This window comes from Lissotriton vulgaris, chromosome 8 (genome assembly GCF_964263255.1).
Source record: "Lissotriton vulgaris chromosome 8, aLisVul1.2, whole genome shotgun sequence".
NCBI classification, from domain to species: Eukaryota; Metazoa; Chordata; class Amphibia; order Caudata; family Salamandridae; genus Lissotriton; species Lissotriton vulgaris.
The window spans coordinates 1,272,097,066-1,273,250,498 of record NC_141696.1 but is presented as its reverse complement, the minus strand read 5'-3'; the positions used below and the strand labels follow the sequence as shown (position 1 = coordinate 1,273,250,498).

The 1,153,433-nt window shown below is 44.3% G+C and overlaps 1 protein-coding gene across 3 annotated transcripts; it reads left to right on the top strand.

The window, feature by feature from the left end:
* Positions 1 to 192,558: 192,558 nt before the first annotated feature.
* SGCG (sarcoglycan gamma) lies at positions 192,559 to 1,121,857 on the top strand. Of its 3 annotated transcripts, none has more exons than XM_086935198.1 (8): positions 192,559 to 192,688; positions 539,034 to 539,228; positions 704,547 to 704,648; positions 784,328 to 784,415; positions 946,714 to 946,833; positions 1,058,400 to 1,058,472; positions 1,061,361 to 1,061,484; positions 1,120,942 to 1,121,857. In XM_086935198.1, exons 2-8 carry the CDS (start codon positions 539,034 to 539,036, stop codon positions 1,121,113 to 1,121,115), a joined length of 876 nt encoding a protein of 291 aa, XP_086791324.1. In that variant the 5' UTR covers positions 192,559 to 192,688; the 3' UTR covers positions 1,121,116 to 1,121,857. The 3 variants fall into 3 exon arrangements, with proteins under 3 accessions (XP_086791324.1, XP_086791323.1, XP_086791325.1); XM_086935197.1 differs by having other exon boundaries at positions 192,562 to 192,688; positions 539,031 to 539,228; XM_086935199.1 differs by lacking the exon at positions 192,559 to 192,688 and adding an exon at positions 531,375 to 531,750 and having other exon boundaries at positions 539,031 to 539,228.
* Positions 1,121,858 to 1,153,433: the final 31,576 nt, after the last annotated feature.

Here is a 1,153,433-nt window from a genome sequence, read left to right as displayed (position 1 = left end):
AAGAATAATCAAAACAGAAAAGACTTCTATTTACAGCATACCATGTACCATATCAAACCCATTCTATTTCCTATTGAAAGTAAATCATATCCTTCTATATTTGGAGAGTGTGAAAATAAGAAAGCACAACATCAGAAATGTGGTTTAGTGCACGGACACGCCCCGACATACTATGTATATAGTGTGTGTGTGTCCTGTGTCAAACCTGTACAAGGACACTTTGTGTTACTTTTATATTGTGCTTACATTTTTAAGGACACTATATAGGCTCTACACTGCAGTTATCACATGCCTACCACATACACTCTGATAAACCCACCATAAACAATGTATTTTGCTTATCTTGTGCCTAAGATGTTACCCCAGTGAGTATAAATGTTATTAGTGCTTCCCGACACACTCTTACCATGCATTGTGTTTAACGTTGAAACTATCAAACACAGCAATTATAAAACACCTACAGAAGGCCCTGCCCCAGTAAAGAAAGGGCATCTGCAGCAGGTGGTTGTTTCCACAATCTAATGGAAAGGCCAAGTGTATGCGATATAACAAGCAATATAAATGTACTGTAGTCAGACTGCATGCAAGGCTCCACGTGAGTTCAGATTGTTGGTCGAAGGGCACTATTTTGAAAGCTGACCTGGTTGACTCAAGCGAGCGACTCCAATCCATTTGTTTGGCAATACTTGCTGTCCCGTGTGTACATAAACTCCTAACCCCAAAACGAACTACAGCCGCTTCTGAGCTCGTATTGTACTTGCTGTGATGGGACTTGCCTTGACCGCTTGTAATGTGGAGAAGTGTGGCTCACCGATTAGAGGAGACAGACCCGGACGCAGAGGTCAGACCCGGGACCAGGGTTCAATTCCTGACGCGGCAGGGTCTTGAGCTCAAAATGTCCACGGACTCAATCATTCTCGCCTCGGTGCCTACTCGAATCATCGGTTCACACTCTACAACTCTGGGCAATAGCTTGCTTATATGGCTGGGATGCCTGTCACCCCCTCCCAACACAATCCCCAAGGATTGGAAGTCGGACGCAGGTTTGAACTTTTGGAAGGCGGGAGGGAGTCACCCTCCCGGCCGTATTTATTAAAATATGAAACAAAATTTAAAACATTAAATAAAAGTTTCATAATCATGTACAATTTTACATTTATTACATTTCGATGAAGACATGTTCTTTGGCTAACCTTAACAGATCTCTAATACAAAGGTTTCCTAGCCGAGTCTAACATCCTGCAAATGCATACATTCTAAATTAAAATTGTACATCCTAACATTAAGGGCCCACGGCAAGGTCTTAACCGGTGTCAGATCCCTACTACCAAAACTCTCGCCCTCACAGTGGGAGTGGCGCATGCGCAGAGGACTCTACCCTCATCGCCAACTGTCATTTCCATTGTCGTGGTGGGGGCCCCCTTTCCACTCGACGCCATCTTAAAGGTCGTCCGAGTTCCCGTGTGAGGTATCTGTAGGAAGGACAGCGCGGACTCCCCCTCATCCCCACACTCTCTATCCGCCGTCGCGGATATCCGGCCCCCGGGAAATTTGTAGGAGGGGCATATAGCCGCCTCCTCCCCTGGGAGGGGCCTGTGGCCGTCTCCCCTTAGGCGACCCATCCTTAGTGGGTGCCGCCTCCCCGTGGGAGGGGCCAATGGCCGCCTCCCCCCCGGGCGCTCCCATCGATTCTGGGTGGCGCCCCCCCTCTAGGGACCTTGAAATTACTGCTCACCGATCATGACCTTACCGCCACAGGCCGGATAGTTGACCAACTATCCGGCCCCCCCAACTCCTCCTAAAGGTCATGCTTCCTCAAACCCCTTAGCCATGCTATGAAGTCTCCTATGAGTAAATCATTCCCCTCCCGGGACAGGTGAACCCTATCTTTCAGATACATGTGATCACCCCGAATACACCCATGAGGAATGCTATGCAACTGCGCCGAGCGAAATAATCTACCAATTTTATTGTTTACCCTCTTCACCGAATGGTTCAGTGCTGACACCAAAAAGCCCCCCCGCCACACCTTCCTGGGAATCATGTGGGACCAGGCAATCGTGCACCCCGGGATTCTTTTCGCCAACCAGCTAACAGTAGACAAAACTTGTTCAAACAACACACGTCTACCCAGTGTCACCAAGTCATTGCCCCCCAGGTGTACTATGACTACAGATGGCGGTGACCTTTGCCGCCCTAAGAGACCCTCAACAAATGACTCGAATTGGTCAAAACAGAGCCCGCCCTTCCCATGGAAGGCCACTCTGTCCCCGTATTCCCCAGCTGCGTGAGTCGCGTCACCTGCTTTGAATACGTCCCCGGCGCGCCTCACGCATGAGTGGCCCACGACCCATACCACTCTCTCTCTAGACAGTGGTCCATGACCGCTGGTCTCCTGGTACTGGGTCGACTGCAAATTCCGCCCCGCGTGACAGGCTCGCGAAACTGTAAGTAAAACAAAAGACAAGAAGCGTGAGTGCATGTCAATTGAACTTTACAACATGTGCAATCGCACATACCTTTTGAAGCAATTCGAGGACCATCGCCCCAACTGTTTCACTTCGTTCGCACTCTGACCCCTGGCTGTAGCCTCAGTAGCAGCCCCTATCCTAAAGGAGTGGGTCCCAAAATCGCACGGGTTCATGGCCGCCGCAGCGATTGTCAGTGCTAGCACCCTCTGGAACTGAAACCTCATCAGTGGGATGCCATCCTTGTGCCACAGCAAACTCCCCCCCCATGTAGCCGCCCTCAGTGCCAAGTATTCCTCTATACACATTATCGGGCACGTGGGGGACCCTCGCGTGCGCTGCACAACAACACTATTTCCAATAGCCCCTTGGTCGGTCTTGGACCTGGCTATCGTGACCACCATCGAATCACCCCTAATTTGGACGTGATCCCTGCACAAGCCTCCCTCAACGTCTTTCTTATTCCTTGCGACCAGTTCGCTCACCCGCATAGCCCCATGGAATGCTAATGCGAAAGCTGCCCGGAACAGAACTGCTTCGAAGTGGGAGGAGCATGTTTCGTCCAGTTTCGTTATGAGTACGGACAACCTATCTAAGCCAATCGGGCGCCTTTCGTCTTGCTTGCGACCCTCAAGGCGCTGCCAGCCGCGGAGGGCTTTTTTCACCAAAAAGGAACTCGTTGGGTCTTTTATGCCATGCACCTGCGCCATGAATGAAACGGCCGCCCTGTGCCTATTGGCCATTGCCGCTGATCGGCCTTCCCTGTGCAGTGCTACCAGGAACCCCAGGAAGGATTCCTCCTGACCCCAGCTCTGATTCCCTGTCGGACCCAAAAATGTGCAATAGGAACGAAACGCTCCTTCGTATGCCTTCCTTGTCCTGGGGGCTAAGCTTGCTGCCACGAGGTCTTTTAATCCGGGGCACCGATTAGCCAAAGTGCTTCGGGGAATGGCGCCGCCACTAGGTCCGCTGTAGGTAGATAACCCCTGAACGCCTGCATATGTGAACGAGAGAGTGCATCAGCCGAATGATTCAGTACACCCGGCACATGTTTTGCCCTAAACCGTACATTCAGTCTCATGCAAAGCAGCACAACTTCTTTCAACAATCTCAAGATCCATTTGCAGCGCGCTGCCTGTTGGTTAATGCATTCAACAACAGTCATATTATCAGACCAAAACACCACTGAGCGGTCTCTGAAATCGTCTGGCCATGCCATCAGAGCGACCAAAATGGGGAATAGCTCCAGGAACCCAATGTTACTTGTGAGACCGCTGGAGTGCCACCACGCCGGCCATGTTTGCGCCGACCATCGATTACCAAAAATGGCGCCAAATCCCACGCTCCCCGCCGTGTCAGTCCACAGACCTAGCTCATCTGAAGACGCTGGCGGCTTGCTCCACACTACTCGACCGTTGAAGTCCGCCAGAAATGCCAACCAAATGCGCATATCCTGGCGAACCTCTGCAGACAGTCTTGTACGGTGGTGTCCTTCTTTGAGACCACCCATAGCTTGTGCAATATAGCGTGAGAAGGGGCGGGCCATTGGTATCACTCTCAAGGCAAAGTTAAGCTGACCCACTGTTTGCTGCAATTGGTGCAGGGTCACTTTCTCTTTACCAAGGCATAACCTCAAGGAAGCCCTAAACTTGGCCACCCTCGCCCTCGGCAAACGGAAACATCCTTCCACAGAATCGAGCTCAATACCCAGAAACTCCAGTGAAGAAGATGGTCCGACCGTCTTACCTGGTGCCAATGGTATTCCAAACTCCCTCATGAGGATGCAGAAGTCGAGCAGCGCCTGTGCACATTTCGTATCGCCGGCTGCTTCCAAAAACAGGAAGTCATCGAGATAATGCATAACATGCCTATGCCCTGTGGCCTCGGTGAATGCCCACTCTAAAAAACAACTGAACATTTCAAAATATGCACAAGAGATGGAGCAACCCGTAGGCATGCATTTATCCATGTAATAACTCCCTTGGAATGCAAAACCTAGCAAACGCTGATCCTGCGGGTGTACCGGGAGCAACCGGAACGCCGACTCGATATCTGATTTCGCCATCAGCGCCCCGGGGCCCAGGCGATTCAGCATGGCCACGGCTTCATCGAACGATGCGTACCGCACCGAACAGACTTCTGGGTCAATGGCCTCGTTCACTGAGGAACACCTTGGAGCAGACAGGTTGTGAATAAGCCTAAACTCCCCTGGGTCTTTCTTCGCGACAACCCCTAACGGGGAACAGATGAAATCCGCCACCGGTGGATGATGAAAAGGCCCGGCCACCCGCCCTAAGCTGACTTCTTTTGCAATTTTCCTCTCTACCACACTTGGATTATGTTGCGTCGATAACTGGTTTTTAAAAAAGGAGTCCCCTCGAAAATTCCCCGCCGGGATGTGGAAGCCGTGCAAGAATCCCTTCCTCAACGCCCCAGCGGAGACATGATCAGGGTATTTGTTTAACCAAGGAGTCATAGCCATGAGATCAACGGGTGTAGGCAACCGGTCACAACGTTCTACCTTACTCCTGCTTGGACCCTCCCTTTCCTCCCGCCCCGTTATTTTTCGATCTACATGAACTCTCCGGGTGTGAGGAATTCCCACAGCCCGCACACACATGCTTGAATCTGCATGTCCCTTGCGGTCTGTTACAGTTGCCTCGATTGAAGCCCCAACAGACCCCCCGCTTGCCGCCATTCCCGCCGGTTTTCGGCTGGTGATCGCCACCGGCGCCTGCTCGAAAGGGCACCGTGGGTTTATGGCGGAAGACCCCCGACCCACTCCCGCCCGACGAGGATGTACCTGCCGCCCCCGGCAGGAGCTGATTATGCCATGAGACCGAGTCTAGACAATCCCATGTCAGAGAGGCATCATATTCTTTCGCTTTTCGGAATTTCATGTCATAACCTTTCCATTCCTCTCCCTCATACATTGCATAAAAATCCATAATACGAGTTTGATAGCAAGACAGTTCAGTTAATACCTCGGGTTTACGTTCCCCCATAACTGCAGTAAATATTGCAAAGGCCTTCGCCCAATTCGTTATTGTTTCATCCACCCTGAATTCCGCCATCTTTGCACGCCACACGCTCGGGTGCCACAAATCTTTCTGGGTTTTAGCATATTCCATCTCGCGATGGTCAGTTAATAATGAAAACATATTGATATATTTGTCTCCCCATATTAACTCTTTTGTGGCCATAGGGATGTGCTGTGCCACCCTTTCCCGCCTTGAGGGTAATGAGCCCTCCCCTGCCAACGGCAAAGCGAGCTTACCCAGTTCAGTCGTTGTTCCCGCCGTTTTCTCGAGACCAACTGCAGGTCCTACCAGTGTTACCTGTGAGGAAACAAGAGGAAGATTCGCCTTTGCGGCATCTCGCGACTGCCGCAATTGCTCGATTAGTAGCTTGGCCTCTTCGGCCGTGTCTCCGGGCGCCTTGGCACCCCCTGCCTTTTTATTGAGCCATGCGACCAACTGGGTGGCCAATTCAGGAGGCATATCTTCATCGGTAGCGGGGGTAATCACTACCGGGATCGGCTGACCCGCGTCTGGGATTGGTACCAGGTTGTCTGCCGGTGTGACAGGGGTGGCCGGGGGTAACTCTGAGACCGGAACCTCCCCTGAAACCGCCCTCTTCTTGACCCGCTTCCCTCTACCCTCGGGGACGATTCCCGGCAAGGCCGGGCCTATTACCTTCTTAGGGTTACCAGGATTGTTCAGTGCCGCCAGTTGTTTTTTGACGTCCGCCAAACCTCGACCAATCGACGGGACTTGTCTGAGTTTCCGCTCCATGCAAGCCATTCGGTTCATCAACAGGCGGAGCACCTTATCCGTCTCGGAACCCTTTCCCGCTTTCTTGCCAGCCATGGTTTCGATTATCGGCTCCTAGACGATCGATGAGGTCCTAAACTTCTTCGCCTTCGAGTACTGAAAGAGAAACACAAGAATTACAAGTTTTCAAAATTGCTGCTTGTTCCATCGAGGGCTCACGGGCAGTGAGTGGGTGCAGCCTTCAGAGCACAGGAACAAGAGGACGCTTCTTCGGATTCCTGCTCTCTTTAATCTTCTGCGGGAGGGCGTGTACCCTCCTCCGGTACGCCTACTGGGCGTGGTCATCGGTGTAGGTGTCTAGGACAACCCCTCCTGGGCGGGAAAGAGGCACGCCCCGGCTACGTCGCTTCGGGCATAACAGCCGAGACACGCCCCCCTCCCAAAATGGTTTCCCGGGAGGATGGGGACACCCAACCATACGTTCGGGGGGACCGAGTGGTCGCCCCTTTCTAATCTCCACTATGGCCCCACCGCAATGGGATGCCTGGCTTTCACCTTGGGGATGCCCAGTAGGGGTTATCTCGCAGGGAAAAGCCAGGACGGGTTCCCAAAGCAAGTGCCTTCAGACCTTATGGTGAAAGGCGCTATATAAGAACATATGATTTACGATTTTTATTTAAGGGTGTGTCTAACATTGCAGCCTCCGACATGCTCCTGTGAAATTATGTGCTCCACGGCCTTAAATAAACATGTGTCTATTATCTGGGTAATTGGGACCTGCAGAAGTGCTCACATACATTTGTGCTGCCTCACACGCGGCGTACCCGCTATGAGATTACATTAAAAGCCTTTCAGATGGTTCCAAATACTGAACTATATTTCTTTTTAAAATATCCGGTCTATATGAATCAAACCCATGAACCAGGGTTTAGAGCACCCGCCCATTACCTAGCTGAGCTATCAACTGATGTTCCTTGACAACAGCGCAAAGTCAAGCCAAAGGCCATTGGAGCGCTTTACGGGAACACCAATTACGTTACACAATCACCATATTATATGTTCTAAAAGCCACCACGGGATCCAATAATGCCCTGCTGCAGGCGCGCAACGACATACATAGTACGGTACGTGGAAAGATGACCAATTACGTTACACAAGCACCATATTCCACGGTACGTGGAAATATTACAGTGTTACTGGGCAGGCTGCAAGACATAGTAGCAATATTTGCAATGTACAGGGCACGTAGAGTTGCAGTGTGTAAACATCCACAATACTGGAGTAGGCACAACATGGCAGCACCATCCGAATGGCCCATCTGCACGAACACTGGGGGCGGGGAGGGGGGGGGGGGGGGGGTTTACAGCACTTGCCGTGTACTCGGGCCTCTGCTGCTTAATCTGGATTCTACGCCAGAAACGTTTCTAAATTCAGTCAGGCCCCACGGGGAGAAGTGAAGCAAGAGGTACTCTCAGATGGTATCTGCTTATTTTAAATAGGAATTAGGCTGAAGGGTATCACAGCAATTTATATGATCGCAAGTTGAATTATAGATGGGAATATTCACCTCTAAGAATAGGGATTTTAGGTGATCCTAGCCTGTTTGAGCCTTCTGCCGGACTCAAACCTAGTTCCCCAGCCTCATAGTCGGCCGCACTAGCCGCTAAGCCACAGCCCCTCTGTGTAATGGAACCAGCCCGAGTACACCAGCTGTGCAATCAAACATGTCATGTCACTCCCCCGCTTTTGAACACATCGCTCAACCGCCGTAACACTTGCCACCCACAATGATGTACTACACCAGGGAAGGGATGTGGCTTCTAGACCAAGTGAAGTTTGAAACTCTGGGCCCCTTACTTCCGAACACGACCGCTTTGGCAATGCGCCATCCTGATGAATGGGCCTACCAATTACCGTAGGGTTTGCCTAAAACAAGGGGCCAATCCTTACTTGCTCCACATTGCGCACATCCCTTACTGCAGAACTAGATCCACCAACCCTGCCTATGTGTCGCAGCACACAGTCCGGGGGCGGGTGCATTTACTTTCCAGTCCCTGCTGTCTACATGTCGATAAGGCTGCCCAGCGAAACCTCCGGCCGAAATCCTCCTCCTGTTTGTCCACACGGACAACTGCTCCTTCGTCCGAAAACAACCATTGGCCGTGCCCCTGCCTCTCCGGCTGTAACTGCCCCTCCGAGAGGCACCGTTAAAGAGAGTCCTCAGCGAAGCCCTTATCCCTGTCTGCCGCTCCTGTCGCTCCACCGTCGACATCTTTGCAACCTAAAAGCCTCTTGTGACGTTGATGCCGGGATCTTCCTGCCTCATGTGATGTTGATGCCGGGCTACAGGCTTGAACAGTGTTCCAGGACCTGCAAAAACAAACGAGAAAAACAAGGAAAATAATTACAGCCTCCCACAGGCTGGAAGGGCAGGCTGTGGCGCGCAGGAGTTAAAGACGCAGACTCTTGCGCTCCACTGCCTTTTAACCCTTCATCGGCCAGGCCAGATCTAACTGGCCTAGACTTTGTTCCCTTCGTGACCCGGAAGTGACTCAATCACTTCCAGGTCAATAGGGGACCCAGGCCATAACTGCGGCGGGCCGATGTCGGCCCCGCCTTTCCTGGATGCTCCCGATTTTGACCTTAACTATCTATCTATCGAGTTGCAGTGGACAGTATGGAAGTCCTGGAACTCTGAAATAGAAGAGACATAATATCTTCAGTGTGTTGTGCTAGGTATTTCCCTCTTGGAACCCCTGTTTGCACAAATAACCCAATACATAAGTATAACTACGTGATTGATAACACTAGATGTTGCTGGAGATGTTGCCTCGCATTTGTAGCCCTGTGGTGGTATTATGAGTTCCAGGATACGCTGAAATAAAATCTTTCATCAAACATACCTGACACCAGGGGGGCATGGCTTGACCGCCGAGCACGATGGCTGAGAGGCGGTAGAGCTCCTGATGCCGATGGCCTAAAACTGCCAAATATCCATCACATATCTCTTTGCTCCACCCCAAACGATCGGAAGGGTGTGTGTGACACCTCCGCTGTGGTGCCTACCGCAGGCAAGTGATTTCTCTGAGACTCCTGGGCAAAGGTGGAATGGAGTGACGACCGAGCCCCACATCCCCGGGGTCGAGTAGTGGCAGGCATGATATCCATGAGGGCGGCAGCGGATGCTGCTTGGTGGCGGCGCCCCAGAAGTTTGTGCCTACCACCTCGCACCCAACTTCCGCTAAATGCAGGGGGCCTCTGTAACATCTTGCTGATCGGCCTCCCCACCCTTCAACCTACTGAAGCCATATGGTAGCTGCGAGGAGTGGAGGCATATTGGCGGTCCGTAGTGCTACTCCTATTTTCCTGACCATCTATCACCAAGCAGCCCTGTCACAGGTCAACGAGCAGGGCTGCGGCTTAGTGCGCTGCTTGCTGCGGAGGGTGCCCTTCGAAGAGGAGGATCGGAAGCTGACTGATCGATTTCCCCAACAACCACCAACGAGACCGACCGCTGGAAGCCACACTGCGACAATCCAGCGTGAGTTGCTGGGGAGCAGTAAACTATGGGTTCATTCTTTCGCTGCTGTGTGTGGGGCACGTCGGGCTCTCTCCACTCCCAGAGACGCATTTGGGGCCACCCTGGCCTTGTGTGCCTGGAAGCTGGCCGTTTTCACCATTGCTGAGATCCTGCCTCCCGGCAAGTCATAACGGCACACTGTGGTGGGGTTGGCGGAGTATATTCCAGTTGCACATGGGCACAACTATTGTATAACACTTTGGACCAGGTGTATTCTGCCTGTGGTGCCTGACTGGTACATCAGCATAGCGGACAAGGTGACCCTTTTTTGGAGCACTGGAGTTAGTGCGTGCTACGTTGGGGGGCCCTGGCAGCCCCCTGAGTGCTGTGGGAAGCAAGTGACCCGCATATGTGCAGTGCTGGTGAACGATGCTCTGCATGTGATGCTGCGCCATTTCAGGACCGAAGGGGCAGCCGTCTTCACTTCAAATGAAGTTGGATAAATACACAACCCCTAAAGGAGGCGAACAGGAGGGGACCACTAAAGGGGAGACGGAGAGGTCTTTCGACACCATCCGAAGGAGAACCAATGCTGGTGGATGTAATGGCAGCCATCGCGGGTGTGCGTACCTCGCTGGAGCACCGAATGGACATTATTTCAATTGACATGGCATTGCTATGGACTGATTTGAAAAACATGAGTGAAAAAGTGAAAAACATTGTAAGGGGTGACCAAGGACCTAAGTAGCGGCACCCAACGAAAGGGCAGGGAAATCAAAGATCTCCAAATGGCGCAGAAAAGAATGGATGTCCAATTAGACGACTAAGAAGGCCGCACGCAACGTAATAATAGTAGAATTATTGGGTGCCCGAATGAGCGGAAGTACCGGCCGCGGACTTGTTTGTGCAGGATTTAATCATGAACCACTTACGTCCCATGTCTCTCTCTAAATTCTTTATGGTGGAAAGGGCACAAACGGTGCCAGGAGGAAGACCTAAGCCTGGTACCCGCGGAGGCCTATGCTGGCACAGCTCCGTAACTTCAGGGTCTGGAACAGTGTTCTACAGACAGCACGTGCTAACCCCTCCTCTAAGGATTGATAACAGTGAACTGTCCTTTTTCCCAGATTTCACCATGGCTGGTGTTGCACCTTCCTGGATGTTAAGAAACTGCTGAGGGATAAAAGTATTTGTTATGCAATGTTGTTCCCGCCCAAGCTACGCGTAGAAGCAGATGGCAAAACCTGTTTTTTTTACACACCGGAGGTGGCGCAGGAATGGTTGGAGGGCTGCAGACTGGCAAAGACCCACAATGGCAGATGAACTGTAGGCATTGGGACTGCTAAATGATTGTATTGCCAGGCTGGCCATTGTTGGCATGGAGACATAAATGACGGCCCTGCGCTCAATAACACAAGTTGGATCGAGACACTGAACTGAGCAGGCCAAGTGAACATTTTCTGAATTATTTGCCTATATTTGTATGTGATGTATGTCTATATTTAAATCCATTTTTGTAAAGCGCAAACTACTCACCCTTAAGGGTCTCAAGGCGCTGGGGGCCGTCGTGACAATTAAATGAGCTATTACCCAGAGTCACATGGTGCTGAGTTGACCTGGCACCAGAGTTGGGGATCGAACTGTGAACCCTGTGCTCCGAAGTCAGCTGCCCTGACCTGTTCTTGGGGAGCATACAATAGCGGTGGAGGGTCCATTGGGCGGGAATCTGCTGCCTCTCCCCCCTTCAATTACTAGTTAGTTTATTAGTTAGGGTGATAGGCACTCTGCACTATTGGGGTCATGGGCAATTCCAAGCCCAGAGTGTGGATGAGCAGGGTGGGCAAGAGGGTGGGGGTATTGGGAGTTTTGTTCTTGTAGGTATAGTTTTTGTTTGTCACAGAATTGTAATTAGCAAGCCTAATCACAGAATATGCTTTGACCAAGAGCTTGATGTTGAAAACACAAGAATCTATTGTCTGTGGGTGGGGGCTCCGGGGGCACAGCTAAACACCTGCCCCCCTAATGGTTAATCTTTATCCGAGCTACGGGCACTGCGAGTGATAAGCAAATTAAGTTACTATCCATTACACTCAGGGACCTGGGGAGGCAATACTTACGTTTCCCACCAGTAGACTGGTAATAGGAGGCGACTTAAACTCAGTCATTTCAAGGATACTGGATCGTCACCCTCCTAGAGACATACCTCCCTCACAACTGCACCTCCTGTGTTTCCTGGAAGCCATGGGGCTGGTGGACATGTGGAGGGTGTATCACCCTACAAAGACACAATACACGTTCCACTCTGGGGTTCACAAAAGCTTATCCTGCCTGGATTACATCCTCGCCCCAGCTGCACAAGTTGGCTATGTCAGAGAAGTAAGAACTCTGGCCAGGGGAATATCTGACCACTCCCCAGTCTGGTTACACATGGTATATAGGAGGGATGACTGCACTCTGGTTGCGAAACCCAGCAGTTAAATTAAAGCTGGAACAAGAGATTGAACACTACTTTGCCGAAAACGACGGCACGGTTACCTCAGTGCGGTTCTTTGGAAGGCCTTGAAAACAATGATACGGGGACATGCCCTTTACCAGATTTCTGGGGTAAAAAAAGATAAACACTCCACACTTCTCCTACTGGAGGATGACATTCTCAGATTGGAGGAAGGACTCCCGACATCCGTAGACCAAGACCCAGCATACATTCTCCACTTGAAGCAAGAGGAATATAGGTCACAGGAACGAGAAGTGCCAAATCTATACTCAATCACAAACTGGGGAGAGTACACGAGCTAGGGGACAAGGCTGGGAAATTGTTAGCCTGGTTGGACGGGAGGGAAGCAGTGAGCCGACTGGTCACAGAACTCAGGGCAGCGGGTGGGCAAAAATGTACTGACCCGCAGGATATTGGGAACGAGTTTGGCCGCCACTATGACTTGGTCTACAATTCTATACCCCTCAGACAAGAGGTAGAAACTAAGGAACTACTGGCAGAAATTAATCTGCTGGTATTAACAGACACTGATAGCACTTCACTGGAGGAAGACATTACCACAGACGAGATAGCGCTGGCTATTCGTTCCCTCCAGACCGGAAAGGCAATGGGCCCTAATGGCCTCCAAATCGAACTGTACAAATTGAGGCCTGCTAAAATAGCCCCCTCCTTTGTAGCCATGTTCATGGAGAGTCTAGAAGAGGGATCTCTTCCCGAGGTCCAAAGATTGGCTACCCTGGTAGTGATATATAAGGAGGGGAAACCAAGAGACAGCTGCACGTCGTATCAACCCAAAACGCTTTTACCTCTGAGGCCAAAATTCTGGCCAAATTACTTGCCACCCGCCTGATTCGCGTCCTTCCAGAGTTGGTCCATCCAATCCGGTTTTATGCCATTGCGCAACACATCCCTTAATTTACGGAGGGTGCAAGGTGTTCTGGGAAGGGCTGACACCATCGTGGAAGATGCAGTAGTGGTGTCTCTGGACGCCACTATGGCATTTGACACCATAGAATGGCCATCCATGTTCACCATCCTGGAACAGTTGGGGTTCGGCCCTAAATGTATTTGCTGGGTCTGACTTTTGTACACTGACCCATTAGCGCAGGTGGTGGTCAACAATAAAAAATCCTCTATCTTCCGGCTCCACAAGGAAAACAAGACAGGGGTGCCCCCTGTCCCCCCTGCCTGTGCTCTTACATTGGAACCTTTGGCCTGCTGGATCCGACGCGACCCTATCATGAGAGGACTGCGCTGGACTAATGACTGGGAGGACCGGCTATTGCTATACGCAGATGATATCTTGTTATACTTGGCTTCCCCAACAGATCCCTGCGTAGAGTCCATAACATCTTCACCAATTGTGACACGTCCTCCGGATACACCATTAATTGGTCAAAGTCATTAATTCATGTGCTTCAAGGTAAGCCTTCAGTCATACTGAGCGAATATCAACTCAAAATAGTGACGGATGGGTTTAAGTATTTGGGGATTTTTGTCACCAAGGAGCCCAAATTATTTTACAATACTAAACTCTCACCGCCATAGCAGCGACTGAAATCTGCCATAGCACATTGGCAGCATCTTACATTGTCCCTATTGGGGAGAGCCGCATTGTTTAAAATGATGTCTCTCCCCCGGGTTTTGGATGTCCTGCTGAACTCGCTTATTCTGGTCCCTTCATCGTATTTCATGCAGGTGGAAAGTGTGCAGCGGTTGCTGATTTGGGGGAGTGGTCGCCATGTATCATGTTCTGGCGGTTAGTGTGGAGCTGGTATGATGGGGGGATTGGTTTTCCCAATATTAAAAAATACTACTGGACAGCACACCTAGCTGCTATTAAGCATTGCATATACCGCTCCCCCATGTATCCTGGCTATGCCATGGATAGGTGGCTCCTCCCCGGGGTGAATTACACAAGAGCATTGTATTCTAAACCGGCCAAATATCCCCTTACGGGCCCAAACAGCACTCGGTACAGGTTTGGCACCAAGTCCAGAAAGAGATGGGATGAGCGACAACTATAACATGACTCACTCCACTATGGGACTCTGAACAATTGGGGGATCTCTGGAAAACGAAGGGGTTTGATAAATGGGATATGATAGGGTTCTCCTGAGTGGGCGATCTCTAGGAGAAAAAAGATGTAATGCCATTTCCAGCCCTCCAACAAAAGTTTGAACTCATGGACACTGAAAGATTCTGATACATGCAGGTGCGGCACACGCTATACACTGTTATCCTGAAGGGAGAGACCCCTCCTGAGGCTTCTCCTCTCAAGGACAGGCTCCCGGACGGCTACATGCCCAAGAAGGCAATCTCCCTAACCTACCTAAAACTTATATAAATCACTTGCCTAACCCTCTCCTTCGGCTCCGTGCAACGTGGGAAAGTGACTTAACAGAATTGGATGAGGAAGAGTGGATGGAAGCGCTGGCATCCCCGCAAGAGGGGACAATATCCTCGAAGCTCAATCTGGTGCAACTGAAAATATTGCACAGGATATATGTTACCGGCCCGTCTCTGGTTAGAATGGGATATGGAACTGACCCTAATTGCAGGAGGCGGTGTGGTTGGGAGGGCTCCTTTTTACATGTTCTGTGGGAATGCCCCTGCATAGCGAGGTACTGGAGGGCAGTCACCTCATGTATGGGGTAAGTTCTGGGGCAGATAATAACAATGGAGGCTAAACGGTGTCTTCTCAATATATGGGAACGAACTGATGTATGTGTAACCACAAAATCCAGACCAAATATGGGATGAGGGAGCCAGAGACACGAGGTGCTGGAAGCTGGCAGCCTCCAACATAAACTGTGTACCACAATAAAGCCGCCCCCAGTGGGGTGTCGCTGGTGCTAGTGCAGTTTAGTCTGTGAGTGCAGGCATCTCACAAAAAGTGAAGGACTGGTCTCACACACCGCCAGGTGTCATGCTTCATCATAGACCCGTCCTCGCCCTCCAAAAACTTGGGGGCATATTACCAAGCAATAGCGATAATTATCGCTATTGCTTGGTTAGCGGGACAAAAATATCACCGAGCGCCGAGGATTTTTACCGCTGAGATAACTTGATATTATCAAGGTTTATCTCAAAAGCGGTAAAAATCCTGCGAAATGCATGAATATCGCTGAAAAATCAGCCATATTCATGCATTATCGTGACAATGCTCTTAGCCATGTTATCCACCTTCCATTGGATAACATGGCTAAGAAATGCTTTTAGCAGGCGTTAGCTTTTGGAGATATTTGCGCCTAGCGCGAATATTTCCAAAAGTTGTTAATAGGAGTTAGAGATGTTAGCGACTGTTTTCAGTCGCTAACATCTTGGCACGCCCACTTTGCATTTCATTAGCGATAATTATCGCTGACATGCAAAGTGGGCCCCTAAATGCCTGCTATCGCCTACAAGCTGTCGCTAACTGGTGTTAGCGACAGCTTGGTAATAGGGCGATAAAATTATTGCCGCATTAGCGGGAAAAAGTCCCGCTAATGCGGCGTTAATGCCCATGGTAATATGCCCCTTGGTTTGGTAGAGAGCGGGCATACACCTGACGACAGGGATGCACTTCTAAACTAAGTGGGGGCCAATGGGAAAAGGTAGTGAGTTAATAGGCCATTAAAGATGTCAACTTAAATGTAATAGTGCTGGCCTCTGTTTGCTAGTTAAAACAAAGTGATTGGTGTAATGGGGATATTATTGTCCCCCCACCACTATCAATTGGGTCAACATGTTTCTGCCTAAAGGCCCAGTTGGGTCAGCGGCAGTCATCAGGACCGTGATAAACAAAAACAACGGGCTCCACTCTTACCAAGCTATGGTGAGAGGATTTCCACTCAGTGGGGTGATGAGGATCACACTCCACCGTGATATGGCTTATTTCTTAAGCCCTATAATGAGGACACTTTTGCCCCATAGGGGGGTGAGGGCAGGAGACCCCTTAGGTCAGATAATGTAGCTGGACGTGATCTCTGCCTCTGTGCCTAAATCTGGCTCCTTGGCTGATTTAAACAGTAAAGAACACATTTGGGTAACGTTAGGCTTACTAGTCGCTAAAAGGAACATTGCTAGGAAGTGGGGAGTGCACATGGCCCCGACGCATGGCCCCGACGCTGTGGGAATGGAAAAGGGACATGGATTGGTCCATGTTTAGAGAAAAAACAGTGTATGTCACAAGAGGATGCCCCAGGAAATGGATGCAGATATGGGGAAATGGAACGAATACAGAGGTACCATTTGTGAGCCATCTGCTTTACCGACACAGCCACCCCTGGAGGACTAAATAACCTAATGGTTGACTATAAACTAGATTCGCAAGATAGTGTGAACTGTGTAATGTATCACAAACTGCCATGCCTTGTATATTTTCTGTAAATGTGTATACTGTAACAATCTTTTTTTCCGATTGACAATAAAAAGGAACTTAAAAAAAGAATAATATAAATATACCTGACACCAAAGAGATTGTATAGGATATACCTGGAGTACTATCATGTGCTCAAGAGGCAGAATCAATGAAGAAGACTTTTTGGAAAAGCTTTAGTCATACCCATTCTTGCACAGACACTGGCAAATTAAAGTAAATTCAGCCACAAAATTAGAAGCAAAAGATCAAGCGTAGGCCTGAAACGTGCTTGCCTGACTTAATGACCAGACACAGAGTACTGCAGCCAGAATGTACATTCTTTGACCTGGCATTTGTGCTGATCAAAAAACACATCGCCATGGACTTGAAAACAGTGTGTCCCTTCTACATCAGCATGGGAAACCAAATTCTTAAAATCAACTGAGGCCGAAACTTCAGCTCTTTGTGCTTTGTGTTGTGGGGGTCATAATGGTGCTGGTGTTGAAATCTGGGAGATTATCTTCATTATCCAATCAGGGAACAACAGCGACAAACTCTGCACCTAAAGACATACACATATGTCGTCAAATTTCATGGACTCAGTATAAACTCCTATACAGACGACATTCAACTGAACCTCTCGCTCACTGAGGACCCCTCCAATGCCAAAACAAACTTCTGCCACATAATTTCCAATGTAGCTAAATAGATGAAAAACAACTGCCTTCAACTCAATTCTGACAAAACTGAAGTTCTGATCTTCGGGAAAAATGCCTCCCCTTGGGACCACAGCTGGTGGCCTGCATAAATTCGGACCTACACCCCCACCGACTGGCCATGCACGCAACCTCTGCATCGTCCTCGACAGCCAACTGACCATGAATCAACAAGTCTACACTGTCACCTCCTCCTGCTTCCACACACTCAGCATTCACCACAGAATCTTCAGATGGATCCCAACCAACACCAGAAAGACTGTCTCGCAGGCCCTTGTCACCAGCCACTTTGACTACGGTAATGCCCGCTTTAAACCAGCATCCCCAACCTGCTCCTCAGAAGACTCCAGACCATACAGAACACTGCAGCCAGACTCATCATGGACCTCGCCAAACATACCCACATCACCGCCACCTGAGAGACCTCCACTGGCTACTTATCCAGAAGAGATGCCAATTCAAGATCCTCATGCATGCCTACAAAGCCCTCCACGACCTAGGACCTGCCTACATCAACAACCAACTGAACTTTCACCATCCCTCCAAACACCTGCACTCCTCTTCACTCACACACACACCTGCTTTGGTCGCAGCCACATCAGTGGCTGCTCCTTCACCTACATTGCTGCCAAGACCTGGAATGACCTTCCCCTCCAGCTACATACAGCCCCCTCACTGGCAGACTTTAGAAAGAGACTCAAGACCTGGCTGTTCAACTGATACCCATAAGGGTGACAGTTTTGCACTTACACATGCTGTTGATTCAATTTGACAACCCCCTTGAACCTGAAGAAAGCCTAATGTTGCTTTGCTTTATACAGTAGGTGTAGTATAACCATCATATTCCACACTATAGGGCAAGAGGACAAGTCAAAATGAATTCTAGCACTGGACGCTAATGACAATAGATGTGTTATTGTGGATGGCAATGCTCTACCACCTCCCTTGCTGACAATCTACTTGACTACACCGCGGAAAATATTGCAACAGCTGTAAAATGTGTACAATTATTTCACATGACCTGGTTGTCATGACATACTGTTTGTTGTCAATCTGAGAAAGTTTGAGTTTCTTTTATTTGTATTTGGAATGAAGGCACTCTTGGCCTCCACAATGTGAACTTTACATTATTTTGATTTCATGCACATTTTTGTTTGAGATGTCCCTATGATAAAACTAAGAAAAATATTTTACAAATTCTATAAAGTACAGACATTTGTTGCTGGTATGCTCAAATATTGTCAAATCAGCAGGCGACTCAAGCAATGTTTTAAAAAGGACAATGGCCTCTGTTACAAATATCAATTGGCGGACAAAAATTCACATAAAAATACAAGAATTTCACATCACACTGCCCTTACAATAAATGGTTCATCTGAGACTTGTAAAAAAAAAACATAAAGGAGGTAGTGCGCCCATTGTGTTAAATTATGCTGTCATACTAGTGTTAGAAACATGCAAAAACACATTAAAACCATAAATGTAGACACCGTAATAAAGCTGCCAACAGCTAGGCGAAATGCAGAAATAAAAGCTAACGGTGGGCATATATTCACCCTGGTTGGCAATGCTCCTTTAGAATTTGAAGGGTAAAGTTCAATAAACCTTCAATAGACCCCAAGTTTCCATAATATAACATCATCTATGATGAGACCACTGACAATCTGTGTGCACAGACATGAGACCCAAACTAATGTTCACAAATTAGCCTAAGTAATACCAAGGGCATATTGCACAACTATAACTGTTTCTAGGATACACTCAACCACTGAAACCACAAAGGACCAAACCAAGATTAACAAACTATGCTGATGTATCTGTCTGGCAATCTACCTCACTACCTGGCAGGAGGATCACATTGTTCGGAGTTCTTCCCCTTCATTGTGTACAAAGAATATGGAATGCCAAAGCTCCTCTGCTTCAAACAAATACTTTGGTGAACTGCCATCCCAGCTTTACTGTAAAGTCTCTGTAGGAAGGGTCAAATCAATGACATATTATCAATGTTAACAATATTGATTCACAAAAATATCCGAAAATAAATATATTTCACCAAAATTTCGCCTTCCTATATATTACCTAATGTAAACACAAATATTGATAACCAAAATATTACTGTTAAAAATATCTTTTTTCACATATATTGATAAAAAAATATCAGAAACAAAATATTGTTACCTTTAAATACGCATATAAATAATTAACAATATCATAGCATACAATATCAACTACATTAATATTGTCAAAAATAAATAATTTCAACTACAAAACATAAAATTCATGTGTAACAAAAATGATAAATAAACATTGAAAAATATATAACTTTTCTAAGAACATTATATCCATTTTATATGACTAAAATAAAAATAAACCCCCCTCCCAAAACATATTTGCTTCCATATTTATTAATATTAATACAAAAGTATTTCCAACGGGCATTAACATTTAAACATTAAACAAAAATAATTGTAAATATATACATAAATAAAGCATCCAAATTAAAACAAAAGTTTCAAAATATATATTCAACATTTCAAAATAAACACTAATTAGCATTGACCATGAAAGGAAATAACTGAAAAAACTCAAACTAAAAGAAGACTAACCAATGCAAACTACTGTAAGCAAAATTACCCTATAAAATTATACAAACAATTAAACTAACAATATAAAGGCACACAAAATGTGACTACTTACTACTCCAAAAACTGCAAAAGCTGTAAGAAGATGACTCTGCCAGATTTTCCAAACACAACTTGAAAACAAAAGTGGATAAACATATACAATTATTTTCCAAAGTAAGTAAAACATTTATTTATACTACCATAAAAACGAATTAAGTTAAAAAAGTAAAATAACAAATAACTAACAAAACCTTGCTTTTATGTCTCTAACTCTTGGTACTACTAAGAAATTACTGCAACATTGAGCACATGTTAATGTATTGAAATAAGACAGCAGTCACATACCTGGAAAAAGAAACACAAAAAGTAAGTTAACAAACAAAAAATATTAAATAAAAAATTCACCCTAAAACGTTAAAAATAAAATGAAACTCCCTCAGTCCCCACTACCTTCCAACAAACAAATGTTTAAATAAAAGTAACACAATTTTTCCAGGACAGAAAAGGAGCCACCTGACCCACATTACAGCACCCCAAGAGCAAACCTGAAAATAAAGAATGCAATTTCCAGCAAGAACACACTTGTAAGTATAAAATAATTAATGACTACAATAATTTTGTATATCAATAGTAAATGTACCATACATTATAGCATTAAAAATGGCATAAATGTAAACATTTACATTAATATACTATTACTCTATTTTCAGACATAATGACAAAGAGAAAGATACTTGCCCATACCACTGAACTTAGACCTTCAAGCGCTTCCCGCTCCGTCGGCTTCCACACCCACCTAGGGCCCACATCTCGAGCCAACCTAGCCCCGCTTTCACGCATCCAGAGCTTACCATTAGAAGCATCCCCAAACTCTTAACCTCCCGCCCGTGTAATCTTCCCACACTCCAGGCTACTGAAACTCCGACTAGGGGTCACAACACTAGTATTGAAACATCTAATAGGACCCAGAACTCTAGTCGATTTAGCCCCACCACTAAGCTGCCAACTCAGTCCGACAGAATCCCTTCCACCCTTTCGGCCCCCTGTACGCAAATTCTTTCCTCTCATAGGCACGCTGATTGACATAGCCCCCCACACTTCAACCAAATCACTTGCCTGCAACCGGCCCCCGGCCCGCCTGAACCCACCTCTAGGTTACCAGCTCATTCTATTAGAACTGCTCCCATGCAACTAGCCCCTGCCTGCCAGAACCTACCCCTCTTAGAGATATCGATAAGCTCCACAGCAGAGCCACCGAATTAACACTGAGCATCCACAAGTCCATTTTGGACCAAAAGCACCACCTTCACATCACTGAACTCTCCTTCTTGAATCTCTGGCTCTCGCTGAACATGACCCACATCCCTTTCACTAAGCTCCGCCATGTCAGAGGGGTGGTCAATAGCAACCTAGCTAGAGTTCCCATCTCTGCTACTACCCTTGACACTCACTCCTACCCCTCCCTATCCGACCTCCTAATAAACTGCCGGTCAGCTGCAAAGCATGCATTTGATGTAGCCGACCTCATCCTGAGACATAAATCGGACTTAGTGATCTTGACTGAATCTTGGCTCAAGAAATCCTCATCGCCCTACCTAGACCTCTATGTCCGGCCCAATTACAACATCGTAAGGATGGACAGGCAGTCAAAGAAAATAGGGGGTCGCATTGCCTGTATCTACCGCTCTAACCTTGTTACGGAACTGCCAGTGGACCCTACAGACTCCTGCGAATACCTTGAACTCTCCATTTCCAACAACAACTCCCAACTGTGCAAACTTCACATCTTTTACCACCGCCCAGACAAGAATGACACCTTTACGGTCCTCTAATGGGAATCATCACAGCCAAGGTCACTCCAAACTCTAATGACATTTTCCTTGGCGACTTCAAGTTGAATTGGACTGATCCTAAGGACCCTCAGGTCAATGCCATCAGAGACTTCTTGGCCGATCAAGCCATTACCCAAGCCTGCTCCCTCCCTACTCATTCGAAAGGTGCCACCCTAGACTGGATCATTGCTAAGGAATCAGCGGTCAAACTTATCTCTATTGACCCTTGTGATTGGTCTGACCACCACACCATCACTTTTCTCCTGCCCAGTACCCACAAGACAAGGGCACCTCAACATGTGATTCCCAAACGATGGGTTAGAGACACCAAGAACCTGTATCATGAGAAACTGTCAGCGTGTTGTGAGACCGACCTCCCCCCCATCAGTGCACCTAAGGGCAACAACCTAGCGGATCACTATTCCTCAACCATATCCGACATTCTCGATCCCTGGCACCACTAAAATTAAAAAGAACTCAGGTCACAGGCAGGAATCCATGGTTCAGTGGATCCCTCAACAAGAAGAGGAGATCCCTTTGACAGACGGAACAAAACTGGAAACAACACCCTTCAGCAGCCCATCTAAAACTTCTCTGCCAGGCCAGAAATGCCTACAACATGAAAATCCTCAATTCTAAAAATAATTTTTCAGATCTGAACTTGAGAACGCCAAAAATCGATCTTGAACATTGTTTGACTCGGTCAAACACCAATCCAACAAATGAGTGAAAACCTCCAAAGAGACACCTAAACCTCTAATATCAAGCAAAGAATTTTCATCCTTCTTCTGTGACAAAATCTCTGGCTTAGGAAGTCAACTTAAATCCGCAACTCACCACCAAAATCAAAATATGCCAGCTCTACCAACTCTCTCTGCGCTGTCTTCCCAAACCTCACCCAAAAACCTAGCGCACTGGCCCAACTTTAAAATCTATGACGAACACTCTATCTCGAGAATTCTAGCCTCCTAAAACCTGAACAATCACTTTAATAATCATCTCCCTTCTAACTGCCTAGCTGCCGCCTCTCAGGCTATCATCCCTTCATGGACCTCAATAATCAATGCCTCTCGCCTACAGGGCTCAAGTCCTGATTCGCTCAAGGCTGGCCAAGTTGTCCTCCTTCCTAAAACAACCTACGCTGGACCCTGCTTCCACTGAGAACTATAGACCCACATCCAACATCCCACTCCTAGCCAAAGTTCTGGAAAAATGTGTGCATCAGTACCTGAGCCTACACATCAACAACTTCCATCTGCTAGATGACTTCCAATCTGGGTTCAGAACTGGACACAGCACGGAAACCATGCTCCTTCACATTGTGGATGACACCCTCCAAGTCCTCGACCAAGGCAAATCCTGTCTCCTAATCCTCCTAGACCTTTCTTCTGCCTTTGATATGGTTAACCTCAAAATTCTCCTTGAACACCCCAAACTCAGGATGGAATTGGATGGCACCGTCATTGAATGGTTTAGATCCTTCCTCCTAAATAGCTCACAGAGAGTCCTCATCAATGGTAATCTATCCGCACCCTCTCCGGTTACGATTGGAGTCCCCCAAGGATCAACCCTCTCCCCTCTCCTCTTCAATCTTTACCTTGAACCACTCACCGAGGTGCTACGTGCCGCCAATATCTCCTACCTTATGTACGCCGCTGATACACATATCTACATAACAATCTCTTCCCCTGAGGACATTTTCTCCTTGAACGAGGCCCTGAAGCTGACAGTCCATTGGTTCACCGCTAACCAGCTTAAATTCAACGCAAACAAAACTGAATTTCTTCTAATATCCCCACCCAAAACCAATCGAGACATCCAGGAATGGATCAAGACCATCACAGCACTAAACTGTCCGCCTACCATTGTTGACTCAGCAAAATCCCTTGGAATAACCCTTGACTGCAGCCTGAACATGCGTGGCCATATAAAATCGAAGGCCAAAATGGCCAGATTCCATCTGAGTTACCTAATAAACCTAAAACACTTCCTCAATGTTTCTGACCTTAAAACGGTAATTCAGGCACTAGTCATTTATAGACTAGAATATGGATGCTCTACCTTCGCAGGGCTACCCAAGAACTCTCCGGCCCCATTGACAGTCTGCCTCAACACCGCTGCCACACTCCTAACTGGCTCAAAGAAATTCAACCACATCTCTCCCCATCTCAAAGTTCTGAACTGGCTTCCTCTAGAGGCCAGAATTCAACTTAAACTAGCCTGCATTACTCACTAAGCTCTTCACTCCAATCTCCCTGCATTTCTCGCCCACAAACATGTGATATCTGGAGGAGCCAGAAACTCCCGATCTGCCAAAGACCTGTTGCTGCAACCAGCACACTTCCAGAAGAAAAAAGCCTACAATCTGGCCTTCTCTGGGGCCGCTCCAAGAAGTTGGTACTCTCTCCCACCCACCATCAGAAGACTTCCATCCTTGGCACACTTTAAAAAGGAGACCAAAACCTTCTTATGAGCAAATACCTTGTCTAATGATTACATTACAATCACCTCAGCAGCATGTGCCACCTCTGCATTATCCACGGCTTCTACGGATGATACCTATTCCTGCACTTCTGGGCATCCCACCCAAGAGTTGAGACTGTGTGCCTTCTTTTATAATGTATCTACCTGCTTTCATTTTTATACCACATGTAGCCGGGACCTTAGACTGCGTTCTTTTTCGTGTATAATGTATCCCCTATTTCATCCAATTGGTCCCTCCCTTATTAGCACTTTGAATTCCTTCCTTAATCCTGTAAAGCGCTCTGATACCCTCATGGGTCTGGTTTGCGCTCTATAAAACTATAAAATAAATACATCACATCACTGAAAGGGAAACACATTCTCTCACATTACTCTCTCACCTAAGACACATTTACAGCCAAGTAAGTATTAGCATGGAAACTATCAATTGGAAATGTACTAAATATTACTCTAATGGTGGCTGTGGGAGGGCCACTAATAAAGATGACGTTGTTACTAGTATAAGGGAACTCAACCACTTCCTAAATGTCACTGAAATTGAACTAAGGCATGTACTATAAGATTTGAGAGAGGCACGTCTATCTCTCAAGAACCCACGGCATTAATGCTGAAAGATATAGGCCCACATGCATCATCCCGGGATTTTGCGAGTTCTAAAGTGCAAAAAATAGCGATTCGCATTTTAGAATTTGCAAAATGGGATGCAGAATTATTTTCGGTAAATTTATGCGATTCGGTAAAATTCGCAATTTTTACCGAATCGCATAAATTACCGAAATACAATTTGCGAATTCGCTATTCCCATTGGTTCCTATGGGCCAAAATGCCCATAGGAAGCAATGGGAAGGCATTAGCAAATTGGGATTTTCACTTTGAAAATCGCAATTTGTTAATGCATTTGATGGGTGCAGGGGGGGGTCCAAAGGACCCCCCCATGCACCCCTGAAATGTATTTTTCTCATCATGTTTCACACACACATGTCCTAAGGACATGTGTGTCCGTAACATGAATGTTGAAAAAAATGTATTTTCAGCGTTTTAAACACTTTTTGCAAATTTACCGAGTGGTTCAAACACTCTGTAAATTTGACCCCCTAATTGCGATTTCGCAATTTTAAAAGTAATCATGCATTGCTTTTAAGAAATCGCAAATTTGCGATTTCTTAAAAGCAAACGCAATTTTAGAAATCGCAAAAATGTTGCGATTTCTAAAATTGCTTGATGCATCCAAAAAAGCATTTTTGGAATCGCAAACGGACGATATTAAGGAATTTCACCGTTTGCGACTCCAAAAATGCTTGATGCATGTGGGCCAAAATCCCTAAAGCCCTCCAAAACATTACAAGCCACGTACCAACTATACCCACTTGAAACTATTCATAGCATGAGCTAAAAAAGCCACCAGTGATGCCCCTCCATCCACTTGAAGGTACCAAGATAACCAAATTCCTGGACGCTGATCAACCACCCATAATGTACCTCATCTCTTACATGATGATAACCTTAACATTCCTACATCAAATAACTTATTAAAACTAGGCCAATATGATGGATGGGACACTCACAATGTGCCCAAACCATTCACCCAGATATACACCATACATTGTGAATATCAAAACACTAATATACTATTCATATACAGCCTTACAAGGCCGTTACTACAATCGTAACCAAAGCAGTTGGTGACAGCTCCAACAAAGTGCCTGGTTAGGATTTTGGTGACCCTGAGACTGCAGTACTCATGGTGGCGGTCTAACAATATTATGAGATTGTCGGATTGCTGTTGGATAGACCGCCGACAAACTGCTGACACTGCCAGACAGTTGCAGACCACTGCAGTGGTGATCGGAGGAAAGCAGTGGTCATAGGGCGATACGGAGTAGTTCACCGCCACCGAAATTAGGATTTGGCTTTCCAAACCGTGGCAGTGGGACCACCTCTTCGAGTCTACGGAATAGAAGGATTTGGGGTGCATACTCTCCCATTTCCTGTTCTCACCTTCAGATTATAACTTGGATCCCTTTCTTCTCCAGCCCCTTCACAGCAGCATCTTTACCCCAAAGAAAACAACCCTGTTGGCGCTGAAATCCAGGAAAGTCTGTTTTGTACCATATACAAACTGACTGAACTGGTCACATATGGGCCAGGCTCCAGCAGTGGTAGGTGGTATTTTTACACATGTATCATGCATATGTGTACATTGGACACATGTGCGGTCAAAATATACACACATGCATTAAATAATATGGATATTCATTGATTACCACCAGGAAGATCGCTGTTGGCCCATTGAAAAGCTCGTAATGCGGCGGGCGAGAGAGCGCCGGCACAGCAGTCTTCTTCGGACTGGGGCCACGGCAGTTGGGTGGTCGGATTAACAAATTCGTAATCAAGCCCTAAGTATAGAAGATACAACTGCAATTTGCCTGTGACATAAAAAAACAATGATTGCACTAGTCTATGTCCCTGTCACAAAGGTAAATACCCACTACAAGTTCATATAGAATGTCCTTTCTATCAACAAAATGAACAAAAACTAAGTCCCTTAGTAGGCTGTTTTGAAAGTCCCCAGGTTGACAGAGTGCACCAGCACTCTGGACAAGGACATCAACTCAAATTCCAAATACCATTGTGAAATGTGTACAACAGCACCATGACTCAAGGCCAAAAAGAACAATGCAGTAGGAAGATTGCACAATGCCTTCCAATCCACACTAGGCTGACTAGAACCTAAGCTACACTATACAAATTTATGGAAGCCCAACAAAAAGAACAAAGCTTCTAACAACTGCAAATGGAACAATCAGTAACAAAATTAGAAAACAAACTGATAGATCCTCAATATACTACGGTGTAAAGTAAAACTCTTTATTAACAATAAAGGAGTGCGCTACTTAATAACCAAAACCCTATTATAAAACAAATCCTACACAGCACCCAATAAACAAAAGAAGAATCAAAACCAGCATAACAAAAATATTTTTTAACTAAATATTATAATGCGTCAATCAAAAAAGATATTACCTAAATTGCAAATAAGACTGATGAATAAAAGGAATATGTATATTAACCAGCTAAAAACAGAAAGCTTACCAACCAGAAAACCTCTAAATAACATATGAAATCAAATAGAAACAATTAACTACAACACTTAAAATGTAATATAACAAGTACCAATCACATAAAATACACATGCATAATAAAATATAACTTTTCCCACCCGCAAAATATAACTTGCCTATAACGTACTGCTCTGTAGCAGATCTTTCTCCATATCCATGTAGTCAAAAATATAATCTACCAAAAAGGGAAAAATTATTTCAACAAAGCCTAAAAAGAATGCAAAAATAAAACAGGTTCAATACATCAAAGCAATTAAACGTCTTAGTGAACCATAAAAACGTGTTAAATTCTTTAAAAAAATGCTCCTGTGAAACCTGGAAACACACTGGAAACCAAATAATATTGGCTAGTAGAAACCACAACGAATTCCTTAAAAAAATTGCAGAGGTCCGTACGAAACATTCTGATCTGTAAACCTGTAAAATAGGAAACAATACCCACTCACAAAACAACTGTTTCTTCAAGCGTAACATAAAAATCACAATTAATTTACACAAACCACATACCATAACATATTATCATATAAAATAATGATACCTTACTAACAAAATTTACCTGAGTTGAACACAAAACACTATTAAAACAATTACAAACACTACTAATAAATCTTCAAAAACTACAAAAATAATGTTAGGACCATTTTCAAGTACTCCATTGACCCTCACTATCCTCGAAATCTTATTTGAAATAAAGTAAAATAAAAGGACTTGACGGTTTCAAAGAACAGCAGCACCTACCCACGATTTACTTTCAGAAAAATGAACCAATAAAAAGACAAATAGACTGCAAAAGTTAAGCTAGCTGTAAAAATAGAAATGGCTACTAAATGAAACTAATAGAAAGCAAAGGGAATTTAATAAAAAAAATGCTTTAAAAATGTTAAAATGTGTAAACAATGAACAATAAGTCACAAAAGTGATATACAATTATGAAATACTTATGCAAAGAATAAAAGAAAAAATACTGTAAAAATAGATTTTTTTTAAATATACTTAAAAAATTATGTACAAATTGTTTGAAACAAAGTTTGTGAAGCAACTGAATTAATGAACAAATTAGAAATGTACAACAAAGGAACACTTATAGAAAATGTAGAAATGTACAACAATGTTTACAAATTATTTAATATTAAAAATTAATTCAATTTTGTTTAAGTAATTCACTGAAAATCTTTTTAGTATGTGTAAAATATACATGTAATAAAACAATTATACATTATGAGACAAAAATTTAAATTTAAAATTCAAAACAGTTTTTTTTAAATATCTTTATTGCGTTTTATCTTTTCTTTTACATGTAATCTAAGCATCGACACATATTACACTCATAACAACCTTATTGGTACTATTTTGCTGTGCACATAAATCAAGGCATTCCTGCCTTACAAACGTGGTAAAGTTTGCATCTACATCACAGGATTCGAAGTGCGTTCGTGAAGTGACATTGGCGTTAACAGCCCACACATACTGTCATCTCTAATTGAGGAGCGAGATGTGTCTACCATGTGCGCCTCGTTCCGAAAGTGGTCATCAATGTGTAAATATATTGATGTACATAGAAGTGCGCAGCCTATACTCAGCTCAACATTAGTATCGTAACACATAATGTTTCATGGGCAAAGGAAACTTTTTTTATATGCCATAACTAGATATCTTCAATTTTAATATTTTAACCACAACTAACGAAAACAATATAAAATCAAAAGAAAGGAGATATCACATACTTAAGGGAATATGTAGCCAGTATGTAAAGTGCTGTTTGCGTTTAGTCATGCTTAGGCTTGTGTGTTCGTAGTGAATGTGGGCTGCTGTTCCTGTGCTATTTGCAGTTGCATGTGCACTAGGGTATCTTGTGGCAGAAGTCATGTCAATGAATTGTCGTTAAGGAATGTTAGGTCATTGCCTAACCCAACAGCTGCGTCTGAGGTTTTCTATGATTACAGCATATCCGCTCCACCCAAGCTACATGTCAGGTATTATCCCCCACTTGTTGCGTAGGGGGTGCACGCAATGTAGCAATATTAGAGTGTTGAAGGGCTTAGAGGGCATCATCCCAGGATTGTGCGATGGGATACTTTCGCAACCCTGCTGTTTCTTCCCTCTGAAGGATAGTACTTTCCACCTGTGCCCAGACCTCTAGGGATTTTATCCAGTGGAGTACTTCTGGAGTGTCCTTGTGCTTCCAGCTCTTAGTTATCAGTCGTGTCACGGTTATTAGGCCTAGGTCCTGAAATCTAGAACTCACTTTGTTGGCCTTAGTCCGTTTGTAAAATCCCAGGATACAGACAGACCTCCCATGTGGTTGGCACCTTGATGCTAGTGCAGTTCGTAAGTGTTTCTGCTATTGTGCACCAGTATGATAGAAGCAGGGGGCAAGACCATAGCATGTGTAGGAGGTCAGCACCTAGGAGACGGCATCTCAGGCATTCGGAAGCATTGATGTTAAAATATTGATTGAGCTTGTCTGGTGACAGATGCTCTCTATGTTATATAGATGTTGGTATAAGCTTAAATCGTGAATTGCGTGGTATGTGCGTGGTGCTGGCTAGGACACGCTCCCATTCCTTATCGGTCCAGGGTCAGCCTCTGTCCTCAGCCCAACATGCGCGTAGTCTCTTTAGTGGCTTTAATACGTGGATAAATTGGGCTTGTATTAGCCAGTGGATGATATGCAACCCCTCCCCCATTACATGCAAATACAGCAATAACTGATGTGTCAATGGCTCATTTGCCAAGTCTCCCCAATGCGAGCGTCAGCGTCCGTATGATGGATGCATGTAGAAGGGACTGGCCCACCGGCAAACCATTATCTGCCGTCAGGGTCGCGAAAGGCAAAAGGGCATCGTCTGCGTATAGGTCTCCCAGCGTCTCCACTCCTTCCTCTGTCCAGGACGCCAGTATTACGTCTGTTATAGAGTTTCTGCCTCTGGGTGTCCCAATAAGTGGCAGTAGAGGGTCATAAGGGACCGTGTCTTTTGTGAGTTGAAGGCTCATCCTGTAACATCTATGAGCTAATTCAACATGCATCTATGTCAGGCGGGGGAGTTTCACCAGTGGGTGAAACAAACTATAGATCTGAGTCGGCGTCCATGTTGATGTCTCGGTCGCCAGGTTCCTACCACTCAGCTACTTTCTGACCCACTGTAGCTGAGCAGATAAGTAATAGAGTTCCAAATGAGGAACTGCCAAGCCTCCACATTCCGAAGGCGCATTCAATTTCTGCAGTGCTATCCTGGGCTGCCCTGTATTCCAGATTAGGCCTTGGGTTAATCCCTCTATTTCCCGAAATAGCCATACAGGAACATACATGGGAAGGTTTGCAAAATAATACAATAGTCTTGGCAGTACTATCATTTTGGTTAAGGTAATAGGACTCATCACATTGAGCAGTAGAGTTTCCAGAATTGCATCTGCGCCCTTACGGAGGAAATGGCGCGCACCAGATTGCCCTCCAGTATGTCTGCTGTGGACCTGTAGATATATATGCCCATGTATCTGAACGTGGTCGGATACCAAGAAAGCTCAGTCCCGTTGATAATGATATCCGTCACGGCCACATCTTCATGGAAGGAGTAAGCGCCTGATTTAGTCCAATTTACCTTGAGTCCTGACACTTCCTCGAAGCTGCGGAACTGTGCGAATATGGCTGGCAGTACAGCATGTAGGTCTCTTATGTACAGCAACAGGTCATCTGCATATAGGGACACTGTGTGGAGTCCATCATTTAAGGGGATGCCCCAGTCTGCGCCACTCTCTCGGAGGAGGGCCACTAAAGGCTCCATAGCAAGGGAAACAAGCTGCGGGGACAAAGGGCATCCCTGCCTGGTTCCTCACCTAACCCTGATTGTATCAGAAATGAGCTGACCCGTGCAAACCCGTACTGTGAGGCGCTGATACAGCAGTTGCACCAGTTGCAAATACCCGTCTCTTAGCTCGTACTTGCGCAGGACATCTGCAAGATTGGGCCACTCCAACGAATCAAAGGCCTTCTCTAGATCAAGCACTAGACAACCAGATTGTGGCCAGTTCTTCATTGCGTACTTCTGGATTCTAAATAGTCTACATATATTAAGAGAGGTACTCCTGGTTGGAACAAATCCGTTTGGATCATTAATGTACCAGAGTCGGTACAAACGGGGCTATTCGTTTAGCTAGGGTGGAGGCAAATATTTTATAGTCTGTATTCAACAGAGCCAGCGGACGGTAGGAGCCCAGGAGGTCAGGGTCTCTGCTCTGCTTTAAGAGGGAGATCAGCTTTGCCTCATTTTGCATGGGAGTGAGCGTCGAAACATCTAGAGTCGCTGCATATATCCTCAACAATTCCGGTATCAATATGTCCGAGTAGGCTATGTAAAATTCGGCCAATAGTCTGTCCGGACCCAGAGACTTATCATTCGAGGGGGAGAAAATACTATCCCTTATTTCCTCCGGCAGCAGAGGTGCACCCAGTTCCTCTTGCTGGTGCTCTGTCGGTTGCGGCAGCGTGAGGGCGGAAAGAAATTCCTGTATATCCGCATGTCTAGCTAGCAAACAAGACCTGTACATCGTGGAATAGTGTTCCACAAAAGCATGGTGTATGTCACTCTGAGTATGTACCGTGATGCCTTGTGTGGTCTGTAGGATGTTACTGGCGCAGTGACGGTATCCTGCCGTATCAGCCACAACAGCAACTTGCCAGGCTTGTCTCCCATATGGTGGGTGCGCGCTGAGTGTGCTGCATAATTCAAATTGCGGAGCCGTTCTAGTAATCTAGAGTGTTCCTCTCTATCTTGCTCTAAGGACCTGGCATTGCCCCCCAGCACTTCTCCCTCCCCTGGGGCAGTTTATTTTCAAGGTGTGTGAGTTCAGCCTCCAACTGTTTCCACAAACCCGCCTGCACACAGAAGCAATCACCCCTGATCACTACCTTAAGCGCAATCCATTCTACCTGAGGCGCCATGGCTGTGTCAGTATTTTTTTCAAAGTATTGGGTGATGTTGGCAGCTAGCAGGCTACGAAAGGGTGCGTCCAATAGCATGTCTGGTTGTAACTTCCACGTTGGGCTCGGCTGGCGGGGGTGCTTCCACAACACCTCTAATATATGTGGGTTATGGTTTGAGCGTGTCCTGCCTAAATAGTAGACATCAGATACATGCGAGAGCAGCTCCTCCGAGAGCATGTAACGGTCTAACCGCACATGCAAGTCATGAGCACCTGAGTAGTAGGAATATACCCTGTTTGGGGGGGACGATGTCTCCAGGCGTCCCTTAGACGCCATTGTGTTGCCCAGTTAGTTAAAGCCTTCATGGCATTGTGCATGTTTGTACCAGGAAGGGGTGTTAAGGTGCGGTCCAGTTATATGTTAAGTACACTGTGGTAGTCTCCCCCGTAGGAATATTGTGCCACAGTGCTACGACGCGTGATATATTGTCAAAAAAGACAGCCTGGTCTGTGTTGGCAGTGTATAGTGATGCAAATACAATCTGCTGGCCATCCAGTGTGCCCTTAACTACAACATACCTGGCCTCCCTGTCCACCAATGACTGTGTGATTTTAAGTGGGACCCCTGGCCGCACCCATATTAGCGTGCCTCGCGCAAAAGCTGAATACCCCGTGGCATACAATTGGCCACACCAGCAGAGGTGCAAGCATTGGATTTCTGTTTTGGCCAGGTGAGTCTCTTGCAGAAGAGCTAGTTGTATGTGATGCAGTTTAAGGTATGAATATATCTGATACCTTAGTGACAGTGTATGCATGCCCCTCACATTCCATGTACCAATTTTAAGTGAAGACATAGCCCTTACAAAGTGGTAAGTGACCATATGTCTGTAGCGGCCCAACAAACACGTACGGTGTATATGACCTGGCAATGTACAACTTTCCTAGCATACTGACTTGTGGCATGTTATGCTGTATGAATCAACATACAATAAATTATATCTAACAATAAAACCAGAACAAAAACATGATCATAAGCAATTCCAAAAGGGTGAAAATGCAACCAGCAATCGTCCAAACGTTCAATAGAGATAACAGTGAAAAGCGATCTGGGGGTGCGCTACATGTTACGCTTAGGTAGCGTGAAATTTGTGTGTCCAGTGTCTCAGTGGCTCCCCACTTTCAGGCAAAATACAATGTAAATAAGGCAGTCTGTGCACCCCAGCTCAAGAACATTCGCCAGGCGAGCGATGTACACTGAAGCCCACATGACAGCAGTAGAGGGTGCGGTTAAGTCCCGCCTCCCCTCCCCACAGCATGATATCACCATCAACCTCATGTGAATGCTCGGAATCTTAGCAGCGTCTGCCCCATATGGCTATACTGTCAGCAACTGCATATTCATACATGTGCACCACAATACATCAAATTGTTGTTCAATCAAGGATAGGGTCTCGCAATGTTCATATTATTATGTCAGCCATCTGTTCGGTGACATCTGGCTGTTCAGATTGTTTTGCCAAAGGCGTTTTTTACTGCCATGAATGAGAACCTTTGTCTTTGCACCTGGATGGTATAGTCCGGAAAAAACATTATTTTGTGATTGTCTATGTGAATATCTTGCAGCTTCCTGGTTTCTTGTAGGATGGAGTCCCGGTCTCAGTAGTTGAGGAGTCGGAGGATCAAGGGCTGCGTGTTTGATCCTGTGGGAGGGGGTCTCGCCGGGACTCTATGTGCACGCTCTATGACAAAGTGAGATGAGAGAGTCCCCTCGGGTAGTAGATCTCTGAGCCAATTTTCCATGTGCAAGGTAGGTTCCCTTCCTTCCCGTTGTTCCAGCACACCCACTATGCGCACATTGTTGTGCCGTGCTCGTCCTTCAGCATCCTCGGCTCTGTCTTCTAGGAACTCACACGGTTCAATAAATCTTTTACATGTTTATCTGTCTGAGTCACCTGTGGTTTGTTTTCAGCGAGTGTGGTTTCCAGGACAGTGGTGGGGTCTGTTAGCTTCCAGTGATCTGCATGCAGATGAGTGAGGTCGATAGCCAACTTGTCGATTTTAGATTCCAGGGAGGTGCAGGTCTGATTGACGGTTTATTCCAGCCGCTCCATTGCAGCAAGCACTGCATCCAGTTTATTTGCAGTGTGATCTGTGAGCCCCCGCTCCGCCATCTTGTCAGATTTAGGCTTGGACAGAGGTGGTAGGGCTTGTGTTCCTCCCGTTTTGGGCCGCGCTCGGGTGCCACCCGACATGAGTCATGGAGTTTGCACACCGATGCTGTTCTGTGTATGGCCAGACCCCAATACGTTGTCTCCAGGGTGCAAGCTTCACAGCTGGACCCACGTCAACGCCAACGGGTCACGATCAGTAACCGGTTCACAGCTCGTAATCTCAATGGCAGGGCTCCCCCACCACGCACAGATGTCTCCTTCGTAGCACAGCCATCAACCCCACCACATTATCATTCAGGTCATACCTGGCAGTGGTGCTTATCTACACCTCAATGAGAGGTCACGTATGTTTGGCGTCGGTGGTGTAAGTATCCGTGGGAACCAGCAGGTTTCGCCTCTGGTCACCACCCGGGTGTCCCGTGTAAGACCTCCAGAGCAAAGACGTGCCCACACTAATAGTGCAACGACCTGCAAGATGGCAGTGTGCATCTCATTGCTGCTATAAGTTGCGGTGGGCTGTGCACCCAGATGGCGTCCAAGTGCCTGTACAGCGTCAGCTCTGGGGACTACCAGCTCCGTAGGTCTTAGGCAGTAGATGGGGCAAGCTAAATTTTCTCCCATAGGTTGCCACACAGCTCTCACAGGTTCTCCAGAAGTCCACTCTATACTGCACAGTGATGTCCCAGTTAGCATGGTAGGGGAGCCAGTCATCCTAATAACGGGCCGGGGGTTCACAGCAGGCAGTCTCGCAGCGGGGACCCGCCTTAGTTAATTGCGCCGTATGGACAATGGTGGCGCTGGTGATCTGGGCAGTAACTTCACCCGCTTTCTTCCTCCCTCCGCAGCAGTGGCAAGCAGTCAGACTGGGAGGTTCATGCAATGGAGACGTGCAAGTATATCAACAAGTGCCTCAGCTGTACTCTGCCTCCCATAGGCTGGTATTGATGAGGGTTGCAGGCCCGGGTGAATAGCTGCAGGTCTTCTCCGCCGGCGGGGGCTCACTTACCGCAATCCCGCCGCGAGGGCAACGGCGGCATGGGTGGCATAGGCAGTGTCTTCCCCCACAGTGCTTCTCCTCACACCACGGCGATCAGCAGTCGACCCAGGGAATATTATGCATCGAAGACATGTGGGCAGTCCAATGGGGGCCCCAGTCGCATTCCGCCGCCCAGCGACGGGTGATCATACGGCGGCAGGGCTAACAGCTGCAGCCCTCCTCAGGCGATAGGGGCTCACCCACTGCAGTTGCGCCGTGAGGGCAACGGCCGTTCAGGCGATCCGGACAGCGGCGTCGTTCACCATCCACCTCCCCCTGCCGCGGCAGCCACCAGTCAATCCAGGGGCCTTACAGAGCGTGGTCAGGCAGGTGATACAGCAGGGGCTTCGACTTCACCCCGCCGCCCATCGGTGAGTGTTCAGCTAGGCAGCAACAGGATAGGCAGCCACAGATCACCTACGTGGATTCATTTCTGCTACGCCATCTTTTGTGGCCTTGTGGGTGGAGCTAAGCCTCGGGCTCGCTTAGCCAGGACTGGCTGCACAGGATTCGTGTGCCAGGCAGTCCGCTCAGACGAGATCCGCGAAGCAGGGCCCGGGCGAGGTGAAACTGGCAGTGGCGCTCCGGAATGCTGTCCCGGTGAAGCTGTGCCCAGTGAGAACCTCAGTGAGTGACTACCTTCGGAGAGCAGGGCCTGTTTAGGGGAGCCTCAGACGGAGCTCTACCCAGACACATCTGCCTCCATTGCAGTCGTGCCACGCCTCTTAAAATTCAAAACTGATATGTACCATCCTTATTATAAAAATATAAATATCAATTATGTATGTGAAGATTGCAAAACCAACTCCTATTAAAACCATTTTTGGAAAAGTGTTGGACTCTAAAAGAGTTACATTAATTATTCCTACTTCAGCCTAAGCCATTTAGATGAAGGTTTCGGACACTAAAGGTGTCAAATATACTACCCCAACTCCAATCTAAAGGGGTTACATTTTTGCTTCCCATTCAAACTAATCTAAACCATTTTGTGTTACACATTGAAAAATTAAAAGGTTAAAATACTGTTCAGACTCCAATCTAAACCATTTAAGGTAAAGTGGGGAGCAATAAAGGAGTTACATGTACTATACCCAGTTCAATCTAAACCATTTTGGGAAAGTTCTTTGACATTAAAGGGGTTACATTTACTATTTCCATGCCAATCTTAACATCACTGCCTCCACCAGGGAACTGGCGATGGTACGGCAGTCAAAAGGCATCAATATGCTTGGCAGAACTGCTGTGGTCCAGCCAAGCATATTACTACTTTCCTCACCGCCACTGATTTCATGGAGGCCTTTCCTCCATGAAAACAGTGGTGTGAGGAAAGAAAGGGGGCTCTACAAAGCCCCTTTGTGCCTCATACCTTGTGGATACACCCAGGGGGGCACAACATGTGCCCTCCATCTGCATGCACCCCCAGTTCTAGCACGGCATGGACTTTAGTGTCCATGCTGTCCTGGAACTTCCTCTGACTTTCCCATTGCAGTGCCTATTTTATAGGCATAGCTGTGAGAATGGCAAAGGAAATGCCCGCCGTTGGACTGTCCTTACATGGGTTTGGCTGTGCACCGAAACCGGTCCTGGGATGCTTATTTCCGGTCCAGGGAGGATTTGGCTTGGCAGTTCAGGCTGGACTGTTCCCATGAGGCACAGGGTCAAGGCTGATTTGCATATGGCCAGGTCTAAACTAGGGTGGGATAGTGCGCAAAAGAATGATGGATTTAACTGAGATCTTTTGACTGGGGGTTAATGTTTTGATATGTTCTGCATTCCCTCCATCATTTGTGTGTCTTTTTCGCTTTCTTGCCCTAAGTGCGCCAGGTATGCCCAGACGTGGTTCCTGGGCTCACTGTGCCACTGAAATAAAGCTATCCTGGCTGAAGAGGGGTGAAACCCCCAAACCGGTCCTAGAATGCTTGTTTCTAGTCAAGGGAGGACCTGGCTTGGCAGTTCAGGCTGGACTGTTCCCATGAGGCACAGGGTCAAGACTGATCTGCATATGGCCAGGTCTAAACTGACGTGGCATAGTGAGCAAAACAATGATGGATTTAACTCAGATCTTTTGACTGGGGGTGAATGTTTTGATTTGTTCTGCATTCCGTCCATCAATTGTGTGTCTTTTGCTTTCTCACCCTAAGTGTTCTAGGTATGCCTGGACTTGGGTCCTGGGCTCACTGTGCCACTGGAATCAAGCTATCCTAGCTGAAGAGGGGTGAAACCCCGAACCCAGTCCTAGGATTTTCCTGTCCAGAGAGGACCTGGCTTGACAGTTCGGGCTGGACTGTTCCCATGAGGCACAGGGCCAGACTGATTTGCATATGGCCATGTCTGAACTGTTGTGGTGGAGTGAGCTAAAGAATGATGATGGATTATTGAACCCAGATCAGTTGACTGGGGTTGAGTGTTTGATTTGCTCAAACGCTCAGTCCGTCATCCCCTTTGGTATCGCCCTTTCACAAGGAGCACTTCCACACACAAAGTAGTTACCTTCAATGCCAGGGTATGGTAATGTGTTCTTTTTAAGACCCAAACATATTTTTGCCCTTAGCCAATGTTTTTTTTTTAGATTATTGAGGGCCTGGCAGCTTCCTTTACAATAAACATTTACAAGAACTACGGCAGAGTGTCATGTTTTTAACCATTATTAAACTTTTAGCTATGTGTTAAAACTTGTCACTCCTTTTTATCTGCTTTCCTTCCTCTCCCTTCATTTCCTCCCTTTTCCATTGGACCCTTTCTGGTCTATTGTATGTCTCTTGGGAATTGAGGATTTTAAAGTTGTCCATTAACAGAATTCTGAGACTAACCTTTGTGCTTAAGGGCGAATTAAAGATATTCTCATCAACTTAATTCTCCATGTCTTGGTATATATATTAGAAGATTTTCTGGTGAAAAAGGATTGTGATTGTGTGCCCTTGATCTCCTTAGGTAGACTACATGAGTAAAACCAGCAGTAGCATGGAAGCCTTCACGAGGGAGGGAGTGTTGCCTGGTTTGTGGTATGGTGAGCTCCAGCCCATTTCTTCGTCCACTTCAATCATTACCCTGTCGGGTAGGTGTATTCCATCTCCCTGCTTGTGGGAGCTTCAGTTAAAGGTGCTGAGGAAGATCCACATGGCTGAGGTATTAAAGTCCCTTGGTTGCAGATAAGCCTGATCGAAACGTCAATGCTACCCCCTACCGCACCTAGACCAATTCCCATTCCCCATTATCCCTGTTTACAGCCTTAAGGAAACTCTCCTTATAACTTTAGAAAATATAATTCAAATGAATAATTTGCATGTGGCCAGGTTGCATCTAACTGTTTATTGGATATCAGTTTTGTAAAGTCTTGTAAATATATGCCCTTTACTTTTCTACACACTTTGAGCTCTCTTGAGTCCTATATATACACTTGAGCTCTCTTTCTTACACGTTCCCTAGAACACTTTCCTACCTTCTTGACACTAAAGATTGTTCCTTTAAATGACTAAATAAATATATTGTAATAATACTTAGTGGTTTTTCTGCACATCTGTTTGTTTTCATTATTTTCACAATTTACGGATGTTTGTGAGCTGATTAATCTAAGCTCAAATAAGTTGATAATTCTGTTAATCTAACTCTTCCTTGAATAATTGGTCCTGGACCAATGTTTCTTTATAATAACCGATACCGGTAACTAGCTCCAGGGACCATTTGGGAATACCCCATAGTTTATAAAAGCATTTATTGTACTCACAGAGGCAATAAATGAGACTCACCCTCAATGAATAAATCGGAGACCAATTTATAAAAAATAACACTTAGTTATATTTATTTCAAAGAACTCCATTTCAGGTAAATATGTTTCTCAATAGAAATAATTCTCAATACAAAAAGTAGACACTGCAGTTCTGGAGCTCAGCAATGTTAGCCTATGGGAGGAAGAACACATTCAGCATACTGGTATGTAACATTGACTTTCAGATCCAGTCTTCAGGAGTTAAGGCATGCACTGGGCAAGGTTCAAAACATCACCAACAGTGCACCACCAGTGGCACAGGGGTGGCTGGGTGCAGGGTGCAAACACAGTGTCGGACGCCCTATACAAATCAATGGAGAATGTTGGAATCGGACACAGGCTGCTTACAGGTAACAGCAGCTTGGGAGACCGGTGTCCGGGGTTTGAGGTAAGCACTTGGAAAGGTTCAAAGCAGTACCAACAGTGCACCACCAGCAGGACAGGGACAGCTGGGTGCTGGGGCAAACATAGCATCGGGTGCCCAATACAAATCAATGTAGAAAGGTCAAATCGGAAAAGGGCTGTAGGCTCAAACTAGGAGCAGGTCAGAGGAAACCAAAATCTGGAGAGGTAAGTTGTGATGCTCTGGGATGTAGGGACACCTTTGGTCCCCTTCACCAAGGCCCAGGGATGACAGGTGCAGGGGTGTATTTTGATCTCAGAAACGGTATACTGGAACAGGTCGCGGTTGAGGGTGTCTCTATGCAGAGACAGCAGGTGAAGTCGGGAAGTTGAGGAGGGGTCAGGCCACAATGGAATCGGGCTCTCAAGTCCTCGGGATCCTTGTTGGTACCAGTGGCCCACTTTGACTTGGGCTGGAGGTGTTGGCTGCATCGGTAGTACCAGGTGTCGGGTTTCATGGTTCTTCAGATACAGAGTCCTTGCCTGGAGGTTGTTGCTTTTGAACAAGTCCCTTGCTCTTGGGAGGTCTTGGTCTTTGTCAGAGGCAGGCAGTCCTCCCAGGGTTGTGGAGGTTGCTGGACTGCTGGTCGAGTCAATTTTGGTGCAGTTTTCGATGAGGGCGTGAGACAGGCCAGTGGAGGTAAGGCCAAGTCAGGGGCTCTCTTCAGTCTTCTCTGCTTTTGTGGCTCTTTGGTATCCGTTTTTTCTTAGGTCATCAGGATCAGGATCTGAGTTCTTGGATTCAGGGCTGCTTGCTAAATACTGAATTTAGGACTGTAATGTCGGAGTGACAAGGAATAGCCAATGATCTACCTATCTTTATGGTGTCTTCTCCCTTTATACAGCCATTTCCTTCGTGAAGTGGGCATACCTTGGCTCTAGAATACTACTTATAATATACATGGAAATTCGGTACCCCTAAGCCACCTCTCAAATAAGGAAGGGTCAAGACCTCCCAGGAGACCCTAGCGCACTTCACGCCCCATACGGGTCTATTGAGATGAGAGTGCATTGTAAGAAAGAATTTATTAGGGAGAGGGATAGGTATATTTTGAAATAAATACAAGAATCAAGGGAGTTCTATCATTTTGATTAGCACCACTCTACCAGCCAGTGAAAGCGACAACTGAATCCAACGTTCCACTTGTTGCACCAGGGGATAATTAGCTGGTCCATAATTTAGTCAAATTACTTGATCAGCCTCTTTCTGCAAATGAATCTCCCATAGGTATTTCGTAGTACCCTTGCACCATGTCAAAGGGAAGTCACTGTCCCATTTAGTTGTACTTACTGTCAGCTGGAAAATCTCAGACTTACCCCAGTTTATAGCCAAACCAGAAAAGCTACCAAAACATATAATTTCTCTGATGAGATGGTCAAGATTTTCTTGTGGTCCACGCATGTACAGAACTACAGTCGTCTGCATGTAAAGAGATTAACAAAGGCCTTGTTGTAAACTGTAGGCCACAATGCAAATGTTTTTCTTGCAAGTGTCTGACCAGTGGGTCTAAGGCGATTATAAACAGCAATGGTGACCACGTGCAGCCCTGTCTGGTTCCCCGCATCAATTTAAATTGGGGAGAGAGTGTACCATTCAATCTAAGTCTGGCTGTGGGAGAGATGTAGGGTAGGGTAGTGAGTGCAATTAAGCTCCTTGCATTGCCCATCTTACCCATAACCACTAAAAAAAAGAACCATTCCAAACAATCAAACACTATTTTGGTGTCTAAAAGCACAGCCATGGCCGAAGTTTGCGGTAAAATCATATTGATGGTAGCAAAGAGAGTTCTAAGTTTTAATTCTGTGGACCGGTGGGGCAAGAAACCCGACTGTACCGTGTATATTATCGGGTCGAGTAACAAGGCAAGGCATAGCACTATCATTTTAGCAAGGATTTTGTAATCCAGATTTAACAAAGACAATGGCCTATATGAGCCACACAAGGATGGATCCTTGCCTGGTCTTGGCAGCAATATAATCACAGCCTCTCGCAAAGTGGGAGGAAGAATCTGGCTTTCAAGAGCTTCATTGTAGACTTCTAATAAGTGAGGGGCAAGTATTTCCTTGCTACACTTTATAAAAATAGCCTGTAAACCCGTCTAGACCAGGAGCAGTGGAACCGTTAATAGCTTCTATGGCACTTTAGAAAAGGGTTCCACAAGAAACTTTTGCATTGCTTTCTCTAACCACACTACAGCTATCTCAGCAAGATATTTATCGCGCTCAAGATTGTCGAGCATTAATTGCAAAGTGTATAAGTGTGTGTAGTACTTCAGGAACCGGTCACGAATCTCTGGGGTGCTAGTAAGAAGGTCCCCCTGCATGGTGTGAAGCGTCGTAATATATGATCTCCCAGACGAAGGGTGTATCAATCTTGCCAATGTGCAGCCTGAGCGTTTGCCCGTGCCGCAATGACGTGCTATGGCGTATTTACTCAAAAAGTGTGTTTCGTGCTCCACGGCCTCCCTAAACTCTAGTAGTAATGGTAACCGCCAATTTTGTATGTCCCGGTCTGGATGCAAGATTGACCCCGGTCTAACACGCTCAGTGTATTAGACCAGCGTATTGGAGTGTTGTTCGAAGGACCTGCAACACTCCAGCGTGCTTAGCGATGCAAACCTCTCTCGCGTAAGCCTTGAAGGCCTCCCAATGTGTAGCCCATGTTGAGACCGATCCAATGTTAATATCAAAGTATTCAATTATTGCTTTGCGAAGCTCGTCCTTGAAGACGCTATCGAGTAAAGCTTGACCAGGAAAACGCCACTACCTTTCGGGCCTGGGAATTCGCAGGGTCAAGAGTACAGGCGAACGGCTCAAGAGGGTTCTAGGCAGATGTAAGGTCGCCTTAAACCATGCAGCTAATGAGGGGGTCACAAGCCAGTAGTCTGGCTGCATCCAGTGTGTTTAGGCAAGCTCGCCCAGGTGACAGTGGCTCCAGACATCTAATAAGCTCAGGTCTTCACACAGCTCCAACAGGGCCGTACGAGCTCGAGGCTTGGTGTCACGTGAGGTGTATGTGCCATCTCTTAATGGATCGAACAGTAGGTTGAAGTTCCCCCCAAGCATATGTGATCAGCGTCCACTTGAAGAAGTTGTGTGTGGAGTGCCTTTAAAAAATCTGGATCGTCCACATTAGGGGCATATAGGCACATAAACTCAACTTTGTGCCCCATTAGATGCCCTGTCACAATAATGTATTGGCCCTCGCTGTCAGTCCATGTTGTGGAATACTGAAAGGGAAGTCGTTTATGGACAAGCACAGCTACACCCCGGACATAAAAACTATAGTTAGCAAAGTATCAACAGGGGTTCCAAGTAGTAGCAAACAAAGTCGCTGCAGCTTCGGGCAAGTGAGTTTCGTGTAGGAAAGCTACCCCTGCCTGGTGTTTCTATAAGTAGGTGAGTACCTTCCTACACTTTCTAATGTTTTTTAATCCTCACACATTCCAAGTGAGAAGTGACAGATCGGTGTGCATAGACAAGCCGTCATGCTCCATTAGAGAGAGTGTCTATCCATTTGTGTAAGTGTGCATTGCGAAAGAGTATGTACCACAGAAACAAATAACATAATAGGTACAGCAATAATATGAAATAGTAACCTACAAACCCCTTCCCCCTCCCCCTCCCCCTTCCCACCCATCCTGCTAACCTCAATGAAGGGACATAACCCCTTACCAAATAGGAATCTGCATTATTTTACTCCCAATTCAATATCAGAAATCGGAAACACATATGCAATCTAACAAATGAACCAATCAAAGGTGATAAACACCAAGGGAAGAGGCAACGCCTCGTCGATCCGCACGACATGTATACTGTGCAACAATGAATAAACCATGGATCTATAGGCACTGAACCATATCATAAACACAAACAATAGCCTGCCAGTTCAATAAAGCATTGCAAAACTCATTCCGATGTAAACAGCTCCACGCTGGCCGCCGAACCACTCTGCGGCGGAGAAGAACCAGTCAGACATCCTGCCTGGGAGCTCCCCTTACTTTTAAAGTCACAGCAAAATTCTTAGACAGCTGCAGGTGTCTCGAACACTCGAGTCTTCCCCTCCACATACACCCTCAATCGGGCAGGGTAAATAAAGCATGAGTCCCAAGTTTCTCAACATGGCCTTCACTCCTGCAAACTTCCTCTGAGTATCCTGTACCATTACGGTAAAGTCAGGGAAAATCGATACCTTGGAACCCTGCCAGAACAATGTTCCCATCTCACACGATAATCATAGCACAGTGGTGCGGTCTCAATAGTTCAACATCCTAGCAATGATCGGCCGGGGGGAGTTATCCGGGTTAGGACGTGAACTCAGGGAGGGGTGCGCTCTTTCAATGAGAAACATGGGAGTGAACTCTTCCTTACCAAACAAATACGGTAGCAAGGATTCTACAAAATTGTCCATTCTACCAGTGCTTGTGGACTTCGCAATCCTAAGAATGAGACGGTTATTCCATTGACTTCTCACTTCCAAGTCTTTGTTTTTCATTGCTATAGACTTTTTTTTAATTCCATGGGGGTCTACCTTTTTTACTGATTGAGCGGCCCCATCTTCAAGGTCAGAGACTCTGCCCTCAGCAGTGTCCAGGCGACATTCATGGACATCCAGCCTGGTTCCCATAGCTTCCAATCTTTTCTTCAAAGAGTCAAAACGACCATCTAATGAGCGAAATCCTGCTCCTAATTCTGCCTTAATGGCGTCTGTACCATGAGGAGTCTCAACACCCCACGCTCCCTCACCGCCGCCCTCCACCTTCCCAGAGTCTGCCGTGAGTGCACTGGACGTGGGGAAGAGCAGTAACTGCTGCTTAGGGTCTTTCCTTACCATCCCCTCCAATACAGCCAGACTGTCTGCATGAGCAATTTAAACAAGAAACTCAAGTGTGCTATTTAGCAACGGGTGTTACACTGAGGGAGAATGCCAGCCGTTGTCACTGCCCATAAAAAGTTAACATACACATCAGGTGTACTGACCCTGTTTGCTGCGTCTAATTAGGGGTAGCAAAGTTCCCAAGAAATGACACAGGCTGTGGATAAAGTCTGGATGCAGGTTGTGGAGCCAATGTGTTTTAGGCCATGCCCATCTCAGGTCAACAAAACTGCAGCACTTAATGGGGGTCTCCGCCCAAGTGCCAACAAGAATTCACGACCCGTCAGCCCCCCGGGCACCCAAGTCTTAATGACGCCCAAGCGGGCGGTCGTTCCCCAGGCTCACCCGTGGCCCCTGTCGCCAAGGGGCCTCCGGGGGTGTCACGTGTAGCCGGCAGCAGTGGGGAATAAAAGGGTGCAGCAGGCCAGCAGACCGCCCTCTCCTACCATGAGTAGCCCATCTAGGATCCAACGCGGCTCGCGCTAGACGCAATAAGCTTAGGCCGCTCCCCGGGCACAGAAATCAGACAGGCATGCACGGAGCCTCCGGGCTCTGAGATTTCACAAGGTGGAGGGAGCTGGGCAGCTGCAGGGTTCACTGCCAAGGAGCGCAGCAGGCCAGGCGGCCATTTCTCTCTACTAAGTCGGGCCTCGCAACAGATCAAGTGAGGCCCGCATCAACTGCAATCTGCCGGGGTACACTCCAGGCCTCACAGAGCCATCAAACACGTCCAGAGCTCCCGGGCCCCAGGTCACCCCAGGGTTGCGATGGCGGGAGCAATAGGACTCCTCAGCAGACGGCAACACCGATCGTGCGTAGCCCAGCCCAGCAGCCTCTGCAATGACGCTCCTGCCCCGATCTTCACCTCGACATGGCCCTGTCTCCATGTCACTCAGAAGCACTAGAATCAGCGCTGCAGGTCGACCGGAGCTTCACGCCAATGGATCGATCTCCAAAGAGCAGGATAACTTGCTATTACCGGGCTACCGAGCCAGAATGTCAGGCGGATCGACGGAACTCCAAGGCAACACAGCCCTCTTGGTCGGTAGCCTGGCACTGCCCCCGACATCAGAAGAAAAATGAAATTATTGATGAATTTCTGACTGCCCTCCTCAGTTTGCCTGTATCCTGTAGTTTTGGGGCGACCACCGATGAGATGATTTGAGATCAAATTATAATTGATACCCATAATAGGTGTATAAAGAACATCTATGGTTCATGGGAAATCCTTCATTAGATGAAGTTATTATATTATCCAAGGCAATCGAACAATCTATGGTGTGGGTTGGGTTAAGGAAATCAGAACATTGACAAACAGGAAAAAGAGTAGTGCTATACCAACTCCAAGGATATAAGGCAGAGTCTTCCCGAGGGATGCAAGAAAGAGATCATAACATTTTGTTTCAGATGTGAAAGCAGCTCACATGTTGGTAACTTCAATGGTGTCATGCCCTGGAAAAATAGTGTAGTGCATGTAAATGCGTAGGTCAATAGTGTACAAAGACAAAATACAACAGGGAAGGAATAAAGTTTCTCAAGTCACAAAAGAAAATATTGAGGAAGAAGAAAGTAGGGGTGGAGTTATTGACTCACAAAAAAGGGTGGTCTTGATAGTGAAGGCAACTGAATTGTAAGCAGGGAGCAAACTTCTGCCACTTCCAATATGCAAACTCATTGTTCATGAAGATGACTTTCAAGTTATGGCTGATTCTGGTTTGCCATTCTCCATAATTCCCAAATGTGCTTTTGTAACGTTCTTTACCTTTAAGGTTTCAAGGCTCACCAAACCAGATATGGAAGCCGTAACATTTGATCGCAACAGGATTGACTTCCTTGAATATTTTATTGCAGACACCAATTTTAAAGATAGATCTGCTTTGATAAAATGTTATGTAGCAAAAAGGGGAGTCTGCATTCTAGGATCGAGAGATAAAAAACTCCACAACAATTCCTTGATCTACTTGTCCAGGAACTTGTGATGGTTATTACAGAGGAAAGACATGGTTCCAATGTGATATCTATTTTTTCAGAGTTCTGCAAAGAAAACTGAGATTGGTAAACTCAAGTGTTTCACACACCAAATTAAACTCAGGAAAAATGTGGCACCAGATAAACAAAAACTGAGGACTGTTCCTATTAGTGTTAGAAATTATTTACAAATCTTACTTGCAAATTAACAAAGAAATGATATATTGGACGAAGCAGAATCCTCTGAATGGATATCTCTGGTGGTTTTAACCAAGAAAAACAATGTTGAGCTGAGATTATGTGTAGACTTTAGGACACATATTGCAAACATTGTGGTTCACAGTCATCCTGTTCCCAAGATTAAGGATGTATTATCTATGTCGGATGGAGCTTCCATGTTCTCCACTCTAAATATGTGCAGTGTGTATCATCAACTGGAACTTGAACAAGAGTCAAGACAAGATATAGTGAAGGTGGGCTCGCACACCGCTCACCATCAGCGGGATCGCCCCACAGGATCATGGTCAATGTAGTACCATTATTCAGAACATCATATCTTCTTGTAAATATTAAATTTCATATCTTCGCCATCCCTGGACACGTGTTTCGTGGTATTTGCCACTCGTCAGCAGGGAGCAGGTCAGTTTCAGGGGTTGCCGATGGCTGCCGAATATCGCCGGGTGTAGTACCAATTCAGAGGCGCGCAGGTGCAGAGTCCCATGCTCGTCAGCAACAGGAACAGGATATAGTGAAGGTGGGCTCGCACACCGCTCACCATCAGCGGGATCGCCCCACAGGATCATGGTCAATGTAGTACCATTATTCAGAACATCATATCTTCTTGTAAATATTAAATTTCATATCTTCGCCATCCCTGGACACGTGTTTCGTGGTATTTGCCACTCGTCAGCAGGGAGCAGGTCAGTTTCAGGGGTTGCCGATGGCTGCCGAATATCGCCGGGTGTAGTACCAATTCAGAGGCGCGCAGGTGCAGAGTCCCATGCTCGTCAGCAACAGGAACAGGATATAGTGAAGGTGGGCTCGCACACCGCTCACCATCAGCGGGATCGCCCCACAGGATCATGGTCAATGTAGTACCATTATTCAGAACATCATATCTTCTTGTAAATATTAAATTTCATATCTTCGCCATCCCTGGACACGTGTTTCGTGGTATTTGCCACTCGTCAGCAGGGAGCAGGTCAGTTTCAGGGGTTGCCGATGGCTGCCGAATATCGCCGGGTGTAGTACCAATTCAGAGGCGCGCAGGTGCAGAGTCCCATGCTCGTCAGCAACAGGAACAGGATATAGTGAAGGTGGGCTCGCACACCGCTCACCATCAGCGGGATCGCCCCACAGGATCATGGTCAATGTAGTACCATTATTCAGAACATCATATCTTCTTGTAAATATTAAATTTCATATCTTCGCCATCCCTGGACACGTGTTTCGTGGTATTTGCCACTCGTCAGCAGGGAGCAGGTCAGTTTCAGGGGTTGCCGATGGCTGCCGAATATCGCCGGGTGTAGTACCAATTCAGAGGCGCGCAGGTGCAGAGTCCCATGCTCGTCAGCAACAGGAACAGGATATAGTGAAGGTGGGCTCGCACACCGCTCACCATCAGCGGGATCGCCCCACAGGATCATGGTCAATGTAGTACCATTATTCAGAACATCATATCTTCTTGTAAATATTAAATTTCATATCTTCGCCATCCCTGGACACGTGTTTCGTGGTATTTGCCACTCGTCAGCAGGGAGCAGGTCAGTTTCAGGGGTTGCCGATGGCTGCCGAATATCGCCGGGTGTAGTACCAATTCAGAGGCGCGCAGGTGCAGAGTCCCATGCTCGTCAGCAACAGGAACAGGATATAGTGAAGGTGGGCTCGCACACCGCTCACCATCAGCGGGATCGCCCCACAGGATCATGGTCAATGTAGTACCATTATTCAGAACATCATATCTTCTTGTAAATATTAAATTTCATATCTTCGCCATCCCTGGACACGTGTTTCGTGGTATTTGCCACTCGTCAGCAGGGAGCAGGTCAGTTTCAGGGGTTGCCGATGGCTGCCGAATATCGCCGGGTGTAGTACCAATTCAGAGGCGCGCAGGTGCAGAGTCCCATGCTCGTCAGCAACAGGAACAGGATATAGTGAAGGTGGGCTCGCACACCGCTCACCATCAGCGGGATCGCCCCACAGGATCATGGTCAATGTAGTACCATTATTCAGAACATCATATCTTCTTGTAAATATTAAATTTCATATCTTCGCCATCCCTGGACACGTGTTTCGTGGTATTTGCCACTCGTCAGCAGGGAGCAGGTCAGTTTCAGGGGTTGCCGATGGCTGCCGAATATCGCCGGGTGTAGTACCAATTCAGAGGCGCGCAGGTGCAGAGTCCCATGCTCGTCAGCAACAGGAACAGGATATAGTGAAGGTGGGCTCGCACACCGCTCACCATCAGCGGGATCGCCCCACAGGATCATGGTCAATGTAGTACCATTATTCAGAACATCATATCTTCTTGTAAATATTAAATTTCATATCTTCGCCATCCCTGGACACGTGTTTCGTGGTATTTGCCACTCGTCAGCAGGGAGCAGGTCAGTTTCAGGGGTTGCCGATGGCTGCCGAATATCGCCGGGTGTAGTACCAATTCAGAGGCGCGCAGGTGCAGAGTCCCATGCTCGTCAGCAACAGGAACAGGATATAGTGAAGGTGGGCTCGCACACCGCTCACCATCAGCGGGATCGCCCCACAGGATCATGGTCAATGTAGTACCATTATTCAGAACATCATATCTTCTTGTAAATATTAAATTTCATATCTTCGCCATCCCTGGACACGTGTTTCGTGGTATTTGCCACTCGTCAGCAGGGAGCAGGTCAGTTTCAGGGGTTGCCGATGGCTGCCGAATATCGCCGGGTGTAGTACCAATTCAGAGGCGCGCAGGTGCAGAGTCCCATGCTCGTCAGCAACAGGAACAGGATATAGTGAAGGTGGGCTCGCACACCGCTCACCATCAGCGGGATCGCCCCACAGGATCATGGTCAATGTAGTACCATTATTCAGAACATCATATCTTCTTGTAAATATTAAATTTCATATCTTCGCCATCCCTGGACACGTGTTTCGTGGTATTTGCCACTCGTCAGCAGGGAGCAGGTCAGTTTCAGGGGTTGCCGATGGCTGCCGAATATCGCCGGGTGTAGTACCAATTCAGAGTCAAGACAACTCGCTGCCTTTGTGACACCATTTGGTGTCTTCCAATATAAGTGCATGCCCTTCGGCCTAATCTCTGCAGTCTCAGTCCATCAAAGAGTAATGTTCCATATCTTTAAGCACATGGAAACAAATAACAGATATTTTCAGGATGCTGCATTTGTTGTCACTAAATATTTGAAACAGCATGATCAGGTATTGAGAGAAATCTGCCAAAGAATAGGTCAGAATGGATGTGTGCTTAGTGCTGGCAAATGTAATTTATTTATCTGTAAGGTCTATTACCTTGGTCATACCATTTCAGCGGAAAGCGTCACACCTAAAATTTCTCTAGTGGTAGCAATAAATCAAGCTCCTGCTCCAGATGACCTTGAAAAATTGAGATCCTTTGCTAGTCTCTGTGAATATTATGGAAATTCTGCCAAAAACGTTGCTACCTAAATGGAATCCCTTCGTAAACTTTTAAGAAAGGATATCAATTTTGTGTGGAGGGAAATAACAACACATGGCTTTTTACTTTATAAAGCATCAAACTGTGAACACTCCTACTTTGCAATCAATTTCCCATGTGAAACACTGCACCATCACTGTACCATCACAGTTCATGCCAGTGCTTGTGGTCTTGGTGCCTTCCAGTGTCAAATTTAAGGGATTATGAAATGGACTGTGACATTTGCATCCAGAACTCTAGCAGACTTTGAAAGACAATACTTAGTTAACCCATTCACTGTTAGGCCTTTCCCCCGTGCTTAACCATTTTTTTGGCTATTTGGGGTAGTTTGCGCTTAGGCCCCATAACGTCTTGTCCACATAAAGTATCCACATCAACTATGCATCTTTATTTTCAACATCCAAAGGTATTTTTATGAAAGCTGACCTGTACACCGGGTTATGTGTGTATTTCTAGTACTCTATCACACATTGGTATCAAATAGATTGGAACACCATGATATATGTATTTATAAAACTTCTTTTTAATTATTATTTTTTTCTCTTTTTTTCTCTCTCACAATTGTTATGTGGCTTTTTTTCTTTTCACACTTTTTTTTATATATATAAATAATCGTTGGTATACTTTTCACAATTCTTACAAAATTCTAAGCATAGATATATATCTAATTACAGTGAATTATCATACATATATTAATACATAAGTCAACAACTGATTATCCGTGACCAATACAAAACTAGATCCAACGCATTTCGGCGAATCGCCTTCATCAGGAGTTTTGTATTCTTAATAGTTGATACTAAAATGGTAGAAAACACTCAATTAATTTTTCTCAAAAAATGAAACAATCTATAATAGACAACATGTGACAGTAGTTATACCTATATTACTCTATTATGTGATTTATTCAAGAGCACCCTCTCCCGGTGCCGGAAACTCTCACACTAGATAATGGCAAGCTCTATCTATATACATCAATATCTACATATTTACATTAAACATATACATGTCATTATTTACATATATACATTCTATATCTATATACAAAATCTGTTTGTTTGATCCTTACATTCAACATTCTCTGTGTATGCCTTATTTCATGTTTATTTAAAAGGTTCCAAACTAAGCGCTCATTTGGAGATCATTTTAATTTTAAATGTCTGCAGTTTGATGCCTATCTATGCATCTTTATTTTCAACATCCAAAGGTATCCATGGTTTGTTGATTCTCCTGGAGGTCACTGAGAAGTTAGCCAAAATACAGGTAATGTTTTGTTTTTTGGGGAAAATGGGAATAAAGTGCTGCAGAAGAAAGCATCTGTTTTTCCCCCCTGCAACGGTATCAAGAAAGGGTTTGGGGTGCTAAAATCACCATCTTCTCAGCTTCCAGGAACAGGTAGACTTTTGTTAGAAAAACACACATTTTTCAACACAGTTTTGTCTTGTTACTGGACATTTTCTATTGTTCTAATTTGTTTGTGCTTTCAACCTCTTTCAAGTTAGTGGTAGAAATGGGTGTAAAACCAATAATAGATCCTAGAAAGCTATATATTTCTGAATGGTAGACAATATTCTGAATTTAGCAAGGGGTCATCTGTGTATTTGTCTGAACTGGGGTGGTTTTGAGTGCAAAAAAACGATTGATTTAGGCCCAGATCTCTGTACTGGGGTGAATGTATGACATTGTTCTGCATTCTGTCCATCAACTGTTGTTTTTGCATTTGTCACCCCGAGTGGGATGGGTATTGTCAGACGTGAGTCCCATGCTCTCCACACCACTGGAGTCAAGTTATCCTGGCTGAAGACGGCTGATAGCCAGAAACCGGTCCTAGGATGCTTGATTTCGGTCCAGGAAAGACATGGCTTGGCAGTTCGGGCTGGACTGTTCCCATGAGGCACAGGGTCAAGGCTGATTTGCATATGGCCATGTCTGAACTGGGGTGGTGTGGAGTGCAAAAAAACGATGGATTTAGGCCCAGATCTCTGTACTGGGGTGAATGTATGACATTGTTCTGCATTATGTCCATCAACTGTTGTTTTTGCAGTCATCTGTGTAGATCCTTTAAGTTTTTCCTATAGAAAGTAACAGTTGAAAGAATAAAGTATTTGAAATTAAGTTGAAAAAAACAGCCATGTATGCCTAAGTTGTCACCTGTAACTTCTTCTAACAATGGCATATTTTTGAGGCCATAGAGTATTACGTCCGCTGGACCCTTATGGTTGTAGGGATATATAGAGTATTTAGGTTCGCCAAGAGCCTGAGGTAACCAGCGCCAGTAACTGAGCTGTACCTTACAATGTTTTTTTATTGTGTTCTGGGTGTACAGCAATTCAATGGGTAAAATATAAAGAGTGAAAAATAGGTATCAAAGAAACCTATGTATTTCCGAAATGGAAATCAGATATGGAGTTTATAAGCAGGAGTTCTTTGCACATCTCTGAATTTGTGGGTACCTGTACTAGCATGTTTTAAAATTACTTCTTTTTTACACTCTGACTTACATTTGGAAGGCAGAAACGCATGGAAAGAAAAATTGGTAATAACCTTATTTGGTACCAAGACTTGTTCTACTCTTCTGTGTTCCCCTAAGTTTACCAATAAAAATGGACCCTCACTTGTGTGGGTAGGCATAGTGCTCACGACAGGAAATGGCCCAGAACATAACATAGACACATCACATTTTCCCACTGAAAACAGACCCTATTGGGCAATGTGCCTAGCTGCGGATTTTGGACACTAGCTCAGGCAGCACCTAGGGAGACCTAGCAAACCTGTACATTTCTGAAGACTAGACATTCAGGAAATCAAGGATGTGATGACTTGTGTGGCTCCCACTAGGTTCCTTTATCAAGAATTTCTTGCAAACCTCACACTTTGTCAAAAAAAAATGTTCTCACATTTCTGTGATGGAAAGTTCTGGAATCTGTAGGGAGCCACAGACTTCCACCTCCATTCCTCCAAGGGAAGGCATGGTAGCTGTGATAGAAACGCAAATCGGACACAACACATTTTTCCACTGAAAACTGCCCTTTTTTGCAATGTGCCTAGCTGTAGATTTTGGGCCCTAGCCCAGCAGGCACCCAGGGAAACCTTAAAACATGCAATGTTTTTTTTTTTTAAGTAGACACCCTGGGGAGATCCAGTTTGGCGTGACTTGTTTGGCTCTCACCAGGTTCTATTACACAGAATCCCTTGCAAACCTCAAACTTTGTAAAATAAAAAACACATGTTCCTCAAGTTTCAGTGATGGAAAGTTCTGAAATCTGCAGGCATACACAAAGTTCCACACATCCACTATTCACCGACATGTCCCGATAAATATGGTACCTCACTTCTGTGGGTAGACCTAGTACCCATGACAGAAAATGGCCCATGACTTACTGTGGAGACATCCAAATTATCTATTACAAAATGATCGGCATTTTTGGTCCCACAGACCACAGCCTGCTCTTAAAAAATTAAAAGAAAACCTTTCATTTTTATTTTTGTAAAGCATCTTGTTTTCCTTTAAGGAAAACGGGCTGCTCTACAAATAAAATGATTGCTTTATTTAAAAGCAAACACAGACATGGTGGTCCGCTGATCTCAGCAGGCCACCATCCCTGTGATTTTTGAGACTCCTGGGGGCTGCAAATTGCGACCTACCTCATTAATATTCATGAGGTAGGTCATTTGCGACCCCATAGGAATCGCAGAAAGTGTACTGCACACTTTCATGCATGCCGTATTGTGATTCCCTAATTTCGAATCGCAAAGAGTCACAATTAGGGAATCGAAATTTTTTTTATGCATCAGCCCAATCGGGCACATGCATCAAAGTCTGAATTTGCGATTCCTTATTTGCGAATTTTAAGGAATCGCAAATAAAGAATCGCAATTTCCAATGCATCATTTTTTTCACAATTTGTTTGCGATTCGGTAAAAATCGCAATTTTTACTGAATCGCAAGATTTTTGCGAATTCGCAATTTGCAAATTCACAAATTGCGATAAAGCACACATGATGAATATCATTAAGTTATCAGGCAGGAAGCCAATAGAGTAATTACAGACAGCTGCTCCCTGGTTTCAATTGGAGGTTTGGCAGTTGGTGTTTGGAGCTTTGCCTGGAGGAGGTGCTGCAGTCTGTGTGTCTGAATCCTTTGGAGAAATGGCTCAAGAAAATGCAGTTGAAGAGGGGCAAGCCAGGAAAATAAAAATTAAATTCAGTGACCAGGACCTGGAAGTACTTATTGAGGAGGTCACTGAGAGGCAGGAACAACTTTTTGGGAAACAATCTTTGAAGGTTCCTGAAGCAGTGAAAAGGAATCTCTGGCTTGCTATCCAAGCAAAGGTGAATGCTGTGGGTGTTGCACATCGTGACATAAACAACTTACAAAAACGCTTGTATGACCTGTGCAGTCGTGCTAAAGAGAAGATTGCAACCAGGATTAAAACAGCAAAAAGAACTGGTGGTGGCCCCTCAGGGATAGGCCCAATACCCCCCTGGAAGACATGGTGGAAGGCACACTTTTAACTGAGGCTGTTGTTGGAGTGATTGACATTGATACCTCAGAGCTTCCTACCCATTCTGAAGGTAAGTTTACTTGTCTTTTTCAATCTTAAATATGCAATGAGAGTGCATGTGGGCTATCAATGTTGTTGAACATGCTGAAATATCATTTCAGTATTGTACTAGTTCATTTTCGTTTTTAAATCTGGTTATTAACAGTTGTAAGTCAGAGAGCAGTGCATCATGGGAGATGTAGTTTGCTCATAAGAAAAATAGTAAATACCAAAGCATGTGTCTTTAAATTAATGGTAGTCATTACTGAGATCAAAGTAGACAGGCACCATGTGTTTTTATTTAAACAAAACCTTTAGTAGAGACATTTTACAACAGTGCAAATTTAAGAGTAACATTCTGTTTGCACTTTCTTAATCATAGAAAGACTTCAAGAAATCAAAGAACATGATTTGAGAGATTACAACAATCAAGATGATCAACACTCAGAAGAGGCAAATGTTGCTACATCAACATCCCTTTTTCAAAGAAGGCAAAAACACAGAGTGCGCCAACTGCAGCACTCTGATACAGAAGAAGATCAAAATGAAAATGTGTCTGAAAAGCAGACTGTTCAAACTGCAGCAACCACTAACACAAGGCAGAGTAGGCGAAGGAGACTTCAGCACTTTTATAGGCGCCGGTCACAACCATCAGATGTTGGCAGAGCTGTAGAGGGAAGCAGCACCGGCAGTGTTGTGGAATATAAAATCCTCAAAGTTCAGCGCCTACAAGGCAAAGACATTAGAATTATGAAGGGAAAACTTGGACATATCAGTAAGGAGATTGGTGCCATTCACAACAGTATAAAAAGAATTGCAAATGTCATTGAGAAAGGACATATTCCAACCTCAGAAAAGCTAGACTGCATTGCAACTTCTTTGGAGACATTGTGCACAGTGGTACAGACCCAGCAAGTGAGAAGTGGTAAAAGGCACCTTAGAGCAATGACCTGCATGCAGGGCCATACCAGGGGAATGTATTGCCTTTCCAACAGTACTGCACAACTCTGCAAGCAGACAGTTTCCATGCAATTGGATATGAAGCAAATTTGTATAGAGATTGCCAGTGGAATGGGGACACTACATGATGCTGTTGATAAAATACATAGTGATGCTGCACCTGATATCCAGACAGAATAGGAGGGTAGTGATTTGGGAAGTAGTGTCAGTGGCATACTTGACCATGGCTTACCTGGGGCACGCCGTAGCAACTGGAAACAAAATAATTCCAGCAACATGGCCATGGGCAATTTGATTAATATGGGGAAAGCATTAGGTGTGCGCGAACGTAAGAAATAACATGTTTTCTGTGATGTTACATTTTTGTTACAATTTTCCACAATTCATTTCATTGTCATTGAAATCATTGCGAACATGAATGCTAAAAATTTTACAAGTATATCAAAAAACATTTGAATTCCATGATTAAAATACATTTAAGTTTACTTTATGAAATAAATAATTTCCAGTCATGCACCAGAATGTCTTGTGTAATTCTTACCTTTTTCAGAAATAATGTTGTGTTATCTCTGCCCTTCTCCTTCTTCCCTCTGCTGCTTCTGGTCCATGCATTATTGGTTGGGGTTGTTGAGGCTGATTGTCATTTTGAGGTAGTACATCTTCTTCATCCAGTTCTATGCCTCTCTCAGTTGCTAAGTTGTGCAACATTGCACATGCAGCTACTATTTTGCAACAAATTTCAGGACGATATTGCAATGCTCCACCAGTCTTATGAAGTATGCGAAAACGGGATTTCATCGCACCAAAGGTTCTCTCTATCACATTGTGGGTTGTTATGTGAGCATGGTTATACTGCTGCTCTTTCCTGGTTGCTGGATTGAGATATGGTGTTAATATATAAGACCTCACTCCATAGGCACTATCACCTAGAAGAAATGATAATGACAGATGAAATGCATAAATGAAATGTGTCTAGATTAAAGAAGGATGTCTTTAGAATAAAAAATGTAAGTTTACCAAGCAAATATCCATCCCCAAATTCCCCAGCAAGCAGTCGTGCATGGATGGCACTGTGTCTAAAAATGTAGGAGTCAAGGGCACTTCCAGGGTAACTTGCCACTAAGTCTGTGATGACAGTTTTAGCATTACAAATTGCTTGAATGTTAAGGGAATGGAAGCATTTTCTGTTGCGAAAAATGTATTCATTTTCAGAGGGTGGGCAAATGGGAACATGTGTGCCATCTACACAGCCAATGACATGTGGGAATTGAGCCATGTTATAGAAATCTAACTTGGTTTTCAACAAATCCTGCTGTGTAGTAGGAAACTTAATGTGATGCCTTATCCTTTGTAACATGGCATTTAGAAAGGCATTATAAAATCTGGAAAGTGAACTCTGGGAGACACCACCAGCAATAGCTATTATACCCTGAAATGACCCAGAAGCAAGGAGGTGCAGTGAACACAATACCTGAACATGGGTTGGTATAGCTTGTGTCCTGCGTGTTTGCCTCTGCAATATTGGGTCCAGTTCTTCAATTAAATCTAAAATTAAGTGAGCATTTAGAATATGCCTATCATAGATTTTTGCTTTAGTCTGCCCTAGTAAGGTAATGTGCACTCTGAATATTCTCTCCTGTATCAACCTTTTCCTCCACCCTGCTGCTGCTCTCAACCTCTGCCTGCGTGCCAAAAAGAAAAGCGCTGCCATTCTGAAAAACATTTGGATGCTTTCTGAGGCCCCTTATATGCAGTCCTGATGAATGTCACCTGTTGTGAATAAAGTTAGGAAAATTACCACCAGGTTTGACTTCTTCTAATTTTAAGAATTCCAATTTGCGATTTCTTAAAAAATCGCAAATTGCGAATTTTCATGCATAGCATTTTTTCGCAAAAAATGCGAATCGCAATTTTGCAAAATATTTTAGAAATTGCAAAGGCTTTTGTGATTCCAAATTTTTCGAAAATGCACTTCTAAGTTGATGCATCCCAAATCAATGAATTGCATTCGCAAACGAACGCTTTTTGCAATTTGCACCGTTTGCGAATGCAATTCAGTTCGATGCATGTGGGCATATATGTGTAAATTCTAGTGCCCCATTGCAAAACCATAGTTATTCAGAGATTTGTGATGAAAATGTTGATGATGATGATCACATGATCCATTTGGCAACCCTGCCTTTCTCAACAATGACAATGGTCCTGTTCTAGAGGGACGGGTAGGACCTTGAGCCCAAGGTAAGAAGGCCATAACACCCCACAAGAGAATCTAAGTCTATTGCAGAAATGGCCAGTATTCTTCCTCGCTCAAGAGTGCCCTCTTGGAAACACATGCAAGGTTTTTAAAGTCATGTTTTCATGAAGATGGTAGCAATGTCATGTTTTAAGCTGTTATTGAACTTTTAGCTGATGTTTTAAATTGTATTACCCCATCTTGTCCCCTTTACTTCGCCCCCCTTTGTTTCCACCCTTTCCCTTTTCAGGACTTTGGTACGTCCCTCAAATGTTTGGGGAATGAGGATTCCAAAGGTGGCTGTTAACAGCATTCTGAGACTAATCTTTGTGCTGAAGTGTGACTTAAAGATTTTCTTTTGAACTACAGTATCCGTGTCTTGCTTTATACGACACAAAATAAAACAAGATTTGACAAAACAAGAATGATGGTGCCAATGCTTCTTTCCTTGTGGTTTCTTTATTTGCATTTATTCATCTGATGGTCGTGGAAGTGTAGGTGAGATCTTTTGGCTTTCTTGGTAATTGCTTTATAGATTCCATACAGGTCATGGACAATTTTTTCAAGTTCCTATTATGTGTTTTTCTCCAGACTCTTTCCAGGATTTTATTTTTAGATCTACATTAAGCGAGACCACATTCTTTCTGGTGATCTTGTCAGGTTCATGAGGTTTTGAGAAGATCTAGTCTCTAACAGCCATATGTGGGGCTGGCTGCAGACATCAGAGGGTCTAGTGGCCCATGTTGCAGAAAGTTCTGATCAAAATGAATCAAGATTGAGGTTGTTCCTAGATGGGGAAATCAGAATGTTTTGGGAGGTAGGTGGAGAGGGGTGCAGTGGAAAACTAAGACTGAATTTATGATATTGTGGCCACCTTAAGTAAGGGGGATGTTTCAGTGACAGCCCTTTACTGCTGAGATGGCATCAACAATATGGCCAGCAAATGTGCTCATCCAGTAACTAAATGATGGAGATAGAGGGCTTTACAGTTAGAAGCGATGAGTTATGGAGCAGTTTCGAATTGTCAAACCAGATGCATAGTTTTGTGTGGTCAATTTTGATTTTGAAGGAAGAGGAGAAGGCTGGGTTAGGTAAGTAACATATAAGTAAGTATTCTCATTTCAAAGAGAAATAATCTTGACCTTGGCGTTTTAAAGGAATGTTTTCCATACGACTGCTCCTTCACCGCTCTGCATTTCTTGTTTTGACAGTATCTGCCCAAATATAGGTAGCTTTTTGCGATGGCCTATGGGTGTAGGGCCTTCAATGAGCTAAGTTTCTGTGATGAAAAGGATATCCAGGTTTTAGTCAGATAATAGTGATTACTGACAATATGCTAATCTAGCTAAATGGTAAACATGCATAATAATCCAATTGCCAGAAGTTTAAATAGCTCTAAAGGGCACATGCATCAACGAAAATACTGATCGTAAACGGGCAGATTCGCAGAATCTGTCCCTTTGCGACCGGTATTTTCGCATTTGGGATGCATTAACCCAAATGCAAATTCGCAATTTAAGTAATCGCACAATTTGTGATTACTTAAATTACGAATGCATTTAGGGAATCGCAAATTGCGATTCCCTGAATGCAATGCATGATGCAATTTTAAATTGCGCTCTCGCAATTTGGGATCGCAAATTACCATCAATTTGAACTTGATGGCAATTTGCAAAAACTTTAAAAAATGCTTTAAAGTGCATTTTTCAAAGTTCAATGTTACACACACACATGCCTGTAGGGAATGTATGTGCGCAACCTGTGGCAACATGGCAATTTTAGGGGTGCAACAGGGTGTCCATTTGGCACCCTTGAATTTGCATGTGCAATTTGCGAGTACCTATTTTGTACTCGCAAATTGTGCATGCATACCATTCCTATGGGACTTAAACCCCAATGGGTAGCTATTCCTAAATTGTGAATCACAATTTGCAATTCGCAATTAAGGAATATGTAGAAATCACAATTTTTGTAGCAATTCCTACATGCATAAGGTATTCCGATTCCAAAATTGCGATTTCTAAAAAATCGCTATTAAGGAATCGGATCTCCTTATGTTGATGCATGTGCCCCTAAAAATGTTTTAAAGACGACTAAACTCATGAAACATCTGTCTTCGACATCCATGTCATTGTTATGGTTTCTTATAAGTGATTTTCCTTGATTGATCTGTTTTTGTTTTTTATTGGCATGTGAACTTTGTAGTGTGACCATACTTTGTGGGCCACAATGGTTATGGATCTATCGGTAATTTGTCCAGATTGCTGTATATGCTGCCATATCTCACATACATGTACAGAGGCAAAATACAAGTATTGATTTCCGGGGCTGCCAAGTTATACATGCCCCCAGCAACACCTAAGTCGTTCAAAATAGGACATATCTACAAATATGCCATTTGCAACTAAGCAGCACCTGAATACAAATTAGATTGGTTAAAAAACAAAAAGGCAAAACAATCTATGTAATCTGTCTTTGTATTTTCTGTTTTTGCAGTAAACTGAAATGTACACGAATGAAAGGAACAAGTATAGTACAGGTTGAATCTGAGCTTTCATACATAGATTTGTGAGTGTCAAAAATGTATGAAGTGATTATCAATTCGATTGTTAAGACTTGAATAATTATGTCATCTACGTCCAAAGGTCAAAGAAGTGCACAAGATAGATTGCCACATTACAATATAATGTGCTAGTCTTGACATGAAGGTTGGTAAATTATTTTAGGCTCGTGAATCCTTAGTTGAACGAAATTTCTATCCCCGGCTCGCCTACCAACATCATTTGCTTGAAGGTGTTTAAAATCACGACAGGCATAAATTATATATGGATGTTTTCGACGGGTTTTCTAGTCAAGTTCTATCATTTGCATTTTTTTTGCAAACTATATATGTACATTATTTTACTTGGCAGATTAGCACGCTCACAAACAAAATGTTTTCCCAATGTTTTCATTTGAATCCTTAACGAGTGGAATATTCAGGAAACGATATATTTAGAAAAGCAAAATTGTTTTATTACATAAATTGGCCCTGACTATGTTCTAGTTTCAATTTTCCATTTACATTTCTCGTATGTTAAATTTGAACGACTGCAGGGTTACCCTTTCTTAGCATCTTATAAAATCTTCATATGGAGTCACCATTTCCTTAAAACATTATTTGTTTTTTAGCACTTTATAATATCAAATCTCTATATTTTTTTTTAATGAAAAAGTCCTTCAAAATAGGACACCTGTATTACAAAAACAGTTCTTTTGGTTTGTTTATATACTAATTTACAACAATATTGGACCATGCACATTGCTTTCACTGGCCTTTCAGACCCAATGGGCCAACGATTTTCAATAGTAAATTGATATGCTATCTCTCTTTGCTTAAAATCTGTCTTTTTCCAGGTATATTCTTTCTGTAACTATAAGTACAATCTATCCTTTTCTGCACTAGAATGTAAATGACAGTTGCTTAAAGAATAAAGTTTTGGATCCATGCACACGGGAAGTAATATTTATTAGCAGAAAATTGCTTCTAGGTTCTTTCAGTTAAAGGCACCTTATGCACAGTAAATTGAACAAGCAAATGTTCCTTCAACCTTTCAATCCTGACAGATTCATCTGCTCTAACACCATTATCAATAACATGGACCAGTGAAGGTATGTAAGAGAACATCTCTGCACATTCAATATTTTACAGTTTTTCAATTTGTCAAAATAAATTGAGACTTGGAAAGCATAACAATGTTTTTCAAACAATTCCGAGCAGAATCTAACATATATGGATAAGCCTACTCAAATGTATATAATTAAGTGAGCCTTATTAGTAAGACATGTACCTATATCTGACACAATATCAGTACTGAACTGAAATCCGCCTTGAAATGCCAATGGTAATTATAGTTATGCCTTTGTATGCTTCTATTCAGTACATTAAGATTCCATCATGAACGAACCCACTGCTACTTAGAGAATACCCCACAGATACCTGAGCGAAGTCATTACTTCTGGAGAGCGTTTACAGACTCACACGGCTCCCTGTGGATAAGATAATTCATTTAATGGTTCTGTGCAGTGCCCACAAACTCCTAGCCTCTCAAGGACCTTCCATTTTGTCCAATTTGCTTCACTCATATCTGCCCTTGCAGGCTCTGCACTCAGACAATCTCAATTTGGCATGTGTTCCTCGCTGGGGCAGCCATGCGCTTTACAACTATTCTAACATAACTTAACATAAGGTGGAACCTGCTCATTAAAGTGAGCCAAGTGAGATGAGTGGGGCTAGCTGTAGCCCTGGATGGCTGCATCCTCTTAAGGCTCTGAGTGAGGCTCAAAATCTCTGCTGATCATGTATTCTGGTACTGTGATGGACACTTGAGGACCATGCCATGAGAATGGTGATCACAGAATCACGAGACGTTCCTGGATCATGAAACCACCCAGCCGGCGACGGCGTTGCCCTGCACCTGCGTCACCCGGAAGCACTTGAGTGCCTCTGGGTTAACTCCAATCACACCCAATCAGGGTCAGAGGTGGGGAGGGCGTCGACTGCATCACTCCCTGGCTGTATTTTATTCATAACATAATAAAACATTACATTTTCATATTTACAATACACAGAAAAGTCCAGTCTGCAGTATTCCAGTTGGCTAACCTTAACATGATTCTAATTCAAAGCCATTCCTGTCCTAAACTAAATGATCAACATTATTCCTTTCCTGCGTATCTCTAAATGAGCCTACGGCAAGGTCAATGACTGGTCCAAGATCACGCTAGGTCCCACCCTCCTACCGGAGTGACCTTGCGCAGGAGGCCCAGTTCCCTAGAAGGTTATCTCCTCTGGCACCCCCTGCGCCCTCAATAATATCTCCAAGGGGCTGTGCTGTTATGCTAAGTTTTTTGCACCAGTGAGCTTGTGCTTCGTTTGGCCCAAAATCCTACTGGAATCAGAACTTCCCCTCCCCCCGCACCCTTCCAGCCTACCCGCTCTAACTGCCCCCTGGAATTCCATGAGAGACCAACTGTCCCCCCCCAGGCATCCTCGTTTAACAATGGTGATGCCTACTAAGGACTATAAAAGATGCCCACCAATCATGACCTTACCGCCTGACCAAGGATACTTTACAATTCACATAAAATACGAATATGATGCTGCCCTGAAAAGAAAATTAGTTAACACACTACTTAACCTACATTTGAAAATAAAAACAGCTAGAATGATTTGCTACAAAATTACAAAACAGGAAACATTGCAAACATCAAATCTTCTGCCTCAGGGGATGGTGGGTGGGGAAAACACAATGGAGTCTCCGTCCTGGAAAACTGTCCTGAGTTGTGATCTGGCTGTGGAGCGGTGACGTAAAAGGCTATCCAGCCACTCCACAGCACTCTTTATACCCCCCGAGGATGGGAAGCCGACTGAATCCAGCTTCCCAGCTTGCCCCCACCTGCGTCACCTGGAAGTACTTGAGTGCCTCTGGGTTAACTCCAATTACGCCCAATCAGGGTGAGAGGCCGAAAGGGCATCAACCGCGTCACTCTGCGCCTGACATCGCCCCACCCCTTCATCTCCAAGGGGGACCAGCACAACCGCCATAACCGCGGCATGCCCGAGTCCGGTTGGCACTTGCGAATATGGCCAGGTATTGCTGAGTCCCCCACCCAAAGCATTCCCTTTTTCCAAACATCTGTTGCCCTATGGAATCACAAACCCTTCCACTTTCCCTCGGGGGGGGCGCTAGGTGGCGCCAGACCAAGATGGCCGCACTGATGTTAGGCTCCCAAACGACTGAGCACTTCAACCCATCCTACAGAGATCCTGTCTGCCTTAATCCGCTTCTACATAGCCCCTACGTCTGCCTTTCTTCATGCTGATTACAGCGATGCCTGATTTGCCCTGACTGCCTGCACCTGGACGAGATCGGCTGCCTGTTTGCGCTTGGGGGGCCCGCGGTGCTGCTGCAGTGGTCCGCCTGACCGGCTCTGCTACGCCAGGATAGTTCGGTGCTTTGCGGCCTTGCCGGCGCGGCCTGGGGGTCTGGCCAGCGGCGGAGTTCCGGCCCGCGGGACACTCGAAACTGCTTCCAACGCCCAGGGGGGCTACAATACTACAGGTGAGGGCTGCCCGCTGCCTTCGGGCCTTGTCTGCTGCCGCCGCCCGGCCCCCTCCCCCGCCGCCACTGCTGAGCCCCACTGAGTCGCGCTGTACATTCGGCGCTCGGACCCTCCGCCATCTTGGGCTGGCTCCTGCGGAGCCTGGGCGGCCTGGGGCAGTAGCATAGCGGCGACTACCTCTTCGGACTCCTCCTCCCCCCCTGCGGCACGGACTGACCTCACCTGCTGCCCGTGGCATTAATTTGGGGGCGGATTGATCATACTGCCTGCACATCTGGCGCCCGCTCCCAGGCCGTGACTGAGCTCCTCCGAGCCCCGCTGCTGCGGAGTCGCTGTGCAGATCCAGTCTCTTCTGCACAACACATTCGGCTCCGGTGCAGCTCCCCCCCCCCCTCCCCCCTCCTTACCTGGCTTGCTATACCTGCTGCACTCCCGAGGGATCAACAAAACGTACAGCTACATCTACACTTTGGCATTCTACCACGGGCGGCAGGCTCCCCTGTCCTCTCCTTCAATCCCTTCCCTCCTGCCATTACTGCGCTACATGCTGCTTGACTGCCTACGCCTCTACTCCTAGTACAAGGACATTGGTCTGCCCTGCTGTGAGGCCTGCTCAGACAGTGGCACTGCGTGGGACGTCGATCCGCGGTGCTGCCATTCCTTCGGGGCTAAACTCCCTGCCGCCTTTCCTCCGCGGGATCACCTGGCGGGCTGCCTGAGGCCTCCTTGCACAGCTTCCCGCCTCTACCTGCGCGGGCGCGGCCTAAGGGGTCACTTTCTCAGCTTCCGCCTTGGGCTTCTTCGCGACCTGGCGTCCACTTATTCTCCACCATCTCGGACATCCAGAGAGTCATGGGCCGCAATGATGCAAGGCAGTCCAAAATCCCTTTTGAAACCAAAAAGACTCCTAAACCGACGCTGGAGCCCGATGGAGGTCCTATCTCCCAGGCGCCTCCAGATGAGGACTGGAAGACACTGTTGCTGGGTCTGAAGCAAAGCCTCTCTACGATCGACGCCAAGATAGACAACATTAACGCGCGCATGGACAGCGTTGTCACCAAGCTTGAGCAGCATGACACCCGCATCAAGGAAACGGAGGATAAAATCTCTGTCCTGGAGGACGGCGCCACCTCAACAGGCAAACAGGTCACTCAAATGGACAGGCTGCTCAAGCTCATCGCAGATAAGAACGAGGACTTGGAAGCGAGGTCTCGACGCAATAACGTCCGAATCCTAGGCCTTGCGGAGACCACCAACACTGGTAAAATGGAGACCTTCGTGGAGAACATGCTCGTCGAACTATTTGGGAAAGAATCCTTCTCGTCGCACTTCATAGTTTAGCGCGCCCACAGATCCCTGGTGGCCCGCCCGCCTCCCGGAGCACAACCGAGCCCCATAATTGTGCGCTTCCTGAATTATAGAGACAGAGACTCGGTGTTGAAAAGTGCGAGGGAGGTGGGAACTGTGAACTACTGTAGTACCACCCTCTCCTTCTTTCCGGATTTCACCTCTGCCGTCCAGGAGGCCAGGCGCAAATTCACGACGGTCAAAAAGAAGCTCCAGGCGCAGGAGATCTCCTATGCTATGCTCTACCCCGCCAGATTGAAAGTGACATTCCAGGGTAAACATCACCTCTTTCAAAATCCCCATCAGGTAGAGGACTTCCTTAAGAGCTGCAGGAGGGAGCAGGGGGGTGATGATGAAGCTTTGCGCAGATCTAGGTCGCAATCACCACTGTCGCAACAGGACTGAGAGACATTGAGATGGTATTGTCCACCTTTGGTGTGAGCAGGGCGCTGAATATCGCTTGGGGCACACCTGTTTTTTGTGTGCTTTGTTTTGGGCGCCAGATCGACGTAGGGCCTAACTGTCTGAGACTCATGCATGCGCTCGGTCACCCACCTCCGTCCCACGTTAGACGACAGGTCTTCCTGTGGTCAGTGGGTGTAAGTAAGGAGGTGGTTCGGTACGTCTGGGGCCCCTAGTTCTGGTCCCCCCAATGGGCGAACTCCTGAGAACCTCTTCCCTCCTGGGAAGTGGTATTTGTGTTCTACTCTGTTTAGGGTGTAATTGGTTTGGGTTTTGGGATGCTGGGTGGGGACTGAATTCCCGGCTAGTTGGGGTTGCCGGTGTGGGTGGGAAAAGTTTTTGTTTCATTGCTGATGATCTAGACATACTGGTTTTGATGTTCCCGGGTGGAACGCGGGGGGGTTATCTGCGAGGCAATTTTGCTAAGTTCAGAGTTGAGTATGCTTTGGTCCTAAACTGTGTGATTTCATGCTACAAGATGCTACTTCTGTATGAATGGGTGACGTAGAGAGTATGCCACCAGCGCACCAATTCCAACTGGTTTCGTGGAATATTAGGGGGCTGAATAACCCCAGAAAGAAGAGGCAAATCTTAGGGTACCTAGATAGGCAGGGTATTTCCATTGCTCTGCTCCAGGAAACACATTTATTGTCGGATAGCACCTCCCTCTTCGCATCTAAATGGGTGTCAGGGGGTCCCTTGCTCGGCCCAGACTGAGTTGCTTGATTCTCCGTCTTCCCTACAGGCGGACTACTACGGGCCCTTTAAGAACGGCCTGTGCTATCAAAATGACCGCCTCGCTTCTGGACCACCTGACTTTGTGGGCCTATCCGGTACGACCTCGCACCATTTGAGGGTGGACCAGGAAGACGCCACGTCTCGGTTGTCAAACTCGTGGGAAGCTGCAGTTCTACGCCAGGAGAGGAACACGAGCCAGAACGGTGAAGCCGAGACCAAGACATCCGAAACAGGAGTCGAGACCAAGGCAAGGAAGACCTTCACGGGAGCAGATACAGCGAGTGGAGAAGGCGCCAGCTCGGAACCGAACGAGGACCCGAGACCATCAAAGGAAACGCCAGGAGGCCAACGATACCGCGTATCGCCCAGCCACGCCAAGGAGGACCCGTGGCTTACCCAGGTGCGTGCTCGTTTGGGTTCACTGTTTCGGGTTAAAAAGGGCGGGACCGAGTAGAGAAACGGGAGGGGAGGTCTGGCACCTTAGCTATCGAGTGCTTTCACGTGAGGTCCGGCACCGTTGTCCCGAGCACTATACACGGTATTCGCAATTACTGGTGGTGGTTCTGGCTATTCCCTTCACTCCCCTATCCCCTTCTGCAGTCATATCCGTGACCAGTGTCTTAAAGCCATATCGTTTTCTTTGTCTTTCCATACATGGCATGGTAATCCCGGACCTTCACCCAAGACCTGAAGCCGAGGACCCCAAGGAAGGACCCTGGACTTTTGTTATGTTCTTTGAGAAAGCGAACATTCTGTTGTACCCCAATAAAAAGTAGTTACAAACGCCCATCTTCAGTGTTGGCTCCTTCCATTCTTGTGACCCAAAGGTGACAAGTGGCGAGCCAGCCAGGAGACAATTTATCTGAAAACAAGATGGAGGCCCTGTTAAATCAAATGAGCGAAGGACAGTCCAAACTGGAGTGGGCCATTGGGCGGTCGAATGAACAAGCCGATACCGATAGAGCTACGTTCACTACCGCTATCCAACAGCAGTCGGATCACCTTACTAAACTTGCAGAAGGTCAGACACAACTGTTGGCCGTATTGGGACAAAGTAGAGCCGCTCACCCACCGGGCGCAGTAGTTCCCCTTCAGAAATATGCTGCAGGTGATGACCCGGTTTCCTTTTTTTTGAACTTTGAGAGGGCAGCTAGAGCAAGCGCTTGGCCAGGTGACCGGTGGCCCTTCTATTTAGCTCCTTTGTTAACTGGGGAAGCTCAGGCCGCATATCAGTCAGCTAATAAGGATGGAACAGCCGCTTACGGACATGTGAAACAAATAATACTGGACAGATTGGGGGTAGATGATGAAACCCATAGAATACGGTTTAGACAAGAAAGGGGAACCCCCACTGACGCCCCAAAAACTCTTTTTTACAAGTTGAAGGATGCAGCGGATAGGTGGTTGAAACCGCAAGATGGTGATATGGACAGCGTTATGAAAAAAATTTATCTGGAACAATTGCTTGAGGCTCTCCCCTATGGTACGCAGCGGTGGCTCCGACAGCATGCAGGACTGACCCTAGATCACGCCATTGAGATGGCTAATTCCTATGCTCGTGCTCAAACCAAGCCGGTTTTCAGGGAACAGGAAAAGCCTGTTGTCAATAGGGTCCCTCCAAAACCTGACAAAAAGCCATTTAAACCTCAAAACGAGCCCCCGCCTTTCAAACCTAGACCAGTGAAAGTTGAGTCGCCAGTCCTCACAAGTCCTCAGTGCTATGAGTGCGGTGAATGGGGACAAATTGCAAGTTATTGCCGCAAAAAGAAAGAAAAAGAGGAAGAACCCATCGAGGTTGGGTATGCTCCACGTGCTATCATGTATGCCCAAGAGACTGGAGCAGCGTTTTACGTAAGTGTCCTCGTTGACAGTAGAAAAACCAGGGCATTGTTGGACTCAGGTTGTCGACATTCGGTAGTAAGAAAGAGCACCCTGTCTGCTTCCTCCACATTGTTAAAACGTACTGTGAGGATTAAATGTGTACATGGGGACGTGCGCACCTACACTTTAGCCCAGGTTACTTTAACGACTGAAAAGGGTACACATTTACAGTGTGAATTAGGAGTTCTCCCAGACCTACCTGAACCCCTTATTATCGGAACTGATAACAAGTGGTTTTCTACCCTCATGTCCGAAGTTTTAGAGAAACACGATAGCAACAAAGCGAGGGTGGGCCTGCTAGCTGAAGAACCCTGGTCCACTGATTCAAACTTTAGGGCCGCCCAGTTAAATGACGCTTCCCTAGCAACTGCCTGGCAGAGAGCACACGGTAATCAGGGTTGGACTCAGATAACGTATCCCTGTTTTATTGAACAAAACGGCCTCTTGTATCGAGTCGCTCAAGACCAGGCTACTCCACAACTACTAGTGCCCACAGCATTCAGAGACCAGGTGATGTTTTATGTTCATGCCCACCTACTGGCGGGACACTCCGGGGCAGAAAAGACTACTAATTCCATTGTAGAGCATTTCTATTGGCCAGGGGTGTTTGCTCAAGTAAAGAAGTATTGTCAAGAATGTCAGATTTGCCAAAAGAGAAATCCCTACATTCCTCCCAAAGTGCCTCTTGTACCTCTTCCTATCATAGGAAAACCATTTGAGAGAATAGGAGTCGACATCATTGGACCTCTATCACAGTCACATAGAGGGTATCAGTATGTCATGGTGGTTGTTGACTACGCAACCCGTTACCCTGAAGCATTTCCTCTAAGGGCAGCCACTACAAGTGCCATTTCCCAGAAGTTGGTTGAATTATTTGCTAGAATGGGATTCCCCAAGGATCTTATCACAGATCAGGGAACTCCGTTCGTGTCACGCCTTATGAAGCAAGTGTGTAATATCCTAAACGTGAAACACCTGCGCACTTCGGTATACCACCCACAAACCGATGGCCTGGTAGAACGTTACAACGGTCTAATAAAGACCACCCTAAAAAAACTGTTGTCGGGAGACGGCAAACAGTGAGACCAACTGCTTCCACTGGCCCTGTATGTTCTGAGAAGCCAATACCAAAGCAGTTTAGGGACCTCACCCTTTGAGTTACTCTTTGGAAGGAAGCCTCGTACCCTGTTAGAAATAACCAGAGACAGTTGGGAAAAGACAGGGTCTCAGGAAGCTGAGGAGTTGCTAGACTACTCCCAACAACTGAAAACCAGGCTACACAAGTTAAGGACGTTGCCCTATGAAACTTTAGAGAAAGCCCAGGAAAAACAAAAGACCTTTTATGACAAAGGCAAGAAGTGGAGAGAATTAAATCTAGGTGATTGGGCTCTTGTCCTCTTTCCCACTTCTACACACAAACTCCGCAAGGAGTGGCAAGGCCCGTTTCAAGTCATACGGAAGATAGGTAAAACTACGTATACATTGCAGTTGTCTCCCACTCGAACTCAAATCTACCGCATTAATATCCTGAAAAAGTGGTTGGGTCCTCCTCCCAAAACTCCTGTAGCGGTTTCATTGGCTACCTCTCAAGAGCATACCATTGACCAGACGGTTGTGAACCCTGACCTTCCCGACCCCAGAAAGGAAGAGTTACGGTCTGTGTTGTTAAGACACCACTCCATCTTTTCAGACCAGCCAGGTAGAACCACCTTAGCTGAACATCATATTCCAACTACTCCAGGGGTGACTATAAAACAAAAACCCTACAGGGTTCCCGAAGCCCGACGGGCACTGATAAAAGAGGAAGTGCAGAAAATGTTAGAGGCAGGGATCATTGTGCCGTCCAAAAGTAACTGGTCATCTCCAGTAGTACTAGTCCCAAAACCAGATGGAAGTAAGAGATTTTGTATTGACTTCCGAGCAGTAAATAAAGTATCTAAACAAGATGGATATCCATTGCCGAGAGTGGATGAAATGATAGAACGACTCGGTGAGGCCCAGTTCATAACCACTATTGACCTTACTAAAGGCTATTGGCAGGTACCCCTTTCGCTAGAAGATCAGGAAAAAACCGCCTTTACCACACCGGATGGTCTTTTTCATTTCACCGTTCTTCCTTTTGGTCTGCATTGGGGCTCCTGCTACGTTCCAAAGACTCATGGATACTGTGTTGGCTCCATACCGCTAGTTTTCTGCGGCCTATTTGGATGACATAGTCATACACAGTCCAGATTGGCAGACCCATCTGCAGCATTTGGAACAGGTCTTAGAAGCCTTAGAGAACACGGGTTTACACATAAATTCCAAGAAATCACGACTAGCCTTTTCTCAGGTCAAAAATCTCGGTTACATATTAGGTAACAGCCAGTTGTATCCCCAGCAAGAGAAGGTAAAAGCCATTCAGTGCCAACTATTTCCCACAAACAGAAGAGACCTACGAGCCTTTCTTGGTCTGGTCGGGTACTACCGACGTTTCATTCCTCATTTTGCATCCCTCTCAGCCCCCTTGACTGATTTGTTAAAGAACAATGCTACTTCAGCCCAGTTCAAGCATCCGTCACCTCAAGCCCAGGCTGCCTTTCAGGCTTTGAAGGACGCATTGTCATCCTCCCCAGTGTTGGTGACTCCCGACTTTGATAAACCATTCTATTTACAGACTGACGCCTCTGGGGTGGGTATGGGCGCTGTCTTGTCCCAGCATGACAATGACGGTAGGGAGAGACCCATTTTGTATTTGAGCAGGAAACTATTCCCTAGGGAGACTGCCTATCCCACCATAGAAAAGGAATGCCTGGCTGTGAAATGGAGCATTGAAAAGCTTTGTTATTATCTGGACGGCCATCATTTTACCTTGTTTTCTGATCATGCCCCTTTACAGTGGTTGCAACGGAATAAGGGTCGCAATGATCGAATCCTCAGGTGGTTCTTGTCTTTGCAGCCCTATGACTTTGAGGTTTGCCACCGGAAGGGCACTGCGCAGACTAATGCAGACTATTTGTCCCGATATCCACTTTCCCCCGACCGGGAAAAGTCTGAGGGGGGAATTTGTCAGGGGGTCCCTTGCTCGGCCCAGACTGAGTTGCTTGATTCTCCGTCTTCCCTACAGGCGGACTACTACGGGCCCTTTAAGAACGGCCCGTGCTATCAAAATGACCGCATCGCTTCTGGACCACCTGACTTTGTGGGCCTATCCGGTACGACCTCGCACCATTTGAGGGTGGACCAGGAAGACGCCACGTCTCGGTTGTCAGACTCGTGGGAAGCTGCAGTTCTACGCCAGGAGAGGAACGCGAGCCAGAACGGTGAAGCCGAGACCAAGACATCCGAAACAGGAGTCGATACCAAGGCAAGGAAGACCTTCACGGGAGCAGATACAGCGAGTGGAGAAGGCACCAGCTCGGAACTGGACGAGGACCCGAGACCATCAAAGGAAACGCCAGGAGGCCAACGATACCGCGTATCGCCCAGCCACGCCAAGGAGGACGCGTGGCTCACCCAGGTGCGTGCTCGTTTGGGTTCACTGTTTCGGGTTAAAAAGGGCGGGACCGAGTAGAGAAACGGGAGGGGAGGTCTGGCACCGCAGCTATCGAGTGCTTTCACGTGAGGTCCGGCACCGTTGTCCCGAGCACTATACACGGTATTCGCAATTGCTGGGGGTGGTTCTGGCTATTCCCTTCACTCCCCTATCCCCTTCTGCAGTCAAATCCGTGACCAGTGTCTTAAAGCCATATCGTTTTTTTTGTCTTTCCATACATGGCATGGCAATCCCGGACCTTCACCCAAGACCTGAAGCCGAGGACCCCAAGGAAGGACCCTGGACTTTTGTTATGTTCTTTGAGAAAGCGAACATTCTGTTGTACCCCAATAAAAAGTAGTTACAAACGCCCATATTTAGTGTTGGCTCCTTCCATTCTTGTGACCCAAAGGTGACAATGGGCTTCATGCAGGGTTTTTTCTTCCTATTCTAATTATGCTAGAGGTGTTACGATCCTGGCGAGGCATGAGGTTTGTGCCTGTCTGGACGGAGGCGGACCCTGGTGAAAGATACTGCATGGTTTGGGGGACACTACACTCACACTCGATCCTATTTGCCTGCTACTATGGCCCCAATGTAGATGACACTTCATCGTTGCTCACATTATGGGGTAAAATCCAAACCCTTGGCGTGGGCCATGTGATACTTGGCGGTGACTTCAATGCCGTTTTTACGCCGTGTATGGACCGTTCTCACCCTCAGGCAGTACACTACTCTCATACTCAGCACGTCCTATCTTCCTTGCTTACTGAACATTCCCTCATCGACTCCTGGCGACACTTGCACCCGTCCCTCAAACAGGGCACTCATCACTCTGCGGTACATTCCACATGGGCTCGATTAGACTACGTGTTCCTGTCGGCGGGCCTCTCTCCCTGGTTAACCAAAGCCATACACCTTGCAAGGACATTCTCCGACCATTCCCTGGTCCTAATATCACTGCGCATCCCCCTTGCGACCTCCCCGTATCTCAGCTGGCGCCTAAACCCCTCACATCTCACTGACTCTGCCTTCAGAGCGGACCTTGAACAAGACATCCAAGACTTTTTTGACCAGAATGTAGCGTCTGTGTCGGACCTCACGTGGTCTGGGAGGCCTTCAAGGTCACTGTCCGTGGGTGGTGTATCTCTAAAGGGGGTGGAGTCCTCAAATCCCTGCGGGGTGAGCTTCGCAAACTCGAATCCGAGCTGAGGGAGCTGGAGCGCATTGGTACGTGTGAGTCTCGGGACCATTCTTCTAATGCTCTCCTTCGTGAAAACTGAACGAATATACCGAGGCGGCGGATAGGGAGTGCAAATTCCTCGGCAAGCAATACACGGCGAGGGTCTTTGGCGAGGGAGATAGGCCCGGTAGGGCGCTTGCCTCCGCTGTATGCCCCCCTAGGTACAATGGCTATGTCACCATCCTGCTGGATGAGCACCAAACCCCACAACGGGATTTGCCCGAACAACTCCGTATTCTTACCAATCATTATTCCACTCTCTGGACGACACAGCTATTGCCTGGCATGGCCCGTCCCAACAAAAATTTCTCCACCATATACTCAAAGTGGATGAAATTAAGGACGCCATCATGTCCATGAAGTCGGGCAAATCGCCTGGATCTGATGGCCTACCGGTCGACTTCTACAAAGCGTATATTCATATCCTTGCCCCTATACTTCAGCAAGTTTACTATGCCTCCCTTGAAGGCGGTCTCCTACCCGCGTCTATGCGCGAAGCCCTTATCACGTTCCTTTTGAAACCGGGCAAGCCGCCGGAGCATTGTGACTCCTATAGGCCCCTCTCTCTACTTAATACAGATGTCAAAATCCTTGCGAACGTACTGTCGTCCCGCCTTAACCTGTTGATGGAGCGCCTAGTCCTCCCCGACCAGGCGGGTTATGTCCCCAATAGGGCGACCTCCCATAACCTACGCACCCTCCAGGCCGTACTACAAGATATTAATCCAAGATGCGAGGCTGCGGCTGTGTTTCTTGATGCCACTAAGGCGTTCGACACTCTTGAGTGGGATTATCTATTTGCCCTCCTTGAGCGCATGGGGATCTCCTACAGCTTCCTGGACTGGATTAAGCTACTTTATGGTTACCTGTGTGCTTCTGTCCTCCTAAATGGGGCCAGGTCTGCTCCCTTTCCCATCCACAGAGGCACCAGACAAGGGTGCCCCCTTTCCCCCGTCCTTTTCGCGATAGCCATTGAGCCGCTGGCTGCCAAACTCCGACAGCATCATAACCACCGCTCTCTAATATTCCCGGAGCGGCAGCTCCTAGTAGCATTATATGCCGACGATATAACTCTATACGTCGACAGGCCACAAGACAACCTTAACCCCCTGCTACGCGAAATCACTAAATTCGGTGCTATTTCGGGAGTTCAAATCAATTGGGCGAAGTCTGCCCTCTTCCCCTTGACAGATAAGACCGTGCAATTTCCCATGGACTATCCCCTGATATGGGAATCCGAGGAAATCAAGTACCTCGGTGTTGTCGTGTCCCGCAATCGCAATACCCTCATCAGGGCTAACTATGGCACCGTACTTGACAAAATTACAGACAACATTACCAAATGGATCCATCTCCTTATAAAAATGGTCATCCTCCCCAAGCTGCTCTACCATTTCACCAACATACCTTATAGCTCGGACTCCCACTTCTTTCGTGCCCTCAATTCCCAACTGTCGAGACTGATATGGGGTGGCAAACAAGCTAGGATCAGTTTAAAGACGCTAATGTTACCATATCATCAAGGAGGGTTTGATGTCCCTGACTTTCAGCGATATTATGAATGTGCCCAGGCCCATTTTGTGGCGTACTTGCTACATCCCCCTCCCTTCATGGCCCACCTGGCGGTAGAAGATGGTTATATGCGCCCTATGCAACCATGGGGTTATCTTTATACCGAATCGAGAGTGTCAGACCGCGACCCCACTACAGTGGACTGCACTGTTCAGGCCTGGCGCCGAATTGCGGCCCACATGGAGGTCACCTTTTTATACTCACCATGTATGCCTCTAGCACACGACCCCAGATTGAGAGTGACCTGTGAGGAGATAGGGCGCAAGCTCCTCAAGAAACTGGCGATTCACACCTGGGGAGATCTCTTCCTCCAGGGGCAGTTCCTCGGCACAGTTCTTCGGGGAGACCACCCCCACGGTCATGGACACGTTCCTTTATGTCCGATTAAGGCAGAATGTCAGGGCAGTCATTCAGAACTTTCCTGACAAGCCGGACACCCTGCCCCCTTTACACTCACTCTTACAAACTGAAACCCCTAAACATGTGGTGTCCATGCTTTATAAACATGCCCAGCCTCCCCATCGCCTCCCCCGCTCAAGGTTCGCAGTGCATGGGACGGTGACCTTGATACACCGCTCTCTGACGATCAGTGGGAGGAAAGCTGCTCGCATACCACCGCAGTGACCGGCAATACTCGCTTACGGTTAATTCACTTTAAGTTCTTGCACCGCACTTACTTCACTCCTTCCAAATTATTCCGGCTTGGCCTCCAAGATAATGACCGCTGCCTTCGTTGCGGGGCGGGAGGGGCTGACTTCTTCCATCTGGCGTGGACCTGCCCTGCAGTAGCGGAATATTGGCATGCCATTTTTAGAGCTTTATCTGATATGGTTGGGATCGGTATGGACCCCTGTCCTAAGACTGCCTTGCTGGGACATGCAGTCCCGGCATTGAAAGCACATAAAACATTTTTTGCACTGGGACTCCTGTTGGCCAAACGCCATGTTGCATGTCGATGGGGCAGAGGCCGTGCTCCCAAATTCAAGATCTGGCTCAATACGATGTCCACCTGGCAAGATCACCTCCACAACTACTCTGAACTCTTACCGCACAAGTCACATCCCAAGGACATATGGGGGCCCCTAACTGCCTATCTACTCCGACACCAGAGCGAGGACCATACTGATACCTGAAGCACCCCCCCTTCTCCTCTGTCCTTGGCCTGTTCCTTGCCTGGACCGTCCTACTCCCACACCGCCCTCTCCCCTTCCTCCCTCCCTCCCCAGGTTGCTATCCTGTGGACGGGCCTGCCAGCACATTGTGCCCTTAGACCCCCTGACCTACGATACTCCCCTGCCTCCTAATCATGGGTAGTCCTTATATACTCCTTGCCCACTCCCGCTGCCTGGCCTATACCTGCTCTGCGTCCCGATACTCGCATCACTGGCATATTACACGTAGCATTACTCACATGACCTCGGCACTCTACTGACCTCACAGACTTAGCTATATGATGTCTCCCCCCCCTCCCTCGTACCCTCCCCTTTCCCCCCCTCTTCCCCTCCTATCCCGTGTTAGCCAGTAGAGTTTCCCAGGTGCGGACCACACTTATACTGGCGCAGGTCGCCCCTATTATTTAACTGTGCTCTATGGTGCCTCACCTCCAAATCCTCTGATCAACATACAAGATATGGTGGTACATTACGGGTGGGATTGTTCCCAGTTTTGTTTTTTGAAAAAATGAAAAAGAAGCCTCATTTGCATTCTTCTTGTATACGGTGTGCCTTCTCCCACTGCTATGATATATGCCTTACCTGACTGTGCCTCATTTATATCGTGACCGGCCCTACGGGGTTGTAGGTGACATGCTGTGTCTAACTATTCTGCCATGCCGTCAAGTATATGCCTGCCTTTGCCTTCCCCCCCCTTTTTTTATGGCTGCCAGCCTGACGTCTCAGGTTGTAGGCGTAAAGCTGTGTGCTGTCTTACTGCTTTGGCACTTAATAAAGGCTTCAAAAAAAAACCCTTCCACTTTACCCCAAGGCATAAAATTGAGTAACACACAGTGGCTTTGGTTAAGGGTCGTAAAACCCCGGCCGTATTTTATGCATAACATAACAAAACATTACATTTTCATATTAACAATATTTACAATACGCAGAAAAATCCAGTCCGTTCCATTTTTATATACAGTATAACAGTTGGCTAACCTTTACATGATTTTAATACGTAGCCATTCCTGTCATAAACTAAATGATCAACAATATTCCTTTCATGTCTATTCCTACATGAGCTTACGGCAAGGTCAAAAACTGGTCCAAGATGGTGCTAGGTCCCACCCTCCTACCGCAGTGACCTTGCGCAGGAGGACCAGTTCCCCAGAAGGTTATCTCCCCTGGGTACCCCCTATGTCCTCAATATTATCTCCAAGGAGCTGTGCTGTTATGCCAAGTTTTTTGCGCCAATGTGCTTGTGCGGGGATTGGCCAAAAGCCTACGGGAAGCGGAACTTCCTCTCCCCCACACCCTTCCAGACTACCGGCTGTAACTGCTCCCTGGAGTTCCATGAGAGGCCAACTGTCCCCACCCCAGGCGTCCTCATTTGACAATAGCGATTGTTACTAAGGACCATAAAAGATGCCCACCAATCATGACCATACCACCACAGGCCAGCATAGTTGACCGACTATCTGGCCCTCCCCTTGCACTCTAAGGTCATGCCTGAGCCGTGCCCCCTCTAACCAGGCTAGTAAATTTTTCAGATAAAGTTCATTACCAATTTTGGGCATATGCACACTATCCTGCAGAAAAAAACTTTCCCCCCCTGATGCACCCATGTGCAATAGTCCGAAATTTTGGGGATCAAAACAATGTATCAATTTGCTTGATCCTTCCCAGGTGAACTTATTGCCCTCGAAATGCAAAATTACTGCTGCGAGGGCATGTGAGTCTTATCAAGTAAACTCTCCAACATATCCCTTAGTTGGCCAAGGCGTAAACCCCCACGGCAGGTACCTGGGCCGCGACATGCTCCGACGACCGGTGAACCGCTGTGAGCTTTCTCCCTGTGGGACAGGTCATGGAAACTGCAAAACAAAAACAAAGATATCAACGACACCATCAGTAACGAATAAGATCCTTTTTAAAGCATGTGTAGATGCACATAATGCTTGTAACAGTCTGAAGACCACCGACCGTCCTTCTGAACCGCACGCCCTGACAAGCCCCTGTCTGTGTCCTCAGTGGCGGCACCTATCATATAAGAGTGTGTATTAAACTTTGATGGGTCTGAACTGGCAGCCTTGAGAGCCGAACTCATGACTCTACTAAACTGAAATTTAGTGAGCGGGGTCCATCACCATGGATTAATAGAGTACCATCCTCACCCTGCGGCTTGTATGCGAGGAATGATTCAGGATTGATAATGGGACAGCAAACACTCCCCTGTGCTTTTTGCAGTATAATTTGGTCCTCTTTACCGTCCTGATCAGTCTTAGACCTAGGGATGGATACAAACAGCGATCCTCCATGCACCCTTACATAATCGAATCGCAGCCCTTGTGCAAGTCTTGCATAATCCTTGCAACCAGTTCCCCTACCCTTAAAGCGCTGTAGAAAGCCAGAGTAAAGGCTGCTCAAAAAGAAGAGCTTCCCCTGAAGATTTACAAACTTGCTCTAATGCCCCGAGTAATGCTGACAAAGTGTCAATGCCAAATGGGGACCTGACGTCTTGTTGGGGATCTTGTAAGTGCTGCCACCCGATAGAGCTCTTTGCACTATGAATGTGCTGGTAGGATTGCTCTTACCCCGCATTTTTGCAAAGAAGGAAACTGCTGCCATGTGGAGTCTTGTGCAGGCCACAGTGCGCACAATCCCTTATTGCCCTCAGATATGAAACCACTGCCGATTACTCATGCCATGCCCCCTCCTTCTTTTAACAGCAGCAGCATAATTTTACACTTAGCCAATTGATGGTTAATGCACTCCACCTCTGACATGTTGTCAGACCAAAAGACCACAGATTGATTCCGCAGCTGTTCCGGCCAAATGGATAATGCCACCAGGATGGAGAACAATTCCAAGAACCCAATGTTACCTGTCAGCCCGGACTCCACCCACCATGCTGGCCAATACTGCACAGACTACGCCCGGCCTAGAAAGGGACCAAAACCCTTGCTACCTGCTGCATCAGTCATCATGCAACAAAGAAACAATGTCCTAAGAGGTAAGGATAAGTAGACAATTAAACATGCATGCATATAGCATTACTTGTAAGGAAAGAAGGAGAGCACTCATTTGTATGGAAAAAGATAGTTAATCATCTTTATGATATGACATTAGTTTCATGGTCGGACGTGTATACAGTTAGAAGCAGCACTGCATAGATTGAATTAGTGACAACCATATAGTACTTGGTGCATAGAGTGTTCAAAGTGAAGGTGGCGACGCAAGTGAAAAAGTGGGCAGCGTGAGCGGCGCACTGTGAGCAAAAGTGCAAATATTTTACAGTGAGTGGCTCAAGGAACATGTGACAATGTGATATCACAATAAACAGTAAATCTTTCAATTTGATGTTGAGCCACGGAGAAGGGGTGCGCCTATTGTTGGGCTGTTAGGTCGACGGCGTTTCGATCCTCGTTAGTTAGGATCATCATCAGGACTTGGTTGTCTGGTTTGAGGCGTGCTGCAAGGAAAGGAAAGAGTTGGTGGGCGGTTTGAGGTGTGGAAGGGGGAGGGGGAGGGGGGGAGGTGGGTTACACGGTAAACAGGATGTCTAGTTACCTTGATGATAGTCCGGGAGCCTGAGAAGTAGGTGGCTAGTTAGCAGACCATCACAATTTGGTGGGGCACTCTATGCACCAAGTACTATATGCATGTTTAATTGTCTACTTATCCTTACCTCTCAGGACATTGTTTCTTTGTTGCATCTTACCTACCCAGTCCTGAATTGGTATATGGGTTACACTCCTGTAAAGTTTACAGCATCAGTCATCAGGCCCATCTCTGGGCTGGATCTAATTGGTCTGGGCCACCCTACATTACAACTGACATCACGCAGGAGTGGCATCCAAATCCGCATATCCTACCGGACCTTACGGACAAGCTTTTCCTTGAGACCTGACATTGACTGCACGATGGTGTGTGAGAATGGATGTGCCATGGGAATGATTTTTAATGCAAAATTCAACTATCCCAATGTCTTTTGCAGCTGGTGCAGGGTAACCTTCACTTTTTTTTTAATATTCCTGTTTTCCACAAGGGAGTTGTGACACACTGTTCACTGTTCACTGAGTCCATTTCTATGCCTAGAAATTCAATCTCAGGGGCCGGCCTTACTGTCTTGTCTTGTGGCAAAGGGAAACCAAAATCATGCATGAGTGCGCCAAACCCTGTAATGCCCTGCCACATTCCTGAGAGCCTGGCGCTCCCAAGAAAAGGAATTGGTCCAGGTAATGTAACACTGATTGGTGCCCCGTCACCTGTCTGCAAACCCACTTAAGAAAGGAACTGAATTTCTCAAAGTAAGAGCAGGAAACAGAGCACCCCATGGGCATGCATTTGTCCATGTAATATTTCCCTTGCAGCTGGAAACCCAGCAAGCGGAAATCCTGTGGGTGCACTGGCAATAGGCGGAAAGCTGATTCAATGTCAGACTTTGCTAGCAAGGAGCCCGCTCCCAATCCCATTAGCATTTCAATTGCCTGATCAAAAGATGCGTATCTGTTGGTGCATAGGTCCCCATCGATGGTGTGGTTCAATGTCTGACCCCTGGGAGCCGACAAGTAATGAATTCTTGGACACTAGCCCCAATGGAGAACAGACAAATCTCTCCACCGGCAATTCATCAAATGGGCCAACCACTCTCCACAGCATAAATTCTTTGGCTATTTTTGCTGCTGCAATCCCATTGTTGGATCTTGCGGCAATGCAAAACCCCCAAATAACCAGGTGCAGGAATTCTAAAGCCGTCCCTGAAACCTTGCATAGGATCTGCGCTAAATTGGAGTAGCTGTACTTATTTAAACATGGGATCAGAGCACGTGTTATGATTGGGGAGTGTGTCTCGGTGAGGGTTACATCCTCAGTTCTGCTGCTTAACTCCCTTGTCCTTTGATTTTTTTTAAACATTTGGACTCTGGATGTGAGGCGTGACCACAGAAGGAACATGCATGCTTAAATTTGCATGTGCCTGAAGCTCTAGTGCAGGTTCTTTTGGTAAAATCCCAACACGCCTCTTTTCCCCCCTCCCTTTGTAACTGGGGGGCTTGCCCGAAGGGACTGCCCCTGCATGGTGTAGTGAGGCACGGACTTCATGTGTCACTACCACATGATGACGTCGGTTTGGTCCTAAGTGATGCCAAGGTCAGTTGCTTTTGCCCTCCTGAACTCTTTGTCATACTCCTCCCTCCCCACACCACCACTGTACTCATAATGCGCACAAGCTATCCTATTTTGGTAGCATGCCATTTTTGCACCTAAACCTGTTCCACCATTATTGCTTGATAATTAGAGAAACCTTTGAAAAGGTTCACCAGAGTTTCCTTAATCTTTTTCTTGTGGGACCAACTAGCCCATTCCCTGGGGTTCACCCACTCCTTGTTCTTTTTTGCCTCTTCCTTATCTGTATTATCTACTAACATGGAAAACATATCTACATACTCCCCTTTCCAAATCTTCTCTCTCACCTCTTGTAAGATATGCCTGCCCAACCATTTCCTGGAAGAGTGCAATTCACCCATACCTAGGCTTGGTAACACCTGCGCCAAAACTGTTGCTGCCGCCTCCTGTTTCTTGGCTTTGTCCTCCTCCGGTGGTGGACTTGTTTTGGGAGGATCTTGTCCGATCACGTTAGCTGCTGCACCACTTGCTGCTGCAGCCCCTACTGGCACATTCTGTCCCCCCCCTGGTTTGGACCCTTCAAACTGTGCCACCAACTGCGTGGCCTTCTCCAGCACACTACCCTAGGCCAAAAAAGCCCCAGAGGCCACTGTTGGGGTCCAGGTTCCTACCTTAACTAACCAGGGAAGTACCGCTGCCAAACTGGACACCAAGTCTGGATGCCCAGGCACACTACCAGAAGGACCCTCCCCTACCAGTGGTATTACCGGAATCGGTGCCCCTGGTTTGGTCCCTGGTACCACTGCAATTGGCTGACAACTCCCGGAGGCTCCTGATGCAACAACCGGTTTTGCAACAATTTGGTTGCAAAACATTAATACATATCATTCCAATTCGGTATTCGATATTTGGTCACAAACTTAAACTGGGATTTGGTAATGTGTCACTGAATCGCAGTGTGGGTTTCATACATACCAAAATGCATTTTTCAGTTGTAAATAGTCAGATTCTGTGAATCAGCCTATTTGTGAATGCAAAAAAGGTAGTACATCTGACCCCAAAAGTGATGTGCAAGGCTAACAGGCTCCACGCCTAGAAAAACAATGATACCTCTGGAGTTGGGGGCACATTAATAGTAGTCCTGGATGCTCCTAAAAGGCCTGAGGTCATACAGAGAGCAGCAGTGCAGAGGAAGATGGTGATCTATGAGAATGACTGGCTACATATCATTCCTGAAGTGTGTGCCTACACTTTGTTCAGAAACAAAAACCAAATGCAGATAGGTGCTGCTATACAGAGGTTACAGAGGGATTTGTCTGGCTTCCAACCTTGCTGAAAGTATTTTATGAAAGAAAGAAAAAATGCTTTATCATGGGTTAAAACTGTCATGTCATTTCTTCAGACCCTGGAAGGGGTCATAGGTGATGAAGGGAGAAATTGTGGTGAATTATGCCTATGGTGGAGAAAGGATTGAATTTGGGGCAGGTAGGTTTGGTTCTTTTTGTGTGCTTATTGATTAAATGTTATTCTATTTTCTCTCTGAATTCCCCTCCTCCTTTCCACAATACGCCTTATGGGGCTGTTGAGAGTTGCATGTTGCATAATTCACTTAGAGTTGAAAATAAAGCTTTGATCTGTGATCTGAGAAAGCTAGGCTTTCCCCTGTTTGTGTTGCTTTCCGCCGATCCTTCAATCTAAACATAAATAGAGCCAAGTGGTCCACCACAACACCATTTTCTTTTGCGGTATCCCACCAGCCTAGCAGGGATCTCACTTCCTACAGTGTATTTAGCATGTGCCAGATTAAATGTAGGCAATGCAGTTTGCCTAGGCAGCGCAATATTGTCACCCCTTCTTGCAAACTTTTTTGTTTTACTGAAACCAACTTCCAAACATGGAGTTTGTCACAGGAAAGCAAAACATTAATTGCCTTGGCTTGCTGATGGTTTCTGGATAATAAATGAGATAGGAACGGGTCAGAAATAATAGAACTATCTAGAGAAACTGTGTTATCTCAACAAGGGTACAATCACAAAATCCACAGAGAGTAATTTGTGGTGAAAAATTCTGTTCCCATCAGATACCCATCCTGTACCGCCCTACATCATTTGGGATCCTTCACCCGAAGGAAGTGGTAGACATCCACTATAGATTAGGTAGATTGTAGCCTAATCTGGTCAAAGAATACTCAAATGTAGTGGTAAGAATTAATGGCACAGGGGGTGATCCGACTAGCAGCGCAAGTAAAAGTGATTACGTGACAGTGCTGTGTGCAAAATGGATGATTAAGATTGGGTTGTGGAAGTGGAAAAGAACAATTTTAATAATATCCTATCCACACCCAAGGATAAAACAGTGCAAAGTAGTGTTCAACAAATGACTACTGAGATGGATTGTAGGTCGACATGTTTCTGCAGTTGGTGTGGGGTCAAACGATCTCCTCCTGCTTCATCAGGACCTTAACATGATGCTACTGCTAATATGTGAAAGAAGTGAAGAAAATTTCATGCCGGGCGTTTGTGTTTATAATAGATTTCTTTCTTTTATATGCGCCAGCTTTTTACTAAAAGAGAGACTATACTCATGATAATAGGCATCATATGCACCTCAAAGCAGTCTCATGGTTCCAACGATAGTGCCGATTCGAAAACGACCAGTTTGTCATGCGAGTCGTTTCGGTTTAAGTATCGCGCTCTACATATAACTTGGAATCTAAGATTTGGTTTCTGGGAGGACGCCCGAGAAGCATTTTAAAACCATTATTTAGTTATGAGCGAGTGCATCTGACGGAACACTGCTCGGAGCATTGTATCGAAGAAAGCCATTTTAACGCGTTCCCCCCCGGCTCGCTTACCTGTCCGTCGGTACTCCGGACTTCCGTCTAGGCTGTCTTCGTGGGAGGTACCTAGACAGACAGCTATAAAAGAAAGAAATCTATTACAAACACAAACGCCCGGCATGAAACACTGGCTGGCTCGTGTCTGCGACAATCTCAATATGTAGTGCAGCATGCCATGTGACATCGCTGAAACAAATATGGCTGAATGTATATATTTGAATAAAATCCTAAATCGGCTAAACGCTTGCAATTAAGTGAGCACATGCTTTATAAAAAAACTGGATACATGAATCCTTGACTAAACATTTTGTGACCAATACAGCTTCCTAGTTCTTCCTTTATCTTTTCTTTCTTCTTCTCTTCCCATAGAGCGGTGCTCCATTTTTACCTGAGCTGTAGCCAGGTGAGGTGGAGAGTGAATTCCCCACAAATTGGGTGAGTGGATATATTGATATCCGTTGTCCTCGATTTGAATATGATTACCAATATAGGATTGTTTACTAACAAGAAACCACAGACCAGAAAATCACTGGCAAATGAAATTTATCACAAAAAGTGTGTATTCTATAGACTATTGCCATTAACTGTGTACTTCTTCTGTGTTTGTTCGTCCACTGTTACTGTGTGACCATCTGGATCATCTGCATGGGCGACTTCCAGGTGATATGAATTTCGTTTATTTTCTTCACTTCTTTCAACTATTAGCAGTAGCATCATGTTAAGGTCCTGATGAAGCAGGAGGAGATCGTTTGACCCCACACCAACTGCAGAAACATGTCGACCTACAATCCATCTCAGTAGTCATTTGTTGAACACTACTTTCCACTGTTTTATCCTTGGGTGTGGATAGGATCTTATTAAAATTGTTCTTTTCCACTTCCACAACCCAATCTTAATCATCCATTTTGCACACAGCACTGTCACGTAATCACTTTTCCTTGCACTGCTAGTCGGATCACCCCCTGTGCCATTAATTCTTACCACTACATTTGAGTATTCTTTGACCAGATTAGGCTACAATCTACCTAATCCATAGTGGATGTCTACCACTTCCTTCGGGTGAAGGATCCCAAATGATGTAGGGCGGTAAAGGATGGGTATCTGATGGGAACAGAATTTTTCACCACGAATTACTCTCTGTGGATTTTGTGATTGTACCCTTGTTGAGATAACACAGTTTCTCTAGATAGTTCTATTATTTCTGACCCGTTGCTATCTCATTTATTATCCAGTTACACGTTAGGGATGATAGCAATGCTCGGTCAATGAATATTCCCTTTTGACCCTCATTGTTTATATATATTGCTGATGGTTTCTCCTTCTGAAGCAGGGGTAATGATCTGCTCATGAAAAAGTTCTGCTGTGCTGTGAACCCCAGATACTTCTGCTGCTCACATAATGTGTGCATCTTGAGTTCATGCATGTGTGCAGTATATGTGTAGCTCATATATGACAGTAGTAGTATGTGTGTTGTGTGGATCTCAGGAGTGTGGCCAGTAGGATCCATACTGAATGCCATTGGTTAGCACAGCACAACATGTTGGATGAGTATAGCTTCCTCAGACAGTGGAAGTGCCTGCATTCCTGTGTCTGGATGCTGGACCCTTAAACACTGAAGTGAAGGGGTGGCGACTGAGCTCCCTGTAGAAATAAATCCTTTAGGAAATCGCTGCTGATTAGTTCTTTCGGAGCACTGGCATTTTGTGGATGATGAGGTTGGGGGGTGAGATTGCAGTTTCTGTTCAAGTTGAGAAGATTTCTGAGCATGGCCTGCGCTGTTGGCTGTCTCTAATTACTACTTCAGCTTTCTTCTCTATAAACCATGGTAGCAAGAGAGGAGCCATTCCCTGTAACTGTGCAGCTCTACATTTAGTCGTCTCCTTTATTCTCTTTGTCTGCAATGTCGCAATAGCTCTTTGAACAAAGCTTATAGCGCAACCTGTGCTGTGCAAAATAAATACAATTAATTTAGAAAAGTTGTACTTTTGACTTTGTTGCAATGATTTTGAAGTTTCCAATGTGAGCTGGCCAGGTGATCAACTCGTATGTAGGCAAAGAGCCTGATATGTTACAGATTCAACAGTATCCAACCTTCACATTGCATATTACATTCAAAGTATACATTATTAAAGTAAGGACTTTTAAAACTCGGATTTTCATTGTTTTTATAACTGCCATTCATCATTCGGAATATTTAGTGTCATTCTCTGGCCAATGATATCAGTGTAATTGTGGCAGGATTTAATGAAATGTTCTATGGAGATCTCAGTCAAAAGGCTATATAGCCTGCTACTTATCTATAAGATGTGAACTATTTGTGTACATATTATTGATTTAATTATGTTCTAATTTTATTTTATTCTCTGAGCGGAACGAATGGCCAATAAATTGCCTCTTTGGAGCTCTAGAACAACATCCTTTCCAACCGTGCATATTCTCTTCTTTTTTTAAAAACGTTTTATATATACCGACCGCATTATTCGAGGCAGTTGTACTGTTCTCTGCACAGACAGGCTTTGAATGGCGCGGCAATTACCTGCATACAAATTCGTAATTTACACGGTGTTCTATGTAGAAATGGATGCAGGATCAGGACTGTGAGTATTGTAAAAGGCTATACGTGTATCTTTATCCTTTCCCGGGATTAGAGCAATGGGCAGTCTAAATTTATTTCCTGCAGCTGCTGGGTGCCTGCTAGGAAAGTGACATTCCAGCTGGGGTTACTGCCAAGGCAATTAGAAAGAGCTTCGGAACGTACAAAGTAGTTTTAGCAGTGAAACTATAGCCATCTGAAATACGTGCCTGGGGATTAGACGTGGGAGAAGTGTGCTTTTTACTGATCTCCTAACCCCCCCAACATCCTGCCCGATTCTCTTTTACCAAGCAAACATAAGCAGTGATACAGTTCTGAAAAAATGGTCTTGTGTGAAGTTTTTAGACATCAGCTTTGAGAGATTTCCTACATAGAATCGGCACATTTCCTCCTCAGCAGGACACCGTGTATACAGCCCTCACTTTGATTTTCTCAGCCTAATGCTTGCTGAGTACTTGGACTTGATCCATTGGTCTAACACACCCGAGGCCCTTTCATAAACATGTGCACTGGCACGGAGTTAGCCACCCGCCTGTGTTTTTAAGACTTTGTACCGCCTAACGCGCATACCCCTAAGTAGGATAGCCTCCGCGTTAGTGTGTGAGATATATAGATTGCACCATTGCTTAAACGGAGCAGGTGGCTGCAGGTAGGGCCCCATCGGGCACTCGTTTTTGGGCAACCAGGCTTGTCTTTCATCAGTAGACGTCGACCTTGAGCTAAAGAGAGAAAGGAAACAAGGGGGAGAGAAAGAGAGAAAAAAAACAGTCACAAAGGGAGAAGGCAGAGCTGAAAAAGAACCTGGAAAAGTGGGAGAAAAAGGGCTGCGAGTGTCTGATGGTCGATGAAAGTGGCATTAGTGGGATCAAGGCTAAGTAACGTTGTGTTATGGTAAACCCAACATCTGGCAGTGCCAGCAGAGGGTTCCTGAAAAAATGAGTCCCGGCCCTTGTTCTTTTACAAATTAAGCACAGGATTGCACTGGTTGGCACCAGGGAGCAGTGGTTGCATCTGCTTGTTCCCTAGCAGTGCCAGCTGCACTTCATGCACTAACTTGGATAATCACATTTAGAGCGTGCAATGTTTTGAAAAGAGACACCCAGCCCTGCTCTAGGCCAGGGAACCTGATCACCAGATACAGCGTCTGTTCATGGCACTACTCCAGGCAACAGAAAAACTGAAGTGGGAACACCAGCCAGATTCAAAGCCTTTTCCCTAATTTGTGCAAGATCAGATAAAGAAAAATAAGCATTTTATGACTACATTATTTCACGAGCAGAATGCGTGGATGATTAAATATGGCACGTATATGCACATTGCCTTGCTCACTTCAAAGATTTTGCACTAGAGAATGTGCCAAGGATTGTAGCAGACACAGATTCCTGTCTATCCCTCCTTTAAAGAGGAATAGACTGGAATCAGCACTTGACATGCGTCTTGTTTTCTTGTTCCCAGTTGAAGTCTCAGGGCAGGGATGTCGCTGTCCCCATTTGCATTGCAAGCTCCATGAACCACTGCTAATGAAATGAATGAATGGAGGAGTGTGTATTTACATTTCAATCTCATACTCATCAATCAATCAAACAGCATTTGTATAGCGCAGCACTGTCTCCCTTAGGGGTATCTGGGCGCTGTGTCTCTGTTGAAGAGCCAGTTCTAAAGTCTCTTTCTGAAGTCTGCCAGCGAGGGGGCAGTACAAAACTGGAGGGGATGGTCGTTCCAAGTCTTTCCTGAGATGTAGGAGAAGGAATGCCTTGATTACTTGAGGTAATCCCCATTACTCTTAGTCCTACTCGTCCTCGACCCAGTCATAACACATGAGGTATTCCACCCGACAGGAAGCAAAACAGGAAACGCTTTTTAGACTCCACCCACCCTCCTGTCAGGTGCTATATTACACCTCACCACCAGAAGCAAATCCTGATGTACCAAGCACCAAAGGCCCGGCAAGGGAGGGCGGGCGGGTTGCATGACTGGGTCGAGGACGAGTAGGACTAAGAGTAATGGGGATTACCTCAAGTAATCAAGGCATTACCTCTACGTCCCTCGTCCTCGACCCAGTCATAACACATGAGGCATACCAAAGCAACCCCAAAAGGCCTTTGGCACACCACAACCAGAAAACAGAACAGACGCAAAGGCGTGCAGCAAGACAGAGTTTATTAAGAAATCAAATCAAACATGTGGGGGAACCGGGGGGCGTGGCTAGCTGGCCAACATGGCGGACGGAGTTTGCTAGTGCTCCGGTGCCGCTGGAGGAGGAACAATCCTGTCGCCCACGCTGAGGGGCCGTATCCGACCGAAAACGGCTGTATCCTGTAGCTCCTGCACCCCGCCTGCCTCGCTGAAAATCCTGGAGCTCTGGCGGCCGGTGCCCCGGAGTTACACCGTTGGCGGGGGTGAGGCCTGGTGTCACGCTGCGGACCGGGGACTCGGGTAGCAGCGGTACCCGGAGGACGAGGGCTGAAAGGTGGCGGCGCGCCGGGGGCCCCGTGACCGGAAGTGCACCCCTGGATCAGGAACCCCGACCCCGCGACAGCCGAGAGGGGCAGGCGACACCCTACGACCCCGGGTGCCGGGGGAAAGGACGGAGACTGCGGACGGCCTTGAGCGGTGGACTGAGGCGCCGGTGCGCGGATGCTGTGACCCGTGTGTTCCTGCCGCTGGTGGCGACCACTGACGGGAGGGCCCCGCCGACTGAGTTACCCCCTGCCCGCGAGGGCCGAAGGTGAGAGGTCTGAGGAAGTGCGGAGGGGCCTGCCCCACATCCAGCTGAGGGCGGACTAAATTCGGCAGGGACCCCTGGACTGAGGATTGGGTCCGGCCGGGACGCCCTGATAGCCAGGCTGCAACGAGGTGGTGCTGGGGGTGTCTGGGCCTCCCCCCGGGGCGAGCTAGAGACCGGGGCGCCTGGAGTGGGGCTGATACTACCCCTGGAGCGCCATAACTGTTTCATTGCCGGCTGGGCCCTAGTCACGAGGCACCGGACCGGTGTGGCTGATTCGGACGGGGTGGCACCCAATGGATCCTGCTGCTGTTCTTGGGCCCTTGATGTAAGCCGAAAGGGAAGAAAGAAATAGCGCCTCGGGGTGGACGGCGCTACGGAGGGCCCTGACGCCCCTATCAGCTAAGCGCCCCCCCCTTAGCAGTGCCACGGCGGCCTTCAACGGCTACCCTAGGTAGTGGATGCTGGGTGCGACCTGCGAGGGGGCAACAGACGAACCTCGGACGGCTGGTGATCGCCTGCGGACGCGACCCTACCGCCGTCTGGACACCGGGCGCTTAACATGGTGCGCAAAGGCATGAAGACCACGGAGGGCAAGGAGGGGCCAGGCGTGGGCCCTACTCCAGATGCGGACCCCGGGGGCTCTGCGCCGCTGACGTTGGCTTCCACCCTTTCAGAGAGTCAGCAAGGTGATAAGCTGGACCTTATGCTCAAAGAGATTAGAGACTCCAGAGCTGTGATGGAGACGCAGATGGGTACCCTCACCACTAATCTCTCCTTGCTTAAGGCGGACCATGAGAAATTAGCGGACAAAGTTAAGGATCAAGGTCCATCGCTGGCTGAAATTGCCCCGGCGGTGGCGGAGCACACGGACTCCATCCAGCTGATTCAGCGTCAAGTCAAAACCCTGATGGAACGCGTGGAGGATGCGGAAGGGCGTAATCGACGCAATAACATCCGCGTTATAGGCCTGCCGGAAAGAAGCGAGGGATCCCGTCCGGCGGAGTTCATGGAACAATGGTTCCGGGATAACGTCGCCCCTGAAGGTCTTTCACCGTTCTTTTGTGTCGAGAGAGCCCATAGGATCCCAACAGGACAACCTAAACCGGGCCAACCGCCAAGACCGCTCATTGTCCGGATCCTGAATAACCGGGACAGAGACATGCTGCTGAACCAGGCCAGAATAAAATCGGTCATACCGTGGGAGAATAAAAGAATATCATTATACCCAGACTACACCACTCAAGTGCAAAAACAGCGGTCATCATACTATGAGGTGAAACAGAAACTCCAAAAGGCGAAGTTGCGTTATGCCTTACTGTTCCCTGCGCGCCTGAAGGTGATCCATGACAAGAAAACTCACTTTTTCGAAAGCCCCACAGATGTGGAAGAGTGGATGGAGGTGATGGACATTGAGGAACGACTGGACCCGACACAGGATTCTACGGATGCTGGGTCCAAAGACGGCCAGAATCAGGAGGCCAACGGGGACGGCGTCCGACGCACTCACCCAAGACAGCGTAAACCGACTGCCCAACAGCAAAGGCAGGGACAGGTGGATGCAGTGGCAGCCGTGGGCACCTTCAGGGAGGACCGCGAGACAATTCATACGGACACTGAGGATAGCACAGTCCACTCGGACTCGGACAATAGTATGGTCCTGTTTCCGACGGTGACACCTAGAACCGCGGACGAACTTATGGACAATGCCCAAGAGTAATACCTCCTGTGGACCAGACCTGAAGCTTGAGTACACCACAATATCCTTTTATGTGTGAACTGGGGGGGGCGGTGGGGGGAGGGGGAGAGAGGCGAAATGTGTTTGCTCTGACATTATGTGTGGCCCTTCTCTGATGGCGGACACTACGTGCCCTACCCTTGGGTGGGGAGGGAGCCTCGGATGTGAGGACTGCGAGATGTGACTCCTGTATCTCCTGTGCTCCTACGGCGCTTGGCAGCTGTTCACTGGCTGTACCAGTATGGGGCCACCCCTGTTTCCCCCCCCCCCTGCCCCTGCCCCCTTCCTCTCCCCCCCCCTTCCACAAGACGTGGCTACACATATCGAATAATTCCGATGGAACTCTCCCAGTGGCGCAGTTGAGCCGGCGGCTTGATCAGGCATGGCACTAAGGACACGGCCAGAGCTTGGCCGACCCCCCACTAGCGTATGCAACGTTATCTGTTTTATAATGTTACACAGTTTATTGTTCGGCAAACCGGAGTTCAGAGGCTGCGCCTCCACAGTTGGGGTTTGGGATAGGGTGGGTACTGTCTCCTGGTTGACACGGGCGAGTCACTCACTAGGACATATGGGAACACTCATTGCGACACCTACACGGGGTTATGGCTGACGTACAGGGTAGGTATAGGCTGGTCACCTGGAATGTGAGAGGGCTGGGGGCAGTGCAGAAGAGACACAGGGTGCATGCTTTCCTGCTGCGACAAAAGGCACATATAGTGTTCCTACAGGAGTCACACTTGACACACTCCGAAGCACTCCTGCTGCGGAAGAAATGGAGAGGCACTGTATTCTCTACCACATACTCTGCATTCTCCAGAGGGGCCACGATATGGGTACGTCATGGTACTCCTTTTGTGGAACTGGAGAGACGGACTGACGACCAAGGGCGCTACGTGCTAGTGAGAGGTACCCTAGACGGGGAAGTGGTAGTGCTGGGTAGCATCTACGCCCCGAATTTCGACCAAGATAAGTTCTTAGCTAAGGTGGGCCGGGCTCTGGCGGACTGGGCGGACGTCCCCTGGATCTTGGGGGGTGACTGGAACATGATCTTAGATGTGACCCTTGATAGGTCACACCCCCCCCCTTCAGGCGGCGGGAACACATAAACTATCTGAATTGTTTGGGACATGGCTTCCGGGCTGGGGATTGGTTGACACCTGGCGCACATTGCACCCGACACATAAAGAATATTCATGCTACTCCCCTGTACACAACCTGCACACCAGACTGGACAGATTTGTATGCTCCAGCTCTCTTGCGGCCAGATGCGACGCAGCAGATTATCTGGCTAAAACGTTCTCGGACCACCGGCCGTTGGCGCTTGACTTACACTGGGGTAGAATACCCTCGCCTGTCCCTACCTGGTGGCTTAACCCTGCGTTGCTTGCGGATGGCCCGTTTCACTCACATATAGCTGAGGCCTTAACTGGCTACTTCGATACAAACTGGGACTCTGCGTCCTCGAACTTAGTGGTGTGGGACGCAATGAAAACCGTAATTCGGGGGGCTGCTATAGGCCGCCTGTTGGGAGCCAGACAGGAGATCCATAGTAAACTGTGCGAGGTAGAGACGCGCTTAAGTGACCTGGAAATTGCGGTGGGGCAGGACCCTCACCGCCGACCTGATCTACAGTAGTGTAATATCGAACATGCTGAACTACTAGAGACCCTGAGGGTGATGGACTACGGAGCCTATTTGAAACGGCAACAGTCAGAGGCAGATAGGTCCGGTGCTCTGCTTGCCCGGCTGGTCCGGGATGCCCCTGAGAGCCCTACAATAACGTCTATCCGGAACGCGGCAGGTGATTTGATACACACTCAAATGGGTATTAATACTGTGTTTAAGACACACCTGGAGACCCTCTATGCTCCCCCCTCTGTAGAGGACAGGGACGAAATGACGGAATTCCTGGATGACTTGACGCTCCCAGTGCTGGCCCCGGGAGTCCAGGCGGCTCTAGTCGGGCCTATAACACAGCAGGAAATAAAGGTAGCGATCCACTCACTTAACCGGGGCAAAACCCCGGGTATGGATGGCCTACCAGGGGAGTTTTATCAATCATATACTGATGTGCTGGCCCCTGTCCTGGAGAAAATATACCTCACTGCGTACGAGGCTGGCCACCTCCCGGCTACCACCATGCAGGCCTTGGTGATTTCGATCCCGAAACCCGGTAGGGACCCTCAGGATGTAGGTAACTACAGGCCCCTTTCCATGCTCTCCACGGAGTATAAGATTCTCAGTAAAGCTATTGCCTTGAGGATCCAACATCACCTCCCTGGCCTGATCCATACTGATCAATGTGGCTTCCTCCCAGAGAGGAGTACCTCCCAGAACTCGAGGCGACTCCACGCCCTCATGACAACTACACCCCACAATCTGCCACACGCGGGCTTTATAGCCCTAGACTTCCGTCAGGCGTTTGACTCTTTGACGTGGAATTTCATGTTCGAAGTCTTGCATCGCTTTAGTTTCCCGGAAGCCCTGATCAAATGGATCCGTTTATTATACACGGGTCCGACGGCCAGGGCGCGCACAGGAAGACACACTTCGGACAGTTATGAAGTCCACAGGGGCACCCGACAGGGCTGCCCATTGTCGCCACTACTGTTTGTGTTGACGCTGGAGCCCCTGGCTATTGCGCTTCGCAAAAGAGCTGCAGAGGACGGCATACCGGTGGGAGGCACCGACCACATGATTTCAATATATGCCGACGACATCCTGGTGTTCCTCCGAAACCTGCGAGGAGACCACTCGTCTCTGGCGGATATCTTCAGACGATTTGAGGACATATCTGGGCTGGCTATAAATCCAGGGAAGTCCCTGGGCTTCTTCTTTCGAGATGACCAACAACCTCCCCTCATACAGTTCGGGACCTACGACATACAAGTGGCACCGACCACGTTCAAATATCTCGGAATACAGGTCTACCGGGACCCGGAGGCCCAGATTGACGGTAATATCCGTAAGGCCATTACTGGCATACGAGGTAGCGTGGGCTTCTGGACGTCCTTGCCCCTATCGGTAATGGGACGAGTGGCGGTCTCGAAGATGGTCCTACTTCCCCGCATTCTATATTATTTTGTGAACCTACCGGTTCTGCTGCCGCGTCAGATATTTACCACACTGAATACATTATTGGTCACCCTCATATGGTGTTCGGGGAGGAGGCGGATCAGCCTTAAAAAACTGCAACTGAATGCTAGGCAGGGCGGCCTGGGAGTGCCGGACCTGCGCAGTTACTACTATGCCAGCCAACTCCAATGGCTGACCCGATGGGTGGGGGGCAGGGACTTGCATGAGATCGCTTACACGGAGGACAAACTGGCGCGGGGAGACCTGCACTCCCTCCTCTTGCCCAATGCTAGGATTCCTGGGGACTGCCACCCCCTCCTGCACGTGGCCTTGACCTGCTGGAAGAAAGCACTGTCGTACTCAAATGGGACCTCCCCATATGCGGACAATATACCACTACTGGGACTCCCGACACCGCAGGGGACTTTAACACGGCGCAGATTACGACCCTGGATGGAGACTGGAGTGGACAGGGTGGGAGACCTGTTCGGCGACGACACCATGCTGGACCATGACTCGTTTGTGCAGGCCACGGGAGCACCTTCACGCTTCTACCTACTACACGCCTCGGTGACGCACTATGTCAGACGGGCTTGGGCCCCACAAAGGACGAAACCTGAACAGCATGAATTAGTGCACCTCTTATACTACATGGGAGCGGGGGGACACCTAGTGAAATGGCTGTATACTGGCATCAGGGAACATGTGCCTTCACCGATTGCTACACTCAGGGAGTCCTGGACTGCAGACTCGGGGGGAAACATAACGGACGGGGAATGGAAAATTATTTTAGGCCATCATAGACGGGTGTCTAGGAATGTTAAGTTTCAGTTCATACAGGCCATGGTTCTCCACAGAGCTTACCTTACACCCCAGAGGCTGCATCGGATGTTCCCTGCCACCGCACACTGCTGCCCGAGGTGTCACCAGGATGAGGCACATATTCTCCAAATGCTATGGACATGCCCGAAGTTACACTCTTACTGGGGAACGATCAAACATACACTACACTCCATAACAACACTCCAGATCCCTGAGGGAGCGTTACCATGCCTACTGGGGAACAGGAAGCGGCCCAAGACATGCAAGGCACAGTTGAGATTTACGGACCTGGCGCTGGTGCTGGCGATCAGGGTGCTCACCATGAGATGGAAGTCACCCAGGGCCCCGCAGATAGAAATGTGGCGCAGCGACTTGCTGAAATGGGGCAAGGCAGAATCCGCGGCGCTGCGAGACGAGGAGAGCAAGGGCCTGCGCAAATATCCTATAGCTCAGGAATGGGACTTAATGATGATAGACCTGGAGGAGATAGACCTGAACAGCTCGGGAGGCCCGGTGGGATGAACTCACAAATGTGGCGGGAGGGGGACGAGGCTTAAGGGCACCAGTGTGACTCACAGGGGCTAGACCAGACCTACGGCTTTTACCACTTCAGACATACATAGTGCCACCTTGACCCGGGATGTGGAGTGTACGAGTGAGAACGACCAGGAGACAGGGGGTGGGTGGGCGGTTGGAGAGGAAGGGACAGTTGGGGTATGCTACTTATGACGGACACAATTCTGGAGGGTACGGAGTACATATGGGAATCATCCCGGGAATGCTCTGACAAGCAATTTGTAACTGAAATGCACTGTTCCCAAAAGCTTCTGGGTTTGAAAACGGAAAAGACTAATGTATGTTGTGATAAGAAAATGTACAGAAATGTATGTCATCCTGTAACAGTCACGAATAAAGAGTTTAAAAAAAAGAAAAAACATGTGGGGGAACCCCCACCGCACGCAGCACACCAGAACCAAAATTTGGGCGGCCCAAAAGGGCACAATTCAGGCGATAATGTCGCACAAAAGTGGATTCGGACGCCCAGGTCCCCGCCCTACAAATTTCATCAAGGGGAACCCCATGGAAAGCTGCCCAAGAAGCAGACACACCCCTGGTAGATCTCGCCTGAACACCAGAAGGGCAAGGCAAACCGGAGCCCTGGTAAGCCAAGGAAACCACCGCCTTGATCCAACGACCCAAAGTAAGTCTAGAGGCAGCTTTACCCTTACCTGCCAGACCAAAGGTAACAAAGAGTGAGTCAGAGGACCGAAACTCAGCAGAACGATCAACATAAATAGACAAAGCCCGTCTCACATCCAAAGAATGGAGCAAGACGTCAGAGGGCGAGGAAGGAGAAGGACAGAGAGAAGGAAGAATCAATTCCTGGGAGGAATGAAACCTGGAACGAATCTTAGGTATAAACCCGGGGTCCAAAGCAAGGACCACCGCGTCGTCCAGAAACCTCAAGAAGGGGGGAGAACAGCGCAACGCCGTAAGCTCGCCCAACCTCCGAGAAGATGTAACAGCGACCAAAAAGGCCACCTTGAAGGACAGGAACTTCAAGTCCACGGTCTCCAGAGGCTCAAATGGAGTCGACTGTAAGGCACCCAAAACCAAAGAAAGATCCCAGGGGGGAACCGTGGATCGGACCGTAGGTGCAGAAAGAGAAAAACTTCGAAACAAACGGGAAATCAACAACCCATCCGAAGGCAGAAGAGAAGCAGGATCCCGAAAGGCCCGGATAGCAGCCCACTGACCTTTCAAAGTGGACAAAGCAAAGTGTTTGTGAAACCCATCCAGAAAAAACTGAAGTATAGAAGAAACATCACAAGAGGCAGGTGACAGGCCCACGGAAGCACACCAAGAATAAAAGGAAACCCAGTGCTTAGAATAGGAGGAAAGCGTGGACTTCCGATGGGAAGCCTGCATCACAGTGATGAGGTGATCGGGGCAAACCCCGGACCCCAAGAGACAGCCGTTCAACCTCCAGACCGCCAAGGTGAGAGGCACCAACAGCGATGACGACTGGCAACTCAGAGGAGACGGGTAGCGGGGCAGGATCCAGGGAGGGCCCACCGCCAGCCGCAGTAGAAGTGGGAACCAAGAGCGGCGAGGCCAATAAGGCAGAACAGCCACTACCTGAGCCCCCACCCGCTGAACCTTCAGCAAGAAGGCAGGTATCAGAGGAAAGGGGGGGAATGCATAGAGCAACCAAGGAGGCCACAGGACAGTTAAGGCATCCACTCCCCAAGCCCCCGCCTCCGGAGTCCTGGAGCAGAACAGGGGAAGCAGGGTGTCCTTCAGCGAGGCAAAGAGATCCAGCACCGGAGTCCCGAACCTCAGGCACAGCAACCGGAAAATCCGAGGTGACAGACACAGGGTGATAGAGGATGGGAACCTCTGACTCAAGGAGTCCGCAACCACGTTGTCCACACCCTTGATGTGTTGAGCAGACAGGGCCACCAGATGACACTCGGCCCAACTCGCAATGGCACAGGCCACCAAGTTCAGGGAAAGGCAGTGGGTACTGCCCTGGTGGTTGATGTAGGCCACTGTCACAGTGTTGTCCGACCTCACCAACACGTTGCACCCCAGAAGACGATCCTTGAAAAGGCGAAGAGCCCTCTCTACCGCCGACAGTTCCCTCCAATTCGAAGACCGGTGCGACTCTGAAGGAAGCCAACGGGCCTGGATTGCCCAAGGACCCAGAGTCGCCCCCCAACCAGAAGCGCTGGCATCCGTCGTCAATACCAATGGGGGCGGAGGATGGAACCACATGCCCTTCGACAGATTGGAAGAATCCAGCCACCATTGGAGAGCAGACACCAACCCTGGGGACACCGGAACAGGAATCGAGAAGTCCAGGACAGGAAAGGGCACCCAACGCTGAACATGCCACAGCAGAGGCCGAAGATGAACCCTGGCCCAGGGCACCATGAACACAGTGGCAGACATGTGTCCCTGGACTACCAACTGTGAGAAGTTGGCCCGATATGCAGTGTTCGCTATTCTAGCGACCGCTATGTATCGTTCCAACGACCCTTATGGTGATTGGTTGTAAGTCAACCTTAGACCAGCTATCCTAGTAGCGTGGATACGAGCAGTCTTCGGGCTAAACTCTAGAGGGCGTGTTAAGCCAGCTGTTATACCATCACATACCCCTTGAACCCCAAGTGAAAGGACACCACACAAGTGTTATGAAAATAAACAGAATATTTATTAAGAATCACAACAGCCCTGGACTCTTTATGAGGACAGGGTACTAAGCACAAACCAAAACTCTTAGGAAATACTTCAAGTGCACAATTTAACAAGTGTCCGAGGACACGGGAAGTTTAGTGGTCTCGGGTGGACCCGATGAGGCAAGTCGGAAGCGAGGGACTCGGGACCCTAGAGTAAGGAGGCTATGCAGGCACCGAAATGCCGAAGTTACCTAGCCACGAGGGCTGCGGCTGCACAAGTCTTACAGGCGTCTGGGTCTTCGCTGACGAGCCAGGAGCCGGAAGAAAAGGAGTTGCTGGCCGGCGACCAGTGCTGAATAGTTCGTAGAGATCCAAGCCTGGATCAGAGATCGTTGATACCTGAAAGCAGAGGGGACCAAGTTCGTACTACTAGACAGTAGTCAGAGGGTACCAGGAAGGCACCGGTTGGCCGTCACCTCGACTAGGTGAGTGGGCGACGCTGGGCTCTGCAGTCTCACGGACCAGGAGGCGTTGTCGGCGACCAGGATGGAGGTGCGAGCTGTCCCACGGAGGTTGATGCTGTCGGCGTCGCTGGGCCCAGGATTGGGGCAACAAGCCTTGGCAGATTTCAGGGCCACGGTGTGGACCTAAAATGGCGTCTTGAGTGGACCAGGAGGGTCCGGGGGCTTCTCTCAAAGATGGAAGCAAGAGCCAGTCTGGAGCAACCAGACCAGCAGCGTTGGTTGTCGGATGTCGTCAAAGAAGGGCACAAGCCAGCGGCTAGTGACCAGACAACGTGCTGAGCAGCGAGCAGAAGGGCCCCACGCAGTTCGTGGAGATGCTGGGAGACTGCACTTCGGTGCTGGAGCTGCTCAGGGTCGGGGCTTCTCGGACCCCAGAGCACTCACCAGAGAATTGCTTCGATGGTCGTGCTGATTAAGAAAGCGTGCAGGTTTTGATGATGGCCGGTCCCTCGAGGTCTCGTCGCACCCACAGATCACAGCTGAGCTGATGACGTGGGTAGAGGTCAGAGGTGCCAGGGAAGCCGGTTCTCGTCGAGCTGGGCTGTCGGATTCCTTGAGGAAGGACTTGCAGCAAACCGCAGAGTTCTTAGTTGGTGCCCGCTGGTGCAGGGTGACTACTCCTTAGCCACAAGGGAGAAATCTTGAGAAGAGTCTCGAAGTCCTTTCGTAGAAAGTATTCTTGATTCAAAGATGATCTAATTTGGAAGGGTCCCCGCTCCGGCCTTTATCCTAAAGAAAGGGGTGGGTACATGACTAGGTCCTGCCCTAAGGGTGGGACCAGGAAGGGGGGTAGTTACACCCCTCTCCCCTGCCGGACTGTCCCCAGGTCAGGAGCTGGCACCCCTGGAACTGGTTCTGTCCGGCAGATGCGTAGTGAGCACCGGGGTGCCACTCCGCAGTCACCTTCTCGCAAAGCCCTACCTACCCAGAATACACAAACCCTGTCTGGGACGGTGCGAACACCGCCCTTGACAGGAAACCCTTTGTCCAAGCTCTCCTCGCTTGGAAGGACTCCCAGCAGCAGGAGGTCAGACTTGTGTCTGTGGTGGCAGCATCCATTTTGTGGAGCTGAGGCTTTAGTTAACTTTAACCGGGGTTCACGGTTACATACATGTCGTGTCCCTCTAGAAGGGCGGAATGCTAACCTCGTCCCCAGAATTGGTGAGGGGGTAGCATCCCGATTCGTATGACACCTTACTCGACATGTCTGGATAACGCAATACCGAAGTTACCGATATGGCACGCGTTATCATGGAACAGCCATTGGGTCTTGGTTCCGCCAGCTGCAACCGGGCTCGGCTCGGGCCAGAACCCAATTCACACGATTCCAAGCACTCTGCCTTCAGGATTGTCAAGGCCTGCCATAGGAGTGTCTGATAGGAACTCGGGTGTCCATTGTGTGGTTAGATATAGGGCTACTATACCTAAAGCAACGAGCGGGTACGCTACGTTGCCCCAGCTGTCGTGCAGCAAGTTGTGTCAGATTTAGATGGCCATCCAGGGGTGGCATAATACATGCTTCAGCCCCTGGTAGGCCCTGGGTACACCGATGCCCTGAGTTACAGGGTCTGACAGGGTGGCCCAGTTCCAATTGGGTAATGCACCTAAGGTACACGCATCAATTTAGAGAGAGAACAGCTAGGCTGTGGGTCTGATTAGCAGGCCCGCAGCCCGAGAAAGTCGTAAACCAGTGAAACAAAAGCAAAAAGTCCGGGTGATCATAGGATTGCAGACCCTACTCTCCTACATGACCCCCCCCCAAACGTTGGGACAATAAGCTAACCTTGACCAGGTGAGTCTTCTTGTTCTAAGTGGAAATACCTGGAGAGCCCATCTGCATTGCCATGATCAGTACCAGGTCTATGCTCCACTGTGAAGTCCATCCCCTGTAGGGAAATGGACCACCTAAGCAGTTTGGGGTTTTCACCCTTCATCTGATTTAGCCATAAGAGGGGCTTATGGTCGGTCTGAATTTTGAAATGAGTGCCAAACAAGTATGGCCTCAGTTTCTTCAGGGCCCACACCACAGCGAAGGCCTCCCTCTCTATAGCTGACCAATTTTTCTCTCTGGGGGTCAGCCGTCTGCTTATAAAAGCAATGGGCTGGTCATTACCATCAAAATTCAGTTGAGATAGAACAGCTCCTACACCCAACTCAGAAGCATCTGTTTGGACAATGAATGGTTTGGAGTAGTCTGGACTCTTGAGGATAGGTGCCGTGCACATGGCCTGTTTTAGGTCATCGAATGCTTTTTGACAGCTCGCTGTCCACTGACCTTTTTTGGCATTTTCTTACTCGTCAGTTCATTGAGCGGAGTCACAATCGATCCGTAATTTCTGACGAACTTCCGGTAGTAACCAGTCAGGCCCAAGAAAGCTCGAACCTGAGTCTGGGTGGTTGGAGGAGCCCAGTCCCTGATTGACTGTATCTTGCTCTCCAGTGGCTGAACTTGACCTCCCCCGACGAGGTGGCCCAAGTATACAACCTGTGTCTGCCCTATCTGGCACTTGGTAGCCTTGATAGTGAGACCTGCCGCTTGCAGAGCCTCTAACACTTTCCGCAGGTGGACCAGGTGATCCTCCCAGGTGGAGCCAAAGACAGCAATATCGTCAAGATACGCCGCACAGAAGTCGTCCAGCCCAGTGAGAACGTGATTCACCAACCGTTGGAAGGTGGCAGGTGCATTTTTCCAACCAAAGGGCATCACCACAAACTGGTAGTGCCCACCAGGGGTAGAAAATGCGGTCTTGGGCTTGGCGTCCTCAGCTAACCTGATTTGCCAATACCCAGCTGTCAGGTCAAACGTACTTAAGTAGTTGGCCGAAGCCAATCTATCGATAAGCTCGTCTGCCCTTGGTATTGGGTGGGCATCCGTCTTAGTGACTGCATTGAGACCCCGGTAGTCTAAGCAGAACCTCATCTCTTTCTTACCGCCCGGGGTGTGAGGTTTCGGCACTAGAACTACGGGCCTAGCCCAGGGGCTGTCCGAGGGTTCAATGACTCCCAGCTCCAACATTTTCTGCACTTCGTTCTTGATGCAGTCTCTAACGTGATCTGGCTGCCGGTAGATTTTACTCTTCACAGGCAAGCTGTCACCAGTGTCGACCTCATGGGTGCACCAATTGGTCTGACTGGGTGTTAGAAAGAACATATGCCGGAAGGATTGAAGAACCTGTTTACAATCCTCCTGTTGATGTTCGGAGAGGCTGCCACAAAAGACAACACCATCTACCGATCCATCGTCAGGATTCTGAGTGAGCAGGTCGGGGAGAGGGTAACTCTCCTCCTCCTGTCCCTCATCCATGGCCATGAGCAAACTCATGTCCTTCCTGTCGACATATGCCTTGAGCCTGTTGACATGGAGCACCCTGTGGGGGCTCCGGGGAGTTCCCAGGTCTACCAGGTAGGTGACCTCTCCCTTTTTCTCCAGGATGGTGTAGGGCCCGGACCATTTGTCCTTGAGTGCTGCCGGGGCCACTGGCTCCAGCACCCACACCTTCTGTCCGGGCTGATAAACAGTCAAGACAGCCTTTTGGTCATGCCAAGTTTTTTGGAGTTCCTGGCTGGCCTTAAGGTTTTCGGATGCCTTCTCCATGTACTCAGCCATCCGCGAGCGGAGGCCCAGCACATAGTACACTATGCTGGTTGCAGGCTTTTTGAGAGGTCTCTCCCATCCTTCCTTCACCAAACACAGGGGTCCTCTCACAGGATGCCCGTACAGAAGTTCAAAAGGGCTGTAGCCAACCCCCTTCTGTGGGACTTCTCTGTAAGCGAATAAAAGGCAGGGGATCAGGACGTCCCATCTACGCCGAAGCTTTTCAGGTAGTCCGTGAATCATCCCTTTCAGGGTCTTGTTGAATCTCTCAACAAGCCCATTGCATTGTGGATGATAGGGTGTAGTGAATTTGTAGTTGACACCATATTCCTTCCACATAGCAGTTAAGTAGCTCGACATGAAGTTTGCACCCCTGTCGGAGACGACCTCCTTAGGAAAGCCCACTCTGGAGAATACTCCAACTAGGGCTCTTGCCACAACAGGCGCTGTAGTGGTCCTAAGGGGAATAGCTTCAGGATACCTGGTGGCATGGTCCACCACCACCAGTATAAACTTGTGCCCTGATGCTGTTGGTGGTTCCATGGGACCGACGATGTCAATCCCCACCCGTTCAAAGGGCACCCCCACCACAGGCATTGGTATAAGGGGGGCCTTTGTCGTGCCACCTGACTTACCACTGGCTTGGCAAGTGACACAGGAGCGGCAAAACTCCTTGGTATCTTCGTTCATGTGAGGCCAGTGAAAGTGTGAGACAAGCCTGTCCCACGTCTTCGTCTGGCCTAAGTGTCCTGCTAAGGGAATCTCGTGGGCCAAGGTAAAGAGGAAACCACGCTGAGACAAGGGAACGACCAGCCTCCTGGTCTTGCCAGGCTTGGGGTCTCTTGCCTCAGTGTACAGGAGTCCATCTTCCCAGTATATCTTGTGGGTAACTGTGGCGTTCCCAGCAGCCTCAGCAGCAGCCTGCTGTCTGAGGGGTTCAAGAGAAGGGCAGCCTAACTGGTCCTTCCCCAGGTCCTCTCGTGTGGGTCCCCCTGAGCCCAGAAACTCAACTTGGTCAAGTTCGAGTTCTTTAGGTTCAGTTTCCCGCAATTCTTGGAGGTCAGCCTCCTCTGAGTCCTGATCCTCGACCTGGGGCAAGGGGGAAGGCGAAGCCTTAACCCGACTGCTCCTCTTCTTGGGAGGTGTCTGGTCCGTTGTTCCAGGATCCAGCACCTGCTCAGTGGGGCATCGTCTGACCTGTGACCTGGTCACAGCAAACACGTGTGCTGGCAAGCCTAACATCTCCATGTGAGTCCGTTGCTCCACTTCTGACCATCGTGATGACTCCAAATCCTTGCCCAACAAACAATCCACTGGGAGGTCTGAACTAACAACAACCTTTTTCTGGCCATTTACCCCTCCCCAGGAGAAAGCAACAATCGCCATACTATGACTGGTAGTGGCGTTGCTGGCATTGGTCACCAGGAATTCTGTACCTGGCATGATCTGTCCAGGGTCCACAAAGTTAGGCGTCACCATGGTGACGCTGGCACAAGTGTCCCTATAGGCCTGAGCCATTCTTCCATTTATTAAAGGCGTCTGCCGGTATTTGCCCAAAGTATTGGGACTGATATCAGGGGATATATCCACATCCCCTGTACAGACAAGGACAGCCTGAGTGAGTGTACCAGCTAAGCCGTCACACCCCTCAGAACCCAAGGTTAACCCAACTAGTCCCTTGGGAGGCGCACTACTACTGCTGGCTGTACTAGGGGGCACAGGTGCCGTAGGGGCTGCAGTAGCAGGAGTCTGCCCTCCTTTCTTGGTGCACTCACTAAACCAGTGAGTTTTACTTTTACAGTATTGGCACCACCTTTTCGATTGACCTTCTTGATTCTTCTTTTTCTGGGAAGCCTGACCCCCCCCCTCTTTGGGTTGTTGGGGACCTGTCGAAGACTTCTGGTCAGTTTGTTCCCCTTTCGAATCTTTACCCTTCTGGTCTGCTTTCTTCTGACCACCCTGGTTCTGGCCCTGGTTTTGCTTAACCCTTGTTCTGACCCATCTGTCTGCCTTCTTTCCCAATTCATGGGGAGAGGTCAGATCCGAGTCGACAAGGTGCTGATGCAACAACTGGTTCTGACAATTGTTTAAAATCTGTTCTCGCATGATCAAATTATACAATCCTTGGTAATCAGTAACCTTACTGCCCAGCAACCAGCCCTCAAAAGCCTTAGTGGCACAATCAACGAAATCAGACCAGTCCTGAGACTGAGTTTTTTGGGTATCCCTGAACAGCAACCTGTACTGCTCAGTGGTTAGGCCGAACCCATCAATCAGTGTGTTCTTCAGGATCTGGTAATTGTTAGCGTCCTCGACCCTTGTGGTGAGGAGCTTATCTCTACCTTTACCTTCAAAGGAGAGCCACAAGATAGCTGCCCACTGACTCTGGGGGACGCACTGTACAGTGCAGGCCCGCTCCAAAGCAGTAATCCACTTGTGGATGTCGTCCCCTTGCTTAAAGGGGGGCACTATCTTATTCAGGTGCTTAGTGTCTAAACTCCTGGGTTCCCGTGGGGGAATGCTGCCACCAGTGGGAATCGTCCCACTCAACTCTTGCTCTCGAGCAAAGGCGAGTCTCTCTTTGGCTAGGGCAAGTTCTTCCCTTTCGATCCGCAGATTGACTTCCCGCTCCTTTGCTTCGTACATTCTCCTCTGAGGTGATGTCATCCCTCTTCGAGCAGAACCTCGAGAGCCATTGGTTCGAGCGGATCTGTTAGAGCCTCTCGACAGAGACCTAACTCGTCCGTTCCCAATGTTAAGCTGGCCCGAGAGAGGCCCCAGGGGTCTCCTAGTACCAAACTCGTGCCGGCTTAAGTTGTCCTGAGTTAGCTGACTAACTATGACTGGACCTTTGTCTGCCTCGTCCCCAGATGTCTCTGGTTCCTCGTCCTCCTCTTCGCCCTCGGCAGAGAGATGGATAAGGTCAGGGTCACCTCGGGTTCCCTCGAGGGGAGGCATTTCCATTTCGGGATGAGAAGGGTCGGTGTTACCCGCCTTCTTGGCATCATAAGTCTCCAAGAGACCAATCAGAAACGGAATGATAGGGTTTGCACCCTGCTTAATCTTTCGAGACGTACAGATCTGTCGCATCTCATGAAAGCTAAGCGCAGCATATCTGGAGGTGACCTGTGGAAGGTCGACTGACACGAGGGGAGACTCAGAGTTTCCGCCTTTGTCCGACATGCTGTTTCTAGTGTGGTGTAAGTGATGTACCTACCTACACTATGGGTTTACCTACTGAGCCCTTGCTAAGAGTTGTAGCCAAGGTGTGCTAAGCCTTGAGGAGCTACAACAGCTGGTTCAGTAGAACTCAGAGTATTCTAAGCTAGGTTATATGTACCTGGAGTACTTATGCGATCTTTCACAAGATGTTCTTAGGATACGCGTGGTAAAACAACAGCAAGCTCAAATCCCAACCGCTGCTCACCAATGTGAGAAGTTGGCCCGATATGCAGCGTTCGCTATTCTAGCGACCGCTATGTATCGTTCCAACGACCCTTATGGTGATTGGTTGTAAGTCAACCTTAGACCAGCTATCCTAGTAGCGTGGATACGAGCAGTCTTCGGGCTAAACTCTAGAGGGCGTGTTAAGCCAGCTGTTATACCGTCACATACCCCTTGAACCCCAAGTGAAAGGACACCACACAAGTGTTATGAAAATAAACAGAATATTTATTAAGAATCACAACAGCCCTGGACTCTTTATGAGGACAGGGTACTAAGCACAAACCAAAACTCTTAGGAAATACTTCAAGTGCACAATTTAACAAGTGTCCGAGGACACGGGAAGTTTAGTGGTCTCGGGCGGACCCGATGAGGCAAGTCGGAAGCGAGGGACTCGGGACCCTAGAGTAAGGAGGCTATGCAGGCACCGAAATGCCGAAGTTACCTAGCCACGAGGGCTGCGGCTGCACAAGTCTTACAGGCGTCGGGGTCTTCGCTGACGAGCCAGGAGCCGGAAGAAAAGGAGTTGCTGGCCGGCGACCAGTGCTGAATAGTTCGTAGAGATCCAAGCCTGGATCAGAGATCGTTGATACCTGAAAGCAGAGGGGACCAAGTTCGTACTACTAGCCAGTAGTCAGAGGGTACCAGGAAGGCACCGGTTGGCCGTCACCTCGACTAGGTGAGTGGGCGACGCTGGGCTCTGCAGTCTCACGGACCAGGAGGTGTTGTCGGCGACCAGGATGGAGGTGCGAGCTGTCCCACGGAGGTTGATGCTGTCGGCCTCGCTGGGCCCAGGATTGGGGCAACAAGCCTTGGCAGATTTCAGGGCCACGGTGTGGACCTAAAATGGCGTCTTGAGTGGACCAGGAGGGTCCGGGGGCTTCTCTCAAAGATGGAAGCAAGAGCCAGTCTGGAGCAACCAGACCAGCAGCGTTGGTTGTCGGATGTCGTCAAAGAAGGGCACAAGCCAGCGGCTAGTGGCCAGACAACGTGCTGAGCAGCGAGCAGAAGGGCCCCACGCAGTTCGTGGAGATGCTGGGAGACTGCACTTCGGTGCTGGAGCTGCTCAGGGTCGGGGCTTCTCGGACCCCAGAGCACTCACCAGAGAATTGCTTCGATGGTCGTGCTGATTAAGAAAGCGTGCAGGTTTTGATGATGGCCGGTCCCTCGAGGTCTCGTCGCACCCACAGATCACAGCTGAGCTGATGACGTGGGTAGAGGTCAGAGGTGCCAGGGAAGCCGGTTCTCGTCGAGCTGGGCTGTCGGATTCCTTGAGGAAGGACTTGCAGCAAACCACAGAGTTCTTAGTTGGTGCCCGCTGGTGCAGGGTGACTACTCCTTAGCCACAAGGGAGAAATCTTGAGAAGAGTCTCGAAGTCCTTTCGTAGAAAGTATTCTTGATTCAAAGATGATCTAATTTGGAAGGGTCCCCGCTCCGGCCTTTATCCTAAAGAAAGGGGTGGGTACATGACTAGGTCCTGCCCTAAGGGTGGGACCAGGAAGGGGGGTAGTTACACCCCTCTCCCCTGCCGGACTGTCCCCAGGTCAGGGGCTGGCACCCCTGGAACTGGTTCTGACCGGCAGATGCGTAGTGAGCACCGGGGTGCCACTCCGCAGTCACCTTCTCGCAAAGCCCTACCTACCCAGAATACACAAACCCTGTCTGGGACGGTGCGAACACCGCCCTTGACAGGAAACCCTTTGTCCAAGCTCTCCTCGCTTGGAAGGACTCCCAGCAGCAGGAGGTCAGACTCGTGTCTGTGGTGGCAGCATCCATTTTGTGGAGCTGAGGCTTTAGTTAACTTTAACCGGGGTTCACGGTTACATACATGTCGTGTCCCTCTAGAAGGGCGGAATGCTAACCTCGTCGCCAGAATTGGTGAGGGGGTAGCATCCCGATTCGTATGACACCTTACTCGACATGTCTGGATAACGCAATACCGAAGTTACCGATATGGCACGCGTTATCATGGAACAGCCATTGGGTCTTGGTTCCGCCAGCTGCAACCGGGCTCGGCTCGGGCCAGAACCCAATTCACACGATTCCAAGCACTCTGCCTTCAGGATTGTCAAGGCCTGCCATAGGAGTGTCTGATAGGAACTCGGGTGTCCATTGTGTGGTTAGATATAGGGCTACTATACCTAAAGCAACGAGCGGGTACGCTACGTTGCCCCAGCTGTCGTGCAGCCAGTTGTGTCAGATTTAGATGGCCATCCAGGGGTGGCATAATACATGCTTCAGCCCCTGGTAGGCCCTGGGTACACCGATGCCCTGAGTTACAGGGTCTGACAGGGTGGCCCAGTTCCAATTGGGTAATGCACCTAAGGTACACGCATCATTTTAGAGAGAGAACAGCTAGGCTGTGGGTCTGATTAGCAGGCCCGCAGCCCGAGAAAGTCGTAAACCAGTGAAACAAAAGCAAAAAGTCCGGGTGATCATAGGATTGCAGACCCTACTCTCCTACACCAACCACTGCAGGAGAGGAGCCGACTTCCTGGAAAGCAATGTCCTCAGCAAAGACTGTAGACGCAGAAGACGGGACTCCGGGAGAAAAACCTTGCCCAGCACAGAGTCGAACACAGCCCCAATGAAGGTCTTCCGAGTAGACGGGTCCAGGTGACTTTTCGGCAGATTGACAAGGAAGCCATGGTCCTCGAGCGTACCTATGGTCAACGAAAGATGGATGGACATGACCTCCGAAGACGGAGCCTGGAGCAGCCAATCGTCCAAGTAAGGAAACACGGACACCCCCAGGAGATGGAGATGGGCCACCAAAGGAGCAGCCACTTTGGTGAACACTCTGGGGGCGGACCGGAGACCGAAAGGAAGGACGCAGAACTGCCAATGACGTCCATCCAGGCAGAAGCGCAGGAACTTCTGATCCTCCAACGCCATCGGGACATGCAGGTAGGCATCCTGGAGATCCAGCGACGTGAACACCCAGCCTTCCTGGATCAGGGGAATCACCTTCTGCAGCGTCTCCATTTTGAAAGGTATCTTCTGAACAAACAAGTTCAAGGCCCGAAGATTGATGACAACACGGAACCCCCCCGTGATCTTCGGAACCACAAAGACAATCGAATAATTCCCCAGTCCCCGTTCCAGGGAGGGAACCGGGACAATCGCCCGCTTGTCGAACAGCGACCCAACCCCCTCCAGCAACGCCCGACGGCGAGCAGGATCTGCAGGTAAAGGGGTCACCACCACCCCCGTGGGAGGAGGAGGGGACAGGAACTCCATCCGGTAGCCCCGTGAAAGAACATCCAGCACCCACTGGTCCGATGTCGTCACCAGCCAAGCCTGGCAGAACAGCCGCAGTCTCCCACCAACCGCGGGCTGACCACCAGCGAGAACGGGCACTGGAACAGAATAGTCAGGAGTGAGGAGCCCCAGACCCACCATCCGGCTGGGGCTTCTTCTGGAACCTCCGAGGAAAGGACCTGCGAGCCCCACGCTGGCCCCTAAACGAGGACTGCTGGAACCTGGAAGGCTGGCGAAAGGACCTGGCATTCGAGAAGGACGACCCCTTCTGAAAAGTAGTATGACAGAATGACAACGAATGCTTCCTCTCCTTGAAGACTTTATGCAGCTTAGTCTCCAGGGCGTCCCCAAAAAGATGGGTACCCGAGAATGGCAACCTCAAAGCCATAGAACGCTGCGCAGCATCCGTCTTCCAGCCTCTCAGAAGCAAGTTCCGATGGGCAGCCACCGAGGAACCACAAGACAATGCAGAAGCCCTGACAGAGTCAAAAGCGATGTCCGAAAGGAACTCAGATTGACGTTCCATCGACTCCAGCAACTCTGGACAACTGATCCCCTCCTGCATAGCAGAGAACAAAGTCTTGAAGTCAGCCAGCAAAGACTGTGCCACATAAGTCCCATAGACCCCCGACCGCAGGGCCAGGTGAGAGCCAGCATAGGATTTCTTAAGAGCAGAGTCAATCTTCTTATCCACGCCATCCTGCAGGATATTATCATCAGCCATGGAGGGTCGACCAACCAGGGAAGCAACCACAGAATCCACCTGCACCGAATCAGGCAGGGCAACCTCCAAATCCTGCAAAGGATACAGTTTAGACATGAATCTGGGCACAGAAATATGGTCCGGGTCCTTCCATTCCTTAAGGAGGACATCCATGACAAACGGGTGTACGGGCATAGAAGAAGACGCAGGCTTCCGAAACTGCGGCAAAACAGTATCCTGGGAGGTACTGGGGACAGGCTCCACAGGGAACCCCATATTCTCCCACACATGGCAAAGCAGATCAGGCATCAACTCCCTCGAAATGTACTTGCCCTGCAGATCCATCGCACCCAAAGTAGCCTCATCAGAGGATGCGGAGGAAGAAATATCCGAATACAGGGGAGCAGCCTCCCCAGAGCGACCTCCAGCACCCTTCTTGGAAGCCTTGAGACTGGACAGAGTCTCCAACAGCAGGCGCTTCAGGTGCCTAGAGCCCCTCGGACCAGCACACCGACCAGCAGGTGTAGAATCCCGACTGTCGGAGGAGTAAGAGGAGGAGGAAGAGGACCGAACAGGAGAGACATGCTTTCTCTTCCTATGGTGTTTCCCCATTACAAGTAACGTCTTCAAACACAGGAAAACAGCTACACGTGAAACACAGCAACACCAAAGCGTCACAGTACAAACTGAACTCCAGGCAAATATATAGGCATGAAAACACTCACCCCTGCAGCTGTAGCCACTTCGAATCCAAAAAGGAGGGGCAGAAAGCAGCCTCCTAGCAGTGACCAATGAGGAAATCCAGTCACGACACACCCGCCGAAACGAGCCGATGACGTCATCAGGAAGCGCCATCCCGGCACTCAGGAGAACGTCAGGGAACCCGGAGCCCACCCGGGCGCCCGACCATTCCCCGGAAGCGTCCCGCTCCCCCACTCGGACTCCTCTCCCGACCGAGGACTCCCAGCCCTCAGGCGTAGGAAACACCACCTACCCGGCGCCCGCCAATCAGGGGCCGACAGGAGGGAAACTGAAGAGAGCGCGTCCCGCCCACAAACACCGGCAAGTGCGGGACGCGCGGGCAGCCGCCTGCCCCTCCCAGCAGCGGGCCGCCCCTCCGGGACAGTAGATGAAGAAACTGAAATCCACGGGGACCCGAGAAGCCCCGCAACCCAGGGTCCCCGTACGGAGGAAAGCACAGGAAGCCCAGCAGCCCGGCTTTGTAAAGGTCCCACGTCGGTCCATGAGTGTCGTGACTGGCAGTAGCGCAAGAACCAAGAACACCACTAACCTTTTCCTGGGGCCAAGCAGAGACGATATCTGATGCTAACTCCCCTATTTCCTCACAGCACGACCTCCAGCAGAGAATTGTAAATACTCTGCCTGACTTCGCGCCCCAGAGGCAAAAAGGGAACGAGGATAAAGGTGTATTCCCACGACTTCTCACAGGGACCTGGTCAACACTCTGGGCTGGGTCTAGTATACCTTCAAGGCTGCAGGTAGGATGACAAAACACACAATTACTCATATAATCAAGGACCTCTGCTCACTGTATTGTGCAAGTGCCTTTCTTTCACTCACCAAGATCCCTCAATTCCCATCCTATATAACTTCCAGAGTAAACCCAGTCTTTATCTCAGTTATGCCAGAATCAGAGCTATCCCAGAATGCAGTTTCAAGAAACTCATCCAAACACAAACTTCTCCAGAGTATGAGTCTCATAAAAGAAAGGAACTTCTCTTTTTCTTCGTACTCCCTCGTATTGTTACTGGCACAACACGGGGACTGAAACATCCACAAACAGATTCCTTGTCTCCGGATAAAGAAAAATTAAACTTTGCGTTTTTTGAACTACGATTTTTTACCAGGAGAAAAAGAGCAGGCGGTTTTCTCTCGTAGTTCGGTACCTGCTTGCTCTCAACAAAACCCTCTCTACAACTATAAGCGCTTCCCCTGTACGCGTCCGCAACCCAGTCGCGTTACAGGAAATAAACACGCTTTTCTTTTCTCGCGGGTTGAATAGAAGCGGCTTGTGCTTCTCACAGACGCCGCGGCTTCCCTAATTAACTAGCGAAAACAATTTATCAAAATGTCAGGGATCACGGTTCATTCAAAAAAAAGGCGAGCCCGCACTTTCCTCAAGATAATATCAAAAATAGTCACGAATACCAGCCGGTACTCCAGAACTCGAATCCAAGACAAACAGGCTTCAACGAGGCTTTACTCTTCATGCTGGGATCCGGCGGGGAACACCATCCGCCCTTCCTTGATGCTCAAAACAGATTAATTGACAAGCACCTTCCCCTTGCAGAGGAAGGGCTTAAGTCCAATGAGAAAACCCCAAGGCAGTCTGGGACTTGTAGTTGGAAGGACTTTTCCCGTTTTCTCTGCATAGCAGGAATTCCGTCCCCTGGATCTCAGAATCGCTACAGAACCCCCTCTCGAGGACAGCCGACCCGGCGGTCGTCCAGGCTTCCCAGGATGTTTCTCATGGAATTGATCTACCAGCTCAGGACAATTCAGATTAGCCACAGGCTCCCAAGTTCTCTCCTCAGGTCCATAACCCTTCCAACCCACCAAATACTGAATCCGACCCCTAACCATACGGGAGTCAAGAATAGCCTGCACCTCGTATTCCTCCTGCCCATCAATATCTATAGGAAGTGGCCTATCCAAAAGCCTAGCACTAGCAGGACAAGGTTGGAGGAGGGAGACATGAAAAACAGGATGTATCTTCCAGGTATCAGGGAGGGACAACCTCATAGCCACAGGATTGATAACCTCCACTATGCTGTAGGGCCCCACATACTTAGGTTACAGCTTATTTTCCCCTTTCAAATGTAAATGCCTAGTGGAAAGCCACACCCTGTCCCCCACCCCATAGTCGGGTGCAGGTGTCCTCCTCCTATCAGCAAAGCGTTTCTGGGAAGACTGAGTAATCGCCAAGCTGTTCCGTGCAGCAACCAGCACAGCCTTGAGATGGGCATGATGTTCATGAATGCTGGGTACAGGAGAATGCACGGGCACCTCAAAGGGAAGTGCATTAGGATGATAGCCATACAGACAAAAAAAAGGAGAACAACCCAAGGTGGAATGAATGGCATTATTATAAGCAAACTCAGCCATCCAAATTAACATAGTCCAATCCATATCGTTTTGCAGAGCAAAGCAGCGAAGATACTGTTCCAATGTCTGATTTAGACGTTCCGTTTTGCCATCAGTTTGGGGGTGGTAGGACGAAGAGAGTCGAGCATCAACGTCCATGGACTTACAGAGAGCCTTCCAAAATCGGGAAGTGAATTGAGTTCCTCTATCAGTAATGAGCACACAAGGAATGCCATGAGCTCGAACGATATGTTGCAGAAACACCTGTGCCAGTTCAGCTGAAGTGGGAAGACCAGCCAACGGAATAAAATGTCCCATCTTTGTCAAATGGTCTACGACAACTAGGATCACGGTCTTATCATTACATGGTGGCATTTCGACTATAAAGTCCATGGACAATGTATGCCAGGGTCTTGGGGGAATAGGTAAAGGTCTCAGAAGTCCAATAGGTTTGACATGAACGGATTTCCCTTGCATACAAACAGCACAGTTCTTGAAATACTGCCTCACATCTTCCCTAAGGTTGGACCACCAAAATTCACGTTCCACACCTGCAATGGTCTTGTAGATCCCCAAATGGCCGCCCAAGGGAGAGTCATGTATCCATCTCAAGACTTGTAGTTGCAGGATCTCAGTAGGGACATAGATAGCGGACCCATGGTAGGCAAGGTCATCTTTTTCCATTCGATGTTCAGGATCTTCTTGTACCCATTCTTGTACTTCCGAATCTGCAAGAGCTACACGCACATCTTCCAAAAATTCCTGTGTAGCCAACAAGGCTATTGAAGGTGGTTGACCAATCGTTTCTTTCAGAATTAGCGGGGGTTCTTTTTCACTCACTGCACGTTGTTCCTCTGTTTCGCCTATGCGAGACAGGGCATCCGCTTTACCGTTCTGTGGCCCAGGTTTGTACTTGATAACAAAATCGTAATCTGAAAAGAATAATATCCACCTCAGTTGCCGAGGTGTAAGCGCCTTTGCTGTTTTCAGGTACAGTAAATTCCTGTGATCAGTGTAGATTTCAACTGTATGAGCAGCTCCCAATAGGTAATGACGCCATTCCTCACATGCCCTTTTTATTGCAAGAAGTTCCTTATCCGAAATGGAATAGTTAATCTCACAAGGAGTGAGTTTCTTCGACAAATAGGCAACAGGATGCAATTGGCCAGTGTCAGGATGGCGTTGTGATAAAATTTCCCCTATGGCATATTGAGAGGCATCCGTTTCCAGCACAAAGGGTATCTGAGGATCCGGATGGCGAAGAATGGGAGCTCGCGTGAACTGATCTTTCAAAAACTGGAAAGATATAGCAGCCTCCTGGTTCCATACAAACGGAGTATTTTTTCTCAACAAGCTGGAAATAGGATGGATTATCTTGGAGAAATCTTTAATAAACCGTCTGTAATAATTGGCAAAACCAAGGAAACTCTGAACTGATTTAACGTTTTGAGGAGTACTCCAGCCGATGATAGCCTCGATCTTACTAGAGTCCATTTGGAATCCTTTTGCGTTGATGATGTAACCAAGGAATGCAACCTCTGTAACATGAAACAGGCATTTTTCGAGCTTAGCATACAAGGAATTATGCTGCAATTTACTGAGTACGATTTTCACATGCTCCACATGCTCAGGAAGGGTAGATGAATAGATCAAAATGTCATCAATGTATACTATACAAAATGTTTCCAGACAACCTCTCAATACTTCATCCATGAAATACTGGAAGGCGGCAGGGGCGTTACAAAGCCCGAAGGGCATCACTCTATATTCGAACAAACCAAATTTTGTTCGAAACGCAGTCTTCCACTCATCCCCGCTCTGGACTCTGACTAAATGGTATGCCCCTCTAAGATCGAGTTTGGTGAAAAAACGGGCTCCTTTCAATTGGTCCAAAAGCACAGGTATAAGAGGGAGCGGATATCGATTTTTGATGGTCATTCTATTGATGGCTCTGTAATCGATACACGGTCGTAACTCGTCGCAGTCCTTCTTCAGAATAAAAAACATAGGGGAAGAGGCAGGAGATGTTGAATGCCGAATAAACCCTGTAGCCAAATTCTCATCGAGGTAGTTCCTCAGATACCGCGTCTCCTTTTCTGTCAGGGCATATACTCGACTACACGGGATGTCTGCTCCAGGAAGGAGTTCGATACGGCAGTCGTATACACGATGTGGAGGTAGATCCGTTGCCTTTTGTTTATTGAACAAGGAGCAATAAAACTTGTATTCTTCAGGAAGAACAGTGGCACAACAATAATGTCCTCTGGTACATTCTGTTGCTAAACACACTGAAGGTGTGGTGTTGATCACTTCAGTGTTTGGCAATGCCTGTCTACAATTCTCTTTGCAAAATTCCAACTGACCTTAGGATCGTGAAGGGTCAACCATGGCATTCCTAGAATAAGCCGGAATTGAGGAGCATCAATCAGGTCGAATTGTATATGTTCCTGGTGATTCTGGCTCGTCTGCATCAATAACGCACGAGTATGATAGGACACAGGACCCGATGACAGGACAGTACCATCTACTGCTTTCACTAGCTCCGGTTTGTCCTTCTTCTTGCATATTATTCCAATCTTAATGGCGTATTCTTGATCGATGTAGTTTCCGGTAGCACCAGAATCAAGCAATGCATCGATCTCCATGGCTTCACGAGAATTGACCCACAGGGTGACCTTCAGGTTCATATGAGCTACTGCTGGATGTAAGTGTTCGCAAGCATTGGTGAGATCGTTTGAATTTGACAACCCAAGGCAGAGACCTCTTCCTGATTTGGGCTTTCTAGTTTTCCGCCGGTCGTCCTGATTGTATCATAGCTTGGTTAGATGGCACCAAGGGTCGTCCAGGCAAAGCATTCCTCGCTCTGCAATCCTTAATGAAATGGCCTCCTTGACCACAATACCGACATTGTTTCAGTCGTCTTCTCTTCTCCTTCTCTTCCTTAGAGAGGGGTCCCCGTATACCTCCGATCTGCATAGGCTCTACCCCTTCAGGCATTTTGGGATGCTCCTCAGTGGTACTCTTGAAACGAGGATAGAAGAAACGACCTTCTCCTCTGCTCCGATCACCCCTTCTTTCCAGGAGTCGATGGTCTAATTGGACTGTCAGATCGATAAGTTCCTCGCAGGTGGTGGGGAGTTGCACTACCTGTGCCAACACGTCTTTAAGCTCTCCTCGTAGCCCTTGATAGAAGATGGATATTCTTTTTGCAGTGGGCCACTCTGTTTCAACCACTAGTCGATTAAACAATGTGATGTATGAAAGCAAGTCTTGAGACCCTTGTCGCAATGTTAATAGTTCTCTATCCAAGGACAACATATGTAGCTTTCTATCAAATAGCCTTCGTAGTTCTGAACAAAAGTCCTCGAAACTGTGTAACACAGGATCATTTCTCTCTAGCAAGGGAATAGTCCAACTTGATGCATTGCCTCCCATATACGACATCATGAACGCCGTTTTTGCAGCATCATCCTGAAATACCCCAGGTTTGCACAAAAAGTGTAACCTACACTGATTCAAAAAAGTCTCGAACTTACGGGGATCCCCGTAGAACCTTTCTGGGGGCACTAAAGGAATCCCAGTGTTTTGTATCACATGAACAGTTGGAACGGTGTCAGAAGGTGAAGATGTGGCTGGGGAAGAAAGAGAGAACCCACCCCCTTCAGCTCCCTGGGAAACAGTAGATGCAGGGGGTTGCAAAGTGGCTGGCTTTATATAAGAAACCCCTCCCGGGTTTTTACGTGCTAACCCTGCCACTTCCTTCCGAAGCACACCCACTTCCTTATATAACACCTGATTCTCAGTTCTAGAAGTAGTGACCTCCTGTTGCAGAGCCGCAAGGCTCTCCACCACAGAATTCAACACACTTTCTATATTCATCGTCTAGGCCGGCTTGTATACTTGGGCTTGTCAATCTGTCGTGACTGGCAGTAGCGCAAGAACCAAGAACACCACTAACCTTTTCCTGGGGCCAAGCAGAGACGATATCTGATGCTAACTCCCCTATTTCCTCACAGCACGACCCCCAGCAGAGAATTGTAAATACTCTGCCTGACTTCGCGCCCCAGAGGAATAAAGGGAACGAGGATAAAGGTGTATTCCCACGACTTCTCACAGGGACCTGGTCAACACTCTGGGCTGGGTCTAGTATACCTTCAAGGCTGCAGGTAGGATGACAAAACACACAATTACTCATATAATCAAGGACCTCTGCTCACTGTATTGTGCAAGTGCCTTTCTTTCACTCACCAAGATTCCTCAATTCCCATCCTATATAATTTCCAGAGTAAACCTAGTCTTTATCTCAGTTATGGCAGAATCAGAGCTATCCCAGAATGCAGTTTCAAGAAACTCATCCAAACACGAACTTCTCCAGAGTATGAGTCTCATAAAAGAAAGGAACTTCTCTTTTTCTTCGTACTCCCTCGTATTGTTACTGGCACAACACGGGGACTGAAACATCCACAAACAGATTCCTTGTCTCCGGATAAAGAAAAATTAAACTTGGCGTTTTTTGAACTACGATTTTTTACCAGGAGAAAAAGAGCAGGCGGTTTTCTCTCGTAGTTCGGTACCTGCTTGCTCTCAACAAAACCCTCTCTACAACTATAAGCGCTTCCCCTGTACGCGTCCGCAACCCAGTCGCGTTACAGGAAATAAACACGCTTTTCTTGTCTCGCGGGTTGAATAGAAGCGGCTTGTGCTTCTCACAGACGCCGCGGCTTCCCTAATTAACTAGCGAAAACAATTTATCAAAATGTCAGGGATCACGGTTCATTCAGAAAAAAGGCGAGCCCGCACTTTCCTCAAGATAATATCAAAAATAGTCACGAATACCAGCCGGTACTCCAGAACTCGAATCCAAGACAAACAGGCTTCAACGAGGCTTTACTCTTCACTCTGGGATCCGGCGGGGAACACCATCCGCCCTTCCTTGATGCTCAAAACAGATTAATTGACAAGCACCTTCCCCTTGCAGAGGAAGGGCTTAAGTCCAATGAGAAAACCCCAAGGCAGTCTGGGACTTGTAGTTGGAAGGACTTTTCCCGTTTTCTCTGCATAGCAGGAATTCCGTCCCCTGGATCTCAGAATCGCTACAATGAGCACCCCCAAGGCCCCGCCAAGGAAGACACCACAGGACTCCAGATGCAGGTAAGTGCTCAGCACTCACCCCAGCGTAACCCATCAGCATTCCGACCAACAGGAAACAAAACAGGATTTGCTTCTGGTGGTGAGGTGTAATATAGCACCTGACAGGAGGGTGGGTGGAGTCTAAAAAGCGTTTCCTGTTTTGTTTCCTGTCGGGTGGAATACCTCATGTGTTATGACTGGGTCGAGGACGAGGGACGTAGAGGTAATGGCCACTGCTGCAGCTGAGACAGATGTGGGGGGTGTACCAGATCAAATGAAGAGGAGCCAATGTGTGCAATGGGTGCAAACGTAAATTTATGCATTAACATTTATGAGCCCTGTGAGACTTATGCACAATTGCTCGCAGAGTTGAGATAGTTATGTGGGTAGGAGGCCCCCATCATCATGCTCGTGTGGCATGCTCATGAGGCTCATGAGAGCCATAGATTAACATAACAGAGTGTGGATGCATGCTGCTTTATTTACTGTAGGGTCCGGTAAAACATAGAAGTGCATGCAGCTAGACCTTCCAACTGCCCATAGGTCTCAAGCATAAATGACAACCCCAGGGCTAATAAACTGTGTCCATAATTACATAGGTTGTAGTCTGCTTAAATGTAATGTCTTGGGATTTTTAGATCTCCAGTGCAGGTATATTTAGCTGTTGACGAAAGTCCTCTTGTAGACGATACCAATACTTACAGTGGGGTTTAGTTCAATCCATTACTTATCATTGGTTGGCTGTCTACTCAATCTCATTTTCTTGCTTCTTATTCAGTGGTGTCACTTCTGGTTTTTGTGTTTATCCCTCCCTTGAAGCAGAGATTCTTTACCATCATCTTGATTGGATGACATGATATATTTATTATTTTTCTTTTATCACCCCATGGGTGCTTTCTACCCTATTTGCTGTTTCACTCTTCATATCAAGCTCCAGTGCTCTCCATATTGCTACCCATAATGATGTCTCTAGCTTCTCTTACCTCTCCTCACATCGCTTGGATTTTTATTTGCATTGTTTTGTTATGTAAACCCCTCAGCTCCTCTGTTGCCACTCAATTTACCTGCTGCCCTTGTCACTCAGTGAAGTTTATTTAACCCATACCCTCCCACCCACTCTGCTTTTGTTAACCCAGCCTCCCCATGGTGTCCTTTTTAAAAATGTTAGATTTTCTTTTTTTGTGTGCCCAACAGCTGTAATTTGCTGCTGTGCTGCTCCTTTCTAAAAAGACACCCACCATTTCTAAAAGGCAAATTATTTGTGTATACATCATGATGCATGACTCAGTATGTACATGATCATGCAGGCCACACAACTGTTTACACACCATCATACTATTTCTTTACTAAGCAGTTCAGCATCTACAACAGTCATTTTTTTCTTCTAGCTTGATGCAGGACAGCATAAGCAAAGCCAATAGGTCTGCACTGGCAAAGCCCAAAGGTTCAGTCTCTCAATTTTAACAATGGGTGTTGTGAATTGCACTACACTAAAAAACTTAACGGCTGCACTTTGTAAGTATTCTGAACAACTCCACCACTCCAAACACCATCATTTTCACAGATACTATCTGGAAAAGCCTTATGTTTTTAAAACAGTTTCCAAATAATACTGACAATTTTTAAAAATAAAAACATAAGTGGAATTCATGCTCACCAGCAAAAGGCTAGATGGAGAAGCACCCTAATGCAATTTTTTTTAACTCTATCAAAGAAGTCAATAAAAATGTCAAGACACCGAATTGGTGAGTTCTACATAAGCATCTTTCATTTATAAACAAGGCACAATACACATAATGCAAAATCCCAGCTCATAGTCTCAATGAAATACAAGTACATCAAGGAACGTTCTATGTGAGGGTGAATTATTTTTAGGCCTGGCATTAGTAAAGACCTTTAATTCTGATAAAAATGTATATATGCATAGTATACTTTCAGTCAGCCTTCTTCATCAATTAATCTACTACAGTGCTATAAATGGTTTGGTTCCATGCATCACTGCAGACTGCCTATATTGCCCATTGGCTCCCTTCACTGTGAGTGATAGGATCCTGAGTCCTCCTCAGTCAGGATCCAAGACTTGTGGGCAAATTGACTATTTATAACAAAATCCCTACCCAATCTTCCACTTGCACTGTGTCTTTTCCAGCACGCCCTGCAATCATTGATCATTGTGCGTTTAAGAATATAATGAATAGGTGATGTATTATGTGAGGTCATAAGCGTTTTGGGGGGCACAAGTTATAGCTAGTTCACTAAACTATAAGTCCTGTTTATCAGTGTTTTTTTTACACTAGCGTGTGTCTTATTTCAACAACTAACTATAATACCACTTTAACTGTTGTTTGTTTCAGTGAATTCAGTTTTTTTAACATAAGCTAAAGTTTTAGCACTTAGCATACGTTTCACATCACTTTAACCATTGTCTTTTTCAGTGATAACAAATATATAAATAGATACATACATATATGTATAGTAAATGTCTGTGGGGAGGGGGTTGTGTGTGTGTCTACCAAAAGGTTTATTTTTTAATTTGTGGAGCTGTTAAACCGATGTGAAAAAGGGATGCTGTTCTTATGCAAATCTCTCGCTCTTTAATGATTTTTAGCCTTTTTAAAAGTGCATTATGCCTCAAATTATTAAAACCCATTCCTCCCCTCCCATTTTCACCCTGCTGGTTTCACTCCTGCATTAACATCACAATGCTCATTTACTTCAGACTGCTCCTCAGGAAAGGCTTTCAATTCAACCGTTCCTACTTCAACAAAATGCCTTTCAGGAGTGCCACACTTTTATTATAAATATAGAATGTTACCACACTCTAACTGCTCAGCAGGGCTCTGTACTGAAGCTGCAGTTGCCCACTAGCAATTTAACAACTGACATGCTGGAAAATCTATGCTGAAATGTACATGTTTTAGTCTGCATGCCAGAATATTTTACTGACATAGATGAGCAATATATTTGAAAACCCATACAAAGTATATATCCTTTTTTTAACTTTCTGAAGCACTAACCATAATTTCTATGACAAAATGAACCCCTCATTTTGTTCATTGTAAAAAGGAAATGTTAACATTTTACAGCTTTGATTCCATCAAGATTGCATTCAGTTGTGCCACACTTTTGTCATAAATACAGCTGTTTATTAGAACACTGTGGTGAAATGGCAGTAGAATCCTGCTAAATCAACTGAAAGCTGCTGCTGTTGGAAGCATGTTTTACTCAGAATCTGAGACTTTGGGCCATATTATCAAGAAAGGGCGATACATTATCGCAGCTCTTATCGGCAGGAAACAGCCGCTAAAGCGGCGATAATGGGTTTAATAATATGCCCTTGTGAATTCCCACAGAAGCCCTCAAGTAGCCTAATTTCCGACACATGCATTGTCTCGCCTCTCCCCAAACAAATTGAAACAACTCTTTCTGTAACCACTTGAGTGTCCCTTTCGGTGGCTTGGCTGGCAACGTCTGAAACAAATATAATGCTTTTGGGACATCTTTATGGCTGCCACCCGGCCCATTAGCCACAACTGGTGTCATCTCCATGTCTGTAGATCTTTCGTGATCTGACTGGTGAGTTTGTCATAGTTTGTGGTGATCGTCAGTTGGACCGACGGAGCTGTCTCGATCCCCAGGTAAGGGAACTACTTTGTTACCGGAATACCCATGAACCAATTGCCCCCAACCTTGCGCCCGGCAAGATTTAAAATCTGCGGTTTCCCCACATTGACTTTAAACCTGAATACACTCCCAAAGAGCTTCAGCTTCCTCAGAAACACAGGTACTGATCTCCCGGGAGCCTCTAGTGAAGCCAGGGTGTCATCTGCGTACAGACTCATGGTCTGTCGCTCCCCGCAAAATGGTATGCCCGCGATGTCCAGATTGTCTCGTACCCTCTGCGCCTGCGACTCGAAGTATAGAGGTTACAGGAGGGGCGACAATGGACACCCCTGACTGGTACCCCGTTAAATGGAGAAAGGGCAAAACAAAATCCAGTTAACCCTAATGGAGGCGGTGGGCGAGCTATAGAAGCTCGCTATCCATGCCCTGAAGCGTTCCACTATCCCGAAGTGAACCAATGTGTGGTCTAGAAAGACCCAGTTCACTCAGTTGAACGCTTTCTCAGCATCGACTGTCAGCAACAGTGCGTCTATATTCGTGCTGTGGGCCTTATCTATTAGATGAAGGATTAGTTTCATATTGTTCCCCCTGACAATTCTGAATAAAGCCCGCTTGCTCCAGCTCTATTATTCCGGGCATGATCGGACCCAATCTTGCATCTCGAATGCCATAAGAAATTTGAGGTCCACGTTTAGTAGAGACACTAGGCGGTAGGAGCTGCACTTCTTCTTGTCCTTCCCTGCCTTAGGGAAGACCCCTATAGACGCTGCCAACATATCTGCAGGAATCGACCCCAGTCCCTCAATTGAGTTAAATAACCTTCTCAGGATTGGTGCGAGCAGGTGGCAGGAGGACTTATAGAAACAAAGCACAAAGACGGAAAAGGGGAGTCCTAGGGGATGTTTACCGACCGAACATTGCTATTACCCCTAACAACTATATTTACCAACAACAGAAATAACAATGGGTCAAAAACGTAAAACTGACTGTGTGTCTGTAGGGTACAGCCGCGAAATCAAACCTAGAGTATTTCGTGGTGAGAAATATGTTCCCATCAGATCACCGACCTGTACCACCCTGCATCATTTGGGATCCTTCACCATGAAGATTTAGCAGGTTGTAGCCTAATCTAATGAGTATGTCCCAGAGTGAGTATGGTGTATTATGGCATCAAGTGGTAATCTGACTAGCAGTGCTTAATGTGGTAAAAAAATAAGTGCAAAATGTGAAAAAACCTCTTAAAATTGGGTAGTGAAAGTGGAGATAAGAGCAATTTTAATAGGTTCCTATTCACTCCCAAAGTTAAAAACAGTGCATAGTAGTATTAACAGATGACTACTACAGTAGATGTTGGGTTGACATGTTTCTGCAATTGAGTCAGAGCCTAGTGGTCTCCTACTGCATCTTCAGGACCGTGACTTATGCTACTGCTAAATATCAAGTGAAAAAAGTGAAAACTAATATAAAGGAGATATACTATATCACCTGAAATTCGCCTGTTGTTGCGGTCCAATTGGCACCATGGTGCAGCAGACAAATACACAGAAAGACACACAGAAAGAGAGAACAAACACATATCAGTTGATTACGTATCGTATTGTCAATAAAGTGCCAACTCGACATACTGGTCATTTCGGGCAAGGTTGCTAAGTTCTATTCAAGTAACTCAAGTGATGCAATATCAATTTATTTAAAATCTCACTCACCTAATTTATAGGGAATGTTTGCCCCACCTCACCTGTCCACAGCACAGGTAAAACGGAGCACCGCTCTGATAGAAAGAAGAGAAGGTATTAAAGGAAGGACTTGTGATCTGCAACCTCTAGTTCAGACGGACTGCTCTAGTAACGAGCCTTGATGTTCGTGTATCTATTTTGCTCGTTAAGAACATCATAGCGCCGTCGTTTAACAAAACAACAGAAACTGTGAATTTGTACTATGGGTTTTCGTAGCTGGCGCCATTAGGATAATGCTGCCGTTATACGTTTAAATTGGTCTAAGTTTTTTGGAAATTGTGTTTAAAACGCCACTCAAACACGCTCAAAAACGGCAAATAGGATTTACATCTGCACACTAAGGTTGCGAGAGCCATAGTGCAGAGATCGTGTTTGCAACGCCACTGAGACGCGCTATTGTATAAGCCTCAGAACAAGCAATTTAGATATCAAGCGGCACGCTGAGGTAGTGAGAACCATAGTGCCAAAGTATGGGTATGCGAGCTCGGAAGTCTCAACGCTCGTGTGCCGGTTGGCGCTTACCTGTCCGTCGGTACCCCGGACGTCCTTCTGGGTTGTCTGTGGGGATGTACCGGACAGGACAGGCGGCCGCCATTATATCGAGCTTCAGCCTCTTCCTCGCGTCCCGACGTCTCACGTCATGACATCTCACGTGACCTCGTACGTGATGTTTGAGGAAACATGGGCGCTGTAGTTTGTGCCTCATGGGTTTCGATTGAAATGAGTTGTTTTGTCGCTAATATACTAGCGCCATGAGTAAGTGTGTTATCGCCATTCCAATCCTGGTTAGTACTTAAATCGCACTAGCCTTCAGATATTAATCTACCCTTGTACCGTATTATGAAAGATGTTTTTATGTAGGTGCAACAACACCTACCGTGAAAAAAAGTCGATAGCAGTTGACAAGCCGGAAAACGTGCTCAGCAGTCCTGCCACTGGCTGTTAAGATATAAGAACACATGTAGGCGGGTACGATGTACCCTTAGGGGATTTTAGCTGCTCTCAATGAAATGCCATTTCTTGACTTGTCAAGTGATCAGTGATGGATGTACTCTAATATAGATCATGGTACATGGTGTTTGGGCAGTAATGTGATAATGATTGTCTGCAACAAAATACAGACATAGGCATATTTTATTACCAAAAATTGCTCAATTATCAACTAAAAAAAAACAAAAAAAGTTTTGTGAATGTTGTTTAGTCTCGTTTTTAGAGCACTAAGCCGGTCCGTTTGCTTTTACAGGGAGCCTGCCTAGGTTAAAGGCTGTTCGTGACTGATAAAGTATCAAGGGATGCCAAATTTATAATGACATCCAAGGGGTATCCTCATTCAGTCCAATTTTATCTGTCCGTAATCTGTAGACCCATTTCCGCTCACGTTTGAATAAAAAGGTACTAACATCAGTGATGTGTGACGGAATTAATGGCTGTTCAAGTACCGTCCAACGTAAGTCAGTAGGCAGGTGTTGTGCTTGTATGAAATGGTTAGTAAGTCTGGTGGCCTGTCTTGAGCATCGTATCGAGCTTTTGTGCTCAGAAATGCGTAGTTTAATTTTTCGGGTGGTCATTCCCACATATTTTTTGTTGCAAGGACATGTGATCAAGTATATAAGGTTCATGCTGTTGCAATTGGTGAACTTGCGTTGCTGCCACGGTCGATCTGTCCCGATATCAATGTTATGTTATGTTATCTTATGTTATGTTAATTAAAATTTATAAAGCGCACATACGCCCATGGGCTTCTTCGCGCTGGGAAAGAGATTAATAACACAACAAGGAAAATACCAATAACAATCACTACTCAAGGTATGCCTGTGTGAAAAGCAGGGTTTTGTAGGCCCGTCGGAAAGTAAGGAGGTCCCTACTCTGTCTAAGAATCAGAGGCAAAGAATTCCACAGGGAGGCTGCCAGGAAGTGGAAACAACTGCCTCCCTGTCGCTTTCTCCTAAACCGGGGTACCTCCAGTAAATCTTTATGGGCTGATCGCAAACTACGCGAGGGGGTGTATCTCCCTATCAGCTGCCTTATAAACAATGGGCCCTTCCCTTGTAAGGCCTTGAAAATAATGCACCCTGCTTTAAAAGCCGCTCTCTGGGCCACAGGTAGCCAGTGTAGTTTCTCAAGTCCTGTTTTGATAGATTCCCATTTGGGTACCTTACAGATCAGCCTGGCAGCTTGATTCTGAAGATATTGCAATCTTCTGAGTTGACCTGCAGGCAAGCCCAGATATAGGCTGTTGGAAAAGTCAATATGGGAGAGGACTAGGGCAGTGACTACTTGGATCAAAGCTGAATGAGTAAGGAGGTGTGCAATTTTTTTTATTTTTCTTAATTGGAAAAAACCTGAGGAAACCACTGTTCCGATCTGTGATTTTAGGGAAAGATCTTCATTGATGGTCACTCCCAGACTCTTTACCGAGTGCGACTTTTTGGGAGGGAGGCCCATGTCTAAAGGCCAGAAATGAGGGCCCCAACTAATCTCGCTTTTCCCAGGCAAGATTAGCTCGGTCTTTCCTGGGTTCAGTTTAAGATGGTTTGAGGACATCCACCTCTGAATATGGGTCATAGTTGCCTGAAAATCCTCAACAGCATCGGGCGAGTTTAATGTAAAGACTAACTGTGGGCCATCTGCATAGTTGTATGTAGTTACTTTGTAATTTCTCAGTGAAAACAATAAAGGCCTCATGTACAAATTAAATAATAAAGGAGACAAAGAGGAGCCCTGGGGGACCCCGCTGAAGGAATTGATTTTAGAAGCTGTGAATGACCCTAGCCGAACAGACTGTGTGCGTTCCGATATAAAAGAATGCAGCCAGGCCAAGGCAGAATCTCTGAGGCCGGCCTGTTCGACACGGTTGACCCGAATGGAGTAGTCAACCGTGTCGAACGCTGCAGACAGGTCAAGAAGCACTAGAGCCTGATGAAGGTTATTATCGGCATTGGACCTCAGAGTGTTCTGGACGGCCAGTATCACTGCTTCTGTAGAGTGGCAGGGCCGAAAGCCTGCCTGATTAGGTTGCAAATATTCAGAATCCTCTATGAATTTCGATAGGCAGTTGGTGACATGAGCCTCCAGGATCTTTGAGAGGTAGGGCAGGAGAGAAATTGGCCGATAGTTTGTGAGGTCAAGGGGGTCTTTACCGGGTTTTTTTGTCAGAGGGATCATTAGGGCCTGTTTAAAGCTGCGGGGAACCATTCCAGACAGGAGGGATTCGTTAAGCAATGGTAACATGCCATTAGGAATAGCATGTCCAATCTCCCTCATAATGTGTGGAGGGCACATGTCCTCAGGGGATCCTGACTTTACTCTGTTTAATAGAGCTGAGAAGGTTTTTAAGTCCATGAGAGGGAAGGAGTGAAGTGTTAATGGATTATAAAAACAATCATCCAAGGTGGTGCACACAGAAAGTTTAGATATATCTTGTTTGATAGTGAGTATCTTTTCACTGAAAAAATTATTTAAAGAGTCGCAGAGTGCTTGTGTAGGGACTACAGGAAGGGAGGTTCTATCGTCATTGCATAAGTTGTTCACAATTCTGAAAATTTCCTTCGACTTGTTGGTAGATGTTAGTATTTTAGTCGAGAAATATTCAGTCTTGTGTTTAAGAAGGAGTTTTTGGTACCCTTTCCTAGCTAGACAGTAAGCTGCCCTAGCTTGTGGGCAATATTTTAATCGCCATGCTCTTTCTTGCTGACGGACTTCCAGCTTTAGTTTTTTTAGGTCAGGTGTAAACCACCTATGGGCATCCGCATTTCTTGAACTGCCAAAACTGATCAGGAGAGCATGATCATTAGTGGCTGTGTTTATCCATTCTCTGAGCCTAGAGTCCGCTACCTCTACGTCAGTGCTCAGTGAGGGGAGAGAAGTAGTTAGTGAGTTTAAAAATGCTGGCATGTCCACTGAATTCCATTTCCTAGTGGTCCTACTGGCTTGTAGCCTAATTTGAGTGATTTTATCTATAAAAAATGAGAACCCTATAGTGTAATGGTCAGATCAACTGCAAGGTTTTATATCGATGGAGTGAATTGATAAGTTTGAAGTCCAAATTTGGTCGAGGCTGTGGCCCTTCTGATGGGTCGAGGTGTTAATATATTGGGTCAAGTTAATATAATTTAGAAGATCTTTCATCTCTGCTGCTTGCGGATCTAATAATAGGTTATTGAACCAATAGTTTAAATCTCAGGAGTAATTTGGAATGGTTCGTAACTAAGAGGGCCAGCTGCTCTGCTAGGATGGCAGGAAATGTAGTCATTGTTTGTGACGGACGGTACAGGAGAACCACTACCAGTGTTCCATTGATGGTATCTAGTTAGTCACAGTCTTAGATGTTTGTGGACAAGCAGCGCAGTTCCCACACGGATGATGACCTGTAACAGCAGGCATGTCCCATAGGGTTCCCACAGCTCGTGGGATCTCACATTTCGGTCTCGTGTGGACTAAACGGTCCCTCAGGTTTTGTCCTCTTTTGAACGCGAATAGTGGGAAGGGCAGAGTGTCATTGCCAGTGTTCAGAATACCCCAGTGCTTTTTTACAATTTTTTTAATGTGGTTGGACTGTGTACTGAACGTATTGACACAAGTCAATCGATCTTGTTTCGGTTTCTGAGGTAAGATCTCTAAAAGGCTAGCTCTGTTATTGTTTGCAGCCCTTTTCTTTGACTGTCGAATCAGCCGATTAGGATATTCTTTGGCCGCCAAGTCTTGTGCTAGGCTGTTGGCGTGGACCTCAAATGATGACTTGGTAGAGCAATTCCGTTGTATACGTAGAAATTGCCCATAAGGCAGATTGCCACGTAGTGACTTTGGGTGACAGCTTTTGTAGTTAAGCAGAGAATTCCTCGCCATAGGCTTGCGATACAGTTCTGATTCAAGACCTGTGGGAGTGCCTGAAATTAACAAATCCAAAAATGCCAATCTGTTGTTGTTGTATTCCATTGTGAACCTGAGGAACTGGTTCCTTTGGTTGAGCCAGTAGTGGAAGTCTTTTAACTCATTCTCGGTGCCTCGCCACACCACGAAAATATCATCTATGTAACGCTTCCACGTCCGCAGACACCTAAGATGGGGGTTTGTGTCTGCGAAAATGTGTTCTTGCTCGAACCTGTGTACGTACAGATTAGCGAAACTAGGGGCAAAAAAGGCTGCCCATACTAGTCCCGCTAATCTGCAAGTAAAGAGAGTCTTCGAACTGAAAGAAATTCTCAGTCATCGCCAGTGTTGCAAGCGTCATTATTAACCTGACTGGGGTTATGGAATTGAGCTCTCTTTCTGTTAAAAGACCCTCAACAACCTCTAAGGTCTCCATTTGCGGTATAAATGTATATAAGCTCTCAACATCGAAGGACACCAAGATATCAGTTTGGATGTTATATTCAATCTCAGGCAAGAGCCTGAGGACATCCTTGGTGTCCTTTAAAAAATTTGGCATCTCCCTTACCATAGGATTTAAGAAGAAATCGACAAATGTCGACAAGGGCTCTAATAAAGACCCTATCCCAGAAATTATGGGACGACCTGGTGGAGGACACTGTGTTTTGTTTATTTTGGGGAGTTGATAAAAATAGGGCGTTTTTGGATTGGTTGTAAGAAGATACTGTCCTTCTTTAGTTGTGATCCACCCCTCTGTAAGCGCCTCCTCAATAATATGCCCAATCTCTCTTGTCAATCTCTCAGTGGGATCTGTTGTAAGTTTCCGGTATGCCTTGATGTCATTGAGTTGGCATAGGCACTCAGTACAATAAGTGTCTACATCCAGCAGAACTACTGCACCGCCTTTGTCCGCGGGTTTAATAATGACAGAGGAATTGTTAGCTAGTCCTCTAACGGCTTCTTGCTCTCGCTTAGATAGATTGTTGAAAGGTCTTTGGTTGTTTTGGACCAAGTTTCTCAGGTCATGATCCACTGCCTCCTCAAATTTGAGCACTTTTGGGGGCAGACCAATGTATGTGGGATTAAAGGTAGAAGGCCTTTTCAGGCCTGTATTGTCATCACGTGTTTCCACGACTCTTATTCTTCTCTGCAAACAGATAGTGTAATCTTTTTTTGCGATAGAATTTACCCATTTCAATCTGGGCGAGGAAAGGGTCTGCCACATTTGTTGAGACAAATCCGAGACCTTTGTTTAAGACCTCTTCTTCAATGTTGGTAAGTATGTGGGAGCTAAGGTTTATTACTAGACTTGTCCTGTTGATGTCCCTGCTTGATCTTGGACAATCTTTTTCCCACTCCTCAGGTCCATTGTCTGTGGAGGTAGGTTCCAGCGGACCTGCCCTTGCTGTTGTGTCCATTGCCGTCCCCGTGTCCTCCGTCCAGACCCTAAGAAAGACTGCTGATTGTAGTCTTGATAGAATTGTTGTGGGACAAAAGGACCCATCATCGGTGGATACGGAGGAGGGCCCCAAGAGGTAGGTTGCCACCAAGGAGGGCACTGTGGTTGGCCAAAACCTTGGCCATATCCTCTCCAGCCTCTCCTGTTGTTTCCCCTTCCTCTGTATTTATTCTGTGTGTTACTGGCATTTGAACCATCAGAGTCACTTGACCCTTCGTCTGAGCTAGAGCTCCCATAGTTAGAACCACCTTTCTGCCCACCCTTATTGAACTGTACGGGTGTATAGTCATCGCTAGTGTATGGATAGATTTTCTCCATTGAGAATTTAGCTAGGTCTTTTTTTAATTTTTCAAGTTTGTTAAACAAAATTGAATCTCTAAATTCTTTACTAGATTTGTTGCCATTGTCCTGATGTTTTGAAAACACTTTACTGGATGAAATGGTGGTTCTAATCTGGCCTTCCAATACTTGTATTTCTACAAGGATTTTATCTGCAGTTTTCTTTGCTGTCTTGATGATAAGTACCAGCCAGTCACGTGTACATTTCCACGCTACAAGCGACCAATCTCTGAGAAAATCCTTGTCGTCTAGAAATAGGCGTGGGGCATTGCTCACAATGAGGCCACTTGGGGCACAGTTCCCTCACAGTTATTCTGCCATTACTATTCCATGTACACAAACTCTTGCTTGATTCTTTTTGAGTACTAATTTTTTAGCCCAGCCTTCATCGCTATTGCCTTGAGCGGTGGGTATCAGATCTAGCATGCTGGGTTTTTCCGAAAGGATGGTCTCAATTTCGGCTTCATGAAACGCCAAGCCTAAATTTGTGGCCCTGATCAAATTCAAAATAGATGGTCTTCAATTTTAGTTCGTCTTGTGGTTGCAGCGAAGTCCCTCAACTAAACTACACTTCTTACTTCCGCAGATATACAGAGTTTGAGAATTGTGAATGAAGGGACCCGCAGTGTTAGCTGCTCAGGAACCAAAGTACAAAGACGGAGAAGGGGGGGTCCTAGGGGATGTTTACCGACCGAACATTGCTATTACCCCTAACAACTATATTTACCAACAACAGAAATAGCAATGGGTCAAAAACGTAAAACTGACTGTGTGTCTGTAGGGTACAGCCGCAAAATCAAACCTAGAGTATTTCGTGGTGAGAAATATGTTCCCATCAGATCCACCCTGCATCTTTTGGGATCCTTCACCATGAAGGTAAGTGGTTTTACTCACGGTAGATTTGGCAGGTTTTAGCCTAATCTAATGAGTATGTCCCAGAGTGAGTATGGTGTATTATGGCATCAAGTGGTAATCTGACTAGCAGTGCTTAATGTGGTAAAGTAATAAGTGCAAAATGTGAAAAAACCTCTTAAGATTGGGTAGTGAAAGTGGAGATAAGAGCAATTTTAATAGGTTCCTATTAACTCCCAAAGTTAAAAACAGTGCATAGTAGTATAAACAGATGACTACTACGGTAGATGTTGGGTCGACATGTTTCTGCAGTTGAGTCAGAGCCTAGTGGTCTCCTACTGCTTCTTCAGGACCGTGACTTATGCTTCTGCTAAATATCAAGTGAAAAAAGTGAAAACTAATATAAAGGAGATATACTATATCACCTGAAATTCGCCTGTTGTTGCGGTCCAATTGACACCATGGTGCAGCAGACAAATACACAGAGAGACACACAGAAAGAGAGAACAAACACATATAAGTTGATTGCGTATCGTATTGTCAAAAAAGTGCCAACTCGACATACTTGTCCGGGGTACTGACGGACAGGTAAGCGCCAACCGGCACACGAGCGTTGAGACTTCCGAGCTCACATACCTGTACTTTAGCACTATGGTTCTCACTACCTCAGCGTGCCGATTGATATCTAAATTGCTTGTTCTGAGGCTTATACAATAGCGCGTCTCAGTGGCGTTGCAAACACGATCTCTGCACTATGGCTCTCGCAACCTTAGTAAGTAAGTAAGAAGTGTAGTTTAGTTGAGGGACTTCGCTGCATCCGCAAGACAAACTAAAATTGAAGGCCATCCATTTTGAATTTGATCATGGCCACAAATTTAGGCTTGGCGTTTGATGAAGCCGAAATTGAGACCATCCTTTCGGAAAATCCCAGCATGCTAGATCTGATACCCACCGCTCAAGTCAATAGCGATGAAGACTGGGCTAAAATATTAGTACTCAAAAAGAATCAAGCAAGAGTTTGTGTACATGGAATAGTAATGGCAGAATATCTGCGAGGGAACTGTGCCCCAAGTGGCCTCATTGTGAGCAATGCCCAACGCCTATTTCTAGACGACAAGGATTTTCTCAGAGATTGGTCGCTTGTAGCGTGGAAATGTACACGTGACAGGCTGGTACTTATCATCAAGACAGCAAAGAAAATTGCGGATAAAATCCTTGTAGAAATACAAGTATTGGAAGGCCAGATTAGAACCACCATTTCGTCCTGTAAAGTGTTTTCAAAACATCAAGACGATGGCAACAAATCTAGTAAAGAATTTAGAGATTCAATTTTGTTCAACAAACTTGAAAAATTTAAAAAAGACCTAGCTAAATTCTCAATGGAGAAAATCTATCCATATGCTAGCGATGACTATACACCCGTACAGTTCATTAAGGGTGGGCAGAAAGGTGGATCTAACTATGGGAGCTCTAGCTCTGACGGAGGGTCAAGTGACTCTGATGGTTCAAATGCCAGTAACACACAGAATAAATACAGAGGAAGGGGAAACAACAGGAGAGGCTGGAGAGGATATGGCCAAGGTTTTGGCCAACCACAGTGCCCTCCTTGGTGGCAACCTACCCCTTGGGGCCCTCCTCCGTATCCACCGATGATGGGTCCTTTTGGCCCACAACAATTCTATCAAGACTACAATCAACAGTCTTTTTTAGGGTCTGGCCGGAGGACACGGGGATTGTAACCTGGTTGAGAACGGTCGCTCCCTCCTGCCCTCGCTGACTCCCTTCCAGAGATGCCTGGTATCGTTGTCATTGCGCTGCTGAGCCTTCCTAACGCTGCTCTCCTCACTTCCACATTTACTTGACATAGCGCTGCTGCCCTCGCTTAGCGCTTGAACGTGCCTGCCTGATTGTGCACTACTGTACATGCAAATTTTAATGTTGTGTAACCCTTGTGCCTGAAAGCTGCATTTGGTCACTGTTGGGATCGTGTTTTATCAATTACGCTCCAAGTTTCCTCATACTCGATCTGCTTGCGTGTTGTTATTTCTGCCGCCATTTGCTGTGTTGTTGTTGTTGCCCTGAGACCGCCCCCTCCACCACGCAACCGCCTCCCATCGGATCCTCCCTCCCACTTTGCATTTAGGCTCTCCCCTGTTCACCATAGCGCTGTGACCGCCTCGACCTGGTTGAGAACGGTCGCGCCCTCCTGCCCTCGCTGACTCCCTTCCAGAGCTGCCTGGTATCGTTGCCATTGCGCTGCTGAGCCTTCCTAACGCTGCTCTCCTCACTTCCACATTTACTTGACATAGCGCTGCTGCCCTCGCTTAGCGCTCGAACGTGCCTGCCTGATTGTGCGCTACTGTACATGCAAATTTTAATGTTGTGTAACCCTTGTGCCTGAAAGCTGCATTTGGTCACTGTTGGGATCGTGTTTTATCAATTACGCTCCAAGTTTCCTCATACTCGATCTGCTTGCGTGTTGTTATTTCCGCCGCCATTTGCTGTGTTGTTGTTGTTGCCCTGAGACCGCCCCTCCACCACGCAACCGCCTCCCATCGGATCCTCCCTCGCCCCTCCCCTTCCCACTACCCATATATGACAGATGCATTCCCGCGCAGCGTTCACGCACAGCGAACGCGCCCCAGTCGCGCCGAAGGTGCGCCAAAGGTAAGCCCGTCTACGCCCATCCGCGCCTGGACCGCGCCCAGCGCCAGACCCCCTGGTCCTTGCCCCACCCAACTCCCCCGCATTACATACGATGCCACCACCCTCCTAGCCCTTAACCCCGGCCGACTCCCCCACTGCGTCCAAGCCACTCCTGGACACACCCATGGTCCCTTCTCCTGCAAATCCTGCAAGTTCGACGGCAGCGACATCAACTCATCATCCACGGACACAAATCAGATATCTGACTCCAACCACCTAAAATGCATCCTGCTCAACACCCGCTCAATCCACAGACACGCCATCGAACTTTGGCATCTACTAGACACCATCTCTCCCGACGTCGCCTTCCTGACAGAAACATGGATGAACGCCTCATCAGCCCCTGACATCACCATTGCCATCCCGGAAGGATACAAGATCATCCGTAAGGATCGCACTGACCAAACAGGAGGAGGCTACGCTATCGTCCATAAGAACTCCATCCGCATCTCTACCAGCTCAGACGTCAACCTCGCTAGCGCCGAACACCTTCACTTCCAGATCCACACTGACCCTAAGACCACACTCAGAGGCACCCTCCTATACAGGCCTCCAGGACCCCGTGCAAAATTCAGCGACGTTATCACTGACTTCATCACCCCACACGCTCTCCCCTCTGAGGAATACATCCTACTAGGAGACCTCAACTTTCACTTGGAAAAGAGCAACGACTGCAACACCACCTCCCTTCGGGACAATCTCGCCAACCTCGGACTCAAACAACTTGTCTCGACGCCCACCCACATCGCAGGTCACACACTTGACCCCATCTTTACCTCCAGCAAACATGTCTCCTTCAGTCACACCACTACCCTCCAGTGGACGGACCACAGCTGCGTACACTTTTTCTACAATAAAACCACCACTCGCAACCAACCCCAACCTACTCTACGAAGAAACTGGAACAAAATCACCATCGACCTGATCTCCTCATCGCTTCTTCAAAACCCCCCTGCCCACTCCTCAAACCCCGACCAAGCAGCGATTAACCTCACCCAATGGCTATCCAACAGCGCAGACATCCTAGCACCGCCGAAAAAACGTCAAATCAAACTTGGCAGCAAAAACGCCTCCTGGTTCAACGATGATCTTAAGAAATCGAAGAAACTCTGCCGCTCCCTCGAGAAGACCTGGAAAAAAGACCCAAACACCAGCACCAGGGACGCATTCAAAAACGCCACCCGCATACACCACCAACTGATCCGGACTGCCAAGAAAGCCGCATTCAAAGACCGACTAGACAACAACGCCCACAACAACAAGGAACTATTCAACATCGTCAAAGAATTCACCAACCCATCAGCCAACTCCAACGACATCACCCCTTCCCAAGCCCTCTGCGACTCCCTAGCTTCCTTCTTCCACAACAAAATCGCAGACATCCATAACAGCTTTGACAACCGACCCGGAGACCAACCCACCCAACCCTCTGCAGGACCTTCTCCCCCCTCGAACATCCTTAACGACTGGAACCCAATCTCTACCGAGGACACCATCCGCCTGATGAACTCCATTCACTCAGGATCCCCCACAGACCCATGCCCTCACCACATCTACAACAAAGCAGACTCCATCATAGCACCACACCTCTGAGACGTCATCAACTGCTCCCTCAACTCCGCCACCTTCCCGGAAAGCTGGAAACACGCCGAACTCAGCGCCCTTCTGAAAAAACCCACAGCGGACCCCACCGAACTCAAAAACTACCGCCCCATCTCGCTCCTTCCATTCCCGGCCAAAGTCATCGAGAAAGCCGTCAATAACCAGCTCGCCGCCTTCCTCGAAAGCAACAAATCCCTCGACTCCTCACAGTCCGGCTTCCGAGCCAAACACAGCACTGAGACCGCCCTCATCGCAGCAACAGACGACATTCGAACTCTACTGGACAATGGAGACACAGTCGCCCTCATCCTCCTAGACCTTTCCGCAGCCTTTGACACAGTCTGCCATAGAACTCTTCTACAGCGCCTCAAAAACATCGGAATCCAAGGAAAAGCACTGGAATGGATCACCTCATTCCTCACCGGTAGAACCCAAAGAGTCCGCCTCCCACCATTCAAGTCCGAGGCCACTGAAGTCATCTGCGGTGTACCACAAGGCTCCTCACTCAGCCCCACCCTCTTCAACGTATACATGAGCCCCCTCGCGACCATCGCTCGCCAACACAACCTCAACATCATCTCCTACGCAGATGACACCCAACTGATCCTATCACTCACCAAAGACCCCAACACCGCCAAAACCAACCTACATGAAGGTATGAAAGAAGTAGCAGAGTGGATGAAGCACAGCCGTCTGAAACTGAACTCAGACAAAACAGAAGTCCTTATCTTAGGCACCTCCCCCTCCGCCTGGGACGACTCTTGGTGGCCAGAGGCCCTTGGAAAAGCACCCATCCCGACGGACCACGCACGGAACCTGGGCATCATCCTGGACTCATCACTCTCTATGAACAGACAAGTCAACGCAGTCTCATCTTCATGTTTCAACATCCTCCGCATGCTCAAAAAAACATTTCGCTGGATCCCCACCGAAACCAGAAAAACAGTTACCCATGCACTGGTCACAAGTCGCCTGGACTACGGAAACACCCCATACGCCGGTATCACCGCAAAACTCCAGAAAAAACTCCAACGCATCCAGAACGCATCAGCCAGACTCATACTAGACATCCCGCGCAAAGACCATATCTCCAACCACCTGAAAAACCTCCACTGGCTCCCCGTCAACAAGAGGATTACTTTCCGCCTCCTAACCCACGCTCACAAAGCACTCTACGAACTTGGACCCGAATGCCTCAACAAACGACTTTCCTTCTACACCCCCCCTCGCCAGCTACGATCTTCCAACCAAGCCCTTGCTACCATTCCTCGCATCAATAAAACCACCATGGGAGGTAGATCTTTCTCCTACCTCGCAGCTAAAACCTGCAACTCACTCCCCACTCACCTACGCCTCACTCAGAACCACCTAACATTCAGAAAGCAACTTAAAACCTGGATATTCGACAAGTAATTCCCATCCCTTCCTCAAGCGCCTTGAGACCCTCTGGGTCTGTAGCGCGCTATATACATTTCTGACTTGACTTGACTTGACTTAACAGCAAGGGCAGGTCCGCTGGAACCTACCTCCACAGACAATGGACCTGAGGAGTGGGAAAAAGATTGTCCAAGATCAAGCAGGGACATCAACAGGACAAGTCTAGTAATAAACCTTAGCTCCCACATACTTACCAACATTGAAGAAGAGGTCTTAAACAAAGGCCTCGGATTTGTCTCAACAAATGTGGCAGACCCTTTCCTCGTCCAGATTGAAATGGGCAAATTCTATCGCAAAATAAGATTACAATGTCTGTTTGCCGAGAAGAATAAGAGTCGTGGAAACACTTTAACAAGTGATGACAATACAGGCCTGAAAAGGCCTTCTATCTTTAATCCCACATCCATTGGTCTACCCCCAAAAGTGCTCACATTTGAGGAGGCAGTGGATCATGACCTGAGAAACTTGTTCCAAAACAGCCAAAGACCTTTCAACAATCTATCTAAGCGGAGCAAGACGCTGTTAGAGGACTAGCTAACAATTCCTCTGTCATTATTAAACCCGCGGACAAAGGCGGTGCAGTAGTTCTGCTGGATGTAGACACGTATCGTACTGAGTGCCTACGCCAACTCAATGACATCAAGGCATACCGGAAACTTACAACAGATCCCACTGAGAGATTGACAAGAGAGATTGGGCATAATATTGAGGAGGCACTTACAGACGGGTGGATTAGAACTATAGAAGGACAGTATCTTCGTAGAACCAATCCAAAAACGCCCTACTTTTATCAACCCCCCAAAATACACAAAACACAGCGTCCTCCACCAGGTCGTCCCATAATTTCTGGGATAGGGTCTTTATTAGAGCCCTTGTCGACATTTGTCGATTTCTTCTTAAAGCCTATGGTAAGGGAGATGCCAACATTTTTAAAGGACACCAAGGATGTCCTCAGGCTGTTGCCTGAGATTGAATGCAACATCCAAACTAATATCTTGGTGTCCTTCGATGTCGAGAGCTTATATACATCTATACCGCAAATGGTGATCTTAAAGGTTGTTGAGGGTCTTTTAGCAGAAAGAGAGCTCAATTCCATAACCCCAGTCAGGTTAATAATGACGCTTGCAACGCTGGCAATGACTGAGAATTTCTTTTAGTTCGAAGACTCTCTTTACTTGCAGATTAGCGGGACTAGTATGGGCAGCGTTTTTGCCCCTAGTCTCGCTAATCTGTACGTACGGAGGTTCGAGCAAGAACACATTTTCGCAGACACAAACCCCCATCTTAGGTGTCTGCGGACGTGGAAGCGTTACATAGATGACATATTCGTGGTGTGGCAAGGCACCGAGAATGAGTTAAAAGACTTCCACGAGTGACTCAACCAAAGGAATCAGTTCCTCAGGTTCACAATGGAATACAGCAACAGCAGATTGGCATTTTTAGATTTGTTAATTTCAGGCACTCCCACAGGTCTTGAATCAGAACTGTATCGCAAGCCTATGGCGAGGAATTCTCTGCTTAACTACAAAAGCTGTCACCCAAAGTCACTACGTGACAATCTGCCTTATGGGCAATTTCTACGTATACAACGGAATTGCTCTACCAAGTCATCATTTGAGGTCCACGCCAACAGCCTAGCACAAGACCTGGCGGCCAAAGAATATCCTAATCGGCTGATTCGACAGTCAAAGAAAAGGGCTGCAAACAATAACAGAGCTAGCTTTTTAGAGATCTTACCTCAAAAACCGAAACAAGATCGATTGACTTGTGTCAATACGTTCAGTACACAGTCCAACCAGATTCAAAAAATTGTAAAGAAGCACTGGGGCATTCTGAACACTGGCAATGACACTCTGCCCTTCCCACTATTCGCGTTCAAAAGAGGACAAAACCTGAGGGACCGTTTAGTCCACACGAGACCGAAATGTGAGATCCCACGAGCTGTGGGAACCCTATGGGACATGCCTGTTGTGACAGGTCATCATCCGTGTGGGAACTGCGCTGCTTGTCTGAAAACACGATCTCTGCACTATGGCTCTCGCAACCTTAGTAAGTAAGTAAGAAGTGTAGTTTAGTTGAGGGACTTCGCTGCAACCGCAAGACGAACTAAAATTGAAGACCATACATTTTGAATTTGATCATGGCCACAAATTTAGGCTTGGCGTTTGATGAAGCCGAAATTGAGACCATCCTTTCGGAAAATCCCAGCATGCTAGATCTGATACCCACCGCTCAAGTCAATAGCGATGAAGACTGGGCTAAAATATTAGTACTCAAAAAGAGTCAAGCAAGAGTTTGTGTACATGGAATAGTAATGGCAGTATATCTGCGAGGGAACTGTGCCCCAAGTGGCCTCATTGTGAGCAATGCCCCATGCCTATTTCTAGACGACAAGGATTTTCTCAGAGATTGGTCGCTTGTAACGTGGAAATGTACACGTGACAGGCTGGTACTTATCATCAAGACAGCAAAGAAAATTGCGGATAAAATCCTTGTAGAAATACAAGTATTGGAAGGCCAGATTAGAACCACCATTTCGTCCAGTAAAGTGTTTTCAAAACATCAGGACGATGGCAACAAATCTAGTAAAGAATTTAGAGATTCAATTTTGTTTAACAAACTTGAAAAATTTAAAAAAGACCTAGCTAAATTCTCAATGGAGAAAATCTATCCATATACTAGCGATGACTATACACCCGTACAGTTCAATAAGGGTGGGCAGAAAGGTGGATCTAACTATGGGAGCTCTAGCTCAGACGGAGGGTCAAGTGACTCTGATGGTTCAAATGCCAGTAACACACAGAATAAATACAGAGGAAGGGGAAACAACAGGAGAGGCTGGAGAGGATATGGCCAAGGTTTTGGCCAACCACAGTGCCCTCCTTGGTGGCAACCTACCCCTTGGGGCCCTCCTCCGTATCCACCGATGATGGGTCCTTTTGGCCCACAACAATTCTATCAAGACTACAATCAACAGTCTTTTTTAGGGTCTGGCCGGAGGACACGGGGAAGGCAATGGACACAACAGCAAGGGCAGGTCCGCTGGAACCTACCTCCACAGACATTGGACCTGAGGAGTGGGAAAAAGATTGTCCAAGATCAAGCAGGGACATCAACAGGACAAGTCTAGTAATAAACCTTAGCTCCCACATACTTACCAACATTTAAGAAGAGGTCTTAAACAAAGGCCTCGGATTTGTCTCAACAAACGTGGCAGACCCTTTCCTCGCCCAGATTGAAATGGGAAAATTCTATCGCAAAATAAGATTACACTGTCTGTTTGCCAAGAAGAATAAGAGTCGTGGAAACACTTTAACAAGTGATGACAATACAGGCCTGAAAAGGCCTTCTACCTTTAATCCCACATCCATTGGTCTACCCCCAAAAGTGCTCACATTTGAGGAGGCAGTGGATCATGACCTGAGAAACTTGTTCCAAAACAACCAAAGACCTTTCAACAATCTATCTAAGCGGAGCAAGACGCTGTTAGAGGACTTGCTAACAATTCCTCTGTCATTATTAAACCCGCGGACAAAGGCGGTGCAGTAGTTCTGCTGGATGTAGACACTTATCGTACTGAGTGCCTACGCCAACTCAATGACATCAAGGCATACCGGAAACTTACAACAGATCCCACTGAGAGATTGACAAGAGAGATTGGGCATAATATTGAGGAGGCGCTTACAGAAGGGTGGATTACAACTATAGAAGGACAGTATCTTCGTAGAACCAATCCAAAAACGCCCTACTTTTATCAACCCCCCAAAATACACAAAACACAGCGTCCTCCAGCAGGTCGTCCCATAATTTCTGGGATAGGGTCTTTATTAGAGCCCTTGTCGACATTTGTCGATTTCTTCTTAAAGCTTATGGTAAGGGAGATGGCAACATTTTTAAAGGACACCAAGGATGTCCTCAGGCTGTTGCCTGAGATTGAATGCAACATCCAAACTAATATCTTGGTGTCCTTCGATGTCGAGAGCTTATATACATCTATACTGCAAATGGTGATCTTAGAGGTTGTTGAGGGTCTTTTAGCAGAAAGAGAGCTCAATTCCATAACCCCAGTCAGGTTAATAATGACGCTTGCAATGCTGGCGATGACTGAGAATTTCTTTCAGTTCGAAGACTCTCTTTACTTGCAGATTAGCGGGACTAGTATGGGCAGCGTTTTTGCCCCTAGTCTTGCTAATCTGTACGTACACAGGTTCGAGCAAGAACACATTTTCGCAGACACAAACCCCCATCTTAGGTGTCTGCGGACGCGGAAGCGTTACATAGATGACATATTCGTGGTGTGGTAAGGCACCGAGAATGAGTTAAAAGACTTCCACGAGTGGCTCAACCAAAGGAATCCGTTCCTCAGGTTCACAATGGAATACAGCAACAGCAGATTGGCATTTTTAGATTTGTTAATTTCAGGCACTCCCACAGGTCTTGAATCAGAACTGTATCGCAAGCCTATGGCGAGGAATTCTCTGCTTAACTACAAAAGCTGTCACCCAAAGTCACTACGTGACAATCTGCCTTCTGGGCAATTTCTACGTATACAACTGAATTGCTCTACCAAGTCATCATTTGAGGTCCACGCCAACAGCCTAGCACAAGACTTGGCGGCCAAAGAATATCCTAATCGGCTGATTCAACAGTCAAAGAAAAGGGCTGCAAACAATAACAGAGCTAGCCTTTTAGAGATCTTACCTCAGAAACCGAAACAAGATCGATTGACTTGTGTCAATACGTTCAGTACACAGTCCAACCAGATTCAAACAATTGTAAAAAAGCACTGGGGCATTCTGAACACTGGCAATGACACTCTGCCCTTCCCACTATTCGCGTTCAAAAGAGGACAAAACCTGAGGGACCGTTTAGTCCACATGAGACCGAAATGTGAGATCCCACGAGCTGTGGGAACCCTATGGGACATGCCTGTTGTGACAGGTCATCATCCGTGTGGGAACTGCGCTGCTTGTCCACAAACATCTAAGACTGTGACCATTGATATCGGGACAGATCGACCGTGGCAGCAACGCTGGTTCACCAATTGCAACAGCATGAACCTTATATACTTGATCACATGTCCTTGCAACAAAAAATATGTGGGAATGACCACCCAAAAAATTAAACTACGTATTTCTGAGCACAAAAGCTTGATACGATGCTCAAGACAGGCCACCAGACTTACTAACCATTTCATACAAGCACAACACCTGCCTACTGACTTACGTTGGACTGTACTTGAACAGCTATTAATTCCATCACACATCACTGATGTTAGTACCTTTTTATTCAAACGTGAGCAGAAATGGGTCTACAGATTACGGACAGATAAAATTAGACTGAATGAGGATATCCCTTGGATGTCATTATAAATTTGGCATCCTTTGATACTTTATCAGTTACGAACAGCCTTTAACCTAGGCTGGCTCCCTGTAAAAGCAAACGGACCGGCTTAGTGCTCTAAAAACGAGACTAAACAACATTCACGAACCTTTTTTTGTTTTGTTTTGTTGATAATTGAGCACTTTTTGGTAATAAAATATGCCTATGTCTGTATTTTGTTGCAGACAATCATTATCACATTACTGCCCAAACACCATGTACCATGATCTATATTGGAGTTCATCCATCACTGATGCACTTGACAAGTCAAGAATTGACATTCCATTGAAGGCAGCTAAAATCCCCTAAGGGTACATCGTACCCGCCTACATGTGTTCTTATATCTTAACAGTCAGTGGCAAGACTGCTGAGCACGTTTACCGGCTTGTCAACTGCTATCGACTAATTTTCACGGTAGGTGTTGTTGCACCTACATAAAAACATCTTTCATAATACGGTACAAGGGTAGATTAATATCTGAAGGCTAGTGCGATTTAAGTACTAACTAGGATTGGAATGTTGATAACACACTTACTCATGGCGCTAGTATATTAGCGACAAAACAACTCATTTCAATCGAAACCCATGATGCACAAACTACAGCTCCCATGTTTCCTCAAACATCACGTACGAGGTCACGTGAGACGTCATGACGTAAGAGTTCGGGACGCGAGGAAGAGGCTGAAGCTCGATATAATGTCGGCCGCCTGTCCTGTCCGGTACCTCCACACAGACAGCCCAGAAGGACTTCCGGGGTACCGACGGACAGGTAAGCGCTAACCGGCACACGAGCGTTGAGACTTCCGAGCTCGCATACCCGTACTTTGACACTATGGTTCTCACTACCGCAGCGTGCTGATTGATATCCAAATTGCTTGTTCTGAGGCTTATACAATAGCGTGTCTCAGTGGCGTTGCAAACACGATCTCTGCACTATGGCTCTCGCAACCTTAGTGTGCAGATGTAAATCCTATTTGCCGTTTTTGAGCGCATTAGAGTGGCGTTTTAAACACAATTTCCAATAAACTTAGACCACTTTAAACGTATAACGGCAGCATTATCCTAATGGTGCCAGCTACGAAAACCCAGAGTACAAATTCACAGTTTCTGTTGTTTTGTTAAACGACGGCGCTATGATGTTCTTAACGAGCAAAATAGATACACGAACATCAATGCTCGTTACTAGAGCAGTCCGTCTGAACTAGAGGTTGCAGATCACAAGTCCTTCCTTTAATACCTTCTCTTCTTTCTATCAGAGCGGTGCTCCGTTTTACCTGCGCTGTGGCCAGGTGAGGTGGGGCGACCATTCCCTATAAATTAGGTAAGTGAGATTTTGAATAAATTGATATTGCATCACTTGAGTTACTTGAATAGAACTTAGCAACCTTGCCGAAATGACCAGTATGTCGAGTTGACACTTTATTGACAATACGATACGCAATCAACTAATATGTGTTTGTTCTCTCTTTCTGTGTGTCTTTCTGTGTATTTGTCTGCTGCACCATGGTTCCAATTGGACCGCAACAACAGGCGAATTTCAGGTGATATAGTATAACTCCTTTATATTAGTTTTCACTTTTTTCACTTGATATTTAGCAGTAGTATAAGTCACGGTCCTGAAGAAGCAGTAGGAGACCACTAGGCTCTGACTCAACTGCAGAAACATGTCGACCCAACATCTACCGTAGTAGTCATCTGTTTATACTACTACGCACTGTTTTTAACTTTGGGAGTGAATAGGAACCTATTAAAATTGCTCTTATCTCCACTTTCACTACCCAGTTTTAAGAGGTTTTTTCACATTTTGCACTTATTATTTTACCACATTAAGCACTGCTAGTCAGATTACCACTTGATGCCATAATACACCATACTCACTCTGGGACGGACTTATAGAAACCCCGGGGAAGCCATCTAGCCCCAGAGACTTGAGAGGTTTAAGATGCGCTATCGCCCCTATCACCTCCTCAATCCAGATCAAAGTATCTAGTGACTCTGCATGATCTTTAATTAGTGCTGACGTCTGTATCCCTTGCAGGTAGAATGATATTAAACTGTCTGACGTATTCTCTTTGATATATAGGTCTGTGTAAAAGTCCTGAGACGCTTGTGCTCTGTCCTCATCATCCTTGAGACTCTCCCCTGTCCATCTCCATAGTCTGCACCCTTGTCGGTTGGGTCAGTGCCCTTAATTTGCTCGCTAGCATACATCCAGTTCTGTTCCCACCGCTATAGTGGGAGTCTTTTAACTTCCCTGCTGCATACTCTGCCCTGTCAAGGTCTAGCCTCGCCAGTTGTGCTTGTGCCATCTTCAACTGTCTCCAGACCCTCAGTGCCCCTGTCCTGCTATGCACCTGTTCTAATTTCAACACGTGAGCTGAAAGTTCCGCCCTTTTTTCCTTTCATTTGTTCTCCATCGCAAAGATTGCAATTAACTCCCCTCTCACTATCGCTTTCAGGACTCCCCATAATGAGGCTATTGAGGTGTCCGGGGAGTCGTTCACTTCAAGGTACCCTTGGATGCACTTATCAAGCTGTGTTTTCAATGTTTCTATGTGTAACATCGTTTCCCTCAGTCACCAGCCTCCCTGTGACCACTGATGATGTAGCACCTGTAAAGAGACCAGTCCTTACTGCTCAAGTAAGTGAAGATAGTTGGGTTCGATACTGAGAGAGCGCAAACTGAACAAAATGCATGAGTGCACCAGAAGTACAAGTCGGTCGCACAACCATAATAGAAGTGCTTGTAAGTGTTGAGAATACATTCACCTATACTTAGACTTGTGTAGTTAACATAGAAATTTTATATAGAAGTGGGACTGGCGCAGAAATGTGTGGAAATTATTTAGTCTTATTAGACGTGATTAATCAGGATCCATGTTATGTAGCTGCTAAGGGAGGAATGTCATGCTGCAAAGCATAGAAGGGAACAGGCCTCATGGCCAGGGCAGAGAGGATTGGAAATGTACACTTATACATGACATGGATTGCACTAATGTTATTTAGTAATTCTGTTTATTCGTTAGATTTATATTCCATAGAAGTGTTTCTCATAATCAAAGAATAAGGTGTTAACATGTTATTTTAATTCACGAAAGGATTTGAAGAGAATAAAACCTCTGCGAGAATGGTTGTAGGCCTGAAGAGATAAAAAGGTTTTTCTGATTTACACGTGCTGGTACATGTCTAGTTGTGTCGAGAAATAAGTTGCAAACTTCTGTTAGAAGTCTATGAGAATTGGGATCCAAGTTGCGGATGTCTGTCTGCAGGTGCGAGGGCGGTTCCAATTAAAGTTTGATGAATAGAGCTCTGTTCGAGGAGACTGGTACAGACATGGAGGAGGATTCAGGAATGTTTCGGGGGTATCAGCGAGCTGGAGAAGAAGCCTGGGAAGCAAGGTCAACGCTAAACACGAGGCCCAAAGGACGATCATCATGGAAAAAGCCAGAACCAACACCACGTGAGGGGCGTCTCTTGAGGGGCTTTTCAACTGTAATTGTGATTTTGTATTAGGGACAGCACCCCTGGGTGGAGTTAGAGCAGATGCCTGAGGACCTTTCAGAGAGCGGAGGGGTAGGCAGAGAGGGGTCATGACTGGAGATCATAAGTTTTCACCTAAGACTAAGAGTGGGTGAACTTCTTAGGAAGTCATTCACAGCTGACACCTTTGATAGGTTGGGATTTTGTTAAGTAGGGATACCATCCAGTACAGAGTAGGGACAGCCTAACCTGATACCTTCCTTCCTTTATAAATGACGGATAGATTACAATTTGTGTCTATTCTTGCAACTCTGATGATTCTGGAATTAGTTTTAGTGATATTCTTTGGTCGCCTAAGAGCTTTTAGAGAACACATGTTTGTACTAGTGCCTTTATATCTTTTGAATCTCGTTTTGAGATGCCTGTATTTGCAGTTATCATTGACTCTATAATAAACCTTTGAAACTTAGAAGTAGTATGTGGTTTTTCCGAGTCGAGCCCATTATTAGTCAAACTAACCTGGTATTGGATGCACTTTCTTTCCTCAATGACAGGCAATAAAGATTCAGTCGACCTGAACGGGGTTTAGATCTGGAGTGGTAAACTAGAGATCAAAAATCCCGCCCTTCCAGTTGGTAGCTATAGAGGATGGTTGCCTTCTTGAGGAAGGTGATCTAGGCCAGGTTAGATTACCCCAAGGCCCCTAGAGATCGATGATCAGAAGAACCGCCCGCCGAAGAGGGTGCTGACGGCGTGAGACAGAAAAGCAGCAGTATCGGTCGAGAGTGAGTATAAAGGGTCATGCGTGTTAGATTGCGGTGTTTTGTGTTGTATCTATGTTGTAATGTCTTGCGGAGTTGAATGCCTGTAGAGTGACTGTGGAACAGGTTGTGAGCGCGCGCAACCGGTGCAAATCTTAAGTTCAGAAGAGAGCTTAAGTGGTTCGGGTGTATCGGACATCCAGAGTAATTGTCAACCAGTGTGAAGGGGGTCATGAGGTACCATTGATCGCCCGCAGGACCGTGATAGGGGGAACGTAAGAGTGAGTGTGTGAGTAACGGACGCTGGTCAGAAGTTACTGTGTGTAAGCAACCTATCAGAGAGACGATTGCCTGGAAAGGCATTTCGTCAGTTGTGGTGACAATTACAGATAAACTGTGGACGCACAGGCAAGAGAAGTGATCGCTTGGTCGGAAGTAATCACCTTTCAGTGTATGAATGGGACGCATGCGTGACCGAGAGACGAGCTGAGAAAGGAGGGGAACTGCTGCGAAGGGGAGACGAGTGACGTCAGAAAGTGCCGCGCTGGGATTGGCCGGTAGGGGTGGGACCGCGCTGTGATAGGCCAGCTAGCAAAGCCGCGCTAGGATTGGCGGATTGTCACCAGGAAGTAAACAGAATAGCGAAGCAGGAAATTGTACATTTGATCATGAAGTGTTTTAAATGGTTAAGAGCGATGTTTAAGAGAGAGAGGCGGAGATCTTATGATGGGGAAGAGGCCCCGCCGGAGGGTACGCCGGCTAATCATATGGCGACGAATGTTGGGTTGCATACTATATTGTGGATTTCAAATTGGTGTAAGATTACGGAAGGAAATGAGGAACTGACGTTTCCAAAGTATGGGACGTTTAGATTAGAGATATTACATCAGTTAAATGCAGTTATGACCTCAATGAGACCTCTGCCTAGACCGACCCAGTTTGAAGCCCTTAATGCATGGATTAGGGCGGCGCATGATAGGAACCAGAACAGGCGTCAAGAAAGGGTGAAACGATCGGTAAGAGCAGTGCAGGATGCCAAATGGGATGCGGATGCTAAAAGATGGAGAGTGCATAACCTTGTAGTGAACAAACTGTACCCAGTGATAGAGGTGGCGGGAAACAGGAGCCCATTAGAGGAAGATGATGAGAGCGAGACAGAGGACAGCCTGATAAATAGGTTGCTAACAGATAGGCCACCCCCGTACAATAGAGAGACAGAAAATGCCGAGCCCAGCAGAGAAGGGGGGGCTGGCATAGGGGAGTATAGACCGCTTCCTAGCACAGATTGGGATCCCACTGCAAGTAAAGAATTGCCTCAACCTAGTCCGGTGCAGAAGGTAGTCGGAAGGTTTGTGGTACAAAAGGTGCCAGAAACGGAGCGTGCCACATCCTATGCACTACCAGACGCCCTGCAAGTACCTGTTACTATAGGTCCTATAGTATCGATTTATGACCCAGAGAGAGCCAGAGAGGAGGAACAGGTACGATTGGACAGGGAGAGAGCAGAAATGGCGAGGAGGAACAATACAATCAATTCCCCAAGACAGCTGCCAGGACCAAGGGATTGGAGCACCCCAGTACATACAGCAGTAGATCCCACAAGAGATCAAGGGGGCCCAAGATGGCCGGTGGATCTGAGGGGATCAGAGCCGAAATCCTTCCAGGAGCTAAGAGAGTACATGAAGGAATGGGATGCGGCAGTAGAGGCTCACAAGAGCCTGATAGCAGCGGAAGCTGAAAGGGAAAGCCAAGATAGCAGGATCCGGACTCACTGCGGGGCTGACGAAAGCAGTCCGGAGTGGGACGGGAAGGGTCAGGAAAGTAGAGGAGATACTCGTCATACCAGGAGTGGAGGTAGACCAGTACTGGAAAACAGGAGCCCTGAGTGTGGGGGGGTGTCCCGCCCCGTTCACAGCGAAGGGGATAGGAGAACGCAGGAGTACAGGGACAGCTTTAAGTGCACCCACTATGCGTCTGGCCATAGTGGACAAAACGAGAGTTGCGACAGGTCTCGCCATGACCCCTGTAATCACGGACATGAACGGAATACCGGGGACATGGGGAGCCGAGAAGGAGCTTACCAGGTACTGAGTGACACTAGGCAACGAGGGAATAGCGACAGGGTGGAGAACAGCAGAGAATCCTATCATGGGGCTAGGGAAAACAGGCAGAATGGACAAAATGAAATTGGGGGGAAAAGGGCAGTGTTTCACCACCCTCCAAGGGAAGATGGCCGAGCATGGGACTTAGAAAGATGGGAACAAGGGAGGATTCTCCTTAACACCCCTGAGCCTAGGCGTAGGACTCGGAGCTGGGATGGGAGAGATATCAATGAACACCCTAAGAAAGACATACTGCGAGCCGAGATAAAAGCAAAGAGACTTGATGTCGCCAGTTTAAAATCAGATCTGGATGACATGGTAGATGGTACTTTGCCTTTGGAGAGAATGGACATGTACGAGCAGGATGAAGTACTGTTCATGGCAAAGGACATCACTCGGAAAGCGAGAGCAGCACACGAGAAATTAGTCGAACTGGCAGGAAAATACATGGTAGACTTGTCAAGGACCAAAGCATTACAGGGTAACCACAGGCTACATTATTCAGATCAGGACCTAGATGAGAGAAGAACAATAGGATTAAAAACACACATAAGGGAACTGATCACTGGAATAAGAACATGGAGAGCGCTGGATAAATGGGAAGAAAGATGGTCCAAGAAAGGGACCGTCAGGAGAAGCACACTTGGGATGTCCCCAGAGGGAGAGCTGCAGAAGATAGAGGCATACCCTTTGCGTGAGGTTGCAAACGGGAGCTACGTGCATGTGCCCTGGAGTAGGGGGGACTTAGCTGCCTTTACCAATTCCTTCCCTAAATTGAGGGAGAATCCAGTGGAATGGTACAAGCAGGTAGAGAGGTTCGTAAAAATCTCCAAAGTACTCTGGGTTGACCTGAACACCCTGTTTGACATTGTGGTACCAGGAGACTTGTGGTCAGCATGTAAGGTTAGTGCTGAATGGCCCACATCAGAACCAGAGAGAGATGCACGGACTAATGGACCGTCCAAGACAGTAATGACAAAATATGAGAGAGTGATGACTTGGCTGAAGGAAAAGGTGCCAATGCAGGACATAGATTGGGTCACAATAGATCGAACTAGGCAGGAACCCATGGAGACAGTTCATGGATATTATGAGAGATTGCTGAAGGCGTTTAAACAATATAGCGGGTTGGACGTAATGGATCCTAAAGACATAGGGCAGTTTGTGTCTAAATTTGTTTTGGACGAAATTCTGAGATATGCTAGGTACTGCAGTGATGAGATAGATTCAAAAGCCAAAAAGCTAAAAGAAAAACTGATGGTGGTACAGATGCAGTCAGCTGGTAAGGGTGGACAACAGCAACAGGGAACAGGGACCATGGGCAGGAGACAGAATAACCAGAACAAAGGTAATGAGGAGAACTCCAACTCAAGACCTAGGGTAGACATTGCGACATTGAAAAAGACGACCCGGTGCCATCAATGTAACGAGGTGGGACATTGGAAACGCGAGTGTCCCTACAACGTTGAAATTGGAGAACTAGAGATAGAGGAGGAAGAGGTTCAAAACACTCCAGGAAAAGGGGCAACAGCATACCAAGGAAAGGTGGTCAAAGGGGGGACCCCAGCTCCTCGAGCCCAGTTCCCTCAACCACCCAGAATAGGGACAGGGGGAAAGACCTATAGACAGATGCCTCTTTTCGTAGGAGGAGAAGAGTGTTACTACGTTGATCCCCTAACGGGACAGAGAGTGGAGAGAGAAGACTGTACCCTCGGGGCAGTCTTAGAGGTGGACCAAAGGGGACCATACGTTGAGGCCGAAGTGGCAGGGTGTCCCACGACTTTCTTAGTAGACACAGGGGCCACTCGATCCACATTGAGATCAGCCGTAGTTCCAGGCCTGCCAATGTCAGGAGAAACGATTCAAGTGGTGGGGGTCGCAAACAGGAGAATAACAAGCCCATTGACCGAACCAGTGCTAGTGAAAATAGGGAAATACAGCGATGAGCATCAGTTTGTGGTTTGTGATTCTAGCCCTGTATGTCTGTTGGGAAGGGATTTATTGTGCAAGTTAAATTGTACAATATACTGCACACCGCAGGGAGTGGAGGTACTGACTAATGATAATGACGCTGACTTTAAGGTCGCAAACTCAAGAACGTGTGTGGAGCTGTATCCCACTTTGACAGTGGATGAGCTCCCTTGGGATCTAAGGGAGACCGTGAAACCAGAAGTGTGGGATTTCACTGGGGAAGAGATTGGACTAGTCAAGGGAGTGGACCCAGTGAAAATCATAGTAAAAACGAATGCTGAGTTTCCGAGAACACCCCAATATAAATTGACCCCAGAAACGATTGCAGGTATAAAACCCGTGATCGAGTCCATGATTAAGCAGGGAATACTGAAAGAAATCGTGGGTAGTCCGTGTAACTCCCCGATTATGGGTTTGCAGAAACCAAGTGGGAAATTCAGAATAGTGCAGGACCTTCGAAAAATCAATAACATAGTTGTTTCATGTTGTCCAGTGGTACCGAATCCATCAGTGATATTGTTTCAGATACCGTTCCAAGCCGAATGGTTCACAGTGATAGACCTTTGCCAGGCTTTCTTTTCGATCCCTTTGGACGAGGATAGCCACTTTCTTTTCGCTTTTAAGCTGGAAGGTCCCGTATTAACATGGTGTCGTATCCCACAGGGGTATAAAGAGAGCCCATCGATTTTTAACCAGCTTTTGAAGAAAAATCTTGAAAGTCTAGTGCTGCCCCAGAATTCGGTTCTGGTCCAGTACATAGACGACCTACTTGTTGCGTCAGAAACTGAAGAAGCTTGTAAGGAGGACTCCATTGCTTTGCTAAATCACCTAGCTGCAAACGGGCACAAGGTGTCTCCGAGCAAATTGCAGTACTGCCTGACGGAAGTGCAGTATTTGGGGCACCGAATTGAAAAAGGAAAACGGAAGGTGTCACCAGACAGAATAGAGGCGATCATGAAAATGAACGCACCTAAAACACAGAGAGAGGTCAGGATGTTCCTAGGGATGGTGGGTTATTGCCGACAGTGGATAGCGAACTTTTCACTGAAAGCAAAACCCTTGCAAAAACTGACGCACAAGGAGGTGAGTGATCCGGTGCCATGGGACAAAGATTGTTTGATGGCGTTCCTGCAGCTGAGAGAGGACCTGTGTCGTGCTCCTGCTCTGGGAATGCCAGATTACGACAAAACATTCTTGCTTTACTGTTGTGAAAGAGAGGGTTGTGCTTTGTCAGTCCTAGTCCAAATCCATGGGAATGCCCGTAGACCAGTCGCCTATTTTTCGGCTACCTTAGACCCAGTAGCCGCAGCGTTGCCCGGATGTCTCAAATCCGTTGTTGCAACGGGTGTCAGCATTGAGAGGTGCGAAAATATAGTAATGGGACACCAGTTAGAGGTGCATGTGCCACATTCTGTTGAACTGTTGATGACCAGGACCAAAACACAGCATCTGACCAATAGAAGGCTCACGCGCTATGAGCAAGTCATTCTTGCTGCAGAGAACGTGACCCTCAAGAGATGCTCTGTTTTGAACCCTGCTACATTGATGCCACTCCCAAGTGACATTGAGGATGATGTATGTACGGATCACGATTGCCTTGATGTGACTGAACTGTGCACCAAACCGAGACCCGACATCGTGGATGAGCCACTGACTGACCCTGATGAAGTTTTCTTTGTTGATGGCTCATGTGTAAGAGACGATGTTGGTCAGTTGAGAGCAGCTTATGCTGTTTGTACAATTACTGGATCTGTGGAAGCCGCATGCCTGGAAGGAGTACACTCCGCTCAGGTAGCTGAAATTGTTGTATTGACGCGTGCCTGCCTGGCAAGCAACCAAATTCGAGTCACCACATACACCGATAGCCAATATGGTTTCGGGGTAGTTCATGATTACGGGCAATTGTGGTCTCAAAGGGGTTACATGACCTCTTCAGGTTCACCCATTCGAAATGGGGAGTTTGTACGCATATTGTTGGAAGCCTTGCAATGTCCGGCAGCTATTGCCGTTGTGAAATGTACAGCTCATACCAGAAAAACCGACTTTGTGTCACAGGGCAATAGATATGCCGACGAAGTTGCATGTTATTGTGCCGAACAAGGGTACTCTTTCACGGAGGTGGAAGTGGGTGGAATAAATGTAAGGACTGAATTAGCTATGATATTGGAAACTGTAGATACTTGGGACGAGTTAAAATGTATACAAGAAAATGCACCCGATTTGGAGAAAAGAACATGGGAAACTGCCGGATGTGTGGTGGGCGAAACAAACTTTTGGGTTTCAGCAGATGGAAGGGCAGTGTTGCCAAATGAGTTGGTGATCCCAATGGCAAGACAAATACATGGTCCAGTACACCTAGGGAGAGACGCTATGTTGAGGGTATTCAGACAAACTTGGTACAACCCCAAGTTTAGAGTAGCAGCAGAAGCAGTGGGCCAGCGTTGTGTGACCTGTCAGCAGCTGAACATAGGAAAAAGAACACCAGTTGCATTGAGTCACATAGGGAGGTCTGGAGGTCCGTTCAATCGGATGCAACTGGACTTCATTGAAATGCCAAGATGCAACCGCCTGCGATACGTCCTGGTGGTTGTTTGCATATTTTCCAGATGGGTCGAGGCATACCCTACACGCAGGTGTGACACCCTCACAGTAGCCAAGTTATTGCTTAGGGAACTCATCCCGCGCTTCGGGGTACCGGCCTCTTTGGAATCAGATAGGGGAACACATTTTAACAGCGAACTTGTGAAGATGATTTGTGCAGCCCTGAACATAGACCAGAAATTGCATTGTAGCTATCGACCAGAAGCTTCGGGAATTGTGGAGCAGATAAATGGCACCATAAAGTCCCGAATTGCCAAAATGTGTTCATCAACGTCTCTGAGTTGGCCTGATGCTCTGCCACTAGTTCTTATGAGCATCCGTAGTACCCCAGACAGAAGAACGGGACTATCACCACACGAGGTGTTAATGGGGAGGGCAATGAGATTGCCATCAGTACCAACTGCAGCATTGTTGAATATCACAGATGATATGATCTTGGACTATTGTAAGGGTCTGTCTGATGCCATTCATTCTGTGTCCCTTCAGGTGCAGGCTGCCGAGGTCCCGTCGTGCCAGGACTTGTGTCATGACCTGTGCCCTGGAGACTGGGTACTGGTCAAAAAGCATGTCAGAAGAAGCTGCCTAGATGTCCGGTGGCGTGGGCCCTACCAGATCATCCTAACATCGAATACTGCTGTGAAAGTGGGAGGGCTGCCCAACTGGATCCACGCGTCCCATACGCGGAGAGTTCCAGCACCTCTGGAAGAAACAGCTCCTCTCTCGGATGTAAGTCCAGCTGTGAACAGAGAAGCCATAGAGGGGGCCAGCCAAGCTGTAGAGGTGCCAGAAGAAGCTATGAGCGTGTCTGACCAGGCCGAGGACGGTCAGTACAATAGTGAAACCGACGACGCTACAGAAGGAGGAAGTAGCTGGGAGTATGAATCAGACGCTGGCCAAGCTGAAAGCGAGCACGAGCAAAGCAGAAGGTCAAGGAGCAGGAGGGCAAGGCGTGGAGAGGCCAGCTGGCCGCAAAGGAGAAGGTCAAGCCTGAGGTCAACTCCAGAGAGACCCCTTGCTCCAATATCCGAAGACTCAGACCTGGACGAAGGCGCTCTGGGCTCTGAAGCAGCAGATCCAAGAAGGTCAAGGAGAGTACGTGTGCCTAGCAGAAGATACGCCACTCCTGAGTGGACATACCTGGCGACAGATGTCTTGGGAACGAGCTACAGGGAGAATAAGGGCGGTGATAGTGACCAGCACTGAACCCATCATCACAGTATAAGTACAGCTGTTGGTGCCTGGAGTCGAAGCAGAAGGGTAACTAACGTTCAAAATCCCCAACCCTCCCTACCTAAGCAAGTTAAAGCACATGTTCTTCAACGAATTACAATTCCTCAACTTCGGAACAACGATAACAAGTCATGAAGAGCACATTCTTCGTTTGGAAATATTGAACTACGCTATCCAAGCCGCTGGTTCAAGCCTCATTGTAGATGCTTAAAGACTTTGTAAATAAACGAGAGTGAGAAGATAACCTAGCGCCTAGTGGAAGGAGAGAAAACTTAGGGACTTTTCCTTTAAGTTGACGGAGAAGGGCTAGGGTTGTCTGTGTTAAAGTTCAAAAAGACTTTGCAAAAAGAGATTGCCAGCTTCCGATTGTGTGGTTCTAAAGACTGAAGGATCAAGAGAGACTGTAAAGGAACTCAAAGAGAAAGAACTTTGTGTTGAATAGGAGAAAGGAATCATACTGTCTGAAGAACATGGAGGCCGGTAATCCGAACCGCAGAGCCAAATGTATAATAGGCACACTAATAGTGGGAGTGATATTTCTTATAGCTTTAGTAGTTACTGTATCATATGTGGTGGGACACGAGAGTGAGGCAAGGGTACCAGACGCAAAATCTGTAGTGACACCAAAACCCACTGCTGCTGGTAAGAAAGGGGAAACCATACAGGAGAAAGCGTTATTAGCAGCAGAAACCCGTAGGTTACATATGGATGAGTCCCAGGGCGACTATAGGTCAAATGCTTATGCCAAACTGTTATATGAGTATGTTGATGCCATGGAGGTCAAGGACTGTTATGTGTGTATGCAACTGCCTGCGTCTGTGGATGAAGGCATTAGATATCATCACCTCCCACTGACTTATGGCATTACATGTAGCTTATTGCTTAGCATATTTTACGGACGAGATAGTTTTGAGTACTACTTTTCTAATTATGATTCAGTGTTACCAGAAGTCCCAAATTACAAACAAATGAATAAATCGGACTACTATAAGAGTGAAGACAGATTGGCGAAGTTCTTCATTCCTTGGGATACTTTAGATACTTCACATGCCCGCAGAAATAAACTGACTTGCAAAGTGTCAGAAGTCAAGAAGAAGTTTATAGGGCAAGTGGATGATCGTTATAGAAGGCAAAAGATTCTGAAAAAATCAGGACAGTGGAAGACAGATTGGACCGAGGAGGAGAAAGCACACAAAAGGAAGGGTAGTAGTGGTCCAATAGCTTTGGATCGAACACAAAAAGGGAAGTTATGCCTTCACAGAAGTCAAGCGTACTACGAAAATGTATTCGTAGGGGAGATCAGTTGTGAACATGCTTTTAGATTAGAATATTACACAAATGACTTTTTGAAAGGAATGCAAGTGATTCCAAATGTATATTTTGTATGTGGAAGAAATACCTACGTGAGACTACCTGATAACTGGTACGGATCATGTTATTTGGCAATTGTCTTCCCCAAAATATACCATGCCCAAGACTTAGAGATCATAGAGGGCAAGGTCTCAATGAGAGGGAGAAGAGACCTAGGGGATGCGGAAGTAGTTGCAGATGTATTTGGCGCTGCATTTCCTCTTTTAGGACTGATCCTCAATGATGTCAAAATTAGGAGACTGGCAACAGTCGTAGACAGATTGTCTGCCAGTACTGCTAGATCCTTAATGCTGGTGGAAGGAGAGATGCAGTCGATAAGGGCCATGGTGCTTCAGAAACGTCTTGCGTTAGACGTTCTGCTAGCCAAAGAGGGCGGAGTCTGTAAGGCTTTGAGGGTCCAGGAATGCTGCACTTACATTCCAGACAATTCAAAACCTCTTGAGAAAGTCATTATGAACATAACTAACATTCACAAAGAGATCGAAGACCTAACTAAAGTAAATGTTTGGGAAAAAGTGGGTCATGGAATGGGTGAAGTTGGAGGTTGGTTCGCCAACATAGGGAAGAGCTTTGTATGGTATATACTGAAGCCTATCATCATAATAGTGATCTGTGTGATCATATTGTGGGGATTGGTGAGGTCGTACCAATGGTACAGATCAAATAGGTTGGAGAGATCCAGGAGAGAACAGGAACGGAGATTAGCTGCAATACAGGACAATCAGTACAGGAGTCTGAGGGCTCTAGAAATGCTGAAACGAGGGGGGATTGCAACTAGTTTAGTTTAAATTTTGATGATGACCACGAGAGGTCATCAAAGGGGGGAACTGAGAGAGCGCAAACTGAACAAAATGCATGAGTGCACCAGAAGTACAAGTCGGTCGCACAACCATAATAGAAGTGCTTGTAAGTGTTGAGAATACATTCACCTATACTTAGACTTGTGTAGTTAACATAGAAATTTTATATAGAAGTGGGACTGACGCAGAAATGTGTGGAAATTATTTAGTCTTATTAGACGTGATTAATCAGGATCCATGTTATGTAGCTGCTAAGGGAGGAATGTCATGCTGCAAAGCATAGAAGGGAACAGGCCTCATGGCCAGGGCAGAGAGGATTGGAAATGTACACTTATACATGACATGGATTGCACTAATGTTATTTAGTAATTCTGTTTATTCGTTAGATTTATATTCCATAGAAGTGTTTCTCATAATCAAAGAATAAGGTGTTAACATGTTATTTTAATTCACAAAAGGATTTGAAGAGAATAAAACCTCTGCGAGAATGGTTGTAGGCCTGAAGAGATAAAAAGGTATTTCTGATTTACACGTGCTGGGACATGTCGAGTTGTGTCGAGAAATAAGTTGCAAACTTCTGTTAGAAGTCTATGAGAATTGGGATCCAAGTTGCGGATGTCTGTCTGCAGGTGCGAGGGGGGTTCCAATTAAAGTTTGATGAATAGAGCTCTGTTCGAGGAGACTGGTACAGACATGGAGGAGGATTCAGGAATGTTTCGGGGGTATCAGCGAGCTGGAGAAGAAGCCTGGGAAGCAAGGTCAACGCTAAACACGAGGCCCAAAGGAAGATCATCATGGAAAAAGCCAGAACCGACACCACGTGAGGGGCGTCTCTTGAGGGGCGTTTCAACTGTAATTGTGATTTTGTATTAGGGACAGCACCCCTGGGTGGAGTTAGAGCAGATGCCTGAGGACCTTTCAGAGAGCGGATGGGTAGGCAGAGAGGGGTCATGACTGGAGATCATAGGTTTTCACCTAAGACTAAGAGTGGGTGAACTTCTTAGGAAGTCATTCACAGCTGACACCTTTGATAGGTTGGGATTTTGTTAAGTAGGGATACCATCCAGTACAGAGTAGGGACAGCCTAACCTGATACCTTCCTTCCTTTGTAAATGACGGATAGATTACAATTTGTGTCTATTCTTGCAACTCTGATGATTCTGGAATTAGTTTTAGTGATATTCTTTGGTCGCCTAAGAGCTTTTAGAGAACACATGTTTGTATTAGTGCCTTTATATCTTTTGAATCTCGTTTTGAGATGCCTGTATTTGTAGTTATCATTGACTCTATAATAAACCTTTGAAACTTAGAAGTAGTATGTGGTTTTTCCGAGTCGAGCCCATTATTAGTCAAACTAACCTGGTATTGGATGCACTTTCTTTCCTCAATGACAGGCAATAAAGATTCAGTCAACCTGAACGGGGTTTAGATCTGGAGTGGTAAACTAGAGATCAAAAATCCCGCCCTCCCAATACTTTACCGGAATTTTTGACCCAAATGGGGAGTCCTATGACAACATCTGTACTAATCCCTTTTTGACACCCCAGCCATTGGGAATTACCCTCTGTGAAGTAGATATGGCAATTAATTCCAGTAAAGGAGGAAAAGCCCCAGGACCCGATGGGGTCCCAATAGATCTTTACAAATATGACCTGGCCCTTTGGAGCCCTTTATTGACCCAAGTCTTTAATGCTGCTGCCGATTACTCCACTCCGGCAACATGGAGTGAATCCATTATTATTCCTATCTACAAGAAGGGAGATAGAGGCGAGGCTAAAAACTACCGCCCTATCTCCCTTTTAGATTCCTCCCTCAAAATCATGAGCAGGGTCCTACTGCTACGCTTGGAGGAGTGGGCTGAAAACAATAACATTCTGGCACAATCCCAATATGGTTTTAGAAAGGGCCTCGGCACAATTGACCAGTGCATTAACCTTAACCTTTTAATAGGGAAATACACCAAGGTTAAATCTGGTTCCCTGTTTCTTTGTTTTGCGGACCTCTCCAGTGCTTTCGACCTGGTGAACCACTCCCTGTTATGGACAACCCTTCTTGACATGGGTGCACCCCCAGCTATTATCCACTTCTTAGCAAGGTTGTATTCTAATCTTACAGCCCAGATTCGATATGGTCCAGCAGGGGAATGCACTAACAAGATTAAGGTAAAATCTGGTATCAGGCAGGGGTGTGTACTGGCCCCTTTGCTTTTCTCTCTTTTTATTAATTCTATGGAAAAGGAACTAAAAAATATCCATGCAGATGTACCGCAAGCAGGAGGCCAACCTATCCCAGTGCTGCTTTATGCGGACGATACTGTTCTACTATCTAGAACCCCGATCGGCCTTCAGAGGCTGATGAACTGTTTTTACGATTTCATACAGGGTAAGAAACTTAAAATTAACAACTCCAAAACATTTATAATGGTATGCGGCAAAAAGGTAAACCATCTTAAGCCTTTTTATTTTGAAGAAAACCGAATTGAGGTTGTGGATAATTTTTGCTACCTGGGCATCACCTTTATTAATAGGGGGTCATGGACCCCTGAACAAATTAATATAAAAGCAAGGATGGGGAAGGCTTCCTTAGATGTCTTCCGTTTTGCCACTAAACTGGGTAGTCGACGGATCCCAGACACAGATGCACCTCAATAGCGCTCTACGGTTCAGGGGTATGGGGGCAATGGCCAACTAGGGAATTGCAAATTTTGGAAAATTTGTTTTTGAAACGGTTGCTTTGCCTACCATCATCGGCATCTACCAACCTTACTCACAAGGAGCTAGGGTTGGATTATATAGCCGATTTAATCGGACTGAGACCTCTATTGGCATGGAGATCCATATGGAAGAAGGGTATTATTAAAGACTGTCTGCATTTGGAAAAAGCCCATAATATCCCGTGGTTAAAGTATGTGATTACTACTTACAATGAACTCTTTGATATGGATATACGTAATGATCCTGCAATTGTAATTACTTTATCCAAAAAGGAGGTGAAAGATGAATTTTTGAGGGCAAAATCTAATAAGCGTAAAGCTGACACAAGCGATTACTCAACTCATGCTTTCTATTCCTCCAATGTAAATGAGGGTCCTGGGCTACCTACTTATCTTAATGTAATTTGTAGACAATCCCATCAATTTGTCCTATCTAGACTCAGGCTTGGTATTGTCCACAATCTTGTGGCATTTCCAAAGATGAAAAATCATTCTACTACTCCATGTCCATGTGATGGATTAACCAAGCAAAGTACCCTGCATTTTATGTTAATTTGCCCCCTGTATAAATCCCTACGTATTTTTTATTTGAAACCGTTGTTTAAAAAATATTCTGTGTCTTCTACGTCAAATGCCATGAAACTTTTATTCTCACTTGCTAGTTCGGACCTATGTTTTTTTACCGCAACCTTTATTTTGAAATCTATTGCTGCAAGAAAAAGTATGGGTTTTTAGCCACTCTTCCTCTTTTATATATTGGTTGGTAGTTGTGTGTTTTGACATCATGCCATGATATGATATGTATCTTCCCTGTGTAATACTATATGATTGTTTTAACCTGTATACTTTTATGATGTTTTTTAAACAATCGAATAAAGTTTATAAATGAAATGAATGATGACCGTCACGGCATCATGATTGGACAATGCTGCTGGATATATATCCACCGACCCTACCATCTGATTGATCCCTACCATTCCAAGTAAGTGATCCAAGCAGGCACATGTCTTGTGTGCGTGTGAGTAATATGAATATTGTAACGTGCAAGGGTGAGCCTCCCTCCATAGGTTCACCAATCCGAGGGACTGAAGCAACTCTCTGCCTTTCTGTAATATCTGCCCTGCCTGTGAATATCCATTACCCGACCTATCCTGTGTCTCATTCATGACTATGTTCAGATCCCCCCCTATGATCGTCTTACGTTCTTGGCTGTGCATGACTTCCATATGGGCTGGTCTTAGAAACTTCTTCTGAGCGTGTTAGGTGCATAGTTGGAACCTAGCAGTAAGTTGCGTTACCAATCCAGAATGCATGGGACAGTAGTCTCCCTTTGATCTCTACCACCTTGTCCCCCACTGACCCCTTGAACCGTTTAGCCACTAGGATAGTCACCCCCGCTTTTTTACCTGAGGTGGATGAAAAGAATTGTTGTGGAAAAACTCAGGATCTCAATCTATGCCAGTCTTTGGAAAGGCAATGCGTCTCCTGGAGGAGACATGTATCAGCCTCCAAGTTCTTCAAATGGTAAAGAATGGATTTTCGTTTCAGGGTATTGTTAAGGCCTCTCACATTGAGAGTGAGAATTTTCAGCGTGGGCCGGGCCATGTCCCTCCGTAGGGTGTGTATCTTCATTGGCATGTCCCCGCTTCCGTGAATTTTCCTGTCCCCCCCGCCTCCAGTGCCTACCATCTGTCTTCTTCCAGTCAATAAACTGCATACCAGTGTCACACGCTCCCCTCCCTAACCCCAACTGTGGACCCCCCTGAACCCCATGATCCTCGTAGTGTCCACGGCCCGCCAAACCTGTTCGCGTGCCATTGGTATTCAGAAAGGTTGGGAGCATTGTGTGGTCAGAACCCCAAGCCTCCCTGCTTCCGTAAGGTGGTGGCACCACCCATCCTACATATGCCACTTATCTGTCCCTCGATCGTTCAGGGTATCTGCATGTAAGCATGTGCCTCTAGACAGCGTCTCCAGCACCCACTGTCTTTCCTGCGCCATGGACGTGGTATCAGGTCTCATCACTCGCTCTGTGTTTTGCCTGCTGGTGACTTTTTGCCATCTCTCTCTGGGGGTCTTACTCTGTCTGGCCTCCGCTTCCTCCTGCTGTGGGTCCTTGATGCCCAGTACCCAGCAAGTGTCCTAAATTGATATGAGCTGGTGTAATTTGCCCTGCCACTTAAAGATTAATCAGAATGGGTGCCATGAGTACGGTATCCCTTGGTTCTGGAGATGTGTAGTTGCCACTCAAAACTCCCTACGCTTTTGAAGAGTTATCACGGCCAAATCTTGAAATAGGTCAAGGGGTGGTCTTGATATCGCATGGGTTTTTCTCCCTAGCAGCTCTTAGAATGCATTCCTTAAGTTGAAAATCCGGAATGTAGGCCAAGATATCTGGTGGGGGTGCTGGCGCTCAGTGTGGGAGTCCCACTCAATGAGCTCTGTAATTTTTTATGTCAAAGTCCGGTGGGACTTCCAAACACGCTCCTGAAGAGGCCTTGTAGGTACTGCGTAATGTCCAGCCCCTCTTCCATGGATGGAACTCCTTTCACGCAAATGTTATTTTTGCGAGAACGGTTCTCCAAATCCTCTGTGTGCGACTGGAGGTCGATCTGCTGCTCTTTGAGCCTAAGAATCTCTTTGCTGTAATTGCTCCACTTCCTCCTCCCGCACCTGCTCTTGATCCTCTATGGAGGCCACTCGTTCGCCCACTGCATCAATGTCTCTCCTCACCTCCTTCATCTGCCTCCCAATTTCTCCTTTCAGGGCCTGAAAGTCGACTCTCAGGGTGCCGAAGACCAATTCCAAGAAGGTATGCGTGACAGGGTTCCTGCCCCGCTTGTGATGTGGGGGAAAGTCTCCGGTCTCCACTGCTAGATGTAGGGAGCTTGGTCAGCATCTCCTTGAGGTTTCGGTCCTTCTTGCCCCGCACCGTAGACATGGTTGCACTTTTTCCCTCTGCCTCTTCAGGCTGCTTCTCTCCGTCTTGCCAGGGTATGTCTCCTGTCCCCGACTGATGACTGTATACTAAGGTGTCCGCACTTCTATTCGCGTTCCACTTTGACTCCAGCAGGGTGTGGAACCCATTCTCAGCCGCGCTTGTCTTATACTAATCCCAGCAGAGCTGCAGGGGTTCTCTCTAGCGTTCCACCCGGTTTGTGCCCTAGTCTCTCCCTCAGCTGCCCCTGTGCCCAGCTGCGGCGGGCTTCTAAGTGAGGGCCTGTTTGTGCATCCCGTCTCTGAAGGTCTCATGCCTTGCATGCGTACCTCGTCGGTCGTGTGCCGCACTGTACCCTTCTGCATTTGAATCCTTCCTTCGCCGCTTCCAATTGTCCTGCAAAGCACCCAGGGGGGGGTCCACCGGGGATCGACCCGGTAAAGATGGCCCGTTCGCTCTCTTTGGTCGCAAGCCCACCTCGCATGCTTGTCAGTTGCTCTCTCTGTGCTGTGTTTTGCCCCCCAGCCACTCTCTTACGAGCATAGGACTCTCCTGTGGGGTAGTGCAGCAATGTTCCTCGGTATCTCCCAGCCCCCTTGTCTCCTCCTGGGAACCTCCGGTATTCTCAGATCTCTTGCTTGTACTGTTCGTTGCTCCCTGAGCTCCTGAAGCTTCCCGGACTCTCTACCGCAGGCCTGATGCTGGCCACGATTTCTCTCCTCTCATGTGGGCCTTGCTGATCGCACTGGATTCCTCGTGCTGGGCCCCCCAATAATGAGCAACTACTATGCAGTCACCTTGGGGCCAGCCAGGGTCCCCGCCGATGCAACCTGCCTTGAGTGTGTGCTGGCAGGTGTGCACAGCTGAATGCCTTTGCCCTTTATCAGGCCCCATCCATGCCCCTGGCTCCTGGCTCCGCCGGCTATGCCATCTTGCGTCCCACCTAGCAATTTTCCTGCCCGCTGCGCTGTGGGTTGGGCGGGCTACTGCTCGCCCCCCTGGTGATACTGTGGCTCCGTTAGCTTGCTGTTGCTTCCCTGGCCCCCTTGGACTTCCCCGGGCTCCTCTGCTTGCGTGGTCCGTCTGTTGTGTGCCTCGCGGCCTCTGGCGCGTGGCTGTTTGCCTGTGCTCTGGCGCATTGTGCCCCTTGCGGGGCCCGCACCCCGTGTGCCACTCACCGTCACTCCTCAGCACGCCACTGTTCTCCAGAGGGCTCAGCAGGTCTGTGGCTTGCCTTAGGCGAGGTCCAGCACCCCTAATGACCTCAACAGGCTCGGGCCAGTGCAGCCACCATTTTCCACAACTGCCTCTTGGCTGCTCGAGGCACTCTTTCCGTAAAAGTCCACTCCGCTCCAGATCCGCACTTCTCAGGGATGCGGGAGGGTCAGGTCATCTATTCCCCCCGCTGATGCGGTATCTGGAGGTAACACTGCTGAACTGATTCAAAGGACCGGTTTCACCCTTATTAATGCTCATCCGAGCAAGGTATAGCTTTGTTCCGGTGGTATATTGAGCACAGGAACTATATCTGGACATACCCGTCACATTTAGGGCATCAATAACAAGTTGTCAGCCATATGCAAATCAGTGTTAACCCTGCTCTAATGGGAATGGTCCTGAGTCACCCCGAGTGGGACGGGTATGCTCAGACATGAGTCCCGTGCTCTCCACGCCACTGGAGTCAAGCTATCCTGCCTGAAGACGTTTGATAGCCAGAAACCGGTCCTAGGGTCCTAGGATTGATTCCGTTCCAGGAAAGACATGGCTTGGCAGTTCGGGCTGGACTGTTCCCATGAGGCACAGGGACAAGGCTGATTTGCATATGGCCATGTCGGAACTGAGGTGGTGTAGTGAGCAAAAAAACTATGGATTTAGGCACAGATCTCTGTACTGGGGGGAATGTATGACATTGTTTTGCATTCTGTCCATCAACTGTTGTTTTTGCATTGTGAAGCCAGCATACAACGTTGGAAAGGTTTAAAAGTTGGTCTAAATGTAGCGTGTTGTACTGGAAGTGAGAAAGCCTAATCTTGTTTACAAATTGCTGTAACGATAATGTTCTCTTCGACCTGTATATCGCAATGTGCAAGGATTTATTATATACTCAAATATGTATGTTGCTGTATTATTAATTTGAAGTACATTTTAGCTACAATGTCCTTGTTAGGTTTCCTGACCATAGCAGGCCTAAAAGCCACGTTATTTGAGGTATAACATTTGCATATTTTCTGCATCTCAAAGCAAAGTGAAGCCTCACTTTCAATATTGGCAACCAAAAGTGTGATTGCGAGAAATTAATGAAGTTATCTGTGTGTTATTGTATTTTATCTTGGTTTCAAGAATGTCTCACATTTTCACCATGAAAAAATCCTACTACCTCCTCATTAGCTAGCTATGCTGAAAGTAACACTTTTCTGTTTCCTGTTTATTCTTCATAGAATTGCGTTGCCGGAAAAATGTATAACATTTTACAATTTGCATGCATTTTAGCAATACATGCTCCATCTGCCCATTTTGGCCGACAGCTCTGGTTGGTTGAAATGACAATTGTTGGATCTAGCCCTCTCTCCACGGTCACCCCAAACTTCTTGCTTCGCTTCTCCTTTTTTTCTGAACCTGTTTGTATTGCTTTTTAGGACTCTGTGCACTTTTCCACTGCTAACTAGTGCTGTAGTGCTTGTCAAATTGGCTTACACCCAATTGGAACATTTAATTTACTTGTACGTCCCTAGTAAAGTGCCACTACATGTCAATTAATTAAATTCTACTAGTGGACCTGCAGCACCCAGTGTTTTCAGTTTTAAACTGCCATTTCAACTTGGCAGAATAAATAGTTTATCATGCTTTAGCCTTCCTTATTAATGCATATGTCACTGCTATGGAAGACCTTAAACAGGCAACAGGGAAGGTGCATTGTATTTAAAAAGCTGGACATGTACTTTTAAATTTTAGATTTCCTGGTAGTGCAACACTCTTAATTAGTTTCTTACTACTGCAAGGCTTACCTCTCCCATAGGATAACATTGGGTTGCCTTATGACATCTTATACATTATAAAGTTTGTTTGGGAGCAGATAAGAATGTCAGGTTTGGTGTCTGAGGAATTGTAATTTAAATACCTCTTTAAAAATAAAGTCAGATTTTAAGTCCCAATCCTGAAAATGCCACTTTGACAATAAATTAATAAATGTGAGTTCATAACAAACTTTGTGTCCCTGCAGATATTGAATAACCAGTACAGCCAGTACTACTTTACTTTGTTTTACCTGACTAATGCTGTCTAAAATAAGTAAGTGGCCTAGGCCACACAAGGACCTTAGTGTCCTCAACCTGACCTTTGTTTTTCAAAATACTGAATCACCCCGGGTCACAATATTGGGGCTCCTTTGTTCTTTGAAACAAAAACTTTGACACATTTGGCATTGCATTGCCCTAACCATTAGATGCTTGCAGCCTGCTCCTGTGCCACATGAAAAGGTGTAGTTGGTAATTGGTCTTTGTGTATTCCTCCTAGACTGCAACACAATAAAGAGCCTGGATGTTGGTGGCATAGGCCATCCTGACTTGATGAGGGGGGTAGAGCTGTTACCTGTCACCTGTCACACTTATACTTCAGAGACGCTGCCTCAGATCACATGCAAAGGACTTCCCAATAGCCTATTGAGCCTGCAGAAAGACTGGGACCAGGACCATGAGATAGGAAATACACAGACTTCTCTAAAAGGAAGACCCCAGAACTTTATACCACTACAAAAATGGGCACCAGGTATAAAAAGGAGACCTTCAGACCCACTCTGAGTACATTCCTGGACCTGTGGATACTGCCGAAGTAGTACTGCCCTGCTGCCAGAGGACTAGCCTACTGCATGAGGCCTGCCCGGCTGTCTAAGAAGGAAAACTCAACCTGCACACCTAATCACAGGTTGAATCAAGACTCTAAGGGTCAGCTAACTGTCGTCTTTTTCTAAACTATAGAGATACAAGCTCCAGAGTCCTCTCTGCAACTGCCCAGCTGGCCTGCTGTACTGGATCTGCCTGGAAGTACCGGACCTGCCAAGGGTCAACCAGCCTGAGCCTTTCTGGTCTCTGCTGGAGTGAGTTTCTGATCCCCAAATGATGCTCCTCAGGTCCTGGGCTCTTAGTGTGATGTCAGGTGTGTTCTTCTTGAAAAATAAAGAGAAACACTGAAGTTTTAAGCTCTTCAAGACCATAAACAGGCTACTTTATGGCAAGATCTAGCCCCCTCACCAACCACCGATAAAATGCTCTAGTGAACCTGAATCTTCATGCTGTCGCGACCTCCAGTGACAACCGGCAATGCATGATCTGCATTTCGCATCATGGCATAGACAGCATGGGGAGGTCACCAATGCCAACCTACAACAAGGACTGTACGTGATGGCTGACAAGATCTTCACACAACAGCAACAAGCATCGGTGGCACCGGGTCTGCTCTTTGCACCACAGCGATGACCACCCCCAACACTTTCCCTGCTCTTCGCCATTATTTATTTGTTGATTAATAGAGCATGTGTAATTTACACACAGAATACGTTTGATTGACAATGCCAAACCAGTGTGTGGGAAGGTTAAAAAAGTCCCAAGTAGCATTAAAATACGTTATGTGTTTAGAACTGGAAAGGCTTAAGGACGAAGGAGTCATTGAGGACATTCAAGGGACAGAATGGTTAACTCCTGTAGTAGCAGCTAGGAAAGGGAATGTAAATCTATGTTTATGTGTAGATCTCAGAGAGCTCAACAAATGTGTTGTTATAGATAAATACCCTTTACTAAATATTACACACCTCTACTACTTCCAAGGACTAAATAGTGAGGACTTGTTAGTGAAAAGTAAGAAGAATCTGAACCTTCCTTTATTCTTTGGTACCAGAAACAGTACTGAATAAAATCCATAGCCGACATCTTCTGGTGGACCGACACAATAGTCCTTTTAGTTATCCACTTGTTCTGTCAATGCCGATTTCTTTGTAGGATCCTTTGAGGAATGTTTAAGTGGAATTCCCAAACCCTGTGGAATTAAAATGAAGACTAAGAATAACCTTTGGATACCACAATCCGCACGCAAACATCCAATGCTTTCCATTACCATGAATAATAGGATATATGAAGATGTCCTCCTAGAAAAATCTTTAGTAGTGGAGAAGGCCTCCAGTCAATAACATGTATATTTTAACTCAAGTAGTGGTTGAAAATTAGCCTTGCCCTTAGTTGCAGAAGGGGATGAGCGAGGTTCGAAATGGCAAGATGCGTTAAATGAGTTTTAGTAGAATACACCTATTTAGCTTGATGAATATTCATTATTTATTGTTGTTTCTGGATTGGAAAGTGTATGCATATTTATAGTTCTCAAGTGCGGTCTTCACCACCTACTTGAGTTCAGGGCAAAATATTTTCTTACCACAAATGTCACATGTAACAGCATGTACTTTTGATTCGTGCCAAGTGGAAGACTGGGTCGCAAATAAGGTCTAGAAGACTTTCCACATATTTGCTTTGCAATGGAGATATATTTACTGATTAATAAAAGAAAAATAAATAAAGTCTTTTTTGCTATTTGGAAGTGAAGTGGGTGGGTTGTTAGGGACTTGTAGCCTTCACATTTTTTCCTGAAACTTTTTCTCCTAGGGCGCCGTTGGTCCCTATAAAGGAAAGATGGAGATAAAATACATTAAAAAAAAAAGATTCTGAGCATTAGCTCAATCCCTCTCAAGGTATATGGAGATCCTGCAGGATATTTGTGGGTCATGCATTTCTCACAGTCTTTTTCCCTTTTTGTTCCTCAACAGTGATGTCTGGTTTTAGAGAGATAGTGATACACATAGTTGTTCTAAAGCAACATAAACGCCCCTTCTAATTAGCATGAACTGTTGGTCTAATTACGTTTTTTTACTTAACCAGCTTACAGCCTTGAGTTTCCATTTCAAAACACACACCAGAATAGGGAATGATAATAACAAAATAACGTAATTAATATAACGCTCTTCTTGAAAAGCCTTTGACACAGAACATTAAATCACCTCCCCTAACCCAGCCTGGTTACAGGGGAGAGAAGAATCTGTCGAAGATGAAGACCTTCTTGTAGGGGACTGAGAGGATTAATTGGGAGGAAGCCGATCTTTATCTTGATTGAGAGTATTTCCTATGCCAGATTAACATTTTCTCTATGTTTTGACCTAATTTGTGAAAACACTTTCTCCAGTCAAAAATAACACTTAATTGCCTTTGCCTTCACCTGAGTGGGTGCTAAACCATCTCTGGTCATCTCCTTGACCCAGAAACCAGAACGTACATTGCTGGAATTCCAGGTTTCAGAGTACAGTCTTCTGTGTTTGAAAAGCAAGACACAGCCTTCTCCGCCCACACATGGGAAGAAATCGGTAGAGATTGTCCTGGACTTATTTTTTTTAAAAACTGGAAACCCATTGGGAGCTGCGTAGATTTGTCTACCTCAGGACTTTTTTTTACAGGAATGTTATCTGACAGTCGGTGAAGACTTCACTAATAAGCAAAGGTTAGAGGAACAATGAAGAAAGAAATAATGATGTTCTAGGGCTTCCTTTTACAAACAGGCCACTGATATATTAGTATATTTGATTCCACTGCCAAACACAAAAACATGCACAGTGCAGTATGCCAAGATTTCAAATGAATAATGGCTTAAGGGGCTACCCCACACAAGCCAATGGATGAAAGGAGCTAAACCAAAGCCCATCCTTTGTGTACTTGTAGTCTTATTAACAGGAACTTTGTTAGACAGCAAAGGCATCTTTAAACACCCCTTAAATTACCTTATCATCTACAGATTAACAAGAACAAAGGGGTACAGTGGTCACCTCAAAATTGTAATCAGTGGGCAAAACTGGGATACTTTACTCTTCATGATTTCTACAGTATTGAAGGGCTTCTTTCCTGGCAACAGATACGAAATAGTAGGACAAATATAAGCAGTCTCTTGTTACTTAGCTATGCACAGGTTAAGCAGTTCTGTGCAGGCCAAACTTTTAAACACGGTTGTCCAGGTGCTCTTCTGGGGAAGGCTAATTTTATATCTAAAATCAAAGGTATAGGTAACTTGTTTAAATTATTCAAATCAGTGGAGAATAAATAGGTGAGCTTGGATCACCTGGAGAAGATCAACTTGACTACTGGCTGCACTTTTACCTTGCCACTATGGCAGAATTATAATAACAGGAGCAGCAAAATAGTCAGGGCTGCTAATCTGAGAAGGATGGCATGGTTCAGTAAATGGATGACCTACTGCACTCCGGATCGGCTCCATAAAATGTTCTCCTCTGTGGATCCCAAGTGCTTTAGATGTGGGCTGGTAGTGGGGGATTGGCTCCATGTCGGGTTTACATGCTGTCTCCTGAGAAACTTTTGGCAGGACATTTTTTTTAAATCAGTAAGAAACTGCAAACTACTCTTCTTTCTAGCCCTTCTACCGCCCTTTGTGGCATAGTAGAGACTAGGTCAACTTCAATTTACTTTTATTGCAACTTTAATTGCCAGATCACTTATCTTAGCTAACTGGAAGTTGAAGGTGGTCCCGACGATCTCTCCATGAATTTTAAAACTGCAGAGATTCTTTCACCCAGGATCTATATATTCTAAAAGGGTAGGTTCATTTACCAAACTGGAAAGAATTTTGCGGTTTTGGAATTGAATTGTTCTATCCTATCATAATTCATGAGTTTTTTACATCAGATCTTGGTTCTATTTTCCTCTCCATCATGTTTTTTCTTGTGCAATAATGTTGTTTCAAATGTCTGAATGATGGTTTTTCTGTCTCAAAATGGATCATGAACTATGAATAGTGTATATGCGAAATGGGAGCTAGGCAGGTTGCTTTTTTGTATTTTGTATTTTATATTTTTGTACTCTTTAAAATTCTACAGCTGTGCTAAAAATAACAAAATAAAAAAGAACAAGTGTAATGTGCTCTGTTGAAAAGTGTTATACAAATGCTCGGTTTATTGGAATTGCAGAGTTTTAGGAGCTGCTTCACAAACAGATTGATAAAAGTGGAATTAACTGAAACAAAAAATTATCCTCATAACCCAGTATAAATTACACTTTTTGCTTCTTCACAAACATTAGTGTGCTCATTAATACTTAGCTATTATAGGCACATAGACTGCGCAAATTAATACTTACATGCATACTTGTGCTTACACAATAAGCAACATACACTATGCACAAGCCAGATAATATTGATATGTAAAGATAAAGTACAAATTTCACATATTATTGTTCAACATAGCAACACGATAAACATAGCCATGCACTCCTTTGCATAATGTATACATGTATGCTTCAAAATCTTACACCTACCTATGAGGCAGCACGACTTTAAAAATCATAATACACAACTTTCTTGTTCACAGAAGAGGCAAAAAATGTAAAGTACCTGTTGCATACATTAGATACAGTGACACGCTAAACTTAGACAATTGTAGTAGAAACACCATAAAAATGTGCGATAAAACGTGGGATGAAGAAATCACACATATAAAGTAATACTAATAGATATAAATGAAGTTGCACTAATACTTTTCTACTGCCCATGTTGCTTATTAAAGTATACTGATTTAAAGTGAAGTGGCCTAGAGTTTTCTATTCTTTTTGCTGAGAGTGCACAAGTTAGAAAAGTCAGTGCAAAAACATGTAGATTTGTAGTACAAACTTTAAACTTTGTAGAGTAACACCAGAGCTTCTATAGTTAATGAAATTATGAAAACGATATTTGAAAAATGAAATTATGAAAACGATATTTGAAAAAATGGAATTACAAAAACATGCACTGATAAAATGAGAAACATTGTGATAGTAGGGTATTTCTAAACATTAGCTATTTTCATGTAATAATGTTTTGTGAAAGTTGTAAATATTCTTTATTTGAATTGATTTAATTTTATTATATTTGATGTCGGGTAAGAGCTCATTTCATTTAATGTGCAATGCTAACTGAAAGGCCTTTTTCGAAATGCTTTTTCTCTAGGACTGACCTTTCCACTGTGTTAATACAATGGGTCATTCTTTACAAGTGAAATTTTGCTTATTAGTCCTGTGTGTGCTTACACCCTGACATTCCTGAATGTTTCATTAATGTGCACTGTAAAATATTGCTGTGGGAATAGAATTTTAGCTATTGCAATGGACAGTTTACATTGTATCTTTCTGTGTTGATGCTAGGCTTATGAAGAAGACTCTCAATCTTTAATTTCTCATGTTTAGCATCGGAACTATCTCAATGTTTCAAGTGTCCAAGGTGGCACTATGATAATACGGACATATGATGGTCTTTTGATGGTGGTGTGATGCCATCACACTAGGACGAACGTAAAAATCTCATGAAAGAAAAAAACACAAAGGGAGGTACAGCACCATTCATATGTTTTTCTACTTGAGACCCGGATGCTATGCTGATCGATTTTTGATTAACCTTTCTCTTACTTTGAACTTCCTTGCTGATGCTACACTTGGTAGCTGATGGACTGAACCTTCTTTGCTGAACCATTTCTATATTCTATTTCTTTTATTCCTTCAATCTATGCAACTGTACTCACCCTTAATGGACTCTAGGCTTGAACCCCTTTTCCATTCTCTTAGGACTTTAGCTGTTAGACAATGGACTATCATTCTGCCTTAATGGAAGTAGGACTCTGTAACTCTGTATCTGTTTCTGATTCGAGAAAGCCTACTTAAATGCTTGGCACCATTATAAAAACTGTGATAATCTTAACTGAATTGCTGATGAAATTACTTGTGGCAATGAATTTTGGATCTCTAATGCAATAACCAAGTTAATCAAATCTCTCCTTTTTTGAGTCCTGTGGTTCTTCTAATTTAACTGTGCTTTACAAATGATTTAAATGCATTGTATGGAGACTCATCGAGCTCTGACAGAACATCAGCTGCTACTTCTTTTGTTTTATGTTGCTATTGGTCTGCATATTCCTCACTCAACTTACCTTTTTAAGGCGGTTGGGTCTTCCTGTTGCTAATCTTTATTTCTATAACATGTTTTAAGGGTGGTGTACCTAAATCTGATTTCACATTTGTAAGTTGGCTGTCAATTAATGGTCCTTACTGGACATCTAATGTGAAGTATTATCACCCTAATTTATTTCCCTCCTATTAGAAGGGAAGGACTAATAAGAGTATCTTTGCCTCTGTGGTAATGAAAGCCCTGCAGATTGTCTGACAGTAAATGGCTCAGTACAGTAGAGGAATAAATGAGAAAACAAACATGAATATTTTTACCATGCTTTACGCTGCAACAAATCTACATTCACCTTTGTACAGAATGTCTAACAATCAAGGCAGTTTGAACATTTGTGTACTACCAGATTCAGTGGGGCCACCTGTATGCTACTACTGAGAGCATGCATGCACCCCCTTTTTGGCTATTTAAACACTGGCAAAGTGATTCTACAAGATACCTTCTTTGTTTTAATGTATGCCATATCCTCTCAGTTGTTACCATTCAAGGGTGGAGACTTTTTCTTTCACTGTTGAGTAACAAGTGGCCATTGTATAGCCACTGTAGGTATGCACTCTAGCTCATGAGCTACCACTCAGAGCACGCGTGCTGACCCTGTTTCCTAATTATACACAGGTAAAGCACACGTGCTGGCCCACACAGCAGATCTACCTAGATATTGGTATTGGTTCTTTTTCAGGGTCATCCCCCAGATGTTTGCCTTCTTTTGCTGAACACAGTTTTGTTGGCATTAGAACTCTGTGCACGTTTTCTCTGCTAATCAGTGGTAAAGTGCCTGTGTTCTCTACTTAAACCATGGTACAATTGGCAAATACCTGATTGGTACATTTATTTCCTAGTAACTGGTACTGCATGTACCCAGGTCCTATGAATTAAGTTGCACTGCAACACTTCTTCTTTCACCCACTAAAGTAGTGTTTAAAAAACATGTCTCATGCCTGTCACTGCAGCCTGTAGTGCAGTTTCAAACTGCCATTTCGACCTGTCAAAATACACTTTTTTGCCAGACCTGAACCTTCCTTTGTAATACATATAGGTCATGTCAAAATTAGGTCCTAAAGGTCCATAGGGCAGTGTGCATTTTATTTAAAAGGTTGGGCATATGTACTTACATTTTACATGTCCTGACAATGAAAAACCCCTAAAGTCGTTTTTTTCCACTATTGTAAGGACTACCTTTCCCATTGACCAACACTGAGGGCTGATTTAGATCACCGAAATTTAAATCCCATTATACCTATGTGATTTATATTTTGGGGGAATGGGTATCCGTCACTGTTGTGACGTTTGTATGGCATTACAACGCGGACTTTTACCACGCGTGCCATTACAACGCTGTTTTTACATCGCAAGTCTTTACAACGACTTGCGCTGTAAGCGCTGGATAGTGGAATAGTTTAATTTTCTATTCCAACTCCAGGCCACGTTACAGTAGGGAAGGTGTTGGAATAGAAAATTAAACTATTCCCTATCCAACAGCGCCCTCCAGCGCAAGTCGTTGTAACGACTTGCATTGTAATAGCAGCGTTGTAATGGTAGCGCGTGGTAATACACGCGTTGTAAAGGCTGTTCCCCGTTGTGACAGAGTAACCTGTCCGCTGAGATCTAAATCAGGCCCTGAGTTGCCTTATTACATTTATTAAGTGCAAATTTTGGATTAGGGGCAGATAGTGATATGCTGGTTACACTCAAATGAATTGTATTTTAAAATTTGCTTTAAAGGTAAAATCGAATTTTAAGTTACAATTTTGAAAATGTCACTTTTCGAAAGTTGCCATTTTTTTGTCACAGTCAGTTGTGTCTTCTGCCAGTGTCCTGGGTTGCTTGGCTGTGATCGGGTATGCTGTTGGGGCTTGTTTATTGCTTTCAGACATTAACACAAAGGGGACTTAGGTGGGGACAGGGTGGGCCTGCCTGGCACGATGACAGCGGGGTAGGACTGTACCCAGCTTCACTTACACTGCAAAGGAACACACAAAAGAACACACAAAGACACTTGACACCAGGCCTGCCCTGCCTTTTGTCACCCTTGGCCAGTTTAAAGCCTAGAAAGGGGAAGGGAAGAACGTTTAAGAACAAGATGTGGGGTAGTACGGGGAGTCCCCTCACACAGAGGCTAGCACTAGGTATCCAGGATTTTTGCTACGCACGACATCCTTTTGAAGACACTTCAAAACGAAGGAGATTTAACTCCAAAATTAAACCTGAGTAACTACTGATGTTGAGTACACAAAATGAAGAAAATTGAAGAAACATACAGAATGTCTAAATGAAATTGGAATAAAGCCATGGCGCCACTCGCCACAGGGCGAAACACGTGTCGGCTGTTTGTGTTGAAATTTGCATCAATAAAGACTTTTTTGAAAAATCCTAAATTGGAGAACTCTTAGACATTTGCATGGCACTCTGCACTTAAGGAAACTGGATTCAGCCTTAAATTAATATATTTATAGAAAAGGAATACATACTGTTTTTTTTCTTCAAAGCTAGCACTAGGTATAAACTCTTCAGACCTCTCCATGACCTGTGGAAGTTACAGAAGAAGGACTACTCTGCTGCCAGAAGAATGTCCTGCTATTTGATGGACTGCCCTGCTGTCTGACAATGAAGACTGGACCTGCTTGCCTTCATCCCAGGCTTACCAGAGTGACTCCAAGGGTCTGTTGGCTGACCTCCTGCATGAGCTACAGGGACACATAAAGCTTCAAAGGCTTCCCTACAACTGACCAACTTACCTGCTGCAAATTGGCCTGATGGGACCTGCAAATGGACCTGCCTGAGCATTACTGGCCTCTGCTGGACTTTGTCCCTAACTCCCCAGTGGTGCCTCACCAAGTCCTAGAACCTTGGCTGGCATTCGAGTGTACTCCTCCTAAAGAAAATGTGAAAATCCTGAAGTTGGGGACCTCATGTTGGGGAATGGGCCAGCTCTTGCCAAGACTCAGTGATGACCGCAAATGCAAAGTTCCGGTGAGACCTGCTTTCTGGACGAAGAGTGACCACTAAGCATGGGCGAATTTTGCGAATCTGGCGTTCGCGAATTTGCGTACTTGCGAACTCGCAATCCGCAAAATCCACGAATTCTCGCGAATTTGCGGATATTTTTTTTTTGTGTTCGCAAGGGTTTCTGCCAGTTCGCGAGGGTTTTGTACCAGTTCGCATTTGCGAACTTACTTGTCGGCTCGCAACGGTCGCGACTATGTTGTTTCTACGTCTGGTTCATCATCACAGGTTCACAGCACCCTCTGTTTCACCATTGGCACCCTGTTTCACCCATGCCACCCTCTGGTACATCAATGCCACCCTCTGGTTCATCACTGTAGATTATGGGGGGAAAAGCAAGCACACCTGCCCTGCTTCAACTGACATGAATTAATTTGGGGTTGATTTATTAATGTGTCACTGTTTTAAAATTCCAGTCTGGCACATGCTTCCTTATCTGTAATTTGCTTTCTGTTGCAGTGCAATTTTTTGTTTTCCAGGACCTTTGTGGCCTACTTGTAGCTATTCTATGAGCCTGCTGAGAGGGTCAGAGCAGGGTCATAGAATTGTTGCAACTAGCAACTGAACTCTGGAGGGGCCCTAGTCAGGAAGCACTACAGGGAATGGTTACTAATGATGAGTTTGAACTTTTGCACCTGCTGAGTGCTTTCAGTTTTGCAAAACTCGTTTTTCTGCAGAACAGCAACTGTAATGCCCCAAACAAACATAGGCAACTGAACTCTGGAGGGGCCCCTCAGGAAGTACTACAGGGAATGGTTACTAATGATGATTGAACTTTTGCACCTGCTGAGTGCTTTCAGTTTTGCAAAACTCGTTTTTCTGCAGAACAGCAACTGTAATGCCCCAAACAAACTTACTTGTGAAAGTTCATTTCTAATCCAAAAGTGATCCAAAGAAAGTCAAAAGGCCTCAAATCCAAAAAAGTGCAGGCAAATGTGAACCTGAGGAGTTATTCTGATAAAAATCATCATTTTCAGAAGGTCCATGCTGCTTGCTAGTGGATTTCTTGTGCAGAATTGCAAATTTTGTAATTTCGCGAGTGCGAGATTGTTGCTGCCCGCCGCACCTACATGTTTGCAATTGCGAACTCTTGCGATGCGTCGCCAAACTCCTGCGGGATCCCGCAGCAAGATCCAAAATGGCGCAGCACTCGCAAAATATCGAGAAAAACAACTCGGCAAACGCTGAATGACAGTAAGTGAACGCCGCACGCCGCAATATTGTATCACTAAGAAAAAAAATCCGCTGCGTGCGAATTTGCGGATTTTCGGTAAATTCACGAGAGTTCGCAGATTGCAAGTTTACCGAAAATCTGCAAAATCCGCGAGCGGAACGGATTTTCCGCCCATGCTTAGTGACCACCAGCTACAACGGGCAATGCAAGACCTGCACTTCACTCTAGAACAACTACAGCCCACAATGACACCAAAACGAAGCTACAGCGACCACCATCTCTTATGCCTGATCAGCTCTTCATGCTGTAGCGACGACTGTCAGTGACATCCAGCCTGCTCTTCGCACTTCAATGACAACCACCCACAATGCTTAGCCTGCTAATTGAGGCCCCATACACCGCAAACGTAAGGATTCACCCAATACTTTGAAAGTTACTTTTCAGCAGAACAAATCTGGTCTCTGTATTGACATGCACTCCATTGTGGTCAGCCTGAACTTGTGACTTTACCCCGATCTAGTGCGACCAGATGACTGCCAATGGTGCGTTTTGCTTTTTGGGGTTATTTTGATTCAAAACTTAAAAATTGTGTATCCCCGGTTCTATTGATTGGATTTGTCATTCTGGTACTATTTTATTTATTAAAATGTGTTTTATTTTTCTAAATTGGTTTGAGGTTTTTCTTTTGTTGTTTTCACTTCCTACTGTTTGTGGGCTGCAAAAATACCTTTCATATTGCCTCTAAGTTTAGCCTGGCTGCTTTGTGTCAAGATACCAGAGGATTGAGCACAGGTTAATTTAGTGACTTTTGGTGGTTTCACAACCCTCAGCCAATAACTATGGGGCTGATTCACAAAGGTCACCTGAGATGAAGGTCTAACTTTATGACTTTTGGTATTTGGTATTCATAGAGGTAAATTACGAGTTGTATCTTTACGTCCGCAGTCGGGACAGAATCTACACCCCCGAACTGTACTCTCTGCACTCGGACCATACTCTCTGGCTAGGGCCGTACTCTCCACCTCGAGTCGTAATTTCCAGTTTGGGCCAGATAAAGTGTTATCAATGGGCTGGAAGGCAATTTTTACAAAAAGGAAAATTAGGAATGTGTGATAAATGGCAGAGGAGGTCATGAAAAACAGTTTGGGCAAGGAAAAGTGTATGGCCAGACACTACATCATAACCCAGAAAAGTTTGCTTCTTTGTATCATGATACCATTTTCTCTCCCCACAGTGTTGACTGTGGTGTTAACACTACAGTCAACACTAAGGGCGCTCCCCATAGTGTTGACTGTAGCGTTGACACCGCAGTTAACACTGAGGGGAGCGCAAATTGTGCACTGCATGTATCATGATGCAAAGGAGAAAACTTTTCTGGGATATAATGTAGTGTCCGGCCACACCCTTTTCCCTGTCCAAACTGATTTTTATGTCCTCCTCTACCATTTATTACATGTTCCTAATGTTCCCTTTTCTAAATATTGCATTTAGGCACATTGATTACACTATATCCGGCCCGAGCCGGAGATCGCAGCTTGAGCCAGAGAGTTCGGCCCTCGCTGGAGAATACAGTCCGGGTGCGGAAATTTCGACCCTAGTGTGGACCTAAAGATATGAGTCGAAAATTACGTTTGTGAATACCTAAAGTTGTAAGTAACTTTTGGGAATGCCAAAAGTCGAAAGTTAGAAATTTGGCTCAGGTTACCTTTGTGAAGTAGCCCCCTGGTTTCTTACACTACAGCACACAGTGGGCAAGTCAGAGGCGAGCCTGTCTGTGCCTGTCTGCCCCAGAATGGTAACAGAGGCCAGTTATTACACTAGTGTTCACTGCTACCCCTCAGCTGAGATTAAAACGCTCCGGACACTAGCTACCAAATTACAGGCTGAGACAGTGTATTCTTCAATGACCTATGTATTTTGATTAGCAAGTTGGACCTATGGAAAAGCCTCTTAAAAACCTAACCGGTACTAAAAGTATACATTTAAAGATTAATTTCACCTACTCATATTTTAATGCCCATACTCTAGTTAAAGACAAAGAGGAATTGTTTAATTTACTTATTTGTAACTCCATTAATGTTGTATTAATGTCAGAGAGTTTGTTAACTGAGTCTTTTATTGTCAGTCTTCTACTGACTATCCACCAAAGATTTCTAGTTATGCTATCAAAATAAAATTCACAAGATGGGAGGTGTGGTAGCCATGATAGTTAAAGATAATATTTCGGTTACTGTTCTATTAATCAGCCACTTTAAGGATACTGACATATTATTAGTACAACGATCTGTCCGCGGAGTTTGATACGGTGTCACACTCCATCCTGACAGACCGACTAGCCGCGGCAGGGATAACTGGAAAGGCACTGAGATGGTTAAAAAACTTCCTAACAAACAGGCGACAAGTGGTCACCCTGGGCCATTTCAAATCAGAAGAGATCCTAATAAATTCAGGTGTACCGCAGGGCTCCTGCCTGAGCCCGACACTCTTTAATGTGTACTTGGCCCCCCTGATTTCCCTCATATCATCCTTCGGTATAGCCACCATCTCGTACGCGGATGATACACAACTCATCCTTGTGATGGAGGATGAAACCAGTGAAGCATAAACATGCCATCATCGAGCCCCGCTTAGGGATCAGTTTGCAGCTTGCCTCGCCCTAGCCTCAGCAATAACCACTTTTTCTCCATGAAAGTTTCTAAGTCAGAAAGTAAACTTTCCACCAGGAAAAACCTGGTCTGTGTATCCACGCTCCATCCCTCCATCGTGGTCCCCATAACTTTTGACTTTGACCCAGTCTAACATGACCAGATACCTGTGATTAGCGCATTATGCTTTTTCAAGCTTTTTGTTATTTCAAACTTTAAAATGTCATCCTTTGGGTTCTACCTTTTGGATTTTTGTTGCTGTGGTGTTATGTAATTCATAACAATATTCTCTATTTTTCTCAATTCTAAATTGGTTTGTTGAATTTTCTTGCGTTTTGTATTCACTTTAATACTGTTTGAGTACTGCAAAAATACTTTACACATTGCCTCTAAGTTCAGCTTGACAGCTTTGTGCCAGGCTACCTCAGGGATGAGCACAGGTTTATTTATTGACTTTTGTGGTTCACCCTAAGAAGGATTGTGATCATTATTTGAAGTGGGGTCTCACTCCCTCAACTAGTATTCCAATTTCTTACATACACAAAATGCCGGGTGGAAATACAAAGTGGGACAACCTCTAAAGGGCCTTCACAAACTCCAGGGGGCTCTTGCCAAAGAAATGTCACAAAAGCAATTTTACTGCCCCTCCCAAAGGTAGCCACACAATAACTCTGAAGCACCTTCACAGATTTATGAGCCAGCCGATACCAACCAACATAACCACAATATGCCTCCTTTTATGTACCTATAATTTACAGCTGGCAAGCAATTATAATAAAAGTCAAGCCGCCTGGCTTTACATAAGGTGTCACTATGTCATAAACAGTAGAATATAAGCCTTTCAAGCACAACAAACATTCCACAATGCTACCACCAACATGAACCTATTTTGAATTTCAATATTAAGATTAAAGAATGATGCTCGAATTTTTCCAATGGGCAGATTCCTACAGTAACTCTCTTTAGAGCATAGGCGGAAAATCCGTTTCGCTCGCGGATTTTGCGGATTTTCGGTAAATTCGCAATCCGCGAGATTCGCGAATCTCCCGCAAAATCCGCAAATCCGCGAGCAGCGAATTTTATGGCTTGCTCGCACTGTTCGCGTGAGTTCGCGGCTTCCCAGTACAACTTCGCGCCCCGCGAATAAGCGCTAAATTGCAGAAATACGATCTTAGCAAAACTGAAACTATTTACCAGGTTCAAAAGTTCAGGCTCATCATTAGTAGCCATTTCCTGTAGTGCTTCCTGAGGGGCCCCTCCAGAGTTCAGTTGCCAGTTGCAACTATTATGTGACCCTGCTCTGAACCTCAGAATAGTTACACATATGCCACAAAGGTCCTGAATTACAGCTAAGGGAGACAAGCAGGAGCCAGGCTGGAAGTTAAAATCCATTAATCAGCCCCTAATTCATTATTGTCAGTTGGGGCAGGGCAGGTGTTGTAACTAATTTTGCAACAATGAAAGCACTTAGCAAGTGCAAAAGATCACTAATCAGGAAGCACTAAGGAAGCAGGTGCCAGCTAAAAAAATGTTCTGTGACGCATTAATCAGCCCCAAATTAATAGAGGTCACTTGAGGCAGGGAAGGTTGCCACAATAATGTACACTGACTGGACAACCAGAGGGTGCTGTGATGAAACAGAGGGTGGCATGGGTGGGCCAGAGGGTGGCATGAGTAGTCAGAGAGTGGCAGTGGTGACAGAGAGTGGCAAACACAAAAAAAAAAATCCGCAAATTCACGAGAATTCGCGGATTTTGCGGATTGCGAGTTCGCAAATCCGCAAAATTCGCGAACGGGAGATTCGCAAAATTCGCCCATGCTTACTTTTCTTGTTCTTTGAATGTAATGTTACTCTCGAGAAATAGGTATGAATGCTTGCTCCCGAACCACTACAATGGAATTACTATAAAACTGGGAAGCCCTCTGATACCCTAACGGGTCACGTTCCTGCCATGTAAAACACTATAAATAAATAAGTAAATTGAATAAATTAACAAGCACTGGTAAATTCTATAAGTTTCGCCAATGTGATCAATAATTACTTTTTTTTAGGTAAGTTTTAGCTTGGTGAGCAGTTGTGTAATATAAGTTACTGAAACTCCATAAAAGTGTTAGTACTTGTTTATTGATAAAGCCAATATATTGTGCAGTAACTGATGGCAATATAATGAGGGAAGATTAGGTAAAGGGCAGACAAAAAAGACAAAAAAACAAGCAGCAGCCAAGCACATTTGAAATGCGTGCAGCCACTGGGAGATTAGGTAAAGTGTGGATGACAAACCAAACAAGCACAATGCAAGCGCTGTGCAGGCAAAACCTAAGAAGCACAACCAATAGAAAAGGAGGAAATTTAAGTGGCAAGCACACCAACCAATGAAAAGTAAGGGCGGGATGTAAGTCCCTATTAATATTAAAGTATAGTGCAAGCGCTCTGCAGGTGAACCCTAAAAATTATGTTGCACCCAGTAACACACAAGAAATGTGCACTGTGGTTCACATCCAGAACTGTGGTAGACTCTGAATTATTATCAGCATTGCACAATGTATTTCATATTCTGATCAGCAGAGCATAACATGGTGCATAGAAGATCTGTACTGTTAAACGTGTTGAACCAAGTCATGTTGCAGCTCTCTGTGTAGCTTCAGGTACCTCACAGTTAGTTGCTAGCTACTGACCGCTGTCTCTGGAGCTTCAGACAGAGAAACACAACTCGTCACCCCATGAAGAAAGGGGAACACGGGAAATTGTTTCATAAACTTTTGATTCTGGAAGTTTCCTTTAGTCCTTGCAGTAATAATTCCGACCAATAAATTAACCTCGGCTAAAAATTAAAGAATGGTCTGACGCAATCTGATTGCTATGTTCTCCGGCAAATAAAAAGGACCTGAAGTGTATAGGCGTCCCTTTCCAGCAGAGAATTGACTCTCGCAGCAGGTTTGAGAATTTGCCTTGTGTGCTTGTGTGCTCAAAGCACCACCAAGAGCACTCTGCTCTCTAGAATTTGTGTACACATTTTATTTGTTGCCTCGAAAAAATATATTCTGCCTCTACTGCGTTACTTGAAGAAAATAAGAGCTAGACGGGTACTATTGGCATTACAGCAATTATCCTCTGCACAGACCTGTTTTCCTGTAACAAGATTTTTACTACTTGCCCTGAGATTAAGAAACAAGCATTTACAATGCAATGGTTTCGCCTTTGGAAAAGTTAGAGCTAATGGCCTTGTAAATGACAAATGTTGTATTTATGTGTTGGCTTTGAAAACAGATAAATAAATGGCATTGTCATTTACATTGCCATTAGCTTAATCTCTCGTAACCTATTTACCCTACGGACGAGCTCAGCAGACAGCAATTACTACCATACACACACACCCAGAGCCACACACACACACACACACACACACACACCCAGAGGCACATACACACACACCCAGAGCCACACACACACACCCAGAGCCACACACACACACACACACACACATCCACCCAGAGCCACACATCCAGCGCCACACACACGCACACCCAGAGCCACACACACACACACCCAGAGCCACGCACACACACACCCAGAGCCACACACACACACACACCCAGAGCCACACACACCCACCCAGAGCCACACACATCCACCCAGAGCCACACACACCCACCCAGAGCCACACACACACTCAGGAGAGCAAGCACAGCGAGGGGGCAGGGAAGCAAGCACAGCGAGGAGGCAGGGAGGCAAGCACAGCAAGGGGGCAGGGAAGCAAGCACAGCCAGGTGGCAGGGAAGCAAGCACAGCCAGGTGGCAAGTTGATTTCTAATCCAAAAGTGATCCAAAGAAAGTCAAAAGGCCTCAAATCCAAAAAAGTGCAGGCAAATGTCAACCTGAGGAGTTATTCTGATAAAAATCATCATTTTCAGAAGGTCTATGCTGCTTGCTAGTGGATTTCTTGTGCAGAATTGCAAATTTTGTAATTTCGCGAGTGCGAGATTGTTGCTGCCCGCCGCACCTACATGTTTGCAATTGGGAACTCTTGCGATGCGTCGCCAAACTCCCGCGGGATCCCGCAGCAAGATCCAAAATGGCACAGCACTCGCAAAATATCGAGAAAAACAACTCGGCAAACGCTGAATGACAGTAAGTGAACGCCGCACGCCGCAATATTGTATCACTAAGAAAAAAAATCCGCTGCGTGCGAATTTGCGGATTTTCGGTAAATTCACGAGAGTTCGCAGATTGCAAGTTTACCGAAAATCTGCAAAATCCGCGAGCGGAACGGATTTTCCGCCCATGCTTAGTGACCACCAGCTACAACGGGCAATGCAAGACCTGCACTTCACTCTAGAACAACTACAGCCCACAATGACACCAAAACGAAGCTACAGCGACCACCATCTCTTATGCCTGATCAGCTCTTCATGCTGTAGCGACGACTGTCAGTGACATCCAGCCTGCTCTTCGCACTTCAATGACAACCACCCACAATGCTCAGCCTGCTAATTGAGGCCCCATACACCGCAAACGTAAGGATTCACCCAATACTTTGAAAGTTACTTTTCAGCAGAACAAATCTGGTCTCTGTATTGACATGCACTCCATTGTGGTCAGCCTGAACTTGTGACTTTACCCCGATCTAGTGCGACCAGATGACTGCCAATGGTGCGTTTTGCTTTTTGGGGTTATTTTGATTCAAAACTTAAAAATTGTGTATCCTCGGTTCTATTGATTGGATTTGTCATTCTGGTACTATTTTATTTATAAAAATGTGTTTTATTTTTCTAAATTGGTTTGAGGTTTTTCTTTTGTTGTTTTCACTTCCTACTGTTTGTGGGCTGCAAAAATACCTTTCATATTGCCTCTAAGTTTAGCCTGGCTGCTTTGTGTCAAGATACCAGAGGATTGAGCACAGGTTAATTTAGTGACTTTTGGTGGTTTCACAACCCTCAGCCAATAACTATGGGGCTGATTCACAAAGGTCACCTGAGATGAAGGTCTAACTTTATGACTTTTGGTATTTGGTATTCATAGAGGTAAATTACGAGTTGTATCTTTACGTCCGCAGTCGGGACAGAATCTACACCCCCGAACTGTACTCTCTGCACTCGGACCATACTCTCTGGCTAGGGCCGTACTCTCCACCTCGAGTCGTAATTTCCAGTTTGGGCCAGATAAAGTGTTATCAATGGGCTGGAAGGCAATTTTTACAAAAAGGAAAATTAGGAATGTGTGATAAATGGCAGAGGAGGTCATGAAAAACAGTTTGGGCAAGGAAAAGTGTATGGCCAGACACTACATCATAACCCAGAAAAGTTTGCTTCTTTGTATCATGATACCATTTTCTCTCCCCACAGTGTTGACTGTGGTGTTAACACTACAGTCAACACTAAGGGCGCTCCCCATAGTGTTGACTGTAGCGTTGACACCGCAGTTAACACTGAGGGGAGCGCAAATTGTGCACTGCATGTATCATGATGCAAAGGAGAAAACTTTTCTGGGATATAATGTAGTGTCCGGCCACACCCTTTTCCCTGTCCAAACTGATTTTTATGTCCTCCTCTACCATTTATTACATGTTCCTAATGTTCCCTTTTCTAAATATTGCATTTAGGCACATTGATTACACTATATCCGGCCCGAGCCGGAGATCGCAGCTTGAGCCAGAGAGTTCGGCCCTCGCTGGAGAATACAGTCCGGGTGCGGAAATTTCGACCCTAGTGTGGACCTAAAGATATGAGTCGAAAATTACGTTTGTGAATACCTAAAGTTGTAAGTAACTTTTGGGAATGCCAAAAGTCGAAAGTTAGAAATTTGGCTCAGGTTACCTTTGTGAAGTAGCCCCCTGGTTTCTTACACTACAGCACACAGTGGGCAAGTCAGAGGCGAGCCTGTCTGTGCCTGTCTGCCCCAGAATGGTAACAGAGGCCAGTTATTACACTAGTGTTCACTGCTACCCCTCAGCTGAGATTAAAACGCTCCGGACACTAGCTACCAAATTACAGGCTGAGACAGTGTATTCTTCAATGACCTATGTATTTTGATTAGCAAGTTGGACCTATGGAAAAGCCTCTTAAAAACCTAACCGGTACTAAAAGTATACATTTAAAGATTAATTTCACCTACTCATATTTTAATGCCCATACTCTAGTTAAAGACAAAGAGGAATTGTTTAATTTACTTATTTGTAACTCCATTAATGTTGTATTAATGTCAGAGAGTTTGTTAACTGAGTCTTTTATTGTCAGTCTTGTACTGACTATCCACCAAAGATTTCTAGTTATGCTATCAAAATAAAATTCACAAGATGGGAGGTGTGGTAGCCATGATAGTTAAAGATAATATTTCGGTTACTGTTCTATTAATCAGCCACTTTAAGGATACTGACATATTATTAGTAGAACGATCTGTCCGCGGAGTTTGATACGGTGTCACACTCCATCCTGACAGACCGACTAGCCGCGGCAGGGATAACTGGAAAGGCACTGAGATGGTTAAAAAACTTCCTAACAAACAGGCGACAAGTGGTCACCCTGGGCCATTTCAAATCAGAAGAGATCCTAATAAATTCAGGTGTACCGCAGGGCTCCTGCCTGAGCCCGACACTCTTTAATGTGTACTTGGCCCCCCTGATTTCCCTCATATCATCCTTCGGTATAGACACCATCTCGTACGCGGATGATACACAACTCATCCTTGTGATGGAGGATGAAACCAGTGAAGCATAAACATGCCATCATCGAGCCCCGCTTAGGGATCAGTTTGCAGCTTGCCTCGCCCTAGCCTCGGCAATAACCACTTTTTCTCCATGAAAGTTTCTAAGTCAGAAAGTAAACTTTCCACCAGGAAAAACCTGGTCTGTGTATCCACGCTCCATCCCTCCATCGTGGTCCCCATAACTTTTGACTTTGACCCAGTCTAACATGACCAGATACCTGTGATTGGCGCTTTATGCTTTTTCAAGCTTTTTGTTATTTCAAACTTTAAAATGTCATCCTTTGGGTTCTACCTTTTGGATTTTTGTTGCTGTGGTGTTATGTAATTCATAACAATATTCTCTATTTTTCTCAATTCTAAATTGGTTTGTTGAATTTTCTTGCGTTTTGTATTCACTTTAATACTGTTTGAGTACTGCAAAAATACTTTACACATTGCCTCTAAGTTCAGCTTGACAGCTTTGTGCCAGGCTACCTCAGGGTTGAGCACAGGTTTATTTAGTGACTTTTGTGGTTCACCCTAACAAGGATTGTGATCATTATATGAAGTGGGGTCTCACTCCCTCAACTAGTATTCCAATTTCTTACATACACAAAATGCCGGGTGGAAATACAAAGTGGGACAACCTCTAAAGGGCCTTCACAAACTCCAGGGGGCTCTTGCCAAAGAAATGTCACAAAAGCAATTTTACTGCCCCTCCCAAAGGTAGCCACACAATAACTCTGAAGCACCTTCACAGATTTATGAGCCAGCCGATACCAACCAACATAACCACAATATGCCTCCCTGTATGTACCTATAATTTACAGCTGGCAAGCAATTATAATAAAAGTCAAGCCGCCTGGCTTTACATAAGGTGTCACTATGTCATAAACAGTAGAATATAAGCCTTTCAAGCACAACAAACATTCCACAATGCTACCACCAACATGAACCTATTTTGAATTTCAATATTAAGATTAAAGAATGATGCTCGAATTTTTCCAATGGGCAGATTCCTACAGTAACTCTCTTTAGAACAAGCACCTGATATTTGCTTAGTTATTAACACCTGTCCCCTATGGGTATATAATCCACTAGCCACACAAGACTTTCAAAACAAAGCTCATTTGGAACTATACAACACTCATCAGAAAGCATAACCTCATAACTCACGGAGGCTGATGCTCAGTTTTAACTGTCAAATATAGTATTTTTATGGAGTTGAGTAAATTGTAAAAAAATGTAATACGACATATCCTTTAGGCTTATGTTTCATTTTAATCGCATATGTCTTTTCTTGTTCATTGAATGTAATGTTACTCTCGAGAAATAGGTATGAATGCTTGCTCCCGAACCACTACAATGGAATTACTATAAAACTGGGAAGCACTCTGATACCCTAACGGGTCACGTTCCCGCTATGTAAAACACTATAAATAAATAAGTAAATTGAATAAATTAACAAGCACTGGTAAATTCTAAAGGTTTCGCCAATGTGATCAATAATTACTTTTTTTAGGTAAGTTTTAGCTTGGTGAGCAGTTGTGTAATATAAGTTACTGAAACTCCATAAAAGTGTTAGTACTTGTTTATTGAGAAAGCCAATATATTGTGCAGTAACTGATGGCAATATAATGAGGGAAGATTAGGTAAAGGGCAAAGAAAAAAAACAAAAAAACAAGCAGCAGCCAAGCACATTTGAAATGCGTGCAGCCACTGGGAGATTAGGTAAAGTGTGGATGACAAACCAAACAAGCACAATGCAAGCGCTGTGCAGGCAAAACCTAAGAAGCACAACCAATAGAAAAGGAGGAAATTTAAGTGGCAAGCACACCAACCAATGAAAAGTAAGGGCGGGATGTAAGTCCCTATTAATATTAAAGTATAGTGCAAGCGCTCTGCAGGTGAAACCTAAAAATTATGTTGCACCCAGTAACACACAAGAAATGTGCACTGTAGTTCACATCCAGAACTGTGGTAGACTCTGAATTATTATCAGCATTGCACAATGTATTTCATATTCTGATCAGCAGAGCATAACATGGTGCATAGAAGATCTGTACTGTTAAACTTGTTGAACCAGGTCATGTTGCAGCTCTCTGTGTAGCTTCAGGTACCTCACAGTTAGTTGCTAGCTACTGATCGCTGTCTCTGGAGCTTCAGACAGAGAAACACAACTCGTCACGCCATGAAGAAAGGGGAACATGGGAAATTGTTTCATAAACTTTTGATTCTGGAAGTTTCCTTTAGTCCTTGCAGTAATAATTCTGACCAATAAGTTAACCTCGGCTAAAAATTAAAGAATGGTCTGACGCAATCTGATCGCTATGTTCTCCGGCAAATAAAAAGGACCTGAAGTGTATAGGCGTCCCTTTCCAGCAGAGAATGGACACTCGCAGCAGGTTTGAGAATTTGCCTTGTATGCTTGTGTGCTCAAAGCACCACCAAGAGCACTCTGCTCTCTATAATTTGTGTACACATTTTATTTGTTGCCTCGAAAAAATATATTCTGCCTATACTGCATTACTTGAAGAAAATAAGAGCTAGACGGGCACTATTGGCATTACAGCAATTATCCTCTGCACAGACCTGTTTTCCTGGAACAAGATTTTTACTACTTGCCCTGAGATTAAGAAACAAGCATTTACAATGCAATGGTTTCACCTTTGGAAAAGTTAGAGCTATTGGCCTTGTAAATGACAAATGTTGTATTTTTGTGTTGGCTTTGAAAACAGATAAATAAATGGCATTGTCATTTACATTGCCATTAGCTTAATCTCTCGTAAATGTGAGACCTATTGTACCCTACGGACGAGCTCAGCAGACAGCAATTACTACCACACACACACACCCAGAGCCACACACACACACACACACACACCCAGAGCCACACACACACACAGAGCCACACCCACACACCCAGAGCCACACACACACACACACACAGAGCCACACACACACACACCCAGAGCCACACACACACACACACCCGGAAGCACATACACACACACCCAGAGCCACACACACACACCCAGAGCCACAAACACACACACACCCAGAGCCACACACACACACACCCAGAGCCACACACACACACACACCCAGAGTCACACACACCCACCCAGAGCCACACACACCCACCCAGAGCCACACACACCCACCCAGAGCCACACACACACTCAGGAGAGCAAGCACAGCGAGGGGGCAGGGAAGCAAGCACAGCGAGGGGGCAGGAAAGCAAGCACAGCCAGGTGGCAGGGAAGCAAGCACAGCCAGGAGGCAGGGGAGCAAGCACAGCCAGGGGAAGGGGAACCAGGGCGCGGGGGAGCAAGCACAGCCAGGGGGCAGGGAAGCAAGCACGGGCAGGGAAGCAAGCACACCCAGGGGGCAGGGAAGAAAGTACGGGCAGGAGGCAGGGGAGCAAGCACAGCCAGGGGGCATGGAAGCAAGCACAGCCAGGGTGCAGGGAAGCAAGCACAGCCATGGGGCAGGGGAGCAAGCACAGCCAGGGGCCGGGAAGCAAGCACAGCCAGGGTGCAGGGAAGCAAGCACAGCCAGGGGGCAGGGAAGCAAGCACAGCCAGGGGGCAGAGAAGCAAGCACAGCCAGGAGGCAGGATAGCAAGCACAGCGAGGGGGTAGGGAAGCAAGCACAGCCAGGGTGCAGGGAAGCAAGCACAGCCAGGGGGCAGGGAAGCAAGCACAGCCAGGAGGCAGGGAAGCAAGCACAGCCAGGGGGCAGGGAAACAAGCACAGCCATGTTTGCAGTGCTTAGCTATTCTGAACAAACCATTGGTATCCGGCCTGCCACTCAAACGAAAACAACTCCCAGAATACCTTCTATGAGCATTGGTACCCAGGAACCTGCACTAGCCTAACTGACTTGATAAAGTAACAGTGACCAAGTGGTCTCACTAGTGGTGTGACACCTTGAGCCAGTTCAGACCTTTTATACAATCGCACTTTTGACTCTGGGAATAGTGAGTCGTTGACTTAGGACGTTCTGAGAATGTGAGGTTTGCTGAAACCGAGGAATGAGCTTCTTGCGTCTGTTCCAGGTTCTCAACCTTATCTGGTTCGGCCGCCTCTGGCGCTTTGTGGTCACGCAGAATGCCAACAAACAAAGGCCTCTTACAGTAATTGCTGAGTGGCGAGTATAGGGTGTCGGCGCTGCAAGGGCACAGGACACAGGCTGTTGAAGTAAAAGTGCGGGGCAGGGACGGCGGAGCGCAGGGGGGCATGAACAACAGGGACCCGGGTCAGGAGCGTGTTATTGCTTCAGACAGTCTCCGCATCCTGGCCGGTGGACATTGTAAACCTAGACACAAGGGTTGTTTGAGGGGAGCCTGCCAGATTGACAATGTAAATGTGTAACACGCACACATCCCGAGAGAGCGGGCGGTCGGCGGTTGGGAGAGCGCTGGCTTGGGGTCGGTCGCACGGAGATTGAGTTTCGTCTGAATTAGATCAGATCTGTGGGAAACGGCACCTCCCAAATACACACTTTCGGGCAGCTGTGCTCCACTATTAAGGGCATCTCGCAGGAGCTAACTGCGAACTTAATTACTGTCTAACTCACCACAAGATGCGTGCCAGCATCTACCGTCTGCAGCTCCTGCGATTAAAAGGCTCCACCGGCCATAAACTATTTTAGGAGAGGGAGTTAGAACCCAAGGATGTCAGCAAGTTCCTATTCCTTTCTGTTTAAAGTGAGCCAAAGACTTTGAAGAGGTACAGAAAAGGGAGTTTGGTTTTTCGGAAGCACTTAAAGTGGCACTGGGGGGCTTGGTGGCGCTATGTAAACTAGCTAATGAAACCTCGTGTTTGACTCTATGCTGCTATCAGCAAAAAACAAGATTGCGGTACAGTTAGAGCATATAAATACATATAATGGATTAAACAGCTGAGTGCAGTAGATTTGCTTTTCAGCTTCGACCACTTCCATGGAGATCGATCCGCCCGCCCCAGCTCCTCGAAAAAATGGCGGCCGCATTGCCGAGAAAAAAAATTAATAAACAACCGCCCCACCGCCGCATGACGATCGCAAAGGGGCGGGATGAGTAAAAATCGCCGGAACGCCCACGAATCTGCTCCGGCAATGACGGACAGATCGCTCTTCCAATGGCTAGCCTCCATTTATGGAGCTAGCCAATGGAAGAGCAGGTGGGACAAAGCCCCCGTACTGTTCTGAAATAAGATTTCGCCTGCACGAAACGCTGCTGCGCAGCTGTTCGCCAGGCGAAACCTAAAAAATGTGGTTAATTCAGCCTCATGAATGGTACCTTTAAGTATTTCTCTCCTTGCTGTGTAAAGAGGGCTCTCGATATAGGGGCTGAGTATGATGTTGGACGGACCGCAACTGACTGATCATCGGTTGCGGCCCGGCCGTCATTTGCCCCTGCGCTCTGCCCGCCACATTTCGAGGTGGAGATACTTTGGAACTTCAGTAATGCTCATGATCCCGGTGCAGCCAGCCTAGGCTCCACCGTCGAGATTATGATCTCATTTTCCAACATCCTTTCCATGACGGCATTTCCAGCATGGAAAGGCTGTCAGAAAGACTTTGGGGGCCCCTAGCAGTGCCCTCTGGCCCTCCACTATGGGGCTAATGCGGTGCAGGGATGTTTCAAAGTATCCATTTTACAATGGCCGCTTGTGCTGCCCGCCTTTTCCGCCCATTGCACAAGCTGCCATTAATAAATGGATGTTTCTGACCGCCCATATGGTGGTCACATCCTAATACTGAGGTCGAAACCTCCAAGTGAAGATCAGGCGGTTCCAAATTACTATGTCCACCTGACATCGTAATGAGCCCCTTTGTGTTTTTAAGTTGTCAAGTCTTTACTGTCTGTATTGTTATAAATCTTAGAGATAGTTTTCATATTATATGGATTTCGTTTTTTTATTTTAATTACAACTTTATGCTTTAGATAGGTACAACATTGATTATGTTTGCACTTTTTTTTTAGCATCAGGTTGCATTGATCGGTCACTGATAATCTTGTTCACAAGCGTTATGTTTTAATATAATCTTCCCATGGCATCATCAACCTAGTCTGTTGTGCACATATTTAAACTTTTTATGACTGTTTTATATGTTATGTTCCTGACTATATATATTTGTACTAGACTGTGATAGTTAAATAATTGTAATGCACCTGTGTTTTTGTTGTGCTTTTATGGCTATTCCCTGGCCAAATAAAGATATTTGACTGACTGACGGGCCTATGTGATGTCTTGTATTGGGTTAAGGTACTGCAGTCGGCTACATAAAAAACATTCACCTCAAGCAAGGTACAGCAGAGTGCACTGGGGAAATTTTGATTGCAGCTTTTGAAGGGCATGAACAGCCTAAGGTGCTACAGCCTGCAATGGAAAGTCCAGATTGCAACTTTTGAACGGCAGGAAAATGACTGCCAATGCTTCCTTAGAAAAATGTGAGCTATTGTCTTTGCCAATGCTTGTTTCCATTTAGTTTGAAAACACTAAAATAGCTAATATTTCTCCTTTCTGGGCCTATGTAAGATGTCTCTCTAAGGTTTTTCTGGGCACTGTTTATTCTGAAACCTCTTTCAGTGCTGTGCGTTTTCTACTTCATCTCCCTCTTTTGATATTTGGTGCCTGTCTTTATCTGAGTCTCATGGAGTTTCAGTACACATTACTTACAAGTTAACCATTGGACTGCAGTGGCTGTCTTCACGACACTATCCAAATGTCCATTTGGCAAATTAACACATATTTCCAATTCCATATCCCAATCTTTTTTGGGTTCCGGAGTAGCGTGCTACTCTCCAAAAAGCGCTTTGACGCCCCTTTAGGGGTAGTAAACGCTATATAAATACAATTACAATTTCTAAGTGCAACGGTTTCTTAATCTGATACATTTTATTTTGTCCAGTCACTTACATGCTGTATAGACTGTACAGGCTTTGAGTATATCACACGGGACTTTAAACTTTTCGCTTTCTATTTATTGCACATGTCAGAGTAGTTGCGTTTTGAGGGTGTGGTAAAGTGAATCAAAAGTGAATATGCAATTAAAAAACACTTTAAATGAAAAAATTACGATTTCTACCTGAGCGGGGGCTGTGTGCTACGTAACAGTTATTTGAGCATTGGTTCCTCGGGGTGTCATGCATGGAGCGGCGGAGCAGGCTGTTTAGTCACTGAGTAAAATTAGCTTTGTCCGTGCAGCCAGTGGGCTGGAATGCAAGACGTCGCCAAACATGTGAACACATTTTCTTCCAATGATTGTTCCCGGGCCAGGCTCGAAATATCTCCCACTCCTGGTTTGAAAGTGGCGGACAAGTCACCTACTATCGCCGCGCCTCAGCTCGGAGGACACGTTTTTACCGCCCGGATTTCTGACAGAAAACAGAGGTACGTGGTAAACAAATATCTTTTCGCCAAGTTTTGCTTCGTCAGTGACAGCGAACAGCTGTTGAACTGCAGACTGCTCACTGCGTTCTTTTCCTACGTCTGAAATCTCTGGTTGCGTTTAAGATTATTTCCATCTGGTACCGGTTGTTTGCACTTCTGTTGAAGGTCCGTCTGTGGTTTCCCGTGGAGAGACGGCCGTCCACGTGTATCACATTTCTCCAGCAAAATGCCTGTTACGTTTGGGTTTTATAGACTATTGTAGTTTGTTACATCTTTTCGTGGGGTGAAAAAATTATCTTTGTGCAGAATGCATAATTTGAGATTACATTTTGCAAACATATGTATGCGACATTAGTTTTACGGTTGTTATAATTCAATTTTTTATAGCAAATAAAAAGCATCCGACGTCCAGCGCAATGAGCCGTCAAAGCACTACCCTTACTCTTTCTTAAATTGAGAGTGTTGTTATGAAGAAGAGGTTCAAGAATTGGGGCACATAATATATGCCGGATTTGACTGTATTCCGCCTCTACTGTATGTACTCTAGCGTGTTGTAAATACTATCCAGAGAATGCTGTATTTTTTTGACATGCATATATAGATACAAAGAAGTCTCTCAAGTGACATTTCTCTGTTGAACTGTTTCAGCCCTTTGCCACACTGACATTGTCTGATAACCCCACAACTTTCACTAGAACTTACTTCTAGCTGGAATAAGAAATTTCAAGGCCCTTCTACTGTTCTCAATACACAAACTACGACGTGCAGAAAGAAAGGTGAAAGTCTCAAGTCTGTTAACTGAGTACGAGTCTGGGGGGGGGGGGGGGGGGGGGGGGGGGGGTCTGCTTCACAGTTTAGAACCAGGGAAGTGCCGAAAGGAGCACGCGATATAAACACTGGTCTTGAAAGGCTGCTCGCAGGATGGGCATTTCGAGGCAACATTGGTACGGTTGCATTTGCTATCTGTGGTGCACACTGCATGGTGACTTTCTTAGGGCGACTATTGTGACCTATATAGTGCAGTGTATGAATGCACATTTAACTCGAAAGGCGCTCCACTTTAGAATCCCCAATGATAATATAAATGCTGAAAACACAGTATTACACAAATGCCTACACCACGTTAATACAAACAAGTGGTTAGGGAAGTTTGAATGCTACGGACATTTTCTGTTTAAAATTTTAGGTGATTTCTAGTGGCCACATAGCATAGTTTACATTTGAGACCTGGTTTGCCCTAGACATGGCATTGGTTGTTACTTTGTGATTTAGTGGGTGGGAAGTGAGAAACCTCAGTATATAAAGGTAGTTTTAGGCCTCTATTTGTTCATATTCTCCTGTTTGTATTCAACTGTATGAATGTCCGTCTAAATCTTGGCACTTCAAGATGTAAGGAAACCTATGTAGGACAGTTAGCAAATTATGGATAAGAATAGATGTAATAAATGTAATGTAAAAATTTGAAAGTGTATTTGAAAATGTTAGAGTTTCTGCTCCTGCCTGCCTTCTACTCAATCACTTTTAGAAAGATATTGCTTCCAGCGTAGCCGGACATATTGTTTGTTATGCTGCTCCTTCTAGCATGCTTGCTGTTTCTCAAGACCTGTCTGCTCTTTGTGTCATAATCCTGCTCTTTGCAGTACCTCGACTCTGGCTTTTCATGTTGCTCAAAGCCCCTGAATAAGGAAATACTCACTGAATGAATGAAGAAGGGAGATCCTCACTGAATGTCTTATGTTGTCTCTTTATTATGCCTCACAAGAGCTTCATTAAATGATGCACGTTGGATGTTGTTTATTTACTGTTCGTTCCCAGTGACAATGACAATGACAATACTTTATTTGAGTGATTGATAAAAATCAATACAAAAGGAGAGCAATTAAAAACATATTTAAAATTGAATAAAATAATGTATGTGTAGGAAGCATGTGCAACATGGGACCTTCCACCGGTTAAAAGTCAAGTTATACCACGATCGTTCCCAGTGGTTATACTCAGTTTCAAACAATGGACAGTCTGTGGTGCAGGCATACCATATGTAGCACAGGCGAATACATACCTAGGCCTATGTCCAATATTTGACAAAGATTGTACTCGTGGTCACATCTGAAAATAAATATGTATGTATACTGTATTCCATTCAGCTGAAATCAAAGATCTTGTTACTGGCTGTCTATTACTGTACTCACACTTTGTAAGCCATAACAGTTGTCTTGACCATATGTTGAGCTACTTTGAGACCGGTGAGTGGTGTTTCGGCTGCAAGTCTGTGATCTAACTCTGAGAACCCATTGATCACAACAGCTCATCTCTGTCTTCACTTCCAATGCATTTTAAAACATTCCTGTGATGTCTCCACACCCACTATTTGCCGCGTCATGTCTATTTGATAGAGCTTGGAATGTAAGTCTCAAATATACAGGGCCAACTGTCCCATTTCTCCAAAGGTTTTGAGGAATCGTCATTTGGAAAGAATGGATATGACTGAATCCCTAACTAGAGAAAAAGATTTTCCAGCTCAGTCTCAGGAGAAACTCAGAAGCCTGATAAGCAACACTTTTTACCTCAGAGTTCAGATGTAATGGAAGATCCACAAACCAGTGTGTGAAGTGGCAAGCACAGTGAAGAATCAGTGCGCAGAATTTTCTCCTGCACCGGATTCATATGGTGGAAGATAAGTGCCTTTGTGGATTCATTGTTCAAGTTGACACTTCATTCACATGTCAAAGGATTTTCCATTACATCTCATCTCTAAATCAGGCCATTACCCTTCCTACGATGGGTGGTAGATCCTTCTCCTACCTGGCAGCTAAGACCTGGAGCTCACTTCCCACTCACCTCCGCCTTACTCAGAACCACCTAGCATTCAGAAAGCAACTCAAAACTTGGATATTCGACAAATAATTCCCCACCCTTTTTCAAGCGCCTTGAGACCCTATGGGTATGTAGCGCGCTATATAAATCTCTTGACTTGACTTGACATACTGGTTGCTTTATAAACAAAGTCTAAAGAGAATTTGTATTTCTGCCTTTTATCCTCCCAGATATTCTGTGTATCATCTCAGACACATTGGTCTGCTGTACACTGCATCTACTATGGCATAATTTCCTATTCCATTTTTTCAAACTATGAACACATTGTAATAGTAATACTAATAGTTTCAGATTTTTAACTTTATATGTTCTGTTTGGTTGCCAATTGTTTATACTAGAGCGTGTGCACAAAATATACACATAGTGCTCATTTACAATGATTTTCATGTGTTAGACCTGGCATCTTTTTGGGGTGGTCTTTCCTGATGTTTTTGCCTACTGACATCATGTTTGGGCCTTGTTTTGATAGCCTGAGGACTTTCAGTGCATTTGACACTGCCATTCAGTGCCAAAGCGCTGTGCTTGTCATATACATACTGGTGATTGGTGTATACACGATTGGATGATTCAAGTTAGCTGTAAGATCCTTGTCTAGGGGTAAGACATATATCCAGGGCATGTACCTTGAGTGTTCCTCCGTGGGCCTGCAGCACTGGTTGTGCCATCCACAGAGGTAGCTTATCGATAGTGCCACAGGTTTGCCCTGGTGGGGCCTGTGTGCACAGATTACTGTTACTCAGCTTGGCATTTAAAAAGCTATGTGCCAAGGTTCTGCATGCATATTGCTATATCAACGTTCTCCCTGGGGACAGTATGTGGTGTTGGGAAGAGGAAGGGCATGTGCACGTGTGCTTAACATGCAAGGGTTGTCAATGGCACCAGATAGTGTGTTCTGTACGACAAGGCCTGCTTCTCGCATTGGATTAGCCTGGGGAAAGGTAGGGAAAGGCTATTAAGCAGTATTTTCCATGTGCAGAATAATAGAAGTGTAGTGTTTAAAATCTATGAGTTCGTAGTGGTGTTTTCTCTCCGGTAGTGGGAGTGGACCGACATTAAGGGGGTCATTAGGATGGTGGGCGGACCTTGTCCGCCCGCCATCCTATCGTGATATAGGAACACCCGCCATAAGGGCGGGGGTCCCGTGGGGGCCATTAGGATGCAACTGCCACAGTGGCGGGCGCATCCTACTTCCTGACATTGTGGCAGGCGGCGCACTTAGCACCGCCTGCCACAATGCCAGGAAGGCATGGCGTGCACTTCCATGCACAACATGGCATGCACCGCGGGTGCTTGCCATGTTGTGCATGATCGCATCTTCAAAGGCCATTGTGGATATAATAACTGGGGCTGCGGCCTCAGAAGTTAGAGGCGCTTTTGGATTTTGAACTAAACTTTGCTTGTTTGAGGCTGGGACATCGACAAAAGGAATTATTAGGGCAGGAGGGACAGCAACTGGATAATCTGCAGATTTGTGATGGCCTGGAGCTTCTCGTGCTCCAGGAAGGTGGATTTTGCCTAGACATTGCTGGCCTGCAGCTAAGTGCAAACTGTTGTGGCCTGGGTCCCTAAATATTCTCCAAGGGCAGGTTAGCTGGCCTCCTGTCAACGAGATCCCAGGGACACAAAGGAACTCTCAGTTTCCATAAGCCTGAAAGGACTGTGCAGGGTGCAGTGAAAACGTGTGGAAGGGATTGTCGGTTGGGACAAGGACAGTCCTGACTGTACAGAGGAGTGTGCGTGTAAAGATAAGCAGCCCACCTGAGGTGCCAGGACATGATGAGTTAGAGGAGTGCGAGGAAAGCTTGGTACCTGTGCTTGCAAATAGGAGAACTGTTCTAGCTTGCTCTCTGGAGTGTGTGGTGCTTGAGGGGTGTTGAGAGACCTGAGCTGGGAACTGAGACTGTCTTCGACTTCCAGATCTGAAGGATGATAGAACCTGACATCATGGTCTCCCTCCGAGGTCACTGGCTTCCTCTCCCTGGACCCACGACACCAGGTACTTTCTTGTGGAGAACATTGTGACTGGGCCCAAGGGGTTTCATTGTGACTTGTGGGCACCTATGGCTGGCTGTCGGAAGGTATGGCAGCTCGCACCTCCGCTTGAGGGGAAACATTTCTCCAGACTTGGAAGTGCACCAGCTTCTTGGGTCACAACATTTTGTCTACGTGGGGTAGTGATCCAGCACTAGTGCAGATGCCGCTGGGCACTTGGAGGTCTAATCCGGATGGGTGAAACTAAGTAACTATTTCTCTCCATTTTAGGTGGTTCCAACAATCTAATCAACATGGCTTCAGCAGGTGCTGTGTGTATCGTTGGCTGGTGTAGTTGAGTGACTGAGGGTCTTGGTCACAAGGCATAGTCAAAAACCTGTGATTGATTAACCATTGCAACTGTTGGGGATTGCGATATCATGGAATGTTGTGTTGGATCAATACCTCTGATTAGGGCATGTGTGCTCATGCCATTTTGCTGCTAATGGGAAAGTTTGATAATGCATATAACTGTAAAGTGTATATACAATGTGTATTTCGTTTTCATTTCATTGTGTGCGTAATAGAAAGACCTATGTTTCATGCATACGCAGAGTGTAGCGAGGGTCGTGTTGTGCCAATACTTTACAATTTGGACCTGAGGATAAGCCTGACTACTTGGTGCCAAGCTACCTTAGGGTGAGCACAGGTTATCGGGCACGTGTATCGTACTTATCCTGTTTAGGACAGTGGATTCGGACTGGATTCAATACATCCCAGCCAGCCGGAAACTGCTGGGTTTAACACCATGGGTATCATACACAGCCTGGGTGAAGGACAATGTCCATGTGCAACAATATTAAAACAGTGCAGATGTGACTCTTCAAATAGCATGTAGCCTGTCAAGAGCATTGTGAGAAGTTGGCCTGATATATAATGTTCACTATTCTAGTGAGCACTTTGTATCAGTCCAAACAACCCTTATTGATGATTGGTTGTAAGTCAACCTTATAGACCAGCTATCCTAGTAGCATGGATATGAGCAGTCTTCGGGCTAAACTCTAGAGGGCGTGTTAAGCCAGCTGTTATACCATCACATATACCCCTTGAACACCAAGTGAAAGGACACCACACAAGTGTTATGAAATTAAACAGTGTATTTATTTAGATCACAACAGCCCTGTACTCTTTATGAGGACAGGGTACTAAGCACACAACAAAACTCTTTCGAAAATACTTTAAGTTGCACAATTTACACAAATGCCCGAGGGGCACGAAAAACCATATACTCTAAAAGTGGAATGCGAAATTACTAGCAGGTAAGTACTGGACTAATAGGCTTTGGAATCGCTAGGACTTGACTACTGAACCTTCAGATTACTAGCAGGAGGCCTAGGGGACTCGGGTGCAGAGTGTGCACTCTCACGCGGGATGCGGGACAAAGTCTATGGATGCTAGAATTTACAAAGTTAGTGTTCTCGGGCGAACCCGACTAGTTAGGCTGAAAACGAAAAAGGATATGGACCCTTGGATAGTGAGGCTATGCTGGGGCACCGAAATGCCGAAGTTACCTAGCCCAAGGGCTGCGGCTGCATAGGTCTGGAAAGACGTCGGGAATCCTCGTTGCAGCCTATGGAGCCTGAAAGAAGAAGTTGCTGGCAGGCGACCAGTGAAGATTGTTCGGTGGATCCAAGCCTGGATCGAAGATGGAAGACACCTGTAAGCAGAGGGGACCAAGTTCTGAATCACTAGCCAGTGATTAGATGGGCACCAGGATGGCACCGGCTGAAGTCACCTCGACCAGGTGAGTGGGCGACGCTGGGCTCTGCAGTCTCACGGACCAGGAGGCGTTGTCGGCGACCAGGATGGAGGTGCGAGCTGTCCCACGATGGTTGCTGCTGTTGACGTTGCTGGACCCAGGATTGGGGCAACACGTCTTGGCAAATTCAAGCCCACGCGGTGGACTCAAAATGGCGTCTGGAGTGGACCAGGGGGGTCCGGGGTGCTCCTCTTTTGGAAGGGAGCAAGGGCCAGTCTGGGGCAACCAGACCAGCTGTGATGATGTCGTCGGTCGTCGTCGGGAAGGCCACAAGCCAGCGGGCTAGTAGCCAGTCAACGCGGTGAGCAGCAAAAAGCAGAAGGGCCCCACGCAGATCTGGTGGATGCTGGAGGGCTGAACTTTGGTGCTGCAGCTGCTCAGGGTTGGGGCTTCTCGGACCCCAAAGCACTCACTCGAGGATCCCTCGGTGGTCGTGCTGGATAGAAGTCGTGCAGTTCTGATGATGGCCAGTCCCTCGAGGTCTCGTCGCACCCACGGATCTCAGCTGAGCTGTAGACGTAGGTAGAGGTCAGAGGTGCCAGGGAAGCCAGGTCTCGTTGTGCTGGTCAGTCGGATTCCGGAGGAAGGACGTGCAGCAAACCGCAGTGTTCTTGGATGGTACCTGCGGGTGCAGGGTGACTACTCCTTAGTCACAAGGGAGAAATCTTGAGAAGAAGTCGAGAGTTCCTTTCGTAGTAAGTAGTTTCAGGATTCAAAGATGATCTACTTTGGAAGGTTCCCCGCTCCTGCCTTTATCCTAAAGAAAGGGGTGGGTACGCAACTAGGTCCTTCCCTAGGGGTGGGACCAGGAAGGGGGGTGGTTACACCCCTCTCCCATGCCGGACTTTCCCCAGCTCAGGGGCTGGTGTGCCCCTGGAACTGGTTCTAGCCGGCAGATGCATAGTGAGCACCAGGGTGCCACTTGCAGTCACCTTCCTCTAAAGCCCTGCCTACCCAGGATACACAAAACCCTGTCTGGGATGGTGCTAGCACCGCCCCTGACAGGAAACCCTTTGTCCAAGCTCCCCTCGCTGGAAGGACTCCCAGCTGCAGGGGGTCAGACTTGTGTCTGTGGTGGCAGCATCCATTTTGTGATGCTGAGGCTTGAGTTAACTTTAACCGGGGTTCACAGTTACATACATGTCGTGTCCCTCTAGAAGGGTGGAATGCTAACCCCGTCGCCAGAATTGGCGAGGGGTTAGTATTCCAATTCGTATGACACCTTACTCGACATGTTTTGATAAAGCGATACCAAAGATAGCATATAACCGCAAGGATTATAATGCACTTAAGAGTACATGGTATGCGTTATCATGGAACAGCTATTAGGACTTTGTTCCGCAAGCTGCAAACGGGCTCAGCTCATGCCAGAGCACCATCTCACACGATTCCAAGCACTCTGCCTTCAGGATTGTCAAGGCCTGCCATAGGAGTGACTGATAGGAATCTGTGTGTCCATTTTAGGGTTAGATATAGGCATACTATATCTAAAGCAAAGGGTGATTACACCACCTTGCCCCAGCTGTCGTGCAGCCAGTTGTGTCAGATTTGGATGGCCAGCCAGGGGTGGCATAATACATGCTGCAGCCCCTGGTAGGCCCTGGGTACACCTATGCCCTGAGTTACGGTGTCTGATAAGGTGGCCCAGTACCAATTGGTAAATGCACCTAAGGTACACGTGTCAATTTAGTGAGAGAACAGCAAGGCTGTGGGTCTGATTAGCAGGCCCACAGCCAGAGAAGTCGTAAACCAGTGAAGCAAAAAGCAAAAATCTGGGGTGATCATAGGATTGCAGACCCTACTCTCCTACAAGCATGGTCAAGGTGCCAATGGACATATGATAAAAACAGATGTTGGGACTATGTTGATGCATTTTCCTGTCACAAACACATTCTTACAGTGATGGCACCCCAGCAAAATACACAATGCACAAAATTATGATCCAGCTCTTTATCTAGCATCTTTGAGCGTAGTGCACTTGTAAGAAAACAGGATGTGACATGTGAAGCCCCCAGTTTCCTTTGCTTTTGAAACCCTGGTTTTTGAACCTCTGCTGTGAATACGCCTTCTAAAATATGTCTCTTTAACTATAAAACTCTGATTAAAATTGATTTGAGCTGAACAGTTAGTACCAATATTCTAAAATATGGTCACTTTCTGTGTTCTTCTGAGGTAAAGGGCTTTCAGGAGGTTGTGTCACTTGTGTGGGACAAGTATTCAGAAGCATATTCACACATGTGGGGGCTTGGCGAAGGAGTACCTGTCTAACTCAGTCTGAAATCTGCACACAAGTAGCTCTTTGCATAGATGAAACCCAAGCTAAATTGGTTGTTACCTGAATTCAATAGGAAAGATAAACAAATATAAATAAGAAATGGCCCAAGTGTTCCAAATGTAAATCTATAGTACTTAAATTGTTTAGTACTTTGTAAATAAGCGTCCCTTAAATGTAATTTTTGGTTGGCATAAGCTGCAAGGATCTCCTTATACATCAATTATTGGGTCACTAACATATACAATGTGTCCATTTCACTCTTTAAGCTTTCTTTCATGTATTAATAAGTAATGCACTTTTCTCTTAGCCAGCCTATGTGTGATCCATGTTTTGAGGTCACCTCCTCCATAGCACAGCTGGCATATCAAGACACGCTGAGAAAAATTGATCCTTCTTGAACGGGCTTAGACTTCTCTTGACAGATTTAGGCAGAGGATGAACTCTCCATAGCTGTTAGTAGCACCTCCCTGTAAAGTACCCTTCAAGAAGTTCCCACATTAATCAAAGGAAGACCTCTGGCTCCAGTCACCAGAGGAGATTTGCTTGAAGTCTTGGAAAGAACAAAGGAGGGTTGGGTGTGAACAGCTTCAGCTCAGGAAAGTGGTATTCTGTGATTCTAGAGGGGCCTAATATTTTTAATTTTTCCCAGAATACTGAGAAAGGCATGAGACACCAACGAGCTGTCAATTAGAGGTGGAGAAATGTTGTGGTATCACTGAATTGGATTGGTGACCCCCAATGCTCTAGTTCTTCCCACCACCACTTTTGATCCCTTCCATGGGGGCAAACAACTAAACAGAATCAGAGAAGAAAGAATATGGAGTGCTCCACCCTGTGCTTGTATTCATGAAAACTGTGGACCACTGTTCTCTTCTCAGGGTCAAAGGCATTAGCTACCTGATTCCTTCTGAAGACCAGCGGAAGGTGGACTTGTTGGGGACCTTGAAGGAAGTGGGTCCACTGGTCTGCGGTTGGACTGGTCTTCCTATGATGCCGTGAGGATTGGGCACCATGACCCTTGCTTAATACACAACACCTTGCATCTGGTGAGCGCATGTAGAGAAGGTGATCTGCCATGCAAGGTCTGTCTGGAGAACCCCATGTATAGAATCCCTCAAAACTGGACAGGATGGCGCGTCCAGGAACCTTCATTCAATCTGCTGCTATGGAGAAGACAGACTCGTGCCAGAGGCTGTAGAAAGGCAGCCAGAAATTCTAGCCATGAATAAATTCTAGAGGTCAGGAGACTCCTGAAGCTGGCCTTTGGCTGGTTGTATGCCACAACCAGAATACACTTCTCAAACATCCATAGAAATTGAGCCAGTGGGGATCAAGATATCTTAAACCATAGTAATGACCTAGCTGAGGGTGTCCTTCAGCAGGGGCCACTTGTAGGGGTGAAGATATCCCATACATTATATGTAAAATCCCGCTGGGGAGTCCATGACTAATTGAGTCCTTCCAAGTGGACAGGAGTCCTCCTGCATTAATTTCAAGATATCGCAGAATCCAGACTTCCCCATGTCACTAGGAAGATGTTGGCTCCTGGGATGGAAGCTCTTGAGCATCATGAGAGAATCTGAAACACAGAGTAGTGAGTAAAGAATTGTTTGTACAAAGTTACCATACAACAGAAATTATTTTGGAAGGAAGTAATTGTAGTGCGAATTAAAAAACATTACATAGGTTCATTGTAATTACAGTCATAATAATAAATGTATCACATTCTTATACACATATTTATATAATCCTTAAAAATTCATACCGACCCTTAAGTTGCCAAGTTGCCAACATGTATTACGAGGAGTGAAAAACAGTTTCTTTGGGGAAAACAAACTTCAGAAGGAATATTAGAGCAGTACAAGCCAGAGGAACTCAAAAACATGTGATATTAAATGACTATCCTGGTTTGACGTTTTTTTCCTCAAAATCCAATAAGCAACCTTGTTGGCATGTATGGTATTGCACTACACTGCTTAAATATTTGAAGCAGGGTTAAGACTGATTGGCATATGGTTGTGTCCATACTGGAAAGGCATGGTGAGCAAAAAGACTTGGGCCCATATCTATGTACTAGCGATAAACGTTTGACATTGTTCAGCATTCTGTCCATCAATCGTTCTTTCTGTACTTGTCACCGCAAGTGGGACTGGTATGCCCAGACTTGGGTCCCGTGCTCACCATTTCACTGGAGTCAAGCTAGCCTGGCTGTTGAAGGGTGATACCCTGAAACCGGTCCCAGCATGCTTGTTTCTGGTCTACGGAGGACCTTGCTTGGCAGTTCAGGCTGGACTGTTGCCATGAGGTGCAGAGTCAAGACTGATTTGCATATAGCTGGATCCGAACTGGAAAGGCACTGTGATCAAAAACACTATGGATTCAGGCCCAGATCTCTGTACTGGGGCGATTGTTTGACATTGTTTAGCAGTCAATCCATCAATTGTTCTTTTTGCTCCTGAGGTGAAATACATCAGTTAACACAACAGTGGCCAGGACCTACTTATTGCTTTTTGTGCACTAACCAGTCTCCTCGTGGCAAAAGATTATGCAAGACTGCTTAGCTTGAATTTTTGTGAATTTTTTATAATCCAAAATTCAGGAACATGACACATTTCATCTACGTAGTTAACATTTCACCAAGAACTCCTTTATTTACACATTTAGGTTGGATTTAGATGGGCGTGATATGCTGTAAATAAAGGCCACATTGTTTATAATTATTAACGACTATACAAATATTTTGAAGTTTTTTATAGCATGCAAAAGATCTGTACGAACAGAAGAGAACTTTACATAAATACAAAGGCTAGTAAGTAAGTAATTTTAATTAAAACCATAAAATATTGCACAGATAAAAACATTAATAAGAAACATATTCTGCTGATAAATCCAGATTTTTACAATTTCCGTTGAGCATCGTCGGAGTGCATGTTGTGCCCTGTTTAAGTAAAGTCACTTTGGACCCATCTTTAGGTTGCATTCATCAGACTAGTTGCTATCAATAATCGTTCGGCTTCAAGATACGATTTTATGAAAGCAGCTATTGTTTGTGGAGATTCCCCTCATACAGAATAAAAGGACATGCCTACATGATCTAATGCTATACATATTAAAAAGTTTTGTCTACAAGATTGTTCTTTCTATTAATAAAATCGGGTAAATTCATCAAATGTGAGTCAAACTTTCTTCATCTAGTAAGCAAAGTCTGCACTTGTATTCAGAGGTTGCAGTTGCCACTTGGGGGTGTATTCTAATGTTTGACATAGACCAAAATGTAACTGCAGAAGCTTATTTTTGTAAAATGATCCAAGTAATGTTGTAAAATATTTCTGAGGCTGCGGCTCCCTGTAAGTGTCAATCGTTGTCCATGCATACCTTCTTTTTCTAAACTCTACTTTATCTTCAAACCATGACAACTTCCTTGTTTGCTTGTTGATTACTTTTTTGAATGAGTAGTGCCATGTCCCAGAGTTCCTAAGCTGTAAGCATCGTTAATTCTATATTGAAGGCTTGGGACCAGTTGTTAGAATTTTAGTCCATGGTGTTTTGTATTTCATTCCATATCAAAGCTTGTAATGTGTTTTCCTTTGAGGATCTTATTAATGACATGTATTTGATCAATGCACAGGTTTGTGCAAAATTATTTTGGTTTATTAGCCCGAAATCTAGTCGAATCTGAGAGGGGGATAAACTCTGGGGTAACTGAAATGAAAGTCTAAAGACCTTAGTTTGTTCAGAATTGAGGAAAGACCCAAGTTTACCTAGGAAAGCTTCAGTGCCATAGCATAAAGTTGGAATAAACATAGCTTTTATGGCTGGAATGCCAGGCTTTGTAATTTACGGGGGATTCACTGGAAAGCTGAGATTAGGGAAGCAATTCTTAATATTATTGCACTCTGATGTAGGTTGTGTGACTGCCATTCTTGTATCCATACTTCTTATTTATTTTTCTGCCAAAAACCACTACCCACGTTTCCAAGAAATTAATAGCCATTTCATTCTCAATGCAATAAATATTTAGTTGGTTAAGTAGTCTCTGAAAGCCCATTTTAGTTAGATCCATGAGAACAAGATCATCAGGGTATTGTAATGATGCTACATTCCTGGTTGCAAGTTTTTGTGGATGAGAATTAGTTGTCGCTAAATAAGCACTAAAATCTGTCAAAACAGGTTAAAAAGTACAAGCGCCAAGACACAGCCTTGCTTCAGACCTCACTTTATAACATTTTTTTCGGTCAGGTTGGTATTTTGACTAAGTTCGACCTGGGTCTAATTATTGGAGTATAGAAGTTGAATTGCACGTAATAATTTTGGTGGGATTTCCCAACTGCACAATTTTTCCATAATAAATTGCGGTTGAAATGATCAAACTTTTTTGAGAAATCCACAAAACATGTATATAATAATTGTTTCTTTGACAAGCATTTGTCGACAATCATGTTAGGAGCTACCAGATTATCTAAAGTACTAGCTTTCGATTGAAAGCTGGCCTGATTATATGGTATTAAGCTTTTCGTGTCAGCCCAGTCTTCAAGTTCTGTTAAAATAAGTCCTGCAAATACTTTGGAATCAGTGTCTAATAATGCTATCATTCTATAGCTTTCTGGGGAACTATACGGACCCTTCTCATAGATTGGCTGTAGGATTGAGCCATGCCAATTGTCCGGGATGGATTCTGTGGTTAAACAATGCTATATTGAATAAAGTTTGGAAACGGTTGCTCCAAAAATGCCTGTCTTCTTTATAAATAGCCCCTGGCAGGCCATTTGGGCCAAGTGCACAATTACCCCGACATTTCTCAATTCTTTTTGTGATTTCGCTATATGTTGAGACTAACACTGTTTCACATGTAATATCCGTTACGTTTACTGACCGATCGTCTTTCATGTCGCATAGGGCAGATATATGAGCTTTCCAAGCTTCTTCAGTGACTTTGTTCTCCACTGATCCCATGCAGTGACTATCTGATTGATTTTGACCATCATAACTTTGAGTTGGCTTTACAGGCTTGAACTATATCTATTCAGTCATGCTCGGATTTGCTCTCTTTGCTTTGCATATTGCCTGTTTATAAGACTTCTGCATTTCTCTGAGCTTTGTTTGGCTCTGTGGGTTTAACTGGAGATTAATAGCTTTCATGTCTCTGTCCAGGGTTCTTTGTTGTCGTCTAAGTGAGCTGGGATACTATGCGTTGCACTTATACTGACGACTTTGGGCTTTAAAGTTATTTGGTGGTGCCAGAGTGGCCTTGAGTTCTTTTTGTGGTTGACTCCAGGCTAGGATTGGATTTTCAGGATCCCAGATAAGTGTTGAGCCAGACTTTTTCCAAAATTTATATCAGGAAGATGACCCTCCGTTCCATCTGATTTTTTACGGTTTGTGTCTGATTTTTGTATGCTGATAGGCTTATTAATTTGCCTCTTCATGTCATAATTGATAATGCTAAAGATTTGTGGTGAATGGTCACTTTCACACCAATCGCAGATTTTGAAACAATAGGTTTTGTGAAAAAGTTTAAGGGATATAAAAGTGTAATCCAGAAACGAATTTGATTTGTTAGTTTTCCTTGTGGCACTCATTAGAATATCTCCTTGAGTGCAGCCATTTAATGCTTGAAGGTCCAAGTCTTCCATTGTTTGTAATAATTCATGATCTGATTTATTGAGTGAACCGAATTTAGACATTTTGATTGGGATGCCCCAATGTCTGTCTGTTCTTTTTAAGTTTCCTCTTATTCCTTGGTGATTAGCCATGTTTATATTAAAATCTCCTGTAACTATGCAGGGGATACCTTGATGCAGAATTTCTAAGGACAGACAATAACTCTGTATTATTTTTACATTTCTCTGTTTTTTCGTTAAATTCGGGTGGAGTTAAATGTTTAAAATTATGACAAATCCCAGGGCATTGTCGTAAATTCAATTATTTATTTTTGTACCATGCATAAAAGAAACGTTGCTTTGGAGACTGGAAAAGGAGAAGTTTTGTTTAATGCTACTTATATGGATAGTCATTATTTGAGTGTGAGACTGCCTCCTCCTCCATTTCACAATGTTCCTTTATGCAATGTGTCACATTGCTCGTGGACAGACCTGCCCATGCCGATAACGCACAGACCACAGTAAAATTACAAATGCAGAAAATACTGTGTGATCTGAACATTATGAAGCCATTATCATAAAATCCTTGAAAAAGCCCTGGTCCGATTGACACTGTAGGGCAAAACATGTGTCGGCTGTTCAGGATCTTTTTATGCATTTGATTTCACACAAAAAATGGACCTATGGAAATACATTAAATGCATAAATAAAGGAATATATTGAAAATTACCACCTGGTACTGAGAATGATGTCTGTGCGTAAAGGAACATTGTGAAATGGAGGAGGAGGAAGTCGCACACTCAAGTAAGCTAAATAATGAGGTATAAAAGGTTCAATACCTCGCGAATAGCCTCTCCAACAACCGATTCAAGGCATTAACATCCAGGAAGAGACCCCTTGAACCTTATCTTGAAACCTTAAAAATATATGGATAGTCCCCCTATGGGATGCATATGTTTCCTTGACTTTTGTGCGGTGGTGAGAATTTCTGCGTAGCCTCCCAGTGGTTGATCCTCCTCTTTCCATGTCTCTTGAATGCATATGATGTCACATTTTATTAAATACGAACTGAGTTCTGAATCAACAAGTAGTTTTTTGATGCCTGCGATATTCCATGAAAGCAGGGTTGATTAAGAAGGGATATTATCCGCTGAAATTCCTTGATGTACTTCAGTTTCGACCAAATGAAATTGTTGCTTTAGTGCATTTCATGTCCTATGTCGAATTTGAGTCCAATGATAGACTGTATTGCGGCATTTTTGTTCCTGTCAATCAGTTTTATTTTGATTGATGGTAAGGAAAAGCCATTTCCAATCTGCTTTATCATTTTGGGAGATGACAAATGCATTTTTGTGTCTGATTTATTGATATTGTTAATGGAGGGTAAGCATCAAAACCTTCACCTATTGAATTTCTTATGAAGGATATGGTCTTTCCCTGTCCTTGTCCTGAATGGGTGCTACCCTTTGTTGATTGTTCTGTTTGATCAGTCTTTAGTAGCTCTACTGGGTATTTCTCCTCCGGAGGCTCTGATATGATAATTCCCCATTTAGAGAAAAGGCTGTGTTTTGTTAGAATCAGATCAGCGATTTTAGGAAAAGCCCAAGTTACTAGAGTGGCTTTGTGTGGATTACTGCACCTGAAGTCTATTGCCTCAATACATGTGGAAGGTAAATGTTTTAAATCTCCCTGAGCCACCAATAATTTAAAAATATTTGTTCTGTTTAAGATGTCATTGTTACCATGTGATTTGTTAAGGGGCTGAAAAATTGTTTGACTCTTTCCCCTCTGGGGCAATCCCATGTCTTGGAAGCTTTCCTGCACTGACATTGCGGGGAAAGCTGACTTGTTGCGGAAATGCAGCATTTCTAGTGTTGCTTTGGGCTAGAGGCAATGGAAGGTTTCTTTGCAAGATTACCCTTGTTTGCGATGTAACCTGAGCAGATTGGGCTATTTTATAAAATCGTTGTTTTCAGTGTGATTCACTATCCACTCAGTTGGACTGTAATCTGTGTTTGTTTGTTTGACCACCTTCATCTGTAAAGATTTTTGCGGAATTTCGTGTTTACGTTTAGAACTCTGGGGGGCATTTGAAATAGAGGTTGGAAAGTGTTGTCTAATGTGTTCGGATCGGTAGTTTAGATGGGCTTCTTTATGTGAGAATGACGGGAAATTATTTAATCGATTAAGGGAGAATCCACTCCACTTAGGTACTGAGAAGAGTATGAGACATTTGTCAGTTGATCTTGTTGAGACCTATGTGGTGGACTTTCAAAGCTCCACTGCTCTTTACTTGAAAGGGGGTGAGTGGAGGGGGGGTGGACTATTGTGTTGATCCATGTTTGAGTCGAGTTTCTTCTTTTGATTAAAAAAGGGGAAAAAATCTTGCAGGTATTTCTTTTAGTTTTTCTGCCCTCACGATCTTATCTTGTATTGTTTCCGAATCTTTTTTCGTTTATTCTTTGAAATGACATCCTGTTCCATTGAGAAATTTAGTGTCATATTTTTATTTGGAGGAAGAACGACTCCCTGACTCTGAGGAGTATTGATGCCTATTGTCTGGGCCATCGGTTTTGCGCTTTTAAATCAATTTTTATCATCGGAGTCGTGGCTTCTGTGTACATCTGCTGTTATAGTATATGTGTGTTGTTGCTGTAACATTGTGGAGTTTGGGCATGGGGCAGCTATTTGTATTGAATTCTTTGTTACAGTAGGGCATGCAAGTGGGGAGGTTATTGAAATTTTTTGACAGAGGTTGAGACTTCATGCTAGTGTGGATACGATTGCTGGAAATTCTTGAACTTTGTCACTAATTAAACTGCATGTATGACACTGGTTGAGTTTGTTATGACTTTTGTTTACTGTTGGAATTTCCATAGCCTCTCTCAAAAGCTCATTTATTGTGGTGTGCATGTTCTCAAAGCGAGAGTAAATAGCTCCAGTAAATTGTGCTAATGATTCTAATAATGTTATTTGTATTTCAAATTTATTTGATTGATATTCAAGTGCCTTCGATGTGTTGTCTAAAGTTTGAAATAAATGGGTTCACTCGTCTGGTTCTATACATCTACTACAACCACAAGGTGTTCGGCCAACTCCCTTTGCGTTAGGTGGTGTGAATAGCACTCTGTTTCGCTATTTTGCTGTAAAGTATATTGGTCCCAGCATTCAAGCTCACTATCGTTTTTTTGAGGTATTGTTGGATGCCTACTAGGATGAGCCTCTCCTGGTTCAGGAGGTATTAAGATTGAGTTATGTATAAGTTCTTTGGATACCTGTGGCGGCGCCGAAGAAGAAAGCAAAGGGGTAATTGCAAAGGGGTAATTGTGTTGTGTTTTGTTTTGTCTCTGGAGTACTAACAACTAGTTTTGACCAACCAAGTGTTGTTGCTCAAAGAAAGATGGAGTGTTGGTTACCATGAAATCTTTTTTTTTGCCGACGAAGCTATAGTGTGTATATTTGAAACACTTGATGTCAAATTTGTTCCTGTTACTATTAGGTTTCCTATATCTGGTTTATTTGGTTTATCTTTGTTTCCCAATTTTATCTCCTCTAGGGAGAAGAATACTCCTTGTAATTTATTGTTTTTGTTTCCTTTCCAGGGGCCTGGCGCCACTCGGCTTCATTTGTCTGCTGGCTCCCCTGTATTCTAAGGGTTGATTTCTGTTTCGCTTTGTTTTTAAGAACTTGCGGTATTATAGCACGTGCCTGATAATATGAGTTATTTGATTTTTAAAAAGACTTCTGGTGCCATTGGTGCAAATAGCAAGTTGGGTTCTGTCTCAAAAAGTGCCTGTTGCTATCTGACCACAAGATCTGTATATTTCAGGGGTTCATCTATTTGAGTTGATTCTGGCGCTGTTAACCACCCCCCCTCCCCCGTGGACCCCATGTTTCTAAAAGGGCCTTCCTTCGAGCTCCAAAAGAAAAGCTGAAGGTAATAAAGCCTCTGTGGGCTTAGTCAGAGTGTTTAATGTCCAAGGAGATTCCACAAGCCAACGTCAAAGGGCAGAGACGAGGGGCTGAGAGGGTTGGGCAGAGAGCTGAGCGGGAGCTCGCTGGGTGGCGGCAAGCTGCATCCAGACCTAGTTGGGCTGCTTCCGCGGGGAGCCCCGGGCTTCCACTCAAGCTACTCGGCTTAGCTTGATCGACTTACCACAATACAAAGTCTGATTAGTACAATAAAGATTAGAGCAAACATCATTTGAACACCTAAAGGACAGATAATATGTACATTTAGAGGACTTTTACGAATTTAATAAGGAATCACTCGTCAGTGGAATATCCTCTAGGAACACGTCACTGGTAGAATTTGCATTGAATTTCTTTTTTTGAAGTTCCCATAGGAAAGATTTGTCCTAGCAAAAGGAGGAAAACGAGGTCCATAATTTGGGTGACTCCCTTAAAAATATTGATATAGGGTATTTTTCTCAAAAGTTTGGGCATTCTAGGAGAGGAGTATCAGAACGTTGATGGTAGCAAGAGTCACCTAAGAATGGCAATGATCTCAGATAGTTTGGTTTCTATGATTGAAGCCTTTTATTAACTATTTAAGCCAGCTTAAATATAATGTCCGTTTCTACAGGATGTGGGACCAACATTTTATTATCAAAATATATCGCCTGACATAGATGTTGTGTCCTAAATAATGAATACAAAAATATTGCGGTATTGAAGATAATAATAGATTATCTATATTTCTGTAAGCAATATTTAGGACAGAATATTTATGTGGTGATGTGTTTCCTAATGAAAATAACCTTTCAGAGGAATGTAGGGCTGCCTTAAGAGGAGAAATGTGAATGCTTGAGCTAATTATTAGTAAGCTGTTGCCATGATGTAGTCAAGATAAGATGAAAAAGCCAACCACTTATTCAAAGTCATCTGAATGGAAGATGTTATTCCTTGTAAGAGCTTGTTATGGTATTTTGCGCATTTGGCTAACGAATTTATGTAGTCATTAAGGCTCAAATTTCTTTCCGGGTAGAAACCCTAAGATTTACAACCATCAATAGTGAACGTCTAGCAATCAAGCAAGCTGAAGAAATCGAGGTAAATTTCCACTGGAATGAAATGTGGTGAAACATTACTAGAAACTCTATTTTTAGTGGATTTAGATGCTGAAGAGACACCCAAGACTGAATGTGCCCATCGATCAGGGCAAGAGAGGTGATGTGCTCCAGGGACGAGACTTTCATATACATTTGAGTGTCATCAAATATGGTAAACAATATTGGAATATTTTAAAGGAGAAAGAAAGAGTACCATGTGGAGATTGAAAACAAAGAAAATAGGTTAGAGATTTGGAAAAATCCTTATTGAAGAGGGTGATAGTTTTGTAAGAGAACTGGACCTTTTAATTCCCTGAGAATAATTCTCTAGATAAACGAAAACCCTATTAAGGCAATCATATTCATCTTCATATATTCTTCCTTAGTTATAATTAGGAAGGTTTGATTGGCTGTGTGAAGCATTGCTGGCTAGTGCAGGAGGCACAAGTAGTCACACCCCCTCTGTGCTTAGGATAAACAGCGCTACATTAAATATTTGTTGCACAGTAGTCACTGTTCTACAGCCAGTTCTCTAACCCACGACTCATAAAAAAGGTTCTACAAATAATATTGATTGCGTCAATCATTTTGGATTATGTTAAAAAGAATTCTTTCTCAAGTTTCAATACATGGCACAGAGAATGAGTAAAATATGGACACAAGCAGTGAAAACATTCCTCAGACTGAACACATACTACCTAGGAATCAGCACTGTAATTTAAAGGAACAGTAGGGTGACCAGCCAGGTGGGAGTGATGAATATCAACTTGGCACCTGCTCTCGAAAGGGTACTCTGCACAGGTGGTGACCTGAGGTACCTAGTCTCGAATGGAAAGCAGCAGCCCTTAAAAGCAGCAGGTGAGATGGATAGGGGCACAGGATATGATGTATTTATGTGTGCATGTTTCTCTATTCTGAACCACACTACACAAGCTCTTGTAGGAAAGAGTCGTGTGCTGTATTGGTATCATATGAATTCATGAGGCTTGAGTGGCAGCTCAACATGATGGGAAAGCTGTGGCAAGAATGTCCTCAGTCCTAATGTCATTTAATCTCCCATCCTGACAGAAGGAAGAAAATGATGCAGCACCACCCTAGTGCCACACAGGCTGAACAACTGGCAAGAGTGTCCCCAGCCAATCCTTGACAAGAGCTCACAGTCTATCCATGATCAGTACACTTTCTCACCAGGAAACAGAATACGTTCCCCCATACCTGTTTGATTGTGAGCACGTCTGTCACAAACTCTGGCCCTTTGCTGAGTCACCCTCCCTTTCATTAAAGTAGCTATTTTCATCATGAATCATACCTCCTGTACCATTAATTTTACTTCCCTGTTAATTATAAAACTATATTACAGATCAGTACCCCATGCCCCATCATTCTTGAAATACCATTCTAATAGTTTAGTTTTGTAGCATTAAAAAAACGAAAAACTTTGCTAGGGAAATCAGATCCAAAGAAGGTACAATTTTGCTCCCATGCAGAGTAGTGGCTAAATAAAAAATATGCTTTTTAATAAGCAATGATCAGAAAAACTGGAATACATAACAATTCCTGCTGGGAAGACATGTTATACACAACAAAAATAACGTCAATCGCAAGTATGTACCAGTAGGTATAACATAAGAAATTAGAGTTGGGCATCGTGAGAATTATGCTATTTGGAATTGTATAGCAAACTGCATATGAGATCGAAATTAAAAATGTGGTGTCTAAGTAAACATTCCACCAGACTTCCTTACCAAACTGAGCATGCCATCTTAGTGGGGTACTAGGATGTTGCCATCACAATAGTGCCACTGTGAGCTACGGGAGAGGGAAGGCCCCTGTGTGCCCTGCTCCAAAGCTTCTCTTTCCTCGGTCCAACCCACATATCCTGGAGAGAGAGATGAAGCGAGAGGCATAGAAAGGCAAAGAGAGAGGTACGGGCTGTGGATTACGACGTTGTAATCTTGAGAGCACCCGGCCTCTGCTGTTCCCTTGTTTTGAATGGAGGTCTCAACAGTCCAATGTTTTAATATACCTTAACAAATAAGGTATGTAGGTACTGCATGTAACGACCGGATTTTCGGACAAGATAGGATCAGCTCACCAATACACCACCAACCCAGCCGAAACGCAACCACCTCTCTCCTCAGGACTCATCTATCCAGGCACCTGGGTACCTACCTGAGGATGGGGAATTAGCAATATACAAGCTCATATCATCAGAAACACCACTAAATCTATAGGGATTACTAGGAATACTCACTGATTACTAAGGACGTCCGTGCCCTACACCACACTCACACAATATAGTCTCGCGACCACATGGGCCCAGACTAATCTACCCTGGGGCAGTTCTGATTACTTACCATTACACACTGACTGCAACCAGTGCTCACTCAAGCCACGATCCTGTGGGTACAGGCATCAGTATCCCCCCTGATGCCCTCTCTATAATCTCCAAGCCACAATCTTGTGGGTATAGACACCAGTATCCCCCCAGGTGCTCTCTTACTTACATTACAAGCCACAATCCTGTGGGTATAAACACCAGTATCCCCCCTGGTGCTCTCTTTAACGCCGCATCACAACGACGATCACTTTCCTATGAATACCTTCAGCTCTCTCTCTCTATGTTGGGAAGTTTCTCTCACTATTCACTAGAGGTACAATACTACCATATTATGAATCACACAATGATAGCCAAATTAGATGATGTACAACTTATCCTCCAGTTCAAGGGCTCCTCTCTCCCTAATTATTCAGTTACTACTTACCTGATCAGGGGTAGCATCTGTTCAAACAGTAGTACCTGACTAGAAGACAAGGTTACCTTTGCTGTATAAAACCAAGAGGTACACACTATATGCAAAAGTTATTCCCTGATTTAAGCGCTCCTCCTACCTTTTGATCCATCAGTTACCATACAGCATCTGGCTAGAAGAAAGGTTACTGGTTAGAGGCGGCAGACCCGAGAGCAGAGGACGGCCCGGGACCAGGGTTCGATTCCCGGCGCGGCAGGTTTCTGGACCAGGATCAGCGGATTCGATAATTCTCTCGCCTCGGTGCCCACTCTGATCAGCGATCACACTCGGCAACTCTGGGCATTAGCTTGCCTCATCTTCACTAATGGCCCCACCAGACCGCCGGGGATGCCTGGTCTCACCCTGGAGATACCCATTAAGGGACCATCTCTCAGGGAAGCCAGGAAGGGTTTCGCAGCGGTCGAAGCGCCTTGGGACCCTACGGGTAAGTAGTGCGCTATATAAATGCCTATACATTTACATTTACATTTACATTTACATTTACATTTACATTTAGCTTTATCATAAGAATAACACATGCACACTGGTTCACTAAGAACTGGGGTTCCTTTATTTATCAGAACAACAATAGCAATATAACACTATACTATAACACATAATCTGAAAAGTAACATGGGAATAGACACATACACAGATCTGCGGGGTCTCTGTAAAGCTTTATTACTATACCACATCCACATGTAACTAACAGAGACTGTAAATAGACTGCACACCGCTGAAAGAAAAAAGGATTAACAATACAATAGGGGGCTCTAGCCTAGGAAATAAAAGACAAGATTAAGGTGTAAGTGTAAAGCAAACTAGTTAACAGGAAGGATATCACCTGGTTAGTATGAAGTCTTGCTCTAGCTGTCATCTGGGTTCCTATCTCATCTGTGCCTTAGCTCGTCTCAGATGCACGCATCTGCGCTGATCACTCTGCACTGGATTCCTCTCCCCCACGAACTCTCTCCACCTTCCAGCTTCAGCCTAATAGTTTCTGCCGCTCTGATAACCGTTCGCTCCACTAGCTTCTTCACTCTGTCTGATTATCTCAGTTCCAATGTCCAATTCACTCCAGCTGCTCCCACAGACTAATCCACGATATAACTTCAGTCTCGTCAAAAAGGCATCACTTCAGACTCCAGCTGATCACAACTCCTTCTGATAAGTAACTGCTTCTGACTGCTTCCTTCAGTTCCAAACATCATCTCACTTCCCTCTGTTCAAAACACCATCTGCTCACAACTGCTTCTGACTTCTCTCTCTGGTTCCAGCTCACTGACTGTCTGTCTGTCTTCTCTCTGTTCCAAGCATCTTCTTCTTTCTCTGGCTCCAACTGTCTCACTGACAAACTGACTAACTGACTTCTCTCTGTTCCAAGCATCGACTGTCTTCTTCTCTCCTCTGCTCCAACTCAACTCTTTCACAAAACTGACTGACTCCGCCTCTGCACTTCACTAATATGGAATGCTCTCTCCTCATGGAAAGTTCCAGCCAGCAGCCTCCTCCCACCGATTCCATGTACCAGGCTCCTTGCTCTAGACGCTCCCACAGTGACCAGCTGCTTGTTTCGTCTAGAGACCTGAGCCCAGAGACACTTCCTGATTAGATTCAGCTCTGGCCGGTTCTCTCCAGTTCGCAAAGGGCGAACAACACCTCATAACTAAAACATCACCTTTACCCTGCAAGCATCTCAGTCTGCAGGGACAGAAAGCAAAATGGAGTCTCTCTAGTTCTGGGCCTTGTAGGCCTGAGAAGGATGAAATAACACTTAGCTCTGTCAGAGTACCTACACAAACCATACCAATATGTAATATAAAGTCAGGACTACAGGATCCACTCTCTACTATAGGTAGGATGATGAAAGGACACATAATTATGTCAAAGCCAATAGGCAATAGATGGATTAGAGTCAAGAATAAGGGATCTATCATCATATTAAGCAGCTATCCTCTAGTTTATGCTTCTAGGTTCTGAAAAAGGCCTGAAAAGGACCAACACAAGGCAAGAATAGAGATTCAGGATGGTAGCAAGCTTAAAGTCACCATCACTCAGAAATAGAGCCAAAAATACGGTCACAACACTGCAACATGACAATTGTGATACAGAAATGCTGCACAATTACAATATTGTCCATCGAGTTTTTTGCCACGAGAATAATGATCCCGAATAGTCACCGAATGCTTCTAGAGAATTTATCCCCAGAATTATGGGTTCTAAGACTAGCTTTGCTGGCTTTATTCTACTGTGATGATAATTTTCTCTAAAATGTGTGACAGTAGGATCATTGGATTGCTTACCAGAGCAGTGCCTCATTCCCAAAGGCTGCAGTCTCTATCAGTCACAGAGCTGGGTAACTCTTCTGAGTTTGGTGCCAGAATACTGTTACCAAAATATTTCCAGCATAAAATGTGTGTTCTAAGTATAGTTTACAAATACATTACCTGTATGGAGTTAATGATATAAAATATGTTCTAGATCTGAACATATTTTTGTAAACGATATTTAGGACACAATATTTCAGTCAGGCTATATTTTTGCTAATAATATCATGACATATAACCTCTGTCAGACCCACCATTGCTTGAAAGCACGTCATTGGGACAGCCAGACCAAATATATATATTTGGTCTGTAAATCTTCTGTAAATATTAAGTTGCACCACCAAGATAATGAACATAATTCTTTGACTTGATTTAGTTTCTTCACAAGAATGCACAATGCTTTGTAATGTTTCCCAAATTGGGAAATAACATCTCCAGAATACAGGAACAGCAAACATTCTGACATGGAGGAGTTGCTGTATTCGCAATGTTTAAAACGAACGCAATAGGGGTATACTAAAGAAGCCTTTCAAAGATGTGTGAGTGGGTGTGAATGAGTGAGATGAATTAATACGTTTCTATATCACACTGTCAATAATTTGGAGTTGTAAAGGTTACCATGCAACAGTAAGTTCCTTGCTATGCCATGTTGGTACCACATGATGTAGAAGTAAAAGGTATTATTAGACACCAATGACTGATATAGGTTTGGTATAGTGATTTGTGATTTGTGATGGTATTTGTAGAGCGCAACTTTCACTCCGGAGGGAGCATCTTGGCGCTGATTTCTTGGTAAGAGTTAGCAAGACTAGGCTACATTATTAACAGTGCCTGAAACATTGCACAAAATACGTATTTATTTGTTGTGCACGAGCTACACTTGTTCATGTGTTTTATTATTAAATAATTGATCAAAATTCATCTGTAAGCTAAGGGGCCAGATGTACTACCATTTCATTTAGCGCCTGGCAATTTGCAACACATTGCGAGTTGAAAATTGCCCAATGGGGTCGCAAATTGCGAGGCTCATTAATATTAATGAGCCTTTCACAATTTGCGAGCCATTGGGACGCCAGCCCTCCCAGGGATGGTGGCCTGCTGGGCTCAGCAGACCACTGTGTCTGGGACTGCTTTAAAATAAAGCGGTTTTTCTTTTTTTAAATGAAGCCCGTTTTCCTTAATGGAAAACCGGAGTCATTTAAAAAAAAAAATGAAACGTTTTTGTTATTTGAAAGCATTTGCAAAGGGGAAGGGGTCCTCTGGGGACCCCTTCCCATTAGAGAATGAATTACCACCTAATTGCGAGTGTTTTGTGACCGCAATTGCGGTCGCAAAACATTTGTACATGGTTTTGAGAATTGCTTTTCCAAATAGCAAGTCGCAAAACCTATTTAGCGATTCGCAAAAAAATTAGGACTCACTAAATAGCCTATGTACATGGCCCAATAGGTTTTTGCATGTGCAAACGGGTTTACAAACCCGTTTACGCATGCAAAAACGGGTCACATATCTGGCCCATGTCCTATATCCTTGTGTGAAAATGTAACTTATCTCTAGGATTTCCGTATTCATGAAGGTATAGAAGCAATTCTTTGTTCTCTAGTGTTTTTGCATTAATAAAACATATGATTTCTTCTGTGCAATAAAAAGATATATTTAAGGGCGAATGAAAATAATGTGCAAGTAAATGCTATTTTGAAATTAATAATGTGATTTGTGCTTTTCAAGTAACGTTTTTAGTGCTGCCCACTTTCTTAAATTCATGCTATGAATTTATGTATTTTTTTAAAAGAAATAGGTTTTGGGGAAGAGCCAAAAATCAAGTTGATTTTCCTTTTCAGCTGCTATGCTTTTATGCTTGTTGATTAGAGAAGCCTAAATGTTCCTAGTCTTTTCTGTATTTAGGCCAATTTGCTATTTAAAATTATTAACATGATTGATTGCCAGATGCACTGTGCTTGTTAATTTCTTAAAGGCACATAGCATTATTGTATTTTTTATGATTTTGGTTTTATGCTAATTCCCTTGATAGTAGCTTTTATTTTCTGTAATGTTACATTTATTTTAATACATCTACAATTACTGATTATAACTAGAAAAGCCTTGTTGTGCAGGTTTTCTTAATGTACCTAAATGAGCGTCAAAGTTCAGGATTCTCTCTTTCCTGCAAATTGATCCTCCCTAATTAAAGAGGTGGAGCGTCAATTACATACCTCACCATGCGGCCGACAGTCACATGTTGAGAATTTGAAAGTAGAGGCTGTGTGTTAGACCTGTCAGCCTTAGAGTGTTCTTGCAACAAACCGTGGTCTTTACTCCTCCATTTTTGCTGATCTCGTTTTTGCATCTTGAGCATCATCATTATATAGCTAAACCCACTGGTCCACTTTACAACGCTGTGCAAATTAGGGGTGGGCGGAATTTGCGTAATCGCTTTATGCAAATGTTCACGAAACGGTAAAAAATCTCCGCGAACACGCAGAAATTCCGCAAACACGTGGAATTGCTTGTTTGCGATGCTTTTTTATTGTTCGCAATCGCTGTTTGCGTGCTTGGAGGGAAATATCTTGCGAACACGCATTTGAAAACGTGAACAAGCAAAAAATTTCCCGAAGTCGCGGAACGCAGAATTTTGGGCAATTTTGCGTTCTCCGCAAAACGCGAAATTACCCAAATTCCACAAATTCCACGAACGGAGCGGAATTTACTGCCCAGGCCTAGTGCAAATAAAGTCAGAAGTTTGCAGCCTTAACACTACTTTTATGAGCAAATATCTGACTTTTCAAAGAAAAACAAACAAAACCAGCAGTGGAGTACCAATAGAATCGCGTGTATAAAGTGCATGCTTGAGGAATTATCACCAAATGGAAAAGTTTGCATGGTCAAATTTGACACAACTATGCATGTTCACATTTGACTAATTTTCTTCTTTGGATTGAAACAAGAAACCCCTTTCCCTGCACCCACACCAACTATTTGGATAAAACCTCAACAGGTGCTGCTCCTCTGGACCTGCCTTTCCCTGCAAAGAAACCACTTATAAGGAGTTTGTGAATATCTGCAGACCAATGAGTTTTCAGGTGTTCACCTGCTTTTCCAGGCACCCCCACCCAGGTTAACAAAAATAAAACCCTTCCTTACATTTGCAGTGGTGGAAATTCCCACATACTAGCTGATTTTCCGCATTTGCAGTCTGAATCTGTGGCTCTGTTTTGCTAATTTAAAAATGCAAATTACCTTTTCAATTACGTGAGGCACTGGAATTAAAAGTAACTTTTTATTTCATTTCAAATGAAGAAATGGAATTATATGAATCATGTACATTTTGTCACTACTTCTACGTAATGTCATTCAACATTAAGAAGCGTACACCTACGATAACTATATCATTTATGTTAGTAAAGGAATGAATTATTCAACAACACAATCAAGTCGTAAGAGGAGCACGCTTCATATTCCGCAGGTTCATCTGCAAACAAATATAGAATTAGAAAATCTAAGATTGAGTTGAGAGAGAAATATGAAAGCATGATGGATTGACATTGGAGCCTCGTAGTTTTATGATCTTGACATTTATTGAAAGAAGAGTATTTGCAATCAGATTCATTGCATTAGTGATTAGGTGGGCCTATTTTATGAGGTTTCATTTTAGAAGATGAGTTTGCATATCATGGAAGCGTTTTTGGTCTGATGTTTAGAAGGGAGGTGTAAGTGATTCTTCTAAAACACTAAATATAATTAATTAACTCACACGAAGAGAGCAGTGGCTGATGATAGGATAGTCAAAGAGAAAGAAAGAAAAGACCGTTTTGAGCTCAAAGGATGATCTACGTTTGAACATTCAAATTAATAAACATTAAATAATTTGTCAAAATGAAAAGTGATGTATTTAATGATTACATTTAGTAGGTATATGAAGATGTTATCACTCCAGGTATTCTACTTTAAGTAATTTACCAATACCATTACATACGAATGGATTCGATGAGCCACAGAGCAGTAAACGAAATGTGGTCAGTATATAGAAGGCAATTCATATGCACAAGATTCAGAACCAGATTGTATTCACAACGGCCTAGAACAGGAGATAAATAGTATATATGCAAATGTGCAGAGTTTAATATGCTATTTATTACTATTGTTAAGAGCAGAATGTAGCAATAACTCATGAAAGGTGAATCCTCAAGTAGGTCATGATGCTCCTCCCTTTCCACAATAGTAGTAATAAGATAAAGTACACCCTGTGGTGCACTCTAAGGGTATTGCAAGTCATTGAGGAGTTCACTGACCGTATAGTGGAATGAGTTCCAAAGCAGAGTACCTTTATGAGGTCACGGTCTCCATGGTTATTTGCAATATCACTTTAATGTACCCCCGGGGGTATTTTATTCCCTGGAGTTCTTAAGGCATTTATTGTTTTATAGAGCCTCGTCTGATCACTATAATAGGCAAGGCTTTTGGTGTTGTAAAATCCCTGGCGTTGATCATTTACACTGTGGTAAATTCTTTTGAGGGGTTCTATATTTCTTTCCAACCGAAATAATTTATATATTTGTAAGATGTATGTTGTATTTAGACATGCGTACAATAAGTACTGTTTTCTTTTCTACGCTAAAACACTGGTATGGCATTGATATATTGAGTGTTTCTGGTGTGTATACTGAGTTCTATGGTTGTAGCACATAGCACCGCTTTGAATCTTCCCTGGACTGATCTTGCTCTTTATCTTGAGAGTAATGTGCTAGAGGATGTACTTTGTCCAGAGTTTGAGAATTGTAGCATGCCAGAGGTAAAAGGACCCCAATAACATAATTAGAGCCCAGTAACTTATTTTTTGTACTGGGACTCCCCGCACTGATTTTCTCATACATGGCCAATCAGATCAATTGGCTTTGAGAAGGCAATGAAGGTTAACAACCATGCTAAACCATAATGCATGGTGTATAAAGAATCATCCAGACACTTGAAGAAAGTCCTTCTCCATTCTGCATTTGGGCCTACAGCCAGATTGATAGGATATTTAATTGATTCAGGATACATCAGTGGTGGCTGGCATGGATCGGGGGAGGCGGAAGGCGCAGGAGGGGGAAAGGGAGTATTAAACAAGAAAGGAAACGTAACTTATCGCTGTGTCTCTCGTCCACATCGGGAATGGAACAGGAAACTCTCAGGCTCACCTATGCCAATCACAATGCTGCAACTCAATATTGTGATTAGTCTGATCACTATGGTTCGACCCTCAGCAAGGTAATGGGTACCTTGGCATGTTCTCCATCCAGACTGTAATGCAGCCTTGGTGGAGAACATGCAAAGGGCCCATGAATGTTTGCCCATACGAAGACGGCCGGCCAAACATTTATGCAAACATACAGAGTGTGCGCACCACTCCCCCCCCTTCCTCAATTAATTTTCTTAAGAAATGAAGTTTGGATAGGTATCGGAGGTTGTGGTAATCCATATTTTTATGAGTACTCTTTTTAGCAAAAGGGTGATTTGTCCATTTGTAAATGTAGGCTTAGTTACAAGCAGTCATGGATTAATCTAGTTTTAATATAGGAATGGATCTGTACAATAATTAGTCTTAGATAGTTGTGGTTTATATAAATTCTCAATACACCTGAAAGCTTTTTCCGTTAATATTTGATTGTTTTTTTAACACTTGCTTTCAGAATTTGTACAAACTCAATGAGTTTTAAAGGTGCAAAACTTTCTCGGAAGGGTAAAAACAAACCCTGGGGCCCACCCAAAAATACAGCTGGGATTCATGCAAACCTGTCGTCATTGACCGCCTTCAGATGAGATCCTATAAGAAGCCGGCCACATGTGCAGCTTCTGTCAGGAAGACTGCACTCACTCTAAGAGGCCTGCAACATCAAACGTGCAAATCCTCTCCATAAATATAAGAAAGGAGTCGCTATGGCCATAATGTGAATCAGCAGGGTAAACATTGCACTGCACCAGTTAGTACACTCTAGCAAAGCATCCACAAAAACACTGCATGTGATACTCTTTTGCAAGCTGTTAAGCAGAATCAAATTTGCAGAAAGCCGAGTAAGGCAAACAAAAGAGCAATTTCTTCACTGTTCTTTGTCATGAACCAGAGTGCTTTGGCTGCACACGCAGGAGGTAATCCTTCCACCATAATGTCCATCTCTTTCTATCAAAGTTGGTTCAATTTGTTCATTTTAAATTATGCATAATGATCGGGTTGTTGTTCGATGTCTATTTTAAAATGTTTATATCAGGAGTCCAACCATGGAGTCTATTTCTCCCGCTGAGCTGAGCAAATCAGAAGCAGTTGCTTCATTGTTCACCAATCTGCCATTACTTGAAGTAGCTACTCTCAAAAAGTGCCTTTGCTCAAATTGTTTTTCTTTTGTTATATGATACCCGGCGTGTACATTAGAAAGTGATCTTGATATTATAAAATCAAGAATAGGTTTAATGATGTTAGTTGTGATTTCAGTAAATATCAATCTGTTCTCCATATTGTGTAGTTCTTAAACTTAAAAGGTCAAAGTTGTCTCTCAGAGGGACAATAACCTCTTATGTTAGTGTAAATATAAGCTACACTTCATGAAAGTAGGAGATGTATCTCAAGTGCCACAGGTTATAATGCACTTATAGTATTCACCATGTTTGGATTGGGTATTCTGCCCCAAACTTCACATAAGGCTCATAGTAATTGAATCAAAGTAGGGCAGTGGTTTCTGAACCTACGCCTAGTCTTGGGGTCTGTGACCGCTTAGAAAAGGAAATAATATTAACAGATTATTAAAGTGTTCTTAAAAAAGCAAAATGTAAAATTAAAACTTTTATAACAATCTGTAAATGTCAAGGAACTTGACAATGGGGATAAATATGAAGTTGGCACATCCTCAGATTGATTTGTGGGAGCACTGCACGTGCATCAAACAGAATATAGTATGGACAATGGGCGGCCTAAATGGAATTTAGAAAAGCTCCAACTTTACCAATATTATTTTGATTTTGTGTTATATTCGTTTGTGAAGTAAATTCTTTGTGTGTTGATTTGATTAAAACTTGTTTCCATAATTGTGTGTTTTGTTTTGGGAGTCATTGAAATTGTTTAACCCCTTGCGTGCGGGGCGTATTTTCCGCCTGTGCTGACTCCGCCTTGCGCGGGCGGAGTCATGACGGAACGGTTCCGTCATCAGCACAGCTCAACCGATGCTGATGACGGAACCGTTCTGTCATCAGCATGCAAGGGGTTAATATAGGGTTAGATGCCTCAATACTAGTCTTTGCAGACCCAGACGGTGCACACCCAGGACCTCGGCATGTATATTTAGCACAAACAATGGTCCCCTGGGACTGTTTTTTATGAGACCCTATTTATATCTATCAACGGTGTCAACTGTCTATTATCTTACATTATTCATAACATAGAGGAATATGAAAATGTTACGTTTTTGGATCTCTTGCTAGTGGTATTCTGTGTATAAAAATCTTTTTTCAAATAAGAGCAAACTTGTTCCTTTTTATATCTGTTTGTGTCCTGCTATACCTTGTCTATATATATCACCAATAAATAAAATAAATGTATGTCCACAAAGAGTTACCCCCTCGGAAGAGCCACATACAGGTAAGTACACATTTGTTTTATTGAGGAAGCTGCAGTAGTCAGGAAACCTTGCATTGAAATACTCAAGCCAACGCGTTTCGTGCTATCTCGCACTTCTTCAAAGGCATATCACTCACACAGCGTAAAGCAGTTCGGGCACTAATTTTCAAGTCCTGACACCTGCCCAGTGGGCGATGACTCTCGCAGAGCCTGCTGGTATCCGTAGTGCACATTAGTGTTCCTTCAGTGAGTTGCTTTTTGCATTTTCACATTACAAACTAGTTAAAAAAAAAACAGTGGGGATGCAAAGTGTACGCTCTCACCAGGCTGCACCTTATAACTTCCAAAAACGACCTCCTGCCCGGAATTACTGATCGTCGATTGACGTTAATATTGGGCCACTTCTATTTGGTGGGGCATCTTCCACAGCTGGGCCTTATGACTGGTTTCAGCAATTATTGAATTGAGGAATGAGATGGCCATTTGACCGACTCCCGGAGAAGTTTCTAGAGTGGATCTTGACAGTGGCTGTAGCGAGGGATGCCATTTTGGAGAATCAACATGGGGAGTACAATTATATATTTCCCCTGGGGGACAGAGAGCAACCCATGCAAGGTAAAATTCATAAAGGGGGACTTGAAAACTTCCTTTGGCATGTTAACAAACTATTAAAGTGCAATGAAGAAATTCTACCATTTGGATTTTTGACATCAAACCATACCAATATGGCTACCGAAAAGATGAGGTATTGGACACAATGAAGGCAGTCGCCTTTTTATTAATGCCAATGTCAGCCAATGAGGATGCAATATGGTGGACATTTGAATGATGTGTGTAGCATATTATCATTTGTACTGTTTGGCAAGGATTGATAAAGGCTAACGCCAAAACCTGTCTTCAAATGCCAATAAAAGATGAAATGGTGATCCCTTGAGTGCTCCGTGTGGTCCTTTGGACATGGTTTTTCAAGTATGGGCGAGTCCACCCTCGCAGAATGGATTTACCACCTGCCCTGAGTTTGGCAATTAAGGTGGAACTCTGGAAACTAATTTACTGTGTCTTGCCTGAACTGCCACGTTGCATCTGAGCTGCTATGCTTCTTCTGACTGGTTTCAGCAATTATTGAATTGCGGGATGAGATGGCATTTGACCGACTCCCAGAGAAGTTTCTTGAGTGGTTCTTGACAGTAGGGATGCCCTTTTGGAGAATCGATTCAGAAAAGGGGGTGGTGATGAACAGAGTGTCTGAATTAAGCAGACCACTCTTACCCAGTCCAAAGATCAGTGCTTGATCCATCACTGTTTTTTTAGCTCACTGCACCATCCCAGCTCAGAACCTGGCTACATGCAAATCAGTCTGTTCCTGTCCCAGTGCATGATGGGAACAGGCCAAACCAAACTACCAAGCCAATTCTTATACTGGAAAGGAAACAAGCTTCCGGGGACCAGTTTCTGGCATTTCAGCTGGCATTTCGGAGAATCAACATGGCGAGTGCAATGTTATATAGTTTCCCTGGGGGACAGGGCAACCCATGCAGGGTAAAATTCATGAAGGCGGACTTGAAAACTGCATTTGGTATGTTAACAAATTATTAAAATGAAATATAGAAATTCTACAATTTGGATTTATTGACATCTGGACATGGGTTTTCATATATATATATATATATATATATATATATATATATATATATATATATATATATATATATATATATATATATATATATATATATATATATATACGCGTTTTGGGACCAACCCCCCTTTCTCTCAGCCCCACTTCACAAATCAGCTCAAAACTTTCCAGACAGCAGCTAAACATACTTGGGTACTACTTTTGAAAATTACATTCTGGAGATAACTAGTAGGTAGTTACAGTTAGAACAAACTTTCCCATAAACAACGTGTTTTTTTTCTGCTAATAAGTTTGGTGCCGTTTTACGAATCTTCACAACATTTTCCAAACTAGTACGCTGGTTACAACCTTACCAGTTTGTTAGCCACTTAACCCGGGAAAGTAAAAAAAGTGTCAAAACACATTAGGGGCCAGGATACAGATATCTTGACCCCATAGGACACATGGAGGTGTTCCTGAGAGACCTTTCATTGGCAAGAAATTGTCCCAAAACTTTTTGGCGCCGATTCGCGAATCCACAGCGGCACTCAGCACATTCCTCAGTATAACTTTGCAATAGATCAGCGGATCCAAAGCACAATGACAAAAAATACACCCACTCACACACCAAATCCCGCTGCACATGGCCGAAGCCCATGCGTAGCATCGGGTTGGGTGCATGCGGGGGAGCTTCACTGTGCCTGGCCATAGGTCAGGCCATGCAGGGCCAAAGGCCATGCACAGAAGTGGTTGTATTTAACGTATGGTAATTGGTAAATATATATTAATTTAGAGTAAAAAAAACACACAGATTCACTGAAAAAACAAAGGTTACAGGGATGTTATAATTAGGTTTAAACTATAGAAATTCAGTTGTTATAGAAATACTTATCTGAAAAAATATAATTTGTGCCAATAAGCAATTTTAAGCAACGAGTTATAGTTTCTTAACACAAGTAGAACTATAACTGCTTAATTTCTATGGATTTATGTGGGTAAAAGGTGAACTTAAATGTAGCATCCCTGTAACTTTTTTCAGTGAATAAATAAATAAATAGATATATTATTTAGGTCGTAGATCCTGTGAATACTATAGCCACAACAAAACGCTATGTGAATTGGTGAGCTGGTGTCTACATAACAATTTTTTGATGTTTGGTAAAGACATTTGGAGGCAAGTCAGGGGTGTGGCAATGGGATCCTGCTTCTCTCCCAGCTATGCGTGTTTACACGTTGGCTGGTGGGAGGAGCGGGATCTCATCGTCACACCAGTTTTTAATCAGGTAAAGCATTGGATGCGTTTTATTGACGACGTGTTTTGTGTGTGGGAAGGAGATGAATCAAGTGCCCTCAAATTTGTGAGTTCACTCAATAAGAATCAACACAATCTCTTCTTCACTTAAAACATAAATAGAGACAAAGCTGAGTTTTTGGACGTAAAGATCAGAGTCAAAAACCACACCATTAAAACATCACTTTTCCGTAAACCCACTGCCCAAACCCAAAGTATCCCCTTTGGGGAGCTCCTGCGTCTTAAGAGAATATGTAGCACCCCTGAGAGTTTTGAGATGGGAGCCAAAGATATGGTGGAGCGCTTAAAAGCTAGAGGGTATAGTGACTAAACATTATCAAGGGCCTTATCTAAAACCAAGGAAAGAACTAGGGAATCTCTATTAGCACCAAAGTTCCCTGAAGTAACAGACGTTAATGAAGCTCCTCGCCTCATAATATCTTACAGCAAGCAGGAGAGAAAGATCAAATCCATTATCAAAAAGAATTGGCCCATCATCATGACTGATGGAGTCCTGAGTAACAGACTCCCTAATATCCTCACCATCACATATTGGAGAGCTAACAGCATGCACAATAGGATAGTGAAAGCTAGTCCTGAGTTGGGTAGTGGCAGTACCTGGCTCAAAATGAAAGACAGATTTTTCAAATGTTCCACATGTCGTGCGTGCAAATTTGGCATTAATACTACACATTTTGATACCCCTTTCACCAGTGTTCACAGTGCTATAAAAGGAAATTACAACTGTCGGACCGAGTATGCTATGTAATATATATAATACTAAATATATAGTTGAATTAGATAGCAAATACCCTAATGGGCTAAACACGACGCAAGACCTGCACAATTTTCTATAGCTTTTCTAAGAAGCTTTCTATTTTGGAAAATATAACTGTTACTGGGCCTTTACATAAGCAATTTATAGAGCTATTTTTGACCTGATGTATGAACTTGATGATGAGATATAGGATCAATTTATGAATATTGATATCCATCTAGCTGATAAAATCACCCCAACATATACGAGACCATGTATATATTTACAAAATCTTTTTTTTATTATTTAACAAAGCATGAATAAATGTAAATAAGTGTATATACACATTTTCTTTTGTTTGCGAGGATAAGTGTAGAAAGGTCTGAGTAGTTGAAGACATTTATTTTTTTATTAGTAGACCGTATAAGTATTGGTTAGAGGGTATCACAGTCTATTGCACTTATTTTAGAAACACATGCCACACCAGTTCATGGTATAATTATAAGCAACTCATTAATAAGGATTGAGCAAGGCATATACCAAAGACATAGCTATGGGTGGTTGACTTGCAGTGATGCCGAGTATATGTGAGCTCAAGTCAGTAATGAATTTCAACCTATCATTCAGGTGATATAAAGAACGAATTGTGAACGGAATGTTGTAAATAATAATATTGTACATACTGTATATGTTAAATGAATATGCCATAGATAATTTAATGAAATCGGTAGGATCTTGTCCTGCATATAGGGGAGGTTATTTCCGAAAACGTTTGGTTGCACAACAATAGTGCAGCTAATCATCCTGCATTTATGCAGTTATAATGATGAGGTACAAGTAAGAATTGTTTAATTGTAAATAAATTGTATATGAGGTATTTATGAGGATGGATACTGGTATATAAATTATTGAATGACATTAATGCAGTTAGATATTCACAGCATAAGTTATTTTAAAGGGCATCTGCATGTAAGCAATGAAAATGAATTACCACCCATGTACATATTGTCAGCCGGCAAAATGCCTTTTTGTTTATACGATGTAAAGTAATTTTGAAGGAAACACATTGAAACATACTAATTGTCTTGCAGTTTCCGACAAATAATAGTTAAAGAATTTTTTCTACGTTCATGGTAATGGTCATGTGACTCACGAAAGGAGGTGGCACACAGAAAAAGAGTATATAAAAAAAGAGCTGACGCGGTGCTCGGTGTGTGATCAAGAGCACTTTGATGCTTGAAACGCGTCGCCTGTGAAAGGTTGAAAAATGAAATCTTGCCTTGCCTGAAGCTGTGGGGTCCATCTCTTCATTTCGCCCATGTGGTGGAGGTTTTGAAGATTCCTGCTATATATATATATATCTCAAGTTAGGTTCCCTATTTGTGATGTCCCAATATATATGTGCCCATCTTTTACTCAGTCATATATACCATTGTCCTTCAGACCACTAGTTGTACATAAGTTAGGTTCCCTATTTATGTACCCAGCAATTTGAGTTTATTTCCCTGTCATATTGCACCACTTCAGTATTCTAATTCTGTATCCAGATATTGGTGTGTTGACTCTTGCACTGTGTATAGCACTTTATATAACTGCTCTTTGCACATTTGCATTATCCCACCCTGCATTCATGATTATTTGATCTGTCTAAATTGATTGTAGATATTGTTATATTTATAAGAAATTTTGATACCTGCTTTTTAACACTATTTTAACACTTTTTCTACACTTTTGATACTTCTTTTACTTTCCGCGACATCGATTGCCTTTATGTATTTATGACCTATTTTAATTCAGGGCTCTGAATTCAGTTATATTTGCTGCTTAGGCTTCCGTTGTTCTGGTGGTATTCGTGGCTTGACATGTACTTCCATAGATGTTGTTCATTTTTCGTCGCAATCACTATTTATGCACTTTTTTGTCACATATGCACTTTATTATGGTCTATTTGCTGCTAAGATTACATTGCTACATTTTGCACACTTATACTATGGTTCTGACGCTTTTGCACTAATTGGATCCCCATTTCCAATATCAGTAACATTTTTTGCACATACAATGTGTTTTGTATGCTAATACAATTACGAGCAACTCTGTACAAATGTGGATTTAACCAGTCATCTTGTGCAATTCATTAACGTTGTTAAATAATTCAGGATTTAACCTGACATCTGTCCTCTTGCTTTAAGTGTGCTTAGAAAGAATTCTAATGCAGCGATAGTCTGTCTACACTTATATTTATCACGTGATATGGGAGGTTGCCACCAGGGGGTGGTAACTCACACAGGTGACATGCATTTAAAAACGGCTTGTGATTGTTTTATTCTTTGCATAGCAGCGTAAGCAAGGGCATCCGTGCTCGAAACGCGTCGCTGACAAATGGCTGTGTGAACTGCAATAAATAAATACTATTTGCCTGCCAGATTGGTGGTTCGTCTTTTCCTTCCTGTGGTTGGCGTGGAGGCTGTGACCGCATACGCAGAGCTGAAGTGAGGGAATCCTGTGCTCATATATATATATATATTTATATATATATATATATATATATATATATATATATATATATATATATATATATATATATATATAGCTAGTATATATATATATATATATAGTAGCTAATATATATATATACATATATATATATACATATATATGTTACACACACACACACACATATATATATATATATATATATATATATATATATATATATATATATATAGGTACAGAGCAGGAATATCGCCGCAAAAATATCGCCTAACATAAATATCGCCGCAAAAATATCTACAGGAAGAAATATCGATGACAAAAATATCGTCTGACCAAAATATCGACAGACAGGTAAGTAATATCGTTAACATTAATGTAGTTGTAATAAATATCGTTTACAAAAACATAGTTTACAATAATATCGTTTTTTAAATAATTATAAGTAATGTAGTGTTTTTAATGATTATTTTTAGTCAAAGTAGTATTTTTAGTAGTATATTATTATTTAATAATGTATTTTCAGTTGAATTTAGTATTAATAGTTCCGTAGCGGGTTGTGGGTTTATAGGGGAGTAGGGTGGGAAGTAATTTAAATATAATGAAATAATACATTAATTAATGTTTTAAATGAATATAAATAGTGTAATAAATAATAGTTAATTAATTTCAATTAGTTAATTGAATAATAATTATGTAATTAATTATGTTAATTTTTTAATTATTTTTAGGTGTGTGTACAGTATTTTTTTTGTGAAAATGTTTTTGGGTAAAGGGGTATTTTTAGGGTTCAGGGTCAGTTTTCAGTTTTTGGGTAAAGAGGTATTTTTAGGGTTCAGGGTCAGTTTTCAGTTTTTGGGTAAAGGGGTATTTTTAGGGTTCAGGGTCAGTTTTCAGTTTTTGGGTAAAGGGGTATTTTTAGGGTTCAGGGTCAGTTTTCAGTTTTTGGGTAAAGGGGTATTTTTAGGGTTCAGGGTCAGCTTTCAGTTTTTGGGTAAAGGGGTATTTTTAGGGTTCAGGGTCAGTTTTTAGTTTTTGGGTAAAGGAGTATTTTTAGGGTTCAGGGTCAGTTTTTAGGTTTTTGGGTAAAGGGGTATTTTTAGGGTTCAGGGTCAGTTTTTAGTTTTTGGGTAAAGGAGTATTTTTAGGGTTCAGGGTCAGTTTTTAGGTTTTTGGGTAAAGGGGTATTTTTAGGGTTCAGGGTCAGTTTTTAGTTTTTGGGTAAAGGAGTATTTTTAGGGTTCAGGGTCAGTTTTTAGGTTTTTGGGTAAAGGGGTATTTTTTGGGTTCAGGGTCAGTTTTCAGTTTTTGGGTAAAGGGGTTTTTAAATATAATGAAATAATAGATTAATTAATGTTTTAAATAAATATAAATAGTGTAATAAATAATAGTTAATTAATTTTAATTAGTTAATTGAATAATAATTATGTCATTAATTATGTTAATTTTTTAATTAATTTTAGGTGTGTGTACAGGATTTTTTAGTGAAAATGTTTTTGGGTAAAGGGGTATTTTTAGGGTTCAGGGTCAGTTTTGGGTTTTTGGGTAAAGGGGTATTTTAATTATATATATGTATTATTGTTGTTATATAAAGTAATGTGTAAAATTAATTTATATGTCCACATTTATTAAGTTTATAATTAAAAAGTGTAGTAAATTTGTTTGAAATAGTTATAAAATAAAAGTAATGTAATGTATTTTGTTAATAGTACTTATATTTATTTATTATTTAATGTAATTTTAATTATTTTAAAAAGTCGATATTTTTTACATCTATATTAATTACAATGATATTTTGGAGTCGATATTTATGTACTTACCTGTTTAAGTATAGGGTGTCGATATTTTTGTAAACGATATTTTTGCAACGATATTTATGTCAGCTATATTTTTGTTATCGATATTTTAACACCCTACCATATATATATATATATATATATATATATATATATATATATATATATATATATATATATATATATATATATATGTATATATATATATATATATATATATATATATATATATATATATATATATATATATGTCTGTAAATATCCTCGGAAAGAAGAAGGTGAGTCGCACTCCTGGGGGTATTAAAAACGAAAGTCTTTTATTTCGTCGCAGTTTACTGGCCAATTGTGTCCCAATGCATTTCGGTCCCATCCAGGACCTTTCTCAAGGGGGCCAGCGGTATCGATGGAGGGGGGAGCGGTGTCATGGCCTCAGGGATCTCATGTTCGTATCGCAGGTGCTTGATTACTCGATTGCCCCCTGGTGGGCGCCTTGGTCGGCTGGTCCGATGAGGCTGTTGGTTTTTGTAGTCCGCTCCTGCTGCCTCCTTAAGCCCCGTCGGGGAACGATACCCGCCATTGCTGCTTTGTACCTCCGCCTATTTTGCCTATGTTAGAGGCAAAAGAGGGCCACTTTCCATGGTCTGGTCCATGGCGGCGTCCCCTGCCTAAGAGTTGCTTTCGCAGTCGGAAGGTGTGTGGGTCCAAAGGCAGGCAGTTCGGGAGCTCCTTCGTGTGGCGGTGCGTTCTCTGCGGCAGGACCCAGCCGCTTTTCATGTCTGTAAATATCCTCGGAAGGAAGAAGGTGAGTCGCACTCCTGGGGGTATTAAAAACGAAAGTCTTTTATTTCGTCGCAGTTTACTGGCCAATTGTGTCCCAATGCATTTCGGTCCCGTCCAGGACCTTTCTCAAGGGGGGCAGCGGTATCGATGGAGGGGGGAGCGGTGTCATGGCCTCAGGGATCTCATGTTCGTATCGCAGGTGCTTGATTACTCGATTGCCCCCTGGTGGGCGCCGTGGTCGGCTGGTCCGATGAGGCTGTTGGTTTTTGTAGTCCGCTCCTGCTGCCTCCTTAAGCCCTGTCGGGGAACGATACCCGCCATTGCTGCTTTGTACCTCCGCCTATTTTGCCTATGTTAGAGGCAAAAGAGGGCCACTTTCCATGGTCTGGTCCATGGCGGCGTCCCCTGCATAAGAGTTGCTTTCGCAGTCGGAAGGTGTGTGGGTCCAAAGGCAGGCAGTTCGGGAGCTCCTTCGTATATATATATATATATATATATATATATATATATATATGTACTAGCTACCTGCTGGCGACTGCCAGTAGCTAATATATATATATATATATACATATATATATATATATGTATATATGTATTAGCTACTGGCGGTCGCCAGCAGGTAGTTATACCCTAGCTTTTATAGGAAAAGCATTTTTTTGTTTTTCCAATAACTTTGGCCCCACTTGAAGAATATTCATGAAAATTTCAAAACTAATATTACACGTACTTCAGCTGCTTTCTGATAAATTTTGGGGTGCTCTATCTAGCTGTGGCCGAAAACCAGGGGGTTCTTAAAAGTGTGTTTTCACATAGGACCTTTAGACACGCCTACAGCCTGAACTGCTGAACAGAATTACACCAAATTTGCCAGGAAGGTAGATGTTGGTTCAAAGTGCCTTTCTGTGATTTGGTGTAAATCCACTCAGTAGTCGCTGAGAAATGGAAAGAAATTCCCAATTGTTTATACAGGGAAAAGGCGGATCTGTGACCCCTTTCAATCATGTGCAGAGATCTGCTTGGCTGCCAACACTTCAAACCAGGAAGTGGCAGCCATCTTGTGACTAGGTAGAATCGAGTAACAAGAAAAAACATAAAAAAAGAAAGTAAAGGGGGCAGAGTAGAAACACCCTGACCCCTAGGCCTCTTTGTGGGGGACCCAGGGCCCCAAAACCATTTCTTTCTCTTCATTTGGGGGAGTCGTATTGGATCTGGAAATAAACAAAAAAACGAAGCAGGTCTCCTGTACTTTGTTTAATATAGGCCCTCGGTGGGCCAGGTCCTGGGGGCATGAAGAAATAATGAATGTGGGGTGTCCAAGCAGGCCCCTCGCAGTCCTCCACCTCTCCAGGAAAGAGACAAGAGAAATGCAGGGGGCCACTCGGTCCCCCACAGCCCCAGGACCACCACCTGCCCGAGGCTCAGATACATAATAATGCATGGGGGGCTCTGGCTCCACCATGCAGCTCCAGGAACTGCCACCTTCCCAGGGCACAAACACATTGATTAAGGGGGTCAGTTATTGCCCCCCCCCCACCCTGTGGCTTAATTCACAAAGGAGTGGGTCCACGTGCACCCCTCCAGGAGCTCTACATGCCCTGGAGACCGCCACCCTCCAGGACCGGTTCCAGCAATGTCCCAGGGTGCCCACCCCTGTGACCTTGCAGTTTGCTATGGCTTGGTTGATGGGCTCTGCTTTTAGAAAGTGAGAGCACAAAATGTTCTTGCTTGCTGAAAGCAGAGCAAGTCTCTTTTTCCCTACCCGCTGTGAAGCTCTTGAGGGCCTCAGGACTAAAGTGAACTTTTTCCCCCAACCAGGAGTACGCCAGGAGGTGCATTTTCAGAGTGGTGGAGAAAGGGGGTGTGACCTCTGATGACCTCTCAGCAATGCAGCTGTGTGTGCTGAAGGCAATAGGAGGGCTAGTTGTCTCCCAATGACCCTCAAGAGTCAAGGGGACTTCAACCACCAACTGCTAGTGCACCAGGAGGCGTGTTTGCAGAGTGGTGGAGAAAGGGGTAGTGCCCACCCAGCAGGGTTCAGCAATCCTGCTTTGTGGGACTTACTGGAGGTAACAGGAGAGATAGTTGGAACCCAAGGACATCCTTGGTGGCCAACTACCCCTCCTGTTATTGCCAGTAAGTCCCACACAGCAGGATTGCGAAGAGGTATTTGGAAGTCACACACCCTTTCTCCACCACTCTGCAAATGTGGCTGGTGGTGCTCTAACGGTTGGGGCATTAAGTCCACTTTACTCCTGAGGGACCTTGGGGGCCAAGAAGCCCTCCTGGTACCTTCTGTAAGTTCTACAGTAGGATTCAGGATAGCTGGTCGGAAGACCCAGCCTCCTTTCTCCACAGCTACTAGGTAAAAAACCATAGAAGTTCACTGAAAAAAACAAAGGTTGCTGGGATGTTATAGTTAGCAAATAGAATTTAGAAAAACCTTCGAAATTCACTGAAAAACAAAGGTTACTGGGACTTTATAGTTAGGGTCAGATTTCACTCATACAAAATCAGAGAAATTTGCCAGTTATAGTTACCTGAGCTAACTATGTCGTACTCCCCCACAATGCACTGCTTATGACCTCACATATGGCATCCCTCATGACATGGTCAGTGACATCACAGATGACATCTCAAATGACATCATCCACAGAACCACTCACATACCTACTCACTCTCCTATATAACCTCTCATACGCCCACTCACACACCCTTAAAACCACTGGCATACCCATTCACTGACCTATACCAGTACTCACACACCCACTCACTTCTCCTTGAAGCCACTTACACACCCATTCATTCACCCATCCAGCCACTCATACAAGCAGTTGCTCACCTATACAGCCAGTTACGTAACCACACACTCACCCATACAGTTACTCACACACCTACTTATTTACATACAAGTTCACACACCCACTCACTCATTGAATCAGCCTCTCAACATAGCCACTCATTCACCCATACAAGCCCTCATACACTCACTCACACAACCACTTACAAACCCATTCACACATTCATACAAGCACTCAAACATCTCTGTATTCACCCATACAGCCATTCACAATCAGGCACTCACTGTCAAATACAGTCACTCACACACTAAGTCACTTACTCAAACAACCACTCATTCGCCCATACAGCCACTTACACATCCAGTCACTCACTCATACAGCCATACAGACACCCACTCACTCACCTATACAGTCGATACACACCCACTCACATAGCATCTCACTCACCCACACAGCTATTTACACACCAATACACAAAAGGATACATACTATCACACAGCCACACACATGATATATATTAAAAGTAGTATCACTCAGTAATACACCTAGTATACTACTTTAACTTATGTAGTACCTTAGTATATATGTTTAACAATCATTAACTCTTACAAAATACTTACACCCACAGGATGGTGTCATGAGTGATGTCATTTGAGATATCATCAATGATGTAATGAGTGATGTCACTGACCATGTCATGAGGGATGGAATGCATGAGGTCATAAGCAGTGCATTGTGGGGACATAAGTTACAGTTAGCTCAGGTAACTATAACTGCTGAATGTATCTAGTTTTGTATGAGTGAAATCTGACCCTAACTATAACGTCCCTGATACCTTTTTTTTCAGCGAATTTCCAAGATTTTTTAAATTCTATTTGCTAACTATATGTCCCCGTAACCGTTTGTTTTTATATATATATGTACATACTATGGCATTATGGGAGTGGTAGTCCCACAATAGTCCAACGTTGAGGTATGGCAAAACCGGGGTTGTGTGCGCTGTCAATTGAAATTTTTGGCTGCTTATATTTCTGCACAAGGCTTGAAGTATGGTCATCGCACGACGCACTTTGAATCTACACATCGTGGTATTGACTGCACTTAACAGGGCGCCCTGTTGACAAGAGTATGTGACTTAAATTGTTTTCAGCAGCACCAGTGCTAGAAGAATGTTCTTTTCATCTCAGCAGTTCCAGTCGGTAAAAAGACTTGTAACTTATCCAGCCCTATGTTGATTATTAACATGAGATATTTGTGTCTTTTTAAGCATTTTTTGTAGGAGGCGATTGACGTCATTAGAGTTCAGTGGTCGCAATATATTTAATGTGCTGCGCTAGGTTTTTAATGTTCACATTTTGGAGTATTTTGCATAATATGTTAGTTGTATTAAGCATCTTCATTGTTTGAGAAATGTACCATGATTGGCTCAGCAATTTGTAGAGTATGCTTTCCATTTCAATGCATCAGGCATTATATATTCCTTGCACATTATGGCATCAGTCAGATTGACAAAGGCTTTTCTAGCCTAAACACATCTCTCCTTCACATGGTGGGTTGTGAGGGGCCCTTTTAATTAAAAAGAAGACGTATCCTTTTGTTTTAAAAAAAATGTTTATTGACAAACAAGGCTGGGCAGTATACAATATTAATTTACATAAGGAAAGAATATAAAGACAAACCAAAAAGAAAAACCAAAACAGAAAAATAGAATATAAAAATAAGCAGTTCCAACACAATTCATAGCATCGTTGTTTAGCCACAATTAAGCCCCAAGAAACAAGTAGTAACCCTTGAGAAAGAAATTTCCTATATAAGTAGCCATAAAATAACCATAGCTTATAGCAATAGACATCTTACAGAAAGTTACCCCAGATCTTAGCAAATTTTCCAATTGATTTAATCCCTCTGATCTTGGCCAGTGACCATTCCATAGTGTAAATTTAATTAACAGGAGCCCACCACTCCATTGAATGAGGTGGATTCGCAGAGATCCATGCTCTGGCTATCACCAATCTTGCACATGACAGTAAAATATTTAGCAGATCTTTGTTTAAGCTATTATGTGGGTGTATACCCAGTAGCACCAGAGCTGCTGATAAGGCTGAGCCAATCATTTGTTTTTGAAATAAAATATTTTCAATTCCCTTCCAATATTTAGCTAGTGATGGGCATGAGTAGAGCATATGTTCGAGGTCTGCTGCCACCAGACCACATTTAGGACATTTGGTGCGTTCACTAACTGTGTTGTTTTGCGACCATTTGGAAATTATTTGTGGCGTATAATACAAGTGACATACAGTTTTGTATAGTTGAAGTCTTAAGCTTGAAGATTGTACCACTCTATTGATGTTACACAAAGCAGAAGATATATTCTGAGCAGTTACATTAAATCCTACTCTAGTAGTCCATTTTAATGCCAATTTAGGACAATCATCTATTCTGTATTGGCTAAGACACTTGTAAGCCACACTAATAAGGGATTTCTTGTTACCCGAGTATACACAAGCCCAGATATCAGAATCGCTTGGTTCCATCAAGTTCATCTTACGGATAAAGAAATCTCTTATTTTCATGTATTTAAAACGCATCCTATCTGGCAGTTTGTACAAGAGTTTGAGTGTGTCAAAATTTAACAAACCCGCTGTACCATATAAATCTCCTAAAGACTTGGGGCCCGATGTAGGTGGCCATTTACCGGCCGGTAACGGCCGATTTCGGCCGTTACCGACCGGTAAATGGGTTTTTGGGATGGAGGGGACCAATTTTACCGATTTGGTAACTTCTAGATGTAGGTGGGACTCTTCTGAGTCCCAAAGGCCTTTCAGATTCGGTATTTTACCACCCAATCCAATTGGGTGGTAAAATACCGAATCCAGGTGTGCATGCACACCTATGCCATGTGACAGACAGACATGCCCTTAGGGCATGTCTGTGTGCCATATGGCACACATGCCTGTATTTGGGGTGCTAGAGGGTGTCAAAGTGACACCCCCTGCATTCTTGCTGGAATCTGTATTTACCGAATCGGTAAATACCGATTCGGTAATGCCCATTGATTCCTATGGGCTTCAATGCTTATAGGAATCAATGGGCATTACCGAATCGGTATTTACAGAATCGGTAAATACCGAATCTTAACGATTCGGTATTTACCGATTCTGTAATACCTACATCCCCCCCCCCCTCTATTTTACCACTTCCTAAATACCGAATCGGTAAAATTCGGTATTTAAGAAGTGGTAAAATACAATTACCTACATCTAGCCTTAGATGCCAAAATCAGCCCACTCACGTCCTGCTTTATCGCTAAAAATACCCAGTAGCCCTGGGTTATCCCACAATGGCAATTCTGTATGAAAAAAGTAGTTCTACAAGTAGGCAGGATTAAGTTCCAGATTCGTACTGCATCCTTAGCAGTCTTAAATCTTACTCGTTTAAAATAATTCGGGTCGTGCACTTTTGCCAGAAATTGGTTCGCATCTCTGCCAAGCATAAACTGATGAAAAAAACATTGGGTATTGATGACATAAAGACTGCGAAGGCGTCCCAAAAAAGTAGCAAAAAAATATGTTATAAAGTCTGGAAAATTAAGACCGCCCTTGTCCAGTGGGAGCTTTAATAACGAAACTGATCTTCAAGACTTTCTATAGCCCCATATAAAGCTGCTAATAATGCCATCCAACTTTTGAACACATAAAGGAATAGACCTAAAATGATATAAGAATTTAGGTAAAATATTCATTTTAATTAAGTTAATTCGCCCTAAGAGATTAAGCGGAATCTTATGCCATTTTTTCAAAAGGGCGTCCACTTCTTTTAAGAGAGTATCATAATTAAGTGCGTTTATGTCCCCGATCTTAGAAGACATTTTCCCCCCTAGATATGTAGCGGCCTGACACATTCCATGCACTGGAGAGGTAGATTGATGGTTCATTATAACTTGAGTTTTATTTAAGTTTAATTTATAGCCAGAGATGGCACCAAAGCTATCAGCTTCCTCAGTAATCCCTATCATGGCATCCGCTATATTTGTTGAGAAAATCGCTAGGTCATCGGCAAAGGCAGTGATTTTAGGAATATTAGCTTCATGTTGGAAAGGAATATTATTAGATTGAGTCTGAAGAGCATTGATGAAAGGCTCCATTAAGAGAGCAAATAACAGGGGTGATAGTGGACACCCCTGCCGTGTCCCCCTCAAGATTGGAAAATTAGGAGACATCAAACCTGCATAGCTAATTTTTGCATTAGGGTCCCTATACAGAGCCTGTATGTTTCTCAGATATCGTCCCTTCAGGCCAAATTGATTCATAACCCCCAAAGATAATCCCACCCCACTCGGTCGAACGCTTTTTCAGCGTCTAGTAGTATCATTCCGAGAGGGGTGAGATTAGTTGCTGCCACATCAAAAGCGGTTATGGCCATATTTATATGGGCGGTTTGTATCCCTCCCTACAACGAAGCCATGTTGTTGAACATTAACTAATCTCGGCATAAGTGGGGCCAGCCGTGTAGCAAGAAGTTTAGAGTATGCTTTCGCATCCGTGTTTATCAATGATATGGGTCTATATCCGTTGGTGTTTTTTTTTTTTTTTAAACATAATTTTGGCAGTCTTCCATGAGTCAGGTGCTTTCCCTGTTTCTCCAATTTGGTTGATAACTAAACAAAAAAGTGGTAGTAATTCATCCGCGCAAATTTTATAGACCTCTATAGGAAGTGTGTCTTAACCTGTGGCCTTATTACAAGGGAGAAAGGTGATAGCAAGTCTTAGCTCGGTTAGTGTAACCATTTCCTCCAATCGCTCAATGCTTTATTGCTCTAAATAATCGCCCTTGGGAAGGTTCTTATTTATATATGCTTGAATATTGCCCTCAGTAGGACAATTCTCAGGGGTATATAAGTTACCATAATATAAAGCAAACTGATCCATTATGTGTGCTGGTTGACTATACATAACACCCTGGGGACCCTTATTAGATTTAATTAAAGTGGTTGCTCGATCGTCGGCCACTTTGTATGCAAGAATCTTCCCTACCTTATCTCCGCACTCATATTGGGAAAGTTTAAACTTATGAATTTTGAAACTATTTCTCTCCCTTAACGAACTTTTCAGGGCAGAACGAAGAGCAACCAATTCAATTTCTAGCTGAGTAATATCTTGTGTACTTTGAGCCCCTAATCTAAGAGTATCTGCAAGATCTTTTTCAAGTGTCATAATATTAGATGCTACCTTCCTAATCTCTCTCTTGCGCACTGTGTTTTGTTTAAATATAAACTGCTGTGCAAAACCTCTGATATAGGCCTTACAAGCGTCCCACACGGATAAGAGTGTGGCTGTATTAATATTTATTTCAATAAATTCTTTAATATGTTCTTTAAGTTGTGATATAAAAACAGAATCCGATAGTAGATATCTGGGGAAGGAAAAAGATATACGTTCCGGAGCCCTTTGTGCTATGTTGAACAAAAAAAGTTATGGGTTATGATCTGATGTTACTCTTGGACAAATCTCCATGGAACATGTTTCAATGACTTTATTTGAAGCCCAGACCAGATCAATGCGTGAGCAGAGTTTGTGGGGTTGGGGAGTAGTACGTACAACCAGCTATACAAGGATGCAGATTCAAACGTCTTTTACATTATGTAAGCGTGCTAAATCCAGTATCGCAGCCCTAGTCTTTTGCATATGTCGAAACAGACCTTTCTTAGTAACATTCTGGTCATAGTTCATAACACAATTAAAATCCCCCATAAGTATCAGTTCACCCTCCCAAGCAAGTAATTCAATATTCAACCAGTCAAAAATACGTGGTTCATCAATATTCGGCCCATATATGGCACAGAAGACATATTTGCAATTTTCCAATTCAATTTGAGCAATCACCCATCTTCCCCCACTGTCTGAAGACGTTTTCATCACTTCCCCTCGTAATTGCCTTTTCATCAAAATCGCCTCTCCCCGTATAGGTGCATTTAATGTTGTGCATATCACCATTTCATAACCAAGTTGCCCCAATAGTTTCTTGTCCTTATAGCAAATATGTGTTTCAGTTAGCAGGACCAAATGTGTATTATACATTTTCAGTTGTTCACACACAAGCCGCCTCTTATTCTTATTATTGAGGCCCGCAACATTCCAGGCTAAACATCTAATTTGATACATTGAATATATTTACCCTATCTAAGCATTCTATAATTTTCTGTAATTCCGTCATAATAGCCAATCTGCTATCAACAATATTAACCGCCCTAATACTTGTTTTGTCATTTTCTACTTTAACGCCCCCTCCCCAACCACTGAAATCCCCATCCACCCCTATGTTCCTAAAGGGAGAGCCCCCCTCTAACTCCCGCTGCCGCTGGAAGGGCAGCCAACTAAAGGTGCAGCTATCTAAAGATCCATCTCCTCCCTGTATCTAGGACTTGCTTCAAACACCCTTTTTCTAATCAAAAGATTAAAAAATTGCGATAATCATAACTTTAAGCTATGCCCCTTCAAAGTTTCCAACTATTCTACTCTTATATGTTACCCATTACATAAGCTTTTATTCTGTACTAAATTTAGATAGTACCAACTCCGCTTCCCTAACATCAGTGAGGTAGTATGTATGACCAGCTTTAATGACTTTAAGGTACGCTGGTTCCTGAAGATATATCTGGGCACCTGCTGACTTAAAGGGATCGATCAGTTGTCGCAATTTCCATCGCTTCTCCATTGTAGCCTTGCTGAGGTCTGACCTCACAAAAAATGATACATATTCCGTTAACACAGGGGAATTGGGTCTTGCTTTCATAGAGACTGCTTGTCTTAGTAAAAAATTTCCAAAATAAATCAAAAAAGGACGAGGAAATGTACTTCCTTTGTTTCTAATGACTAGTGGCAATCCCAATCGGCCAGATCTGGGAAGGCACGTTGAAATAGTTTAACTATGTAAGCACGAGGGTCCGAGTCCTCTGACCCTCAGAAATATCAAAGAGTCTTAGGTTCTGCCTCCGCTGTCTATTTTCCATATCCACCAATTTATTCTGAAGCGCCCGTATCTCTGTATCATGGTGAGCAGATCGTGTCTCTGTACGCGATGATAGTTCTTCTACCCCCACCACTCTCTGCTGTAATTCTTCAATTTCTTGTGTGATTCCGCCCATTTTACTAGTCACTTCCAATAAGCAGTTCTGCATTTTATTGTTATCTTCTTTTAATTGCAAGATGTGTTGTTGGGCTTCTTGCCTCTGCTCAGATAACGTATGAAGAATTAGTGCTAGTGAAGAGCTTTCCATTTGAGCTGGGACTGCCATGTTAGTAATGCAGATAGAGGTGTCAGAAAGTGAAATTGGAGAGGTATGCTCAGCCAAAAGGACACTTTCTTTTACTTCAAACATTGTAGCAGTAAGGGTTGGGGTTATGATGATAGCTTGGGTGCTATCAATACTGTTTGCTACGTTTGTTACCACCTGCGGGCTTCCCACTTCTACCACATTTGAATCCAAACTCATCACCTTTGGAAGAGCGACAGGCATGGAAGCAGTACATATTGCTTCTTCTGTAGAATGAACAATCTCTGTCGGGCTGTTTCCTGATAATCGCAGCGCCATGGTTTTCACCCACCCTTTTGCCTGAATCCACTTTCGTAGTGGACTCTCATCTCTGATAGGTTTCCCTCTTGTGTTTGAGTATGAGATCACAGTTGAGAGAGTAGAAGGGTTAGTGTTCTTCTTGTTCTTGAGTTTGCCCTTTGCCTTAGCTCTTCCTTTCTTTCGCAATATCTGTTTGGCGAAGTCTGCGGGGGATCCCGTTGTCTGATCTCCCTCTTCTTCCACAATCTCTTCATATTCGTCATTGGAGAATGCATCCCCTTTTTCGCCATTAGTCATCACATTTTTTAGGAGTCCCAATTGCCTCGTCGGTGGTATCATCCTGTGCCTCACCATTCTGCTCCACATGAGTGTTTACCAGTATCTGGGGGCTGCTGTGCTCGAGTGCTTTATCCGTCGTTGATCTGCTCAACTCTTTATCAATACCCCCCACATCCTCTTCCAGGACTGCGGCCACTGATTTCCCATCTGCTGGGGTACAATTCAATGTTCCCCCCTTGGGAAAGTCAGTAACCAAAGTAGCCAAAGTGTCAGTTTTCTTACTCGCCCCTACACCCCCTTCTCCTCCTGTAGTAGCTGCTTTCAATTGAACTTTCTGAGTGCCAGCAAAATGTTGCCCTTCGGTAAAGTAGCGGTTTTAGCTTTACCCAGTGGTTATTTATCAGGGGGTGCAAAAAGAGAGGGGGGAATAACTTAAGGCTTACCAGTCTGTGGGTTCACCTTATCGAGTTTCGCTGTGTCCTCAACAGCGCGGGCAAATGTATGCTGTTTTCAGCCACCACGTCTGTTTGAGCATTCGCAGTCATGGTCTTGATATTAACTGCAGTGGTAATAGTCCCCTGATCGGGACCGTCCTCCGTTACTGGCGCGCCTCTTGTAGGACGAGCAGCCCTCGGAACATTTTTTGGTGCCATATCTCTCCAAACGCCACAAGGTACTGTGGGGCGGTTTGATGTTCGATGTTGCGGCGACGTCCCTTCCGCAGCAGTTAGAGAAAAAAAGCGAGGGCTAAGGCCAGAGCAGCTGAGCCAGGAATCGAGCAGCCGCCAAGCCCAGCACGGGGTTTCTGGATAACAAATGTCCCAGTGTCTCCAGCCGGTTGAGCCTCGCAAAAGCAGCAGCTGTAGCATTAGCAGGTCAGATCCGTGGCAAGCAGCCCCTGCACTGCCTTGTATCGGAAAGTTTCTGAATATTAGAGTGTTGCAGTATTAAATCATTAAATCCGACCGTATGCAAGTTGCCATAGCCGATTATCTCTTGAGGAGTTTTAGGAGCTTCAGACTCAGCTACACCTCCGTGGCGCCTTCAATCCGCCATCTTGACTCCTCCCCAAACCTCGAGAAGACGTACCCACACAATCTTTGTGTACGTGCATTTTTCCTGTTGGAGTAAGGATTGTGTATATATATATATATATATATATATACACACACATGCTTTGGTCCTTTTGGACTTATCAATCCTTTTTCCCTGATCGCTCTCAAAAGGTCCATCTTGCTCCTTTTTGCTCATCTAAGGTTAGGCTTAATTGTGGAGTACCACAGGGCACTTCTTTGTCCCCCATCTATTTAACATCTACATCCGCTTGCTGGCTCACTCTTTACAGAGGCGAGGGGTGAAAATATAGCATTACGCAGATGACATGCAGTTGTTCTTCAGCATCGATGATGCAATGGAATTCACAAACTTCTGCTATACATTTGAAATTGGATTAACCACTACAAGCTGAAGCTGTATTCTGAAAAAAACTAAAATTGTGATCATCAACAACAAACTGCATAGCTAGAACTCCTCCCTCTGGCCTTTAGAGATGGGGACACCTCCTAGTCCAAAAAAAGCAGTCAAAACACTCAGGATTCGAGTATGCGAAGATCTTTCTATGAAGCTTCAGATAGGAGCGGTAATTTCATCTTGTTTTTGACAGCTCCCGAAAATAAAAGAAATTCAGGAATACTTTACTCGAGAAGCCATCATTCAGATTATCATAACTCTAGTTATGTTCCCAATTGATTATGCTAACTCCCTCTACCTGGGACTTTGAAAGAGATTGAGTCAGAGGCTGCAGTTGGTTCAAAACCAGGCCGCCAGGATGGTATGTCGCCAATCGAGATACTGATAAACTAAACTGCTGATGACAAAACTGCACTGGCTTCCCGCCGCTCAAAGGACCCTGTTTAAAACTGGGTGCATAATTTTCAAATCTCAACAAGGTAAAAGCCCTACGTTTGTGACCTACAGATGCAGAAATATACTCCTAAACATAATCTTAGATCAGCCCATCAAAATCTATTCGAACTCCCAAAATTCAACAGGAAGAGATTGGATGGTACTAGGTTTGCTATGATCGTCGCAAATGTATGGAACTCTCTTCCCCCACATATTAGAGCTGCAAATTCTCAAGAGAGCTTGAGGACCTTATTGAAAACCTGGCTTTTAAACAGGCTTATGGCTAAGCTTTTGGGTCTCTCTTGCCTCTAAGCACTAGCGCCAAGAAACTTTTTTGAGGTAGGTGTGCTTTATAAATATGTTGTAACATGACATATCATATATATCAATGGATATATTTCTCTAAAACTACTTACCTCAAAGGTCTGTTTTTCTGGCAGAGTTTTGAAGTATAGGATTAGCATTGTGCCATCCAGACAGTGCTAGAAAAGTGACAAAGTTATTTGCTATTTTTGCGGCTAAGTCTTTAAGCATAGGATTAGTTAGTGCCATCCGCGCCAAGACGAAAAATGACAAAAGTCTTTTACCACCCCAGACAGGGAATTACACCTTTGGATTTGTAAATTAGCATCTAAGCCACCTTGTAATTAATAAAAGCAGTCCCTGACACACATGTTTCACTGTTAATAAAGCTCATCGGAGAGACATATGTTTGCGCAGGGCGAACCAGTATATGTCAAAGCAATACACTTTCTGGCTTAGAGTGCCACCTCAATATGAAAAAAATTAGGTAGTTCCCAAGTTTTAGGTGGAGAGCAGCTCCTTTATATGGAACACTCTCCAACACCACTGACTGTAAAACTGCTAGAAAAGTGACAAAGTGGTAAAAAGCTTTTGTCATTTTTCACCTCAACATGAATAGCACTAGCAAATCCTAAACTTAAATACTTTGCTGTATTTGACTCTTGTGCCACACATTTTTCAATGAATTTACATAAAAGTGCCTTCCAATCTTTTCACATGGTTTAGCAGCAAAGCACATACATTGTGAGATGGTTATCAGCCACTCACAACCCAGATGTCAGAATTGCCAGCAATCATTAAATGTTTGTCCTGGCCCTTTCTGCATTGTTGCAACACATATTTGCCTTCTCCTGCCTTCCTCATTTTTGTTGGCTTTTAGGACTCTGTGCACTTTTTCCCTGCTAACTAGAGGTAAGGTGCCTGTGCTCTCTCCTTCAAACAAGGTAAAATTGGCCTACACCTACCTCCACCTATAGAATTGGCCTACACCTAAACCGTACATTGAATTTTCTGTCCCTAGTGGATGGTACTCCATGGACTTAAAGCCTATAATTTAAATGCTTCTGGTAGACTGCTGCACTAACTGTGACTCCCACTAAAGCATTGGCCATTGGCTTTAAGGAGCGCAGGGAGCGTTGCCCTCCTAATTCATAGAGGAAAAGGAGCACATCAAGAAGTTCAAGGATAAAGTGGCAGGTTGTTCACTGTAAATCAGTTGAGGCTGTGTTTGTTTAGAGGCAGGTAGGGGTGACAGAGTGTGTACTTCTGCACATGAGCTGATCAAGGTTTCACTCACTCTCAAAGTTCAAGCCAAGTGCAATGATGTCAGTACCAGTGGGTATGGCCTGTTTTAGCAGCTCTGCATAAGTCTGCCATGGGGCTCAATTGTTCTGGCCCAGGACGGAGTCAGCAGAGCTTCATGCAAGTGAATGGCAGGGGATAGGGCTGGTTTTCACTGAGAAGGAGGAATCTGTAAGCTAGTTCCAGAACTGGAAGATTGGCCTCAAGGAGTGGAGAACATGTTGATCCTGCAGCAATATGCTAAAGAGGAGCTGCTCTTCTCACCATCGTTGCTAAGTGAGTGCTCCTCTCTTCTGCTTGAAATGATTGGAATACTAAACTTTGAGTTGCCCTTGATGGACCATAGGGTTGAAGTGCAGGACTTTTACCACAGCAGAAACGTCTTAGCCCTTCACCCTACAGCTTCTGACTGCCTCTGGCAGTGCCAAGGGGCCGGGGTGATGTCACCCTTAGCACGGCAGCTGTGCCCAGGCCTCCCTTCACTATGCAATTTAGAAGCTTTCAGAAGTGCCCAGATGTTTGTTGAGTGGAAATTTACATTTGTCTGCGAAGATTGATGTATAAAAGACAACTACTGGTGTCACAGGCTAAACATGCTGATATCTGTTGAACTTGGCCCTGAATTAGTTTTTGTTGGCCTTAGGATTCTATGCACTTTGCCACGGTTAACAAGTGCTAAAGAGCTTGTGCTTTCTCCTTTAAACATGGTCGTATTGGCTTATACACAATTGGAAAATTTAATTTACTTGTACGTCCTTAGTAAAGTGGCACTTTCTGTGCCCAGAGCCTATAAATTAAATGCTACTAGTGGGCATGCAGTACTCAGTGTTTCAGTGTTCCACTCACTTAAGCTGCACTTTAAACATGTCTCATGCCTACCATTGCAGCCTTTGTGTGCTGCTTTAAACTGCCATTTCAACCTGGAAAAATACACTTTTGGCAGGTCCAAACCTTCATGTTTAATACATGTAAGTCACCCATAGCGTAGGCCTTGGACAACCCTCAGGGTATATGTGCTTTAAAGTTTTACATGTCCTGGTAGTGAACAACTCTTACATTCATTTTCACTATTGCAAGGCCTACCTATCCCAGAGAATACCATTGGAGTTACCTTATTACAACATGTTATAAGGGTACGTTTAAAATGGGAACTGGTAAGCAGTTCATGTTTCATGTCTCTGGAAATGTAATGAAAAATCCCAACTGGTGAAGATGGTTTTAAATTACAGTTTTATAAATGCCACTTTTATACAGTTGGTATTTTCTTACCTCAGCCTTTCGGTGCCTGCAGTCTGTCTCACATAACTGGTGTAGTTGACAGTTGGGCTTTGTGTATTCCTCCTAGACAGCCACACACAATGGGGAGCTTAGGTGTGACTGGATGGTCCCTCACTAGCAAGTTTCGAGGGAGGAGCTAGGCCCAGCCCCACTTGTACTTGAATTGGCTGTGTCCTGTCTCCACACAAAAGGCTGCATACCCCCTGTAGTTAGTCTATGGCCAGAGCCAGGAAGGCAGGGCAAGCCTTCATATCAAGGCATGCATTTGGGAAGCTTCTCCCTATTTCAAAGGCACAACTAGGAATATATACTGGACCTCATACAACTCTTCAGTGCATTTCTGGACCTGTGGATACTCTGCTAGGAAGAAGGACTGCTGTGTTGCTGAAATGACTGCCACTCTTCTGGACTTCTGCTCTGATGAACTGCTGCCCTCTTCTGCTGACCTGCTGCCTTAATCCCTGGGTGAGAAGGACTGGAGCTGCATTTCTGGAACCCAGAACCCAAAGCGACTCTTAAGGATAGTTGTCTGGCTTCCTGATCTGAAGCCTCAGGGACATACCAGCCTTCCAACAACCCTCCATTTGCACCTTGACTCTGCCTTCTGTGAGTCTACCCTCCCAAGTGGTGCCACCCCACTCCTGGTCCCTTGGAAGTGGGCTTAAGTTGCTCTGCCAGCCTCTGTGGATCCAGCAGAACTACATATCTCTGCTGCGCCCACAACCCTGAGCAAAACTGGCGCATTTTCATTGCTGCATGGATTGGATTCGTCTCAAAGACCCACATTCCCTCTGCAGCATGCAACCTCTTTGGAACCGCCTCTGTGTGACATATCCTCGGCACAGGTCCTTTCATCCCTCATCAATGGCATGAAACCAACACATTGCCCCAGTTGCATGCCACATTCCTCACACTGGACTTCACATCACAAGCCATTATCTACGGGATCCTTGATGATGCAGGCCGTTGCATTGCAGCCTCACTGCATCTTGGAACTGATGCATCACTTCAGCTGCGCACTGCATCTTTGACGTGGATCCTCGCTAAGTTCAGAAAACAAGGATTTAGGCTACTTTGTTCAGCTGGCCTAACTGGGTCCCTGAAGCTCTCCATTGCCGTCAGCCTGAACTTGTGACTTTGTCATGGTCCATCACGACCAGATATCCATAGTTGCTACTATTGGGCGCTCTTTTCTCAAAAATCTTTAAAACTGCGTATCTCCAGTTATACTGATTGGATTTTTGTTGTTTTGGTATTGTTTTATTCATTAAAGAAAGGTCTTTTATTCTAACTTGAAGTGAGAGCCTGACTGCTCTGTGCCAAGCGACCACTGGGTTGAGCATAGGTTAATTTAGGGTTGTCTTGTGCCGCACCCTCACTAGGATTGTGGTTGCTACTTGACCAGGCCTCACACCCCAGTCAATCAACAACCCAAATTCTTACAATATATCCATTTCCGGAAACATAGGTTTAAACTGCTGCTCTGTTGATTTTCATGTTGCCCAAAGCTGACTTTCTTAACATCTTTGTTTCAAGTTGCAATGATACGATGCTTTGGGCAGCCTCATTTGATTTATTACACATTTTGTTTAATGGAGACACAATTTAATGGACAGCTAACAAAAATAGGAACCCTTTTTTAATTCAGACATCCCTCCTCACTCGTTCAGTGCCCCTCTAGTTTTGGAATCCACTGTCTGCAGCTGCACTTGAGTAGCTTTTAAAAACATGTCCCAGGCTTGCCTCTGCAGCCTCTAGTGCAGTTTTAAACTGCTATTTCGACCTTGCAAAGTTAACCATTTGCCAGGCCTAAACCTTTATTTGAATTCCTATGAGTCACCCTTAAGGTAGCTGGAAAGTCTCTTAGGGCAGGGTGCATGGTATTTAAAAAGTAGGACATGTGTCTTTAAGTTTTACATGTCCTGACAGTGGAAATCTCCTATAGGGGTTTTTCACTGTAGTAAGGCCTATCTCTACTATATACTAGCACTTGGTTACCTTATTACAATTAATAAGTGCTTTTAATAAGTGCTAACTCTTATTTAAGACCATATAGAGACATCCTGTATCCCTTTAAATACATTTTTATTTAAGATCCTCTTTAATGGTAACATCGGATTTTAAGTTATCATTTTGAAAAGGACAATTTTTGAAACTTGGTATTTTTCTGCCCAAACCAGATATGCCTCTGTGCCAGTGTCCTGGGTCACATGACATGACTGTGAATGGCTCTCACTTTGTGAGCTCTGTATTACTTCCAGACATTGAGACAAAAGAGGCCTAGGTGTGAGGGGAGAGAGTATTCCTGACAGAATAGCTGTTAAGGAGTTGAGCCCTGCCTTGATTACACTTCAAAGGGCCCGGCCTGTACGATACACAAAGGAACATGACACCAGGCCTGCCCTTGCCTTTGTCACCCTAGACAGTTTGTAGCCAAAACCAGGGAAAGGGGAAGAGTTGACCAGAACCATTTTTGCAGGTAGGTCAGGGAATTCATCCACACAAAGCCTATCAGAAGGTTTAAAATTGGCAACTTAAAAACCTCTTGTCAGAACACTCCTGAACCTATGGTAGATTCAGAAAAATTAATGTCCTGCTGTCTGAAGATGAGGGACTGCTCTGCTGACTGAATAAGAAAGATAAGAACAGACTTGCTTGCCTTGAAACCAGGTTAGCCAGACTCCAAGAGTCAGTTGGCTTACTTCCTGTTTGAGCTACAGAGGCCTCCATGCAACTGTCCAGTTGACCAGCACCATGTGGCCCTGCCTAGACCTACCTGAGCCCTGATGCTTGCCTCTGCTGGAGTGAGCTGATTCCCACAAGTGTTGGGCCCTTGGCAGGCGTCAGTGTGAACTCCTCTTGAAGAGAAGGTGAAGATACAGATGTGTTGGGCTCATCACGACCGACAGGTGACCTCTTTGTGCCAGGAACTGGCCACCCGCAATGACCGCAAACAAGAAGCTTCAGTGGTTACTGCTCTTTATGCTGACAACCGACAACGATCAGCGACACAAAGCTCCAGCAACAAATGGCTCTTTGTGGTACAACAATGACTATGCACAATGCTCAAGCTGGTCCTCACGTCATCAGCCTCCTCCTCACAGCACCTGACAATGAAAAGGTCACTCATCAAGTGGACTTGAGAAGGTAACTCTTCAGTGGAGCTAACATTTTCACTATATTCCACCTGGCTCCATCGTGGTCGGCCTGCGCTTGTGACATCTCCCGTGCTCATGTGACCAGATTACTGTGAGTGGTGCTTTGTGCTTTTGGGCGCTATTTTCACCTAAAACCTTTAAAAAAAACAAGTCTCTGGTTCTACTGATTGGATTTTTGTAGTCATTTTATTTATTACACTTTGCTCCATGTTTCTACATTGGGGTTATGATTTCAGTATATCACTGTTTGAGTGCTGCATAAATGCATTACACATGCTTTTGTGCCAAGCTACCAAGGGTAAGCACAGGTTTAATTGGTGACGTTTGTGTTTCACTCTAAAAAGAATTGTGTTTGTTATTTCAGTGGGACTTCCACCCCTCTCAACCAATAATTTCATAGACTAAACATGAAACATCTACAGTGAAAAGGTGAAAAAGTATATACCCTACTATAACTTATATCACCAACTGAAAGGGAAGTCACTTATATATTTCTGCAACATTGTGAGTGAGTACCGTTTTACAAGACTATCAAAAAGGTTAAAGGTCAGAGGGGAGGATGGAGTTAAGTTAACATTATTTGAATTTAGAGAAGCTCTACCCAAGGTTCTTTTTTTTTTTTTTTTAATTTCTTTTTATTGTTGCATTAGGCGGATCATCAGTTCAAGCATCATGGCATCACGGGGGAGCGTCAACATTCCGCTCCACCCGACATTACGCAACTTTTAAAATAGACAGTTACATAGCATTCATCATGACAAACTTATTTTTCTCTTTTCGCCCCGAACTCCCCCCCTAACAACCATAAAGTCAACAACTGAGAGACCTCTTCCCGAAGCCCCCCTTCCCACCCTCCATTCCCCCCCCAAGCAGCGCGACCCCCTTCCCGCCACCCCACCGCCCGACTCCCGTGCCCTCCTCGGCCCTCTCAGGGTGTGTGATATGAACATAGGCAGTCCCATCGCCCGAATCCTCTTGGGGCCAACATGCCCGAGTCAGCTACAAACAGAACCCCCCCAACAATCGATCCAGCCACCCGCACTCCTCCCCACTCGGCTTCAACCTCCTATTCTAGTCCATGATAGTGCCTCCACTTGGCCCAGATTTTACGGAATTTTCGTGGACACCCTCTCGCTTTATATGTAACCCGTTCAGCCGCCATATACATATCCAGGCCCCTCCTCCAGTCCTCCAGATTGGGCTTCCCTGGCGCCCCCCACAGTCTCGCAATGTCTCTTTTGGCTACTACCAAAGCCAGCAGCAGAAAAATGAGTAAGTGTCGTGTGATATCCACCTCAGTCGACATGCCCAAAAGCGCCAGTTTGGGGTCCTTAGGAATGTCCACCTCCAATATCGCACTCAATTCAGTGAAGACCTCGTCCCAATATTCCTGTATCACAGTACAACCCCAAATGATGTGGAAGAAATCGCCCATTTGATGCTGGCATCGTAAGCAAGTGGAGTTCGTAGCCCTCCCCATCCGGAAGAGCCTCACTCTGTCATAGTAGGCCCGATGAAGAACCTTAAACTGTATGAGGCGAAGCCTCGATTTTATGGCTACTTCTCGAGGGTGCATGAGAATGAGTTCCCAATCCAGGTTTTCCAGTGTGCCTACATCACCCTCCCACCTCTCTCTCAGAGCCTGTAAATCACCCAACATGTTATTTGTCAATGTTTTGTATGTCATAGACACCGCCCCCCTCTGTATCTGTTCCTGTAGCAGGCGTCCCTCGAGTGGTGCAAACTGGGGAATGTCAGCAAGAGATATGTTTTGTGCCCCCCATGCGTGCCGTAGTTGTAGGTACTTAAAGTATTGGGTTCTCTGGAGGCCAAAGTCTTGCTGCAGCGCCTGGAAGGTTTTAAGTTCCCCCCTTGCTATGACATCCCCAACTGTGGAGATGCCAATATCGTCCCACCTTTGAAAGCCCCGGAGTTTGTTCAGCTCAGTCAGCCACCTACAGGACCATAGGGGGGTCTGGCGGGTGGGCCTTTCTTGCCAGCCCATTTTGACCGTCGCTCTGCGCCACGCCGACAGGGTGATCTTAGTCGCTGGGAGAAGCTGACGCCCTCCCCTCTCCCCATAGAGGAAGTGCAGTACCGTCTTATTGCCCCATTTAGATCTCTCCAGGGCATAAGTGGGGTGATCCGCCGGGGCGTGTATCCAATCATTGATCGGGGTAAGGTGTTCTGCCCAATAGTAGGCCTCCAAATTGGGCAGCGAGATTCCCCCACTGTATTGGTGGCGCTGCAGGGTCGTGAGTGCCACCCGGGACTGTTTCCCCAACCACAGGAAAGAACGGAGATCGGCATGAATTTTCCGCACTGTCAAAGTCGGTAGGGGGTAATACTCATTTTGGAGGGCGTACAAAAACTTCGGTAGGAGGATCATTTTATACAGGGCGGCCCTGCCCAAAATGGTGAGCGGGAGTGGTCTCCATCTATCCATCTCTGCCTTCGCTGCCACCAACACCCTGTCGATGTTGACTGTGTAGGAGCACCGCCAATCCCGGGTGATAAAGACCCCCAAGTACCGGAAGCCTTCTGTGGTATGGATGAGGAGCTCAGGCAGGTTCTCCCCCCTCGGGGCACCCTGCGGGTCATAGAGGATCGACTTATGCCAGTTTATAGTGTGTCCGGCCACCGCCCCAAAGTCCCCTAGTTCCTTGAATAGGGCAGGGATTGTCCTGGCTGGGTCTTTGACATACAATAGTACATCATCGGCGTAAAGAGAGATTTTCTCCTGAGCAGCGGCCGATTCCCCCCAGTGGAATCCCGTCACATCACGGTTATGCCGGATACGGATCGCAAGGATCTCTATCGTGAGGGTAAAGAGGAGTGGGGAGAGCGGGCACCCCTGGCGAGTCCCCCGCTCTATCGCAAACTCCCTGGACAGTCTCCCATTTATTCGCACTCTAGCTCTAGGATTCGAGTATAGCAGCTGCACCCAACGCAGGAACTTGGGCCCAAACCCAAAACGTTCGAGGGTTCCCATCAGGAAGGGCCAATGGACCGCATCGAACGCCTTCTCCGCGTCCAAGGAGAGGAACCAATGGGGCTCGCTCCTGTCACAGACTTCCTGGAGCCAGTTGTGGGTGCGCCGTAGGTTGAGTTTGGTGGCCCTATCCGGCAGAAATCCAGACTGGTCAGGGTGCACTAGGTCCGTTATGACCTGTCTTAGGCGCCTCGCCAGAATGGTGGCCAGGAGTTTAGTCTCGATGTTAAGAAGGGAGATTGGTCGGTAGGAGGAGCAGTCCCCCTTGGGCTTGCCCTCCTTGTGAATCGGGACTATGGTAGCTAGGGTCAGATCCGGCGGAAGACGCCCGGCGCCAAACGCATCCACAAATAACCCTTTCAAGTGACGGGAAAGGAGATCCCCCGTCCGCTTGAAAAATTCCGCCGGGAAACCGTTAGGTCCCAGTGCTTTCCCGGGTCTCAAGGAAGCCACCGCCTCCGCGATTTCATCTAGAGACAGGTCGGCTTCCAAAGTCTCGCTATCTTCGGGGGTTAACTGCGGAACTTCCACGTCACCCAGGAACGTCTGCACCACCTCGCTGTCTCCAAGGTCTCTAGCCCTGTAGAAGTCCTCGAAATAGGTCGCAAAGGCCTCTGCTATAGTGTCATCCGAGGACGCCCGCGCCCCGCCAGGGAGACCAATCCAATCCACCCACCTAGACGCTCTCTCCCGCCTGCTCAACCATGCCATGAGTTTCCCAGATTTGTCGCCAACATCGTACAAGCGATGTAGGGTGGCCAGTGCCTGCGTGCGCGCTTCGTTCGTGGTCAGTTCCCTATACAACCTTTGAGTGTCAAGCAGTCTTCTGAGATCCACCTCCCCCTTCGTCTTGTGGTACTCGGCCTCTAGGGTCAGTATGTTTGCTCCCTCCGCGGCTATGGCTTCAGTGCGTTTCCTCCTGGCCTCCCCTACCCTGGATTGAAAGCGGTCCCTCAGCACGGTTTTCATGGCCTCCCACAGTGTAACCCGGGACTGCACCGATACCTCATTTTCGGCCACAAAGACTCTGATATCTGCTCTAATGCCTCCTAGGATTTCAGGGGTCTGTATGTCCCATGACGACATATGCCATTGCGCCTGTCCGCTCCCCCTACCCCGTCCTATGTGTACGAACAGCGGGGAATGGCCCGAGATACCCCTCGCCCTGTAGTCTGCCCAGTCCCCCGTCGAGAGTTCCTGCCTCGAGGTGAAGATGTAATCCAGTCTAGAGAAGACCTTGTGGGCCCCCGAGTAAAAGGAGTAAGTTTCCTGCGTAGGGTGGAGCCACCGCCAGACATCGGTGAGGCTGATCGTGTCCATTCTACGCGCCAAAGCAGTCTCTGCAGTCGCTGTGTGGGGGGTCCCAGACCTATCTCGTGTCGTGCACATCACGTCATTAAAATCCCCCCCCATGATCTGGATCGTGTCAGCCGTGTCTAGTAGTATGTTAGTGACCTCCTGCATCGTCCGTGTTTGCAGTTTGGGTGGAGCATAGACCGACAACAGCGTGTACTTGCGCCTCCTCCATGTCCCCTGCACCCCGGCAAACGTGCCCTGTGGATCTAACCATGTGCGCGTTACTGTGAAGGGTGTCGTTTTTCTAATGAGTATTGCTGTGCCCCGTGAGTCTATGGTGTATCCGGCGTGCGCTAGGACCATGTAGTGCCCGCGTGCTAGAAAGGCACAGCGGTTCCCCCTCAAATGTGTTTCCTGAAGGAAAATGATGTCTGGCGCTGCGCGCTTAATATAGGCAGTAACCAGGCCCCTCTTAATTTTGGAGCCCAGGCCGTTCACGTTCCATGTTAGCACCTTAACCCCGGCGCCATCTCTGATTGGTTCAGCTAGTGTACTTGCCATTGCATCGCCCGAGGACCATCAAGTATCGGGCCCCAGGGCCCGGGTGGTAGGAAGGGTAAACCGCCTCTAACTCGCGGCTTCATACACATCTGTCCCCCCCCCCCAACATCCCAACACCCCAACATGAGGTAATAACAACTCCAACGTTCCCCACCTCCCTCCCCTTCTAGCTGCGCCCCAACATGGGGCCAAACCATCAATGGGAGCAGGTCTGTCGCCCTCCCGCACATCCCTCCCCTACTCAAACAATAGGCAGTGCGAACACTGGGGAAAAAACAAGGTATGTGGGGGGGACCGTGCCAACTTGCGTGCTCCTGTGCGCCGAGTTGCCATCTCCATCGAGTCTCTCAGCTTAAGGTTCATGAATGTGAGTCTTGTGTGTCCGTGGTCAGGCCATGGCCCAAAAGGTCTTGTTCCATGTGTCGGATCTCCTTCGCCAACGGGTGTAAAGATTCATTCAAAAGTTCCATGTCCTCCTCACCAGACGATGGGCCCTCCGACTCCTCAACGTCGTCTCCCTCCGACCGTGCTCCCTTCCGGGGTCCGTTAGATCTCGTGCCCGGTGCTGGGTCAGGGGACTCCGATCTGCCGTCCCTCCTGCTTGCCGGCCCCCGAGTCCTATACGGAGTCGCCGAGGCCTTGTGTTGGGTTCTCCGTGTTCTCTGCCTCTGAGGCCTCGGCAATTCCCACCGTGACTTACTCCGTACTGTTTTGTCCATCGCCTCCCGGCTAGCCATATCTCTGCTATTCAGAATGGGGCGCTCCTCCAGCCACTGCCATGCCTCCTCAGGATGATTAAAGAAGAGCGCTTTGTCTTTATAGATCACTTTCAGCTTGGCGGGAAAGAGCAGCATGTATCTGATTTGTAGGGATCGCAGCTTTGCTTTCACCGAGTCATAGGATCGGCGTTGTTTCGAAACCTCCTGGCTATAGTCCGGGAAGATCATTATCGTTGCGTTCTCTAGACGGATCTCCCCCAGAGCTATGGCTTCTCGAAGGATCAGGTCCCTGTCGGCAAAGTTCAGAAAGCGTGCGATGACCGGCCGGGGCCTCGCTCCCTCCTGGGGTTTAGCCAGGAGCGCCCTGTGCGTCCGCTCGATTATGAAGCAGGGAGAAAATGGCGCCGTCGGGAAGGTGGTCTTGAGCCAGTTTATTAGGAAGGCAGCCATGTCCTTGCCCTCAATCCCTTCTCTGAACCCAACAAAGCGGAGGTTGTTGCGCCTGGACCTGTTTTCCGCATCGTCCACCTTCCATTGAAGATTACGGTGAGAAGCCTGCAGTTCCGCCATGTCCCTCCTGAGTGTAGTAATTGCCTCCCCGTCTTCCTTCAGCTTGTCCTCCGCGATTGTCACCTTTTCGTTCAAGTTTCGGAAGTCTTGGCGCAGCAGCGTTACCTCCGCCCCAACCTCACCAATCTTTGTTTCCAGCGCTGAGCGCGATGCCTGGATATCTGTTCTGGGCGCCTGAATGGCCTCCAGCAACACAGCCATGTCGGGGCGGAGCCCGGTGTTTCCGTCGCGGTCCTCGGGGCCGCAAAATTGTCCATAGGGCCCTGTTTCGCATTCCTGGGAGCCAGCTCCTTCTTCCCCATGGTCTCCACGTGGGTGGGGGGGGGGGGCCCGGTCCGCGTAGAAGACGGGCGTCAGAGGGACACACTGTTCTCCGCCTCCGTCACCCACGGCAGCCCGACAGCCAGCCAGGCGCGGACCGCTGGGTAGATCCGACCGGGGGAATCCACACGTGTCTGGTCACAGTACAGTTCCCTTGTCGCCTCTCCCCGGGCTTCGGAGTCTGGGCGCCGTGCGGGGGCGAAGCGGCAAGGGGGCGAAGGGGGGAAGGCGGCTGCCTCCACCTGCTGTGGCACCCCCGGGCTCAGGATCTCAGACCGGCTCGTTCTCCAACTCTCCTCCGCATTCCGGCGGGGCAGCACCACGGCTCAGTGCTCTCCGCCGGCCGCCATCTTGGGTCGGGAGCTACCCCGTAAAGTATTCGGCACGGGTCCGGATTGCTCTCCCAATTGTATGTCGCAGTCCCGTACCGTGTGGAGGGACCCTGTACGATCCGTAGCTCGGTCCGACAGGCAGCTCGCCAGGCGCAGCGTCAGTGATCTCGCCTTCCTCCGCACCTCCCGGCCGCCATCATGGCCGCCCACTCTCCGATGCTGTCTCCTGGCTCGCAGAAGTCCGAAAAGAACATACGACCACCCAGACCGCTGGCACTCCGATAGGCGGGAAGGTTCTGCTGCAGGGTGGTATGATTTTCGGGCTCGATGTCAAGGATTAAAGTCGGATTATGGGGCAACTCGGCCGGAGCTCCGGCGAGGCACGTCTAGTCGGCCATGCTCTCTACCCAAGATTCTTGACCGAGGCAGAGTGACAGTCCTAATGCTACTTCACTTACGATTATCTCCTCAAACTGTCCACCATATAATATACCTAAAAATATGGTAATAACTCAAGCAACATTTAATAACACACTGAGGTAAATATATTGCTTCCTAGAAAACAAATCTATGTACAAAATATTAGTATCACATGGTACAAACCAGAGTCAGCTCTGTCTACTCTGCTATATTTACGCTCCTACAGACAGATATAATTTAGCTAAAAAAATATATATGGAAATTCAAACTGCATGTCAACACACAGTTCCAGTACACTGAGTAGACACTATATGGGTAAATGAGGGTGCAGCACAGGGTAAGTGTCCTAACGTTATGCTGAGAAAGTATCTCTGATTCTATGTAATAATGCACATGAACGTGGACAGTTGTTTCTCAGTAATTGTCATATATTGATGTCAATGTGTGCACTGCAAGATTGAATAGTATCCATTACTTCATAGAATAATACAGTTATCTAAATAAGAAAGAAGGTGTTTGGGTGTTCTTTCATTGAAATAAACATCATAAGGTCTGACAGGCATCTATGGAAGGGTACCAGGAGGCTTCCTCTACTTCCTTCAAAATATCAAAAGCAAAGGGGCTCCCCTTGGCAGCATTACCCCCATCCCCTTCCCTTCAGCTGCCCCCCTTGTGACTAGCATTGAAATAGAAATCCCTGTAAGTACTTGGCCTAGTCTGTGATTTATGTATGGTTTGGTTGTTCCTGACCTGTAGCTTCTCTATGGTCCAGGAGGCCCTGGCCTGGGACTGCTTCTTTGCACAATAATCTGGCTCCTGAATGTGATTCTCGACCTAAATGGAATTCTGTACTGGGACTAGTGTTTTAAATCTATCAGCCATGCACCCATTCCACCCGGGGTCTCCATCCCAACATGTAATAAATGAAGAAGAAAGCCTGCATACATGCTGCATGACTTAGGCAGTCTAACCTGTGACTGCTATGTAATTTAAGTTGTCCCGGGCTGAGATTGTTAATTGACTCTTAAATCTAACCTCTGTTACAAATGCAATTATGTAATACTGAAAACAGTGTTAAATATCCACTGGGCAAAGTTGGATGCATTTTCCCATGAGCAAATTTATTCCACTCTTGGGTTTAAATTGAAAAAATAGATGACGTATCTGAGCTTCCTTTATTGATTTATAAGTTTAATATAGCGTTTGCTAGACCCGAAGGTATCAGTGCGCTTTACATATAATACAAGATCGTTTGGTTGAAGTACACACATATACAGACGAAGAAAAATCATTCACATTCACAATAAGAGAAATATTCTGGGGAATATTATCTAGATGTGCGTTATATAACGCACATCGCACATTTCCATATCGTCAGCTATCGCCGGATTTATTCACTGTGTTAGCGCGTAATTATCAATGCGCAACACGTAGGCGAAATTAAATCTGGCGATAGTCGGCGATATGGAACATTAGAACATGAAAATAAACGTTGTTTTCACGCGCTAATGTGTGCCTTGATAATATGGGGGGATGGATTCAGCGTTATGATCCACACCCCCATGTTATCAATGCCTTAACACCTGGTCAGAGCAGGCGTTGTGAGACCTGCGATAAACGAGTTTATCGCAGGTCTTCTTCTCCCAACGCCTGCCTTGGTAATAGGGTGTTCCCACCTCCAACCACATTTTACTTGTGGTTGGACGTGGGAACGCCCACTTTGCATGTCATTAGCGATGTTTCTCGCTGACATGCAAAGTGGGCTTGAGGTAGGCGTTAGCTTGCCCTTGTTAATAGGGCGCTGGAAGTATCGCCGCTTTCTCGGCACAATTCGCCGAAAAAGCGGCGATACTTCAGCTTGCTAATATGCCCCTCTGTTCTTAGTGTTAGGTGCAGTTAGCAAGACTCAGAATTTTAAATGGATGTTTGGGAGTGATGACAGTTTTGAGAACGATGCTCATAGCACTGATGTATAGGTAATCCGAGCTGCCTGCCATAAAACGTGCTGGGCTTCAAAGCGTGTTCACTATGAGAATGTAAACATTTACATTGTGGTCTACACGTGTCTCTATGCAATGTCTGCATGCTGTGCAATTATGATGTGAAACAGAAAGTTGAATTAGAAACAAATGAAATAGAGATATGAAAGTTTCAATTTGACATTTTAAAGTTTTTAGGCTGTGAAAGATCAAAATGCCAGAACTATAAAAAATTACTAATATTCATGAGTATTCAGAAAGACTGCAGCTCTTGGGTCACTAATTGAATGCATTACCTAAGAGGAAATGCGCAATAAAAAAAACTATAAATGTGCATTTAGGAAGCCAGTACGTCGGGCTGATTTTATGTCTGGGATTTGATTGCACAACTACCAAACATACCTATTCCTAACAATATGCATGGAGCGGGCTATACATCTGTCCCTTTTAAATATTGGCTTTCCCCCACTAGTATCTTTCAGCCATGGGCTGGAGATTTAATCAATCACATCTTGGATCAGCCCAGATGATTGTTGATCTCTTTCCTAATAATATTGGGTGTTTGGTTGTATCCTCCCGCTTCCACTCCAGTACTTACAATGACCTGTATGGGGACCACATTCAACTAGAAGCCTCTGCCTGCTCATGCTGGCTCCCTCTCGCTCTAATGTGCTAACACTACTGTCTAATGTACTAACACTACTACTTTAGCATATTAAATTTAGACCTATCGGCTTAATAAGTTGCAGTACTTCTAAACGTACTGGCATGTGTGTGTGCTTTGTTTTTCATGAGTAACTCCTATGCGAGGTATGTGAGAACGTGCCCTCTTTCTGCATGGTTGTCCCCAAATTTTCCTGAATTGCTGATGTGCTTTGACTGAGTGTGCCCTGGGCTCCTGCTAATCAGGTACCTAGGCCTATGTTCATTACCTAAAACTGCATTGAAGCGTAAACCCAATTGGCATCTCTGGCCACAGGTCAGCCCCTGGTAAATTGTACCACAGGTACCCAGGACACTGTGACCAGAGAAGGCCTCTAAGGGCTGCAGCCCTTATTGTGCCACACTTAGAGGTCCTGTACCATAACACTCACACATTGCCTTTGCAGGCTGGGTGTTTTGGTGCAGAACAAAAGTGAAGACTCGACATGGCACACATCTCTGTGTGCCATGCCTACAACCCACTGCCCTGGCATAGATCTGCCACCCCTCGAGCTGGGTGCACTTTACCAGAGTCTAAGGCCATTCTTAGACATTGTAAGTGCAGTGCTGCCATTAAGAGTATATGGTGGGAGGTTGTCATTACGAACTCCACAGCACCATAATGGTTACACTGAAAACTGAGAAGTTTGGTATCAAACTTCTCAGCACATTAATTCCACACTGATTGCAGTGTGAGATTTAATGAAAAATGCACACAGAGGGCATCTTCGAGATGCCCTCTGTAAACTAACCTACCACTAGTGTCCAGGCTGAGTGGCTGCTTTCAGCCAGACATGTTTCTGGGACCCTGGGTAGAGAGCCTGCTCTTTCCTGGGGCCTGAAACAATGCACATCCTGGGACGAGGTACCATGCCTCTTCCCTCGGGATGGGCAAGGTTCACGAAGGGAAAGCGTGAAAGGCTTTCCGCCTTTGTGAGCTTCCCCAGGACACTTGCTGGTTTCAACAACTGGTCCCCACTGGTTTTGACCCCAACTTTGTGTGGGAGAACCGGCAGGAAAAACAAGTGAGGAAGAGAGGTGTGCCCACCTCTGCCAACTCCATCCCTCAGGTAGGGGAGGCGAGGTGTATCACAACTCCCAGTCCCCGCAATCTTGCAGATGGGGGGACTCAGCAACCAGAGACAAGCTCATGCCCCCCTTCAACTGGAAAGTGGCATAATAGGGGGTGTACTTACCCCCTATTATGGGAATGGGACCTATTGGTCCCTGCCTTTTACCTACCTGTAATTCCCCTAAATCTAGTATTTAGGGGCACCCCTGAACCTTGGTTCCTCAGACAAGAAGAAACTACAAGGAGTAAAAGAAGGACCGAACAGCCGTGCGGCAGCTAACAAGAGGAAGTAGTGCATCTCTACAGAACACTGTAGATACACATAGGAATTGATTCAAGGGGCAGCCCACTTTTGTGTATTTATCAGATAGTAGAGGCTGGCTCGCCCTTTGGCCCGCACCTCTGGTTCCCACCCTCAGCAACATTACTGGGGTTAGTGTGTGTGGACTGCTCGTAATGAGAGCCATAACAATAAGTGGACAATAATGGTCACAAGGATGTGGAAGCAGCTGTTACTGGTCTGAGAATGGAAGATCATGGTTCAATTGATCTTTGAGCCTTAAACAAGCTTCTCGTTAGCAGTAGATTTCACTTCAAAGTGGTATGCTTAGTCTTCAGAGGTTTGCACAATGTGACCCTGGTCTATCTGGTATAAAAATGTCTCTCTGTGTGCCTAACCATCGCCTTGATAGAAAAGATAAGGCTTGCAAAATTGAACAAAATACTAAAAGTTCCATTTCCAAAACTCTGGAAGGTTCTGCCACTGAGTTTATGGCTCTCCAACTCACTGTTGTCGAGCAAAAGCTGAAGACCACTCTGTTATGTTAGGGGGCTTCATAAGACCAACACCAAGCAAGCCAGATGAGTTGGGGACGTTTTACCAACGCTCCCAGACTAGTTAACATTTGGAGGCTATTGTTCCTTTTTATTATAATACTAGCAGCCCGCCCCAGCGTTGCCTAGGGCAGAAGGGGGCTGGGGGCTGCATTTTTACCCCGGGGCAGAAGGTGGCTGGGGCAGCATGTTCTCCGTTTCCCCCGCCTCCCGCCCGGACTTGAATTAATTTAAGAAGTAGCAGCCCCACCCCGCCTCGCCTCCCGCCTCGCCTCCCGGACTCCTTAAACATTAAAGGCCGCGCTGGGCACCCGCCGACTCCCTCCCGCCTCCCGCCTCAGCAACGCAGGGCCGGCTCTAGGCTCATGGTGGCCCTGGGCAGGGAGCGTAGGTAGGGGGCCCGGAAGAGGGGGTCCGGGCGGGGCGGAGCGCGCAGGCCAGTAAAGAGGGGAGGTGGTCAGGGAGTTTAGAAGTGGAACAGAGCCGGAGGCCGCCAAATCCCTGCCAGGGGCCACCACGCAAATATGTATCCATCCTCAGAGGATTAATATATTAAGGATATATATTGGCGTGGTGGCCCCTGGGGTTTGGTGGCCCTGTGCAGGTGCACAGCTTGCACATGCCTAGAGCCGGCCCTGAGCAACGTACCTCTCACTGCCACTGCTCCTCACGGACTCCTTAAACATTAAAGGCCGCGCTGGGCACCCGCCGACTCCCTCCCGCCTCCCGCCTCCCGCCTCAGCAACGTACCTCTCACTGCCACTGCTCCTCAGGTTCTCGCAGCTCCTACCGGCGCTGTTCTCTTCCTGGTTCTGGTCAACGCCGCTCCTCCCCTCATTTCGTCTGCTCTTCCTGGTTTGGGGAAACGCCGCTCCTCCCCTCACGCAGACGTCGCGGCCGGCGCTAGTTGCAAGGGACTACTTTTTTTAATTTATTAATATTTTAAAAAACGTTTTATTTTTATTTTTATGTAGCCTATGTCCTTCTGCTTGCCCTGAGGTTTTCTAAGATGTCTTGGGTGTGTGGATTGGCGCTCTAGTTCCCGAGTTTACCTTGCCTAAAGGTGCAAGTTCTCTCTTTATAATAGTAGTATAGATATTGAGCCTACCTTCCCTGTACAGCGCTCTCCTGCTATTTGGCGGGGTTCGCTCATGAAAAATATCACCTACATTGATTTATTTAACAATTTATTTCTGTGCATTTTTAGATGTGTCCAGTAAGAAGGTCAAATCTCACCAACAGCCTCGTCGCCATAATTAATAACTGTTGTTTTTTTTACACTGCAGAACATATCCCGTGAAGTGGATTAATACTCCATGATTGGAAACGAAACATCACTTTGCTCTCCGTGCGTTAGATGCACCACAGTAGTTTCATGAAATTCGCACACAGTGTTTGGAAGGGTTGCATACTAACGACGGTGTGCTTTCAACACAATACTCTGCGGTATTTGACTTCGCGGAAGGGTATCTTTTCGCATCTCCAAGGAGAGACGGCCAGAGATCTCAGAAAATGTTTTGTCAATCAGCAACAAAAAACAATGATTAATAGTGTGCCGCGTTTCATTTTCTATGCATATTTTTTGCAAATATGTGCCGTGAAGCATTCAGTAATCAGGCTCTAACCAAGAAGAAAAGGAATGCTGATAGAGGGTGAAAAGCATCCCCTGCCTTCATGAAACAGTATGAGACTTTTATTAATGCTCTGTCACAGAAGAGGGGAAATTGCGTGTAAGCCATTTTTGATAAGACCAGTAATTATGTTTACCTCAGGAGTCCAAACATTTTTTTTCTTTCGTGAGCTTTGTTCACGCTCCGACACCCGAAAACTCTGCACGCCAGAGGAATTACAAAGAGTATTCCATTATTTTTACAATAAGCTGGCCTCTCATCGTTTCCCCGTAGTTAAAAATTTATTAGGGTGTGACCAAAATAAAAGGTCCGTAGTGGATGATATATTGTAACGGGTTTGCTAGCTACGCTTGCGGTTCTATCAGCCATCGAGTAAAACACAACACCAAACTTTATTTATATCAAGTAGAATGTGGATTTCCTGGTTCATATTGAATCAACTTTGCAAGTGATGCAAAAGCATAAGGAATAAAGGAAACAGCTCATCTATTAATCTCCTTTATTAAAAAATGAAACGAACTAATATTTGATTACTTAGGCTATACTTCTAATATATAGGAGCATATTTATTTTGTGCCCCAAGTAATTTCATAATTTTCGTTTTAGAAGTAACTGGAACCCGTTTCCTGTACTGACTATACGTCACCACATCAAAACTATAACGCATTCAGTTTGCTTCTTTCTTTGTCCTGATTCCAAACCCCTTATATGTGATATAGACTGAAAAAAACACTCTTACCTCAATTTCCTATTACCCAATCAACAAACCAGTAAATAAGAGCATTTGCTTCAATTTTGCACAATGGCAAAGTGAGTGCAACCTAGCCGAAAAAGTGCAGAATAATTCATACAAGCACTTGCCGGACCCCATTCAGGGGTCACAGGCTAAGTTGAGGCCACTGAGCCTCAACCATAGGTGTTGAAGTCGTTTGCCTCTGATTTCCTAGGACTCTGCAAACTGCTCCAAGTAAAAGCCCTTCAGCACCTCACTCTTAGCGGTGGTCACAGGCTTTTCAAACAGGCTGTGTGGGAGTGCTCGAGCTCAGCATATCACAAACACACACTGATCTTTTTTAAATGATTGTCCAATCCAGCACTTGACTTTCAAGAAAAAGTGCTTTAATGCACACATGAACACAATACTACAGAAACAATGTACATATTGTAATGTAGTGCCCTAGTGCTAGACAAGGCTGGTGCCCCTTCGTGCTATTCTGATGGTTCATGGTTCATTCCCCAGGACTGGTTCTAGCATGACTATGCTCAGTCAATGGTGAGTCCTGGCCAAACCCTTGCTGGGTGGATGGTTGACCATGATGTCAGGCTTGCCAATGTCTCTGGATGCACAGAAGCTCCGGGTCGCACTATGACTAGCTGTAGAAGCTACAACTTTGGGACAACAGTTTTATAATTTGGGTGTAGTGACTTACGTCATGCCACAACTTCACACAGTGGGCTCTGTGACTCAGGTCACACTGCAACTACACAGATCATGTCACGCTGCAGCTTCAGTATTCCTGTCATGAACTAGACTGGAGAGTCTGGGGGCATCAACACAGGATACATTTATTAGTCTTTACAGCCTCCACAGTCCTCTATTTTTGCAGGTCCACCATACTGGACCACACTCCCTGACAGTTACTACTCCTGCAGAGTTCAAGCGTCTTTCTTCTGTCAGTATGCAGGCTGACTTCTAGGCACTTCAGGACAGGTAAACCACTATTGCAACATGAGGTGATTTCTTTTCACCTCTGGGAAGCAGTCTGTCAGGCAGACACCAGCGTAGGTTGCACAGCAGTCCCCAGAACGCTCCCTTCCTTGGTCACAGAGAACTTGAAAGTGAAACAACAAACAGGTCAGTGGTTCTGCTTTTATGCAGTTAGAGCAGCCAGGTGTTGTGGATCAATTGCCTGAACTTTTGGAACTGGTTTGGTTCTCCTTTCAAGTGTCCATTCTAGGTTTTTCTCCAGACACAGTCTGTGTGTAGGGTGATGATCTTCACATCAGAGTAGTGTACAGCATGAGGTGAAATGAAGTGTGAGATTTCCCTGCTTCTGGCTGTCATCAGCCACCCCGAAGAATGACCAGGGAAAGACAAAAGGCAGGCTTCACCTAAGGGGTTTCCTTTCACCTTGAACTGCAGAGAATGCAGTCTCACCCGTACCCCCAATCTACCAAATGGCAGCGCTTAAGGAAGACCAGTCAACACCGCCTCTCAACTGAAGGGCATATCAAATTTCTAAAAGAGCCTTATCTCCTCTTTCCCCACAGCTATATCTAGGAATATTTCCTCCAGCTTCAAGAATGTTGGAAATACACTTCCACTGTCAGTGAAAACAACCTCACCCCCATCTTGTGTACAAGGTCAGGGTTAGGCTGTCCAAAATAGATTCCATAGGCTTCCATTACTCTGATTGACTTATATACATCTTGCATGGCCTGTGCAGGCCATATACACAAGCATGCACAACATACACTTGGGATGTTGGTGCTGGGATAAGGGGTAACACACCGAAGCAGGAACTTTATAAACATGGGCTAGTACGCCTCTACTCTCATGACACAGATAAAAAGGTCTGGTCACAACTATGAATTCACAAGAAATGGTACCAGTGGCGGCTGGTGACAATAAAAAGTGGGGAGCGAAAAACTTTGGGATGACTCTTCAGCAGGCATGCAAGCGAGCAGGAGCTCCTTGCTGGACAAGAGGCTCACCAGGAGGAAGAGAAGGAGGCGGAGGTAAGCCCTTTCGTGTTTGGGGTACAATGGCAGGGTCCTGACGTCCCCCACTCCATGCTGAAGTCACGCCGAGCTCTGAGTCCGGACAGTACCTCAACAGCATCAGGCGCATTGTCATGATGCTCACCCCCCTGGACCCGGAAGTGAACCCCGTGTGTGCAATCATCTTATACCCCCCTGTGCATTGATTTGCAAAGATTTCCGACCAAGTGCGTCTTCCGTAGCAAGACTACATCTGGCGCGTGTCTCTTAATATATTGGAGTACTACACTCCGTTTGATTTTATCCCCTAACCCATTCACATTCCAGCTCAGAACCTTTATATCCTCATCCCCCATCATCTTTGGTGCGACAATGGACATGCCAACAATCCTTTGCGATTACTTTTGCAGTAGATCTTCCACCGATACCCTCTTATACTGTGCTGATTATACACAAAAAATATGAAACAAATCAACTCGATTCCCCAACCCAACAACCCCCCCTCCCTGCTGCCCTTGCACTCTGGGCTTGAGGAATTTGCAGAGTGCCTGTCTCAACTAACAGATTTCAAAGAAAGAAAAAATAGGGGGAAAGTAGCGGGCTCCATGTCCCTGCCCCAGACAATCACTTCGTTCCACCATCAATTGCGATATTAGCTGAAAACAATAGAAATGTATCAGTCCCTTTGAGTAAGGCGCCGGCGTCACCCCTCTGACCCAGCTAAACTGTTTTATTGTATTCTATAGAAAGGTGCCTGCATGGAAGGTCCATCATCAGAGTGGCCACGGCTCCACGGTCTGCAGGGCTCCTTGAACATCTATACTAAATCCACTCCGCCACTGCCTTCAGCTGTTCGAAGAACCACGCTTTCCCGTCAGCCTCAACCTGGAGGCGTGCTGGGAATAACATTGAATATTTTAGGCCTTTATCTTTCAGGTCGTGCTTCACCGACAGAAGCGATCTCCTTTGCCTCTGTACTCTTTGAGTAAAGTCCAGGAAGAAGGCAATGTCCGCATTTTCAAAGCAGAGGGGGGCTCCAGCCCTGGAGTTTTGGAGAATAACATCTCTCTCTTGGAAATTTAGTCCAACATGCGCCGCGGGGGAGCGCCCGGTTTGGGACGGCCGCCCGGGATCCTATGTGCTCACTCAATCACAAAAAATGTACTGAGGCCTTTGGGTTTCAAATGGTTGAGAATGAGTTCCTCAACAAATAGGTCCGGGGTTTGCCCCTCCGCTTTCTCTGGAACCCTAGGATACACAAGTTGTTTCTGCGAAGTTGACCTTCATAGTCATCAAGCTTGAGGTCTGTGGAGTTACTAGAGTACTGGAGTTCACGGACCTCCTCTGAAGCTGCGCGACGTCTCCCACCAGACTGGTAGCTGTTATTTCCACCTGCTTGACTTTTTCATTTGCTTCCCCATATCCGCCCTGATAAGGTTAATGTCAATGGCCATGGTGTCCATTTTGTGTTCCAAGGAGATATTAATGCCAGTGATGGCCTCCATGATGTCCTTGAGAAAGAGTTTCTGCTCCTCCTCCCCCGGGCTCCCACTTGCTGTCTCTTCCGACAACCGGCCCCACAGCATCTCCCTGGAGACCGTGTATCGGTGAAGTTTGTTGGTTTGAGTTGATTTCATCCCACGGGTCCCAGATCCCTTAATGCGCTCCATTGTAGAGTTCAAGAGGAGTGTTGGGCCAGCTGGAGGCGATGTATGGGGGGCCCACAGCGCAACACCACACTCGCTCCAATCCAGCCCGAAGCGTGACTCACCGCTAGTCCCGATCTCAGGTCTGTGCCTTGCAGATGTTGGGGCCTCTGCAGCTGTTTCTGGGGCCTTGCCACCCCAGGGCTGCAGCAGGAAGGACAGGCTGGAGGACGATGTTCAAAGGACGGTTGGTAGCCTCAGGTGGCGAAGCGCACTGATCCCCAGGATTACAGACATCAGCCCCCCGGCCCTGGGTCCTCCAACTAACAAGACTTCACATGGGGCACCAAGTGTTCCGGGTGGGGGGCTTTTCCTAGAGCCTGGTGGACTCTACTGTGTGCTGTTGATATGTCCTCCCGCTGCTGGCAAGTGGAAGTAAGATGTAAGTCAATGTAGTTTACCACCGGAAGGGGCGACAAGTGCACAGGTGGTGAAGTCTCTAGAGCCCAGTGGCGCCTGCTCTGCACATCAAAGACACGCCACCACTCCCATCAGCCCCACAGCCGGCGCACTCACCGCAGTGTAATTATGCACCCCGCTCCGGTGCACCTCTGTGGGTTTGAAGTGTCTTAATTGCCTAATTGACGGGCAGCGTCTCACAGTCAGGGGGCAATCACCAAGCTTCAATGCGGCATCCCACAGAAGAGATTGAAGCAGTAGAGACGCACCGCCCCCATTTTGGTGCAGCACGGCCGGCGCATTGAGTTGGCCCTGATGTAGATTTCAGAGGGGGTGGGGGTGTTCAGGGATGCCGGCGGGTCTTCAACAAGGCCATTGCTGCAGGTCGCGGAAGCTGCACGGGCCGCTCCAGCCGCACAGAGGACAGTGGCGTCACCCCAGACAGCGGCTCCACTGCCCAACACTCCGAGACAGCTGAGACACTCTCGTGGCAGGCTGCTGTACTGTGGGCTCTAGGCCACGATGCAGGCCGCAGCTCCGACAGGCCCAGATCTCGGGCGTCAGGTACAGGCTTGGTGCCGGAGCATGCGGGTTGGGCTCCTCCGGTGCTCTGGTGTTAGAAACTGGCAAACTGTGCTACGGATGGTTGCTCAGGATGGACAGGGTCTAAGAAGGGTGGCGGAGCTCACTTGCTACGCGGCAATCTTCTCTCAGCGTTTGGCTACGCCCCTGCACACAACTTCATATTCAAACATGAAGCGTCTTGGCTATTTGCAACTCAAATCAAAGACAATGTTTTTGCATTTTACTAGTTTGATTCACACTAGTAAAATGCAAAAGCATTTTCTTTGATTTAATTTACAAACAACAAAGACGCTTTAAATCCAGTTTGATTCTCCACTGATTTTATATAACCCTGGGTGGTGAGTTAGCAAAGTTTCCCGCACTCCGCGCTACGCAGAGCTTGCGGAGTTCCAAAAAACTCAGTTTCACGCAGCGGAGCAGAGTTTTTTTCCCCGCTTGCGTTCACCAACGTCTAGTTGCCGAGCACGAGCTAGGAAAATCCACCTCCGGGCGAGATTTTTCCTCATTCGCGATCACCAACATCAAGTTGGGAAGTGCGAGCCTGGAAAATAAACCTCCCGTGAGATTTCTCAACGTGGGAGAGGTCAGATTTCTCAATGCGAGTGGTCGCGTATGCTCGCAAACACTCGCGCTGAGAAACTGCCTGTTCGTGTTGAGAAAGCTGCTGCTCGAGTAAAAATCAACTTGAGCAGCAGAAAAGGTAAGCTTGCTCTTTGCATGGTGCTGTTTGCAATGTTTGCACAGTGCAGACAAGCATCTGGCACTGTGCAATCACCGCAAACTGCATTTTTCTACCGTATTCCGCCGCTCGCGGAGATCCACGTAGTGTGGCAGAGGTATTTTTTGCACCTGGCAAAGCTTCGCTTAATGCAACTCTGCGAACTCGCCCAAGGTTAATTTTATATTCCGAGTGATCGAATTTCCTTTACCAGCGGAGAACAAGCACTGCACCATATTAAAATTTTCATCATTTAGGATTTTACGAAGTGGAACTTACTTCGAATGCTAATGCTACTGCTGCCTTCCAGTAAGGTCAGGACGGACAACTGTTATGGCTGTCTTTCTGCCAGCCCTCTGGAGAAGGAGAATGATGGAGAGTGACTCCAGCCTATCACCCTCATAGCATAGGGATTAGGCCGATAGACAGGGATCCTGTCTTATAGATATAAGGGCATTTTCGTGCCATTTTCCTTAGAGTAAGGCTTATGAATTTAAGTTAGGGGTTAGATATATGGGTATTAGTCATGATTTACTCATTTGCTAACATGCCGATCTGTTTCTCATGGAGCTATGTATATTATGGGCTCCGTAGGCCTTAAGCGAGACAGACTCCATTTTGCTTTCTGCCTGGTAGCTCGAGAAGGCTTTCTAGGTGAAGTGTAATGTTTTAGTTTCAAGCTGTTGTTCGCTTGGAGAGAACCGGTTCAGGCTGACCCTTATCGAAGGAATGTATTTTTCTCCACTCCGAAGACACAACTTCAGGCCGGCCGGCTGGGAAAGTGTCCTTGGTACGGGGAGGTACAAGAATTTGGTGGGCGGCAGGTTACTGGCCGTGAATTTCCATGAAGGAACGGGCTTTGATATTAGCGAAGGTGTTAGTCTTTCAGTCAGTCAGTCCGTAGGCGGCATCTAGCCGTTAGCATCTCTACCATTATTCATTTTCATGGTGGACAAGTCGCCATCTTTGAAGTCGGAGAAAGATTTAAGACCGAAACTCTCTGAAAATAGACTGAACGAGAAGTGGCGCGGAGCGCACTAATGCAGAGAGAGAGAGAGACGGTAGCTAATTAACAGCAAGGTTCCGAGGTCCTGAGGGAGAGCAGACGAGTTTGAGCCTATCAGTGCAGACGTGTACCTGTGACGGCTGAGGGTGACTGCAAGGCGAGCCAGGACCCAGAGACGAGACAGGAGCCTAGATGACTGCCGAGTCCCGATTTCCTATTAACCAGGTGAAGTCCAACCAGTCCTTATAGTGCGTGCACCCTAATCTTTCTCTTTTATTTCTTGTGCAAATGTAATGCTGCATAGTAATGTGATTTATGTTTATGGTTAATAAATGCCCTAATTCATATAGAATTACCGTGTGCCTGGTGCTTATGTTCAATCTTGGTAAACGCAACTCCTAGGTGAAAGCTAGGCGCATGAATGGACGAGTAATCCCAATCAGGCAAGTGGTGATCACACAAATAGGGAGTGAGTGAACCTCTGATGTCAAAAGCAACGAGTACACTATACAATCTGGACCCATATCCAAAGTTATTATTGTAGTTTTATCCTAAGTAGACTGTCGAGATATCATCCCAATAATGTTTCATAGGAATGTGGTCGTCGTTGATATGCGGCGTTAATGAGAACGGCAGGAGGGATACTGCCGTGTAAAGCCACCGGATTGTGGTATAAGACTAAGTGAGAGCGTCAGGGGGGACACTGACGTCTATGTTTCGCAGGATCGCGAACGCTGGAAAAGGGAGCATTGGGTTCTGCAGGCCCGTGTGTAGACACGCCGGATTGTGTGTCAGATCTGCCCTGGGGTAGAACGGTCTGGGTCGAGGCGACCGCGAGGCCAACTGATGTGAATAAGATATTGTAGAGAATCTATATATGTATATTGTCATTCCCCATTCTTAGGTGCGACCTGTATATTCATCGTTATATCTACTCAGTGTAAATACGATCTAAGAAGGGAAGGTGAGTACGTTTTGGCTGGGTCACAGGGGCCCCTGGGGGCTGATCCCATCTAAACAGAAAATCCAGCCATTACATCTGGCGTCACGAACTGTTTACGAAGCCTGTGTGCATTGTGTTGTTTTCATCTCGTTGGTTTGCGCTCGGCTTGTACGTATAAAATTTTGTTTATAATTGTGTATATATTATTTGTGTATCATTATGTTTGTGAAAAAATCATCGTCGGTTTTCAAATTACCGATTCAGATTCCCGGCTGGGAGTCTACGCCTTATGAGGCTTTGGCCCGTGAGTGGGCTGATTCTACTGGTTTGAGCGAAAATTGGTCTTCATTCTTGGAGCAGGCGGAGCCTGCTGATGTGATTTCGTGCCTACAGAAAGCGCCAGTAGTGAAGGGTGATGAGCTTCCTATTTTAGGACGCAGAGGGTGGATTGTTCTTAATGCATACAGAATAATGCATGAGAGGGTTGTGCAACTACAGAAACAGTTTAAAGATTCGGAAGGACAGTGTGTCGAGTTGCAAAATGCGCACACTTTGTTGCGTTGTCAAAATAAATTGCTTGCCGATAAACTTGAAACATATCAGACCATTGCCGAAAGGGCTGCGGTCCGTATTGCACGATATAAGTATAAACATCGTCGTGGACGTGTGTCTTCACGCAAAGTGCGCATGGTTGTAGCAAAAGCTGGAATGGATTGGAACCCCGATGAGTGGGACGGTAATATCTGGGATTCTCATACTTCTGACTCCTCGGCAGAGGAGGGTGACAAGCGCGAGTCTTCTCGCTCCGGACGTGATTGTAAATCTGCTTCGTGCATTGATTCAACTCCCGATTGTGACCGTGCTCGTTCTTCCCGTGCGGACGACGTAGCTTGCCCTGATTGTGATGTTAAATCTAAGATGCGGGCTTCCTCGGAAGCTCTTCCCGCAGTTTCTGCTCACCCAATTTTTCGACGGAAATTACAACAAGCCCCTGGTAATCCGGGTGGTATCGCTCTTGACTGTATTGAAGATTTTACTCAGCAGGAGATCAGTGACATCCTGCAACGATTTAAACAACGACCTGGTGAGTCTTTGCTTACCTGGATGGTGCGCCTTTATGAGCTTGGCGCTTCCGGTATTATGCTCGATGCCGTTGATTGCTTACGATTTTGCTCTTTGAGTTCTGATTCTACTATTCAGGACCATTTTCGGAATTTTAATGGTAATGTTCAAACTTCTTTGCTCCAGCTTGCGTCTGATGGCTGTAATCATAAATATCCAACTGAGTCTGATTGGCCCTCTGATGAAAAGCCGTGGTATACTCTGCGCGATGCGTCGCAACGTTTAAAGGAAGAAGTCATGAAAACCTGTATCTTCCTTAGTACTGCTGACAGATTATTGGATGGTCTTTTAACATCTTCTGTGCGTAATCGCATTATCCGTTCTTCTCCTGTTGCTTACAAGCAGGTCATGATGACTTTATTGATTAATCAAACTGGCAATCCTTTGTCTGCTGTGCTTGAGTCTGTTCGTCAGCTTGGTGAGTTGGGTGAATGGTTTAAACCTGAAAGACAATCCCGACCTGAGGGTCGTACTGGTGGGGACTATAAGTTCTCTAGACGTGACATGTTTCTTGCTCTCGTTGCTGATGGTGTGAAAAGGGAAGAGATCGATGGTGAACCCAATAATATCCTATGGGATATGTTCCGTAAGCGTGGTTTGGATCGGAAGGAAGGTGCCCGTCGTGTGCGAAAGAATGATTATGATCGTGGTTCGGATGACAGTGGTGATGAGAGACGACGTGTGAATTCTGATCGCCGTGATGACCGGCGCCAAGAACGTGGTGGTTCCCCCCGTCGTAGTGATGGGAGGGGGAGAGAGGATGATCGTGAAAGGGGAAGAGATGATCGTGGTTCTAGCAGACATAGAGATGCAAGGAGTTATTCCCCTGATATACGAAGGAGGGAGGATCGTAATAGACTCTCTGACCGTAATTCACAATTTTTTGAACATGATACTAATCCGTTTCGTACTGGAGACGGATATGAACAAGAAATTCTGATACCGAAGAAAACTGAAAACATCTACCCTGATCTGTCTTGGTTGACTGAACGCAGGAAAAATGACTAGGAAATAGGTCAAGCTCCGGTACGCAGGTGGGCCCACAGAGATTACAGACCATATGTAGATATTGAGATTTTTTGGAAACATCGTAATATCCAAAGGGCCCGAGCGTTGGTTGATACTGGGGCGGAGGCCACTTTAATTCATGGCAAGTCGAGAAAATTTCATGGACAATCTTTCACAATTACCGGCCTGGGTGGTAAAGAAACGCCCGCAGTTCAAACTGCACTTGAGATTAAAATTGGTAGGATTCCTCGTAGAGAATACTCTGTGTTGGTTGTGCCACTTTTGGAATACATTATTGGAATTGACATCTTGAAAGGTATGACTTTGCATTTGGATGATGGTTACTATCAGTTTGGTGCTAGACAGTACATTTCGACCAGACCCGTACGGGTTGGCCGTTTACGCATGCCACCTATTAAGATCCCTTTAGCAACGAAAGTGATTTCTCAGAAACAATATCGCATCCCAGGTGGTCATGAAGAAATTACAGCTACGATTCAGGATTTGGTTGACGCGGGAGTCATTACTCCGGTCACATCCGCTTGGAATAATCCTGTTTGGCCCGTGCGCAAAAGTGACAACTCTTGGCGCATGACTGTTGATTATCGAGAATTGAACAAACATACACCTAAATTGACTGTGGCAGTGCCCGACATTGTTACATTGATTGAGAGAATTCAAAAGCATCCTGGTACATGGTATGCTTCTATCGATATTGCTAATGCATTCTTTTCGATTCCAATTGCCCCCGAATGCCAAGAACAATTCAGTTTTACATGGAATGGACGTCAAATGACGTTCCGGAGTCTTCCTCAAGGCTATGTACATAGCCCTACAATCTGTCACCGGCTGGTGGCGGAACATTTGTCTGAAGTGCCTACGATTCAACAAGTTCAGATTTGTCATTATATTGACGACATTTTGATTCAAGGTGAAACGCAAGACCAAGTACAGTCTCATTTAGATCAGATCATTGACTGTTTGCGAGCAAAAGGCTGGGAAATTAATCCTGATAAATTACAAACTCCATCCCAAGCTGTGAAATTTCTAGGAATTAATTGGCATGAAGGTCACAGAGAAGTGATCCCACAAGTTAAACGTAAAATACTTGATTTTGCTGTTCCCAGAAATAGGAAAGAGGCGCAATCCTTTATTGGGTTGTTTGGATTTTGGCGCCAACATATTCCACATTTGAGTCAAATCTTGGCTCCACTGTATCGAGTCACTCGTAAAAAGAATGCGTTTGAGTGGGGTGAACCTCAACAGACTGCTTTTGATTTGGCTAAAGAAGCTATTCAGTATGCTTTGGATTTGTGGCCCGTGAGTGAGGGTAATGTGGATTTGAATGTGTCCGTGGAAGGTCTGTATGCCAATTGGAGTTTGTGGCAAAAGCAGGGCAGACAAAAAGTGCCATTAGGTTTTTGGACCAAAAAGCTACCAGAGGCTGGTGAGCGTTATTCTCCTTTTGAAAAACAGTTGCTTGCTTGTTATTGGGCTCTGGTGGACACCGAGCAATTGACTTTAGGCCATGCTGTGATTTTGAGGCCTGAGATTCCCATCATGCAGTGGGTTTTGAGTTCACCGAAGTCCCATCGAATTGGACATGCTCAGGAGGCTAGTGTGATTAAATGGAAATGGTACATTCAGGACAGGGCACGTGTGGGTCCGAAAGGTGTGGCGGTTTTACATGAGCGAGTGGCGCAGGCGCCCTCCAATGAAGCTGAGAGTGAGCGTTCGGTTCCCGTAGTGCAGGAGTCTCCCGTGCAGTGGGGTAAATCATTTGATGATCTGTCCGTGGAGGATAGAAAACATGTGTGGTTTACGGATGGTTCTGCGAAGTTCATTGGTGACAAGAGACATTGGAAAGCTGTCTCCTATAACCCGACTACTAAGAAATTGTTGAGCACAACTGGAGACGGTAAGAGTAGTCAATATGCTGAACTTTATGCGATTTACCAAGTTTTGAAACAAGAGTTACCAGGTACATGTCATATTTTCACCGATTCTTGGTCCACTGCAAACGGACTAGCGGTGTGGTTGCCTACATGGCACTCGCACAATTGGGAATTGCACTCCAAGGAATTATGGGGTAAAGAATTGTGGCAAGAAATTTGGGAACTGCTTCCGCACAGTACTGTAACAATCTTTCACGTGGATGCTCATACTCCAATAGATTCCCTTGACAAATTTTTCCATAACATTGCAGATGAACAGTCTAAAATTTCTGAGGCATTGGTTGACATGCAAGATTCTGATTTGGCGGGATTGGCGAAATGGGCCCATCAGAAAGCAGGACATTTTGGAGAGAAAGCCACTAACAGGTGGGCTGCTGATAGAGGAATTCATATTCCCTTTTCTTTAATTAAAGATGCCATTCTACATTGTCCCATTTGCCAGCATTCTAGAAAGAAAGAGGTGCCTCAAATTGTTCGAGGTCACTTACATCGAGGTAAATTGCCCGCCCAAATTTGGCAGATTGATTATATTGGTCCGCTCCCCATGAGCAGAAATTGTCAATACGTTTGTACAGCAGTTGATACTTATAGTGGCCTTTTGGTCGCTTTCCCTTGCAAGAATGCTACCCAAGTGAATACAATTAAAACCCTGGAACTGATTATTCTATATTATGGTGTCCCATTCCAAATTCAATCGGACAATGCATCCCACTTTCGTGGAAGATTGGTGCAGGAATTCTGTATGGAAAACAATATCGACTGGGTATTTCACATTCCATATTATCCACAAGCTTCAGGACTGATTGAGAGAATGAATGGTTTGTTGAAAGAACAGTTGCGCAAGTTGACTGATGACCGTTACAGCCAGTGGAGAGATGTCTTACTTCAAGCTTTGTTAATACTTAATAATCGTCCTTTGTTGCATGCTGAATCTCCTTTGATGCGTTTGTTTCCTCCACATGTTGATGCAAAACCTAATTCTGTTGCTGCTACGGTCACATATTGGGAAATTACCCCCGGTGCTTTGGCTCCGTGTAGAGCTACTCCAGGTTCCGCAGGCCTCGACCTGCATGCTTTAAATGATGTACACTTCCCAGGAAAAGATCGAATCATTGTTGAAACTGGCATTGGTGTTTCTATACCTGCCGGTAGTTTTGGATTAATTGCCCCTAGATCTGGCCTGGCCCTGAAAGGTGTTCAAGTCCTTGGTGGTGTGATCGACAGTGATTATCAGGGAGAGATTAAGGTTCTCTTGCTTAATAGCAGTGAGATGGATTTGTTTATCAAAAAGTCTGACCGTGTTGCTCAGTTATTGATTATGCCTGTCTTCAGTGGTGAGATCAAAAAAGGCTCTGCCCCAACGTTGCTAACTGTGCGTGGACAAAAAGGCTTCGGATCATCTGATCTTCCTGGAGCTAAAATATGGGTGCAATCGCCTAAAAATCCTCCTGAACAGGCTGATATTATTGCGACTGGTCATGACAACACCGTTTTGGTGATGAAGCCAGGGAAAGATGGCTGGGAAGCTGTCCCAGCTGACAAATGTTATTTACGAGAATGATTAAGGCCTGTGTTTGTATTCTTTCAGATCATTCTCTGGACTGCTGCTGCAGGATGTGTCGGCGCTGGACTCCTTTTGGCCTGCTACGCCGGGAGAGGAGAGGATCTACCGACGCCGAGTGATGGGATAACAAGAGCTACGCGATCCGCGTGGCAGAAGTCCTCCAACTTCTGGATCACACTCGCGAAGCGAGTGACGAACTCTCCGCATTTTTGCCTTACCCCCATGAAGAGCGTTACTGACATATTATCGACCTGTTTGGTCGCTGTCCCCGCATCTACTGAAACCCTTCGTCACGTATTTAATATATCCAGTGCCCGACCTAATGTCATTTTGGGCGACTTTTTGGCCCATGAATATTGTCCCTCATGTACTCTTCTTCCAGACCAAGATGTCCTACTTAATTCCAGAATCACTACTTTTAATATTACCCCTGGTGACCTTTGCTTCATGATGACCTGTAATCCTAAGGCCATCTCTGAATGTTTGCGGTTGAAACTCCAAGCCGCTACTACTTTTTCATTTCACCAGCGTTTGTTATGTATGAAAAGACTTCCTAATTCATGTTTTTCAGTGAAGAACAATATGACTTGCAAAAGTTTAGTTGTTGCCACTAGCCATTATCGTTCAATGTTGTTACCGGCTGGATGGCTCTTTTCATGCGGGAATTCATCTTGGCCCTATATTCCTGCGAATATTTCTGGTGGCCCATGTGCCATCACTAGATTAAGTTTGCTAATGTTTTCTTCACATCCTCCTTCACATTCCCGTATTGTTCGAGACTCTATGTCATTGCATGAAGACTGTGATTCCTCTGTTCATCTTTTTTCCAAATCTGAATATCTTGGTTTAGCTTTTTCTATTATTGGTGTTCCTGCATTGGCCGTTTATAATGCCAAAACAATCGGCAAAATGGCCTGCTGGATGGTTAAATCGATCAACCAGACTTCTACTGTTTTATCAGATTTATTATTAGATTCCCAAGGTGAACGTAGAGCTATTTTACAAAATCGTGCGGCCATCGATTATTTACTGTTAAAACACGGGCATGAATGCTCTGAATTTGAAGGTCTGTGCTGTTTTAATTTATCTGACCATTCCAAGGATATCCAATCCCACATTAATAAACTCCACGACTTGACTGCAGAAATTAGAGAACACATAGATCAGGGTTTCTTTGACTGGCTTTTTAATTGGCTCCCTGACATGCATTTTTTACGACAGATTTTGGGAGGGGTCATTATTGTTGTCTGTGTCCTTATAGTGATTTGCTGCTTCATTCAGTGTATCCCTTCCCTGCTACAATTTTTTAGAGTTACAAAGAGTCGTAGATCAGTTAGTTTTGTTTCATATTATTCGTCTACTGACGTTAGTTCCATTTAGTTATTGGTAAATAGACTGGAGTCAAGGGGTGTAATGTTATGGCTGTCTTTCTGCCAGCCCTCTGGAGAAGGAGAATGATGGAGAGTGACTCCAGCCTATCACCCTCATAGCATAGGGATTAGGCCGATAGACAGGGATCCTGTCTTATAGATATAAGGGCATTTTCGTGCCATTTTCCTTAGAGTAAGGCTTATGAATTTAAGTTAGGGGTTAGATATATGGGTATTAGTCATGATTTACTCATTTGCTAACATGCCGATCTGTTTCTCATGGAGCTATGTATATTATGGGCTCCGTAGGCCTTAAGCGAGACAGACTCCATTTTGCTTTCTGCCTGGTAGCTCGAGAAGGCTTTCTAGGTGAAGTGTAATGTTTTAGTTTCAAGCTGTTGTTCGCTTGGAGAGAACCGGTTCAGGCTGACCCTTATCGAAGGAATGTATTTTTCTCCACTCCGAAGACACAACTTCAGGCCGGCCGGCTGGGAAAGTGTCCTTGGTACGGGGAGGTACAAGAATTTGGTGGGCGGCAGGTTACTGGCCGTGAATTTCCATGAAGGAACGGGCTTTGATATTAGCGAAGGTGTTAGTCTTTCAGTCAGTCAGTCCGTAGGCGGCATCTAGCCGTTAGCATCTCTACCATTATTCATTTTCATGGTGGACAAGTCGCCATCTTTGAAGTCGGAGAAAGATTTAAGACCGAAACTCTCTGAAAATAGACTGAACGAGAAGTGGCGCGGAGCGCACTAATGCAGAGAGAGAGAGAGACGGTAGCTAATTAACAGCAAGGTTCCGAGGTCCTGAGGGAGAGCAGACGAGTTTGAGCCTATCAGTGCAGACGTGTACCTGTGACGGCTGAGGGTGACTGCAAGGCGAGCCAGGACCCAGAGACGAGACAGGAGCCTAGATGACTGCCGAGTCCCGATTTCCTATTAACCAGGTGAAGTCCAACCAGTCCTTATAGTGCGTGCACCCTAATCTTTCTCTTTTATTTCTTGTGCAAATGTAATGCTGCATAGTAATGTGATTTATGTTTATGGTTAATAAATGCCCTAATTCATATAGAATTACCGTGTGCTTGGTGCTTATGTTCAATCTTGGTAAACGCAACTCCTAGGTGAAAGCTAGGCGCATGAATGGACGAGTAATCCCAATCAGGCAAGTGGTGATCACACAAATAGGGAGTGAGTGAACCTCTGATGTCAAAAGCAACGAGTACACTATACAATCTGGACCCATATCCAAAGTTATTATTGTAGTTTTATCCTAAGTAGACTGTCGAGATATCATCCCAATAATGTTTCATAGGAATGTGGTTGTCGTTGATATGCGGCGTTAATGAGAACGGCAGGAGGGATACTGCCGTGTAAAGCCACCGGATTGTGGTATAAGACTAAGTGAGAGCGTCAGGGGGGACACTGACGTCTATGTTTCGCAGGATCGCGAACGCTGGAAAAGGGAGCATTGGGTTCTGCAGGCCCGTGTGTAGACACGCCGGATTGTGTGTCAGATCTGCCCTGGGGTAGAACGGTCTGGGTCGAGGCGACCGCGAGGCCAACTGATGTGAATAAGATATTGTAGAGAATCTATATATGTATATTGTCATTCCCCATTCTTAGGTGCGACCTGTATATTCATCGTTATATCTACTCAGTGTAAATACGATCTAAGAAGGGAAGGTGAGTACGTTTTGGCTGGGTCACAGGGGCCCCTGGGGGCTGATCCCATCTAAACAGAAAATCCAGCCATTACAACAACGGAGCAGGAAAAGTATGACTCATCGTCTCCCCCACTCCCTCTTGCGTAATGAGACGGCAGGAGAGGAATGAGGACAGCTGCCTGTTTCGCTCCTCCTAAGCCCACCCCCTCTTGTGATGAGTGTTTAATTGTTGCCGCCCACTCCCTCATTCTTCCTATCAGCCTGACACTCCCCCTGCCATTGAAAAGAATGGAGTTCTGTGAACTCCTTCCTGGGACATTATGTAAGCGCCCAAAAAGTGCCCTTATTCACTGCATTGGATGTCACTACTGTAGAGTGTGCGTGCTGGTCGAAGAATACCTCGCCCAGCCAGCATGTGCTGCAGGACAGTACCTCTGCAAAGTTCTCACAGCTGCCTTATTATAAATAAGAGAGCAGCGACCAAGTAGTGAATTTTCTTCAGCTGCTTGGCTTTTTAATTGCTTTCTTGCCTCTCCTATTCCCTAAGGGTGGTAGGGCAACGCCCATTTTGACCATTAACACCATCCGCCACTGATTAGTACACTGCCACCACCGATCTATGAACTAAACTCATTACAAGGACAGTAGTCAACTCTACAAAGAGGGTAAACTTAGTGCATCACTCCAGATTACAGAATAGTTCCAGGACCTCACTCATATCAAGGGACCTCCTAGGCTTCTACACACACTAGATTAGTGTGAGTCTAATGCCAAATAAGAAAACAGGATACTAGATACATGCAGCCGGGCACCAATGCACAGGAAAAACGTGTACACCATGCAGGGGACATTGCATTCCAACAGTACCCTTGGAAGAAATATTCAAAAGAGGTGGCCCGATATCCTTAAAATCTCCAAAATTATCAACAGGGAATAAGAGCATATTCAATACTGTTGGAGAAGTGCAAAGTGTAGATATTTTAACTATTCTGCATGGACGCACCAGATTTTTAATCTTTTATGGATCCTAGTTTTTTCTGGTTTTGGCTTTTGCTCTGTGACACTGCCGTTCATTGCCACAGTGCCTTAAATCCACCTGAAATACTGTGCACTTAAATTAAACCTTTGTGTCTCAAAGGTCAAAATTGGAAACACCCACCTAGTTTTCTTAATTCTGAAGAAAAACCATGGTAAACTGGCACAGAAAATGCACCAAAGGCATGGAAGGTTAATGTCAGACATGTAGTGCAGTGTGTATTTATATCACCCATATGTATCAACAAATGCATGGCTTCAGAGAGCACCCTTGTGCTTTGTTGAGCTGCAGTTAAAGACCGCTACAGTGACACATGGCAAGGAAAAGTGCTTTACCATGTAGGAAAACCTACTTTTACGTACTTGCTAAGTCAGTTCTACAGTGCACCTTGTAAGTTCACAGGGCATATATAAAAGTGAGACATACCAGATATTAAGGAAGAGTATGTTCCCTCAGTGAACGGCGGCAGAAATCTGTTTTCCATAGTGTAGGTTAAGCTATATTTTCTCTAGTTAAGACTGGATATAAATAGGCCTGAATTAGATTTAAATTTAGTTGGTGTAATTGGCACAGCGTTGGAAATGTCACATTATGCTTGATATTAGAAATTCCTCAAATTACACCACTTTGCGTAATTATGTGCCATTCGTGGTAAAAATGTATCATGAGCACGCCATTCACTGCAAATATTTACTGCAAATTTGCAGGACCAACAGAATGTGAGAAACTGGTGCTTGCAGTGCTTCTGTTTGTAACTTTTTTATAGCATGAAATGCATACTTGCATCAAAAATTAATGCAAGGGCACATTTTATACTAAAATGCAGAGCAAAACTATAAATTTGCATTTTGTTGCATTTGTATTTCATGAAATGTAATTTTGCATAATTTTGCCAAATCTTATCCTAATTAAGTGAAAACAAATTAAGCAAATTTCCCTCACCCTAAGTATAAATAAAAGCCTCTTTTTCTGCAGGTAGTAAATGTTATAGACAAACAAATGTACAACATACACAAACACAATATATAATGAAGGTGCTAGTGAATATCAAGAGCAGCATATGGAAGGGACACAATTTCTTGACCACAATAACAAAGGTCAAAAATATTGAAGAGGGAAGTGCACAGAGGTACATATTGATTTACTATACGTACCTTCACATCTGCATACCTTGAAGATATATATATATATATATATATATATATATATATATATATATATATATATATATATATATATATATATATATATATATATATATATATATATATATATATATATATATATATATATATATATATCACGAAGATACATATATTTGGAGTTAGGTATAGAAAAGCTATACAACCTTACCTTTTGATATTTTGTCCCTTGATTTTCTGGTCACAATATTATGCAATATACTTTGTTCGATATTCCCGACCCACACCATATAGAATTCAGTATGAAGATAACATATAGCTACAAAGAGGTCTATAATGGAGAGCTGTCATCAAAACAATAACTGAAAAAAGGTATCATTTTTAAATTGTGCAGTCGTTGAACAAAGTGCCATTCACATTTGGAAAGGAGGTAATGTTGAAACAATATGGCTTTCAGTTTTTGTTTTAAAGGACTTCTAGGATGAGACTGCTGTAATGGCCAGTGAAATGGAGTTTCAAACCCCAAGAGCACTTGAAGTAAATGACTTGAATTAAATGATTGTTTTAGGGTTTTATTTTCTTCTATCCCGGTGCGTCAAGGAGCAAATAGTCTGTTTTCTAAGGAGGAATTGTTCACTAGAGATGGTCCATTTTTGGCCATGGTAGATGGGTATTCCAAAACATAGAGCTGTATCTGTGATGCAGGCGGGTGTAAAGGTTATTCTTATTGTGAATCCACACCAATGAGATAAGAATCTGCTAGATGAGATCAAAGTTTCTAATGCCTGTAGCCAGACTGGCAGCTATGTGAAGGCTGCTTTAAAGGGATGTAGATGTAGGTACATCATTTTTTATCAATAAGGAGTAACCAAAGCCAAGTCTTCGCGAACAAGGGATTAGAGCCTTCGCTTAAAATCGGTATCAGAAATACAGTAAAAGCTGAAATGTTGCCTCTTTTGTTGTGGCACTGATGTGGGCTTGAAGTTGAGGTATTCCTCAAAGTAAAGTCCTGTAATGTTGCTCGGTCCATCACTGAGCGGGCTGCAGTTCAGTAGAGAGTGAGTTAAGGCATGTTTGCATTGGGGTAGTGCAACTTGGCGGGGACAGCAGAAGACAATCAGCAGCATTTGTTTCAGGTGGTGATGTAATAAACAAGTTTTAATATTTCAAGGAACTTGACTATGTACTGTAGTTCCTATATTCCCAATAGGCTCTGCACATTGGAATAACATAAACAGCAGTGTAGACGTAGGACTGAGGTTATCTAGGTCGCTACTGACTATGTTAGACTTAATTAGTTTCGCCAGCTAGCTCGGAGGTCACTAGAAACTTTCTCGAATGTTCAGGAAAGGGTTACCCATCCTGACTTAGACAAGAAGGGATTAGCTTCTGACAACCGCATAAACATGACAACTTTGCTCCCCCTGAATAAAGAGTGTATCTTCAGAGTCGTGTGAAACAATAGACAACTATTTCACTCAGTCAGTCGTGCATGCTTAGTTCCACCAGATTGCAGAGAAATAGGGAGACGGGCGTTTTCAATAAAAGGTGTTATTTTATTGAGCAGTCTTCTTTCTCATGCAAGAGAAATGAATTGCCAAAAGTGCAATACTTATTGTAAAGTAAAGTGCGTACAGTAAAAGTAGTATTATGAAATAATACTGTAAAAGCATTGATATGGTTTTTTAGCCATATGATACTTTAAAATGGATAAAATATATACATACATAAAAACATTGACTAACGAACTCAACTGGTGCTTCTAAGATACGCATACCCCAGTGTACCTGACCTAAGCCTAATACGTGGGAAGGAGTAAGTAAGTTGCAGTTTTAAGTTTAAGTTAAGTTTTGCCAAGTATCGGAATCAAGAATTCTCTCTAAGGTTGTAATCAGTTCCATACCTTGGTCATAGAATGAAGGAGGTCTTGTATTTCGCTTCTCAGGACTCGATCTCCCAGCAACCCGCGAGGATGACTTGGGAACACCGGAGCTGGATTTTCTCGGCTGGAGAAAAAGACAGTGTCTCTCTCAGTGCGTGAAGGGGAGGTTTCATGTAGGCATTCCGGTGCAGGGGGGGGCGTTCCGTCGCAGGAACGCCCCTGGAAAGTGACTCAGTGAAATCTACATGATTTCACTGAGTCACTTTCCCAAAGCTGCTACGTCAATTCCTTAAGCCTTGAAGCAGGCGTAAGGAGTGACGCACCATGTAATGTATGGGTGTCCCCTGTGCATTGCAGGAGTTGCGTCGCGCTTGCGACGCGACTCCAGCAATGCGCCGCTCGTAAGCCAAAAGAGGCATCACGCATCTGCCCTTCCTTGCACCATGGTGCGCCGCATTGTAAATGCGGCGCGTCATGGGTGGCGCAAGGATGGATTTGCGTGACGTATCTTTCCTGGCGCATCTCTGCCGATTTGCAGAGATGCGTCAGGCAACGTAAATCCGCCCCAGAGTGTCTATAATCCCTGCAATGCTTTCACCATATTGAGTTGCTAGGTCATTGGTTCCTTACCGTAAGGGGTTGTGTTGTAGCAAATGAACTATGCCTGAAGAACGCGTCCAAATTCTTCTAACCTCTTATCCATTGCTTAGGTCTTCTGATTTGCCCATTCATGATAACTTTCAATGAATGTCAAGAAAAAGGGGTAAGTAATGGTCTGACCGAAATTGGACTGTGGGTCTTGATCCTGCCTTCTTTTTCAAAAAGGTGGTACAAAGTGGTGCCTTTTGTGTGAGTTATTCAGAGTTGATTGAGAATTGAGGATTCTTTTTATTGCAATTAAGAAGCATTTAAAGCTTGAGAACTGATTTGAAAAATGTAGACTTAAAAGATATAATCACGTTTTCATTGATTACTAGTACCCTCTGCCTATATTATTTGTTTTATTAAAGTGGACGATTGTGTATTCTGGAGGCACAATTATGTTCAGCATGAATTTCGAGGATTCATTTAGCCATATCTCTGTTAGGAAGAGAAAGTCCTAGGATATTTGAAATACTATGCCTGCAATCTTAATGCTATGTTTTATTGCTAATCTGCAATTATGCAGAGGTTCTTGAGGGTGCAGTGTGTGGTGTTGCAAGATAGGGTGCTTGAACGTTTTATTGCAAATCTGTTGTCTGGATGGATCTCTGTTGTGTTGCGTGAGGTACTTATTTTCCTTGTGTTCATTATAATGGGAACGGTGTGAGCTTCTTGTGACATATGTATCTGCGTGTTTGATTTACATTCTCTGAAGGGTTCTTTGATGACCTTCTTGGAGAAAAGCATCATGATTTTCCTAAGTCGTTGTTCTCCATTTCAGCAGGGTCGACTTTAAATTTTGAGTTTGGAGTGTGTAATTGTGTTGTGTAAAGTGGGTTGGCACATAATAGCATTTACCTGGGAGGTCAAAATAAAATGTGTGCAAGTAAGTCACTGTAGAGCATTCCGACTTCCTTGAGAACATGCCAGAAAGTAAAATGGCAATGAAACATGGTATCTGTTCTGCTTAAAATGCGCTAAACATGGTATGTGTTTTTTAACCATGGGTGCAGGAAAAACAAATTAAAGACCTATGCAGTGAGCTTTTCGCAACTCATTTGCACCCCTCTTTGTGCTAGTGAGGAAGAAGCATCTTCTCTCTTCACGAGGGTCATGGGGAGTTAATGAGTTGTGTATCACACCAGGGCCGGCCTTAGGCATGTGCAAGCTGTGCACCTGTACAGGGCCGCTAAACCCCAGGGGCCGCCACGCCAATATATATCCTTAATATAATAATCCTCTGAGGATGGATACATATTTGCGTGGCGGCCCCAGTGGCAGGGATTTTGCAGACTGCGGCTCTGTTCCACTTCCAAACACCCTGACCCCCTTCCTGAGCTCCGGGGGGCTCCACTCCTCCCGGACCCCCTGGATCCCCTCTTCCGGGGCCCCCTCCCTACGCTCCCTGCCCAGGGCCGCTATGAGCCTAGAGCCGCCCCTGATCACACATGATAGAGGTTTTTAGGTTACACACACACACACACACAGAACGTTCTTCTGAACTTGTTTGGGTGTTGGTTCCATTCCCTATATAGGAAAGTTGCCGATGATAAAAGAGGGAGCAATTTGACAAGAACCTGACAATCCCTCTTTGGTGGTTGCTTACGTGAGGCACTTTCTATAGCTACCTTTTTTTTGTATATTTAGGATTCACTGCAATGTGTGGGACCTGGTTTGGTTTTAACCCCTTGCCTGCGGGGCTGATTCCCCAGCTCTGCTGGGGGGAGGGGGGCGCGCACGTGATGAGATCAGCTCATCACGGCCACACCCGTTTCTGTGGAACGTTCAGCACAGCGGGGAATTAGCCCCGCGTGCAAGCGTTGTGGACGTTATGACAAGCTCAGCTCGTCATGAGCACACGGCCACCGTGGCTGAGCATGGGAGGGGTTAATAAAGCACACATAATGGTGAGGTTCATAGATATGCACTAGAACCTTCCCCTCTTAAAAGTAAACAGTGGGGGATTCTAAAAATATCTACTGGATATGTGATGCATAACAAGGGCTTTTGTTGTGTTTTTGATTGGGAGTAGATGGTGCCCTTGACACTTCTGTTTATCTCTATTGCTCCTCTTTGTTTAACACTAATAATTGTTTAACTTGTTCACAATACCAGGTTATATATCAAGGGCTGGGGGTGTAGAAGCTGCCCATCCCTTGGGAGGCATGCCCATCGCTGACCCTCATATACACAATAACAAATTGTCCCCGTAGGAATTATTTATACAATATTCTTCAGTATATATTAGTCACCGCATTGATCTTATAATCATAAAGCAGCAAGGAGATTACAGTGTGATACTGTTATTTTATTTAGTTTTTATCAAACGTTTTTGTATGGCAACAGAAATACTACACAATATATACACTTTGTTTCCTTGTAGTATTAGACACCTTATGTTTTTTTACATGGGGAATCACACTACCATGTGAAAAGGATGAAATTACAACATAATCCATTCATTGTGACAAACTACAAACAATGATATAAATGAAAAGGTTTCATGCGTCGACGTTTCGGTCCCTCGTTGGTTAAGACAAATCCATAGGACCATCATCAGGACCAGTTGAACATATACATCTAAAAATAGATATAGAAATTAAACCAATCATCCTTGCCTCCTAGGTATCATCTAATCACCCAAAGGGGAGAGCAAAAAAACAAACATGCAACCCAAGTGCCAGTTTATAAACCACTATCACCATTAATCAAAGTGCAGGACTACCTTATAAAAATCCAAAGCTAAGACCTATATACAGATAAAAGTCAAAAAGGTCTTACCAACAATCTCCAGCCGGAGGTGAAGAAGACCAAGATAGACGATGTTGTTCAATCAATCTAGAAACCCAAATGTAATATCATCAATCCAAATGTGCGAGTATAGGAGTTGATCAGTGTGTGATAACTAACAACCCAAGTCTCTACTCACAAAAACAGCTTCCAATCACATCCCAAGTTGGCGTCTCAAATGTACTAGTCAATCCAGCAACAGCGACTTAATCACCTGCGAACAAGTAATTCTTTTTTAAATAAACCATTCAGAAACGAGTACATTATCTCACAAAACCAACTGTACATTTTCGTGTGCTTAACGAACACAGTATTCACTTACTGGTAGCGGAAAAATAGCGTCCGTGAACCTCTCTCTATCAATCGTAATACGACTGCCGGTCCCGGCTCCCCGTCTACATAACCCTTGAACTCAGTAACGTGATGACGTCAAGCGTGCCGGCATAACAGTTTGTGGCAATGTTTACAATACAAGTTGTTGGGGTTAATTTTGCCACATTAATTCGTAACAGAGTGTTAAAACGTGCCATTTGCACTACTGATCTACTCCAAAGTTGAAGGAAAAGAGATGCTGCCAAAGCGGGTTCATTTAGAAAGAAACCATGGCGGCCATCTTAGAACAAGTTGCGAAGGTCAACAGGGTATATACTAACCAAAAACACAATTGAGATGGTTATACCCAAAGTGCCCAATCTGAATATGTACTAAACCAAAAACCTCACAGATTGAATAAACGTTCTATGGTAAGGTGTTCGGTGCACCAGCTGTTGCACATACTTTAAGTGGGGCATGACCGTGTGCAACACATCTCTCAGGGGTAGATCGAACCAGACATAAAGATAAAGTTTAGGGACGATCTTCATAACAAAGACACAGCGTGCCATTCAATTAAGGAGTTTAACCCCCTTTCAACAGTGTTGCATGCCCAAATCCATTTGTTCTCCCTTAAGGTGAGGAGACGATCCACATTATGATGTATTTTTGTGCATTCAATTACATCAATAACAAAGCAACACATTTCATTGGGTGCATGTGCTTTTTGATGATAGTGTTCAACAAGAGGTGCCGTGGTTACATTGCACCGTATGCGTGATTGATGTTGAAAAACAAGTTTTTTTTATCTCTTGCGTAGTTTTCCCTATGTACAAGAGTGAACACGGACATTCTATGCAATAAATAACGTTTTTTGTGTTACAATTTGAGTGATGGAACAGTTTTATTTCTTTGCCATTCAGTGTGCAACTCTTCATTGCTTTTGTTTTTTCACAAGCTGTAAAATTTCCGCAAGGGTAATGCCCGGTGATAGGGGCCAAGCCCCACTGTGATTGAAGTGTGGTTACTGGTGGTTCTTTAAACGCTTTCACCAAGTGGTCTCGTAGGTTTCTTCCTCTCTTGAATGCAAACCTGGGTTGTGCTAACTGGGGTTCCACTTGTTTAATCAGGTGCCAGTTATTTTTAATAATTGCCCTAATCTGTTTTGATTCTGAGCCAAATGTCATTACACAGGTTACAGGATTAGCCACATTAGCATCAGTGTCTAAATTGACCCTTTTGGTGAGTAGAGCGTCCCGATCATAGTACCATGCGCGCTTCATCGCTTTTTTCACTAGTCTGTGAGGGTATGCACGCATCACTAGTTTGGATTGTAGCACTCTAGCCTCCTGGAAATAATCCTCCCTTCTGGTGCAGTTACGTCGGAGACGTAGGAACTGCCCAAAAGGGAGGTTATCCCGTAAGCTCCGAGGATGTTGACTATCATATTTTAAAAGTGTATTTCTTGCTGTGGGTTTCGTGTAGAGTCGCATCGATAGAATATTGTTATTGTTGAATATCGATAAGTCCAAAAAGCTAATCCTAATCCTGTTACTTTCTAAGGTGAAGTCCAAGTTAACATCCTGTTCATTCAACCACGCGAAGAAACTCTCTAGTTCTTCTTCTGTGCCTTTCCAAACTAAACATACATCGTCGATGTATCTGAGATAGTGTTGTAAATTATCTCTAAATGGATTGTTGGAGTAAATTACTCTGTACTCAAACGCGGCTACATACAAGTTGGCTATATTTGGCGCAAAAATTGCGCCCATTGCCACTCCTCGCAGTTGGACATAAAATTCTGTTCCATTGAGGGCAATCTTTGCCCATTGTACAATGAAATCTGTTGGAACTTGATGAGGACGTGTCCTAGTCTCTAAGACATTGTTAATTATCAGCAGGGCCTTATTTTGCGGGATGCTTGTATATAAATTGGCAATATCCATAGTAACCAAAATATTGGACTGTGGATCATATGGTAAACATTCGACCCTCACATACAACATCCTAAAGCCAAACACAGCTCTGCAAGTGCTGCAGGTCGAGGTGCATCCAGGGCCCTGCAGTGAGTTTGTAGCTGACTGATCTTGTTTTGAGCTCAGTTAAGCTGCTGAATTATGCTGTGCACAGCTTAGTAAATAATGTAGGCACACTGACCAGTCATGACCTGGAGGGAGGGTGTAAAAAGGAGAACACAGAATGGGCTAACCCTTCTGTGTGCTTTCAGATTACTCTTATCCCTTGTATACCAATCGCCCTTTGATTCACCAGGTCTGCATGAAGCAAACCCAGCGAAGTGGTCTCATTTTGTGCAAAGTACTTTTAGAAATTATTGTGGATTTATTCATTTTCATGGGCGCTTGCATCAAACTATACTTTTAGGGTTTCATTAAGGTGTGGCAACCACTTCTTTTGCCGTAGCTGACACTGTATTGACATCAGGGATTCTGCGTCATTAGGGGAAAGTTTGAAACTCATGGAAAATTAACTTTCCTAGGCTTTCAGTTAGGTCAATCATCACAATAACAGCATGGTAGAAAGTCAGCTCGGGGCTCATGTGATGCATCTGACTGGTTCTAGCTCTCATCTTTTCAGAATTCTCTTTATCAATATTAGTTTTCTTTCGGTCCTAGCCAATTGGAGTGGCCGAGCTGCCGCATGGCGCTTCATTAAACCCCTAAAGAAAGAAAGTAAGTTTAGGGTGCATCATGCCTTACATTTCCTGCCTATGCACTGATGAAGCAAGTTCAAAGGACGATACCATTCCTGTGGAGTTGCTATTTACCAGTGTAATGCCACACATGACAGACGCAAGTGTAGCATCTGTGCAATACTTACAATGTACAGCCAAGCATGCATAATTGTTTATTAAATGGGTGATGCTCAGAGCAGAGGGAGTCTGGTTGCACTTAGGAAGCAATTGGAGAACCAGATATTCTCTTAACTTTAGAGAACGGCAGTCGTAGTAGATTATCTTTATTCTATCACGTAAAAAGGATCATAAAAGCACAAAAAAATACAAAATCATAAAAAAAATTTTTAAACAGCAGTCCTCTGCCCTTGCTCGCAATGATGGCTGCCCCTCAAGCTCTACCTTTAAAATTAAAGAAGTGCAGACAGGTAAGGGGCTTGGAAGTGCCCTGGGTGTACTGCCGTTGTTTTTGCATGATAGGATACCGGGTTGAGCCTCAAAACATGAAAGTATGATGGATGTCCCTCTGGCGGTGCTGCCGCAATCAAAACCCGGGGGGCAGGGCTCAGGGCTGAAAGCGAGGCTTGGAGCACAATGTGTTCCAATCCTCATACAAGAATGGAAAGTTACAGCTCAGATTGAAACAGAAAGAAGAGAAGCAAACGAAAGACACTGGATCTGACGGCGAACAAAAACGTTTTACTAACCACTTAAGCCTACTAGCAGAAATGTCAGCAGTTGAAAAACACAGTGCAAGCGCTGTGCAGACAAAACCTAAAAAATAAAAGTTTCACAAAAGCTGATAAAAACAGTACCTGGGCCATGCGACACTAATGAGAGAAATACACAAGAGGAACAACGGGAAATACTGTGCTACACTCTGTATTAATGGAGGAAAAGTAAGTGGCAAGCACATCATCAATGAAAAGTGAGGACTAAATGTAAGCCCCTTTTAAGACTTCTATTAAATACAATAGATTTCACAAGTACAGCACAAGTGCTGTGCAGGCGAAACCTAAAAAAAGCACAAAAAAGCAGTAATCTGCAGAGGTAATTCCTTTCTACAAACCTGCTACAAGGATAAACCTACCTCTCTGTCTCTCACGCATTTTCATCCACCACACTGTAAACATTGTGCCCTCAGACAAGATAAGAGAGCATCTTTAGTCACTCAGGCGTGACACCAAAACACTTCCCACATCAACACACTCTCATTGATAACACTCGTACCAGCACACAACAATCTCACATGGTGTAACTTGCCACCTAACAAGCAAAGAGCTGTTCACCACAAATAGGGGTATAAAGCTCGGGGTAAATGCTGCAATACAGACATGATCTTGCCAAGATTGCTGAGATGTACTCATCCAGTCCACATGCTTAGAATCCTCACTAAGGTAGCTTCAGGCATCCAAAATTCAGCGACAGTGTGAAGAAGAGGACTAGACTAGACAGTGACAGACATCCAGTCTGTCGGCCTGGGTTGGCTAAGATTAAGAGGATAGGATCCAAGAGCCTTAATGCCCACACACTGCCGGGTGTTACCAGCTGCTAACTGCCCATCTTTTGATCCCTCAACTTGGGATCATAATTGCCGGGCAGGCACACCCTGACAAGAGGGCAACATGGCTCCATTAATTCATTAATTCAAAGGAAACTATTACCTGCTGGCAGAGTTGACAATTTTTAGTAAAATATTGTTTAAAATATTATCTGCTACTTAACGTAGTACCTCATGACAAGGACAATTTTGTGAAGTTGACATAAGAGTAAAGCACCATGGTTGCAGTTGTTAAACTTCGAAACCTTAATATTTTCCTTCCACTGCACTCTTTTCAGAAAGAGCCCAGGGAACTAAAGGCACTGATAGAAGGTAACATGAGGATTGTAACAGATTCTTCTGATCCTCTGCCAGAGGGGACCACAGCGGTGAATTGCTAAGCGACTGCACCTTAGCAACAAAACAACAATAAAGACACCATATGTAAAACATGCTCGGCTGGGATGGGGCTGGTAAATCAATTTGCATCGAAGCGAAACTATAAAGAACTGCAATATTTCTGTGGCTAGCTCATGTTTGGCAGGCACTGCCAAGAAATTTGAAATACCTTGAAAATTGCTTGCAGTGTAGCAGAACCGTCTGTCTGCTCATGTGCTATGTTATTATTTTACTGGTTGCTGTGCTTAGCCTTTGTTTTCTATATCACAAAGGTAGTCTTCGAAAGAAGCTATACGAAAACCTATCATCTTTATGGGGAGTGAGGGGGCGGTGTCTGTTTTCTTTATCTGCACTGCTACACTTAAGCTATCTGTATTCAAATGTTATCTATGATAGCAGACAATTACGTTTGGGGAGAAATAGGCCAACATGGTAACTGGCGTCATTCCATTATTATCTGACTTAGCCATACCTTGAGGCGTCAATCCCCTGCGGAGATTCGGAAGCAGAGAACACTGCACCTCAATCAAGGAATCTACCAATCAAGCAGGGGCACTCATCGGCAGCTTTCATTAAATAACAGATCCTAGTGTCCAGGAAAACACAGCAAACCATACCAAATAGTATTTGTTTTGCTTTTTATTAATTGCTTTACAGATGCTGTACAGCATCGTGAAACCAACGTATTAATCAATTACAAACAACAACAATACATTATCATAAATAACAAAAGTGGTGCAATCGTTTTACAAGAAGCCATTTTACATCTGGCGTCATAATTGTGGTCAAGAAGATGAACCGCCAATCAAGGTTGCTCTCTTACTATGAACGAGAATTCATCAATGAGAGTACCTTCTTCAGGGGAAGGAGTCGAGTCAAAAGTGAAATCCAGTCCATTCATAAATCGGTTCAAATTCAAATACAACTATCACTTATTCACAATAAGAACAATATGCTTCAGGCCTCCATGTATGCCCCTTTGAGCCTGCCTTTTGCCAAGTCTTGAGACCTAGGGTACTCTTTAATTTTCAATGGACTACAATTAGAGTTTTAGCCAGATAAAAAAAACTGTGCTTAGAAATGTTCAATTACTTTCATATTTTTCTTTGTTGGAAAGCAACAGGCGGCATTAAGGGACATCAACATATAGTCCCAAAAATCTATAAAAGGTTTAGAGAAGCAAATAATGTGTAGGGATTTTGATGCCTATTTTTGACTCCTAGGGCAGCAATGATATAATTCAACTTGGCATTACCTCAGACGATGTGAAGTTCGGTATGGCTGCTATTTATTTTGTTTTAGAAAGGGTTTTTGTAAATAACTGCAAACCACTTTTTTGACCTCAAAGTACTTTTTAGTAGGGGTACATATGAGAGTGGCCTTAGTAACCATGTCCTACTGGAATCCAGTGAAATGGAATCAGACGTCTATGTAAAATGGTAAGAAATTGACCGAAGTTGTCTGTTGTCAAATGTAAATGTAATGTAAATGTATGTATTCTTGTAAAGCGCACTATCACCTTTCAGGCATCCTGGCGCTGTATACCGCTGTGGAACCCTTCCTGGCTTTCCCTGTGAGATGCCCCCTACTGGGCAACCCCAAGGTGAAACCAGGCATCCCAGCGCTTTCGGGGCCGTTGTGGAGATTAAGCAAGCTATTGCCCAGAGCTGCAGAGTGGGACCCATGATTAGAGTATGCACCGAGGCGAGAATTATCGAGTCCGTTGACATTGAGCCCAAGACCCTGCAGCGTCGGGAATTGAACCCTGGTCCCGGGTCAGACCTCTGCATCAGGGTTTGCTGCATCTAACCAGTGAGCCACACTTCTCCAAATCTGACCCCAAAACGATAACAGAGTCTTGCATATAGGAAAGGTCCTAGGAACCTGGGTGAAGGTCGCATAGCCAAACTCAGAGGTCTGACCAGGCGCAGTAAACAATGTCACAATTGCACTTGCATGGCTTGTGTACCAGAACAGTCGCCCATCTGCTTTTCTATTGAATTATATTTACCATTTTTCTCTGGTACCCCAGATTTGTATAATTTAGCTCCTTTTCTTCCACCTTCTCTCGGTATACTTATCATTTCAGTTATTTTCCTGCTGATTAATGATCATGGAATCCAGGTCATACCTCCTTATAATCACAGCCATACAGGCATAGACGAGGAACGTTCTGCACGTTCCAAGCAGAATTGGGGCAAGCTAATTGGTTCGTAGCCTTTATTTCTCTCCCTATTAAAGAAATACAAACTTTGCCACAAAATTGTCCAGACCTGATCAATATGCACTCCAGAATTTAGAAATTCTACTTCTACATTCTACTCACGTCTCCTTTAACTAATATACTTCGGTGTGTGAAGAAGCTTGAGTCACTTGAACAGGTAGAGCCGCCATATTTGTTTAGCAGTCAGGTAATTGTTCATGTACGCACAAAGTACTGACATCTGATTGCTAGTGTGTAATTGACTTGGCGCAATGACCTCAATTAATTCCATAATTTCATGAAGGATGAATCTAGGATTATGTATATGCAGCAGAATGTACTAGGCAGAGAGCACAGTGTGATTCTGGTTTAAATAAGGTATGCCCTTTTCAGGTCTGGCAGCTAAAGCGGTCCCTCCAGAGTATTACTTTCCTGAATAATTCATATATAGAGGGCCTTTTGGCCTAAAGGCTTCATCAATTAGTCTGTTAAATTGTCATTCACAAGTCGCTTTCACCCACCATAGCACATAGCATGGGACAATGGGTCAGCCCACTTTATCCACTGGCTCCCCCTTTGGTCAAATTCTCCTAAAGGTAGTTATGTTCTCTTCAGTGAAAAACCTAATTTAAAGTGTGTTTTATTTTTTTTTTATTTATAACAAGTTTAAACACCAGCTTTTATTTTGCCTACCCTTCCGACGCCCAGTTAGATGGCAATTTATTTTGTCTTTCTTTTCAACCTGCTGTTATAAAATGCTTTAATGAAACTGTAACATTGTGTCTGTGAGTGACTGAGTGTTTGAGTAGGTGGGGAACTATTGTCCACTCCATCGCAAATAATAATAATAATAATAACCAACCTGGCACAATTAAAAGGCTTGTCCATTACGACACCTCAGTAGTAACAAAGTCACGTATGTTTTTTTGTTTTATATATTGCAAACACATGACATCCATGTTGGGTGGCTGCAATGTTTTCTATTTGTGGTATAGGCTTGCAATGCAAATAAATAAATAATAATCCTCGCACCAGCTTGCCAAGGCCAAGCCTATTGCCTTTCCCAATGATTGTTATGATAAGGACTATGAAACATGAATGTAATGGTTCAATGGATAGTGCAAGAGTGGACATTTTGGCTTTCAAAGTCACATACCCAGTAGTTGCACCAAAAAACTCGCTGACATAGTTTATTTTGTTCTAATCCTGTTTGCAGGTAAACGTGGCCTGGTTCTGTGCTCCTTGTTCAAATTATGTTATGTCGAGAATGTTAAATGGCGGGCAAACAATCGGATTTTATATTACCATTTGCATTAACGCACTAAATCTAGGGTCTATATCTCCGAATAGAACACACTGTGCTCAGTCAAGCATGGTTAGTGGGCTAACATACAATGGAATACTTAAGCCACAAAATCACCCTTTTTTTCACCGATGTATCCCATCCCACCTGAAATGACATCAAGTGCCCATGCAGTAGTTCACTACAATCGTGCCCAACTATACCGATAGTAGTACGACTAGGCGCCCTCTAAAAAACCTTGCAGCAACTCAACACAAGGAAGAAAAGCCATTGGGCACCTGTCAAATGCAGCACCCAATGAAAAAAAGTGCTTACCACCTTCTACAGCACACCAATGTTCCTCATAACCAAGTGGTCATACAGGGGCCCATCATAGCCAACACAAGACCATTGAAAGCTATGTTTAACCCTTTGATGCGGATGACAAAGCCAGCTCGTCATGGGCATTACCTGCGCTGCGCGCATGACGAGCTGGCTTTGTCACGTAATGCGGGTTTTTAGAATTTTCAGCGTGCAGTGGGAAAACCCGCTAGCGCGCATGCGGTTAAAAAAATCTGTCAGCGAATAATGCTTCAATGTGAGCACTGGAGGATCATTCATCTACACATGAGTTGCAGTATTGCAGATCCTGGCTCTCTTCTTATGTACACACAACCGTTCATTTCAAGACGCAAACTTGCGAGAGGAAGGACTGTGTGCTTGAATTTGTTTAGTAGAAGCACTTTGTAGCCCATGAAACGTATTTCTAACTTGTTGTGTACTGAAGATGCATTGTCTGAATTAATATCTATTTATTGTAAATTATTTGTTTGATTTGTAACCCACACGGGTTCCTGAAAGGCTGTACCTGTATAATCATTGCAAACAAGCTCTTGCGTGTAGATGTGTCTAATTGTGGAGTCGCGTTGCTGTCTAATGCCTGAGATTGTTATCTCTATGTACCTTCTACCCTTTATTTTGCAAGTACATTGTTACCTATAAAAATACATTTTTACTACATATTTTATTTCTTTGGAGAACCTCTTCTTCCCAATAAACAGCGCTGGTGATGGTCAGACTCTCTGCTCGTCATAACGTCTTATATTTCTTGTGTGCCATTGAATAACTGCCTGTGAAACCTATGACTTTTTGCCAATGTGTTTAATGGTTTGACAATAAATATATATCTTTTCTCCAGAGGGAGATATGCCTTTAAACCCCTTTGGGATAGTATCACTCACTCACTCAGTTCAGTTCATGAAGCTTTATACGGTTCATAAAGAATAATGACCATAAAAGCACAACAGACATGCAACAGAATAAAAATACAAGCAATGATTAAAAGATCATACTTTTCCTAAAAGTCATGGATTTACAAATAAAACTGGCAGTATAAAAACATATGTCGGGGCAGTCCAAATTGTACAACAAACACTCGCTCACTCAATTTGTGTGGTGTACTTTCACCCTCTCAAATATGAAAGTTTACCAGCATCCACACGATGAAACTCTTAAATAGTACTGTAGTTACATGCTTATTACTGTGTGCTAAGAACAGAGCAGCCAGGGGTACAGTGAGGGGTACAGCTCAACAATGCGAATGAAGTCTGCCAGCGAAGGGACCTATTAACACCATCCATATTGTTGTAGCCCAAGATGCTACTTCTTTATAGAATTTTCTTTATCAGATAGCTGGGGGCCACATTCCCAAAGTTGCCCAGCCATTGGCATCTCCTATTACAACTCCAGACCTATTGGCTTTGCCAGTGCTTGTTCTTGATACTATTTTTTGCTGCAATGTGCAGCATCTTTTCTTTGGGGAATAAATAGCATGCACATATCTCAGCTTTGAACCTAAATGGACAATGGCCAAAAAGAGATACATATATGTGACTCCCCCTCCCCAGGCAGTGTTATTTGTGGCTATTTCAGACTCATTCCTCGACAATGGGGTGCTCAGAAGATAAACAAAGGGAGTGTGAAATAATTTAAGCTCCATGGCTGAGCTTCTTAGAATGTATGTTGGAATCCCGCATGCACATTACACGCATGCCTCCATCACGCCGTCATTAGAACGAATGCGTTTTTGCGACTTGTTCCGTTAGCAAGCAAGTAATTATATTGGCTTGTCTTAGAAGGGTGCAGGACTTTGGATTAGTATCCTTCCCTATTCCAACTCCAGTCTGCCGTACAGTAGGGAAGGTGTTAGACTCTAAGTCCAACTGTACACCATTCCACCAATGCTCCCCCTTAGCAAGTCGTAATGCGTGTGTGCTGAATGAATGCGTGCTAATGGCGCTTTCGTTCTATTGACGGTGTGGTGAAAGCACAGCGGCTTCGTCCTAAAGGACGTTTGCCAGCTTCTTACCATCATACACGTGAAACAGGCAGTGCCACAGGTAAATCAAACCTTGAGAGCCCTTCAAATTAAGCCACTGTTTAACATCTCAGGCAAGCAGAATCGCCTCTTTACTTCACCATCTCTGCCTTGCCTTTTGATTAGTCAACATGCTTCTTCAATGCATATTGGAGACTGAGAGGTCTGGAAGCCTCAGTGACCTGCCTGAGAGGAGCTGGGAGGACAGGGTACATGAAAGGCTGGACCACATAAAATGCCCAGATGTAGCAATTCATTTGTTCTTTCCTTTGGTAACTTGTACCAAAGTTGATGTCACTGTTTGGCATTTACATCGTGTACAATCTGCCACAGGTAAGGCATCTCTCCACTTTCTGTAGTCTGATGACTTTCCAAGCGGGTCATAGATTTCCGTCACACACTGGAATATGATTCAGTTTGTGGAACTGTGTAGTTAGCACAGTGACCTGGAATGCATCTCTGTTAGGTTAAGGTCGGCTTTAACAAATTAAGTGTTACTGATGAAACTGGATCATTTACAAAACATCCTGGTTGCTCCACATACCCACTGCCTAAAAGCTGCATTTATGCAATGGGTAGCTATTGGAAAGAAGTGCTATTTGCTACCCTAATAGCCTATTAATTGCATACTTAGGCTGTTGTCCTTATTTGTTCATTGCTCGGTCTTAATGTGTCCCTGTTCAGGCAGCGTAGGGTGCTTCGTGCTGAACATTAACTCCATGAGGCAGGTAGAAGGATTTACTGCCCCCTTGGGATTACAGATACTGCAGCAATTGTTTTCACCCAGCCGTCATGTACAGTTGAAAAAAAAAGCTTTGAAAGGGCAAAAGGCATGCAGAAAGCGGGAATGCAATATGACTTCCCCAGTATATTGTCATCAGCATTGATTACTCTCTGTGGTATTTGTAATTCTGGTGAGCAGGTCTTGCAGGCTCATTCCCGGAGCACTTGTAATGGGCCCCTATAATGATATCTGTGTTGGATCTGAGTGTAATGATCTCTGTAATGGGTACTGTAGGATGTTATGTGCATGACTCCTGATTATAATTGTGCACTATTGTGAACGGGTTGATACCTAACTATCTGTTCCATGTGTGCTGTGTGAAATGTGTATCCTCTGGTATATCTAATGTATATTGTTGGAAGATGTGGGTGTCACAAATCAAGTGTAAGAAGAAATACCTGCTGTTGTGAACTGAGTTGTATCCAAATTGTTGGATTTGGCCCTTTCTGCAGGATCCTCCCCAAACGTGTTGCCTTCACCCTCCTGTTTTCTACATCCATTTGTTTTGGCTTTTAGGACTCTGTGCCCTTTAGCACTGTTAACCAGTGCTAAAGTGCGTGTGCGCTCTCCTGTAAACAAGGTAAAATTGGCTTATTTTATGTACTTGTAAGTCCCTGGTAAAGCTGGCTACATGTGCCAAGGACCTTTTAATTAAATGCTACTAGAAGTCTGCAGCACTTATTGTGCCACTCACTTAAGTAGCCTTTTAAACATGTCTCAGGTCTGCCATTGCAACCTGTGTGTGCAGTTTTAAACCAGGCCAAATACATCTTTTGCCAGTCCTAAACCTTTCTTTTTAATACACACAAATCACCCCTAGGGTAAGCCATAAACAGCCAGTACTGCAGGGTGCAGTGTATTTGAAAAGTGGAACATGTACTTTTAACTTTTACCTGTCCTGGTAGTGAAAAACTCTTAAATTCGTTTTTCACTACTGCAAGGCCTCCCTGTCCTATAGGATAAAAGTGGGTTACCTTATTACATGTAATAAGAGATAACTTTCAAATGGGAGTAAGTAGAAATCTCGAGTTTGATTTCTAAAGAATTGTGATTTGAAACCCTCTGTTAGAAAATGAGTTCTGGTTGGCAGAGGTATGTATCCTATTCAAGCAGGAACCAAATCCTAGTCAGGGTAAATCAGATACACACCATAAATTAACCTGTATCTACCCTCTGGTAGCTTGGTACAGAGCAGGCAGGCTTAATTTAAGAGGCAATGTGTATAGCATTTGTGCAACACTTCAAACAGTAGCACAGTGAAAACACCACAAAAGCCTACGCACCAGTTTAGAAAAATAGATTATGATTCTTTAAATCAAACAACACCAAAATGACAAAAATCCAATAAGTAAAAGACATTGTATGAACATCTAAAGATTAAATGAAGAAATATTGCTTAGAAGCAGTAAGCACCTAAAAAGTTATTTGGTCGCACTGTACAGCGACAAAATCATTAGTTCATGCCGGCAGCGATGGAGCGCGGGCTGGATACACCTTAGTTCTGGTTGCACACAACGAGATGCTTGGTGCTGCAGAGCAATGCATCAGTGTAGATCCTGCACTCGAGGAGATGCGTTGGTTTCTCTGCGCTGGTTCCAGAGATGAAGCGCTGGTCCTGAGATGTATTGATTCTGAAGCTGATGCGCCCGGTTTCTCCACGCTGTTGAAGGGATTCATTGAATGTCCTTCTGCAGTGGTGGTGATGCGGTGGTTCCGATGCAGCAGTTTTGATGATGATGCATTAGTTCCAAATGTGATGCACCAGTTATGTTCCAGCAACAGTGGCAATCGGTCGATTCTGCTCTTACAGCAGAGGATGTGTTGGTTCCGCTAGAGCAGGCACCTGGGTCCACTTTCAATGAACCAGGCACAGGAGCAGGATAGAAGACTTTGATGTTCCTGAGTTATCTAAGAACAGGACACTAGTCAGCTAACCCTTGGAGTCACTTGGAGTCAAGTGATGAAGGTCCAGTCAGAGAAAGCAGCAGGAGGCAGGGCAGCACAGCAAGGCAGCAGTCATCCGGAGCAGCAGTCCAGCAGAGGGGCAGTCCTTAGCACAGCAGATCTTCATTTTGGCCAGTTGGTTTCAGGTCCAGAAGTGTGCTGAGTTGGTAGGATCAGGGATACAGTACTTATACCCAGTTGTGCCTTTGAAGTGGGGTGACTTCAAAGAAGGTTCTTTGAAGTGCCCAGCGGTCCTTTCATCTTGCCTTGGCTCCAGACTAACTACAGAGGGGATATGCAGCCCTTTGTGTGCATCCAGGGCAGAGCCTACTCGAGTGTGAGGCAGAGCCCAACTCCTCCCTCCCTTCCTCCCAGGAAGATGCATGAAGTCACATCCCGCCGTCCTGTGTGTATGTCTCTCTAGAGGGAATACATAAATTGAACTTTCGCCCAGCCAGTGATCAGGAACAGGCAGCAGACACTAAGGGGCATATTAACAAGACCCATGCACCACCAGAGCATACCCTTTTCTGACGCTCCTGTGGTGCACAATGCTGAGCCATATTACCCAGACCATGCAAAGCCACCCTCATGAGCTTGCAAATATGACCCCCTTTCACTGGAAACAAGCATGGATTCTTATGCTTTCCCAGATTTACACGTTTTCGCAAACCTGAGAATGCGTCAACTTTTAACGCCTCCCCAGGGGAGCCAATAAAGTGGTGCAAGAAGGAGAAATACTTTTATTTCCCCTAGTTGTTTGCTCTTTCTATGTGTGCTGCATTTTGCAGCACACATAGAAAGAGAAAAATACCATCAATGATTGCTTTTGTGGAGGAAGGTGTTCCTTCCTGCACAAAAGCAATCATCTCTGCAACACTGTGTAAATAATGCACCCTCAAACCCATCTCTTGCATGCACTTCTGGACATGTAGACTCTCCCAAAAAGAAGGACGACTGTGTTGCTGAAAGGACTACAACTCTGCAGGACTGGTTCTCTGAGGAACTGCTGCCCTGCTGAGTTGACCTGCTGCCTGCTACCCTCTTGCCTGGGTGAGAAGGAATTGATCTGCATCTGTTCAACCCAGGACCCCAGAGTGACTCCAAGGGCTAGTTGGCCGGCCTCCTCCTGACTAGAGCTTCAGAGGGAGAAGTCTCCTACAACCTTGAACCTAGAACCTTGACTCTTCCATCTATGAATCCTACACTGCCAAGGGATGCCACCCAAGTCCTGGGCCCTTGGAAGTAGACCTGAAGGTGCTCTGCCAGCCCATTTGTGGATCCAGCAAAATCAATGCATCTTCTCTACTGCACGGTGCAAACCAGAGCAGAACGGACTGCTGAATGGGCTTTCCTGAACCACGGACTTTGCATTGCAGTCCACATTCCCATCTGACCCAACCGCTGCATGATGCATCCCTAACATAGACCCTTGCATTGCAAGCCTCTCGTCAATGGTAGGCTCGGTGAAAACATAGCACTCTGCATCGCAAGACCCACAGCTTCTTCAGAAGCAACTTTTGCCCAATGCATCCTCAACGCAAGATTTCTCAACGCAAGGCCACCTTCAATGACTCCCTCGACGATGACACAGGACCTCGCATCAGACTCACAGCTCCTCTGAACCAATGCTGGGTGATGCATTTCCAAACTGGACCTCACATCGGCTCAACTACCTGGCGCATCCTAGACACGGAACTCAGCAACTCTTTTCAACCAGGATTTAAGGTACTTTTGTTTAGATGGCCTATCTGTGCCCCTGTTGCCGGCCCACGAAAATTGCATATCTCCATTTCTACTGATTGGATATTTGTTGTTATTTCAGTCTTGATTTATTTATTAAAATGTACTCTGTGTTTCTAAACTGGTGTGGGATTATTCTTGTTTTGTGTTTTCACTTTATTACTGTTTAAAGTGCTACTTTGCGCATTGCTTCTAAGTTAGGCCTGACTGCTCTTTGACAAACTACCAGAGGGTTGAGCACAGCTTATTTTGGGGTTTGCCTGTAACTTCTCCCCTACACAGATTGGGGTTGCTGCTTGAATAGGTTTTCATCTCCTCAACCAGTAATCCAATCTCTTACATAAATGTATGGCATATCAAAGCTCTGTTGAATGCAAATGCAGTGTTCTCTTTAACATGTCCAATTTCGAGTTGTGCACATAATACATATGTGCAATCCTTTAAATACATGCTGAGAGATCTTAAAGTCAGTTATATGCAGGTCTGGACTGGCCGTAGCGGGCACAGGGCATTTTCCCGGTGGGCCACCAGGGTGGGTGCTGGTTTTGGGCACCTGGGGGTCCGTTTTTGTTACTGGGGGGCCAGCAATTTCAGCCCCCTGGTAACAAAATCGGCCGAAACTGGCCCTGGCAAACAGTTCAGCGGCACTCCCACCCTTCCGCTAGGAGGACCGGCCGAGCAGTTTGCCAGGGCTCGTTTTGGTTCCCAGTCCGGCCCTGGTTATGTGGGGACTTCAAGGCAGCCAGTTAATACATAAATATTCCTTTTATATTACTAAAAGGCATTTGATATGACTTTGGCTGGTGGTGCCTGCTTAAAGTTCCTGGGTTGGGCTGCACTACACTGGAGGTTACCATATCCATGGCCACTACCATAGTGTCATTCATCTGTGCTTGAGGAAATAGCGGGTGAAGTTGAGACAGGCCAGACACTGAGCAAGTTCACCATCCCGCCCTCAGAGGTGCTCAGTAAAATATGTCTCAGCATTAACAGCCCGATTCATGAAACAAAATTGCGCTCGCAAAGGGCCAGATTCTGAGAATCTGGCCCTTTGCGAGTGCGATTTTTGCATTTGGGATTCATCATCCCAAATGCAAAAATCGCTATTTGCGAAATCGCATATTTGCGAGGATTTGGATTTAAGGAATCTCTAATAGAGATTCCTTAAATGCAATTCTTCACCCTATTTGAAATTGCGAATTCGCAATATTTGGTCGCAATTTACCACGAAATCTGACTTCGTGGTAAATTGCGGAAAACTAGTAAAAAGCACTTTAGTGCATTTTTTACTTTTGCATGTTACACACACACATGTCCTCTGGACATGTGTGTGCGCAACTCCTGTTTAAATTTGCATTTAAGGGGTGCTACAGGGTGTCCTTTGGACACCCCTGGCACCCTTTAAATCGCTATCTTATTTGCGATTAGCAAATTGCTAATCGCAAATAAGGAATACTCCCCATTCATTCCTATGGGCCCATAGGAATGAATGGGGAGTTATTCCTTATTTGCGATTAGCAATTTGCTAATCGCAAATAAGGAATCTGTAGGAATCGCATTTAATTTTGCGATTCCTACATGAATCCCGTTTTGCGAGTCTGTAATAGCGATTCCTTATGAATCGCTATTTCAGACTCGCAAAACGGGTCTTTGATGAATCTACCTGTAAGTCTGGCTCTCCGAGAGATCCTGCCTCACCTAAAGTGTTGGGCGAGAGTATGGAGATACTTGAACCTTACATTAGACATGTTTTGGAGGTCGCGTTTAAATTGCACACGGTGCCAGGGAGCTGGAAAAGAGCTATTGTCCTACCACTCCAGAAGACGCCTAATATCAGCCAGGACGTACTGGAAAATCTAAGACCTATCTCGCTTTTGCCATATTTAGCGAAGGTAGCAGAGAAGGTGGTAAACCAACAGCTCATGACTCATATTGAAGACTCTAGTCTCCTACACCGTCTCAATCAGGCTTTCGTGCGGGTCACTCAACGGAGACCATATTATTGCTGGCCACAGAGTCCATCAGGAAGGGGGCCGATGCAGGACACACGATGGCCCTGATTATGCTTGACCTGAGTTACGCCTTCGACACTGTAGCCCATTACACCTTGCTACAGTGCCTGAATAAGGGTGGTGTCTCGGGCCCGGCCCTGAAATGGTTGAAGTCCTTTCTGGCTGAATGCAGCTTTCAGGTTAGACAGGGAGCTCACTACTCCAAGGATTTTAAACTAGAGAGAGGCGTGCCCCAGGGCTCTGCTCTGAGCCCTACCCTGTTTAACCTGTACGTAACTCCGTTGGCAGAAATAGCGCAGGGTTTTGGCGTGGGGGTCGTCTCTTATGCTGACCACACCCAGCTGGTGATCTCCCTGTCTCAGGCACCGGAGGTGGCAGCCTCTAATTTCAGGGCATGTATGCAGGAGCTTGCCTCCTGAATGGCTGAGAACTGCCTGAAACTTAATGGCAATAAGACTGAGGTGCTTGTGGTAGGGGGTGATCCGGCGGGTTGGACGTCGGCATGGTGGCCTCTAAGCTTGGGCCCGACAACTATACCATGTATCCAGGCGAAAAACCTTGGGGTATGGCTGGATTCCACTCTTTCCAATGACATGCACACCAGGCGCGTTGTGGGGAAATGTTTTGGAGTCCTAAAAACTTTACACAAAACGATGGATCTTCTGCCGATAGAGACAAGAAAGACGCTGGTTCACGCCCTCATAACATCTCGCCTGGACTATGGCAACATACTGTACCTGGGTGCCACTGATAAATGTCTTAGTAGATTGGAGGTTATGCAGAATGCTGCTGCAGGACTGGTTCTCATGCAGCCAAGGAGGGCTGCTTCTAAAAAAGCCCTCGATACCTTGCATTGGCTCCCAGTAAGGAAAAGAGTAATGTTTAAAGCACTCTCCACCTGCCATCTGACCACCAAGGGATGTGGTCCCGCCTATCTGAGGGATCTTGTCACCAGCTATGTGCCAGGGAGGTCCCTGAGGTCAAGTGGGACTGGTCTGTTAAAAGTACAGAAAGTGGAGAAAGCCAGAATGGGAGGCAGATCCTTCCGGGTCCTGGCAGCTCAGAACTGGAATAAACTCCCATTAAAACTCCGGATGGAGGTCTCTGAACATAAATTCAGAAAGGAGCTTAAAACCTGCTTATTCTCTAGTTAATCCCACAGCCGCCGTGTAATGCAGGCTGGGCTGCTTTCTACTATCTCACTGCAGCGCGGGGACATGCCGAGATGGCGTAACCATGCACTTTACAAATTCCTTTATCATTATTATTATGTGCTTCAATGCTCAGATATAGTCTTGGGCCGCTGTGCACCACAGTGATACCATGGTGTTCCATAGATAACTGTGAGATACGGTGATATGTCGGCAGACATCTTGCCAAAGACCAATCTCTGTCACTCATAAGAGTTGACTTTACTCTTCCAGCCTGGTTTACTCATTAAACCAATCCCCTTCTGTCATCCATATGCCAAAACCACCCCTAGGTTTACACCATCTACACAGCACCACATAATACATTTGTAAGGGTGCCCCACTTAGTTGCATTTCTTTTCACCACAGTTGGTACCACATCGTGCCATTAAATCTCAGTATTTTTTATTTTTCAAGAGGAAAGAAACAGTGAAACAAATAACATAATCCAAAGCGAAACAGGAAGCGGTGGGACCCAAATTGAGGCAGGAGCCCCCCCCGCAGAGTCCATGCCACCCAATAATTAGACATAAACATAGAAGTCCAAAACTTTACATGGATATAGGATATGTGGCCTTTTGGGGCTGGCTAATAGAGTACATCAGCTCTACAGCAAAAATGTGTTCATTAGTAGCAGTTTGACTGAGTTGTGATGAAACAGCCAGAATGCGGGGTAGAGAAATAACCAGGTGATTCTGCTGTCATATAATACATTTTTCAACAGTGACACAGTCAGTCACATTACAAGTATCACTTCGTAAAAGATCACATCCGAATTTGAACTGAACAATTGAGTTCCCTTTGCCTCCTTTAAAATGAGCGTTTTACAACACTTTTATACGACTGCTCTGTGCACCACAGAATAGAGGTCTTAGAAACAGCCCTAACTAAAATATTGTCTCACTAGAGACCTCTCAGTGACCTAAACGAGAGCATTTCCTCACGTTTTGGTTTCTTCCAATCTCCTTGGAGCCCGTCATGTTCTTCAGACATGCCTTGACCGCGCAGAAATTTTAAAAACAAAGGGCCTCATTTATAAAGGCCTTGCGCCACCAGTGCGTCACTTTTTCCCATTTTAAAAGTGACGCACCGGTGGCGCAAGGCCTTCATAAAAAAGGCCCAGAGTTTTTGTGTTATTAAGAAATGGACCTTAAAGGAAAATAGACATACACTGCTGATCAGCATTTTTCACAGAAATCTTTCAGTTGTCTTCTAGTTTAGCAATAAAGTATAATTGCCTCGGAAACTCCAGCTCTAAACTAGGGCATGCTGATTATCTTGTCACAATCTTGTTATTAATGTTTAAAAATTACCCCTAAGGATTTGCATGCATGATACATCCTTGAGCGTTGCAACAATGCATTCAGCTTAGGTGTGCAGGAAAATGGAACAGAAATGCCCATAAGAATCTAGCGGAGCATACACTGAATAGAGCGTACAGACACCAATAAATGTAGCTGTAAGACAAAAACACAAATACATAATTTGCTGGTACATTTAAGCCATCAATAATTTTAATTAGTCACCCCTCAAAAAGCGGACCACATCGACAGTTTTGGGTCTTCGGGGCATAAACGTTTGCATTCTAGACTCTACCGTTTTTTAGTATAGTTATTGTCTCGGAACACAGCATGGCCGTTATCTATCTAAAGACTGTGGGTTTGTCATGGATTTAATGCCCTTGCAAAAATAATATTTTTTGGGACATCATTGACTTTATGATTAAATGAATTTATAGCTCTATATAGTAATAAAGCTTTATTCTTTTGACTAATTAAATTCATTAACAATGCAAAGGTTAATAATGCTGTACAATAACAACTTGCGAAGAGGCTGCAGACTGTGCAGAATACCGCTGCTCGGGTTCTACTGAATGTCCAGAGGCATCAATCTGCAAAAAGAGCACTACAGGACCTCCACTGGCTCCCAACTGAGAAGAGAGTCTAGTTTGAGACCCTCTGCATCCTGCACAGACCGCGTCACGAGAAAGGCCCTGTCTTACTAAGATCACTATCCACACTCTCCTCTCCTAGAAGGATACTCAGATATTCTTCAGCTGGAGAAGTGTGGCTCAATGATTAGAGCGGCAGACCCTGATGCAGAGGTCTAGCCTGGGACCAGTGTTCAATTCCCCACCTCGGTGGGTCTTGGGCTCAAAATTCCACGGACCTGATCATCCTCGCCTCGGTGCCTATTCCAATCATGGAGTCCCACTCTGCAACTCTGGGCAATAGCTTGCCTAATCTCCACAACGGCCCCCACAACGCTAAGGATGCCTGGCCTCCACCTTGGGGGTGCCCAGGAGTGGACCCCTCACAGGGAAAGCCAGGATGGGTTCCACAGCGGTATTCGTACAAGCGCCTTGATACCCTTGTGGGTGAGTAGTGCGCTATACAAGTATCAATTTACATTTACATTCAGCTCATCTACTGCAGGTTCCTTAGTTTGGCAGATCCCGTTGGGTGGCTGTTCCTTTTTTCACCGGGCCCCCAAGCTCTGGAACGCCCTTCCTTTGGATCTGCGTGTGCTCCCCAATGAACTCTCATTTCTCAAGCCCTTGAAAACGTGCTTATACAGCAATTAGCCCTGCAGAGTGCTGGCTCACATGACTTTATACCACCTTCGGACTGTTCAAGCGCAGGGAGGACTCCTGGTAGCCATGCACTAGATAAGACCTGCAGAATAGAATGGAAGACAAAGACGTATTCTTAAAACCATTTTAATACCACTTGGAACCATGTCCAAATACATCAGCATTTTCAGAGCTAAAAATGGTGAATTAAAGTCCTTGTGCTACTCATAATTAATAGCGCCCATGCATTTGATTGGTTGGTCGCCTATCCCCGCAACAAGCTATCTGAGTAATGGGATATCTTCTAGAAATAAGACCTAATACTATAAATTGAGTGAGTTACTAAGTACCTACGTGGGATTGTGACACATCTGCGCTTGTTGGCCAGTCCTACATGTCAGAGATCATTCAAATTTGGCATGTTCCAGGACTGCTGTATACAGTTATGGTTGGAGTCATTTCATGAACGAAGGCACACTCCTTCTGCTGTCCTGCACATCCTGCAATGTTTCATGACAGAATGGATAGCATCTGGGGTTCAGCCAGGTGGGTGCCTGAGTTGGTTCCAAGCAGTTGCTGTGCTAGGCTGGGCACAGAAGCAAGGGTGCCCAGAATCCACAACTAGTCTGCATGTGTTGGAATAGCGCTAACATTGGATGTTTCATTGTATGTTCGTTTTTCTATGGAACCCAAAACAGTTATGTTGTTTGAGTTATCCCTGAGTGGCAGCTTCCCAAGTGTGTTTCTAAGGACAGATTTTCGTCTTGATTTTTCCCTCATAGTCGATTAGACTTTTTGGACAGACTTTGTAACTAGGACGGCTAGCAGCGTGGAGTCTCTGCTTCTACGCTAATAGTCCATTCCAGAAACGTCTGTTTTTGGATATAAATTAAGTTGGTAATTTCGGTTGATAAGTAAGTCATTTGGTGGATTCAAACACCCACCCCGCCCCCTACGTCGTCTGGCTTGAAATTAATTCTACTGATTGAATGTCCATTGTTTTTATCCTACCAAGTGCAGGGACATCTGAAAATAGGTGAAGTAGCATGCCTCGGTTGAGTACGTCATGTGAGCTGCTACTATGTACGAAAGAGGAAAGGTGATTACCTGGTTGTATTGTAGCCCTGATCGTACCTCCCATCCTGAGGAAAGTGATGATTCAGTGGATCTTTCCTGCGAGGTAATCCTCCCTCAGCGTTTGGCCACTCTCTGCTCTCATCTTGGTGAGTGATGGTTTCACTGAGGGTACGTTCAGAAGCCCCTTTGGCAGACATGTCATGTCCCAGACTGGAGGCAGAGGACATTGATTTGACAAATGGGGCTTCTTCAGCAGGATTCCTTCCCTCTCTATGTACATGGCATCAATGCAGGATTCGTTGATGGTCGTTGTGACCTTGCACCTGGGCCTGGCTGGGTCCTCCCCAGTTAGATTGCACTTGATTTCTTTGTGTACCATCGTTTTTTCACTGGGGCATCAATGATACAGGTTTTATTACATACATTCCCTTTCACCTCCTCTTTTTTAGTTGGCATGCTATGACTAGTGCTAGATGTAGCGTTCATTACTGGTTCCTGGAGGCCTTTCGTCTTTTGGCCTAAGGTCTTCATTGTCAATGGTTCTATTGGTGTCTCCATTTTCTCAAATGCCCATATAGCTTGTTTGGATGATCTGTTTGCATTCAGTTCATTAACTTTCTTTGTGCCAGTTTTCGGATTTTCTAGACAAATGATTCAGAACCACTAGAGCTGGCTTTCATTTATCCAAAAGTGTGGGATTGGCTGGATCTGAAGGAGTCTTTCCACTTTCCATGATGTTCACCTCTGATAGAAATGGTGCGATCGATTTCACCATTTGGGTTTGAGGTTCAGCCCGCTTATTACTGTGTAGTCTATCGGAAGACACCCCAACTTGTTGTGAGAGGCTTACTGCATTATGGGCTTCGCTTGGGCCTACCTGGGTCATATGAGAGACCAAATATGCCCCTTTCGACCCCACTGTGTTTTCCCTTCGTGTGGTGAGGTTAGACGGTAGCTTCACCAGCATGTTGCATTGGATCCTTTGCAAGTGGAGATCATTGTGTGTAGTACACCGGGTAGTGTTCCAAGCTTATTTGTCCTAGCAAAAACAGTAATTAATTCCTTTCAAACATTCACAGTGAAAAAAAAGAGTTCCAGAGTGGTCTAGTTTTTTATCTATTCCTTGGAACTGGACAGCAATTTTTAATAAAATGTCTATTAAAGTATCTATTTTTGATCATTGGAAATTCAATACGTTGACTGCAGTTGTCAGCAACGCTGTCATAGATATTATGGTAGATGTTAGTGGGTTGTTTGAGGGCACCAATAGGATTATGCTCTCATCCTGAGATTCGATCCGTGTTGAGAGTCTTAGTGCAGAGTGGAACCTTATCTCCCCTCGGAAAATGAGCATAAATGGGGCTCAAGTGTGTCTGGTTACCCATGACATGCCCCCTAATAGAATGTGACAAGAATTTTCCTGAACCATACAGTGCAGAAGATGCTCTGGCGCCTGGCCTACATATGTCCCTTAATTTGCAGCTATCCTTACCCTGCCGTTCTCCCTAGACAGCATTTTGTTGGGAGTTTTGACACTATCCATATTGTCAAAGCTGACTGCGCTTATTGACTTGTGCAAATTTTTTTCAGGCTTTTCCAGGTTATTAACACTCTGTTGATCACTACTCAGAATTGTACTATTGTATGTTACTTGGTCTTGCTGTGGTGCACAGTCATGGATCTCATTTTCATTGCTTTTCAATAATTCAATCAACGTCGAATCATGGAGAGCACCATCCTGCAATTAATTAATTTCTGCCCGTACCAAATGCTTTCTGCGCTCTGTCTGGCCTTTGTTATCCTCTTGGCCTAAGACCAGGTCTGCCCTCTGCATCTTCTAAATCTCCTCGCTTGACAGTGGCCTGGGCTGAAGTATGACTCCACTGCAAGCATGGGGTGATGCTAGCAAAGCTGCTTCTAGTACCAGATCAGTAAGATCTGTCAGTGTGGGGTCCAATCAGCTTCCTGATGGTTTTCTAGCAGACTGCGTCATGCTGATCTATCTAAGGCAGGGATCTCTAACCTTTTCTGTAATAAGAGCTACTTTTGTTTAATGAAAATCATACTGAGCTACTAAAGTTATTACTGTTGTAGTGGTGACGGCATCAGAGCAAGATTATCTTTGTGGCCACCATGTGCAAGATTACGAGCAGTGATCAACTCAGTTCATCAGGCAGGGTTGCCAGCAATAATGTAAAAAAAGGCTTTGTCAATGTGGAATGCTTTTACATGGGCAATACATAACGCAATAGCTGCGGTGCCCCTGCTATCAAAGCAACAGTATTAGTAATTCATCTCCGCAGTGCTGCATGATTGATCTGTCAGTATTGGCTTTAAATATATTTTGGAAACTCAACTATTTTTTCCCAAATATCAGCTAATGAGTTCTGAAAATGCATACATTTTCATCTCAAATACATGCTTTCTATTATTGGTACACATATATTAACCCAAACCAAGCAAAGCTTCTGATTTACTAGACTGGGGTGCACACAGGAGAGCTACACACAGGTAGCTGGCGAGCTACCAGTAGCTCACAAGCTACTTGTTGGAGAAGCCTAATCTAATACCATATACTGGAATGCTCTGGCCCAGAAATAGGTAGGTAGGAGCACAGGGTAGGGGCGCTGTGGCAATCCACTCAGCCCTGCTCCTGTTGGAATGGGCAGAGGCAGGAGCGGAGGGTGGGACCCCCGTAGTGAGAATGCAATCCTGCAAGCATGAGAGCGCCAGACATCAGGCCAAATAGACTCCCTAGCCAGGAAGAACGGTTAATCAGTATTAATCAGTTCATTGTATAAATATAATTTTACATTTCAATGTTAAAATTATTATAAAACTGACGTACAAAATTAGTCAATTTTCTTGGGTAAATATGCTGCAGGAAATTGTATGTGAAATCATATATGTGTTATCTATCTATCTATCTATCTATCTATCTATCTATCTATCTATCTATCTATCTATCTATCTATCTATCTATCTATCTATCTATCTATCTGTCTATCTATCATGAATTAAATGCATCTAGCCAGACACCACAGTTGAACATAAAAGGTTTTTTTGATATATTAAATTATGAACCATCAGCATGATGTTAATGGCAAATGATATCTAATAAATACATTGCTGCAGCAGTAATTACGTTTAGAGTGAAACCAAATTGCTCTGTCAGATGACCACAGATGTTTACGTTCAGACCTTCATTGTGATTTATCCACATGCAGACCCAGAATAATATGTATTTTACAGCCATAGTGTTAGACCTGACATCATTGGCTTGAGTCTCTCCTCCATTTTTTCTGTTTGCCTCCACTGTTTTACGATGTTTTGCTGGATAATGCTTTGGGCACTGTGCCACTGCTGATCAGTGCCACGGTGCAAGTGCTCCCTATGTTAAATTGATGCATCAATTGAATTCCATGTTTGGCTTATTTGGTTTACTGTCAGTCCCTAGTCTAGTGCACCAGGAGTGCCGGGGTTTGTAAATACAAATGCCGCTCGTGGGCTTGCAGCACGTGTTGTGCCACCCACCAGAGCGGCCTCGTAAAAGAATATCTACGGGTCGGTCATTGCGAGACCTACGTGCAGTCTGGTACTGTCACGCTGACTGCGCAAGTATACCTACTTGCCAGTCCCTAAACCTTCCCTTAACTTCATGTTAGTCACCCCTATGGTAGGCCCACGGGCAGGGTGCGTTGTAAGTATAAGGTAGGACACGCCTGACCAAGTTGGCATATCCTAATAGTGAATTACAGCCATCTTCGTTTTTCACTATTGCGAGGTAACCTGCTCTCCATTAGTTAGAATGGGCCGCCGGGATTATTAATGCTATAATCCTAGCTGGCTCGGGGAGCATGGTGCAATGTCGAGTTTGGAATCCCTGAACTCGGGGTTTAATTACGCATCCGTTGGTAGGGATGGTTTTTAGACTCTGGGTTTGAAAATAGCACTTTTAGAAAGTGTCTATTTTCTTGTCTAACCATTTCTGGTCTCTGCTGGTTTTGCGTGTGTGTGACAGGAGCTGGGTGGCTCCAGAGGTCTGGATGAGTCAGTGTGGGATGAGTGGGACATTTACGTTGAGAGTAGGGGGAGAGTAGTTGCTGATAGCCTGCCTTGCCTGATACAATGCTGGCTCCACCTCCTGCCAAGCGGTTGATGGCTCTGTGCCTGCCATGGACGATCCTAGCCCCACCTCCTACCAGTAGGCCGATAGCTCTGCTCCTGCCAGTGACAATGCTGGCTCCACCTCCTGCTGGGCGTCTGAGGACCCAGCCCTGCTCAGTGAATAGGCCAGGTGCCTCTGCCTGGCTCCACCCACAACAGACCCAGGATGTTGGGAAATTCCCCGGCATGGACAAAGGGATCAAAGCCGAAAAGGGGTATAAGAGAAGGACCCCTGAACCAAGAATTTAGATCACTTCTGACAAGGAACCCTGAAACCAAGGACAAGAAGCCTGCTGATCCAAGGACTTGCCTACCCCTTCTGCCAGTGTGCTGTTTGCTGGGGGGAATCCTGCAGTGCTTCTTTATTTTTGCCAAGGAACCAGGAGAGAGGAACTGTGTGTGTACTCTCACGCTTGCTAAGAAAATCTCCAAGGACTGGAAGAGTGCCAGTCTCCTGCTGAAGTCACAGGGCTAAAGGACTTCATCTGCTTAAAGTGCTATTTGCTGGAACCTGTGAATCCAGCACCTCTGAAAGAACCAGCAATCTCGACGCTGACAGACGTCGCCGAAACCAGCTCGACATAGTGAGTAACGGCTCCAGTGTCCCGCTTCCTCGACGCCGGCCGCCGGGCCCGATCGACGCCAGCAGCAACGCCAGTGAGTAGTGAGTTCGGCTCCAGCTCCAAGGGACCTCGTGTCTGCACCGCTGCTGATCGCATCGACGTCGTGCCCTCTCGACGCCGTGAGCGCTGCTCACTCTTTGCAACAACATCATCGACATCGACGACTACTGAGGCCTGATCGACACCGAAGACGCGACGCCGGATTGCTTGACGCCGCTGGTCATCGTGTGCTTCATTTTCCAAGGTACTGTGTTGTTGGGGGTCCGTGTAGCTCCGGGCTCGACGTAGCGCTCCTCGCGGTCGACGCCGAACCTTTGGATTAACTTTGCCCCGACGTCGTGTAGCTCCCGTGTGGGTTACATTGTTGCTAAGAACTGTGTTTTCAGGAAGAAGAGTTGCTTTGATACGAAATGACTTTGTGCTAAAGAAGAAACTACCTTTGAACTATTATTTTCCCTTCCAAGAGTATTTATTAAGATTGTGTATATTTTTGTCGTTATTTGGTCTTGTGTTAAGCCTTATATAAAGATCCTTATTTTTATAATACTACGGTGTCGTGTCCATTTGTAGTGTATTCACTTTATTATTGTATGTGGTCATAAATGCTTAACACACAGCCTCTGAGATAAGCCTGTCTGCTCTGCCAAGCTACCAAGGGGGTGAGCAGGGGTTATCAAAGGGTGTGATCCCCTTGCCCTGACTAGAAAAGGTGTTTCCCTATTTGTTAGAAGTGTATACCTCTGCCAACTAGAGACAGCCGGTTCTAACACATAGGAATTAAGGCAAAGGAGAGCTAGGATGTGATACTGACTGACAGAACGCATGCTGATTTGAGAAAAATGCTATGAGAAAGAAATGGCTGCATCTCCTTGAAACCTGTGGAGATGCTAGAAGCTAGGGTCTTCTTGATGCTTGGTGAAGCATTGCTGCTCAGTTCTTGTGATCACACCTTGTGATTTCAATGCTGATAGAACCAAACCAATGTACCCTGCCCATGTGGATATGTTAGAAACGTGTGAAATGCAGCCTCTTTCAATGTTTGGGAATGCAACCCTTGATGGTTTTACCCATTTCTGAACAGCTTCTTTCAATCAGTCCTTCCTGCTGCTCACTTTGTTTTGCAGTTTTATATATCACAAACTCGACTCAAAGGGATTGGAGCGCTTAACATGAACACCAGTTGCATTACACAAGGAAACATTTTTTTTTATGCATGAGGATATTCCATGATTTGCCTACAATCCCAGGATGTTGAGTCGACACAGAGACTGGTTCCCCAGTTCCAAAGTTGGCAGCTCTGGCCGTAACCCCATCCTCTCATCACTTATTAAGTTCCTCTTCCCATCTACTCGAAAGCCATCCTGATGTGTGAGGAACAAAAGGGTCAAACAAATAATGCTACAGACTTGGCATATGCACAATCTTCAGTTCCTGTCATAAAGGTGAAATCAGCTCCCAACACGTCATCTTCAAATCCTAGATTTTCCTGTTACAATAACCTAATGCATTCTATGTATTATAGTCTTGGTTTGCTTCCAGTTAGACCAAAAAACTGAAAACTGATTTTTAGGTGAAAGATTCAGGACTGAAGGCAGTGATGCCTGCCCTATACACCTCTCAAGTATTAAAAGCATTTTAGTGCCTATTTTGTTTAACCCCTTCGACGCTCATGACGAGCTCAGCTCGTCATGAGTTACGCCTGTCGTACGCTGATGACGAGCTGAGCTCGTCATGAACCGCGGGTTTTTTTAAAACTCAGCGCACAGCGGGAAAAGCGTAGCGCGCATGGGGTTAAGATCTTTTTATAGAGAGAGGAATCTCTGAAAGGGTACCAAGGTTTCTATCTCGGGATGCAGTTTTAAAGGCAAAAATCACTCCAGAGGAGAGAGTGCTGGGGGTCCTGATCAACCAGATATTTGGTTGATGATGGAAAGATGGCCTCAGTAAGCCCCCTCCACACCTCCACCCCTTGCCACCCTGGGTAGATGAGATATCGATGTCTAGTTTAGGGGAGATGATGTAAGGCACATATAGGTGCATCAAAATACAACTATTAAAGGGAAATAAAGAGGTGCATGACTAGTCTGAGTTTTAAGCACAGAACACTTTACAAAAGAAGCGTTGGTAACGCCAGTAGGCCTGGCCTAAGTGTTTGCACCTATCTTTGTTTTGGCTATCTCCTGTCCTTCTTCTCTAGCTACATCACTTTATCTCCTGTGCTAGCACTCTGTGAACCTGTATTCACTATGCAAATCCACGAACAACAATGTGTATTATAACAAAATGAAGATGAATTGTAACATGTGATCCAAGTTTGGCAAACTAAATAGAGGCCATCTCAGCTATATCAATGAAGCTTACTACATAACACATGCGTATTTATGATGTGTCGACAACTTATGCCCTAAGAAGCAAATAATATTTAGAACTATGACAAGTGTATTATTAACAAGCCAAACATCCCTCTACAAATAAGCAATATTTCTGCAGTTTGACAAACAGACTTTGCTAGCCACAGAAATCCACTATTTCATTATGAGAATCATTGTGTTTAACATCAGTTTGGATATTTTCACACCATTCTACTGTAACTTTAGTTTTTTTTAATCTGCTTGGCATTCTGCAGTTGAGACCACAGGGTTTTCTCGCTTGAGATATGGTTGTATGACGCAACCACGCATGCATAAACCTCGCATGCATTAACAATGCGGTCCGCACAATAAACATGCCTTAACCATGCATTCCTGTACCACGCTAGTCTTTACAACGACTTGCCTTAGGGAAAGCACTGGACTTTGTAACAGTATAATTTACTATTCCAACTCCAGTCCGAGCAACAGTAGGTAAAGCGTTGGACTGTAAACTCCAATGTCGCTTTACCTAAGGCACGTCATTGTAACAACATGAGACATATGGAATGTGTGGTTAAGACGCGCATTCGTTGTTCTGCCTACGTTGCATATGCAAAGCGTAGTTTGGCCATGTTGTTATGGCTGTTTCAGTTGAGAGATCACTGAAGATGAACTTGACTTGACTGCCCTGTGTTTTGCTGTCACTGTTCACTTTCCATTCAGCTCAGATTCCTGTTGAAACATGAATTGAAACCTGTAACTTCCACTAAGTATTTAAAGCTAACTGTTAAGTTTATTTCTGCTGCAGCCTATTCCCCAGCAATCCATGTTAAGCATGATTGTTTTATCCTTTGGTGCTTCTGTTGTTTGAAAGCTGTAATTGATATTGCTAGCAATAAGCTGTGCATTTCCTTGATACTTGCTCACACACAATGAAATAAATGTGCAGTTGTAAGGTGCTGTGACTTAGCTTCTTGAAGTATTACGATTTTTATCTGCTTCTGACCGCCCTGCCAATGCACATTTATGTTATGTTCAATAACATGCACTAAACTACATTCTTCACTGCAAATGGCAAATCTATTGGTGCCTTCAAGCAAAGAATGAATAACACAAGCAAACAGCTAGCACGCTGGCTACGCCCATAAACAAACTCTAATGATACAAGCTGTAATGGAAACATCCGAGCAGTAGGCACTAACACTTATTATATCAGGGAAAATGTAACTAAATGTGCCAGAAGCAGAGCAGAGTCTCGCCAATCTGAAAGAATTGTAAAATGTAAAAAAGCAGACAGTAGCTTAAAACACTACCAAATGCAAGACTCAGATAAGGAAATGGATATCCCAGGGCAGGACCATTAGGAAATATAGTGACTCTAGTAACTGTGATGTCTCCATATCACTAAGGATTCAATACTTCAGTCATGGGATTTTTTTTAACAAAGCAGTTTTTTTTTCAGGTGTACAAGTTCAGTTGGATCAAGTGAAGTGCAGCTGGACTGCAACACAACTCCTAGAATACATTAGGGCCTATATTCATCAAGGGTTTGCATCACCATTGCATCACACAAGTCGACCAAGCTTGTATGTCATTTTACTATGCCACACAGAGCCACCTTGTGTGGCTCTGTGTGGCATAGTAATTCTGGAGTAACACAAGGCAGAGCAAGTCATTGGTTTGCATTACTCTGCGGAGGGAAGGCATTCCATGGGTGGAGCGTAGGGGTTCCCACGCATCTGCCTGTGGTTTTTGGTGCATTCCCAAGTTTTCTAAGACTTGTGTTGCCATTGCTCCATTCAAGGCGACGCAAGCCCTTAAGTTAGATTGCCTTGCTTGGCTCAGCGTGGCATAGAAAATCTGGAGTAACATAAGGCAGTGCAAGTCACTGCTTGCGTTATTCTACATTGGGAAGGCATTCCATGGGTGGAGCGTGGGTGGTCCCATGCATCCGCCCATGATTTATGGCGCATTCCCAGATTTACTAAGACTATTAAACCTAGGAATGTGTTAAAATGTTACACCTTCTCAGGTGAGGCGTAATGAGGAGAAATATGTTTATTTCTCCTAGTTATTTCCTCTTTCTATGTGTGCTGCATTTTGCAGCCCACAGGGAAAGAGGAAAATTCCTCTGAGGATTGTTTTTGTGCCTTAAGGGGCCCCTTCCTACACAAAACAATCCTGCCTATAACGCAGACACCAGTGCACCATGGAACAATGGTGCCTGTGTTCGTGCTTGGCAGCCACAAGTGCACCATCACAGAGAGGGAGAGAGCAGGAATGTGCCGTATGTTAGTAGTTATGCCGCATTCCTGCTCGCTCGGTTTGATGAATGCAGCAAATTGTCTTGTTGCGTTGAGTTGTGACAAATGTTGATAAATATGGCTGTAGGTTTTTAAACTAAAGCAAAGGAGTGACACTCTTACTCCTTGATTAAATTAAATCCTCTAATTACCCTAGCTGAACAAGAATGGAAAGAAAGAAAGCGGACTAAGCAAGCTCAGCTCAACTAACAGGGGACACCCTAAGGTATCTGAGGTAGCCACAGTCCTGTCAATAATACAAATCAATCATTAGGCAGTAGCGGCTGCCACAACACAAAGGTGTGGGATGGACAAGAGGGCAGGTGGGGGGAGGGACAGGGAAGGACAGGAAAAAAATAATTTGTTAAAACTTACCTTTCGTTGATGCTTTCAAAGGCCGCCTCGGTGCTCTCCAAACTATGGTGGCCGTCAACGTTGGCGGCAGCAGCGGAGGCTGCCCAGCCAATCCAGTACCTGCTTTCTATGAGAGCAGCACCAAGATTGGTCTGAGTGGCCTGCTCTGCCACTCAGATACTGCCTTGTAGCCTGTGGATTTTCTTCCAACCAGCTGTGAATCCAGCTGGGTTGGAGAAATAGAAGTGGGCATGTCTATTTGGCTGGCCTAGGATGGCCTCCCAAAAATTACATGCACACTTCTAAGTGCCCACCATCTGCCTGCATGGCCCAACCCTGCCCCGCCCTACACGCATGCCAGAGGCATTCACAAAAAAATAAAATGATGCTGTTTCATTATAATTTTGTTTTTCTGTGAGTGACTTTGACAAGTGGGGTGACGCTTACGGAGGAGCCTCCCCTGCCATTAGGAAGTTTCAACTAGGCCCAGGTTAACTTTCTTAAAATAGTGCTAAGTGCTGGGATTTTGCTCAATTACTCATAATGTTGTGTTATTTTTTCACAATTTTGTTTGATTATGCAAAAACAAATAACTCAAATCTCGCACATCCCTGGTTTCAAGACTCTGCACCTACTGCACCTCTTTCCCCACACCCACCAAAAATGTCACCCAGCTCCTCCACTAGAGACACGCTTCCCCTTTGCACTTTTGTGTGATGGCTCAGCTTGTACCATTCAGTTCTGCTAAAAAATGGGCAATATGTCTTGCAAACTACTCATACCTGTCAAGTGACAGCAGCACTAACATATGGGAACATGCAATGGAGTCAGTAAATGTAAATTGATACTTGTATAGCGCACTACTCACCCGCAAGGGTCTCAAGGCGCTTGTACAAATACCGCTGTGGAACCCATCCTGGCTTTCCCTGTGAGGCGTCCACTCCTGGGCACCCCCAAGGTGGAGGCCAGGCATCCTTAGCGTTGTGGGGGCCCTTGTGGAGATTAAGCAAGCTATTGCCCAGAGTTGCAGAGTGGGACTCCATGATTGGAATAGGCACCGAGGGAGAATTATCAGGTCCGCGGAATTTTGAGCCCAAGACCCGCCAAGGCAGGGAATTGAACCCTGGTCCCGGGATAGACCGCACCGAGGCAAGAATTATCAGGTCCGTGGAATTTTGAGCCCAAGACCTGCCAAGGCAGGGAATTGAACCCTGGTCCCGGGCTAGACCTCTGCATCAGGGTCTGCCGCACTAACCATTGAGCCACACTTCTCCAGTCAGTGAAATCTACCAACTAACCATTCAGTGGCATAAAAAGTGGCTCTTATACCCAGAACTGGAAAACTACTGAAAGAGCACTGTGCTAACAAAGGGCAGTTTTTCTTTTCAAAATGAGCTATATTTGGCTTGTTTTATTGGGTTCTTATGCAGCAGCTAAACGACACACACAAGAACAGCAAGGGATTGAGCCGTGTTACCAAAACAGCTCTTAAATATTAGTGACTCTCATTGCAAAAGGAAGAAACATTGAAAATATGCTACATGAATGCCAAAGCTGAATTCAAACAAAAGCCACGCACCTGGAGGCTGGGGATAAAAATAAGCACTTAAATTAGGTAAATCTAAAATATTGTGGACCTGTAAGCGACAGGCACAAAACACCTAATAAATATGCTGGATTGTAACAAAGACGCCTCGGAGAAACTTCTTGTATACAGCGATTGAGCTGGCAGTATGCCCAGGATGATGGCTTGGCAAGGCTGCTGATACAAGGGATGGCTTGAGAAAAGTTACATTTCTCGCATTTTGTACTCCTCAGAAAGGAAATGTATGAGCTTGCTGCTTTGTGCGGTTGAAGTGTAGCTTCGAAAGGGATTTGGCCACCAGGGCCCTTATTTATGAGGCCTTGCTTCAGTTTTGCGCCGCCGGTGCGTCACTTTTTGTGACGCACCAGCGGCGTACAAAATGCGCCTTGTTGCGCCATATTAAAAAAGTGACGCATCTAGGTAGATGTGTCACTTTTTAAACCCCTGCGCCACATTATACCCCCGCAAAAAGCCTCGTAATAGTAACGCAGTGAAATCTATGAGATTTCACTGCGTCACTTCTAGGATGCTGTTGCGTCAAAATCTTGCGCCTGCCTCACAGCAGGCATAAGACTGACGCAGGCCCTTTCACATGGGGCTTGCCCCATGTGAAAGGACGCATTGCTGGAGTTGCATCACTTTTGTGACACACTCCAGCAATGCGTCACTTTTGCGCTTACAGATGCGTCAGAAATACTGACGTATCTGTAAGTCCTTGCGACATGATGTGTCATACTGTAAATATGACGCATCATTGGTGTCGCAAGGAGTGCGCAGTGAAAAGTGACGCATCGCTGTTTTCACGCAGCGATGCGTCACTTTTCATAAATGAGGCCCCAGGTAGGTGCGTAGGACATGCGCTTCAACTTTTTTTTTTTTTTTTTTAAATATAGATTGTCTAGAATCAATGTGTTACACAAACGAAAGCACTTACCTCTGGAGACGGGAAGGGCAGCTTGAAACTTCTAGGCAGCATTCGCGCATGCGTGAGGCTTAAAAAAACATGGAAGAAAGGTATATTGTGAGCCTCTGCCCCAGAGCAGCCGCTGTGTTCGAATGTAACACATCAGTCTATTTACCATCCACTTTGAAAATCATCAAAAGGGAATATAATCATAAAGGCTGTTTTTGGAAACAGAAGGATCATTGTCATTTATTTCAGAATATTCTCTCCAGATGGGACATGACGCACATTGGAGAGGAAGAGACTTTTATAGTCTACTGAAAAGACAAGCATTAAAACATACACGCCCTCTGCAGCGCAGCATCAGATAGAACTGCGGCAGCCCGGTCTGGAAGTGACCCGCAGGAATGAGTAAGAGGGTGCAGGCCACTCGCAAAACAAGTAGTCCTTCTTACTGAAAAACAGCCATATTAGCCAAATGAGACTGGCGCAAGTGTTGCCTGGTAGCAATGTACGGGTAGCTTCCAGGCCCTTGTAAAAAATAAAAGTAATCATTGGTAAGCCAACAACAAGGATAAGTATATAAAAAAATTAAAGAACAAATTGGCCTATCACCTATAGTACTGCAGATAACTACTTTTAAGGCAGATGTGAACATTGTGCAGAATCACAATGCCATTACAGTGAGAGAGCCAATGGCTGAAGCAGGCTGCTCCATTGCCCCATGCTGTATGCTGTGGTGGGCAGAAGGAGAGTGAATGACAGTTAAACAGACCAATAAACGAAGACTACTGGCCCACAACCCTCTATGTATCTACACTATATATATTTTCTTTTTGTAAAAACAAGTCTGGGGATGCAGCTAAAGTTGTCTCAAAGCCTGACCTAATAACCAAGAAGTACATATATATTCATTCAAAGAAACAAAGTAAAGAGATGGTATAGTTAGGTGAAAATGTAACTTACAATGTAACATTTAAATTTTTTTAAAACTCACTGAAATTCACCAGTTATAATTAAAAGAAGTAACTAAAACTTGCACTGTTGATGCACAGAGATGTCATTAATAATTTCATTCCAGACGTCATCAGTGATGTTATTAATGACATATTAGAATATGCCCTGAGTCGGCTGGGTGTAACTCACGCAATTCCGTGTATCTTGCATAATTACCTGAGAATAGTAATCCTGCATTTAGTGATTTTTCTTACTTACGACCAATAATCAACAAATTTACTGAAAGCTGTATGCACCTTCGTATCCAATATGGATGCAGCTGGCCATTCCGCGCATAGGGCTACATAGAGGGGACAGCATCCTAGTGTTGCTCCCCTGCTAGGATGTGAGTTGAACACACGGGAACACCGTAAGGGGAGAGTGTCGGTCACCCCTCTATTTTATTTCCCTGGGCATTAGGAGGGGAGGAGTAAGACAATGTGGTAGTTGTACTATACCTTTTACATTATTGGACATGTTCTTGCGCACAACTAGTGCAGGCGCGTGAGTGGTGTCCAATCTCCATCACCGCTCATAGGTCCTGCATACCGCGCACGCCAGAAAGGTATTGTTCTCTGTGCTCTGTTTAACTTTGAAATGTGCATCAGCGCGCAGATGCCTTTGATCTGTGCCCTGATGCATGTTTCCTTTCAAAGATTTGCTGTGCTTTATTTATACCAGTGTCAAGGACAGTTATGGCAGTTCCTGCCCGGTTGTTGTGCTTTCCAGACCTACTGTTGTGGGCTCCTTATTACTTGGATCCAAAATAAATACCTTTCTTGATTTTATTGGTTTACTTGCTTTTCTCCTCATTACTGTGGTGGTACCTTTCTGCCTGGTTCTCTACCACATTTTGGCGACGATTAATGAACGAAAACACGCTTTGGGAGCCCACAGTTCTTCTTCAGTAGCACTCTTATTTGGAAAAGTGCTACACATTTTTGGTGTCACTGGATCAAAGCGGTAAATGGGCAAAATATCGATTCCAAAATATAGACAAACCAAAATATAGAGCCAAAAATATAGAATGGACAAAATATCGAATGGACAGAATATAGACATCAAAAATATCGTTTTGAAGGTAAGTAATGTAATATCGATTTTAAAAATATAGACAGTCAAAATATCGAAGTACATAATATAGTTTATTAAAAATATCGAATTTTTAATAATATCGATTTTTTAAAATGTTTTTTATGTTAGTATATGTGTGAAAAGTGTATATATTTCTGTAATTTATTTTAAGTAATAAATTTAATGTTATTTAATTATTGTGTAATTTAATTATGTAGCGGGTTGTAGGTTAATAGGAGAATAGGGTGGGAAGTAATTTAATCATAATTAATTAAATATGTTAATTAATTAATTGGTATTTATTTAAATTAAATTGTTAATTAATTTTTAATTGGTAATTCATTAATTCTTAATTGATCATTATATTTTATTAGTTGATTAATTGATAATAATGTGAATTAAATTAATTTGTTTTCTGTAGCGGGTTGTGGGTTTATAGGGGAATAGGATGGGAAGTAATTTAATTATAATTAATTAAATATGTGAATTAATTAATTGGTATTTATTTTGAATAAATTGTTAATTTTTAATTGGTAATTAATTAAATCTTAAATGATTATTTTTTATTAATTGATTAATTGATAATTATGTGAATAATATTAATTTATTTTCTGTAGCGGGTTGTAGGTTTATAGGGGAATAGGGTGGGAAGGAATTTAATTATAAATAATTAAATATGTTAATTAATTTATTGGTATTTATTTTGAACAAATTGTTAATTACTTTTTAATTGACAATTAAATAATTCCTAATTGATAATTAATTTTTATTAATTGATTAATTGATAATTATGTAAATTATAATAATTTATTTTCACTAGAGGGAGAATAATAACATTTACCCCTATGCTATCCAACGCTTTCCCTACTGTTGCACTCCCTGGAGTAGGAATAGTAATTTTTACCCCTACGCTATCCAACGCTTTCGCTACTGTTGCACTCTCCGGAGTGGGAATAGTAATTTTTACCCCTACGCTATCCAACGCTTTCCCTGCTGTTGCACTCTCTGGAGTGGGAATAGTAAATTTTACCCCTACGCTATACAACGCTTTCCCTACTGTTGCACTCTCTGGAGTGGGAACAGTAAGTTTTACCCCTACGCTATCCAACGCTTTCCCTACTGTTGCACTCTGTGGAGGGGGAATAGTAATTTTTACCCCTACGTTATCCAACGCTTTCCCTACTGTTGCACTCTCTGGAGTGGGAATAGTAATTTTTACCCCTACGCTATCCAACGCTTTCCCTTCTGTTGCACTCTCTGTTGTGGGAATAGTAATTTTTACCTCTACGCTATCCAACGCTTTCCCTACTGTTGCACTCTCTGGAGTGGGAATAGTAAATTTTACCCCTATGTAATCCAACGCTTTCCCTACTGTTGCCCTCTCTGGAGTGCGAATAGTAATTTTTACCCCTACGCTATCCAACGCTTTCCCTACTGTTGCACTCTCTGGAGTGGGAATAGTAATTTTTACCCCTACGCTATCCAATGCTTTCCCTACTGTTGCACTCTCTGGAGTGGGAATAGTAATTTTTACCTCTACGCTATCCAAGGTTTTCCCTACTGTTGTACTCTCTGGAGTGGGAATAGTAATTTTTACCCCTGCGCTATCCAACGCTTTCTCTACTGTTGCACTCTCTGGAGTGGGAATAGTAATTCTTACCCCTACGCTATTCAACTTTTTCCCTACTGTTGCACTCTCTGGAGTGGGAATAGTAATTTTTACCCCTGCGCTATCCAACGCTTTCCCTACTGTTGCACTCTCTGGAGTGGGAATAGTAAATTTTACCCCTATGTAATCCAACGCTTTCCCTACTGTTGCCCTCTCTGGAGTGCGAATAGTAATTTTTACCCCTACGCTATCCAACGCTTTCCCTACTGTTGCACTCTCTGGAGTGGGAATAGTTATTTTTACCCCTACGCTATCCAATGCTTTCCCTACTGTTGCACTCTCTGGAGTGGGAATAGTAATTTTTACCTCTACGCTATCCAAGGTTTTCCCTACTGTTGTACTCTCTGGAGTGGGAATAGTAATTTTTACTCCTGCGCTATCCAACGCTTTCTCTACTGTTGCACTCTCTGGAGTGGGAATAGTAATTCTTACCCCTACGCTATTCAACTTTTTCCCTACTGTTGCACTCTCTGGAGTGGGAATAGTAATTTTTACCCCTGCGCTATCCAACGCTTTCCCTACTGTTGCACTCTCTGGAGTGGGATTAGTAATTTTTACCCCTACACTATCCAACGCTTTCCCTACTGTTGCACTCTCTGGAGTGGGAATAGTAATTTTTTCTCCTACGTTATCCAACGCTTTCCCTACTGTTGCACTCTCTGGAGTGGGAATAGTAATTTTTACCCCTACGGTATCCAACGCTTTCCCTACTGTTGCACTCTCTGGAGTGGGAATAGTAATTTTTACCCCTACGCTATCCAACACTTTCCCTACTGTTGCACTCTCTGTTGTGGGAATAGTAATTTTTACCTCTACGCTATCCAACGCTTTCCCTACTGTTGCACTCTCTGGAGTGGGAATAGTAAATTTTACCCCTATGTAATCCAACGCTTTCCCTACTGTTGCCCTCTCTGGAGTGCGAATAGTAATTTTTACCCCTACGCTATCCAACGCTTTCCCTACTGTTGCACTCTCTGGAGTGGGAATAGTAATTTTTACCCCTACGCTATCCAATGCTTTCCCTACTGTTGCACTCTCTGGAGTGGGAATAGTAATTTTTACCTCTACGCTATCCAAGGTTTTCCCTACTGTTGTACTCTCTGGAGTGGGAATAGTAATTTTTACCCCTGCGCTATCCAACGCTTTCTCTACTGTTGCACTCTCTGGAGTGGGAATAGTAATTCTTACCCCTACGCTATTCAACTTTTTCCCTACTGTTGCACTCTCTGGAGTGGGAATAGTAATTTTTACCCCTGCGCTATCCAACGCTTTCCCTACTGTTGCACTCTCTGGAGTGGGAATAGTAAATTTTACCCCTATGTAATCCAACGCTTTCCCTACTGTTGCCCTCTCTGGAGTGCGAATAGTAATTTTTACCCCTACGCTATCCAACGCTTTCCCTACTGTTGCACTCTCTGGAGTGGGAATAGTAATTTTTACCCCTACGCTATCCAATGCTTTCCCTACTGTTGCACTCTCTGGAGTGGGAATAGTAATTTTTACCTCTACGCTATCCAAGGTTTTCCCTACTGTTGTACTCTCTGGAGTGGGAATAGTAATTTTTACCCCTGCGCTATCCAACGCTTTCTCTACTGTTGCACTCTCTGGAGTGGGAATAGTAATTCTTACCCCTACGCTATTCAACTTTTTCCCTACTGTTGCACTCTCTGGAGTGGGAATAGTAATTTTTACCCCTGCGCTATCCAACGCTTTCCCTACTGTTGCACTCTCTGTAGTGGGATTAGTAATTTTTACCCCTACACTATCCAACGCTTTCCCTACTGTTGCACTCTCTGGAGTGGGAATAGTAATTTTTACTCCTACGTTATCCAACGCTTTCCCTACTGTTGCACTCTCTGGAGTGGGAATAGTAATTTTTACCCCTACGGTATCCAACGCTTTCCCTACTGTTGCACTCTCTGGAGTGGGAATAGTAATTTTTACCCCTACGGTATCCAACGCTTTCCCTACTGTTGCACTTCCAGGGGTGGGAATAGTAATTTTTACACCTCCGCTATCCTACGGTAATAATATTGTGTATTTGTTATTAATATTATGTTAATATATATATGTTTTAACAGATATGATTGCATTTTCAGTATATTTTAGCTATTTATTTTTAATATTTTTTTAATTTTACATTAATTTGAAGAAATTGGATATTTTTATAATGTATATATATATAAACAATATTTTGGGGTCGATATTTTGGTACTTACCTGTTTGTAGATAGGAATTCGATATTTTGTCTGTCGATATTTTGGAATCTATATTTTGGGTAGTTTATATTTTGTCCCTCGATATTTACTCAGTGATCCGATCAAAGCACACATGAGGTTTACACCTCATTTCTACAGGCTATTGTTGTTCTGGCTCATTGTGATTTTGCCTCTTCACGTCAAGGATTTCATTACAGCATATTCTACTGTGTGCCTTCCTGCACATCGCAGCAAAAGTGTCTTCTTCCTCTGGATGTTCATGACCTCACCTTGAGCGGCATCTTCACTTTAGGGGGACATTTTCTGCATCCACAGAGTACACCTGGACCCATTTCAAGGATTCAGCTTACCTGTGATCATTCAGGAGAGTTCTTGCCTCTCTACAACAGTGACAGGCACACCTTGTGAGTGCTCTGCTTTTGCTTACTATTTTTCCCTTCACAAATAATTAGGTCTGCTCCTAATTCTGCACCCAATTCTTCGGCACAGTTGGATTTATTTAATGAGCACCCTGGCAAACCGCCTGCGAAGTAGATACTTTGGTCAGAGCTTTTGAGAACTATTTCATTGCTGTTGGTGCTGATGAATATGTTCCAAAAAAAGCAAAGCAGCTATTCTCATTAGCTTTTTGGGTCATGAAGGCCCACAAGTATTTGACAATTTGCCCAGAATTCCAGCCCCCACTGATGAGGAAGATGAGTGGGATGCTTTTCTAAAAACGAAAGTTCACCTCCAAAAGAAATTCAGTGATGAGCCAAGCATTTTACTGGAACGCTTCAACTTTGTGACTAGAAGACGAACCTCTGATGAGTCCATGGAAGATTATTTATCTGTTTTGAGACACCTGGCTACCAACTGCAAATTTGGTTCTTCAATGGATATTTATTTACTTGACCAGTTTGTATATGGCTGTTTATCCAAGAAGATAAAGGAGAGGTTACTATGTTTCAGAGATCCATCTCCGAGTGAAGTTATGACTGTTGCTAAAGGCATAGAATTTTCCATTGAGTCTTCTAAAGTTATGGGTCAGGAAATGGTTGCTTCTACTCCTGAGCACATTGATGATAATGAGGTGGATGTCAATGTTGTAAAACCCAAAAGCAAAGTTACTAAGTACATTAACAAAACTATGACCTTGTATTTCAGGTGTGGGTCAAAATTTCATATGGGCAATTCACCTCATTGTCCAGCTTTTGGGAAACGTTGTGTTAAATGCAAAAAAGTTGGTCTTTTTCATAATGTATGCAGGATGGGCAAAAATCAGACTAGAGTTAATAGTGTGGTAGCACCTTTGGACACTGAGACTCTTGATCTATCCAATTTATTGCTAAGTCTTGATGGGTTGCAAATTTCAGATAAAGAAATTAAGGATCCTATTTGTCAGGTATCTGTAGCTGGGATCCTCACACTGGACATGATGTGTGACCCTGGTGCTCCCATCACCATTATTTCTTATGTGTTATTCTATTCTAACTGGGGTGATGGGGCACATTTGTATCACTATGAAGTACGTCCCACAGCCTATGGGGAACAAGAAATTGATATGGTGGGATTTTTCTATGATCTCATTACTTGCCTAGGTAGGACCTTACAAACTAAGATTTATGTTGCAAAAAAGGGGTAAAGCTATTGTTGGTTGGAAGGATCTTGCCAAATTAATTATTTAGTGCCTGGTGGTGATCCTCCAGTCAGGGTTCATGATTTTCCCATTGCCCCAGTTTACTTAATTGAGTCTGGTAGGGCATTATGGAAAAAAAAATCCAGCACTATATAGTGAATCTTTAGGTTGTGTGAAATACTATTTACATAATATTGAGTTGAAGAAAAGCTCTACTCCTGTTACTCACAAAGTTCACCGGGTTCCATTGAACATTAGAGATGAGCTTAAGTCTTTGCTTGATAAAATGTCATCTGAAGGTATGATTGTTAAGGCAGAAGCTTCTGAATGAGTCAGTCCCATAGTTATTGCGATTAAGAAAGATAAGAGTATTAGAATATGTGCAGACTTGCGCAGCCTTGCTGCGTTCGTCGGCCAACGGTCATCGCAAGCACTACTTCTGTAGTGCTGCGCACGTCCGTTGGCCGACACGGCCCCGTCCACTCCGCTAAACGACCGCACTGCGGCGGATAACAATTGCATTATTCTTGAGAATTCACCCTTTACCTAAAATTCAGGAGTTGTTGGCCAAAATTGGTGGTGCGCTGCACTCTTCCCTGCTGGATTTAAAGGTTGCGTATCATCAAATTCCTACTCATCCTGTCTCTCAATTATTCAGCACATTTGTTACACCTTTTGGGGCCTACAAGTTTACCAGACTTCCTTGTGGACTGGCGTGTGCCACCAGTGTTTTTTCAGAGATTGCTGGACACCATTCTGGAGGGCATCACTGGTGTGCAGGCCTACCAGGATGATGTTATCATCTTTGCTAAAACCACAGCTGAACATGATTCTGTACTGACTCAGGTTCTTGGTAAATTCACTGAGTTTGGTATTACTCTAAGGTTGGACAAATGGCAGTTTAATGTGCAAGAGTTTGATTATCTGGGTCATTCTGTGAGTGTAAATGGTATTTCACCAAAACTTTCACTGATCAAAGCTAGTCAAGATGCACTCATTCCCAGACATAAGGTTTCAATTAGCTCATTTTCGTGTTTGAGTGTATATTATTCAAGGGTTGTGGATGGGTATTCCATCATAGTGCAACCATTGAGGGACCTGATAAAGAAAAGTGTGAAGTTTGTTTGGAATGATGACACACAGATTATCTTGTGAAAAAGCTAATCATTTCATGCCTGCACTTTCTCCTTTTCAGTCTGATAAGGAGTGCTTCCTTATTGTGGATGCCAGTCAAATTGATCTGGGTGCAGTTCTATCAAAAAGCATTCAGGGCAAAGAGCGTACAGTTGCATTCTCCTCGCACTGCCTATCAACTGCAGAGTCACGTTTCAGCACCATAGAGCGTGAGGCGTTAGCTTTCATGGGCTGTGGAAAAGTTAAAAATGTTTTTATGGGGTCAGCATTTCACCATGTTCACTGATCACAGACCTTTGTAACATTTTTGTAATAGGAATGGCTCTGGAAAGGCCTCTTCTTGCTTAGTAAGTTTTTTATCTAAATTACAAGAACACAATTTCACTTTAAAATACATACCTGTTGAGAAAAATGTAAGAGCTGACTGTCTGGCCAGACTGCCCATTCAGGATGATTCTAAAGCAAACTTGGGTCATGAGGAGTGTGTTATTGCACTAGTAGATGAGGTTGTTTCTAATTCTGCTTCTGTCTCACATGAAAAATGGCTGAAGGCATTCAAGATCACTCTTGAAAATACCGATCGCGAATTCCCCACACTAATAGTGTGTGATTCATATTACTGCATCCAGTCATACAATGAATATTTGCAGACCTGGGTTCAAAATGGTTTTAATGGCGCAAAAGGAGGCACAATCAAGCACAAAATGCTTTTGGAACAAGTAGTTCTTTTACAGAAAGAACTACAAAAGACTCACGTGATTTATACACTGAGTCATCAGCGTGATGGTGTTCACGTTGAAGGGAATTCATTGGCTGATGAAGCCGCAAAGGCAGCTGTGCAAACGGCGTCCGTAGCTGCTATTACTCGTTCAAAAATGAAAATAGACAGCAAAATAATGCAAGCAATCACTGCTTCAATAAAAGACAGCAGTAACACACTACCAAAGGGCTTTCCACTCAAGTACTCATGTATAACTGATTTGAATAATGCAGGTGTTTCCGCCACTGTTTTGTTATTAAAACAATGATACTGGTGGCCACGCATGAGGAAACAAACCAGAAACTATGTTTTGGAATGTGAAATATGCCAGAAAATGAAAGTTTCAACAGTGAAACGACCGGCGCAGACGCCCCTTCTGATTTCGTAAAAACCACTAGCATGTGTTTACCTGGACCACTGTGGTGGCAACTATAAATATATCATGGTCGCAGTGGATTCAGGCTCGAGATTCATTTGGATGTGGACTCAGCGCTTTGCTGACGCTCGAACTGTTATAAAAGATTTATGAGTCTTTATCGGCACATACACAATCGGCACGCTACATTCTGACCAGGGTCCTGCGTTTAGCTCTAGGGATTACAAGGAGACCATGGCCAGCTTGGGCGTTGCATTGCGATTATCGAGTCCATTCCATCATGAGGGAAATTCGGTTGTGGAGTGAAAAACCTGTGACATAAAGCAATCTATAACAGCTAGGGTATTAGGTTTGGGTGATGGGTGGGTCAAACATCTAATAAATGTCCAACGTAGTCTTAATAACCTGCCAAGAAATTGTCTGGGTGGAATCACTCCATATGAAATCCTTTCTGGTACTAGAGTGTTGGTTGAAGATCTCGATCGTCACACTTCAGTGATGGAACGAAAACCCTTTGATATCACAGATCGTTTGGCTATTTTACAGGACTTAAATGAAACAAGAAGAAGTCTAAGTAATACCAGCGAAAAACAAATGACCACTGAAGAAAAACTACCTGTCCCGGCAAGACCTGTCAGGATTCCAAAGATTGGGGATCTGGTCAGGGAGAAAATAGCGGACAAGAAGGAATTTGGGCCTTCTTACAGAAAACCAGTACCTGTATAAGCAATCCACGGACGAAGAACAGTACTACTGCCGCCCCTTGAGGAAAAAAGGAGAACCGGTCTGTGTCAATTGACCTGGTAAAACCACACCATGTGGCCAATAATAAGTAGTCGGCCCAGTGGACTCCCAAGATGTAGCAGATGACCAAATCCTGCTACTATCCAAGAGTTTCAAACTGAAAGACTTATCACTTTTGATAAACCTGCAGTGATAAAAGAAGGACTATGCAACAAAGCCATGGAACTTGTGCCTCTTGATACCCAAATAACAGTTTGTCAAGAAACTCCTGTCTAAAATTATGTAGCATCTGACTATACAAATATGTCAAAGGAACAAGCAACTCCAGGGATCTCAAAGAATCCGGATGCGATTCCAACAATTGACAGAACTGCCTCTGGCTATTTTATCAACTTTGATAACTTTTCTGAGGATCCCAGTGAACCTGAAACTACGCCAGCAAAGACATCTTTCAAGGAAAAAGTAAAGGAACTTGGTCAAGAGCTTACAAATACATAGCTGGTTTCACCATGGGTGGAACTTTGGATTGTGTTAGGTGTACTTTATCTCCTGCTATGGCTCATTCTTGTGTTAAGTTTGGGAAAGCTGATAGATGGAAAGCACATTAAAATGGACACAGCAAGTAAGAACATCAACTTGCTCCTGAAGCCACACAAATCATCTCATCGTGAACAACGAGACCTGTCATCAGTGAACATCACAGCGGTCCCACTACCTGGTGGAATAGCATGGGATACAACTGATTATGACATTTATGGCCCAGTTGAGCTGCTAAACATTCCTCATCAATTTACGTTTTCCTTGAGTGATTTCGTCTCACCAAGCACATTTTCTGATGATTGGGACTTTAAGACTGTTAATAACATGATGGCAGACTTAAAAATGTCAGCAAAATTTACAAAACATGAATACTTAGAAAGTTCATCAAATTATGAAGAAATGAATTGTTTTAATCATTTTGGCCATCATTACTTGCATAAATCTGCAAACCCTAGAAATGTGTTAACTTATAATCAATGGGAACATTGTCCAACTCATCCAAAGGGTAGTTCTAAAACGTTTCTTAGAAAATTTCCATATTTAAAAGGTTTTAATGTTACAAACCAAGAAAGTTTTTACTTTAAAAATATGAATAAGACAGGCATGAAAAGTATGTTGACAAATACTAAACAAATTTATTCTGCTGCCTTTTATGCTCAATTGTCCATCTTACGCTTTGACTTTTGGAAAGACAACATTTAGACAAAAACTGTTTGGGGCACAAAAGACTGGCAGGTACAAGGTTTAGAAGCATTGTTCAGAGCCTACATCATCCCAGAACAAATGATGTTCCTAAATGATACTGTTCAACAGACATCTTGTCTTGGCATTGCTAAGATAAAAGATTTAAACAAACTGTCCATACCTAAACCCACACCTGATAGTAATTTAACTTCAGATGAGGAGGTAGACGTAAATTATATTTTACAACAGAACAAAAATGGTTAATCTGGCCCATAGACACAAATAACTGTCAAGGTAGATTCCTGAACAAGACACAAGGGTTCACAGTAACTCGGCCAGATCCAAGAGATATCCAAAGACAACATCCAGGGATAAAAACAACTTATAGTGTAGGAAAACTATGCCTTGAGTGGCTACAGAGATCCACACTTCCAGACATAAAACAACACTTCTCTTTGCTTAAAGATGGCATTGATTTACGAGCATTCTTACTTGGACCTCGTAATCCACGTCATAAACGTTTCATATACGCCGGTATATACGCTGCTTACAATGAAGCTTGGAAAGTCACGCAAATTGAAACAGCTGAAAGAATACGAGAAATTGATTGTATTAACCTAGAGAAATCACTCTGTGTAGTTGACAATGGGTTAACAACACTGTTGTCCAGAATTCATTCTTTGGACAGCATTGTGTCATCTGCCATAGACATAATAGAACAGGACTTGCTAATGTTACAACATGGCCAGTCTCAATTATGTTCTATAATGCTATTAGGCTGGACGTTGCAAAACCTTAGTTCTAGCTAAGTGCCTTGGTGTCCAATCAACACTGTATGTATGTATTGGCATTTATATAGCGCACTACTTACCCGTAGGGTCCCAAGGCGCTTCGACCGCTGCGAAACCCTTCCTGGCTTCCCTGAGAGATGGTCCCTTAATGGGTATCTCCAGGGTGAGACCAGGCATCCCCGGCGGTCTGGTGGGGCCGTTAGTGAAGATGAGGCAAGCTAATGCCCAGAGTTGCCGAGTGTGATCGCTGATCAGAGTGGGCACCGAGGCGAGAGAATTATCGAGTCCGCTGACCCTGGTCCAGAAACCTGCCGCGCCGGGAATCGAACCCTGGTCCCGGGCCGTCCTCTGCTCTCGGGTCTGCCTACGTCACTGTTTACTGTATTTAACCTTACAGATAAACAAATCTCGTTGGCACAGAGGGGAGCAGACTATACGGTGCTGAGCATTGAAAAACTGGAGAGATTACCATTGACCGTTTCTGAGAAACCATCAGTTGAATAGATAATACATGGCACCATCACGATACCAGTGACGACTTTCCAGTTTCAGTATTGCTTAATGCTGGAATGATGCCAGGAATAAGCTATCTCATTACTGTGTCAGCCAGGGTCACTTGCTGTATGCAAGTATTGTTTCCTAAAACTAAGACAGACGGGGAGTCACCACTATGGCCTTCACTGAACATCTCTTCTATACAAATTGATACTTTAAGCAGAATAAAAGCCATTCTTTTGCAAAAAACTGTGCCACTGACCTCGTTCAAAGAGATGTATGATCTGCAAGTTGCAAAGTCCTCTGCAGAGATACATGCATTATTATCAACAAACTGTTCAGTACATTTTGCAGAAATGTTAGGTTGTATCTTTAACATGCCTGATACCAGCAGTATTGCACATGTATTTGAGACGATTTTTTCAGGACTGTTAGCACCCTTTGAAGCAGTCCTGGGCTTTTTTCAGGCATTTTTCCTAACTTCGTCCACTCTGTGTCGGCAGCCTGCCTCTCATTTTGGGACTCATGGCAGGGATCTTATTTTTATTCCTACGTCTCCGTTATGGCAAATCCGGCCACCAGCGATACCCAAGTCATTAGTAAAGGGGTAAATATGTACCTAGGGCCTGTAAATTAAATTCTCATAGTGGGCCTGTGGCACTCATTATGCCACCCACTTGAGTACCATACAAAACTTGTCCTACACCTGTCACTGCAACCTGTGTGTGTAGTTGTAAGCTGTCATTTCGACCTAGCAAAACAAAAAATTTGCCAGGCCCAAACCTTCTTTGTTAATACATATATCACACTTAGTAAAGACCCTGAACAGCCCAGAGGGCATGGTGTAGTGTACTAAAAAGTTTGAAAAACTCTTAAACTTGTTTTTAACTTCTACAAGGCCTACCCCATAGGATTACAATGGGTTTTCTTTGTAAATGTAATAAGTGATAACTTTCAAAGGGAAGCAGGTGTACAGATCAAGTTTAGTGTCTAAAGAATTGTAAATAAAAGCCCTTTTTGATGGTAAAATCAGATTTTAAATAAACAGCAGGTCTGGGAGCACACCGCTCACCTATCAGGCAAGGTTCGCCCCTAGCATTCTGGGTAATGCAGTCTCTGGTAGTTCGCCTCGTAGAAATGTTGTCGAGTGTATCGCCAAAGTTGGCGCAGATGGTGCTGATCTCTAGACACCGGTGTTTCTGGTTCATTAACCTTCGTCAGTAGAGATTACAGACTTAGTTTTAGGGTTTGCTGAGTAGGTTGCCAAAATCGTATCAGGTCAGGTACCGCTCACTGGCACGCAGGTGCTTCGTCCACGAGCTCGTCAGCTCCATGACTCACGGGAGTACTTTTAAATAAACAACAGGTCTGGGAGCACCCCGCTCACCTATCAGGCAAGGTTCACCCCTGGCATTCTGGGTAATGCAGTCTCTGGTGGTTCGCCTCGTAGAAATGTTGTCGAGTGTATTGCCAAAGTTGGCGCAGATGGTGCTGATCACTAGACACCGGTGTTTCTGGTTCATTAACCTTCGTCAGTAGAGATTACAGACTTAGTTTTAGGGGTTTGCTGAGTAGGTTGCCAAAATCGTATCTGATCAGGTACCGCTCACTGGCGCGCTGGTGCTCCCAGACCTGCTGTTTAAAATCAGATTTTAAGCCACGATTCTGAAAATTTGACTTTTAGAAAGTTAAATAAGTACACAAAACAGTGAAGGATGGAATGCTTCAATTAGTCACTGGGATTCACTCGGGCCGCATTCCAACCCATTGTTATTTTGAACACCATGCAACCTCAGTTTGGACATAGCTATAAGCAAATCAGTCTTGATCCTGCTGCAATAGGAACAGTGCAGACCGAACTGCCAAGCCAGGTCCTCCCTGAACCAGAACACAAGCAACTCAGTACGGGTTTGTATACTTATTGTGTCACCCTACGTGGGGCAGGTATGCCCGGACATAGGTCCTGTGCACAATGTGTCACTGGAACCAAGCTATACCTGGCTGATGAGCCCATAGCTAGATGAAACCAGTGCTGCGTTGCTCGTGTTCTGGTTTAGGAAGGACCTGGCTTGGCAGTTTGTGCTTGGCTGCTCCTATTGGAGCTGGGTCAAGATTTATTTGCATATAACTGGGTGCAAACTGAGTTGGTATGGTGTGCAGAATAATGATGGACTGGGATGTGGCCTGAGTGATTACCAGTGGCTGAGATTACTTCAAGCATTCCATCCATTACTGTTTTTTATGCATACTTTTAGAACTTTGCCATTTCTTGTCCTAGCCATGTGATGCCTGCAGCCTGTCTCTGGCTCACATTACTATGCGTAGCTCGCACTTGGTCCTTGTGAATTGCTCCCAGACAGTGAGACAAAGGAATTATGTGTTGGTAGATGTGTCACTCTGACTTAACGAGGAGGCAGAATTGTTACCTACCACACTTGCACATAGAAAGGCCCTGCCTGAACACTCTCACAAAGGGTTTGTCACTAGTCTTTTGAGTACCTAGTCTAGGTGGAACCAGGGCAGTGATGATGGGGATGCCTGCCACCTTATTGGGGTGGAACCCTCCAGAACCTTCTCCTACTTTATAGTGGGTACCAGGTGTAAAGAATTAATCCTCAGACTCTTCAGTACACATCTGGACCTGTGGAAGACTCAGAAAAAGGGCTGCTGTGCTTATTAGCTGCAAGAAGGACTGTCACTCTGCTGCCATGTTGTGCTACCCTGCTGTCTTCCTGTCTGAGTGAGAAGGACTGGATCTGCACCTTGAACCCAGGACCAGCAGAGAGACTCCAAGAGCTAGGTGGCTGGCCTCCTAATAGTAACCTCAGAGACAGAACAGGCTCCAACAACCTTGCACCCAGCACCAGGTCATTGCCACCTGTAAGCCCTGCCCGCACAAGTAGTGCCACCCCAATCCCAAATCCTTGAAAATGGGCCTGAAGGAGCTCTGCTAACCCAGCAGACCCATAGTAATATGACGCATTGCCTCCCAATCAATCAATCAATTACTGATTTACAAAGCATGGAAAATCACCTGTGAGGATCTTGAGGGTCTGGAGTTGCTAACTGCTTTGTGGTGATCTTGTTTGTTTGAACAACCAGGTCTTCTTTCCTTTCCTGTAATGCTGGAGCGATGAGGCACATCCGAGGTGTAGGGGAAGGTCGTTCTGGGCTTTGTCTCCCAGATGTGAGAAGGAGGGTCCTCCTTTGTAGCATCGGCACATTTGTGGCGTGTCTTCAAGGAAGAGGGAGGCAGATCGTAGATATCTGGTAGGTTGCTGGAAGGTCATGTGTTTGTTGATGTAAGATATTCCTTGGTTGTTCAGGGCTTTGTTTGCATGGGTCAACATTTTGAACTGGCATCTCTTCTATATCTGGAGCCAGCGTAGTTTCTTGAGAAAGAGGGGTGATGTGGGTCCATCTGGGGAGGTCAGGATGAGTCTTGCCGGCAAGTTTTGTATTGTCTGTAGTCTCTTCAGGAGGTGTGTTGTCATTCCTACTGAGTGTTTGTTCCCGTGTACCAGCCTAGTGAGAATGAGGGCCTGCTTGACAGTCCTTCTAGTGCTGAATGGGAGCCACCTGAAGATCTTATGGAGCATACCTAGGGTGTAGAAGCAGGTGGAAGAGACTGAGTTTAACTGTTCTTTCATGGATAGCTTTCTGTCCAAGACGATGCAGAAGTTGCAGGCATGGTCCTTTGGAGCAGGAGATGCACCAAGTTCTATGGGTAACCATGCATCATTCCATGTCGAGGTCCTATTTTAAAAAATGAGGACTTCCATCTTGTTTGTGTTGAGTTTGAGACAGTTGTCCTTCATCCAGTCGACAACATCCATCATATACCTGTGGAAATTGGCTCTGGTGGTGGAGGGGTCTTCTGACAATGAGAGGATGAGCTGGGTGTTGTCGGGCTTAGGAGGTGATGTTGAGTCCATACAATCTGATAGTGGTCTCCATGGAGGGTCATGTACGTGTTGAAGAGAGTGGGGCTGAGGGATGATCCTTAGGGCACGCCGCAGATGATCTTTTTGGGAACCACATTACCTTACAAAACTCTGCATTGGAACTGCTGCACGACTCATCCCAGACACAGGACTTCACATCACCATCAGCAGCCTCCTCAGAACCGCCACCGTGCGATGCGTCCTCAATGCAGGTCTTCACCTCGCAAGCCCCTCACTTGACGACATCCTTAAAAACAATGCAGGATTCTGCATTGCAAGGCTTACATCGTCTTCGGGACCAACCGGTGTGTGATGCATCTTCGTCACAGGACTTAGCAATGGTAGTCGTTTGTCGATGGAATCCTTGATGACGATGCAGGACCTCACATCACAACTCCCTAGAACTGACGCTGCATTGATGCATCTCTACACCAAGATCTTGCATTGCTTCGATTGCACATCAAAAACTCAGTGGGGATCTCGCAATGTTCTGCAACCAGGATTTAATGTATTCTTGCTCAACTTTCCCAACTGGTTCCCTGTAGCTGGCCATCTCTCCATCGTGGTTGGTCTGCACTTGTGACTTTGTCCCGGTCTAGTGTGACAAGATAACCACAGATGACACTTTGGCTTTTTAGTACTATTTTCACTGAAATCTTTGCAAGTGCATAATTCCGGTCTATGGATTGGATTTTTGTTGAATTGGCCTTAGATTATTTAATAAATTTTATTCTATTTTTCTAAATTGGTGTGTGTTGTATTTCACTTTATTACTGATTACATTTCTGCAAAGATACTTTACGCATTGCTTCAAAGTTAAGCCTGACTGCTCTGTGCCAATCTACTAGATGGCTGAGCTCATCTTAATTTAGGGTTTGCTTGTGACTTCATTCTGAGAAGGATTGTGGTTTTCCCCCCTCAACAAGTAACCCAATATCTTACAATGTGTAATTATGCGAGAAGAGTAATTCTGCATTTAGCACTATCTATTAGTGCAAAACTGTCCCCTCACACTCAAAATGGATGAGAGGTAGCATTTACACTAAGAAATATTGCAAAATCACCAGAACCCAGAACCCAGAACCCAAATAGCAGTCGCTCGCATCTGCTAAATGTGCTTCTGCTGTAGAATTTTCCCCCAACTTACTCCCGACATTTAGTACCATTATCTTAGAGCCAAATGCAATCTGCATTCAAAATGGATGTGAGGATGCATTTTATACTAAGAAATAGAGCTAAATGCAGTAGATACTAATTATCTAGCACAAGTGACCACGTGCACTCATGCACTAAATGTATTCCCACTTTAGGATTATTTCCATTCAAATTATGTGGGGAGGAGTAGTTATGTAATTATTGGTAATTCCACTTCAAAGAGTAACAGAGAATTGCTGAAATTACTCCAATTACTCCAGTCTAATTGAAATTCCACCTAGGCCTACAAGGTTTATCTTTGCCTTTGCTTGTGTGAACTCTAACTGAATGAGTTGGAAAATATATGTAGATTTATAATTGCAAGATTTTTATTTTGAACTTTGTTTATTGTTTTTCAAAAAAGCAAACCCACATTACACTTTTCTTCCAGCAGTGTATTTGAACATTGCATGCATTTTGAATTTTTTCTGCGCACAATGATAAAAGCATGCAGGATTTTTCTCTGCCAATTTACCTGTGTGGGGTGTATGCGCTTTTCACAGGAATACTGTTTTCTATGAGTTTTATGTTTTGCAGAACCATTTTGTTAGTATTAAATAGAAGTTTATGTTACATAAATTGCCATAAAAAACACAATTCTACATGGAAATGGAAAGTAAATGGCTTTACAAAATTCTGTAATCTGAACATTGTACCAAAGTCTACAGAGAACCTTTAAAAAAACACTCTGAAGCTTTACACACCCATTCATAACATAATGGTAAAGGATTCAGGACAGGATTTTCCATTAAACATAATTTAGTTCTTCACAAGTTGTTTCTTGTGGCAAGGCAATTCTATGTCAGGACAGGAGACTTTGGATTTTGCTTTATCTTTCTATGCTTTATTCACAGCAGCCATTTTAAAACTTGCAACTCAGACCACATTTCCCAAACACCCTCGGGAAAGAGTGGTCAACAAAACAAAAGAGGGACAACATATCCCCAAGTCCAAATAGCCAATCCCATCACTGGATCCATCGCCTTGACCGTCTTCATCCCCTTGCTCATCCTCTTTCTTTGCTGCTCGTAGCCATGAGATGAGTGTTTTTGATTCTCTGTTATATTTGCTAGAGATATTTAGTTGTGCCCAGCAGCCGCGGGACCGCGGGTCTGCGTCCTACTGTTTATTTCTATTTGTCTACATTTTCTGACTGTTTCTCATTCTGGTGTAATTGCCGGCGATTTATTTGTTTCAAGTTGCGACGCTAGCATGCTGTAGAGGGTCACCTCATACTGTGACAGTTTTTCCTTGAGGGACTGCATCAGGGCACTACTGTCAGCGCTCCGGAGTTGTGTGCGGCCCGGGTAGGACGTTTTAGTGGTGCGTGGTTGTGTGGTGTTTTTCGGACTGCGTTTTCGTCTCGTCGCCGTGGCCCTCAGGTCTGTTTGCCGGCCTATGCGGGACCATCAATTTAAGCCTGCAGTGAGGCGCAGTCTTCACCTCTGACCGCTAGGGGCTCTGTTGCGCAATATCAGCGCGTCAGCATCTCTCGCTGACAACGGCGTGCAGAATTTGCCCAGCGGGCCAAATTCCTAGATTCCTATCATACCGCCTTCCGTTGCCTGTCTTCCTCACACCCCTGGAGAGATACGCCCTCATCGAGGGTCTGCAGAGCAGTGAGTTGGCCATTTCTGATGCTCGGCTTCAGCTGAGTAGGTGTGTGTGTGTTGTTTCAATCATCCGATGCCGGCTGGGTGTATTTCCATTGCCATATTGTTATCTGGCTGGATTTGGGCCTCGATGGATAAGCATCCAGGGTCAATATTACTATTAAGCCTGCATGTTTAAGTTGGTGCAGGGTGTCCCAGAGTCTTTATATTGTGCCTCTTTTGGCTTCCTGGGGTTGACTCCCGTTTGAATTGGCTGGTTCCCCAGCACGTGAATAAACAGTTGATTGACTGTGAGGGTGCCACTGGTGCTTTAGGTTTCTGAGCCAGTGGGATACAGTCTTGGTGCCCTTGCTCATGTCGCAGCGGGGAGACATGTATGAGGGGGCGGATCCCCTGGCCCATTGCCCTGGGATGAAGAATTCTACGACTCCGTGGATTCGTCCGTTTACCGCCCCATGGAAGAAGTAAGTGCTCCCATGGAGGAGCGTTTGTGTAAAAACCTGGAGCAGTTTTGCTCTAAATGGGCCCCGCCAGCAAGTACTATTCCCACTACACCGCGGGCTGCTTCAGAAAGCGAGCCAGTACTTGCTAAACGTCCCAAGGTGGATGGTGTTGACCAGGATGCTTTTCAGCGTTTGAAGAAGTCTTTTTAGCACAAAACCCATAGCAGCTTCCCCCCTTGGCCCACTCCCCTCCACCGGTGCCTACTGTTCCACCCAGCCCCTCCCAAGGGTTGGGGGATGGCATTCACAGGGATACTGACGAGGAGCCAGAACCTTCTAGGCCGTGGCATCCGGCTCCATCACCCCTTTCCACAGATCCTCAGGGTACCAGTGGGGGATCCAATATGCTAGATACAGAGTTGTTAATGTACCCTAGGTCCTCAGAGTGGACCCCATCTGCGAAGGTTGCCGGCTATGTGGCAAGTAGGATCCGGACATCATTGGGTAGGGAGGCCCGAAGCTGCCTTCGCTCGGAATGCCCTCGCCCCTCTCTGGATGGGAAAGTCACACAAGCCCCGGAGTTAGATCCCAGGAGGACGACTTTTTTTGCAAAAATGTATTAAGGACCCTAAGAAGGGGATAGACCAGTCCTGAAGGGCATGCCAGGATAAGCTCCTGGCTTCCCGGGGTCCCCTCACCATGATATTAGACATGGTGGAGGATGCCAAGGCTTCAGGAACCTTAATCTCCCAAGATGACCTCTCAGGTTGGGTGCAAAGGGCGGTAGTGTTCCTTGGAAACGCTAACTGTGCGCTCTCAACTGAGCTCAGGAGGTCCTTTCCATTAAGTGGACCCAAAGTTGGGGGACTTGGCTGACTCCAAGGCCGGGGCGGTGTCCCAGGGAGGTTCGTTTGGCGAACCGTTTATAAAGGAGCCTGTGAAAAATTTGTGAAAACATTCACCTCTTTGGACAGAGCCCAGACTTCCATTAAGAAGGTTTTTTCCTCCAGAGTTTTCCATGGGGCCGGTGGAGAAAGGGGCAGCTCAACGGGCCAAGTCCCCAACACCTCCAGGGGGCAAGGCTCCAGGCAGGGGCAATACCAGAATCATGCAAGATATTCTAACTTCTACCATCCCAGAGGGCGACGCTCCAGAGGGTGAGGTTTCTGTGGAGGAGAAAACTCCTCTAACTCCGGTAATGTTTCCACCAATGTTCTGGTGAGAGTGGGGGGCCGCTTGGCCCATTTTCTGAGTGTATGGCGGAAGATCACGTCCGATGCTTGGGTTTTACAAACAGTGCAAGGTTTTCAAATCAAGTTTTTTGGCGACCGCAAGCATAAGTTTTGCCTCAATCCTATTCGGTTTTCCCAACACGAGGAGGCATTAATCGATGCGAAAGTCTCCGCGCTCTTGGACAAAGGGGCTATCTGTCGCACCCTCGTGCATCCACAGGGTTTTCTAAGCAACATGTTCTTAGTTGACAAGACAGATGGGGGACAACATCCAGTTCTAAACCTGCGCGATTTCAACGAATGGCTGTTTAACCACCATTTCAAGATGGAGGGTATTCACCTCCCGAGAAATGTGCTCAGGCCGACATTTTAGATGGCCCGCTTGGATTTAAAAGATGCCTACTTGGCCATTCCTATTCCCCCCACCCCTACAGAAGATTTCTGCAATTTCTCTAGAACAGACAGGCGTTTCACTTAACAACACTCATGTTCAGGCTTTGTTCCTCCCTCTGGTGCTACACAAAGGTTCTCAAACCGGTTATGGAATACCTGAGGGTGAGAGGGATGCGGCTCATCGTATACCTGGACGATATGCTACTTTTTGCCCAAGATCCTTTGGTGCTTCACGATCAGCTGCAACAGGCAGTCAGTCTTTTGGAAGGTTTGGGGTTTGTCATAAACACCCAGAAATCCCTGTTGGTGCCTGCAGAAAGAGTCACCTTTTCGGGGTTTGTCATTGATTCCGCGGATGCGACTCTCAGCCTTACGACGAGGATGGTGGTGAAGACCTGCCAAGATCTCAGACGCACACTGGCCAAAGGCACGGTGCCTCTTCGGCAGATTGATCACATTTTGGGATTGCTCTTGGTCTCTATCTAAGCAATATTTCCGGGCCGCTACACTATCGGGCCTTGCAGAGGTTGAAGGCCAAACATCTGCGCAAAGGACTCCAGTATTCCCATCGGTTTCCCTGTCAGAAGAGGCACTAGAAGAAATTCGTTGAAGGCTCTCTCACATGGAAGCCTGGAATGGGAGGGAAATTTTCTCCTCCGCCCCAGACCTAGTTATGGAGTCAGACGCCAGCAGGCCAAGTTGGGGTACCAGGTGTGTGGATTTTTCCACAGGCGGTTCATGGTCCCCGCAGGAGCGAGAGCTGCACATCAACTGCCTGGAACTCCTGGCAAGTTCTTTCGTGTGCGCTGTTGGACCAAGGAGAGAGTCCAGTCCTGTGTCCTCCTGAAGATGGACAATATATCCGCGGTCCAGTACATCAACCAACTAGGGGGCACTCGCTCGAAGGTGCTTTCGGGCCTGTCAACGAATCTTTGGCAGTTTTGCTTAGACCATCACATTTCGATGACGGCAGAATATCTCCCCGGCCAAGATGATGTGTCACTTCAAGGATTCCAGTCTTTGGAAATTGCATCCAGACGTTTTTTCTCAGGTGCAGGACCTTTGGGGTCCTTTTTCTGTGGATCTTTTTGCTTCCAGACTGAATCATCAGCTGCCTCGCTTTTTCACCTGGAGGATAGTATGCAGGAATGGCCTTATGCCTTTCCGCCCTTCGTAATGATTACCAGAGTGTCGGCCCAGATAAGGAGGCAACAAGCCGGCATGGTTCTCATTACTCCCTTTTGGAGGACGCAAGTTTGGTTTCCAGTTCTTCTGGAACTTTCTTGGGATTTTCCAATCCCACTCCCCCATTTTCAAGAGCTTCTTCTCAATCCCGACAATCTTCCTCATCAGATGGTTCTCGACGGAACGCTTCGCCTCATGGCGTGGAAGATTACAGGGGTAGATGGTAAAGTAAATCATTATTTGCATAGTTAATTAAAACTGTTGCAATACAAATATATATATATGTATATATATATATATATATATATATATATATATATATATATATATATATATATATATATATATATATATATATATATATATATATATATATATATATATATATATATATTTAATGAAACTATCACATACATGCAGAAAACTTGTTCCTTCAGAATACTTTAAAAATCTTAAAACTGTGTTTAATAAATTTGCTGGTATTGAGTTTCCTGATGTTTCTATTTCTGGCATTTTGCTTTCACACAGTCTCAAAAATGTTACTGCTCTGCAGTTCAGTTGCTAGGTGCAAAGCATGCAGTCAGGGCTTGCCTCCTTGTTCGAATTCCTCGTTGATTAAATAGTTGTTCAACAAGTTCTTTCTTTCTTTGAGAAGTTCTATACAAGAGCATAGTAGATGCAGCAGATCTTCCTGAGCTGTTCCGAATAATCGGCACACCAGACCTGCTTTTTTTCCGAAGCCATGGTGGAAGGTGCTGGATACAAGGAAGCAGGCAGAATCTGGATTTCAAAAATGCAATTTTTAAATTTTTGTCCTATCCCAGATTAAATTAGGCTTGCATTCCTATCTTCGAGTATGTATTCAGAGTCATCCATCCATGAGCTCTCTGTGAAAGAGCGGCTTTGTCCTCCAACCATGACAGTAGTTTCACCGCCTTCCACACTGTTTTTTTTAAAAATTCCGGTGGTTGTCGATGTTTCCCAAAGTTGATTTAGCCCTATTTTAGATAGGCTGCTATGAAGATATTTCACAGATGGTAAGGTGGTGTGCGTTTGTAGCTCTTTCCACAGCTTGTCGTTTAGTGTTCCCGAGGAGATTTTTGCACTTTATCCCATGCGATGACGAAGGCCCCTTGTCTGGCAATGGTTTGCTTCGAGACGCAAAACTCGAGTCTGATTTGAGCAGGTGAGGTGTATTTCGGGAGCCCAAAGATAACCCTGTATGCAGTAGTTACAGTGGCGCCGAGTATTTCCGCGTCCTTGCCTTTCTGTGCCTCGCTGCCATAAGTGATTGATGGTAAAAGTTTTGAGCGAACCACCTCTGCGAGTGGCAGGATAGAAGAGCCAGATAATTTGGAGTTTAGGATTTTTAGGGACGTTGCTAAAATTAAGCCTTTTTGCCTTATGCTATTCCTCTGCCCCAGGAATTGTCCCCCGGAGTCCAGCTTCACACCAAGGTATTTGTATTCTGTTGTTCCTTCTATTCTGGTCTCCCCCAAAAGCCAGGTTGCGGGTTATTGCCTTTTTTTACCGGTTATCATCGTTCTCGTTTTGTCCAAATTGACTGTGAGATCATTTGCTTGTGAGAAATCCTGTGTTGTATTTAGGAGATGGTGCAGCCCTACTTTAGTTTTGCTAAGTCGTCAGCGTAAAGAAGACAGGGAAGGGCCGTGTCTCCTAATTTCAGGGCGTATGAGTTGTAAGTGGTAAGCAGCTTAACTAGATCGGCTGTATACAGATTGAAGAGAGTGGGTGCCAAAACACAGCCCTGTTTCAGACCATTTTCCGTGGGGATGCGTTTTGATAGGAAAGTACCATTCCCCAACTTTACCTGTAGCCATGTTTCCGTGTGCAGGTTTATGATCAAGTTGAGTAGGGGCTGAGGAAGTCCCAACTGATTTTGTGACACCTGTCTGTTGGAGAGTAATTGCTGATTTTTCTTTCACCCAGGCCTGCAGGTCCTCCAATATCAAGCCTGCAAAACATTTTACTTCGATGTCCAGAAGAGCCACTAAACGATAATTTTGAGGTTTCATCTTGTCGCCTGATTTATGGATTGGGGAAATAATTGAGCCTTTCCAAGAGCTGGGCATGATATTCAGCGATCTGATTTCTCTGAAGAGTGGGTCCAGTGCTTCTGCGCAGAATGTTGCCTCCTGCTTATAAAGTGCTTGCGGGATTCCATTTGGGCCAGGAGCACCTTCTTTCTCCCCTTTCTTTATCTGGCTTTTTATGGCATCAATTTGAGCCATTTGATGCTCTTTATTTGGTACATGGCAGGATCACTTTCAACACAGGCCTTGAGATTCGATTGAAGATCGAGTTCGTTTTGGCAGGCTTTGCGCTTCTTGCTGTTTTCGGTGCCTTGATGAAAGTGGGACCTGAGGTATTGTGCCCAGGCTTCCTCTGTGATGTTTGTGGAAACGCCGTCATGATTGTGGTAAATGAATTGGTTTATGGTACCCCAGAATCTGGTGCTGTTCTTATGTTTAACATCGGCATGTAGTTTAACCCACAAATCCTCCTCTATCGCTCTATTTGCATCCCTTTTTAATTTTTTGAGGGCTACCATTTGTTTCCGTAGTTCGTGTAAGTGTGATACGTCATTGGGCTTGTGTTGCAGGTATCTCATTAATTTTTGGATCATTTCATTTGCAAGCCTGATATCTTGCTTTGCATTACCCGATATTGGTATGATGCGGCTGAATCTATGGAGGTTAGATGGTTTGATATTGGTCGCATATTCCTCCATTGCTAATAGGAAGTTTCTCCATTTCTCCACTTCACCTTCTCCAGTCCTTGTGGCATGATGTTGTTTTGAAATTTCAAGCGTCTCGTTTCCTGCGGCTATCTTAAATTTGATTCTTCTTAGGTTTATGGTGGTAATTATTGCTTGAGGTTCCCAGCAGCGTTCGAATGTTGGAGTAACTGTTCTCAATTCTATTTCTTGCGGCCGATGATCACTGTCTCCTTTGTTGCCCAGCTGGATTAATGCAATTTGGTGACAAAGACTTAGGGAGGCAAAAGTATGGTCCAATATTGAGCTTGTTTTTGTTCAACTATATGTCGTCACAGGACGGTTGTCTTTTGGTTATCTTCCATTTAGTGCCCTTAAATTGAGATATTCCAGGACCTCTAAGATCATTTGCCCAGTTTTAGTTTGTTTGCCGCATGATGTTTTCCTTGCTGCGGGATGTTCCAGACTGCATTTTGGGTTAACACTTCTTCGTCCACGGAGGATCCCATCAAATTGTGGTTTAAGTCAAGATAAGATCAGTTGTGGGTCTCTCCCTTATGCATGTTTCCACAACATTGCACATTTCCTTAGCTTGTTTGATTTTATTTTTCGGTTGGATATACGCATTTAACAACATAATATTAGGGTCCCTTTTGTTTAGTGTAGGTGTTGGGAAGAAAATAGTGAATGCCAAGGATGATTGTGTTGTGGAATCAAAAATACGTGCAGAGTGGGCAACTGCATTTGCGACATATGTGACCAAATCTCCATTGAGATGCCCATATTTTGCTCCTCTGATGGCATTTGTGAAGAAGCGCAGAAATCCTTGGAGATGAGGCGGGTCGGTCATCCATGTTTCTTGTAGTGCCACTATGTCAGAGGCCCTGACATAGGTGACAAAATCCAAGTCCGCTAATTTGTTGGCAAGCCCGTTTACATTCCAGGAGCAGAGACGCGCTGTCCCTAATGTTTTGTGGGCTAGTGCTTTGTCAGTCTCTTATGTTGTTTATGGTTCTCGCGAACCATCTTGTGTCTTCTTCCTGAGGTTGGTTCATTTTGTTGCTGTTACAGAGCCCTATGGCTCCTCTCAGCACTGATATGGTTGGTCTGCCAGCGGCCTTATCTGGCACCCTCTGGGGTTCAGGAATTAGCAGATCAGGATATCCTGTCTTGAAGTATGGGGTGATAGTTATCCCCCAGGACTTTAGGATTCCACTTTCTTTGAGTATTTTGTGTGCTGGGTTTGGAGTGACCCATGGTGCTTTTGCTTTTTCACCTGCCTTTGGGTCCCCACAATTTATGAACTCAATGAACTCCAAATCACTTGTCGTTATGTCTGACAGTGAGGGTATGTGAGATAGTAGCCGCAGTATTTTGCCTTGGTTCAATATGTCATGCCTTCCTTTAGAGCTGTATTCCGGTTTGAAACATATTACATTTGTTCTGCTCACCCCTGCCTGGTTGTGGATATTGTTGTGATTTTCTGTGGATGCCCGGATAGGCTCGTTTTGTGAGCATCTCAGTTCTGTTTGAATTGCTGCTGTGCGACGTAGGTTTGCCGTTTTGGGCCGGGACTGGGTTGGTTTTGTGTTTGAGTTGTCATAGTTTTCCTATTTGTTATTTGTGAGGTCGAAATGCCTAGGGGTGAGGGCTGATTATTTTGTGTTAACTCTACATCCCCTTTAGTTGTGTGTTCGCTGGGAGGATTGTCATGATTCCCCTGTTTTACGTTCCACCTAGCAGTGACATTTCCAATTATGGTTGAGACCCCAGGGATGTCGGGGTGTCTGGGATCCTGAAAGGTCTCTGAGGCTCTTATTCTAGTCCCTTTTTCTCTGACTGTTCTTGATTGAGCGTGGTTTACGGCGGGATTTCCCACCAGACACAATTGGAGTGGGTCAACTTCCGCAGTCTCGTGTGCGTCCTTGTGCGCGTCCTCAGGAGCACTGATTTCTTGCTTTCTGCTCGATAGAGGTTGAACGCAATTAGGCATATTTGTGATGCTGTTAATACTTTCTAGTGAAAAGATATTCTGTTGCATGGTCCCACTTGGCACTAGCAGCGTCCCTTCTTGCTCCGATGCTGTCCCAAAGAGTCGTTGAAATCCCAACCTGGAGAGATTTGCTGCAGGTTTTGTTTCCTGTACCCGTTTTTTGCATTTTCCCCTGGTATGCTCTAATTTCGCTGGTTGTGTAAATGGGTAGCTCGCATCCGTCCATTTTTAAGTTTGCTGCTGATCTTGATAATTTGCTTCAGAGTTATTTTCCCTCTGTAAGCTGACAGGAGAGCTTCCCACTCATCCTTATCTAAATATGACTGTTGGTCTGGTTCTTCTGGTTCGTCCAGCAGCAAGCTTGATTGGGACAGCGCAAGCTTGTCTTGGGGTCGTTTAGGAGCAAGGCATATTTTGTCTTCTAAGACCGGCTTATCTTTCAGATTTTCGGGTGTTAGTCCCCCTTTAGCCTGTGGTTTTCTTGTGCACCTTTTCAAGTTGTCCTCAAGGGAATCGATCTTGGATCCCAGCCGGAGGATATCAGTCGTATTTCCTAGCTCGAGAATGTCAATGGCTCTAATGATACGCAGTTGCCGCCGTCGTTTTTATATTGAATGAAGGGTCTGGGCAAAGTAGAAGCAGGGATGTTATGGGTACATGCAGGACTGACAGCAGTACTTCTGCGAGTGTCAGTTGCCAATTGTTCACTTACGTTGTACTCTAACGTAGGCCCCCCGTTTTGGGGCGAATTTGGTGTTGACTCTGGTGTTGACTCTGGGTGCCACTCATTTGACTTTGCCCCCGGGAACGTCTCTGGCGTTTTGCGAAACCTGCTTGCAACAGGTGCTGTTTTGTCCCCCCTTCCTATTTGGGCTGTAGATCCTTTAATCCTTTTTACCTTCTCTTTATCATCAGGGCAGGGGAGGAGTGGTGTTTGAAGTCCCGCGGGTGCATTGGGGTGTGAGAGCAGAGTGTTACCTGCGTTTTTTAAAAAGCAAAATTTGGTGTCGGCTTTAAGCTGAAGAAGGCAATTTTGGGGGGTTTTAGACCCTGGCATCACGTTCCTGAGCCTCCTTGTGTCTGTTGTTATTTCAATTATGGTGCCTTCTGGCTTCATTGCCTGCATTGCCAGTCTGGTCTTGACCTGAGGCTCTCCCTCTATGGATTCTCGAGATTTCCGCTTCCTTTTCAGCTTGGCTCTATTACTTAAGTTGCTGCTGATGTTTCCAGCTTTGGTTGCAGATTTGAGCACCCCGCGGACCCATCCTGATCTCATTCCCCCAGATGGGGGTCTGCTGGTATACCGACCACCAGGCGCGACAGGTGATTTCCCAAGCACACTAATGGATCACATCCTCTTAAAAACAATAGAAACGCCCAACTTCCTCCTTCTAGGGGACTTGAACCTTCACTTTCTAGACCCAGCAGACAACACGGCCGCCAACCTCCTAGCAGACCTCATGTCAGCTGACCTCCTGCTCCTGAACTCGAAACCCACGCATGAGAAAGGGCATCTCCTAGACCCAGTTTTCTCCAACATTAAAAGTCTCCAAACCCAAGACCCTACCCCTCTTCCATGGACCGACCACTTTCTAGTCCCCATGCGCTGGTCCTATCAGCCCGCCACGGTTCCTAAACAGAAAACCAAGATTCTAACCAGACGTTGGCACAAGCTAAGACCAGAAGAATGGGAAGTGAAGCTGAGGGAATCCGACGGCCCCCTCTCTACTGACCCTAACACCGCCGATAGAGAATTTAACAGCTGGCTCACCAACCCCCTAGACAACCTCATCCCACTAACCCGCTCCCTCAAGCATGTAAAAAGGATTAACCATGCCCCTTGGTACACTCCGGCCCTGAACATCCTCAGGAAGGAGTGCAAAAAGACGGAGCGGACTTGGAGAAAAAATAAATCGGCGACGAACAAAAACGCCTATCAAACAGCCATGAAGGCATACAAACAAGCCCTCCATAGTGCAAAAAGCTCCTTCTTTGAGGAAAGAATAAAGAATTCCTCGTGCTCCGCTAAGGAGACTTTTTCCATCCTTAAAGAGCTTCTCGATGTCCCAGCCCCCCCACAGATATCCCTGGACCCTAAAGCAGCCGAGGAGAAATGCGCCAACCTGGCTAATTTCTTTGATAATAAAATTAAGAAAATCCTTTCCTCCCTACCTACCATCAATCAGGCCACCCTCGGATCAGCCAAGGATCGTGCCCTCACGTCAAGAAATCCCACGGACTCATCCGAGCCCCCTCGTTTAGCCCTATTCGGACCATTCACGGAAGAAGAAGTGGCAACCACCCTAGCAGCTACGAAAAGTGGCGCTCCCAGCGACTCAGTGCCCGTACGGTTCACAAAAAACATCGCTCGGACCATTACAGCTAGACTCACGGCCCTCATTAACACCTCGTTTACCCAAGGAGAAGTCCCTCAAAGCTGGAAGGAGGCCGTGGTCAAAGGTCTATTGAAGAAGCCGTCTCTAGACCCCACGGACTTGTCCAACTATAGACCCATCTCGCTCCTCCCCTGGATAGGGAAGGTTGCAGAGAAGCTTGCAAATAAACAGCTGTCCCACTTCTTGGAGGCAAACCTTCTCTTAAAAAACTCCCAAACTGGCTTCAGACCAGGTCAGGGGACAGACACCGCCCTCCTGGCGGCCGTAGAAAAAGCGAGGGAAATCATTGACACAGGAGGATCAGTGGCAGTGGTCCTCCTGGACCTCAGCGCGGCATTCGACACTGTCAACCATCAGGTCCTAGCCCAGCGCCTAGACAACACAGGCATACAAGACAGTGCGCTGAGATGGCTTACATCTTTCCTCTCCCAACGCTCCTTCCAAGTTTGGGAAGGAGAAAGCCGCTCCCCCTCAATCCCCCTCCGGTGCGGAGTGCCTCAGGGCTCCTCACTGAGCCCCACGCTTTTCAACGTGTATATGGCCCCACTGGAGGAGCTGGTCGCCCCATTCGGAGTCACGATCGTCAGCTACGCTGACGACACCCAGCTGGTGGTGACCCTCTCACACCCCAAGCTAAAGCTCTCCAACCTGCATGACTGTCTCTCCACCGTCCACCAATGGATGAGCGACTCTGACCTAAAGCTCAACGGGTCAAAAACAGAGATCCTGCTCCTCGGCCACAAATCCTCGAGTCTACCACCTGACATCTGGCCTGCCTGTATGGGTGACCCCCCCTCCCCCAAAACAGAGGTAAAGAGTCTAGGAGTGTGGCTGGAGACAGATCTCACCTTTAGGACTCAGGCTAGGAAAACAGCCGGCATCTGCTATGGGCTTCTTAGATCATGCAGAAAGGTACTTCCCTTACTACCATTCCAGTCTCGCCTCCTGCTAATCCAAGGTCTAGTGCTAGCAAGGCTAGATTACAGCAACGCTATCTACCTCGGAGCGCCGGAAGCCACCTACCAGATTTTACAAAAAACCCAAAATGCCGCAGCTCGTCTGCTCACAAACACCCCATCAAGAACATCGGCCAAACCAGCGTTGAGAAAACTTCACTGGCTCCCCGTGAGGGAAAGAGTCGCATTCAAGGCCCTCTGCCTGGCCCACAAGACCCTGCACAACGTTGGACCCCCCATTCTGAGCACGTGGATCACCCCATACAGACCACCTAGAGCGCTCCGGTCTGAACAGGGAAACCTCATCGTTGTCCCTAGGGTGAAGAAAACCCGCTTTGGTGGTCGCAGATTCTCTGTAAACACGGCCAGAAAATGGAACGCTCTTCCCCCGAACCTCAGAGCGGAACCAAACCTCCTAAGATTTAGGAAGTCCCTGAAAACCCTCCTTTTCCCCTGATCCACTTGAAGTTTCCTTCGCCCCCCCCCCTTGGGAGTACGAGGTTTCAGCGCTGGGATACTCGAGGGTGACTACGCGCTCTATAAAAACCTAAAATAAAAATAAATAAATGTATGGGCTCTAGTGAGGAGTCTGTCTTGTGTTTCAAGTCCAATCTTATTCCTTGTTCTTTAGTCCTTAATCCAGCCTCAATCTGTCTCAGGCTGGTGAAAGCTGGTGGAGGTTGGTAGAGGTTAGTGGAGTTCTATTGGAGGTCTGCTGGAGGTCTGCAGGGGTGGAAGGCAACTTCACCAGAACTGCAACTGTGTCCTGCAGTGGTCAGTTTATTAGTTCGCTAGTTATGCTGCCAGCAACACTACCAACTTACGTGCCATGTCTTTATGTGTCTTTTTCTTTGGACTCGAGGGGTTTCAATATGCAGAGGCTTCCCCCACAGTTCCCCCTCAGCCCGGTTATTGGTTTTTAGTAGTGCAAGTTTGCTGTAAATTCAGCTGAAGCAGTGAAGAAAAAATAAGTTTAAGGCAGTTGTGGCAGTTGAAACGGTTGCAGCCCCAACCCTCTGTCTGCATACAAGCTAGGCTGGGCTAGACATTGTTTTTTTTATCTCGCTGGGTGTTTGCTGGGTGTTGGGACGCACTCTGAAAGTGAGCCCCATGGCTACATGCTCACCACTGACGCATGCCACATGCTCACTGCTGCCATCAACTACCACCCGCTGCTTGCTTCTCACGACTGTAATGGAGCTGGGGGTAGAACTCCACCTTCACTCCCTGGAAACTCCCTGGAAACTGTATGGAACTGCTGCGGGCCTCTGCAATATGCTGCGATGCTGTAAACCCCCTGTAAAACTGCCCACCAACTGGTTCGCGGGCTATGAGACTGTGAGGCTGCCGTCGGGTGCTCCAACTGGTTGAGTGCTCCGAGCAGCTATTAATCCAAATGCCGAGCCGAGCCGCAGGGCCCTCCGAAAGCCTTGCCTCTACTCTCCGCGTTTCCTCTCCGAATGGTGGCGGCGGCAGCGGCAGCAGTCAAGCGCAAAACCAGGACTGGAACAACCTGTAAACGCCACAACCAGAAGCCTGCTGTTGTGTTGTGCCACCAAAATGTCTTTTGTGAGGCTCACCTATCCTCCACCTGGCCTTGGTGTCCTCGTGTCTGTAAGCTCCATGATACTCCCCCCGAGTTCAGGGTTGGTAGTTAACGGATGCAGGATGCAAATGCATGGTGCATGCTCACCCTTGCCGGGGCCAGCACAAAATCGAGCGTTACCGCACTTGGTGCCCCGGCACCCGGCTGTCCCTCGGCTCGTCAGAACTTAGAGGACCCCCTCCCGCTTGAAAAACTTGGAAAGCAGACGGGGACCAGCTCAGAACAGCTCAGAACTCAAAAACACGAGCTGGCGGTATTGGCGGTATCGGCGTCTTCCTCTCACTTGTCCGACCGCTCGCAGCAGCAGCCAGCCAGCCGTGGCTCACACTCATGCTCAAGGTCGGCACAAAACTGTGAACTGTGAAGAGCCAGGCTCTGAGTATTGCTTTAAGTATTTTCTAAAGCAGCCCTCACCCTGCCAAGGAGCAGATGGTCACTTCTGGGTCTTTTAAAATTTGCGGCGGTCCTCTTGTCCAAGGCCTGGTCGGATAGTATTGTGAAGCGTTATCGCTCGGCCTAGCAACAATGGTATCAAAGGTGTATATGACAGGGTTGCGATCCTGTGGGGGCAGATATAGTGTACATTTTTAATTTTTGGGCGGATGTAGCCCAACAGGGTTTTTGGCCTACCCGTCAGTTAACACCTTTCGGTCAGGGATCTCAGCAGGACAATCCCCAATGGAAGGCAAGCCAGTGGGTGAACATCCCTTCATATGCAGACTCTTGAGGGGACTCTGTTTGTCGCTTCCTCCTGTACCCCAATACTCGGAGTTGTGGGATGTTAACAGAGTACTTAATTTATTTCTGTCCTGGCAACCTAATGAGTATTTATTCTGTAAGGAGCTATCTGCGAAGTTAGCGATGCTCCTTTGTTTGATTTCATGCCACAGAAATTCCATGCCACAGAGTGCGACCCCTTGACATCATGGGCAGAGATTTTTTCTCCTTCAGGTGTGTTGTTTACTTTCAGATGCAGGACCAAGAGTCACACTCCTGTCATTGAGTACCCGGCGTTTCCCGACCATCCCAAGCTTTGTATAGTGCAGTGATTGAAAGCTTATGAGGAAATGATTTTGGAGCTCAGACCTCGGGGGGAGAGACAACTATTAATTGCTCTCCTGAAGCCACACAAGGCGGTTTCATCTCCCACAATTGCACATTGATTGCGGTGGGTCATGCAGGAAGCAGGCATTAGCCTACGACAGTTTAGAGCTCATTTCGCACAAGGTGAGATGGCCTCCAAGGCATTCTCGCTGAGAGCAAGGCTAGAGGACATTAAGAATGCAGTGGATTGGTTCTCGGATTCAACATTTAAATGGTTTTAATTTAAGCCTATTATCGATATGGCGCATTTGGTGGTAAGTAAGCTTTGAACTAGCATAATACGAAGCCTCCTGTCCTGACATGGAATTAAAATTTCCTAGCTAACGTAACAGAAAGTTTCAATTCTATTAAGGACTCGGAGGCGAGTATTATCCCACCCAGAGATCTCTGTGAGATATACCGCCCATTGGAAGTAAGTACATACTTTATGGTTTTATTCTCAGAAGTGTACTGGTGTCTTGGTTTATCATGTAATCCTGTTACAGCTTAATGTTTATGGGTTCAGTTGCTTTCAACATGTTTGGACTCCGTTTCAGAATTCTCTTTTAATGCCCGTGCTTGCAAGTTTGCTTTTACCTCTGTGTATTCCAGTCCTGATATTGTCCTTTGGTTCTAGAAACGGATATCAAGAAACAGGACAACTAGGAAAGGATTGATGGCGTACTCACACAAAGAAAGAGGATGAGCAAGGGGATGAAGACAGACTAGGCAATGGATCCAGTGAAGGCATTGGCTATTTGGACTTGGGGAAATGGTGTCCCTCTTATGTTTTGTTGACCACTCTTTCCCGAGGGTGTTTGGGAAATGTGGTCTGAGTTGCAAGTTTTAAAATGGCTGCTGTGAATAAAGCATAGAAAGATAAAGCATATTCCTCGCCTCCAAGTGCTTAATAGAATTGAAACTTTCTGTTAATTTTGCTAGGAAATTAGTCATTCTAGGTGACAGCCCACTGTGTCCCATCATGATGAGACCAATTTGCCCCATTCAATCAGCAAATGGGGACCAACTTTCAGCAAAGCGGGAACAAAATTTCCATTTGCCTATGGCTCCAAACAGTACTACATACCTAATAGGTTTGCGTTAAAATATCTACAGAAACAGCAGAAAGAACAGCATTGTGAAGATATCTATGACATTGGATTCCCAAAGCAGAAGCCTGATAACTATTCTAGTTAAGTGATGTACTAAAATGGAACAAACTCTGACACTGATGCTCCAATATTGTGACCCGGCCAACTTCTGTTAACTCCAAGGTGAGAGTATTTGAAAAACAACTTCCACCTACATAAAATACATATGTGTTTTTAGATGATCAGGATATGGCTGCCACAGCGTGTCTTGTACTGGATACAGGGTCACATGTATTAGGAAGCCCTATCTTAATACATTGCCAGGTCTCATGTAAAAATAGACCTGCAAGCAATGTGTATTCTATGTGGCACAGCATGATAGCAGCATAGGGTCAGGAAAGGACAGCTCTATGAAAATAGACGACAAAGAAACTGTATGTCTAGCCAGAGGTCATTTGACACTTTACCGTCGAAAGGCGCAGGCTGAATCTATTAGCCCTTAGCGGCTAACTCACCCCATGCTCTTTACGAACTATTCCATAGGGTGTTAGGATCACTGCTAGAATGAAACTCTAACATAATTGTCTCTTTTGCTTTTCTTTCTACAATAATCATTTATTTTTGTTGTATCAAGTAAAACAAATAAGGAACTAAATGTTATTTTGAGGCACAGGATGGTTAATGATGACTGTGTCTCATGCCCTCTGTTGACAGATAGAACGGACACGAACACGAAGCATCTATGCATGCTGGTCTCTAAGGGGCAGATTTACAAGCTCTTTGTGCCTCTTTTACGCCGCTGATGCGTCAATTTTGTGATGCAGCGGCGGCGCAAAAGATGCACCATGGCGCGGGGTATTTACAATGTGACGCATCTGGGAAATGCGTCACATTGTGAACCCTGCGCCATAAGGAGGCGTTCCGGCGCAGGCGGGGGTGTTCCTGCACAGGAACGCCTCCTAAAAGTGGCTGAGTGAAATCTACAAGATTTTACTCAGTCACTTTTAGGCCAATGCTGCGTCAAAACCCTGCGCCTGCTTGAAGCAGGCGTAAGGCTTGACGCAGCATTGGACAGATAGGCCCCCCAGAGCATTGTTGGAGCTGCGTCGCGCTTGCGATTCAACTCCAGCAATGCGTCGCCTTTACGGCACAGATGCGTGACGCATCTGTGCCATTTTTGCCCCAACAATGCGGCGCACCATGGGAGGCGGAGCTGCAGCGCACAATAACTGGCGCATCCCTGTAGATGCGCCAGTTATTGTAAATCTGCCCCTAAATATTCTGACAGGCAGTGTTTGACTCGCCTAGAGTACACAATGGACTTGCCACAGAGGGCGGTTTGGAAGGACCGGTGTCTGGACAGTTTATTTGGGTCCCGTGGACAGTGACTGGGCTAAAAAACAAAACACAGCCCACACACTGGCACTTTAAAGGAAGGCTGCCTGGCAGCGCAGAGTGCCAGAAGGGTTAGTTCATCACGTTGTCAGAAGCAACTGGAAAAATGCTAATGGTCCCTCATCATCCATAGCACTTATAACAATTTGTTGGTTTTCCTAAAGTGGCGTGCCTCATTTACTATTAAAAAAAATCCTAATTGGACTTTTAATGTGTGGAAATGACTAGCTGTGGGGTCTTTTCTTTAAGTCCCGGGAGAGTAGGTGATTACTTGGACCTCTGAGCAGTGGGACCTGAATTTTATTATAGGGATCACACTGCCTCAGATACTTTTGTACTCCAATGTATTTCATGTTTTATGTACCACTGCTCTACCCATAGAAAGAGGGGAAATTAGTTGTACGGACACTTTTTCCCATGTTAAAAGTGACGCACCGGCGGCGCAAGGCCTTCATAAATAAGGCCCAGAATCTCTTTACGATCCCAGGGAGAAGGAAATGTATAAATGAAATAGGGCTGTGACTTGACAGCTAAATTCTTCAGAAAGAGAGCTGTACAGTGTCCATTAGGAGTGCTGCCAATACTATCCATAACACCTCCCTCAGCTCCAACTCCTCCAGGTTAGTTTGGACAGAGATAGATTTATATATGGAAAACATCAAGCCATCGTAGCTGATGTTCTTAGCAAGCAATACTTCTCACATGCAACTTGCATTTAACACCTGGGGCATGGCTTATGGCATCAGCATGCTTCTTGGGAAAAAGATTGCCCAGTACAGAAGAACAATGACTCCAGTGCCCTCTTCAAACAGTGACAGCAAGATAGAAACGTTACCTGCCCAATCATTCCTTTAGTACATATAATTACATGAACAAATAATCCTGATCAGATTCATGTCAATACGTTTGTTGCTTCCTGGCCTGCAAGAAGAAACCCCTGTCAGCATCAACAACTGTCCAACTGTGTCTTAATAGGACTGAGCTTCTGAAAAGGAATACAGTTTCTAATGGTAGGTCTGTACGTCCCAACACACTACGTAGATTTGCCAACCCCACCTTTGTTCCTGTCTTTTTTGCTTTTCTGGCCCCCCTGATCACGAGGGACTTGACAAACGTCAAATTGGTTCTTCTCTGGAAGACCCCTCTGTTGAGGACACAGATAGTGAGACTCTCCACTGGTCCGTCTGCCCTCCAGTCTCAAGGACGTAGGGGTAACCTCCCAAACCCTCTTTGGGACACGCCCTGACTCCATTTAAAAAAAAAAATGTTTTTATAAAAAAATTTACAACAGTTTTCCCCCCACCCCCACAGGACATTTTAACTCACTTTCAAATCAGGAACAAACATTATAATTCATTACACTCCATTACTGCTTTAAATCAAACTAGCAACTTAAAAAAAATTATCTAAAAGAGAAGAGGTTATAAAGCTCAAAATAAAGGAGAGAAAACCGACAGAAAAAGATGGAGAGAACAAAACAACAAAAAAATAATTAAGATATTTTAAAATGTTTCTTGAACTCATCCCTAAAAGCCCTTGGAGGTCTGGAAATTGTCGCATACCTTCAGGCCCTACCAGATCTCCCACCTTCCTTACCCCCAATCTTTCCCACTCCCCAAAGTCGCATCCGCAAAAATTTCCTGTGGTAATGTAGGATTTTTAATCAGTCTGGTGTGTGCATTAAATCTACCCAGACCGAAGCTCTTCTTAAAAGCCTTCCAGATCCTCTAAGCTGCATCAATAGTTTTAAATCTTGTTTTTTTGAAGTAACTCGGCTCTGTATACTTCAAAAAAATATTCTCCATATCCCCACCTAAGACCAGCCCATAGATTTCTGTGGACCCCATATGTACTTCTGCTTTCATCACTGCCCCTCCCAAAGGCCGGTCAGCTGGTGTACAGCTGCTGCCCAATAATACAATTTCATATCTGGCATAGCCCCCCCCCCCGTCCCTTGGCAATGCCATATATCTTAACGCTCTTCTGGTTTTCCCTTGGGACCATATAAAACGGTTAAACATTTGTCCTAATATAGTAAACCAAGAATTGTTAAAAAATAAAGGGATTGATCTAAATAAATATAAGAACTTAGGTAGGATATTCATTTTCACATAGTTTACCCGGCCTACTATAGACATGTGTATGAATGAATGAATGAAAAAGCTTTATTCGATTTTAAAATACATAAAATCATAAAAGCAACAGATTCAGTTTTGCACATACAGTAATTCATGTAAATACATGAAGAATGTTTAAAAAGAACTATTACATTTAGAAAATATTTAAGCTTTTCCTTTTTTTAGAACACTTTTTAAAAAACCTGTCATTACGGCCGCAGTGTATACATCATTGAGAGATAAAAGAAACAGTAGGGCCGGCCTGCATTGTCTCCATGTTCCATACTTTTTTAGAAGTGGTTTAATCCACCTCAACCTTTCATCAACATAAAATTTACAAAAACAGATAACGTGCAATGTAGATTGAACTGACATATTGTCACACGGACAACTACATAACATCCTGTCCCAGTTGTTCATATTTGGGAAAGTTACTAAACGAAAAAAGACGTTAAACCTAAATCTTGTCAATAAATATAAGTCAAAACCATTTAAGCACCTGTTTAAATAAGGTTGGATAGAGTATGTCACTAGCGTTACTTTGTGATGAGTCGCAGATTTCTTAACCAATTCTACTCCTGCCCTTAGGGTTTCCAAATGATTCTAGCAAAGCGACTTCAATTCCTTCCTGGAGATATTACACTGTGATTCAGGTGTATGATAAAACTCAGGTCTCCCTAGATCATTAGCGAACTTATGTATATAGGTCAACCAGGGGATTCTAGACCCCGATCTAGGCTCATACAGTCAGTAACAATGTCTCTGTTCAGGCTAAGATCAGGTGAGGTCCATACACGGTGCCACAGCAATAGCGGTTGCATGCTAATAAGGTCACTTATATACCGAATGCCCAACTCTGCATGACAGTTAAAATTAGGTGTGCTTTGGGGAACAGCCAGAATAAATTTTAAAAATGCATTTTCTATCTTCTGCATGGGTGTAGAGTCGGATATTCCCCAGGCTCCCACCCCATAAACAGCTGTGCTAATACACTTAGGTTGATAAATTTTCAGCAATATGTCTGCGGGTCTTTTCCCCATTTTTTTTGAGAATATCATCAAGGCAGATGTTGCTCGTTTAAACATCAGAGACCTGGATCTAATTGCAGGCCCCCAACTACCCGTCTCTTCTAATACAATACCCAGGTAGGAGAAAGTTTTGGTAGGGGCGATCTTCTCTTTCCCTGCTAGCAGACAACACTCTCCATTCCTACGTCTACCACAGGTCATTACAAATGTCTTTTTTACATTTAGTTTCAACCCCCCCATGTCCATAAAGTTCATATATGTATTTAAGGCCATTTGTAGCCCTCTTTGAGTTCTGGCCATGACCACAGCGTCATCGGCATACTGGAGTGAAACAATTTGATTATGTTTGACCTGGGGGGAATCGCGCACCTCGGCCTTCAAATCTTTCTCTAAATCATTGGTGTATAAGTTAAAAAGAAAAGGGGCGAGAACACATCCTTCCCTGACACCTCGCTGGACATAGAACGGCTTAGTGCATAGACATGTGTATATTATTCACCCTTTCAAGGTCACTCTTTGCTTTATTTATTATTGGACTGATGTTTATGTCTACTAGCCTATCTAAGTCTGCTGTGATCGTTACCCCAAGTATGCCCCTTGTGACACCACCCGTGAATATGTGCAAACTATCTGTGAATTCAATATAATTTGAGTTTTTGCTTTATTAAGAGCATACCCTGCAACTTGGCCGAATAGATCTGTCTCCCTCCCTATGGCCTCAATTGCCTCAGTTGGTAAAGGTGTAATAACTGCCACGTCATCGGCGTATGCAAGGACTTTACAGGGACCCACGTTTGTTACCATTGGTTGTATCCGACTATTTTTCTCCAGTTTATATATCAGAGGATCTATTTACATAGCAAACAATAAGGGCGAGCACGGGCAGCCCTGCCTTGTGCCTCGCGAAATTTCAATGGGGCTGGAGCGTCCCGTGTTCATCCTTATGCATGCCGTGGGAACCCTGTAGAGCGACTGGACTGATCTCACAAAATTTTCCCCTCAGCCAGCTTTCCTCAGGATCGCCCACAAGAACTCCCAGGACACCCAATCGAAGGCCTTCTCGGCGTCAAGCAAAAGTACTGCCATCGGTCCCCCTTCACTCCCCCGTGTGACCCTCTGTGCATCGACTAAAGTGATTACCTTCCTTATGTGTTGTGTGGTGCCCCTATGCGGAATAAATCTGTGCTGATTCTTACTCACCAACCCTGCTATTACCCTGGATAATCTAGTCGCTAATGCTTTTGAAAAAATTTTCACATCAGAATTTATTAAAGTTATCGGACGATATGAGCCTGGTTCTGCTGGTGGTTTCCCCTTTTTAAGAATTGCTATTATATCTGCACCCGCCCAGCTGAGTGGTATTGAGGTTCCTTTCTCAGCCTCAGAGACTGTATTTATAAAATCCACTTTCAGTGTTTTAAAAAAAGTTTTATAAAACTCCCCTGGAATCAGGTCCGGCCCGGCAGCCTTGCCTGTCGGCAAGCTCGTCATGGCCTCCAGAATTTCCTCTTCCTCTAGGGGTGCCTCCAGCATATCCCTGTCCTCCTCAGTTATTACCTTACTCGGGATATCCCATAGATATCTTCCTATCCCATTCGATGTCCCCTCCTGCTCTTCCTTATAAAGTTTATAATAGAACTGTCTAAAAACTTCCCTAATTTCTTTCTCTCCTGACACCAGGTTACCTCCACCATCCTTAACTTCTTTTATTTCTCCCTTAACTACTCTTTGTCTAGTTCTTACTGCCAAAGTGTGACCAACCCTTTCACTGTATTCGTAACAGTTCTCGCTTTGCGTGGAAAAGCTCCTTGATGCCTTTATAGCTAATCTTTCTTCAGCCGCTGATTTAGCCAGCATAACCCCTAGAACTTGCTGCTCAGTGTTTCGCCCTGCTATAGAGGCCTGCGCCAGTTTCTGCTCTGCCTCTATCACTACTCTGTTTAATTTTTCTGACAGGTCCCTCTTTTGTTTGGGGGGGGCCAAGCTGAAGCTAAGAGTCTCGCCACAAACCCCCGCCTTAAAGGCTTCCCATGCATTTCCAACCGTGGTACTGCCCCTGTTAATGTCCCAGAACCACTTTATCCATATGTGCATGTGACTGACGTAATTTGGGTCTGACAGTTATGTTATGTTATGTTAAAATGGTGCTTCTATAGCGCACGGCTACTCCGAGGAGTGTCCTGGCGCTGTTGGAGCCTCACAAGTCGAGAAGAAGAGCAGAAGAAAAACCAGGCAGTATAGGTCCTGAGAAAAAGACCAGGGATGGAAGAGACTTATTGCTGAAACAACCAGGTTTTCAAGTCCTTCCTGAATGTCAGGAGATTGGAACAGGACCTGAGGAACAGGAGCTCCCTTTCAAACGTCCATGCCCTTCCCCGCCCCTGAGCCCCTCTCCTTTAATTAGCAAAATCAATGGGTTGTGGTCCGAAACTATACGTGGTAGTCTGACTATATACAAGTTGGGAATAAGTGAACCGGATGTAAAATAATAATCTAATCTAACGCATATCTTATGTGGTGCCGAATAATATGTAAAACCTGGATCCCTAGGTTTTAAAATCCCCCATGCATCAACCAATGAGTTGTTAACGGCCATGCTCTGAATTGCCCTACAGACCCTTTTTTTCCTACCTACATATTGTCTGTTTGTATCCATTCCAAACCCAGCTGCTCCATTTATATTGAAATCTCCTGCTAATATTATTTTTGGTGCCCATGTTGCCAGTTCTATATCAAGGAAGTTAAATATTTCTGGGTCGTCCTCCGTCGAGCCATATATTGAGCCTAATGTAACCCATTTCTCCCCTATCCTGCATTCTGTCAGGTCCCACCTACCCCATTGATCCTCTAATTTTTTCCTTATCTGAATGTCGGTTCGTTTGGTTAAGATGGCCACCCCCCTGTTCTTTGCCCCCTGTCTCGAGTAGGCTAACAGTCGAAGCCCTAGTAGTTCCAATAGGAAGGGTTTATTTCCCTCTACGTTAGTCTCCTGTAAGCATACATAATCCGCCCGTGTTTCCTTAAGCAATTGTGCAACCTTCTTTCTTTTAACCTTATCATTCAGTCCACACATGTTAAGTGATAGTATCTTAATGTTGGAGCTCATTTAGGCAGGTAAATTACACCTGGTGACCAATCATTCTTTCCGCCGCCAAACAAAACATCTTTTATTGATATTAACATGTCTCAACCACTGTTCCTGATCAATCCTGTGATTACCCCCCCACCTATGTCCTGTGCCCCCACCCCATCCCCTCCCCTTCACCCCCCCTACCCCCTTACAGGCAAATAGGTCAGTCCTGACCTATGTGTGGCTGCTTCTTAGCCCCTGGAATGTCGCACCCCTCTCTCTCCCTAATAAATCCCTGTTACATTCTGTGCTATACAGTTCTATCTTTAAACAAAACAAAAAAATTGTTAAACCAAAAAAGAAGAAGAACCCCACTAATAAACACCAAATTTGTCTAACTTAAGTCCAGCTTATGTCCTACTTATATCCATATCACACTATTCATTATCCAACACGCAGCTGCATCTGATCATGGATCTTGATGGAGAAATGTGGCTCACTGGTTAGAAGCGGCAGACCCTGAAGCAGAAGTTGGCCCGGGACCAGGGTTCAATTCCCGACGCGGCAGGGTCTTGGGTCAATGTCTGCGGACTCGATAATTCTTGCCTAGGTGCCTACGCTAACCATGGGTCGCACTCTGCAACACTGGGCAATAGCTTGCTTTATCTCCATAACGGCCCCAGCAGCGCCAGGGATGCCTGGCTTCACCTTGGGGGTGCCCTCTCACAGGGAAAGCCAGGACTTGTTCCCCAGCGGTATACAGCGCCAGGACGCCACGTAACGAGGTAACAGTGCGCTTTACAAGTATACATACATTACATTTACATTACATTACATTACATTACATTACATCTTGGATATCCGGCCGGACACCTCCTAATCTCTTTCTTTCCCTCAACTCCTCCAAGAAAGCCTGCGCCTTGATCTCTGAAAAAAACATCCTAGTCTTCCCTTCAATTAGTATTTTAAGCCTAGCAGGGAATAGCAAGTATGCCTCGCAGCCTAATTTTTTAAAGGGGTTGATCGTCTGGCGTAACCTCCATCTCCTTTCCACGGTGACGTGGCAAAAGTCTGGGCGTGCAAAAATTGTTATTCCCTTATATGTACAGTGGTCCTGCGGCTTGGCCCTTTCCATGATATCCTGTCTGGCCAAAATATTCCCCATGAACACCAACATGGCTCTAGGCCTGTCCTTCTGTGATCCGCCGTATGTTTTCTTTTGAGTTAGAGGGAACCTGTGTGCTCTCTGCACCTCCACATCCCAGTTCCATTTCTCCATCTCTGGGAAGGCCCCCTTGAATAATGTAACTACGAAGGATCTTGGATCTAGTTCTTCTGCTCCCTCTGGAATACCCAGAAGTCTGATATTATTGCGCCTCTGTCTGTTTTCAAAATCTTCGATTTTCCAGTTCATATCCGCCGTCATCTTCTCCTGAGTCTCCCTGAACTCCTGCCACCTTGACACCTCATCTTCTAATTTCCCGGTTCTCTCCTCCACCTCATTGAACTTACCTGCCATTTCCGTATATAACTTATTCATTTTACTAAGCGAATTTTGGATTTTCTTATTCACTTGTTTTGATTTTTACACTCTGCCCTTGCTTCTCCTTGCAACTGTTTCAAGGTAGAGTAAAGAAAGTGCATTGTGAGAGCATTGTTATGCGCCCCCTACGATTTTCTCTGCCGACCCCCTGATTCCTGCTGTCCCAGGCTCTCCTCTTGGTACAGGCTGGAGGTAGCCAAGTAGTCCCATACCAGTTTCTTTGTAGCTTCTATTTGCTTTGGACTAACCGGATCCTGTCACCTATATCTACGATGACCTCTCTGCTGCTTCGGCTGTTGCTTTCTTTTTTGAGTTATAGAGACCCGCTGTGATGATCCCCCTGACTCAGACGCTGAACAAGATTTCTCTACGTCTGACTCATTGTCTGTGGAGTAACTATCTGCAGAGTTCACCTCCACCTCCGTCTCCCCGCTCTCAGTCTCCAAGCCATCTGAAGTACCTGTCTCATCATTTACTGAGTAGAAACAGTCTTCATTGGGGGTCTTCGGTACAGGCTGGCTAGCCTCTGCATCTGCATCTATGTGTACATCCTGGCCGTTTGAACCCTTCTGCAGAACTAGATTCTCCGTATTAGACTCCGTATTAGACTCCGTATCAGCAGAGTTTAAGACAATGTTCTCGCCATCTGCAGATATCTTTATAGTGCTGTCTACTTTATGACTATCAGATGAGCAGTTATGTACCTCTTGAGTCTCATCACTCGCAGTGCCGCTCACCTTGCGCCCGTTTCGTTAATTTCCTACGGCGTCTGAAGCATCCAAGCATTCTGCGTCTCTCCCCCCGTCCATCGGCTGCTCCGGTCTTGATTCCTCCGGTCTTGTCCTCGCCAGATCAGGCATCGGCCCATCACCGCACTCCCTGCTCGGTGCTTCCTGCGCACTAGCCTCCTGCATCTCCAGCACTGATGGGACAGACGCCGCCGTTTCCGCATGCAGCTCCGGGACGCCTCTGCCATGAACCACGCGGCTGGCGGCGTTCCCGGCGACACCCCCAGCGACTACTCCAGCGGCCGCTGCAAGAGCTTCCTTCATGGTGGGTTGCCTCATGCTTGCAGTTTTTGGAGGTTTCCCATCCATTTTGCCATCTGTAGTTTTTGGGGTCATATTCCCGAGTTTACCCCTCGCCGCTTTCCTTTCAGCTCTTATCTCCGCTCTTTGCGCGACGTCCTTATCTTTCCCCTTTTCTTTTGCCTTCTTGTTTTGAGGGGTTAAATCTGTTACATTCTCCTACTTTATTACTGTTCCTTTAATTCCTGTAGAATGTTAGTGACCACTGTGTGTACATAGGAATACTGGAGTCAGTTGCAGCTGAGCTCTTGTACTGGTGACATCTTAGGGTCCTATCTACAAATAAACCACCAACCTGCATCTGCTTCCTGTGATTATTACATGTAAAAGTGGCGACGAGCGAGGAAACAACCCATTTGACCCTTTGATGTTCTCATCATTTTAATTTTCTACAAGCAAAAAAAAAATGGAAACCAAAGAAATCTCTTTTCAACTAAGCAATCAATAACCAAAACCGATCTTCAAAACGATCTTCAAGAAAAACAGCCTCTTCAAAACGATTTCAAGAAAAACAGCCTCTCATGCAGTGAGTGTGTTCAATTTACTATTTTTGCTTTGTTATTTCCTGTTTCTCTGGAAGCGCTTATTATTTCTTGTCTGGGAAGCGCTTGTTAATGCCAAGAAACAGTGTCCCCAAGACTATTATTCTTTTTCTTCTAAGCGCTGCCAAATTGTGAAAAGCCTCGTTTCTTTGTTTATTCAAGTAGCGCACAACAAGGCATGTAACTTCACTTGGCATCTTTTAAAAAGAGAGAGCATCTGTTGGAACTCTCGAGCGCATCAGCACGCAACAACTCCCAGCTGATTCTGTACCAGCGTCATAAGCGTCATGCGCCAGGCGGAAGAACCACAGACAGCGTCAGGCACCACGTTGCGTAGCGGCCATTTTGTATCCCCGGTTGCATAGCAACGCGTTTTTGCCGATTTCCCCGTTCACAACAGCGTTAACCCAGCGTTTCATTCCAAAATAAAAACGCAAACAACCATCAACTCGTTATAAACAAAGCACCTGCCAAGCTTTCTCTATAAACGATATCTTTCATTTTCAACAACTATTTATTACCTTAACTTTGACTATTGCTGCAATATTGATGTGACACACTCACCTGCCCTTCCTCTTCGTTTCCTCTGCATTGTATTCTGGGAAATTGATAACAAAGCATTCTGGGACATTTAAAAAAAAAAAAAAAAAAACATACTTTATTCATTTTTACAACTAACAGTATTCAGCAGGAAAACAGTTTTCTTTTTCAGTATTCTTCTGGGAATCGACGCAGACAACGGTGACTACTTTTGTTAATTTCAATTTTGTCTCCATTCTTTCAAAATATTGACTTTAATTGTTATATTATCCTTGTGATGTTATTGTGTATATTATATTAATCTGTCTTTATTCGACATGGAGACTAATAATATTTTAGCCCCACCCAAATTCTTACAAGATCCTGGTGTACCTCCTATGAATTGGGAGGATTGGCGTGAATCCTTCGAAACTTATTTGAAGGCAATAGGAGGGGAGGTATTTCTTGCATCACGAAAATTAGCTTTACTCAAGCACAGTCTTGGCGTGGAAGGTAGAAAAGTACTGAAAACATTACCAATTGTATCTGCTATTAACTCAAAGGTATGTGCAGGCGGAGATGAAGATCTCAGTGAAGAGGAAATTGTGTTTGATTGTTCAAAACTTGAACCACTTTTGTCTGATGAATATCTAGATGCACTTAATGCACTAGAAGAAAATTTTGGTAAGAAAACTAGTATTGTTGTGGAAAGACATAAATTCTTTTCAAGAGCACAGATGGTTGGGGAAACTGTAGAACAATATGTTACTGCTTTAAGAAGGCTAGCTGTTACTTGCAAGTTTAAAGAGTTACATGAGGAAATCATAAGGGATCAGTTCATCAATAGAACTAACAATGTTAAAATCCAGGAAAAATTACTTGACTTGAAAGATCCATCTCTCCATAAAACTATTTCTATTGCCAGGAGAGTGGAAAATAATTCACGTTATGTCAAAGAGTTAAATAATACACATGGTACAGATCGAAAGTTAACTGACTGTAAAGATTCTAGTGAAGTATGTACCGTATCCGGTAAGCCAAAAACTTTTGATACTAGGCTTAATGTTAGACATGATAGTAGAGTTAGACCTCGCAATTTTTCTGGTGTCAACAAGAGCACTGTATCATATAACAAAGTGCCTTCTAATAAGACTATGATTCCTAACAATAAGCAATTCTGTTTTAGATGTGGGAATGCCAAACATACCACTGAAAATTCTTGGTGTCCAGCGTCAAATGTCACATGTTTCAAGTGTAACAAATCTGGCCATTTTTCTAAAATGTGCAGGTCAGGGAATCCCAATGCTTGGAAAAGCTCTGTAAATTTCATTGATGAATCCTTTTACTCTAATAGTGATAGTGACATTGAAGTTATGACCATTTGGAATGGTGATGAGGTTAATCATATCTCTGAAGAGATTCAACCACCTAAATGTGAAGTCACTATCAACAACCACAAACTATTTCTTTGGGCTGATTCTTGCTCGTTATATACCATCATTGATAAGACCATGTGGGAAATGTGTGGTAAACCCACCTTACTTCGTTCACAAAGATCCCCTGTGGGTTATCTATGTATTAGACTACCTGTGATTGGATGTTTTTCATCTGAAATCATTTTTAAAGATAGGAGCACTCTTGGAACTGTCTATGTAGTAGAGAAGGGAAGAGCCTTATTAGGCTGGAAAGAAGTATGGAATTTAGGATTGACCCTTGATCCAAACCATCCTGACCAAGTTTTACTTTCTCCTAATTGGCATAAAAACAATTCTGAAGAAGTTTTAGTAACTCAAGATGACAATGATGTGTTAGAATTGCATAAAAAGTTCCCTGATTTATTTAATCCCAAATTAGGATGTCTCAAAAAATTTGAACACAGAATTGTTCTTAAACCTGATTGTACTCCTATTGTTCATAAAGTACGTAATGTGCCGTTAGTGTTAAGATCTCAACTCAAAGTGGAGTTAGATCGCCTTTGCAACTTGAACATTATTGAACCAATCGAAGCATCTGATTGGCTTAGTCCAGTAGTTTTGGCACGCAAATCCAACGGAAAATTGCGCATGTGTGTAGATTTGAGAGATTTAAACAAAAATATTTGGGTAGATCGCTTTCCCTTACCCAAGATTAATGAAATGGTTGCTTCTGTTAAAGATGCAAAATTGTTCTCGTCTATTGATCTGTCAAATGCATATCATCAGATAAAGTTACACCCAGAATCCCGTCATTTGACTTCCTTTATCACTCCTGAGGGTGCATTTCAGTTTTTGAGAATGCCTTTTGGGCTATCTTCTGCTTCAGCCGTTTTTCAAAGAGTCATGTGCAAAGTCCTTGAAGGCATACCCAACATGTTAGTGTTTCAAGATGATGTACTTGTATGGGGTGCTGATAAGTGTGACCATGATATGATTCTTCATGATGTATTGGGTAAACTTCAAAAGGCTGGTTTGACTGTAGCTGCTGAGAAATGCAAATTTGCTACCAACGAAATAGAATATCTTGGGCACACTTTATCCGCAGATGGTGTTAAACCTAAAAAGAATTTATTAGATGCCATCAAGAACGCTCCGGCACCATCTGATAAAGACCAGCTCCGATCCTTTTTAGGTCTTGCCGAGTATTACTCGAAATTTGTACCAAATTTTGCTTCTAAGGTTTTCTGCTTAAGATTGTTGATGAAAAAAGATGCAAAGTTTTTGTGGTCCACCGAGTGTCAAGCTGTGTTTGATGATGTAAAAAAGGAAATCGCAAATGCTGTTGCTCTTAAACCTTATGATCCCAGCAAGAGGTCGATCATCGTGGTGGATGCAAGTGCATATGGGCTTGGAGCTGTCTTGATGCAAGGGAAAGACAAATTTGAGTGGGTAGTAGCTTTTGCCTCACGAACTTTGAAGGGTGCTGAATCATCTTACTCTGTCATCGAGAAAGAGGCTTTAGCATGCTTTTGGGGTGTTAATTACTTCAGGAACTATGTCTGGGGCACTAACTTTGAGTTGAGAACAGATCATAAACCCCTTGTTGACATCTTTTCCACTAAAGGTGCAGGGAAAGCCACGCCTAGAATTGCCAAGTGGATCTATAAGTTACAAGAATATGACTTCTCAATGGAATATGTACCTGGAATCAAAAATGTCAATGCTGACTGCTTATCTCGACTTCCCATCGGAGGTGAAGATGTTGTGGTTGATCAAGATGAAGACTGGTCAATTGCTTCTGTTGATGAAGCTTGCAGTGGTGCTATAAGTTTGGAGGTTTGGAGACAAGCTGTTCAGGATGATGTGATATTGAAGGAGGTAATTGCACGCTTAGCATCACCACACAATAATTTTTCTTGGAGTGATTCTGACTTATCCGAATATAAAACCGTTTGGCCTGAACTTTCTTATGACCTTGTGGTGGGTGTGGTTAGAAGAGCTGACAAGCTTGTCGTACCGTCTTCCTTACGAAATAGGCTACTGGATCTCATGCACGAAGGGCACTCAGGCATGTCTGGGATGAAAAGAAGATGCAGGTGTGATTTCTGGTGGCCAGGTATGGATAAAGATGTTGATAGATGTGTAAGGAACTGCGCTGCTTGCACGTGTAGTGATAAATCTCATGTTTCTCAGGAAACCACAATCTCTGCTGTTCCATTTCCGGAGGGGCCATGGCAGAAACTTGCTATAGACATTTGTGGCCCGTTCAGTGTTGGTAGTATTACTGGTAAATTTGCCATTGTATTGATGGATTACTATAGCAAATGGCCTGAAGTTGCATTTGTTAAAGAGGTTAAAGCTTCCAGCATTGTTAACTTTTGCGAGGAGGTTTTTCATAGGGAAGGTTTTCCTGAGAGCATCACTACTGATAATGGTCCGCAGTTCGTTGCTTCGGAGTTCCAAAGTTACTTGCATTCATGTGGAATTAAACACATTACTACTGCTGTTTATTGCCCAAGGGAGAACGGCATGGTAGAAAGGTTCAACCGTGTTTTAAAGGATTGTATACAATTAGCTGTTTCTGGGGGCAATGATTGCAAAGTTGCTGTCAAGAACTTGGTTTGGAGTTATAGGAATACTCCACATTCTGCTACCATGGTATCTCCATTTCATCTTTTAAAGGGGCGTTCTGCTGGTAACAAGGTGACTCCTGCTTGGATGCTCAAGATCTCTGCTGGTCGCAATTATAAAGAAAATCTCAACAGTAGGATGAGTTTTTACCAAAAGAAGTATGTGGACAGGCATAACGATAAAATTATGAAACGTGCAAGTGGTTTCCAAATTGGTGATTTGGTAAGGTCTTCTCGTTTTGGGTTATCCAAGGATGGTTCTTCCAGATGGTCTCGTCCCAAGAAGGTGTTGAGGGTTTTGGGCAATTGCGTTCTGCTGGATGATGGACAAAAGTGGAATATTTGTAATGTTGTTAAGTGCAATGATTTAGAACGTCATCTTTGGTTAGAAAGGGGGTCTGGTTCCGGTTCTGTTCCAAGTTCTATTCGTTCTCCGCACGTTCAACCCACGTCATCAGATCTTCCAAAGGTGGATGTTTCCAGTTCCAGAAGATTATCTGGACGAATCATTGTGAAACCTGTCAAGCTTAAAGATTATGTTATGTGACTCTGCTTATACTTAGAATGTGTCAATGCAATGTACATAGGTTTTTTTATTTTGTTTTTTTTATTTAAGAAGAAGGATGTGTTACATTCTCCTACTTTATTACTGTTCCTTTAATTCCTGTAGAATGTTAGTGACCACTGTGTGTACATAGGAATACTGGAGTCAGTTGCAGCTGAGCTCTTGTACTGGTGACATCTTAGGGTCCTATCTACAAATAAACCACCAACCTGCATCTGCTTCCTGTGATTATTACATGTAAAAAAATCGAATGTTGTACCTGCCGCAGTCATTTTGGCCGCCTGCATCCTCGTAACAGCGTGGGCATCGGGTGGCTTATTATTATCAGCTCCAGCCTCGGATCCCCCTTCATTATCTTTTGATGCATCTTTAATATCCGCAAACACCCTTTCTATGCAATGCAGTAAGTACTCGTGAGCAAGTGTACTTAATCCAGCCTAATCTCGTCATCCTCCAGATACACTGCCATCTTCCTCATGTCCGTCGGGAGAGTGAGTTAGAAGCGTCCTACTCTCAAGACCAGTCCGCGGCCATCTTGCCTCTCGTCTGTTTATATGGGGGACACGCCCTGACTCCTGGTGAAACTTTTGGCCCTCATTTTGATGTTGGGCACTTGATTTCAATACTAGAGGTCGGAGCGATTATGTCGTAGGGGAAGACTGTCTCCTCTGACAGGCTCAAGGAGCCCAACGAGGCAGCGTTTGGACACTAATCCCTACAATGGAGGGGGTGCCTGTTGCAGGCACTGACATAGGGATTAGGATATCCCTTTCAGACTGCCTGTTGATGGCGGTCCACCGTCCTGAATAGGTAGACCAAAAGGAATTTTAGGGTCCCCAGCAGGGCTCCCGTCCCTTGTGTGCCACTGCTTAGTGGCCGGGGGCGCATGTAGTGCCCCCCACACATCCATGCACCGTGTGCCAGGCACCACATGGTACCTGGCTACCGGTGCATGGATGTGCACAAAATGCATTTTTCTAGTGTGGACGGTGCTGCGGCCCTTTTCCTGGGCCGCAGCACAGGCTGCACTAGAAAAAAGCATTTTACGACCTTCTGCACGGTTGTCGTATCATTACAGGGTGGGCTGGCCCGCCGACACTTTGTCGGGCGGTCACCTGCCTGAGGCGATGGTGGCATCGTCATCAGGCATACCAGGTGACCAGGTATTAAATGTACCCAGGAGATATTCCAGCTGGTCCCCACACCTGAAGTTAGTTGCTAGGCGTGTGGCCAATGAGGAGCACTTCACGTGTAATTTAGTGGGTGTATTTGAGATTGAAACAAATATTATGTGCATATGTTTTTGTAATATTAATCACAATTATTATAAGGCATTTGGACTGTAAATGCTTCCCAAATACTAGGGGTGCCCTCCTATTTCTGCCAGAAAATTCATAGCTGCCCCTCTGCTTTAGCTGAAGATGACAAAGTCAGCAGGTGGTGGAATAAAATACTTGCCCCTCTGAGGTCGGTGACGCCACTTCTGCTACACTTCAGACTCGTTACAAGAGGCCAATTGAGCCTGCCGCTTTGTGAAAATCTTTGTGAATTGTGGGAAGCTAAGGCTTGCCCTTGATGAATTAAATTAGATTTCTCTGAAGCAGTGGGAGTGAAAGCTCCCAGCGCTGCCATGCCCATTATCAATCATTGCTCTCACAAAGAATGCATAACGATGTTCAGGAGAGTTTCCTGAAAGGGTGAAATGGCGCGTGGCATCTGAGCGATGCACTAGACTGGCGAACGTGTGGTAATGAAGAGCGCGGTGCAGCCTGGCCTACGAAATGACATCCAAGGAAATCATTTAAAACAACATTGGGCTTATAGAGACTTCTTTTGTTCATCAGAATCCTGGAACAGGAAAGTAAATGGAAAAGAAGACACCGGTGTTTGAGATAGTTTCAAATGTATTTTTCAGCTTCAGCTGAATGGTGCATACAATAGTAAGCGATGTGAATACTGCAGACAGCCTTGGAGACAATAGTACTTAGTGTATTTTGCTTATGTCCCTTTGGTGGCCATTTCCGAGTGCCAGGACATCTCCTACTGCCAATTTGGTGAACAGGACACATCTCTCAGCCTTTAGAGTCTTCAAGGAGGGTGAGATTGGGTAGTTTAGGAGGATGAGCTCAGTAAAAGCAAAGGACAGTGAACACATTTTGGTGAGTGAGAAAGATTTTCATGGCATATCATCTTGCTGAAGTCCTGAGGAGGAGTTTTGCTTGTTGTAAGTTAAGGTAACTCCACAGTGTGCGTTACCTTCAAGATAGAGTGAATTGAGAGGTGTGGCCAGGAGTCATTGTCAGGTGGACTCCAGACAGCTCACAGGGGCCAGCTACAATCAGAAACTTTGCAGATGAGAACATATCTCAATAAACCTTTTAAGTCTGCTGTTTGCTAAGCTCCTTTGCTGTCACATACATAAAGAATTACGTGCATGTAGACTTGTGGTAGCAACACCGTACCCCAGAATTTGGACACCCCTCAATTCCATGAGGCAATGTGTACCCGCAGTAAGGCACCTCCACACATCAATTAGCAGACTTCGCTAATGGTACCCACTCAATTACTGAGTTCCAAAATCGGTTAAACATTAAATCATTTTATTGCAAAAAATTAAAATAAGTGGTACAGAGTCAATGTCATGATGGCTTCCAAATGCAAAGTTATACAGTGTATGTAAAAATCAGGAATAGTCTATGTCCCAAATGAGAGGCAAAATCACACAAAAAATTGGACAGCATCCCTAGTTAAACAGAAAAGACTTATAAAATCTGGCTCACCCCCAGAATCAAGGGGTTCTTATACACAATACTTTCTTAGGAGATGAAAAAAACTGCAAAATCATCATGGTGTGACCAAAAGTATCAGTTCTTTAGCAAATCAAAACACAAGAATAATACATGTCATTAACTTAAAATAAATCCAATCTTTGGGGTCGATTATGATTGCAGTGAATCCGCATCCTCCGGGCTGGTGGAAGCCACCACCGGCCGGGAGGATGCGGATTCACCGCCGCGGACCCTGAAAACACCCCCGTTAGATCATGATGGCGGTGGAATCAGTGGTGGACGTCAGGTCTGTTCGCCGCTGATCCGCGGGGTGTTGACCGCAATTTGGTGGCCGTGTCTGCAAGACACCGCCAGCCAAATTACCATGTGTGGGCAAACATGCTTTTCCGCGGCGGATTTTCTGCAGTGGAAAAGCATGTGGAGATTTGTTTCTAGGGGGTTCTTGCGGGCCCCCAAGGTGTCGGGGTGGGAGGTGCACTGCCACTTTGTGCATGTAAATGGAAAGCATGGATTTTGAACGTTGCAGCGGATGCTGCTTCAAGCTGCACCTGCCGCAAGGTTAAAGATACGGAATGTGACCGCCAGGGTGGCGGTCACATCCTAATTGCTATGGAGGGACCGCCGCTGCCCCTGGGGACGGTCCCCCCACCTCGGGGGTGGCGGACGGACGCAGGTCCGTCCGCCATCCTAATCGGCCTCTTAATTCTTACAAAATGAACACCCTCTTTGCTAATGTTATTCGTAGATGTTCAAATAAATATGAAACATTAAACAATAAGACTTTCCTGCAGTGCATGGACCCAATGAAAAACAAATGAGATAGATACTTGTTGCAATTTTACATCTGCACTATACATAGCAAATTTATCCTGAGTAAACCTAGAGGGCAGAGGATGTAGCGATATGGCCTGAGCTGTCAATTTTGGAACTGGGGAACCATGGTCACGCCTTGGTGTGGGTTCAGCATTCTGTGATTCTGAGCAATTTCCTAATATCCCCATGCCTTAAAAAACAAGCATTGGCAAAGCAAAGAGGTCTGGCCTATGCGAGCGCTACTGTCTTTGCCAATGTGTTTTAGCCATGTTGTAAACAAGTGCGGCTGCTGAACAGCATGGCTAAAGGTTAGTTGAGTAGAGGACAGTGGCATAGACTAATAGAGTGGCGATGAGTGGCATAGAGAGGAGTGAAGTGGCGCAGAGTGGCGTGGAATGGTGGATCGTTTCTTGGTATGTCGCAGAGTGGAATGACACAGAGTGGAGTATTGTGTCGTGGAGTGGGGTAGAGTGTCGTGGAGCTGAGTAGAGTGTCATAGAGTGGAGTAAAGTATTGTGGAGTGGCACAAAGTGGCATAGACTGGAATGTTGTAGAGTGGAGTAGGGTGGCGTACAGTGTAGAGGAGTGCAGTATGCCGAGGAGTACATGCAATATGACAGTTCCAGAAACATGCCATGGCTATGTCAGCCATAGTCATTGGTACCTCAAAAATTCTCTCTTGTATAAAAGGGTCGTCATTTTGCCATTGACACTCCCTATACAACGAGTACAAGATCTCTCATGACAGGAATTACCTTAAATATCAGTTCCAGCATTTTGCTATGAATCCACCCTATTAAGCTAAGAATTAAATGAATCATGTCAGGGCCTTCTGCGCCAGGTGTGGTGGCACGTGTTCTGTGTCCCTGCTGCTGGGTATGGCTGTGCTAACAACTTTCTCAATTAGGCAGTTTAAGGCCCCACAACTAATGATGCCAGGGCCTGCAGTTTGCTATAGTTAACACCTCCCATTCATATGACATTAGTGTTTTTGTTCATGAGGCCAGACTAACCTGCAGTATGTCAGACCAGCAGCACACTTGCAAGCATAACACACATACACTCACACACAAACACATACACACACATTCTCTCACACAGTTTCACGCTCTTGCACTCTTTTGTACATTTTTACTCTGTCTCACACACAAGCATACACACAAACACATGCACACACATCTCCACTCACACTTCCATTAGCCAATCTTTTCCAAATGTGTTAGAAAAGCTTGCCTTGCTGGTTCTGGCATTCCTGTCATGCCTTTTAGTGAAGTTAATAAAAACATTCTCTATACACTATTCAAAAATAATAAAATATTGCCTTGTCAATGTTTGTGACAAGCTTGATGTGTATGCAAAGTGCACTTTCTTAATAAAGCTGTACAGAGCTTATATTTGGTTTCACATATAGCTCAAGCAGTATTGGAAATTAACAAACCCAGTGTCTCTAACATTTAATATCATATCATCCATTTGATCTTATGAAATGCTTAACTTATTCAGCAACCATGGATTTTATCAGGGTAGCAATTTGCATTTTGGGATTTCCAGACCCCATGTGCAATGTAAACAAGCATTTGCAATGCAATCGGTCTCGCCTTTGGGACCTTATGTGTGTTCAACTATGCAGCACATTAGCGAAGGGAAATATTGCCTTTTAGCGGGAAATGGTATAGACCAATGCTCTTGTTTTAATACAAAATCAGGACCTTCGTGGTCATATGATGATGCTTCTAAGCACTCACTGAGACCATCTCTTTACACCTCAATTTTCAACTCACTTTCACACAATACTTTACTGAACTTAAAATTCGTGTCAATTCCACAGATATCTTGTTGATACCGGTCACTTTTGTATTTCTACAGACTATCTAAGTTTGATTCCTTTCCATAAATCTAGGAGAGTCTTGCAAAACCTAGGCCAGACAGAAAGCCTTGGGCTTAGCTGAAATGTAACTGTGTGCCCCAGTATTAGTGGTACAATAAAAACATCTTTAAAGGAGTTGGCATGAGAGATGTCATGAAATCCACCTTCTAGAACTACCACACCCCAGGAATAGACAGTTGCGTCTGTCTTTGGTAACTTTACTTATTGCATCCATCTTCTGCTGGCTCCATCTGTAACTTCCACATCTCTATCCTTTGTTCCCTTCTCTAATTTACCGTCTCTCTCAGATCTCAATTTTCAAAGCAAGAAGGTCAGGGGACTAAAGTTTCCCTTTGGAGCCCATCCCTAATTCTGCTAAATGTATGAGTATCTGAAAATCAAGGCTGCCTCGTCTTGTTCCTACCTCTTCCCTCTTTTTTCCACCACCCTGCATTTCCTGCCACTTTATCTCACTTTGGTGTTTCTTTTTCATGCATACTTTCTCACATTGTCAATGTATTCTTATCCTTCTCTTCCTCCTACTTTCTAGCTTTTCTCTTATCTTTCTCTTCTTGCTCAAGGTCAAAGTTTGATGAGGGAAAATAGGCGCTGGTCAAAAAAATGAGAGCAGGTGCCCACCCCCTGCAACCACTTGCACACATGAAGCACTGCTCTGTACACACCCTCCTCACATGCCATACTGTACGAGTATGAGTCTGTAACAGGAAGGCTAGCAAGCCCAGTTGACTTGTGAAGAAAATCAGATTTTTAAACTTCTCCCTATGACGTCATTATCAGGCTCAATAGTGGAGCTCTTAAAGTTAAGCAAGGTTGGCTCTCCCACCAACAAGAGGATCAACTTCAAACTCCTCACCCACGCACACAAGTCACTCCACAACACCAGACCAGCATACCTCAACAGACGACTCACCTTCTACACCCCGAACCGCCAGCTCCGCTCCGCCAACCACGCCCTCGCTACCATCCCCGCATCCGAAGAGCGACTACCGGCGGCAGATCATTCTCCTACCTCGCCGCCAAGACCTGGAACACCCTCCCTATCCTTCTACGGCAGACCCAAGACCTACTTACCTTCAGGAGACTACTCAAAACCTGGCTCTTCGAGCAGGAAAGCACCCCACCCACCCCCAGCACCTTGAGACCCTCACAGGTAAGTAGTGCGCTTTACAAATTTCATGATTGATTGATAATCTCCCTGATATGAATTAATTCTCTTTAAGGATAACAAACCTGTCTGAAGGCTAAAGGTAAGTAGATGAAAAGTAGCATGTCAAGGTGCTACAGGTGTTAAAAAATATATATTTTTAAAACAATTCACACTTTTTTTGGTACATAATTTCTGAATTCTGCGAATGAGAAGGGGAATTCTTTAGAGAATATTCTGGTCAAATGTTTGGAACATCTGCTAAAGGTTCATCCAGTAAAAATTCCAGCGCAAGCATAAAGATTTAACGATTAAATAAATTAACAGCTTTTGCGTACATTTGTGAAGTATCATATAGTTCGCAATTGTCGGTTGAGAGTGTAAGAATGGTAAAATTCTTACCTAAAAACTCTGCATTGGGTGAACTAAATATGCTCTGAAAAGGCTTTATTTATAGCTTCTGTACCATATCATTAAAACCTTGATGGAAATATGATGTATTGTTTATCTCGACCTTACAAGTAACTATGTTGCCATGCTCTAATATCTGTGTAACTTTTGTAAAGATGTAACCTGTAACTATGATCTGATGCTCATGTAAAGCACTCTGATACCTCCGGGTCTAGCCAGCGCTATATAAAACCTTTAAAATAAATAAATAAATTATACCGCCCCCAGTATCGCCGATACCTTGGGGTAATTCCCCAAGGATCAGTTAACTGGTATGATATTGCAGTGCAGGTTTTTATGCTCTGAATGTGAAGTAACCCTGAAAATCTGTCTGCACACAGCATTCTGTGGGTTATCTTCATGCACCTTTCTCTAGGTTTAACTTGGCGAAACCCGATGGTGTGTTGAAAGGGGTATCACCGAGTAGGGTGTTATTGCATGGGGTACTAGTGGAATGCTTGTAATTCCATTCTGGGCACAGACAGGATGTGCCACTCATATCGGAATTACCCCAACGCTTATAATAAGGTCTTACTTGGCATTTTGCAGATCTGCGCCATCTTTGCGTCTGTTCGTACCTGTATGTCCCCATGATCACAGACTTCCCGTCCACCAGCAGGAACTTCTCCTTGAGAGTGCCCGTCACTTGCTTCAGGTGCCTAGTGTGGAAGCTGCAGCCAGAGAGCACGTGGACTTGCCTGTTCTGCAGAGAGTCAAACCCAGTCATCTATTAGCAATGCAGGTTCACTGTGTGAGCGAATCCAATCCAGAGGCAAGCGTGGCCAATCACATGCAAGAACGAATCCAGCGCTGCATTCAAGAAATGAGTGCTCAATGCAGTACGCATGGTTGTATCGTGCAGCAATGAGTTTTCTACCAAATACACAAAACTGAACGTGTTCCGTGTAACTTACCAGAGAGATACGTGGATTTTAATGGATATTAAACACAAAAAAGCATTATGTAGTCAGGCGAGTGCTGCATGTGCTGTCTCTGCTTCCTGCAATGAATTAGGAACGCCACTGTTTTGTTGCGCATGCATACGATGCAAGGCATCACGCGCATGCAAAACAAAGAGTACGAATTAACCCAACGATCACAACGCAGACAAGAATTGAAAATGCAATAGGACTCGGATTTACCCGAGTCCTATTGCATTTTAAATGGAAGTGACGGCATAAAAGAAGGCACGAACGAGAGGGGGTGGGAGGGTTGTTGCGATACAAGAAGTTACAGACTGCGGGAGGGGACAGGTAGAGACAGGGAAACCAAAAAATTTTAGAAGTAAAGGGGCTGATAGCCTCGGAAGTGCAAAAATGACGTCATGGCAGTCAGGAGGCGGGACTAAGACACCAAAAACCAATGATAATGCAGAATTTTTTATTGTAGACAATCACATTTATGGCTGGAAAGTGGGCGGAGCTTCCCTCGCTATACTGTATACAGCATCTCTCGTCGATACAGCACATGCGCTGTCTAGGCGAGATCTAAAAAATAACCAGAACTACATGTCCCAGAATGAAGTAATATGGTGAATGGAAAGCCAGGACTGGCTGAAGGTGTCACACTATTCTCAATCTTGCACCACCCCAAAGTCTCAGCCCAGTCTACTTCCTCGTGCCATACAACATCCCACATCCTCCATCCACACACCCTTCTTGCATCAGCCCCATTGTTGCATATGGAATTAAGTAGGCATCTAGTACTACAGAAAGAGCAGGACTTCTTGGGGTGCCTTTGTAGATATAGGTGTATACTCAAGAGAGTTGTGTAATGTGCATATGTGCTGCATAAGAGATGTGCTCATGTATGTGCTGAGTGAAGGTGAATAGTGTGAGTGAGTGTAGCTTGAGTGGTGTTAGTGTAGGGTGAAAATGTGCAGATGTGAATGTAGCATGAGCTGCATGAATGCAATGAGAGAGAAGGGCCCATGTGAGTGTCCTTCAAGAAGTGCGTGCACAGTGAGAGGACTGAGTGCAGGGTGGTATAAATGCAGCGTTAGTGGTGTGCATTTGTGTGAGTGCAGGGTGAGCGGCACGACTAAGGGGTGAGAGTGACTGGTGAGTGCATGGTGAGAGGAGATAGTAGAGGGTGAGTGGTGTATCCCTGTGAGTTCTGGCAGACTATTGTACCTGTATGTAGGCAGGGTGAACAGATGCAGGCTGAGAGGTGTGTCCGTGTGAGTGCAGAGTGAGAGGAGGAAGTTCAGGGTGAGTGGTTTGACTCCAGCGTGTGGAATGTGCTTGTTTGTGTGGTGTGAGTGCAGAGTGAGTGGTGTGCCCATGTGAGTGCAGGGTAAGCTGTGTGAGTGACAGAAGTGACTATGTGAGTGCACATGAGTGATGTGCTATTGTAAGAGTAGGGTAAGAGGAATGGATGCATGGTGAGTGATGTTTTTGTTTGAGTGAGCTTGCAGGATGAGCAGTGAGAGTGACAGGTGAGTGAAATGTCATATGAGTGCAGGTTAGCAGTGTGCTCGTGCGAATGCAGGTTGCGTGCAGGGTAACCAGCGTGAGTGCATGGTGAGTGATGTGTTTGCAATTTGATCTCTAAAAATGCTGGATGAGAAGGTGCTTGTGTGAGCGCAGGGTAAAAGGAGGATGAACGGGGCTGTGTGAGTGCAGGGTAACCGTGTGAGTGCAGGATGAGTGTTAAAAGTGAAGGGTGAGAATGAGTTGTGAGCAGTCTAATGCAGGATGCATTCCCAGACACTTAGAGTTACTCAGCATGTTATTGACGGATGGATAGTAGGGTTAAACTATTGCTATTATGCCATCACTCAGGGTTGGATGGTGGAGGAAATAAATAATTTCCTGATCCCGCAAAAAACTTTCAGTATTATGATTGAGTTGCTATTTGACCGGTTTTCTACCAGCACCACCAGTATTTTAATGCCCCAGCTGGTACAAACATAAGCAAAATCACGTAAAGCCAGAATTTCTAAGTCTTTATTTGTACATACTTCAACATCAATTATACATAGAAAGCACTTTTAAATGTGTTATAAAGCTGTATTAATGATCCATGAATAATAATTTAAGTAAACAATGACAGAAAAATAATGTTACAAATTAATACATACCATTTTATTTGGAGCCCTATTTAGTGTCACAGCCAGGCCTTTTCAAACTCTTGAAACAACAAATGACCAATATTTTGCTCTTGGAAAGGTGGCAACCGTACACATGATATGCTTTTTCGCAAAATGCATTCTCCCACTGTGGCAGTAACAGTAAAGTACAAATGTAAGGAATAGGTATGTGGATGATGAGGTGGTGGAGCCAGTAAAAAAAAAAAAATCAAAGCCTCGTTTGCCCGTTCACAATGCAAGTAAATGTTTCTTTAAAGATCTGTGAAGTACTCAGGCGAGGCTTAGATTAGATGCCAGACACTGCCCAGGTGAGCCCACAGCAGCTCAGGAACTGTGCCTGGGCTGAGAAAACACTGGGGGGAAAAGAGGGAACACCTCTCCAACATCTCAAAGTGTATCTCGCTGTGGCAATAATTATCTTCTCATTATGCTCCCGAAATATAAAAACCTTTCATCAGGCACATGATAGATTTAGTTCTTTCATGTATGTGCAAAAAATAGATAACTAAAATAATGCAGCAGTGTTTTTTTTAAAAGCAGAGTACTATATGAAATCAGGTCAGAATGCAGGATTAACAAGTTGCTGGGGGAGGAAAGGAGAATGGGAGGAGGGCAGGCAGGGAGGGTGCAACAGGCAGACTATCTGGAAGCTGCAGGGAGAGATGGGTGGGGCATAGCAAGTGAAAACACGAGCATTCATGTGAAGTGCTCAAACGGAAAGAGAAAAGTAACTTCTAAAACAGGAGCAGTGGGTGGATACAAGTACTTGGTCCATGCTCTGGGGAGGTCTAAACACAAGAAAAGGCATGACACATGCATGCCATGGACAAATGAGGGACAAATGATATGAGAGTGACAATGGAACAAGCAAATGGAAAGAATATTGCTGGGCTATAGCCCGCAGATTGAAAACAACATGCCTCTTTAAGACATCGCATATGCTGTGTAGCCGAGACCTGAAAAAATCAATGTGTCCTTTTATAATGTAACTGGTGCTCATGTAAGCACTCCAATACATTTGGATCAAGTTTGCCTTATATAAAACTGCAAAGAATACAGCAATAAAAATAAGCTAATATGACTTCAGTTTGTGTGTGTGCTGGAGTGCCGGCGAGTAAAAGATGTACGCGGGCGAAGGCAAAAGTGAGTGACAAAAACTCCATCCATCTTGTGGAAAATGGCATTTTACAGAAAAATGTTGCATTATTAAAATACATTAATAATCACTCTTCCACACATCATATACATTTAGTTTCAAATACATGTGTTGATTCTGTCCATATATGTAAAATCATATGTAAAAAAGGGATATTATTCATCATTATTGCAGTACAAAATATAAACCCAGAATACAAATTTGAATACTTACTCGCATACATAAGCTCACACACTTACTTGTGGTTCCACCACAACAGTTAAAACCAAAGAGAGCTGTACGTGCATTAAAGCTATGATGACTCAGTAATAACAACATTCTGTTATCTGTTGCAGAGCTCATTTGATTTTTTGAGGGTGAACTGAAGAGAATATAACAAGGGGCAACCGCCTTAGAATGTATATGTTATTGCCAAATGAAGTAGAGAAAGTCTGTGCCCAGAACCCAGAAATATCTGTTTAAACCCCTCTGCCAACACTTGTTGAATTTGAGTTCAGCTTTTTTCAAATATTTTCTTAAAAATCCATTGTATCAAATATTCAAAAGTATATTTGTATTGTTGAGCAAAATGGTAGCAAGGATAGCAGAATAGCACATGGATACTGGAAGGAGTCCTACTTTCTACACAATCAAGAAAGAAACTCAACAGAACTTCACATGTCCCTTCTTGACAGACTGCTACAGCAACAACGTCTTAGGTTTAATCACAGTATGGATCCTTCTTAAGATCTAGTTCAAGATGTACAACAATTATGCCTTGACAATTAGAACATAAAACAGACTGCAGATTCCAGGTCTACAGACATCCCAGTAGTCCCTTCCATTGCCACACACTTTGGGGATCCTGTAAAGATAAGAGATTTCTGAATTCTCTGATGGTGCACTTTGTTTTTTGTCGTTCACAGTTTAATTAAGATTTAGTAAAGGTGTGTTGCATTATTGGTTTACTTACTGAATCAGCTTTGCCATGGGCCTTGATTCTAATAACAAAATCGGATGCCTATTTGCAAATGTTTGATGACATTTTTCTTGCTTTTCAGAAGATGTCCGAACTGTCTGAGTGGAAGTGTTGGGTTGAAGAAGCAGTGTGTGACAGTCAGCAAAGAGGAATGGATGTATTGACTTATGTGCTCATTTTTATCGAATGGAAACCAAAACTATGTGGGTAGTGATATCTCAAATTACTCTATTTGGAGGGACATTGAAGGAGGAGTTTGGGGATGAACTAGTCTGGTCCAAACATCTTGCTTCTTTTTTGTACTTATTGACTCAACTTTATTAATTGAACATAGATTACAAGAGACACAAACAAAATGGGGTAGTTCTTATGAGTTTTTCTAATTCATCAAGAATTGCCTCATATGTCCAGACAAAGTTTACAGTGTATTCTTTGTCTTAAGACAAATTGGATCAGTAAGAGTCCTTTAACTGAGAGTGAAAAGGAAAGCTGGTGAGAGGCTGGCTTACATTTAAATTGTTGTGATGCTGAACCTACGACTCAGATTAGTGTAAAATGGTGGCAGAAGAATTTAGGAAGAGTCAAATCATCTCCCGGGAATAGATAGAGTGTGGGGGCTTCCTTACAATGGATCATCTATGAATAACACTGGTTATCATTTGCTCATTTTAACAACTATTTTGGGAATTGAAGAAAGGAATGTCATTAGGGCTTCTGAATTATTAGATATTGACACCTGCTGCATGTTGATTGATTAGAATTGGGCCATTAAGAATTATGGGCCATATGTATGAACACATTTCCCCATAGACACAGAATGGGTAAAACCCTTTGATACATCTGGCCCTATATCTCAAAAAGTGTAAAGAAGACACCTGAAGTTAGTAGAACAGTGGATGGCTCACTCAATACAGGAAGCTTTATCGCCATTAAAAGTAACTTTTGGAATCAAATCATACAGAAGTGCTATCTTTTAACATTGTTCTCCCAATTATGCTGTGGTTTTTGGAATTACTTGGATGAATAGGCATAGGTTAGTTAGACTACCAAAACAATATGTTGTGATTAAGGGTGGGCGGAATTGGCGGAGATTGATTCTGCAGAATGACAAAACGGGCCGGAGATTTTCATAGCACAAAATGCACCCTCACATCCAAAAATGGATGCGAGGGTGCAAGGTGCATTTTACGATCAAAATAGCGCAGCGAAATACCACTTAGTGCACTTGCATACTCTACAGTAATTGCACGTTTTAATCACTACAGAGTATGTAAGGGAACCGAATGGCTGGTGTGCAGTGGTTTCTAAAATGTTGAAACCACTGCATATCAGTTGGCGCTCTTGCATACTCTTCAGTGATTAAAACCTTTAAACACTGCAGAGTATGTAAGGGTGCTGAGTTGTATGCAGTGGTTTCCAAACTTCAGAAACCACTGTTTGTTACTCAATGCCGGCCCCTTACATACTCTGCAGTGATTACAAGTTTTAATACCTACAGATTGTGCACCAGCTAGTGCTATATGCAGTGGTTTTTAAAACTTAGAAACCACTACATATATTTTTCAGCGCTCTTACATAGTCTGCAGTGATTAAATGTTCATCACTGCACAGTATACAAGGGTGCGAGTGGTATGCAGTGGATTCTAAACTTTAGAAACTACTGCATAATTTAATTCCACTGGCAGAGCGGAGGATGTTTAGTTCATCAGTATTTACAGAGTTATATCACTTCATGGAGGCTGATTAACATTTTGCCCCCTTGAGTTAGAGGATCTCGTAATTAATTTATGACTTTGAATATCTTGATAAAGTACAACATTTTGTTACTTTATTCTACATTGAAACCTTTCTTTAGGCAGGTTCTTGATAAGATCCTATTGACAAATTGACCCCACACACCTGTTTAACATAGACACCAAAAAGCATGACCCAATGTTGTGTGAAAGAGAGTCCGATCCAGAGTGTATAGAAGGTAAAAAGCATGGAACAAGGTGGCATACAGGGTTTTTGGTGTTGGTGGAAGATTGTGAGTAATGGATTGTAGGTTTTAGGTCTTAGTATGATTTGTATTTAGGACAGTTTAATGGGCAAAAACCTATTTTGATTTGAATACAAGAATTAGTGGTTTTGCAACTACTCAAGAAAGAAATATTGCTTAGAAAATGCTCTACAATATGCTGATTTAACATTGCACTCTTGAAAATGTCAATAAATATTTTCCGTGTAGTGGTCTATCAATTTGATGAGATGGTTGTGGGGCCTCCATTTATCACATGGTTATCAAAATTAATTCATTCATTAATTGATAATTATGTTAATTGTGTTCTTTTTATTTTAGGAGTGGGTTAGGGGTTTATAGGGGAATAGGGTGGGAAGTAATGTAATTATAATAAAGTAATTAATATTTTCTATTTATTAGTATATTTTTTTAAATTAATTATTATTATATCGTTAGCATAAGTAATTAATTAATTAATTAATTAATTGATAATTGTGTTATTTTTTATTTTAGGAGTTGGTTGTGAATAGGGTGGGAAGTAATTTAATTTGAATAAAGTAATTAATAATGTTTGTTTATTACTATTTATTTCATATTTCGATTGTAAAGTGTTGTTTGTGGTAATTTATTTCTTATTAATTAATTAATTATTGTTTGTTAATTATAATTAAGTAATTGGTAAATATGTTAATTGTGTCAATTACGTAGGAGCTGTTCGTGCATTTATAGGGGAATATGATGTGAAGTAATTTATTTAAAAATCAATAATTAATTTTTCGATTATTAAATATGTATATTAAATATATTTGTTTTTAAAATGTTTTAATTTTTTTATCAATTAATGTTTGTAGTTAATTCTTAGTACTTTTAAATATTAAATTATTTTCAAAGCTTTTGTAATTTTTGAAAATATTTTTATGTTTGTCTATTTTTGTGTTATTAATCATTTTTGTATTGCAGTTGGCATTTTGTTTCTTTTTTATTTTATTTTTAGTTTTTGGGCAATATTAATTTTAACCCTCTGCGATCCAACACTTTCCCTACTGTTGCACTCTCTGGAGTGGGAATAGTAATTTTTTTCTCCTCCGCTATCCAACACTTTCCCTACTGTAGTACTCTTTGGAGTGGGAATAGTAATTTTTACACCTACGCTATCCAACACTTTTCCTACTGTTGCACTCGCTGGAGTGGGAAGAGCAATTTTCACTCTTCGCTATCAACACTTTTCCTACTGTTGCACTCACTGGAGTGGGAATAGTAATTTTTACCCCTACGCTATCCAACACTTTCCCTACTGTTGCACTCACTGGAGTGGGAATAGTAATTTTTACCCCTACGCTATCCAACACTTTCCCTACTGTTGCACTCTTTGGAGTGGGAATAGTAAATCTTATCCTTTGCTATCCAGCACTTTCCCTACTGTTGCACTTGCTGGAGTGGGAATAGTCATTTTTACACCTACGCTATCCAACACTTTCTCTAGTGCTGCACTCTCTGGAATGAGAATAGTAATTTTTACCCATTCGCTATCCAACAATTTCATCTACTGCTGCACTCACTGAAGAGGGAATAGTAATGTTTACCTCTACGCTATCCAACAATTTTCCTACTGTTGCAGTAATTGCAGTGGGAATTGTCAATTTTTACCCTTACACAATTCAATAATGTTCCTACTGTTGCACTCAATGGAGTGCAAAATGTAAGTTTATAAATCTATAGATATTTGAGTATTTTATTTTCAATATAATGTTTTTATTATGATATTTGATGTTGTAGGTGTATGTGTATATATAAATATTTAAAACATTGTTATAGTTCATTTTTATATATGTATAATATAAGAAAACAAATTACAGTTATTAGTTTATTCATTATTTTAAAGTAAATATACATTTATATATTACATTTTATATATGTACATTTAATATTTGTTTTAATTTAATTTGCTTATTACATTTGTTAAATGTACATTATATTTAAGTAATTTATATTTAGTTAATTTTATAATATATACAATAAACGATATTTTTGACATCAATATTTTTTACATCTATATTTTTTCTCCGATATTTTGTTACTTACATTTTAAATATAGCATGTCAATATTTTGACTATTAATATTTTGACATTGTTATTTTTGTCTTCGATGGTTTTACTTCAATATTCCGTCAGTGATTCTCTAGTAAGATAACCAACTGCAAACTAAGGGGGTCATTAGGATGGCCTTTCACGGAATGGGACCGCCCGCCATTGGTGCGGGGATCCCGTTGCTGACATTAGTATGCGCCCGCCACACTGGCGGGCGCATCCTGCATTCCTTACATTGCGGCGGGCAGTGCTCTGAGCACCGCCCGTCACAATGCCAAGAAGGCATGTTATGCACTTCCATGCACAACGTGGCAGGCACCGTGTGGTGCCTGCCATGTTGTGCATGGAACTGCAGGAGGGTACCATAGGTACCCCCCATGTGCACCACCCACCCCCTAAATCCCTGGGGGTCCGCTACGGACCTCCAATTGCGTTAACCGCCTCCCTTTCAAGGCATGTTAGCAGCTTTTCCACCTGGTCGACTCTTCGACCGGGCGGAAAACCGGTGGACAGTCTTTCCATCCGCCGGCGTCACCCCCGCCATGGTAATGTGGTGGGAAAATATCAATGCGGGTGGTGGTTTATGGTGGGCGGATCGCCACCACCATACAAGCGGTGGCAATCCGACGCCATCCCAATGACCCCTTAAGCATCTCTGTGATTACCTTTACAACTCTCAGCGAACAGGAGCTGCTGTGAGTATTTCAAAATTTTACTTTCGATTCTAAAATGATGAGAATGTTAGTGAAACATTTTATAATATGGATTACATCTCATGCACCATCATATTAATGTAATCAGGCATGGAGAAATGTACCCAACTAATTGAAACTAGAGTTAATTTGATATCTTGGGTTAGGTGTGTCACTGTTAATTTTGCAGATACTTTTCCGCCCAAATATTCTAATTAGTATTAAAATATGGTTGTGATATTTTGCGACTCTACTGGCCTGGGCGCCATATACAAGCTATTCTGGAACTAGGGCAGGCGTTTATGACTGCATCAGCCTCAGATCCAAGATGGCTGAAGGATCAAGCTGCGTCATCACCATGATGTGGCCTGCGTACACCTGATAATGATGCACCGGGAAGAAATAATTACTTTTGGCAGTGGCAGTGAAGTTGCCCGCGCACATCAGACAAGCTCTTCTTCATAACAGCATTCTGTGAATGCAGAGGTATATTTGAAAATGAATGTTTTGCATAATGCTGTGAAACGGGCATGTTTATTAATGCGGCAAGGACGTTTTTGTATTTCTTTATCAAGGTGACTAAGAAATCTTGTTTAAGACGTGAACGTTTTTGATGCAAAGCCAATAATAAAATAACTTTATTATCTTGTTCAAACTTAACTTTAGATTTTGATATTTGATATTTATTGTAGAGAAGCAGACTTCCACAAGAAAATCTGTAAATTGCCAGGTAATGGTCATGATCTGGTTAGGTGGTTACATTACAGTCGCCACTGTGTAGTTATGACCCAGATGCAGTTTCCATTTAAAAGGCACTTTTTAATTTTCGTATAACTTTTGCCAACTTAAACGGACATGCACACAATTCTTCACTCATTTAGCATAGCAAGCTAAGGTACAACATGCCAAGTGTAATGCAGATCCATGCAGGAAAAAAATTAATTAACGGGCAGCTGTCACAAAATGTCTTTTCCCATGTTAGCTCCTGTAGAAATTTTAGCTTGAAGCTAGAACAAAATCCTATTAGTACATTTGCCCTGGACTTGGCCTGAAAGTAGAATTTTACTAAGAAAGTTTGCATTTGTCAGTTTGATGTAAACCAGTTTGTTACATTTTGAGATATAAGCATTTGAAAAAGATTTTGGGTGGGGTTGAAAGGGTTAACCCTTGTATATATTAGTCGTTTAAAATAATTTCTTTTAACATTTCTGCCAATCACATTCATTTTTTTGACAAAGGTGATTGGCTGATGAAAGGCATGATTTTTTTCTGACATCTTAAAATGTGTGATTTTTGTACAAGATTGTGATTTTGTGCCGTGGGAAAAATAAACTTCCTCAGCAAGGGAGGGAGGCACAATGAGATATGTCTAGCCCTAGATAAGGGATAGAGGTCCTTCACAGGCATGAAAAATGGTAACAAACAAACAAAAAAGGGTACAAATAACAGAAAAATCCTGTTTGCTACAGATTTTCATGAAAATCACATTCATGCATTTGCCATATTGTATCTGTAGGATTGCACCATTTGTCAATAAATCATGATTTTCACAAGAAAAGACAATGGTTGAGAACATACCCCAGTTCGATGCACAGACTGGAGCTGTGGATCACTGACAGAACACCGACAGTCAAAATGTCGAGAGGACAAAATATCGAGGTAAAAATATCGACTTACTATCTTCAAACAGGTAAGTACAAAAATATCGACTCCAAAATATCGAGTGTAAAAAATATGGACTATCAAAATATCGAATTTTTTAAATGTCTTAAAAGTAAATTAAAAGTAATATAATAAAATTAATTAATTTAAACCTATTTAAAATACTTAAATAAACGTAAAATTGAGAAATAATTAATGTAACTAAAAATATATATATATTTTAAATACATATATATATATATATATATATATATATTTATATATATATATATATTCACTGAAAAAACCATATGTTTCACACCAGTTATAGTTAGGTATTAGCATTTAAAAAACCTATTAAATTCACTGAAAAAACCATAGGTTTCACACCAGTTATAGTTACCTGGAAATTTTACTGACATAAAACCATTGAAATTCCACGTTATAGTTAGTTGTACTCACTATAACTTGCGCGCCTGCAATGCACTGCTGATGACGTCACATATTACATCACTCATGACATGGTCAGTGACATCACTCATGACATCACTGATGACTCCATCCTTGTGACAGAGTGACAGACCTCCTTTCAGTGTAATGTAACCCCTGAAACACATATTCAAAAATGGAAACTAACATTTACAAAAAAGTGGAGATACCTATACCAGTTACAACAACCAATTCAGTAATTCAACCATTTATATACACATCCACTCATTCACCAACAGTTCTATATAGTCATTCATACATATACTCACTTATCATATGTAGTGAGACACCTTTACATCCGTTAACACACCGACAGTCTTCCAAAAGTTACTCACACATATACTCACACATGCAAAAAAACTATTGAACATCCATTTATTTGCATATACAGCTATACACACACTACCACCTTACTTCTAAGGAAACTTACACATACTTACTCTCTTAACACCTTGGCTGCTAATGGTTTTCCCCTCCTGTGCTGAGAGGCTTTGAAAGTCCATTGATCATGACGAGCTCAGCTCGCCATCAGCACAGCTCAACCGTGCCTCATGACGAGCTCAGCTCGTCATGAGCATGGAACGGGTTAAACAATCACTTATAGAATCACATACTTATTTAAACAGGAACTCTTACAATCTCTCACTCTCACATTTACTCACTTATATACATCAATACTCCATATACTAGAATAAAACATATGTATACACAATCATATATAAAACATATTTATTTTTTCAGAAAGACACACATTCACTGGATGGTGTCATCAGTGATGTCATGAGTGATGTCACTGACCATGTCATGAGTGATGTAATATGTGACGTCTTCAGCAGTGCATTGCAGGCGCGCAAGTTATAGTGAGTCCAAATAACTATAACGTGGAATTTCAATGGTTTTATGTCAGTAAAATTTCCAGGTAACTATAACTGGTGTGAAACCTATGGTTTTTTCAGTGAATTTAATAGGTTTTTTAAATGCTAATTCCTAACTATAACTGGTGTGAAACCTATGTTTTTTTCAGTGAATTTCAAAGGTTTTTTAAATGCTAATTCCTTTCTATATCGAGTTTCTAACCTTTTTATTTTTTTTTCAATTTGCTGTTTTGTGTAAGTATTCTTTTTTTTTTATATATATTTTTTTTCTTTTGTGCTCTGGGTGCGCGCTCCGGTAAGCTCTCTGGTAAGCTTTCCGGTAAACTAACCGGTAAGCTCACCGGAAAGCGCACCCAGAGCGCTACTTTCGTTCGTGAAAAAAAATAGGAATGAAAAGTTAATAATAATGCAAAACATTTCGTCCCATACAAATTAAATCAGTTTTTTTTTATAAGGAAAATGATTATGCATTTCCGTAAAAGTTTGATGACGTCACTTCGGCGCGCAACGTAAGCGCCCTCGGAAGCGCCTACGTTCGCGCCGCGTACACGCACCCGGAAGCGCCTATGTTCGCGCCGCGTTTGCGCACCCGGAAGCGCTCCTGAAGCGCGCAGCGTAAGCGCGTCGGGTCATGTGACCTTAAAATAACACTTTTCATTGGTTGCTAACAGTTTTTTTTACAAAGAATGAAATCCCCACCCATTTCCTTCACTTCTTCTTTCACTTTTGTGACTGAAAGACCTGCCTTTTTGCTCCTGGATATTTGTTGGTTTTACAATGGCTGCCAGACAATCCAGCAGTGAGGATGAACCAGAATTCATAGATGAACAGCCTCCTCAATGAAAAGTTAAGGAACATTTCATTTGGAAATTTTTTATAATCCCACCTGGACTAAAAAAGGTAAATGTTCCAAAAGTGCAGTGCAAGATCTGCAAAGAAGAGCTGTCACGAGGAAACCCTTTGAAAAAGTACTCTTTTGGGAACTTCACAATGATCCGGAATGTGGAGAGGAAGCACCCCCAGAATTTTGCCCAGGAAAGTGTCAGGGCTCTGGCACAAGAGGTTCCCAGTGATGGGGCCTCTACATCAACCGGAGGAGCAACTTCTTCTGGGAGGGGGCAATCACAGGAGCAGGTGCCAAACATTCAACCTGCATTTAACCATGGTGTCCTCAGATGCAGATACTGCAATCAACTCCTCACCTATGGGGAGCAAAGTGTCCAGCTCATGGTTCGAGCATTGGAGAACCATCGCTGCCCTTCCCACCCCTAATTTTTTTTTGTTTTATTTTGCTCCTGTTGAGCAGTTTCCATTCCCTGTTTTTGTTCCTGTTTTGAAAAAAGAAGAAAACCAAAAGTTCTTTTCAGAACTACCTCCAATTCTCATCAAAGAGCTATATTCTTAAAAAAATGAAAAAGAGTAAGTGAAATAGAGTGCATTGATAATTGAAAGGAGAATGAGTAAGAAAAAACAGAAAGGTATGAGAGGAAAAAAGAAGTGAAGTAGGAGGACTGAAAGAAGGTGAGTGTTAGGAAAGAAAGTTATGAGAAGAAGAGTGAATATGGGGAATGTTGATATTCAATGAAAATGTTGAAAAAGAACAGGAGTGTTGAAGGATAAGAAAAGATGCATTGCTGGAGTTGAAGGTAGAAGGCCTCATTTATGAAGCCATGCGTCACTTTAACGCCACCAAAGCATCACTTTTGTGACACAACATTCCAATAAAAAATGCACCTTATTTATTCATATTTACAAAGTGGCGTTTCTTGGTAAATACATCACTTTGTAAACCCCTGTGCCACATTATTCCTACGTCATGTGTAATGGATGCAAAAGGGACGTATTGACGCAAGAAAGGGTCGTAGAGGTGACATAGTGAATAAACTGGAGGCCTCATTTCTGGAAAGTGACGCATCGCTACGTGAAAACAGCGATGCATCACTTTTCTGGCCGCACTCCTTATGACATTCCAGATATGTCATATTTAATTTATGACTAATCAATTCGCAAGGAGTTACAGATACGTCAGTATTTCTGACGTATCTGTAAACACAAAAGTAACGCATTGCTGGAGTCCGTCACAAAAGTGACGCAACTCCAGTAATGTGTCCTTTCACATGGAAAAAGCACCATGTGAAAGGTCTTGCGTCAGTCTTACACCTGCTGTGAAGCAGGCGCAAGATTTTGACGCAACAGCATCCTAAAAGTGACGCAGTGAAATCTCATATATTTCACTGCGTCGCTATTACCAAGCTTTTTGCGGGGGAATGCCCCCTCTGCATACATTATACGTGACGCAGATATAATGTGGCGCAGGGTTTTAAAAAGTGACCCATCTACCTAGATGCGTCACTTTTTAAATATAGCGCAACGAGGCGCATTCTTTTACACCGCTGGTGCGATGCGTCACTTTTCTGTGCGCACTCCTTACGACATTCCAGATGTGTCATATTTAATGTATGACGAATCATGTCGCAAGGAGTTACAGATACGTCAGTATTTCTGACGTATCTGTAAACACAAAAGTAACGCATTGCTGGAGTGCGTCACAAAAGTGACGCAACTCTAGTAATGCGTCCTTTCACATGGGGAAAGCACCATGTGAAAGGTCTTGCGTCACTCCAGCAATGCGTCACTTTTATGTTTACTTTTATGTCAGAAATACTGACGTATCTGTAACTCCTTGCGACATGATTTGTCATACATTAAATATGTCACATCTGGAATGTCGTAAGGAGTGCGCACAGAAAAGTGACGCATCGCACCAGCGGTGTAAAAAAATGCACCTTGTTGCGCTATTTTTAAAAAGTGACGCATCTAGGTACATGGGTCACTTTTTAAAACCCTGCGCCACATTATATCTGTGTCAGGTATAATGTATGCAGAGGGGGCATTCCCCCGCAAAAAGCTTGGTAATAACGACGCAGTGAAATCTATGAGATTTCACTGCGTCACTTTTAGGATGCTGTTGCGTCAAAATCTTGCGCCTGCCTCGCGTCACTTTTATGTTTACAGATATGTCAGAAATACTGACGTATCTGTAACTCCTTGCGACATGATTCGTCATACATTAAATATGACACATCTGGAATGTCATAAGGAGTGCGCACAGAAAAGTGACGCATCGCACCAGCGGTGTAAAAAAATGCGCCTTGTTGCGCTATATTTAAAAAGTGACGCATCTAGGTAGATGCGTCATTTTTTAAATATAGCTTAGCTTTTTAAATATAGCTTGTGTCTCGATTTTACCAAGACACAAGATGGCGGCCGCTCCAGACTGTTTAGAATGTTTACAGACACCCAAGAGCCAATCAGCTTTCTGCGTGCAAGTTGCGTGGCGCGCCCGGTGCGCTCCCCGGAGAGCGTACCGGGGCGCGCCTATAGATATATATATTTTTTTTAACCTAAATTACTCAAAATCCACTGGAGCACATATCTTGAGACATAGCAAAGGCAAATCGGACTACTAGTCCCTACAATTTTGCCAAGTTTGGTGTAAATCCATTCAGCCGTTCGAGCTAAACGTGAAATCGACCGCCCTATGGAAATTTCCATGGGGAAAACGCGTCTTGGGACCCCCCTTTTATCTCGGCCCCCACTTGACAAATCCCCCCCAAACTTTCAGGGAAAGACCGGAACTCGACGAGGCCATTTTGAGGAAATTTTCAGGCAGATTCGTCAATTGGTGCCAAAGTTATTCCAAATAGAATTTTGAGATTTAACATTGAAAAAAATCCTAACTATAACTACCTACTGGCGACCGCCAGTAGGTAATATATATATATATATACATATATATATATATATATATATATATATATATATATATATATATATATATATATATATATATATATATATATATATATATATATATATATATATATATATATATATATATACATATTATTTACAAAACATATACAATATTTTTACCATAGGATAGCTAAAGGGTTAAATTTACTGTAACGACTCCAGTGAATGCAACAGTAGGGAAAGCATTGGATAGCGTAGGGGTAAAAATTACTATTCCCACTCCAGCGAGTGCAACAGTAGGGAAAGGGTTGGATAGCGTAGAGGTAAAAATTACTATTTCCACTCCAGAGAGTGCAACAGTAGGGAAAGCGTTGGATAGAAGTAGGGGTAAAAATGACTATTCCCACTCCAGAGAGTGCAAAAGTAGGGAAAGCGTTGGATAGCGTCGGGGTAAAAATTACTATTCCCACTCCAGCAAGTGCAACAGTAGAGAAAACATTGGATAGCGTAGGGGTAAAAATTACTTTTACCTCTCCAGAGAGTGCAACAGTAGGGAAAGCGTTGGATAGCGTAGGGGTTTAAATTACTATTCCAACTCCAGTGAGTGTAACAGTAGGGGAAGCGTTGGATAGCGTAGGGGTAAAAATTACTATTCCCACTCCAGAGAGTGGAACAGTAGGGAAAGTGTTGGATAACGTAGGGGTAAAAATTACTATTCCCACTCCAGGGAGTGGAACAGTAGGGTAAGCGTTGGATAGCGTAGTGGTAAAAACTACTATTCCAACTCCAGAGAGTGCAACAGTAGGGAAAACATTGGATAGCGTAGGGATACAAATTATTATTCCAACTCCAGAGAGTGCAACAGTAGGGAAAGCGTTGGATAGCGTAGGGGTTTAAATTACTATTCCAACTCCAGTGAGTGTAACAGTAGGGTAAGCATTGGATAGCGTAGGGGTAAAAATTACTATTCCCACTCTAGAGAGTGGAACAGTAGGGAAAGCGTTGGATAGCGTAGGGGTAAAAATTACTATTCACACTCCAGTGAGTGCAACAGTAGGGAAAGCGTTGGATAGCGTAGGGGTAAAATTACTATTCCAACTACAGTGAGTGTAATAGTAGGGCAAGTAAATACTTCTTATTTAAATATAAATATTCTAAATAGTTACACCAATTACAAATTAATTAAAGTATTTTACAATTGTGTTAAATATATTAAATAATCAATTTAAAATACAAATAAAAATTATTTAATAATAAAAATTACCTACTAATACTAATTATTTACCTATTAATAATAAAATATTTAACAATTTAAAAGTATTTTGAAAAATTAACTCAATAAATTTTTTATTCACAAATGTAATTACTTACAATGATTACTTCACAAGGTATTCCCCTAAAAACACACAACCCAGTACAGAAATTAATTTAATAAAAGTAACATAATTATCAATTAATCAATTACAATAAATTACAAAATATTATTTATTTAATTACAAATTAATAATGAATTTACAATTAATTCTAAATAAATACCAATAATTAAAATAACATATTTAAATAATTATAATGAAATTACTTCCCACTCTATTCCCCTATAAACCCACAACCCGCTACAGAAAATAACTTACTAAAATTAACATATTTATCAATTATTCAATTAAATTTAATTACCAAATATATTTTATTTAATTGCCAATCAATAATTAATTATCAATTAAGTCTAAATAAATACCCACAAATTAAATTACTTATTTAATGAATTATAATAAAATTACTTCCCACCCTATTCCCCTATAAACCCACAACCCGCTACAGAATTTTTTTAATAACAATAACATATTTATCAATTAATCAATTAAAATTAATTACCAATTATATTTTAATTATTTGCCAATTTTTAATTAATTAACAAATAATTCTAAATAAATACCAATAACTAAAATAACATATTTAATTTATTATAATTAAATTACTTCCCACCCTATTCCCCTATAAACCCACAACCCGCTACAAAAAATAAATGACAAAAAATAAAATATTTATCAATTAATCAATTAAAATTAATTATCAATTATATTTTAATTAATTATCAATTAATAATAATTTTACAATTAATTCTAAATAAATACCAATAAATAAAATTACATGTTTAATTAATTATAATTTAATTACTTCCCACCCTATTCCCCTATAAACCCACAACCCGCTACAATAAATAAATTACTAAAAATAAAATATTTATCAATTAATCAATTAAAATTAATTAGCAATTATATTTTAATTAATTACCCATTAATAATAATTTAACAATTAATTCTAAATAAATACCTATAAATAAAATAACATATTTAATTGATTATAATTAAATTACTTCCCACCCTATTCCCCTATAAACCCACAACCGCTACAGAATTATATTACACAAAAATTAAATATTAATATTAACTTACCTTAAATTCGATATTTTTGTTGTCTATATTCTGTCAAGTCGATATTATGTCCATTCTATATTTTTGATTCGATATTATTGCTATTCTAGTCGATATTAATTTTTCTTGTCGATATTTTTGTAGTCTATATTATGTCTAGTCGATATTAGGTGTATTCTATATTTTTAACTCGATATTATGTCTAGTCGAAATTAAAAACTCGATATTTTGACTGGTTACCAGGTGCTGCAACTCTGATCCTGCAGCGAACCCCCACTGCACACATTTGAAGACTTTGAGCAGTGTGGCCAACCATTACTGCTTATAGACAAATCCCCATGCACTGCACTGAATGGCTACATTGCAAGTGGATGGAGTGTTTCATAAAAAAAAGAAAAATTCACTGGAAAAAAACACAATGTTAAAGGTTAGTTCTGTTTCCGCAAATGCAAACACTGAAACTTCTTGAAATCAACCAATTATGGTATGAAATGCACACCCTAACTCAAGCCACTTTTCAAGTTCAATACACCAGATTGCCACTGGTACAGGAAAAAAAGCTTACTATCAAAAGTAATAGAAATGGTGGGCATCATGAATTATGGTGTGTATTGCAAGCCATAACTGGCAAATTTCAGCTTTTTCCGAGCTTGCATTCACTGAACCATAACTAACCTTCAGCTGTTGTTTTTTCAATTAACACAGTTGTATGTTTTAAATTATAGAGCATGGTGAATCTAGGCTATTGGAAAAACGTTGCTGGTGTGTTCCAAAATGTAAATGAAATATTCTACATTAGTATAGTAAATAAATGGAGTGGTAAGGATGGTGACAGTGGGACGGTCAGCAGAATCAGAGAATGACAGAGTGGAGAAGGATAAGTCACATTGAGGGGCCCTTGTACTGGTGGATTAAGGAGACATTAATGAGGTCCATTGGATGGGAATTCCAATGATTGTGTACCTGAAGGTCAAAGGATTGGAATTGGAACATAGCACATGGTGGCTTTTGATTTGCAAAGAGGATTTAGTGGGGAAACATTAGCTGCATGCAGGAAGATAGAGGATACGTTTTTGGAACATGTCTGTGAGTACCATGGACAGCTTTGAAGACTTAAGTCAGAAATTTGAGTAGAGTCCTGTTTTTGGCAGAGAACCAACTGATATGGAGGCACTAGTGAAGGTTGTGGTTCGCTGAGGAGGTGCAAAAGAATACAGGCGGTAAAGATGACAATTTTGCCTCCAGGGACTAAGAAGCTAAATGTTAATCCATGTAGGACACTCAGGAGTGGGATATTGAATGGTCAAAAAGGTATGTAGGAAATATTCTAATTCTGTTCTGCTGAGATGCCAAGAATTTCAAAAGCTGCCAACAGTGTTGAGTGGTCTACTCTCCGAAAATGCTACAGAGAAGTCAAGTAATATAAGAAAGAGAGTTTAGGTGGGGAGAGCTGATGAAGTTAGAGGTGGACCTGAGGTTAGTTGCCACTGAATTAAATGCACAAAAGTGGGGTTGTAGAGGATTTTTAGGTTGTTGTGTATGGAAAAAGGCTAGAGAGACGATCAAACACAAAAGAGTTCAAAAGTATAAGAAAAAAACATAAGTTATGAAACAGGATGAGAACGGTGGATGAAGGATCAGAGGTGTGTATTTTTAAGTAGTGGTAAGTTGAAAATCCTATTGAAGCTTTTCAGGTGGATAGCTGCCTGGGGTATACTAAAACAAAAAAATTGTCACACGTACAGTCTTCTGTACACATTATTCTTCACAGGGCTTAAAGAAGCATTCTGTAGTATGTCTGGCACAAAGGCAGGAAGGAAGATACATTGTACTCAACTTTTATGTGAGTGTACTTTAAGGGAGTGACATATTAAGCAGGATCAAATTATGAAAGGTCCTTATCTTAGCTCTATCATAGAATCCTTATTTTTTGGGAACATTAGATGGCTAACCTTTCACACAGCACCAGTATTCAAAATGTCCAATACCTTTCCCCAAGACAATTCCGTTTCCCCTAGCATGTCACATAACATAGATTCATCCAGATACTGTGGGGCAGATTCATAGCCCTAATCTGAGACAAAATCCTAAATTTACTGCTTTTGGTATTCACTTAAGGCATTTAGTAGTAGTAAAGTTAGGATTCCTAACTTTGCTACTACTAAACTGAGACAAAATCCTAACTTTACGACTTTCGGTATTCACAAAAGGGATTTAATAGTAGTAAAGTTAGGAATCCTAACTTTACTACTATTAAATACCTTTTGTGAATACTGAAAGTTGTAAAGTTAAGATTTTGTCTCAGAATACTTTTGTGAATCGGGCCTGTGTGATTGTGTACCCAAGTGTCAAAAGCAGCATGCTTTGAAATTTAACGGTAAATATGAACAAGAATAGTTCTGAAAGCGAGAAAATAACTCTCTCGTTTTCACCGGCGCTGAGAGAGCAACAACCGGGAATTTGTGCTTGTTGCAAAGTCACCCTGTGCCCTGGGCACCCCCCAACGTTTTGCTGAGTGGTACTGGCGGTAACTGATTCTGAATGACCATGGACTCTGCCTAACCCGGTCCAGGGCCAGTGCTATGCTGAAAGACACTTAGAATACAGTGAAAACACCTACATACTCTAGGGTACACTATGGGTTGGGGCACCCCTGTGATTGCCATGACCTACCGTATAAGGCCCTAGTACATTATAGGGGAGGGGGGTTGAAACTACCTCTAAGTCTCTAGCATATAATCGGGCATGGCAGTTTAGAGGCCAGCAGCCCTTTCTGAATTTGCATTTGTGCACTGTTGAGCGTAAGGTCAGTTTAAAAGCAACCCTGTGTTACAGGACTGCTTTTAAAAAGTAAATTGTGCCCAAACTCGACTTTGGTGCTTGGGGCACTTAAAATGGATAGTTTGGGCATATTAGGTACCCACAGGGTCACCCCTAGGTGTCCCAGGGGTGGGGGTCAGGTATTTATAAGGCGGACCCTTATAAAATGAGTTTTATATGCCCTGGGTTAAGTGAAATTGCACATTTCACTCCCCACATTGTGATAAAGTGCTGTACAAAATCAACTTTGGTGCTAGAGGCACTGTGGACGGAGGATCTGCAATATTTCAACATATTCAGAACCCCTACAGACTCCCTTAGGTGTTACAGGGTCGGGGGTCCTGAAGATATAAGCAGAGCACTTATAAAATATATTTTTGTAAGCCGTGGTGCTGTAAAAATTGCCCAAGTTATTTTTCCCATTGCAAATCCCCTGCCACATAGGTTAACATGGCAATAAGTAATTAAGTACTAACTCTTGATAGGAGAAGTCTAAAAATCCCATTCAAAGACCTCCCAGAAAGGATATATAAACTCAACATAATGAATAGATATAAGACTTTCTTGTCTGTAAATCCAGATTCAGCCTTATTGTGGTCTGCCCTGATTGGTCAGAGTTAAAACTTGAAATAAGTATCTGAGAGGTGCAGAGCTTCTCCGATCTGCTGCTTGAAACCTAAGAAAGCAAGAAGGGCCATGCCGAGAAATTCGATGTGCATTTGCTAAGGCCTGCACAATGAAGATTGCACCTTCTGCACCATCTGGAACTATAGCCCTGTGGTCTACCTGGCTGTATTAGGACTAAAGAGTGGGCTCCCTACAAGCTACTGGTTAACAGAGCTCACCTGGAACATCACCACCAAGAATCCTCAACCACTACCAGTGGATTTGTAAGGGTTTTGTCCAAGTGGATTGTGGAGACTGAAGTCCTCAACTTTCAAGGACCGTCTTGAAGCTTTCAGCCCTTTGAGTGAGTTTGAGACACTGTGGTACCCTTTTAGGAACTTGAGGAAGAAGTTCCAGAACTTTGGAGAACTTTGGAAGAACTTTGGAAAAAAGCTCCATTAAGGGACCGACTCAACCTGGCCAGCCAAGCTGCCTGCCTTCAACAGCGAGTGGGCCTGCCGTCCAGGTTTGTTCCGCTGAAAAGCTCAGTAGGTCCTACTTCCAGAGTGTGATCGGGAGTAGTAAAAATCCGAGGCGGCAAACCCTCACCAAATCTGGCCGGTGAAGAGCATTGAGGGACCCCTTGAGAAAAAGCTCTGTAAAAGTTTCTAAGTCCGAACGAAGAGAAGGTGACCGGGAGACACCGCAAAAGCCAAGCTGCCTACATTCAACTGTGTGTCGGCCTGGATCCTTGGTTCATCCCACTGGAATGCTCCAGAGGTCAGACATCCATAAGTTTGACCAAGAGCTCGATGCAAGGCAATCCAGAGAATCCTCACCGAACCCGGACTGGCTGAGAGCTTCGAGAGACCCTAGGAAGGAAAGCTCCAGAAACGTTTCTAAGTCAGAAGGTAAAATCTTTGACCGAGACCTACCATGAGGGGCAGCCACCCAGGGCTCCATCGGGGGTAGCCTGAAATGTTGACTTTGACCCGGTCTATTGGGACCAGATGTCCTGACAAGGTGCTACACGTTTCTCTGTGCTATATTGTGCTAAATATTTAAAATCCATACTATTTCTCATTTTGGTGTCATTTTAAAGATACAAATATTTCCTATTTTTATAAATTGGTGTTGGATTTTTATTGTGCATTGTGTCTTATTTATTTACTGAATTGGTGGTTTTAAATGCTTTACATACCTGTCTTTGAAGTTAAGCCTGCCTGCTTGCAGCCAAGCTACCAAGGGTTGAGCATGGGAATACTTTTCGAGGACCTATTCTGAGCCCTACACTGTGTAAGTGGCCTTATTTCCAGCGGCAGATATACATTTGCTCCTACTAATAATCCACTTTCCAACAGCGCTAATACAACATTACTCTGAACCCCAAGAACCTAGGGAATCATGCTAACTGTACCCCGTGTATATCAACCCTGCATCCAAACTCTAGCATTATTAGATGGTTTATGAACAGTCTCGTAAAGAGGTTGCAGGAGCAGGCACATGCATGGATATCATGGTTGTTCACCAAAAGAGGCCTAATTTCCAGAATTCGGTCAAAAGTACATCACGAAGTCCCCTTATAAATAGTAATAAAAAGAGCCTGTGTGAGGACCCTGGAGCTATGTATTCACATAACTAAAGCTCTAGGAGACCAACAGCCTCATCAATGGCAATTTATTTTTGTAAATTCATGGGGAAGAGTTCTAGATTTGTGAGGGTGCAATTACAAAAAATGATGCTGCTTCTGGTACTTAAAAAAGTGACAATGGCACCAAAAGGAGCCATAACCTATCATTGATTACTCAGTAACAGTACTAAGCTCTCCATTACCAATATCTTGATTCACAAACTACATCTTGTAGTATGTAAAGTAGTACTACAGCAGTACTACTTATGTTCTACAAAATGCAATCACAAACCTACATGTGCAAACCCTAACTCCACCTCTCCTATAATTTATATGAGAAGATCTCTGCTCATGCAAGTTTACTACTTAGTAGTATATGTGGAAGGGATGGGGCAATGGTGGGAAATAAGGACTGCCTAGTACTAAAGGGAGACAGATAAGGATTAACGAGGATTTTAGAGAGGAGTCAGAAGGAGTTTCGGGATGGACATGGTAATCCAAATGCCCAACCACAAAACAGTTAGACTATTGTTATTCACAAACTACACTTTTAAAATTACTGCTGCCCTAGAGGTGACAAAACAGTTGTAAATGTACACCAGCCCAGCCTTGAAGTACGCCCAGCATTACACAAGTTCCCTCACAGCTAGTGCAACACACTTCTGTTTGGAAATTCATACAACAATAATAACCACAAAATTAAAATAATTACGTTTCAACTTTTAAATTATGACAAAGGCTTTGGCATTAGTTTGTTTAGTCGAGAAATAAAAGCTTCTTAAATCGCTACCTGGAGTGCCTGCTGTTATTTTGGTTGTTTGCCTGAAGCTCTCAGCATATATGTATATATATATATATATATATATATATATACACACAGATGTGATCAAGGGCTGCTCAGCCCAAAACGCGTCACTGCTGGAAACTGGTTGAAATTAAAACGAACTTGCCTCAACTGAGTGCTCCGTCCTCCTACTTCGCCTGCGCTGCTGGAGGTGGTTTGGAGTATTGTGTGGAATATATATATATATATATATATATATATATATATATATATATATATATATATATATATATATATATATATATATATATATATATATATATATAGATATTATTCCAAAATTGCTCTTTGCAACAGGAGGTCACTCTACAGCGCTTCGTGTGAGATGCAGCATGCCTTTGGTACCACCTCTCAATTTTCTTGCCGACGCGTTTCTGGGTAGCAACCCCTTCTTCATGGGCAGCAAACATCACAATTGAGACATGCATTATTCTTTTCGGCTGTATTTTTTTAGTATAACTGCCCCCAGTGGGCGTTTGTGCAATGCAAATTGGTCCGTTGCCTGATGGGCCATGGAGTTCCTAATGTGGTACATTCCGGCATGCCTAATTAGCATATTAAGCGCTGTACCGATCGTTCTGAATCATTCCAAAACTTTGAGTTTTTCCAGCGCTGTAGAGTGACCTCCTGTTGCAAAGAGCAATTTTGGAATACAAAATAGTACACGGCGGCTCGGTCGTGAGGAGGAGCACCCTTTCCAGTTGAAGAGGACTGCAAAATCAACTGGGAAAACTCGAAGTTTTGGAACGATTCAGAACGATTGGTACAGCGCTTAGTATGCTAATTAAGCATGCCGGAATGTACCACAACCTACTAAGGGAAATGAAGCTTTTTTTTAATCAAACCCACAATTGAACTTACTTAAAGACTACGATTTTTTCTCGCATTATGGACTCCATGTCCCATCAGGCAACGGACCAATTTGCATTGCACAAACGCCCACTGGGGGCAGTTATACTAAATAAATATAGCCAAAAATAATAATGCGTGTCTCGATCGTGATGTTTGCTGCCCATGAAGAAGGGGTTGTTACCAAGAAACGCGTGGGCGAGAAAATTGAGAGGTGGTACCAAAGGCATACTGCATCTCACACGAAGCGCTGTAGAGTGACCTCCTGTTGCAAAGAGCAATTTTGGATTACAATATATATATATATATATATATATATATATATATATATATATATATATATATATATATAATTGCACACGAACAGAGAAACTGCACTCGCGGGGGTCAAATCCAAAGCGGATTTATTACACACGGATAGTTAGGTTGAGACGCATTTCGGCGGTACGTCTTTGTCAGTTACAGGCGGCCGCCATAACGCTGCAGGAATATAGACATATCGCCTAACCAGATTCACGGGAATTGTCTCGCCAGGATGCCATGTTAACATCAGGCACTTTCACTGGCTTTAAACAGTAAACAATGATCGACTTTTGCATTTAGCATTCGCAGAGTTTGGGTATTTACAGACATGATCAAACTTACACAAATTAATAATTGTGTAGCATGGATAAATAAAATATATATTACGGGAAAACATTCAATGCATGAAAATTGATCGTAAAAATACATAAATCAAGTGCTTGTGGTTGCTGTATTCCCTTATATCAAGTAAAAAATTGTTGAAGCCCTCAATGGGCAAATCAATTAATTTATCCAAAGCAAAAGCTATTATACACAATTCAATCTCAATGTGATTTAACTGGTGCTACCCTACCCTGACTAAAGAGATGATATATACAAATTTATATGAGCTAATATTTACAAAAATCAATATCAATTAAAGAGAAAACTTCTCTAAATTCATCGCATGAGCTCTAAATTCCCAAGGTGAGGCAAATAGAAAGAAATATCAATTGATCTATACAATTTTTACAGTATTTACAGGTGTACCTTCAACTCCTCTCCCATATTGAGACCCAAAGGAGTTTTTGTGGCCAGATCAATAATGTAGCGAGACTCCAATCTCCTGAGGCGTTTTCTCGATCTCCTCCCCTGGAGTCTACAGCTACATGGTCTAGACAGAAATAACTCAGAAGTTTACGGTTGCTGTTGTGATGTATATGAAAATGGCCCGCTACTGGGTAACTGCTGTCATTGTTCTGTATCGCTCTTGGATGTTCCAGGATGCGGATTTTAGCTTGATGTTTAGTGCTCCCTATGTATCTGAGTCCACATGGGCAACTCAGACAATATACAACATAGGGTGTCAAACAGTTCATGAATTTTTTAATCATTACTGGATCACTTTTGCTTGGTACCTGATAGCTGGTGATTTTTTTACTATCAGCACATGCCTTGCATTTATTGCAGAAATAGAAACCTCTTAGACCCTGGATGCCTCTGCTGACTGGTGCTAGGTGGCTTTGTACTAATAGATCTTTGAGTGATCTTGTCTTACGGAAGGTTATGGATACTTGTGCAAGTATATCACGCCCGATGATAGGGTCGGATTTTAGAATTTTCCAATTGGAAAAGATTATTTTCTTCAAGCTCTTTGCAGCATTTGAAAAATTAGTAATGAGCCTGAGATTGGTATTCGAGACAGTTCTATTATTTGGTGTATCTCTAATTAGATCTGTTCTGTCTCTACTCTGCGCCTTTTTCCAAGCCTCACTTAAGACTCTCTCTTTGTAGCCACGCTGCCTAAATCTATTAAGGCTTGCTGCACCTGCTTGTTTAAAGTCACTTGGTCTAGAACTATTGCGCTTAAAGCGCAAGAGTTCCCCATAGGGGATGCTGTTTTTGACACTTGTGGGATGACTACTGCGTGCATGAAGCACTGAGTTTCCCGCAGTGGGCTTTCTAAAAAGTGATGTTTGCAATTTGTTATCACTGACAAAAACTTTTACATCAAGGTAGGTTACTTCAGTATTGCTGATTTCCCCAGAGAATCTTAAGTTTAAATCATTACTGTTGAGATGCCTGATGAATTCCTCAACTGACTCTCTATTGCCTTTCCAGACCAGAAAGAGGTAATTAATGTAACGCCTCCAAATTATGGTCTTGTCGACCCAATGGTCACAGGAGTCAGACCATGCCGCCCGCTTCTCCCACCTGCCAACGAATAGGTTCGCGTAGCTGGGGGCGAAGCAGGCTCCCATGGCAGTCCCCCGCCGTTGGCGATAGATCTGTTCCTGAAAAATGAGGATGTTGTTAAACAGGCAAAAGCGAAGAAAGTCAATGAGCATCTCACTGTGTTCTCTGAGTTCATGCAGTCTTTGTTGCAAAGTCTGAGTAATGGCGCCTAGGCCTTGTTCATGAGAAATACTTGTATATAGGCTGGCTATATCTAGGGTCACCATTAGGAAATCAGGATCCCACGAACTCCCCTCGATGTAACGTAGGAAGTCTTTAGTGTCTCTTGTATAACTGGTGAGTTCCTCCACAAATGGAAACAAATAGAAGTCTATGAACTTGGACATGTTTTCCTACAACCCTCCAATTGAAGAGATTATTGTACGCCCTGGGGGTTTCATCTGGTCTTTGTGCACCTTGGGTAGGTGATAAAAGGTGGGTATCCTGGGTTCAGAGACCTGCAGAAATTGAAATTCCTCCATTGACAGCATACCTTTCAGATTCCATTTGCGTGTCAATGCTTCATATTGCATGATACTCTCCAGGTAGTCTTTCGTGGTGATGGGAACATAATTGTCACGATTACTTAGTTGTAAAAGAGTCTTGTTGCAATAGTTTTTTCTAGGCTGCAACACCACGTTTCCGCCCTTGTCGGAGGGTTTGATTATAATATTTTTGTCGGCTTCCAAGATCTTTAGTGCATTCCTTTGTGCAAATGTCAAATTCCATTGTGGTCTGGTACTCTCCAATGAGTCCTCCTTCATTCTCCTTAGGTCAAGTATGACCCTTTCATGAAACAGGTCAATCATATCCATGGTGGTCGGCGGGACGAATTTTGAAGCCGGTTTAAATGGGCTTGGTTGTCGTTTTTGAACAACATTGCTGGGAGATTCGAAGTTGTTATTTTCTTTCCGCTTGCTGTGGAACCTTCCACATTGAGGTCTTCCATGATGGCCAAGAGTTCCAACTCATTTTCATTGATGATGTTCTGGCTAGAACTTGTCGGATTTTCCAATGCGTTCAAATTCTTGAGTTTGAAGAATTTGTGTAGTTTAATCTTCCTAACCAGTTTGAAAATATCTATTTGTGTCTGCACGAACTCAAAGCTACTGGTGGGGCAAAAAGTTAATCCCAACTGTAGGACTGATATTTCTGAGGATGTCATAACTTTAGGAGTCAGGTTGATGATTGTCAGATTCTCAATTTCATTTGTCATTGTAGTTGGCATTACTGTTACTGGGTGGTTTTCTTCTTCTTTTTGTTGAAGTTGTTTGCACCTCTTTTGGGACGGGTGCCCACCACCTCTCCTTGTGCACCTGTGGCTGGTTCGGGTGGTCCCCCCTTTCCCCCTCTCAGCCACGCTCGCCTGACTAGTTTGATTTCCTCGTGAAAATGGGAGATCGCTGGTGTGCTTGATCCTGATGCTCCTACCGTTTCGATTTCTGAGAGTTCAGGGCATGATACCTCAGATTCCGAGGTTTCCGGAGCAGTTGGCGGTTGTTGTAGCCTCAGACGATTCTTTCTCAAATCTCTCCTTGGAGCATCTTATTTACAGGCAAACATTAGGATTCTGCCTTGCTCGTAATCCTGCTCCTCCCTTTCAAACTTTTGTTGTTTACGTTGTTTGATTTTGCCCTCATAAGTCTCCAGTCTCTTCTTCATTGAAGCTCTTAATGCATCATGTTCGTCCTTCTCCCCTTCTTCAGCAATTTTCGTCTCAAAATCGCTAATTTGGTCCAAAGTTTCTTGTCTGTCAATCCAAGCAAACTTTACTAGAATGACCAGCAGGCCTTTGGAGGAAGCTGCGGTATACTCCGCCCACTCATCTAGAAGTTTCAGATTCGGGCTCTCGTATGCTGGTATAGTATAGATTCTTAGTCCTCTAGGCACTCGATTCACATCTATATAATGTTGGAGTGATGTTGCCTCCCACCACTTCCTTGTCTCACGCTCATATAGCCTTTCCAATACTAGATACTTGGCTTTGAGTCCTTGGGGGGGCTGACTTGAAGTCCCCGCATCTACTGTTGGACGAGCATCAGTCCTCGTCTTGAATGTATCAGAAGCAACGTCGCGGCGGTCCGCCTCACTGTACATGGAGTTCATTAGTGGTTTAAATTACCAGTTGTGCTTTCGCCCTCGCTGTGCCCTCAGATGCTCAAAAAGTCAGTTTATCGGCAGTATACTTGCTTAGAAAAAATATCGTTGGTCCTTACCGCATGTCTCACGCGGTGTGCGATGGCTGCTACAAACACTTCATCGGATTTTCAGCGGTAAAACGTTATGCCGTCCCAATGTCTTTCGGCTTCGGGCGGTGCTACGGCACTTTTCTTTCAGTTGCGACGCTCCAGGTTTCTACCGTAGTCACCGGAGGCACTCAGCAGCGGATGACAGTCACGCGCCGGCAGAGACGCCTAATATATAATTGCACACGAACAGAGAAACTGCACTCGCGGGGGTCAAATCCAAAGCGGATTTATTGCACACAGATAGTTAGGTTCAGACGCGTTTCGGCGGTACACCTTCGTCAGTTACAGGCGGCCGCCATAACGCTGCAAAAATGTAGACATATCGCCTCACCAGATCTCACAGGAATTGTCTCGCCAAGACGCCATATTAACATCAGGCACTTTCACTGGCTTTAAACATTAAACAATGATCGACTTTTGCATTTAGCATTCGCAGAGTTTAGGTAAACATTATTTACAGACATGATCAAACTTACACGAATTAATAATTGTGTAGCATGGATAAATAAAATATATATCACGGGAAAAACATTCAATGCATGAAAATTGATCGTAAAAATACATAAATCAAGTGCTTGTGGTCGCTGTATTCCCTTATATCAAGTAAAAAACTGTTGAAGCCCTCAACGGGCAAATCAATTAATTTATCCAAAGCAAAAGCTATTATACACAATTCAATCTCACTGTGATCTAACTGGTGCTACTCTACCCTGACTAAAGAGATGATATATACAAATATGTATGAGCTAATATTTACAAAACTCAATATCAATTAAAGAGAAAACTTCTCTAAATTCATCTCATGAGCTCTAAATTCCCATGGTCAGGCAAATATATTACCTACTGGCGATAGCCAGTAGGTATATATAGTTAGGACCTAGCTACCATAGGAAATCCGCAACATTCTATTGCGAATAAGTTTGGCGTCGGTTGAGGAATTTGCGTGTTATTTTCCAAAATTTAGGCCAGCTCCGCTCCGCTTCTTCCCTGCAAGTTTCGGGGGATTTGTCATGCGGGGGCCGAGAAAAAAGGGGGGTCCCAAAACGTGTTTTCCCCATGTTAATTTCCATAGGACGAATAGACAAGGCTACAGCCCGAACCGCTGAATGGAATTACACCAAACTTTGCAAAATTGTAGGGACTGGTAGGCAGAAGTGCCTTTTCTATATTTGGTGAAAATTGCTCCAGTGGTTTTTATGAAAATTAACTTAAAAAACACATATATATCTGGGCGGAGCCTAGCCACACATCTCATTGTGAGATCTGATTGGCTGTCAGCACTTCATACAAGAAGTGTTGGCAGCCATCTTGGGACCAATATACATGATAGCACCTCATTAAAAAGCATTGTAGTTATTAGTTACATTATAAATCATTTGTTGATGGTACCATACTCATTTTAGGAATTGTGGTGTGTTCTAAGGTGATTTTACCATGTGTAAAAGACTTCTGCTGGGATATCATGAATCATGTTTGAAAGAAAACTATTATCTCATGCTTTTCCCACAGTGGTTTGGAAGGGGATCTATAAGCTAAACTGAAAGCATATTTTCTGTAAATTCACATTATCTTTCTCAGTCATGTGAGAATGAAGTCTGACATTCTCAGTAAAACATGTACATACAACAAGGACAGAGACTGTCAGTTGATTCCTTTGTGTTCTACTGCAGCCTCCTAGAGTGTTCTAAAGAACAACTAGAGCGCTAACAGTCCTACTTATTACAAAGGTATGGCACACCTGAAGCCATCTTGATTGGAATAAAGTGGTAACTCTTAAAACATTTAATTTAAAAAGGAACAAAATGAGGTGGTATATTTTGCCATAGAAAGTATGATTAGTGCTGCAGAAAAAAAATGTGGGCACATTTTGAGTGACTTCTCAATTCCTCTTCTATTTCATTAAAACATTCTGACATGCAGTCTCCCAAGATGGCCACCAGAGACAAAAGAGCCCAAATGTAGCCCAAATATGACCCAGATGTAGCCATAGTATAGCCCAATGACAGAATGTCCCAGAGTGTTCTAAAGAACAACTAGAGCACTAACAGTCTTACTTCTGACAAAGGTATGGCACACCAGAAGCCATCTTGATTGGAATGAAGTGGTAAGTCTGAAAACATTTAATTTGAAAAGGAACAAAATGAGGGGGTTCATTTTGCCATAGAAAGTATGATTAGTGCTTCAGAAAGAAAAATTAGGGCACATTTTGAGTGACTTCTCAAATCCTCTTCTATTTCATTAAACAAATTCTGACATGCAGTCTCCCAAGATGGCCATCAGAGACAAAAGAGCCCAAATATCATCCAGATGTAGCCCAAGTTTAGCCCAATGACAGAATGTCCCAGAGAGTTCTAAAGAACAACTAGAGCGCTGACAGTCTTACTTATGACAAAAGTATGGCACACCAGAAGCCATCTTGATTGGAATGAAGTGGTAAGTCTGAAAACATTTAATTTAAAAAGGAACAAAATGAGGGGGTCATTTTGCCATAGAAAGTATGATTAGTGCTGTAGATGAAAAATGAGGGCACATTTTTAGTGACTTCCCAAATCCTCTTCTGTTTCATTAAAAAATTCTGACATGCAGTCTCCCAAGATGGCCACCAGAGACAAAAGAGCCCAAATGTTGCCCAAATATGCACCCAGATGTAGCCCAAGTATAGCCCAATGACAGAATGTCCCAGAGTGTTCTAAAGAACAACTAGAGCGCTAACAATCCTACTTATTACAAAGGTATGGCACACCTGAAGCCATCTTGATTGGAATAAAGTGGTAACTCTTAAATAGGCATGGGCGAATTTTGCGAATCTGGCGTTGGCGAATTTTGCAAATTTGCGAACTCACAATCCGCAAAATCCGTGAATTCTCGCGCATTTGCAAATTTTTTTTTGTGTTCGCAAGGATTTCTGCCAGTTCGCAAGGATTTCTGACAGTTCGCGAGGGTTTTGTACCGGTTCGCAATTGCGAACTTACATGTCGGCTCGCAACGGTCACGATTATGTTGTTTCTACGTCTGGTTCATCATCACAGGTTCCCAGCACCCTCTGTTGCACCCCTGCCACCCTCCGTTTCACCCATGCCACCCTCTGGTACATCAATGCCACCCTCTGGTTCATCATCACTGTAGATTATGGGGGGGGAAAAGCAAGCACACCTGCCTGCTTCAACTGACATGAATTAAATTGGGGTTGATTTATTAATGTGTCACTGTTTTAAAATTCCAGTCTGGCACCTGCTTCCTTATCTGTAATTTGCTTTCTGTTGCAGTGCAATTTTTTTTCCAGGACCTTTGTGGCCTACTTGTTGCTATTCTATGAGCCTGCTGTGAGGGTCAGAGCAGGGTCATACAATTGTTGCAACTAGCAACTGAACTCTGGAGGGGCCCTTGTCAGGAAGCACTACAGGGAACGGTTACTAATGATGAGTTTGAACTTTTGAACCTGCTTTCACTTTTGCAAAACTCGTTTTTCTGCAGAACAGCATTACAGCAACTGTAATGCCCCACCAAGCTTATATGAGAAAGTTGATTTCTAATCCAAAAGTTATCCAAAGAAAATCAAAAGGCCTCAAATCCAAAAAAGTGCAGGCAAATGTCAACCTGAGGAGTTATTCTGATAAAAATCATCATTTTCAGAAGGTCTATGCTGCTTGCTAGTAGATTTCTTGTGCAGAATTGCAATTTTTGTAATTTCGCGAGTGCGAGATTGTTGCTGCCCGCCGCACCTACATGTTCGCAATTGCGAACTTACACCGCACGCCGCAAAATTGTATTACCAAGAAAAAAAAATCTGCTGCGTGCAAATTTGTGGATTTTCAGTAAATTCGCGAGCGTTCGCGGATTGCGAATTTACCGAAAATCCGCGAGCGTAACGGATTTTCCACCCATGCTTACTCTTAAAACATTTAATTTAAAAAGGAACAACATGAGGGGGTTAATTTTGCCATAGAAAGTATGATTAGTGCTGCAGAAAGAAAAATTAGGGCACATTTGGAGTGACTTCTCAAATCCTCTTCTATTTCATTAAAAAATTCTGACATGCAGTCTCCCAAGATGGCCACCAGAGACAAAAGAGCCCAAATGTAGCCCAAACATCACCCCGATGTAGCCCAAGTATAGCCCAATGACAGAATGTCCCAGAGTGTTCTAAAGAACAAGTAGAGCGCTAACAGTCTTACTTATGACAAAAGTATGGCACACCAGAAGCGATCTTGATTGGAATGAAGTGTTAAGTCCGAAAACATTTAATTTAAAAAGGAACAAAATGAGGGGGCTCATTTTGCCATAGAAAGTATGATTAGTGCTTCAGAAAGAAAAATTAGGGCACATTTTGAGTGACTTCTCAAATCCTCTTCTATTTCATTAACAAAATTCTGACATGCAGACTGAAACATGCACTTTGAACACCAGCAGCAGACTTCCCTGGTACCCGTAGCTTTACTACAGTGATCTAATGAGCAACTAGAGTGCTAACAATCAGAATTTATGGCAAATGTGTGACACATCTGAATGCCTTCTTGATGGAACCAAAGTAAACAAGCATTGAAAATGCAATAGATCTCGCCCTCGTTTAAGTTAAAGCCATTCTGTTTGTAATGAGGTGGCTTTTTAGCTTTGCTTTTATTAGTGTTTTCAAAACTTTCATGTAAATAACATGCATATGTATGCATATATGTATATGTATGCACGCATTTATATTTGTATTTATATAGATATGCAGAATATATATGTTTATATATGTATGTATATATATATATATACACATACATATATATAAATGCATATGCATATATATGCATATATATATGTGTGTATATGTGTGCGTGTAGAGAGAGATAGAGGTGTAGAGGTAGAGAGGTAGAGACTAGTAGAGAGAGAAGTAGAGAGAGGTAGAGAGTAGAGAGTGAGTAATAGAGAGTAGAGAGTGAGTAGGAGAGAGTCGTAGAGAGCAGTAGAGAGAGTAGCAGAGAGTGAGTAGTAGAGAGTAGTAGAGTGAATAGTAGAGTGAGTAGTAGAGCGTAGTAGAGAGTGAGTAGTAGAAAGAGTAGTAGAGAGTGAGTTATAGAGAGTAGTAACGAGTGAGTAGTAGAGAGTAGTAGAGAGTTAGTAGAGAGTGAGTAGCAGAGAGTATTAGAGAGTGAGTAGCAGAGAGAGAGAATAGTAGAGAGTAGTAGAGAGTGAGAAGTAGAGTGAGTAGTAGAGAGTAGTAGAGAGAGAGTAGTAGAGAGTGAGTAGTAGAGAGTAGTAGAGAGTAGTAGAGTGAGTAGTAGAGTGAGTAGTAGAGAGCGAGTAGTAGAGAGTAGTAGAGAGAAAGTAGTAGAGAGTGAGTAGTAGAGAGTAGTAGAGAGTGAGTAGTAGAGAGTGAGTAGTAAAGAGTGAGTAGTAGAGAGTGAGCAGTAGAGAGTAGAGAGTAGTAGAGAGTGAGTAGTAGAGAGTAGTAGATAGTGAGTAGTAGGGAGTGAGTAGTAGAGAGAGAGAGTAGTAGAGAATGAGTAGTAGAGAGTGAGTATTAGAGAGTAGTGGAGTAGTAGAGAGTAAGTAGTAGAGAGTAGTGGAGAATATTCCAAAGTTTGGCACAGCACCACTTGCACAATAAGTCCAATCAAATCATATCACTTAGAGTCCTTATTGAAGAGCTGAATCTTGGTGTATATTCAAATGCTTTTATTTTCCTTAAGTTTATGTACCACAGCCAGCCGACGCGTTTCGTTCTGTAAAACAGAACTTCTTCAGGGCGTTCTTATTTCCTTCAAGTTATGTCGGTTTCCTGTTGTCATATAACTAGATATTTCTTCCAAATTTTAGACGAGACGTAAGTACATTCTTATTCAAAGTGACTAGGTATCAATTTTACCCACACAATTTGGGCAGACTTGAGTAATTTATAGAATCCTCAAAGTCAGTCTTTCAAAAATTCCAAAGTATAGGACATGATAATCCAAATCCAAATGTTTCCCAAGAAAAGTCATTTTCAATCGTTCAGAATATCGGCGTTTGGGCAGATATGACCCAGGGACGCCCAGTATGCAAGTGGAATTAGTCCCCCCTCTGCAAACGCACCAGTGGCCTGCGTTGCAGAGAGGTGTAAAAAGGGGCATAGCCTCATTACACCTCTGTGCAATGCAGCCCCCTGGCGCATACTGGAGGTTCCAGGTGGGCTAGTTGGCCCCCAGGGACCTCCAGTATGCAATGGGAATTAGTTCCCCCTCTTCAAACATGCATGAGGGCTGCGTTGCAGAGAGGTGTAAAAAAGGGTGTGGCCTCATTACACCTCTCTGCAATGCAGTCCCCTGGCGCATACTGAAGGCTCCTGGTGGGCTAGTTGGCCCCCAGGGACCCCCAGTATGCAAGGGGAATTAGTTCCCCCTCTGCAAACGCGCCAGGGGGCTGCGTTGCAGAGAGGTGTAACAAGGAGCATAGCCTCATTACACCTCTGCAATGCAGCCCCCTGGCGCATACTGGAGGTTCCAGGTGGCCTAGTTGGCCCCATGGGCCCCCAGTATGCAAGGGGAATTAGTTCCCCCTCTTCAAACATGCACGGGGGCTGCGTTGCAGAGAGGTGTAAAAATGGGCATGGCTTCAATACACCTCTCTGCAATGCAGTCCCCTGGCGCATACTGGAGATTCCTGGTGGGCTTCCAGGTCTTATATAGTTAGGAATTAGCATTAAAAAAACCTTTGAAATTCACTGAAAAAAACATAGGTTTCAGGCCTTATATAGTTAGGAATTACCATTTAAAAACCTTGCAAATTCACTGAAAAAATCATAGGTTTCAGGCCTTACATAGTTAGGAATTAGCATTTAAAAAAACCTTTGAAATTCACTTAAAAAACCATAGGTTTCCGGCCCTATATAGTTAGGAATTAGCATTTAAAAAACCTTTGAAATTCACTCAAAAAACTATAAGTTTTAGGGGTGTTCTAGTTAGCTGGACATTTCACTCATACAAAACCATTGAAATTGCTCCTATATAGTTAGTTGTACTAACTATATTTCGAGGTCACATATTAACATCATTCATGACATGGCCAGTGACATCACTTTAACTTTTGGCATAGTCAGTGAATGTCATCAGTGATGTAAAGTGTGAGGTCATAAGCAGTGCATTGCAAGGGCGTGAGTTATAGTTAGCTCAGCTAACTATAACTGATCAATTTCATTGGTTTTGTATGAGTGAAATTTGAGCCTAACTATAAGGTCACTGTAAGCTTTCTTTTCTTAGTGAATGTGTATATATATAAATATATATATATATATGTATTGGTGAAACACACTCGTTTCTTGTCACGAAGGTAGACAGCACTCTGAGCTGTGATTTAAAAGTAATTTATTGGCAGACCCCCCTACCCCCAAAACAACAAACGCGTTTTGCCGTTAAGGCTTCCTCAGTGTCAACCAGTGCATAGGAAAAGACACCATTTTATCTCCACCCCATTCTAATCATAGAAAGAGGTCTAAAGCGCTGAGTTCTTAATGGCAGCCATCTTACAATGTGTTTTGTTATAAAACATCGAAAACCAAACATTACAGTGATAATACAAGGAGAATGGTGTCAGTAAAGTGCTTGTGCAGTTAAAAACAATGTAGTACCCAAACACAAAATCATTATACATTTCATTGAATTGCATATCACACCACATTCGTTTAAAAGGGGAAACGGAAAATCAAATGCGTTTGAATTGAGACGCGAATACATCTGTTTACAATACTAAGCACGTGAATTTTACACGCATCGTGTAACCACAAATGAATTTATATTACAGTTTTGTATGATGTAGGGCATATTCCTAGGTAGTAGTCCCAATTCAAAGTGATGATAAAATATTTGATCAGTAATATATCAGAGACTTCCCCCTTTATTGAAATTTTCTTGGATTGTGATATGCAGTTGTTATGCCGCCCTGTATGGGCATTTGTGGATGTGTTCGTTATTTATGTTTTTTTTCATTTCATTCATTTATGCCCCCTCTTTTGGTCTCGCCCTGGATGGGCAAAGATGTCAATGTGATCTTACATTCTAATCCAACAGTATTGAGAGAGTCGGAGATATTGGGATGTTATCATTTTCTTAGGACTTTCTACATTTTAGTTAGAATACATTCTTCAGGTTGTAACTAGAGGACTCCATTTCTAGTATCCAGACCCTAGATCTACTCGAGGTGTACCCAAAGTTCCTCTTCATTGTTTAACCCCCTAGGTTGAATGCTCTGGAGATCAATAATGTATTTAGATTCTAATGCCCTCAATGCTCTGATTTTGTCCCCAACTCGTTCTTTTCTCTCTAGTTGATCTATGAGGAAAAAAGTCAATAGATACCTATTGCTATTGTGGGGGGTTTCAAAGTGGCGTGACAAAGGGTAGTTTTTATCTCTGTTCGTTATGGAAGGCATGTGCTCTAAGATAAGCTTTTTTGCCGGGTTGATGGTACTCCCGATGTATCTCTTAGCGCAAGGGCAAACCAGGCAGTAAATTACAAATTCTGAATTACAATTCAGAAACTTATTAATCGTTCTGGTGGGTCGTGGGTCGTTGGGTCTCCCCTCGTATTTGGTCCACTTTTTGCTGTACTTGCAATGCATGCAAGGAAAGAAGCCTGGAATAGATTTCATTTTAGATGGTTTAGGGGGTTCATCAAAGTGACTTCTAGTCAGGTGGTCGCTGAGGGACTGATAACGTCTGTAAGTTACAGATGGTTTGGGGGGTAACTTGTTTTTTAAGACTGTATCCGTTTTAAGGATATGCCAGTTATTATTCAAAATTTGGACCAACTCGTTAGACCTCATATTGTAGGTGGTAATCATTCTTGTCACTGTCTCAGATTCAATTACTTTCTTTTTGTTCTTCAGGAGGTCCCTCCTGTCTGTGAGGTCTACTCTATTCGAAGCATCTGTTAGAGATGCTTTGGAGTACCCTCTATCTCAAAAATGTGTTACAGCTGCCTCTCTTGCTTCTAAGAAATCACTATGATCTGAGCAATTCCTCTTGAGGCCGAACAATTCACCAAAAGGAATGTTTCTTATCATGCTCTTGGGATGATGACTAGCCGCATGTAAAACGGTAGTGCCCGCTGTGGGTTTACTATAGAGTTTTGTTTGTAGGGAACTTCCTACTGTAAAGACCTCAAGATCGAGATAGTGAACAGATCTTTCACTGATGGTACTTGTGAATCTTCAATTGAGACTGTTGTCATTTAACATTGCGACATACTCCACAGCTGAGGATCTGTCACCTCGCCAAATGACAAACAGGTCTTCAATATATCTAGTCCAGATCATTATATGATCCAACCATTTTTCATTGGTCCCTCCCAAGGCCACGTGCTTCTCCTACCAGCCCACGAAAAGTTTGCGTAGCTGGGGGCGAAGCACGTGCCCATTGTGGTCCCTCTAGTCTGACTGTACATAACACCTGCAAATAAAAATATGTTATTATATAGGCAGAATTCTGTCATTTGAAGGAGCATGCAGTTATGTTGGTGATACTGCATACTCTTCTTCCCAAGAAACCATTTCACTGCTGCGAGTCCTTCTTGGTGTCCAATACAGGTATATAGATTGGCGATATCTAGGGTAATCAGAAGCATATCCGGTTCCCACCTGATGCCGTCTATTAACCTTAAGAAGTCTTGGGTGTCCCTAACATAGGAGGGTAAGTCTCTTACAAAGGGGGACAGATAGTTATCAATAAATCTAGATGTCGCTTCCATAAGGCTTCCTATTGAGGAGACAATAGGTCTCCCCGGTGGATTTTTAATGTCTTTGTGCACCTTAGGAAGGTGGTAGAATGTGGGAATTATTGGGTGCTCACAATATAGGTATTCAAATTCATCTTTGTTGAGCATCCCTTCATCCCTTCAACCTTTTAATAGGGCATGATAATCCATGGTGCATTTTTCAAAATCCTTTTTGTTAATGATCGAGTAACAGTCCTTATCTTGTAGTTGTCTTAAAGCCTATTTCTTATATTTGATTTTACTGAAGATCACAATGTTCCCCCCTTTATCTGAGGGTTTAATTTCGAACGAGTTGTCCTCCTTTAGCGATATAATCGCCTGCCATTCCATGCGTGAGATATTGGAATTCTTTTTTGTTAGATCCACATTTTTGCTAGTAATTTTCTCCAGATCCTGCAAGATAGCATCATTAAAGACGTCAATGGCATCATGTGTGACATGCGGCAGTAGTCTTGATTTTCGTTTGAGGTTACTTGGATCTCTCTTTTGTGTTATTTCTTCCCTCCTCAAAGTTTCTATCGAGCTGGGTATTTCATCTAGGCTCGCCAAGGTATGTGTGGTGATAAGCAGAGGCAAGTCATTATCCGTGAGACTGCTCCCGGGTTCCTCTATTTCTTCCGGGATAGGCAAAGTTCCTAATGATGGTTTTAATGCAAATATTTTTTGTAATTTTAGCTTGCGCACGAATTTGAAGATATCAATTCTGGTTTGCACTGGATCAAATTTCGCTGTGGGGCAAAAGGTCATTCCTCTCTTTAGGACTGTTTCGTCATATTTTGTCAGCTTTCTCTCTGAGAGGTTCACTATGGTTTTTTCTTCTTCTCTTACCATCTCTTGCCCTTGCTGCGAGTTGTCATAGGGAATGCGGCCTGGGCGTCCCCTCCTGCCCCGCCTGGTTTTCCTCCTTTCTTTTGGAATGATTTTGGTGGCATCTGAGACTGGGGTCGTTGACGGGCGTTCCTTCAAGACCTGGAACTCGTCTAAAAAAGGCACTGTGGCGATGTTCCCAGTACCTTTTTTCGTGCTTTTGTTGCTCCTGGCTGACTCATCTTCTGAGACCGACGCATCAGATTCTGATGTTACTGTTTCAGAAGCAGTCTGAACCCCTTGTGCAAGCCTTTTTCTCGTTGCGTCAAACTTTTTGGCTAAGGTGAGTATCCGACCGGTCAAATAGTCCTGCTCATTCCTTTGGAACCTTGTTTGCTTTCTTTTTTTTATCCCATTCTCATATTCTTTGAGTCTTTTCTGCATTTGCATACGCAGGTCATCGGTAGTTTTGGTGTCCTTGTCTTTGGTAATGCTGTCCTCAAGTCTCTGGATTTCTGCGAGGGCTTTATCCCTATCACTCCATGCGTACTTGATCAGCATAAGCAGCATTCCTTTACTGGATTCCTTGGTGTATGCTGCCCAGTCTTTTAAAAGTTGTGGATCTGGGTTTTTGGACAAAGGTATAGTGAATATATACGTAAACCCCTAGGGACCCTATTGCAATCCACATAACGCTGAAGCGACGTGGCTTCCCACCATTTTCTTATCTCTCGCTCTTGGATTTTCTCAAGTTGTTGGAATAGCAATTGTAGATTTCTGGCTGGTGCTTGTGGGATTCCCGTGCCTTCCGATCTCTTTGTAACAGTGTTTAGGCTCCTGAAAATATCATACGCTTCTCTCTCTCTCTCAGCTGTTATGGACATAATGGAGGAGGGAGAAAGTGCACACTCGTTTTACATTGCGTTTATCTGACAGTTTTCAGGGTCAGACTGATTTGCATATAGCCATGTCTGAACTGGGGTGGCAGAGTGGGCTAAGGAACGGTGATGGATTAAACCCAGATCTTTTGACTGGGTGTGAGTGTTTGATTGATTCAGATGCTCCGTCCATCACCACCCCCTTTTGTACTGCTTTTGGCCGCTATAAGTGTGGCAGGGTATGCTCAGACATGGGTCCCTTGCTCACTTTGCCACTGGATTCAAGCAAGCCGTGCTGAAGACGGCTGGAATGCCAGAAACCGGTCTTCGGAAGCTTGTTTCCGGTCCTGGGAAGACATGGCTTGGCAGTTCGGGCTGAACTTTTCCCATGAGGCACAGGGTCAGACTGATTTGCATATAGCCATGTCTGAACTAGGGTGGCAGAGTGGGCTAAAGAACGGTGATGGATTAAACCCAGATCTTTTGACTGGGTGTGAGTGTTTGATTGATTCAGATGCTCCGTCCATCACCACCACCTTTTGTACCTCTATAATTGGCTCAGACGTTTATCAAGATGAGCTCTCAGATTGCCCCTATTTTTACCCTCCTCTGCAGGAGATATTTATTGTCTAAAGTTTTTTGCAGTTTTACTTAGTGTGAATTCAACCCAAAAGCATTGAAGTACTTTACATGAGCACCAGTTACATTATACAAGGTCACATTCATTTATTTTAGGCAAGGGGAGACCAGGGGGCCGATTTCAATGGCGGTTGGAAAGCCTCCAACCAACAATCGGAAGCTTTCTGAACGTGTAGGAGCACTTCCGACTGACTTGGCCCGCTTACGATGCTTGCGGTTGGAACATCATTCCTGTCTGTCAAAACCACATGCCATTGTTCGCCTTCAAGCGAGGGCTTAACTTACGTGACGGTTTGGTACATACACATCCTAGACAATCAGGCCAAAAGAAGATGAGTACACTATGGGATCTGCCACCTGTTCAAGGCTATTTTCCATTTGGGGGCTGTTCTGTCTGTCCCCAGACTAGGAAATCAAAAATAGTAGACATTGGGACATCCAAACCATGTATTTAATTGAATTTCTCCAATTGTAACAGCGAGAACTTGGTTTACTTGATAGAGTGTCCATGTGGTTACCAATATGTCGGAATGACAACTCGGAAGGTGCGCTTGCGCATGTTGGTACACTAAAGTGCATTCCGATGTAGAAAGAGCAATGCTAAACTTACTAGACACTACACTGAGTTCAATCATAGTCCAGATGATTTTTCGTGGATAGTATTGGAGAAACCTCACATACCACCTCATGTTAGCAACAGAGCCAAATTCCTTTTCCAGAAGGAACAGAAATGGGTGTTCAAGTTACATAGTGACACCCTGGGATTGAATGATGCGATTCCCTAGACCCTGCTGTAGTTTCCTCATCCCGGCATTAGATGTTAAGACCCTTATCAGAACCAATTTTTTACTTATAATGCAGTTTTAAAAAACATCTTTAACTTACCGTACAAAGAGTATTGAGAACACAGACTGCGTCAAACTATATGACCGGGAGCCATCGGCACTCTGCTGTGTGGCTTTGGAAGCATCAAAGTTGGATTGGATATAGAATAATTGCATAAAATAACTACAAAAATAAAAATCCCCCCTTCCCCTTTTTGTGACCAATACGCTGTAAAAAATTGGGAAACAAATAGATCTCAGGGTTTTCTTAAAGAAAACACTTACTGGAGGGTGCATTTAGGTGAGCTAGGGTCTATACTCGTTGTCAATAAAAGCTTTCAATGAAAGGTTTGAATGGACTTAGGAACTACAAATTGTCATCCGGTGAGGTCATCAAGTAGTTTCACCAGTCGTCGGAGAAGATACTTTATCTCTTAACAAAAGTTGCTCCTATGGTACATTGTGCGATTAGTTCTACACATAAACCGTTATTAATAACCTGTCCAAGGGATGTTTTTTACATCTTCTTTTAGGAACGAGTGCTCTGAGTTAGCCTTCGGGGTCATTAGGGTCGGTCTATGGAGGCCGAAGTTGTGAACTACTAGGCGCCCAGTGAGGATGTCATCCGGTAGTCCACTGGCCGGATGTGACATCATCACGTGTTGGGGCACAGCCACGTGATGCGGGAAGACGCTGGCTACGTACCTGAAAATGCCGCCCTGTAAATACGTCTTTCCCCGATGCCTCGGTACCTCCCACAAACTTGGGTCAGGACCGAGGCACCAACGGATAGGTAAGAAGACGCAAGTCTTTTTTGGTGATACTTTGCTATCTAGGCTTTGCCTTTGTTTTGCTCTCGTGCTCAAATAAAGTAATGAGCGCGTTAGGAGAAATATTGTGCCGGTACTAAAACAACGAGGCACAAGTACTTTTTACTCTGTAGAAATGTTAAAGAGAGTTCTTTTTTCATGATAATGAGAATGCTATGGAGGTCACTAAGCCTTATGCACATCAGGCTTAGCAGGTTTATCTTTGTTCCGCTCTCGCGCTCAAGTAAAGTTATAAGCGCGTTAGGAGATACATTGTGCCGGTACGTAAAAAACAACGAGGCACAAGTACTCTTTACTTTGTAAAATTTGAAAGAGAGTTCCGTTTTTATTTACAATAATGAGAATGCTATGGAGGTCGCTAATCTTTAAGCACATCGGGCTTAGCAGGTCTTGTATTGATGAAGATGTCCCCCCCTTATTCTAGTGGTATCTCTAGTTCCACGGTTTTGTCATTCTAACAGGACCTGTCCCTTTACTAGATAAGACGTGATCTATTGAAACAGGGTATTTATTCAACGTTTATCTATACATAGCCTTGTGTAATATGTGAAGATAGAGGGGCACCCCTGAATACTTTGTAACGACTGCGCATAATTAGCGCACAATATACGTAATATGATTCACATATCTTAGCCAGCTAATGTATCTGTAGGGTCAGGGTGTTAGAGGTATAGCAATGAGGTTGCAAGATGACAGTAACCAGAAGGCGTGAGGAGACTGGGCGCATGACCATAATGATCCCAGCAGTTTGAATGTGGGGACTCTGACTGAAGGAAATTAAATTTTTATCACAGGGCAGGGTCTCTTAATATCTGAGTGGTTACCAGGTGAGGTGAGGCCAATACCTTGCACGGGACAGGAGAGTGAATCTGTCCTACGACTTTGCGGAAGAAGTCGAGGAATGCAATTTGCTGTTTTTACCGTTCATTTTATGTACATTTTTTGTGTTATTATCTCTTTACAGGAATGAAGCTCACCCTGCCTGTATGGAAGTATTTTTATTTATCACTATTTGTGTACATATGTTTATTTCACTAATTGCAGTAGCTTAAATTTAGAAAGAAGCGGCATATTTGTTACAAGCCGTTCCAACACTACTTTTGAAAGGTTTGGAAGCAATACTCTAATAAAGGTATTTGCTTGCCTCCATATCCTTTTTAAATCTTCATATTATTTTCACTGCACTTTTTGTCTCTGGATATAGGATCGTAGGCGGATACTGTCTATACTAGCGATCTAATAAGTTCCTGTTCTCTGTATAGTATGCCACTCATTCCACAGAGTCACCTATTTTGTTTATGAGGTGCTGTGGCAGGGTAGCTGGAATTCCAGATGATGACACTGGCCACGAAGGGCAGTTGATGGAAATCCTATAGCCACTTTCATGAATGAATAGTTGTTGTAGATGTAACACATTTTACAGGGAACTGTATGTTCAGCAATTGCATTTCCTCATACTTCTCTTATCTTAGTTTTATGTTTTGACCACCAGATTCCTTTTGTGTTTTTGAACTAGATTGAATAGACAGACAAAAAAACAGCATTACAGTGTTGGAATTTCGTGTTGTTCACTGGCACACTATGCACCACATCTATTGCTCTTCTCTCTATTGTTTAGAATTACCTTGAATTGGTTGATGCTTCATAAATGCATATAACACTCAAGTCCTGATAACTTGTTTTTATATAGTGCTTCATACTATAATCCTGATGTTATTATGCACTAAAACAATAGCTGCTACAGTTACCAAATGCACTGTTACTCAATCTAGTGACCTTAAAAAGATGGAATACTGTGTTGTTCTATTTTACAAATGTGTGACCTTGAGGTATTGACATCAAGGCTTACTTCCATGAGCCACATTACCCCCATCAGTGGATGGATTTAAACATGTATTAAAGACTGCTATAATCTTCATACCTACACCTGATGATGTACACATCTTGCAAGAAAAGCAAAGTTAGCATTTACCCATCCTCACTGTGCAAACTGCTATTTGACAATACCAATATTTCAATAGAACTGTAGAAGAATAACAAAGTATTTGATGCTTTTGGTTGAGTGTGACTGTCAAACAGATGTTTCTGCAATAGATCTAGACAGTAAGGTGTTTTAAACTGTAGCTGACAGAACAGGACATATCATAATAGAAAATCATCTAGTTGGTGGAAGAAGCAATAAATTATAAGTTATTGGATTCTCTACTGGTAGAGATTCCTCTAGTCATACTATCCCTATGACTGAGACAATTCTGCTTCAGGTTCCTCTGCTGGCAGAGAATCTTACTTTGATGGAGAATCCTTATACATAGGATTCACCAATCCTTACACATTGCCACGCAGCTAAAATCAGACGCATAGTTTTCTCAGCTAAGCCTGGCAATTGGCATATCCCTCCTACTATTTTTAGTTTGTTTGTTTGAAGGTGTCCCTACAACAATATGAAATAATTCACACATTTTTAGCTCAATTGTACACTCAAATATTATTGTTTTAATACTACTATATGAGCAAATGTAAGTTGCATTAAGAAGGGTTTATTTTTAGATCTTGTTTGACAGGACAGCTGTTGCCTAACCTGAAGTGAGAAAAAAGCTTTGATAAGCACTACTGAGAGAGGGATCGGACGCCACTCACATGTTGATCTTCCTCCTTTCTGGATTGCCAAACATGAGAGAGAGGGGCTTTAGATTGGGCATCTGCAGACGAAAGCAATTTAAAGTGTTTTTAGTAGCAATAGGAAAGGGTTTTTCATTATGAACACCATGGTAAACACCATAGAAGAGGCTTTACATTTTGAACTATTGAGAAATGCAATAGAAAGTGATGTTACATGTGAACTAATTGATAACAGTAATAGCAAGGAATTTAAACATTGTAAATCTTCTATCAAAGGGAATAAGAAGGGTGTTTACATTGTGAATGCCATGGCAAACAACAGAGGAATGGACTTGACAATTTGGCTCCAAGACAAATACAATAGGTAGTGGTTTTAAATTGTCAAACGCATTAGGAAGTGGTTTAGTGCATATATACTTTTTGGTCAGGGCCACAGAATATGCTTGGTATCCTCGTAGGAGAGCAGGTGCTTATGTCAATGTATACTTTGAGTCTGCTTTAGTTGTTTAATGGGTCTTTGTATGCCTGGACCACATGTTCATGTTCAAGTTAAAGCAAACATGCTTTCTTGATTGATTATTAAATGTGTTGACGAAGATATTAGGACTCTAATTTTACAGTGAATGTGTAGACTTAAACATTTTCATTGAGAAAAACCTCATGTTCTCCAATAGGCCAATAAAGGACCCTTGGTAATTTTTATGATAAAAGCCAACTGATGCGCTAATTATTACATGGATCCTCACAAATAAAGTGAGCAGATTCCATTTGCTGGTCTAGTTGGTCCCGCTGATATTTCTTTAGGGTTTGTGACTTGCACCCTAAGTAATATGCAAAGCCTTTGTATGAGGTGTTCTATTTTGTAATTTCACCTAAAATCTTACTCATATTTGTGATTTTGATTGTAGTATTTAGTTCCAAGTGCATTAACAAATGTTTCCATTTTGAAGAAAAGGTACCGCCTTGACATTGAATTATTCAGTGTTAATTCTGTCTGTTGCTGTATTCTGATTTTTAAACCCAAGGCAACTTCTTGGGTCTGCCGCGGATTACTCTGCCTAGTTACCCTTAGAGAGAATGGTAAATATTGCCACTAGGTTCTCAGTTTGAGGAGGTCTAGGCTAAGGAGGCAACTAGATGCTAGAGATGAAAAACCCCCATTGACACAATTGGGGCTTGCATCTCCTGACTGTCCTAAAGGTGTGTGGACAAAATATCGAAAACAGAAATATCGTGGGACAGAATATTGTGTCAAAATATCAAGGACAAGAATACCGTGAAGGTCATATCTTATGGGTAAGTAAAGTTTTACTATATACAACTCCACATATATGTACTTTGATGATATATACATCTTCAAGGTACGTAGATCTGGAGTTAAGAATAGTACATTTATACCTATCCATTTGCACTTACCGACTCGATATTCTTGTCCTCGATATTTTTTACATGATATTCTGTCCACACTTATTTTATTTATTTATTTTGTGTTTTCTATAGTGCGAGTATGACCCTGCATAGAGTATCAGAGCGCTTTACAGATGCATTTCAACAAACAAAACCTTATAAGTTACCAAGTCATTAGTGATTTACCATGACTAGATCAAAACATTAAGCTTCAAGGAAAACATATAAACATATATATAAGTCAACAGTTAAGTTACCATGAATAGAGTGAAACATTAAGCTACATGGAAAACATATATACAAGCCCATATATGGTTAAAGAGCTGCTAGCAGAAGCAGGGGAACAGTCATGAGAAGTTTATAGCCAGTAGTTCTGCTATATGGACTTATGGGAGAAATTACCTCATATAGAAGGATTTTGCTTCCTTTTTGAATGCTTCGATGGATGGAATTCTTCTAATGTTAGGGGGGAGTCAGTTCCAGATTCTCGATGCTGCCCCAGAGAACACTCGGTCATAAGTTATTTTCTTACAAAAACGAGTCGGTTTCAGTAGTAGGTCTGCATGGCTCCTGGAGAACCGGCACCCTCCTAATAGCATGAGTTTCTGTGCTAAGTAAACTGGTGTTATGTGATGTATGTGTTTGTGAGTGATGCATGCCAACTTGAACTGAATTGTGTGTTCGATATTCAATCAGTGAACGGTCTTCAGACTCCTGAACCGGATTTCTCAAACATGATATGAATGAGCTCTGATAAATAGAGGAGAATGGGGTTTTACAATGCTAACCCCTTGCCAGCCACCATAGAAATGGGATTTTACATTGTGAACTCTCTGACTAATGCAGCAGAAAGTAGTTTTGTATTGTGAACTCTAAATGAGCAGGTGTTATACATTGTGAACAGCATGATAAATAGCACTAGAAGGGGCTTTACATTTTGAACTATGTGACTGATACATTAGTAAGGACTTTAGTAAAATCGTCACATTTTATGTCTGGCCACAGTAAATAATTGTTGTTTTCCAATGGAGACTTTTTGTACATGTCAGTGTCTGCACTAGAACTGCCTAAAATGTTTGATGGGTCTCTATAGGTTTGTGTTCATATTAATACCATTATGTTAGAGCCCATAGACTTAATTTATTGATTTTTAAATGTGGTGAGAAAGACAATATGCCTCTCACTTTACATTGTGAACTACATGATAAAGCCTGTAGGCTTAATATTTTTGATTGTGAAAAACCTCATGTTTTCCAATGGGCCGAATAGGACCATTGTTAGTTTTTATGATTAGATCCTGCTGGTGCACTAGTTGTCAGATAGTACTCTCAGATAATGGTAGAACACTAGATTTACAGGGTTAGTTGCCTGCTGATTAATGTGCAGGGCCTCTGAAGGAGTGGCTTCAATTTACAATTTCTCCTGAAATATGTCACATTTTGTTTATAGTATTCAGGTGTGTGTGCATTAAAGAACTGTTTTAGTTTGAAAGACAAAGTCCTGGCTGAACATTGATTTGTTGAGTGCTAGCACTGTGCTTTGCTGCGTTCTGTGTTTCTAGTCCAAAATCCCTCCCTGAGTAAGCCATGGATTGCTTTGCCTAGCTACCCTTAGAGATAAGTGCTAAAAGGAGTGCTTGGTCCACAGTTTTAGAGGGTGGGGTACGAAGGCTTCAATACACCCAGGTGACAGACCCCCCACTGACAAAATTGAGACTAGTAACTTCTGGCTACCTAAAGACCTCCTTAAACAGGTTTCTAAAATACTATAGGAAGGAGCTATACACTGTGAACTCTTTGACAAATACCAAAGGAAAGGGTTTACATTCAGAACTTGCCAAACACAAACAGGAGGGGCATTACATCCTGAATCCTGCAGCAAACAGTGGGTTTTTCATTTTGAACTCTCTGACAAATGCAATAGGAAGGGTTTGAATGGGAGGGCCCTTTTGCGTTCTGTACGCAGTAAATGCTTGGTGTCTCCAGAGGGAGACCTTTTGGACTATTCACTAACTGCATTTTGTAGTACGTTCAGGAGTAGTACAGTAGAACTACTCACATACTACAAAACTGTATTCACCAAACTGTGTGTGGAGATCTCTGCGCCTACCTTTTAGTTGTAAATGTGGCCGGACAAGAGGGAGTGGCTGGAAAATGGTAAATGCTTACTATTAAATGGTAGGTGTTTGGGGAGAGTTAAGGCCGGGTTTACGGGGGACATGCAACCTCCCAAAAAGAGTAAGCCAATTTCTATTAACAGACTGCACTTATATAGTTACTGTGGCCACAACAGACCTGAAACAGTTGTTAATGAATTCCAGCTCAGACCTGGAGGAAATCCAGCACCACAAATGGCCAACCACTGGTACTGCAACACCCTTCTATAGAAAATTTTATGGGATATAATTTTAAAATAAATTGGTTATTTTGACTTTTTATAGAGAAGCATAAAGTTACTTCAATGTAAAAAAAGTATTTAAAAAAATGATTTTATTATAAAATGTTTCAATTACCTTTTTGATATGAAAGGAAATGAATTTCAATTAACTGTATACATAAATACGAGTAACTTGTACTAAATAATAAATAAATATAAGCATTTTACTTTAGATGGAATTGTTTTATGAAAAATCATTTAATATAATATATTCAAAATAATGACGTTAATGAAATATTTCATTCATTTTTTATTATTCTACATTTAAGATAAATGCATAGAAATAATTTAGAATAACATTTGTCATAAAAAAGTTAACTTTTTTTTTATAGTTTAATACATTTTCTTCATTTTTTCCCTATACTTTACCTTGAAGGGTTTACATTGTGAATCCCCTGTCAAACACAAAACACAGAAGAGTGTACAGTGTGAATGCCTTGACAAATACCTTAATTTGGGGCTTCACCTTTTGAACTATGTGACAAATAGAAAAGAATGGAGGGCCAGATTTACAAGGAAAGTGACTCAGTGCGTGCCGCAAGCCATTTTGCTGCGCCACACTGAGTCACTTTCAAAGCACAGGGATGAAACATATTTACCCCAATACGTCGCATCTCTGTGCTTCACCCTGCGCTGGCGCCCAAACTGCTGCCATGCACCAATGCAGGCACCCTTACACCATGCAAAGTGAGGCATGTAAAGGGGCCGTATTTTCAAGGACAGGAAAAGCCACTCAGGGTGGCTTTTCCAGTCCTTGTAAATATGGGGCAGGAACGTGCACAAAAGGTGGTGCACTGGCAGCGCAAGGGGCTTGTAAATCTGCTCTGCAGTTTTCTATTGTGATCTCTTTGACAAATGCAAAAAGACGGAGTTTAGTACAGTTGCCCACTTTTTAGGTCTAGCCACGTTAAATGATTGTTGTTTCAATGGGAGAAATTATATTCAGGGTATGGTTAGTATGTTTTCATGGGTCTCGCTTGAAGGAGACCTATGTTAAAGCCATCAGGCTTGATTTATTGATTTTAATGTGGTAAAAAAGGCAGTAAGTCTCTCACTTTACATTGTGAATGACTTGACAAGGTCTTTAGACTTAATCTTTTTGATTGTGAAAAGTCTTATATATCCTCATAGGCCTTATAGGAACACTGCTAGTTATTAAGGTTAGTGCCCTGTGGAGCACAAATTGCATGGTAACTCACAGGATCACTATAGAGACAGCGTTATTTGTCCACTGAGTTTGTTTTTTAGGGTCGCTGATTTGCATCCTACTTAATCTGCAAGGTCCTGATAGGATGGGACACAATATTTAATTCCTCCTGAAAACTTGTAAACATTTATCATTTTGAGTATAGTATTTGCGTATGTGTGCATTAAAGTACTTTTACCTTTTGTAGGAAAAGCTATTGATGGACATTGATTTAATGATTATTAATGTTGTGAGTTGCTGTGCTCTAACTTTCTGGAACTCCCTGGGTCAGCGTTGAACTTCTACTCCCTGACAATCTAGTTTTTCTTTATAAACCCTTTAACAAATTCACTATGAAGAAGTTTACTTTGTGAACACTCTGAGAAATGCAAGAGAAAGCAGTTTACATTGAGAACTTGGTGACAATTTCAATGAGAATGTCCCTTGAAGTACAACAAAGGGAAGAGCCCTACATTCTTCAACAGTAAGATCTTCTGCCACAAATCCCTATTTCAGGGGGTGCTAGAGAGGTCGCGATTTCATTGGCTACATTTGCAATTTTATGTTTAGTATTTGTGTGTGAATCAAAACGTTTTCTTTTTTTCAAGTTAAAAAATGGTACATTGATTATTTAAGAATTATTGGGCAATTTGTGGAGTTGTTTAACTTGTATTTAACCCCTGTAATTACTTTCATTTGTTCTTTTGATTAAAGTTTTTAAGTAGGGTGTTGATATTCAGTTCTTCATATAACAAAGTTGTAGTAACTCTCACATTGCCCTTGCTGCTTTAGTAGCATGTTTGATGGCCTAGAACTTTTTTTATTTGAATGCGAGTAAAACAGAGGTATTGGTTCTAAAGAATCACCCTTAAAGCTCGACCTCTTTTTAATGGTCACCGGTTCTTCGCCCATTCCTAGCCACCGCTACTATGAAAAAAAAGTGGTGTATCTCTCAATGCTGATCTTATCGTCAGTGTGCATATCAACAAGATTACTGCTACATGTTAATGCCTCTTGAAGAGCTTAAGGAGCATTCGTCCTTGCCTCTGAGGTGAAGATGAAAGTTGTTGATCCAGGCAACTATTTCATCCGATTTGGATTATAGGAATGCTATCTTGGTTTACCTAAATATCATATCTGTGACCTTCACAATGTGCCTGAGAGAGAGCAGGGTCTGCACTTTAAAGGCAGAGTTATTGGTATTGTCAATGCTTGTTTTAAAATATGTAATTAAAGCAGCTCCCTATTCTGTATTCAGAAGTATTCAGATGAATGTGCTTCACAGCACAGAAAATAAAACTCATGAATTAAATTCATTAGCAAAGAAACAGCCTCACTGGCATTAGCATATGAGACAATAGATCCTAGCAGTAATTAAACACGCTCATTGCTTTCAAGCGAAAAAGACATAACGTGACCTTCAGAGATTTAATTTAATAGAGTTGCGTTTCAAACTGTATGTACATATCCTTTATTTTAAAAACATTAGAATTTGGCTGCGTTTGTGAGAGCATTCACCAAATCGGTTTTGTTTAGCTGCTAGGCTTCCAAACAAAGGTCGCCCATAAAAACATAATTTAGGAAACTATTAGGAAACAAGATGTTAAAGGAAGATGTTTGTTTTTGTGTGTGCGCATGTGAGTGTTCTAAACACACATGCATACGGCAAGGCAAAAAGGTCTCACCTTTTAAATTTGGCCTTGGCTAAATTTGATTTGCACTGGCGTAATTTTTGTTATAGTGGTCATTTTATGTGATGCTTGTTATGCAAACCTCCCAAAATTATGCTGTGACTTCACATCATACAATTACGTTGCCATTCACGGCAAAAATAATAGTGGGGGTACAACACAACAACCTGAACTTGAGAAGCTATTCATGGCAATTTAGTTTTTAGAGTAAAAATATAGCACTAAATCACAGATTTGATTTCGTGTAATTAAGTTGTTTCATGTAATTTTCCAAGAGCATTTCCGTTTCACAGTGTTCTGATTTAATGAGTTGCCTTCTTATACTTCCTATTTGATGTGACACTATTATTATTTTATTTTTATCACTCTGTTGGAGTGCATGTGTTTCCTTGCTCTCTCACCCTATTTTCCTGTTTTTTCTTTCTCTGACACCCCTCTCTTCATTCTCCTTCCTCCTCCCAATGCTCCCCAAACCCCTCCCAACAACTTCCTTGTAGCACTCCTGCGTTATACAAAAGTTTGTAACTTTTTTATGAGGACCTGGCAGCTGCAAAGTGCTGCTTGACTGCTTACATAAATTTCATCCATTTTTGGGTTACACACTCTTATTTTTCTTTAATTACGTTGTTTAACCCCTTTGACGCTGATGACGGAACGGGTCCGTCATGAGCGTCGGTTGAGCTGTGCTGATGACGGAACCGTTCCGTCATGACTCCGCCCGCGCAAGGCGGGGCCAGCACAGGCGGGGAATACGCCCCACACGCAAGGGGTTAAAACAATTTTACCATTCTAACACGGTTGCATCTCGATGCATGCAAGTACATCAGGGCCATCTTGCACTAGATTTTTAAGCTTGCCATCCATGCCTGTGCATACATTTTGATGCATGAGCAAGAATGCAAAGGGCAAAAAGCCTTAGCAATGTGCACTGTAAGAACCCATTTCAAAATCAAATAAAAACCAGGAACCCAAAATACTGCCGCACACACCACGCTAAGTCACTCAAACCTAAAACCTAATTGATCACATAACTCTCAAATAAATAACATAGACTAATATTAATGCATGCTATGTTCAATGTTATGATATTTGCCTCAAACCCATGGAGCAACCTCATATGTATCTATTAACAGTGTACGCTAAGGGCCGGATTTAGACTATGTTGGATGTGACAGATATCCTGTCTGCCATATTACAAGTGCACGATATCCTATGGAATTTGTAGTAAGGTGGACAAGATATCTATCACGTTTGTGACAGAGAATCCCATCCACTAAAGTGTAAGTGCCTGAGTAAGAGATTGATGGACCCTCGGACAACCAAACCCATGGTGGAGATGCGGTGCGCACCAGTGGTCCTACAGCTGTATTACAACGAAAGCGACTGGACCATTTTGGGACCTCTGCAACCGCCAGGGAACCACGATTCCTGGCATTGGTGCTGCGGTCTTGAGGCCGCAATATGATTGGTGGTGCAACTCTGGCACCAACAAGCATATTATTAGTTTTGTCACCACCACAGTTTTCATGGTGATGATGCCGCCATGAGCACTGTTGCAGTTAGGAAACAAAGGGGGCCCCTGTTGTCTCAGGGTCAAGAGGTGCCTGCAGGGGGGGCACATGTTGTGGCCCCCTGTGTGCAGTCACCCGCTTTCCGTCCTGGCATGGACTTCACAGTCCATGCCATGCAGGACCGGGCTTTGGCATTCCCATTGTGCTGCCTTTTTAATAGGAATGCCAAAGAGCCGCCCCACCATGCCACAAGATAACTCGTAATCTGGCGGGTTGCCGGTGGTCAAGTTTAGTGGCATGGCGGCCTGCTCCAGGAACACCCAACTCAAAATCAGGCCCTAAATCTCCTTATGGATGAAACCAATTCAAAGTATGAAATACCTTGCAATTAGTGACAACATAATGAAGTTCAGAAAAATAAAAATACATTTGATACTGTGGTCCAGTACCCAAAAAGAAAATATGCAGACATGAGTTTGGCTGCTGTGCAACCACGGATCCAGAATTAGGTTTAGTGGTATGTGCTATGTCATACATCATATACAATATTAAGTATTTTGTTGGACCATTGTAAACCACTTATAGCAGATAATACAACATTTGGATTTTGGCTTGTCATTTAAATTCTTTTTTTAAATATTTTACATTTATAGCCCAAGAATGACTAATATATTTGTGTTTAGTGCTCCGCTTAACTCACTTCTCCTGAAGAAAAATGAGCAGGGATGGCGACATTTGCATTAGTGAGAGTGGCTCATTTGGTGCCATTGGAAGAAAGCTCATAAAATAATGGCAAACCATCATGGATGCCATTTAGGGGATCCTGGAGTCTGCAATCCCTGGCTTGCCCTTTGCGACCCCTGATATCAGAGGTAGCAAAATCTGTGCCAAGAACCCAGGGGCATGGAAGCTCAGCCCTCCCTTGATTTCTGCCCATTTCTGATCACACTAGTCATAAATACCAGTCTATTAATCACTATTAGTATAATACAAAATGGAGCACAATTATCTAGAATGGGGCAATTGCTGGCAACTGAGGTAAATAAGCGCTGTGAGCTATTGCTCACTTTCAACAAACTCTTTAACTAATGCAGAGAAGCCTTTCCAAATGTCTGACTGCAATTGTGCAGATTTCAGGCTTGTGGGGGACGAGTCTCTTCCAGCAAGATGGTGGAACCAGTATATATAGAGCACCTTGTCTCCTAAGGAGACACCCTTCTACCAATGCCTGTCACAGTGTTGGGTCGATCACTTTAGGTTGTCTGGCTGATTTGCTGCTATTTTTAGGTCGAGTCTGTTTGCAAATGGCTGGATCCAAACTGAGGTGGCATAATGGTCAAAAAAACGATGGAGTGAGAGTTCCCCCAAGCTATTGCAAGTGATTAGACTTATTTCAAGCAGCCTCCCATCGTCTTTTGAGTTTTTGATGTATCACTATATAGACTGAAACACATGTCATGGTTGGACACTGTAAAACAACTTTAACCACATCGCTGCTGCGGTTATTTTTGCGCTGAGCGGCTTTTTTCTAAAAGCCGCGTTACATGACGAGCTCAGCTCGTCATCAGCACACAACCACCGTGGCTGATGACGAGCTGAGCTTGTCATCAGCAGGGAAGGGGTTAAAAGTCCCCCCAATTACAACGTGTGCAGTGTCCTAGAGTACTGATTGCTCATGAAAGTCGTCCGTGCAGCAGAGAAGCTCGAAGGAACTGTTCTCAATTATCTTTGACTGTGATTGATATTCATTGTTTGTGAAGCTATGAAGTCAAATTGACCATCTCTTATGTGAAGCAACACTTGTACTTCGGACAGCCAGGGTGTGGGCTTTTTGAATGCAGTTTGAAATTAGATCCATCGGTGAACAAAATCACCGAATTTGTATACTGTTGTAATGTACTTGTTACTCAATGCATCCTCCCTATTGAGGTTCTCTGCCTTGCTGCTCAGCCTATGGTGAGGTCATTTGGAATGTTCAGTGTGCTTGATTTGACAGGAGAATCAGTTGGTGTGGAGGGGCTGAGCAGCTAGGAAGCTGCTCCTGGTGGGGCACATTTATGGATCAGACTAACATCTTGTAACCTGTAACCCAAGAAGTAATATAAAGAATAAATCTACTACCTTTTCCACAAGACTTGCCTTTGCATCATTCTTCTTTTTAACATATACTTTCTGCTCCATGGCGAAATACTTAAAAGTTCACAAAAGCGAGACCGATTGCATTGCAAATGCTTGGTCACAGCAACAAGATTTATTGTCTGATAAAAAGAAGAGTTCATCTCTTCCTCTTATAAGTGTTTTAATCAATCAATCAATCAATCAATCAGTCAGGGGAATTGTACTACTCATCCTTGGCTCCAACTGTTCAGCCTGGGACGACTCCTGGTGGCCAACAGCACTGGGGGCAGCCCCGACACCCATCGACTACGCACTCAACCTAGGAATCATCCTCGACTCAACGCTCTCAATGACCAAGCAAATCAACGCCGTCTCCTCCTCCTGCTTCAACACCCTCCGCATGCTCCGCAAGATCTACAGATGGATCCCGACAGATACAAGAAAGATTGTCACCCAGGCCCTCGTCAGCAGCAGACTCAACTATGGAAACGCCCTCTACGCGGGAGCCCCGACCAAGCTCATCAAACGACTACAATGCATCCAAAACGCATCAGCACGACTGATCCTTGATGTACCAAGCCACGGCCACATCACCCCCACCAAAGAAACCTGCACTGGCTCCCGGTCAACAAGAGGATATCCTTCAAGCTCCTCACCCACGCACACAAGGCACTCCACAAGCCCGGCCCAGCCTACCTGAACAGACGTCTCTCCTTCTACATCCCCAACTGCCAGCTACGCTCTGCCGACCTCTCACTCGCCACCGTCCTGCGCATCCGAAGAACAACCACCGGTGGGAGATCCTTCTCCCACCTCGCCGCCAAGACCTGGAACACCCCCCCACTGAGCCTACAACAGACCCAAGACCTGCTGACCTTCAGGAGGATACTCAAGACCTGGCTGTTCGATCAGTAGCGCCCCCCAGCGCTTTGAGACCCTCGCAGGTATGTAGTGCGCTTTACGAATGATTGATTGATTGATTGACTCACCTGTGACGGTCTCAAGGCGCTGAGGGGCGGGGGTTAAGCAGCACTGTCACTACTGTTTCTGTTGAATGGGATTCTTTCATAACTAATGGTTCGAGATTGTGTAAATGACTTTTTATGCATGTATTTTTGTGTTGGTATTTGTAAATCGCAAACCTAGCTCATGAGCAACACAGTTCTGAAAAGGAAGCATGGCACCCAGAAGATACAGTCACTGAAGGAAGGTCAAGGGTAGATCACCAGGTCATGAGTAGTGCTCCTTGAAGAAATGTGTCTTCAGTTTTTTTCTAAATTGTAGAAGAGAAGAGTTGATACTAATCTGATGTCGATAGGTATGCTGTTCCAGGTCATGGAAGCATAAACAGAGGAGGCTTGCCATCTGGTTATTTCCTTTTTTACAATATTTTGCCCCCAGGCTGGCAATCTCTGGGTACCTTTTCTGGTGTTCTCCCCAGTCTCCGCTAGAGAGGTCTAGGGTCTTTTTGTTCAGGGCTTTATAAGTGATGCAGCTCATCTTGAATATGAGTCGGACTGAAAGGTGGTGGCAGTGTATGTATTTTAACATGGAGGTGACAAGTTTGGTATTCTTTGAGTCTCTGAAGAGCCATGCCCTGCGTATAGGATAACTGTCAATGGTGCTGGTTTTGGCATTAGATAGACCGCTGAGCAATGCATTGTCTCTGTCGAGATGGGAAAGGACTAAGGCTTATACTGCTGATCTGAGTACATTGGAACTGCTTCACTTTCTTCATGAGGGAATTGGAACCAAGCTATAAGGCCAAGCTTAAACATCCTCCGCAGAGGCATGAATTTAGTAGAGTTTGGGTGCCCAGTTCTATAGGGGCACAGTTCTGCCAAAGCGCTGCACTATACCTTCAAGTCACATTTCCTGCTTTATTTCAAATAAATCACAAGCAAAGAGAGCCTTTCGCCAAAGGGGTTGGAAGGTCTAAAGGACAATAGCACACTGTCTCCCATGTTTTTAGGTCTTGCCTATTAGGCAGTGCATGCACAGTATGTTGGGGTCGTATTGCTTGCTTACAGAGGGATTAAAGGCTGACCATTGTTGGCTGCAGTATCGCTGATTCGCTTGCTCCTTACACAAATGAGCGTGTATGTGCTTTCCTTCCTCTTCTTGTGTTTGTCCAACCTGGAGCATGGATGCATTACTGTGTCCTCATATTGTTCCCTTTTCCGGTGCTGAGAGTGCATGTGTTATCCAGCTGTTTCCCTAGTGTGCTTCTTTTGCTCTCTCGTGTCTTTTTCTCCTCTGCCCATTTGTGATGTGTTTGCCCTCGTTTGCTCCCCAAGGCAACATTGCTTTCTCGCCCTTTTGCTTGAACGCCCAGGCAGCTCCAAATGCTCTCTCTCCCATTTGTCCATTTTCTTTCCTCACTTTAACCAATACTCCACCATGCTCTCCCTCTCTCTTGTTTACACCCCAACTGCACCCTCCGTATTGCTTCCAAACTTCTGTGTTGATTCAACTCCCACTGGTCCACCATGTTGCTTCCACACCCCTTGCCCATGTTGTTCCCTCACCTGCTTTGCTGCCCTGGTTCTTCTGCGACCCCATCCGTGTAGCTTCCCGCACTTGCTTTAAAAAAAAAACACTTTCACATTTTTTCTTTTTTTATTTGCTGTTAAAATAAAATAAAAGGAAACACAAGTGAGGACTTAATTTTGTAGATATGTGGTGTGTGTGCCTACAAAATGAATGTTGTATTTAACCATGCTGCACAACATCATAGATGCTTTCCAGCATAGTTAAGAATTATTAGCCTAGTGGCTTTGCCAATGCTTAGTCTACATTGCACACACTGTAGTGTGAAGGTTGGTTGCGGACATCATTAACAAAGTAAGTGATGTTTGCAGAGGGCAACCTAAGTTTAGTCAATTACATTGCAGACATTCATGGAGATAAATCTCTCCGGAAGTAGAACCGACAATCACAAATTAAATTTGGCACACCACTGTTGACAGCAAAAAAATGCAAAAATGAAAAAAGACTGCAAATGACATCTGAACAATCCAATGTTCGAGGAATCCCACAAAGCTACACCAGGCAGTGTTTTTAATCACTGGTCCACTTCAGATTGGGCACAGGATGTTGTCAGTCATAAAGAGAGCTAGTGTAGGAATCCTGACGTCCCGGACATTGGGGATAACAAGCTCTGTAATGAACCTGCGGCTTTGATCAATTGTAAAATATATTTGAGGCATAGTTAAATAACCTTTACATGGCTTGCATTACATTTTTTGTAACGTTTCAAGAGAGAACCAAGGAGTGACTGATGAGCAGGCAAAGGACATATATAGAGAAGAAGGTAGGAAAACAAGATGCTAAGATGTTGAATGTGCATGGATTCGTAGCAAACAAATGATGCCCTGAGCCAGAATGTGAGATTATTATTGATGAAGATGTAACAGAGGAAGGTAATGATCAAAGTGAGGAGCCTCCTGAAGTGCATGAAGTAAGAGAGAGCAGCACACAGAAGATGGCTAAAAGGACAGATGTCTGTGTACCTTCATACATTATATCAATTAAGCATTGACACGTAGACACTTCAAATTAGAAAGGAACGTGTTCAAGCCCTGAAAAAAAAGTAATTGTTTGTAAAGTCTGTTCAAGACTTGGGTGTTGCTCTTAGAGGAAATGCTGCATAAATAAACAACCCATTGCACCAAGCTCGTGTACGGTAGCCTAAATAATGCGTACACAAGAAGTGTGTTTACAACTAATAGGGCAAGGCATGGTAGAATTTCTGGTGGCACCGAGATCAGAACCCGATGCCAGTATAGTATCCATGGAAAAGGTGGATATAAAATATCAGCTGGCGAGATACCTACCCAATACAACAGAAACAAACCATCAGCAGCAAGTTTCAGGGAAAGCAATCATGCAGCAAACAGATGATGTGTCATTTAAAAGCAAAATACCACTGTTGAATAGATCAAGTAAGAGGTGTCAGGTACCGATACCGAGTGACAATATCTATGTGAAATCCATGCATTTCAGACATTTATAAGCAATGCATGTTAGTGGTTCACATAGTTACTTAAGGAACAACCATAACTAGAGTGAATATTGCATTGCTGCAGGAAACGCTTCCTGTGTGAAACAAGTGTGGATAAGGGAAAACATGCAAAACACACAAGGTGATGGACGGAATGTTGCACTTTGGCAAAACATTCACCCCCAGTCACAGATCTGGGTTTATTCCATCGTTATTTTGCTCACCACGCCACCCCAGTTCAGACATGGCCAAATGGTATCAATCTTGACCCTGTGCCTCATGGAAACAGTCCAGCCCAAACTGCCAAGCCATGTCTTCCCTGGACCGGAATCAAGCATCCTAGGACCGGTTTCTGGCTATCAGCTGTCATCAGCCAGGATAGCTTGACTCCAGTGGCATAGTGAGCACAGGACCCACGTCTGGGCATACCCTTCCCAACTAGAGCGAACAGCAAAACACACAAGGTGATGGACGGAATGTTGCACATTGGCAAAGCATTCACCCCCAGTCATAGATCTGGGTTTAATCCATCGTTATTTTGCTCACCACGCCACCCCAGTTCAGACCTGGCCATATGCAAATAAGTCTTGACCCTGTGCCTCATGGGAACAGTCCAGCCCGAACTGCCAAGCCATATCTTCCCTTGACCGGATTCAAGCAACCTAGGACCGCTTTGTGGCTATCAGCCGTCATCCGCCAAGATAGCTTGACTCCAGTGGCGTAGTGAGCATGGGACCCACGTCAGGACACACCCTTCCCACATAGGGAGAACAACAAAACACACAAGGTGATGGACGGAATGTTGCACATTGGCAAAATATTCACCTCCTGTCACAGATCTGGGTTTAATCTATCATTATTTTGCTCACCACGCCACCCCAGTAAAGACATGGCCATATGGAAATCAGTCTTGACCCTGTGCCTCATGGGAACAGTCTAGCCCAAACTGCCAAGCCATGTCTTCCCTGGACCGGAATCAAGCATCCTAGGACCGGTTTCTGGCTATCAGCCGTCATCAGCCAGGATGGCTTGACTCCAGTGGCATAGTGAGCATGTGACGCACGTCTGGGCATACCCTTCCCACAAAAGGCAAATAGCAAAACACAAAAGGTGATGAACGGAATGTTGCACATTGGCAAAACATTCACCCCCTGTCACAGATCTGGGTTTAATACATTGTTATTTTGCTCACAACGCAACCCCAGTTCAGACATGGCCATATGCAAATCAGTCTTGACCCTGTGCCTCATGGGAACACTCCAGCCCGAACTGCCAAGCCATGTCTTCCCTGGACGGGAATCTAACATCCTAGGACCGGTTTGTGGCGATCAGCCATCATCAGCCAGGATATCTTGACTCCAGAGGCGTAGTGAGCATGGGACCCACTTCAGGACATACCCTTCCCATATAGGGCGAACAGCAAAACACACAAGGTGATGGACGGAATGTTGCACATTGGCAAAACATTCACCCCCAGTCACAGATCTGGGTTTAATCCATCGTTATTTTGCTCACCACGCCTCCCAAGTTCAGATATGGTCATATGTAAATCAGTCCTGACCGTGTGCCTTATGGGAACAGTCCAGCCAGAACTGCCAGGCCATATCTTCCCTGTAACGGAATCAAGCATCCTAGGACCAGTTTCTGGTTATTGGCGGTCATTAGCCAGGATAGCTTGACTCCAGTGGCATAGTGGCATGGGAACCACGTCTGGGCATACCCTTCCCAACTAGGGCGAACACCAAAACACAAAAGGGGATGGACTGAAGTTTGCACATTGTCAAAGCATTCACCCCCAGTCACAGATCTGAGTTTAATCCATCGTTATTTTGCTCACCATGCTACCCCAGTTCAGACATGGCCATATGCAAATCAGTCTTCACCCTGTGCCTCATGGGAACAGTCCGGCTCGAACTGCCAAGCCATGTCTTCCCTGGACCGGAATCAAGCATCCTAAGACGGTTTCTGGCAATCAGCCTCCATCAGCCAGGATAGCTTGACTCCAGTGGCGTAGTGAGCACAGGATCCATGTCAGGGCATACCCTTCCCACATATGGTGAACAGCAAACACACAACGTGAGGGATGGAATGTTGCACATTGACAAAGCATTCATCCCCAGTCACAGATCTGCGTTTAATTCTTCGTTATTTTGCTCACCACGCCACCCCAGTTCAGACATGGCCATATGCAAATCAGTCTTGTCCCTGTGTCTCATGGGAACAGACCAGCCCGAACTGCCAAGCCATGTCTTCCCTGCACCGGAATCAAGCATCCTAGGACCGGTTTCTGGCTATCAGCCGTCATAAGCCATGATAACTTGACTCCAGTGGCGTAGTGAGCACGAGACCCACATCTGGGCATACCCATCCCAACTAGGGCGAACAGCAAAACACACAAGGTGATGGACGGAATGTTGCACATTGGCAAAACATTCACCCCCAGTCACAAATCTGGGTTTAATCCATCGTTATTTTGCTCACCACGCCACCCCAATTCAGACATGGGCATATGCAAATCAGTCTTGACTCTGTGCCTCATGGGAACACTCCAGCCCGAACTTCCAAGCCATAATTCCCTTGACTAGAATCAAGCATCCTAGGACCGGTTTCTGGCTATCAGCCATCATCAGCCAGAATAGCTTGACTCCAGTTGCGTTGTGAGCACAGGACCCACATCTGGGCATACCCTTCCCACATAGGGCGAACAGCAAGACACACAAGGTGATGGACGTAATGTTGCACATTGGCAAAACATTCACCCCAGTCACAGATCTTGGTTTAATTCATTGTTATTTTTCTCACCACACCACCCCAGTTCAGACATGGCCATATGCAAATCAGTCTTGACCTTTTGGGAGCAAGGCCCATAGTAGCTTTAATTAAAATATACAATGCTAAATGCCTTGCAGTGGCCACTTATGGCAGTTGAATCTGGGGATATCGTTCTCCGGACTGTCTGCAGACTACTGAAAATACATTTTTAAGATCTGTCCTCTCAGTGCCACAGTCTACTCCCTCATATACTATGCTTTCCGAACTTGGGGAAGGCTTTATTTCAGATAGGATAAAAATGGCCCCTCTAATATCTTGGATGAAGACCTGGTTAAATCAGGAGATCCCCTGAATCATATTATCCTGAAGGACTGTCTACTTCTAGACAATAATAATAAGATTCAGTGGCTGACATATATTAAAAACAGTTTTGTCAAACTAGGGAGACCAGAGCTCTTTTTCTCTCCGGAGACAATAACATCAAAGGATATTGCACTAATTAAGGGTGCAATGGAACACATGTTAAGTTTGGAAAGGGAAGAACTGGAGCTGAAAAAACCTACTGTGAGGGCTAATCTTATCATTTCCAGTCAACCAGGACCTGAAACTTATCTTAAAATAGTGAATCGCCTATATCATAGGTTTCTTTTAACCCGATTCCGTTTCAATAAGATCCATTTGAACTTTGGACATTTCCCTAACTGGAGTACCCCAGAAAATGCAACTCCGTGTTCCTGTGAGAATTTTTCTACCCAGAACACAATGCATTTCCTGATGTTCTGTGGTCATTATACGGAACTAAGGTTAACATGTTTGGTCCCTATTTTAAAGGAGGCTGGGTTTCTGCAGGTTAAGCCTGCCCTTTTGTATCTGCAATTACTACAGACCCCTAGGATTATCTTCCATGTTGCTAGTTTTTTAGTGGGGGCAGTCAGGATTAGAAACAAGAACATGAACGTGAACCCGTAAACATATGGAAATTATCTGAGCTGAAATCTGGGATAACTATTCGCAATATGATATAGCTCATTAGGATAATTATTATGAAAGATCCATTTTAAATAATTGAAAGATTCTTTTACATTTTTTACATTATGATCTCATTGTGGGAAACTTTATGAAACTTTTTATGAATTTTATAGATTTTAAATGTTTGATATTCTTATTGTGTAAAATCAACTTTGTATAAATTAATTCTGTTTTTAGTATGCACAATTATTGTAACTGTATTTCATTTTAATTCTGTATAGTACTATTGTCTTTTTATGATATTAATTTATCGAAATAAAGTATTCTGACTGACTGACTGACAGTCTTGACCTGTGCCTCATGGGAACAGTCCAGCCCGAACTGCCAAGCCATGTCTTCCCTGGACCGGAATCAAGCATTCTAGGACCGATTTCTGGCTATCAGCCATCATCAGCCAGGATAGCTTGACTCCTGTGGCGTAGTTAGCAGGGGACACACGTCTGGGCTTACCCTTCCCACATAGGACGAACAGCAAAACACACAAGGTGATGGACGGAATGTTGCACATTGGCAAAACATTCACCCCCTGTCACAGATCTGGGTTTAATCCATTGTTATTTTACTCACCACGCCACCCCAGTTCAGACATGGCCATATGCAAATCAGTCTTGACCCTGTGCCACATGGGAACAGTCCAGCCCGAACTGCCAAGCCATGTCTTCCCTGGACCGCAACCAAGCATCCTAGGACCGGTTTCTGGCTAAAAGCCGTCATCAGCCTGGGTAGCTTGACTCCAGTGGCGTAGTGAGCACAGGACCCACGTCTTTGCATACCCTTCCCACGGCCTGCATATTTAATTCAAAATAAAATTACAATGGTTCAGCCTAGATGCAGGATGTAAACACATCATCCAGAGTAACTACTATCATAAAATACATGTTTTTGGATATAGTCTTTGGAATCTAACATCAGTCTCTGTGCAGAAACATTTCCTCTAAACATCTGTCCAATAATGTGAAATGTAATGAAAATGTACTAAAGCACAAAACTCTCTGAATTAATAAAAGTAGTACTGACAAAGCCAATGCATTTGACTTTAGCAAGCTACTGTGATGGCTATAATTTATTGTTTATTGCAAGCATATGCCACACAATTAAAAAGAAGAAAAAATGAAAGCATTCTGCCAACTAAACGTGGCAGTAATTTAAGTTCAATATAAAATTTAAATTAAGAAAAAAAGCACATAGTATTGGAATGGAACACTAGGGGTGCTTCCTAGCAGGCAAGTGTACAGAAGGTATAGAAAAGTTTATAGTTTAATGCATATCATATGAAAATTTGAATTATGTTTCCACAAAGAAAAAGTACAATTGGTATGGAATTACTGTAACCTAAAGACCGAGGGCCCGATGTAGGTAGGCAAATACCGGTCGGAAACGGACGAAATTCGTTAATTTCGGCTGTTACCGACCGGTATTTGGAAAATGAGATGTAGGGGCATGTTAAATTACAGAATCAGTAATTTTACCGAATCTGTAATTTTTCCGATTCGGTAAAATACCGTATCGGTAAAATTACTGATTCTGTAATTTAACATGTAGGTAGCACTGTAATCAGTGCTACAAGGGTTTAAGAATTCGTTATTTACCACCAACTAGAAGTTGTTGGTAAATAATGAAAACCCTTACAAAAGCATTTTTTTTTTGCTTTAAAAAATGTGCCATCTTGCAGACATACATGCCCTAAGGGCATGTATGTAAGCAAAAAACAATTCCCAACAGGTATTATTGAGAGACAGTTTCAATTGTGCATGCCTTTAGGCATTACTAAGAACAGAAACAAGGAGTCAATTAGATTTTGAAGAGAGGTGGTATTATTCACCAAGGACAAGGGGTATTCAATGTACATTTACAGTTTGAGACAGCACTGTAAAGATTAGATCTTGTGACAACCCAGTGGCACTTGGTGCAAGGTGCTATATACAGTTAAAGTGAAGTGAAAGTGCAAGTGCTTTTTAAAAAACAGCATTGGTGGCGCATAGAATATAGTATATACATCAATTACAGCTTCAATTACAATACAAGTTACAATCACTTGGAAAAAAGTTATTTTCTTGTAAGAGCTTAAAGTGTCATATGCGTCATTTAATTCAGGCTGTGTGGTCGACGGCGTTTCGATCCCCTTTGGTCGGGATCGTCATCAGGACGGGGTTGTCGATAAGTACAGTGAGGAAGCCAAGCAGGGATGCGTGGCTTGCGGCATTCGGGGGAACTGTGCGCTGGTTGCTGGTAGCGACTTGTCCTGGGACTGCTCACGTAGTTGGGCAGCGTCTGAAGAAATGACGGGTGCAGAAGGCAAGAGCTCATCTGGCGTGGCTGTTCAGCAATGAATGCAGTGGCCACCCCTCATTTCTTCAGACGCTGCCCAACTACGTGAGCAGTCCCAGGACAAGTCGCTACCAGCAACCAGCGCACAGTTCCCCCGAATGCCGCAAGCCACGCATCCCTGCTTGGCTTCCTCACTGTACTTATCGACAACCCCGTCCTGATGACGATCCCGACCAAAGGGGATCGAAACGCCGTCGACCACACACCCTGAATTAAATGACGCATATGACACTTTAAGCTCTTACAAGAAAATAACTTTTTTCCAAGTGATTGTAACTTGTATTGTAATTGAAGCTGTAATTGATGTATATACTATATTCTATGCGCCACCAATGCTGTTTTTTAAAAAGCACTTGCACTTTCACTTCACTTTAACTGTATATAGCACCTTGCACCAAGTGCCACTGGGTTGTCACAAGATCTAATCTTTACAGTGCTGTCTCAAACTGTAAATGTACATTGAATACCCCTTGTCCTTGGTGAATAATACCACCTCTCTTCAAAATATAATTGACTCCTTGTTTCTGTTCTTAGTAATGCCTAAAGGCATGCACAATTGAAACTGTCTCTCAATAATACCTGTTGGGAATTGTTTTTTGCTTACATAATATACCCATCCCAACGTGGTTTATGGGTTTCCTCCTGTTTTTCCTATAACTAAGGGCATGTATGTCAGCAACATGTGCACCCATGCACAATTGAGGGGTGCAACACGGTGTCAAAGTGACACCCTGTCCCCCTTGCAAATTCGATAATTACCGAATCGGTATTTACCGATTCGGTAATTGCCATTGATTCCTAGGGGCCTCAAGGCCCATAGGAATCAATGGCAATTACCGAATCGGTAAATACTGATTCGGTAATTACCGAATCTTACCGATTCGGTAATTTAATAAAAGAAATTACCTACATCCCATTTACCTACTCTTAAATACCGAATCGGTATGATTCTGTATTTAAGAGTAGGTAAATCGAGATTACCTACATCGGGCCCCTAGTATATAAACACAAATCACGGAAGCAAGCATTGGCAAAACCAATAGGACTGGGTTTAATGTGCAGCATTACCACATTGTCGATGGGCACCTGGTAGGGAGCTAGGAGGAGTGGAAAAGAGAGCTTGTAAAGTTGTAAAGCAACTCAAGGCAGTTACTCAAGTGGAGGCAGAAGTATACCGTCAAAAAGTCAAAGGTTTTAAGTGAGACATGAATGCTCCACTGCGCAGACCCAAGACATGATTGATTAAGCCTCAAGCCAATGGCTGAAAGAGGGTGATTGGAGAAAGCCAATGGTTGAAAGGGGCATACCGACTGTCCACCGTACATTGTAAGTATTAGATCTTTTTGACAGCAGCACCTTCAATGCCCAGACCTGAAAATAAAAGAAAGGTAAATATACTAAAATGTACATAACATATTGGTTCACCAGCATTGGCATTGAAATGAACTTCTGTTTATTGGAAGGATGGGTGCATGATTAGAAAAAATCCCACACAAGGCAAGAAAGCCCCTGGCTGGATTTGACATTTTGCCCCATCTGCATGCTATGAAGGGCAGAAGCAAAAAAAATGAATGAAAGTTGAACAGACAAATGGATGAGGAAGATCGCCCCTCTATGTCTAGAAGCATTTATTTTTCATGTGTGTTTTCTTTGGATTACTTGGGGCTGCTGAGACAGTTACACTGTCTCTTTGTTAGACCTAAAAAACTAATTATATCCCGTGTTTCTCTTCAATCCTGTGCCCTGGTTTCACTTCTGCTACTTACAAATGGTTAAAAAAAAACTCATTAGACCTCTGCAGTTGAACCTCTTTTAACTGATACACTGTATAGGAAACAACAGAGGATCAGAAGACAACAAACCTTGCCTACAGCATGCAGAAAATCTGAAAACAAATAGAACAATGGAAACTGCTATTTGGTAATCTGAATGCACGCTCAGTAGTAATTGTAGTGTGCTTCATTTTACACTTTCACTTTGGTTTAGAGGGTGTAGGATTGGTGCCGGAGTCATGGCTTCAGGCATATGCACTGTCTCCAAATGGATTTAAGAAAATACAAGGCAATTCCTCAGTGTCCATTCAATCAATATTGTACTCATCTGCCTGCATTCAATGGGGCAGGTTTATCACTATGCAGCACACCGAGAAAGAGAAAATGCCTCAGAGGATTGCTTTTGTTTAGAAAGGTGTCCCTTCTAGGGACATCCTGTCACAACACAGGCACCCTTGCGCCACAGCGCAATGGTGCCTGCTATGGCACGAGGTAGCTCAATGTGCGCCAGCTCTAAGAAAGGACAGAAATGTGCCGTACCATGTTAAATATGGCGCATTCCTGCCTTTTCATGCAAAGTAGCAAGGTGTTGCAGTACGCTGCGTGTAATATTGATAGATCTGCTCCACTGTTTACATGCATTCAGTATAATGCGAGTAAGTAAAATACAGCTGGAAAATACAGCCCCTGTCAGGCTAAATATTTGTTATAGAAGCTGATAAACAGCAGCTAGGAGGTATTGAATTAAGTGATCTGCCTTATATTTTGCAAGACAAAGTGCAATGAGTAGGTTTGTGTCACATCATCTACCTTTTCCTGTCCTTGCATATTTGCCCCTCAGCATGTAGAGAAAGGAGACAGATGCATGTGCAAAACACCCACACTTTTTGAGGGTGCCTTCATTTGGCCCTTGATGTAAATGATATTTGTCCTGTGATATCATGCTTATGTCCAACTTCCTTCACCTTCCTCAGCGGTATTATTGCAGCAAAAGCAGAAATGGGTTCCTTGACTGACAATGTGCCACTCCCAAATGCAGCCTCACACGAGTACTACAAGAACCAGTGCTTAATTTGTGCTGGTGTTTGCCAAGGCTCAGCACCAGCACTTATTTTATAATACTGGCACATCTGTATGTTTCACCACATGGTGGCAATATCTGTAAATTTAAACATAGCACATCTGAAGCATGTTTAACAATTCAATAAACATCAAGCAAGTAATGTCACTGTTCCAAGATCATTTTTACAGGTTTGGTAGGCCTTAAGTAGTAAAAATTATCCTATGTGTTGATTGCGATGATTAGCAGATAGTGTTGGTACTGGAATTTGGCCACGCCATCATGAACAGTGAGTGGGTGGTGCAAGCTGCAGTGGTCATCTGAGAAATATCTTGAGCCCTGGCACTCATTATTTTTCTTTCTACAAATTCGGCACTGAGAAGAATCTTTTAGGCACAACATCTCTGTTGCTCTTTGGTCCTTTCTCTGTGCTTGGTAACCAGTAGTACCCAAACTGTGTGCACTTCTCACGATTTTCAGGATGCAGCTTGACATGAAAATAAGTGTACATCCCAAAATGCAAAAATGTACCCTTAGCTGTAAAAATTAAAGCGCAATGGCTGTTTCCATGTTGAAAAATGTGTGCCTCACTAACATCCCTGACTTTAACTGCTGCTTAATACGGGAAACACTAATAAAAGAGAGAGGGACCCCAAGACCAAAGGGATAGGGTTCCAAAGTTGACACAAGTCAAAAGAATAATTCCCCTTGGGCGAATTGGCATAAACACATAAGTACTAACAGTTGAACGATAAACTCACAATATAGCAACATAACAGGGAAGCAATGAAGGTAATAAAAATTCAATACACGTGAAAACACTATGGTAAAATTAAATCTTTGGACAATTTATTAACATACATCACATTTAGTTAAAAATAGGGAAACATATACAGGACGAAACAATGTTAAATAAAATCAACTAAAATCAACATTCCAATAAAAGGAGCTACAGGAAAAAAGGACTAAACTCAAACACCACAATTATAAATTTTCCTTCTTTCTTGTTCCAAATTCACTCCTTAAGCATCGACGCGTTTCGGCGGTACAGTTAGCATAAACCCGCCTTCATCAGGACAATTATACAGATGTTTCCCAATATTTCTTGGATAAAGATGTCTTTCAGGTACTATAAAGGGTATGTTGCCTCCTTATAATTTCCAAAAGATATTCGTCCGGCGAATTATCTTCTTGTAATGAATAAAATTCTGATTAAAGGTATAAAAATGACAAGAACACGTCAGAATTACGAATTCGGCCAGCATTTAGCATGATAGCTTAAATAGAAAAAATATGGTAAAATGGCCCAGCACGCGGTAAACACAGAAAGGATACACGTAAATACGGTTTCCAGATAGGTTCAAAGGTGTATTGTCCCAGGATACGGGAAACGTTAAAGACACGAGACTTAGATCTCTGTGTCAAGCCTTATTAATGCAACTAGATGGCGTCCCGCGTGAAGTCCTCTCGTCCTTTTAATGGCAAGCTTGCCATTTCCCGTATTTCTATTTAAGCTATCATGCTAAATGCTGGCCGAATTCGTAATTCTGGAAATTATAAGGAGGCAACATACCCTTTATAGTAACTGAAAGACATCTTTATCCAAGAAATATTGGGAAACATCTGTATAATTGTCCTGATGAAGGCGGGTTTATGCTAACTGTACCGCCGAAACGCGTCGATGCTTAAGGAGTGAATTTGGAACAAGAAAGAAGGAAAATTTATAATTGTGGTGTTTGAGTTTAGTCCTTTTTTCCTGTAGCTCCTTTTATTGGAATGTTGATTTTAGTTGATTTTATTTAACATTGTTTCGTCCTGTATATGTTTCCCTATTTTTAACTAAATGTGATGTATGTTAATAAATTGTCCAAAGATTTAATTTTACCATAGTGTTTTCACGTGTATTGAATTTTTATTACCTTCATTGCTTCCCTGTTATGTTGCTATATTGTGAGTTTATCGTTCAACTGTTAGTACTTATGTGTTTATGCTAATTCGCTCAAGGGGAATTATTCTTTTGACTTGTGTAATACGGGAAACAACCTTTACAACGCAACTTTTACACCGCACTACCATTACAACAAAACTTTTACAACGCAACATCCATTACAACGCATGCATTTACAACGCAACCATTACAACGCATGACACTACAACGCACACCACCACAACCCATGCCATTACAACGCAGTCATTACAACGCATGCCATTACAACGCATAGCATTACAACACATAGTACTCTTACACTATCCAACACTTACCCTACTGTTGCACCCCCTGGAGTTAGAATAGTAATTTTTACCCTTACACTATCCAACACTTACCATACTGTTGCACCCCCTGGAGTTAGAATAGTAATTTTAACCCTTACACTATCCAACACTTACCCTACTGTTGCACCCCCTGGAGTTAGAATAGTAATTGTTACCCCTACACTATCCACTACTTACCTTACATGCAATGTAAAGTTATGCGTTGTAATGGTATGCGTTGTAAATGTAGTATGCGTTGTAGTGGAATGCGTTGTAAAGGTAGTTTCAAAGAATGTGTTGTAATGACATGCGTTGTAATGGTATGCGTTGTAATGGATGTTGCAGTGTAAAAATTGCGTTGTAAAGGTAGGCGTTATAAAAATATGCGTTGTAACGTCATACATCCGCTTAATACATCTAAACCCAACCTAGTCTGTAGAATACATGCAACCATTAATCAAAAGATAAACATAGCCAGTGGTTGCTGCCTCAAAACCGTAGTGGTGGGGAGAGGGGTGGATGAAAAAAAAATAATGAATTTCTTCGCTGATGCATTCCTCCCCTCCATACTCCGCTGCAGGCTTCTTCTCGTCCTCACTCTGCTGCACACTGGAAGCACCCAGGCTCCCGGACTCTACCAGCCAATCACGATAGGACTGATGCAGCATCATGATTGGATTGGGCACCTGTTTGTCTGCTGGGGCGGTGCCTGAGAGCCTGGGCATGTTCTTCACCGGCTGGGCAGCACAGTCAGGTGGAGAACATGCTAAGTGCACATGACTGTTTGGCAGTCTTGGCCCAGCCAAACAGTCATGTGCACTTAGGGATTGCAAACCACTCCTCCTCCCTCTGACGGCGGCGAACCCAGCCCCACCCCTCCCTGAGATTGCTTTGAGTGGCACAGAACAATAAAATTAAAGTAAGTCTTGTAACGTATTATTATATTTTTTTGCACTGCTCCAAGGGCAGTGGGGCAATGTTCTTCCGCCTTAGCGAAGTAGCCGCCACCGAACATGGCACAACAATAACTCACTTGCAGAATATATGTTAGGTTTGCATGCCCCAAGGCTGAAGCAGAAAGAGCAATGTATCTGTTCACTGCTTGAATGGAAACTCGCTCAAGGAAATGTTACAACGGAGTGTTTCTGAATGTTTAAACTTAAACCTTCCCATTTAAAGTTGATATCTTCTAAAGCCCGGATGTAATAAATCTGTGTGCCCACAGGATGTAAATGTTCATCAAAGGTATATTCGGGCCTAAAGGTCGCTTCCTGAGTCAACTCAAGTGAAGCTGTTCGAGTTATCCGAGCTGGGTGGGATGCCTGACAGTGGGATGAGTGGTGGCATTGTTCCTTAGGGTCATTCAGTATTGTTTGCTTCACGGGAGGCTGATTAACCCGAAAGATGTTAGCAGTAAATCATGAGGGCAGGTGCTTTGTTACTAAAAGTTGTATAACAGGGAGAGGAATCCCATGAAGTGATTAAATCAAAGCTTTGTAAGGGTGAGTGTTAAACGCAAAGCAACAGCCTTATTATCTACATCACCACAGTATCTGCAGCTGTGGCAGGAGGGAAACTGAACCAGGTGGAAATTGTAGGGCCAGTGCTAATTGAGCTAATACTGACAACACAATTCAAAAGCTATTGAAAACAAGCACTGGCAAAGCCAATAGTCCACACCTTTGGGACCACATTTATTTTGGAAACGTGTTATAAATATGCTGTAGGTCAGTCCTTATACTATGCAGTGTGGCTAAATAAGAAAAAAAGGCTATTGTGTAATTTTGTAGGCACTGTGATTGGATGTGCCTACATAAAAGTAGAAGCACATAAGTGAGAAAGCAATGTGAATGAGGGAGCAAAGAAGGGCAAGCGTATAACAGTGTGGCGGGTAGAGGCACACTTGTGAGAAGAGCACCATGGAGAGGAGAAAAGAAGTACATTAGGAAGACAGCTGGAAAAGACATGCACTCTCATGGAGAGCTTAACCAAAAAGAACAATTTAAAGGAAAAATGTAGCTCCCCAAAAGGTAGCAGTGGGAGGACACATAATGCATTCATGCACCAGGAGCAGAACACAAGAAGAAAAAACTAATGAAAATTAAGACAACAAATGAAAGTTATAATGAAGCCAACAAATGGTAAGCAGTGGACGGACTCTAAGCTCACTGAAAGCTGGCCATATATATCACAACAGGCAGTGCAATCATTGTCTGGTAGGAGTCACCTAAAAAGGGAGAGGCACAGAACACTGCAGCAGGAGACCATCCATAACATCAACAGGTTGCCTTCTGGTGTGTCGTGGAGAAACAGCAGGAAGGAGAGAGGGGAGGTACAGGGTGACTGAGGTTGGGGAAAGCTATTTGGACAATGTTCCTAAGGTGCGCACAAGATCACATGGAGCAGAGATTGCAACACCATTCCATATATGTCAGCATCCGCAAGCTTGTAATGCACCATTTTATCTAGAAAAAGCAACAACAAGCTGGTCATGCACTATTTCATATGGTATCCACAGCGGCCATGGGCTCGTAATCCCTTCTTCCTTGTGGTAATCAAATACTTCCCCTAACAATGACATAGTGGGTGGGATTCGGATGGCCCCCGGCCGTCGTGAGCACACACCCACCGTGACTCATGATGGCCCCTGAGGGGTTAATGTCAGCTTGTAAAATGGACAGGTTTACTGAAGGCGGCGTGGCACAACAAATAAAAGAAGAACTCTGCAGACAGGCCCTATTTTGATCAGCTTGACAAAATAAGAATGCTCCACATAAAAGTGCCCTCTGATCTTAGCAGACTGAGACAGTTTGGGAGAGACACAGGTAAGTGATGAGTAGAAGAAGGCTGGAAAATGACAGGCGCTTAATAGAGGAAAACCTGAAGGGCAGGGGCTGGGGATGACTGTAGAAGGTGAAAAGAATAGGGTACCTTCCTCTCCTGCAATATTAGGAAAGCATTTAGTGGGTGTTTCCGGCTACTCAAGGCACTGCACGACTGGGCGGCACCATGCAGGGTTGTATTGGAAACAAAAATAGGCCCAGGCACCCTAAAAAAAGTGGCCCACATTTACAGACTGTGCTTTTCTGCAAAACACTGCTGTAGTGGTTTAAGTATTATGAAAAGAAGGAATACTCTAAGAGAGACATGTTTTCCTAACTTCAATGAGATTTAAAAAAATGCAAATGTTGCCAGAATTCTTCGTGCACGGATTAGTGCTCAAAGGTGAACCGCACCTGAATGTAAGTAAGGCCACTTCTTCTCAGGTCCCTGCCCAATCTGCATACATTAATGGGCCGTCCCAGCGAGAAACTGGGAATGACACCCCACCCCGTTGGTAAAAGGGAGTTAATAGAGGCACATCTGCTTCCAGAAAGGCCGCTTAGGTCCCCACTGGGCCGCCGGCGCCATCAGAACAGCACAGACACAGCCCAAATCGGCCACCACGCAGGCCCAAAAAGTGGGCCACAGCTGCAACTCAGATACCTTCCCATTGCCCGAGTGCCCGCCTTACCAATCTGACCCTGACACCTTCTGTTACATAATATTAATGCCTTTCAGTAACCGGATATCACACGTGTTGAAAAATTTAGGGGATGCTGTCTGTTATAATAATGCAGCAAACTGCAAAATAATAGTAAAATGCTTGCCCGTGCTCTTACCTGAATTTCCTCTGTTTAACAAGTATTGCTCAGTAATGTCTTTGCGATGCAAACAGTGCTGTGAGCAGCAACAGAACACTTAAAGCTCTATTGAAATCATTATTTTCAAGAATCCTTTCCTTGCAACATTTATTTCTGATTTTACAGTACTCAGGTATTTTTTAAGTTATACGCTCTGCTGATGGAAACTGTACTGTAAGCTTTTAACTATGCGCACAAATAATGCACCACACCACAAAGTACTTAGGGCGAAAACGTGCGCATTTCAGTGCGTGAAGTAATCATTAAATTAAAATCGAAAAAGAGAGGGATGAAGAACACAGAAGTGAGGGAGAAAGGAAGTCTAGGGTAGACAGCAAGACAAAAAGGTGAGGCAGGAAAAGAGGGATGGGTGGGGAGCGAGTGATAGTCCGAAAAGGTAAACAGGGGGGCAGGATAGCACAAAGCCAAAGGGGGCAAGGGCAAGGAAACAGTGACTGGGCCCAGCAGGGGAATACGATGACCAGGGAAACTGAAGGGAGCAGAGGCCAAGCAGCAAGTCACACAGAAGCACAAGGCAGGAGTGTTTGTGAAGCGTTTTGAAGAAAAAAATAAAAAAGTAACTCCCAAAAATATAGCAGTGGAAGGACCCATGAAATGCATCCATGGGACAAACACAAAAAGAGGCGGGAAGCCTATGGCAGCTGACCAATAAGCAGCTAGCGATGTCAGAGTTACAATGAAACCAACCAAAGGTAAGTAATGGGTGGGGTCCAGAGCCCAGTATAAGTTAACAATAGGTCTCGAAGAGACAGAGCATCAGTTGTCTAGGCGAGACCTAAAAAATGACTATACTCACAAGTGGTTTACTTTGGATGCCAGGTGCGCTAACTTGGGGAATGAAGCTGACACATGTCACGTAGTAGCTCATGAAGAAGGCTCCTTGCTTCTTCAATCATAGTTTGGAACAAAGGAAATAAAGTTATGCAGAGTAGGAGACACTTCACACTATTTTGTAGATGCAGTCAATGAAGAAGTTTTTTTTATGGAGAAGTATGTATTATTTGTGAAGATTGAGTAGTAAGTCGCCCTAATTTTGACATAAGGCAAAACTGGAGATAGAAAAAGTTTTCGGTTTTAGGGCCATATGTATCAGCATTCGAAAATGCTGAAATTCGCAGAATTTCGGCGTTTGCGAATGCAATTTTGCCAAATGGTATGTATTAAGGCAAAATTTGCGAGTCCTTATTTTGCAATTGCATTTAAGGAATCGCAAATTTTGCGATTCCTTAAATGCAATGTAAGAAGCGCCAAAAAAGCGCAATTTGGCCTTAAGGAATCGCAAATTACCACCCACTTCAAGTGGGTGGTGATTTGCGATTTCTTTGAAAAATTCACTTTTTTTGCATTTTTCAAAGTGCAATGTGAAGCACATACATGCCCTTTGGGCATGTATGTGCGCCACGTGCACCCATGCTTATTTCAGGGGTGCAACAGGGTGTCCTTTTGACACCCCTGAAATTGAAATTCTCAATTTGCGATTCGTTAATTGCTAATCGCAAATTGAGAATGCCTTCCCAGTCATTCCTATGGGCCTCTAGGCTCATAGGAATGAATCGGTAGGTATTCCTTAATTGCGAATCGCAATTTGCGATTCGCAATTAAGGAATATGTAGGATTTGCAAAATGTATTGCAAATCCTACATACATAGCATTTTGCGATTCTCAAATAGCGATTCGCAAAAAATCGCTATTTGAGAATCGCAAAATGATTTTTTGATACATATGGCCCTTAGTCACAAAACCATTATGCATGAAAGTTTGACACATCACAAGTGGTTTACAATAGCAAGGTATTCACCCAAGATGACCCTACAGGCAGAAACCCTTTACACACGTGTAATATTACCCAAAATTGCGTAGTATTACATAGGAGTAACTGGAAGTGGATTTTTCAAGGCGTTGTTAGCCTTGACATTTTTATGAACACCCGCATACACCTTGTATCCTTTTAAATGTATGAAGAATTACTCCAGTCAGGGTCTGGAGAAAAATCTTTTCAGGGTAGGAAAGGAAAGGCAACTCCCTAAAAGTTTGTGGGGCTGTAGGTGAAAAGTTTTCACCCTGAGAAAAATATTTCCGATGCAGTAAAAAACGAATTGTGCCAACACAAACATGGGTGTAATGTAGGCCCCTGTAGTCCATGTAGCCCCTGTGGCTGGGGGAAGGGTCGGAGGGGGGGGGGGGGGGGGCGCGGGGAGGGGGTCATTCAGCTCCATGAATATGAATATCTTTGAAATATGGGGGTCTCAAGTTCCCCGCATCACAATCTACAAGGGGGCCATCGTATTGAGTTAGCCGCGGAGCAAGAGGCCTGGCTTTTCCACAATGTGTACTTACATTAGTCTTACAACTATGCATCCGGGAAATGTCATTGCCAAGAAAATAATTCACACAAACTTTCCAAGTTTACACCGAGAAAGCTGCAACTGAAGCAGCATTCCAAGCAAGAACTGTCAACGTTTTTTGAATTTCTAAGAGGCGTGGAACTACACCCACGAGAGAGTGAACAGCTCCAGGCAGAGTTTCCTGCATTTGTTTGCGAGTCTGGCTTGGTAGAACACTCCTTACCCAACCGACTGTGGCTTTGGAATTCCACCCAGGGGAACATCAGGGCGGAACACATTGGAATCCTGTCACACCTTCTTCTGATGGAGGCTGGGTCAGGATTACTGAACTATGATTGATCAAAGAACTCTTCTTTCTCGTAAATTTCACAAAAAACATATTTCAGAAACAACATTTAACAATCAATGAGGTGAAAAATGGGAATTAAATACTTAAAAGTAGTGGATGTGCATTAACAAACTCAACTTGCGAGTATTTGTTTGTGGTAAATAAAAAATGGTTCCTGCACTTAGGATATTACTGTAAAAATGTGCAATTCTCACGTGTAAACAGAAGCGTGCGATGGGGCTTGAAGCAGAAGAGGAAAAGTATAATTCCTGCAGGGTTTGTATTCAAAAGATAACTGCACCAGTTTATCTAAAGTAACTGTTTGTTGTTGAAGTGGTGTTTGAACCAATCGATGCTCTAAGGGGAATGTGTGGCAATCTTTTCTACAGAAATACATTTTAAGAAATACAAGCTGAGATAATAGTAAATAATGAACATTTGGCAGAAAGGTTTGTGGATGCACTCAGAGGCTGGAGATATTTTGTGCTAGAATATGGGATATGAAAGGTAGATTATGTACTGTTAGAGAGAAAAATGATTTGCAAAAGTGTGTTTTGCAACTGCAAGAAAGAAAAATAAGAGAATGAAAATAAATGTAAGCCTTGTAACTTTTGTGGGTTGCAAGAAAAGTTGAGATGTGGGAGACTATCCAAACGTTTTACATATTGCGCATGGGAACATGACGAAATGCCACCCACCCAATTCATGTTAATTGTTTGCGCCTTTCTATATTTATATTTAGAATTCCATGTAAAGCCAGTTCAATCCTCTTTCTGTGACTTAAATTATGTAGCTGTGTGTGGAAACATAAGGTAGGTTGTGCTGTTTTTGCCATCCAATGGCCTCTATGCAAAACTCATTAGGCGTTTGACGCTATTCAACACAGTGGGATATGGGTGCGCATTCGGATCAACTTTCAATGCAAAAAAAAACATTGTGCAGGAAAGTGGTTTGCTCTAGGCCAAATTCAAATTTCAAATTCTCCGCCAACTAAGCGCCCATGCAACTGAATAGGAAAAGTACCTTTTTGGGGATTTTTGGGGGGGTATTTTAAATATCGCGAACTCGACCCAAAGGTATTGGAGCTCTTTACTCAAGCATAAGTTGCATTAAAGAAGGTCACATTCACTTTTTTTAGGCACAGGGAGATTATGTGATTTGCCCAGGATCACAGGATGTTTAGCAGATGCTGAGCGACAGATTCACAAAGGGTCTCCACACTTGTGGTTGAAGCCCGGCACTGGCAGGGGGACCTGCACTCATGGTAGGGGCTCCGGAACGGGTAGCTGCAGTATTGATGTCTCGCCGTGACTCAGGGGTCCCCTTCTTGACCGCGGGGTATCCGTAACAAGTGCGGCGGCACTTAGTGAATTGGGCCCTAAGTCTCTATCTTGGTTCCCCAGCTCCAGAGTCGGCAGCTCTGGCAGTAACGCCACATACTTTGAGAAATTACCAGAAGTGGTACACACTAATTCAAAAATGTAAATCATCCAGATGCACAGACACATTAAATACAAGCTGATGTCCCATCAGAACCTCTGACAATTTTATAAACCTTTAAAGGCTATGCATCAAAGCATAACATTTTGTACAAAGCAATAAATCAACAAAGATGTTTGAAATTAAGAAACTCATGAATGCTGTTAAAGCCTGTGGCTATTGTCTTCTCCCATCAACCTTTTAAATGCAAAGTAAGAAGTGATAAGGGTGTCAGAATGTTTATACATTTGGAAAAGGCTGAATCGTTTTTGAGAGCACTGCAGTGCAATGACAGGTAAAATAAAATTGCACAATGGGCCCTGAGTTGATGAGGCTTGACACATAACCATAAGGAAATACTGCGCCCCCAGGGCTGCGGGGAAAGTCATTGAATTGTAAGTAGTGAGAGTGATGTGACCGGCGTTTGGTAAGCTTTTCTGCAAGGTACAGGTACAAACTTCAGGGACATATTTGCGTATTGCGTTCACATTCAGACATTGAGATCACAAAGTAGCGTGATCTCTCAAGTGAAGCCAGAAGCATCCTTCTTGTTTGGGCTTGGCTCACAGTTAATATTATTGTAACCCCTATGTTTATCTCATATTCTTTGTCCCCACAGGCAGTTATTCTGCTACAATAATCTGTTCTCAATGTTTTTAATCTTAGATCGATAACTATTATTGACTTTTACACTAGTCTTTTTCCGCTTCCTTTTCTTTGCAGTGCTGTCTCCTAACTGTTGTTGTATTGGGTTAGCTTCTGTTCCATTACTTAAGCTTTATTTTTCCCTTCTCATTGTAGATTTTAACTTGAACCTAGTGTAAAGTGTGCATGTGGCTGCACATCCAAATCAGAAGCGACATGCATGGCAAATAAAGGCATCAGCTGTAGGACTACATTACTAGCTAAATTACTAGGCAGTAGAAACTGACAGTAGAAGGCAATCAGGCGTGGCAAAAGGCATTTGCTGCCATGGGAATTACCATGAATATTTATGTTATCACATGGAATTATGGAGCAAAGCTGACCATAAATCTCCTATTATTATTCTATTTATAGAAAGCTGGTAAATGTAGACAGCACGTTAATTTACTTTGAATTACTTGCTGTACAAAGCAATCAAGGGAAGAAATTATGTAATGTAAGGGGTTCCTGAAAGCCAAGGTTTATTAAACCTATGCATGACATGATAGAGATCCGAACATGAGGCATTAGTGGAGCGGGAAGCATGTGGCAATGCATATTTGTTTTATTCATGAATATTTTGGACCTGATTCACAAAGGGGAACTTGCCCTTCTGAGCAAGTTTCTATTTTTTGGTATTCACAAACTACAATACCACTTAGTCCTGCTATTGTGCCCACACAACAGACCATACAACACTGCTCACCATCCTGTCCTCCAGGATAGAGGGTCAAGCTCAGCAGAGGATCTTATCTTTCTTGTCATCTATATTCCAGAAGTTCAGTAAAAGCATGGGTGTATCCGCCTATCAAGCTTCATCCAACATCTAGTTACAACATGGTTACTAAGTAACAAATCTCCTCTTTTTCAGGGAACCATATCCAAATAAAGACAGACCAACACTTGTCTCTTGACATATCCTCCACTTTGAACCCATCAGCTAAATCACTTGGCTTTGTAATAGGGGTGTGCGAAATATGGGTAATTTGCTTTTGCATAAATATGTGAAATTTTAGCAAAATTGCACGATAGTATGCATAATTACGTAAAGAATTTTTTTATATATTTTACGCTATATTTCAGTGTGAAATGCACCCTTGCTTCAATTTACGGTGCAAAGAGGCATTTCACAGTAAAATAAAAAAAATTGCATACAAAATAAAAGCACTGCGAACAACAGCCACTCACTTCAGGTGCAGCTCCTGAGATATAGTGAGACCCTTAACCCTTCAGGGCTCCATTGAGCCCAAGACCAAAGAATGTATGTGAGATATGGAAGACTCAGGCTCCTCCTCATCACATTCCGCAGGGCAGCCCTACTATTTTGTGTAAAGCCACTGACTCGCATTCTGTTGTTCCTGCGCATTTGTGGTACATTTTTGCATTTTAATTTGCAGTTATGCAAATTACACTGACGTAATAAAAATGTTTTTCAGGTCTCATTACAATTAAACCAAAAAAAACTATGTTACTCCAAACTTGGCTAAACAGCCTCATTTGGTCACACAGAGACCTTTCCATTAAAACCCTACTATAATCTGTAGTCTTCCATAACCTCAAACGACACTTCCTGGTTGAAATCAGGGAAAATCACTACTCTATCACATTAACTCCTGTTGCATGTATCCAAAAAGAAGGCAGCTGCTGCACCTAGGCCCCAATCACTATTTCCTGAACAATAAGGGGAAATAATCTACCCTCTCTCCTACCCCATGACCTACACCACAGGCCTTTACAAAGCCTCTGCACGGATTGATGACCTGTCTCAAACAGGTGGTAAAACTGATGCAGATTTGGATGTGGAGGTTCCCATTGAAGGTGGAAACACATGGATTTCGACCCAGTATTCCCGGGTCCCCTTGTTATCTTCCTTCCATAATACCCAGATTTAGGTGTTGGAATTCTATTCTGAATCTGGAATTCCATCATCCTGGCATCTAACTTCTCGGAGCTCATTATGAGGACCTACACCCTCTTCGAAGCAATCTCTCCATGTAACCACACAGCACAGTGATCAAGTAAAGGGTAATACACATTTACCAGTATTTTTATGATACCTAACTTCACCTGAGAATCTCTAACCCAACAAATATAAAACCTTTAACTATATTGCAGGGTAATTTCATTACATGCAGCAGTATGTTTTGTTAGTGCTGCCAAAAGTGGAACACTTCACCCAATTTCTTAGAAACGTCTAGAGGCCCTAATGAAAGCTAGAATAAGGCATCAGAATAGTCTGCCTCACACCCAAAGTGCTTTGCCTTGGTCTTTCAACTTACCAGAGAAAATACATCCCACTGTAGGGGGCCAGGAAAACACTAGAGCTAAATTCGACCTCCTATTGGAAGTCACCAAGGCCAATATATTCACAACATTCAAGCAGACCTTCTCATGCCAATATCCCCGCTGCAATCATCCATAAGAAGAATAAAGACACAACATTGAATTTGCTAGCCCTACAAAGGGTAAAAAACGTACCATTACAAAAACTGTCTAAAGAGAGAAGAATAATGTTATTTTCTCTTTCGTTGTGTTTATTTGACTTTGAAGTATTCTGCTGTTACATGTGAAGTGCCCCATTGCACTCCTCATCTGGCAAATTCGGCACTATGTAAATATCTGTACTTAACAAATAGTTGAATGAAATAGAAATGTACTGTCAGAACATAAAATACACGTTGGTAGGAATTATCTATACAGTTGTGGGGGGGTGTAAAAGATCATTGTGATTCTCGCTGTTAGAGTTCCAATTAATCGTGACACTTTCTAAACACTTTTTTGGTGTTGTATAGAATAAAACATGGCAATCCCTTTGCTAAAGTGAGTTTAAAGTTGGTCATAAATTAATTCAAATAGCAGATATTGATTATATGAGGCACAATATTAAAGCTGTTTCAAATATTAAACTCTAAGAGAAGCACCAAGGAAAATCTCAGACAAAATATTATGATAGTAAATCTTTATTTATAGCAACTTTAATATTTGAAAATTCATTTCCGTAGCATGCAAAGCATCAAATGGATATTAAAGTGCAGTGTAATGGAGGGTTGTAGTCAAAATATAATCTAATATGTCTGGCATTAATCCTTCAATACACAAAAATGGCAACAAAATAAAAACTATGGACCAGACATCTAAATATCCCATTTAATATGAATGCCGACATATTTTCCAATTTTGCTGCCAATATCCAGATTACATTCAGAGGTAGGCTATTGTCCATAAGCACTGAGAAGCAGTTAGGTAGCCTTATATCTTTTACCTGTTACAAGGCGTAGGTGGTGGGATGGAGTTATAACGTTTCAAAATATCAAGTGTGGAGATCTACCAAGAAGGAGAATACTTCAATGCTTGCATAGTTTGTTGTGGGGTGGGAACAGGAATCAATTTGACTTGTTGGGATTGAGAATCCCAAGGCAAAACTGTGTACAGTTTTCTATTCTATACCGAGGGCTTAAAAGAGTCAACGTATAGTGAGAGGGAGCCAAAATGAAGCCTCCAAGGCAGAAGCATAGGGGTTGACATCCTGCATGCAAGCATTACCTTGATTTCATTGATCTGCTTTCCCCATAAAATTAGTAGCTCACATTTTGCTCACTCCCAGGTAGGCTGATACCACAGCAAAGACCAGGGCAATCTGTCATTTTAGAAAAAGTGGGGATTGGGACTAACACATTATGAGCAAGTGTTAAAATTTATTTTTGCTGTGGTGTTACTTTGGAGTATGAAAACGAGGTCTGTATCAAAAGTGATACATAGGTTTCAAACCATTTATGTGAAACCGGTCACAAGTCCACTAACTAACAAGTAAACTTTAATCCAACTGTGTCCGGAGCAATTTCTCTAGCTTCATGTAGGACAGGGGTAAAATGGCTATGTCTGTTATATTTTGGTGCAAATCTGAAATGTGATGCTTTTTCATGGAAGATGTGCTTGTGGCATTTGGATCTTGCTGAACGTAAATGAGAGAGTTTGGTAGTGGATGGAGATTGTCTCCACTGTTTCTCCAAGATTCTAAGATGTTTACTTTCATCATAAAGAGCTTAATTGAACCAAGGTGCTGAGGGGATGGGTCTTTTCCTTTTGCTTTGGAGTGGAGCGACATTATCGATTTCGACTGCTAGGACTGAGAGGCAATGGGAAGTGAGATCATTGACATCTATGTTAGGGTCTAGTCTAGGAAGTGATCGCAAAGCAGAGTCACACTGAGTGTCAAGATCAATGTTTTTAGTGTTTAGTGTTGCGGAACCAGGTAGATGCCCTTTTGGGTTGTCCGAGAGTTATAACGTGCGATAGGTGAAAATGGATGGGAATGGGGAAGTGGTCTGACCAGTTTACATGGATAGGGGGAGTAATAGTGAGCAGGTCTGCTTTAGAAATAACAAGGTCCAGAATAGAGCCCTTAGAGTGTGCAATTTCCGAGCAGTGTTGGAAAAGATCATTGGCTGAGAGAAAGGTATCAAGCTTGTTGGCAGCCGAGTTTTCCAAAGAGCCCCAGTGGAGATTGAAGTCACCCAAGAAGATCTGTCTGTCACTTTGAGAAAATTGGTCACTGATGAAGTCGATGAGTTCCTCCAAAAATGGGAGAGCAGTTACCGGCTGGGTGGTAGATGACATGGAACCTGAAAGGTGCGCCGTGATGTACTTGAAGTTCTAGGGATAGGCATTCAAATGTACGGAAGTGGATGGTAGGAAGGGCTTTAATTTGAAGGGAGTTTCTGAATATGATAGCGACACCTCCCCCAATTTTGTCAGTTCTGCTGTTTCTGAGGGTAGAGTAGTCGGTAGGTATCAGAAGGTCAAACAAAGTATGAGAGGAGTCATTTAACCAGATCTCAGTGAGGAAGAGCATGTCAAGAATGTATTGGGTGATAGTGTTAGAAATTTCCAGTTTGTGCTTGATTGCAGATCTGCAGTTGTGGAGCAAACAATGCAGCTCTGACACAACTGTTTTGGTGATGGGGGTGTTTGGGATATTAAGGGAGATAGGGATATGATTCTTGTTTGAGGGTGCCAGGGAAGAAGAGGAAGGCTGGTTAGATCTGACAGAAGAGAATTGAGTTGGATTATTAGGAGGGGAAAGTGGAGGGGGATTGACTTTAGTAGTCTTGTAGCTAGCCAGTAAGTTGGCGATGTCTGTGGAGGACAGATTGTGGTTGGCTTTATTGGGGCACTGGAGCAAGGAACTCCTCGGGAGGTTGTTAGGGAAGTGGGATATCTTAGCACTTAGAAGTGAGATGGACGCTACAAGCTGGGAAATGAATGGAGTATAATGAAGGAAATATAGTGCACCAGCCGCGTCTTGATTTGCATAGAAAACATGTCTTCCTAATGTCCTTCATAGAAATCTCAGGGTCACAGTGACCCCAAATGGTAGCAACACATAATCAATTATACCTGTGGGGCAGGCTTTAGCGAAACACTAGCATCCTCCTAATCCTTCTGTGATGAAAAGTCTGAGGTTAGTCTGTAAGTGATCCTAATTTCAGGGTCAACAATGGACTTTATTTTTAAAAAGCAGAGCTATGTGGCCGTTTTTAAGATGCTGCACTGTGTAAAGAGCTTAGTGTTTAAGCTGCAAACATCACAGCTCAGAGACAAGGAAGGTCAGACAGTGATCCTTGTTAACAAACTCTTGCCTGAAGTTTATGCGCAACTGAGAACCTTTGAACTAAGCGTATGTCCTTATCACACTGCACGGCTTAAAAGCAAGTGCACAGCTCTGTGCCAGTGCATCACCAGTAGCAGATTCAACCCCTTTAGTGCCTAACTGTTCTTGGCACATGAAAGCACTGCAACGCTATGAGTGCCCTTCTTTCTGCTCAAGGGGCATTTTATGCACAGGAGCACTAAACTTGACCCAAGAAGTAATTTTTGACCTCCACTACAGACTGCTTTTAGCTTTCACTGTTTGTTGGAGATCTGTTGTTTTCAATACATTATCAAAACAATGAGTGGGCTTACAGTCAACCCCTCCTTCATGGTGTGATGTCTTTATTGTCTATATCACTTCCTTTCTTTGAAATTAATGGCCGTCCTGCCTATATTTGAACTTGTCCTGTCCATAGATATTTCGGTCTGTCAATGCTTTGATTGGTTGTTGCATTCTTCCATCATATTTTGCCTCTTTCTATTATTATTATTATTATATTTAATTTTTATACAGCGCGCATACACCCGGAGGGTTCCCGGCGCTTACCAGAAAAGAGAGGACAGTTAATTGCAGAAAAGGTCTCTGAGGAATCTATAGGGTCTAAAGATTGAATAACCAGGTCTTAAGATCTCTACGGAACCTAAGATAGCAGGATTCAGAACGTAGGGAGAGAGGTCATGCATTCCACAGGTAAGGGGCCAAGTAAGCGAATGAGCGACTGCCCATTCTGGCTCTCCTGATGCGAGGGACCTGATATCTTCCTTGGGTTGATGAACGGAGAGTACGGGAGGGACAGTATTGATGAACCAGAGTTCTTAAGTAGAAAGGGGCAGTGCCTGACTTAATGCGATGCATGAAACAAAGGGCTCTTCTCTTCTCCCCTCTCCTCTATCTTTTACCCCTATTCATTTCCCTTTTGCCCCTTCTCCATCGCCAACTCAGTGTCTTCTTGCTGCCCCGTCCCTCTAATACTTTTTCCAATCTGCTGTTTTTTTACCATTCTAAAATCGCCGCCAGAGTGGGGGCACGTGCACTCAGGCAAAAGGCAGTAAATAACATCTGCAGTGGCCATCAATGAATACATTTTGTAGAATGAACGAGTGTCAAAGAAACTGTTATTGAAGTGGCTTGAGAGCATATTTGCCTATTACATTCCTCCTATTTCTGCCAACAGAAGACCCTCTTTCAGACAGTTGCTGTTTCTATCTCTCGTCCACCTGCTCCATGGTCGCATGTTAAATGGTCTTACTTCCTGCTTTCCTTTCTTTTGTGTATGTGTTTTAATGTCCATGTTCATTTGAGATTAGGTTGGACATGGCCAGGGGGGGGTGTCATTTTAAACACGTACATTTATGCTTGTAAACATGCGTGTGAATTGAATCACTGTGCTTTGGTGCCAGTTGTACGCCATTCAGTGAAGTTCACATTTGTTTTAAAAATGCAGTTCGCTTAATTCTATAGACTGGATCTCTATACTGGTGTGATTTACTCTCAAACTGTACAGCGTTGTTTCCTTTTACTTTCATCAGTCTCCAGTTTTTTGTCCCCCCCCTCGAATCAATTCCTTAGCTGCCATATTCCCCTGTGTTGTGAAGGTAAAAGACAAACAAATAACCTAGAATCTCAGATGGTGCCAATAGTAAACAAGCACAGACAAAGTCAATAGGTCTGTGTTGGCTGACATCATTTTTGATTTGTCAATGCTTATTTCGTTTTGTCAACACTTTATAGTTGGGAATGTTGCGGACCCTCTACGTCAATCTAATAAAAATACAAACACTGGAGACAAGCAGAAATATTGCTCTTGTCTCAAGAGGCACGCATTTACTTTCCTTGTAGTCCCTGGAACTTAAAGGAACTCATTTGTGTGTGGATCTGCTCCATGTAAAAGGACATAATACTGTCACTCATACTGAAGTAAGTTTATGGACGAAGTTGCCAGGCCCTGCCCCATACCATGTATTGTGATGGGCAAAAGAAAAATGTGAATGACACAATAACAGCACAATGAATGAAGAGGTTTGGTTCACAGCGCCCTATAAGTAAGTAGATTATACATATATTTCAGTAAAATCTAAAGACATTGTAAATGTAAATGTGAATGTAAATGTACTGGACTTGTAAAGCGCACAGCTGCCCGTAAGCGTCCCGGCGCTTGCTTAGGGAACCCGTCCTGGTATTCCCCTGTGAGAAACCCCGGCAGGGTGTCCACAAGGTGAAAGCCAGGCATCCCACCGCGAGGGGCCATTGGCTAACACCAGACCTAAAAAGGAGTATTGACTTTGCTCAGTTGCTGTCCCATGTCCATTCACTAGGATGGTCTTCAAGGAGCACGCAGCCCCTGCCACAGCCGCCTTCACTTGTTCGTGACATCTGCGTGACCTTGGATGAGTCTGACTTGGCTCAAGCACCCATTGGTGCACCGCCTGCGGGGCGGTGAGAAAGATAAGAGTGTGGCTGCAAATTGTGTGATCAAGGATTATCCTCTGGTCTATCAGAAAATCTAAACCTATGAAAAGACATATAATATGCTGTGTTGCTACTTTCAAATGAGTATTTTCCCTTAACAGCAGGGTATGTTTCCATCCACAGCACAGAGGCTTTACCATGGGAAGATCTTCAGTCGGCTTTCAGTCTGCCCTCTTAATCTCAGTAATCCCAAAACTCATAGTTGTAGGTAAACCTTTTTGAATGACATTCTTATTTCAAGATTAAGTTTTATCCTAAAAGTTGCTACTTTTTACCATCTAACTTTGCAAGTTTTTTGGGCTGTGACATAGCACAAGAGTGGTACGCTTAAAGCATGCAGCCTAGGGAATATGTTATTTGGTTTAAAATGATGGAACATGAGCGGGGTGGCACGCGCCCAGGCTTGTCTTTTTATGACCCGGGATCCATTTCTGTGGTTGTTGACCTCAGTCAACCTCCAACCCCGGGCGCCCCCTGCCTTAAATCAGACCACGGGCCATTTGGAAATCTGGCTTGCTACCCCTCATATAATCTTCATGGCTATGATGCGAATTTAATACATGAAGCAGCCCAGTGTACCGACTTTATTTATAAGCGCTGGAATAAAAATACACTCATCTTGTCGGCAGTGGAAGGTGCCAACAGGAGTCAACGACTGCACTTTTCACACTATGCAACAGATGGTGGCGCTATTATTAGCCCTCGGTGTTTGGAAGTTGTCGGTCCCAGTGCACTCCTCCCTGTTCGACAAACAAGCATGATTCCTTCCAATTTGGTGTGGAGAGCATGTTACAACAAAACCAGACTCCATTGCACTTTTTTTTCCTGTTTAGGTAGAAGGGAAATTAGTGATTTGTCCGGATTCACACGATACTGACCAAAGCAGACATGCAAACCTGGTTCCCCATGTTACAAAGTCAGCAGCTCTAGCCACTAAGACACACCTCCTCCCTATAAATATCCGCGTGCATAGATCGGGGTCTGAATGTTACAGAGATTTATGATACTTCCCCCATTTTCCAATAGCACCCGGTCCAAGTGAGGGAACTTTATTATTTTTGAACACTCCCCTTTCCCTAAATATGCATATTATTGTAGAAACCCTGTAGATATTTAAAGACACCTTTCAAATAATTTTACAAATATTATTTCTTGCTTGTCTTATTTTCTTCACATTGAAAACATTTTTCCTTCTAAAGGCTACCCCTCTTTCACACAGCATCCCCCCAAAAAATTAATCTTCACAGCGCTTTCCCACATTTTCCACACCGGTTACACCTGGTTAATTCAGTGTAAGGGAAGCGTGGGAAAGAAACAGCAAATGTTTGTTTAAAGTTACAGCTCTGTGGGTGTTCGCCTGGTTTGCACTGTGCCTCCCTGACCACCCACATGACATTGCCCAGCGGGCACCTACTAACAGCCCTCTGCTCTAGATATCACACATGAATGATCAAAAATCCACATGCTTAACCGGACTTCAGAAAATATTTGTGGCTATCAAACGACCCTTGCATTGACATTGTGACTGGGAGCCATATGTATAATTATTTGAAATAGTGATTACCTAATTGCAATTGGCCCTAAGTTCCCTGGCTTTACCTAACCCAATTCCTATAACCAAATTTTCCACCGAGCATGGAAGGGACATCAGTTTACCAAGGCATTGTGTTACCAAATTCTGCGTTGCCAGGTTGGACCGCACCAAACCTATGTGGCGGCAGGTACACACCATCCGTTCCACAGACCGCAGCAACGTAATTTCCTTACACAGACAGGCACAGGAAGTCCCTCCCTCCAGCATCTGGTAGTGTGGAAATGTTGCATTCCATCAAAGTTAGGCGATTTTCCAATGGCCCACTCACTTTGCAGCGTGGCAGTAAGAGGGTTCCATCTACCATGGAAATTCAATGGTATCTTGTTCCTTTCTCAGCTTTAGAATTGGCAAAGCTGTTGACATTTGCAAAGTTGCTAGGTCTAGAACATCGCATTTTGAAACACCCATACCCATTTCTACCTGGTCACTGTATTTCTATCTGGAATGTAGACTCACAAAATATGATTCCAGGTTCAACACCTCATGTTCAAGGTACAGGAACGGACTGGGAGCCCAAAGCAGCCCTAGCAATTTTTTGGCACCAGCCCTTGGTGAAGCACTTGTTGGCCCCGGGAGGCTGGAAACGCTTGCTTGCTGCTATTCTTACAGGGGTCAAATATTGCACTTCTGCAAAACAGGCCCCCAGTAACAGAGCCGGCCTCCACTGCTGCAAAACCGGCCCCCACCTTTCCAGCCTGAGGAGAAACGCCCGATGCATGGTGCGGCCCGTGCAGCCCTCTCGAGGTGTCCTTGCTACAAAATATGTTCACTGCAGAATACTCGGGTCTGTACTGAATACCCAAATAATCAACTCTCAGCTTTTTTGGCACTTTGCCAATATATACCTTTTTGGCTCATGAACAGAAGGTCAGTGATGTAATTTAATAATAATATTACGTATATGTGACTATTTGGTCATTTTCCGCTGAAGGACACGTTGATACGAATATGGTTTTACTTTCCTAGTTCTAAAATTGAGAAATACTATATAAAATTGTCAATAAATCTCACAGGTAACTACAAAATTGCCCCCAATCAATCATCCACACATATCTAGGCATGGCATTTCACATTTAAATGTACACATTTATGTTAATGGATTATGGTTTCGAAATGTTCTCAATTTACTTCTAGAACGATTTCATCCAAGGTGCACTTCATTTCAAAGATTTGTTTGTTCTGTTTTTTATGGTGTAAATAGATCAGTAACAAAGTGAGGCTTCTTTCTCCACACGCTGTTTATAAATAGGAGCATCTGAAGGTTTCTGGGTACGTGCTTCTTTAAGCCACGGACCGCTCTCTGTCAGGGTCATGGCTTGTGCCATCAGCTGGCAGGGATTTACATTAAGCTAACTGCAGATTACAATTTCTCGAGCGAAATTGAAGCCTCGACTCTAAGCACAGCAATCCGTAATCACATCACAGGCTGATAGAAATCAAGAAACATGGCGGCTGAGTGATCTCCAAGCCTTCGCCGACAAATATCACACAAAGCAAAGCTCCAATTGCACCCAGCGACAAAGAGCTTGTCTGTAATCAACAATATCTGTCCATATTGCGATACTTGGCTGTAATTACCGGGCCGGGCAGATCGTGTGACGATATCAACGCGTTACCTCTTTCGTAAGTAGAATGACCAGGTGCTGAAAGGGATGAAGTGTGCACGTGTGTTTTCGGCACTGGAAAAAAATAATAGAGGACAACTATGCGTGGACTTCAATGAAAGGGTGTGTTATGGTCTGTCACTAAAGATCTGTAGGCCCCGGGGAAAGAAAATTTTATACGTTTTAAAGGAAATTGCACGCCCAAAAATATAGGTTCAGTAGAGTATGTCACGCATAAAAATAGAACACAAACTGCAAAATTCTGAAAATAAAGAAAATGCGAAAAGAATTAAAAAATATATAAATATTCCCATTTTAAACTACAAGAACAAAAGTTCGAAGTTTTAAAAGTAAAGAATTCGAAAAAAGGCCAAGCTATATATATTACAAATTCCAAATATGACAACAAAGAACACAGATCTCGAGTGTACCTAAAACCCATTTGTGTTATATTATCAGTTGAAAACATATTATCCTAATTTTCATCTCACAAGCGGAATATATGAAGTAATAGAGGGATCTATGTTCAATATGCTGGGAGGCATCAAGCACATTGTGGCATACAGTTGGCCAAACTTCAGGGTCAGGAAATGCAGATGATTGTGTGCTTCCACCTGAAACGTCACCCTCACTCTGCTGACCTGTGGCACTGTTTTGGGGTTGAGGAGAACTACGGGGCATGTTATCAAGGGGCCACAATGAAATTCTCGCCGCTTTAGCGTCCTTTTTCGGGCAAAAAGCATCAATAATTTTATCACATTATTTATAAGAACACGCTAGCGCGTGACTTCTTGACTTAGCCCCCGTTTTTCACATGTCTCGCCTCGCATCGATAACGAGATGCAAAGTAGGCATGGCTGTGAAAACAACTTGGGAAAATATCGCGAAGGCAGCTTCACGATATTAACAACGAGGCGTAGCGATAATTTAAATCGCGCTAACTCTGCCTTAACTCAGGATTTTAAGGCATACCTAACATGGGAGGTGGATTGTGAGGCTATCATCAAGCTATCGCCGTTTTCCATGGAACATCGCTGGAAAACCAGCGATGTTCCATGGAAAACCCAGCTATCGCTGGAATATTTATCACCATAGTGCTAAGCGTTGATAATACAGCGCTAGCTTGGCGATATATTCCAGCGATAGCTGGCAATAATTAAAAACGCTAAGCGCGCACTGCGATAATTATCCCTGGGGCTTGATAATATGGCCCTAAATTCCTTGTGGCGCAAGGAAGTGGGGTGGGGTGGGGGGTTAGTGGCTCATTCACAGTTTTCACAAATTTGTGCTATGTTATGGGCCTTAAATATTGTGTTCACCTCATATTTGTTTTAGAAATAGGGTCAGCCACGACAGAAGCAGATACAGGCTTCACCCCGACGTCCATTAAATCCATGGGCAGATGGGATTTCACTTGTTTTGAGGGGTTCATAAGGCCTCACCTTTGTTGATTTCCATCCTACCCTTCGACCACCCACCTAAACCGGAACACTTCACTTTAAATTGACATCACCGCTTAGGGATTGGAGGGCTCAAATTAGAGCATCCCTTAACAGACTCAAACACATTTTAGATCTGGAGTGATTCTCGTCATTCACATTGAGAGCAATAACACATGGCCTTGTGGGACAGAGGGTGGAAGACTGTTTGCTAGTAGTCATCTCCAGACTGAGAAAAGGCGTGCCAAGGCCCTCAATCGTGCTGTCTGAAATCATTCCATGCCCAGTTTAGCCCAATAGGACATCCAAAGTAATTCTAAATATATCAGCCGAAAAATAAATCACATCTTCCAGAAGCTCTTCTTTTGCACTTCCGTTCAGATCAATAGGGATGGGCTATTGCAGTTTGAAAGTGGCGATCTGTTTGGGCAAGGGTGTCTGCGTTGGCACACGGCTGCTAAATGCACGTCAGTGCTGGCTGAAAGGACAGGAATTTACAGTATCTTATAAATACGGTGCATTTTTGCAGCCGCGGTCGGTAGTGGGAGTGCCTGCTGGGCGGTGATGTGGGGAGGGGCAGGGTGGGAGGTAGTAAACTATGGACTACGGAGGTTTACAGGTAAGTAAACATAAATAAATTAAACTAATTTCGTTGTGTGCGCTGCAACCCCAAATGCGATGCAGTGCACGCAACAAAATTTGTTTTATTTATTTATATGTTTACTTACCTGTAAACCTCCGTAATCCATAGTTTACTACCCCCACATGCCTACAAATGTGACACTTTGGACTTATCCAGGTAACCCAAAGCTATAAGAATGGCCTGGGCAACACGTATTCAATTTTAATGTATATTGAATTATTAAATACTTTGTATTGTTCTCATCTCAAAATTAGACAAATAGTGCCACCCTGTGGTGGACTGTCATAGGAGCTGTTTTTGAGAATTAGGTGCTAGTACAGAGCAGGGATAACCACCGGCTCAAATTAAGCATTGTTACAGCTACTAGACCTAAACGGGATTAGAGAAAAAATAAGTAAATGAAAGCTAAGACATTAGAAAGCTGTGGGCTACTTGGCCTCTGCCTGCCCTTCTCATTGTTTTTAACTAAAAACAATTGCCACGTTGCCTAGGCAATGGATGAGAGCAGAGGGAAGGGACACCTGGCCGTATAGGCCTCCTGGGCTTTCCTGCCAAAGATGATCATACTTGGCTGAGGTCAGATAGTACTGACAACACCTCCCTCCTTCCTAAGGGTACGCTTACATTGGGAATCTAGAGTCTACCACAGAAAGAATACCAGATTATGGGGTGACAGGACCCAGCAGAGGAAACCTTTCAGTCAGTCCCCTTATGGTTGCAAGAGAAATATATGGCTCAGGGTGATCAAACCTGTGGCGTGACTACGGCCCCCACTTTGTTATTCATGAGTATGGACTACAGGAATACCCAGACGTTCTATCAGCAATCGCAATCTGCCTGCCAATGAAACAAAGCCAATTCATTTCACAGACAGACTAGTCAGCACTTCTCGGTATCGCACCATAAATACAGTCTCTTTTAGAATGGTGATTCATGAGATCAAAGCTACCACAAGCCTGTCTCTGTGTCCCTCAATATAGTTCAAATCAGCTCAGACCCCTTTCAATATAGACACATATTTACAGAGGCTCTCAGTAGAATGTCAGTTAGGAGGGATTGTGTCCTCTATGTACAGTGCAGCAGTTTAGCAGAGTGCCAGTCCTCATAGTGTACCAATAATAAAGGAATGGCTGATAGGTTAAGTTTCCATTTGCCCAGAGCCTCCTCATTTCTGTGCACTTCTATGCAGTCCTTGACTTGTAGGGCCTTGGTGCTGATAGGCAAACAGGAATGGGATCATCTGCTGTTATTGATATCGAGGTCTAAGGACCTCAAAGATTTGCGGTGCTCATGATTTAGATGAATGGAGCTGCAAGCAGGTAGACAAGTACCTCAGCTCTGTTTCAAGGTGTATCCCTCTCTGTTGACCCTATGAAGATCCAAGTCCAAAAATTGCACTTATGTGGGCCGAAACATCGATATTGAAATTTTTCATGAGTTTGACGTCTATTGACTGAGAAAAGGGAAAATAAGGAGTGGACTATTTGCCCTATTGACCATGTAAATAATAGTTTACAAGCTCTTATTTATGTAATGCTTATTGTCCATTTGTTTCATTGTGACCTCACCTTCATGAGCACTATGCCACTTTCACCTTGTGGGAAACCCATATATGATGCATTGTTTGCTTTACATTTCTTAATACAGTTTATTTTGTTTACGTGGTGTGTTGTGGCTAGGCAATACATAACCCAAAGCACAAAGAGGGAAAGGGTATGACAGAACTACTCCTGGTCCCCTTTTAGATTAACACAGTCAACAAAGAAGGAGTAATCACAGGAAAGGATTACTGCTTATTGTGGTGAAAAAAAGGAAGCAATTCCTTTTTTAACCCGTTGAGTGCGGCGTGAATTCCACCACGGTGCGGGTAAAATAATGAGTGGGCATGGTTCAGACGGCCCCCGGCCGTCCTCCGCACACGTCCACTGTGACATCGGACAACCAGGGGCCGTCGGACACATCGAACGGGTTAAAAAGAACCCTCACCCACCAACTTAGTTGGTGGCATGCTTCATCATAGGGTTCTCACCTCAGGGGCCAAATGCCTCCCGGGTGTGCATGGATGCCTGTGTTACAGCAGAGCAGTTTTTAGCAGTGCACAGCGAGTGACAAGTGAAAGTGGTTAAAACTGCCTCTATGACACCTTGAAATGTATTAGTGGGGTCATAGGACAAGATTTATAACAAAGTAGAGGGATGTTCTCTGTGACTTAATTGGTCACAAACATCCGTGGTAAGGTTGTGACTAGGTCTACATGTTTCAGCCTTTCAATGCTTAATAACAAGGCTTTCTTCAGGACCAGTGAAATGACGTGTGCACTCACTAAGGTGCACACATTCAGTGAAAGGTGAACCGCAAACTTACGGTTCTGCTATCAACGATTTGTTGTAAATCGCAAGTGTGCGACACCCCATGGATCCTGGCGGGGGCGCTGCCTATAGTCAAACCTTCTTCAAAGTCAGTGCCCACATCTGGCACCTACTCTAATTCTGGTGAGCCACCAGCAGGGTCCAGGGCAAGTCCAGCTAGAACGGGTCAGTTTTGCAGCTTTTGTGTAACTGTAGGTTTACAGGAGGCAAGCCAACTAGCCCATGGAGCCCACTCTTGTGTCTTGTGTTCAAGTGGGAGCAGGTCCAGCCCTTGATGTTTCTCTCCACAGATTACAGTAAATGCAGTCCTCTTTCTGAAGTCCAAAAGAGGTTCAGCAGGTTCTCAAGAGGGTATCTAGGAGTGCCACTTTTATGCTGGCTCTAACTTGTTGCTGGGAAAAGCTCCCTGTCTAATAGAAAGAAAGTTGTCAGGGTCAACCCTAGCCACTTTGACAGCATTTCCTAGTGGAGAAGGGGGCTGGCCCTAAACAATGACACAGTGCCCTGCTCTTCCATGATCCAACATGACAGAACCTATATTCCCTTGGTCAGAGCTATGGGCAGGTTCTGAGGTGTGTCTAGGTAAATGAGGAACTCCTTCTGCAAATGCGTTCTGGAACAGGGTTCCTCCCCACTGGGATTGGTGCCGCTTTGACTCATTGTACAATGGCGGGAGTAGGGATAGGTGTGAGTTATATCTGCCTGTGAATGGGATCGCCCTTTGCAGCTTGTGCAGTCAGTGGGCACATGCCGTCCCAGCCAAGGCCATTTTATTCCCTTTACTGCAGGCCAGCAGACTGCAAGGTGACAGTTGAGGATAAAGTCTGTAAAGGCTACTATAGGCTTTAGGCAGGAAAATTCCAACTTTCCAAAAAGGGCATTTGAAAAATAGTGACTTTACCATCAGATTTGAGTTTAAATTCCTATTTATTTGAGTCTTTGAACCAAGCTTCTAGCTATTCCCAAATTGAAGATATGCATTATAAGGTGTTATCATGTAACCCAGTGCTTTTTGTATGGAAGAGCCAGTCTTAAAAAAAAGTGAAAAGTGACTTTGGGGACACGTAAGAACACGTCCTACTTTTTAAATACCATGCACCCTACACCTCTTTAAATTCAGGATGTACCTTAGGAGTGGCTTGCCAGTATTTAAAGGGAAGGGTTAGGTCTGGCAAAAGGTTTATTATGCCAGGTTAAATTTACAGTGTTTAAACTGCACAATCAGTCTGCAGAGGTAGGTATGAAGATTGCTCTACTTTGTCACGTTAGTGGTGGCACAATAGGTGCAGTAGTTAGAGACATTTAACTTTCAGTCCCTGGATACACAGACTATTATATTCTTGGTACCTATTGGGTAGTTAACTATGCAAATCAGAAATTAGCCAACTGTATAAATGGATAATGATCTGAGCACAGGCACTGAGGCCTGGTTAGCAGAGGCCTAGTTGAAACCCAGCAGCATCACTCTTAAAATTGGGGGGGTGATCGTAAAAAAAAGAGGTCATTCCTTACAGTGTTCTGTTTCAGCTGTCAAATACCACAAACACTCACCTTCTTACTATTGAAATCCTGTTCATTATCCAAGTTATATCTACATCATGGAAAATCAGAAACATAAGTATTACATAAAGTGGCACCATCAGCATTGCTTTGGAAGGCACAGTCTTCCAATTTTAATGTCAAAACAAGAGTGGTTCATGAATCAGATGTTATCAGGAGTATGACATTTATCAGTGGTGAGTCTGCAAGAGAATACCAGTTCTTGGAGTCACAGTGGACTACTGAATGACTCGACTTGTTTGAGAAGGTTCAAGTCTGATTCTTTACCCTTTGATAGTCTGGAGCAGGTACAGTAAGTGACCGTAAACAATTAGCATTTAGTGGTGCCATCATCATTTCACAAGCAACATAGCCCAAGGAGGAGCAGCAGGTCCTAGACCATCAACAGAAGCAGCCATAAGCAACACCACCACCAAGATCTCCATCACCAGCACTAAACTGATCATCCCTTCAGGAGAAAACAAGTGACAATTGGTGATTCATTCGTTTATCATTATGAGCATGCCCCCTGTAACGATGACAGATCAGTTTAAGGTGAAAAGGAAGAATGAGATACAAATATTGATACTGATTCTAGAGCCAGAAGGAAGAGGCAGTGCACATCATCTTGAAGAGTGGATCACTTATGGCAACTCAGCCTCAGTCTTCTCACAGTCACTCTTTCATCAGTGGCACCATTGATAATCAGTAATAATGGTGTTATCATTAAAGGGACTATTGATGCTTTCAGCCTTTCTGGGCTTATTTGTGTCACCAGAGGCCTATTGATCTGACTTTATAGTTGATCCCTAGCTTCTCACCATTGACAAAATACTGATTTTAGAATATTCCATGTCTCTTGTCAATGCTGTATTGATCGTAAGCTGTGGACCCATAATTGACAGAGCAAATGAGAGTCTTTGAATTGTGGATCATTAAATTCAAACCAACCCATGGGGATAGCCAAAACAGGAAGGGGGAAGTTGGATGCTATTTGTTTATGCCTAGCTAGCCTATCACCTTGGTTTGAGAGCTTAGAGAAGAATCATTTTATCAATCTTCAAGCACCCTCATACTTTGCAGGCTGAGATGTCAGAGAAGCAGACAGGAAGTAGGCCAAACACCAACACTCACACTGCCTGACTAATGAAACTCAAATGGTGGTCCTGTGGGCTGAAAGAAAATGTCAACGACTTTGCCTACAAGTCGATGACTAGAGGGGTGTGACTCAGCCTGCACCTCTATGTTTGCCGCCTCTTGGGCTTAACAAAAGTGTAATTGACACGCCTTCAGGAATGGCTGAAGGAGACTGGCCCAAAGCCCCATTCTGTATGTAGAATTACTAAGAACATCATGCATTAATTTTTAAGGTTACAGTAATGTCTCTAAGCCTGACCTAACAGTCTTACAAATGAAGGGCCACTGATGGGGAGTCAGGTTCAGCATCCAATGCAGGGAGATACTCTTCAAACATACTTGCAGTGGACTCCAGGTAGGAAAGTAGGGTATCCACTTGATTCATCAAGTTTGAAAAAACACAATAATGTACTCAGATTAAACAACACATCATCCATCAAAGACAATGCAAGAAACAAAAGCTGACGATAGACTAATAGCTTTAAAACATGTATCAAAATATTCAAACATTTTGCACCTGAACTTCACAGACCTATCTTATTATCATAATTACAATTCCCAAACAATGTGCCAATAATCTTCATCACCTCTAGTATTACTCCTACTTTTCACAGAACAGACTCAGCACCTCAACATGGCCTATCACTGCCCACCCGATGAGTTCAGCACAAAAGAGGGTGAAGCTGGGTGACAGAAGAAGAATTAAAGTAACCCCCTCTGGTAAGGGAATAGCCATAGTCCAGTAGAATAAAAGAGGCCCAGTCCTGAGATTAAAAGGTAGAATGCAGTTCCTCGAAGATGGTCTGCCATTACTGGGACTACTGGGACAATCACAAGGTCTGGAAGACAGAGGTTTTCGGGAGACCCAAGGCGACATTTCCATGACAGCTCTAGATCACAGAGTCCTGAAGTTTACCATACACATGTGTAAGTGATGCATCAGTTTCCTTTTTTTTTGTTGATATTCTGGTACTTGTAACCTCGAAATTATAATGGGATAAACAGAACAAAAAAATCACAAAATGCAAATAAAGAAACATGGAGTGGATGAACTACCACACTGGGAACTGGGAACCTTGGTAGATCTGCATCACACACAGTAGAAAAGGTGTCTAATGGTTTGTAAAAAACAACAAGAGACAAAGGGAGAGGAAATCACTCTTCTTCCCCTACTAAATACTATTAATCAACAAAAGAGTGACAAATGATGCAAACAAAGTAGTTAACACAATAAAACCAAGAGTGGGGCAAGTGTGCAGGAAAAAACCTCAGTTTTTTTAAAGAACCCTCACTCACCAACCCAGTTGGTGGCATGCTTCATCATCGGGTTCCCACCAGGGAGACGAGTGCCTCCCTGGTGTGCTACAACACCTGAACTACAGCGGAGCGGGATTTTTTGGGACTGTGTATCAGTGCAAGGAAGTGGTGCAGATTTAAAAGATGGCAAGTTGTACCTAGAAATAGTTTTAATGACAGGGCAGCTTACAATCATTAAAATGAAGTGAAGCGGACATGTGCTGGCCTTTTCAGTGAGCCAACTTTATCCTGGCTCAAAGTGAATGGGTGGTCGACATGTTTCTGTTTGTAATTGCTAATTTAGCTAAGCTTTCATCAGGACCAATCACTCCCCGGTGGTATACGTGTGCTAAGGCATACCCTAACCTGAGGAGTATGTGTGTGCAGTAAAATTCACAGTTTTACCAAACGGGAGCTCCTGGGATTTCCAAGGGCCCTAATCTGAAAGAGAAATGAACAAGAGACAAAGCATCAAAGCATCCATCGATATATATTTTTTCTCTTATTGTTACTGAGGTAAGTTTCCTTCAATGACCCTGTGTCGTGGATCAAATCATGCCCCCACCAGTGCTCATATTAGTAAAAATGCTAGTGGAAAACCTCTGATACCTGGTCATGCCAGAGGTTCCTTGTAAGACGACATTGTGTATTTGTTGAGTGTACTCCAATTCTACACAAGTGGATTCAAATAGTACTCCACTCACAAAGTATGTGCTTATTCGTGCTGATCCCTCAATTGAAAAGGCTTGAAGAATTCCCTTCACTCTACACACTTCCAAAAAAAGTGTTTACCGCAGCATGGAAGAGTATGGAAAGACATAGGCTTACGTGAAGACTAAGATGGCTTCACATCATGGGCTCTGCGGCGGAGGTTTTATCGCCATTTAACATCTTAGAACAAGAGAAGATGAAAGCGGCTTTGTTAGTCTGGTGGAACACCGTTGTTTAATGTAACGGCACACCTAAACACTCACAAGCATGCACACACTTACTTGTTTAAATGAGAAATCCCTCTGTAGACCTGCATTGCGGTCGTCCGCGACCTGAATGTTGCCGTGTGGACGCCGGCCAGGCTTGAAATGCAGCTCTGAAGTCACCTGGGTTATTTTGGTGGAAACTTTATTGAGGCATTTTGGATGGACAAACCAAAACACAGTAGTGAATGTAATGTAACGGGTACGCCACTGCAATTATAAAGATCCGGCGCATTGTTAGTATCTAAGCCAGGTAGTCCGTATTGTGGTCGTGACTAATAGAATGTTTCTAGGGGGGAATCCCAAATTAAGAAGTTCAAAAATGGGTCAACTTAATGGGACCCCAAAGTCGAACATGCCCCGAAGGGGTAGCCCTACATGTGGGGTAGTCAAACCAAAGCCTATGTCTGTGACTTTGTGTGCGGCTTGTGTGTAATCATGCAGTCCACTCAGTGTGTACTACGAGTAGTTCCAATAAAAACAGGAGCTTATGGGTATTCTCGTTATTTCTAAAAAGCGGAATGGGTGTTGGTGTGGACATGTAGTCTTTCAAGGTTCACTGCCTTTAGTGGCCAATATTTGCAGTGAAACAGCATGGAGGCATAAGCCCAAAGGTCTGTTCAGTTCACTATTCAGAAGTTAAGTGTTATTCAGATAAATTAGCGTTGCATCACTGAGCCCCAAGGTATATTGTCATTCAACCCGGTTTGGTGTGTGGACAACCGATATATCCAACGTTGCTCCTTCTCAAAGAGCACATATTGTGCCCCAGGGCTCAGTTGTGGTTGCTCAATGATTGTCCATCTGATATCATTGGGGGGGTGATTCACTTGCAAAAAATGTTCAGTCAGTTTGGTGGTGTTCTTGCGACACCTGATGTTACTGCGGTGTTCGCAAATTCGCTGTTTTATTTTCTGTGAGGTCATGCCCACATACCTGAGACCGCAGGGGCAATTTATCAGGTATATTACGTTGGTCGAATTGCAATTTGTGTGGGTATGTTGTAGCCATTGTTTTCCAGGTTTCAATGCCATGGATTTGGTGGCGGTGGTCAGGTGGCACACACTACACCCACCACAGGGGAAGTGACCTGTAACAGGGGGGAGCCCCCAAGCATTGAGAACAGTTTGGTCCTCCTCTCTTATGTGGCATTTGGGGAATGTGTGAACTAGGGAGTCTTTTAAACTCCTTGCACATTTGTAAGAGAACAAAGGTTTCTCCCAATCATATTTGTTACTTTCCAAAATCTTTAAATGCTTCCTGATGGATCGACTCACGGCATTGGATGCTGTATTATACATGGTTACGTATGTCAGTGGTACATTTTCCAACCCTCTTTTGGGGTTGTTTTCTAAAAGGGCATCTCTGAGTTGGTTCCTGGCTCTCTTGCAACTTTTTTTGAGGATTCGGTCGGGGTATCACAGTTTCTGCAGTTTGTTGGTTAGATGATGTGCCTGTGTTTTATAGTCTGTCAATTCACTGCAATTGCGTCTCAGGTGCAAGTAGTGCCCGAAGGGGAAATTCTCCCGTAATGGGCAGAGATGAAAGCTTGTGAAATGCAATAAATTATTTTTTGCTGTGGGCTTGTGATGAGTTTTAGTCTTCAGGTGGTTCTCAACCTTGCTGATGATGACATCAAGAAAAATCATCTCATCTTTGTGTAGGAGTGGGTAAACCGCGGGTTAGGGTCACATGTGTTAATCCACTCCAGAAATTCCAGAAGAGCGTTCTCTGTACCTTTCAAGATGACAAGAACATCATCTATGTACCTCTGCCAAAAGGTTACATAGGATGAAAAAGGCTTGATGTATTTACATTCAAAGTCATACACGTACAGTCCGGTTACACTAGGGGCAAATGTGCTGCCCATAGAGGTGCCCGTTGACTGCAGGTAGATCTCACCTTTGTATTCAAACTTTTTTTTCTTAAGTGCAAGAGTTGCACAAGCGACTACAAAGTCCTTGGGTGTCTTGAAATCCCATGGTGTTTGCTATAGAGTTTCTTTGTTTACCCTGATGGTGTCATCCTGTGGGATGCAGGTGTACAGGCTTTCGATATCTAGAGACACCAGAAATGATGGTTCATTGAGAATCTCAATTTCCCGTAGTACCAAGAGCAGACTTTTGGTATCCTTAATGTAAGTGCTGGTGGCCTGAACAAGTGGTTTCAAAGTGAAGTCGCATTATTTCGACAATGGTTCAAGTAAAGACCCAATGCCTGAAACGATAGACCGACCAGGAGGTGTAACTCTGTTCTTATGAGTTTTGGGCAGTGTGTAAAAGTAAGGTATTTTGCCCTCTGTGGTTGTCAAGAAATCAGCCTCTTGCTTCGTGGTGTAACCATTGGCTTCTGCATCAACCACTAGATCTAGAATGTCGTTACGGAGCTGGGGTGAGGGATCAGCAGTGGGACGGACATAGTTTGTCTGGTTATTCAGGAGGCGTCTGCACTCAACGTCATAGGCTACTGCATCCTGAATGACGATCCCACCCCCCTTGTCTGCAGCTTTAATAACAATGTTAGTGTTGGTCTGCAGTGCTTGTAGTGCCTGGAACTCGGTGGCTCTCATGTTCTTAAAGATAGATGGTTCTTCAAATGATTCTACGTCATTCAAAACAGCTTGTTCAAAGGCTATGATTTCTGGGGGTATGATATGTGGGGGAGGAGTGAAGGTAGACTTCAGCCTTAGTCCTGTATTGCTTGTTGTGGATTGGGACCCCTCTAAAGTCTGTTTTTCGAAGAAACTTTTCAATCTCAATTTGCGAAAGAACTCAGAGAGTTCACAATGTAGTTTAAAGCGATCCAAACGAGCGGTGGGTATAAAACCCAGCCCCATCTCTAGGGCAGTTTTTTCATTGCTGCTCAAGACCAAAGATGAGAGATTAGTAATAAGGCTCTCAGATTCCTTGGGCCTGCTCGCTGGTCCTGGGTCTTGCTCCTCATATTGTTACCTACTGCTTCCTCCTGTTCCCAATGGACCTGGTTGGACCCTCTTCTTCTGCCGCCCCCTCGCCGGCCCCTCTCTAAAAAAGGCGGGCGGTACAAGTTTTGTTGGAATTGATGGTGTGGTATGAAGGCAGGATTCCAACCCATCATTTGTTGGAATGGTGGTTGCTGGAAGGGGTAATGGAAGCCCCCCATCTGTGGGAAGGCGCGCCATGGTTGGTGAGTTTGTTGTCTTCTATCTCTACCTCTCCCTCGTTGCTTGTTTCTTGAACTATCCCCACAAGACTACTGTGAACGAACAAAGTCCACCCAAATGAATTTAGAAGATGGCTCTAAGAGAGTCCATTCTTTTTAGAGTGCAACCAGGAGCTCACCACGGGGTGACAGAGAGGTCACAAAAAGAGAAGAAGAATACACATATCACTATACAAAAATCTTTATTTCATTTTTTTCTTCTTTCTCCTCCTTTAGTCTTATTTAGTTTATATATTTTGTGTTTGACACATCAAAGAGAATCATATAGAATAAAAATTACAATGACAAAACATCAATAAATATACATCAAAACATATCCCCACACCAGACTCTCAGACACATACTCTAGGCTCATTCAATCACACACATACATCCACATATATACACGTTTCTCGAAACAATCCTCAGGATAATATGAGGGGTGGGAAGAAAACACTGTGGGATCTCCGTGGTACAGGGCCAAGAGATTCCAGATAAATTAACAGAGAGTCCCACGTTCCAGTAACGCCGACGCGCGTTTCAGTGCAAGACCCAGATCTACGGGCGCACCTTCATCTGGGCTCTAACGTCAGGTGGGGGAATGACAACACAGAATATGCTATGTACACGAGTGACCAATCAGTTCGAAAAAAGAAATACATTTTTTTAGATTCAATAGTCCGACATCTGTCCGGATCATTTACAATATTGGACAAACTTTCATCCAAGCTACATTCAGTTGCTCTAATTTCAATTTATATATCTTTTATGCAGTTAGTAGGTCGTACATTGTTACATCTATGGTATTTTAAAACAAATCAACCCTTCTGTGGTGAGCTCCAAGGTTGAAAGGATAACAACAAAGATAAACTCCAATTGTACAAACAGACCAAAAGCATTTTTATAATATATGTACCGAAATCCCTAGATCCCAGAAGTATCCTAGCAACACATTTCCTCACATGAACACATACTTGTTCTATACACTCACACACCGTCACCAGGCTCATCCTGCGGAGATGGCAGTGCCAGTTCATGGGGCAGCAAGAGGATTCATCTCTTATCATTTTTAAGCAAAAAGGGGCTGGTTCGAGTAAGCACTCGAACGTTAATACATGACACGACCCATTCCTTCAAATAGAGTCAAAAAACGGATCCCCGTTTTACCTAGAATGGACTATCTTAGAGCCATCTTCTAAATTCATTTGGGTGGACTTTGTTCGTTCACAGTAGTGAATTTTCCCTGAGGTCCGCCCTCATACGTTTCAGGGGGCCCCTTTGTTTATTGGACTATCCCCACTAGAACCACTTGTGGTGGAACCATCATCATTAGAATCATCAGTACTGTAATCAGTTCTATTTGGTGGTGTGTAGTCAGGGCTGGCATAAGGGTAGGTATTAGTGTATGACCAACGTTTCAAATCCTTTTGGATTTCTGTGCTTTTGATTGGTCTATAGTGTTTTTGTATTCGTCTTTGTATTCGTTTAGCTCTTTGTTTAGCTAGTCTAATCTCTTCTTGTACCCAGTAAGAGTGGTTCTAAAATGGGTCTCTGTGATTGAATTTCTACCAATAGTGCTTCGGAGAGACGGATTGATGTTTTTATAATAAGCACTAACCAGTTACGGGTACAGTGCCACGTGATCTGGGCCCATTCTTTTCCGAACAGTGCATCTTCTAAGAAGATTCTAGGGGCATTAGTGACCAAAAGGCCTTTCAGTGCGACATTATTTTTTAAATATTCTTTAAGTATAGTGCCATGTAAGATGGTGCGGATACGGCTTCTTTTTTGTTCCGTAAGCTTTTCCCACTTTGTTGTCTAAGATATAGTTTGGGCAACAGAGGGATCTGGGAACAGGGAGGGGTCTGCCAGAAGGGCGTCAACCTCCTCCTTTGTATATGAGAGACTGAGATCTTCCATGCTGGAGGTGGGGGATTGCACTTATGTAACAATAAACCAGAACAGGTCATTCTCTTGCAGCTGTGTGCTGCCAAATATGTAACAAACAAGAGAGAAAGGGAGAGGAAATACCACTTCTTCCCCTACTAAATACTATCAATCAACAAAAGAGTGACGAATGATGCAAACAAAATAGTAACACAATAAAACCAAGATTGGGGCAAGTGTGCAGGAAAAAACCTCTGTTTTTTAAAAGAACTCTCACTCACCAACCTAATGGTTTGGGCATGGCAAAGGAAAAAAAAGCAATAGCATGATTTGGTACATCGGCTGGATTAATAATATAAAACATTTGCTACTTTTGAAGTGAAAAAATAGTGATTAAGAATAAGATTCAGAGCTGTCTATTGACAGAGATGGTAGAAAGGACTGTAAACATTGTATTCATCTGATTTATCAACACATACTTTGTTGTTTTAATGTGCCTAACTCCACAAAAGTTCAGTTGGTATTGATAAGCAACAAAGAACAAAGAGAGTGCCCACTGCTTTTTATTTTTCAAAGCATTATTTTATGTAATGTTTATCTTATTTCCATTTTGATAATTTGACAACAGCTACAAGCCTTTTTAGGTGTCCCGTTCGGACAGCTGTGGCTGTCTGCTAACAAAAAACCCTTTTGCATCCAGTATAGTTAGAGTAGGCTTTGCGTCTGCCCCTTGCTCTTGATCAGATGACTTTCTGGTATATCTCAAGACTCTGTTCCCTATTCAATAGCTTTATTCCCTATTCTTGTGTTTGCCCCACCTACAGGAATATTTCTGGCTCAACGTGTTCAAATTGAATTAATTGTATCCTTCCACTCCGGATATCAAGACTATGTATTGCAGTACACGAGGGACTATTTACTCCCCTTCTCTCTATATACTGTTCATGCTCCCCTCATTTTATTTAATATTCAGCTTTTTTTTTCCAGGGCCCATTTGCAATCCAATATTTGTAAGCACATTAACCAGTGGCGGATCCTCCGCAAAGGCAGAGGAATATCGCTCCACTGCTCAGCGAGCAGTGCAAAAAAATTAAAATAAAATGATAATAACAATAGTTATTATCATTTTATTTTTCTTTGCAGGATTTTGAGCAAGGTCAGATGGGGGTGAGGCTGGGCTCGCCGCTGTCGAGCAGAGTGAGGAGTGATTTGCACTCCTCTAAGTGCGCATGACGGATTGGCCGTCCTTTTGGGCCGGTAACCGTCATGAGCACTTAGCATGTTCTCCACCGGGCTGTATTGCACAGCCCGGTGGAGAAGATGCCCAGGTTCCCAGTCACTGCCTTAGCGGTCTGTTTGGCCACTCAGAGCAATCACAACACTGCTGATGCAACATCCTGATTGGCTGGGAGAGGCAGGGAGCCTGGGTTCTTCCAGTTCTGCAGACAGAGGAGAGGCGGCGGTGGTGGTGGCGACATGTACACTTATTTTTTTAGTATTTATCAACTCCCCGCCCAGCCACCCCTGTTCCTAGGCAGCTGCCACTGACAGCAACCATCTTAAGTAGCTTTTTTGTAAAGCATAAAAAAGCATTCCAAGATGACTGCTAGTTGTGTGAAAGCATGCCAATGGAACGGTTTTGTTTATGCTTTTTCAACCACTTTGCATTGGTTTATGCATTAAATGATGGCAAAACTAAAACATATATTGGCAAGTCTAAACGTCTGTGGTGTCACAGGCAAGACCTATTGGCTTTACCAATGCTCTTTATACCACGCAATTGGTATATAATACATGTTTGACTGGTAGCATGATGAAATGCTGTGTTCTGATTTAACTGCCATAATAATAATACCCCCTAGAACGCACTTTAAGCACATGTAGCTGATTACAAAGCAGTAAATAATCCAAACAACTGTATGTTTATGCCTTCTCTTGCTCGAATCTCTGACTGTTGATCCTGATTCACAAAAGACCAAGGGGTAAGGTCTAGAAAACTTTAACTCTCATCGGTTTCTAGAAGTGCGGCACCTAATCCTTTTCCAAGGGCACTCAACCTGTTTGCTTCTGGTCACAGCAATTTTAAGATTAGAATTAGTGTAAATGGTGTATTTTCAAAAGCACGTTGAAAATATTTTTCACTGTAGAGAATACTTTTTTCCGTACACTGCCTTAGAGTACAGTGGGATGGATTGTTCCATGCCCTATCTGTCGAGAAACATACGTCTACCTTTTGTACGAATACATTTTCATTTGTTTTTAAGGTCAGAAAATACATCGGAAATCTTGGAGAAGAAAATGTGGACATTTTCTATGACCACTCTTCTATCCTTGCCTTTTCAAAACCTAACCCTGACTTACTCTTGTATCAACAAACAAATGTATAGGTAAACCCACCTGCCGCTTTCGCTCAAATCTTCCTTGTCTTTGTTGGAATTTAGAAAACTCCTTAAAACCAATCTTTTTACACAGTCTGGCTAGCTCCCCCTCTCTTCATCTCTCAGCACCACCCAGCGCCAGGAAACCTATGGTGACAGAGCGCTATACAAGTCTCCCTTAAGATAAGATAAGGTAGAAGTAAATGACTGTCTCTATAGAAGTTTATTTCCATTTTAAGGGCGGACATCTTGATATATGCGCCTGTATACGGTACGCCATAAACATCTAAGTGAATAGGGCCCCCAAGCACAGCATCATCTGAAATAGCATTATGTTAACATGAATTTAAGAACTGTCATGCTATTTGAGCTCCTACACAGCCTTTTGCTAATCCATCCTAAAAGTAGAATGTAGTGGCAAACTGGACTGTGATTTATGACCTTAACATGGCACTTAACCTTTTCAGTTAGGAGTTAGTCAGCAATGTAAAGATGCCAACATCCTCCAAAGATAGTTTTTGTTTACTCAGACAATAAACCAGTAAAAGCAGAAGCATATTTCAGTGATTGCCAACACTTCAAGCAGTGATCATTTCAACCAGTGAAGTAAGCACTGGAGGGTTAGAGGCCTGGGGTAAAGTCATGATAAGTGACTGGTTTTGCATAGTGTCCTTTGCAGTATCATTTCAAGTATGAAATGTTGCCTACAAACAAGCCATTCCTAATCATGCGCATTTCCCCCATGTAAATACTTAGAAGATATTTCTTAGCTTAGTAGCAACCCCAAGTCTTATTTTACATTATCTTGCCTCATATTGGTTTTAATATGCAAAATATGAATTGCATTAAAAAGGAATTGAAAAACATATATTGGCCAAAAATGTGATAAATCCATTAGTCTCCCCATGTTTGTGGTGCAAACTGACAGTGTGATTCATTTGCATTGTAAAGTGATAGTAGCACATGATACCAATTGGTTCAACATATTTCAGTCTTTTGTGGGGGTGTGGGTGGCATGGTGTATTACCTTCAAAATATTCCTGTAAGAACATGTAGTATTAGTTGAGGGGGTGAGAACTCACTTCAAATAATAATCACAATCCTTGTCAGGGTGCACCACTAAAGTCACTAACACTAAATACACCCTTGCTAACCCTCTGGTAGCTTGGCACTAAAAGTCAGGCATCAGGCTTAACTTAGAGCTAATGTGTAAAGTATCTATGCAGAACTCAAACAGTAATAAAGTGAAAACACAATATAGACAAATCCAGCAACAGTTTAAAAAATAGAGTACATTTTTTAAAATATCCTCTTCCATTTATGCTTACAATATGGCTTTTAACATTCGGAGTAAATAAAGATGCCCTATAACAACCCTTCTGTTGGAGAGATAGTGCTGAAGGTTGTATATCTCTCTAGGCAGGTGGTGTTCTGTTTTTTTATGGCTAATCAGCACTCCAAGATAACTAGGTTACTTGAGATTCGTTAGAAAAAAGTGCATCTTAACTGGTCAGCAAATGATTTCACTCGTGAAGAAATATTTGTTGATCCAACTGGTATGATACTAAGGAAAATGACCATCTTGGTAATATTTATACAAACAGCCGTCTCTCCTTGATGTTTGCTATTTACTGTTCCTGAGCTATTTGTACAAATGTATCCAGCATTTTGCAAAGGTGCCGGTACAGAGTGCAAAGGCGAAAAGAACACTTTGTGCCATTGGAATAGACCCCACACTCTCAGCACAGCCTGATCCCAGCACATAGTCTGGCTGACACTCTGAAAAAGTGGCCTGATAAAGACATTTAGGCAGCTGCGGCCCGTGCAGGTAAGAGCAGGGAGCGGTGGGGCGGTTAGCGGGGGGATTTCGACAGACGACGTCGAGGGAAAATTAATTAAATAATCAATTTTCCCTTGTCATTGTCCGTCAAAATCTCCCCCCACCCTGGCCCCAACGCGCCACCGCTCATACCTGCACGGGCCACGGCTGCATTTAGGGCTTAACCTCATGCGCGCTAGCGGAATTCCGCTCGTACGCTGAGATTTTTTAAAACGCATGTTACGTGACGAGCTGGGCTTGTCATCAGCGTGCGAGGAGGCTACGCCATGACGAGCCCAGCTCGTCATCAGCGTGGAAGGGGTTAATTTCGAGCACTTCAAGCTCCATAGGATATGATGCATTTGTGTTAAGGCAAACAAGATATTAACCACATTTATGTTGGAGTACCCCATCCACCAAACTCTAAACCAGGCCCTAGTATCTTCAATGGTGTTTCCAGATGCCACCTGCAGGCAGTTCAATGCTTAATATGATTCGATTTTTTGACATTTGGATAAATGAGCCACCTCAAGGCTCTGTCCGTGTTTTTTTATAGACCCATCGGTCAATTGTAAGATGAACCCAGTTAGATGAAGAAATAATTTTTGTATTTTGAGTAGCCTTGTTGAAAAAAGGATTAGTGAAAAACAGTCCCTATTTATGCAGTGGTGGCCAATAATGAACATATCTTGCCCGTTATATTTATTTGACAGTTTACTGGTGTTTCACGGTATTTTTCTTTTATTTTGCACCTGCTTATGGAGGCTGTATGCTTTTACACAACTAAACTCACATTTCGAAAGATTGTGCTTATCTATGTCAATAAAGGCATCATCAGAGCAATCAATTTTGTTTTTATGCGGGCTTGGTTTGTGCTAAAAGAAATTATTAAATATTGCGGTATTTTCACTTTGAAAATATCCACCATGTTGCACGTAGATTTGTATAAGTTAAAAATATAAAGAAAATTCAATATTCTTTGCTAGCAGTCATTGTGCGCTCTGCGCGTGCATCACTACCGATGATCGATCGTATCCATTACCACGTTATCGCTTGCACCGATGGCCTTTTTATTATGGACTATATTCAGGCCAGAGCAGACTCACCTGTAGCGTTTGATTGATAGGAATGACAAAACCGACCACGCGCCTTAGGAGGGTTTCTATGTTTTCCATTTGATCTTCTTTTTTCAGACCGGTCCTCGGGGTATTTTCATGCTGCGTGTGGCTCCCATCGCTAAAACAATAATTTAGCCATTTACCGAGTCTGTGTTCATTGGGCCAGGGAAACTATTCTTGTCTCACTCAGAAAATACTTCTTTTCCTAGATGTGAACATTTTGTGAGGCATGCAATCTGCCCCCATGTTAATGAACTATATTGATTTCTTTGACTTTAAATTCTCCAAGTGCAGTGGTTTACAAATCTGCTTTAATCATTCTGCGAGGGCAAGCTCCCCATAACACGAGCTGGATAAATTAAGATATATGTCATGAGGTGAATACATTAAAAGGTCCGTGTATACGTGGAGTGTACTTATTAGCTTATAATTTTCAAATTTGAGTAATTTACAATAATATTACACAAAAAGTTAGACCAAAGATAATCATCATCCGCCCACCCCCGCCGCCCCCCCCCCCCCTAACAAAAAAAAGCTACAGAAAGGCACCAGGGCGTACTGAAAACCTAGAGTTGTTTTGTTCTGTTTGTGTTTATGACATATTTTAACTTTAATTTAAACTTTTCTCACTGTGACCATTTTGCTGTGCTGTTGAATTAATTGTTGATGCTTTGCTGGTGATGTGATAGGCCCAGTAACATTATGTATGTATATTTGTGCAATATTTTCCCTGCAACCCTGAAAGTTTTTGTTGATGGAGTGAGGAAAACGGGCTCCAGCCAGGGTAGGACATCCATGTCCCTTTGTTTTCCATGGCTTCATGTGGTGACAGCCATTTGTGAGTGTCTGTATGCGTGTGTGTGAAGGCTTTTGTGGTGGACCAGGCTCTTGGAAAGGATGGAGGGAGAAAACAGCCGTTTCAAAATGTAAGTTCTCTGTCCCATTTTTCCTCAATGGTCTGCACAGGCAGGTTTTGTGTATCAGTTGGGTAAGGGAATCCCATCTTCTATCATATTACTTGTCTTGCAGGCTCCTGTCAGGGAATGCCTGGTTCCACCCTACTGCTTGCAATAGTTACGGAACAATGACATGTGCCGAGTTGAGTAGCTAGGTGTGAGGCAAAATCCATGCCCGTGAAACCAGACATTCCACCAATTATCTGGTTTGGGGAATACATATTTTCTAGCCTGATATGAATATGGCGTGGCATTCCCAAATCAGTGTTCCAGTATCTCTCACTGATCGGTGTTGAGATGGCCCACAGCAGTCGACTGGATAAGATCTCTAAGTTCTATGGCTGGCATCTAAGAGCAACCATCCTCCTCCCAGTCCATGGTCAGACCTGGTGTGCTCTTGACATATTTCTAAAAGTGCTGTGGAGGGTGGTTGGAAAGAAGGAGGTATCCTTGAGGAGTAAGGAACACTGGAGGAATACCTTCACTAAGCAGCTGCTTGGAAGAGTGCTCTATAGTCTACTTAGCCTGAGGAGATGAGACACAAGTAATTGAACGAGGTGTGGAGGTAGCAACAACCAGGTGTGGAGGAAGCAGCGGTGTCACACAGATCTTTGAGGAACTAAATTGTCCCTCTTGCCCCCTCCACTATTGTGTTGCCGGACTGTGCCTCTTGATAGGGTCTAGGTTGATTCCAGTGTGTGTTATGCCTGGGAGAGAGACTTCCCCTCAGCAAGGCCAGGTGGAGGTTCTGCAGACTTATTTAGGCTGAAGGGATGATTCTCATGGTAATGTGTCTGAAAGTAAACTGTGATAGCACTGCTATGAACTTGTGTTAAGAAAAAGATAAGTGCCATATTGAGTTCTGAGTTGCAAACCCTGCGCCACTTCCCTGAGTAGGCCTCGAATTGCTCCGCTATGCTCCCCTGGGTAATAAGCGCTGGAGTGGAGTGGAGAGGTGTGGTGCAGCGGCCAGGGCAGCTGACTTCGGAGCACAGGGTTCATGGTTCGATCCCGGCTCTGGCGGCAGCTCAGCTCAGCACCATGTGACTATGGGCATTAGCTCACTAAATTTCCATGACGGCACACAGAGCCTTGAGACCGGTAAGGGTGAGTCGTTCGCGCTTTACAAATACCCATTTACATTAAGCGCTAGTGGGTTGTACTTGGTACTCTTAATCAAATGGGGGGAGACAAGCAGAATTCCACTTAGCTTCCCATAACAATATCCCTAATCAAAGGAGACTCAACCATAAACATATGACAGGATCTCAGGGAAGATTGTCTTGAAGACATCTCCGTTCTAAACCTTATCCCTGTCCCTACTTTTTATTAAAGTTTCCTTTTGAGAGGATCTACTTCTCGCAGCTTGATACTGTCACCACTCAGACAGTCTCCCTCCTGGTGGAGGACTTTGACACTTGGAGAACAAGACACTCAAGTGATCAGACCCAATGATGTTTCTATCCACCATATCACACCTTAAGTGATTACACACACCATTGGTTGTGAAGACGTGTTTGAGGGTCTTCGAGACAATCTTCTTGGATATTCTGTCAAATGTTTGTGGTTCACTCTCCTTTAATTAGAGTTGTAAATGATATCCTGTTGAATAAACTTAAATGACAAATATGCAATAAATATGCATGTATGTTTCTCCTTAAATTCTGCTCCTGCTATCCAATTAAACACAGATGTATTATATTCCATAGCTTTAGATGTTGAAATTAATTAGGCTGCATGGCACATTTTATTCCTCTTAATAACAATCTCTATTGCACATATAATATATTGACAATGTGTTAAATTTACAATCTATTATCCATATGTATGGCAATTTTTGTTTACTAATAAAAAGAAACATTCTATTAACTCTATTAACTCAAGTGCATGAAAGTAAAGCCTCATATGTAAACTGCACAACCTTACTCTCATTTCCAAGAGAAAATGTCAAATGACATGGCTCAGAATGGTACTGCATGACGGCAAACAACCTGCATTCTTATCTAATCAGTAACATTGGGTTCCCACTTAGGGGCCAATTCCGATCTTGCTCGGAAGGTCCCCGAACGCGATCCAGCCGTAAAAAGTATGAGCCATATGCGTGTTCTCCGCCCGACTCGTACAGCTGTACAGGCAAGCAAATACGATGTCAGACATGTAAAATTGCTGACCGAATCGTTTCCGGGTCCGAACCACTCCATACGCCTCGTCCGTAAGCAAACCATGCCGTGCAATGGAGGCAAATTCCGACCGAGCCAGTACGATGCACGCGTTGGACAGCCGGATCGAGCCAAAGTGTCCGGCTCGCAAAACGTCTGGGAAGCTGCCTTTAGGGGTCTGCATCGGACCCCCCGTCACCCGCAGCCTTCGGACACAGGGGGAGACCCTTGGGTCACCCCAACACAGGCATTACAGTGCGGATGGCATTGATGCAAACCCACTGTAGGGAGCGCCCTTGTGCAAAAAGTATCCTTTCAGTCAATGGGAGCCCATGTATGCGTCGTACGACCGGCTCCCATTGACCAAACCGAGTCCGGCAGTATGGAGCCGCATCGTACTCGCTCGTACTGCAGGAGTCCGGATCCGGCTCGGTCGGAGAGCTTTCCGACCCAGATCGGATTCGGGCCCTAACTAGTGTTCTACTCATCTGCTAAAGGCATCAGCATACTATCCCATACTAAATGTCAGGAACATGATGACATCTGATAGTACACTGATAATTGAGACTTTTTGTACTGCTTTCCATCCTCCAACTAATATGAGACAAATTGGAGGGGAGCTAGATAGTGTAACACCTTCCCATCTGAGCTGGAATCCACAGTCCTTCAAATAGTCTGGAGTGGGGATTTACTTTGCTGATGAAAAGTTTATGGATGGAGAACTTTGCAGAGTGCTAGGATCTGTACGCAGCTGGAAGCCGTTCCAGATATCGGTCCAAATGTCTTTGTTGCTAAAATGATGATCTTTCATCAGTATAATTAAGGAACAATGTTTGGTTGGACTTATGATCAATGTCTAATCACAGGACACCTCTGATTGTAAATGTGTGTATCACATTGTATAGGTTACATCACTTTGACTGTGAGCACTGTGCCATCTGCATTACTGTTGATTGTTACATTAACCCAAGGGCAAACAAGAATACAATTGATTTGCAACCTAAAGGGTCTTTTTTTCCAATTCATGACAGAAAAGTTGGTTAAATGGTACCAAACATGGAATAGGCCTTTTAAAGAATGAGTCCCTCTGAACTGTTGTTCTAAGTTGTTTGTAAAGACAGAGAAACACCAGTCTGGCAATACGTAGTTGGCTAACTGTTTAAACCCTAGCCAGCACTTGTGAGGGTGAGAGAAGAATTGCTTTGAAGGTTGCTACTTTTACAGCACAAGAAAATGGTAGCCCACCCCATGTTTACCCTTCTGTTCTCTTCCCTCTGTACAAGCCCAAAACTTTGTTTTATACATCCCAGAAGGGCTGGCCACTCCACTAGAGCTTAAGAGCGCCACTCCCTGCCACCAGCAGAAAATAAAAAGATAATAAAACGGGTTTTAAACCCGTTCAATTATAGTTTTATTTAAATCCCCTGGACCCGCCCAGGACTCTGACGAGTCTTGGTGGTGGTTCCAGGTGATGGCACTACTAGTGGGGGAGTGGTGGGCACTCCCTCCACTACGCATGAGGTGTTTGGCTGGCCTCTGAGGCCGGCCAAACACCTCATGCTCCGTGAATCTCTCTCCAGTCTTGCTGTGTTCCTGGGGCTGGAGAGAGCAGGCACAGGCTCCCAGTCTGCCTGGGAGCAAAAGTTGCTGGCACTCCGGCTAATCTTAAAGCTGCTCTCATTAGAGAGCAGCTTCAGGATTGGCAGAAGGGCAGGCTGGGAGCCTGGGCCCATGGCCAGAAGGACGAGGCAATGCGCGGGAGACAGCGGTAGCAAGGTACATTTATTTTCCTTTTAATTTTTTTGCCCCTCTACCCTCCCCACCTCCCTCCTCTGGCCCTCCCCCTCCCCCACTTTGGCAGGGGTCGGGCCGCTACTGTATCCCAGAGACCCTTGCTCTTTCTAGTTTACATTTGGAGGCAAATACATGCCTTTTTGACTATCCTCCCAGACAGTTTCCATTTTTATTATTAGTAGGCAATGACATTTCAGGGTAAAAAGAGATAATTTGGTGAAAGTGGCTTTCCCTTGGCTTCATTGTTTCGGCTAGAACAGCTGCACAGCATAGATGTGGTAGTTCTCCTGTTGTTCAGTCTGATTGGCTATTTGCTGTATCATTCTGCCTCCTATGGAGTTTGTCTATTATATTGTATACGTAGAGCAATCATTCATTTTGTTTCACTTTTTTTATTGCAGGTTTTTAAAAAATGTTTTAAGGTAGGGCGCATAACTCAAGCCAGACTTAATGGATTTGCCATTGCTTGTTTCTAATGTATTTTGTTAAATGGTTATTAACCAAAAGGCAAAATATAAGGGATTGCGTTTCAGCAATGGGTTAAATTCACATTAGAGAATCCTCTGAGAATTAGAAAACTTGTTTTCTTGTGTGTCCTCATTGTGCCATCAATATAAGTGTGGCAGTATACTATCTTTCTCAGGTGGTTAAACTTGCTGCACTGTAGTAATAACGTGGAATTTGACCTTTGAAATTTAGTAAGTAATGCATGACTGTGTGTTTATTAGTACAGTTGCTCAAAATAACGTGGTATTTCCACTGCTATGGCTTATGAGAGGGATAAAGAGCGAGGAAATGTGTGCGTTGACGGGTGTAAAAAATATACTTGCAAGCTTTTTAAAACTGATCCCTTCCATGCCCTGATAATCTTTGTTTGGCCTTTGTTAGGGCCTTTCTCCAACGAGAACCCCTCCGCCCAGTATCAGAGTCTGCGCCTACAGTGATTGTTGTTTTGCTGGAAATCGCTTCACTGCCCCAGCTGGATATGTCAGCACTACAACATAACCATTTAAAATTAATTATGAATTAAGCCAAATATTTCACATATATTCGTAATACTATTTGCAGCTGATAGTGGTTTTTAACAGTTCCTTTTACTAACGAAGCTAGGACTGGAACAGAACACGGAATGATGAAGTAAATCACTCGAATTATGTTTCCTACAAAAAGAAATCTGCCAAAAATGATGTGCATTGGGCGCCATTAACAACAAAGCAAAAGGAATGTACCAATTAGATACGTCCAAGGCCTGCAGTAAGGAAAAATGAATGGTACCTAAGCACGTGAACAGAGAAAGGGTCTCCCAGAAGCAACCTGCTCCAAACACAGCACCACCTGGATGCGGAAAAGGCAGGCAAAGCACATCTAAACTGCTAATGACCACCTGAGACAGAAGGAAATAACAATCAGCGCCTTCACAATGGCACCCTTGGTACCAAGTTCATCATTGGCTCCACATACATGGGCTAGAAAAATGGACTTGTTACAGCTGCTGAAAGCTGAGCAGATGTGAGCGATGCAGCCTCAATGATGCTTACCAGGCTCATACCAGATGTGCAGCATCAGCAGGTGTAATTGGACCAAGTCTTACAGAGGCGATAAAACATACTCATCACAACTAATGCTGGTGGGTTTCTGTATTTTGGAATTATGTTATTATGTTATTCCAAGTCTATACCTGTGTTTCCATTCACACTTTTCAAAATGATCGTGTCCGTAAGTTAGGCCACCTTTGTGTTTTTTAAACCATGAAATTTAGACTCTATTCTGCACTCATAATTACGAATAAATGCCCTGAATGCCCATCAACGGTACGACAATCAACAGCAAGAATTGTGCTGTGGGAAGGTAGGACCCTTCAACATGGTTACCCCCACTTTTTGCCTGGTACTAAGCTGTGTTTTGACCAACCCTGGGTTTAGTGGGCTTAGTGGGCGTAGCAGTGCTACGCAGAGCGCCATGGAGTTGAGAACAAACTCCATGAAACTCCTCGTAGCTACTCTATGCCACCTGCTTCCCACCCGCACTATTAACATTTTTTACAACTTTTAAAATAGTAAAGTAAATAAAAAGCACCTTACCGCTGCCCTCCTCCTCTTCATCGCATTCTCAGTGAAAACTATGCATGCACACGTATGCACCCGGCGTCCCTGGTGTAGGTAACATGGGTACTATGGTATCCACGGGTGGGGTGGCTCTCCAACCTTCTGTCTTCCACTGAGTTTCTTCAGGGTCCACTGGGAAGTGCCCCTAATCTTTAAAAATCCAATCGTGACTTGCACATAGACTTGTACAGAACACGGGGTTGTGTTTCCACACTGCACACGCTCTCCGTGGGGTCCCTATCTACTTACCTTGTGTCATTTTGTGGGTCCCCAGCAATCCTACGTCCTCTCGCACTGCCTTGACTCGAGTTGTGGTTATTATACCGTTTTCTTAGTATATAGCAGAGGCGGCTTGCAGAGGTAACGCTGTGGGGCGGTAAGGCGGGAGGGACTGGGTGGGGGGTAGTAGAGTCCGACATACGACAGCAGAGGTGAATGTAAATAAATAAATATCTGTCGTCATATGTTGGACTCCACTACCCCCCATCCAGCCCGGCCCCGCCTCACTGCCCCACAGCGTTACTTCTGCGAGCCGCCACTGGTATATGGTTTGGTCCCTCCTGGGGCCACTGTGTACTTTGTGCTATTTACTGTGTTTCTTTGCTAAGGTATTGTGTGCATTGTGTTTATCTCCAGGTTGGAGATATGTGGACATTCTAGAGAGTATTATATAATAAATACATATTTTTATAAATACTTGGTGTAGTTCTTTTCACTTAATCTATGCTATAAGATTGCCTTCTGGTACAACAAGCTGCTTTATACTCCTTCTGGACTAAGCCTGAAGGCTGCTTTCCACAGCTACCACTTAGAGAGCTTTCTACGGTTGCCTAAGACCTCTTAAATCACCATAAGGGTTGGCTGGACTGGTGCAAGGTGCCCACTTACATTAGTGGACCTTGTATACCAGACCAAATTCTCGCATGTGCTTTCATGCTTTATGAAAATACTTTCCCTCTCTACATAAGCCCCTCCAAGCTCTCCAACGTTGAGAGGGGAGGGCGGGGGTAATACTCTTTTCTCCAGACTCTCAGATGCAGGGAGGGAGTAAAGGCTAGTTTGGGAAATTAGAATAGCATTCTAGCTCCTGTCCTTGTTCCTTCAGGATAGCCCTTTAGGCTACTGCCTGGCTACAGAAGTGAGAAATGCCCACAACCACACCTAGCAAGCCACACAAATTAACTGTCTAAATGTTGCACTCCAAGGCATGTCAAACACTTTTTAAGGGTAATCCTGATTAAGCATGCTGCTCTGGTGTGCACTCTGTTCAAGAACACAATGAATTGCTGAAAGCATAGCTATTCTCAAGCATGCGAACAATCACAGGGCCACAAGCCATACTTGCAGCCTCCACTGCTTATATTATTTATCCAATAACCATTTCACTCAAAATGTATTCATGGCAACATTCTTTTAATGTATGCTTTGTAATAATACAAATACATTTGAAGCAATCCTCCAGAATATATGGAGTTCCAAAATGTGCACTTTTTGTAATCAGTTTATAAATAATCAGTCAGAATCACTGAAGTACTATAATCGTGATGCATTTTGGGCCCATCAGGTCTTTCATCATTAAAATGGAGGAGCATTCAGCCAGCTCCGCCTGTACCAGGCGTCTAAAGCATTCTTTGAGCAAACCAAATGCGCACTCAATAACACTGTGAGCCCTACAATGTGCCTCGCTGTGTACATGTTTAGATTGTTCTAGCCTCATGCTTTAATCAAAGGCAGCAAGCTCTTCACTGGGTATCCAGAGTCTCCTGAAAATAAATGCAGGGTAAGGAAACCACTAGTCTGATGGACAATGCCATTTTGATGTGAAATTTGGATGCATGGCGGGGTGAACAGACAATGCTGTCTAGGTATTTTAAAAATATTGATGTTTTACAAAGTGAATATTATGTAAGAAAGGCAGATCACTACACAGGGGAAGAGTGGGTAAGATAGAAGGAACAAGAGTGTTGAACCCGGTTCAGAGGGCCACTGGGCAAGCAGAAGCTTCTGGGTCCAATTGTTGGTTTGAGGTCTTTTACTCCGGATGTCCTGGGACCTGACCTACTATGGATCCGGAGCAACTGGGCTAAGTACCCCTTCAGCACTTGCATCTCAACGGTAGTGTTGGTCGAGCAGTCCAAGGTTTCTTGGGAGGGGGTGGGCGACACAGGGGGTGAACACAGGCTCACAAATCAAAATATCTTCAGCAGCAGCAATGAATGACAGTCCAGTCAAATATTTTCTTATATGAAAAAAAGGAGTATTTAAAAAATGAACACAGTCAAATACGAAATTCACAAATAATACAGACAGTCCCCTGGTGTCAGGACTCTGATCTGATGTTTTATAAGCAGGTTCCGAATTCCCACTCCCCTCTCACTATTTTTAGTGGGTATTCCCCATTCACTATAGGTGACGTTCTGGCTAAACCTCGCTAGTAGTCTGAGTCTCAGGAGTCACACTGCAGCTCTTTGTCAAAGTCAAAAGTGTTCCAGCGCCAAAATGCTATATGGCAGGCAAGTTGCCCTGTGGCCTGCAACAACAGGAGTCTCCGAGCGGGTCCCCTTCCTGGATCTTCAGCAGCTGTCTCCTGTAAGTTCCTGACATGCAGCCCAGTAAGGGCAGTGATAGGTGTCCTCAGTCCCCTTACATGCATTCCTGCAGAGGTAGGGGTCATGGTGTCCTTGATGTTCTTCCTATGCTTGGTAAGTCTCTTGGTACCCTCCCCATATGTGGGCAGAGAGGGGTTGTAATGCTCCTGCTGCTGGTCCTCAGTTGGGGCTTGGGTTCACTCGGGTCGCAACTGCGGCCTCCTTCTCACAGCGACACTTTTGACCAGACCACGCTTCTTGCCTTGTCATGGTGTCTCTGGCATACAGGGTCACAGAATCCACTCGATGCAGAGGCTATGGTCTGATAAGCATAGCGGCAATTTTTATAGTGGCCCCAGCTGGCATGACGTAGCTCTGCACACATGCTATGGCCCAGTCAGCATGGCAGCACTCTTCACTGCAGCCTAGCCTGGGATATCAGGTTACCAACCTATCTCCACACAAGGGCAGCGGCCTTATCAGCATGGCAGAACTCTTCATGGTGCCCCCATCTGGTATACGGGGCCAATGACTTAGCTTCACACACAAGCAATGGCCCGCTTAGCATGGCAGCACTCTTCACTGCAGCTCTATCTGGCATACATGTTCACCCACTTACAACTTGCAGATGGGCAATGACCCAACAGGTGTAGCAATGGCCATACCTCACTTCACAGCGGCCCTCAACTGGCACACGGGGTCGTCGACTTTTCCCTACACATGGGTCACAACCCAATCAGTGCAGCAGCCTACTCCGTATACCTCACTAAAGGGATGCCATCACCATGATCCCCCAAAAGACCTCACTCCCTCCAGTGCTCTCCTTTTCCTCACAGGGCACCCTGGTTCTCTAAGGAAACACGCACTGGTGCTCCAGGCTCCAGGAGCAGGTGGTCTTGGAGTCCCTAGGTTATGTTTCCTCATCTTGTTGGGAGACTGCCAGACCTTGGTCCCCAGTCCTGGTCACAGGCAGAAGACTTGCAGTGCTTCTCCTGCTCGCTGAGCCCTATTGACTGCTTGACAGTTTACCATTTTGGTGGCCCCAAACCCCCCTTCTTATAGTCCATTTCCAGACACCAAATATGATTTAGAGTCTGAGTCTTTATGTTGGAGGTCTGCTTCCTTTTGAAGTGTTTTCTCTTCTGCCCTGCCCTTCATCCAGAAGGCAGTCTGTCACAGCAGAAGCGATGACTCCAAATCTGATAGCCCTGCAACACAGGCCAAGGGAATGACTAGTTTTTCATATTTGGATGTCAGTCACAGTAAAATGTGTATCAAAAGGTTACCTCAGGGCCTCAGTCCTACTCTTTATGAATCTCTCATCAGCCCCACCTCCTCCTGCAGATGTGCCCAGGCCCCTTCCTAGCAACCTTTCTCTAGACAAAGAGTACCCTTTGAAGTGTGCTGAAGAGCCTGGCTCTCCTGTGTGTCCACCCGAGCTCACAGAAATGCAGCACTCCACAAATCTGTCTGTGGGGATTCCTCTACCTCCTCATGTTCCTCCACTTAGCCCTGGGTCTCCTGAAAATGGAACTAAACACCTTCCAAGTATTGTACCATTCACAGAAACAGATATAACGAGCACATACATGTACGATACACGCACTGAACAGCACTGCACCATTCACATATTGTGCCATTCCCAGGCACACATGCACCCAGCACATGCATATAACATACACACACTGAACAGCACTGCACCATCACTGTATTGTGCCATTCAGAGGCATGCACACACCCAACACATGTATAACACACACACACTTCATAGTATTGGACACCCACCTGATGTAGACTACAGGTGTGTTAAGCACACAGTGGTGGAATTTTAAATGAGTGAGACTGTAGGCCTCACTCCAGTGACACAGGTTAAGACTCTAACTGATCACTATATGCTGCCACCACCGCTCTCATGCTGCTTAACTCCTTGTAGAGGTAATAGCCTTTTACCACTATGAGGGTGGCACTTTTGGTGACCCTCCTTGTCCAAAAAGATGGCAATATGTGAGACATGCATATGTCATAGTGCACACACATGATCCATGTTCACCCATGACATCAAACAACCATTATCAGGGATACAGACATAACTATAGTTGGGGCACTCAGGACAGGGCTGCACTTCCATCATCATGCAAGGATTTTTCTGTCCCAGCAGATGGTTTGGTGTGTGTGTATTCATCAAGCAGCCATGTCATTTGAGGGTGGTTGTTTGCTGTGAGAAATTGGGTTGTTGGTTGACTGGGGTGATAAGCCTGGTCAAGCAACAGCCACAATCCCTTGCAAGGTGAACCACAAAAAGTCACCAAATATACCTATGCTTAAACCTGGGTAGCTTGGTTAAAATAAATCAGCCAGGCTCAACTTAGAGGCTATGTGTAAAGTATGTATGCAGCACCCAAATAGTATTAAAGTAAAAACACAACACAAGAAAAATCCCAAACCACTTTAGAAAAGTTAAGTACATTTTAATAAATTATTTGACAACCAAAACTACGAAAATCCTCTCAGTTGAACAGGCGTGATGTATATATGGTTGGTTCCCTTCTGCAATGGCTCACATAAGATCAAAATGATTGCAATGAATGCTATCTATGAGAATTCCTAGCGGTTAAAATAAATTAAACCGATTCACAAAGAGCCTCCACAGTTGCGTCGGAATCTTCACACTGCAGTTTCTCATTGCGGAGATTCTTCCACGAGTGCAGAGCCTCTTTCACGACTGTGGAGGATATTTGTCAATCTGGCCCTCAGATCCATCACTTGTTTACGGTCAAATCTTGTAAACTCAGATATTTCTTATGAAATCATAATTCAAAGCACTTGGCATTCAAATTCTATAATTGGTATAAGTTCCCAATGAGCTTCTGAACTGTAAGCCTGGTTCACACTGTCAGCAATTTTTTTATTTTTTATTTATCAATTTATAAAGCGCATGGTTACACCACCGGTGTGTCCCCTCTCTGGCACAAGCTCTCAGAAAAGTTGGCAGGAAACAACTTGAAAAGAGTATCCGGAAGCAGAAGGCGGCCCTCGAAGATCACGTTATTAGGTTGAAGATGGAATCCGCCATGTCTTAAATCTCTTGCGAAAAGTGATTTCGCAAGGTTCGGTTCTTATCCCCACTAGCAGAATATTCCAGATCTTGGCTGTGAGGTATCCAAAGGAGCGAGCCTACCCTGGCTATCCGTAGTCTAGGCACAGTAACCATTGCAATGCCTTTAGATCTTAGATTCCGTGCTGGTGTGTAAGCAGTTACCATAGACTAGAGATATCATGGTCCTTTTTTCTACAGAATTCTGTGGCAGTAGCACATGGCCTTAAACGTGATCCTCTTCTCCACAGGCATCCAATGCAGGGTTGCCAGGGCCCTCACAGCTGCTGCTCTTTTAGGGAGGTTCAAAACTAGACGAGCGGTCGCATTTTGGATCAACTGGAGCTTGGTCAGTCCATTCTTTGATGCTCCCAGATAGAGGATATTACCATAGTTCATCTGGGAGGTGACCAAGACATGTACAATTGTTTTCGTAGCAGTGATGGGTAAAAGGTCAAGGAGTTTCCTTAGGTCCTTAATAGTCTTAAAATATTTCCCCGCCACCTTCTGGATTTGACTTTCAAATTTTAGTTTAAAATCAAGCCAGACCCCAAGATTCTTCCGCTTTTGGGGTTGGTATTTGCCCTAATGTCTTAGGCACCATGCCATGTCCAAAAGCAAATGTAGCCAGAATGCTGGGTACATGTTTTTTTCCTTATGCTAATGTTTAGAATTTTTCACGTTGTGTACAGCACCAGGGCCACATGCTGGGGGTGTATGTAACGTTTTCGTAAAGTGCACTTTTCTTCAACGTAATGTCCTTTTCAGGTCTCATCTACCAGACAGAGCAAATAGTCTGGTTTTTAAGACCTTTTTTGGGCTTACCAAAAATATACAGTGGGCTTACAGTCACCATTGTTTACCATTGGTTGGCTTTATTGCCAGTCTCATTTGCTTGTTTCTTACTCAATGGCTTGCTTTACCCTTCTTGTGTTTATCGCTGCCCTGAGTCATTACATCTTTCCCATCCGTCTGAATGGCTGACTTGTATCCTTCCACTGCTCACTTTTAGGGAATTATTTTTTTCTGCTTTGTTGAGCACTCCTTAATAATGCACGTCTTTTCCAGCTCTCTCCCTCTTGTGCTTTTACCCCTGCCAAATACCTGTCTCCCTAATCAATATTGATCTCGCCCTTGAGTGCTGCTCACTATCTCTCTTGTGTGCTTCTTCCCTTCCAAACTCCTCTGCCCTGTGATCCATGCTGTTCTATCTCCCTTGTACTTTCCCCCCTTCAAGTCACTCCTGCTCTCTGTGTTGCTTCCCCTTCTCCACTAGCTTGTGTATTGCGCCCACACCCTTCCAGATATTTATTTTTACATTTTTCAAACCGTTCCCTTATCCACTTTGATTCTCCTCACACATCTGTTAACTGCTGAGAAGGAGGGCAGCGAGTGACGATTGGACCAGCACACCAGCAGCCACCAGGACTAGTTAAGCACCCCCAACAGAGTTGCAGGTATTCCCTGCTATCATTCACATCACATCATTGTGGCAACATTCCAGAGCTGCACGAGGAGCACCTCCTCTTTGTCCCTCCGCACCCAACAAGTATTATACAACATCAACAGTCCAAGAGCATACAGTGCTACACAGATCCCTCCTGTGCTGCTGCTTCTCCCTCAGCCATGGATAGGATCTTTTTTGGTGGCCGGAAGCCCTTGGAAAAGCACCCATCCCGACAGACCACGCACGGAACCTAGGCGTTATCCTGGATTCTTCACTTTCAATGAACAGACAAGTCAGCGCCGTATCCTCATCCTGCTTCAACATTCTTCGCATGCTCAAAAAAACATTTCGCTGGATCCCCACCGAAACCAGGAAAACAGTCACCCATGCTCTGGTCACGAGCCGACTGGACTACGGAAACACCCTCTACGCAGGCACTACCGCTAAACTCCAAAAGAAACTCCAACGAATCCAAAACGCCTCAGCCAGAATCATATTAGACATCCCACGCAACGAACACATCTCTGGTCACCTGAAAGACCTCCACTGGCTACCCGTCAATAAGAGAATCACTTTCCGACTGCTAACCCACGCACACAAATCACTCTACGACATCGGACCAGAATGCCTCAACTCAAGACTGTCCTTCTACACCCCCTCCCGCCAACTACGCTCCTCCAGCCAAGCCCTCGCCACTGTACCTCGCATCAACAAGACCACCATGGGAGGTAGATCCTTCTCTTACCTGGCTGCTAAAACATGGAACTCACTCCCCACTCACCTTCGCCTTACCCAGAACCACCTAGCTTTCAGAAAGCAACTTAAAACGTGGATATTTGACAAGTAATCCTCCTCCCCCTCCTTAGCGCCTTGAGACCCTCTGGGTATGTAGTGCGCTATATAAATTCTCTGACTTGACTTGACTTGAAAGAGGGTAAGTTGCTTGTCCTGTGAGGGAGTTAAAAGTGGTGTGAGTGAAAATGATTGTCACTTGGCATCCCGCAGTGCCTCTCTGAAGGCAGCAGGACAGGAACTCTGACTGCAGGACAAACTTCAAAAATGTTGGGCAAATGGCCACACTAGACATGACAAAGGGTCATTGAGTTCATTATGGAAACAACTGGTATTTCAAAGGAGTCATGTGAACCCTGGTCTGAGGATGGTAAGGGAAGAGGCATATGTGCACATGGTGTGTAATTCATTTTATGTTCTCATTATAATGGATGATACACTGTGTTTTTGAATTAGGTTATCTGCTAAAAGAAAAATTAAGTTGCTAATCTGGATGGAGATCGCACGTCACTACTTTTCTCCATGTGTCTAATTGTTTATTAACTTCTGAACTTCGGCCTGAGTTGGATAGGTTTAAAATTCAAGGAAGCAGAATTAAGGTTTCTTACAATGTGCTATGCAGTTTGCACAACTCCAACGATATGTATCGACCACAGAGTCTTACTCAGGTTTTCAAAAGCTCCCTTGTGCCAAGACTTGCACAGTTCCACTGAGGTGTCGCTGTCTTTCTAGAGGCACATGCTAGTTTTTGTGATGATTGTTAATAAAAGTTGGGAGAGTTCTAAATGTTCCTGGAGCCAGAAACCGTACTTGTATGAAATTAGGGTGATGTCTTAAGACAAAGTATATCACCAATGATGGTTATATTTGAAATACATATGTTATAATAAACATAGGAACAGCATTATTACAATACTATGTTAAAACTACTTAGCATCTTGGAACACTACATATCAGAGGGTGGAGAACATCTGCAATATGCTCTGAACAGTCCATCCATCAATCCATCCATTCATAAACCTATTCATCCATCCCTCCATCCAAAATATCCACTTCATCCATTGACTCATCTGCCCAATCAACCAACTTCATCCAGTTCCTTCACCCGTCCATTCATGACCCATCTATTCCTTCGTTTATTAAATTCATCCATCCCAACCTAACTGAAACAATCCTCCCATGCATACATCCACACTCAAAAGACTCATCTATCCAATCCCCACACAGTATATTGGGTAGTGCCCTGACTTCGGTGTGTTTCCAGGTGTTCGGAAATGTTGCAGTGATGGTAGAGGTGTTGAGTAGGGTAGTGAGTTCCAAGCCGATCCTTTGGTTTCTCAGCTTCAAGATGTGGTGGAGATGGTGATCTGGATAGAGAGGATGTACTAGGTGCCCAGTGGGTGGTTTGTGTTGGTTACCGTGGTGGCGTGTCTGTCTAGGAAGTCTGTAGGTGTGGGTTGGAGTTTGAAGATTCTGTATATGGTTGCAATGTTGTGGAAGAAGTAGGTGAGGTTGTCGCACAGCTCCGGTGAGGGTGTGATGTGGTTTTCGCTGGTAGCCGGGTTGAAGAATTGCATAGCGATGTTGAAAAGTTCCTTGGTGTTGCTGGACCTGGTTTTGTGTCCTTACTGGCGTGCCATCTCTTCTCCAATTGTTTGCTGTCTTGTTTCGCCAGATCTGATTTCTTGGATGTTCCAGCTGGCATTTTTGGGGGAATTTCTCTGGATGTTGCTCTTGAAGGTGACTATGATGTCTGTGCAGTTGGTAATCCTGGTGTTGAAATTTTTCAATCTCTATTCGAGGTTGGTGGCAGTAGCAGGGTTGGTGGTGTTGAGGGCAATCGGTGACATGGCTGTATTTGACGTTGTGGCTGGAGGTGAAAATTGAGTCCAGCATTTGTCCTGTGGTGTGTGTAGGGTTGTGGATGATATGGGTCAATCCTAGGCTGCTCATGTTGTCAAGGAGGTGTACAGTGTTTTTGTCATTGGGACCGTTAATGTGGAAATGTAGGTCAAAGAAGTAGCTATAGTTCTTGGGGTCTAAGGCTAGGGGCAGAATGAACTCTGTGATGGTGTTGGAGAAGCTGGAGTGTGGCCTGAAAGGTTGGTATGCAAGGATGCCGCTGATGGTTGTCTTGTCATCCACGTGGAGCTTGAGGTTGAAATGTTCCATTATGGTGGTGGGGTTGTTGGTGATGGTGGTTCACTGTATGGTCTATTTGTGTATGATGGCTGTTCCTCCTCTTTGCTTGTTAGTGCAGTCCTGGTGAGTGATTTTATACCTGTTGGGGATCTCTGTGGCAATGTCTTGGGCGGATGTAGGGTTGAGCCAAGTCTCAGTGAGGAAGATAATGATGGTGCGAGGTTGGCAATGAGGTCCCATGATTCAGTGAAATGCTTGAATAGTGAGCATGTGTTGAGAAGGGTGAATGCCAGTTGGTGTTTTTGTTCATGTGGTGTCTGTGGTATGTTTGGAGCAGGGCTGGTTGGTGGCTGGTGTGTGTGCAGGGGCAGGTGAAGTGGCAATGGGTGCAGGTGAAAGGTCCTACCGTGGAGCATGGGCCTGCACGGTGGCAAGGTTTGTTGCAGTGTCTGAAGTTGGGGTGTATAGCTCGGCGATGGTGTATCTTTGGGGGGCAGGGAGGTCATGGCACTGGGCATGGTCCAGGCGCCGATTCGTGCAGACGACCCTGCCTTTGGCACACCAGTGGTGCAATCATGCACCTGCCTTAAGTAGGTCCTGGGTTGGGCTTCTGTTGAATGGGAAAACCTTGGCAGCTGCAGAGTCATTGGATGAGTCTGGATAAAGCAGCAACTGGAGTCCACAGGCAAGTCGCAAGCTAGGTGTCCAGGTGCCTACTGATGTGGTTGTGCTGTGGCCTGCATTAAGCAGGTCGTGGAGTGGGTGGAGATTCTGTTGGCAGGAAGAACGGTGAGTGGAAAAACCCAGTTGGAAAAACTCCAGTGGGAAAACCCAGGCAGCTGCAGTGTCACTGGATCAGTCTGGATCGAGCGGTAACTGGAGGTCACAGGCAAGTGGCAAGCTTGGTGTCCAGGTGCCTACCTACTCACAGACCCACTCAGACACTCACTCATGCACCTACTCAGATACCCACTCAGACACTTACGCACCCACTCAGAAACCCACTCAAACACTTGTGCACCAACTAACAGAGCCACTCAGACACTCACACACCCACTCACGGAGCCATACAGCCACTCACAAACCGACTTACAGACCCATACAGCTGCTCACACCCACAAAACCACTAACACACCCACTCACAGACCCATACAGCCACTCACACACCCTCTCACTGACCTATAAAGCCACTCACACACAAATTCTCAAAATGTACAAGTTACAGTTACGAAATAAAATGTAAAACAATCTACAAAATTCAGTTAAAAAACCTCAAAGATTACAAGGACGTTATAGTTAGGAATTAGCATAAAAACCTTCCAAATTCACTAAAAAAAAACAAAGGTTACAGGGACATTATGGTTAGGAGATAGAATTTTAGCAAACCTTAGAAATTCACTGAAAAAAACGAAGGTTACAGAGACGTTATAGTTAGGCTCAGATTTCACTCATACAAACCAAAGAAATACAGCTGTTATAGTTTTCTGTGCTAAATATAACTTTTGGCCCGGCAATGCATTACCTCACATATTATTTCACTCATGACATGGTCAGTGGCATCACTGGTGACAGCTCAAATGACATCACTGTAGACATTACTGATGCCATCATCCACAGAACCACTCACATCCCATTCAGTCTCTCATACACTCACTCGAACACCCACAGAACCATTCAAATACCTATTCACATATTCATACAATATGTCACATACCCACTCACTCATCCATGTTATTTACCCACATACCCAATCACTCACCCATAGAGCCACTCACACAACTGCTCACTCTCTCATACAGCTACTCACACAACCGCTTACTCCAAATACAACTCACACAGCCATACAATCACCCATACAGCTACGCACACACCCACGTAATCATTCATACAATCACTCAGATAGCCAGTCACTCACTCATACAGCATATCAATAGACCTATTGACCCACCCATACAACTACTCACACACTATCACAACAGCTTACATACCATTCACTATTCCCTACAAGCCCTCAGATGACCATTCACTCGCCCATACAGCCACTCACACAGATACTCACTCTCCAATACAGCCACTCAGAAACACTCTCAGTTAACCAAACACCCACCCATACAGCTACTTACACATCCACTCAAGCACACATATAGCCACTCACTCACCCATACAGCCACTCATACACCCACTCACCCACCCATACAGCCATTCACAAAGCCACTTACTCACCCATACAGTCACTCACAGACACACACAGTCACTCAGCAATACAGCCACTCACTCACCCATAGAGCTGTCCACAAACCCATTTATTCACCCATACAGCTACTTACACCCCTTCTTTTTCACCCATACAGCCACTAACACTCACACACTGATACAGTCACAAAGCCACTCAGATAACATATGTTAGAAACAGTATCACTTATTAATAGTACAGAAAGAATAGTAATTTGACTTATGCTGTAGCTTAGTATATATCTTTAGGTCTCAGAAACATTTACAAAACACTTCACTCACTGGATGATGTCATCTGTGATGTTATTTGAGATCTTATCAGTGATGTCACTGACCATGTAATGAGTGATGTAATATGTGAGGTCATAAGCAGTGCATTATGTGGGCATAAGTTATAGTTTTTTTTGTTTTATATAGCGCAAACTAGACCCAAAGATATCAGGTATAAGAGTTCTTTACATAAGCACCAATGTTGTTACTGATGGACACATTAATTTTCGTTAGGGACGGGGAGATTAAGTGATTTGCCTAGAATCACCGGATGTTGAGCGTCGTTGCCGAGACTTGAACCCGGTTCCCCAGCTTCGAGGTCGACCGCTTAGCCGTAAGGCTACATCCTCTCCCTGGTATAGTTAGCCCAGGAAGCTATAACTCCTAAATGTCTATAGTTTTGTATGGGTGAAATTTGAGCCTACCTATAACGGCCCTTAACTTTTGGTGTTTTCAGTGAATAAACATTCAGGAGGACACAGTGGATTCCAAAGACCTTTTATTGTGCCAAGTAGCCGCGTTTCAGCGAGAATTCGCCTTTCTCAATGCTTGTATCCACCGATGGTCTGATATTATCAGTTATTTTATATATATAACAAAACTCCCTCTCATTGGTTGCCAGGTCTTATAACGATCCAATTACAGTGCCTGTGGATTGAAAAAAAAAACAACTTAAGTAGAAAATGTATTTTGCGATGACTGCAAATTCCACAATGCATCTTGAGTTCTTAGTTATTAGGTCATGAGCGATTTTGCTGAGCACACACCATCTCCGTCAGCCTCCGAAGAAGTCTAAGGATGAAACGCGTCAGGCAATAACTGAGCAGCTGTCACATAATAACACTGAAAAGCGGACTTGTGACCATACCAATAAAATGCTTTCTGCACGCCTTGGTTAGAGTGCTTCTTATCCGGATGGGTAAACTTGGAGCTTGCATATATATATATATATATATAAAGAACAGGTTGCCCTGGGTAAGGAGATCACACCTGAAAGAGTATCGCACACAGCAGACGGCAGCAGTGACCTTAAGTCAGCCCTTCATCCCTCAAGCAGTGGCTGCCATACGCGTTTCGAGCATGTAATGCTCTTGTTCACTGACTCCTTGCAATATACCAAAAAATAACAACAAAAGAGTGTCCCTTTTGTACGAGGGATAGAAGTATGCACGGAGCACAAGGAGTCAACAAAAGCCCATTTGGTTTGTTTGTAAAGCCCTCACTCACCGACCTGGTCGGTGACTTGCTTCATCATCAGGCCCCACCGGGTGTGACCGAATGTCACCCCGGTGTGCTGCGACGCCAGAATTACTGCGGAGCTGGTCTTGTGAGGAAGGAGGGGCTATGTGATAGGTGACGTGAGTAGTGTCAGAAGTGGTGGTTTAAAATTGCCTTAGATGTATCAAAAATTATTTAATAGGTGATCATCAAGGACAAGAGTTAAACAAGCATTTACAATGCAACGGTTTCGCCTTTGGAAAAGTTAGAGCTATTGGCAATGTAAATGACAATGCCATTTATTTATCCGTTTTCAAAACCAACACATAAATACAAATGTTGTCATTTACAATGCCAATAGCTCAAACTTTTCCAAAGGCGAAACCGTAGCATTGTAAATGCTTGTTTTTACATATGACAGCACTTTGTACTCAGATACACTGCATACTTCTGTGAGCAAAAGTATGTATCTGTTTAGAGAAATTGGTTTTGAGCAGCTGCGAGTTTCAAATTGGACTGCAAATAGTTTATAGAGGGACCAGTGTGTTGACAGTCATCAACCTCTCACCACGGGAAAGATAACAGGACTTGGAGCAGAAGACTGCCATTACCTGGTGTCTGCTTAACTCTCTTCTCCGGTAAGCACGGAGCTACAAGCTCTGCCAGTGGCTCACATTGAGGTACATTCAAATAAAGTATGGGAACTGTTATCCAGGGTGCAAATGGCGAAGGACTTTAGTGCAGGCATTGCTTGATAATGGGGATGTGGTCTGTGACGTGAAAAAAAGGCCACCATTTTCTGCAGCGGTTTTGTTAGCCTTTCACTTTTAGGTAAAAACAAGACCTACAATGAAAAATACATGCAACTAAACAAAAACATTGGGAATTGCAGTATTACGTCATGGTAACTCAGTCAGTTAATGTGAACAGTTCATATGACTGTATAATCAGCCAATCTAAGAATTAAATCCGGTTTTGCTTAGTGTGGGGAATACATAGTGACATGCATATATATGGTGCTATTAAGTCCCAGTCCGTTAAAAAAAAGTGAAGCGAATGTGCAAGTCATTATTTTAAAATTGTATTATCAAAAGTATAATTGAATGATGACCTTGGGTGGCCTCTAAGTGAAAGAAAGGGACCAGGGGCCTTCTGTGCCATCAAGTCATAGGAGCGGCAAACAGTGAAAGAAAAAAACAAGCCATATGTGCAGTTGGCCAGTTAGCAAAAGTAAAGGCTGCTTGGAAACCAATATGTATGGCTGAATTGATTTATTCATTTGAAGCTTCAAGGAGCCAAAGATGTAGAGATAATGCAAGGATGCTACCAGCTGAGTTTTGAAATGTGTCCTAATAAAGCAAACTTTGAAAAAATTTGCGCACTAGAGACAATCTGATTGAATTTTACCAAAAATGTATTTTTGAAAGCACTTGTTCTATCTTAAACGCTACATCTTTTTACACAGTGGGGGCCGAGCCAGCAAGGTGTCCAGACTGCTTCATGCTCTCCAAGACACCAAACAGCAGAATATACTGAGAGAAGCAGTGCCCTAGAAAATGCACCATTTTAACACCAGATTGTTTTCTCGAGGGAGAACTACACAGTATAGCCCGGAGACATTTTTGGCTCGCTTCCTACGTTCGCTCGCAGGCCAAAGTCTTTCACCCTACCACTTTCAAATTGCAGCGGCTGCCACTGCACACAAAACTGCGGGAAGGTGACATGAGAGGACAGGCAGAGAGTTGGGAGAGCCGGTGATAAGTCACAAAGTGATCCAAAGAGACAGGAGAGAGGCCAGAGACCAGAGGGGTAGGCAAGAGGCCTTCAGGGAACCACAGGGATAGATGGCCATACAGGTAGCAGGAAGGCCAAATGAAAGGCCTCTAAGGGGTTGGGAATCTGGGGGACAGGTATGAGCCTAGACAGACAGGGATTAGGAGCAGATGATCAGCAGAGCAAGAGAAGAGGCAGGTGAGCGAGTGCTTCAGCAGCAAAGGCAAGAAAGATATCTGCGAGCCGTCACAATTTCGCAGCAATTGAACATCTTGCAGCAGCAACCATTTGACAGTGATAGTCCTTCCTACTCACTTATGCTTAGCACCAAAGTTAAGGAAAAACTAAGCCAGGTAAGTGTCCCGTTTCTCTTTCATCTATTTATTCTAGTAGCCAATGACCATTTCCCGAAGAGTCAAAAAGAGAAACTACAAGTCCCATAATACAACCTGCTGGTGACAAAAGGAAGAAAGGTAGCATACATTCCCAATGTATTCCGAAGAGATTTTGTAATTTTGCACAAAAAAATGTTCATTGTAGGTTCTCAACTCAAAACTCACCGCTTCCATGCAAATAGAAAATTAATTAAACCGACTTTTTTAATCTCCCTCTTAGCTTTTTACACATGGTGGCATACTTGGGTTCGGAACCTTGCAGAGCTGCCTCCAGTGTTCAAATTCAAAATACATTTACACTAAAAGGGATAATTTATTAAGTTTATGGGAAAGCGTCATTCTAACTTTCACACTAAAAACATTTAAGCATCATGCTCAAGCATTCAAGAACACTGGAAAGGTCATATACGCAATCTGAGAGCCTGGCAGGTTTGTTACAGGATGTTTGTTGCACGAGTTACTTGCTAAAGATTTTCGGGACTCGGCTCGTGCACAGCCTCGCTCCCCCCAACCCCCGTTTATTTCTTGGATCGCTAACCCTCTATGGGGTGGGTGGGTGCGTGTCTGTAGTGGGGGGGAGGGTATAAAAAACACACTACACACTCTTAACCCCTCACATAAGAAAAGGTTACAATTTAAAGGCTCATCACCGTTCTAGTAATGCCACAGAACGTAACGTAAACCAAAATACAGGTAAATACTGAAAAACGCATCACATTAAAATCGAAAACATAGAGCGGACTTTAAAAAGAAAGGCAGCCTAAAAAATGGCTACCGACCGTCGTAGTGCATATACACAGGGGTCCACTGATGAAAGTATAAAAATGGCACAGTTCAAGGGCGAAAAAAGGCAAGTTCTAAAATTATAACACACAAACAGTTTCTACGAACCAAGCAACAGAAAAATTAGACCATTCAACCCAAGTCACCCTCGACACACTTATAACCATCTTAAAAATATATTTGTATAAAATAAAAAAGCCTCTAGAACAACGAACTTAACATCTAACCTGCATTCAGTTTGGTGAGATCCTTTTGAATACTCGTGTCCCACAGAAGTGATGTGGGGATGACGCAACTCAATGGCGCCAGCAGCAAAAAACAAGTCCGGTCCCGGGCCGTGCTGTGATTGGCTGACGTCACGGGGGTGTCCCGGGCCGGCAGCCAATCACAGCGCGGCCCGGGAAATGACCTCACTGGGGTGTCCCGGGCCGGCAGCCAATCACAGCACGGCCCGGGACACACGGCAACAAGGGGCAGGGCTTGAAAAAAGACCCAGACACGCCCCCGAATCGCGTTTTCTCTGGAAAGCGTGATTGACGGCCAATCTCTTCCAATGGCTAGCCTCCATTTATGGAGCTAGCCAATGGAAGAAGGGGAGTGTTCAAGTCCCCCATAGTGTAAACAAAAGTTTTCGATCTGGGCGTGCCCTCGCCAGGTCGAAACCTAAAAAGCACTGAACCACTAGTAGCCTATCCACTCGATTTTATGATCCAAAGTCAGGCTACAAGCCAAGTATGTGAAACATTGAACCATGCCAGTGCTGGAGAACTATACCTATTGGTAAGTAACATTTTTCCTATTACCTCTTCTAGCCTGAGACCATCCCAGGCCAGTTAATTACACTCCTTGTAGGAAGTCATGCATTTTGCACTAAAGAGGCTCCTGTGTAGACAGAGAGTGGTGTTTTCATTTTAATAGACAGTACAAGGTTGTTTGTATTACTTAAACTTGGCGTGGCAATGTAATTTGTAAATATATTTATCAGATTTTTGCTTGGGTTATTTGTTCCTGAGGACTGTCTCACATGGTCGGGTCGACCTACCAAAATAGAGCCAAGGTTATCCTTAATTAATTCCATTTGTCTCTGAAGATTTTAGTTTGAGGAGTGAGGTAGCACAGCCGCAGTTCACAATAAGTCTGAAACTGCTCACTCTCATAGCTTGAAAATCAAAATATCTATACAGAACATCATTTTATGGTCACTGGGGCTTCATCAAGGACTAAAAATGTTTTTGTGTGGTAAACCTATTTAGGAAAATCATATTAATGTTGTTTATCATCTGATAATAAAAAGATTGATGCATGCATACAGAAAGTTAGATGAACTGACATTTATGTCAGAAGAATTGTCTCAATGGCCCAACTTGCTAATATTTGACGTATTTCTTTATTGAAATGTACCAAAAGTTATATCTTTATAATTAGAAATTGAGTAGAGTTGAATAGGTAGAATGAAATAAGTTCTCTAATTGTGATTCGATCAGTCCCTATAGAATGCAAGTAAATATGTACTATTATTGGTAAGCAGATTTAATATTAACAATATCTTTGTGAGATGATAAAACTGTTTATACTATAGATAATTTACTCTTAACATATACTATAAGTAGCCCGTACACAATGATATAGCTAAAATATTACATATATATATTCAAGTATTAGAATCTTTCCAAATCACTTACATAGTGAAATGCCTAGTTTTACATACTCCAAAGCTCTGTATGTCAAATTCTCCATGCAAGATTCACCAAATGTGTTTAGAAAGTCTAAATCGATCCAATGAAAGTCATATACTAAATGAGAGAGAGGCACTCAGATACTACCATCATTTCTCAAATATGCTAACAAAGACTAAGTAAGGGATCACAGATTTATACAAATATATATTATCAAACTGACAATGAAAACATGGCTATACACACCACTTGCATTTTCTCTCAACCAGTAGTGACCCAGGAGGCATGTTTGCAGAATAGTGGAGAAAGAGAACTCACATTTCACTTATACAAAACCATAGAACTCCAGGAGTTTTACTTACAGTCTGACCTGGTCAGAGGCCCCTTCCCCTTTCTCCACTACTCTGCAAATGTGCCTACTAGTAAAAAAAAATGTAGAAATTCATTTAAAAATCCAAAGGTTACAGGGACATTTTAGTTAGGAATTTGAATTTAAAAAGCCTTAGAAATTCACTGAAAAAAACGATGGTTACAGGGACGTTATAATTAGAAAATTTAATTTAAACAGAAATTCACAGAAAAGAAAGGTATACCTTGTTATTGTGCAGTAGGGCGCACAGTAAGGAGTCAGTGTGTGGATGGACATAATGCTAAGTTAATCAAATGAGGGTGCACATCCAGCCTGCCTCCTCCAAAAACACCCCACAAGCAGGTTTGTTTTTAAATGATCACAAAACCATATGTTCATAGAGCAGATGCTGAAAAAATGCAAAACAAACTATTACTATCCCAGATTGAAAAAAAGTGTTTGTTATGCAGTTCGATTTGGTGTAACATACAGTAGCATTTTTAAAAGGTTGCATTTTAATGCGTGTTTGTTTTGTATGAGCAAGATCTTAATGCTAGTCCCTTACAGAAAAATCCCTGCCAGCATATGTACGTCTTCCAATTATGCTGCTCTTCGTAGATCAACATGACAAGTATTGGGTTAACTCAAATACCAAGAGAGAATTAAATTAAACGGTTGTGTAATCCCCTCAAGGAGACTCTGTTTAGCTCTGGTGAATTCCCACCAGGAAACGTTGTAACCTGAGCTGTTTGCATAGCTCTCAGGCGAGGTTATTCGAAGCAAAGATATTTGGGGCCCTATCGTGATGGGTTTCGCGCTCCTGTTTAAGATGCCTGCAGTGGCTAAAGTGAATTCATTTTACTCCTTATTTCTCTGAGAAAGGGTTTTGTTTTCAGACAGCACAGCTCAGAAACAGAAAGATCCAAACCTTACTGTTTCTCTGCTGCAATATCTGAAAAGCTCTAACTTAAATAAATATGGCGTTTCATGAATTCACTTTATGCACTGTTGCCCATATTTATTCATATTTTGTGTCACTGTTTTTGGTGCCACCAAGATGCAAAATGTGTTTCTGGATTTACAAAGCCTGGCATGAAAGTTTGGTGTGCTTGGGCCTGCCTACATGCTTAGAAAACAGGCGCTTGGCTAGGCGCTGTCCCAGTAAAGCCCTTCGAGGTACGCCCCCCTCCCCCCCTGCATTAATGAGTCAGTGCGAATAGGACGCATTTCTCTGTCCTCTCTCTGGATAGCCAGCCGCAATTTTTTTAACAGGTATGTTTATCCGTTTTTTTTTTTTTTTTAAATCGCAGTTCAGTTATAGCGAGTGCAGAGGTGGTTGATGTATGAATCATGACGCTGTACGTAATGAGTTCTACCGTAACCAGGGGAAACAGATAATTTCTCTCCGTAACTGAACATCTCAGACGGGCGTTATTTTCTGTCTTGCTCGGCTCCTGTAATGAATCACACCGACGCGGCAGTTACTCATTGAAGTGTTATGTTGCAAAATCTTTTTAGAGCACATGCTGACAATACTCCTCAGATATTAAATTCCAGAGGAAAGCTTTGCCCGGCCGCAGCAGTGGCACTGATGAATATGCTTGGTTAGTGGCTGACTGGAAAGTGAATGATTGGCTGTTGTGTAGACGCAGCTCTGCCTTATTAAAGGACTGCGCGCGAGGCGCGCTTCCCATTTCCGCTTCAGAAATCAAATGGCCCTCTGTATCTCCTTTATAGGGAGAGATTTTAGATTTGCAATGTTGCCTTTCAAAGCGATTTGTCACCTTCTGCGCTTGTAAAAAGAAACAAGGGAGCTGTTTCAGGATGAAGACTAAACAGAAAACGCTAAGATGTATGGGTGTGTGTGTGTTTTCCCCTGGCAACGCTCTGAGACATTCGGGAGCATTTTAAATTCACAGCAGATCCATTACTGAGCTGCCGTTCGGTTCAATCTTATCTAAATGATGCCACGCTGTATCTGAATTTCTGAGAGGACGAAAACAGAGAAAACAAGTCAGGTCCCGGGCGTGCTGTGATTGGCTGACGTCACGGGGTGTCCCGGGCCGGCAGCCAATCACAGCGCGGGCCGGGTAATGACATCACGGGGGTGTCCCGGGCCGGCAGCCAATCGCAGCGCGGCCCGGGACAAAGGGGCGGGGCTTAAAAAAAGCACCAGAAACGCCCCCGAATCGCGTTTTCGTGAGAAAGCGCGATTGACAGCCTCTGCCTCCCAATCGCTAGCCTCCATTTATGGAGCTAGCCAATGAGACGCAGAGGCGGGGCCGACATCCATACTGAAGACAATAGTTTTCAAACTGGGAGGGGCACTTTCGTGCCCCTCGCCAGGTTCGAAACCTAAAAATGTGATGGTGAACAAGGCCAACTAATTGGATGGTCTTGCACCAATAACATTAAGTGAAAGTGTAGTTGGTCAACATGTTTCAGCCGGTAAGGTATATTGACCTGGCATTCGTCAGGACCTATGGTGTGAACCCCGGCGGTCTAGGCACGCTAAGGCCCATCCGCACGTGGGTCGTGAAAGTGAAAAATTGCGTCTGTGAAGTAAAAACAGGAGGAGGGCTCCACCAGCCGAGGCGGGGAGCAAACAACCTCAAGTCTCTGAATTTCAGAAACAAAAAATTAAAACCTGTGGAGATAAAAGTACAGACAAACATATAAAGAGACAAACGAGGAAATTAAAATCATTTGTCAAATGGCTCATAGTATTTACAGCCTGTGACTTGTGCTCAGAGTGCCAGGGGGTGTACGAATCATACATACTAGCAGAGGTGCGTGACTCTGCATGTGGTCTAGACTCAAAGGACTATAACTAAGTCTTTAGTAGTGACTGTACAGTCTCACATGTGGACTATTAGACTTGCTAACAGTGCAAGTGAGCATCAGGGGTTGTGAAGGTGATGGAGTAGGCAACTAACAGTGTGATGGACATCCACACTCAACTCTGTCACACGGGCGATCAATGGGCCAAGGGCCGGTGACCACTCAACAAAGAACTTTAAAAGTGAGAAAGGAAGGTTCTCACTTCACAGGGGATGGTATTACACCCCATAGACCACGGGAGGGGGGGGACAGCGCTTTTTGGCACATCCTAAAGTGAGAAAAGACAAGGGGTAGAACAAGGGACAAACACAGTCAGTGTATTGCAAAGGGTACTTAGCTTGTTTTTAGTATGTTGCAGTCGTGGTATCACTCACGCCCACTACGCCAGTCTCCCGCCGATAAACCTGGTCGGCCCTCGGAACCGGGTCTCGTCGATCCAGGGTCGGTGAGTATGAGGCGTTTTTATTAGACGGTGTAGATTACGCCGTGAGTGCGCTTCCGGGTAGGCAGCCTCGCGTAGTGCGCATGCGCCAAGTACGGAGGACTAGAACGTACACCTGACTACGGAGGAGCGCACCCGCTTCCGGGTTGGGTAGTTTGTTGTACGCATGCGTTTGAGTCAGGTTCGTGAACCACTAAAGTAAACAGACTCGGATAGACATAGATCTAAGATCATGGATCAAGCGGCAGTGCACAATGGTTATAGGTGAAAGGTATGGGGAACCAGATCTAAATTTATTTATTGACAGCGCTAACTCATTGCTAGACGGGTGTGATGCCATTTCGCCATAGGTAGCGTAAAATCAGACTGGTAGACGGTTCAGTGGGTTAGCTGACTCAGATCAATACAGGCTCGAAGAACATATGGAGAACTGAGTCTGGGTTTATTTATAAACAGCGCGAGACGGAGGCCTTTAGCCAAAGGAGGTAAATAACAGACTGGGACAAAGGTTAGTTATCAAGAGCACTATAGTTAACTGGCTAAAATAGGTTCTTGGGCTGGAGAGGTTATACCTCAAGGGTACTTGATAAAAGGTATAGGGAACTGAGGTTATTTAAGGACAGAGGCCCAGGGTATGTCATCATTGAGGCCAATTGTATGTGTCCCCAAGCGGTATACCCACCGCTGTTCCTTTTCGAACAGTCTGTCTGTGATATTAGAGCCTCCAGTGATTTGTTCAATCACGGTCCATCTCAGATCGTTCGTGGTGTGATTGTTCTGCAGGAAGTGATCGCTCATTTTGGTAGTTACTTTCTTGCACCTGATATTGCTCCTGTGCTCACATATCCTCTGTTTCACTTTTCTGGTTGTCATTCCAACATACCGAAGAGAACAAGGGCATGTGACAAGGTAGACAACATTTGTGGAGTTGCAATTGGTATGTGCTTTTTGGTACCATGTTTTGCCCTGTTGCAAGTCTAGAGATTTTGAAGAAACGGTCAGGTGACAGACGGAACAATTGGCACACGGAAAATGGCCCGTCACTTTAGGGAGATTCCACGCATCAGTGATGCTTCTTGTTGGAGGGACTGTCAGCTGTCTAGGTCTTGTATGTACGAGAGCGTCTTTCAAGCTGTGTCCCTTTTTGAATGAAAATAGAGGTTTTTGCCAATCTTTCTTCGTGCTTGCGATGATTTTCCAGTTTTTATTTATGGATTTCTTCATCAAGTTGGACAAGGCACTGTAGGTGGTCACACATGTCAGTGGCACTTCCGTCGTGGTTTTTGTGACCGGTTCAAGGAGGGCTTCTCGAGGTTGATTTCGAGCTCGTTTAAAACCCTTTTGGAGAATGTGATTGGGATAGCCTCTCTGTGTGAGCTTGTTTGTCAGGTCGGATGATTGTGTCTTGAAATCATCTAGACTACTACAATTCCGTCGAATTCTTAGATATTGCCCATAAGGTAGATTCTCCCTCAATGGGCGAGGGTGGAAACTGGCGAACTGCAATAAGTTGTTTTTCGCAGTGGCCTTGTAATGAGTCTTTGTAGTCAGTGTGGTACCACTGATTGAAATTACCACATCAAGAAAGACCACCTCCGTGGTACTCACTGTGTGGGTAAATTTCAGATACCTACTGATGGTGTTAATCCACCCCAGAAATTCCATTAGTCGTTCCATGCTGCCTTTCCAAATTAGCAGCACGTCGTCTATGTATCGTCTCCAAAAAGTGATGTTTCTTGTAAACGGATTATTAATGGACTGGATGTTATGAGCCTCAAAATCCGAAACATACAGCCCCGCCACGCTGGGCGCAAACGTGCTGCCCATCGAGGTACCAGAGCACTGTAGGAATAGCTGTCCTTTGTGAGCAAAGAAATTCTCTTTGAGAGCGATGGTAGCACACTCTAGTACGAATTCCTTGGGGGTGTTGTAATCCCATGTGACAGAATCCAGAGCTTTTCCGAGTACCTTTATTGTTTCATCTTGGGGGATACTGGTGTACAAGCTCTCTATATCTAGAGTGGCTAGAATGATGGTGTTAGGCTCAAAAGTAGTAGTCTGTAATTCATATAGGAGGTTTTTTGTGTCCTTTAAGTAGGTAGGGGTGTTCTGGACAATCGGTTTTAAGAACTGATCACAGAAGGTGGATAACGGTTCTAGTAGAGAACCTATCCCTGACACTATAGGGCGGCCCGGTGGTGGCAGCCTGTTTTTGTGAGTCTTTGGGAGTGTGTAAAAATACGGGATGACCTTCTTACTGGTTGCAATATACCACAGACAGCGGAGTTGAGTGGAAGCAGTTATTTATTCAAATTTGTAGTCCCGCCCACATGGGCGTCAGCAAAACAGGGCATGATGGTATTTGTAGTGAGGCCCATCGTAGCTTAGACAAAGTTCCATAAGAAACCCGTTTGGGTCCCGCTTATCCGGTTGCAAAGTCCACTTAAATGTCTTACCCCAGTGGGTTTTAGGAATATAAGTGCTGCTTTTAATCCTGCCAATAGCTCCGGCAACCAGGCCTCCTTCAGTCCAAGCGGCGCTCGACAATTATGAACGCCAAGGAGCCGCACAGCCGCGGCGGGACCTCCTCGCGGCTAGGCAGGCCGCTAAACACAAAAAGAACAGGCTGCCCTGGGTGAGGAGATCACACCTGAAAGAGTATCGCACACAGCAGACGATAGGCAGGCCGCTAAACACAAAAAGAACAGGTTGCCCTGGGTGGGGAGATTACACCTGAAAGAGTATCGCACACAGCAGACGGCAGCAGTGACCTTAAGCCAGCCCTTCATCCCTCAAGCAGTGGCTGCCATACGCGTTTCGAGCATGTAATGCTCTTATTCACTGACTCCTTGCAATATACCACAGACAGCAGTTATATATATACTCCTCTAATATGACGTTTGATGATAAGGATTTAATGGCACCCCTAAAGGTTTTGGCTAAATTGCAATGTTTATAAACCCACTACTTTACTGAAAGTCTTGTATTACTTGGTACACTAAAAAACAAGGTTATAGACTATTTATAAGTTGTACAGGAAATGATGTTAGTGCCTAAATCAAAGTACCAATTGAATCAACACTAAGACGCTGTGGCGCCTTTCGGATAACCCTGGGCGGTGAACTCCGCTTGCAGAGTTTGCAGAGTTTCCTGCACTCCACGTTATGCAGAGCTCGCGGCGTTCTGAAAAACTCAGCTACGTGCAGCGGATCTGAGTTTTTTTCCTCACTCGCGTTCACCAACGTCAAGTTGGCGAGCGCGAACGAGGAAAATCCACCTCCCGGCAAGATTTTTCCTTGTTTGCGATCGCCAACATCAAGCTCCCGGTGAGATTTCTCAACGCAGGAAGTCACGTTTCTCATTACGAGCGGTCACGTATGCTCACGACCGCTTGCATTGAGAAACTGCCCGTTCATGTTGAGAAAGCTGCAGCTCGAGTAAAAATCTACTCGAGCGGTAGAAAGTAAGCTTGCGCTGTGCATGGTGCTGTTTGCAATGACTGCATCCGGCACTGTGAAATCACTGCAAACTGCATTTTTCTACTGTACTTCGCCGCTTGCGGTGCTCCACGTAGTGCGACTGAGTTTGTTTTGCACTTTGCGTTGCTTCGCATAGTGCAACTCTGTGAACTCCACCCATGGTTACTTTCAGGATGGTCAGAGAAGAGGCGGCGAGCCAACAAATTGCCAGGAAGAGGTGAGCCAGAGAAGAGCGAAGGGTCTGGCGTGGTCAGTGGTCAAAGTGGGCTTTCCCCCTTCTGTGTTGAAGGATGTGGTCTTTTTAAAAGCAAAGTACATTAAAACGGGTCCCTTCCTGCCCTTAACTTGTCAGGCAAATAAACTAGCTGTTTTCTGATTAATGAGCATAAAAGCATTAAGGTAACCATGTTATTCCTGCTTACATTAACCATGCTTTACTTAATCTTGCATTTCGTATGAGTGCTTGCTTTTTGCAGGATGTTTTTACTTTTTTAGGCAGCATATTACTCTTGTCTAGAGCCTAATTTGAATCCAGTCGCATCCAGGTGTTTATAGCAGGGCACAAAGGGGTTGCAGTTGAAGGCAGTGCCAATTTCTCTCAGTGGGGCAGTATGGTGTTGAGTGGGGGAGAGGATGTGGTACTATCGTCAGAGCTGCCAAATTTGGAACTGGGAAACCAGGTTCAGCCTTCATGACCAGTCCAACAGACCACTCTCCCAAGGGAGCATATTCCCATGCTAGACCTTAGAAAGCCCTGCAAGGCCTTAGAAACCCTGGTTTCATAGCACCAGTAGACGTACCCTAGAGGTAGCAAGTGTGGGTTACTCTTGAAGGCTTGTCCACCACAAACCACACTGAAGTTCACCTCCAGTCTAGCTGACAGGCTATAAAGCAGCACACCCTAGAGTGACTATGACTCTGTTACTGAGGTCACAGGACTCCTGAGAAGGGCCCGCTCCAGGGCAGTGCTACTGGTGTGACCGCAGTGGGCGTTGACTTTGGGTGGGGGCATCAGCAACAATAAAAATGTCATGATAACTCTGGTGATTAATGTTCTTCCTTAAGAGAGATCAAAGTTTTCCCTAGTGGAAGTTTTGGCTCATAGGAAGGTAACGCAGAGGGTTAATGTGACTGCTGCAAAGAACATGTACAATACAGACCTCAAAGTGCACATAATGTAAATAGGTCAGTTGGTTACTGCTTTTGTCAGAGAGATCCTTTTGTTACTTGCAATTTATAAGTTAAAATCCTAACATAGAACAGTGGGATATTCACTGTCATCTAAGAGCTGCATGCAAACTGCAAGGTATAAATTAGAGGTTTATGGTTTTTTCCCCCAATCTTTGATTATCCTAATGTTGCAAAAAGTGTTTATTTGGATGGAAATCAATTCTGATTATTAATGCCTTAAACGCGGCGGCAATTCCGCCGCGGTGCGGGCGTTCTGAAGGGTAGGCAGGGCTGCGACGGCCAACCGTCATTCGCAGCACCAGGGAGGGAGTGCTCCCGTCGGTCGAACCTCCAACCATGGTATTATGTTTTAAGTTCTAAGTTTGTGTTTCTCCAGATCAATCACTATTAAACTATACTGCCTACTAGTATGGTTGCCATGTGACTCCTACACCCTGTAGTCCTTAGGCGTATGTAACCTTTCCTGTACAGTGATTTACACATGTATAATTGATTGTCTCTGCATTATGTGTGTGATGTAAAGTGCCCTGACCCCCTACACTAGTATTCAGTGGTGCTGTAAATCAAATTGAATGCATCTGAGAAAGAGTGTAGTTATGGAGACTGGAGGAGCACTATTAAAGAGTGGTAGTGAGGGAATATGTGGCAGAGGTGGTCATTGGGGGGCATCAACAAACATTGCTCCACTGGGCCCCACCAGAGCTAAAGCCAGTCCTACTTTTGAGGCAGTCCGCCTCACCCATTGGTACCTCCATTGGCCTGGTTTCAGCAGTAGTAACGGCAACTCACCAGGGATCAGCAATGCAGGATTTGCACACACACCAAACTAAGTGTTTAAACTTCACAGTCTCTCTGCTTCATGCACAAGCACTTTTAACATGTGCTGCCTGCTTTGGGGCTACTGGAATTATGAGGCAAAGGAGGACAAAATGACGCCACAGTGTTGACTAGATTATGCAGCAAACAAAGGCTGCAGCGTAATGCAGTATATTTTTAATACTTTATTTTGATATTTTTATACATGCTAACAGTCTCTTGAAAGATATTGGCTTATTAATACCATTGTAACATTCAAATGCAACTGTGAAAAAGGTGATCAGTCAAATTTTGCAAAGGGCTTCCACTTTGTAGCAACACAAGTCACATTTTTTAGTAACTTTTGATCCCTTTGAGCTGCAAACATTTTATTTGTTAAAATTGTCAGATTATGCAGCAGATGTTGTATTATGTGGAAAAAATGGCAGAGCCATAATTATATTAAAAAAATTTGCAACCTAGGATATTTTGCCACTCATGTTTGAACTGCTCTTGTGGAAAAAGGAGGAGAAGTGCTGATGACAGAACCTCCATGGCTCGGAGACAAATGACTTGTGCTTCCACTTTTAAGACTATTGGGACTTTCTGTGATTGGAAACATATCCCACTTTGTGAATGTATTTTAATGTCAATAACTCATATTAAACCTTGTATAATCATCTGTATCCATTGGTTGAATTTAATAATATATTAAGCTGTAACTGGTCAGTGAAATGCCAAACAAATACTAAACATTTAAATGTTTTGCGCATTCTGGCCACACCTCTGACTCTGCTCACTGATCCCAATTTAGGGTTATTCCAGCCTTCTGATTCTCCGCCCACAGTTCCCCTACATTTTTTTCCCCACTTCGACCACTGGGTGTGGCTCTTAGAGCATGTGCGAGCCCTGAAAATGTTTGTTATGTAATCATACAACAAACATGACATAATATGATAAAGTCTCTTTCAAATTAAATAAAAGTGTATTTCTTTAACATGTACAAGCTTTGACATTAATGTCATATTGTAGCACTGTACTGAGAAATACTTATTAATAGTGATAGTTTTTAAACATGAACTTAGCACTATTCCTGATCCCCCCTCCTGACCATCAGGGGTGGCTCCTCCATGTGGCGGAGGAGCGTCGTCCCACTGCTTTCTCGCAGTGCAAGAAGCAGAAACATAAAATGGTATTATAAATACCATTTTATCTTTCTGCTTCTCACACTGCGAGAAAGCAGAAGGGTTTGGTTGGGGACAGGTGGGTCAGTGGGCAGTCCTGCTCCAGGGCAGGGCAAGAGTGGCTTGCCCAGTGTTGTGAGTGCTCGGCCCAGGGCTGACCAAACCAGTCATACGCACTCTGTCCTTTTCTCCATGTAGGCTCCGTGCAGCCTACGTGGAAAAAAAATGGACTCCCCATAGACGCCTGAGCGGTCGGCGTCCCAGCCAATCACAACGCTGCCAGTGCAGCGTTGTGATTGGCTTAGGGGAGTGGAGTGAGGCTGCCTGCTTCCTGTGTGGAGGAGCGGGCGCGGGACGACGCTGAACCGGACCAAGGTAAGTTACATTTTTTTAATTTATTTAAAATTAACCCCCTGTGTGACTCCCCCAAGTGCAACCTAGCCCCTCCCCCCTCCCGCGAGTCATGCCGGCTGCGACTGGTGACCATGCCATTAATTTGTGAATTAAGAGTCAAGACGGCAGTCATGTTACCTCAGCAATTATGGCTATTAAATGAAATACAGTCGTTTTTGTACAGATGGTATTCTGAATTCACATACCTGAAAGTGTTTTCATATGTGATAATGAAGGAAAGGGAAGAGCAGTGAAATAAAATATTTGCCTAAAATCACAAAGTTTGTTAAGCGGGGAAGCAGCGGTTAATCCAGGTTTTCACTTTGTAAAAATCAGCCTCTAAATGGGTATCTATTTGGCTTTCCTTTTTACCTGAAATGTTAATGCCACCTTTCCTCATGAGGGGTAGTAAAAGGTAGACAAACCCCTGGGGCCTGCTGCCTCGCTGCCACTGCACTCGATGCACTATTGATAACTTCACCCCTGGATGTGGTTAGTAGGTATATCAAATCTCACAAACGTATAACAAATGCATGTCTACAAAAAAAAAACCTTGAAAAGATGGTACGAGCTGATTGTCAAACTCGCAGCAGGGTACAGGCTGAGTGGTGTCGAACAGGCAGCCCCACGGATGTACGGACATAGTGGACTGCAGTGCTCATTCCAGGTGCCTGTCTGCGCTCCTGCGTGACAGGGTCCGTCCCCGTTGCTGTTAGAAACAAGCGAGTCCCTCAGGTTCTCGGCGCCGCAGAAATCTTAAGAGCACATCATCGTGAGGAGAGAGCCCGCCGCAGCAGAGCCGTCCCGCTGAAAGCTCCAGCGCGCGCAGGGCGCTCCCTCCGCAGCAGCGTGTCTCAGGCATTCAGAGCAGCAGGTGAAACCTGGCTCTGATTTAATCACCCTGGTGAGTGGCGCGCGGCTGCGCTCCGCCAATGAATCCCCATCAGGACGTGCGCACGAGGCGCGAGAGCAGGCGTGCTTGAAACGCTCGCGCCTCTCAGTCAGTCCCACCAGTCTGTAGCAGTTTCCGTCATCTGTGGATGTGATGCTGTAGGAAATGGGCTCGCCGTCCTGCCCGGGAGCAAATGGACTCACATTACTCCAGGGCGCAAGCCTGGATGCAAGGGATCCCTCAGATTACGCGATTCTTTTTCTCTCTTTTCCTCTGTGGACCTGGACAGATGGTCACCGGTGTTGTTTTTGGGAAACAGCGCTGCACCAGCATCCTTCCATCTTGGCTCACTTTTAAGTTGCTGCATGTGTTCGCCCGAGTTACGTCTGCTGTTGCAAAGAGCGTTTTGATGACAGTTCGCATGTCCTGAAAGATCACCATCTGGTAAGAAACAGTTTCGGCGTGTTTTGGACATTCCTGTTGTATGAAGACGTTGTCTTGACTTCCTGGCACTGTAGGTTGAAGTGTTGGCATTTGGCGAACCGCAAGTAATTATAATTTTATAATTCCATTTAATAGCGCGTAGGTGCGTTTCGTACGTATGGGCTGCTTTATATGGGCAGGTAGGTACTGTCCTGTGTACCTGCACTTCTTTAGGGAGAGTACCTGCACTTCTAAGCACTGCTGCAGTTCATTTAATTTGAGAGTACCAGCACATCTCAGCAGTGCTGATATACCTTTAATGGGAGAGTAGTAGCACTTTTCAGCGCTGCTTCAGTTCATTTAATGGGAGAGTACCTGCACTTCTCAGCACTGCTGCAGTTCATTTAATGAGAGAGTACCTGCACTTCTCAGCACTGCTGCAGTTCATGTAATGGAAGAGTACCTGCACTTCTCAGCACTGCTGCAGTTCATTTAATGAGAGAGTACCTGCACTTCTCAGCACTGCTGCAGTTCATTTAATGGGAGAGTACCTGCACTTCTCAGCAGTGCTGCAATACCTTTCAAGGGAGAGTACAGTCAAACAGGTACTTTAATAAATGTGTATCTACACTTCTATATTCCTATTTAAGACACTGCTTCAGCAAGCGGAATGTTACCAACAACTCAAAGCAGTGTCATTTGAGGCACACGACTTTCAGCTACCCCGAGTCACTACCTGGCAACACTGCACTGTACAGCAATGTTTACTACTTGCTGACAATTGTAAGCATTTCGTAATACATTTGGTCACCCCTGGATTTTTGTCCAACTTCATGTTGTAGTGTGGGACTTGAAGTCTTAATTCTGACATTGTTCTTTTAAATTAAACGATCCCACAGTCTACAGCAGTCTGCTGTCCTGAGTACCTGCACTTCTTTAATTTGAAAGGGAACTTACCAGCACTTCTCAGCACTCACTGCTGCAGTACACTTAATGGGAGAGTACAAACACTCGTCAGGAGCTAATAGGTACTCTAAATAGTGAGTACCTGCATTTCTATATTTCCATTTAACATTCTGGTCTAAAGTGTTGGTCACTGGAAAACCAGGACTAGCTGGAGACGTCAATCACGACATAGGGTTGCTTGGCAGTCTCCTTGGTGATGAATATGTGTGAACGTGGTTCGAACTGGCTAAAGTGCACAAGGGGCTTTTACTCATTTCATGCCATCCGTTCCTCATAATGAGGGTGACATGATGGATCCATGTCAACTAGATACCATTTTTCTAGCCCTCAATGTTGCTTTTACATACTATTGTTTGTTTGTCGATCAAATTGGCTCAATTAAAATGAACCAAGAATACAGCTCCCAGAATACACATACTTTAAATCCAACCCAGAAATGTAAACGTTGTATTCTGATATTATGGAGTCATCTGGTTCCACTAATCATAATGTTCTCGCCATGCTCAACCACGGCGAAGGAAATGCATGGGATGGGGTGGTGGTTATTCGCCCCCCCCCCCCCCACACCCTCCCTCAATATTTTGGGAGTGTAAAAGGGAACAGGGGCAGTGCTAACCTCAACTTTAGAAGCAGACAGTGAAGATGAAATAGTGGCAGACAGAGCATGCCTAAGTCTCCTTGTATCGCTGCAACCCGAGGAGCAAACTGTGGGAAGGATATATTGCCTCTTTGTTTTGTTAAATACTTAAGGGCAGTCATTGAGGTCATTCTGTAAAGTCAGGCGACCCTGAGAGTGAGGGAGACAGGAGATGCAATTTCATTATGTAAATGTTACTGCTGGCTTGGCTGACTTGAGATAAAGGACACCTCAATCCCCACAATCAAATAATGACCAAAAACCAAAGAGGTCTCATAGCCCTCCGAGTTTGCATCTTGGGTTACCGTTTTTCAGAGGGACACTTGCTGCTGCTGCATGGTTTCTGACATGCATGTTCTGTCAGTGTTTGATCTTCAGTTCCTTGGAAACATTCCAAACAGGCAAGTACACCTTTACATCTTATAACAACTTTCAAAAGATGTGTTTATACTGTCGGCTTGATATAAGGTGTTGACAGTCAATTTATTGCACTCCATACCCTAATGCTAATTAGGGTAACTGAACAGAGTGTAATCCTACAGTCTCTGAACCGAACAATGTGCAATCCTGGACTCCAGTCCGGCTTCCCCACGTCACCACATTGTTTGATCCGCACAGCTCATGATGGTTCTTCACTACTTATAATTTTCCTTAACACGCCAATGTGACAGCACAATTCACTACAGGTTCCCCCTTTACAAACCTCAATTTTGTATGGGGAATACAAATAAAATATTATTGCTTATTATTCAATAACAGTATTAGCTCTATAAATAGAGAACAGGGCAGCCTGAAACATTTTGTGTGACTCGCAGCAACGTTGTTAGGGCATAGGGATATTCTGAATGTTCATGTTTTAGCAAAAAAAATGCTTTTAATAAATGTCACTTCAACTCTCCAACATAATCATACGTATTTAATTGAGACACTTAGAAATGTTGAAGTTTGATGTCTTTATCATAACTTCTCATGACATTTGTTGCCTCATTTACATCGTTTGATGCCTCGGCTTGAGGCCTGGCTCTCAAAGCCAAGTCAGACTGCTGGATCCGCTCTCCCGGAGGTTGTCCATGGCTCCTCACAGACATTATGGGGGTCATTATGATTGCGGATTTTCCGCATCCTCGGGGCCGGCGGAAGCCACCGCCGGCCCCGAGGATGCGGAAAATCCGCAGCGGACTGACCAAAGACCCACCGCCAGATTAGGATGGCTGGTGGGTCCTGGTTTCCGTCCGCAGCTTTCCCGCCGCGGTCGGATTACAACCGCGGCGGAAAAGCTCTAATATGGTGACGGTGTCTTCCAGACACCGTCCACCATATTAGGATGGCCAGTAAAGTATGCTTTTCCGCGGCAGGTTTTCCGCCGCGGAAAAGCATACGGAACTTCACTGCGGGGGTCCGTTGCGGGCCCCCTAGGTGAAGGGGGAGTGGGGGGTACACATGGGGGTACCTATGGTACCCCCCTGCATTTGCATGCAGAAAGCGGCAGGCACCGCGCGGTGCCTGCCTCATTCTGCATGCAAATGCAATGCGTGCATTTTTAACATTGCCGCGGGTGCAGCTTGAAGCTGCACCCGCCGCAATGTTAAAAATAGAGGATGTGACCGCCAGGGTGGCGGTCACATCCTAATTGCACAGGAGGGAACTCCGCATGCCATGCGGAGGTTCCCTCCTGCTCTGGGGTCGCGGACGGACGCAAGTCCGTCCGCGATCCTAATCGACCCTTTAGTGTCTCCTGTGCCCTTTGGTTCAGCACTCCTCTCCTCCTGTATGAGTCCCTTGCTATCTGATATGATTTCCTGTTATATCCTTATTGATCGGGTGACCAGATCACTCCGTCTCAGAGGGACACAATTTTTCCAATTTTATGTTTGAGTTAACATATCAGTGCATTCTGGGAATTGTATTCTTGGTTTATTTTAACTGAGGGTATTGGACCAATACACCTGCTAAAAATGATATGTAAAATCAAAGTCCGGGAGTGGAAAAGTAATGTCCTAGTAACACAGAGCCACCTGGTTACCCTGATTATCAGGCCGAAAATCATGCCATGTCGTTTCCAGTGAGAATCATTATGGTAATAAGTGGTTTTGTAACCTGAAGGGTACTCTGCCCTTTATGTCACAAAAGCTAGTTAACTATAGCATTTTGCTGTGAAAGTTGGAAGAATGATAAAACCAAAACGCCACTGTTTGTTGCACTTCAATACTAATGCGGAAACCATATGGCCATTATGAATGTGATCACTGGATTACTCTTATTGATACCTTTTAGCAGCCCCTGCACCCAGAACCAAAACATTCAAGATAGTTCAACTTTTGTTAAAAGTTGCCTTTTAAAGAATCATAAATGCCAAAAGGCATGTATGAGAAGTTCAGCAAGTCTTGCTTTTATAATGACAGAGATAGTACTTTATGGACCTTATAGGGTCACTTTCACCACTAAAACTACGATTTAATCCTTTCAAGCAAAGTAAACCAAGCACCGTGAAGCTGCTGTAAAAAGGGGACTCTCTAGAGTTGTCGCTCATGGCATAGGTGTTAGGGGTAACAGCTGTTGTTATTCCTGGTTTGTCCTTGCTACCCCTGGGATCTTGTTCATGAGAAGAATGACAGGGGTACAACATTATTAAAGCTCTAAGAATCAGAGGGCTTTATGACTCATGTTTACTCTCTGTAGTTTTGCCTCCCTCTCTTTCTTTAATCCCTTTGGAAGCAAAAAGGTGGCAGCGGCGGGTTAAGAATGGGATAAGAGGTCAACCTTGTGATGTCATCTGACAGCATAGTGTGTGTGATGTCACTCTTTTACTCCTTTCATTTTAGTAAATAAACGTCCCTCGGCCCAGCTTGATAGCCATGTGAATGTCTCCTATATATGCACAATTGTGTTATGGGTGTGCATTTATAAAAAAAAATTATAAATGGATATTCCCCCGGGCTCTAAGTGGGATGACGAAACTTGTGGGAGGTCTCTGAAAGGGGCATGGCCTAAGAAGTGTAATTAGGAATCCTTTCCATTAGACATGACCTAATACAAAGAAGGACGTGTCTTAAAACATTTAAACTAAAATCCTGTACTTCTCAGAACATGTCACCCAACCAGTATGTTAGGGTCTCTGTGTGATGTGTTACTGCATCAAGACAGGTCACACAAAAACAGACATATCCCTAGAACAAGCTAGACCTCTTGGCCTTGCCAATGCTTACCAGAAGTGCCAGATAAATGAGTAAAAATAATTTTGTTATGAATAATTAGAATAGAAATGGTTTATTTTCTGAAAATAGGAGACTGTGAATGAAACATTGCTGAGGTCTGTGAAAGGATTAGTGATCTTCCGAGTGTCTCAGCCCCTGCTGTTACTCCCTTTCCACTACTTTCCTCTGTAGTCTCTCACTATGTTAGACACTTGGACCCTTTTTCTTCCCCACATCTTCTGAAATCTTCCGTCTGCATATCTCACGCCTAGCCTCTGCCCTCTTCTGCACCCTCTTTTCACTCTATCCTGCATGTGCTTCTTTCCTTCTCCTTCACACCACCCCTCCCCCCCCCCCCGCAAACAGACCACGCCCATGCACCTGTAACTATTGCATTTTATGTTACTTTTTAGCCTTATCAATATTTTGAAATGTGTGTACCTCCGTCACACACGTGCATGGGATCACGTTTGACTATTGCTCTGAGCGCTCTGCACAGAGGCCAAGCATTGGATGAGCTTGTGTTCTGAACTTTATGACCTAATGACAAGCACTGTGGAAAAACGTGCACTGCTTTCAGCTTCAACCCAAAAGTTTGTACTGGTGATACATTATAAACACCCACCCACAACTTGAACTCACAGTCACCTAGAAAGGACAACACGCTGTAGGAAGTCAATTAAACAACAACACTCAACATGTGAAATGTTCACAAAAAATACGTTGCTTGCAGTGATTGCCTTCGCTGTTTTTATTGTGGCCCTTCAGAAATCATCCGTGTTTTTGCTGTAAAGCTAAGGACATGATTATAGGGTCCGGTAATGTTTAATCACTGCCAGGTCTGCTATTCGGATGTACCCGCTCTACTTGATCTTCTCCAGTTTGTGGCTTTCCTGAATGCCTGGGTATGTGTGATGCGTTTTAGGGCACTGGTAATGGGTACCAAACCCTGGAAGATCCGTGCATCCTTTTCTCACCGGGGCGCTAGGTGGCGCACTAGTTCATTAGCTGCTATTGTCCAACATGGAACGAACAGGACGTAAAAGAAATGCATTTCGGTGCAGCGAATTTGAAGCGAAAAATGCAATTGTTTAGTATTATATATGTATTTGCTTTATAGTTACATAAAACAACATCTTTCCCCGGCCGTCACTAGCACAAATCCACAACCTTTTGCGGGATCACATTTTGTCCAGAAAGTTTTGCTTAGCTCTGCTCTTCTAATGTATTGCGTTTCCTAGCAGATACGTTTTTAAAACAATACCCGCTGTATGTTCCTCTGAAAGGAGGCCACACATCTTCCAAACCAGTGGAAAAGCTGTTGTGTATAGCCCTGCATTAACGCCATCCAAGTTCAAAGCCTGTGTCAGCCAGATGCACGCTCTATATATTCCTTTAGGCTCTTAGCGCCAAAGGTTAATAAATCAGCAAACAAGCACTCTAGAAACGTCATCATGAGTTTAACATATATGCGCACACCATATTAGCGGGTGTTATCGGGACTTACTGCACCTGCAAGTTTATGGATGTTTCAATAGTTTGTGTGCTTGCAAGATTTGTTGAAAATATTAATATATTTGTCTGATTTTCTGAACACCCGGGCTAAAATTCCTAAATGTACTCAGGTAGCCTTGCATCTCCATAAACGTCTGACCCATGAGGCACCCCTCATACCATAGGAGCTCAGCTTGCCCACAACCTTCTTTTACATAAACGACCTTGCATCCAAACCTTACAGTGCATTTGCAGTGTATAACTTTCTTCCTGGAGGGAACTTCCTTCTTTGCTAGAAACACCTTACTTATTTTTTGAGGAGTCCCAACCTCCTCCCCTCCCTGAAATCGATGTTATTTATACCTGCTTCCACAGGAGTACATCTTCTGATATTTTATGGTGGGAAACTACCTGCAATACATTTGCTAATGCCTCTAAACTTGCTAAGTTGCTTAAGCTCAATAGCTTTTGCGGGTGGAACCACTTTGAAAGACCACAACTCACCCTTGCAAGAAGATTAGTTTAAACAGAAATCTACCAGGACCGTTTCGGTGTGAGCAAACATAATTTGCCTAAAAATCCCCACCAGGTAAGGTGTTTCTAGTGAGCGTGTATCCATTGAAAGTGCTACTATTTGCATCCGTTTCACTTAGGTACACAAGTGACTGTGATTCTGACCCTGTGGCGCAGAAAAACTATGTTGTCTCAAAATGCTTCTTTTAAAGACAGACACTGTAACGAAGAGACGAAGAGATGAAATTATATGCCGAAGATCATACAGTTGAGGCAGTCTAGAAGCCAGGGTTGAAAGTCATGCTTCTTGTTCCCGCAGGTTGCAACTTAATTTATAGTGCATGCACTTTCTGACGTTCTAGTGCTGTGGAACAAACATGTTTGCACCACAAACCTAAGTATTTGGGTATTGCACAGGACAGCTAAGCACTCCTCAGTGCCTGTGTGAGCGTCTCACGCGCATGTACTTGTTACTAACCCTGGGCTTTCCCCAACAGCAGATGGTCCGGGAACAATACACCACAAGCACACAAGGCACGAGCCTGGAGAGGCCGGACACCCAGTATGTCTACAGCATCGGCATCTACGGATGGCGCAAGCGCTGCCTCTACCTCTTTGTACTGCTCCTGCTGGTCATCCTCGTGGTGAACTTTGCACTCACAATCTGGATCCTTAAAGTGATGTGGTTTTCTCCGGTAAGTGCTTCCTTTGCTTGCACATTTCCTGTTTTTGTAATGCATGTTAATGCCATTTACTATGTGCACTTGTTTTATCACCTGATCTATTTGGTATGTATGTCAGGTTCCATGCCTGTAATAGGGAAGTCTTTCCGCCTCATTAATTATTATTTTCATTTTAGCTGAAAGCACCCACATTGCTTTAATCTTTCGAAAGGGCCTTCTTTCACGCTCTCTTCTCTCCCTTTCATTCGCCTGTCCCTTTCTTAATCCCTCATTCCTTTCTCCCTTCTTCCCCATGTTTGCCTCCCTCTCTCTATCTGGGATGCCAGGCGAAATATATGTTCCATAATAAAGTATGTTATTGGGAACAATTATATTATTAAACCTGTAGTGACACGTTTAGTACTGCATTGAAAGGGCCTCATTCAGCAACATTACCATAGGACAGCGTAATGTAGTGGAAACATCACTTCTTCCAGCCTAACATTTTCAACATCACTATCACTTTTTGGAGGAAAACAACTGCCCCCATTGTCGCAAGACCTGCTTGATGAGTTTATCTAACTGGACTGATTTAACCCATTGTCTGAGGGGTCTGGTTACATGTTTTGTGTACTGCGTCTACACATGATGACACAGCACAGAGTAAGCCACTTATGCAGATCATCAGAGAGTAATATGCTCTTTATTACTCCTCTGCCACTGCCTAACAGTTGAAAGCAGGGGCAGATGATTGTGGGCCTTATATAACATTAAATAATAGATGGTTAAAGCACCTCTGGGTTCTGAGTGACATCATAGACAGCTCAAGCTTCACTATCGTCTCTATAACATCACCCTGAACCCCTTAGTGAACAATATTCCATAAATTCACTGTTACCCATCTAAAATTCCATATGCTGAAAGGTTGGGAGTGGTATCATAACTCCTTCAAGGTTCCACCTCCTATGAGTCAAGGACAGCTCCTGCACTCAACAGTGATAACTTATAGCATATTAAATTAATTGCCAGTGCATATATGTGAAGTGTAATGTACTAATTATTACCATTGTTGAATTTGAAGAGGACCATGACTTATGAGAGGTAGAACTTTGAATGGTCATGATGCCCTCTCCATCTAACAATGGTTATAAAGAACACATTGAATTCTGCACTTTGACATATTATTAAATCCGTGATTTTTTTTATGTGTATTCATTTTAAGTATTTAATGAAAACTGCGGTGCAAGATGTAACATTTGAACAGGAAGGCAAAATTACACAGCAGAAGCCTTGAGATTTATTAGGACAGTTGTTTTCTTTTCTGAATTTATTGTTACAGACAATGAAAGTGCTTTATATTGTGTTCCTGTCAATTTCACAATACTGTGGTGTTGGACTTGACCCTTTTTGCAGGGTCATCCCGTAACTTTGTGCCTTCCTCCTGTAAATTTTCTGACCTGTCATTGGTGGTTTTAGGACTCTGGGCACTTTATCACTGCTGTTTGGTGCTAAAGTGCATGTGCTTTCGATGGTAAACTTGGTAAGATTGGTCTACACCTGTTTTGCATATTTAATTTACCTGTCAGTCCCTTGTACAATGGTATCTCCTATAACCAGGGCCAGTAAATGAAATGCTACAGGTGGGCTTGCAGCGCTGCTTGCGCTACCCACCAAAGTAGCCTTTCACAGGGCCGGACTGGGAACCAAACCCACCCTGGAAAAGTGCTCGCCCCCCCGGGGGGTTTGGGGGTGTGGCTGAGCTCTTTGCCAGGGTCGGTTTTGGCCGATTTTGTTACAGGGCCGATATTGCAGCTATGCTGCAAAACTGCCCTGTAACAAAAACAGCCACCAGGGGCATAAAAACGGCTCCGACCCTGGCGCCCCACTGGGGAAATGCCCAGTGCCAGCTACGGCCAGTCCAGTCCTGGCCTTTCAAACCAGTCTCAGGACTTAGCCACTGCAGGGCCTGCATGCATAGTTTACTGCTGCTGTGATGTGGTACATAAAGTGATTGCCACGTCTGTGACTCTTTTACTACATATCAATCACCCCTAAGGTAGGCCCTAGCTAGCCCTATGGGCAGCGTGCAGTGTAGGTAAAAGGTAGGACATGGGCCATAACTGTGTGGCATGTCTTGGTCATGACAAACAGCCTGTTTGGTTTCTCACTGCTGTGAGGCTGCCCTCTCATAGGAAATGCATTGGGGATTCCCTGATATGTGCTTCAGTGGTAATTCCTGATATGAGAGGGGTAGCATGATCAAGTTTGGTATATTTGGAATAGTGGTGATAAATGCTGTGTATTGGTGTTTGCGGATTTATTATTACTATTTTAGAAATGCCATTTTTAGAAGTAGGCATTTCTGTGTGCTATATGTCTTTGGTCCTTTGCTAGGATGTGTATTGACTGTCTAGCTTTGGTGTGACAGGGGCTGGGGAGGTGCAGTGGATGAGTCAGCGCTAGGCTAAATAGACCTGGTCTGCATGTGTAGTGGTGGGAGGAGTAGCACCTCTACCTGAATAGAGCTGTGCCTGCCTTCCACAATGATCGCTCCACCCTCCCGTGGTGAGTCTGGGGCAAGGGCTTACACTTACAATGGGGAGTGTTGTGCACTGTAAATATATTTTTAAGTTCCCTCCAGAACTGGTTTGGACTGGGCTCAGAGCCCTGTGCCAGCAGAGCACAAAGACTTTATGAATTATAAATATTGGGGCTGTGACCCCATGTCTTTTGAGCTTACTTTGAACCGCCACAGACGCTGCTGGCTACAGACTGCCAGGAGGAACCGCCATGGAACTTGCTGAACCAGAGAGCTGACCTGCTGCCTGCTGGGTAGAAAGGACTGCCACTATGTTTTAGACCTTTTTGTGCATGTCTTCCTGTGCCTGGTTGTTGGTAGCCACAGGGATCTATCACAAAAAGGAGCTTAGAGGGAAAAGAACCTGGTTGCCCTCCACTCAAACGGCATCAATAACAATGAAACCCTGTCTTATGGACGCAGATCGTGTTGGTGTGCCATGCAACAGATCAATCTCGTATCAGTGTTTGCCTTGGCATTACCCTCATATCTATCGTATTTATATGGGTATCTACTGCAATGCGTCCAAAACCTAAAACTAAAAAAACTTTATTTTTTATATAAAAAACGTGAAGAAGGTTTGGTATATTGGTTAACATCCATTGACAGTCGGACAGAACACCACACAGTGACTGAAAATTCAGTCTATACAGTGCTAATCCCAAAAATATTTCGAAGGTGTTAAAGCAAATTCAGCAGGAAAAATATTCTGTCAAAAAAAATATGTGACGAAAAGAATGACACCTCACGGGAACACCACTCTCGGGGTAACTGGCGAGTTTTCACCAGACTGGGCCCCTTTTCTCGTCACTGGTCGTCATTCAATTCAAAAACAAAAGAAAGTGTCCAAACAAAACCAAACGAAGTGAAAGTGCGCTAAAGCAGAGCCCTTTGGCACTGCTGGTGACAAAACAGTGTGCTTAAAATCAACAGGCACACCTATTCGCAACCAATTTATTCCTGTTATTTAGGCATGGACTGTAGAATTAAAAAGGCTGGTAGCTAACCTTGCATGCGATTACCTATCGGGCAGACGGCAGTCCTTGAACGTAGGTCCCGGGCAGGGAGTCGCGAGCGAGAAAATTGAACGCCGCGTGAACATTTCCCACACCGTTCTGACCCAGGAAGTTATTTTTCTTCTTGTAATCTGTAACTTTGGCTGCTGTGATCCACAGTGTGCCAGCACGGGTAATATCCGTGAGTAACTACACATTTACTATTTTTTCTATTTTTCACATTAAGTGCCTCACATGAGGGTGTACCTTAGCGCGTACATACCACCAGAGTGCAATTTAGTTGTGGTCCTGACGAATGCTGTGCGATCCTGCTTTTTTTACAGCAGAAACATGTTGACCAGACATCTTAATTAAGGACACGGGTCTCCTAATATAGAACCCATGATTGTCCGACTTTCACGTTTTTTAACCCTAATACAGGTTGGCCTGCATTAAACATTTTGTCTGGGCTCCAACCGTGTATTTTTTAATCCTGCACTCACATATTCTGCACATCTTTTGAGTTAAATCACTAATACACTCACCACCAACCCGCTCCACTGTAACTCAGGCATTGTAGCACGCTGGGGGGGCATTCGGCCACCCAAGCGGGGACCCGATGATGAAGCATGTCAACAACTAGTGGTGAGTGAGGGTCCTTTCAAACAAGAGGTTCTTGGGTCTTCCCTGTTGGATGCAGTCATTCCGGCCCACTGGGTTGCTACCTCCTGGTTATTAAGATTGGAATTGCCCAATCCAATACGTTGCCATAATTAGGTAGGGGCCTCTAAATAACCTGACACTTCTATTTGTTTTTTCTTATCACACGTGTTTTACGTTTCACTGAGTCACTCCTTAGTTGTTTATGATATACTTGTTGGGGTACAGGAGTGTTTACTCGCGCCCTATCTCTCTTGTTGATATTACTATGCCATTACCTATCGCCAACATGTTTCATTGCCTCAAAAGTAAAGGCAGATTCGTCAGGGCAACACACCTTGTCACCACACCACTGTTGGACACTTTGTTCTGTAACGACTGTCAAATAGAAGAAAGGATCCACAAGGATCTCCCAGGGCTGAATAGCTTGCCCTAGGTGAGTTGGAACGGCGTATGGTGAGCGCCGTGCTCTATGCCCTGTGATTTGGAACAGCGCTAGTGGAGCGCAGGTCATGACCTGGAAGAGCGCTATTGTCGGAGCTTGAGTAAGTTGCGGTGCTGGTTGCATGTCCCGCACCATGTGGCATGCAGCAATTATAGTTCAGCAGGGGCTCTGCTGAAGTGGCCCCGTAATGCTGAACCCGATAGAGATGTCACAACGAGAAGGCAGGGCGGAAGCCTACCCTGCAGTGTGGTGCCAGGAGGAGGGCTGCTCTACACCCTCAGCTTTCGGGAGTCAGGCAGAAGGAGCTGGTCGTGGGCAGGGCAGCCAGGAGCCGAACTACCAAGTCATCAGTGGCCACCAGATGCAAAAGGCTGTGTTGCCAAGCCTGGAAGTGGGCAGAGCTAAACGGTAATGTGTTCCACAACGAAGAAGGCGCCAGCAGAGCTGACGGAGACTTCGCTCTGTGTCCTGCCTCTTCTGCCTCACTTGAGGGACTCCGGTGTGAGGCCGCCCCCCAGGTGCAGTCTTTACAGTTGACCACGAGGCACAGGAGGGCTCCAGATGGACTGTAACGCCATAGGACTTCCAGGAGGTCGCAGGAGACTGGTCTTGCCTGGCAGTTGGCTGCTTGTGTTTGGCAGAGACCGGGTGTGTGTGCGCATAGTATTGGATGTGCAGGGCTCTGGGGGCATTCTTGTTCGACAGGACTGGGCAGAACCTCGACGGAGGTCCCGGTCCTGCAATTACCATGCAGCCCCCACAGCGAGCACTGAAACACCAGGGCTGCCGAGTTAGAATAGAGGTGCCGGTACTTCAGTGCCCTACATGTGATGGGGGCTAGTTGGTTCTCAGGAAGGTCTTTGGGGCAGGCATGTTCAGGCCCTGATTATGCTGTGGGGCTACATTACGGTATATACTGCAAAGTGAGTAATTTGTTATGCCCTGATGTAATTAGGCTTTGGGGTTACATGGCCAAAGTTTGTACCCTACGCATCACTATGGTGATTTTATTGATGGGTGCACTCGGATAACAGTTTTCTATGATGCACTACTGATGATGTTTGGCATACGGTGTTACGCTTAGTGTAATATTACCAGTAGTTACTGGTCAGCCTGATGTGTTGTTGTGACAGTGGCCCGATTGGCCTAAGGATTTATGTAATACATGTAAAGTCATGTCAAGTGCCTGGTGGCACAGTGTATATATGTGATTATGTTCTAATGCATTTTATGGATAATACAAAGGCTATTTTTTTATATAACGTTTTGTGGAGTTTCATTTGTGGTGTGTCTAGTGTGTCGCTGCTGTGTGAGTGTGTTGTGCAAACGCTTTACACATTACCTCTGGGATAACCCTGGCTGCTCTGCTAAGCTACCAAGGGGGTGAGCAGGGGTTATCTTCAGCATGTAACTCCCTTCCCCTGACTAGATTGGTGGTTTCTGCCTGGCTTAGGCGAATGCCCTAGCCATCCAAAAATCTAATTTCTAACATGTTGTATTTATGAGTTTGGGAAGTAGTAGTACAAGAGTACTTTTACATTCAGTTAAATGCATTTGTGCCTTAGCCCTGGAACACCCAACCCATCAGTAATTAAGGTGCAAGGACGATGCTGTCCTTTTTACTTGTATCCATTGTATATGAGTATTCACACTTTATTCTCATTTTAGATGGTTTGCGGCCAATTCATCAAGTAAGAGTACACAAGACACTCTACATACTCCTAAATGGCTTCGCAAACCGGCCCCTTTGAATTTGACCTTAGTGTATAGTAATACATTTGTGAATGTGTATGTATTAATGCAGATGATCTAACAAGCAAGCACATGCGAAGTGAGGAAGGATGTTGTTTACTGGCCATACGATAAAAGCAAGAAGCCAGGAGTACACAAGATCATTCACTGAGGATGACTGGGCTTGTTGGGAGCCTTATATGTTTCAGCTGAGTTTTGTAGAACAATTGGGGGTATACAATTATGTGAAGCTCCGGTGTTGACTGGGTGGCTGTGCAGGTGCATGGCTTTTGTGAGTTGGGTTAAATGTAACTTTGTGTTTATAAGTGTTTTAGGCCTTAGCCAACTAGATAGAAAAGATGACAAGGTTTAAGTATCTTTTTGGAGGGTTTTGGGTTTCTCTTCAACCTCAAGGAATTTTGGGGGGATTGAAAGGCTCATGGGACATGGGTAATTACGCTAGACCAGTTTTGTTGGTCAAAGCTCAAAAGTGTTTAATAATTCTTAACTAGGATGATGATTGATGGTTCTCCCCTAAGTGCTTTTTAAGAGCATTTTCAAATCAGTTAGTAGGACTTGGAGACCATGTTTCTTCCACATTCCTTTTTGCAAACTGCACACAATGCTGTGGTGTTCTTCAACTAAACTGACGCCTTCTCGATGGGTTTTTAATGAATCAGAGCACGCTAAGACATGCATGAAAATCATTATGTTGCAGCACACTCCTCAATGAAGGTAAATGGTTCTTTCAATGGGACAAACAACACTCTCTAGAACAGTTGTCTCCTACCTTTTCTGTAGCAAGAGATGCTTATGTTCACTTTAAAATATTCCCAAGCTACTATTATTAGTAAAAGTGACAACATCAGACAAGATTACATTGGTGGGGACGCCATTCAAGACTATCAGTAGTGATCACCTCAATGCATCAGGCAGGGTTATCACCAGTGTTGTAAGAACGGCTTTATCAATTTGTAATGGTTCTACATGGATAACACATCACAGCCATAGCATAATGCCCCTGACACCAATGTAATAGTTCTCCCCTAGGCCGCATCATTTATCACAGAAATATGAGCTTTAAATGAAACTTGTGAATTTGAATGCACAGGTGCTCGTTGAAGGGCATATTGGCGCTGGAATCACACATGTTTCGTTTTACCCAACTCAGTGGCTGGAATGATTCAATCGGAAATTCAACAGGAAGTTCAAATGAAATGTAACACATTTTCTCCCAACATCAGTTAATAAGTTCTCATTTGCACACATTTTCAGCTTGAATACACATTTTTTAATGTTGGTACATATATAGTAAGCATGGGCGAATTTTGCGAATCTCGCGTTCGCGAATTTTGCGGATTTGCGAACTCGCAATCCGCAAAATCCGCGAATTCTCGCGAATTTGCGGATTTTTTTTTTTTGTGTTTGCGCGGGTTTCTGCCAGTTCGCGAGGGTTTTGTACAATGTCGCAAATTGCGAACTTACCTGTCGGGTCGCAAGTTTCGCGAACTTGTTGTTTCTACGTGTCCAGCCTGTTTGGGACACTCTTCTTCATCACTGCCACTCTCTGTCACCACTGCCACTCTCTGACTACTCATGCCACCCTCTGGCCCACCCATGCCACCCTCTGTTTCATCACAGCACCCTCTGGTTGTCCAGTCAGTGTACATTATTGTGGCAACGCAAGCACACCTTCCCTGCCTCAAGTGACCTGAATTAATTTGGGGCTGATTAATGTGTCACAGAATATTTTTTTAGCTGGCACCTGCTTCCTTAGTGCTTCCTGATTAGTGATCTTTTGCACTTGCTAAGTGCTTTCATTGTTGCAAAATTAGTTACAACACCTGCCCTGCCCCAACTGACAATAATGAATTAGGGGCTGATTAATGGATTTGAACTTCCAGCCTGGCTCCTGCTTGTCTCCCTTAGCTGTAATTCAGGACCTTTGTGGCATATGTGTAACTATTCTGAGGTTCAGAGCAGGGTCACATAATAGTTGCAACTGGCAACTGAACTCTGGAGGGGCCCCTCAGGAAGCACTACAGGAAATGGCTACTAATGATGAGCCTGAACTTTTGAACCTGGTAAGTAGTTTCAGTTTTGCTAAGATCGTATTTCTGCAATTTTGCACTTATTCGCGGTCCGCGAAGTTGTGCTGGGAAGCCGCGAACTCACGCGAACAGTGCGAGCAAAATCCGCTGCTCGCGGATTTGCGGATTTTGCGGGAGATTCGCGAATCTCGCGGATTGCGAATTTACCGAAAATCCGCAAAATCCGCGAGCGAAACGGATTTTCCGCCCATGCCTAATATATAGAGTCATTCAGCAAAGCAAACACTTCTACTTTAGTAAGCTGGGTTGCATACTGGAGAGCTAGTTATATGGAGCTGGAAAGCTACCAGTAGCTCACGAGGTACACGTTGGAGAAGCCTGACCTAGAACCATCTTCAAACGTTGGGGAAGGCACTCCAGCATAGTGTAGCGCAAGAAGAAAGGGGGTCTACCATAGTTATACACTATCCTTCGCTCACACACCCTTATGTACATCATAGGTAAAAGGTCCAAACCAGGCAGGAAACATCAACAAAAGAATACACAGGCAATAAGCAAAAGACACAACAAAAGCAGGCCAAATTCATGCCTCATTCAGGGTTCCATACTACCATGGGTATGCAGAGTGAAGGTGACCACGTAGAAAGCCTAGTATTGAGTGGGCAAAGTAAAAGTATACACTTCTAGGACTAAGTGGCTAAAATGCATACAGGTTAATTCCCTATATTGCACTGGAACAAATTAGTGACGAAAATTGCAAGGAAGTTATGGACCTTTATTTCATTTCCTCAGTGGTGTCCAGCCCTGTATTAGTCTAGCTATTCACTTTGCCTGGGAAAGTAGGTTCAAGGCGACTCCAGATTGCTGCAGGGATGACAGTAACATTAGTCAAGGTTTCCAGATGAATGTGGATTCAAGAGCATTGTTCTGCATGTTAAGCTAGCTCGCAGGCGATACGCTTAAGATGAGAAAGTCATGTATGAGGTGTCATGGACCAGCCACCGAGCATGTAGTCCAGACTCGGGGGCCCTACAGTAGGTAGAAGCATGTGAATCATGGCATAGTTCAACTAGCAGGGCAATTGTCAATTTTTGCTTTTACAGAACTGCCTCATCCCAACCATTGGCACTTGCACCATCAAGGGTTCATCCGTCACTCTGAGGAGGGTGTGTCTCGTATGATAACCTTGGGATGATGGCGATAGTTTTGGGTAGTCAGAACATACCTGCTTCAGGAAGAGGCACAATGATTGTGAGATGACACTATAACATACACAACCCACCAATACCAGGCTGAACACTGTCGAACAATGTGCACACACAATGTCATTTACAATCTGAAATAAGCAATGACGAAAGCAGAGAACGTGTGTTTTTTATATATATGCATATTATATATATATATATATATATATATATATATATATATATATATATATATATATATATATATATATAATATAATATATATATATTTATATCCATCACAAAAGGTTTCCCTGCTTGAGAATGCCAAACGCAGTGAGAGGTATATCCTTTCTTTATTGCAGGTAAGCAAAAGACAGCGCATTACTCCTCCATGTCAAAAAAGCGCCAAACATGTTTCGGGCCAACTGCCCTTGATCACTGGCATCAACACAGACCCCCACAGCTGTTCGTGTGTTATGTCAATGACTCCGCCCTCAATAGACAGTGCATTCTGATGCAGGCTACAGAACTTAACATTCCAAAAGGTCCTTAAAGGTAGAAACAAAGGCTTTCTGTTGCAGGTTGCAGTACCAAAAGACCATACTAAAGGTCCTATATGTGTGGTAATCACAAAACCACCACCACAGAGCAGGCTTAAGATATACATATGAGTTAGGATAGGTATGGTCTGTTATATATTGTAGTTGGGTACAATACAATTGGCACATTAGGTTAGGTATGGTAGGAGATGTAGCCTAACGGCCAGATGTGCCAACTTTGGAAGTAGGGCACCAGATTTGAAGCCCAGCTTTGGCTCAACAGCCTGTGATCCTGGGCAAGTCTTGGGCCATATTTCTACTATATAAAACGGCAAAAAGTTAAACAAATTAAAAATTATGATAGGTAAGTTTGATATGGTAGGTAGGTATGTTAACCCCATCGCTGCTGCTGTGATTTTTCCCCTGTGTGGCATTTTTTAAAATACTGCGTTACATGACGAGCTGAGCTCGTCATCTGCATCGAAGGGGTTAAGATAGGTATGTGTGTAAGTTATAGTGGATAAGCTATTGTAAGTATGGGCGATAGGCATTGTAGCAATAATAGATGGCAGACTAGGTGATAGGTATTGTGGGCAAGTAGGTATGTATGCTCAGTTTAGTATGTTAGATTAGGTATGGCAGACAGGTTACCTATTCTAGGTATGTGTGGTAGGCTAGTTGTATGTAAACCTAGCCAAAACCTCAGCAAAGCACTGTATTGTGTCAATTACACGCATAAAGTGAACAAGTGATAGAGGATGTTGGGTTATGGACAGTGAATGTATTGTAATGTAGTGTTCTGAAATTGGAGCAGAGTTTGGGTGCTCCTGATGGACACAGGGATGTTGTTCCAGATCCTGGATACATAGATAGAAAAGGTTCACTGCTTTCCACCCCCACCCTCCATCTTATGCTTCTTAGTCTGCAGTCTGATTGTGTTCTGGCTACGAGTATGCAGAGAGCCTCCAGAGATGATAAGCAAGGGTGCTGGTCGTGATGGCTTTATAAATGATGTAGCTGGTTTTGAAAATTGCATAGGTCCACAAGGGGAGCCAATGGAGTGTCATTGTGATAGGATTACATTTCCTCTGGTTTTGTAGGGGACGTGCTGTGGGATTAGAATACTCCTACAGGCCAGTGTTGTTTCTGGGAGGCCATGAGGAGGGCATTGCCACCATCCAGATACAACAGTATGATGGCTTGAACAGTAATTCTGAAGTTGTTTTCAGGAAATTGTATACATTTCCTTAGAAGAGACAGCTCACAGCAGGTCGTTTTCATTTTGGCAATTTCTTCTTTGAGGGAGATGTTGATGTCTAGGGTAAATCTAACTGAGTTACAATTCAGTGAAAGGTGGGGTTTAAAGCTGTCAAGGTTCGTCATTAACTCAGTTTTTCCTGTTTGTTGTCCTTGGCAAATTGGAATTCTGTCTTGGTTGAGTAGAGCTTCAGATAGGCACTGCAAATCCAAGTCTGAATGAGGTGCAGGCTGTATTCGAGAAATGTGATGTCGGAAGCAGAGGTAAGCATAGTAGGGTAGGGAAAGGGCTTTATGGAAGGTTTTTAAGTGTGGTAGGTATGTATTATACGTTGGTATACAATAAGTTAGGTATTTGTAGGTAGATTAAGTATCATCTGTTGTGCATGTTAGGAAGGTATGATAGAAAATAACTTTTGTCTGATCTTGAAAGGTTTGTACTTTGAAATCATTTTCTAGATATCTTGCATGAAAAGCAGAGCATTGATCGTGAGCAGCACAAATGTTCTGCTATAAATAAAGCATATTATGTTCTTATTGTTGAGTGGCTTAAAAGTTACTTAAAAATCACATCATTAAATATTTAAAAACCCACTCCCTTAGAAGAAAGAAAAGGAGTTTTATTAATATAATTGCACATAGGTGTTTTACCTTCATCATCATTATTTAATTTTTAAATAAATATGGTCCCTTTGCTGAACAGACTCCTGTGCCCTTAAAGGCGATTGCTATGAAAATGACACAGAAGATGAAGTTTGCATTGAAAGAGGCAAACTTAAATAACCATCACAGCAGAACACTGCATATTAGATGATTTTGTCAAAAAGACAGTATTTTATTTGCATCTTTAAGAAAAATTGCCTGCACATCTATAGTTTGTCAACAAAAGAATAAAAGCTGTCAATCTAACAACATGCCACCATGACAGAAAAGTAAAACAAATAAGCGCTCATATTGATTAGTAAATAGCACCGTACCTTCATTTTATGACAGACTAGGGCATCCAAAAATCATGGACCAAAAGCCATGAATCAGCAGTGGTGCTAGAACAGTTTTCAGAGGAGTGTGCTGTCAAGTGGAGCCACCTCACTAACATTAGAAAGTGATGTCCCCAAACATGCAAGTGTTGAGTCAGCCAAACCCTTTCCATAAAAGAATAGTGACCTGCTTGTTGCCTTACTTCACATTTTTTAAAGTGAGGCACCTTGTGCCTTTGAAAGCAAACTTCCTCGAAACGTAAACACAGATTTGGTTAGTATGCTGCTAGTAATCGCTCTCTCAACATGAATACCTATTGATGCTGTGAAATCAGCAGGCACAGTCATTGAAAAGCAAACACGCTCTTACTCAGTAAATAATAGATATTAGTTACTTTTTGCACAATTTTCAGAAATTGTTTCTTCTAAACATAAACGTAAAAGTAAATTATTATGAAACCCAGACTAACCCAAGATTTTGTTCCAAATCCCAAAATTCCCTCAGAACTGCGTTCCTCATAACAAAATGTGCCTAGCAGTTCTAGTCCATGCGATACGCAGATTCTTCCAACATTAATCTTTTAAAATACACAGGCTACTCAAAGTGTGTTCCTGATAATGCACATAACTGACAAAAATCTTTCGTATTGATATGTGGATTTATACACCCATATTACTGTTCTAGATAATTTATAGTTTCACTCAGATTTCTTCTCTTGATAATTCCAAATTGTGACCTCATGAAGAATTGATCAAACACTTCCAAGTGGCACAAAATGAGCAAATGCAGGTTCAAAAGCCTTACTATATCCATCAGAAACGTTGCTTTGCCACCTGGAACCCCGTATAAATAATATAAGGATATGTGTCTAATTGCAGAACTGAAACATTGAGCAAGAACATACATTTAATATCCATCATACTTCCTCAGCGAGGCATATAATAGCCACCAGGATTACTATGGGCACTTTCAAAACAATGCACAGTAATGGCATTGTGCAGAGGCTTGGTGCCCCTCAAGATAGTATGCATTGTGCGTCGACAGTTTGTTTGTTCTCTGTTTTTACAAAATATGCTACAGTGAGATTTTTTTGAACTATGCTGATGAGCAAGGTTTAGAAGTTCAAAATTTTAAACTAAGTCAAACAAAATATTTTTAATAAATGAAAGAGGATTTTTTTTAAAAAATTGTGTTTGGAAATACATTCATGTTGAACCTGGTCTGACATTTATAAAGCTTGTAAATTTGGTAACCTGCGCATAGACAAGACCCCTTCTCCCATCTGGGAAATGTCTCTTCATGAGACACAACAATAGAAACGGATTGTAAAGTTCAGGATAAGGAGTTTTTGTTTCTTTATGTTAGCTGCTTCCAGCATATGCCCCATTTGCCCCCCTACACAACTTTAAAACCTAAATTTAAACCAAAGTAAGTCTGTCGTGCCTGCACTTGCGCCTATGTTACAAAGGAGTGCTCCATGACCCAAATGGTCAATTTCTCCACCTGGGGCCAGGCACTGAACCTGTAATGAGCAAAGATAATATGAATTTCATACAATGTTGCCCAACGCATGCGCCTCCCCTTCTTCCCTTCTCACATAATGCCTGAAACAATGGCAAGACCAGCGGCCCAAATGCATGATATCCTTCCGTGCTCTGCCCCTATTGCCCACTTCTGTCGCTGCCCCAATGCGAAAAGAGTGAGCCCCAAAACCTGCTCTATCCACCCTGATGAGGTGCAAAGCTTTTAACAACACTGCTCCAAGCTGGTAAGCCGTTACTCTGCTCCCATTCGAGTGCTTGAATACCGCCCCCTGACCTTTCCGACACACTGAACCATTGAAATGCCCACCTGAGTGTGCATGTAGAATGGGGGACCTCTGCAGGCAACCTGACCGAATTTCCTAACCCTTCCTGGTCTGTTTTGGAACGGCTCAACCATATTTGCTTATTAGGAACCACGTCCTGCCAGTCCACTTCCCCATCCATCTTGTTACCCAGTAATTCTAATACGCTGAAGGCACAGAAGAATATCCACACCACCAGAGTCGAGAACAAGCATGTCTCTAGCTCATCTCTGCATTCCTCTGGCAATACCTCCAATAACCTAATCAGCATCCGCCAAGAGAGTGGCTTCCTGAGATTTCACCCAGAACCTCTCTCCCTGGCCTATCCCTCTTGAATTCTAGTTCCTAGTTCCCCAGCCGCCGGAGAGTAGCCTCATAGCAGCTTACCCATGTAAGCGACACCTGCTAGCTTCCCGCTGATTGTGACCCTCAACAAGCCTTTCTCAATCAGATCCAATATAAAAAGAATGACATCTTCCGACTGCCATCGGACCTGATCGCAGAAACTCTTTCTATGCTAAACTGTATGCCGCCCAGGTGGATTCGGACAATGACCCTACCACCAATTGTAGCATCCTATGTACCACATATGGCGCGGCATTGGCGCTGGCAACCTGTCGGCGTCCTTGGCCAGCCCATAGAATCTCCCCCACTGTGAACGAGCCAAAGCATCAGCTATGTCATTGTCCACGCCAGGCACATGCAATGCCCTGAAAACGATGTTGTATCTCATGCAGCCCAACACAAATACTCTTACCAATTCCAAAACCTGCTCATCCCTTGCGGACTGGCGATTCATAATTTCAACTACTGCCATGTTGTCCACCCTAAAGAAAACGTTCTTGTGAGCAAATTCCTCTCGCCAGAGTGTTACCATACTACTAGGGGAAACAATTCCAGGAAAGCTGTGCTCCTTCCACCGTCCTTCCAATGTGTTGGCCATTGCTCTGTGCACCACCTCCCTTGTCAGAACAAGCCAACGCCCACACCGGCTCCTGCATCAGAAAATATTTAGACGTCCCATGTCAGGTCCTCCTCTCTTGCCAGCTCCACACCATTGAACGACTGTAAAAAACACAGTCCACATCCTCAAATCATCCTTCACCCCAGCTGAAAGCCAAACGTGATGGTGAGGTAAATGTTGCCCTGATAACACTCGTCCCAGTCTCCTACAGAATGTTCTCCCTTCCCTCAATACTCTGCAAGAAAAGTGGAGATGGCCCAAGTGTATCTGTATATCTTTGACCTTCATTTTGTCCTGTGATAACATGCCCTTCAACAAGAGTAACATTTTCTCTTTTTTATCCTCTGCCAAGCGCGCTCGCATTGTCTTGGAGTCAATGTCAATACCCAAAAAGACAACGCCGTCCTGTGGCCCATCGTCTTTTCCGGTGCCAGTGGCACCCCAAGTTCCTCAATCAGCTCATGGAAACTGTCCAGTGCTGCCTGTCATTCCATGGAGACTGGAGAACTCACAAAGAAAAAATCATCCAGGTAGTGTATTACCAGCTGGTGCCCTGTGCGCTGTGAAAATAGCCACTGTAGAAATGTGCTGAAGCAATGCAATAGAGCATCCCATCAGCAGTTCTTTGTCCACGTACCATTTTCCTTCAAAATGGATACCAGAAGATCCCAGTCATCTGGATGGACTGGAATCAACCAAAAAGTCAACTTTATATCATATTTTGCCATTGATGCAGCTGTGCCCGCCATCACTACTAGTGACATGGCCACGTCAACCGATGAATAGGATACCATGGCTGCCTCCTCATTGATAAAATCATTGACTGAGTTCCCTTCTGGCCAGGACAAATGCTGTATCAGTCTGCATTGACCGATTTCCTTTTTTGGCACTACTCCGATGGGAGAAATGATTAGGTTGTGCCTGGGCCAGCCGTCATAAGGCCCTGCCATCCTCCCCTCTTTCACCTCTTTATTTAGCTTTCCCTGTACTGCCCTGCTCTTTCGCTGATTTTAGATTCTCTGCCCATCTTCTATGCCTTGGACCCCTGTACCCCAAACTAAACCCCTACCATAACCTATCTCTCAAAACCTGTGCTGCCCCTTCATCCTCAAATTCTTGTAGCCCCATCTCCAATCTCTCGAGTTTAACCAGAGTAAGAGCCTTTTGGCCCAGGCCCTTGTGGCCCCTTACCTCCCCTTGTACCTGAAAAATGCTGCTGGTGCACCCCTGTGTTACCTCCTCTCTGGTGCCCTTGCTGACCTCACTGTTAGTATCCACCCCCCCCCCCCGCCCAAAGCAGTTGACCAGTGCATTCTGGCCTCCATATTTTGAGCATTTGTGGCGGAACTTAAAGAACTCCTGTGTGCACAAGCCTTTGTTAAAGTCCAAGCAGACCTCCCTGCTCCTAACAGACTCTTCCCTGCGCCCAAACCCCTCCCCTGAAAGGGCCAATAGACAATAGCTAAGGCCGCTGGCCGTAAATATTCTCCCCTCCCCCCTCTTTGGCTGCTCCCATTGTTATGCTGCCACAAATCCGTGTCCAGCTCACCTCAATGTGCTTCAGGATCCCATGCCAAGCGCGCTCTAAATTCCATATCATATTGGGCCCATGCACATCCCCCTCCGGTGATCTGTGCCTTCCTAATGACATCCATGTATTTAAATAATGTCATGCATCGCTCCAGGTATTTTTCACAGTGTATGCCTGTTTATATAAAAAATGCTGCTGTCCAGTTCTCTATTATCAACGGTACCCTCAGCGCTTGGCTAATTCATATTCCTCCTCCTTAGACTCTTCTTTTGACCTCACCTACCTATGCAGCAGTTTAAGCATTTCAACATATTCCCCTTTCCAGATGCGCTCTTTTGTTGCCAGCATTAAATGGGCCCCTAGACGTTTTGTCACCCCCATATAAGGGAGTTTCTTAATATTCAGCTCCTTGCTCTCCGGCCCGTCCTTCTTGTCTCCTGTCATTTTACCCTCCTTGCTCACTTTCTCTGAGTTGATCCCACTCTCCATTTTTGTCACCTTTGTGTCTCCTGCTTTCCTAGTGCCCACCCCAATGTCCATGACATACTTCCCTTTTCTCAAATGGCCATCCCTTCCTCCATATCCTCCTCCCTCCCTATACCCAATGATACCTTAAAGGCTTTGCTTTTGCCTTTTCAGCCTTACCTGGCTCCGAGGAGGGTGCCCGTGTAGTTGCAGTCCACCTCTCCAGTGGCCCGAACTTTCCAATGTCCTCTGTGACCTCATAGCAGGCCCCAATGCCTTCTGCAGCTTCTCTGCCGGCACCTGCAAAATACTATTCAACACAATAGCTTATCCCCTGCCCTCCTGATCATCCTCATCCCGCAATTCACCTTCTTCAAGGCTTTCTTCATCGTATTCTAGCTATTCTTGGCCCAACACCTAGCGCCACTCCTGATTTGAATCTAACCGAAAGGGCCCTACCGGATCCTCCAGTCTCTGCCTGTGGTGGAGCCGACTGTACCCGCTGGTACTCCACTGGCGCGCCCGCCTATTTGCTGTCGCTCCTTGGTGCCTCAGCAGTCCATTGAGACCCGCCATCGAGGTCGTTCTGGGACATCTTCTGCTGGCCTTGAAGGGCTCCCCTTCCGTTAACGGGCGCGCCATTCTGGGCTCAACCCACGCTTCTCCTCGGTGCCACTGAGCTCCCTCCAGCCATGCTGAGTCTGCTGTGCTGTTCCGATCCTCGCTCTGCCTCAAAAATGTCTGGTCTGATGTGCTGGTTTCTTGCCAACCTGCTGCCTGGCCCACCCTTTTTTTCTTACCCTGACTAGACCTTACTTCTAACCATCCCCCTTTCCCCCAAACGTTCTTGCCCCCTCCCTGCCGTTGTCCTCCCCCTCCTCATTCCCACTCCATTCTAGCATGACCGCCACAAGCGCCAACGAAGGTCCCTGGACCAAACCAGGTCCTGCTCCCAGTCTACACTCTGTCTATGCAGAACAGTCCTTTTTTACGTAATTTTTTTAGGCCTTGCTACAGCCTGATTTAGCTGTCTATTGCATGGAATCTTGTCATCAGTACGTTAAAACGCAGGGCGGAGGAGCATCACCCCACTGCTTTCTCGAAGTGCAAGAAGCAGAAACATAAAATGGTATTTTAAATACCAATTTATGTTTCTGCTTCTCGCGCTGTGAGAAAGCAGGATGGTATGCCTGGTTGGGAGCAGGCGGGTGGGTAGGTCGGGGAAGCGTGGCTTGCCCAATGCTGTGGGCCCTGACTGTTTGATCGGCTCTCTGGGACCGGGCAAACCAGTCATGCGCACTCAGCATTTTCCCTATGTAGTCTGCATGCAGCCTACATAGAGAGAATAGCCTTCCTACAGGCGCCCGGCTGGGCGCAGTCCGCATCAATCACAACGCTGCCATTGCAGCATTGTGATTGGCTTAGGAGAGGGGAGGAAAGATGCCTGCTTCCTGTTCTTACAGGAGGCAAGAGAGAAGGAAAGCGGCAGGAAAACACTGGCAAGGGACCAGGCCAGGAGTGGAGGTGGTGCGGGACCCGGTAAGGTAAGTTTTATTTTTTAAATACCCCCCTGCATGAACCTCCCCACTAGCCCCCCTTCTCGAGAGTCATGCGAGCCAAGACTGTGAAAACAAAGTATGAAAATGCACAAATTAGGGTTAAGCAAGCCCTCGTCATCCATTGGTTTTCATGTATTTTTCATGCATTGCCAATGCTTGGATAGCCTGTCGGCCTGGACAAGGGCACTTTGAGGATGGTTCAATTGTTCCATTTGTGTTCCCATCCGATGTTGGTGATGGGGTCAAATAGTCCTTTGTTAAACTACAGTTGTAACATTGCGTGTAGGTTGAAACTAAGACCCAGGTTGTGTTCTTTAATTTACATTGATTACTGCGCATAGGCACATGTAACTGCTTATGTACAGTGGTGCTGGAATTAGGGGTGTGGGAGGTTCTGCAACTTCCCTCCCATTTTCATAAAGAAGCGAGTATGAGAATAGAATATAATTACATTTCATAGTTGTTTCTTTGGCAACATCTCTTTTCAAAGACTTATCATGGAAAGTCGACTCTTAGCTCTAAATTAAATCTATACTTAAGCCAATTTTTTCTTACAAACTACTGCTAGCTATTTTTATTTATCCTGCAGATGTTTGTTTGTCTCATAGCAAAATGTGACCTTTATGTAACTAGAAATTAATAGCACTGGCTGAGGCGCAGAGGATGAAATGGGGAGAATTTATGTCATAGGTTTCTTAAAAGCCACAAATGTATGAATAATCTACTCCTTACTTTATTAAGTGTGCAAATATGTTACAAATACCACCCTCACTGGAAGTGCAAATGACACATAGTAGCATATTATGTCAAAGCCTCTTTCATTTGAAAACAGTGTACAGTTCTAGTTTTTCTGTGGAAATTAACACCATCACAGATTAATAAATCTGGGTTTTTACCAGCATAACATTTTCCCTTCCAAACTGTTTGAAAATATCTGGAGGTAAAATCACTGTGACCAAAAACAATTTTTTTCCCTTGGTAAATCTGCCTTTCGTTTACTGGGTTTTGCAGATCCAAATGAGGGAGGAGATGGGGTTTGTTTTACAGCATGGTAAAACCATATGTTTTCTCTCTATCTGAGGTACAAAATATGAAACCAGAACCTTTGTTTCAGAAAGCTCATAGGGGAAAATAAGGAAAAAATGCAAATATGGTTCTCCAATCTAGATCCAATCTTTTTTAGTTTAGTTCATCAAAGCACCCCCAGGCCATCTCCGTATCACATGTGAGCTGATTAATCTATCAACATCTGGCATGGTACCAGTGGAACTAAGCACCGTACAGTTACATCAGATCTCAAAAAGCTTAACTAGGACCCTAATGTCGGCTCCAACTACAGACCAATCACTTGCCAAGTTATTAGAAAGATTTGAAGATACAGAACTGACTACCTTTTTAGAAGACAAACAATTCTTTGCCGATGGACAAGATAGATTAAATTCAAACCAAGACCTCTGACCTCTTGGTCAGGAGACTGCTCTCCTCTGCTCTCCTCCGCGGTAAGTGTCCTGCCTCTTGTGCTACCCCCTGATCAGTATTCGAGGCCCCTGTGCCTTGGTGCTGCCTTGTGCTTGTCTTTGCCTTTTCGCACTGTATTGCACTTGGTCTGTTTTACCTTTCTTTCTCCTCCTTCTGTCTGTTCGGCATTTTGCGTGTTTTGCCTTTATCCTGCTTGCCTCTCTTTTCTTGCTATATTTGCTGCTTTCCTTTTTAATTCCCTTTTAATTTCCCTTTTCGACCTCCTTTTCTCGCCACTACTGCCCCTGCAGCCCCTCCCCCTGCATCCTCCTGAAACTTGTTCCCGCCTCCCAGCTGTCCCGCTCCCTCCCAATCCTTACTTATAATGTCAGCCGCTGTGTGGCAGTGGGCAGCAGGTGCGCCAAAGGCAAACCCATCTGTGCCCTTCCACGACCCTACCATTACCAGCTCCAGGAACCCTGGTCCTCTGACCCACCAATGCTACAGCTCCTTGGCTCTCTACTCACTCAATACTGGCAAAAACAACAACTGCAAGCTTACCTCACACCTCGACACCCACGGACCCTTCACCTGTTGACACTGCCGCCGCTCCTTCACCGAAACACAGGACCCTCCTGCACCCACCAGCATCAAGTCCTTTGCACCCCAAACCCTGCAATGCATCCTTCTCAGCGTCCGCTCCCCTTAGACATGCTGTGGAAATCTGGGGCATTCTTGACAGCACTACTCCTGATGTAGCCTTCCACACCGAATCCCGGGCGAACGCCACCTCAGGACCAGACATCGCGATTGCCATCCCTAAAGGATACGAAATCACCCGGAAGACCTGCCTCAACTGCCCCGGGGGAGGCATCGCCATTGCCCACAAGGCCAACCTTCGCCTGAGCACCTACACCGACTGGCACACAGATCTGATGGATCATCGCCCCAGTGTTTCAACGAATCATCAACCACTTCTTCGAGACCGCCACCTTTCCCGATGACTAGAAACACGCGAAGATCAACCCTCTCCTGAAAACACCCTTGGCAGACCACACTGACCTCAAGAACTTCATATCTATCTACTTACTCCCGTATCCGGCAAAAGTCTTGGAAAATGACGCTAACAGCCAACTCGCCACCTCCATTGATAAAAACGACATCCTTGACTCCTCCCAATCAGGCTTCAGGAAGAACCATAGCATTGATACCGCCCTTCTCGCTGTGACAGATGACAGAGCAAAGACTGTGGCCCTCATCCTCCTGGACCTCTCATCTCACCCTAGCCCGCAGACTCCAAAATGCCGGAATCCAGAACAAGGCCCTCGACTAGATCCACTCTTTCCTCTACGGTAGAACGCAATGGGTCAGACTTACTCCTTTTCTCTCAGAACCCACACCAACCACCTGCGGAGTCCCCCAAGGTCCCTCCATCAGCCCGACGCTGTTCAACATCCAAATGGTCCCGCTCGCATCCATTATCAGACCACACAGACTCAACATCCTATCATATGCAGACTACACCCAACTCATCCTCTCCCTGTACAACAAACCCAACCTCTACAAACATAACTTTCAAAACGGTATGGAAGCAGTTGCCAGATGGAAGAAGAGCAGCAGCCTACTACTCAACATGGACAAAACAGAGGTGCTCATCATGGGCCCAAACCCTGATGCCTGGAACGACACCTGGTGGCCCCTTGCCATTGGGAACCCCCTCTCCCCCACGGTCCACTCATGTAACATTGGTATCATCCTGGACTCCGAACTCAAAATGGACCACCAGATCAATGCTGTTACCTCTTCCTGCTACCACAACATCCGCCTATTCCGAAAGACCTTCAGCTGGATCCCCCTTGCACACACCAAAACCGTCACCCACACCCTAATCAGCAGCAGACTAGACTATGGCAACACACCCTATGCCGGGATCAACAGGAACCTCACCTGCAAACTACAGAACATCCAGAATGCCGCCGCCAGGCTAGTCCTCAACATATCGTGCCACTGCCACATCAGCCAACACCTATGGACTCTACACTTTCTCCCCGTTGAAAAGAGACTCACCTTCATGCTTCTCACCCATGCCCACAAAGTCCTCCTCAACACCGGACCAGTATACATGAACCACCACCTCACGTTCCACACCCCCCAAAGATCCCTCTGCTTGACCCAGCTCACCCTTGCGACTGTACCACGCATCAAGAACAGATCAGGACGATGCTCCTTCTCCCTCTTCGCTTCCAAGGCATAGAACTCTCTCCCCGCTCCTCCTCAGACTCCATCACTCCCCAATTTCTTGAAGGACCTCAAGACCTGGCTCTTCGACTGATCTCTGTAATTTCCCTGGAGCTGCATGCCCCCACGCCCCTCAGTGCCTTGAGACCCCGTCCGAGTGAGTGGCTGTACTCTATAAACCCATGATTGATTGATTGAAAGTACAAAACTAGCTATTATCGCTGCCATCGATTATCAGCAGATGGCAGCAGAGTCGGACAAGGCTAGTGTCCTGATATTGCTCTACCTTTTGACTGCATTGGAGACGGTACTTGCTTGTTAGGTGGCAGAATTAGTATTGGGCTAGTACACCTCCTTGTTGAAGGACAGAACTTGGAGAATTATTTTTGGACCAATAAATGTCCCCTACGCATGTGACAACAACAGGTTTACCTCAAGAATAAACATTGTCCACCTACCTATTTCATATATACATTCAACCTCTTTCAAGGCTAATTGGAAAAGTTTGCATTTACATTCTGCAAATATGCAGATGACACCAAACTAAGTTCTCACCTAAGTAATGAAACGTCTGAAACAGAGACGTTGAAAGAGTGTATCTGCAAATTAAAAGATAGGAAGGACTGGAAATGGTTAAAGTTCAACCGCAATGAACAGAAGACCTGGCCATCGGAGACGGTTCCATGTTATTGTCTCTCCAAATGCGGTATATGGAGTTAGACTCTTTCCTCTCCCTAAACATACCATCAAAAAAGGATTGGCACCCAAGTTGGCTCAGTTATTGATGCATATTGCTTCTACATGCACACATTTAATTAATCCTTCCTGTACTCTACTTAGATAGCAGGAGATTAACCTTCCCAGCCCTAATAGGTAGAAGCCTAGATTATACATACGCTTAGATTTTTTAAAAAAACGTAGAGTGACTAAGTGAGTCCAAAACCAATCTGCCTGACTTACCATTTCTGTACCATGCTTTGCCAAGGTAAAGCGAGTCAATGCCCTGTTTGCTGGCTCAATACTCTTGACAAGATCCGCATAAAAAGGCTGTGCATAGTGCACACGTGTCTTTTGCCAACTGCCCCCTCATCTAGTGCAACAAATGTAATCAGATACTCTATAATGCGAGCTCTACGCTTGTCTTGCAAGCATCTTCAGAGCATAAGGCATTAAGGAGCGCACTTCGGGCATCTCAGCAAAAGTTCTCCCTTGCATTCTGGTAATGCAGTCTATGATATCTTCAGTAACTCCAAAACAAGGAAGTGTTCACTATCAGTTGGTGCATCCAGTGTTGGTATTTCTGTGCATTACTGGACGCATGTTTCTCAGTAATTGCTCTTTTTGAGCGGCACGGAGCAGGTGTTTTATGGGGGGCTTGAAACAGTGCTTGGATTATTCAGGTCTTTACTACTGCTAAGCATGCCAGTGCAACACAAGGTTCCTCAGCCTAACCACTTAGGAGAAACTTTAACATTGTAACACTGTTAGTATCTTGCAAAAAGTCCAATTTTTTTCGATAAATGCAGTTCATGATAATTTTAGTAACTCCAAAACCAGCAAGTGTTCACCATCAGTTGGTACAGTCAGTATTGGTATTTCTGTGCAGTCTTAGACATGTATTTTTAGGTGATTGCACTTCTTGAGCAGGAATTAGTCAGTCTCTTTTTGGGGCAGCTTGAAATTGCTTAATTTTGAGTCGATTTTTATACAAAAACAATGGTTCTTTTGGGAAGTATACCAATTTCTTTGTCAGATTCAATTATTTTATAAAATAATTGAATCTGACAAAGAAATTGGTATACTTCCCAAAATAACCATTGTTTTTGTATAAAACTTAGAACCCAGGTTCTGAGGGTCACTGGGCCACCCCATTAGATTTAATGGTAATTTTGAGTCGATGGCAAAGTTCAGGCTCTATAAATATACCATTATATAATAAAACAAGCCCGCATCATAGTTATTCATTTTACCCCTACCCCCTCCCCCTCCCTCCGCCTCCTCCAATGTGCTCCGGAGTCTTTCATCATTAGTGCCAAATTTGTTTTGTATTTATCCTACATTGCTGCTTGGCCGGTGTGAATCCTCTTCCACTGTTCAATTTGTTTTTTGACTATCATATATAGATCGGGCCACTGACGTGGCCCTTTTTAGCACTTCTGACTTCCACCTCTACTGAAGGGCCGTCCCTCCACTTTCTAGCACATTGCTATGCATCATTTAATTTTAATAAGAAGGTCAGGTCTGTAAATTTGCCAGTGACCTACTCTTAGGATGCTTGAAGATGGCTAGTATGCAAACTATGGGAGTACAGTCTAGCCGTCTATCTGTGGCATCATTGATGATGCAAAATATTTTCTCCCAGCATGAGGTCACACTCAGACAGTCCCAAAGCATGTTGTCAAAATTTACACCTGGTTCACCACACCTGGGGCCATTTGCTTCCGCTCCAGCGGAGAACTGGCCAAATTTCTGGGCGTAATGTAAGTCATATGCAGGATATTAGGTTAAATCACCCTGATTCTCGTGTTTATTGAAATTTTCTGGGCTCGTCCTTAGTCATCATCTAGGATTGGTCTGCCCAGACCTGTTACCCATTTGTTCATAGGCCCAATGAATACTTGGACATAGTTTGACGGAGGCTTACAGATGCTTTAGTTACCAAAATCCTTGGCCAGCTGCTGCTTCGCGCCGCGAGTGCGCTAACACCCCCGGCTGTTGGTCCCCCCCGCTGCCGCTCTTTGGACCATCACTCGATCTCTTCTGTGCTATCCATAGGGCCGAAAACAACTAACCCTTTGAATAGCATTGATTTACTACCCCCAGCCCATGATAACACACCGGCCCCTCTGAATATGAATATAGATACCGACCTCAGGAGACCTAGGGAAGAAAGAGAAAGAGCCAGAGGGCAAGTAAGTAAGTCAGTTTACAAGCATGGAAATACCGCAAGGGCATTTCATTCTTATAAGAACTTGAAAGGAACCGTCCATCAAATAGATCTCCTTCCGGAGGCGGTACCTTATGGTATAATACTCACTGGGATCCCAGAGCTGGTAGCAGGGAAAACTGAGGGATACCCAGAACTCAAGAACAAAGTAGTGCACTGGCTGAGAAAGAACAGGCCATTACCCCCTAACATAGATGGTGAAATCTTACATGTAAGAAGATTAGGTTGGGTGGGACAAGGACCGAAAGATATACAGGGGGAAGTCATCATCATTAATTTCAGAGATCGCAGGGCGCCTATCCATATCAGAGACTTGTACCTTGAGAACGTCAGGGGAGGTATATCTAGCCGTGATTTAAGTTACTTCTACCCACAAGCTTTATTAAGTAACCCCTCAAGATCACGGTATCCCTATATGTGTAGCCCGGCAGGCCCTACCTTTAACATCTCTACCTTTAATCGATTTGCTTCCCTCTCTGGACTGGAGGGGGTGGACTGACTCACAAAAGAGGTTTCAAGGGATTATGAGTCATCTATACTTACTGCTAACAACACGATACACAGGGAAGAAGGACTACTTGAAATGAGATCTAAGATGGGAGAGGTTGACCCCACTAATAAGAAAATCCCCAAAGGCCAGTCTATTATATCATGGAACCTAGCGGGCCTAAAGGATAAAATAAACCTCCAAGAATGGTTAGACACAGTAAACAAGCACAATATATTGTGCTTTCAAGAAACCAGGACGGTCCAAGATATTCACCTGACAGGATATCAAACCTTTAATACACCCGCCATTGCATGCCAACACGGTAGAATTAAAGGGGGTTTGTGCATTTATACTTCAAACACAGCAGGGATTTCAGTCGTTAAATTTATCTCAACGGAATGTTGCCAGATTTTATTTATCAATTGGTCAGGACTGAATACCATGGCCATTATTAACTTTTATAACAATGCCCACGCATCTTTATGGGAAGGGACTATAAACAGTCTTAGAAGTGCATTGATTAGTCTAGAGAAAACAGGGGATGGGGATTTGGCACTTCTATGGGTGGGTGATTTTAATTGTACGCTCTGCACCCGCAGCGCTACTGGTATTTGTGCTCCGGGGGAGAACAGGGAAGATGCCCCAACTCACTTTGTCCACTCCAGGCTTGCTGAACACATTGATATTCCATTTGGATTTAAGCTATGTTAATGAAAGTTGCTCACCGGCGGAGGAGTTCAAACTAACATTTAATGGGAGAGGGGCAAATTCTATAATTGATTTTACCCTTCTATCCTCCAGATATTGGTCACTTGTTTTGTCCTGGGAAACACTTGATACCGCCATAAGCGATCACTGTCCCATTTGGTTCTGCCTGAAAATAAAGGGACGAGAAAAAAATACCAAGGTCATTCACAATACCCCGATCAACCTGGCTAGCTTTAACAGCTACTCCATCAAATGGGCAAAAGTAGATCCAGAAGCTTTTACCCGAAAACTGGTCACCAACATTTATGACCACTTGATAACTTGCCTCTTATTGTCTGAAGATAATCATCAAGTTCTCAACTCCTTCAGTAAAATCATGGACGAAATTAAAAAACAACTGACAAGGGAATATAAAAATCATACACATAAAGTCAAGGGTTGGTTTGACAAAGATTGCTCTAGGTCACATCATAATCTGAAATGCGCCCTACATGAAGTCCCTAGATCGATGGAGCTAGTAAGGCAGACGCGAAGATCTTACCATGCTGCCTTAGCCAGAAGGAAAAAAGAGTTAAAAAACGAAACCTGGCAGAACGTTCATGAGGCATGTTTAAAGAATGATAACATAGCTTTTTGGAGAGCAGTCAATGCACCCTTTCTGACAGATAAAGAAACAGATATCATTGACTTAGCTATTCCAGCGGACATCTGGGTTAAGCATTTTTCTAATTTATACGATAACCCTAACACACCCGAGAGTGATAATGATACAGACAACCAGATGGTACTACTTGAAGAGGTCGATCGATCAGAGGCGTTCCCATTGGGGATTGTATTTGATCATGCAGAGGTCATCAAGGCAATTAAGGATAGCGCCTCGGGAGAAGCACCAGGACCGGACGGTGTCCCGATTGACTTATATAAATCTGAGTTATGTCTTTGGGCACCTTTGTTAACAAATGTCCTAAATCGCTCTAATGCTTCTGGCTTTATTGCAACCTGGCCAGAAGCGATTGTCATACCAATTTTGAAAAAAGGGGATAGGAATAACCCCGTTGTTATCGACCGATATCCCTTTTAGATGATTTAATGAAAGTAGCGGGCAGGATAATCCTTAATAGGCTGCAGGTCTGGGCGGAGGAAAATTACATCATCACCAATTTACAATACGGTTTCTGCACAGGCAAGGGCACTATTGAACAGGGCCTAAACTTAGCACTACTAACAGCTAAATATACCGAAGCTAAGAGAGGAAGTTTATTTATTACCTTTGTGGACCTTAGTTCCGCGTTCGAATGTGTGGACCACTCTATGTTATGGAAGACGCTTAGTGACATGGGCATAGACCAACAGATCCTATCATTTATCAAGGAACTATGTAGAGACGCAGGGGCACGGGTACGGTATGGGAGGAGGGGAGAATGCTCTAATAAATGTAACATAAGAAGAGGCGTGAGTCAAGGGTGCATTTTGGCGTCCTTTCTCTTCACCCTATATATCAACAGTGTGGGACAACACCTAAAGGAATTTCAGTTTGATTATCCTTCTGCGGGAGGAAATCCGATTCCCATCCTTTTTGTATGAGGATGACGCAGCAATTATGTCACGAACTGTCATCGGCCTACAAAGGGCTTTGGTTAAATTATCTGAATATATGAGTACCCGAGGGCTAGTAATCAATGTCTCAAAAACATATTCCATGACATGTGGCACCACTATAAGATCCAGCAATGTCAATTTTCCACGGAAAAAATAAGATTGAGAATACTAGTAGATTCTCTTACTTGGGAGTTAACTTTGATAGTAGAGGAATTTGGAATGAGGCAGTGTTTGCAAAAAAATTTGCCTTTTCTAGGGCCAATGGTGCCCTGATAAATTTCACCAGGATACTGAGCGGGCGACCAGTGCGCGAACTTATCCAAATCTATAAAACAAAATGTGTTCCTACTGGCACTTATGGGGCTGGGATTTGGGGGATTGTCAAGGTAGAGCAGATACAACGCTCTGAAAATGACTTCATCTTTTACCTATTGGCAGCCCCTAAATCCATGCCCATTTATTTTAGCCACAGCGAAGTTGGGCTACCATTTATCGCGGATACAATTACATCTTCTCCATTGCTCTTATGGCACAAAATTTGGGTAACACCAGAAAACACCTTCAATAGAGATATCGTTATGGATTGTCTATCGTTAGATGGAGTTCCAAATATTAAATGGTTAAATATTATCAAAAACATGATGTCTGACATTGGGCATAGAGAATATTTTGATAACCCAACATGTATGGAAAGGGTTCCAAGACGCATGCTTAAAAAGCTGATTTTGGAACATCTGGATAAGAAAAGGTGGTCATTTGAAAAGGGTAAACACACCGCCATGGCGAATCAGTTACTTATCTCTCACGTAGGGATACAGCCTTACTTATTATTGGATTGTAGTTGCTTCTCGCGAATGCTGCTGACTAGGTTCCGTGTGGATACCTATTTCCGTATGGTGACATTTCCCGAATGTAATGACTGGTCCAAACATTTGGTGAAGTGCCCATGCGACGATTTATCCCATCAAACCAACATCCACTGCATACTGTTCTGCAAATTTTACGCGACCCCCAGGAAAAGGTTTTTGAAACCGATCCTTACTAAATGGGGAATAAGGGGATGTAGAGCGGCATTTTTTAAGTTAAAACATTTGGAATCAGAATTCGTCATAAGAGCGGTTTCCTCCTATTTAAGGATACTAATTAGTCTCAGGAGCACTATGTGATTTATGTGTAGTACCTTGTTATTCCTCTTTTAACTTATTTTTGTATTAGGAACATCTATGAATTTCGTGTAATCAATACCACTTAGTAGTGGCCCAGAAAAATGTTGGTAGTGAGGATGTACATATTTGTATGAACCAGTCTGCATAGCTCTGATCTTGATCTAAAATAAATAACCTGCCTGTTGTCATTTCTGATGATTTTTAGCCTTGTGTATTTAGTCGCAATTGTTATTTTTAACTTTTTAACGCTTTTTAACTGTACTTTTAACATGTGCTTTTATGATTTTGCAACAAAAATCGAATAAAGCTTATTTTGACTTTGACTTTGAATACTTGGACTGTTAGTGTGTTGCTTTATTTGGTAGTTACGCAGCCCTAGTCCCACTACCCTTTGTATACAATGTCTGCAGTGCTTTGTGCATTGACATCAATTTCCCCATCCGCCCTATTTTCCATAGCATGATTTTTAATAATCCATATACAAGAAACTGCTCCACGTTGATCCCATACTCCTGCATTAAGTTGATAGCCCTTAATAATGATGCCCTCATACAGGTCAGCAACCACTGTGAGGCCCTGTTCCCCTATACCTGTAGTCGCCGTCTCTCTCCGCCACCCCAGATATTTAGCTGACCCATTAAAGTAGTCTCTGGCGCCTAGGGTGTTGAGGTATGTGTTTGCATTAGAAAGTGTGCCCAGAAGTAACTGAAAACCCACACCAACCACGCAGCATACCATTTCTGCTTTTGGGCTTGAAAAGCAATATTATCAGAACCTCCATTTTGTGTATTGCACTTCATACTCAAACTAGCCGTCATTGGTCGAACTTTTTAGCCACCCATTGATTGTGTTTTTGCTCCTAGGTAATTTAGGGGCCGATGTAGGTAAATGGCATTTACCGATTCGTAAATACCGAATTTTACCGATTCGGTATTTACAAATAGGTAAATGCTATTTCGGTATTTTTACCCATTTTTTTACTGAATCTGTAACATTCGGTATTTACCGATTCGGTAATTAGCATTGATTCCTATGGGCCTTGAGGCCCATAGGAACCAATGTCAATTACCGAATCGGAAAATATCGCATTTACAAGGGGGACGGGGTGTCACTTTGACACCCTGTTGCACCCCTGATTCAGGCTTGTGTGCCATGTGACACACATACATGCCCTCAGGGCATGTATGTGTGCCACATGCGCAGATGTAGGTGTACATGCGCAGATGTGCATGTACACAGGAATTCGTTATTTACCATGCAATAGTATTACATGGTAAATAACGAATTCTTAGGGGCCTGTGGCACTGTTTCCAGTGCCACCTACATATAGATTTACAGAATCGGTAAATCTACCGATTCGGTATTTTACAGAATCTGTAAATTTACGGAATCGGTAAATTTACCGATTCTGTAAACTATAGGCCCCCACATCTCAATCACCAAATACCGGTCGGTAACGGCCGAAATCGGCCGTTACCGACCGGTATTTGGTGACCTACATCTGGCCCATAGTTTGAAGCGTGGGGCACCCAGGCCATACTTCATCACATGCAATTGGAACCTAGGGACTGCCACCCTTCCTCTTCCCATGTAGTGCTAACTCATGAAAGAAACCCCTTAGGGGTCCGTATTGGTAGGATAGTAAAGTCATCTCATAAGTGTGGTAGTTTTTCACTGCAGGTAATGAATTGTGGTGGGTTCCCACCATAAACTTTGACAGACCTGAGGTAGCCCCTATCTTCCCATGGGTGTAAGGGAAACATTCTAGATTTGCTTCGTTTCACTCGGGGCCTAGAGACTGTGCCAAATGACTCCAGTGCTTTACTGACTCATTCCGCACCCCTGTGGCATTTTTTAAAAATGGCAGGCTATTCTTTGTGCAAAGTAATATATAATGCACTGCTCCATCTACCATTACTCTTCGAGTGTGCACATGTCTCAAAGTGCCTGCAAAGCGCTCTACCGCTAGAGCAAATAAAAGCTGGGTGAAGATGCAGCCCTGTTGTGTTACTCTCTTAATTCTCTTGGGGGTCAGATTACATGCCCAGATCAGACCCTCACCTTGGGTTAGCTTACAGCAGTGCGGTTCAGCTAAAGAACTTATCACAGAGGCCCATCTTCCACATTACAAAAAAAAAAAAATACACGTGTGCTGAAGGCCCTTTTGACATAAATTCATAGCACTATCTCTCCTTGTCATCTCCTTACCATGCTACCCACCCATCTATGACCGCAATCAGTCGTCTGATGTAGAATTCAGCTAGAAGACCATCAGTACTCAGTGTCTAGCCCTTGACCATCTCTTTGATTGCAACTTTAACTTCCATCTCTGAGACCTGAGCCCCTAGGTTCGTGGTCGCTTTGAGGGCCAGTTCCTTCATTTCTGCCTTTTCAACATATCCATGTATCTTTCAGTCTGACATCATTTTGTGCACACTGTATAGTATCAAATATTGATCAACAAATGCCTTATTAATTTCTGATTGTAAGAGGGTCACATTCCTGTCCCGTTTCTCCTTGAACTAACAAACATGTTGTGTAACCAATGTGTCACAGGAGACTGTAAAAACCAGTGATGCTCCATTCCCTTAAAGAGAATTGCATGCTGAAGATGCAGTCGGAGGTTTGTGTTTATTGAGTACTGCATAAACTCGAACACACTTTCTAAAGTGCCACAACAAAAACAGATCAAAATTTGACTGATGAGCAAGATACAGCTCTATTTTGGCAGTAGTTCCACCTTGCATAACTGGAGCACAGCTGTGTGCTATGAAATATTGCAGCATTACAAGTTTTAAAGGTTAGCTGAGCAAAGCCATAACCTTTTTAACACACTGTGCAGAAGGTATAAACTTTCAGGTCAGTTATAAGTCTAAGACTATTCTTGTTGTCCTTATTTCTTAATGTTTCATCTAGGTTATGTCATTGCTGCAGCCAATCTTCTATTCTTGTTACCCTATCACACACAATACACAAGCACCTAGTAAGGAACTTTATTGGGAAAAGTGAAAAGCTGGTATTAAAAACCCCTTTCAGATGGCAACCGGGCTAGCAGGGGTTACTGGGACCAATGTGGGTGCAGTGGCCTTTTTCTCCTGCTGTTACGGAGCCTGACCTACTATGAGTCCTCAGTAACTGGGCTAAGTACTCCTCCTTTCAGGACTTGACTCTTAGTGGTAGCGTTGGCCGAGCAGGCCAACACTACCACTAAGACTCATCCCACGAGGAAGAGGTTGGGATGAGGTATACACAGGCACAATACTCAAAGTACAAGCAGTAACTGCAATAAGTTGATTGTCCAGATTTGCTTTGATAAAAAAAGTAGTATTTTAATATAAGCACAAAAAGCATAGAGGCAACACACTAAATAAAATCCACAGCCTCTTATGGTCGAAATACTAGCGTCGTCCTGGGCGGTGTCCCAAAGTTCCACTGTCTCTTCTAGGGGAGCTGGTTATGCCCTATTTGATAACTATACAATTTTCAGATGTGTCCAATGCGAGTCTCCACATGACAACGTTTATGTTTTTACAATAAGAGTCAATTTCAGCAGCCACACATAACCACAACACAGGTTGGGGTAAGAACCAGGGATCACACCTGGTTGTCGGCCTTAAGTGAAATAAGCCTGGTCCTACAGTGCGAGCCTTATCAGAACCACCATCTCGCTTTACAATGAACCCTGGCTCCACTGGCCAGCAACTCTTCCTAGAATAAAACAGACCTTTGATGTGCACAAATAATGCCCTGCTCCTCTTCCTTCAGTGTGTGTGTGTGTCTTTGTGTGTTCCAACCCAAGCCCTAGGGATTTCAACAAACCACATCTACTGTCTGGGGGATGCACTCCTCAATTCCACTAGTCAGGCCCCAGACTTTCAAAATGGAACACACAGGCCACCATGATATACCATGCACATGCACAAATACATGCCACCATGCACTCTTATGATGCCCAGCGCTACACACAGTCACCATGTACGCCAAGGGTGATTTGAACAGTGGAGCTTTACATGAGTGAACTGACAGGCACCACTTTAGTGATAAAAAGTCAGAAGGCACCACATCAGTGACAAAAAGGCCTGTTCACATTTGTGATTCTCACTATACATAAAATGAATGTGCTGCCATTACTGCACCCGTGTGGACTAACTCATGGCAAGTACAGTAGCCCTCTACGACTATGAAGGGGTGCTTGATGCACCCCTCCTGGTTTAACAAGACTGCATCAGCATGAGACCGGCCTAGCTCATGACAAACGCACAAGATCCATGTTCGTCCATGACCAAAATTCAGTATTGGGGATTAAGATCTCTATGCAGAGAGGATGGGTGCACGTTCTTCATCAAGCAGGGGACTTTGCTGTCCCAATAGCAGAAATGCGTTTAAAAAGTATGGAGGCTTCAGAAATCTTTGGTGTAAAAATGTCATAATGCAAAAGTAAAGTCACCGTAGTCAGTTTTTAAGCTCCTGAGAGACCCCACAGTTCACTCCACAAATCCCTCACAAAGCCAGCAGTCAGTGAAATCAGGTTCTGGCCCACCAATTGCTTTGTCAGCGCTATGCCAACTTAGCTGTATTTGAGTACTGCTTCCTCTTCATCTTCATCTTTAACTTTCTGCCTGACCACTGCCATCTTTACCAAGGACACGGTTGCCATATTTAGTTGTGCACTATGGGGGGAAACATCCTTTACAACGCAACTTTTACCACGCAGTGCTTTTACATAGCAACTTTTACAACGCAAACATTACAACGCATTGCGCTGGGGGCGCTCTAGGATAGGGAATAGATCTAATTTACTATCCAACACCTTCCCTACTATCCACGGGGACTGGAGTTGGAAAAGTAAATTCACTATCTAGCACCCCTCAACACTATGCGTTGTAAAGGCATGCGTTGTAAAACTTGCGGTGTAAAAGCATGCGATGTAAAAGCATGCGTTGTGATGTCATACATCCACTATGGGACCTCTAGAGCAGACAGAGAAGGGTGATTCTGGCAAACCTGATGAACGTAAAAAGGATAGGACCCAGACAGGCACTGGACTCTCAGCTTGGCAAAGTGTGCCAATTGTGCATCTTTAGGGAGCTTTTTTAATGTTTTCTATGCCCTGTGGAGTGTTTGGTGGTTCCGAGTCACATGAGCGATTGTTTCCATTCCAAACAAGAAGTAGAATTGCTAGCCAATAAGGAAGCACAGAAAACGGACCTTTCAACTCTTCTACTTTGGGAAGACCACAAATCAGGATGACCATTCGGTCATGGCCATTACCTACACATAAGGAAATGAGCAAAAATTGAAACGAGTGGCCCGGGAGCACTTTGGAGCTACTGAATGCTAGAATGAAAAATGCATTTCAAAAATAAAAGAGTTAGATGGGGAGGGGCAAGGAAGAACAGATCTTGGGATCTGGAGTAGTGTGCTACTCATCTCAAAGCACTTCAACGCCTCGTCAGGGGTAGTAAGCACTATATAAATACAAGCTACAATTACAATAATAAAATTGTTTTTCAGGGTGAACCACAAAAATCACTAAATTAACTTGTGATTAATTCTTTGATAGCTTTGCATAAAAGCCGTTAGGCTTAATTTAGAGGCAATGTGTAAACTATTTTTGCAACACTCAAACAATGATGAAGTGAGAAAAGAACAAAAGAAAAATCCCAAACCAATTTAGAAAAAGTAGAGTAGCTTTTTATAAATAAAATGACAACAAACAACAAGGAACTTCAAAGAGTAGAAACAGAGATTTTAGTTTTTAAATTGTAGCTGAAAATAGGACAATCCGAAATAACACAAAATGCTGCTTGCGGTTACTTGGTCACACTACCCCGGGGAAAATCACAAGTTTGGGCCAACTGTGATGAACTGCAGGTCGGATACAGGGACCAGGTCAGTCCCAATGAAGTGTTACTTTCTAAAGTTGGCCATGAAGGGTGCCTTTCCCATTGGCATGGGCTGCGAGGACAAGCCTGTTGTCACGAGGAGCAGGTCGAGTATTCTGGACAGTCATTGCTGTAGCACAAAAAGCTGATGTTTGCTGGAGCTTTAGGTTGGCGATCATTGTGGGCTGTTGCTGCCCGCACTAAGTGTAGGTCTTGCGTTACCAGTCATCGTGGATGGTCACTGTTGGTGCCAAGAGCATGTCCTGCTGGAGCTTAACATTGGTAGTCGGTGCGGGTGGATGATTCTTGGCATAAAGTTGTCACTTTGCAGTCGTGGTGAGACCAAAACCTCTGGATCTTCAACTTTTCTTCAGGAGGAGGAGTTCACACTGATACCAGCCAAGGGTCCAGGGCCAAGCAGGTCCATTCGGTGTTGGGTAGTTCCAGGGAACCCTCTGGAAGCTTGTTGTGTCCCTGTAGCTCACATAGGTGGTCAGTCAGTCACCCTGGGTAGCCTGAGTACAAGAAAAGGATGTCCAATCTACCTTCTTCAGTCAGCAGGGCAGTCCTTCTTCCTCAGACAAAAGGACAGTCCTTCTGAATGTCCCACATGTCCAGGAGTGCTCTGATGAGAGGTTGTAAAGGTTCCACTTTTATACCTTAAGCCAGTTTTTGTGTGGGAGAATTTCCTAACCTACCTCCGAAAACTGGTTCTGATTACTTCTTAACCTTCACCTAATACTGACTCCAAACTATGTAGCGTGAGAAAGGCAGTGGCAACCTGTAGTCGGGTTCCTTTGTATATGCTGCAGGAAGAGCACTTTGAATGGTAATCCGGGAAGGGTCAAGCTCCTGCCCAGCAATGCTGCCAGTAAGCCCCTTGCTCCTTACACCTAGGCCTTCTTTGTTCCCATAGCTGGAAGCAATACACAAAACACCACAGGAAATATATTCAGTCATGTGACCGTGGATACAGGCAGAAAGGCCCATTTGGTTTAGGGGAGTAAAAGGCAAACTTTCTGAAAATTGCATTTTCAGAATAGTAATTTAAAATACGACTTTAGCATTAAATAGGATTTTAAATTACAATTAGTTTGAGTGTAAATAGCATATCTCAATCTGGACACCAACTGAAGTTAGCAATAGCATAATAGTTTGTGGGAGAAAGGGCCCTTACAACAGTAAACATGACTTTGGGGATTTGTTTTTTACTGTCTGACATGTAAAACATAAACACACATGTCCTACTGTTGCAATACCATTCAGCCTGTCCTACGGGTGATTGGGCCTACCTTAGGGGTGACATATTTATTAAAAAAGAAGATTTATCCATGGCAAAAAGCTTATTGTGCCAGGTAGAAATGGCATTTTAAATATGCTTCAACAGCTGCAGTGGCAGGCATGTGGCATGTTTTAAAAGGCTACTTTAGTGGGTGACACAATGAGTGCTGCAGCCCACTAGTAGCATTTCATTCTCCGACATGTACATGTGGCACCATATAACTGTGGAGTTACAAGTACATTAAATTTACTAATCTGGTAAGAGCCAATGTTACCATATCTTCAAGGGAGAGCACAAGCACAATACCATTAGTTAGCAGGGAAAAGTGCACAGAGTTCGAAAAAGCCAACACAAACCGCTTCAGTAAAGGAAGGCAGAGAAAGGTACAACTCTGGGATGACCCTGCAGAGGAGGCCAGGTCAAACACCCCTGAAGAATTATAGTAGGTGGCGGGGTCTTAATATTGAAGCAGCAGTCGGGGCATACGAGGCAGTACTTGGCTCCTGCAAATATGCAGACAAGCCATCTTGGATTGGATGATAGAGTGCAAAGTCAGGCAACAGTACCTGTAAGTTCAATGGGCACTCCCTTGATATATAGTGAACATTTACGAGGGTCTAACAATACTATGAGGGATTTGAAGATTAAGGCAAAAGAAAGGGCTTTTAGCACCTAGGAAGGAGACATAGAAATGATTGGTACTGTGCAGGTTAACTCAAATTATTTCTTGACTGATTTAACACTATGGGGATTTCGGGCACATTATCAGGGGTTGAACAGGTGTGGATCTTGGACAGGGTAGTAAGTAGTGTTGGGGTGCTGTACCCTAAGCTTTCACCCTTTGAGGCTGCCGATGCATCCTTTTAACTACTGTGAGAGGGAGCTCAACCTTTGCTTGAAACCCCCACAGTGCTTATGTAGAGCTCTGGTAACATACCCTCATTAATGGATTTTATCAAAACCACAAGATGGCCACCAGGCTCAGCACTTTGCCGGTACTTTCTTCCTCCCCAAGACACTGCACAGTCTTCTACAAAGGTCTAGCATGTTCTTCACCATGTACACTTCTGCAATTGCATGGAGTCCAGAGTGGCTGAGCTTGAGTGCGGCTCTCTGTTTGTGCATGTCCTGTCTGCTGGGGAGGAAGGACCAGCTCATAGGGTATGTCCAGACAGAACTGGCAGCTATGATTTAATTACTGCTCTTTGAAGACACCTCTCTGCCTTCTTTGTGTGAGCATCATAGGTGAGGCAGCAGCAACAGCCGCTCTGTAGGCATGGCTTCTCTTCAGAGCCCTACAGTCAACTCTGTTAACAGCTGGGAAGAGTAGCTGTAATCCCAGCGATGCCCCAATCACCAAAGGTACACCTGTGCAATACGTCTCTGTGCTCATTAATGTTTGAAAGGTGCTTCAGATAATTATTGGCTGAAGCAAGATGATCCATCCGAAATAAAGGCTCAAGGGAACTGACCGTTGTTAGAACTCTAGCTGGTTAGAGCTCTAGTTGGCAGAGGTAGGTACCACTGTGCAAATAGGGACCCTTGCTTCTAGTCAGGGTAAGGAGGATACACTCTTTAGATAAACCCTGCTCACCCCCCCTGGTAGCTTGGCACGAGCAGTCAGGCTTATCAAAGACAATGTGTAAAGTATTTTGTACTAACACTCACAGTAACACAGTGAAAACACCACACAATGATTCCACACCAGTTTAGAAAAATACAGGGATTCAATCTAAACTACACAAGACCAAAACCACAAAAATCCACATACACAGTTCAAGAATATGGTTTCAAAAGAGTTCTTAAGGTTGGGATAAAAATAATACACAGTCGCGTGAAAAGTTCACAGTTGCGTCACATTTTGCCAACAGTACCTTTTAAATGCGACAAAGTTCCAAAGCAGAAGTTGGTGCGGTGAAAAACAAGCGATGGGTTGCACCTATGACCCTGGGGAGGCGATGCGACAACCCTGCTGCACCAGCGGGCGTGTTGCGATGAATCTGGTCTGCAAGGGGAGGAAGACGATGACTTGTATGGATTCTGGTGCGTAGGTTCTGTAGGAAGTTTTCTCTCGCAAAGGCACGATTCAATGATCTGTAGGTGCTCGACGATATCCGGGGCAACAATGTGCGATCCAGCGGCAATCTTCCTCTCGCAGCTCCTCGATGCGATGGCTCTGCGACGACACTCGCAGTGACGTGATGCGGTCCGCAAGCAGGCGGTGTGTCGATCTCACCCAGCGACAACAGGCTCTGCGACGATGCTCGCAGCGATGGTAATCTTCCCGCAAACAAAGGGTGCGACGTCTATGGCAGCGGCAATAGGCGCTGCGACGATCTCGACCTCCGTAGCGGCGGGAATTTCCTCGCACTGTCGGGGATGCGCTCTGCAAGCGAGCAATGCGATAACTTTTCTGTAGCAAAGTCTCTCAAGTCTTGGTTTCCAGCTTCCCAACACAGGTACAACTTCCAGAGGCACCACAACTGGCCCAAGCCCTCTAGGAAGGACAGAACTCTCTCAGTAGAGTTCAGGGAAGCTGGGGGTGAAGTCCTTTTGTTCCTGGGACTTCTTAACAGGAAGCCAGCTCTTTTCAGGCCCTTGGAGATTCCTTCAAGACAGAAGACACAGCACCAAAAGCAAAGTCCTTCCCCTCTCCTTGGCAGCAAAGCAACATCAGGTCAGTCCAGCAGACCAACAGTAGGACAGTCTTCCTTCTTCAGTTCCAGCTTTCTCCTTGGCAGAGGTTCCTTCTTGATTCCAGGATGATCTAATTTTCTGTAGTCAGGGGTCCTGCACTTATACCCCTAAAAGTCTTTAATCCCTTTGTGCAGGAGGGCTCTGAGCCCGGTCTAAACCAGTTCTGGGTTTTACTTGAGCACTTTGTTTTCCTGGCCTCTCCTTTCCTTTCAGAGAGAGGGGCAGGGACGTCAGCCATACAGCAGGAGGTGGAGCCAGCATTGTGGAAGGCAGGCACAGCCCTATTCAGGCCCAGGTGCTACCCCCTCCCACCTCTCTAGATGCAGATGGAGCTGTTCAGCCCAGGGATGGCCCACTCAGACTCCGGGAGCCACCCAGCCCCTGTCACTCACAAACCAGACAGTTAATTCACAAACAGGCCAAGGCACATAGAAAGGTAGACAAGAGAACAGGAACTTTCTAAAAGTGCTGTTCTCAAACACAAGATTTAAAAACAACCTTTCCTAAAAGATGTGTTATTAAATTCTGAGTTCAGGGATACCAGACTTGTATGTCCCATCTTGCTCCTATGGGAAGATATGCTGGTAGCCACTGTAGCCAGCATCCCCCATGATAGCCTATGGGGCAAGATAGCCTTACAATAGTGAAAAACGAAAATGGCTGTAATTCACTACCAGAGCATGTCACCTGCACAAGTACCTTTCACATACCCGGCACCCTGCCCAAGGGAGTTCCTTGGGCCTTCCATAGGGATGACCAATGTGTACAGAAAGGGAAGGGTTAGGCCTGGCCAGTGGGGACACTGACCAGGAGGACATGGCAGTTCAGACTGCACACAGGCTCTGCGGTTGCAGGCCTGAGACAACATTTTAGGGCTACTCCTGTGGGTGGCACAATCAGTGCTGCAGGCCCACTAGTAGCATTTGTTATCACCAGTCCTGGCACACTCAGTGCACTTTACTAGGGACTTCTTGGTGACACAAATATGCCAATCATGGATAACCAATCATAATAACAATTTACTCAGGGAGCACTTGCACTTTGACACTGAACAGCAGTGGCAAAGTGCCCAAAGCATCTAAACCAGCAAAAAAAGAAATCCAGCACAGCATAAAAAATACAGGCGGTAGAGGCAAAAAGATAGGGGGAAACCACGCCAAAGATGTCAGGTCTAACAACCGTAATACCCTCTCTGTTCATTGTTCAATTCATGACATACCATCTTGACTTTGCCAGACCTAAAGATATCTTGCCATGTAACAGATGGAGGACAGATCCATGTTGTGAACGTGCTGAGAGTTTATGGATTTGCCCCTTTAGAACATTTTCTTTGCTGTAGATGTGATCCTGGAGATGAACTATGCCTTCACCAGTCACTGCTTCAAAATGTAGATAACACTGTGGACTTATCGAAAACATCAATGATACTTCAAACAGACAAAAGCTGAAGCAGTCCAACGTAAACAAGCTAGTGCACAGATGGAAATGATCCAACCCCTGTGTATTGTTCACAGCAAAAGGTCTTAACTGTGCCAGACCTAAAAATGACCTATCCATATTACAGAGAATTGAAGGAGACTGCATATTATTATTTCCATGTTAACATTATTTGTTTCACAAAAGCCAATATGCATTTTCATTTATTTTCACTTATTTTAATCTTTGTATGCTTTTTACATGCATATATAAATATTTAAAATCTGTATAGTGTGTTATTGGAACTCCCCAATAGGCGTAGTAGCACAACAGTTCTAGATTTCCTAAAAGCGCTAAAAAGTATCAAATATTAAATTTGCTAAACTTATAAATCTCTTTGGTGTGTCAACTGTGTCATTATGGGCTTCCACATATGTTTGCTATAATCCAAGTACACATTTGGGGACCAAATTGCAGAAACTGAGCCCATGCTCATGAGAAAATCCACTTTAAATATATCCATGCTCTATTACAGAAGAGTCCGTGAGTGGAGGCAAAGCACCACCACTTGAAATAAAACTGCTAGCACCCAAAAGAACTCTCCTGATGGTTCAAATCTTTATATGCACCCACTTATAAGCAGCCCCATGGGAATTCACCAGGCTGCGAAGAAGTAAATTGGACCTTTTCCACCCTGCTCAGAATTAGAGCTCCCTGTAAATTAAAGTTATTAATATATCATAGTCTTTTATAATTTTGTGATGAATCAATGACGAGAGGATAGTTTCAAAGGTTTTATTTTATCTATAAGGTTAGATTCTCAAATACCTTTGTTCAATTTAGTAGTTCACAGAAATAATAATAAAGAAAGATTAGACATCAGTAAAATATGTGTCCCATAAGGAAACCCAATAAGCTGACAAAGGGACCCATTCTAAATAAGAACCCATAAAGTTTTCCATTAGAAAAGAGTGGTAAATGAGGGTAGAACTTCTCATGAAGAGTAGTTTTCGGAAAAGTCAGCCGAGTTTCCCAAAATTGCAGTGGCAACTGTTTAGAATAGCGATCTTTGCAGTAGCATCATTCACAAATTAATAAAGGAATCAGCTGAAGGTATTGAAAGAAAGAAATAAACTCACTATGAAGAAGAGTGTCTGGCAGATGAGGAATCCAAAAGCGAGTCAACTGAACGGCTATAGGGAAATAGAGGTGTTGTTTGCCTAACTAGCTAGGAACACTTGTTATAACCTTTCAAGACATGCATCAAATCTTGTAGATCCCTTCACTCGAAGCCCAATCTGAACAGCTCATAAGGTGGTGTTGTCAGTCATACGATGCATCTTCTTCTGATTCCCACAGTCTGTACTCTTGTCATCTGAATTGATACAGTTCTCTCATGTAACAATTATATCAGAAAAGGTTCCCATGGGAACACTCTTACCTAAGCTAAAGACACATGAGTTTCAGATCAGAAACAAAGGCTAGTCAGCAAATATGAAAATATGTATCAAGGTTATTCTAAAGGAACATTCATAAATCTACAACACCATTTATTCTTTGCAGTTTCAACTAGTCTAATATTCTTAGTGAAAATGATCTAACATGGGGTGAGAGGAACTAAAAAACACAATATTAAAGTCAGCACATCTCTAAGATGACATCAATGTTTGGCTGTTGCACATTATATTTTACTATGAGCAAAGATCGAAAAGGAAGTCTTGGGCCTAGTAGCTGCACTTGCTAAAGTATAGTTGTTGGTGAAAAATGTTAAAACATTCAACACTCTATCTTTATAAATGAATCATTTCCAATATTGTTATTCGTGTCAACAATTTTTCATTCTACAATATATATCAACTCTAATGATTTGTTTTTACTAATGGTATTCACCCAATTTGTGAGTTATTTCTCAAACGTGCATTCAATTTGCATTTAAACATGTCCTAAAAGGCATTTCTAATAGAATAAGAAATGTCAAATTCTAAATATGTGGTAATTTCTTTCAAAACCCATATGTTGTACACCTACTATAGGATGCCCCTTCGAATGCAACATGATGTGCCCCATGTCTCCTCAATTAGCACTCGACTGCAAAAGGTGATGCAGGAATTATACACAAATGCCAATAAAATGCGTTGCTGAGAAAAACAATTAAATGTCATCTTTATGAGGTACACAGTTTATGGTTTTCATTAAGTTGAGAGTTTTGGGCAACTCTGCAGGTCCCTTTATGGTATTTCTTAAGTTCAAAGTCCACCTTGCTGGCTTTTTCATGGTATTGTCTATGCAGAGATATTTTGTTTAATGTTTATGGTGCTGAGCAGGCATAGGTTAAAGGGAGAAATGAGAGACGTCTGATCGGATGAACTTTGTTAAAATCCTCCCTTAACTGATTGTCATTGCAAGGTGTCAAAACGTGCTCATAGTGCATAGCTAGTTGGAACCTGCAGTGGTGGACTACATTATCATCCTTTGATGGCCAGCACCATGTTGCAGATCTCTTCTGGTATTCCATGCATGATCACTTGGTGAGGGGAGGTTTGTTTGCTGTGAGCTGGTACAGTACTCGGTGACAGGCATCACCCCTAGCAGTTGTATTGTATTAAAGTGTAAATGCCAAGCAGTAAAAGGGAATTACTATGCAGTCTGTGTGAACTAGGATCAACTGTCTAACCACTGAGTGTTATGGTATGTTTATTACTGTGGCTTATATATTGTATTTGTATTGTAATTGAATTTATATAGCACTTTTTACCCCTGACAAGGTGCTGCAGAAACCAGGTATAGTAGTTCTCTCTCTCCTTCTTTTTCTTTTTTTTGGTCATTGGGTGTTGGGATTGCTTTTGTGTACTTAAGAAAACAATGTCACCCGTTTACTCTCGTTTCTATATGGTAGAATAAATGAATAGGTGTCAGCTGTGATGTTTAGTGGGAAGTTGGCTATAATAATTGCACTTTTTGGTGGTTTTACTAAATGAGCTACTAAAGATTAGGTATTGTTAAGATGCATGGGATTACTTTAAAAGGAAATGTTGTGATATTTGTAATGAGGTGTGGGCAATTAATATTTGTGCATTGGCATCCTGAACCCGATCAGATGGCCACAGTGAGCTAAGCATGGGCGAATTTTGCGAATCTCGCGTTCGCGAATTTGCGGATTTTTTTTTTTTTTTTGTGTTTGCCACTCTCTGTCACCACTGCCACTCTCTGACTACTCATGCCACCCTCTGGCCCACCCATGCCACCCTCTGTTTCATCACAGCACCCTCTGGTTGTCCAGTCAGTGTACATTATTGTGGCAATGCAAAGCACACCTTCCCTGCCTCAAGTGACCTGAATTAATTTGGGGCTGATTAATGTGTCACAGAATATTTTTTTAGCTGGCACCTGCTTCCTTAGTGCTTCCTGATTAGTGATCTTTTGCACTTGCTAAGTGCTTTCATTGTTGCAAAATTAGTTACAACACCTGCCCTGCCCCAACTGACAATAATGAATTAGGGGCTGATTAATGGATTTGAACTTCCAGCCTGGCTCCTGCTTGTCTCCCTTAGCTGTAATTCAGGACCTTTGTGGCATATGTGTAACTATTCTGAGGTTCAGAGCAGGGTCAAATAATAGTTGCAACTGGCAACTGAACTCTGGAGGGGCCCCTCAGGAAGCACTACAGGAAATGGCTACTAATGATGAGCCTGAACTTTTGAACCTGGTAAGTAGTTTCAGTTTTGCTAAGATCGTATTTCTGCAATTTAGCGCTTATTCGCGGGGCGCGAAGTTGTACTGGGAAGCCGCGAACTCACGCGAACAGTGCGAGCAAGCCATAAAATCCGCTGCTCGCGGTTTTGCGGATTTTGCGGGAGATTCGCGAATCTCGCGGATTGCGAATTTACCGAAAATCCGCAAAATCCGCGAGCGAAACGGATTTTCCGCCCATGCTTACAGTGAGCATAATTGCATTCTGCAAGAGCACCAGCCAACTTGTTGGCCCTCAGGAACTTTCCTCAGTGGCCAGGAAGGTTCTTAGGTCACAGTCACAAAGCAGCTGGTTCACTTACTGTTGCCTGTTGTGCGTAAACTATGAGGGTTATCGGACAGTCAAGATACCAGACTTCTTTTTTTGTTCTGGCTTGACAGTGAAGCTTTCTTCATGACCTACTGTCACTAATTCCTTAAACGTGTATTTTCCAAACTGTGGGTCTCGACCCACTGGTGGGTCACACAAGTCCAAGCACTAAATAAATATACCTTTACATTCTGTATTTATCTTGTCACATTTGATGCTCTTCAAAGACAGAGTTCAAATGTCAGGCTATGTCTTATGACAAATTGATGCCTTTTTAAGATGGGAATTGGTGTTTACAAACTCCTCTCACTTTGCAGTTAGAGGACGAAAAGTAAAAGGAATTATGTGACAATCTTGTTGGGATATAGGGCGTGTGAAGAGAAAGGCTGCTGGATGTCATTTTTTTGTAACACACAACAAAACATAAATATCCATAACTGAACTGTACACATTCATCAGTTAGGAAAGCAATAATGTAGCACATTTTTGTAATTCTGAATTGTGATGGAAAATAAGATTTTAATAGGATCAAAACAAATCAATACACTTGGGGTAAAATGTCTCTGAAACTCTATGTCCACACATTATTATTTGTGTACAATATAATTTCATAGGCAAAACGGTATATCTGTGCAAATGTTGTGGCAATTTTAATAGAAAGCGTGCTTTCTGCAAATGACAGTGCACTGCCATATGTGGCTTTAGTTACATAAAAAAAGCACCTGTCATATGTCCTTTAAAGCTAGGTGGGTGAAATTGTGTTGTTCCAAAAATGTGGCCATAGTTCTAAAAAGTTTGGAAAGCACTGCCCTAATCTGTAGATTGAGTGGTCTATCACTAAACCCAAAGGAACATTTCTCCCTCCACTCATGTTATCTGCTGTTTGGAGCATCTTTCTGCCTCACATCGATTGTCTGAATGAATTGCATGTGGGACCAGTGACATAACGAAACCTGAGGAGGCCCCCCTGCAAAGTACATGGAGGAGCTCCCTTCTGGACTTACTCGGCAGCTCTCATGCCAGGGTACCATGCAGGAGGGTGGGGGGGGGCAGGGGGGGGGGTGGAGCTGCAGGTTTTAGTTAGTTTTTTCTCACTGCAGCTAGCTGTTCTTGTAATATTTTAGTCTAGGCTCAAAATGCAAGCCAGACCTATTGGCTTTGCCATTGTTTGTCATACATGCACACCCCAGAGGGCATGTTGCTCATCTGGTCATCTGGTTTAGCTGCACCGTATGCGCAGAAGCGCTGTTTTTCAGTCTGTACTATAGGCCTAACTCTATACCACCTCAAGTGTGTATGCAATGCCCTTCAATTTGTCTGATTGTGGTTTGTTCCTTTTTTCCACATTGTTTTGGCTTGTGTCCACATTCTAGTAATAACTGTAGTGTGTTTTCCTTTAGGCGGACCCTGATACATAGTAATGAGACAGTTGTTACGTCATCTGTATTTTCATTTTTCTACCAGACTTTTATGTGTCGATAGGTGTCATTGGTGTATTGCCAAGACAATTTGTGTCTAACAATAATCATGGAAAGTTCATAGAAATTACAGAAATGTTTCATGAAAGTGATACTCCCTGTGGCATTTTACAAATGAGACCTTGAAATGATGCCACAGATTTTCCAATTTTGCATTTATATTTTCACTTCTGGAAAATTGGATACTCTGCTCCAATGTCGTGTCCTCTAGTTCTGTGTCTGTTTTCATTCGCTCAACTAGTAAATCATACTACATTATATAAAACACTGATGATCTAACCATCAGAACCTGAATCTATTGTAGGCAGCAGACACAGTCATCATGGGCCCCGGGGGCAAAAACAGTCATCTACATAAAAGTCATGCAAACACTAACGTCCTTTATCTTGGCTTAAGTGATTCATTTGAAGTGTTTTCAATCGTTTGTAATGTACTACTACAGTCTCTGTTTTTAGGACCGTGCAAGCCCCCAATGTTGCCCTCCGATCCACCTCTCAACCCCTGTGTCCTCACATCAACACCCCCTCTAATCCCCAGAAAATAATTTGGAAATCAGTCTGCAGAAGCTAAATTGTGGGTGACTAAGGTGAGCTGTGAGAGTTGCAAAGATGTGTGTTCCAGTGGGGGCTCCTCTGCTATGGCAGAGAAGCGCTCCCCCGCCCGCAGCAGCAGGTGGAAAACTTGAAAAATAAAAGGATAATAAAGCATGTTTCTCATTGTTTTATTTTTCTTCATAGCGTCGCGTCTGGGGGGCTGGGCCATGGGGATGACCGATATGAGGGAGAGTGGTAGGTGCACTGTTGAAAGTGTGCATGTGGCTTTTGCCGGCTGCCTCAGGAGGGTCAAACCGACATGCACACTGAAGGTGTCTCCAACCCGAGCTGGGTTGCCAGGTAGGAGATAACGGATACAGGCTCCCAGTCTCTCTGGGAGCGCAAATACAGGCCACTCAGGCTAATCCTAACGCTACTCTCAGCATGTAAGCAATGTTAGGATTGGCCTGAAGGCAGTCTGGGGAGCCTCTGCCTGCATCGGAGCCAGAAGAGCGACGATGCGGTGGGCATTCAAGTACATTTTTTTATTGTTGCTGTTTTTTTTTGTTTTGTCCCCCCTCCCCGCTCCGCCACTTTACCCCAACACCAGCCACAACTGGTGTGCTCAGAGGCAAGTCACTGCTTTAATGTAGGCAGCCCAGGACGACCTGTGAAAAGGGACCCCTGTTGCCTCATTTTATTCACCAGCAGTAGTGAAAGTGTCACATTTCTTTCCACCCAGGGCACAAATGGAGCACGAGCCAGCTCGGAGTTGAGAATAGTGAATTGTGTATGTTTAGTGCTATGATGTCTGGGCCCCTGTCCGTGTCCAAAACGAACTATATGCAACTTGGGGATTACCATTGATAATAAGCTCTCGATGAAAGCACATGTTAACCGTGTACTGGGTACCTGTTATGGCATTCTATGGAAATTGCGGAAGATCTTCAAATGGTTACCAATTGAAACCCGTAAGCCACTCGTACAGGGCCTAATTATGAGTTGAGTAGACTATGGCAATGCCTTATTGGTTCCATCAATAATTACCTCTATTCCAAATTGCAGACTCTTCAAAACACCGCTGCCAGACTTATTCTTTACCTACCCTTAAGATCATCATCCTGTGCCAACCTAAAAGCCCTTCACTGGCTGCCAATCAGGTTGAGAGGTCAATATAAAATTCTTTGCCTCACATATAAAAGCATTTATCACAAAGGCCCAGGGTATCTAGGCAAAAAACTGTGAAAACATCAGCCAACCAGAACTTTGAGATCCAGTTCTAAACTTCTCTTGATCCCTTTACGGACGCGCACTGTGAGAAACGGTGGCCTATCCTTTTCCTATCTTGCCCCCCATTTCTGGAATAAGCTTCCTTCATACATCTCGTCTATTCCAGATTATTTGCACTTCCGCAGAGAATTAAAAAACTGGCTGTTCCCCAATTAATGCAATATTAGAATCTAGGTGTGTTGATCTGTCTGCAAGCGCCTTGAGACCTAACGGTGATATGCTGCGCTATACAAGACCTTTTGACTTTTTTTTACTTTGACTATGTTCCAGTTTGTGACAGTAAGCACTGTGAATATGGAAATCAATATTTTAAACTTGCATTATACACAGAAGAAGTTAGACAGACACAAACAACCCAAAAAGGCTTAAGATAAAAATAGGTCCTTTAAAAATATAGAATTTGAGTAATATCCAGACTGTATGTAGGGCAAATCTTTTTTATAACTGTCCTTTAAAAGCACATATTTAACAGCTCAACTGGTAACTCCCCTGAAACACCACTCAAAATGAATAAATCTGTGTCATCAGGAAGCTTCAAGGGATTCTGTTAATTAAAACCAATACCGGCTTCCAAGCACCCTTTACATTGCAGATCGACCAGTTGTGCACATTAACATTTTTTTCAGGCAATCAGGCACCCTGGCAAGCCGGCTTGTTTAGCTGTCTGCCCCTCTCCCTCAGTTTCACTGCACAGGAGACTATCTGCCTTATACACTTCAACTGAAGCATTTCAGCTATTTTAATTAACTACCCTGGATGGTTGTCTTTTCACAAAAAGTAAGGGAACAGTTTTTTATTAAATTAAAAATGTATGGGTACGTTGTGCCCCTCCGATCCTGCTCACATTAACCACAAATTTTAAGCAACATGCTATCCATGAAATGGCCAAGAGCAGTTTGAGTACTGTGAGAACACATTATATGGCATTAGGTAAATGTACTGCTAGTGAACCATTGACACTTAATCTATAGTATCTAGCCAACTACTGACCCCTTTAAAAGTGTACCTCAGGAGAACCACACTTTTTTTGCTTTTCAGAATTTGAACAGAGTGGTATATTGGTCCTGGGACACATGCATGCCATTTTTGCACAAGTGCAGGGTTATTATGCATCTGCCTTAAACCAACATTCACATTAAGCAACTGCTACAAAGATACTATTTTTCATTGACGCCAGGATGCCCTTGTGGGCGATAGTGCGCTTTACAAACCAACATGTCATTTTTGCACTGGTTGTTTGTACAAATGTGACTTTAAAATTGCCCAAAAGCTGAGCATAAGCATCTTGCTTTAGACCAATTTACTTGATATCGGTCATGGAGTTTTGAAAACTATTTTTTATTTGCCCAGATAAACTTTTGCGTACATTTTGTTACTTAATATGTTAAATGTGTGCTTTTTAATAAAGTAATGAGGAAATCCTGCTGTACTAAATCCCAAATGGCTGCACTATTCCCCATTCAATTTGCCTTGGGTTAAAGAAATTAAAATTAGTTCATTTTGGCAAGTTTACGCATGGCTGCTAAAGGTAGCCCTTCATTGGACTGGGTTGTGTCAAAAGACAAGGTCAGGGCATTAATATCATGCATGTCTACTACATTAGTAGATTCTCAAAATCCCAGCAAGAAGGGCAAGCAAGGCTCTGTTTAGCCAACATCTTCAACTATTAGCAACTCAGAAACAGTTGCCCCACTCAAGACTTGTCTTTACTCACCAGGAGTCATTCCTACCAACATTGCCTCACCCAATCCATTTGTGTCTGACAATGGGCAGGCACCAACATTACTAACTATTCTGCAGATGCTCTTGGCCCAACGGGCAGAAGCACAACACCCTTAGGCATGAGTCCGAGCGGATAATGTAGTTATAAAGCGTTCATTGCTGGAAGTCACTGACAAAATATCGGCTCCTAATGTAGAGGTGGTAGAACTTCAGCAACGGGTCTCAGACATAGAGGACTCCAGAGCAGAAGATAAAACAACTATAGGAGGCCACAATAGTCTGCTGGACTTCGTGCAATTTAAGACTGAAGATCTGGAAAATTGACAGAGATGGAATAATCTACTTCTATTTGGCGTACCAGAAGGAAAGGAAGGGGATGATCCACACCAGTTTGTTATGCATTTGTTTAGAAAGGCATTTCCAGATCTGTCAGACTGATATATGGACTCGCAAATACAAAGAGAACATAGACTCCCTATTAATTGTTCTGTTAAGTCGAACAACTCTGATATCAGTGGGGGGCGGTGGATCCATGAACTATACTGATGTACATAGGCAATGTTCTGTTCAGGGAAGCCATTTCGATCAAAGTTCGTCCAGCGGCACCTGTTCTGGTTGATTCAATGTCGATAATAGTTAGGCCAGATTTATGCAAGCCTGGTGGTGTAAGCTGCGCCCATTTATAGACCCGTTAAAGGGCATTGGCGGACAGGTTTATCTGTAGGAACCAGCTAGGCTTAACATTATCATGGGCAGTGGCTAAGGCAGAAGAGCATCGCCCCATTGCGATAAAGGAAAAATAAAATGATAATACTTGAGGTTGTTATCCTTTTATTTTGCCCAGTTGAGGTAGCTCTGCAGGGCTGGTGGGGCTGATCTGACACAGGAGCAGGAAGAGTGGCTAGCACACTTTGCAAGTGCGCATGAATGTTTAGCCAGCCGTCTGGGGTGGGCTAAACATTCATGCGCACTTACCATGTCCTCCACCCAGGCTGCATTACAGCCCAGGTGGAGAACATGCCCAGGCGCTCAGACCAATCACAACTTTGGTAAGCACCCAGGCTCTCCTAAACAAATCACAATGCTGCAATGTGATTGGCTTAGGTAGCCTAGGTGTGCATCCTGTTCTGTTCCGGAGGTGTTGAGCAATGAGGAGAAGAAACGGAGAAGTGGTGCTGCAATACAGTACGTTTTTTTAAAGTTAATTATTTTTTTACGTTGTTTTCCTTAACCCCGTGTTCCCCGCCCTGCTACCCCCGATCAGTGCTGGGCGCGACTGATTAAGGGTGGTTCTGCTCTACGGAGCAAGAAGCATCTCAGATTTTGTCTAATATAAAGGGGTGTTTTTTGTAGAATCTATATAGATGCCCTTTTCTTTGGGTGTGACAAGAGGGCTTGGAGGGTAGTCTTTTCTCCTCTATAGTATCCCCTCTTCTGTTTTAGTTTTTTTCGGCTGTCAAGTAGGTGGGCGGTAGTGATATCTTAGGGCTTTTCTCCCTGGTGCTTTTTATAGTTTGGAGGGGTGAGGTCATCATCGGGCAGTGGGCGGGGTAGGGAGCACGGGGAGCGGAAGCTCCCAGGTTGTTAGGCTTGGCAAACAAGGTTCAGGCGTGATTCTCTTAGCCAGAGACTGGGAGAGGGGTTTTGGGGGCTCAAGGGGGAGTGGGGTGGAATAAATGTGGGGAAAAAACAAGTCAAAATTATCAAAATCGATATCAATGTAGTAAACAATGTCATTCTCTTAGGTATAATTTTACAGTCTTTATTTTCTTTCTCTGTAACTTAAGGCGCGGGGATTACTGGATGTTCATGGTGGATATCCCAATAAAAGAGGATCTGGTTTAAAATAGGGTCAATTATATGTGTATGCTGGGATGCCTCCAGCTTAAACTCGACAATCAAATGCCAAATAGTTTGCAAGGAACTTCAAATGTACTAACCCCATATTGTATCTCTTACTGAGATCAGTTATGCAGTTAGAGCGTCTACACGCTGAAGAAATTAGGAATGGGGGCCACAAGCAACAGAAAATATATATTTTTTTTCTTTAGAAAAGCTTAAGTTTGGGGAGGATATCAATGAAAAAGATAGTGGTCAGCTATAACAGGCATCATTCTCTCCAGCATGAATATGAGGAGCAGGTTGGGAGAATGTTGGCGCATCAATTAGCGGCCAAGAAATCTAAGAACCAAATGAATGCTATTAAAGGGGAGGATGGTCTACTACATACACATTCACAGTCAATAGCGGAGCAATTTGCGCCATTTTTTTGGAGACTCTTTGGCCAGTCTAACATATTTGATGAAACAGGCTTTGGAGAATATTTACTGGGATGTGCCCTTACAATGCTGGATGAAGAGCAGGTGCTGGCTGTTCCAGAGGAGATCACTAACAGTGAAATTATTGAGGCTCTGGCAGCATTACCATCTGGCAAAGTTGCCAGTGATGATGCAATATCGATTGAGTTTTATAAAAGAAATTCAGACTAGTATTGTGTCTCGATCTGGCACAATCATACAATGTAAAGGGATTAGTGGAGATTTACCTTATGCAGGGAACATGACAAATATTGTCTTCTTTCTGAAGAAAGGTAAGTCACCAGAGGAATGTGGCTCGTACCGCCCTATATCTCTTATTAATGCGGATGCTAACATTTTTGCTAAGATTTTAGCAATTCGGCTGGCGCCTTTGATGCAAGGTTTGGTCTCTAGTCAGCAACATGGTTTTATTCTGGGCAGGGACACTACGGCCCATGTTAACACTGCAATGGTAGCCTTTGATGTTGCAGAACAGTTAAGCGCCAAGACACCCCTGGGTATTTGCGTGCTATAAAAATTGCCAAAACATAAACATAAACATAAACATAAACAATCATGCTTTTACATGGGGAAGGTGTTGCTGGATGCTGAAAATGCGTTTGACTGATGCTGTAAATGGGTTCTGGCTCCATATAATAATCCCAGTGCAAAGCTGGCTTATGTAGGCTTATTATTTGCTTCTTTTCAGGCATATCGGGGCACCCGGCCGGGGTGCCCGCTCTCTCCTTTATTAGTTGCATTATATTTGCCGTTTTTACGCTCATTGTATTTAAACATACAAATTCATCCTTTCAAATCAGTAGCATGTGAATTAAAGAATACTGCCTATGCTAATGATGTGGCTGTCTACTCATCGGATCCAGCAGCTGCGTTAGATTTTATCACAGAGGAAGCCAATAAATGTGGTACTTTCTCTCGATATAAATTGAATGTTAGTAAGACCCAAGTTCTTTTCAACCTGCTAGATCAGTCCCTGGAGTTTGTTCATCAGCTATGTATTTAGGGGTTCAGATTTCTCCCCAGGTGGAGCAGGTAGTGAAGTTAAATTATTTGCCCCTGTTGCAATCTGTCATAAATTAAAAGGCTGGCAGAAGTTACCTATTAGTATTATAGGGAGGTGCAATAGCATTATAATGAATATACTACCAACATTTTTATATCTTTTTCGTGCAACTCCCCTACGTGTTCCAAATACCTTTTTTTAAAACTGGAATGTAAGCAGGCATGGCGTGCAATACAATGAATGACATTTCCTTATAACCAGGGAGGGTTACAGCTTTCTGATTGGAAGCTGTAATTATTGGGCTGCATATTGCTAGACACCTTTGCAATCTGTTGTTAGTAGGTAATCCAGAGTTTTCTTATTTTTTTTGCACTTGGACCAGACAGTAGAATGATCCTATACAGAGCTAATGATCCCAATTATTTAAAAAGAGTCAGATTTAAGGCTATAAGGGACATAGTTTACATATGGAGGGAAATGTCATAAATACTCCATACCTTATTCATGTAAATGTACCCCAATTTTACTGGCCAGGCAGCTCCCCAGGTCATACATGTGCCAGCGGCCCACCGCGTTAGAAGGTTGCACTGAGCCCAGGTGTGGGGGAGGTTGTTCCTGACCCCCTTGGTTGGACCTGATGCAGTACGAGCTGCTTGTGAAAAGGTCACAGGTTTCGGACTTGCCTGAAGGTTCTGGGAGGCTGGGCCCTGAAAGGACCGCGTTCTGTGTGGAAATTGAGATGGGTTTTGAGGCGGGCCTGCGTGGATTTGAACCTGATAAAGTACTAGAGCGCTCCCACTGCAAAGAGAATTCTGAGAAGGCAGGGGACTCTTTGGGGACTTGAGACAATTCTCACATTGTTGAACTGTGCCTGGGCACAGGTGCTGCTCCCCCGCCCTGGCTGAACCTGATTCATTGTACAGGCCTCACTCCCTTTTCTTTATGGATTACCAACAATCCATCCTCCTGCTGGCTGTGATGGTCCACTGTAGTGACCCTTGAAGGTCTTGGGTGTTGTATAGCTTACTGCCTACTTGTGGTGAGGCCCTGGACAAACCTGCAGAGGCAGTTGCTGGTGGTGCTGGAGGCTTAGCAGGCCTGTTGCTGTGTTAATCCACGAGGATTCAAGGTGCCAGACAATTGCCAGCCTTTGTCCAAACCTGACCAAAGTTAACAAACCTATCTTTTGAAAAGAAAAAGCCCTCAAGGTCGTCCAGTATAAATGTAGAGATAGACCACTCACCTGACAGGAACCTTGGTGGAGCTGGGTCAGACCCCAACAAGGTCACTGCTAAGAGAAATGCAACAGTTTGCACACTATTGACTCCATAATTGACACCCTCTCCAACAGGCTAGATCGGATGAGCGATAAGACGCTAAGCATGAGGATCGCTAACTTGATCATAGAGTATCCAACACAGAGAATGATGGCATAGTGAGCAAATGCTGTAGATGGAGAAAGTGCTGCAAGGTTAAAGGCCAAGAATGTGGATCTGCAGACTGCTCTGGAAGAAACGCATCTTTAGAATTCTGGGCCTGCCTGAATCCAACGCCATGGGAAATATTGAGACCTACATTGAAGATCTATTAAAGTCTCTTTTTGGTGAGCAGCTCACCAGTCCATTCTCAGTTAAGCGCTCCCATCACTGGCTGGGCCCTCCCACGCCACAAGAGCTCTGGCTGTTCAGAGTTCAGATGCAGACTTTCCAGCAGCATAGGGACTGCTGATAAAAGCGGGGCTGCCCAAAGGTCTTATGTATTTTGCTAAGCTATGGGACACCGTTCAAGGAAAAATTTATTTCTTAACTAACTTTGTGAGCAGCTGAAGCCTGCAGCATTACATGCTGTTACGAGTTGTCTGTGGATTAAAAAGGCAACAGAAGATGTAATGTATTACTGTTGCACAGCAAAGTAACAATGGAATAGGTTTGAAAATATTTATTAAATGACGCAGTACGTATGTCAGCAGACTGGGTTCATTATATTTTTTGAAAGGACTACACTTGTAGGACTAGAAGGCCCATGCAGCCAGCGACATAGAAGATTATAGTGTTGCACACAACCAGTGATAGAGAAGAATGACCACAAAGGCAAACAGAACAAGCCACTTAGAAAAAGACTACTTTGCACATAAAATGAGTGACAAGAAGGACCACTATTGCACAAACAACCACCAGCATAATATAAGGACTCCAGCGGCACATACAACCAGTGATGTAGAAAAACGACTATAATGGCAAATACAGTCTGCAAGTGGCAAGCTCACATTAATTACCTGTTGTTTATGTATATTTTTTTTAATCAACAGCTCTTTCAATAGCACATTTTTCATATATAATTATTAAACCTTAATCAAAATTGGTACTAGTTTTACAAACTTCAGAAAGTTGAAAGACTTAGTCAGCTTTAACAGGATTTTACCCAGCGACCGCCATCTCAACAGCAAGTGTTCAAAGCTCTGAGCTATCTTATTAAAATCAATGAAAAGTAGTCCTCCGATTCAGGCTCAGGAATGAAGTGGGAGTCTCAGTAAAGACATAGCTTACCAAGAAACTTATGACAATGGTGGGTGTCAGACACTGGGTTAAGTTGGAAGAGGGGTACACCATCCAAATGAACAAACACAATCTGGTTAAGTCAATATCCAGTTCAATGCGAATCTCTGCTTAACCCAAAACCTGGTACCTAAAGTGCCATCAGCAGGTAGTTTCATAGAGAAATGTGAGCTACATTCAAGGAGTGCCACATAACATTAATGATAAGCATAGAGCACATAAACATTCCCAGACAAGTTTAGAAAAATCAATGAAAAGTTATGTGCAAAAGGCAAACAATTATGAAAACAGATTAAATGTATTGGCAATATGGATTTTTAAAGTTTTAAGATAAAACGCACTAAGAAAACATAAAGAGCTGCTGCATACGTTGTTATAGAATGCCTGCTGAAGCCTTACATTTTCGTGCCAACACTTTGGGGCATTTGAAATTTGCAATTTTTTGTGACTGAGAGTCACTTTGCTACTGGGATGGATTCTTTGCCTCACATCAATTCGGACTTAGTCATGTTTTTGGTTCTTTTGGGCAATTTAGGAAGCTGTATCTGAAGAAGGCTCCACGAGTGAGAACACTGCAGCAGCAGTCCCACATTAGCCTTGAATGCCGGATGAAAAATGTCAAAGCTGGACAAAGGAGCTATCTTTAGCTGAAAAACTCGTACTTTTCTTGGGGGAATTGAATTCCTTGTCCGAGTGGTTTACAAGTCAGAAACTTGCCTAAGTCCCAAATGATTCTTGATACTGGCAAACTCTCTCTTGGTCCTTCCTAAAAAAACACAGATCTCCAGGACAGACTTCTAGGTAACAAATCTCTTTACAGCCAGGGGCCCTTTAAGGCCCACTGCAGTTCACTCACATCTGGCCTGCTGGTTCATAATTCAGCATAGATAATTTCTGGCTTTTGTGTCAGTGTAACCAGGAAACAGTAGGTCAGCCAGATGGCCCATAAGGAGCAGTTCCAGTGTCTGGTTGTCCATGGTAGTCAGATGTCCTTCACTCTCTTCCCCTCACCAGCCAGATAACATCTTCTGCAGTCATGTGATCTTCCAGGTCAAGAACCATTCTGAGGAGGTGCTGACGAAGAGGTGTCATTTTTATCCTGTGCATTAGCTAGTGATTAGAGAATTCTCTACTCTCAATCCTAGCAACATTCCCATGGAAAACTTCCTTTTTCAGAACTTCCTCTTTTGCATTAATATAAGCCTTCCAAGACTCCCATATTAAAAATTACCTTAGCAATCTTTCGCTTGCTGAAAAGTAGTGTCCCCTGATAGGCCCACCCCTATGGCAAAAAGCTAACATCTCACCTCCCAGTCCTAGGAACTGCTTTTTTTCTGCTGAGAACAGAGATGAATGTCTGAGAGGGCTCTTGGGCTGAGGAGTATTTTGTCACCTGGGTTCCCATTTAAGATTTCCCTTTAAAAGAGCAGTTTGTCGTGGTAATCTTTTCTGTTGCCATCTGTTCCTGTATCTACCATATTGATTTATCATTGCTAAATGGTTAGTGTTTTCGCCAGATCGGCCATCCTGCTCCTAAAGGTAGCTGCAATGACCTTCAGGAGGCCAGCAGTTCAAACCCAATCAGGATGCTAATTAGGTGAGGCATGTGAAAGTAATCACATGAAATCATTTGGGCAACCAGTTTAAACTTACTGTATTCACCACATGCAATTCTACAGATACCTCCAATTACGCCACGCCTTAGAAACTCATACACGAGAAAGGGATAGGATCCCAGACTGTAACCCATTACCGGCCCACTTGACACTAGAGACATTTGGACCCAAAGGGATCTCATGACTATCGCTCTTCAGAAACTTTAAGATAAGTGGATGCAAGACATGGGCAATTAGATGATGACAACTGGACGAAGGCGAAGATGGCTCCCCGGGTCCTTGCAGTCTCTATATGCCCCAGACTGATCCAACTGAAATATTTCCAGAATGTATTACCATCCTACTAGATTGCACAAGATGGGTGCTGGGGTGGATCCACGCTGTTTGCATTGCTGGGAGAACCAGGGTACCCTCTTCACGTCTTTTGGACATGCCCTGTGAGATATGCTTACTGGTAACAAATGCACATGATTATATCGGAAGTAAGCACCAGACATATCACTCCCGACCCTAAAATGGCCCAACTAGGTCTGATGAATGAAGGGGGAGGGTAACAAGATGTATAATGCTCTTTGTCGCTATAGATTTCTTGGTAGAAACCCATGATATACCCCAACATTAGTGGTCAGAAGTCGCTTCTCACATGGAAGAATGGGCACGTGGCATAGACAACTGTGCCGAAGTGGAGGAGAATGTTAATACCTCCAGAGGTTCTACACACAAATACCACAAAATATAGGGCCAGTGGTGGACTTGCATCAACATCCTAAGTCACTGTAGAGGGAACTGTGATGTGATAATCTTCTATCTGCATGTATTGTTAGTATCTGGGAATAATTGTATGTGGTTAAGTTATGCTGCTGTGCGTTGTTCACTAAAACGTGTTTAAAAAAGCTAGGATTGATGGTTCTATTGAAAATGACAAAGTTTTTCAGTCTTTTGTTAGGGTTTGGAAATTCCCTGCTATGCAAGTAAGAGGACCTCCATCTTTTGCTTTTTGGTTTGATTTATGGAGCATATTATCACAATAATATAAACATGTAAATGTAAATGTAAATGTGCTGGACTTGTAAAGCGCACAGCTGCCCGTAAGCGTCCCGGCGCTTGCTTAGGGAACCCGTCCTGGTATTCCCCTGTGAGAAACCACGGCAGGGTGTCCACAAGGTGAAAGCCAGGCATCCCGCCGCAAGGGGCCGTAGTGGAGATTAAGCAAGCTATTGCCCAGAGTCGCAGAGTGTGACCCCGTGAGTTGAGTAGGCACCAGAGCGAGAATTGTCGAGTCCGTGGAATTTTGAGCCCGAGACCCGCCGAGGCAGGGAATCTAACCCTGGTCCACGGTCGATCTCAGCTTCCGGGTCTGCCGCCTCTAACCACTGAGCCACGCTTCTCCACATGCTCCCACCAACATAACTATGAAATGTGTACTATTTTTCTAGCTATGGATTGAATGACTTTTCTTTATTCTCTAGACAACCCGCTTGCCTGTATGATGCATATTGACCTGTTTTTCCAACATGCAGGAGTAGATATGCCAGTCTGTTTACTCTTTGGCAATTCCCACAACTTCTTTGTGTCAACACAGATACTACTGTGTGGCAGTATGTCAGTCTCAAGATCTCAAGTCCTGGTTCCTTCTTCTGCGAGACTCCACTTCTGCGAGATCCACTGAGTCACCTTGCCCTGTTTAATGGGATTCAGCAACTCCTGGAAAAGGGGGAAGTGGTTCAGGCTCCTCAGAGAGAACACCAACTGGGCTTTTACTCCATTCTTTTTTTGTTCCTTAAGGTTACGGGAGGCTACCACCCTGTGTTCAATTTAAAGGCTTTGAATTGATTCCTGGTTGCTTGGACTTTCAAGAGGATCACCCTGTAGAGTATTTTTCCACTGTTGAGTCCTGGCCTGTTCCTCGCATCTTTAGACCTGCAGGATGCTTATTTGCACGTCCAAATCTGTCCTCTGCATCAGAAATACCAAAGGTGTTTGGTGGGGGTTTGCCATTACCATTTTCTCTCCCTCCCCTTTAGGTTGGCATCAGCTCCCAGAGTTTTCACCAACCTGCTCGATCCCCTGGTGGGTATTTTGCACTCGTGTGGTATTCTGGCTTTTCCTTACCTTGACAACTGGTTAAATGCCTGTTCTTCTCTTTCTAAGGCTTGCCAAGATGTAGAGGAGGTGTGTGTCCTTTTGCACACATATGGATTTCTGCTCAGTGCCTTGAAGTCCCACCTGCATTCGTCCCTGTCTCTGCAGTTTATAGGGGCCCTCTTCTGGATAATCTTGGGGGGAGGTTTTTCTGGCTCCTGCGTTGAGAGACAAGCTTATGTTGCACCTGTATTCCCTCCTGTCTCTCCCGTCTGCTCCAGTGAGCCTGTGGCTAAGGAGTCAGGGAGAAATTGCATCTACTCTGGTCCCCTGGAGCCGGCTCCATCTCTGTCCCTTGATGTATCATGTTCTGCAGCACTGAAATCCAGTTTCTCAGGATTTCGAAGCCCGGGTTCCTGTTACTCGACAAGTTGTGCGGTACCTGCAGTGGTGGTTGAACCTGGCCAACCTCAACAAGGGTCATCAGTTGTGTGTCCCCACTCCGGTGATCATCTCAACCGATGCCAGCCGTCTGGGGTGGGGAGTGGTCCTGTGGACTTTTTCCGCTCAGGGGTTGTGGAGCAGGGTGGAGTCTCTCCATTCTTCCAACTGGAAGGAGCTGGCTGCGGTTTGTGCTGCTCTGTTTCATTTCCTCCCTTCCATCAAAGGTTGGGCGTGTGTGTCCAGATGGACAATCAGGTCACAAGGTCTTATGTTTGTTATCTAGGGGGGATGGTTCCTTTCCTCTTTGTCCTGGCCAGGAAGGTGGGGTTATGGGTGTAGCAGAATCTTCTTTATCTGACTGCAGTCTATCTTCGGGGGCGGTAGTATGGGCCTGCGGACCAGCTCAGTCTGCGGTTTCCGCTGTCGGTGTCTCTGTGTCTCCCCCCCACGGTCATTCGGGAAGTTTGTCCGAAGTTCTGGCTCCCTCGCTGGACTTGTTTGCCACCGACGACACTGCCCTTTTTTCCCTCTTCTGCTCCTTGATTTCGTTTTGAAAGGCCATGGCCATGGATGCCCTTTTGATTCCCTGGCCAGGGGGTCTCCTGTATTGTTTTCCACGATCCCATTGATTCCCAGGATGTTGCAGAAGGTGATCTCCAACAACGTTTTTTTTTTTTGTGGTTCCGGGATGGTTGAGGTGGCCTTGGTTCCCTCTGCTTCTTCAACAGTCATTGGGTCCTCCCTGGGTGTTTCCTCTTTTTTCCCTCACCTCTGAGCCATCCCATTCTGGAGCCTTCTTCCCTGCAGCGTCTCAATCTGGGGGTCTGGCTGCTGAGCGGTTGAATCTGTTAGATCTGGGTTGTTCTGAGGCTGTTGCTACCTCCATCCAGTTGTCCCGCAAGCCATTGACTCGCAAGTTGTACAATCGTCATTGGGGTCACTTTGATAAGTAGTGTCATTCTAAAGAGTTGTTTTCCTCCTCTTGTCCTCCTTTGCGGATTTTAGATTTCTTGCAGGATGGCTTTGCTTTTGGTTTGGCTGTTTCTACCCTTAGAGCCCTGTGGGTGGCCCTCCAGGCCTTTCGTGGGCACGATCTTTCTGATGCTGTCTCTTTGGCCTCTCGGTTCCTTCGGGGTTTCTTTTTTTTCCCATTCTCGGGTTCCTCCTTGGGATTTGCCTCTTTATATTTATTTATTTATGCAATTTTCTATAGCGCAAACTTTACCCGAAGGTGTCAGAGCGCTTTACATAAGCACCAGTTGAAAAACATAAGGACTTAGGATTACATGCGTTACAAAAAGGATACACACGGAAAAAATTGCAAATGTACAAGATGTAAAGTCACCCAAGGAGGAGATACAAGTGGATATACTCTAAGAGCCACATAGGAATGGTAGATAGTATAAAGGTCTACTGCATATACTAGTGATTAGAGTTATCTCTATATACATAGGGAAGGGATACAAATGGATATACTCTAAGAGTCACATAGGAATGGTAGATAGTACAAAGGTCTACTGCATATACTAGTGATTAGAGTTCTCTATATACAAAGGGAAGGGATACGAACCGATATACTCTAAGAGTCACATAGAAATGGAAGAGAGCACAACGGTCTACTGCATATACTAGTGATTAGAGTTATCTCTATATACATAGGGAAGGGATATGACTGGATATACTCTAAGAGTCACATAGGAACGGTTGATGGTACAAAGGTCTACTGCATATCCTAGTGATTAGAGTTATCCCAATATACATATATATGCACACATTGTAGATTCCCTCAGGCAGAGTTCCGTTAAGTGGGGTCGTGGTCACAACACCAAGGAAGGGTGGGAGGGAATCAAGGGTAAGGAGAGAAGGCAAAGCAGAAAAGGGAAGAAACATTTGAGGAACATCAAGGGGGAAACTAGTGAAAAGGGTAAAAGACGAAGGAATGGACAAGAAGACAGGCCGGGGACCAGAGAAAAACGCCTGAGAACAGCAGCAAAATGGCAGGCAGGACAGAAGGAAAAGTAAAAGCGAGGAGTGTGTCAGAGGCAACAGGAGAGACCATAGAAAGGTCGCTAGGACAGAAGGGGAGGTCAGAGATCGCTAAAGTGGCGGAGGAGAAAGGTAGCAGAATTGAGTCATAAAAAGAAAATGGCGGGGAGCACAAAGGTCCAAGTCCGAAAGTCCAGGAAGAGGGCTGCCATAGCCAGGAAGACCGGGCGGGAGAAAGGCAGTCCGCAGCAGAATCACAGCCTCATCGTCCATATGAAGCTGGGGCAGAGGAGTTCGAACCGGAGACCAGGGGTCAGGGAAGAAAGACCACAGGCGCCAATTCAGCTGTTCGCAGAACGGGAGGCAGCAAAGTAAAAAACAAAGTTTAAAGGGAAGGAGGAGGAGGCCTCTCACCAGAGCGATCAACAGAGTTTCATGTGGGAAGAAAGTTGCCCCGGGTGGAAGGCTGTGCATCTTCCATGGAGCTTCGTGTTGCAGTGCCTCCTCACCCTCGCCTGCTCCAGACGCAGGCGGCGTCTCCGGGGTCGGAAGGTGGGCAGGTTCCCAACCGAGGCTCCATGGCTGCTGCTCTGAGCTCGGGCCCCCGCCGGCCGGTGCCCCTGGTGCCACCGGAGGGCAGAGCCTCAAGCAATCAGGCCGTTTGCAAACATGTGCCAGCGTCATGGGGTTTGTAGGTGAGGAAGCGCTAATTGCTGTGTTTGATGGGTCCTCCGACGCGGAAACAGCGGGCGGCTCCGGAGCTCAAGTCGGGAATGTTGGAGATTGCCGCCATTTGGAGAAGAGCGGCCGCCATGTTGAGGTCAGGCATAGGCTGGGTATGAAGCATTAAGCCGAGTTAGAAAGCTACGCTTGTCGCCGCTATTGCCCCCAATCCAAGCGCTACCTTGAACGTTGTTCCTCTCCTCACATGGGGGGTCTGCATCCGCGTTGTCGGGGAAGGTTCCCATCGCCGCAGGACTTACACGGCCATTTTGTTCTGCAGTGTCAACCCCCTCTGCAATAGCAATTCCAAACGGAATATTCCCACGGCGGTCAAAGTGTAGAAATGACCTCCGCTGGTGCCTCACATCTTTGCACGCTGGTGGGCTCGGTTTGCGGCGCTTCTAGATGTCCGCAGCCGCTCCTTTCAGCACCAAGACCATGCGTGGACCGGGAGCTGCTGGTCCTCCTTTTGAGCCTCTGGATGAGGTTTCATTCAATTTTCTGACAGGGAAAGTGCTGTTTTTTGGTTGTGGTGTGTTCTGGGCAAAGGGTGGGAGAAATTAGTGCTTTGATGTTGGTTTCTCTGTTTCTTTCCGGGTAAGGTTGTTCTTTGGCCTTGCCCACTTTCCTTTCTAAGATTCCCTCTCAGTTTCATTGTTTGGAGGACATTGTCCTTCCAGTTTTCTTTCCTGACCCTTCTACTGCAGAGGAGGTTCATTTGCGCTCCCTGGATCTTTCTCCATTTATTTGGAACATTCTTTTTCTTTTTGTAAGGCTGATTTCCTTTTTGTTACTTTTGGTCTTCCAAATAAGGATTCTCGTCTTTCTACTGCCTCCATTTCCTGCTGGATTAAATCTACCATTGTGAGTGCTTACCCAGATGAGTGGGTCTTACTCTCCCATGCCAGTGCAAGGCTGTTCTATGCGGGGGTAACAACCTCTTGGGCAGTCTATTGGGGGCGCTCTCTGTGTGATGTGTGTGCTGTGGCTACTTGGAGTTCCCATCACACTTTTCTTTCCAGTTGGGTAAACTTTTTTCTCCTCTGGGGATCATGTCCTGTCTGTGGCGGAGGGTGATTCTGCTCCTTTTATGTCTTGAGCTGCATTGGATTTTGTATCTTGTCTTAAAACTTTGATTTGGTTCTGCATCCTTGGTGCTTCACTGGTATGCATCTTTCCTGCGTTTGTGTCTGGAAATAGTCACTGGTTTGCTTGAGTATTGTATCATGCATAAGGACTGCATCCAGGAACAAGGACGAGGAGGTAATGCCCCGGTTCCTTACCAGTAATCTTCATTACTCTGCAGTCCTTAGTCCCACCCTCCCACCTGGGCATGGCGGTTGACTATTTCCTGTTTTCTTGTGTCTCTTGGCATGGTATGTTACAGGAAGTGCTTTGTTTGTTCCTCCCTTTTGTGGTGGCTCATGGGTAACAGGGCCCATCTTGGGGGAATTTTTTGGGTTTCAGCTAGAGAATTGGTTCTGCCAGAAAGGAGAAATGTCATGCGTAAGGACTGCGTCCAGGAAGACCAGGACTCGGAGTAATGAAGATTACAGGTAAGTAACTGGGGAATTAATGCAAATGGTCCAAGCAATGTTTCCAGATGTTGGCGTGGGTCAGTAAACCAAGCTTGTTGTTAGTGTTAAATAGCTGGAAAACTTGTTATAGCTGGATGCTTGTCAGAGTGAAGAGTTCAAGACAGATTAATTCATCGAAACGCCTCAGCCATTATGCAGGTCTCACTCTACCCTCCCAGATCTGTGTCTACCTCCCACCTTAGAAAGATGCTCTATGCACATTCCTACGCATCATTGGCATTCTCAGTGAACATTCTGCCACCCCCTTCACTGAACACCACAGAAACGTCATCCCAAACCATACGATAACTAAGAATGCTATATCAATTTAAATTAACCTATTTAACCTCTCTCGCTGGCTGGGATGTTTCAGCACGCAGCTTCTTCATATATACTTGCTCCGTACAGGGCATACCCGCTCAAATCACCAGGAAGGTGGATGGCACTTCCAATGGAGGCAAAGTCAGCCCTGATGTCTCGTTTCACAATACGGTCCAGCAAATCCCCAACATTAGTTTATTAGACAGGAAGTTGAATTAAGAGGCGAGCACTGTTGGCTTTAGACGAAACATAAGCCTACCTTGTGCGATGAGCAAAAAAGCAGAAAATGTTTAAAGCATATGTATCCACTTAATTAGTAGAAAGCCGTATTTCGGACTGAGTTTTGAATGGGAACTTATGACATCATTCAATTCGCCACTGTACACTTCTACTTAATGAAACAGGAAAGTGGGGCCCATCAAATTTAGAAATTCCAGAGAGCGTCCATCAAAAGTCATGTGACAGAACAATATTGGCATCGGAATTGTTAGGCAACAGAATGGTTAATTTCTGTGCTGCTTCTTTATCCTTAAGAGTTAGTTAATGTACAGACAAAGCATGTGTAACCCTGCTCTACCATCAGTTATATTTATTTATTTATTTATTTATTTATTTATGCGTTTTTATATAGCGCGGACTTTACCCGAAGGTGTCAGAGCGCTTCACAATAGGAACATAACTGATACATGAGAACATTACAAGTGAGCAAAATACAAAAGCAAACGTTACATTAAATGAAGCAAAAATGACAATCGTGTGCCAACAATATACAAGAGGTAGCAAACGGTGCATTACAAAAGTGACAATCGTGAGCCAACAAAATACAAGAGGTAGCAAACAGTGCATTACAGGAGGAAAAAGTGACGTGTGCCTGTTACAAAAGCGTACAAAATAAACATAGAGGTATAATACTGCAATATATGGAGGACACTCAAGCACAAGAACAAACGTTACGTAGGCACTGGTGGCACTTGTGCAGGTATCGAGAACAAACAAATGTAAGAGGTAGAAAACAGTGTGTTACAAGAGAAAGTGACGGGTGCATTTTACACACGAGTACCAAACACAGGTAGAAGGATAATACTGCAATAAATGGCAGACTCTCAAACCACAAGAACACACTGGGAAGACACTTCCATAGTCATGTAAAGTAGATTTTTCTATAATGGAAGGGTTTCCTTCAGATAATAGAGAGGGCATGGATTACATTTGGAAGTGTCTTTGAAGGAGGAGAACTTTGAGGTCAGTTTTGAAGGCCTGGGAGGAGGTTGTGGTCCGGAGCTGAGGCGGAAGTGAGTTCCAGATTCTTACTGCGCTGCCTGAAAAGGATTGGGCCATCGATCTTTCCTTCTTGAAAGTGGGAGGTTCAAGCAGTAGATTTTCCGCATTTCGTGATGGTCTAGAGCCTCCAGAGAGTTTCAGTTTATTCACCAGGTAGCGCGGAGAGGAGTGCAAGGCTTTGTGGGTGATGCAGGCAGTCTTGTAGATAGCTCTAGCCTCGATGGGAAGACAGCGGAGGGTGGATAACATGGGAGTGATGTGGTCGCTTCTTTTGGCCCCAAAAATGAAACGAGCTGCTGAATGGAGAACAGAATTAAGGGGGGACAGGTGGGATTTGGGGAGGCCAGTCAGAAGAGAATTGCAGTAGTCCAGTCTGGAGAGGACCAGCGATTGGACCAGTGTTTTAAGGTCATGCTCCGGGAAGAAGCGATGAATCCCCCAAAGAAGGCTCAGTTGGTATCGGGCAGACTTTGCAATTGAATTAATGTGGGAGAGTAGATTGAGTTTTGTGTCGAGTATGACACCAAGGGATTTTGCGCTGTTGACAATGATGGGTTTATTGTTCAGCAGATTCATCTGGTCCATCCATGATTGAACCGGGGGAGGAGAAAGTGAGGAGGAGAGGAGGAGGAATTCAGTTTTGGAGGGATTCAGAATCAGTTGATGTGTTGACATCCAGTTTTGAATGGAGTCGAGGGTAGAGCTTAGGACGGAGAGATCGTGAGTGGAGGCAACCTTGAGGTAGATTTGAGTGTCGTCTGCGTAGAGATGATAGTTGACCCCAGATTTACTTAGGAGATTTCCCAGAGGTTCCAAATAGAGATTGAACAATGTGGGTGCAAAAATAGAGCCTTGGGGAGCACCTTGAACCACCGCCAAAGGAGATGAAAGACTGTCCGCTATTTTGATCATTTGGGATCTATCAGAAAGGAAAGAAGCAAACCATTTAAGCACAGTGCCCTCCATGCCCATTCTCTGTTGAAGAGTGTTGAGGAGGGTGTTGTGATTGACAGTGTCAAAGGCTGCCGAAAGGTCAAGGAGAATTAGAAGACAAAGACCCCCCCGAGTCTAGTATTCGCAGCGCGTCATCGATCACTTGCAGCAGGGCAGTTTCAGTGCTGCAGTTTTGGATGAAGCCGGACTGAAAATTGGCAAGGAGATCATTGTCCTTGATATGACGAGAGAGTTGTTTCGCAACACATCTTATTGTGATCTTCGCAAGAAAGGGTAGGGTAGTGATAGGGCGGAAGTTGTTGAGGTCATTCGCATCCGCAGTGGGTTTTTTAAGCAGAGGGGTGACCTGCCCAGTTTTGAAGGGAACAGGAAGGGAGCCTTGACAGAGGGAGAGGTTGACCAGAGTGGTCCAATAGGGAAGAGAATGGGTGTAGAAGTCAATGGCAATGGCACTAGGGATGGGGTCGAGCGAGTGGTTGGAGGGCTTTGTTTCGAGGATGCAATTGAGGAGGACATCTTCAGAGATGGGGTCGAAGTTCTGCCAAATGGCTAGTGATTTGCGCTCCTCTGGAGGGGTAGGATGAGCGACGTGAACCACAAGTAATTTCACTTTTTCATCAAAGAATACAGCGAAATCAGCAGCTTTCTTTGTAGAATCCTCCAATTTGGAGGTTGGGGGAGAGTAGTTAGTATTCTTGATGAAATCAAATAGTTTTTTGGGTCTATTTTTGGCTGAGTCAAGGAGGGTTCTGAAGTGTGATGCTTTCCCAAGGAAGATGTGCTTGTGGTACTTAGATCTTGCTGAATGAAGCGTAGCCAAATTATCGGTGGAGGGTGCTTGCCCTCATTGTTTCTCCAGGAGTCTTAGGTGCTTCCTTTCTTCATATAGGGATTTGTTGAACCAGGGTGCTGAGGGAATGGGCCTTTTCTTTTTGCTTTGGAGAGGAGCAACGCTATTGATTTTGACTGCAAGGACTGAGAGGCATTGTGAGGTGAGATCGTCAACATCTAGGTTCGGGTCTAGCCTTGGAAGTGACAGCAAAGTTGATTCACAGAGGGAAACAGTGTCAATATGTTTAGCGTCACGGAACCAGGAGGTAGCCCTCTTAGGTTGGCCAAGAGTTATAGAGTGTGCTACGTGAATAGGGGTAGCGATAGAAAGCATGCCTGCTTTAGAAATAACAATGTCCAGGATTGAGCCCTTAGAGTGTGTTGATTCTGTGCAGTGTTGGATAAGATCATTTGTAGAGAGGAAGGTGGCCAGCAAGTTCACGGAAGAGTCTTGCAGGGAGCCCCAGTGGAGATTGAAGTCACCCACGAAGGTCTGATTGTCACTTTGTGCATATTGGTCGCTGATGAAGTCAGTGAGTTCCTCCATAAACGAAGGGCCGCTGCCAGGTGGGCGGTATATGACATGGAATCTGAGGGGTGAGCGGTGGTGTAGTTGAAGCTCAAGAGATAGACATTCAAAAGTGCGGAAGGCGCTGATGGGAAAAGCCTTGAGTTGAAGGGAGTTTCTAAAGATGACTGCAACACCTCCCCCAAATGTGATAGGTCTGTCATTCCTGAAAATAGAATAGCCTGTGGGTAGAAGGAGATCAAACATAGAGTGAGGGGTATCGTTGAACCAGGTCTCTGTTAGGAAGAACAGGTCAATATTGTGAAGGGTGATGGTATCAGAGATTTCGAGTTTGTGTTTTATTGCAGATCTGCAGTTGTGGAGTAGGCAGCGCAGTTCTGTCGAGACTATTTTGGTGACGGGGGCACTTGGGCTAAGAAGGGTGATAGGGATATTATACCTATATGGGGGTGCACGGGAGGGTTTAGATGGATGCTTGGTTCTGACAGAGGAGATGGTTGGAATAGAGTAGGTGGTTGGGTTACTCGGAGATGCTGGTTGAAGAAGGGTGGCGTTCAAGGGCTTGTGTGAGTGAGCGATGTTTGCAGTTGACAGGTTATGCTTGGCTATGATGGGGTGAGGGGGCGAGGTGCATCTCGTGGGAAGGTGAGAGTTTTCCAAAGGAGTTGAGGTGAATGGGAAAGTTGAAATCTTAGAGCTTAAAAGTGAAATGGAAGCTACAAGCTGGGAGATTGAGGTGATAAGAGAGCATAGCTTATTTTCAAGAGAGAGTAGGGCAGAGCACGGAAGGTTGGGTGTCTCGATGGCAAAAGGAGGGGGTGATATAGGTGGTGGGAGGCAGGGAGAGGTGGGAGGACAGGAGGAGAGTTGAGGTATAGGGTTCATAGGTGGGGAAAGGTGGAGGTTGAGAGCGGGGGTTGGTGTATCAGAGGTGAAGGGAGAGTTGTCTTTGATGGCGTTGCACGAAGGAAAGGAATTTAGGACATGTTTATGAGGAGATGGGTGCGGAACAAGACGGTGGGGAAGAAGGAGAGGGGAGGACTGTGAGGTGTCATAGGAGTGTAGGAGGTTTGGGAGGAAAAGAGGGGAGGTGGTTGGAGAGGTCCTGTTGGCTAGGAGAGGTGGCTGTGAGGGAACCGGTATCTGGTAGAGTCGGGGGGTTGGGAGAAGGGGAAGTTGACAAAAGGAAATGGTTCTGGTGGGCCTGATGGGGGAGATGGAAAGGGTTACCAGGGGGGTAAAGGGGGCAGCACAGCATTGCTGGCGGAGTGGGGGAAGGAGAGAGATGCAATGGGATTGTGAAGAAATCGGGGAAAGAAGAGAGGGGAGGAGGGGGTAGAGAAGAGGGGGAGAGGGAAGAATGAGGGGAGCATATGGAAAGTTAGCTGGGGGAGGAGGTTGGCGGAGGGGTGGACTAAAAAAGGGAGTAGCAGATAGGAATAGGGGGGACGAGATGAGATTGGGGTACCGGGACGGTGCAGATTGGACGAGGAGCGTATTACCTAGTGGTAAGGCTGACTTGACGATGGGGGGGGGCATACTGTGAAGTGGGAGGAAAGGGAGAGGAGGGCACAAGGGAGGGGGAGGGAAGAGGGCTGACCTGAGCCTCCCGAGGGTGCAGCCTATTGGAGTGTAGGGGGCTCAGGGGAGTAGAAAGGGAGTAAAGGGTGGAGCTAGATGGAGAGTCAGGGGAAAACCTGGTCGCAGAGGAGGGGAGTAGGGAGGGGAAGAGGTGGTCAAAGAGAGAGAGACAGGTGTCTTTGCCTTGGATCAAGACAGTACCGTTGTTATAGATTGAGATGGTGAGGGAGCCATTGAAATACGCAGAGGGGGAAATCTTTAGTTGGTTCCCATGAGGGATAGAGGAGGAGGAGGTGATGTTAAGGGAATTAAATAAGCTGGAGGACCAAGAGGGGGTGTCGTGAGTGAAGAAAATGAAATCATGTTTGCGCCTCCCAGAACGACAATTGTAAAATTGGTCAACAAAAAGGGAATCAGGGAAACGTTCAATAGTCTTATGCTTCAATCGTTTTACTGAAGCTTTAGTTTGGCCTGGAGGATAGATGATTTTGTAGCAGTTAATTCCATCCTTAACTCGAGAGGTGGCCATGTTGGGAACGTGAGAAAGAGTGCGGGGGGGTATGAGGCGGGTGTTACTAGGAGAGAAGTGGTGATGAGAAGTATAAGGACTAAAAGGGGGCACTTATTCCAGGCGTCAGGAGTGGGAAACTGAACTAATGTGTTGTCCGGGAAGAGCGGTGGGTATTTGTTGGGCCCTTCATCTAGGTGTATATGAAACCAACTGGCACAAGGTAATATTTACAAGTGAAATGATTAAATATGATAGGACCAACTGGATCACTGTCAAAACCATCACAATGCACAATTAGTCAAAGTAAAGCAGATCACAAACGAACACCCAGTGACTATTGGTGATCACTGTACTTAGCATCAGCCTGTAACATAAGCACATTCGGCACCAACCGCATTGTACGCCCATAATCTCAGCAGACCACTATTTGACCCTAATCAGAAACCATAGTGTCAAGGTTGCTGCCCATGCAGCGAGGGTCCTGACTCAATCAGAAATGTCCCCACGGAGAAAGGTGTCATGAACGGTGCAGCTGGCACTACTTGCAGCACAGCTGTAAAAGGCCAAAACGGTGCAGCTGGCACTGCTTGCTGCGCAGCTGTAAAAGGCCTAAACGGTGCAGCTGACACTACTTGCTGCGCAGCTGTAAAAAGGCCTAAACGGTGCAGCTGGCACTACTTGCTGCGCAGCTGTAAAAAGGCCTAAACGGTGCAGCTGGCACTATTTGCTGCGCAGCTGTAAAAGGCCTAAACGGTGCAGCTGACACTACTTGCTGCGCAGCTGTAAAAAGGCCTAAACGGTGCAGCTGGCACTACTTGCTGCGCAGCTGTAAAAGGCCTAAACGATGCAGCTGGCACTACTTGCTGCGCAGCAGATAGTGCCCTGCAGTTAAGTATGCCTCACATGACCTGCCTTGCACCTTTACTCTTTCTTCCTCCCTTTCTGTCACTTCCTGTAAAGTGGTCAGACGAAAGCATGTAAACTTGGCAATCAATTATAAGCATTATACAAACATGAAGGCAAGTGGCATTTTAACATTTACACTTTTCACAATATACAATGCAAAAATGAAACTATTTAAAATTAAATATAGCTTGTTCTCCAGAAGAAAGCTGAGTTAAAGTGAAATATAATTTGCAGATACAAATTCTATGTAAGATGTTGGTTGGAAGCTGGTGTCTTAGAAAAAACGTGAAAAGGGAGAAATGTAAAGACGGGTGTATTTTTTTTTAGCGCCTAAACCCAGTGTACCCAGTGAGAGGAGCTACAAACCCTTGTTTCAATGTCAGAATAGACTTCTTAATTGAATGAAAACGAAGTGAAGGAAACCAACATGCATGGTGTGGTGCAATTGTGTTTAATCAGAAAACCCTAGGGTGGTCATGGCTGTGATTTATTGTATTTATTTATGAAGTTTTGTATTGCGTGAGCATGATCATGTATCAGAGTGGTTTACAGGGAGTGGGAGGGTGGGTGGAAGGGGGGTTGCGATACATCAGTAAAAAAAACTGTGATAAAGTGCATTTACAACATAAATACAAACAGAATATCAAATCTAGGAGCGTCACCTCCTTAGGAGATCAGAAGGAGGTAGACGTGATCAACAGAATAAAAGTTCAACAAGTAAGGTCGATCGATACATAGTATGGTGACGACTTTCAGTCTAACCATTTATTCATCAGGAATGATTTCACTTCTGATTGGGAGGTGGTAGAGTGATGGCGCCAAGATAAACGCGTGTAAGAGCAGAAGGGGGAATAGGTGGGGCTGCAAGAGCGAATCGTGAGCAGTTTAGTAGCATCTTAAGGCTCAAAACGGAATGAGTCGAATCGGACAACATGTACAGAGACAGGAAGGCACAAGGACAATCATTATACATCTTGCCTAATCATGTGTACAATGACGGGTGTTCCCTCAATATCTTCTTTGTCTCTGGATTGGTTCTCATTCTAGCTTATGAACCGCCCTTCTGTGCAATATTTGTGACATGAGACGCCTTTGACCTGAACGGCTCTGCTGGGTCCCCGTGCAGTGAGAAAGGGCAGTGAGTGCACACGCGCAGCTTAATGGGAACATAGGATATAACATAGGAATTTAGCATCATCTTCACTGAAATTCTATGGCACGATTCAAGAAATGTATGCATCTATATATCTCTGTTTTGTGTTTCCTCTGCCTGATGTGTGCACACTGTTTTTAAGATGAACCGATGACACTTACGACCCCATTATGAGTGGCACGGGAAATGGGCTCGCGTTTCTCAACCTCCAGAGTTACCAGAACGGGAAAAGCAGTAATTCCAGGCTGGAGAAAACCCACTCCATGATGAGTTGGACTCTTGAGGGTTCACTAAAAAATGAAACTTTCACCTTGACCTTTCGACCATTTTTAGCAGCCGAAAGCTCAAGGTGAAAGCAAAACAACTCATAATATCAATGAAGCTGGAAATTGCTGTTACAGTTGTAATAAGAGGCCACTTGTAACGAGGACAACAATAGCAAAATGTATGTCCATTGGACCAACAATCCCACACCTATCTATATCAGAAGAGTGCTTAAATTATGGGCACAAAGTTCTAACTTTATGGGTAAAAAACACTGTTGTCTATGTTTGGACCGTAGATAATAAGTAGGGTAACATTACCACCCTTCACTTTGTCCAGTAGCATTTCATTTCTATCTTCTGGGCCCACTAGCAGAGGGCTCAATCATCAATTGGATTCGGAGGCGATCTACGTTGCTCCAGTAAAAGACCAATATTATGAATGCTAAAACTATGCCGCCATCATTCAGATATTTTGGTGGATTCTTGCCTCATCTTATGCATTTCTACCAACATGGTGCTGTGTACCGAGTTGGCGATGCAGCGAGCGAGCGCAAGGTAAAAGTTTTATTTATTTACTTACTTTACTCCTTGCCGTCGTATGTCTGACTCCACTTCCCCCCCCAGCCCCGGCTCGCCGGCAGCATTCCCTCTGCAAGCCGCCACTTTCCTGAGGGATAGGCCTTGAAGTAGTCAAAAACGTGTTTAAGACCGTGTATATCAACAGCCGACTACGGAGGACGTGAGCTTGAGGGGCTCCGTCCCAAACCCGAAACCCCGACACTAGATACTTTATCCTGTCACTTCCTGGACCCTCAATGAAATAAAGCGTACATACCACGAACGGAGCACTCTGGACACCCCTGGACGTGAGTTGCGAACTCTACGAGCTGAGGATGTGGTGCCCCGAGCCGGCGTCCTAACAGCCGAGGAGAGCGAAGTGAGGAAGAAGGCGGGCCGTTACCGAGGACCCTGAGGTCCGCATGAGGCAGACGGCACCGGAGCACGCTCTGAACCCAGGATATCAGAAGTGAGGCCTGTAATACACTCGATCTGCGGGGGCAGGGGAGTGAAGGGGCATATTGGAGGCGCCTGCCCTGCTGTGAGATGGGAATTGCCTGGAGACCATCTAAGCACTTGGGGAGGGCATAAATTGTGTGGAGACTGCTACACAACTGCTGGACATCCTGCTATATACTGGAGTGGGAATAATAACTGTGAAGTGGACACAGCTGTTTCTGCTTGCGTGTCTGCTGGGTTGGTTGCACAGCGGTTATTGGCCTTGAGGAGTAGGCAATTGTGCGCCGGATGTGAGAACAGCGACAGGCCCCTGATACAGACCGGCAGTGCCTTGGGAGGTACGTGTCAATACCGGAATGATGGAATGAGGCACAGTGCGGAGGCGATGTGTTTTCCTGAAGAATAGTAGGATATTACTGAGGTGAAAAGCTGCACGGAATCGGATACAGTGAGACAGAGGCGCTGTGTGAGGGACACTGGTGGTGTGCGTGGTTCAGTGGCACCATATACTAACACCTGCTGGCTGGGACTGCTATCTGGATTGCTGGCGATGGGTGGAAACGACAGGACTACATATTCTGTGCGGATTACACTGGGGTTACGCTGGAGCTCCGGACTACACGAGTCCGGCGTGACAATATGGGGCGCAATAGAGGCAAACAGCCTGACGCAGCTGTCAGCGACGAAGCCCACTTTGCGCCTAATAATGACTCCTCGTGCAGCTCGGACAATGAAGTGGTGCGACCCACGAGAACTGATCAACATGCTGCCAAACTAAACTTAATACTGAAGGAGATCCGTGACTCATGCACCGCGATTGAATATCAAATGGGAGCGCCATCCACTAGTCTAAATTTGCTGCAGGCAGATCATAAGAAACTTGCGGACAAGGTGAAGTCTAATAAGATAGCTCTAGACGACTTGATACCGCAGCAGACCATGCATTCCTCACAACTTGAACAATTCCAACGCCAGTTGAGAGGCTTGCAAGACAGGGTGGATGATGCAGAGGGGCGGTCCCGACGTAAGAATGTCAGAATTCTTGGTATTCCAGAGCGAAACGAAGGACAGAATTCCACTCAATTTGTGGAAAACTGGCTGCGAGACTATGTGGCAAAAGAAGGACTGTCGACCCTTTTCAGTGCGGAGAGGGCACACCCCTGAGACCGCCTCAGCCAGTTGCACCGCCAAGACCATTAAAAGCACTTATTCTGAACTATAAAGATCATGATACGATACTGAGAGTGGCGAGGTAGAATGACCCTATACGCTTCGAAAATAAAACAATTTCCCTCTACCCGGATTTTACCTTGGGGGTACAAAATGCCAGAGCCACCTACTTGGACATAAAGAAGAAACAGAGAGCACGGAATCTGAAATACGCGCTGTTCTTCTCAGCACGACTGAAGGTCATCTATGGGCAAACATCCATCTTTTTTGACAGCGCGGAGGAAGCAGCGGATTGGTTGGAAATAACATTTACACCGTCTACCTCACAGACCTCGCTGCCGTCGGGTCAATCAGGCCGGAGGCTTACACCGCGGCACCCAGAGAATCATATGGCAGACGACAGAAGAAAAGCGGACGCATCGGACAATGGCCCAACACCAGAGCAAATTAGGAACAGTTAAAATGACGCCCTTCTTACGGCGGCGGCACTGGCTGAGCATGATGCCCAGACTAAAGCTTCTTCGCCACATTCCTTGGATGCAGAGATGGTGCGCTCAGAATCGGAGTCTAGCCTAACACTGTTCCCTTCAATTACTGCACAAATGGCCAGAGAATACTAGAACTGTAGCCTGGAGATGGTCGGGAGTGGTAACGTATATGACACTCTGTACACTGTTTTGATATTGTAAACTAATGGAGGAGGGTCCAGATGTTTGGGACTGTATGGGGTAGGGCACAAAACTGCAGAGTTCATTCTTTTGTTCTTAAGTGCAATGCCTGTTTGTAGACGGATTGTTGTCACTTTCACCCCCACAGCAACTGCACTATGGAGTTTAGTATTGGGAGTCCATGTTGGACTTGTGTTTCATGTTTGATCCTCCATTGTTGTTTGGAGGAACCTGATGTTTGGGAAGTTAAAGGGAAATGTTTGCTCTGCCCTTACACCCATGTTACCATATGGGCGTAGGAATTTGCATGTACTAGGACCACCTCACCCCCGATTTCAAAATGTCGATCCATAATAAATATAAATATTGCACCTGGAATGTGAGAGGCATGAGGTCAGTACATAAGAGGCATCGTATTTTGGCACAACTAAACAGAAGGCAGATAGATGTGGCCTTACTTCAAGAAATACATCTAAATCATGATGAAGCAATCAAACTGGGGAAAAAATGGAGGGGTCAACTGTTCTTCACAACTTATTCCGCATTTGCCGAGGGGTGGTGATTTGGATGCGTAACACTGTCCCTTTTAAATTGCTGGAGCAGAGAGTAGACCTTCACGGTGTAGCAGGGTTTCCGTTCTCCCACAGAACTGTGCATAGAGATCTAGAACCTTAGTGAGTTAGGATGATCCAAAAACTCATCTCAGTGTCAGAAATCTAGTTACCTAGCTAGCTACAGTGTCTCATGGATCATTATGGAATGATACATGTATTAGACAAACCAGAACATGATCTTTAGAATACCTCAGGAGTCGTGGAACACATGAACACTCTTTCGTTATATAATCATTTCAAACCAAAACTGAGAGTCAAGAACACAAGTGCAAGTTTGAAATATTTATTATTCAATGCAAAGTTCTCAAACGCAGTATCTTGTATAATACCAAAATGCAGATTATAAAAATCAGAGTTAGCAGCATAGTCACTAATCCATAGTAAGCAAAAGGTGCTAGCATGTTATAATGCAATTTCTATAGAAATCTATATCACCTATATTTCGCGCACCCTATCTAGCATATTATATTATATCTAAGAAGGTCTCATTCGGGTTTTAGCAGGGCGACCCCATACCTCTCAATGTCAGTAGGAGCAGTTCACATCAGCATCTACCAGTTCTCTTCATGCGCAGCACCAAGTGTCTACGTTCATTCCGTGTAACTCTATCTTAAACCCGCGTAGAGCCCAATATGTTGGCATCAACATTATTTGTGTTATGTCTAATGTCTAATGTGGTGCGAGGATCAGACTTCCCAGCAACCTTGTGTTAGGTTAATCTTAGAGTGTGCAGCTCTCAGTGTGCAGACAGTTGTACCAAGTGTACAAGGCAAAGCTGATAGCATAGGAATAACATATTATTCTCAAATAAAACACCTCACCACTTCTAGGCTGAAAGCTACAACAACAAGTACGTGTCGTGTGCAAAACTGAAGCCTGAAGGCAAAACGGCTGTTTAAACATGTAATACACTCATGCTAACTTAACGCAATATATGTAATGAAGTATCCATATGACACCCCCCCATTGGTCCGAGCACCGCCAATCATAAGGGAAAAGGCAATACTAAATCAGATACACAATTTGAAAGCAAAATTCAATAGTTTTGAGCTAAAATAAGCTAAAAATATGTATGAATGAATATGTATGAATGAATATGTATGAATGCCTACAGTGGCATCAAATCTAAAAAAATATCAAAAGTCTTGAACCAAAAGTCTTCCGCCCGGTTCAAAAATTATGAAATGTATGACCAGGTCGCATCCTTTCAAATGTTTGTAAGAGAAAAAACCAAGGCACTCATCCGATATCCAAAGTCATGTGCCACTTAGACGTTATCTCCAGCAACATCACGTGAGCGAACTCTCCATCAGCTGAACATAGTCCATCCCTCCAATTCAGCGAGGGGAAAGTTATATTTCACAACAAAGCATTCCTTCCAGGCATCTCACGATTGGAAAGTATATGCAAAGAAAGTTGCAACAGCCTCCAGTATGAAATCACTGCCATCATCCGAAAATAGTTCAGCCATCCAATTTAGCAATGGGAAAGAACATACGTGCTCCTCCAGCATCGGATCCTCCTGCAACGCCAGAGGACAACTCGGTGGGTTCACCAGAACGCTGTGTGTCAGAAAGGCATTCGCCGCTGCAGAGATCTCCCATTGGCCCAGAACTCCATTTATCGCTGCCAAGGCCATAACCCTCTCGCCAGAACAGATCAGCTCGTGAGCCACAACGGGACGCATTAGCTGATCAAAATCGACGTCAGGAGCAGTCCTCAAGCATAGGCACAAATCAATGGCCCAATCGAACTCGCAGTTTAGGCAGTGAAACACAGGTTGGACACACGTGAAGTCGGTGAACCGAAATGACAATCTATAGGCCGTGCTTAATGCTGCAAGCGGCAAAGTTCCATAGTAATTGAGCATCCGATTACGGCACAGTGTCAGGAGGCGTTGAACGGCGTCTTGCGCAGGATGGGCATCCATGTTTTATGAAGAAAAACACCAACAGAAAGCCTGCGGCCACAGCCAGCAATACAGGTATTCCACCAAACAAACTCCCAAAAATAGTGTGGAAAAACGTGGGAATGATACCAAAAACTTTTTCAAACGTAGTCACGAGTCCACTGCTTACTAGTTTAAAAAAGTGTGCCAGCCCAGTCGTTGAAGAAGCATTAAAAATCTGGTGTACCAGCTCGCAGAAATGAAATGGCAAATCAGTGTTTAAAAGCGCCTGCACCTCTGTGCGGGTGTTAGCTATGTGAAGGACATAAGTTTCCCGGGCCGAACTCAGGGTCACTTGTTTTTGAGACAAAAGAGCCCTTATTCTGCTTAAACCATTGAATTTCGCTTCCAAGGTTGGGATCCGAGGCCAGATGGAGACATCTGAAGAGCCATGCGTGGGTGGGTATAGAACATTCTTGCAGCACACTACACGCTCTGATACAGTAACTATATAAGCCACACCAATTAATAAACCACAACATAATTCGTTGTTTAAAAGCAAATAACTACCATTAGCTAATAATGTAAATGTGGGCACTACTGCTGGAACTGGCGTGCCTTTTAAAACACATGCTAAATTTGGGCGGTCCTGATTACAAGAACCGTGTAACTGAATGTGTCTGCATATTAATGAATGGTCAGGTGACTGTGTGCATTCCTCACCATTAAGATTCACTTCTTTTCCATCTTTCAGACATCTGTATGTGTATGGTAATGACCATGCCTCATGTAGGAATGCATTGCCTAGTGGCTCATATCGTCCTATAGCAATATACCGCATACAGTTAGTAAATTTATATAAGGGAAATGGTAATGTAATTAAACCATGAATAAGCCACGTGGCAGTGGTGGTTTCAGCAACAGAAAAAGGTAAGGATTCTAGCTTCTCAATATGTAACATAGAAAACGATGCATCACGCATTGAAAGCATGCGCTGTTTATCAGTAAGATTAAAAGGGGCAAAAAGTGATGAAACGTTCAATGAGGTCCAGGGAACTCGACCAGCCTTAATTGTCTGTAGAGTCCAGGCAAACTGCATTACAGAACGTAATTGATTTTGACCATGGTATAACGTGGACACTTCATCATGTACAATATCAACAACAGAAGAAACAATATTATCCAATGTGTAAATTCTGGAAGAAAGCGTGTTAATACTATTATCAACCACTGCAAGCATTTTTTCCAAATTGGCTTGATCAATAGCCCTCAGGCGTTTAGCTGCTTCGACTCTTGAAAATTTCCAAATTTCATTGTAAATAGCATAAATAAAGCGTTTAGACCTACCCATAGTTGGGCCTTTTATAAAATCATTTAACTCTATGTTTTCATTCAACTGGGACAGATGCAGTTTAACTGCAGCTAAAGTGGAATGTTGTAACCAGTTCTGACACAATTTGCCTACTGAATAAGTTGTAACAGTGTGATCTTGGTCAAACCTGGGATCCGGCCTGATGTGTGTAAAACCCTCAGACAAACCCAAAAAACGACTTTGGCAAGAATCAGAGCTTCTTTGCCATAAAAGCCACCCATCCGGATCAAAACTGGAAATATTAAAGGAGGAATTTTGCAAAAGTGCTTGTATCTGATTTATGGACAAGGTAGTGAAATTACTCCAACCTGAATATTCTTCCAAATCAGGGATAGTAGGGGTATTTAATCTTTTAGATGTAGCCAATCCAAAACACGTTGTTTGGGAAATAGTCGAATTTAAAAACAACATGTGATTTGGGATGAGACATGCACGATGCAAAGCCTCAGTGCCTTGTACCTGCCAATCTTTGGTACCCCAAACCGATTTAAGGTCAATAACATCCTTCCATAACTCATAGCCATCCACAGATAACCTTTCTAGAAAGGACTTTGAATACAACAATTTTGTGTCAGTCAGTCTAACTTTTGGCATTGATTTCTGTTTCACCTTGAAGTAAAACGACTCAGGATTTGATTGATTAAAATCTGTAAAGTAAGAGTATTTTCCCAAAAAAGTACTTGAGCTCCCCTGTAAAGGAGCAGGGCAATGTTCCCACTGAGTGTAATTCACAGGAACCCGCCTGGAACTTGTCTTGTGCAAGAAATGATTTCCATAATGTTGGTAACAAAATAAATCACCATAATTGACAGAATCTAAATACAAATCCTCATCATCAAAGGCCGCATAATATTTTAAATCAGAGAACAATGTTTCTACTGCCTGAAGATCCCAATCATCAGAACGAATATTTTGCTTAATCACATCTCCCATGTTTACTCTAAGCACATTAGGAACATTAATAACTTCTGTGGGGCCATGTATCTGAAACCTAACCGCATCCCACACAATCCCATCAAGGACAGGCCAAGCAGTAATTTGTACTGAATGTAAGTCTCTCTTTAGTCTGTGTGCTGAATGCGAGGAGGAGTGTGGGGCCAATGTTCCATTAAGGTACCGAATTCCTGTTCTCTCTTTCACATAATGGCCATCAATCAGGCGGAAAAAATAAAACACAAAACCAATTGACATAAAAAGATAAAGCGAAAATAGTATCAGCCAAACGTATGTCCAAGGCGGAATTAAAAAATGTTTTTTAAACAACGTGGCATATTTTGCAATAGTTGATGGTTTCTTTGAAAGTTCCGAAACAGAGTCAAAAGAGAATCTGGACTGGTTAGCCAAACGTGCATGTAAATCGGACATGGATAAATCAGCAGGATCTGCATAGGTCACCTCATCAATGTTAGTAACAGGAATAGTATTTAATAAAGGACTTGACATGGCAGGCATCTCGAGGGACACCTCCTGATCTGCACCGGATGTAATAGCCAGCACAGAGTGCCTCACCATGGAAGGACAGGATACAGCCGGTGTCATGCTATGAAGAATCGGCCACCCTGTGTGTCTTGACATTGTCAATAGAAATAAATCTGTTTTCTTTACGACCTGGAAGTGGTGGTAAAATGACTGTTCTTGTGCCCTTCACTCCAAGGACCCGAACTGGCGCTCGATATGAGGGACCAAATTCCTTTTTGTTATCGATCTTCTCTCGAACCAGTTCTCCAACTTGGGGTAGCCAGCCAACTACCGGGATCTGCAACGCATCATCCGACGTGGAGGGCAAGTGTTCCTTTGCAAGACTGTCTCTGGTCTTTTGTAGATCCTGTAAAACATTGCAATGTTCATCTACGTCAAAGGCCGCGGCCTGGGCCTGGCAGTCTGCACCATCAAGGTCAGGGACGTACATCTTGATACCAAAGAGCATTTCGTATGGGGTCCGCCCACCCAGAGACCTTCTAGGGAGATTATTAAGCGCACGCTGCACGCCATAGAGGTGGGTCAGCCAGTTTCTACCAGTGCCTATAACTCGGGCTGTCAAAGATTGCTTTAAGTCGCGGTTCATTCTTTCTACCACAGAATTGCCCTCAGGCCTGTAGGGGCTTGAAAACTTCACCTGTACTCCCAACGAAACCATAGCATCCTTATACGCCTTAGAGGCGAAAGCCGGACCCTGGTCCGAATGGAAAGCACCACAAGCAAAGATTCCCACAAAGACACGCAAATCCTTAATGACAGTCCGTGAATCAGCGCTGCGATGCGGCCATAACCACACAAAGCGTGTGCATGAGTCAACTGCTACTAAGATGTATCTATACGCAGTATCAGAAGAAAAAGGACCGCAGTGATCCAAATAAACACAACCAAGCGGTTTATTAGAAATGTACAACTTTGTCTGAGGCGGACGCGCAGCAGTAGAAGGCTTAATCTGCTGACAAATGTCACACATAAGGACATAATCGCGCGTCTGTTTGTACAGTCCCCGCCACCAGAACCTCTGTTGTAGCTGTGATACAGTGGCTGAGACGCCCGCATGCGCAGACGCCACACCTTCATGAGCCGCTGTAATCAGAGAAGCTCTGCGATCCGAGTTGGGAATCAGACGCTCTCCAACTTCAGGAATTTTCACATAAGGAACCTTATCGGGACTTAAGTGGTATGTGTATTTCGAAGGGAACCCCGCAGGATATTTACCTCCCTTCGCCGTGGCAGCAACAGCCGCCAAGATGTCGTCATCTATTTTGTTCTTGGACCTCGTGACCGCTGCAACTAAGTATTTTGATACCGCAGACTTCGCTGCCTCATCAGCAAGCGAATTGCCAACAGCGTGGACTCCCACGCGCTGGTGGCCGAGAGTATGAATCACAAACACGAGCGGCAGCTTTTCTTTAAGTTCCGCCACTCGGACCCAGATCATTTTATGTTTTATTGTGCTACCTTTGGAATCACGAAAATCATTCTGAATCCAAAAGAACAAGTTCTCATTGTAAGACTGGACACAGTAGTAAGAATCACTTACGATTAAAGTTGTCACACTAGGATCTGCGTACTCCAATGCGAGCATAAGAGCACGGAGCTCTGCTAATTGTGCGGTGCAGTCTCCAAGTGTCTGCGTGTGCACGACACTGGACTTGAACTCATCGTTCACCATGGCACCGACCACAATGGCGCAAGCGGAAACGTAGGCATGTTTAGAGCCATGCGCAACCTGCGCCGAACCATCCGTGTAAATGATACAGTGGAAATCCTCCAACGGCCGCATTGCTAAAGGAGCAGGATGAACAAATTCATACTGTAAATACTCCTGCGACCGTAAAGCGGCGTCAAAAATAAACGTGACATCCTGAGATGTCAAGGAAGTAGCCCACTGAATCCACCGAGGGTGCAAAGCTTTAGAATTAGGTACACTGGCTTTCGTGACCGCCTCCAAGGCAGGACACGGGGTAACAACCAACATGCGCTTTCCCTGCGACAGGGCACGTTCTTTAAGAATTGCCATCTGCACAGCCGTTAACACTTTCTCCACAGTGGAAAAACGCAGTTCAGCCGAAGTGTACAAGTGCGACTTGTAAGCAATAGGTACAGTATCCCCCTCGTTAAAAGTCAGGTACGTGAAACCCACCGTCCCAGGGATAATTCTTATCACCAGGTTGGTCTGGTTATCACGGGTCTGTAAGTAGTCAGAAGTGAGCAAATCAGCCTGCAAAGACTGCAGAATGGCTGAATGCTCAGGCAGCCAGCATGATTTGGAAAAAGATGGTTGTACCAAGGCATATAAAGGCTTGATACGCTGGGCATATTCCGGAATGTATGTCCTCCCGAAATTTAAAAAACCCAGTAAAGACTGTAATTTTTTCAGTGTTGTCGGAGAGCGCAACTGCGCGCACTTCTCCAGGAAGTGAGGAGCCAATCCCTTTCCTTCATGGTTAAGTTCATAACCTAGAAACAACACTGTGTACTCCGCAATGTGTGATTTTGCAAAGTTAAACTTGTAACCCATGTCTGCAAAGTTACAAATTCTGCTGTTTACTCGACACAGATGCACCCAAAGCTCGTCGTCTGTGAGATAAATGTCATCCACATACGAACATGCAACTGGATCGAAACTCTCCAAAAGAGAGACAATGCGGGCGGAAAACACTCCAGGACTATTTTTATATCCCATTGGGAGTCGTTTAAACATTTTTTGTACGCCGCCGCATGTAAAACTGGTCCATTGGGAACTTAGACCATCTAATCTATGTGCATAAAAACCATTGGAAATGTCAAGCGTGGTTTTGAACCGTTTACGCTCAAGACTATTCACTAGGGCAGAGCCGTGAGTATTCTGTACCGCACAGTTACGGCAATGCGAGTTCAAATGCCGGTAATCCAAAACTAGACGATAAGAGCCGTCCGGCTTGTTAACAGTAAAAAGGGGATTATTCATTGGTGACACACATGTTTCAATTACACCTTGATATTCCAATTGTTCAAGGATAGCCGCGACCGAAGCTTTAGCTTCACGCCGTATGGGATACTGGGGTTGTGGCTGAGGCTGTGACCGTAATGGAATCTCATGGCTAGGGGACAATTTATCCCAGCCACACTGATTTCGGTACACAGCCGGCGCAAGCGCCAGAGCCCACTCTTCTGCAAAATGCAGCGCTTCCACTCTCGGTACAGTGTGCGCGAAACTGGGGAGGATTACCTCCTCCCCTCGCGGAGCTGCGAGAACAAAAGGTGGGGGCCAGTCAGCCTCCGAAAGCAAAATGTCATACGTATCCGAAAGATTTTCCCAAAATACCCCTTTTACTGTTCGCTGCATGTCACCTTCAATTAACAGGACAATTTCAAAAAGTCTTTCAGGGGGAGCAACATGTGTATCAGCTGTTTCGATTACAACATAAGTGTCAGTCGCTGTCACCTTCAACAGTGGACGGAGGGCCTCTCTCACTATGGTAATCTCCGCCGCGCTGTCCAGCAAGGTCAGAGCCCACGTCAGATTCCGAAGCCGCGTTCTCACTATCTGGGGCATATCGATGCGCCGTTAAGGCAGCGACTTTCTTCTTGGCAAACTGCGGTCTCTTTGGCGTAGAGTCGTCCCGCTTGTCCCCTTCACCTCGCGTGCGGGGCTGGCCACGTCCTTGCTGACCACCCCTGCCCCTGCCGCCCCCTCCACCACCGGTTGACGGAGCCGATGAGTCCTGAAAGGAACGAGGAGAGCGTTGGTCAGTTGCCTGATATCTGTCAGGCGATTTAATCGTAGCGCGATCGCGCAATTCATAAACTCGCTCAGACTGCGCAGGTTGCGAAGGTGTCGGACTAGAGACCTGTGTCTGTTGTTGCTGTTGGTTACCCCTATTCTGCTTTTTCGGCCAAGTTTGTTTTTTGGACTTGGGCTGTCCACCTGTTTCCGAAGACTGCCCCTGGGGCTGCTTCTTTTCTTTTTCAAGAAAAACTTTCGCACCCCTTGAATTGCGGCCAACCGTTTTATAAGCCGCCACAATAATTTTTGCCAGCTGACGGGGTTTCTCGGCATCGGGTACTAACGCCAGACCATTGGCCACTTGAAAGTTCATTGCATCCCCTTTTACATTGGCAAGGATAATACCGCAAACTGTCTCAAATGAACCGTTCAGGCGCATACCCAACTCAACCGCCGACTCAGGTCCGTGATCATCCTGAACACGCTTGAGGATCGCAGACAGGTTCGAAACTGACGGTGTGCCAAAGCACCTCGAGTAAACCGCTGCAAAAGTCTTACCCCATGTCTCACAGTCAGCAAGGTCCGGGGCTATTTCCTTCGGTAAACTAAGCGTAAGAATCCGGTGTTTTTCACTCGGAGTCGTATTAGGAAACACAGCCTCTAACTGGTCGAATTTCTCGGCAAGCCAGTAAGGAAATTCATCCGTAGTATCTGGCTTTCTGCCCATAACGGAATTCACCAAGACAGGACTGATTTTTAAACCAGCCTGTTCTGCTCGAAGCTGCGCACCTGCGGGGGCTGCGCCTTGAATATTACGACTAATGTAATGAACAAGCGCTCTAATCACGCCAACCGAGACCTCATGAAGACGCCTCAGGTCAGCCACGTTACACGTGGCGCGATTAGGATGAGGAGTAAATCCACCCAAGGCGGGCCAATTTGTGCCCGGAATGGACAAAGGACCTAACCTCGTAGCGTTCAAAGAATGGGGTAGGGCGCCACCAAACCAAACACCGTGCTGCCAAGCGTCAATAGGTACTTCCAGTGCCCTGTACGGAGCATAAGCTGCCGGTACTGCTGAGGCAGTGTATGTGTGATAGACACCCGAATTAGCGTCTACTTCCGGAAACGTCACCCAGGAATAAAACAATTCGTACGGGTACGCATGTTCCGCACTCACAACTAGAACCACAGCTAAGCCTTCAGCGGGTACATTATATCCCCGCAAGTGATCGCGAACCGCGACGCGGCTATGCTGCGCTATTTCCACTGCCATGTTAGCACAGGAAGATGAAAAACCAGACAAAGAACTGTGTGTAGCACAACTGGGTAGTAATTCAAAGAAACCGTTTTTTAGAAGAATTCAAGCTTGAAAACACCTATCACATAAATAGGCAGGTTTTTCCGACACCACCGTTTTCCGGAAACGGGAATGAAGGTGTCAAGGTCTGAATGATATACTACTCGAGTGTCATGAAATACGGCCAACCAATCCGTTGGGCGCCATGTAGCAGGGTTTCCGTTCTCCCACAGAACTGTGCATAGAGATCTAGAACCTTAGTGAGTTAGGATGATCCAAAAACTCATCTCAGTGTCAGAAATCTAGTTACCTAGCTAGCTACAGTGTCTCATGGATCATTATGGAATGATACATGTATTAGACAAACCAGAACATGATCTTTAGAATACCTCAGGAGTCGTGGAACACATGAACACTCTTTCGTTATATAATCATTTCAAACCAAAACTGAGAGTCAAGAACACAAGTGCAAGTTTGAAATATTTATTATTCAATGCAAAGTTCTCAAACGCAGTATCTTGTATAATACCAAAATGCAGATTATAAAAATCAGAGTTAGCAGCATAGTCACTAATCCATAGTAAGCAAAAGGTGCTAGCATGTTATAATGCAATTTCTATAGAAATCTATATCACCTATATTTCGCGCACCCTATCTAGCATATTATATTATATCTAAGAAGGTCTCATTCGGGTTTTAGCAGGGCGACCCCATACCTCTCAATGTCAGTAGGAGCAGTTCACATCAGCATCTACCAGTTCTCTTCATGCGCAGCACCAAGTGTCTACGTTCATTCCGTGTAACTCTATCTTAAACCCGCGTAGAGCCCAATATGTTGGCATCAACATTATTTGTGTTATGTCTAATGTCTAATGTGGTGCGAGGATCAGACTTCCCAGCAACCTTGTGTTAGGTTAATCTTAGAGTGTGCAGCTCTCAGTGTGCAGACAGTTGTACCAAGTGTACAAGGCAAAGCTGATAGCATAGGAATAACATATTATTCTCAAATAAAACACCTCACCACTTCTAGGCTGAAAGCTACAACAACAAGTACGTGTCGTGTGCAAAACTGAAGCCTGAAGGCAAAACGGCTGTTTAAACATGTAATACACTCATGCTAACTTAACGCAATATATGTAATGAAGTATCCATATGACAACGGAAGGTACATCCTGCTCCATGGCCTATTGGATGGGATACACATCGTCATCGGGAGTCTATATGCCCCAAACACAGAACAAAATAGGTACCTAGATATGCTTAGCGTGACGTTATCGGAGTGGACTGACTATCTATGGGTGTTAGGGGGTTACTTCAATGCAATGTTAGATATAGATCTGGACAGGTCACACCCCCCCTCTGCACATGACCGAGAGTCGGAAGCAGGCAGATGCACTCAAAGAATGGGCTGGGGTTTGGGGGCTACATGACACCTGGCGGGTGAAAAACCTGGACAATAAGGAATATTCCTTCTATTCGCCACCACATCGGCTACGTACTAGGATAGACAGACTTTTCTGTTCAGGGGCGTTGCTCGCCTCTATTGACAGTGTATTGCACCTGGGTAAAACACTGTCAGACCACAACCCAGTGGAGTTGCCTCTGCAGTGGGGTAGGATTCCGACCCCAAAACTGACCTGGAGACTGCAACCCCAACTATTTCATAGCACACTCTCAGAGGCGATTGTTAATTATTTCTCAGAGAACACAGGGTCAGCTAGCACACGACAACTAGAATGGGATGCATTCAAGACAGTTATACAGGGAGTAGCAATAGGCACGAAATCAGGAGTCAGACAAACACTTGTAGACCGACTAACGGAAATAGAGAGCAAACTGCACACTCTGGAAGGAGAAGCCGCAGGGACAAATGAACAAATAACACAACTGCGGGAGGCAAACATACAATATGCGGAACTCATGGAGGAACAGCGAGTAATAGATTTTAAACTCTACACGCAGAAACAGCACACACAGACAAGCAGGGCGAGGCACTTACTAGCTAAACTGGTTAAAGATGCTCCCATACCATCCCCCATTATGGGGATTCGCGACAGTAGGGGCGGAATTACCACCACACAACTGGGAATTGACGCGGCGTTCAGGGTATATTATGAGCACTTATACAGACAACCAACGGGTCAGAATGACACTGACTTTAGGCCCTACTTTGAAGGACTACAACTGCCACAACTCACGCAACAACAGCGCGACGACTTAGCAAGACCGATATCTGGATCAGAAATTAGACAGGCGATCAAAGCTTTACTATGCGGTAAAACCCCTGGCAATGACGGTCTACCTGCTCAATTTTATAAACAATATGCTGATTTGTTGGTAACACACCTGGAATGTTTATATCAGGAGTCGGTAAAGGTGGGATTGCTCCCCCTCACTACGCTACAAGCAACTGTGTTCTCATTGTTGAAACTTGGGAGAGACGAATCAGACATGTCCGGGTACAGACCCTTATCCCTACTCAACTCTGATTACAAGATACTGAGTAAAATACTGGCCAATAGACTGAGTCAGCTAATTCCAAAGTTGATACACATTGATCAGTGTGGATTCATTCCGGGGAGAAGCACGGCACTTAATATGAGACGGCGGCACCAGATTATGGCGGGTACACCTGACTCAGGAACGAAGGAGGGGTGCATATCACTTGACCTAAAACAGGCATTCGACTTGTTACACTGGGACTATATGTTTTATACCCTCACTAGGTTTGACATTCGGGATGAATATATTGCCTGGGTGTGGCTATTATACACGCATCCCACAGCTCGCGTACGAACAGAACAGCATATATCTTCACAATACACGGTAGCCAGAGGTACCAGACAAGGGTGCCCACTGTCGCCCCTGCTGTTTATACTGGCGGTGGAGCCCCTTTTGCACAGGCTCTGCTCCTTGTCCGGATGCCTGGGTATAGTGAGAGGCCCAATGACACATATTGTCTCTGCATACGCCAACGACATTATTTTATACATTAAGGACATGGATATGGATCTCGAGCCCCTGCCTACAGTTTGACAGCTTTCAGGAGTTGTCGGGTCTCATGATTAATGCCGATAAATCTTATGCTTATGTTTTTTGACGGCCCTGCATGTACCGGACGATTGCGTTTTGGTCGCAGGGAGTTTAATATAGCACCTGACACTTTTCAATACTTGGGGATACAGATTTATAATAATACAGCGGATTTGCTAGATGGCAACTTGCCCCAAGCTGTTGCTGCCCTTAGGGCGCAGGTGAAGTTTTGGACCTCGCTCCCCCTTTCGGTGGCTGGAAGAGTCGCCATAACTAAAATGGTGATTTTGCCGAAGCTGCTCTATTACTTCACCAACCTGCCTGTCTTGCTACCGGGAGGGATTTTTAAAACGCTGAAGTCTTTAATGACGGAACTGATTTGGGGGACGGGACGCAGAAGAATTAGCCTAGCAAAATTACAACTGGGCACAGGGAGAGGCGGACTGGGAGTACCAGATTCGAAGGCAAACTGCTATGCTAGTCAGTTGCAATGACTGACGTACTGGCTGGCGGGTCGAAACTTGCAGGAGATAGGAGTGTCACACCGGGAGTGGGAGCGAGGCGAAATCCACGGACTCTTCTTACCAAAAACCAAGATCCCATCAACGGGGCCACAATTGCTATGGATAGCGCTGCTATATTGGAGACATGCACTGCGATGCACAAAACGTGTACTACCATACGCTCCCACCATTCCACTACTGGGGATCTCTTTGCAAGCGGGGACAATGTCTAACCGCACTCTGAGGGCATGGTCATATGCAGGGATAGATACAGTGGGGGCGTTCTTCTCGGGCAGAGTACTAATGTCACACGAGGCTTTCGTGCGGGAGCATGGCACCCCGGACACATTGTTTCTTCTACATGCCAGCATACCGAGATACATTAGAGACACATGGACCCAGGGGAATACCGAACCTGTTACGAATGCACTTATCACCATGCAATATTTAATGGGACACGGGGCACACTTGAAATGGCTGTCACTGGGGATCCGTGCTGGTGCGGAGACCTCGTTACAACCGCTACGGGATGGATGGGAAAGAGATGCGGGTCGTGCTTTCATGGACAAAGAATGGGACATTATAGTGGGCCACTCAAGGAAGGTATCCTGCAACCCTAAATTCAAATTTCATCCAATTAATGCTATTCCATAGAGCATATCTAACCCCACGCAGGCTTCGTTGTATGTTTCCTAGTGTAGAGGATGCTTATCCCCGTTGTCATGCACCCAATACTGGTCTACTACATATGATATGGGATTGTCCGAGATTTAGACACTACTGGACATCGGTGTGTCGGATATTGTCGACCATCATACCAGTGCACAATAACAACACAATGGAATACTGCATATTGGGTTTGGGACCCCGTGGGAAGAAAGGCGACCTGTCTCGCAGATTCGCTAACCTCGCATTAATATTGGCAAAAAGGAACATTACAACACGGTGGAACGCCTATAGAGCTCCATCACTACAGGAGTGGCATATAGAGATGTTCAGATGGGGGAGGGAGGAGGGAGCCGAATTACAGAGAGAGGAATACAGGGGACTGTGTAAGACACCGATATCTATGGCCTGGGATATGATGATGAAAGAATACACTGCACTAGATATACTATCATACTGATGGCATAGAGATGCCTTTCTCTGGATTACCTGGAAACTGGGGGCACTCACAAGAGATTAAATCAGGACTGCTCTCTCACTCCAGGCGATGAAGGGGTAGGGGGAATGCACTATAATGGTAATAAACACACAGAGGAATGGGCGAACATGTGACTATATAACTAGCCGGGATGAGGGCTGAGCTGCAGGAGGGTGGGGAGGGCGGGAGGTTTGTTGTTATTATTAGTCACTAGCAAAGAAGATATGATTGTAAAGATTTGAACTATAAAAGTGGACTGTGATTGATACTAAAGCAATTGTATTTGAGAAACGCACAATGCTTTGACATCATCCTCTTACTCTGTCTGTATCTACAAAACGTGATATGGTACATATGGTCTGTGTGCAACTTTATAAGCTTGATATATTGGGCTGTTGTATAAATGCCGCCAAATTAAGTATCATGAACTGTAATACATCAATAATGATATGTAAGTCTGCGATATGTGTATGTTTATTACATAAAATCAATAAAAATAAGTTTAAAAAAAAAGAAAAAAGACAGTGTGTATCACTGCCATGACATGTAAAACTATAAAGTACATGTCCAACTTTTTTGATTCACTACATCCTGTCCTCTGGGTTGCCCAGGGCTTGCCCTAGGGGTGGTGACTTACATTTATTATAAAGGAAGGGTTGGGCATGGCAAAAGTTGCATTTTGCCAGGTCGAATTGGCAGTTTAAAACCACACACACAGGCTGCAATGGCAGAAGGGAGGCATGTTTAAAGGGCTATGTAAGTGAGTGGCAGAATCTAAGCTGCAGGCCCACTAGTAGCATTTAATTTACAGGCCCTGGGCGCACGTAGAACCACTTTACTAGGGATTTGCAGGTAAATAAATATACCAATTGGGGATAAGCCAATATTATCATGTTTTAAGGAGTGAGCACATGCACATTAGCACTGGTTATCAGTGGTCAAGTGTGCAAAGTCCCAAGGTCAGAAAAAACAAGAGCAGCAAAAAATAAGTGGAGAGAAGGCAAATGGTTTGGGGGACGACCACCCTAAGGCTGACCGGTCTAACAGGCAGCAGTAGAATTAATATAAGAGGCACAAGTATTGCAGGGATAAGAAACCAGAAACTGCTTGGGAAGGTGACGACTGAAGTAGGTGGCTTAACTTCAATGAAATTACCTCAATGAAATAAGGAGTGGGACGAGTAGCAAGATGAGGAGGTAATACAGGATTTATGGGTTTGCAAAATATCATATGGCATTGCACAGCATCTTCTGGCCCCCTGCAGTACCGTGTGGGCCGACATGAAACCATGTGCTGATAACAGCTTGCTGTGAAAGCTTGTATTTCTATATAAATTCGTTTTCTGAGAGGCAGGCTGGAGATCTTAAATGCAAACTGGGAATGCAGGTGCAACCAGATGGTCATACGTTGCTGTTGAAGATCTGCAGTCGGCTTCCCGCAGTGGCCCAAGCTCATGTGTGACTTTTGCAGCATTACCCATGCTTCGTTGAGTAAAATACCGTCAGAATGTTTAAAGATACAAAATGTTAACACAGTAGGAGTATGCTAATAATTTATTACAAATACTGCTAGTTGATTTGAATGCTGCTTTGCTTTTGATGAAAACTGTCACGTTTTCAGAGATCTCTTATTGTATTCGTTAAGAATAATAACGAGCATTGGCAAAGTCAGTTGGTCTTGCCTTGCTGGCCTATTGGCTTTTCCAATGCCTTTTGATGATGCTGTGCAGCATCAGCAAAAAAAGGAGGTGCAACGATGCAGCCACTGCTGCCGGCCGCATCTCTCTTTAGGTGCATACATGCATTACCATGCATACTCGTACCTACGAAATGAACTGTGTGCCTTTTTTCAAATTATTTGTTTAATATTCTTTTTTTAAGATGGAAGATGCAACTAAGATTGGTAAATAAAAAAATAAATATCTTTAGAAAGATAAATGATGCGAAACACTTTTTGGATAGAGGAGTGGGCGGAATCAAATGTCAGCTGCCGGGACCTCACAGATATTCCCAATATTTAAATATTTAATGGACTGCAGGGGTGGTGAAGCAACCGAGAAGCAAGTGGGGGTATGGGGGCAAGGAAAGCAACAGGTCTGGGGAAGGGAACAATAGAGATGCACAAATGCACTTGGACGCAAAGTGCCTTCGTAGCAAATGGCAGATGGTGGGCCCTCCAAAATAGTAAAATAAAATGAAGACATTTGTTTCAAGACCACAAAGGGTAGGGGATGAACAAACTTGCCAGTGGGGAGCGGGTGAAGCACAACAATCGGTGGGTACAGAGAGAGACCAAGGAAGCACATTCACTCTCATGGAGTGCTTAATGATAAAGAAAAAATAGTTCCCTAAAAGTGAGCAATGGAAAGATGCAAATCAGCCAATCGAAAGGTTGATTAAGACCGTGTGCTCTAAAGGAGAGACAAACACAAGCAAAAGAAGGCAACCCATCGAATAAGTAGCAAGGAAATGAGTGATGATTCAACTAAGCCCACTGTAAGTGTTTTGTATGGTCCATAGCAGGCCTTCAAATGCAGAAAGCTAAAAGCTGTCTTGTAAGCAAAATCTAAAAATGAATAAAGCTTTTAATTCAATGACTAAAAGTGGCAATTCACAAATATTGAGCCTAGTTAACAGACTAACTAAAGTGATGAGTGTCTATTAGGGATCTGTCCGCCCATATTCTTTCTGTGCTTGCTGTGTCTCCATAAGAGTTTCAGTAATGCAGAGAGATCTAAGCAGGGGGTGATAAATATCATATCAACATGGGATTTTTCTTGACTTCAACTTCTTCACTTCTAGTGAAGGTAGTATTAGCATATGTTATACCAGATACCCCCTGCTACTGCACTCTTTCAGTGAAAAAAGGATATACACAGATTCTAGCTACTTTTTGCCACGTAGTCCATTTCTTGAAAGATATAAATAGCAATAGTTTCTGCCTACTAGCTCTAAGGTGCCACTGCAGCAAAATGAAAAATACTTGTTGTCTGTGCTTAAGTGTGGTATTTTCTTCAATTTGTTTCTTCAAATGAAATACAGTTTCAGAGAAATATACACATTTTAACAAATCTTACTCTGATGTGTACAAGGACTCTAAAACCTAGGGTGTGCACCTCTGACATCTCTATCTAAAAACACCTTAGGCTATTTTACATAGTTGACACTAGCTGAAGATCGCTTTCACTTGCTAGTAATTAAAATAGGGCCATCAGTGGGATACAAAACATTTTGTTATTTACCTGTACCCAAATATGAAGAAGTCGCTATCAGGATGTGAGCACAGAGTAGAGAGATATCTTAAACTGTTTTCCTAAGCCAAAGACTTCACAAGGTGCACCCGGCTATTCCTTTAGCAAGTTTAGTCAAATTCAAGACTAAATCTGCAAGAAGACATGAGGTATGCAAACTAATTTAGAGATAAAGAATGTAATGCCAGAAAAAAGGGTGGATTTGAAAGAGGAAAACTTTCTTGACTTTCTACCTTTATAAAGTCAGGATTGAATATTAGGATAAGAAATAAGCTTTAGGGTTAAGGCCTAGAATAAAGTTGTTACATGGGTCTGATATAGTCTCTGATTGTGTACAAACAACAGAACAGGAGGGCAGTAAGTGATAAAGAGGATGCTCAATAAAGAAAGTTTCCTCTGCACTTATAACAATGTTTGGAGTTAATTTACCTCAGACAGATTGCTTTTCTAAACTTAAAGTAGCTTGATGAATGTGCACGGTAGAAAAAATGTCTGAGTTAAGGAAAAACATCATGCAGAAATAGAGAGGGGGCGTGAGGTCAACAAATCTAATCAGCAGATTTTCCTGATTAGTTCTCTTAATCATGGTTCTGTCAAAACAAAAATCTTATGCGAGTTCACTTGTCTCAGACAGTTTAGAAGAAGGATTGGCGTTGTTCAATTGCAATTGGAATTCAAGAAAAATTACTTGGAAAAAGAAGATTTTCAGAAGCAGCTCTCTTAGGCAGAGCCTGTCACAGACTTGATGGGAAATTTGCTAGAAAAAATTAAATTGACTTTGTAACTTTCAGTGAAAAAGCTACTGAGCAAGTGTCTTTCATGAGACAAGTCATTCATGATAAGACAGAGGTAGTACTAAAGTGATCAGCAGGGGGTAGGAAGATTTTCTATGGATGCTCCTTTCATTCTGTGGCAAATACAAGTTGCAATAAAATCCCTTTAATTAGCAATAGAATTTCCTTACCCTAAAGCTTTCAATCCTTTTGGAGAACCAAAGACCCGTCTTCTTGAGATGGAACTCACGTTTTTAGGAGGGGATACCAAACTTTACGGTCCAACGAGTATCATTTGTAGTGAATCACAATGCTCTGTCTTTATGAAATGACATGCAGTAGACTGAATGGTTTGCCCTGCTTGAAAGCAACTCCTTAACAACTTTGGGTATGTCCTATTGTTTTGTTGGACAGCTTTGTGTTGGACAATCGAGAAAACACTCCTGATTGGAATACTTAAAACTTAGAAATGCATGTGGCTGAGAAAGAAAACATCCTGGTCCCATAACTAAGCATAAGTGAGAACAATTCTTCTCATTTGTGAGTCATTTTAGAACAGAAATCGTGGTGCCAGGTCTGCACCAGTTAGCTCTCTGACTAAAGCCAAAGGGTTGCATTCTCTCTTGGACTATGCCTACCTGCTGTTTAGAGCTCTAGTGCTAGTGCTCGAAGTGATTGTGTGATCTCGTAATAATAATAATAATGTGTTTTGTAAAGCGCGTAGTTACGTCACAAGACGTGTCCCAGCGCTGTGGTTCCATATCCATATGCAAACAGTGAGCACTGCGAGATTCCTTGATGCAAGGAGCTGTGAGTCATTCATACTTGTGCAGAAAATTTCTGAAACGGGGTCAATTACTATTGCTGCTACCTTGGTAACACCACTGAAAAGTGTAATTTCTGCAAAGTAATGCACTTTTAATTCAAAGGAATATCAAATGAACTAAGGAAGCCAGCAGTATTCATCTGATGAAGACACAACCAATCGCCTAAGAAATAATTAGGTCCTCATCTGTGACATAAAGAAGTCTACTTTGCACAAAATGCTTTCGAGCAGCTGTTGCTGCAACATCAGCGTACAAAGCTCTGTTCACCTTCACTAAATTTGGTTCTTGGGGTGGCAGCAATATGAAAGAGCAGGGTACCTGGATTTGAGGAGAGTATTGGCACATTAGAGGAAGGGCGTTAAAACACAGGCACTTGCATGCATTGCTAAAATGAACGAGTCATTCAATCTAAAGAATGGTAAAGATGCTGTGCTTTGGGTGGGACAAACGCTAGAAGAGCGGGGAAAGACACTGAATAAAATGCAAGCAAATGAGTGATGTTGTGCTCCCTCTCGTTCTCTTGTGCAACTGATGGACCAGGAGCGGTGTAAATCAACCAAATGGATTTGGGGGCTCCTTATTGGGCCTGTCTCACTCTCAACCACTATTAATGACAATTTCTGTTTAGACTCGTAGAACCCATTTGGTCCTAAAGCAATGCCAAACAGGGAAGATTTCCAGATTTAAAGCTATACAGAAATCAAGTTAAAAAGTCAAAATCAAATATTCAATAAATTAGACGGCAAAGCTCAGTTACATTACAGAATTCAGTAAAGTGCAGGGCAACAAAATACAGAGAATATAATGGGAGTACAATCCAGCATTTTCCTCCTGGTGTCAGTAAGAACAAGCATTTGCAATAGATCTCGCATTACTGTAAGTTTGAGCTATTGGTGTTGCTAATAATAATACAATGACAATAGTTCAAACTTTCAATAATGCAAGAGCTATTGCATTGCAGTGCCACTGCGGCACTCGCGCTTTATCTTTAAACATCGGAAGCAAAAGCGCGGGTGCCGCGATTTACAGAAGAAAGGCACGCCCTCCATTATTCCCGCGGAGGCATGCCACGCTGGTTAAATTAAGAAAACAATTGTTGTTGGAAAGTGAGATATTAGGGAGGTACCACTAAACCTTTTGATGCCATTTACAAAAGGACACTGACAGGAGCCAATTAAAAAGTTTGACGGAAAGTGGGTAGAGCTCCATGCTCATATCCTGAATACAACATGTCTCGAAGAGACAGCGCCAGCGCTGCCTAGATAAGACCTAAAGAGGATCTCTTACTTCCGAAAAGAGCATGCTTTTATAGGGTACTGAAGATAGATTTTCATACATTCAATACATTTAAATACAGTTCCCATAGAATACATCAATCGGAATTAACTGGAGTGAAACAGTTGCAGGAAAATAAAGTATTTCATAACTCTACAACGTGGACTTTCCCATGGACAACATTAATACTAGAACAAATGTTGCTACATCCTGTGTGATTTGGCTAAGACAGCTAGGGGAAACCTTAAACATGTACAATTCTGCTGAGACAACATTTAATATTCTTGATAAGTTTGTTCTGCCTATGAAAATAAATGAAAAGATTATTTGACCAAGACATTGAAATAAGAGTTTGACCATGTGATACAGAACCTTGACAGACAACATCACAGACAAAATGGAGTATGAGGCCTATGATTGCTATGTTAGCTAGAGCTGAATTTTTCATAAGTGCAAAGCATGTGTTTTCAGAAAATCACAGTTAACAAGAAAGCCAATTAATGGTAAGCAAAGGACTGCCCAAAGCCCGCTATAACCTTCTGGCATGGTCTACAACAGCACCTTTGGACCATAGGCAGTAAAAAGCTAATTGTAAGCAAGACCTAAAAAAAGAGGAAAATTAGGCTTTGTAGCCCTAGCTTAAGTTTGTTTCCCCTTTAGCGGCAATATCTGACACTGCATATGCATACACCAAGCACCTTCCAAACTTAGTCCCAAGTATGAGATATTCTACTGCATAACGCATACATTGAACAGTTTAATCTAGCCAGCCATGCACCACAATTAGTAAAAACTGGTGGTGTGAGAGTCCAGTTACCTTAGGTCTAGAGTTTCAGTGTTCAAAATGACCCTTTTATGGTAAATACAGAAACATATGTTCATATTCATGCCCAGTGGTTAATGGTAGACCAGCGTAGGATAAAAGTGTCAGAATATACATATCTCTGCATCGCTTCTAATCCTGACCTAATATCAAAATAATGAAAAATGTAGTCCTATTAATGCCCAGATAGCTTTGAGGTGAGAAATCCGTTTTACACACCAAGCTACTAATGGCTTCAATTATATTTTTGCGGGTCTGTTACCAAGTGCCTAAAGAAGCAGCAGTAGCTCTTCTGTTGGTCCAGCTTCACTCACACTCCAAATCAAGAGTTTGATGCAGGGGTGGTCACTCCTTTAAAGTAAAACTACTTCTGCTGACACGGCGGGAGCTTTGTCAGTGAAATAATTTACTGGCTAGTCCTTCATCTCATTATGAGCTGGTCAACCTTTTTTTAGGTCTTGCCTTCGCAGCGCGCATGCGCTGAAAAGGCAAAAAGACCTTTTCCGAGCGCTTTGGCTTTTCAGCCAAGCACGTGCACGCGTTCCATTGCCTTCAATGGCAGCGCATGCACATCAGGAGATTCACTTGCGGGAGCGCGCGCCGGCATCTGGCAGCAATTATCCCTCCCGCAAGTGAATTGCGCCCGCCCCCTTCTCTCCCCCCGCCGCGCGAGGCACTCATGTTTGTGCTTGTTTCATTGTGGCGCGGTGTGGTCACTCACCCAAGCAAATCCAGCTTCCCCAGGAACCGGCCTGCAGATGGCGCTGTGGCACAATACCTGATGGATTTCACGTGCGATCCTCCTCGCACTCGCGTCCCCCGTTGTATGTAGAACAGCACTCTGTTGCAGTGCACTCTGCTTTCCTTAAGGTGAACTCGGTGGGGTCAGACATCAGTTGCCAGGACGAGGGGACTTTAATAAGCATGTGTGCGACCACCACACAGTCAGCAGGACGATTCCAACTCTTCGTCAATGTTATGTCTGCTATTTGCACAGACACTGGGGCCCGGCGACTGGCCTGGAACGCCAATTAATAGATGGTGACGCAGGATTATAAAGGACATGGACATCAGTGTATCGAGTTGCTGGCCCCGGCCTGGATCTTCTACTATCGCACATCCGGCCGGGGGTATCTTTATTATTTCAGCACCACGTGATACAGCCTACACCTCTCGGGCAGGCAGCATGGGGGTTTCACTGACCCCCTTTGGTATGCATGGTGTACATGAACTATTCCCTGACGCTCATGCTACATCACTGGAGAGACACAACCACAGCCTCGGCTAAACATCCTGTGATTATGCAAATCACTTGATCTCCCCGTTTCCATAAACAAACATGTGACCTTGTGTAATATAACTGGTGTGCTTGTAAAACACGCCAATGCTTTCCTGTCATTTTCACACTATTAAAAACTGTAGAAACATTAAATAAGCCAGATGCGTGGCTCTATTGTGGGTCAGCTATCCCTGTAAATGTATTGGCTCGCCCACCTCTAATTGCAGCATGCACAGATGAATGCCCTAGAGTGCAGCACCGAGATTTTAGCTTCAGATGCAGCAGCGGTGCGTCCATTGGGGCGTAGGGGCGTAGCCCCACCAGCCACCATGGACCCGCATCGCGGCCGCCGGCCGTATCTCTAAATAAAATACATTGCGCTGAATTGCGCAGGGGGGGTGGCCTACTGCAGCTTGAGTGACAGCCCACACACTCAGGCTGCAGCAGACCGTAGTGCCCAGACCCGCTGGGGAACTTACAGTGCGCATGCTTGAGAAAGTTGGCAACTTTCTCAAGCATCCGCACTGTAAGTTCCCCAGCGGGACCCAGGGGTGCTTCACCGTGCTGTTCGCCTGCCACAGCCCGGGTTTCCTAAGGGTGACAGGGCGAGCAGCAAACATGCCCCCCTAGCCAATCCTGGCGCTGCATGCAGCGCCAGGATTGGCTGGTCCACCGGTGCAGCATCCCATTGGATGCCGCGCGTGGGGGTGGCCCGGCATTCGTCTCAGGAGCAGCAAGACAAGGAGGACTGGTCTGTGGCGGTGCCCGATCGTGTAGCCTGCTTCTGTTTCTGTGTGTAGGCGCCAACGGACCCGAGGCGGCGCGGACCGGGTCAGGTAGGATCTGTTATTTTTTTCATTTTAATGCTCCCCCCAACCCTGCGAGACACCCCCCCCCTCCCGCGAGCCACGACTGTTAACCAGGTGATATTACGTGAAAAAACCCCATCAAGGTCAGTATGGTAATGGCGCAAAGCATGGACTCTTCATTGGGCAGCAAACTCCTGTTTACATCGGAATCAAGATGACCGGCCAGACTGGGTAGCAAACCTAGCCCTGACAGAATAGTTTAAACTAAATCTACGCTAATACTTTAGTGGACACATCCGTCTTTAAGTGTGCAGGGGTGCTCTGCCCAAAGTAATATTTAAGAAAAATAAATCCAAACCGCTTAAATTAAAGCATACTTTTTAAAAGATGTTGGTCGGAATATTTCACACCTTGTTTTTCAGCACTGCGTTGGCTGCATACCCTTATTGTTGTGCCGTATTTTACCTTAGTGTATGATTTATTACCTGCTCTAACCCTTTTGCTAAATTACTACATAAAACCGCAGCAAACGTGACACCCAGTTGAGGTAATAAATCGAAGCTGCAAGGCCATACAGGTGAGAAAGCGGAATATCAGTGTGCAGTGTAATTGGAAGTACTGCAGGTGCATGGATATACTCTTGAAAATATTTTAAGCGCCAATCCCCTCCTACAAGTTGCTGCTCAGAATAGAAGCAGGCAATGTGCAGGCCTTGCTGAATATGCTACGGTTTCTGACAATTGCAAGGGAACAAGTTGCCATATTTCAGTGGGGCCTAACCTCTTGGCAGGTACACGGAGCACACCTTGTGAAAAGAGTGGGTGGATGTTTTTGACCCATGTGCACCCTTGACTTGTGCCTGATTTCAAAGCCATGTACTTCAACATGGCTAATGCCCATCTCGGTGGCCATGTTTAGGTCACCAAATACTTCATAAGTACCTGAGTATGAGAGACAGTGGAGGATGTGGGGCTATTTAATACATGTCCTGGCGCCCAGTTCCACTTTTCAGGTATTGGGTGACCTGGGAACTGAGAGGTTAAATCACAGGAGGGGATGGGAAAGATTGGAAATCATGGGAAGGAAGGCGCGTTTATCATGTGGAGGACAAAAGAAAAGTAACTGAGACCTCGAAACAATAAGGGAGTGGAAGGATGAAAAATAATGAAACAAGAAAAAACAAAAGAAAAACAAGCAGTGGCTCTGTGTTGAGTAATGTAGCCTTTTTAAACCATACTGCTCACGGTTCACAGGATATAAGCAATACACCGTGATACTGGTCCCCCCAGGGATCTGTAGTGGTGCTTAAAGTTCAGGAAAAAACAGTCTTGATTTCTGAATAATAAGTATAAAAGTGTTAAGGTAGCCATGTTGTTCTACTTACATTTCATATGCTTTACTTAATCTTGCATCCATATGAGGGTTTGCTTTTTCCAGGAAGGTACTTTTTTCCAGGCAGCATATCACTCTTGTGCATAATTTGAATTGAGCCGCATCCAGGTATATGTAGCAGGGCACAACTAGGTTGTAGCTGAAGGCAGTGTGGGTGTCTCAGTGGGATAGTATGGTGTTCATTGGGGGATGTGGCACTACGCCAGAGCTGCCGAATTTCGTTCTGGGGAACCAGGTTCAGCCTTCATGAACAGTCCACCAGACCACTCTCCTGGATTCCTGGAGTGCCTCTGACTTTGTTCTGTTTCTTTACTTTTTGTGACTGTTGGTCCTGCGGGGAAACATTTTCAATTTATGTTGTCTTGTTTACTGGGAGCATTGCTTTTATTTTCCTTTAGTGTAATAGGCTGGCTGGTGAAGTGCACTTCCCATAGTGTGCAGTCCCTTCAATTTGCCTTTAGGTGACTACCTGGCTTGATGATGGTTTTCTATTTGATTTCATGTAACTCCTTGTCTTGATGAGTCATTGGTTTTAGTTTGTTTGAGGTAACTGCTTCACATGCTGGTTTCATCACACAGCTGACACCCACCCTGAGAAAGCCAGAGCTGCCCTGTTAGTGGTATCAACACCAGTGCGCTTAGGTTCCTTACAGCTCCTTCACTTGAAGTGGGTTATCACCTACCCGTTACTTTTTGTATCCTGCTCGTACCAAGTCAGATCCAGACCCAGACCAGTCCCCACAGTTGCTCCGGATTAAGGGACATTGTCATGTCATCTCAGGCGCGATGTAAAGACTCCCAGTGAGCTGAGGACTCTTTTGGCTAAAGAACCAACTAGCTGGAGACCCTTGTGGTTGTTTAAAGATTTAATATCAGCCTGTAACTCAGTCTTGAGCTGGGTGGGTGACCTCGATTACAAAGTGGCTGTGCCAGATGTCCCATTATGACCCCTATTGCCTGTCTCCCCTTCAGACGCACAGGGCATAAAACTGGGGGGTGCTCAACCCTGCCAAAAAACTGAGGGGTGACCCTAAGAGCACAGCTGCCATCCTATCAGGATGCTTTGGTGTGCTGGTCTGGTTTTCTGGGTGCATTGGCTCAAGTTTTTTCCCATGTAATTGATTGGGTGTCTTTGTAAGTTGATTTTATGTGAATGTCTGACTTATGACTGCGCATTCCTTTCAGTGTGCACTTGCTTCAGTTTACTTTTTGAGTCACTGTCTAGTTTGCTGGATGTATCGCTTTCATTTTTCTTTCATTAAACTGTTTGACTTGCTTGGTGCTTTTATGTTGGTGCCTGCATGCTGAGGTGTACTCTTCTTCAGTTTAAATGTATGTGACTGGCCTGTTGACTAGCACCCTGCTTTCAAACTGAAGGTTCACAGGTTCACGCTTGCATTAGTTTACTTTTGTATGGTTGACTGCAAGCACTGTTTTGCTGGATGCACTGCTTTAAGTTACTACTTGATGCATTGCTTTCAGTTTGCTTTCAAGTAATTGCCTCTCATTTTCCCAATGCTTTGTGAGGGCTGTTTCCCAACTGCTGTGCAACTTCTTCTATTCTTAGAGCTGAGATTTTCATGAAAGTCTTATAGTCTGAATTCAGCACCTGAGCGTAATAGGACGGAAAGTATGAAGCTCTGTGGTTATACTGAATAAGCAGCTACCTATGTTATGCCATCTATTAATGTAATAACTGCACTTTCACAATTGCTTTATTAACCTTCCTGCTTTCTCAAATTTGCTTGAAAATGCATGATTTTTCAAAATTTTCTTGGGGGGGTAACCCCCCCAAACACCCCTTTTGGTGTTCGGGCTCGATCCCTGCGCTCGCTCGCTACGGTACTATATGCAAATCACTTTGCGCCCCACCACCTTGAAATGTCACCCACCGCCCCTGTTCAGATGTGAATGCACAGTCATTATATATGTGAATGTTCATCGCATGAGCATGCAGAGTGGCAAATGGCAAATGTGAAAATAAACAGTTCGCAACTATTCTTTGGCCGATACTTACATGGAAGAATAAAAGCATCTTGAAGGAAAGGCCACACTAACGGAAGCAGCTTCGGTTGAAGGAATCCCGGACAAAATGACGATTTGACATCTGATGACCTCATAAAGTACTAGCTTCAGTAGCCAAAGGCCGACACATTCTGAGTAGCCACAGATGCTGTTCTCTTCCTCAGCAGCTGCTGTTTCCGCTCTGCGTGCACCTCAAGCCCAAGATGTTCTTGCAGGATCATCCATTATGTCCTCAGTGGGAAAAGGAAGGAACTCCATTGGGAGGAATATTGTGACACCAGACGCAGGGCACTATGCAGAGCTCCACTGCCACCCACTACATATTCAGTGCAACTGCTAATCAGATCCTGTCAGAGAATGCCATCAATATGGTGAATACACAGGGCTCAGAGCAATAGACCATTGCTCTGAACTCTGTGCATTCACCATATTGAGTTACAGAGAAGGCAGGGTCGGAGGCAAAGTGGCAAAGGAAAGGTACCAACAAGATGGCTCATTAAACGTTCACTGCTGATGTGCACTGTGACCTCCAGGCCTGAGGCACAAATTCAGACTGCTCAGCTCTGCCTTCAATCCTTGCAAGGTGGGTAATAGTAACACTGGTTGTGTTAGCACTCTTGGATACATTATTATATACTAAGCCGTGCGCGCGTGGGAGCTGCGTTCACATAATCTTGACCAGGACATGTCTTCGATTAATCTTGAGCAAGCCATTCTGTGCCTCACTTCCACATAGATGGTGCATGGACGGGGAACCACGGAATCCACATTCCATACCATGGTACATTCAGCACCTTAACCTACATTGTCCCCAAACCCCACTTCCCTTCATGGCTGTGATCGTCCATCTCCCATTGCTCCACTCCCTGTTTTATTAGCAGGTTGGTTCTCTAGGGCTTGAGGACCTGGAAGCAATAGGGCAATATTTGAATCAAGTGCTGCCTGTTGTCCGTGGAAGCTCAGGGACCAGAAGTTTGGTGACCTTTGTGAGGGGTTGTGCGTGAATACCTGCTCCCAACTTCTGGCTCCAATGCCAGCGAGGCCTACTTCTGTCAGGATCAATATTCTAAAAAGTCATGCAAGGGCATTTATGAAGCATTTCAGTGAGTTCATGGTGTTCTAATCAAGGCGCGCTCCAATGGATTGTTGGCGGTCCATCTATTTCGTGAGAGATTTGAGAAAATGTTATTAAAATGGCGCTGATTGCAAAGTACAACCTCACTACAGAATGTCTACAACCCCCCTAGATGATGTAGTAAATTCAGAAAATGTGAGTTCGAAATGGAGTCCAATTTTATGGTCACTGGAAGGAATAAGGTAGAAAAATACACAAAAAATGCATTCTCGCGAAGCACACAATCAGCTTAAGAAGAACATATACGTTCCAACAGTAGATGTAATACGCCATTCTTACGGATCAGGGTCACAGGCAGAAGTAGTAATTATCGATCAAATATCAGCCTTAAATTTGTATTTGAAACTGCCATCATTTTGTCTCCAAACATCAGCTTTAGGAATTGCACACATTTTTCCAGCACATACCAGGTTTTCTTCTTTACTGAATAGGGTTGGCACTTGTTGGAAATTGCTCCTGTCAGGTTGTGTAGGACATAAATCACAGGTTGTGACCTTTGCCTGACCTCCCCCACTACCCAAGAGGAAACCTTAGAGGTAATCAGGGTTAACTAAGGGTGCCTTTGTTTACCTTTGATGGAAAGCCAGAGAATTGAGGCTGACCCCAAGGAAAACAACCATTGGCATAGCCAATAGGTCTCGCTTTTGGGACCTTATAAGTATTTAGTTATGCAGCACAATATCCTTAGTGAAACAACATCAACTGTTGCATGGCTAAACACTTATAATGTCCCAAAGGCAAGACCTATTGGCTATGCCAATGCTTGTTGTTTTTGTTGCTGAAGACAACCCCCCAAACCCCCAAGTAGTTGTTTTGTTTTTTCAAAACAAAAATTCAATGTGCCTGAAACACTGAAATGTTTCTCCCTCCACTTGGATGACTTTAATACCTTTCCTGCTAGAGACTTTCAAGCTACACTTGGCAGTCGTGAACAGGAATAAAAATGGCTGAAATTACACCGGAAATGCTGTGCTAAACCCGGCAAGTTTTCTAACAGCTAGATAGCTAGCCCTGTTGAACCTACTTATGAAGGCCAGCCATGGTATCACCGCTGTGGGAAGCAGAGCTGCTCCACATCAAAAGAGTTGGGGGGTGAGGGGTAGGGCGAACAAACTAGGGTGGTCGGAACATCTGTCGGTTTCTGACAGATACTTCAATATTGCACAACTCTAGATGAGGCCCTAAGTCCTTAGAAAAATTAGACAGTTTGGTTCACAAAATGTATAAAGAACGTATAAAATATAGAGGCTTTCTTTTTAGACAATTAGAATAATAGATCTTAATGTGTTGGCAAAGGTTCAGGAAGTTTGAGTGCATTAGAAACAATAGTGCCACCAATTATTTGTGGACGTTGTTTCATTGTTCTATTTTGAGTCTGAGGTCTCGTGAGTTTGAATAAAGTGATGCACAGATGTATTTTAATAAAATGGGTGTTTATCAATTTAGCAAAGCAATCACTGACCTATTCTCCTTAGGTTTATGCATTGATGTAGACTTTAATTTTTTTAATTCCTTTAAAAGTCTTATGCTTTTGTCTACAAGCGGCAAGGCATGATTTATCCAAATGTAGTTAATAGATTAAAATAGACAGGCATTCTAATAGATAACACTTAAAACAAGTTTTGCACAAAAGAAATATTTTAAATGTTTGATTGTAAAAATGTGGATACATTAAAAGGTTACTGAGGAACAAAGTGCTTACGACAGTCTGCCCTGACTTCATATTATAAAGTATTTATTCATGGACGAGTTTGCAAAGAGGATAAAGAGGCACATGATTTAGCTGGATGCCTAAAGAGTTGATAAACAGATTTGAGCTGGTAATGCAGCATTGGGGCCAGAAAAGATCGCAGAGAAGAGCACTTTGCTGAGAACAGAAATATAGTTCTCATTATGATTATTAGTCTCCATAACTGCACACATTTCAACAATAATATCCAATGGATCAGGGTTCCAGAAACCTTTAAAAAGGTGAAATAAAAAAAGTTTGTGTTATGGTGTACTAAGCAGAAGCCACTATGGCATTGTGAATGGTCAAATCACTTCGCATTGTCACTGAGGAAGGCGTGAACCACTTGAGTCCCCTGCTTTGAAAGTTTTTTCTGGAAAACAAAACAATTATGCCAAGCAGGCCAAACAATTATGGCATTCATCTGAGCTTTCAGTGCAGCTTCCGCACCAGCGGACGCACTGAAGAAACCAAGATCGTTATAAGACTGGGTATCATGTCTAAATGTGGCAAGCAAACCTTCTGCAAGGGGAGCGCATCAAGAATCTCCACTGATTTAGTGGGCTTCCCAACAACCATTTAATGAGGCTGTTAATCTATGATACATCCACAGTTATTTGTTCTATTGTGGAGTTTCTACAGCTTTGTGAAGCTCAGCAGGCATTGTAAATTTAGTGAAGGTGAACAGAACTTTCTACGCCAATAGTTGTTGTAACTGGTAGTAACTGATGCTGGAAAGCTTTTTCTGCAATATAGATTTCTTTTAGCGTGGGATGACATTTTTGTTTTAGGAGATTGGTTGGTTCTTCCTCAGAAGATACTGCTGGCTTTCTCAGCCATTTGATAGTCCTTTAATCTACACAGTTTATGTATTTGCATAAAGGTCATGAGTGTGAATGGATCACAGTTCCTTGCTTCAAGGAGCTTGTAGGCGCTCACTGTTCGCATTCTGGGATCACACAAACACTTCACTTATTCCCATTTGATTTTTATTTTTTAATCCAATCAACCCCTAGCTGGTGGTTGCTCTCCTGCTCCCTGTTGTTCCCCTATGCAACTGCATCACTCCCCTCTCTTCACATCCCATTTGCTGCCACTCATTGGCATTCATTTTAAACCCCGCTACTCAGCCCATTCAGCCATTGATCTCCTGCCCTCCTCCACTGCTATCCACATCTCCCCACCCCTCCCTGTTGCATTTTGTTTTCCTTTTGTCGAGAGCCTAGTAACTGCAACCTATTTCCAGGCTGCTACTTTTTCAAAAGTGGTTTTGTATGCATTTAACTTATTTAATCACTGGCTTCAGCAGGAGGTTGATGATCACAAATGACTTTGAGGGACCCTCACCGACCGCGCTATGCAGAGTTCTGCAGCTGGCGGAGGGTGTTGGAAAAATGGCATTCGTGGTAATTTTCAGTGCCAGGTGTTTGTACGCGCTGTGATATTATTGCGAACTGCACAATGCACAGCGAAAGTGAACGCAAGCAGGCACTGCTTTCTTTCTGCCACTCGAGTAGATTTTCTACTCGAGCGGCAGCTTTCTCAAGGTGAACGGACGGTTTCTCAACGCAAGCGGCGCAAGCATACGCAGCCACTCGCATTGAGAAATCCTACTGCCCATGTTGAGAAATCTCACCCAGAGGTTGATTTCCCTCGCTCCTGCTCACCATCTTGACATTTACGAGCGTGAATGAGAAAAAATCTCACCGCGAGGTGGATTTTCCTTTCTCTCGCTCGCCAACTTGATGTTGGAGAGCGAGAGTGACGAAAAAAGTAGCAGAGCGGAGTTTTTTCGGAAAACCACGAGTTCCGCGTAACGGAGAGTATGGGAAACTCCGCGAGTGGAGTGGAGTTCAATACCCAGGTTCAATTATTATCTGACCTCCGCAGATGGGTCCTACTAATTTACTGTTTTGTTATGAAAATTTGTCTTGAATTTTGGCCGTTAGCACAGAGTTTTCACAATCACTGACCAGAACTTTCCTTGATAGGCTAGGTGGTCGTGCTTGGAGGGCACAAGCACACTTGGCCACTTTGCGGATCCCGGCTGACCTTCAGAGCGAGGCATGCATGTGTTTCTTTCTCGATTAGTACAAAACATCAAATTTTACATTGCATCTTTCCAGTATGTGTTTCTACTTACACGTCTATTTAGTAATATGTGGTATTTGTGTGTTGGCAATTGATTGACGTTCTCTTGTACTAGGAATTGTATTTGGCAGTTGATGTCTACTTCTCTGTCTGAAACGTGACCCATTTTATGTGGTGTTTTTAAATTTACGTTGCATATATCTAGCTCCTAAATGGGTACTAATTTAAAGACTGCCTCTTCTCAGACCCATTAACATTCTTGACTTGGCTAATGGCTTATTAACAGTCTCTACGCCACTCTCATTATTTTAATGAAACAATGCACCCGTGTTTGTTCAGCAAGGTCCGCAAATGAGCATCACAGGAGGAAATTCTAAACTAACCCCCAGAGCCACTAATTGATTAAACTACCTGTGGGGCAAAGAAAAGTATACTTTTTCTGAATTCATATAGGTATCCAATAGAAATGTAATTAGGCAATTCATACATGTCCCAAACATAGAATCGTACAACGTATTAATCATTTGCCATTTGTGGGGGTATTTGTAAAAAGGGGGGTAAGAGGCATGAAATGCAGCAATGCATTTAGGGCATTGCAATTACACATTCAAGTCCATAAACTGCACCGAGGCATGTCCTAACAAACAACCTAATATTAAGTATAATCAACTTTACCTATCAATATCCTAGTGTAAGTGGTATTCACATGAAATTGTAATCTCAGTTGTAAACAAAGTCTGCACAACAAGAAGACAGCGCCAACATCTATTTCAAGCTTTAATTCTTATGGGCCTCTATTTGGTTCTTGATTAGGGTGTTGTTAAACCTGGCACCATTGGCGTGGGTCTCCCTTCCATTTTTTCTGTTGCCTCATGTGTTTTTACTGGTGTTGGATGCTTTAAGCACTGTGTCACTGCTGTCCAGTGCCACAGTGCAAGTGCTCCCTATTGTAAATGAATGTATGAATTCGTGATTCCATGATTGGCTGGTTTTGGTTTACCTGTCAGACCCTAGTACAGTGCACCAGGAGTGCCCAGGGCTTGTGAACCAAATGTTGCTAGTGGGCTTGCAGCACCGGTTGTGCCACCCACAGAAGCAGCCTGTAAAAGTGTGTCTAAGGTCTGCCATTGCAGAGCCTGTGTGCATTCTGGTACTGCCATGCTGACTGGGCAAGTGCACCCACGTGCCAGTTCCTAATCCTTCCCTTTTCTTCATGTCAGACACCCCTATGGTAGGCCCAAGGGCAGGGTGCATTGTAAGTATAAGGTAGGACAACCCCTGATGTGTGTGGCATGTCCTAATAGTGAATTACATCCATTTTCGTTTTTCACCATAGCAAGACTACCTGTTCTCCATAGGCTAGAATGGTCAGTTAGATTATTACATTTTATAATCCTAACTGACTCAGGGATTATGGTAGAAATACGAGTTTAGTATGCCTGAACTCAGAATTGTAAAATACATCTTTTAGTGAAGTTGATTTTAACTTTCTGTGTTTGAAAATACCACTTTCAGAATGTAGGTATTTTCTTGTCTAACTATCCGAGCCTGCCTCTGCTAGGTTGTGTATTCCTTGTCTGGAGGTTGAGTGACAGGGCTGGGGGATTCCAGGATACAGAATGAGTCAGCCCAGTGGTGAATAGAGAGATCTGCATCTAGATGGGATGGAGGAGTTGCACCTGGGACCTGAATAGGGCTGTGCCTTCCCTCCTCAATGCTGACTCCACCTCCTGTGGGGTGTCTGATGTCTCTGCCCTGCACTGTGAAAGAAGAGAAGGAATCATGTCAACAAAGCGCACCAGGGCTATGCCTTTCCTCCACAATGCTGGCTCCACCTCCTGTGGGGCGTCTGATGTTTCTGCCCTGCACTGTGAATTGAAAGAAGGAGTCATGTAAACAGAGTGCTCCAGAACTCGTTTGGACTAGGCAAAGGCCCCTCTGCCCTCAGAGGACAAAGGATTTTGGGGTATACATATGGGAGCCTATCCCAAGAAATTAGATCACTTTTGGGCAAACAAGTAGAAACCTTTGCTGAAGAGAGGAACCTGAAGAAACTGAGCAGAGACTATCCCTAATCTAAAGTGCTGCTTGGGGGATTGGCCTGCAGTGGTTGCCTGACTGCCAAGGAGAGAAGAAAGGAACTTTGTGTGTACTTTCATCAACTTGTGTTACGATCTCCAAGGGCTTGGAACAGAGCTTGCCTCCTGCTGAAGTCTCCGGGACAACAGACTTTACCCACCAGCTCCTCAAGAGTTCTCCTGAAGTGCCTGCAGTTGTGTTGGTCTTTTTGAGGACTTGCGTGTGTCGCAAGGAGATGGAAGTGTGACTCAAGATCAAGAAGCATGTCGCCGAACTGCCGCTGCCACTTCACAACACAATATTAGTTATAACAAGTTACCTCTAGTACCATTGATCTATACTTTTCTTATAATGGCAGGACCATAACATTCCTACGTTAATTGTTCAATTAATGAACTGGTTTCTTTACATATTCTTTATCCCCTCGGTCGGTACACACACATATCTAAATGGCATTTCTTTTCATATCAACAATTATATTCCATCAGACTTCTTTTTGGAAAAATATGTATTTTTTTTACTTCATGATTATTTTCTTTTTTTTCCTCATTCAAAACAATGTAGTAAACATTCATTTATAGCTTGAAATACACCTGTGATCATATGCTATAAACAGTGCATAAGCATACTCTTATTATTTGAAATACAACTGTAAACATTTATGTACAACACATAACTAAACAGAAAACATAACGATTAGTGTCTAAAGTCCTACTGCATAGTCCTTATTCTGTCGGGATATACATTACTTAACCTCAATGTTCTTTTCTTTTCTATGGTCCTAATAGCAAAGTGCAAAGGTGTTAAGGTCAGGGAACACTTTTATATTTCATCTTATAATTACAGCCACTATTTATTGGTTGTAATAATAATATCTTTTATTACTTAATGGCTCCACAATATTGATACTCTAGACCTTAGGGTAGGGGTTAGTGAGTGAATGGGTAAGGTGCTGTGCCGATGTGTTTCGACCTTCAGGGTTGGACCTTTATATTTACAAAAATGTCTTCCTCAGGGCTGGTTTTCTTTTATTTCTTGTAGGACACTTCTAAAATTAAAAGAGAGGAAGGGGCAAGAGGAATAGGGGTATATTAGGGAACTTTGTTGTGATGACCCTATTTTTATTATCTCATAGTCATTATCTCGTTGTATGGTAGTTTGTTGGTTACCTGCTGTCTTTTCTTTTCAGAGGAACGCCGTTTTCCAGGCCGCTTTTTTTTCAAAAAGGTCCCTTCGTCAAATTACTTTCTAAAGATATAAAGGGTGATTTTAGTGTTGTCTCCTTTTATTATGTATCTTGGAAAGTTATTATCAACCGTTATTTGTAACTTTCTTGTACCTGATTTTCTTTGTGTTTCTCTTTTTTCTTTGATCGCAAAGGTTGTTTCATGCGTAATTTAATCCACTTCCCGTTTTTGATGGTTCTTCTTCTTATCAATTATGGCTCTGTTTTGAAAGAAGTATGAGACTTTTTTTTTATCTCTAGCGTGTGGGATGTCCTATAGAACGGGCCCATGCTGTCCCCAGGTTAGTGATTCATAGTGTTCTTGGAACTAAGTACAGAAATACTCGCAAAGCGTCTGTAGGAACTAATCTCTTCAACGTATAAAGTGGCTTAAAAAGTGCGTGTTGGGTAGGCATAATTATGGTTCGCGGGTGCATTTTTTAGCCGCCGTGTTTTATTAAACAGCCTCTTAGATTGGTGCAGTTCTCCCATTTATAATCTCCCACCTTGTGTGCATCTCCAGGTTTCTTTATTGACTTTTCGACCGTATCGTTATTCTGTGCTCTTTAGGTGCTGGAAAGTTTCTGATGCGTGCCTCTAAACACTATTCCCTCTTGTCTTAGATTAATTACCTTTCTTGGCCATATTTTCGTCTATTTCTTTTCGGGCGACGCTTCTTGCTCGCCTTCTTCTCCGACTTCTTCTCCGGCGTCTATGGCTTTTCGATGTGGTTCCTGTATTTCAAATGTACTTCCTTGTTGTGTATCGGTCACATGGAGTCTGTCCGCCAATCTGTTTCTCGCGATGATGTCTCGCGATGTTTTGTTCTACCGTCTCTTGATGCCTGACCTGTCTCTTTGTTTTTAACCTGACTTCCGTTTTTTACGTTGTCATTGCAACCGTTTGTCCACTCGAAATTTTTTGCTTCTGTTTCGCTCATATGAAAATTTCCATATTTTTTCTCAGGCCTGTGACTTTTTAAACCACTTGACTTGTCTTATTGGTATACACTCAAAATATTGAGTTTTAAATATCGATTTGCATTATTATCGAATAGAATAGCAGTAATATCGAATTCAAAATATAGAGTGGACAAAATATCGAATGGACAGAATATAGACAACAAAAATATTGAATGGACAGAATATAGACAGCAAAAATATCGAATTTGAGGTAAGTAAGTTAATATCAATTTTTTAATAATATCCAATTTTTTAAAGTGTTTTTTATGTTAGTATATGTGTGAAAAGTGTATATTTATTTTATCATTTATTTTAATTAATTAATTGTATGGTATTTAATTTTTGCGTAATATACTTCTGTAGCGGGTTTGTAGGGGAATAGGGTGGGAAGTAATTTAATGATAATTAAATATGTTAATTTATTTATTGGTATTTATTTTGAATTAATTGTTATTTACATTTTTAATTGGTAATTAATTAAAATATAATTGGTAATTAATTTTAATTAATTGATTAATTGATAATTATGTTAATTTTATTAATTTACTTTCTGTTGCGGGTTTATGGGGGAATAGGGTGGGAAGTAATTTAATTGTAATTAAATACATTTTTCAATTTATTTATTGGTATTTATTTTTAATTAATTGTTAATTATTTTTCAATTGCTAATTAATTAATTGTAAATTGGTAATCAATTTGTATTAATAGGTAATGATTTTTATAAAATATTTTTATTTGTATTTTTAATTGATTAATTATTATATTATATTAAATTGGTAATTATTTTTAATTAATTTGTAATTGGTATTATTATATTTTTTTAAATTAATATATGAAGTATTTACTTTCCCTACTGTTGCACTCACTGGAGTGGGAGTAATTTTTACCCCTACGCTATCCAATGCTTTCCCTGCTGTTGCACTCTCTGGAGTGGGAATAGTAATTTTTACCCTCCCGCTATCCAACGTTTTCCCTACTGTTGCAGTCTCTGGAGTGGGAATAGTAATTTTTACCCCTAGGCTATCCAATGCTTTCCCTAGTGTTGCACTCCCTGGAGTGGGAATAGTAATTTTTACCCCTACGCTATCCAACGCTTTCCCTACTTTTGCACTCACTGGAGTGTGAATAATAATTTTTACCCCTACGCTATCCAACGCTTTCTCTACTGTTGCACTCACTGGAGTGGTAATAGTAAATTTTATCAACAAAAAGAAATACAGAGTTCCCCGGGTACAGTCAACTAAAGGACTGTCATTGGCCTCTCTCTTATTAAGTCAAGAAAAGGAAAAAGTGAGTGTTGTGAACCCTCTCTCGGAATTTGTAGGGGTACCTCACACAGGTCGCCGGTTGGACTACATTTGTAATCCCACCCGGTGATCGTCCAGCGTCATCATCGGTACCCTGCCCCTGCGACAGACTGGCGGTGCAATGCCTGTCGGGCAACAATAGATGTTGCTCTTTGGCGGGGATCTTCTATTCCTTCGCCAAAGGGTGTGTGGGTGTAAGGGGCCTTCACAAGGGGGTTTTATGTGTTTGTGCAAGAGTGAGCGTGGGTGAGATAAAAAAAGTCAGTAGAGTCCAAAAATTAGGATTTTAATGGCATGGCTCACTGCTTTATTAAAAAATATAAGGGGTATAGAGGCGGAATAATCAAGGTAGTTAGCCTCATTCAACCCTTAGTGAGTAAATGGTCAACATGTTTCTTGCCACGGAGGCAATTCGTCAGGACCAAAGAGTGCTCATATAATTGCAGGGGATCCCCCAGTGATCAGGGGGCCCGGTATACGACCTGGTATGTGTCGTATGGCAATCCTTCCTCAGGACCCTTCCCAGAACTACATGGGAGAGAGGAGAGAGAAAGGTATCATCAGAGAGAGGCCAAAAGCCATTGTGAAAAACGTGGAAAACTCGCGTTTTGTGACTGTTAGAAAAATACAGTGGGTTAGGCATGCCTATGGTCTGCCTTAGGAAGTGGCATGCTTAGTGATATCAGAGCGATTTTGCTGAAAACTTTTCATGCGATAAAAATCCTTGTGATATCAAAGGCTGTCACTGAGCCGGTAGCATGCGTGGTTGCGAATAGTAATTGAGACAACATTTGTGGAGAGAAAAAAACAATATTCAAACATTTCTTTGAGAAATTCAAAGAAGAACACTAGATGGCGTCAGTGTATTGCAGGTGACTAAACCTTAACGTAAACCATATAACATGCCAGGATACTCTAGTGTTGGTGAACCAGGGAGTGACCTTACCCGTATACTTTACTAGGGAGGCTTCCTCGAACTGACCTGGTGGGGCCAGAACTTGGTGTGAGACACCTGTAAGGAGGAAGTATCACCGCCGGGTTAAGGATTGGCGGTCAGCGCGTCTTTACCATTCACCCGCTTGGAGCTCGGTCCCGTCGCGGCGGTCAGAAAGAAGCGCACGCGGAGGTGTAACACGGAGCATTGTGCCTTACCTTGTAGTTCTTGGCAAGGGGCGTCTAGGCACCTACCCCTCCCACTACGGACGATACCGCAGGACAGCCGGTGGAACTGTAACGTCCCGGGAGCTCTGCTTAAGACCGATGAGTGTGGCCATTGGAGTGGGCGTGTCCAGGGCGTGTTGCCAGGCAATGGGATGCCGTGAGTAAACATCGAAGATTCCCTCGCTCGATGACGAGGAGGGAAGGAAAGGTGGGTGCCATCTTGGAAGGGGGTGGGGATCGTAAACATGGTATTAATAATGCTGGGGAACTGGTAATGAGCACATCTACGGAACTCTCTATGCTGACAGTAGATACTGGGATCATTCTACTTTCTGGTTCTAAACAGTTCCTGGCGTAGTTAGGACAAATTGGTCCAGCAATCAGCTATCTGGTGAGCATTGTCCAGGGCACCGCATCGTTGAGACCGTTTTCATCGGTATGCAGACGATGCACCCATCTCTGCTCCAGTCTGAACAGGGTTTGTTGGTTCATACCTGGTTGGCATTCTAGAACTGTCCACTGTATGTCCTCAGTGGTATGTTTGTGTTCCTTACAGTGTTCATAGAGCCTGGTGTGTGTTTTGGTACATCGGATATTACTGTTGTGCTCCATTATGCGTTGTTTAACCGGGCGCATCGTCATCCCGATATACAGCATTTTGCAGGGGCACACCAAGATATATATACATCTCGAGCTGTTACAGTTGGTGTGTTTGTTTGTAGTCCAGATGAAATCCCCTGGGAGTTCGATCGTTTTGCCTTGGATAGTTTGGGGGCATACCACACAGGAACCACATCTGTAGTGTCCAGTGACAGGGGGAAGATCCCATAGGGTCCTAACTGGTCGAGTTTGTGATTTCTTGGGGCGAGTATGGATCAGTGTGTCCTTTAGGTTAGCAGTCCTCTTAAAAGCAAACCGAGGTCGTGCCAGTGCCATCCCTGTGGAGTTCAGAATACCCCAATGTGTCATCACAGCTTTTTTAATGAATGACGAATGCCTGGTGTAGGAGGTGACACAGGTGATAGTGTCATCTGGTTCTTTGGGGTGAACCTCGAGAAGGGCATCCCTGTTGTTGTTCAATGCTCTTTTGAACGATTTCTTCAACAGCCGGGTAGGGTACCCTCTGTCCTGGAGCTTATGTTGTAGGGTCTGGGCCTCTTGTCTAAAGTCTTGGACAGAGCTACAGTTCCTCCGTATCCTAAGAAATTGCCCAAAGGGCAAATTATCTCGCAGAGCTTTTGTATGGTGGCTTTGGTAGAGGAGTAAGCTATTTCTGTCAGTATCCTTCTTGTACAGCGAGGTGGTTATTGCTTCAGATTCTAGATTGATGGTTAGATCGAGAAACGGTATTGAAGTTTCCGAGATGGTCCCAGTAAATTTCAGGAAGGGGTCTTGTAAATTAATCCATTCACAGAAGGCTTCACAGCTCGGACGGTCCCCTTTCCAGAAGATCAGGATGTCGTCAATAAAGCGACGCCAGAGAGTGAGATTCTCTCGGTATGGATTGTGCTCTGGAGGGTAGATGTACTTTTTTTCGAACGAAGCCATGTAGATACACGCCAGGCTCGGCGCGAAGGTAGAACCCATAGAGGTCCCCCGGACTTGGTGGTATAACTGGGACTCGTACCTGAAAAAGTTCTCGGTCAGGGCGATATGAGCGAGTTCCATAATGAAGGCTATCGGTGTTGGGGACAGCCATTCTTCTTCTCGCATCAATGAATCAACTGCTTCCAGAGTCGCTTGTTGCGGAATATTCGTGTATAATGCCTCAACGTCGAGGGTAAGGAGCAAGTCAGTGTCTTCTCTGCCATCTATGTCTGCGATCAGACGGAGTACATCCCTGGTGTCTTGCAGGTAAGATGGTATCTGTTTGACGTAAGGTTGAAAGAAAGCATCGCAAAATTGCGAAAGCGGTTCTAATAGAGATCCAATTCCAGAAACAATGGGTCTCCCTGGAACCGGGGAGACGCCCTTGTGTATTTTAGGGAGAGTATAAAAGTAAGGGGTGACAGGATCCGGTGTAACCAAGAAGTCTGCCTCCTTCTTACTAATCCACTCATTGGTCTCTCCCTCAATGACAAGGCCCATGATGGTGGTTGTAAGTCGTTTGGTTGGGTCCTCCAGGAGAAAAAAACCCAGATCCTCCAATCAAACCACAACCCATACCAGAAGCTATGCCAACTTTAAAGTGGAAACCTTTCGGGAACACTTTGCCCAGCCTCCTAGGGGAGAGTATAATGTTGATGAAGCAACAGATAGGCTCCAGAGCCATATCGCTTCGGCTCTGGAGCACTGCTCAAAGCTCCGGCGCAATACCAACCCCAGGCGCATCGTGTCCGAAAACTGGTATGGGCAAGAACTGAAGGCTCAAAAAAGGAAATGCACAATGCTGGAACACAAATGGAGGCTAGCAAAAACCCAGGAGACGAGGGCTGCTTACAAAAAGGAACTCTCGCAATATACCAAAGCTATTAGGAAGGCAAAAAAAGCTTACTTTTCTTGCAGAATCTTAGAGAACAAGAACTCCTCCAAAGAGCTCTTCAAAATTGTGAAAGAGCTCTGCAGCCCTGCTAATATCTTGTCCAATTTGACCCCCTCTCAAACAGATTGTGACAAAATGAATAACTTCTTTTGCGAAAAAATAGACAAGATCTATTCATCTTTCTCTAAAACTAAAACTAGCAGCCAGACGGATCACGAGTCCTCCTCTCCCCAAGCCTGCTGTACTAGCTTTGGCCCGTACTCCGAAGAGGAAGTAGGCAACGCAATGCTCGAAATCAAATCAGGCTCCCCCCTGGACCCCTGCCCTCACCATATTTTCCGGCAGATTATCCCCCTGATCTGCCCGGCAGTGACCCAGGTATTAAATCACTCATTGGACTCCGCAGAGTTTCCATCCAGCTGGAAGATTGCTACAGTCATCCCCCTCATAAAAAAAGCTGGCTTAGATATTAACAACCCGGCCAATTACAGACCCATATCTCAACTTCCCTATCTATCAAAAGTCCTAGAGAAACTGGTCAACAGACAACTGACCAGCTTTCTCGAGGCAAATAACCTGTTAGACGTCACACAGACAGGATTCAGAGCCAATAATAGCACAGAAACAACCCTCTTGGCAGTACTAGATCACATCAGGATGCACGTGGATCAGGGTAAGACAGTTGCCCTGATATTATTGGATCTCTCGGCGGCGTTCGACACCGTCCCCCACCGCCTGCTCCTGGAAACTCTAGCAACCAAAGGAATCAGGGAAAAAGCTTTGGGCTGGCTGCAATCTTTCCTCTCGGATAGATCTCAATCAGTACGCATGGGTAAGTTCTCTTCCCCATGCCGGAACATCAATTACGGGGTCCCACAGGGGGCCTCATTAAGCCCAACCTTGTTTAACATTTTTGTTTCATCCCTGGCGGAAATAGGCAGGAAGTGGGGTATGGAAATTTGTTCCTATGCCGACGACACCCAACTCACTGTCATCCTGGATGAAAAAAACAATCCTAAAGAAAGGCTTCTCAACTGTCTTACGGAACTGGCGGAATGGATGCACCAGCATTGTCTAAAGCTCAATGCAGATAAATCTGAGATACTTCTGTTCGGAAGCCACACCCAGCTGTGGGATGACAGCTGGTGGCCAAAAGAACTGGGCACCCCACCGACCCCATCACAATCAGCAAGAAACCTTGGAATAACTATAGACACCGCCTTATCCATGAAGACTCATGTAGCCGCCATATGCGGAAAAGGCTTCGCAATCCTAAAAATGCTTAAGAGAGTCTTCCCATGGATTCCAATGGAGTGTAGAAAGATCCTGGTCCAGTCACTCCTGATGAGTAGGCTGGACTATGGAAACTCCCTCTTTGTAGGCATGGCTGAGTACCTGTTTACCAAACTCCAAATGGTGCAGAACGCCGCAGCCAAGGCCATCTGTATGAAACGGAAATACGACTCGGCCAGGAGCTGTTTGCGTTATCTACATTGGCTCCCGATGAAGCAAAGAGCATCTTTTAAAATGATGTGCATTGCTCATAGAGCACTGCACAAAACTGGTCCCCTCATCCTTAGAAATAGGATTCAGTACTACGCTCCCACTCGGAACCTCCGCTCCCAATTCTTGGCTCGTGCAAAAACCTGCCGGGTAAAAAGAGCTAGGATGGGAGAGCGCGCGTTTTCCCACATCGCCGCTGCCAAATGGAATGAACTACCCACAGCCCTCCGACTTACAGAATGCCACCTGGCCTTTAGGAAACAGTTAAAAACCTCTCTCTTTCCCCAGCCTGAATAATTAAAAGAGCTTTCGCCCGCATCATACACACACTAGCTAACATAGCGCCGTGATATCCTACCCTGGATGATTGTTAGCGCTCTACAAAAAAAACTAAAAAAATAAAAAAATAAAAAAGAGGTCTATAATGATTGGTGTTTGCCAGTTGTCTCCTGCACTCACGATCATAGTCCTCGTAATTCTGTATGACCGTGGCGCCCCCCTTGTCTGCCTGTTTTATGACGATTGACTCGTCTCGACCTAGCTCATTAGATGCTAGTCGTTCTGCGTTGGACAGATTGTGAAAAGTTTTGGTTGGGGGTATGTCCCGCATGCTCCTCAGGACCGCCCGTTCAAAAGTAAGGACTTCGGGTGGTACCATCCCGTCAGTGGGGGTAAAGGTGGAAGGTTTTCTCAGGCCTGTGTCAAGATCCGGGAGCTCAGGTTGGTTTTCGAAGAATGCCCGGAGGCGGATTTTCCTAAAAAATTGTTTGAGTTCGATCATCTCTTGGAATGTGTCCGGGGTCGGTGTAGGGACAAAACCAAGACCCTTCTCTAGGACTTGCGTCTCGGTTGGTGTCAGGGTTCTATTTGATAGATTGACAATTAAGCTCGTCTCCCCCTGGACGCCGTGCTCCTGGTCTCCATTGCTGCTGGTGCTGGTGTGTGGTCCTGCCATTGTACACCCTTTTGCCCGCCTCGCTTTCGCCCTCTTCCTCTGCCCCAACCTCTGCCTTGAAAAGGTGGCGGATTGGGGGGGTAGAATTGCGGGGGGCCCTGTGGGTAGAAGGGGTACTGCCATGGGGGTGCCATATGTGGTGGTCCGTGGAAGACTGGGCCTTGATGGTAGCCTTGTTGCCATGCACGGGGTGGTCGAGGATTTTTCGGTGGGTACCCACCACTGGAGTCACTGCTCATCGATCCACGTCTGGCATCACTCCCTGAGTTGTCATCGGAGGAATAGGTCTTCTTTTTCCCATTGAAGTCATCCTTCAAGTAGGGGTATACTTTCTCTTTCGCAAATTTTGCAATATCTTTCTCGAGTTTAGTTGTTTTTTGTTTCAGTAAAAACTCATGGTGATCCGCCATCTCTTGGTTTATTTCCGAGAGTTTGGTCGTGAACGCTGTTTTATTGTTCTTGGATATTGCATTTTTCATGGTGGCTTCCATAGCAGAGATCTTCTCTTGTAATGCATCCGATAGGCGTTTCGCTGTTTGACTGATGAGAAAGAGAAGATCCTTGGTGCATTTCCACGATACTTGACACCACTCTACTTCAAACCGTTTGTCGTCCAGAAAAAGTCTCGGAATTATGTTCACAATTAAACCTTGCGGTGCTATATTGCTCCTCAAGTATTCTGTCATCATGATTCCATGAATGGTAATCCTGATGAGTTCCTTCTTCATCTCCGATAGTGTGGTCCATTCATCGGAGGAAGCGCCGGATGTTGCAGTTGGCGGATTTGTAAGGATAGATGGCGTCGTTCTTAAGGCCTCGGCTATAGTGTCCTCATTGAAACTGAGCCCAGGGACGTCCTCCATGGTCGTATAGAGGTCCAGATGCGGTGCTAAGGATGTCTGCCGGCCAGAGTCAGGTTATCGTCAAGATAAGTGTAATTCTCCCACTAGAAATGTTGTCTCAAGGTGGTCCAATGAGGCGAGTAATTTATTCGCCAAATGGTAACCTTAAAACGAAGAGGTTCCCGTGCACGGGGCACGCAAAGAATTGTATCAACAAGGGGGAACACGGGGTTAGGACAATTGTTAACGGGGTCCAATGTATATGTCCTGGAAAGACTATCAACAAAAAGAAATACAGAGTTCCCCGGGTACAGTCAACTAAAGGACTGTCATTGGCCTCTCTCTTATTAAGTCAAGAAAAGGAAAAAGTGAGTGTTGTGAACCCTCTCTCGGAATTTGTAGGGGTACCTCACACAGGTCGCCGGTTGGACTACATTTGTAATCCCACCCGGTGATCGTCCAGCGTCATCATCGGTACCCTGCCCCTGCGACAGACTGGCGATGCAATGCCTGTCGGGCAACAATAGATGTTGCTCTTTGGCGGGGATCTTCTATTCCTTCGCCAAAGGGTGTGTGGGTGTAAGGGGCCTTCACAAGGGGGTTTTATGTGTTTGTGCAAGAGTGAGCGTGGGTGAGATAAAAAAAGTCAGTAGAGTCCAAAAATTAGGATTTTAATGGCATGGCTCACTGCTTTATTAAAAAATATAAGGGGTATAGAGGCGGAACAATCAAGGTAGTTAGCCTCATTCAACCCTTAGTGAGTAAATGGTCAACATGTTTCTTGCCACGGAGGCAATTCGTCAGGACCAAAGAGTGCTCATATAATTGCAGGGGATCCCCCAGTGATCAGGGGGCCCGGTATACGACCTGGTATGTGTCGTATGGTAATCCTTCCTCAGGACCCTTCCCAGAACTACATGGGAGAGAGGAGAGAGAAAGGTATCATCAGAGAGAGGCCAAAAGCCATTGTGAAAAACGTGGAAAACTCGCGTTTTGTGACTGTTAGAAAAATACAGTGGGTTAGGCATGCCTATGGTCTGCCTTAGGAAGTGGCATGCTTAGTGATATCAGAGCGATAGTAAATTTTACCCTTTCCGCTATCCTACAATAAAAATATTTTATATTTTTTATTAATATTACGTTCAATATATATATGAACAAGCTCCCGAGTAGAGTGAAACGCGTCGTCTTTTAATAAAAACGTCATCCTGCAACTCACTTTAGGAGTGACTCTTTTCTTGGTTATTGCTCGCTACATTGGAAGAGACATTTGGAGGTCCATACCTGTTTGGTTCCGCCGATTATTGACAGAACAGGAGTGTTTCCTTATATATATATATATATATATATTAATAAATCAATGTGTTTTTTTTACTTACATTAATTATTTATTAATTTTAAGGTTATTTAAGTATTTTAAGTATGTAAATATATTTATTATTTCATTAATTTTTAATTACTTTAAAGCATTTAAAAAAAAACAATATTTTGACTATTTTTTTTACATTGATATTTTTGATTCGATATTTTTGTACTTACCTGTTTGGAGATAGGAAGTTGATATTTTGGCTTTCTATATTTTTTACTCGATATTATGGTAGTTTTATATTTTTGTTATCAATACTGTTTCAGTGATCTTTTTTATTGTGTTGATCCCTGTTCTTTCATGTTCCCGTTGTATTACTTCCCTCTTGCTTGGATATTTTTGGTTTTCATCCCCTTCATTTTATTCCCATACGTAAGCTGCATTTCTTATGTAAATTCAAATTGTTTCGGGGACTGTTTTGAAATTTCTAGGGTTTTTACTTGACATTCTTCGTTTTTTGCGCTGTGTATGTACAAGTTATTTCAATAGGGATACCCAAGTTTCACGTTTCAGAGGTGAAGGTTATTTTCACTTCTTATATGTTCTGATGGGTGACATTCTTCTTTTGGTAAGGGGACCAATGGATGAAGGGTATGTTTTTATGTACAGTGCATTTTCTCTGATATCTCATTGAGTCCATTCTCAAATGTGCCTAATTTCAGAATGAATTTTGCTTCACAGTTGGCCAAGGTAATATCTATGGAAGAGCACTTTAAGAGTTTCAGGACTGTCCATTTAAGATCTTATGCAGTATGTTTTTTTTTCAAGACAATGTTTTACCATCGGTGCGGTGATTACCTTACATTTGATTCTGGATTTGTGTTGTGTCCAACGAGTTTTTATATGTTGTGCCGTTTTCCCACATATGCCAGTTGGCATGGACAAATCACGCAATATACCACGTTAGTGGTGTTACAATTTGTGAACTCTTCATGGTTGATTTTTTTATTCCCATAAAAAAATATACATCCTTCGATGGTATTATCACATGCATTGCAATTTCTGCAACAATGGTGTCCCTTAACTGGGGGAAGAGCCAACATTGTTTTTAAGGTGGGTTGTGGTCTCTTTTCCTTCGTATTGCTCTCACTAGGTATTCCCTGACACTCTTATTTTTCTTTAGTGCAATAATGGGTTGATCTTTAAAAAATTTCAAACTTTTTACACTTTGCCAGTTTTTTCGGAGAATTTTCTTTATTTTGTTTGTGCAGCTTGAGAATGTGGTCACGCACACCAGGGGCATTTCTTTCTCTTTTTTCTTTGATGATAATAGAGCCTCCCTTGGCGTATACCATGCCCGTTTCATTGCTCTTTTTGTTAGTTACCTGGGGTAGTTACGTTCCACAAGTTTTTCCAAGAGAGCTTTGGCATTGCTGAAATAATTTTCTTTTTTCGTACAATTTCTTTTTATTCTAAGAAACTGGCTAAATGGAAGGTTATCGTTCACATTTCTTTGGTGAAAACTTGTATAGTGTAACAGTGTGTTTCTGTCAGTGTCCTTGGTGTATAATGCTGTGTACAATTTTCCTTCATCCTTATCATAAGGTCCAAAAAGTATATTTCCACATTGCTTGCATTCATGGTGAACTGGATGTTTACATTTCTTTGATATAGCCATATCACAAATTGATCCAGTTTCTGAGACCTTAGCCATATTTTTATATGGCCTTCAAAGGGATTATTGCTGTATATCCAACGTTCCTCATAACGTTGGTCCTGCCGTTATAAGAAAAGTATAGATCAATGGTACTAGAGGTAACTTGTTATAACTAATATATATGTGATTCCAGCCTCTAGGATCCTAAAATGAATCAATCCCCATAATTTTACACAAGCTTCACAACACGAAGCACCTTGCATTGCCGGAGAAGAGGATCAATGTCACAGCAGATGCCGCCGCATCCCCGGGAAGCGTGTCGCCAGAGAAGAGGATCGACATCGCAGAAGACGCCGCCGCATCACCGGGAAGAGTGTCACAGGGCCTGTCGCAGCTCGCATCGCTGTGGAAGCAACTCGCATCACCGGGAGAGAGGATCGACGTCGCAGCAGATGCCACCACATCACTGGGGAGTTTGTCGCAGGGCCTGTAGCGGCTCGCATCGTGTGAAGCATCTCACATCGCCGGAGGAGAGGATCGACGTCACAGCAGAAGCTGCCGCATCACCAGGAAGCGTGTCGCATCAAGGAGAAAGCACCATCATTATTTCTTCGCACCAGATCTTCAACGCATCACGGACCTTGCGTGCCAGGGACTTCCGCATCACCTTTCCTGCAGCACTTTCGTTGCCCTGCGTGTCGCATCCTAAGGTACATTGACACAAAGTGTCGCATTTTAAGTTCTAAATGGAACTAAGCCAATTCTACCACTTTAAGCACCATATTGTGGATTTTTGTCGTTTGTGGTCTTGTGTTAAATCTATATACAGAATACTTTTTAGTATACAACTGTGTGGTATCCATCTGTAGTGATGTCACTGGATTACTGTATGTGTTCATGAGTGCTTTACACACTGCCTCTGAGATAAGCCTGTCTGCTGGTGCCAAGCTACCAAGGGGGTGAGCAGGGGTTATTTTAGGAGTGTACCCCCTTACCCTGACTAGAGGCAAGGGTCCCTATTTATCACAAGTACCTACCTGTGCCAACTAGAGACCCCCAAATCTAACAGGTGTTTTGTTTCTAGATTTAAGATTATGAGTACATGCCATTACCTTTCTTAATGCTTCTAAAAATAAAGAAAAAGTGAAATGGAATTAAAATAAAAATCTAGTAGAAGATGTCTTATTTTACTTTCTTACACATTCATACAAGAGCTCAGTAGTGCCAAAAAGTACATCTGATTACAAGATTTTTTGGGCCTGATTCACAAAGGGCCTCCACACAGTTGGGGGTAGTCTCCACACTCAGGTGGAATCTCCGCAATTGGAATTCTCATTATGGAGATTCCGGCCTGAGTGCACAGACGACTGTGGGGTCTCTCCCACAAGCATGGAGAATCTTTGTGAATAGGGCCCACGATTTTGTGCTGTGAGCTGAGTGGGAAAGAATGTATTTCACAAAGTGCCAAAGCATTGATGCAATATTTGTTGGCTCCAGTATATGCAACTTGAATGACAAAGGAATTGGATTTCTTTAGGCATTTAATTGAGGTAGAGTACTGTCCAACTATACCTATTGCTGCCACCCCCTTGACAGATTACTCCAAGTGTATGTAGTTTAGATTTAATGTTCTCAGACTATATTATTTTCAATGCATTTGATTCTGTTGTTTTAGAGGAGGAAGGACCCTGCCAGAGGACAGGCACTGGCAGCAGTGGCCAATCTGATGATTATAGATGGGATACACTGAGTGGTTAGGGATGGGGCTACTGGAGAAGTAAGCATTGATACCATTTTACGTGTATGTGGAGCTGACAACCACTCTTGGGTAGAAACAATAATGTTCTTACCTTCATCGAAGAAAAGAGTGCTCTGGCTGATTTTGAAAATTGGGAACCCCAAAGGCACATTACTCCTAGTGTTGCTGGACTGGACTTAGACGCAGACTTTGACATATTTAAAGACCTTACTCTATTAGGCAGACCTGTGAGGATTGCAGAGATGTCACAGGATTCTCAAAATTATTTGGAGTCTTTTCTGTTGGAAGATGGAGCAACATGTTGTGGAAAATGCATTAGGTAAAACTAAGAAGGTCCAATTCATGGTGCTGTGCTAGTTCTGTGTTTCCTGTTCCTTTTTAATTTCTATATTGAGCCTCCTCACAAGCTGTTGACTAACCTGGGTGTCACAGTTGAAAATTATGCTAACGGCAGTAGCAGTGTTTCTGTTTTCCAATAATGCAACAGCTGACAAAAAGAAGGTAGAATCTTGGAATAGATGAATGCGAGTCCGCTTATTTGAAGCATCTCATGCCGACAAGTTATAAATTCCACAGATCTCTGCAGTGGTTATGTACTTAATAAAACACATAAAACAGCCCTTATCTCTTCTGCCTGAAAGAAATGCACTGTTTCTCACTGCATCCCTAATTATATTTAAAATCGTTGCTCTTAAACACGACATATAGCAGGGTGATGGAAGGAGTGCTTGGATTGCTCTCAGTCATTGTAATCACTTGTGCCACATTCCTGACTATTGCTTTTCACTCACTATGCCACTTTAAACAGAGACTTAGGGGCCGAAGCCGATCCGGTAAAAACCGCTCCGAATAGCCGTTCGGAGGGTTTTTCCCATACGATTCGTACCCTGCAACATCCCTCGTACGTACGATGAAGTACGATTTGTACCAGGAGCTGGACTCCGTACGAATCGTACAGAGACCGTTCGACTCTAATCTCCGTACGATTCTCACTCTGAACCCGCTGTACGCGACATCTGTACGGTTCGCGGCTGGTTTATATGACCCAGCAAGTACGATACGTGTTGGGTAGGCACCGTACGACACTTTTTCTACGGGAGCTGAAAACAGCTGTAAAAGCAGAGTTCGCGCCGAAACAGGTACGGAATGCCCCCCTCCCCGGGTACCCCCCCATGATTGCAGGGGTACGGTGCATACCCCTGTGATCATGGGGGGTACGCACCATACACCCAGCATACATGGGGTACGCACCGTACCCCATGTACGCTGGGTGTACAGTGCGTACCCCATGTACGCTGGGTCTACGGTGCATACCCCCCATTATCATAGGGGTACGGCGCGTACCCCTGCGATCATGGGGTGTACGCGCCGTACTGTGTGTATGTGATTGTGCGCTTTTCCGTACGAATCGACATTACCTGACGTGGACCGTACGAATCGCGTCCTGATTCCCCAGTCCGGATCGCACTCGTCGGGTCATACGGCGTGTGTACGAGTTGTACGGAGACGGTTATTTTACCGGATCGGAATCGGTACCTTAGTATATGCAAATAAGCTGTGGTCCTGCTCCAGTAGGAACAGCCCAGCCCAAACTACCAAGCCAGGTCCACTCAAAGGGAAGCACAAGCAACTTCAGATGGTTTCGACCCACTTAGGTCTGGCATTAAGGTATAGCATGAATCCTGTGGCACAGCGAGCAAGGCACCCACACCCACATCTGCAGCAAATAACAATGTGATCGAAGGTATGTTTGAATTAATCTGAGCGGTTGGAGATTGATTGGGACAGTTTGAGACCATTGTTGCGATAATAATTGGCAATTCTCAGGATTCTTCTCATCTCTGAAGTGTTCCAAGGAGGAGGAGTGCAGCCATTCTATTGTCTGCTACACTTTCGAGGGTCTTCCCAGACCCCAGTTTTTTATGGTGTTCTTTTTATATTAACAACTTTTGTGCATACTCCGTGTTATGTTGTGATTTGAGGTGTTTCCTCCCTAGTTATGTTTTGAAGAAGTAGTGAGTGGCCTGATGTTCTCCGGCTGCTTGCCTCCCAGGCCTCAGAGTCTTAGCTTTCTTTTTCCCCCTCTGGAGCTTCATCAAGCACTGCACATCTTTTCCTCCTCATGCGGAGAACGTTTGGCTCCCCTGATTGTGCCATATTCTCTATAGCTGGAGTAGTGACTTCCATATTATGCTCATCAGGTCCACGGTTTCATGAGAGGCCACCAAATCGAAACACTTTAAAAACATGAAATTAAGTTACAACTTGAGCTAACTACACACTAAGCGAGTGCCAACTTTGGTGTGGGTCTGATTCACTAGGGCCAAAGTTACAGTCACTAAAAAGACTTGTTAATGGACAGTGCGACTAAACATAACCAAAAAGTGAAATGTTTAGACCCTGCCATGCTCCTTGCCTTATAGTGTTGATTACATGTGAATTGGTCCGGTTTGGGAGTTTTGGCAGAGTAGGTTTTTCATTGGATGGGCCAAGAAAACAAAGTTTGGCATTGACTGTATTTAAGAGATACTCAGAATATTGTGAAGTTGTGTCTTTTGAGAAAAAATATATATTCAGCAGTTTGAGCAATGAAGGGTGTTCCTTGTGAACATGTGAGAAAAATTATTCTGTGGTGTCTTTAAAAACATAATCCAAGTATGCAACGGGTATACTCCCTTTTCCTAAAAGCACTGAGAAGAGGAAACAACGGTAGAAGGCAATGAAGAGAGAAAAACGGAATGTATAATGATCAAAGTGTTGTTATAATTGCCTTTCTCCTTTATTAAGGCCGCATTATCAAAGAAACTTTCTTTATCCATGACATTCTAGTGTACATTATGTTTCCCAGATTTTTTTCTCCAGGGCCGCAGAAAAGGCCATTTAATTTGCAACCAATTTAATTAAGTTGCAGACGCTTGTTATTGAGGATGGCTCTCCTTACGGTTGCTATGGCTGTACTCCTTTGCTCCCAGTGTTGTTTTTTATTTTGAGTTCTACTTCATTAAAGATAAGTACAGCTACTTATACTGTTCTGAACATTTTCACCTGGTACATTATATCACTTCTATTTACCACTGAGTTCCAAAACATTTTGTTTTAGGGACACTGTCCAAGCATACTGTTCACTTTCTATCCATCTGCCCTGTCTTCACCGATGATTTTCGACAAAATGAGATTATTTCTGCCAAACAGCAAGATTTTCAGTCTGACTGAAACTAGCTCGTGTGGGAAATATGTTTCTCTACTATTTTATCTTTGGCAGAGCTTTCCTATTGACAGTGTCATTGTGCAGAAAAATACACATGTTTTGGCGCAAGTATATTTTGTCCAGAGTTATTTTATGGTTTTAATGCTGCAGTAGCAATACAAATTATTCAACCTTGAAGCTGTGAAGATTTCCATAGACCTTTTTTCAATATTTGAAAAACATCTTACAACCTACACTCTGTTCTAGAGCAGAGCTCCCAGTATCTTCAAAGCTCCTCCAACAGGCATGTGGTGCTAAAGGTGGCTTGCCTTACTAGTAATGCTGTGAAGGATTTTGTGAGAACTCTGCATGAGCTTACTATTTGAACCTCAGGTTTCAGGGTTTTAATATGTCCTGGCATTTCTTCTGCAATTTCTTGTTAGGGGTTTTTAAACAATTGACACTATACCCCATAAATTTCATAAGCACATGTGTTTTGTTACAGGAGCGGCCAAATTTAATAAAAATGCTTGTTACTGATAGAGCCAAACTTGGGCCTTGCCTTATTTTCCAAGTTCAGCTAGGATAGTCTTTTATTTGCCTGCTAAAATTTGTCGAGGGGAAAAACAACACGTTAACATTATACTTACAAAGTAGTCATGCTGTAAGGACCACAGACTCCAAATTCTAGTTAAGGATTTTTATTATAATGCCAAAAATAATTGTATATAAACACACCGCAAAAATCAATGAATATAGGTACAGAAAAATGAATACAGAACCAAATCTGCGCATATAGCTGATTTGACAAAAGAGACACAAAACTATAAACTCCAAGATTAATACACAGTTGCGGAGTCCAAAACCCTTTTCATTAGGAAGGAAAGCATGAAATATCTTTCCCTACACTACGCTCATGAATGATGCTTCTAGGTGACCCTCCTATCTCAGTTCCCAAAAGTGTCAGCACGTGTAGACTTTTTAAAAGTACTCACTTCAAATGGGTCAAAATAGCTTAAAGCTATGGAGTTCACTCTTAAGGTGCTCCTTCTCTGAAAATCTAGAAGTCTGCCATATCTGTCCCTGTGCACAATACAAAAAGGATAAATTCAAACCCCTCCCAAAGGTATCACGTGACATTTTGTTTAATTTCTCCAAAGTTTCCAAAGGTTCAGTGTTTTTCCATAATTTCTTTAATTAAATCTTCCTTGCTTCTGATGACCTTGGAGGGTAGATAGGCCAGGCACGGACAATATCCTCCCTTCTTGCTTCAAGACATTCCAGTTATCTCCTTTTTAATATAATGAGGATACATTCCTTCTACCTTCTATTGCATATAGAGAAAATGGTGTCTTCTATTACCTATAAAGTTTATATAACGTGCACATTGCACTTTGTGGTTAACATGTGGAGTAAATGCATTTAAATGTAATACAGGATAATGCTAAAACATATGCAGGTGCGTTTAAATCATAAATATAGTGCACTCCTACAATTAGAGTGCTATCTGTGCTCTATCATTCCTTTGCTATAAATGGCTCAGATTTGATATTTTAAGTGCCTGAAAATTAACCTCCCTTAGAATTATGACCCCAACTTCTGCGCCCCCATTCTGTCTGGCGTTTCATGGATCACCAGATTCGTAATGAGGCTCTTACTCTTTTTCTTAAGGCTGTAGACAGTAATTATCCACAAAAGTGACCTCTCCATCACTAAATCCCCCTCCTTCCTATATAACTCATTTGAATGCCTCTCTGTCAACCTCAATTCGCCCCACCACAGTCCACTTCGATGCCTTCTCCTTTACCATCCTCCGGGCAACTCCATCCAATTTGGCGCTCAGCTGACGGATCTGATCCCTCGAACCGCTCTCAACAGCAACTTCAGAATAATTCTGGGAGACCTCAACCTAAGATAGAATGAAACCAAAAACCTGCTCATCCAATCTCTCACCACCCTTTTGCAAGACTATGATATGATCCAGCACTGCTCAGAGGAAACCCACCATAGAGGAGCGATCCTTGATGCAATCATTACGGATAAAAAGACAATTTCGATTGACCACATCATCCCGGTGGACTGGTCAGACCATCACGCCATTCTCTTTCATATCAATCATTCAGTTATTTCCCTCCCACCTACTCAAACCTCCCCCAAGTGGGTCAGAAACATATCGAGAGTCCCCCCTGACAAGCTAGAAGATGGACTTAGCTCACTCCTCCCGAATTCGACAGAACTCCCCTCAACCACAGAACTCACCTCTCTTTACCATTCCAACCTGGAGATCGTCCTAGATCAGCTGGCACCTCGGATACTAAAAAAACCCAGAAGCATCCCCTCCAGGTCTTATTTCTCCACAGACATTAACAAAGAAAGAAGACACCTAAGATTCATGGAAAGAACTTGGAGGAACAACCCCACCTCCCTCAACCGGGACCAACTCAAGGCAGCTCGCAAAATCTACTATAATCATATCAAGAGCAAAAAGTCATCCTTTTTCTGTTCTGCTCTAGACAATGCTAAAAACCGCCCCAAAGAACTCTTCAACATCATCAGGAACCAAACCTCCATTCCAGTGATAGACAGCATGGAGGCGTCCAAATCCCAATGTGATGACTTTGCCAGCTTTTTCAATGAAAAAATTGCCCAAATTGATCGATCATTCAGCGCTATGCCCTCCTCCCACACAGAGTCCCACCCCACTGCAACTACCCACATCAGCCCAGCAACCGCAGCCATTCGCTGGTCTTCCTTCCGGCCTATCCAGGTTGAAGTGATAAGCAATCTCCTACCTACCGCAAAACCCTCGTCACACTCCCTTGATCAGCTTCCCCCGAGACTGACCAAAGACCTGAAGCTCACTCTAGCCCCTATATGGGCAAAGATCATCAACAGCTCTTTGAGCGAGGGCTCCATCCCTGACTGCCTCAAAGTAGGTCAAGTCGCGCCACTCCTAAAATAACCCGGCCTTGACCCAAAGGACATGAATAACTACAGACCAGTTTTGAACCTCCCGCTCTTATCGAAAATTCTGGAATGATGTGCGCTTTCTCAGCTAACCCATCACCTAGAGAACGCGAATCTTCTCGACCCATACCAATCAGGGTTCAGAAAAGGCTGCAGCACAGAAACCGCAATCCTAAATGTCCTGGATGATCTACACATGTCGCTCGACTCCAACCAATGTAGCCTTCTCATCCTCTTAGACCTCTCGGCTGCATTTGACACAGTTGATCATACCCTGCTACTCAATGTCCTCCAAGAGAGAGTGGGTTTGGAAAAGACGGTTCTGAAATGGTTCTCCTCCTTTCTCAACAACCGCACACAAAGAATCGAAATTAAAAGCTTCGAATTGGACCCCCTCCCCATTAGTAGAGGAGTCCCACAGGGGTCAGTACTCTCGCCACAACTTTTTAACATCTACATGGAGCCCCTCACATCAATTCTAAGGAAGTCCAACATACCCTTCCACCTCTACGCGGATGACACGCAACTCTATCTGGAAACCACTTTGATCGCAGACATCCACAGACTGAACGGCACACTCACTGAGGTTCAACATTGGCTCTCATCCAACCACCTAAAACCTAATGAAGAAAAAACAGAGGTTCTCCTCCTCTCGAATAAAGATGAAAACCCCCAATACTAGAATGGCTCAAAGCCTTAATCACCCTTAATGTTCCTCTTGTTCCTACAAACTCCGTAAAATCCCTAGGGATCACTCTTGACCCCAAACTGGACATGAAAGAACACATCTCAAAAACTGCCAAAAGTGCTTTCTTTAACCTGAAACTTCTCTACAAGCTGAAACCCTTCCTCCCCACGAAAGACCTGAAACAGGCCACTGAGGATCTGGTACTCTCAAGAATTGACTATGGCATTGCTACTCTGACTGGAACAGCCAAATCGCACCTGGGACCTCTGACCTCTACCCTCAACGCCGCAGCAAGAATGGTCACGGGAACAAAGAAATACGAGCAAATCTCCCCGGCTCTCAAGGATCTGAAGTGGCTCCTTATTGACCAACGAGCCAGCTTCCGTACAGCTTGCCTCACTCACAAAGCCCTGCATACAGGCAAACCAGACTATCTGGCCAACAAACTCAAAAGGGCCTGTCAGTCTAGGAACCTCAGAAGCTCCAACACGCTCCCACTCATTCCAGTCAAATCACAGAAACACAAAACATCTAGTAAGTCCTTCGCGGGTAATGCTCCCAAGATATGGAACTCCATTCCCCCCATATCAGAATGAAGGCCTTCTTCCCGAAATTCAAGATGCTACTCAAAGCCCTCTTCCTTGAGCATTCTGGATCGTAACAAGAACTTTACGTTTGACTTTGAAAGGCCATGATCTCTATGATCCCAGAGCCGGATGACTCGCTCTCGATCTCCGCCCTGGAGTGCGCTCATATTGTTATTGTACAGACTTTTACTTCCCCCCTGTGCTCCCTGCCCTGTTTTCCGTCCTCACTGTCTTATTGATGCTTGTTTGTATTTGTTGTGAAGCGCTCTGATACCCTCGGGTCCAACTAGCGCTATACAAAACTTCAATAAATAAATAAATAAATAAAAATGTAAAACTCAATGTCTTCATGCACTGTCATTTGGATCCAATTCCTACTCGAAGGCATGGAGCCCGTATTCATTTTATCAACATAAAAACATGAATAGAACCCTAAGAATCCGTCTGAGAGTTAGTCGGGGAAAAAGCCAGTCTATTATGTAATCTGAGCAGTATATCTAGTCCTTGCGAGAAAATGGCAATGGCCTAGAGTGCTCGTATTTTGACCAAGCCACTTTATTTTTATATTCTGTTTGACTTTAGATGTCCAGGTACACCTCATATTGTTATTATCAACTGTATTATTGATCATAACCATTGCAAAAGTATTTACAATCTAAAAACGAATCCAAACTTTTAAGGCAAATGTCAAGGTTGTACTTCATCGTAGTACAATTGCAGGTTCACCTCTTTAACTAATTGACTACTTTACACATATTTATCAGGTATGGAATTACCAAATAAAGATCCTCCCTTACAATTTTATTGTGGAAATTTCAAAAACACTTCTATGATGGCGTCTTACTTATATTGTTTAGAGTTGTTTTTCAAAACCATCATCAGTTTAAAGAATATAAAATGCTTGTAAGATCATTCCTTTTCCTGCTTAAAACAGACTCTCCAAGAAAATATGGTTAACCGTTTCCTTTGGCCATTTTTATTGGAATTTAGACGGTTAGGGGCCCATTATGATGTCGGGCGGATTGCCCCCGCCAGGCTGGCGATAGCCACCGCCGGCCTGGCGGGGGCAATTCTACCGACATCATCTCCAGAATTCCCCTCGCCATATTAGAATGGCGAGGGGGGACCGCGGCAGATGGAAAGACCGTCCGCCGCTTTTCCGCCCCAATCGCCTTGCGGCCAGGGCAGAAAATGTTTAATATGGTGGCGGTGTCTATGAGACACCGCCAGCCATATTAGGATGCCCTTCCTGACATACTTGGAAAGGCATGCGGAGACTCCCTGCGGGGGCCCATTGCGGGCCCCCTGGGAGTCCGGAGGGTGGGGGGTACACATGGGAGGTACCTATGGTACCCCCCGCATTTCAAAGTGCAACATGGCAGGCACCGCGCGGTGCCTGTCATGTTGTGCTTTGAAATGCACAACGTGTATTTTTACCTTTGCGGCAGGCGGTGCTTTCAGCACCGCCCGCGCAATGGTAAAAATACAGGATGCGCCCGCCTGTGTGGCGGGTGCATCATAATGCTCAAGGCGGGATCGCCGCTCCTATGGCGGGCGTTTCCGTTTTGCATGAGGATGGCGGGCGGGAAAAGTCCGCCCGCCATCCGAATGGGGGCCTTAGTTTGTACTTTGAATCATAAATTCATCTCATTCTATCATCAGTGCAGGTCGTTGTTACAAAAAATATGTCTCCATGAACTAGTATCTCATGGTTTGATATATTATCTGATTTAAATTGGGGACCACTTCGTAGCAAAAAGGATAATTACTACAGGCAATAGCTATCTATTGTGGCTAGAATGGCATACATCCTTAGTGCATTACATAATTCAATTTTAATTTGATATTTTAGTAACAATTTTTTCATATTATTAATGAATGAAGTCCCACTGCCTATTAGATACCCAGAGTACTGCTTGCCTTGATCTTGCTCAGTTGTGCAGCACTACAACATTATTTGCTTAAAAGCCATGGTCTGTATCACAGAAGTTATGCTCCAGTGCAAATCTTGCAGGGCAAACCCATTTGCACTACATTATGCTGGTGTAGTAATGAGCGAACAAAAGGTTATTTGAACCAGGGCAAAATGGGCATGAACTAATTCAAAATAATTTCTTGTTTACTATATGTTATGCAAATAAATGTTCAACAATTTGTATCATGTTGCTATATCTGTAACAAATTACGCTTATTTATTTTTTCAGTACATAAGCATCCAAATTAGGGACTATTGCTACTCTATTGCTCTATTTATTTCTTTAAGCAACATTTTTTTATGGGTTAAGATTTCTTTGCAAAACTTCAATTGCTAATTTAAATAATTTATAAGCAATACATATTGTATAACACTCCATTGCAAATATTAATAAAATCCAGTATTTCATTTTTTTAATTAATAATTATTTTAGTATTAACTAGTTAAATTAAATAAAAATAGATTTATTTTAAATTATAGTTTATTACAAAATAATTAAATTAGACGTTTAAATGTGTAATAAAATGTAAAATTATTTTACATTGTACAAAAAACACATAACTTAGTTTAATAAATAATCAATATGAAAAAAATGATAGGGAAACTGTTTTGTAAATTTGAATAAAATATTCATATATAATACATGCATATATGTAATTATTTAAACATTTACTTTGTATTAATGTGCTATATCATCTTATTTTATTAGTGTTAGATGATTATTTTAAATTCATTTACATTTTTATTTAACAATATTTTTAATATTGAGTTATTTAAAAATTAATAAACGTTGTAATTTTCCCTATATGTCCACCCTTGTGCTGAGATCTCTGCTTATGTTTGAAATATTATGAGTGTTATCTTTACACTTGTAAATTCTTTCTTAGATGCCTCCACACCCTGAAATGAAAGGGTGTAGACATGTTAATCTGAACATAGGTGTAAATCTTCAATCTGAAGTAGTGAATAGCCAGAAAGTGTAGATTTAAACCCAGTGCAAAATGTAAGTATGCATGTGTGGAAATCTATGTGTGTAAATGAACCCTTATGAATAGGGACCCAAAATTCAATGAGTCAGTAAAGTTGAATGCGCATAGTAGGATCTTGTATTATTAGCAGCATTGGTCCTTTAAAATTCCCTTTCTTTATCACTTCTCCCAAAGCAGATTATTTTTGTTTTTGAAGTATTCCCCATTATCTCCTTCATATTTGCCTACTTACATATGACCATTAAACAGCAACAAAGCCACTCTGGAGTTTTGACCAAAGAATTAGTGTCATCCTCCTATAGGAGCCCTGAAACATGATTAAATTCGGGCATTTTATTGTTGGATTAATTAAAACCATGGCAATATAAAACAACAATTATTAAAAATTCACTCAAACCATCAGTTTCAACATGTTCCTATAACAAAAGAAGAACAATACATAATGCAAAGTTATATAGAATTTTAACTCATTGTAGAAAAAATAAAGTTGATATATTGACATGCCATGTTTGAGTGAGTTCAACAGGGAAAGGTCATTACCCACCAAGATCATCAACATTTCTATTCTAGCCATAAGTAATGTGTCCTCACTCTTGAAGAAAACTATAGACACTGGCATTGTACATATTATGCACTAAGAAGTTTGAATGTGGAGCTTATAACATTGCCTTGTCTTTCAAGCCCTGCTTATCATTACTAAGCATAAATACTGAAAAATTAAGTCACCATTAACTGCATTCAGTGCAAACGATTGAGGTTGCTTTTGCCTTGCGCTATTAGAAATAAATCCTGTAAAGCAATCTGTTTTAAATTATAAAGGTACCATAAACGGTAGTGAATCCATGAACTTCAACAGCCCACTTGCAGTTTGAATATCCCCACAAAGCACTGGTCAACAGAAGTCTGATACTCTCAAATATTTAATCTGCATAGAGAGGGTTTTAAAAACAATCGCTGCTCTGTTAAACCAAAAAAATGGAAAGGCTGACAATAAATGTTGAGTTGTTTCATTGCACTTACTGCAAAATCTGAAGCCATTAACAATGGTGGGCTGTTGCCAACTGTTTCCAAACTCGCTTTATGTGAAAATTTCAAAACGCAGCGTAAAGTATTTTATTTTTGTCTTCTTTACAAGACCGGGGACTACCATTATGCAATAACCTTTTATTGCTGCCCCAACATGCAGCCCTTTGAAAGACATAAAATGCATCTTAAACAAAAAATTCCAGCTTTATAAACTTTCAATCAATGTATTGCTTCATGCAACTAAGCATAGTCCTCTTTTATTCACTGTTCCTTGAAAAGAAAAGTATTATGGCATTATCTATATTAGCTATGTGTTTCTTATGTTAAATAACGATTATTATGATTTTTAGGTTGGGTTCAACTTTACTTACTTTTGGGTAGCTTGGTGTTTCATGAAACCACTCCAATGTATGGTTGGGTTCTCATGTCCTTAGGTTCTTTAGCTATGCAGCGGGGCTCAGTGCTTGTTTTCTTTAGTCTGCCCCTCGTTTTGTCACCCAAGCTATCGCAAGGGGCTGGTTATGGGTCCGAAGCTCTTCTTACGGCCTGTGGGGACTTTGTCAGGGGCTCGCACATCTTTTAAAAGACGCGGGGCGCTCTGTGGGATTTTTGCATAGCAGGTTCAGGCCAAGCTCATCCACATTTTGGAAGAGTGCGTCTGCCAGCAGTGGCGCGTAGCACACCAGCGCCCACCTCCAAATTCCAATTGTGGACAGCCGAGTCTTCAATGGTAAGTGAAAGAGGACTCGCCGTCTTGGCAGCCATTTTCCCATGGGCTGTAAACCCTTTTCTAGAAATGTTCTTGGCCATGGCAAAACGGTTTCCCTTAAATGGTTACCGCTTGTCAGACGAACCGGCAGGGAGTGTTTTTGGCAATCTGTAGATACCTTTTTTTTTTTTAAAGAAAAAAGGAGAAGTGTTAGCAAGAAAGGGCAAATACTGATTTCCTTTATGCCCTCTTCTTTATTTTAATACTTGACTGGACATCTTCCCCATTACATCTCATGAGGGCCTTACCCAGGGGCCCCCCTGACCCTCTCATCAGTAAAGATATGTTTAGAAGATATTTGACTGGGAGCTCATTCTTCCCTGAAGGAGGCGGTGAAAGCTGTTTTTGATTAAAAGCAAAAAGGGAGGACTTTTTCTCCTTTTTTAAGGAGCCGCCCCCTTTGATTGTCAAAGAAGGAGTAATAGAGCGCTTACAGCCCTTTAAATTGTATAGGCACATTATGCTCATGGTTCAAAAACACTCACATATATTTGTACTGTTTGCATTGTATTATGTATATTAAATGCATTTATACAACATCCTAAGCATCGAAATGCAATGTGCACTTTTAAATAGAATTTACCTGTAATAGAGACACTACCATTCCTGTATGCATAATGTGCAGGATGACATTATCATATCAATGTAACTGTGTGTTGTTTAAGTTGCCTGCATTGTAGGCCTAGAGTTGCAAGTTGTTGACCATTTAAAACTCCTTGGTTTCTAAAAAAAATAATTAAATGAATCGCTTGTGTGTGCCAGGACAGTATGCTCTCATCCCACTGCAGGTACAAGAATTTGACTTTGTTATTCTTAGTTTAAGGAGATAACTGGAATGTCTTTGAAGAGTCTGAGAAGCTGGAAGGGAGGATACCTTCCGTGCCTGGCCTATCTGAACCTCAAGGCCACTGGAAGACAAGAAGAACTTAATTAAAAGAGTCCATGGAAAGGTCCTGGGGAAAATTGCGAGTGAAACAATTTGTCATGTTATACATTTAGGAGGGGGCTGAAGTTTGTCTTTTGTATGATGCACAGGGACAGAAAATCGGACTTCTACATTTTCGGAGGAGAAGGAGCTTCTTAAGAGTGAGCTCCATAGCCTTAAGCTATTTTGACCCATTTGACATGAGTACTTCTTAGGAAGTCTACACGTGCTGACACCTTTGGGAAAGAAGTTAGGGAGCATAGCCAAGACCCTCAATGAGAGTAGTGGAGGGAAAGATAACTTATGTTTTTCTTCCTAATAAATAAGGAATTAGACTCGGCCTCAAACCTGTGTTGTATTTTAATTCTAGAGTTTGTCACATTATGCCTTCTGTGTCAAATTAATTATATGTGTAGGTTCGGCTCTGTATTGATTTTTATGTGCCTATATTGGCTGATTCTCAGAAGTGTTTAGATCCAATTATTTTTGGCCTTATAATAGTTTTTACTCCCCTCAACCACTTTCGGCAAAATAAAAGCCCATCAGTGCTAAATTTGGAAGGGAAGGCAAGGACTAAATTTAGCGTAATCAGGAGGAAAGGCAACTAAGAAGTCTAAATATCCAATAGGGGAGGAACACACATTGGGTAGCTTGAGAACTACATCAGACCGTGGGGTCCATGTCGGTACAAAGAATAGGAGCGACCATGTTGGCGCAATTGATCTAGGTTTACCTCACAGCACACATAAAATTACTGGCCTTCATGGCACAAAAGACTGCAGTATTAATACTGATAATGATTATTCATATGATGATGGGGAAGTGAATGAGGTGTACGACTCTGTTTTGATCCACAGGAGACTTTGGGGATTGATTTCCTCGATGATTATTTGGACCAGCCTTCAACTTCAATGACTATCAAAGGCTCTTCAGGTGTGGAAATGTTATCCCTGCCTGCATTACTCAAGGGGATCGGACTGGTAGCCTTTGGACCACATGACCTACTTTATTTAGTTCTGGACCCGCAAGTCTCTCAGAACCTGATGAAGGCTCAATGCCCGAGACCATTCCTGAATAATAAAGCACAAATAACACCCATTCTAGACCCAGAGTTATTGACTTTACTTTTTAATTCAGGAAAAGATCCTAGGAAAGGCCTGGAGCACTGCCTCAAGCAGTGCCAAGCTAGATTATTTGACACTCTGGGTTCAATGGCCTCGATCTTAGATATGGCTGAGGAAACTTCCTTTAAGGGCATGCCCATAGATATTGAAATACTCAAGGGCTGGAGCCAGCTGGCTTTATGCCTGCTTGGCAATGCCAGGCTAATTGCAGAGAGAAGAAGAGCTAGAGCAGATATTTAACACTAGAATTTTCGGAAGGGCTGACAGGAAGAGCCTAGCTGTCAGCTGTGGGTTACAAAGGCCCTAGTATTACCACAAAGACCAGCGGAGATATGGAAGGCACCTCTGTTCAAACAGTAGCTTCTTCCCACAAAGAGGACAAACCCCTCACTCAGGAGGCAGCAGGGATAGATTCCAGAGAGCTGGAGATGAATGTAAGCCTCAACCCTTTCGTTGGTTCCTACCACACAAAGGTAGGGGGAAGGCTATGTTTTTTCACCCAAAACTGGTCTAGCATAGCAAAGGATTATTAAGTATTTCAAACCTTGAGGGGTTTCAGAATATAATTTTGCCAGGTTCTTTACCAAAGGTGTCAGCCAAGGGAGTTATCCTTAGATCAGGAGCAAATGACACTGGTAGACACAGATGTTACCCAGATGTTGCTCACAAGGGCAGTTTGCAAGGTCATGGACTCACGGAAGGGTTTTTATAAGTACTGTTTTGTTAGTGAAGAAGAACAAGTGTGGAGGCCCATAATACATTTGAAGGAATTACAACAGGTCTGTGATTTACAGGCACTTCAAGATGGAAGGGATCCATCTTTTGCTAGATATTTTACAAGAAAAAGACTGGCTAGTGAAGTTAGATCTGAAAGACTCCTACTTTACTGTTCCCATGGCTCCAGGTTTACAGAAGTATTTACGGTTCAGTAGGAGAGATACTTCGTGCCAGTTCTCCTGTTTTCCCTTTGGTCTGCCATCAGCCCCTTGGTGCTTTCCAAGGTACTGCGCCCCGTAGTTGTGTTCTTGAGAAAGAGTGGAGTGCGTTTATTGATCTACCTAGAAGACATGTTACTGATTTCTCTCGCCTAGGGGGAATTGCTGAAGCACATGAAAGAAGTTGTCAACGAAACTCCTAGAGGCCTTGCGTTTTATCAAGGTGGAGAAGTCAATCATGACTCTTACGTGGAATTTGGAGTTTCTGGTATTTTAGGTGTATAGTAATCTGGCCCTAATTTGTCTCCTTCAGAAGAAATTGACAAAGTTCAAAAGGAGGAGGGTCACATTCTAGTTAAGGAAGTGGTGACTTTGAGGGATCTGGCAGGAGTGGTAGGACTTTTGCTGTCCTCTATTTAGGCCGTGTTCCTGGGTCCTTTGCATTACTTTGCTCTCCAGAGACTGAAAACCCTGGGTTTGAGGAAAGGTCTTTGGCATGCAGATGCAATTCCCCTTTCCAAGTAGGCTAAAGGGCTAACGTTGGAAGTTGAGCAACCTAGACAGCTGGAATGCAAAGGAAATATTTGGGAATGTTCCCAAATTTACTGTAGCCTGGGAAATTTGGTATTTTTGTTGAAATCAGAATATTCTCTTTAAATAAGAGTTTATCCCAGGTCTTCAGAACAAGAGTGCAGATAGGAACTCAAGGTTCTTAAAGGACACCAAAGACTGAAAGCTGATTCCAGTGTATTTCAGGAAGATCCAGGATTTGTGTGGGTCATTTCCGGTAGACCTGTTTGCCAGCAAATTGACATTTCAGGTAGAATTGCATTGCAGCTGTACGCCAGATCCCAAACCATTGGGAGTGGATGCTTTTGTGCAGGCTTGGAACGGAGGGAATTGCTATGCATTCCCTCTGTTTACAATAATCCAGAGGGTGTGGTTAAAGGTCCAAAGGGAACAATGCAGCATCATTCTAATATCTCCGTTGTGGTTCCCTGGGGTGATGGAAGTAGCAGTAGAGTACCCCTGTTTGATACCAGGATGTCTAGGCCTTTAGGAAGGGCAGGAAGGAGAGGAGCAACCTTTGATGCTAGAAGGAAATTTGAACCTTCTTGTTTGGAGGATTTCATGAGATCTGGTAGATATGGCCTTTCGGGAGAGGCTAATAATCTATTGGATGAATCATGGGCACCAGTTACCAGAAAAATATACAGAGGAGTATGGGGAAAGTTGTGTAGTTGGTGCTTGAAGAGGAGTTTGGATCCTCTGGAGGCTCCTGCAGTAGAAGTGGCAAATCACCTTGCTGAATTTTTCAAATCAGGCTTGTCCTCTAGAACTGTTAACTAGAACAGATCTGGTGTTTCGGCTGGACTTTGCTTAGTTAATGGATTTGCTGTTGGCAGCGATCCTTTTGACTGCAGAGTGATGAAGGGGATAAGAGTTAGGCGACCACCTAGGGCTCATTATGATTCCTTTTCTGCCCATAATCTTGTTTTTGACATTTTTCTCTACTGGCCGGATAATACCTATCTTTCTTTGAGACAACGTTTGAGAAAGTTAAAGACATAGCTCTGCCTGATCTCTTTTCGAAGAGTATCAGATTTTAAAGCATTAGATATTTGCAATAGGCTGTATTCCCCGGATGGGGCCCACTCTGAGATTTATAAACTGAGAATGCTGGAATTTAGACCAGGTGGTGAGATTTCCTATGTAAAACCCTATAAATCAGTTTCAACAGCTACTAATTCTCAGTGGGTAAAGGGATTGATATCCGAGGCAGGGACTGATTTGTCCACGATCGGGGCACACTCTCCTAGGGGGTGATGGCTAGTAAGGTGTTTTGGGCAGGTGGTACTGTTGTGACTTGTATTGGTTACAATGCATCCTCCCCAGAGTTCCAAGTCCCTGCTGCTCAGCCAGTGAGGGAGGTCATTTGATGGTTGGAACGTTAAGAGTGCTTGGATGAGTGGACAGTTGAAGTGAGAAGCAGTGAGCAGCAGGATGCTGCTCCTGGTGGGGCTTTACCTGATTTACTTGTGACCTGATCGGAACCTGATAAACGTACATCTTTTATAACCTACAAGACTACTCTGGCGGCGAGTGGAGAAAAAACTATGCGTGAGGACCATAAAAAAGAAAGAAGAAATTACAGAAACTAAGAAGAAACTAGAGGATTACAAAGAAAAAGAGGTTGAAGCCTGTGAGGAGCAATTGTGTCTGGTAGCCCCACCAGTGTATATTTACACCTGACAACCTACAGTCCAAGGCATTGGAAAAGGCAAGCGTAAAGTGCGCAGCAGGCTTGGAGGGCTGGCTAATTTGAGGAGAACACTGGTGAAGAGTGAACCAGTGAAGCAATGAGCAATTGACCTGCATAGCTGAGCAATGAGGTGAGGCGGCCATGAATAAAACTGTGATGTGAAGGGCTGAAGGCATTTGTGAGCAATTCTCAGCATTTCTTGTCCTCATAAGGAAGTGAAGTTTGGATGTAGGAAGCACTTGATACTATGTTATGCCTCTGAGGTACTGTGACTGTGAGGTACTGGTATTCCTTATATCAGAGATTTGAAATAGATTTTCGGGTGAGTTGCACTCACGGGGGTATCGAGGATTTTGGAGTTGCCAAATTGTATTGGAATGTATGCGTTATGTTATGTATAACTGTCATGTACGCTAAAGGCTTGTGCTAGAACATTTCTGTATATGTGGAGCGATTAGGAGGGAGTGGATTTTGTTCCCTGTGTTTGGTATGTTTGGATTGCGTTTAGTTGTTCCTGTAAAATTATACAGGAGAAATGAATATCCCTGTTCCTGCCAGTATAGGAGGTCCCTGATACTTATGTGAGGTTGTGTTATGAGTACTTACCCCTGATCCTATGATGGGTACAGTAAGAGGGTGGTGTGAGTGCAGTAAAGGGTATGTAGTCCCTGGGCCTGCCATAAGTTGTGTAAGTGCAGTAGAGGGTTTGTAGTCCCTGGTCCTACCATAAGTTGTGTAAGTGCAGTAGAGGCTATGTAGTCCCTGGTCCTGCCATTAGCTAAGTAGATGCAGTAGGGGTTATGAGGTCCCTGGTCCTGCCATGAGTTTGGGTTGATGCAGTAGAGGGTATGAAGACCCTGGTCCTGACAGGAGTTGTGTAACTGCAGTAGTGGGCATGTGGTCACTGATCCTGTTATGTATTATGCAAGTGCAGTAGAGGGTTTGGATTCTGTGGTCCTGCAATGAGAGTGGATGCGGTAGAGGGTGTGAAGTCCCTGGTCCTGCTGTAAGTGTTTAGAGACACTGATTGATATGTGCTTCTGTTGTCCTTTCTGAGTGGTTAAGGACGTAGTGCAGTGGTATGTGTATTTCACCCTTATGTTAGTCTTTTCTCTCCTGAGTAGTTAAGGGCGTGTTACTAGAGCATTTGTGTTGCACCTTGATGTTGTGAGGTGAATGACTTGAGGTGTTATTAATTTCTCGAGTTCTGCTGAAGATTGCCTGATGGGATTATCGAAGCATTCTAATGTTCGTATGACTGTTCTGTAACCCACAAGACTACATTTTTGTTTGTAACAGGTACTCTTGATAAATTCTTAAAGTAGCAGACTGGTCAAGTGCTAGCAGTTTTGCAAACATTTATCTTAAACCAGTGGAGCATGTGAGTAGTTTGGTGCTGGGGAGCTTTAAACATGCTTAATTTTAGCCTCTGGTCTTGTAATGAAATGGTGAGTCCCCAATTAGCATACAGAGAGCTACGAGGATTGTTGCTGCATCCATGCACTTAAGTTTAATTAGTGCAGTATTTACCTTCCAAAGAGGAGCGTCACTACCTCCATAATGAGGAACTCTCCTTAAACCAATGTTAAGAACACAATCTATTGGCTTTTAGGACTAGGGTTAAATCATAAATATGTCAAGGATCCTTAATAGGCTGATAAGTGCAGAATCTTAAAAAGACCTCAAAATCTGAAGTGTTCTGCACTGAGAATGTTATGCTGTCAATTGGTGAAGGTAATTTGCCTTTTCTCATGTCTCCCCAGATTGTTTGCTTTGTGGGATTAGATTTACTGGAGTATTGTTTTACTCAAGGCACTGGGAAACTGATAAATACAGCGCAGTTCATGTGCTCTGTGCCCAAACATAATAATGAGTGGCTAATGCCAGTTGGTATACCTTACTCTGGAGTAAGGCCACGGTATTAGGCGACAGAAAGCGCAGTGGTATAAAGGCCAGCTGTAACATGCTGATTTTAGTGTGGTTTTATATCACCCATATGAGGGACTTTAAAAAACACAGTGTTGTGGCTTCCCCAGCTACCTTGAACAGCTGTAGCCAAAAGCTGTGGGCAAGACGTGCCATAGTAAACTTTTTGACATGTTGAGTAGTCTACTTTTTAAATGCCTTTAATTGTGATCAGCTTCTAGCCAGGCTGGCCCCAGCAGCCCAAATAGGTAACTTTGACCCCGAACAAGCCCAACATGGTTTTCCTCTGCTGGAATGGGACTTACCTGATTGTAGTAGCTCTTGGGTGGGGGAAGGGGGAATAGAGCTCCACGTAGTGGTAGACACACCTGCCATCTGGGAAGCCCTCTAGAATAGTCTTCTGCGATAATTGTAACCGTTGTCAGCGAAAGTGTTTCAAATGTGGGATAGAACCTAGAGTGGGAGCCTGTCTGCAAAGGTACTGCTATATGTTTTATGCTCTTATCACCTGAGTCAGAATACCTCTGTACATGGAAGAAAACAGGAAAGGCAGATGCCTGCTGCTGTGTCCGCTTGTGAGACATTTGAAAACTTGCTCCTGCTTTCCCTTGTAGCTAAATCTTGGTAGTACGTGTTAGAAAACAGACCATAAGGCCTTCAGAGAAGAGTATCTTTGTGTCAGAGGCAGCTGATCTGATCATTTGGGATGGAATTTGGATGGGACTTGGCTGGAGGGAGTATTTGAGCCATTTTACGTTACTATATGTGCCTGGTAACTTAAAAGCTGTTCCTGGTTGTATTTTTGGAGATGTAGAAGTGATCAGAAGGAACATATCTAACATCCTAAAGAAGTTGAACTTATAAGTATTTGACACTGGAAGGCTGGGACAAGGTACAAAGGCTGCCTAAGAAAGGTGTAAATTTAGCATGGTTTCTCCTACTTGGAGGTTTTTGTCTATACAAGTAAAGTTTCAGTGGGATCCCAGTTTTGCTCCTCTGAAGAATTGAAAAAAAAAACATACAGTGTGCCATGGTAGAAGTGGTACAGTAGTCTCTGTGGTAATGAAAAGTGGGTGGCTTAGAGCGTTTGATGCCAAAACGGAAGGTGTGAGTTAGTACAGTGGCGGCTGGGGACATTTGAAAGTGGTGAGGCATAAAACAATTGTAATACTGCAGTGTGGCGAGAGAGCACATTTTGAAAAAAGAGTGGACAAATGGTGCTTTTCAAGCAAATTTGAGAAATGAAAATAATAATAATACATTTTGGAAACCTTGAAGGCATGGCGTGAAAAAAATAACAAATCTTAGCTCAGCGCCAATGGCCTCAGTTACTGACAGTGCATCGCAAAGTGACAGAGCAAAGTTTAAGCAGATGATAGTTTTAAAAAGAAGAGACATTTCTCATTAAGATTCATTTTCAAGATTTAAGTTACAAGTGCTCTCGCTGCCTATCCTCGATACACCATGCAGTTTGATGAATGGGAGGGATGACTTAGCGAACATACTCAAAATCATTTACTTGAAGGTCCTCAATCATCATGAGCTGTACCCTCTATAGTTTCTATCTGCTCTTCCACTGGCACTGTCCGTCTCATCATTCCAATACCTTTCTCTACCATCTTACTACCTGTCTCATCATCACATAATCAGTCTCCTCCATCTCCGCTCTCTTTTCCAACATCAATACCGGTCTATTTCATTAGCACTTCTGGTCTTTTTCTGTCAGCACTATTTGTCTCATTTTCCCTATCTTTTCCAACACCACTATCTTTTTTGGCTCTAGCTGACTCTTCCACCATCACTTTCTCTCTCCTCCACAATCATTGCATGTTTCTTCCTCAAATACTAGCTGTCTCTTTCACCACCACTTCTCTGCTTCTTCGATATTGCATGTCTCTTTCAAAATCACTGGCTAGCTCTTCAAACTTGGCGTTGTATCTTTTCCACCTCTGCTACTGGAGGTATAAACTGACTGGGGTTTATTCACATTTGTTAACACACGCTCCTGAGGGACGATGTATGTTGTGGCTATAAAATTCATGTGGGGTAGTGTCTCCTTATCCGGGTCATGATTTATTTTTTAACATGTGACACATAAGTGGAATTAGTTATCTTCCTTTACAAGATGCCTTAGTTATATGTTACCATTACTAATAATATATGTTTGCAATGATGAATCTGCCTTTACAGCCGAACACCCCCACTACCGTGGCCGGCCCATAGAGGTTGTAGGCGGCTTGCTGTGCATTCCCCTACTCCCGCAATTCATTCACCTTTTATACTTGTGATGTTGCTATGCCGGCCAAGCTATGGTTGTAGGCAGTAAGCGGAAATGTATGTCTATTGTTGGTCTTTAATAAAGGTCTTTTGAAACAAAAAAATATATATATTTGTTAATGTGACAGGCTACACAGCCTAAATATTGACTACATCTTTGACATAACGATGCTTAACATACTGCTGTTTGCTCACATTTTTGTTACATGCTTATTTACACCTATTCTTAAAGTTTGTGCCGGAAAACTGTGTGAGTTTGGTCAAAAATGTTATTGGACTCGTAAAGGGGCATGTCTATAGCTTTCAGACGGGTTTCCGTATTGGAGATACTTTAGTATACTAATAAGGGTGTACAATGGTGTGATGTACATTGATGGGTTGTATGTTTAATGGTGTCACTCCTGTGGGTGGAGCGACGCTTAGATTAATGAAACTTCTATACATTTGTGGCAGGCTGTACTAAAAGAATATGTCTATCCAACATTAAAATATGGTGGGGCGCAATGCCCCAAAAACTCACCATATATGTTGCACTTGTTGGTCTGTATCAAGTGAAAGAACAATTGTTACTTACCTGTAAACAGGTGGTTCTCCAGTATTGGTGTCTTTCATAGATTCACATGCTTGAATATTCCCCGTCGTCGGAGTGGGAGTCCCACTGTAAATAAAATAGCAATAAATACTAAATATATAATAATATACAATAAATATATATATAAACATAGTAAGGAAAAACCCAACAAATGCATACAGGAAGCATAGGGTTCCTAACCAAAAAGTTCTCCATAGGAATGCATGGGAGTTTAACAGTTGCCATGCAGCCTATCCTTGTCATTATGTTAGTCCAAACTGCAGCCAATCAGTCGCCAGCAGCCCTCTAGAACCTTCTCCTCAGAGCTCAAGCCCTCAGATTTTCTACCGCACGTCGTGTGTAAGGGAGTCTCCCTGAGCTCTGCTCAGTTTTTCTTCTCTTCAAGTGTTTCCTGTTTCTCCACAATGTCTTCAAGTAAGAAGTCTCTCTTCAGAGCTTGTTCCTCCTGTGGAAAGCTGAGATTATTTCATGATGACCCACACAGTAAGTGTATTTACTGCCTTTACCCGGAGCATGAAGTGGGAACCTGTAAGCTCTGTAGAAAATTCTCAGAGAAAACTCTTAAGGACAGAGAAGGCCGCTTACTAGTTTGGCTTCAAAGGCTGAAAGACAAAGACAATACACTATCTGATGCTGAAAGTCTTGTGTCAGGCCGTTCTAAAGCAGCTTCTAAGCGTGGTAGTGTGCAGGAGGTGCCTTCCCCATTTCTTAAAAAGAGGAAACTATCCCTCGCTTTGACCCCTGCGGTGTCCTCACCACTACCTACCACGTCTGGGCCCACGAGACATAGCTCTCAGGCTCCTTCTGCTTCAAATTCCAGTTTTTCTGTGAAGAAAACGGATTTTTCGTCGACGACGGTAGTTTCAGCTCCGTCAACGAGAATGGCTGTCTCTGGATCTAAATCGACGACGACAGTCACGACGACGCTGGCCTCTGGATCGTCGTCGGCTTCGGCGTCGATGTCTTTGTCGTCGATGAGAGTGGTTCTCAGTTCTAAGACTGTTTCCTCTTTAATTCCAATTTCATCTTCGTCGACGAGGGGAGTTCACTCGTCGACGACCCGGTCGTCGTCGACAAAAGGATCGAAGACTCTGGGTTCGTCTACGCCCTCGACGACGAGTGTACCGTCGACGTCTGTCCCGTCGACGAAAGGACCTGTTCCATCTACCCCGTCGACGACCGCTCCGTCGACGACCGCTCCGTCGACGACCGCTCCGTCGACGACGGCTCCGTCGACGAAGACCTTGAAAGTGAAGGTTCCGTCGACGACGGCAACGACGATGATGCCCGTGAAGAGTACTCCGTCGACGGTCTCCTCGTCGACGACGGCATCCAAGGCAGTTCCCTCGCAGAAGACGACTGATGTCATGCCGTCGACGCGTACGCAGGGCACAGTTCCTACGCCAGCCTCTTCATTTGCTTCAATGCCTTTATTGCCTCTACAGTCCAGCAAATCTGTCCAGTTCGGGACTTTTACAGAAGGAGAAATGCTTAATCCTCCATCTCCTTTATTTGCTACTGACTCAGATCAAGAGTCTGATGACCAAGCTCAAAGTCTTTCGGACTTGAACATAAAGTGCCAAGACTTCAGTAACGATGAAGAGGATCAATATGGCCAACATCAAGCGACTCACCCTCAAGTACCAGCTGCGATGTTGCCTATATCAATGATATCGAACCTCCAAAGTATGTTGGAAGATTACAATCGACGATTCCCACCATCTCCACAGGTTACCGCAGTCCCATCGGTGTTGAAACCAATAACGGAGCCGGCACAGGCTCCTCCACAACAGGCGCCGCCTGTTACTGTTCATAGGAGTACATCAGTTCGTGTTCACACAACCATTTATCCAGATGATGATGATGACGAGAATCCTCCAGAGCGCGAGGATGGAGAAGTTTCTGAGGTGGATGAGGATGGTGAAGAACATTTAGCGGAGTGGGATGACTATCGTGCTCAAACACCATCCCCTTCTCAAGTGCCGCCAGGGGATTCTCCTCCAGTAGATATTGCAGGTTTCCACCAATTAATGGACAGGGCGGCTCAATGGTTCAAATTACCACGAGCCCACAGAGAGGAGGATTGCTTCCTATATGATTTCAAGAACCAACCATTAAAACAGATACACACAGTCCCAATTATAGACTTCATCTGGACTGAAGGGGTCAAATTAATGAAAACGCCTAACTCTTTACCAACACAACTGCCGAGGTTGGAAAAGAAGTATAAGGCGCCCGTGGGATCTCCAGCATGCCTTACAGGTCAACCTAAGCCCGATTCTGTCGTCACGCAAGCAGCTCAAAGAGGATCCAAAAATCCAGCGTCTACAATCACCGCTCCTCCAGACCGAGAGGGCCGTCGCCTAGATGCTATTGGGCGTAAATTTTCCTCTATGTCCTCTACAACGGTTCGAGTAGCTAACGCTATGGCTATCTTGGGTCGTTATGACCGTCAGGCTTGGTCTGATATGTCCGCCTATGTGGCGTTACTGCCGGATGCTTCCAAGGCAGAAGCAGAGAAAATTCTGCAAGAAGGAGAAAGAACTGCAGAGGAACTCATTGATTGTGCAGTGGATGTGGCCTGCACTGGTTTTCGCCAACTCGCTGGAGCGGCCGTCCTGCGTCGACAAGGTTGGTTACTCTCAACTTCATTTCGGCAGGAAGTTCAGACAAGAATCCTGGATATGCCATATGACGGCGAGTCATTATTTGGAGCGCATATTGATGAAGCGCTACAAGCCATAAAAAAGGACACGGACACTGCACGTGCTTTGGGTATACTTCAATTTAAGAAGCAGCCCTTTCGGGGGGCTCGAGGACGTGGCACTACATCCACTTTTCGTGGAGGAAACAGTCAATATCGGTCCTTTAACCAAGGTAACCAACGTTTCACCGGTAACCGTCAACAGTCTTCCCGTCAGCAACCTGCCAGAAATTACAGAGGAAAGTCCACTTTCAGGGGACAATCCAACAAACATCAATGACTTGTCTGTCGAACGGAGAATTGGAGGTCAAATCTCTCTGTTTGGTGCTCAATAGTCCTCCATTACTACGGACCGTTGGGTACTCGACATTGTGAAAAGAGGCCATGCATTGGAATTTGTCAAAGTACCTCCTCCGACGCCACCTTCCGGACCACCACCTCCGCACCTCAAGGAACTATTTCATCAAGTTCGCCTTCTCATTCAAAAAGGTGCGGTGGAAGTAGTACCAAAGTCTCAGAGAGGGAAGGGGTTTTATTCCCGTTTTTTCCTTGTCGTCAAGAAGAACGGAGAATGGAGACCCATATTGGACTTGAGAGCACTCAATCACTATCTCAAGGATCAGACCTTCCGTATGCTAACGCTTACAGAAATCTTGCGTTTACTCTCTGTCGGAGATTTCATGACGACCATCGATCTCCGAGACGCCTACTTCCATGTCCCAATACTCGCAGGTCATCGAAAGTTCCTGCGCTTCAAGGTGGGGCACCTTCATTGCCAATTCAAGGTCCTTCCATTTGGCCTCCGGTCGGCCCCCCGAGTCTTTACAAAAATGTTGGCTCCGGTCATGGCCTTTCTTCGTCTCCAAGGCATCCAGATATTCCCATATCTCGACGACTGCCTCCTGAAATCGCAATCCCGATCATTACTCCAACACCATACTTCCATTTGTCAGACAGTATTCCGTTCCTTGGGTCTGTCCATCAATCTGGAGAAATCTCAATTGCAGCCAACAACTTGCAAGGATTTCCTAGGAGCAACGCTGGATACCAAACTAGCAAAGGCGTTTGTCTCCCGGGAGCGTCAGCAAAGGATTCTCCGATTAGTTTCGCTGCTTCTGACAAAGAGGTGCACTTCAGTCCGTTTGTTGAAGTCCTTTCTAGGGATGGCCTCGTCGTGCATCGCTCTTGTCCCTCATTGCCGACTACGAGCGCGACCTATCCAACAAGCTCTAGACAAACAGTGGCGCCAAGTCACCGGTTCCTTCAACGATCAGGTGACCATCACCGTCTCCATGAAGAAAGCGTTCAGATGGTGGGTACAACCACATCAGCTAGCGGCAGGCACGTCCTTTCTGCTCAACACCCCGGATCTAACTTTGACGACGGATGCATCCCTGGAGGTTTGGGGAGCTCGCCTCCAAGACCTTTCCGTCAAGGGGAAATGGACTGTACATCAAAAGACCTGGCACATAAACAAACTGGAGCTAATGGCTATCTTTTTGGCCCTGAAATCATTTCAACCAGTGCTGCAAGGGGAGTCGGTTCTCATACAGACGGACAACACAACCTGCATGCATTACATAAACAAGCAGGGCGGAACAAAGTCTCCGGTGTTATCCCGCCTGGCAGAGGCGATTTGGGACTGGTCCATCAAGCATCAGATCACAATCACCGCAGTTCATCTTCCGGGGTTGTCCAACCTTCTGGCGGACTCTCTAAGCAGATCCAGATCATCCAACCACGAGTGGGAACTCCACCAGCCAACACTCGATATGGTCTTTCGTCGTTGGGGATTCCCGGAAATCGACCTCTTTGCAGCTCCAGAGAACCGCAAATGCCCCGCTTACACAAGCTGGCATCCCCACAAAGGATCCCAAGGCAATGCCCTTTTGATGGATTGGTCGAATCTCTTCGCCTACGCTTTTCCTCCGATCCCTCTAGTGCCACGAGTACTTTGGAAGATCCGGAGAGAACCCTGCCACATCCTTCTGATTGCTCCCAGGTGGCCACGACAGGCGTGGTTCTCGGAGCTGCTGCTCCTGTCTCAATGCAAACCCATTCTTCTTCATCCTCGAATGGATCTTCTTTCCATGAACAGGGGTCAAATCTACCATCCAGACCCCTCTTCTCTGAGCTTATCAGCCTGGAACCTGAACACTGTGAATTCGCACATCTAACCATCCCTCAGGAGTGCCGTAACATCCTTGCTCAGGCCAGGGCTCCATCAACTATAAAGACCTATAAGTTGAAATGGAAACGTTTTTGCCACTGGTGTGCAGACGCCGGAGTACATCCTTTGCGTGCCACGCCCGCCGAGCTCCTCCCTTTCTTTTTCCAACTGGCTCAGTCGGGTTTGTCACATGCTACTTTAAGAGTCTTTCTGGCGGCAATATCACGCTTCCGCCATGATGGCTCCGCCTCCCTATGTTCATCCAGATTAATACGTCAATTTTTCAAAGGACTTCTTCGGACTTTTCCACCAGTTCGGCGTCTCCCTCCCGAGTGGCGCCTCAACATTGTCCTATCACAATTAATGACTTCACCTTTTGAACCAATCCATAAAGCAGACCTCAAGTATGTCACCTGGAAGGTCGCGCTTTTACTTGCTTTGACGTCTTCACGTCGAGTGAGTGATATGCATGCATTCACGATCAAACCACCATTTCTACAGTTTAAACCGGATTCTGTGCTTTTACGCACTAACCCTACTTTTCTTCCAAAAGTGCCTTCAGACTTCCATATTAATGAGCCTGTTATACTGAAGTCTTTCTTTGCCAACCCGCAATCTCCTGCGGAACAACGCTTGCACTCTTTGGACATTAGAAGATGTTTAAAGTTTTACATCAGCAAAACTGCCCAGTTCCGAAAGTCGGATCAGCTTTTTGTGGCCTATGGCCGCTTTCAAAGAGGGCGGCCAGTCACCAAGCCTACGGTAGCCCGTTGGGTGGCTTCGGCGATTGCTTTCTGCCATCAGAAAGCGAGAAAGCCTTTACAGACTGCAGTACGGGCCCACTCTACCAAATCTATGGCCTCTTCGACTGCACTCTTTGCCGGAGTTCCATTGCATCAGATTTGCAGAGCAGCCACGTGGTCCAGCAGGCACACGTTCACAAAGCACTACAATCTGGGTGCCATGGCTGAAGGAGATACCGCAGTGGGACAAGCTGTGCTCCGTAATCTTTTTCAATAAGGTGAGCCTCTATTCTTCCCTCCTCCTACTAGTTTCCAGTTTTTATACATGTCTTTTCTATGTACACATATAGTTGTATAACTTCTATGACATGGGTCATTGCACCCGTTGATTCCAACCTTTTGTTTATACATTGCATTCTGGAAACTTTGTGTTGGGATACGGACTGCTTACTATTCTATATTCAAGCATGTGAATCTATGAAAGACACCCCAATACTGGAGAAGAACAATTGTTACTTACCTGTAAACAGGTGGTTCTCCAGTATTGGTGTCTTTCATAGATTCACATGCGACCCTCCCATCCTCCCCTCAGAGGCTCTCTTCTCCTCATAGACTCTGTGGTCACTCTTGTGCTACGAAAATCTGAGGGCTTGAGCTCTGAGGAGAAGGTTCTAGAGGGCTGCTGGCGCCTGATTGGCTGCAGTTTGGACTAACATAATGACAAGGATAGGCTGTATGGCAACTGTTAAACTCCCATGCATTCCTATGGAGAACTTTTTGGTTAGGAACCCTATGCTTCCTGTATGCATTTGTTGGGTTTTTCCTTACTATGTTTATATATATATTTATTGTATATTATTATATATTTAGTATTTATTGCTATTTTATTTACAGTGGGACTCCCACTCCGACGACGGGGAATATTCAAGCATGTGAATCTATGAAAGACACCAATACTGGAGAACCACCTGTTTACAGGTAAGTAACAATTGTTCTTTCACTTGATACAGACCAACAAGTGCAACATATATGGTGAGTTTTTGGGGCATTGCGCCCCACCATATTTTAATGTTGGATAGACATATTCTTTTAGTACAGCCTGCCACAAATGTATAGAAGTTTCATTAATCTAAGCGTCGCTCCACCCACAGGAGTGACACCATTAAACATACAACCCATCAATGTACATCACACCATTGTACACCCTTATTAGTATACTAAAGTATCTCCAATACGGAAACCCGTCTGAAAGCTATAGACATGCCCCTTTACGAGTCCAATAACATTTTTGACCAAACTCACACAGTTTTCCGGCACAAACTTTAAGAATAGGTGTAAATAAGCATGTAACAAAAATGTGAGCAAACAGCAGTATGTTAAGCATCGTTATGTCAAAGATGTAGTCAATATTTAGGCTGTGTAGCCTGTCACATTAACAAATATATATATTTTTTTGTTTCAAAAGACCTTTATTAAAGACCAACAATAGACATACATTTCCGCTTACTGCCTACAACCATAGCTTGGCCGGCATAGCAACATCACAAGTATAAAAGGTGAATGAATTGCGGGAGTAGGGGAATGCACAGCAAGCCGCCTACAACCTCTATGGGCCGGCCACGGTAGTGGGGGTGTTCGGCTGTAAAGGCAGATTCATCATTGCAAACATATATTATTAGTAATGGTAACATATAACTAAGGCATCTTGTAAAGGAAGATAACTAATTCCACTTATGTGTCACATGTTAAAAAATAAATCATGACCCGGATAAGGAGACACTACCCCACATGAATTTTATAGCCACAACATACATCGTCCCAAGCTTGGTAGGACACGGTAATTGGGCGTGTTGATGAGGGGAATTCGTCAGGGAGTAGGTGATCTATGCTATGAGGTGTCAGCGCTATTAACTATGGCGTGTTCCATTAAGTAGGTTTGGAACGGGCCCCATACATCCCTTGGGCGAGAGGAGGGGGGTTGGTGTTCTGCATAAATGTGTAGTTGTTACTGACAATATATGAGGTCTTAGAGCCAATCCTTAAATTTCGGCGCCCTCCCCGTCCCCCATCTACAGGAAATTTTCCTTTTGGCGATTAGTAGTGCCATGGAGGTGTACTTAGCATTTTAGCAGCAATGGGTTTGGAATAGCCCAGTAGCACAGTGAATGGGTCAGTAGGGACGTGCAATCCAGTCATGAGATCCAGTGCAGCAAGCACTTCCTCCCAGTAACAGTGTAAAGTCGGCGCCTTTCCCCACCACAGCGATCACAGCAGTCGTTATCTCGCAGGTTCATCCTGCATAGTCGCGCTGGCGTGTAATATAAACGGTGAAGGTATTCGTAGTGGATCATCCTGAATCTACTGTTGGAAGAGATTTTGCCTGTTTGTGCGCAGCAGTATTTCCACTGCTTATCGGTTATGCGGTGACCGAGTTCTATTTCCCATTTGCCCTGGGCCAGTGGTGGGTTATATTCCTTGGGTTATATTCCTTATGGGTTTGGACGGTGCAGTAAAGCTTGGACAATAGATGTTCAGGGTCATCTTGTTGTAGAAGGATATGTAGTGGGGCAATACTGGGGGTTCTAGAGGAAAGGTACATGTAGCAGCTTTTACATCTACATTTTACGTCTAATGTAATAAAAGCGGTCTAAAGGAGTAGGATCTGTGTCTTTAAAGAATTCCTCGCTAGTGCTAAATTTTCCAGCAGTGTACTGGTGTCCCCAGGTATGTAAAGAGAGTTTCCGAAGGAGCTGTCGACATCCACCCTCCTGTGTCACTGGAAGATCCTGTCTCCCTTGAAGGAGAGTATAGTGGTGTGCAATTAGTCTGTTTAGCTAAGTCGTGCCATGCACTAACTGTACATTGAACGGTGGTGGATGCAATATGCCTGGGGACCGGAGGAGCTCTGATGTAGGCCGTGCTAGGGGTGGGGCGCATATATCCGTGTTCAATCGCCAGGTGTGGCATATAGGGGGGGGCTCCATCCAATATGTAGCAAACTGCACCTGCGCACAGCTGAAGTACAATTCAATGTCTGGCACGGAGAACTCTCCCGCTTTATAAGGGCGCGTGAGTGTCTGCCAACTGAGCCTGGCTTGTTTCCCTCCCCACAGCAGTCGTATCAATTGGTACTTCATGACAGAGAAGAAATGACAACTGGGGGCGTAGGCAATGTTAACAAATAAGTAAAGGATTTTAGGTAATATGACTATTGTAATCAGCGATGCCCTGCCGGATATGGACAGAGGAAGCGTGATCCACCATGTGATTTTGTCAATGATGGAGTCTAGAGCACGTCCGTAATTAACTGTCATAAGTTCATCACATGAGCGGGACACAATGATGCCCAGATAGGTGAGGGCGTCATCACACCACGTAAGGGGGAAGTCCGGAGTGAATCTTGTGGTAGAGTCAGTGAGCTGGTAAATCTGGGACTTAGACCAGTTGAAATTGACCCCTGACAATTGTCCAAAAATGATAAATAGGCGCAGAATGGGATTCTGGCTAACGTTGGGGTGTTGTAATAGAGAGTGATGTCGTCGGCGTATGGAGAAATGAGTATCTGCCATTCTGGGTAAATAATAGCATGGTCTCGATAATGTTGTTTGATTTTGGCAGCAAGATGTTCCACCGCTAACGCAAATAATAGGGGGGAGAGGGGGCATCTCTGTCTGTTGCCTCTCGCTAGCGGGAAGGAAGTAGAGTGCTGACTATTTACCATCACAGTGGCGCGCAGACCAGTAAACAATCAGTTTATCCAGGCCAAGAAAGGAAGGGAAAGCCCATGCGCACCAGTACATTGGTTAGGTAGTCCCATTCTAGGGATTCGAATGCATTGGTGGCATCAAGAAATATGGCGGATGCGTTTTCCCCAGGATCAATGTTGTCAAGTAGGGCGAATAGTGTCCTCAAGTTGTGAGCAGTCCTCCTAGTCGGGACAAAGCCTGATTGGTCTGGGAGGACCAGAACTGGCATCAGAGACTGATGCGGTTAGCTATAAGCTTGGCGAGGTGGCATCTACATTTATAAGGGATAGGGGTCTGTATGAGTCCAGTTGCGTGGGCGATATTTTTGGCTTGGGCAATGATATGTTAAGGGCTTCTTGCATTGTACGAGGTAGGATGCCAGTCTCACAGGTTTCCTCAAACACGTGTTGTAGCACTGGACTAATGAGATGTTTATATAACTTGTAGAAATCAGCCGGAAGGCCATGAGGCCCCAGGGATTTGCCAGATTGTAATTGCATGATAGCTGATATAATTTTGTCGTCTTCGTGGTGAGCTAGTAAGAATTCCCTTTGTCCATCCCCCAACCAGGCTATGGCAGTGTCGTCAAAAAAGGAGTCAAAGTCTACTGGTGCGTGGCAGTGGGTAGAGTATAGCCATTTATAAAATTGCCTAAATGCCGCTAGAATGTCTGAGTAGTTTCGGCGTATCAAGCCGTCTTTGTCCTCGATTTCTAGTACTGTGTTAGTGAATCGGGGGGGGGCGGACAGAGGAGGCCAGCGCTCTACCTGGTCTTTCGCCCTCTCAATAGCATTAAGCTTTGTAGTACTTCCCCCTAAATCTACACTCGCGCTCTGCAGTCTCTTGATAATCGTTGAAGAGCTCGCGTATCCGTGATTGTAAGGTGGGAGAAGGCGCAGATTGGAGAGCGGCCTCATTTTGTTTCAGTTCTAACTCTAGTTTGTGGAGTGTGTTTCTTATGTCTTTCAGTTCCCCGCCGCTCTTAGCGATGCAGATGCCCCGTTTGGTGACTTTGAAGGCCTCCCATATGGTAGAATATAAGGGGACAGAGCCTGTATTACGAAGGAAAAAATACGATATTTCTTGTTCTATTTCATCCTTGAAGACAGGGTCAAGTAAGGATTGCGTATTAAGGCGCCACGCTCGGTATGGGGGTTCCTTCTGCAGCGGGGTAAGCGTCAGCAGCACTGGGGAGTGGTCTGAATATGTGTGTGATAAGTAGGTGGCATGTGATGTCCAAGTCGCTAACCCCCTATCCACCAACTAGTAGTCTATGCGCGACCAGGAGGCGTGTATAGAGGAGTAGCAGGAGCCCTGCTGTGTCGCTGGGTGGTGGGTTCTCCCTGGGTCTGCCAGACCATGCTCTTCCACAAGATCTCTGTGGGTTCGCTGTGTGGCTGTGTGATGATGTGGTTGGGGGTGCGATCTGTCTAGGCTGTGGTTGAGTGTTACTTTAAAGTCTCCTCCCCAAATCAGGTGTGTGGTGTCTACATCTACTATCTTCCCCCACAACACCCTAAAAAACTCTGTGTCATCTGAATTTGGGTCATGGCACGATACCAAGGTAATGGACTGTCCCAACATCCTGCTCCACATAACAGTATACCTCCCTTGTGGGTCTGTAAAGGAGCCTGTAGGAGTGTATGGGAGTGTATGTCTTATCAGCACAGCAGTTCCCCGGGCATATGATGAGTAACTGGAGAATCCCCTATGGGCTGCCCAGTGGGCAGCGAAAGTATGGGATGAGTTGGGGGATAAATGTGTTTCCTGAAGCATAGCGCAATGGACATTACGGTGGTACAGATATGCAAGAATATGACGACATTTACGGGGATCACCTAAGCCGCGCACATTCCATGATAAAAAGTTGTATTTAAGCATATTGGGATGGGTCTCTGTCATAGTTACAATGGAAGAAGACGTGATGGGACGTAGTGTGTGTAGTGACAAGTGGATAAATTATGCAGTGGAATCGTGCCAAGTGCTGAAACAAAAGGAACTTGAAAAACAAAACCCAATCCCTGCCTCCTGCCACAACAGCAACCCCAACTTGCTGTGTAAAGCAGCATCCCTACACCCATCAATCCCTCAAATCCCAGTCCCAACCGGGGACAGTAAGAAAACATTGCAACCACGTTGCACAAAGTCACGTGAAAGGGTTTACCTGGTGGGTGGCATCAAGAGGGCAACCAGGTACTCCTCACAGACCCGAGGGCGTTCAGGCATTATAATCTTCCGTCCATTTAGGCATCCAAAAAAAAGAGGTGGGGGGTTGGAGCAGGAGATCAGAGCGAGCCTGATACAATAACAAGTGTCCATTACAGGAGTCAACGCGGGCATTGCAGGCCAAGTTCAGGAGCAATCATCTCATCTCTGGACAGGGGAGATCATGACCAATCTGGGTTTCATGGTCTCCCTGCGATATCCATGTATGTGTCCCTGCAGCCGGGAAGTGGTGTCCGTCGTTCACAGCAGGAATAAGTTATTGTTTCTTTGCTTTCAATGACCGGACTTTCTGTTAGGTGCACGTGTCTTTTCACAAGGGGGCCCAGCCGTGGAGACTTGGTAGGTCAGTTACTCTATGTCTGATGCGCCCCTATTTTCTTCTTCCTGCCTCTTAGGGGAACGGCGGTCTCCAGATGGCCTGGGCAGAGTCTTGATGAAGTCTTGAGCATGCTGTGGGTTTGTAAAAAAAATGTTGTTTGCCTTGGGCCGTGACTTTCAGGCGTGCAGGGAACAGCATGGCATAGGGAATACCAAGTTGCTGGAGTTTCCGTTTGACCGGAAGAAATTTGCGCCTTTGTTCCTGCACAGCCACAGTGAAGTCCGGATATATGAAGATCTCTGACCCTTCATGCTGTAGGCGTCCTTTCTCCCTGGATAGGCAGAGGGCTGTGTCCCTGTCGCGGTAGTTTAGCATTTTAGCTATTATTGGGGGAGGGGGAGTCCCTGGGGAGGACGATTTGCCATCGACCGGTGCGCCCTTTCAACCACAAAGACTGTTGAGAATTCTTCTCTCCCAAACAGTGTCCGGAGTAAGCGTTCAACAAAAGCCTCCATTTTCCCGGTTGCAGTGGATTCTGGTATCCCTAATATGCGGAGGTTGTTGCGCCTTGAGCGCGATTCCAGCTCCTCATTCTTGGCGGCTATCACCTTCAATACTTTATCCATTTCAAGAGTGTGATTATTCGTAACTACTGTTGAGTCTTCCAGGTCAGATATCCGCCTCTCCGCTTCAGTTAACCGGTCCCCGTTTTTTTCGACCCTATGCATAAGGCCATCCATTCTAGCCGACATGGAGTCCATTTTGGACTCGATGGAAGTCAAGCTGGACTGCATTACAAGCAGCAGCTCCTTCAGGTCCGAAGTGGATGTGGATGCAGATTTGGCCTGTTCGTCATCTGTCCCCAGCTGGGATCGGGAGTTTTCCTGGTGTCGAAGGTGAGCTTCAGCTGTTGATTGTCTGGCTTTCCCATTGCGGTTGGACGGGAGGATCTGCGGTGGTATGCGGTGACGAGAAGCTCCGTGTCTACTCCCGGGGCAGCCCAGCGAGCACAGGGCAAACAACCATTCGCACGTGTGCTACACGTGCTTCTGTAGAGTGTTAAGCCCACACGCGCGTCCGCTCCTCCAACGGATCCCTCCAGACCACCGGTGGGAACTCAATGAACGTGCGTGGCGGTTTCCATATGTAGGCTGTACCACCTCAGTGAATGTGAGTGTTAACCCCGTTACAGTGGCTCACAGCATCATAATAGGGGTAAAATTGCACCTCCCCCCCTTGAGGGTATACAGGCTCACTAGGGCTGCAGGAGCGTAGGGTAGTTTTGGGACCAGAAATGTTCAATAATGTGTATGGAGGGGAGAGACGGGCCACAAGCGCAGGCCCCACAGATCAAGGGTCAGTCCAGGTGCCCGTGGCAGGGTTAATAATATCTTGTGTGCCGCAGTGCCAGGTTCTGCCCCCCCAGCGCCAACTTCGTGAGGCCTACGCTCCCCTCCAAACATACACTGCAGGAGTGATCTGTCTGCAACAGTCAGCAGGAGGTCCCAAATTTGGTAGCCGGGGACCGCAGGTCGAGCGAGGCAGTCTTGGTGCCGCAGCCCACCGCGCAAAGGACTGGCGAGTGAGGTGAGGCTGCAACTCCCACCAGTCCCGCCGGCCGCGGGTCCTGGTGTGCACGAGCAGCAAGCAGGCTGTGAGGATCCCTCTGGGCGAATGGGAGGCAGACGGTCGCACTCCAGGGCCCGCGCACACCGCAGCCGCCGACAGCCCCCGCCACACGCAGCGCCAGCCCAGTCACCAAAGGCGGGGAAAGCACCTCAGGCCCAGTGAGCGGTCGCGCCAGGGGGTAACAGCCGGGTGCAGCAGCGAGACCCCACGCTCCAACCCCGCCGCACCGATCCCCTCTGCAGCTCACCTCCTCTTGTGGACACAATTGCAAATGGTCAGACTGCCATGCAGTGAGTCACTCCAGTCAAGAATTCAGTCAAGAATTTTCCTTAATTTCACAGACTCAATAACGCAGTTCATAAAACACAAACAAACGGCAATGTTAAACATTCAAACTAGGAAATTACAAGTCCTTAATTTACCACAGTCACCAATTGTTCCTATAACAGCGGCCAGAGGGAACTAGTGGGTTTATCAAAGTTTAGCTAGACATGTTACACAGCAGTGACAGCTGCTGTACAACATGGCTTAAAGTTTTTCTAAAAAGCTCTATGAAAAGAAAACAAATGGAGTACAGCAGTAGTTAACATGACAAGTCTGTGAAAAATCTTGTTCATAGGCCTATCTCTGGATGACAGTCAGCATGATAATAAACCTCAGAGAATACGAAGAATAATCGTTGGTGAGCAATCCGCGACAAGATACAGGTAAAGCCAAATGTAAACAAATCGTATTTTAAAATAAATAGGACATCATGACGGGACATAGGTATCTAAACATATATCCAATGCTCATCTCCTTATTATAAAGGTGCTAGTAAGTAAAAATGAGAGTCAAATCACCTATCTACAACATGGTTTAATAATGAGTCGTAGAGCGGGCAGTTCAGGGGGGTTTGGTGCTGGCAAAAGTACTTGTCCAACATTCTCAATACTAAGATAAGCTGCTGTCTCAAAGAAGAGTGCTGAAAAGCAATATTGTCAGCTCCTCTTAAGTGTGAAATCCAGTTCAGCCAAGACTTAACGGAGGAGGCAAAAGCGTTTATCCAGTTGTTGAGCACTGACCTAAAGGCCATAGTCAGTAGGATGTCTATTGTTAGATTTCGGGGTCTCTAGTTAGGCACAGGTAGATACTTGTGACAAATAGTGACCCTGGCCTCTAGTCAGGGTAACGGGGATACACTCTTTAGATAACCCCTGCTCATCCCCTTGGTAGCTTGGCACGAGCAGACAGGCTTATCAAAGGCAATGTGTAAAGTATTTGTACCAACACTCACAGTAACACAGTGAAAACACCACAAATGGACTCCACACCAATTTAGAAAAATAGAAGTATTTAATCTAAACTAAACAAGACCAAAGCAACAAAAATCCAACATACACAGGTCAAGAATATGGTTTCAAAAGAGTTCTTAGGGTTGCGTTAAAATAATCCACAGTTGCATCACGTTTTAGCAAAAAGTACCGTTGGATGCGACAAAAGTTCTGAGTGAAAGCTGCAGCATTGAAAAACAAGTGATGCATCACTCCTGAGACCCTAGAGAGGCGATGCGACAACCCCGCTGGACGCTATTGCAATTCCAGCGCGTTGGTTCTTCCCTAAGGGGCATCTTGTGGAGACGTGATGAGGTCCAAAAGGGCCTATGTAGGGGCCAATATTTAGTTTGGGACAGGGAAGGGGCAATTTGATGGGGAACAACCGATTTCCAAATCAGGCCTCAATTATTCGGAGATGTGCTATCGGACGCGTCCGTGTCTTTAATAAGTTGAAATTCAGACACATGGTTCTGGTTTATAGCAGGTGGTAAACTTTGGAAATTTGGTGACTGGATTTGTTGAAGGAGGATATAAGTGTAGACAGAGAGGGGTCCTTATGAGAGCATGTAGACTTGGTTACATAAGTTTTAAAGTTAAGGATGTCCTAGAAATCCAACTCCAACAGATTGCACTGGTGCTGGATTTCTTTAAAGGAGAGATGTTGTTGTGGTGTGCCCTGCTATTTCAAAAAGCGGATGCCGTTGGTGGACCAGGAACACCAATGCACAGGTGTACCATGTATTCTAAATTCAGAGCTATTCCAAAGTGAAGACAAATTAGATTCTTGTATTGGGACCTCTAGGAGTTTGCCTATTTTCAAAAGAGTCCATTTAGTGTTGTTGAAAAAGTATTTGGCCGGATGGGAGGGTCTGATCTTGGCAGGCCTGAGCATAATTTGATATATATCCTCAAGGATCTCCTTCAACTATGAGTCATGAAGGAGTATAGTCTAGCTTGACAGAACCATAAGACGCTGTTTCTGGCTAGAAATGCAGTTTGATTGTTTTTAAAGTCAGTCAATTTTACTCGGCCAAAATTTCTGGGAAGTCTTAATTTTCTTGATGGATATCTTGGGGTGTTTGTTTTGCCACATGAATTTTCCTAACATCTTATCTAATGTTTTATTGAAGTACTTGGACAGGGATAATGGCAGCATGTTTATTAAGTAGTTGACTTTTGGGGTCACCATAATTTTAACTGTCTCTCTATGCCCCCACCAGGTGATAAATTTAGGTTTCCACCCATCCAACAAGTCTTCTATTTTGTTCAATGTCAATATTTTGTTGTGTTGTATGGTTTCTATCACATCTGACCCCAATTCAGTGCCTAAGCATTTTAAAAACTGTGGTTGCCAGGCCAGCCTTGAATAATCCAAGAGGCCTCTGGTGCATATATAGTTTTATCCCTTAACCTCTGATTTGTCCTTCTTGAGTTTGTATCCCACAGCTAAGGAATAGTCATCGACCATATGTATTAATGCATTCTCAGTCACAATCAGAATATCATCGGCATAAGTGGCCACTTTCATGGTAGTTCTTTCAATGTCACTACCAGTGAAGAAGTCATTGGATTGGATTTTATGGAGCAGGGGTTCCAGGGTCAGGATGAAAAGGGAAAGAGATAGCGGATAGCCCTGCCCTGTTCCTCTCTCTAGCATGAAGGCAGGGCAGAAGAGACCACCAGCCCGCACTCTGGCATGGGGACCAATATAGAGTGCCATCACCATTCTATCTGCACCTCAATTAAATTTTAATAGTGTTTCACAGAGAAATGTTGACAGGACCCTATCAAACACCTTTTCAGCATCTAATGTTATCACAACAGTATAAGAGGAGGTGGCCATTTTCTAGGATATGACATGAGGAAAGTGTTGTCATTTGACACGTAATGAACCCTACCTGGACACAACTAATTAGGCATGGTAAATAATGTTCCAGTCTTTAACTAGCATTTTAGCATAGATCTTCACATCTATGTTTATTAGTGAGATTGGTCTAAATGCTTTTGCCAAGTGTTGGGTCCTTACCCTCTTTCGGAAGAGTAATGATGGGATAATAAATGTGGTGACACTGACTGTGATGTCACCTGGATTGGTAAGGGCAGATGTTCTATTAGAGAAGGGTGGAAGGTTTCCAAGGGATAAATAGTTTAGTTAAGACTAGGGGTTATGAGTATTATGCATCAGGGTCGCTAGGCTCCAATAAAGATAATATATCTAAATATTCATGTGAGCCTATTCTTCACAGGGAGCACCGCTCTCTAAGTACTACATACACATTGCGTGGAAGACAGGATGTCATCCTTATAGAGCGACTCATAAAAGTCTCTGTAGGTGCTATTGAGTATTGGGAACTATTGAAACCTGCCGCAGCCAATGCATAGGATATGGTCAGTCATACAGCTGTGCTCATCTACTAATTATGGTACGTGCCCTGATTTACAAAGAAAAAATAAGAAATGTGGCACACCTACGACTGACTTCTGCTGGTAGATGGGAGTAATTTACAAGATCGTTAATTACACAATGTGTACAAAGGCTCAAAAACCGGCGGTGCATGAGTTACTGAAAAGTGTCTTACACTTCCATGGTTTTCTCTCATATGTGACCCCAGGGCTGTGTGTGTGTGGTAAGGGTGGTTGGGGGGAGACAAGAGAGATGTCTTTCAAATGTTTTGCAAAGCCACCCAGGTGTAACTTTCTTGGTAATTACAACAATGTGTATTTTCCACTCGCATGTGCATATTTAAGATATAACTGGAAGCCCAGATGTATTTGCTGCAGATATTGTGGGAAGGGAACTAATCGTCCCAGTTTTAAAGTGACATATGGAAGAAAATACTTTAAAAAACAATTTAACAATATGTAAATGTGACTTTCCTGATCTGCTGTCTTCTTTTTATGGAATTTCATGTACTTTGGACTTTCCTAGGACAGTTGTAAGCTGCAGATGTGCCTTAAAGGCAGTCATAAGCGCCTCAATTGTGCTGATGAACTTGAATTGTCCGCCAATAGTAATGCCCAAAGAACATGAATTAAATACCCTCTGCTGTCACATGCACGGCTATTGCTGATAATGGTCGAGCACAGTCATTTAGGTGATTAATCCTGTGGAAGTGATGTGCACACTACACATGTAACGATCTCTTTTACAGTGTGCACTACACATGTAACATGACCTTTTAAAATGTCTGAGTTTCATTTAACTACATGTTTTACCTGCAAGAAAATAAAATATCATCCTGAACTGTGTTGTTCTGAAACTGTGCAGGTGGAACACAATTCACAGTGGTCGAAGGGACAGTCCTAAACTCGACGTGTTGTTTGTCTTCACAGACTGGAATGGGTCATCTGCGTGTTACAAGTGAGGGACTTCGTTTGGAAGGAGAGTCGGAATTCCTGTTCCCGTTGTACGCCAAAGAAATCCATTCAAGAACGGTAAGAGTGTGTTTATGGAAGTCACCATTAGGGCTGTTCACAGTCAACGGGTCATTGGCCCAAACGAGAATGTCTAGTCTGCTGTTGTGAAACTCTAGTGAGCTTTTAGCATAACGTACATTGTAGTGTGATGTATGTTAAAAATTCCCAAAAACGTCCGCATGATTATTTTTTTTCAGAACTGAACTGTACTAATTAAAATGAAAATGTTCTTATGTACACACAAATTAATCTCAAACACACCACAGCCTGAACAACCTTTATTTGGGAATCTATCTGATGCAGTTAACGTGATTTTAAAAAGAGACTATTGGGACCCAAACCAACAGGTTTATTTAAATTAAATATCAAAGGTTGACTCAATCTTCATGTATTTGTATTTGTATTTGTATGTGGATTTGTAGAGCGCGATTGCTGCCCGGGGGCGTCCAAGCGCTAGGAACCAGCAGTGGAGATTTGCGGAAGCAGGAGCACTGGCAGAGAGTTACTGTGGGGAGTTGAAGAGGAATGTTTTGAGCTGTTTCCGGAATGAGGAGAGATTGGGGTTGGCTCTCAGATGAAGGGGTAGGGCGTTCCACGTCCTGGAAGCATTATGGCTGAAGGTCCTACCGCCTGATCTGGCCTTTTTTATTCTGGGTGCTGTGGCCATGAAGGCTTGGTTTGAGCGAAGATTACTGCTTGGATGGTAGTGGGAGACTAGGTTACGGGTGAGCAGAGGACCTGTGTCCCAAAAAGCCTGGTGGGCAATACACATGGCTTTGAAGTGGATTCTTTGGCGTATTGGGAGCCAGTGTAGGCTGATCAAGCCAGCTCTCACAGATTGTCGACGAGTGAGCTGAAGTAGTGTGCGAGCTGCACAGTTCTGCACTGTTTGAAGTCTCCGCAGTGTGTAATCTGGGGCCGCAAGGTAGAGGGCGTTGTTGAAATCCAGGCGGGACTGGATCAAACCCTGGATGGCTACCTGCTTAGCTTCCATAGGTAAAAGATGAAGAACTTTCTTTAGCACCCTAAGAAGGCCAAAGCAGGTAGCCGAGAGTTTGGTAGCTTGAATGCCAAATGATAGGGATCTGTCCAGCCACACCCCGAGGCTCTTGATGTTATCCTTGGGTGCCGGGTGGGGTGCCCAGACAGGGTGGCCATAGAGCATTGAAGGACCTAGGATCAGCAGGGCCTAGAAGCCTTAGCTCTGTCTTGTCCCCGTTCTTTTTTAGTGATTTTTAGTGATGAGGAGTTAACTGTCTGTGTGTGCGCACAGGCGTGTGTGTACACCATTCAATATTGATGAAAACAATGTTCGTGTCAAGCAAACGACCAGACTCTTAGATCTTGCTGGTCAGGTACTTATTAACAAGCTGAACAGAGAGAGCTTGTCCAGCGGGAGTATATTAATACTTTACATGTCAAAGCGAAAAAAACCCTGACCTTTCCTGTAATGCAATAGAAGCTGTTTCAAGTTTCAAGAGAGCTTGGAAGCAGAGAATCCCATAGGTAACATCATATTTTAATCAAAAATACAAACCCTTGATTGAAGGTGGAATCTATTATCCCAAACACTACAAACGCTCCCTTTTAAATCTAAAGGATGCTTGCTAATCAACGAATGCGAAGCCTTTTGTGGTTTGGAATTGTAGAACTGACTTAGACATTTGTTTTTTTATTGGACTCGTTACCCCAGAAATCCTTGAATATATTTCTTCATTCGATAGATTTTGAAGAGAGAAAATTATTTTCAGTATTATATTTAAATTATTGTAGACTGCTAATAACGAATGCTGATATTCCAATGTAAAATGCCAAATGATCCTTTTCTGAATTACGAAAATGTGCCGGCATTTTATAAACGTGGGTTTTCTCTGTTCCCTTATTTTTTTTCTTTTTGTTTTGGCCAACTAAATACAGGCATGTGCAAACTGAAACCAAGTACAGAGTGAACCGCATTTTACAACACATTACACATTTTATAGAAATTGAATAATTTTTTTATAACACAAAACTTTTAAAACATCACAATGGGACCAACATACAATCGGCATTCGCATAGGCAATAGGTCTCGCCTTTGGAACCTTATAAGTGTTTAGCCAAGCAGCACATTATCCCGGGTGCTGTGCCACCAGTGATTGAAGAGCTATACAATTACTACACACTGAGCCATGCAGTGTGATTCAGGAATACATGCTTGCCTCGGGAAACATTTATGGGCACATCCCAAGGCTTTTTAAACACACAGACACAAAGACAAGTGTCTCGATGCAAGTCAACAACACTATAATCTGTGTGCGACTGCATCTCGAGAGTCTTGTACAGTCTATGAAGCAAAGCAGTGAAGTACTTTCCAAAGCCGGAGACGGCACATCCCTCCTCCCCAAGCCTCTATTCACCAGGCATCGTTCTCCAGAGTTTTCCATTCAAAACACTGCTCGCACCATCCATTTACCAGCTAGCTCTGCCCCCGCCCTCTGTCCCAACCCTTTGGGTATAGAAGCACTGTATATAACAACAACAACAAAATGCACCCATCACACAATCTCCACGCATCTAAAAACAAAAAACCTGATCTTGTGTGATGTAACTGGTGCTTTTGTAAAGCGCTCCAATACATTCAAGTCAGTTGAGTTCATGCTCCATAAAAATACAACCAAAAAATTAATCTGACCTTGTGTATTTTAACTAGCACTATGTAAAGCGCTCCAACACCTTTGGGTCTCTCAAGTTCACATTATATAACAAGCACTGAAAATGCAACATGTCTTGCCTTTGATTAAGTTAAAGCCATTTGCTTTGCTAATGGTATAGTATAGCAAAGCAAATGGCTTTAACTTAATGAAAGGTGAGACCTGTTACATTCTATCTGTAACAATACCCTATTGTTTCACTCTAGGGAGCCCATTTATAAGATTTTACACATCCCACATGTTGTGAATGTGGTAATATCCCTTTGGCTACACATTACCACCAGTAGAAGAACAGATCGATGTCTCTGGTCACAGATGCCAGCCGCTCCCTGCTAGTGGTGCTACCTCTTTCTCAAGTTGTATAATTCAAGACTCCCTCATCGTTGTAGATATACAGATGTTCTATACATACGACATCGATGTGATTAACTAGGAGTCCGAATATACTAGGAGTATTGTACAATTTTTATGTCTTACTGTTTCTGTCTTTCTTTTACCGATTATGCGGGTCATAATTGAATGCTATGTTATTTTTGTGTCGTATTGACTTGTTTTTATTTAAAATCCCCTATATGTGTTCAGTTTAAGTATTTACTGTAACTTAGTGTAACTTTTACTGTATGTATACAGAATAAATTGCGATTTCCTCTTTTATTCAGTGTGTCAAGATATTTATGATTTCCTGTGATTTAGGTTTTAATTGTTCTTATTAAACACTGTATAGTCCTGTTCAAGGGAATTGTACTTTTTTCTGGCTACCCCTGAAGATACAATGATCAACAGTAGAACAATAACGCTATCCATGAGCAAACAGATTTTAGAACACCTTACATTTCAGGCAGCAGAGCAATGCCATAGGTTTTAAAAGTTTTACAGGATTACAACATAGACCGAAGAGCTTCCCTTGCACACTTTGGAGGTTCACAGCTGGATCAGCATCCCACTGCTTTGATCAGATTACACATCTCCTCCACAACACACCTATCCCTAATAAAGCACACCTCTTTCTTTAAAAGCCATCCTTTTGACAGCCAGGGACTCCTCTTATACCACACAAAATACACACACTACGGCAATGGTATCGGACAGAAGTGCTGTGTGCAACTTGGGTAGCATCATATAGGATGCAGCAATTGTTACATTATGTAGTACATCGGAGCTATCTCTTAATGTTAGTAATGGGGTCAGAGTTCCTGTGGTTGAGCTGTCTAGAAAACCATTACATGGATGTATTACAAACATAACAAAGGGGCAAAATCGTACTACTAATTGAGCGAGAAAATGGATAATGATGCAGGAATAAACAAGTATTGGCAAAACCAATAGGATTGCTGTGCAGCATACCCCAAGGGCGAAAAAAACGGTGCTTCGAGCGCCCTTGCCCTTTTAGGTTAGGTGGTGGGAGAGAGGACAAACGAGGAATCGGGAGTGGGTGTCAGGGGCATGAAACACAAATAAAGTCAAAAAAGGTTAGTAGAGGAAAAGCAGTCATGAGAGAAAGCAACATCGAGGGGAGCCGACGAGGGAGGGAACAACGCGGAGCGGGGTGAATGAGGCACGCTAGGGAGAGGCTTACATGCTCTCTTCATCGAGTGCTTACTACAACATACATGAGTTGACAAAGCCAGCAGGTCTGGCATTAATTGCCTTTTGGATTTTTCAATGACAGAGGACCCAGATGGGGATAGACGAGATAGAATACAATGACATTTAAGCATGGAGGGGGTTACACCGAAGCCGCTGTCCTTCAATAACCCAAGTATTGCATATCTGATGTGCCACGTCCATAAAAAGTAAAGGGACTCGCAGACAATAGTCGTTGCTACCAGGAATGAAATACTTTAAGCACCTGCAGTTTTATAGAAAATAAAGCTTGTAACAAATAGAGTGGGCGCTATATTTTGTAACTTGCAACTCACTATTCCTTATGTAAAGGGCTCCGATACCTTCGGGTCTAGCCAGCGCTATATAAAATTCATAAAATAAAAATAAAATAAATATTTAATACAGTACCTCAAACCTGTACCGGCTGGGGGTTAATATTGCTAAGACCCTGATGGCACGGAGATGCTAGTGAGCTCAGCGAAGTCCACCCTCCAGCGACGGGGCCGGAGCGACCATCTCCATTGAGCTAGAAAAGCACAGGGGGCAGCGAGAAAAAGAGTCCCGCCCCTCCCTGAGAGACACAAAGCAATCCGAGACCATGGGGAAATTCGCACCGCCAGACTAATGTCAAAGCTCACAAGTACCAGAGGAGCGGGTCTAGAGCGGGCTAGGTCTCCAGCGGGAGCAACTCCTAAAATGGAGCACGTGCTGCAGGGGCAGCTGGGAGCGGAAAGCAGGGGAAGCTAGAGGTGGGGGACATATGGGGCCAACTTCTAGGGAGGGGGCACTGAGCAAGAACAGGTAGAGTAGGGGCGTACGCAGACTTGGCAGATAAGACAGGCGCATGAACAACTGGGTTAGGTGTATACATTTCACCCGCGGTAGGAAGGGGGCGCACACCTTGTGAAGAACTAAAGTTGAACAACACAGTGCATGAGCAGCAACAATAAAAAAAATCAAGCTGCCACTACGCCCGCTGCTCCGCCATGCCAGGTGCACCGGCAGCAGCATGTGGCCACTGGCCTCCTTCCCCAGCAATAAAAATTTATGATGAGTGTAATTGCTGAGGCCTCATAAATTAGTTGTGGCAGGATGAAGCCGCGCGGTGCTTACCCATGTTGATGTGCACTTTCTTCATCCAGGGGTAGACGATGGCCGGCTGCTTGGGGGCCACCCCGTTCTGGCTCTTCAGGCCGCGTGAGTGGAGGCCGGCCAGGGCGGGGGTCTCGGCCATGCCAGGGAATAGGCCCTGGGGGGCGGGCGGCGCTTGGCCGTGGCCCCATGGGGGCACGGTGAGGCCCAGGGCGCAGCCGAAGGCTTGCTGCTGTTGCAGTGGGGGCGGCTGCTCGCCGCCGCTGTAACCCAAGCGCGGGTAAAGCCCTGGGTGCTGGTACTCAGTGCCCCGCGTGTCAACTGAATAAAGTTAGGCAGCCACGTGACCAGGCCAGCCAATGGGAGTGCAACACTTGATCTGTTCCTTTCTCTGTTTTCAACAAGCTGCCCAAAGTTCAGCGTGGCCTCGTAAGGGTGCCCATAACGAAAAGGCATCAGCTGGCTCAATGCTTGTAAGAGAATCACACAGACCGGCGAGGCCCCCACCAATGACTCTCACCTGGTATTCCCCTCCCCTCTGTGGGCAGCGCAGAATCCGCATCTACACCCAGTACGAGTGGGTGATAAGCTGCTCCACAGTTCGCTGAGCCCAAAGGTTATCCAGGTTGCGCATTCATGTTGCAGCGATATCTTCTTCACTATGACCCTTTAAAATGCTCTCCAGGTATATTTTTAAATCTAAAATGGTAGCCGTCAGCATTTCTCCCAGCTTCCAGGAGCGCAGATGCAGAGCCGTTTCCCCGTTGCAGCGCCCACCATGTTATACTGCGTCAAGGGGCGGTGAGTTGCCATGTTTGCGGTCTTTAGACATTCTTGTGGGTCAGACCTCCGGCAATAACTTCAGTCGCATGCCATGCCGCCAGCTGCTGACACTTACTGGAAGCTCAATCAGATTTGAGGACAGAGCTTAGTGCAATGGCAGCGGGGGCCCACCAAAAACACCGCAGACACTTTCAGAGGGGTAGAGGGGTTCCGCAGTCCTCACCTCTGAAGGATGATATGATGCAGCCCCACCGGCCCAGCTGGGATCTCTTGCCCTCCCCACGACCACCCGGCCGCACCACGTTGCTCACGGCCGAGGCGAGGAGGAGGGATGCAGACAAAGGACGTTGAATAGAAATATGAGTGGCAACATGGAGAGTAGAGGTGCTGGCGTAAAAGGTTTATTATCTTCTTCATTTTTCGGCCTAAAAAGAAGATAAGAAATCTTTTACCACACACGTACGTCAAGGAAGCCTGTCCAAGTGGGACGGCTTCAAAAGAGAAAAGAGTACATCACTGTGACCTCTTTTCCAATGGCTGGCCACAGTTTAGCGTGAATGGTGACGCCAGCCAATGGAAAAGAGGGGCGGGGCTAAACGTACTCAGAAACATTAAATCTCACCAACGAGACTGCACATGTGCAGCCATCACAGGCTGAGACCTAATATAAAAGTCTCTGTGTCCCTGGGGAGCTGCTCTGAATGTGCTTTGAAATTAGAGTTCTGAGAGGAGGAGGACAACAGGAAGAGACAGTGGGGTGGGCATGGGGTGGGCATGAAGCAACATGGCTGGCGGGACTGGGAACCAAAACCTACCCAGGCAAACAACTCGGCCGGCCCAGGGGTAAGGGGGGAGTGCTAGTGGTATGAACCACTAACGATTTGGTACAGGGGGCAACATTACCAGCCCCCAGTAACAAAAACTGCTCTCCAGGGTTCCAAAACCGACCCCCACCCTGGCAGACATGGAAGAGAGGTGGATAAATGCTGCTCCCATTTGTCAGGTAGAGGAGAAATAATGAATAAACAGGAGCAGCGTCTTCATCACTTAATCTCTGCGCACCTGAAAACAAAAAAATTACCCCGACCTTGTGGGATGTAACTGGTGCTTTTGTAAAGCACTCCAATACCTTCGGGTCAGTTGAGTTCACGCTCTATAAACATTCCACCCACTAGTATTCTGACCTTGTGTAATGTAAAGCACTCCAAAACCTTCAGGTTGCTCGAGTTCACATTATATAATAAAAATGTCTCATAGTCCCTGGGAGATACCTTGAATGTGCTTTGAAATTAGAGCTCTGAGAGGCAGACGTTGACAAGAAGAGGCAGCAGGTCGGGCATGCAGTGACATGGGAGGAGGTGGAAGAGATGAATGCTCCAATTTGTTAGGTGGTGGGGGTAAAAATAAATAACCGGGTCGGCGGAGGCATTATTTATTCTCCGCACACCTAAAAACAAAAAAAATGACTTGACCTTGTGTAATGTAACTAGCGCTTTTGCAAAGCTTTTCAATACCTTTGAGTCAGTCGCATTTGCACTCTCTAAAAATGCTCCCTAAAGTTAACCTGGCATTCTGTAATGTAACTAGCGCTCATGTAAAGCACTCCAAGAACTTTGATTCGCTCAAGTTCACATTATATAAACAAGCGTCATGGAAAATGTGACTGAAGTTGCCCAAGCCTTGTCCTTAACTGTGCTGCAAGATTGAGCTGCTGAAGATCAGGTGACCGAGTCTTACTATAGCAACAAACAGCAAAACAGGAGGGGTTTGAGGGAAATCCTCTCACTTTGAAGTCAGAAAAGTGAAAGAGGTGCCTTCGAAAACAGCTTGTGAAGCTTCTGATATTTCATCCCGGCATTTGAACAGGACAGGGAGATTAAGTGACGGGCATTGGAGTTGAACCACCAAAGACAGGCAAATAGTGAGAGGAGCAGGAATCAAAGAAAAAATTAGTCCCCCAAAGGAACACATACACACAGAAATGTAATGTTAACAGTAATTGAGCAGTGTTCTGTGGGAGGAAACCAAACATAAAAAGGAGGGACAAAGTGGAAGGATTAACCACTAACAAGCAAGCATTTTTGAACGACAGTTGAAGGGACAAATAAAAAGGCAATGGGCAGGCTGTAAGCCCACAGAGTGAATAAGGCATGCCTCGAAGATACAGTGCATGCGCTGCCTAGTCTCTACTATAAAAATGACTGACAAAAATGTAAAGTCTGCTCATATAAGTTTAAAGGGTTCTACCTTTTCTGGAGCTACACAAATTATCCTAGGAGTACTCCCAGAATCTATATAATGATTGTACTTACGCAACCAAAATTCACTCATTCACATTTTCTGTTGGTTGGGAATTCTGCATGTATGAGTCATGAAGTGAAGTGCATTCAAATAGTTGTTATTGTTCTTCTCATAGAATTTGTTTCCTGGTAAAGAATCCCGTCCCTTAAACCCTTTATAAATATGTGGTTCCCTCTTTTCCATTCCAATGGGGGTAGGTGATACTTTGATTACGCCTGTGCAGTAGGGAAATTTTAGCATTTACAATTGCTTACTTCACCTGAATCACCTCTAAGCAAGAACAGTAAATAATCTAAGCCTGCCTCCCTCTGATGATTTCTTGCTCCTGGACGTCCCTTGGGTGAGACTTTTGGAGCATAAGATTGTCACAGCCTTCAGCCTCATGCACCAACAGGTATGAGGTATGAGGGAAATTTGTAGGGAAGGGTATGGGGCAGGCAAGGTTGTCTCATGATATCAGGGTGGGGTGCTTCTCAGAGCCATGATTCATCCTTGGATCTTTGTGTGACTGGGAGCAGGAGGGACAGGTGAAGTCTACACAAGGGGCCTGATTATGAGTTTAGATATTATTTATTGCACAAGATAAGCATTGATAGAACAGGTATGTTATTTATTATGTGTGATAAATAAGACCTATGATACGTTTGAGGGGAATAACATGCAGATTTTGGTGTTTATTGCACCAAAATCTGCATGGTACGTAAATACCACACATTTTCCCCTCTTAAAATTCATCAGGTTTCACCTGCTGAAATGTAACAGTTGAGGTAGGTGTTGCATCCGATAGTCAACAGATGCATTAAATACAGCCAAACTCATAATTCAACCCATGTGTAAACAAGTGTTTATGCACAAGTCGGAATTAACCCACCCACTCGTAAACAGACCCTTAGTGTCTAGAATCCCCCTACGGTGCTTCCCTTTTTTGAAACCTTGTAAAGTTCACACTTTGCAATGTTCAGAGTACCGAGCACTCATGAGCAGTGCAGGCTCGTGTAGGGCGTTCTACCGGGTGGTGACGTGGGGCGGGGGAGGGGCACGGTGGGGGCCGGTATAAAATCTGGAAACGGATGATTACAGGTAAGTAACGTCAAAAATAAATAAAACTAATTTTGTTGCACGCGCTGCAAAGTCAAATGCGATGCAGCGTGCGAAACAAAATTTGTTTTATTGATTTTTTACGTTACTTACCTGTAATCGTCCATTTCCTGTATTTTACACCCCCCCGACCTTGCCCCTTCCCCGCACCATGTCACCGCCCGGTGGATCGCCCTACACGAGCCAGCACTGCTCCTGAGTATGGCACAGAGACCGCTCTACTCACTGCCACGGACGACATCCACACCATCCTCGAACAAGGCCACTCCGCGGGCGTGATCCTACTCGACCTCTCGCCGTCTCCCACCTCACCACCAGATTTTACGATGTCGGCATACAGGGAACCGCCCTCGACTGGATCCACTCCTACCTCACCGGCAGAGCCCAAAGAATCAGACTGCCACCCTTCCTGTCCGAACCCATGGAAATCAACTGCGGAGTACCACAATGATTGTCGCTCAGCCCCACGCACTTCAACATATTCATGGCCCCCCTCGCCACCATTGTCAGACAGCACGGACTCAGAATAGTATCCTACGCCGATGACATGCAGCTCATCCACTCCCTCACCAATGACCCCATCACCACCAGACTCAATTTCCAGCAAGGAATGAAGGATGTTGCATCCTGGATGAGTAGCAGCTTCCTGAAGCTCAACTGGGAGAAGACAGGGGCCCTCATCCTCGGACCCTCCCCCTCTGCATGGGACAACACCTGGTGGCCCACCGCCATCAGCAGCCCTCCCACCCGCAGGGGCCACGCCCAAAACCTCAGCATCGTACTCCACTCCTCCCACTCCATGCACCGACAGGTCAACGCCATCGCCTCAAGCTGCTTCAACAAACACTGCAACCTCCGCAAGACCTTCAAGTGGATCTCCCCGAATCATGGAAGACCATCACCCACGCACTCATAACCAGTAGACTGGACTACGGAAATGCCCTCTACGGCCGGATCAACAAGTCTCTGCTCCACAAGCTCCAGACCACTCAGAACACCGCAGCCAGACTCGTCCTTGGCATCACTCGACACAAACTCATCACCCAACACCTGCGGAACCTCCACTGGCTCCCCGTTGAGAAGAGAGTAACTCTCAAGATACTCACCCATGCCTACAAATGTCTCCACAACACCGGACCTCAATGTAATTATCTCCTTCCACATACACAAGAGAAACCTCCAATCCGCCGACCTCGCCCTCACTGAAACCTCACGCATCCGCAGAGCCAGAACAGGTGGAAGAGCCTTCTCCTACATTGCTACCAAGACCTGGAACGAGCTCCTGATCGACATCCGACACGCACCCTCCCTGAACATCTTCAGGAAGACATTCAAGACTTTGCTCTTCGACTGAATGGAGCTGCTTACCCTCCCCCGCGCCTTGAGACTCTCACGGGTGAGTAGCGCGCTTTACAAACCCCCTGATTGATTGACTGAGTAGTTTATTTTAAAGATTGAGAAATATCCAATATTTAGGACTTCACCAATTCACACATTTCTACTGTTCATCCTGGAAAAGCTCTTAACAAGACTAATTTTATGTATGTTTCCAGGGTGCGGAATTGCCAGCAAAATGCTCTTTAATAACCTCAATTATATGGGTTTGTGGATGTTATCTACATTTTACAGTCCCAATGTTGCCCTGTAGTAACCATTTTCACAAGACTAACCCAATATTTGCAATGTTGGAAAATTCATCCATCCAGTGACATCATTGTTGCTGTTTTAATTGCTTTTATGCTTTAGAAATTCCACTGGTGCTTCTTTGTGAGTATCTGGATGTAGACTTTTACAGTGCAAATTTGTTTTGTAGTGGTGCACCAAAAAATGGGGATTCAGGCCCATACAATTGTAGTTTTTAGGTTTAATAAATATAAAGTGATGTGAAAAAATCCATCAAAGAGATCAAAACAGGAGGAAACAACTCTTGACATGAAGGCCTACGTTTACAGAGTTTTCATGCGATGAAGTGGAGCAGTTAAATTGTTTGTGTTGCTTTGTGCATTGGGAAATTATAGTGCAGTGCCATATCTAGAAACATTGTCCTGCTGCCGTCACCCCCTGCTATGATGCGCAAGCATGATGTATTGCATAGTGTACAACCTTGCATCATGGTGCAGAGGCAACTATATGCTGCCTAGCACAGGATTTGTACTGGAGACATAATAAGGCCCGTACTTATGAATACTTTAGCAATTATATGACTTTATTCCAGATGGTTGCCCTCTGGAAAAGCTTATACTCAGAACAGTAGGTATGAGTTGGTTATGGACTAGCCAATGATAACAGCTATAGGTTTGACTGGTGTGCAGGGAAATGTTATGCCCTATCTCCGAGGTCTGGTCTTTTTATTATGAAAAGTTATTACAAAGGCAGTAGGCCTGGATTATTTATTGTGAAAAGCATATAATGAAGCCAGTAGGCCTCTAAAAGTGGATTAATGTCTTATTACATTACAGGCTGTAGACCGATATTGGGTTACATGTAATCTCACAGATTACCATGGTTCGCAAGGGCTATGCTGTTGGTCACCCACTCAGATAAACACTGAGTTGAATTTCACTGTGGTGATCATTGTTAAGCCCTATTAAGATGAGGTGAAATTGTTTTCCCAACTGTAATTTTGTACATATTTTTAATTTTCTGAATTTATGCCTTAGTGTTGGCAGCTTCTGGGCACTTCTTTAGGCCTGCGTTATATATAGAGTCAAGCTATTGGTAACAAATATAGGCCTCTTCAAATAAATGGGAAAAGTTATGTCCGCTTTCTTGATCTGTTTATAATGAAACACTAAGCCAAAGCAAGTAGGCCTTCCTTATTGTGAAAAGTATATGTTAAAGGCAAACAGCTTTTCAAGTTGGATTTTTATTACACTGGTAAAGCCTGTAGGGCAGGTATATTGTAACATGGAATCTCGCAGATTACTTTAGTGGGCAAGGATTTTGGTACTGGTGACCGACCTGAACAAACCATGGGGATAGACAATTTTCACTATGGTAACCCTTATTAGGCTCTAATATTAGGGATTGTTTATTGTTTTGATAAATGTTTATTGTACATATTCGTAATGTTATTATGGTGCACCTGATAGTTGCCTTGTGGGAAGGCCTAAGAACAAACACACTAGGTCTGAGTTGCTTATGTGACTAACCAATTTAAAAAGGTTATAGGCTTGATTGTTTATAATGGAAAGTTACAATAAAAGCAATAGGCCTGACATGTTGATTGTGAAAAGCATATGGTAAAGTCAAGAGGGATTTAAGGGTTTAAGTGTAGGTTGTTATTACACTGTACAAAGCCTATAGATAGGAATTTAGTTACATGGAATGTCACAGATTACAAAAGTAGGCAAGAATTTCGATGCTGGTTACCCCCTCTCACAAACCATGGGTACAGAAGATTTGTACTGTCACAGTCCTTATAAGGCCCACTTAGCAGAGATAGTATTTTTCTTTGCCAACTGCAATTTTGTATACTGTGTAATTTTATGATTGTACGCCTGATAGTTGGCTTCTGAGAAAGTCTATGCTCAGTACAGGAGGCCTCAGTTGGTTATGGTAATAACAGCTACAGGCCTGATTGGTTCACTAGGAAAACATTTCTGTTGCCAGAGGCTTGGTATGTTTGGCTTATGATAAACACGTTGTGCTTAACATATTGATTGTGAAAAGCATGTTAAAATTAAGACTAATTTAAGGGTGTTTAGGATTATTTAGCTGTATTAAAGCCTAAAGAAAGGTGTTAAACTTTCAGATTACATTTGTTGGTTACTGCCTCTGGCAAGCCCTAAGTGGAGAATATTTGTACTGTAATAATTCTGGCTAGAGTCTCTTTTTAGATGTCTGTCATGATCTTGTAATAATAAAAATGCATACATATGTAAATATATTTCATCCACAAAGCAGTTCTTAGTACAGTGACGCTCAGTCCTTACCTGCCTTGCCCAGCCTCTTGAGGAAATTATTCCCCTTTTGATCATTGGAGCTATGAAGGCAGAACTCCAGGATGTTTATGCAGTCAAAGTTCAGTTTTATTGCACCACAGCAAGCAAAAGCCTATATATCCATATATATATACATATATAGAGGATCTTTGGGTCCAATTTCTTTTGCCTTTAGTCAGTCTGTCATTTCCATTCTGCTTCCATCCATGACCGCAAACTGCATGATGTAATGATTCAGTCTGCATCAGTCATTGCCACTTTTGCCCTGTGAATAATTATATTTTCTGATCATGTGTGTACATCCACATGAAAATGAGTGCTCTTCAGTATTAGGCTTGGCGGGCCAGTCCTTTAGGTTTGAATACTCTTATTTTATAGTTTCTCTTACATTCTTTGCTTCTCCATTTTTATTTTAATGATTAGGTGAATACTCCAGCTCTCCAGGTAGTGGTAACTGGTTGCTTGCTTGAGGCTCTTTTCATCTGCATTGTGCCACAATCCTTGTGGCCACTTCTTCTAACCTAGGATATAAATATGAAATGCTGTTGGCCATATTGCATCATTGTTTTAATATTCCAAGATGGCCATCACAGTGATTCAAAATGTGTTGGCCATGCTTTAAGTTTATAACAATTATAAACGATTTACAATACCTTTGCAAGACAGACACCCACTGCTATGTTTCATTTTGTCATTGCAAACATATGCATGTCAAGTTTAGAATATAGCATTTTATTTCTACTTGTATTCTTTTAATTTAACTTGCATATGTTGTTTAGTTTGGGTGAGTTGTATTGTGGTTTTGTCACAGGGTGAATGGAAGGAGGAGAAAATGGATTAGTGAATGGATGCATGAGGGCAAAGATGAGTGGCAGAGTGCATGCATGATGACTTATTGAATGACTACGCCTATCAGTAACACAAAAGGCACTTTCATTCACAATGCAGACCTCTTGGCATTGCCAACGCTTGTGTTGAGAAAATAATGTATTTCCCCTTGTTAGCACCTGCCCCAAATAAACATTTACTTTTGACAAAAATCTGGGTCTGGGTACAATGAAGGATAAGCATTTTCTTCAGACCCTATAAGTGTTTGTGTTAACTCCCCCGGTTATACCCCCTTAACGTAGTTTTGCATTGTGAAAAGTGTGCTTTCTCAGTGCAAAACAAATCTTTGGATCTAGATAGTACCAGTGCAAAGCTTTAGAGAATCTGGGGCTATATGGATTACTCAGTTGTCATATGTGTCAGGTGTTTCCTGGGTATATGCACATGTTGCACTCAAGCCAGGCCTAACTGTATACTATAAGAACACACTAATTGCGGAGAGTGTGCATATCAAAGGCTTAGGGCCAGGGAAGGTAATTGTTTAATTAGTAATGCTAGCAAATGTGTGCTCAATCATCATTGTTTTATTCACAGCCACATTTTGACATTATTCACGCTAATGAAACATAGAAATGGAAACATTCCACACTCCAAAACAGTATCTTTTATGGATGTGAGTTAGATTGAAACAGAAATAGTTACATTTGCTTACCTCCTGTGCACTTCTGCGAAAAAGGACATTTCAGTGTTCTGAAACAGCAACATGAGATTTATACAGGAGTGGGCCCCTCTCACCTCGTTAGGGAATCATTGGAGACAAGGATATAAAAGAGTGCTACAATTGGGGGGGTGACACATAGGGATCTAATTGCTGAGGGGGACATGCTGAGAGATTGATTTCCAGCCTCAGACATAGTGGCAGCATAAAGTGTGGTGATTCTGACATACATGTCCTAGCATAACAAAGCTTAGTTAAATAACTATATAATCTGTAGAATACTTCTGCAAATTAGGGAGGCTATTTATTACTACAATAGGAATGTGTTGATGAAATATGTTTGGTGCATTTTCAAACTTTAGGTAGTTATAATCGCTTAATTTGCAGACATATGGTGCATAATAATAACACATAGTCGTAAAATACAGAGTATTGTATGCATTATCTATTTCTTGGACTTAAAGAGAGGTTTCACCTACAATACACCCTACAGGAGAGATCCTCTAACAGATGTTGATTGACTCTTAACACTCCATATGTAATAGGGCTTAACTCACTAGAGCAAGGAGTGATACACCTCCTATTGAGATTCGGGGAATCTACAGGGGCTGCCACCATGTCGATGTAAATTACCATACGCTCTCACAATAGCCTATTGACATTACTGCATCGCATTCTGTTTTGATTTGATTGGGGTCGGTGAATGTGAGCTGTTTTGCTTGAAAGCACTATTACTGTATTTATTGCAAAGCTCAGCTTAGGTGCCATCCCTCAAAAACGGTAAAGAAATCTGACAGCAGAAAAAGAATTCCACTTGAAAACTAAAGTTGACTGGTCTGAGAACATTATGCTCTTGGATGGAGAGTGACAGAGGCATAAAGGATCACAATTATAAAAGGGCAGACAAACTGCCAAGTCGCTTGGGGGCAGAAGGCCTATAATAATGATAACTTCCTGCTGTTCAAGGGAGTCATTTTCATTGTAAGTACTCTCACCCCGGTGGTGGGAACTTTTTTTATGAGTGTGTTTGCTGGGTGTGCTGCAATGTTATAGTTGTCCCACTTAGCATGGTTTTCCATTTCAGAAACAGCCCCCAGAGAATTGCTCAGGAAGCAGATAAAAACAAATGCACCGGACACCTAAGGAACATTTTTGCTTTTTCCACCCCGAGTCCGACACGTCTTGATGGATTTGGTGGGAAGAATGAACATTGGAAGGCCCACCCTAGTGGTTCCCTAGTCTCTAAATGAGGAAGGGGAGCAGCGAGTCTGCCAACCTGTAGATTTATGGTGAAGCTTCAAGTGCCCCCCACTTTTTGAGAACAACCAACGTTGAACGGTTACATAGCCAGCTTAGGTTTTATTCAGACTTTTCAATGATTTTGTTTGCCAAATTAAAAAGAAAATCACTGTCCCAATACTTCTACATTCAATTGTAGAACAGCATATGGCTGAGATACCCGCCACCCCCTCTCAACACAATCCCCAAGGATGGGAAACCGGAAACAGTTCTGAAGTTTTTGGAGACGGGAGGGAGTGACCCTCCCGGGCCGTATTTATTAAAATATGAAACAAAATTAAAACATTAAAATAAACAGTTTCATATTATGTACAATTTCATTACCACATTGCGATGTTTGGCTAACCTTAACATATCCTCTAGTACAAAGGTTCTCCTAGCCGAACTAACATCCTACCAAATATTTACTTAACTTTTGAAATTGTACATCCTAACGTTTAAGGGCCAACGGCAAGGTCGTAACCGGTGTCAAGATCCCTAACCCAGACATATCCCCCTCACTTGAGAGGGGCGGCACGGAGGCATACCTCAAGTGCAACTACCAATTTCCCTTGACTTGACGGGGGCCCCAATAAAACTCGACGCCACTTAAAGGTCGTACGAGGACTCGTGTGAGGTATCTAGAAGGTAGCGTAGACCCCCCCCCAAACCCCACACAACTTACCACATCTGCCGTCGCAGACGTACTGGCCCCGGGAAATTCACCCAGGAGGGGGCTGTAACCCCTCCTACCCATGAAGGGGCCTTGACCGCCTTCCGTTTCCTTTCGGCGACCCATCCTTAGAAGGGACCGCCTCCCCGTTGAGGGGCCAATGGCCACCTCCCCCGAGCGCCCCCATCCGTAATGGGTGACGCCCACTCCTAGGGATCTTCCAATTAGTGCTCACCGATCATGACCTTACCGCCCGACCAAAATAAATACGACAATGATAACTAAATAACTAAAGACTAAATATAACAGGCAGTAGCAACAACAACTTTATTCAAAGCATGCCTACTGATGAACACTAAAGCAGAATCACTTTATTTGCAAAACATAACACCAAACGATCATTCTTTATTGCATACTCAAAATCTTAACGATAATACCGCAACCTGTAAACGAAATTAGAATTTATCAATCAAACTTTATTTAAAACCACTCGCTGTCTTCAGGGGCTGGTGGGTGGGTCAAAATTGGCTCTTCGTTCCGTCTCGAGCTCACGTGCAGCGAGGAGGTGCAGCTTCAGAGCACAGGAACAAGAGGATGCTTTCTGGTCTTGTTCCTCCTTTTATCCGTCTTCAGGGCGGGCGTAAACCCGCCCCTGCCTGCCCAAAGGGCGTGGCCAGCCGCGTCAGTGTCTAGGCCAACCCACTCTAGGGCGGGAAAAAGGCGCGCCCCGGCTACGCCGCTTCGGGCATACCAGCCGAGACTCGCCTCCCGCCCAAGATGGCTTCCCGGGGGGATCGTGGTACTCTGCCATACGTTCGGGGGGACCGATTGGTCGCCCCTTGCCAAATGTACTCTCTAGAAAATGGTTATGTTGCTTTAAAATTCATCAGTTTGCCTCCTAATGCCTGTCAAGAAAGCCAGTTAAATTTGGAGGATGTATGTTCATTCGCAAGATAATTCTTTGTTATTGTATCTGCAAGTAATATATCTAGTCTGGCCCAGTGTATACTGAATCTTTGAGAGTCCCTTGTTTAGGTTCCAAAAACTTGGGCTGTCTTTTTGTTTAGCTGTACTACAGAAATAGCTTGTTTCTGCATCACCAGAGATGCCATTTTCTCAATGGCGATAACAAATAGAGAGGAGGAACCGTGGAGGCTTTCTTTTGGGCCACTCTTTGTTCAACACTTTTTACAACATTATCCTCTTTACCTAATCCAAAGCTGTTTTCTCATTAAATTTTACAGTAGCTACTCTCCAAGACTCTCCAAGACTCCAAGACTCTCCAAGACCTTTAGTCTGTAGTTAAGTACGGTTTGCTCCTGTCATGGCCTCGTATGTGAGTGTCAAATGGAGCAGGTGAATACCTGTTGGCATCAACTTATCTGGATATTTGACTCTTTGTTGATCCTTTCCAGACAGAATTCTTTCCAGCCAAATGTTTTGTCTATTCATTTTACTCTAGACCCTTGCCCAGTTAAGGGGATCACAATTAGGGCATCTCTGATTGTAGCCAGTAATTCAAAAAGCTCTACCTCACCTACCAAAGTTTTGCTTTGAAGTGAAAAGATACTATGCCTTTCGAATTACTGTAAACCGTGGTTGGTAGGCTATCCAAAACAAATCCAGTTGCATATTCATGGCTGCACTACTTGTAACATTTTCCAACTTACGGAGCTGGTCTACCCTCTTTACAGTCATTGAGTATTTTGTTAATTTTGCACAGCTTACAACTGTTACTTAGGAATCAATTGCCCCATGTTGCTGTCTTCATAGCCTATATTTTCCAAAACACTCTTTGTCGATTCCATGCTGCTCCATCATAAATCTTTCATTGCCCGATATATCATCTAATATCACAGAAAAACTTAATTTTCAGTTTGAAGGCTAAGTAAGTTCTTTCAGGTTTGTCTCCTTCGACAAACTATATCACTTTTTTGCATATCCAGGTACACCTGTCCTTAAATTAGTTAATATCTCCCTTTAGCGTTATGATGTACTCCACCAAACGTTTCTTAGCGTATGTTAAGTAGAAATCTGAAGCTCTTGGAACGTTGAGTCTATTTATCTCACATGTGGAGACCCATTTTTGAAATTCAAAAAGACACTTTCATTATACATGTAATCTAAGAACCCATGTCATTGCAACTTTGGCTTTTATAGGCATTGTTGATCTGTTTATCCTAAGGGTAGTCTAATCAATATGGTAAGATTTCTTTAAGTAACTTCATGAGATACTCAGTAAGTTCAATATTTGCTTCGCCTTGCTGTATGTCCTGGGCAACATATGTATCCTTGTGTAAGGGTCAAATGCCACAGGGAGGAATGAGAACAGTATTTCCTTCTGTAGTACTACCTACTCTATTACTAAATTATACTTTACACATAAACTCTAAAATGTTGAATTATGTTTGTTAAATAAAGAAAACAATGTGAGGTCTGTTTACTTTATAGGTTAAGAGGTATAATAAACTTAATATCGGAATTTGATGAATTAGTTATGTGAGAGCACTATACTCCTAAATTGTTGCAGCGCAATAGCATGACCGGGAGTTGGGTGGATTGAGAATGGTGCTAACCTCAATTTCATGTGGCAACGTGTCCTAGAAGCAAGATACAAAACTGCCTTTCAAAATACAGTCAAATAAAGAAGGGACTGACTCAAAAAAAGGGAGTTCAATAGTAGAATTTAGAAAAACCATGAAAGTCAAAAGGGTAAACAGTGAAATGCTGCAATAGTCTCAATTATTTGCACAAATCGGGCAATGCAGTTTCTCATTTCCTGGTATATGGCACAGAAGTGAACTAGCATTAGCCTCTCTTCTTGAGTCTTTTTGGTTAACAAGAGGAAAATAGCTACCTAACAAGGCGCGAGGGTCTCATACAGGTTTTCCCCTAACATACATATTAAGGTTATGGGAAGGTGACTTCATGAGGGGTATACAAATATTTTTGTTTTCACGCTCTCTCATCACAGGTTAGTTTGGAGGCCTTTGTGGTTCACCTAGACCAGGATTGTGGTTGTTACTTGTGTAGGGCATCCACTCCTGTCAACGGGGGGTGGTCAGAACAAACTAGTTATATATACAAAAGTGAACCATTGTGAATTAATGCAGTACCACGTGCAGGAAAAAGGCCTTTGGAAAAATGTTACAGTAGGCCATCGAGCAGGCTTTCTTCGAGAACCGTGTAATAAACATGCCATGATGTGCTACCTGCAGCAGAGTTATAAACAAAGAATAACCATGATGCTGTGACATCCATTTTGAACATGACGGCATCCAAGCCTTACTGGGGCTTAATTAGCATAAGCCAGGAAAACGCTCTAAAGGTCGTAGCAAGTTTGTGTCAACTGCATTAGCTACATGTCCGTATTCAAATGTGAATTCAAGTGTGGATTGCTTGCTCTGCGCACAATTAATACTGCACATTTTGAATTTGATGCATAAACACTTCTAGAACTACCTCCTCCCCTGATGTCTGTATAATCCATAAAACCAAAATGTATTCAAAATAAGATCTGAATCACTTTCTTTCTCTTGAATCTTGATTCTTCCAGCATCTTCAGCTCATTCTAGTCATGTTCTCTGGTATTTACCTCTATTTCCATCTCATACTTTTTCCCCTTAGGGGTCATCTCCTTTCTTTTTCTTTTCTATTATGTTTTACAACCACAGTTTAGACCCCTATTTTGTAATGATTATTCAGCGAATTTGAACAAGAGAAACAGAACAATTGCGCAAATGTAAACAATATTTACAGGTGTTGGCATAACCCTCAGCATGCCCCTTCCAAATTGTCAAACCATTCCCCAGCCTTTCTAAAACCCTTTCCAGCCTCACCAAATCAGAAGACTGATTCTGACAGCCATGCTCTTCAGTAGCTTTAACTTCGCGAGAAATGTTAGTTATATCTATATCTATCTATACTACTATTATAAAGAGAGAACTTGCACCTTTAGGCAAGGTAAACTCGGGAACCACAGCGCCAATCCACACACCCGATACACCGTTGAAATCGGCAGGGTGTGTAGATGGTCATAGGCTTTAAATTTTTTTAAAATAAACGTTATATAAAAAGTTACATTTTTACAAAAAGTAGTTCCCCCAAAGTAGCGCCGGCCGCGACTGTGCGTAGTCACGTCAGGAGCAGGGGAGGAGCAGCGTCCCAGGAGCGGGGGCCATGGCGCGCAGGGGAGGAGCGGTGAAGTGAGGCCAGCGGCAGAGCGGAGAGGCGGATATGGCGCGGGGAGGAGCGGCGGCAGACAGGTGGTGAGTGGCAGAGCGGAGAAACATGGACCGGCGGTGTGAGCAGCAGAGGCAAGGTAAGAATCCGGGGCAGCCAGGGTCGGGGCGGGTGGGGCACGGGCTGCTGGGGAATGTCAGGGCAGGCGGGGGTAGGGGAAGCCAGCATTTCAGGTTTGCGTGCTCTCCCGCCCCGGCCCCCGCCCGCCAAAACATTGTCCGGGACACAGACAATGTCGTGGCGGGCGGGGGCCTGGGCGGGAGAGCACGCAAACCTGAAATAAAGCCCCCAGCCCCCTTCTTCCCCAGGCAACGCTGGGGCGGGCTGCTAGTACTAATATAATAAAGAGAGAGCCCAAACCTTTGAGGCGGGTAATCTCAGGAACCACAGCACCAATCACAACACCCAATACAGCGTTGGAAAGGGCAGTTGCAGCAGAAGGACATAGGCTATGCAGACACCCACCATATACATTTAAAAGGTAAAAGAACCATGCCAGAAAAGTAGTCCCTTGTGGGCGTGTCTGCGTTGTGCTGTGGGCGTGTGCTGGGGGCGTGACAAACGCTGGGGGCGTGTGGTACGTTCCGCCCTTCATGCCATGTCTCATATCGTGTGCTAATCCCACCCTGCTCCCTTTAAAAACCCCTGCACCCCATAATCATAACCCACCCTACTCCTTAAAATACCCCAACACCCTTAAACACTAACCCATCTTAACCCTATAAATATACCCTGTACCCCAAAACCCAAACCTATTCCTAAACTCTAAAAATACCTATGTATCCCAAAACCCAAACCTAGCCCTGAACCCTATAAATACCCCTGTACCTCAAAATCCAACCCTACCCCTGAACCCTAAAAATACCCCTGTACCCCAAAACCCAAACTAGCCCTGAACCCTAAAAATACCACTGTACCCCAAAACCCAAACCTACCCCTGAACCCTAAAATACCCCTGTACCCCAAAACCCAAACTTAGCCCTGAACCCTTAAAATACCACTTTACCCCAAAACCCAAACCTACCTCTGAACCCTAAAAATACCCCTGTACCCCAAAACCCAAACCTACCCCTGAACTCTAAAATACCCCTGTACCCCAAAACCCAAACCTACCCCTGAACCCTAAAATACCCCTGTACCTCAAAACCCAAACCTAGCCCTGAACCCTAAAAATACCCCTGTGCCCCACAACCCAAACCTAGCCCTGAACCCTCCAACTACCCCTGTACCACAAAATCCAAACCTACCCCTGAACCCTAAAAATACCCCTATACCCCAAAACCCAAACCTAGCCCTGAACCCTAAAAATACCCCTGTACACCAAAACTCATACCTATCCCTAAACCCTGAAACTACCCCTGTACCCCATAACCCAAAACTATATCTGAACCTTTAAAATACCCAAACACCCCAAAACATATACCTCAGTACCCCCAAAACATATACCCCAATACCCATACTTACCTTATCCAAACATTTAAAAAAAACATGCTTTTACCATTCATGTATTTACAACGAATTTCGTTGTAAATGTATGGGTGGTAAAAGCATATAAAATGTAATGCCATGTGTTATAATGGCATTGCAGAGTCATGGTACTTTCGTAATGAAAGTATGCGGAGTGATGGTATGCGGAAAGAAAGTTGCAGAATAATGGGTGTTTACCCTCCCCGGTAAGTACATTGGTGGCACGGCGGCCCACATCTCCAGCAACATACTCATAATTTTTCACCACCCATTTAAAAAATGCACAGGTCTCTCTCATTGATGGCCAGCACCGACAAACCCTTTTAGACACAATTCCCGCCACAAGTTCTAGAATTGTGAACTTAAGAGCTGGGGAGCTACGTTCGAAATTCGGCATCAGCTCAACATCCTGTGATTCCAGGCAAATCGCTTTGTCTACTCGTGCCTACCACAAATGAATGTGTTCTTCAGTAATGTAAATTGTGCTCATGCCATGTTGTCGAGTTTAGGCTATATCATATTGCAAGGAAAAATAAAGTAGGGACACTCGAGTTCACACACTACTGAACTCGCACTCTTAAGTGCATCAGCAGTGCACTGTGAATCGGAGCGTTTCACCGGCCTGTCACAGATATGAAATGCTATCAAAACGAAATCCTACAAAACAATATACTACTGGCCAGCAGCAATTCATACCCGGACAAAGTCGGGACGGGCTGCTAGTAAGTTATATATGCACTAATAAGCTTTTTGCTATACGGGATGAAGGTACAGGACACACTTATATTTACAACCTTCCAGGCTTCACCCTCTCGCAAGGTGTTTCTACATAATCGTCATACACATGGCAATTGGCATTATTTATCCGAATTAACGCATCAGAGTGTGAGAAGGAATGCGATCGACAAGGGCATATAATCTTGACTTCATTCATAGATTCATATAACCTAACACATCTAGCACAAGTTGTCCAATTCCTCATTTTACTCTTTGGCAAACCCTCTGTAATACAAAAAGCAAGTAGCAAGAATCAAACCAATTGCAAGGCAGTTTAAAATAAGCAGTCTTCCAAACACATAATACATTCCTCTAAAAATTGCCCTTCACTAACAAGAAATTCACCACTAATAGCACATTTTCTTTCACTCTCACTTTCCAAAAACCACTATTGACCTAACTACTGTAGGTTCATGATACACCGTACACAATTCACCCTTTCTTTCAGGTTCCATTCTCAATCTTGGATGCAAATCAGATGTCTAAATTTCAATTAATCTTCAATGTGTTCTCTTATTTTCCTTTCATCCTTCCAGTCTCTCCAAATTTTCAGCTTCCTCTCATTATATTCTTTAACAAATACATGCTTCTCTTTACTCAAAGTATAAACATTTCCCCCCCTCAAGTCGTTGCTGTAAATCATTAATCGGTTTATATAAAGCCACAAAAGAGCAAAGCACCAACATTCTATCATTACATAAAAAGCTGACACAACACATAAAACCATAAATACATATAAGACTGCTTAAAGTATTGAAAAGTACCATTAAAAAGTGCACATTAAAAACATTAACTGTACATAACACTATCACTTTCCCACCATATTCTTCACTCTAATAGCACCTAATAAGAGCTTATGTATCATCAAACAGATGTAGTCAGACTGTAATAACTGAAGATAAAGTATAGCTGATCTATACTTCCTGATGTTTAAGGACCTGCGCTACGATAAGAGAAATATCTTCCTAGGCAGATCATAAATGCAACAAAACATCAGGAAATGTTACGTCGATTGTTTAAATTGCGAGTCACAGGGGCATTGGTCCAAATCTGAGTCTCCATAGATGTGACAAGGGTAAGAGACTATAAGGTGAGCTATGCTAAATCTTAACCTAATGAGATAAAAACGTAGTTGATGGTGTTCTAGTGCATGCAAATAGGGTTCCATATTATCAGTTGTTACTAAATGGTGATAAACTGCCACACTCTTTTTCCTGCATTCTTGGGCATTCCTTTGCTGTAACCGTATGGAAAGGTATTCTGGTTTTAAAGATTTATTGGCAATGACAAAAATGTCCTGCTGTTGTAAAAACTATCTTTCCTCCCCAATAGGGTAAGTTGCCCTGGGACACAATGAACATGGTCCAGACACATACAGTCAGTGTTTATGTCCGGGGACAACTGAGTTTCCGGTTTGGCCCAGATAGAATGCCGCAGCAGCAATGAAGCAAGCTAAACACAGTCTTCAAGATATGGAAGATACAATTCTGCGTGGCAAGCATAGGTAGGGACAGAAGTTGTAATAAAGAGAGTAGTCTTCTCAGAAACACATTCTCACTAATCTGTAGATGCAAGGTGTTTACATGCCCCAAAATGCAAGCATCGTAAATACAAATGGAGCTGCACCGTACCTTGTAGATGTTAATCAGCACAACCATGGGCTTAGAGCCTAACTTCCTAGAGAACCTTAAATTTATGACTCAGCTTGTAATCACAGAATGGCACTCCTCCATAGAGTTAAGGCCAAGAGTGATGCTATCGCAGCGAAGCATCCAGCGACATTCAGTCCTACTCAGAATATTAGCGATACTGCCACCTCGTTCCGGAGTTTGTATCACTTCGATTACTTGCCAGCGCATATCTTCCGGGGCATGATTAAGCTGTAAATAATGTGCCACCAAGGGGGCATATTCAGTTTGGCAACGTATCCTGCTTTTATGTTGTCCCAGTCGTATCTTGATCTTTTGGGTAGTTTGGCCGATATAAATCAGGCATCACACACACATCAAATTACATATATGACGTTAGATGTATTGCAATTAGAAAAATTGCGCAAATCATGTTTGATGTTGCCATGCAAGAACTGTTTCATGTTCATACTGGACACACACATGAGGCAGCCGCCACATTTGTAGTGTCCCACAATTTTATTTAAGCCCCACATGGATGTTAAATTCGGACTTTCAGGGCGGGGCAAAGCTGCTCGGACCAAATGGTCACGAAGATTTTTGCCACGTTTGAAAGAAAAAAGGTAGAGAATATCAATTTCTGGACACTTTTGATGCTTTTTGAAAATTATCTTTTTTAAGTAAGTTTAATTCATTCCTTAATGGTAAGCTTATCACTTGGCTATGGTAATTCTACCCCATACTAGTGTCGCAGTATGGTTGACTATCTGTTCTGGTTTTTATGTAGAAGCTGGATTAATTGCGACAGCCATCAACATTTGTAATTGGCCAGGCTTGTATAAGGGTGATTTTTTTTATTTATTGCCTCATTGGGCTTTGGATTCACGTTGGGTGTGGTGGTAGTTCTAACTTGCCTATTACTACTCTCTCTATGACTTGACACTGGGTGTCTTATTTTCTAGTCTTTTCCTTTGAAGAAGCCTACTCGTTGAATGTATTCATGATTTTTTGTAATCTTTTTATTGTACAGCAATATATCGCTCAAGCCTATCTCAAGTCCTGATGATGACCGCATATTAACCCAGCGGTTGAAACGCCGTCGACGCTTTTTGTGACCAAAATGTTTTAAAAGGACACATTATTTTGTCTTTGTTGTTCTTCTGCACATGTAATATCTGTTTGCTAGCCACTTGTTTGGTTTGTGAAATTGTTTGTTTTCTGTTGACCAACATTTTGTCTTGAGCGTAATGATTTTCTTTTTGAACTTTTAACACATATAATAAATTATAACTGTCTTTTGAATTGTTTACGAACACGCAGGCTTCTTCTTTTTGCTTTTCTGTTTTCATTGTTTGTATGAAGTTGGAATATCTCTTTTTTGATTTCCTTTTAAGAATGGCCTTATTATACAGCTATCTATACTGCCTTACTTAAACCACTACCCTAGGATACATTTAAGGCCCACTATATGGTTTTTGTGCACTGCTGAACAAGCAGTGTCAAACCACATCTTAGGGCGAGGGACTCTGCTGCTACTCTCAAGTGTTAGCATTTTGTTTGCCGTGTTACATATCTCATTGAAAGCATTTAAAATGCAAGCAGGCTCCTCATCTTTAGTCGAGCATTCAAGGATCTGGTTTCAATTTCCGTGTAGAAAATCTTGTAAAGTGCTTTTGGGTCCACCGTGGCCCATTTGCGACAAATGCCTTTATTCCAGTTAGCCGTTATGGGTAATACAGAAGAGGCAGGGATAACCTGGACCATACTCACAGAAAGAGAAAGATCATGGGTTTCGCCACTCACACAGCTGCCTATAAGCGAGAAGTTAGTAACCTAAACCTTAAATTCCTCCTAAAAGATAATAAAGTCGATTAAACTCCGAAGCCTGTCCCCGTGAAGGTAATCTGTCTTGTTGCTGTGGAGGGAGTGCAATCTAATATAAATAAAAGCAAATTATTACAGAGAAATGCATTTAAGGAATTGCCACAAGGGGCATGGGTGAAATGAGAGTAATCTTCCTTATCACAACCATCATTGCCACAGACAGAAGATCATTTTAGTCTTAGCAGGGACAAAATTATTGAGGTAAATTATAATGAAAATCAACATTCCCAAAGACTCTAACGATAAACAAATAAGTTGAAAATGTGGAAAATCAAGATTCTTTTGATATATCCTAGCATCAAATGAGGAGGAAATATAGGTCAATGAACTGCTGAGTCAAGCTACCTATTGCCGTTTAGAAAAACGGTTATGGGTCGAGATGGAGAAAAGATTGTCCCTGCGGTCTGAAGTCCAAATGGGTCTAGAGGGCATCATATGCTGAGGTTGATAGAAGTAACCCAGGAGGACCATTATGATGTTAGAGTGGGAGAGACCACCATGTGACAGCTTGTTATGAATATAACCTATGAAGGGTGGGTCCCTAAAATTGATGATAACACAATCTCCTGATTCTCTTTTTGGACTGGAATCAACCCAGCTAACTCTAACCACATTAATGATCAATCAATCAATCAATCAGAGTACTTGTAGAGCGCTGGCAGAGCGGAGCTGGCAGGTGGGGCTGTAGAAGCTGAGTCTACTGTTCAGATAGGCTGGTCCGGCGTTGTGGAGTGCTTTGTGTGCATGGGTGAGGAGCTTGAAGGTGATCCTCTTGTCGACAGGGAGCCAGTGAAGGTCTCTCAGGTGGGGGTGATATGGCTGTGGCAGGGGACATTGACGAACAGTCAGGCGGAGGCGTTTTGGATGCGTTGTAGTCGTCGTTGATGTTTGGCTGGGATTCCTGCGTAGAGTGCGTTGTCGTAGTCCAGTCTGCTGCTGACGAGGGCCTGTGTCACCGTTTTTCTTGTTTCAGTCGGGATCCACTTGTATATCCTGCGGAGCATGTGGAGGGTGTTGTAGCAGGAGGAGGAGAAGGCGTTGACCTGCTTAGACATGGAGAGGGAGGAGTTGAGGAGGAATCCTAGGTCGCGTGCATGGTTGGTGGGTGTTGGTGCTGTTCCCAGTGTGGTCGGCCACCAGGAGTCGTCCCCGGCTGAGGGGGTGGGTCCGAGGATGAGGACTTCCGTCTTGTCTGAGTTCAGCTTCAGACGGCTGCTCCTCATCCAGTCGGTGATGGCCTTCATTCCCTCGTGAAGGTTGGTTTTGGCCATGTGTTGGTCCTTGGTGAGGGAGAGGATGAGCTGGGTGTCATCGGTGTAGGAGATGATGTTGAGGTCGTAATGGTGGGCCACTTGTGCGAGGGGGGCCATGTAGATGTTAAACAATGTCGGGCTGAGGGATGAGCCCTGGGGGATGCCGCAGATGATGTCAGTGGCTTTGGATTGGAAGGGTGGCAGGCGGACTCTCTGGGTTCTGCCGGAGAGGAAGGACGTGGTCCAGTCATGGGCCTGCTATTGGATTCCGGCTTCTAGGAGTCGTGTCTTTAGAGTGCGATGGCAGACTGTGTCGAAGGTGGCCGACAGGTCCAGGAGGATGAGGGCTGATGTTTCATCATTGTCTAGTTGGCGCCTGATGTGGTCTGTGGCGGCGATAAGGGCTGTCTCAGTGCTGTGGTTTCATCTGAATCCGGATTGGGATGGGTCCAGGATGTTGTTGTCTTCCAGGTGGTGGGCCAGTTGCTTGTTGACGATCTTTTCGATGACCTTTGCCGGGAACGGGAGCAAGGAGATGGGCTGGAAGTTCTTTCGGTCCTTGGGGTCCTCCTTGGGCTTCTTGAGGAGGGCGTTGATTTCGGCGTGCTTCCAGATTTCCTGGAATGTTGCTGTTTCGAAGGAGATGTTGATGACCGTGCGTAGTTGGGGTGCGATGGTTGCGTCTGCTTTGTTGAATACGTGGTGTGGGCACGGGTCTGACGGAGACCCTGAGTTGATGGAGTTCATGACCTTGCGTGTTTTGTCGTCGTTGACGTTGGACCAGGAGGTCAGGCGGATGGCGCTGTTGGTGTTCACACGGGAGGTGGAGTCTGGCTTAGTCTGGGCGGTCGGTGGTGTTGAAGCTGCCGTGGATGTCAGGGATCTTGCGATGGAAGAAGATGGCTAGTGAGTCGCACAGTTCTTGTGAGGGCGGTATGTCGTTGGCGTTGGCGCTGGGGTTGGAGGGTTCCTTTACGATGCTGAAGAGCTCTTTGCTGTCCTTTGCGTTGTTATCCAAGCGATCTTTGAAGGAGGATCTCTTGGCTAATCTGATGAGGTGGTGATGTCTACGGGTGGCGTCCTTGTGGGCTGCGTGGAGCCATATTTTCTCCAGTTTCCGGCATGCACGTTTGGAGGTCTGGAGTTCGTCGGTGAACCAGGTGGCTCTCTTGCTGGCGTGGCTTTTGGAGTGTTTCTTGAGCGGGGCGAGGGTGTTGGCGCAGTCATCGATCCACTGTCTGAGGTTGCGGGCTGTGATGTCTGGGTTGGTGGGTGGGTTCTGGGCGAGGGTGGTGATCAGCTGGTCTTCGGTGACTTTGCCCTAGCAGCAGCGAGGCAGCTGTTGGGTGCGGTGGTGCGTGGTTGGTTACTTGAAGATGAAATGGATGCAGTGGTGGTCGGTCCAGTGGAGTTTGGTGGTGCGGTCGAAGGCGACGTGGGTGCTTGTGGAGAAGACGGGGTCCAGCGTGTGGCCGGCAGGGTTGGTGGGTGGGGTGACGAGTTGTCTGAGGCCGAGGTTGGCGATCAGGGTGGCGGAGTTGTCGTCGTTGTTGTTCTCGAGGTGGAAGTTCAGGTCCCTGAGGAGGATGCAGTCCTTGGAGGAGAGTTCGTGGGTGCTGTAGAGGTCGGTGATGGAGTCGCTGATCTGAGCCTGGGGGTCTGTAGATGAGTGTTCCTCTGAGGGTTGTGTTGGGGTCGGTGTGGATCCGGAAGTGTAGGTGTTCGGCGGTGTTGAAGGTGTCGTCTGTGTTGGTGGTGACCTTAAGGGTGGACTTGTGGACGATGGCTAGTCCTCCTCCGGTTCCGTTGGCGCGATTTTGCGGGTGATCTTGTAGCCGTCCAGGATGGCTATGGCTATGTCGGGCGCCTAGTATTCGTTGTAAAAAGTGTTACATGAATACAGTGTCCTACGTCTGCCCAACTAGTTTTCCGCTTTGTTTTTTAATTGGGTTAACTCCTCAAGTTGGTTATTTTGTAATGGGGGCATTCCTTAGTACCATTACATATGGAGTAGTTCTGGAGGGAGCTGCAAGATCTTGTTGCCTGACCTCGAAGGATAACCTTCCTTGAAATGGTTGTGAGCCCCATTCTCTCCTGTGTCCCCTTTCCCTCAGGTAAATGTACTCTGTGCAGTCCCCCAAATGCCTGGTGTAAATTAGAGTTCTGCCTGGGCTGTTTCCCCAATCGGCTGTGGTTCATGGGACGATAACAGACCAACAACTGGGTAAGTTGAGCATATGGGCTTAGAACTGTTATTACTTCTTACAGTCGTACTCCTGTCCCGACACAGACCTGAAATCGTGTCATCAGTAGGACAGAGGGTCCAAGTCCCCTAAATGACCAAGACCGGCCTTACTTGGCACACCATTAAACGGTAACTTAACCTCATCCGTGCTGCTCCAATTTACCACCGGTGCTGGGGCCCAATGTTAATGGGTGTGGTCATGATGGAACGGTTCCGTCATGAGCACAGCCCAACCGATGCTCATGACGGAACCGTTCCGTCATGAGCATCGAAAGGGTTAAAGATGCATCAATGCTTATTAATACCACAAGGATAGGTTCAAGAGATCTAACCAGGGCTGCTGCTGCCTCTTTGATGTTAGCAAGGGAGGGGGTAGTTCTAGCATAAGCCAGCTGTGGAAAAAGAGTAGCATTAATGTTGGTGCCACTAGCGGGAAGAGAAACTGCATCAGTTTTAAGTGAAAGGGTCTCTTTAGAGTTCATCAGCAGCTTTCTGCTATGGGTGTTTGATGGATGTCCTTTAACCTTTTTAGTTGTAGGGGAATCAATACATGTCATGTTATCAATCAAGGTATTACTCGTATTGATTACTATGTCTTAAGTGAAGATGCAGGGGTTCTAGGGTGCTTTCCTGGATGGGCTGCCTGGTGGTGGTACAGGGCAGGCAGTGGCCGTGATATTGCCGAAGTCTTGGGCCACTAAAAGTAATTTCTTAGTTACCCAAAGGCTTTCTCCGACACTTTCAATCTCCATGTTGAGAACACCTGTGGCATTCGTGAGGAAACCTGTTATAATGATAGTTAAAGAGATATCCCTCAAAGGGGGTAGGTCGGCAACTGATTTCATTTTGCCCATTGTGAGAGTTCACGTGAAATACTTATAAGTCACTCAGCCAAAAATGTTACAATAGGGTAATTTAAACAAGACCGAATGGGGTGGCCTAGCCCAGCATCGACTGGCTACGTATGGGTGCAGCGGGCCTGCTCTTGGCCCAGGCATGAATACGGGCATGTCCTGCACTACGATGTAAAGTTGATGCTTTAATTGAGCTGCTGGTGAAATGGCATGTTACCGGCCCCTTCTCTGAGTAGGCCACAGAAGGAGGAAAGAAAGGTGGGTGCTGGGGGTGAACTTCTACCCCAGCAGAAGCTCCAACTGCACTCAAGCGTCCCACCAGTGATGTAACATTGGTGATTTAATATCACTGTGGGTGAAATGGCGTGTTACCGGCCCCTTGTATGGGCAGGCAAGAGAAGGAGCAAAGCAAGGTGGGTGCTGAGGGACAAAGTCCCACTTCTGCACACACACTAACTGCAATCAAGCACCCCCTTTAGTCATTAAGGTAAGATTTTGCAACTGTTTTCAGAAATTTAGAACAGATAATAGGATTCCCAGAAACTTCAGAAATAGGAAGATCTTCCAGCAAAACGTTGAAGTCTGCTTGTTAGATATACTGACAAAAACATTGCAAGATAAACTATATGAAAATGGCAGTTGAAAGTAGGTTGCTCCTTCAACTGCAGAAGACAGGAGAAAAGTGCACAGGAAACAATTTTCCACACTCATAACCCTTAGGTGTTCATCTAATGATTTAGTATTAACGTTCTGCCCATAGCTACTCACAAATCTGCCTCACGTATTAATGTCATGTTTTCCACTTTGTTAAGCACTGTGAGTAAATCAACTTGTGAAGGAGAATCATATCCAACAAGAGAAATTAGAAACAACTTTAGGCCAAATCATACTATTATTATTACTGAAACCATACTAAAGATTTCACAGCATCTGCTATATGAAATTTTTTGAGATTAAAAAAAAAACGTAAACGAATATGGAAATTAAAAGTCCTAGTTCTGGCTTTAGTTTAAAAAATAATTATCAAAGCATCAATCTTATTTAAAAACAATAATCAAAATCAGACTTTTATGGTCTTTTCTTTATCGATCTTTCATACTTGGACTCAAACACAAAACCTGCAGTTTCTTCCAAAGTTCAAATTCTTAGTTTAGAAAATATCACAATTTAGCTTGTCTTCAAAGATGAATTGACATCAGTTTTTAAAATTGTAGATTTCCTGATATGAGTCTTCTTCTTCTGTCATAGATACCAGATAGGTCCACTCAGGTGATGCAATCTTTCTATTAAGGAGTCTTCTTCTTGTTGGTCTCATGGCAACAGACAGTGCAATGTCACTGTTTTCAAAACCCATTTCAATTGATTCTGGTTCTTCTCTGATTGACTCTGATCTTTGATTCTTCCAGTGTCGCTTGTTACTATATTCTTTCACTGATTCAGGCCACTTATCTTCTTGATGTACTTTCTCAACCGTTGTATCTTAACTTGTGACAACTGCTGAGCCTTTTTCTGTGGCAGTCAAGATTGTGCTTTAATCAGCATCAGCAACCTGACTCAATGTAAATTGTTTCGCTATGGGGGTTCAACTGACTCATATTTACAGCTTGATCTTTTCACAAACTCGATCAGAAATAGTTTCTTCCTGTTTCTCATGACTTTGCAACAGTTGTCCAATCTGATTCCCAAACTGAAAGTGACTACTGGTACTTTCACTATGATTGTCTTCTCCTTCATCTTCACCAGTTTCAGAATTTACTCCTCCCTATTCTTGAACCATGCAGGGAACTTGAGCATGACTCTATGATTCAGCAGTTGTTGTCACCACTGCTCCACCTGCTATTGTCACTCTTCTCGATTGAGCCACATGGATCCACTGTGTGATTCCATCACACTTCGCAGCAGTGTTAGTCATAAGTACCACTTGATGTGGTCCCTTCCATTTCAGTTCCAAGCAACTATTGAAGATGTGAGTCCTGATTAGAATTCATACATCTGGTTTCAGTATGCGAAAATTGGTTTTGTTTGTTTGTGCTAAATTCACATGATAACAAACATATTTGACCACATCAGCCAGACATTTGCAGTAATCCAATATGATGTCATCAGTTTTGATACACGTGTTGCTAAAGGAACAGGTGCAGCCCACATGGCTCTGCCCGACAGGATTTCATGGGGCAGGAGACCATTCTTTTTTCGGGAGTATTTCTAATGCTCATGTGAACAAGAGGAATAGGTTCAGACCATTTAAGATTTATCGAGTCGCACACCTTGGCAAGTTCATATTTGATGGTGCCATTCATTTTCTCAATAACTCTAAATGATTTTGGTTGTTTACCACAGTGGAATGTCTATTCATTTTGGGAGCAGTACACAACTTGAGGGCCTAATTTTTCAAATGAGTTCCATGATCTGTCTCAGTAGAAGTAGGAAAGCCAAACTGCAGTAATAATTCTCTCAACAAGAGTTGTGCCGCAATCATGCTGTCACTTCCCCTGGTTGCCTAGGCCTTAACCCATTTATAAAAAATGCAGACATTCATGAGAACGTATTGAAAACTATTATACACAGGCATTTCTATGCGGTATGTTTGTAGTCTAGTAAATGGGCCTTGTGATTTGCCTACATGACTCACGACAACCAATGTCCGCTTTCCCTGATTATTTCTCTGGCAAGTAATATATCTTTGAGACAGACTTCTGCTACATCTCTGAACTTTGTATTTTAACAGTACAATCTGAAATTCTTGAACCATATCATCCCTCCCCACATGTCTATGTCCATGGAGATAATGCTCCATGGAATATAACTTTGAGTCTGACAAAGCTTAGTGATTATATGGAGTTACCCACAAATCATTAAAGTTTTTCTGACAACCAGTTAATTTCCATCTCTTCTTTTCATCGTCTGGTACTTCCTCCTGCAGCACTCATAGTGCTCTCAATGCTGTCTGTATTGGATTTACCAATAAACAGATAACGTTATTTACATTGTCAGTCTTTACATTAGGTCCTCGTTCACAGTGTTTTGATTCTTGTATTTGTTTCTGCTAATTTGATCCTATAGTCGCGCCTTCAAGCACACAATACATTGCAATGGAATCAGTATATCTGCAGCCCATTTTGACTATTTCATCACAAGATTTGTGGGCTATGCACTTTTCCTCTGAAATGTATCTAGGTTGTTGCATTTCATCAGATAAATCTAGAATGTATGAATCATTCCTAATAGGAATACCAGAGGATGTCATGAAGCCCCTTTATGACCACAGTTGCCCAAAATCATGTATCACTCCAAATGCGTACAAGCAGGCTTGTGTAAATCATCACACACAATTCACTTGCTAGGCAGCAGCAGGCTCTGATCAGAGCATTCAACCCTGCCACTTGTGCTGAAGTTACTTCAGACAGGCATGATGCTTCATAGATTTCAGAAATGGAACATACTGCATCTACTATTCTCATCACCTCTTGTTGATCTCTCTGACAAGAACCATCTACAAACAAAATCAAATCAGCCATTTCAAGGGGTACTTCTTTGATATCTGGTCTTGGCTTATTATTGACTTCTGTCACATTGCCATAATTATGGTCTTCATCATCATCTCCATCATTGTTTGGAATCAGCAGCAGCGTGGCAGGATGTAAGGTATTGCATCTCTTAATCAAAATGTGTTCAGTGGCGTGGTCAAGCAGTCCATCAAGGCAAACGCGACTTAACCTAGCTCCCGTAGCCGCCACATATATTGCAGGATTCTGCCGGCTACAATCGCATACTCTATCCTATATATGACTCCACCGACGCTGCTAGTGCCTGTGACTTCAACGCTATTAAAAATTGCCGATGGAAAGAGGTGAATCCCACCCCGCTACATCGCGAGCTGGCAGCGGCGGCATCTGCGATGGACGCAGTGAGGGCGGACGCAGAGAGGGTACACTGGCAGACGTGGCTGCAGTCTTGGCCCCTTGCGGCTATAACTTGTCCTGATGCTGTGTGGTTGGGAGCCGGATTTTTGGGGCTGGGCCGGGGCCAAGCTGATTAGAGATCAGACCCCGCATATGGCCTGATCTGGCCCCTCCCTGAGATGACCCAGTGTGGCGCGGCCGGGGGTCACGAGCTCCTAAGACAGCGTAGTGCCCGGGGACTCGCTGGAGGTTCCTCTCAGAACGCCACTAGGTGACCGGGCTGCACCGGGGGCAGGCAGTGGCAAGACCTGTTCCGGACACAGGAGGAGGAGAAGCTGCGCATTAGGCCCGCAGTGTGCTGCCGTAGGCAGAGGCTGCCTGTGACAGCGCTTGGCCCTGTGAGAGCTTATAAATTGCCGGGACCAGCGTGTGGAGTGGAGGCTGAAGTCCGGCGGCCCGGAAGAGGGTGCAGTGGTGGGCCTGGCTCGTCCTCTTGGAAAGCGCCATTTTGGAGACAGGCATGATGCAGCTGGGCTGAGGCACATCAAGGTGAGAGGGGATCCCAGGCATAGAGGCAACTCGCAACAAATGAAAGGCCATCACCCCTTCATGGCAGGTAGATACTCCCTACTGCTAGATACAGTTATATAGTAACGTAGCTGGGCCTCCTTACTCACCTGGTAATTAGAGCCTCCCATCAACGACACAGTAGTTGGGAATCAATAGTAACACAGGGCGAGTGTACATGTTTAACAATCATTAACTCCTAGAAAATGCTTACACTCACTGGAGGATGTCATCAGTGATGTCATCTGTGATGTCACTGACCATGTGTGAGAAAATGGGGTTCTTTTGCAGTACCCCCCCCCCCCCCCCTCCACTTTTTGCCTGACTTTGATGCAATGTGGAATGTAGAGTACTGGGTCCCTGCTGTCCAGGTTCCCAGTGCCAGTATTATTCCCTAAAAGCAAACTCCCAATTGGTACTTCTGCCCCCGGTAAGTCCCTAGTAACCTGTACCCAGGGGACCTAGAACCTGCAAGCAGGAGCAGGCCCCTTGGAACCCCCTCACTTGAACAATGATGCCAGTGTGGTGTTTATTGTACCTTGTACCCAGTGATGCCCCCTGAATCCTTACCAACCCATGTGTGGTCTCTGACCGGCTGTAGGCAGCCAGCCACCCCCAGACATGTTACTGGACCCCTGGGTAGAGAGCCCCTGCTCTCTGGGCCTGAAACAATGTACAAACTGGGCAAAGGTGTCATACCTCCTCCCCGAGGAAGGGCCAGCGTTTGAACAAGGGAAGCTTCAAAGGCCTACCACCTCTGTAATGTGAGCCCCAGCCGCTGCTGCTAGCAGCAGAAGTCAGCCCCTGGTGTAGACCCCCACTTTATACAGGAAAACTGTTAGGAAAATTCAAAAAGATAGGAAGAGTGCCGACCTCTGCCATCCCCACTCCTGAGGTGTGGGGGAAGTGAGGTGAGCACACTTTTCAGTCACCGTCATCTTGAGATTGGAGCTACTCCTCCAATCAGGGCTAGGCCTATGTCCCGTCGCACAGGAGGGTGGCATAATAGAGGGTGTGTCACCCCAGGTGCGGTGCCCTTTGGTCCTACCTGTTACTCCCCTAAACCACCTCCTGCATTTAGTATTTAGGTGGCTCCCCAGACCTGGACCCCAGATCTGTGACGACCTAAGAAGCAAGAAGACACCCTGCAGCAAAAACCAGAAGACAACAACTGCCTTGGTCCCATACCTACAGGTCTGTCTCCATCTTCTACGAAACCTGTCTTGCAGCACAGTCTCCAAAACCCCTGGGAGGACTGTTGCCTTCAATAAAGACTCCAATCTCCTGAGGATAGCAGATCTGTCTGAGAAGAACTAAACTCCAAGAACCGCCACAGGGAGCACCGACCCTGGTCGACACATCTCCCTGCTGCACAGAACTCCAAGAACCGACGCAGTTGAAGACCGACACTGGTGCCCTCGGCTGACGTCTGAGTTACAACAGTGATCAGAAATAGCAAAAGGGCAGAATGCAGTGCCGCACTACCCAAGCAATCGCCAAAAAAAGACTAGCTTCTCCTTTAAAATAAACAAACAGGAAGGATTGCTGTTATGCTTTTTTTGTGTGACATAGAATGCATTTTAAGAACGCATTTTCATTTGTACTTAAAAAGTAAACAGAAATCTTTCCTGTTAGTATATGTTAAAAAATTACCTCTCGTCAAGTGAATGTGTTCTGTTTAGAATGCGCGTTCATTGAAGCTTTAACAAGATTAGTTATCAAGTGCCCGCCCTGCTCCTATGTTCCGCAGAGACAGCATATCGCAACATCTTGTTAAAGGTAAGGTAGAGGGTACGAGGGAAACATGCTGGAGTTGTAGTTAACGATCTCAGGGCTGCAGAACCCAGTTAATAAGCCGCTATTGTGTTGCTGTAACCTTTTAAACTTGGTGGTTACTATTTTTGTCGCTGCACTTTCTCTGTACATTTTTTATCAGAATGTGTTCTTTCCTTGATATTATCTCATCATTCGCTTTCTGCTGTTATCAGAAAGGCTTTGAGGTCCTATTACTAGCAAATGTACACTTTATCGTACAAAAAGGAAGCAGGTTCCTGCATATTCAGGACCTAGATTACTTACAATCACAACTTGGGAGCTAAGCCTCACCCTCTTGTTTTCAGAAGAAAAATAAGATAGATCGACTTCTGTAGGCATGCATTCCTCTGTTGTTTGGCATTAACAATAAAAGCGTTTGACTAAAACGAAACAGGAGTGCGTAACCTCACATTCAGTCGGACTCTGCCTTTATACTGCTGGGTACAGGTTGCCTTCCTTCAGTGCTCTTTAAAAACCACAATGCCACATAAAACCAAAGTATACCACATAGCAACAACCCACATAAATACACACACAATTACAGCCACACAGTTTCATGCCACACCAGTCAGCCCAACACTTTTCCATTACACACCACATAATACAAATCAGCAACACAATAACATAACACACCACACACATACAATCCACACCACACAATTCTGCACCACACCACAAAATTAGGCAGCACACCACATATTTAAACTCCACTACATAATGCTCCACCGCAATATCATACTACATAATTACTCTCCATAACACACACTCATACTTCACATATTTCCTATACACTAAATACCACATAATTTCTATCCACATAATTACTCTCATAAAACACAATCCTACACCAAATAGTTCCTATACACTAAATGCCACATAGTTTCTATCAACATAATTCCACTGCACAACATACCACATAATTCCACTCCAAACCACATACATCCACTCCACTGCAAAACAAATAAGTAAAAAACATTCACATTTACAACGCCAATACCTCCAACTCTTGCAAATGCGCGACGTATTGCATTGCAAATGCTTGTTTAACTAGTAGCCGCGTTTGCAGAGTGGTGGAGAAAGGGGGCAGGGCTTCCAACCAGCTCTCTAGCATTCCGCTGTTTTGGACTTACTGGAGGTAACAGGAGGGCTTCTTGGCCTCCAAGGACCCTCAACAGCCAAGAGGACTTCATCTCCCAACCAGTACTGTGCCAGGAAGTGCATTTGCAGAGTGATGGAGAAAGGGGGCAGGCCTCTGATCAGCTTTCAGCAATTCCACTGTGTGGGACTTACTGCAGGTAACAGGAGAGCTTGTTGGCCTCCAAGAGCTCTCAGCATCCAAGGGGAGGTGCATTTGCAAAGTGATGGATAAAGGGGGCGGGCCTCCGATGGCCTCTCAGGAATCCCAATGTGTAGTTCTTACTGGAGGTAACCGGAGGAGTAGTTGTCCCCCAGGAATCCTCAAAAGCCAAGGGGACTTTCTCTCCCAACTACTAATGCTCCACAAGGTGTGTATGCAGAGTGGTGGTGAAGGGGGGCGGCGCCTCCGGTGACTTCCCTGGACAGATTTTTTTCTTTTATTACGGGAGAAGTGATATGTGGCCCCCCCCTTCCCTGGGCCTACTGGGGCCCCTGGTAACCCAATGCCCCACCCATGGCCAGGTCTCCATAAAATGGGGGATGAGCTTTGCCCCCCCCCCGCCCCCCCACCAGGCAGATTTCAGCTTCAGGGACCCCATTCCCTGGGGCCTGGCCTTTCCTTTTGACATTTTTACATTTTTAAAGGGGAGGGTGGCCTTAGTAACACAACTAAATAAATGTGATAATGATGCACCAAAATTAGCCAATATGAAAGTTCCAGCCCTCATGTTTGCTGATTACATCCTCCTCTTGGCCTAATCACCCATGGCAATCTAGAGAATACCGAATCAATTTAGTAGGTTTTGTCTTGAACGTGGGTTGGAAATCAATGTGTATGGATTTTAACTCTTGTAACTCGAACCGATCGAATCCAACACTGAATGGGGTACCACTTAAACAGGTACATTTGTTTGAATATTTATGAGTTACTCTTGATGGGAGTGTGGACTGGGTCCAGCATGTCTCAAAGTGGAGATTAAAATTAGAACAGCATGTAGGAGGATTGCTAAAGATATATATTGGGGCCTTTATTACAAACAATTCTTTACGGTCCTACAACTCTACTCCTATCCGGATTTGGGGCTGGCGTTATATGGCACAGAGCTTGGGGGTCATAAAAATCTCAAAATTCTAGAACTGGTGGAGAATCGGAATTTGAGGTCGATGTTGCGCCTACCGGCCAGCACCCCTCTGTCTCCCCTAAGGCATGATGCCGGCATTAGACCAATTTCAGGTAAAGCGAGAGTCAGACCATTAATTTTCTGGAGGACACTCTGGGACACCCCAAAATTTACATCCTATCATTGTAGCCTTGAGGAAATCCTCAGACATCCATCTGCAGTTCATTTCCCCTGGATTAGATACATTAAAGACACACTTTATGATTTAGGCCTAGCTAATCTGTGGAAAGATCCTGGGGGAAGTTGTCTCTCTATTTCAGTAAAGAAATTGAAAACACAATTTAGAATTCATAGGCTAAACAAGCTCGTAGCATCATTGACGACAAGTACGTTAACTGGTCTTTCTGTAACGTCAAAGGACTTTTATTGTACTGTACCATTTCTAGATGATATCAAATCAAATTTGGTCAGGAAACGTTACCTGCACCTTTTATCACAGCACTTTGCACTTAAACTTCAAGATGGTCGAAGTCAGCAAATCTAGCTACTATTGGTTGCACATCCTGTGGAAATGAAAAGGAATCCATGACCCATATGTTGTTTTTTTGTCCAGCTTATAGTAAGGCAAGGGCCAGGTGGATAATTCCAATTCGAATCTGTGAACACCTAGCTACCACCAGGCACATGGAGGTGTATATAATTTTGCAGCCTCATGTGACTGCCTCCTTAGTGTTTGCTGTTTCTAGATACCTATTGAGCATGTGGTAGGTCAGGAGGAACATAGAAAATAGAAGCACTTTCTATACCAAATGAACCTTGAATCATTTTTTAACTGACATTACCTGTTTGATTTTAGCATTTCATGTCAACTGCTTCAATACTGTGTTAGAGGCTGTTATTTTTTTTAAATCCTCTTTTTAATTTTTCATCTTTTAGACTATTAACTGTATTTATAGATAATTTTAATATTCCACATGTATTGTTCGTAGTTTATATATGTTTTGCCTCTTTTGTGGTATTTTACCAAAATGAACTATATGGAACATAATAACATCAAATTACAGACCTTTAAAACGTTACACATCCCTTCCACCTTAGCACTAACCCACAATGTGAATATTAATTGAGCCCCTCTAACCTAATCTCGTCCAGATGTGTCACAACAATTAGTTACATAAACAACAGTAAGCCATAGTGAATTAACGCAATACCACGTGCAAGCAGAAGGTCTTTGGAAAAATGTTACAATGGTCTTATGAATCTATGAGGATGGATGAAGAGGGTAAAATTAAAGGTTTTGGATTCAGGGAGGAAAGACTGCCCTCCTCCACTAGACAATGGTCCAAGCTTTTTGTCAGATAAAACCTCAAGTCTGCTTCCTCACCCTAACTGGGAGCAAACGTAACAACAGTGAAAAGTATCTACTTCGCATGCCAAGCATGTAGTACGTTATTGAGCATGACTAAGACTTCACCTGCACTAATACCAACAGACATGTGGTCATTACTGGACCCATAGAGATGAAAAATAATCTCTGGAAGCATGTTCATTCTGTAAACTGAATCTAATGTGTCCAGATATCTAGAGTCAATTTCCCTCAGGAGCAAAACAATCACAGTGTCAGGATGTATGACCATTTCTACAATCTATTGAGGGACGTTCCACAAACTGGGTGTCTCTCACTGGGGCGGTCCCATCATTACATCAGGACGAATGTGAGAAGAAATGAACACTCCCCACCCTCCATGATTGCCCCCAAATGAACAGTCTTCTTTAGTGGTTCAACAAAACTGGGGAATGCATGAATTTTTAGGATAGCAGTTTCCCTAAGAAGCTAAAGGATTCTCCTCCTGCTTGGAGGTGTCCTAAACAAAAGTAGGACTTAATTCCTCTAAACTTTGAACTTTGGCTCTGGAGCAATATAAACTGCCCTAGTGGGAGAAGAGTGGGAAGGAAACCCCAAACTTTTCACATGATGTGAAATGTATGCCAACCTCAGGTCTAAAATACTCCTGTGCATAAAAAGGCCTCCAGGAGCTCAGATACCACTTATGAGTTGGCACAGTAATTTGTGTTTAATCAGAGATACAGATAGGATTGTTATGAACAATTGTCACTTATACTTCGGTAAGAGTACCATATCATAATTAATTCTTCAGTTTTGGGTACAGTGTTCACTTTTCTCAAAATAACCTTATTTGCAGTGGCTATAAGTATTGAAGGACATTTTCCCTCTAATTGAAATACACGGAAAGATAAGTAGCACTGTCATTAAGGAAGAGTGAATTAAATGTCTTCCAAGTATCTACTTGCAAACTGTTTAACTGCTCTGGTGGCAACTTCCAGTTCTAGCTCCTGGAAACTTGGACGTATACTATTATATGCACCAGTGTCAGCTGCAGGATGCTATTTGGCCACCATGTACCCACTGGCCTTGCCCTGTGCTGTTCACTCCCTTTAGGTTCTTGCCCGAGTTGTGCATCATTCAAAAGGTTGAAAATCCCAAAGTCTGAAACAAATTCGCTCCACACATTAATCCATTGTAGGTTATGAAGACACGTGAAGAAAACATTATCATTTTCTCAAGATTACACATATCAGAGTTTCTGTTTTTATGTGTTGCTCTGCTCAACAGAATTTAATATTTTAGTAGTGAATGTTGGAGGCAGGTTTCGCGTTTTCTGCCAAAGAATCTAATACAAAACAGTGACTGTGCCAGTGTTTTTTACTTGTGTTTATTTCAGCACCTAATTAGTAACCAATTACCCTGATAAACATTTCTCCCGCTGCCAACACTATAAGCCTTAAGTGTTATTATTTGCAATACTGAAGCACTTAATATTTTGCATTTTTGCTGGATGAAGCTGCAGTGCTTCTCTAGCGCTAGTGACATCCTATATTGTATCATGTGCGGTCTAAAACATATTCATCATAGCTGCCAAGGGACCTCGTGTCACTTGCAAGCACTTCAGCGATGCCTAGCTTTTTACCAGCAGCAATTTAAATGCTACTGCTTGCGTATAATGGTAAAATCAAAACCTCAAGCATGCAAACTTCTGCTACCTAATGGAACTGATCCTGTTGAATAACTTACCCAAGAAATAGTGAAATCCACTCTTCCAGGAGGCAGCTAGAAGGATGATTGCAGGCACCAGTTAAGGGGCACCTGGATGCAGGGCCGGCTTACACTGGTGGCGTCCAGTGTGATAATCTTTTTGGCGCCCCCTCCAATGACCTTCTTTACGTCTCCCTCACTACCACCCTCCACCAGTGCCCCTCATCTCTCCATAGCCCCTCTCTCACAAACACTTTATTTTGTAAAGCACTGGTTAGGGTTGGCTTTACTAATGAGAATATATTTCTGCCCAAATGAAACCTTTTCAGCAACGTTAGGAATAGTTAATGAAAGACTGGGGTAAAAAACATAACGACATAACCTTTACTATGCAATTTGCATGCAGATCTTTAATGAGAGTTTGAGTCTATGTGCTTTATTAAGATTGTAATTTTAGAACCGTAAGCAATAAAGGGATCTCTGTGACAAAAAGCAGTAACCCACTGGGCTATCCACATAAAATACAGTTCTGTGATCTGCATAGTACACTTTCTTTCTCCGAAGCTTCATGATGAGTCAAACTGCCACTAGACAAAACTCCTACCTCGCTCCAGAAGTAACTTTAATTATCAGCGTTATCTTGACATTTTTATTGCTGCCTGAAATCTGCTGGACACACTGGAAATTCTGCAGCAGCTGCTTGTAACCCCATAAGTTATTTCTGAACACAGCGCACCCCCACGCTCCAAGGTCAGTACCAGGTGCGACAGCACCGGTCGCACCATGATCAAGTCGGCCGTGTATGAATGGCCAGAAACCGTGACACCCATGTGTTTTTTTTTTTCAGTTTGGACATTTTAAGCAACAGCCTGAAAAGAAGAAAGCCTATGCTCCAATATATTGCTGTTTACATGTCTGTGGAAAAGCCAAAGTGCAATTGGTCTCTGTTGGACCTGGGGTCTCCAGATCACAAAGGGTAGCCTGGCCCAGGGTAAGACAGTCAATCCTAGAGGCAAAAGTATTAAGCTTGCGTTACACCCTTACAGCAACACAGCATCCATCCATTCAAAAATGACGCTACACCACTTCTTTTTAGGAAAATATGAGCTGTTTATAAAAATAATACTATTTACTCTTATTTTTCCTGACTGTCAACTTTGTTATTGCTCAAATCAAATATTTTTCCATTTGCATTTTTACATAAGTTAATTCTCCAGCAATCAATTCACAGAATATTGTTACTTGACACCTTGGGGACACCCCGGCCTCCTAAACTGGACTGGTACACTGGTAAACAGAGCTTGACACTTTTCAAGGCACAGGTGAGTAACCACAGGGTTTCAGATAAAAGATTAAATATTACATTCAGCTTAATCAGATTAACTCAGAGGTTGGACAGAAGACACGCCGGAATTTCCTTCTCCTCCCACCACTGCAAGGAAAAGGTTAAACCACAATCTCCGTCCTTTTCAACATGAAGAGAGTTCAGTCACTCTCCTTTACTTTACTTGTTTCCCCTCATCACTAGCCTGGTGACTTCTTAGTCTCCGACTCCCCAGTCTTTCCAGACCTGTACTTCCAATTTAACAACTGGGGTAAAGAAAGATCTCCCTCCTGGGACCTGGTTTTATTAACCCCCGGCCCCACAACAGCCCCCAGTTTCCACCTTACTGGAGGCCAGCCGGGCACTGCACAGTTGCCGCTAACCGGCACTCTCCAACAGACATCCTCTCTCAGCAGCGCCTCCCACGTGGGCCAGGCCAAGCGAAATCCAAGCCGGCACCGAGCGGGAGGCCTCACTGAGTTAGCGGCGATACAGGCTCCTCGAGATGACTCCTCCGACCTCCCGACATCAGCGCCACTGGGCAGGCGCGGGAGAGCAGTGGCTCAGTTTGTTGCCGCCCCTCTTCTTTCCTCAGATAGTCGGAACTTCCTCTTCGGGCCTGCGCACCAGCTGAGGCTACTCTGTCGACACTCCGCCCCTCTTCCTTCAGGCAGCCGGGACTACACAGTAGGCTTGCGCGGAATCGCGCCACCTCCTCCGACGCTTCTCTCCTCACCCAGATCTCTCACAGTAGACCTGCGCAGTAACGCGCCACCTCCTCAGACACTTCTCACGCTGCCAGGGTCTCTCAGGGCTGGGAAAGGCACTCCGCCGCTCTTCCTGACTGAAGGATCACCACAGCAGACCTGCGCAGTAACGCACCACCTCCTCAGACACTTCACTCTCTACCAGGATCTCTCAGCGCTCAGAGGGACACTCCCAGCTGCGCTTCCAAGTGCCGGTAAGGGGAATCGTGGAGGGCCAGTCACGGGTGGCAGGTGTTGTCTTGGAGAGGAGAAGGGGGGAATTCAATGTCGCCTCTCACAGGAATCTCTTTAGGAGTGTTGGCGAACAATGTTCATAGACCAATAACAGGGCTCGGTCAAAGGCTAAGGGGGGAACGTCCTCAAGCAGAGACTATCCACTTTTAAAAGGAACTAACCTCTTCTAGCGCGCCCACCTCCTCAAACCACTGCCTCACTCCTCAAACTCTCTGGTCATCACAAAATGGATGCCCTCCCTCTGGCCTTTATATAGGCAGGCCTCCGGCTTCGAGAACCAGCTAGAAGGTTTTAGAGCACCCCTACTCTATCCTATGGGCCCCTTGTCTGGTGTAACAGTTATGGCAGTTATTATCCACCATCTTGTGTAACTAAGCTGACCCTTCAGAAAAGGTGGGAATACTGGGCCTGTGAGGAACTATGGGGTCAAGGAGCACCTAACCCCTAGGTCAACACCTGAAAAGTCCGGTGGACATCAAAAAAGTAAAAAGGATATGAGGGCAAAAAGGGGACAAAAATAAATAAATAAGTAGGAGGGACCACCCCAAAGGGCTGACAGGTCTAACAGTCTGTTTTTCTGGATGCGAAAAATCTCAGCATCATTTATTGAGATATGTAATTCAAATCGCGGTAGTGTTTGGGGTATGTGCCATAAGTACATGCTTGCCTTCACAAAAACCTTTCTGCTACAGAAGCCTCGTTTAAGAATGTTGAAAATTGTTTTTGTTTTTTCAGTGGTAGGCCTGGTCTACTTTCAGAACCCATTGCTAAATACAATTTGCACATCAGAAAAGTGCTAGGAGCACTAAACAAGCACTCTTTCAACGTGCTCCCCTCAGTTGATCGTTATGAAATTTATGAACTGAACAAAGACCACAGGAATGATTCAAAGAATTAGAAGCATTTGTGCTGTAGGAGTGGTATAGAAACCTGAGCAAACTGTGAGCGGCATTGCCAGCATTCCCCAATGTAGTTTGCTACTCTCTTCTGAAGAAGGACAAATATTCTGAAACACAGTTCTAAAGATACATAGCACTGGCTGCACCAACAAAGGTGAATACTTACCCTTTTCAACCAATGTGAGAGTTTTCATGCACTGCATTTACCTCAATGTATGTGGGTGAATTGTGTGCTGGTATGCCAGGCTGTTAGCTCCTGTCTACCTTTTATGATTAGTTTTTTTGTAGTTGTTGAGCTGACAAGCTCGGGGATGCACCTGGGTTCTGGGAGTGTTACAAACACCTGAGTAGATTGCGAGAGAAGTGGCCAGCACCTCCAAATTTAAGCTGTTACTTGCTACCGAAAAAGAACAAATGTACTGAAATACATGTCTGGAGATACACAACACTAGATGACTGAACAATGGTGAATACTGAAGATTGTCAACTAAAGTGATTGTCATCACACAGTGCATTTATCACAAATCATCTGGGCGAATTGTGTGATAGTGTGCCAGCCAGTATGCTCCCCCCCCTTTTGTTATAGGCTCCAATGGAAAATCATTTGTCAAACCATGTGACATCAGCCAGCACCCTCTCCAATATCAGTGAAACAAAACAAGCTGCAATAGGTCTTACATTTACGAGATTTTGAGGTATTGGCATTGTAAATGACAATAGTTTAAATTCTTGCAAATACTTTTTTTTAAAAGCGCCCCATGCCCTGCTTTCACATTAATGGCGCTGCACACCTTCCTTTAGATGAACTGCGTCTAAAGAAAGGGGCGTGGTCTCAATAAATGTAAAATCTAGGAATGTGTCGCTTTTACAACAAAAAACATCTGTTTGTCACGTTGACAAATAAATGTTTTTTTTGTAAAACCGCCCCATATTGAGGTTTCACTTTAATGGCGACTGCAGGCCTTTCTTTAGACGTGGCTTGTCTAAAGAAAGGGCCGTGGCCTCCATTAACGTGAAAGCATAGCATGGGGCGTTTGTAAACAAAACAAAAAAAAGTGAATACATAGAAAAAAAACATGCAGCTTCGATCAGCGCCGCAAATAAACCAAAGGCATGGCCGCCACTGTGGCGTGCTGTGCTATAAAAAAATAATAATATGGAAACCACAAGAAGTGCCCAAACCCTCAATTCTTGAAATGGCAATTATTTGAAAATTATTTGGAAAAGACCAAGTGTGAGTCAATGACACCTGGGGAGGTAATTTTATTTATACCCATCAATCATATTTTTGTTTTTTATGCAATTTCTTTTGACAACAGAAACAGATACACTTTAACAATCATCACAATAACTAAACAATAATTGCTACAAAATTCAAAAGAAGAAATAAATGCAACACGAGTAAACACAGAACAATACACATTAAAACATCAGTTCATCAATGTTTACAAATTAATTCCTATTTGAAGACAACCAAAGCAACGTGAATGACAAGAGCACAAACTGTGTTTTCTTTTTAACAAAGACACTTAATGATATGATTGGCTCTTGTAGAGACGCATTTCAGGTTCGAATGACACGTTTTCGAACCCTCATCAGGGCTTTGTTAGTTGTCTGTATGTATCAGGCTCTTTGGATTTCAATGGTGGACCTAACTCCTTTGGTTTTTTCATTAAAAAAAATAAGGCATTGAGAGAGAGCGTGTCTTGCCTCCAACAGCAAACAGGTGAAAACCATTTAACATTATAGTGCTTGGAGGCTGTAATTAAAGTCTACCAAGTAACAACACACATTAAGAGAGCCAGTCCTTATGGTAGGTTACAAGATGAGACAAGGCGGTACTAAGGAGGGACTATTAAGCCTATTGACAAATGAAAAAGCACAGTTTACAAAGGACAATGCCACAAGCCAATTAAAAATATCCGCGGAGAGTGGGTGGAGCTTCAGTTCCATACCTGACTACAGCATGCCTTACAGACCAGTGCATGCGCTGCCCATACTCAACCTAAAAAGGGATTTGGAAGTGAAATGATGTGTCTGCGATGGCTGCATGGCCTCTCAAGACCCTATATATCACACTCCCCATTGAGCAGTTAAGAAAACACCCTCCACCACCAGCACACCACTGCAGTACTGCGAACAGAATGGCAACATTGGCTGCATAAAACCCTAGCTATGCCCATTGAAATCAACAAAAACGTAAGCATATTTCAAACCAGTATGTAGTTAGTTATTAACAGCCCTTCCTAGTGATGTGTTTCTTACACTACTTTACATTAAAATAGTTGTGCCAACACCAAAACAAAATATTTCCTTTTGAAACCTCTCAAAGAGTAAAGATTTTACTCCAAGGGTGCATTTTGAATTGAAAGACTCGCGCAATCTGATGAGCAAACAGTAAGAAAGCATTAGAAGTTTATAAAGGTCACTGTAAGCTGTAAGCTGTTTTTAAATGGAATAATGCCAGATTTGCCGCATGGTATCAGGTTTAGTTTAAAAAGGATTAAATGTGGATCTGAAGATTTCATCAAAGCATCGGAGCCCTTTAAGTCTTTTCACTCGTAGCCGGTTAAAGACAGCAGGCAAGGGAAGCAGTATGAGGACACACTGAAACAAAGAAAGTACTAACATAGCATGGACCTTGAGTTGAAGTGCCACATTCTTCTGTGAATAAACAAAACATTCCACCATGTTGGATTTTCTTGTATGGCAGGGCTTTCATATCACAATATTGCATATCACATGCAAGGCAGGCCTGACTTCAGCTTAACATGATTGTGTTAAATATTAGAGACTGAATGTAAAGGCAAACAACCTATGAAGGTTTGAATGGTTATGTTAGCAAGTGTGTTCTTGATCGCCATGTTTTCAGTTCTAAAATTCTATGCTTTCTGACACGTTCAAACTAACAAGGCAGAGAAGGGACACTTTCCACTTCTCCTACATGCAGGGCCGGCTTTAGCGCTGGTGGCGCCCTGTGTGACAATATCTGTTGGCGCACCCCACAATGACCACCCCCTGCCACGGATTCCCACACTAGCACCATTTGACAATGCCCCTCCCCAAGTCTCCATAACCACTGTCTCTTAGATTCATTTTGTTTTATAGTGCCACTCATGCCAGTGTAAGATGCCAGAGCACTTTACATCACACACACATTGCACAGAGACAATCATATGTGCGTAAATCAGTGTATAGGAAATGTTACATCCGACAGGACTACAAGGTTTATTGTAGGACATTAATAGGTAGGCAATATACTTTAAGAGTCCTTAATCTGGAAAAGCACAAATTCAGAATTTAAAACATAACATCATTGTTAGGGGTTCTTTTTAATAACAAGAATTGTTGTCCACCCAAATGAACCCTTTAGCAAGATTAGGATAATGAAAGACTGGGCAAAAAAACCATATCGCTTCAACATATACCTTGCAGTATACACACAGCTTTTTGACAGTTAATAGCTCAATATTCTATAATACGATTTTGACTTACAAAGGACAAGTAACAAAAGGAGCTCTCTTACAGAAGCAGTAACCCACTGACCTATTTTCATTACAGGCACTTTGTTATCTGCATGGTACACGTTCTTAGTAGCAGGCATTTTAACCCTCTGCGCTACCTTTGGACGAGTCAAACCTTCCACTAGACACACCTCCTGTCTCTTTCATGGAACACGTTAAATCACCAGAGTTATCTTGATGTTTTAATTGATGCCTACAAAAATTGTTGAAGACCAGGAACGCCAGCAGGTTGGTGCTTTTAAAATGATAATATTACTCGTAAAAATGACGCTCCCACCCCAATTCAGCACCTGCTGCAGTGGCACCAATCGCTCCACTCTGGAGCCGGCCCTGATTAAAAGCATAGTAATCGTAGAGGGACACAAAAATGGGTTGCAAAGATAAGCCTTAGAAGAAGACAGAAGGGAAAAGTACTGCTAGCTTCTACATGGTTTTGCATTAGGTTTTTGTTTGTACATTTTTCTAGTAAAGTAGGAGCCGAACATTGGTGACCCCTCCTCACTCCAGAAGACACCATTAGCAATAAAAAAGGTACTGGTAGGGAGGATGACGCCGTGCTGATTGCCCGTACGGGAGTTGGCCTCCAGCGCTTATTGAATGCTTTTGGTACGTTTATGGACCAATTAGATCTTAAAATAAACGTAGCCAAGTCACACACAATGGTGGTGGGCCTAGAGCGTCGTAGGAAGAGAAACAAAACTTTCACTTGTAGGGGGGACTTGGTCTCTAGGGTATCCACATTTCCTTATCCAGGCATATTGTTCGACCAGAAAGGGACCTGGGGCCCACAGGTTAGAGCTAAGAGACTGGCCGTCAGACGATCATCCTCAGCAATCTTGAGTTTTGCTGGTAGGCTAGGGGCAAGGCCTATGGAAGCCATTATAAAAATCTACAATAGCAAATCTGTGGCCATTGCACTATATGGCTCTGCACTGTGGGGATATGCAAATGTGGAACCAATACAGAGAGCAGAGAATGGATTCATCAGAGCCCTGCTCTCTGTACCTCAGTCCACCCCAAAGTATTCCATACATAAAGAAGTTGGCCTTCAGTTTCTCTCCGATAAGTTGAGCATGGCCCCTTTGATTCTTTGGTTAAAAATATGGATGAACGAAGAACTCCCATTAAACCACAAGATCCTGACCGATGTCCTGTCCCTCGATAAATCTAACAAAATCCCTTGGCTGGCCTATTTGGCCAGGGCTTTTGCTGATTTAGGCCGCCCAGAGCTTTTCACCTCCCCGGAGACCATTAGGATCCAAGATCTCGACTCCGTTAAAAAGTCTTTTATGGGAAGGAAGGAGATGTGCCGTGAAGAGAGCGAACTAGCTAAGCCGGCAGTGAGGGATCATTGCCTGCTGCTCAGTTCACCATCACTTGCGCCATATCTCGGTTTTGTTACACTCCCTTTCCACAGGTTTCTTTTAACCAAATTTAGATTTAATTTGCTGCATTATTATTTAGGCTCTTTTAATAAGTGGCAGAAACCAGAACTAGCCCCGCCCTGTAGCTGTGACCAGTTTTCAGTGCAAGACACAATGCATTTTGTTATGTTTTGTAGTTTATATTTAGAGCCTAGGAAAAAGTTCTTGTTGCCAATTCTCAAGAAGGCCGGCTTCACCCAGGTGAGACCGGCTTTGCTCTTTTTACAACTACTACCTAACCCCCACATTACTTTTTGCGTTGCTAAATTCCTGGTAACCGCCTCAAGGGCGAAAGCTGTCTGCCATGATTAGTTATTAATGTTAAGCACCCTTTTTATCTGTTCATTATAAAGCTTAAAACTGTTGCTAGACTTCTGTATCATTTGTATTATGATAAATGTCGTATGAAATGTATTTTATTGTTCATCTCTTTGTATGGTTTTTAAATAAGCCGAATAAAGAAATTTTGACTGACTGACTGACTACTGGTAGGGAGGAGCCACGCTAGCAACCAAGATGGCCGCTTAGGCTCCCGGCTCCGCCGAACTCCGACTCCCGCCGGAATATCCTGCCATTTATCCTGTTCTTGCGCCCAGCCACCGTGTTTATGAACCTGCCGTGAACTTTTTATCTGTTCGGGTGACGAAGTTATGTCGAGTGGAAGTTTGCGGCCTAGATCTGTCCGGAAGCCGGGGTCTCAAGTACTGGCCCATCCGGGTTTCAGTTAAACAACATCGGCGGCGGTGGTGTGCTTGGGTCCGGTCCACCGGAGTGGAAAAATTTCTTTCGCTTTCTCAGATTGCCAAGGATGACGTTTGGCTGCCTTGGTGAAAGTCGGAGGAGTGGAGACAGCTCAACAGTCACGGCTGTGGACGGGAACCTGCCCGGTGACCCAGTAAAGGGCCCGCTGGTGTTCTCTTGGTCGGGGTCTCCGCCTGCGGTTGTGGACCTGAGATTCATCGGTAACATTGAAAGTTATCCCTCCGTAGTCGACTATTCCCGACTCGCCCGTTCCCTCTCTGAGAGATCGAGTTCGAAAGGGGAAGCGATCATGACTGTGTCCGATCGCAGAGCAGAGGAGCGGACCGAGAGTGACCCATCGCTACGAACTGTGTTGGCAGCTATTGAGTCTATTTACGTATACGTCTAAGAGCGTATTCAGAAGATGACGATGCGCTTGTCTGAGTTGGCACAAATTGGACCAGACCCTGCTCCACTACAAGAAACGGTGACGACCGAGACACCCATGATGGCCACTCTGGTGGAGAAAGTAAACCCCGTACTGTGGGATGTGTTGGTGCCTTTGCCAGTGTCATGGATGATTTTAACAAACTCGATGCCACCAATGGACCACTAAGCTTACGATCGCTGCCGCCTATGGAAGAACTAATCGTTGTTCCCATTTTAGAGACTTTTGATGAGAACTGTTATCGAAATGGAACTGCGTCACTCCCCTATACATCGGAGCCGCTAAGATGACGGAAGGATCAACGTTGGGACCTCATAACGGAGAGGGGAGTTTCTGGACTTGTCGGTGCTCACAGCACTCTCGTTCTTCTACTTTGTCTCGCATTGAATTCTCTTACATTTTCTTTGTCCTCCAACTGTCCGGTGGCAGAGGTGGTTTGTTCAGAGGGGACTCCTGCGTCCGATCGTAAGGGGCAAGGTTGAGTTTGAAAGACTGGGTTTTATTTAAAAACGAAGGACACAAGATCTGTTAAACTTATGTCTTGGAACGGCTGGGCGGTGATTGATGTTCCCCTTGTAGATACACATGTTTGATATCCGGTAGATTTCTTGGCTTCAACTTGGGGATTCATGATTCTGGCGGGGGGAGGGGCGACCGGGGGCCCATACAAATATGCCCTCCTCCACTTCTCTTCTCTACTCTGGTAGATTTCTTCTTTTAGAATCTAGTTAGTTGGGGCGAAAGGCACGCTGCTACTGGGGGTTAGGCGGTAACCGTTTGCAGGGGTGCAGGGTGGGGGGATGGGTTTATTGTTTTCTTTTTGTTTTCGTCAATATTATTTTCCTTTTTTTCCTAGTCTTTCCTATACATGTACTATTGTCATAATATCCAGACTCTGATCCTTGATTTCTAGTGTCAGGTTGCCATGATTCTCCTGCTGTTTGATTTGCGGGTGAGTGGGTTTTGAGGATCCGCTTCCAAACTGTTTAGCGACTATATTATTGTCAATTCTATTTCTGAGCTTAATATTGTGGACCTCTCGAAGAATTTTGCTGTTTCAAGTCTATCCTGTCCTTTGTACTAATTCACCCTGTTAACATCTGATGTATTTATGGCACCGGATATGTCTGTTTATTTTTATTTTTGCTTTATAATAATAAAAAGATTAAAAAAAAAAAAAGAAGGTACTGGTGTGGGGGGGGGATGCTTTGGGGCGATGCGAAAGAGTTGAATTGCATCTGTTGCTCGAATGACCGCATATTGGATGCAGTGGAGGCTCTTCCGGTCCTCCAGCGTGTGTAGGGTGAGTCGGAGAGGCCATAAGAGGGAGTAGGAATGAAGTGCTATGTGCATTTCTAAGTGCATATGCCTGTTTAACCAGCCGTCTCAGGCCATTCAAACAGAAATGTGCATTCAGGTTTCTTCACCAAGTTGTATTCCACAGCTGGTTGGAGACACAGCACAGATTCCCTGTGCCTGAGTGTCAAACTAGCCCGCTCAGGCCAATCCCAGCACTGCTCTCAATCTGGATTGGATGGGGAGTCTGTCCCAGGGACTGCCGGGAGAAGCGGAAGAACAAAGGAGCATCGGAGCGCAAGGCAACCGCAGGATCAGGTATTTAATTCTTTATTTCAACCCTTCCCTCTCCCTGCCGCTGCCACTGCTGCTGCCCTGCCATCCCTCCATTGCATATTGGTAGCAGGCACAACTGTATAAATCACACTCTTGCACAAATATGATTTATGTATTCAGAAGATAGAAAAGTCTCCAAAGAAGGAAACAAACAGTCTCACATTCTTCCCTGAAGGCTCTACATGTTAGTGGGAGATATGTTTGATGGGCAATATACCTGCCGGACAACTCACAGGATTATAAGGCACTAATAACTTCCCATACTCAACCCAAGTCAGGTCACATATACAATAGATTATCATGGTCAAGGCCAGATTGGTTGTACCAGGCATTGGGTGTTTCCCCGGGAGCCTGGAAAGTTTAGGGGGCCTATCTTGTTACTGGGGAGCAGGTTTTGCATCAGTGCTGCAATATCGGCCCCCAGAAACAAAATCAGCAGAACAGCATAATCAACTTTCGTTTCTAACCTCCCTGCGCTTTGAAATGTGTTATGGTTTTGAAAGCATCCACTGAAGAGTTACTTTTCCATTCAGAAGCTTTTAGCAACAATAAAAGTGTCAAGATATCTCTGGTGATTAACTTTCCTGGTGGAGAGAGATCGGAGTTGTGTTTCGTGTAGGTTTGACTTATCTACTATAGCGCATAGGTTTAATATGGCTGCTGCAAAGTACCTGTACCACAGAGATCACAGAACTGTATTTTATGTGCATAGCTCAGTGGGTTACTGCTTTTGTCACAGGGATCCTTTTGCTACAGTACAGTTCGTGAGTCCTAATGTTAATTTAGCACTGTGAACTACGAACTGTCATCAAAGAGCTGCATACAGACTGCATGGTGCAAAAGATGGCTAGAAAGTTATGGTTTTTCACCCAGTCTTAGATTTTCCTAATAAAAGGGGTTGTTTGGGTAGAAATAAATTCTTATTAGTAGAGGGAACCCTCACCTCTGTGTTACGTTTCGAATCATGAGTTTGTGCTTCTCCAGACCAAGCACTCTCAAAAATATGCCTACACCTCATAGTTCCCTTTCTTTTACATAACATTTTCTATGCACTGATTTACACACATATTCTTTATTGTCTCTGTGAGTATGATGTAAAGTGCTCCGACACCCTACACTGGCAAGAGAAGCGCTATAAAACACATGTGCAAGAGGGGCTTTGGAGAGATGAGGGGCACTGTTGGAGGGTAATAGGGAGTGAATCATTGAAGGGCTCCAACAAAGATTGTCATATTCTGGTGAACTGTAAAGTCATTATTTTCAATGATTTAAAAGCTAATACCATTGAATAAATAATGAAAATGTGTTGCAGATTGCACCATTTTTGCCATTTTTTCCCCCAACTTTTCTTGAGGGGAGATCCACTCCAACCCCCTCCTTGCAGTTGTCCGGCCCCAGGGCCGGACTGACTACCGGGCAGTTTGGAATGCTGCAGAGCTGGGGGCTGATTTTACTGCAGTGGGGGCTGATTTCGTTCATGGAGACCTGCGTGTGCTTCGAAATAATGAAAGCAAAACGAATTTCGTTTAGTACACGCAGGTCCCCATAAACGAATCAGCCCCCAGCTCAGCAGCATTCCAAACTGCCCGGTAGCCAGTCCCGCCCTGTCCGGCCCGCTCGCTACACAATGTATGGGGGCTGGTCAGACAAAATTTGCTAAGTCTGCTTTGGGTTCCCAGTCTCCGCCTGATTGTAGTGATGGTTATTATAACCTAATTTACTGTAAAGCATATGGATTAGCATTGCCGGGAATATAATACAAATACTATCAAAGAAAGAAAATGATCATAAATTATATAAAAATCCAAAACACTATCTCAGCTGTGCAGAGTCATTTAATAACTTCCCTTCAAACTTTAGTACAATCCATGTGAAAAGGCAGCTGACTTACCTATAGTAAAATGTCCTTAGTGCGGGCACAGCATACAAGATCACAAAGATGGCCTTCCTCCTGAAAGAGAGAAAAGGACAAATAAGTCTGTGTTTGGTTACAGTGGTTTTCTAGCATTAATGGCATGGCACCTCATTGCTATGTACAGATGCATAGCAGACTATTGTTGGATGAGTGCATCTAGTAACCCGTTGTGAGGCTCGGTCCCCCAGAGACCTCTTGCTATGCAATATAGCATGACAACCACCATTTGCTTGTAAGTTTGTGCATACGCACAGCTTAATTCGAATGGAAGCAATGCCCATTGTTATTATGGCCATGCAAAAGCCTGGTAAACATTTCTCTATGAAGAACTCGTTGAACTAGTCATACCTTCTCATACTATAATGTTCAGCCTGCTACCCCTGTATAAAGCTCATCTCTAATTTCTTTATTACATGCGACTTGTGGCATTTCTAGTTGCCTGTGATAACAAAATGATATAGCTGCTCAACTGTAATAACTTGTTGTGTTTGACGTCATAATAACTCGTGCCAGATTCAACAGCCTAGGTTGAAAAACAGACTACAGAGTTTAATCAAAGCTGAAGTTTTAACAACAAATATGAGAACTGATTTTGGTTTTTCTTCCCTGTTTAAAAAAAAAACGATGAATAGCAGAAATAAGAAATTTTTCACATTGTATGTAAAGGCGAAAAAGTTAGAATCTATTCATGTTTCATAATATTCTGAGCAAACGTAATTTTTTATCTGATTTACATTAAATTTATATGAATATCTTCTTTTTAAACAAATTAGTTTTGCACTACGAATGCAGCTTTTATTCTTCATGTTTGCAATCATACTATCTCTGGCATTCATTCCAAAGAGCAAGACCCCAAGGATTAAAGCAATTTTTTGTAAGAAATGTCTTCTTGCCTTTTTCCTGTTCCAACAAGGGGTGGTGAGGGACAGAGTCTCTGAATTAAGCAGAAATCTCTCACCCAGTCAAGAGATCAGGGCTAGATCCAACACCGTATTTTAGCTCACTGCACCATCCCAGTTTCAGAACCTGGTTGTATGCAAATTAGTCTGTTCCTGTCCCAGTGCATGATGGGAACAGGGCAAACCAAACTACAAAAGCCAATTCTTACACTGGGAAGGAAACAAGCTCCCGGGGAACGGTTTCTGGCATTACAGCCGTCTTCGGCCCGGTTTGCTTGAATCCTGATGGTGCAATGAGCAAGGGTCTCACATCTGAGAATACCCTTCCACGCTTAGGGTGGACAAAAATATTTACAACAAGGGGTGGTGAGGGACAGAGTCTCTGAATTAAGCAGAAAGCTCTCACCCAGTCAAGAGATCAGGGCTAGATCCAACACCGTTTTTTTTCGCTCACTGCACCATCCCAGTTTCAGAACCTGGCTGTATGCAAATTAGTCTGTTCCTGTCCCAGTGCATGATGGGAACAGGGCAAACCAAACTACAAAAGCCAATTCTTACACTGGGAAGGAAACAAGCTCCCGGGGACCGGTTTCTGGCATTACAGCCGTCTTCGGCCCGGTTTGCTTGAATCCTGATGGTGCAATGAGCAAGGGTCTCACATCTGAGAATACCCTTCCACGCTTAGGGTGGACAAAAATATTTACAACAAGGGGTGGTGAGGGACAGAGTCTCTGAATTAAGCAGAAAGCTCTCACCCAGTCAAGAGATCAGGGCTAGATCCAACACCGTTTTTTAGCTCACTGCACCATCCCAGTTTCAGAACCTGGCTGTATGCAAATTAGTCTGTTCCTGTCCCAGTGCATGATGGGAACAGGGCAAACCAAACTACAAAAGCCAATTCTTACACTGGGAAGGAAACAAGCTCCCGGGGACCGGTTTCTGGCATTACAGCCGTCTTCGGCCCGGTTTGCTTGAATCCTGATGGTGCAATGAGCAAGGGTCTCACATCTGAGAATACCCTTCCACGCTTAGGGTGGACAAAAATATTTACAACAAGGGGTGGTGAGGGACAGAGTCTCTGAATTAAGCAGAAAGCTCTCACCCAGTCAAGAGATCAGGGCTAGATCCAACACCGTTTTTTAGCTCACTGCACCATCCCAGTTTCAGAACCTGGCTGTATGCAAATTAGTCTGTTCCTGTCCCAGTGCATGATGGGAACAGGGCAAACCAAACTACAAAAGCCAATTCTTACACTGGGAAGGAAACAAGCTCCCGGGGACCGGTTTCTGGCATTACAGCCGTCTTCGGCCCGGTTTGCTTGAATCCTGATGGTGCAATGAGCAAGGGTCTCACATCTGAGAATACCCTTCCACGCTTAGGGTGGACAAAAATATTTACAACAAGGGGTGGTGAGGGACAGAGTCTCTGAATTAAGCAGAAAGCTCTCACCCAGTCAAGAGATCAGGGCTAGATCCAACACCGTTTTTTAGCTCACTGCACCATCCCAGTTTCAGAACCTGGCTGTATGCAAATTAGTCTGTTCCTGTCCCAGTGCATGATGGGAACAGGGCAAACCAAACTACAAAAGCCAATTCTTACACTGGGAAGGAAACAAGCTCCCGGGGACCGGTTTCTGGCATTACAGCCGTCTTCGGCCCGGTTTGCTTGAATCCTGATGGTGCAATGAGCAAGGGTCTCACATCTGAGAATACCCTTCCACGCTTAGGGTGGACAAAAATATTTACAACAAGGGGTGGTGAGGGACAGAGTCTCTGAATTAAGCAGAAAGCTCTCACCCAGTCAAGAGACCAGGGCTAGATCCAACACCGTTTTTTAGCTCACTGCACCATCCCAGTTTCAGAACCTGGCTGTATGCAAGTTAGTCTGTTCCTGTCCCAGTGCATGATGGGAACAGGGCAAACCAAACTACAAAAGCCAATTCTTACACTGGGAAGGAAACAAGCTCCCGGGGACCGGTTTCTGAATCGTTTTTCCTGTTCCAGCACAAGATGGAAACTGCAGTAACCTCTAACCATAAGGCACTGCTTGTGGCGCCCTCACATCTCACCCTGCCCTCATGTCAGCTGCAGTCAGGAACCACAGAATCTTGCTGCACACACTCTATATCCCTGTGTGTCTCGGTAAATTGCCACAAAATTCTACACGGATCGATCCAGGGGTATTGAGAGTCCTCACACAGGACTTCCATTGTCCCTGGTTTTGATCATTTTTCTGCAGCGGGCATTACGCCTTCCCACATCTTTGGGGTGACGTATTTATTGGGATAAGTGGTGGAATGCTGGGTGGTAAGAATTTTGTGAATCTCTTCAAATTTAAAAAGTTTCCCTCATGGAAATCCCGGCACACTTAGCCCCCGCCCCGTTATCTAGTTTTTAAAATATGTCTGGGTTTGGTAGGTTTCTCTGAGTGGCGGCTGACCCCTATTGAAGTCACCCTTATTGCAGAAGTCTCAATGCTGCATTTTGAAGCTTTTTGTTTTGCAAGCGCTAGGCTGAACCACACAAGTGGGGTAACATTTACTTGGATAAGTGAGGGAATGCTGCATGGTAAGACTTCTGTGGATCCCTACAGATTCCAGAATAGATAGCGGACATGTGACTAAAATTTTTTATTTTGAGCACTGTTTGTGGTTTGCAGGGCATTGTGGGTAAGACAAGGTCATGTTAGGCACAACACCCTGAACTCACCTCTGTGTCTAGTTTTCAGGAATATCTGGTTCTGTCAGGTTTCCTGGGTGGTAGGCGACCCGTAGCTGAAATAGTGTCAACATTCTGCATGGAAAGTAGGACGAAATTTGCATTTTGTCCTGTGTGGCTTGGAGCTTCGGAGGACCATCACCCCCACTCCACCCCCTTTAGGGAGACTAGTGCTTGCAGGGGGAAAGTAACAGCAGATCAGTGACTGTCTGTGACCACACCAGAACATAGGGGATACGCAGGCAACACAGAGAGACATTATGATAAAGTGCTGCAACGTGTAGGATGGCCTGACTGACCAGAATGTGGGAACAAGCAACGGTGAGAGGAGGCGAGTGGAGGTGCGCATGCCTAGGCATGGTGACTGGAGCAGATGTGCTCCCCTGAGCAGAAGTCCTGGTGGCGCCAGATGTCTGGTCCCGAGTATTGGATGCACCCAAAGGGGGGGAACATCACTCCTTGGGCGATGCTGCTCTGTCTGCTGGTGGCAGCCCGGGACAGTTGAAAGATGATCTGAAGCAGGAGAGGTGGAAAAGGAGGTAGGCCTCATTGGATAAACTCCCCTAATGAATAGGGAGTCAAAGCTGAACCAACCACAGGGGGGAGAGAACACAAGATGGTCTGCCCAAAGTCAACTAAACCCCTACACAATGAGAGCAACCGCTGGGTAGTGGAGAGCACAATGGAATGGGGACAGGGGCAGATGGTAAACTAATCAAGGCACACACATAGACCATACTGGTGGCAATTTACGAGACCAAAACAGCAGTAGAACGTAAAATTGATGCTGTGCACAGGAGTTGAAGATCCTGAGAGCTAACCACTGGAAACTGGCGGAAAGGGTCTTGGACATGGAGTCCACTATGGTGAAGGTTGAACCCTTGATGGCAGAGACTATGGCCCATGTGCATATTTGGAATTGGAAGTAGCCAATCTGACAGATACATTAACAATGCTGAGTAAAGATCCCTCTGCAACAGTATTAGACTGGTGGGTATCCCAGAAAAGGTGGAAGACCAAAGCATGGAACTTTTCCTGGAAGAGTTGTTATTCTTAGTGGTGTTGGAGGGGAAAACATGAAAGTGGTTTACCGTGGAGAGAGCACATAGATTTTGTGGTAGGCCTCCGGAGCCTGGGGCGCCTCTGAGGCCGATAGTCCTCAGACTGTTAAACGTTCGAGACTAGGACGCTATCTTGCAAAGAGTGAGGATATACAAGGACACTGGCAGAGATAAAAAAAAATTACCATCTAGTCAGACTATACCACAGTAGTCTAGCACCAACAGGAAACCTTCCTAGTAGTTAAACAGCACCTCAGAAAAATGGACCTTAGATATGCATTGTTTTTTCCAGCAAAACTCTGCATCATTGACCAGGGGACCTGGCACTTCTTTACAATTGAGACACAGTCCTGGGATTGGCGAGATTGCAACATACATCCATCATTGAGAACACAGAGGCATGCCGTCTATCAAAATGGTGGGCACTTAAGAGGCAAAACAAGGTGCGGAGCCGCTCGCACACAATGCGCCAACAATTCAACCAGAGTCTGAGCGAGGAGGTTTGGTACTTTTGGAACCCCCAACCGATGGAAACCTCTGTTGAGAGAGACTGAGGAATCCAATAACAGAGACTCAGAACGAGGCGGAGGAGAAGATCCTGACCTGCCGGTGGTTACCCCCATGACGTTAGAGGAGATAATCTAATGATTTCCATAGACAAAGAGCCTGATTTAGATCTTAGAAGAGGGGATTACTCCATCACAAATGTGACGGTTTTCCCGTCCGCCATATTACAATCTCATTATATCCTTTGGAGATCGTAATATGGTGGAAGGGATATCTGTCGCATTTGTCATGAAGTATTCTATCTGTCGAGATCAAATTAAGGCCCCAAGATCAAAGTGTAGATGGAATCACTCCTCAATGGGCATGGCCGGCACGGCAGGTGACTGATAATGCATGCTACCCACGGGCGGCACCCTCACACACTGGGAACATGGCACATGACTGTGCAATGATTCCTCATCAATAGTTTGAGTTATATGGGTGACGGACATACTGTGCATTGGGGAGGCTGTCAGTTCGAAGATTGTCGCATGATAAAGTAGGGTGGGGGTTTAGGGATTTGTTCACAGGGTGATGGCGATACAGGGACACATCAGTCTGAGGAGGATAGCACATCACCCGGAGAGACACACTATACATAGGAGAAGGACTAAATCATTTGGATTGAAATGACGCACATTCTGAAATTGCTTACATGAAATGTTAATGGGTTGGGGAATCCCATAAAAAGAGGACTAGTTGCACAAACCTTAGACACGATGTGGCGGATATAGTGTTCCTACAACAGAAACATATGAAAGGATCCAACTGTACCTATCTAGGGCCATGGAAAATATAAAGTGGCTATTCAAGCAGGTGACACTGCAGACTCAAGAGGGGTAGCTATCCTAATTAAGAAGTCACTGGCCTTCCATGTGTTGCAGAACTGGGTTGAAGACCTTGGAGATATACAGTTGTACTGGGCGAATGGGAAGGGGAGACAGTGGCCCTGGTCAATGTATAAACCCCCTGAGACTGCAATTAGACACACTACAGAAGTAGGGACCGGTGCTTTTGAGCCTCCTCAAAGCTAGACCTATGCTGGGGGAGACTTTACTATCGTCTTCCATACACAACTAGATAGCCGTCCCCAAAACAGACACACCAGTCATTGGCTGGGAAATAATAGAGCTTTATGCAGGCAATGGGGGTTATTTAGAGGTATCTGAACGGGACAAGTAGATGCTACTCCTATTATTCTGGAGCACATAACATGAATTCCCGCATAGACTACCTCTTCACACCAGTTACTACACTGAGTCGATTTATAGAAGCTTAATACAAAGCAAGAGGTATATCTGACCACTCACCTCTTCGTGTCATACTAGAATCTGGGAAGGCAAGGGTGTAGGGAGAATGGAAGATGGCAGCATGCAGATTCAGGAGTACAAGGGAAGTAGATAGATTAGAGGAGGCCTCAGAGCATACCTTTACTGTAAATGCTGAAACAGCAAAGGATGCTGAAATATTGTGGAAAGCCTAAAACACCACAATATGGGGAATAATAATTTCAGAAGAGTTGGGGAATAAATGGAAAAGGGAACAAAAGTGCCTTGATCTGGGGGCGTGGCTAGCAGCCGATGATGGCGGCAGCAAACTAGAGAGGCTCCCGTAGCGTGGCGGCTTCCCGCATCAATCCGCATGCCTATCCGCTCAACAACAAACCCAGAAGGGGTGCCCCGGGTCCGGTGACCGAACGACGGCTGCAGGAGAAATTTGGGTGCGTTTACGCCCCGGGAACGGGAGGAAGGAACTACTTCAGCTAGTCTCAGAGTGCGGCCTGGTGGCACGAGTGCAGCCGCGGTAGCTGAGTTGAGTTCTATCCAGGCGGAAGTGGATCATCGCCGGCGCGGCCAAACGGAAATGCCCGCAGCGGCCACAGACCGACGCCAGCGGGACTTCAGACTGGCGGGTCCCTCTCGATCACTCAAATTCTGGCTCTATCTCTCCGGCGTCAAGGCAGCGCAGTGGATAACGGCGGCGATAATTATAACTGAAGTTCGAAAGTTACTGCGTAGTCGCCGCCATCTTGCATCTCGTCTGCCTGTGCTGGTACAGACTCACTGCCGACGGGTCTGAACGCCATTAGTGACTTGCAAACTATACCTGGCCTGTCTGCCCGCCAAGACGCCTTGGTGCCGCTGAACAAAGGCGTCCTGACTACCTGTCCACCGAGAGTGCTCCGACGTCGAGCCACAATGGCGGGGAAGGGACCCCGACAAACCGCCACTCAGGCTACGCTCGATAAATTCGCCTACGACAAACAGACACTTTCCCAGTCGGAGCAGCGCAAATCTTTGGGCAAAGGCACGGAAGGTGAAGGGGCTAAGAAGGCTACCCTGGAAGATGTCTTACACGCCCTGGCGCAGGTACAGGCAACGGTGGGCGCGACTGCTACCGAGGTGACCCTGATACGAGCGGACCTCCAGAAGATGAGTGAAAGAGTAAAGCAGGTGGAGGTGGTAGCTAAATCGCTGGTGGAGGATGTCTCAGACCTACAGGTAGCAATGGAAAAGTTGCAGACTGATAATAAACTACTAAAAGACAAACTGGACGATCATGAAGGACGCTCCCGGCGGAACAACGTCCGCATTTTGGGGGTCCCGGAATCTGAAACCAAAGGGGCCATGGACTTGTACGTGGAGGATTTGATTAAAAATCAGCTGGCCCCCAAGGGGCTCTCCAACTTCTTCACAGTTGAACGAGCCCATAGGGTACCCGGAGGAACACCTAAGCCAGGGGCCCTCCCACGTCCGATCCTGGCGAGACTTTTTAACTTCAGGGATCGTGATACGATGCTACAGGCGGCCAGAGTGGCACCACCCATCCAGATCCAAAACTTGCGCATATCCTTTTTTCCGGACTACACAGCAGAGGTCACGAGACGGAGGAGAACTTTCCTGGAAGTGAAGAAGACGCTGCGCGAACAGGAACTGCCGTACTCCATGCTATACCCGGCCCGGCTACGAGTGGTGGCCGACAAGAAGGTCTGGTTTTTTGACTCCCCCGAGGCGGCAAGAGACTGGCTGGAGGGATGCCGCACAGTGGATCGCACGTCTGGCCGACAACGCAGCAGGCACCAGAACGACAGCCGGCCCGGCTCACAGACTTCGGCTAGAAGGAGTGCGAGTGCATCGCCAACACAAGACTTGTCCGGGGCTGCCGGGGGCAAATAAGGTCAGCAGGCCGTGAAATGTTTGGACTTTGACTTTGACTTCTTCCCACTTTGTTTACTCAACTACGTCGTTAGTGGACGCCGGCCTGGGCATCCCGAGGGCAGCAAGGGAGCCGCCTGCTTTGGGGGACACTCTCCCCCGACGTGCAAGTACTCTGTTTGTGGGATGGGTTAAGCGCTCTGCTAAGTTGGGGTGGCGGGCAGTTGTAGGTCCGTTAAGCAGGGAGGCAGGGTGGGAAGGGATGGGGGGGGGTTGTTTCTTTTTCATTGGAAATTCACTAAGTCGATCAAGAACTGTAAAGTGTGTTGCTACTAGAATTGTGTTATTGCAGGTACGATTGATTCTTTCTGGACGATTCATGTGTGGTAGTGTGATTAAAGATGGCGGATGAACAACTCAATGCCGCGGGGCTGGATGGGGCGCGGACTAGTGGCTCCGCCCTTCGAATACTTTCCTGGAACGTACGGGGCCTAGGGGACAAGGTGAAACGTGGCCTAGTCCTAACCGAGCTGAAGCGACATAAACCCCAAATAGCACTCTTACAAGAAACTCATTTGGTGGGAGGGGCTACCAAGGCCTTAGATAGGAGGGGGTATAGGATGATTGTACATTCGGAATTTTCCTCGGGTTCGCGGGGCACGGGTGTCCTGATTAAAAAATCCTCACACTTTATTCCACTGAGTACGAAAGCCGATAATCAGGGATGCTTTGCGGCGGTGGTGGGGCAGTGGGACGCTCGTCCATTGACAGTGGTTTCTGTGTATGTTCCGCCGTCCCTCCATTCAGTAATGCTTCCAGCCCTGGGTGATTTCTTGTTATCTCTCCCCGACAGTGATGTAATTTTGGGTGGGGATTTCAATGCAGTGGCGGATCCACAGCTCGACAGGTTTCCGGTGGCTGCTTTGCCGGGGGGGCCCTCCCGGTTTCAGCGGTTCCTAGAGGCACTGGGACTGGTAGATATCTGGCGTCATGTTCACCCTTAGGTCAGACAATACACGTTCCACTCCACAGTCCATAACAGTCTCTCCCGCATTGATTATTTTTTGGCGTTGGGGGAGGGGATACAGCGAGTAGACACTGTTGACATACACCCCCGAGGCATTTCAGATCACTCTCCGGTAACTCTTACCATTTCCACCCAGACAAAGTCGCGTCACCGCATATACCCTATTCAGGCCTCTTACCTTAAAGTCCCGAAAATCAGGAGGGCTCTTCAAAGGGCCACGGAGCAATACTTTGTTGAGAATGAGTCGACTGTGGCGTCCGCCGAGGTTCTCTGGGAGGCCTACAAAACAGTGCTAAGGGGGCAGGCTATAAGCTCCATAACGGCCCATAGGAAGGAACAAGCAGCTGAGCAGTCTACACTTGAGCTCCAACTGCGCACAGCCACAACTACACACGAGGCTGACCCTACAGAGGACACGGCACACAACCTTGCACTCCAGCAGCGATTGTACACAGACCATGCACGCCTCACAGTACAGGGACATATCACTGAGACACAGAATCGGGTGTACGATGTAGGCGACAAGGCGGGAAAGATGTTAGCCTGGCTTGACAAGAGAGGGGGTAGCTCCAGAGGGATTCAGCAGGTGAAGGATGTGAATGGTGAGATGCTAACTAACCCCGAACAAGTAGTGGAGGCACTGGCGGCCCACTTCGAAAGGGTGTATACTCCCGAAAGGGAGGTGACCGCGATCATGGCCCAGAGTGCATTGAGCGACATAGATATCCCTATACTGCAACCGGAGGCAATGGCCGACCTAGATGCGGCACTAACCATCGACGAAATACGGATAGCCATAGGGGCGCTCAAACCTGGAAGGGCCCTCGGTCCGAACGGCATTCCGGTGGAATGGTACCAAGCACGATCTGAGGACCTTTGTCCTTATTTACTTAAAATGTATGAAGAATGCCGCAAGAAGGGGCTGCTCCCACTGGACCAGCGAACGGCCACGATCGTGGCTATACCAAAGCCCGGTAAGCCTCAGGAGGAGTGTTCCTCGTACCGCCCCATTTCCCTACTGAATGCAGAAAGTAAAATCTTGGCTAAACTCCTGGCCAACCGACTGCTGGCTCACCTGCCTGATCTTATCCACCCAGATCAATCGGGGTTCATGCCTCATAGAAACACTGCGCTAAATCTTCGTAGGGTTCATGGGGTGCTGGCGAGGGCAGACCAAATTAGTGATAGTGCAGTTATATTGGCCCTGGACGCGAAGATGGCTTTCGACCTGGTGGAGTGGGCCTACCTTTTCGAGGTGCTGTCCCACATGGGCTTTGGCCCGAACTTCATATCATGGATAAAGCTACTCTACGCGGCACCTGTGGCACACGTAGTTGCAAATGGACACATTTCGCGCACAGTTCCACTTGGGAGGGGCACCCGGCAGGGCTGCCCTCTGTCTCCCCTGCTTTTTGCGCTAACCCTGGAACCGCTGGCTAATCGCATAAGACAAACTCCCTTGCTCAAGGGGATACAATGGAAGGAGGGGTGGGAAGACCGCCTGTCCCTCTATGCGGACGACATGCTGGTGTATTTAACGGATCCCGAGCATGGAGTACCAGCTCTTCTGAACTTGTGCGACGAGCATGGCAAGGTTTCTGGTTACACCATAAATTGGAGCAAATCGAGATGTACGTACTGGCAGGTCAGATCCCGACGCTCGGACCAGACTGCCCTTTGAGACTTGCTGGTTCCTCCTTTAAATATTTAGGCATCTATGTTACGAGGGATCCACTTGAGTATAAGAGACTGAATTTAGTACCACCGCTGGAGCGTCTCAAGCAAGACGCCAACTTCTGGGCAGGGTTGCCATTGACTATGCTGGGGAAAGCAGCATTGTACAAAATGAAATCGTTGCCCCGTTTTCTATACATCCTAGATAATACGCCATTTCCGGTGGCAGCAGGATATTTCAAGAAGGTCGCAGCGGTGGTTTCGGGGCTATTGTGGGGCAATCGGCCGGCGCGCAAAGCTCAAGCTAAACTCTGCAGAGCCTGGTATGATGGGGGCATTGCACTGCCGAATCTGCACTTGTACTACTGGGCAGCACAACTTAGGCCCATTAACCAGTGGCTGCATGCCCCGCAGTCTGATCCGGCATTTCAAGCAGACAGGGCGCAGCTGGGCATTAACAACATACTTGCCCCCCTTTATGACCGGAGAAAGCTGAGACTTCTCACAGGGCCCACTAAACTCACTGTGGAAACCTGGCACGCGGCGACAGCTGCGTTAGGCTGGAAAGGGAAAATCACCAAACTCACCCCGCTCTGGGATGCACACGCCTTGGGCAATTTGAGAAATAGCAAGGGATTTTCCCTCTGGGATTCCATCGGCATCTCCACGGTGGGGGACATGTGGGACCGGGGTGACGTTATTTCATTCACCCGCCTGAGAGAAATATATGACCTAGGGCCACACGAATCATACCGATACGTGCAGATTCGTCATGCACTGCTCTCGGCCATCCCCTCTGGATCGACTCTCCCTGAGTCCTCCCCGCTGGAGGATCGCCTCCTGACTGACTTCATGGTGGAGAGAGCAACTTCACTGGCGTATCGTAAGCTCCTGAACAACTCGCCAGATCCTCTGGCTCCCCTGAAGGAAAGGTGGGAACAGGAGGTGGGCGCCCTAGATGAGTACGAGTGGAATGAGGCTCTGGCGTCACCGAAAGAGGTGGGCATCTCGGCTAGGATGAGACTAGTCCAGCTCAAGGTTCTTCATAGGGTATACTACACAAGAACACTGCTACACCGCATCCACAGAACACCACACCCTTTTTGTCTGCGTGGCTGCGGGGAAGAGGGCACCTTCTTCCATACGTTTTGGGACTGCCCACGCATACAAAATTATTGGCGACAGATTCTGCGTACTGTATCCCAGGTACTAGAGATTTCGGTTCTCCCAGAGCCAAGGCGGTGTCTCCTCAACGTGTGGGAACCGACAGATCTGCCTCGGCATGGTCGACTCTGGGTAACGTTAGGGATGATTGTAGCGAAGCGGGATATTGCACAGCGTTAGGGGGCGGCAGACCTCCAACGAAGTCACAATGGTGCATGAATATGGACAGAACAATGATAACTGAAAGGGCGGTGTACTTGAGTCGTGCATGTCCAGGCAAGTGGAATAAGGTGTGGTCCCCATGGAATGTGTATCGAGGTGACATCTGCGATCCACTGCCAGAAGATGACCCGTTGGAATCGGATGATGAGGGAGGGATGGAGTGAAGGGGGGCAGTCGAGGTAGGGACACCTTTTGGGTAGAGGAGTGGGGGTGCGGCAGTTCTCCCACGTTCGACATTAGACCCTAGTTACTACATGGCACCTTATCCTGTCCTGAGGATCTTTCCTACAGCTATCCTGCAATGTTATTCCTCAATGATCGCAATGTGATTTCCTGTTGTTCTTCTGGTTCTTTTAAAAAAAAAAAATGAAAACCTCATTTATTTTGAATTGTGATTTGGACTAATGACCTTCATTTATTTTTGTGGCGAGCCTTTTCACTACAGTAGCTTCTTTAACACATGGACCTCATTTCCGCAAGGCTGTCATTGCTATTTCTTCTAATTTAGCGGCCGGCCCCTCGGAGTTGTAGGCGACTTGCTGTGTAAATGTAAGAAGGTACAATAAAGGTTTTCAAAAAAAAAAAAGAAAAAAGTGCCTTGATCTGGAAAGTAAAATAGTTGACTTAGAAAAACATCATCTACCAACCTCCTTAGGATGACAAACAGGCACGCATAACTCTTAAAAAGGAAGAATACTGCCAGATAGTACTGAGAAACTCAGTACTTACATGGCGAGACAGAAATGAATATACGAGGCATGGGGCAAGGCGGGTAAACGCCTGGCATAGCTTAATGGTACAGACAAGGATAGGAACGATATCAGGGATATCGTGGCTCCGAATGGCAAAAACATTACAGGGTGTAATGAAATAGTGGCAATACTAGGGGACTATTTACCAGAATTCTATTCAACACATATAATTCAGCTCAAACAGGACCTACAGGCTTGTGTACACGACTGCCCTTGCAAGACATTAGGGAAAGATAGGGCCCTAAACCTGAGAGAGGATCTCACAAAAGAAAAAGTGCAAATAGCACTCATGCAGCTTCAATCTGGGAAGACACTGAGTGGGCTCCCGGTGGAATTCTTTCAATGAAAGGCAAGCAGAATAACTGAACCGATGCACAGAATGTACTTAAGAGGTGTACAATAAGGGAGAACTCTCCAAAGACTAGCGCACTGCAATGATAGTGCTCATCTCCAAGACTGGTAAACCAAAAGCTTGATGGGAGTCCTATGACCCAAAATCTCTGCTTAATGTAGATACCAAAGTACTGGCTAAAGTGTTAGCAAACTGATTATGGGGGGGATCTCAGATCTTGTACATCCGGAACAGAATGGCTTCATACCTCACAGATCTACTAAAATAAATCTCTGTCACCCCTATAATAATAATAAAGTGGCTGAGGAGCTGGCAGTGCCTATTGAAGGACCCTTCCTGTTTGTCACTCTAAGGAAGATGGGGTTCGTATCTAAATTTATAATTCCTATATACCAAACCCAGAGCCTGGTTAAAAACCAATCAGAACCTCTCCAGTAACATCTGCATTCAGAGGGACTCTAGGCAGGGTTGCTCCGTGTCGCCAATGCTCTTTGCTTTGGCGATAGACACTCTGGTGGAGTGGGTACTGTTCGATCCTCAAGTGTGGAGATGGTGATGGGGAGCCTCCTGGGAAGGCAGCATATTCCTAAATGCAGTTAAATAATATTGTATGCGGTGGACTCATTAGTATCCCTGAGAAGAGTGGGAGAGATTTTCCGAGTGTACGAAGTGTTCTCCGGCCTGAGAGTAAATTGTGAGAAAACCCTAATACTCATCATGGGCGATTCCACACCATAGGGAGAATTACCTCTGCCACTAAAAATCACTATGTATAACACAAAACACACAAAAAAATTGGGGGTCTACCAGCTTAGTTATGTGGCTGCACTGTCAATCCGAGTTAACAGAATCTCGGGGTGGATAAGTCACATCAAGACAGCTTATTTCAAAACAAGGTGAACACTATATGTATAGGAAAGACCAACACGGTACAGATCATTCATACATGGTTGACAAATCCAAAACAATTAGCAAAGGGTTACCATCAAATTGACTCAATGATCAGTCAGTGCAAAAAAAGGACAGTCAACAAATATATGTCTAATAACGGGCCAACATGTTTCTGCCTAGCGGGTATTTTATCCCATGGCATTCGTCAGTAGTGCGGGGCCTCGTAGAACCTGAGCAAGGTCCAGGTGAGGTGAGGTCCATTTCCCTACCATGAAGGGTGAGCATAAATACAATATTTTCTTTGAAACTGTTTTTGGTGAAACACATTGTATAGGTGATTGACATAGTAAGTTTATAATTCGTATTTCCTATCTGACATGGAGGGTTAATGTCATTGGTTGGTACAGGTTGTATCGTACTCAACCCTTTTACATCCTACTTTTTCACTTTGGTTGGTGATGGTGTTTCTTTTGTTTCATCACTACTTAGTGCAACTATTGTAAGAACAGAGGCCCTGCCGAATGCCATGGGATAAAATACCCGCTAGGCAGAAACATGTTGGCCCGTTATTAGACAGATATTTGTTGACTGTCCTTTTTTTGCACTGTTCTATGTTTTTAATTAGGAGGTGTGGTTCGTCCGTAGAATAAAGTTAGAAATAGGAGGACACTCCATCCTATTTTAAAGTCACTATTTTTTCTGTTGCACGGTTTCTCACTTTACCATCAAAGATCAGCCATCATTGTTGGTCTGTTTGTATGGGTGGACCAAATCCTTGACCAGCAACTAATGGTGCAGCGCTTGAAGTCCCAATGATCAGGGACTAGCCTGATTTGCACCGGGGTTTGGCCATATGATAGGACTGATCATTGAGTCAAATTGATGGTAACCCGTTGCTAATTGTTTTGGATTTGTCAACCATGTATGAATGATCTGTACTGTGTTGGTCTTTCCTATACATATAGTGTTCACCTTGTTTTGAAATAAGCTGTCTTGATGTGACTTATCCACCCCGAGATTCTGTTAACTCGGATTGACAGTGCAACCACATAACTAAGCTGGTAGACCCCCCTGTTTTTTGTGTTATACATATGTAAGTAGCTGGGGATAATAATCAGCTAGGGGTCTTTAAATTAAATATCCCTTGCACCCTCTCTAAACGGTTTGGTTGTTGACTAAAAATCACTACCCAACATTTTAAATACCTAGGACTGTGTGTATCCCTAGGGGACTGATTACACAATGGACAAAATCTGGCGTCATTGCTTCACAGGCTGCAACAGGATATTGCACTTTGGTAGGCACTGCCACTCTCTATTCTTGGCAGAGTGGCGCTTCTTAAAATGATCACATTTCCTCATTTTGCATACATACTGCAAAATAACCCATACACAATCCTGGTGACCTTCTTCCGGACGGTAGATAGATTGCTCTGTACCCGTCTATGGAGAAACAGTTCATCCTGAATAGTGATAGCTACCCTCCAGAGATCGGGGCAAAGCATTACTAAATGTTTGTAGATAGTACTATGAGGTCTAATATGGAACAGAAGGGAATCTACACATACCATATGGAGGGAAGATAAGTGCAGATGCCCCGCCAGTCACATCCATAGTGATATCAAAGTGGAATACGGTAACGTGGTAACTAGGATGGGACAACAGATTCTCCCCTAAAACCCCGCTATTCATGGGAATGAGACTTGGCACAGTGACTGCGCTACCAGGATTTCGAAAATTGGATGTGATTGGCCTCTCAACACTAGGAGATGTGTGGGATGCAAATAACACAGTGGCCTTGGAGTACCTACAAACAAAATGCAAAATGGCACTAATGCAGACATTTAAGTATCTTCAGCTACAACATGCCCTAAAGACAATGATTGCTCCCGACAAGGAGACCAAAGAGGATTTCCCGCTGGGAAGATTAGTAAACATACGTCTGACAGTGAAGGCTATCTCCCTTAAATATCCTACTTAAATGAACAGCAGACAGGATGACTTTGTGAGGTTGAGGACCCGATTGCAAGCAGATATTGGAGAATTGGATGCTACATAGAATGTACTGTACAAGAGCTCTTCGGTATATAGAATGCCTGAAAACTGTGGACAAAGGGGGACTTTCGAGCATACTTTAGGGTGCAGTCCAGCATAAGGAGTATGTATGTATGTAGAATAACAGAAAAAATGGTGTATGAGGGAAAAGGGTTCTCCGAAAATATGAAAAGTGTGGGGAAGATGGCTCACCCATGACTACTGTTGCAGAAAATTTGAACCAATACACTGTGAATGCAGGGTGGTATTCACTGAGTATATTTGAAAAGCTTCAAGATGTACGGAGGGTGGCACAGCCCTAGGAAAGGGGAGGATATGGGAGGAGATCACTACAGTGACAAACATCTTATGCATATGTGACCAAAGTCGGCGTATTCACTATGTTGGGTTATTGTATATGTTTTGCTTTTTTGTTTGACATGACTACTTGATTCATAGACAAACTCATGTCCATCGAAAGGCCAATAAAATATAATTTAAAAAAAATGTACCTCCATATAGGCTCGACAATATTGGTGCTGCTCAATATTGGAACTTAAATTATTTTTGTCTGAAACTTAATTTGCTTTTACTTTACTTTTCAGTTGTCACTCCATTTTCAGTATTGTATGATTAATCAATGATTACAGTTATACACTATATATATCATGTCCAGGGTCTTGCCAGTTATATCAAAGACACTGGGAATTTTCTGTCCAAATTGGGTGCCATACAATGGCAATCGAACTGGTGTATAATAACACTAGATATCGAATCACTATATACCAGTATTGAACATAACAAAGGTATTGAAGCCATCAAACCCTATTTAGGAAATAAATCTTGTGAGTATTATGGTCACAATCAAATACTATGTGAATTGGTGATGTGGTGCCTCAATAACAATTTTTTCATGTACGGCAAGGATGTTTGGAAACAAATCAGAGGTGTTGCGATGGGATCCTGCTTCTCCCCCAGCTACGCGTGTTTACACGTGGGCTGGTGGGAGGAGCGGGATCTCATCGTCGCACCGGGTTTTAATAATGTTAAACACTGGATACGATTTATTGATGATATTTTTTGCATATGGGAGGGTGATATTTCAAGCGCACACCAGTTTGTTAAAACACTCAACATGAACAGCAGCAATTTATTTTTCACATCCAGTGTTAGCAGTCAATCAGCCCAATTTTTGGATGTCAAATTGATATTGAAGGAATCAATATCATGACATCACTATACCGCAAACCCACTGCTGGCAACAGTATACTGCATGCCAGCAGTGGACACCCCCGTCATGTAATCGAAAGTATACCCTTGGGGGAACTTTTGCAGTTGAAAAGAATCTGTAGCAGTACTGAAAGATTTGATGAGGGAGCTAGTTTGATGTCAAGACGTCTGAGGGGTAGGGGTTACAGTGAGTCAACGTTTTCCAAAGCGTTACTCAAAACTAAAGAAAGATCAAGAGCATCTCTACTTATGCCCAAGCCTGCTGAAGTTAAAAGTGATGATCAGTCTCCCAGATTGATTATCACTTTCAGTCAGCAACAAAGACAGATAAAATCATCATCAACAAACACTGGTCAATTCTTAAAACTGACGGTGTACTATGCTCAAGAGTTACAGACAAACCTATTATCACTTTTAAAAGAGCCTACAGCAGGCACAGCAGACTGGTGAAGCCAAGCCCAGAGCTGGTCAGTGGCAGTGACTGGCTCAATAGAAAAGGCTTTTACAAATCCAGTTCTTGCCGTGCGTGCAAGTTTGGGCAAAACATGACTCACTATGTCAATCCTTTCTCTGGCGCCAAAATTGCCATCAGAGGCAATTTTAATTGCCGCACGGAGTTTGCTGTGTATATTCTGACGTGCACCTGCGGCTTGTGCTATGTAGGAGGCACGAGGTCGCAGGTGCACATCAGAATTTTGCAGCATCTGCGTGCAGTCGTGAATCACGACTTAGCCTACCCTGTGGCACGACATTTTAATTCAACACATGACACATGTTTGAGTTACTATGTTATAGATGCGGTGCCTCTGCAAAGACAGGGTGGTGACAGGGACAAAATGTTGAGAAAGTTGGAAACCCAATACATCATTGCGTTGGACAGGAAACAGCCCCATGGGCTTAACGCAACCGAGGATCTTCACAACTTTCTGTAAATACCATCTTCTTTTGTGCATTTGTAGCCCACTGTTGTTGTTTTTGCATTTATAAGTCCTGGTTTCATCTCATTTGGTAAGTTCAAGTCAAATCGGAACCTACCACGATTAACCCATCAAGCAAGACATAGGCACATATAAAGTGTATATTATGAATTCAATACACCTGATTAACTATGGTATGTGTTGATGCAATTTTATCTCTCTTCTTGTAAATTTTGTACATAGGTTGTATAATATCTATTTTCATATCAGCATTCCTTTGTTATTTTTCCATTTTGTTTTTTTTCCCCACATTTTTTTCTCATTTATTATCAAGCTCATGTACATAAATAGCACATATACTTTGAATTGTTTAGGTATATATAGTGTAAATAAGTCGCAATATTTATGATGTATATAAATTCAAGTACTTTGAATTTAAATAATTATTCAGGACATGAGCTTGGGGTTATTAGGGTGGAGTTCCACTACACATATATCAAATGTCACATGATTGCTTTGATTTCAGGCAAAATTAATGTTTGTTAATCTGATTGCTATTCAAAATCGACCAGTACTGGTTAATTTATATACCGAATAGTATGTGCATTCATGCAGTAAGGATACAGCACCAGTCGCTTTATTAGCCTTTGGGCGTTTTTGCATTCATGCAGTTATGATAAATGGTTGAGAATAATCAATGAGACATGTGCAATAATTTTAAATGGAAATAATTTTTAAAATGCGACATTTTATGCATTGTTAAATTATAAGACGGATTGAATTTTTAAAACAGAATCAACTTGTTATATAATTTGAATTGATTTCAGGCAAAATTTACTTTTTAACTGAATACAAATGTCCAATACAGTCTGTTTTTTACTCCATTATGTCATTTGCACCTTTTCTATGCCTATGTTTAAAATAATCATGTGATGCACGTTAGGAGGTGTGGCCTATAGGAGGGGTCAGGGAAATCAAGCATTTAAAAATAACAGGCTGACCCATTTAACGGTGTGTGATCAAGAGTACAAGCCACTCGAAATGCGTCGCCAGAAAGGTCATTAATAAAAGCAACATCTTGCCTGAAGCCGTGGGGTCTGTTTCCTTCTTTCGCCATGCCGTCGGTGTGGAGGTCTGGGGATTCTCATTGAACTATATATATATATATATATATATATATATATATATATATATATATATATATATATATATATATATATATATGTATATATATATGTATATATATGTATATATATATATATATATATATATATATGTATATATATGTATATGTATATATATATATATATATATACACACATACATGAACATTAACCATACCACCAATGACCAATAGTTCATTGTCAGCCCTGGTAATGTATAGACTATACCTTTCCAGGGTCTTGCAGCTTCTCCAGCAGTTCCTGTACCTGACACTAAGGGACATGTGGTCCCTATCATCCAAAGGGCAGACCAGCAGTGGCTTTAGATGGATTGAGCTGGTTTCACTTGTGGGAACAGGTACAGGGTCTCTGTACTTGAAGTCAGCCAGCTGGGGGGGGGGTTAAATCAATCATACATCCATGGTATTGGCAACCCCGATATTTGGCAGCAGCGCCCGCAGGCTTCTGAGAAAATTTCAGGCTCCGGCACTTATGTTTTTCTTTTCTTTACAAATTAATCACTGGGTGCAACCTTGACCTATAGTCATTCGTGGCATATTCATTTCTTGGCTGTAAGGGCAGGCCGCAACACAAAGTATCTTTCCCTCGGAATGTATTTGACATGATGGAGCATCCACCAAGGGAACATGCCTTCGCTTTTACCCGTTCAATTCATTTTAACTGTTTACTGCAATTTTGCAACAGCAGAGCTTGTTGCTAAAAGTGGAAAGTGTATCACTATGCCGGGGAGTCTCATTCGGACGTCGACGGAATTAAAACACCACTTGTGGATCCTGCAGGAGACTTTATTTCCACAAGAAAATGGACCATCCAGCCCTAACTGTTAGCTAAGTTAGACCTGCGCCTCCAAAACAGAACCTAAGTGCAGCATCAAGATAGAGAACTATACTGATACATATGGGCGGATAGATATCGGGACGTTGTGAGATCTACCTCATCCATCATAATCAACCGAACTACAAATGGACCTATTTAAGGCATAGCTCTCATGTTCATTAGATACTAAAGAAGTCGTGGGACCCCGTGGTACAATACTTAAACATCCTCTAACTTAGATATATCTATAGATGCCATACATGAATGTTATGTGAGGCCACACTACCAAGAGTGATTACAGTAATTATTGAAGCTATACAGAACTCCTGAGGAAGGCATTCGCCGAAACGCGTTGATTGGATTGATTGGTTCTGTATAACTATCATTTGTGACTGTAACTGAAATTATACTGTATTTATCTGGTGGTTGAAAGAATATATATGTAAATGATTGGAAATCCATCAACATTTATGATATTGTTAAAATACAAGATAATAAACTGTGGTTTCTGGAATGGTAGTCTGTATTTAACACTGGATATATCAAAAGTTAGATTAGAGTGTGAGGAGGTGTATCGTATTATCACATGAATGATGTCATCAGTGATGTAATTTGAGATGTCATCAGTGATGTCATTTGAGATGTCATCAGTGATGTCACTGACCATGTCATGAATGATGTAATATGTGACATCATCAGCAGTGGATTGGCGGCGCGCGAGTTATAGTGAGTCCAACTAACTATAACATGGGAATTTCAATGGTTTTGTATGAGTAAAATGTCCAGCTAACTATAACTGGTGTTAAACCTATGGTTTTTTCAGTGAATTTCAAAGGTTTTTTAAATGCTAATTCCTAACTATAACGAGGGTTAAACCTATCGTTTTTTCAGTTAATATATATATACACACATATATATATATATATATATATATATATATATATATATATATATATATATATATATATATATATGCTCTCCACTGCTCGTGACGAATAAGCACAAACGACCCAAACACCTCCGTGTGCAGGAAAAAGGTTTTAATATTTAGCAAGAAAGCAACGCGTTTCAGCAATTAAGCCTTTGTCACGCTTCAAAAACAACTGATCGTTCTGTCGAATTTAAACCTCAGTGACCATGGTAATGAAAATAGGACTATCTAGCAGAAAGTAACTTGATACACGGGACAATACATCGGCCATTTTGTAACAGCGAGAGAGTCAAAGCGGGGATATATACATCTTTCGTATGGTGCTTTAAAATATATACATTGGGACATATCTACATAATTTACAAGTATATACACCAGGAAATATGTATTTTGCGACATAGCTTGTGTTGGGTAAAAAAGAATTACTTAAATATTTGTATATATTTTCTCACAACTATAATAAGCATTGGCAAATCCAATGTAAATGGCCGTTTTATAAGCAAAAGTGCTTCTTCAGTTATAGACTTGTCTGTGTCATAATTGCATAAATGGATATTAGAATGAGTCAGTGGTTCAACGGATGAGCAAGTTTCTAACTGCATAATAATCGGGGAGTTCATAGATGGGTTCATGAATTGTTGGAAACATGAATGAATAGCAAATCAGTGAGTGTACGCATGAGTAGATACATGGGTGAATGCATGAATGGGTGAATGAGTGCATGGATGGATGCAGACAGGTTAACCAAACTAAAATAATGAGGCCTCGGATAGCAGTAGTGAAGTTTTGAAATTCCAAGAATTGCAAATAAAATGCCTTCACAAAAAAGCACACAAGGACTGGGCACTATCATACCGATGTGCCTGAATTATATGAATAATTGCTACTTTTAATTGCTACTTTTACGAATGTTTAGATTTCTCTAGTCACCCAAAAATCCCAATGCATTTTAAGATTTTCAGTAGGTTCTCGTTAGTGCCATCACCTATTACACTATCATTCAGAACTCTTGGCTGCATGGCCACAACTGCAACACTATTTGATAACCTTTACTGCATGCCCAGATTTGCACCACCACTCAATAATAATACAAATGGGTTCTGATTTGGTTCATCATTCAGTATTAGTATATGGTCAAATTTGAAACCTCTTTAACTTCACTCCAGAATATACCCTCCGTTCATAATAATCAGGGCATGTTCACATTTACACCATATCAGACACAATATTCGTTCATCTACTCTGTCTAGGTTCGCAGTTAGGTGTGTGGATACTAAGGGCACATATATGCTAGAGTTGTGTCTTCTGTTCACTGTCCTCCCGACAAGTCCCAATTATTAGTTAAAACAATGCTGGCTGTGAAGTCGAGTCCAGCATCTGGCCCTCTACCGCAACACCCAACAAGAAATAGTGTGAGTATTTACTCTCTAACAGTGCATTGTGCAGCCACACACTGGTTACAAGGCTGATGAGTGAGTGAGGATTAAAAAACATGGCCAGTGCCTCCAGGCCCTGCAGCATGCAGGGTTTCCAGGATTCAGGGCTGTGTGCAGTATTCAGGGCTTCCAGGATGGCCAGTCTGACCCAGCCAACTCTGTTCTCTGCCATCGAAGAGACTGGCTCTTTTGCCTTGCAGCTTCCTAGAGGAAACAAGTAAAATGCCTTAACTCCAGTCCTGACCTTGAGTTCCAGTCCCAAAGAGCTGCAATGTGGGCTACTCCCAAATGCAAATGAAACACATAAAAAGCAGAGGATGAGGGCTGTCACTTTGTGTAATAATATTAGTATTATGTAATGACTTCAAAAGATGTGACTGACATGTAAAGGTGTCTGTGTCAAACCTAAAATCCACTTCAATGTGACTTGTACCCCAGCATTATTCGGTTCCTTCATCGATGAGTTGACCTACATTTGATCACTCACCCACAAATGGTATTTCACAGGTTCTGCACACTACTAACCAGAGCGAACAAAAGTCTCCACTTCACCCTGCCAATTTATGTGTGTTTTTGTTAATTCAATCCATTGGCATCTGGGCAAGATTTCTCTGGATCCAAAATTGTATACACCTATCTTTTACTTTAGTGCAATGTTTGTGTTGCGCCATTAAGAGACTCCGCTTATCAACAGAGGACGGATTTCTCTAATAAAAATGATAATGAAACTTCATTTTCTGTTTACAGTGAAGTGCACGATTTTTATTGAGCATGCTTGAAACCACCGGGGTACTAATAATTCAACATGTTATTGTTCTGTTTAGGATTCACCTCTGCTCCTTCACTCAACTCACAATGTAACTGTAAATGCTCGAAATCCCGAAGGGCAGGTTACGGGTAGATTACTTGTCGGTGAGTATCCATCATTTTTCTATTCCTATAAACTGTTCCTTAAAGATTATTTATAATTTAGTGAATGCTGTAGAAAGAAGTAAATGTGATCTTTCATTGGATACAGTGCATCAATATTTTGGTATCTTTATCAAGGTTTCCTCTGCCTCTGCTTTTCATTTTAAATGCTTTCCTATTTATACATTTCAAAGGCCTAAAAAGCATTTAGACATAAAACATATTTGACACCTGCAGTGTAATTTATGGCCTATGACACGTTTTACAATATAGGATGAGTAAGATTGTTTCCTTCAAGCGTCTGGGGAAGCAACATATGACAGTGATGTATCATGTATGTGAATTAATGGAAGATGGAAAACTGAGAAAACACACTGGAGGAAAACAAGTCATGGAAAACCAATTTTTAGAATTTCATCGAAAATCAAATTACAAAAAAAACAGGAATAACTAAACAATATTACTTTATTATACTTAATAAGTCGGAAGTTTATTATATCTGCAACTGAATATACGTCACCATTGGGAAAAAGTAGTGTACCGCATATCAACCCCACTTAGGGAATATAGTTTTCAGAATTTCAAAATAGACCACTTTCTACTACGATAAGAAATGCATGGCTTCTCAGTAATACATTTCTAATGAAAAAAATATATATTCTAATGAAAGCTGGTTCCTCATTTCTCTCTCTATCTCTATATAGTTGTGTGTGTGTATATATCTAATGAAAAAAGAAAGGTTAAAACTAAGTTTTTGTTCGGAAAACTTTATTCTTTCTATACAAACCCAACTTAAACTATACAAACTTTAGAAATTCCAAAGTTATAGTTATAACTTACATTTCTAATTTGCCCATTACCAGTTATAATTTACATTTATAATCTACCCACCACCTTGTTTTTACTATTCGTCACCCACCCCTGTTCACCAGTCATTTTGCATCACTCCCCACATTACATTAACTATAACTCTCCTCTCTACCATGCACTTTTTTGTAAGAAATTGTTATTTGAGATGCAAAAAGTGTTATTATACGTGCTCTGATTTTAAATGCTGAAAGATATAAAATATGCCAGGGTATAACCAATGCATGGAGAAGGGGTGAGTTATAGTTAATATAGGGTGGCGAATGATGCAACAAGACTGTGTACAGAGGTCTGCGAACAGAGCAGAATAGCATAGAGTTTAATGGCGTAGAGTGAAGTGTCGTAGAGGGCAGTGACATGCAGAGAAGTAGCGTGGAGTGGTGTAGAGGGGAATAGAATTGACTGTAGTGTACATTGGGGTGGGGTAGAGTGGAGTGGCATATAGTGGATTAGTATATAGTGGAGTGGTGTAGACTGGAGTGGCATACAGTGGAATAGGGTATAGTGGAGTGGACTGGCATGGAGTGGTGTAAAGTGGAGTGTCGTACACTGGAATAGTGCAGAGTGGAGCTTTGTACAGTAAAAAAGCATAAACTGCAATAGTGCATAGTGGAGTGGTGTACATTGGAGTGGCGTACTGTAGAGAGAGGCATGGTGTTGACTGTACTATTGTAAAGTGGCTTGTCGTAAAATGAAGTGGCGTACGGTGGCGTACAGTTGAATAGTGTACAGAACATTTGTGTACACTGGTGTAGGATAAAGTGGAGTGGCAGAACTGGAATAGCATAGAGTGCAGTGCTGTAGAATGGAGTTGCATGTGGTGGGATAACATATAGTGGAGTAGGGTACAATGTAGTGTCCTAGAATAGAGTGGTGTATAGTGTAATAGTGTATAGTGTAGTGGCTTGGGGTGATGGGCAGTGCATTTGAGTAGTGTGGACTGGCATACAGAGGATTAGTGTAGAGTACAGTGGCATATAGTTTATGACGAAGAGTGGAGTGGCATCGAGTGTAGTAAAGTAAAACCTATACACAGCTATGGTGCATTACGAGCCCATGCATTTTGTAAACACTCACTCATTAGCTGGGCCCAAGTTGTACAAAATTATGTAGAAAGTAATATCCTCACTACTATGTAAACTGTAAAATAAACTAGAACACTCATTGGATGATGTACTCCATGATGTCATCAATAGTATCATTTGAGGTGTTATCAGTGATGTCCTAATAATGTCATAGAACAAGTCATGAGTGATGTCATATGTGTGGCCATAAGCAGTATATGGCTGGGGTGGGAGTTATAGTTAGCCCTGAGTATCCTCCTGAAGGTCAGCAGGTCTTGGGTCTGTCGTAGGCTCAGTGGGAGGGTGTTCCATGTCTTGGCAGCGAGGTGGTTGTTCTTCGGATGCGCATGACGGTGGCGAGGGAGATGTTGGCGGAGCGTAGCTGGTGGTTGGGGATGTAGAAGGAGAGCCGTCTCTTGGCCGGTCTTGTGGAGTGCCTTGTGTGCGGCGTTGTAAGGAGCTTAAGGGATATCCTCTTGTTGACGGGGAGCCAGTGCAGATTTCTCAGGTGGGGGTGAAATGGCCAGGGCGTGGTACGTTGAGGATCAGTCGTGCTGAGGCGTTTTGGATGCGTTTTAGTCGTGTGAGCATGGTCAGTGCTCCCGCGTAGAGGGCGTTTCCGTAGTCTAGTCTGCTGCTGACGAGGGCCTGGGTGACTGTTTTTCTTGTATCTGTCGGGATCCATCTGTAGATCTTGCGGAGCATGCGGAGGGTGTTGAAGCGGGGGAGGAGAAGGCGTTGACTTGCTTGGTCGTTGAGAGCGTTGAGTCGAGAATGATTCCCAGGTTGCGTGCGTGGGTGTCGGGGCTGCCCCCAGTGCCAACGGCCACCAGGAGTCATCCTAAGCTGAAGGTTGGAGCTGAGGATGAGGACCTCCGTGTTGTCCGAGTGGTTACAAGACCAGCCTTACGTTGCACACCAGTGTAACCACAAACGGAGTCTAACTGTTACAACATGCACCAAAGGTAGAGGTGGGCTGTAGCAGTGTGCTCTCTACAAAATGAAGAGCTGACTTACCATGCACCACGTACATGTGTGACATGTTCCAGTGTGCGCCAGTGGCAGATGTGTGCAATTTCAGTGTGCGCCATGTAAGACGTGAGGTATACTAGTGTGCACACTAACAGATGCGGGGCATTCTAGTTTGCGCTATAGGCAGATTTAAGCTGTTTTAGAATGTACCACTTCTGATTTTAGTGCTTTTCTAGTGTGCACCACTTATAGATGTAAAATGCTACATAGTGCTACAGACAGACATGAACTGTTCTAGTGTGCAACGTAGGAAGATGGGAGTTGCTCTAGCGCAAACTGAGTCACACGTGGGCCTTTTTATCTAGACCACAGGCAAACTTAAGGTGTTCCACGGGTGTACCAGAATTTAGTGCTATACACTATCTTTGAACTCCTTATCTCCTAGTGCAGACACAGTGCACCTAGGAAGTACTGATGACATCAGGTGATGTGGCCCTGTTGGCCGAGCTGCCGACTTTGGAACTGGAGGAACGATGTTCGAGTCTGACGTAGACGAAACAGACTGCGGTTCTGGGAAAATCACTTAATCTCCTGTGCCTGAAAAAAATTTAAATGAATACTCCCTTGTATAAAGGAACGTGTGCTCATGTAAAGCGCTCCAATATTTTCGGGTCGAGTTTGCGCTATATTGAAAATAAAACTGCAGGCACTGGCCCATACACTGAAAGCAATCCGTTGTGAAATTGCTGAGATTGTAACATCAAGCTAGAGGTTGGGTTTCACTCATTATAGCAAAAAATGATATAGAAACTGTACTCCCAAAACATGACAGCTTCCTTAACTGGAAGTGATGTCCTGTTGACGATTGAGCATGTCCACAAAGTACAAGTTACCACCATCAAAAAGTTGGTTTCAATTATGAAAGTATGAGTGCACAAAAAACACATTAAGTTCTACTTTTCTTTGCAAAGCGTAAAATAACTTTTTAAATTCTGTTTTACCGCAGTGATCTATTGTTTTTAAGATCACCATCAATCAAAAAAAGATAGAGGGCTGCAGGCATGTTTGTTCAATTTACAGAGATGTTGCATAGAAAAACCCCTAGAAGCAACCATCCATGCGTTTTTAATGGCCTGTTAACCTACTGTTCAAAGATCAAACTTGGCGAGAGAAAACAAAACCGAGTGTGACAGATGTTTGTGAATACGTACGATTATCTCTGGGTGCTTAATTTCGTTTAATGTTTGTGTGATACTACCAAAGCGAATGTCAAAATATATGTGCAATAAATGTCGACTGTTAGTTTTTGTTTCTGTTCATTAATATTAATAACTTCTCATGTGTCAGGTTTTGGCGGTCCAAAGTCCTCTCAGGTCTCTTTGAGTGCGTGTGGGATGCAGGGAAGCAGCTCCACTGCTTCACAGAATTTCCTGGTTCATGGGTGAAGTGCTCACAGTTCTCCCAGGCTTTTGGAGACACAGAAGCTGCAGAACAAGTCATCTTTGGTGCAATTATTGAAGGCGGCACACAGGCCTGCAGGGTTGGCACCCAGCCAGTTGCTAGTCTCCTGTTCTTGCTTCTTGCAACTCTTCACACCCGTCTTCTTCTTTCAGGTCAGCAGGATCTAATTTCCTGGTCCTAAATACTAGATTCAGGGGTGTTAGGGGAGTATAGGGTCGTAGCCAATGGGCTACTGACCCCTGCGGTCACTAAGCCCCATATATGACCACTTCCTGTGGAAAGTGAGCATAACCTTGTCCCAGAGTTCCTAGGTTTGCCATCACACAGATGGCATACTTCAGATTTTTGTCTTCACTTCAGGTAGACACCTTAGGGGTAGAACTAGCCTAATGGTGAACACGCCTCTCTGACTACTGATTTTGGCTTCATCTCCTGTGATAGAAGTCCAATTAGCATACCAAAGGTGGTGGGCTCTTCGAAGCTCCCTGCCATGAAATGATAATTTGCAGGTCGTCCTGTGGGAAGGGTTGTAAACACCCCCTGCCCTAACACGCAAGGTTCCTGACTCCCTGAGAGCAAAGGCCCTCACCCCTGGTGGTCAGAAACTCGTCTGTTGTGCTAGGCTGGCTAGGACAGTCAATGTTAGATGGTAGGTTTTCAGGGGGTACCTCCATGGTGCCCTCTGGATACATGTATAATAAATCCATCTCTGGAGTCAGTGTGGGTGTATTAATATGAGATGTTTGATACCAAGCATCTCATATTTTTGTAAATCCATCATGTAGCTGGGGAACTCTTCCTTGACAAGTGTTCAGAACATGTACTTAAAATGGCTTGCTAATTAATAATAATAATTCTGAGTTTTTAAAGTGCCTGGTTACACCTATCGGTGGTCCCCGCGCTGTCAAGACTGAGCAGCAACCATGAGAGGTGTCGCAAGGCATGCGCCAGTAGATTAGGACTTTGGAAACAGAAAAGTTTTCAGTTCATTCCGGAACACTGCCTCAGAGGGTTCCAGACGAAGTTCCTGTGGAAGGGAGTTCCATCTTTGTGCGGCTAGAAAGCGAAAGGAACGCCTTTCCATTCTAGCCCTATTAATTCTAGGGACCACGAACAGGCCTGTGCCCATAGAGCGCAGGAGCCCGGTAGGCTTGCATGGAAGAAGCAGGTTGCGCAGAAAGCCTGGCCCCTTTCCATGAGCAATCCTGTGACTGATACAGAGTGCTTTAAATTCTATACGTTCCCTGACAGGGAGCCAATGCAGCGTCTCCAAGGCTCTTTTGGAGGAAGATCTCCTGGGAAGCTGTAGCACTAGTCGCGCAGCAGCATTCTGGATACGCTGTAATCTTAAAATGCAGCTCGCGTTAGCTCCCAGATAGAGGACAGTCCCATAATCGAGCCTAGATGTAACCAAGGCATGGACCAGGGCACCTCTGGCAGACGTTGGAAGAAGGTCAAGTGTCTTTCTTAGACTGCGGAGTATTCCAAAGCACGTCCCTGCTACGCGCTGAGTTTGGTAATCATAGGACATTCTAGAGTCCAGCCACATGCCCAAGTTCTTCACATGTTTTTGGGGACAGGTAATGGGCCCAGGGTCTGAGGCCACCAGGCAGAGGTCCACACCGAGGGGGACTTGCTACAATGAGCACCTCGGTTTTGTCCCCGTTCAATCTGAGTGTCGGGATTGTAAGCAGCGCAAGAACAGCCGCACGCCACTAACCTTATGTATCTGGCCAGCAGGAACGATGGGATGAAAGTCCCCTCGACTTGTCTAAACACAACACCCAGTAGTGATGTATTTCACTTTCTGAGCGTGTATTGCGAGAAGCCGTGAGGTGATAAGGTGTAGAAGAGTCGGGGTTAGCGGTACTGCCTTCTGGGTCTGGTCTGAGTTATCCACGAGATCTCGGTTGAGGGACGTACTGCAGCGTGGAGAGACAAAGGGCAGGAGTGAGTACCTTGTCCGACTAATGTAAATCCCCCCCTGGCCCCGGGTTACTACACTTACCAGACGTAACACTATATTGTCGTAAAGCGTAATCGTGCAGTTCCTAAATCCGAGATAACCAGACACTTTTGAAAGGAAAGTTATCGTCACTTTCCTCAATAGAGTATATATATTCCAGAGATACTCTTCTACCCTCCGGGACTGAAAAGTGCTTTTTGTTTGTGGGTGTTCTGCTCTCAATAATTCTTGGGAACAAACAAGATGTCGAATGATTCAAAGAAAAGTATTTTCGTGCACCTCTGGTGTGAATAAGAAACAAAGAACGCGTAACACGCGGAATAGTATCAAGGAAAGTAAAAAAGGTGTGGAAAGAAGAACGAGCCCGTTCTTCTTTTGTATACTTGCGACTTGCAGCAGGAAAACCTCTTCTCCTCTGACCTCGCAGGCTTTTTATCGGCGTTGGGCTGGACTCCTCTGACCTCGCAGGCTCTTCGTCTGTGCGGGGCTTGAATCCTCTGACCTCGCAGGCTCTTCGTCTGTGCGGGGCTTGAATCCTCTGACCTCGCAGGCTCTTCGTCTGCGCAGGGCTTGAATCCTCTGACCTCGCAGGCTCTTCGTCTGCGCTGGGTTTCTAGGTTATACATCCGGCGGGGACAACACCTTCCGCCATAACCAAAACTGCAAAAACAATTGTCAAGCAACTACCTGCTGCAGGGGAGGAGCTTATATAGGCTCAGCCCTTTTTCCGGCCTTCCATAGCCGCTTAGCCTTCTCGGACATGTAGTCCGTTTGGAGAGAGAGCGCTAATCTACATCTCTTTCTTCTGGCCGTGGCGGCGAGAGCGATCGCGACAGAACCCCCTCTCGAGGACAGCCGTCCCGGCAGTTGACCCGGCTTACCAGGGAATCGCTCGTGGAATTCAGCGACCAGATCCGGGCAATGCAAATGGTCCACAGGTTCCCATGTCCTATCCTCGGGCCCGTACCCTTTCCAATCGACCAGATACTGGACCCTGCCACGCATCATACGAGAATCCAGAACTCGTTGCACCTCATATTCCTCCTGGCCTTCCACCTCCAGAGCTTGGGGACGCTCCGGCAACCGCATACTCAACGGACAGGGCCGGAGGAGGGAGACATGGAACACCGGATGGATAGACCAAGAAACAGGCAGGGACAGTTTTATGGCCACAGGATTCACCACTTCACAGATCCCATAAGGACCGATAAACTTAGGCTTAAGTTTATTTACCCCTTTCAGATGTATGTTACGTGTGGAAAGCCACACCTTGTCCCCCACCTTATAAGCCGGCTCCTCGGACCTCTTCCTGTCAGCAAAAAGTTTATGAGCAGCTTGTGCAGTCTCCAAATAGTTCCGAACATCGATTAGGATGGCCCTCAAATGAGCATGATGTTCATGTATGGTAGGAACCAAGGATTCCGCAGGCCAGTCAAACGGAAGCATGTTCAGATGGAAACCGTAGAGGCAGAAGAAGGGAGAACACCCCAAAGTGGTATGTACTGCTTTGTTATAGGCGAACTCCGCCAACCACAAAAGGGTGGTCCAATCCGTGGCATTCTGCATGGTAAAACAGCAGAGGTATTGTTCCAGTGTCTGATTCAGACGTTCAGTTTTACCATCTGTCTGGGGATGGTAGCTAGATGATAATCTTGCGTCAATTTGTAAGATGGCACAGAGAGCCTTCCAAAAATGGGATGTGAATTACGTGCTGCGATCAGTTATCAGCACACTCGGCAATCCATGCGCCCGCACAATGTGTTGGAGGAATACCTTAGCTAACTTCGCAGACGTAGGTAGACCCGGCAAAGAAATAAAATGACCCATCTTCGTGAGATGGTCCACTATCACCAAGATGACCGTCTCATTGACGCAGGGAGGCATCTCTACAATAAAATCCATGGATAATGTATGCCAAGGCTTAGGGGGAATGGGCAATGGATGGAGTAAGCCTGATGGTTTAGTATGGACAGATTTGCCCTGGGCACAAAACGCACAGTTCTTTACATATTCCTTTACATCAGCTCGTACATCCTTCCACCAAAAGGAACGTTCCGCGTTTGCTGTGGTTTTGTATATGCCCATGTGTCCGCTTAATACAGAATCATGCGCCCACATCAACACCTGCTGTTGCAACGCAACCTGGGGTATATATAACGCATGAAAATGGTATGCAAGGTCGTTTTCCGTATGTCGGTGTTCTGGCGCCTCTTGTGTCCAAGAGGCGATATCAATATCAGTTAGTGCCACTTTTACATCTTCCAAAAAGTCCTCAGACGTGACCAGGGCAATCGATGTTGTGGAACATTCAGCTTCTTGAAGGATATAGGGGGGTTCCTCAGGTTCCACCGTCTCTTCTTCTCCTAGACGGGATAAGGCATCCGCTTTTCCATTGCGTGACCCAGGCCTGTATTTGATTACGAAATCAAAGTCGGAGAAAAACAAGGTCCATCTAAGCTGTCGCGGAGTCAAGGCTTTAGCCTTTTTGAGGAACAACAAGTTCTGATGATCCGTGATGATTTCCACAGTGTGCAAGGCACCTAGGAGATAGTGTCGCCACTCTTCACACGCTCTTTTAATGGCAAGGAGTTCTTTATCTGTGATGGTGTAGTTGATCTCACAGGGTGTAAGTTTCCTCGAATAGTAGGCCACCGGGTGCAGCTGCCCAGTGGTGGGATGCCATTGGGATAAGATCCCTCCGAGGGCGAATTGGGAGGCGTCGGTCTCTAGGATAAATGGTAGTTGAGGATCTGGATGTCTGAGAATCGGGGCCTGAGTAAACCTGTCCTTAAGGAGTCGAAAGGATACTTCTGCTTCTTTTCCCCATACAAAGGGTACGTTCTTTCGCAAGAGGGCTGTGATGGGGTGGATGGTTTTAAAAAAGTCCCGAATAAATCGCCGATAATAGTTGGCGAAGCAAAGAAAACTTTGCACAGCCTTAACATTCTGCGGAGTCTTCCAGTTAAGGATCGCCTCAACCTTGCTCATGTCCATCCTGAACCCTTGGGCGTCTATAATGTACCCCAAGAAGGCGACTTCCTGAACGTGGAAAAGGCACTTTTCCATCTTAGTGTACAACGAATTCTGTTGTAGCTTCCTTAACACAGTCTTAACATGGACAATATGATCCGACATAGTTGAAGAATAAATCAAAATATCGTCGATGTAGACCACGCAGTAGGATTCCAAACACCCTCTTAACACCTCGTCCATGAAGAATTGAAAAGCGGCGGGGGCGTTGCAGAGACCAAAGGGCATTACCCGATATTCGAATAGACCGAATTTGGTCCTGAATGCCGTCTTCCACTCGTCTCCTCTTTGCACTCGAACAAGGTGGTATGCTCCCCGAAGATCGAGCTTCGTGAAATAGCGGCTCCCTTCAATTGATCCATCAGGACCGGAATCAGGGGCAGGGGATAACGGTTTTTTATCGTCACCTTGTTAATGGCGCGGTAATCTATGCAGGCTCTTAGCTCATCACAGTCCTTCTTGGCAATGAAAAACATCGGCGAGGAACCTGTGGAGGTTGAGTGTCTGATAAACCCGGTTGCCAGGTTGTCCTCAATATAGGTTTTCAAATATTGGGTTTCCTTTTCCGTCAGTGCATATACCCTGCTGCAGGGGATATCCGCCCCCGGTACCAGGTCAACACGGCAGTCATAGACCCTATGGGGTGGTAAATGGGCTGCCTTTTGTTTGTCAAACAAGGCCTTGTACTCCTGGTATTCAGCGGGAAGCGCTGTGGCACAACAGAACTTCTCAAGGGTGCAGGCATTCGCCAAATAGGTGGCAAGTGAGGGTTCAGTGATTGAAGAAAGGAGTTCATGATTCGTACAATGTTCCTTACAGTAGAGAGAGGTCATATTGACTGTACGGGATGACCAACTCACAAAAGGATCGTGTAGGGTAAGCCATGGCATACCCAGGATGAGACGAAATTGCGGGGCGTCAATCAGGTCGAATTGTATATGTTCTCGATGGTCCACCCCGAACTCCATCAACAGTGAAAGGGTGTTATATACCACCGGGCCTGATGAAAGGACAGTGCCGTCCACTGCTTTTACTGTTTCGGGTCGAAGCTTCTTTTCGCACGGGATGCCCATCCGTAACGCAAAGCCTTGGTCGATGTAATTACCAGTGGCCCCAGAGTCAAGGAGGGCATCGATCTGTAGTTTGCCTCGAGAAGAAATCCAGAGAGACACACTCACGTTCATGTGGGCCACTGCGGGATGAAGGGTGTTAGCAAGAAAGGGGGAGATCATGGAATGCTGGCATCTCAAGTCAGAGACCTCCGTCTGATTTGAGATCTTCAGTTTTCCGACTGTTCTTCGTTCTTCATCGTAGCCTGGACTCGAGGAAGGGTAACGCGTCCTGGAACGTAGTTCCGGGCTCGGCATTCCTTGATGAAATTTCCTCCTTTCCCACAATAAAGACAAAGCTTAAGTCGTCTCCGTTTATCCTTTTCTTCTGGGGTAAGGGGGCCTCTAATCCCTCCTATCTGCATAGGTTCCGACTCTTCGGGTACCTTAGTTTTTTCATAACCTCCTGTTCTTGGTCGTGTCAGAGGATAGTAGACTCGATTTTCTCCTCTGGGTCTTTCTCCTTTTCTTTCTAGCAAACGGTGATCTAACTGGACGGTCAGATCAATGAGTTCTGATACCGTTGTCGGTAATTGTACCACTTGGGCTAACACGTCCTTCAATTCTCCTCTTAAACCCTGATAAAAGAGGGAAGTCCGTTTTTCCACTGGCCAGTCTGTTTCCACTAATAGGCGACTGAAAGTGGTAATATAAGACAAAAGATCTTGCGAACCCTGTCTCAATGTCATTATTTCACGGCCAAGTTTTTAACATGTGAGACTTTCTGACGAATAATTTTCTCAACTCGAGACAAAAATCGGGAAAGTTATGTAACACAGGGTCGTTACGTTCCAATAAGGGTATGGTCCAACTTGACGCATTCCCTCCCATGTATGACATCATAAATGCCGTTTTAGCCGCTTCATCCTGAAAGACCGCGGGTTTACACAAGAAATGAAGACGGCACTGATTTAGGAAGGTCTCAAATTTTCGAGGATCCCCGTAAAACCTCTCCGGTGGAGCAAGAGGTATCCCAGTGTTCTGGATTATCTGAACAGTGGGTAAGGCATCCGTGGTTGTAGAGGAAGTAGACAAAGGCAAAAAAAAAACCCTGACCGGGATGAAGCTGGTGGGGGCAACGTGGCCGGTTTGAGTATAGGTCTCACCCCCGGTTCCTTAAGTGCCAAGTCAGACAACTCCTTGCGCATCTGGGAAACCTCGTGGTATAAAGTTTGGTTCTCTGCACGAGATGTAAGGACCTCCTGTCGCAGTTCCGAGAAACTTTCCAACAAGGTAGCTAGGGTAGCATCGGCATCCATCGTCCAGGCTGGTTAGTATTCTTGGGCTTGACAATCTGTCGGGATTGTAAGCAGCGCAAGAACAGCCGCACGCCACTAACCTTATGTATCTGGCCAGCAGGAAAGATGGGATGAAAGTCCCCTCGACTTGTCTAAACACAACACCCAGTAGTGCTGTATTTCACTTTCTGAGCGTGTATTGCGAGAAGCCGTGAAGTGATAAGGTGTAGAAGAGTCGGGGTTAGCGGTACTGCCTTCTGGGTCTGGTCTGAGTTATCCACGAGATCTCGGTTGAGGGACGTACTGCAGCGTGGAGAGACAAAGGGCAGGAGTGAGTACCTTGTCCGACTAATGTAAATCCCCCCCAGGCCCCAGGTTACTACACTTACCAGACGTAACACTATATCGTCGTAAAGCGTAATCGTGCAGTTCCTAAATCCGAGATAACCAGACACTTTTGAAAGGAAAGTTATCGTCACTTTCCTCAATAGAGTATATATTATTCCAGAGATACTCTTCTACCCTCCGGGACTGAAAAGTACTTTTTGTTTGTGGGTGTTCTGCTCTCAATAATTCTTGGCAACAAACAAGATGTCGAATGATTCAAAGAAAAGTATTTTCGTGCACCTCTGGTGTGAATAAGAAACAAAGAACGCGTAACACGCGGAATAGTATCAAGGAAAGTAAAAAAAGGTGTGGAAAGAAGAACGAGCCCGTTCTTCTTTTGTATACTTGCGACTTGCAGCAGGAAAACCTCTTCTCCTCTGACCTCGCAGGCTTTTCATCGGCGTTGGGCTGGACTCCTCTGACCTCGCAGGCTCTTCGTCTGCTCGGGGCTTAAATCCTCTGACCTCGCAGGCTCTTCGTCTGCACGGGGCTTGAATCCTCTGACCTCGCAGGCTCTTCGTCTGCGCTGGGTTTCTAGGTTATACATCCGCCATAACCAAAACTGCAAAAACAATTGTCAAGCAACTACCTGCTGCAGGGGAGGAGCTTATATAGGCTCAGCCCTTTTTCCTGCCTTCCATAGCCGCTTAGCCTTCTGGGACATGTAGTCCGTTTGGAGAGAGCGCGCTAATCTACATCTCTTTCTTCTGGCCGTGGCGGCAAGAGCGATCGCGACACTGAGACAATTTTTGGCCATCCATCCTGCCAGATCTTGAAGGCAGGATGTGAATCTGTTGGCTGCTTGCTCAGCTGGCTGCGACAAAGCCACAACCAACTGAGTATCATCAGCATAAGTTACCACCTCTACCCCATACTGCTCAGTAATAGTCGCCACCAGCGCTACATACAAATTGAACAGGGTAGGGCTGAGGCTGGATCCCTGGGGGACACCCTGCCTTAGGTCCACAACCTCTGACCTATGAGCACCCTGTTCCACATAAAAGTTGCGGTCATGGGGGAAAGATTCCAACAATGACCAGGCTCTCCCAGTCACTCCACTTTTCCTCAGACACTGTAGCAGAGTGTGGTGAGCTACAGTGTCGAACCCTAGTGACTTGTACAGGCTGTAATTGAAATGGCCAGCACAGGGGCATAACTGCTCATTGCAGAAATCTCCACCCATATACTATTATGCACCCTGCCTTAGGCCTGTAAGGCCTGCTGTAGGGTGACTTTCACATATTACATGCAGTGTTAGGGAACGTGGCACACAGGTGTGTGACATTTCATGTTTTTACTTTTTAGAGCACCTTGTCACACAGCCTGCAGTGAAATGAAATGAAAATGGAAATTTATGAAGCGCAAAAGATTACCCCGAGGGTGTCAAGGCTCTTTCTCATAAAAAAACAGTATTTAAGGTAGGGGGTTCGAAGCACCTTAAAGACTGAACAGCCAAGTCTACAACGCTTTCCCAAAAGCCAACAAATGTGTGTCTTGTTTCAGCCTCATTTAGAAGGGAAGTCCATAACTTAGTCTTGCCAACCAAAAAGCTTCTCCCCACCCCTGCAGGAACTTTTTTTGACCCTGGGAACAATCAGGTCATGGGCAAAGGATGAACGGAGACGGCAGACAGGAGTATATGGTAGTAGATTCCGTTTTAGGAAACTGGGCCCTGTGTCATGTTTGGCTTTAAAGACAATGCATAAAGCCTTACATTCAATTAGTCTCTTTACTGGCAGCCAATGTAAATGTTTAAGCATTCTTGATACAGATCTGTTTCTTGGGATGTTCAAAAGGAGCCGAGCAACAGCATTTTGCACTACCTGTAGCTTAGATAGGCACTTTTTGCGAAGATTGGTAAAAAGCCCATTACAATAATGTGCTCTTGACAGAAAAAGTTCGGAAACCACCAATTTGCGTTGCTCAGCTGGGATGAATGGGAGGATCTTTTTCAGAAGTTTTAGCGTGCAAAAAGAGAGGGAGGTGACCTGATTGACATGACTTTCAAACAAGAGTTTAGTGTCAAATATAACTCCTAAATTCTATACCTTGATCACTGGCGTTGGTAACTGACCAAGCTCCAAGGGCCAAAGATCGGGCGACCAGAAATTAAGTTTCAAACAATTGGTGGCCATGCAGTCACCAACCTGACGGAGGCAGGTATGAAACTGAGCCAGAGTGTCAGTGGGCAAACTTGACACTGACAGAAAGATCTGCATATCGTCGGCATAGGATATAGCCGAGAAGCCCAGGGACCTGATCAACCTCGCAGTGGTGCAACATAAGGGTCGGGTTTAAAGACGATCCCTGTGGCACCCCGCATGGTAGTGTAAAGTTGGGTGATTTATACTCATCTAGGGCCACAAATTGTTCCCTGGCAGACAGGAATGATTCAAGTAGAGTGAGTGCTTTCCCTTTGACACCGATCCCCCTCAGAACTTCCAAAAGTTTCTGATGATTCACGTGTCAAATGCGGCGGAGAAGTCAAGCAGCACAAGAGCTACATTGCCCCCCGGCAGTTTGTATGAGTTTGGTGCTGGGTCCCTTAGAGTAGCACAAGATAGGCTGCTGCTCTTAGGGACCCTTGTTAGTACCTATGGGGTAGGTACTAGAGGTACCAATTCCAAGGGACTTACAGAGTGGCTAAAGACCTGGTCACTTGGGGGTCCGGTGACCAGTTGTCTTGTTTTGGGATAGAACCCAGTGCAATTCAGTTAATGTTGCATCAAATACCAGGAAAGAAGTGGGGGGATTACTTCAACAAGAACCCTGTTTTCTACATCGCCGGAGTAGGACACAGTCTAACGTTCAGGCCAACTGTGATGAAGTGCAGGTCAGATACAGAACCAGGCTCAGTCCGCTGAGACTTGTACCCTGTGACCCTGGTGCTGCTCTGTGCTACGATTTGAGATTCTGTGTCAGATCTGTTGAAACTGGCATTCGGGAGCTGCGTGGTGCTGGGATGCAAGACTCTGTGTTGGATGCAGTAGAGATGCCTATGAGGAGCTGTTCTGTGCTGCAATGCAAGGCCCTGCTTTGGATCCGATGAGATTCTGTGTCAGATCTGTTGAAACTGCCATTTAGGAGCTGCGTGGTGCTGGGATGCAAGACTGTGTTGGATGCAGTAGAGATGCCTATAAGGAGCTGTGCAGTGCTGCTGTGTGAGGTTCTGTAGCACTCTGTGCAACTCTGTGTTGATTTGGTGAAACTTCCAGTTAGGCATTGAAAAGTACACTCTGATTCCAGCCAAAGGTCCGAGACCTTGAGGACAGCACTTGGGAGTCAGGACTCACTCCCATAGAAGCCAGCAGAGGGGACAAGGTAAAGTCCACTTGTTTCTGGTCAGTTGGAAAGGAGGAAGGGCCTCTGGATGATTGTTGTGTCCCTACAGCTCAAACAAGATATCAGCCAGCTGACACTTGAAATCACTTCTGGGGTCTTGGGTTCAACGCAAACAAGTCCAATCTTCCTTCTTCAGACAGCAGAACAGTCCTTCTTTTGAATCTTCTCAGGTCCAAAGGTTTTCTTATTTCAGGTTATGGATATGTCACTTTTATGCCTAGTGTCAGCCTTGTCTAACTCTAAAATTGGTTCTGGACAGTTTGTTCCTTTCCCCTAGGCTTGACTCCAGCCTTGCTAGTAAAACAAAAGACAGGCATACAAACGTGTGAGCTGCATCTGCCAGTGACAGGACGGGCTGCTTGTGAAATCAACATGGGCTGGGTACAGCCTCTAGGCCGCTCTCTGAAGAGTAATCGGAATCGGGGTGGGGCACTGCTCCTCCCCAGACACCCTGTCAGGAGGCCCATACGACTCCACACCCAAGTCCTTTGTCCACTGTTTGAGACCACTTGAGAGCCATTAACAGGCAGGTGACCCTGGACACCAGCAGAAAGGCACAGGAAAATGGCAACTTTCTACAAGTGGCATTGTCAAAATAGCCATTTAAAATCTGATGACCATTAAGTCAGATTTTAAATTTCCATCACAATGAGTTGTTTAATCATTTTTCTAGCAATTCCCAAGCTGTGGTTATGAATTGTAAGGTGCTATTATATAACCCAGTACTTTTCTATGGGAGAGCCACCCTTGCCAAAGTAAAAAAAAAAATTACTTTGAAGGTTTTTCACTGCAAGGCACTCTGTTTCGCTTTACTTAATCAGGCTTAACATAGTATCATTTTTAGCCTGATCGATTAAAGATCCAGCACTGCCGTGATTAAGAGAATTTAATTTCCTGCGAAAACTGCTACCAGGCTTCTATATAACTTGCATCGGACAATGAATGTAATTCCCCCTTTCCCCTCCATATTACGGAATTACCAATGAGCGCACTTGAGACAGCACCCTCTCTAAATGTGTTGTTTACATTGCAGACAGGTTCATTAGAAAATCATTTGAACACCTGGGGTAGTGCCTCAGAGAGATTAGGAAATCTCTTTATCAGGTACCAATATAATTTACTACCACAAGTACATAGTGTGCAGGAGACTTTACCGATTTATTCTTCAACAACTTCCATTCTTCCCTTTCAGATCACATCTAGTCTGCGCCCTGAAGAGAATCCCCCAAACCACTCTGGGACTCGAAACGCGTCAGCACTATACAGCACGGGGATTTTGCATTTGATTAATTTTGCCTTTTGTAGGAAAGTTATAGAAATGTTCACCTACTAGGCTTAATATATTATTGCCCCATATTCAGCAGCACCACGATTTGTTTATATAATTTAGTTGCAAAACATTACTCAGCTGCTGCTGTTGTTCTGTAAACAAGACTGTTTTTTAATGTATTCATTTATTGTTGTTCTGTGTACCACAATGTTCATTTTGTTTCACTTTTAATTTGTGTTCGACATGTATTGTTTTAATGTGTAACAATATTGAAGTATCACCCTTGGTCTGGTTTATGCAAGAATGTGACTATATCGCTACAAAATGAAATTGATATAGCAAATAAATGCTCAAGACTATACAATTAATTTAATGGCGTTCAACCTATTAAATAACCTTAACAACAATTAAAACGTGACGGCTAATACACTTGTTTCCTGTTTCATTAGTAAGTCCCTGTCTAGCTGCCCTGGGCCAAACCCCTTTCTTGCCATTGCACTTTAAGAAAGTAGACAGTTTTTGGTCCTAACCATTTGGCGCATGCAGCCTGTTCCTGGGTTGCATGACTAGTTGTAACTGGCAGTTGGTATTTGTGTATTGCTCACAGACAGTGAGACAAAGAGGGAATAGGTGTTGTCAGGATTGGCCGTCTCTGTCAGGATTAGAGGGAAGAGCTGTCACCTACCTCACTTGCACATTACAAAGATTCTTCCTCACCACACTCACAAAGGGTTTTACTCTCATCATTTGTGAACACAGACAAGCTCTGGCCAGAGCAGGGAGAAAGGAAATCCCAGACACCTGTGCAGGGGGAGAGCTTTAAAATCTTCTCTCACTTTAGAGTGGCACCAGGTATAATTATTGGACCCTCAGACTCAACTCTTCAGATCACTTCTGAACCTGTAGACTCTGCCAGGAAGGACTGTCCATCTGTGAAGCATGCCTTGCTGACCTGCTTGCTGACCATGGACTGCTTTGCTACAAATGACATGCTGTTTCTACACCAGGACTCTTATGCTGTGACCTACCCTGCTGAATCCAACCTGTCTGTGTGGACCTACGACTCTAAGAAAGCCCCAAGGTTCAGTCAGCTGGCCCTCTGTTCTAGCCGTATGGAAATAACGGGCTCCTTCAATGTTGAAGCATCTCCACGCATCTCAATCCAGAACAACGCAGCCTGCCATCATCTCCGGCTCAGAGTCACACAGCTCGTCCTTGATGCATCTCAGCACATGTCCTCATAGCCACCAGTAGCTCCTTCATGCCGACGCAGCCCACCACGGCCCCAGCACGATGCATCTCATCCCCTGCATCAATGCATCGCAGCACAAATCTCTGTAAGCCCGCTGGCTTCCTCAGCGACAATGCAGGACGTAGCATCGCAAGCCTAGTCTACGTTCAAATACTCCACCACTGTGCATCACATCTTGACACCGGACTCCACAGTGCAGCTCCCCTTCAACAGTTCCTCGATACCGGCCCACTGAGCTCGATGCAAGGACTTTTCATCTCGATGTCCAGGCTGCAAAGTACGTTTCATTGGACTAAATTCAGTCCTGTATCCGGACTGTGCTCCATCGCAGTCAGCCTGAACTTGTCACTTGGACCCAGTCTACCACAACCTGATAACTGCTATTGCTGGATTTTACTCCTAAACCCTTGATTTCTACAGAACCTTTCAAATTTATAACGCCAGTTCTACTGATTTGGATTTTTGTCATTTTGGTGGCAAATAATGCATTAAATATTACTCTATTTTTCTAAATTGTTGTGAGATTTGTCTTGTTTTTTCACTTTATTACTATTTGAAGTGCTGAATAAATACTTTATACAATGCCTTTAAGTAAAGCCTGACTGCTTTTGTGCCAAACTACCAGACGGTTAAGCAGAGGTTAATTTGTGGTTTGCTTGTGTTTCACCAGGAAGAGGATTGTGTTGTTGGTTGAGTAGGGTTTCATTCCCGTCAACCAGTAACCCAATTTCTTACACCCACACTGGTGGGAACCATCACCAGCATGAGGAGGTACTTTATGATGAAGCAAGTCATCATACGAAGGGTGAGCGTAACAGTCCTTAAAAGAGAGGACCCCTCCTCAGATTGGTGGACTGTATCACTACTAGTCTTCCTTCTGTAGATTATTCGCTCATTTGGTCCTTTTTATGTGGATATTGGCTTTGGGACTGGACACTCCTATTGTCTGCCAGGGGACCCTCTTTTGTGTACTTAATTTTACAGCAAGGGAAAGAGAAAGTGTTGACAAAAGAGGTAGGAAGATTGTGAGAATATAGTTAGAGTGGGGTGGCAGGATTTCTCCAATCATCAGGTAGTGCACAGAATAAATTTGGTGCCTCAGACACCACCTTTTTAAAACATTCATGGGAGGACTCTATCTTTTGAAGAAGGCTATCCTGGAAGTAGACTCCTTTACACCTGATTCCTGCTGGAAGAAGAGGTCTCCCTCAATGACTAAATAGCTCCTAACTCATGCTGGCACCAGTCACTGGAACTGCTCTTCAAGGGTAACTTTGCTGGCCTCCTGTATCCTGCTTCATGAACATAAAAAGCAGGAGTACTCATGCCTCGCAAAGCACCTAGCTGAGCAATGAGAACAAGATGCTGCAGGGGACCTGTCTGGAGAGACTCCTGCTGCCCAGAGGCCTGCGTGAGGAGCTAGGCTCTGCAGGGCTGACAATAAGAAACTTTCCCAGCATCTGAGGTGAAATGAGACTTTGTATTTTTTTCCACCTTCTGAGGACTGAGACAAAGTGCTGAGGCTTGCAATGAATGTCACACCCAAGTCTTGCAAGAAAATGAAGTTGTTCTGCTCATGGCTTTTGCTGCATTGCACACTGATTCAGCATGACCTTTCGGCAAAGGTATCTAGCCTCGTATAGCTTTGCTCAGCTATGGCTTTCAGCCCTGCTCCACTTGAGGATTTTAATTTCAATGCAGAAAAAGAACTCTTTATATAACATATTTTGGGTGGAGGCATCACTAGCTGGCTTCAGAGCCAGTCTTAACATTTACTATTCTCATAATTACTTTTTCCTTGACATAAGCTACCATATCACCACCAAGTTGAAACCATTTGCATAGATGTGCGCTGCATACGTGTTATCGGTATCTGCACCTCTGACTACTGAACTGGAATCCTGGAGGAACTGACAATGCAGTTCATTATTTGCTTGTTCAAAACCCTACTAAATGATGTAGTGACAAGGTCAAATGAGTAGTCAGTACCTATGGGCTCTCTGATAATGATGCAATACTCTTTTTCATTCCTGAGCTCCAAAAAAAAAAAAATTGAAAAATGTTCTGTTTGCGCCGCTACAATATAATGGTTTACTTTTTAGGCCTTGCCGAGACAGCGCATCTTCAGTCTTTTCAGGACATTTTGTTTACAGTTAGTGGGCTTACAAACTAGCCATTTCTTTTCATTAGATGTATGACAGAGGCACTCATGGCTAAACCACGCGTAGCTCTACCACTCAGCCCGAACCACAAATGCGTCTTAACCCCGCATTTATTTACCATGCATGCCTTTACCATGCAATTGTGTTGCAAAGGCATGATTAGTGAGGGGGTATGTGTGGTTAACATCACCACTACCCTGGGTCCTCCCTCCCCACCCTAAGCCCTAAAAATGTATCCCCATACATCGCCCACACCCCCGACCTGAGGCCTAAAACCTGCACTTAACCTACCCCTTCCCTTTCCCTGCCCTGAGGCCTAAAACCCTACCCCCTACCATAAACTACCTAGACCCCTGCCCTGAAACGTACCCTGAGCTGCCCATAAAACCACCCCAACCCCTTCCACTGCTCTGAGGCCTAGAACTATGCCCCCAATTAAAAAAAAGTACCTCCCCTGACCCTGAGTCTTAATACCGTCCCCCTCCTAAACCCTCCCCTCAAACCCAGGCCGTAAAACTACCCCAACTCTCTACGTCGTCCTGAGTCCTAAAACCCTGCCCAATTTCCAAAAGTTCCCGATACCCTGGTCATGAACCCTAAAAGCAACCCCACCCCTAAACCCCCCCCCCCAAACTCAGCCCCACTTACCTGTCCGTGTCACAAGCACCCTGTTCCAACATTGGGTGGTTAAGGCAGATGCGTGGGTCAGGCAAACGTGGTTGTGCTTGCATTGGAATGGCATGCATGGCTCTGCCCACGTTGTTCGGGATATTTCCACTTTTCATTTGTTTTGTTAAATGTCACTTTTAAATTCTTAGCTTAGGTGGTCAGCACGAGCAAGATTGCCTTCGGTTTTGTGTGTTGATCCCTCCCACTGAGCAAGGCCCAATTACTTGTGCCCTTGCACTGCTTCGTTTGTGAGTGGTACTTTTTTCTTTAGTTTCTGCAATTGTTAGCGAGTGGAAGCATTCCATGCTTCCACACAGTTACAGTTGCAGAAGCATGATCTTCATTGTGTGCTTCGCTCATCACCCCTGTTTAACATAAGTGACTGTTCCTCTACTGTTTCACCATGTGCTTTTGCTACCCTATTCTTTCTCCCTCCCACACACACCCATATTGCTCTTTTAGGTCTCGGCTAGCGTAGGCTGCGCTTGCTCAGTCTCGCTGGCGAGATTTTATGTTTCTAGTAGCAGTGCTTGAACCCGCCCCTCTTCTCCATTGGCTGGCTTCCTAAAAGGTGGCCAGCCATTGGAGAAGAGGTTTGTCTTTCCATTTAAGCCCCGTCTTTTTCGGATTGAGGGGTTTGTTTTTTCGTTTCTTTCTCTCCTTTCCTCCAGCCAATGGAGAAGAGGGGAGAAAGAAAAACATGCCCCTCAGTCTGAAAAGCACGGGCTTAGAGCAAATGGCGAGTGCATCAAGCGCTTGTTATGTGTACTTTCTTTATTGGGAGAGCGCCGGGAGAATCAAGCTCTCTCTGCGCCGCAGCGGGTTGTCACACCGGATGTACCCCGTCCCCGTGCTCCTAGTGTCTTCCGCCCATGGCTGCGGAACCACTAGAGCGCAACGCTACACACACGTTCTCATTGCTGCCGCAAATACCTCACTTGTGTGCCTCCAGCCACACCTTGTCTCTTGGGCGGGATCCACTGTAGCGCTGGCTAGTGCTGGCTCGTAGATGTCTCCATACCACCAGCCACACCTAGTCTCCCTCGGGCTCCTCCCTCCTCCTGCGCCGTCTTCTCGTCCCTGTTCGGTGTGTCTGCGTCTCTTTTGCTTCTATTTTCACTTGCCCGGCATCGATATCCCTCGTCATTTCTTGCCTCCATGCTCCTAACGCCCGTACCTTCCTCGTCATTTCTTGCCTACATGCTCCTAACGCCTGTACCTCCCTTGTCATTTCTTGCCTGCATGCTCCTAACGCCTGTGCTTCCCTCGTCATTTCTTGCCTGCATGCTCCTAACGCCTGTACCTCCCTCGTCATTTCTTGCCTCCTACTCCTAACCCCCAGCTTCTATTATCCTGGTTCACACGTAATATATATGGTTTGAAAAATGGTCAGAGAACCTCCATATTGCTGACTGAAATAGCAATTGTCTCTAGGTGCGTGGTGTCCTGCCAGTTCGCAACATTTCTCCAAACAACGATTTACCCACTTTTATATTAAAGACAAATGGAAACATGTTCAAGCTACATTGTCAGTGGGAGTATGGGAGATGCCGATGGCGTCGCACAGCCTCCCTTCCCCCGCGCGCATGATAGCAGCTCTCAGATGTTGTTCAGTTGTGTGACTCACCTCACTGGGCACACAGAAAGGAAACTGCAACTGCAGCACATTCCGGCTGAAGTTGGGAAACCTGCTTTGATCCTTGGCCCGGACTATCTATCGCCTGCACAATACGAAGTGTTTGTAAACAGCAGGCTGTGTGCTGACACAGGAAAGGCCCAAGCTCCAAATTAAGGCAAACATTGGATAGATCCTGTTTAGTGTGGTTAACCGTGGCCATTTTTTAACAGTTTATACAAATTAATATCCACTCGGCGGTCCTAAAACCGTCCCACATAAGGTTTAAAAACACAACTTAGAATGAGGAGAGAGGATATATACGTGTGGAATATATATGTAATATTTTACCCCAAATTCATATTCATATGCATGGTATGTACATACACGTTTAAAAAAACACTACAAAAAGCGAAGCTAAAAGCGACCTAATTACAAACAGAATTGTTTAAGCTTAAGATTTGATTCGTAGACTACCATTTTATTGTTAATGAATGTTCTCGTCCATATTGTCAGACTATTATAGAATGTACATATATTTGGCACTTCTGAGTTCTGCTGGCAGAGAGGCCATTGATTGAATGTGCAATGAGTCTGCATTATCATAACCCAGTCAGCGGAGCGCCCCCAGGTGGGCAGTTTGAGTAGCCCCGCACTTCTGAATGAACAAGTCTTTGGCGCTTTTAACCCTGCAGTTTTCACCTGTCCCCTAATGCCCCCTAAGTACCTAGATGCCCGTCAGTCGGAAGGGGCACTATTCAGGAACCTTAGTCATCGGGGGGATTTAAAAAGGCAGTGCTTTTGGGTACCCCCTAAAGTCGCACACAGAACAAGGGAAACGCGATCCCTTGTACACTACAGACTCAAGAATTTACACGGAGGTGCAAGAAACCTCTCCCGCCAAATGTTTGCACAAGGCCCACCTGCCCCCTTTCGAGCCCCGCTTCTCTTCCATACACCTATCTTGCTTTAATTCCTCCTGTGTTCTCTTCTCCTTCCAGGTTAGTTTCTTTTTCGCTTTAATTTGTTCCCTCCTCCCCCAGTTCCCTTTCCTTTATTTCCCCCCTTCTCTCTCGCTCACTCTTGAATTGAAACCCCCCTACCTCCCCAGGACCCTTGGAGTGGCTTCTCACACATCCCCGTCAATGAACCTAAACGGGGCAGGAATTTATGGCCGAGCTGCGTAAACATGACAGGAGCCTGGGCTGAGCCGGCGCGGGCCTGGGGGTCCGTGAGGCAAATGAGGGCCATAGAGAGGGGGGAGGGCATGTCTAAAATACCCCTCAGCATGAGGGGTGGTCTCTTCTCTGGGGTAGGAGTATCGTATGGGGAGGCAGCACCTGGAGTGGATCTCATGCGTTCCGGTGGAACTCCGGAGACTCTGCAACGGTGAGGGGTTTCTGTGCTGCACTCTGGGGAGGTCTCATAAGTTGTTACACCATCTGACACCCCCTCCTTCTGAAGGGCTGCACACTAATGGGGTCTCATAGGTTGTAGAACCATCTGACACTCTCTCCCTCTGAAGGGATCTCTGCTGCACACTGAGTGGCCTCACGGAGTCTAGCAGTTCTTCTGGGAAGGTGTCTCTACTGCACCTGTAATGGATCTGACACTCTCTCCTTCTGAACACTGAGGGGGTCTCATAGAGTCCACCAGTTCTTTTGACACTCTCCCATGATAAGGGGTGTCTCAGCTGCACCTGGAGAGTGTCTGACACTCTCTCCTTCTGAAGGGGTCTCTTTTGAACACCTAGGGGGTCTAATAGAGTGCAACAGTACTGTTGACACTCTCCCATGGTAAGGGGTGTCTCAGCTGCACCTGGAGAGGGTCTGGCACTCTCTCCTTCTGAAGGGGCCTCTTTTAAACACCGAGGGGGTCTCATCGAGTGCAACAGTACTTTTGACACTCTCCCATGGTAAGGGGTGTCTCAGCTGCACCTGGAGAGGGTATGACAATCTCTCCTTCTGAATGGGTCTCTTTTGAACACCGAGGGGGTCTCATAGTTTGTTTGTGTTTAACACTGCCGCTGTGCTCACCAGTGGCGGCTGGTCATCAGGTGCTGCTAGCTACACACGTATCTCACTTCTGCGCAGAATGGCGTGCACAATTTGTGTCGGTTGTCTAATCTAACACCATTTGGTATTCTGTGAAAACAGCACCACAATGATCTGTTGCGCTATCAACACTCCTTATCCGAATTGACTTGTTAATTAGGGGGCAATATCTGCGTAGACTGGCTAGTCCTTTTTTTTACGTCACGTAGTATGCTGCACCCTCCATTGTCGTGCAGTGACGCTCCACACAAGCCCCGCCACAGAATCTAACCAGAACTTCGTTTCTGGAAAAGAAAGTTCAACGTGGCTACATCACTGTTCGAGAGAGCCCTTCCACCAGAAAATTAGAGTGCAACAGTCACCGTCAAAGAAAGGTGGTGGCTTGGTGTGTGTGTGTCTGGCTCTGTGTGTGTGTATGGCTCTGTGTGTGTGTGGCTATGTGTGTAGCTTTGTGTGTGTGGCTCTGTGTGTGTGTAGCTCTGCGTGTGTGGCTCAGTGTGTGGCTCTGTGTGTGTGTGTCTGTGTGTGTATTTCTGTGTGTGTGTGTAGCTCTGTGTGTGTAGCTCTGTGTGTGTGTAGCTCTGTGTGTGTTACTCTCTCTGTGTGTGTGGCTCTGTGTGTGTGTGTGTGTGGGGCTCTGTGTGCGGGGTTCTGTGTGTGTGACTCTGTGTGTGTGGGGCTCTGTGTGTGTGGGGCTCTGTGTGTGTGCGGGGCTCTGTGTGTGTGTGCGGGGCTCTGTGTGTGGGGTTCTGCGTGTGTGTGTGTGTGTGGCTGTGTGTGTCTGGGTGGGTGCAAATACAATAGGTCTTGCATTTGCGAGAGATTAAGCTATTACTCTCTACTTCTTACCTATTGCCATTGTAAATGACAATACCATATATTTATCGTTTTAAAAAAAAACGATAAATGAAAAAAATGACATTTGCAATGCCAATAGCTCTAACTTTAACAAATAGAGACCATTGCATTGTAAATGCTTGTTCCCCTTAGTGTTTCTCTGCGCCCCTCCACTCTCCATGTTTGTGTCTCATCTATGTGTGCTTTCCCCCTTTTGGCTACCTTGCTTCAGCCCACCCGACTCCTACCAGTTAAAACTTGGTTAAACAAAATACTTTTTTTAATTTGCAGATCTGTCCCAAGTAAGTGAATTAAAACAAAATGCACGCGATGAGATGTGTATTCACTTTCCTACTTTTCCTGCATATTGGCTTTGTCTATGCTCCTTGACTAGTTGTTATTTAAGCTACTGATTCTTAAAACTGTGCAGCTGCACGTACATCGTCGTTCTAACAATGAGTCACTTTTTGCATTGCCACAACTGATTTCTGGACGTGGTAGTCCTTCTGGGCATTGTCTTTGTGGTCCAAGTCATGTTAAGAGGTGCCTAGCTCCATTTCCTGCCAAGAACAGCTCTTATCGGATGGAATCCCTCTTTTAACTGTTATTTTCCTTCTCAGTAATTAGCACTCAGAGGTGTCTAACGCTTTCTGCGTCTTTGTCACTTCCTGGCAGCAAATGACAACCTTTAATATCTATGTAGGCAAACACTGCCTCCAATACACCTTCCTCACCAGTATCTCCCTGGCCTACCCCCCCCCCCCCCTCGCCCCCCCCACCCGCCCCCACCTAACAAGCATTTGCAAAGCCAATAACCTATGAAACTACTAGCTCTGCTATTGCCTTTTTTTCCTTCTGTACAGCATGGCCATTGCCTTTTTCCCTTCTGTTCAGCATGGCCATTGCCGACTCTGACAGTGATTTGTATCAGCGTGACTGCTATACAGCAGAGCTAAAAATAATAATTAACAAAGGACTAAGGACTATGACTCATCCAGCACTACAGCACTTTAAAAAACAAAATGTAATTGCATTTGTCCTCGCTGCATCATATAGCTTTTTTTCATTCGTTTTAGCCATCCTGCTAAGATTCTGTGCTGTTGACAGCAGGGCTTAAAAATACTGCCAAAGTCAATAGCTCTTGTAAGCAAGACATAGTTGGTTTGCCAATGCTTGTTGAATATTTCTGCGGTCGAAGGGCCACACTGTTTTCCTTTCCACAAAGCCTAACTGCAATCTCACGTGTTTCTTATGTTCTGGGATCAGTTGGAGTGGTTTCATAACAAAGTTGCAGTTTGTTTGGAATTCCATACAGCTAAAGTTTGATTAAAATATAAATTATATATAAATTATATATATATATATATATATATAGATAGATATATATATATATATATATATATATATATATATATATATATATATAGATAGATAGATAGATAGATAGATAGATAGATAGATAGATAGATAGATAGATAGATAGATAGATAGATAGATAGATAGATAGATAGATAGATATCATATATTTTCCATTGAGGGATCAATTTTCTCTTGCTTTCGTTCAATACTAAGAGCTTAGCATTTCACCAGTGAGCCAAGAGCTTTAAAGAATCAAATCCAATTAGAATAGTGTAGCTATCTGCTGTTTGAAGGTATTCTTATGGGGTTAGGTTATTAGTTACTAATAAAAAATGAACTCTCAAAATCCTTATAACTAATTAATGGTCATGCGGGAAATCTACTGCAGTGAAACTAGACCAACCAACAACGGAGCTACGTAAATTAAAAACCATAAAAATAAATTGAGTGTGAAATGAATAGAAAAAACCTTTCGGATAGTAATCCATATGGTGCTAACAACTTTCATGTTAAAATAATGTGATGCAGGCTGTTCACGAACAGCAGTTTTGGCCACTTCGACATAAGAGCCAAAAGCTAAAATTAACATTTTGCCATTGCTTAATATGTGTATAGCTATACGTAAAAAAATTACTGATTTTAAAGATGTTGCATTTTTTTTATTTAAAATAAATTTAAAATAAATTTCGAATCTTTTAGTGAGTTAGCACAGGTTCAAGAATGGAGTTAATATCTGATATATCATACGACCTTTCATTCCTAATCATGGTGGACAACTCCCCCCACCCCCAGGGTTATTCGAGAAAGACACTTTTGTTTGGAGTGTAATTATATTCTTTAAATTATTCGACCACGTATTAGGCAAGGTGGATCCGAAAGGCAAATACAAATCACCTTTTCACTGTGAAGTCACATAATGAATAGCATCCTGAAGAGCATAATAGCATAATGAATAGCATAGACTTTTGTAAGACAATGTCTATACCAGAAAATACATAAAGTTGCATATATATAGAACAAAGTACAGGATGAGAGCTCGATGTGGAGTTATTTTGTTTTAGTCAACAAAGTATTTGTAATGGTGCAGCCTCAGGGTGGCACAACATTCAACCATCTTTTTATGCCAGTGATACCGCCTCAGAGCAGTACGGCCACCACGTGTTTTGCCCTGGATGGCACGCAAGCCCAGGGCTTCCTCCAGGTCTTAAAGCTAATGTGTTTATGATTAACAAAACTATTTGGTTACATTTGATTACACCTGCACAACGACCCTGTGAATATGTAATTTGTGAAGCGCAGCAAACACAGAAAGACATATGTAGAAATGGGAGTATTGAGTCGTGAGTGGTACATCTATGTTTATAAACAGTCCTGCAAATACAAGCCATTGGACATTTTCAAAGGTCTTGAAAGAACGACAGAACTGAAGGAGATGTCATATAAAGGCTGAGTGGGGTATAGTTTGTGTCAAGGCACACTTGTTTTGACCTTACTAATTTTCAGTCTTTCTTTTGATTTATAGGTTTATGGTATGAGTTTGATAGAGGCACTGCTCCGTGATGGATCAGCTTAGTAGAATGACAAGGTCAGGTGTAGGACAGGTAACAAGAGTTAAGGAGACAAGCAGAGTATTCTGATGTCAGGGACAACCATGAGCACTGTAATACAAGAGCAGTATGCTATAATCACTCTCTTTGTAACATCAGAAATGTATCAACAGGTGTTTTCCGCAGCATGTTACTCACTCTGGTGTTGTACAGGGACTAATGTTCTTCCAAGTGGCATTCCATTCCTTAAAGAGTTCTGTGACCATTCAGGGGCTAGCATATGAGGGCTGAGTGCTTCTGTAAAGTCACTAAACTCGTGCAGCAGACTGCGAGCTGTGGGCAGTAGCATAGAGCTAGAGCCCTGTATAGATGGTCTGACTTTAAAATACAAAGGAAGGAACTTTTGTGGCCTGGCCAGGTATCAGAAAAAACAGCGAGGCAGGAGACAGAGATAGGGATGGGAATGAGCCATGCGTTTGGCAGCCAAAGTTTATAGATGGCATACAAAGTGCACTCACCCCATCACCATTTTCTCGCCTCCTCAATAGAGACACCTGAGTCTTGTTTGATTTTTCGCAGTGTGTACATTTTTATTAAAATATAGTTCCAGGCCAATTACTCCATTGGCCTCTTTATTTATTGTAAACTCTTTAAAACTTGTTTATCAACATCACAGTATTCAAATACTCACACGTATATACATAGTCATTCTATTTACAGCCCGTTCTCCAACGGGGCATTGCTTGACCTTCAGGCTATGCCAGCAGGCCACAACCAAGTTAGCCTGCTCTATTTAAGTTAACCGCCCTCCGGTCAACAGAGCCGCAGGTAAATAATCTGCCACCACTTGTGGCAACCAACGGCTTCCAGGGTAGGGCTAGAGAATCCAGGGCCACCAGCAGGTCAGCCCCAAATCTCCCGCCAGCCCAGAGCCCATGATGATTTTAAGACCTGTTCTAGGGTAAAAAATGGCACTGACCAAAGGAGTCCCTGTGATACCTCTTGTCCAGGACCCCGCCAGAGGGCGAGGTGCTTACTGGTGGACTCGACCTCCCCCCTGCACTCAAAGCTTCCGAGATGGCCCCTAATACGGTTTGTATGAAAAGTTCATTGCCCGCTTCCGACAGGTGCACTCCGTCCGTAGCGTATAACTCCGGCTTTGACGTGTGTATTAATTTGTGCCTAATGGTTAATTATTTATTACAAGGTATTAGTGACATTGGGCTGTTGACGAATTTGAGAGCTTTCCGTACCGCTGAAGCCTCTCTCTGGCAGGTCCTCGGCGGCAGCAGGACATCCGACGCTCAAACTTCGATTTCTGAAGAATTTCCGCAACTGACTGATTTAACCTTTTCACCGACTTATTCACCGCTTTTGGAGGCGCGCCCCGAGCCCATGTCTGCCTTGGAATTACTTCGGACCATAGCAAGATCGCATTCGGCAACATATTCCTGAATGCTGCCAGGGCCGTGAACAATGACTCTTTTACGCCCCTCCTTCCTGCCGAGATCATGTTGTTGCCTCCAGAGTGTAGCACCAATAAGTCAGGGGTGGGCAAGCCTCTGTTCATGGCCGCCCACAGATCGCTAGGGGCGTCGGCTAAATGTTGTCCACCTATCCCCACCCAATGGTGGTCAAATCCTTGCGCCTCCCACGCATTTACCTCTTGCAATTTCTTGAAGACCAACCCTGCCCTGCGAATAAAAGAGTGGCCGCACCAGCACATCTGGGGTCTGTGGGATGTGGGATGTGGAACCTAGGGCAAAATTGAGATAAAGAACAGTCAAGACTACCTGTGTACGATAGGGGGGGCAGGCTACAATACTCAAACTAATTGCGGGCAAAAGTAATGATCATAACACGCAGACTTCCAACGACCCAATCTCTTAATAGTTTCCTCTGGGAGCCCCAGGCCAGCCGCTGTAGTTGCTGCCCCGATACGGAATGAATGGGATGTGAAGTCAGTTGGGTCTACGCCCAGCCTAGTCAATGCCAGCTTAACCACCCTTGTGAACTGATATCTGGTGACGGGTAAACCGTCCTTATGCAACAGTACTCTGTCGTCGCCCCCTTGCGGCCTCATTTGCAAGAATTGTCCTGTTAGTCCTACTGGGCAGTATGTCACCTGCTACCCTGCCTAATGGCAACCATGTTCCCTTACCCAATGGGTCTGTCTTTGATCTCCGGACCCTAACTCTCAGGACGCCCCCTGCCACAATCAAGTCCCCACACCTTATGCCCCCTTCCCTATCCGCCTTAGAGGCAGGGAGCAATTCAGATATACTGAGTGCCCCACAAAAAGCTAGTACGTAGGCTACCCTGAATAACTGAGTTTCGTATGGGGAAAAGCAAATCTTGGGCAGAGTCTCCAGGATATTTACCAGCCTGCTCACGTCTATGGGTCTTCTTGAATCCTTTACCCATGGGGTTAAACGTTCCCATTCCTTCACAGCTCTCCTCACTCTCTGGTCCTTTGTTGGGTCTGCCACCCCCCTTAAGCCCGCATAGAATGCCATTGCAGACAGTTGTCTTTTCATCATCGCCACTGATTTCCCGCAAGCTCTCTGGTGCACTATGAAGCCCAAGACGCTCAAGGGTGAGAATGTCTCAACTACACCCGCCCCTTGTAAGTAATCTTGATAAAACTGCCACGACCTCTCATACATACTCTTAGTCTTGGGGGCCAGGGATGCTGTTATCAACTCAGGGGCTGCGGGGCACCAAGCTTCCATAGCCCCGCCGGGAAGTTCGTCATCTCTCTGTATGCTTGCGGCCAGTGTGTGCGGAATTCTGCCAACTTAAAACGGGACAAGGCGTCAGCGGCTTGGTTGTCTACCCCAGGAACATGCTTTGCAGTAAAATGTACATTGCGACGCAGACATTGCAACACTAATTCTTTCAATAGGCGTAATACCCATGTGCACGTTGCTCTCTGATTGTTAATCGCCATCACCACTGACATTCTGTCCGACCAGAAGACAATGTGCCTGTTTACGAGCATATTTCCCCACAGGTGCAATGCCACCACTATGGGAAACAGTTCTAAGAAAGTAACATTGCGTGTCAAACCCTGTCATGCCCATAAATTAAAGGGCTGAAAGCTAATGACGGCTGCCCTGTCGGCACCGGTCCTCCCTGAATCTGATTAACTGCTAGCCCTGCCAAATTTTCACCGGTGTTTGCCCCTGAGGGGACAAAGTTACAACATTTGGGGATGGACCCATAGCCGCCGGTCCTACAAATCCAGGGTACGCTGTGGAGAGTACCATTGCGCTAGCAGGGCAATTACTAAATTGCCTGCCCGTGTGAAGTTGTCGCTAGTACACCTGGGGATTGCGCTACCCCCCCAGACTGCACCCAGACTTGTGCTATTCCGCTACCTGGCTGTGCGACCACTGGAGGTAAGGATGCTTGTGCACAGGGCGCCTCCGCATTTGCGACGGGCGCCACCCCCGACTGCGAAATGTTAGCCTGAGTGTTGCTTCCCCGAACTATGCCCGACTGAGGGATACTGTTTTCTTTGGTTGTGTTAGGAATCAAGTCTATTGTTTCGAGCACCTCTTTCTCACCTGAGGATGCTGATTGGGACTCGACTGCCCTGGGCCGCTTTTCTTTCGAGGCCTCTTTAAACCTTTCCGGTGTGCGCCGAGCTTGCTTGCCTCGCCCTCTTTCTTCCTGGAAATCCGCTTTTGCCCCTTCTCTTTGTCTTTAACGCCCAATCGACACCTTTTTCCTTTGTAAACTCCAGCAGCTCCGTCAATGCCAGGTAGTCATCTCTTTTGGCCATGGTGCCCTTGCCCTTCGTTGGCCGTTTCAGCGGCATTCTGCACTTAATAAAATAGAAAAATGTTAGACTTTCCTTTTTAATGACAAAAACCTTTCCTGATTAGCCACCCATTTGTTACCTGGCGTCTAGCTCCTTATTTCCATTAACAATTACAGCCACACTGAGCACTCCAATTATGTAGATGCTTGTTGCAGTTAAATATAAATCAGCAAATGTGTTCTGTGATATATGCTTTGTTGCTAAAACATGTGCTATGAACCAATGACGATGGCTACTAGGACATTTGAGGTACGATTCCTTGCACAAATATACTTTTTCCTAGACTTAACACCCACTGCTATCCTCATACCCATACTATTCTCGCAGCCATTTCTTCTCACCCAGAATGCCTCTCTTCCTCCGTTTCCTCAATTAAAGATATCCCTACTCTCAGGGTTGTGCTTCCCAGCGCGCCAAGCAGCATGCAGGCCAGGCAGGGAAAGTTTCCAAAGAACAAGAGCATCCAGTAAAGCTTGCCCTCACTGATAAACTGCAAGGTAATGTTTTGCCCTTTATAAAAGTAATATAATGAAAGACTCCATCGAATGCTGTCGCGAGGCTGCTGCAGAGGCAAGGTTTTATATAGTGCTGATGTAATCCACTAGGCGCTGCAGCATGAAAGGCACGGTAACGGCGCTGATCTAACATACTGTACCCACTAAATCTAAGGCCCTTGGGTTCCCGGCAGAATATTCGGCCTCGGGCAGCGGGTAGCAGGCGCGGTCGTCAGGCTGGCAGAGGATGTAAAACTGTAGGTTATCGCCCCGCGATCAGTCATTGGCCGAGGCGGTGAGGTGATGTTATATCGATGGAGTAATGCAGGGGGCCACACGCACTCAAGGCGCTCACAACCCGATTCAGGCAAGCCCAAGTTACGCACTCGAAGCGCTCACAACCATACCGGACCCGAACCAGGCGAGCCCTCACCAGCGGTGAACATTTTCCCGCATCCGTACGCTCGCTCGCCTCGACCCGTCCCACGCACTATGCTGGTCACAATCACGCATGCTCGTTCGCCTCGACCAGCCCCACGCTCTATGCTTTTTTGTGCACGGATCACACATATGCCTTCAACTCGCGCACCGATCACACATACACCTTCAACACACTATCGCACTGCGAGGCCCACTCACCTGCGCCTGAAATCGGAAGACTTTCCACGCGCCCCGGCTGCCGCGACACGGTTCCACCAGGGCTTCCTATGCGATGTCCGACTCTTAGGAGGCGAAGTGGACAAAGAGGGGGCGTGAACTGAGGCGCTGGCTTTTCAAGCCTTGCGCGTTCAAACTGCTTCCGGGTCACTCTAAACCTTTTTCCCTGACGCACTTCCTGTTTATCTACAGCTATCCCTTCCGGGTCGCACGACCCGGAAGGGACCCCCCCATACGTATGCGGCCCTTTGGCTGCCACTAAAGGAGCCACGCCCCTTATGTGGGGTGTCCCCTGCAGTTTGAGCGTCGGATGTCCTGCTGCCGCCGAGGACCTGCCAGAGAGAGGCTTCAGCGGTACGGAAAGCTCTCAAATTCGTCAACAGCCCAATGTCACTAATACCTTGTAATAAATAATTAACCTCCTTGTAATTCTAATGACTATCCACCGTTAAATGTACATTATAAGGATATTTCATGTCACTTTGAAGACCCATGAATAAATGGAAGCTCTAGGCTGCATATGGATTATCATTATAACAGATCTCCAGGTTGACTTTTAGAATCCTTTTCATAGAGTGTGGTTCATTTTAATTAACCTCCATTTTAATAAATAATCTCCTTAATTTGCAAAAAAGCCTTTTCCCCCCGCCTCCTCCTTTCTCCTCGGCACCTTCTTTCCAACATACAATTCATTCTATCGTCCCTTGTTCCCCCCCCCCCCCCAGCTTACTTTCAGGAATAACTATTTCAAGGGGTATCGCTTGACTTAGTTTCCGAATATTACTGTTTATCTCCGCCTTCTTCTACTGCTTTCCTGCTTACATTTTTGTGATACCCCCTCACCCCGCTTCTTATCACTCTCACTCTTTTCGCCTTCAAAATGCAACTTTGATTTGAACTGAAGCTGTAATTAATAAACAAGCAATGCACTCACGTGCAAAGACAGTACATTTCTAGACTGCTGAAACACAGGGGGTGTACACAATCTGTGGTTTACGAGTTATTGGTACAGTTTGTCACCCACCTGGAATATCAGTTGCAAAAGTGTCTGAGTTTTCAGCGCGGTTTGTGTGTCGCTGCGTGCATCGGTGTGTTTCTCAAGCTCATGGTAGCACACAGCACTTTGAGGACTTTGCTCCATCTTCCCTCACAAAGTGATTGGTAAGGCGTGCTCTGGCAGTGTGCCACCCGGGGCAGCTATGTGCCATGTTTAAGTATGAGCTCCATTGCGATTAATATTACAGGTGATTGGTAACCTTATTTCCATGTTACAGGAGTGATCTGATGCCAGAACGTAGCACCAACTAGAACATAAAGTAGAGCAGATAGTAACCTCCTATATGCTATTAAAGCGTGTGCCACCAAACATACCAAGTTTTTATACTGACCTGCACTTACATTGACTGCACACTATGGTACTGACCTGTAATACGATGTAACATATTTAATTGGTGTTTTAAATGCTCAACATAGATTTGCATTGACATTTTTTAGGCTAGATATTTTTCATCGTTTGACAACCTGTCCCACTACCAACAATTGGTCTTGTCAATTAATATGCTGTCCTTGCGATCAGATCTCTAAACAATCAACTATTCATGTACTGTTTTTCTGCAAATTTTATACAAACCTAAGGATTATTTTTATAAAGCCTCTAAAGAAATTGTTAAATTTTAGACAATGCAGACCAGCCTACTTATACCTACAATTGCTTACGGACTTGTTTACATGTGTGGTAGTGGCAAGATTCTTGAGGTCTGTTATCACTGAAAGGAAGTTTTTAACTGCTGTTTTTTAAATCGGCAAGTGTTTTACTGTAGCTGTTTTTTAATGAATGGATTAACTCTTATCATTTTTAAACCTGTACTGCACTGTAAGCTTTTATGATTCTTTGTTTGAATCGAATAAAGTTGATTTGATTTGACTGCACACTATCAACTTCCAATATATTGTCAAGGTAAGTGGATTTGAAGTTGAAAGTAGTAAATCCGTACTACCCTGAGTATGCTTATCTTGACAATATGTTGGTAAAATATGTAGGTCAGGCTTCTCCAACGAGTAGCTCGTGAGCTTCTGGTAGCTCTCCAGCTCCTGTTAAGTAACTTTCCAGTATGCAACCAAGCTTACTAAATTGGAAGCTTTTGCTCGGTTGAATCAATAAATATATACCAATATTGATGTGTGTATTTGAAATGAAAATATTTTCAAGCCTCATTGTCAATGTTTGGAGAAAAATATTTGAATTTAAATTGAATTCCAAGTTGATTTCAAATACAATCATTGACTTGGGTAAGGATAAAAGTGTCATTTCACTGCCAATATACACTTCAGCATGAATAAGTGCTTTATAAATCTACATGTTATGTTATATTTAAAGCTAATATTTGAGTGATAAAGCATGCGTCATTAGGGAGACTTATCATGTTGGTGCCAAGGGCATTACATTACGGATGTTATGTATTACCCAGGCAGTGGCCTGACAACTTTATAAATCCTTTTTAACAATACTGCTGGTAACCTTGCTTACGCATTTAGGTGATCACTGCTGGTAGCTTGAATGAATGGCATTGCTACCAATTTTACCTTGTCTCATGTGGTCACTATTGCAACACTAATAATAATAGTAGCTCCGGAAGATGTTCATTGACCATAAGTAGTGCTTTCTTCAGAAGAGGTTGGAGACCCATGATATATGTGCACATCAATATTATTGACCATATAATTTTACATACAACTAAAAAATATAATTATGGTACAAAACTCCAATGAGAAATTGTCTCTGTTCCAAAAATATCTGATTCTCAACCCAGCACAATAGGGAATAGCGGACCGATCCTTCTCAAGGCCTCCTGTGAATGTCCTGATTTCTTAGATCTGACAATGAGAGACAAATAAAGTCCTCATCTTTGACCCAGTGGAGATAATAGTGTATCTTACTGTGGGTATCAACCCCAGAGGGAAAGAACAGCCTCACAATGGCTTAGCAAGATTGATGAGAACAGGAATAGCCCTTCACTGAAGGTGAAAATGTTACCAATGCTTTTGTGCCAGGCCTTGGACTACCTTCACTATCCCCAGCCTTTTGATTGGGTTTTACCTATGCTTAGGAAAGCATACCTGGAGATCCAGAGAAGAAATACAATATAAGAGACTGATCCCTTTCAGAAAGACTGATAGGAACAGGATGCAGTCAGAGCTATCTCACATCAGGTCTTCATCTGCATTGAGATGTGATCCAATAAGCTCCTATTTTCATAACCGAAACATGTCTTAAAGATACTACCTCTCTCCTGTGGCCCCTATTGATACCCTCCAGTATTAGCTAACCCGTCACATATAAAATGAAAGGTTTTATTGCTCAACAATATTGATCTTAATATTCTGACTCTCAATGCCTCTCAAAGCCCCTACAGCCGTTAAACATATTCCGGCCACACACTGGTATTGCCCAGGCTCAGTGTCTTTATAATCCCATCCAGACATGAAAACTAATAAAGCACACAAAATCTATAGCTACAGAACTATTTAAAGCCATACTCCGAATAAAGCCATACTCCGAAAAGGCTAGTGCTGGTCATACCAAAGAAGTTTTGGCACATCCATTTCAGGTTGCCTCAATGTTCTCCTCTGTAATCTCGTTCTGCTTGTGTGCAAGTGTTAATTCATCTTTTTATTTGGTAATCTAAACCCACAAGCCAAACTGGAGGTCTGCTGGTCATATTCCGCAATTACAAGGTAATTAAAGAAGTAATAATCACATATAATACACTATAGTCTCTTAATCAAGGAATTCCTTTCCACGCGCTAGCTGTATCAAATCTGGCTACAGCACTGTTCAAGGATACGAGAGATGTGAAGGTCCAGTAATTGACTTCTTGAAAGAGATATTTGTGGCTTGCGATCTTATGGCATGTATATGCTGGCAGTAAAGATTTGCAAATTTGTTTATCATATTAATTCATGTCAGAAGCCAAGAAATGCTCACAACTTGCAGCATAGAACATCATTAAATGTATTGCTATCAACCAACTGATCAAGGTCTGTTGAGAATTCAGAAGTGTTTCTTCGATAGTTTATTCAATATAAACCAGACGCACCTTTCTAGTTGAATACAAAATCAGATCCACATCATCCATATTATAATACATATCTACATGAAAATATCTTGTTACCCATTGCACCAAATTAGATTCTTGAAATACTTTTAAAAGTCAATTCCCTGAAAATCAGCATGTGCGACCCCCTGCTAAGTGAGACTGAAAAGCAACACAGGAATATTTCTCCCACGCAGCACTAACAAGAGTTGTGGTATAGTTTCCTCTTTGATGTATGCCTGCCTCACATCCCAATGATACATATGTGCCAGTTCCTAACGATGCTTACATCCTCAGTAGTGCTTGTACCCTTAGTCGGAGCCCTACCATGATCTCAACCCCATCATAAGAGGGAGCTCCCCTTCTAATGACTCAGTAGCATAACCAGGTAGCAGGGAAATTGATTTTGCTGCCTTTATCAACTATGCATTTTGATCTGTACCCTCTCTCCTAATTGATTCGTAGAGCCTCATTACGATGTCGGGCGGACTACACCATCTCGGTCCTGGGACCGACCGAGCTGCAGTCCGTGGCCCGACCAGCCAATTACAATGTGACCGAACACTGTTCAGTCGCATACTCCCATTTCTCAATGGGAGCTCATGTTACGACTATAAACCGGCAGTAACACAAGCTCCCTTTTAGAAATGGGAGGTGTTGTTCATCCCTGGACTCAGTGGTAAGCACCTCAAGGTGCCTGCTACAAGGTGCAGGAATCAACAGGGGGGCTTGGCCCCCAACCGGAGGCCGCATTCACAAGAGGGCCCTGAAGGGGCCCTCAAACACGTTTTAGGCCGGCATGGAAACCATGTCGGAAACCGTGCATCGTAATCCCAAGGGCAGAAGGGCCCGCGGGCTCCATGAGCCCTTCGTAAACCAGCAAGAATGACCAGCCTGTTTACTTTCAGACAACCAGCATCATAATGCGGCAGTCGGAAAGTAAACTGAGCAGCCCATTACAATGCGGCCAGGAGGGCTCCTGCTGTTGGTCGGAGCCCTATGGGCCGCATCGTAATCGGTCCCTTTGTATTCACATTTAACTTGTCTTTAATTTATCTCATTTTAAAAGCATGCTTTGAGAGGTATAGTTGCTCAGAAGTGCTTCATGCACCTGCAGCAATCCGTTTATTGTCACCTTTGTGAACTGTGCATCCAGTTCTCCTAGCATTAGGTCCAATTAAAATGAGATTGAGTGCTGAAGTACATACTGACCTCAGTTTAAATCTGCTTGAAATACCTAATGTGAAGGTACATTCACCATAATTTCTTTTCTGCCTTTCTTAATTTCTTTCCAGCTTAATGGACCACACTAGTGCTTCCGGGAATTATGATTTTCAGTGCTCCAGACAAAGAGCTGTTTACTTCTTCAGGGCTCTGGATAGACTAAAAGTCTGCATTTTGTGTTTTGATTTGGCACCATCACATTGTATCACCAAGGCTTGGCATTGCCTTTTATTGGTGCAGGCTCTGGGTGTTCCATATAAATGGGTGCTTACAAAAATCAGAATCATAATAAACTTTATTCAATCTAAATAAATAGACCGTAAAGGTACAATAAACGATATTAGAACATTGGAATGTTGGGAGCTCCATTGAAAACAATGGAGTGCTCTGGGCTTATAATGGCTGGTATAAGCCTGGAGCTCCAACATTCCAATGTTTCTTTGTTCACAGCTCTGGCTGTAAACAGAGGCTTTAGGGAGCCTGAGGGGATTCCAATCCCCTCACGCTTCCAAAAGGCTTTGTTTTTTTGTTAGAACATTCTGTCCTCTAGTGACAGAATGTTCTAATAGCCTTATAGCCCTTCGTAGATGGGCTATACCGCTATTAAAGTCCCTCTCCCTTGTTAAAGGCCCTCCCCTTCGGCTCGGTGCCTTTAACGCTGGAGAGGGCCTTTAATAGCCGATATAGCCCTCTACGGCGGGCTATAAGGCTATAATATATTGAAATACAATTAATATAAAATATGTCAATGGCAATATATGATAAAAGCAATTCATGAAAGAGCACTATCGGGTCTTGACATGCCCCGATCCATAGCATCCTAACAGTGACAATACATATCCAGTACAATTAGAATGGGGAAAGGGAGGAGAACAAAAACCTCAACTAAGAGTCCACTGTGTGCTCCACACAGCATAGTTGTCACTTCTAAATGTCTAAGATATACTAAGGGGAACACCAAAATGCCAGCTCATCACAAATGATAACTCCAGGAGGAATAGAGGCAGGCTAGATCAAGGTTACAACCAGCGATAGCAGGCTTTGTATGGAAATCATGACGCCATAGTCCAAAGCCATATTCTCATACCTTGGGGAATAAAAACCAAAGGTAAGAGTCTACATCCTGAGAAGGGATAAATACTAAAGGGGCGACCTGGAGTAAACTGACTAAAGTTTTACTAGTGCAATAGTAGTATTAAATAAAACCTAAAACAGTTGTCACTTATCAATGCACAAGTCTAAGAGTTTAATAATGGTATATATATATTTTATTCGATCAAAAGTATGATCATTAACATCATAAAATTCATAACCATAAAACAGTAAAATAATTCATTTCATTACATCATAAAAAGATGATTTAAAAAGCGAGCTATCACATGCCTCTAGCAATATTGATATTTTTCGATAAAAGTACTTAAACAGAGACAATTTCCATATTCCAATCAAATCTAAATTTGTAAAAATCCATGATTCTGTTCCCCAGTATCCAATTTAGGACCCCATAACCTGGTGGCATACATAATAATATTAAATTCACAGAGACATTATTGATAATTTTTAACCTCTTCCTCCAGGCAAAAAGCAAATATCTCGAAATTGTAAAAAACTAGCCACCTTGTGGTATCTGTCTTAACGCCATAACCGCAGCGGGAATTCCACCGCGTTCGGGCGTTCTAAAAGGTGGGAGGGGTTACGACGGCCGTTGCCCGTTCGCAGCACCAGGGAGGGAGTACTCGGCCGACGGGAGCACAGGAGGGGTTAACAATGCGTAAAGCATCAACAGGGCATGTAAAAGATAATAGACAACAGGCAGGAATTAACCAGTTTGTCCGAAGAGGGGCAAAAAAATGATCAAGGGTCTCTGGGACGGAGTGACACGTCAGGCACAAAGGTGTTACGGATGCATTTTTTCATGAGCTTCTCCTAAAATTAAGAGGAGGAACTCCATACCTGAATTAAATGTACAGAGCTCTTGCCGGGGAGGTTCGATGTCATCCAGAAACATTTCGAAACCAAACTATCCTTTTATATTTATAAAGCTAGTAGTTATGATACCTTGTACAATACCTTTAATACTTTGTGTATCCATGTATTCCCAGAACCTTTTCTTAAGGAGAGGGACTACTTTTAATTTATGGACCCTGTATCCTCCCACAGTGGCCCCAGCCCTAAATGGAAACACCATTCCTTGATCTTTTTAAGCCACAATATTATAAAATGCGGGTTCCAAATCAAGTCCGCCCATGCAGAGTCCCTGCCCACAGTAATGTGGGAAGAGCAAAAGAAGGGGGAAAACCCACAAGGTGGGCCACCACAGAACTGAAACATCCTCTTATCAAGAATCATTAATTGCTAAGGGGCCCAAGGATGACTTTCCCACTGTTCCCCAAGGACCTCCTAATCTTTGTTACCAATCTAAGATAGGAGTAAACATTTGTTTTAATTTCCTCCGAGGATAATCATTAAAGGGAATACCGTGCCTGCATGCAAAGTCTTAAAAAGAGTTTGCTCAAGAGAACTTTAACAGCACATGATCTAGATTTGGAGTAAAATCAGCAAAAAATACAACATGTAAAGTGTGTTGTGGAGAGATCAGATCACAGGGGCATGGATCAAGGTTATGCTCCCAGTTGTTACAGTGAGGGAATGCCACCAGCCGAGGAAATAGGTTCAATCTGAACCTCGAAAGGAGAAAATGCTGATCATGCTGGACTTTGAGTAGCAGATGAAGCTGTGTACTTTACCGAGGGGCCAGAGAAATATACGATGTGACAAAGGGCATGTTCCTGACTTAGTCCCACCTTGCTGCCCTGCTCTTTGCATAACACAAATCCTGCAAAGACCTCTTGCTCAGTGAGACAAGGGATTAGATATTGCTAAACAGCTCTGGTCTGGACAAGGCCAGAGTCCAGTCCCTAATCTATTACTTAATCTAGATAGTCCTTAATGAGCGCTCTGTTAAGTACCAGGACCTCGTTGGTCCAAACTCGTCACCACAATTGTAGGGGGAAGTTCGTATTTTGTCCTCTAAGGGGATTAATCTCAACTCATTGAGCCGAATAAAAGTGGCAGTACATAGGGAGAAGGGGAGCAAACGGCAGGCAAAGCTATTTTCAGTAATCTGTTGCCCTGTCACATTATTAAAGCCCCAGCTACCAGGCACATAGGAAACCCAGCTTAAGCATTTAATCCCTACATGTTTGTACCAATTCCCTCTCTAGATGGTTAATGTATAGTGAGAAGAGGAAGGTTGCGAGAATACAACCTTGCCTTAATCCCTTGCGGACACATAAGAACTCTGAGCATTCTCCTTCCAAACTGAATCTTACTGATTCATTAGAGTCTATATATGTCTCTCTGATGGGGTTGATTATAGTCTTGTCCGCACCAAGATCTTCCATTATGTTCCTTAGCTTGCTATTAGAAACACAAGCAAAGGCACTGGACAGGTTCATGAACCACAGAAATAAAGGGCCCTGCTTATTGATAGTATATTTGCCCAACAAGAGAGAAATGTTAAGGCATTGGTCCTCCAGTCCAACTCCCCCCCCCCCTAGACCCATACTGAATGTCAGAGAGCATGCTGGAGTCCTCAATCCAGGATTCAAGATGTGATAAAAGGACTTGACCCAAGTCCTTCACCATGGAGTCCAGGAGAGAGATCAGGTGGTAGCAGCTCACATCGCCTTGGTATCCCTTTTTTAAGATGGCAAGCAGCACTTCATCATAACTCATAAGACTGAAGATATTTGGGATGGAAATGATCCCTTAGATCCATGCCATGATTATGCTTATATATTTACAACAAAGGGTGGTGAGGGACAGAGTCTCTGAATTAAACAGAATACTCTCACCCAGTCAAGAGATCAGGGCTAGATCCAACACCGTTTTTTAGCTCACTGCACCATCCCAGTTTCAGAACCTGGCTGTATGCAAATTAGTCTGTTCCTGTCCCAGTGCATGATGGGAACAGGGCAAACCAAACTACAAAAGCCAATTCTTACACTGGGAAGGAAACAAGCTACCGGGGACCGGTTTCTGGCATTTCAGCCTCTTCGGCCCGGCTTGCTTGAATCCTGATGGTGCAATGAGCAAGGGACTCACATCTGAGTATACCCTTCCACGCTTAGGGTGGACAAAAATATTTACAACAAAGGGTGGTGAGGGACAGAGTCTCTGAATTAAACAGAATACTCTCACCCAGTCAAGAGATCAGGGCTAGATCCAACACCGTTTTTTAGCTCACTGCACCATCCCAGTTTCAGAACCTGGCTGTATGCAAATTAGTCTGTTCCTGTCCCAGTGCATGATGGGAACAGGGCAAACCAAACTACAAAAGCCAATTCTTACACTGGGAAGGAAACAAGCTACCGGGGACCGGTTTCTGGCATTTCAGCCTCTTCGGCCCGGCTTGCTTGAATCCTGATGGTGCAATGAGCAAGGGACTCACATCTGAGTATACCCTTCCACGCTTAGGGTGGACAAAAATATTTACAACAAAGGGTGGTGAGGGACAGAGTCTCTGAATTAAACAGAATACTCTCACCCAGTCAAGAGATCAGGGCTAGATCCAACACCGTTTTTTAGCTCACTGCACCATCCCAGTTTCAGAACCTGGCTGTATGCAAATTAGTCTGTTCCTGTCCCAGTGCATGATGGGAACAGGGCAAACCAAACTACAAAAGCCAATTCTTACACTGGGAAGGAAACAAGCTACCGGGGACCGGTTTCTGGCATTTCAGCCTCTTCGGCCCGGCTTGCTTGAATCCTGATGGTGCAATGAGCAAGGGACTCACATCTGAGTATACCCTTCCACGCTTAGGGTGGACAAAAATATTTACAACAAAGGGTGGTGAGGGACAGAGTCTCTGAATTAAACAGAATACTCTCACCCAGTCAAGAGATCAGGGCTAGATCCAACACCGTTTTTTAGCTCACTGCACCATCCCAGTTTCAGAACCTGGCTGTATGCAAATTAGTCTGTTCCTGTCCCAGTGCATGATGGGAACAGGGCAAACCAAACTACAAAAGCCAATTCTTACACTGGGAAGGAAACAAGCTACCGGGGACCGGTTTCTGGCATTTCAGCCTCTTCGGCCCGGCTTGCTTGAATCCTGATGGTGCAATGAGCAAGGGACTCACATCTGAGTATACCCTTCCACGCTTAGGGTGGACAAAAATATTTACAACAAAGGGTGGTGAGGGACAGAGTCTCTGAATTAAACAGAATACTCTCACCCAGTCAAGAGATCAGGGCTAGATCCAACACCGTTTTTTAGCTCACTGCACCATCCCAGTTTCAGAACCTGGCTGTATGCAAATTAGTCTGTTCCTGTCCCAGTGCATGATGGGAACAGGGCAAACCAAACTACAAAAGCCAATTCTTACACTGGGAAGGAAACAAGCTACCGGGGACCGGTTTCTGGCATTTCAGCCTCTTCGGCCCGGCTTGCTTGAATCCTGATGGTGCAATGAGCAAGGGACTCACATCTGAGTATACCCTTCCACGCTTAGGGTGGACAAAAATATTTACAACAAAGGGTGGTGAGGGACAGAGTCTCTGAATTAAACAGAATACTCTCACCCAGTCAAGAGATCAGGGCTAGATCCAACACCGTTTTTTAGCTCACTGCACCATCCCAGTTTCAGAACCTGGCTGTATGCAAATTAGTCTGTTCCTGTCCCAGTGCATGATGGGAACAGGGCAAACCAAACTACAAAAGCCAATTCTTACACTGGGAAGGAAACAAGCTACCGGGGACCGGTTTCTGGCATTTCAGCCTCTTCGGCCCGGCTTGCTTGAATCCTGATGGTGCAATGAGCAAGGGACTCACATCTGAGTATACCCTTCCACGCTTAGGGTGGACAAAAATATTTACAACAAAGGGTGGTGAGGGACAGAGTCTCTGAATTAAACAGAATACTCTCACCCAGTCAAGAGATCAGGGCTAGATCCAACACCGTTTTTTAGCTCACTGCACCATCCCAGTTTCAGAACCTGGCTGTATGCAAATTAGTCTGTTCCTGTCCCAGTGCATGATGGGAACAGGGCAAACCAAACTACAAAAGCCAATTCTTACACTGGGAAGGAAACAAGCTACCGGGGACCGGTTTCTGGCATTTCAGCCTCTTCGGCCCGGCTTGCTTGAATCCTGATGGTGCAATGAGCAAGGGACTCACATCTGAGTATACCCTTCCACGCTTAGGGTGGACAAAAATATTTACAACAAAGGGTGGTGAGGGACAGAGTCTCTGAATTAAACAGAATACTCTCACCCAGTCAAGAGATCAGGGCTGGATCCAACACCGTTTTTTAGCTCACTGCACCATCCCAGTTTCAGAACCTGGCTGTATGCAAATTAGTCTGTTCCTGTCCCAGTGCATGATGGGAACAGGGCAAACCAAACTACAAAAGCCAATTCTTAGACTGGGAAGGAAACAAGCTACCGGGGACCGGTTTCTGGCATTTCAGCCTCTTCGGCCCGGCTTGCTTGAATCCTGATGGTGCAATGAGCAAGGGACTCACATCTGAGTATACCCTTCCACGCTTAGGGTGGACAAAAATATTTACAACAAAGGGTGGTGAGGGACAGAGTCTCTGAATTAAACAGAATACTCTCACCCAGTCAAGAGATCAGGGCTAGATCCAACACCGTTTTTTAGCTCACTGCACCATCCCAGTTTCAGAACCTGGCTGTATGCAAATTAGTCTGTTCCTGTCCCAGTGCATGATGGGAACAGGGCAAACCAAACTACAAAAGCCAATTCTTACACTGGGAAGGAAACAAGCTACCGGGGACCGGTTTCTGGCATTTCAGCCTCTTCGGCCCGGCTTGCTTGAATCCTGATGGTGCAATGAGCAAGGGACTCACATCTGAGTATACCCTTCCACGCTTAGGGTGGACAAAAATATTTACAACAAAGGGTGGTGAGGGACAGAGTCTCTGAATTAAACAGAATACTCTCACCCAGTCAAGAGATCAGGGCTAGATCCAACACCGTTTTTTAGCTCACTGCACCATCCCAGTTTCAGAACCTGGCTGTATGCAAATTAGTCTGTTCCTGTAGTGTTGCTTATAATCGCTCATCTCGCCCTCCCCAGGTCCCGCAGAGTTGGCTCCTTCAAAGAAAGATGCCCACTCCTGTCCAGATATAGCAGTTTTTAAAGAGGGCTCGTGGGCCTGACTTAACAAGCCTTTGCAATGCTATAGGTCTCACATTAGGAAAGTTTGAGCTATTGGTATTGTAAATGACAATTTTTTTTATGTGTTGGTTTTGAAAATAACGAAATTAATAGCTTTGTCATTTACAATGTCAATAGTTTTAACTTTCGCAAATGTGACATCTATAGCATTTGTAATGCAATATGTGTAGTATTTACGTGAATTCGATGTATTGATATTACAAATAAAAATGGCTTTTTTTTTAAAAATAATTAATACTTAAAAGTTATTGTCATTTATAATGGCAATAGCTTAAACTTTTGTAAATAACTTTTGTGAAGATTATGTTCAGTGTATTTTATTGTGACGAAAATACAAGAACAGAAGTGAAATATTAACATCTTTTTGTGACATTTGTAATAAAGCTTGAAACATTGAGAGAACATATTTGAACCAGTTGTTGTTGAATGGTTGTACAGATTGATGCTGTAGTGGCTCTGAGTGATGTTGTGGTGGCGACGAGTGATGCTGTGGTGCTCACTGATGCCGTGTTAGAGTATAGTGATGTTGTGGTGCCTCTGAGTGATGCTGTGGTGGTGCTGAGTGATGCTGTGGTGATGCGATAGATAGAGTGAGGGCGATAGATAGATAGAGGGAGGGCGATAGATAGATAGAGGGAGGGCGATAGATAGAGTGAGGGCGATAGATAGAGTGAGGGCGATAGATAGATAGAGTTAGGGCGAATGATAGATAGAGTGAGGGCGATAGAAGCGTGCACTGACGTCTGGTGGTGTGTGTATGAATGGTGAAATTGTGCACTGACGGCTGGTGGTGTGTGTATGCCTGGTAAAAGCGTGCAGTGACGGCTGGTGGTGTCTGTGTCTGGTGAAATTGTGCACTGATGGCTGGTGGTGTTTGTGTGTGGTGAAAGCGTGTACTGATGAGTGATGGTGTCTGTGTGTGGTGAAAGTGCACTGACGGTTTGGTTTTCAGTGTAGATGTGTGTGTGTTTGTTGTGTGTGTGTTTGTATGTGTGGTTGTGTGTGTGGTTGTATGTGGTTGTGGGTGTGTGTGCCTGGTGGAAGCGTGCACTGACAAACGGTGGAGTCTGTGTGCCTGGTGGAAGCATGCAAATATAACTGGTGTTGTGTATGCCTGGTGAAAGTGTGCACTGGCAGCTGGCAGTGTGTGTGCATGATGGAAGCATGCACCGACTGGTGATGATGCCATTTGGACCTTCTGAAGTATTTAGCCATGCAGCACATTATCCTGGGTCCTACACCATCTACTGTTACTTCAGGTGCATTGGTTAACAACCACACACCCAAGGATGGGCTTTGTGCTTTTTAATGAAAATATGAAAAAGTTGTGTACGTGTGTCATGTGAAACAAGGGCTCCTAATGCATCAGCAGCGAGACCCCCAATGATGTTGTGATGTGAAGAAAAATAAGTTTGAAAAAAATTGCAAAATTTGCACTTTTATGTAAATCCTGTGCTTCTTTTTACCCCTAGCAACATACACAACAGTTTGTGAAGCCTGAACTTTAGTAGGTGATGGGGGGAGGCAGGGTGTGTAGAGATTTGAATATAGTGTCATGAGGCTTTGGTTTTACGAGGGAGTTGAAGGCCTGGTGGCCTGGGTTGGAAAGTGGGGATGGATTGAATGGGAGGCGGTGCCATTGAGTTGGGGCGAGTGCAGGGTGGGGGCCACGCTCTGTAGGATTTGGAGTAGTGTTTGGGGTCGAGGGGATGGTTTGTAGTGTTGAGCAAGGGGAGCCATGGTTTGAACGGATGGTTAAATGGTGTAGGGTGTGACTAGAAACACCTAAATGGTGCACTGATGGCTGGTGGTGTGTGTATGCCTGGTGAAAGCATGCAGTGACGGCTGGTGGTGTCTGTGTCCGGTGAAATTGTGCACTGATGGCTGGTGGTGTTTGTGTGTGGTGAAAGCGTGTACTGATGAGTGATGGTGTCTGTGCGTGGTGAAGGTGTGCACTGACGGTTTGGTTTTAGAAGCGCTGTCTCCATAGCGCAGGATGTCCAACATGAGTTTAAGAGTTCAGCACTGCGCCAGATGCCTGCTTTTTTTTTTTTTTTTACTTGAGTTTTATATAGTGCTGGCTAGACCCGAAGGTATCAGAGCGCTTTACATGAGGAGAGGTAAATAGGTTACAAGTTACACATTGTTACAGAAGGTACATACATTTTAAGTTACATCCGTTGGTTCATGGCGTGTAGAAGGGTAAGGGGTAATGTAAAAGGGCGACGTGGAGGGAGATTAAGCAGAGAATTGGCACAAGGAAAAACAAAGCAGGCAGGGCGAGAGAAATTCAGGGGAGAGAGGAAAGGAATAGGGGAGGCAAGCAAAGAATGAAGGAGGGAAGAGGTGGGGAGGGGGTAGAAGACAGCGAAGAGACCAGGATGTGTCTGATGTTCGGCTGGGTGGGAGACAGCTCCCCGCGGAGCTCCCGAGCGATATTATGATCTGTGTGCTTAGAGCGACGTTGGCTGGAATATGCTGTATCCTTTTGTTGTATTTTATTACTGAAGCAGTAGCTTGGGGGGGTGCACTTCCTTTGTTTCACTAGGGCCCATAACAACACTCTCGCCATATACTAGAAACGTGCAGTATCATCTGAGGTTGAAGAGGTTTAGGTGGCGTGAGTAAATGAGGAAGAAGACACAGTGTTACATGCTGTTGGTCCAATCAGATAATGGGACGGGCTAGATACAGTTGAAAAATGCGTAAGAGAGAACAATTGAAGGAGCTAAAGCAGGAGTAGAGGAAACAAAGGGAGATGGTAATGAAACGTCACAATGGGTGCACAGGCGTTAACTTGATCTTTTTGTTGCGCTGGACTTTCTCTTGTGTTTTCAAGCGCTGTAAACAATGCGTCTTACAGCTGCAAAAACTGTGACATTAAAACACCAATGACGGGGACAGAAAGAGTGCATGGAGGGGGGGTGAATAGAAGATTATATTGTTGATAGCAGGAGCGACGAGATAAAGAAGAGTTGGGATATGGAGGGGTTCGAACTGAGAGCTGAAATGGCAGGGTAGAAAATGTGACAGGATAAGGTGGTGACCAAAAAGGTAGAAACTAGAAAATGTACCTGTAATCACAGTATGCAAGTCCTTAGGGTTCCTGTACCCCGAAATTCATTCTTTCTCCTTTTCCTCCCCTACTTTTTCATCCCTTCCTTTTCCCATTTATCTTTTTCCAGCTGCAGAACTCTTTCCCTAGTCTTTACAAGTCACGTAACACATACATTACGAGATAGCCCATCCAGGGCAGTATCATCTAATTATACGTGACGTAACAGGCACAACTATCTAGGCCGAATACTGTTACCTATGTAGCGTTATTATTGAAAAGCAGCAACTTGTGATTATAACAAGAATGCCCATTCAGGGCATCATAAAATGAAGGATATCATTCATTTGAGTATGATGTAATAATATCAATGAACAATAAGATACTGAGTAAAAAGAAATGCATGCATGACATATAATGTTGAAAAAATGCTTTTCGTATACATGATTCATTAAGTATTCAGACACTGTAAGATGGCCGCCACATAACAATGAATGAATGGAAGTGCTGTTTCTTATGTTTGTTTTTAATCACATGACATGTGTCACGAAGTAACTTTATTTAAATACACGAAAATGTCTCAGTCAGTCAACACTGACGAAGGCGGCAACGCCGAAACGCGTTTGTTGACTTGGCATATGTAAACGCTATGATTAAATATGGCATTGGGACTACGAAGAATGACTTGAGTGTCCTTAATTGAGGAGCGGTTCTTGAGAATTGAACTGTTGGTTTGGCATAATATACGCACTCCACCGTGCGTTAAGGAGGCACCCGAGTGTGGTAAATATAAATTACCTATGCAGAATTTATGCGGTAAAGTTCAATAAAATAGCTCAATCCAAAAATGAAAGGCAGAGTCCGAGGTATCTGAGTTTTATAAGGGTTTTATTCCATATAATGGAATGGTTCGAACCAGGTATCATGTTCCATCACCACGAAGGTTCAGGAAGGGATAGACATAGCTTTATTGACAGAATACAATATATATAGTTAATGCATATAATGGTGATGGATACAAAAAGGCGTAACAGCTGAGAGAAACGAGATAAGAACACATGTACGTAATAAAAAAGGCGTAACAGAAGGCGTGCACAAAGGCGTACACGGAGGTGTGTACTAGAGACGTCATATGAAAGTGTCATGAGTGGGTGGATTCATAGAGGAATCCTGCAGTGTCAGCAGAAATATATGGCTGGATGCGCGCGCAGGCAACATGACGTGTGATTGACGTGGAAATGGAGGGTGAAGGAGACTTGACATTTAGCTCCGAAAGAGGAGACAGAAGTCTGGCGTGTCAGGACAATCTAAACCCAATCATATCTGATATCTTGTGTTTGCAGAACTGTATTATCTAGAAGAAAAGGTCTCTCGGACAGAGGCTATTCTATACTGACTGCTAGTGCGTGTATAAGCGTCTATGTGTCTGCGGGTAGTGCGGGGGCCCTGGGCCTACCATAGTAACAGGAGCAGTGAATTACTTGCATGGAGACAGTGAGGCCGGGCCCTTTGCTCTGCAGCTGGGAGGATGTTTACCTGAACTACTAGACAGGAATGTATTTTCGAGGAGCGGAGCAGATAACTTGAAGGCTGAATACAGTTTTGGTAGGCAAGCAGGCCGAGCCGGGCACCGCTCGCCTCGCAGGGAGTAAGGCAGGGGTCATGGATACAGAATCCAGGCTGCAGCTTTCAGAGGCAGAAAGCAGGAAGGCAGAAAGGCTCAATGGCAGAAATCAGGGCCTAACTCAACAGAGCCAGGAAAACGTGAAAATGCACCATGTAAAGACGGTGGCAAGGCATACTTAGGAACTGAATTATTGATCCATTCATGGTGCATTTGAAAGAGGACATGTTAACGTTGGACGCAAATGTATTTGCGTCTTCATAGCTGGTCATGGAGGGAAATTACATGTACTTGAAGCACGTACATGGAGCCGTTGGGGTCTACGATAGGGGACACAATTGACCATTAACATTTGAATTACCTCATTCCCTCCTTGTCCCCTACGGACCCTTCATGATATATCAATCTGCATTAGTCTATTTATTTGTTCACGCAACACCAGTTGCTCTTCTTTCTTCAGGCGGGATTTAGAACGCGGATTTGGATGAGGAATGCATGATGTGGCGCACAGACCGCAAATCGCTGGCCCACACTGGATACATAGGCAGCAACTGAATACTATGAGCAGTGCTATTCCGAGGAAGGATAGGACTTTCCAACCCCAGGCTGACAACACGCTCCAGAACCAACCAGACCATGTCCATGTGCCTGGTTCCTGGTGTAGCTGACTTGCAATCTTATGGAGACGTGTTATGGCTCTATATACTGACGGTGCGTTTTCTGGAATGAAAACACAGCAACTCGATCCGATGACTCTACAAGCTCCGCCCCTATCGGCCAGGATGACGTCAAGAACAAGACGATTTTGAAGGACAACAAGTCTCATAGCAGACTGTTCCTCCGTTAAGTTGCCTAGGGCTGAAGTAGTCTCATTCACTACTGCTTCGAGGGTTCTGGTCAAGTAACGTATTGATTTGCTATTGTAGACAGCTCCTAAGTAGGGAAAGAAACCTTTATTGAAATCTGTGTATTTTTCCCATGTCGTTTCAGTATAATCGACAATGGGGAGATCTCTTCTGGGTCTATTAGGCACTAAACGAGAGTTCTTATGATAATCAGGTGGAGCTAGAAAAACAGGTGGCAGAAGGAATGCAATGTAACATGTCCCATCCCAATCTAGTGGCAAACGTATATAGGCTGTTAAACCACAAATGAAATAGGAATGGCGTGTAGCTTTGAATGTAGACTTGCCTTTATCACTGAATTCGATCACAGTATTACATTCACTATGACCTAGGTGTACTGAACCATTCTTTCTGACACATAATTCACCTTTAACTGGTAACACTGACATAGAGGGTAAGTCTGGTCTGGTATCGGCTTGGACATTCAGAATCATGAGGTTAAGTGTATAATTACCTAATCCGTATACTTCATTTTCTAGGTCGGTCCCTGTTCTTTGTGGAAGACCCTCCTTGTTAGGGTAGCAGGCTTTGTGCATAACTACGTTCAAATTTCCCCAGACCCAACCTCCCTGATAGATTATGGCATCAGAATCTAAAGAATTTATTAAACTAAACCATGCACCACAGGAACCATTGTGTGTAAACGGGTACGGAAAAAGGGGCAGAACTCCCTTGTATTTCTGAAAGGGGGGGAGTCGGCCACATATCCAACAATTTGTAGCGTTGCTGGTCTGATGAGAATGATGTAACATACTAATGAAGGTATTGTTGCGCAGCGCAAGTCGGTATGACAACTCGTGAGGGGGTAATTCACTGAAAGTGTGTTCGACAGTGTAATTTGAGGAAGAATGTGCACGTGTGAAAATAGGGAGGTACATGTGGAGCAGTATACCTGCAGCAATAATCAGAAGACTCAGAAAAAACATAATCAGCAATGTAACGATGCAATAGCTATGGAGAGATTTACAATATTTTTCTTTCTTGATCTGTTTCTGTCTATCTCTCTCTCTATTGGGATCTAACTTATACATGTCAGGAACTTGTCTAACCGATTCACCTAGGGGAGGACTTAAACAATTAAACTGTCTGACTTGCTAGATCTCAATTTTTTCTTATACTCCTCTTGAGGAGTTGTCTCTGCCAGGGGGAGTTTAGTATCGGTTTCAGTCAATGGAATGGGGCCGGGCTGAAAGTCTATCTTTGGTGGCAATCCATGAAACTTCTTTATGTGGCTTGAGTGGAGCCACCCTTTGCGGCCCTCCAACTTCACAGCCGTCCTCGTGGTCAGTAGAACAAGCTTCGGCTCCTGCCAGCGGGGCTCCAGCGGACTCTTTCGGTCGAAGTTCCTGACGAAAACGAGGTCTCCCGGAGTAATCTCGTGTGGCTTCACCTCGGTATTGTCGGGAAAGGCTGCAGCTACCTGTGAACGACAAGATTGTAGTGCAGACATCAAGGAGGCAAGGTAATCTGTCAGCATATTACAATCAACATCAGTGATTTTTCGCGGCAAAGGCGTCCCCCACATATTCGGTGGTCTACCAAAGACCACCTCGTACGGGGATAGCCCTGTTCTTGAGTGCGCGACCATTCTCATGTAAAAGAGCGCGACTGGCAATGCAACTATCCAGTCCACGCCTTTCTCGGCACAAATCTTGGCAAGGCGGGTTTTCAGGGTCTGATTGTGTCTCTCTACGAGACCTGCTGCCTCGGGATGTCAGACACAGTGGAACTTCCACTGATAACCTAGCAGGAGTGATACTTGCTTCATAAGCTCGGACGAGAAGGGCTGACCGTTATCTGAGTACACGACACGGGGCAAGCCGTACCGTGGGAAGAATTCACGTACCAGCTGCTTGGCAGTGGTCGGAGCAGTGTAATCTGGGACTGGATATGCTTCTGTCCATCGGGAAAGTGCACATACAACCACGAGGACATACTTGAATCCTCGACAACGTTCCATCTGGATATAATCCATCTGGAGGACTTCAAAAGGGTAATCGGGAGCATGAAATCCACCTTGCTCTACGGGAATGCTTTTACCTGGGTTGAACTGACAACAGATCATGCAAGTACGCACCTTCTGTTTTGCTGCTGCTCGTAAATGCTTTTTGAACCAAAGGTTTTGAATACTGTCTAACATGGCTTTTTCTCCTAAATGTGCAGGACTATGTGCTGTATTAATGATAACTTGAACCATAGAGTCGGGGAGAAACCATGTAGCTTTTCCCTTCGTCATCCATCCCTGATCTGTCTGGATCCCTCCTAGTTCAGTCCATTTCTTGATTTCGTCTGGTGTAGCATGTGTCTGTATGTCAATTACATCTAGGGCGGGATCCTTAACTGTCATGCAATGTGTCAGTGTCGGGACTATTGCCTTTGTCATATCAGTTGTATGAGTATGAGTTTGAGCTGTATTCTTGGCTGTTCGATCTGCCAGGTCGTTACCCTGGGGAATGGTATCTGTGACTTTCGTATGTGCCTTACACTTCATGATGGCTATGGCTGAAGGCAAATGTATTGCTTCTAACAGAGCTTGAATGAGGGGTCCGTGCTGGATTTTGGCACCGTGAGAAGTTAGGAAACCTCTCTCTTGCCAGAGAACTCCGAAGTCGTGTACAACTCCGAAGGCATAACAGGAATCTGTGTATATGTTAACTTTCTTGTCTTTGGCTTGAATGCAGGCTTGGGTCAGAGCGATGAGCTCTGCTGCTTGAGCTGACAGGGTGTCAATGCGATGTGTTTCTATGACCTCAGTTTCTGTCGTGACTGCATATGGGGCCACTAACTCTCCTGTACTTGATCTCATACATGAACCATCCACATAATGTGTCAGGTCTGGATCTGGTAATGCGATATCTGTCAAGTCTTGTCTGGGTTTCGTCGTAATGGTAACAACTTCAACACAATCATGTGCCAAAGGGTCTGTTTCACTTAATGGCAAAAGTGTAGCAGGATTCAGTGTATTACAGCGTCTAATTTCTATGTGTGGCTGAAACAATGTCAATTCATAACCTGTCAATCGTGCTATAGTCAAGTGCTGGGTCTGTGTTCGGTTCAAAAGAACTTCCACGGCATGTGGAACTTGTACTGTTAGTTGGTGTCCTAACACTATGGAATCACTTTGTCTAATTGCTAGAGCTGTTGCTGCTACAGATTTCAAGCACGCAGGCAGAGCCTGGGCTACTGGATCTAGTGTACTAGAAAAATAAGCACACGGTTTGTATGAACCTGCTTGTTCCTGGGTCAGCAATGACAATGCAGTACCTTCGCGTTCTGTGACAAAAAGTGTAAAAGGCTTGCTGTAACATGGTGTCGCTAAAACAGGTACTTGGCATAAGGCTTTCTTTAAGTCTTCAAAAGCTTGTGTATGTTCCTGAGTCCAAGGGAGGACAGTCGATGTCGCTGCCTCCTGGGTTGTCAATTGTATGAGTGGCTTTGCTAGAAATGCGTACTGGGGAATCCATTGTCTGCAGTAAGAAGTGAGGCCTATAAAGACCCGTACCTCCTTTTGTGTCATGGGTTGTGTCATGTTTACAATTAACTGGATACGGTCAGGTGTTAGCTGTCTCCCCCCTTTGGACAGCAAGTGCCCAAGGTACACCACTTGCTGAACACAGAATTGCAGCTTCGAAGGAGACACCTTGTGTCCCTTGTCAGCCAGGAAATGCAAAACCGTCAGTGATGCTCGTTCACATTCAGGTTCGCTATGGGCGGTGATCAGTAGATCATCGACGTATTGAAGCAAGGCAGTGTCGTCAGGCATGTGTATACTGTCAAGTTGTCGTTTCAGTGCTTGGCTATAGATGCTGGGGCTTTCTGTGAATCCTTGAGGTGCGCGTGCAAATTTGAAGCTTCGACCATTTAAACAGAATCCGAAGAGATATTGGCTTTCCGGATCAATGGGGACACTAAAGAAGGCGTTCTTGAGGTCAATTACAGTAAAGAACGTTGCTTCAGAATCGATAGCAGTCAATAGAGACGAAATGTCTGGGACCACAGGATATTGTGGTACGATGCATTTATTCAGTTCTCGTAAATCGATAACTAATCGATAAACTGGGGGTGCATTTGGGTCTGCACGTTTAAGAATTGGAATGATGGGAGAATTACAGAGATTTGAGTTGGTTTCCACAACCACTCCTTGTGCAATGAGCTCGTCAATGATTTTCAGTAAAGCCACTACAGCATCTGGTGGTAACTTGTATTGTCGAATGCGTGGTAGTACTACTCCTGGCTTGAGTGTAACATGATATGGAGTAATGTGCATACAACCTACATCAGTGGGGCCTTGTGCCCACAAATGTGCAGGGACATTTTGTAACCTGGGATCAATATCTCTCAACACATAGTGACCCTTAAAGTCACGCAAAAACAATCTTACTCCTTCCGGAGAACAGCAAATAACAGCTCCTAGAGCTTTCAGAGTCTTGATACCTAACAAGTTTTCTGGACATGATTTTGTGAGTAATAAATCTGTAGTACGTGTCAATGGACCAACTGCAAGGGGAAGTGGTTTCGATACTTCATTAACAATAGGCTTTCCTGAAAATCCAAGGGAAACATTCTGTGAGCCTGAGAGGGGTGCCCCTGGAACCTCGTCGTGACTTATTGTCGTCCTGATTGCCCCTGTATCAATCAAAAACTTTCTGTCTTTCCCTAATACTTGACTATGTACATAAGGACCCTCTTGATCTACAGGAACCTCAGTAAGAGGCAAGCCAACCTCCCTCTCTAGGCTATTTCATGTATATCGTTGATAGTCGGGGTAATCAGTTTGTGCGTATTGGTACATCTGCTGTGACGCATGTTGTGTTGCGGCAATCGGTTGTGGCGGTGGTACTGCTACGGTCTGTACTGTCTGTTGTGGAGCATGCATGGGCTGTACATTCTGGGGTACTTGTTGTTGGGCCTGATCTTGTCTAGGTGGACGGGGTCTCTCTTTAGTTTTGCCGGTGGAGATATTGTGTTTCAAAACTGCACAATCGTTTATATAGTGACCTGGCTGCTTACAATAGTTGCATGTCCCTTTAACGGGAACTGCCGAATTACTGGTCTGTGTCATACCCTTTTTATTTCCGTCTGATGGAACTGACTGAGCAACTAGCATTTTCATTTTTGTGTCTTTCATACGTCTTTGTTCGTGATCATGTTCTTCCCTAATTCTGTTCTGGTGATACTGTAACATTTGCAACATTTGTGAAGGTGTATTAGCTTGCCATGTGCTCTCGACTTTCAGTACACGGTTCTTAACCTGGGGCAATGAATTCTCGACTAATTTGGATACAAAAAGATGTGGATATGACTCACTACTTGCTTTCAGGCCACTGTTAATAATAAAACATTTCTCAAATCGGGAATAAAAATCACTAGTATCTTCATCGGGTTTCTGTTTGCAGGCTGAGATTGCATCCCAGTCCTCCTTTTTAGTTGCTAACAAACGTGGCAGGACCTGTACTAACAATCCTGGTAATGCTTTAGTTTTATCCCCAAGCCCTAGGCCTGGGGTTCGGGTCGTTTCTTCGTTTTCTAATGCAGCCCAATCAATCTTTTGTTCTCCCACCTCCCATTCTTTTTCTTTGAGTTTCTCGTAAATACCGGCAGGCAGTAATACTTTTAATATTTTCATAATGTCAGGGTAGGTGTAATCTCCCATGAGTAACATGTCCTTAATTTCACGGTGAAAACCTGCTGGGTCTTTATCATGGCTAGGCACTATTTTCTTAATTTCCAATAATTCCATTTTAGTTATGGGCGTGTACACAAACACACGTCTAAAAGTATTATCATCATTCCTGACTGGGTGCACTTCTCGCAGGGGATTCTGTCTGTCTATGTAATACGTTTTTCTTTCTGGGGGTGGGGCTGGAACAAACTGTGGACTCAGGAAAGCACTATATCTGTGCCGATGTTCTAAAATTACTTTAATTAAGTCGGTACCTAGGCCTCTCCATTTATTCATGAGTAGCTCTATTAATATATCAGGTAGGGGACCAGGATCAGAGCGTTGGCTTTTATACAATATAAGGAGGTGCTGTATCATGTACATACCAGCTAGTCGTTGTTCATCTGGGGAAAGACTCAAAAAGGTTTGCGCTACTGCGTCATCATTATATTTATCGGAATTGTCAGCCCATTGTACTGCTGACCTGGCTAATTCTTGTTCATCCATGGAATCGAGTACATGGTACCCCATTCGTTCTTGAAGTATTTTATCGGTAGCCTGAAACAAATGTTCAGGGGTCTTCGGGTTTGACATGGCAGCGTGAAAAAGTCTCTTGCTTTCTGGGCGTATTGTGTTATTAACCCTTTCGATGCTGATGACGAGCTCAGCTCGTCATGATGCACAGTTGAGCTGTGCTGATGACGAGCTGAGCTCGTCATGAATAAAGAAGAAATGCAATTTCCAGCACAGGGGGGGAAAACACCTAGCAGCCAAGGTGTTAAAGGATCTACACTTTCCTACATATGCTATCGTTCCCTTATCTTCTGGCTCTTCCTCCTCTGAGGATTTATTTGCATCTGATTCGGCTTCTCTTTCAGCTTTCTCTTTTTCATGGAATACTACTATTTCTTTACGGATTTTTCTCCACATAGAATCTATACATTTTTGTTTATCATGTTTTCCATCTGAAATATTCTGACTCCATGTAGTTAGTACCTTTATCTCTTCTTTATTTACACCAGGCCGGTCTCGTTCTCTTATGAAACAGTTTATGAGGAATCTTAATATTAAACTTTGAATGTCTACTTTCTGATGCGCCATGGCCTCCTGAATACATTCCTGACCCTCCCCCGTCTGAACAAAATGATATATCCTGTCTAGATTATCAATCATTCCTGGAAACAGAACTAAACAATCTGCAGCACGTCTTATGCGTATTGATGCTAACATCATGCAACCATCTTTGCCTGGTATGGGGTCATATCTACAATAGGTGATAAGTTCTTTCGCCTTTTCACTTGTAATCGGTCTCGGAGTACGTTGCATTGCTAGGTCTCTAGTGTTTAATCGATGTCCTGGTGGCGGGGTATGGAAACCTCCTGATGCACCTCCTGAAGCGGAGGCTTGAGCAGGATCTGTCGGTAGGGCCGTGTCAGGCCCGAAAGGGTTAAGCGGATTAGTAGGGGGTGCAGGAAGTGGTGGAGGACTCTGCCGTTGGGGATGACGGTCAGGGGGATGACGATCAGCGGGTGGTATACGTGCAGGTGGAACGTTGATATATTCGGGAGCTACGTCGTCTAAATAGGAAGAAAGGAAAATGTCTTCTGCGGTCTTGTGACGTAATTTAGTCGGGAGCAATGGAGGGGGCAGATTTTTCGGTATTTCCGGGGTCGCCTTGGGCAGGCCCTCGGCCAGGACTGGATACAGTCCTGTCATAATGGCATTACTCTTTCTCTCGTGTTGTTCTATTCTGACTCGTTCCCCTTCTTCTAGTAGTTCTTTTTCTTTGGCTTTTTCGGAATCCTCTTTACTTTTCTCTGCTTTTCTGAGCGCTTTCTCTGTTCGTCTATCTGATTCTTTACGCCATAATTCAATCGCATCTTTCTGTGACTGTCTGGCTTTCTTTTTCCATAATACTTCCTCTACTCTCATGATGCACTCGGCATCGCATGTCCCCGTAGCGGCCCATCTCTGATTCTCTGCTAAATCTTTGGTGTAGTCCACCCACAAGTCAAGGTATAATACGGCATCTAGGCCGTGCTTGTGGTACATAAAATATCCGGGAGTGTCCCTGGGTGGGATGGGAACAGCTTCCTCGAGTATCCCTTTTCTAGTTCCTATCTGTCTTAGTTTGGAGAATAAAGGCATCTTGAACCTTGCTACTTGATACTTACTCGAACTTGAACACAGTTAATACAATAAACACAATAATGAAGATCGAACAATCACTCATACCACGACATTAAAACACATTTAAACATTTTGAAAACGAACAACAATAACTAGAATAAAACTAGATAACTGCATACTGGATATACTGCTAAACAGTACAGATACACCGCTATAACAGTGCAGACCGGATATACTGCTAAACAGTACAGATACACCGCTAAAACAGTGCAGACCGGGTCTGTGTACCCAAACCCGTCTTGACCGGACACAAATTAATGCACCCGTCTAGATGCGTCCCCAGCAACGGTACTCACCGGGAAGCACGGAACGGAAGGCCTCGGAAACTCGACACTGGACTGGACTGGACTGGACTTGACTGGACTCGTGACGTAGGTACTTCGGAACTGGTGGGCCTCTAGACACCTCAGACCTTGCTCTCTCGGCTGGGCTCTGGTCGGGATCCTCCGCACTCCTCACCGCCTCGTCTGGGTGTCGATCGCAGTCTCAGTCACCTCCGTTGGCCGGAAGGAGATACAGGAAATCGTGCGGGTACGCGTAATTGTCCGTCGCGGCTGTGGCAGGGGGCCAGGCCTGCAACGCACCTCCGGCGTGTAAGGTGGGGGAGGGGTCCCTATTCGGGCGCCAATTATGTGGTAAATATAAATTACCTATGCGGAATTTATGCGGTAAAGTTCAATAAAATAGCTCAATCCAAAAATGAAAGGCAGAGTCCGAGGTATCTGAGTTTTATAAGGGTTTTATTCCATATAATGGAATGGTTCGAACCAGGTATCATGTTCCATCACCACGAAGGTTCAGGAAGGGATAGACATAGCTTTATTGACAGAATACAATATATATAGTTAATGCATATAATGGTGATGGATACAAAAAGGCGTAACAGCTGAGAGAAACGAGATAAGAACACATGTACGTAATAAAAAAGGCGTAACAGAAGGCGTGCACAAGGGCGAGGCGTACACGGAGGTGTGTACTAGAGACGTCATATGAAAGTGTCATGAGTGGGTGGATTCATAGAGGAATCCTGCAGTGTCAGCAGAAATATATGGCTGGATGCGCGCGCAGGCAACATGACGTGTGATTGACGTGGAAATGGAGGGTGAAGGAGACTTGACATTTAGCTCCGAAAGAGGAGACAGAAGTCTGGCGTGTCAGGACAATCTAAACCCAATCATATCTGATATCTTGTGTTTGCAGAACTGTATTATCTAGAAGAAAAGGTCTCTCGGACAGAGGCTATTCTATACTGACTGCTAGTGCGTCTATAAGCGTCTATGTGTCTGCGGGTAGTGCGGGGGCCCTGGGCCTACCATAGTAACAGGAGCAGTGAATTACTTGCATGGAGACAGTGAGGCCGGGCCCTTTGCTCTGCAGCTGGGAGGATGTTTACCTGAACTACTAGACAGGAATGTATTTTCGAGGAGCGGAGCAGATAACTTGAAGGCTGAATACAGTTTTGGCAGGCAAGCAGGCCGAGCCGGGCACCGCTCGCCTCGCAGGGAGTAAGGCAGGGGTCATGGATACAGAATCCAGGCTGCAGCTTTCAGAGGCAGAAAGCAGGAAGGCAGAAAGGCTCAATGGCAGAAATCAGGGCCTAACTCAACAGAGCCAGGAAAACGTGAAAATGCACCATGTAAAGACGGTGGCAAGGCATACTTAGGAACTGAATTATTGATCCATTCATGGTGCATTTGAAAGAGGACATGTTAACGTTGGACGCAAATGTATTTGCGTCTTCATAGCTGGTCATGGAGGGAAATTACATGTACTTGAAGCACGCACATGGAGCCGTTGGGGTCTACGATAGGGGACACAATTGACCATTAAAATTTGAATTACCTCACGAGGATAAGAGGAGCAACAGTTGGTGGAAAGGCGTTCTGAATATATATATATATATATGATGATATCAAAAAGCTTAAACATCGCTATAATTCAATTGTAAAGTACAGTTAGAATCTTTCAATACTTATCATTTCAAACACATATATAGACGGGAGTCTTGAAAGTTCTTGTATTCAGTTGTTTCTTTTTATTGTTTTCAGACAAGTGTATGAAAACATGCAACAGCCTAGCCAACACGGTTCATCCGATATGAACTTCATTAGGGTTGGGATTATAGTAGTTCCAATATCGATTGAGCGAACCTCCTAATAGAGCGTATTATTAATAAGCGTTGGGAGTCCCTCGTAGCGCCCTGTCAGTCGGAAAGGGTAAATGCCTGGAATCTCAAGTTAGAGTTTTCGATTTTCCAAATGTGATGGAGCAATCCTTCTTAATGTGAATGATGGATAGATGAACGGCAAGAGAATTGAGGCAGATAAACATTCTGTACGCTACGGAGATTCCCAGCATGTATGCGGTATATTCGGGACCTCCTCTAAAAATACATCAACGGTCAGGGAGAAGAGGGGAAAATATGGCATAACAATTAGAAAATCTCCCTCTCGACCTATATTTCTTTTCACTAATTAGCACAAATTCAAAACGTGAGCTCAGAATTCCTTATCAACAAAGTGCTCAACAATTTATGAGAATATATGTTTTTTTTATTTATTAGTATTTCATTTCTTTTATGAAAAACATTTTTATCATAATTCTCCTTTTTGAAATTTTTCTATATCTAAACAACTCAACACATTATACTTCAAACAATTGTATAGACAATATATCATTGGAAAAATACAGTAGAACAATAAATATTGGGTATCCCCAGGTAGAGAGACGAACACCCTCACACACTCTCATTCATACAAGACTCATACTCTACCTCAAACAGCTTCCACACTCATTCAAATATCTGGGAAGCCAACTACAAGATGGCATCGTAGTCTTAGTGACAAAATTACAGCAACAGCATATAGCAGGACCTAAACAGCAGTGGTCAACGCGTTTCGGTGGCTGCAGAGCAATGAAATGCCACCTTCCTCAGGACCTGCCAGATATAGGGACCATACAAAGTTAATCAACCCAGGGGAGAAAAAAACCTAAAAAGGTATCAAGACAAATAAGGAAATAGCCCACATGCACCAAATGAATTAGTACAATTTTATATATTGATTGGACCACAATTTTTAATAACTCCTCTTAGTAGCCATTGCGTTGACGTCTTGTGTCAAATATTACCCTAAATACACTATACCAAAACAATCCTCAAAAAACTATGTGACCAACAACTCTTATCACCCCTACTCACTAAGGGCTTACAATGAGTTTGACAAAAAAAAAAAATCACACCCTTAACCACCACCAATGTGTAAGAAAAAGAAAAGAGAGCACAAGTAGTACTTTACAGCCAACACCAACAAAAGCCAAGTGCCCAATAAGTACGACACTTATTCATGAATAGATACTTACTCAATTTCCACTGTTGTCTAATATGGTAAACTTGAATATTTCAATTATACAGTTAACCAATTAAGAGGAATGCCGAGACAAGGGAGGGTAGTGTAATACCACTTCTAATAAGAAGTGGCCCAATATTCTGCTCTGCTATCTTATAGGGACAGAGTGGAAAAGGACAGTTCTCAACACAGAACCCCTCCAAACCATCATGGGATTGAAACCACAACATTTGTAACTTTGTATAGCTACCAAATACACAACAAGCAGAAATTATATATATATATATATATATATATATATATATATATATATATATATATATATATATATATATATATATATATAAATATATATATATATATAAAAATACAAAATCGGTCTGAAGGGAGAGCCACAATCAACTGGTGTTCTGTGAAAGCGTGACTCTGGAACCACCTCCCACAGAAGCTCTATGGAAGAAGGCACGGACTCGAGGTGGTTCCAGATTCAGCATCTTTTTATTTAATCAGGTCGCCCTCAATCATATCGATTCTTGAACAGGATCTATGCGGTACAGAGTAATATGTGTAGCCTGCCTGAAGAGGATATTTTGATCTCCATATGTCTCTGACATTATTCAATCTAGCTAATTCCAAGATAGCTGTTCTAACTTTATACATTCTTTTGTGTTTACTTTGCCCGGTGGAGTCTATTTTATAATTAATAGTGCAATTAAAATCCCCTGCTATTACCAGTTCGCCTTCCCAATCCAATAAGTATAGACTCAATTCTTCATAAACTCTAGGGTCATCGATATTTGGTCCATATATAACACATAGTACTATTTTGAAATTATCACATTGCATCTGCGCAATTGCCCACCTCCCACGAGCATCTGAAGCAGTTTTTGTTGTTACAAATCTAGCACCTCGTTGTATTAGAATAGCTACCCCTCTTATAGTCTCATCTAAAGTAGAGCATACCACCAAATTATAATTCAATTGTGAAAGCAGCTTGCGGTCTTGATATTTAATATGTGTCTCTGATAGCAAAACTATATTCGGATTATACATCTTAATCTCCTCCTTTACTAAGTTTCTTTTATTTTTACTGTTCAGGCCGTCCACATTCCAACTTAATATTCTTAATTTAGACATGTTACTATCCTGTTGGTTATCCGGTACAAATTTCGCCCAACTATCTTTGCCCTTTTCATATAGATTACGTTTTCTTTACTGGACTTAAAAAAACAATCGAATCCTGCGATCCATTTTTTACACACATTTTTCCCCCCCACCCCTGACCTGGAAGGTCAGACCCTCCCCTGCAAGGACCCCAGCATTGCCCTCGCACCCACCCGTCCCTTAGGGGGGAGCACCCCTCTATCTAGTGCTGCCGCTGAAAAGGCAGCAGAGAGAGAAAGCTAACATGATATTCTGCTCATGCTCATGCCACAATTAAATTACTCCTTGTTTGCTCATTCTTTTTATCTACAACAGTTTAGCCGATACTGGACTATTTATGCTATTTAATTTTCATTCTGTTTTTCCCTTTCATTTTCCCTAGAGAATTTTTCCAGAGCTTGTTCCGCATCTTCTAAATCTGTAAAAAAAAACACATTGCCATTTCGTATAACCTTAAGGCGAGCAGGTTCTTGGAGATAGGCCATGCAACCCAAATTTTTGAAAGGATCTATCAGCTTCCTAAGCTCCCAGCGTTTGTCCATGGTGCCCTTACTAAGATCCGATTTCACAAAGAACGTTAGATTATCAACAGTCACGGGATTGTTCGGTCTTGCTTTCAATGATACAGCTTGCCGCAAGAGAAAATTACCAAAATAAATCAGGAACGGTCGAGGAAATTTACTGTTAGTGTTTTTTTGTATCAAGGGCAGTCTATGGACTCTCTGCAACTGTGAGTCCCAATCCCAATCCGCAAGATCAGAAAAGGATCTCTGAAAGAGTTTCACCACAAATGTCCTAGGATCAGACCCCTCCATTCCTTCCGGTATACCAAATAGCCGGATGTTTTGCCTTCGAGCGCGATTTTCCAAATCCTCCACCTTGGCCTCTAGCTTGGTAACTCTTAAAGTATTCTGTTTTGCAGTTGCTGAGGTCTTATTAACATCTCCTTCTACTTCTACAATACGTTGTTTAATATCTTCGATCTCTTTTGTCGCGCCTCCCAGGCCTTGGCAGATGATACTCATTGTTTCTTGCATCTTAGTGTTATCTTCTCTGAGTTGCAGATACTGTTGTTGAATCTCCGCTCTTTGCTCTAGGAGAGTCTGCATTATTGATTCCATGAACATCTTTGTTGGATCTGGAGCCTTATGGGTATTAAGGAGACTAGGGAGACTGGAAGGATTGGTGGAGTTAGTGGAGTTATGAGATTCCTGTGGGACCATTGGTTGAAAACTTGTTTCAGATAGCAGTCCAGAACCTGTTGGTGTATCTTGGGTCTTACTAAGAGAGTCATCTGATCTCACCTCTATGTCCTTTTCTCCATGACAATTGCCTATATTCTCCATAGGGGTTTCTATGATCGGTATCTGTGTTTTTTTCAATTTAGATATTATAGGCTGATTCTTCTCTTTTAGTTGAACTGGATTGAAGGTAACATAATCAGGGTCTTGGTCACCGGATTCGAATGTCTCAATATTGTGTTCAGCGGGAGTTGAAACAGTGTTGTCAATTAGAGTAGACGAGGGGATTGTACCTGTTGAGAGTACCCCAGATGCAAGCACTGAGTCGGTCATGGCTAAGACTGAATATTGCGGAGTCTCTTGGTTAATAGAGGCTTCATCTTGAGTATGTTCGCTAGTGATGTCTATAAAGTTGTTTTTGCAAGCCCCCTGAGTATTGAGGCCCTCGTCTGGGCTAGCACCTGACAATCTTAGAGCCATGCTCTTAACTCCCCCCTTCGCCTCAATCCATCTTCTCAGAGGGCTATCGTCAATTAGACGGCTTTTCTTATTTCCAAGGGCTTCCTTGTTGGCTGTCTTAAGTAAAACATTTTTTTGCTTGATTTTGACTTTCATCTTAATTTTCTTGACGGTAGTTTTTTTACTTGCTGGGTTTTTAAGTGCTCCTTCAACTCCCTCGTCTTCTGTCAACTCTTCGTACTCTAAATTCGAGTCATCATCGGCTACAGCCGTGCTGTCCAGCACTGTGCCCTCGCCGTTTCCTTTCTCCCTTATTTCAATTATTTCGATTAGGTCAGTATTAGCATTATCGATAGCAGAGATAGACTGCTCCACCCTGTTTTTTTGATTACCATGGGGTTGGGCCTTAGTTTTTGTTCCCTCGGAATCTTCTACCACTTCTGTTATTTGCAGGGTCGAACTTCCATTGCTAGGAGTAGTCACTCTGTTCGCTACCTGAGTCTCCAAAACAGCTTCTGACATGTCTGCACATGAGACATTAACAGTAGCGGAGAGCTCTTTATCAGTATCTGTATCCGAATTTACCACCATTGTTGAATTAGATCTATTATTTTCTAATTCTTCATCTTCTTTGTCAATGTTATTCAGTTTTTTTTGGGGGGTTTTGAGCGCAGTTAGTCGCTCTAAATCCGACTCAAGTTCATTACAATCACCGCTAACAAAAGTGCCTTTCCCTTCCCCTTGTATCTTCTCCTCAGTCTCACCGGCCGGTTTGCTACTTTTCTCTTTTACTTTTGACCCCCCGCTTTTATCCACGCAGTTGTTTTCCTGAGCGAGCTGAGCTTCCTTACTGCTGCTGGACCCCCCCACAGCCGCTGTCCCAGCAATCCCAGTAATTGCAGCCATTGTACTTGCGTTTGGGTGTCTGCCAGCTGGGGCGGTCTTCTTGCTCCGTGTGGTCCTCTGCCGTGCGGACATCGATTTTCCTGATGCCTCCGCCTCCGTTCGCTGTGGCTGCCGCTGTGTTCCTGCGAGGATTGTTTCCCGAATCAGGTGTGTGATCAGCTGAGGTGAGCCAGCTCCGCCTCTCTCTCTGCCTCCCGGCGTGCTGACCGGGCGAGCTACCGCGTAGAACCAAACGCGGGAGGTGTTGCTGCCAAATTGAAAAAGTGCCCGTAGCATTGAGCTTCTTTGTTTTTTCCAACCAAAAGATTAAATGCGCGTATTCCTTTTTGTCCGCTTCTCCGCTTCTATGTTTTCTCCGATTTGCGCTGCTCAAAACAGAATCTCGGCAGAGCAGAGCAGAATCATGTAGCGTCCTCACTCGGCGGTGTCAGCCCGCCATCTTGACTCCACATTTATGCTGTTTTTTTAGCTGTGGACAATATATACATGTAGTATTTCGTCTGTGAGTTGATCACATACTTTATAGTATGTTGTTTATGTTTATTCATCAGTCCGGTGGGAAGGGCAACTTAATACAGGTGCAAGACCGCGCCAAACTAGATTGACAAAGGCCTCTTGAAGGCTGAAACGCGTCTCTCCTTGTGCTTGGGATTGAGGGCGACCTGATTAAATAAAAAGATGCCGAATCTGGAATCACCTCGAGTCCATGCCTTCTTCAGTAGAGCTTCTGTGGGAGGTGGTTGTTTGTTTCATATATATATATGTATATATATATATATATTACCTACTGGCGGTCGCCAGTAGGTAGTTATAGTTAGGATCTACTTTCCATAGGAAATCCGCAACATTCTATTGGGAATAACTTTGGCGCCGGTGGACGAATCTTCGCGAATTTCTCAAAGTAGGTGGCCCGCTCCGCTCCGGTCCTTCCCTGAAAGTTTGGGGGGATTCGTCAAGCGGGGGCCGAGATAAAAGGGGGTCCCAAAACGTGTTTTCCCCATGTTAATTTCCATAGGGCGGTCGAACTCACTTTTAGCCCGAACGGCTGAATGGATTTGCACCAAACTTGGCAAAATTGTAGGGACTGGTAGCCCGATGTGCCTTTGCTATGTCTCAAGATATGTGCTCCAGTGGTTTTTACGAAAATTAACTTTGAAAAAATATATATTGGGCTACATTGGGCTATATATATGTTAGAGCCCAAATGTAGCCCAATGTAGCCCAAAGATGGCCACCAGAGACAAAAAAAACCAAATGTAGCCCAAATAGTAGCCAGATGTATCCCAACTATAGCCCAATGACAGAATGTCCCAGGGTGTTCTAAAGAACAACTAGAGCGCTAACAGTCTTACTTATGACAAAAGTATGGCACACCTGAAGTCCTCTTGATTGGAATAAAGTGTTAACACTTAAAACATTTAATTTGCAAAGGAACAAAATGAGGGGGTTCATTTTGCCATAGAAATTATGATTAGTGCTGAAGAAAGAAAAATTAGGGCACATTTTGAGTGACTTCTCAAATCCTCTTATATTTCATTAAAAAAATTCTGATATGCAGTCTCCCAAGATGGCCACCAGAGACAAAAGAGCCCAACTGTAGCCCAAATATCAGCCAGATGTAGCCCAACTATAGCCCAATGACAGAATGCCCCAGAGTGTTCTAAAGAACAACTAGAACGCTAACAGTCTTACTTATGACAAAAGTATGGCACACCTGAAGTCATCTTGATTGGAATAAAGTGGTAACACTTAATACATTTAATTTGAAAAGGAACAAAATGAGGGGTTTCATTATATATATATAATTACTTATTACTTATAAGATACCTGGCTTGGCAACTCCCAAACGGATTACGAAATTCTTGACATGCTCCACGCCATATGCCATTTACTGCCTTACCTGCCCTTGTGGCTTGAATTATATCGGCAGTACTACCAACGCAGTTAAGTTGAGAATTTTAGAGCACATGCGTGCAATTGCCAAGAAAGATGAATCCTACCCTGTATCCAGGCATTTTGACAGGATGCACAGAAGTAACAGGGATCTGTTATCTTATGTATGCCTTGACAGTGTTCCGGCCAATATCAGGGGGGGTGACCACCTACTTAAATTTAGACGGCTGGAATCCAGGTACATAATTGATTTACAAAGCAAAAATCCTAATGGTCTTAACATGCACGAAGAGTTATCAGTACATTTGGGCTGAGGACTGTTAAAATTGCTTTCTTGAGGCATCATATATAACATTACCTATATTGACTGTACCTTTAATTTCCTTGAGTGATATGTTGATTTATGAATATTCTGTATGAACTACTATTTTAAATGTATTTGTGTCATTCTGATTGTTAGATGAATTATATATTTAAAGAAGTCATCTTAGACATGCCCATCCAGGGCAAGATATTCTTTAGATGCTCATCTTTATTTAATTCTATCTTAGTGCATACATTAGGACTATTTTAGCCCATCCAGGGCGTTCTGAATTGTGTTCGGATTTTGGAACATTGGGAACTTATACATATATGTATGTATTTTGGCCATGCAAGGAGTCTTGGTTAATCTATCGTGGGCTGCATGAGTGATTACTATTTAGTTAGTCGCATCGTCTTAAGATGGCGGCCACTCTAGTAACATGTAACATAGTCCTTCTTTGCACTTTACCAATTGAATGACGTTTTTTAAGGCAGACGGGCGCCTCGACTCTCTGCACAATTTGACAAAGCCCAAAGGCGAAACGCGTCTTGTTGCTGTAAAGTTCCTGAAATAAATTTCTTTTTGGAACTACCCCCTGCGTGTGCCACATTCTTTATGGATTGAGGATCCGTGGATGTTGGAAGCGAAGATATATATATATATATATATATATATATATATATATATATATATATATATATATATATATATATATAGATAGATATATATATATATATATATATATATATATAGATAGATAGATATATTCACTGAAAAAACCATAGGTTTCACACCAGTTATAGTTAGGAATTAGCATTTAAAAAACCTACAAAATTCACTGAAAAAACCATAGGTTTCACACCAGTTATAGTTAGGAATTAGCATTTACAAAAACCTATTAAATTCACTGAAAAAACCATAGGTTTCACACCAGTTATAGTTAGGGATTAGCATTTAAAAAAACTATTAAATTCACTGAGAAAACCATAGGTTTCACACCAGTTTTAGTTAGCTGGAAATTTTACTGACATAAAACCATTAAAATTCCACGTTATAGTTAGTTCGACTCACTATAACTTGCGCGCCTGCAATGCACTGCTGATGACGTCACATATTACATCACTCATGACATGGTCAGTGACATCACTCATGACATCACTGATGACACCATCCTTGTGACAGAGTGACAGACCTCCTTTCACTGTAAAGTAACCCTTGAAACACATATTCAAAAATAGTAACTAACATTTTCAAAAAAATGGAGATACCCATACCAGTTACAACAACCAATTCAGTAATACCACCATCTAATACACATCCACTCATTCACCAACAGTTCAATACAGTCACTTATACATATATTCACTCATCATATGTAGTGATAGACCTATACATCCTGTTACACACCGACAGTCATCCAAAAGTTACTCACACACATATTCACACATGCAAATAAACTATTGAACATCCATTTATTTGCATATACAGCTATACACACACTACCACTTTACTTCTAAGGAAACTTACACATACTTACTCTCTTAAACAATCACTTATAGAAACACATACTTATTTAAACAGGAACTCTTACAATCTCTCACTCTCACATATACTCACTGTTATATATCAATACTCACATATACTAGATTAAAACATATGTCGTTACTGATAAAGACAATAGTGAGACAGTTGTTTATTCACTAACACACACATATACACACTCATCCATCCATACAGTCCTGTACATATGCTGTCTTCAAAACACATACAAACAGTGAGTCAGTCACCAACCCATACAGCCACTTATACACAAAGTGAAACACTGATACATACATTTCAATATTTAAAAGTTACTCGCTAATATATGTATTCACTAAGATACACTGAATAAGCCAGTTAACCAATCAATTTAAAAAAAAAAACCATTCATTAAAACACTTAAACATTTATTCGTCCATCGACCTTTACAAATACATATATAAAACATATTGATATTTCAGAAAGACACACATTCACTGGATGGTGTCATCAGTGATGTCATGAGTGATGTCACTGACCATGTCATGAGTGATGTAATATGTGACGTCATCAGCAGTGCATTGCAGGCGCGCAAGTTATAGTGAGTCCAACTAACTATAACGTGGAATTTCAATGGTTTTATGTCAGTAAAATTTCCAGCTAACTAAAACTGGTGTGAAACCTATGGTTTTTTCAGTGAATTTAATAGGTTTTTTAAATGCTAATCCCTAACTATAACTGGTGTGAAACCTATGGTTTTTTCAGTGAATATATATATATATATATATTTCTTAGACTCTTCTCGCTTCAACCTTCAAAGTAGAAGTCACGGCACAGCAAGCAGGTAAGATTTTACAAAAGTTCTTTATTTACACACCATGTGCAAATTAACGTGCATTGATTCGGACGGCCTACACGTTTCGGCTACTGCTAGCCTTCCACTGGACCATAGAGTCCCTGGAGTCTAGACCATTTTGAAAGTGCTCAGTGCGGTAAAAAAAACCTTTTCCATTTCCATTATATGTCTAGACTGTCAACCTTGCTTGCAGGTAGTGGCATAATGGTCCTCGCCATTTTCTAGGTGTTTTGTAGTTCATTATGTTTATAAAAAACATATACTGAATTCACAGTAAAGTACTCATTGTAAATAGTTTACAGTGTATATAATCTACACCTATATATTTACAAACTATATCCATTTTCCGTCAAATGGGAGAGGGTATATTTCCAACTAGAGGTTGTCTTGTTACAGTGAAGTACTCGTAATTCATGACACTACTTCAGTTTGATGGCTTTAACAAGTACAATTACACTTGCTCTATACATTATTTACAGTGACTCTCGTATCCACAGGACTTCCCTTCTTGTATTGTCATTGCAATAGGCCATGGTGAGATTGTACACTTCAAAGTAAGTATTTACAATTCAATATTCCCATGGACTTTGCATCTTCAATCTGTGAAGTACATCTATATACAATGCAGGTTCCTGGGTCAGAAATAGACTCTATGTGTTGTAGTCCATCATCCTGGCATCATCATCAGTGTGTTATGTTTCTCAGTTCATTTTCGGAGTTGTATATAGTCAAAAAGGATTTTCCTCGCTCATGGCGAGTTTTCTTCTCAAGATTCTCACACTATTTACATTTATTTACATTGATCGATTTCAGAAGGATTTGTAGATAAACAGTTAATCTTTTGGTCAAATGGAAGCTTTACAGATGTACAAATAGTTCGGCATCAAGGTTGTGTACAAATGGGTGTTCTGTGCCCATTGCCAGGATCATTCTCGATTCAAGTTTGCGTAGTTGTAGCGTCCGATCACCCCCTCTCTCAGATGGTTTGCTCAATCTTATTCCAGCATATTTTAGCAAATTGGGGTTCGACTGATGGTATTTCGCAAAGTGTATGGGCATAGGATAGCTTGGGTCCTCATTCTTGATTGCTCTTAGGTGTTGAAGGATTCTTAATTTTAGCTTATTAATTGTGCTTCCTATGTAGAATTTTCCGCATGGGCACATGAGTCTGTATACCACACATTTTGATTCACATGTTATGTGGTCCCTTATTTTCTCAGTCCGTCCACATTGTAGTTTGTAATCTGTGATATTTGTGCCATGCTCACAGGCCTTGCATTTGGTACATTTCCAGAACCCTGGAGTTGTCAGCCATGATGATTTCCTTGGGGGTTTCAGCTGTAGGTGACTTTGTGTTAGGATATCACGTAGTGATGAAGTTTTCCTGTAGGCGATACTAGAGTAGGAGGTCAGATTTTCTTTAAGAGTATCATCAAGAAGTAAGATTTTCCAATTTCTTCTTAATGCCTTTTTAAGTTCATCACTCTGGTTATTGTAATCGACAATCAGGCGTGTCACATTCTTCTTGTTGTCTGGTTCATGCCTCGTTCCAGCACTCTTGCTATCTTCTGGCAAAAGGAGGTCTGCTCTACTCTTCAAATTCATCCTTTTCCGTGCAGTTGTGATCACTTCATCAGGGTAACCTCGTTCCTGGAAACACTTACTCATCCCCTCAATTTCCTTCTCTAGATCATCCAGTTCTGAGCAATTCCTTTTGGCTCGCAACATTTGTCCGAACGGAATGCTCCTTTCAATTTCACTGGGTGCCCACTGTTCGCATGAAGCATGCTGTTACACGACGTAGGCTTTCTGTGAATTTTGGTGCACAGGGTTCCTCTTTTCACGAAAACTTCTACGTCTAAGAAAATCAAGTTGGTTGCACTGATCGACGATGTGAAGTGGAGGTTGAGATCATTTCTCTCTAGCGAGTCAATTAAATATTTGTAGATCGTCGCTATTTCCGTCCCATATGATAAATAGATCGTCGATAAAACGACACCAGAGTTTAATTCTTGATTTGTGCTTTTTTTCTTCTTCAATCACTGCAGTCTCCCACATGGCCATCAGAAGATTCGCATAAGTGGGCGCAAATGATGTCCCCATGCGGTTCCTTGTTTCTGCAGGTACAGGTTCCCCAGAAACAGAAATGCATTATGTGTTAAACAATAAGTACGCATTTCTATTAACATTGCTGAATGTTCCAAATAACTGATAGATCTTACTTCCAAGGCTTTTTTAATGGCCTTGATCCCATCTTCATGACGTATTGATGTGTAGAGTGATGTCACATCTATACTTGCCATTAAGTAATTTGCTTCCCATTTGATTCCTGAGATTTTATTAAGGAAATCCATTGTGTCCCTTAGGAACGAGGGTAATATGGTTACATAATTCATTAGGAATATATCAATGAATCTGGATGTTGTTTCAAGTAATGATCATATTGAGCTCACAATTGGTCTGCCTGAAGGTTTCACAAGGGCTTTGTGTACTTTTGGTAAAAAGTAAATTGTGGCTGTGATGGGATTGTCCGTTTTTAAATAGGAATATTCGTCGAAGTCAATCAGACCTTTGTTCTTCCATGCTAACAATAAAGAGTGGTATTCCTCCTTCTATTCTTCCAATGGGTTATTCTTTAGTGGCTCATAGTGATCTCGGTTTTCTAATTGTCTGTTTGCTTCAGCAATATAATCAGTTACATTCTGCACGACAATGTTTCCACCCTTGTCGGATTACTTTATTATAATTGTGGAATCATTTTTTAACACTGATATTGCTTGATATTCCTGGGGCAATAGATTGTTCTTATTGCCTGCATCCTTTTTTTGGTTGGACGATTTCCCTGAGATTTCTGCTATTTCATCTATCATTACCTCAAGAAAAAGGTCGACTTTATTCCCAGGCGGGAGTTGTGGGCAGATATTCCCAGGCGGGAGTTGTGGGCAGATTGTCTTTTCAGACCACTTTCTCCACCCATGTTCATGGATGTGCCTAATTGTTAGCAAAATTCAATGTCAGTTTGAAATGAGCTTGTGGTCTCTTTTTGACGTAATGATGGTGTTTCTTTGATTGATGCCAATGTCAATATTGCTGGTAAATCCTTTTGTACTGTGGGAGATGCTTCCTCAATTTGTGTTATGTTTACAGGTTTCTTGGCCTTATTCTCTGTGAAATACTTTCTGAGTTTTACTTTCCGACAGACATACATGTCAATTCTTATGTTGGGTATATCAATGTTCTTATTTGGGCAGTAAGATAGTCCTTTATTCAATAGTTTCATTTGTATATCTGATAATTTCTTACTTGACAGATTGATCACAAGATTATCAGATGTTGTCGATTTCTTTATCGCTATCTTTGCTTTCCTTTGCCTCTCTTTTGCTTTATTCCGTCTTCCGCCCCTTCTGATTGTACTTTTGTTGGCGGTTTTGTCAGAGGTTTTGACTGCACTCTTCCCCATGTATTTGCTCTTCCTCTCTCTGTCGTGTGACCATTTGGGCCAACTGCATCTCCCCGCGAAAATCCAATGGCATGTTGGTTATCTCTTCATCATTAGAGCTAATCTCTGAACTGTCCACAGCATCTGTATCTTCTGTTCCCGCACTCTTGTCCATTACTACATGGCTTCTTAGGGTGTCGTACTTGCGAGCGAATGTATACATTTGCCCATTCGCATAGTCCAATCTGCCTCTAGTGAACTTATTGGCTTTGCGTTTTTCTACCTCCATTTCATGTTTTGCCACTTTTTTCCCCATATTTTCAATGGATTCCTTATTCTCCTCAGTTGCAGGTATATCTGCCAGTTCTAATTCCAGCGCTTCAATCACGCTTGTTATCTTTTCCAATTTCCGTTCTGAATGTATGATAAGGGTTCTCATCAACTTGAAAGAGCACTCATTGGTGTCTGTTTGCCATAATTTAATGAGATCTGGGTCCAGGTCATTGAGGGTGAGCATAATGAGTATCCTCAGGCCCCGTGGGACCCTCTTATACTCTATATATTTCTCCAGAGTTGTTTTCTCCCACCATTTGTTTACTTCCATGATTTTTTGTTGTTGTAATTCTCTTAGTATGGTTAACACTGTTCTGGTGTCTTTCTCAGCTCCCCCCATTTTCTTTTTGGTATTTGAGCTTGTCGCAGGGGTGCTGTCGTCATTGAGCAGTTCACTCGCCCTTATCTGGCGATTTCTTGATTTGTCTGCCATATTCTGGTTAGCAAGGTTGAACAATTTTTTACTTTTTCAATGATACGTTTGTTTGCTTGGTGTGTTGTATTTGAATCTTGATTGCGGGTTGTCAGACTCCTGCTCCTCAGGTTTGTCAGACTTTCCCCCTTGTATCCTGCTGCTCCTCGAGAGCACTCCATGCTCCTTTGGCTCAAGAAATGCTGCACTGCCCCTTTAAGGATTCACTGGGTTTCAATTCCTCCCGGAACACTTTCCCCGATGCTTCTAATGAGCTGTCACTCGCGCTACAATGCGCTTGCCTGATTCTGGACCTAAGCGTGGGATTATCTTGCGGTATTCCGAATTCGATAATGTTATCTTTCTCCCAAGAACCGCTATGCCCTCACGCCTTGGCTACTTTCCCCCAAGCGGCTTGGTTGCAGGTGGTGTCAGCGGCCCCCACTCCACTCGCACACCGCCTCCGCAGCGTTCACGAGCGATGCAGTGAACGCCCAACCCCCAGCCTGCGCACTCACCGCTGGATCTTCTCCACCCGGTCCGTCGGCGATTGTTCTCTCGGCGCTGGAGAATCAGGAATTGCAGCAGAGATGTCGGTCGCACTTTTACTCTTCGTAATTTGACTGGAGTTCAATCTCGACCGCTTCCCCTCGACCTTGAGTGCCTGTGATACACGTCCCAGTCCACGTGTCGATATTTCTTAGACTCTTCTCGCTTCAGCCTTCAAAGTAGAAGTCACTGCACAGCAAGCAGGTAAGATTTTACAAACGTTCTTTATTTACACACCATGTGCAAATTAACGTGCATTGAATCGGATGGCCTACGCGTTTCGGCCACTGCTAGCCTTCCACTAACCCATAGAGTCCCTGGAGTCTAGACCATTTTTAAAGTGCTCAGTGCGGTAAAAAAAAAAACATTTCCATTATATGTCTAGACTGTCGACCTTGCTTACAGGTAGTGGCATAATGGTGCTCGCCATTTTCTAGGTGTTTTGTAGTTCATTATGTTTATAAAAAACATATACTGAATTCACCGTAAAGTACTCATTGTAAATAGTTTACAGTGTATATAATCTACACCTATATATTTACAAACTATATACATTTTCCGTCAAATGGGAAAGGGTATATTCCCAACTAGAGGTTGTCTTGTATATGGGCAGAAGTCCTCTCCGTAACAAAGTAGAAGAGACCGCACAGGGGAGTCAGTAGAGGAGTCTTTTATTGCCAAATAAAACCACCTTTCAGGGCGGATGCATTTCGGCGTGAATGAGCCTTCGTCAGCGCTAGGTGGTTTTGCAGGAGGCAGGCTCTGTTAGCGGTGTTAAATACTGCTCCCCCTCCTGCCAGGTGAGAAGTAGCTCCGCCCCCAAGCAGCGTGCGTTGGGATTCGCTGCCCGAGGACCACTGTAGGACACCCAGTGCATCAGTACTACAGGGTCCAAAATGATGTGCGCTGATGTCACACAGCAAAGGGGGTAGATGAATGTATGCGGGCCGTTTTCACCTGGAGAATTCAAGGCGACAACCTCCTCTGCTCCCTGTACTGCAACACCACAAAGTCCCGACAGTCCATACAGCAGGGGTTAAACTGACGGTGCAGCCTACCCAAAATGGAGCACAATGGCTCCAACTGCCATGTCTCTTGCCAAAACCATGGTTGGGTACCCGACCTTCCCAGAACCATGGGAACGAAATAGATCCGCCAAGGCGGAAAACCAGCTTGGTCAGGACCACTTTGGTTGCAGGGGTCTCTTGAGGCGTGTAGCCGGTGCTTGCGCTGATCCATTGGGCAGAAGTCCTCTCCATAACAAAGAAGAAGAGACCACTCAGGGGAGTCAGAAGTGGGGTCCTTTATTGCCAAATAAAACCAACTTTCAGGGCGGATGCATTTTGGCGTGAATGAGCCTTCGTCAGCGGCAGGTGGTTTTTCAGGAGGCAGGCTGTGTTAGCGGTGTTAAATACCTCTCCCCCTCCTGCCAGGTGAGAAGTAGCTCCGCCCCACAAGCAGCGTGCGTTGGGATTCGCTGCCGGAGGACCACTGTAGGACACCCAGTGCATCAGTACTACAGGGTCCAAAATGCTTTGCGCTGATGTCACACAGCAAAGGGGGTGGATGAAAGTATGCGGGCCGTTTTCACCTGGAGAATTCAAGGCGACAACCTCCTCTGCTCCCCATATTGCAACACCACAATGTCCCGGCAGTCCATACAGCAGGGTTAAACTGACGGTGCTGCCTACCCAAAATGGAGCACAATGGCTTCAACTGCCATGTCTCTTGCCAAAACCATGGGTGGGTACCCGACCTTCCCAGAAGCATGGGAACGAAAAAGATCCGCCGAGGCGGAAAACCAGCTTGGTCAGGACCACTTTGGTTGCAGGGGTCTCTTGAAGCGTGTAGCCGGTGCTCCCGCTGATCCAATGGGCAGAATTTCTCTCTGAAACAAAGAAGAAGAGACCACACAGGGGAGTCAGTAGAGGGGTCCTTTATTGCCAAATAAAACCAACTTTCAGGGCGGATGCATTTCGGCGTGAATGAACCTTCGTCAGCGCCAGGTGGTTTTGCAGGAGGCAGGCTGTGTTAGTGGTGTTAAATACCTCTCCCCCTCCTGCCAGGTGAGAAGTAGCTCCACCCCCTAAGCAGCGTGCGTTGGATTTCGCTGCCGGAGGACCACTGTAGGACACCCAGTGCATCAGTACTACAGGGTCCAAAATGCTGTGCGCTGATGTCACACAGCAAAGGGGGTAGATGAAAGTATGCGGGCCGTTTTCACCTGGAGAATTCAACCTCCTCTGCTACTGTACTGCAACACCACAACGTCCCGGCAGTCCATACAGCAGGGGTTAAACTGACGGTGCAGCCTACCAAAAATGGAGCACAATGGCTCCAACTGACATGTCTCTTGCCAAAACCATGGGTATATATATCCATACATACATACATACATACATACATACATATATATATATAGACACCTAGAGATTCGAGGAGGAGCTACATTTTCATATGTATATATATATATACCTTAGTAAAAGTTTAGATAGCAGTCAGGCTTGATTCCTCTTTTTAATGCACATGCCGTAACAACCGCAATGCGCCATAGCTGTAGAGAGGTTAAAAAATATATATACATCTTCATTCTACTTGCGGGGCTAATCCAGTATCCCTCACTATTTATGTTACTAAGCGAGCTCTTCAGAGGGCCAGAAAAGGGGCTTTGCAGCAAAAATACCTTTTTATACAAAACGGAATATCTGTTCAACGTGGCTCCTCTTGTTCCTACACGTAGGTACAAATGATGGAAACTTCCTTACCGGCGATGGTATGTTATGTCTGTGAACCAACTTCAGAAATATATGTACACATCGTCACTATAGGACTATTGTTCTCCTCTTTTCTTAATTTTCTACTTAAAAATGTGTGCCACTAAGGAGTACCTGTCTTGTCCACTTTCTCGATTAGTGCTCCTGTGGCCACTCTACCCAGTGGTTAATTCTCCATTAGCTTCATTTCAAATTCCTTTAAGGACTGTAAGGAATATACGAAATAGATAATCCTTAGTACCTTAATTTAAGGCATATATAAACTCGGCAGCCTCCTCAATATAGTCAAAACGAACATATCATATCAGGCTCATGACAATTAGCATATCGCCAAACAAGGGGGAGATCCCTCCCCGATCCCTTTCAAGCGTTTCTCTCCGTAGTGTTCTTTTATCGAGGGGATAGCAGCCATCTAAACCCTCTCCCAGGTCCTTATTCGTAAAATATTTCTCTCACTATATCGGTATTTAAAAATGCAACACCCGATCTTCTACTGTAAAGGTAACCTAACCAACTCCTCACCTTTGTAGCACGTTCTGCCTCTATGCACGGATGTCAACGCCCTACAGTCGATATGGTAGCCGACTCGGTGAATAACGGCCAAATTTAAACCCCACAGGCTGCCGCCAAAAGACCGCGCTGAACTGGATGACTTCCACCTGAGGGAACCCATCAGCACAAAGGAAGGACTAAACCTGCAATAACGCGCCGCACTCTTGGGAGAGGCCAGAGAACCGCCAATTATCAGTCAATGAGCACAAAAGAAAAGAAGCCGGAACCGGCAGCTTCTCCATTCAACATGTGTACAAGGAACAACACAAAAAGCGGACCGCAGTAGAGCTGCCATTTTAGATAAGTAATGTTATGTAAAGATAGAGATCGACCCCACTCCAACCAAAATTGTTCTAAGAAGCCAATATACTACCACTGTCTATGCGCAACAATGGAATAATCACTAGCTATGTGCAACAAAGGAATGTTAGAGAAAATCCAAAGTACCTTGTACGCGTGAAAATAAGAAACAAAAAATAAAACGATCAATTTTTAGAAAAAATCCAAAGTACCTTGTATACATGCAAATAAAGAACAATAATGTATAAATACATCATTCTACCATTCTTTATGTATTCCTTGTACACACATTCCTACGTGCAAATTCAGCTCAGCAGTCTACTGAAATGCAAAGTGTCCAAAAAAGAATATACACATATCTACTCATGAGTCCTTTTTTTTTTTTTACAATATTTTTATTTGGTAATTTACAGTTGCAGATACAGACAGAGAGAAAAACAATGTTTAAAAAAGGAATTCAGTAAATATCATAAACAGTTTAAAGAAACAAAAATACTAAGGATATAACATAAAAAGACAAAAATCTATGACAGTTTGGTCCTGATTACACTCATTTATCCACAGTCTCTATTGTCATTTCTCCAGTTTTCAATTGGTTTCCAGATCTCAGTACCACGTGCTCTAGACTTTATCCCTTTACAGGCAAAAATCGCCTTCTCTTGATTGTACATACCTAACAGCCGGGACAGCCAAATCTGAAAGTTAGGGGGATCAGCATCCTTCCAGCAGGCTGTTAATGTTATTCTATATATTGCTGTACCCAAGAAGAGTGATACTTCTTCCGCCTTAGTATGGCTCAGAGTGTTATCGTAGCCCAAAATATAGAGGGTGGGAGATTCGGCTACTGGATGCCGAACACTTCCTGCCAGAACTCAGCAATCATTGTTCTAAGTGCTAGTAGTTTATCACATTCATAGAGCATGTGTAAAAGATTTGCCGCTGCTTTACCACACCTTGGACACTCTGAAGTAGGCCTTATTCCCCAAGAGTAAAGTTTAGCGGGAGTAAAATACAAATCATAAATGGTTTTATATAATTGGGCTTTCAAGTTAGAAGACATAAAAAGCTGTGTCGATAGTATCAGAGACATGTCGATATCTAAATTGGGATTATTTAGTTTCCTCGACCAACCTACTTCAGTAGATTCTAAATCATCTTGTTGATTTTCAATTAAGATGTCGTAGATAGTACCTATCCTAGTTGTGGGTCTAGACAGACAATCAATTAAAGGGATATTATCCAGAAAGATATTAGCAACTTTTGAATTTAAGATTGTATTGATTTGTATAAATTTGAATACACTGTTGTTTGGGATAGCAAATTTGGATTGAAGTTGTTGAAATCTATGACCATAAATGGGAAGCAGAAAATCTCCTATTGTTAATACTCCTAATGTTTCCCAGCATCTAGAAATAACGTCATATATTTGTGATGGTAATATTAAGGAGTGCCATAGTGAAATATAGCTGTTGTATTTAGGGATTTTCATATATCTCGTAATTTTCCTCCACGTTACCCATGCGTTTGATATAACCTTGAACTTTACTTTCTTATAATATGAAGGTTCAACCTGTTTCAGTAAAAGACCATTAGCCCTATCACCGATGGACAACTCAAGGATTGAAGGTATATGATTAACCCCCACCTTATTTTCCAGCGGTTTAACATGAAATAGTAACATCATCTGTTGTAGAAGAGCAGCCCATGAATAAAGTCTAAGATCCGGTATTGCCAATCCTCCTCTAGTGATGGGTAGTGAAAGCTTCCGGATAGATCTCCTTACCTTCCCATATCCCCACACAAATTTACTCATTTGGGATTCCAATCCCTTTAAAATATTATCTTCCACTAGAAGAGGAATCGCTCGAAACAGGTATAGGACCCGGGGTAGAATAGTCATTTTGAGGAAATTGCCTCTTCCTATGATTGAGAGATGTAGTCCGTCAATCCTTTTGAGATCTTTCTTTACTTTTTGGAGCAGTGGTTCATAGTTAATTTTCACAATCTCGTCTATTTTGGCAGATATTCGAACTCCCAGATACACAGCGGATTCTACCCTTCTGGGATCAATGAAGTAGACATTATTTGTGCAGATGACCATCGGTTTATCCCTGTTTAGAGAGTATCCTGTTATTTGGACGAAGGCTTGAGTAATTTGTTCTATTGCTAATATAGCCTCAGTGGGCTGTGGTGTTATTACTGCCACATCATCGGCGTATGCTAATATTTTTGTATGGCAGGGGCCCAATGTAACTGGTTTAATTGCCACAGCCTTTAGTAGTTTTAAAATGAGAGGATTTATGTAAAGGACAAAAAGGATCGGAGAGCAAGGGCATCCCTGCCTAGTCCCCCGAGATATGTCAAAAAATCCAGATTCCTGGCCCATTACCAATACCTTAGCCTTCGGTGAGAAATACATTGCCTTAATCGATTTCATTAAGCAAGGTCCAACATTATTTTGTTCTAGTATTGCCCACAGGAATGCCCATGAAACCCTGTCGAAGGCCTTCTCGGCATCCAGTAGGACCATCGACATCTGGCCAGCCGTAGCATTTGCGACATCAAACAGTGCAATAGCCCGTCGGGTATGATCCGTAGTACCCTTGCCCAGAATGAAGCCATGTTGCCAGTGGGAGACCAGATGTTCGATGATCCTCCTGAGCCGATTAGCCAAGATCTTAGAATAGAGTTTTGAGTCAGAATTTATTAAAGAGATAGGTCGATACGATGAGGGCAGCTGAGGGGCTTATCTTTCTTTTGGAAGATTACAATATTAGTTTCCTGCCAAGACCTAGGAGGGATGCCACTTACTTGGATCCCAACAAATAAATCAAGAAGTAGAGGGGTTACAATATTACCCAGAATTTTATAAAACTCGAGTGGTATTGTATCGGGCCCTGCAGCTTTTCCCGAAGCTAACTCTGCAAGAGCAGTTTCCACTTCTGTTTGGGTTATTTCTCTTTCTAGATCTAGCCTAGTAACATTATCCATTCCTACTCCATCTTGGTGCTCGATTGCTCTACTCATGAGTCCTGATGATGTATTGAGTGCTACTGAGAAGATTTTTGTCCACTCAAAAAGGATCAAGTAATCCAAACTCCTACTATAAGGGGAGAAATAGTGTAGCAATAATGTGCCAGATAGCCACTACTATTCTTAAGTCCTGATGATTTTATTGTATGCTACTGAGAAGAATATGGTCTACTCAAAAAGGTTTGGTAATAGTGTGGCAGATACCCACTACTATTTTTACTAGTCTTTTATAGTAGCATCAACAGGAGAATTACCAGGGTTGAGTGACATGCCACTGGATATCTTCATTCAGCCCTTGTTTGACACTATGCGGGACATCATCAACACCTCCTTCGACACCGCCACCTTCCCGGAGAGCTGGAAGCACGCCGAACTCAGCGCTCTACTAAAGAAACCAACAGCGGACCCCACCGAATTCAAGAATTACCGCCCCATCTCGCTCCTCCCGTTTCCAGACAAAGTCATCGAGAAGACCGTCAACAAACAGCTGGCCGCCTTCCTCGAGACGAATGGATCCCTCGACCCCTCACAGTCTGGCTTCCGAGCCAACCACAGCACCGAGACCGCCCTCATCGCTGCCACCGATGACATCCGAGCCCTGATGGACAACGGAGAAACAGCGGCCCTCATCCTCCTGGACCTCTCTGCGGCATTCGACACTGTCTGCCACCGCACCCTAGTGCAGCGCCTCAGCAACGTCGGAATCCAGGAGAAGGCACTGGAATGGATCATCTCCTTCCTCGACGGAAGAACACAGAGAGTCCGTCTACCACCGTACAAGTCAGAGGCCACCGAAGTCATCTGCGGCGTCCCTCAAGGATCCTCGCTGAGCCCCACCCTCTTCAACGTCTACATGAGCCCCCTCACGGCCATCGCACGCAAACACAACCTCAACATCATCTCCTACGCCGACAACACCAAGCTGATCCTCTCCCTGACCAACGACCCCGCCGCCGCCAGAGCCAACCTTCACGAAGGGATGAAAGATGTAGCCGAGTGGATGACGACCAGCCGCCTGAAACTGAACTCAGACAAGACGGAAGTCCTCATCCTGGGCTCCTCGCCCTCCGCCTGGAACGACTCCTGGTGGCCCCCCGCCCTGGGCACCGCACCCAAACCGACAGACCACGCACGCAACCTGGGCTTCATCCTGGACTCCTCTCTCTCCATGACCAGACAAGTCAACGCCGTCTCCTCGTCGTGCTTCAACATCCTGCGCATGCTACGGAAGATCTTCCGGTGGATCCCCACCGATACCAGGAAGACGGTCACCCAGGCCCTCGTCACCAGCCGACTGGACTACGGCAACACCCTCTACGCCGGAACCACCGCCAAGCTCCAGAAGAGACTCCAGCGGATCCAGAACACCTCAGCCAGACTCATCCTCGACATCCCACGAAACAGCCACATCTCCGGACATCTGAGAGACCTGCATTGGCTCCCCGTCAACAAAAGAATCACCTTCCGTCTCCTCACCCACGCACACAAAGCCCTACACGATCAAGGCCCGAGCTACCTCAACAACCGCATCAACTTCTACGCTCCCAAACGCCACCTCCGATCAGCCAGTCACGCCCTCGCCGCCGTCCCCCGCATCCGAAGAACGACAACAGGAGGAAGATCCAAAAAGTTTCCCTCTTTTTCTGGATAATGTCAGTGGGAGACCCGGCCATGATTTTATTCTTTTCTTAAAAACACCATTGGATATCAGTCTCAGAGTGATTATTTTCCAAACAGTGTTGGAAAAGAGGTGCTGTAATCTTCCTCATGCGTATTGCTGATTTATGTTTGCTAAAGCATAAGCGAAACTCTTTCACAGTCTCACCAATCTATACCAGTCCACATAGACACATAAGCAAATATACTATGTTATGGCTTCTACAGTTGGTGAGATCCCGCAAATTGATGTTGCGACCTTGGTAACACAATGATTCTGTGACAATCGCAGCCTCACAGGCGTGGCAAGACCCACACCTATGGTTGCCTAATATCACTGGTGTCCTGAAATGGATTCCCAGCGTGTATACTTTCTTTTTTAAGAGATCCAAGTAGGCCAGCTGAACAGAGTACCTTAAATCCAAGTTTGTGGAGATGTGCAAAGATCTGTGTCGAAGATGCGTCGCACAGCCGAAGCGGGGCATCAGTTCTGTGATGTGGCGAGGGTGCAGTGTGATGTCCTGCATAATCGTTGAAGATCACATCGACAAGGGCTTGCAATGTGAAGTCCGGCGTTGAGGATGAGTTGGGCAATGTGTTGGTTCTGAGGAGCTGTGAGGCTGTGATGCGGACTCTGGCATGATCATTGAGGCTGCTGTCGATAAGGGATTTGAGGGCCTGCGCCGAGGTTGCATCACACATCAGTGGTTCAGAAGAGGCGATGGTTGGCAATGCGTTGTGGGTCTTTGTGACAGTTCCTATCCACACAGCAGCAGCAAAGTGTTGGTTCTGCTCAGGGTTGTATCACGCATCAGAGGAGATGCATCTGTTCCACTGGACAGACAGAGGCTTGCACAGCACCTTAGGCCCAAGGGTCCAGGACAAGGGTGACACCACTTGGCACAGTAGGACTCACAGATGGCAAAGTCCAGGTGCTGGGTTCAAGGTTTTTGGAGCCTTCTGTCCATGAGTTTTTAGCCGGGAAGTCAGCCCGCGGGTCCCCTGAGTCACTTTGGGGTCCCGGGTACAACAGGTGCAGGTCCAATCCTTATCACCCAGGCCCCAGAGGGCAGAGGTCAGCACAGCAAGGCAACAATCCTTCAGAACAGCAGTCCAGCAGAGAGGCAGTCCTTTCAGCAGCACAGCAGTCCTTCATGACAGGGTATCCACAGCTCTATAAGTGTACTGAAGAGTTGGTGTTTGAGGTCCAGTATTTATACCCAGTCGTGCCTTTGAAGTGGGGGAGACGGTTATAGAGGTTTCCCTTTGAAATCCCAAGGCTTCCTGGCTTCCCTGTCCTGGCTCCATACTAACTACAGGGGTATGTAGCCCATTATGATAAGGCAGGACACAGCCTATTCAAGTGTAAGTAGGGCTGTGCTCATCTGTGCCCTACCATCCTGCCAGTGATGGACCATCCAGGCACACCTAAGCTGCTCTTTTTGTGTGGCTGTCTGGGAGGAATATGCGGAACCCAACTGTCAGCTACACCCAGTGATGTGACATAGAGACAGGCTGCAGGCACTAAATAGCCAAGGCAGTAAAATGCCAACTTTCTAAAAAGGGCCATTTTCTAAATTGGAATTTGAAATCAGGCCTGAGACATGTTTAAAGGGCTTAAGGGGTGGCACAATAAGTGCTGCAGGCCTACTTGTGCAAAAATAATAAAGGATGGATTGAATGCCGAACAGGGTCAAGACTGATTTGCATATGGCTGGGTCTAAACTGAAGTGGCATGGTGAGCAAAAGAACAAGAGATTTAAACCAGATCTTTCGACTGGGGTGATTGTATGATTCATTCAGAATTCCATCCATCATTTTTTGATGAACACTTTTCACCCTAAGTGGAATGGGTATGCCCAGATGTGACCCCCTTGCTCACTGTGCCACTGGATTTAAGCTAGCCTGGCCCATAAGGGGTAGTACCCCAAAACCGGTCCCTGGATGCTTGCTTCCGGTCCAGGGAAGACCTGGCTTGGAAGTTCGGTCTGGACTGTTCCCATGAAGAACAGGGTCAAGACTGATTTGCATATGGCTGGGTCTAAAATGGGATTGCACATTGGTGAGCAAACGAACCATGGATTTAACCCAGATCTCTTGACTGGGGCTTAATGTATGATTCATTCAGCATTCCGTACATCATTTGTTTGCATATCAAATTTCTAAAAGGGGCATTTTCTAAATTGTAATTTGAAATCAGGCCTGACATGTTTAAAGGGCGACTAAAGTGGGTGGCACAAAAAGTGCTGCAGGCCTATTTGTGCAAAAAAAAAAATGATGGATGGAATGCTGAACAGGGTCAAGACTGATTTGCATATGGCTGGGTCTAAACTGAGGTAGCTTGGTGAGCAAAAGAACAAGAGATTCAACCCAGATCTCTTGACTGGGGGTGGTTGTATGATTCATTCAGCATTCCGTGAATTATTTTTTTGCAGAACAACTTTCTAAAAGGAGCATTTTCTAAATTGTAATTTACAATCAGGCCTAAGACATGTTTAAAGGGCTACTTAAGTGAGTGGCACAATAAGTACTGTAGGCCTACTTGTGCAAAAAGAATAAAGGATGGATGGAATGCTGAGCAAATCAATAATTCACCCCAGTCACAGATCTGGGTTTGATCCATCGTTTTTTGCTCACCACGCCACGCCAGTTTGGACCCAGCCATATGCAAATCATTCTTGTCACTGCTGCCGAAGAATTTAACCCAGCTCTGTGAATAGGGGTGACAATTTTAGTTTTTCAGCATTCCGCCCATCATTTGTTTGCTGCAGGCTTACTTGTAGTATTTAATGTACAGACCTTGGGTGAATATAGTACCACTTTACCAGGAACCTATAAGTAAATGTAATATGCCAATTGGGTATAAGCCAATTCTATCATGTTTTAATTAAAGAGCACAAGCACTTTAGCACTGGCAAGCAATGGTAAAGTGCACAGAGTCCTAAGGCCAGCAAAAAAGAATTCAGCAAATAGGAGGAGGAAGGCAAAATGTTTGAAATTGAGCCCGCAGAGAGAGCCAAGTCGAACCGTAACTATTGCCCATAGGTACAAGCGCACTTTTGTTAGATACAGACTGGATAAACCAGTTGGAAACATCAGACCCTAAGTTATTTAGACTGGCCTTTGATTAGGCTATGGCCATTGTAGTGAGTGAGGCACCCTGTGTAGTCACAATGGCAGCATTAGGTTGGGCCTCCGCCCCCAATCCTATGACCTGTACAGTGCTCTATAGTTTCTGTAAAGCGGGGAGTAGTTCTGTATAAAACTCCTGCATCAATACCTTTGTTATTATTGTGTATATTTTACTATATTTTAATTATGCTGAAATAAGCTGTGCAAAGTCCTAGGTACATTGTTATAGCATTTGTTTGGTAGCAATAGCCCTCATATTACCATCAAAGTCCTGGGCACATTGCTATAGTATTTGTTTTGTAGCAATAGCCCTCATATTACCATCTATCGATACTAATAAAGCGCTTAGAAATCTGTGAAGGTCATCTGAGCGCAGAATAAAGTCAAGCGGTGACGAAGACAAGATTGGAAGAAATTGTTAATTGCAGAACACAAGGGAAGGAAACCCCTCGAATTTAGTAATGCATCAGAAATTAAACTGAATTGTATTCACAAATAAAGTACTTCTGCCTGCGGTCATCTTTGGGTAAGGTAACTGCCATTTTGAGCCAACATTATAATGATACAACTTCCGCTGCGTTTCTCTCACCGTGTTTTAAACAGCCCAGAGCAGTTGTGTTTGCTTACCAATAGCAAGGCACGCATCGGCGCCGATAGCAATTACGTGATATCCGCTCTTCACGAGCACTTCGGCTATCGAAATGTCAATGGCGTCTCTCGCTTTATTTTCTTTTAGTATCACTTTTATAGACAATTCCACATTGTTTATGGTTAAGAGGAGGAGAGTTATAACGCCACGGCTCGGTGGGTTTTATCGCATAAAGCGATGAGCTCCCATGTGCTCCGAATTTATACTGACTGACAGTAATTTATATCAGCCGTCAAATGAAGTTAGGCGTCTAGTCCATGCGGGCTTCCTTCTTCCTGAGGTGAACATTAACAGCAAACTGTTCCTCCGAGTCCCGCATATTGCCGCCAAAAGTGCCACTTGTAGTTTTACTCTGCGAAGCATCCTTGCTGTCGTGCCTAGAAATATCTGCATCATGGCGCTGTGTCAGGTGAATGGGACACGAGGTTGGAAGGGCTCCAAAGACGCGTTCATGTCAAAGAGAAGAGGAATTCTTAATAAAAAGAAATACAAAACAGCTGTCAATAAAGTGCATGGCTAGGAAGCGGAAAATGTGTATTAAATTATTGTCCTTCAAATTAAGACAGGGCACAAATCCTAAAAAGGCGAAATGGAGGAACTAAGTTAGGCAGTGTGCAAGTGACATCGCTGTAAGTGAGATCGTGTGTGACAGCACAGGAAGTGACATAAAAGGGAGTGGCATCATGGCCTGTGAACTTACAGCAAGAGACATGACAAGAAGTGACATCAGATAGTAAGATCTCACACATATGTTTAACAGACTATTATGAGTACATGTGGACGCATTACCAGATTTAACAAATGAAAGCTGATCAGTGCTCAAGTCTGTGCCTTAAGTTCCATGTCTGGAGGAATTAACATCCCAAATGTGGATGAAGTTTGGAGTCTGACTAACTACTGTAGACAGTCCACTAAGTGCAACAAGCAAGGCATACTAAACTTGACACCAGGAACAAAGCACAGTTCATGCGTTGCATTAACAATGCAAAAAACTGTAATTGTGTATATTAAATCTTTAAAATGTAATACCACCATCGTTTACACTGACAATTTAAGCACACTTTGACAATTAATAGAAAAATGCAAGTTGCTTACAGCATTTGGTATTCTGGGCATGGCAAACAATATTCCCTACGAAAGATGTTCACTGGATATTTTGCACATATATTCATTTAGGATGTTTATCAAGGCTGCAAACGCCATAGACCATAAATGCCTACCCAACATGTAAATGCCTAACTATATATAATGCATGCCAACTGTATCCCCAACGGCGTTATACGATGCCCTTTACTGCCTTCATTCTCACTGTACTGATTATGTATAAAAAAAATTAAGAAATAAGAAAAAAAAAAAAGAAATGTACAATTATTGAGACTTTAAACAGGCACATGACCTGGGAGCCAAGATGGCGGGCTAAATGCTCCAAGGCTCCTAGGCAGAGAACTCTTTAGCCGCCATTAGTCGGCGGCTACAGGCAGCATCTGCCTCCCACGATCACCACTGAGGACGTGGGATGTGCAGGGGAGCCTGCCTTGCTGAAATAAACGGTCCAAAGTGATCGCCATGAACAAGCCACGGGTTAAAGGGTAAGCCCTGAATCGCAGCCTTCATATGCGGACCTCAACACACCGCTTGGCCAACAGCAAAAGAGGTGGCCCCCCTGAAGACCTTCCCGGTGCTCCACCGTGAATGAGAGCAGCAAGAGAGATGGTGCATGGGTCACGGGTAGAGACGGGGCAAGCCTCCAAGCAACAAACCATCTGCCTCCCGCCTCCCTCCCCCCACCTGAAGTACCATCGCCTCCCTCACCCCTCTGCTTTGGTGACCCTGGAGGAGGCACTTGGGGGCATTAAGAGAGGGGAACCGGATCCACGCTTGGCAGCCTTGCACTTGTGGCAGGGGGACAAAAAGGCACTCAGTGGCCCACAGCAGCCGCTGCAGAGAAAGTGCAGTCCCTTTCTCCCTCCTGTCCCAAATACCATCCCCCCCCCCCGGTTTTGGTGCCTATGGAGGAAGCAACGCGGAGGGCGGTGACGAGGGGTGCGCCGAGGCAGAGTTGGCAGTCAGAGAGACTGCGTCCACAGCGGAGGGACCTCAAGTCTTGCTGCCCTGACCAGGGCCTGATGAGCTCGGGTAGCTGAATGAGGGCCTTTCACCAAGGCCCTTGAGGAAGCCAGGACCCCTGCCCTCTGCCTCAAAGCAGCCCTAATTAAGAGAGTCTTGCCTTCTGACCTTAGATCGCCACCTGCCTACTCTTGCAATCAGCTGAGGTTTGAGAGAAAAGTGGCTCTGACCGAATTTGTTGCAACAGCCATTGCTCCTAGCCTTCTACTTCAATTGCTCTGTAGAGACCCCTTACTTGAGACAACAGTAGACTTCCTTGTTTGACACCTAGGAATCCTACTGAGCCCCCTCCCTTGGTCACTTTCCTTGCTTACACCTGCCTGTGGGACATTGAGACACTACAATGGGATGCCTCCTATCCACTGCACCATCCCACACATCATGCACCGAAGACCGTGCAATTTGAGAGGCGAGAACTCACCCTCACAGTACCTAGCAGACACCGCACCCACCTTCTAAGAACAAACTGGACATAGTGTTGGCGCAATCAGGAGATCATGCGTCTCTATGGAAAACAAGATCAGCTTCCAGGCAATGGACTTCAACATCCTCAGTGACGATCCCAGGATATTGGCAAAGTGGATAGCGCTCAACGCAAACTGGCTGATTTTCAACCTGCATCCTAGGCCACACACAAGATTTTGCAAGCTCTACAAGGAAGTGTTAAACAACTAGAAACTCGAGCAGATGATGTGAAGGGTCGCTGACGGAGAAGCAACCTGTGCATTCTGTGCCTTCCTGAGATTGCAGAAGGCTGATACGTAGTCACCTACACATAAGACTTGCTACAATCCTTCACCCAACACTTTATTGCCTTTTTTCTAGGACTGGGTGTAAAATTCCACTCTGCTTGCAGAGTTTGCGGAATTAGGCAACTCTGCTTTTTGTGGAGAACCTGGAGTTACCAATAGGTTCCGCAACAGAGCAGAGCGAAATTTTTAGTGCTTGAGCGTGGGGAGCGCAACGTGATTATGGTTGAGAAAGGGAGCGGGCCTCTGATGACATCCCAGCAATCCGGCTGTGGGAGACTGACTTGTCTCAACAATAGGGGCTTTTGGCCCCCCATCGACCCTCAGCAGCCAAGGGAACTTCATCCCCAACCAGTAGTGGAACAGAAGACCCTGTGCAGAGTGGTTGCGAAAGGGGGCCTACTTGTCGCAACAATAGGGGTTATTGGCCCCCAAAGACCCTCAGCAGCCAAGGGGACTTCAGCCCCCAACCAGTAGTGGGCCAGGAGGACCCTGTGCAGAGTGGTTGAGAAAGGGGGTGGAGCCTCCAACCATGTCTCAGCAATCCAGCTGTGTAGGACTTACTTGTTACAAAAATAGAAGTTCTTGGCCCTCAATGACCTTTGCACCCAAGGGAACTTCATCCCCTAACCAGTAGTGCGCCATGAGGCCCCTGTGTACAGTGGTTAAGAAAGGGGGAGGGGCCTTCGACCACGTCTCAGCAGTACATCTGTGGGGGACTTACTTGTGGCAACAATAGGCATACTTGGACCCCAACGATCCTCAGCAGCCAAGGGGACTTCATCCCCCAACCATTAGCAGGCCAGGAGGCCCCTGTCCAGAGTGGCTGAGAAAGGGTGTGGGGCCTCCGACTACATCTCAGCTATCCGAATGTAGGGGACTTTATTTGTCACAAAAATAGATGTTCTTGGCCCCCAACGACCCTCAGCAGCCAAGTGAACAGAATTCGGCGTGGATAAGCAAACTCCCCTGCTCACTGAACTCAATGGAATTTGGCAGAGTTTTTTGCCAACTCAGTAGAATTCTGCAGAATGAATCTCTGTTAGCACTGCCCAGGACTACTTTCTTCTCTGTCCAGAGAGCACACAGGGTGCCTGCTCGCTGGCCTCCACCGGGTTCCCTCCCACGCCCTGTGGTCCTCAAGCTCCTACTTTTTAAGGATAGAGACGCCATCCTCCCTACGGCTCTAGCCGCAGGCCCCCTGATAGTGGACAGTCACCATGTGATGCTATTCCCGGACTACACACTAGTGGTGCAGCTCCAAAGGGCTGTGTTCCAACATATCCATCATAAGCTGCATGAGCTCTACCTCCAGTACTAGTTGTTCTTCCCTGACTGCTTACGGGTCATCCTCGATGGGAAACCCTTCTTCTTCACTGAGTTGGAGGTGGCCTGGGACTGGGCAATGAGACATGCTGGTGGCAATGCCCCGCTACCAGCTTCGGACTGGGGCACTGTGCCTCACAAGTTCCGGCATGCGCGCACCCACAGTGAGGCTTCCCGGTGATGGTAATCACTGTGACCCCCTGACCTGGAGCAGGTGATCCATAAGATGAAATTGGTTCTGGACGCTGTGCCATTCAACCACATTACCGTCAGGGCCCTGGACTCTGCCACCAGTCCCCAGCGCTCCTCAAGGAGTGACCGTAGTTTATAAATGTCCTGCTCCCCTTTGCGGCATTCCAACACACTGCCAGATGTTACGCCACAGATGGCGAATGATATCCTTTGACCCAGTTGCCTGCTCACAATTTTCCTCGCTTCTTTACCCTCCCCACTAAAGCCTTCTCCTATTATTTTATTTTTTCCCCTTCTGCGATGCTAGATGACACAAGTCTCCTGTACATCGCTTTATGGACCTGCTCACCTGTTTCAGTCTATGACCTTGACCCTCTGTATAGCGCTTAGCACTTACACACCCACCTCTGGGCGCTACATGCGCTATGCTCTGTGTAGGGAGGCACTTACTCTCCCCCCACTTCAACCACAGCCCCCATGGAGCTGAATGGCCCCTGCTACCTACCCTCCCAGTCTCCAGCAGTCATGCCTATGTGCCACTAGACACCGCTATGATTGCTATCCTCAAAAGAGGTCCTGCATTGAGAGATCCTCCACTGCCTCTCCAGTCAGATATCCAACACCACACTTTTTACATGGTGTATAGTTACGCAAAGTTTGGACGGGGGAAAGAATATAACGGACAAGGTGCCGTTTGCGCCTTGCCCATTATATTCTCACCCACGTTCTACTGTTCTAGTCTGCACTTTGGCCCTCACACACCGGCCTTCACGCACCCTTTATCTACACTCAGCTGCCCTCATGGCCACCAGCACCAATCTGTCACCCCAACATGACACGTCCTACTCCTGACCTCAGTGTGAGCATGTGGAATATCAGGTGGCTGCACACCCCCTCCTGCCGATATTAGATTTACTCTTATCTACGCAATTGATGTGTCAACTAGCATTTCTCAGAGAAAAGCACATCACCCAGAGTCCTTACACCTTCTCCATCCCTGGAGAGGCCAGATCTTTACAACTGACTATTCCTCTTACACTAGGGGCATCAAAATCTGGGTCAGAGTCTGGAATGCTTTTGTGAGCATTGACTAAGATGTAGACCCCCAAAGTCACTAACTACTTTGTGGAGGGTACACTGGAGGCATGCTGCTTGCTTCTCGGAATGATATATGCTCCAAATATGAAACAACCTGCCTTCTTTCATTATCTATTGGGGGTCCTAGCATACTGAGACAGCATCCCCTAGTTACTGAGTGGGGACTTAAATAGTGTCCTAGACACGGCACTAAACAGGTCCTATCCCCCGCTCCCTTAGTCCCCCATGCACTCTAATGCCAAGCTCCTAGGGCCTTGGTTGCACCATTGGCGGACATATGGTGTCAGCGTCATGTGAGAGATAGGGTGCATTCATTATACTCTCACCCCATCACACCCACGTACATCTTGACTACATTGTCTGCTCTACAGAACTGACCACATTCATGACACACACAGACTACTTGGGGAGGACGTAATCGGACCACAATCCTCAGAGCATGCAGGTCTTCTGGGACAACACACCCCATCTTATACCGACAAGGCGTCTCTGTCTCAGTGTCTCTTGCCTCGAGTACTTTGTAGTGAATACCGGCACTGCATTATCTCGCCTAGTGGAGTGGGATATGTATAAAGCCATTATTAGGGATGACTGTGTGAGCGTGGTCACTGACACGAGGATGTCTCAGGGATGGAAAGCGACCTTCTCCATCTCGAGACACTAGCTGTTTCCTTAGCCAAGGGTGGATGCTGGCTCACTAAGGCAAGACCAGAGCACACAACCCTGCTGTAGCAGACTCATTCTGGGGCAGACAAATCTGGTGCTCTGCTGGCCTGGGTAATTACACAAGACAGTCCACAACATCCTATTCTATCCATCATTAGGCCGCCAGCCACAGAACTATACATGCAGCGTGAGATACTTTACTCAATTCTATGAGCATCTTTACACACTGCCATCAAGGATCACTGACTCGGCTGTTGAGGCTTTCTTCTCCGTCATGAACCTACCACAGGTCCCATACAACCTTCGCTGGGGCTCAATGTGGCCATCATCCTGTTTGGGATTCACGAGGCCATCTGGTTTCTGGACTTGGGTAAAAAATCCAGACTTGACAGGCTCCCGCAGCAGTTCCTTATACAGATCCCTCACCTTCAAGCCCTGTACAACAAAGCAGGTTTGTGCTCCTGTCCCACGTAGTCCCTCCAGAAGGTACTCATTGTTTCTATACCTAAGCCCGGACGCGACCCATCCAGTCTCTGCTCCTTACCGACCCTTGATGATGCTTTATGTGGACAGCAAAATTCTTGGTAAAATCCTGGCAGACTGATTGGTGCCATTGATTCCACAACTCATCCACAAAGATCAAAATGGCTTTGTTTTGGGCCGCAGCACATCCTTGAAGCTCAGCCGCCACTTTCGGGCTCTGTCGATGGCACCGGGCCAGGGGCCACAATCCAGCTGACTGATGCTGGACCTGGAGAAGGCCTTTGATTCCCTGGAAAGGAGGTGCCTTTTTGCTGTATTAGCTAAATTTGGCTTAGGCCCTCGCATGCTCATATGTACTGAGCTCTTATATACCACAATGCTGGCCCACGTCAAGAATGGCAGGCACATCTCTGAACATATCTGTATTGGCCATGGAACTCACCAGGGCTATCCAATCTACCCTCTTCTTTTGTCTTCTCTATGGCTATGGAACCCCTGGTGCATGGACTAAGAGCTCAGAGGGGAGATTCGGGTATCCCGCTGGGAGACGGAATGCATGCTGTCTCGCTCTGTGCTGATGACCTGCTCCAATGTGTGTGCAATGTCTTTAAAATGTTAACTCCTCACCGCCTTTGCTGTTGTCTCGAGCCTCTGGGTAAATTGGGGCAAGTGTTGCCTATTCCCCTTCTCAGACTGAATAGCTGACCCTCCCCCCTGGCTGGTAGGGGAGCTGGGTGAATGGCAGCTGAACACAATCTACTACCTCAGTATTCCGATTTAATATGGCACAGCAGCACTTAGAGGATGGAAATGTGTGCTGAATGGTGTCCTTCCTCCTTGGGATAATCACCTTCTGGACGACTTTGCCGCTATCGAATGGGGATGCATTGCTCTGTCTAAAATAGTGATGCTGCCGCTCTTACTTTAAAAGTTTGTTAACATCACCATTTACTTCCAGAAATCCATCTATACTACACTTTAATGCCTCCTTGGTGATTTTATCCGACACGGCACTCACTGCTATGTAGACTTATATCAAATCTGTGCCTGCCGACTGACAGGGGCGAGCTGGGGACTCCCAGGTTTGAGCACTATTACCTTGTGGCTCAGTTTCAGTAGGTGGCGCTGTGGTTCACTGAGCATGTCCTTGACGATACAGTGATTCTGACACAGCCCTGGTGGACAGTGGAGCGCTTACTACACCTCTTTCGCCCTCTAACACATGCTTCCATCCATTCATCTCCTGCTTCTGGTTATTCACTGCTTTTGCTGTTGTCCGCACTTAACTAACGCATTGGTGCCATAATAGACATATAACAGAGTGAAGGGTCTTGACGAATGTAAGGCGAACGGATTAGACATCCCACAATAGTACTGTAATGTGCTTTGAAAAGTCGATTATTATGCACAATGGTTTTTTTTAATTGTAAAGGTTTTGATTAACCAAACAATAGATATCATGCTGCCTTGGTGCCATATGCCACCTAGTCCCAATAATCTATATTCCCAGGGAGTGAGCACACCTCACGACGGTGGCCATCGCCCTCTGGCACAAAGCAGTCCTCCATCCATTGGACGACCTCTTATCCGACACTGCGCTCATCCCTTTTGCAGATCTGAGCAACCGAACTGGCCTTCCACCAGACAATTCCTTATATATAGCTCAATCATAGATACCCTATGGGCATGCTGGCGGGTACTGCAGCCTGAATGGAGCACGTATCATGTACTCCAAAACCTACGCCTTCTGGGCACAGGGAGTCATTTGGTTATGTGGTTCACCAAGGCACTGTATGAACAACTGCCTACCCCTCCCATTGCTTCGTGACTGGTGGAATGAGGACTGGGGTAGGGCATGCAGTGACTGATTACTGGCTCTCTATTACTGCCCGTTCCTCTTTCACCACTGGGATTCCCTCGCTGTGCACCTGGGGTGTGTGCTCAATCATTGAAGGTGTGGGCGACGACGGAGGGAACTGCAGGGTCTCCAGAAGTATCCAATCTCACATCAATGGGATGCCCTAATCGAGGCCTTAAAATTTAGGGCGACTGCCTCTGACCCCACCCACTCAGCCAATCCTTTGCCCCCCCCACTTAGTGCAGAAACTGCTTACCCGTGCAGCACTCTTGACCTGTTGACCACCGCAGTTGCCTCATTTACATGACCCGCCAGTCAACTGGTATAAGGTTAGCCTATTACCTTTTCCCTCCCCCTTATTCTGTCACTTATCTGCATTGTTGGTGCTCTACTAGTATGATCTGTTCTCCTACAATGACGACGAATGCCCATGTGCATGCAGTGAGGGACCCGCCACTGGTTTGCGTTAGCAGTGTGCTCTTTTGTTGTATACCTCTGAGGTACCTCTCTCTCTCCTCCCTGTACCGGTTAGGCTTCACCTGGTTCATACAAATGCACATCCAGTACATTGGTATATCACTGCTGTTTACTGTGATAAGCTCATGATGTATACTGTTGCACTGTCAGTTATGTCTGAGAAAAATTCAATAAAAATAAGTTAAAAAAAGATTAGCAAGACCTTTTACTTCATTGAATCTTTAGCATGGAAGCAACAAAATCAGTTAAAACAGATCCCACATTTCGGCGTGTAATTTGTTGTAATGGTCAGTAGGATCTACATTCCTACACACAGTATTATCCACATGCAGGCAGCAGTCTGTTAACATATGGAAATGAATTCCTAAGAGGCAGAGGAAGACCGTGAGATTTACGAACATTAGTGAAGAAAGACGTGTAATACCAAGACCCTTTCAAAGGGTAACATAATCAAATAAATGGTGCTCCCCATTTGCAGTCACTTAAAGTCACTGGTAGTGTGTTTATTTCCTTACAACAGGTTGCAGTTCTTCTATAATCTAATTCCCAACACAGTCAATATCGTCTCTGAAACCTTCTGATATGAGTTTGTTATTAAGAAAGGATCTCCTGTTCCCATTCTATACATCAACAGAAACTACATACACTGAAAATTCCTCTTTTGTTTTAGCAGCCTGGTAGGAGGGTGTTTCTGCAGCCATCAGGGTAGCCTGGGTCCTTAAGACATGGCCAACCAGCACTTCTTTTGCATGCTCTGTGGCACGACTTCTTCAGCCTTAACCTCACACCTTACAAAGTAGTAAAAGAATACAGGAACTAAGAACATGTCTGCGTCCTACAAACAAGTGGTTTGACGTTATTAAGGAAACATATAAAGCATTGGGAGAATTTTTAAATCCCTAAAAGGCTTTAAGATATAAAGTAAAATATTGAACATTGTGGTGAACTGATCATTTAGCTGTGTAAGTTAAAAATCTACTACTGCATAGACCTATGTGTAGCATGCAGATTCATTTGAAATACAGCGATGACACTTCAAACATTCACCATTGTGAAAAATGTATTTAATTAGAACCACAGAGATGAATTCGGAACCTCTAAATTTATGAGGTGGGTACATTGACTGCAGTGACACCCTGGTAACTGCAGAAAACAGTGCTGACGCTTGTCAAACAAATGAGCGCATAGGGCATGGGACACAAAGGGAATTCCATCCCTGCCATGTTTGGAATCCATCCAGTATGCTTGCTATAGATTGTAAAGTGGATTGGTAGTGCATACTCCAACACTCCCGATTTAGACATAAGAATCACACTTTTGTAAGATACACATCTAACAATGCTGCATTTTGTCAGTGTAAAACTTTGCAAACTTCTTTAAGCCAAAGGTTGAACAAACTAACTCTACCGCCAACCCACTTCATAAGGTGTACTATTCCATGTACCGTACATTTCGATGTAAATGTGATTGCTTTAGCTGCCAGTGCTCTCCAGAGATGAGATCACCCTCTTATGCCTTTCCTACCACGTAATGTGTGGGTTGTGGGCACTTGCACTGATTTTAGGAGATTGGGGCAAATTTTTCCCCCAACATACAATGACCCACAGCAAGAGAGAAAGACCGAAGGGGAAGAAAGAAGAAGAAATAAACATAGGAATATAACGAAGACAGAAAAGGGGATTAAAAATCTACAAGAATAAGATAAAGTCAAAGCAAATGTAGGGTAGTGAAAAAAGTAATGGCTTTCAACAATGGGTCCATTAGTAACTAGTGGAATGGAATACATGTGTTTTACAAGGCAATCACAATTTGGTGGTGGCTCACATACATTATAATGCCAAGGAGTACAAGTACAAGATATTTTATTAATGTTTTTTTTTTTTGTAATTACATAGTGTATCTTTTACATTAAGTGAGTACTGAAGGTTGTCAGAATTTCATTGGCGCTATTAGGGTTACCATAGATGTGTGTGATAGAAGCTGTCTTCATCCTCTTTTTAAGATGGATGCTGGTATTTCATACTTATCATTAGGTCATGAGCAGGAGTATGTGATCCTTCTAATTTGTCTGTGTTTCACTAAATCTCTGTTTCCCGAGGACAGAGAGAGCTTTCCTCAATTTTGTATATTCTGATGTTCAGGCGGGGAAAAGTCTGGTTTCAACATTCTTCTAAACTTTAGTTTATTCATATTAGCCTGTTTCCTTGTTGGAAGTGGATTCCATAGTTTGGCAGTTGGGACAGACAAGCTTGGACCGCTAATTTCTTCTTATGTGATGGAACAACAAGTTGTGCTGCCAATCCAGAACAATAATGCTGCAGTTCCATTTATCACCTTGTGTGTAACGCACAGCAGTTTGAAGATAGATCTTCTGGTAATAGACAGCAAGTGCAGAGCCTTCAGAGCAGGGCACAATGGATTCTGTGCCTGTTCCCAGCCGGAAGCCTGGTTGATGGTCTGATAGTAAAGAATTTCCTTCAGGTGCTTTGGGATCTGGGAAAAGGCAGTCCTTTCTGTCGGTTTTCCAAGGAATAGCCCATCATGGCTCCAGGCTGCCCATTGCCCCACCTGACATTTCGAAGTTGTTATTGTGGGCGTCTGCACTATCCCCGATTATGGGATAGGTTATTTTTATCCATAAAGGCCTCCATGTTCTTTAAACAATTTAGATTTGCAATGTTTATTTGTTTCATGCATATCTGGAATTAATGTTTATGAGTAGGGTGGGCAAAGCCCATTGGCGGAATGTTGCTAAAAATCTGCTCTCCTTATCTGCACCTAATAAGATGGTATTTCACTTCATAGTAAAACTAATCTTAAACAGTTTAGCCCACCACTTCTAGAGAAAAAATCATTAGATTTTATCCTTGATAATACAGTCACAATTGCATCCCTGACAAATAATTGGATCATCAAACTTTGCACCCAAATAAAAACACTAGGCTCAAACTATCTAAATATAGAAGCACAAGCCCTATTTATCTCCTGCACTGATTCTGGACGTGCCATTGTAGCCAGTAATCTATTGTTGTCTCTCACACATAGTAAAGTGAGCTTTTTCTCCACAGTAGAATGAATCTGGAACTAGAAAAATATTCAACCCTATTAGAAACAGGGTCTCTAGTTGGCTTTCGGTGTGCACCCTGTCCAAGTAGGGACCCTCACTCTAGTTAGGGTAAGCAAGTTACACAGCTAAGATAACCACTGCTCACCCCATTGGTAGCTTGGCATGAGCAGTCAGGCCTATCTTAGAGGCAATGTATAAAGTATTTGTAAACACACGCACACTCAGAAATACAGTTAAAACACCTACGAAAGGACTCCACACCACTTTAGAAACATAGCCAATATATATCTGAGTAAAACAAGGCCAAAGCACTAAAAATCCAACATACACAAGTAAAGATATACACGTTGAAAGAATAAACAAAATACAGTTCCTTGAAGTTCATAGCACCAACTGGGGCAATCAGGGCATCTTGAGCAGCACAAATCCAACAGCTCAGTGGTGCGGCATCGGGAAGACCTGCAAAACAGTACCCTTGGAAATGAAGATGCCTCAGGGACCTAGGGATGAAATCTGAAAATGAGGAGTCGCCGGCGTCGGTTCGAAGGTCGGGCAGAAGTCGTTGAGGCCACATGTGTGCAGGTCGATATCAATCAGACTCTCTGGAGCCCCTGCTGAGCCCAAGCCCATGTCACTCCAAACCCAGACAGTCAATACACATCCTAGCAGAGGCACACTGGATGGATAAGCAAGAAAATACCTACTTTCTAAAAGTGGTATTTTCGAACACAGAATGTCAAAATCTCCTCAGAAAAAAAGATGCGTTTAACATTCTGAGTTCAGGCATACTAAACTTTATTCCCCTACCTTGTTCCCAGGGGTAGTTATGTTTATAACATGTTATAAGCAAACCCCCCATTCTATCCTGTTGGAACAGATAGCCTTGCAATAGTGAAACACAAAATTGGCAGTATTTCACTATCAGGACATACCACACACACCAGAGTATGTCCTACCTTTTACATAGACTACACCCTGCCCACAGGGGTATCTTGGGCCTACCTTAGGGGTGACTCATGTACACAAAGGGAAGGTTAGGGCCTGGCAAGTAGGTGCACTTGCCAAGTAGGCATGGCAGTCCTAGATTGCCCACAGGCTTTGTGATGGCAGGACTTAGTTACATTTACAGGCTGTTTATGTGGGTGGCACAATACATGCAGCAAGCCCACTAGCAGCATTTGATTTACAGGCACTGGGCACACACATTGCACTGTACTAGGGACTGACTAGTAAATCAAATATGACTATGAGGGAATCACTAATCCATAACAGTTCTTTACAAAGGGGGCACTTGCACTTTGGCACTGAACAACAGTGGCAAAGTGCCCAAAGCATCTAGACCAGCAAAAACGATGTCCAACGCACAGCAACAACACAGGAGGCAAAGGCAAAAATACAGGGAAATCCAAGCCAATGGTGCCAGGTCTAACAGAAACTATTTGCAAACTCTTGGTTAATGTGTGTGTCTTTTAGATTCGGACCATCATTCCACAATGGGTTTATCCAATGACCTAGGGAATCTAACTGGCATATTATAGAGGAGAGATCACTTTCTTTGATATAATTGAATTCCTAAATTGCGAAAAGAGAAATGACCTCAAGGATAACCCAAATCTCCCCAATGATATCCCTGACTCACCATTGCTGTGTGAGAGGCAATGTAAATTCAGCAAAGAAATGTGCATGAAATATGATCTGAAACAAGCCAACTAAATGACAAAACAGAGAATAGAATGAAGAAAGGAGAGTACCCAACCGAAGAAGATAATAAGTAAAATATTGGTAACAATGGAAAAATAATTAAAATGGTAATTGGAATGACAAATACCCCTTACACTGTTTGGCTGAAATAAAATCAATCTTCTTGATTGTCACAAGCAGAGATCTCATTAGACATATTTGACTGCAGGGAACATCTCCTTCTCAACAAATTCACTGTTCAGGACATAGACAACTGTAGTCCTACAGCTAAGTTATATTGTCGTCTAATATTTTACACCTGCTAGTGTTGGTCTGTGTGCATGACTTAATAGCAGGCTAGTGCCATGTTAGATTGGCTGCCCTTGTAGTCAAGAGAACACCTTTCTGGTTGAACTGTACAATGTTTGTTAAATACAATGTATTAACACACATTCAGCAAACGCTGTTTCTTGCAACCATGAAAGAGAGTCCTGTGTTCATTACATCTGCCCTCAAAAGGAGGAATATATCTAAGCTAATCGGTTTATTTTAAATGATTCTGGGATGGACTTAACTGAGAGACGGTCACTCCAGTGTTAGAATTTCTACCACTGATAACTATTAGCGAAGAATGGTTTATTCACTTAGCCCAGGGGTCCTTCTTTCCAGATTATGACCCGACATATAAAATCCATCCCAGGAAAGATAAAATCAGCATAGAAGTCATTTAGTGGTCGCAGCTGCGCCGCCAGGCTTATCCCTTGCACCCCCGAGTGAAAGTGTGTGATAGTGAATGTCAGCAAGTGAGTCAGAGTGAATGAGAATGAGTAAGAATGAGTGTGATGAAGTGTAAATGTAAGAGAATAAGTGACTGTGAGTGAGTCTAAGAGTTAGAAAGTATGAATGAGTAAGAGTATATGTGAATTAGAGTGAATCTATGAATGAGAGAGTTATAGTGACAGTAAGAGTGAGTGTTAGTGAGTGTGACCAATATGGAGTCAGAGTAAGAATATGGGGAAACAGCCTTTAGAATGAGGTTTTACCTCGTTAGGCCTTTACAACGCATTTTTTTAGCGCGGATATGTTTACCGCGAATATGCATTTAAAACGCATGCCAATACATTTAAAGTAAGCCGGGGTGAGTAGGGGTTCTCCCCCCACAAATACATTGTTTTTAAGTATAAAAACAATGTGTGGTATTGGCATGGGTTTTAAATGCATTTTCACGGTAAAAGCATGCACGCTAATAAATGCGTGTTAAAGGGATGCCAAGTATTTACATGCGATGTACCGTCGTACAACCAGAATAAGAGTGAGTGAGTGAGTGAATGAGTGTGCATAAGGTAAAGTCAGTGTAAGTGTAAGAGTGGTAATGAATGAGTGAGTGAGTTAATGTAAGTGAGCGTGAGTGGGAATGTGGAACATGGCAAGTCTGCATTTGGCCTTGTGATATCAAAGATCATGGCTTATAGTGCCACTGCCACCTAACACTGGCACTGGCATACTGGAGGCATTTCTTGACAGCAGAAACCTGTGACAAAATATAGGCACTATTTTACTACATGTAATACTTGACATATGGGACATCCATGACAAATGGCTCGGCCTGGCATACTGAAGGTAATTTGTGGCATAGGGGCATGTATGGAAAAATGTTGGTGCTGGACATCTGAAAGGTCAGTCTTGACATAATGAACAACTATGGTAGTACTTGCATCCTAGAGTTAATTCTTGGAATTTAGGGACCTGTGGAAAAATACTAGCACTGGTATATTCAAGGAAGCTTTATTCACAGGGGAGGCACCAGTGGCACAACGCTGTGCTAGCAGAATGAGGGAAATTTTTGGCATAAACGAGCCAACTGTGGCCTATGAGGGTTGGGGGCAACAATGACAACGTTTTGGACCTTACATACTAGAGGTAAATTATATAAACATAAGGGTCACTCATGGTACATCAATGGCATTAATTGCAAAATTCGGTAACTGTCATATTGTGTGTAATTTTTAGCAAAAGGGAGCACCAATGGAGGTATCTTTCTACATATATGTGGGCACCCATTCCACATTTTGAAAACAAATGGTGTTGACTCCTGCGGAGCATCTGGCTTCACTAGCTTGGCACACCATTAAAGGACTTGACTATTTGTCCCCTTCAGAGCCAATGGCTTTGAAGCAAATTTAGGTGAAAATTATGCTTTAAAATGTACTATTTGACCTCATTGTTTTCAAAAATGTCTTATTGTAGAACCCTGCCATGCTCCTCCAAAACCCGTCTTAGAAGAGGTTTGGCTGACTTATTTGACTCGCTGCTATTTAGGGCAGGCGTTGTATTACGCCCCACCACTTTAAAAGATCCTTTCAGCACTGTAATACAGGCAGTGTCTAAATGGACATGTGTGCTTTGTTGTTCTACTAATTATGCAACATTATGGTATTACAGCAGTATCAATTAATGTGATTTCTTCAGGATTGAGGTCATGTGGCCAGACTTCCTGAGAAGATTCAGGCTCAAAAGACATATTGTAGCGCTTCCTGTGAGGTCATTAAGGTCAAAGGGTGTGTATGGTCACTTTCATTACCTCTGGTACTTTGGTGAATCTACATCCATGAAAGTCAGCGCCACATCCTCGCAAGAATCTGTTCCCTTTCTGTCCTGCATTCTAATGAATTTCTTCTCAGTACTTCTGTTAGTCATTAGGTAAAATATTTTTCCAGTCACCATTTTTTGCGTCAAAAGCGTCAGCAAACAGGTAAACAAAAATACATAGTAATCCTGTTTGGAAGCCCTCCACTATGCGCTGTCAACAGGTAAAAGGTATGGCCGTTTTGCAGGAAGGGAGGAAAAGAGGCGAGTTATTTTGCTTTCATTAAAACTCCTAATGGACAAAGTCTTAATGAAGCGTGTCACGCGCAAGAGAGATCGCTTTACGTGGAAAACCCCGGAGCTACTTTCTTAAAGTTAACTTAATTAATAACATCATAAATTCATTAGCTCTACCTTCTTCATTTCTCCCAGGAGGTCTTCATTAAGGCATTGCCTTACTAAATAGCTTACTTTCATCTGCAAAGGGAAAAAGGAATATATTTCCTTGAAAGCTTTCTTCTCCAAAACGAGTGGTTTATCAAGGTCTTTAATCAATGTCAGACTAGGTTATGAGGAGGGGGAACATCCTAGTAGAGTAATTAGTTGGGAAATACATTACAAAGCTCACTGAATTAGCTGAATTATTCTAAGGGTGATTAAGCCTTTCTCTGATGGAGAACTTTTAATGAACAATTCTCTGAAGAAAAGAGTAGATTTTTGACCTCCAATAAAGCAGGAGGGTTTATTTAAATTCCAGTTTTTAAATGGGTATAGAAATGTACAGGCACACATCCTTGAATCTGTTCCAGCTTCTGCCTGCTTGGCCAGAGCCCATGAAGAGATTGCCAGATGGCTGATAATGCACACATATGTTTACATAGACTGCACGCCATGTGGTCCATAAAGCAATTACTGTGGTATTCGATTAATTTGATTCCACCGTGAAGAATATACTGACACGTATGCTGCTAAAGGAAAACATCCTTTTTACGTTCTTTGCTGTACTTAGCTTATTGCTTCAGGGTTTTGCACTGGAAAATGTTTGTCCACTTAGGGCAAAAGAAACAACTTGCTCTTTCACCTTGAAGGGGCTAGCACATGTAAACTGTTGAAACCCCCTCCCTCCACCCCTTGATCTGATAACACATGGAAAATATGCATATTGAAAGCGATTGACAGTTACACAGTATAGTATAAGTCAGTAGTACTCCAAACTTTGTGGTGTACGTAACAAGCATTTGCAATGCAATCCATCTCGCCTTTGGGACCTTAAACGTGTTTAGCTTCGCAGCACATTAGCCTCGGTGCTAAAACATCTACTGTTCTTTAACATGGAGGGAAAGTAAGCACCAAACTGCGTGACACACCAGGTATGGAAACACATGGAGAGAAATATTGCCTTTCAGTGAGAAATGATATAGTCCAAAGTTCTGTTTTTAATATAAAAGCCGGGCCTTTGGTGGTCATGTCACTGAAAATACAAGATTTGAAAAAAATATTATTGTCTACAGGTGCTTATGGAAGACAATTTCTATAGACCGGAACTAGAGAATGCTAAAGTGAATCTGGTATTTTACTGACCACTGCTGTTCGTTTTCTACCAAGAAAGTTAAATAGAGGTAGTTACCAGAAAAATAAAAAAAATAAAGTCACTCAGCAGAAGGCAATTCTGGTAATTTACTGACCTCTGCTGGTCGTTTTCTATCAAGACAATTAAATAGAGGCAATTGAACAGAGAAAAAAGTCCCAAAGCGGAAGCAGACAAGTCCAAGGCTGATCTCCAGAGCTCACAAAGTACATACACATATAACTATATATTAAAGTATATACTAAAGTGTATATACTAAAGTATATACTAAAGTATACACAAGAGGTCACGAATGCTCGACCTAAAAAGGATCAAGATTGTATGGCCTATTAAGCGTGTGAATATGACAAACAGGTATATTATGGTAACATCAAATACAAAAAATCTAAGAACTACAGGAAAGGCTGCCTCGAATCTTAAAGCTCTACATAGCCATGCAAAAAAATAGAACAAAGCCATGCCAGTACTCTTAATAATATAATATTATATTTTTTAACATTCTGCATGGTTTACTCCATTCATGCAGATGTTTGGGCTGAGCCGCCATGCTTTCATTGAGCAGAGACTGATGCCAAGTGAACAAATCCTTACAGGTGACTGTTCTGGTTGTATGGTTGTACCAGACTGAGTCTGTGCAGACAGCTGCTCCTCCAGCGCATTGCTTGGCATGACATCACAGGAGGTCATGGTGGACCTTCTACAAGTCTGACGCACGCCACGTTGCCTGATCAGTCATCCACTGAAGACTGCAAAACAAGGACATGCCTGTTCTCTCCAGTTCTGGCAGAGGTCTGACCATTGACTGCTCTTGCCTTCCAGAGTTGAGCATCCCTCCTCTGGGAAGCCAGATACTGTTTGTCAATAGCTATAAACTAACTTCTACTCCTACACTGTTACAGAAAGGACATAGCCATTTATCAGATATTTTCCTTCAGTGCTCAGACCTTTTAAGGTTTGGATTAATGAATGTATCTTTCAGTATTCTTTCATATAGAGTGTTTTGTAGATAAAATAATGTATAAGAGAGTACTATGTTACAGACTTGACAACTGGAAAAGAATTCGCACTGTGTGAGAGTTGGAAGAGGGACCTGGGAGTAGACAGGGTCTGGATAGGGGGAGGGCCCAGAGCCCTTTGGTGCCTTACTGTGCATATATAGGCGTGTGAAGAGGCGGGGCCATGGAAGTAGGGCGTGGCCTCCTGCCAAGCCTTACCTAGAGGGACCATCTATCCTTGGGGAGGAAACAAAAACCAAAGCTCGGAGGGTGTTGCTGATGTCCTGGGGCGGTTGCTAAACAATTCTCATGGACAGCAGTTGTGCTGAGCATCCACAAAAGAGTTAGTATAGGTTTCCACTTCTTTTTGTCATACACCGTGTGATATTGTCTCTTCACCTGGTGATCATGTGAAAAGGGTCAGATGGCATGACACACAGTGGCGCCGTATGAGCTGGCAGGTGTGATGTTATAATTGCAGGCTGTGTGATTGCCGAGTAAGAGAGGCACACTTCAAGAATGCAATTTATTTGTGTTATTGTGTGTGTTATTGTGTTAACCAGGCATTCACAATTTGTATTGGTTTTATGGGTTAAAGATGTGCAAGCCCTTGCAGTGGTCATTTCTCTGTAACTGCTTGGCTCACAGAAGTACATGTATGCTTTTATTTTTCAAAAGTCAAGCAGATAGTTCCCCATCCATGGTTGTTTTTTTCTCACAATTAAGTCGTTATCTGTTTATATGGCACACAGGAATGAGACATGGCCTTTTTTCTTTAGAAATTTATGGGTAGTCCTTAAGAAGACATGTTTGTAGGGAATGTATGGCACTGAAAACGCAGACTTTATTATTCTTTCAAAAACATCAGCAAAGTGTCATCAGAGGAAAGAAATTAAATCCCTTGAGAATAGAATCATGAAAGCAAATAACATTGCCCAAATCACAAATATCAAATGTATTCTTCTTTGTTGCATTTGTTTGTATTGTATGTGCATAATTACAGCTGACACGTTTCCCTCATCAAGAGTGTCACTTTCATCCAGTTATACCATTGTTACATTTCACAAGTTTTTTCGGCGATAAAAATTGATTACATCTACCTGGCAGGTATCAAAAGGATACCTAGAATGTGCAAGTGCTTTTACAACTCCCTAACTGTCACCATAGGATAGGATAGGATATAGTTTTGTAGAGCGCTCGAATGCCGAGGCGTCTTGGCGCTAGGAGGTGAGACTAGGAGGAATCATGGCGGTATGGCTAATTTTTTAAAGATGGGAACAGCCATGATGTTAGTGCCTTCCTGAAAAGTAGCCTATTGGACATTAATCTCATGGAGATGGCCAGCTGATTCCACAATTTGGCTGCACAATGTGACAAACTCCTGCCGCCCCATCCGGCCTTACGAATTTTAAAAATACACATGAAACCTGCATCATGCACCATGACTGCAAACACTTGAACAATAGTAAATCTAATTCAAGGAATAGAAAGCAGTAGATCATGATAGACCTAAAGTTGAAGAACTGAGCAGTGTAGGGTCTCTTCCAGAGACTTAAGGAACCCACCAACTCTACATGCTACCCCCTTTTCAGATTGTTACCACTATCCACAAACTAAATCTATACCTTTGACTGCAGTCCTTAGTCAGATCATCCCACACTCCCATTTAATATAACTCTGAGGAACCATGAGAATTCCCTTCTAAATGCCTTCTTCCATTTTCCAACAGTGGTGTAAGAATACCCCCAAAAGTTCCTACACTTCACATAACTATTTAGAAAGTCCACTGATGATGTAACCTCCTCAAACAGCTTTAACATCTGCCATAGACATTTCATCATCAGTGAAACCATCTTCATCCAATCAATAGTCTGGATGAGATTTCCTTATGTACCTGTATATCTAGTATATATATCAGCATACACTAGCACTATAATGCTAATATTTACCTGTGAGTGTACTGTTATGTTAGTTTGGCTGCTTATTTTGCTAAAAGACTGCAGACCTAAAAGTATCATTACACCAGTATCAGTTAAATAGGTGTGGACATACAATGTTTTACAACTTCATTTTTTCGTAAAACACTAGGGGCCATGTGTCAAATAAGTATTTTAAGATTACCAAATGGATATTTGGTGATCACCAAATGCTATGTATGTAAGGAATCACCAAAGGTTTAGCAATCCCTTAATATTACCTAATAGAGATTCAGTAGATAGCAAATCACAGTTAGGTAATAGTACTCCATTTGTTTTTTTGGTCAAAAGGCCCATAGGTGAGAATGGTTTTGCATTAGCTAATTTGCAATTACCTAATTGGTAAATGCAAATAAGGTAATGCAAAGCCAAGGGTGCCCGGGGAGCCTAAGACCACCCTCAAACACCCCCTAAAATAACTGTTCACATGAAAAGCGTACACATTCCCTTGAGGCATGTGTGCGGTACATGGCTTTTTTTCAAAATGCAGTTTTGTATATTTTTCAAAGTTTGCACATGGTTACCCTCGACTTGAAGTCAATGGAAATTGCATTTTCCTAAATGCACAGTTTGCATTTGGAAAATGTTTCATACATGCCGAAGGGAATTACAAATTGTGATTCCCGATTTCTAGTCACAATTTTAGGTAATTGAAATTTTTGCTATTTCCTAAAATTGTGACTACAAGGCCTTTCAAACATCATGAAAAGACTATTTTGCTTTCGCAAATGGCTGATATTACCAAATCGCACAGTTTGCGAAAGCAAAAAACTTTCACACATGTGGCCCAAAATAAATATGGATAAATACTGATTAAATGTTTAAAAAAAATACTCTAAAATCGGGAGCTCTAGTTATATTGAATGCGATAATTTGGTCTTATGTAATAAGCTGGGTAACCTTTTTACCATAATGGCAAATTTAATGTATTTATGGCTTTTTAAAATGATCTTCTAACAGTGCAATATGTTATTTTTAGTGGTGTGCAATGAACATTTGTATTTCCTGATTGACATAAAGTCAAACTATAAGTTATACTTACAAATTGATGCCAGTTGAGCACCATGCCACTTTTAGGTATGGACTGACGCAGACCGGCTTGCCTTTGGTGGGCCTTCGTCAGACATGCAGCAGCATAAGTTAAATGCAAGTTGTTGGATCATTGCTAGGTTTGCATGTGGTTCTAGACTGTGAATTGGCAAATAGAAATAATAGAAAGCGAGATGGGTTCTAAAATACAGCTCCACACTAAAAGTGAACACCCAACCTCACACAGAAAAGCAGATTTATGCTTGGACTTCCACTGAGAGTTTGTCCTTGGTGAACACCTTTCCATCATTCAAAACTTCAGCATCAGTCTTCCCCTCAACCACCCTGAAAACTGTGAGTCACCTTTGTGGACACTACAGCTCTACATTGATTCCCCACACCCCCTTCAAAACTTCCAACTTCTTACGGGCATCACAATACTTATTTTGTTTCATTCGCCTCTCATCTGTCACATGCAACAATGTGTCCACTTGCACAACCTTACGTTCTTTCCAATCCCCCTTCAGACAATAATCAGCTAATCTTTCCCTCAATAAGCAAAAGGTGACACAACTGTACTTATTTGAGATTTAATTCTCAGTGCCCCCATGTCCCTTAACACTTTCTTCCACCACACAGAATTAATCAGATCTACTAGTAACTGATCCTTCATAACACAGTTAAGATGATTAACCAACCCATTACTCTCGGTTTGATGGAATAAAGTCCTGGTGTGTATAATACCAACCAAATTCAGAAATTTTCTCCATCTGGCTAAACACTAACTTAGTTCCTTTATCCGTTACTAGTTCTTGCAGATACCTCTCCTTAGTCAAACATATTTCCATTTTGTCAGTAGCCTGAAGAAGCATTAAGGTTTGCTAGCAAAGAGAGATACAAACTTGGAATGGTATTCAACTATTCCCAAAAATGATCTTGAAATGGGGATCTCTCCAAATTTCTATGGCCAATTTGAGGATTATCCCACTCTTTCTCAGGATGCCAAGAATGGTTTTTACGCTCACATGTCCTGTCATATCTGTCCCGTAAGCCAAAATATCCTCCTGAAAGAATGCTACACCACACATGTTTCACCTGTTCCTACCACTTCTTGAAATACAGGAGAGGAATGCCAGCCCAAATGACATTTATACTAGAAAGGTTCAGTTCTAAGCCTCTATTGAACACGTGATGACCTAATTAGTCTCTACCATCTTTGCAAGATATTATTTATTCGATTTCAGGGATGACCCATGCTCTTTTAGAATGTCGAATCGGCATTCAGTCTCACAACATGCTCTGTCAAGTCTCTTCCTTAAACGAAAATATCGTCTTGGAAGAAAAAGGTGTACCACATATCATGTGTTCGAACCTTTCTCCCACCACTCTGCAATACAGCAGAGACTAACGACAGCCCAAATGATATTCGTTTTCACAAATGCTTCTTTCAGATTAACAAGGTAAGATGATGAGAGTCTTCTTGTAATGGAGTCAACTACATATTTGTTTGAGATCGTTCAAGGTGACAAAAGACGTCCAAATTCGCCCAGTTTTAAAAATTGATCTGGCTTATGTGCCACATACTCCATATTCTTCATGTCTTCTAGATTTCTATTTCACATAACGTTTCCAGATCACTTTTTAACTCTTTTCTAAAGGTACCTTATGAACCTTGTGTACAACAGATTTGGTGGCTATGTTTCAGAACGATTTTATGCTGAAAACGGCTGAGTTTTCCTAAAAGCTTCATTGAAAACCTCAAGAAATGTCTCATCTCACTATGGCTAACCATTGTTGATCTGGGTGAATATAGCCTGTTCTGGATGGTCTTGGTCCAACGCCATATTCACCTTGCCCTCCTTCCCCCAGTCTACCAAGGGCAACCAGAGTTTAGCCACTGAGACTGCCACATTGGCTGGATTCTCTTCAAACTCGAGCTTAACAGCCAACTTACCTATCACCCCTATTCTCTTACTACCATAAATAAAAATTCTAATTTTAATTTGCCTGTCCTTCAAGGACAAATAATGTTCTTAGAATACTCCTGCCTTCTGGACCTTGGATATATCTCCTTCTACAGAATACATGTAGGGGTATAAGGCCTATTTAAAGTCCTTCCATTTTAGGAATATATAGAACGGTCAAGAAAGGTGCCTTTAACTTAAAACTGTTATTTATATTTCTCTAAAATAGTTGGCTGTTACAACTATGTGATGGCACTGCCAATTGGCTCCCCCTAAATAATTTTTGGTATGTTTTTAGATCCATACCATTTTGAGCAGTGCTGTCATGATATGATAGCAGTGCAAGCTTCCTCAACTTGAAAGGAATATAATTACATTTTTTATTTCTATTTATAGAATTCAAATTGTGGTTCTCTTCATTGCCAGAGCCTCTCTGATAATTCTTCCTTGTCTGCTCTGCTCTGATGCTGCTTTGACTCTGGTTTGCGTGTACGTGGTGCTACTCTCAATGACCATGGCGCGCAGCATGGGTATGCTCCGTGTCATCACTTCTAACATTGTTGGTCAGCAATGATGCAGTATGGAATTTTCCTGACCTGGATTTGGTTAGGTTTTAGGATGACACATTGGCCTCTCAGTTCACCACTATTGGCCCACTTCAGCTTGCACAAGTGCCTCTAAGCTCACTCTGGTTCTCCAGTCGCAGACTGTACATTCATCTGGAACATAGACTTGAATGCTGAAGCCATATTGCAGTCTCCTGGACTCTGCCTAACAGTTGTTCCAATGACACTGCCAAAGCCAAGGCAATAGCTTCAGTGAGTGAATCAGCTAGGGGTAGTGGTGTTCCACATCGCAGGTAGTCAGTCTTAACACATACATTTAAATAATAATATTATTAATGGCTTATTTGCATATGAGTCCTACACCACTAGCTCACCACAGCTACTGCAGGCTAAAATAACTCTTGATTTCAAAAGACCACATTAGAATCCCATTACCCCACACAGAATGCATGGCTAGAAAAACTCAATTTTACCACACAGAATGCATGGCTAGCAAACACTAAACCGCACCCTACGGACTTAGAACTACGTTTATCACTGAAAAACCGTAAAGAACATCCTGCCTATTTTACCTAGTAATCCTCAGACATTGGAAAACAGAAATTCAGGCAGCTATAGTGCCCCAAATAGATTATCTTGTTCAGAATTCTTCTGAGTGACATACACTAGGGATTGCTGGATAATTTGCATGAGCCTACCTTGCTCTGGGCCAGAGTCTCTCCAAAGTCATCTCTTGAGTCATAGTTGACCTGCTTTCTGTGGTCCTTCTCATTCACTGATCCTAAGAATGCATAAAGTTCATGGGAGCAGTAGAGACTTGTCTTTTTGCATTCAAAATTATGAAAGCTCATTTGTATTCCCTCAAATGTCTCCCCGAAATCTTAACCTTTCGAAAATGACTTCTGGCCAGGTTACTTGCTCTTATGAGTACCATCTAGTTATCGCCCTGTTCTAGACCGTTATTTGCTCTAATACCAGGAAATCTCAAAGTTGTGCTGTATAAACCTATAAAATAAAATACAAATAGGCATACTTTTATCACATACATTGGACAGAGTAGAAGGTACACACTATTGGTTTGTGTTGCAGGCCAGTTTTGCTGCACACTTCCCATGACACAGCTGCACTCTCACATATTGGTTTGTCAGAGGTACTAATGCCATCTGAAGAGGAGGGGAGCCATATGGGTACCTGGGAAATGTAAATGATATTTAAGTCCATATTCATAAAAAAACTCTGTTGTCTTGGCCATTCTTTGTCACAATTCCCAGACCAAGTTCTTGCAGTGGGCAAGGCCACCACCTGGTGCGTGCAGTCCATCAATCTACCTATTTGTGGAGCCTTCCTGGAGGGTTTTTGGGGCTATCTATTCTCCTTTCCAAAGTCCCATACATTGGTGAAAAATATTGTTCTACTTTTTAGTGTAACTTAATGCACCTGGTCATTTACAATCCTTATTTTTGTCCACACTTTAGGAATTCACTCTAGAAACATGTGATCAACTGGTCATTTCTTATCCGCGTTATCAGTCAGTATTTAGTTACAACATGTTGCTTGACTAAATGATAGCAGGGAATAAGGGAGTGTTTTCACTCTCTATGAAGCAAAGTTATTTTGGGAGTTTGCCAAATATTGATGTCTGTACTTACGTTCTGATGCTGATGATTGTAGCCAAGAATGAATCTCTTTTGTGAACAGCATGAGCTACTCGCGAGGTGCAACAGCTTTTTAGATAATGTGCAATGAATAGAAGGTGAACACAAGGCTCGTGGATAAAAAAAATCCTGTGAACGGCGCATGTGAGAACATCTAATACAAATGAAAAGCAGGGAGGAAGGCTCCAAGAAACGAATTTATAGCTCTTGACCAATAACATGATTGAAATTATTTTCCTGACCTTCTTTTTCATGTTAAATACATGTTCTAATTAATTCCTCCTTGCTGTTTTTCATTTGTATTATGTGTTCTCACATGCGCCATTCACATTTTTTTATAGTCACGCACTATGTGTCCATCTTCTATTTTCTGCAAATTATCTGAACAAATTGGATGCTGTCAGCTTTCTCCTTAAATTTGCCTCAAAAACAAACCACAGAATTCACTTGGTTGGTGCTCCCTTTCCTTCTTCTAATGATCTGTTTGCCTTTCTAGTCTTTCGTTGCAATTATTACCTGTTGAGACATTGTCGCATGATACCACTTTAACAAAGCATTTTCCTACCTCAGCCATTTATTGCCTGTAGCCTGTCTCTGGTCACACGACCCTCTGTAATTAGTCTGGAGTCAGGGCAGTGAAAGGAGGAGGCCTGGGGACTTCAAAGGTAAACCTCATGAAGCTTCGCCCAATTTCAAAGGCACAACTGGGTATAAATATGTGACCTCAGACAGCAACTCTTCAGTACAATTCTGGGCCTGTGGATCCTCTGCCAGAAAGAAGGGCTGCTGTGCTGCTACAAGGACTATCACACTGCTGGACAGCTGCTCTAACAGAACTGCTGCCCTGCTGTGCTGACCTGCTGACCTATTGCCTAGGGAAGAAGAACTGGACCTGCAACTTTATCTTGAACCCATGACCCCAGAGTGACTGTTTCATCAAGTTCCTGACCCCCAAGTAGTGCCTCTCAGGTCCTGGATCATTGGTGTGGCTCACAGGCTCTTAAATCAAGCTTTAGGGCTCTTCATGCCAGCAAATGGACTCTTTTGCACTGAGACAGCCCCACTCGCACCAGAAATCAGTGAGAGACCCTACCAACCCCTCTCTTCACACAGCAGTATTGACAGCCTGACGGGGGACTGCCACTGCAAAGCTCCAGCCCACCAGTCTGTGACACCTGGCCTTCTCTTTGCGCCATTGTTGCAAAGTCATCCTGTACTCTGGGTACACCACATATTTTGCTGATAGTTACTGCTGGTAACTGACACTGACTGTCCCATGGCTCTGTCTAACCAGACCCAGGTCCAGTGCTAGGGTGAAAAGAAGCTTAGAATACAATAAAAACACCTACATACACTATGGTACACTACGGGTTAGGGTAACCCTATGATTGACATGAATGCTCATATAAGGCCCTAGTACATAATAGAGCTGGGGGATAAAAACTACCTTTAAGACCATAGCATATAATAGGGCATGGCAGTTTAAAGGCCAGAAGCATTTCTGCACTCTCATGTGTATATTGCTCGTGCCAGAGGTCAGTTTAAAAGCAGCCCTGTGTCGCAGGCCTGCTGTTAAAATGCAAATTGTACCCAAACTCGAAGTTATAAGACGTTCTTGTCTGTAAGCCTAAATTCAGCCTTCTAGTGCTCTGACCTGATTGACCAGAGTTAAGTGGATTAGCCAGATTGCTTTGAAGAGGTGATAAATGACCAATGGGGTTATGGAGCCCTTCTGGGAGGAGAAGGTGCTGGGCATAGGAATGCCAGGGAGAGGAGTAGTAAATAATGCTCTTCAAAGGCAGGAGAGAACAGGCTGGAGAAACAAGTTTCATTTACACCTCTACCTTTTCCCCCCAACCAGATTGGAGGCTTAGAGAAGGAATTTGCAGATGCAAAAGTGGGGAAAATATGTAGATGAGCCATCCTGTAGGCTGATTTAGTTAGCTCTACTCTGTGTGCTGGAAAATCATCAATATTAAATTTTGGAGCGATATTGCTCTCTGTGGTACTATACTGCAACACCTTGGAGCATGTGGTCATACCCTGCATCTCATTGAACTGGAGTGCCCACCTGCTTGACCTAGAGAACTTGGAATAAGGTGTCCTCTCCTGATCACGATGACCTTACTTCCGGTACGTAGATGCAACCAGTCCTGGAGCTGCTCTTATGCTGTTAGCACCTCCTGGATTGTTTGGAGCAGTATAACCCAACGCTCATTTTGAAGCTGGGGGCCTGTTTCTGCAATCCCTTACTTGTTTTACAGCACTGGGATTACAGACTCTGAAGTGCCCATGACATATTGGCCGGCTGTAGACAGCCAGCCAATCTATCATGTGCACTGAGCACTTGAAGCAGTCATCCTGCAACATGCAGGAATCTATCTGCCCCACCATCATGCTTTTACTAGCGCAGCTGGTGGCACACAGAATAATAAAATGGTAATGACCATTTTATTATTCTGTGTGTACCTGCTGCCCTCACAGTAGGCGGTGCGTTGTTTTCTGCCTTAACGAAGGAGCTGCCACTGGTTATTATAGAGTACGATTACTATGTCAAATGATTGCTGTGAAATAAAACAAAAGGATTGATAACTCCTATGTCCGTGAGCCTTCATGTATGTCAGATATTACCTGCTGGGTGAGTACTAAACAGTACACTAGCACAAGGGCTAACTTACATTGGCAAACTATATGTGCTGCAGTATTTCTACTCAGATTACCTGCATTGCCACCGCACTTAATAACTCATGGCCTCTTCCACTTCTGAAGATCACAAACCTGTCCTGCTGCCTGATCTCTGCATAAGCCTATCTTCAACCAGGAATATCTCTGTTTGGCGTTGCCTGTGCCTTTCAGTTGAACTGACACAAACAATCTGGGCCCAGGTAGGGCTGATGGATCAAAGACTTTCACATTTATACAGGAGCCGTGTGTATTAAGAATGACAAACGACCGTATGCACTGTGTTGGCCCTGACAAATGGGACATCATCTATCAAGGACATTGACACTCCTTCTAATGGTGACCTGAAGCAACAGTTAATTCCTTATTTTTATCCAAAGACAAATGAGGATTATGAAAGACATCTGTTTCATTCAATCACGGGGAGACAACCGATGTGTTTGTGACAAGATTGAAAGAACGCGTGCAGCACTGTGATTTTGATAATTTCAAGAGTGAGGAAGAACTATTGCAGAAGCCAAGAAAGCTTGAAGGCATATTATCTATGGCTGGAACCCACTGTGCTGTTGAATACCAAGCAGATGTGATGGATCACCACAAGTTGAATCAGAAGTATAACAATGTATATGCAGAACGGAGAATATGTGCCTGTCCAAAAGCGATGTCAGACGTACATGTTCACGATGTGTTTTTTTTCCCACATTCTGATGTATGCCCGTGGCTTAGGGCATGTGACTCGTCTGTGGCATGAAAGGTCACATCTTTTTTAATGTGTCAGAGTGGAGAGGGGGTATCACAAGTGTTCCAGGATTCAGAAAATTAGGCGTCCCAGTAAGACAAATCAAAACATGCACCTCACACTCGCAAACGTGGACTTTGCTCGTCCATGTTCTCCCACTTCATCCTCACTATCCTCATCAGATAATTAAAGAAGTCGGAAGCCAAACGTTTTGTCGATTCAGAGCATCGTTTCAATGAAACTGATCATGATGTGAGATAACTTGTCATAAATTTGAACTCGTATGGAACAGCTGCTTTGCTCCTTGTGGACACCCGGAGCTACTATCCATATGATGGCTGATGGCTGATTTTGCAACCCTAGTGCACTGACTGGTTTAAATGATGCTGATGCATGCATATAAGCATATGGTCAAAGCAATCCCTCAAGTGTTGGAAAGTGTTCTGCCTATGTCTCAAGCATGGCGACCAGCCAATACAGACAGACATGTGTGTAGGGTGGCAAGCACAGGGTGATTACTCACACAGCAGTTAAGTAGGAGCGCCTTAAGCATCTGTGCCACATTGCACACAGTGTGTTTGACAATGAACACTAACTCTTGGACAAACTGTTTGTAAAGCTCTTCAGTAGCACAGGCAAACTCGACGATCGCCTGCTGTGCCAACACATTGACAATGAGGTCAAGCCAGTTGTTAAACAACCGAACACTGCAGAGTCATTCCATTTAGTGTTCAAAAACAAGTCGAGGATGACCTAAAAAACTTGATAGAAATGGACGTTTTTGAACCTGAACAAGGCCCTACAACAAAGGTATCGTGCGTAGTCCTGTCCTGAAACAAATGGCAGGATAACACGTCTGTCTGTGCATTGACATGCGACAGCAAATCGAGCTATTCAATTATTATTATTATTATTATTAATTGTGTTTTGTTGAGCGCAATCTACCCGGAGGCCTCGTAGCGCTATAATGTCTGAGTTAAATTCAAAGACAGACTCGTCTGTTGTCACAGATACAAGGCATGATACATCAGCTGACTGGTGCACCTATCTTCTCGGGTCTTGACGTGAATTAAGTTAACTCTATATTTAAAGACATTTACTACTCGCTGTAGCCCCTTTAGGTAAAATAACAAGCATTTACAATGCAATGGTTTCGCCTTTGGAAAAGTTAGAGCTATTGGCATTGTAAATGAAAAAAATTGTATTTATGTGTTGGTTTTGAAAACAGATAAATAAATGTCATTGTCATTGACATTGCCATTAGCTTAATCTAGGCAGTCACTCTGCACTCCCTAGCATTCTGCAGTCACTCTGCACTCCCTAGCAGTCACTCTGCAGTCACTCTGCACTCCCTAGCACTCCCTAGTCTCTCTGCAGTCCCTAGCACTCCCTAGTCACTCTGCAGTCCCTAGCACTCCCTAGTCACTCTGCACTCTCTAGCACTCCCTAGTCACTCTGCACTCTCTGGCACTCTCTAGTCACTCTGCACTCCCTAGCACTCTCTAGCACTCCCTAGTCACTCTGCAGTCCCTAGCACTCCCTATTCTCTCTGCAGTCCCTAGCACTCCCTATTCCCTCTGCAGTCCCTAGCACTCCCTATTCCCTCTGCAGTCCCTAGCAGTCCATCTGCACTCCCTACTCTGCACTCCCTACTCTGCACTCCCTACTCTGCACTCACTAGTCTGCACTCACTACTCTGCACTCACTACTCTGCACTCACTACTCTGCACACTCACTACTCTGCACTCTGCACAAAGATCCGTTACAATTCAAATGAAATAAAACGATGTGTAAAAAATTATATGAAATCATCTTCCGCGAGTTTTTCTAGCACCAGATTCTCTTCCTTCCTTCCCCCTTCTAGCTCCCCACCTCACCTTCTGTCCACACTTTTTCAGATAATGCTGTGAATGGGTGCAAGTATTTATTTTACTTAATGCAGTTTTATATAGCGTAAACTTTTCTCTCACCCGATTCTCTCCCTTCCTTCCCCCTTCTTGCTACCCACCCCACCTCACCCTAATCAGGGCATATTACTGCAGAGACACCATTTGTACACAAACATCGCACCCCACTGCCCTCTATGGAAGTACCACCGAAAAAGTGAGAATTTTCCGGCAGATTAAAGATGAGATATATGAACCCCCATACCGATTATTTTAATGTTTCCATCTCACTTGGCCTTGTTTGTGTGAAGGCACGTTGAGTGGAGTAAAGTGATCTATATTTACTAAGGCGACATTCCATACGATTAATTTATACGACTCAAAGAAAACTATTATTGTGTAAGCAGAACAGCTTTATACTGTAACCACTACATCAAGCCCAAGGAGAAAGCAGATCAGCAATGAAGCAGAAGGTAAATTGTTGGAGCAGTGCAAACCTAAAACCCTCTTAGTACAGGATGAGTTGTGAACATAAGTGTGGCAGAAGCAACTAAAAATAAGTACTGTCAACACCAATAGGTCTGGCTTAAATGAGCAAATACAGGCCCAAACAAACACAGTTTGCATGCCTTGCATACACAATGCTATTCAGCACATTCAAGCTAGTCCTTCTGGATTTGCCAATACTGGAACAAAACAAAGGATGGCTTTCTGCATATACCGCACACAGAAGATAGAGGTAACTTGAAAACAATGATTTAATATACTTTTCAGTATTTGCACTTTTCTGATGCCTCGTGCATCCCAATGGAAGCACTTTCTAGAATGGAATGAAGCAGGACACAGCCAATGGCATGTGGTGAGAAAAACACTTGTAGTAGATCGATACAAAGCTACGTATATTTTTAACAATATGGCTATGCAGCCAGTATCACTAACAAAATTCAATCAATACCACTAATTCATGCATCCTTTCCAACAGCACAGGGGAGCCATTTGCTCCCGATATGTGAAATGCACTTATCATAGGCTCCAATTTCAGAAACAGCTGTGGGATGGACGTGTCCAACCTGCCAAAGTCAATCAGCCCAGTGAATGAAGTATCAAGAACAATGCCATATTGGTGTGAACAGCCCCTGACTGCACTCATGCCTAGTCTTCACAGGCACGATCGCGCAAGTGCGACTCTACAAATATACGAGCGCCTTTTCTTTTTAATTTACCAATCCGAAAATGGTCTTGAGATTAAAACAAAAATAAATAGTGAGCAAGTGAACTTACACACACACTCATTTAAATCACAGCACTTGGGTGAAAGGAGCTGAAGCACACACGGGAGGAGGAGCAACACGGAGCACAATGGAGAGCAACAAATGCGCAGGGGAAAGAAGTACAAGCAACAGAGCAACAGCATGGCATGATGGGTGCATACATACAGATGAAAGAGCAAATTACAGAGCAGAGAGAAGCACGAGTGAGAACCAAAAAACATGCGCTATCACGGGGATCTTAATAAAATATATTTTTTTAAGTAGCTCCCTAAAAGCTAGCAGTGAAGGACACGCACAAGTTACGCTTACGGGAAAGGACAATGCAAGCTATCGAATAGAAGGCAAACGGATGTGAACATAAAGTCAACCGGTGATGGGCAACGGGTGGGCTTTCAAAGTTCTTGGTAATCTCACAATAGGTCTTTTTCAGACAGCTGGTGCTGTCTTGGAGGCTCGACCGAAGATAATGTGCGGCGTTGGGACAGCTGATTGCAGCTTACAATGCAGCATGAAAAATGAAGTCTGGCTCCAAGGTACGGAGGACCATAGCCTCCAAGAAAATAGTATTTTAGCAAGTTGCACCCCCTATTCAAGTGCTGTGTGCACATATGCAGCTCTATATTTTGGCATGGGGTGTGGGGAAAAAGGAGGGGGTGTTCGCACTGTTGTTGAAGCAAATCTATCTCCTGCTCTCGATTCCGACATATAGAATCACTTACCAGGAATAAGCACAACAAGCACACCATCGTGGATCACGGAACATGGGGAGGCAGGGTGTCCCACCATTCTTGACAGGGCCGGTAGATTAAGTCGTTGATTGGGCGGGGGAAGCCTTCAGAGCTGAATGGGCTACCAAGACCCCCAACTAATCAGGATCTCTTATTGAAGGACTGCTTCAAACTATTTTCCCCCATGAACGATTCTCGTCCGACTCAACGATGCACAATGTCACCGATTATATTTCACTACGAGGCAGGTACGGATCAGCAGGTAGCCCGCCTAAGTACTCTCCAATGACGACTATCCGTTTCTCTCTCTCGTCATAGAGGACTAGAGCTCGCTCACCATCGTGAGACTCAGGCCTGAAATTAATTACTAATCACGGTACTTAATAGGCAGGTCAAACATTTTATATATGCCATGAATGATTGCGAAGTTCCCCATCCAATTCTTCAGTGTTCAGTGGCGGTTCTTTTATATGGGCGGAGGGGCTGCGCCCTCGTCCTTTCCTGCCCCATAATTTGTGCTTTTTATTGTACAATTACAACTACGAGTCAAAACAGCTTTCTGCCAGTAAACTGACTCGGGCTGTATGGTGACTTCAGGCAGCATTCGCAAGTCAGGTTTATGCCAGGCACAAATAATGCACTTGGAGCATGCGCAGGCAGTCCTAGATTTGCCGACTGAGGAGCTCACAGCCCTGAGGCTTTTGACGTCACCAGCTCAGCAAAGCCATTGAAGTCCTTGTTGAAGGACCTCCCCCACCAATAAAGCTAGCCCTGGGCGCTGTTGCCTTCAGCTCCGCAGAGCCAGGGCTACACATCAATCACAGTTGAGGAAGCCTCACTGTAGTGCTAACCCCACCCTACCCTGACTGTGACTAATCAAATTATGGTGTCTGTCAGTTCCCTCCTACTGCCTGTGGGAGCGCGGGCCAGGGTGCATTTGAAGTTATCGGTAGCTGCCATACCATACCGGCAGAACCTCAGGCTTACAAACGCGACATTTCCCTTACAGTTAAAACAAATGGCAATGCCGCTGGTCCAACCTCACGTGGATCCGGCACCTACTGATGTTTTTCCGGCCCAGCTGCAGTGTAATGATGATGAGGCATGCTGTGCACTGTGAAAGTTGTGCTGTGACGGTGCCTGCACCTCAAATTGGCGCCATGCAGTTTTTTTGCGAGTCAGTGTGTGCGACCGGTGTAATGTACACCAACCACCCAGGCTCACAAGAGGGGTCCGTTGGAGGAATTACTGCCGCTGCTAAGAGGACAAAGAACGGCGCCAGAGAGAGGCCATTACATCTGCCGTGTCTCTTCTTGCCATGTACTTGTGGGACCGAGAGGGGAAGTAGTACGGACACTGGAGCTCCTTTCCGTCATTAGACACGAGAGCTTCTTCGTGGTGCGTAGATTTATTTGTTTGCAGTGAAGAGAAGTAAATGAGCGGCACACTGGAAAGGAATGCAGAAGTCCATGACACATGCTCACAAGATGAACCTCTCCAGCCCAAGGGAGGTGGTTACTCCTGGGCCTGGAAGCCACCAGTTTACAAAACCAGAGCACGCAAATGATGAGGGTTGAGAGAATGCTGCTGGTCGAGGACAGGTTGCAAGTAAAAAGAGTGCATACTGTGCATAGTTACTGGGACTTTTCATAGGTTGCAGATGGGGTCCAATTGTACAAATTGTCGGAAAAGTAGGCACACCGTCACTTCTCGTACAGCATACACAACAGATATGCACATATACACAACACACCACACAAAATACCAGCAGCCACACGGAAGAAACATTCTGAACACACAGAAAATACTTGCATGCTTCGGGCAATAATTTTATGTTAAACCAAAGCAATCCAGAAACACTTTTACATTTGTGACTCCTGACTAGACTATACCTGGCCCTGTGGTCAAAGATCAAGGGTCATGATTCTTGATTTAAAAATATTGATTTGCCGCTTCTGTAATGTCTTGTGAACATTGGTGAATATTAGCCACTCCCACAAGGAATACTACACATGAGTTGCCAAATGAAAATACAAGTGTAGTGATCCTGCATCGTGCCCTGCAAACTCAGAATACAATTTTAACACTGTGTGAACTCTTTTGTGCTCCCTCAATTTATTGTGCCCTTTATTGGTCTTAACACATTATCTTCCCGAATTTTCGCCACCTTTAGTCCTCTTACTTGCCAATATTATGTAACTTTTTCAAAATGAGGTCCGGTATGTAAAACTGGGCATGCATGATTAGTCAAGAGGCACTTGGAGGTGCTGTGTTCAATAAGTCTAACCAGTGTCTCAAAAAAACAGGAGCTTCTACAACATATCATAGATGTGACCTGCTATTTATTAAGTGTGCAGCTTTATTAAAAAGTAAATGAGATTTCACCAATGGTATATGGCCACTTGCTGAATCAAGAGACCAGAGTTCAAATGATAGTTTCCCCACTTGTTGCTGAACCTTCTTTCCCCTTCCCAAACCTTCTATATGACAGTCACGCTCGCTCACTGCGCTCCCTCTCTCTATTAAATTCATGGTTTCATTTTTACGCCCCACTACTTTTAGACTTCACCAGCCGCCACTGTCCGTGTTAAAACTAGCAGTTCCTCGAAAATATGAACGGGAAAGGTGGCGCTGTCAGGCACCCAGGAGGAGATAACTCACCGTCAAGCAGGTCTAGGGGAGGCATTTTTCAGGTTTATCACTTACCGTTAATGAATCCTTCCTGTTTAAAGCTGTGTGGTATTTAAGAAGAAAGGTGGTCACTTACCATCAGATGATGTCATGCGTGTCATTTCTAGAAAGTGGGCACATTATGGGCTCACCAGGGAGTCACTCACCCTCAGGTAGGTCCTCCATACACTCGAAAGTTATCTCGAACTGGAAAGGGTTGGCGAAAGGACACAGGTTATCCAGCACCACTACGTTCTGGATCTGTACCTTGGCCATGACCGGAAAATGAACAAGTGTTCTAGCGCGGGAAACTCCTACTGATGCCCGCGCAGTGCTAAGTAACTGCACTAATGTCGCGTATATTTGAACCGGTATAAATCTGCCGGGAACAACACGGTATTCTGGGCGCGTTAATCTGTGACCAGCAACGCAATTAACAACCAGGCTAAGAGAACAGAGAATCTTCACCGCGCGCCAAAACCCCGAATACAAATAACAGAACAAGCACCTACGGGCACACGGACAGCGGGAGGGGGGCGGTAACGGACAGCGAGGGGGGGGGGGGCGGGAACGGTGACACGAACAGCGGGAGGGGGGCAGGAACGGGAAGACAGACAGCGGGAGGGGGGTGCGGGAACGAACGGGCACACGGAAAGCACTCACCTGGACCTGGACTTCCTCCGGCGGCGGTCGGCCGCGGAATTACCAAAATAAACATGGACGAACAAAAAAATAAACCCGCCCACCGCCGCGCTGACGTCCAAAAAGGGACCGGATGAGAAAAATTCTCAGGAGCGCCCACGAGTCACCTCGCAGAATGACGGACACCTCTGTTTTCCAATGGCTAGCCTCCATTTATGGAGCTAGCCAATGGGAAACAGAGGCGGGACTTTTGTCCATACTGCAAAACAAAAGTTTTCGCCTGCGCGAAACGCTGCTTGCGCAGCTTTCGGCAGGCGAAACCTAAAAAAGACTCCGCTTTGGTGTCTCCTCTGCACCAGAGATCTTCCAAGAAGAAATATGTAGTCATATGGAGCATCCAAATTGTCTAAACCACAGCAACAGCAAACTTGTGTTTGGAAAATGTGTTGAGCATGATGCAGCATTCATCAAGGGGCATCATGCATTACAAGCATTCAGTCTAACACCCAAAGACAAATGCACCCTCCGAAAAAGTTCTCTCAAGTGGTTTGAACACATTTTCTCAGCAGATGGCATGATGCCTGATACCAGCAAACCTTACAATGATGTTGGTGGTGCTGGCCCCATACCACATATCTGCCCTTTGTTCATGTCTGGGGCTTGCCAGTAATTGCTCACAAAACATACCAAATTTCCCTTCCATAAGCGTATTAGTTCAAGACCTTTCAAAGAAGGGTTCTGCGTTCACTAGGTCCTTCTAGTGCCAAGCGTCTTTTCAAGCAATACATGATCAAATTGCTACTGCTGACAATCTGTCTTGTTATGAAGCTTCCGCCACCACTCAAGTCACTCTTGATTCCAGCCCTGTGGGGCTTGGAGCCATTTTAACACAACAAGACAGCAACCCTGAAGCACCAAGATGCATAATGTACATGCTAGTCACAGTCTCATCAAGCCAGAAATGGCCTTGGCCCAGGCAGAAAAGGAGTCACTAGCATTTGTGTGGACCTGCGATCATTTTAGTCTATTTCTAATCGGAAAATCTTTGACAGTTGTGATTGATGATCAAGCCATCTTGCCGTATTTTGTGATCGTAAAACCAAGAAGCCCTGACATTTAGAGGTGGGGGTTACGTCTTCAAGACAGGGGCATAACACAGGCCCCTGCAGCCCCCGTGGTGCGGTGGGGAGAGGGGGAGGCACGCTCCAGGGCCCCCCTCCATCTCAGTGGAGGGAGACGGCTGTGCCTGCAAGCACGCCTCTTCAGTCTTCTGAAATAAAATGGTGCTCCTGCGCGCACGGCCTCCCCGAGTCCAGAAGCAGAATGTATAATCAAGAGGTCGAACTTGAAATCCGTGTGCACTATAAGATATAATATATTACACACGAGACCATACCCTCCACCTCCTCGTGCTAGTGCTCATGATTGAGAGTTTATATTTGATGCATAATTCATCGGAGTTCATTTACATTTATGGACATTCTCAAAGCTGGATTCACGCTTCGTAACCTGGCTTCTGTGTATTTGTCACATTCTAAAACAGAGTGATGAGATGGAGGCGCGGGCCTCCGTGCCCCAGTCCCTGCTTCTGGGCGAGGCTGTGAAAGACACTGAACAGTGCACGAGGGTTGATCTGACTTTGGTCTCAACAGGAACTGATTGTCAACATAAAGAAGCCCAGCTCTGTGCATCCCAGGCCTTGGTGGTGTGTCCCTTCAAACCTCCCGGACAGTGCAGAGATGGTGGAAAGAAAGGCCCCGCCAAAGCTCACCAACCCTTTGTTCTACTGGGCGAAGGCAGAGATGCGTAGGCGTCGATCCTACATGCAAACCGAAAAAGACCAGCGGTTCAGTGCAAATAATCCAGGTACCCCCCTGACCGCCCTATAAGAGCCCCTCCTTCGTCGATTAATCCTTCCCCGCAATTCAACAAGGAATCTGCAACAAAATCTTTTTACTGTCCCCTATGCTATATACTGTCCCATACACCGTCCCCATTGCTATATACTGTCCCATACACCGTCCCCATTGCTATATACTGTCCCTTACACCGTCCCCATTGCTATATACTGTCCCTTACACTGTTTCCATTGCTATATACTGTCCCATACATCGTCTCCGATGCTATATACTGTCTCATACTCTGTCCAAAATGCTATATACTGTCCATACACCACCCCGATGCTATATACTGTCTCATATTCTGTCCCAAATGCTATATACTTTCCATACATCGTACCGATGCTCTATAGTGGTGCCCGGATGTCAGAAATTGCCAAGGCCGATAGTTAAGCCTCGGCTTTTGTGGGCAGGCAGAACGGGCAGAGAAGGAAAATTACTCTTTCTTTTCCTTCGTGCCCAGAGAAGACAAGGACAGTGTCCAGTTCTCCTGTCGCTGGCAGCTGCCCCCACCCCCCTTTGTTCTGCCTCTTCCCTCTCTCTCTGTCTCGCTCCTCAGTTAGTGAAAACCGAGACTTCAAGAAACGGGTATTACCCTCTCTTTCCTCCGTTCGTTTATTTGCTCCCCTGTGAAATGGATCCAAAAAAGAAAAACATTTTTGCTGGAAACGTTGTCTTTTTCTAACATTTTTCAAATTCTGAGTGCAGCCTCGGGGTTGGGAGAAATAAAACATTCCAAATGTGAAAAATAAGTAACTAATTATAGCAAGACAGTGGTTGCAAAGTGGCCAGATGTATTTATTTACACCTAAACACATTAGCACCAATTTACAGTGTTTGCCAGTGAAGTGATACTTTTGTTTTCTCCTCTCTCTTTGAACAACATTGTTTTCCCTTGGTGGGAAAGTGCACCTTGCTTGGAGGTACTGAAATACATGCTTGATAGGTGAATTGGAAAACAAAATGTGTACTGCGACTGTGTGTTTACGAATGTGGTCTTTTTAAACCATACTGCCTATGTTTTGAAAGGATATAAGCAATGGGCACTGAAACGGGTCCCTTCCGGGCCCTGTAGTCATGGCTTACCATTTCATGCAAAAGCACTCCCTAATTTCAGAATAATGTGTGTAAAAGGAAAAAGGTAACCATGTTGTTCCTGCTTACATTTCACATGCTTTACTTAATCTTGCATTCCCTATGAGTGTTTGCTTTTTCTTGGATGTTGTTATTTTTTTTTAGGCAGCATAATGCTCTTTTCTAATGCGTAATTAGAAATGAGTCACATCCAGGTGTTTATAGCGGGTCATTGCAGTGCAAGTTTCTCTAAGTGGGGCACTATGGTGTTCAGTGGGGGAGAGGATGTGGCGCTATGGTCAGAGCTGCTGAAGTGGAACTGGTGAACCAGGTTCAGCCTTAATGACCAGGCTCCCAGACCACTCTCCTGAGGGAGCACATTCCTGTGCTACACCTTAGATGGCGCCGCAAGATCTTAAAAGCCCTGGTGACTTAGCACCAGAAGGTGGATCCTAGCGGTGGCAAGTGTGGATTAACCTTGAAGGCCTGTCCACCAGTATCCATTAAGTTCACCTCCAGTCTAGGGGACAGTCCTATGAAGCAGCACACCATAGAGTGGCAGTGACTCTGTCACTGAGGTCACAGGACCCCTGAGCAGGGGGGCTGTAGGGCAGTGTGACCGCACTGGGTGCTAACTTCAGGTGGAGGCGTTGTGTTTGTAAGTATAATATGGTTTTAAAATCACTTGCTGCCTCCTTCCTGGCCTCCAACATTTTTGGGCAACAATAAAAATGTCTTGATAACTCCAGTGATTAATGTTCTTAGTAGAGAGAGATGGTGTTTTGTCTAGTGGAAGGTTTGACTCATGAAAAGGAATGGCAGAGGTGTAATGTGCCTGCTGCTAAGAACATATTCCATGCAGATCACAAAGTGCACATAATGTGCTTTTGTCAGAGAGACCCTATTGTTACTTGCAGTTAATAAGTTAAAATCCTAACATAGAACAGTGAGCTATTAACTGTCATGTAAAAGATGCATGCAAACTCCCAGTTGTAGAGCGTTATGTTTTTTTCCCCTGTCTTCGATTATCCTAATGTTGCAAAAAAGGGTTAATTTGGGTAGAAATCAATTCTGATTATTAAAGAGAACCCCCAACCATGGTATTATATTTTTAATTTTGAGTTTGTGTTTCTGCAGACCAATCAGTATTAAACTATGCTGCTTACTAGTATGGTTGTCATGTGACTCCTACACCTTGTAGTCCTTTGTCTTATGTAACATTTCCTACACAGTGACTTACATATGAATGTTTGTCTCTGTGTAATATGTGTGATGTAAAGTGCTCTGCCATATACACTGGTATTAGTGGTGCTGTAAATTTTCTGATACTTTATTATTTTGACATTTTTACACATGCTAACAGTCTCTGAAAAGATTTTTACTTATTAGTACTAGTGGAACATACAACTGCAGCAATGAGAAAGGTGACCAGTCAACCTTTGCAAAGGGCCCTCCACTTCACAGCTGCACAAGTCACATTTTTTTGTAACTTTTGATGTGTTTGAGCTATAATCAATTTATTAGTTAAAATCTTCCGATTATGCTGCAGATGATGTATTATGTGGCAAATATGGCAAAGCCATAGTTACGTGGAAAACATTTTCAAACTAGGATATTTTGCCTTTCTTGTTTGTACTGCTCTTGTGGAAAAAGGAAGGATCTGGGAGACAAATGGCTTGCAATTCCACTATTAAGGATATTTAAGACATTCTGTGATTGGAAATGTATCCCACTTTGTGAATGTATTTTAATGTCAGTAACACATATTTAGTCTTAAATAAACATGTGCATCTACTAGTTAAATTAAATAATGTAATAAGCTGTAACCGGCTAGTAAAATGGGAAACGAATACTAAATAATAATAATAATAGGACATTTATAAAGCGCATGGCTGCACAAAACTGTGTATCCCCGCGCTTACTACTAACATAAGACTTTCAGAGGGGATGAGCCGGAGATGAGAGCAAAACATGGAATTATTGCGGGAAAAGGTGAGTTTTCAATTTGGCTCTGAATAGAGTTTCCGAAGGTTCCATCCGTAGATGTACTGGGAGGGCGTTCCAATGTTTCACTGCTAGGTAGCGAAAGGATCTACCTCCCATTTTCGCTCTGGAGATGCGGGGAAGTTTGAATTGCGTCATGCCAGCTGATCTTAAGTCTCTGATCGGGCGATGGATGGTTAAGAGACTTCTGAGGTAGGTAGGTCCTTTGTTGTGGGCAATCCGATGGGCATAGCAGAGGCTTTTGAATCTGATTCTTTCCCTAACGGGAAGCCAGTGTAGTTTGGAAAGTGCAGCTTTGGAAGAGGTTTTTCTAGGGAGACCTAGCCCCATGCGAGCGGCAGCATTTTGAATGCATTGTAGCTGGTGTAAATGATTCTGGTTAAGGCCTAAAAGGAGCACGTTTCCGTAGTCTAAGTGGGGAGTTATGAGAGCGTGTACTATGGTTTTTCTGGCTCCAATGAGGATTAGGTCAATGATTTTCCGCAGGGTTTTTAGCGTGCCAAAGCACTTGCCTGTTATTTTGATGACTTGGGATTTGCCCGAAAGGTCCGAGTCAATCATGACCCCTAGGTTTTTGACCTTTTCTACAGGGCGGGGGAGTTCACCCAGGGCCGTAGGCCACCATGCCTGGGACCATATCGATGTTTTGTTCCCTACCAACAATACCTCTGTCTTGTCTCCATTTAAGCGGAGGCAATTGTTGTCCATCCAAGTGGCTACAGCAGCCATGCAGCTAGAGAAATTGGTGGCATATTTCTCGCTGTCAGGGGTAAGTTTGAACATCAATTGGGTGTCGTCGGCATAACTGACAATGCCCACCCCAAAATACTCCACAACGTGAGCCAGGGGTTCCATATAGATGTTGAATAAGGTAGGGCTCAAACTGGAGCCCTGTGGAACCCCATGGCTAACGCTGCGAGAAGATGATTTAAAGGGTGGGCAGTGCAGCTGAAACGATCTTTTGGTGAGGAAAGATTCTAGCCAAGCTAGTGCCTGGTCTTTCACTCCTATATCCGAGAGCCGAGACAGCAGCGTTGAGTGAAGCACAGTATCAAATGCTGCGCTTAGGTCTAGCATGACCAGCGCTGCTGTCTCTCCCTCGTCCGCCATCCTACGTATACATTCCGTGGAGTACAAAACAGCTGATTCCGTGGAATAGCCAGGTCTAAAACCCGATTGAGAGGGGTGGAGTTTAGTTTCCTTTTCTAGAAATGCCATTAGCTGTTTATTAACTATTTTTTCTTATTTTGGCACATTGCGGCAGGAGAGAGATAGGCCTGAGGTTTTGAAATTGAGTGATAGGGATATTGGGTTTCTTTTTTAATGGTATGACTTGCGCTGTTTTCCAAGCCTCCGGTACACTACATTCATGAAAGGATAAGGTTATCATGTTTCTTATGTGATCTATTCGAACGTTTTCCATGATGTCCTTACTTTTTACCAGTGGGCACACATCACTAGGAGAACCTGAATGAATACCATTAATGATATTGATAAGATCTTTTTTGTCAGGTGTGATGAAATTGGTAAGTGTGGAATTTTGAGTAGGGGAGGTTTTAGTTGCTGCCTCCTTTCCTAATTTAGAGGGTTTAGGGAAGGTAGCATGGATTTTCTCGACTTTTTCGACGAAGAAATCTGCTATTTGCTCACATATATCGTTGGAATATGTGTCTTGCGTGTCTAAGCGTGTGGCATCGGTTAGTTCTTTATAGATACGGAACAGTTCCTTCGTAGGGTTGTCTGCCTCCTCAATTCTAGTTTTAAAATAGACACTTTTTTCCTCTCTTACCATTTTCTGGTATTTTTTTAGTTCAGATCTGTATATTTCCTTAAGTTCGGGAGTATAGCTTTTTCTACATTTACGTTCTGTCGCTTTGCATTGAGCCTTTGCGATTTTTAGTTTCTCAGAGTACCATGGCTCTGATTTGGTTCTTCTCACTGGGGGTTTCGAGGTCCACGGGGCAATTTTATCTAATGCATCACCTAGCCATAATTCATAGTTATTCCATGTGTCTTGTAAGGACTGACCTGCGGGGGGGGGGGGGGGGGGGGGGGATAAAAATTGGGATATTTTGCTCTTTCTGCCACACCTCTCACTCCGCCAACTGACCCAATCCATTAGTTATTCCCGCCCTCTAATTCTCCTCCCACAGTTCCCCTAGTTTTATCCCCCCACTTCGACCACTGCCTGGCACTAACATGCATTAGAGACAAATGTGGGCTGTTACCACTGGGTCTCTTAGAGAATGACACCTCAGGTCTATACACGGGAGCTAAACACAGCACGTTTCTGCATTATCTGCACAAGGCCTCTGTTTGTTATGAAGTAAGGCACAGTCTGGTGGTTCAGGTCAGTCCTTGTGAGGGAAACTGCTGGACTTGTTTTTACCATGTACTTTGAAAGTATTTTCACCTTGATGCAAGAAGAAAGTTGGATTGTTTTACAAAACATGCTTGATTTTTGTATATTGCTGGACTGGTGATTGCCTTACTTTGTACTTTGAAAGTATTTGCACTTTTTCTTTTGCTTTATCAACTATAGTTTGTGTAGATTGTCACTAGGTACTTGGAATGGAATGGAAATGCAAAGAGTATTTGTAAAGCGCGGTAGCTACCCTGAGGCGTCCTAGCGCTGCGAAACAAACGTGTGTGAGAGGGCAAGGGGAGTCTGTTCTAGTCCTTAAACACCTGGGTTTTGAGTCCTTTCCTGAAGGACAGCAAGTTGGATTCCCTACGTAGATGGAGGGGTAGGGAGTTCCAGAGTTTGGTGTATTGTAGGAGAAGGAACGTCCCCCACATCTAGCCCTCTTGACTCGGGGTACTGTGAGCAGGTAAGAGAGGGTAGATCTGAGCTGTCTATTTGGTTGGCATGGGATGACCAGTGTGTGGTTAATGATGGGCCCTGATTTCCAGAAGGCTCGGTGTGCGATGCAGAGGGCCTTGAATGCGATTCTGTCCTTGACGGGGAGCCAATGTAGCTTCCTGAGTTCTCTTTTAACTGAGGTGTGACGCGGAATCTGAAGAAGGGTGCGTGCCGCACAGTTCTGGACAGCCTGCAGCTTGGTTAGAGTGAACTGTGGGGCTCCTAGGTAGAGGGCATTTCCAAAGTCCAAGCGCGACAGGATTAAGCCTTGGATCATGATTTTTCTGGCATTAAAGGGTAGGAGAGGGGTAATTTTTTGTATGAGTCTAAGTAGGCCAAAGCAGGTAGCTGATACTTTTGCTGCTTGGTGATTGAATTTAAGAGAGTTGTCCATCCAGATGCCCAGGCTTTTGATTGAGTCCTTGGGCACCGGAGGGTATCCAAGGCATGAAGGCCAAATATGTTTAATGTTGGGGTTGGGGCGGTGACCTAGTAGCATTAACTCGGTTTTGTCTCCATTTAGTTTGAGACATGAAGGATGTCATCTAGGAGGTCACTGACTCAAGGCCGTCCCTAAGATGACTGGGGGTGGTATGGGACTGGCTCAGGGCCACCACTAGCTGAGTGTCGTCCGCATAGGTGATTATTTTTATCCCGAAGGGGCGGACGATCTCAGCTAGGGGGGCTAGGGAGGAGCCCTGCAGCACACCGCAGTTTAGAGGTTTTTTGGCGGAGGCAGTGTCGCCCTCGAAGACTTGAAAGGATCGCTCCTTTAGGAAGGATGCAAACCAAGAGATGGCCAGCGATGAGACCCCTAGGTTGGTGAGTCATTGCAGTAGTATGCTGTGGTTTACAGTGTCGAAGGCGGCACTTAGGTCTAGTAGGATGATGGCTGCTGTCCCTCCCTGTTCCGTGATCTTCCGTGCCTCTTCTATTACATTGATAAGGGCAGTCTCAGTTCCGTGCATGGGTCGAAAGCCCGTTTGAGTGGGGTCAAGTAGCTGGTGGGTCTCTAAAAATTCTGTCAGGATCTTGTTGACTTGTTTTTCCAAGATCTTGCTGATCCAGGGCAGCAGGGATATAGGTCGATAGTTCCCTGGAATATTGGGATCCAGGTTGGGTTTCTTGAGAAGTGCTCTAACCATGGCCAATTTCCAAGGGAGCGGGACAATGCCGGTGGCTAGTGAGGAGTTAAGTAGTTCCAGGATAGTGGGGAGGATGTGCTTCGTGACTGCCAGCAGAGAGCGTGGTGGTGCTGGGTCATTGGGGGATCCGGATTTTATTAGGTGCATTATGGATTGTAGTGAGGGTAGGTCAAGTGGGGGAAGGTTCGCAGGTGTCGTGGGGTTTGGAGTGTGTGGCTGTGGCTCAGGGGGAGGGGTCAGTGGGGTTGTTGGAGTTGGGGCTTGGGTTTGTGGGAAGGAGGTGTAAATGTTTTGTATTTTGCTATGGAAGAATTCTGCCAGGTCGTCGCAACGGGTTTGAGGGTTGAGGTGGGTTAGAGGTTTTTCTGGTGGTTTGAGGAGGGATTTTGCGATTTTCTAAATTTCTCTGGGTTTAGATGCAGCTGCATTGATCTTGCTCTCGTAAAAAGCGGCTTGTGCTGCTCTAATTTAATTTTTGTAAGCTTTTATCGTGGCTCTATATGCCATTTTTTTGGGGAGGGAGTAGTCTAGGCGCCAGTGTCTTGCGTTTCTTTTCTCGTATGTCCTGGGAGTACCAGGGGGCGGTCTTAGTGGTGCGCTTTGGATTCGTAGCAGTAATGGGGAGAACGGAGCCTAAGGAGTTTAAGATCCACTTGTTGAAGTTGGCATTGGCTATGGAGGGATCCGCATTGTGAGGTGGTTTGAGGGAGTCTAGAGATATTGTCCATTCTGCTAGGGGAAGTTTGGACCAGTTACGTTCCTTCCGGGTAACTGTATTGGTTGCTTGATAGGGAGCTGAGCAGCTCCAAGAAGCCGGGATTAGAAAGTGGTCAGTCCAGGGCAGGGGCAGAGGGTTTCCTGCCGAAAGACCTGGACAGTTGGTGAAGATGGGGTCTAGGAGATGGCCTTTGAAATGAGTAGGTTTTAGCACTAGTTGTTGGAGCTGCAGTGTAGCCAGACTGGAAACTATTTCTAAGTAAGCATGGGCGAATTTTGCGAATCTCGCGTTCGCGAATTTTGCGGATTTGCGAACTCGCAATCCGCAAAATCCGCGAATTCTCGCGAATTTGCGGATTTTTTTTTTGTGTTTACGCGGGTTTCTGCCAGTTCGCGAGGGTTTTGTACAATTTCGCAAATTGCGAACTTACCTGTCGGTCGCAAGTTTCGCGAACTTGTTGTTTCTACGTGTCCAGCCTGTTTGGGACACTCTTCTTCATCACTGCCACTCTCTGTCACCACTGCCACTCTCTGACTACTCATGCCACCCTCTGGCCCACCCACGCCACCCTCTGTTTCATCACAGCACCCTCTGGTTGTCCAGTCAGTGTACATTATTGTGGCAACGCAAGCACACCTTCCCTGCCTCAAGTGACCTGAATTAATTTGGGGCTGATTAATGTGTCACAGAATATTTTTTTAGCTGGCACCTGCTTCCTTAGTGCTTCCTGATAAGTGATCTTTTGCACTTGCTAAGTGCTTTCATTGTTGCAAAATTAGTTACAACACCTGCCCTGCCCCAACTGACAATAATGAATTAGGGGCTGATTAATGGATTTGAACTTCCAGCCTGGCTCCTGCTTGTCTCCCTTAGCTGTAATTCAGGACCTTTGTGGCATATGTGTAACTATTCTGAGGTTCAGAGCAGGGTCACATAATAGTTGCAAATGGCAACTGAACTCTGGAGGGGCCCCTCAGGAAGCACTACAGGAAATGGCTACTAATGATGAGCCTGAACTTTTGAACCTGGTAAGTAGTTTCAGTTTTGCTAAGATCGTATTTCTGCAATTTTGCACTTATTCGCGGGGCGCGAAGTTGTACTGGGAAGCCGCGAACTCACGCGAACAGTGCGAGCAAAATCCGCTGCTCGCGGATTTGCGGATTTTGCGGGAAATTCGCAAATCTCGCGGATTGCGAATTTACCGAAAATCCGCAAAATCCGCGAGCGAAACGGATTTTCCGCCCATGCTTATTTCTAAGGTATCGTTGTCTGAGGCGTTATCAAGGTGGATGTTCAAATCTCCCAGAAGGGTAAAATTAGCGGAACTACATACTAGGTTAGCTGTGGAGGATGACAGGGAGTCAAGGACCTGCCCCTGATTTCCAGGGGGGCGATAAATGAGTAATCCAGACAGAGTACTTGTGGGGGAGAAGTCTAACACGAATGAAAGGCTTTTGACAATTGGGGATAGGTCGAGGTGAGCTGCGGCAGCTGTAGCAATCTTTGTAGATGTTCGCTAAGCCGCCACCTCTTCCAGTTGTGCGGTCTGCTCGCACCATTTGATATCCTTTTGGTAGTGCCTGGACGATGTCGGGGTCTGACTCGGGGTGGAGCCAAGTTTCGGTTAGAAACAGGGCATCAGGACTATATTCTTCTAGTAGGACTGAGATTTCGGTAGTGTGTTTTGGGAGGGATCTGCAGTTTAGAAGGAGGATACTTTGCAGTGTAGTTTTGATTGAGGGGACGGGGAAAGGCTGAAACCCGCAGTGAGGGTATGTTAGGTTCTGGTGTGAAGGGTTACAGTTCGTGGAACAGGTAGGGACTTTTCCTCTGAGTCTGTGTAGTATGTCTGAGCTGTATCTTCTAGTTGTGGAAGATGGAGGGTCAGGGGTTGTGGCCCCTAGCCCCGGCCGGCGGCAGACGGGCGCAGACGGGCTTGCCTTTAGCGCGCCTTGGGCGCCGTGCGCGTCCGCTGCACGGGACAGTCAGCATCCGATTGAAGTAGAGGACGGGGCTCTAGGTCACGTGACCGTCGGAGCTCCGCCTCTCTGTGTCTCACCGGTAGTCAGGCAGAGAAAGGGTTCGATGGCTACGTCACCCTCCACATCAATCAGGCGGTTAAGCCTGCGGTGGACCGGGGTGAGTACAAGTTTGTTTAAAAAGGTACAAGTTAAGTGCAAGTGATTTAAAAACAAATGCGCCTAGAACAAGCGGCGTTTCTCAATGTTTCGGGACTTACAGTGCTCATGTGAACTCTCAGCGCGCGTCTGCGTGCGGGACAGCCAGCATCCGATTCAAGTAGAGGACGGGGCTCTAGGTCACGTGACCGTTGGAGCTCCACCTCTCTGTGTCTCACCGGTAGTGAGGTAGGAAAAGGGTTCGATGGCTACGTCACCCTCCACATCAATCAGGCGGTTAAGCCTGCGGTGGACCGGGGTGAGTACAAGTTTGTTTAAAAAGGCACAAGTTGGGGGGGCGTGGCCAGCAGCCGAAGATGGCGGCAGCTTAGAGGGAGAGCTCCGCGGCTGAAGCGGCCTCCAAGGAAATCCGACCAGTGATCCGCACACTTCTTTCCCATGCGGGAAGGTACTGATGCCCAGGACCGGGCGGCAGAGGTACGGCGAAGCGGGAAGAAAATCCGGGACCGGAGAGGCGAGTTCGTGCAGACCCGTAGTGGGCCCCTGTGAAGATCCTGAGCCGGGGACCTGCCTGGACTGGCGAGCCGGCAGGAAGTGAGCCGACCTGGGCAGAGAGCCGCCGGAAACGACCGCCAGCGACGACATCGGTAGAGCGACCCACCGACATCCTGCGGCGCTTCACAGGCTTCGGGAGATCCGAGCGCGACCCCAGGCGCCCCCGCGCTGAGAGGCGGGGAGCGGTGCAGGCGACTGGAGGAGACGGGCGGAGGCGCTAGGAGCGGGGGAATCGGATCCGGGGCCCGCCATCTTGTGGACCCGGCGGGGACCCAGTGTCTGGCCGGTCTGGTGCAGGAGATTGCCGAGGGAAGGCGCACAGTGAGTGAGACGGGCGCAGGCGGGCACTGAGGCCTGGGGGACATACCGAGTGGCCCACATAAACTCTACTCCCCAGACACTGGCAGAGATACCAAGGAGAAAAGATCGCCCCACGGAGGTGGCAGGGGGGTGAGGCAGAGACATACAGCGACGGGCGCTGGTGGGGCGCGGCAGGTGCGCACCCATAGCCAGAAACTAGTCCCACTCGAGGGGGCAACTCACCATACATCGGCCTCACACACAGCGGACCAGGGGGTTCACACACCGACACGTCGTGGAGCCTACGGCGAGCCGGGGGATACCAGGCCGGGGCGCCAAGAGCCACGGCGGAGAATAGACTGTGGACCGGTTATTCCCGGTAGGCTAGTTGCCCCAGAAGAATATACGGAACAGGGAGTTAACAGGCCGGACTCGACGTAAGCAGCTCCACGACCAAGATGGCCGGCAAGGGGCAGAAAAACAACGCGACGCAGTCCCGCCTTGACCGCTTCGCATATGAGAAACCAGGCACCCCCCCGCCAGACGCTAGATCACAGGGGGGCAAGTCAGTGGAGGCGACAGGAGGCAAAAAGGCTACCCTGGATGATGTCATGCGAGCTCTCACTCAGGTACAAGCGACGGTGGGGTCCATCTCAACCGAAATCACACTGATTCGGGCGGATTTCCACAAGATGACGGAGAAGGTGAATAACATGGAAATTGTGACGAAAGCCCTGGTGGAGGATGTATCAGAGCTACAGATTACGATGGAACGCATCTCGAAGGAGAATAAGGAACTGAGAGATAAGCTCGATGACCAAGAAGGGCGCTCGAGGCGGAACAACGTCCGTATAATAGGTGTGCCAGAATCGGAAGACACAAGGACAATGGATTTGTATGTGGAGAACTTAATCAAGCAGCACCTACAACCTAAGGGACTCTCGAACTTCTTCACTGTGGAGAGAGCCCATAGGGTCCCTGGCGGACGCCGTCAAACGGGAGCCAACCCCAGGCCGATCATAGCACGGCTCTTTAATTTTAGGGATCGTGATGTCATTCTACAGGCAGCGAGGACCTCACCCCCCATCAAGATTCAAAACGCAACGATTGCCTTTTTTCCGGACTACACGGCGGAGGTCGCAAGGAGGAGGAGAACATTCTTCGAGGTCAAAAAAGAACTTCGCGCCAGGGAGATCCCTTATTCGATGCTCTTTCCAGCCAAACTTCGGGTGGTGGACGACAATAAGACTTGGTTTTTCGACACCCCGGAGGCTGCACAGGATTGGCTGGAGGGCTGGCGGACGGCAGGTGTCCCTCGTCGCTCCAGCAGACAGTCTAAACATCGCACTGGTGGGTCACAGCGGGGCCCGCAGTCGACAGGGGAAGAAGAAGAGCCGTTATCACCTCTGAGCGGTATTCCAGAGGGGGGCAATGAGGAGGAGCAGTAAGCCCCGGAACCTGAACATTTGAACTGTGATCACCGCAGACCGAGAATGCCGCCGTGGACACTGGGCTGAGGGCCTCCGCGAACAAGGAGGAGGCCGCCGACTGCGGAGAGTCCTTCGCCCCAGCGAGCAAGTACTATGTTAAGGGGGGGGATCAGGCACTCTGCTAAGTTGGGGGGGCGGGCAGTTCGTAGTCCGTTGAGCAAGAGGGCAGGGAGGGGGGGAGTTGGGGTGAGGGTTGTAGTTGGGGTTTCGGTTTGTTTTCAGGGTCAGGACACAATAGGCAGGGCGCCAGCGCGTAGAGTACAGGTACCATGGCACGGCATGAAGACTCAATACCAGTCCAATCATGGTGGGAGGAGGTGACACTATGGGGCAGGCAATCCCGCTGAACATTATGTCTTGGAATGTGAGGGGCCTAGGAGACAAAATAAAGAGAGGGCTAGTGATACAGGGCATAAAGAGACTGAATCCTGCTCTGGTATTATTGCAGGAAACACATTTAACGGGCACAGCGACAAGGGCCCTGGACAGAAAGGGGTACAGCATGGTTGTGCACTCCGAATTTACCAAAGGTTCCCGTGGCACGGGGATCTTAATGCACCGAACGTCAAAATTCATAGTCCAATCCACTAAAATCGATACACAGGGTCGCTTTGCTGCGATACACGGGAGGTGGGAGGGGAGACCGCTCAATGTGGTGTCAGTCTACGTCCCACCGGCACTGCATACCACTGCTCTCCCAGAGCTGGGGAACTTCCTACTGGAACTGCCGGGAGGGGATCTCATCGTAGGGGGCGACTTCAATGCTGTGGCACATAACACGATGGACCGCTTCCCGGTGCGCACACAAACACCGGGGCCCTCCCGAATGCATGAATTCATGGAGGCACAGGGGTTGGTGGATGTATGGAGGCAGTCACACCCTGGGGACCGTCAGTACACATATTACTCTGCGGTTCATGACAGCTTATCAAGAATTGACTATCTACTCACACTGGGGGGGGGCCTCCTCACTGTAGCCGAAGTTCAAATCCGTCCGCGAGGGATCTCAGATCACTCCCCACTGACAATGGCTCTTTCCAGTCATGAACATGCACGCAAACGCATCTACCCTATCTACCCATGCTACCTTCACGAGCCATCAGTGGCCAAAACACTAAAGCGGGGCACCAAGTCTTACTTTGCTGAGAATACAGGGTCAGTGCGCTCCCACACAACCTTGTGGGAAGCTTACAAAACAGTTCTGCGAGGGCAGGCCGTTTCCGCTATAACACACCATAAGCGCACAAAGCGTCGGGCACTGCTAGACTTGGAGGACCGACTGGATAAGGCCACACAAAATCATGAGAGAGACCCGACCGGACACACGCAGCACGTGCTCCGGCTGTGTCAACAGCGTCACGCAGACCATGAGCGCCGCAGGGCAGTAGAAGCAATGGCAGCAACAACGAACAGGGTGTACGATGTGGGCGACAAGGCAGGAAAACTGTTGGCCTGGCTAGAAAAGAAAAGGGGAGGGCAGAAGGCCATTCTGCAGTTGAGGGACCCTGACGGAGTGCTGCAGACCAGCCCATCAAGGATAGTGGAGGTACTGGCGGAGTATTTCCAATCAGTGTACTCCCCTGACCTCGTAGTTACCCAGGAAATGGCAGTGGGGTCCCTAGAGGGCATACCTACTAATACCTTGCCACAGGATAAAAGAGACGAGCTAGACTCGGACCTGACAACAGAGGAGATACAGGCGGCTATAGCGGCATTACACCCAGGGAAGGCGCTCGGCCCCAACGGGGTGCCGATTGAGTGGTACAAGACCATGGCGGAGACGCTGTCTACGCCTCTACTCCAAATGTACAAAGAGTGTCTGGGGGAAGGGCGACTACCACCCGATCAGCGCACGGCCACCATAATAGCGATACCAAAACCCGGTAAACCTCCGGAAGAATGCGGATCATATCGCCCGATTTCTCTCCTTAACGCAGAGAGCAAAATTCTGGCGAAACTGTTGGCCACTAGGTTGCTGCCACAGCTGGCGCACCTGATACACCCGGACCAATCGGGGTTTATGCCGCACCGGAGTACTGCGATGAACCTTCGCCGGCTTCACGGCGTACTGGCACGCGCTCCACTACTGGAGGAACAGGCGGCGGTGCTCTCCTTGGATGCCAGGATGGCGTTTGACATGGTGGAGTGGAACTATCTCCTTGCGGTCCTGGCACACATGGGTTTCGGCACGACATTCATATCGTGGGTCAGGCTACTGTACGCTGAACCCGTGGCACGAGTGACGGCCAATGGCCACATTTCGAGAGAGTTCCCGCTAGCGAGAGGTACGAGGCAGGGATGCCCACTCTCGCCGTTGTTATTCGCCCTAGTTTTGGAACCCTTGGCGACAGTCATCAGGACCACACGGTTGCTGAGGGGCATTCAGTGGGGAGGCGACTGGGAAGACAGGGTCTCCCTGTACGCCGACGACATGTTGGTGTACCTCACGGACCTCGAGCATGGGGTACCGGTCCTGTTGGCCTTATGCGAGAGACATGGCACGGCATCGGGGTATAAAATTAACTGGTCGAAATCAGTACTCTACATGCTAAATGGCACCCCACCTCCCCTGACGGCTGACTGCCCGTTGCTGATAGAACCCCTCTCCTTCAAATACCTGGGGATCCACATCACCCGGGAACACGCGACCTTCCTAGACATGAACCTAAAGACATTGCTGGATAGGTTCAAGGCAGACGTGCGACACTGGAAGTCCCTCCCATTGACATTGCTAGGCAGGGCGGCGCTTTTCAAAATGATGGCACTGCCACGCTTCCTGTATGTCCTAGAAAACACGCCGGCAATCGTTCCACCATCATTTTTCAGACAGGTATCGGCACAGGTATCAGGCCTACTATGGGGAGATAAACCGGCCAGGGTCGCGCATGCGAAAATGGTAAGGGACTGGTACAGCGGGGGGATAGCACTCCCGCACCTTGAATTGTACTACTGGGCAGCGCACCTTAAGGTGATCAATCAGTGGATACATGCGGCACAGAATGATCCCGCGTACATGGCTGACAGGAGGCAACTAGGCCTAAACACCCTACTAGCACCGCTTTATAATAAAAGTTTGTTACCGAAGTTGATAGGCCCGACCAAACACACGGTGACTCTGTGGCATAAAGCTCAGAGACGACTGGGATGGGAGGGAGTGATCACCAAGCTAACACCGCTATGGGATGCCAAGAGTCTGGGTAACTTGCGACGTAGTAAGGGGTTTGACCAATGGGACGACATTGGGATCTCCACAGTGGGGGACATGTGGACAAGGGATGGGGTGATATCTTTCGCGGTCCTGAGGGAACAATACGAGATGGAGATAACTGAAACATACAGATATATACAGATCAGACATGCACTCCTGTCTGTGTTGGAGCCGGGCACCGCGGTCCCAGAATCGGCTCCGTTAGAGGACCGGCTTCTAACGGACTACATGGAAGCAAGTGCTACCTCACTCACATACCGCAAGCTGATCAATAACTTGCCAGACCCACTGGTGAAACTGAAAGAACGTTGGGAGGACGAGGTTGGGGAACTGGATGAGGCGGACTGGAATGCAGCATTGGCATCGCCCAAGGAGGCGGGTATATCCACACGCTTTCGACTAGTACAATTTAAGGTCCTACATAGGGTCTACTACACCCGCACGACACTGCACAGGATCCAGAGGGCTGAGCATCCCTACTGTCTGAGAAATTGTGGGGAGGAGGGTACGCTGTTCCATACGTTGTGGGACTGCCCAAATATCCAGGATTACTGGAGGAGAATTACGCGCACAATGGGCCAGGCCTTGCACACCTCAGTGATCCCAGATCCCAGAGTCTGCCTACTGAATGTATGGAACCCGACAGACCTTACACTGCATGGGAAGGGATGGGTAATGTTGGCAAAACGTGACATAGCTCTGAACTGGGGGGCAAGCACTACCCCGACCCTGACTCAATGGAGTAGAAACATGGATATGCTAATGATTACTGAAAGGGCAGTCTACCAACAGAGACTCAACCCACGAAAATGGAATAAAATATGGTCACCGTGGAATGTATATAGGGGGGAGATCTGTGAGCCACTACCCGAGGGTGAAGATACTGATAGTGAGGGGGACGAGGAGGAGTTAGCATGAAAGGGAGGAATAGAGGTGGGGTAAGGGACGTAGGGGGAGGCGGGATGCTTGAGCCTGACAAAAAGGAATGACGATGACTTCAGTCGGGTGATGTAACATGTTAAATGCCTAGGAAAACCTATACTCTAACGACAATGATACATATTATTATGAAAACTAGTAACTGTCGAGACCCTGTTTGTGGTTAAGTTGTAAAAAAGAAAACTGCTAATTTGAAAAGTTGCATAAGTGGCTGTCAGCGGCAGAATGTTGATGCCGCGCAGTGACAAACTGATGGTGCATATTATCCTTGTTTCTGCAACAATAAAAACAAATTAAAAAAAAAAAAAAAAAAAAAGGCACAAGTTAAGTGCAAGTGATTTAAAAACAAATGCGCCTAGAACAAGCGGAGTTTCTCAATGTTTCGGGACTATCAGTGCTCGTGGGCACTCTCAGCGCGCGTCTGCAGTGCGGGACAGCCAGCATCAGATTCAAGTAGAGGATGGGGCTCTAGGTCACGTGACCGTCGGAGCTCCGCCTCTCTGTGTCTCACCGGTAGTCAGGCAGGAAAAGGGTTCGATGGCTACGTCACCCTCCACATCAATCAGGCGGTTAAGCCTGCGGTGGACCAGGGTGAGTACAAGTTTGTTTAAAAAGGTACAAGTTAAGTACAAGTTAAGTGCAAGTGATTTAAAAACAAATGCGCCTAGAACAAGCAGCGTTTCTCAATGTTTCGGGACTTACAGTGCTCGTGTGCACTCTCAGCGCGCGTCTGCAGCTATGCAACTTGCTGATATGGTTTGTTTTTATTCTACATGCAAGTGTTATTCATGGTGTTGCTTGCGCTTGTCTGTAATACGTGTACCCTAAATCTTGTATTTAGCATTGTTTACACTACAGCAATGATACATTAAAACTGACAAACATCTGCATCAATGTTCTGAAGCATCCAAACAGATTTCTTCTTCAGTCTTGTTTGCCTGCCTGTTTTTCAGTGCTTACTAATAAAGACATTATGATTGAAATTGCCTCTTCAGTTCACATTATTATCATGCACAACCCTTGACAGTCGCTAGTGTATGACATGCAGATAATTCACCAGTCTATTTCTCTTGACTTTCGCAAGATACTAAGTTATGGGTTGTGTACTTCTCATGTATATTGTCAGTCGAGTTTTTATGGAATTGCAGGTTTAGGTTGGTCTTTCTTTTTTCAAAAATATTTTTTTATTAGCAAAAAGTACCTGGCACAGTCAACTATAAATATACTTTACATTGCATTATTGTTAAAAAATCAAATATACATTAATTTAAAACAGATACAATTATACAAATATACACTAGAATAGGGCTTTCTAAAAACAGTTAAAACAGACAGAGAATATTATTTCATTACTTCGGGATAATGGTGCAATAAAATCACTTTGCAGGAGTGGGTTCTTTCAGAGGGGAACATATAGTGGGAGCCCTCATCCACTGACTGTCATCATTGCTAGTCTGACCATATTTATAAGCGAGAATCCCTCCACCTTTTAATAGGGGCCCAGATATTCAGCCCCAATTCCCTTGTTTCCCTGCCCTATGCACATATAGGGAAGATTCAATATTATGTATTCTCAGAAGTCTAGCCAGCCACATCTGGAAGGAAGGTGCTACAGTGTCCTTCCAGCCCGTCGAGATGAGAATCCGGAGGACCGCCACAGATATAAAAACAAGGGCTTCCTCCTCCTTATTCAACCCCAGGTTATTATCAGTTCCTATCATCATTAGGGTAGGGGATAGGTTGATCTTAACACCTAGCAGCCCCTCCCAGAACTTCTCGATTTCCCCTCGGATTGTGCTTAATTTCTCGCATAGATGGAACATATGTTATGTTATGTTATGTTATTGGCTTTTATACCGCGCACAGCTGCCCCAGCAAAGGGGCGTCCTGGCGCCAAGAAAGGTCAACACAACATCACACAGCGCATTCAGTAAAATCAGGAACATAAGTTAAAACAGAAAAGTTTTGATGGCACGTCTGAATTGCAGTAAATCCTCCATAGCTCGGATTTCACTGGGAAGAGAGTTCCACAGTTTGGCCGCCACTACCCTGAAGGAGCGGCCACCCATCCTGCACAGCAGAAAACGTGGAACAACAGACAAATTCTGACCCATCGATCTCAAGGATCGAGAAGGGACATAAGGGGTCAGTAAATTCATCAAAATCGGTGGAGCCATACCTTTCAAAATTTTAAAAGCTAGGCAAAGCACCTTAAACTCGATCCGACGAGCGACAGGCAGCCAATGGAGCGATTGCAATGCTCTAGATGTCGAGCAACGGCGGGGCAATCCCAGAACCGCTCTTGGGGCCGCGTTCTGCACACGTTGCAGCCGCATGAGTTCTGACTTGTTCGCACCTGCAAGTAAGACACTGGCATAGTCTATCCTGGATAGGATCGAAGCCTGGACTACCAGCTGTCTAGTGGGGGCATCAAAAAATTTGAGCACCGGCCTGATACCCCTAAGTATGCCAAAACAGGAGGCAGCCACCCTCTTAGTTTGGCAAATGAAACTCAAAGTAGGGTCCAGCCATACCCCGAGGTTTTTTATCTCTATGGCAGGAGAAGGTATCGTTCCTAACTCAGGGGGCCACCAGTTGTCGTTCCACCATCCAGGTTGCTTTCCCACCACCATCACCTCAGTCTTCTTAGCATTCAATTGGAGACAGTTTAAGTTCATCCAATTGGCCACCGCACGTAGCCCCTCACAGAAATTGCGAGCGTCCACAGCTGAGTCTCCACTTAGTGTGACCGCTAGCTGCGTGTCATCCGCGTAGGACACCATTGTCAGGCCCCAGCGTTTGACTACCGCAGCCAGCGGACTCACGTATAGGTTAAAAAGAGTGGGGCTCAAGGATGAGCCCTGTGGGACTCCCAAGGTGAGCGGGTGGGAGGTGGATTTGCCAGGTGGTATCGCAACCTGAAAGGATCTGTTGGTAAGGAAGGAGCGGAACCACCCTAGCGCCGTGCCCCTAACCCCAGCTTCCACTAGCCTCCGCAAAAGGATCTCGTGGGACACCGTATCGAAGGCGGCACTCAGGTCTAACAACAGGAGTGCCGCTGTTCGTCCGGTGTCCAGCACGGAGCGCAGATGTTCAACCATGTATAACAAGGCAGTCTCCGTGCTGTGGCCTGCACGAAATCCATTTTGCGTGGGATCCAAGATGTTAGATTTGGCAAGATGGTCGGCCAGGATCCTATTCACGTGGGCTTCGGTGATTTTAGCCGGCCACGGTAGCAGAGAAATGGGGCGATAGTTTTCAGGTTTTACAGGATCTAGGGTAGGCTTTTTTAGGATGGGAGTAACTACCGCTTGCTTCCACTTGGTGGGCACCACCCCTGAAGTCAAAGACGTGTTAATAAGGGCCAGCAAGGGAGGACGACATATCGCCTGCATGTTTTTAATAATAATAATAATAATAAAGGAATTTCTAAAGCGCCTGGTGACGCCATCACGGCGTGTCCCCGCGCTGTGGAGTAAGAGTCAGAAAGGTGGAGGATCATCTATCCCTCCATAGCAAACAGATGTGTTTTCAACAGTTTCCGGAACATGGTTTCATTGTTGGCCAGTCTGATCCCAAGTGGAAGGCTGTTCCACTGGGTGGTAGCCAGCACCCGAAAGGAGCGGCCTCCCATCCTGGCCTTTCTAACACGAGGAACTGTCAGGAGACCCATACCCGCCGAGCGAAGTGCTCTTTGGGGACGATAGGGGATGGCCAGATCCTTCAGATACCCTGGCGCTTCAGCAGAGGTTATCCTGTAGCAGAAAAGGAGGGCTTTAAAAAGGATTCTTTTCTTTACAGGCAGCCAATGAAGGGCAGCCAAAGTAGGCTTGGATGCTGTTCTTTTAGGGAGTCTGAGGGCTAACCGGGCCGCCGTATTTTGCAGCACTTGCAGTCTCCTCAGGTTCTTCTCCGTAGTACCTAATAGCAGCACATTCGCATAATCCATGCGAGAGGTGACCAGAGCTTGGATCATAATACGTCTGGCCTCCAGAGGCAGTAGGTCCAGAGTGCGATTCAGGGTCTTCATAACCCCAAAGCATTTACCCACCACCTTGTCCACATGACTCTCAAACGAGAGTTTAGGATCCACCCAGACCCCCAGGTTCTTGGCCTCACTGCAAGGGATGGGCAGGGAGCCAAGGCAGGGCGGCCACCATTCATGAGACCAGCTCGCCCCATCTCCCCCTATCACTAACACCTCCGTTTTAGCCCCATTGAGCTTAAGGCAGTGCTGATTCATCCAGCCAGCAAGCTCCTGCATGCAGGTTTTAAAGTTGGCCGCTGCTAGTTTCGGAGACTGTGACAGGGAGATGAGCAGCTGCGTGTCATCGGCATAAGATACAAGATCTATGCCGTATGACTGAACAACCGCTGCCAATGGAGCCATATACAGGTTAAACAGGGTGGGGCTCAGGGCAGAGCCCTGAGGCACCCCCTGTTCTAAGGCCACACTGTCGGAGAGGAACATACCTCTCTGAACCTGGAAACTACGGTCCGAGAGAAAGTCCTTGAGCCATCTCCAAGCTGCCTTTGTAACCCCCGCGCTGCTCAGACACCGTAGCAAGGTGGAGTGTGCTACGGTGTCGAACGCGGCGCTGAGGTCTAGCATGATAAGTGCCATGGTGTTCCCCTCATCAGCACCCATCCGTAAAGTTTCGGTTGCTCTCAGCAGGGCAGTCTCAGTGGAGTAGTTCTTACGAAAGCCAGACTGAGAGCCATGAAACATATTGTTTGACTCTAAATATTCCATGAGCTGAGTGTTTACCAATTTTTCCGTCACTTTAGCTAAGTATGGTAGAAGGGATATTGGGCGGAGATTTTCCATTATATCCTGACTTACATTAGGTTTTTTTTTTATTGGTAAAACTATGGCTTTCTTCCACTGAGTCGGGATGAGAGGATCTGCTGGGGAGCCAGATTTAATTTTTTGGCTCAATAGATCGAAACCCTCCACAGAAAGGGGGGCCAGCAAATCCAAAGTCGGAGTATTGTCCTTTATACCGACATCCAGGTCCAATTGATGCACGGCAGTTGGGAAGGTGCGATAGATGGTATGCACCTTTTGGACAAAGAAAGAGGCCAGGCTCTCGCAGTGAGAGTCAGTACAGATTTCTGCAGCAGAGACCCTCTTAGTCGTCAACTCTTTTAGAACCTTAAAGATAAGTTTAGAGGGGTTAGGGCTGTCCCGGAACTCCTGCGCATAATATGCAGCACGCGTTCGGCAGACCGCTCTATGGTATGCCTTGGACAGAGTGAGATAGCAGGATTTGCGCACAGGATCATAGGCTTTCCTCCATTGCCTTTCCGCTTGCCTGCACTCTCTCTTAAGACACGCCAGAGTCTCATCATACCACGGACTATGCGCCTTAGTGCGGCACTTGGAGCGAACCAAGGGGATAAGGGAGTCTAGGGCCGTTTCAATCCAAGCGCAGAAAGAGTCATACCTATATGTAGTAGGTTAGCAGGCCCTTCCAGACACCTTCCCTTTTACCCCAATCATATAGTTTGGCTGGTGCAAAGTATAAGTTAAAAAGGGTTTTTATAATGTTGGGCTCTCAAATTCGTGGAGCGGAAGAGTTTCCCAGCTAATTGTAGTGCTTTGTCCACATCAACATCCGGGTCCCCCAGTTTTATTGCCCAGGCAGCTTCAAACTTTTCCAGGTCATCTTGGATCCCTAACAATAGGGACCTATATACCATTTTAATCTTAGTGCCACCACTTAATAGGTAGTCCATCATATTAATTCTGCACCCTGGGGAAATCCGTGGTCTAATAGCCATTAGAGTTTTATGGATCTGCAAGAATTTAAACCCTTGATTAGCCGGGATGCCACATTTCTGCTGAATATTGTCAAATCTAATCAGGATGTCCTCTTCAAAAATGTCACCTAATCTTTTAATTCCTTGCTGCTCCCAAAGTCTCCCAAAGTCTCCCCATTCTGTCATCGCTGAATTGTGGAAAGGTGCTTGCAGTTCCAGAGTGGTAAATAATAGTTAATTTTCGGAATTGCCAATGATCTTTGTACTAGCTTCCAGACCTCCCATACACTATCTAAAACCTTATAATGCATTTTCTTATAATAGCGCTGATCAGTTTTCAACAGTAGAAGCCCCAAGACTTCTCTGCCCAACAGCAATTCAAAGATGGAGGAGGGTTTTGGTTGCAGAACGGGGTATCAGACAGATTTGTGGCAGGATCAAATAATATTGCCATCTGGGTTAGCAGGCAAGCCCACTGGTAGAATCTGACATTCGGAATTGCGAAACCCCCTTTTTCCTGTGGAAGAGACAGGTATTTCATTGAACGCCAGATAAAGCTCATGAAAACTGCCTCTCTTGACTTTATCAGGCTCTCCTCTATCAGAAATGGGATAGAGCGAAAGAGATACAGGATCTTGGGGAGCATGATCATTTTCAATACATTAGCCCTCCCTATTAGAGACAAGTGTAGGGCATCTATTCTTTTAATGTCTGCCGTCATTGATTTTAAAAGCGGGGTAAAATTATCTTTTATGATTGAGGCTGTCACTGAACTAACCCCGACTCCTAAATAGACTGCCGAATCAGAATATCTTGTATCGTCTCTTCCGATATTGTTGGTACAAAGCAGCGACCATATTCCCCAGCGATCCGTGTAAGAACTGCCATAGCCCTATCTGGTTCCGGGGTAATTACGGCCAAATCGTCGGAATAGGCTAGCAGTTTGGTCTCAAACCTGTTAAAAACTACTGGCTTAATGTCGTCGCAGCCCAAAATCCTCTGTACCAGCGGATCTATATACAGGGCAAAAAGAATAGGTGAACAGGGACACCCCTGACGCGTCCCCCTAGAGATATGAATTTTTTCTGAGCTTTCTCTCATTAACCCCTTGTATGCTGGTGACGAACCCCAGCTGTCACGCTCTGCAGTGCTCGTGTGCTAATGACGGCTGGGGTTCGTCACGGCCCTGCCCTGTTCGCTTGTTTACCGCACAGCGGCGGAAACGGGCCAGCAGCGAAGGGGTTAGGATCACAATACATGGCCTTGACAGATCTCATAATTTAAGGGCCAAAGCCCCTTCGATCCAATATCCCCCATAAATACTTCCACGTGACGCTGTGAAAGACCTTAATCCGCGTCGAGAAGGATCATGGCCATCCGTCCCCCCGTGGCAGCCTGCATATCAAAAAGAGTAATGTCCGCCTGATATGGTCAGTTGTCCCTTTTCCTGGGATGAATCCATGCTGCCACCGGGAAACCAGACTGCCAATGATCCTTCCCAGCCTTTTAGCCACAACCTTGGCATAGATCTTGGTGTCCGTATTAATGAGGGATATTGGCCGATATGATCCAGGGTTCTCATTGGGCTTCCCCTTTTTGTGGAACACAATGATGTTTGTTTACTTCCAGGAATCTGGAATTAGATTGGTGCACATTATCCCGCTAAATAGGTCCAGCAGTATTGGGGTGATCTCATTCTGGATACTTTTATAAACTTCTAACGGGATACTGTCTGGCCCTGCTGCCTTTCCCGCTGCTAGCTCCTGTAATGCTTCCAGCACTTCACCTATTACCAAATCTTTATCTAACATTTCTCTATGCGCATTACCCAATTTGGGGGCCTATATCCTCGAACTCACAGCTAACAGCATCTGGACTAATCTCTTCTTTATACAATATTTGATAAAAGTTTTTGAAGACTTTCAAAATATCATTTGGTTTAGAATAATTCTGCTTACCTTCCTGAATATTTGAGATTATATTCTTGGTGTTTCCCTGCCTATTCCAAAGTGCCAATAATTTACCCGCCTGCTCTCCGATCTCATAGAGCTTACCCCTATTGGTCTGGTAGTCACCGGCAGCTTTCTGAGCTATCCACTTATGCAGCTCTGCTTTGATAGTAAGAATCCTCCTGCTGGCTCCAACCACCTCCTTCCCCTGCCCAATATCTCTCATATGTTGCTCTTCTGCTGCTGCTAGCTGGCAAGTCAATCTCTAATTTTCTAGCCAAGCCTCCTTCCTGAGCCTGGCAGAGAAGCTAATTGTTTCCCCTGCCAAAGCCGCCTTAAATGCATCCCAGCCATGATTCCTAGATGCAATAAAAACGGTTTGTATCATAATAATCTTGGGCCCATTTCCTTAAATGCTCCACATATCTGGTGTCTGCTAATAGCTTCCTCTCAAAAGTCCATCTTGAATGTTTTTTATTAAAAACTTCTAAATCATATTGCAAAATTAACGGGCTATGATCAGACATCATTTTCGGAAGCTTATTGATACTAACCCTCTTCAATTATGTTGCAGATACCAAAAAGTAGTCCAATTTAGTATATTTCTGAAATGGACATGACAAATATGTAAACCCCGGGTTATTAGGTTCCTTATTCCCCCAAACATCTGCTAGCCCGTGTGACTTAATTATGAGTTCAGTGCTCGGAATACCCTAGGCTTTCGCCCTACATAAGGACCCTTGTTTATAAAGTCAGCAGAGATATTTAAATCTCCGCACACTATAATAGGCCTAGGCCAATTCGTTAGTTCGACTTTCAAAAAATCAAATACCTCAGGATCATCCTGATTCGAGCCATAGGTCACACAAATTGTACATCCAACATCAAGCTCAACAAGTGCCCACCTCCCTGAAGAATCTTCCCTGTGGCACTTTGCCCCTCCCAGCGTGGATTTAGCTAGAACTGCCACCCCTCTAACTGTAGACGTCTGTGAGGAACAGGCCAGCAAATTGAAGCGTCTTATACTTAACAGATTTTTTTTTCCCATGGTAGATGGGTTTCCTGTAAGCATAACACATCTACAAAGTTTGTGCTAACAAAATGCCCCAGCTTTTGCCTCTTCCTCCAATCGTTTAGGCCCCCAATATTAACTGAACATATCTTATGTTTCCCCATTTATCCCTATTGGGTTGTCACCTCCCTTTTGAATCTGCCCAAACAACTGTACCAATATAGAAAGCCCTACACCGTAAAAAACCAAAGAGCACCCGGTATTTTTTCTTTTTTTAGATTTTGCCCCCCTTCCTTCCCACCTCCAGCCAACCCCTCAACCCCCTCTAACCCCCCATGCCCCCCTGCACCCACCATCCTCATGAAGTGTTCAGACCTGAATCTGTGCATGTGATGTATGCAGCAATAGCAGCCTGGGTCATTTCTAAACCAATCTAAATATTTTAACATTACCCCCCCATCCTAACAAGTCAAACATACCAAAAACAAGAAAGAAAACAGCAAACCATAATTCATATTGTTACTTAATAGCCCCATCACCCCCACCAAACCTTAGACCATAAATCCTGCATGACCAACAGTAGAGATTATTCCCTTTGATTACCCACAGCATCCAGATACTCTTTTATTTTTATCTCGGACGCAAAATACCAGGTCTGTCCATCATGAATCACCTTAAATTGTGCTGGATTAATAAGGTAGATCTCGATATTTTTCTCTTGAAATGGTTTAATTAACTGCCTCAGTCTCCAACGACTCTCTACCGTTGGAAGGCAGTAGTCGGGGCGGACAAAAAACGATACCCTCCATTTGATCTCTTTGTTTCTGGTCTGGCCTTCTCTGAAATTGCCTGCCGCAGGAGGACATTCCCTAGAAATACCAGGATCGTCTGTGGCTTATCCCCCTCTCTTGCTGAGGCTTGTATCTTAAACGGGGTGCGGTGTGCCCTTTGAATTTCGGCTGGCCAGTTCCATTCGGACAACTCTGGGAAGGCAGATTTAAACAGATCAATTATATAGGCTCTAGTGTCTGACCCTTCCACACCCTCTGGAACCCCCAACACCATGAGGTTGTTTCTCCTCTGTCTGTTTTCAAATTCTTCCAACTTCCACCGAATATCCTTAATTTGCACGCTTTGAGCCTCTACTTGAGTGGAGGCGGTGGCTGTTTCTGCTTCAGTCGCTACTATTCTTTCCTCTAGGTTTGTCACCCTGTCTCCTACATTTATACATGCTTTGGAGAGCTTCCTTATGACACCCTACATCTTTCTCATAGTGGCCTAGCCTTGCGACTGTCCTGGTGTGTTTCTTCCCTGTGGGAGAGGATGGGCTGATGTATTATCTCTAACATGGGGCGGGTGTGGCAGATTCCGATTGGGGTTTACCAGAGAGGGAAGCCGCAGATGAATAATCCCATTTCAGTTCCTTTCTGCCTCGACCTTGTGCGACTGACTGAGAATTGGGTTTCTAAGTTGTTGTGGGGGATCTGAATCACTGTCTTCAGGATCTGAGTCCAGATTACTATCCCCTGGTGATGAGCTCTGGTCATCTTCGGAACATTCAGCCCCCTCAGCGATGGAAAAGAAGCAGCCATTAGGCTCCTTTTCTTTATCTTTGTCTAGATCCAGTCTGTCATTATTCGCCTGTTGGAAGATCCGATGCCACCGGCACATCACTGATCTCCACATCAGAAGCCGGATGGGAAAAACCCATTTCATTTTCTGTCCCTCCAGTTGCAGACTCCTTTCCTGAAATATCTAAGTTTTTGCCACTAATTTCGCCATTTTGGATCATCCTTGGGGGGACTGTTGTCTCTCTGGGTGTATCAGCTGTAACAGCCTCCCCCGTGTGGCCTATCAGTGTGTTCCCCTCTTTATCACAGTCAATGTGGGGGGTCTATTATTGGAGCAGTGCCTGATGTAGCTGATTTAGTTTTGCTGCCTTGAGAGGCGTCCGGAATTTTGCCTGGGCTCACCTCATCGTTTTGTCTCCCTCTTGCACCCTTCGCCACAACAGGCGCGGCCCCTGCTGCCTCTATCAGTGGCTCCTTACTGTGCGTCAGGATGTCGACTATCGAGGGGCCGGCTGGACGGTTCTTCTCGGTGACCCTCCCCCTCCTCAGCGGGTCTGGTGTAAGCGTCCGCTGCGGGTCACCCAGCGTCTGCTCCATTACACTCTGCTCTAACGCGGCCGAGCCCACGACCGCCTCACCGCACAGTTTTCGGGCTGCCGCAGCCGCCTTGGATCCAGCGGCGTCCCCCGCCAGCTTCGGAGCCATTCCTCCTCCACTCCACAGGTTCACCAGGTGAGGCAGATACTTCCAAATGGAGTGCTCTAATATCCGCAGATCGATCTTTGTGAGTCGCCCAGAGCCTGTAATGGAACCTCCGCGTCCCATACATAGAGGTGTGGGGTATTTTCCTTTCCCAATTCCCTGGATAGTTACTAGTTTTCTGATTTGCTGTATTTAGTAGTCCTGTAGGGGTTTTTTTTATTCACGACCTAGCCCAGCTCACCAGAGCTGCAGTCGACCTCTAGGCGTTCGCCATCTTGTTTCAGTTTAGGATGGTCTTTCAAAGTTTCAAGTTATTGTCAATTCTATTTCAGACCCTTCATAGTTGTTCTTTGTTCTTCAGCCACAGGCAGTTCCTGAGACAATAGGATCACTCGTTGGCATTGTTCTGATTGCTGCCTCAGTTAAATAATCTGCTTTTGGCAGTATTGTTACAAATGGCATAGCTTCTATGTTAAGAGTGTTTCCCACTTTCTCATTAGAACTTAGAGAAAGACACTATAGAGGCATTTCATTTAAATGTTGGAGGTTTCAAATCAAAATATGCTAGATTTCTGGGTGGTAGGGCAAAGTGGTAGATAGTGGACTGCACCGCCGGGGGAGGAGGTGACCCCCCTCCATGTGCTTTGCAGGGGGGCCCCCTCAAGTTTCATTACGCCACTGCTTCAAGATTGCACATTTAAAATAATCTAAAAGTCCAGGAAACAATAAGAATCCTGCAGAAATTCATGTCTCTATTTCCCTCCAAAGTCTTGCTCACAATACCCTCCGTTACTAAGAAATACCCGAGATATATTATCAGACATTCACAACTTTGTACCTTCAAAAGGCGGATTCTTTTATAGGACATAAAAGGATGTTCACAGTACACCTTAAGAGCTTCATCCAAGATCTCAGAGCTTTCAAACATCTGTGATGAGTGTTGGCTTGCCACTAAAAAGGGCCTAATAGTCTGTGTGGAACCCACCTGATCATTCCAAGAATGCTTCAAGATCAAGTAATAGAACTGGTGCACGAAGGACTCAGTTGGGTGGGAGCAATCAAGAGACTCCTCTGACAGAAGGTCTCATTTCCCAAGCATGATAAACTTGGGGAAGAGAAAGGAAAGGAACTAAGGGCCTGAGTTAGAGTTAGGCAGATAGATTACTCTGTCACACACATGACAGATATCCCACCTACTGTATTAAAAGTGCCCTTGGACATACTTGTAATACGACGGACGGATATCTGTTGAGTTTGTATCAAGGTAACCCATCCTCTGAACTCTAATTCAGGACCCTAGTGTCATGTCTGTCAAGCCCGAAGTGAAGACAGACCTCCTGAACCACTTCAAATGGCTACAATTCCAACAAGGGTGTGGAGAAAAGTGGGTGTTGATTTTTCTGCTCCCAAATCGACTGGTCAACATTTACTTGTAGCCATTGATGAGTGCTCCAGATTTTCAGAGGTGATAGCAATACAGTTCACAAAAGCTAGAAAAACCATTCTCGCACTGAACACGATATTTTCATATTTCAGCATTCCTGCCCCCTTAAAGACTGATAATGATGCTCTATTCCCTAGAAAAAAAGTTCATAGACTTTGCAAGGAAGCTAGGGATTGCATATAGCAAATTTAAACCTTTGTGGCCCAAGCAAATATTATCTTTGAGTGCTTCATGGCCACCTTGAAGAGGTTCTGATAGTTGCTAAAATCATAAAACAACCCCTATTTGAAATGCTCTGCCAGACACTCTGTGATTGTCCAGGCACTAAATCAGTGCCCCCTTCTGGACTAATGTTTTGTAGGAAGATCAGCACAACCATTCCTACCTCATAGAAGAGACAAGGTCTTGTATAAACTGCCATACTCAACAGAAGGATGCAGATGACAAAAAGAAAATGACATGCCATGTTGAAAATCGTTGCACAGCCAAGTATTTGAATCTACAAAAAGGTGAACTGGTGCTTGCCAAGTTGAAAGTTCAACACAAAGGATGACATATATTTTGACCCTCAGCCCTATGTAATTAGTGTCATTGGAAGCACCATGGCCACTATGTGGAGATGGGCGCACCATTACTCACAACTCGTTTTATTTCAAGATGTTATGAGGGGAAGAATGTGAGTTACGAATGACAGATTACTTTAATGTTTAAGATTTTTTATTCAACTTTTAGAACAAAGTACACACACAAAGACCATACAGAAAAGAGCACCAGAGAAGGTACATAATAAATTATATCAAGAAAATAACTGACTTATGAAGCAATATAATATAATGTACAGAAAAGGTACAGACAATTAAATATAGTATCTATACAATAACAATTATGCATATGTAATAAAAATAAATAGATACTAAATATACTCGCCAATACAAATAATTCTAAACAGAGCTACAAATTCAACCAATATATTTATTCTTAGAGGAAACTACTAACTATTAAAAGTAAAACCAATGTAAAGGTATAATGCAATTTAGTAATCAATTGGTTTCCAGAATAGCTAATAATTATGAGCATTATGGGCTATGCCTGATGAAGTCAAATTTGCTCCTTTTCTGGAAAAAAACAACCCAATACACAATGCATGACTTGATGATTATGAGGCATTTTCCATTCAGCAGTAACTGATTTTAAAGCTGCGGTCATCAAGAAATCTAGAAGTTTGCTAATAATAACAGATAATTTGGAAGTAAGTGAAGCTGACTTACAAATTAATAACTTATATGATACATTTTCAGAGATATTCAATATTTTAGTAATAATTTCCCAAACCTCATTCAAAAACTTCATAATAATATGACATTCATAAAGTACATGTTGAAACAATTCAATATGTAAAGAACAATTCCAACAAGTAGGTGAATCCAAACGTTTTGCATTAAATAGTGGTAATGGAGTCCATAGACAATTGTGTAATATAGAGCAATTATTTTGGTATAAAGGAACAGGCAGCCATCCTGAGATACTATTCAACCAAATTTTCCTCCAAATATCTGGAAATAATGATTTAGTTCTGCATTCCAAAAGGAAGAAATAAAGTCAATATTATCTCCTGCACCATTGTTTAATTTTTTTATATAGCAATGACCGAGCATGGGATGATCAAGCAATTGTTTACATATACAATTCTAAATCCAGGATAGTAGTACTAAGAAAATATTTGGAAATGAATCAAGGATGGAATTAAACAAGATGGAATTTTTATAACTATCTGATGACTGTAATTAAAATTTTAGCTGTAATTCAAATGAAAGTTAAAAAGGCATTGTTATGATAAACATCTTTTAAATAAAAAATACCTACCTTAATCCAGGATTTCCAAAACTTTGAGTAAAGAGCTGGCTTTAACATAGGATTAAACCATAGCAATAAATTTAATGTATGTGACAAAGGAGGTTGAAAAATCAAATCTAAATCTTGTAGTATTCATTTTGTAGATTACAGTATAACAGATTTATTTAGCAGAGAAGCTAAATTAGGCATAGTAAACAACACAGGTAAAGGAAATGGTAAAATCAAAATTAGTTGAATACAAAGCCATGATGGTGAGTTAGTAAACTCTGAATGTTGGAACCGTAAGGTGCTTTGTTTTAAAGTAAAAGCTTTATGATAATTAAGAACATTTTGTAAACCAAATCCACCATTTACCTTTGGTAATTGAATTTTTTTATACCTCAAACAAGGAGACTTATTATTCCAAATGAATTTTGAAAGATGTTTTTTCATGTTCTTATAAAGCTTAAATGTAAATTGAAAAGGTATCATAGAAAAAAGATAGAAGATTTTTTTTAGCAATAACCATTTTAATAGCATCAACGTTCCTCCAAGTTAAATGTAAAGCTGACCATTTTAGAAATTTCTCTTTAATATGATCTAGAATAGCATCACAATTTAAAGGCACTGATTGTTTTATGGAATGGGGAAACAAATATACAAAGATATTTAAGTTTATCTTTTTGCCAAAGAATGTCTTTGTTCGGAAGTATATCAGGAGGACAATGAACATTTAAAGGGAAAGAAATCTGCTTTTTTAGTATTTAGTGTATATCATAAAATCTTTAAGTGTTGATTAAGTTCAGTATAAAGGGAATGGAAGACTAAGGATTACCAATATATAGAAGAACATCATCAGTATAAGCTGACATTTCAATAGGAATTTTTTTATAGTGATACCCTCAATACCTGAAGAATTTCTAATAGAAATTACTAAAGGTTCAATAGCAAAACTGAAAAGCAGAGGAGATAAGGGGTAACCTTGCCTAGTACCCCTAAAAAAGAAAACTTTATCTGAAATTTGACCATTAATAAAAAAGTTTGGGAGACAGACCATAATATAAAGCTGAAATCATACAAATAAACAAAGGTCCAAAATTAAATGCTTACAAGGTACAGAAAAGATACTGCAAATGGACTTTATCAAAGCCTTTTCCATATCTAATGCCAGGGCACCAACCGGTTGATGTGATGATGATTCAGCTTCAATTGCATGAAATAATAATTGTATGTTATTCGCAGAATAAAACCAGAATGATCAATGTGCACGATGCTAGGCAACACAGGAACCAACCAATCTTTGCATAAAATGTACAGTCTTTATTAATAAAAGAGATGGGGTTGATAATTTGAAGCAATAGCAGAATCTTTATTAGGTTTCGGAAAGAAAATAATCAAAGTTTCAGTAAAGGATCCAGAAGTTGACCCAGTAGTACTGAAGTAAGTATATAGATTGATTAAATGAGGTGAAAGGTGAAGTGAAAATTATTTATAAAATACAGCAGGAATGCCATCTGGACCTGGAGATTTATGTAACTTAAGAGATGTAAGACCTAAATATATGTCCTCTCAAGTTATTGGTAACTCTAACTTATTTTGAACTAATGGAGAAATTTGAGGTAGATCACACCTCTCCAAAAATTGATCAATGTGTAACCTATCTTGAGGAGGAGATTTATTAAACAAGGTTGAATGATATTTAATAGATTCATTAACTATTTCTTTATAGAAAAGAGCCATTTGACCATCAGAACTCAGGATGGTACTAATTTGATTTTTGTCTTTCCTGATTCAAAGATAATTGGACAGAAATCTTCTAAATTTATTAGCATTAAATCAAAATTTAGCTTTGCAGTTAGATACTTGAATGCTTGTACTGTTGCTTAGTATATAATGTAATTTTTAACTAATTTTTTGTAATTCTCTTATATTTATTGTGATTACATCTAATAAAAAGACATTCATATTTTGCAATTTGTTTATTCAATTATTATGAGACATAATAGAAAGCGTCCTCCCTCTGACATATGCCTAAAATGCATCCCCTCAATTAACCTTCAGGATTGAAGGAAAAATAATCATGAATTGAAGTTAAAAAATGTGGTTTGTTTTCTTCATTACGAATGACATTGGTATTCATGCGCCACCGACCCTGAGAATGTTGAGAGGAGTTCAGACTTAAATGCATGACACGAGCGCATGATCAGAAATATCAATATTCTGGAGAGTGGGATCAAGATCTGAAGGTATTGAGTGACACATATTAATAAATTATCAATTCTATAGTAGGAAGTATGAGGGTTGGAAAATAGAGTGAATTGTTTTTCTGAAGCATGATGTAAATGCCAAAGATCTACTAATTTTGTATTTTTAAAAGGGCTTTCAAAGCAAAGTATGGAGGACGAAATGTGTCTAGAGAAGTTTTATTGAGTAAAGGATCACATATAAGGTTAAATTCACCACCAGTAATAAATGGAGCATTATTAGCACTTCTGATGAGAAAAGAGACCAAAAATCTGGATCATCATTTGTGGGAACATGCACATTAATTAGAAGCAAAACGGTAGTCTCTAGTTTGATTTCAACTATGAGGTAGCAGCCTTCAGATTCCGAATTTTTATGTAATATCTGAAGATATATTTTTATTGAGAAAGAATAGAAACTCAATTTTTATTATTGAGAGCAGGAGAAGACATAATACTACCAACCCATTTTTTATTTATGTATATTTTGTTTACGTTTGTTAGGCATTATATGGATATTTTTTCCTTCCATATCAAATAACTTGTATTTAAGATAGGCACAGTAATACTAAGAAAAGATGGCAATTAGAAATAATACTTTGCAAAACGAAGCAGTACAGCAGGTACAACTAGCTGTGGGAGTGTTCTAGGCCTCATCCACGCTCTTTCCTGAGACTGACTCCGCCCCTCTGACAGATCAGCATGGCAATCCCCGAGAGAGCTCACTGGAGGCCGACCGAATGCAAGAGACCCCGAAAAATAAATTAGCCAAGCCTCAACAAACAATGTCCTAAAAAGCGCTGACCACAGGCAGTCTCCAAAGGCAGAAAGCAGCGGATAAAAGACAGTCTCTGTGCTAGCTCAGCGGGAGACGACCACTTGATTCATGCATCGTGCGACTCCAGACAGATGACTTTCAAGAAGAATTTGGTAACCCAGGGTCACATGATGCTGAAGGAGAAGATTTTTAGGCCAGCCTGCCATTGAACAGACTGTGGGTAATTCATTGCCTTTATTGAGTGATGGGTTCATCTGAGTTACATATAGATGTCTGTTTTGGGGGGGGGAGTAGAATCTAGAGCACTGTAGTTGCCGGTGTGTGTCCTTCTCTCCACAGAGGGTTGACGCATGCAGGAGCATTGCGCTGGGAGGAGCAAATGCCCAGGCTCTCAGAGTTAAGGCATTCATCAGTGGATGTACCTTCACTGTGCCGGCTGGTGAGGTGTTCCTGTCAGCAGTGGCCCATGTGCTTTTTACACTCTTACTAAGCAGATCTGGTATATTTTTGTACAGAACAATTACACTCTAAAATGATTGATGTGAAATAAAAGAAAAAGATTGATGACGCATGTGTCACAGGGCTTCATGTATGTGAGATAATACCTGCTGGGTGACTCCTAAACACTACATTGTATTTCTCATATATCTACGAGTTTACAGCACAGAAAATGTGCTATTCAATGTGTCCGTTTTGTACAGCTATGACATGACTGATATTAAGATATTAGTAAATCTGTGTGATGTCCTCTGGGCCAACCTTTTTTTAGGAAATTTTGAGCGGTCCTCATAGGTGCACATAGTGCTTGACAGTACACTCAGAAGTACTTTAAAGCTATAAGGAAATATATGAATGACAATAAATAATAGTTGATAAATAGAAAATGAGCGTTTGAGAGAGCGAGATAGGCAGCCTTTATTTAAACCAGTTTTGGAGTATGTCAGTCCCATCTGCTCTTCCCAGCGCTGCCTTTGTAAGGTTATTAACAGATCAAACATAAAAGTTCATCATTAAACTAAATCAATCTCATTATGCTATCAGAAATATGCATAATTTGAAGAGCAAACAAATAAAAGCATGTACTTTAATTAAGCATCAAGTAAAATAGTTTAAATAACCATAGAAACATTTATCCAGATAAATACTAAAAAGAGCATGGGATAAAACTCAAACACGATCCAAGTAAAAAGGAAATTGAGAATATCGAATATCCCAACACTAGGCAAGTATAACAATTGGGACAAGATTCTTAAAATAATAAAGTGCCTTCTTGATAGCATAAAATGAATACTCAAGCTGCATTACTAGCAATTAAGGAGCTATCATTTTATGTATAATCAGCCAAGCTATATGCAGAAATTTGGAGACACCTATCACTATCCCCCTTGAGGACTTAGGGCCATATTATCAAAAAAGGGCGATACATTATCGCCGCTTTTATCAGCAGGAAACTGCTGCTAAAGTGGCGATAATGGGCTTGATAATATGCCCTTTTGAATTCCCATAGAAGCCCAGGTTCTGGTGTTAACCTGGGCTTCTATAGGAATTCACACAGGCATATTATCAAGCCCATTATCGCCGCTTTAGCTGCAGTTTCTTGCCGATAAAAGCAGCGATAATGTATTGCCCTTTATTGATAATATGGCCCCAAGTTACCTTTCAAATCCCGAATTTGTGTGCACTGTATAGAGTAAGGGACACATAGGCACTACATAACTGAATCACGGTTTGTAGTATTTTACTCAAAATTGCAATGCTTTCCTCCCTCCCATCAGCGAGACCACGTGATTGAGGAGCACTGCCTGTGAAAAGTAATCGGGATCATTGTTGTGCCGGTATTCCTGTTAAATCGTGTCTGATTCAGTGCTTAATTTGATTTGGCGGTTTCCATTGCTGGGCACCGGCACTAAATTGTCAACACCAGCGCTTGTGACAATCTGCCTCAAGGTGGCGCTGTCTGGCTGATTTAGAGATGACCACAACAACAGTTAATTATTAATTCAATATACATTGAAAAAGACTATTACTTGCCGCCTGAGCCCTTCTTATAGCTTTGGCTGACTGAAATAGTCCCAATTGTCACACTTGTAGGAGTGTAGTTGTTATCAGTTGTTTAGTTATTCTCATTGAGTTACAATCGTTGGCAGACAGCATAGCAAGGGCGATGTGTGGTGCAAGCTGCAGTGGCCTCCTGTCGAGAGCTCTGGCACTTATTTTTATACAAATTAAGCACTGATTTAATTTCAACTTCAAATGGTAACAGTGCGTGCATACGTTCTAGGGCACGTGGTAACTGCTGCTCTTTTTGTGTTCCACAGGACCCGAATTAGTAGAAGCTAATGCACAGCAGTTTCAGATCAACTCGAACAATGGGAAAATGTTGTTTTCTGCCAATGAAGATGAAGTTGTAGTCGGCACCGATAAACTTCGAGTCACAGGTTTGGAAATCTTTTTTTTTTGAGAAAGGATCGCTGAAATGTGAAATGGTTGCCAGTGCGAATAAGTCAGACCTTAGCAACAGTGTTGATTGAGCAGTCGTGCTTTGCTTAATGCTTATCTCCACTATAAGCTGCACCATTGTAGTGCCAATTTCATACCTTCATCTCTCCTCCAGCCATAGGCTAATGTACCTTTGCCACCCCCTGCGGTTTATGAAGTCAATAAAAATAAAGCAATTGAGTGTTGAAAACCTCACTGCTGCATTATTGTGAGTATTTGTGCTGAATTGTGCATAGGTAGTTCAATGGTCATACATACTGTACTATTCAAAATCATATAATTTCACTTGACCTTTGAGCAAATGAAGTGTTCAAGTTTCAAGTTAAATCAAAGCAGACCTTAGAGAAGCACCCATAGCTTGGATAGGAGTTAAAGTGGAAATAATAGAAAGCATGCAAAGTATAAAAAATGTGAGTTGATATCCTCTTTTTCTTTTGTTAAATATGAAATCAGGGACCACTGTTTTGGAGTATTATCAATCTACTGCCAATTGTTTGTGGTAGCTGATCTGCACGGCGTCCTCCCTCTTCATGGATTTCCATGAAGAGGGAGGACTCCGTGCACATCAGCAGACCATTACTCAATAAATGAGAGAAGAATGATTAAAGAGCAGCAAGTGGTAGCTCCCAGAGGCGTCCCCCAAAACTTCCTGTGACAACATAAGGAAAGATCGGATTGAAAATAGTTTCCATTAATCAACTTTGAATGAAACATAGTGAATCAAATGTCAAAGAATACAGAAGAGTAAACAACGAACATCTTCTGCCTATACAACTGGAGACTACTTGCTCCTAAGACTGAGAAAGGTGTGTCAGGAAGGAAATAGAAACCTGGATATCATTGTAATGAACAAGTCCTGAAGAAGGAGCAAGATTGTCTTTGGCACCGAAACGCCGCGTCGACAGTTTGTTTGTTCTTTTTTTTGAACTATGCTGATTAGCAAAGTTTAGTTATTCAAGTTTTTAAACTAATTCAAATAATATTTGCAATTGATTTGTGTATAACAAGATGTATAATGTAAATGAGACAATGTATTGTTGTTGTTTTTTTAAATATGTTTAATAAATTAATGAGAACTTTTTAAAATTTGTGTATGTAAATACATGCGTGTTAATCCCTGTCTGACACTCAAAAAGTTTGTAAATTTGGTAACCTGCGCATAGACGAGATCCCTTCTCCTACCTGTGGAATGTCTCTTTATGGGACAAAGTAATAGAAATTGGTTGTAAAGTTCAGGAAAAGGAGTTTTTGTTTTTTATAACATTATAAGGATATTGCAAGTCACCCAAGAGTTCGATGACCATATAGAGGAACAGGGTCAAAAGCCAAGTTGCTTTATAAGGTTATGGAACTCTGAGGTCTACCGTCTAAACCCACGTGGATAGCCAACAGCCCCAGCTGCACACTGCCTCCGGCAGTGTGCAGGATTGCCTAGCGACAGGAGCCAATTCTCTGTATGCGGCCAACCCACCACAGACACTTGCCCCGCCCTTTGTTATGGTTTTCTGATCCTGCAGGATTTTTGTGGGTGGTAATGTGGCCCCTGCACTCCTGTGAGACTACTGCGGGTGCAGGAGAATCCCGCTTGCTCCAACAAAAGTCCTGCAGAATTGCAGCAATCAAAATAGTTTAAGTAAAATGTGGTCCTTCTGGGCCGCCCACAAGGTCCAGGGAGTCAGGGTACCACTACCCTGTTCTCTTATACCTTATTTTTAAAAACGTTTCTGGACATTCGGCGAAATTCCCATGTCCTGAAATGGCAGCTGCAACACTTCTAATGTTGCTCCAGAGATATTGCCACATTAAAAAATGCTCTTCCTATGGTAACTAGGTCTTGACTATAACTACACAGTAGCGACTGCCACTGGTATGAGTCTGAATGAATGAATGAATGAATGGTAGATTTATAAAGCACACGGCTACTCTGAGGAGTGTCCCGTGACTGGCAGGAGAGCCCAGATGCCCAGCCCCATACCGAAGAACTACGTTTTCCCAGAGAAAAAACAAGTCTTCCTTTTTTCCAAATGATGGGCTCCGAAACAGTCCATCACAGTTCACAGGGGAGCTTATTCCAGGCCTTGGCAGTCAAAAAAGAAAAGACCTTACCGCCCCTTCGAACCCTCCTAAAGCATGGAATAAATAAAAGATTAGCGGAAGAGTATCATGTGTGTGTGTGCATATATTTATATATAATCGATGTGCCACTGGGTATTTATAGATATGTCTGCATTTTCATAGAAAAATATTCTTTGTACTCTTAATAACTTTAGTTCAGTTTGACTCATCTTTACAAAACTTTCTTGAAAAAATGTCGAATCCACCTCAGCTGCATCCTGGACATTTTTGTGGTGATCTGTCAAGCTAGGGCTGACAAACGGAGGAGCCCAAAACGTGTTTTTCCCATTCCTTGTTCCATTAGAATATGAACAGCGTTAACCCAGAAACTGCCAAACAGAATTACACCAAATTTAGCAGGAAGCTAGAAGTTGGTCCAGAGATCGTGCTTTTTGTAATTTGGTATAAATCCCTTAAATAGTTTTTGAGCAATTGAAGCTCAAAATCTTACGCTGCGGAGGATCCGTGGGGCAGACAGACATCCAGGTGGGATCTGATTGGCAATCACTACCTTAACAAGGATGTGGCAGCAGTTACCTTAGGACTCATTCCTGACTCCTACAAAAATGTTAAGCATAGATATAAGGGGGCAGTTTGGGATAACTTTCCACCCGGGTCAATAAGGTTTAAAAAAAAAATGTGTCCAAATTCAAAAACTCCTCCTCTACCCAAACTCACAGGCTACAGAAAAAAAAAACTGACTGCAACATTAGAAATGACATAATTGATGACAAGACTGTGCATAGTGGGGACACGAGTTATAGTTACTTTAGGGCATGATTTATAGTTACTTGAGATAACTATAACTGGTAAATTTCAGTGGTTTTGTTCTTTCAAAACGTATGAATTCACTGAGATTTCATCTAACCATACATTTCTTACTTCAGTAAAAAAGCACACACACACACACACCAACACCCCTCCCTGCAATGCAGAAAGGAAGACAAGCACTCCGGTGCACGGGAATCATTTATTTCATACAGCAACAGCTGCAGGACAAACAGACAAGTTTCCACAGATATCTGCCTTGGCCACTGTGTCCGTGCCATTTTGCTACATCTATACGCAAAGAACATAGGTAAAAGACTCATGAGTAACATAAATGCAACATATTTTTTTACGGAAATGTTTTCATTATTTTTTTTATTCGAAATAACACATGACATAAAGTATCACATTTATCAAAAGTGCTACTTTAGGATTCAATGCACAGTTGTGTAACAGTGGAATGCTGTAGTACTGAAGCGGTATACAGTCCTCTTATGAGGACATGTATTGCAGAGGCCTCTTGTTTTGTGTGCACACTGTATCAGTGATATCACAATTGGGATTGCTCATCTCCCTCCCCCTCCATTTCCACATCATAATACCTAAGCTAGGGTCCGAAATTTTGTGGAACTTCTTGGGGCATCCTCTAACCTGTTATGTCACCATTTTGGCCACCATATAAAGGTCCATTCCAATTTTCCACTCCCAAAGGGTGGGTGGCTCGGGGACTGCCCAATGCCTTGCTACACCACATTTCCCACCACAAGCCCCAGGTTTCGAAAGAGTAGTTTACTTCTAGGTACATCTTCATCAATGGGTATCCCCAACAGAATGAATTTAGGATCAATAGGTAAGCTGACGTCCAGGATGCTACTGAGTTCCTCAATCACCATTAACCAACATGTAATTATTACAGAGCAGGGCCACAGATTATGTATAAATGACCCATTCCTGTCTCCACATCTTATGCAGTTAGGTGTCTCTGCCCTATCAAATCTATATAGGCAGGCCTTATCATAGTAAACTCTGTGAAGGACCTTAAATTGGATCAGTCGTAGGCGAGAATTGATTGCCACCTCCCTTTTGTACATCAATGCTGCCTCCCAGTCTGTGTTGTCTAGTTGCCCTATTTTGCCCTCTCATTTCCCCCTGAGTTTCCTCAGGGTGCCCGGAACGTTATTGAAGATTGTCTTATATGTCCAGGAGACTGATTTCCTGGTTATCCCCCCTTGGAAGAGCCATACCTCCAGCGATGCATATTCTGGAAGGTCATCTATCTCTATCATCTCCATCTGCCAGGCGTGATGTACCAGCAAATATCTGTAATAGTATTGGATGTTATTCAGCTGATATTTCTGCTGCAGGGAACTAAAGTTAAACAATGCTACCAACCCACCACAAACACTTGCTTCCCCCTTATTTTTATGTTTAAGCTAAAAATGCACTCTCCTTAATGAGGTGCTCTAGTTTAGAAATCCCAATCTTGTTGCATTGCCCGAAACCAGTTAACTTCTCAAATAACTTCAACCGTGCCCCCACCCATAAGGGTGTCTCCCATATCAGTCTTTTGTCCCATTTCATCATCTTCTTACAAGCATCAATCATCATATGGGTTGCTGTCAGTAGATTTCTAGACCCTGTCCCCTTATTTAAGTAATCGAGTACCAACGGGTTTGAACTTGGTTCTCTTTAGTGCATATGTTGGATGATCTCCAGGCACTTACCCTTAGTCATTAACTACTATTAAGTGTGATACCCAATAGTATGCCTGGACAGTGGGGAGGGAAATGCCCCTGTTGTATTGATTGCTTCACAGTGTCCCCAGTACCACTCTTGGATGACCACCATTCCATAACAGCGTCCTGACCTCACTATCTATTTTAGTGAACATTTCTTCTGGGATACTGTGATAGGTGTTTTGGAGTATGTATAAGAGTTTCAGGAGTGCAACCACCCTAATAGTGTCAGAGGAAAAGTCCTCCACCTTTCCACGTCTCCATGGAGTCGGTACCCTACATATGTTATGGTCAAAGCCGACTTCTTCTTTGTAGGTCACGTATATCCCCAAGTATTTAAATCCCTGCCTATCCAGGCGCAGCTGCCCAGGGTAGTCTCCATTAGCAAAGGGGCCTCCTGCAGGATATGGACTAATCTCATCCCAGTTGACGCCATATCCCACACGGGCTCCACACCTTTCAATTATCTGGAAAATAACTGGTTAGGTGACATATAGGAGGATAACATCAGCATACATTACTCAATTCCCCATCTCTTATCCGAAACCCTGACAGGTCAGGATGAGTTCTAATTAAGCAGGTTAAGGGTTCTAACACAAGAGCAAATAAAAGGGGTGCTAGGGGGCACCCCTGCCTTGTTCCCCTCTCCATAGGAAATGTATTAGATAATTCTCCATTCACTCTAACTCTTGCAACCAGGACTTTGTAAAGAAGATCAATTCATGCAATAAATTTGGGACCAAATCCGAATCTCCCCAAAACCGGTTTTAGGAAATGGGAATGAACAGCATCAAATGCCTTTTCAGCATCTAGGGACAAAATTATGTGCGAGTCTCTCCTGGACTGAACCACCTCAAGTCAGTTATAAAGTAGACAAATGTTGAGCCTGGTCAATCTTTTGGGCATAAAGCCCGATTGGTCTCAATGTATTAGGTGATTAATGACTAGAAGGAGTCTAATGGCTAATATCTTAGCTAAGATTTTTGTTTCGATGATCAGGAGGGAGATCGTATGGTATGAACAGCACTGTGTTGTTGCTTTACCTGGTTTATGGATCACAGCAATGGTGGCACAGTGGAGATCTGGTAGACATGCACCTGTTTCCTTGCCTTCAGTGAACATATTAGATAAGGGCCTAGGAGCTGGGTATTCCTCTTAAAAAGTTCTGTCATGATGCCATTAGGACCTGGTAGTTTTTCTGGTTTTTAAGTTGTCAATAGCTGGCAGTACTTCCTACTAAGCCTACCTCCTCTTCTAGGGTCTGTCGGTCATCCCTCCTCAGTTGGGAGTGATATCTCCTCTGGCAAGTTTATATTTGGGCAGCGTCAGTCAATGGCCGGATCTTTCAGAAAGCCGTTAGTACCTTGGAAACTTGTCTATGATATCCTTCTGTGTAACGCAGGAGATCCCATCATCTCCAATAATCTCCTTTACCCAATTAGCCTCTGCTGCTTTCCTCCCCAGCTAAGCTAGCAGTCGCCAAGCTTTATCCCCTGTATTGTACAAATGATGCTGCATGGATAGGATCACAGCCCTGGCTTTCCTGATGTGCCAGTCCCTGGTATTCTTTGCAGGTTATCTCGATCATAAGCAATACAACTGCATCTGCGTGGGCCCTGGTCTGCCTTCTAACTCTGTGTCTTCTCCAGTTCCTCCATTTCCTGTACTTCCATTTTGCTCCTGTGGGCTTTGATATTTGCGTAAGTACTAGTTATCATGCCTCTGACATAACTAGGGCGCATGCCACTGAGTCCTTTTTTTCATTAAAATACAGTTCTGTGTCTTTTCTGATTTCGCTAGACACTGTTTTATTTTTCAATTTCCTAGCATTCAACTTTAAGGTCTGCGCCTCCCAATGTGTCCAGCCCTGGAACATCAGCCAAAGCGGGGAGTGGTCGCACAGTACCCTAGCCAAGTTTTCAGCTCTTTCCTGCCCCTTTACCTCCCCAGCTGGCGCGAAGATGTAGTCCAGTATAAGGAACACCGTGTGCACCTGAGTAGTAGGAGTATGTATGGTCAGTAGGGTGATGGAAGCACCAAAGGTCTTAAAGCCCCATGTGTCTGCAAAGACCCCCAGGATCGTTTCCTTCTGAGAACAATTTACTGGGCTAGTGTAGTTTAGGGGCAGGTGAATAACTTCATTTAAGTCACCCTCAATGATGTGAGCAGAGGAGTCCGTCTCCAGGAAAACACCCTTACCACTTCATCTAAAGTTGGCTTTTGGAGTCTCAGGGGCATATACACTGATTCCCTTTACTGCCACATAGGTCCTGTTTGAGTCAACCCATGCTTTCTCTACATGGAAGAGGATGTTTTCCTCACCAAGATAGCTACTCTATAGGATCCTGTAGTAAAACCCACATGTGCTAATATTATATATGCACCTCTTCCCTGGAAACTACAGCACTCTTGCAAGAGTACTACTTCAGATTTGTGTCTCCTAATGTTTCTAGCCCCTAGTCCCCCCTTAACCTTGTTACCCAGTCCATTATATTCCATGACAATACAGAGTGCTTCCTGTCACTCAGCTCACCTGGGCCTGGCATCCACATTGTATTTTTTTTAATTCGGCCTTCCACAGTAAACCCCACCCTAGGCACCTGTACTTGTCAGCAGTGCATCCCACTTGTAGCAACAACTTATTCTTCACATCTACATTCTTCCTGCCCCAACTCCCCCCCACTCTCCCTGCCACCCGCACATCTCCCCCAACTCACCAACTTGGCAACCATGTATCGTGTCTAGCCAGAAAGGTCTGTCGGTGTCCCTCCCCTCATGCAAAACCGCCCTACAACTTCAACCAGTCCCTATATTAGTCCTTAGATCATTTTTTTTATACCTGTGGGGAAAATAAAAAAACATTAAAATAATAACAATTGATGATAGAAGCGGATAGACTCCTTATCGCGTGTCGTTGGAGCTCCCTATGTGGGAGGGTCTCCCATGTAGCGTGCCGAACGTTCACCCCTAGTAATCCCGCCAGCTTGTCCGTCCCGTCACATATCTCCCTTGTCGAGTGTTGAGTGTGTTGCAGAGTTCGGAGAGGCCCCAGTCTCAGCCTCTATCGCCATATTAGTTATTGCTTCCAGTAGTGGATGATGATCATCAGAGTCTGTTGAGCCTTCATGATCTGATTGTTCCGACACAGCATCGTTTTGTGGCTCATCTTGTTTATTTTTAATTTTAGGTCGCCTCTGGGCCTGCTCCCCTTCTGTGTCAGTTGAGAGCCCAGTTTTCGAGGTTAATCTTCTTTGTGGGAGGGGTCTTCAATCTTTTCTTAGGACCAGCAATTCCACCCTGCCTTCTCTCACACCATTGGGTTTTGGACCTAGTCCTCACTCTGGTCGACCCAACTGTGTCTCGCGATTGTCCCTTTTCTGCACCAGATTGGGACTCCTCTAGCCAGTCCCAAAATTATTCCCGGTCTAAAAGAAGAACGTCTTTCCCTCAAAAATAGCCTTGAGTTTGGCTGGAAGCAGCAACAAATATTGTATTTTCAATGTTCTCAGTTTCTGTTTGGCTGAGTCGAAGGTTCGCCTTACTTTTTGTACTTCCCACAAGTAATCTAGGAAAACCATGATTTTGTATTGGGCATGGCAAAACTCCCTTAGTTTTGGCACCTCTGTCAGGTTCATGTCAATGGTCTAGGTAGGTCAAAAAACGGGCAATGACAGGTCTCGGTGGAACACTGACCAGGGGTTTTTTATTCAAGGGTCTGTGGGTTCTTTCAGTAACAAAGCATGAGGAGAATTATTCCTGAGGGAGGGTGTACCATAACTTTTGACCCAAGAAGGCTTCCATTTTGTGCCCTCAAGTTTTTCTGGAAACCCAGCGAAGCACAGGTTGTTCCATCTCACTCTATTTTCAGCATCAATTACCCTCCAAGCCACGTCTTTGAGGGTGGTGTGAAACTCCCTGACCTCCCTGGTCAGATTTTTAGATGAGTCTTACATTTCTTACATTCTTCTTACAGCAGGTGTTACCAATTCCGAAAGCTTGCAAAGATCCTGGTGTAGTAGGGAGACCTCAGACCAGACCTCTCCTATTATCCCCTCTAAGGTATCCCTTGAATGAGTAATCACTGGAGGAGCGCTGCATTGTCTGACATGCCAGTCAGCCCCTCTTCCTGTCCTACCGCAGGGCCCATTAGCTCCGTGAATCTGTCCAGTTTGCTTTCTCTTGGTGTTCTAGGATCTTTGTCTTTAGCAAGGAAGGCTTGGCAAGTGGTATCCAATGGTCCCCTACTTCTGAGTGTCCCTGCAAAGCACCCCTCTTGTCCTGGGGTGTACATGTTAGGACCCTTAGGCCTGCTTTCACAGCAGGCGGGTGAGGTTGATTTTCCACTGAGTCGCTCACTGAGGTGGGGGTCCAGAGATGTCAACCCCAGTGCAAAGGCTCCTTGGGTGGCGGATGCGGTCTCCCGTTCAAAAGGGTCATAGTGCTCCTATATCGGGGGGTGCTCAAGACAATGCATCTCAACCTGTAGAAAGGGGAGGAAAACGCCAAAGGGGGCCGTCCCCCACAATTGTCGCTGTTCCATGGCCAATGGAAGTATTGCCTTATGCTCAGCCTCAGACCACATTCCCTCTCCATGGGGTACCACACCAATTAATCCCCACCTCGGTATGGGCCTCTCAGGTTCACGACCTCTCTGAGGCCTCCACTGGTATTTCGTGTTTGCGGTGGTCTACAGCCACCACCTTTAGTCAATATAGATTTTGAAGAGTCTCTTCTCAGGCCTCTCTCACTGCCCTATCTCACTGGCTGTCATTCACTTGAAAGGGGAAGTGGGCCATCATGCCCCGGAGTAACGATGCCGCCTCCACAGTGCTCTGAACTGGAGTCTAAACAGCGGGGTGGTGCAGGTCTTGACCTGTCACTAACTCGCCTGGCTCTTCCCCCAACCGGACCTTACTTTCCAGGGCAATCCTCAGTCCCTCGCTCCCTTTCCCTCCAGCATGCAGAAGTCTTGATGGTTCAACAGGCCCCACAGGTGTAGGCCCCACCCTTAAGCTCTGCAACATCAGGCCCCAGGGCCGCTCAGCAGATCTTTGGACCTCACCTCGCTTGGCTCCACGCATGCCTGGCGTCTGTCTCCAGTCTCCCTGGGCCTCCTCACGCCTGTGGAATCCACCACCAGTAGTCTCCTGAGTCTGACCCCAGTCTACTCAAAGTCTCGCTCGGGAGGCGTCATCGACCACCGGTCCGAGTATTCAGCATGAAGGCCCACCTCTCTGCCAGGCCAGTTGTCCCGGACGCACTGCTTAAATCACCACAGACTACTCCCCCAGTTAGGTATCAGCAAGGCCCCTCGATACAGATAATCAGCTGGGGGAGCGAGCCCAGCAATGCTCTCATCGTAACTGCACAGGCCCCTGTGTCTTGGGGCGGCCACACACCACGTCTCTCGGGCCTGGCTCCAAGTCACAGCTAACTTCCAGTCACCACTAAGGGTATGTTCACTGGCCCTCTCTGCAGGTCAGCCCCAGACAGGAATGATGAGCTCCAGGCAGCACCGGGGTCTCACCAACTGCTGTAGGCAGTCACCACATTCTGGAGGCAGGGTAGGTTTTTGGATGGGGCGACATGGGCCAGATAAAAGCAGGGTTTTGATACAAGCCGACAGAGCCAGCAAGTAAAGCTGTTCATAAATGCCACATATAACAGAATATAACAAATAATAGGAGATCATACTATGGTCTCAGCACATAACAATCATGCTACAACTCGCCTCTGGCTGAAAATACAAACTGCTGTAATTGCACTGTTTGTTCATGTAACGAAAGGGCAACAAATAAAAATAATGATGTAGACAGTGGGACAATAATAATTGTCTGACATGTTTCTCCAGTGTGCAAAGGTACACCGTGCATCAATGAATTGGGTCATTAAACAATATCGATAATGGCACTGTACAAGTGTGCCTGGTTAGGACCGGGGGTTCCACACATGTGCTTAACAAGGAAGTACAGAGCACATCCCTTACACCCCAGTTTAAAAGGTGCCTGAACATCAGCTACAACACTCAAAGTCTTGTGTCAGTGTGTGTGCCTTAACATTAATCAAAGCAAACACAAGGAGATAATAGACGGAGCGCTGACACTTTACAGACATTCACCCCCGGTCACAGATCTGGGTTGAATCCATCATCATTCTTTAGCTCACTTTGCCACCTCAGTTCAGACCCAGCTATGTGCAAATCAGTCTTGACCCTGTACCTCATGGGAACAGTCCAGCCCGAACTGCCAAGCCAGGTCTTTCCTGAACCGGAAACAAGCATCCTGGGACCAGTTTCTGGGTAACACCCTTCATCAGCCAGGCTAGCTTGAATCCAGTGACAAAGTGAGCAAGTTTGAGCTGGACTGTTCCCACAAGGAACAGGGTCAGGACTGATTTGCATATGGCTGGGTCCAAACTGGGGTGGTGTGGTGAGCAAAAGAAGGATGGATTTAACCCAGATCCTTGTGACTGGGGTGAATGTTTGCATTGTCCGGCATTCTGTCCATCAATTGTTTCTTTTGCATATGTCGCACTAAGTGGGAAGGGTATGCCCAGACAAGGGTCCAGTGATCACTACACCACTGGATTCAAGCTAGCCTGGCTGATGAAGGGTGATGCCCTGAAACCGGTCACAGGATGCTTGCTTCCGGTCCAGGGAGGACCTAGCTTGGCAGTTCGGGCTGGACTGTTCCCACAAGGAACATGGTCAAGACTGATTTGCATATGGCTGGGTAGAAACTGGGATAGTGTGGTGAGCAAAAGAATGATGGATTTAACCCTGATCCTTGTGACTGGGGGTGAATGTTTGCATTGTTCAGCATTCCGTCCATCAATTGTTTCTTTTGCATATGTCGCCCTAAGTGGTAAGGGTATGCCCAGACAAGGGTCCAGTGATCACTGCACCACTGGATTCAAGCTAGCCTGGCTGATGAGGGGTGATGCCCTGAAACCGGTCACAGGATGCTTGTTTCCGGTCCAGGGAGGACGTGGCTTGGCAGTTCGGGCTGGACTGTTCCCGCAAGGAACAGGGTCAAGACTGATTTGCATGTGGCAGGGTCCAAACTGGGGTGGTGTGGTGAGCAAAACAATGAGGGATGTAACACAGATCCTTGTGACTGCAGGTGAATGTTTGCATTGTCCAATATTCCGTCCATCAATTGTTTCTTTTGCATATTAACATTAAGTGAGTAGATCGCTGTGTTCATTGCTGTATTACACCCTAGTGGGCTAGCCCGAAGAATGGTTTAAATTTAAAGGAAAGGCGTGTGGGTGCTCAATGTACATACATGTAGTGTAAAGCGCAAACTAACAAAATCAAAAGCAGTTGTATAATTTCTAACCCACTTGGGTTCTAATCCCCCAAAGTGCCTCCGAACTGAAGAACACAGTCTGGTGTTGCCAAACAACTTATGTTAAGAGCAGCAAAGCCCCTGATGCTATGTTACTTGCGTTCCTATAGGCCATGATGCAGCAGTTCTCCGGAAATAATTTCTAATACCACGTCACCTTTCCCCGAAGCACTAAATCATACATTTACTCATCAGTGGGGCCCATAAGACTACGAGTCACTCACAAAACTCTTCCGTCCTACCTCATGGATCGGTGAGATTCAAAGGAGAGCTGCTGTATCATAGCGGGGTGTCTAAAACTATAACTGAATATTTATACTATTTACACCTACAGTTTAAATGAGTTTACCATGGTTTTCATTAACAAAACATTTATTTAGACACGCCGCCACTGTGGTCAACGAATCTGCTAGTAAAAAATTAGGCGTTGGAAAACTCAAGACCAGCTTAATTCTCCATTTGTCTAATTTTTATTAAAAGCAAATGTAACATGTCTAAAAGTGTATTCACTTTATTTCTTTCTTTATTCAAATCAACATTTTAAAAAGGAAAATAAGGATTTTATTTCAAACAGTTCAGAAATAGACATTTTATTTAAATTTCAGAAATGCAAGTATTAGCAAAAGACAGATAATTCCCAAAATTAATCCTTTCTCCTAACTTCCCTGACTAATAACCCTCAGCTAGAGTGTATCTCTCATTCAAAGGAAGTAAAAAATTATTCTAAGTCTTACATCTCAGGAAAAATTAGCATACGGACAGCATCTCGGAAGGAAATCGAAAAGAAGTTTTTTCCTTACTAAAACCAGCACTTTTGATACCTTTTTCACTAGCTCTCTCTATCTAAAAGAGTAACTTTCAGCCTAAATTCAAACTCTGATTGGACAATTTGGGGTGGATGAGCATCACCTCATCATTACAATATTTGTTTTTCTTCCGTCAGCTAGATTTTTAAAAGGGTAATTGTTTTGGGCAATGTCCGGCTTAGTCCTGTTCTCAATTAGCAACTTCATGAGATCTTCTCACGTTCAGAACCATTGTGCTCATCCTTTTTGGCAGCCATCTAGACTTCCAGGCCACACCGTCCTTGAACTACATTCACTCCAGGCACAAGCAGCTCTCATTCAAACTCGGACTTTGGCTTGCACATGCTCAGTTCATCTTCTATTCGCAGTTTAATAAGACAGACATATTTTCACTAGGCCTCAGAGGCCAGAATGGGAACTATCATAGAAAAAAACACAAACAAACATTAATTTTGGAAATGTAACCCTTCTGTTTACCTCCCCCCCTTACTAAGGTTCTCCCTTTTAGCAGTTACCTAGCGAATAAGCAACATTCAGGCGTAATATGCTAACCTGTTTCCTCGTTTTGCCACAAAATTTGTACAACAAAAAGCACATTTATGCCGCATTTCATTATTTCAAAGCTGCTTATTAGTTTAGGACATGACAAAATCCCATAATTCATTATGATTGTAACATAAGCAAAATTAGTTCCCACGTGTATCTGTGTAAGTGCATTTCTTATTCTAAGTTGATTAATTACACACATCACTCCATTAGTTCAAATTATGGTTATGGAAGTGTGATTTTGCAAGGGGTACACAACATTTTGTTTCTCCACCTTGCTCCATCAGCCACATGTGACCTGTTCCAGATATTAGACTTTCTCCTTACCCCTGAGCGTGATCTGCCATAAAATAAATAAACACAGTATTAAAACCAAGCAAAACAGCTTTCTATAACAAACAGCAGCAAGAGCAAACTCATACCTACAGAGTAAGTTCAAGTAGACATTCCCTCATAGCAGAAGAACTAGACAGACTACAGATGCACATATAATTCCTCATCACAGTTCAGTCCTCCAGGTTCCACACTGATGGTGGCTAGTATAAATCTGGACTCCAGTATCCTTCATTTATTTTCTCTATTACCCCCTCTCACTTCCTTAAGGATGCTATTGATCACACTGTATTTGAGTCTCATCTCATCACCTCCATGTATGGAGTGGAAGTGTCTGGCTACAGGAAATATTGTGTCATGATTTTTAATAGCTCTCAAGTGCTGTAAAATTCTCTTATGCAGGATGCACCATAAGAGAAATTCTCTTATGGTGGCTGCAGGATGGCGCTCCCTAGATACGTGTTCAGACATGTACACTTGAGTATATACACCACTTATGTGCTCTTGCATGTATGATGTCTCTTGATTTTGTGTGCATCCCTGCAAAACATATCAATTTCAGTGATGTTTTCTCCCTTTCTACAAGCTTTACATTTCGTACATTTTGTTAAGTCATCCTTGGGTTTAAGTCATGTAGTTTTCTCCGTCCTGACATAACTCCTCACCACAGAGTCTCGTATAGATATAGCTCTCCTAGAGGTGACCCGAGTTTTTTTTAGAAAGATCACTTGTGGGAAGGTACCAGTGGTTCCCCAAGGCAGTTCTAAAAGATTGGTGGGAGAAGTGATAGATAGTTTTAAATCTACGTTTGTTCTGTTTGGTTCTATGTTTCCTTTGTAGGCCAAAAAGAATATCATCTATTTTCAGTATGGCTACCTTCTTACATGCAGTCTCTAATGTGGTGTTGTTGTAATTCCTGTACTTAAATCTGTTTACCATATCAGTTTGTACGTTTTCAAATCCTTTCCTTGTGCTACAGATGCTTTTCGTTCTAAGGAGCACCCCGTAGTGAGAGATCAGGGGACCATCAACAGCACTGACAACTCCTGCTGTAGAGGGAAACCTCAAAAAGTCTATGTGAACCCGAGAGCCCAATAAGGGCTGAAACAGCTGTGGTGATTGTCAGCTCAGTCAGGGATGTAACTGCTTTTGTGAACTTACCAGCCCAGTCAGAGCTGCAAATGTTGTGGTGAATGTGTTGACCCAGACAGAGGTGCTACAGCTTTGATGATCATGGTTGCATGGCCGAGGCTGCAAGTGCTAAGGTGATTCTTTTGTCCCAGTCAGAGCTTCAACTGCCTTGTTAATCACATTGTCCCAGACGGAGTACTTGTTTTGGCTTCATCCATTTCACCAGCAGGGTGGGACTGCAGCATCCAGGCCCTCACATGTTTGAAAGTGCCATTTCAGCCGAATAACACTCAACTATACCATGGAAGCTGCATAAGAAGGGACATGGACCACATCTGATTCCCTTGGCAACTTCCAAGCCTGCCTCCATGTAACCCAACTCAAGAGAATCTGGTCTAACTTCCTACCCACTATACCATCAGGGGTAAGAAAACGCAGTAAACATGAAATGATAGTTCGTTTGACTTTGGGCACCAGCAGAATCTGTAAGTAACAAAGATTCATGCTTCCTCCATAATTTTTGAGGTGGACAACCTGATCAAAGGTCACCCAAGTGGGAGGTAGAACCAGGGGGAATCAGCAGGTGTATCTCATTATCTCTCCCTTCCAAGCTGCTCATGGGTCAGCATCCTATCCTGATCCCTTATTTTATTTTATTTTTTACGAGGGCCTGGCAGCTGCAAAGTGCTGCTGGGCCACTCACTTCTTTTTCTGCACCTTGTGTACACTTTTCTTGTTTCTTTAACATTGTATTTACCACTCTAACATCACCTTCCGCCATGTTGCAATGCTAAATTGAAAATGGCCATTGTGCATTGAAACACTCATATTGTGATGCATGTGTCCACATCACCATCCATTTTAGAATGGGTTTTCTTTATTAGAAATTCAATATTGAGATTGCTAGCTCTGAATGAGCATGTAACTGTATGCATGCACACCTGTGCCATTGCAAAAAGCTTTGGCAAAGCCAACCTCTCACCCAATTAAAGCCGAGAACTATTGCCTTTGCTTTGTTTTTAAGAAACTGGATGGCTAAGGAAAGGTATGTTTTGATCAGTGACCTGCAGTTGTTCTTGTTAATTTCTCTTCCAATATAAATTAGGTAATAATGTATTATTTAAGTAATATCTTAGGTTTGCCATTAGCAAGTATGTATATAAATGGAAGGGTTTTAGATGGCACTATTAAACACCACAGACACTCATGTCTCAAGTTAGTTTTAGAATAACTATATCTGGAGAGACTAATAACTGTTAAGAGAGACTATTAACCATGCTGTGATATCTTACAAAGTGTAAGAAAAATGCCACCCTGCATGCCATATTCTCAGGTGACATACTCAGGCGACTTTCGGAATTGATAAAAGATTTGGGACAGGATGGTTTTCGAAATTTCATTTCTGACATAAACTTTCTCTTCATGCTTGAGTCTTTGAAGAGATTGCATAGTTGCAAATTGTTAATGTTGGTAAATACTAATACAAACATATTGATACAACATATTAACTAATACTAAATATATGTAGGTGCATTTTATAAAATGATATCACAAAGATGGACCCTTACTGCTTTCTTTAATCATGTGAGTGTAGATTCAAGTCTTAACATACAACTACGTTGTTTTCAGTTTGCACTGTGCTGTACGAAATAAATGCTTAAGGAAGCAATTTAAAAAGATGGCTAAAACAGTAGCTACACATACAGGGCACTATTCACAAAGGTAAACTATCAACTATATTTTTATAAATACCACCCTCAAATTATTTGTTAAGGATTACACAGCTTTGGGGTCTCAATTTAGTGACCACAACCCTATTCATTTGATTTTGGGAGGGGGGGGTATTGGCCTTAATTTGGATGTTAATAAATGGGCTCCCACAGCAGTAATTAAGAATACAGATCAGGGCTGTAGACTGAAATGGAGTATGGTCATTCCAGCATATTTCTGTAATGAGCTAGTCAATAAAGTAGAGACAGAGTAGTGTTGTGATAGTGAAGCAGGAGACAATGGTGTCCTAAGTGCATACCATAAAATCTGTAGGCAAGTGGCACAAGATCTTTCGTACCCCCTTAAAGAACACGTAAACAAAGGAGAAAGGTGGTTTGATCATAGTTGTTCAATTGTACACCAAAAAGTTATGGGTGCGCTAAAAAACAGACCACAAGATGAGATCTTTATTGCTGTCTGTAGGAAAGATTATAAATTAGCAATACATATTCGTAAAACAGAGATTAAAAATGCTGGTTTTATGGAATTAACGTCAATTGATGTGTTAAAAAACAGCGCCAAATTCTGGAGTGTAGTGCTTTCTTCTCTGATAGTAAAGGCAGTTTATTGGAGTGTAATATTTCCAAAGAGGATTGGTAAAACCATTTTAAAGCTATATATAGGGACCAGGAAGATAGAGAATCTAGGAACTCCATTTACGTTGGTAAGAAATATCACCTAACCTTTACAGATAGTGAAATAGCAAAGACTATAGCCCTAATGTCCAAAAATACAGCCCCCGGCCCGGATGGTGTTCCTGCCGACCTTTTCATAACGAAGATACCCCTCTGGTCTAAATTGCTAGCTAATGTTTTTAATAAAGCCTGTAAAATGGGTTTACCACAATCCTGGATCCTATCAGTAATAGTACCAGTTTTTCAAAAGGGTTCAAGAAGTGACCTGCGCCACTATAGGCCAATTTCACTGATCGATTCAGCTGTGAAGGTTTTAGGTAGAGTGGTTCTGGATCTGGCCAAGCTTACAGACTGGCTGAATGACGCGAACATTCTCTCTAATGTCCAGTATGGATTTAGGAAGGGGAGAGGTACCACAGACCAGTGCCTGAACTTGGTCCTGTTGACCGGAAAATACACGATGGCGAAAAAGGGCACACTTCATCTAGCATTTATGGACCTTTCTTCGGCTTTCGACCAAGTGAACAGGTCCAAGTTATGGGATCTACTACTGAAATTAGGACTAGATGAAAACATTATACATTTTGGGGCGGATTTGCACCAAGATCTGGGTGCCACAGTACGATTCGATCAAAAAGGCAACTTATCACGTAGCATCTGTATAATTAAAGGAGTGAGACAGGGCTGTATTTTAGCCCCACTCTTATTCACTCTATATATTAACCTTGAAAAAGTTTTATCGGCTGCTAGTATGGATATTCCCTGCATAGGAGAGATTCCGGATATTACCCGCATAGAAGAGATTCCGGCCCTCCTCCAGGCAGGCAACAGCAAATAAGCTGGCGGTGCCGTTCCTAATCAGAATTCGAATTCTGATTAGGAACGGCACCACCAGCGTATTTGCTGTTGCCTGCCTGGCGCGAGCACTAAAAGTGCTCCGATTATTGGTGCTTACCATTTTAATTTCGATTGCTCTCACCACTGAGTGACTTACGCTACAGCCGGGACGGAAGTATAACCGGCAGAGAGATACTTTTTTATCCTAGCCATCTGTCCAATAGCCCTGAAGAAGTCGTGGGTTTACACCCTGACAAAACACGTGTTGGCTGGGCACCTGAAACATAAATAAACCACACGGAAAAAAAACGTCAAACCGACTACTGTTATTGTTATGTACATGAGATACTTGCAGTATCAATACTGTTAATAAGGATTACTTGTGCACAGGCTACTTGTATAATTATATCAAGGACTTCGGTCCATTTTGGGGGTTTGGGTTATCCCCTTACCTGTAGCACCGTTTATTGTATAATTTCGCTTTACAAAGACGTTTACGACTGGAGGCGCCAACACATACCGCATCACTACAAACCCTCTGCTGGTATTAATATTTTAAGTTATATTTGAGGTTTTCCTCATTGTTTTCCACCTTCTGTAGGAAATCATTAGCAGTTCACATCACATGTGCAACAGCATAAGAAGTGACAGATGGACGCATGTAGTAAAGCAGATGCAGCGATGGGGCCGGTTGGGGATCCACGGGACCCCTCTCGAAGTGAAATGTTGACGGCCCTACTGACGACAAGAGATGAAATGGTGGCCAGAATCGATGCTGTGGCGAACGACGTTAATCTTCTTAGATGTGACCTGGACAAGGTCTCGTACAGAGTCACCATAACAGAACAAAATGGAGATCAAATCCCTACGGGACAAGGAAAGTGATCAAGCTGGATGAGTGTGCCGAAGACCAGGAGGGATGCTTGTGGAGAAACAACCTGAGATTTGTGGGATTTCCGGAACGAGCGGAGGGGCCATCCGCAAGACTGTTTTTAGAAGACTGGAAAACAAAAGTCCTATCTCCGTGCAAATGATCAAAATTTTACAGTGTTGAAAGGGCGCACAGGGGGATGGTTCCTCTTCCGTGCCCTGGAGCGCCGCCACAAGCCATTATAGCCCAATTCTTCAACTATCAGGATCTTCTACAGTCCACTCATAACAACTCGAATCTACACTATGAAGGTCATTATATAGCAATATTCCTGGACTATAGACAGAGGGTACAGGACCAACGTCGTACCTTTTTGGCATGGAAAAAACTCATGAGGGAAGCTGGGCTGAAGTACAGCCTCCTTTACCCAGCCAGGCTCAGAGTTGAATACAAAGGCAGATCCCTATACTTCGGGTCGGCCGGGGAGGCATCAGACTGGATGGACGCTACAGGAGACAGGGAGCTTCGACGACCGTCACAGATGCATTCAGGATAAAATGAGGAATCGATGGACTGGATGGAAAGGCAAAGAAGGCTGTCTGATTGACCAGGACTCAGAGACACAAGCGTTTCCAGGAGGGTCAGGGTATGCAAGGATGGTACTCTACAGGTGGTGACAGGATCACCGAACTCGGACCTGACAGTATCAAAGTCATACGGACACTAAAATGGGCTGAACACAGGATGGATGGGGGAGGCTGGTTCGAGGGCCATGAACACTCAGATAAGTGACTCTAAGTAATTCAAATGGTACATATATAGTCAATGTCCTCATTTTATGCCTGAAGGTGAGGTACATTTGTGCAAATGTGCCGCAGATGGGAGGGGACACGCCCCTCAATAGTGGCTGGATCCCGTTTGGGGAGCTGGAGGCCCTGGCCTCGCCACTGGCCAGGGGTTCGAATGCTTGCATGGCACCTATGAGAACATTTTTGGTCAACACATGAATCAACTGGATTTATTCTGCATATTGTGTTGGGGAATGTTAATGCTGAGTTTTCTTGTAACACTCAAGAATCACGAGGGGGGTGGTAAAGGGCGGGGGATAATCCTGCTCATTCGTTATGATAATGTAAGTGATGGTTTTATTACACTGCCCAGTGGTTGGGGGCTATGGGAGTTCAATTTGTTTCAATTGTTATATACAGTTACTGGGGTAGTTTAGGGAATTCATGTCTGATCTGTGATACACAACGGCTCGTTCAGTCCAATGGAGTAATGACAGGTGAGACAAGAGACGGGACGCCAAGTACATGACAAAACTCCTTACCTGCACTATCCGGCGGATGGCATCGCTGGAAAAGCGCAGAAGAGTGTACTCCTACCTACGGAGGTATAAAATAGCTATTGCAGGACTACAGGAGACACATGTATGGGGTGACACATTCCCGCATATTAGATGTAGGTGGTGTGGCCATCTATATGCCACTTCCTTTTCGAAATTGGCTAGGGGGCTTTGATCTGGATTGCCCCGGGGACTCTTTTTCAGCACCTACACCATCTCCTTGATCCTGAGGGACACTTTGTGATATTATACGGAAGGCTAGACGGTCAGGAGATGTATTTTATTAACGTGCATGCACCTAATGCAGATGCTCCTTCCTTTTTTTACGATATGCTGGCGGCGGCAACTCCATACTTGGGTGGAGACATTATTCTTTTTGGGGATGTTAATTGTGTGATGGATGGGGTGTTGGATCACAAACCTCTCCGAGTGAACATGAAGCCAGGCATGACTGGGGCACTAATGGATGTAATGAGAGAGATGGGGCATGTAGATGCATGGTCGGTTAGACATACGGATACTAGGACATTCTCATGTCATACCCCTGCAACTAATATTAATACAGCAGACTCGATCAGGTCCTCTTGTCACAAAATTTGATGCACAGGGTGGAGAGAGTAGTGTACCTTCCCAGATATCTCTCGGATCATTCACCAGTACTGTTAACTTTAAATATGGGCCAGTTCAGGGCGGCAATTTCCATGTGGCGGCTCCAAACAGAGGCACTCTCAGATCCACCATTCGCTGGGAAGTTTGAGGAAGACATTTCTAATTATTTTGATATGAATTGGGGCTCGGCAACATCAGGGGGTATGAAATGGGAGGCATTGAAAGTGGTGGTACGGGCCTTGCTACGACCTATGGGGTCTCAAAGCAGCTCGAGAGAGATATTCAGGTGGTACAAAGGAGGTTAACTGAGCTGCAAGGGGCACTGCCTAAGTACCCTGACTGATTGAATGAATGGCGGGAGGCAAGGGAGGAATTGCTAGCGGTGTCATGTAGATTAGAGAAATTTCAATACACTGTGTATCGACAACGCCTCCATGCGGAGGGGGAACGCTCGGGAACACTCCTTGCAAAGTTGATCTGCAACGAGACGCCGGTGTCACCTATTGTCCAGATGAAAACTTCTGCTGGGTGCATGATGTACAGTCAACAGTTAATCTTGGATACTTTGGCGGACCACCTGGCTGGAGTATATGCAGGTCGACCGGATCCGACTCCGGAGGAGCTGAAGGAGTTCCTCACTGCGTTGAACCTACCAACGTTAGATGATGAGGCCAGCCAGCTGCTGAGTGATCCCATTTTAAAGGAGTAAGTACTGGGAAGTATTAAGTCCCTGAGATCAGCCAAAAGCTCCAGAATTGATGGCCTCCCGGACGAATTTTATAAGGGATACATCCATGCTTTGGCAGACTGCCTAGGGGAGGTATATAACGAAACTCTTAAAAAATGAACACTTCCACCCTCTATGAGTGAGGCGCTAGTGGTGATGCTTCCTAAAGTAGACAGGGAAGTCCAGCTTCCGGGATCATATAGACCCATTTCCCTATTAAATATTGACATGAAGGTCCTCAGTGGAATCATGGCAGCACGATTAGAACCATACATGCAAAGGCTAATACATCCGGATCAGGCAGGCTTTATCCTCAAATGCAATACAACTCTTAATCTAAGGCGATTAGCTCATGTATGGCATTTGCCCACGACACAACAGGAAGATTGCACTCTGGTGCTGTTGGATATTAAACAAGCGTTTGACTCCATGGAATGGGAATACCTCTGGGAAGTATGGCGGGTAATGGGGGTAGGAGAACAATTCCTGCAATGGACCCAGCTGTTATACGCAGAACCCAAGGCAAGGATTAAACTGGGTGGGATGGTGTCACAGGCGTTTTGGCTGCAACGTGGTAAAAGACAGGGATGTCCTCTTTCGCAGTTACTTTTTGTCATGGCCATGGAGCCTTTAGCAGAGCTCCTATGAGGAGAGCTGGAGGATTTTGGGATTAAGTTGGGAGAGACTAACCATGTGGTCTCTATGCATGAGGATGACACTTTGGTGTACGCCTGGGAGCCTCTAAATGCGATCCCAATTTTGCTGGATGCCCTGGAGCGGTTTGGCAATGTAACGGGGCAGTGGATTAGCCGTAGGAAATCTAAATTATTCCCATTGGGAAGACTGGCTGCAATTCCAGATGAGGAACTACCGGAGGTGGGCTCCTATGGGTAAGAACTGCGCCGATACTTAGGGGTCAGTTTAGCAGAGTCAGTTGAACAGTACCTAACGCTCAGCATATGTAAAGTAGGAGAAGGGTTGCGTGGGCCGGTACGTTTTTGGCGAGATCTGCCCCTGTCTCTCATGGGGAGGATAGCCTTGATTTATAATGGTGGTCTTGCCCAGATGCCTGTATATGATGCATTATTCTCTCTTTCGGATTCCTCAACACTTCTTTATTACATTGGACAGGTTACTGATTGACTTAATATGGGGACCCAAGCACAAAAGGGTCAGCTTAATCACATTGCAGAGAACATGGCAGAACGGGGTTCTGGAAGTCTCATGTTTGGAATACTATTATGCAGTACGTTGGCTTGACCGGAATGATAATTGGGAAAAGTCCCTGCTGGCAGGGACTCATAGCGGCAAGGAATTGCCCAAGTTGTTAATGTTGGGAGCACGGGCACCCGTGACTAGTCCCTATATTGTTCGACGTGTGGGGGGGATATGGGTCTTGATAATCCGGAAAGTGGTGAAGAGAGCCCTGTATGCCCTGGAAATGCCGCAGTAGGTCGTTCGACCCTTTCAGCAGATATCTGCGATCATGTCGGTACAGAGGTGGCAGGAGGGGGGGGTTGCCTGAACATGGGGGATTTTACGATAATAATCAGTATATTACCTGCGAGCCGTCACTGGAAACATTTGACTTAGGCCCAGGACAGTTCCTACAATACGTGAAAATAGCACAAGTAGCGAGGGAGCTATGGACTATGTTTCTAGATGAATCTCCTGTTTTTAAGGTGTTACAGGCCCTGATAGTGATGGCCCAAGGGTCTTGACTGATCTCGCATCCTTACCAGGCGATCTGAGAGGACAGGGCGGTCAGGGCATTGCTAGTACATGCGAGGTGGGAGGTCCTGACGGGGAACCCCATTGCTGAGAAAGACTGGGTTAAAAAACATGAAGGGGTGAACCAGGAGGGCGCAAATGTGAGGTTCAAATTAGTTCAATTTAATTATATATACCAGGTATAGTTGACACCTAAGATGCTACATGAGATTTAACTGGGGCATTCGGGGCAGTGCCATATATGCGGAGTAGCAGACGCAGAATTCATCCATATGGTCTGGTCTTGCCCAGAATGACAAGAATTACAGAGTCCCTGACTACGCTACAAGGAGTGACAGGGTGGGAGATAGCAGAAGAGATTCAGGTGCTGCTAAGCTTGCTGCCTAGACCCACGAATAAAGGTTTGAGTAGGAGATTCATCATCCTGCGAATAGTGCTGGCGAAAAGACGGATTGCCATATCATGGCTGAGCTGTCGACCACCCATAATGATGCAATGGAAACGAGACATGACGGAATGCACATTGGCCGAGATACACAGAATGCAACAGACTAGGATGGATGAAACGGTGGAAGATGACATGCAGGCATGGAGAGCGATGTTGGGTGAACTGGCGAATGACAGAGAGGACAGTGAAATAAACGAGGAAGAGGATGGGAATATGCAGGAGGGAAGAGGATCAGAGGGTATGCAGGAGGCAGGAGACAGGGGAGATGGCCTAATCAGGACCTCTTGGATAATGAATAGGCATGGGTTGTGTGGTTAAGAGACAATTAGTTATATTAAAAGGGAACTTGCCAGACATGGTGGGGGAGGAGTGTTTGTAGTTGACGGTGAGGGTGTTGGTGTGGGGGATTACACAGTCACTGGGTGGCCCCTAATTTCAAACAATTTGGACCATGTGGGACAATTCATGGGTGCTGGAATGGGACAAAGAGACATGTATACAAATGGAGCATTGTTTATTATGACTAGATCCGACTATAACTATGCGATGTAATCAAACTGCTCATTATATGCGTATTATGTTCTGTTGCTCTTCATATGTGTTCTTGATGCAAATGTTAAAAAATATATATATATAAAAAAGAGGTGACAAATAGATCACTTTCATATAATGGAGTGAAAATATAAGTGATGTTTTGTCTAAAATTTGGGTCCTTTGAATATAGTTTTGTGGAAAGATATTCCGAAGCAGAAATTTGAATAGGATGATCCTCCTATCGGTCTCCTTTTCCTGTTATTAATACATTTGGATAACTTCTAGCCTCTTACATTTTCCCCATGTTCTAACTGGTTCTCCTGTAGCCCCTCTCATTTGACACAGTTGTGAGGCATCACCCGTAATATCTCAAGAATAAAGTGGGCTAGCAAACAAATTGGGGGATGAGACCACGGTGTCCTACTTACGGTCCTTTGAGATTATTCTATTACAACAGACAAGGCTGGCAGAGCCGCACCACCTCGAAGGGTTTAAAATTCATCACCACCCAACAACTAAATTAAAATCCTCCGGACGATGTAGCACATCTTAGCCATCTATATATCAGCTAACAGCGCAATTACTTAATGGGACCTAGCAGGCTGCTCCCAGGTTCTTCAGTTAATTGTCATCTCACTTAGAACTTTCAAAGGTCAGTGTAGGACAGTAATTTTATTGAACATGCATATCTGTCCAAACTCAGCGTCTAGGCTATCCCTATATGACGAGGTGATCGCAACAGTATTAAACAAGAGATCTGGGTTCCCGAATGCAGACATCATATTATCTGGAGACTTCAACATGTGGCTGATGTCTGACCTACAAAAGAACAATAATTAAGCTGCAGGAAAGCGACTGGGCCATACCAGCGCAGGACTGGCCTGGATGGAGCAAGGAGGACCCAAAGGGCAGTGCCCTTCAAGGCAATTTGGAACAACTTGGCCTTAGAGCACTTAACTGGCGTTTTCTTCCTGATAAGCCGCTCGGTCACTCATTTCTATCCAAAACGGGCGCATCTCTGATTGACTACTCCTTTGTCAGCCTTTCTTTCCCTTTTGAATCATGTCTCTGGCTTCGGATTTGGCAATAGACTAGAAAGTGATCACAGCCCTCAAGATATTTCCCTCAGCATTAGGCTGTTGCAACACGATCAGGCAGTGGCACAAGCCTTTGAATGCTCCACTATCAACTTAAAATGTATTAAGCGTTCAGTCAACAACCTTCAGCTCCTAGTGACAGAAGCAAAGCAAAGAAACTTGATAGACAGACATGCAAAACCGATAAAACACAAAAAAGCGATGGGGTCGCAACAGCTGATCCCCTGGGACCCTGTGAAACGATCTACCAAACGCAACATGAACTGACAATGGCAGGAACTGAAGAGGAAGCCAATGGACCCACTAATAATAAGCAAATTAAGAGTTGCCTGAGGCCAATTGACAGCTGCTAAATGGGAACAACGAAGGGCTTATTGGAACTCCTTCTGGGCCAGACTCTACCACGACATAAGGTCAAATAATTCGGCGAGGTCCCCAAGGTTGCCTCATCAAGTATTTTGGAATCAGAGTGCTACCTTTTCCTGTTTAGCCATTTTAACAACCCACAAGAACATATGGATAAACAAGATTCTGGCATAGAGGGCAGCAAAACTCCGGCGGCTCAACCTGGGACTAAGGGTCATCGAATGCCAGAGCTCTTCTATAAAGCACCAGCAATAGAAAGGCAAATTAAAAGATACAATCAGGCTACTGGCATAGCCGGCAGCATAGCCTTGGAGGCCCAAGTCCAAAAGCAGATTGGAAAAGGAAGAAAAGATGGGGCCCCAGTACCAGGAGATATCCCTCCAGCCCTGTTTAAGGAGGATCCTGCTTTCTGGGCTTCTCAGCTAGCTCCGGTTTGTTCCACCATTCTCGAAACGAACACCATCCTGCCTTCATGGAATGGATCGATCCGCGTCCCAATATTTAAAGGAGGAGATACAAAATGCCCAGGCAACTATCGGCTGGTTGCCTTAATTGACAACGAAGCGAAGTACTTCACAGGGACACTGCTAAACTCACTCTAGGCATGGGCCGGGGCATGCCAAATAATTCTACTAAACCAAAACGGATTTACAAGTAGTAATGGCACCACGGTCAACCTGATGGCACTTTGCTTTTTAATTGACCAGGCAGAGATCAGTACCAGTCATATCTATATGGGGTTTATCGATTACAAATCGGCATCTGACAAGATCAACAGGTCAAAGCTGTGGCAGAAGCTTTCTTTACTGAACATTCCAAACAGCCTATTGAGAGCTGTGCAGCTTTTGCATCAGGATACATGGGTCAGGATTAAGACTGGGGATGGCTCCAGACGTCACAACAAATTCTGACAACGCAAGGCCTCAGCCAATGGTGCATTCTGGCCCCCACACTCTTTAACTTATTTTTATTGGATCTCCCGGAAGCCCTTAATCTAGCCAACTCACTCACACCCAAACTAGGCAGTCTCCATCTGTCTAATCTATTGTATGCCGATGATGTGGTTCTTTTAAGCCACACAAAGATAGGCATACAACAGCTTCTGGATGCAACCCATGCATACTCAAACAGGAATTGACTTCAGAACAATAACAAGAAAACAAAAATTCTGGTATTTCGCTCAGAAGGCCCAAGAAGCTGGAATGGGTCTTAAACTCGGAAAGAATTGAGGAAACCAACTGTCACAAGTACTTAGGAGTTTTCTTCAACAATAACGGCAGATACAAGAGCCAATTGAATGAACAAAAAAAGAAACGAACTGCATTAGCATTTGCACTCAGTTCCATAGATAAGAAATTATTTGGCCCGACCTTCGCTCCAACTCTTCGGCCCAGGCAAAAGTGATTCCAACTCTAACATATTGAAGTGAGGTGCTAAAAGGTCTAGACTGCGGCCAACTAGACAAAACAGTTGCAAGAATGTTCAGGACGACCTTCCAGCTTCCGTCCCACACCTCTCCGGCACAAATCAGGCGAGAATTCGGCATCTGCAAACAGTCAATGGGCGGAAGGATGACTTTTTTAATGAGCTGTCACAAGCTGAGGGCGTCAAAGGAGGGCAGCCTGGCTTACCACCTATGGGCACAGCTGAATACAAAATGATGGCCAGCGGCATACTGCTATTTGTCTAGTGGGATCGGCATCCTCGGCCTGAGTGAGCACAAAATGAATTCAAGAGGCTAGCAAAACTCAACGCGAAAAGGCTTTCCTCAGTTGAAGACAGGGCTAGCCTCTCAGCTAGAAGTCATGGTTGGATGTCTCTCAGCATCTATGCACAGCTTAAACCTCAGAGTTATTTAACCCTCACTTTCAGTGCATGCACCAAGCTCCGCTTTTTAAAATTGAGAATGGGGGTGATTCCATTGATCTGCCATCTGCCCAAATGGAAAGGAGACTGTACCTTGGAAGCATGCCGACTTTGCGGCCAACATAGGGAAGATGTACTGCATGTACTGTGTCTATGTCCCAATCTCATGAAGGAAAGAAGGGCTCTTCTACAAAGGGGATGGGTCGACAAGGAGGTTAGATTGTGTAGAGGTGCAATGTTGGCCTGTTTTGATCCCCAGAACACCATCCTAAATTGTGCACTGGTTATAGTTCATGGACCGCGCTGCAAAAAAAGTGGCGGAGGGGAACTGTTCAACACTACCCCAACCTGTGGTTCAGACCCCCTGTTTACCGTAATAGCAGTGGGCCTTGCACGCTATTTTAAACAAGGACTAGTGTTTTTCTTCTTTTTTTTCTTTTCTTTCTTTAGGTGATTACCATTATAGGAACTATGGACAATGCACCCTTAAGAGAGTTTCATAAAATTGGGTTGTCGGACGCTTTTATCTACTGGTATCGGGGTTTATTTTTTTACCAGAATTTAAACATTGTAACCTTTTTATCTGCAGTGTTTGCAAGGGTTTTTAATAAATCATACAATAAAGTATTTTTAACTGTAGTGCTATTAGATTTGCCCAGAGTTCTCTTTATTTACTTTTTTTAAACTAGCCATTAGTAAATAGCAGATCAGTAGTATCTGTGAAGTCATGATGCCCATATTCTTGTAGTGGATGTTTTTTCTTAAAAGGTACAAAAAAATAACTTGTATTTTATTAATGTTTATTAATTCTTGGCAACATTGTTTCGTCTTTTGTTGGGACTCCATTAATTATTGCAACTAAAAGTTGTTCTAATTTATGCTGTACCCCACACTTTCAATTAAAAAACATGTAATGGCGTAAACACAAGCTTTCATTTTAGCACATAGACTAAGTGTTATGGTTTACATTTTCCAGATTTAGGTTGCATTCCAATAATAGTTTGAAATGGATTTAAAGTTTGAATCAATATACTTTTGTATAAATTACCATTTTGTAATTCTGAAGTTATCAGGAAAATCTCTAAATTGTTGTGAATTGCACATGAAGGCATAAAGTTATGGTCTAGTTTTTCCAAGCAAGGCAAGGATGACAATCTGATTAGCACAATCACCATACCTGTTTTCGCAATAAGATAAATGGCAAGTTTTTTCCAAGCTGCTCTGTCTTCTTTTTCTATTTTTTTAATAATAAATTGATATACTTCATTTGTTAGCCATAATGTGTGCATCGGCCACAAATGCATACTTGATTTCCAATTTCAGAAATAACTTTGTTAAATTGCAAACTCTCCATATGTTTCAAGTCCAAAATTGGATTTTCCATAGCATTTTGTGAGTATACAATATTTTGACAGACCAAAATTTCAGATTCACCACCAAATTATTGTGGTTGTATGAAGTCTCTGTTAGAATTGGGTTGTTGGATGATTGTGGTGTGAACCTTAGTCAAACAGAAGTCAAAATCCTAGTCAGGAAACCCTAAATTAACCTTTGCTCACCCTCTGGTAGCCTGGGACAAAGCAGTCAGTCTTAACTTAGATGCAGTGTGTAAAGTATTTGTGCAACACCTCAAACAGTAAAACAGTGAAAACACCACACAAATACATAAGACACTAGGTTTGAAAATAATAGCTTAATTTATTGAATAAAACAAGACAAAAACGAAAAAAATCTAATAGGTAGAACTTGAGATATTCAAGTTTACAGGGGAGGTTGTAAAATAGAGCTTAAAATCAATACGCGCTTACTCAGGATATCCGGTCGCGTGAGACCGGAACAAAGTCAAAAGTTAAGGCTGACTGTGATGGAGCGTGGGCCAGATACAGAGACCCAGTGAGACCCACTGACAAAAGTACTTTAATCCTGTTGTGTTAACAAAGATGCTAGGTGAAGTAGAGCGGTGCGTCGGTGTAGATCCCGCAGCAGAGGGATGTTCCGGTTTTCTATATGCAGTAAGGGTGATGCGTCAATATTCTCCATGCAACAGTGGAGATGTAACAGTCTGAAGGCAATGTGCTGGTTCCTCCACACAGTAGAGGTGATTCGTCAATTTTCTGCACTCAGCAGAAGCAATGTGTCAGTTTCAAGTCAGCGATTCTAAAGGCGATGTATGGTTTCCAAGACGCTCGTTCAGCTCAGCTGGATTCAAACACCTTAGGTCCCCTTCTAAGGGTCCAGCACTGGGGTGGAACCACTTGGCAGGGCAGACACACCAGGATTAAGAAGAGAGTTCCTGGCATATGCTGCCCTGGTTAATTCCCTGTTGTAATCTGAAGTTGAAGCATAATATGACTTCCATGATGGTCTATGAGTGATGATTGAAAGATGATACTTTCTTTTTCTTGAAAATTTAACGCCATTCTAGGTCTGCGTTATCGACTAAAATGTAATTCACAAATACATTTTAAGTATGTTATGTATTCCCAGCTAATTGTGGTGAATGACTGAGTGTTAGGAGGGAGAGACGAACCAGCATACAGGGTTGACCATTGGGACATGGGTAAAGGGGGCTACCCGGCACCTCTGTATGGAAGGACAAAGAATGGATCACTCCAGTTCCATACCCAGACAGTACTGCAGGCATGGAAAGCAACCAACCGACATCTGGGGTGGAACGACAAACTAACGGTGGAAACCCGACTGTGGGATAGTGACAGATTGGGAGAGGGGAAAAAATGTCACAACCGCACATGATGGCACACAATAGGAATAGATATGTTGGGTGATTTCTGGAGAGGGGGTGCACTGCTAGCACTCACTGAGCTGCAGATTGAATATGAACTAGAAAAGGGGAGATATTTAGATATCTGCAACTACAGCATGCTCTAAAATGTCATCTGCCCGAAGGGGAACAACTTCCGGACTACTCCCCCAAGGAGGACCGGCTGCTTCTAGACCCAATGCCCACCAATTCAGTCTCACTCATCTACAAAAAGATAATGAACAATTCACCAGAAACTGTGGCCCAACTGAGAGAGGCCTGGACAGAAAACTGGCCCTGCTGGAGCATGACAAGTGGAGTGAGGCCTGGCAGAGTGCTAGCGAGATAACCATACGTGGATGATTCCACCTGGTGCAACTACAGGTGCCTCATAGTTCGTACCTCTCTAGGGTCCCATATACACAAGATAGGCCGCAGCGAGTCAGCCACATGCACCAGGGGATGTGGCAGCATAGGAACTTTCTACCACATGCTCTGGGTCTGCCCATTAATCCAAAGCTTCTGGAATGAGGTAATAGATGTGACAAAGCAAGTTACAAGATTAATGATCCCACTAGAAGTCAATTGGCTGTTGCTAGGCATACTAAGGGGAGTGAAATGGCCTAAACACACAAACACTATGCTGAACGCTTTGGCTGGGGTGGCGAAGCACAACTTGGCCAGACTATGGGGAGCAAACAGACCTCCTACGGTCAGGGAATAGGAGGAAAACCTGGACTAGTGTCAAGTAGCAGAACACTAAACATACCGCGCCCAAGGTTGCCCCCCCCCCCAAATTCAAAAATATTTGGAGACAGTGGATGCAACATAGGGGAGTTAATGTAGCGTATTGAGAGGGGAGGTTGGTGGGAGAACGGGTTAATTTGATAAACAGATGGACAATTGACAGGTAGCTTTACAATGCATTAGTTATTCTCTGGGAGTAGGGATTGGGCAACACAATGACAATCATCAATGTCCAGGCCCCCTGTGCGTGGCCTACGATATGTTTTGCTCACTGCTTGCTACTATTCTGTTGTTCCCAAATAACTGCTTAATAAATATAATTTTTAAAAAAGTATATTATGTATTCACTGGCCTGAAACCAACCCCAACTACTTCCAGGCCACTAGGGACTGTCTTTTCTGACAGATTGTTTTCAGCGTATGTTAATACTGGTTCACATAAATAAATCCATGGAAATCATTTTATGTGTTTACATTTATTAATTGTTTGGAATTTAACGTTACAGCCATTCTTCTATAATCATAACATTTTAAGTGATAGATGCCAATTATTTGTCTAATAAAACACAAGAATAAAATCAAACTCTCTGAGCTGCTTGTATTTGCAGACTTACTGATGTCCCACAGAGGAACTACTGGAACCCTTCAAAAGTGTATACCCTAGTTCAGTGCTAAATCTTGAATATAGTAAACTAACTCAGGATAATGTCAGGCAGATATTTTACCATAACAGTGGCAATATCAGTTGTACTGGCATTGTTATTGTTCAGCCTGGGTGACTCATAGCTGGGCTGATTAGACCTGGTCTGCGTTTAGAGTGGTGGGAGGATTTTTTATGCATCTGAATAGGTTGTGTCTCCTTTTCACAATGCTATCTACACCCACTGTGGTTATGCTGGACCAGGGAGGACAGGACTGGTTTTGACTGGGCTCAGATGCATTTTCCACAAATAGAACAATGACAAAATGGGGTATACATCTGAGACCTTAAACCCCTGGACTTTTGATTACTTAAAGAAACAAGAGGACCTTGCCAAGAAGAGCGTACAGAACTGTGAGAGGATTGCTGCCTTTTCTCTTTGAGGGGTGGGTTGAGCTGCAATTGCTGCTTCTGTCTATGGTGGAGGAAAAGATTTGGCTCTTTTTGCCCTGCTGTGGTATCCTGCTTGGGAAGAATCTCCAAGGGATTGTGTGTGCTTGCCTTCTGTTGGAAGTCTCAAGGAGATAAAATACTTCAGAAAACGATCCATGCTTGCAGGAGTGCAGGGAGCTTTTTGTGATGAGCGCTGTCCCTGCTGTGTGTGGGGTGTGCCTGCCTGCAGTGGTTGGTCCTGCCTGGAGCAAGAGAAGAACTGAACTGTTCTTCAAGTTTTGATAAAGTGCATGATGAGTTTTATATTTCTGTTGCTTCCTAGGGTGTAGAGAGCTTTCTTTGCCCATTTCCCTTCACCAATATTACTGCCCTCGGAGCACTTTGACTTTCCCCCATACTTGTCTCCAGCAAGTGGCATGCGCTTCCCTTGCCACTGTTTAGGGAGAGCTCCTATTCAATAATCCAGCGCAGATTGCTACACCTGGGTTCTACAGGGCTGGCGGGGTCAGTGGAGGGAAATCTCCCCATACAAAGGAGCCGCGCAGAGCCTCTCAGCTGGGCCCTGCCAGTTGCCATGGCAATGGGAAGCACCAGGGAGGCGACGCACCACCCAACGAAGAGGAGGCACGTTGACCTCATCACCAGGAATGGACCAGACCTCTGAGGCTCTTCGGTCCTGTCCCATCCCCAGACTAGCACATGTGGTGGGCGGATAACACTCCTGTGTCCAGGGCCTGCTGACATTGTCAGACTATGGAGAGTGCCTCCAGCTACAGAGAATGCCACGCCCGGGTCAGGAGAGATCACGGTGGCTGTTAGTGAGCAGTTATAACTGGTCCTCAAGCTGAGTGAATGTCTTGAGGACTGTTCTATCCCTGAAGAAGAAAAGACAGAGCAGGCTTCACTGAACATCCACAGGGAACTGCTGCGGCCCACTCAAAGAGCGAGAGACTCAGAGACGTCTTCCCAGCACCCTGAAGGAGAGGGTGGGCCCCCTGTGTAGACTCGCATTGGGGGCCTAACATTAGGGGAATTAAGCCCAAGAAGATCACTAGCGGATGTCCCACAGGATCATGGGCACCTGCTTACTGGCATACCTTTGGTCGGGGTGGCAATCCTTGACGGAGGTCCCAATCCTGCTCATGCTATTTGGCAGTTACTATGCACCCTATACAAGATGCACCAAAGTGCTGGGGCTGGGTATTTGAAGGTACATATATGTGTGGTGTAACTGATACATTTTCAAGCCCTAATGTTACGATGTAGGCCTTTTACTTGCCAGAATAACAAGTATCGATTTCAGGAACTGCACATTATGCGCAGAAATGTTTTTTCCCCAATGTTTTTATGACATACGCATCTTATAAGTCTTTGATATAGTGCACTAACGGTTATGTTTATGACAATTGCCTTATGGCAATGTGATTTATGATCTATGCCATATTAGTGATTAGTGATTCATGTGATTGTGGTCCAATCTGTTTAATGTATAATACAATGGACCTTTTGTGGTGTATCTTGTGTGTCACTGGTGTGTGTGTGTGTGTGTTATGCAAAATCTTCGCACATTGCCTCAGGGATAAACCATACTGTTCTGCCAAGCTACCAAGGGAGTGTGAGTAGGGGTTATCTTGGGTGTGTACATCCCTTACCCTGACTAGAGTGGTGGGTTTTGCCTGGCTTAGGTGCATACCCTAGCCAACCACAAACCCCATTGGTTGGCAGCAGTGAGGCTAGGACTTGCATTTGTGCAGTACCACAGTGACTCATGGTTGCACTACAAACTCTGCACTTAGACCAGTGAGTGACACATATATTGTTTTCTTGTTCTTCTATTTTGTGACACTCCCTTGAAGGTCAGTCATGTCTCAGCTGGCTGACCCAGCATTTGCTATGGCAGAAAATGCATTTAACATTAACAAGTTGTATTACTACTCTGTAAGTAACTTAAAGCAGTTCTATCAGGATCTTGGTGTACCTATGAGGTGTAATGCCAGGAATAGGGGAACTGCAGGAGGCCTTGTTTGCCTGGTGGACAGTCAAAAACCGGAGGGTTGAGGATGATTAAAAGGAATTGGGAGAGGAAGACCAGTCAAGGGGTTTTGTAGCTCAGGATCTGACTGTGAAGGGGAAGAACCTCCAGGCCTCGCAACAATGTGTCCTCTAGACGTGTGTCCCCAGAGGAGCTGGTGGACCGACAGAGGGCCAGGGTTCGGGAGCTGGAGCTTGAGAAGCTCTGACTGGGAGAAAAAGGAGGAGTCTTGACTGAGCTGGAGGTAGGAGCCATGAGTGCAGGGTCCAGCTCTGATGGTGGTAGTAGAAATGTGCTATTTAGTGCTGAGAGAGAAGTATACAAACCCAGAGATGTGGTGCCTGACTTGAAGGAGGGGTTTGACATACACCAGGGGGTTCAAGGTTATGAGGTAGCTCCAGTGGTGCGCAGGGTCCTTGAGGTAGATTGGGGAACTGGTACAGGGTTCATAGTCCTAATAGTTGGAGGGACACTGTACTAACTCTAGATGAGAGGTGAAGAAAGAGGGGTCCCCCCATGGTAGACGTCCTGGTACATATGTGTGGATACTACCCAGAAGAGTGTGGGTTGAGTGACAGAAACAGTCAGACGATGTCCTACCCGTCTCAGGAGGGTGATGTGAAGTATGTTTGCAAGGCACTGGATGCTGAGGTGAAGGGTAGCATGGTTAACACATGTGAGGGGCTGTGTGACTTAATTGTTGGAATGCATAATTGTTAAGTCCTTGTTTTCCAGAGCTCTGCTAACACCTGTTGGAGTGTGAGGTCTCTAACCCTAGGGAGCTTGCGCTGGTGGCAGATCTTTTGGTGGATTCCAGAGGGTCAGATGAGGGTTTGGGGACTGGAGCGGCATGTTCTGCCTGGCTTACGTGCATACCCTAGCCAACCAGAAACCCCATGTCTAATGTCTATCGAATGACAATTGATTATAAAAAAGTCAAGTTTGTAATGTACAACTTTTTCCGATATATACTATGGTTTAAAAGAGGAATGGGTTTTAATACTGTTTCAACCATACTGTGGCATAATTTTTTCAAGTACACTGGGTGGTGGTTGGGCCCGATTTCGAATTTGGTCGTAACCCAACTTCTCCAAATTTCTGAGTGCAGTGGTAAATATGGAGGAGAACCCACCATCTAAAATTCCCTCCATCATATTGAATGTTTGGTGGAGGAAATTAGGCTGATGCACTCAACTCTTCGGTTAGAACCAAACTGTGAATCTATCCCAAATGTTCTTATGCACTTGTTGAGGGAATTCATAAATATGTCCATGAAACCATGGATTATAGAAGCTTCATTTTTAATGCCATCAATAGATACTAACCTAGGATATTGGAATGTAAAATAGCGATTCTACTACGCAGAATACAATTTACTGTTCATAACATGTTTTATATATGTTTAATCTACTCATACCCTACTCATGCATTATTGGTATTACGCACTCATTTCTGTTCTGATCTAGTATCTGTCAATTTCCATTCCAAAACGTCTTAAGTTATGATGGGCATTATTTGTGTAACTCCCCATCTCATTAATATTTTGTGGAATTATGCAAGGTGAATAAAAGTGTGTGCTGATATCTCACATGACTTGTTTAGGCGAGGGCATGCCACAAATAGACACATTACTTGCAACAGCAGCAGGAGACTGGTTTGAACAGAAAAAGTGTCTCAGCAAGCCAATTTATATTCCAACCAGTCTCCTGTAGGCAAAAATGTTGCAAAATGTCCCTTTATGCACAATTGTGCAAAGTTAGCACATTTCACATGTTAAACAGTTTAGTCATTTCCTGAGCTTAAACTTGTGTAATGAAAGAGCCTAGTCTAAAGGCAAGTGTACACATCATTACCAAGATTACCTAATGCGCGACTCCAATGGCAGTTTCCACTTTTGGGATTTTACCTCTTTGTCCTAGACTAAGTTCAGATTTTCAAAGTTTGTAGACTGAATAACCATGGATCAAATCAGTGATGCCTATGCAAATAAAAGAGATTACTGTTGAAAGTAAAGATCCCATTGTGGTCACATTTAGGAACAGTAGCCAAGGGAAATGAGAATTATTTTCTAGCAGGGTGTCATGATGAAGTTTGGTAGTATATATTGGAACTTTTAATGTTATCAATAGCTGCAATGTTTCTCATAACTGTTTCTTGAGGTCCTGTCCCACTAAGCTTTCTTACCATGTGTTGAGTGGTAGCAATAAGGTACTTCCAAACTCTTAGGACGACGTTTTACAGAAGGATTGGGGGGAGTACAATGTATGTATAGAGGGAAGAAATGAAGAGTAACTACTAACACTCTTAGGAAAAGATATCAATCCCAGTAGGTGACATAAAAGTGTTTTCACTGGCAGGAAACAAAATGCTTCCAAGAATTTATTAAGTCCTTAAATCTTAATTTTCCGTTAGATACCCTGAAAAAGCCTGTCGAAGTCTTATTTTGGCTGCTTAATTAACATAGCACTTTTATTCCCATATATTTGTCTCATATTCACTCAAGTTGTTTCTTTTTTTGCCTTTTTGGTCCTGTGTCAGAGACAAAAGCCCTTTAAAATCTCTAATCTAATTTTTCTGCAGTTTTATTCAGTAATCCAAAGTCTTCACAAGTGATCATACATATTTTCAGTTCTGTTCCACCCCTGTTTTGTCTGCAATCTTTGTAATGTAATATTTCGCTGCATGCATTGCAATTACATATTTCAATTACAGAACACTCTAGATTTTGATCATTACAGAATTTTATTAAGAAAAAGTCCCCAGGGATTTTTGATACCTTTCAAATGAAGATCTAGACAGGTAATGCCTACATCGAGCATTGTCATCAGCACTCTGCAATAGCGCTGGCAGTTGATCAAAAACGTTGGATTCTTTAAAATCAAGCATCTACTAGTATGAGGGACCAATGAATTCCTCACACAATGATGTTGTGTGGCATGGAGGGTGGCTAGTGGAGGCTTAAAAAATGTTTTTGAGGGTTTTTGCTGGCACAGGCCATTTATATGCATCAAAGTAACCTCACTGGTTCGCAGTTCTACATACAAGTAATATCTAGTACCTACTGGTATAGACATAAACTGGTCCTTTACTTCCTCATAGTGGTTTGATCTACTTCCCATTGGATGTCAATGGTATGACCTCCTGGTGCATCATCATTTGTTTATAATGGTTCAACACACTGGTTCAACACGTTTTTAATTATTTTTGCTTGTACAGTGACATACTGGTCCTATGGTAGTTCATCATTTCTTAACTTGTTCTTGCTTATATGGTCTCTTACCTGAGGGTTATTAGGTTTACTGTCAAAGCTATCTTGGTCTCTTGATATATTTCTATTGCATACGGCAACAAGCTGCCTCATAGAAGTTCTTATATGGAGTGCCTGATTGTTGGGGAGTATACTATGTAATGAAAGATATTCTCTTTGAATTTCAAAAATGTGTACTCAATTAACATGTAAGTGTATGCACAATGACAGTTTGAGAGGCATAGATAATGTTTACATTTTCCATAAGTACATAAAAACGATATAGTCTTGAGTCAGATACTTATGTGGTCCTAACCTGCTAACCAGAAAGATGTATACATGTTTTGGGTGTGGAACACAGTCTGCTACGCTGAGCATCTTCGGTAGAAACAACATTTGATTTATATATAATACAATACATTTCTGTGTGTGTTGCCTGAACAGGAATTATTACAGGAAGAAAAATGAGGCCAGTATGGCATGCATACTGATAACATATTGTGATGAAACTAAATGATCTGGGCACCTTGGTCTCCTACTGTGCTGTTATTATGGGCTATGGTCTTTTGAATATATAATTAACTCACTCAGGATGCAGTCTGATTCAGACAGAGACTGACATTTGTCCATAACAGTGTCTACATTTTGAACGGATGAGGTGTGTTAGTGCACACATGGGAAATGTGAGAAATTATCTTTTGAAAGGAAAGCTAGAAGTGATCAATTTGTTCTTGTAGAATTATAAATTGACAAACTTGCCAAAATAACCCTCATTTATGGGTTGCTTACGAGAATACCAGAGTATTTTATGTTTTAGTACAGACGAATGAATGAAGGAATTGGAAATGAAAAGGAAGCTATCTCAAGTAGACTTCTGCCATTTTGTGTCCCAGAGCCGGAAGAGACATCACACCATGTTGTACTTACATTTCCACCTAAAAGAATCTAGAAAATGTTAAGAGGAGTAAAAGTAATAGTGTAGTTAATAATACAGCGTAGTTTTTACTTGTAAATCCATTTGAAAGCATTACTCAAAAGCTAAACGGCTACAAAGTGTATGAAGTTTTCAATTCCGATTGTGCCAGGTAGTGTCTTTCAAACTTTGAAGAAGATAAAAACGTAGAGATTCTTTATCTGGTAATATGTTAATGAACATGCTCCTTCAGGAGACTTTTCAAACAGAAGGAAGATAGTCTCACAAAATCTTTTTTAGGAAAAATGTCTGCAACGATTTAACAATGGTTTTAGTACTTTCAAGTGTTAATACTGTGATGTAACTTGCTGTAATGACCATTAACTTTCTCTAATGACAAAATGATGAGATGCTATTAGACTAAACAACAGTATCACTGCCTGGACGAACTGGGTAAACTACTCAGCAGACTGTAAGATCCACCTCACGCAGGGAGAAATGAAGAGGCAGTTGTAAAGTTGAAATTGCCTTTATTAAGACACAGATAATAGAGACCCAATCCAGCACCTGAGACTGGCAACTGTCAACTCACAAGTTCAGCAGTCTACCATGACAACCTGGGGTTCCACATTCTAAGCATAGTCATCTAGCAACTAAGGCAACATTCCAACAGAAACCAATACATTACATCACCTTCCCCTCAATACTCAAAAGAGAACTTGTAATATAATTAAAAGAAACAACATGCAATATCATAAGGCAAAAACCAATATATATGACCTAGAGAACTTCTATACGAAGTTCAAGCACAACAGCACAAAGCAAAGTAAATACAATAGTGCAAAATAATCAAAGACATGAGTATACAGTGCAACAAACAAAATCATGCAATTTGGTAGGACATCTAACAATCCTATGAGGCCTAGAGCTCTTTTCTTGTACATCAAACTCAGAAGCAGAGGTGGAAGGTCCAAACACATGGGTGGAATGACATTTGGACACTCTGTTTAAGTACCGCACCCTGTGGGCATTGGTTTTAATGGCATTCTTAAAAACGTTAATTACCTTGAAAGGTTTGCTAAACTTCAAGCTCCCTTTACCCAAGCGCGGAGATTTGATTTTAACCCAGTCACCCACAGACATTACAGTGTTTTTGACAGCTTTACGCACATTCAATCATCTCTTCCTCTTTTCCATGCTAAGCCTTCCCTTTCTTTCCAACGTTCCACACAACCAACATTATCATCAACCAATGATCTTTTGGCAAAGACCCATAAAGGACAAACCTCAGTGTTTCCACCCTTTTTTTTGAACAAGCGAAATTGAGAAATCCCAGTAGAAGAGTGCAGTGTAAACCTATACTCCCTGACTTTGCTTCTCGAGGCTACCTTCCAATCTGTTCCTATCACAGTGGCCTGCTGCAGAGTCTCCTTTAACACTATCACACATCTTTCAACAACACCATTATTTTTGAGATGGTAAAGAGCTGCCTTCTTGTGTTTGATCCCAGTATGAGCCAAACATTCTTCAAAAACTCTAGATGTAAATTGAACACCATAATCCGAGAGCATTGAAGATGGGAATCACTCCCTCTCAAACGTTTCATCCAAACAATTAATTATCTTTGTGGACTCCACAGAGTTTACCACTTTAATCTCTAGCCATCAGGAGTAAATGTAAATGCACACTATAACATACTGATCACGTGATTCCCAAAATGTCTATAGCAATGTCAGACCAAGGCCCTTTAGACTGTTCTCTCGTTACCATAGGTTGTGTTCTGCATTTTAATATCTTATCATTGCATGCACACTCCTAACCACCTTCTCTAAATAGACATCTATGGCAGACCACCAATAAGCTTCCCTAATTCTCTCCTTGGTCTTGCCAATTCCCATGTGACCGGCATGGGCGCTCTTCAGTAACCGTTCCCAAAGATCATGAGGAGGAGCCAACTTGCTGCACCTCAAGAGAATACCATCAACAACAGACAATTCCTCTTTAACCTGTCAGAAACTGTTCAGATCTTCTCAAAAATCCATTTTCTCACACCATTCCCCAAAACCATTGTCACCACCTTTTGCAACATTTCATCTTTAGCCAAAGACTCTCTCCACTTATTTTCCGAAACAATGCCATCACTAATCACACACACATCAATATCTTCCTCAAGTTCTTCACCACCAAACCATTCATCCTCACCAGACAATCCATTTACGTCATCATGGACATCACCCAACCTGGATAAACAGTCAGCCAGCATGTTACTAGCCCCAGGAACGTAGGAGACAATGAAATCAAACTCTTGTAGAGCTACCACCCATTTTCGAATATGGAGGGAAACAAAATCAATACCTTTCTTGGAGAATACCTCCTTTAGCGGTTTATGGTCAGTCAATATCACAAATTTACAGCCCCACAGAAACTTACACAATTTGCGTATGGTCCAAAAGATAGTGAGAGCTTCCCTCTCAACAACCAAATAATTGCACTCCTCAAGGGTCTTGACAAAAACAAGATTGCTTTCTCCTCCCCACCAGACTTCTGAAGAAGCACTGCACCTAATACCTTGAAGCTGGCATCAGTCATTAAATAAGATTCTTTCTTTGGGTCAAAACTTCCTAGATCTGGGGTCTTGTTCAAGCAAGCTTTCAAATTCATCATTACAAGCCTTGGACCATGCAAACTCACAGCCTTTTTTTTTTAAGAAGATTTCTCAAATGACCAGTCACATCAGCAAAATTAGGAATAAACTTGTGATAAAATTCAGCCACCCCTAAGAACTTCACAAGCTCAACCTTATCTTGAGGAACCCTAAGATCGCAAATGAGATTAGCCAAAGAAGGCTTTGGTTTAATACCATTTGCTGACAACAAATGCCCCAAATACTCGATTTCTGCCACATCAAAATGGCACTTATCAGCTCTTAAGGTCAACCTTGCATCAAATAATCTTCTCAAGACCACTCTCATCCTACCATCATACTGTTTAGTCTCAACACCAATCACAAGGTCATCATCTTGATACACCTTGACACCGTCAACACCCCTCAAGATGCGATCCACAACCCTCTGAAATACAGAGGCAGTAGAAATGAGACCGAACTGCATCCTCAGAAACTTTAAGGTGCCGAACGGTGTCAAAAAGGCAGTGAGATCCTGAGTAGTGGCATGTAGCTTGACCTGATGACAGGCAGAAGTTAAATTGAGAGATGAGAAATGTTTACCCCCCCCCCCCCCCCCAGCGAGCATATCATTTCACTGATTTTAGGTAGAACGTAATGGTCCACCACCACTGCCTTGTTAAGCTCCCTTAAGTCCACACAAAGCCTGGCCTCCCCATTGGCCTAGCGGGCAATAACAATCAGGGACAACCATTCTGTGTCTTCGACTTCCTGTATTATGCCATTGGGAACTAACTTGTCTAGCTCAACCTTCATGCTCTCCTTTGCCATCAGTGGCACACCCCGAACTTTAGCCACCATTGGCACAGCACCAGGCTTAATTCTAATATAATTCAGATAGCTCTTGAGACACCCCAGCTTACTGTCAAACACCTCCTGGAATTCCTTGAACCATGTGTTCCACCAATCACCTACTTGACAAACCGGCAGCATCTCCTTCAAACACAAAGAGGGACTCTCATTTTGATCTAACAACACACGCAAATCATGTTGATGGAACCAGCTTATAAGGGAGTCCCCTTTCATGGACACATACACTTTTCCTGGGATGATTTTTCCCGTGAAGTCAATCGTGCCCCAAAAATAGCCTAACAGATCGATAATTTCTCCTCCATACCCTCTTGGCCTTATATCAGGCCTCCATAACTTGACTTTGTTCACTAGGTACTGCTTGAAGAAATATTTTGGAATTAACGTCACCTTGGCTCCAGAGCCAAAGAGCATCTTTATTGGTGCATCGTTAAAAAGCACCACCTCCATGGGACCCTCACTTCCACATCCATTGATTTGACAGATGTTTATCTCCTCTAACTCAAAATCATCTTCATATAGATCCATGTTCTCTACCATCTCCAAGGCATTGTTTTTGTGTGATATTTACTTTTCCTTTGATATCTGTTTATGAGACTTTAGGCCCACTTTATCCTTCAGGGCTCGAAATGATCAATGGGTCGACAGAGTCCGTCCTTGTTTTAAAATTAGCTCTGATGTATTAGATGTGGGGACAGATGTTGTGGCTATTCAACTGCTTCGCCGCGGCGGGCAGTCCGCCGTGGAAAAAAATGATGCCTGCGTAGTTCGGACTGCCCCCGGCAGTCCTCTGCACACGCCCACCGTAACGTCGGACGGCCAGCGGCCATCCGACGCATGGAAAAGGTTACTTCTTACGGCAATTCGAGCACATTGTGCTAATGTGTATGTTAAAAAATCAACATAATAGCACAATATCTTACTTTAAACAATTGTGATAGATGTGTTGTGGTTGGTTAAACTGGCTGAGTTAGAGCCATGTGTCTCGAGAGCATGTATTCTAGAATGGTAATGCGGGGCGAAGGAACAGATGGGGAGATGGAGAAAAGAAGCAGAGTGGACAGGAAGCAGTCTGTTGGTGAAGGTGCTGGTAATATAAATAAAGACCTAACACACATAATAGCAGGAAAATTAGGTGATCACAGTATTATTGCGCCCCCTTTGCAGATCAACGCCTTTGGTGGAGCAAAAGGGTTAAGGGGGGTAAAACAAAATCGTGAAAAAAAAACACAGAATCTCAACTACTAAGCTGCTGCAAATATTTTAGAGGTATGCAGTGTTTAATTCAATAGTACTCACTTTATCAACCTCATAAGAATGTAAAGCAGAATTGACCCTGCAGGGATTCAATTGTGTCAACTGTCCCTCAGCACCATATGGTAGATGACATCTAATAACTTGCTGAGCCCTCTTGCATCTGAGCACCTACGTTCCAGGCAGCACTCTCCCCAGCAGCTCTGCCAGCTGATTTCTCGCCCGCAGTCCATCACGAGCAGAGTTCGAGCCTCGAGCCCCACTCTGCCTCAGGTCTTGTGTTCTTTTTGCAATATTGTGTGTGTGTAATTGCATGTTTCTATTTCAGGGGCATTACTGTTTTTACTGTACTACTGTTATAGCACCTTAGCGCTTCCCGCCGGTCCTGCTCTCCCACTCGCCCCGCCCCCTGACCCAGCCCCACTACTGCCTCCACCTCTACACCCGCCCCCTCCCCTACATAATGGCGACTTCTGAGGGGGAGCACGTGTAATATGGGACCTCCGGTCCAGGCAGCACTCTCCCCGGCAGCTCCGCCAGCTAATTTCACACCCACAGTTCCTCACGAGCAGAGTTCGACCCTCCCGCCCGACTCTGCCTCAGGTCTTGTGTTCTTTTTGCAATATTATGTGTGTGTAATTGTGTGTTTCTATTTCAGGGGCATTACCGTTTTTACTGTTGTACAGCTATAGCGCCTTCGCGCTTTCGCCTTCCCACCGGTCCTGCTCTCCCACTCGCCCCGCCTCCACCTCTACTCCTGCCCTCTCCCCTACATAATTGCGACCACTGCATGGTCATGCTGCTGGCGCGCCTTAGGCAAGCCCGCCTGCGCCCCGACCGTTACCAGCGCCAGGGACCCTGGTCCTCCTGGAACCCAATGATACGACTCAGCCACCCTCCATCCTCACAACCCGCCGACTGCGTAAGATCCTCGCCCAACACGACCCATGGAAAGTTCTCATGCGGACACCGCCGAAGATCTTTCACCATCAACAAGATGCCCACAGCCACTGAAGGACCACCGACTGAACAACCCTCTGAAACCTTAACTTGCATCCTCCTCAACATGCGCTCCCAACACCGACACGCTGTAGAAATCTGGGACCTGATCGACACACTCTCGCCCGACGTCTCATTCTTCACGGAAACCTGGACCTACGCCAGTCCGGCCCGACATCACCGACGGCTACAAAATCCAGAGAAAGAACCGCCCACACCGCCCGGGGGGAGGAATCGCCATCACACAAAAGACCCCATCTGACTCTCCACATCAGCACGAGCGACCCTCACTCCAACATGGAACACCTCCACTTCCAGATCCAGACCAGCCCCAGCACCACGCTACGGGCCCCTCATCTACAGGCCGCCAGGGCCCTACGCACAGCCCGCAACCACCATCGCGGAGCTTGCCGCACTCCACGGTATCACCTCCACAGACTACATCCTGCTCGGGGACCTGAAATTCCACCTCAAAAGCAGCCATGACCGCAACTCCACCACACTTCTCGAGAACCTCGCCATCCGTGGACTGAAACAGCTCGTCAGTACTCCCACCCACAGAGCAGGCCACACCCTCGACCCCATCTTCGCGGGAGGATCAAACATCTGATTCAGCCACAATACCCATTCCCTCTGGATGGACCACCATTGCGTCCATTTCACTTTCAACACCACCACCGCACCCAAGCCGGCTCGCGTCCGCTGCGACGGAACTGGAGTAAGGTCATGAGGAGCACCTACTCCAAGATCCCCCCAAGGCAGCAACCGACACTAACACCGCAGCCAGGGAATTCCACCACTGGGTCGTCGGATGCGCCGACAAGCTGGCACCTCTCCGCCGAGCCACCAAACCATGCCCTCTGAAGCCCGCAAGGTTCAACATCGATCTCCAAGGAGCCAGACACACCTGCAGACGCCTGGAGAAAACCTGGAGGTGCCAGAAGACCACGGAAGTACGGAACAGCTACAAGAGGGCCTTGAAAGACTACCACCGGCGTATAAGGGACGCTAAAAGGACCTTCATCGGAGACAAAGTCATGACCAACTCATCCAACGTCAAGGAACTGTTCAACGTTATTCAGCAGTTCGCAAAACCCAGCTGTGAAGCCACTGACGTCACACCCTCTCAGGAACTCTGCGACAAACTCAGCTCCTACTTCCACCTAAAGATCAAGACCCTTCATGACAACTTCAGCAAGCCAGCAGAAAACAACACCACACCACCCACCACCACAGGGAAACTGATCCTCTCCTCTTGGGCACCCTGCGTCCATCAAACTCATCTCCTCTACCATAAAGAAGATGCAATCAGGAGCCCCAGCAGATCCCTGCCCACCACACGTCTTCCACAGGGCCGCCACAGTCATTGCACCCAAACTAGGACAAACAATCATTTCCTCCCTGTTATCCGGCATCTGCCCAGATGAATTGAAGCGCGCAGAGGTTAAACCCGTCCTCAAGAAACCAACGGCCGACCCAACTGACCTGAAGAACTACCGGCCTATCTCTCTCCTCCCCTTCGCAGCCAAAGTAACCGATATACTCGCGAACGCCCAACTGACCGCCTTCATCACAGAAAACTCCATCCTAGACGCTTCCCAGTCTGGTTTCCGCAGCAACCACAGCACTGAGACCGCCCTCCTCGCCGCCACCGACGACATCCGCATGCTGCTTGACCAGGTGCACTCCACAGCCCTCATCCTCCTAGACCTCTCCGCAGCCTTCAACACGTCTCACATTGCACGCTAGCCGCCGGGCTTCACAGTGCAGGAATACAGGGGTCCGCCCTTGACTAGATCTAATCCTTCCTCTCCGGCAGAACACAGAGGATCAGACTCCCCCCCCCCCCTTCATCTCCGACCCCACTGACATCATCTGCGGAGTACCTCAGGGATCTTCATCAAGCCCAACGCTCTTCAACATCTACCTGGCCCCCATCGCCGCCATCGTCAGACAACACAGGCTCAGCATCGAATCCTACTCCAACGACACACAGCTCATCCTCTCCCTCACCAAGAACCCAGAAATCACCAGACTCAGCTTCCAGGAAGGAATGGGAAATGTAGCCGCCCGGATGAAGGACAGCTGCCTAAAGCTCAATTCCGAGAAGAATAAGGTCCTCATCCTTGGACCTTGCACCTCCGCCTGGGGGATGTACCATGTTACAACGCATACCATTACGACTACCTACTGTTACAACGCGACCATTACAACGCATACCATTACAACGCATAGCGCTTTGAGGTGCTGGATAGTGGTAAGTATAATTTACTATTCTAACTCCAGTCCCCGTGGACACTAGGGAAGGTGTTGGATAGTAAATTATACTTATTCCCTATCCTAGAGCGCCCCCCAGCGCAATGCGTTGTAATGGTATGCGTTGTAAAAGTTGCGTTGTAACAGTAGGTAGTTGTAAAAGTTGCGTTGTAACAGGTGTATACCCCGCCTGGGACAACACCTGGTGGCCCTCCGCCCTCGGGAGCACACCCCTACAGACCACGCTCAGAATCTTGGCATAATCCTCGACTCCTCCCTCTCCATGAACCGCCTGATCAACGTTGTCGCGTCCACCAGCTTCAACTGCCTCTACGTCCTCCGCAAGACATTCAAATGGATCCCACCTGACTGCAGGAAAACCGTCACCAACGCACTCATAACCAGCAGACTCCGGCAAAGCCCTCTATGCCGGGTAGAGGAATCAACAAAACTCTTACACACAAACTCCAAACCGTCCAGAATGCCGCAGACAGCTCATTTGAGGGACTCCACGCCACGAACATATAACCCAACACCTCCGAAAGCCTCCACTGGCTCCCCGTCGAGAAGAGAATCACTTTCAAACTCCTCACCCCCACCTACAATTCACTCAACAACATCGGACCCAAATACCTCAACAACCGAGTTTGTTTCCACGCACCTAAGAGGAACCTCTGCTCTGCTGACCTCGCCACATCCGCAGAAACAGATCCGGCGGGAGAGCTTTCTCCTACATAGCAGCCAAATCCTGGAACGAGCTCCCGGTCAACATCAGACACTCCCCAACCCTCCACACGTTCAGGAAGGACTTCAAGACCTGGCTCTTCAACTGACCTGGAGCTGCCACCTATCCCCCCTCCCCTCCCCCGCCGTGCCTTTAGACACTCACGGGTGAGTTGTGCGCTCTATAAAATCACTGATTGATTGATTGATTGAGTTTCTGAGCGACATTATATGCAGATTTAATCTTGCCCTTTTCTGATTTTGTATGCCTCTGCGTTTATTAAGACAACCACTATGTATTCATTGCTCACAAATCATTCTATTAATTTAAATTAACAATCTTTTGATCAGTAAGTACGTTGTTTTATATGTACATTTCAAAAATTGAATAAGTACTAAATGTAATGATTTTCCACTGTACATCTTGTGTGAAAGAGTTCCTAAGTACTGAAGGGTCCTTTTTTTCGTATGTTTAACATACTAATAAAACATTGTACCATCCGCCTTGCTCTAGCAATTCCGGAATAGCAAATAACTGAGCCCTCTCCCCAAAACCACGTTTGAATAAACCAAGTGGCACAAAAGATAAAAATGACAAAATGAATAAAGACCCCAAGCCCTCTAAGGATGTGAATTTCCTTTTCTTTTTAAGACCAATTATCAAAGTTGAGCACTGCACAGCCTTCGAAAAGATAATTAAAGTATGGATGTCTTATGCATATGCAGTATTTTTAATGCAGACAAATTTTATAATTTGAAAAACAAATGTCAGGAGGCCATGCTGTTTGCTAAGCTCGCTCTGTCAATGCAAGGACCTTGCAAAGTACCCTGCTAATTACCGTTCAACTTCAAAGGCTGCTTTATACTTAAACCTTCGATGGGATGCGTGTTCATAAAAGCAATTAGGAGTAGATTAGGTTCATAGTTTTACATCAAACTTAATTGTCAGGACTTCAGAATTAGGATGCTATCATTGAATACAGATAGCTTGAAAATTACCTGCTACAGTGAAAGATCGCTTGGCAAACACTGCGAGCAAGTAAGTCTGAAAGACAAGGACGCCGGAGAGCGCCCAAGGACAAAGAAGCCCGTCTGGGTGCACGGCGTGGCAGGCAATGCTGTGACAAAATTGATTTCCACTGAACCACCTCTGCCTCCCCTGAATTGCTGTATAAATATAATGTGTGAGGCGGAAATTACCAAAATCATTTAGCTGCCACTCCTCCTTCAGGACACGAATGTCAAATCCTAAAGGACAAAATAATTAGTGGAGGAAAATGGAGAAATAACAAGTGAAATGTAATCACAAAAATTGTAATTGCTACAAACTGAATAACACAAAAATGCTCTTTTTGGAACAGAAAAAAAGAATAGACAGACATGTAATACTGCAAACACAGCACCTGCAATTTAACCTTCTAGAAATTGCTACACAAAAACATACCTCCTGTCCTCCCACAGGCACCTGCAAAGCACTAAAACCTAGAAACAAGTATAAAAAATAGACAGCTACCAAGGGGTAGAATGTAATGAGCACACGTTGATACACTGCTTCGTAGCAACATACAGTCTCACAACCACACCCAACAAATACCTCTCCAAAGAGGTTAAGGATTCACATTGCACAGTTGCGCATGCACAGAAACAATTGTACCTGTAGCTTCAGAGGTGCGCTCCCCCCATGTTATCGGAGTAGCAAAAGCTAAAATACCTGCCACCAAGTGTACGATGCACATCGTTCCACGCTTTCCTTAAAATGAAAAGAACATACAACTTTTATAAAATAAGGGTGATTTTTCACCCCCCCCCAGGTCTTGCAGATAATAACTCCTTTACAGGCAGAGCATCGGGCATTCCATCTATATTTTCAAATCTACCCTACATTTACATTCCAATTAAATTTAAGCTAGACGTCTAGCACCAAGGAAATGTGAAACAGGACTACCAGGCAAGTAAAATATCCCCATGCTGCACAGAGATGCCTCCAACTCTTGAAGCCCCCCCCCCCCCCCAAACACTTCAGGGTCCTCCCATTCAGCCCAAGCCCAATGTACCTGTTCTCCCAATCGGTGATACCAAAATTGCAGACATAATAAAAAGATCACACGCCAATCACAAGTGAGTATTTTTTAAGTTTTGATGCATAGAGGAGATCTGTGTTATTAGTACTTTTTTAAACCCAATTTTTTTGAGAAGCTACTGAACAGTTTAATACCAAAAAAGTACGCTTTCTGAGTAAGGTTCTTACTTCATGCTAAATTAGGGTAATTTTACTCAGCCATTTTTTTATGTATCAGTGCGCAAACTTTCCTAGGGGATAAAAATAAAAATTACACTTCTGGACCCCGCCCCCCCAACCTTTCTTTTTTGCTCCCGGTTGACGAATCTCTGTTAAACTTAGTATAAAGAACCCAAACTGTATGAACATTTTGCTGAAATGGTTTTGTACAGATTCATCAAACAGTGCCAACGTTTTTAAGAAAACAAAAACATGCCTTTTCTATGGAAACTCAGGCCGAACCTTGACGACACTGGTGCTATTGTGGCCAGTGTATATATTTGCCTATAACTGCACTACCGTTTGACAAATCTGCATGAAGTTTAGAGGACATTTAGCATGTTCAGCTCAATATTAGCATTTTCAAATTTGTGCAGATTCAACAATGAAGGAGGTTATTTACACGTGAGATCCAAAAAATGTTAATCAAATCGTTAGCATTATTATTTTCTTCTTGGTATGTCAATATTTATGCGGATCTATCGCAGGGTAGCACATTTATATGGGAGCGGGAGACATGAGTTTCAGGCAAATCCATAAAGGAGAGACAGTGTACAATTTACTTTATCTCTGGTCAATGAATCAGCATGATATTTGCAAGTGTGCTAACAAGTTGAGCCCTGCAAACGTATCTCATGTTTCATGCAGATATAACAGTGGCGGTAAACTTAAAGCAGGAGTCAAACATTATTTTATCTACTAATATCTTTGGTGTGGTATCATGGACTGATATGAAAATTAGCAGACCCTTAGCATATTTTACTTGAGCTTTGTATATGAAGTGTCATGCAAATCTGTCAACAGGGGCAGTTTTCTAGTTGGGCGGCTGGTGACATTTGAAAGTGCTCGGGCGGAAACTGATAACCATACTGCACCGTAGCGAGCGAGCGTAGCGAGCGAGTCCGAACCCCCCTAACGAGGGTTCGGGGGGATTTTCCCCGCGAAAAATAAAAAAAAAATAGTGGAAAAATTGTGCATTTTCAAGCAAATTTCAGAAAGCAGGAAGGTTAATAAAGCAATTGTAAAAGTGCAGGTATTACATTATTAAAGAGCTTTCATATAACATAGGTAGCTGCTTATTCAGTATAACCACAGAGCTTCATAACTGCACAACTCTATTTACAAGCCACAGAGGCCGTGAGGAGCAACTCTGCTCTGCACGCGCTGTTTGAGGTTTCCGCACCAGTGCACAGTGGCGGCTTGCCTTTCTTCCTTTTAGTAAGGAGGGGTGTGCTCGTTCTACCACAGGAAACGGGATTCCCTCTTTCGTTTTCTGTCCAAGTGCTGGTGGTGTGCCAGTGGAAGCAGAAATAGACACAGTGTCTATTTCTGCTTCCAGTGGCACACCACCAGCACACACATGACGTTTTTGCCCTCCAAAACTAGAAAGTGATCTCTGTGCCAACGCTTTCCTCGGGCAAGACAGTGCCAGGCTAAGCGAGAAAAGGCTGCTTTAATGATACAGGTTTGTGCTGCTAATGTGATAACATACAAAACAAAACAGCACCGCCACCAGCGTAATGTTGCCCTAGATCACACATTGCGAACTAGCTAAGCCTCACATCACATGTGCCATAAATAAAACATGAGCACAAAAACACTCATTTTCTTGCAGTATTGATTTCTTCGGGATAGGCAAAAGTGACAAAACAGTTCCTATGGGCAAAACTTATGGAGCAATGCAATGGTCACACAACATTTTCCAGGTGTAAGTCTGAATTGCATCTGTAAAAAGTGGTAAGTTATGCCTGTATATTTCACACCTGATCAAAAATCTTTACCAAATTGAAACATATGAATGATATGCACACCTTAGTAACGTACACAGTCATGAGTTTTTACGTAGTTTTAGTTTTAAACTTGCTTCAAAGTTACAATGGTGAATGCTAGCAAGAGCTCATTAAAACCTTGACCAGGAAAATCCCATGCAAACGTAGTGAACACCTTTTCCTTGTGAATTAACTTTTCAAGCTAATCAGCATATTTAAATTACTCCTAAAAAAAACCTGGCGAACCGCTGCAAAAAAAGTGGGAAAGCACAAAAATTTTCCCCACATTTCACAGTTGATGTGAGGTAAGGGGAGAATGTTAATTGAAATATTCAATGAATACATGTAAAACTTGGAATAAAAAAATTCTATAAATTCCCTAATCAAATATGGGATCAGAAAAACAGGATTATGGTGAATCTCCAGAATAGGATTCACCATATAAGGCTTCTAAAAGTTGACTCCAGGCTGCAAATGAGGTATTCCGACCTGAACATTACGATGACATGGCCACCAAAAGTGTGCACAGGTGTACAGAGGACACAGCACTTTAGAGGTATTTTCCAGAGAAGAACGCAGACTGCATCTGCAGTCAAAAAACACTGACGGGTTTCCAACACCCGACATGAGATGGTAACTCAGATGCACTGTGGGGCTCATGGGGACAGCTTCCACGTTGTTAATAGTGGCAGGTGTCCCATCTGGAGCAGTGAAGTTGCAGGACACACTGCATGCCCTCCTATTTCATTCCTTGCATGCTGACTGTATTTTTCTTAAAGCGTCTCAAGCATTATTAAATCACTCAGGGGCAGATTTACTAAGATTTGATTCTGTGTGTGTGTCACAGAAGTGACGCAAATCAGCTCAAAATCTTTGAGTCTGATTTTCTATTTAGCGCTAAACTTGTTTAGTGTTAGAAATATTGTCAAACCAGCATTGCATTACTTCGCGCCAAAGGGGCGTACCATGGGCGGTACATGGGCACACCTATAACCCCCCCCCCACAAGGTTTTTGACACTAAATCCAAATTACTACAGAAAGTGACAGCATTAGAAAATAGTACACCCTTCTACCTGGCGCTATAAAGGAGAAATGCCTTTTTTCTCCTTTATTTTGCATGTGGGAAAATGCTTCAAATAACTCTATTGCAAAAAACACAGTTGATGGACAGAATGCAGTACAATGTCTTACATTCACCCCAGTACAAGGATCTGGGCCTAAATCCATCGTTTTTTTCGTTTGCACTCCACACCACCGTAGGTCAGACACTGGCTATATGCAAATCAGTCTAAGTCTAAGCATAGTATTTAGTACTGGAAGAGAATCCTTCCAGTACAAAACCTATGCTTGACTAACGGAGGCACCCTTGAACTGTGGTGCAAAGGTGTCTCCGTGGGCACGGCAGCAAATTTCAGCACATGCCCTAGGGAGAGGGGAGGCCGAGGGGAGCAACTCTGCTCTGCACGCGCTGTTTGAGGTTTCCGCACCAGTGCACAGTGGCGGCTTGCCTTTCTTCCTTTTAGTAAGGAGGGGTGTGCTCGTTCTACCACAGGAAACGGGATTCCCTCTTTCGTTTTCTGTCCAAGTGCTGGTGGTATGCCAGTGGAAGCAGAAATAGACACAGTGTCTATTTCTGCTTCCAGTGGCACACCACCAGCACACACATGACGTTTTTGCCCTCCAAAACTAGAAAGTGATCTCTGTGCCAACGCTTTCCTCGGGCAAGACAGTGCCAGGCTAAGCGAGAAAAGGCTGCTTTAATGATACAGGTTTGTGCTGCTAATGTGATAACATACAAAACAAAACAGCACCGCCACCAGCGTAATGTTGCCCTAGATCACACATTGCGAACTAGCTAAGCCTCACATCACATGTGCCATAAATAAAACATGAGCACAAAAACACTCATTTTCTTGCAGTATTGATTTCTTCGGGATAGGCAAAAGTGACAAAACAGTTCCTATGGGCAAAACTTATGGAGCAATGCAATGGTCACACAACATTTTCCAGGTGTAAGTCTGAATTGCATCTGTAAAAAGTGGTAAGTTATGCCTGTATATTTCACACCTGATCAAAAATCTTTACCAAATTGAAACATATGAATGATATGCACACCTTAGTAACGTACACAGTCATGAGTTTTTACGTAGTTTTAGTTTTAAACTTGCTTCAAAGTTACAATGGTGAATGCTAGCAAGAGCTCATTAAAACCTTGACCAGGAAAATCCCATGCAAACGTAGTGAACACCTTTTCCTTGTGAATTAACTTTTCAAGCTAATCAGCATATTTAAATTACTCCTAAAAAAAACCTGGCGAACCGCTGCAAAAAAAGTGGGAAAGCACAAAAATTTTCCCCACATTTCACAGTTGATGTGAGGTAAGGGGAGAATGTTAATTGAAATATTCAATGAATACATGTAAAACTTGGAATAAAAAAAATTCTATAAATTCCCTAATCAAATATGGGATCAGAAAAACAGGATTATGGTGAATCTCCAGAATAGGATTCACCATATAAGGCTTCTAAAAGTTGACTCCAGGCTGCAAATGAGGTATTCCGACCTGAACATTACGATGACATGGCCACCAAAAGTGTGCACAGGTGTACAGAGGACACAGCACTTTAGAGGTATTTTCCAGAGAAGAACGCAGACTGCATCTGCAGTCAAAAAACACTGATGGGTTTCCAACACCCGACATGAGATGGTAACTCAGATGCACTGTGGGGCTCATGGGGACAGCTTCCACGTTGTTAATAGTGGCAGGTGTCCCATTTGGAGCAGTGAAGTTGCAGGACACACTGCATGCCCTCCTATTTCATTCCTTGCATGCTGACTGTATTTTTCTTAAAGCGTCTCAAGCATTATTAAATCACTCAGGGGCAGATTTACTAAGATTTGATTCTGTGTGTGTGTCACAGAAGTGACGCAAATCAGCTCAAAATCTTTGAGTCTGATTTTCTATTTAGCGCTAAACTTGTTTAGTGCTAGAAATATTGTCAAACCAGCATTGCATTACTTCGCGCCAAAGGGGCGTACCATGGGCGGTACATGGGCACACCTATAACCCCCCCCCCCCCACAAGGTTTTTGACACTAAATCCAAATTACTACAGAAAGTGACAGCATTAGAAAATAGTGCACCCTTCTACCTGGCGCTATAAAGGAGAAATGCCTTTTTTCTCCTTTATTTTGCATGTGGGAAAATGCTTCAAATAAGTCTATTGCAAAAAACACAGTTGATGGACAGAATGCAGTACAATGTCTTACATTCACCCCAGTACAAGGATCTGGGCCTAAATCCATCGTTTTTTTCGTTTGCACTCCACACCACCGTAGGTCAGACACTGGCTATATGCAAATCAGTCTAAGTCTAAGCATAGTATTTAGTACTGGAAGAGAATCCTTCCAGTACAAAACCTATGCTTGACTAACGGAGGCACCCTTGAACTGTGGTGCAAAGGTGTCTCTGTGGGCACGGCAGCAAATTTCAGCACATGCCCTAGGGAGAGGGGAGGCCGAGGGGAGTGCCATATTTTAGTAAATTTGGTGCTCTCATCATGCAGCGCAGCACAACATTTGCGGCTGCTGCACTGTGATACGTGAGAAATCGGTAAATCTGCCTCTCGGTCCTTTTAAAGGTACAGATAATACTTTAAAAAAAAATTCTAGTGGGGATTACAAATGCAGGGAATGAAGTCTGCTGTCCCTCCCAGACCTAGAGTCACAGGCATTCCGAGGGGGTCGCAAACTGCTTCCTGCCTCATATATATGAACGAGGCAGTAGGTTTTACCACCTCCAGCTAGTTTAGATGTTGTGATGTAACTAATCAGGACCTATGTTCCATCATATAATGTGACTCAGGACGCAAACCAGACGGTATGCAAAAACACTAGCTGGTTTGCTAACTACAATTTATACATTGCACCCAAAATGGCAGCCAAGACCTAAGTAAAAAAAAAATACTAAATCCAAATATATCCAGCAAAATACATCAAAACAAATTAACCATGCAGATTTAAAAGAAAAATACCAACAATAAAAAAACAAAATAAAAGCAAAGCGGGTGATTCCAGAAATCGTTGCATATTTGTACACTTACAGCGAATAGCTCGCAAGAGATTCTTTTGGGTTTTGCCACAATTATTTGTCATCTAAAGAGCTGATTAATGAGCATAGACATGGATATACCATGGAGAAATGCAGAAAGCCTTTGAAATTACATAATATTATTATGGAGCTAAAATGTAACATTTTTAAACTATTGGTTAATAACTTGGGCTGAAGAGAAATTCAGTACAGACATGAGATAGGAGAAGGGAGATAAGAAATTTGCAACTCTAATCATATAGAAATTCCCTGAGGAAAAGGAAGCATTATTTACTGACACAAGGCTGCCAAATAAAAAGCGTAATCATTCTGTCCCATTGGGTGAAATGTGGATTTCTTACCGTGAAAGTCCTAAAGTATAATGTATGATCTTGTATTAGGATTACAAGCACAGAACCACGTTTGTGTTTTACAAGGTGGGATTACTCAAAAAACATTAGAAAAAACTTCAACAAACTTAATTGAAGCATCAAAGAGATGATTATTTTCATCAAATCCAGGAATTTTGAACAATACCTCCCCCGCCACAGTGAGCTCTTCAACACTCCTGACTACCAGGTGCATCCACCTCAGCAAGAGCCCTTTAATGCAGCCTACAACTATACTCACAAACATGGACGTACATTGTGATGAAGTGGTTGTGTCAGTTTGCAGATCGAGCGTGTCACCCTGCTCATAGAGGAGAGGTCGAGGAATGGTGATCAGCATCACAAGTGCCAAAATGAAGGAGGATCCCCAGGTAGCAGGGCCAACGATGTCACCCTCCCACCCCAAATATGCCTGCATTCTGGATTCCTACTATCTACCGGCTCAACATGACCCCATATATCACTCCTTCCTGCCACTGCGGATGGAACAGAGATTAACAGTGGTATACAGGCAACAATACACCCCCTCAGAAACATTTCTGGTTTGCATTTCGTTTCTTGCGGTGATTACTAGACCCAGGTGTCTAAATCGCCCTTGTGGCACCGACGTCTCATTCTAGAGGCACGGAGTTCGCCCTGACCAGGCAATAGATTCATCATGTCACTCTGCACCGAGAGGCTCTTCTTGGCACAGGCGCATCGAATTACAATCTGCTCCCGCCATTTTACAATCTGCGAGCAAAAAAACACTTATTTGGTTGATATAAAGAGGTCCTGCTCGATTGAAAGACATTAGATCAAATTGAGTGGTTTGGTTAAAATCTGACACCCTGGAGATGCAACCAGCCGGGTGTGTGTGCCTAAACTGCCTTTGCCATGAAAAAAGTCACAGAATGGGAGATGAGTCTTTTAAGAGGGTCACTGCACTGGTCCTCGATTAATCTGTCCAGACAACTGAATGTTACATACTAGAGAGGATTTGTGCGCAATGAAAAATAACTAAGTTAGCGCCTTTGAAGTGGATTGTGTCTCCGAGCTCTCCGTCCACCTGGGTGCTGTAACCCCTACAGACCTGAGCACTCTCTGTCCTCCTGGGTGCTGTCACCCCACAGAGCTGAGCACTCTCTGTCCTGCAGGGTGCTGTCACCCCTAGAGTTGAGCTGTGGTCACTGCAGGAACATACACTTTTTGGATCATGGCTTCTGTCACCTCTGGAAAAGTCTGCAGCCTGCGTTCTCCAAGGAACTGGCTTCCCAGAAAAAGGTACCCTAATTTGGCACAAGTCCTGCAATTCATGCTGCACAGACCCCTCACCTCTTACTATGAGCCTAATAGTAACCTTCTCCTTTTGTGTACCCATCTACTGTCAACCTTGAGGCTCAACCACGTTCTAGAAAGAATAGCACAATCGCGACATATTGCAATAGTAAATAAAAGGCACCTCTAATGTGGAGGAGTTGCATTTACAATGTTTGTGCCCTGCCATGTCGCCTTAAGGGGTAGCATGAAACCTAGCCAATAAGAACATCTCCCTAAAACACCATTGTCCCACCAAAACCCTGCCTGGGTGGGTATACGGACACCCACCCCCTCCCTCGTCAGGATCTCCAGTCCGCCCTCTTCACCTCGCCTACCTGTCCCCGGCCATCCGTTCTCCTTCCTCAGGACCTCCCTGCCTTCCTCATGCTGCCGATAATCCATAACTTCTGTAAAGTTGTGCGTCCTCCGGAGCGGGGCCTAACCTATCCGTCCACCCTCATGGAGTTCTCCTCAGCATCCAACACTTTGCAGTAACGTAACGATTTAAACTTTAAAAAAAAACACTGGAATACAACAGCTAGGTATTGCACGTGACTATAACTTGCGCCCTCGCCATGCTTACTCCTCTTCTGCGGAGTGGGTGAGGTGGAGGGGGGGGCTGGGTACAGACTAAAAATGAAATAGACGATATGGATCGCGCGTGATGAAACCCATGCTAACTGCATGCCTTACTCTTCCCTACTGAGCAATTAAAACCCCTCCCCTTCCGCCAACAGCGCTCCAGGTGCACGTGCGTCGGAGCAGTGCAGGCAGCAGACTTCAATGGACAGGACCTCGCTGAATGGGAATGCTGCAACTGCCCCACAAAGCCTCAGATGGCTGGGAAATCTATGTATAAAACAAAACTATTTCCATGGGTTTGTTTTTCATCTAAAGAGAGCAAACACACTCTACCGTTCTGCTGGGCACGTGACTTTACACCCACCGTCCTAAAAAGCGAGTTAACTGTAAAAACGTGATTTATCTCAATGCTCTCAGTGCACCTATAAGGGTTGGTACCATGAACAAAGTAGCAAACCAGATCTGGGGGTGGGGCTTATGGTTAGTGGGAATCAAGATGCCGCCATTATCTTTGCTACTAAGCACTATAGGCAATAAATGGTTGGACATCACATGTTGCAGAGTAGAGCACTCAACCCACTGAGCAATTCTATTGGTGCACTTCTATGGGCTGTGTGAGGCACTGACTGGCAATCCGCGCGAAACCCCTGTTTCCATCTGAAAACCAAGCAGCAACGTCTGTTTATGAAAGGATGAGGGCTCGGTCTTTCATCCCACCGTTTCACTCCCTTCCCGAGTAATACCTGCTGCTACACTCGGTGTAGCTGCTCGGAGCTTGAAGAGTGAGTGTGAGTGGGCAGGGCCATAGGGAGAGAACGAGAGGCACGAGTGCAGTCACGACACACAGAAAAGGAGGGAATTGGCATTATTTTCCCAGTAAAGAAACTCTAAAGAAGACTAATAAAATTATTACCCAGGCCTGAGTGCAATATAATTGCGCCGTCCGGGTCTGCCGTAGGCTAGGCTATAGGTGCACAATAACTGGTCACAACGATGACGATGAGTCAGGACTGGACTGAGTCATGCGCTCTCATTCTGACTAATTCAGCCAATCCTGGCGCAGCCTTAAAAGCGCCACTGTGCCAGGTTTGGCCCTCGAGCAGGATAAAACCTGCCCGTAATGAGACAGGGGCCCTGGGTCCCTGCCTGTGTCTCAGGGCTATAGGAGGGTGGGGGGGGGGGGGGGGGGGGGGAAGGTCTAATAGGTACTACGCATGCGCAGGCCAGTCTACATTCGGAGTACATTCGGAGTACTCCTGGCTGTCACATGCCCAGTCACCCGCTCTCATCTAGTGCTCTGGCTGCCTGCCTGACTGTGCGCTCTGACTGTCACTCACTCTGCCGCAGCCCAGCCCCCCACGGCCCACTTCCGAAGCAATGCCCGATCCTGTCGGGCTTTTCCCGGGCCAGCAGTCAGTGCGCTTAGATTTATTTAAAACAATCTGTTTTAAAGCTTTTCTTATTTATGCATGTTTTGGCAGTGACGGGGTCGTCCATGGCTAGTGGGGCAATGCCCCAACGCCCCCCATGGACGCACCGCCACTGGGAGAAAGTATTAGTACACCCTCGAAACATGCATAGCATTTGTCGGCCTTATGGTCTGGCCAGGTTTTTTACTTGTGGACCCTGTTTTAATGTATTTGCAGACCAAAGTACTGCAGACTCAAATGGACAAAAGAAGCTAAAAACGTCCTTGCCTATTGGAGGCTTACATTTTTTAATATAGGTTCATGGGCTGCCTGCAAATCTGGATTTGAAGACTGCCAGCACATGAATGGTCGAAATGTCTCATACCTTTAACCATTTCAAACACACTAATACATTATTATAATGCTGGCGTTTTGAAAGCTTCTGAATTTACTCCAATGTAATTGGCACATAAAATTATTTCTGACCTAAGCCCTCCCAATTTAAGTTTGTCCCCTTTATTCATGGAACCTGAGATTCCTGTACTAGGCTAACATGGGAAGAGCCTGCCACATTTCAAGTAGATTCATTACAGATCCACTGTTCATGGACCTGCACAAAAATTGCCAAAGCCACTGAGATTAAACATGCTAAATATCTGCCAAATCTCATGTGGATTGATTTGTCAAAGGATTCCAGAGTTATTACCAAATGAACACTTTTTTGGCTTTTAAAAATAAACCCCTTAACAAATTTGAACAAATTACAAACAGCAAGCTACACATGCTGAGCACCTGTCAAATATCATGCAAATTCATCAAACAGCATTACTGTTATGAGCAAATCAATATTAGAACATTGAAATGTTGGGCGCTCCATTGAAGACAATGGAGTGCCTGACCTTCTATTGGCTGGTAGAAACCCGGAGCATCAACATTACAAAGTTTGCTTTAGTTCACAGCTGTTGCTGTGAACAAAGGTCTCAGGGAGTCCAGGGGGCTTTCACCCCCCTTGGGCTCTGTGAGACCTGTGTTTTACTATTAAGAACAGTCTGCCTTTTAGGGGCAGAATGCTCTAATAGCCTTCCATAGTGGGCTATACAAGCCATTAGAGAGCAGCCTCCTTGTTAAAGGCCCTTGCTATTGCCCCAGGCCTGGAACGCTGGAGTGGGCCTTCAGTGGCTGGTATTGCACGCTACAGCGGGCTATAAGGCTTTACTAAAATATTCACTCTGTCAAATTATCTCTAAAATGTAACCCCTTCATCTCCAACCCTAGCACTTCTCTAAATGCTAATTTGTCAAACTATAGAACAGATTTACCCCATACCAACAAAAGCACCATCCCTGAGTAATGTATTAACTTTTTGGCAAGCTTGGTGTAATTTTGTTCACCCATTTTTTCTGTATCACAGAGCAAAAAATCCTATAAGAATTACAAATGAAAATCCTAGTTTTGGGAGTATCCCATCCTTTTTCATTGACAGATCTGTATGAAACGTACCATTAAGGTCCCAAAGTGGATGAAGCTTTTGTTGGAAAGCCTTGTGCAGATTTGTCAAGCTGTGGAAAAGTTCTTAATTATTAAAAAATGCTTTCCTAAGCGCACTTAAACCTAACTTTAAATACAATGGCGCTATCACAACTGCATAATATGTCTCTATATTAGGTCAGAGTTTCTATTGAAATTCTGTATCTTGTATTCTTTATAACTTTTTGTTTGTCAAATCTGCAGTAAACTATGTTATGTTATCTTATGTTATTTTTACTTATACCGCGCACAGCTGCCCCAGCAAAGGGGCGTCCTGGCGCTTTGACAAGGCAGACATAACACAACACTAAAGAAGCTCAGAAAAATAGACCGCAGAGGAAGAGCTAGACAAATAAAAAGGTCTTAATGGCCCGTCTGAACTGGAAAAGCTTGTCAATGAGCCTGATATGCATGGGGAGAGAGTTCCACCAATTTGCTGCTAAAACTCGAAAAGAGCGGCCACCAGCTCTACTCAATCTAAAACGGGGGACCACTGCTAAATTCTGACCCAGAGATCTAAGGGCACGCTGAGGAGTATATGGTGTAAGCAAATTCTCCAAGATTTGAGGAGACGAACCCTTGAGGATTTTAAAGGCCAGACAGAGGACCTTGAATTTAATCCTCTGGCGCACAGGGAGCCAATGTAGGGAGTGAAAGGATTTAGACACCGAGCAGCGCCTTGGCAGGCCTATCACCAGTCGGGCTGCAGCATTTTGGACTCGCTGTAATCGAGCGAGTTCCGCTTGATTGATCCCAGCCAGTAAAGAGCTGGCGTAGTCCAACCTAGACAACACTGATGCTTGAACCACCAGCTGTCTAGTGGATGCATCAAAGAATTTGAGGATCGGTCTAAGTCCTCTAATAATGCCATAGCAGGAAGCCGCCACCTTCTTGGTATGACAAACAAAACTGAGGGATGGATCAAGCCATACCCCCAGATTTTTGATCTCTGATGCTGGCGAAGGAGTCACACTCAATTCAGAAGGCCACCACTTATCACCCCACAGTTCTACCTGCTTACCCACTACCACAATCTCAGTCTTCTTGGTGTTTAACTGGAGACAGTTGGAATTCATCCAGTTAGCCACTGCTCGTAGACCGTCACAGAATCTGGGAGCCTCTAGATCGGAGTCCCCACTCAGTGTGACCGCCAGCTGCGTGTCGTCTGCATAAGAGGCCATTGTCAGGCCCCACTGCTTGACGACCGCAGCCAGGGGTCTCACGTAGAGATTGAAAAGAGCGGGACTCAACGATGATCCCTGTGGGACCCCCAGATCTAGCGAATGAGATTTCGATTTACCAGCGGGATCGCCACCTGGAATGACCTATCAGCAAGAAAAGATCGAAACCAGCATAAGGCGGAGCCCGAGACACCCACTTCCTCCAGCCGCTGCAGCAAAATCCTGTGCGAGACCTTGTAGAACGCGGCGCTAAGATCTAACAACAATAACGCCGCCGTCCGACCCGCATCAAGCACAGAACGCAGATACTCGACCATGGAAAGAAGGGCCGTCTCCGTGCTGTGGCCCGCACGAAACCCATTCTGAGTAGGGTCAAGGATGTTAGCCCTAGATAGATGGTCTGAGAGAATGGCGTTTACATGGGCCTCCGCAACTTTCGTGGCCCAAGGAAGTAAAGAGATGGGGCGGTAGTTTTCAGGCTTAAGGGGGTCAAGAGTCGCCCTTTTTAAAATCGGTGTGACTACAGCCTGCTTCCATCTGACGGGAACTACCCCGGAGGAAAGAGACAGGTTAATCAAGGAAAGTACAGGAGTGCGGCAGAGCGGCACCAGATTCTTAAGTTGGGCCGGTTTCAGCGGATCTGCAGGGAACCTTACTTTATTTTAAGGCTAAGAGAGTCAAAGGCCTCCATAGATCGGGAGGGCAAGGTGGTAAGACACTCACTATCTTCCTAAGTGCAGCTGACCCGCTCCAGGATTAAAGAACCTTCGGGAAAGTTCAATAAATGGCTTGCACTTTCTTACGGAAAAAGGAGGCTAATCCCTCACAGTGGGAATCCAAACATATATCGGCCACTGATGCCCTCTTAGCGGTCAGGTCCTTTAGCACCTTAAAAATGAGTTTTGAAGGGTTCGAGTTATTCTGAAACTCATGAGCATAAAAGGCTGCTCGTGTTTTACATACCGCCCTATGGTAGATTTTAATCTTAGCAAGATAGCAAGCCTTCAATTCAGGAGCGAACGATTTCCTCCAAGATCTCTCGGCCTGTCTACAAGATCTTTTAAGGGATGCTAAGGTACTATCATACCATGGACTAGGCTCCTTCCGACGACACCTGGACCAGCCCAAGGGGATCAGGGAATCGAGGGCCCCAGAGATCCACTCACAGAAGGAGTCATATCCACGATCAACCTCAGTGAAAGGAGCTAGAGGAGCCTCCTCAAGCAGATGATAAAAGTCCTCTCGTCTTTGTTTGTGCCAGTGTCTCTTGAGAACCAGTCTATCCTGAGGTATGAAAAGGGAATCAGACATAGGGCAGGATATTTTCACCAACATATGGTCTGTCCAGACCAGCTGGGTGGGACCAAGAGCTCTAACTCCCTCTAAGTTCGTAAAAGAAGGATCAAGAATGTGACCATCTCGATGTGTGGGGCTAGTGATCTGCTGGGAGAGCTGTAAGGCCTCAAGATCGGCCAGAAAGCTCCTAATAGAAGGCAAAGAACTACAATCAAGATGCATGTTAAGGTCTCCAATGACATTAAAATTGGCACATCCTAATGCCTCTGAGCTAATAAGATCAGGGAGAGCAGCCCTAAAGGCAGAGTCACACCCCGGAGGGCAGTAAATTAGCAGGCCGGAAAAGGTAAAATGGTGGCTGACCGAAATTTTAAATAGAGCACTTTCACAGCCTGGAAGTTTGACGGCCTTCCACTCACACGGATAGCACCGCCTAATGGCCATGGCAATCCCCCCCCTAGTCACCCGGTTTAGGGTGAAGATGGAATATTCTGGAGGGAAAGCCAGATTAATTGTGAAGGAATCGGAGTCCTGCAGCCAGGTTTCGGTCAAGAAAATCTCATCCGGGGAGTCATCAATGAGAAGATCATATACCTCCTGATAGTGCTTTACCAAAGATCTGACATTTAAGCTCCAGATATTCAGATCCCGCACTCCTGCCTTAATTTTATATGGGGCTGGACGCTGCAGCGATCGAATAAGGGAAGGGGTATCTAATGTCCAAGCACCACATCTACATTGATAAGGGCCACATAGCGGGTCTACGGGCGGGAGCTCACAATGTGGAACCCGATCACGAATGGCCAACGGATCAGCCCTTAAATAACTGATAAGAGGCAGAGTCATGATATCCAGTCCTAGAGTCCTGCCGCGACCCGCGCTTCCTTAGCACTGACGGGCGCAGACGGGCAGGACTCTGGCACGACTCAGGCACAGTGAAGGCACGACTGCTGCGCGCTACCGCTTCGCGGGCAAGGGAGCTTTAAGTAGGCGTCCCTCTGGCCGTCCGGAGCGCTAGAGCGCTCGCAACTGGCGTCCCCTGCAAGTCCGCACCACTCGAAGATGGCACCCAAAGTTCCCCACCACCCAGAACTGGACCCGCAAAACCGCGGTGCAATACCGATTAAAGTGCATGTAAGGGGCCAGAAATGCTTCCCAGTTAAAAGCGAGGGATAAACAACTAAAATTAAACTAAAATATCCAAAAAGTAAATTTAAAATAGCAGCGTGATAGTCAGATCTCCCTGCGCAGTGCTGTATGCAAAGTCTTATCAAGGGTTCCACCGGATTGGTCGCCTTAAGTAGGCGTCCCTCTGGCCGTCCGGAGCGCTAGAGCGCTCGCAACTGGCGTCCCCTGCAAGTCAGCACCACTCCAAGATGGCACCCAAAGTTCCCCACCACCCGGAACCGGACCTCCCAAACAGCGGTGCAATACCGATTAGAGTGCAGGTAAGGGGCCAGAAATGCTTCCCAGTTAAAAGCGAGGGATAAACAACTAAAATTAAACTAAAATATCCAAAAGGTAAATTTAAAATAGCAGCGCGATAGTCAGAGCGCCCAGCGCAGTGCTGTATGCAAAGTCTTATCAAGGGTTCCACTGGATTGGTCGCCTTAAGTAGGCGTCCCTCTGGCCGTCCGGAGCGCTAGAGCGCTCGCAACTGGCGTCCACTGCAAGTCAGCACCACTCCAAGATGGCGCCCAAATATCCCCACCACCCAGAACCGGACCTGCCAAACAGCGGTGCAATACCAATTAGAGTGCAGGTAAGGTGCCAGAAATGCTTCTCAGTTAAAAGCGAGGGATAAACAACTAAAATTAAACTAAAATATCCAAAAGGTAAATTTAAAATAGCAGCGCGATAGTCAGAGCGCCCAGCGCAGTGCTGTATGCAAAGTCTTATCAAGCTTTGCCCAGATCTGTGAAGGGAGTGGAAGTAATGGTGTGGGTGATCAAAAAAATATATATTTCCGACTTTAACTCCAATAGGATTTTTTCTCCAGAAGAATCAGCTGAACAGAATTACACCAAACTTGACATGAAATTATAACTTTACTGAAGGAAGTGCCAGTGTTTGTTTTTGTGTTAGTAGTTTAAAAAATAGCTTTCATAACATTTTGTGTCTGGTCATGCAGAAGTTAAATGTTAAAAATATGTAGACTGTTACTCAGTGGATCATCCTAGGATGTGAAAATCCATTAAAATAAACAGGCACACCATTGGACTAGGGAGCTTTTCTGTTGTAGTCTGTTGCGGAGTAGTGAACCTTTCATGCTCTAATTGGCTGGTCATCACAGAAAAATTACAATTTGGGTTCCATTGCTCAACACTGTGCAATGAGCACTGTGTTTGGAAATGTAAAAACAAAACGGGCATAAGTTGGTAGGTTGAGCCTACCCTGACCCTGAGTCCAATGGGGAGTACCCAAATGGGCCCCATGGGATTTGAATTAATATTACAAAACATTTATTATTGTGGGATTTGGAAAATCTTGTGCTAGACTGGCAAACCCTTGACTGTCCCCTTAGTCCTGTGGACCTTCTTGGTATTTTATGATTTCTAAATTCAGTACAAGATTCACAAATCCTGGATAAAAATAAAAAATTTATCTGTGCACAATCGCTCGGCTGTTGGCAACAGGGCCATCAGTGGGTTGGATGCAGGTCCATCCCTACAGCCAATTCCTGCGTATTGCTGAAGGCCATGTGCATGGGGTGGGGGGACAAAGGGACCTGTTTGACGTTGCATTTGATTTTAAAAAAACACTAAAAATAATAAAGATTTAATTACAAAAATCTCAGAAATTGACTGAAAATGTTAAATTCAAGAGCAAAAATTAAAGCAGAAAATATACTGAAATTTGCAACTTATGGTTAGGATCACTATCCATGCATTGTTTATAATCAAATCTAACCATAGCTTCACTTTAATCATTGTGCTTTTTTTAGTAAATATAGATAGACAGGCGAACGGACCACTCTTTGAATTCACCTTGGCCTTCCTAAGAACTACTTTATTAGATTACAGATTTCCCAGCTCATTAACATTTAATTTGTTGCCGGTATATGTAAGACAAACCATATTTCAGCTTTTAAGCACATTTATTTAAGTACGGCGCAAAAGCCCATAAGGTGAAAGCATTTTATATAACATTGAAATTGAAACTGAAGGACATAAGCAATAGAGGAGAGGAATACTTACATTGAAATGTCTACTTGAGGTGCAAGAAGCAGCATGTGCACAGTAAATTAAAAGAAACTGTTCAACGTGATACAATATAATAGCCTGTAAAATATCGTTAACCTTATTTTCGTTTAATGGCTTTTCATATAAAACATACTTTTGAATGTCATCCAATTCTCCATGGTGCGTAATAAATCATTCTGAAGAAAAAGCTAAAACAAATATGTGAATTCGTCTGTATAGAACTTTGAAATATAAAATTACTTTCAAATATTATTTGTTCATCTTTCTATGGCAACGTGTTTTTATTTCTAGTTACAGCCTATGAAGGTTATAGTCCAACAAAATTAAACTTCTGACAGCTAGCAATTAATGTCAGCAGGTTAATTGGGGAGTATGATGTGATGTGTTTTTACATAGCACTGAGTTCGTCATTGCATCAGTATATGTATTCATAGTCTTTTAGTCGGGTGTTAGCCAAGAACTTTAGATTTTGTTAAAATTGTGTATATATATTACCTGCTGGAGGTCGCCAATAGGTAGTTCTAGTTAGGACCTATATTCCATAGGAAATCTGCAACATTCTATTTGGAATAAATTTGGTGCCTGTTGATGAATCTTCGCAAAATTTTAAAAACTGGTGGTCTGCTCCTGCCTGCTCCTATCCTGAAAGGGTGATTGATGAAGCAGGGGCCGAGAAAAAAGGGGGTCCCATAACATGTTTTCCCCATGCAATTTTCCTTAGGAACCTTTAATCGCAGCTACAGCCCGAACTGCTGAATGGAATTACACCAAATGTGGCAAAGAGGTAGCCCTTGGTTCACACTCGTGCCTTTTGGTTAAATGGTGTAAATCTGTTCAGTAGTTTTTTAGATATTAAAGGAAAAAATACATATATATCATCATGAGATCTGATTGGCTGTCAGCACTTCATCCAAGAAGTGTTGGCATCCATCTTGGGACCAATATTCATGATAGCACCTCATTAAAAAGCATTTCAGTTAATAGAAGGTTTTAAGACTTTAGTTACAATATAAATCATTTGTTGATGGTACCATACTCATTTTAGGAATTATGGTGTGTTCTAAGGTGAGTTTATCATGTGAAAAAGCCTTCTGCTGGGATATCATGAATCATGTTTGAGAGAAAACTATTTTCTCATGCTTTTCCCACAGAGGTTTGGAAGGTGATCTATAAGCTAAACTGAGAGCATATTTTCTGTAAGGTCACATTATCTTTCTCAGTCATGTGAGAATGAAGACTGACATTCTCAGTAAAACATGAACATCTAACAAGGGCAGAGACTGTCAGTTGTTCTACTAAAGCTTCCCAGAGTGTTCTGAAGAACAACTAGAGCGCTAACAGTCCTACTTATGACAAACGTATGGCACACCTGAAGCCATCTTGATTGGAATAAAGAGGTAACTCTTAAAACATTTGATTTAAAAAGGAACAAAATGAGGGGGTTCATTTTGCCATAGAAAGTATGATTAGTGCTGCTGAAGGAAAAATTAGGGCACATTTTGAGTGACTTCTCAAATCCTCTTCTATTTCATTAAAAAATTCTGAAATGCAGACTTAAACCTGCACTTTCAATACCAGTAGCAGACTTCCCTGGTGAGCAGTAGCTTTACTACAGTGATCTAATAAGCAACTAGAGAGCTAACATTCTGAATTAATGGCAAATGTGTGACATCTGAATGCCTTCTTGATGGAACCAAAGAAACAAGCATTGAAAATGCAATAGGTCTCGCCTTCGTTTAAGTTAAAGCAATTCTGTTTGTAATTAGGTGGCTTTTAAGCTTTGCTTGTATTAGTGTTTTTCAAACTTTCATGTACATAACATGCATATGTATGCATATATGTTTATGTATATGTATGCATGCATTTATATTTGTATTTATATAGATATGCATTTTATATATATGTTTATATATGTATGTATATATATACACATACATATATATATAAACGCATATGCATATATATGCAGATATATATATATATATATATATATATATATATATATATATATACATGTGTGCGTGTAGAGAGAGGTAGAGAGGTAGACGTTTAGAGGTAGAGAGGTAGAGGTAGAGAGTAGTAGAGAGAGGTAGAGAGTAGAGAGTGAGTAATAGAGAGCAGAGAGTGAGTAGTAGAGAGTGGTAGAGACAGCAGAGAGTGAGTAGTAGAGAGTAGTAGAGTGAGTAGTAGAGAGTGAGTAGTAGAGAGTAGTAGAGAGTGAGTAGTAGAGAGTGAGTAGTAATGAGTAGTAGAGAGTGAGTAGTAGAGAGTGAGTAGCAGAGAGTGAGTATTAGAGAGTGAGTACTAGAGTGAATAGTAGAGAGTGAGTAGTAATGAGTTAGTAGCAGAGAGTGAGTAGCAGAGAGTGAGTAGCAGAGAGCGTAGCAGAGAGTGAATAGTAGAGTGAATAGTAGAGTGAGTAGTAGAGTGAGTAGTAGAGTGAGTAGTAGAGTGAGTAGTAGAGTGTAGTAGAGAGTAGTAGAGAGTAGTAGAGAGTGAGTAGTAGAGAGTGAGAAGCAGAGAGTGAGTAGTAGAGTGAGTAGTAGAGTGAGTATCAGAGAGTGAGTATCAGAGAAAGTGTAGCAGAGAGTGAGTAGTAGAGTGAGTAGGAGAGAGTAGTAGAGAGTGAGTAGTAGAGAGTAATAGAGAGAGAGTAGTAGAAAATGAGTAGTAGAGAGTGGCAGAGAGTGAGTAGTAGAGAGTAGTAGAGGGTGAGTAGTAGAGAGAGAGTAGTAGAGAGTAGTAGATTAGTACAGAGTGAGTAGTAAAGAGTGAGTAGAAGAGAGTAGTGGCATAGTAGAGAATGAGTAGTAGCGAGTGAGCAGTAGAGTGAGTACTAGATAGTAGTAGAGAATGAGTAGTAGAGAGTGAGTAGTAGAGAGTGAGTGGTAGAAAGTAGTAGAGAGTGAGTAGTAATGAGTGGTAGAGAGTGAGTAGTAGGGAGTGAGTAGCAGAGAGTGAGTATTAGAGAGTGAGTAGTAGAGAGTGAGTAGCAGAGAGTTAGTAGCAGAGAGTGAGTAGTAGAGAGGGAGTAGCAGAGAGTGAGTAGCAGAGAGAGCGTAGCAGAGAGTGAGTAGTAGAGTGAGTAGTAGAGTGAGTAGTAGAGTGTAGTAGAGAGTGAGTAGTAGATAGTGAGTAGTAGAGAGTAAGAGAGAGAGAGTAGTAGAAAATGAGTAGTAGAGAGTGGTAGAGAGTGAGTAGTAGCGAGTAGTAGAGAGTGAGTTAGTAGCAGAGAGTGAGTAGTAGAGAGAGAGTAGTAGAGAGTAGTAGATTAGTAGAGAGTGAGTAGTAGAGATTGAGTAGTAGAGAGTAGTGGAGTATTAGAGAGTGAGTAGTAGAGAGTAGTAGAGAGTGAGCAGTAGAGTGAGTACTAGATTGTAGTAGAGTGAGTAGTAGAGAGTAGTAGAGAATGAGTTGTAGAGAGTGAGTAGTAGAGAGTGAGTAGCAGAGAGAGTAGTAGAGTGAGTAGTAGAGTGTAGTAGAGAGTGAGTAGTAGAGTGAGTAGTAGAGAGTAATAGAGAGAGAGTAGTAGAAAAATGAGTGGTAGAGAGTGAGTAGTAGAGAGTGAGTAGCAGAGAGTGAGTAGTAGAGAGAGAGTAGTAGAGAGTAGTAGATTAGTAGAGAGTGAGTAGTAGAGAGTAGTGGAGTAGTAGAGAGTGAGTAGTAGAGAGTAGTAGAGAGTGAGGAGTAGAGTGAGTATTAGATAGTAGTAGAGTGAGTAGTAGAGTGAGTAGTAGAGAGTAGCAGAGAATGTGTTGTAGAGAGTGAGTAGTAGAGAGTGAGTAGTGGAGTGTGTAGTAGAGAGTGAGTAGTAGAGAGTGAGTAGCAGAGAGTGAATAGTAGAGAGTGAGTAGTAGCGAAAGTAGTAGAGAGTGAGTAGTAGAGCATAGTAGAGAATGAATAGTAGAGAAAGTAGTAGAGAGTGAGTAGTAGAGAGTGAGTGGTAGAGAGTAGTAGTAAAAAATAGAGGAGAGTAAGTAGTAGAGAGTAGTAGCGAGTGAGTAGTAGCTAGTGAGTAGTAGAGAGTGAGTAGTAGAGAGACAGTAGTAAAGGGAGAGTAGTAGAGAGTGAGTAGTAGATACTGAATAGTAGAGAGTAGTAGTAGAGAGTCAGGTGTAGAGAGTTAGTAGTAGAGAGTGAGTATTAGAGAGTGAGTAGTAGAGAAAGAGTAGTAACGAGCAATAGAGTGAGTAGTAGGGAGTAGTAGGGTAGTAGAGAGTGGGTAGTAGAGAGTGAGTAGTAGAGAGAGAGTAGTAGAGAGTGAGTAGTAGAGTAGTAGAGAGTAGTCAGTCAGTGTCAGTCAGTCAGTCAGTCAGTGTTAGTCAGTGTCAGTCAATCAGTGTCAGTCAGCCAGTGTCAGTCAACAGTGTCAGTCAGTGTCACTCAGTCAGTGTCAGCTAGAGCAGCTCTGCTGGCCTGGTTCTCTGGTTCTAACGCAGCTCTGCTGACCTGGTTCTCTCCCTCTACAGCAGGTGTGCTGACCTTGTTCTCTGGTTCTAGAGCAGCTCTGCTGACCTAGTTCTTAGGCTATAGAGCAACTCTGCTGACCTGGTTCTCTGGCTCTTAAGCAGTTCTGCTGACCTGGTTGTATGGCTCCACAGTAGCTGTTCTGACTTGATTCTCTGGCTCTAGAGGAGCTCTGCTGACCTGGTTCTCTGTCTCTAAAGCAGCTCTGCTGACCTGGTTCTCTCCCTTTGAAGCAACTCTGCTGACCTAGTTTCTCTGGCTCTACAACAGCTCTGCTGACCCGATTCTCTGGCTCTAGAGCAGCTCTGCTGACCTTTTTCTCTGGCTCTACAACAGCTCTGCTGACCTGGTTCTCTGGCTCTAAAGCAGCTCTGCTGACCCTGTTCTATGGCTCTAACGCAGTTTTACTGACCTGGTTCTTTGGCTCTAGAGCAGCTCTGCTGACCTGGTCCCTTGGCTCTAAAGCAGCTCTGCTGACCTGGTTCTCTCCCTCAAAAGCAGCTCTGCTGACCTGGTTCTCTCGCTCTACAGCAGCTCTATTGACCTGGTTTCTCTGGCTCTTCAGCAGCTCTGCTGACCTGGTTCTCTGGCTCTAGAGCAGCTCTGCTGACCTGGTTCCTAGGCTCTAGAGCAGCTCTCCTGACCTGGTTCTCTGGCTCTAAAGCAGCTCTGCTGACCTAGTTCTCTGGCTCTAAAGCAACTCTGCTGACCTGGGTATCTGGCTCTAGAGCAGCTCTGCTGACCTGGTTCTCTGGCTCTAAAGCAGCTCTGCTGACCTGGTTCTAAGTATGGGCGTAAAATCCGTTCCGCTCGCGGAACTTGCAAATTTTCGGCAATTTCGCGATCCGCGAATCGCGCGAAATTGCCGAACAATTTGCAAATTCGCTCGCGGGCGGATTTTTGCACATGCCCGAGTTGAAGCTCAAATAATCAGCCCTAACAAATAGTGAGCATGGTCTAGGCTAGGCAAGTGTGCTTCCTCCCTATTATCTACCGCCTACAATTAGATGTAATCCTTGATGGAGGTCTTTGCATTCTCGAGTTTCTCAAGCGCAATCCCTGTGTACTTCCTCTGACCAGGAGGCTGCTTTCTTCTCATCTGCTGCTCTGATCGGTCGCTGACCCTTTATAAACAAGAGACATGTGAACTGGCATAGAAGCCCCGCCACACACACACACTAGGGTATGCAACGTGCCCGAGTTGAAGCTCAAATTCAGTCGCGCATTATAACCAGCCCAAACAACTAGTGAGCACGGTCCAGGTGTGCTTCCTACCCATATCTACCACCTACAATTAGATGTAATCCTTGATGGAGGTCTCTGCATCCACGAGTTTCTCAAGCGCAATCCCCGTGTACTTCCTGCGACCTGGAGGCTGCTTTCTTCTCATCTGCTGCTCTGATCGGTCGCTGACCCTTTATAAACAAGAGGCATGTGAACTTGCATAGAAGCCCCGCCACACACACTCACTAGGGTATGCAACGTGCCCGAGTTGAAGCTCAAATTCAGTTGCGCATTATAATCAGCTCAAACAACTAGCGAGCACGGTCCGGGTGTGCTTCCTCCCCATATCTACCGCCTACAATTAGATGTAATCCTTGATGGAGGTCTTTGCATCCACGAGTTTCTCAAGCGCAATCCCAGTGTACTTCTTGTGACCAGGAGGCTGCTTTCTTCCCATCTGCTGCTCTGATCGGTCGCTGACCCTTTATAAACAAGAGGCATGTGAACTCGCAGAGAAGCCCCGCCACACACACACACTAGGGTATGCAACGTCTTCCCACCCTCTCCTCACTATGATAGACAGCTCACTCGAGGGACCTCGGCACGTTTCGGCGCTGTGGCAAAGTTACAGACACACGTGGTCACTGGAGACAACTCTTCTGGCCAGGCCTTTACGCAGCTGTAGTGTAGCAAAAGCACTATACATTTACCCAACGAGGTAGCACTTACTGATTAGCCAGTAGAAAGTACTCCAGTTGAGTAGAGGTATGGCACAACACAGTGGCATCTTCGTGGATAAATATGCAGGCAGGATTAATTCTAGCACGATGCTCCTGTCACAAAAATTAAACCTCAACAGGAAGCACTTACAGATATAAGCAGGTGCCCGAGTTGAAGCTCAAATTCAGTTGCGCATTATAATCAGCCCAAACAACTAGTGAGCACAGTCCAGGTGTGTTTCCTCCCCATATCTCCCGCCTACAATTAGATGTAATCCTTTATGGAGGTCTTTGCATCCACGAGTTTCTCGAGCGCAAACCCTGTGTACTTCCTGTGACCAGGAGGCTGCTTTCTTCTCATCTGCAGCTCTGATCGGTCTCTGACCCTTTGCAAACAAGAGGCATGTGAAGTCGCATAGAAGCTCCGCCCGTTTGGCCCTGCCGCACACACACTAGGGTATGCAACGCCTTCCCACGCTTTCCTCACTATGATGGACAGCTCACTCGAGGGACCTCGGCGCCTTTCGGCGCTGTGGCAAAGTTACAGACACACGTGTCACATTATTTGTGCAAATGGCAAAAAAATCAGCGAGTTTGTGGGAAAATCCGCGAACTTGTGGCTTTTTTTGCCATTTCGCGCGAATTCGCGGACCGCGAATCCGCAAAATTCACCCATACTTACCTTGGTCTCTCCCTCTAATTCAGCTCTGCTGACCTGGTTCTCTGGCTCTAAAGCAGTTCTGCTGACCTGGTTCTCTGCCTCTAGAGCAGCTCTGCTGACCTAGTTCTATGGCTCTAAAGCAGCTCTGCTGACCTGGTTCTCTGGCTCTAGAGCAGCTCCGCTGACCTGGTTCTCTGGCTCTAAAGCAGCTCTGCTGACCTGGTTCTCTGCCTCTACAGCAGCCCTGCTGACCTGGTTCTCTGGCTCTAAAGCAGCTCTGCTGACCTGGTTCTACGGCTCTAAAGCAGCTATGCTGACCTGGTTCTCTTGCTCTAGAGCAGCTCTGCTGACCTGGTTCTCTTGCTCTAGAGCAGCTCAGCTGACCTGGTTCTCTGTCTCTAAAGCAGCTCTGCTGACCTGGTTCTCTGGCTCTAAAGCAGTTCTGCTGACCTGGTTCTCTGCCTCAAGAGCAGCTCTGCTGACCTAGTTCTATGGCTCTAAAGCAGCTCTGCTGACCTGGTTTTCTGTCTCTAAAGCAGTTTTGCTGACCTGGTTCTCTCCATCTAAAGCAGCTCAGCTGACCTGGTTTCTCTGGCTCTAAAGCAGCTCCGCTGTCCTGGTTCTCGGCCTCTAGAGCAGCTCTGCTGACCTGGGTCTCTGGCTCTAGAGCAGCTCTACTGGCCTGGGTTCCTGGTTCTAGAGCAGCTCCGCTGACCTGCTTCTTAGGCTCCAGAGCAGTTCTGCTGACCTGGTTCTCTGGCTCTTCAACGGCTCTGTTGACCTGGTTTCTCTGGCTCTACAGCAGCTCTGCTGACCTGGTTCTCTGCGCTCACGATGCACGCACCCGACTTCGTGAAAATATATTTTAAAATAATAAGTTTATTATAAGTACAAATATATAATTTTTATGAATATCTTAGATAATCTCTTGTCCTAATATGTATACTAAAGACACATACATATAATTTTAGAACATAATTTGTTTTTGCTTGAGTAGTGCTACCAGCACGCCCAAGCACGTATATGACGTCACGCGGGACCCGCCACCGCGCAAGCGTCTCGTACCGTAGTGCGCATGCGTCGCGAATGTGTGGGAGCAGGAGTCGCGGACTGGTTGCATACCAATCGCGCACATCACGTAATATTAAATGTATATGATGTAACTGAAAAACATGCAGCCGTCGCACACCGTAGGCAGATCCTTCACTGCTTTTCTAAAATGGCGGCTAGAATCCGCGCACCCACCGTGATGTGTACGCTTTGAGTGCGGGACTCCGGAAAAAATCTGGGAAATCTTTTTTTTTAAAGAAAATAATATAAATATTTTAAAAGAAAAAATGAAAACAAAAAAATAATCAATATTTCAGTTTGAATTTTTTTCCAATTTTTTTTGCAATTTTCGGAAAAATGAATGAATAAAGTATTTATAAATAAACAGTTAAAAAACTAGAAAATTAGTACAAAAAAATAGGTATACTATCACACTTAAAAATTAGCATTTAAAATTCATTGAAAAAATACATAGGTTTCAGAGATGTTATAGTTAGAAATTAGCATTTATAAAAACCCTAGAAATTAGCAGAAAAACCATAGGTTTCAGGGGTGTTATAGTTAATTGGCCATTTCACTCATAGAAATTCCTCAGTTATAGTTAGTTCTGCTAACTATAATTCTCGCGCCCGCAATGCCCTGCTGAGGATGTCACATATTGCATCATTCATGACATGGTCAGTGATGACATCACTGATGACATCTCAAATGACATCACTGATGACATCATCCACGTGACAATCTGATACACCTCATCATACACTAGTATAACCTTTCATCACTCACTCTAAAATACAGAGTACCATATTTGAAACCATTGACACACCAATACCAGTTACTACATACCCACTCATTGATTCCTAAGTCTACACACACAACTACCCATTTAACAACAGAATCATTTATTCATGCAGTCACTAATTAATAAAACACTATCCAATGCACTTATACACATATATAGACATTGGCACATCAGCAGTCATCTTAGTTATGCAGTCATCCTACTCACTCATGAAAAAAATTAATCACACTTACATTTACTCACTTACACAATTATTCAACAACACCTCATTTATTCAAACACATAGTAACTCATAGTTAATATGTTAAAAAATCACCATTACAATTATAAACTCATTCATATAGTTACTCTCACAATCACTGACTCTTACATGTACTTATTTGTATACACCAACTCTCACATACAATGCCTTTTATTTTTTTACTTTGTTGAAGATGTACAACTAAAACATATATTCGCTCACCAACACACAAATAAATACACTCAGTCACCCAAACAACTGTTTCCACATGCATTCTTAAACCTATAAACATAGTCAATCAACCATTCACATACCCCATCCAACCACACACAAACTTAGTGTCCCATACAAATACTCACCCAACTAATCAATAACTAATATACACACTCATGTAGTTAGTGACCAACTGATGCAGCATGTTATACAACAACAGAGACAATGATGCACACATTCACATAGTTTAGTTACTAATCCATGTACTAAGTGAGACACTTTTAAATAATTAAGATGGGGCAGGGAAGTGAAGATAGGGAAGGGAACCTTAAACTGCAATCCACCTTTGGTGCCCTGATACCTCCAACCCCCGCCAAACCACCTGTACCCGTTTTCATGAATGTCGATTCACCAAAGTGTCAGGGTAGAATTAAGTTTCTGCAACAAGACATTATACATCTATCAAGTCTAAGTGTCTGTCAGTGGCTGCCTTTCTCCTGTGATGTGTGAGTTTAGTAAGGGTTGTCATTTGGCCACCAACCAACTACTAACATTAGAATGTAGCTTATCATGGGTTGTGGCTCCCCCAAAAATTCACCTGTAGGGGAATGTCAGTCAGTCAGCCAGTCATAGTTTATTGTATGTGATTACTTAAAATCTTTACAAATGTTAAAATAATAAAAGAAGGATATAAATATGTCTTTACATAGACGAATAAGAAAAGCATTCAACAATGTTACCACTTTAAAACTAGGGAATATGCAATTTTTTACAAATCCAAACAACATTGATGGTATCCCTGGGTTATTAGCTAAAGTGCGGGGGCTGAACCATCGGCATATAATGTTATATTTGCATTATAAATACATTGCCTAAATACATCTTTTTTGTAGCACAGACCTTGATATTACTTCAAACCTTACGATCAGACAACAAGCTGGAAAATTAGCAGGCCCTGATTGAAATAGCAAGTTCCTGGAAAAGTGCAAATGTATACAGTCAAATTTAAAATATATGTTAAAAGCAAGCTTCTGAGGTCCTACTGATTAAATTGTCTCTTAATAGATTTTGCATTAAGTCCATTTATTACATAGATGAGTGAACTGGACCCATGCCGGCATTGTTCATCCTCCAGACTAACTTGCCGTAAAAGTTTCCTTACTTCTGCCAGGGGTATGGGTATGTCCTGTTAACATAATTTGTTTTGGGCCACCTTAGACACAGAGAAATGTACTGCTTGTCCATGATTACGCAGTTTGAAATAAGGGAAAACTGGGATTGAATAAACCAGGTCAACTCAATTCAATTCAAAAGACTTTATTCGGTTATATTTCATACATAACCATAAAAGTACATCAAATCACATCAAAATATTACATCGTCATAATTAATATATTTTAAAAACAGTTTTCACAATATTAACATAGGCCAAAAGTTAGAGTAGTAGAATTCATATAATCATTGTCTTACGTAGGTAAAAAATGCTTTTAAGAAATGCCGCAACAGATGCAACTGAGAAAATATCCTCCAAGAGTTGTATAGCTAAAAATGCTGGACGACACTGTCTCATGTTCATATATTTTAAAATAGGCATAATCCATCTCTTCCTAGATATAACATAAAATCTACAAAAAAATAGAATATGTATATCCGATTGAGTGGAGGCATTTTCACACGGACATTTACAGATTACCTTAGACCAATCATTTGTAACAGGAAAGCTAAGCAGTCTAAACAGAATCCCAAACCTAAATCTGGTCAACAAGAACCATTCTTGTTCTTTCATTTGAAGATTTAGATAAGGCTGGGTAATCCTTGGTTTAATTATCATTTGGTGGGCAATTACAGTCTTTTTTAACAGTTCTATTTGCTCTCTTTGATTCTCAAGGACGTTTAGACTTAACTGTTTAAATGCTTTCCTGGTGATATCAGACATTGACATAGGGTCAGTAAAAAATTCCGGATGCTTGATGTTATCACAGAAGGCTTTTATATAACACAACCATTTTATCCTTTTTCCCCCATCTAGTTTCAATGCATCCCCCAAGATGAGGCCGTTTAGGTGGCATTTCTCAGTTGTCCATACCCGATGCCATAGAAGGATCGGTTGCACCTTAATTAAATCTTCCAGATAGGTCACCTAATTCCGCAGTTTATAATTTTTTAGCTTAACATCTCCTCTCATACGTCATTGAATCTTGTGTTCTATACACTCTTTTTCTTGTTTGCTGCATTCCCTCGTACTTCCTGAGAGTTAAGACATATTTGTGATTACTTTTATTTTAGTACAGTATTCAGTCAATATGGACTTTGCCTACACACTTTAAAATATATTTATTGGTAGATTTGAGGGGGAACTGGATAGGGAGGATAGATTAGTATAAGGGCAATCAGATTCCCATGAGCCCTAAGGATGAGAAAGGGTGTGGTGGATAGTACTCTAAATAGGGTATAAGGCCTCCTGCAGGGAAGAGCAGTGTCACAACTGGTTTGCATATGGCTGGGTCAAAACTGGAATGGTGAGGCATGTAAAAAACAATGAATTTAACTCAGATCTGTGACTGGGGTTGAATGGTTGATTTGTTAAGCATTCCGTTCATCATCTGTTCTTTTTGCATTTGCTGCCTTAAGTGGGAAGGGTATGTCCAGACATGGGTCCCTTGCTTGCTACACCACCAGTTTCAGGCTAGCCTGGCTGATGATGGCTAATACCCCAAAACCCTTCCCAGGAAGCCTGTTTCTGGTCCAGAGAGGACCTGGCAGGCAGTTTGGGCTGGACTGTTTACATGGGGAGCAGGGTCAAGACTGATTTTCATATGGCTGGGTCTAAACTGGAATGGCGTGGCATGCAAAGAAACAATGGATTTAACGCAGATCTGTGACTGGGGGGAATGTTTGATTTGTTCAGCATTCCATTCATCATCTGTTCTTTTTGCTAGAAGGTGGACTTGTCAGGTCACTACACATACAGGCTCTGCAGTGGCAGGCCTGAGGCATGTTTAACTGGCTACTTGAGTGGATGCCACAATCAGTGCTGCAGGTCCACTGGAAGTATTTTGCTTACAAGCCCTGGGCACATGTAGTGCACTTTACTAGGGACTTACATGTAAATCAAATATGCCAATTGTGGCTAAAAAGATGTTACCATGTGTTAAGTTGAGGACATGCACTTAAGCACTTTTTAGCAGTAGTAAACTGTCCCGATTCCTAAAGCCAGCAAAAACTAAGTTAAAAAAACAGGTGTTAAGAAGGCAAAAAGTCAAGGGAATCATGCCAAGAATGCCAGGTCCAACAATTAAGTGCTACATAAATACTTAACACATTGCCTCTATGTTAAGCCTGAGTATTTTAGGCCAAACCAGAGGGTTAAGCACTAGTTAATTTAGTGACTTTTGTGGTTCACCCAGACAAAGATTGTGCCTTTTGCTTGAGAAGGGCTCATTCTCACACTTGGAGATTCTGGGTATCACACTACAAAGGCTATAGACATGATACAGCTATTTTTTGTCTTTCGTTCTCTGGTAATACAGTTAATGATTGGTCCCTCCCAAGAAAGATAGTCTTGTCTCCCTACTAAAGGTCCTCCCTGCTCCTGTTGCTGTCCCAGGAGGAGGGACTGCTGACAGAAGTCCACTACTCTGGCCCAAGGGAAACCTGTCCTGTACAAGTTATCAATCAATGGATAAATGCAAATATATTTGTTGTCCTTGTGAAAGGGCAGAATGCCATCTCTCAGGTTTAGTTATCCATGGCTGTAATGGGCTACCCCATTGCCTCGTGAAAATATGAATGACACAATAACAGAGCATTAAATGAAGAGGGCTGATTGAAAGTCCCTACGCATAAGTATATAATGCATAACATTTTAGTAAAATCAAAAGACCTAAAGAAGGAAATTGCGGAAGAGAGGCAACGAATCCAGCAAACAAAATTTGCGGGTGCTTATGTAACGCCTACAATGCAGGTAAGAATTTGTTTCTCTCAATGAAACCTGGACCAGTTAAAACTGTCAATATAGCACAGACCTTTTGTGGAAAATAAATGTCATCTCAATCCTTCTAAAGACCTACTCGTTTTTGGATGACTGATTGCAAGGTATTTCACACAGGATTTCCAGGTTTCTTAAGACACCACAGTTAAATATTTCATAAATCCTTGCAGTACACACCAACCCATGTTTTCAGAAACCTAGTAGGAGTGTATTGTCCTCTGCTCTGAGACGAAAACTGACAAATGTTAATGGAAATGCCACAGAAACAGTCTTGTACAAGATGCCGTCACTGCATGGACGGAATACATTTCTCCAAATATAATTATATTTCTATACTGTTTCACATGTAATTCATTCACTACACTGTAAAATGTGCTCTTGTCGGCAGTCCTCAAGAGCAGACATATCTATTCTAATCAAAGTTTAGAATTAGAAGAGCATGGGCACTTTTGCTTGACATATAATATTCTTGCATAAATGGTCGTTCGTTGCAGACCTTCATTATAAAGAAGTAATGTTTTCAGGCAACCTAGAAGAGTGAGCAGCAACACAGAGCAGACAAGACAGACATAGGAAAGCTAGTGGATATTGAGGAGAATGTGAGTTAATTTCTTGGAATATTGCAGAGTTTATAAATTAGAGAATGGTTAAAAATGAGGACACATGAGTGTCTCTGTAGCATCATTTTAGATAAGCTGCTATTTCTTCAAAAAAGTAAAAGAAAATCTCCACATGAACATTCATTCCTCTGCAAAGTTTCCCCTGCAAAGTTCACCATTCCTTCACAAGCCCTGGGGTGATGTATGCATTGTTCTCAAACTATCTGCTCCACATACGCCTGATTCATTCTGCTATGATGGCAGTGGGAGGATAGACCTCTTTGAAAAGCCTTGTTGGTGTCAGTGAACACTTTACGGCTATTCTGCACGTATAAATGACAACCCTGAAAAGTACATCGATCCTGCTATTGTGAGTCAGGCTATAGTTTTGCCTGGACAATCTCAAACTTATTTAAAGTGTATTTCTGACTTCCCACAGGGAAAAAAAGTTTGCAATTCAAGCCCGCTTCCTTTTTTTAATATGTGTTTATTGGTGTTCTTATCATGGCTTTCGAGACATATTGCAAATAGTCTTATAAACAAATTAATGTTATATTAATGCTTATCAATGTCAGAGACATGCAAACGAGGGCACAGGGCAGTTTAATTAGATATTACGGTTCTTCATCTATCAAGAGTTGGTATATCGCAGTATTCAGCTGCAAACTGGCACGCACACATAGAGGAAATTAAATAAACAAAACTATGTAGAAAAAAGAAAAACTTCCCCAGCCTAGTTGAATGTAATATAACCCCCGAAAGGGGTTATAGAGTCTGCCCTTCACAGCTCCCAAACATAATGTTTCAATTTCAATGTGTGCTTACACAGTAATTGCATAATTGTTCAACTCATGGCCTCCACCCCCTCCCTTCCTTGATAGCAGATGGTGCAACTATAGTGTCCACCAGGTCTAGTCATCATCATACCCACTTTTCTTAGTAGTCTATCTGTTCTATGTTAGAAGGATTTCAAGTATTTATTTTGGTTTGCTTTATAATTACAAGTTCTAAAAAGAAAGGAAGAAAGTAACACTGTTCAGCAGAGGCTCATGCAGGAGGGCGTTCTGGCACAGCCCCACCACATATTCCCCTAAAGATGTGCAGCATTGTCTCTGGTGGACCAATCCGAACCCGCTGAGTGAAACGGTAAATACAGCCAAACTGCCCATATCCGAAGGACTGACTGTCCACACCTGGCCCATATGGCATACGCAGGTTGCAATGTTTAGAGCGCTAATGCAGAGTGCTCTGATAGAAAGGTGGGGGATCAAATTGTTAGCCAGGGCGTTGGGAATTGAAAAGATAAAACAACCCTTCGTTTTGTAGATACACAACTGGAACGCACACCAGAGCATTGTTGACATGAAGGGCTTCAGAAGGGCACATGTGCTAGCAGATAGAGTGAAGAAAGTTGCCGCATAGGTGAGAGTGTTTCCAGGCACCTTTTCCAACTGCATTCTGGTACTCGTTGTTTGACTTTCACCATCATTAATCCAGGCCTTGAAGCCAGGGAGACCATTGCAGAATCGCCGCCACCGCCGAGAGTCAGTTGCACTCACCTGTAACGGCCACAGAGGAAGGAGAGCAATAGGACATTGCCCACATCGCCGCCACCGCCGCCAAGAGTCAGGAAACACCGGACTCCGCGCCGCCGCTCCGGGAAACTGCAAATCCCGGCAGGCACCGCGGCGGTGCGTCAGAGTGACGCGGCAGCGGCCCGAGAGCGCTAAGGAACTGGGATAAAAGGAGGAGCACCCCGGCAGAGCGGGGGAGACCATTGCAGAATCGCCGCCACCGCCGAGAGTCAGTTGCACTCACCTGTAACGGCCACAGAGGAAGGAGAGCAATAGGCCATTGCCCACATCGCCGCCACCGCCGCCAAGAGTCAGGAAACACCGGACTCCGCGCCGCCGCTCCGGGAAACTGCAAATCCCGGCAGGCACCGCGGCGGCGCGTCAGAGTGACGCGGCAGCGCCCCGAGAGCGCTAAGGAACTGGGATAAAAGGAGGAGCACCCCCGCGTCGCGGGACGCGAGCGGGACACCCGGGGCGAAGCCCGGGCAAAGGGCGGGCCCTCTACGGCCCTCATCGGCAGGAGGAGGCAGGGGCAGGGCTCGACCCCCTGTTCCATCAGAGACGCGCCCACAAGTAAGACTCTGTTGTCGTCCCTGTGTTATTTGTTAACAGCGATATATATATAGACGATGTCTAAAAAGAAACCAGCTGCTTTGCCCACAAACACCATGGACAACTATGTTGTGCAAACAGTCAAGAAAATAAACGAACAAAGGAGGGAATCACTTGGGCTAAGCCAGTCACCAGACTTGCGCAGGCTAAGCCCTACTTTCCCTCTGTCAACTGATGATAGCCCTTTCGTGTTGGTGGAAACCAGGGTCTCACCAATTGCACCACCTATTATTGAGTCTAGCAGCCAGCCATTGATCATGTTACCATCCCCTGTTATTCTGGATGGAGACTCAGAAAATGTTATAGATTCAGACCCCGAAACTGAAACTGGTCCTGTGGAGGACGATTTACCACCGATTGAGCACACTCCCCGGCCTGTGCGCACCTGTGTGAAGAATCAGCGGAAACAGGGCGGCCCAAGGCCAAGAGTGAAAAGGAAAAGAACATTATCCCCAGGTCCTTCGAGAGCTCCCCAAAAGGCTGTAGGGGAAGGGACTTTAAGAAACAGAGGAGATGATGAAATGTTGAGTAAACTGCTTGAGGTTGTAGAGGGCAAACTTATTGAAATTGTAAAACCTCTGATCTCTAAAATCGATAAATTGCAGGCTGAAGTAAAAAGACTTGGAGGTGTGCAAACTAAATTGACGGAGGAAATAGGCAACCTTAATACTTTACTAATAACAAGAAATAGCACTGAAGGGATTAACCAAGTTGGAGAAGGGACATCGGGTGTGTTGACTAACCCAGTCCACATGCCGGTCCCGAAAGTTAATCAACATGTAATAACAGCAGAAGGGTGTCCGTTGTTAGTAAATTTACCACAAGCACAAGTTCACGGTACAGACCCACTGCAGTTTATTGAGGAAGCCTCACCCGTTGTACTGGTGTTAGCTAATGTACCCCTTTTGGATGACGGCATTACCGAGTCATCTAGCTCTCTGAGTAGCAAGGCCCTCCATTGGCTCTCAGGTAATATGAGGTTAGCGCCTGGAGGGTTACAGCAACTGGCGCATGACATTAAAGCAGTTAAGCGTGTCCCTTGGATAGGGAATCGCCCTAAAAGATTTAAAGGGGACTGTGTGGCGGTAACATTTGCACACCCCGATGTACTTCCAAATGTCTTAACACATATTCTTCCGCCTCAGCGTAGAAAAGGTACGGTGGTCCCCCTAACATTAAAATTCTTCTATGGGGAACAGCAAAATGTAACCCTGCCAAAAACGCCAGCACTAGGATGGGATAACAACTTGAATATGCATAACCGCTGGGCTTCTCCCCTAGTACCAAGCCTGCTATTACATAACAGATTTGATGCCCTGTCTGGTCTTAATAACTGCGATTGACAAGAGGTCAGGCACGAGATTGCCGAAGTATCAGCAGGAGTAGACTTAAATCAGACCCCAAATTCTTTAGGTGGTACATTGCCTAAGTCTGTGGGTATATCCTGTAATACCTTAGAGGGGGCATCAACATCTTGCCACATTGCCAGTTGGAACATAGCAGGACTAGTTTCTAAATTTGAAGTATTAGGGTGGTTAGAACTAATTAGAACATTTGATATCCTTTGTTCACAAGAGACCTGGTGTTTAAATTTTAAGGGCCTTGATGGTTTTGTAGCATATGAGCTACCAGCAGTAGCAACTACCTCAGGGAGGGCCAAAGGTGGTTTGCTAATTCTGATTTCTGTGAAAATGCGAATTAGGGTGAAGGAGCATATCACCGTGGGCAATAATTCCCAACTGCTGTGGTTAGCTGATGAGGCAGACAAAAACATTCTGCTGATTAATATGTATAATAATGTTTTTGATGCTAGCAGATATATGGTTATCTTAGAATTAGACGTCGCAATCAAACAATTGATGAAAGCTTCTAATACAGTTTTTGATTTCATATATGTTGGAGATTTTAACATTTCTGTTTGCCCGCTCTCTAATCAAAATTTGTGTGGCACTTTGAACCGTGTTGGAGAGCCAGCTACACATTTCCAACACAATACATATGGAGAAACCCTGAACTCCTTCCTACTCGCCCATGATATGGAGATCCTAGAGATCGAGCAGGATGAGAAGGGTGATAGCTTGCCAACTTTTGTAGGGAGAGGGGCGAACACCGTAATTGATTTTATTTGCATGTCTTCTGAACTAGCTCATTTTAGCTCTGATGTCAAGGTTGTAGACCACATGGTTAGTGATCATAACTGTCTTGTTATTGAAACTAGGTTTTGGGAAGTTTGCATAATCCCAGATAGTAGCCCTATCACAAACATTGAGGTACATAGGCCGAACGGATTTAGAATAAGGTGGGCAGGGGATAAAGCTGAAGTAACTTCTAATTGCATTATCTCATGCTGCTTAAATGACATCACATCAATTATTGATGAGAAATCAAATATGGAGGCCTGTATTTTCCACTTTACAAAAATCAATGCTTTTATCAGTGGTAAGTTTACTAGGGCTGCTGGAAATTTTAACAATAAAGCAAGGGGATGGTTCAATAATGCATGTACTGTGGCACTGAAGACACTAAAAAAGGCATTATCCATCAAACCTAGAGACAAAACGGTTGTAGCTAAGCTTAGATTTGACTATAATTCAGCTCTTAAGCAAAGGAAAGCTGAACTACGTGAGGAAGCTTGGGAGCGTTTTGATCAAGCGGCTGTATCGAATAACTGTACTCTTTTCTGGGCAGTAGTTAACAGCCCCTTTTTAAAGGATGATAAACTCCCCGTGTTGACCTCAAACGTAGGTAAGGAATCATGGGTACAGCATTTTTCTGGCATTTTTAATCCTAACACTGTAATGTTGCCGATAAGTTGCTCTTGGCCAGTACTTAGCCTAGATATCACCTTACAGGAGGTCCTAAGTAGTATCAGGGCTAGTAAGGGCGGAAAGGCCCAGGGACCCGATGGTGTCCCAGTTGATGTATATAAATTTGCACCTGAGACTTGGGGGCCAGTACTAGTCAAAGTTTTTAATGCTGCTGTTCACTGTACTATCCCGTGCACCTGGTCTGAATCAATAATAGTTCCTATTCACAAGAAAGGGGACCGAGGAAACGTTTCATTGCTGGATTCGTCCGTCAAGATTATGAGCTGTGTACTCCTCGTCCGATTAGAAGAGTGGGCAGAGTCTAATCAGATAATGACAGACTGCCAATACGGGTTTAGGAAAGGAAGAGGTTGCATTGAAAAATGTTTAAACCTGGAACTCCTGATAGGGAAATACACCCGAGCAAAAAATGGTTCACTCTACCTTTGTTTCGCTGACCTGAGCAGCGCTTTTGATCTGGTGGATCACGCCATACTATGGACTACCTTGCTAGAAATGGGAGCACCTAGGGAAATTATATATTTTCTGGCCAGCCTGTACGAGAGGCTCAGCTCGAGTGTCCGGTACGGGCCTTCGGGCGAATGCACAGACAAATTTTGGGTCAGGAGAGGTATTAGACAAGGGTGCGTTTTGGCACCCCTGCTTTTCACTCTGTTTATTAATGAAGTAGACTCGATCCTTAAGAAGGTACCAGCGGACGCCCCTAGAGTAAACACAAGTACCATCCCCGTGTTACTCTATGCGGACGACGCTGTGTTGCTCTCTAGGACCCCTCGGGGTCTACAGCTTTTGATGGACAAATTTGTGGCCTTTATTGAAAAAAGAAAGCTGGTCATTAACAAGAGCAAGACATATGTGATGGAGTGTGGAGCTAGTAATGTCAAAACTAAAAAGCCCTATAGGTATCTTATTGATGGCCAGGTGGTGCAGTGTGTGGAAAATTTCTGCTACCTGGGGGTTACCTTTTCCAAAAATGGCCGCTGGGATGTCGAGCACAAGGTGGTGCGCGACAAAAGGATCAGGAGTGCCAATGGAATATTTGCTTTTGCAAGTAAATTAGGTAGTAGAAGGCCTAAAGTAATGCTTAAGATCTTTGAAGCTAGGTGTCTCTCGGCTGCTCTCTACGGAGCAGGGGTATGGGGGGTAACCAGGGTAGAACCTCTACAGGTAGAAGAGAATACCTTTCTGAAAAAATTATTGTGTCTCCCGACATCCACTGCTAATATTTTGGTCCACAAAGAATTAGGACTACATCATCTAAATGATCTATTACTGTTGAGACCTCTGATGTTATGGCGTTCGGTCTGGATGAAAGACGAAACCTCATTTAATAGGGCCATCATTGAGGATTGTTTACGTCTAGACTATTTTCTCAAAATCCCATGGATTAAATACACAATTGAATCTTTCTCTAGTGTGTTTGGGTTAAACGTTACATTAGATCACTGTTCTGCTTCGGATCTCTCTAAAGAGAGCCTGAAATCAACCTTTTTTAATTATTGTGCAGAAAGACGAGCCACGGATGATCTCAAACTTTCCACCTGTATACGTTACAACCAACTGAATGAGTTTGTGGGCCTACACCCCTACCTCTCCCAGGTGACCAAAGGGCAACATCGGTTTGTCCTTACCAGGATGAGGATGGGTACGGTCCACCTATTGGTTGCATTCCCTGAGATTAAGATGCGCCCTATAGGTCCATGTCGGTGCGACAACATTTCAGAACAAAGCACAGAGCACTTTCTACTTATATGTAACCTGTATAGTGAATACCGAAAATTCTTTTTAAAACCTTTATTTATTAAATTTGGAGCAAGAACCATCAAAGCGGCAATGAAATTACTTTTTAATTTGCATCACCCTGACATCTGTTTTTATACGGCTAGTTATTTACTCAGGGTCATTAGCTCTAGGAAAAGCATGAATTTTTAAGCAAACAACTTTTAAAGTAATTTATTCATTGGAAATTTTTTAAAATGTGTTATTTGATTCGCTATATGTATCATACTGTATTTTTAGCGGATTGCGATTGTTAAGTGTATTTTCTCTTTTAACATGTATTGTATGTATGTACTTTTATGGACATGATTTACATGTTTCCGAATAAAGTTTTTGACTTGACTTGTTAGCCAGAGCGTTCCTCCAATCCGGCCCTGAACTGTCACACAAGTGACAGCCTGAGCAGGAAACATCAGACCAGGCCTTCAGAGGTTAATAATTTAAAAAAAAGAATGATGCTTTTGTATTTCTGTAAATGCCTGTAGGTATGTGTTAGAAATGGGGTTGCTGGTTGGCTAGGGTACACATCTAAGCCAGGCAGAGCCCACAACTCTAGTCAGGGCAAGTAAGTTACACACATAAGATAACCTGTGCTCACCCCCTGGTAGCTTGGCACAGAGTGGACAAGCTTTTCAAATAGGCAATGCGTATTTGTGCAGCACGTAAAATACAGTAAGACATTGAAAAAGCCACAAAAAGGACTCGACACCAATGTGCAAAAATAGATACTCCTTTTCTAATTAAAATTAGACCAAAACAACAAAAATCCAATCAATATTGCAAGTTACGGGGGAACGTGGCCAACAGCCGAGCAAGATGGCTGTGTAGCGAGAAGGCTCCATGGTAAAGCGACCCCTTTCATCGATCCGACCACTGATCCGGCGTAATTATCATCCACTGGTGGCTGTACTCGAAGCCCAGGACCAGGCAGCATCGACCGGTATAAATCCGGTGTCAATAATCGGCGGCAAACCGGCGTGACCCAAAGCGGCCATCCAGTGGCCCTCAACCTGCAGCAAGCACCAGCCCACAATAATGCGAGAGGCTTAACGAAAGTACGAGTAGGGCGGACGCGACATACAGGAAGTCCGCTCTGTTGTCCGAATGCGGAGGGTTGCAAAATCGAGGTACACTCCACAGAGCCGAAGGTGTCTGGAGCGGAAACGGACCTCTTGAGCACTACAGCGGGACCCACTGAAAGGCTCGGACTTCTCCCAGAGCTGAATCGGCCGGCGAAGCTGACGTAGGTAAAACGGCACCCCGTCAGGTGTTTCCAAAACTCCTGCACCAGCTGCAGTATCCGAGCGGAGAAGGTGTTGAGAGCCCGAAATAAACAACCCCCTCCCTCTTTATTACACCTTGGGGGCCCGGCGGGAGGCAAGAGTGATCAAGACCGGCGGCAGCACATGAGAGGGACAGGCTCGTCGAGATCGTCTCCCCACAGTGACACGGGTTGTGTTAGCGCCAGATGAGGGAGGAGCGAGGAGCCATATCAGTGGCCCTGGGGGACAGTGGCTGAGTGAGAGAACATTGTCGAGCGAGCACTGGCTGGACAGGGGGTTTCCTGAGGGCCTCCTATCCTGCACCACTCTTCCCATTGACGGCTTGCAACAGGTCCACTGACCTACAAGAAAAGACAGGCAGAAGGCCAAAAGCACAATTGGCACAGGCGAGGCTGGATAAATATGCCTACGAGAAGAACACCCCACCATGACGGAGAGCAGGACACCTACGGGGAAAACGACGGAAGGAGACGGGCCCAAGAAAGTTACGCTTGAAGACGTGATGAAAGCTCTAACGCAGGTACAGACCACGGTAGGAACAATCTCTAAAGATGTCACCCTGTTGAGCGCAGACTTTCGTAAAATGACGGAACGGATTAAGGAGGTAGAGATAGTCACAAAATCGCTCGTAGAGGAGGTCTCGGAATTACAGACAGCGATGGCACGTATTGAATCGGAGAATAGTATGCTGAAAGAGAAGCTAGATGACCAGAAAGGGCGCTCCAGAAGAAATAACGTCAGAATTTTTGGTATTCCAGAGTCCGAAGGTACGCCAGCGATGGACCTATATGTGGAGGACATGATCAAGACTAGACTACAGCCTAAGGGACTGTCCCACTTCTTTTCAGTAGAAAGAGCACACAGAGTCCCCGGTGGTAAGCCGAAGCTGGGGGCGGCCCCACGACCGGTCCTGGCTACGCTATTCAACTTCAGGGACCGGGACGCGATCCCTCAAGCGGCCAGAATCTCTCCACCAATTCGGTAGCACAACTCTGCTATTGCGTTCTTCCCGGATTACAGAGCTGAAGCATCACGCCGACGGAAGTGCTTCTTGGAAGTCAAGAAGGCACTGCGAGCAAGGAAAATACCGTACTCCATGCTGTTCCCGGCAAGATTAAGAGTAGTGGCGGACAACAAGACGTGGTTTTTTGATACGCCAGAAGCAGCGCATGACTGGTTGAACGGTTGTAGACAGACTGGAGCGCCTCGTCGCATACACAGGAATCCTCGGAATCAGCAGCAAGAGGACCACAGTGGTTCCCAAACATCGAGACATGAAACACCATACCGCTCGCCGGGAGCAAAATCAATGGATAAGGAACACTAAAAGGGCTTGTAGGCACACAGCTGATGTGAAACTGCCGTTTGCGACAGGAGATGATGGTCGAGCTGTCGCCGGACACTGGCTTGAGACAGGCTGAGGAGGAAAAGAGGGGTCGCAGCCTCCACGGAACCTTCACCCCAGCAAGCAAGTACTATGGGTTTCAAAGGGGAAGAGCACTGTGCTAAGCTGGGGGGGGCGGGTGGTTAAAAGTCCTTTAGGCAGGGAGGCAGGGAGGTGGGGGGAAGGGGGGAACTGGTTTTAGTTCAGATGAGTTTATGTATTACGGCAGGACACGATGGAAAAGACACACTGACAGCAGCACAGAGGGATGGGCAAGCCACACCACTACTCTGGAGGCAATCTCACATTCAATACCGACTTTTAAATGATACACGGCCAGCAATCTGACACTCCTGAGGGAGAGATACGTGCAACGCAAGTAGCACCCCTACAGTTACTGACGTGGAATGTGCGCGGATTAGGTGACAAAATAAAGAGGGAACTGGTGATACAGGCCATAAAGCGACTGAACCCGGCTTTGGTCTTATTACAGGAGACACATCTGACAGGTAGGGCATGTCAGGCACTGGATAGAAGAGGATATAAAATGGCAGTACACTCGGAATTCACATTGGGCTCGAGAGGGACAGGTATCCTAGTGCGGAAGGCATTCCCCTTCATAGTCCTAAACATTAAAACAGATGACCAGGGACGTTTTGCGGCCATCCAGGGACAGTGGGAGGGCAAGCCGCTGAACATAGTGTCAGTTTACATACCGCCAGCACTCCACTCGTTCACTCTACCTGCACTGGGGAAGTTCCTATTAGATCTGCCAGCAGGGAAACATCATAGGTGGGGATTTTAACACAACGACTAATGAAGCGGTAGATAGGTTCCCTGTTCGGCCACAGGCACCTGGGCCCTCTCGGTTCAGCAGTTTCCTAGAGGCACTGGGACTGACAGACATATGGAGGCACATACACCCTACCTTGCAACAATACACTTATCGCGCATTGACTATTTCCTGATGCTGAGTAACGGAGCGCTGACTATTGACAATATAGGCATTGATCCCAGGGGAATATCAGATCACTCCCCGATGATCTTATCTCTGTTCTGTCGAGAGAAGACTCGCAAGAGAATATACCCGATATACCCGGGATATCGTAAGGTCCCCCCAATTCGTAAGGACCTGCAGAAAGTGACGAGGTATTATTTTGCTGAGAAAACGGCATCAGTAACGTCTCCCTCAGTCCTTTGGGAGGCATACAAGACAGCCCTGACAAGCCATAGCATCCATAGCGGTGCACAAACGAGTGCAGCAGCGAGAATTGACAGAGTTAGAACTAGCACTACGCGCAGCAAATACGGCACACATGGCGGACCCTACTCTGGAGTCCCTGCACACACTGCAGTTATGTCAACAGCGACACTGGGACCATCTGCAACGGTGGACCATTGATAGCATTGCATCAACTACACACAGAATATATGACGTAGGGGATAAAGCAGGGACAATGCTAGCCTGGCTAGACAAGAAAGGGGGAGGAAATAAAGGTATACTACAACTACACGCCTCGGACGGGTCACTTAGATCGAGCCCTGAGGATATAGTCAACACGTTAGCAGAATACTTCCAGGCAGTATATACACCAAACAGAGCAGTGACGAAAGAGGAAGCAATAGACTCCCTCAACCACATACTGACTCGAACACTTACGGCGGAGGCAGCAGAGGAGCTAGAGGCCGCCCTCACGACTGCTGAAATACAATTGGCCATCAATGCAGTGAAATCCGGAAAGGCGCTGGGCCCCAATGGAATCCTCATTGAATGGTACAAGTTAATGTCTGAGACATTGAGCGCGCCACTGCTGGCAATGTATACGGAGAGTTTAGAGCTTGCTAAACTCCCACTAGACCAACATACGGCTACAATCGTGGCACTCCCGAAGCCCGTAAAACCACCAACAGACTGCACCTCATATCGCTCCATATCTCTCCAAAATGCGGAAGCAAAAATTTTGGCGAAACTGTTGGCTACTAGATTAATGTCCTACCTCCCACAACTGATCCACCCGGATCAAACAGAAATACCGCCCTGAATCTTCGTCGAGTCCATGGGGCGTTAGCATGAGCATCGCAACTGACGGAATCAGCTGTGATACTATCCTTAGACGCTAGAAAGGCGATCGAAATGGTCGAATGGAAATATCTCTTTGCGGTACTTTCACATATGGGATTCGGCCCTAAATTTATATCCTGGATACAACTTCTATACACGAACCCGATGGCACACGTAACGGCGAATGGTCACATCTCGCACACAATACAACTTGCCCAGGGGACTCCTCAGGGGTGCCCCCTGTCCCCCTTGTTGTTTGCCCTGGTACTGGAACCACTGGCGACTTTGATTAGAGCTACCCCGATGTTAAAAGGAATCAGATGGGGGAGGGTTGGGAGGATAGAGTCTCCCTCTACGCAGATGACATGCTGGTTTATTTGATGGAACCAGAGCGTGGAATACCGGAGCTCCTTGTGCTTTGTGATACCCATGGAGCAGCGTTGGGCTACATGATAAATTGGATGAAATCAGTGATTTATGTTCTGCACGGACCGGAACCAATCCTGCCCGCTGGTTCCCAACTAGAAGTGGCAGAGGACTCCTTTAAATATCTCGGCATACATATTACTAAGAACTCGACCGAGTTCTATAACAAAAATTTGAAGCCGCCGTTAGACCACCTGCGGCAAGACGTGCAACATTGGGAAAATCTGCCTTTAATGCTGTTGGGGAGAGCGGAGCTATATAAGATGATGGCATTGCCACGCTTCCTCTACGCACTTGAAAACACACCATACGTGGTGTCACCGCGCTACTTTCAACAGGTGACAGCCATGGTCTCCTGCATACAATGGGGGGACCGCCCTGCACGTATAGCACATACAAAGCTAAACTGGAGCTGGTATGAGGGAGGGATTGCGTTGCCAAACTTGCAGATGTACTACTGGGCGACGCAGCTTAAGACCATTAACCAATGGATACATGTGTCCCAGGACAACCCAGCCTACAGGGCCGACAGAGCACAGCTAGGTACCCGCAGTTTACTGGCGACGCTTTACCACAAAGGGTTGGCAGCGACACTGATAGGACCCACGAAACACACAGTAGATATATGGTACTCAGCGCAGGCAAAGCTTAAATGGAAAGGCGTTTTCACGAAGCAAACTCCATTGTGGGATACCAAGGCGCTGGGGCATTTAAGGCGGAGTAAGGGCTTTACGCAGTGGGACAACATAGGCATATCGACAGTGGGTGACTTGTGGGTTGAGGGGACAGTGGTTCCATTCCCCCAGCTCCAGCAGCAATGCGACCTAGGCCCAAATGAAATTTACAGATACATACAAGTTAGACATGCATTGCTGGCAGCAATACAGGCAGATACAGAGGTCCCTGAAGCCTCCCCGATGGAAGACCGACTGCTTACAGAATATATGCAGCACAGCGCCACATCCCGCACATATCGCAAGCTGATCAATAACCTACCGGACCCTAAATGCAAACTGAGAGAGAGGTGGGTGGATGAACCGGGCGACATGGATGACTCGGAGTGGAATGAGGCGCTAGCATCCACAAAAGAGGTGGGCATTTCGGCTAAGTTCCGTCTTGTGCAGCTTAAGATACTGCATCGGATATATTACACCAGGACCACATTACACAAGCTCCACGGGCGCAACATCCATACTGTCTCCGAGGGTGTGGGGAGGAAGGTACTTTTTTGCACACTATTTGGGAATGCCCGAAAATACAAGAATACTGGAGGCAGGTAATGCGTACTATCTCACAAGCACTAGAGGTCTCTCTCCCGCCTGAGCCCCGCAAATGTCTGTTGAATATATGGGACGAAACGATCTCTCACCCCACGGTCAACTCTGGGGCACGATAGGCATTATGGTCGCTAAGAGAGACATAGCGCAGAAATGGGGAGCGGCAGACCCTCCGACTCTGGCGCACTGGTGTAGAAATATGGATGTGCTGATGCTGGTAGAGAAAGTGGTCTATACGATAAGTGCAAGTCCACGCAAGTGGAATAAGATCTGGACGCCTTGGAATGTATATAGGGGTGACCTGTGTGACCCATTGCCTGAAGATGACATCACTAGTTCAGATGACGAGGGGGAGGAAGATTGAGACAGTCTATTGGATAGAGGAGAGTGGTAATGACCACGCTTAACCACAATTGATGCGGAAGATCTAATATGCAGCCCCTGGTGCGGCCAGTGTTAACAAGAATGTGATCAAATGTAAAATTGAGTTAAGAGTGATGTGAACTCCGTCGAACCTGCCAAAGTTAATGTTTGGATATCGTTATTTCCACCTATTTAAAAAAAAAAAAAAAAAAAAAATGTGTTCATGTATATTCTATTAGAAAATGTAGGACAATAATTAATCCTTAGCAAGAAAAGACTGCATTGCTTACGTCTCATATATCACGCCGCCGGACCCAAGGTTGTCGGCTGAAGGGCTGTGTAAATCCAACAGTACGGAAAGGAAAGTGTGAAATGATGCAGCCGGCCCCCGGGGTTGTAGGCTACAAGCTGTGTACAAATGCTAATAGATAATAAAGGTCTTACAAAAAAAAAATATTGCAAGTTACACTTAATTAAAATAGGTATGCATTTGTCGGGCTTTCAAAACAGATGTAGAAATATCGATCCCACAGCTGACTAAATGTTAGGCACTTACATCTAAAAATCCCATAAATTCAAAACAGATGTGTTTCTTTCTGACTTATTACGCTAATTTTGATTCAAGCACAGGTATTCCAAACTTGCCTGCAGTCAGTGCACGTTGGAGCACCAGTGCAGTTCGGTTCTTGTAATTATGGTGTCTTCACGCAATGTCCAGTGCTAGATGATAAAAATACTCATAAATAATCCTCCAGAAACAACCGGGGTATGATCCCCCAGAGCCGGTGCACCTAACCAACTTAGCCTTTTGTGAGTGTGGGTGCCGTACAGTCACTAGGATCGCTAGGTCCCTTTCTTTACAGTATTCACCTCTGTGCAAGGGGAACGAGCTGCATGGGTGAAGAAGATGACGCTGTCGCTCTGGTGACCCTCCCCACAAAGTGGGAAATGGAGGCAGTGGTGCGACACTGCCATCCCTCGGGACTCCGCCACACTCTGTACTTGAAGAGTGAGCCATCGGATGCAAAGGAGATGGCGTGCTGAGCCCAGCTGACGATCATGCAGCACAGTCTCTCCCAGACAAAGTTTCTTGTTCCTCGGAGACCGGGACTAGTTTCACGGCGCACTGAGCCCAGCTGACAAGCAGGCAGAGACGACTTCTGTGGCACACAATACTCTTGTTCCTCGCAGGACGGCGCTCAGTGAGCGTGCAGGGAAAGCATGGTGAAATCAATATTAGCCCTAAGATGTTTAAGCAGGAGGCAAGCTTGACAAGCCTTTGGAGTTCTTGATAGTCAGAGGTTGTAGGGAGCGCCTTCAGTTCCCTCACTGAAAAGGCAGCAGGCCAACACAGCAGAGCAAGATGCAAAGTGGCAGTCTCCCCTGGCAGCACAGCAATCAGCAGGCAGCAAGCTAGCACAGCAAAGCAAACTGATAAAGTGGCAAACCATCCTGGCAGCGCAGCTCCTCTTGGTTGCAGAGTCTCCTCAGGACCCCAAAGTGAACTAGTTTTGGTGGTGTCAGAGGTCCATTTTTTTAATCAAAATGTGTCTTTGAAGTGGGTGAGACACAAAAGAGGCTTTTGATCCTCACAAGGTCCCTGCCCTTCCTTTCCTTGCTCTAGACGCACTATAGGTGGTTATGCAGTTCTTTTTATTGGGACATGCACAGCCCTATTCAGGTGCAGGTGTCAGCTCCTCTTTCCGAATCAACCGCAGGAAGCCCATCAGCCTGATAATGGACCATCAGGATGCAAATGTCACACCCCAGCTCCCTTTATGTGACAGTCTAGAGGGAATGCACAAAGCCCAAATGTCACACAGACGTGTATTCAGAGACAGGCAGAGGCACAGGATGGTTAAAGTAAGAAAATGCCAGGTTATTAAGTGTCTTTTTCAGACCTGCAATTTAACAGCCAAGTTTACCAAAATATGTGTTTTTAAAATGAGACCAGAGACACCAAACTCCAATTTTTCTCTGCTCCCATTGGGAAGTTACACTAAAAAGATGTTTTAAGGCAATCCCCATGTTAACGTATGGGAGAGACTGACCATGCCATTGTGAAAAATGAATTGAGAAGTTTTTCACTACTAGGACATGTAAAACTCAAAAGTACATGTCCTACCTTTTAAGTGCACTGCACCCTGTGCTTGGGGGTGCCTATGTCCTACCTTAGGAGTGGCGTATAAGCAATAAAAGTGAAGGCTTGGCTATAACAAGTGGTTTAACTTGCAGGTCGAAATGGCAGCTTATAACTGCATGCTCAGACTCTGCAAAGGCAGGCCTTAGCCAGGTTTAAATGGCTACTGAGTGGGTGGCACAATCAGTGCTGCAGGCCCACTAGTAGCATTTTCAAGAAATATTTGGTATACAAACTGTGGATACATCAGTGTCTCCATTTTTAGAGTATAGAACATATGCAATTTAGCACTGGCTAGCACTGGTAAAGTGCCCAGAATCGTAAAGCCAGCCAAAATGAAGTCAGCAAAACAGAAGGGCAGGAGGCAAAAAGTCAGAGGAATCCTGAAGCAGCTGATCGAGCGAGGGTCGTGTTGGTATGGTGTTTGCCTGAAAGTGCTCCAGAGGTAAAATTGAACGGAACAGAAGAATTCGGGTAAGCGGAAGGCTGAGTGAGTGCGCGTAAAAAGTAAAGGAAAACACCGCAGTTAGCTAATACACTGTTATTTTAAAGGAAGCGCATAAAGAGGAAAGTTATTTATTAATTTTTTTTAAAGGATGCGGTGTAAAGTTAATGTGCACGCGCGCATAAAAGACATTCAAAGAAGCGCTGTAAAAGTAATGCGCATGCGTGCAGAAAAGAGATTCAAAAGAAACAATACAATGCACGTTTAGAAAGTGCTACGCATGCGCGGAATAAAGAAGCGAGTGTATGGAGCGATGCGCATGTGCGAAACACGCGAAGCACCATTTTAAAGTCAGGCAAGAAAAGTAGACAAAGAGAGAGGAAAGGAAACGATTGTGTGGAGTACAATATATACATCAATGGAAAATGACATTTTCAAGAAAAACAAAGAAAATAAGAAGGAATAGATGTATAAATAAGGGAAAATAGAAAGAAAAGAAGATACAAATATAAATATACACAAAGAGGTTATACAATAGTTTAAGAGAGAGACATTAAAAAAAAGAAGAAATAGACATGACTACAGAAAATACAAATGTTAAAACAACAGTAAACCTGAGGACAGAAATAATAAGTGAAGAAGATAATATAGGAAGCATTTCAAGCACAATATACAGGAGACCAATGCCATTTAATTTAAGTGAACAAGAAAATGTTGCACAAAGGTGGGAAAAGTGGATTAGAAGATTTGAAAATGTTTTAAAGGCAGCATGGAAAAAAAGAAAATGAACAAGCGAAAGACTTATTACTTAATCTAGTAGGAGATGATGAGGAAGATTTAATAGTCACATTTCCGTAAAATGAAAGAAATACTTTTGAAGGGCTCATGAAATGTCCAAATGCAAAATTTGACCCACAAAGAAATTTGGATTTCGAAAGATATAATTTTAACATGGCATGCCAACGAGAAGGTAAGACAGTGGATAATTTTGTAACTGGATTAAAAAATTGTTTACATATTGTGAATTCAACAAATGCAGTAATGAAGAAGCAATAAGACTAAGTGATACAAGGATGTAGTTCAATAAAAATTTGAAAAAAACGTGTAGAAAAAACATATAACTTAGAAGAAATAATACGCATGGCAAAAACAGAAATGCTAGCAGAAAAACATGCAACAAATATAGAAGAAGGGAGAATTAAAGCAATTAAATAAGTCAGACAAATGCCCAAAAAAAGAAGATAGAAGCACAAATTAGAGGAAAAATAAATATGTTATAGGAGTGGATATCAATTTCCACATCAGAGAACATGCCCAGAAATGGGGCAACAGTGTAAAGAATGTGGAAGAAATAATCACTTTGCAAGTGTATACAAGTTCAAAAAAGAATTTGGGTCAAAGAGAGACAATTGGAAACAAACTAATTCAAATACAAAGAAAAGTGGAGATATAAAATATGTGAGACAAATGGAAGGAATTGAAGAAGATTTTGAAGAAGAAATAGTAGAATCAGAAAAACGATATATGATGCAAGAAAGTAATGTCCAACAAAATAACATGATTAAGAGAGAAAATATTGAACAAAACACGTCTGTAGACATTATGGTAGGATCTGAAAAGGTGTGATTTGTTCTAGATAGTGGAGCAACATGTAACATAATGTGCATAAGTGAGTACATGAAAAAGAAAGAACAACCGACTTTGAGCCCACCAAATGTTAGTGTTTTTCAAAAGGGTGCTAAACATCCTGTTTTGTGTGTTGGGAAATTTGAAGAGACACTACAATACAAAGATGTAATAAGTAAGGAAGACATATATGTGTTAAGAGGAGAAGTTCCAGGACCATGTTTACAAAGTAATGTTACTGCTCAACTTACGGGTTTATTAGCAATGAATTGTAACATATCACCCAGTTTTTAAAGAATATCCTAAATTATTTGATGGATTAGCTAGATTTAAGGAAAATAAAATTACTTTACATATAAATGAAGCAATAAAGCCAATGGCACAAACGCCCAGAAGAGTACTAGTTCATATGCAGGCAAAAGTGGAAAAATAAATAAAAATGCTCCTTGAACAAGACATCATTGAAGAAGTTACAGGGCCAACACCATGGGTATCTCCTATTGTCTTCATTCCTAAAAAAGAAACTAATGATATCAGAATATGTGTGGAAATGAGAATATCAAACAGGGCTATTGAAAGGGAGCGTTATCCAGGCCCACACTTAAACGATATGATCAATACTATTAATGGGGCCACAGTTTTTTCAAAATTAGATTTATGTAAAGGTTGTCACCAATTAGAAATTGATGAATAATCTAGATATATCGCAACATTTTCAACGCATCTAGGATTATTCAGGTATAAGTGATTACATTTTGGAATATGATTCAGCAGCTGAAATTTCAAGAAATAATAAAAAAATGTATAAGACCAGTACAAAACTGTATGAACTACAGCGACGATATTTCAGTTTTTTGATAGTCACAAGAAAAACATGATTCAGCTTTAGATAAAGTATGCATAAAGGTACAAGAAGCTGGGCTAACTCTAAATTCAAAAAACTAAAAATTTGAAATAAACAAGAAAGCTGGTGGGCCAAGTAGCCCACCAGCTACCTCCATTAAGCACCACAGAGCTGTGTTGCAGAAAGGTGTAAAAAGGGGCGTGGCCTCAGAACACCTCTCTGTGATGCAGCCCCCTGGCGCATACTGGAGGTTCCTGGTGGGCTACTTGGCCACCAGGGATCCCCAGTATTCAAGGGGAATTTGTTCCCCATCTGCAAACGTGCCAGGGGGCGCGTTTGCATAGTGCTGCAGCGAGGGGGCGGGGCCTCCGCACAATGCCATTTTTTTAAGAAGGGGGAATGTGTGGCCCCCCTTCTTTTCCTATTTTTTTGGCCCTGGGGACTCCATCCCCCAGGGCCTGACCCCTTTTTTATTTTTCTTTATAAATAATTTGAAAGGGGGCCGTGTGGCCCCCTCCCAAGGCCTTAATTTGCCCCGGGGACCCCATCACCCGGGGCATGACCTTTATTTTTTTGTTAAATCTTTTGGAGGGGGGCTGCGTTGACCACCTCCTCAGGCCACTTATAACCCCGGGGACCCCATCCCCTGGGGCCGGCCTTTTAAAAAATATATATATATTTATATTTTTTTCATTTTGGGGAGGGCAGCCGCATGGCCCCCCTTCTGGGACACTAATGGCCCCAGAGACCCCATACCCCGGGGCCTGGCCTCTTGATGGGGACTATGGGGGAAGGCCCAATCCCCCACCGTCCCAGCTGGCTCCCCGCCTCCTGCGGGAGCCGGCATTGCTTTTCCACATGGGGAGCTGCTAAGATGCAGATCCCCATGTATAAAAGCAATTTGGTTTGCATTTTGAAAGAGAGAGCAGGTTTCCCTGCTCTCTCTTTCAAAATGCAAACCAAGTTTGCTATGGCAGGGTGGGAGCCGCAAGGCTCCCGCCCTGCCATAGCAAACTACAGTGTCCTGGGGGTGGTGGTCCCCAGAGCCACGACAAGGCTCCAGGAGGGGGTGACGGTCCCAGGGCTTGGGTTGCCTTTGAGCCCCCCACTCACTTATATTGAAGCCCCGGGGGGTCGCAGTCCCCGGGGCTGAGGGGGGCAGTGAGTCCCCCCATACATAATTTTTTAAAGCCCCGGGGGCTGGCGGTCCCCGGGGCTCACATAAAAGCATTGACCCCATAACTTGGCCCCCCAGAGGCTAATTACCAACGAAGCGCGGGAGCCAGCGCTTCAGTTTTTTTTATCAGCAGGATCCACGCACCCTGCTCTGATTTTGGCAATTTGTAAAAAAAAAAAATTACAATTTTGGCCCTAGGGGTTCTTGCATGGGGAAAACGCGTTTTGGGACCTCCCTTTTTTCTCTGCCCCGCTTGAATAATCACTCTGAAACTTTCAGGATAGGAGCGGACCAGAGCGCCCCACTAGTTTTGAAAATTTAGCGAAGATTCGTCGACCGGCGCCAAAGTTATTGGAAATAGAACGTTGTGGATTTCCTATGGAAAATAGGTCCTAACTAACTACCTACTGGCAACCACCAGTAGGTAATATATCAAGCCTCTTCGAAGGCGAAACGCGTCATGGTGGCAGCGCTGGCTTTATTTGAATAAACCACCTTTGCGCCAGCACTCTTTTGGGTCGTCTCTTCGTCACTATGGGACTGGCAGTCTTTGATTTTCTGTCTTAAGGTGATGATCTTCATGAATATATATATATATACATATACATACATATATATATATATATGTATATATGTGTGTGTGTGTGTGTGTGTCGAGGCGTTTGGTTACGTCAGGATTGGGTTCTCAAATTGAAATTGGGCAGTTTTGCTACTGTAGCCGCTTTCAAACTGACCCCTTTTCTCAAGTTGCTGGCTCAAAACGGTGGATACCGCTCTGGCGGTTTTGTGGTGCACTCGGAAGGAGTAATCGAGCCAGCCCCCCTCGGTCACGTGGAAGTGAAACGCATTCAGCTGTTGCGGCGTTCTTGCTTAGGAAAGGTACAGGGGTATCGTGAAGTCGGAGGACTGACCGAGCTGTCCGACATTTTCCAGGTGAGCCGCGTATGCAGCGTCAGAGCGGTGTACTCTTCAAAAGTAGATGAGGGTGAAAAGTAAACAGAGTTATATCTAATCAAGCGAGTGTGGGCTTTACTGAATTCCCGACACTGGGTCGCTTGTGTGCATTTATTCAGATCTCCACCATAACTCCGCTACAATGGCGGCAGCAGCCGACGTGCTCGGTGACCCCAAGGCAGCGGCTGACGCACTATTCCTTACTGTACATGACAGCAACAAGTTGTGCAAAAACAATACCTTACCAAGCACTGCGGACAAAGATAAAGATGCCAAAGTCCTTTTGAAGAAATTGGAGAAGCTCCAAAAAACGGAACTCACTAAATGGTGGGTAATAAAGTCCTTACAAAAATACAAAGAAGCAGGAAGAGTACCCAGGGGGCTGCGAATCTTAATTGTACCATCATTTGAGAATCCTAACCCACTGATGATTCAAGAATGGGCCACTAACAACTTAGACGCTTCAATGAACATGGTGTGCATTTTAGTTAATTATGCCGAGATTGACAGAATAGAGATTGTGAAACAAATTGATTCATTAAATAGTGAATTGGATGCAATGGAAGAACAAGATACTATTAAGAAAGGGAGAGATGACATCCAAAAACGTCTGGTAAAGCATGAGAGTGTCATCAAAGACCGCAAAGTTTGCCAGAGACAAAAATGACTATGAATTTGGTAGGATTTTCACATTCTTTAAGAAATTTGAATCTGCCAAACCGTTAATTCAGGATGAGATTACTTTTTCTGACACTGATGCAATTTCGATAATCAGCAGCACAGAATCAGACAACAGCGGCTAAGGAAATGAAGAAACCCCACAGGCTAGCAATTTTACCCCTTCCGAGGAATTGGGGTTTATCATAGAGGACAGGAGACATACCCTAAGACCAAGAATACCTTAGAAGCCAAAAGAATCAAAAGTAATCAGCGGCGCAAACAGAGGCGCAGGTGCAATAGGCAATTGGAGAGAGAAAAAAAGCAGGGGGAAATCACAGCAGGAACAACAGTAACAGAGGACTCTAACATTACCAATACTGTAATCAATTTGACAGAGTTAGATCTCGACACTGCTGAAACCCAGCTCTTGGCCTTAGGACTTTCGTTTCGTCCCAAATCAGGATTTAAATATGTACAGTCTCGTATTGATATTTTCAAATGTATACGCAAATTGAAGCTTCTGAAATTTCATAAATTAAATAAAGCAAATAGCAAGGCATCCGAGCTGTGGCTGAGGCTCCTCCAAGTGTTCATTTACAAGTATCGGATGTATCCATGGTAAAAAATGCATACTTATTGGCAGGACATACAGAGGGTGCACCTGGTAATACTCAGGATGAACTTTGCGATATGGGGGTTATTGGTACAAGCGCAGCAATCACTCCGTTCCGTCCTCCCTCAACCTTTGTCCCAGTTATGCCACGAGATGCAATTGATATTTTTAGTGATCGCATCATTGATGAATTAAAAACTTTGAACAGGAAAGTGATGGTTAATGAAAAGCATAGGAGTTATAAGGAGCAGCAATATTCCAAATTATTAATAAAGATCAATGACCACAAGAATATAATTATTAACAATGTTGACAAGGGGGGCACCATTGTACTTTGGCCTCACGAGGCATACATGACAGAGGCCAATAGGCATCTTAATGATCCTGTATGCCATAAAATGGCTTCTTTTAATGATTTGAAAAACGTCAAAGATCTTGTTTTCAAGGAATTAGCACAGTGGAAAACGGAAGGTCTCATTAATAAAGATGAACACAATTTTTTAAAGACAGATCACCCAATAACACCCACCCTATATTTCATACCTAAATTCCACAAACAGACCAATCCTATACCAGGCTGTCCCATAATATCGGCGGAGCATGGACTGTTAGAGAAGATGTCTAAATATGTTGACTTCTTCCTTAAAGAACATGTAGAAAATCTTCCCTCCTATATAAAGGACACAGGTCATTTTTTGAAAAAGCTCAGACTGATCAAGTGGGATGAGACATATTGTCCCATCGCCATGGATATAAGCTCCCTTTACACCAGTATTAACCATGAGGATGGTCTTAATGCAGTCAAACAATTTCTATCCATCAGAGATGTTAAATATAACAAGCATAACAAGATGCTATTGAGTATGATACATCTATGTCTAACCAACAATTATTTTTTGTTCAACAAGCAAGTCCATCAGCAATTATGTGGCGTGGCGATAGGGGAATGCTTCTCACCCAGCTACGCATGTTTACATATGGGCTGGTGGGAGGAGCATGTCCTTCGTCATGTCCATGGGGGTGTTTTTAATAACAACATCAAAGAATGGTGGCAATTCATAGATGATGTTTTTGTAATTTGGAAAGGGTCTAACGAATCAGCTCAGAGATTTGTCAATGTCATCAATGATAATACTCTTAACTTGGAATTCACAGCTCATATCAGCAGGGAGAAGATAGAATTCCTGGATGTTGAAGTATATATTGAAAACAATATTGTGCATACTAAATTACACAGAAAGATAACAGCAGGAAATTCTATTCTCCATGTGACCAGTGCACACCCCGGACAACTTATCAAGAGTTTTCCCTATGGGGAATTTCTTAGAATTACGAGAATATGCAGTAACGCAAAATACTCGAGCATCTGTTTAGGTGAATCAGTTCAGAGATTTTTGATCAGAGGCTACAAAATGACAGATTTGAAGGCAGCATTAAATAAAGTACATAATCAATCGAGTACAACAGAGACCCACACAGAAACCAGCGTCAGTGTTGCATTCCCAAGCAGTGAGGTAAGGGAGAACAAAACACAAGTCAGATTAATGACTACCTATAGTTGTCAGCATAAATCGGTCAGACGCATCATCAACAGAAACTGGCCTATTCTTAAATCTGACATAACTATAGCTCCTGAAATAGGTGAATCCCCAGCCATTTCATTCAGACGGGCTCCCTCTATGAGGGATGCCCTAGTCAAATCCAGTCTGGAGGTGCAAGACAAATCTAATTGGCTCTCCAATAGAACTGGATTTTTAGTGCAGCTCCTGTAGGGCATGTAAATTTGGTGTCAATAAAACAGAATTTTCTGATGCATTTTCCCCTGACTCATGTAAAATCAAAGGATTTTTTACATGTAAAACTGACCATACTGTCTACATATTAGAATGTACTTGCCAGCTAAAATATGTAGGCAGCACAAAACTTCAAGTATTCAATCACATCCCACAAAATATCTGGGCTATTGTAAATTCTGAATCCAATTAGCCTGAGGCACGGCACTTCCAATTGGTACATCGAAATAATTTGAATGACTTAAAATATTTTGTGATAGATGCCGTGCCAAAATCCATCAGAGGGGGGAATAGGGAAAGAAAGTTAAGGCAGTTGGAGAGTCAATATATTGTTCAATTGGACACCAAAAGGGTCTAATGGATTGAACACAGGGGAAGATTTGTACAATTCTTTATGAATTTTTATAAACTTTTTATCAATTTTTTGTGGATTTTTCATGAATTATTGTACCAAATGTTTTTTTCTGAATATTTGACATTGATTTTGCTGGGTCCCCATAATGAATGTTTTTGCTGCTCTTTGCTGTTATATAGTTGCTGCTACATATTTTCTGCTATACTCTTGCTCTTTGAGGATGAATTTTATAATAATTTTGATATTCATGATTGTTGTGCGCATGATTTTTAATTGCGGGCGGATGGTTTTAGACAGCCTTTTATGCTTGATTTTTACTGGATTTTAACTGTTTTAACTAATTCCTGGTTTTACTAGTTTTTTTCTGGTGTCTGTGGAGTGGATGGGCTGTTGGGAACCATTTGCCTGTAGTTTTAAATCATGTGTTGAATGGTTATTGGTTTTTATCAATTAGAGATAGATCTACATCAATTCATTCGCTAGGTCCGGTTGTTTGACATAAGACATTGACTGTCAGGTAATTTGATATTTCAGAAATGAATAGATAGGTTATGCACTTTTTGCACTTAGCACTTTAATTGAATATAATTTCATTTGAATCACTCTGGGGAATTAGTTTGTTCAGCCTCTGCAATTTCACAGGTTTCTATGCTGTGAAGTTGCATATAAATAAACATAATAATAATTATGTAGCTAGCCATCTAGGAAGTTCAATGATGGAATTGCTTTTTATGCATTACTATTTCAGCATGCACTGCATATGGTTTCGAAATCTAATTCTAATTATTTTTTTATCACTTTATTAGCACTCTACAAGACTATAATGTTACTTGTTTTAGTGTTTGTGTTTAACATGACCTCTTACCGGCTATATATTAATAGGGCACTTGCCCCTTATTATGTTTATTGTTGTTCTTTCAATTGCAACTATTACATGATTGCACAAGTGAATTTAAATTTGAGAAATCGGAAAGACATGCACAAACACTTTTTGTATTTGCACATATGATTAATTGAACTTGCAGTTATTCATATACAATAGTACTTAGTCTGTTGTCAACCTCTATTGATGAGGGAGGAGTATTTTTCTATAAATGCACTTTATTGGTTGCGGCATGTCATGTGATCAAGACAGGGGTTTCCCTGTCGAAATGCGTGGAGAATAAAGCACTTTAAAACTCATCTTACTGCGTGGTGGTCCGTTTCCTGATCGTCGTCGTCGAGGCTTTTGGTTACATCAGGATTGTGTCTTCAAATGTATATATATATATATACTAGCAGCCCGTCCCAACGTTGTCCGGGTATGAATTGCTGCCGGCCAGTACTATATTGTTCTGTAGGATTTCGTTTTGATAGCATTTCTTATCAGTGACAGGCCTGTGAAACGCTCCGATTCACAGTGCTGATGCACTTAAGAGTGCGCGTTCAGTAGTGTGTGGACTCGAGTTTCCCTTGCAATATTATATAGCGCGAACTTGACAACATGGCATAAGCACAATTTACATTACAGAAGAACACATTCATTTGTGGTAGGCACGGGGAGACAAAGCGATTTGCCTGGAATCACAGGATGTTGAGTTGATGCTGAGATTCGAACGGAGCTCCCCAGCTCTAAAGTTTGCAATTCTAGAACTTGTGGCGGGAGGTGTGTCTAAAAGTGTATGTCGGTGCTCGCCATCAATGAGAGAGACCTGTGCATTTTTCAAATCGGTGATGAAAAAAAATTAGTATGTTGCTGGAGATGTGGGCCGCCATGCCACCAATGTACTTACCAGGGGAGAGTAAACACCCATTATTCCGCAACTTTCTTTCCGCATACCATCACTCTGCATACTTTCATTACGAAAGTACCATGACTCCAAAATGCCGTTATAACGCATGGAATTACATTTTATATGCTTTTACCACGCATACATTTACAACAAAATTCGTTGTAAATGCATGAATGGTAAAAGCATGTTTTTTTTTAATGTTTGGATAAGGTAAGTATGGGTATAGGGGTATATGTTTAGGGGTTCTGAGGTATATGTTTTGGGGTATTTGGGTATTTAAAGGGCTATAGTTTTGGGTTATGGGGTACAGGGGTAGTTTTAGGGTTTAGGGCTAGGTGTGGGTTCTAGGGTACAGTGGTATTTTTAGGGTTCATGGCTAGGTTTGGGTTTTGGGTTATAGGGGTATTTTTAGGGTTCAGGGGTAGGTTTGGGTGTTGGGGTACAGGGGTATTTTAAGGGTTCAGGGCTAGGTTTGGGTTTTGGGGTACAGGGGTATTTTTCGGTTTCAGTGCTAGGTTTGGGTTTCAGGGTACAGGGGTATTTCTGGGTTCAGGGGTAGGTTTGGGTTTTGGGGTACAGGGTTATTTTTATGGTTCAGGGCTAGGTTTGGGTTTTGGGGTACAGGGGTATTTTTAGGGTTCAGGGGTAGGTTTGGGTTTTGGGGTACAGAGGTATTTTAAGGGTTCACAGCTAGGTTTGGGTTTTGGGATACAGGGGTATTTTAGGGTTCAGGGGTAGATTTGGGTTTTGGGGTATAGGGGTATTTTTAGGGTTCACGGCTAGGTTTGGGTTTTGGGGTACAGGGGTATTTTTAGAGTTCAAGGGTAGGTTTGGGTTTTGAGGTACAGGGGTATTTATAGGGTTCAGGGCTAGGTTTGGGTTTTGGGGTACGGGGGTATTTTTAGGGTTTAGGGATAGGTTTGGGTTTTGGGGTACAGGGTATATTTATAGGGTTAAGATGGGTTAGTGTTTAAGGGTGTTGGAGTATTTTAAGGAGTAAGGGTGGGTTATGATTATGGGGTGCAGGGGTATTTAAAGGGAGCAGGGTGGACACCCAGAGCTGGAATGTAAAGAACCTGGGAAGTAAAAACAATGAAATATTGGGCACAACGCTCGCTTTTTTTCCCCGTAATCCCGCGCCCGCACATGCCCATGCCCCCAGCATACGCCTACAGCACACAATATGAGACATGGCATGAAGGGCAGACGTACCACACGTCCCCAGCGTTTGTCACGCCCCCAGCACACGCCCACAGCACAACGCAGACACGCCCACAAGGGACTACTTTGCTGGCATGGTTCTTTTACCTTTTAAATGTATATGTTGAGCGTCTGCATAGCCTATGTCCTTCTGCTGCAACTGCCCTTTCCAATGCTGTATTTGGTGTTGTGATTGGTGCTGTGGTTCCTGAGATTACCCGCCTCAAAGGTTTGGGTTCTCTCTTTATTATATTAGTATTTATTTATATATACGGGGAGGTCGCGCTGTCACTGCACAGACGCTCCACTTGGACTACATTTACCAGCATCCCTTTGCCTGGCAGTGAGTAAGCGCGAGTGGCCAGCGCAACACCCATTGGAGGAGGAACATGACATCATTACAAGAGGGAGCGGCTTCCACTCAGCTGCACCTAGTTTTCTACTAACAGAGAGCGCGGAGCCCCTTGAACAAGGCACTGATGAGAGCCACTGACTGGCTTGAAACGCGTCTGCCCAAGCGTTTCGAGGGACTGCAAGCGCCACGCGCATGAATTTTAAATAAAGCATTTACCCTTCGCCCCGGAGTGTGCCGTACCTTTTTCTACTTTGGAGGAGGCGTTGGTTTGGATATATATATATATATGTATATAAAAACTAGCAGCCCGTCCCGATGTTGTCCGGGGCAGAAGGGGGCTTGGGGCAGCACCGCTGCAGGAGACGCTCAGCAGAGTGGCCAGCAGCGTGGGCAGCAGGAGTGTCGAGTCTGTGTCTGTTTTCCTTAGGGAACCCTTTGCGTGGCGTTGTGAAGACTGTGACGTATGTAATAGCAATAGGCGGGCCATGAATGTAGCGTTCCTACGTAACGTGTCTTGTTGATGGAAGCTGCGCCGTTGATGGAAGCCGCCCCCCTTATAAGGCGTAGTTACAGAACTGATGCGCCGAGTGTGTCTGCCTGAAGTGAATACACATCAACTTCTACATTCATGGCATATGTGAATGTTTTTTCCGTGTACTTACACATGGCGACATCTTTCAAACCCCCCACACACGCTGTTTATGTCACCTCCCTCAGTAAGTTACACCCACGCTCTTTATGTGCCCACCGTCACTATCGCTTACTTCTATAGATGCTTCAATGTTGCAGCGAGTTTCTGTCTTCATGCAGCGAGTTTCTGTGTTACTGAACTCGCAGTGTTTTGTGTGTGCCTGCTGCGCTCTGTGTGCCTGAAGCTCGCAGCCCCTGGAAGCGAGTGACGTTGTATGGACCATGCCCCTCTGCCAATGTTTCCGCCAACAGGTTTAGTTTGACACGCCCATGCTACTCCCTAACAGCAGAAGAATGCCCACAAGGAACTACTTTACCCTGAATATTGTTTTCCCTTTGTGATGTATATGTTGCCCAAATGTATAGCCTATGTCCATCTCCTGGACCTCCCCTTTCCAACTCTGTATTGGGTGTTGTGATTGGTGGTGTACTTTTCGAGTATACCTGGCTCAAAGGACACAGTTCTCTCTTTATAATAGTAGTATAGATGTATATATGTATGTATGTATGTATGTATGTATATATATATATATATATATATATATATATATATCCCATAACTCCAACAAAAGTCCAATCCGAGCACAGAATCCAAATTACCTCAGTGCAATGTTTATTTGATTTTCCCACTCATGTCCATGACGCCTTTCGGCCAAAACAATGGGATTCCTCACATACAAAACAGAGCCTCATGGTACTTTTTTTTTAATGTATTACTAATCTCGTAGTCAATCTGCATTTTTTATAGTGCTGATAGGCTCTTGTAAACATAATAAACACCACACTTACATGCAAATCTGTAAATTGCAAAAGTGGTGTTACAATTTGGTAGAGTCAATGGCCAAGAGGCTTGCTGGTCAGGCCGCTCCCCACGCCGCATAGCACCTCTGCTGTGTCCGTGCCTCTGCCCCATGCTGCCGTAGGTTCGCCGCTCCATTGCGCGCCTAAGTGCCTGCTGTGTACTTGATTTTACTGCCCATTATTCTTTGTGCCCCTTGGTATTGTTAAGTGTTTTTTCTTCTGCCATTTGTCTTCCACTATTTGTTTGTCACCAGTCCCTGGCCCCCTTTTTTGCCACCAGCACCCCGCTCTGACCCTTGCTTTTGCCGCTGCTTCTCTACGGCCCTGCCCCCGCGCTCTCCCATAGGCCACCTGCTCCCAGCTGCTCCTCCCTCCCTTCTCACCTTATATGGAGGCCGCTGCATGGCCGCGCAGCTGGTGCACCTAAGGCAAACCCGTCTGTGCCTGGATCGCTCCCTGCGCCAGAACCCCTGGCCCCTGCAAACACCACAACAACCGACAGCGCTACGTTGCCAGCACCCTCCACGCACTCAACTCTGGATGAAAACACACCTGCTACCAGGTCTCCCCGAAGCGCACCCAAGGACCCTTCACCTGCCGGAACTGCAGCTTCACCAGTAATCGGCCCGCAAACCACCTACCGAAGGACCCAACTACCTCAGATGCATACTCCTCAACACCCACTCCGCCGCAAACACGCCGTCAAACTATGGGACCTCCTCGATTCTACCTCCCTTGACATCCCCTTCCTGATGGAGACCTGGCTGAACCCCACCTCAGCTCCCTACATCGCCCTTCCAGAAGGCTACAAGATCACCCGCAGGGACCGCACCAATGGCATAGGAGGAGGAATCTCCATTGTCCACAGGAACACCATCAGAGTCTCAACCAACACCGACCATACCCTCAGCACCGCCGAACACATGCACTTCCAAATTCACACCGACCCCAAAACCACCCTTAGAGGAACCCTCGTATACAGACCCCCCGGACCCCTACCACAGTTTAGTGACTCCATCGCCAACTTCTTCGGCAACTTCATCGGCACACACGCCTTCACCTCCACGGACTACATCCTCCTCGGGGACCTGAACTTCTACCTCGTGTGGGCCCCCAGAGTGAAGGAGAGGTGGGGGGTGCACACGGGGGATACCTGTGGTACCCCCCTGCATTTGAAACACCCGGTGCCTGCCACTTTGTCTATGCAAATGCATTAATGCATTTTTAGCATTGTGGCGGGCGGTGTAGAGAGCCCGCCACAATGCTAAAAATGCAGGATATGCACACCACTGTGGCGGGCACATCTTAATACCCCCCACGGGATCCCGGTCCCTTTTTTCGAAGGGCATCCTAATGGGGGCCCAAGTTTTGACAATGGTCATTAATTCTGTTGTAGGGTCTTTCCCGAGTGGTCAGTAGGTACTCTTGTCATTTAAAAGTCGCAATGCTTCTTGCCAATAGTCATTAATGTTAAGGATGTCTGTGGCTCCTCCTTTATCAGCCAGTTTTTTGGTAATATTGGAATACTCTGGATAAGTTTTGTAATGTTCTATTTGGCTATTGACAATTTTTCCCTTGACTAGTTGTTCAATGCTAAAGGCTGAAACTAGGTTAATGTCCTATTGAGACAATTGGAGAAGAGAAATGGTGGTTCTCTTGATTCGTCTTGGAAATAGTTGTGAGATTTTATCTTCCTTATTGTCTCCTGGAATTCTTTTGGAAACATGAATGGGTTTGGAGCAGGTATAGGTATGAATCCTCATCCTTTATTAACCCCTTCGCTGCGGGGGGTAATTCCCCCGCTGTGCTGGAGGGTGTGGGGGGGCGCGCACAGCGCCCGCATGCACATGACGAGCTCAGCTCGTCATGAGGCATGGCGCTCCGGTGCTCATGACAAGCTGAGCTCGTCACAGGTGCACCCATTCCCGTGGAACGCTCAGCACAGCAGGGGAATAATCCCCGCGTGTGAGCGTTCCACAGCTCATGACGACCTGAGCTCGTCATGAGCACCTGAGCGCCGTGCCTCATGACGAGCTCAGCTCGTCATGAGCATCGATGGTGTTAAGGACCGGGGTCAGAGAAGTTGACTGCCTTGATAAAATGCAAGTTGGTTCCACGGTGCCAACTTTTGAACAAGTATAAAGAAAAATTGTACTGCCATTTCAATGATGATTTGATCCATCTGTCTTAATTAGTTGCATGGGTGATGAATAGAAAGTAAGACATTTATTTTTTTACTTCATGCTTATGTATAGGGGGTTTCTGAATCTGTTGTAGCGTGAACATGCGTGTGATTGCTCAGAGATTTCTGATTGTTTAGAATGTATTTATTTTAATTGATTCTGTGGTTTGTATTGCCTTTCAGGGCCTGAAGGTGCACTTTTTGAACACTCTGTTGAGACGCCTCTTGTTATGGGCGACCCTTCAAAGCAGCTACGGTAAGTCCTTAAAACAGTTATGGTAAGACTTGAACTTGATGAACAGATTGGTAGCTTTGGGTGCTTCTCTTTTACTTCTGCTCATGTACATAATTTGTCTCTTGAGTTCTTTACATGCAATAGCTTCAGGAACATACTTACCATGTGCTTGTTGCGCATGCATGGTTAACTGCAAGATAGATGGGTTAGTCAGTATGCAGTCATAGATGTGTGTAAGCAGCTTCACATTGAGTGTACACATTTAGATTTAGAGGAGAGAAAATAACACATTTCAATTTTTTCTTGAAAATTTTATCTCCTGCTCTAAAAAAATATTTCCCAACATTACGCCGCTTCCAACACTTCTCCTTTAGTCAAGGACAGATTGGTGCAAAATATTGCACTATCAGCATCAAGTACACCTACATGTCGGGCTTCAGATTAGCATAGTAAATATAAATCAGGAGTTTTGTGAGCGCTTTCGGGTGCTGGTGAACAGATGGCTCCTTGTCAGAGACATCATTTTGCAATTTCTGGACTTTCATCCAAATTTCTGTGAATTCTGTTAGTTGTAGTCTTCGGTAGCTTCACTTAAATATTCTATACTAACACTCCTGAAAATAATGACTTGTAAAAGAAAAAGAACAATAGTCTGTGTGCCATTTACATGGAGTCCCAGGTCACTCTATCAAAGTCATTACCTTGTGGGTGTTCACCAAATGTATATTTTATATCTCTTGCAACAAGCACCAATATATTTAATTGTACCCTTAAAATAATTCCCTTATGTTTATTAAAGAAATACCAGAACATAACCTTTAACAATTATGTTTTGGTACTTTCACAAACTCTCCTGAGTTTTGGAATGCCTTTAGAAGCAAGGAACACTGCCTGACAATTGTTCTTTTTCCGCGATCCGTGGCTTCGAGGACATTTGTGCTTGTTTGCGCTTTCAAAATGCGTGTTCGCAAGATATTACTCCCCGAGCATGCAAACAGCATTCACGAACAAGAAAAAAGCATCACGAAATGGCAGAACATGCAATTCCTCGTGTTCGCAGAACTTTTGCGTGCTCTCAGAGATTTTTTACTGTTTCGCAGAGCTCTGCTTAGCGCCACTACGCAAATTCCGCCCATCCCTAGTATTTTTGTCATGTCTTCCTCTGAGGGTATGCCACATATATAGCAGTGTTACGACAGTGTAAATAGATTCTTTCCTATTCTCAAAATAGAATACCATTTTTTAATGTTTTTTGGGAACTCAGGTTTTAGCCATAAAAAGCAAAATTAAAAAGGTACATTTCAAGATTGTCAGGGCTGTTATTTTACTGTTCATGACTGCAATGGATACTGGAAAAAAAAATGCACTGCATATTTAATCAGGCGATGAGTGCATATTTGTATAACCTGTTGCCTACACTCTCAACATCTAGATTAACTGTAAAACCCAATATCAGGGTGGAGGAATGCCAGCATCTATCTACAAAGCTCTGAACCACTGGTATGACCTGACCGAACTTTGCAGTCCATGGTCATTCCCAGCAGAACAGAGACACTGCCCCACATCATGAAGCCGATCACGCCTTAAAGTGCAGTGTGCACTGAAATTTCAACTGCTTTAAATGTATATATTTGGATAGTGCATGTCTGCCAGATGGCTTAAAAAATGAAGTACAGATATACATCACCCAGGAAAAATGCCTACCCAAAACCAGGGTACATAGGGGCATATTATCAAGGCGGTTTATCTCCGCTTTTTTGGCTTTAAAAGCCAAGAAAGCGGAGCTAAAATTATCTCCCTATTACCTAGCTGTCGCTAACACCTGTTAGGGACAGCTAGTAGGAGATAGCGACCATCTTGGGCCCCCCTTTGCATGTCAGAGAAATTTATCACTAAAGACATGCAAAGTGGGCGTGCCAAGATGTTAGTGACTGGAAACAGTCGCTAACATCGCTATCTCCTATTACCAACTTTTGGAGATATTTGCGCTAAGCGCGAATATCTCCAAAAGCTAACACCTGTCCTGAGCAGTTCTTAGCCATGTTATCCAATGGGAGGTGGATAACATGGCTAAGAGCATTAGCTCGGTAATGCATGAATATCGCTGACTTTTCAGCGAAATCGCTGCAGGTCGGCGATAAATTTTTGTCTCTAACCAAGCAATAGTGATAATTATCGCTATTGCTTGGTAATATGCCCCTCAATTTTTAGATTATAACTGGGAAAGATCTAACAAATCTGATCCCTGTGTGGTGCTCCCACACTACCAGAGTATATATAATATAGATTGTGGATTTTTTCTCAATTGAATATTTGCATGTTGCTAAACTGCATTAGCCTTCATTATAGAAAAGGCATTATAGTCCCTCTGTGATAGTTACTCATGCCTGGTAGATGTTGCTGTACACAATTAGGACACAAAAGTAGGACTTTCATCTTGCTTGTAACTATCTCCATTTATGGAGTACTAAACTCAGGAAACATTTAGCCTTTCAAGATACATTTAATATATGACCAAGATTTGATGAAGTTAATAAAGCTGATATAAAAAAATTATATTGTTAGAATAACTCAAATTTGGGCAATTAAAGTGTTATAATTTACATTGTGAACCTTGCAAATGAATATGTCATAAAGAGCGGTTATTAGGCCTTATACTAATTAGCCACTACATTGATAATTTAGACTAATAAAATTATAATAGAACGTCAAACAAACCCAATGGCATGTTTACGGAAGATTTAAAAAACCATGCTCAACAATGTGCCATGCTCAACAATGTGTGTCAAGGCACAATCAATAGAATGAATTTACTAAAATACACAAAGCACAATATGGATAAAGCTTGTGGTACAACATGCACCTCTAAAATCATATATGCAGCAGATGTTTTCACTTCTTTCTTTCAGGCTGGAGTCTCCTACTCGAACCCTGACTATGGACGCTCCTAAGGGTGTAACTATAAAGGCGCAAGCAGGGAACATTAAAGTTCTTTCCCATAAGGACATCTCATTACACAGCAGTGATGGAACGGTGAGCCTCATACACATGTATGCATGATTTTACCAACCATGTCATGGTCCTCTAAAGTAAAGACTTTTTTCCAGTAGCAGCTCATCCACAGGGGCAAACGAGTGTTGACCCTCCATCTAGGTGCTGCCATTCAGAATATGATAGCTTGACTGTTTTCCTCAATTTGTAATTCTCCTAAGTTAATTGAAAATATGTATACATGGTCATGGAGGTCACAAAATGCAATTTTGCAGTTACAATTACGTCATGGAAACAGTTTGATCCTCCTCTCGCAATGCCTATAGATGGAAGGGGGCCTGTAAATCAAAGTGTACATGTTGGGTTGGACACGACGTGGGGCGAGACCAATCTGACAAGTGCACCTTAAAGGCCTCTAAACCGGTTTCATTTTAAAGAGCCTGGGGGAACTGCTTTAAATGTGTGCAGCTTGTTTCTTTCATAACTGTTTATATTTTTCCCTTATTGTTTTTGTTAAGGAAATGTATTTGACTACTATCCCTGCTGCAATAATATCTGTTTCACCTCCAGAATTTGATGTATTGGGCTCACTCATCACATGGCTTTCATGAAAGACATTTACATTCCGTGACTTTTTTTATGTTTGAAAGCTTTATTGAAAAGTTATAAATGCAGAGAGACATCAGCAAAAACAGAAAATATGTTCAAACATAGTAGTATCAAACATTAACAATGCTAATATCAATGTTTAAGAACAGAAAAAGCATTTTATGGGGGGTTTTAAAGATCAAGGGAGGAAAAAGGGAAAAAGATGGGAAAGAAGGAAGGGGAAAGGGAAAGAAAATAACATGGCAAGCATAAATTAATACGAAAGATAACTACGGCATATAATCAAATAGTATAAATAACTAATACAAAGTGATCAATATAAAAGGTGATATAACATAAGAGACCTATAAAAAATAGAGGAAGGAGAGAATTGAAATCTTCAAGGAGGCTTAAAATGTTCTGAACAAATACGTGTAGGTCTTTTCAGAGCAAGCTTATCCAAGTATGTAGTGAGACGTAACCAGTAAAGATCAGTATTGGGCATGGGTTTGCAGGAAGAAGCAAAGGCAACATCAAGCCGGTGAAAGTGACATAAAGTATACCACCAACCTTGTATGGAGATGTTCGTAGGGGTTTCCAGTTAGATGAGATGTGTTGGAATGCAAGAGCAAGCATGAGATCAAAGAGACCATGGGTATGTGCAGGGAGGTTTAAAGAATCAGAAAGGCTACCTAGAAAGAGAAGAGTGTTTGAGTAGGGGACAGAGAGAGTAAAAATACGGGAAAGATATAGCCAAACTTTCTCCCAGAAAGTAGAAACATCAGGACATAAAAAGAACATATGAAGAAGATCAGAATTAGGAGAGCCGCAAGTCCAGCATTTAGAGTCAGCAGAGGGACTGAAATGCGACAAGGAGAGCGGAGAGAGATAAAGTCTATGATAGAAATAAAATAAAGATTGAGTAAGAGAAGCAAACGAGAAATTTTTAATGATTTGGACAAAAGTTTGTCCCAGACAGCAACAGACCAGCTGCACCCAAAATCTGCTTTCCAGGAAACCTCCAATTTAGTTTTAGGATGTTCTGGATTAGGAGAGGAGAAAAATGTATAAATAAGAGAAGCTTTAGGAAGAGTATGGAGGATTTTAAGAAGGGGAGATGGAGACATTAACGAAGTTGAAGAAGGAAGAGAATAATAACGGTCGGGAATTATTGCAATGAGAATATACATTTTTGCAAAAAAGATCAGGGACAATGGAATAAAATTTGAAATTGGGGGAAAGAGCAAGGTAAGAGCCTGTCAAATAGTTGATTAACCCACATGACAACCCTTAACCTCCAAGTGTTCCAAAAGATGGGTCTATTAGTAAGAAGGATAAGAGAATTGTACCAAATGGGAGAGTTTAAAAAGGATTCAAGCGTGATGATATTAGAGCAAACCATGGGTCTTAAAAGAGAAGAGGAATGTTTGAATAAAGGAAAAGAGGTATAGATGGTCTTGGCAGAGAAGCGTATCACTTCAGCAAAGGAAAAGGGTGTTACTAATGCTTGTTCAATAAGAAGCCAAAGAGGAGTAAAAGGGGAAGGATCTGATGAAAGCCATTTCAAAGCTTGGCATAAAGAGAAGGACTGATGGTAGATATGAAAGTCTGGAAAGCTAACTCCACCATTAAATTTGGGTTTACGGAGAGCTGCGAGAGAAATTCTAGACTTTTTATGTTTCCAGAGAAATTTTGAAATAGAAGAATCAATACGCTTAAAATAAAAGGCAGGAATATGAACTGGTAACATAGAAAAAATACAGATTAAAATAGGAGCTATCATCATCTTAATTGTATCTCGACGACCCCATCAGGAAAGAAAAAGAGGGTTCCAAGTGACGAACGAATGATCAATTTGGAATAACACTGCTGACATATTTAATTTGATTGAGGAGGAAATAGAGTTAAACCAAATACCTAGATATTTAATCTTTGAACTATTCCAGGCAAAGCCAGTAGATGAGAAAAGATGTGGAAGACAGGTTTTGGTGAGAGGAAGGATTTCAGTTTTATCCGAAATAATTTTGTATCCTGAGACTAGAGAGAATGAGTCGAATTCAGACAATAAAGGGGGGACAAAGATTTCTGGATTAGAGATGAACAAGAGAATATCATCCGCATAAGCAGAGAGCTTCAATTGATCGACACCATAGGGAGAAATAGAGGAATTACTATGAATGGAGGACAAAAATGGCTCAAGGGCCAGGACAAAAAGAAGCGGAGACAAAGGACAGCCTTGGCAAACACCTCTCTGAAGAGTAAAGAGGAAGAAAGCCGACCATTAACAAGTACCAAGGCCTTGGGGGCACAGTACAACAGAGAAATAAGGGATATAAAATTGAGACCAAAACCGTGCCAGCGTAAGGAGGCAAACATAAAAGACCAGTCAACCCTGTCAAAGGCCTTTTCTGCATCAACAGAAATAGCGGCCAAAGGAAACGAAAGAGATGGGGCTTTATTCAAGACATTAAGATAGAGATGAGAGTTATCAGAAGTGAGTCTGCCTTTTACAAAGCCACATTGCTCTTTACCTATGAGATGGGGCATAAAGGGATCTAAATGCAAAGCAAGTAATTTAGCAAATATTTTATAATCTACATTAACTAAAGAAATCGGACGATAATTTTTACAAAATTGGGGGGTCACGGCCATCTTTCGGGATAAGGCAAATGATAGCATCTTGAAAAGTGCCTTCCGCCGTACCAGACGAATAAAATGATTGAAAGAGTGTTAAAAGTTTGGGTAACAAAAGGTTGAAAAAATGTAAATAAAATTCAAAAGGGAAACCATCAGGTTTACCTTTAGAAAGTAATGTTAAAGCCACGGAGAGCTCATGTAATTACAGGCCATGCTCAAGGTCCGTAAAATTGAGAAGGGGGTTAGGAGATTTAGGAAGTTTCTCAAAGTATTTCTGAATAAGAGAAGCAGTAGTAGGGTTTTCAGGGGTATAGAGTTGTTGATTAAAAGATTGAAATTGGTTAAGTATTTCTTCATCTTTATGAAGGGGAATATCAGTAGAAGAGTAAATAGACTCTATAAGAGTACGCTCTTTGCGAGATTTAAGATAATTAGCTAAAAGTTTTCCTGATTTGTTGCGTCCTCCATAATAACGAGCACTACTACGTAGAAGAATTGAGGATGCATTATCTGTAGTAAATTTATTAAATTCTAATTTTGCTTTCAAAAGGTCTGGTGACATAGATTTGTCTGAGGAAGTATAGAATTTATGTTCCAAAGATTTTATATGTGCTAGGGATGATTTCCACTTCTGGAGGAATTGTTTCTTTTTCCTGGAAACAAAGTCAATAATGAATCCTCTTGCGATAGCTTTAAAGGAATCCCAAAGGATATGAGGAGGGGTACTAGGATCATTATTAATTAGAAAAAAGTCTTTAATAAAAGAGGTAAAAGAGGAGGAGAAGAGTGGGTCAGTAAGAAGTGTACTATTAAAGCGCCAGCGAGAGGGTTTGGGATGCGGTGGGAGTAAGTCAAGAACTGTGACAATAGGGGCATGATCCGAAATCACAATGGGCGCCATAGAAGAAGACAGTACATTTTGAGATAGAGGTTGAGAAACAAAAATGTAGTCAAGCCAAGAAAAAGAAGAGTGAGGAGGAGAAAAAAAGAATAATCCAAAGAATCAGAATGAGAGAGTCGCCAAGAGTCAACAAAGTGTGATTGGGAAATAGCGTTAAGAAATTGTTTGGGAGATTTGTGGGGTATAAAGCGGACTGTGGATTTACGATCAAGAAATGGATCGACAATCTGGTTACAATCGCCACCCAAAATAAAGAAATCATCCTTATGTAGAATGCATTTGTTCATAATCAAAGGCCAAAAAGAATCATCAGGTTGTGTAGGACCATAAACATTAAAAACAGTTAGAGAAATGGAATTAATGAGCAGCTTAGCGAGTGTCCATCTACCATCAGCATCATTCTCCTGCAACAAAACTTTACTTTTTTTTAAAAAAATGTATTCAAAAGTTTTTACAACATTTATTCCCCTTGCACAGGACATGAAAAAAACAAAGAATACAATCCATTTTCGACTTTCTAGGACATTTCTGTATCTCAGGTTTCAATATTTTGTCCTAGCATAACATAGAGGGTAACCAAGAGCATCAATCGGAACAGCTAGTAAAGAAAACTGCGAAGGAGGATCATATAAATATATACATAACACCAAGGATACAGCGCAGTTAATATTCCTGATCTACATTGCACACCCGCCTGGAAACCCTATGGAAGTTCTGTATTTCCCGCCACCCTATTCTTCCAATCTGTTATTGGTTTCCAGATCTGAAGACCAAGTGATCTGCCCTTCTTCCCTTTTCTGGCATATAACGCTTTTTCCATGTTGTATATATACAAAAGCCTGGCCAACCATTGCTGCATAGTAGGGGGGAGCTTATCTCGCAATGCCAAAGCTATGCATTTACGAAATACTGCCATGGCTACAAACACAAAGTTCTCCAACTGTGGTTGCTCTCCAGTCCCGTCCAATCCCATTAATATTGCTTTGGGTGTCATCGTTAACTTACAGTTCAGCGATCTATCAAGAAACCCTTAGATTTCTTTTATCAGGGGGACCAGGTTGGGACATTCGCCAAGCATGTGCACTATGTCTCCCTCTTGGCTATCGCATCTTGGGCATGTTATCCCTTGTGTGCCCCCCCCCCACTGTGCAATTGTGGCTGGAGTGTAGTATAGCTTAAACAGGGTTTTGTAGTGTTGGGCTTGCAATGATGAAGAGCGGAGAACTTCCTGTCCCATCTTCAGTGACTTCTCAAAGATCACCTTCGTAATCCCTAGCGTATCCATCCATTTTGCTTCAAATTTACCCAATTCGTCTCCCCTGTGTGCTATAAGTTCGGCATAGAACCTTTTAATCATGCAGCTGTGTCCCCCTTCAATTACTTGTAGTATTGTATTATCTCCGAATCCTAAATGTCCTCCTCTCTTTCCAGCCAGTAAGCTTCTTGTCTGCAAGTACTTAAAAAATGTCCTTGTACCCCAAATTTTCTCTGTAGTTCTGAGAATTGGCGCACTCCTAGCGGGCCTATCAGATCCCCCATTCTTTTCACTCCTAACCGTCCCCATTCCTTGAAGACAGCATCAGCAAAGATCTCTGGGGGTAATGTGGGGTCGTTCCCTAACCTAGTATATGCATGATATCTACCCAGTCCAAAACTCTTTTTAAACGCCTTCCACACCTTGTAGGCTGCCTCCAATGTCTTGAATCTGGTCCTCTTAAAGTAGCTCGGTCAGTGTATCTCAGGAACACATTCTGTGCCTCCTCACCTAGAATCAAACCAAACATCTCTGACGAGCTGGTGTAGATTTCTACTTCCATCTCAGCCCCGCCAGTGAGACCCGTTATTTGCTGCAACACTGCTGCCCAGTAATAGAGTCTCAGATCCGATAGTGCCCACCCCACCCTCTCTCTTGGTAATGCCATGAATTCTTGTTTTGCCCTGTGACCAAATAAACCAGTTTAATATAAGCTCTATTCCACTAAAGAAAAGTGGGCTAAAATAAAGAGATAGTTCTAAATAAGTATAGGAATTTCGGGAGGAAATTCATTTTGATAGAATTTACCCTGCCAACTGTGGACATGTGCAGATTGTGTACCCTATCCAGATCCTTCTTCGCTTTCACGGTGATAGGAGAAGTGTTAGGTCCACTAGATTGCCCAAGTCAGCAGTGATAGTTACTCCTAAGTAAACCCCCTCGTCCACCACCCGTGGATCTGTGCATGTTGCGTATGTATTCTTTATAATTTGTGTCTTAGTTTAATGCATACCCCGCACCCTGCCCAAATTGCTCCACCTCCTGCTCTATTATACTGATAGCCTCTGCAGGTGAGGGCGTGATAATTGCAATGTCATCTGCGTATGCTAGTACCTTAATCGGTCCTATTTTAGTATCTAGCGGTCTAATTCGATCATTTACCTCCAGTTTCTTAATAAATGGGTCTATGTATAATGCAAAGAGCAGGGGTGAGCACGGGCACCACTGTTGTGTGCCCCATGTAATTCTAAATGGCATAGTGCGGCCTGCATTCACCCTTACACACACCGTTGGCCCTGCGTACAGTGATTGCATTGATTTTATAAATCCTGCTCCAATTCTCCCTTTCCTTAGCACTGCCCACAGAAATTCCAACGCCACGCGGTCGAAGGCCTTTTCGGCATCTAACAGCATAGCTGCCATTGGTTTCCCCTCCACCCCTTGTACATCAAATAGCGTAAACATCTTTCTAACGTGAAGTGTAGTTCCTCTTTGTGGAATAAAGCCATGCTGGTTAACGCTTACTAGTTGTACTATTACCCTAGCAAGTCTGATCGCTAATGCTTTAGAAAATATTTTTAGGTCAGCATTAATCAGTGTAATCGGGCGGTTTGACCCGGGCTCTGCGGGTGGGTTTCCCTTTTTTAAGGATTACAACAATATCTGCCCCTGCCCAACTGGCTGGTATAGATTGCCCTGCCTGTGCCGCCCTGAGTGTCCTGACTAGATCTAAAATGATTGATGCAAAAAACACTTTGTAAAATTCCCCGGGTATCAGGTCCGGCCCGGCAGCCTTGCCAGAAGGCAAGCTGAGCATAGCTTCCTTAATTTCTTCTGCCTCTAAACCAACCTCGAGAGAGTCCCTATCTACATCCTGTAGAACTTTACTTGGTAGTTCTTGCAGGTACCTCTGAATATCGGCAGGATCCCTACCCTGCTCCTCCTCATAAAGCTTACTATAGAACTCCCTAAAGACCTCGAGGATACCTTCACTATCTGAAACCATATTGTCCCCGCTATCTTTTATCTCTTTAATTTCAGATTTTGCCATCCTCTGTCTCGTGCGTGCTGCAAGATTCCGCCCTACCATTTCGCTGTATTCATAGCACTGCTCTCTCTTAGCATTATATATTTTAGCTGATTTTATTGCTATGCTCTCCTCTGCATCCGCTTTAGCCACCATGACCTCCATTAAACATTGTTCCAACTTCCGCCCCTCTGCAATAGCCTGTTCGAGTCTCTGCTCTGCGTTCAACAGGTTGCTGTTTACCTGGTCTACCTTCGCTTTCTCCTTTTTCTGATTGGCTAGACTAAAGCTCAGTGTTTCACCCCACATCCCGGCTTTGAAAGTATCCCAATAATTTCCTGAATTAGTGCTCCCCCTGTTGATATCCCAGAAGCCCTTTATCCAAGCGTGCATGTGTGTAATATATTCTATATCCGTCAAGAGTTCCCTTTCAAATGTCCATGATTTAACCTGTCTTTTAAGCCCACTACCCATTATTGTCAATAATAGGGGTTTGTGATCGGACAAAATACGGGGTAGCCTTGCTATCGTAAGGGTATTTAGAAGTAACCCGGAGGTAAAGAAGTAATCCAGACGGACGCACTTCCTATGGGGGGCCGAATAATAGGTAAAGCCGTCCTCGCCCACTTTAAGCTCTCCCCAGACATCCATCAAGGCATTGTTACTGGCCATACTTAGGATTGCTCTGCACACCCTCTTTTTCCTTCCTTGATATATACCCCTAGTGTTCAATCCCAAACCGGATGCCCCGTCAATGTTGAAATCTCCTGCGAGGATCACTCTTGGTGCCCAGGTAGTCAGTTCTATATCCAGGAACTCGAATATTTCAGGGTCATCCTCTGTTGACCCATAAATGGACCCGAGTGTAACCCAGTCTTCTCCAATCAGGCACTCAATCAGAGCCCACCTACCCCAAGGATCTTCTAGTTTCTTCCTGGTGCTAATATTAAATAGTTTAGTTAGAATGGCCACCCCCCTGACCTTTGCCCCCTGTTTTGAATATGCCAACACACGCAGCCCCAATTGTTCCAACAAAAAAGGCTTGTTACCTTCTATGTGGTTCTCTTGTAAACATATAAATTCTTTTTCATTAATAGGGCTACCTTTTGTCTTTTGAGCCTATCATTCAACCCACATACATTCATCGTTAACACCTTAACTTTTGAGCTCATCCTAAGTCTTTATTGTTTCTGAACCTTTTGACCCAAAGAGAGAAAAACATTTTCCACTCTCAGTACCACCCTTACTGCGAGTGCCATTATCTTTGCCTTTAAGTTTTCGTCTAGTTTTTTGCCAGTTCCAGCTACATACTCTAGCCAGAATTGACTCTTTAAGCGTGAATGCTACCCGTGTTTCCCTGAATTCCTTTTGCATAGTTTCATCATTTTGATATGTCCTAGTTCTTTTCCCTATACGCTGCCCTGTGCCCCTTCCCCCTCCCCCCCGTACAGGCAAATAGGTCAATTCTGACCTAAGTGTGACTGCCTCCTAGCCCCTAGAGTGTTGCTCCCCCCCTTTCTCCCTTAGTGCCAAAGTTCCAAAAACCGAATTAAAGAGAGAAAAAAAAAACATAACCAACAATGCGTGTGCCCGGTACCCCAATGAGTCTAACCTCGTATCTGGCTGATAAATTATATCTATCTTACCTCCGACTACATATCAATAATACCCCATTCATTTACCCAGGCGAACAGCCTGTTGCTAGAACTAGTACTAGTGCAATGCCTGCAAAAAATAATCCTTTAGACATTTAGACATTTAGTCATTTAGTAGCAGCTGCCCCAGCCTCCCCGCAATTTCTCTTATCCTTTAACTCCGTCAGAAAACCCTGTGCTTTGATTTCAGAGAAAAACATTCTAGTGCGACCGTTCAGTATAACTTTCAGCCTAGCTGGAAACAAAAGATAGGCTTCACAGCCTATCTTCTGAAAGGGATCGATTAACTGTCTTAGCCTCCATCTACTTTCTACCGTCACATGGCAGAAGTCAGGTCTTGTGAAAAAGGTTATTCCTTTGAAGGAGCATTTATCCTGTGGTCTGGCCTTGTCCATGATTTCTTGTCTGGCCAGATAGTTCCCCACAAAAATCAACAAGGCTCTTAGTTTCTCGTTTCGGGAGGCGCCATATGTTCTCTTTTGGACCAAGGGAAACCTGTGTGCCCTCTGGACCTCGACCTCCCAGTTCCAGCCAGTGATCTCAGGAAATGCCTCCTTCAGAAGGGTATCCACAAATGCTCTGGGGTCCTGCTCCTCGGCCCCCTCTGGAATACCTAGCAATCTGATATTATTGCGCCTCTGCCTGTACTCAAAGTCCTCGAGTTTCCACTGCGTGTCCTCGTTGATTTTCTCCTGTGCGGCTCCGAACTCTTGCCAACGGGAGACCTCGTCTTCATGTTTCCCTGTTCTCTCCTCCACCTCCGTCAACCGACCCGCCATTTCAGCATATAGTTTATTCATCTTGCTGAGAGAGCCCTCGATCTTTTTGTTAACCTGTTTCGATCTCTTGGACTCTGACCTTGCCTCACCCTGCATTTGTTTCAGCGTTGTATATAGTAGGTCCATTGTGGGGGTTTGGGCCTGAGCTTGAGGTTGGGCTAGAGTTTGCTGTCTGGAGTGGCCACCTTGTGCCCCCTCATCCTCACGGTATATGTTGGATGTAGCCGAATAATCCCACACCAGTTTTTTTGCCATCTCCAACTGTGACAGACTGACCGGGCTCCACTGCTTACGGCTCATGCGGCTCCTATGAGATTTCCTCTTCTGAGTCAAAACATGCCGCTGAGTTGTATCCCCAGAAGAAGACTGTGAATGTGACTGGTCCTGATATGAGTTTGAACCCCCGCTTGTGGCAGAGTTCTCTTCTGACCCGGTCAATACTGAATCTGTGCCTTCACTCCCAGAGAATGTGCCTGTCTCGTCATTAGCCGAGTAGAATCGCTCTTCGTTCGGTGTGCCCGGCTCGGGTATTTCTCCTTCTGACCGGAGCTGCCCTTCCACAGTCTTGATGCCTTCCACAATACTCGGGGCCCCCTGAACGACTCCACCATCTTGCTTACTCTTTGTGGGGCCCCCTTCAACTCCACAGTCTTCTCTAGTCGGTCCCCCCGTGTCTTTCCTGCCTGTGCCTGGGCTTAGCGTATCCTCGGGAGCCCTATCTTCCCTCAATTCCGTGTCACTAGAAGTCGTGATTTTATGAGGCAGGTCAGCGGGATCATGAAGCTGTAATGCCCCCACCTGCATAGTCTCGTCGCCAACCAGCGTCTCCTGTGATGGTGCCTCGCTACTACCAGTCCCCTCTGTATTGAGGCTTACCTCACTGCGTTCATTCTGGGCGACCTCTATGAGTGCTGGGAGCGCCGCTGTCTCAGCCGCTGTCTCAGCCTGCTGCTCGTGGCTCCCCAGACTTACCGGCCTCTCCTGTCCTGCTCCGGCTGCCTCGCACTGTTCTACCACATCTGCCCTCGGTCCATCCGGGATATCCCTGCTCGGTACTCCTGATGCGTGCGCCACCCCTGCGTTCGGAGCTGCTGCCTGCAGAGGTGAGGGTGTTGATACTGATGCGCCCGCCGCCAATGTATTTTGATCCGTTCTGATTGTGTCACTACCCTGATTAGCGGCTCGACCGCCGGTGAACGCCTCTGCCACTGTAGGTTGCCTTAAGGTATTTCCCCGAGCCTTAGGGGTTGCCATTTTTATAATACACACTGCAGTCTCTTGCTGGGCTCTTTTTTCCGCGGCCGCTGCTGCTGCTGCTTTTCTTTCTGCCCTCGCCTCGGCTCTTGCCTCCACATCTTTTTCCTTTTCTTTCTTCTTCAGCCCTTTCCTTTTCGAGGCCGATTCCGTGATGCTATCTGTACTCCTTGATGCCACTTGCTGCCTTGTCACCGTATGTGTATCCATGGACTTCCTGGTCTCGTTTGGCTCTTTCGGTTTAGCACCGCGTGGAGGCATCCTGCCTTGCTCGCTTCCAACCAACCTGTATTTCGGGGCCTGAATGACTCTATACCAAGTTTTTCGCAGCAGGAGACCAAAGGTCTGTAGGAGTAGGTTCTTTATCTTTAACCATCTAAGATTCCTCATTGTCCTCGTTGGTTATGGCCATTTTCCGCTCCTCATTTTTTCCAAAAGGGAGAGAGAGCTCTTGGTGACTTACTCCCGTGACTGCTCAGCGGCCATCTTGCCACGGGTTCCCGCAACAAAACTTTACACTTTCATTTTCTATGACATAAAATGGCAACACCATTCTTTTTATTGTTCGAGGGAGAAAATAAAACGGTACCCACCCAATTTCTTTTTAATTTAAGGGACTCAATATCATTAAGGTGAGTCTCCTGTAAAAGGACGATATCGGGGTTATAGGAGGCTAAATGGGAAGGAACTCTCTGTCGCTTAATGGGATTATTAAAACCTTTCACATTCCATGAAACAACTTTGAATGTATAGATAACATAACATGAATAGTAACAAAAGGAACAAGAATATTCTTATGTAAAAACACCGCCGAAAAACGAAAAAAAGAAGGAGAGAAATAAGTATAACAAATAACTTTAATGAGAAGGACAGGGAAAAGGAAAGGAAAATGAAAGAGATCTGTACATATATAAAAATAGATAAAAAAGGATAAAGAATAACAGAAGCAGAATGAAACTGAGTGAAGGCAGAAGATAAAGGGAAAGAAAGGGAGAGAAAGGGAAGGAAGAGAGGAAGAAGAAGGAAGAAGAGACAGTACAAATCCAAGGGGACGACTGAAAAGAACACACCTGAAGGGAATATACACTGGGGCAAGGACGACACTCAACAAGACGGACTGCCTGAGAAGTGGAAGTCCAGACCACACCAGGACGGAAATGAGGGAAGGAAACCACGTAAGATGATGGGAAATACATCTAGGAACCTCGAAGAAGACAAAATAAATCCATTAACAACAGGGAAATACATTAGACAGCATTCAACAAAATTACAAACTTATACGAAATCCAAGAAAAACACAAATCGCAAAGAAGAATAAATACTAAACAAGAGTAAAACTGTGAAAAAGATTAAGCTAAAGCTTATTAAGCGCATAAACAATGAACAAAAGATAAACCAGAATATCGAACATCAGTAGAAGAACAGTAAGATATAAGAACACATTTGAACACTCATTCAGCCACAAGAAGAAGAAGTGGAAGTCTCCATGTCGCCATTAGAATGCCTATGAATGAAGTTTTTAAGTTCTCCAGGATCCTGAAACGTCCATGTACGGTTTTGATGAGTGACTTTAAAAATACATGGATGGAATAAACCATAACGAGCTCCCAAAGCACGTAAAGGGGCTCGCAGATTCAGAAACTCTTCTTCTTGCCGCTGTCACATTGGAGACATCCTGAGAAAGAAACACTCTTTGACCCAAGCAAGATAACTGACGCTTGGCTCTGGCTGCATAGAGGACCGATAGAAGATCTGTGAACCTCCAAAAAAAGGATAATGACACCTCTTGGCTTGGTTGAAGTGGTTGAACGAGGACCAAAGCGATGAGCTCTTTGAATACTGAGAGAGGTGGAGGGCAACATGTCTAGAAGTTTTGGAAGAAAAGACGTAAAAAACGTCACAGGATCGTCACCTTCCAAAGTTTCCGGCAGGCCATAAATACGTAGGTTATTCCTTCTGTTCCTGTTTTCTAAATCTTCTGTATGCTGTTGAAGAGCAAGGAGAGACTTTTCCAGGGAAGTAATGCGTTGTGGATTGTCTTGTAGAACTGAAACTTGTTGCTCCACAGATGCAACCCTGCTCTCCATGGTTGACCATTTCTCCTCGAGAAGTTGCATTTTGCTATTAGTCTCTTCCACCAATGGCCGTAAGGCGCAAATCTCTTAGAAAAGTAGCTCCATAGAGATGGAAGGAGACAACTTATCTGGAGAGGGAGGATCATGCTTCAAGCGCTTAGTAGAAGTTGTAGGACGAGAAGACTTGCTTGAAACAGGCTGTGTTGAGGAGGAGCGATTGGGAGGAGCACCATCCATTTGGGAGATCGTGGAGGAAGAGTCTGGAGATGAGGAAGAAGTTGTCACAGAACTGCTCTTGGCAGGAACAAAAACAAATTTAGGATTACGCAACTTGCCCATGAATAATCTGCTACAAGAGCAATAACTTATAGCGTAAATCCTAATTCAAAATTGCAAGGCAGAGACATGAATGAGCTGGGCTCTATAATAGAATACAGGTGCATGGATATGGAAGAAGCTCCTCACAAAACCAAAGTAGACACGCAGCAAACATTAGCCACAGTCATTATCCTGACGCAGAATGGCTTAACAGGGTGGTATCACCAACTGGTAAATGTTAGCCTCTCTCAGCACAAATGAAGAAATATAAAGAAAGACCCCCAATACACTGAGAAGCCCTGGAGGGAGACACTGTATCCAGCAGGGGTTATACTTCAGCATATATCAACTTAGAAAAATATTCCCGAATGCTCATATTCATGGGACATGAGGCAGGTGAAAAGTCTGCTAAAAATGAGGCAGTAAGGAAAAGAGGACGACATGTAGTGCAGAAGCGCTGGGGCAACGGATTAGAAAAATCACCTGAGGAGAAGCAGGCGTCATGAAGAAAAACGCTCACATTTAAAATGGCAGACGCGACGAGGACGAGGCCGGCGGTGCCAGAATTGACAGGAAACGTTGTGCTGCTGGCACCAAAAAGCGCTCACTCAGGCCAGGAGGTACTCCGGTTCAATCAGGAGACATTTCAGCGTTTCGTGTTGCCGGAACACCGTGACTAGATGACAGCGGGTGTCCCGGTGTGGCGGAGCAAGCACGCTAGGTGTCCATCTTGCATGGCGCCGTAGCCACGCCCCTATTCCGTGACTTTTAAAAGTCGCCAGCCACCACTGATATTGTCTCTGATTTGTTTCAAGATTTGGAGCTTAAGATGCTAGTTTTTACCACCTTTATTACCTATATTAGTTATATTTGTATGTCATAAGTATATTTATAATCAAGCAGCCATATGAAATACATATATATTTAAGGTGAAATGTGCACTAGTTAATATTGGGCCACACATCAGCCAGTAAACGTGATGCTTTTCATGTGCCTTTTGTATATTTGACTTAATGCAAATTAAATAGCATGGTTTTGATCTAAATATTTGTGAATTTAAACACTTTTGTGAAAAATGTATACAACTTTGCACGTGAAAGGAACAGTAATGTAAACAAACAGTGACAAAAGATTGCAAACATGATTCCTTAACTCCTTCCGTGATCAAGACGGCTCCCATCCGTCATGAGTCACAGTAGGCGTGTGCTCATGATGGCCGGGAGCTGTCCGAACAGTGCCGCTCCACCCACGCGGTGTTAATTACCCCACCTGTGCGAGGGAATTAATCAGTGGGCGGAGTTCGAACGGCTCCCTGCCGTCATGAGCAAACACCCACGGTGCTTTATGATGGCCAGGAGCCGTCAAAGTACCCGAGCGCCACACCCAACCCTGCCCCCCTCGCACCATGGCTGAATTTGCCCCGCGGCAAAGGGGTTAAAGAGAGACAAGATAAGAGAAAAAATCAGCCTTCACCATCTGAAAAAACCCAAAATCAAAACTGCACCTAAAGCTCTGAAGACCAGCTATCACTTCTCTTACCCCTGCAAGATATCAGAATTGTGACAAATAACCGGGATAAAATAAAATTGGACCTTAATGTCTTACACTAGGGCTGTCCAACACTGGTCCGTGAGACACCGCTCCACGTAAGATTTTCAAAGTAACTACAGTCCTGTCCTATTTAGAGATGTTCTGTGGGGCATAGATTGGTTGGCCTATGGATCACGGTTGGACAACCCTATCTTAAACAAACACCAAAATGTCTCTCCTAGCAAATAAAGGCTGCAAAAGAAGAATACAAAATGCAGAAGCCAAGGTTAATTGTTAAAAACGATTTGAAGAAGCCATTAGCCACATACTTCATAAATTCACGCTCAAGATTCCTAGGGAATGCAGAATGTGACCACTTCGGTCGAAATATTAGTCCCTATATTTTCATGCCTCAAGTTCTCACAAATGTTAGAGACTGAATATACCCATCCACATGACAAGCAATGCTCTAAAATCTACTACACAGAGTCCTGACGTGTTGTGGTACACACTCGTAGTACAAATGAGGACTCCTGCACGCTTCACTCTGCACACGTTTCACGGAAATATTTAACAGATGTTTAGATGCAAGACTATTATAACTAGAAAGACATTGTTGTAGCAGCAGCCTAAATAAAATCACTTACGATACAAATGTGGTGTATATTTCCTAAAGTGATTTTTCTACATAGAATTGCATCTCTTCTAAGGAGGAAAGTGAGCATTTAATGGCTGGAATAATTGTGGTAATGATGATAATAATAGTGTGATGTATGTAGCGTTTAGTTACTGCCGACGAAGTTCCCCAGCACTAAAGTTCCACCCCCCGGAGGTCAAGAACACAGCAGAACTAAGAAATATCGAAATCACCCCATATAAATAACCAAGTTTTGAGGTTTTTGCAAAACTGTGATTCCATCTGAGCCTGTCGTAGTTCAAGGGGAAGAGAGTTCCACATATTGGATGCTTAATAGGTGAAGGACCTACCCCCAGTGCGAACTCTTTTTACAGTACCAACAAGGTTCCAGAGGATCTGACGTTCCTTTCATTAATGGAAAAGACACACCATTGATGGACAGAATGCAGAACAAATCAAAACATTCACCCCCAGTCAAGAGATATGTGTTAAATCCATCATTTTTTTTTTTGCTCACCATGCCACCCCAGTTCAGACCAGGCCATATGCAAATCAGTCTTGACCCCGTGCCTCATGGGAACAGTCCAGCCCGAACTAAAAAGCCAGTTCCTCCTTGTACCGGAAAGAAGCATCCTAGTACTGGTTTTGGGGTTTCACCCCTCTTCAACCAGGATAGCTTGATTCCAGTGGCACAGTGAGCCCAGGACCCACGTCTGGGCATACCTGGCGCACTTAGGGCGAGAAAGCAAATGACACACAAGGTATCCTGGCTGATGAGGGCTGAAAGCCCGATATCGGTCCTGGGGTGATTGTTTCCAGTCCAGGGAGGACCTTGCCTGGCAGTTTAGGCTGGACTGTTCCTGTTGGGCGCAGGGTCAAAACTGATTTGCATACGGCTGGGTCCAAACAGGAATGGCATGGTGAGCAAAAAAACGATGGATTTAGGCCCAGATCTCTGTACTGGGGTGCATGTATGACATTGTTCTGCGTTCTGTCCATCAATTGTTCTCCTTGCATTAATGCCCAGGAATATGTGAAAATTTCAACAAATGAATATAGATATATTTGTTTGTGTTTTCACATTTCCTTGTCAGACCATTCACACATTGAAGATGGTGAGAACGTTACTCCTGTCTCACTCAGAAGTAAATTAATGTTGAAAGTGCAATGACGGGGGAACACACACAAAATTGAAGAGGGTGCAGGGTAAATTGTTTCTCCAAAATGGAAAATATTTTCCCCAGGGACAAAAAAGGTTGGCAAGAGGAATTGCACTTAGTTGGGTATTTTAAATGAATTTGTTTAAGTGAAAATGGAAGTAAAAAAATAATTCTAGGAGTACACCTCAGAAAACTGCATCAGTCACAACTTTGCAGGATCATACCTGGAAAAGCTTGTGAATTCCAAAAGGTCTGACACTTAAACACGTAGGATTAACCCTTTGAGAGTAAATCTGCTGACTAACCTATTGCCTTTGAGTAGATGTCATGAGGATCTCAAACTTCTACTTTAGATTATTTTGACTGCCTGCCAAGCCTAACATTGTTTCATGATCGTAACCTATATGGACCATCGCCATGAACCTAAGGAATGAAGTAACCTTTCTCTGTGCTAGAATCACCAGGATTACTGGTTTATATTGATATTACATCTACATCTTCGCTACACACCAGACAGTTTTCATTCTCCACTTCATGTTCATTTGCAGGTTTAGAAGCAGACCACACCATTTAGGTATGACAAAAATTCCCACCTTTAGAGAAAATTGCCCACATGTTCCCCTCATGAAGTTAGTTTGTGATGCGGGCTTTCTCTCCAAGGCTAGTCATGTTGCATTTCAGAATATGACAGCTGACACCAGAATTATATTAATGGCAAGTGTAGAACAAAAAGGACATCATGTTACTCTAGCTATAGAAACAATTTTTAAACATTAAAAATTACTACAATCAAAAACAAATAGTGAATATACACTTTTCACGCACGTTTACACACATTACGTCTGTAAAATAAATCTAGATTTTCATATAACATATTTTAAATCATTTAAATGAAAGCACACTCCCTATTGCCACCCTTGCAAACTCTTATTTTCCATCATCAAAAATATATCCACTTTTAAAAAAAATCAAAACACAATTTGATTGTTTTGTCATAATGATTTTAAAAACATTCTACTGTTGTGATATGTCATCATTATTTCAAAATCGTCAACTAAATAATATTTTTTTTACATATTTCTATTTTACTAGTTGTATACAGAAGATCAAATGACCTAAGCAGTTTTCAGAGTAATAATCTTTAAAATTCATGGTCTTGTAATTTTTTGCCTATTGTCCTGGATAGCTGGATAAACATATGTACCATTTACAGGTTTGTCCACTTACACATTTTAAACTAAAGTTTGGTCATAGACATCCATAGGATCATTCTGTCAGTGGATCCATCCATCACAGGAGAGCTAAAAGATCAAATGCACAAACAAAAGGCTATGTGTGCGCTGTTCACTTTTAAAGAAAACAACTCAGACTTATCCCAGTTGACTATAAACTAAGAAGTGCTAGAGTATTAATACTATTAACAACAGGAGGTATGTTGTATTTAGTTCCTAGGAGGGCCCAGCTCTCGCTGCAAGCAGCGTGCACCATGCAAGTAGATCGCAGGGTCCCTCTCCAGGATCACAAACAGACCTGCCCCCATCAAGGGAGTGTGCATGTGATGTAGAGTGAAATGCACTTATGGCATTCTGTTATCAATGCCCTTCCAACGAATCTCTGATGAAGGCGCCTCCATAGTGACAGCAAATAAGAAGCCTTGATGGAGGAAAGCTCTGAGACATCGCTTCTACATAAAGACTGTGTCACCGGGACAACAAGGAACAAAGCCCTGAGACTGAGAGGCTGTTTGCAGAGGAGCAAAGTCATGTTGTGGCTTAAAATACTTTAGTGAGAGACATTAATTGTGTTTTAAATATTGGTGGGCGGATGGTTTGGATTGAGAAAACGCAGGATAAAAGAGAAAAACTATTTCTTCAAAGGAGTAGTAGGAAGGAACTTTAAAGGAGTCACAGGGTAATAGGTGGATTATTCAAGTATCTTATCAGATACTGTTTCACATGTTCCACAATTCTAACTACATTTCAACATTATCTACCAAGACAGATGTATGTAATGTAATGTAATGTAAAAATGCATTTCTATAGCGTATTCTTCTACTCCAAGGAGCATCTTGGAGCTTAATGCCAACCCAGAATGAAAAAGGGTGGTTAGCTGAGGCAATTTCCAGAGAACTTACATCCTTTACACTAAGGCTTTACAGGCAGCATCGGTAAGCGTGAAAACCCAGGTCTTCCGGGCTTTCCTGAAAAGAAATTCAGAAGAAATTTGCCGGAGCGGAGGTGGCAGTTTATTCCATGCTCTAGAGCCCAAAACAGCAAGGGATTTTCAACCTTTGGTGGCGAGTCTGAAGTTTGGAATAACTAGTAGATTCTGGTTGGAGGATCTCAAACTCCGAATGGGTAGGTGGCGTTTAAAACTTGTAGAAAGATACCTGGGTCCTTGTGAGTGGTAAGCTCTGAAAGTGATAACTAAAATTTTAAATAAAATACGTTTATGTATTGGAAGCCAATGAAGGGCGTTGAGTGCAGCTGAAGCAGATGATTTCCTGGACCAACCAAGAACCAGGCGAGCGGTGGCATGCTGGACCATCTGCAGCCTCTGGAGCACAGATTTGTTTGCTCCTGCATACAGGCTGTTGCAGTAGTCCAGTCTTGATGTTATGAGCGCCACCCCTACCGTTTTCCTTGTTGGCAGTGGGAGGAGGTCAAAGAATTTCCTGAGCATTCTGATGATATGGAAGCATGTGCCAGCCACACCCATAGCTTGTTGCTTAAATGACAATAAGTCATCAAACTTAACACCTAAGTTGCGGGCAGAAGAGATGGTATGGGGGGGGGGGCTTCAGCATCTTCAGGCCACCACTGCTTAAGGGAAAACAGGTTTTGGGAACCAAACGGTAAGATTTCCGTTTTCCCAGAGTTACATTTGAGATGGTTGGTCTACATCCACTCAAATGTAGCAGTCAGGCATTTTTTAAGGTTTTCTTCAGCTCCGGGCAGCTCCCTGTCAAGTACCAGGATAAGCTGCGTATCGTCAGCGTAGGATATTGTACTGATCTGGTACGAGGAGATGAGCTCGATCAGGGGTACCATGTAAAGATTGAAGAGTACAGGGCTCAGGCTGGAGCCCTGAGGTACCCCTGTGCTGATGGATTTTTCTTCAGAGTTTAATTCTCCCAATACCGTGACTTGACGTCTTTGGCTAAGGAAGTTTTTGAGCCAGTCCAACACTACTCCTGCTATCCCTGAGCTGAGTAGACGGTCAATCAAGATTGTGTGTGAGACCGTATCGAAGGCCGCCGATAGATCGAGTAATATCAAGACGGCCTTCTTCTCCTGGTCCATAGCGGTTCGCAGGGTCTCAGCAGAGAACAGGAGGGCAGATTCTGTAGAGTGCTTGGACCTAAAGCCTAATTGGTTGGTGTGCAGGATGTTATTATCTTCCAGGAATATCACGAGTTGTCTATTGACAAAAGATTTGGTCAATTTAAACCCTACTGGCAGCAGTGAGATAGGACGCAGGTTGTAATGAATAGTGGGGTCAGATAAAGGTTTTTTCTGAAGAAGTTTGACGGCGGCTAATTTCCAGTCGCACGGAATCTCGGCCGTGGCGAGTGACGAGTTAATAATTCTATTAACAATAGGATTTACCTCATTGGCCTCTTAGAAACATGGAATGTATGACACTGTGGAGGGGACAAATAATAGTGCTGTTATGATCACAGTGTTCGGATATTAGGAGAACTTTAGTGGAGGGCATATTCTACCAGTTTAGTCATTGCTGAACTTTAAAAGCAAACCATGCAACACTTTTTCTCTTAAAACCCTAGGTGAACCAAACATTAAGAGTATGGAAGAATGTTTTCTTCCAATATGCAAGAGTCTGTGAAACCTGTCTGTTAGCAGAAAGAAAACCATACTTATTAATGCATTGCCAGGGGTGTAGGATCACAAGGTGATTCAAAATGTACCTATTCATGAGCTCAACAAATCACTACGATTTAATATAGCCTTATAGCCCGCCGTGGAGGGCTATACCGGCTATTAACCCCTTCGCTGCGGATGACAAAGCCAGCTCGTCATGGGCGTTACCTGCGCTGCGCGGATGACGAGCTGGCTTTGTCACGAACCGCGCGATTTTCAAATTTCAGCGCACAGCGGGAAAACCCGTAGCGCGCATGCGGTTAAAGGCCCTCTCCAGCGTTAAAGGCACTGAGGCGAAGGCGAGGGTCTTTAACAAGGGTAGGGACTTTAATAGCGGTATAGCCCATCTACGAAGGGCTATAAGGCTATTAGAACATTCTGTCACTAGAGGACAGAATGTTCTAACAAAAAAAACAAAGCCTTTTGGGAGCTTGAGGGGAATGGAATCTCCTCAGGTTCCCTGAAGCCTTTGTTCACAGCCAGAGCTGTGAACAAAGAAACATTGGAATGTTGGAGCTCCAGGCTTATACCAGCCATTATAAGCCCAGAGCACTCCATTGTTTTCAATGGAGCTCCCAACATTCCAATGTTCTAAAAAATATGAAATGTGGATCCTTAAAGTTGACAAATAATGTGTAACCAAAGTGAACACAGTACAGGAGAAACATCACTTTGGGGTTCGGACTCAGAGAGGAGGAGAGTGTGGAGGAATATGTAACCGAGTTGAAAAAGTTAGCTTCAACTTGCAAATTTGGAACAACTATGGAGAAGAGCTATGTTGAAGTGCAGGAGTAATAAGGTGATTGAAGAACTGTCGTTCACAGATGCACCCCCCCCCCCTTCACCCCCTCCCCCTGGGATTAATTTTTGGTGGTGGCAAAAAAGATTGAGCATTTTATAGCATGTACTGATATTTGTAATGAACGGGGCCTACAGTAAGGAAAATGGCTCTATAAGTGAATCAGGATGACAATGGGTACAATCAGTGCTAAAAAAGAAAAGACTGTATTTGGCAAGTGTGTTAACAAATGTTAAAGCTGTTTGTTACAAGGGTGGTGAGAAAGGGCATAGGGCTCGTTGGAAAGAATGTCCAACAGGTAAATTTGCATGCAAAATTTATCAAATGAAAGGGAATTATATAACGTGTTGCTGGAATGTGCAATTGGAAGAGGAACAATGAAGTAATGGAAGCAATGGAAGCCATTGCTGTCCAAGTAGAAGAGGAGAAGTGTGAGAAACCTAAGGCTATGATAGAGCTGGACGGTGAGACATTTTAAGTCCTCTTTGATTTGGGTGCTTTGTTGACATTATTACCATTTAGGGTATTCAAGGAAAAGTTAGGTGGATAGGTTAAGCTACACAGGCAGGAGTGACACTGTAGGACTTGGCCTTTTTGGCTAAAGTACCCTAAACTTTTTGCTTTCCCCCCCAGACCGTTTCCTGACATAGAGTTGCCAATTTAGGTGCTTTGGGTACTTTGCCACTACTGATCATTGTCAAAGTACAAGTGTTCCCTGTGTAAAATGTAATGGTAATTGGTTAGCCATGATTGGTATGTTTGCCTTACTAGTAAAGTCCCTAGTGATGTGCACTGTGTGTGCCAGGGCTAGTAATGCAAAGGTGCGCGGAGAAGGGAACTCAGGCCTGAAGTGTAGAGCTTGTGTGCAGTTTGCTAAGTTAGCATGTTGTTCTGACAAGTGAGGCCTTACTTTCCCTTTTACATGCACATTGGGCACCCCTGTGGTACGTCCCAGGTAATCCCTGGGCGGGGTGCAGTGTAGATAATAGGCAGGACATATACTAAAGGTATGTGTTGTATTCTGACAGTGAAAAACAATCCCTTTCGTTTTTCACTGCTGAAAGGCCATCCTGATAGGACAGAATGGGGGAGGCTGTGTGTTGTGTTTGTCAGCCTAGTTTCCTATAGGTTTATAATGGAGAGGTGAAGTTTAGTATGTGTGAACTCACAGTGTCATAACATATCTTTATGTGAAGGTGGTTTTGTCACTGTGTGTTCAGAAACCACTCTTTTAGAAAGCGGCTGAGTTTTGTGCTTAAGGCATTTCTGTGTGTCTCTGCTGAAATGTGGATTGTCTGTTTGGATCTGAGAGGTGAGAGGAGCTGGGAGATGTCTTGACTCAGGGAGGGGTTGAGATGGCACCAGGCTGAGAGTAGGGGGGAGGAGAAGCCCAGGAGTTGAAAAGGCCTGGGGTGGTGCTATAAACCAATTGACCCATCTCCTGCTGAGTGATTAAGGATCGAGACCCCCAGTATCAAAGAGAGAAAGTTGACACTGGGAATGAGACACCCAGAACTGATTTAGGGAGAGTTCAGAGACCCCTGAGCACAAACGAACTTCAAAGACATTAAGGGGTATAACTATGAGAGCTGAAACCCTTGAATGTTGGAATGAAACAGAGATGGATTGAGACTGAAAAGGCTTTGACCTATTCTGTGGTCAAGAGGAACCTCTGCTAAAGAAGGAGCAACTGAAGAGACTGCTGTGGAAATACCAATCCTTGCTTCATAATCTGGGGCTGGTCTGCAGTTTGCTTTTCTAACCAAGGGAGAGACTGTTGTGACTGTGCTTGAAGGCGCTGGGTCCCCCTGCTTGAAGAAGACTGTGCTTTGTGTTGTGTCTTGTAACCCCCAGGGCCTGAGGTGAGCTGGCTCCCTGTTTGGAAACACAGGAACATAAACGTTTCTGGAGAAGTCCCAAGCAATGAGGTGTGCGTGTGCTTTTGCAGCTTGAATCCCTCAGAAGTTGTGCCTTGTGATCATTGGCACGCAGGAGTAAACTGAGTCTCAGACGCGCAGTTTGCGTGGCGTGGTGCAGGTCAAAGCATTGGTGAGGAGCGCCTGTTCATTGTGTGCACCGAAAAACAGAAGTGAGTCTCAGTTCCGCGGAGTGCATGTCGTGGTGCAGCCAGAGCATTGGTAAGGAGCGCCTGGTCATCGTGTGCTCCGGGATAGGAGGTGAGACTAGGATGTGCAGAGTGCGTGTTGTGGGGCAGGCCAGGACGTTGGTGAGGACCCCTGGTTGTTGTGTGCACCGAAAGAAGAAATGAGTCTCGGGCACGCAGAGTGCGTGTTGTGGGGCAGCCAGTGCATTGGTGAGGAGCGCCTGGTCATCGTGTGCACCGGGAGAAGAGGTGAGACTCGATGCACAGAGTGCGTGTCATGGTGCAATCAGGTCCTTGGTGAAGAGCGCCTGGACATCGTGTGCACCGGGAGAAGAGTCTCGGACGCGCAGAGTGCGTGTGGAGGTGCAACCTGAGGCACTGGTGAGGAGTGCCTGGGTAGTCTGTGCACAGAATTAGAAGTAAGTCTCCACAGTGCTGAGGGCGGATCTTGGTATTCACTGAGACCGCCGGATGGAGGGCCAGGTCATTTGGCCCTCGGAGTGAAACAGCAGCGACCCGAAAAGACAGCTTTGGAGGAGCTGAGCCGCCGGCCTGAGCTCGCCATACCCAGTGACTGAGTTGCTTTGTTTCTTCCTGGTCCAGGGCATGCTGGTAGTGATATGCATTGCATTATTCTTTCTATTTCAAAGTACATGACTACGGCACTGCGTATGGCATTATTTCTCTGTTGCACAGTACAAGAGGATATTGTTACGCATTGCAGAATTTCTTTCTTTTGCAACATGTGTGATTCTAGCAATGCGACTTACCTAACCTTTTAGAAAAGGTTAGAAGTGAGCTTAACTGTTGGTTAGAAGTGGTGGTTGGAATTAGAACCTACCAACCCACCACACAGGGCTTAATTTGTGCCGGTGCTTTCCGGTGCTTAGCACCGGCACTTAATTTCTAGAGCCGGGTCTACAAGCATTGCTGCACATCATTGATTTCTATTTTTTATTTTAGTTATTTACCTCACTACTGGACGTGGAGAGTGTTGTGCAACTTCAACAACTTCTCATCCGCAGCAGTACTGTTTGTCTGCTCGTCCTGTCGTCTCACTCCCAGCGAAGTTATTATGGCATCATGAGCCTGGCCTGCCCTGGCTGTGGCAAGTAGAGAATGGAGATTCATTATGAATCTTAGTTTAATTTCTTTCAGTTTCACACTCACAGTGTTGCCGCTCGGTGGGCGGGACACTAATTTTGGTTCTGTGGGGGTTGGGCCAGGCTGTGGGGCAGCAGGCAGCGTGAGGCGGCATGCGCAGATTTTTTCAGATTGCGCAGCTGAGTCCCAAACGGCGGTTAAGGTCTGAGTGTGTGTGTGCCAGGCAGCCCGACCTCAACCGACCGTCCAACGATGGCATGAGGACTGGGCCTGGCCATGGCACAGTAGCAGTAGCGCCCCGGCCCCCGTCAGTACTGGCAACAGCACCAGGTGAGGCTGGCAGGCGGCAGGCCTAATCAGTTATTAGTTGAAGCAAAGCAGTGCCCCGGCCCACCCCAAACCAACCACCGGTAAGTCACTCTTAGTGTTAACAAAGAGCTGCAAGCACTGAAGAAGACGTTTAGTTAAGTAACTAGTAGGAGCGTAGCCCGACCGCCATGATACCAATAATATGCCGTAGGTGGGTGGCGGAGGCTGTTGTGAAGTTGTTGTGTACCTCACCTCTTTATTGTGTGTTTGCGATTAAGTGCGTACCTGGGCCATGCATTCTGCACATGTGACGTCACAGCCGCCGCAGGGGCTAATAATGGATGATCGTGAAGCGAAGAATGCGCTGGGCCGGCTCTGCTTTGTGGTGGTTTATATTGGAGTTGTGCGTCAGGTCTGAGGCACAGTCGTGGCCCAGCTCTGGGCGTGCAGCTTCAGGCTGTGTATGAGAAGACCGAGCTGTATATGCTTCAGGGGACTGCTGGGGGAGTTGACCACCAAGGCGGGGGCCTCGCCCTCGTGCTGCAGCCTTCAATCCACGGTGGAGTCTTTCACACTCTGAGTGTGTAAGCTGCATAATGGCGGGGGCACAGATTCATCTCTCATCTGTCTCACCATTCACCAGCCAACACTTAAACGCTTTTGCCACTCTTTGTGGTGATGGAGGGATATTTCCGTGAGTGCCCTCAGTTTGTGTCTAAAACCCACACCCTGCGATGAAGTTCACGGACAGCGGCACTCATTAAAGCCTATAAAAGTGCTGCTGAGCTGGCACCGACTCTCCTGGGGCCCGGAGCCAGCCACGCCTCGACTGGGTCTGATGCTGGTACTCCTGCTGATCGGACAACGACACCCCAGGGTACCCAGAAGGCCGGGTTTGTGCTGTAGCAACGGCCCATCCCTGACTGGCACTCTTCTAATGTTTCCCTATGCATTTGCAGCCAGGCATAGCCCCCAACTGATATTTTTAGCCCGGGGCTAGTTGCCAGAGAAGATAAGAGTTGTCACTCACAAAGAACCACGTGGTGCAATCCTCATGATATGCCTTCAGCACTAGTGTAAATATTCATTCTTTCCCCAGCACGTGTTTATTTATTAACCAGGATGCAGTTTGTACACAATCTCAAACAATTTATAGACCCCCCCAACGAAGACCTGAGGCCATGCTGGCACTCCAAACCATTCACAAGTGGACAGTCACCCATTATTCTCGTTTGTAATCCTTCGTTTGAGGCCTGTAGTCCGCTTTCTCCTTGTAATTACTTAACTTTCATGTTAACTTGCAATGATTAGGCCTCTGTGAAGGCCCTCGGGGAATCGGCGGGGTGGGCGCTGCTGACTTTATGAACAAATGAACAGCAGTGGTAATATACTCCCTCTGTGCCCGAGTAGGCAGCAAGCTCTTCTCACAAGGTACTTAAAGGACAAAATATCTAAATAACATGTAAGGAGTACCACCAGAATGAGCTCAAAGAGCGCTCTTAGTGGGATGACTACAACTGGAAAAAGAAGAAAGTCCTTCTTTGGTTTTTATAAACCCCTCACTCACCAACCTGGTTGGTGACATGCTTCATCATCGGGGTCCACCCTGATAGCCGAGTGCCATCAGGGTGTGCTTCAACACCTGGATTACAGTGGAGCTGGTATTCATGTGAGTGGTGCAAGAAAAAAATGTTAGAAAATGTCCTGGTATGACTTATGCAAAAAAAATGTATTCTAAGACTACTGGACACTATTAAAAATGGTGTGTAGATACAGTTAAAGGTTAATTATGACCATATGTATCTGTGCGTGATAGGTCTACATGTTTCAACCCGTCTTTGGAAAATACCGGGTTTTCTTCAGGACCAGAGGAAAATGGGTGGTCAGGGCACACGAACGCACTGCCAGTCCTAGATTCCTTTTCAACCTACTAACAAAAATCTGTTGTAGGGTAGTAGAGCCCAGACAGGATGACTTTAGGACTGTGTCAAAATAGTGTTTTCAGGAATATACTTCAGAGGACATTGGCCCAAGGAATATTGTCACTCAGTCCTGTCATATGTGTAGACAATCTGTAGATCCATCTCTGTTCATTTTTGTATAAACGTTTCTACAAATTGGGTCCTGGTGTAATCTGTTCGACCACTTTCAAGGAAGTGGTCGGTTAATCTGGTCGCACCGGTGCAGAAAAAGTGCGACCAGATTAACCGACCCTTTCCTTGAAAGTAACCATACGTCCAATGATATGGTGTGGACAGTGATTGAACAGATTACAGCAGGAAATAAATTGATGAGTGTATGAAACTAACGATGAAAAATTCACTGAGTACACTAATATTGATAGGTGTGCCAGTTCCTTTTGAATAATTTACAAGCGCCAACACGAGTAGTTACTAGAGATTGGCAGCGTCACTGCACATGAACAGTTCGCAATAGTTCTGATCGGGATGTTCACAGAAAATATAGACATATGAGAGTCATCACTTCACAACGTTACAGGCACGTAATGGTTCTTCTTGTGACTGTTTCTTTTCTCTCCCACATGTCTTTTTATTTTTATTTTATCTCGCCCATTTTGGGTTTTGAGATACTACCCTACAACAGATTTTTGTTAGTAGGTTAAAAAGGAATCTAGGACTGGCAGTGCGTTAGTGTGCCCTGACCACCCATTTTCCTCTGGTCCTGAAGAAAACCCGGTATTTTCCAAAGACGAGTTGAAACATGTAGACCTATCACGCACAGATACATATGGTCATAATTAACCTTTAAGTGTATCTACACACCATTTTTAATAGTGTCCAGTAGTCTTAGAATGCAAATACATTTTTTGCATAAGTCATACCAGGACTTTTTTTAACATTATTTTCTTGCACCACTCATACGAATACCAGCTCCAGTGTAATCCAGGTGTTGAAGCACACCCTGATGGCACTCGGCTATCAGGGTGGACCCCGATGATGAAGCAAGTCACCAACCAGGTTGGTGAGAGAGGGGTTTATAAAAACCAAAGAAGGACTTTCTTCTTTTTCCAGTTGTAGTCATCCCACTAAGATCGCTCTTTGAGCTCATTCTGGTGGTACTCCTTACATGTTATTTAGATATTTAGTCCAGGGGACCAGGAGTACTCTCCATTCACCTATGTGAATAGATTCCCTTACTCTCCCTATTGTTAATTTATTACTTAAAGGACAAAACCATGACAGAAAGTAAATAAAAATGTAAATACATTTAAAACATATGTATATTTATGGTGGTTTGGTTTATTAAGTTGAAGAAAATAATCTAGTTTTTTACCTCCAGTCTTAAACACCACACTTTTGGCATTTCTAAGTGCTATAAAAATATCCGATGTCACTGTCGCTCATTTTGCCCCATTCAATTTACCCACTTTGGAAGGATGAACAGGCAATGAACAAAATAAATGATGCATTCTGACATTAAGTTAAGTCAGAAAATTCAAGGGATCACTGCTTAAATCACACGATCTCTGTGTTTGTAGATGGGTTGTAGGCCAGGGTGAGTGCTGTGTGTCTGTATGGGTGCAGTGTGAGTGCTGTGCCTGTATGAATGCAGAGTGAGTGTTGTGCCTGTATGAGTGAAGGATGCGTGCTGTGTCCTGTAAGAGTGAAGGGTGAGTGCTGTGTCCTGTATAGTGTGAGTGCTGTGCCTGTATGGGTAGGAGTGCTGTGTCCTGTAGGGGTGTAGGGTAAGAGCTGTGTGCCTGTATGAGTGTAGGGTGAATAGTGTGCCTGTATGAGTGTAGGGTGAGTAGTGTGCCTGTATGAGAGCAGGGCAGGTGGTGTGTGCCTGTATGCTTGCAGAATGAGGGGTGTGCCTGTATGCTTACAGAATAAGGGGTCTGATTGTATTAGTGCTGGTTGAGCGGTGTGCCTGTATGAGTGGAGGCAGAGTGGTGTGCCTGTGTGAGTGCAGGGTGAGTGGTTCAAACAGAAACCTGCACAGGTGGACTTTTCTGACCATTTCTGTCCAGTTTGCAGATCTTTAATATATGCGCTGTAATGCTTACGTCATCTGCACATCTGAAAAGTGTACTTTTCAGATCCCACAGCCATACATACTGTGCATATATAAACGGTCTGTATTGCATAGAATAGGCATATCTGTGAGACAACATTTTTATGAGCCTATGATATGTGCACATTTTGGAGATCTGATATATGTGTATAATAATCAGAAGTTTTAGATGTCCATATAGGCATAATACAGGGCTGAATGATATGCATAAATCAGTTACATGTTCTGCATATGCCATAGAGGTGCATACTGTGCATCTAGCAGAGCCCAATATAATCTGCATGTGATAGATGCCTTCATAGTGGACTAGTGCCTCTAACCTCTATAATGTCCTATATCCTTTGGCAACAAAATGTACATATATCAGTGGCACATTTCACAAACTCTCAGAGCAAAATAATTGAGAAGGGTGTAGGGTGTGGTATTCTCTTTTACTAAATGACTGGTCCAGAGAAGTGTGTAAGATCTTATCTGAAAAGCAATTCTTGGGGGAGACAAAATGCAACAGAAGTAGATAGCCTTTTCAGCATTACTTTAGAGTCTTTATCTTCATTTCCAGAAGTCATGACATCCAGTTTCCTTTGTGGTTTTGCCTTGATTTGATTAAGATATCCTTCCCATGGAGCTTGAAAACCAATATGTGTTTCAAGTCAACCATCATATTTCCAAGGTAGGAATTCAGATTCGGTATTACATCTAGCTTTCAGCACCCGCAGTTGAGGATGTGGGTGAAGCCAATAGACTGGGGGTGGGGGTGGGGGTGAAGGAAGTGGGTGGTGTCAGGGAAGTGGGTGTGGCCTCCAACAAAAATGTGAGCACCTGGACTTAATATTTTACAAATTAAGCACTGCCACCACAAGGAATACTACCCATTATATGTTGATTTTGTATTGTGTGGTCATGTCATATAACTTCTTATATAAAGAATATACTCATTTTATAAAAACTCATGTGGAGTCTATTTGTGGTGACATTATTGGGTTGCTGTGAGTGTGGTTGCACAAATTGTACACTCGTGCCTTGGAGATAAGCCTGGCTGCTCGTGCCAAGCTACTAAAGAGGTGAGCAGGGCTATCTCAGACGGTGTCCTTACTTAGCCCAACGTTGAAACGAGGGGTCAGGGACTCCCGCCTCCAGCATTTGGTGGCGGCGGTGAGGGATAAGGACCCTCACTTCCAACAGACACGAATGGGGATATGGTGGTAAACCAGTAAAACTAAAAAGATTTTTTGAAACAGATCTTAGGTTCAGAGAAAAAGAGCTGAAAGTAAGAGTTTATGTGGCGAATAAGGTGGGCTGTTTGTTTAGTCACTACATTAGAAACTTCTAGGTGTAATTGTAAACTCTACTGCCAAAATCAAATCAACACAATGGAGTGTCATGAAGATGACTTTATTGGGATGTCTGAAAGGATATGTCCAGGATATTAAATGATGGCTAAAAAGCCATGGATAAGAGTGAGGAGAATCCCTGTGAGGGCCAGAGAAATTAGAAGAGAGCAATTGGATAGGCTAAAAAGATATGGAATTATCAAACCAGTAGAGGCCACTGTGTGGTTTGAGTCTTGCTTTTCATAAACAGGAGATAATCAAATGAAAATGTATTCATAGATGACTACTGATTACCAAATATATTATAAAAAACATTCAGCACACTTGATTTGATTTCTGTATAAGAACAAGTGATGCTGCATGAGAATTCCTGCAATCATACAGTATTTGTAACACTTTCGGAGTCTTTAGAAAGCTTTTCAGGTGAGTAATGGCCACCAAAGTATTCCAAATAGTCAAGGAAATATTATAAGGTGGGATTGAGAGTGTCCAATTTTTCCAAGACCATATATTAGTATATTAGTGGTTGGCAAGAACATAGTGCAAAACCTCTTAAGAGTTATATTGGTTCTCAGAGAGAAAATTGTCAATGATTGAGAAAGAGATGTGTGTTAGCAATCAAGGAATTCAAGACATTTGTCTCGGGAAAAATCGTTTTAGAAACTAAGCATAAGCCACTGAGGGAGATTGTCTATAAGAAAGGCCTTGAATGTGTTTCAAGTAGAATGTCAAACTGCATAGTTTCATTACAAGAATATGACTTTGGGCGGCATGGCCAGCAACAGGGCCGTGTAGCTGTGCTGATCGACAGCTCCGTCAGCCCCAAGCTAATCCTGTGTATTATCCTGTCTTTTCCGAAGACATCAAACATCGGCGGGAGATGCCTGAAGCCCCCGACCCACAGCGCCTGAAAAAGAGGAGCTGAGAGAAGGTCCTGGGCAGAGAGAGCCTCCGAAAATTATCAGGATGAAAAAACAGAGTACTGCGGCTCAAAATTGTGTCGGCCTGCGCAGCCTGAGCACCGTTGGGCACAGACACACCTGAAACAAAGGGGCATCGCAATTCCTGGATCACTCTGTGCCCAGGTCCCAGCTGCAGTGCGGCGAACTAAAATAACAAATCGGCCATGGGGGCCTGGGGAGCGGAGGCAAAACTGACCGCAATCATCCCTGGGGATCTGGTGCAGCAGAAGTCGTGAGGCCGGTGGAGGTGCCAACGGGGCAGAGGGAAATACATCGATAGCAATTCATTAAATGACAATCTATTACACACCAGGAGAAGACGTGACAGCGGGGAGCTGCAGGCAGCTGCAGGGCACCTACCCACTGAGAATGCGTGGATGGACACCAGCTGTGGACCCCGGCTGAGGAAAACGGCATCATCCCGAGGAAGAGACCAGGTGAGAGGGAACAGACAGCCACGGAGAGGCCGGTCACGAGTGGGATGCAAGGCCCCTGCAACTTGACCCACCTGAGGGAAGTATGTGGGAGCGGGTGCCCATAACAAAACACACCACGACCGGGAGGAGGTCGAGGACCCCCTCCATCCCCACTCCGGTACGTCCGCCCCTGCTTTCTCATATCCCTGGCAGCTCGGCCTAGAACTAAAAGGGTAGTGCACACCCTCAGTATGCAGAGAAGCAGCCCCAGAGAAATGGCAATCAGCAACCCATTGGCGGCATTGCCAGAAGAACAATAGCATAAAACACAAGAGGGGTTGAGGGACCTAAAGCAACGCAGCAAAGCCAGAGTTGCTCCTCCAGGGGCGTGCCCATAGACTACTTCTGAAGAGGAAGACAAATGTGTGGTGAAGGAGGACACTAATTGTCTCCACCGTAGGGGACACAAGCAGGCACTGCACACCACAATGTGGAGGGGACTCACTAAAATGACGCAGAACAAATAAGTGGGCCTTGAGCCATGCTGAGAGAGATGGCAAAAGATAAAGACCCTAGACCAACGAAGCAGGGTAAGATGGGCCACTGCGCACAAGTGCTACTCACAACAACAGGAGCGGAGTCGGAAGATGCACACCTGCCAGACAATGCAGCCATATTAAAGGAGATACACACTTCTAGAGAGGCCCTTGAGGGAAGGATGGCTGAGGTGCGCTAGGAGGTGACGCTGCTGCACCAGGATTTGCGCAAAGTTTCAGAGAGGGCGACTGAAGCTGAAAATCTTATCTCTGAGGTGGAGGGCATGTCCCCTAATATGCGTAAAGATGTCTCGGGGTACTGGCCTCGATGAAAGAGGTGTCCTGGAGAGTGGACAATGCAGAAAATAGGGCCCGTAGGATCAACCTCCGTTTCATTGGATTTCCGGAGGGGACAGATCCGGGACAATTCTTAACGACATGGCTCATGAATTCCCTCCCAAAGGTGCAGTTCTCACCCTGTTTTATAACTGAGCTAGCACACAGGATGCCAAGTTTCGGGCCACCACCTGGTACCCCCCCACAAGACCTTTAATTGCCTGCTTCCTAAACTTTCAAGGCCGAGACCTGATACTCCGGGAGCTGAGGCAAGGAGGGGATATCAAACATGCTAACATGAATAATGGTATTCCCCGACTATTCCCGGGAAGTGCAGAAGCAGTGGCAAAGCTTTGATGGTGCCAAAGCAAAATTGTGAACTCGAGGTCCTGTATATGCTGCTCTTCTAGGCAAAGCTCAATGTACTTTTCCAGGGCACTTCACAGTTTTTTCAGACCCCGGAGAAAGCATTGGCCTGGATTGAGCAAGGCCCCACCCTGGGACATTGACTGGATACAGCGAGAACGCCCCAGGTGGACAAGCGGGAAAAAATAGGGTCTTGAGAGACCCAGAGGGAAGAGGCTGCGCAGTTCAGCCTCCGAACCATCAGAAAGAGAATATTTAGCTGATGCTGATAGTGACCACCCACTTCTCTAAGACATTCAACAGATCGAAGACCCGGGCCCAAACTCGGCAGTCCTGGACGTTCAGCAGCAGCAACAATCTAAGAGTGGCGAAGAAGGTTGAGTTGCAGGGGCCAGAGGGCTCCCAAGAGACACTAAGACAAAAGTGAGGGCCCACTAGACACTAAATTGTTCCACCCCAGAGGCCGTGGGACTGACAGTAGATACAAATTACGCGATTAACAGTTGATTGTATTGCGGGAGGGGGAGGGAGACATACCTCTTAAAATGTACCTGTGCTGCAGTTGTCATGTTGACGAGTTGGGGGGGGGCGGCGTTGGTAATGAAAGAGTGTAGGGTGGAGAGCTACATGTTGGGAGATGAGAAATATCAAAAAAGTTTGGGAAAGGAGATGTTATATGTAGAAAATAGTCAAATGGATAACAAGAGCAGGAGCAGAGAAGCGAGTGGATGTAGCTCTGACAGAGCACACCAGAATAGATGTGGAAAGCAAACAAATCAACAATGGGAGAGGGAAACTACACAATAATGGCGTGGAACGTCAATGGGTTAGTCTGGGGAATAAAATTAAAAGGGGGCTGGTAACCAGATGCCTCGAAAGACTTAAACCTGATGTAGTCCTCCTGCAGGAGACGCATTCGATGGGCACACGCTGTTCCTTTCTGGGAAGAGGGCAGTACACTACACTTGCACACGTGCGGTTCCCCACGGGGTCAAGAGGAGAGGCCATATTAATTAAGAAATCGCCCCCTTTCCATGCCAACAAGACATTGGTAGATCCGAATGGCGGTACAGGGGACATGGGGACAGGGAGAGCTCATGCTTGTTAGTGTATGCACCCCCACTGCTGCAGCAGCAAACACTAGGCATAGTAGCCGGGATACTTTTGGAGTCAGGGCCCACTACACACATTATAGGAGGCGACTTTAATGATGTCACAAGCCCACACATAGATCGCAAGTATGTAAGTCCCGGAATACTGTACCCCACTCACTTGGCCCAATTCTAAGGCATGCTTGGTTTGACTGACTTCCGGCGTCGACACCATCTGGCGGTACATTCCTATTCTTACTTTTCAGGTGCTCATAGGGTATTTTCCAGATTCAACTACCTTTTTGCCCCGGCGGGAGAGGTAGAGTTGGTGGAGAGAGTGGAGAATTTGGCAAGGGGTCTACGCGATAATTCACCATTATGGCTGACAGTGGGAGGGAGATCCTGTGGATGCAAAAAGGACTGGAGGCTTAGTGCTTGTGCCCTGCAGGACAGAGATGTTGCCAGTGAAATCTGAATAGCCTCAGAACTATACTTTAGCGAGAACGAAGGCTCGGTGGCATCTGCGGTTACCCTATGGGAGGCGTTTAAGACAGTGGTATGGGATAGAGCCCAAAACATTATAGCCCCGATTAAAAGAAAGGAGACTCGAGAGATTGAGACCCTGGAGTGCAGGCTGCTGGAATTAGAAAGTAATATGGATCCTGAGGTCAAACAACATACTCACTGACAAATGGAGATAACACTGGGGAATATAGGAAACTAGTGGACCAAGAAGTGAAAACCCAACTTCAGGCCATTACATCGTTTATACGTGGCAGGAGATAGGGCAGGGAAGCTGAGTAGAAAAGAGAAAGAGGCAAGATGGGTAGCGGCCATAAGGGAGCAGGACGAGACTCACACAACACCCCAAGGCTTAGCAGGTGCCTTTGCCCCCTACTGCACAGAATTATACAGAGATAGGCTGCTAGCGGGCGACACACAAATTAGTGTGGCTACCTGGAGGCAATAGAAATTGGGGGAGACACCGGGTCCGAACTGACAACCTACAGAATTCTTAAAACAGAATGCTAGCCTGCTAGGTCCACACTTGTTGAATATGTTTTTAGCGACAAACGATGTGGCATTCCCACCTGATCTCCTTACTGCCATGTTGGTCGTGAAGCCCACAGAGGACTGCAGGTCTTTTCCCCCTATATCGCTTCTTAATATAGAGACAAAAGTCCTGGCGAGCATACTGGTGACGCGTCTTTTGGCGGTTATTATCCCCCTCATACACTGGGACCAAGCCTGCATTATGCCAAAACAAGCCACATGCCTCAATCTTCACCTGCTTGCCAAATGGATTGATACTGTAAAGCAGAGGGCCTGTGTTGTATATTGATTCTTCTTGTAATATGGCTCAGTAGTCATTAGCCCTTCCTTAGTGTTTTCACCTTCTCAGTCTCCCAGAATACCTGTGAGTGTTCTAATCTGTACCAGAGTGTTCTATCTGTGTCAGTTGATGGTCTGGTCAGATGGCGAGGTTTTGTACTCAGCTGTGTCTTACAATAAATCTACATGTAATCAACTAGAAGTATCCTGTCATCTATAACCATCTTATTTACAACATTTTGGAGACATTTTCTGCTGACCAGACCAGAGAAGAAACCATCAAACACAGCCTGAGCTACACCTCATGAAGAGAACCCACTGCGTTCCACCTATCTTCTGCCAGTAACATTAGCAAAAGAAGCATGAAACTGCATGAATGAGGGAAAGTCAAATGAAACTAAAGCAACTAAAAAACTGTGAGTATATTACTCATCCCTGGCGGCATTGTGCTTCAAGAATCAAAGACTTGTTACCACCCAACTGTGGTTAGAAGGAAGGTGTAGAGAAACAAAGCTGCAAAGTAACCAGAAATCTTTTGAAGCGCAGTGAGAACAGAAGAAACCAGCCGGAAATATTTAAAGCGTCTTGTAAATTGAGAAACCTGTCTAAGTTGGTAGCAAAAGTTAAACTGAACTTTTTCTCAATCAGCTGCGGGAAAAAAAAAAAGGAACTGTCTATGATGGGGAAAACTCATCACAGGAATCAGAAGTAACCAGTGACGTTAAGAAATAGCTCCTCTGTTTCCAGAAATGCTACAAATGAAGCGTCAGACACGTGAAACAGCACAGAGTTAAAGTAAGTACTTTTAAAGTACAAGTCACAGCTGCTGATAAAAACGAGTAATCGGATGGAAAAATGGACACATGCTAAATGAATATTGTGTATAAAACGAATGAATTAGAGACACGAACGGAGGAAGGAAATAAAGAAATGAGTTCTACAGGGAGTCTTTTGTCCTTGTGTATTTTAAGCCTCACTCTCGTTCTTCCTTCTGTGGCGGCCATTTTAGGTTCACGGAAAGGTTAGTAAGTGTCCGGCAGCGCTGAGGTGCGAGTTATTCAGGCAAAACGGAGTTTCTATTTGTTGAATGCTAGAGGAATATTTTTCGCTTATCAAAAGACTTGCAAGGTATGTTTATACAAATTTTGAACGGAATATTTACAGCATTTTGAGTGATTGAAAGGAGGAACATGTTTTCACAAATGTATTCGTTGGAATGTTGCCGAAAGTATAGGAAAGCGAACACATTCTAACTTTGGCAATCTTCATCAAATGTATTCGTTGGAATGTTACCATGTGTACTGAACTGCTGCAATTAAGCTTTACACATTGCGAGGGTACTTCTCGTGTTGCCATATGCATCGATAGGGTTTAGTTCAATCTGCATGAAGAATCTTTCACTCAACAGCATTTAACTCGGCAGAACTGTGCACTCGTATGTGTATTTGGAGACAGTTTTGGTGTGAATTCCTTTACAACAGTGCCATCTTGTGGACTTATTTAGTATTTTTCTTTGGCTTGTTTTATTAAAACTAGGATCAGCACAGAGAACTTAAGAACAGAGTGAGCAATTCTTATATTGTAGTTTTGTGAGAGACATTTCAGTACAGGAATGTATCTTAGGATTTAAAAGACAGAGAACTTAAGGACAGATGACCAATAACTAAAGGTGCACGGAACCTTCAGAGAGCCAAAGAGCAGGGCAAAATTAGTCCATAACTGAGCCGAAGAAACGAGGGGACAGAGGTAAAAGAAAAAGGACTAGACAAAGGTCGTTCTAAATACAAAGTATGGACAATGGTCAGGCAAGAGGATACAAGGTTGTCCCAGAACAAGGTGCGGAGTGTTCTAGTTCTAAGTTGGAGTGCTTTGCCAGTAAGTCTACAAAGGGGACAAAGGTCCCAGAGCTTGGACAGTAAGTCTACAAAGGGGACAATGGTCCCAGATCAGTGTCTGGACAGAAGGTCCACAATGGGGACAAAGGTCCCAGGTCGGACTCTGGACAGGAAGTCCACAACGGGGACAAAAGTCTCATGTCAGAGTCTGGACAGGAAGTCTACAACGGGGACAAAGGTCCAAGGTCAGAGTCTGGATAGTAAGTCCAAAATGGAGACAAAGGTCGGAAAGCCTGAATTTGGGACAAAGGTTCCAGGATTAACATCGAGGATGGACAGTGGTCCAGATTGCGTCTAAGTTAGTCACATCTAGGACTATGTATCCATCTTTTGAAGTGAAAGCTTCAAGTAAAAAAATTAATCTCTTTACATCGCTTGTGATACTGCACTTAGTCATCTTCAGGAGTACCTACGTTTGGAATCTTCAAAGTTATCTAAGAATGTGGTATCAATAAAGCATGAAGGCGTATGTTGAACTGTCTATCTTCAACTCAGAGCGTAAAGTGTTGATGGACGAAAACAGATTTGAGGGAGTTGACTTTCTCTTCCTGTTTTGCTTGTCAAAGACGGATTGGAGAGAGTGGACTATCTTTTCTTGTTTTGTCAGTCTAAGGGGAGTAGGTAGTGGTGATGCCTATTTGTTGTTTTGAGTGTTGTGTCTCACCTCACACTTCACTTTTACACTCTTTCCCCCAAAATGCTGTTTTGCCTGCATGAACTAAAATTAGTTCAAGTCGTCTTAGACCTCCTTTCTGTCTTTAATATCATTGTTGCTGTCTCCCATACTTTAAGCTGTATGTTTGTGTTGGTTTCATTTCTTTTCTGTAAAGGAGGAAGATGTGTTGTATATTGATTCTTCTTGTAATATGGCTGACAGTAGTCATTAGCCCTTCCCAGAATACCTGTGAGTGTTCTAATCTGTACCGGAGTGTTCTAGCTGTGTCAGTTGATGGTCTGGTCAGCTGGCGAGGTTTTGTACTCAGCTGTGTCCTACAATAAATCTACATGTAATCAACTAGAAGTATCCTGTCATCTATCACCATCTATTTACAACAGCCAGCCCACGTTTGTTCCTCTCCCTTGACACAGAGAAGGGTTTTGACACAGTTCACTGGACATTTATGATTCAAACTCTAGTGAGGTTTGGATTTGGGTCGGCTTTTATAGCCTGGGTGTTGCTACTTTATACCAATCCAAGGGCTAGGGTTCAAGTTAATGGGGTAACCTCGGCGAGCTTGCCTGTGAGCCTCTGGCTTATGTAATCAGATACCATCCAGAAATAAGTGGCTTTAACGATGAAGGGGATCAGATAGGCGAACAGAGAATTTCGGTTTACACAGATGACATCCTGCTATACATCACTAACCCAACCAATACGCTCCCAAAGGTCCTAAACATTTTCGAGGAATATGGCCATCATGCAGGGTATAACATTAACTGGGACAAGTCTAGTTTATATTCAGTGGGGGGCCCCCCCTATAGTCAGGAAATCCTGGGATGTCTGCAGCTGGGTCAAGAAAGATTCCGTTACCTAGGCCTTTATATTACCACCAGGGAAGTCACAAACCAGGTGCAGAACATCAAACGGGTCACAGCAGAATTTCATGAAGACGTGAGAAGATGGAGGCGACTTCCACTGACTATAATGGGCAGGGCTGCAATGTATAAGATAAATATGCTCCCCAAGCTGTTATACATACTACTAAATACTTACTGTAAGATACCTGAGGCAGTTTTTACAGCAATAAACAACAAATTACACACATTTCTGTGAGATGGTGCTCGCCCAAGAGTGGCGCTACAAACACTTCAGCACAACCAGTATAATGGGGGCCTTCCTCCACCTGATATAAGAGCTTGCTACAGGGCGGCTTACCTAGTTATCATTAATGAATGGGGACATACCACAAGAGACCACCCCACATATGCACTGTAGAGGCTTCAATGTTGACACCATAGACACATACACTACTTATTCGGAGGCAATGGCACTAGCTGAATGCTGCCAGCAACCAAAAGGGTGATAGAAGCCTGGAAGGGAGTAGAGAGACAAATTAAGTGGGACACAAGATTCTCAAGAGAAACCCCCCTGTCGGAGGGAGCAAGATTGCCAGAAATGTGTAAACTCCAGGACTTTAGTCAGTGGGACATGATCGGAATATCCAAGCTGGGAGATATATTAGAGGGAGGCACCCGTGCACCCTTTACCACACTTCAGACCACATATCAATTAAAGGAAACTTAAGGCTATGTGTATCTCAGATTGAAGCATGCATGGGGGGTGGAGGGGTTGGACACAACCGATATCCCAGAATTTTCCCTCTGGAGGATAGGTTCTTGCAAGAAGAGATCCCTAATGAATCCATCTCATGGACATACAAAACACTACTTAATAACGTCCCTGACAAGTTAGGACCACTTAGGACCAAACGGGAGAACACTACAGGACCGCTAGAAGACATTGACTGGGAGGCTGCCCTTATGCACCCAAGAGAGGGAGGCATAAATCATAGGTTGTGTCTCATAAAATTTAAGATTCTACACAGAGTCTACTTTGACAGAGCACAGCTGCAGACACACCTGACTGCCTACGACGAAAGCGCACTGCTGCAGACACACCTGACTGCCTATGCTGTAAGGCTGAGCAGGGCACATATTTTTTTATACATTATGGGAGTGAAGTAACATAAAAGCATACTGGGTTCAGATACTGGGGGAACTGAACAAAATAGTGGGAGTGCAACTAGAACTGGAGGCTAAGTATGTCCTTTTGGGTATCCTCACGGAAATCGACCTACCACTGGGCAAACTTTTACAATGCAACCTAGAGCTAGTGGTGGCCAAAAGAGACATAGTTCGCTACTGGGGAGCCCCCCCACACTGACTGAATGGAAGGCCTGCATGGATCAACACATGATAGTGGAGAGAGTAACATGCAAGGCCAGGGGGTGCCCACACAAATTCAAAAAGAGCTGGACCCCTTGGTTGAATTACTAAGGGTTGGAAATGGGAGAGGAGGAAGAAGCATTAAGCCCGACGCGGGAAGGTCCAAGAAAGGAGGGAAGATAGACTTTAATTTCCGTGTGCATAGATGGGTTCGCACTGCATGCATGTAACCCTCACTGATTTAAATTTGATGATGATTGTACCAATTGTGACCTCTGTCTGTAGCATGGTCACTCCATTCTGTTGTTGTTGTAGTAATTTGATAATATCATGTATCTTCTCACATGACTCGTGTATCCAAGGTATTTGCATTATTTGTGTTAATAAAAGCATTTTTTTAAAAAAGAATATGACTTCGAAGCAGGGCAGAAGATATGAGTATTTTAACTAAAGTGCAATACGGCTTCAGGAAGGGGATGGGTACCTTGGAGCAATGCGTGAATTTGGATCTTTTAATTAACAAATACACAGTGGCCAAAAAAGGTAATTTATTTTTATGTTTTGCTGATCTGAGCAGCGCATTTGATTTAGTTGATCATGGCATTCTATGGCAGGTTTTACTGGAGTTAGGAGCACCGAAAGAAATAGTACATTTCCTGGCTAGGCTTTACCAGAAACTTTCTTGTAAAGTCCGATATGGCAGCCATGGTGAATGCACACCATTCTTCAAGGTATCTAGGGGCATCCGCCAAGGATGCGTACTAGCTCCTCTTTTATTTTCTCTTTTTATTAACTGTGTAGATCGCACCCTGGCCACCATATCAGCAGACGCCCCGCAGATTGGAGGCAATTCTGTCTCAATCTTACTTTATGCGGATGACGCGGTACTTTTATCACGCACTCAGATAGGCTTACAACGTCTCATTGATGGTTTTATGTTGTTTATACAAAACAGGAGACTCTGTGTAAACAAATCCAAGACCTATGTTATGTTGTGCGGTGAGTCAGCCAATAAACTAAAGTCCAACTTCTATCTAGACAGCGATAAAATGTTACAAGTTAAAACATTCTGTTAGTTAGGAATCACCTATGCCAATGATGGATCCTGGAAATCAGAGCTTGAAAATGCTAGGTTGAAAATGACTCATTGTACCAGCAGTGTTTTTCGCTTCTCATCTAAGCTCGGCTCGAGAAGCATTCGTGACATGATTAACATCTACAATATTCTCTGTGTTCCCTCGGCATTGTATGGGGCTGGAGTGTGGGACCACACAGATGGCACCCCCCTCCAAAAAGAGGAGAACAAGTTCCTAAGAAAAGTGCTATGTGTTCCCCACTCCGCCTCCATTCAATTAATTCATGACGAGGTTGGGGTCGAGTTTATCTCGGACTTAGCAGCCGTTCGCCCACTCTTATTGTGGCGTTCTATTTGGGCTAAGCCCGAAACTCGATTCACTCAAGAAATTATTCTTGACTGTATAGGCTTGGACTTTTCTTTACGTATTCTTTGGCTGAAATACATTAGTTTTTGGTTTAAGACTCTGTTTGATATTGACGTTCTCACTGACCCCGAACTCGCGGTAGAAATACCCAAAAAAGAGATTAAACAAACTTTCTTGATGTACAAAAAGAAAGGGCGAGATGAGGCATATGGTAAGTTAACTACCGTAAAGTTCTATAGAGAACTTAACTTGCCATCGGGGTTCCAAGCATATCTCCTACATGTCAGCCGCCCATCTCATCAATACGTTTTAACTCGCGTCAGGTTGGGCATTGTACACCATCTTGTTGCGTTCCCAGTACAGAAACAGAAATCTGAAACCCCCTGCCCTTGTGACAATGTTTCACGCCAGAGTTGCTGCCATTTCCTACTTTTTTGTAAATGTTATCATTTTCTAAGATTAAGGTACTTAAAACCTATATTTATTAAATACAATATACGGTCTTTTAAGAATGCCCTTGTGTTATTATCAGCTTTAGAAAATGTGGACATATGTTTTTTTGTTGCCATTTATATTTTGAAATGTACAGCTGCCAGGAAAAGTATTGTATTGCCATGATCTCCATATTCCTGTCTGTACTTCTCAAAACGTACAGCTGCCAGGGTGAGCACTTTTTTTAGCAGTGTTCAATTTATCTTTAACCATGTCTGTACATGTTTTCTTTTCTTGATTCTTTTATACTTTTATCATACAGCTGCCAGGATATATTTAGTGCTGCTATATTTCTATACTTTCCTGTCTGTATCAAATTTTAAATCAAAATTTTTATGTCCCATGATTAGGCGGGGGCTTGTTGTTCAACGTACAGCTGCCAGGATAAACATTTTTGTGCTAATTTATTTACTCCTGTCTGTACGATTTTAACTGTTAACTTCTATTCCTTTTTGCCATTTTTATGTGTTTTTTAATTACGATCCAATGTAAACGCTTGTCAGTATGTGTCCTATCTTCACATGAATTTTCTCGGATTCCCCTGTATAAATTGTATAATGTAATGGATTGATTTCATGTTTTGCTTGTATGATTTGTTTACAAATCGAATAAAAGCTTTGAAATTGAATTGAATTGACTTCGAAGCAGAGTATCTGCCTGGTGTTTGTAATGTTACTGCAGATTGTTTGAGAAGGTTAGCTGACTGTAAATGAAGGAAACTAGAGAACAGGAAAGCACAGTGGCAACATGTGGCGAAGCTGGACTATCTATTTCAAAAAAGGAATAGCCAGAGGAAATGAAGAAGGATGAAGTACTAGGGAAAGTGGGGCAATAGATTGAAGACAAGTGGGCATAAACAAAAGAAAAGAATGGAGAACATCTAGTGTACTGGAAAGTAAAGGAAGAATTAGTCCCGTTTGGTAGACTGTTGTAAAGGGGGACAAGAAGCTCAACACCAGAGATTTTGAGCTAAAGGTTAGTAGAAACTCCCATGAAAGGAATTTAAGTATTAGCAAAACAAAGAAGAGGGTATGCATGAGCAGGTAAGGACACCTCGATTGGTGTGCAGAAAACTACCACATGGACCATGGGAGGAAGTCCGCGTAGACATTTTAATAACAAAATGAGGAAAGGATTTGTGTCACATTATTGTTCTAATTGACTTGTGTTCCCAGTGGTCAGATTTGGAGATAGTGTCAGAAATTAAAACTAGTTGAGCTATTACATTTATTGATCACATTTTCAAGAGCGAAGAATTTCCAAATGTATTGCTCACAGATATTGGTTTGCAATTGACTTGATGAACATGGTAGAGTATCTGATAATAAAGGGAATCAAAGATACGAGAGATTTCTAGTACCTAGTAAGTTGAGAGGTTTAATAGCACAGATCAGGGGTGTTAAACTGGGTCTACAGATTAAACTTCATAACACAAAGTATCATAACATGTATTTTTAAAGCACATGTTCTCCTGCATGCATCTTGACGCTGAATAACAGATGTTTATTGTTACCATACTCAATATTACTCATTTATTGACCTCAGATGGATGAAACACTGAGTGGACCTGCCGGAATTTGAACCGACAATGAGGTCGAACAGAGGCCCGCATTAGTCCACTGAGTCACAGGCCTGACAAGTAGGAATCCCTTTGTACTTTTTAAAGGGAGATGGCCCAATACAATATTGCCTCTGGGTTGGATACAATTAAACGAATGGTGATGTGAGAAGGGTACAGATGTTGAGTGGAGAGTGAAAGAGCTACACAAATAAAAGAAGACTACATCACACTTTTCCTCATCCTTTTAAGGTGGAGAAAGTATTTCATAATGGTGTCAAAGTGATGAGGGGATTCTGGAATCTTAGTAAGGTTGTTAAGTGTGATTTACTAGACTGTGAGATATGTGGGAATATGGGCACGGTGAGTCTGGAGGAGCTTGTGAACTCAAATGATCAAGTTGGACATGTGCAATGAAACCCAAATATTTGAATGTGAATTACATTTTAGTGACTGAGCATAGCTGTAACAGTCATTCTAAAAGTAATGATAATTGCATATTGTCATTTTTAAAATAGTAATTATACATATACAATTTAAGTAGTCAATTTATTATTAGGAGAGAGGTGTGGTATTTTGTATATAGTCCAGTACAAATAATGCAGAATATAGGTTATATAATTTATGTGTCCTTAAACAGTAGACTTGTACAGTAGAGCAGTAGGACTCTAGTCTGCAGTGCTCATCCCAGAGTATTGAAGGAAAAAAGGTAACTTCCTCTCTCCATGTAGTTCCAAGTTCCATTACAGAGGCTAGGGCAGAGAACTCCCACACATTTTCAAATAACTACCACCAAAAAATCATCCTGAATCTGTCAGAGCACCACTGGACTGGCACTTTTTCGGACAGAGCATGCGGCATCAATTTGGATGAAGACATGTTTCGCCATTTAAAGGAGCGGGTCATCATGGTGAAAAGACAATACCCAGCAGAATCAGCTCTTTATGCATCCCCTGAAGGTCTCTCTTCATCACCACCTCACTCAGGTTAAGATCAGTAAGGAAAGAATCTACCGTCTTTGTATCTGCAATGTGCTTTTCTGCACTGCCCTTTTCTTCAAAACGTGCTCCCTCACACCATTGTTGTGGAGGGTCACTATGATGGTGCCTCCATTGGGGCAGAATGGGGTAAGAGGTGAGCTACTCAGCAGTCTGTGGACCTTTCTTAACACATCCCTTGCAGTACAGCTATAAGGAAGCAATTGTTTCGCAAAAAAAACCTACATTGCTTCAATCACTGTACTGTCTGAAGGTTTAACAGGAAGTCCCACGACTCTAAATTAGAAATCCTTCAGGTGTTCACCAAAGGCGACTCCATTGCATACAGGACAAAAGTGCCCCTGCCACTCTATTCTAGACGTTCATATCGGCTCAACCTTCTTCTCCACATGATAAACCCAACCCATTAGTGCTTTTATTTTTTAGCTCCATGGCTTGTACCCTGCTCATCCTATTTTTCATCCTCTCCATAGGCACTTCAACCAACAGCATTGACTTTGACACCTTTTCCAAATTTTGTAGGATAATGTCCAGGGGCACTTTCATTTCATGACCCTGCGTTGCTTTTCCAGCTTCCGTATCCTCTTCGTTCCCTGTTGGCGACCCCTTCCTTTCAAGTACTGGTGGGAAAAAGTCGATCTTATCTCTCCTGGTTCTGTTTCCTGACAATCACTCAGACAGAAATCTCACAATCCTATGGTGATAACTCTCACAACCTGCTGTCATATGTCCCCCCTTTCAGAGTAGGGCTGCCGCCACCTTTCCTCTCTGCGTGCAGCCAGAAACAGCAGGTTCGAAGGACCTCTAGTAACAGGAGTTGCCCCTGTTATGCCACTGGGCTCCAACTATGCCAGAGGTTCTTCCAATACCATCAAAAGTGCCTGTCTTTTAACCACTGCACGCCTTTATGGCCTGTTGCTCTCTCTGGCAAGGCTGGTGCTGTGGAAGAATCAAGCTAGTCTGTAACCATTTTGGCTATCGCCGTTGACTCTGCGACTTCTTGGATGTTCTGTGTTATGCTATGTGATAAATTTACATGGCCTTTTGGCACTAAATTGTAACAGGATTGATGTGCTCAGTCTGAGCCTGGGTGACAGGAAATATGAAGTTCGAGGATATCTTTTACTGTGTTATTTCTCCATGCAGGATTCACTGTCAAGACCATAACAGTTCCTCCTCCCCATCCGCCAGATCGACACCCCCTCCTCTCCCACACGCGACGCTCCAGTGACTACAGAAGAGATGCACACAAAATAAGTGCTAAGGACATGGAAGGCGATTGGTGGCTGTAATAACTTATGACCTCTTAAAAAAGGAAAATGATTCCTAGAGTCCAGAAGGTGTAGTGGCACTGTTTGTGCACATCAAGGAAGAAGGGATGGGGGAGGGGCTAACTCAAAGGCCATAGATTTGTAGCCTAGTCTAAAAGTGAAAATGCCCCATGAAAAGTAAGCCCAGTGGTAAGTGCCCTTCACCCTGCGTGGTCTACTGGGCCTAAAACAGAGACAAATGTTAGTCTGTCCATTTAAATAATTCTTCTATGTGTCAGTCACCCATCCTGTTTGTAAAAATTACATATTCATATTTAATACCTTTGTTCTTCGGTTTAGGCATCCAAAATTAAGTACTAGAACATACACGACAATGTGTATGTAAATAAACATACATACGTTATATCCCCATGAATGACACACTCAGAGACTCGAGTAGTTTACACCATGTGCTCTACAGAGGCACCTGCACAGTAATCACTTGTGGGCAGGTTTACTATGGCTTTGAGCTGGTGCTAGCGTGACGCAAACTAACGCAAAGTGACACATTGCGATGCATGCTTCTACTATCCAGCGCAAACGGGTTTTTCATTGGAAAATGTCTTTTTCCTTCGCATAACTTTGGTTGAGGGACATTTCTGAGGGAAGACCACTGTACACACCCACAGGTTTAGATGCAAAGCCTTGCCTTCTAATATAGTCAGACCGAACTTTGCATCACAACTAACACCTACTTGAAGCAGGCAACGAAGCGGAATTGCATGTGTACTGCATTTCAAGCACAACTACATCCAATGCATCTGACCCTCGTGCTTTTGTCCATGCATAGGGATTTGTAATGGCACAATCAGGCCCGGACTAGCCGTTGAGGGCACCGGGCAATTCCCCGGTGGGCCGCATGGTTGGGGGCCGGTTTTGGGCCCCTGGGGCCGTTTTTGTTACAGGGCCGTGATGCTGCAAAAACGGCCCTGTAACAAAAACGGCCGAAAACCGGCCCTGTCACAGAGCGCGGTCGCACCTCTCCCCCCTCCCCTCTCCTCCCGGATGGGGGGAGGGGGGCCGGCCGAGCACTTTGCCAGGGCCGGTTCTGGTTCCCAGTCCGGCCCTGGGCACAATGGCGTGAGACTGTCCGTGTCGCAAGGCAGCCTGCTTGTGCGCAGAAGCTTAGACACCACAGCAGGCCAATCTTAGTACGTGTGGCTTCCCCCCTTCACAGTTAATTTGGATGCTGACCTGCGTTGTGTAAAAGGGGTTGGAAATCTGTTTGACCTTCAATCCATTTATATACTTTTCACACAAATGTTGAGCATTCTTTGCTATGAAAGCAAAGATATGCATTAGCCTTTACAAATACAAATAACTTAACATACACAGAAGTTAATGATGAAAAAAAAGCCCCATCCCTATGCATCCACACAGTGCACTTTGTCGTGTTGCCTTGTTATTGAAGGCACCGCATCAATTAGATTCCCTGAGTCCCCAAAAGAAACTGACCTATTGGGAGGACAAGAAAACTGTCAGGTGTATCTTTTAAAATATTTCCGCATTGTGACTTAGTGTTCCATATTGGGTGTTATATGATTATTTTAGAGATCACCTCAGGGCCTGGATCACACCCAGCACCACGAACCCTGGTTCTCCTGCCCCCCGCAGATACAGCACCACCGAGTTCTAAACCCTGGATTCCATACTCTGCAACAGCAATTGCTGTTGTGCCTCTCCACAATAAATGACAGGACCTTTCACCTGCCTGCACTGTCTCTTCTCCTGCAACACTGGAGCACCCGTGTGCACGACGACCACCACAGCGCCAACCACAACTGCTTTGGCGAAAGTAGTCTGCTTCCTCCTCAGCACATGATCACTCTGCAAGCACGCCACTGAAATCTGAGACATCATCACCACCCTCACCCCTGATGTCATCTTCCTCCCTCAAACCTGGCTCGCCCAAACATCCACTTCTGACATTGCCTTAACAAATCCCAATGGTTACAAGTTAGCATACTACACCTGCATTAATAAACACAGAAGGGGGATCACCATCATCCACAAAGAAAACATCCACTGCATCACCACCTGATTATTGAACACCTCATTTTAAAACTCCAAACAGAAGGCAAATACACCATCAGGGGCACTCTCGCTTACCATGGACCATGCCCTGGTTTCTGCAACACCATTCCTGACTTAATTGGCCTGCTCACCATAGACTGCAAGGACTACGTCTTCCTCGAACACCTCAATTTTCTCCTCAAGAACCTCAATGACACCAACATCGCCAAATTCCTCGAAAGCATGAACAACATCGGACTTACACTACTAGTCACCAGCCCCAGACACAACGCAGGACATACACCTGACCCTATCTTTACGGCCAGTGACAAAGTCAAGTACAGCATGTCACAGGTTCACTTGGGCAGACCACACTATCATCCACTTCATTAGTACCAAACCCCTAGCCAGTGACCTCCACAGCTGCTGGAGCAAAGTGTCAGAGAGCCAGTGGACAGACAACCTCAACACTTCGCACCCTGACACTGAACCCAACCTAGAACAGACTGTCAAGAACTTCACTGGATGGATCACTGACTGTGCTGACAGAGTCATTATCCATCAAACCTAGCAAACGCAAAAAAATCCACGAAACAGGCCAGATGATATACCATGGAGCTGGGAACCGCGAAACGCAACTGCAAGCAACTGAAAAGAAAATTGTGCACCAGCGAGGATTTCACAGTCAGACCCACTTTTAAGACTGCCCTCAACCATCAACTCCTGGAAAAGATGAAAAAGAACACACTATATTGTAGCCAGCTCCAACCACTGAAAATAACTCTTCAACGTTGTCAGAGAGTTCTTCAACCCCTAAGCCACCAAACCCATCATCAACACTTCCCAGAAACTTTACAACACCCTGCCAGACTTCATCCCTGACAAAATCTTCACCCTCTACAAGACCTTCAAACCTTAGCCCACCACATCGGCCACTTTGCTCCCACAGAAGCAAGACCCCCACCACCAACTCACCACCTGGGACCAGCATTCCACACAGAATGCCACAGCAATAATGAACTCTGTCCACTCAGGAACTGTCACCGACCCCTGTCCTCACCACATTTACAACCTTGGGAGCAAGACAATCCTCACCAAGTTCACTACCCTCTTTAATGCCTCCATCCCCATGGCCACCTTCCCCGAAGAATGGAAACACACAGAAGTCAAAACTCTTCTCAAAAAACCATCGATCGACCCCAGCACACTCAAAAACTACTGACCCAGCTCTCAGCTCCCCTTTCTTTCCTGTCATAGTCCTGGAAAAAGCCATCAACTGCTAAGTCACAGAACACGTGGCAAACAACAATCGCCCGGACACCTCCTAATCTAGATTCCACACCAACCACTGCACCGATACCGGCCTGACAGCTGTCAACAATGCCATCAGAACCCTCCTCAACTGGGGAGAGATTGTGGCTCTGAGCCTCCTCGACCATTTGGCAGCATTCAACGCCATATCCCACGACACCCTGATCAAAAGACTACATCTCATCTGAATCTAAGGAGATGCCATGAAGTGAATCGCCTCCTTCCTCACTGGAGAAAGTCCACCTACCACCGTTCACCTTGGAACCCAAGAACATCCTCCCTCAACCCCACTTAGTTCAACAACTACATCATCAGAGCCCATTGATTAACCATCATATCATATGCAGGAGACACCAAGCTCAAACTTTCACTCACAGACGACCTGACCACCACGAGAGTCAACTATTGCAGGTGTATGGCGAGTAACGCCAACTGGATGAAAAACAACTGCCTGAAACTCAACACATACATACCATAAGTGCTGATCTTCGGAAACAACACCTTGTTCTGGAATAACTTCTGGTGGTCCTCCGAACTAGGACCCTCAAAATCTTCAAATTGTTACCATCAACACAAGACACACTGTCACTCAAGCCCCAGTCATTAGCAGCCTTTACTACAGCAAAATACTCTATGCAGGAATTATCTCTCTCCTCCTGAAGAGACTGCAAACCATAGAGTACTCCATGGTCAGATTCCTCCTCGACCGCCCCAAATGGACCCGCATCACATCTCACACAAGAATCTCCTTTAAGTTCCCACACAGAATCAATGTCAATTCAATATACTGATCTACACCTATGAAGCCCTGCACACTCCAGGACCAGCCTACATTAACCACCGCATGTACTTCCACCAATCCTCCAGACACCTGCGCTCTGCATCCTTCTCCCTTGTGCATACCACTGTATCTGCTGAAGCTCCTTCTCCTCCCTCATGGCTAAATCTTGGAACGGCCTCCACCTCTCTCCTAGTATTCCAGGAAAGCACTCAAGTCATGGCTTTTCAACTGAGCCTGCCTGAAGCAGCAAGACCCTCAGAACCTGGATACGGTCATAGGTGATTTGTTGCACTTTATAAATTCAGATTTAGATTAAGACACCCAATAGATATCCTGTGCTGCTAAATGAAACTGAGACAGATAAGTACAAATTTCTCATATGTCTCGCTCACTGAGTTATGCTCTTGTGGACTAGTGGTGTTAGGAGTCAGAAAAATCTGTCAGAGAATCTCTGATATCTGCAGATAATACATCAGCATCCCACCCTGAAACCCAAAATTGGCACACACAAATGTAGGTATTTTATATATAATTAGAATGTATTATTTATTGTTCTTCTATTAATCAGGTAGATCCAAATTATCTTAATAAAATAAACACCCGCACCCTAGGGTGGGGGAAAAACTCACACTTGCCACCCCACTATGGAACTCTGAATCCTTGGGTACACTGGGCCGAATTAAGGGTTTGACAAATGAGACCTAATCGGACTCTCACGAATTGCTGACCTCTGGGGGCAAGACGGAATGATCACATTTGCCTCACTACAACAGACACACTAATTAGCCACATCAGAATACTTTAGATACATGCAGGTTAGACACTCCCCCAGGCTAACATCCCACTGGGTCCACTTACCAGAGTCCTCCCTACTAGGGGACAGATTTCTAGACGGGCTACTAAAAGAAAAAGCTATCTCCCTCATATACTAGAAGCTCATACGAAACACCCCAGGCACCCTTACATCCTTGAGAGAGAAATGGGGGTGGGACGGACTGGAGTTAGATGATGAGGAGTGGCAGGAAACCCTCTCCTCGCCAAGGGAGGTCGCCATCTCAGCAAAACTTAGGTTGATCCAATTAAAGATCTTACATTATGTGCATCTTTCCGGCCCTCAATTGGTTCTAATGGGCAGGAGCGAAGAGGGCAGGTGCAAAAGAAACTGTGGCCTTGAGGGTCTTTTCTGCATATTATCTGGGAGTGTCCCATAATTCAAAACTACTGGAAGGAAATACATAAATGTATGAGTGATGTATGGGGGTAGAAATGTGGTTTGAAGCAAAAAGGTGTCTTTTAAATGTTTGGGAGCCCCACGGATCTTAACACCAAAGGTAAAATCTGGTCAACACTCAGCCAGATGGTGGCTAAGCGGAACATCGCTCGCCTGTGGGGAGCAACAATACCACCGACACTTGTGGCCTGGAAGAACAATATGGACAGGTGTATGATACGGGAGAAAACTGTCTATGTGTCATGTGGCTGCCCCCGTAAGTGGATAGCACTCTGGACAAAGTGGAATGTAAATCGTGGTAATATATGTGAGCCCCATTTGTCCCTCCCACTGTAGACCAACTGACTCCTTGATGTATTTTGTTGCTGTTCTTCGTACTCTCTCTCACTGTACTAATGTATGAAATAATTTTTGTGTTTTGCGTAAATGTGACACAACTGTAACCTATGTCTTATTGTATGCACTGGCCATGCCACCTGCACTGTTTAATAAAAAGAATTAAAAAAATAAAAAATTAAAATAAACACCTAACATTTAAGAACTAGAATAAGAGGGGACGTTAGATACACTCCACACATTATTCATTACTTCTCCCTAATTACAGAATATATGCAACTACATTCTACCTAGCCAGATTAAAGCTTCATATATTACTTTGTGATATTTTGAATAATATTTCATTTAGAGCTGCTGCAGACCTGTATGCCAGTGGGACTCAAATAGATATTTTGTTTTCAGCATCCTTTTTTATCTATTGGTCAGTGTGCTTTCCCAGCCCCAATTGCTTGAGTCTCTTATACCCAGTTCATGCATGAAAGTCTATTGAGCTAGAGGATTCAAAGCATGCATTAGCTACTGCTTTGTGTCACTAGAATTCTACTATACACAGAGCTTGCACAGTGCTTACTTGTCGGCAGACCTTTGACTATCGTGTCCCAGGAATTGGGAAAATTCCAGTTCTGGCTATTGCAACATGAGCAGCAGAAAATGCACAACAGTTAAGTACATTAAAATGCAAGAATTGTGATTCACGCAAGCTAAGATTGCCGCCCCGGGGTGAGCTCCTCATCGCTTCAGCCATTCATTGACATTTCCTGCAATTAAAGAGACAGAATTTACCCTAATTATGCCGGCAGCAGCTTTTTAAAGTTTTTACTTGCCAGTGGGGTGCTTACCTAGTTCCTCTACGCAGAAGAAGGAGTCTTTTTCCTCTCCTGTTTCTTTTTCAGTCTTCTCTCACAGGTACAGCCGAGTCTTCCTGTTAGGGGGGTGGAGCAACATTCTTGAAAGGGCGAGGTTGTGGCCTAGTCACTCCCACAGTCAGATTTAGCTGCTGCACCTCCTTCTACTGAAAGGTCTTCCTTTTTCTAAATATACTGCTATTTATATTTTATTTTGTTGCAGAATTCCAATTTAAGAAAGTATGGAGAGCAAAAATACACAAGTTCAACATAATATTTCTTCACCTCCAGTTAAATCCCTTTGGCTTTACTACTTGTTGAGATTCAAGCAATTCGTTCTTGCACAGATATTATTGCATCTACAATTAAGAATTTACTAAAAGACATGGCTGTTCTATCTTGCCCACTGTGAGTCGCTAGCCAGCTTCTTTGTGGAAAAAGTAAATGCCATCTACCGTTCTTTTCCCAAAGTTGACTCTGACAGTACGATCTTGACATTGCGTACTTCTCAATGCTTGGCCTCTTTCCCTATACCATCGGAGCAGGAGTTTAATCTCCTAGCAGCCCAGGTCAAGTCTGGCTCACCAGATGACCCTTTGAGACCTGCCCAGTTTATGGACTCGGCGTCCTTTTGCCTTCCTCCTATCCACCATCTGGTGGAGCAATCCCTTACCATCGGTTCAGTTCCACCTAGTTGGAAGGCTGCCTGCGTCATGCCCATCATAAAGAAGCCTGGATTGGATCCGTCGAAGCCGGAGAGTTATCGACCTATCTCCCTTCTTCCCTGGGTGGCAAAGATTACAGAGGCCCATGTTAATAACATCTTAACAAACCATCTGGAATCAGAACATCTACTAGATCCTACACAGAATGGTTTTAGATCTGGACATAGTACAGAGACTGAACTTTTATTCATGGTCGAACATCTCCGCTCTGTACTAGATGCAGGTCAAACGGCGGCACTGGTCCTCCTGGACCTCAGTGCCGCCTTTGACACTGTATCTCACACCATTCTTATTCGAAGGCTTGGTGAGGCTGGTATCTCAGGCAGGGCGTTGGATTGGTTTCAATCGTTCCTTTTGGAACGAACCTTTCAGGTTGTAATGCCACCGTTTAGATCCAAGTCCTACACCATCACTCAGGGAGTCCCGCAGGGCTCGGCGTTGAGCCCCACTCTCTTCAACCTCTACGTTCAACCTTTGGCGGAGGTTGCGAAGAGTTGGGGTCTCACTATGGTATCATACGCCGATGATACCCAGTTGGCGGTGGCTCTTAACGGGGACTCTGGCCAACTGGCGTCAAACTTTACGGACGGTTTGAGGGCCGTTGCTAGCTGGCTTACGTCCAACTGTCTACAACTCAACGCCCTCAAAACTGAGGTGATGGTGCTGGGGAAACATCCTGATCGTTGGGGCGCCAGCTGGTGACCTAAGGAATTGGGACCTCCCCCTAAACCGGTCTCCGAACTTAAAAACCTTGGCGTCTGGCTGGATTCCAAACTAACCTTCTCATACCACACTAAGAAGGTGGCATCCACGTGCTTTGGCATTTTGCGTGGTTTGAGGCCTATCCTCAAATTTTTTGATGCCTCCACACGCCAGATGGTAATCCAAGCCAGCGTACTATCGAGGCTCGACTACGCGAGCTCACTGCTTTTGGGCGCCAACCAGGCGGAAGTCCTGCGACTTCAACGGGTACAGAACGTGGCAGCTAGAGCCCTGGTGGACCTGCCTCGCTTCTGCTCAGCCCGTAGCGCAATCTTCAACTTGCACTGGCTGCCAGTAATCAGGCGGATAGAGTTCAAGGCCCTCTGTTTTGCCTTCAAAATTCTTAAATTAGACACCCCCATCATCCTTCAGCACCTTTTGTCTTTGTACACCCCTTCGCGCAGTCTTCGCTCTGCTGGCCAAAATCTGGCACTTGTCCCTCGATTTCAGAGATGTAGACTGGGTGGCCGATCGTTTACGGTCTTGGCCTCTAAATTATGGAATGCACTTCCTGCCTACATCCGCACCCTGGATGACCTTTTTGCTTTTAGGAAAGCTGTTAAAACTAATTTTTTTCCTCTGCCTTATTAATTACTCCCTACTTTTTCTGTGTTAGTTATGTTACCTTTTCCAGCTATAGCGCCGGGACGCCCCTTAGCTGGGGCAGCTGCGCGCTTAAAAAATCCAAATAATATAACATACCATAACATAACATCAATGAAAATATCTGATAACACCGCTTGTAGCAAAAATGCCTCCTCTGTCTTAACCTTTTGAATTGGAAATATACAGTATCGACCGGAATTAGGCTTTTCAGATGTAGGTGGCTACATTTCAGATTCGGTAATTTACCAAATCGGTATTTAAGAATTCGGTAAATTACCGAATTCTTAAATACCGATTCGGTAAATTACTGAATCTGAAATGAAGGAAGCACTAAAGTGAGTGCTTTTCACCTGTAAGGATTCGTTATTTACCACCAACTACAAGTTGGTGGTAAATAACGAAAATCGTTAAACAAGCAATTTTGTGCTTTTTTAACAGTGCGATGTGGCAGACATACATGCCCTTAGGGCATGTATGTCTGCCATATGTGCACCCATGCACTATTCAGGGGTACAACAGGGTGTCAATGTGACACCCTGCCACCCTTGTAGGTCTTCCCCCCTTACCAATTCGGTATTTACCGAATTGGCATTCCCCATTCCAGGCCCATAGGAATGAATGGGGAATACCGATTTGGTAAATACTGAATCGGTATTTACCGAATTTTACAGATTCTGTCAAAATTACCGAATGAATACCTAGATACCATTTACCCATTCTAAAATACCGAATCGGTAAAATTCGGTATTTTAGAATCGGTAAATGGTATTTAGCTACATCTGGCCCTAAATGTTGTTTTTTTCTGTGTTTGCACACACGTATCTTTACTTTTCTTTTTTCCCTATTGTTAATTTCAAGAGCTACTATTTATTCTTTTATGCTTTAAAAATTGTAATCTCTTCTACCCTGCACTTTTTCTCCATTATGGCTAATTTCAATAATATTAAAATTGCATCCTTGAATGTTAAAGATTTAAGACATACTGTGAAGCGTACTAAAATTTTAGATTATTTGCGATGGTTATAAAGAGGATATTTGTTTCTTGCAAGAGACAGATATTGATGATACAGTCATGACTTTTATGCAGAATAAAGGGTTGGTACTGTTATATCTTTTCCTGCTGTACATAGGAAAAATGGTGTTGCTATCCTTCTTGCAAAAAAGATTAAATTTTCAAATATTGAGCAAATCTTCAGATGTAGAAGGTTGTTATATTGTAGTGAAACTTAAAATTTAAGGCACAGTTATGTTTTTAAATAATGTATATGGTCCAAGTACTGATGGTCCCAATTTTTGGTCTCTTTTTACCACAGAAGTGGTCAAGTTAGGCAATGTCCCACCTATTGTTAGAGGAGAGTTTAACCTTAAATGTGACCCTTTATTAGACAGATCTCACAAACTAAATATCAACCATCTAGAGCTTTTGTTTACTCTAAAGTAATTTTTTAAACAACTAAGTTGGTTGATATTTGGGGTTGCATTATCCTACTGAGAAAATGTTCACTTTCTTTTTAAAATCCTCATAGCTTATTCAAGATTAGATTATTCATTAGTTTTGGGCTAATTAATTCACTCAGTTGCTACACCACATATCTGTAATATTGATATTTCTGGCCATGCTCTTATTTCTATAGTTCTACAACTTAGTTCAAATTTTCAAGCTGAATCCAGAAAGCGTATAAATACACATATTGTTCTTAACGAAAAAAAATGCCCCAAAAATTTTATCAGCACTTCAGGATTATTTTACTGTTAACCCAGAAGGCTCTACAACCATGGTAACTCAATGGGATGCCTTTAAAGCTTATATTAGAGGCACAACCATTTCTCTTTTGGCTCATGAAAACAACCCATTCAATTCTAAAACTAAAGAATTTGACAAACATTGCAAAATTGAAGAGACTTATCATAACATCTAATGACTCCCTATTTAAAAAAAAATTCAAAAGCTGCATTATGAGTTTAACTTAACATTAAGCAGTAGAGCTGGTTTACAACTTTCTAATACTAAAGCCAAGTTTTGTTTTAATGCTAATAGATTTGAATGGCTCTTGGCATACTATTTAAGGTATTAAAAAAGATACAACTAAAATAAATTCAATTCATGGTTCCAATAGAAAGATTAGATTATCCCAATTGGATATTGTTAATGAATTTCTAGATTGTTACTCAACCTTATATAATAAACCTCATCTAGAAGACACCCTTCCCTGATTGATGCTTTTGTTCATAAATGTGGATTACCTAAAGTTTCACAGTTAACCAAAGATAAATTATGCTCACAAATTACTATGAAAGAAATTGAACTGGCTATTAAATCCCTTAAGCAGTGTAAATATCCAGGTCCTGTTGGAATTCCAGTGAAATTGTATAAAGAATTTTCCTTGTAACTAATTCCTCATTTATTTAAACGTTTGACCTTTTTTAGTGTTTCAAGCTCAACTTCTGGTTTTATTTACTGAAGCTTTGATTATAGTTCTTCCAAAACGTAACAAAGACCCGACCATTGTATTGAATTATTGCCCTATTTCCTTAATAAATCAAGATTGTAAACTATATTCGAAAATTCTTGCAACCAGATTGACCTCCATAATGGATTCTATTATTTATACCGATCAATCTGGTTTTATGAAAAATAGGTACTTTGTCAATAACACCAGAGTCTTATTACATACTATTGAACAGGGGTCTTCCTTATCTTAACCATCTGGAGTGCTTGCATTGGATGCTGAAAAAGCTTTTGATAAAGCTCACTGGCAATTTTTATTTCATACCTAATTGGCATTCAATTTTGGTGATTTGTTTATTCGCATGATATCTGCTCTCTATTCTATTCCTTCTGCTCGCCTATTCATTATTGGTTACATTTGTAATCAGTTTTTTTCTTTTTAGAAGTACCAGACAAGGTTGTCCCTTGTCTCAATTGTTATTTCTTCTTGTTATTGAACCCTTACTAACTACTATCAGAAAATCTGTTGCTATCACTGGTATTATTATTAAGTATGTTATCATCAAAACACTAGCTTATGCAGATAATATGCTTTTGTTAATTAGTAATCCCGATTTTTCCCAACCTCCTTTATTAGATATTATCTCATTATATTCTCAGATTTCAGGTTATACATTACATGCCAACAAAACTGTTTTTCCCTCTCAATCTTCATTGAACACCTGATATGTTACCCCTATAAGAAATGATTTAGGAAAGTGATAAAATTAAATACATTGGTATTCTGTTCTCCACTTCTATAAAAAACAATTACATTAAACTGTGAATCCATTATAAACTACATTAAATATATATTCTCTAGATATTTCCTTTACTTACGTTGCTAACTATGTGTAACACTTCAATGTTAATTAATACATCTATGATTTTAAAATCTACAAAGTTAATAGTTTATGATGTAGATTCACTTTTTCAATCAACTATTTCAAATACTTTTGATATGTACTTATGGCATAATCCTAGATTAAAACTTTCTCGAACAGCAAAATGTTGGCATTCTTGGATTAAAGCTGGTATTTTATATTTAAAAGATATATATAATAATCATTTTATAATTCGATGAATTACCTCCTCCTGATTTATTTAAAAATGAGCTTTCATGAAATTCTATTCTAGTCTCCTTTAATAATGTCCCCTCAAATATTAATTCAGATTTAACAATTCATATTCCAGCAGCATCTGCTTGAATATGAATAATAATAATTAGCTTTTCTTCCCCATCCATTTAATTTATTATTCTCCACATCATATTGTACCTGTTTTACATTTATATATTGTTCTTTGTAGAAAGTTTTTCTGGTGTACTTATTTACAGTGCTCTTTTTTGTATTTTCTTTGTTTATTATAAAATTCAATAAACTATTTTGAACACAAAAATGCAAGAATTGAAGCTAGAACTGCATGTAAATAAAGGCCTACATCTAGTACCATCCCTTTTATATTTACTAAATCAAGAATTCAAATTCTTTCAAATTACAAATAACGAGGATGTTAACATTCTTCAAGGCCTTTGGCGTATGAAACATTTTCAACCATGTAGGAAAAGCCTGTTCATATAAGACATTGTCACATCCACCACACTCTAGACCTGCCCAACACCCATTCATGCACTCATCCAATTATTTAGCAATCTATATGTACACTCACTCATCCTTCCAACTGTCTGTTCATTCGCTCTTTCACGCAGGTGCTCAATTACTTACCAATTAATTGAACATATCCAATTCATTGTCCATTTTTCCCAAACTGCTCCTCTCACTGCACCCGTCTAACTTTCCTACTGCTGCCCCCACTCATTGACTTAGCCTCACAAGTGGCCCTTGCCCTCTTTATTCATTCACTCACCCATTCCTCCCATTGTCCTTCAATGCACTGGTTTCATTTAGCCATGCCTTCCATATTTCATAAATACACTCTCCTTTGTTAATAAGTACATCCATGCATTCACTTATCTACCCATTCACCCAACCGTTGATTAATTCTCACATTTATCACTAATCCACACCCATAAGCAATGAAAAAATACTTATAGGCTTTGGCAATTGTTGTTTTTATTACAACCTCTTTAATTAGGTTATAGTTTTTACGGATTATTTGTACTTTTGTCTCATGAGGTTATGTATAGTTCTACTATGATATGAATTATTTCAATAAAGGTCCACAGTGGACTGCATCAGCCACCATTTCACCTGAAGCCTTTGGAAGCAGCCAAGTAGGTACAGAGGTCACTAAAAGTAACAGAATTAATGAATTCATGACTAGATTGCATGACATGGCAACCATTTTTTTAAAAGCTTAATCATTATAACCATCTCCTGTATTTCAAATGAGTATTTGGTACTTGGTGTAATAGTGAATAAATTGTTTTTGTCTTCTGAACAGATTGTGCTTGATGCTGAAACTGTACGACTTCCCAAGCTGCCTCAGGGTTCAAGGGGTGATACTGGCAATGCTCAAGGACTTTACGAGATTTGTGTGTGTAAAGATGGCAAACTGTACCTGTCAGTGGCTGGTGTAAGCTCTACCTGCCTCGAGTACAGCCGGGTCTGTTCATGAAGCTCCCGCTAAGGCCTCTAGCTGCCTGGATATTATCAATGAAATGTACATCACTAACTGGCAAACAACCCTGACTGGCGACAGACACTTCAACAACAAACTCACTATAGAGCTGCACAGCTAAAAACCCAATTTGAATGTCTGGACTGTGGGAGAGAAACACCCACACCTGTAAACACATATAAGTTGATGCAGAAGAGCACAATTGAATACCAATATCCCCGATGGAAGCTTTTGAGAGTCAAGGCATGCACTGAACTCAACTACGTCACAACATCATGGTCCGCCATGGAGGGATAACCAGTTTCTTTTACTACTTCCTATTGACAGAGTTCGAGTCCACCACTCAAGCTAATGTCACAAAAACAAGCATCACGTTGGACTACATGTACGCAATTAAAAATATGCTCTCTAATTTATTGGTCACTTCAACCAGTGACAGCAAAAGTTACTATGCAATGTTTCCTGCAATAACACATAGGCTACATACTGTCATTTTTGCATTTTCAAGCAAGTGTAAATGAGTAAAAATGAGACCGAATTCAGAGCAGGCTTCACAGTTAGTATTTTCATTAGCACCGGTAGATTACGCAAAACCTATACATATTTTAAATTCACTGAAAGTATCTGTAAATGAAAGTGTGTAACAAAGAATGCAGAACATTGAACCATCACTGCAACTATTAGTGGACATTTCAACTTGCATTAAAGAGAATTCTGGTTTACAAAACATCGCAGAATACTCATTTGGGAGGTTTCAGAGATTGCTAAAAATAAATACAAATGGTATTTTTTTTATTTGCGTTATTTTACATTTCCTAACTTTTAAACGGCATTGTCATTTTAAGGTAATAATATATATACCATAGATTTTAGGGAAAGTTATAGTTAGTTGGACATTTCACTAGTACAAAACCAGAGAAATTCCCCCGTTATAGTTAGTTCAGCTAACTATAACTCATACCCCGCAATGCACTGCTGATGACATCACATATTACATCACTCATGACATGGTCAGTGACAGCACTGATGACATCACTGATGACACCTCAAATGACATCACTGATGACATCATCCAGTGACTATGTGTTTCTGTAAGGCTTACTGAAGAATCAGTGGGTGCATAAGTGTCTGAATGGGTGATTTAGTAAGTGCGTGACTGATTCTATAAGTGAGTGATTAAAAAAATCTTACTGAATGCATGGGTTAGTGACTAAATTGTGTGAATGTCTGTATCCGTCTGTCTGTTGGTGAGTAAGCGGCGGCATGGGTCTGCAAATATCTACTTGAGTGTCTATGTGGGTTATTGATTGGTTGCCTGAGTATCAGTATGGGATCCTCAGTGTTTGTGTGAGTGGTGTGTGTGTGACTCTGTGCATAGATGTGTGAGTGGGTGATTCACTGGGTGCATGGTTTCAAGAGTGCATCTGTGGTGGACTGCATGGGTGGATGAGTGTGTGTATGGGTGTGTTAGTGAGTGAATGTCTATTTCAGTGGTACATGTGTGAGTAACTACATATGTGAAAGGCAGTAAATATGTGTGTTGAGGTACATAAATGGCTATAAGTGAGAGTGTGTGATTGGGAGAGTGGCTGTATGGATAAGTGTGTGCTTGTATCAGTGATTGTATAAGAGCGTACGAATGTGCTACTATTTGTATGAGTAATTGAGCTGGTGTGGGTATAACTGTATAGGTGAGTAAATGGTAGTGTGATTAATTATTTGCATGACTGATGACTGGTGTGTGAGTACCTCTATGGATGGGTGGTGGTGTGTGAGTGTCTATATAAGTGTATGAGTGCATATGATAGCCCTGTACTGAGTGACCATAAGTATGAGTGACTGTACGTGTGAGTGAGTGGATGTGTGTGTGTAAACCTAAGAATCAGTGAGTGGGTATGTAGTTATTGGTGTTGGAGTGTCTATGGTTTTGAGAATGGCTGTCTGTAATTTAGACTGGGTGTATCAAAGGTTATATTAGGGTGTGAGAAAATGCATCAATTTATCACATGGATGATGTCATCAGTGATTTAATTTGAGATGTCATCAGTGATGTCACTGACCATGTCATGAGTGATGTAATATGTGATGTCATCAACAGTACATTGCAGGGGCGCGAGTTATAGTTAGCTGAACTAACTATAACGGGGAATTTCTCAGGTTTCGTACGAGTGAAATGTCCAACTAACTATAACTTTCCCTAAAAACAATGTTTTTTTCAGTGAATTTCTATGGTTTTTTAAATGCTAATTTCTACCTATAACGTGCTTGAAACCTATGTTTTTTTTCAGGAAGTTTCAAAGGTTCTTTAGATGCTAATTTCAAACTATAACGTGCCTGAAACCTAGGTTTTTTTAAGTGAATTTCAAAGGTTTTTTAAATGCTAGTTTCTAACTATGCCTACAGAGGTAGGACATGTGAAGAAAGAAGAAAAAACACACAGAAAGAAGCAAAAGAAATGCAGAAAGAAGCAACAGAAGTCCACAAAGACGAAGAAAAGTGCAGGAAGAAGCAAGATATGTGCAGAAAAAACCCTTGTTGCAAAATCATCCTGTTCCCACAACGTTTTCAGACGGGTACCAGGCCTAGAGTCAATGCTATGCTAAAAGACACTTAGAATACAGTGAAAACCCCTACATACACTAGGGAATACTATGCGATGGGGTACCCCTGGGATTAGCATGACCTCCTCTGTAAGGCCCTAGTACATAATAAGGCTGGGGGATTAAAACTAACTCTAAATCAGAGGTGCAGACATATGATACTTTAACTAGTAGTCACGTTTGCAGAGTGATGGGGAAAGGATGCTGGGCGTCCAACCAACGCTCAGGAATCCACTGCATAGAACTTACAGGAGGTACTATGAGGGATTCCTGGCCCCCAAACTCCCTCAAGACTAAATTGGACTTAATCCCTCATCCCGTAGTCTGCCACAAGGCACGTTTGCAGAGTGGTAGAGAAAGGGGGCCATGGCCTCAGAAGACGTCTTAGCAATCCCACTGTGTGGGACTTACTGGAGGTAACAAGAGGGGTAGTTGGCCCCAAGGACATCCTTGGGGGCCAACTTCCCAAACTATTACCTCCATTCAGTCCCACAGCAGCACTGGTAAGTACTCATACCAGCCATTCCCACTTTGCCCACCACTCTACAAAAGCGCTCCCTGGCACGCTCATGGATGGGGATTGAAGTCCCCTTCACTGCTGGGGGTTCTTCAGGGGTCAACGAGCCTACCTTTTACCTCCAGTAAGCCCCACGCAGTGGGGTTGGTGAGAGGTAGACAAAGGCCATGCCCCCTTTCTCCACCACTCTGCAAATGCGCCCCCTGGCACGTTGTAAGTTGAGGGATTACGTCCCCTTGAATGCTGAGGATCCCTGAGGTGTAAAAAGGGGCATGGCCTGAACCACCTATCTGCAACGCAGCACAGTGGCGCTTGCTGGAGGTACCTGGTGTGCTAGTTGGCCCCCAGAGACCCTCAGGATTGAATAGGAATAGGAATTAATTCCCCCAACTTAATTAATTCCCCAGGGTGTGTTTGCAAACATGTCACATCAGGCCCTACCCCCTCCCTTCACCACTGTACAAATGCAGCCCTTGGCTCATTTAAATTGGGGGATTAAGTTCCCTTGAATCCAGTAAGCACCACAGAGCTGCGTTGCAGAGAGGTATAAAAAGGGACATGGCCTGGAACACCTCTCTGCCACGCAACGCAGTGGTGGTTACTGGAGGCACCTGGTGGGCTAGTTGGCCCCCAGGGGCCCTCAGGATTGAAAGGGAATTAATTCCCCAACTTTTAACGTGCCACAGGGCGTGTTTGCACACATGTCTCCTCGGGCCCTACCCCCTCCCTTCACCACTGTGCAAACGCGCCTGTGGCACGTTTTAATTTGGGGAATAAAGTCCCCTTGAATCCTAGGGGTCCCAGGGGTCCAACTAGCCCAGAAAGTACCTCCAGTAAAAACCACAGAGCTGCGTTGCAGAGAGGTGTAAAAAGGGGCGTGTTCTTGACCACCTCTCTGCAGCGCTGGCCTGTGGCGCTTACTGGAGGTACCTGGTGGACTAGTTGGCCCCCACGGGCCCTCAGGATTGAAGTGCAATTAATTCCCCAACTTAAAATGTGCCACAGGGCCTCATGGGAACGGTCCAGCCCAAACTGCCAAGCCATGTCTTCCCTGGACCGAAAACAAGCATCCTGGGACCGGTTTCTGGCTAATCAGCCATCATCAGCCAGGCTAGCTCAAATCCAGTGGCAAAGTGAGCAAGGGGCCCATGTCTGGGCATACCCTGCCAACTTAGGGCAAACAAACCAAAACCAAAGGGGATGATGGACGGAGTGTTGAACATTGTAAGCACTCACCCCCAGTCAACTGATCTGGGTTTAATCCATCATCATTCTTTAGCTCACTCCACCACCCCAGTTTAGACATGGCCATATGCAAATCAGTCTGACCCTGTGCCTCATGGGAACAGTCCAGACCGAACTGCCAAGCCATGTCTTCCCTGGATTGGAAACCAGCATCCTGGGACCGGTTTCTAGCTAATCAGCTATGAGCAGCCAGGCTAGCTTGAATCCAGTGGCAAAGTGAGCAAGGGACCCATGTCTGGGCATACCCTGCCAACTTAGGGCGAACAAAGCAAAACCAAAGGGGATGATGGACGAAGTGTTCAACATTGCACGCACTCACCCCCAGTCAACAAATCTGGGTTTAATCCATCACCATTCTTTAGCTCACTCCGCCACCCCAGTTCGGACATGGCCATATGCAAATCAGTCTGACCCTGTGCCTCATGGGAACAGTCCAGCCCGAACTGCCTAACCATGTCTTCCCTGTACCAGAAGCAAGCATCCTAGGACCGGTTTCTGGCTAATCAGCCATCATCAGCCAGGCAAGCTTGAATCCAGTGGCCAAGTGAGCAAGGGACGCACGTCTGGGCATACCCTGCCAACTTAGGGCGAACAAAGCAAAACCAAAGGGGATGATGGACGAAGTGTTGAACATTGCACGCACTCACCCCCAGTCAACTGATCTGGCTTTAATCCATCATCATTCTTTAGCTCACTCCGTCACCCCAGTTCAGACATGGCCATATGCAGATCAGTCTGACCCTGTGCCTCATGGGAACAGTCCAGCCCGAACTGCTAGAACATGCAGAACCCAACACACCTCCCTTCCCACACATGAAAGAAAAAGAAAAAGAGGATAAAGGAAGAGATTCAACAAGGCATGTATGAGTGAAAACAACAATAGATACGCAATATAAAAACCAGATGCCAAAACTGCAACATGTTTTGACAATGACTGGAAAAAACAGAACCTAGAGAAAACCTAGTGTAACATCAATACGTAGCATAATCTTGAAACTTAACAGGCATAGATCTCATCCTGGAAGAAAATCTTTTGTAAGAAGGAAAGCTCGGATGATCATTCCTGTTGGGAGGAATAGCGTTAGAAGAAGAACAACTTGGAATGACAGGGGTCACATGAAAGGAGTCAAAATGAACACCCTTCTTCCCACCAATGCACACCATTTTGGATTGAGGAACAATAGAGATGGCACATTTATTCCAAATCTTACCATTCGCCAACACCACCACTCAGTCTCTTTCTTCCCTCACCTTAGCCGGAGCTGAAAACCGAGATGCCCCCTTACGAATGAATCCAGGCTTCTTGATTCTCACCCAATCTCCAACGCACTCAGGGGAAACTCTCGGAAACAGTGGTGTACTTGGACTGGACAGTGGTTCTCACATCCGCCACCTTGCCAAGTCTAGTTTGGTCAGCCTCCTTTCTGGACATCCAATCCTTATTCAACTTGGAACCAGCAACTCTTCTTCTCAGTAATGTAAAAGGAGATATCCCAGTACTTATATGAGGAGTGGTTCTGATTGCCCACAACAGGTCTGCCACAGCCACACGCCAGGATAGACCATTCACCAAAGCCAATTGCAGTTGGTCCACAATAACACGATTAAAGCGCTCAACTAATCCGGGGATGATAAAGTGATGTTAAAACATGTTTGATGCCATGTTCCTTAAGAAAATTTTGCATTTCTGGAGACACCAGTTAAGTTCCAGCTCCTCAGGAAAAGCCTCCCGGAGAAACACTTCCCTGAGGAAACTGATGACAGACAAAGAATTAACACACTCTACGAATTTAACTTCAGGCCACTTGGACATATAGTCTACCAAGACTAGAGCATACAGAGAAGAACCACCAGAAATCCCAAATGGACCAGCAAAATCAAAAGCTAGTTTGCAAAAAGGTAAATTCTTAACAATGTTAAGTTTATTTCTAGGGCACATCGGTTACCCAAGGGTGTCCTGGTGCTAGTTACCTGTCCTTTCAGCTATCACCAATAGAAAACAAATTACTTATTAAACAGCCATGTTTTCAGAGCCCTTCTGAAAGCCAGAAGATCTGTGGCATTTAAGATGGGCCAGGAGGTCATTCCAAGCCTTAGCAGCTCCAAAGACAAATATTCGTCCTCCCAATGATACTTTTTTTGTTGATGGGACTATGACCGTTTTGGCTCCTGACGAGCACAGATTTCTTTTGGGTATGTACCAATTAAACTGTTTCTGTAAGTAATCAGGTCCAGTACCTTGGATTGCTTTAAATACAGTACACAGAGATTTGAAGAGCACTCAATTCCTCACTGGGAGCCAATGTTTAATGTCGTTGGAGATTGCTGCAAACTTAGGCATCCCAGTGAGTAATCTGGTGGCCGCGTTTTGTATCCTGTGGAGTTTATTTATAAAACGGTCTTGAATGTTTAAGTAAAGGCACTTGCTGTAGTCAGGCCTCAACAAAACAAGTGCGGTGACCACTGTTTGCCAGCTCCCATCTAGCAAAAACTGCAGTATTGCTTCACTGTTTTGAGAATAAAGGCGGTTGAGGATGAGACTGCATTGACTTGGTTGCCCAAGTTTAGTTTGTTGTCTATTAATACTCCAAGGTTTTTTACTTTCTTCATGGGAACAGGAAGTGATCCCATTGTTGATGGCCACCAGCTTGGGTTCCAGAAGTTGGGACCATTCTCGAATAATATAACTTCTGTTTTGCCTGTATTAAGCTTTAGGCAGTTTTTCGCCATCCAACCGCCCACTGCTTCCATGCAGTCGTGGAAACGATTGTCCATGCCCACCTCCTGTCCTGGTAGCAGATACCCCACAATTTGGGTGTCACCCGCATAGGAGGTGAAATCAAAGCCAGAGGTGTTAATAATAGGGGCCAGGGAAGAAACATAAACATTGAACAAAGTAGGGCTCAATGATGACCCCTGCGGAACACCGCAGAGCATAGCAAAGGGTTTTGATTGATATTCGCCCAGGGATACCACTTGCACTCTATCCGTAAGGAAGGATTGAAAGAGTTTCCATGCCTTGTCCTGGAGTCTACAAGACCTTGATCGGTCCATCGAAAGATCATGATGGACCGTATCAAAGGCCGCGGAAAAATCTAATAGGATCAAGCCAGCCTTTCCGCATTGGTCAACTGCTTTCCTAATCTCATCTGTTGTTTTTATAAGAGCCGACTACATACTATGACCTCCTCTGAAGCCATATTGAGTCGGATCCAGAGCTTGGGTCTGTTGAAGAAAGGCGCTAAGTTGTGTGTGTTTTTTTTTTTTTTTTTTAAATTTTTAAAACCTTTATTATAAAAGAGCACACAGCTATTCAGCATAACATCCCGGAGGCAAGGCAGCATAGACTCAGGAGGAGAATAGCGCAAGGCGATTTGCATCAGAACATTGCAGGTTGTTTTTAACAAGATAACTAAACCAAGAAAAGAAACGCCAAAGGGCGCGTAAGAGTGGCAATGGAGCAATAGAGACGCAAAGGAGTCGGCCAGAGGCAGAGGAGGGCAGGTAGAGATCCGATAAAAGAATGAATGGTAGGATGGGGAGGGGGGGAGAAAAGAGCAGGAGAATTACAAACATCATAAAACAGTTGGTGTCACAGGTTATGGTGATAGGTGTTCGTCCAGGGGGACAGGTTCCGGCGGCAAACACACATCGCCCCTGTATGCATTCCATACCCCCCACACTTTATTCCATGTCTGAGGCCTCCCCCTGGCAACATAAACCGTCTTTTCTCTGAACATGCACCAATCCATGTTGGCTTTCCATTGCACCACCAGGGGGGGCCGTAGCAGCACCCCACTTTTGAGCAATATCACGCTTGGCAATTATATTGCCCAATGTCACCCAACGAGTCTGCGCCGTGTTGTGATCCGACGGTTCCCAAACATTAAGGAGGCACCTCCGCGCCTCTGCTGCCAACACCACACCAGTCACCTCTCCCATAATCCGGTGCACTTTCGCCCAGTAAGGGGCAATGACGGGGCATTCCCACAGAATATGCAGAAAGGTTGCGAGAGCCCCACAACCACGACGACAAAGGCCATCGGGCGAGAATCCCATATGCAAGAGCCGAGGGCCGGTGACATACACCCGGTGAAGGATTTTGAATTGCACCAGTCGGAGACGTGAGGAGATAGCGACCTCCTTAGGGGAGGACACTGCACTCTGCCAGTCCTCATCGTCAAGTTCCAGGCCGTCCGCCGTCCATTGAGCTCGCAAGCACAGGAGGAGATCAGTTCGAACATTGATCAATTTCTTATAGGACAGGGAAATAGCACTGTCAGGCATATGGCCATCCAGAATCCTGTCCTCCAAGGGGGAGCTTTCGGGGATCTCACCCTCCGCCGGTTTGGCAGAGGTCAACACGTGTCTCAGCTGGGCGTAGCAGAAAAACTCCGAACCGCCCAAGTGATATTCGGCCTGCAGTTGAGGAAAGGTCTTAACTTCGCCCTTAATAAGCATATCGTCCACCCTGGAAATACCTATGAGGTCCCATTTGTCAAAGCCCTTGGTGTGCCACAGCCTGCCCAAGATATCAGAGTCGTACAGTGGGGTAAACCTAGTCAGTCTGCCCTGCCAACCCTGCGCTTTAGTAATCGTCCGCCAAATGTGAACCGCAGCCTTGGTCGGGCCTGATAGGCGCCGATCAAAGGATCTGGAATACAGGGCACGATAGTAGTTGCCACCGCGTAAAAGCCACCTGTCCATTGCGTAGCCTGGGCTATCCACATGGCCATAAAAACCGTGGTTGATAGCAGTGAGCTGAGAGGACCAGTAGTACGGACGTACATCCGGTAGGGCGATGCCTCCGTCGTACCACGGCAATGTGAGCTTCTGGATGGCGACACGAGGTCGGCCCTCCCAGAGCAAAGCGCGTTGCAAGCTCTCGATCTCTCGAAAATAGCGGGCCGGAACCGGGTCCTGAGTGTTCTGTAAGGCATACAGAAACCTGGGCAAGGACATCATTTTAAACAATGCTGCCCGGCCCAGGAGAGAGAGCGGGAGCCTGTGCCAACTATCCACATCTCTCCGCAGCCGCTGGAGAGGGGGGAGGAGATTGTGATCGTATCGCGCCTTAGAACTACCGGATATGTATATTCCCAGGTACTTAAAGCCCTGACTGGCCACCTGGATATTGCAGCCTCTGGGGAGGCGCGGTGTGTCCCCCTTTAGAATGTAAAGGGAAGACTTGGCCCAGTTGATGACCAGGCCAGAGTGGCGTCCAAACAGCCTGAGAACATCGCATGCCACAATGAGCGACTTGCAGGGGGAAGTAAGGTAGAGCAGAATGTCATCTGCATACAGGGAAACTCTATCTTCAAAGCCCGGGGCCCAGGTTATACCATGTAAGTTCGGGTGTACACGTAGCATGGCCGCAAGCGGCTCCAAAGCCAGAGCAAACAGGAGAGGTGACAGGGGGCAACCCTGCCTGGTACCTCGGTGAAGGGCAAAGGACGCCGACACGCGGCCATTGACCGTGACATTAGCCAGCGGGCAAGCGTAAAGGAGTTGCACCCAACTCAGAAAGACCGGTCCAAATCCCAGCTTTGCCAGTACCGCCCAAAGATAACTCCACTCAAGGGAGTCAAAAGCCATCGTGGCGTCGAGAGAAGCAAGTACCGCCGGTTCCTCTAGGGTGTGAGCTCTGGCCATAACACCATGAAGCCGGCGCAGATTAAGGGCAGTGTTACGGCAGGGAATAAAACCCGACTGGTCCGGGTGCACCAAATCACTAATGACTCCAACCAACCGATTGGCGAGCAGCTTGGCTAGGATCTTAGGTTCCACATTGAGGAGAGAGATGGGGCGATAGGACCGGCACACGTCTCTCGGTTTTCCCTCTTTGTGAATAACCACGATGGTGGCCAACCTCTGATCTAAGGGGAGGAGACCCTTGTCCCGTGCCTTCAAAAACATATTCCGCAGGTGCGGGGATACCACATCCGGTCGAATTTTGTATAACTCGACTGGGGTACCATTGGGGCCAGTCGCTTTACCCGACCTTAATGCACGGATCGCCGAGGCGACCTCGTCAGCGGATATGTCCCGATCTAAGTCGGCACGGTCCTCTTCAGAAAGACAGGGAAGGTCAATCGTCGAGAGGAACGCAGCCGAGTCAGCCTCGGAGCGGTCTGAGCTGGAAGTGTAGACACCCCGGAAATAATCAGCAAACGACTCGGCAATGGCACTTGGGTCTGTGACGGCTACACCGTCGTCGCCCAGAATCTCAGGCACCACACGGCTAGCCATCTCGCGCCTGTCTAGCCAAGCCAGCAGCTTCCCGGCTTTATCCCCAACGTCGTAGATACGACTCTGCTGTTCCTTGGCCAGGGTAAGGGCAGCATTCGTGGCGAGATCATGGTATTCCGCTTGTTTAAGGGAAAGGTCATGCAAAAGAGAGGGGTCGGGCTCGGGTCCCAATCGGGACTCGAGGCGCAAAACCTCGTCTTCAACACAAGCGAGGTCGGCATCCCTGATTCGCCTGGCCTCCGCAATGAGAGCAAGAGCCTCACCCCTCAACACAGTCTTGAACGCCTCCCACAAGGTGAGAGCCGAGTGACCGAGCCCACATTCTCCGAGAAATAGAGGTTGATGGCCTTAGCAAGGAGTGCACGAGTCTTGAGATTACGGAAATACCATGGGTTAACCGCCACCGGACGGTCAGACAGGACGATGTTAAAATCAAACGAGACCCACAACGGGGAGTGGTCGGAAATACCCCGTGCCAGAAAACGGGCCTCAGACACGGCAGACGCATGTGCAGCTAGGGTAAGAATGTAGTCTATACGCGAGAGACTACCATGGGCACCCGAAAGGAAAGAGAATTGGCGGAGCACGGGATGTAGTAGTCGCCAAGTGTCCACCAGACCCATGGAATCAAGAAAGGAAGGCAACCACAGTTGGGAACTGCGGAGATCTCTCGGCGGTTGGCGTTCCAGGGAACCAGAGCAGACTGAATTGAAGTCACCCCCCATTATAAATAGGTCAGCAGGCAAGGACAAAATGGCGCCACCAAGGTCTTGGAAGGTACTAGATTGCAGGCCCGGGGGAACATAAACCGAAAGTAGCGCTAGGGAACGCCCTTCCCATCTCCCCGCCACTGCAGAGTAGCGCCCCCTCTCATCAATCACAGTGACGTCTATCTCCAGGGGAAGGGACGCACGCACAAGGATACCCGCCCCCCGGGAGCCCGAAGAGAACCCAGAGTGGGCCACCATCTTGTAGCCTTTACGGTTAAGAGCCTTGCAAGAGTTTCCGACCAAATGCGTCTCTTGTAAAAGCACAATATCGGGCATATGTCTCTTAAGCAGTTGAATCACCACCCCTCTCTTAACACGGTCACCCAACCCATTAACATTCCAACTGATCACTTTTAATCTCCTACCCCCCATCATCCCGCAACCCGTCCCACCCAACCCTGGCCAACCCAACCATCAAGTAAACAGCAGTAAACACGATCCATTGCCTGAAGAAAAGATAAGAGAAAGAACGAACAAACAAATAAACTTGCATAGTTGCACCCCCCACCCTGCACCCCTGCATCAGACTAAAAAAGCCCCCCCAACCAGCAGTGTGCCTGTCGCCCCAGAAACTACTCTACAAAAAGAGACCCAGAGGAGTAAGGAATCTCCGCGAACACCTCCCGCCACCCTCCATTGAACGACAGGAAAGTCAACAGGGTCAATCAAGAAACAATACCCAACAGTCTCATGAAGCGGGGTTATCAAACGCCGGTGTCCCTACAATAGAGCCAAGTCTCATAGATCCGGGCCACCAGCCGCACCTCCATCTTGTTCATCTTGAGCGTCCCGACGCGGCGACAAAGTGTCCAACCATTCACTCACATTCTCGGCAAAGTCAAAGAACAGAGCACGGCCCTCATGCTCAATCCGGAGTTTGGCAGGAAACATCATGGAATACTTATATCCCATATCACGCAGTCTCCGCTTTACTCCCGCATAGCTCTGGCGCTGCCGCTGTACTGTCCTGGTAAAGTCCGGGTAGAAGTGTATCTCAGCATTCTGGTACTTAAGCGGTCCATGTCGTCTGGAAGCCTGCACGACCGCATCCCCGTCCCGAAAGTTGAGAAGTCGTGCCACGATGGGCCTAGGCGCCACGCCCGACTTCGGCGGGCCGCCCGGCACCCGGTGAGCACGTTCCACTGAGAAAAAGTTACTAAGGCCAGACGGTGCCAAATGGGTCTTTATCAGTTCTTCCACAAAGAGGTCCGTCGCCACTTCCTCTGATCCCTCCGGGACACCGACAATGCGGACGTTCTGCCGCCTGGCACGTCCCTCAAAGTCCTCCAGCCTCCTCGAGAATTGGTCCGCAGTCATCCGCAGGTTCCGGACCTCGGTTTGCAGGTCCGAAACGTCAGCCGTGAGGCTGGAGGTCTTAATGTCCAGTGTCTTCACTCTATCATTAGTCTTGCCCAGGTCGGCTCTAATGAGAGTCAGATCAACAGCCATGGTGTCCACCTTGTGGGTCAAGATCTCATGTTGCTGTTGCATGTCCGCCCGAAAACTGGTGATGGCACCCATAATGTCGCTCAGGGTAGGCTCGGAGCCGTCGGGCGAGCCCGTAGGTGGAAGGCTCTTGGCAGAGGATCCCGTGACAGGCGGCGTCTTCGGCTGGACATATCGCTCGATTCTACTCTGCTGCGACTGTGTTTTACCGCGGACACCTTTGTTCGACGTCTTCTCGGGGTCCCCTCTGCCCGCCATGTTGGTTCCGATGAGGACAAAGGGCTGCACCAGCCAAGCCCGAGCCCAGCGAGCCAAGTAGAGAACCCGGGCTAAACAGTTAGACCAGGCTAACGAAGGAACGCACTGTAGGCATTAGTACTCCGCCAGCAGGGACAACAGGCAAGCACTCCGCATTCCAATCGCGTGGAGCGACGGAGACCGGGGAGACAATGGCACAGTCCTGGCACAGAGTTCCACTCGACGTAGCTCAGCGTAGGAACCACCGATTCGAAAACGGAAGGCAGTTCCCGCCTCAGTAGACCATCAGCAATAAGAATCCACCCTCGTGGAACAGGATTTCAGGCAGGATATATGAGGAGGATCGGAAGGTCCGCGGAGCTCCGAGCTTATGCGGCCATCTTGGTTGCCCGCGAAGCTCCTCCTCCCCGCTAAGTTGTGTGTTTAATGATTTTTATATCAATTTTGCTGGTAGAGGGAGCTGTGAAATAGGCCGGAGACTGTTGAGGTCATTCGGGTCCAGATTAAGCTTTTTTAGTAGGCGTAAAATCGATGCCACCTTCCAAAGCTTGGGAAAATGTCCAGTATCGATCATATCATTGAAAATGGACATGAGTGCCAGGGTGATAGGTTCCACCGCTAATTTGGCCACGGCCACCGGGCAAGGGTCATACGGTGACCCTGATCTAGCAGCTTCCAAAAGGCTGCGCAATTGGTCTGTAGATAAGGCCTCAAATCTCTCAAGGCTGCAGGGGGATACTTTGGGGAGCTTATGGTCCTCCTTCCCCATGATACTTCCTACTGCACTAGAGCCATTAAGCGCCGAGAAGATAACTTCCACTTTGTTCACAAAGAAATTGTCAATATTTTCGCAAAGTTCCTGACTGGACTGAACTGTAGCTGGGTGCGGAGACGCCAAATTTGAAACTGTTCTGAACAGTTCTTTGGCCGACTTTTTAGCCAAATCTATTTTACTGGCGAAGAATTTTTGTTTAGTGGAAATCAGAAGTTCAGTAGGCTATTTTTATAGGCCTTCTTTTCTGTTTCCTTATATTCTTATCTCCAAGTGCGCTCAAGACGTTTACACTTTAGTTTTTCACTTTCAATTCTTCTGTAAACCATTGAGTGGAAGGGGATGATCTCTTAGGAATAATACTAATAGCTGGAGCTAGTTTACAGCAGGCATTCTCCACCCCTTTAGTATATGCGATCGTCCCTTCCTCCACACCCAAATGCATTTGGGTTGCCGTTGAGGTGAGAAGTTCCTGTAGCACATTCTCGTCTATTTTATTCCAAGGTCTAAAATCAATCTGCTTCCTAATACCTGCCTCATCTGTGCGCTGGTCCCTGAGGGCTAACTCAAACTGAACAGCTGCATGGTCTGTCCAAACGAGAGGCAATAACCCAGTGAACTGGAGACCTGGATGGTTCATAAAAATACCATCCAGGGTAGGTCCAGCCACATGAGTTGGGCCTATGACCTGCTGCCGGAGGGCTACACTATTCATCGTATCGAAGAGAGTGACTGCATCCATTTCGGAGAGAGCCTCCAAGCGGTAATTGAAATCCCCATGATGGTATAAGCGTCCGAGCAGATGCTATCTTCTAAGAAGTTTCCAATGGATGTTTAAAAGGGGTTTCTAATTCTTAGGGGTCTATACAGTAAGATGCCTTTGAAAGTATGATGATGGGTTAGGCTGAAATTGAACGACAGAGCCTCGCAAACTGCATTAAGTACTGGCCGTAAAACCGCCGTCATAGAACTGGGGTAAATGACTGCCAATCCTCCCCCTTTTTTACCAGACCTATTCAAGGTGTGGCAAGCAAATCCTGGCGGAGTAGCCTTCACCAGGTCCGGCCCTGAGGATTCATCAGTCCATAACTCTGTAATAAATGCCATATTTATGTCCTTTTCCTCGATAAGCCTTGCACACTCGGTGCTATGTTTAAAAAGTGATCTTGCATTCATCAGAATGCACTTAAAAGCTTTTTGTGCCCCGCTGTCTCTGCCCTGATATCCCTCAAATCCTTAGTCGCTAGGTATTGGATCTTTGGGAGGGTGATTTTACATTTGGAACAAACCACCAGCTGGGAATTGGGCTTAATGTTAAAAGAAAGGCACACGCAATCCGCATCCTTTTCCACCCTGTTTACTCCTAGCAATGCTGTTCTAGAATAGTTAATACGGGTAGATTTAACTGACCCCGTAGTGGCAGGGGTCCTGGCGCTGAGCGCAGGGCGTGCGCAGAAGGGCTTGCCTTTGGCGCGCCTTCGGCGTGCTCTCGCCAATTACTGTGTGATGAAGCAAAAAATCTAGACCACCACAAAGAGACCCAAGATGGCGGTCCCGCCTAAAAATGTAGAAGAGACCTCGGAATATCAAGGATCAGACTCTCGAGTGGCAGTAAGTAAAAACACAGTATCCACAAACACAGTCAGGGCACAGTTAATAACAATTTTAAAAGATTAAAACCGCTGTGTCTGAACAAGTTTCTCCCCCTTTAAAATTAATATAAGAACGTGCAAAAACGCTAATTAGTGCAAAGTATGCGAAGTGCAAGCAGGATCAAAGCTGTCTCCTTGCTTAAGCCTCAGGAGAGATAACCATCACAGGATCGATGGGAGATGGATGAGTCACCTGAGTCTTATCACTGAGAACACAGGCACAACAGTCCCTGACACAATGCTCAATGACCTATCCACTCCAGGTCACCAAAAGTCCTCACGGATTCTACGTTTCATGGCACGAGTACCCTGGTGACCTTCGTGGGCAAGATCTAAAACTTTTTTCTGCACACATGAGGGAACATCCAAAACACCACCTCTGCGTAAAATTCCATCCAACAAAGATAACTCGTCATTAACTCTTTTAAAAGGAATTATTTATAGGCGACCCCTGAACTAAAAAGTCCACAACCATTTTGATATCGTTTTCCTCAGATAGAGCTTGCAACCATTCCTCATGTGAGAGTGCACCCTTCACCACGTCAACAACAGCACCAACAGCACATACAATATCAAGATCATCCTCGGCAGATATACTGATGTCCCTCGCAAGGGGTAAACAGGAAAGACAATCGGCAATATTGTTCTTAACACCAGGCACATATTCTAAACGATAGTTGAACTCCTGCAATCTGTATTGCCATTTGGCAATTCGTGGGGTGGCACGACCACCACCTTTGGTGGTGAAAAGATCAACTAAGGGTTTGTGATCAGTCCTGAGGATGAATTTGTTGCCACACAGGAAATTCCAAAAGTACTGGACACCCCACCACAAAACTAAAGCCTGGTGGAGTAAGAACTCTCAGCACCACGAAGTGTCCTAAAAGCCAAAGCAATAATCTCCTCATGACCGTCACTCCTTTTCTGCATTAGAATAGTGCCCAAACCAATATTGCTGGCATCAGAAGAAACAATACATTTGTCATTAATGTGGAACAATTTCAAAGGGTGAGCTTGCACAATTTCCCTTTTTAGGATGTCAAATTGATAAAAACATTTTTCGCACAACACAAAACTTAACATTCTTCTTTAGTAACTCACGCTCACAGTAAGTTTTATCTGCAATATTCCCTACAAATTTGGCATAGTACTCCACAAGTCCTAAAAAGGAACGCGTTGATCCTTATTAGTAGGAGAAGGTGCACTTTGAATGGCATACAAAATTTTAATTTTGGGTTCAATCCCTTTGCAAGAAATGAGGTGACCCAAATAAACCACACCCTCCCGAAAAAATTTGCATTTGTCCTTTCTTATGGTCAGCTCGTGAAGTTTTACAGTATCTAGAACATGTTTAACCCTGCTGTCATGCTCAGCCTCAGTTAGGGCATACACCAGAATATCATCCTGTAAAAACATAACTCCCGCTGTATCTTTGAATAAATTGCCCATAAGGCATTGAAACACAGCGGAAGCTGATGCCAGACCAAAAGGCATACGTTTGTAACTGAAAGCTCCTTCCGGTGTTACAAAAGAGGTGTGATGTCTGGAATCCTTGCCTAATTCAACTTGGTGATAACCTGAAGAAATGTCAAATGATGAAAAATACTTAGCTCCGTCAAGCGTTGCCAGCATTTCATTAATGTTAGGCAACAGTTGACAATCGATCCAAATGTTGGTGTTCAGATCGCGAAAGTCCACACACATCCTAAGGGACTTGTCAGCCTTGCGTGCAAGAACTATGGGAGCTAACCATTTGGATCCTTCAATGGCTTCAATCACATCCATGCAGCATAAGCGTTCAAGCTCCTGCTTCTATTCCACACGCAAACTTAAGGGTACCTTGCGCACCTTGTGTGCAACAGCCTTCGCACCACTTTTCAGGATGATACGGTGTTGGAAGCCTTTCAGCTTTCCAAGCTTGTCACTAAAAACTTCAGGGTACTTTTGGATCCACTTGTCACCTGACAAGTGTTTTACAACCACCCTATCAGAAGAATTAGAAGGTGAAAGAGGAGTGTAAAATTTGCAAGCATCACGTCTAGACAAAACCATATCGGATGATGGGGATCGAGGATGATCCGAGTTCCCCTTGCTCTTCCCATCCTAACAAATTTGCGCCATCCATAACAATTACAACAGGTCCAGTAGCTGAATCCCCACGGAATTCCAAATTTGCTTCAAATTTGCCTAGAACTTCCACCCTTTTGCCCCCATAGGCAAACATTTTATTATCTTATTAGTGCAACTGAATGTCTTCCAACCCTCCAAAATCCTTAATATTAATTAGAGTAGAAAGAGAACCGGAATCAGCCAAGAAATTCACACTTTTCCCATTCACACAGATAATGCATGCAGGGGATTTTCTTTTACATAATCCCCCCATGGGTGCAATCTCAACGACACCCTAAGATTGAACAGGTGACGAAGACAGCATTAATAACATATTATCATTTTCTTCACCAGAGTCAACAAAGTCTTCTTCAATGGACTTGACAATTTGGGTGTTACCCTTGTTGGACACCATGGCTTTGCAAAAACCAGCCAAATGGCCTTTTTTACCACATTTAAAACAAGTGTGGTTCGAAGCAAAACAGTACTTGGCATTGCCTAATTGATTTTTGCTCCCACGACAAAAACAAAAGAGTAGTACTCTCTCAGATTTAACCTTGGGTGAAGGTAAAAAAGATGAATTCCGCGTTGTGTATGCAATGGGAACTTTAGTGGACTTAACATTGTGCTTTGATAACAGTAGTTTAATTTCAGTGGGTTGAGAAGAGTTGCTCATTTCTTTCATGCAAAATTGTGAATGTTCAATGCTTTTCGCAAGCGTGATGGCTGTCTCAAGATTGGGGTCGTCAGAAGACAAAGGTTTCTCTTGAATTTTCTTATTACAAGTGCGTTTGATTAATTGATCACATATAATCTCATCCCTAAATTCTCAGTAGTTGCAAGTGACATGTAGAGTTCTGAGCGCAGAAACAAAAATCACCGATAGATTCGCCAGAAATCTTGGCACGTTACAGAAACTTGTGACGCTCAAGTACCACATTCTTCTTGGGGTTGAACCTCTTGTCTAATGTCTTGATCAAAGATGCATAGACGTCAATGAATAAGGAATCACCATCATCACCACCACTCACACAAGTGCTAACGACTTCAAGTGTTAAAGTTTTCACCATGCTTCTACCCTCCACACCCAGATTATACTTAAGTGCTTTTATTTCTTTTTTTTTGTGATCGTGTCACCATCGATGGCTTCCAAATAACTTTCAAATGTATCCTTCCACTGTTGCCATAACATGGGAGGAGAACCAGGAGATTGAAGAAAGGGTGGCAGAACTCTTACGTGATCCATGCTGAAAGCGTTGGTGAATTGCTGCCCACTAAATTATTACAAAACCAGGATAATGGATACACTTAAATATAAAGAATTGTCATGCTGCAGCTGTTGATGAAAGAAAGAAAAATGCAGGAATAAGCTGTGCACATCAGCAAATACTTGAAGATGTGCGCATAACCTTGTAAGCTCAGGCTTAGGAACAATCATGGACTTCACTTGGAAACAAAGTAGAATTAAACAGTACACATAAGATCAGATTTGTGTGCTGTGTGCATCATCGTGGAAGTACACGTGGCGTTAATAGAACTGATGCGCTAATAATTAGTGAGGAAATCTGATCTGCAGTTGTGCGCATCAGCGTGATAACAAGCGTGGTGCTGTCATGACAACACAATGGGAGAAACAAAGTTTGCCAAAATGGCCGCACGCAGCATGAGGACTTTGCGTGCTGGGTATCGGGCAGGACAGGCCAGACAGGCAAACTTTGAAGACACGCAACACATCAGAACATCACAGGAAGAAAGCGCGAAAAGCAATGACTGTTTCAATCATGTGCCCCCCAAAACGAGCAAAAGTACCTGAAATTACCCAAAATATGTCAAATCAACGTCGGAACCTCCAGACAAAACTGAACCACACTGGAATTCACAGGAGTCTACAATGATGACGAGACTCCAAACAGAGGAGTAGGAAAGCAGAAAACGCCACAGAGCTTCAAGCAGGAAGGAGGCAGGTTGATGACAGATCGACAGCGGTCCAGACAGGAATGGAAGGGTGAGAATGGAACCCTCATCGCCAATGAAAAGAAGCACTGCTACAATTGGGTGAGCACTTCACTTATTCATGTCCCATCTCACCAGCTCCCAGGCAGCAACTGCCAGACTCCCCACATTTATGTTCCACGCAGGGAACATGACCATAGAAGCATTCTATGCAAGAGCATGCAGATCGCAACACCATCACTCACCTGGCATTTCTAGTCAAGATAATTGAAAAAGCATTGTAGGTTCTGCTCTATGATCACATCAATGCTAACCATCTCCTGCAAGCCTTCTCATTCCAGATAAGTTCCTCCTGACAGCAGATGTCAATGGTTCCAGCCTCCTCATAATGCTGGACCTCTCAGTTGCATTTGACACAGTTGCCCATCCCACCTTCAAATGCAGCCTGTAGTCTCAAATGCATTTTTCTCCACTGAGAAGCTTAAGAGCTACCAGTAGCATTCCAGCTACGTATAAGTAGCTCTCCTGTGTGGATCCCAGTCTACTCTAGGTCCCAAAAAAAAAACATCACCTGTGGAGTCCCCCCTGGGTTCCATACTGCTCTGTGCCATCTTCAGCTTCTATATGTAGCCGCTATGTGCTCTACTGACAGATAACTCCATCAAGATTCACCAATATGACAATGATATTCAACGATACTTGAAAGTCTCCACTGCTTCAGACACCCAGTGCCTTTAACACTGCCTGCCCATAATCCAGACCTTAATGTCCAGCCCCTTCCTGAAGCTCAACCCAACCCATACAGACTTCTTTTAAACAAGAAGCAGTACAAGTTTGTCTCAAAGACATGAACGCTGACAGCTTCAAACCTTGACCTTCACCCAACGCCGTGTCCCTTGGATTCACACTGGACTCCAACCTCACCCTCAAGGAAAATATTGCTAAAAAACAGACAGAGTTATGCAAGCTTTCTCTTCTATAGAAACTGAAACTTCAGAACTGCTGTTCAAGCCCTCCTATTATGGAATCTGGGTGGTAGTAATGCCTAGCTCCATGGCCTCCCTGACACCACACTGGCACCCTTTAAGGGCATCCTCCATGCTGCAGCACGTCTTATCCAGGGCCCAACAAAATTTGATCACATTACCACCATCCTGATGAAACTTAATTTGCTCCCCATGCTAGCCTATACCAACTTTAAAACCAATTGCATCATTAGTAAAGCCATCGCAACCAACACCACCGCTTATCTGACAGACAAGCTAACCAGATCTGGTGATTCTTGGGAAACCCATAGCAAGGACACCATCAGACTGCAGGCAAAGAAATGTAAAAAGATAAGAACAAGGAAGTAGTCCTTTTCCATCTATGCACTTAGGATCTGAAACAACATCCCTCTATCCATTAGGACCTCCACAAGGCTGCTTCAATTTAGGAAGGACTATTTAAAGACCTCTGTATCACAATGCATTAACCATCCACAAACCAGCTGGCTCTTCTATCCCCTCTGCTGGTATCTCTCTCTCACCTCATCTGAACCCTGAGCTGCATCCGATCAAGCCGATAAACAGGGGGCGGAGGCTTGCAGCAAAAGCGCATTTATAAAGGTGTACTTGTTGGACAGAAATTTCAATCTCCTGTCCCTTTTACTTCTAATTACCCCCTGCCCATCTCTGCAACATACCCTAGAATCATTTCTTTTTGGACCCTTTTCCCAGTAAGTCCATTCTAGACACATAAAACATGGATTCTAGCCACTCCAAGTGTTGAGGTGGGGGTTCTCAGACCCAGTTACGGCAGATTTCTCTACCAGCCAGTAGGAGCACATAAAACAACAAATCTCTAGCGATTCCTTGTACCCCTTTTGTTATGCCAAAAATAATTAGTGAAAGGCTTACCTTTATCTGTACCCTCAAAATACCCAAGTTCTACTTCTTCCCAAAATTTTGGGAGTTCTACTTCCTCCCAAAATCTAATAATCGCTGTGCATTGATAAAACATTTGGACGTCTGCCGCCTTTTCCCATTTTAGACAACTTCTCTGGTGTCATATATGTCCTGTGGAGTGAAAAGAGGTGCCTTATTTTTTTTAAAAAGGCAGGCTTGACAATGGAAAATAATATCCAAATGGATACTTGCCACGTATATTGTAAATCGCCCCCCTCTGCAAGCATCTTCCCCATAAATCTTCTGCCAGGGTGAAATCTTCATCCATTGTGTCTTGTAATTCCCAATACCAAAAGGAGACTTCTTTCTTTCCTGGTGCTTTCTTAGTAAGTTGTTCTTCCAAGTAATTTCCGATACCCAAAGGTCATTTCCAACTCTGTTCCCAACTCTTCAGTTGCATGCATTTAAAACGCGAGATTCTGTCCCCAAAGAGGTCTTTTAAATCATTCCATGCCAGTAGCTGTCCACCTTGAGTGATCTCTTCACAAATGACTATCCCAGCATTTCTCATTGGTAGCACCAGTTTATCCGTAAGACATTCCGGGGTCCCTGGGGATTCCCAAATTGGGGCTGAGAAGGAGTAGTACTTTAAGTTAGAACTTTGTCTTATCATGTACAACATTCTGGCAAATGCATGAAGCACTTTTAGTTAGATTTTTTTGAAGAATTTTGGGTCCCCAAATTTCAAGGGAATTCTGTCCGTACCCATCTTACTCTCTTTTATCACTGCCAAATACATAGTTCCAACATCTGAGCCATCAGGTGTGTTAAAAAGCATTTTGGAGTTTGTAATCTGGAAGGCACAAGCATAGTATTGAATGTCCAATAGAGATACTCCCCCTTTCTCACTTCTTCTCTGCACCTTTTTCCACAAGATCCAAAACCCCTTATGAGCCCAAATATAGGCATTTTTTGCCTGTTGTATTTTAACTATTGCCGCTTTCTCAAAAAGTAAGGGGATATTATTAAAGAGATACGTGGTTCTTGCAGTATCGCCATTTTAATCAGATTAACCCGCCCAAAGATCATTAGAGGAAGGTGTAGACAATTCTTTATTGGCTGCCCAATTTCTCTGGATATCCTACCCAAATTTATTTCGGGGATTTTGTTTATATCTTCCATGATTTTTAGAACCAGATACTTATTCTCATTCTTGATCAACTAGTTATCCTTCCTCTGATTCCAAACCATAATCTCAGTTTTCCCCTCATTAACCAGGTACCCGATATTTTACCAAAGTCCAGAGCCATCTGTATAGTGGGTGATAATGTATCCTCTGGATCAGAGGAGAAGATAACCAGATCTTTCGCATATAAAGCCACTTTCTTTATCCAACCTCTCAAGGAAAAAGGTGGAATGTTGTTTGCCATCCTAAATTTCTGTGCAAAGGGTATACATAAAGATTGACTAAAAGGGGGATACCCCTGTCATGTGCCCCTAAACATTGTAAAGGGTGGGGATAAGTTACCATTCACTAGGACTTTAGCTGAGGGGTCCTGGTATATGAGTTGGACTGCTCCACAAAATTTATCCCCAAGCTCGAACTGTTTCAGAGCCACCAGCAAATAAGACCCCCTTACTCTGTCGAAGGCTTTAGAGGCATCTTGAGTTGTAACTGCTATGGTGGTGGAATAAGCAGATGCCACATCAATCGCTCCTATGCGCCCATGGGTTAACTCACAGATATATTGCCCTTTGATAAATTCCTTCTGGTCTTTATGGATCACCTTTCCGACTACCTTACTCAATCTCACAGCCAACATTTTTTTAAAACATTTTATACTCTGTGTTAAGGAGAGATATTGTCTGTACGCATCACAGCTAGTAGCATCCTTAAATAAATGAGCATACTTATCGCTTCATGCCCTGACTTTGGTAGCTGCATCCCTTGCTCTTAAATCTCCCTAATCATTACTGTCAGAAAAGGGGTTAGCACTTCCCCATAGATTTGATATAGTTCCGCTGGTATTTTATCTGGTCCTACAGCTTTACCTCCCTTACTCACCTGTAGAGTCATCTTAACTACCTCTTCTGTAATATCCTGGGTTCAAATATCTTCATGGTTTAGGGCGGAAGGCCTAATGGAATTTGCTAGCCAGGTATTCATCTCATCTTCTGAAATTCTCTCCTCTTCCGAGTAAAGATCCCTAAACTGCTCTGTGAATGCCTTCTCTAGTTCCCTTCCGCTGGTCCACAGAACACTGGTCTACCTTACCTTAATTCTATTAATCCGGTTTCAGTTTTTAATAGTCTTGATTTTCCAATGTAAGAGCTTTCCCGCTCTCCCCCAATACTCAAAATGAGCCAGCTTACTTGAATCCCATCTTCTTTTAATTCGACTTTGGAGGATTTCTTCCATATGGTTTTTCAAACAGACACAGTTTTTCTTCTGCCATGATCGTATTGGCATTTTCTATATTTGTTTTTATTTTTGTCTCTAGCACTTCCATTTCTTCCTCCAGCTGGGCTATTTCCTGCCTGCATTGTGTATTTCTATAAGTAAGTGTGATCGTAATCTTAGCCCTAATTAAAGCTTTGAGCATATCCGATATTACTCCCATGGGAGCAGAACCGCTGTTAGTTTTGAGAAATTCTCCTACTTTGACTTTCAAGTCTTCCATTGCTGTTATATCCACCATTATAGTAGGGTCTAGTGTCCACCTCCTTTCTGTGGGCCAGCTAATATTCCTAATTGCTATGGTTGCAGCTGAGTAGTCTGGCAAATGGGCCATCAAGTACACCATATCTGGTATATTTTCTATAATACTCCGCTCCACCAGGAAGTAATCAATCATTGACCTGTGCCCATATTTTGTGTTATAAAACGAGGCACCCGGCAATGTTCCCACCCTCTCTCGTCATAAAACACTAGGAGAGTATTGCTTCATCATGGACTTCAAAAAGGCACAGGATTTGGGAGTAGATATAGTTCTGCTTTTACTAGATTTATCTACATTCAAATCCAAAATAACATTGAAATCTCCTGCCATAATAACAGGGTCTGAGAAGTCCAACAGGTTAGTAAGCACTGCGTGTAGCGGTTCACAGCCAACAACTTCGTACACTCCTCTTTTACCAAGTGTGTTTCTTGTCAAAACAAGATTTGGGCTGGAGAGTCTCTAAGGTACTGTAGTATCTTATCCCATCTTCCCACCGTACGTAACCTGCAGACATTTCATGTTAGTATCTGAGTCGTCATCTCCCTGCTGCACTCCCCCATCCTTTACTTGAACCCTGCTGTCCCTCTTAACTAGCCTATGTCTCTCTGAGGTGTTCAAGGAATTTTTTAGAAATATTTTTTCACGTGCTCCCCACCCAGTGCTCCCCCAACCCCCTTCCCTTTGGAGAACACACCCATACTTCCTTCTGGACCTGGTGTTGGGTCCAATTATATTCCCAGCCCACTGGTACTCACCACCACTCACCTATATATATATATAAAAAGAAAATCATTTTACCCCCCCAACATCCTCCCGTATTTTTCTCTGTCTCTGATTTTCTTTCATATATCTCTAGGTTCTTTTCTCCCGTTATTGATGGCCTCTAAGAGATCGCCCTCCTGTCTTGCGCTTCTTAACAAATGCATTTTATTGTTGTGCATGGCTCTCAGAGATGCCTGGAATCTGAGCTGAGCTGTTGCCCCTGCATTTTAAATTCATCGAAACGCTTTCCCAGTTCCCACTGTCTATACAAGGTGAGCATGGCTAAGTCTGATCTAATATCAAATGTGAAGTCCTCCCCCCTTAAAGTCTTCAGTTTTAATGCACACAAGAGTATTTTTTTTAGGGAAGTGTGTTTGAAAGTTAAGAAGGATCTTCCACGGCATTCACCCTATTTTTTTTTTTTCTAAAGGGGTCCCTGTTGTAGTGTTGTTCCTATATTCCCAATAGGCTCTGCGCATTGGAATAATATATCCTATAGATTTGACATAGGACTCAGGTCAACTAGGTCTCTATCGAATATACTAAACTTAATTGTGTGTGTGTGCCAGCTAACTCAGAGGTCACTAGAAACTTTCGCGAATACACAAGAAGGGATTAGTTTCGGACAACCGCATAAACATGACAACTTTGTTTCCCAAGAATAAATGGGTAGTGGAGTATGGAGTGTGAGCGCCATCTTGGAGCGTCCAGGTGAGCTGGGACGCGGAGAGCACGCTATTTAGGGCGAGCATCACGAGGGGACTACCTGGTAAGGTATCCTGAGGCTGAGAATTTACTTGGCACCTCGCTGTTGGTGGCGCTGGTCGCGTTTCCTTGTGCATTGCACTGCTGCATTTTAAAGCCCTGTTTTGGCATTTATTTTTATTTTATTTGCATTATCCCTCGTTTTTAGCTCCCCTCCTGCCCCCTACCTTGCACATAATTTCTGGAATAACCACCGCTGTTTGGCGGGTCCGGTTCTGGGGAGGTTGTGGTTGACGGCGGACATCTTGCCTTGGGTAGTGGAGTGTGGAGTGTGAGCGCCATCTTGGAGCGTCCAGGGGAGCTGGGACGCGGAGAGCACGCTATTTAAAGCTCGCTTGTATTCGCGCAGCGGTTACGCGCAGCGGTGGCGCCCTCACTGCACCTGAGTCGTGCCAGAGTCCTGCCCGTCTGCGCCCGTCAGCGTCCCGGAGGCGGTCGGGGCGGCGTGCTGGGCTCTGCATCCTGACATGTGTCACATAGGGTCACTCGTACTGCGTTACACTCCTGGGGAGCTTCGCTCCTTTTCCTATCCAGTTAGTGGCTGCTGCACTGTCTTCCCTGGCCGCCACCGAGGTAAATCCACTTGCCCTGGCTGTGGCTGGCACCCTAACCGCGCTCAGTTATCGTCCCCTAACAATAACATTGTCAGTGCCGGTTATCCCTGCATGTTATTAAACACTAGATCGGCGGGTAAACATGCACAGGACATTTTTGAGCTTCTGGATACGATGAAGCCATTATGTCTTATGCTTACTGAGACGTGGTGGGGTGAATTCTCCAATCCTGATGTTGCCATGGCAATCCCTCCTGATTATAACATCTTCAGGAAGGATAGACCTAAGGGAAGGGGTGGTGGAGTGGCACTGGTGGTGAAGAAAGGCACGTCCTGTGCTATCTTGCCTGTGGAGGACATTCGCGGCTCGGAGACCCTTGCTTTCTCTATCACTCTGTCTCCGCACCAATCAGTTAAGGGATTATTGGTATATAGACCGCCTGGTCCTCCCGGAACGTTCTTTGAAGATCATGACTCCGTGCTGCTGGGACTGGCCCTGAAAGCGGAACATTGCATTGTGGCAGGGGATTTCAACTTCCGGATGGATGATCCGTCGGACCCTGCCGCTATTAAACTTTCAGAGGCTATGGCCCCGCTGGAACTGATCCCTTATCTGCAGGGGCCTACGCACGACAAGGGGCATACTCTCGACCCGGTTTTCTCGTCATCCCCTCTCGAGGCAATAGAGATTATCCCGGTACTATGGTCAGACCACCTGCTTGCCAAATTTTCGATCAGAGGCACAGTTAAATCGGCTGCTGCTCTGTCACAGCAGCAGGGTCGAGTCCATAGGGCCTACCATCGAGTGACCCCTGCGATGCTGGCCCAGGCCGCCCTAGACCACCCCTGCCCCCTCTCAGGCGACCTGGAGAGGGATCTGGAGGCCTTGCAAGCATGGCTCTTAGACAGGCTAAACGAATTTGCCCCGGAACTGACACCCCGCCTAACACCGAAACGGGTCTCTGCTCCTTGGTTCACCGCAGCACTGTCGGCTATGCGGCAGCAGTGTAAGGTGGCCGAAAGAGCCTGGCGGGCGCAATACGATACTGCGGCCAAGTCGACCTATAAGACGGTGGTTAATGCCTATCACTGGGACATTCGCCTGGGAAAAAAAGCCTACCTGGCAGGGAGAATAGAAGCCACTTCCAACTCCTGTAAGGAGATTTTCTCCATTGTGAGAGAATTTACATCCTCACGGTCCAATACCTCTGATGAGAGGCCATCTGATTCCTGGGCTTCGGATCTCGCTGCTTTTTTTACCAGCAAGATCCAACTTATACAGGACTCTTTTCCATCGGCTGTATCTGCGGGCCCGATCAACCCTGAGGCCATCTTGCCTCCTCTGGCTTCGCCAGGTGTGACGTTGGGCGTGTTTCCTCCTCTCTCTGCCCCTGCCTCTTTAGCCCTTATGGGCAATCTTAAATCGGGCTCTCCTCTGGACCCGTGCCCGGCTAAATTTCTGGCGAAAGTTGCAGAGGTGATTAATCCACTGACGAACCCGCTATTGAATCTCTCGTTGAGCCAGGGAGTGGTTCCGCAGGCCTGGAAGCAGGCGATGGTAATCCCGCTGCTTAAGAAGCCTGGTTTAGATCCGAAGGCCCCTGTTAACTATAGGCCTATCTCTCTGTTGCCGGCTCTCACGAAAATTGTGGAAAAGCACGTTCAGGCGGTGCTCTCCAATTTTCTTGAGACAAATGAGATCTTGCACGCCACCCAGTCGGGCTTTCGTCCTCATCTCAGCACAGAGACTGCACTCCTTGAGGTATCAGAAACCATTAAAGGGGTTCTGGACTCTGGGGGCAAAGCCATGCTGGTGATGCTGGATTTGTCGGCGGCTTTCGACACCGTCCCCCATGACGGCCTTCTCGTAAGACTTCATGAGATAGGTCTGCGGGGGACGGTGCTCAGCTGGTTTTCCTCCTTTCTAGCTGGTCGTCGGCAAACGGTCTGGGCCTCGCCAGATTCCGCCGTGATGCCGCCTCTGGGAGTCGGGGTCCCACAGGGCTCTATTTTGAGCCCGACCCTTTTTAACATCTTCATGACCCCTTTGGCGGCGTTGGCGGAGTCGTTTGGGGCCCAGATCGTATCCTACGCAGCTCCTCTTCTTGTGTAAGAGAGGAGGAGACTTTGACGGGGAGAGTATCCGGGATTGCCTTGGGGCTGTTTTTCAATGGTTCCAACTGAACAGCCTCAAGTGCAATTCCGACAAGTCCGAGGTACTCTTCTTTGGGTGTGACACAGAGCCAGATTGGCAGGTCTGGTGGCCCATCAATATGTTCCCTCCGTCTTGTTCTTCCCAAATCGCTAAGAACTTGGGGGTCAAGATGGACAAGGGGCTAACGCTGAAATCCCAGATCCTCGGGGTGTCGGGCACCTGCTTTGGCCTCCTCAGGATGCTGCGGAGGTTTCTTCCCCTTTTGTCCGAGGAGCATAGGAAGCTGACGGTGCAGGCTCTGATCGGCTCCAGGTTAGATTATGCGAATGCTCTTTACCTGGGCCTGCCAGAGTATCTGCTTCAGCGGCTCCAAGTGGTGCAGAACGCTGCCGCGAGAGCCGTTTTTGGTCTGAATAGACGTGCCAATGCTGCGGGCCTGCTGCAGACTTTGCATTGGCTTCCAATCCGCAAACGGATCGCCTTTAAGGCTTTGACTTTAGCCTATAAGGCCCTCCATGCGGTGGGAGCAAAGTACCTCCAAAAGAGACTTGTCTTTTATCATCTGTCGCGCTCTCTGAGGTCGGAATCCTTGCGCCTGGCGGTTGTCCCGCGAGTGAAGAGAGACCGCCTGGGAGGTCGTTCCTTTGGACTTCTGGCCCCACAGCTGTGGAACTCTTTGCCGCTCTCTCTTCGGGGTGCCACCAGCCTACTTGCCTTTAGAAAAGGTCTCAAAACCTGGTTGTTTACCCAGTAGGCCGCTTTCTTTTATCTGCTATCTTCCCTTCCGTTCTTTTTTTTTTTAACTGAGTTATGTTATTGTGTTGCAGCCTGCCTTACTAAAAGCGCCGGGACACTCTTTTTGAGTAGCCGTGCGCTATATAAAAGTTATAATAACATAACATAACATAACATAACAACATATCTCTCTGAGTCGCGGAAACAATAGATAAGTATTTCACTCAGTCAATCTTGCATGCTTCGTTTCTACAGAGTTTGCAGAGAAATAGTGAGATGGGCGTTTTCAATAAAAGGGTTTATTGAACAGTCTTCTTTCTCATGAAAGAGAAGTGAACTGCTACAATCGTTATGCAGACTGCAAAGTATAGTGCGTACAGCGAGAATAGTATTATAAAATAATACTGCAAAAGCATTGTATGGTTTCTAAGCCATACAAATACATACATAAATAACATTGACTAGAAATACTCAACTGGTGCTTCTAAAATACGCCTACCCCAATGTACCTAATGTAGTACGAGGGAAGAAGTAAGTATTGTGTAGCATGGGTTTAGTTCTTTTGCCAAGAATCTACCTCAGGTAGATTCTTAGCAAAGATTAGAACCTAGAGATTTCTCTAGGTTCTAATCAGCTCCATACCTTGGTTTAGAATGAAGGAGGTCTGGTATCTCTTTCTCGGGGACTCGATTTCCCAACACCCCACAAGGGGAGCCGGAAACATTGGAGCTGGATTCTTGGCAGGAGAAAGGCAGCTTCCTGATCAGTGTGTCAGCTGGAGAGTCGGCTTCCTTCTACACTTGCTGTAGCGAGCTGCGTCGGGCTAGTAGGTTGTTGATCTGCTCCGAACCACCGTAGTTTGCCATAGCAAGTGAAGGTATATTTATACCTTGAAGGTGTTTAGGAATGCCATAGTTTGACGTAAAGTCGGGCATCTGAACGTCAGGAAAGAACCCCTAAGGAATAGTTGTTCTTTGTAAAGTAACTGAGTTCTTGGACAAATCAATATTCAAGCAAGGGGAAGTCCCTAACTGGTTAAGCTGGTTTTCCAAGAAATCGTTGTGACATTTAGTAGTAGCCATGCCTTTATTTGGGTTGCATGGGCTATGCCTAAATAAGGGCTTAATTTCTATGCCTATATAAGGGCAATGTGAATTGTACCTATATAAGGGCATGAATCGGGGAAAATTAACTTGGACCTTAAAATGCCACACAACACTGTCTGCCCGTTGGATATCTTTCTCAATGATTGACTCACTCTTCTCAATCTGAACTGCTCCTTTATTAACGAGATCACAAACGTTTTCAAATCATCACCTTCCTTTCCCTCCAGGACGTTAAAAATTTATTTTCAAGTTATTCAATTTTTTCTGACAATTCCTGCTCTTCTCGCTGTGATGCTTGAATCTCACTTTTAATATCATTTAGATCTTTTGCAACTCCCCAACATTAGCCTCTAGGTTTGTGTTCACACTGTCAAGGATACTATTTTCTTCTCTAGAGCCTCAGAAAAATTACATATCTTGCCCTGGTTATCCTCTGATATTGTGAAGCCCTTTCTGATGTCCCCAGAGAGTGAGGAAAATATGGTATTTAAAGAAGAGTTTGCACCCCCTCACCTCTTATTCCTCTCCTACAAGGTTCTTTAAGGATCTATCCGGCTGCGGTTCATCCAACGCCCATCTGTGACACATTCTTTTCACTCCCAACTTTTCTAATATTGTTCCTTGACTAGGCTTTCTGGGGCAGGCTACCTCCCCCTCTGCAGCTATCTCAAACATAGTTGGGGGGTTTTCCAAGCTCCTCTCCGGGCTTTGTAGAATCACCAGGGTTGGAGGAACCTTAAAGAAGGTCCTCAAGGATGGGGTAACTTTAACTTTACGACTCAAAATTTCATTCCGTCCTCTTTTCCCTCCCCCTAGCCTTTGTGTCTCTTTTCCTGGTTTCCCCTTTAATATACAGCCCTGTGAGCCCTGTGAACCAAGCCCTTCTCTGCTAATCTCAAGCATACCAGCCCAGCTATCTGGGGGGGCTACCCAAGCCTGTTCCGAGTGTGTTTCTTCATTGCCCTCTCCCCAAGTTACTGGCCTCTTCTTTCTGTCCTTTAACAATGTCAAAATTGTATGTTTGTGTTTCTGGACTAACCCCCCTACCTCTCTGATGTAAAACTGCCTTGCCTGAGGGTTGCTTCTCCACTTTTCCTCTTTTCTTTCCACCAACAGGGAGGTCCTCTCTCTTTACTCTCAGACCTGGGGAAGCCTCCATACCTCCCACTGATGTAAGAGCTGCGCTTGTGCTGACGCTGCTCCCACTGCCCTTGCTGTCTCAGAGGTGGCCTCACACCACTGCCCTATGGCTCTTCAAGAGCTCCAGGGTGGCTCCGACCCAACAGGTCTCCCCGATGCAGAGCTGCAGGTTTTTTTAATCACTAGCCGACACCTCTGGCACTTCAGGCACTGTCCGGAACAAACCAGTGAGTTTCATCAAATAGATCGCCTACAGTAGGGGGTGGTCAATTTGCCTGGTGGCGGTGAACGCTCAGCAGCGCCAAGCGGCCTGTGTTTGTTAGTGACCCCATTGACGTTCTGTTTGTGTTTGACCCTGTACAGTGTTACGATACCTTTTGGCAAGGATGGTGGCCTGCTGAGGTCAGCAGACCAACATGTCTATAGTTGTTTTCTAATAAAGCAATCTTTTTTTTTTAAGGCAGCCATTTTCCATAAAGGAAAATGAGATACATTTAAAAAGGAAAAATTATACTTTACAGTGTGTTACCACTGCCTGCTCTTAAAATTTTTTTTTTTTTCCATTTTCAAAGGGTAACGGGAGGTTACCAACTCCTTGAAGGAGTCGGTAAAATATAAATGTTTTACGACCATAATCCGGTCGCGAAAGATTCATACATCCCATTGGGATTCAATATTTGGAAGGGACGCCACTTCCAAATACTAAATCGCACACACAAATTGCAATTTTCTAACGTGTTACCGAATCGCAATTTGTGTTTTGTATATAAGGAAAAGCATTTTTGTAGCCCGAGCCACCATGATCGGCCATTTTAGACCACAAAAATGCTTCAAATGGCTCCCAGTGTGGAGCAATTCTTTTTATGTAGCTTTGTCGTTTGACACTTTTGACATTGTAAATTTAATTGAGGATTTTGCACCA

Coding starts and splice junctions, on each gene's coding strand:
- SGCG (XM_086935198.1), top strand. CDS start 539,034: ATGGTCCGGGAACAATACACCACAAGCACACAAGGCACGAGCCTGGAG. Junction 784,416..946,713: donor TACGGGTAGATTACTTGTCG/GTGAGTATCCAT, acceptor TGTGTTCCACAG/GACCCGAATTAGTAGAAGCT. Junction 1,061,485..1,120,941: donor TACACAGCAGTGATGGAACG/GTGAGCCTCATA, acceptor TCTTCTGAACAG/ATTGTGCTTGATGCTGAAAC.